Source organism: Mus caroli, unplaced genomic scaffold (genome assembly GCF_978045245.1).
Source record: "Mus caroli unplaced genomic scaffold, Mus_caroli_1 scaffold_3, whole genome shotgun sequence".
Lineage (NCBI taxonomy): Eukaryota > Metazoa > Chordata > Mammalia > Rodentia > Muridae > Mus > Mus caroli.
In genome coordinates, this window is record NW_028227258.1 from 85,236,549 (window position 1) to 86,320,000 (window position 1,083,452).

The following is a 1,083,452-nucleotide window of genomic DNA, read 5'->3' on the forward strand; positions in this document are numbered from 1 at the left end:
TGGATGAAATGGACAAATTTTTAGACAGATACCAGGTACCAAAGTTAAATCAGGATCAAGTTAATGATCTAAACAGTCCCATATCCCCTAAAGAAATAGAAGCAGTCATTAATAGTCTTCCAGCCAAAAAAAGCACAGGACCAGATGGGTTTAGTGCAGAGTTCTACCTGATCTTCCAAGAAGATCTAATTCTAGTTCTGCACAAACTATTCCACAAAATAGAAGTAGAGGGAACTCTACACAACTCATTCTACGAAGCCACAATTACTCTGATACCTAAACCACAGAAAGATCCAACAAAGATAGAGAACTTCAGACCAATTTCCCTTATGAATATAGATGCAAAAATACTCAATAAAATTCTTGCTGACCAAATCCAAGAACACATTAAAGCAATCATCCATTCTGACCAAGTAGGATATTCCAGAGATGCAGCGATGGTTTAATATACGGAAATCCATTAACATAAACCATTACATAAACAAACTCAAAGACAAAAACCACATGATTATCTCATTAGATGCAGAAAACGCATTCGACAAAATCCAACACCCATTCATGATAAAAGTCTTGGAAAGATCAGGAATTCAAGGCCCATACCTAAACATGATAAAAGCTATCTACAGCAAACCAGTAGCCAACATCAAAGTAAATGGTGAGAAGCTTGAAGCAATCCCACTAAAGTCAGGGACTAGACAATGCTGCCCACTTTCTCCCTACCTATTCAAGATAGTACTTGAAGTCCTAGCCAGAGCAATTCAACAACTAAAGGAGATCAAGGGGATACAAATTGGAAAAGATGGAGTCAAAATATCACTTTTTGCAGATGATATGATAGTATATATATGACCCTAAAAATTCCACCAGAGAACTCCCAAACCTGATAAACAGCTTCAATGAAGTAGCTGGATATAAAATTAACTCAAACAATTCAATGGCATTACTCTACATAAAGAATAAACAGGCTGAGAAAGAAATTAGGGAAACAGCACCCTTCTCAATAGTCACAAATAATATAAAATATCTTGGCATGACTCTAACTAATGAAGTGAAATATCTGTATGATAAAAACTTCAAGTCTCTGAAGAAAGAAATTAAAGAAGATCTCAGAAGATGGAAAGATCGCCCATGCTAATGGATTGGCAAGATCAACATTGTAAAAATGGCTATCTTGCCAAAAGCAATCTACAGATTCAATGCAATCCCCATCAAAATTCCAGCTCAATTCTTCAATGAATTAGAAACAGAAATCTGCAAATTCATCTGGAATAACAAAAAACCTAGGATAGCAAAAACTCTTCTCAAGGATAAAAGTAATTCTGGTGTAATCAGCATGCCTGACCTAAAGCTTTACTACAGAGCAATTGTGATAAAAACTGCATGGCACTGGTATAGTGACAGACAACTAGACCAATGGAATAGAATTGAAAACCCAGAAATGAACCCACACACCTCTGGTGACTTGATCTTCGACAAGGGAGCTAAAACCATCCAGTGGAAAAAAGACAGCATTTTCAACAAATGGTGCTGGCAAAACTGGCGGTTATCCTGTAGAAAATTATGAATTGATACATTCCTATCTCCTTGTACTAATGTCAAATGTAAGTGGATCAAAGAACTTCACATAAAACCAGAGACACTGAAACTTATAGAGGAGAAAGTGGGGAAAAGCCTTGAAGATATGGGCACAGGGGAAATTTTCCTGAATAGAACAGCAATGACTTGTGCTGTAAGATCGAGGATTGACAAATGAGACCTCATGAAACTGCAAAGCTTCTGCAAGGCAAAAGACACCGTCAATAAGACAAAAAGGCCACCAACAGATTGGGAAAGTATCTTTACCTATCCTAAATCAGATAGAGGACTAATATCCAATATATATAAAGAACTCAAGAAGGTGGACTCCAGAAAATCAAATAACCTCATTAAAATTGGGGCTTAGAGCTAAACAAAGAATTCTGACCTGAGGAATACCGAATGGCTGAGAAGCACCTGAAAAAATGTTCAACATCCTTAATCATCACAGAAATGCAAATCAAAACAACCCTGAGATTCCATCTCACACCAGTCACAATGGCTAAGATCAAATATTCAGATGACAGCAGATGCTGGTGAGGATGTGGAGAAAGAGGAACACTCCTCCATTGTTGGTGGGATTGCCAGCTTGTACAACCACTCTGGAAATCAGTCTGGCGGTTCCTTACAAAATTGGGCATAGTACTACAGGAGGATCCTGCAATTCCTCTCCTGGGCATATACCTAGAAGATATCCCAACTGGTAAGAAGGACACATGCTCCACTATGTTCATAGCAGCCTTATTTATAATAGCCAGAAGCTGGAAAGTACCCAGATGCCCCTCAACAGAAGAAAGAATAAAAAAACTGTGGTACATTTACACAATGGATTACTACTCTCCTATTAAAAAGAATGAATTTATGAAATTCCTAGGCAAATGGTTGGACCTGGAGGACATCATCCTGAGTGAGGTAACACAATCACAAATGAACTCAAATGTTATGTACTCACTGATAAGTGGATATTAGCCCAGAAACTTAGTATAGCGTTATATAAGATACAATTTGCAAAACACATGAAACTCAAGAAGAATGAAGACCAAAGTGTGGACACTTTGCCCCTTCTTAGAATCGGAAACAATCACCCATGGAAGGAGTTACAGAGACAAAGTTTGGAGCTGAGACAAAAGGATGGACCATCTATAGACAGCCATATCCAGGGATCCATCCCATAATTAGCCTCCAAAAGATGACACCATTGCATACACTAGCAAGCATTTGCTGAAAGGACCCTGATATAGCTAACTCTTGTGAGACTAGGCCGGGTCCTAGCAAACACATAAGTGGATGCTCATAGTCAGCTATTGGATGGATCACAGGGCCCCCAATGGAGGAACTAGAGAAAGTATCCAAGGAGCTAAAGAGATCTGCAACCCTGTAGGTGCAACATTATGAACTAACCAGTACCCCGGAGCTCTTGACTCTAGCTGCATATGTATCAAAAGATGGCCTAGTCGGCCATCACTGGAAAGAGTGGCCCATTGGACATGCAAACTTTATATGCCCCAGTACAGGGGAACGCCAGGGCCAAAAAATGGGAATGGGTGGGTATGGAAGTGGTGGGGAGGGTGTGGGGGACTTTTGGGATAGCATTGGAAATGTAATTGAGGAAAATACATAATAAAAAAAATATTATAAAAAAACAACACTACCATCCCAGTCATGGCACCATCAACAATGGACTACGTTATGTTCCCCTAATTATTAATCAATCAGTAATTAAGAAAATGCCCTATAGACATGGCTGCACCCCAGTCTTATGGGGACATCTTCTTAATTGAAGTTCTTTCCTCTCACATGACTTTACCTTGGGTCCAAGTTGATATAAAACTATCCATCGTAATTTAAAATCATCATATAAGAGAAGACAAATAATTATCAAGAAGTTTTGATACATAAATATAACTGTAGAAATAAAATGAATTATTTTTCATAGAACCAGTGTGGAAAATAATTTTAGGAAGAATACACAATAAAAGAGTAAATTTTAAATTTAAAAATATTTTAATTATGATTCTCATAACAGTGTCTTTCTTGCTCTACATTTTTGCTTCTCATTTTATACAAATATTTAGGAACAAAACTACTTCTAAACTTACACTAAGACTTTCACAAGTGGATACAGCACAATGCTCTACATTGTGTGATTCACAGATTATCAATTTCCTGCTGTCAAAGTCCTCACACACACACAAATTAGAGAAAAACTTCCTTCTTTACTTGAACAACAAATTGCTATACAACAAAAAGTAATTATTATAGAGATTTATTTATATCACATCACAAAAGAAACAGTGTCTTAATTTATCAGTGGCTGAGTTCTTACATAATTAAAGTAGAATTAGATAATATATCAATTGCTTGAACAAATAAAATCATAAGTATTTCAACATGTGGAGAATGATATTTAATAAGCAAATAATAAGTAACATAATCTGACAAGACTTAGTATGCCAAATAGTCTACAAGAAATACTCTTGTATTTTTTTCCTTTGCAATTGGGATTAGTACTTTTGATTAGAAACAGGAGCTTATGTCTGCTTCTTCATTTTATTGCCAGAATCACATCTGTCCTGAACCTGTACAGACAAAATACATACTGCCATAGTCTGTGTCTCTCTTCAATACCCTTCCTTAGTCTGTAAATTTACAGTGTTTGACATGTCCATTCAATAGACAATAGCTTTGCTTCCTTTTTACTCTGTCATTACTTTGTTTAAATTTAGAGAATGAAGGTACAGTGGTCTGGGTGGTTAGTACACAGTATTAATATGCATTCAAAATGTTTAATTTTAATTTTAATTTAAAACAGACATTGTTCTTAGAATGATTCCCTATCTAGGTATTCACAAATAGCATTATTTAAAGCCATAAATTCTGACTTATATAATAAATTACTAATTCATTTTCAGTTTTATTTAAAGGTGTTATTTAAACACTAGTGAGTCAACCATGTTTCATTGAAAGTGACTTTATGGGTAGCACAATTTATACCATATGGTTGAAAAGAGAGAGAGGACACAAATTTGAATGGGGAAGGAAGGAGAGAGTGGTTATTAGAAGAGTCAAGAGAACAAGTAAACATGATTCAAAATTCATTGTTGAAAATCTCAATAAACTAGTTAAAACATGCTTACATATTAAATAAAAATAAAAATTTAAACTAAACTAAATAACTTACCCTGATTTTCTATCTTTATAATTTAGAGATTTGTTTTTTAGTTTGAAATTATGGAATAAGTCCTGTCTTATGTCTGTTCTTCCCTCTTTGTAAATTACAGTAAAAATTATTATGTTTGTTAATTATTATCATGCCACATCCTTCCTTTAAGTGGTAATAGTAAGAACATACTGAGGAGACACAAACACTCCAGGTAGTAAAGATAAATGTCATTATACTTTAAACCCATCATATACCTGTTAATACAGTTGTCATTATATCAATTGCGTAACATATCAAGATTATAATCAAATAAGCTTTCTTTAAAGTGCTGCTTAAATATTGACACAGATGTGCAGTGGTAGATGGACAGGACCTTAATCAGTAAGTTTTATATTGCTTTACATCATGATAACAAATTTTGCAGATACTTCTGACTAGTCATCAAGTTGGCATTAAGGCCAAATATTGGTGGAACACTTTGAGCTGTAGTACTGAAGTATTGTAAGGCATGTAATAGCATGACTCATTGTTAGCTTATGTAGAATCAAGATACTCATGGATTGTGCACAGGACATTGTGCAAAGGAATCATGTGCTAAACTGCTGAGCTACATCCCAGCCTCATGCATCTCTGCTTTTGAATAAATATACATATGAAGCAAAGTACCTAATCCCACCTCATTCACCTCATTCATAAAATTAAAACGAATAAAGTATTTTTACCTGACTTCCATAATTATTAGACAAAATAATATGAAAATGTGAGTTCTGCAAGATGAAGGATGATGGGTGTTCCAGACAGGGTACTGAAAATAAGAGAGTGAAAATGAGGCTTTTGCATATTTAGGTACATGCATGTTTTGATTCCTGTTCATTATCATAAACTAAGCTTAAAGTAGTCAGACATGTAGAGCAGAGATTTGCTCATTCAGTTCACATTGTCAAGGATTGTTATTTGATTTGTGTGACAAAAATGCATACTGTCAGTAATTTCACTTCATCTTCAGAATAACTTGATCATGCTGTCTCATTTAGCCAGTAGTAGGCCAAACTGCTTGCTGTTTCCAGAATGCACTGCTAATCTTCTCTCTGTCATGCTCCAAGTTTGCCCTTTCTTTGTGTCTCAAGATGCCTTCAAGTATGTTCACACATGTACACAAAATTAGTTTCCTAATGTGATTCAGAAAGTTTGCTCATACAGCAACAGTTTTCCTATTATTAACATTATTTGCTCTCTATATTTCTACCACTTTGTGAATTCTCTCTCCTCTCAGGCAAAGGGGCCATGGATAAACATCTCTGAATTCTAGTATCTTCATTAGTACTCTAAATTAATTTATTCTTCCTAATTATGGTTATTTTCAAGTAATATTTTAATCAATATGATTATACATGAGTTTCCCCATATTCACTATGAAAAATTTTGTATGTATGGACATATAAATAAATGTATTTATGTCTTTCTACTTATCAAATATCTGCCTACCTATTGTCTGTCAAACATCTTCCAGGAACCTTTAGGGATTATTTCCATGTTTCTACATATCCAAAACTCTAAAACTGTTCAAATACCTTAGAAAAATGAATAAAATTTGCATATAATCTGCACATATTATTCCATAGTTATTTTGTTTTCAAATTCAATATGGAGCTTCAAACTGTAGCCCAATCTGGCCTTGAACTACTCCCAATTCTTCTCTCCAAGGTTCCTGTACATTTTCATCCTGTATTTCTGCAATCTTCATATGACTCATAATACCAAGTACAATAAAAACTAAAGTGGTTTTAAACAGTGTTGTCTTGAAAAATTTAGAATAGTCTGTATGTTCACTACAGTTTTAATTTTTTTAAGGATGGATAAGGAACCTCAGGTGCAGTATCAATAGTAACTATGGATTTGCTATAATGTAGGTATAGACAAACACAGAGGGCTCTATGATAGATCTGTCATCTATCTATTTATTTATTGTATTGCATCTATACATCATCTATTTTTATAGCATTTCTCTTAACACTCTAAGTTAGTTAGATTAGATTTAATGTAGTAAAGATCGGAAGCCAAAATTCTTTCAGTCCACCCAACCTCCTACCTCCCGAGGTTGCTTATTTCCATGTTTCTGCTAGCCCTCAGGGCTTCAGTCCTTTTCCCTCACCCACTTTCCTTTCTATTGGATTCAATGTATCTGGTTTTAAGCTGAGGTCTTTGATCCACTTGGACTTGAGCTTTGTGCAAGGTGACAAATATGGTGTATTTGTATTTTTCTACATACATATAGACAGTACAGTTTTTATCACTATTGCTCTGTAGTAGCGTTGGAGAGACCCTATAGATTGTATCAGAGACCTGGGATGTGAGAGAAACTCAGGACTTAGATAAAATGGCCTACAGTGGACAGTGGAGAGAGGGAACTTGTAGATCCCACCTCCAACAAAGACACAGCATCAAGTGAGGAATGGGTTGCCATGCCACAGTCAAAACTCTGACCCATAATTGTTCCTGTCTGAAAGGATTGTGGAGATGAAAATGGATAGGAGTCTGAGGAAAAGAATGCCCAGTGACAAGCCCAAAGTAGGATCCAGCTCAAGGGGAGGCCTCAAGACCTGACACTATTACTGAGGAAGCTATGGAGTGCTCACAAAAAGGGACATATCATGACTGCCCTCTGAAAGATCCAACAAGCAGTTGAAAGTTTCAGATGCAGATATTTGCACTCAACCAATGGACAGAAGCTGCAGACCCTTGTGGTTGAATTAGGGAAAAGCTGGAAGAAGCTGAGGAGGAGGGTGACCCTGATAAGAGGACCAGCAGTCTCAATTAACCTGGGCCCCTGAGATCTCTCAGACACAGGGCCATCAACAAGGCAGTATACACCAGCTGATATGAGGCCCCTAACACATATACTGAGTCCCAGAGGACTGCTGGGTTTAGGTTCAGTCAGAGAAAATTCACCTAACATTCAAGAGAATGGAGGCTCCAGGTAATTTAGAGGTCTGGAGGGTTGCGGGGGGTTGCGGTTGGGGACATCTTCATGGAGATAGGGGGTGGGGAGGAGGTATAGGATGTGAAACAGTCAGACGGTAGACAAGGAGGGGAATAAAATTTGGAGTATAAAAAATAAATAAATAAAAAGAAAAGGATCACAGTCTGTGAATTAATCAACATATATATTCTTACATTAGATTTTCAGGAGTATGTAGTCATTGAATTCTTTCTTTGTGTTGAAATCATAATTAGGCAAGTTTCTATTCTAGAAATGTGAATGGTACCACATACAATTGAATACTCTGTCCTCAAAATACCACTCATGATTCATTCCACAGAGTTCATTCAGGAACTCCGGGAATACAGGGATACAAATGCCTGAAGAATGACCCTGGTTCCTATGATGACTCAGAGTTTTCACTTACTTGGGAAATACAATGTGAGTACTTTGCTCCCCAAAGAAACAAACAGATTTTCAACCTACCAACATAACCATGTCATTATATTTAATATTTAGGAGTTCTGGTATTGTGTTTGGTTCCTGGAAACTTGACTATGATTTTAAGGGAATCAAGAAAGGACAGACACAGGCAAGTACACAATAAAGATGAGATCAGGTAGGTCTCACATTCCAACAGAATACCTACTACAGCCATGAACCTTGACCCTTAGCTTCTTTATTAGGTACTACACAGAGGGAGGTGTGAGCTAGCTTCAATATTTCTTATCTACAGGCAAGAAGTTGCAGGCTATAAACATTGTAGGGGAGTAAGAATCTACCACTGATATTTTTTACTCATACTTGGACCTGAAGAAGTTTCAGACAATACCTGATCCATATAGAAAAACATCCTTACCAGTTTCCCATGAGTACAAATTCATCATTTTTGTCATGGCTATGTCCATGTCAATAATATAAATCCATTCAAGACTTCACTCACTCAGGTATTTATCTAATTTCTACATTCTAGCCTCCCTGAAATTTAGTCTGAACCAGGCCCAGTGTGATATTTTCTTGATCTAGATATGTATGGAGTACAAAGAAAACTGTGTTTTCTCTTTGTATACTCAGCATCTAGTCAATTGTTTTTGATGGAAAAATAACATAATTCCAATAAACTCATTTATTTGAATAATCAAAACAAATAGGACAACCCTCCTTTGCACTCTGGAATGGTGAAATGCCTCTGGTCAAAGAGCTAAAGGAGGAAGCCAACAATTTCCTTCATATCTCTCCAGGGAAAAGCTCTGCCAGGAGCTTACTTCTTTTATCTGAGATGAGACATTACATAGGGCCTATCATGTGAGTTTTGAACAATATTCTTTAGCCCATATAATAGATATAGTCATATTGAGTCATGTTTTATGGTAGGTCATGAATCGTTATATTTTCTTTCAGCTATCTTAGTAAATGTGGTTTTCTCAAAAATATAATAAAGTTTTTGTCCATTAAATATGTCAATTCCCAGAGCAAGTGAACACATGTACCAGGAATTTGAATGCTTGCCTAGCATATATAAGTCCCTGGATTCTTCCATTCATATCACTCAAAATTTAACAGGAATGAGCATAGTTACAGGTTCCCACTTTTAACATAATTTGAGAGGACACTTGGTTCAAACAATGTGTCACAAGATCTGTGATACAAACAGCCACACTACAAAAAACATTGACCCTCTAAAAACACTTGCAAATCCTAAAGCATGTATAAGTTACATATAACATTACTTTTATGTCAAAATATACAATTTTGTTTTATAAAATATATTCAATGACATTTTGGACCTATGCAACACTCTAAGCTCATTTTTCATTTTCTCACTAAGAAATAGCTGACAAGTCATACATTTCTTACAAGTGCTACTAGTTCCTTTAATTATGTGAACTCCTTTGAGGTAGTATCCAGCCTGTGATGTTGATTTGGCTCAATGATTTGGCTCATAATGTATCAAAAAATCAAGACATAGTTAATAGGCAGGATCTGCTTATTGTTCAATTATATTCTTATCTTTCTCTACTGTGTTCTCATTTCTAAACTTTATGCTTATCATTGCATATAAGCATTATAATATTGATTTAATTACTCTGTACAATTCATCATGAGGCTTCTACTTTAGAAGTCCAATGTACCTTGGTACTATCCGAGTATTCCTGAAGGAAGAGATGTGTGGATTTTACAAGCATTTGCCCTGTCCTCAGCTACAATAGCTGAAAATATTAAATTAGGGAGAAAATACATTACAGCATAAAGATTCTCAAAACAAAGGCTTTTCTACTTCTGACCACTGGTTATTCATGAAACAACAAATTCACTACAAAACCCAGTGAACATCCAATGGAAAACTTATCTCCAAATACTCTAATCATGGACATACATACTATGAGGTAAAGAGCACAGAAAAAGATCATTGACAAAGACCACAAAACCTAAAACCTTCCTTCACTTTTGAATATGGTATATTTGTTAAATTTATACAGTTAGATTCCACATGTGTTATAGGCTTATAAATTTTTGTTGTTTATACTTTAAATAAATATGGAAATATATCATTTTCCAGTTAGATCCTCTTCTGGCAATTGTCACCATAGCAATGTCAGCTCCATAGAAAGGGCTTATCTACTGCTTTCTAAGTAATTGAAGACATTCTGTTTTATTTGACTTTCCAATAAGCCAAAAGAGTAGAAGCTAAAGATGTATTTCCTCTGTACTAAAAGAAATGAGAGGATTCACAATTTTTAAATAAAAATTTGAAGTACACACAATTGTTCCTACTATTCAGTTTTAAAATTATATTTGATTAGAAATGTCCTATTCTTTAAAAGTAGCATGCTTCTGAACACCATTAAATAATACAATTGCAACTTGACACTAATTTTATTAAAATGTCTTTTCTTTTCATTTTTAAGTATAATATTACATTAAACTATGTTCATCAATTTGAACAACTAACTTGAATGAAAGCTCTCTGGGAAATTAAAACTACATTAATAAAATGAAAGTTCTGAAAATTTTTATAAAGAAGCATTAGAATGATTTTCAGTACTGCAGTAGCAGCATAATGCGAAATTGCTAAATATTCAATGTGTTTAATGAACTAGTAATAATATAACTAAAAACATCTGTTAAATATAGAAAAAATATCTGCCTCACCAACACAGTCAAATAATAGAGATTTAATTATATAAACAGAGATATTTTAAATATAGAGTATGCTAACTTTCACATCAGACTTCAGATAAAATTTTAATCAATTCAGCCTTCATAATTTATAAATATATGGTATAGATGTATCTTTTTATACACATGAAATTTAAGCATCCATGGGTTTTATCATACTACTACAAAATGCAAAAATATCTCACATGTTAGAATGTACAGAAGTGTCCAACATGAATACTTAAATGTTTTAATGTCAATTGAAGTCAGAATGTAAATATTGTATAATCTATATATAGTGATGCATTTTCATAATTTAATTACTTATTGAAATTGTAATTATTATTGTAATATATTGTTAAGTAACTTGTTTAAGTAGGGACAAAGGAATTTATTTTCTTTACAAGTTACAGTTCATCACCAGGGACACCAAGACAGAACATAGAGGCAGGAACTAAAGTAGACACCATGGAAGAATGTTGCTTGCTAGGTTGCTCCCCATGGCTTCCTGATCTTGCTCTTTTACCACCCTGGAACAACTGCTAAGAGATTACACCTTCCTCAGTGCTAAGCCCCCACCACCAGTTATTGATCCAGAAACTGGACAAAGGTACTTGCCTACAGGCAATCTACTGGAGGCATTTTCTTAAATAATGTCTCTCTTCTCAGAGACTAGGTGCATTTTATATACTCACTGATAAGTATATATTAGCCAAAAAGTACAGAATTCCTAGGATACATCCCAGGAATGTTTATACATGATAAACAGATCATTAGTATACCAAGCAGAAAGGCCCAAGTGAGGATGTTTCAATCACAACTAGAAGAGAAAAGAAAATAATCATTGAAGGCAAAGGATGGGAGGAAACTGGGTAAGAGAGGGGAGGGGGAGGAGAAAAGAGGAACAGGATCAGGAAGGAATGAGAAAGGAGAAAAGCCCACAAGGATAGGTGAATGAATGGAGATAAATAGCCTGGAGGTGGGGGGATGCTCTAGAAAGTACCAGAGACCAGGGAGTTGAGAGATTCTCAAGGACTCAATGGGATTGACCTTAGCTAAAATGCCCAACATTGGAGAAAGGGAACTAGAAGAGTCTTCTTCCAGTAGATAGACAGGGCCTCAAGTGGGGGAAAAGGATTATGAACCCACAGTCAAAATTTCTGACCCAGAATTGTTCCTGTTTAAATGAACTACAGAGACAAAAATGGAGAAGAGACTGAAGGGAAGGCAGTACAATGACTGACCCTACTTGGGATCCATCTCATGGTGGGTCACCAAGGCCTGACACTATTACTGATACTATAATGTATTGACAGACAGAAGCCTATTATGGCTGTCCTCTGAGAAGCCCTGACAGCAGCTAAATGAGATAGGTGTAGATACTGATACCCAACCATTGGACTGAAGTTGGGGATCCCTATGATTGAATTAGGGGAATAATTGAAGAAGCTGAAGGGGAAGGCAATCCCATAGGAAGACCAGCAGTCTCAACTATCATGGAACCCAGAGATTAAACCACCAACCTTTGACATACACTGGCTAGTCCGAAGCTCCTGGCATATATATATTTGCAAAGGTCTGCCTGGTATGGCTTCAGTGGGAGAATATCTGTGTGTGAGATACTTGAGAAATACTTTCTCCATCTATTTTTATTGAAAATCTTGCTTGTTATAAGAGTCTGAAATGGCATATGTGATCTCATAGTTTGTTAAATATCTATCCACGCTCTTTTGGTTTTTAGAGTCTCCTTGAGAAGTTGAGTGTTTCTCTAACAAATATATTTTTTCTTTAAAGGTTATTTGGACTTTTTTCCTTGCAGATTTTGTTCTGTAAATTGAGTGGAAAACATCACGTGATCATCTCATTAGATGCTGAAAATTTTTGACAAAATATAACACCCCTTCATGTTAAAAGTCTTGGAGAACCCACAAATTCAAGGCATATACTAAAACACAATAAAAACAATATATAACAAACCGACAGCAAATATCAAATTAATTGAAAAGAAACTAGAAGCAATCCCACTAAAATCAGGGACAAGACAAGGCTGCCCACTCTTTCCATACCTATTCAATATAGGACTTGAAGTTCTATCTAGAGAAATTAGACAACAAAAAGAAAAAGATCAAGGGATACAAATTGGAAGGAAGAAGTCAGTGTTACTATTTGTGGATGATTTGATAATATCTACAAGAGACACCCCAAAATTCTACCACAGAACTCCTGCTGCTGATTGACAACTTCAGCAAAGTGACTGGATATAAAATTAACTCAAACAAATCAGTAACCTTCCTTTATACAAATGATGAGCAGGCTGAGAAAGAAATTAGAGAAACAACATCCTTCACAATAGTAGCAAATATAAAATATATTGGTGTAACTCTTACCAAACAAGTGAAATATCTGTACGAAAAGAACTTCAAATCCCGGAAGAATGATAATAAAGAACTCAGAAGTTGGAAAGATCTCCAATGCTCATGAACTGGTAGGACTAAGATAATGAAAAGGTCCATATTACCAAAAGCAATCTTCATATTCAAGGCAATACAGATAAAAATTCCAACACATTTTTTCACAAACATGGAAAGAACAATTCTCAACTTAATATGGTAAAGCAAAAACCCAGGAGAGCTAAAACAATTCTCAGTAATAAAAGATCTCCCGGAGGAATCAACATACATGACCTCAAGGTGTACTACAAAGCAAAGGTAAAGACTGAATGGTATTAGTGCAGAGAAGAGAGGTTGACCAATGGAGTCCCAGAAATAAACCCACATACCTATGGACACTTGATCTTTGACAAAGCCAAAACCATATAGTGGAAACAAGGAAGCATCTTTAATAAATGGTTCTGGTCTAATTGGTGTTCTGTATGTAGAAGAATGAAAATAGACCTTATTTATTACCTTGCACAAAGCTCAAGTCCTTATGAATCAAGAAACCCAACATAAAACCAAATACAGTGAATCTAATTGAATACAAAGTAGGTTAGAGCCTAGAACTCATTGGCACAGGGGAAAATTTCCTGAACAGAACATCATGTCTCAGGCTCTATGATCACAAGTGATAAAAGGCACCTCTTGAAATTAAATCGTCTGTAACACAAAAGACAGCATTTATAGGACAAAGCAGCAACTTACCTTTTGGAAAAAAACTCTTTACAAATCCTAAATACTATAGAGGGCTAATTTCCAATATATATAGTAAACTCAAGAAGATAGACTCCAGAAAACCACGTAACCCAATTAAGAAGTTGGCTACCCCAGAGCTCCCTGGGACTAAACCACCAACCAAAGAAAATACATGGTGGGACTCATAGCTCTAGCTACATATGTAGCAGAGGATAGCCTAGTCGGTCATCAATGGGAGGAGAGGCCCTTGGTTCTGTGAAGTTTCTATGCCCCAGTATAGTGGAATATCAGGACCAGGAAGCAGGAGTGGGTGGGTTGGTAAGCCAGGGGAGGAGGGATGGAATAGGGATTTCAGAGGGGAATCCAGGAAAGGGGATAACATTTGAAATGCAAATAAAGAAAATATCTAGTTAAAAAAGAAAAGAAAAGAAAAGAAGAGGAGAGGAGAGGAGAGGAGAGGAGAGGAGAGGAGAGGAGAGGAGAGGAGAGGAGAGGAGAGGAGAGGAGAGGAGAGGAGAGGAGAGGAGAGGAGAGGAGAGGAGAGGAGAGGAGAGGAGAGGAGAGGAGAGGAGAGGAGAGGAGAGGAGAGGAGAGGAGAGGAGAGGAGAGGAAAGGAAAGGAAAGGAAAGGAAAGGAAAGGAAAGGAAAGGAAAGGAAAGGAAAGGAAAGGAAAGGAAAGGAAAGGAAAGGAAAGGAAAGGAAAGGAGAGAATAATTCTACCCTGAAGACCCAGTTATACAACTCCTATGAATATACCCAAAGATACTTGACCATACCACAAGGACATGTGCTTTGCTATATTGATATATTTATTTGTAATAGCTAGAAGCTGGAAACAACCCAGATGTCCCTCAACAGAAAAATGGGTAGAGAATAACTGATTCATTTATACAATGGTATGGTATTCAGCTATTAAAAACAAGGACATCCAGAGTTTTTCAGGCAATGGATATCACTAGAAAATATCATCTTGAATGATGTAATCCAGACCCAAAAGGACATACACGGTATGTACTTACTCATAAGTGGATATTAGTCAATGTTCAGAATACCCATGATATAACTCACAGGTAATAGTAACAAGAAGGAAGGCCTAAATGTGGATACCTCAAACCCACCAAAAAGGGACAACAAAATAATCACAGGAGACAGAGGCATGGCAGAACCTGGATGGGTAAGGAGAAAGGGAGGGAAACATGATGGGGCAAGATCTGGTATGGGGGAAACTCGTGAGAAGCCCAGAGGGCCAGGAAAATGGATCAAAATATACTGCAGTGTGGGATGGGGGCAGAGAAACCTCTAGAAAGTTCCAGAGTCCTGGTATGTGAGAGGCTCCCAGGACTCAATGGGGGATGACATAAGCAAAAATGCCCAACAGTAGGGATATGGAACTTGAAGAGACCACCTTCAGTAGATAGGAATGGGGTCTAGTTTAGGCATGGGGCTACCTTCCCATCTTCAAATTTTTGGATCCAGAATTGTGCCTGTGTAAAGGAAATACAGGGACAAAATCGGATCATAGTCTGAACAAAAGGCCACCCAGTGACTTGTCTAACATGGGCTCCATCTCATGGGCTCACACCAAACCCTGACACCAGTCCCACTGGCAGCCCAGACACAATGATGTATGAATTTAAGGCAGTTCCTGCCTGCTTACTTCATTCCTGAGTAAGTGCACTTTCTGCCTCTGTTGCCATCCTCCACTGACTGTCAACCCAATGTCTCTGACATGACAATACAGATTCAGGATCAGAGACTGATCAGGGAATTTCCAGGTTCTCAGACATAGATTGTAAATGTTGAGATATCTACTTTAAGTAGACTGAGTAGCTACCATTGTGTGTCCTCAGCATCATTTTGGAACCTAACTGCTAGTAAGAATCTCAATGTTTGAAATCTTGCCCTCCAGGTATACTTCTTAACAGTATGATGTTTCTGTTTAATAAGTCCCATTCTAGCATATGGATAGTACCATTCTGTGGACTGCTGTGGTATTAAAACTCATGAAAAGGGGGTGAGTGAGAGGAATTTGTCACTGTTTCTTGACTGCAAATGCAATATGACAAGTGTCCTTGTGATCCTGAGGTCATGACTTTCTCACTCTGATGGGCTGTGATCCAAATAAATGCTTTCCTCTCTAAATTTATTTTTGTGAAACCTTCTGTTATAACAAAACAAGTAATTAATTCAGTGGTGAATAAAATAACAAGCATTAATCTACTCTGAAACAGTATTATACCACATGCAGTATGGGCTGTTTTTACCAGAATATTATAATTTGTTACTCCAATACTTGTAATCCTGTTGCTTCTGCTTCTCCTGCATATATTCTATAATCACTCAATATGCTGGAACCTCTGTTACTTTAAATAATGTGGTTTCATTTCCATATTGTAAGAAAAAAAGTAAATTATTTTACTTTACGCTCTAGTGTGAATTCTCTGATGTACTTTTTAATTACAGTTTCTAAGCTACATCACTTTATATCTGCTTGAATAATTTCTATTAACATTTTTTGTGTGGAACAGATTTGCTCAACAATAATTTTGCTTTTGTTTCTGAAAGATAATTCCTTCCCAAATCTGTAGGATAATTTTGCTCGGTTAAAAAGTTATTGAATGATTTTTTAAATACTTTAAATATTTGTGCTTATTTTCCTTTTTATTAGATGGCTTTAGAGGAGGATATGTAATGTTGATATTCTCTGCTATATGTTTAAAGTGTGTTATAATCATCATTTAGCTTTGTTCCACCTTTGGTTTTCCTGTATCTAGAAGATATGCCATGTACTTTTTCATAGTTGTGGCATATCAGTCCATCATGGTGGTAGTCAAGCACCTCACATCCCAAGTACAGCAGGATGCAAAGTGCTAGAGTCTTCATGGTCTGGCCCTAGGGGCCTATAGCTTCAAGGTAGAACTTATACCTTAAAGATCCACAACATTTCAAAGCAGCAACATCAAGCTGGAACCATGTGTTCAAACTTGTGGTAGGGACAAGAAAATCAGAATTTTTAACTATTTATATTTATATCAAAGTAGTTACTATGCCTGGTCTTCTTCTTCTTCTTCTTCTTCTTCTTCTTCTTCTTCTTCTTCTTCTTCTTCTTCTTCTTCTTCTTCTTCTTCTTCTTCTTCTTCTTCTTCTTCTTCTTCTTCTTCTTCCTCTTCTTCTAATCTTTTTCCCCTTTTATTAGATATTTTCTTTATTTACATTTCAAATATTTTCCCCTTTCCAGGTCTCCCCTCCGGAAACTCCCTATCTCATTCCTCCTATCCCTGCCTCTATGAGGGTGCTCCCCCAACCCACCCACCCACTCATGCCTTCCAGCCTTAGCATTCCTCTACACTGGGGCATAGAACACCCTGAGGCCCAAGCGCTGCTCCTCCCACTGATGTTCAACATGGCCACTTTCTGCCACATATGCAGCCAGCACCATGGGTCCCTCCATGTGTACTATGAGGTTGGTGGTCCAGTCCCTGGGATCTCCAGAAGGTCCAGCCAGTTGACACTGTTGCTTCCCAAAAGGGGCTGCAAACTCCTTCAGCTTCTTCAGTCCCTTCTTCAATTCCACCATCAGGGACCCTGTGGTCAGTCCAATGGTTGGCTGTGAGCATCCACCTCTGTATTTGTCAGGCTCTGGCAGAGACTTTCAGGAGACAGCCATAGCAGGCTCCTGTCAGCAAGCACTTCCCTGAATCCACAATAGCATCTGGGCTTGGTGACTGCATATGGGATCGATCCCCATGAGGGGCAGTCTCTGGTTTGCCTTTCATTCAGTCTCTGCTCCACACTGTCTCCATGTTTCCTCCCGTGAGTACTTTGTTCCCTCTTCTAAGAAGCACTGAAGAATCCGAACGTTGATTTTCCTTCTTCTTCAGCTACATATGGTCTATGACTTGTATCTTGGGTATTCCGAGATTTGGGGCTAATATCCACTTATCAGTGAGTACATACTGTGTGTGTTCTTTTGTGACTGGGTTACCTCACTCAGAATGATATTTTCAAGTTCCATCCATTTGCCTAAGAATTTCATGAAGTCATTGTTTTTAATAGCTGAATAGTACTCCATTGTATAAATACACCACATTTTCTGTAGCCATTCCTCTGTTGAGGGACATCTGGGTTCTTTCCAGCTTCTGGCTATTATAAATAAGCCATGATGCTATGAGCATAGTGGAGCATTGTAACCTCCCATAAGCCTGAAGCAGGCTAAGCCAGAACTTGACCTTACTGCCACTAAGGAGATTATCTAGGGTAGAGACTTCCTCCTTAGATCACTCTATTGTTCTGCCACTGCCACTGTTCCTCTTCAAGATACTTCTACCTGCTGAGAGGCCCAGGAGCTATTCTGGAGATTATGCCCTATCCTTCACATCATCACCTGCAACCAGTTCCAGGCTCCGAGGATGAATAGGCGGAATGGACTTCCCCCCCCCTCTTTTATAAAGCATGTCCGCCATTAAAAATTTGATCCTTGATCAGACTAGTTGTCTTGGATCCATCTTTCTCTCGTCGCCTAGTCTCCCTCTCTTCCAGATTCCAAGATGCTTTCCAGGCTCGAACCCAGACATGTGAGCCGCAGGCTGACCCCAACAGAGCATGTGTCCTTATTACATGTTGGAGCATCTAATGGGTGTATGCCCAGGAGTGGTATAGCTGGATCCTGAGGTAGTACTATGTCTAATTTTCTGAGAAACCACCAGACTGATTTCCAGAGTGGTTGTACCAGCTTGCAATCCCATCAGCAATGGAGGAGTGTCCCTCTTTCTCTGATCTTAGCTATTCTTAAAATTCAGTATTTATTCTGCTTTGTATTCTCAGAGCTTCCTGAGCCTATTCTTTGATTTGTGCATTTCAAGTATTTCTCTTTTCTCCTGTATTTCTGACATTTCAATTGTACCTATATCATAAAAAATAGGTGCACTGCCTCACAGTCTTGGATGAAAAATTCCCAAGAAACCTCAACTCTCTAAGAAGATTCAGTTTATCTCATGATGTTGTAAGAATTCAAATCATGACCTATGAAATCATTATACCACAGAGCATATTTTCATCTCTTGCCACAAGTTACCACCTGCTGTGTCCAGTTCTTCTCAAGCACCCTAGCTGTCAATTTACTTTGATCATATTAATTATTCCATATTTTAAATGAAAATTTAAAATAATCTTACGATTCTATACATTTTCTAAATATCTAGTTGAAGAGTCCCAAATTAATATTCATAAAACCGTAAAATCATGTGCTCATTCAGAATTATGAACTTGTAATTAATTATGAGTTGTAATTAATATAACTTCTGATGTTTGTATTCCAGTTGAGAGTCATACAGATCATATAAGTAAAGTAAATCCTAATCTAGATGAGAAAATTTTACTAGCCTCTGGGAAGCAATTTTATTCCAAAATATCTTTTCTAAAACCGATATTTTAAATCACTTTTACTAGAGATCAATCTCTAAACCCAATGAGAAATAAAGCTTTAAATATCTCCTTGGAGATGTAATATTCTGGGTTCAGTTCTTCTAGGGCAAAATTAAATAACCAGTCCTTTGAAGGCAATAAGGCAATAAGAACCTGTAAGGGAAATGTAATAGAACAGTTAAACTATATATATATATATATATATATATATATATATATATATATATATATATATGCACATATATATCCAAATGAGTCCCAGCTCTCATTTAAAACAACAGCTATATATCCTTACAAAAGAGAGCATCTCACAGGTAAAACAAAAATGTCCAGATATATTTCATAAACAAAATGATAGCTAGCCACTGCCTACAGGACAACCACTGACTTCATCCTGAAAAACTCTAAAAATTATTTCATTATCACACCAGAGAGAGAAATAGATTGTGATCCATTTGATATTACAGAGATACAGAAGCACGCATGTAACTAAATTAAAACTATGTGAGGAACCAAAACTCTGAATCTTCAAAATTTATTTTTGCTGAGCTTTTGTTTTAACTAAAAATTGGTTTGTAACCTACAAAAATAGAGTAAAGTTACGTTGGCTTTTCCTTATTTAAACACTGAAATTATGAATCCAGATCTGAATTCAGAACTTGAATTATACAATCCTTATCACAAAGTCTTATTTAGAGATGACAAACTGTGGACATAACAAGAAAGAAGATAATTCTTTCTTGTTCAAGAATGTGTAACTAACATTAAATATTTTAAATTTAAATATTTTAAACTCCTGTAGATTTTGGAATGCAAGAAATTTATTGATTTGTAGATTAAAAACATTGAAACTCAGATATGTTAAAATTCAATAACGTTCATGAGCAACATTTTTTCATTGTCAAATATTTTAGTGGTGTTTATATGAATCAATTTTATTACAGACTATATCTTTCAACCTAATAAAACAGGTACAAAATAGACAAAATACATAAAACAATGTTGTTGAGACAATGGACATTGCCAAAATAAGAAATATCTTCACTGAGAAGAAAAGTCTCAAATGCATGTAGCAATTTTTCTTTTTCTTTTTTTTTTTTTGGGGGGGGGGATGTTGTTTGTTTGTTTTTTGGTTTTGTTTTTGTTTTTTGTTTGTTTTTTTTGTTTTTGTTTTTTTTTATTTTTTGTTTTTTGTTTTGTTTTTTGAAGACAGAGTTTCTCTGTGTAGCCTTGGCTGTCCTGGAACTCACTCTGTAGACCAGGCTGGCCTTGAACTCAAAAATCCTCCTGCCTCTGCCTCCCAAGTGCTGGGATTAAAGGCATGTGCCACCATGCCCAGCTTGAAATTTTTCAATCCATATTTAACAAGAACCAATTTAATCTCCTTTACAATGGTGACATGGAAACCAGATATACAATTATGCTAAAGCAACAAGAATTTTCATACAGAGTCATGTGTGTGAGGTGTTGTTGCTTTTTATTCAATTTGTTTTCATTTATTTGTATGTTTTAAATAAACTAATTCTGAAAATAAAGCATTACTAACATATTTTCAGAATTGCAGAGAAAGCTCAGCCCATAAGTGCCTGGCCCTCAAGCCTTCAGTTCTATAGTGCCCAAGTAAAAGTCTGGTGTGATGTGACCATGCATGTCTACAACCCTAGTGCTGATGCTATGAAACTGAGATGGACAGATGCCTAAAGCTCATTAGCTTGTCTGTATAGTCTTATAAATAATATCTTACTCATATAGAGATTCATCTAAAATATATAATGATTGAGAGCTTGCAAGGAAGATACCCAGCATAGGGTTCTTAACCTCATATGCAAATAACCAATATAGCAAATACATGCACCACACAGACATACCACATCACATATGATATACTTCACATAATACAAACTCACAAATTTAAAACTTAAAGCAGTAATAACAGCAGTTAAAGATTCAACTATTGCAAGTTAAAATCTTTGCAGGTCAACTAAAGAAAAATATATAAAGCACAGCATAAAATTAACATATGGAGGAAGGGAATTTTTACAATGAACTAAGACAAACTCATTAATGCCTCAGAGTAAATATGATTTGATCATATGTTACATGAAGTTTAACCCAACTTAATGGCACATAAAAACTAAACCTGAAATGAATTCCAAAGTAAGGAAATGAAAAACTTAGAATAGTTCTACAAGTCAACATGTGAAGCTACTATCTCTGACCACACTTTTATATGAGTAATAAAAGAAAAAAATGATAACTTGGACAATAAAATTTAAAAATTAGATTTTTCAAAATTCAAAGTTAATAGAAGAAATACAAAGTAGATACAAAGTAGAAAAATAATTTCAAAGTCCATATCTAACAAGGGGATTTTAGTTAAAATATGTGTAAAAGTAACTTTTTTTCATATGTAATTGTCATCTCAGACGCTTACTGCTCAATATGCTCGCCTTTCTAGCTCTTTCCAAACTCTGGCTGTTTGGTTCAACTCAGCTCTTCTAGATTAAACTTCTATTTAAGCTAACTAATTCAATCTGGCTTCTCTCGGCTGCTCACTGAAGGCCAAGCAGAGTAATTTTGCAAACTAATTTTACCTATATTTTTTGGAATGAAATGTGTGTACTTAGGGCATGTCTGTATTCCAGCCAGATCTTACTGTAGCCCAGAGCACATCAGCCAGATCATATAGAACTAAAAAGCCTTTCTGTGTGTGATCCCTTGTTGGAGGAGCCTTGTTGGATTAAAATTCCTGTACAATATGGAACAAACTTTCAGAATTTCAGATAAAATAGCAAATAAGCTAACTGAAAAACAGGATGAGCAAGTTGTTTCTCTTGACATTTCCACAAAAGTAAGGGAAGGTGGTAGATGAGACAGTACTCAAATATCATTTAACTTCATTCACAGTGACCTGCCAATGCATTCCAATTAGGATATAGTGAAACAGGGAATATTTACGCACCTAGATACTGGATAGACTTGGTGATAAGAACAACTGTTGTATGTGTTCCCTAGCATGTAAAGCTTGCAACCAGTTTTATTTTTCCATTTTTTAATTAGGTATTTAGCTCATTTACATTTCCAATGCTATACCAAAAGTCCCCCATACCCACCCCCCCACTCCACTACCCACCCACTCCCCCTTTTTGGCCCTGACGTTTCCCACCAGTTTTTAAAGTATCTTCATAAAAAATTCTACATGCAGTAAATGACACTCAAAGCTTATAATCCTCTTCAACTGACGATCAACGAAGAGGTAGGCAAACATGAAAATTCTTTGAGGAGTAATGAACATGTTTATGACATTTCCATTTGAGCGTCAGTGTACAGGCAACTAGTGCCAAGGTATACAATGCTCTACATGCACTTTAAGTTATTCAAACTTTGATAAAGCCCTATAATCCAATGATAGGGGAGCTCTCCTAGCTTCTTTCACTCAGGAAGGAGCATCATAACTTTGAGTACTTTGAGGGTAATGAAAAGACTCCTCACAACATTTACAAATAGGAAACATGCTGAGTATCAGGAAGTAGACTGCTGTCTAGTTATGGCTCTTTAAAATCATGAACTAATAATTGTGGAAACACATGATTGTTTCAGTTTTGGGAGCATAAGGTGATATAATAGCCCCAGATTCCAAGAGTTCATCACAGTAGGGAACTTCTTCATTGTTTAGTCATTGATATTAAGTCTTTGTTTCTTGGACTCTAGATATCATTCCACATTCAGGAACTAGGGATGTTTTCTTATAAGCAGTTAAAAAGTAAAATTGGAGCTAGAAAGGGAAAAATAAACTTCTGGCTAACCTATTTAAATTGTTTTCCATTTTAATATATCATTTTGGTCAAAGTTTTGTTTGCTTTCAATATTTTTATAAAGAAAATCTTGAAGTAGTTTTCTCATTTTTTGTTTAATCTTATACATTGTCTCTCTTAGGTAAATTAATGTTTTTTATGGTTTCTGCTAACTAATGGAAATAGTTAAAATAGATATTGAGTTGATAACTAGGAATAATGCCAGAGGTGTCAATAAATAATTGTCCATGTAGGTATATGTGGACACAAAAAAATGGAAAAGTATCAAAGGATGTAGTGTTCAAAATTAGGTAAAGTTTTCCAAGAGCAGTTCATGTAATGTCCTTACAGCAGTGAAATGATTGCGTATTTTGGAATCAGTAGTTTGCTGATCTGGCCTGCAAATTAAGACCTGATGAAGCTTCACCAAACAGTATCTGGATAGCTAACTTCTTCATAGCACTGAGATGCCACTATCTTATTTCTTTTAAATAAAAATGGAAATGACAACTTATATACCTAAATGGGAAATGTAACATGACTCAGAACATTAGAGAGCCATAATGATTTGAAGAAAAAGTAATACTATATAACCACATGTTAAATTTGTTAAATATTGATCCAAAGTATTAATGAACATGACAGAATATACCAGATACCTTTTATATCTGAAGGCTCCACACTTTGGTTAATGGCCGCTGAAATAGAAACAAGTAGTCTGTCTCTGGATGATACTCTCAAACAGTTGTCTAATAACAAGTGATATTCGCCTTAAACATATATAAACACTTAAACATAAAATGTTTTTAAAATTCATTTATCTATTTGCATATCATCTGTCATCTAGCATTTATCAATCTTCTGTGTATGTATCTTTCTACATATCATCTATCATATGTCCATCACATCAATGTGTGTATGATCTGACAACAATATTTGCAGAAATAATAATTAAAGAAAAAAGCTATATATTGGGGAGGGAAGGGAGTGGTGACACAGAAGAACTTGGAGGAAGATAAGGGTATCCAGGAGAATATCAACTTTTACCTTTTAATAATGAGCAAAAAAATTAATGACAGAAAAACAAATAAAAATTTTAAAGATTGATAGTGAATTAGGTAGGAAAGCAGAAATCACTTGTTCTTTTTTTTTTAAATTAGGTATTTATTTCATTTATATTTCCAATGCTAACCCAAAAGTCCCCCACATGCTCCCACACCCACCCACTCCCACTTCCTGGCTCTGGTGTTCCCCTGTACTGAGGCATATAAAGTCTGCACGACCAATGGGCCTCTCTTTCCACTAATGGCCAACTAGGTCATCTTCTGATTCATATGCAGCTAGAGACACGAGCTCAGGGCAGGGGGCTGCGGGGGGGGGGTACTGGTTAGTTTATATTGTTGTTCCACCTATAGGGTTACAGACCCCTTTAGCTCCTTGGGTACTTTCTCTAGCTCCTCCACTGGGGGCCCTGTGATCCATCCACTAGCTGACTGTCAGCATCCACTTATGTGTTTGCTAGGCCCCTGCATAGTCTCTCAAGAGACAGCTATATCAGTGTCTTTTCAGCAAAATCTTGCTAGTGTATGCAATGGTGTCAGCGTTTGGAGGCTGATTATGGGATGGATCCCTGGATATGGCAGTCTTTAGATGGTCCATCTTTTCGTCTCAGCTCCAAACTGTGTCTCTGTAACTCCTTCCATGGGTGTTTTGTTCCAAATTCTAAGAAGGGGCAAAGTATCCACACTTTGGTCTTCGTTCTTCTTGAGTTTCATGTGTTTAGCAAATTGTATCTTATATCTTCTTATATCTTGGGTATTTTAAGTTTCTGGGCTAATATCCACTTATCAGTGAGTACATATCATATAAGTTCTATTGTGATTGTGTTACCTCACTCAGGATGATGCCCTCCAGGTCCATTCATTTGCTTAGGAGTTTCATAAATTCATTCTTTTTAATAGCTGAGTAGTACTTCATTGTATAAATGTACCACATTTTCTGTATTCTTTCTGGTTCTTTCCAGCTTCTGCCTATTATAAATAAGGCTGCTATGAACATAGTGGAGCATGTGTCCTTCTTACCGGTTGGATTGTGGGATCCTCCTGTAGTACTATGTCCAATTTTCTGAGGAACTGCCAGACTGATTTCCAGAGGGGTTGTACAAGCTTTCAATCCCACCAACAATGGAGGAGTGTTCCTCTTTCCCCACATCCTTGCCTGCATCTGCTGTCACCTGAATTTTTGATCTTAGCCATTCTGATTGGTGTGAGTTGGAATCTCAGGGTTGTTTTGATTTGCATTTCCCTGATGATTAAGGATGTTGAACATTTTTTCAGGTGCTTCTCAGCCATTCAGTATTCCTCAGGTGAGAATTCTTTGTTTAGCTCTGAGGCCCATTTTTTAATAGGGTTATTTGATTTTCTGGAGTCCACCTTCTTGAGTTCTTTTTATATATTGGATATTAGTCACCTATCTGATTTAGGATAGGTAAAGATCCTTTCCCAATCTGTTGGTGGCCTTTTTGTCTTATTGATGGTGTCTTTTGCCTTGCAGAAGCTTTGCAATTTTATGAGGTCCCTTTTATCGATTCTCAGTCTTACAAAACAAGCCATTGTTGTTCTATTCAGGAATTTTTGCCCTGTGCCCATATCTTCGAGGCTTTTCCCCATTTTCTCCTCTATAAGTTTCACTGTCTCTGGTTTTATGTGGAGTTCCTTGATCCACTAAGATTCGACCTTAGTACAAGAGATAGGAATGGATCAAGTCGCATTCTTCTACATGATAACCGCCAGTTGTGCCAGCACCATTTGTTGAAAATGCTGTCTTATTTTCAACTGAATTGTTTTTGATCCCCTGTCAAAGATCAAGTGACCATAGGTGTGTGGGTTGTTCTTTCATTTTTCAGTTTTTAAAGGTGGAGCACTCTCTAACTGGAGTCACTTTGCTGGGATAATAACTGTAGTGTACTATTCTTATCTGTAAAACCAGAGCTGTGCCAGCCATAGCAGTTAGTGTAAGGCTGACAAAATGTGCAGGTTTGCTTACTGAAACTGTTGCATTCTATGATATCTCTTTGCTTATATCTTTGGAAACTCATGAGGAGAAATACTCAGTATGGTCAATGATTATAATTAGAGATCAAATGCAATACTGTGCCAAAATTGAATTAGTAGTGTGCAGCTTGCTTTGCGTTTTATAACACCTAACATATTTTAAGTGCAATATATTATCTAACATAAATGTTATTAAAGTTAATATTGTGTTTCACAATAAAATATTATATTACAGTTTTGTCAACAGTGATGTATTGATTGGGAAATGAAATGTTAACCACTTGTGGTTCTGTAACACAAAAGATCATTTGGGGAAACAGATCAGCTGGCCATATCAACAGAAAACATGTTTATCTCAATCAAGTTACACAAGCCAAATTAATACTTAGAATATGACACATGGAACACCTGGATGTCTATCTTACAGTTAAATTCATGGTATAAATGTACTTTGTCTCTCATAAGAATATAAACTTATTGCTGTTAAAAATGTTCTATTATGAATTTCATAAACATTTGAAATATTTTCAAAATAGCTTTTATTAGAGTATCCTTATGTCTCTCCTTGACTGTTCTTTCTTCATACTCAGAACAATGTTCACTACTTGGCTAGGGTTGCTATTCATGTGATGAAATATTTTGACCACAAGCATCTGGAAAAAAAAAGATCTAATTTTACTTCTAGTTTCCATATAACTGCTTACCATCAAAAGCATTAAGGACAAAAAGTCAAGCAGAGCAGGAACCTGAAGGCAGGAGCTGATGCAGAGGTCATGGAGGAGTGCTGCTTATGAGCTTATGCATCAAAGTTTGTTCAGCCTGGTTTGTTATAGAACTCAAGATCACCAGTCTACAAATGGCACCACCCGTGATGGACTGAGCCCTTCTGCAAACCTTACTAATTAAGAAAATGCACTACAGCCTGATCTTATAGAGTCATTTTCTCAACTGAAACTCCCTCTGTTCCTAATAACTCTAGCTTGTTTCAAGTTAATGTAAAACTATCCAGCACAACTGACCCCTTCTCAACTTGACACATAAAACTTTTTATGTAGAAGAACCTTTCCTTTTTCATTTAATTCAAAGATGGCACTTTGATGTTAACATCATGATATAAATCATAAATAACTCTAAATGTCCCCATTCTTTACAAATTCCAGCACATTAACAGGTCATTCTCTTTCTTAAAAAAAATCCCAAATCTCTAACTGTGGGCTTCTATACAGTAAAAAATAAAGTAAAATACTTTATTAAAAGGAAAGAACCAGGGCACTGTCACCATCTGAACAGGTAAACCAAGTCTTCTGAGCTGTTCCAAGACTTGGATCACTCTTCTGGCATTTCCTTCTGCAAGACACACACACACACACACACACACACACACACACACACACACACACACAGCTTGTCTGTTAGGCTATGACTGATTCCATTGCTGCTGCTAGTGCTAGCCACCCCACAGTAATGGCATGGCATCTCTAAAACATTCTGGAGACCTTTGCTTTAACTGGGTTTCAATTCCATCAATAGCCTCCTGGTGTCTCTTCAGGGACTCTAGGCCTACTACACAGTGCCAAACCACAGCTGTTCTCTATGAGCCCTTTATTTCTTCAAATCAGTAAAACGTAGGTGATTCCTTTACTACCACATTTGGCAGGTAGCATGAGGTACACCCTTGGTCATGCCTTGTGTAGAGTTTATGCTGGCCATGAGAAAACACTTTCCAGTTGGTAACTACCCTGCAGAAATTGAGGCTCAAAACAGAACATTATCATGAGTGAGAGAGGAAATTATCAAGAGTTTCTTTTATCTTTAATGTAGTTTTTAATTCTTATATCTTCAACATGATGGGCACATTATGAATTTCCAGTTTACATTTATACAGAACTTTCTGCTTCTAAGGTCATAGTGAAATTTGTTTCTGAGCCCTCTGTTGTTTCTGTCTCCCACTTCACTCATTTTCTGAGTTTTTGCAGTGCCTTATGCATTGATGATCCACTGAGTTGGTGGTTCCCATGAGACAGGATTGAGGGGTTTTCATTTCATGGATATTGGGTTTTTCCTCTGTTTGAGGCCCAAATAGCTCCCACTAGAACTGTTTAGAATTAATGTTCCTGTTTGGATTTTCATGGGTTTCAGCATGAAATAGTCTCAAGGCCCATGCCACTGTGGGCACAGGCCTGTGTTTACAAATGCTTTTTGAAAAATAATTTTCTTTCAGTTATCTCTGTTGATAAATGCTACTCTCTGTGTTGTATGGGAAGGTTGGTTCCCTACCTTCCTCTCATACAGACCATTTCTTCAGAAGTCTTTGACCTGATTGGGTGTCTAGAGAGCACTGTCCAAGTACAAAACCTTTCTTTCTGTCCTCAACTCTTAGATAGCAAACTCTTGTATGTTTTCACCCATGTGATTCTTGAATGCCAAGATTCAACACAGGTAGACACTTAAGGTTAAATGTGCCTTCATCACTTGATATATTCCTCTGGTCAGGGCTTCACTTGCATGGCCAGAAACTTTTCTCAGGAAAGCAGTCAGTTCAATGGTATTCTCATTCTCTCTCTCTCTCTCTCTCTCTCTCTCTCTCTCTCTCTCTCTCTCTCTCTCTCTCTCTCTCTCTCTCTAGTAGGTAATTCCTCCTCCATTCAGATCTGTTTGGGGAAATGGCCTTATTGTGTGATTTTCTGAGACCTGCTTATGGTTTAATAATAAAGATCTTGAGACTGGGTTGATAACACCATCCCTCCTCTTGAGACCCTGTCTATCTACTGGAGGTAGATTCTTTAATATCCCTCTTCCAACTGTTGGACATTTTATCTAAGGTCACTTCCATGAGAGTCATTCACCTCCAATGTCTCTGATACTTTCTAGCAGGTCTCCCTACCTCCTGTCTATTTCCATTCATTCTGCTGGTCTTCTAGGTTTCTTTCCTACCCCCCTAACCCCTTATATACCTGATCCTATTTCTCTTTTCCCTACTAACTCCTGTCTCCAACCCAAGTCACTCCCTCCCTCTGGCTCCCATAATTATTTTCTTCCCCCTTCTAAGTGGGATTGAAACATTCTTAGTTTGTTTTCTGCTTGATAAGCTTCTTAAATTCTTTTGACTAGTATCTACTGAGTACATATGTGTGTCCTTTTGAGTTTGGGTTGAATGATATTTTCAAGTTCCATCTGTTTGCCCACAAAAAATCATGATATCTTCGTTATTAATAACTGAACAGTATTCCATTGTGTAAATGAAGCACACTTTCTATATCCATTGTTCATTTGAGGGACATCTGGGCTGTTTCCAGCTTTTGGCTAGTACAAATAAGAACATTGTGGAACATGCATCTCTGTGGTATTGTGGGGTGTCTTTTGTATATTTGCCCAAAAGTTGTATAGCTGGGTCTTCAGATAGGAAGATTTCCAATTTTCTGAGGTACTGGCAGATTGATTTCCAAAGTGGTTGTTCCAGTTTGCAATCCCATCAGCTATGGAGGGATGTTCCTCTTTCTCCACATCCTCACCAGCATATGCTGTCACCTGTTTTTGATCTTAGCCATTCTGATTGGTGTAAGGTGGAATCTCAGGGTCATTTTTGTTTGCATTTCCATGATGACTAAGGACTTTGAACACTTCTTTAAGTGCTTCTCAGCCATGCGAGATTCCTCAGTTGAGAATTCTCTGTTTATCTCTGTACTTCATTTTTAATTGGGTTATTTGGTTTTTTGGAGGTTAGCTTCTTGAGTTCTTTATATATTTTGGATAATTTCCCTCTATCAAATGCGGGGTTTGATAAAGTTTTCCCCCAATCTGTAAGTTGCTGATTTGTCCTATTGACTGTGAATTTTGCCTTGCAGAATCTTTTCTGTTTCTTCAGGTCCTATTTATCACTTGTTGATCTTAGACCCTGAACCATTGGAGTTCAGTTTGGAAATTTACCCCTGTGCCATTGAGCTCCAAGATCTTTCCTACTTTGTCTTATTTTTAATTCAGTGTTTTAATAGAGAGGTACTTGATCCTCTTGGACTTGAGCTTTGCATAAGGTGATAAATATGGGTCTAATTTCATTTATCTACATACAGACCACCAGTTAAGGGTAGGGATGCTGTTACCTACAGCAAAAATTTCTGTCCCAGAAGTGTTCCTGTCTAAAAGAACTGCATGGACAAAAATGAAGAAGAGACTGAGGGAAAGGTGATCCAGTGACCAGCCCAAATGTGGATTCATCTCATCAGGGGATACCAAGGTCTGACACTATTCTATGGTGACTACTGATTCTATGGTGTGCTTACAGACAGGAGCTGATAGAACCTAGTGGAGAAACCCCCACTGAACTCCCGATTCGGCATACACCCAAGAATCATGAACAGACTACCATCTTGATGTAAATACACGAGGACGTTTAATTATGGAGCTGGAGCTCCAGACCGACATGCATCCCACACAGGAGATAATGGATGTTGGCCATGAGGCTCAAAAGCTCGGGGTTTTTATGGGGTAAGGGGCTTAGGGGTGTGGAATTCAGCATAGTGACACACTATTGGCTTATTCAAACATTAACAGAAAGATTATAGGGCATCAGGACTTTGTTCCTGTGGGCTGGGGGCTTATCTTTGTTCACATAGCAACCAGTTGATGTATGACTTTATCCAGCATCAAGGGGCAGTAGATAGAGGGGAGGTTCCGGCCAGGTGGTGTTGACCCAGACAAGAGAGCCCTGCTTGTACAAGCAAGCTGTTCTTAGGAATGTCTTAACAACAGCCCTGTCTGTTCTGCTTTGTTCTCAGCCCCAGGCCGGGGGCTCATAGACAACTCTTTTACATGAATCACAAGATACAAAATCTCATTTTCTTTCAGAGCGTAGCCTAGTTGTCCTCTGAGAGGCTCAACCACCAACTGAGACAGACACAGATACTTATATCCAACTAATTCCACTGGTTTACGCCCCCCTACGGTTGAATTAGGGGAGTTGAAAAAGTGGGTGACCCCATCATAGATAGACCAGCAGTCTCAACTAACCAGAAACCCTGGAAACAGCCAGATACTGAGCCACCAGGCAGGCAGCATACATGAACTAGTTCTAGGTCTGGAACACATGTAGAAGAGGGCTACCTGGTATGGCTTCAGTGGAAGAAGATTCACCAAATCCTCAAGACAGTTGAGGTCCCAGGAAAGTGGGGGAGGCCTGGGAGTGCAGAAGCTTCCTCTCAGAGACAGGAATGAGGAGGAATGGGATGAGGAACTCTGGGAGAGGCTACCTGGAGGGGGTAACAGCTGAAGTATAAATACATAAATAAATAAATAAATAAATAAATAAATAAATAAATAAATAACAACAACAACCAAAACGTCCAATTGTCTGCATACTCTAAGACTTTTGGGCTTTATGTTGAGGCAGTCTCTCAAAGAGCATCGAGCTTAATTGGACTTCTCAGCCCTAGATCTTTGCCATTGTGTCTCGCCATGAGGCTTTCTCTGCTCTACCTCCTTGCTCCATACCTTCCTCTCCCAGCTTTAGCATTTGGTTCCAGCAGCCAACTCTTTCTAATGTAAAAAGCCACACTCCTTAATCTCCAGGTTGATGTTGATCTCCTTCCCCCAGCACAGTTTGACTTACAGTTTCCTTACAGATAAGGAAGTGATAAACATATATCCTGATAGCCTGTTAAATATATATCCTGATTGCCTGGCTCAGCTGTGCAGCCATTAACCATTGAGAACATAGGGACACACTTCTTTATAGTAAGTAAATACAATACTTGTCAGTCTTCCCAATATTACTTTGAGTTCAATGCATTATTTTTCATACAAATATAAGAATTTATAGTGGCATTGCAATGTATTTTTTTTTCAAAATACTTTTACTAATTTTGCTATCATTTGTCTCTAGTAAAAAAATTATTTATGCTACCTGAGAGAAGAATCTTTTATTTTTTTCATGTAGTAGGTGACATATTAGCTTCAGTGAATCTTATGTTTATTTTAATTTTGTGGATTAAAGAACTGTCCAGTTAGTTGACAGCCTACCTATTACATAAGTAAAGAAGGTGTGCATTTATCCATACAGGATTTTTTTTTTTTTTGGAATTTCAAAGATATTTTCACACACACACACACCACATACACACACACGCTCGTGTGTGTGTGTGTATATATATATATTATATATATATATATAATATATATATATATTGGAATAGCTCTATTTAATGTGCATTTAATATGCTTTTATTTTTATGTTAAGAATGCTTAAATGTACTTCTATATCACATTCAACCATTTGTCACTCTTACCTATAAAAATCATGAAATGCATGAGATTTCCATAACTAATTCATCATTTAGCTACATATATATCTTGTTTGGCTAAGATTGCTGTTCTTCAAAATGTTCACTTCGAGAGTCCTATTGGAAGACCATACAGTATTGTAACTGTTGTCAGCTTCTGAAAAAAACTGACAGCCATTTGTGGGGTTATTTGAGACGCTCTTTTTTTTTCATTTCCTTTCATATTAATCTTGGAATTCTTTCTGTCTAATTCTGTAAAAATATAATTAGAACTTTGTTAATAATCCCATTTGATTGTTAGATCATTTTCAGAAATAAGGTGTTTCAAAAATCTTTATTTTGACATTTTAAGATTGTAGAAAATCTGTACTTGTTCTGAAATCTTTTTTATTAGATATTTTCTTTATTTATATTTCAAATGCTATCCCCTTTCCTAGATTCCTCTCAAAAAGTCTCCTATACCCTCCCCCTGCCCTGCTCCCCAACCCACCCACTTCTATTTCTTGGCCCTGGCATTCCCCTGTTCTGGGGCATATGATCTTCACAAGACCAAGGGCCTCTCCTCCCAATGATGGCTGACTAGGCCATCCTCTGCTACATATGCAGCTAGAGGCATGATCTCTTGGGGGAGGGGGGAAGGGGAGGGGTCTGGAGGGGTCTTGTTAGTTCATATTGTTGTTCTTCCTATAGGGTTGCAGACCTCTTTAGCTCCGTGGGTACTTTCTCTGAAATTTTGTGTGCTTATTTTCCTCAGTGTTTTAAAGCAATCATTATAGACCTCTTTCAGTGTTGGTTAGTTTTACTAATAGTCCTATCGCTTATTATTTTTTTAAGAGATTATAAGTGGAATTTTTTCATGACTTTTTGTAGCTATATAGAAAATCTAAAAAGTTTCAACACATTTAAATTGTACCCTTCCAATTTTCTGTAACACATTTTTAGATTTCAGAATTTACTGACTTAATTTTTTTTATTTCTTCCTTTTTTTTTCATTTCTTTTTTTTTTATTACATATTTTCCTCAATTACATTTCCAATGCTATCCCAAAAGTCCCCCATACCACTCCCCACTTCCCTACCCTCCCATTCCCATTCTTTTGGCCCTGGCATTCCCCTATATTGGGGCATATAAAGTTTGCAAGTTCAATGGGCCTCTCTTTCCAGTGATGGCCGACTAGGCCATCTTTCGATACATATGCAGCTAGAGACAAGAGCTCCTGGGTACTGGTTAGTTCATCATGTTGTTCCAACTATAGGGTTGCAGATCCCTTTAGCTCCTTGGGTACTTTCTCTAGCTTCTCCATTGGGAGCCCTGTGATACATCCAATAGCTGACTGTGAGCATCCACTCCTGATTTTATGTGAAGTTCCTTGATCCACTTAGACTTGATCTTAGTACAAGGAGATAGGAATGGATCGATTTGCATTCTTCTACATGATAACAACCAGTTGTGCCAGCACCATTTGTTGAAAATGCTGTCTTTCTTCCACTGGATGTTTTTAGCTCCCTTGTCGAAGATCAAGTGACCAGAGGTGTGTGGGTTCATTTCTGGGTCTTCAATTCTATTCCATTGGTCTATTTGTCTGTCACTATACCAGTACCACGCAGTTTTTATCACAATCGCTCTGTAGTAAAGCTTTAGGTCTGGCATGGTGATTCCACCAGAGGTTCTTTTATCCTTGAGAAGAGTTTTTGCTATCCTAGGTTTTTTGTTATTCCAGATGAATTTGCAGATTGCACTTTCTAATTCGTTGAAGAATTGAGTTGGAATTTTGATGGGGATTGCATTGAATCTGTAGATTGCTTTTGGCAAGATAGCCATTTTTAAAATGTTGATCCTGCCAATCCATGAGCATGGAAGATCTTTCCATCTTCTGAGATCTTCTAGAATTTCTTTCTTCAGAGACTTGAAGTTCTTATTATACAGATCTTTCACTTCCTTAGTTAGAGTCACGCCAAGATATTTTATATTATTTGTGACTATTGAGAAGTGTGCTGTTTCCCTAATTTCTTTCTCAGCCTGTTTATTCTTTGTGTAGAGAAAGGCCATTGATTTGTTTGAGTTAATTTTATATCCAGCTACTTCACCGAAGCTGTTTATCAGGTTTAGGAGTTCTCTGGTGGAATTTTTAGGGTCACTTATATATACTATCATATCATCTGCAAAAGTGATATTTTGACTTCATCCTTTCCAATTTGTATCCCTTTGATCTCCTTTTGTTGTCGAATTGCTCTGGCTAGGACTTCAAGTACTATGTTGAATAGGTATGGAGAAAGTGGACAGCCTTGTCTAGTCCCTGATTTTAGAGGGATTGCTTCAAGCTTCTCACCATTTACTTTGATGTTGGCTACTGGTTTGCTGTAGATTGCTTTTATCATGTTTAGGTATGGGCCTTGAATTCCTGATCTTTCCAAGACTTTTATCATGAATGGGTGTTGGATTTTGTCAAATGCTTTTTCTGCATCTAACGAGATGACCATGTGGTTTTTGTCTTTGAGTTTGTTTATATACTGGATTATGTTGATGGATTTCCGTATATTGAACCAGTCTGTACAGGTGAGAGTGAGGACCACAGAGGCTGACTTAATTTTTAAGTATTGAATGCTACAGATAACAAGTAGAAGTAACTTTTATTTGGTTTTCTTATTTGTCCTTCTTTTTTAGTTTAAGAACTTGAGCAGTATGATTCATAAAATATAAAATAGTAGATAGCTTTGATTTACCCAATTTTAGAATAAATGCTTTCATTATTTCAGCCTTTAGTGTTACCCTGTCTATAGGTTTAGCCCCTGTAGCTTTTACTATCTTTTGGGGGGGGGGTTTGAGACAGGGTTTCTCTGTCCTGGAGCTCACTTTGTAGACCAGGCTGGCCTCGAACTCAGAAATCCGCCTGCCTCTGCCTCCTGAGTGCTGGGACTAAAGGCATGCGCCACCACGCCCGGCTAGCTTTTACTATCTTAAAGTACTGTCTTTCTATTCCTATGTTCCTACATTTCTCAGGAAAGGAAAGCTTGTCAGAGTATAGTTCTGTGTCTGCTTAAGTGACTTACTCTGTTTATCTTTAAAACTATTTATGTGTTGTGTTTCATTAATATGTGTATGTTGAAGCAACCTTGGATTACTGGAATGAAATCAAGCAGGTCATAGATATGGTATCATAATTGTGTTCTTAGGGTTGTAGCACCTTATTTCTACTTTAATAAGTAAATAATTCTATAGATTTCTTCTTTGTATTGTGTCTTTATATAATTTTGGTAACAAGATAACATTAACATCATAAAGGTTACTTTACTAATGTGTTTCTTCCTATTTCATGCAACAGTTTGATAAATCTTACTATCATTAGTTTCTTTTTAAAATTTTTTATTATGTATTTTCTTCATTTACATTTCCAGTGCTATCCGAAAAGTCCCCCATACCCTCAACCCCCACTCCCCTACCCACCCACTTCCACTTTTTGGCCCTGGCGTTGCCCTGTACTGAGGCATATAAAGTTTGCACGACCAAGGGGCCTCTCTTTCCACTGATGGACAACTAGGCCATCTTCTGATACATATGGAGCTAGAGACACGAGCTCCGGGAGGTTCTGGTTAGTTCATATTGTTGTATCTCTGGTCTTAGTAATTAAGTTATTGGAAGAATATTTATTATTGCTTCAGTTTCATTTCCTGTTATATATTTCTTCCTATTTTATACAAATTTGATTTAATTGTAGTTTTATTACATGTCTACTTGAGCAACCATATTTTCTAGATTTTCTGTATTAGGAAGTATACCTTTTCAGTATAATTTTTTCTGATTCTCTGATTTTTCTTGCTGTCTGGTATAATTATATATTTTAAATATTCAACTTAATGAATTTATATTTTTCTTTTTCATTTAGCTAGTTTGGCTAGTCATTTGTCAAACTTCAGCTCATTTGATGACAACTGGTAATGTATTGCGAAGTTATTTCTTTGATAGTTCTGACATTGTTTCAATGTTATCAGTAAATGGTACATACTTTTTAAATCAGAGGGTTTTATATATATATATATCAAAGTTTGTGTAAAGCTATACTTAATCCAAGAAAACATTTAAACTTCTCCTAGGACTTGTTTGAAAATCAACCACTACCTCCTGCATACATCATTTAGATTCTACAAATTTGGATGAATTTTGTTTTTTATCTTCTCTTGATTTCCAGTTTTATTCAGTCATGATCTACCAAAATTTCAAAAGAAGATGTTTATATTCTTTTGAGTGGGCACAAAGTTGTTTGATAGCATTAAATATTATATACTCTAAAATAATCCATAGAGTACTGAGAAGAATATATATTTGATAGATATTAGATAGAATATCTATAAATATATGTAGATGTATATATATATGCATATATGTTAACTCTATTAAATATATGTAATCCTTCATTTTGAGATCAATGCATTACATTTTTGTCTAAATAGTCTCTATGAGAGGTGCTTATACAAATCACCAAGTGTTACTGTATTAAGACCTATATATTCTTAGACTTTTTAGATGTTGTTAGAATTTGTTTTGTTTATTTATTTATTTATTTATTTATTTATTGTATAGCACACCTTATTGGTTTTATTCACAAGAGTTGGACTCCCTAGGACCCCGTGTTTATTGTGAGGATCTGGAATGGAAACTTTGAAGGAGATGTTCAATGTTGGGGGTCAAGTTGTTACAGTGACTTGCTTTCACATGCTTACTGGGATGGGTGGTCCAGAGCTTCTTACTCCTTGGAGGCCATGTAGATCATGAGGTCTACCACCCTCTTGCTGTAGTCATATTCATTGCCATATCAAGAGATAAGCTTTAAAAAGTTGTCATTGAGAGCAATACCAGCCCCAGCACCAAAGGTGGAGTAGTGGAAGATATTATTCAAGTTGCAGGTGACAACCAAGCCTTCAGTGTAGCCCATGATCCCTTTTAGTGGTCCTTTTAATATCTGCTTCACTACCTTCTTGATATTCTCATACTTGGCAGGTTTCTCCAGGAGACCTGTCATATACATGACAGATACATTGGATGTAGTAACACAGAAAGCCATGCCAGTGAGCTTTCCATTCAGCTCTAGGATGACCTTACCCATAACCTTGACAGCACCAATGGATGCAAGGATGTTGTTCTGGCCAGCCCCATGACCACCATGGCATGATTTTCCAGAGGGGACATCCACAGTGTTCTGTGTGGCAGTGATGTCATGAACTGTGTTCATGCATCATTCTAAGATGCCAAAGTTTTCATGGATGAATTTTGCTAGGGGGCTAAGCACTTGGTGCTGCAGGGTGCATTGATGGCAATATTTTCATTTACCTTTAGCAAAGTAGAAAATTTTGGCATCAATGTTCCCTTCATTGACCTCAACTACATGATTTACATGTTTCAGTTGACTTTACCCATAGCAAGTTCAGTGGGATAGTCAAGAATGAGAATGGAAAATTGTCATTAACATGAATTCCATCACCATCCTCTAGGAGTGAGATTCTGCTAATGTCAAATGAGGTGATGATGGTCCTGAGATTTTCCTGGAATCTACTAGAATCTTCAGAGAATGCAGGGGCCCACTTGAAGGGTGTAGCCCACTCTTCCAGTATAGCCAAAGTCATTCACTCCAACCTTCACAACTATGTTTAGGAGATGGAAGAGTCTGGCACTGAATGAAAAGTTTTAGTGGTCTCTGGAACTGGGAGAAGCAGAGATCCTTTTTAAATTATTTTTTAATTGTTATTTTTTATCTTTTCTTATAGTTCAGTCATTATCCCCCTCCTTGTCTGCCCTCTGACAGTTTCTAATGCCATACCTATTCCCCAGTGTCTAAGAGGATGTCCCAATGCCCCCATCCCTACCCCATCCAGAATTCCCTACTCCCTGGGTATTCAAGTCTATTGAGGGTTAGGTGTATCTTCTCTCACTAAGGCCAGACCAGGCAGTCCTCTGCTTTGTATGTGTCAGGTCCCTCATATCAGCTGGTGTATACTTCCTAGTTGGTGGCTCAGTGTCTGAGAGATCTTGGGAGTCCAGGTTAGTTGAGACAACTGGCCTTTCTTTGGCGTTTCCCTTTTTAGTTATTTTTAATGAAATATATAACATTGATGTTTGACACATATATTTTTATAATTGTTATTATATTTGACCGATTTTTTCCTTTTATCAGTACACACTGGACTTCTTTATCTCTTCAGATGAATTTTAAGAGGAATTTTGATTTATTAGAGGTAAAATTATAATCTTAGTTCCTGTATGCCTTTCATTTACTTCATAGATATGTCTTCATCCTCTCACTTGGAGTCTTTATAACTTTTGCTAATGGCATGGTTTTATCTGTTTGTTTTAACAGACTGTAGAACATTTACTTTCTTTATTTAAATAAGTTGAACGATTGGTGTCCTTTTGTTAGTTAGAGAATATAGAGCATTTTCACTAAGGATTAACACTGAGAGAAGTTTGTGAACCCCTATGGGGTTATTCCTCATTTTTCTGGTTTGATAGATTATCTTCTTCCCTGTTACTGTTAAGCCTTCAATCATGTGGTGGATATATTGGATACTGTCCTACCTCTCTTGTAGGAATCCATTCACATGAATATATTCTTTCCTGCATCTTGTGGTTATGGTTTTCTTTGTTCTTTAAGGTTCTTCAAGTATCATTAGATTCTGCTGGGGTATGAGGAGGTTGTGTCAAATATCTTCACTGTGTGCCTGCTATAAAATGCCCTTATTTCCCTCTTATTTTAAGTTGCTGGATTTAGTAATCTTAGTTTACAGTTATGTACTTTAGCCATTTTAACAACAGTTGTTGTTTTCTCTTATACCTTTTAATATTATTTCTTTATCTGTACTTTGGATATCTTAACTGGAACATGTGCAGAGTTTCTTTGGCCATTTCTATTAAGGATTCCTATGCCTCTGTACCTGGATCTTCATTTATTTCTCTTTATTTGAGAAACTTTATGCAATAATTTCACTGATATATTTTATGTGTCTAGTTTTAATCTCAAGTCTTTCTTCTATCCCTGTCTTAGATTATTGATCATACCCTAGAATTATTAGATATTTTGGATTCTTTTGGTTTTTTTAATGGGTTTTAAATGCATCATTTCCTTAAATTTACACTCCATCTCTGATACTATTGCTGATGCCAAGAAGAACTTGCCAACAGGAGCCTCGTATCTCTGTCCCTTAAGAGGCTCTGCCAAAGCCTGATCAATACATACCCGAAAGCTCAAAACCAACCATTAGACTTAGCATGGGGATCCCAATGGAGGAGTTAGGGAAGGACTGAAGGAGCTGAAGGGGTTTACAAACCCATAGGAAGACCAACAATATCAACTAGCCAGATCCCCAGAGCTTCCAGGGACTAAACCACCAACCAAAGAATACACATGGAGGAATCCATGACTCCAGCTGCTTATGTAGCAGAGGATTGCCTTATCAGACATCAATGGGAAGGAAGGCCCTTGGCCCTGGGAAGGCTTGATTCTCCAGCATAGGGAAATTCTAAGGCAGTGAGGGAGGGAGGGATGGGTGGCTGGGCCAGGGAGCACTTCATTAAAGTGGCAGTGAGAAGGGAGTATGGGGTATGTGGTTTGCAGAGGAGAAACCAGGAAGAGAGATAACATTTGAAATGTAAATGAATAAAATAACCAATGAAAAAAGACAAAATCCAAAAGAAAAATAGGGAAAATATAAGAAGAGTCAATTTGTAAGAAACAAGAACCAGAAATGGTATCAGAGGGTCTTTTTAGCCAGGATTGGTAAAATAAACCATAATTAAACTTAAAAACAAAAGAATTCCCACATTCCTCTGTGGATTTTTTTTCCTATACCTATATTTCAACCATTATGCTGAGTTTATCTCATATGTTGGTGCACTTCATGTCATTACCCTGTATTTATCTCTTTACATCATTCATTTGGCTTTTTGGAATTCAGTCTACTAGTTTTAAAAGAATACTTTTAAATTTTTAGACTGATATTTCTACTGCCAGTACCTTTGGTGTCAATAATTAAGGAGTTATCTCATTGTGGAATTATGCTGTATTTACACATTTAGACATGCAAATTTCTTTATTTGGGAATATCATCCATATTTAATTGTGGAGTTTTAGTGAGTAGGCTAATCTGATCAGCTTGATAACCAATAGCACATAATAAGGAAAGAAAAAACTACTTCATGAAACTTAATAAGATATAGAAATACACTGACATTTGACTAACAGTCAATATCATATGACCAATGGTCATAAATAAAAATACTGAAAAATATGTAGTAAGAATTATAATAAATGAATAGTAATTGAATGGCTTAATGGGAAAAGAAAAAAAAGAAAATGGAAAACACAGGTTAGACAAAATTAAATAATAAAGAAATGAAAAGACCCACTGGAAAATAATTGTGGGAAAGAGACAGAAATATATATGTATATTGTTTTTTCATGCCAAGAACTATACTGAGTTCTATCAGACTTCAAAGTTAATGAGAGGTGATAAGGTCTGCATTAGAACACGTAGGAACGGACTTTGTCCTCTTTCATACTTCACTGTTTGAGCAAATATTATGCATGTTAACCTTGTAACTTTTCATTACTCCTCCCTTCTGTTCTTCACTGTTACATCTGGAACTTCTATTTGGATCTATATTAGAATCTCTGACATGTGAATTTCCTTGGCCTTTAATTCCTCTGTTTAACTCAACTTTAAAGAGTGTGTTTTGATTCAAAATGTCAACTTGCCACAACATTCTGAGATATTGGTTGAGACAAACAGGGTTTATGACTTATCTGTTCATATTCGAGATCTCTGTCTCTCCAAATTTCCAACTAAATTTGAGGCTTGTGGAACAAGGGTGTTTATTATTTGGGTAAGCAAACCAGTGTGTCCTCACTAAGGCCATCTGATTTATATTTCTAGAAGAGGATTCTGCCTGCTGTTCATCCGTGGAGCTCTTAGCTGAACCCTGTACTGCTTACATCTTTATGTCCAGTTGTCCTTTTGTTTCTTAGAAATTTTACCATTGTCTTCTATTTTCCTTTGTAATTTCTACTGTGTTTCTTTTCTCTGTTTGAACTGTCTTTCTTCTGGGGTTCTGACAATTCTCATTCCTTCCATCACAAGACAGAACTTCCATTCTACCACTGTACCTAAAAGCTTTTCAAAAGTTTATAATCTTTTGGTGGATGATTTGGGCCAGTTATGGTACCATACTATCTTTATTTTAGGACATCTTTATAGATACTGTTTTAAATTTTAAATTTATGTCTTTTCTATTTCTCTATTTTCAAGTCCATATGTCAAATTTCCTCCTGCAGCTCAAACATGCCCATTTTATACTAATTTGGTGACTACATTAAATCTGAGATCTATTTTTATTATTTTTCCTTATGTTGATTTATGAACCTTACAAAAATATATTTTCAAAGAAAAGAGATTTAACATAGTTCTATCTTTCAACACTATATTGGTATTTTCTATACCTGAGGTCTTGCTCATAAGATTTTTTATGTAAGTCTTTAATTCCCCTGTCTTGTGTGGCATAATCTGTCATACAATATTTTGTATAGGCCGGGCATGGTGGCGCATGCCTTTAATCCCAGCACTCGGGAGGCAGAGGCAGGCGGATTTCTGAGTTCAAGGCCAGCCTGGTCTACAAAGTGAGTTCCAGGACAGCCAGGGCTATACAGAGAAACCCTGTCTCAAAAAACCAAAAAAAACAAACAAACAAACAAACAAACAAAAAAAAAAAAACCCAAAAAACCAACAACAAAAAAAACCAATATTTTGTATAACCTACCCCTGCATTCATTTTCAACTAAGAGTTTGATTAAAGAGTAAGAATTTAAGAAAAATAACATCAGTGTGCCTATCAGTAAATGAAAGTATAAATTAAAGACTTCTTATGTTTCAAATTTGGTATTCTTTACAATAATTGGTCTATCTTCCTCTGAGTTGTACGTCTCTTGTTCATATGAAGAAAATTACTGAACTAAACAGTCTCATTGTATGTGATACCATTGAGGAATACAAAAAGAAAGAAAATAATGTAGTATGAATAGAGTTTCTACTGTCATAAAAGCATATTTGGCTACCAATGTAGATTATTGCTGATATTTAACCATGTATTAACCCCTTCGCAGCATGCCCATCAAAATAAAATATGCCCCCCCAAAGAAGCATCAGGACATTAGACTTACACATACATCACCATTTATTTATGCGATAAACACCATTTCTGAATTTACTTGATTTTCATAGAAAATTTATAAAATAAATATTTTTTCATTATTCTAATTGGCAGAGATGATAAAATTTCTTCATAGTTGTTGTTGTTAATTAACTCTCTGTTCTTGTCATCTAGGTCAACACATCAGAGGAGAAATAAGAAGAAAGAAACAAGGAACAAAAAAAATATAAACTGGTGTTATAAAGACCAGTTAATAATAAAATAATTTGTTTAATATAAAATGGATTTTCAAAAATAGACTTTATGTTTTATATATTTTCTTCTGAGTCTTAATATTCCAGTAATGAAGAACTTACATGACTGCTTTATAAATCAATATAAAAGTTAATAATTCTTATTTATATGAATAGAGTGGGAAAACAAATAGTTCTGGTACTCACTTCCTTTTTCTAAACATTCTGTATGACAGGAGCATCAGTCAAGCCTCGTATGAAATTTGTACACTTCTGGATATGTATATTAGTGAGGGGATTCAATTTTATAGAATTAAACAACTTTGTATAGAAAATAGGGAACAATGAGAAAATTTCTATAATAAAAATTAACTACTGATATAATCAATCAAGAAAATGTTAAGATACCATTATATCCAAAGAACTATAGTATTCATATAGTATTCATGTTGTCGTATTGAATTCTCAAAGGTATGTTGATCGATGCTCATGAGAACAGTGCTTGAAATGAACTGCTATAACATCTGTTTTTGAAAACCACGAAGACCATAAAATTTTATAGTTCAACAAAAGTTTTAGATTATGATGTTATATAAAATGTCAAATTATACCCTCCATCACACTTATAAAACTTAACCATGGCTGGAATACTTTCTATAATTAAGGGTCTTACGTAACTATAGTAGATTTGTGTTACTACAATAATATTCTGAATAACCAGCTTACACAGGAGGAAGATTATTTTCATTCAGCGTTTTGTAGTTTAGAGACGATGATTTGTCACTGAATTTGGGCTTCCCATCCAAGGTTGTACTGTGTGATGTGGTATATTATTGAATGTACAAATGGTGTAGACAAGCACTCTCTTCTTCAGAAAAAAAAATGCAGGTGATGGTGAGCTCAGGAATTTAGCATCACAATCACTATGGTCTTCCTACAGATGTTACACTGCCTGTGCATAGTGGTGCCAAATGAGTTACTTTCCTATGCTTTCATGAAATGCAATGGGCAAGATATCTTAGAAAAGACTGGTTTTCTTTGGACTTACAGTTCTATAGGTTTAGAGTTTATTATAGCAGAACAAAGGCATGGCAGGGAAAGCAAGAAGCATGGATACATGTAATCAGCACCAAGCATGAAGCAGAGAGTGAAGTGGAAATGGCATGAGTCATTGGTCCTCAAAACCCAACCTAAGTGGCATATGTCCTTTAGAAAGGCCACATCTCAAAAATCTATCAAAACAGTGCCACCAGCTAAGAACAAAGTACTCAAATTCCTGAGCATCATTTCATTTAAACCTCCATAATCCCCCTGGGTGCAGAGGGTTGACAGGTGGAATTTTGTGAGCCACCATGCCATATCAATGAGACCAAAACTGTTAATTTTGAATTACCATCATTTTTCTCCTATTATTAAATCAATGGATTTAATAATACATTTTAAACCAGCTCATCATGTCTGCTCAAACTTGGCTGCATTTCAGGGTTTTTAGATTAGTGACAATTGGTGAATAGAAACTGAAAAGGATTATTTTACTTTGTATGCATGTATGCATGTATACCACATACATGTCTGATGCCTGTGAAGACTTTAGATCACTAAGGTGGAAAGTAGTGATCTTCCGTATGGGTGCTGGAAAAGGAACCTTATTCTTCTGCAAAAGCAACAAGTGCTATTAACCACTTAGTCAATTCTCCAGAGAAGGCCAAGTATATATGGGCTCCTGATTAAAACACACACTGCAGGACAGCCTCCATATCTGCCTCATGAGAACATCATAGGTGTTTTGGTGAAGAAAATATAGTTTAGTGTTTGAGTGTTTACTGCTCCTAGTTGTAAAGGACCTCTTCTATATCAGATATTCTTAGTGAGATTTAAAATGGATAAATGTACATCCAGTATTTCAGAGTAAGTCTTCGTTCCTTGCTGTAAGTTAGCAGATGTATGCTCACCTAGTTACTTGCCCCTTTAGGCATAACACAAAGATAATGTGATTGTGGTAGTGCCACCTGCTGTTAAATGACTCTTCTCTACTGTCCTCAACGACCACATTAATCTAGAATCTAGATTGTAGTTCATATGATCTGTTCCATGGTTTTTTATATGACTATGATTATAAAATGCCACACATGGATTCAAAATAGGAAGTTAAAGCAGATTCTGCAAATTGACAGGATGGGAGAGATGTGTTTAGAGGTATGAAAAATATTCTTGAAATTAAATTGAACTTGTTAAGTTCATTTAGGCCTTTTGTATAAATGCTGCTTGATAATAGAATTCAGTTAGTCACATGTGATTTGCATGGGCAGGCATATCAGACAATGTTAAACTTTTTATAGAGTGGCAAGTTCTCCTAATTTCCTTGGAAAAGAAACCAATTTTTCAGTCTTCCCCAGGAAGTATCAGCAAGAACTTTGCTTTAAAAGTTGTCATCCTTTTACTTTTCTTCATAATTTTATCTTTTTGTGAATTATGCATAATATATTCTGATTATAACTCTTTATCTCTCTCAAATCCACAGAAATTCATAGGCATTCTTGCTCACCCAATCTTATTACTTATCTCTCTTTTTTAACCTACTGAAGTACAACTTAAATGTGTCCATATATTTTTGGATGTGTGACCATTCACTGAAGCATGGTTTCTCTATCAAAGTATATATCCTTCAATTAAGGAAAACAAATTAGCCTAGTTTTGATAGTGTGATACCATTGTGATTTGCTGATATCTACTAAGAATTCTACAGGTAGTTTAAGGTTCTGGCTGTCTCTCAAGGAAAACAATTGTCTCTGTTCCACATGGGTCATGCATTCTTATGTTCTACATCCTTTGCAAAAGGAACAGGTTTGAAAATAAATGATAAAATATGTACCTTCCAAATACAAAGAGGTTTATTAAGTTGTTCCTTAGTATTAGACAGTATAATGTTCAGCAACATGTCCATTACTTTAACGACTAAAACCAAAATATGTAATTGGCAAACAAGCTTAAATTTTACAATTTATCATATACAATGTATTCAATGCAGCAAAATTGTGCTTATGGCAAAAATCTGCTTATGTCTGTCAAACTTACATATAATGAAGTCACACCACATATTTTCATTTTTTACTTTTAGTAATACTATTTACTACTATATTACTAATGATATATTAATAATATTAATGCATTAATAAAATACTTGTGTTGTTGAAACTGATCAAGTGCCCACATTAAGTTAAACTGCGTGAACGGTTCCCCAAACTGAGTAACAAGTTCATTTCGTAATTTTCCTTGGCAAATGGAGAGCATAGGTCATACTCAAAAAGTGTTCTAAAAAATACTACAGAAAGTATGCAAAAGAAATAAAGTAGTGACAGAGAAGCAGAATACACACTTCAAAAATGTGTGCCTTCCTGTTGCCTCATTTCCATAGCTAAACCCCAGTGATGTTTGAATAACATTTGATTACTTGATTATAAGTCAATGTCTGATGTAACTTGGATCATTGAATGCATTCCTTTATTCACTCAGGTTACTTTTGATTTGTTAAAAAAGAATTTTTTTATCTATTTACTTGGTAAGCATCATAAGATTCTTCATAAAAAGTTACTAAAGAGATAATAGATACTACCCATGAGGTAACATAAACTCATAGTTTTATTTAAGAAGTAAACCACAGTTTGCTTTTTAGGTCACCTTACCATATGAATAAGGGTAATGGGTAATGGAGGTAAACCCAGATAAAAATATAACATAATGTAATCTATAACCAATTATATACAGAGAAATATAAGATATTTAAAACTATTTTATGATGTTTTCAAGGATTCAGGGAATCCCTATTAATGATAAACTTGAGAAACCTGGAATAATCATATATTAATATAAAACTTGTGATTGATTTTAAAGTATATTTTCTATGCAACACTATTAGTAGAAACTATGAGATGGGCACTATTCAACATTTGTTTTCCATGTAAAGGGGTCTTTCATAATAGATGTTACCAGTACTGAGGGATCATGAGACATTATTGACTGTACTGGAAGAAACACTGTAAAGATAAATGACAAAGGAGTGACTTACAATCATGAAAAATAGAAAGCAGGTTTCAGACAAAATGAAAATTTCTGCTTCGCTGAGTTAGAAAGCTTGGATGAATTTCTTCAGTGGTATTCATTTTGAAGATTGTCCCTAGCCTGTAAAGCCTCTTCGCCCAACATGCTGACAAGAGTCTTACTTTTCCACGTTTAATTCTCTACATTTTACATTAAAGCACTGGAAACATATGAATTTTGGTGAAATATACATGAGCCAATGGCAAATTTATGTAATTTTGCCTAACATGGGCTTATAATAAAAGAAATAAGAGATGCTTTTAGATTCTTAGAGACCGCAGCATAACCCTGCTTTCAGATAATTACTTGAAGAATTGAAATACTGAAACTTATTACTCTTCTGCCTTATATGTGGTTAAAAAGAAAGACCCTGAGGAAATACTTCTCTCAAAAATTGCTTTTGAGAACAGATAACCGCCTCAGTGGTATTTCTTGTTTAGGCTCTCTCTTTCCAAAGAAATTTGAATCTTCAGAAGGAGGAGTCATTTGTGGGCACACAGCCTTCAGGGTAACTTTTCTAGTGTCCCCATTTAGAACAATAGTTTTGTGTTTGTCTTTGCTTCTTTAGAGTAACTCTAAGATTTACTTTAAATTTTACTCAAGCTCCTTTCCTTAACAAACCATATTCTAAAATTACTTTGCCCCTGTGTGACTTTTCTCTCTATAGATGTGGATAATAATAGTTCTTAGCAATAACCAGCCATAGGCTGAAATTTACTGTTTCAAAACATTCTGTGCCAAACACATTAATTTATTATGTTAAAATTCATTTACTTTGAAATTCAGTCTCATTCATATTCTTAGTACAGTGATGATTTTCTATCTGGGGTCTCTATGAGGCTGGTCTGCACAGGAGATCACACAGTTTGCAGAAGCAACAGAACTTCTTGGACAGGGTCCCTTTGGGACTTCATGCTCAGCCAGGAAGCAGAGCTGATCTTCAGTCCTCTGTGCACCTTCCCTGTCAGAGGAGTGCTTGCCCACAAAGAGTGATCTGACCCTGGGAATCAGGTGAGATCACCATTTTCTACCAAAGGTCTCTCTGGGGCAGGTCCAAACAGGAGAGCTTTTGGGCTTCAGAAGCAATAGAGCTTTTTGGACAGGGTCCCTTGGGGCCTTCAGCTTCAGAGATTACCAGATGGCGGAAAGGTAAATGTAAGAATCTTATCAAAAGAAACCAATACCAGTCTGCATTATCAGAACACAGTACTCCCACCAAAGCAAGTCCTGGATACCACAACACATGGGAAAAGCAAGATTTGTGTTTAAAATCATGTCTCATGATGCTAGTAGAAAATTTTAAGGACATTAATAATTCCCTTAAAGAAAAACAGGAGAACATAGCTAAACAGGTAAAGGAATTAAACAAAATCATCCAAGATCTAAAATGTAAGTAGAAATAATTTTTAAAAAAGCTAAGGGGAGACAACTCTTGAGCTAGAAATCCTAGGAAAAAAATCAGGAGTCATAGATGGGAGTATCACCAACAAAATATGAGATGAAAGAGAGAATCTAGGGTACAGAAGATTCCATAGAAAATATGGACACAACAATCAAAGAAAATGCAAAATGCAAAAAGATCCTAACTCAAAACATCCAAGAAATCTAGCACACAATGTGAAGAACAAACCTACAGATAATAGGTATAGATGAGAATGAAGATTTTCAACTTGAAAGGGCTAGCAAATATCTTCAACAAAATTATAGAAGAAAACTTCCCTAACCTAATGAAAGAGATACCCATGAACATACAAGAAGACTACAGAACACCAAATAGATTGTATCAGAAAAGAAATTCTTCCTGACACATAATAATCAGAACAATAAATGCACTAAATAAATATAGAATATAAAAAGCAGTAAGGGAAAAAGGTCAAGTAACATATAAAGGCAGACCTATTACAATTACACCAGACTTCTCATCAGAGACTATGAAAGCCAGAAGATCCTGGACAGATATCATACAGACCCCAAGAGAATACAAATGCCAGCCCAGGCTACTATACCCAGCAAGACTATCAATTACCATAGATGGAGAAACCAAAGTATTCCATGGCAAAACTAAAGTCACACAATATCTTTCAATGAATCCAGTCCTTCAAAGGATAATAAAGGGAAAACTCCAACACAAGGACAGAAATTACACCCTAGAAAAAGCAAGAAAAGTAATCCTCTAACAAACCTAAAAGAAGAAAAAGCAAGAAAAGTAATCCTCCAACAAACCTAAAAGAAGACAGCCACAAGAACAGAATCCCAACTATAACAACAAAAATTACAGGAAGAAACAATTACTGTTCCTTAATATCTCTTAATATCAATGGACTCAATTCCCCAATGAAAGGACATAGACTAACAGCCTGGCTACATAAATAGTACACAACATTTTGCTGCATAACATTCACTTTGGAAATCAAGCACGAAGCCTGTCCCCACCTCAGGGACAAAGAGAAACTACCTCAGAGTAAAAGGCTGGAAAACAATTTTCCAAGCAAATGGTCCCAATAAACAAGCCAGAGTAGCCATGCTAATATGAAATAAAATTGACTTTCAACCCACAGTTATCAAAAAAGAAAAGAAGGGGCACTTCATACTTATCAAAGGTAAAATCTTTCAAGATGAACTCTCAATTCTGACCATCTATGCTCCAAATGCATGGGCACCCACATTCATAAAAGAAACTTTGCTAAAGCTCAAGACACATGTTGTATCACACTCAATAATATTGGGAGACTTCAACACCCTAATCTCATCAATGGACAGATCAGGAAACAGAAACTAAACAGAAACCCATTGAAACTAACAGAAGTTATGAAACAAATGGATTTAACAGATATCTACAGAAAATTTTATCCTAAAATAAAAGGATATACCTTCTTCTCAGCACCTCATGGTAGCATACAAAACACAAGATATTCCCTCTACAGAAAACACCCAGAAAATATGAGATACTTTGAAAAGACCAAACTTAAGTATAAAAGGAATAGTAGGAGAAGAATCCCCACTCAAACGCCTCCAATTTATTTTCATCACATTCATAGAAGAAATTTTTCCTAAACTAAAGAAAGAGATGTTAATGAACTTGCAATAATATGACAGAAGACAAAATACATTTGACATGGAAAAAAATCCTGTCATATGATAATCAAAACACTAAATGTGCAGAACAAAGAAAGCATATGAAAAGATTCAAGGGAAAAGGATAAATTACATATAAAGACAGATCTATTAAATTTAGACCTAAGAGAATGACAGCAGAATTCCCAACAAAGACTTTAAAAGCCAGAAGGGTCTGGGGAGATGTTTTCAGTCTCTAATAGCCAGCCCAGGCTACTGTATCCAGCAAAACTTTCAATATCTGGTGGGGGGGGGGAGAAAGATAATCCATAGTAAAACTAAATTTTAAAAAGTCTATCAAAATATCCAGCTCCAGAAAAGATAATAAAAGGAAAAGTCCAATTCAAGAAGATAAAATTACACTCAAGAAAATGCAAATAAATTAATATTCTCACACCAGCAATTCCAAAAGAAGGGAAGTGCACACTCACATAAACACACAGAGCATGCATGCGTGTGTGTGTGTGTATACAAACAAATAGACACATCACTCAGTATTGCCAACATCTTCAAATTTACAAGAATTAACAAGATTAAAAACACAGCCCATCAGAATGGATAGGGAAATATGATTCATCATTCTGCTGTATTGCTGAAACACACCTCAACATCAATGATTGACATTACTTCAGAGTAAAGATACTGAAAAAGATTTTCAGAGCAAATGGATCAAAGATAAGTAAGCTTGTGTAGACATTCTAATATCTAACAAAATAGGCTTCCAAGAAAATTAACCAAAGAGATGGGAAGAACACTTCATAGTCATCAAAGGAGAAATCTAACAAAATGACTTCTCAATTCTGAATGTCTATTCCTGACTCTCACCAGTGGACTGACTGTCCAGACAGAAACTAAAGAGAGATAAAAAGAACTAACAGACAATATGAACCAAAGGGACCTAAAAAGACATCTACAGAACATTTTAACCAAACACAAAATGTCATACTTTCTTCTCAGCATCTCATAGCACTGTTCCCAAAATTGACCATATACTTGGTTGCTAAGTGGATTCCAACAGCAACAGAAAAAACAGAAAGCCTACAATCTAATGGAAATTGAATAAGTCTCTATTTAATGACCAAGAAATAAATAAGAAAAGTTAATAACTTCTTAGAATTTAATTAAATGGATGCACAACAAATCCAAATTTATGGGACACAACGAAAGAAGTGATAAGAGGAAAGTTCATGGTACTAAGTGCCTTTGTCAAGATATTAATCATATTTCATACAAGTGACTTAAGAGTATGATCAATAGTTCTAGAATAAACAGAAGCAAACATGAAAGAGAGAAGGAAAACAATCAAACTCAGGTCTGAAATTAATAACATAGAAACAAGGAGGATAATTCAAACAATTAACAAGATAAACAGTTGTTTCCTGAAATAGACAAAGTCTTAGACTCTCCTTCTTGTCTCTTCTCCTGAGATTTCAGCCTATATTTTCTCCGACTCAGTTTTTGAAATCTTTTTTTTTTTTTTTTCTGAGTCATCACTTCCTCTGTTTCTCAATTAGAGGTCATTTTCAAACATGGTTATTTCCTTCTACAAACTACTTTTAGGGAATAAATGTGTGATTAAGGCAGTATCTGTATTTCTGAAAGATCCCATCAGATCTTTGAATGTGATCCCTTGCCAGAGAAGCTGTATTAGCATATTAAAATTGCCCTATAAAAACCTTACCACTCTTCATGATAGAAGTCTTATTGAGATCAGGGATATGAGGTACAAACTTGTATGTATATAATATACAATATAAAATATGAGCAAGTGGATAGCCTACATCAAATTAAATGGAGACAGTCTTAAAGCAATTCCACTAAACCCAGGGACAAGAAAAGGAAAGCTGCCCACTCTCTCTATTTCTCTTCAGTATAGTACTTGAAAGTCTAGCTAGTACAATAATAAGAAGAGATCAAAGGATAAATAAAAGAATATTCTTGGAAAGGAAGTAGGCAAAGTATCTCTATAAGCAGATGATGTGACCCCAAGCATTCTACCAGGGATCTCTTACAGCAGAGAACACCTTAAACAATATGGCTGGATAAAAAAAAATGAACTCAAAATACATAAGTAGAAAGAAATTGGGGAAGCAACAACTTCACAATAGCCACAAACAATATGAAATATGTTGGGGAAATGCGAACAAATCAAGTGAAAGATCTGCATCACAAGAATTTCAAGCCTTTGAAGAAATAATTTGAGAAGATATCATACAGGGAAGATCTCCCATGGTCATGAATCAGTAAAATTTCCATAGTAAACATGGCCATCTTACCAAAAACTATCTACAGATTCAATGTTATTCCCATCAAAATTCTAACATAACTTATAGACCTTGAAAGAACAATACTCAACTTCATATGGAAAAATAAACAACGCAGGATATCTAAACATTCCTGTGAAGTAACAGAAAGTGTGGAGGTATCACCATTCCTGATTTCATGGTGTATTGTGCAAGGTGGTGGACTGTGAAAGAAAGCCTGGTAAGGTCAAGCTAAAGGCTAGAAGCCAGGGAGAACTTGAAAAGACAGGAGGAGCTTTGCCTGCTTCTGGCACTGGCCCCTGCCACATAGTTGCAGTCCCCCATAGAGGGATCTGTGGGCATCAATTATGTAATACCCCAAGTCCTTCCACAAGTGGATAAGGCATCCCTAACAGACCAAGAGAAAGGAAAAGAGAACTGACCACATTCACATAGGCCCAAAACAGAATTCTCCATGCTATTGAGGCACCTAGAGGCCTGGAGAGCTTATTAGCCAATAAGCTTTCTTTCCTAGACATTCGTCCCTTAAACAGATATTTAATCTCAAGCCCACCCTGAGAAGTGGGTTATGGTTTTACGAATTCACTTTCCACCATGACAATAAACTGTTTAGAATCATGGACTGTCTCTTTTCACCAAGATCTACCATAGGGAACCAGGAAGAAGTCCTTTGTCTGCAGTCTAATCTCCCATAGAAGGCTTCTCTGCACTCCTAGTCAAAACAAGCACGAAGCCTGCCACAACCAAGCTAAGGACAAGAATCTCTGCTGAGACAAGCCAGGGCTCCACCTGGGCCTTGGTGTCAGAGAAGACACTGTCCCCAGTTTGAGGGCCCCATGACTCAGTTCTCTGCTCTTCTGCAACTCCCAGAGGTGTGTGTATGTCTAAAAGTCTGAGAACTCCATGGCCCTGCAGGCCAGCTCTGGGATTCCCACCCCTGCTGTAGTGTTTTAGTGCTTCCCTACAGCCTGGCACGGTGGGGATAAGTGCCTGACTTCAGGGCAGGATACCTCCCCAAGTGGCCTTGCCCAGTGACAGAACAGATGCAGGCCTAAATCCTACAGTATCACATAGCAATAATATTAAAAACTGCTTGGCAATGACATAAAAACAGACAGGTTGACAAATAGAATCAAGTAGAAGACCTACAAGTAAATCCATATACCTATAGATGCTGATTTTTGACAAAGAAGCAGAAATCTTACAATGAAAGAAAGAAGAAAGCATCCTCAAAAAAAAAAAAAAAAAGATTCTGGTCTAACTGGTTGTTTGCATTTAGAAGAGTGTATATCCATTAGAATATCTATTACCCTGCACAAAACTCAAGTACAATGGGATCAAATGCTTCTACATTTCTACATAAAACTAAAACTAAAACTCATATAAGAGAAAACAGAGAATGGTTTTGAACACATTGGAACATTAGACAGCATCCTGAACAGACACCGATTCCTCATGGATTTATATCAACAATTAATAAATGGGACCTCATGAAACTGAAAAGCTTCAGTAAGGTTAAGGACACCATCAAAAGGAAAAAACAGTAGGATGCAGAATAGAAAAATATCTTCAACAACCTCACATCTGACAGAGGGCTGACATTCAAAATACATAAAGAACTCAAGAAACTAGACATCATTAAACAAATATCTCAATTAAAACTGGGATAAAGATCTACCAAGAGAGCTCCTGACAGCAGAATTTCTAATGTCAAAGAAGCATTAAAAAATATTCAGCATTGTGTGCCATCAAGAAAAAGCAAATCAGAATAACTCTGAGATTCCATCTTACACCTGTCAAAATAGCTAAGATCAAAATCTCAAGTGACACCTCATGCTGGTGAGTGAGTATGTGAAACAAGGGAAACACTTCCCAATTTCTGATGGTAGTACAAACTTGAACAGTCACTTTGGAAATCAATTTTTCAGTTTCTCAGAACATTTGGAATAGAGCTACCTCAAGACCCAGCTATAACACTCCTGGCCATGTACCAAAAAGATACCCTACCATGCTGCAAGAATACTTGTTTAGCTGTGTTCAAACAGCTTTTTGTAATAACCATAAACTGGAAAACCTAGATATACCTCATCTGAAGAATGAATAATGAAATGTGGTACATTTACCAATGGAATATTAATTCAGTTATTAAATCTGGTGATACCATGAAATTTGTAGGCTAATTGATAGGATGAGTAAAGATCATCCTGAGTGGAGTATTCCATATCGAGAAAGACATTCATGATATGTACTCACTTGTAAATGGTTATTTCGCTGTAAAGAGAAAAATAACCATGCTGCAATCCACAGACTCAAAGAAGCTAAGTAACAAGGAATGTGCAAGGGCATGTGTGTAAATCTCACTGAGAAAGGGCAAGAAAATAGACATCTTTTAAGGGGGAACTGGGTGAGAGGGTAAGGGAATACAGAGGAAGAATAAACTGTTTTAGAAAAATGATTGGGACAGAAGTATCTCTGGGATGACCTATAAACCTAGGGTAATGGAAACTCACTGGAACCTATGAGGTTGACCATAGCAAAGACTCCTTGCAATGGGGAAAACAGAGCATTAACTGTGTATCTATAATACCCTGGCAAGATTTCAAATGGGTTTCAGCAACAACCATGCTACAGTCTTTAAACTACAATTTGTTCTGCCTACAAATGTGCAGGGGTAAAGATCAAAAAAAAAAAATCAAGAGAATGGCTAACAAATGATTGGTACAATTTGACCTACTTTTTCATTAGTAGGAGACTACCCTTGACACTCTATGATATTTTGTTCTACTTGCAGACAAAAACCTAGCATAGCTGTCATCAGAGAGGCTTCACCCAGCCATCTACAAATAGATGCAGAGCTTCTCAGCCAATCATTAGATGGAGCGTGGGAATCCTGTTGAAGAGAGGAAAGAAGGATTATAGCAGCCAGAGGAACCAAGGTAACCAGAAAAATCCCTACAGAATCAACTAACCTGGGCCCATAGCAGCTCAAAGATTCTGAACCACCAAACAGAGCCCATGCATGGGTCTAACCTAGGCCTTATGCACATATGTAGCAGTTGTGCAGCTTGATCTTCCCATGGGACTCCTAATAGTAGAGACAGGGGCTATCTCTGACCCTGTTGCCTGACTTTGGGATACATTTTCCCTACTGGGATGTCTCTTCTAACCTCAATAGGATTTTTGCACATCCTCCTTTGAAGTCTCTTTTTGTTACTTACTGTAACTTGATGTACAAAGTCTGGTTGATATCCATGGGAGTCCTCCCCTTTTCTAAAGAGAAAGGGAGGAGTAGTACATGGGAGCAAGATGGGAAGAAAGGACTAGGAAGAGAAGACTCAAGGAAAACTGTGGAAGGGGTATAGGGCAAATAAATTCACTTATTTATTAAATAAAATCATATATATATATAATTAAAAATTAAAATATTTCTCTACAGATATTCCCTGAGAAATCTCTCTTCAGTGAGTGTAGATCCATATTATGAAGCAATACAAGTCATTACTTGCTCTAAATAATTTTATTTTATTTCTGATCATTTAATTATATATATATATATAATTATGTAAATTTTTAGGTATATCTTGGTGTTATTTGGACTTCATATTTCAAGGAATTTTTATGTAAGGTTACATGAGACATAAAGAAATTTCTATTTATTCCAGTTAATGATAACGCCACAGACCAGAATAAAGATTTTGTCCTAATTTATATTAGGAAGATAATAAGATAATTATAGTTATTTAAAGGGCCTTTGGTAAAACACATGCAGTTAAAAAGTGACAAGATGCTCCAAGTAAATTGTTTACCTTTTATATAATGGCGCCTTCTGTAGTTGAACTGTTTAATAGTGCTTATTTACTAGTCATCCAGATGTTTTGCTAAATCTGTAAGACATTCATAGTTTAACATTACATCTTCTATGCAATTACCTTTTATTTTCTATCATTATGAAGCAAAAACCTGGGCCATCACCCTATGATAAATAGAGGGACAGTAAAATTAACTTTTGTGCACTGTCATACATTAGAATTACATGACAATAGACATAGGAATCAGTGGCTAAGTTGTTTTACACACACACACACACTCACACACACACACACACACACACACACACACACACACACCAAAACCAAGAGCAAACACAGAACCAAAAACAATCAATGTTCAAAATAGCATGCAAAGTTACCCTTGCTTATTGGACAATTATTTTATTCATCATAATGTAAATGATAGTCATTCTCTATTAGTCCATCTAAATTGTAACCACCCATATCTGCCTGCTGAAATGACTTATGGTAATGTAATATAAATAATCTTTAACTTTGTAAGTTCCCTAGTCATATACTATTACCTTTCTTTGTGTCATCAAATGAAACTTTCCAACAATAATATGCTTGCTGCACCCTAGCCAGGTATAAAATCTCAATATTCATATATCTAGAAAAGAAATGTACACAGAAAACTCTAGGGAAGAATAAATGCCCACATGTATGACAGGCTTAATTTAGTTCATTTTAACATATCATATATACATCTGTTAATTTTTCTCTATGCTCATATTATTTGGAAGGTTATCCTTAATTAAGAAATATATAGCTTCAACATCTACTAGGGCCCAAAGATATTTTGAATAATAAGAGGAAACTAAAAACTTGACATTTTAAAATGGAGGTCTATAGTAACAATGTATTACCCTCACATAAAATCAGTCTTATCCACCATGTCAGATTATTTGGGTGTTCCCACACCATGGAATATTCTCAGTTTACACTTATTGATACAGTGATGATCAATTTTATCTTCCTGTTCTGTGATCTCTCATGTAGACTTTAAAAATATCTTGAGGTTCTGAAACACAACATCTGTATCCAAGAAATACAAGTCGGGCTGGTGAGATGGTTCAGTGGGTAAGAGCACCCGACTGTTCTTCCAAAGGTCCAGAGTTCAAATCCCAGCAACCACATGGTGGCTCACAACCATCTGTAACGAGATCTGGCACCCTCTTCTGGAGTGTCTGAAGACAGCTATAGTGTACTTACATATAATAAATAAATCTTAAAAAAAAAAAGAAATACAAGTCATTATCAAGAATAGATATTACTTCAGAGTAAAGGGTTGACAAGAGATATTCTAAGCAAAGAGACCTAAGAAGTTAGGTGATAAAGGCATTTATTATAAAATCAAATACAGTTCAAAAAAAAAAAAACTAAAACAAAGAGATGTGATGGACACTTCATATACATCAAGGAAAAATCCATAATGATGGCATTTCAATTCTTAACAGGTGTGCCTCAGACAAGGCAGCCCAAACTATTGTAAAGTTTATTTACTTGCTAAAAGTTTATTTATTGCTAAAAACACACACTGACCTTGTCATACTGATAGTGGAAGACTTCATTCTCAGCAAAGGACAGATCTCTAGACAAAATCTAAACAGAAAAAAAAATTAGGTTAACAGACAGATATAAACCAAATGGTCCTTACAGATAGTCACAGAACATTTCTCAAATAAAAAAAAAATATGCTTTTTTCTCAATATCAATAAACCTTCTCCAAAATTGACCACATAATCAGACACAAAGCAGTTCTCAATAAATATAAGAAAAGTTAAATAACTCATTGTATCCTATCTGACCACCATGGATAAAACTGTATATCAACAACTGAAACAACAGAAAGCTTACCAATTAATTGAAACTCTCTATTGAATTAAAAAAAAAATGAGTGTAGATAGGAATAAACAAAGACTATAGAATACTCTATAGAGTATTTTCTATAAGACTCTATAATTCAAGAACCTTCTAGAATTCAGTGAATTTGAATAAACTGCACAACAAAACTGGTGTATGCTGTGTATGCTGGTGTATTCTGTCTGTTTGGTGGTCTAGTGTTTGAGAGATCTCAAGGGTCCAGACTGAGACTGCTAGTCTTCCTACAGAATTGCCTTTCTCCTCAACTTCTAACAGCGTTCACTAATTCAACAACAGGGGTCAGCTAACTCTGTCGATTGGTTGGGTGCAAATATCTGCATCTGACTCTTTCAGCTGCTTGTTGGGTCTTTCAGGGTGGGGCAGTCCTGATAGGTCCCTTTTTGTGAGGGCTCTATAACCTCTGTGTCAGGTCTTGAGATGTTTCCTTGAGCTGGATTCCACTTTGAGTCTGTCTCTGGAACTTCTTTTCCTCAGGCTCCTCTCTATTTCCATCCCTATAATTTGTTTCAGAGAGGAACAATTAAGGGTCAGAGATGTGACTGTGGGATGGCAACCCCATTCCTCACTTGATGTACTGTCTTCCTGCTGGAGGTGGGTTACCTAAGTTTTCCCTCCTTACTGTCTGGCATTTCATCTAAGGTTCCTCCCTTTGAGTCCTGGAAGTCTTTCACCTCCCAGGTCTCTGGTGCATTCTCAAGGGGTGGGAATGTGGGTACAACCTACTAGTTCCTGAGGTTGCCTGTTTCCATTCTTTCTGGTGGCCCTCAGCTTCTGCTCTTTCCCCACTCCCTCTTTCCTCTCCACTTTCCCTCCCTGGTACCTTCTTCCATCCCCACTTGTGATTGCTTTCTTCTCTCTCCCAGGTGGGACAGGGGCTTCTTCTCTTGGGCACTTCAGCTTGTTGAGCTTTTTGAGTTCTGTGGACTGTATATTGGGTATTCTGTACATTTTTGGGTTTTAGGGATTTATTTTTGTTTTATTTTTTATTTTTTTTTCTTTTGGCTAATATCCACTTATTAGTGGGTACATAACATGCATGTCCTTTTGGTCTGATTTACCTCATTCAGGATCATATTTTCTAGTTGCATCCATTTGCCTGCCATATATTTGGTCAAAAATTAACCCTAAACAGATACAAGAAGATGGAAATAATACCAGGCATCCTATTGGGTACCATGGCCTAAGACTGGTCTTCAATAATAGCAAAAACTACAGAAAGCCCACATATACGTGGAAATTGAACAACTCTTTACTCAATGATAACTTGGTCAGGGAAAAAATAAAGAAAGAAATTAAAGACTTCCTGGAATTTAATGAAAATATTGACATAGCATACCTAAACTTATGAGACACAATAAAAGCAGTACTAAGAGGAAAGTTCAAAGCACTAAGTGCCCTGGTAATGAAACTGGAGAGAATTTACACTAACAACTTAACAGCACACCTTAGAGTCTAGAATAAAAAGAAGCAAACTCACCCAAGAGGAATAGAATGCAGGAAATAGTCAAACTCAGGGCTGAAATCAACCAAATAGAAACAAAGAAAACAATACAAAAAATCAGCAAAACCAAAAGCAGGTTCTTTGAAAGAATCAATAAGATATATTATCCCTACCCAGTCTAACTAAAGGGCCAAGAGGCTGTATCCAAATTAATAAAATCAGAAATGAAAAGGGAGACATAACAACAGAATTGGAGGAAATGTAAAAAAAACATCATCAGATCTTACTATAAAAGCCTATACTCAACAAAACTAGAAAATCTAGATGAAATGGATGGTTTTCTAGACAGATGCCACATACCAAAGTTAAATCAAGAGCAGTTAAACTATCTAAATAGGCCCATATCACAGAAGGAAATAGAGGAAGTCGTTAAAAACCTCCCTACCAAAAAAAAAAAAAAGCCCAGGGCCAGATGTATTTAGTGCAGAATTCTACCAGACCTTCAAAGAAGACCTGATACCAACTTTCCTATATCAATTTTTTCTCAAGTTATTCCATAAAATACAAACAAAAGGAACACAACCTAACTTGTTCTATGAAGCCACAATTACTCTGATACCTAAACCACACAAGGACCTAACCATAAAAGAGAACTTCAGAACAATCTCTCTTATGAATATCGATGCAAAAATACTCAATAAAATTCTTGCAAACCGAATCCAAGAAAACATCAAAACCTTCAAGAAGATCAAGAATTTTTGTTTAGCTATGTATCACATTTTTAAATGTGCGGGTTTTTTTTTTTTCAGTTTAACTACTTGACTTCTTCATAGATATCAGGTATTAACCCTCTATCAGATATAAGATTAGTGATGATCTTTTCCCAATCTTAGACTGCATTGCAGTTTGGTCCTATTGATAGTGTCCTTTGCCTGACAAGACCTTTTCAGTTTGAAAAGATCTCATTTATATGTTGATTTTTAGAGCCTGAGCAATTGATGTTCTGTTCAGGAAATTTTTTTCTTTGCCAACACAAAGGTGATTTTACCACTTTCTCTTCTATTAGATTCAATGTAACTGGTTTCATAGTGGACTTGAGCTTTGTGCAGGGTGATAGATATAGATGAATTTGCCTTCTTCTACATGCATACCAGGATCATTTGTTGAAGATGCTTTATTTTTTTCCTCTGTATGGTTTTTGGCTGCCTTGTCAAAAATCAAATGCCTGTAGATGTGTGAGTTTATTTCTTGGTATTTGACTCTATTCCACTAATCAAAAGTTTGTTTTTGTAGCAACATTATGCAGTTTTTATCACTATTGCTCTATAGTACAGCTTCAGGTCAGGGATAGGGATTCTTCCAGAAGTTCTTTTATTGCTCAGTATTGTTTTGGCTATCCCGGGTTTTATGTTTTTGCATATAAAATTGAGAATTTCTCTTTCAATATCTCCAAAAAAATTGTGTTGGAATTTTGATGGGATATGCATTGAATCTGTAGATTGTTTTTCATAAGATGGCCATTTTCACCATGTTAATCCTACTGATCTATGGATGAGCACGAGAGAACTTTTGATCTTCTCATACTTAGTCATCAGGAAACCACAAATCAAAATTACCCTTAAATTCCACCTTATGCCAATCAGAATGGCTATGATCAAGAACTCAAGATATAACACATGCTGATGAGGATGTGGAGAACACTCCTCCAATGCTGGTGAGATTGCAAACTTGAAAAACCACTCTGGAAATCGATGTAGTTCCTCAGAAAATTAGACATATTTCTACCTAGAGAAACAGTGGTAACTCTTGGGCATATAGCCAAAAGATGTTCTACCTCATAAGCAGAACATGGGGTCCACTATGTTCATAGAAGCCTTATTAGTAATAGTGAGAAACTGGAAGCTACCCAGATGTCTCTCAAATAAAGAATAGGTACAGAAAATTTTGTTAATTTACACAATATAATACTATTCAGCTATTGAAAACAGAGGCATCATGAATTTTGCAGCAAATGGATGGAACTAGAAAACATCTTCCTGAGTGATGTAACTCAAACCCAAAAGGTCATGCATGGTATGTAAACACTGATAAATGGATATTAGCCAAAAAGTAGAGAATATCTATGATATATCCCACAGCACCTAAGAAGTTAAACAAGAAAGAATCCTCAAGTGAGGATGTTTCAATCCCTCTTAGAAGTGCTATTAAAAAGAATGAATTTATGAAATTCCTAGGCAAATGGTTGGACCTGGAGGGCATTATCTTGAGTGAGGTAACTCAATCACAAAAGAACTCAAATGATATGTACTCACTGATAAGTGGATATTAGCCCAGAAACTTAGAATACCCAAGATATAAGTTACAATTTGCAAAATCCATGAAACTCAAGAAGAATGAAGACCAAAGTGTGGACACTTTGCCTCTTCTTAGAATTGGGAACAAAACACCCATGGAAGGAGTTACAGAGACAAAATTTGGAGATGAGACAAAAGGATGGACCATCTAGATACCTCCATATCCATGGATCCATCTCATAATCAGCCTCCAAACGCTGACACCATTGCATACACTAGCAAGGTTTTGTTGAAAGGACTCTGATATAGCTGTCTCTTGTGAGACTATGTCGGGGCCTAGCAAACACAGAAGTGGATGCTCACAGTCAGCTATTGGATGGATCACAGGGCCCCCAATGGAGGAGCTAGAGAAAGTACCCAAGGAGCTAAATGGATCTGCAACACTATAGGTGCAACAACATTATGAACTAACCAGTACCCCGGAGCTCTTGACTCTAGCTGCATATGTATCAAAAGATGGCCTAGTCGGCCATCACTGGAAAGAGAGGCCCATTGGACTTGCAAACTTTATATGCCCCAGTACAGGGGAACGCCAGGGCCAAAAAGTGGGAGTGGGTGGGTAGGGGAGTGGGGGGGAGGGTATGGGGGACTTTTGGGATAGCATTGGAAATGTAAATGAGGAAAATACCTAATTAAAAAAAAGAAGTGCCAACAAAATAATCATGGGAGGCAGAGGGAGGGAAAAGGAACAGGAGCAGGTATGGGGCTGAAGGGGGTGGTGGGAGACAGATGGTCAAGAGATAAATAGAGAAAATATTCAGCTGCTGGGATGGCATGTTAGAGGAACTTCCAGAAAGTCCCAGTGACCTCGGATGAGGGAGGCTTCCAGGACTCAACCTTAGCTGAAATGTCCAATAGTGAAAATATGGAACCTGAGGAGACCATGTCCACTAGTCAGACTGGCTCCCCATTGGAGGGATGGGGACACCAACCCACCTATGAAACTTGATCCAAAATTGCTCCTGTCTAAAAGAAATGCAGTGACAAAAATGGTGGAGGAAATGAAGGAATGGCTGATAAGTGGCCTGGGCAACTTGGAATCCATCCCCTGTTTGGGAACCAAACACTGACCCTATTACTGATATTATGTTGTGCTTGCAGATAGGAGCATAGCATGTCTATTCTCTGAGAGGTTTTACCATCATCTGATGGAAACAGATACAGATACTCACAGACAAGCATTAGGTGAAGGTAAATTACCTATGGAAGTGTTAGGAAGGGAGTAAAGAAACTAAAAGAGATGGCAACCCCATAGAATACCAACAGCATCAACTAACCTGAACCCCTTGCAGCTTGAAGAGACTGAGTCGCCATCCAAAGAGCATACACAGGCTAATATGAGGCCCTAGGCACAATTGTAGCAGAAGGCTGCTTTGTCTGGCCTCAGTGGGAATGGATGTGCCTAATCCTAGTAGGGATTCGAAGCCCAAGGATGCAGGCACCCTCTTCGAAGCAAAGGGGAGGGTGGTGTGAAGAAGAACTCTGCAAGGGAGACTGGGAGGGATCAAACTATTTGGGATGTAAATATAAAATAATTAATTAAAAATAAATAATCAAACTGAGGTATGAAATCAATAAAAGAGAACTAATTCAAACAGCAGAATGAAAGACATTGAAGGCTTCTCTGATAAAGGAAAGCTTATTGCATTGTGCCTACATTACAAAAAGAGAAAGAAACAAAAAGAAAGAGAGGAGGAGGGAGGGAGCAAGGGAGGGAGAGAGAGAGAGAGAGAGAGAGAGAGAGAGAGAGAGAGAGAGAGAGAGAGAGAGAGAGAGAGAGAGAGAGAGAGAGAGAATTTCCAGACAGGAAGTTATTGAAGAGAGTTCTTAAAAACTGAGAGAAAAATTCTAAAATGTAGTTCTTTACAATTGATGGCTTCTGGTGGGAGAATAACAAAGGACTCATTTTCTTTAAAAGGCTAGCCACTGGGAGTTTGACCATGGTCCAAATAATATATTGGCAATAGAATTTGGACTTGGGTTTTGGACCTTCTTATGGGGCAGGGGGCACAAGAGTGGAAAGATAGACCTCGAAGGAATGGGAAACATGCATGACCAGGGGCCATTGTACAAAATTCCCCCAAAATTCACAAAATACGTTGTGAAAAAGAAAAAAGAATCAATGAAACAATGATTTGTTCTTTGAGAAAAATCAACAAAATAGACAAAACGTTATGCAAGCTAACTAAAAGACTTGTTTTGAGGCCTGCTTTTGTGAAGGCAGAAGTAAGGGGAGTGGATCCAAGATAGATGGGAGGTAACATGAGCTTGGAGGAATGGAGGGAGAGGTAACTATGGTTGGGATTTATTGTATGAAAGAAGAATTTATTTTCAAGAAGAAAAAAAAAAGCATAAGTGAGGATGCCTCAGTACCACTTGGGAGGGAAAAGAAAGCACCAAGCAGGGACGGAGGGATCTGGGAAGGAAACGGAATGGGGTTGGGGGAAGAGGGGAATATGATTGGGTCCTGGGTGGGAGAAAAGGACTGAAATCCCTGAGGGCCATGAGAAATGGAAACATGCAACCTCAGGAGGTAGGAGGTTGGGGGAACCTCCAGAATGAACCAGAAACCTGGGAGGTGAGAGACTTTTGGGACTCAAAGAGAGGAAGCTTAGATGAAATGTGTGGAGAGGGGACTGGTAGAGCTTACCTCCAAAAGAAAGACAGGGCATCAAATCAGAATGGGGTTGCCATCTCACAGTCAAAACTCTGACCTAGAATTGTTCCTGTATGAAAGAACTGCAGGGACTGAAATGTAGAAGAGCCTAAGAAAAGAGGGCCCAGCAATTGGCCCAAAGTAGGATTCAGCTCAAGGCGAGTCTCCCCAAGGTCTGACACTATCACTGAGGCTATGAAGCACTCACAAAAGGGAACCTAGCATGACTGTCCTCTCAAATACCCAACAAGTTGCTGAAAGAGTCAGATGCAAATATTTGTAGCCTATCAGTGGATAGAAGTTGCTGACCCCTGTGGTTGAATTGAGGGAAAGCTGGAAGAAGCTGAGGAGAAGGGTGACCCTGTTGGAGGATGATTTTTCTCAATTAACCACAACCCCTGAGATCTCTTTGATACTGGAACAACAACCAGGCAGCATACACCAGCTTATATGAGGCCCCCAACACATATAGAGCAGAAGACTGCGGAGTCTAGGTTTAGTCAGAGAAGATGCACTTAATCCCAAAGAGACTGGTGGTCACAGGGAGTTTATAATTCTGGTAGAGTGGGTGTTGTGGGGCATCTTTATGGAGAGGGGGAGGCAGGGAGGAGGTATGGGATGTGGTATGGGTGTGAACTGAGAGGGGAATAAAATCTGGAATTTAAAATAAATCAATAAAAATTATATATATATATATATATATATATATATATATATATATATGCGTGTGTGTGTGTAAAATAACTTTAAAAATATAACTTTAAAGATTTATGAATTTGATATGGAGGAGTCAAAGTAATTAGAGGACGTAAAGATATAGTTGATAATAATATACTTTTCTTATATATAAAATTCTCGAAAATATAAGTAAAAGTATGTGGGTATATTTAACTATCTTCATTGTCAACATAAGACTTATCCAGAACTTTGAATTAAATGAGTTAAATGTTTTTGAATTTAAATAAAGAAGCCATTTTAGAGCTGGGCGTGGTGGCAAATGCCTTAAATCCCAGCACTTGGGAGGCAGAGGCAGGTGGATTTCTGAGTTCGAGGCCAGCTTGGTCTACAAAGTAGTTCCAGAACAGCCAGGAATACACAGAGAAACCCTGTCTCCAAAAACAACAACAAAAAAACAAACAAACAAACAAAAAAAGAAGCCATTTTATTCCCTAACTTCTTAAGCTATGTTTTTAGTGCTAATAAAACACACTAACAATAAACAAAATATTTTTATTTTGGTTCATATTTCTGGTCAAAACACAACATCTAATATTATCCCAGTTTGGGGAAATTTTGTATGACTAAAGGACTAGATACTGAAAGAACAGAGACACATGCCCTCAAGTTTCAGATTTTCTCATGAAACCAACACTATGTAAGGACAGAACAAGACTGTGAAATTTGTCTAATCTTAGCCAACTCTATAAGGCCTCACCTCTCAGTTTCTCCCATTTCAGCACCTCACACAGGAAGTTACAGTCCCATGTGAGCACTGACGTAAGGAAGCAAGAACAATAATGCCACAGGAATTTCCTGTGTTAAATGCATAATTGTTTCTCTTATGAAGTATATTCTTTCTTTCTATAAAGTCCATGTGCAAATTGAAAGAAATGTGTTATAAAGAGAAAATCATTAAGCAGGTATTCATCTTTAAGCAAGTATGCTTAACAAATGTTTTTATAAAAGAGAAAAAGTGTATAAAGCTAAAAGGTGTGAGGGAGAAAATCTGACGGTGTTTTTTAAAAATGAGGAAAGAAAGCACTTCAATAAGGGAGCTTTCTGAATAGTGCTCAAACTGGTTAATACTCCCCAGCCACTGTAAAAAAGAACACAAAATTGAGAAAATTCTTGAAAAGTAATTAGCAATTATACTGGGGAAAATGTTGGCATAAAAGGAGCCAAATGTGTTCCAGATGACTGTACTTGAATTCTGAATTCTCTGTGGTTTCAAAATCAATACCAATTGATGATCCCAGTTTTACTTTGATCTGCTGCCCTCAGGTATTAAAAAAAATCCCCATATTTAAAATTCTGGTAGGTGCAGAAACACAGGAAAATCTATTTTTTAAAATTTGAGAAGATTCAAACATATTAGACAAATCCTTATTTTGAATATTATAGGAATTATCTCAAGCATTGTAAAAAATATAAATTATTACTAGTATGGAGAAAAGGATCAATGCTTTCTAAATAGACAGTTGTCTTTTAAGAAATACTTTAAAATGTAGATGGAGAGAATTAACAGTTTAAACAAATTTATACAGATGGAAAATTGTAAGGCAGGGAAATTGAAAAAGGTTATCTGAAAACAAAGAGCATTCATTATGTCCCTAGATAATATAGAACCAATTTAATACATTTGAAGCATTTTTGTAATTTCTTTTTTATTTTCATTTGCTGTTATTTTCACAATATACTGCATTTGCATGATTCATAATAAAACAATAGAACATGTAAATCAAGAAAAATAACTTTCACACATTTCTATATCTAATATTTCTGCCACAGATAATTTTTTCTCCTCTTCAATAAAATCTTGTCTGGTTCCTTCTAACAAATGTATTTGTACTCTGTCAAATGGTTTAAAATCCATTCCTTTTTAGCTGATTATGAAAAGCAGTTGAAATGCTGATATAGTATTTGTTCGTACATTTCTTTCCTGCTGTACCCTAATTTTGCTCCTGTCTGGAATGATTTTCTTTCACACAGCTCCTGTAGCTTTTTGTTAGACTGTGCAATAACTTCGATGGGTTTCTTTTTCACCTTAGTGGTTGTGCATTGTCCCATTTTAGAGCAAGAGTTCTAGATTCTGCTGGGTTTCTAAAACAAAGATAGTCATTACTCTTGGATAAAAATCACAACTTCATTCATTATTGATAGAAATAAACTGATTATAATCTCATAGGCAGCATCATATTATTGCCAACTACATAGAGACAGAAGGTCCAGGTTCCCAGGACTCATTTCTATTGGCCTAACCTATGAAGAAAGGTACCTGCCCTCAAGCTGGGAAAGCTAGAGAACATCTCATTAAGGGATGTTTGTATGGATGACTATTGCCTTGTGCCTTCTCCTATTGAATATTATTCTGGACAGAGACATACAGGCCAGCTATTATGGCTTGGAGCAAGCACAGTTTTCAAAAAAATCATGTTCATGTTTTGAAACAGGACCGCTTCTATGCTGAGAAGAATGTATGCAGACAGAAATAAATATAAGTAGTGGCTGGTTTATAAATAAGAACATGAATTGGTTTAACTTACATGACATGACACTTAAAACTGCTTGTGTTATAACTTCTAATGTGTTGTTCTTCTTGCATTATATACATATCTCTGCTTGCAATCTTTTTTATTTATTATATGTTCTTTACCAAATAGCGAAATCTTACAGACCAGGACAATGAGAGGAGACAATGGGCTTACTTCTGTCTACATTTCTTCCATATAACATTTTGGAGAAACTTTGATTCAGAATGCAAATATGTCCAGAAGCCTTATCTGGTGACCACACAAATCCATACAAGAAACAGGCTAAAAATAAAGGAGGAAATCGTATTTTAGAAGAGAACAACTATGTTAAAGAACAACTGTGTTAAAGGTAAATTTAATTTCGGGAAATTATTTTATGTGTATTCTTTAGTCAAAAGTAAAAGAGTAAATTTAATTTTGGAAATTATTTTTTGTAAGTTTGTTAGCCTAAAGGAAAGATGAAAAAATTAAATTACAGCTAATCTGATATTTTACTTTTTATAGGTTTGAATTTATCTATATGATTAGTATGCATTTATTTCAACTCCAGTGCTTAATTATTACCCTGTTCAGAACAATTCAGGGAAACTGAATTTTTATTTTCTCTTGCTTTGCATGAACATTATTGCATGTGGAAATGACTGGCTTCTATATACTGAGTAATTCAACTAGATTAGCCACATTGGACATTCCTATATCCCTCAAAAGTACTTCAAGGAATCTGGTGCTTCTGCAGTACTGAGTCATCAAATTACTGATGACACACCTCATAATTCAGTAGACTAGACATAAACCATCATTCGTGTGATTTGGGCAACATTGTAAGAGAATTTTATGAAAACAAATAGTTCTAAGTATATCACAAACTTTATTTAACTCATAGAATGAAGTTAATTGCACAAATTCAAACTGATGGTTAGATTTTTCCATGGTTAATTTTGGAGCTATGTGCACAGATTTACTGTTATTGATTACTTTGGCACTGATAATTCTAGACTTTCTAATTAGTAGAAAAGCTCACTATGATTCAACTTAATTTTTACCAGGTTAACAGGAAGTAAAACTCACAATTGTCATCTTTAATTAACTAACCTATCACAAAACTTAAAAAGGAATATAAACACATTTTCATTCTAAAAATACTGAAGTGTAATTTTCATTTATCATTTTTAAAATTTATTTATTTTATATATATATGAGTTCACTTTTGCTGTCTTCATACACACCAAACATCTTTGTATCAGATAATATTCATAGTATATAGTTCTAGATTTCCAGTCTTGATAATGGAACATTGAAACTTATATTCTAAAGTACTAAAATCAATATGAATGTTAACATTTTTACTCAGAGACAACACATATGAATCACAATAATGTCCAGCATGACAAAAATTGTACACAAAGGTACAATAAATGGAAATCACGAATTGGTGATAAACAAGACCTATCTAATTGGACTTATGGTATACTCAACTAGAGGGAAACCATGCCTTGGACTATAAATCCATCCAAATTCTTGGGGTTAATGACATCATGGACATAAAGAAAATGATCTACTACCATCAGTTTCCTAGACCAGCATAATTCCCTACAACATTTTATTGTTTAACATGAGAGAATAAAATATAATAAGATAAAGCAAAACTGCCATGTGGAAGTAGTACACTGCAACCCAACAGTAGAAAATAATTCCCAACACAAGAGTCTGAAACCCACTGTTTCTCACAGTCAGGAGACCCATGGAAATACTAAGTATATACAGATGTGTGTGTGTGTGTGTGTGTGTGTGTGTGTGCATGCGCGCATGTGTGTATCTGTATCGATCTGTCCCGAGCTATCATTCTCACCAGCAAGAACACACTCAGACCACCGGAATCTTCTGCAGCAAGCTTTATTGCTTCTTAAGGAGGGAAGACCCAGACTCCGGAAAATGGCGTTGCTTATATAGCCCTCAGCCATGGCGTTTCAGCACCTGATGTGGCGTGTCAGCTCCTGATTCGTTGCTCGTCCATCACCCCATTACTATGTCCCGAGATGGGCAGTGACTAGGCGTGAGTTCACTCTCGCACCTGCGTACAAGGCTTGTTTACTAGTTAGGCACAGGGAAGGCCAGCACCATCTTATAATGGCAATTGCTCGCAGCACGGCTCTCCACATCTATCTATCTATGTGTCTGTCTATCTATCTATCTATCTATCTATCTATCTATCTATCTATCTATCTATCTATCTATCTATCGAAAGCGATTTGCTATATATAAAACTATATAAAGACCTGTGTAGGTCCCTTGCTTGCTCCTTCAGTCTTGGTGACCACATACCAACCTAACTTAGTTGACTCAGGGGACCTTGCTCTCCTGGTATTTTCCATCCCCTGACTTTTACAATCTTCTACCGATTCTTCTGTGGGATTCCCTTTGCTATGAGAAGAGAGAATAAATGAAGACCTTCAATGTAGAGTCTCTATTCACATAATGTCTTATTGTGGGTCTGTGCATCTGTTCCTGTCTACAGTTGGAAGAAGCATCTTTGATAATAACTGGATAAGGCAACAAGCTTTAAGTATAGCAGAATATTATTAAAACCCCTTTTACTGACAGCTTTCTTCCTGTAGTTTCTGGGGTATCTAGTCTCTGTTGTTTTGTTGTTGTTGCTGCTGCTGTTCTGTTGTTTGGTTGGTTTTGTTCTTCTTTTTCAGTTATATATCCAGTGTCAAGGGTGGGTTTCTTGTCACAGAATAGGCCTTAGATCAAATCAGACATTGTTTGCCTATTCCCACATATTCTGTGCCTCTATTACCCTTGCATATTTTGCATGCAGCATAGATTATATAGGTCAAGGTTTTTGCAGTTGTGTTGTTCATCATTTTCTTTCTTCTTTTATTTTGGTATAATGTTAATTTTATATATGTTTTTGGTGTTGGCCATTTGCTATTGGTTAATCAATAGATAATCAATTGGTATGCTTCCCTGAGAAAAACTACTTCTCTCAGTGTCATATTTTCTTCTTTTCCCTTTTTTTTCCTTTTTTATTAGATATTTTCTTTATTTACATTTCAAATGTTATCCCCTTTCCTAGTTTCCCCTCTGAAAATCCCCTATCCCTTCTCCCCTTCCCCTGCTCACCAACCCACCCACTCCTGCTTCCTGGCCCTGGCATTCCCCTATACTGGGGCATAGAGCCTTTACAGGACCAAGGGCCTCTCCTCCCACTGATAACCAACTAGGCCACCCTCTGCTACATATGTTTCTAGAGTCATGAGTCCCACTGTGTTTTTTTTTAATTTTTTATTATTATTTATTCATTTATTTATTTATTCATTTATTGATTGATTGGTGGTTTACTTTTTAGAACACTGCAGAATACCTTTCTGTACCACATAGAGAGTAGAATGTAAGGGTAAAGATTCCACGCAGGCATGAGCTCAACTTCTTGTTCTCACCTATGATCCCTGCTGTTAGTTTGTGCAGGACATTTTTTTTTTCTTAGCAACAGCCTAGATTTCAGGCAAATTCCATGGGATCCACTTGGACAGCTATTTGACTGAATACTGTCTAGTCCCAGTACTTGAAGCCTTACATGGCTACAAGACCAATTAAAATTCTGTATCACATATTACTAAAAGTCATCATTAGAATCACCTTCAGAGATTCAAGGACATTTCCAATACACTTGGTTTACATACACACACACACACACACACACACACACACACACACACCATATTCTGACCAATTTCAGTAATTTCTTTCTAAGCTCTCCCTACCCTGTGACCTCTCTGCCCTGATATCCTTTCCTTGTTCTCATCTACACCCACACCCAGTCTGCACATAATTTTTTCTATTGCCCCCTTCAAATAAAATCAATGCACTTTACCACTCAAACAATGATCTAGACTTAAATTCTCTGTGTGTATGGATTATAGCTTAGCTATCATTTATTTAATGGCTAATAACAAAAATAAATACCATATTTATCTTTCTGGGTCTGGATTACCTCACTCAAGATGAGTATTCTAGTCCAAGCATGTTCCTACAAATTTCATGATGTGACAATTTCGTTGTTGTTATGTTTTGTTTTGTTTTTTTTTTTTTTTTGGTTGGTTTGATTTTTTTAAGAGCTAAGTAATGCTCCCTTGTGTGAATATAGCACATTTATTTATATTGTTCATTGTATTATATTCTTATGTTGAGGAATTTCTAGGTTGTTTCCAGTTTCTGGTTATTATAAATGAAGCTACAATGAACATGGTTGAGCAAATATCTTCTGGTAGAATGGAGGGTCCTTTGGACATATACTTAAGGGTGGTATAGTTGGGTCTTGAGGTAGATCATTTCCCTAATTTCTGAGGAACTTCCATATAGAATTTCATAGTTGCTATACAAATTTGACTCCCACCAGCAATGAAAGAGTGTTCATTTTGGTTCACATCCTCTCCAGCATGAGCTGGTACTTCTGGTATTGATCTTAACCACACAAGGTGAACTCTCAAAGTAGTTTTAATCTGCTTTTCCCTGATGGCTAAGGATGTTGAACATTTCTTGATGTATTTCTCAGTCACTTGAGATTCTTCTCTTGAGAATATTTTATTTAGCTGTGGTCCAGATTTTGTTATTGGACTATTTTACATATAGATGTTTGAAATATGTTTGAAATAATTTGAAATCTAGTCTTCTCTCAGATGTTGAGTTGGTAAACTCATTTTCCCTTCTGTATGCTGCCACTTTGTCAGATTTAGCATTTCCATTAAGTTACAAAAGCTTTTTTGATGCAGGAAGTTCCACTAATTAATTGCAGTTCTTAGTGCCTGCACTATCAGTGTTCTGTTCATCAAGTTGTCTCCTGTGTCAATGTGTTTAATGCTATTCCAAAAATTTCTCTTTTATCAGGCACATTGTATCTGGTTTTATGTTGAAATATGTTATCCAGTTGGTCTTCATTTTGTGTAGGTTTATAATGGATGAATATGGATCCATTTACATTTTTCTATCCAGTTGGATCATGACTGTTTGCTGAAGATAGTGTCTATTTTTCAGGATGTCTTTCTTGTTTCTTTATCACAAATCAAATAGTCATATGTGTGTATGAAGTTATATCTGGGTCTTAAGATTGATTCCATTGATCTACATATCTTATTTTTTGCCATCAACTTATAAATTTTTATTACTATACCTTTGAAGTATAACTTGAAATAGTGAATTCTGGGACATCCAGGAGTTCTGTTTTTATTCAATACTGTTTTGACTAGTATAAGCTTCTTGTTGTTGTTGTTGTTTTCCATATTAGGTTAAGAATTGTCTTTTCAGTGACTGTAAAGAATTTTGCTCAAATTTGGTTGGAAACTGCTTTGCATATGTATTAGGTTGCTTTTATTAGGATGGCAATTTTTTACTATGTTAATCCTACATATATCCATGGCTGTCTTTCCATTTTTTTAACAAAACACACACACACACAACACATTCCCTCTTCTGATATTGTCCTCAATTTCTTTCTTCAAAAACTTAGATTTTGTGATTCCTATCTTTCTTTTGCTTGGTTAGAGCTACGCCAAGATATTTATATTATTGGAGGTATTTGTTATAAGGTTGTTGTTTCCTTTATTCCTTTATCAGTCCATTTGTCATTTGTATACAGTAGGACTATTAATTTTTTAGTTAACCTGCATTCATCCACTTTGGTTAAAGGGTTTATCAGCTGCAGAAGTTCCCTGGTAGAATTTTTTAGGATTAATTATGTATACTATCTTAACATTGTAGTGTGAATAAAAATCAGCCCATAGGCTCATAGGAACTGGCACTATGGTGAGGAATGTCTTTGTTGGAGTAGATGCATTATTGTCGAAAGAAATGTTTCTGCTGGAAGGCTTTAAGAATTCAGATGCTCAATCCATGCCTCTATCTCACTGTCTCTTCATGCTATCTGTTGATCTGAATGCAGAACTCTCAGCTCCTTCTTTAGCATCATGTCTGTCTACAGCCCTCCATGCTCCCTGTCATGATGATAATAGAATAAATCTCTGAAAGTATAAGTCAGCCCTATTTAAAGATTTTCTTTATAAGAGTTGCCCTGATCATGGTGTCTCTTTACAGCAATAGAACCCAAACTGAGAGAAAAGATTGTGTCACGGATTACAGTATTGCTGTGACAGACATGACCATAATTTTGTTCAAAAGAATTTGAACTTTAGGACTTTGGGTTAGGAAAATTGTGGAATGTTTTAAGCACTGCATATTGGGGTATAATAGTAAGAATATAAAAGACAGTAGTACTGAGGGTGATTTGATTCTTGGGGACCTTGATCCAGATATTTCACAGGAGAATAATATTAATATGTGAGCTAAGAACTATTTTGTAATATTTTGTGAAGAACATGGCTTATTTCTTCCCTCATTTGAAAAGTCTTCCTGATGCAAAATTGAAGAATTTTTAATTAATAGGATTGGCAGAGGAAATTTCAAAACTGGTCAGGTTCAGGCATGATACTAAGAAGAATAGAGACTCCCTGGTGGATCAAAGACTAATCAGAAGTTCAGCCCCAACTTTGACTGAAACTCCCCGCTGAACTAAAGGTCATGCAGGCCACCAGAAATACAGAGCACAAAGACTATAACCAAAGATGAAACAGAAAAAAAAAACCCACCCATCCAACAAAGTAAAGCTCAGAGAGAGGTCATTAAAGAGGAAAGAATAAATCTCTTAAAGATATAGAAGAAAACACAGACAAACAATTGGAGGTAATGAATAAATCCCTTTTTAAAGAGCCACAAAACAAGCAAAATAACAGGTAAAAGAAATGAATAAAAACATTCAAGACCTGGAAATGGAAATAGAAGCAATAAAGAAAAGAAAAACTAAAAGAATACTGGATATTGAAAATCTAGGTAAGCAAAAAGAAATTGCAGATAAAAACATTATCAACAGAATACAAGGGATGGGAGAGAAAATCTTAGGCATAGAAGATATAATAGATCAAATTCATGGTCAAAGAAAATGTTAAATCTAAAGAAAATGCCTGATATAAAAACATCCACAAATTCTTGGACCTATGAAAAGATCAAAGCTAAGAAAAATAGGATTAAAAGAAGAAGAATCCTAGTGCACAGGCCCAGAAAATGTGTTTTAACAAAATTGTAGAAGAAATCATTTCTAATCTTAAGAAGGATGTGCTTAAAAGGGAACAAGAAAATTACAGAACACTAAATGTATAGGAGAAGAAAAAAACATACTCCATCTACATAAGAATGAAAACACTAAATACAGAGAAAAGAAAGAATATGAAAAGGCATAAGGAAAAAGGCCAAATAACATAAAAAGGCATAACTATTATAATTACACCTGATTTCTCAAGGGAGGCACTAACAACCAGAAAGGCCTGGAGAGGTATCTCACAGACTTTATGATACAAAATAAGCTACTCTACACTACTATGCACAGCAGAACTTTCAAACAACATACACAGAGACAGCAAGATACTTCACGAAGAAGCCAAATTTAAATATTATTTATCTACAAAGCCAGCCCGACAGAAGGTAATAATAGAAAGAAAACTCAAACCTAAGGAGGTTAACACACAGGCATACACATACACACACAGACACACACAGACACACACACACACACACACACACACAAAATACTGCTACTAGTACCACTATCACCATTAACCACAAAATAACAGAATTCAACAGCAATCTGTACTTAATACCTCAATATCAATGGCCTCAATTTCTCAATAAGTAAAACATGTTAACAGAATGGATGGAAACACAATATTCATCTTGTTGCAAACAAGAAACATACCTCACCACAAAACAAAACCAAACGAAACAAAACAAAACCAAAACAACAACAAAAATTACTTTACCTCAAAGTAATAGTGAAGGACATTTCATATTCATTAAAGGAAATATCCATTAAGATGGTCTCAATTCTGAACATCTACAACTAATGCCAGAGCAGAAAAGTTTATAAAAGAAACTTTACTAAAGCTTAAATTACACATCACACCACATATATTAATTGTGAGATACTTCAATACCTCATTTTCACCAGAGCATAAGTCATCCAAACAAAAACTAAACAGGAAATTAATGGAGATAGCAGATATTATGAACCAAATAGAACTAAAAATCATCTACAGTACATTTAACTAATCATACACACACAAAAAAATACCTTTATCTCAGAATGTCACAATACTTTCATAAATATTGACCACATACATGGTCACAATGTATGTCTTAAGAGATACAAGAAAGTTGAAATAACACCTCATATTACTGTGAGACTACCACAGATTAAAGATGGATTTCAAAAACAACAGAAACAACAGAAAACCTGCAAACTCATTTTATTTTAATTGCAATTAAGTAAAAATTAGCAATGATATCATAGATTTGATATGTCTCTAGAAAAGTAGAATATATTGAATATCTTTATTCTTTGGCATATGTCTCATAATCATCATTTCCTCTTCTCTTCTTATTTGAGTAGTTTGCTTATGTTTCATTTTGTTCAAATTAACATCTTGATTTGGATGTCAAATAATGCTCAAAAGCCTGTATTTGGGGTTTGATTTTTCTGAGTTCAGAGTATAAATATGTGCTTATGAATGACATTAAGTAAAGGTTTACAAAATTAGAAATGTGTTATTTAGAGATTTGCTAGTGATTTTTAAAAAAAAAATAAGGATTGAAGTATTTTGAGTGGCAAATCTTTCTCTTTTTCTTTTTCTTTTCTTTTTTTTTTCCCAGAACTGAGGACCGAACCCAGCCTTGTGCTTGCTAGGCAAGTGCTCTACCACTGAGCTAAATACCAAACCCCAGCAAATCTTTTTCTATCATTCAATTTAATTAAATGAAAATGAGCATAAAATAAAAATATATTTTTATAAATTAATATTGATCATAAATCAAATACTTGAATTTTTCTTTGCTTTGAAAATGTTTATATTACTGCCAAATAGATTTGATTTAGAGACAAGGTTTCATGTTTTCCAAGCTAACCTGAATCTCACTATGTAGCTAACAAGTCCTTTAGGACTTTGCTGAGTTTCTGACAATTCTGACTCCTGAGAGCTGGCATCACAGTGTTTGATTATATAGTGCTGGAATTGAGCCCAGGGCTCTCATATGGATGGCAATGACTCTATTACTTGAGTTATTTCCTTAGTCCTAGGAAGATGGATAATTTGAACTATATATTTAAATTACCTTTCTTATGGAAATAATTTGAACTATATATTTAAATTACCTTTCATATGGAAATAATTTTATAAGCACATTGGACAATGACTGCTTTGATATAAGGCAAGGTTTGCTTACTCTGTCTCTTTCTTACTTTGTCTGTCTGTCTGTCTGTCTGTCTCCCTTCCTCTCTCGCTCTCTCTCTCTCTCTCTCTCTCTCTAACTCTTTCTCTCACTCTCTGTTGCTCTCTCTCTCTCTTTCTTCTTCTTCTTCTTCTTCTTCTTCTTCTTCTTCTTCTTCTTCTTCTTCTTCTTCTTCTTCTTCTTCTTCCTGTCTGCTTCTCACTCATGGAATTCATCGATTTATGTTTATTTCCCTCTTTGAAAACTTCCTCTATCTTGTTTTCTCCTGCACATTTTATATTTCATACTTTTTTCATTTCCTCTTCATTAATATCTCCTCCCCATTTTGCATCCATTCCCTTTCCTACATTATTTTATTGGGATCTTAGAACATGAATTTATCACAGCTTTTCAGCAAAATTCCCAAAGTGATTTAATGAATAGCTTCAATTCTGAACTTTCATTTCATCACCTGTTGACAAAGGAAGGAATAAATTATTTCCCAACACTACACTGAGTATGAGAAATATACAAACACAGCTAGAATTGATATCCTGGGTTTCCCTATTTGTCTCATAATTAGCAATTCAATTTAACTCTTATGCCTTGTAAAATTAAATTTACTTACCCATAGGAAACAAAATAATGAAATATTTTGCATTATCAAAATTAACATAAATTCTTTTGACAAAAATAAAAAATGTCTGACAGCAAGGTTACACAGCTGGTCACCACTTGAACTCCATTTTGGCAGGTTCACAGCACTGAACCAAAACCCACCAGTGGCTGTCAAGCAACATTCATCACTGGGATTTTGTCCTACTAATTAACAAAAATAACCTATTTTTCTATTTCATTAGTTGGCTCCTGCACACTGATTATTTTTGCATTTAATTTTTTGCACTGTTGTTAATCCATGATTTTTTATTTAAAATTTTCAATGACAAAAATATTTGCAGTGTACCAAAATATTTTATGATTTACTAAGAACATGTTTCCAAACTCATGTGACAATAATTGATACTATTATTGATAACTGTGATTTCCCCAAAACATATTAGTATCCATGTTTTTCAAATATGTTAAGGACTTTTTACAAAGATCTCTTCTAATAATATTAATATAATTTGTACAACTAGTTAATATGTTGCTGTTAAAATAATTGCTAAGAAGAATACACATGATTGCACTCATATAAAAAAGATCATAGTACTGAAACAGTCAAATACAAATAAATACAAGATATACACCCATAAAAATAGACAGTAAAGATATAATGTTATCATTTGCAGTTCACAACTGCCTGTTGCATATTAAAGCCAGGCATTCTTGGAGAAGAAACAACTCCCAAAAATTAACAACCTAAAACAACAATGTCTTCTTTTCTTCACTTAGAAACTTTCATTCTCAGGACCAGGAAGGCAGCTCTGTAGTAGATTTCTTGCCAAGAATTCATAAAGGTTGAGACTTGTCCTTACCAGAGACAACTAAAGCAGAAAGAAAAAGGGAAAGGAATGAGAAAATTCTGTCAGTGTTTGAAAGTAAACATGACCATTTAAAAATATCCCCATTGCTACAATCACTCCTAAATTTCTATGTTCGTAATATGTTTGAATCTGTTCTAATTCATGTATTTCTAGATCTCTGATGTGCCTACTACTCTAATAACTGTAAGTAAGGAAATGAAAACTGAAGTAATTAACTATTATCAGAGAAGTGTTATATTTGTCATAAGCAATGTGATACTAAACATGGCAACAAGACCTATGGAAAAAGTCTCAGTTTAATCAAAGGTGCCTTGTTATGTGCAGTGCCAGAAATCATAAGAGGTGTTAGGTAAACAAGCAGATTAGTAGCTAAGTTGAAGTAAGGGATGGCAAGCCACAGACAGACCAGACAAAATGTGAAAATATCAGTGATAATTGATTATTGATAATTGATAATTGGTGAACTCCATGTGCCTAAAGATAAAATGTCAAGTATTGTGTTTCCTTTTCTTTCACCTTAAAATAGCTTTAACCAATAATATCACAGGCACTGAGAACAAAAATTAATAAATGGGACCTTATAGAACAGAAAATCTTCTGTAAGGCAAAGGGCACCATCAATAAGACAAAACAACATTGTAGAGAATGGAAATTCTTTTTCCAACTCCACATTTTTTCCAACTCCACATTTAATAGAGATCTAATAACCAAAATATAATTCCATCTCAAGAAACTAGACATCAAAGAAACAAACAACCCAATTTAAAAATGAGGAAGAGATCTAAACAGAGAATTCTCAATATAGGAATCTCAAATATTGAAAAACACTTAAAGAAATGTTCAACATTCTTAGTCATCATGGAAATTCAAATCAAAACAACATTGAGATCCCTTCTTACCCTTGTAACAATATACTGGCATGGCTGTGGACAAAAGGGAACAAGCCTCCATTACTGGTAGGAATGCAGATTTGCATAGTCACTATGGAAATCAATATGGCAGTTCCTTAGAAAATTGGGAGTCAACCTATTTCAAGAACCATGTACACTACTCCTGCAAATATACCCAATGAATTCTCTATTCTACTATAGAGATACCTTCTAAAATATGTTCATAGCAGCTTTATTCATAATAGCCAGAAACTGGAAACAACCTAGATGTCGCTCAACTAAAAAATGGATACAGAAAATATGTATGTTACAATGAATTATTACTCAGCTATTAAAATAATAACATCACAAAATATGCAGGCAAGCAGATGGGACTAAAAAAAAAAACATCATATTGAGCAAGATAACCAAGGTAACCAAGAGAAATAAATATTGTATGTATGCACTTGTAAGTGGCTATTAGCTATAAAGCGAATGATAACCATGTTACAATCCACAGGCTCAGAAGTGCTAGGTAACAAGAAAGGCTCAACGCAGGGATGCATAGCTCTACCTCGGAAGGGGAAATAGAGTAGATTTTGCAAGTGGACTGGGGACAGATAGGTATGGGAATAGGACAGATCAATTGAGGAAGATGAAAAAGGAAGAGAACATGGTGAGAGGAACGTTTGCATCGTAGACATTATGTTAAAACCTAGTGCATAGAAAAATACTTGGGACATGAATCTAAGCACAAGACCTTCAACTTGCAGTCTCTCCTACCTGCAAAATGTGCTGCAGCAATGGAAGGACAAAACTTGTGGCACTGGCCAACAATAATTGTTCTAATTGGTGGCACATGCCTTGAGATATAGCCCAGGCCCCATGTTGCCTGGATGATTAGGAATTGAATGCTGTGTATTTCAGAAACCTAGGGTAGAATCAAATAACTCTGGTAAAAAAAAAAAAAAAAAAAAAAAAAAAAAAAAAAAAAAAAAAAAAAAAAAAACAGCAACAACAACAATGAAATGAAATGATTCCTAATGATGTTCTGCTGTATTCAGCTGATGGGAGAAAATGCAGAGACTTACAGCCAAACATTAGGTGGAGAGAGAGTTCAGGTTGGAAGTCAGTTCCCTCCTTTTAGAGTTCTGAAAAGATCATAGAAGAGGGGAGAAGAATATTTGGCAGCCATAGTAGTCAGAGACACAGGGAGAGCAAGGTTCAGTAGTCAACTAAGCAGGAGTCAAGGGGGCTCACAGAGACGGAAACTGCAATAGTGAACCCAGCATGAGAAAAAAGAAAAGGAAGTAACATGACTGTCCAAGTTTTGGGCAAAAATGACCCCATAGAATCTCCTTTGCAAAGGCATATGTATCTTTTTCAAACACAGTGCTAAAACTATTTCAGGATTTTGTACTAAAAATTACACTTCTACTAAATAATGTCTAAAAGAGTAAAATAGTGTATTTCAAATACATTTTAATGTCATCCTACACAAATATGTCAATGTGGAGGAAAATTAATATAGTCCTAATAAAATGCTGTACATAATTTTGTTAACTTGAAAAATGAATGACAATAGAAGGAGTATGTTGTAAGGGGTCCCATTGATGGTTCAGAGTGTAAGAACACTGGCTTCTTTTGCAGCATACCCAAGGTTAGTTCCTCCTGCTATAAATGGGTATCGTAGGGTTTTACTTGTGTGAACAGACACCATGACCAAGACAACTCTTATAAGGGCAACATTTAATTGGGGCTGCCTTACAGGTTCTGGGCTTCATTCAATTATCATCAAAGTGTATGGCAACACCTAGACAAGCATGGTGCAAGAGGATATGAGAGGTCAACATCTTCATCTGAAGGCTGCTAGCAGAATATGGGCTTCTAAGTAGCTAGGATGAGAGTCTTAAAGGCCATGCCAACAATGACACACCTACTTCAACAAGGCCACACTTTCTAGTAGTGCCACGTCTTGGTCGAAGAATATACAAATGATGATAGTGGGAATAATACAAAGACTAACAAATGGAAAAATTTTTGAGAATGGGAACCTTGGAACATTCAACCAAAATGAGAAGTTGTCCCAGCAGTAAGAGTTGAAGTACATACAAGCCCCTTTTCCAAAATCAGAAGCTGTCTCCAGAGTTCTAGGACAGCCAGGGCTATACAGAGAAACCCTGTCTCAAAAAACAACAACAACAAAAAAGCTGTCTCCAATTGATAACCAATCACCAAGGAAATTAAATTTTCTCCTATATATAGTCTCTGGGTATACAAACAACAATGGAGGACAGGCTGCATGCCCAGAAGTAGATGGTCAACCAAACAAAGCTTGGTATTCTGGGGTGGTGGTGGGAGTATTGTTTTTATTTCTTAATTCTTTAATAAGTCATCTATCTTTCTTCTTTCTTTCTTTCTTTCTTTCTTTCTTTCTTTCTTTCTCTCTCTCTTTCTTTCTTTCTTTCTCTCTTTCTCTCTCTTTCTTTCTTCCTTCCTTCCTTCCTTCGTTCTTTTGTTCTTTCTTTCTATCCCCACCCCCTTCTCTTTTACTTTACAAGTCTTTTGTATGTTTTTTGTTTTATGTTTTTAAGGAATCTCTCTCTCTCTCTCTCTCTCTCTCTCTCTCTCTCTCTCTCTCTCTCTCTCTCTCTCTCTCTCTCCCTCTCTCTTCCTCTCTCTCTCCCTCTCTCTCCCTGTGTTTATTTTGTTTTTTTTCTTCTTTTATTTTCTATTTCTTTGTTTTGTACTATTTACAGTTTGTTTTACTTTATTTTATTATTTTTTTTCTTTTAAACAAGATTTCTGATTCTTTTCTAAGAACAGAGACTGAGGAGGCATGTGGTTGTGGGTATGTTGAGAGGTGGAGAGGATCTGTGGTAAGTGAAGAGGGGAAACTAACCAGAATATAGTGTGCGTGTAAAAATCTATTTTTAATAAAACAATAAAAGTCAAGTAAAATATTTATTTTCAATATGTTTTGAAAGCTGGACATGAACTATGTCATTTAATATTACTGAAATCAGTTCATTTTGTTTTCACATAATTTAAGTCTCCAGATATAATTTTCAATGCTTCAAATGGGTATGTTTATGCAGATGTTAGGAGATATCATTAAATAAGAATTTTATCAAAACAAATATAGTGGAATGACTAGTAAAGTAAATGGATAAATAAATGTAAAATGAGTATACTCTGATGCTCGTGTGTGATAAGCATGCACACAGACATTTGCAGCACTGAAGCCTCTACTATTCAGTTATGTGACTAACCTAATACAGACCTGTCATTTTCTTCTTTTGAGCTAATATGAATGACTTTTTGGTTCTTAATATCTGGAAATGCCAAAAGAGGAATGTGCCATGCTAATAATTGTGATGCAAGTGTTAGCAGGATAAAGGATCACTAAGAACACTCCCATGGGTCTTCAGTAGTGTGAGTATGAGTCAGTATGTATGAATGTCACATTGCCTGAGAATTTGCTGGTTCCAATATCCCTGTCCAATATATCTAAATGAACAACAAATCTCCCAATTGTTCATTCTGGGATCACCAGTTTTGTTTTGTTTGTTTGTTTGTTTGTTTGAAAGATTTACTTTTTTATTTTTAATTTTTTATTATTTTTTTAAATTTACATTTCAAATGCTATCCCGAAAGTTCCCTATACCCTCCCCCCCCCCAGTCCTGCTCCCCTACCCACCCACTCCTACTTCCTGGCCCTGACGTTCTGTACTGGGGCATATAAAGTTTGCAATACCAAGGGGCCTCTCTTCCCAATTATGGCTGACTAGGCCATCTTCTGCTACATATGCAGCTAGAGACACGAGCTCTGGGGGTACTGGTTAGTTCATATTGTTGTTCTACCTATAGGGTTGCAGACCCCTTCAGCTCCTTGGGTGCTTTCTCTAGTTTTCCATTGGGGGCCCCGTGTTCCATCCTATAGATGACTGTGTGCATCCACTTCTGTATTTGCTAGGCACTCGCATAGCCTCATACGAGACAGTTTTTTCAGGGTCCCTTCAGCAAAATCTTGCTGGCAAACGCAATAGTGTCTGGGTTTGGTGGCTTATTATGGGATGGATCCCCGGGTGGAGTAGTCTCTTGTTTTTGATTTATTGATTTAGTCATTTCTCCTTTGCTTTAAGCTAAGTTTTTCTTTGGTATTCCTTTCTGCTTATAGAATCAGCTTTCATCTCCTCCATGTTTGTTTGATTTCATTGTCATTGATCACCTTACACCTATCCTCTTTCTAGATCCCAGAAGCTGCTCCAGGACACTGTGATCAAGTGTCTAAGCACAGTGTGCTGGAATTTTTTTCCATGGTTCTAGTACTTAACATTTCTTTAACATCCTTGATAATATTAACATATTTCTCTTGTATTCATAGAGTTAAATCCATTCTTATCTATTTGAATCATCTTTTTTAGATTTGACATTTGTAAAGCCATTTTAATGTAATGTATTGCTCAAACTTGTTGTACCTATTTATATTGTTTTGTTTTCCAAATAACTCTTTCCCCTGTTCCTTTAACCTTATTTTCCTTTAGAGTAATTAAACATTATTGTATTTAATGTAAAAGGAGCTAAAACTAATACTTTTTCTTTTCATTGCTTGCTCTAATAAAACATACAATTTTATCAAAGCTTCCCAAATAAAGTACTGTTTCATATAATATGTAAGAAGTTTACAAACTATAGGTCTTGTTTTCTTCACTTTCATTATTGCAATTTTGAAAATGACTTTTAGCTATGTGTAAGATATATATGAGAAGAAAAGGCATTCTTAGCAACCTCAAGGTCCTGGGTTCTTCTCTGAAAGAAAAATTAGCAAGAAAGACAAAACAACAGCAGAACTCCAAGGCTTTTACGTTTAGTAACTGGTAATTCTGACAGCTTTTACTTTCAGTAAAACGCTAACAGTTAAAATACTAGCAATGAACTAAAGGATTAGCTTTCCTGATATACTTTAATCCTCTGGGTTCATGCAGATTCTCACCAGAGCAATGGTTTCTTTTATCTCCAAAATCTAAGGCAATGTTGGAAAATACAGCTCATGTGAGACACTTTATTTCGTTTTATTTTTTAAATGTTTAATTTATGTACAAAACTGAATTTTTTGTTGTTATTTTAGAACTTTAGAGGGATTTTTTTTCCTTAGCTGTTTTGTTCAATCTTTTAAATCCAATGTTATGCTTTGAATCAGTTATATAACTATGTCTAAAGTTCAATGGTATTGTCTTTTGGGGCATTTGGGTTTTGTTAAGATCCTGTAATGCAAGATTTTTTTTTAATAATATTACACTATTATTTTAAAATTTTCTCTGGTCTATCTAAAGTGCCTTCTACATCTTTTCTTATATCATGACTCATTTAAATTATATGCATATTTATACCTCAGTTAACATCATTGTATTATTTATATTTTATCCTGCTCACATTCATCTTTTCTCTTCAAGTAATAAGTCATAATCTTCTGATTCATAGTATGACTAACACGTTGCATTAGGTATTAGGATAAATGAAAATTACTAATTTCTTAGGCTTACAATTTGTAGTTATTTTTTAAATGTATTAATTTCATACACAAAGAAGTTTGAACATAATATTTCAATACATACAGACAGAACAAATTCATCCTCCTTTTATCTACCCATCTATTTTCTCTATTTCTAGCAATTAGTATGCTATACTTGTCAACATTTTAAAAACATAAACATATGGGCAAGAGCATACTTGTACAGATTTAAAGACTATAGTGTATATTTAACTGTCCTTTAAATCCAGATTTGTTTGCCATTCTAGTCTGTATGTATGTGTAGATTTAACTTATACTCTATTCTACTGAGAATATAATCTATGTACCTAGAATGCCTATGCATCTAAGATATCATTGTGGATATCTTAAATGATCTGGTAACAATGTCTACCCACTTTTGTGAAAGACATTTTCATGTCTTCCTAAACTAGGTTGTAATCTTTGAATTATTAGCTATAATGTAGCTTCCTGCCTGTTTTTTTTTTCCCTAGCATCTTGGAATGTTGCATGTTCTTAGGTAAGACAATATATCAAAACAGGAAGGCAGAAATAGCACATATTTCCTACTTTCCTTTCCAACTGCCTTCCCTTGGAAACAAAATCATGTTCATTCTGTTCTTCAATAGTGTAATGTAACTATTTCTTATATATTTTTCTAGATTATCCTAGAAAACCCCATGTTTCTCATGGAAATGTGATTATCTTACTGTTTGCTACTTTGTTAAAATATGTCCCCCTCTTCAGAGTTGTATACATTATGTCATTGTGTGACTCTATTGTAAAATGTATTCATCTGATATGCAACAATTAATTACCTTGTGAGTTACTGAGCAGTATTGCTTTCCATTTTTATTTTCAGTGATGAATATTAGAACCTAATACTAAAGAAATATCTGAAATAATCTAAATTTAAATTTCTCTAATTTTTATTTTTTTATTTTTTTCTGGTCTCCAAAATGACATTTTATTCATCTATATTAGCTATTAAGAACACATTCATCCACCATACCACCTTATGTTTCCTTCCTCTCTTCCATTCCTCTTCATTTTCTTTTATTTATTAGGTATTTATTTAATTTACATTTCCAATGCTATCCCAAAAGTTCCCCACACGCTCCCCCATCCACTCCCCCACCCACCCACTCCCACTTCCTGGCCCTGGCATTCCCCTGTACTGAGGCATATAAAGTTTTAGAACCTAATACTAAAGAAATATCTGAAATAATCTAAATAATAAAATTTCTCTAATTTTTATAAAGATCTAAAAATATACAGTTGAACCTAAAACCTTCTAATTTAGAATAAGGACCAATAGGCATGTGTGAGTGTGTTTGATACATAATAATGTTTTCAAAAAAATAGAGTACATTAATGCTAATGATTAACAAAATGAAATAATGGATAATGATAACACCAGCATCACTAAAGTATATAATTTTGTGCATAAAATAAAGCATAGCCATACTGTTTTATAGTTATCTATTTAGTATTGTACAAATACTGACAACTTATTTAATGCAAATTTAAGTCATTTTTTTACTTTTTTCTTTCTCTGTATCTTTTCTTTGATTTCATTTTTCTATTTGTGCCTTCTACTACAGGTAGCTAGATCACACTGAAATAAATGTCGGCATATCTATTAGACAGCATGGTTCGCTGGACCTAAATTGCTTGTCTGGGCTGTAGTCAGATATGCAGATTTCATTGGATCTTGAAATAATAATAAGGACCTTTCTTAGTTCCAAAACTAAGCCACGCTTCTGTCTTAAATTTGATGTTAACAAATTGTCAGTCAGCACTATTTATATGAATGTAAAATAATGTTCTGTTACTATGGTGAACCCTGCTTGGGCATTTTTCAGGTTAATGGTGCCCCATAGAAGAGCAAATTGGTGACGAGAGTAGTCAAAACAATAACCTGAATCCATGGGAAGCAATAGAGCATGATAGGACACAGACATGTGGACAGGACGGCAGTCAATAATAAGTTCTATTAGTAAGTACATTATTATTTAAAGATTTTCTCCAGCTTAGTTCCTAATAATACACCTATGGTTATGGAAACTATGTTGTTCTCATAAACAACGGGAACCTATTCCATACCAACAGCCACCGTGTTATTGGAAGCTGTCTACTCTGTAAAGTGAAAAGTTTGAATATTTTACAAAATCTTGAAATTCTGGTTTTGTTTCTGTTTTAATATATCTTTATGCAATGAGATTCTCCATTTTCATTACTATAAGAGGTTAGTAGAAACCGAGGCACTTCTCATTTTTTAATACCTTATACAGATAAATATTCAGTCTGATCATCCCAAGATCTATCTTGCAGAAACACTAGAATAGCCATGATTTTCAAACACATTGTTCTTAGACAATCATCAATTTTGCAGATTTTAATAACTTACCTATTTTTTGTGCAATCTTAACAAATCCACCAAATTTCTAGTAATATGTGTTTGTATGTTTTAATACATTTCCTAAGAAAATGTGGGCTTTTGTACAGAGCCTCTGTGGCTTAAGGAAAGATATCTGTGAAAATGAAAGAGTTAGAACGAAATAAATAAAGGGGGAAAAATGGGAAGATATGGGAGGCAATGAGAGAAAGAGAGAGAGAGAGAAGTAGAGGAGGACCTATATGATCTCTTTCCTATAATAAAACAAGACCAATGTAACTTTAATTATGCCCCACTTCAAATTTGGACAATGTTGAGACCCAAGGTTTTAAGATATGAATTTTGAAAAAACATACATACCATATATGTAGATTTCTTCTTTTTCCTCTCTCTCTCTCTCTCTCTCTCTCTCTCTCTCTCTCTCTCTCTCTCTCTCTCTCTCTCTCTCTCTGCATAATGTTCAGCTTATTTTATATTCCACACGTGAGTGGAGTATCTGTGCTCACTATATCATTCTACATTGACTGTTTTATCCATGAGAAGAAGTGCATAGCAATAAGGGAGAAGAAAACAGAATAATTGACCCAAGTAATTTTTCTCTCAACTCACTGAGTATATTTCACTCAAGGATTCTTATTCCTTATATTCAGTTACAGGTTAATTATTTTTAGGTGGATAAAGGTTTGTTTTCATGCACATCTATGGACTACATGTATACAGAGGACAGAAGAGGATGTCAGATCTCCTGGAATATAAGCTGTTATGTGAGAGCTAAAAAGGAAACTCAGGGTCTCTCTGCAAGAATATCAAGTGCTCCTAACTGCTGAAATACCTTTCATATGCCTAGGTTCACTTTTTTTATGTTAACGAAAAATGCAACTCTGGAAATAATTTTTTAAAACTTCCAGAAATTAAGAAACAAGAAGTTGTTTTCTAAACCTATGTCCAGGAGATACTCTGATGGGTGGGTTATTTTTTTTTTTGTTTTGTTTTGTTTTGTTTTTCCAGTAATGCTGCCATCAATAGTGTGGGTTTGGCTTCCAGTGAAGTGTGAGACAGTCTTAAGCTGTATATTTAGTTATATTTATTTATAGAACCTAAATGTGCAATTAGCATGTCCAGAGGAGGTAAAATAGGTGTCAACTTGAGCCCATTAAGTGTCATCTAATCAAATTCAAGAATTAATGCTCCCAGCAAGGAGAGTCTCCTGGAGATGTATTGGCCTACGTGTGAAATGGAGAGGCAAATAAATTGAAAATCATTTTTGTACCAGATAATAGGCTCCCAGGCTATTTCCCACTGCAGATAAGCTTAAAGGCACTTTGGGTAATAAAGAAGGAAAAAAAAATTAAATGCACAGCCTTCTTGATTTCACTCATTATCTAATAATGTCCAAATCTCACATTCACAAGCAGCCGACAATAGTGTCCCATGTGTGAAAAAATCACAGTTTTTGGAAATTTATTTTTGAAATTATTTATTATTATTATTATTACTATTATGTTTGTGTTATTTATTTTGTAACCTCCCTGATTATTGCTCTTTGCCACTGGTCATTGTAACCCTGTAAATCCAGTTCATCTTTAAGCTTCCGGGAGCAGTATCTTTCAATTAGACGTTTCTAGTGAAGGGATAGTAAAATGAAATATTTCATTTAAAAGGTCATTAGATGACTAAATTCATAGAAAGCCTAACTGCTGCAATAACAGCACATTCATAAGCACTAAAAAAATTCTTAAAGATGCATTACTTCTGGAATAAAATGGAAAATATATAGTTAAAAATAATGATTCCCCCAAGTCAGAATACAGGAACCTTTTGAGATTAAAGGTCACTTAATATCCCCCTGTGACCTGGTGTCATAGTAACTTGGTTGGATCTTCAGCAGAGCCCTTATTCATTGAGACAATCCGAGGAGCAAGAAATCTGTATGAGAAAAGTGAGTACAAAATGCAGAACTTTTCAATCATTCAAACACAGGCATCTCCCTATGTGACAATGTAACAACCATTGCTCAAAAATAGGATTTTCATATGCATAAAAATGATAGCCATAAGTGATAATCAGGGTATCAAAGAGGTTTTTAAGCTATTTGAAAATGTGTCTTGCAGCTAAATTTTAGAGAAAAGGGGAAAGTTAGTACCAATACTTAAATATTGGGAATGGCAGTATTTCAGTTTGTTTTTGGGTTTTTTGTTGTTGTTGTTGTTGTTATTGCTCTGATAAAACTTTACTAAAAGCAACTTGCAGCAGAAAGAAGTTATTTCTTCTTGACTTCCAGGCGAGTCCATGACTGAGGGAAGTCATGGCAGCAATTTAAACAACAGAAACCTGGAGAAATAACTGAACAGAGACCACAGAGTAGCATTGCTTACTTGCTTGTTCTCTGGGATACATCCATTTAGCTTTCTCATACATCTCAGACAACCTAATTAGGTATAGTGAAATCCACAGTGGACTGGCTTATTCTCACCTCAATTATGAATCAGACAGACTTTAATAGATAAGGCACCAAGGCAAAGTCATCAGGCAATTACTCAAAGTTTACTCTTCACAGGTGACTCTACTTGTGTCAAGTTGATGAAACCTCACCAGCTCAAATGGTGTTCTAATATTCTTCCATGTAGTAGGTGCCTCTATGTTATAACTAAACTTAACTTAAACTCAGCACCCTAGCATTTTAGTCATTATTCAAAATGCTAACTATTTCTGAGACTCCTCCAAAAAAAAATCCTATTTTAGGAGCATAGTTCCAGATATCTGCTCTTATTCCTACCATTGTGTAGGCTATTATCATATCTTGTATTCTTGTATCAGGTAGAAATCTTTGATTTTATTTTAATACCTCCACAACTAAATCCTGAAACTATGATTTACAAACAACAACAACAACCCCTTATGCATTCTATTTTGAGTTCACATTTCTTGGCTCCGTTTCCTAAATATACATGCTATATTTGGTCCTATAACCATTCACAATGTAAATATCCGTGAGAATTTCTTGTGGTCTGTATTTTCAAGCCAATATATAATTTTAATGTTTTTAACGATGGTTTTCCAAGAAATTAGAACTTGGGAGTTTGTAGATCATACTTTTGTTTTGCCTGTACTTGTTTCTGCAAGCCCTATAAAATGTCATTTTTGATTCTAGAACCTCTATAATTTTTTGATGAGTAGGTGGAAATTCATAGCACTGTTTCCTAGTATAAAAATTTTTCTTTTCTCAGAATTTTTCCTATTGTTTTTGATTTCCTTTTGAATTTACTTGAATATGTGTTTTGACTCATTCCCCTCATGCTTAGGAAATTGTTCTCAATTTTCTTCTCAGAATGTTCTAAACTGTCCATACGTTTGTATTATGGAACTCTTGTTCTATGTACACTAAACTGGTTTAGTTCCTCAATTTTAAGCTTTGTTGTATATTTTTTCTTCAATCTTATTTTTCTCTCTTATTTAGATAGCATAATTTCTGTGAGGAGAAAAAACACAAAGTTTTATTCCAGTTATATATGTATGTATAACAAGAGTTACACAATAAGAACCTATGGGCAGGATTGAACATTCTGAGAAGTAAATTTCCTAAGCATGAGAGAACTGAGTCAAAACAAATATTCAAGTAAATTGAAATATATATATATAATCATTCCACGTGTCATAAAATTTACTAGTAATTTCCATGTGTTGGAAACTTCCTTTATTGCCAGGAACTGATAAATATGCTAAAACTGGCTGTCTGCTATACCTTAAGGCACCCTATTTCTGGTATGATTTCTGATTGATTATTTTATTAATTAGTAGTCACAGTGTCCAATTTCCTTACATAACTAACTTTTATTTTTTTCATGATAAAAAGTCCTTATGAGACATTATATAGTCTCAAGATTTTACTGAATCTTGAAGCACAAGATTAATTATCGGGTGTTGACTTCATCCTCAGAGACAGACTTAACATACTTTGGAATGGACTATGGAAATCTAAAATGGGCTTTGATTTTTCTCTTTTCAGTGTCTGTCTTCTCGACCTTTCAGGGACTGAATCGATATCTGCCAGGGATATGTGAGGGGAGTAGGGTACTTTGACTTTAATGTGCAACACTTACACCATTTTTTTTCTAGTATTTATGCTGGTTAATAAGTAAGTTGGTGTTGATAACATCAACTCATTATTTGATGGTTTTATATAAACTTAAACAAGTTAAAAGATTACCTCATTTTTATGTTTAAAATGTTAACAAAATCACACTCACATAAAATGGAGCACTTGGCTTGAATTTTTCCATATATTTTCATATTTTATTGGTTATTTCATTTATTGACATTTCAAGTGTTATCTCCCTTCCCAGTTTTGCCTCTGCAACTCCCTATCTCCTCCCCCACCCCTACCACTATGAGAGTACTCCCCCATCTGTGCACACATGCCTGCCTCAACACCCTAGCATTTTTCTAAACTGAACCAAGAAGGGGCTCCTATCCCATTGATGTCAAATAGAGCAATCCTCTGCTACATATCCAGCTGGAGCTATGGGAAGCCCCATGTGTACCCTGGTTGGTGGTTTAGTCCCTGGGAGTTTGGGGGGTCTGGTTGGCTGATATTGTTCTTCTTCCTATAGGCTTGAAAACCCCTTCAACTCCTTCTTCTTGGCCTAACTCCTCCACTGGGGTCCCCATTGAATTTTTATTTAAAGCTTTGTTCATTTGTTTATTTTTTTCTGTAAAGAAATATTTGAAAGGAGTGTACAGTAAGGTTCTGGTTCTCCAAATATATGAACAGTGAACTGAAGATATTTACAAGTCACTGTCCCCAAATTGCAAAAGCAATTCTTCTCCCAGTGCTCTGGACAAAAATTTTCCATCAATGTACTCTGCTTTTCTAAAGAGTTAGTATCGTACCTTAGAATGATCTTCAACATAAATGCAGATCTACCCAATTAATTTGGTCTCATGAATCAGCAGTCATTGTAAAAGTGAGACTACTGGTGAAAGCACACTGCACATAATAAATCAAGAGGTCGATATAATTTTGAACTTCATATGCTCCATCCCCATGAATTGGGTATGATACATGCAGCTCAACCATTTCCTTGAGGTACTTAGGTTGTCAACTGTTGAATGAGATTGCTCTGAAAAACAGAGGATAGCTTAAGATGTCATTTGGAAGATGGCAAGCAGAAACTTGCATCAGAGCAGTATTGAGACACAGTGACCAATAACTCAAGGATACTTATGCTACAATGTGCTATGCTTACCTTAATATAGTATGTCACAGAGATTTGCCATAGATATTTGTGTTGGCCATTTTAAAATGAGCTTTACACAAACTAGAGTAATAGAGCTAGGAGAAGCCTCAATTGGTGGAAATTGCCATCATAAGATCTGGTGTAGGCGCTCTTCCGGTCAGAAAAGCACCAAGGTAGCTAGGGTGCAGGGTCGGCTGACACTTGCCAGCTAACCACAACACCCGCCACAGGATTTTGAGACTGCTGGTAAGTGGAACACAGCTTCTGCTCCAGTCCAATCACTCGGGACCTGAGACTGCTTTGGTTGGGGAGGCAGAAATCCGGCCTGAGTAGGGCCACAAGCCTCTTCCAGTCAGAAAAGCACCGGGGTAGCTAGGGCGCAGGGTCGGCTGACACTCGCCAGCTACCCACAACACCCGCCACAGGATCTTAAGACTTCTGGTGAGTGGAACACAGCTTCTGCTCCAATCCAATTGCACGCGGGACCTGAGACTACATTAGTTAGGGAAACAGAAAACCAGCCTGAGTAGGGCCACAGGCCTCTTCCGGCCTGAACAGCACCTGGGTAGCTAGAGCACAGGGTCGGCTGACACCTGCCAGCTACCCACGACCCCCGCAACAGGATTTTGAGACTTCTGGTGAGGGGAACACAGCTTCTGCTCCAATCTTTAAACAGTGACAAAGACAACAACTAACCCCAGAGATTACCAGATGGTGAAATGTAAACGTAATAATCTTACTAACAGAAACCAAGACCACTCACAATCATCAGAACCCAGCACTCCCACTTCGCCCAGTCCAGGGCACCCCAACACACCAGAAAAGTTAGACACGGATCTAAAAGCATATCTCATGATGATGGTAGAGGACATCAAGAAGGACTTTAATAACACACTTAAAGAAATACAAAGGAACACTGGTAAACAGGTAGAAGACATTAAAGAGGAAGCACAAAAATCCCTTAAAGAATTGCAGGAGAACACTGCTAAAGAGTTACAAATCCTTAAAGAAAAACAGGATAACACAATCAAACAGGTAGAAGTCCTTAAAGAAAAACAGGAAAACACATCCAAACAGATGATGGAAATGAACAAAACCATACTAGACCTAAAAAGGGAAGTAGACACAATAAAGAAAACCCAAAATGAGGCAACACTGGAGATAGAAACCCTAGGAAAGAAATCTGGAAACATAGATATGAGCATCAGCAACAGAATACAAAAGATGGAAGAGAGAATCTCAGGTGCAGAAGATTCCATAGAGAACATCAGCACAACAATCAAGGAAAATGTAAAAAGCAAAAAGATCCTAACTCAAAACATCCAAGAAATACAGGACACAATGAGAAGACCAAACCTACGGATAATAGGAGTGGATGAGAATGAAGATTTTCAACTCAAAGGACCAGCAAACATCTTCAACAAAATTATAGAAGAAAATTTCCCAAATCTAAAGAAGGAGATGCCCATGAACATACAAGAAGCCTACAGAACTCCAAATAGACTGGACCAGAAAAGAAATACCTTCCAACACATAATAATCAGAACAACAAATGCTTTAAATAAAGATAGAATGCTAAAAGCAGTAAGAGAAAAAGGCCAAGTAACATATAAAGGCAAGCCTATCAGAATTACACCAGATTTTTCAAAAGAGACTATGAAAGCCAGAAGATCCTGGACAGATGTTATACAGACACTAAAAGAACACAAACTCCAGCCCAGGCTACTATACCCAGCCAAACTCTCAATTAACATAGATGGAGAAACCAAAGTATTCCACGACAAAACCAAATTCACACATTATCTCTCCACGAATCCAGCCCTTCAAAGGATAATAACAGAAAAAAACCAATACAAGGACAGAAACCATGCCCTAGAAACAACAAGAAGGTAATCCCTCAACAAACCTAAAAGAAGAGGGCCACAAGAACAGAATGCCAACTTTAACAACAGAGATTAACAGGAAACAAAAATTACTTTTCCTTGGTGTCTCTTGATGTCAATGGACTCAACTCCCCGATGGAAGGACATGGACTGGCAAGCTGGCTGCACGGACAGGACCCAACATTTTGCTGCTTGCAGGGAGCTCATCTCAGAGAGGGAGATGGACACTGCCTCAGAATGAAAGGCTGGAAAACAATTTTCCAAGCAAATGGCAGGAAGAAACAAGCTGGAGTAGCCATTCTAATATCTGATAAGATTGACTTCCAACCCAAAGTCACTAAAAAAGACAGGGAGGGACACTTCATACTCATCAAAGGTAAAATCCTCCAAGAGGAACTATATATCCTGAATATCTATGCTCCAAATACAAAGGCAGCCACATTCATTAAAGAAACTTTAGTAAATCTCAAAGTACACATTGCACCTCATACAATATAGTGGGAGACTTCAACACACCACTTTCACCAATGGACAGATCATGGAAACAGAAATTAAACAGGGACAAAGTGAAACTAACAGAAGTTATGAATCAAATGGATCTGGCAGATATCTACAGAACATTCTATCCTAAAACAAAAGGATATACCTTCTTCTCAGCACCTCATGGTACCTTCTCCAAAATTGACCACATAATTGGTCACAAAACAGGCCTCAACAGATACAAAAAAAATTGAAATTGTCCCATGAATCCTATAAGATCACCATGGACTAAAACTGATCTTCAATAACAAAATAAATAATAGAAAGCCAACATTCACGTGGAAACTAAACAACACTCTTCTCAATGATACCTTGGTCAAGGAAGGAATAAAGAAAGAAATTAAGGACTTTTTAGAGTTCAATGAAAATGAAGCCACAACATACCAAAACTTATGGGATGCAATGAAAGCATTTCTAAGAGGAAAACTCATAGCTCTGAGTGCCTCCAAAAGGAAACTAGAGAGAGCACACATTAGCAGCTTGACACAACATCTAAAAGCACTAGAACAAAAGGAAACAAATTAACCCAAGAGGAGTAGACGGCAGGAAATAATCAAACTCAGGGGCGAAATCAACCAAGTGGAAACAAGAAGAACTATTCAAAGAATCAACCAATCAAGGAGCTAGTTCTTTGAGAAAATCAACAAGATAGATAAACCCTTAGCCAGACTCACTAGAGGGCGCAGGGAAAGCATCCTAATTAACAAAATCAGAAATGAAAAAGGAGACATAACAACAGATCCTGAAGACATCCAAAACACCATCAGATCCTTTTATCAAAGGCTATACTCAACAAAACTGGAAAACCTAGATGAAGTGGAGAAGTTCCTAGACAGATACCAGGTACCAAAGGTGAATCAAGATCAGGTTAATGATCTAAACAGCCCTATATCCCCCAAAGAAATAGAAGCAGTCATTAATAGTCTCCCAACTAAAAAAAGCCCAGGACCAGATGGGTTTACTGCAGAGTTCTATCAGACCTTCAAAGAAGATCTAATCCCAGTTCTTCACAAACTATTCCACAAAATAGAAACAGAAGGTACTCTACCCAATTCATTCTATGAAGCCATAATTTCTCTGATACCTAAACCACAAAAAGACCCAACAAAGATAGAAAACTTCAGACCAATATCCCTTATGAATATTGATGCAAAAATCCTCAATAAAGTTCTTGCTAACCGAATCCAAGAACACATCAAAACAATCATCCATACTGACCAAGTAGGTTTCATTCCAGGGATGCAGGGATGGTTCAATATACGGAAATCCATCAATGTAATCCAGTATATAAGCAAACTCAAAGACAAAAACCACATGGTCATCTCGTTAGATGTGGAAAAAGCATTTGACAAGATCCAACACCCATTCATGATAAAAGTCTTGGAAAGATCAGAAATTCAAGGCCCATACCTAAACATGATAAAAGCAATCTACAGCAAACCAGTAGCCAACATCAAAGTAAATGGTGAGAAGCTTGAAGCAATTCCTCTAAAATCAGGGACTAGACAAGGCTGTCCACTTTCTCCATACCTATTCAACATTGTACTTGATGTCCTAGCCAGAGCAATTAGACAACAAAAGGAGATCAAAGGGATACAAATTGGAAAAGATGAAGTCAAAATATCACTTTTTGCAGATGATATAAGTGACCCTAAAAATTCCACCAGAGAACTCCTAAACCTGATAAACAGCTTCGGTGAAGTAGCTGGATATAAAATTAACTCAAACAAATCAATGGCCTTTCTCTACACAAAGAATAAACAGGCAGAGAAAGAAATTAGGGAAACAACACCCTTCTCAATAGTCACAAATAATATAAAATATCTTGGTGTGACTCTAACTAAGGAACTGAAAGATCTGTATAATAAAAACTTCAAGTCTCTGAAGAAAGAAATTATAGAAGATCTCAGAAAATGGAAAGATCTCCCATGCTCATGGATTGGCAGGATCAACATTGTAAAAATGTCTATCTTGCCAAAAGCAATCTACAGATTCAATGCAATCCCCATCAAAATTCCAACTCAATTCTTCAACGAATTAGAAAGTGCAATCTGCAAATTCATCTGGAATAACAAAAAACCTAGGATAGCAAAAACTCTTCTCAAGGATAAAAGAACCTCTGGTGGAATCACCATGCCGGACCTAAAGCTTTACTACAGAGCAATTGTGATAAAAACTGCATGGTACTGGTATAGTGACAGACAAATAGACCAATGGAATAGAATTGAAGACCCAGAAATGAACCCACACACCTATGGTCACTTGATCTTCGACAAGGGAGCTAAAAGCATCCAGTGGAAGAAAGACAGCATTTTCAACAAATGGTGCTGGCACAACTGGTTGTTAACATGTAGAAGAATGCGAATCGATCCATTCCTATCTCCTTGTACTAAGGTCAAGTCTAAGTGGATCAAGGAACTTCACATAAAACAAGAGACACTGAAACTTATAGAGGAGAAAGTGGGGAAAAGCCTTGAAGATATGGGCACAGGGGAAAAATTCTTGAATAGAACAGCAATGGCTTGTGCTGTAAGATCGAGAATTGACAAGTGGGACCTCATGAAACTGCAAAGCTTCTTCAAGGCAAAAGACACCATCAATAAGACAAAAAAAAAACGCCAACAGATTGGGAAAGGATCTTCATCTATCCTAAATCAGATAAGGGACTAATATCCAATATATATAAAGAACTCAAGTAGGTGGACTCCAGAAAGTCAAATAACCCCATTAAAAAATGGGGCTCAGAACTGAACAAAGAATTCTCACCTGAGGAATACTGAATGGCAGAGAAGCACCTGAAAAAATGTTCAACATCCTTAATCATCAGGGAAATGCAAATCAAAACAACCCTGATATTAGACCTCACACCAGTCAGAATGGCTAAGATCAAAAGTTCAGGTGACAGCAGATGCTGGCGAGGATGTGGAGAAAGAGGAACACTCCTCCATTTTTGGTGGGATTGCAAGCTTGTACAACCACTCTGGTAATCAGTCTGGCGGTTCCTCAGAAAATTGCACATAGTACTACCGGAGGATCCAACAATACCTCTCCTGGGCATATATCCAGAAGATATTCCAACTGGTTAAAAGGAAACATGCTCCACTATGTTCATAGCAGCCTTATTTATAATAGCCAGAAGCTGGAAAGAATCCAGATGCCCCTCAACAGAGGAATGGATACAGAAAATGTGCTACATTTACAGAACGGAGTACTACTCAGCTATTAAAAAGAATGAATTTATGAAATTCCTAGCCAAATGGATGGACCTGGAGGGCATCATCTTGAGTGAGGTAACACAATCACAAAAGAACCTACACAATATGTATTCACTGATAAGTGGATATTAGCCCAAAACTTAGGATACCCAAGATATAACATACAATTTGCTAAACGCATGAAACTCAAGAAGAATGAAGACCAAAGTGTGGACACTGTGCCCCTTCTTAGAATTGGGAACAAAACACCCAGGGAAGGAGTTACAGAGACAAAGTTCGTAGCTGTGATGAAAGGATGTACCATTTAGAGACTGCCGTATCCAGGGATCCATCCCACAATCTGCTTCTAAAGGCTGACACCATTGCATACACTAGCAAGATTTTGCTGAAAGGACCCAAATATAGCTGACTCTTGTGAGATTATGCCGGGGCCTAGCAAACACAGGAGTGGATGCTCACAGTCAGCTATTGGATGTATCACAGGGCTCCCAATGGAGAAGCTAGAGAAAGTACCCAAGGAACTAAAGGGATCTGCAACCCTATAGTTGGAACAACATGATGAACTAACCAGTACCCCGGAGCTCTTGTCTCTAGCTGCATATGTATCGAAAGATGGCCTGGCTAGCCATCACTGGAAAGAGAGGCCCATTGGACTAGCAAACTTTATATGCCCCAATATAGGGGAATGCCAGGGCCAAAAGAATGGGAATGGGTGGGTAATGAAGTGGGGGGCGCTATGGGGGACTTTTGGGATAGCATTGGAAATGTAATTGAGGAAAATATGTAATAAAAATATTAAAAATTAAAAAAAAATCTGGTGTAGGCAAGGAAGCTTGTTGAGCATTATCTTAAATAGTGATTGACATAGTAGGGCACAGACAATTATGGGTGTGGCCACCCCTGGTCTACTAGTCCTAGGATCTATAAGGAAACAGCTGATGAAATCATAAGAAGCAAGCCAATTATCATCTTTCCTTGATGGTCTCTGCATCAGCTCCTGGCACCAGGTTCTTGCACTGCTTGAGCTCAGGATTGATTGGGACCTGTTAGATAGAACTAAGGATGCCAACCCATTCTCCCCAGGTTTTTCTTTTTCTTTTTTTTTTCATCATGGTTTGTTTCTTATCATGGCGTTTCAGAGCACCAATAGTAACTCTAAGTAAGACAATCATAAACACTCTACTATACAAAATGAGCCTGTAAGTTTAACATTCTCCTCTTTGCTATGCATTACGCTTTGTACATTCTTTCTGAAGTTATTCTCTGCAGAGTTGCTGACACTTTACATTATTCATAAAGTTTTAGCATCAAAATTTAAGGAGAAAGGTTCATTTTTCTAAGATGATTCTTGCTTAGTTTTATTTCACACCACTCTACATTTTATGGCACAATATAAAATATCATAGGATGGCAGCATCCATGAATCATTTAGTGTCCTAGAATATATGAGCATAATTGTCATCTAAGACAATAGGAAATGCATAAAAGAAATTTCCTGAACTAAATGAGCATATCTTAAATCCAAAAAATATTTCCTGCTCACAGAAATCTTTATCATTGTGTAATGAGCAAGAGAATGTAGATTTTGTAATTCAATAATCATCTGCAAAAAAAAAAAAAAACCAGAACTCGGAACAAGATGGTTATTTAATAATGGAATAGCTTCTATTCTTAATACTCCGAATACTTTACTTGATACATTACATGAGTTAGTCCAATGTATTCCTCTGTCGTAAGATATATCTGGTTTTAAGATTTCTCTGAGTTCATCTCCAAGAGATCAGTAATTAAAACTGAAGATGCAATGCTCGTTCCCATCACAAATCAGACCTCATTGTAATGCACACTTCAGATACAAATTTAAAGTATATCCATCGTAAATTTTTATTTAATACTTGAAAAAAGAGGCTAGTATCACAAGTAGGTAATAACTTTACAAATTATATGGAAATGAATGGTGCAAATGTGCTGGCAGTCTTTATTTTAGAAGTACATAGCAGTTCAATCCATCAAACAATCATCACTGGGGAAGTCCCCCCACCTCAATTTATCATTGAATTTTTTCAATTAACAAAGAGATGGAAAATAGATCTACAGGTTGCTCTTTTTTTCCTGCATGCTTTTTAAAATCTAGAGGTAATTATATAGCATCTGTTTTTTTGTAACAAACACAATTTCTCTTTCCTTGTTTCTTTTTTATTCTTTGTTCTTTGTGTGTTTATTCGATTTTTTTTCTCTTCTAAAGTTTCAGAACATGAATAGAATTAGTCATATATAAGGTCAGAATTGAGGACTTGGAGAGAATTGGAAGTCTGGAGTACTAAGCAATATTGTAAGGGAAATTCTATGCCACTGATTGTCATGGATGTGCTCATGAACAGATAATCCCTTCTTAAGACACATTTTTACATGGAGCTCAGGATTCATGTCACTAGCTTTGGGTGAAGAGGAATGGTTTCTTTCCTATTCAGATTTCACACGGTTGGGCCTCTGCTTTCTCTGAGTTTCATCTTTACAATACAGGGTCCAATACATGTTTGGAAATTGCTGAATGGAACTTGAAACGGAATTTGATAAAACAGTCTAATAAAATAAATTTTGACCAAAAATTACTGAGGAAAATTATGAGCATTGCTTGATTTACATACCTAATTTTTTTCTATCATTGGTAATAAGAAAACAAAAAGCTATTTCCTACACTTGTAATGATATTTAAATGAGTAATTAATTTTAAATGTCTTTGATTGCCTCTTAAAATTGAAGATAAAAATAAATGTTAGTTCTCTTTCTCTTACATTCACTGACATAATTAATGATTCCTGCTAAGTTCGTGTGGGATTCCAAAGAGACACACACTGGAAATTACACAGAAAGAAAAGAACTCTTTTGTAAGGACAAAAGAGATAAACACTCTATTACCACAATATAGTGGTTTGAATGAGAATATCTTTCTTTCTCAAGCTCATATATTTAAATGTTTAGTCCCCAGTTGGTGGAACCTTTTCAGACAGATTAGGAGGTAGAACATTGTTGGGGAAGATGCATCACTAGAAGCTGAGGTTGGAGGCCTCAGAATGCCACACCATTTGCAATTAGTTCTCTCTTTGACTCTTGCTTATAGATGAGTTACAAATTTTCAGCTACTGCTACAGCACCATGTCTGCCTGCTTGCTGTTGTCCTCTCCAAGGGGATGGTAATAGACTCTAATCCACTGAAAGTATAAGCCCCAAGTAAACTCTTTGTTCTGTGAATTGAGTGAGTCCTGTTTCTTCACATCAATAAAAAAGGAGATAAAACACACACAATTCAAAATAACATTGAACAAAGTTTGTAAATTATCAAGAAAAATATTAGTTGTCTTACAGAGATATACATTACAAATATCAAAGAGGACGAAAAATTGTTCCCAACATATCCATGCTTCTAGTATTTGTATTTCTCAAGAACTGAAATTAACAAAACAAATAAAAACTGAAGCTGTAAAATAAGGTTAAAGACATCGAGATCGTCATCAAGAATAAAAAGAGTCTATCTAAAATTTACCTGAGATATAAAATAATCACTTAATCTGAGAGTTAAATTAGCATATTTATAATGTGTTATAGACACACAGGAGTCCTCTATAAGGAATTATTTTATTTTCTCTTGGCTAGAATTCATTGTTCTCTACAAATTATACTCAAAGGATTTATGCTCCTGTTTTCACTCAATTAATACCAACAAAGATGATCTCTATTGAAGAAAAAACCTAAACTACAAATGCTCATAAATATACCCCCCGAAAAAAAAGCCCCAAATACCACATTGGGAGGATAATAAGAATATACTCAAGACAATTTTTAAGAACACTATATCAGAAATACATGTAATACAATCATAAGTTTTTGTCAATTTCTATTCTGTTACATTTAACCAATCTCTAGTCAAAGCAGCCACCATGTCTGCAAAACCATATACCCATGCAAATAAACCTCTGTCTCTTTGAACTGATTTTTCATTTCATCTGAAAAAGTTCTGGACAATTTTCCTAAATATGTTCACTAAAATTTCTAGTGTGGAAATCTGACTGTGAGTGTTACTTATCTACATTTTCCCTATGCAACATTAATAATAAACACTCAAGAGACTTTCCTGAATATCATAAACTGGGTTAATGGAATGCCTTAGAAAACTTAACGTCTCTGAAACAAGAAAAGAAAAAGGAAAATAGAGATAAATCTAAAATTTTAGAAGCAAAGTATATTTATCATGAAAACATAAAGCAGAGTTTAGAAATAAATTGGGTATTTAAGGGAATTATGGTGATAATGAAAGCAAACAAGACAACATAGTAAAAGATGTAAATGCATGACTCAGCTGTGCCATGAGCCCTGACTACCAGCAACTTTATGTAATAAAGATAGGTTTCCTTTGCTAACAGTTTGAAAAAACTTACACAGTCAGACTCCTGATTATTGATGCCTGATTTCTACTTCTCTAAACAGCACTTACTTTTTAAAGCTTCTTCATAAATTATTTTGTATGCTCTTCGAGGTGTATTTTCTTCAGTTTCTTTCAAATTTGCAGTTTACGCATGTGCTTCTCAAAGAAGTGAAAACCTTATTTTTGTAGAAAACATATTATAAAAAGGACAGGAAGCCTAACGGTTTTTCTAGTTCTATTCCTTTCATGGGTTTTTTGTTTGGGTACTAGATATATACATAAAATCTACTTTCATTTCTATACATGTATTCTAACTTTAATTCCATTGAGTTGTGTAGATCTGGGTCTGGCTACTTTTGAATTATGGTGTTTGATATAATAATTACAACTATAATAATAATAATAATAAATTTGAAAAGGAATAGATGCCAGATTCAAATTCACTGGAATATAATGCTATAACAGCCAGTTTTCTATCAAGTCTTTAATTTGCATTTTTTGTTTGTTTTGTTTTGTTTTCAAGATAGGGTTTCTTGGTGTAGCTCTGGCTGTCTTGGAACTCACTCTGTAGACCAGGCTGGCCAGGAACTCAGAAATTTACCTGACTCTGCCTCCCAATTGCTGGGATTAAAATCATGTGCCACCACTACCCGGCTTGACTTACACTTTTTACTTTGATAATTCATTATATGATATAAGAGTTAAGTAAAAAAAAATTGCTAGGCTAGCCCTACTATATATAAATGATAAACAGACTGAGAAAAAAATCAAGGAATATATATATATATATATATATATATATATATATATATATATATATATGTGTGTGTGTGTGTGTGTGTATACATATAATATTTTATGTATTTTCATATTTAATTTATTGTATTAATATAATACTAAATACATTCTGGCAATTCCAAACTACCGAGTAAAAGGTATGTATGGCAAGAAGGTCAAGTCTTTGAATAAAGATATCAAAAGATCAAAAATCTCTCATGCTTGTGGATCAGTAGGATTAATGAAATAATACTGGCTACCTCACCAAGTCCAATCTTACTTGCCTAATCTTACTGCATGCTGATATGCCATGTTTGTTATATATCTATGTGAGGCCTGCCTTATCTGAAGGGAAATGGAAGCAAAGGAGATATAGAGGCAGAGGGGATGTTGTGCAAGGACTAGGAGGAGTGGAGGGAAGGGAAACTACAGTCAGAGTGTAAATAATAATAATAATAATAATACATTTTAAGATAATTTAGCCAGATTTGGCTTGGTTCTAAGGGCTAGGAAATGGCATTGTTTCAATAATCCTATATTTGGAAAGAAACAGGATGAAAATAATTTGAGAATGAAAATTGTCGAAAGTATAGGAGTGCTTTAAAACATCCTACATGACTGAGATTCCATACTTGCTTTTGATCAAGACAAATGATTCATGATTATACTTCAACAATTATATTTTATGTATATTGGCCAAATACAATGGCAGCTGTGCTTCTAATAATCATGTACACTTTAAAATCATAGTATAGTAATACAAACCACTAAACAAACCTTATATTTTTAGATCACTTGTCACTCTTAACAATACATCTGAAGGCATTGTATGATTTATCTCTAAAAGATATTTCTCTATGGCTGCAACTGTTGAATTTAGCTTTTCTTCCCATCACGGTATAAAACTCACCAAGACAGCATTTTTTTTTCCTCTCAATTTCTTCTGAATCTAGGAGTATATTTTAATACCAAGGATATAGTACACATTTGTTTGTATGCTATCATACCCTAGAGACTATAGGACTTTTTTTCTTTTTATCTAAGACACAATTGTGAAAAACAGACAAATTTCACTCCCTTTGGAGATGATTTCATTCTTTTTGAAGATAGATTTTACATAATCCCTCTGAAGATTAAAGATGGCATAATCTCAATTAAACTGCACTCTGTGACGATATTAAAGTAAAGCACTATGTCTGTCAATTAGCTTATATATGTAATATATAAATCTCATTATTATCTATTCGATTCAAATGCTTTTAGTTTACCAGGATCAATGGGAAAAAAAAGGCCTATAGATGTTGAGGAAGGAGCAGATGCCAATCACAAATGGTTAGAATGCCAACTTGCATGCTTTTGCCTGGAAAACACTATCAAAATGAGTGCATATACATCAAACAATACCCATAATAAAACCAGTTAAGTGACCAGATGTGATTCCAAGAGGAATAATTAATCCCCTGAAGAAGCAGTTTTGTTTTCATTATTGCCTCTACGCACATGTTTTAAGATGTGCAACCACGGCTTTGACATGATGTTAAGAAAACAGAATTTGTTGCTTACTCTGGAGAGTCTCTCAGTTTGTCAATAATTTTCTTCGGAGATCTTAATGAGAGGCTTTAAATTTTAGTAAAGAATGTTTTTCCTTTGGGGAGCTTGTGAAGAGCTTAGAGCAATTCACTCCCAGACAGTATTTCAGACCACCGCTGTGACAGAATTGCCACTAAGTAATTTAACCAAAGAAATCTGTAATGACACATTGCTGTAAAATATTGTACAGATCATAATAGCATGAACTGACTAATATCAATCTTCAGAAATACTAGCACAATGCTACTATGCTGTTGAATCCCAGATGCTAATTTTACTAATTTCCCTTTATCAGTACTTAGGTCAGAATTAATTAAAGTAAAGACCCCACTGATTTTATTGTAAACTATATTGATACATACATTTTTTTTTAATTTTTAATATTTTTATTACATATTTTCCTCAGTTACATTTCCAATGCTATCCCAAAAGTCCCCCATAGCGCCCCCCACTTCATTACCCACCCATTCCCATTCTTTTGGCCCTGGCATTCCCCTATATTGGGGCATATAAAGTTTGCAAGTCCAATGGGCCACTCTTTCCAGTGATGGCCGACTAGGCCATCTTTCGATACATATGCAGCTAGAGACAAGAGCTCCGGGGTTCTGGTTAGTATTTCATGTTGTTCCAACAATAGGGTTGCAGATCCCTTTAGCTCCTTGGGTACTTTCTCTAGCTTCTCCATTGGGAGCCCTGTGATACATCCAATAGCTGACTGTGAGCATCCACTCCTGTGTTTGCTAGGCCCCGGCATCGTCTCACAAGAGACAGCTATATTTGGGTCCTTTCAGCAAAATCTTGCTAGTGTATGCAATGGTGTCAGCGTTTGGAAGCTGATTATGGGATGGATCCATGGATACGGCAGTCTCTAAATGGTCCATCCTTTCATCACAGCTCCGAACTTTGTCTCTGTAACTCCTTCCCTGGGTGTTTTGTTCCCAATTCTAAGAAGGGGCACAGTGTCCACATTTTGGTCTTCATTCTTCTTGAGTTTCATGCGTTTAGCAAATTGTATCTTATATCTTGGGTATCCTAAGTTTTGGGCTAATATCCACTTATCAGTGAATACATATTGTGTAGGTTCTTTTGTGATTGTGTTACCTCACTCAAGATGATGCCCTCAAGGTCCATCCATTTGGCTAGGAATTTCATAAATTCATTCTTTTTAATAGCTGAGTAGTACTCCATTGTGTAAATGTACCATAATTTCTGTATCCATTCCTCTGTTGAGGGACATCTGGGTTCTTTCCAGCTTCTAGCTATTATAAATAGGGCTGCTATGAACATAGTGGAGCATGTGTCCTTTTACCTGTTGGGACATCTTCTGGATATATGCCCAGGAGAGGTATTGCTGGATCCTCCGGTAGTACTATGTCCAATTTTCTGAGGAACCGCCATACTGATTTCCAGAGTGGTTGTACAAGCTTGCAATCCCACCAACAATGGAGGAGTGTTCCTCTTTCTCCACATCCTCGCCAGCATCTGCTGTCACCTGAATTTTTGATCTTAGCCATTCTGACTGGTGTGAGGTGGGATCTCAGGGTTGTTTTGATTTGCATTTCCCTGATGATTAAGGATGTTGAACATTTTTTCAGGTGCTTCTCTGCCATTCGGTATTCCTCAGGTGAGAATTCTTTGTTCAGTTCTGAGCCCCATTTTTAAATGGGGTTATTTGACTTTCTGGAGTCCACCTTCTTGAGTTCTTTATATATATTGGCTATTAGTCCCTTATCTGATTTAGGATAGGTGAAGATCCTTTCCCAATCTGTTGGTGTTTTTTTTTGTCTTATTGATGGTGTCTTTAGCCTTGCAGAAGCTTTGCAGTTTCATGAGGTCCCACTTGTCAATTCTCGATCTTACAGCACAAGCCATTACTGTTCTATTCAAGAATTTTCCCCTGTGCCCATATCTTCAAGGCTTTTCCCCACTTTCTCCTCTATAAGTTTCAGTGTCTCTGATTTTATGTGAAGTTCCTTGATCCACTTAGACTTGATCTTAGTACAAGGAGATAGGAATGGATCGATTCGCATTCTTCTACATGTTAACAACCAATTGTGCCAGCACCATTTGTTGAAAAAGCTGTCTTTCTTCCACTGGATGTTTTTATTTCCTTGTCCAAGATCAAGTGACCTTAGGTGTGTGGGTTCATTTCTGGGTCTTCAATTCTATTCCATTGGTCTATTTGTCTGTCACTATACCAGTACCATGCAGTTTTTATCACAATTGCTCTGTAGTAAAGCTTTAGGTCCGGCATGGTGATTCCACCAGAGGTTCTTTTATCCTTGAGAAGAGTTTTTGCTATTCTAGATTTTTTGTTATTCCAGATGAATTTGCATATTGCACTTCCTAATTCATTGAAGAATTGATTTGGAATTTCGATGGGGATTGCATTGAATCTGTAGATTGCTTTTGGCAAGATAGCCATTTTTACAATGTTGATTCTGCCAATCCATGAGCATGGGAGATCTTTCCATCTTCTGAGATCTTCTATAATTTCTTTCTTCAGAGACTTGAAGTTTTTATTATACAGATCTTTCACTTCCTTAGTTAGAGTCACGCCAAGATATTTTATATTATTTGTGACTATTGAGAAGGGTGTTGTTTCCCTAATTTCTTTCTCAGCCTGTTTATTCTTTGTGTAGAGAAAGGCCATTGATTTGTTTGAGTTAATTTTATATCCAGCTACTTCACCGAAGCTGTTTATCAGGTTTAGGAGTTCTCTGGGGGAATTTTTAGGGTCACTTATATATACTATCATATCATCTGCAAAAAGTGATATTTTGACTTCATATTTTCCAATTTGTATCCTTTTGATCTCCTTTTGTTGTCGAATTGCTCTGGCTAGGACTTCAAGTACAATGTTGAATAGGAATGGAGAAAGTGGACAGCCTTGTCTAGTCCCTGATTTTAGAGGGATTGCTTCAAGCTTCTCACCATTTAATTTGATGTTGGCTACTGGTTTGCTGTAGATTGCTTTTATCATGTTTAGGTATGGGCCTTGAATTCCTGATCTTTCCAAGACTTTTATCATGAATGGGTGTTGGATCTTGTCAAATGCTTTTTCCGCATCTAAAGAGATGACCATGTGGTTTTTGTCTTTGAGTTTGTTTATATACTGGATTACGTTGATGGAGTTCCGTATATTGAACCATCCCTGCATTCCTGGGATGAAACCTACTTGATCAGGATGCATGATTGTTTTGATGTGTTCTTGGATTCGGTTAGCAAGAACTTTATTGAGGATTTTTGCATCAATATTCATAAGGGATATTGGTCTGAAGTTTTCTATCTTTGTTGGGTCTTTTTGTGGTTTAGGTATCAGAGTAATTGTGGCTTCATAGAATGAATTGGGTAGAGTACCTTCTGTTTCTATTTTGTGGAATAGTTTGTGAAGAACTGGGATTAGATCTTCTTTGAAGGTCTGATAGAACTCTGCACTAAACCCATCTGGTCCTGGACTTTTTTAAGTTGGGAGACTATTAATGACTGCTTCTATTTCTTTGGGGGATATAGGGCTGTTTAGATCATTAACCTGATCTTGATTCACCTTTGGTACCTGGTATCTGTCTAGGAACTTCTCCACTTCATCTAGGTTCTCCAGTTTTGTTGAGTATAGCCTTTGGTAGAAGGATCTGATGCCGTTTTGGATGTCTTCAGGATCTGTTGTTATGTCTCCTTTTTCATTTCTGATTTTGTTAATTAGGATGCTTTCCCTTTGCCCTCTAGTGAGTCTGGCTAAGGGTTTATCTATCTTGTTGATTTTCTCAAAGAACCAGCTCCTTGATTGGTTGATTCTGTGAATAGTTCTTCTTGTTTCCACTTGGTTGATTTCGCCCCTGAGTTTGATTATTACCTGCCTCTACTCCTCTTGGGTGAATTTGCTTCCATTTGTTCTAATGCTTTTAGGTATGTTGTCAAGCTGCTAATGTGTGCTCTCTCTAGTTTCCTTTTGGAGGCACTCAGAGCTATGAGTTTTCCTCTTAGAAATGCTTTCATTGTGTCCCATAAGTTTGGGTATGTTGTGGCTTCATTTTCATTGAACTCTAAAAAGTCCTTAATTTCTTTCTTTATTCCTTCCTTGACCAAGGTATCATTGGGAAGAGTGTTGTTCAATTTCCACCTGAATGTTGGCTTTCTATTATTTATTTTGATATTGAACATCAGCCTTAGTCCATGGTGATCTGATAGTATGCATGGGACAATTTCAATATTTTTGTATCTGTTGAGGCCTGTTTTGTGACCAATTATGTGGTCAATTTTGGAGAAGGTACCATGAGGTGCTGAGAAGAAGGTATATCCTTTTGTTTTAGGATAGAATGTTCTGTAGATATCTGCCAGATCCATTTGATTCATAACTTCTGTTAGTTTCACTGTGTCCCTGTTTAGTTTCTGTTTCCATGATCTGTCCATTGGTGAAAGTGGTGTGTTGAAGTCTCCCACTATTATTGTATGAGGTGCAATGTGTGCTTTGAGATTTACTAAAGTTTCTTTAATGAATGTGGCTGCCTTTGTATTTGGAGCATAGATATTCAGGATTGATAGTTCCTCTTGGAGGATTTTACCTTTGATGAGTATGAAGTGTCCCTCCCTGTCTTTTTTAGTGACTTTGGGTTGGAAGTCAATCTTATCAGATATTAGAATGGCTACTCCAGCTTGTTTCTTCCTACCATTTGCTTGGAAAATTGTTTTCCAGCCTTTCATTCTGAGGCAGTGTCCATCCCCCTCTCTGAGATGAGCTCCCTGCAAGCAGCAAAATGTTGGGTCCTGTCCGTGCAGCCAGCTCGCCAGTCCATGTCCTTCCATCGGGGAGTTGAGTCCATTGACATCAAGAGACACCAAGGAAAAGTAATTGTTGTTTCCTGTTATCTCTGTTGTTAAAGTTGGCATTCTGTTCTTATGGCCCTCTTCTTTTAGGTTTGTTGAGGGATTACCTTCTTGTTGTTTCTAGGGCGTGCTTCCTGTCCTTGTATTGTTTTTTTTCTGTTATTATCCTTTGAAGGGCTGGATTCGTGGAGAGATAATGTGTGAATTTGGTTTTGTCGTGGAATACTTTGGTTTCTCCATCTATGTTAATTGAGAGTTTGGCTGGATATAGTAGCCTGGGCTGGAGTTTGTGTTCTTTTAGTGTCTGTATAACATCCGTCCAGGATCTTCTGGCTTTCATAGTCTCTGGTGAGAAATCTGGTGTAATTCTGATAGGCTTGCCTTTATATGTTACTTGGCCTTTTTCTCTTACTGCTTTTAGTATTCTATCTTTATTTAGAGCATTTGTTGTTCTGATTATTATGTGTCGGGAAGTATTTCTTTTCTGGTCCAGTCTATTTGGAGTTCTGTAGGCTTCTTGTATGTTCATGGGCATCTCTTTCTTTAGATTTGGGAAGTTTTCTTCTATAATTTTGTTGAAGATATTTGCTGGTCCTTTGAGTTGAAAATCTTCATTCTCATCCACTCCTATTATCCGTAGGTTTGGTCTTCTCATTGTGTCCTGTATTTCTTGGATGTTTTGAGTTAGGATCTTTTTGCGTTTTACATTTTCCTTGATTGTTGTGCTGATGTTCTCTATGGAATCTTCTGCACCTGAGATTCTCTCTTTCATCTCTTGTATTCTGTTGCTGATGCTCGTATCTATGGTTCCAGATTTCTTTCCTAGGGTTTCTATCTCCAGTGTTGCCTCATTTTCGGTTTTCTTTATTGTATCTACTTCCCTTTTTAGGTCTAGTATGGTTTTGTTCATTTCCATCATCTGTTTGGATGTGTTTTCCTGTTTTTCTGTAAGGACTTCTTCCGGTTTGATTATGTTATCCTGTTTTTCTTTAAGGATTTGTAACTCTTTAGCAGTGTTCTCCTGCAATGCTTTAAGGGATTTTTGTGCTTCCTCTTTATTGTCTTCTACCTGTTTACCAGTGTTCCTTTGTATTTCTTTAAGTGTGTTATTAAAGTCCTTCTTGAAGTCCTCTACCATCATCATGAGATATGCTTTTAGATCCGTGTTTAGCTTTTCCGGTGTGTTGGGGTGCCCTGGACTGGGCGAAGTGGGAGTGCTGGGTTCTGATGATGGTGAGTGGTCTTGGTTTCTGTTAGTATGATTATTACGTTTACATTTCACCATCTGGTAATCTCTGGGGTTAGTTGTTGTCTTTGTCACTGTTTAAAGATTGGAGCAGAAGCTGTGTTCCACTCACCAGAAGTCTCAAAATCCTGTTGCGGGGGTAGTGGGTAGTTGGCGGGTGTCAGCCGACCCTGTGCTCTAGCTACCCAGGTGCTGTTCAGGCCGGAAGAGGCCTGTGGCCCTACTCAGGCAGGTTTTCTGTTTCCCTAACTAATGCAGTCTCAGGTCCTGCGCGCAATTGGATTGGAGCAGAAGCTGTGTTCCACTCACCAGAAGTCTTAAGATCCTGTGGTGGGTGTTGTGGGTAGCTGGCGAGTGTCAGCCAACCCTGCGCCCTAGCTACCCAGGCGCTTTTCTGACCGGAAGAGGCTTGTGGCCCTACTCAGGCCGGATTTCTGCCTCCCCAACCAAAGCAGTCTCAGGTCCCGAGTGATTGGACTGGAGCAGAAGCTGTGTTCCACTCACCAGCAGTCTCAAATTCCTGTGGTTGTGGGTAGCTGGAGGGTGTCAGCCGACCCTGTGCTCTAGCTACCCATGTGCTGTTCAGGCCGAAATAGGCCTGTGGCCCTACTCAGGCAGGTTTTCTGTTTCCCTAACTAATGTAGTCTCAGGTCCCGCGAACAATTGGATTGGAGCAGAAGCTGTGTTCCACTCACCAGCAGTCTCAAAATCCTGTGGTGGGTGTCCTGGGTAGGTGGCGGGTGTCAGCCGACCCTGCGCTCTAGCTACCCTGGTGCTGGTCCAGCCGGAAGAGAGCGGGATATACATTTTTATATTGACAGAAATTCTTTGTTTGTACTATTTTAACTCAGTTGTAGCCAGGTCCACATTGGAGGGATGAAAGGACACAGTAAGGGCCTAATTTTGAGTACTTACATGAAAATAAGTCTCAATACAATAATGAGATCAGACCATTCACTGTTTTCACTCTGAGCATTTGAATAATTGTCTTAGTTCTGTACTTTCTATTTATGCACCAAATACTGCTAAAATGATAGAAGAGGATGATTGACTTGATCTCAAAAACTTCAATAACAACAATAATAATACTTCCTAGGGCAATTAAAACACTAACTCTTGGATGAGGTATTTTGTTATTAAACTTTAGCATATGCAAATGCAAGTAAATGCACATTAAGAACTGCACTCATGAACATGAATTCTGAAACAGGATCACGAACTTCTACTCTGGGATATGATCAATATGGTCTACATGATCTGACTCAACTCTTAACACTTAGTCACTGATCATATATTCTCTTTCTGCCCCTTCCTATTTTGTGAGAAAAATTAATAGTGTTTTAATGGAAAAGAAGCCTCAATTTATATTGTATGATTGTATTTATATAGACATTTATTTTTTTGAGACATGTCCATCTGTAGGACAGGCTGAACCTGGACATACTACGTAAACGGAACTGTTATTGATCTTTCTGTATCTTACTCCCACTGAAAATACATTTGTGCAGTGCTAGTGTTTAACTGAAGGCCCTGGGAATGCTACACAAGCACTCTATTCTGCCTAGTTACATCCCTAGCTACTAGTTACTGTTTATATAAACTTTTTGAGGTAGAAAAAAGAAACCCAAGATAGCCTCAGAATAGGAGGCTCTAATGATAGATGGGTGCTGAGTAAGAATAAAGAGTATGAAGTTTCAATGGTAAGTAAAGTTATATTATATCATGATAGAGTAGTAAGCAATATAGAGGTACTCCTTAGTCAAAAGTCATCACTCATTTGCCATGCTACATCTTGGTTCTTTATATGCTTATTTTCCCTAGATGTTTTTACACATGATGATAAGATATCCATTCATCTTGTTAAGCATAGAGTAAGTCTACCATAAAATTGAAGCAAGGGATGAAAGTCCTTTTTAGTCAGAGTTTGATCTTGACATGCCTTTTCCTGCTACATGTCCAGTGATCAGTGGCTTTTCTCTCTTTTCTTTGTCATAAGAATTTCCCTTTGCCTTAATTTGCACAGAAAAGTGGAAGAGAATATAAGTACTGCCTTAAAAGACCTGAAAATAGAGCTCTCAGCAGCTGGCTTAATTTACCTTTTTATTTATAAATCCTGAGTTAGAGTCTGCTAACACCTCCAGAAAGATTAAGCTACACCAGGATGTACTGTTCCTAACACAGGAACTTGGGGCAGGGTGACTTTAGATATACCTTAATCTGGAGAGTCAAAGAGTGTAGTTTAAACTAATATACTCTCATTTTCAGCTACTGCCTAGGGTTTCTTTGCTTTTAGTCCTTTCTTTTCCTTCATTATGCCAGTGAAGTAGGTGAGAAACTAGTTATTGGCATATTCACATAAGAATTTGAAAAACAAATCTCAAATGAAAAGTGGAATGGTAGAGAGAAGGAAGGAAGAGATGGGACAACAGATAGTAACTTCACTGTCTTCCTGCACAGCAGGGTTACTTTAGTGTCATAGTAAGATATTCATTTTAAAATAGCAAGAGCAGAGCATTTTGAATATTCTTACAAAGAAGCTGCTAAATGATTGTGGTTATAGATGCACTAACAACTTAAATTTGAACTTTTCATTGCCTATACATGTATCAAAACATCAAATTGTATCCCATGTTATCACAATAAAACTTTTACAAAATTGAAAACAAAAGAAGAAGAAGAAGAAGAAGAAGAAGAAGAAGAAGAAGAAGAAGAAGAAGAAGAAGAAGAAGAAGAAGAAGAAGAAGAAGAAGAAGAAGAAAAAGAAGAAGAAGAAGAATAGAAACCTTCATCTTTTCCACATGATGATGATCTGGACCTCTAGTGTGGAAGTTTTCTGTGGTGACTTCATATGTTAATGAGGGATAGTTGCTAGAGAGAGAAATGAACAGGATCCCATTTACAAGGAACACAGGAACACAGAGGTCTGCTGTGGTGCAGAAAAGGGACTGTCAAAGCAGAATGCTGGGTATGAAATATATTTCTTATTCACAGTGTAAAGAAAGTAAAGGTACTTGACCACATAAGTATGTTGAACATGGCTTAAACTTTATAACACACACACACACACACACACACACACACACACAGGCACACGCACTCACACACACAAATCCCACATTTATATTACAACCTGTAAATGCATGTGAACTATATATCCCAATAGACAAAGGTAGACCTGCTTTTTTTGTTGTTGTTTTGTTTATTTATTTGAAAGTTATGCAAACATCATTAACTGGTTTCAAATGCTAAGAAATTTATGCTCTTAGCTGAATTTTCTTGAGTCATCTCCAGTTTCTCTAATTGCCATTTTTGTGACCCAGCTCCTTATTTGATCTCATTTCTTTGCATCATCCTTTTGGAATGCAAAAAGAGATTACTAGTTGTTACCAACCCAAAGCTAAGAAACTGATCAGAAAGATTCTGAGTCATATAATAGATATTTCCCCATGCTGTGCTAATCTGCTTTCCTACCAAAATACTTAGAGGTGCCTTGTTTTAGGATTTCTGTTTTTCAGTTTTGTTGATATAGAAACTTCAGCAAACTGTTACCATGCTGGGAGATGGTATTGAGGATATCCTTCATTTGTGTTCTGCCTATGGTGACTTATGTTTACCACCAAAATGACTCATTCTTTGAAGTATCATACTGACATAAACACACACACACACATCTTATTTCTCTGTGGTTTTATAAATTTACTTAATCTTTTGGTGCTTCAGTTTTATATTTCACTAGGTATAAATATAGGAATATTACACTTAATTAAAACTTGCATTTTTTTCATGTTTGTAATAATAGCTATAAACATTAAGCCTATTTTGAAATCTTTAACTGCATTAGAATTTCATGAGATTAACATGTTTTTCAATGTCTATCCTGATAAATCGACCTTACTTCTTGGGAATTTACCTTTTAATGATATAAAAGTATGACATTATAGTCCTCTCAATATACTGGTTTGATATATGTAATCAAACTAGTCAAAAATCACAGTATACTCTAAAAGCTATGACACTATGGAAACAAAGTAGTTAATTGCTTGCATTGTCCAAAAGAAAGTTGACCAGTTAAAACTGCTTTGACAAAACAGACCATCTTGAAAATGTCAGACATTCTGTTTTAGCTAAAACTTGCCAGATATGAGTAGCTATCAATATCTTAGACTTCTAGGATCTCAATAGAGTCATTTTCATTCCACTGTGGAGCGTGGTTACTTATCCAGAACAATTTAAAAATCTAGAGACATCAGTAAAATCCTTTTTCTTTGGTCTCTTTATAGTTTCATATAAATACAGAGCCACTGTGCTATTTTGTTTTATGTTGTATTAGGTGTGGATCAAACAGGTGCATCCCACTGAGCTCTTCGATTACATCTTGATAAAAACTAAGAGTTCTTCTCCACTACACTTCAGACCACAGGTAATTTCCTTTGAATCCTTACTGAGTCTGGGAATTTTATACTCTTCACTTGAGGGAGCCACTTCTGTTGTTAAAACAAAACAAAAATAAAGTACTTAAAAACGATCCAGTGCCTGCCCTATTTTTTTTCAGTTACTTCCATCTAAAACTGTAGAGTCTAAAGGAAAGGTAACAAGGAAATATATTCATAAGTCTCTTTTTCAAACCCTGTTTATTCACTACAGTTTTCTCTATGTTGTTAAGTATGAAAAAAGTAAACAAACAAAAGAATAAAATTAGATTAGCTACATTACTCTACCCATAAAAATGGCACTTATTGGCGAAGAGCATGGAAACTTGTTTCTTTTTCCCTGTAGAAACATGTCAAAGAAATAAGCATGAAGAGGTGGGTAATGGTGGTAGCAATATACTATTTAAATCCCAGTACTTCTGGGGAAGAAGCAGGCAGATATCTGTAAAGTCCAGTTCAACCATGTCTACAGAACAAGTTTCAGGAGAAACAGTTTCTACAGAACAGTCACACTGAGAAATCCTATGTCAAAAGGACAAGCAAACAAACAAAACACCACAATAGCAAAAAATAAATCTGTGAATGAATGTAAAATACATACCAATATTAATGGTATTCTCAATTGTGTTTTGTTACATTGTGAGGCATGATGGGTATACAAGCTATTGTGAAATATTGCTTGTTATGTATCCCCCCCTTTATTTAACATAGCATTTCTGTCAATTTTCTGAGAATTTCACATCATGCACTCTAATCACAGTGACTTCTCAGTCCTTCCATTTCTGTCCCTACTCTTGTGATGCATCCCCAAAGTAATAATAAGAAGAAAGAAACAATACAATTTATGTTATCTATATAAATAATATAATTTATGTTATTGAAGAATGATCAAATTCTCAGTAGGCTTCCCCTTAAATAAAACTGTCTTTCCCATCTCTCACCCCAACAAAAATCCATCAACTGTGGAGAGTTATACTTAGCATACCTATTATACTCTGTTTTTCTTTTATTGGATATTTTCTTTACTAAAATTTCAAAAATTATCCCCTTTCCAGGTCTCCACTCTGGAAAGTTTTCTTCAGTGGCTTCCTGTCTCAGCTGTTAACTTTTTTGGGATGAATTGAAAGGGAGGAAAAGTGGTTACCACAGAAGTCTTCCATATCCATTCCTCCCAACTGTGCACCTCCAGAAATCTATACTACAGCAAAAACATTATTTATGCTCTCGACCAGTGGGATCACGGATCACAGGCATCAGCATGGTTTCTGAGAACACAACAGATCACAGGCACGGCCCTGCAGTAGGACCCTGGACATAGACAAGGTCCTCAAAGGCAGCAAGGACCACAGAAATCAACATGGCCTCAGGCTGCATCATAGGCAAAGACTAGCTACATGGCCCTGGGTGATAAAATGGTACAAAGATATCAACACGGGTCCCAGTGCAGGCATAAACTACCTATGGGTGATATACCAAGGCTGCCTGCTAGGCTGGGAGTGGCCTGTGTGTTTTGTGGTTTTCTAATGGTAGAGAGATAATACTGGACACATTGTTGAACAATTATACTTTCCTGTCTTCCAGGGAACATAGCATATTTGTCTTGGCTTTTAGGGTAAGGTCCTTTGTCTTCAGAAATTAACTTATGATCAGTTAAGATGCAAAGCAAACCTATGTATTTGTTTTTATATGGAAGAAATAACTGGCATTCAAAGTTTTCTGAAATCACACATTTTTTTCCGTGTTTACATACCAGGGTAGTGATTAAGAGAATGTTTATTCATCAGTCCACATAAGAATGCTCTGTTGTATGCTATTTTAGCTGAATATTGAAAGATTAGTTCATTTGCAATGAAGAAAATTGCTTTCTTTTTTTTTTTGACTGAAACTTAATTAAAAGAAAAGCTAATGAAGACAATTGATGTTTACCAAATGTTTATCAGATATCAAGTATAATGCCATAAATGTCTGTGGAAGGATCACATAGATGTATGATGGAGTCAGACAGAGTTCAGACTGGATCTAATCAGTATGCTGACCTTAGACAAACAACCTCCACTGAGCAATTTATATAGAAACTGCAAATAGCATCACTGACTTTTAGTAATTTCTGTAAGAGTTAATTAAATTAACATGGAAATCTGTAAAATAAAATACCTGCTGTCATTACACTATTACTTTATTTATTCTCAAAAATCTTAAACCAATCAGCCATCGGTGACATACTAGTGTTCTGGTCAGAAAGAAGACAGCATGCTGTAGGTGAACAGGAGAGCAGAAAACTAGAAGCTCTCTCTTGCAGGATATCAGTCTCGCAGATAAAGGAATTTTAAAATATACTCAGAAAGAAACTTGGGTTCATTTTTAAAGTTTGAGAGAGAAATGGAACAAACAAAACCCATAATTTCAATAGCTACCATGAAGAGCTATGTGAACAAGGAGAGAAGGAAAGCCAGGTATTTCAATTTGAGATGATAAAAAAGTGCAAGCTTATCCTTGGAAATCTGTAAGCACCTGCACTAAGGGTGGTAAGAGAAAGAGTGTGAACAGCCAGAAAAGTCAGAATCATCAGGCTTAGGGTATGGGCCATGGCATAAAGAAGGGAGGAAAAGGTTTAATAAGGAAAAGTTATACTGTTTCATGTTACAGCTCAGAAACAATGGACAGGTGTAGCAGCAAGGCTTTGTCAGCAACTACACAGAGGAAGTGCTCCTGGGATATTGTTGATACAAAAATAAAGCTGTTATCTTAATCCATAAGGCACAGTTTATTCTGAAGCCAATTATGCATGGTCATGACATGGGAAAATGTTTAAATTACCTAAATGCCATCTTCCAAGAAGGTATCATTTTCATTAAGGTTTCATAGTGAAAGTACTAAGACAAATCATAAATTGAGACTTTAAAAATAATATATTGGTAGAAATATCAGGTAAGATAATTAGAAAAAAAATTTAAAATATGTCTTTGGTATAGGTCTCTGGTTCTTTTTTTTTTTTTCAAACTATATTCTTAGCATTTGAGTTGATAAGAGCTGGGAGTTTGTTTATACATTCAGAAGATAACTAATAATTATCAAGTACAGGAGTCAAACACAAAGTAGACAATGATTATCAACTAAATGGAATAAGATAGTCTAGAATAACTTGACTTCCAACCTGTAGCCTTGTGTTTCACTAAAATTAGAAAAGTTCTGTTGATTTAATTGGTTACCAAAGATTTGCCCCTTTTCAGATAAACTCAGTTGACACTGAACATGCAAACATCCCAATAAGGGGATTGTTATTCCATTTTTTTCCAGATACTTTTTAGGTAAATCAGATTTCATGAGTGATTTCTTCTTTGAAGGTAATTGAAAGGAATATTTGGACTAAGGTTTTTCTTTATTTTGAGACTGAATTTTACTCTGTAGCCCAGGCCATCCTAAAGCTTACTAGTTTTACCAATAGCCTGTAACTTACAATGAGCAGAATTTCAAGCCTGAGACATTCTTCTCTACTTGCCTTTGCTTGATCTTGGTTAAATCACAGAATGGACAATAATAGGAAATTCTAATTTTAAAACTCTTTGGCAGTTACAATATTATGTTTCCATGAAGAGACTGAGAAATAACACAGGTCTTATTTTTTTTAAACCAAAAATCAAGTAAAAATGAAGACTTGAGAGAATTAAAGAAAAAAAATTCTACTTTCCTAGATTGTAAAGCTTTCCCTTACTAGGTCATAAATGCTCTGATATTTCCATCTTTCTCAGGCTCACATCACTTATCCTTAAAGAGAGATTTCTGTGAGGCCACCTCCATTTCATATCTATATTTCAAATTATTAGGAGAGCTACTTTGACATTTTTAATTTCCTAAAATTATTGAGTTATTTTGGAAACAGAAAGTAGGTTCTACAGCCAATTTTGAGAGCTGGAGGTAAGGGTGTCCATCCTCAATGTTCTTCAGTTTTCTTAACTGCCCAACTAAATACCTGTTTCATAAAATACCACCATTACCTGACACTTCAGTAACCTAAGTCTGTGTATATACAATGATGATCCTATACTGATTTCTGGGATAATAATATATATTCCAAAGAGAGACATTATATGACACTTATATCAAACTATTGTTTTTTCATTTGCAAAATTAATGTTTGTTTTTTCTTTCACTCATGCAGGACTTGATAGTTTGAAGCTGATCTTCAAATAAATGGTGTACTAGGTTTCCATCCTATCTGTGAGGTAGGAAACAAATGGAGAATGGGTAGCAAGCTAGAGGCCCTAATGGAAATCCTGACCATCTGGGAAACAACTATTATCAAATTTTCTAGAACACAGTCCCAAGCATGGTGACCTTTCAATCAGCCATAATTTCATGCATAGTGTTTCAAGAACCTGACATCAGAAGGTGTTAAATCAGTGTGTTTTCTACCTTTCTCTTTAACATCATCTTATAAAACCCTGCACAGTGATTCTTGAGCTTCATTTCCTCTTGGTGTTACTCTTGACCTGAGAGAGTTTCTCTTTAACTATGAAAACTAGCTGATCATGTGTGCCCTCACGAGTTTTCTGACTCTATTGCCATCCATGTTAAAACAATGTAATCTATGACAGTGCACTATCAGCCCTGGATTCTTCCATGATTTGGCAAATTACCTCCAAACATTAGTAACAGTGCCAACCCATCCCCCTAATGTCCTGTTACAGAATGGATGATGTCACCTCTCTCATTTATCTTGGAAACTCAGCTGCCATTAAGAGCACCAAAAGGACGGATCATCTAGAGACTGCCATACCCGGGGATCCATCCCATAATCAGCCTCCAAACACTGACACCATTGCATACACTACCAAGATTTTGCTGAAAGGACCCTGATATAGCTGTTTCTTGTGAGACTATGCCAGGGCCTAGCAAACACAGAAGTAGATGCTCACAATTAGCTATTGGATGGATCACAGGGCCCCTAATGGAGGAGCTAGAGAAAGTACCCAAGGAGCTAAAGGGATATGCAACCCTATAGGTGTAACAACAGTATGAACTAACCAGTACCCCGGAGCTCTTGACTCTAGATGCATATGTATCAGAATATGGCCTGGTTAGCCATCAGTGGAAAGAGAGGCCCATTGGTCATGCAAACTTTATATGCCTCAGTATAGGGGAACTCCACGGCCAAGAAGTGGGAGTGGGTGGGTAGGGGAAGGGGGAGAGGGCATGGGGGACTTTTGGGATAGCACTGGAAATGTAAATGAAGAAAATACCTAATAAAAAAATTTTAAGAAAGAGCATACCTTAAGATACATGCAGTCTGAGGCTTGTCCCTTAATCTCCTCTTTGGTAGTGATCAGGAATATTGGTTATCCACCAACTTGGTTTTCCATCAGAACGATTTCCAGGAAATAGATAACTGAAGTGTACAAAAGTGGGAAGCTCTTTCAGCAGAATAAGACTGCATCCTCATGAATCTGTATCTGGAAGAATGATGCCCATCTCTCTATACTCTGACCACTTTTCTCTGGAACAGAAATGCTCCAAAACTCCCTCAGTAACTATATCTTGTGTGGTATGGCTGTACTATCATTAAACTCCCTTGTGACCTGAACTCCCTCTTCTGATGATCTGAATGCATAGAGTTTTCCCTTTCTACCATAAAGCAGTGGACTCCCTCAGGGGGAACAGATGTCTCCATTCCCTTGTACAATTGATGATAGAAAATTGGAGTGTTGACTTCTTAGGACAAAATTTTAGATCTACAAAATCTAGTAGTTCATGGTGCCCAGATGGTAAACTAAAACTGTTGTAGTTTCTTACTTGTTAAATTTGCTCTGGGTCCCATAATCCCACACCAAAAAAACAAAACAAAACAAAACAAAACAAAACAAAACAAAACCTGCATGAAAAAAGGGAATCAAGAGATTAGTTTTTCTTGGCCTCTTAGTACATTGAGACCAAGGATAAGAATTATTTCAGTGGATCCCTTAACTATACATGACTTAAGTTGGACTGGGTTGGTGAGACCGCTTAACTGTGCCATAAGAAGCTTCTGTTTGTATCTCCTTACTTTCTATAAAATAACGACCTCTATAAAATGTCCTCCTACAAAATATAAGATGCTTCCTTTAAAATCTTTCTCCTGGGTACTAAAAGTTGTCTAACAGTTTACTTACTGGGTCAAATGTATTTCACTCCTGATAGTGACCTAAGAGTTCCCCTGCAGAGTGCCTTTATTCTTGGCTTCAAAAACTCTAAAAGGCAATTTCTCCTGTATGAACTAGAAAGCTTGAGGATAAGGCTCAAGAGTTCTTTCCCTTCATAGCTTTTTTGTACCAGAGTGCAAGTGTGCTGGTATGTCTAGAGCCAATCACCCCTCAAGGACATCACGAGTTAAAGAGTAGATCCACTCATGGCTCACACTTATCAGGAAGACAGAGGATGTCTTGACACCCAACTAATAGAATAGGAATCAAAAGACATCTTTCCCCCTTTGGTGTTTTATAGCCAGGAAACTACATCAAAGTCCAACTCTGTTTTTTCTCTTTTTTTTTCTGCCTTGCTGTATTTACATACATACTAGGACAATTTGGATCCTCTATTCAAAACAAAATGTAAATGGTGGGTTTTTTTTTTCACCAAAAGACGTTCAGAATACAAATTAGGGATGAGGAAAATGACCCATCCAGACAGATAATGTGATGAGTGTACAAAAATAAGACATTTCAAAATGTATTACCTAAACTAAAAGTACCTGGAGCCTGTCTTGTCAGCAAACCATGGATATTGACCTTTCCACTGGGTGAACACCCAGAGTGAGAAGAATGGAGCTCATTTAGGACAAGCAAGAATAGAACTTAAAAGGCACAGACATATCTTTACATAGACCCAGACAATTCTGTCAATGAGAAAATGAGCAGTGACTGTTTTGACACATATAGGAGCCTTCCTAACACTTCTAACTTGAGATCTGTTTTTTCCTCCAATAGTCCAATGCTGGTAATAGTCCCAGTAAACCTAATAACTTCCTACCTCAATGTGGTAGTTTGAATGGAAACTGTTCCCTATAGGCTCGTATATTTGGAAACTTGGTCCCTAGGTAGTGATGCTGTTTGGGATTGTTATGGAACTCTTTGGTGATATAGTCTATGTTACTGGAGGAACTATGTCAATGGAGGCAGGCTATGGGGTTTTATGATCAGGCTCCATTTTCTGTTCTCTCCAGAAGAGAGAACTTCCTGTTTGGGAATGAAATGCCATCAGCCATCTTCTGGCTTCTGATCCCATGTTTTGCTGAATGATAGCATACATAGCTGCTATCATACACTCTATATATTTGGAACTGTAAGACAAAACATAGTTTTGTTTTTTTCTTTTTCAGTCTTTCATCATAGTAACAGGAAGTGAAATAATGCATAAATTTGTAGATAGAATGGAATAATTGCTGCAGAAAAACTTGACTGTCTTGATTCTGAGTCTTTGCTTTCTGAAAAGAATGTGGATGACGTCTGAACTTTAAACTGCAAAACCCATTCATGAGCAATTCTGTTGGCATTATAGAAGACAAAATTGCAGAGAGACATGTAACAGGTAGAGAACTAGGTCATGAGATTTCAGATATGAGTCTAATTTGGGTATCTAGTATTGCTCATGTGATATTATGACTGATAATCTTGTTGTATTCTGTCCATTTCCTCAGAATTTGTCTGAGGTAGAATTAGGAAGTGATAAACTACCTTGCATTAGTAACTCTCAAGGGAGTATAATATTGAGTCCACAGCATGATCATTTTACTTTTTCAGGTCTACAATGAGAAAGAACAACAAATCAAGTAATAACAGATTTAAAAAATTGTGTAGTTTGTACAGGGAGATTGTAGCCAAATCATGTAATGAAACAAGGCTAGCAATGCTAGCAATGAGCTCCAGTTAGCCTCTTCCTCTGCACTGGGTCAAAACAAACCCCAGAAGAAACACAACTTGGCCAAGGCTCTAACTTATAATTCTATAACTTCTTATTCTATAGAAGGGGAAGGATAAGACCTTTTCTACCATTATAGAAATATATCTTTGGGACTTGGGTTTTTGTTTTGTTTAGTTTATTTATGTATTTTTATTGTTTTTCCAGTAATAACATACAGAAGCTGCTGGAACTGTAGTCCAAGGTGGTCAGAATTTTTATGCTAGCGACCTTGCATACCTAGGTATTGTTGTCCAACTGGTAGTGAATTTACAGACAAGAAAGATGTAAGAATACAAGAATTATGAAATCTTGGTTTAAGGTTTCAGAGATGGGCTGGGGCTAGACAACCTATAGCAGTGTCAGAGTCCCTGCAAGGAGACTGAGTAGCCACTGTATGGAGCTCTGAGAAAGTAGTGGAGACTCCAATATTGTGTAGGTGGCAGAGCTGCTGAATTCAAGGTGTAGAACTATGTGAAAGTAAAACTGAAAGGAAACAAAGCAAGCCCCATAAATCAAGGCGTCTTAGTCAGGATTTCTTTTTTTTTTTTTTTTAAGATTTTTTTTATTACGTATTTTCCTCAATTACTTTTCCAATGCTATCCCAAAAGTCCCCCATACCCTCCCGCTCCCACTTCCCTACCGACCCATTCCCACTATTTGGCCCTGGTATTCCCCTGTACTGCAGCATATAAAGTTTGCATGTCCAATGGGCCTCTTCTTCGTGATGGCCCACTAGGCCATCTTTTGATACATATGCAGCTAGAGTCAAGAGCTCCAGGGTACTGGTTACTTCATAATGTTGTTGCACCTACAGGGTTGCAGATCTACATAGCTCTTTGGATACTTTCTCTAGCTCCTCCACTGGGGGCCCTGTGATCCATCCAATAGCTGACTGTGAGCATCCACTTCTTTGTTTGCTAGGTCTCGGCCTAGTCTCACAAGACACAGCTATTTCAGGGTCTTTTCAGAAAATGCTTGCTAGTGTATGCAATGGTGTCATCGTTTGGAGGCTAATTATGGGACGAATCCCTGAATATGGCAGTCTTTAGATGGTCCATCCTTTTGTCTCAGCTCCAAACTTTGTCTCTGTAACTCCTTCCATGGGTGATTGTTTCCAATTCTAAGAAGGGGCAAAGTGTCCACACTTTGGTCTTCGTTCTTCTTCAGTTTCATGTGTTTTACAAATTGTCTCTTATATCTCAGGTATACTAAGTTTCTGGGCTAATATCCACTTATTAGTGAGTACATATCATTTGAGTTCTTTTGTGATTGTATTACCTTACTCAGGATGATGCCCTCCAGGTCCAACTATTTGCCTAGGAATTTCATAAATTCATTTTTTTAATAGCTGAGTAGTACTCCATTGTGTAAATATACCACATTTTCTGTATCCATTCCTTTGTTGCTTTCCTGCTTCTGGTTATTATAAATAAGGCTGCTATGAACATAGTGGATCATGTGTCCTTCTTACCGGTTGGGACATCTTCTGGACATATGCCCAGAAGAGGTACTGCGGGATCCTCCAGTAGTACTATGTCCAATGTTCTGAGGAACTGCCAGACTGATTTCCAGAGTGGTTGAACAAGCTTGCAATCCCACCAAAAATGGAGGAGTGTTCGTCTTTCTCCACATCCTCCCCAGCATCTGCTGTCACCTGAATTTTTGATCTTAGCCATTTTGACTGGTGTGAGATAGAATCACAGGGTTGTTTTGATTTGCATTTCCCTGATGATTAAGGATGCTGAACATTTGTTCATGTGTTTCTCAGCCATTTGGCATTCCTCAGGTGAGAATTCTTTGTGTATCTCTGAGCCCCATTTTTTCATGGGGTTATTTGATTTTCTGGAGTCCACCTTCTTGAGTTCTTTATATATATTGGATATTAGTCCCCTATCTAATTTATGATAGGTAAAGATTCTTTCCCAATCTGTTGGTGGCTGTTTTGTCTTATTGATGGTATCTTTTTCCTTGCAGAAGTTTTGCAGTTTCATGAGGTCCCATTTGTCAATCCTTGATCTTACAGCACAAGCCATTGCTGTTCTATTCAGGAATATTTCCCCTGTGCCCATTTCTTCAAGGCTTTTCCCCACTTTCTCCTCTATAAGTTTCAGTGTCTCTGGTTTTATGTGAAGTTCCTTGATCCACTTAGATTTGACCTTAATACAAGGAGATAGGAATGGATCAATTCGCATTCTTCTACATGATAACAACCTGTTGTGCCAGCACCATTTGTTAAAAATGCTGTCTTTCTTCCACTGGATGTTTTTAGCTCCCTTGTCGAAGATCAAGTGACCATAGGTGTGTGAGTTCATTTCTGAGTCTTCAATTCTATTACATTGGTCTACATGTCTGTCACTATACCAGTACCATGCAGTTTTTATCACAATTGCTCTGTAGCAGAGCTTTAGGTCAGGCGTGGTGATTCCACCAGAGGTTCTTTTATCCTTGAGAAGAGTTTTTGCTATCCTAGGTTTTTTGTTATTCAAGATGAATTTGGAGATTGCTCCTTCTAATTTGTTGAAGAATTGAGTTGGAATTTTGATGGGGATTGCATTGAACCTGTAGATTGCTTTTGACAAGATAGCCATTTTTACAATGTTGATCCTGCCAATCCTTGAGCATGGGAGATCTTTCCATCTTCTGAGATGTTCTTTAATTTCTTTCTTCAGAGACTTGAAGTTCTTATCATAGAGCTCTTTCACTTCCTTAGTTAGAGTCACGCCAATATATTTTATATTATTTGTGACTATTGAGAAGGGTGTTGTTTCACTAATTTCTTTCTCAGTCTGTTTATTCTTTGTGTAGAGAAAGGCCATTGAATTGTTTGAGTTAATTTTATATCCAGCTACTTCACTGAAGCTGTTTATCAGGTTTAGGAGTTCTCTGTCGGAATTCTTAGGGTCACTTATATATACTATCATATCATCTCCAAAAAGTGATATTTTTTTTAATTTTTAATATTTTTATTACATATTTTCCTCAGTTACATTTCCAATGCTATCCCAAAAGTCCCCCATAGCGCCCCCCACTTCCCTACCCACCCATTCCCATTCTTTTGGCCCTGGCATTCCCCTATATTGGGGCATATAAAGTTTGTAAGTCCAAAGGGCCTCTCTTTCCAATGATGGCCAGCTAGGCCATCTTTCGATACATATGCAGGTAGAGACAAGAGCTCCGGGGTTCTGGTTAGTACATCATGTTGTTCCAACAATAAGGTTGCAGATCCCTTTAGCTCCTTGGGTACTTTCTCTAGCTTCTCCATTGGGAGCCCTGTGATACATCCAATAGCTGACTGTGAACATCCACTCCTGTGTTTGCTAGGCCCCGGCATCATCTCACAAGAGACAGCTATATTTGGGTACTTTCAGCAAAATCTTGCTAGTGTATGCAATGGTGTCAGCTTTTAGAAGCTGCTTATGGGAAGGATCCCTGGATAAGGCAGTCTCTAAATGGTCCATCCTTTCATCACAGCTACGAACTTTGTCTCTGTAACTCCTTCCATGGGTGTTTTGTTCCCAATTCTAAGAAGGGGCACAGTGTCCACACTTTGGTCTTCATTCTTCTTGAGTTTCATGCGTTTAGTAAATTGTATCTTATATCTTGAGTATCCTAAGTTTTGGGCTAATATCCACTTATCAGTGAATACATTTGTGTAGATTCTTTTGTGATTGTGTTACCTCACTCAAGATGATGCCCTCCAGGTCCATCCATTTGGCTAGGAATTTCATAAATTCATTCTTTTTAATAGCTGAGTAGTACTCCATTGTGTAAATGTACCATAATTTCTGTATCCATTCCTCTGTTGAGGGACATCTGGGTTCTTTCCAGCTTCTGGCTATTATAAATAGGGCTGCTATGAACATAGTGGAGCATGTGTCCTTTTTACCGGTTGGGACATCTTCTGGATATATGCCCAGGAGAGGTATTGCTGGATCTTCCAGTAGTACTATGTCCAATTTTCTGAGGAACCGCCAGACTGATTTCCAGAGTGGTTGTACAAGCTTGCAATCCCACCAACAATGGAGGAGTGTTCCTCTTTCTCCACATCCTCACCAGCATCTGCTGTCACCTGAATTTTTGAACTTAGCCATTCTGACTGGTGTGAGGTGGAATCTCAGGGTTGTTTTGATTTGCATTTCCCTGATGATTAAGGATGTTGAACATTTTTTCAGGTGCTTCTCTGCCATTGGGTATTCCTCAGGTGAGAATTCTTTGTTCAGTTCTGAGCCCCATTTTTTAATGGGGTTATTTGACTTTCTGGTGTCCACCTTCTTGAGTTCTTTATATACATTGGATATTAGTCCCTTATCTGATTTAAGATAGGTGAAGATCCTTTCCCAGTCTGTTGGTGATTTTTTTGTCTTATTGATGGTGTCTTTAGCCTTGCAGAAACTTTGCAGTTTCATGAGGTCCCACTTGTCAATTCTCAATCTTACAGCACAAGCCATTACTGTTCTATTCAAGAATTTTTCCCCTGTGCCCATATCTTCAAGGCTTTTCCCCACTTTCTCCTCTATAAGTTTCAGTGTCTCTGATTTTATGTGAAGTTCCTTGATCCACTTAGACTTGACCTTAGTACAAGGAGATAGGAATGGATCGATTCGCATTCTTCTACATGTTAACAACCAGTTGTGCCAGCACCATTTGTTGAAAATGCTGTCTTTCTTCCACTGGATGTTTTTAGCTCCCTTGTCGAAGATCAAGTGACCATAGGTGTGTGGGTTCATTTCTGGGTCTTCAATTCTATTCCATTGGTCTATTTTTCTGTCACTATACCAGTACCATGCAGTTTTTATCACAATTGCTCTGTAGTAAAGCTTTAGGTCTGGTATGGTGATTCGACCAGAGGTTCTTTTATCCTTGAGAAGAGTTTTTGCTATCCTAGGTTTTTTGTTATTCCAGATGAATTTGCAGATTGCACTTTCTAATTCGTTGAAGAATTGATTTGGAATTTTGATGGGGATTGCATTGAATCTGTAGATTGCTTTTGGCAAGATAGCCATTTTTACAATGTTGATCCTGCCAATCCATGAGCATGGGAGATCTTTCCATCTTCTGAGATCTTCTATAATTTCTTTCTTCAGAGACTTGAAGTTTTTATTATACAGATCTTTCACTTCCTTAGTTAGAGTCACACCAAGATATTTTATATTATTTGTGACTATTGAGAAGGGTGTTGTTTCCCTAATTTCTTTCTCAGCCTGTTTATTCTTTGTGTAGAGAAAGGCCATTGATTTGTTTGAGTTAATTTTATATCCAGCTACTTCACCGAAGCTGTTTATCAGGCTTAGGAGTTCTCTGGTGGAATTTTTATGGTCACTTAGATATACTATCATATCATCTGCTAAAAGTGATATTTTGATTTCATCTTTTCCAATTTGTATCCCTTAGATCTCCTTTTGTTGTCGAATTGCTCTGGCTAGGACTTCAAATACTATGTTGAATAGGTATGGAGAAAGTGGACAGCCTTGTCTAGTCCCTGATTTTAGAGGGATTGCTTCAAGCTTCTCACCGTTTACTTTGAGGTTGGCTACTGGTTTGCTGTAGATTGCTTTTATCATGTTTAGGTATGGGCCTTTAATTCCTGATCTTTCCAAGACTTTTATCATGAATGGGTGTTGGATCATGTCAAATGCTTTTTCCGCATCTAAAGAGATGACCATGTGGTTTTTGTCTTTGAGTTTGTTTATATACTGGATTAGGTTGATGGATTTCCGTATATTGAACCATCCCTGCATCCCTGGGATGAAACCTACTTGGTCAGGATGGATGATTGTTTTGATGTGTTCTTGGATTCGGTTAGCAAGAACTTTATTGAGGATTTTTGCATCAATATTCATAAGGGATATTGGTCTGAAGTATTCTATCTTTGTTGGGTCTTTTTGTGGTTTAGGTATCAGAGTAATTGTGGCTTCATAGAATGAGTTGGGTAGAGTACCTTCTGTTTCTATTTTGTGGAATACTTTGTGAAGAACTGGGATTAGATCTTCTTTGAAGGTCTGATAGAACTCAGCACTAAACCCATCTGGTCCTGGGCTTTTTTTAGTTGGGAGACTATTAATGACTGCTTCTATTTCTTTGGGGGATATAGGGCTGTTTAGATCATTAACCTGATCTTGATTCAACTTTGGTACCTGGTATCTGTCTAGGAACTTCTCCATTTCATCCAGGTTCTCCAGTTTTGTTGAGTATAGCCTTTGGTAGAAGGATCTGATGGTGTTTTGGATGTCTTCAGGATCAGTTGTTATGTCTCCTTTTTCATTTCTGATTTTGTTAATTAGGATGCTTTCCCTGTGCCCTCTAGTGAGTCTGGCTAAGGCTTTATCTATCTTGTTGATTTTCTCAAAGAACCAGCTCCTTGATTGGTTGATTCTTTGAATAGTTCTTCTTGTTTCCACTTGGTTGATTTTGCCCCTGAGTTTGATTATTTCCTGACATCTACTCCTCTTGGGTGAATTTGCTTCCATTTGTTCTAGTGCTTTTAGGTATGTTGTCAAGCTGCTAATGTGTGCTCTCTCTAGTTTCCTTTTGGAGGCACTCAGAGCTATGAGTTTTCCTCTTAGAAATGCTTTCATTGCGTCCCATAAGTTTGGGTATGTTGTGGCTTCATTTTCATTGAACTCTAAAAAGTCCTTAATTTCTTTCTTTATTCCTTCCTTGACGAAGGTATCATTAAGAAGAGTTTTGTTCAGTTTCCACGTGAAGGTTGACTTCCTATTATTTATTTTGTTATTGAAGATCAGCCTTAGTCCATGGTGATCTGATAGGATGCATGGGACAATTTCAATATTTTTATATTGAAATGAGGCCTGATTTGTGACCAATTATGTGGTCAATTTTGGAGAAGGTACCATGAGGTGCTGAGAAGAAGGTATATCCTTTTGTTTTAGGATAGAATGATCTGTAGATATCTGCCAGATCCATTTGATTCATAATTTCTGTTAGTTTCACTGTGTCCCTGTTTAGTTTCTGTTTCCACGATCTGTCCATTGGTGAAAGTGGTGTGTTGAAGTCTCCCACTATTATTGTAAGAGATGCAATGTATGCTTTGAGATTTACTAAAGTTTCTTTAATGAATGTGGCTGCCTTTGTATTTGGAGCATAGATATTCAGGATTGATAGTTCCTCTTGGAGGATTTTACCTTTGATGAGTATGAAGTGTCCCTCCCTGTCTTTTTTAATGACTTTGGGTTGGAAGTCAATCTTATCAGATATTAGAATGGCTACTCCAGCTTGTTTCTTCATACCATTTGCTTGGAAAATTGTTTTCCAGCCTTTCATTCTGAGGTAGTGTCTATCTTTTTCATTGAAATGAGTTTCCTGTAAGCAGCAAAATGTTGGGTCTTCTTTGTGTAGCCAGTGTGTTAGTCTATGTCTTTTTATCGGGGAGTTGAGTCCGTTGATATTAAGAGATATAAAGGAAAAGTAATTTTTGTTTCCTGTTATTTTTGTTGTTAAAGTTGGCATTCTGTTCTTGTGGCTGTCTTCTTTTAGGTTTGTTGAGGGATTACCTTCTTGTTGTTTCAAGGCGTGGCTCCTGTCCTTGTATTGGTTTTTTTCTGTTATTATCCTTTGAAGGACTGGATTCATGGAGAGATAATGTGTGAATTTGGTTTTGTCGTGGAATACTTTGGTTTCTCCATCTATGTTAATTGAGAGTTTGGCTGGGTATAGTAGCCTGGGCTGGAGTTTGTGTTCTTTTAGTGTCTGTATAACATCCGTCCAGGATCTTCTGGCTTTCATAGTCTCTGGTGAGAAATCTGGTGTAATTCTGATAGGCTTGCCTTTATATGTTACTTGGCCTTTTTCTCTTACTGCTTTTAGTATTCTGTCTTTATTTAGAGCATTTGTTGTTCTGATTATTATGTGTCGGGAGGTATTTCTTTTCTGGTCCAGTCTATTTGGGGTTCTGTAGGCTTCTTGTATGTTCATGGGCATCTCTTTCTTTAGATTTGGGAAGTTTTCTTCTATAATTTTGTTGAAGATGTTTGCTGGTCCTTTGAGTTGAAAATCTTCATTCTCATCCACTCCTATTATCCGTAGGTTTGGTCTTCTCATTGTGTCCTGTATTTCTTGGATGTTTTGAGTTAGGATCTTTTTGCATTTTACATTTTCCTTGATTGTTGTGCTGATGTTCTCTATGGAATCTTCTGCACCTGAGATTCTCTCTTCCATCTCTTGTATTCAGTTGCTGATGCTCGTATCTATGGTTCCAGATTTCTTTCCTAGGGTTTCTATCTCCAGTGTTGCCTCATTTTGGGTTTTCTTTATTGTGTCTACTTCCCTTTTTATGTCTAGTATGGTTTTGTTCATTTCCATCATCTGTTTGGATGTGTTTTCCTGTTTTTCTGTAAGGACTTCTACCTGTTTGATTATGTTATCCTCTTTTTCTTTAAGGATTTGTAACTCTTTAGCAGTGTTCTCCTGCAATTCTTTAAGGGATTTTTGTCCTTCCTCTTTACTGTCTTCTACCTGTTTACCAGTGTTCCTTTGTATTTCTTTAAGTGTGTTATTAAAGTCCTTCTTGAAGTCTTCTACCATCATCATGAGATATGCTTTTAGATCCGTGTCTAGCTTTTCCGGTGTGTTGGGGTGCCCTGGACTGGGCAAAGTGGGAATGCTGGGTTCTGATGATGGTGAGTGGTCTTGGTTTCTGTTAGTAAGATCTTTACGTTTACCTTTCGCCATCTGGTAATCTCTGGGGTTAGTTGTTGTCGTTGTCACTGTTTAAAGATTGGAGCAGAAGCTGTGTTCCACTCACCAGCAGTCTCAAAATCCTGTGGCTGGGGTCCTGGGTAGCTGGCGGGTGTCAGCCGATCCTGCGCTCTAGCTACCCTGGTGCTGTTCAGGCCGGAAGAGGCCTGTGGTCCTACTCAGGCCGGGTTTTCTGCTTCCCTAACTAATGCAGTCTCAGGTCCCGCGTGCAATTGGATTGGAGCAGAAGCTGTGTTCCACTCACCAGAAGTCTTAAGATCCTGTGGAGGGTGTTGTGGGTAGCTGGCAAGTGTCAGTCGACCCTGCGCCCTAGCTACCCTGGCGCTTTTCTGACCAGAGAGGCTTGTGGCCCTACTGAGGGCGGATTTCTGCCTCCCCAACCAAAGCAGTCTCAGGTCCCGTGTGATTGGACTGGAGCAGAAGCTGTGTTCCACTCACCAGCAGTCTCAAAATCCTGTGGCGGGGGTCCTGGGTAGCTGGCGGGTGTCAGCGGTCCCTGTGCTCTAGCTACCCTGGTGCTGGTCCGGCCGGAAGAGAAAAAGTGACATTTTGACAACATCTTTTCCAATTTGTATCCCCTTGATCTCCTTTTGTTGTCAAATTGCCCTGGATAGGACTTCAAGTACTATGTTGAATAGGTATGGAGAGAGTGGGCAGCTTGTCTAGTCCCTGATTTTAGTGTGATTGCTTCAAGCTTCTCTCCATTTACTTTGATGTTGGCTACTGGTTTGCTGTAGATTGCTTTTATCATGTTTAGGTATGGGCCTTGAATTCCTGATCTTTCCAAGACTTTTATCATGAATCGGTTTTGTATCTTTTCAAATGCTTTTTCCACATCTAAGAAGATGATCATGTGGTTTTTGTCTATTTTGTGAAATAGCTTGTGCAGAACTGGAATTAGATCTTCTTTGAAGGTCTGTTAGAACTCTGCACTAAACCCATCAGGTCCTGGGCTTTCTTTTGGCTGGGAGACTATTAATGACTGCTTCTATTTCTTTAGAGGATATGGGACTGTTTAGTTCCTTAACTTGATCCTGATTTAACTTTGATACCTGGTATCTGTCTCGAAATTTGTCCATTTCTTCCACGTTTTCCAGTTTTGTTGAGTAGAGCCTTTTGTAGAAGTATCTGATGGTGTTTTGGATTTCTTCAGGATCTGTTGTTATGTCTCCCTTTTCATTTCTGATTTTGTTAATTAGGATGTTGTCCCTGTGCCTCTAGTGAGTCTGGCTAAGGGTTTATCTATCTTGTTGATTTTCTCTAATAACCAACTCCTCATTTAGTTAATTCTTTGAATAGTTCTTCTTTTTTCCATTTGGTTGATTTCACCCCTTAGTTTGATTATTTCCTGCCATCTACTCCTCTTGGGTGAATTTTCTTCCTTTTTTTCTAGAACTTTTTTTCTAGATCTAGTGTTGTCAAGCTACTAGTGTGTGCTCTCTCCAGTATCTTTTTGGAGGCACTCAGAGCTATGAGTTTCCCTCTTAGAAATGCTTTCATTGTGTCCCATAGGTTTGGGTATGTTGTGGCTTCATTTTCATTAAACTCTACAAAGTCTTTAATTTCTTTCTTTATTCCTTCCTTGACCAAGGTATCATTGAGAAGAGTGTTGCTCAGTTTCCACGTGAATGTTGGCTTTCCATTATTTATGTTACTATTGAAGATCAGCCTTAGGCCATGGTGGTCTTATAGGATGCATAGCACAATTTCAATATTTTTGTATCTGTTGAGGCCTTTTTTTGTGACCAATTATATGGTCAGTTTTGGAGAAGATCCCCTGAGGAGCTGAGAAGAAGGTATATCCTTTTGTTTTAGGATAAAATGTTCTGTAGATATCTGGTAAGTCCATTTGTTTCATAGCTTCTGTTAGTTTCACTGTGTCCTTGTTTAGTTTCTGTTTCCATGATCTGTCCATTGATGAAAGTGGTGTGTTGAAATCTCCCACTATTATTGTGTGAGTTACAATGTGTGCTTTGAACTTTACTAAAGTGTCTTTAATGAATGTGGCTGCCCTTGCATTTGGAGCATAGATATTCAGACTTGAGAACTGCTCTTGGAGGATTTTATCTTTGATGAGTATGGAGTGTCCCTCCTTGTCTTTTTTGATAACTTTGGGTTGGAAGTAGATTTTATTTGATATTAGAATGGCTACTCCAGTTTGTTTCTTCAGACCATTTGCTTGGAAAATTGTTTTCCAGCCTTTCACTCTGAGGTAGTGTCTGTCTTTTTCCCTGAAATGGGTTTCCTGTAAGCAGCAGAATGTTGGGTCATGTTTGTGTAGCCAGTCTGTTAGTCTATATCTTTTTAATGGGGAATTGAGTCCATTGATATTAACAGATATTAAGGAAAAGTAATTGTTACTTCCTTTTATTTTTGTTGTTAGAGTTGGCATTCTGTTCTTGTGGCTGTCTTCTTTTTGGTTTGTTGAGGGATTACTTTCTTGCTTTTTCTAGGGCGTGATTTCATTCCTTGTATTGGTTTTTTTCAGTTATTATCCTTTGAAAAGCTGGATTCGTGGAAAGTAATGTTGAATTTGGTTTTGTCGTGGAATTCTTTGGTTTCTCCATCTATGGTAATTGAGAGTTTGGCCTGGTATAGTAGCCTGGGCTGGCATTTGTGTTCTCTTAGTGTCTGTATAACATCTGTCCAGGCTCTTCTGGCTTTCATAGTCTCTGGTGAAAAGTCCGGTGTAATTCTGATAGGCCTGCCTTTATATGTTACTTGATCTTTCTCCCTTACTGCTTTTAATATTCTATCTTTATTTAGTGCATTTGTTGTTCTGATTATTATGTGTAGGGAGAAACTTCTTTTCTGGTCCAGTCTATTTCGAGTTCTGTAGGCTTTTTGTATGTTCATGGGCATCTCTTTCTTTAGGTTTGGGAAGTTTTCTTCTATAATTTTGTTGAAGATATTAGCTGACCCTTTAAGTTGAAAATCTTCATTCTCATCAACTCCTATTACCCGTAGGTTTGGTCTTCTCATTGTGTCCTGTATTTCCTGGATGTTTTGAGTTAGGATCCATTTGCCTTTTGTATTTTCTTTGATTGTTGTGCCAATGTTCTCTATGGAATCTTCTGCACCTGAAATTCTCTCTTCCATCTCTTGTATTCTGTTGCTGATGCTTGCATCTATGGTTCCAGATTTCTTTCCTAAGTTTTCTATCCCCAGCGTTGCCTCATTTTGGGTTTTCTTTATTGTGTCTACTTCCCTTTTTAGGTCTAGTATGGTTTTGTTCATTTCCATCACCTGTTTCGATGTGTTTTCCTGTTTTTCTTTAAGGACTTCTAACTGTTTGATTGTGTTTTCCTGTTTCTCTTTAAGGACTTGTAACTCTTTAGCAGTGTTCTGTATTTTTTTAAGTGAGTTATTAAAGTCCTTCTTGATGTCCTCTATCATCATCATGAGATATGCTTTTAAATCCGGGTCTAGATTTTCTGTTGTGTTGGGGTGCCCAGGACTAGGTGGGATGGGAGTGCTGCGTCCTGATGATGGTGAGTGGTCTTGATTTCTGTTAGTAGGATTCTTACGTTTGCCTTTCACCATCTGATAATCTCTGGAGCTGGTTGTTATAGTTGTCTCTGGTTAGAGCTTGTTGCTCAGGTGATTATGTTAGCCTCTATCAGCACACCTGGGAGACTAGCTCTCTTCTTAGTTTCAGTGGTCAGAGTTCTCTCTGCAGGCCAGTTCTCCTTTTGCAGGGAAGGTGCCCAGATATCTGGTGTTCGAACCTGCCTCCTGGCAGAAGTTGTGTTCCACTCACCAGAGGTCTTAAGATCCCGTGGAGGGTCCTGTGAGGAACTTGGGGTGTCCAGAAACTCAGCACACAAGGAACCCCAGTGTTTGAGTGGACGGAAAGGGACTTCTGCCCCTAATCAGGCCGGGTTATCTGCTTCTCTAGTTAATGCAGTCTCAGGTCCCGTGCAATTGGATTGGAGCAGACGCTGTGTTCCACTCACCAGAGGTCTTAGGATCCCATGGGGAGTCCTGTGTGGGTCCTTGTGGGTGTGCGGAGACTCCCCAGCCAGGAATCCCGGTGCTGCAGTGGACCAGAAGGTGGTTGGATGTCCGGAGCCTGAAAAGGGCGCTGCCTCATAAGCTCTGTGGCTCCCACCTGTTCCACAAGCTGTCCACTTCTGTGTGTACACTCTCCTCTGTGCAGACTACTTTTCGGCAGAGTCCCGGAACCAAGATGGCTCCTGCAGTTCCTGAAGCAAAAACCTTCCAGGCCGGGTGCACACCTGTCCTCTGGCCAGGGAGGTGGTCGGATGTCTGGAGCCCGAAAAGGGCGCTGCCTCAGAAGCTCTGTGGCTCCTGCCTATCCCAGAAGCTGTCAGCTTCTGTGTGCACCCTCTCACCTGTGCAGACTACTTTTTGGTGGAGTCCCGGGACCAAGATGGCTCCTGCAGTTCCTGAGGCAAAAGCCTTCCAGGCCAGGTGGACACCTGTCCTCTGGCCGGAGAGGTGGTCAGATGTCTGGAGCCCGAAAAGGGTGCTGCCTCAGAAGATCTTAGTCAGGATTTCTATTCCTGGACAAACATCATGACCAAGAAGCAAGTTGGGGAGAAAAGGGTTTATTCAGATTACACTTCCACACTACTGTTCATGACCAAGGAAGTCAGGACTGGAACTCAAGGAGGTCAGGAAATGTGAGCTGATACAGAGGCCATGGAGGGATGTTCCTTGCTGGCTTGCTTCTCCTGGCTTGCTCAGCCTACTCTCATATAGAACCAAGACTACCAGCCTAGAGATGGCACCACCCACAAGGGGACCTCCCCCCTTGATCACTAATTGAGAAAATGCCTTGCAGCTGGATCTCATGGAAGCATTTCCCCAAATGAAGCTCCATTCTCTGTGATAACTCCAGCCTGTGTCAAGTTGACACAAAACTAGCCAATACACAAGCCAAGCCAAACCAAAAAAAAAAAAAAAAGTAAAGAAACAAAACCAAAACAAGAAACATTCCAGGGAACCTGAAATTGATCTGATAAGATTTTGACCTCCCACAAAACTGATGATTGTTTCAACAAATTAGCTGACTTGTTTAGCTTCTAAATTTACAAATTTGTGCCTTTGGCTTTGACATTTGTGAATTGTAAGAAAGTACAATAAGGGAAAACCAGACTTTTAATCCCTACAATTCCCAGTTTGGATAAACAAAAAGAAATTCATTTTCCATGGCTGATTTCTGCTTGTTAATTTCTTTGTATTGAAACAAAATTGAGGCTGTTATTTTATGAAGAGTCTGCAGATGGATCTCTTGGAAAAATGCTTTTACTAAAATTTACTAGCATTTACAATAAAGCAGAGAATGTATTCATATAGTTCTATATTTCCCTATTCTAGAACAGCAATGTAGACTGATTTTTAAGTACCACAGGCCACCTTTGTGGGAAAGAACACATGGCCTGTTACTATTCATATTCTTTATGATTTTCAGACTGTAGTGACTTTCCAAGAATGTACCTAGTTTCAAATAATGTATGATTTTTGCATTGGTATATTCATTCTAGCAAGGAGACGTATAAAATTATGAGAAATAAGTAGTTTGCTTAAAGTAATGCATGCAATTAAAATAACTTGAACCTAGTTTTGTAAAGCAAGTTTGCATTTATTGGGACAATACTCTCACCCATTTCTCATATTCTGATGTCTACTAGATAGCAGTTGTTCTTCCCTGACTATGCATTTCACTTTGTGCATATAGAATGTAGACTTTAAGTCTATATCTTAATAAAATTCTAATTTAATGTTTATTTTTGGGTAAAGAATATACTTGAAAAATCATTCCAATTAATTTTCAGGAAATCTATAAACATAGTTAATAATGCATTTTGTTTTTTAGCAAGAAATTCATGGAGGTTGGAAGCTTTATTATAATCAGGCAACCAATGGAAGAAAGATTTATTATTCAAAACCTATCTATCACATAGTAAAGCTTTTGATATAAAAATCAAGCAATACTGCCTTCCAACTGGGCTAAAACAGTTAATTTTCTGTCTTTAATAATTTCTTCTACAAGCATGAACTCTAACTTACCCCTACTCACAATTTAGTTATACAACATACAACTATGACTTCTAGTTGTTATGGCTCCATTAGAAACATTAAAGCATTAAAGATTTGAGAAGTTAAAAAGGCAAGCTTCTCCCTGCATTCTTGTTTCTTCAGTATAATTTAGGCTGCTACAGTCTCATTTTTTTCTAACTTTCAAGTAAACTATTCTGGAGATGTTTTGAAACAGGAAACATGGATTTCTGGGCCTTTTACTCTTTGATTAATACAAAAACAAAAAACAAAAACAAAAAAAAAAACACACACAAAAAAAACAGTCTCACATATGAGCATACTATCAGTTACAAAGAATGGAACAGGGATTTCTGACCATAAAGACTACCTCTAAGAATTATAGATACGGTTAGTCTTGTTTCACAATTTATACATCATAATGATTTGCAATAAATAAAAATAAGTTTGGATACTTCAGCTATAAATATTCTATACATTTGGGTGTATAGAGCTAGAAGGTGATCTGTTGTCAACACAATAGGAATGTTTACTCAACAGGGAATTCCTGGATAGGGTAAACACCAAGAAAGTCAGTACCTGTAGAGTGTGAAATGTTTCATGGGGCAAGGGATGGTGCTACTGATCATAGGCTACAACCACTCAAGAGAGTGCATTGTATCTTTTTAGGTCATCAGTTCTTCCATTTAATAATAATAATATAAATCTAATATTTTATGCTAAATAGCTGTGGAAATCATGTGTGTGTGCATGTGTATGTATGTCTGTGTGTGTGTGTGTGTTTATTTAGAGATACGATCATGTAACAAAGGCTGTCCTTGGACATGCAATACAGACAAAGATAAAGATGATGTTGACCCAATTCTCTTGCCTCCATCACTCAAGTAGTAGGATTAGAATTAGTTTTTATTATCTCTTTACCAAATAAAATGAATGCTCATCTTAGAAAGAAAGAAAAATTGACACTCCCTCAAATAAATATTTTTTTTCAAAAAAAGAAAAGTATATTGGAGCCGGGCATGGTGGCACATGCCTTTAACCCCAGTACTGGGAAGGCAGAGGCAGGATGATTTCTGAGTTCGAGGCCAGCCTGGTCTACAAAGTGAGTTCCAGGACAGCCAGGGCTATACAGAGGAACCCTGTCTCGAAAAAAAAAAAGAAAGAAGAAAGAAAGAAAGAAAGAAAGAAAGAAAGAAAGAAAGAAAGAAAGAAAGAAAGAAAGAAAAAGAAAAAGAAAGAAAGAAAAGTATATTGGAGCACTCAGGGTGATAGACTCTCAGGACTCAAAGGGAGGATCTTAGATAAAATGTCCTACAGGGGGAGAGGAAACTTGTAGAGCTTACCTCCAGCAGAAAGAGCACATCAAGTGAGGAATAGGTTGCTATCCCACAGTCAAAACCCTGACCCATAATTTTTCCTGTCTGAAAGAAGTGCAGGGAGGGATAGTAAGAGGAGCCTGAGAAAAAGCAGGTCTAGCGACAGGCTCAAAGTGAGATTCAGCTCAAGGGAAGGTCCCAAGGCCAGACACTATTACTGAGGCACAAAAAGGGACTTATCATGCCTGCCCTCTGGAAGACCCAACAAGCAGCTAAAAGAGTCAGATGCAGATATCTATTCCCAACCAATGGAGAGAAGCTGCTGACCCCTGAGATTGAATTAGGGAAAATCTGGAAGACGCTGAGGAGGAGGGCAACCCTGTAGGAGGACCAGCAGTCTCAATTAATCTGGACCCTGAGACCTCTCAAACACTGCACCACCAAACAGGCAGCATGAACCAGTTGATATGAGGTTCCCAACGCATATAGAGCTGAGGACTGCTGCATCTAGATTTAGTCAGAGAAGATGCACCTAACCCTCAAGAGACTGTAAGCCCCATGGAGTGGGACATCATCATAGAGACAGGGCGGTGGGGAGGAGGTATGGAATGGAAACAGTGAGTGGGTGGACTAGGAGGGGGATAAAATCTGGAGTGTAAAAAAGAAAGGTAAATAAAATATTTTTTTTAAAAAAGGTAAAATCTTTACTTTACTTATCCATTGGGGGCTTCAATTTCTTTTATGTCCATTATAAAATATGGCATTGTAAACAAAACATGTTAACAGAAAATTAAAGTTAAATGAAGTATGTAGGAAAAGATTTAGTCTGATTTAATATTCTAAAACTTGACTAAGTAATATAGTTAAAAATGTATATATGTATGTACACACACAGAGACACACATTCTTGCACCCAAGTTTCACCTTAATTAACCAACCATAAACAAAGATAGTAAACATGTGTCCACTAAGTCATGATGAGGAAACAATTCACGTTGTTATTGTTACCTTTAAGAGTGATCCTTTAGATGCTTCCATTATATAAAGGAGGTACCAGCTGTTTCAATTAACCTGAACCTCTGAGAACTCTCAGACACTGGAATGCCAAATAGACAGCATACACCAGCTAACGTGAGGTCCCTAACACACATACAGCAAAGGACTGCCAGGTCTGGGCTCAGTCAGACAAGATGTACCAAACCCTCAAAATACTAGAGGCCCCAGGGAGTGGGGAGGTCTGCTGGGGTGGGTGGTGTTGAAGGACATCCTCATGGAGATGGGGAGAGGTATGGGATGTGGAACAGAGGGTGGACCGGGATGGGGATAAAATTCTAGAGTGTAAATAATAAATAAATAAATAAATAAATAAATAAATAAATAAATAAATAAATAGAAGGGAGAGGTAGAGGGAGAGCGAAAGGGAAAGGGGAGAGGGAGAGGGAGATGGAGAGGGAGGGGGATGAGAACTGGAGGGAAAGGGAGGGGGAGGAGAGGGAAAGGGAAGGAGGGGAGGGGAAATGGAGGGGGAGGGGGAGAGGGAGAGGAGGAAATAACCACAGAAAACCCAGTCACTGACATCATGCCTGTGGCACTACTTTTACCTTGTTACTAAAGGTTTTAGGGTCCAGCGAGTCCAGCTTAGCCTGTGAACTAGACATATTATTCAGTGTCCCAATTAGCAAAGTAATAGTAGAGAAAAGCAGAGGAAGTTTCAGTGTGACCCCTCTGGAGAAACACAGACATATGCAGTCATACCATTTCTTAGAGTCTGACTTTTGGGTTCTAATTTGAGATTTGGGTTTAGATACAGGACAGGAATATGTATCACTAAGTAGACCTGACAAAACTGTCATCCCTTGCATTATTGACACCTCATTTTATCACTCCAATTTTCTCCAAGTAGCCTGACAGTTTTAAAATTTCCTGGGATATATACTTATACTCTGACTCCTACCAGTTTTCAGCATTTTCTTTCCTAGAATGAGATAGCCTGGGGAATTGGAAACACTATCTCTCAAACACCCAGTAACCAGGAGGAAGAGCAAAGTTCTTCCTTTAGACTCACTTTACTCCTGCCAGCTTGGCCACAGTTTTAAAATATGATTGTCAGATTCTTGCAGTATCTCCATCCTATTAATTTCCAGAATCCTATAGGATACATGACTATCTCATGTTGTATTGCTTAAAGTCACTGAAAGATGACATTCATGTCCTGATTTCATTTATTAGGAAATCATATTCAATATTAATTATGGGTATTATGTAAGGAAAACTTGTTGATTTTTATTTTCATTATTTTAGCACATGACAGAAAAAGTTCCTGGAACTTAAAGAACGATGATTTTATATGAGGAGTCTGAAACAATTAATATTTTAACAAGCTAACAGATAGCACATAAAAAAGCTTCTGGAGTCAACTAAATACTGTGATGTCCAAACTTTAACAGTTGTTAAATATTTGAATATTTATTTATTTTTGAAGGAGTGAACTTCACCATCATCCTGCCTGAAAATAGAGATATTCCATTTTTAAATGCATTATCCAGTGTTCTATTTATATATTATCTCTTCCATTTTGCCTCTCTCTACTGTGGTTTTGTTAGATTGCTCTGGAATAATTTTATCAGCAATTCAGGAGGAAGGATACTGGTTATAAGAATCACTTAGATAAAATTTAAAGTCAAGTGACTATGGAAAACTTCAGATAACCAACATATTTACTTTGCCCCATTAATTTCTTGTTTTGACAAAGCTATTGCAATATACATAATAATGGTACACATAATTCACACAATCAATGACAATAGTTTCTGAATATGTTGTGTGGCAATCTAAAATTACATCAACATACCAATCTGCATGAATTTATACCATTTGGTGTTAAATTTATTTATTTTAACTAGCTCAAGTTATCAATGCTATGGAAGCCTAGTTCTACAAAATAGATGGCACTGAACATTTGGATGTTGGTGCCCTACTCCAGGTGTGTGCCTCTTTCATATTTGCAATTTCAGTGATCTCCCTGTGGCTAGCATTATAGTGGAAAGAAATGGGCCAAGAAAATTATAATTGGAAAGACAATGCTAATGTAAATTTCTAATATGATCTTTCCATTAGGAAGATCCACTTAGAAGATTAGCAGTAGCTAGAGATATGTGATACTCAAGAAGCAAGAGAATTATATAAAAACTTAAAATAGAGGTAGCTGTTTTGTAAGGACACCACACATTACTATATTAGTTATCTTTATGATAATCTAGGCAAGCATAATATAGTCCTCTGCCTAGGAATGCCACCTGAGGTCAAAACTGTTAGCTCTTATTGCTATAGTAAAATCAACCACATAGATATGCACAGGTGGATCGTGACTGCTTAATTGTCTAGGGAGGAAAATTTCAAGATATCACTGAGAATATATCTCCTATGTTTTTCCCTGTTCACTTCTAAGGAGTATCTATTTTACACTCTAATTATAAAAAATGTCCACCAAGGAAAGACAGAATAAAAAAACCTATAAGTTCTTGGAAGAAACCTGAACAAGACACCCACATGTGAATCACTGCAGATGATTACAGGGCACTTTGTTTTATTCTAATTGACTCCTGGTCTGTGGGCTATAGATGCTGCACCCAAAGATCCACTGCACTTTAGCTACTGATTTCTGCTCATTCTCAAATCACTGCAATTATATAAGTTGTCTTGTATTTCGTGGAAAAGCAACACCTTTTCTCATACTCACATGGCTAAAAGAAGATATGAATCTCTTGTAAAATTAGCACAAAATTAACTTATCTCCACTTATACACTCTTATAGATGGAACACTTTAATTCTATGAATAAGTAGTTGATTTTTAACACACTCAAATTAAGGTGAGTCTTCCTTTAGTGTGTATTAAAATAGGCTCACATTGCTTGTATCTAATTAATTAATTAATTTATTATTATTTATAAAATATATACTTAAAAGAGCTTGATGTGGTTTGTTAGTCTTCAGTCCAAACCCCATGAGTTATGTTCTTACTCCTGCAAGTACGTATCTCCTTTTCAATAGTTTTCTCCTTATGCTTTACCCATTCACACCCTGCCAAAAAAATAAGAAATTAAACAAAATACACTCATTCACCTGTTTCTTCTGGATCCTTCTGAAGCATTTGGAAGTAATTCTAGTAAATATTTATTTGTTCATATTCTGTGTTACTAAATCCTTCTGGGAATCAATGTTGTCTTTAAGTTCCTTCTGTATTATTGCTCCTGTTTTCCTACTGTGTAGGTATTAGCACCAGTAAGTTTTGGTTTATTTGCATTTAAAATACGTTTTAAAACTTCAGTTAATCCTCTATTTGTCATTTTCAAAAGAATTTAACTAAATCATTTATTTTAATTGACAACTAATTATGTCTACTTACAAAGTTAAACAGAAAGATGTTTTCTTGATACAGGTGCACATTGCACAATGGATGAATCTTGTAATTATCTTCACCTGTCACTTTATATCCTATTTGCTTCATGATGAAAGCATTTCAAATCTATTCTCTCAGCTATTCTTAAATACATCGAAATATCCACAGTCACTATGCCACACACAAAATGTTCAGGCCTTGCTCCTCTGTACACTTAGTGCCATTCCCCACCACTTCAATGTAGTCCAGCCTTCCTTGAGGTACACCAACAAAACCCCTGCTATCAACTTCAGAAAGTTCTACTTCTTTAACTTCAATTATTAAATGTGATGTGGATATATTCTTTTCTTGGGCATATCACCTTGGACTAATACTTTCCTGGTCCCCTCACGCCTTTGCAAATGGAATTTCACCATTTTTTATGATCTATTTGTTGTCACTGCTCCAGATGTGGTGGGACCTAGGAGAAATGAACCAAAAATGTAGTATACTAAAGTCCCAAGCAATATAAAACTTTATTTAGAACCTTAGAGACAATTTGTAATGTGGGAATTTAGAGAAGCCAGACAAGGTTAGAGATGGGTAGTGTGCAGTTCTCTGATCTCCACTGTCTAGCTCTGGGCCCACTCTTAGGTACAAAGGAGCCTTGCAGGACTACAAGAGCATCCTGCTTTCCTGTGTGCGACCGCAGGGCCCAAGAATAACAAGTTTAGAATACTGTTATACCAATTCCTTTCCAGTTTTCTTTGCTTGGAGAACAGCTTTGTAGAGGTGATTTTTCTGAGGTCCCTTGAGCTCCATAGTCTAGCTCTTGGTTTGCCCTTTAGTACCTAGAAGAACATTTTCCTCCGGTGTGAAGTCCTGAGGCAAGCCCAAAAACTTACCAGCTCGGAACATTATCCTTCGAACCCTTGCCAGTGGGGTCCACAGCCAGTAGAGGGGAGTCAGGTTCCCTGGCCTTCATTGTTGAGCACATGGTTCCCTCTTCCTTTCTGAGAAGTCATTCAATCATCAGGATCGTCCAGGTAACACCAGGGAAAACCATAAATAAAGGATAGCATTAGAACACAATCAACAAGAACCAGGGCAATATGATACCCTCAGAGCCCAGTTATCCTGATATAGCAAGCCCTGGATATCCTTATGAAACTGAAGCACAAGAAGATGATCTCAAATCCAATCTTATAAAGATGATGGAGGCCTTTAAAGAGGAAATAAATAATCCCTTACGAAGTGCAAGAAAATAATTCAAACAGGTAGAAACATTCAAAGGGGAAGCAAATAAATATAACAAAATACAGAAAAATACAATCAAATAGGCTAAGAATATGACTAAGACTGACCAAGAAATGAAAACAGAAATAGAAAAAAATAAAAAAAAATAAAGAAAAAAGAAAACACAAACTGAGACAATTCTGTAGATGGAGAACCTAGTAAAGTGAAATGGAACTACAGAAATAAGCATCACAAATAGAATACAGATATGGAAAACAGGATCTCAGGCATAGAAGACATTATAGAAAAAATAGATTAATCATGTTGGGAACAAAAAGGGGGACACAGGGGAAGTGGGGGAGGGGAATGACAGCCCATGTCCGGCCAGATTTCCTCCTATGCTCTGGGCAGGCAGACGCATGAGGGCTGCCTGACACATGAGGGCTGGCTGCCAGATGCTTTCCACTCAGCCCTGGGTGAGCATCAAAGCCTCTGACCCACTGGATGGGGGGTGGACAAGGTGAAGCCCCTGACCTGGGGACCCCAGGGTCACACCCTGTAGCCCCGGAGATATGGGAGAGAGGAATAACCGAAGAGGTTCCCAACACTGACCAGAGTGTGCAGCCAATCTTGATAGAGCAGAGACTCTCTATGGTTAAAGAGCTTTATTACAGAAATGTAGGGAGAAAGAAGAGAGAGAGAGAGAAGGCTAGAGAGAAAGAGTAAGATGGAGAGAGGAGAGAAGAGGACATAGAGAAAAGAGAGAGGAGAGAAGACAAAGAGAAGGGAGAGAGAGGTAAGAGGGAGACAAGAAAGTAAGCAGTAAGAGAGTAAGAATGTAAGAGAGAGTGAGGTGGGGCTGAACATCCCTTTTTATGGTCTTTACTATTGCTAGGTAACTGGGGAGGAGTTTAGGCTGAAGGTCAGAAGCTTGGGCCATTGTCTATGTGACTACTGACCATGCTTCTATTGTGGGGGCTGTGGGGGGGCGCTAACGTAGGCAGGGGCCAGAGTTCCAGGAACATGAGGAAATGCCTACTGTGTCATGAAGATGAATTATGATCATTGGGGTTCAGACCTCAGCTCAACTTGAGACCAACCTGCAATTCCCCACAATATTGGTCAAAGAAAATACAAAATTTAAAAAGTTCATGACACAAACATCCAGAAAATTTGGGACACTGTGAAATGACCAAATCTAAGAATAATTGAAATAGAAGGAAGCAAAGATTCCCATCTCAAAGGCCCAGGAAACATCTTAAACAAAGTTATAGAAGAAGATATCAATAGCCCAAAGAAATAGATGCCTATAAATACACAAGAAGCTTTCAGAACATCAAAATTATTGGGCCAGAAAAGAATATCCTCATGCCACATAATAACAAATACACTAAATATATAGAAAAATGAAACAATATTAAAAGCTGCAAAGGAAAATGGCTATGTAACATAAAAAGACAGACCTATGAGAATTACACCTGACTTCTCAACAGAGACTCAGAAAACTAGAAGGTCCTCAGTAGATGTCTTGCAGACCCTAAGAGATCACAGATATTAACCCAGCTTACTATATCCAGCAGCAAAACTCACCATCAACGAAGAAACCAAGATATTTTGTGACAAAACCAAATTTAAACACTATCATTCCATTAACCTAGCCCAGATGGCACAAGAAGAACAACTCCAACCCAGTGAAGCTAACTAAACTCATGAAAACACAAGAAAAAATAATTTCACACCATTGAAACAAAAGAAGAAAAAACACACACACTACCACCAGCAACATCAAAATGGCAGGAATTAACAGTCATTTCTCATTAATATCTCTCAATGGACTCAACTTCCCAATAAAAAGACACAGACTAACAGAACAGTTGTTTAAATGGAATCCATCATTGTGCTGCATATAAAAAACATACCCCAAAACAAAGTAGATATTATCAAAGAATAAAAAGCTGGAAAAAAGTTTTCTGAGCAATGGACCTAAGAAACTACCTGGTGTAGCCATTCTAATATCAATAAAATAGACTTTCAAACAAAAGTAACCAAAAGAGACAGTGTACACTTCATAGTCATTAAAGAAAAAGACCACTAAGAGGGTGCCTCGATTCTGAACATCTATACCTGAAATCAAGGAAACACACTTTCAAAATTGAAACATTTCTAAAGCATAAATCACACATAAAGCTCTATACATTGATAGTGGGAATATTCAACACCTCATATCACAAAATGACAGGTATCTAGACAGAAAATAAAAAAAGTATAAAATTAACAGAGCTTGTGGGTCTAACAAATATCTATAGAACTTTTCACCCAAAACCAAAAGAATATAACTCCATAACTCACAGAACCTCTCCAAAATTGATGATATAACCGGTCACAAAGCAAGCCTTGACATATAAGAAAATTGAAACAACCCCATGCATATTACAGATCACCATAGATTAAGCTGGACTTCAACAACAGAAACAACAGAAAACCTACATACTCAGAGAAACTCAGCAGCTCTCTGGTCAATGATTTCTGGTCAGGGAAGAAAAAAAGAAATTAAAGACTTTCTTGAATTTCATGTAAATGAAGGCACAATATAGCCAAACTCATGGGACACAATGAAATCAGTGCTTAGAGGATAATTCATATGACTAAGTGCCTTCATAAGGAAATTGGAGAGTGCTCATAGTAAGAATTTAAAAGTAATCTCAAAAGCTCTAGAAAAAGAAGAAAGAAGAAGGAGCTGGGAACGGGAAGGGGGAAGAAGAAGGGGAAGGAGGAGGACAAGGAGGAGGAGAAGAAGAGGAAGAAGAAGAAGAAAAAGAAGAAGAAGAAGAAGAAGAAGAAGAAGAAGAAGAAGAAGAAGAAGAAGAAGAAGAAGAAGAAGAAGAAGAAGAAGAAGAAGAAGAGGAGGAGGAGGAGGAGGAGGAGGAGGAGGAGGAGGAGGAGAAGGGGAAGGGGAAAGGGAAGGGGAAGGGAAGGGGAACGGGAAGGGGAAGAAGAAGAAGAAGAAGAAGAAGAAGAAGAAGAAGAAGAAGAAGAAGAAGAAGAAGAAGAAGAAGAAGAAGAAGAAGAAGAAGAAGAAGAAGAAGAAGAAGAAGAAGAAAAGAGGAGTAGGAGAAGTAAAAGAAGAGGAAAATAGAAGAAGCAAACACACCCAAGAGTAGTAGAGAGCAGGAAATAAACTCACAGCTGAAATCAACCAATTAGAAACAAAAAGAACAATATAAAGAATTAACAAAACCAAAAGCTAGTACTTTGAGAAAATCAACAACTTAGGCAAACACTTAGCCAAACTAAAATGTAGAGACAGTACGCAAATTCACAATATCAGAAATGAAGTCATACCCAGCCTGGATAGAGGTCTCCGTGGAAAACTCCTGGTACCTAGGCCCACGGAGTTCCTTGATCCACATAGACTTGAGCTTTGTACAAGGAGATTAAAATGGATCAATTCACATTCTTAGACATGATAACCACCAATTGAGCCAGCTCCATTTGTAGAAGATGCTGTCTTCATTCCACTGGGTGGTTTTAGCTCCTTTGTCAAATATCAAGTGACCATAGGTGTGTGGGTTCATTTCTGGGTCTTCAATTCAGTTTCATTGATCTATCTGTCTGTCATTGTACCAGTACCATGCAGTTATTATGTCAGGCATGGTGATTCCACTAGAGGTTCTTTTATTGTTGAGAATAGTTTTTGTTATCCTAGGTTTTTTGCTATTCCAGATGAATTTGCAAATGGCCCTTTCTCACTCTGTGAAAAATTGAGTTGGAATTTTGATGGGGAATGCATTGAATCTGTAGATTGCTTTTGGCAAGATAGCCATTTTGACTATGCTAATCCTGCTAGCCCATGAACATGGGAGATATTTCCATCTTCTGAGATCCTCTTCGATTTCTTTCTCCAGAGACTTGAAGTTCTTATCATACAGAGCTTTTACTTCCTTAGTTAGGTTCATACCAAAGTATTTTATATTATTTGTGACTATTTTGAAGGTTTCTCAGCCTGTTTCCTTTGTGTAGAGAAAGGCTACTGATTTCTTTAAGTTAATTTTATATCCAGCTACTTCACTGAAGCTGTTTATCAGGTTTAAGAGTTCTCTGGTGGAATTTTTAGGATCACTTAAGTATACTATCATATCATGTGCAAATAGTGATATTTTGACTTTCCTTTCCAATTTGTATCCCTTTGATCTCCTTTTGTTGTCTAATTACTCTGGTTAGGACTTCAAGTACTGTATTGAATAGATAAGGAAGTGGGAGGGAGGGTAAGGGGGACTTTTGGGATAGCATTGGATATGTAATTGAGGAAAATACGTAATAAAAAAAATTTTAAAAAAAAGGCCATAGGAGTAAAGTTCTCATGATTCCAAGCTTTATACAATCAAAATGAAAGCTGCATATAGCAAAAATATTTTCCATGGAGGCATATAAAAATAGTTTAAACATTAAATTGAATGACCACAGCAAGCAATGATGAGTTATCACCAGTTAACTTACTCCTATCTGCTATACATGGGAGGCACATAAAAACACATTCCAATAAACAATTTTGTTTTGAAGAAGCTGATGTCTCAAGATGCTTGTCTTGTTTTCTTGGAGTGTTCTCAAAAGCACTTAGATTTCTGATCACATAACTCCATTGCTAGACCATGTTCTGGCAGCATAATTTCAGTTGATCTTGTATCTTGGTTGCCACTTCTAACTCTACAAGAAATCCCAATGTACAGCTAGTTCCTTGAGATAGTATAAGAGCTTTCTTTGGAAACATACGTAAGCATGGGATTCTAAACAGCGAATCTGTCTTAGGGCAGTCACACAGGACATTTTCTGAGTAATTGTTTATAATCTATTACCTGAAATAGTGCTTTTCTTCTTTTGGAGAATAGGTCATAAATTATTACATTCAGAGACATGGTCATGTTTGTTCAAATTAGTGAGTTGAAATTAAACAAAAACACTTGACAATGCTGTGATGAAAATCTTTTTTATGAGAATCTGTCAGCTTTTAGAGTCATGGGAGTTAGAATTTTGCTCTCTACAGGTGGGTAGCATTTTACAATGAGGATTGGTGGTGAGGGTATTATTTGATTCAGTTTTTGTTTTATTTGTCATTTTCTCTACTTTCTGGTGCTGGAACTATATGCATGCAGACCTCTTTCCTGTTTATATTGGCTTCATACATGCTAGGCAAAAACTCTAATACCTGAGATCTCGTCAGTACAGAATATGTGTTTTGAGGAATTATTAGATTCATACAACCTTATGTGGAAATTTACACACATACCTGCTACTTATAACCACATTGACAAGTAATACATTCCATACATTCAATTCCTGGGAATAGCCACAATTCAAATAAAATTTGAAAGAGAAGAAAAATATCACAAAATTAATATAAATTTATATTCATATATTGATAAATTTATATAAGTTTTCATTATTGAAAATAACAACAAAAGCTATGTTGTAAATAACAATAAAGAGGTAAGTTCTACAATAATTATTAATAGAAACTAATTTAGTTGTTTTTTTTTTCTTTTCTGTGTGTTTTAATGTGTCTTGTTTATAATTTGTTGTGAAAATTTGTTAGGAATTCTTAATATTGGCCTGCATATTATGGAATCAAAATATATCTTGAAATCTAATAAATATAATAGTAATGACCAGAGTGTTTGCTTTCAATATCAAGTTAATGTGAAGAAGCAAATGCTAGCAATTTTTATCTAGTTCAAACATAATGTTTTTACTTTCAGTTTAAGTATGTTGTATTTCATTGGGTTTACTTATAATATGAAAATTCCAAGTGACTACTAATCAAATATTCACCATGAGAGATGAGATGTTTGTATTTTATCAAAATATATTTACTTTGGAGCTGTTGGGAGGTAAAAGTGTATATACACATTTTTCAATGAATTATTTTTTTGTTACAGATGTACTTTAAAACATATAATGTAAAAAAGGGAAAGAACCATTAAAAAGGGTGGCAAGCATATTTTAGTGATATTTATAGATTATTATTTAATATATTTTGAAAATCAAGTGTAACATTTTTCATAATGAAAGAAGTTTAGGTAAATAGTAACTTTAATGCTCAATGCCTTGAGACAGATGAATGTCATGTTTATTGTTGGAAATCATCAGAAGAAACATGATGTATGCTGACTTCAAATAAATAAAAAAGAACTAAATGAAAGAAAAACGAGTGCTTGTTTATGTCTTAGTTAGCGTTTCCATTCTATGAATAGACACCATGAGAAAGCAATACCTATAAAGGTAAACATGTACAGTTTCAGGGATTCAGTCCATTGCCATGATGATTGACAGCTTCCACAATCAAGCACTGTAGATGAATATGAGGATATTTCCAGAGGACCAGTATCTAATTTATCTTTTTGTTTACAATGATGACATACCATAAGGCAATTATTGGTTTAGATTTAGGTGGCCTGAATTCTCTTATAAATGCTCCCCAAATAGCAGAAGACGGCCTAGTTGGCCATCATTGGAAAGAGAGGCCCCTTGGTCTTGCAAACTTTATATGCCCCAATACAGGGGAACGCCAGGGCCAAGAAGTAGGAGTGGGTAGGTAGGGGAGCAGGGCGAGGAGATTGTATAGGGAACTTTCGGGATAGCATTTGAAATGTAAAAAAAGAAAATATCAAAATATATAATAAAATAAAATTTAAAAAACTCAAAAAAAAAGAAGTAAATTGGAAAAACAATGAATGGAAATGAAATCATTCAAATACCTTCAGAGAGCAGGTTTGAATCCAAATTGGTTCTCACTCTGTTTAACAGCAAACAGAAAAAGGCAGGAGCAAGTGAGAAGATTCCTGATGTCTGGAAGTACAGACTGCTGCTTAGGGACTCTAGCCTTTCTCTTTCAGTTAGTATAATCTAATAACATCTAGAAATGTACAAAGCTAATCTTCACTTTTCCATAATTTACATATGGTACTCATGTAGATGTGACTTATATTCTCACACTAATGGTATTTAGACTAAATATACAAGGTGATTTTCTGTTTGTTTTCAAACCGTTTCCCTTCCCCCTGATCTTCATGTCTAAAAGGATGCTCCTCTGCCCACCCACCTACTTCCACCTCACTGCTCTAACATCCCCCTACAATGGGGAATCAAGCCTCCTCAAGATCAAAGGCCTCCATTCTCATTGATGCCAGATAAGGCCAACCTCTGCTACATATGTAGCTGGAGCCATGGACCCACCCAAATATACTCTTTGGTTGGTGGTTTAATCCCTGGAAGCTCTGGGTTGTCAAGTTAGTTGAAATTTTTGTTCTACCTATGGAGTTGCTATTCCCTTCAGTTTCTTCAGTCCTTCCACTAAATCTTCCATTGGTGTCCCCAGCTCAGTCCAATTGCTGGCTGTGAGTATCTGCATTTGTATTAGTGCTGGCAGACTCTCTCAGAGGAGATCTATAACAGACTTCTGTCAGCAAGCATTTCTTGGCATCAGAAATCATGGCTGGGTTTGGAGTCTGCAAATGGGATGGATCCCTCGGTGGGGCAGTTTCTGGATGGTCTTTCCTTTAGTCTCTGTTCCACTCTTTGTTCCTGCATTTTCTTTAGATAGGAACAATTCTGGGTTAAAATTTTTGAGATGGGTGTGTAGCCCAATCCCTCAACTTGGGATCATGCCTATCCACTGGATATGACCACTACAGGTTCTATCTCCTCTTGGTTGGGTATTTCAGCTAATACCATCCACATTGGGTCCTGGGAACCTCTTGTTTCCCTGGAATTTGGGATTTTAGTGGCTACACCAAATTCCCCATCCTCCACTGCTACATATTTCTATTCATTTTCCAGACCCTCGGGACTACTCTCCTATTTCTTCCCCCACTGACCCTGCCCTCCCCCACTTCTTTGCCCCTCCATGTCCTCTGTCCCTCCCAGATCTCTTCCTTGCTCTACCTGATGTGATTGATTTATTCCCCCTTTTAAATTGGATTGATGTCCAATAATTTGGTCTTCCTTATTGTTCAGCTTCAAATGGTTTTATCAGTTTTATCCTGGGTACTTTGGGGCTAATATCCACTTATCAGTGAATACATACCATGTGTATACTTTGGGGTCTGGGTTACCTAACTCAGCATGATATTTTCTAGTTCCATCCATTTGCCTGCAAATTTCATGATGTCATTGTTTTTAATAGCCGAGTAGTACTCCATTGTGTAAATGCACCACATTATCTGTATCCATTCCTCTGTTGAGGGACCTGTTGTTTCTTTCCAGCTTCTGGCTATTATTAAAATTACTACTATGAACATAGGGTAGCATGTTTTATTATTATGAGTTGCAACATCTTTTGGGATTAAACCCAGAAGTGGTATAGCTGGGTCTTCAGGTAGAATTATTTTCAATTTTCTGAGGAAGCACCAGACTGATTCCCAGATTGCAATCCCACAAGCAATGGAGGAATGTTCCTCTTTCTCCGTATCCTTGAAAGCATCTTCTATACCTTGATTTTTTTTTTTTTTTTTTTTTTACCTTATCCATTCTGATTGGTGTGAGGTGGAATCTCAGGGTCATTTCGTATCCTTGAAAGCATCTTCTATACCTTGATTTTTTTTTTTTTTACCTTATCCATTCTGATTGGTGTGAGGTGGAATCTCAGGGTCATTTTGATGTGCATTTCCCTGATGAGTAAGAATATTGAACATTTCTTTAGGTGCTTCTTGTCCATTTAGTATTCCTCAGTTGAGAATTTTTGTCTAGCTCTATATATCAAATTTAATAGTGTTATTTGTTTCTCCAGAGAATATCTTCTTGAGTTCTTTGCATATTTTGGGCATTAGACCTTTATTGGAAAAAAGGTGATAAAGATCTTTTCCCAATCTGTGGGTTGACATTTTGTCCTCTTGACAGTGTCCTTTACCTTACAGAAACTTTTCAATTTTATGAGGTCCCATTTGCCAGTTGTTTATCCTAGTCTGAGCACTGGTGTTTGCTTCAGGAAGATTTCCCCTGTGCTGATGTGTTCCAGGCTATTTCTCACTATCTCTTCTATTAAATTTGGCTAATCTGCTTTTATGTGGAGGTCCACTTGGACTTGAGCTTTGTACAAGGAGAAAAAAAATGTATTAATTTGCATTTTTCTACATGCTAACTACCTGCTGAACCAGGACCATTTGTTGAAAATGATCTTTTCCATCCCACAGTCACACCTCTGACCCATAATTGTTTCTGTCTAAAAGAACTACATGGATGTAAATGGAGAGGAGCCTGAGGAAAAGAAGGTCCAGCAACAGGCCCAAAGTGGAATCCAGCTCAAGGGGAGGCCCCAAGGCCTAACACTATTACTGAGGCTATGGAGCATTCACAAAAAGGGATCTAGCATTTCTGCCATCCGAAAGACCCAAGGACAGCTGAAAGAGTCAGATGCAGTTATTTGCAACCAGCCAATGAACAGAAGCAGCTGACCCCTGTTGTTGAATTAGGGAAAGCTGAAAGAAGCTGAGGAGAAGGACGATTCTGTAGGAGGACCAGCAGTCTTAATTATTCTGGACCCCTGAGATTTCTCAAACACTGTACCACCAAACAGACAGCATACACCAGCTGATATGAAGCCCCCAACACACATACAGTAGAGGACTTCCAGGTCTGTGTTCATTCAGAGATGAAGCACCTAACCCTCAAGAGACTGGAGGCCCCAGGGAGTTTAGAGGTCATGTGGGGTTGGGGGTGGTTAGGAGCATCCACTTGGAATTGGAGATGGGGTGGGGAGAGAAGGAGGTGTGGGATGTAGAGCAGTCAGAGGGCGGATGGGGAGGGGAATGGAATGGAATATGTAATGTAAAAAATGAATTACAAATAAAATTAAATTAAAGTAAAGAAAATCCTATTTGTTTTTTTGTTTTTGTTTTTGTTTTTGTTTTTGTTTCTTTTTTTTTTTCTTCCACTGGATAGTTTTGGCTTCTTTGTCAAAGATCAGGTGACCATAGGTACATGGGTGTATTTCTGGGTCTTCAATTCTAGTCCATTGATCTACCTGTCTGTCTCTGTACCAATTCTATGCTGTTTTTAGCACTACTACTCTGTTGTATAGCTTTAGTTCAAGGATGGTGATCGCCCTACAAGCTCTTTTATTGTTGAGAATAGTTTTCACTATTCTGAGTTTTTGTTATTACAGATGGATTTGAGAATGGTTCTTTTTATCTCTGTGGGGAATTGAGTTGGAAATTTCATGTGGATTGCATTAAGTCTATACATTGCTTTTAGTACAATGGCAGTTTTTACTGTGTCAATCTTGCTAATCCATGAGCATGGAAGATTGTTCCATCTTCTGGGTTTTTCCTTTGATTTCTTTATTCAGAGACTTGAAGTTCTTGTCATACAGATCCTTCACTTGGTTGGTTAGAGCTTACACCAAGATATTCTCTTACTAGTGACCATTGTGAAAGATGTTTTGCTAATTGTTTTCTTAGCCTGTTTATCCTTGTATAGACTAAGGCTACTAATTTGTTTAATTTTATTTCTAGTCACTTTGCTCAAGATGGTTATCAACTGTAGGAGTTCTCTGGTAGAATTTTTGGTATTCCTTTTGTATACTATCTTATCATCCACAATAGTGATATATTGACTTCTTCCTTTCCAATTTATATATGTTTGAACTCTCTTAGTTTTCTAGTTGCTTTGGCTAGAACATTGAGTACTATTTTAAGTAAATGGAAAGTGGACAACCTTGTCTTAGCTCTGATTTCAGTGAGATTACTTCAAGTTTCTCTCCATTTAATTTGATGTTGTTTTGCTGTATATTGCTTTTATTATGTTTAGGTAAGTTACACAAATTCCTAATATTTCCAAGTCTTTTAACATGAAGGAGAGTTGTATTTTATCAAAGGCTTTTTCAGCATCTAATGAGATGATCAGGAGTTTGTTCATATAATAGATTATATTGATGGATTTCTGTATATTGAACCATCCCTGCATCCCTGAGATGAAGCCTACTTGACCCTGGTGAGTGATCATTTTGATATGTTATTGGATTCAGTTTGCTAGAATTTTATTGAGTATTTTTGCACAGATACTGTAAACAAAATTGGTCTGAAGTTCTCTCTCTTTGTTGGGTCTTTGTGTCGTTGAGGTTTCAGCATAACTGTGGGTTCACAGAATGAATTAGGTAGTTGTTCCTTCTACTTTTATATTGTGGAATAGTTTGGGAAGTATTGGTTTTAGGTTTTGTTTGAAAGTCTTATAGAATTCTGCATTGAAAGCATCTGGCCCTGGAATTATTTTGGTTAGGAGACTTTTAGTGACATCTTCTGATTGTGGGACTGTTTAGATGGTTTATCTGATCTGGATTTATCTTTGGTACATCGTATCTGTCTAGAAAATCATCCATTTATCCAGGTTTTCCAGTTTTGTTTAGTATAAGCTTTTGTAGTAAAATTTGATTTTTTTTATTTCCTTGGTTTCTGTTGTTTTATCTCCATTTTCATTTCTGATTTTTATTAATTTGCATATTGTCTCTGGGCCCTAAAGTTAGTTTGCCTAAGGGTTTATAAATCTTGTTGATTTTCTTAAAGAACCAGTTCCTAGTTTTGTTGATTCTTTGTATAGTTTTCTTTGTTTATACTTGGTTGCTTTCAGCCCTGAGTTTGATTATTTCCTGTAGTCTACTCTTCTTGTGAACATTTGCTTCTTTGTGTTATAGGGCTTTTTGATGCCCTGCTAAACTACTAGTGTAGGATCTCTCCATTTTTTATGAAGGCATTCAGAGCTATGAGTTTTCTTCTTATTAATGCTTTCATTGTGTCAAATAAGTTTGGTAATGAGGTGCCTTCATTTCCGTTAAATTCTAAAAAGTCTTTAATTTCTTTTTTATTTCTTCCATGGCCAAGTTATTATTGAGTAGAGAGTTGTTCCACTCCCATGAGAATGTGGCTTTGTGTTGGTTTTGTTGTTATGGAGGACCAGCCTTAGTCTGCGGTGGTCTAATAGAATGCATGGGATTATTTCAATCTTCTTATATTGGTTGAGACTTGCTTTGTGTCTGATTATATGATCAGTTTTGGAGAAGTTACCATGAAGTGCTAGAAGAAAGTATACACTTTTTATAGGGTGATATTTTCTGTAGGTATTTTTTAAGTCCATTCATTCATAACTTCTGTTAGTTTCAGTATGTCTTTGTTTAGCTTCTGTTTACATGATCTGCCCATTGATGAAAGTGGAGTGTTGAAGTCTCCCACTATTATTGTGTGAGGTTCAGTGTGCACTTTGAGCTTTAGTAATGTTTCTTTTACAAATATGGGTGCTCTGACATTTGGAGCATAGATGTTCAAGACTGAGAGTTCATCTCAGTGGATTTTTCCTTTAAGGAATATGAAGTGTCCTTCCCCATGTTTTTTTTTTTATAACTTTTGGTTAAAAATCTATTTTATTGGATATTAGAATAGCTACTCCAGTTTGTTGGGGTCATTTGCTTGGAAAATAATTTTCTAGCATTTTACACTGACTCTCTTTGTAACTGAGGTATCTTTCTTGTATGTAGCAAAATGTTGGGTTCTGTTTACTTATTCAATTTGTAAGCCTATGGCTTTTTATTGGGGAATTGAGTCCATTGATTTTGAGAGATATTAAGGACCAATGTTCCTGTTATTTTTGTTATTAAAGATGGAAATGTTTGTATGCTCTACTTTCACCTTCAGAACACATAACATTTTAAGGCTCTTGTTAAAAGAGTCTATGCTTTCCAGGAATTTCCTCTTCTTTTCCTGGTATTGTCCCTCTATCTGAAGAAGATTGGCTTCTAGTTTTGACTGACTTAACCATTAAAGACTAGACCTGTTGCTTGTGGACTTGCATTCTAGCTGTTGTGACAACCAACTCCACATGAGGTACCACACTCTCACTGAGGATCTCACTGTTGAGGGAGGCGGTGGTCTCTCTGGAAATGGACAGTGGCTGTGTGCTTCATTGAAAAGCCATCATTGTAGTTATCCTTATCCTCGGCAGGTTGAATGCTCATATGAGGTTCTCCTTTCTCCATTCTAGACTTTCTTTGTAGACTTTCTTCCTGTAATGCATCCTTCGCATGCTTTTTGTATTAAAATATGCAAAGTACTCAGGGGAATTTTGATAGACCTTCAGAGAGTCATTGTACCATATCATTTTTGCTTTATGTTCACTTAACTATTCTTGCTTCTCTTCATCAGTAAGATCTCATCATATGCTACCAATAATCTTGTTAATGTTCCACAATTTTAGGTCAGGATTATAAGCCTTTACTTGGTCCCAGACCTTTATGCTGTACCTCATGTAGGGTGTTAGTGGCTTATCTGGTGGCTTTGGAGGCTTTGGAATTACAATGACAGAGGATGCTGAGTCCCAGCTGTTGGTGCTGGTTTCCCTCCCAGCCTGCAGTTGTTGTAGGCAAGATGACTATGTGAATTGTATCCCACAATGCTGGGCATTTGTTTTGTAGGAACTAGGGTGGAAGGTTGGGCATAAGATGGTCTTTCTGACATTTTGGAAGATTAAGTTCTCAAATCTTATGAATGCCCCACTGGAGGGGTGGAGGCAGGCAAGAAGGCTTCCCTTCATCCTGTGCTCAGTGTGTATTATCTTCTTACTGTATTTTTAAATTCTGTTTACAGTACTTTATGAAGAATTATATATATATATATGTATATATATATATATATATATATATTTGGTCTATATTTTTTATTTTATTATGTGATTATGAAATTAAGATATTGGGGTAATATTAGACATATGCCATCATTTTGGTAGTACTCCTTTCTTTTCTATTGTGTAGAATAGTTTGAGAAATGTTGAAATTGTATCTTCTTTAAATATCTGTATCTATATCTATAAATATATATATATATACATATACAGACACACACAGACACACATATATGGGTATATATATATTCAGATAATCCATGAAGACCTTGACTTTTCTCTGTCTGATGCCATGATTACTGCTTCAATATACTTGCAAATTGTCTGCTTACATTTTCAGACCTCCTACATGTAATTTTTGTAAGATATTAGGTGCACAAATTTATTCATCCCTTGTGAATTTTCCAGATTCTTGGAATGCTTTCAATGTAGTTCCTGGTAATTTGGATTTCAGCCGAGTCTTTTTACAACATCTCCATTTTCATCTCTGTTTTTCTTGAGTGAAAAAGCAAAGTTGCTCATATTATTATCATGACTAAGTAGCATGTGCACAAGCATGCGCCCGTGAAAGAGAGAGAGCAGGTGAGCAAGAGAGCAAGTGAGAGAGAGAGGAACAGATACAGAGACAGAGACAAGTGAGAGAGACAGAGACAAACAGAGTGAGACAGAGAGAGACAGAGAGAGGGAAAGAATGGGATATTTTCTCCAAATTATTTATGGATTTATGATTAATGACTCATTTTAAGCATTTTAGACCGAAATAAATGTAGAATTATTCTACATTTTCTGTTGTAATATACTGTAATATTCAAGTAATATTCAAGACTATACATATTACTTTTTCTGTTATCAATTTATAACTCAGGGACAGATTTTAAAGTCCAAGAAAATACTTGATACTTGGCTTTCATATTCATCAAGTATAGCAATAATAATTAAAGGCACATTTTGTTTGTTTGATTGTTTGTTTGGATTTTTGTTATATTTTTGTTTGCTTAGTTGGTTGGTTTGGTTTGGTTTTGAGACTTGGTTTCCATTTTTAGCCTTGCCTATCTTGCAACTAACTCTGTAGAACAGACTGGCCTAGAACTTGGAGTTCTGCCTGCCTTTGCCTCCCATGTTTTAGAATTAAAAACATGAGCCACCACTGCCTGGTTGTTTGTTTGTTTGTTTGTTTGTTTGTTTATGTGTTGTTTAGAATAATTGCTTTATTTGTTTGATTCTTATTTTTTTTCTAGACAGCGTTTCTCTGTGTAACAGTCCTAGCTTTTCTGTAACTTACTCTGCATATATGGATGGCCTTGAACTCACAGAGATATGCCTGCCTCTGTTTCACAAGTGCTGGGATTAAATCATGGGCAACCAACTGCCTGACATATTATATATCTTACCCCAGGACACTGGATAATGAACTTTTTGAAGCACAGAAAGGAAGTGGGAGTTTCCTCTCTTAACAACAAAATTGTTCTATTTGCAGAAAAGAAGATCATGAAGTAATACTTGGTAATCTGGTACCTGATTTCTATCTATATTCTCTGCTCTTTTTATTTTCTTTCCATTCATAAATCCTCAGGTTTATTAGCATGAGCACTAAAAATGAAAGAATGTGTTTCCTGCTATCGTGAATGCCATTGTATGTAGCTTGAGGACAGTGACATTCAAGGTTGGAAACTCTTTGGAATTTCGAAGCTGCTCTTACACCTCCTTAATCCCATTTCTTCTTTCCAAGAACAAAAGAAGAACCTATACTGTTACCTTAAGAGAGGTAAGTCACCAATATGGAAATCAAGAGCAAAGACATCTCATACCTAATACTTCTCCTTGATGTTTAGAAAATTAGGATTGCCTGTAGGATTCTGCCTTATTGAATTGTATGGGAAGCACACTGACAAATCTTCTGAATTTAAATGCAGGAAATTAATTAGCATAGCCATATCTAACTGAACCAACCAACCAAACAAACAAACAATGTACCCTGGGAAGCAGTGCCCAGAATATGCATGCTCATATTTATTGGGTTGTTTTCCTCCCAACACCCTCTAAATCCACACTCTAAATTTAGAGATCCCTCACCATTTTAAATATGTTTGTCTTGTTCTACAAAGATGCAATCTCTCTGTTAAGCTTGCATCCCATGCTCACAGAGGATTAATGTTTTGATCAATCAATGGTGTTAGAGGAAATTGCTTTTTAGCATATATTTTCTTAAATGTGTTTGAATAGATTCAAACTTAGATTTGATTTACTTGGCTTATGTATATACTTTGCTATGTTCCTTTAAAGTATATTTTATAGTTACAATCTCATACATTAATAATATTTTGTATAAAATTACATTCTACTTATAAAATATATCTACTGATAAAAATATCTATTATATTCCATAAAATCTAGTGCAAAGTATCCCAGAAAATGATTAATACCATTTCATGTGTTAACACAAACAATGATTATGGTATATTTTAAAAATTAATGAAATTAAAGAATATTAACTACTGATACATAACCATCCTAAATCTGTACTGAGAGAAAAATTGTACCTAAATGAATATATTTAAGCCTCTACCACCACATAATACATCAGCCAGATTGTGGTTTTAGAACATTTCTAAATGAGTAAAAATGCATTATTCATACATATGACAATGAATACGAATAGAATATGAAATATAACCAGCACAGCCTCACATTGTTTTTATAAAAACATAGAAAGTCAGGCCACTTCTTTAACTAAGAAGAACCCTAAAATCTTAAATGACAAAGAATTTACTTTATAGCTGTTAGATATAGAAATTAAAGAATGAAAAATGAAAACCTTCTTATCTATCAAAATAATTATGCTCATAATGAAGACAGAGTATGAAATCAAAGATGTTTATAGCATCACCCTTGATACAATGAGTGCACAAGCGCTTTAAATAAACATTATCGTCATGCTTTACACAAATACTGATTTATCCTAACATCATAACTCTAGGGAAGCAGCATACACCTGAACACCAATCTCAATTACAACACCGTGCATTTGAAAAATGTGCATAGAACAATCTGTCCCATTTTTATTATAACATTAAATCCAAAAGGGAAAACAAATTAGCAATAAGATGATTTAAAAGATGTGAGGATTTTATAGTTTTGTAGTAAATGTTTACAGTGATAAAAAAAATTTTTAAAATCACAAGACATATAAATGTAGAATATCTTAATACAGAAGAACAAGCTAAAATAACATGTTTTCTTTGAAGAGTCAAAGCTCTAAGTACTTAGATGTGTCAGTTTTAATTGGTCTATGGTTGTGAGTTTTAGTTATTATTTTTTTTCTGGGAAGTTCTGTAACTTTATTGGATAGTCAGCAGTTAGTTCTCATCCATGTCAACTGCCTATAGATATTTGAATGTGGTAACAGGGACACAAGTCACCAAAACATTGATCTTATTTGATGAATTCACATCCTCATTACATATTTGGATAAATATTCATGGTTGTGATATAGAATATACTCTTTTCACTTGACCAAGAATGCTACATTAATGCACACATCTGGATTTCTTTTCTCCTTTATTGCTTTGTTTTGAATTTCCATGAATTGTCTGAAGGGCACACTTCTCCTTCTCATAGATTCCCAAAGAGAACTCTAGGATGTACTTGTGTGTGCTTATTCTAGCCATTGTTCTTTGTGCAAACAATTCTGCTTGGCCCAACTTGGGAAAACTAGTCATATCGTTTTGATGCTTCATTTACAAATGTAAAAAATAATTTTAAAGAATTATCCCATAGAAAAATTAATTTGTTAAATTATCTAATTATTTGCAAAGTGACTTTGAACGCATTGTTGGCTTCCCATGACACGTTCTGTTCTTTTACACTCTAACATATAAGACAATTTAGGTATAATACCTAGCATAGGATTTGTTTTAAGATACTTATTTTCTATCATACCCTATGCTATTTTAGAGCTACACAAAGTTAAAGACAGATTTGTCTGTAAGGAGATAGACAAATGTATTAATGTTTACAAAATAGTGTAATGTCTGCAGGTTCCTGTGATTTCACACTCTTCTGTGTGGTCAGGAAAGGAGCTAGGATAAGGTGTGTCAGCTTTTGCCAGTGTAAGGCATTGTTGATGGGATGCTTACACTCCACACTGGGAAAGAAATTCAAAGTTTAAGTAATGAAGGAAAAGAACATGCACCCAGCAGAGAAGAGGTTTGTGAAGCCAGAGGGCATGGGATGGAAAGGTGCATTTTCAGTGCAAAAGATAAAGGAGAATTAAGAAATGAGGCATGCCAGAAATTCCACAGGCCTGCATTCCAACTCTAGAGGGTTTGAGCCAGGGGGGGCTCACGTGTTCAATGATAGCTTGTACTTCAGAAGTAAAGAGAAAAGAGGGAAATAATAGGTATATGTCAAATAGAATTGCCCTAGTATTCTCTAAGGTAAGCATTTTAAGGCTATGCCTAGACAGTGCTCTTGGGATATTTAACACATATTTGCATTTCAAAGAGTGTTTTGTTTATGTTATGTTTGGTAAAATGGATAAGCATGCAAAAAGTATGCAATAGGAATAAAATCTCCATTTTTCAGAAAAATAGTAATGGGGGGGGGGGGCATAAAAACAAATGAGCCAGCCGAGGATATAGGGAGTACAGAGTCAAACAATGACTATAGTGAGAAATAAGAAGGCAGTTAAACAGGAGAAATAAAAGAAGGAAACGATGTTCCTATGTGTGCAGAATGGGCTTCAGTGGGCAGAAACAGGACACATGTGAACTGAACAAATACAGGGACAGTGTATATATGAGAGACAGATCATTTTGAATGTGATTTTTTTTTTCTATTTTAGCTGTCAAAGTGACATTTCAGTGGAAATAGTGGGTGGATTTTGCCTCTACTGGATGATAGAGAACGAATTAGGTTTAGGTTTATCACTACTGGTCCTACATCTTTGTTAGTTTGCTCTCTATGACTAAAACAAGAAAAATCTGAGATGCATGATAATGTAGGAAAATGTGTTTTAATATACCATCTTAGAAAGTCTGATTTACAACTGGCTAATAGGTTTTGTTTCCTTGGACTGTGGTAGAAGAAAACTGCTCACTTTCTCACAAGAAAACAAAAGAGAAGAAAAGAAAAAAGAATGGGAGTGTCCCATGATCGTGTGGATGGTACATGCACTTTTCTAATGACCTCCGGCCTGGACCTACCTTTTGAGTCTCTAAAACTTATTGGAAATAATAATAATAATAATAATAATAATAATAATAATAATTGGAAATCATAAATAATAAATAATAGCATAAATAATAGCATAAATAATAGCATCAGAGGCTAAGATATAACGTTTTCTTCCTGGATATCAAAGGTCTAAAATATAGCAATATATTAATCAATTATATATAGCTTGGTAATTGTTTCCCTCTGTACTTCATCCCAGACCCTGTGTATTTGGGACAATGCTACCCTGGTAGAAAAAAAAAGCCATGGGAGCAATGGTAGAGAGGAAACAGATAAAAATAACTACATATGTTTTTGTGATAGTTATTAAAAAGTAGTTTATATGGTTCCAAATGCTACAAATGTCCATTATTGGTCAAAGTAAACATAAGATACACATATGCATAAAGTAATCATTAGGCCTTAACTACATTGCTGCAAGACATGAATAATAAGGGAAGACACATGCAGAATATTCATGAACTTATTCATGCATACATTTTTATCTACAAAATTATATTATAAATGCTTAAAATGTACCTTTCATGAATGATAGAAAATAACTTTGAAACAACCTGAAAACATACTTGAGTAAATGTGACGGGATTTTTATGTCTTCAACTCACTTTAAATATTGCTCTATCCTCTTGCTCTAACCTACAGACTAAATTGGCACATTGGTCTTCTAGTGGAAAACTTGTTTTTCCTGTCTACTTCACCTAAACTAAACAACTTTGAAATATACACTGGCATAAAATTTCAATCAACTGTCACAAATTTCATGCCTGTTGTGAGTTCGTTTTATAGAAAATAAAGATGTCTCTTGCATATAGAGAAGTTAATGCATTCTTAGTTTGCATTTGACTTACTTTGGAAAAAAGAAATTGTGCTTCATAGGTATTATACAATGGTTTTTCATAATGTATGCAGAATGAATAGAATAAGAACAATCTATAGCTCTGCATAAGAGCCTTTTATATATGCTGAATGAAGATTTGCTCTCTTATAAACAACGGATGATTATTTTATGATCTAATAGCTGTAGCAATCTGAACACACAGCTTCAATAGCTGATGAAATCAGACTGCTTGAAGTCTTCAATCAAGAAAAAAACACAGAGTCCTCAGGTCATAAAAAGTGCACTGCAATTAGAGTTTCCACTGGGGAAAATAGCTTAATCTAATTCCATTTTATAAATAACAAAGGGAACAGTGATAGTGAGTTATCATCACTCAGTGCCAATGGAATGCTTAGAAGGGGGTGAACAGAAATACTAATGTCTGATGGCTGTGTGCTAGGCTACTTACACCAGCTCTCAATCTTGGTTTAGATATTCAAATCTGCTTGCACTTAGTTAATTATTGAAAAAGTTATCCTAGTTTTATCTGGGCATTGATGACAAAACTATGCACGTTCAAGTTATAGAGTTTTAGACATTTTTGTACATTGAAGTGATTATCAATATTAATCAGGCTATTATATGCACTTCTTCGCCCACAGTGTGCATACGATGCTGCTATGAGTCCTAATAAAAAGTGTCTAGATTAGCAGCTCAATGGTAACCTCACCTGGGACTTCCTGTTTCCTTGCTTTTAAACTCTAGTCTACGGGACACGTAATAAAATCCTCTCTAAACCTCACCCTGCAGGTTCCCCGAAGTTTCATTCTTGGAATTTGCAGGATCAATCAAGAAGACACTGCCCCAGAATGACTTTGATGGCATTTGTTCCCCAGAGACCCTACTCCCCAAAAGTATGGCTTATGAGAGGCACCAAAATTCTGTCACTATTAAACACTCCTCTTTTCCTCTTTAATGGAAGACAACTTAGACAACTTCAAAGGATGTGTTTTCCAAACTCTGAATTACAAGCTGCCTTGAAAGCCACTTTGTAGACCAATCTAGAACTGCACAGGTATTACTGTCTTAGTGACCTACCTTGGGGTTATTTTTACTATAGACATGAGACATCACTTAAGGCAGTACCTTCTTATTTTTAACAATTTTGACATCAACTGGAAATTTTTTATGATTACATTCTAATATTTGTACCTTTCATAACTGTAAAAGATACTTAGTATTATTTAAGCAAGGTATATGTAGGGGTACTTCGAAATTATTTTACAGGTTTCTGATACATTTTAAGCTAGAAAAGCACATTTATTTATTTATTTATCTATCTATCTATCTATTTATTTATTTATATTTATACTTGGAGGGGGGGTTCAAGACAGGGTTTCTATGTATAGCCCTGGCTGTCCTGGAACTCACTTTGTAGACCAGGCTGGCCTCGAACTCAGAAAACTGCCTGCCTCTGCCTCTGCCTCTGCCTCTGCCTCTGCCTCCCAAGTGCTGGGATTAAAGGTGTGTGCCATCATGTCTGGCTATGAAAGTGCATTTAAATTACTGAAATGCTAACTATTTTTTTAATTTACATATGTGGGAATTTTGATTTTTATATTATTTTCTTTTTAAGCCACTTTGTGTTCCTCAGGCAATTTTGCATGCCATTTCTTTTGGGGACTGTCAATGTTTGTCAGAAAAACACTTAAAGTACACACATAATTCCAGTACTTTGAAATGCTTATAACATGCATCTTTGCACAGATATATCAAATATCCGCAGCACTTCAACCACCTCATGTTACATAAACCGGAGAATGCTAGTATTTATTCTGAAGAATTCCTATACAGACCCTCAAATTATGCATCAAGGGAACTGCAACCCTATAGGTGGAACAACAATATGAACTAACCAGTACCCCGGAGCTCTTGTCTCTAGCTGCATATGTATCAAAAGATGGTCTAATCAGCCATCACTGGAAAGAGAGGCCCATTGGACATGCAAACTTTATATGCCCCAGTACAGGGGAACGCCAGGGCCAAATAGTGGGAATGGGTGTGTAGGGGAGGGGGAATATGGGGGACTTTTGGGATAGCATTGGAAATGTAATTGAGGAAAATATGTAATAAAAAATATTTAAAAAAAAAGAATTTCCATAGTCATTCTACTGTGGTTGGTAGCAATTTACAGATGACCATACTTTTGCACTGGTCCATCACACAGCAAATAATCCTCCTATATGTATATCAGTACTGGAATTTTTACCCTGTCAATAAAACTGCTCTTAAGGTGTTTTCTTATCTGTTTTGTTTAGAATGCTCTAAAAAAGATCCCAGAAGCTATGGAAACAAAATATTTCAATTAAAAGACTCTTTGAAATACACCAAATCAAAAGCCATTATATTTCATATCATTTCTTTACCTACTCCTCAAAAGGCATAAAATTACTTTGCCTGTAAGTTAGGAGTGCTATACGAATATTGAAAATTCTATCCAGGGTTGGGAAATAGCACAGTTGTAGAGTAGTTGTTTAATTTCCTAACAATGACACCTACCACTTTCTATATCCCAGGAAAGGAGCAAGAAATAATCAATACTAGGCCAATAAGATAGTTTGGCAGGTAAGACTCAGTGATAGTTTTCACTGAGTCTTAGAACCCAAGCAGTGGAACAGTGAAGCAACTCCCATATGTTTTTTTTTTTTTTTTTTTTGTCTCCTTCTACCTACACATGGTTAATTGTGCCATGCCCCACACCCATGATGAATAGGTAAGTAGGTAAGTAAGATAAATAAATATGTTTTAAAGTTAAAAGTATTATCCAGGTAAAAACATTACATTTTTTATGTCTTCTACATTTTTTCACTTTCTTACTTAATTTTCCCATCATCCAGGCCTTTATTCTGCAATGTTCTACTTTTTGTTTCATAGTAATTCTTACTTTCATTACCTCGTCTGTTTAGCAGCACATTACTTGTATTTGCACGGTTTCCATTTCTCCTTTTACTGGCAAGAAATTTATGCCCTAAAAATTAGCTAACTATACTACCACTGAAAACTCATAAAGATAAAGGTCTGTGTGTTTACTTTTATACACATATTCTATCTTCAAAGTGGCATTAAAATGTCTATACTATGATTATTTATTCAACAAACTAGAATTATATGCATTAATAAAGACAGCATAGTTGATTATAACTTTTACCCTCTGTGAATCATTTCTTGGCTATCTCTGTGCTACACAACAGTTTCTTTTCTTTCCCTTCTTATGGTTTAGTTAGCCTAGTTTATATGCCTGAAAATTATTTTTCTGTAGTAAAAACAATGTAAATTGACTAGTAAGAAATTCAGTGTTTATACACATTTGTTTTACCTTTGTTTTCTGTTTTAATCCCAATATACCAGGTTATTTTGACTCAGTGCTAAATAACCTTAAAAACACACCTCATTTGTTGTAGGGACATTATAGAGCATGGATAGGAAAGCCTGTCTCTCTCAGAAATTGTCAAAAACCATCAATAATAACATGTTTAATAAAACAATATGACAGAGGCTGCAAGGAGGCTAAATGAGGTCCTGGAAGCCTCAGACATCAGTGACAGGTGGCAGAAAACTGGATTTGAAGATGAGGACAGAACTCCTTGCTTAGGAAAAACAAAACAAAACAAATCAAATCAAATCAAATCAAATCAAAACAAAACAAAACAAAACAAAACAAAACAAAACAAAACAAAACAAAACAAAACAAAACAAAACAAAAGACAAAAAAAACCAAAGCTTGTCTTTTATTTAACGAACTGGTAGCTTAGTCTCTAGTTTGACATCATCTTTCTAGAAGAAATGCACCATGAGGAAGTAACTGATAAAACCAGAGTGACTGAAAAGTCATTAAATCTGCTCCTTTTCTAGCAAGCTGTGTGTTGGTAAGCATGGTCACAGTCGTGATGAGGGCGTCCCTGTATCTGCAGATATCTAACAACAGTGAATAAGAACTGACACCTGAGTCTACAATGTCAGTGTCTCTGGATCAGCTTTTGTGTTTTTCTCTAGCAGTTTCTAAGTTACAGGTCCTACATTAGGGTTTCAGATTTCTTTGGAGTTGACATTTGTACAGACATAAGAATTGAATTCATTCTTTGACCTATAGGTAGCCTGGGTTTCCTGGATACCATTTGTTGAAAAACCTTGTTATATCCAATGTCTGTCTGCTTTTGACACTTTGGTCAAAACACTGGTTGTAGCAGTGTAGGTATTGTTGGCAGGAGAGGTCTCTGTTTTATTCCATTTGTCTCTATGTCTATTATTTTGGTTTTTGCCAGCTCTATCAGTGCTATGAAATACATATTAAATACCATGGCTTTATAACATAATTTGAGATTAGACATTGTGGTATTTCCAATGTTTCTCTTTCACTTAGAATTGTTTTGACAGTTTGAGGCCTTTTGTTTTCAGTCGTGAAGTTTAGAACATATTTTAGCAGTTCTTGACATAATATAGTGAAATTTTGATGCATCTAATTTTTACATCATTTCAGTACTATAATAAATTTTATAATAGCAACGCATCTGATCAACACAGAATGTTTCTCCCACTGCTAGGATCACCTTCAGTTTCTTTGTTGCTATGTTTTATTTTGAAAGAAGTCTTTCATCTATTCTCTAGATACATTTCTAGACAGCTTTTGCTTCAAAATTAATCTTAATGAAATTTTTCTTGTTTACTTGTTAGCAGTTGGTTATTGGTGTATATATAGGAAAAGTACTGTTTTCATGTCGATTTTATAACCTTCTCAGTTACTGGTACACTGGTTATATCAGCTAGGATGTGGAACCTAGGTTTCTGTCAACAGATGGATGAGTAGACAAATGTGGTACACATACATAATGGAATTTAATTCATCAATAGGGGAAAATTATCATGAAATTTTTAGAAAAATGGATGGAACTAGAAATTATTGTGTTCAACACAATAACCCAAATTTGGAGAGAAAAACACTTTAGGCTTCTCCTTTGAATTAACGTTCGCAGAAAGAAACTGGAGCTTCAGCCAGACCTTCTGCAAGGCTAATAACAGATTGGAACTTCAGTGGCTATTGAGAGATTTGAAAGTGGGAGATCCATATCCTAATTACAATTTATCTTAGATATCTTTAGCCTCCTAAGTGGTCATTCCTTGCTTACCTCTCTGTGGGACCTAATAGTCTTTGGCACACACATAAAAGACTATTTAGAACGTATTAAAAAGACCACAGTTTCTAATAACCTAAACTCAAAGATGGCATTAGGTAGCATCTGACAGCTCTGGTGGACATTTTCTAACCTTTCTGCAACCTACATATTCAATGTTACCACAGTCTTGTTTTAAAAGTGCTTGATTTATAGTTACTCCAAAAACATCAAACAATTACCACACTGTAGCATGAAATATGAGGTAACATGAGCATGAAAGCTGTGTTGCCAGGCAATTTGCACACAAGATTGCTTTGTGATAATTCATATAAAATTTTAACCCCTTTGAGGTGCAAGTTGTGGTTTTGGTGAGGAGAATCTCTCATGTTGCCTGTAGATAAAATATTCCTATTTGTTTTAGTGAGTGTTGTGTAAGAGTGTGATTTCCTGTGTGAGTTTGTGTGTGTAAAACTACAAAGGAGACCATTAGCAAATAAGAAATCTTTAAAGAGGGAAATCAGTGGGAGGTTAATAAAACATATAAAATTTACACCCACATTGTGTGTTTTTGAGCATACAAAGGGTACTGAAAGACCCCCAACTTGAGGACTCCCCCACGTTCTGACTCAGGAGAGGCGACACTGCAAATCACTCAGGAGAAACGGTCTTGCTGCAAACTGCAAGAGGACTTTTAATTTAAGAGCACTCTTGGGCCCAAGGTCATACACCACACAGGGGTAGAGGACCATGGTGCCCCAAGTAGCTGGGTAAGGAGGTATTTAAAGGAAGAAACCACAACTCAAGGAAGTGGGGAGGGCATTGTTAGAAAATACCAAAGATACCAGTTAAGAGTCACAAGGAAGTTCAAAGTCTCAAGAGTTACAAGGAATACCTGATAATTGTTCAGGTTATCTCTCAAGACAGTTTCTAAGAGCCCCTAACAGTAGCACATTCTTTGAATGAACAGTCTTTGAACCCAGGAAGAAGGTGGGTGGAGGAATGTTGCTATCTATCTGTTTTATGATTAGCATTGAGTCACAGAGGTCACATTCTCAAGCCTGGGCCTAAAGGCCTAGAAGTTTTTTTTTACGTTATACTTTTTCCGTACCTTATAAAGAGGATTTGAATATCATAGAGGTGATTGGCAGAGGGGTATGTATGTGTATGTGTGTGTATGTATGTTTGTGTGTGTGTAAGTGTGCCTGCATATATGAGATGAATATATCATATATATGATGAAGACATCAAAATTAAACACATTGTTTTTACGTTAGCTTAAATATATACTTAAGGAAGAAAAAGCTGGTTGCTATATGGAGCAGTTGAAGTGAAAGCATTAATGGTCCTTCACAGTAAGTCATTTTTGTCTTGAGAAGTAGTCCAGTCATGGAATCAGTTGGAAAAGTTATTTGGAAAAGTTATCATTTAGACAGGGTATAGAGAGCCATGCTGTAGAGTGCACCAAATATTAACATATGTAAGGTTGCAGTTGTGGAAAGACTGACAGTCCTTAATTTATCTGGATTTCATTCATTCACCGAAATATGATCTAAAAAAAAATGGTGTGCATTATGAGAAATTGAGAAGTAATGTTGATGACCATAAAATGTCACTAAAGACCTAAGCACAAAACTTTTTCTCCTTGTTTCTTTCTTGGAGGCTGGCCAAAAGCAAGCTGTGGCACAATTACAGGCTCCATCTTTTGTCACAAGAACAAAGTACCTGTTTTCCTGTAACTATCCATGCCTCTAAACCATTCCTTGTAAAGGGACAGGAGTACATAGGAACTTCAGTTTCTGCCTTCCAGGCTCAGGCCTGTTATACTGTGAAAGGCAACATTCCACCAGTTCTGAAATATTGAAAATGCAGTCGTTGAAATGAGAGCCTCTGTCAACGGGTTGGCACTTGATGACTGAAAGATTGAATCTACGGATTCTTAACAAAATCTAAAGGAAACCAAATCACAGTGAGAAAACATTTATCCAGTGCAAACACTAGGATTGTTTGCTGACTCCAGGTTGTTGACTTCAGCTTTGTGTACTGTGTGTGCAGATGTCTCTGTTTCCATTTGCTTGCCTCTGTACATGTTTTCATGCTTTCAAATTCAAGAGCTCTTGGGAATTTAGTGGGAAAATAAAAAGATGTGTGGAACTCTTTAAATTGGGATAAAAAATTGCCATTTAAAAATAGCCATTCTATTTAGACAATCTGATCACAAATGTGAGCACCCCTCTAACGCAGTTAAGCTGGAATCTATACCTAAAATGGATTTTGAATAGTCTGGTTTTCACAAAAGTGAGTATGAGATATTTCTTTTTCTTCTTCTTTTTTTAATTAGATATTTTCTTTATTTACATTTCAAATGTTTTCCTCTTTCCTGGTTTCCCCTCGGGAAACCCCCTATTGCCTCCCCAAACCCATGCTCACCAACCCACCCACTCCCCTTTCCTGGTCATGGCATTCCCCTGCACTAGGGCATAGAGCCTTCACAGGACTAAGGGCCTCTCCTCCATTGATGACCAACAAGGACATCCTCTGATACATATGCAGCTGGAGCCATAAGTCCCTCCATGTGTACTCTTTGGCCAGTGGTTTAGTCCTGGAAGCTTTCGGGATATTAGTTGGTTCATATTGTTGCTCTTCCTATGAGGCTGCAAACCTCTTCAAGTCCAAGGGTACTTTCTCTAGCTCATCCATTGGGAACCCTATGCTCAGTACAATGGTTGACTACAAGCATCTGTCTCTTTATTTGTCAGGCACTGGCGGAGCCTCTCCGAAGACAGCAATATCAGGCTCCTGTCAGCAAGCACTTGTTGGCATCCACAATAGTGGATAGTGACTGAATAGTGGTTTGATGACTGTATATAAGATGGATCCCAAGGTGTGGCAGTCTCTGGATTGCCTTTCCTTCAGTCTCTGCACTGACATTTCAGTTTGTAAAACTTGTTCAAATAAATTATAAACATAATTCTATTGATTTGCTTCCATGGCCTATTTGGGAGGGCTTGGCTTTTGCGATATAGCAAAAGAAATCCTAGTTCTTTGCATTTTATTAAAATAATAAGAATTTCTATGCTTGCTTTGAACTAACTGCCTCAGAGTCACCAGTGATAGCTGCATTAACAACAGTGGCAACTATTTTATGAAGCTACTGGTGACTTCTGCCAAAACGGGTTTAACTTCTTTATTCCTCCTGTAACAGGAAATTATTAAGAGCTCCTCAGACTTCAAGGCCAACCTCACCATTGCTGTCACTTACAAATGTCACTTAAAAATTTGCTTCTGTCTGTTCTCATCAGGTTTATCACATGAATTATGAATTTTAATGTTAGTGTTTTCTAACTGGAAGATAATTTGCCTGGCAGTAACATTTTCAGATTCCCTTTTTTTATGGTGTGCCCTTTTTACTTTATGTTTCTCTTTTATAAAAATAGATTCTTTCTCATACAATACATCCTGATTACAATGTGGTCTCCCTCTACTCCTCCAAGTTCATCCCACCTCCTCTTTTATCCGAATCTACTTTCCCTGTCTCTCCTTAGAAAATAAGAGGCTTCCATGTCCCCTACAACATTCTAGTGACAGAAGCTTGTATGTTTTGTACATGTCCAAGTGAAGAGCCTCTGTCACTGCTTTCTCTGTACCATCTTAAAACATCATTCCAGGAACAGTTAAACTGCCAAACTCCAGAATTATCAACTTTTTGAACATTTTATTGCATTCATGTTCTTTACATTTCTCTGTTGAGTTATATTTTATCACTACTTTTTTTTTCTTTTTTTTTTTTCTTTTTTTTTTTTTTTTGGCAGCGGTGTTTGGATTTACCCTAGATCTCTGGTTCCTAATTACCCAGTGTTTGGTGTAGTTTTCATGTCATGGAGTAGGCCTTAATTTCTAATCAGCTATTGGTTGATTACTCAGGCAGGCTTTGTGACACCATTGCACTGGCCTATATTTCAGGATGAACAGCATTGTAGATTAAAGGTTTTCTAAATCCAGGCTTGGTGGCACGTGCCTTTAATCCCAGCACTCAGGAGGCAGAGGCAGGCAGATTTCTGAGTTTGAAGCCAGCCTGGTCTACAAAGTGAGTCCCAGGACAGCCAGGGCTACACAGAGAAACCCTGTCTCAAAAAACAAACAAACAAAAACAAACCAAAAACAAACAAACAAAAAAGGTTTTCTGGATAGGTTGATAGAGTTTCTCAATTGGTAGACTGCAGAGTACTTTTATCGTATCTTATCAAAGATATTAGAACACAGGGAGGAAGATTCTTAGTAGGCACCAGCTCAGTCTCCCCATGTTCAATGAACTTTTGAAAATGTAGTCCATGTATTATTTGCCAAGTTCTTGCTTAGAATGCCTTCCTGCTACTTTCATTAGATAGAAGGAGTTTTCAATCTTGAAAAGTTAGCCATCACATCTTCAAATTACCTCAAATAAGCTATGCCAGTATAAAAATTCCAAAAAGAACAAAAAACTAAATATTAAAAAAAAAAACACCAAAATATTAAATTTTCTTGGTACCATTGAACTTTAATCTTCTGAACATAATCTCTCTTAAAACATGTTTTGACATATGATAATTTTAATTTTTTCATTAAGGTTTACAATCTGTTTATTAGTAGATATGATGTGTGGAAGTGAGTCAGCTCTTTTATTTTTAATCTAAAGTATATACATTGCTAACAGTGTTCAGTTTTTATCATAAATATGAATTTGTGGTAATTCTTCATTGACCATTAATACAAAGACTAGTCATGCCCCAATTCATGCTTGTAATTCTTTCTTTAAATATCAACAAAGCAGAGTTTATGAAGATTGACAGGTTGATTAGCCTTGACCTAAGAGCATCTCCACAGATTTTCAATTTAATGTAATGCAAATTCTCTTTCATAAAAGGGAATGTAATTGGCATTTCAAACGGCATTGTGGAAATAAATGTCCATATCTCCTGGAACTTCTATTCCATAGGCATAAAGATTTTGTGTAGATCATTATTCCTTTAATTATTTAAAGTTACTAAATCCTCATACACACGCAGGAGGTGCTAAATTCATGACAAACATTGGAGGACAGGTGGGAGTTGACACAAAGTAGTTTGAGAAAGATCATGACAGAGGAACAGAAGGATGAATAGAGAACAAATATGTAGAGATGGGGTTAAGGGTGAAGAGCCTGACATCAAATACAGTGTGCAGCATCAAGAGAAGTGAAGTGTCTGTTTCTAAGAAGTCTGCAATTCTATTAAGAGTTTAACATAATGACTTCAGACAATAAACCTTTTACTAGCAAAACTATTCCAAATTTCTTTTAGAATTTTCTCTTTTTGCAACTCTAAAGCATTTACTGAGATATAAGATTTAGTACATGTCCATTATCCTCACGGAACCATGGCTTCTCCAAAATATATCTATCAATTGTTATAGTAATAGAGGGGAAAAAAAAAAGCCAAGATTGAATATTTTTTCTGTACTTTAAAACTTGCCTCTTCCAGGACAGCCAGGACTACACAGAGAAACCCTGTCTTGAAAAACCAAAAAAAAAAAAAAAAAAAAAAAAAACTTGCCTCTTACTTATCAGTTTATTTGCAAATGAATCCTTTATAATGGTCTCTAAGTAACTTCAAATACTTGTGCTCTTTGTCTTTCACAGGTGAGAAGCCTCAAGTGCCTCCTACCATAGTAATTTCACTGGAGCCTTTGTTAGCCTTTCAAGCAAGAAAAAAGGATTTGAAGTGCTGTGATATTCATCACTTAGCATGAGTTTCATGTTTATAACACTGAAAGAAACATGCACAATTAACTTGAGGTTGTCTGAAAAAAATAAAGAAAGAAGAAAATTAAGAGGCCTTTGTTATAGCTCAGCAATTTGCCTAGCATGGGCTATTTTATTGATACTTTAAGCATTTAGTATGCATTCATTGAGTTCAAGGAATTTTACTTAAACTCATACACTCATATTTCTGTTCATTTGGAAATATTTCCCTACTTTTCTAAGTTAACAAGGAAATTGAGGCTTAAAGTGAAACATTACTTTCAAATAATGAGGAATCGGCTGTCAGTGGTACAGCACAATTTACAAACTGTGTGACTTGTAAACAACAGAAATTCAACTCCACATTGGGCAGCTGAAGAGTCAGGAAAAGTTCACTGAACTGTTAATGTCCCCTCAGGTTTACCTACATCGTGCATAAATGGCTGTCATCTAGCTGAGTGTTCAAATGAAAAAATAAATGACCTTTATGAAAGAATTCTAGTTCCATTCAGAATATCAAGCATCATATGTTGACCTATCTCTCCAAGCCTCATCTTTTACTCTGGTTAACTTGAGGGTTAAGATTCCAACATGTATTAGACACATTCAGGATCCACATAGCAAGACAGTGGTGTACATATGACTCAAATATCATTGCTTTGGTTAGTTATTATCAGAAATGTATAAGAATTTGTGTCACAAAATGACAACACTTAAGCATCACCCTTGTATTTGTGTCTTGGTGCAATCACTATAAAATATGAGAAATTATATTAAGTACACAATTATACTTGTCAGGAAAATTTGAAAGTTAGTTGAGATTTGAATTGTCTCACTAAATAACTCTGTGCATTTACTGAGCAGTTAGTTTATAGGTAGGTTTTGTTGGTAGCTTAAAATAAATATGATTTGAATAGTCCACTGGATTTATGTATCAGTCAAATCACAGACACACTCGAAGTTATTGCTCATCAATAATTAACATTTGCCAAATTCATATGCAATGCAATCTATATGCAAGGACTAATTTGGAAAACTATGTATATAGAGAAAATTCAATTTTTTATTGACATAACAATATCCTTGAAATTTTTTTATAAATTTTGAACAAAATTTAATTTTTCCTGTTTAATTACCAAGGCTTCTTTCCTATATTTGCATTTAGGAAATATATTTAGTTAATCAGATTGTTAGGTGATAACTTTCAGTGATCATTTTGTCTTTTTATGTGCTCCAAAATTTTGATTAAATAACATCAGCCAAGAGTTTGGAGGCTGATTAAATAGGACATAAGATCCTGTAGAATCCAAAGACAGTACTTTGCTTTATAAACATGTTTACTCCTCTACATCCCATTTGTTTATAATCAAATCTAGAGAAGCTATTTAGGCTTCTTACCATTACACACACACACACACACACACACACACACACACACATAAACATATATCGCAGGGTTTCTATTTCTGGAAGTCAAGATGCAGCAATGTATCATCCACACTATCGAAACCCAGGTGTTAGAATATCCAAACCCCGCGCTGTGGCCAAGATCCAGTACCTATATTATGTAACACTTGTTGGTGCTTAACTGCCCTTTGGAGATAGAGGCCAACAGTGCCAGTGTTAAAACGTTCTGTAACTCATTTCTAATCCAGAGATTACACATTTAATTTTGGAATTTACATCTTAACCCTCACTTGAAAGGAAAAGATTCAAAGACAATAGAGTTAGGAAATGTTTCCTTGCCAAAGGTTTATGTTCCAAGGAAGTCATTTACAGCGAAGAGGGACATTGGTAAGCTGTGTATATTGAGAAAATCAATCATTTATTGAACAAATGATATCCTTCTTTTTTTTTCTGAATTTCAAACAAAAACTTAATACTTCTTTCAGTCCAGTTACCAAGGCTGTTAACCTGTAACACACTGCATTTATACTGCAAACTCGTCAGGATTATCAATATTTCAGTATTTAAAAAAGAAGACTACCATTAGTCAGAAAACCTCTTGAAACTGAGCTTCTACATATAAAACTATATTTAATTTAGCATGTAATCAAACTAAATCCTAAGATAATTGCATAAAAATACATACTTTTTAGAAAATTTAAAGCATGCAGGTTTTAGCTACTACCTCATCAGTCAAATTTCACTCCATGGCTGGAGTCACAGTACTCCTCCACTCTTCTATGCTCTTCTACTATTCTGTGATTCTCCATTCTCACTTTCTGCTCATTTTTAAGCCATGTAAACCTGTGTACCCAATGTTGCGCACCCTCTCCAGTACATATGAATTGCCTCTATTCCAATATCACTATTGCAAAGCCCTGGGATAGGTATTTTTGTTTCCTCTTTTGTCAGAAGGAGTTAAGCAACATAAAAGAAATAAGTATATGTTCCTTTATTTAAAAATATTCACAGAAGATGTAATTGTTAAAGAGAGTGTTGGGAATCCCTGAATCACCCCCCCACCCCCTGTTGAAAAGAATTCAGGAAGACACAAAGACAGAAAATAAAATTAAATCAAAAGATACATGCAGGTAGAAGCAACGCTTCTAGATAAGATCCTGATGTTCATGGGACTTGGAGCTCCATTTCTCTTCTACCCTGCTTACTCTGGCCTAGATCACCCTTTCTCTATTCTTATTCCCACATTTAAAATTGGCTTCCCCTGTGTTTGCTTGGATACATTTTAAAATGCTTTGCTATTTTAAATTTGAGGTTTCATATTTCTTTTAGAGATCACTGAATGTCTTGTGTTTGACCTAATGATTCCATGTGGGTTAGGAAATTTTATCATTCCAAAGTTTACAAATTCTATTATTTTTAAAGTGAAGATTCAGTAGAGCTGAGGGTTACTACAAAAACAATGTCATTTAAGTATAAAATCCAAAAACATTGTGATTTGGATTTGTGGTTTTCAGTGAGGCAATTCATTTGAGATGTTAATATAATGTAAAATTAAATGATTTCTCCCCCTCTCCCTCTCCCCCTCTCCCCCACCCATTCCCCCCCTCCTTTCCCCCACCCCCTCCCACACCCCTCCCTCTCCCCCTCCCCCCCCCCCTCTCACAGGCAACTGACTGGACAGAAGGGTGACTTTGCTTAATTATAGCAGGTCCTGGTACTTAAAAGAAGATAATTATTCTCATAAAGGCAAGACCCTCAAAAATCAGACCTAGCATCATCCCTTTGATTTAGAAGCCCTGAATCATTTGTTTGGAACCCATATCCTTCTGCTAGCTCATGAAACAAAATCTAATTAAGATAGGGGTTTTTAATTTTTTTAATGATTTATTAATTTACTTTACAATCTGATGACAGCTTTACCCTTCTCTGCTTTTCCCAGTCCTCCTATTTCCTCTCCCCTCCATCTTTCTCTGCTTTCTGGAGGGAAAGCATTCCATGGGTATTAACCCACCTTGGCATATCAAGTTAGCATAACACTAGACACATCTTCTCCTAGCAAAAGGACCCAAGGGCAGGCAGGCAACAGAGTCAGACAGGCCATACTCTAGTTGTCAGGGTAACACATGAAGACCATACTGCATATATGTTATGAATGTGTAAGGGGACCTAGATCCATCCCATGCACATTATCTGGTGAGTGGTTCAGTATGTGTGGGCCCCTATATGTCCAGGTTAGTTAATTCTGTATGTTCTCTTGTGGTGTCCTTCAATCCTCCAATCCTACTTCCCCTCTGGCTCCTTCAATCCTTCTTCTCTCCCTTATACTAGATTCCCTGAGTTCCACCTAATATTGGCTGTGGGGCTCTGCATGTGAGTCTGTAGGTCGTTCCATCAGCTGCTGAATGATACCTCTCAGAGAATAGTTATGCTAGATCCCTATCTGCAAGTATAAGAGACTGTCATTATCAGGGTCAGGTTGGCTCCCTTTCATGGGTGTCAATTTGGGACAGTCATTGGTTGGCCATTCTATCAATTTCTGCCCCATCTTTCCCCATAAACATCCATGATAACTTGTGGGTTGAAGGTTTTGTGAGTGGATTGCTCTCCTTATCCCTCCATTGGAAGTCTTGCCTCATTACGGGGGAGTGAGGGCATTTCAAGTTCCATATCTTCCATTGCTAGGAGTTTTAGTTTGGTTCACACTCATATGTTCCCAGGAGATTCCCTTGTATTAGGTTTCCTTGTTACCCAACCAGTACCCTTCTTCCATCCACCCTTATCTCCTTGTTACTTAGTTTTTTGGGTCTGTGGATTGTACAAGTTTATCTTGTACTTTATGCCTAATATCCACTTATACATAAGTACATACCATTTGTGTCTTTCTGAAACTGGGTTACCTCACTCAGGATTATATTTTCTATTTCCATTCACTTGCCTGAAAATTTCATGATGTCCATACTTTTAATAGCTGAATACTAATAAATTGTGTAAATGTATCAAATTTTACTCATCTGTTCTTCATTTGAGGACTATCTAGGTTGTTTCCAAATTCTGGCCATTACCAACAAAGCTGCTATGAACATAGTTGATCAACTGTCCTCGTGGTACGGTGGAGCATCTTCTTGGTATATGCCCAAAATATTGAGGTAGAACTATTCCAACTTTTCTGAGGAACTGCCAAAATGATTTCCAAAGTGGTTATATAAGGTTACACTCCCACCCACAATGGAGAAATATCTCTCTTGCTCCACATCCTCATCAGCATGAGCTGTCACTTGAGTTTTTTCTCTTAGTTATTTTCCTGGGTGTAAGATGGGATATCATTTTCATTTGCATTTTCCTGATTACTAAGGATATTGAACATGTCATTATGTGCTTCTCTACCATTAGAGATTCCTTTGACAATAATTTTTTTATTAAGCTTTGTATACTATGTTTAATTGGGTTATTTAGTTTGTTAGTGTCTAGTTTCTTTGTTCATTTATATATTTTGTATATCAGTTCTCTGTCTGATGGAGGGGTGATGGACTGTTCCCATTCTGTAGGCTGACATTTTGTCCTATTGATGTCCTATCCTTTGCCTTACAGATATTTTTCAGTTACATGCAGCCCTATTTAGTAATTGTTGAATTTAGTGCCTGAGGTATTGGTGTTCTGTTCCAGATATTGTCTTTTGTGCCTGTATTAAAGGGTAGTCCCCACTTTCTCTTCCATAAAATATAGTGTATAAATTTTACATTGATGTCTTTGGTACTCTTGGACTTGACTTTTGTGCAGGGTGAGAAATATGGTTCTGATTATAAAAGTAGGTAGACCAGTACCATTGGTTGAAGATGCTTTTGTTTCCATTGTATGGTTTTGGCTTCTTTGTCAAAAATCAAGTGTCCATAGATGTGTGGGTTTATTTCTGGGTTGTAAATTCTATTCTACTGACCAATTGTTATTATGCCAATGCCATGTTTTTATTACCATTGCTCTATAGTACAGCTTGAAATCAGGAATGGTGTTATTTCCAGAAGATCTTTTATTGCAAAAAATTTTAAAGATATCCTCTTGTGTTGTTTGTTTTTCCATACGAAGTTGAATACTATTCTTTCAAGCTATGTAAAGCATTGTATTGAAACTTTGAGAGAGACTTTGTTGAATCTATGTATTTCTTCTTAAGATGGTCATTTTTAATGTTATTCCTACTGATCCATGAGCATAGGAGATTTTTTCATTTTCTGAAATTTTCTGAAATTTCATTCTTCAAAGACTTGAAGTTTGTTTGTTTGTTTGTTTCATGCAGGTCATGTATTAAGTTGTTCCAAGTTGTTTTGTATTTTTTGTAGCTACTATGAAGGGATTGTTCCCAATATTCTTTAACAGACAGTTTATCCTTTATATAAAGGTGGGTTACTCATTTTTTGAGTTAATTTCATATCTAGTAATTTTTCTGAAGGTGTTTACAACCACTAGGAGTATTCAAAAATTTAGTCACTTTTGTATATTAACATATAATTTGAAAATGGCAATATTTTAACTTATTCTTGTCCAATTTGTCTAATTTTCACTTGCCTTTAGTGGACTTATTGCTCTAGCTAAAACTTCAAGTACTATATTGAGTAGATACAGAGCAAGAGGGCTACCTTCTCTTTTTTGATTAATAACAAATAAATACGTTGTCACCTTTTCTATTGGATATTTTCTTTATTTACATTTCAAATGCTATCCAGAAAGTTCCCTATAGCCTCCCCCCGCCCTGCTCCCTACTCACCCACTCCCACTTCTTGGCCCTGGTGTTCCCATGTACTGGGGCATATAAAGTTTGGAAGACCAAATGACCTCTCTTCCCAATGATGGATGACTAGGCCATCTTCTACTACATATGCAGCTAGAGACATGAGCTCTGGGGATACTGGTTAGTTCATATTGTTGTTCCACCTATCGAGTTGCAGACTCCTTCAGGTCCTTGGGTACTTTCTCTAGCTCCTCCATTGGGGGCCCTGTGTTCCATTCAATAAATGACCATGAGCATCCACTTCTATATTTGCCAGGCACTGGCATAGCCTCACACAAGTCAGCTATATCAGGGTCCTTTCAGCGAAATCTTGCTGGCATATGCAATAGTGTCTGGGTTTGGTGGCTGATTATGAGATGGATCCCCAGGTGGGGTACTCTCTGGATGGTCCATACTTTTGTCTTAGCTCCAAATTTTGTCTCTGTAACTCCGTCCATAAATGAATTTATGAAATTCTTGGACAAATGGATGTATCTGGAGGATATCATCCTGAGTGAGGTAGCCCAATCACAAAAGAAGTCACTTGATATGCTGTCACTGATGAGTGGACATTAGCCCAGAGACTTAGAATACCCAAGATACAATTTGCAAAACACAAGAAAATCAAGAAGATGAAGACCAACGTGTGGATACTTCATTCCTCCTTAGAATAAGGAACAAAATACCTATGGAAGGAGTTATTGTCACCTTTGAAGAACACCGAGGGACCTATGTAATATACAAACTCTCAATGTCATTTCAATACCAGCCCTCCCACACTGGGTGGCTATATGGTTCTTTTTGCTGGTGTTATTTCTTCTATAATGGTAGCAGTTAATTTATGTATTACCTAGTCTATAGCTTATCAACCTTTGTTAGCACTTGCAATGTAGTGCTGACGATGAGTCTTACAAGGTAATTGATAAGACTGAACTCATTCAGTGATTGAGGGTGTCAACCTGAATCTGAACTCCTTGCCTGCCTACACCTTAGTCCTGAAGTTCTGGTTTGTGAGTAATTTGCTACTGTCTGGCTTTTATCATACAGTATTATTAATATTTATGTTGAGGTTCAATTATATATGTAGCTAATTATACCATTTCAGAAATATGAACATACTCTTGAACCTAGAACAATAATTACATGGTTACAAATGAAATATAGTGGGGTACTTAGGGATTATTTAAATACTGTTGACATTTGTTTCAGCTAATTTACAAACAAGGTCAGTGAATATTTATCATTATTTTCTGAAGTGCTAATGTAAGTGTTTTCCTTGAATATGTTTCGTTTATAAGCATCAATAACCATTCTAGTAAGAAAGCTGTATCCAATTATAATAGTTAGTTAGAAAGCAATCTCATGCAAATAATTGTTTTTGTTCTTTGTGTGTCCTTATAATACAATACTTCTGGGTAGAATATGAAATGTAATACACAAAAGGTAATTTATTAATATAAAAATTTACAAGTATCTTTAGCCTTTAATTCCTAGGTGATTAATGCTTGTTTTCTCAGTCTTGAGTTACACAATCTACATTATGATATTTTCTACTATAATAAAGAAATATATGAAAACTCTCAGTAATAGCTGATAGAAGCCAATTTTGAGAAAGTATATAGTTTTAGATAAACTTCATAGCGTCTGTGGATGGAAGATAGTGTAAAAATTATCTTTTAGTTGACAGATGAAATGTGTGCCTTGGAGGCTTACTGCTGAATAAACTCACCATTTCTATCTCTTTCTGAACTCTGGATGGCTGGTTCAAATCAGCTGTTCTGGCCCATATTCCTCCCCACGCTGATTGATTCAAACTGTCTTCCTTCAGCTTCTGACTGAAATTCTCTTTGTGGCCTCAAACTAATCCTGGCCATCTGTTCTATCTTCTGGCTTCTTATTCTCTGGCTCAGTTTGTCTTTACTTGCAACCTGTCTCTGTAAATCTGTATCAGAAAAATAGCCTTCTCTGTCTCTGTCTCTATCTCTGTCTCTGTCTCTCCTATTTTCAAGTAGTCTTTATTTCCTGTCTGTTCTTTTGATAATTGGCCATATTCTATTTCTGACTCTTCTTGTCAAAATTTTCTCTGATTCATCACTTTGTCTGCCCCTCAATTACGCTTCATGTTCAAACCTGGTTGTTTCCTTCTAATATATTAACTTAACTTTCATTGTTTGGTATTAAAAGTGTATACGAAAGACATGGCTGTGGTCCAGCCAAATCATACTGTGATCTAGTACTTTTCTGAGTTCCAGCTAGATCAGCCAATCCTAGAAGAATTTTGGAATTGATCTCTTGCCAGAGCATCCATGTCACTGAATTAAAAATTCTCTACAAAGTAGAGTGAGAAGGAAAATATTTCAATATCATAAGAATTTCATGCAGAGAAACTGTTTAAAAGTAAAGGTGTTTGAATTACTTTTAAACACTAAAGTAATAAAATGTGTATGCTGTATTTATACAATGAAATGAAATTAATCGACTAAAATATGTATTGTTGCTAAATGTTGCATCTCGGTCCATGGAATAATTAATGTTTAGTCTACTGGCTGTGTACCTATTTCTGATTATCTCCATAATAAAACATGAGAAATTTAGGGAAGATTAGCACCATGTTGAATATTGGGTGCCTACTCTTGGTGTAACTTTATGTAATAAGACTTGCCCACAAACCCTCATATCAAGACTTGATGAAACAACCCAGTATGAGGAAAAGGGTCCCATGAATATGCAATAGAGTCAGAGACAACCACTACCCCCATTGTTGAGAATACAACAAGAACAACAAGCTACACAACCATGCTAAAGACCTAGCTATGTCCCATACAGAAACTGTATTGGTTGCTTCAGTTTTTGTATGATCCTTGTTTTGTTTATTCTCTGGGCAATAGTCTCATGGTGTATTCAACCTAAATGCCCTCTACAATCCCCCACCCCACCCCCATCTTCACTGTTGTTTTGGCTTTGCCTACTATGTGACTGTGAATCTCAGTGTCTGCTTCCATCAGTTCCTAGATGACCCCCTTCGAAACTGTATACTTGCCACCATACATAGCATAATACAGAACCATGGATAAAGGGTAATGTAGACAGAGAAACACACAGGACCTTTACATCAACTGAAATGAGGGTAAAGATCAGGATTCAATACAGCACTAGTACCCACTGAGGTTGTCCGATATACAACAAACTCTCTTCTTGCTACAGGATGCCATTTCACAAGGACCCGCACTATAAAGGTAGCAGGCTGCCTCGGTCCTTCTTGAAAATCACTGCTGAGAAATTTAAAACAAATGTCACAGGACTGTTGTGGGACTCAATCTGAAATAAGCACTGCAATACCAATGAAAGTAGAAGAGAGAAGTTTCCAGTAGTCTGAAGGTCGGCTAGCTCCTTGAAGACTTCTGCCCTTAGTCTGGCTTATAGTATCATTTTCTATTCTACATCTGCAAGATGGGGTGGAAAAACAAGCAAGATTGTACAAAAGAGAAGGTAAGAGTCAGTGGGTTATTGAGGGCAATACCCCTTTGCTTGAGCTATTCCTCCCTATCATTGTGTTCCTGGGAATTAGTAAAGTCATGCTTGGCACGTAGGCAGTACAGATATTGTTTAAAGTAAATAGCTAAGAAATCATTATTCAATAATTGGTCTTTTCTACCATATTCTACTACAGGACAATATGCTGAAACTTAGCCAGCAGAATACTGCTAGACTGTGGACAATGGGTAATCACTCCACCAAAGACTAATATGGAATCCTTGTGTGAGGCAGAGAACACATGATAGTTTACATATATGAAAAGTTTTAAAGAGGGACAGAGCCACCGCTGGCAACTGGACCCCTCATGGAATGTCCCTAAATGTAACAGACAGTTGGCATCTTCTTCTCTCAAGGAACAGATTGGTTTGGTTTATACTATCTCTCTGCCTCAGCTTCTTGACACCTGGGAATGTGCTTCTTGTAGGGTTACATTCATTACATTTCTTTTCATCTCTCACTCTTTTGTCCCTATCGCTTTGGCTTTTATATTGTTTCTCTCACCTACATTTTGTCTGTAGTCTAGCATTAATCATAACTATATCCCTCTATTTTATCTTTCCCACTTATGTCTACAATAACAGATGTGCGAGTACATAGAGTAATAGTGCCCCCGTGCTTCCTAAAATGATTGATGCTTAATGGACAATTGCTTCATTTCAAGCTATTTCTGAATCTTAATAGTGTGAATATCCCTAGCAAGTGATTGTTGCTGGAAACAATACTCTGCATTCTAAGAAATACTGGAGATGGTGCCTAGAGCTCTAAACACCAGTTTAACTGAGGTTTAAGTTCATAGTTCTTATGTCATGTGCAGTAAATGCTCAATATATGGTCTCTATTTTTATTGCAATTAGCTATACTTACTGGAGGGTGTAGAGATAAGAGTACAAGTCCAGAAAAATCCAGTGGAAATGTTTTAAATGACTTAATTTTCCGTGTAACCAGAGATTTCCTGCATCTTTTTAAAGCACCCTGTATTAGTAAGTTTAGAAAGCAGCAAACAGTACAAAGAAGTGACTTTGGAGAGGTAAAAGAAGCAAATATAATGAAAATTCCAGGAGAGCATAACTGAACTGATGAAGAATGCTTATAACTCAAGGATGTCTGGGGTCTTCAGCACTTACTATTAGTGTTTTGTCACATTTTAGTTGCTTAGCAAAAAAGGACCTTGTTCTAATCAAAACAAATATTCTAAGGCAAATTAAGATTTAGCAGAATATCTATCTTGACATTTAGGAAAATCACCTTTGATTTCATTGTTTGAGATGGTGGCTTGACATATCTCAAACATAACATATTTGCTATTTCCACTCTAAATCCATATATCTTTGTAATAAAAACATTCTTTGGGTTTTCAATATAGATGATGATATCCAGAAAAAAAAACCTCACATAATGTATAAACAATAGATTCCTCTAGATTCATGCATTGCCAGACATCTCTGAGTCATGGGTTTTTTTGTGTGGAAAGGAAAGGGCACACAGCCTGATCTCACTCTGAGATAACACCACTACAGTTTATACACCCAATTCCTCCTCGTGCTTGCAGAGAAATCTCTGCCAAGGTGAGGTGGAGAGAAAATAGACATAGGAGAAAGGCTAGTAAAGACCCATTTTTCTTAGCATTCCTTTAACAATACACAAGGATTCAGAATCTATACTCAGCAGACAGTAAATCACTCGGGACCCACCTTTATCCTCACAGAGAACTGTGGAAAACTAAAGTTTCAAAATTGCTTTTACTGCACATGTAGAGACTCAAGATAAGCACACAATTTCCTCCAAATTCTCACTGAAAAATTAATGAACAGCCTGATAATGAGTCCATTTCCTCTGGAAGCCAAGACAGGAAGTTATTTCCTTTCACAACCAAAGTGAAAAATGAGCTGAGCAACTAAATACTCAAACTTCACATTGAAGCATTTTTTTCTTTTCCAATTTTGCCATTAACATCTTTTTTTTAATTAGATTTTTTTTATATTTACATTTCAAATGTTATCTCCTTTCCTAGTTTCCTCTTTGAAAATCCCCTATCCCTACCCCCTGCTCTACAACCTATCCATTCCCTCTTCCTAGTCCTGGCATTCCCCTATACTGGGGCATAGAACCTTCACAGGACCAAAGGCCTCTCCTCCCATTGATGACCAACTAGGCCATCCTCTGCTACATATGCAGCTGGAGCCATGAGTCTCACCAGGTGACCCAGGAAGCTCTGGGGGTACTGGTTAGTTCTTATTGTTGTTCCTCCTATGGGGTTGCAAACCCCTTCAGCTCCTTTGGTACTTTAGATACAATTTTCAAAGCACATAAAACTCAAAATGAAGGAAGACCAAAGTGTGGATACTACGATATCTCTTAGAAGGGGGGACAAAATACCCATGGAAGGAGTTACAGAGACCAAGTGTGGAGCAGAGACTAAAGGAAAGACCATCCAGAGACTGCCCCACCTGGGGATCCATACCATAAACAACCACCAAACCTAGACACTATTGTGGATGCCAACAAGAGCTTACTGACAGGAGCCTGATATAGATGTCTCCTGAGAGGCTCTGCCAGCTCCTGACAAATACAGAAGTGGATGCTCACAACCATCTATTGGAAAGAGCACAGGGTCCCCAATGAAGGAGCTAGAGAAAGTACCCACATTGAAGCTTTAAATGTCAATCAATGTTGTCTTTCTTCACTGAAATTTTGTAAGAAACAAAACAACAGAGAATATTTTTTCCTCCTATGATCCTTTGAGAGATATGTGGAATGATACTCTTCCATTTTAACCTGGAGGCTGTCATTTTTTTTTAGATTTTTATGGAAATAAGATCATTATTACCTATACAGAATTCATGCTTACTGATATGAAATAGAAATGTTTACATTTTTTAGGAAACGATATATAAATGAGACTGAGTAACTTTTAGAGTTTGAATGGAATTTGGAAGTCATCCTTAAGTCTAAAAGAAATTGAAATTAGAGACAGTCATTATTTTTGGAAGTGCTTGAGTAATGAGCAATGTAATGTATATTTCATAATATAAACATCTTGGTCTGTATACTTCTCAAAAATCACGGGGTACCTTAGTTCTAAATTACATTGTAATATTAGTATTCGTTCTGTGGTCTCCCTTTCCTCATGGACCGTCTCATTGACAGACACCTTGTTAGGCTGCAATGAACATAGAAATTTTCAGGATTAGTAATACATTTTCACTTGTACTTTCCTAAACCATTTATTTAACAGTTATATTCTGATACTTGCCTTCTTTGTAATAATTGACATGTTGGTTCTCTCTGATTGTCCCACTTGCAACAGTTAAGGACTTGTGCTCCAGGGTAGCCAATTCCCTTGGTGGTTGGTACATCCAGATAAGAAGAAAAACCATATTAATTTTGAAACAATTGTGTGTTCCTTACATAATTTTGAAAATTTTTCTCTCATTTGATATAAACATAATGATAAACCAAAACTTAATTCCCAAATATTGATTACATTTGGTTACACTTTGAGCTATAGAATTAACAGATTTGTTCATATAAGTGAACCAATAGATGAGCTACACATAAGAAACATTTACTCATTGTATTGTCTCTTGATAAACAAAATTTTTAAAAGGTAAAAATAAATATTAAATGTGGAAGTGCTGCACAGCAATTCCAGCTTAGAAGTGAAAAATATAATTATTGTGGTTGAAAATTGATCAGTAGCTGCTATTTCTGCTATCATTCTTAAGTCAGACAAAGATGTTTTTAATCCTTGGCCCTTTATTCTCCCTCCTATTTTGTATCATACACAGTTCCAAATGGAGAATGATGTATTTAATAAAAAACCACCTTAACACTAAGAATGACAAGTACTGGGACCAAAAGATATAGTTCAGTCCTCTGGGCCTTTGTATAATATAAACTATTTAGAGATTGAGATGTGTGTGTGTGTGTGTGTGTGTGTGTTTGTGTGTGTGTGTGTATGTGTGTGTGTGTATGTATGTGTGTGTGTGGTTAACTATAGTTTATATGAAATTATATATCATTAATATTCTTTAAAAACCATATTCATCTAACTTTTGTTTCTGCTAACTTGGAAAATAGATGTCTAGAACAAATGTATCCAGAGGATGTATTCACTGGTAGTTTAGTGTATGTGAACACATAATACATTGATATTGTTGGGACAAAATGATCATAGACATGAAGGTCTTTGTCGTTTGCTCTATCATTAATATACTCTCTTTAGAAAGACTTCAGGCAGTAAGGTTTGAAAGAGCTTTTGTTGACAAAGCACTCTAGGCCAGTAGTGCACAACCATCCTAATTATTTGACCCTTTAATGCAGTTTCCTGTGTTGCAGTGACCCTCAACCATAAAATTACTTTTGTTGCTACTTCATAACTGTAATTTTGCCACTGTTTTGAAACATAATATTAATGTTTATGAAGATATAGATTTCCAAAAGGGGTCATGACCCACAGGTTGAGAACCATGGTTCTAGGCCAAGTAAACAGTAATGGCAGATCAAGTTCCACAGACAAATTAAAAATCCTCCAGTGAGAGTTTAGTGTGTAGCTATTCACTCATATGCCTTTACATATAATTATCTTTTCTTATTCTACAAGTTTTGGAAATGTGTTAGTCAGTGTTCTATTACTGTAAATTGACACTATGGTCAAGGCAACTCATAAAAGTGTATTTCATGGGATCTTGCTTACAGTTTCAGAAACATAAATTATCATTATGTCAGGGAGCATGGTGTCAGGGAGAAGGGGTGATGGAGAATTAGTTAAGATCTACAAGATGATCAGTGAGCAGAAAGTGTGAATCTGGGCCTGGAATGAGCCTTTGACACCTCAAAGCCCACACCCAGAAACACATTTCCTCCAAAAAGAACATGCCTTTTTCAACAAAGCCACACTAATACAAATACGAATATGAATACTAATATTCCTGATCCTTGTGAACAGTCCTATTCTCTGGTGACCAAGCATTTAAATATTGGAGCTTATGGGTGCTGTTCTTATTTAAACCACTGTAGGAAAGGAGGATACATTAAGAAAGAATCGAAGAGAAAGAGGGAAGAAAGTAACGGAAGGAGAGATAATGGTAGAGAGAAAGTCATAATATTCATAATTTGGTGTTGCTGTAGTGACTCTTAACGATTACATATTTCTTTTCCATTTCTAGTCATGGCACCTGGATTGGTTGCTTCCTTAAACACTTTGAGCAGAAAGATAAAGCAGGCCAGTGGCTCAAAGCAATTGATTTATACAAGGTATCTTATGCCACAGTCGGAATTCAGGATCATTAGACTAAAGGTTTAGGCTCAACATAGCACTGATTAGGTTTATGGTTAAGGGAGTTTGTTAAGCCTTTAAAACTTTGGTTTTGCTTTGTTTATTTTTTCAGCCAGAATTCAATCAAAGAAGCAGAGTTATATGGTTTTCTCTTGACAAGAGATTTATAGGGCAAGCTTTTTAAACTTATGGGGCAAGCTGAGACAGCAAAGATTGGAAAGGGAATTAGAGGGACAAAATGATACTGCATTTTCAACTGGAAGAAAAGAAGCATGCCCAGGCCAGTTTTCAGAGAAGGAGGAGAGTACTGTTAGAATGATGCTCAGAAAGTGACTGACTATGATTATTCTCTAGGTCCCTGGTAAACCCTTTGGTAAATAGACCTGCTGTCACTGGGCTCAACAGCTTGAAGAAGAGCTGTGATTGAGGAGAGCTTTGGATATTGCACACCTCAGAAAGTAATCACTGGAACTTCACATCTGTTTTCCAAAAATTACACCCAATCAGCTGAAGCAAGCGTAATCTGCTACTGTACAGAGAAAGTATGAAAAGCGGGGTTCTGGCTAACTCACATCAGCAGAACACAGTATGATCACACTCCTAGACCCTAAAAATTAAGTTACATAAAAATGCCTATAGAGTGGAAGATGATCCGAGAGAATGCACATATTGTAAAAGATATGGAAAAGAAGAATACTGTATGTGCAGTAGCTTAGAAGCATAACATTTGAACTCAACTAAAGAACATAAGGTTTCACAAAACTTACATTTAATATAGGGAAGGCTTCTTATTGTAACTTTGAATGTTTAGAACCTAAAAACTGACTTCTCTAAAACCAAAACCATTGTGAAGGGAAGAGGATCAACATAATAAAAAAACATTTCCTCCACCATACATGGAAAAGACATTGCACTGAGCATTAATAAAACTTAAACAAGAAAATACATGTTAAAACAAAACAAACAACTACAACAAAAATATACCAAGCATTATTAGAAATGCTAATTATATAGTAAAGTAGAAAGCATTATACAGTAAAGCTGAAAGAAAGTAGCATCCAAAGCAGATAAGGGACACAAGTAACCAAGCAGACCTGGGAGTAACACTATTTAAATATTATTGGTAAGCATGGCATACAAGTCAAATTCTAATGGCTGAAGAGCAAAACAACACAGTGGAGAGCAGAGGCCAGTGCCTCAAAAATGCTACTTTTTACAAACAACTTAGATAACTGTTGATGAAGAGGGAGGAGCAAATAAACAATTGATACTTACAAGTAGAATATAATGTGCATATGATTTATGTATGTATATATGTGTGTGTATATATATATATATATATGTATCTGTGTATACATATATATGAATATGTGTATATATTTTTTTTAATTTGTGACTATTTCCGTACTGTATTGTTTTAGACTATTTCAGTATTTTCATGTTTACTAGGTAAAATCTGAAGTACTCTATTTGTTTTTAATATAGAAACCCTGATGATCCTATTAGAAGCAAAAGCAAAATTAATGTACTTACCAACAACTGAGGAGCAGCTGCCACACTGACCATTGACTTAGTCTGGCATGAACTGGTTATAACAGGAATCTGTTCTAAAACCAATACTATGTATAGCACTGACTGACCATTGACTTAGTCTGGCATGAACTGGTTATAACAGGAATCTGTTCTAAAACCAATACTATGTATAGCACTGTACATTGTTGGAAGTCATTCCATGTTCTCAACTGTACTTTCTCAATGGCACTGGGAGGGAGCTTAGCAGATCCAACATCCTCTCTGCAATTCCAATGGTGAAATGCTCCTCCCCCAGCAGTTTAAATTTTCCAGGGCCTGGGGGAGAAGATCCCTCTAGAGTTCTGAAATTGCAACTTTCCAAGACATGAAGTATGCCTATTTCTTGACTCTCCTAAGATTCCTCCTTCCCTCCTACCTGAAGAAAACTTAACACTAAAGTGATTCATAGTAATACATTTAAACTGCACAGTAACTTGAGAAACTAGACATATGGCTTTGCTCTAAACTTGATATGATTTTTGTCCAAGTTTTCCAAATCCTATTTGCCTGAATTTACAATTAGATAAGGCATATGTATAAATTTTGAAACATGCCTAAGCAACATTATTAGTTACATTCGCTAAGTATATTGTAGTTATATAAAGATAATGTCTTGCTGACAAAAATATTTTTGACTTTGCAGTTTTAAGCAAGAAACAAATTGCAAAAATAGAACCCAGTTATCTATATTTCCCAAACATTATAAATCTTTATTTCTATTTGATCCTAATGACATATTGATGACAGAACAATATGATGCTGTTGTAGTTATTCATGCACATGCCTGTGTAGATTATAGTGTTCACATTTTCTTGTCTTCCTCAGCTAAAATTAATAATTTTCATCAACTGAATATCCACCTGTCTTTGTCTTAAACAATGTAGTTAACACATTAAATCATACACACAGCACCTGTTTGGCTATGAGCTAGCCTTGATGAAACCCCAGTATTTAACATAGAGCACAGATTTCACTATAGAAAAACTCACTGTCTTTTGCATCTATTAATTTCTTTTGCCCATTCTGCTACTATATCCATATCTGTGAAATGAGGGTTCAGCAAGCTTTGACTTCCTTCCTAATTTAAAAATTCAACTTCTGGCAAGAGAGAGAGAGAGAGAGAGAGAGAGAGAGAGAGAGAGAGAGAGAGAGAGAGAGAGAGAGAGAGAGAGAGAGATAATAGGAGTCCTGATATTCTCCCTTCCTTTTCAGAGTCCCCCACCACACTGGGGCCCCTAGCAGTGTTATCATACAACCAACTCTCCTATTAATTGTATGTTTCCAAGTGTTGTTGGTCACTGGGCTGTCACTGTCTCACATCTCACTTAACAAGTCTTTGGAGTCAAGCTAGAACTATACATGCCTCTTGCAGAGAACTTTGCCTATGTAACACTTTTCTCCCAAACATGCCTTCCTTAGTCAGGGTACCCCTTCAGTCTCCTCACTGTTCATCCCACATGCCCTAGTGTCTCTTCCCTGGTGTTCTTATCATAGGGCTTTTTTTTTTATAAGGATTCCGTATAGTCATTAAATGAGGTATGATTTACACTACATGATTTCTCTCTCAAATTTCTCCAAACGCTGTGAACTAAAACCCAGGTTAGTTCTGCTGACAAGCGGGAGAAGATTTTAGCTTTCCTATTCTATTAAGTTCCATGAATCATCTACAGGATACACTCTGGAAGCCAGACAAGGAGTATTCTAAAAAATTTAAGACACATTTAAACATGATTTCAGAGGGGTAGACTTTTATTTTAAACATGAGGAAGAAGCTTATAGGAAGGTAAGTAATTATCAGCAGATAGTATCAAATTATTTAAATGTTGAGAAAGAGACATAGATAACAGGTCCATCTAAGCTGCTCTTCATGCCCACACTCTTTGCAAGTGTTAATTTTTCAGCCAATCTTTCTGCCCTGCTGTTTCAACCCACAAGTTTTTCTGGAAGTTTTACATAGATCAAAATGAGATAGATATGCATTAGGTGGTCTTTTGTTTGTAACACCTGCTCATTTCATGTGATATTCTTCTGAAAGCAAAAGTCATTTTCTGAGGTTTAAAGTTTCATCAGTTATCATGGGTGTGATTTCTCCTTACATTTTGCCTTTATTTTGTAATATAGGAATTGCTTTTGTTGGAACATTAATTATTATTGTAGGAAATTAAATCTTTCGTAATAAATATAAACTACCTATCAAATAAAAAAAAGTATCGAATACATTGAAGTACCACAAATGATGTCCTAGACTCCATATATAATTATATGAAGCAAACTAACATAATTTTTCTAAGAATCTGAAAAAGTCAATGTTACGCATATTACATGTAAAGTAGCAATTGACTGTGGTGATTTGCTATAACACCTTACATATAAATGAATAATAAGGATCTTGACATATTAACCATCCTGAAGTAAAGTGAAAGATCACACATTCCTCATTATATGAACAGTGAAAATAAGACTTGATAGTTTAAAAGAAAAGAAAAATACTTGTGTGTGTGTGTGTGTGTGTGTGTGTGTGTGTTCACATGTGCATGAGAGAGAGAGAGACAGAGACAGAGATATTTCACATGCTCATGCACTCCAATGTATTGACTGAGTAGAAAAGGGTGTTGGATCTCTGAGGTGTTGGCAGAAAATGTGAATGTAGGTCAAATCCACAGAACAAAATTCTCAAAAAACTAAATTGAAAAAATCAATATAGTTATATGGCTCTGAACAACACAATTTGAAGAATCTATACTTAAAATTTTGTCAGATTTCTAATGGCTTGACTCCTTATCTGAAATAGAGCAAAAGAGATCAGACCCAATAAAGAAATATTGGACTCCTAGATGGAACTGGCCACTACAAATAGAATTACAGTTGAGAAATATACAAGATATCCTTAAAAATGGTAAATCACTATTTTGCCACTATAAAAATATTGATCTGAAATAAGAGAGAATGATGAGAATTCTTGATTTATATTTAAGTTCTTTTTGTTTATTTCTTTGTTTGTTTGTTTGTTTGTTTTTTTCTAGACAGGGTTTCTCTGTATAGCCCTGGCTGTCCTAGAAATCACTTTGTAGACCAGGCTGGCCTCGAACTCAGAAATCCACCTGCTTATGCCTCCCGAGTGCTGGGATTAAAGGCATGCGCCACCACACCTGGCTTCTGTTTATAGTTCTTAAAACTGAAAATAAGTTTAAAATATCTGTGAGTGTGTGTGTGTATGTTTTACTCAATTACTCAATAATTTTAAAATGACTGAGTGAATAAATTACATTTTTACATTCTATATCCTGTATTTCACCGACAGGAAAGGGCAGCTGAATCAGAGAAGAAATATTTGTCTTGAATTAGAAAATATGAATGGATTCCATCATTTAAATTGATTTGGTTATATGTGTTTGTATATGTGTAAGGTAGGAATTTCAAGGCGATATATAAATAAATAAAATCCAAACAAAGAATTGTAACTAATTAAGAAATTTTATATAATTATGGCCAATTTCCAAAGCCCAGAATACTCTATGTCCAAATGCTCTGTTTCCTACCTCCACTATTCTGAACCATCTCCTACTGGAAAGAGAAAATTCTGGAAGTACAGGAAGTAGCAAAAGTGACACTGTTCACCTGCTTGATACTAATTCTGGCCCAGGAAGTTTTGGATGATATAGTTATCATGAATGTTACTGTAAGGGACAAGGTACAAGTGTTCCTAAGAGTGGTTACTCACATAAACTCCTCTCTTTTTTTTTCATTGTTTAAATTAGGTATTTTCTTATTTTACATTTCAAATGCTATCCATCCCAAAAGTCCCCCAAACCTTCCCTCCCTCCCTTACCCACCCACTCCCACTTCTTGGCCCTGGTGTTCCCCTGTACTGAAGCATATAATGTTTGCAAGACCAAGGGGCCTCTCTTTCCACTGATGGCCAACTAGGCCATCTTCTGCTACATATGCAGCTAGAGACACGAGCTCTGGGGGTACTGGATAGTTCACAGTGTTGCAGACTCCTTTAGCTCCTTGGGTACTTTCTCTAGCTCCTCCATTGGGGGCCCTGTGTTCCATCCAATAGCTGACTGTGAGCATCCACTTCGGTGTTGGTCAGGCACTGGCATAGCCTCACAAGAGGCAGCTATGTCAGGGTCCTTTCAGCAGAATCTTGCTGAAGTATGCAATGGTGTCTGCTTTTGGAGGCTGATTATAGGATGGATCCCTGGGTGCAGCAGTCTCTAGATGGTCCATCCTTTTGTCTCACCTGCAAACTTTGTCTCTGTAACTCCTAACATGGGTGTTTGTTCCCAATTCTAAGAAGGGGCAAAGTGAAAACACTTTGGTCTTCGATCTTCTTGAGTTTCATGTGTTTTGCAACTTGTATCTTGGGTATTCTAAGTTTCTGGGCTAATATCCATGTATCAGTAAGTACATGTATCATGTGAGTTCTTTTGGGATTGGGTTTCCTCACTCAGGATGATGCCCTCCAGGTCCTTCCATTTGCCTAGGAATTTCATAAATTCATTCTTTTTAATAGGTGAGTAGTACTCCATTGTGTAAATGTACCACATTTTCTGTATCCATTCCTCTGTTGAGGGGCATCTGGGTTCTTTCCAGCTTCTGGCTATTATAAATAAGGCTGCTATGAACATAGTGGAGCATGTGTCCTTCTTACCGGTTGGAACATCTTCTGGATCTATGCCCAGGAGAGGTATTGCTGGATCCTCTGGTAGTACAATGTCCAATTTTCTGAGGAACCTCCGGACTGATTTCCAGAGTGTTTGTACCAGCTTTCAATCCCACCAACAATGGAGGAGTGTTCCTCTTTCTCCACATCCTCACCAGCATCTGCTGTCACCTGAATTTTTGATCTTAGCCATTCTGACTGGTGTGAGGTGGAATCTCAGGATTGTTTTGATTTGCATAAATTCCTCTTAAAATGTATGATAAATTTACTATGATGAGGAACTTTATTTCATCAGTGCACTATCTTGGATGAATATATTTTTACTATAATATTTATGAGAAAGACACCATCAAAATAAGCAAGGATATATGCTACATTCTATGTATGTCAATATGTTTTCTTATATTAAATAATCAGATGATGTATTTGAACATAAGCAAAACTCAAAACTCTCACAGATATTTTAATATTCCAAATAAAGTGACAACTTGCTTTTAGAAAAGAAAAATAAACATTCTTAAAATAGTTGGTATATAATAATATTTAATAAACTGTTTAGTTCTATGGGTTATATTTTGAGCTTCTGACATGCTAGACAATCATTCCATCATTTAGATATACTCTTATGCCAAAAATGAATATTCTTGAACAAGAGTCTTTAAACTTAAATTCAATGTAGTTTAAACTTAAATTTGTATATAGGGTACTTTTCTATTTCTTTAAAATGCCACTATGACTATATATATTGTATCCCTTAATCTAGTCAAAGTCAAGTAAAGAAGTGAATGGGGGGGGCAGTTTTCTATAAATTTTATTACAACATAATCCAAATATAAATTTTAATAAAAAAAACATGTCATGTTGGGTGTGTTTCAGCAGATGTGGCATATAGGGAAAGAAGGCAGAACTCTTGCTTGAGTTTCATATCTAGTTATGTAGATGAATCTCTTTACTCTTATGAGACATTTGAGCACATACATTCCATTGAATGTGATGAACGTAACCCTGCATGCCTCTTTTCTGTTTCACAATCCTGTGTTCCTATAACTCTAAGTCCTAAAGTGCATTGGTAATGATTTTGTAGAGAAAATTTCATGGATGTGTGGTCTCATGATGAAATTCTGTATTCTTTGCATTTGTGAGAGGCAATGGAGATGGTGTTGAAATGTGGAAATGATGTATGTGTGTGAAGTGAGAATATAGCCTGCAGCACAGTAAGCCTAGTGTTTTAACTTCTCTTCCCAAGCTGCACACACTGGTTCTGGAGTGATTTCCTGAGGGCATTCTGATGGAGGGGAATTGTCACAGCAATCTACTTAAAAGACACTGTGATAGAAGGCTCAGAGCTTTTCTGTACAATCAGCCTCTAGTACCTAATTTACCTGACATTTTCCTGCATTCCCCTACTGGTTATCTAAATTTGATATTAGTTTTTAAACATCTATATGTATTTACATCTTAAGACAGCCATGTTCCAAGGATGAGAGAATATCTCAATATCTCTTCATTGACAAGACTTAGTAGTACTGAGTGGATTTGGCTGATGATGGAGACTCTCAAAGAATTGAAAACATCTCAGTAAAACAAAAACCCTTTAAATAAAATCTTATAGGCACTTCTTGACTATTATCCAAAACAAATCTTCTTTTCCCTTGCTCATACAAAGCCAGTGCACTGAGAATAAATTGTAGCATAAATGGTTGTAAATGCATCACAAAAATAGACTTTTTCTATTCTCAAAGACCAGTGGCTCTGATGTACTACTTCCTAGTTTTATAGTGAATAGCCTCCCTCCACTAACTTCAAAAGCAGATGCTGTATAATTTGTCACTGTGATTCATTTGAAAATGAGATGTTATGTAAATTAAAATAAGTGACCTAGTTTTTAAGGCCCAGTTGTTGTTTTTTTTTTTTTTTTTTCTTTTTCTTTTTAACTTAGTGAACTTGGAAATGTGGCATTCCAGGTACATGGAAGAAAGCAACAGTTATATGTGTGATGTTAATACCCTTCTCAGAGGCCTTAATAAAAGCAAAGTGTATTATTTATATATTGCATGATAATGGGAGCTCATTCCAAAAGTACAGTGCTCTTGTCATTTTGAATATCACAGTATAAGAGCATATCATTTACATGGGACCACTGTTTGGTATGCAATTTGTTGTTGACTGGGATGTGAAGAGGCAGGGCCTATATACATTTAAACCTATTCAACACATTATCTCTGCTATCTTTCATGGTACCAACATCTTGTAATATGTTTTTGCCTTTTTTTTAATCTCCAATGAGAACATCAGTTACATGATACTTTATAAATTTGAATTCAATTTAAAGAGAATATGTGATGTGACTGATAATTAACATTATTTCATGACTAGGGAATAGAAAGGGGATATTGAGAATAACAGAGAATAGTAGAGAAACAGAGCTGACAGAATTCAACATGAGGAGAAACTTGATTCTAAACCCCAGGGTCACACAGTCATTTAACACTACGAGTTTCATTTGTTGTCAAAATTCACCAAATAATTCATTTCCCCAAAACCATGAATTTTTAACTACTGTATTCCATAAAATGGATTAATATAAACCACATAAAATAAAAATGTTATGATTAATATTTTGAATTCCAAAGCACTTGAACCACAAACATAAGTAATATAAATATGTTAGCAAGACAATATCATTGAAGACAAATTACCCCCAAATTTCTCTGACAGGGAATACACTGGTCATAGCCTGCCCCTGTCATTCAGAATAGATTAGTAATTTAATGACAGGAAAACTATTCTATTTTGTGTCTAGAATCATGAAACTTCTAAGGAGAATTTGTATCTCTTGATTTTATTTTCCTATTGTCTTTTGCTAGGTAATCAGATATCAGAAGTAAGAACTAAAACAATGAGTGCTTTAATGTCTAGTATCCCTAATAACTGCACAAAATTATTTTACTAGCTTAAATAATTTACTAACTTAAGTTATTTTACAAACTTAACTAATTTAATACTAATCAGTCACTGCAATATGAAACAACCCCAAAAATCTATGTAAATTCACGATTGGAGATTTATATCAAATATAAAACTATTATACTTAACTTATTTGATTTGATTGCCATTTCAACTTGGGAAAGCATGAGAAACATGAGCAAGACAGTGTTTTTTTTAATCCCATAGCAAGAACTGTAGATCACATGCCAATGTAATTTGAAACCACAAGCTGCTGCTCAACTGAATGTAAGCAAAAAACCATCCACCCAAATAACACCTGCAATTTTAGATATTAAATTTTAGATATTAAATTTTAGATATTAAACACATTTATTTGATATTTTGAAAATATTACATACTTGAGAATAGCTTTATACTTGTCAAAATACTTAGGTCAACTGCAGTGAGTCAACTGACACTGTAGCTTGCTTCATGAACTCTTAAGATGACAATGGGTAAACCATCATTTTAGCAACATGAAAGCAATATAAGTTTTGTTTACATAGAATTTTATTTCTTTCAAGGCTTTTTTTCTAGTTTTCAATAATGCATTATGCCTATTTGGTTAAAATTTAAGCTTAAATGCTCAATTTTTAAATTATGTTGCAGACTGACTCTTTTTTTTTTCTTGATGATTGCAAATTCCTTTCAAAGTACAAACTAAGTTCCTTTTTGTGTATTGATCTTATATTCCTCAACTTTACAGGAAGTATGATTAGTCAAAATGGTTTTATGGATACTTATGATCCTCTGTACAAAAGATTATGTGATCTGAAAATATTGTTTTGCCTTTCATTCATATGGACAGGTCTTTTATTTATTTTTCTGTCTTAACTTGTCTAGTGAAACACGTTTTATATCAGTCAAGGGTCTCATTTTCTTTTCCCGCAACTCAACTGTTTAGTGGGTTCATTGTGTATAAAATCTTCTTAAGACTTGAGATACAAAGAACCAAGCAGCCTGAAATTAGCAGAGGCCAGCAGAACTTCCTACAATAAAAGTTGACCAGCTGAGCTAAGTAGAAAAGGCTTGGATCCACTGATTCACCCGAGCAGGAGACTCACATGTTGAGCTGCCTGCAGGCTGTACCCTGTGCCCAGGCTTCTTGAATTTTGTCAGCTGCTATCCATGTTGGAATGAGCTTTGCTGATACAACTGTCTTCAAGTCATATCTGCTCAGTAAGTAACCCCTTCCAGTACTCCTATAAGTTACTCATTTTGACCAAATAAAAAATTTGTAGTGTCTGTACTTTCGTTTGTTGTCAGTTCCCCAACTGGTGTTTATGTGTGTGGACCTTAAATCCAATCAGACTCAAGTAGTAACACCTGGCAGGTACTGAGCCTTTTCTCCTGGTCATTTATATTCTCTGCCACCCATGAATGTAGATCAAAGAGGGGGGAGAGAAGAAATAGAAAGTAGGGAGGAAATAGTGTGAGATATAGCTAAAATAAACATATACTCGTGAGATCCCATTGAATATACTACAGTTGCCTCTTAAAAATATATAATATATATTACATATATATATATTATATAATTTTATTTTTTAAAACTAAATGGAATCACCAAATAGCAATGCAGAGAAAGGTGCAGCCAGATCATCTCTCATCACCAAATGAAAACTTTAGTGCCTTGGATGAGTTACACCTTATTGAGTCACTGGCCAAACACATGGAAATCCCCTAACAATTTAGGCTATCTCAAGTAGCCTCCACAAACAGATAATAAAACCCTACTGCTAAAGACAATGCCTGCATAACTCATTGAATGTAGAGAAGTTGACCTGGTACTTACCTAGGGTCCCAGCCCTTACTGGCCAGTGTTTATGGTACTAGAATGTACTCTGTTGGACATCAGGCGAGAAAAGGAAACAGCAAGCCAGTTACAAACCCTTAGATCTACAGTTATGACCTGTCTCTAAGGAACACTGGTAAAATAGTGGTATAAAACTTGTGGGAGTAAGCAATCATTATTGGACTTAAGGTCCACTCCATGATTTAGATACTGCAGCTGTATCAAGAAGTCAGGAATGTGGAGAAAATCAAATGCTACTGACATGCTAAAGGAACATAGCAACAAAACTGCTCAAAAGCACATTCTTCTATACCTGCAGACCTGTACGTTGCTCATGATCATCACAGAAGTTTTCTTAAGCAGGAGATGGGAACTAAAAACCAGATGCTGGCAATGGGATGATATGTAGAGACTGGGAGAGCTTGAACCATTCAGTCCTAAATAGAATGTCTTTATCACACTCTTCTCTGAGATTAGGGAGTACTGTTGAAGAGGCAAAAATACTGTTATTTCCAGAGGTTTGAAATACACTGAGAAAACTGCCATCAATATACAATAGGACAAAACCAAGTATTTATGTATTCACAGAAAATGTGGCAACATGCACAGTGCCTGTACAGTTCCAACATCTATGTGGTCCCAGTGTTGAGAGGGGAAGTGGACATAAGACCATAGCCCTAGCCCCAAAGCTATAAACAACTGGCAACTTCAACAAAAGGAAAAAAATAACTTCCATAAAGGAAGCTGCACTGCATTTACAAACCAGACTTAAGGGAGGCCCCATGCCTAGCCATACGGGGCTATACAATACAAAACCAACCAATCTTATTGTCGGTGATGTTTTTGTCATACAACTTTAAGCATTTTCTAACCTTGCCAGTATTCTATGATGTTTTCCCTGTTTTGTAGGGGGACAATGTGTGTAGTTAGGTGGATTAAGATGATCTGGAAAGGCGGTGAGGCATGAAAAACTGTGATAAGAGTATATTATATAAATAAAAATTATTTTCAAATAAAAATAAGAAAGTAACTGCGGTGGTTTATATAGGAATTCCTGCCATAGACTCATATGTCTAAATGCTTACTTATAAGGGAGTAGCACTCCTTGAGAAAAATTAGTAGTTATAGGCTTCTGGAAAGAGGTTTACAATGAACTGAGTGAGAAGAGGTAATGTTTCCACATCACAGTTCTTTATCAACAGAAGTCAGGACAGGTACAAGTAGGGCAGGAACTTAGAGGCAGGAACTGATACAAAGGCTATAGAGGGGTATTGCTTACTGGCTTGTTCCTTATAGCTTACTCAGCCTGCTTTCTTATAGAACCCTGGAATACCAGCCCAATAATCATTAAGAAAATGCCAGATAGGCTTACCTACAGCCTGATCTTATGAAGGTATTTTCTTAATTGAGGCTCCCTCCTCTCTGCTGACTCCAGCTTGTGTCAAGTTGGTGTAAGAGTAGCCAGGGTACTTTCTAATAGTTACCATACTCCTGGTATCCATTCACATCAGTGTAGCTCTCACCAAGACTGAAACCTATACTTAAAGGCAGTGTCTTAAACAAATATCTCAATCATCTTACTTGGTTACAGAAAACATGTACTGTGGGGCACTGCTCTAGAGGTTTAAATACATGATTAAGTGACCATTGCTTTGAATGAGAAATATCTTGGCTGAGTGGATGGCAGAGCTGTTAACCTTGTGACTGGTAAGAGAAAGAATAGATCAAGCATGTTTTTAATGGCCTATAGTCTACCCACTCCTAAATGTTCCAGCTTGTCTTACAAACACATCTCTAGGAATCAAGCATCAATTCATTGTTCTGCAAAGAACATTTATGGTCCCAGGTGAGCCAAATCAAATAACACCTTTAATAACGCAAAGCTTCCCAGTTTCAAAGATAACCTTGCACTATGCCCTAGAGATGGGAATGCAATTCACAAACTCTTACAAACCACCCTGTAGAGAGCATCAAGCATGTAACCCACCTCAATTTCACAAACCTAGAAATGCATATGATGTTTCTGCGAGAACCACCCTCTATCACCCATGTTTACACTTCTCTGTATGCGTTTGTCTTAATTTCCCTTCATTTACATTCACTGAATTTCTCAATGTCATATTTATCCTAGATGTTCTGGCCTTTTAAGTCACATCTTTTAAGTATGACTTCAGGAATGTATAACTAATTGTGTGCCTTTTGTTTAGTGAAATAAAAATAAAAATATAGCTTTGAACATCTAAACTGTGGTAAAAATAATCAATGCCTGTCTACTCATCAAAAAAAAAAAAAAGAAAGAAATATGTGATATGCTGAGAAAAACTGATTGTGATATTTGCCAGCTAGCTGCACTCACAATTCTTGTTATTCCTCATTTCCAATATTTCTAAGCTAAGAAAACTAGTTGTCAGTATTTCCAGGATTATACAACTCTTCCCTTTTCTCAGGTGCTCCCTCTAGGAAGCTTCTCTGTTCCCATGTAACTTCCTTCCTTTAGAAATTCACAGTGTTATTCCAGTTCATTACAAGGTGACTGAAAGTGATACTCTGTCAAATTCTACTCATTTTAGATAAGCAATCTTTGTCAGAATTATAATTCTTTTTAAATAAACATGGCCATTTTTTGCCTTCCAGTCAGATCATCTCTGATAGTTACTTTCATAGTCAGAGCATGGCCCTGGGTAGCTTTTCTCTTTACTTAGTTTGACTATTTGATTGTGCTCATTTAGATTGAGATTTCAAGAACAACTACAAATATGATTGGATGAAATGTCCAAATGTGTAAATTACATTTTTTTTAATCTTAGGATATTGATAGCTTTAAAATAACACATTAAAATGAAGATAAAGTCAGTAACCGTTAAAAGGACAAATATTAAAGCTTCAATTTGAATTGAATTTTGACTGAATTGAATATTACAGGTACATTATCAAGCCACTTTGAAAGGAAATGAAGTTGAAGATGCTAAACACAGAGGAAGTTTGAAGTAGTAAAGTCTGTGAAATCACATACCAAATTTTCTTAAATGGGTAGAAAATATTTCTCATTTCTCACTTTCCAGGTTACAACTTCATGTTCGTGACTACAAATGACATGGGACCACTCACTGACAACAGTTCCATTAGGTCTAAACTCTAGATTTTTATTAGAGCAAACAGGGTATTTGATTCATGCATTTTTATTACTATGTCATACTAAAGATTTTTAAACAGCAGGATCCTAAGTGAGCTGATACTTTAAAATTTATTCCTGAGCTAAAAGGTTAAAGATAATCTATTCATGCTTACAGAATGCCATTGTTTCATTATTAATCATAAAAAATCTATATTCGGTGCATTTCCTTGACACAGTAGCTCAGTGTAAACATGAAAGCTATAGATAAGTTCATGCATATATATTTATAACATCTCTTATAATTATCTAAATGTTATACTTCACTTATGACTAAAAGTGAACTATAAAGCTCATGTAACCAGTTCTATGTCACTGACAATCAGACAGCTGCATAACATCACCTGTTGATCCACTTCAATTCTGCCTGTTCATCTCAGCACTTGTCTTCTCACAAGTCCTGTTAACACTGCTTACTGATCTATGAAAAAAGAATGCCAGTCTTTGTTCTTTATATTTTGAAATGTCTTCAGATTTTTAAGGACAGTATACACTACCTGCTACAACATTCCTAAAATTATGACCAAATATGCCTTTATTTGATGCAACACTCATGTTCTTTCTCTTGCAGATATCAACTTACAATTATGGGACATTTATATTCTTTATCCTATAAGCTATAGTCAGAGTATTTTTATTCTTTATTTTTCCCCCTAAACAGTAACACAATCAAATTATAATCTATAAATTAGTAAATAATCTTAGGTGTAGTCTTTGTTTATATGTAGAACATCCTCTATATATCTGTGAGATATAGTAAGTACCATAAAATCTCTAGAGAAACAGCATACATTTCAATTTTGTTATGTGAACCCCAGGAAGATCTTTACCTTATCACGTCACTTTATTTGATGTCGCTGTATTTGAGAATTTCTGACTCTGAAATTGTCTTGAAAAAACCCACATAATAAGCCAACAGTTACTTAAAATTTTTATGGAAGTAATGAAAAAATTCTGCTGAGACGCTCCTAGAAAATCACAGCAGTTTCCTAGCCACTCTTTATATATATATATATATATATATATATATATATATATATAATTAGGTATTTTCCTCATTTACATTTCCAATGCTATCCCAAAAGTCCCCCATACAGTCCCACCCACCCACTCCCACTTTTTGGCCCTGGCGTTCCCCTGTACTGGGGCATATAAAGTTTGCAAGTCCAATGGGCCTCTCTTTTCAGTGATGGCCGACGAGGAGATCTTTTGATACATATGCAGCTAGAGACAAGAGCTCCGGGGTACTGGTTAGTTCATAATGTTGTTACACCTATAGGGTTGCAGATCCCTTTAGCTCCTTGGGTACTCTCTAGCTCCTCCATTGGGAGACCTGTGATCCATCCACTAGCTGACTGTGAGCATCCACTTCTGTGTTTGCTAGGCCCTGGCATAGTCTCACAAGAGAAAGCTATATCTGGGTCCTTTCAGCAAAATCTTGCTAGTGTATGCATTGGTGTCAGCGTTTGGAAGCTGACTGTGGGATGGATTCCTGGATATGGCAGTCTCTAGATGGTCCATCCTTTCGTCACAGCTCCAAACTTTGTCTCTGTAACTCCTTCCATGGGTGTTTTGTTCCCAATTCTAAGAAAGGGCACACTGTCCACACTTTCGTCTTTGTTCTTCTTGAGTTTCATGCGTTTAGCAAATTGTATCTTATATCTTGGGTATCCTAATGTTTTGGGCTAATATCCACTTATCAGTGAGTACATATTGTGTGAGTTCCTTTGTGATTGTGTTACGTCATTCAGGATGATGCCCTCCAGGTCCATCCATTTGCCTAGAAAAAACTCTTCTCAAGGATAAAAGAACCTCTGGTGGAATCACCATGCCTGACGTAAAGCAGTACTACAGAGCAATTGTGATAAAAACTGCATGGTACTGGTATAGTGACAGACAAATAGACCAATGGAACAGAATTGAAGACCCTGAGATGAACCCACACACCTATGGTCACTTGATCTTTGACAAGGGAGCTAAAACCATCCAGTGGAAAAAAGACAGCATTTTCAAGAAATGGTGCTGGCACAACTGGTGGTTATCATGTAGAAGAATGCGAATTGATCCATTCCTATCTCCTTGTACTAAGGTCAAATATAAGTGGATTAAGGAACTCCACATAAAACCAGAGACACTGAAACTTATAGAGGAGAAAGTAGGGAAAATCCTCGAAGATATGGGTACAGGGGAAAAATTCCTGTATAGAACAGCAATGGCTTGTGCTGTAAGATCTAGAATCGGTAAATGGGACCTCATAAAGTTGCAAAGCTTCTGCAAGGCAAAAGACACCATCAATAAGACAAAAAGACCACCAACAGATTGGGAAAGGATCTTTACCTATCCTAAATCAGATAGGGGACTAATATCCAATAAATATAAAGAACTTAAGAAGGCAGACTCCAGAATATCAAATAACCCCATTAAAAAATGGGGCTCAGAACTGAACAAAGAATTCTCACCTGAGGAATACCGAATGGCTGAGTAGCACCTGAAAAAATGTTCGGCATCCTTAATCATCAGGGAAATGCAAATCTAAATAACCCTGAGATTCTACCTCACACCAGTCAGAATGGCTAAGATCAAAAATTCAGGTGACAGTAGATGCTGGTGAGGATGTGGAGTAAGAGAAACACTCCTCCATTGTTGGTGGGATTGCAAGCTTGTACAACCACTCTGGAAAACAGTCTGGTGGTTCCTCAGAAAATTGGACATAGTACTACCGGAGGATCCAGCAATACCTCTCCTGGGCATTTATCCAGAATATGTCCCAACCGGTAAGAAGGACACATGTTCCACTATTTTCATAGCAGCCTTATTTATAATAGCCAGAAGCTGGAAAGAACCCAGATGCCCTTCAACAGAGGAATGGATACAGAAAATGTGGTACATTTACACAATGGAGTACTACTCAGCTATTAAAAAGAATGAATTTATGAAATTCCTAGCCACTCTTCTCATTTGAAATGAACTAAAAGTTGGTCAGTTCAGCAAACCTTAAGTAGTACTTTAAGTTAGCCCCACTTCTAGGTACAAACTTATAAGACTAATATCTATCTATTCATCTACATAATTCATTTCTCCTTATCACCAACATATAATAATGCCAATTCTTCCATTTCTCATTTTGTCAAAAATATTCTTTGAGATTTTCAAATATGTATTAAATGCATTTTGATTATATTAACCCCAAACTCGTCACAGTTACTTCTACGAGTTCCATTCATGTCTCTCCAGCTTCTACCAATTTTATGTGTTCTTTATTTTTTAAGGATGAATTTATACCTCCCACACAGTTACTTATGAGTATTGTCTTCCCCAGGTATAACTGCTTTGAGGTTATATGTACAGCAGTTTTTTTCATGTCCAGTCTTTAATGACCTCTGAATCTTACTGTCTTTCTGTTCTTACACCCACAAAGGTGCTTGAGCCCTGAGGGGAAGGGTATCTGTGTTTAGTGGAATATTATTTGCTTGTACAAAAGAGAAGATCTGAATTGAAACTGATGGAGATGGGAAACATCATTGCAATTGAGGTAAAACAGATACAGAAATACAAACACTGCTATTATCAATCATGTGTACATCTTAGCTTTGACTCTATCAATTGATTTGTTTAACTCAGAGTAGTTATAGAATACTGGAAACTAAAAAGGTGTGTGAATGAATGGAGAGAGTATAGAAAACTGTTAAAGAAGGGAGTAGTGAAACATATGTGATATGAAAGGAAATGAGAATAAAGGTGACAGGTCAGTGAGAAGAGAGATGGAAAAGAATTGTGGGAAGGACAACTAATATTAAGCATTTTTTCAAATGGCATGTGGAAACCTGTTGTTTTGTAAGTTTCTTATGGTGCTATTCACTGGGGAATATGCTCATCCAAGAGCCAATATGTTTGACAAGTAAAAGCCTTTCCATGAAACCTTAGTCACAGTCCAAAACCTTATAAAAGATCTGCAAAAATAGCTTCAGATTGCAACCCTCAAATAAATGTTATAAAAAGCCATCCAACAATTCTGGAAAATTCTATCACAAAGCCAAAATAGAACTAGTTCATGCATGCAAGTTTGGTCCAGTGTTTGAAAATCATTTCACTCAGCATCTCAGAAAATTACACAGAAAAAAAAAGCCACATGATTATATCAATAAATGTGGAAAACTCATTTGAAAAAAATATATATGCATAACAATGAAAAGAAAAGAAAACAAGAATGGAGTTCTACAATGCTACAGAGAATAGCTGCAAGCAATCTGGAGCTATCATCACAGTTACTGAGACACATGAATCTTTCTGACCAAAAGAAGGAAAAGACAAAAATGTCCCTCTCCCTGTTTCCAGCTCTACAAGAGTCTTAACTAATGCAATAAAAGAAGTCTGCTGAAATGGGAAGAAGTAAAGTTTTATTTAGAAACTCAAAAAGATTCAAAATAAGGAGCTGAAGGGGTCTGCAACCCTATAGGAAGAACAACAATATGAACTATCCAGTGCCCACAGAGCTCGTGTCTCTAGCTGCATATGTAGCAGAAGATGGCTTAGTCGGCCATCATTGGGAGGAGAGACCCTTGGTCTTGCAAAGATTATATACCCCATTACAGGGGAATGTCAGGGCCAGGAAGCAGGAGCGTTGGGTTGGGGAACAGGGCGGGAGGAGGGTATAGGGGACTTTTGGGATAGCATTTGAAATGTCAATGAAGAAAATATCTAATGTAAATTGTTTAAAATTAAAAAAAAAAAGAAAAAACCCAATTTTGAATCCAATAAATGATTCTAGTAAAGTTTCAGAATATAAGGCTGGTTAATATACAAAAGCTAGTCTTTGAGGCTGTAAAGAGTACTAGTTAAGAAGACTAAAGTCTCTTGCCAAAGACTAGCGTTTATTTCTCAGATAGCACATTAGGAACACAAAAATACTTGTAACTGTATTTTCAAGTGAATCTACCAACCTGTTCTGGGCTCTACACAACTTACACATGTTATTATAGATGTATAAACATGATAAATAACACAACAAAATTAATTTATAAAAGTCAATCACTTTCTAATCAGCAAAAGAAATTTGAGTATAATTTCAATGACATTTAAACTAAGATGTTCCTCAAAAAATTAAACACATGTAGCATATACTCACACAAACATATAAATAAAATGTATTTTTAAGAAATTCTTAGGCATAAATCTTATAAGATGTACACTGCATCTACAAGGGGAAATACATAAACTTCTGATGAATTAACAGATGAACTAACTCTATAAGTGGAAAATCATTCCATGATCAAATGAACACACAAAATATTCAAAATCCCAGTCATTCCCAATTTATTTGTTCCTAATTTATTAATTCCCAATTCATCATTACAATCCCAAACAAACCCCTCATTTCCTTTTTTGTTCATTGATTAACTTAGTTTTAAGTTTCACAGAAAACTTGAGATAAAGGATCTAATAAAATATTAAAACTTAAGAGGTGAGAAAAGGTGGAGAATTAAATTCAGTCCAGTTTTTTTTTTCTTGGATATTTTCTTTATTTACCTTTCAAATATTTTCCCCTTTCCAGGTCTTCCTTTCAGAAACCACTTATCCTGTCTCCCCTCCTCCTGCCTCTATGAGGGTGCTCCCCCACCCATCCACTGTCATCCTCCTGCCCTTGCATTTCCACAGCCCAGTTTTAAACTTTAGCATAAGCCTACAACATTTAACACAGCATGAGCTTTAGGAAAGAATATTCAAGTAGTGAAAAGGAACTGTCGAAGACAGAGAAGTTGATTGACACAAATAAGGCCAATGGCACTAGGGCTGGGAGGTAATATTCAGGCTTTTAAAAAAATATAGTAATCTAGAGTTACTTCAAATCTTTCAAAAATATCTTAAAACACATCATAGATCTCGTTATAAATCTAAATGATAAGTCTAGTATATCACATAGAATATAATATAGCAGTATTATTTGTGTTTGGTGATGGCATTTTTGATACATAGAAGCCTAAAAAGATGATCATGAATGAAAGTGACTATCAACTAGAGTGTCTTTTTCTTTTAATTCTTTAATCCTTTTCTACAGTCCAGTCTTCATCCCCTCCATGTCTGCCCCCAGACTCTTCCTCATCCCATAACCCTTTCTCCTAGTCTTCAAGAGGATTCTCCCAACTCCCACCCCCATCTCACCAGACCACCCAGTTACTTGGGGCCTCAAGTCTCTCAACAGTTAGGTGCAACTTCTCTCATTGAGGACAGAGCATGCAGTCCTCTTCTGTATACTTGTCAGGGGAATCATATCAACCGGTGTATGCTGCCTGGTTGGTGGCTCAGTCTGAGGGATCTTTTGAGTCCAAGTCAATTGAGACTGCTTGTCTTCCCATAGGGCTGCCCTCCTCTTCAGCTTCTTCCAGTTTTTACCAATTCAACTACAGGGTGCCTGGGTTCTGTCCATTGTTTGGATACTATTAACTGCATCCGACCCTTTCAGTTGCTTTTTTGGACCTCTAGGAGGGCAGCAGGTTAGGCTCCTGTCTGTAAGCAAACTACATCATCAGCAATAGTGTCAGGTACCAGGGTCTCCCCTTGAACTGGATCCCACTTTGGGCCTGTCACTGGGCATCCTTTCATGTTTTTCTCCATTTTTGTCTCTGCAGTTCCTTCAGACAGGAACATTTCTGGGTCAGAACTTTTGACTCTGGGATGGCAACTCTGCCCCTCCACTTGATGTCCTGTCCCTCCACTGAAGGTGGACTTTACAAGTTACCCATCACCACAGTAGAGCATTTTATCCAAGGTCCCTTACTTTGAGTCCTGAGAATTTCTTATCTTCCAGGTCTCAGGTACATTCTAGAGCCCGTCCCCCTGCCCTCCCCCCACACTTTCCAAGGTTGTCTATTTCCATTTTTTTCTGTTGCCCTCAGGGCTTTAGTCTTGTCCCCTGACCCCGTAATACCTAATCATGTTCCCCCCTTCCCTTCCTGTCCCCTCTTCCATCCAGGTCCCTCCCTCCCTCTGTCCCCTGTGATTGCTTTCTTCTCCCTCCCAAATGGGATTCAGGCATCCTCACTTGGGCCTTCTGGCTTGTTAACCTTCTTGAGTTCTGTGGAGTGTGTCCTAGGTATTCTGTACTTTTTTTTTTTTGATTAATATCTACTTATTAGTAAGTACATGCCATGAATGTCCTTTTGGGTCTGAGTTATCTCACTCAGGGTGATATTATCTAGTTCCATCTATTTGCCTGCAAAACTCATGATGTCCTCATTTTTAATAACTGAGTAATATTCCATTGTGTAAATTAATCACATTTTCTGTATCCATTCTTCTGTTGTGGGACATCTGAATTGTTTCATGTTCTGCTCATCACAAATAATGTCACTATGAACATAGTGGAATATGTACCCCTGTAGTGTGGTGGGGCATCTTTTGGCTATATGCCCAAGAGTGGTATATAGCTGGGTCTTCATTTCCAATTTTATGAGGAACCTTCAGACTGATTTCCAAAGTGTTTGTACTAGTTTGCAATCCCACCATCAGTGGAGGAGTGTTCTTTCTCTACATCCTCACCAGTATGTGCTGACACCGGAGTTTTCATATTAGCTGTCCTTATTGGTGTAATGTGGACTCTAAGGTGGAATCTTGGAATCAGCCAAAATGTTTTCGGTATATCCTTAATAAATTACTATATCATATAAGTCTACAGTCAATAATTTAGCATTGATACACCCATTTGGATATTTGTTTTTCAAGCAAAAAACAAGTTTCTATCATAGCTTTTTTATTGCTGTGACAAAACACCATAACCAGATGTAACTTGGGGAGGAAAGTATTTATTTGTCTTATAGTTGTAGTCCAGGATGAAGAAAATCCAGGACAGGAACTCAAGGTAGGGCAGAATCTAATTAAACAGAATGCTACATACTGACTTCTTCCTCCTGACTTGTTCAGTTTGCTTTCTTTTTTCTTTTTTCTTTTTTTTTTTAGGTTTAGTTTTTCTTTTTTTTTTTAATATTTTTTATTACATATTTTCCTCAATTTCATTTCCAATGCTATCCCAAAAGTCCCCCATACCCTCCCCCCCACTACTCTACCCACCCATTCCCACTTTTTGGCCCTGGTGTTCCCCTGTACTGGGGCATATAAAGTTCGCATGTCCAATGGGCCTCTCTTTCCAGTGAAGGCCGACTAGGCCATCTTTTGATACATATGCAGCTAGAGTCAAGAGCTCAGGGGTACTGGTTAGTTCATAATGTTGCACCTACAGGGTTGCAGATCTCTTTAGCTCCTTGGATACTTTCTCTAGCTTCTCCATTGGGGGCCCTGTGATCCATCCAATAGCTGACTGTGAGCATCCACTTCTGTGTTTCCTAGGCCCCGGCCTAGTCTCACAAGAGACAGTTATATCAGGGTCCTTTCAGCAAACGCTTGCTAGTGTATGCAATGGTGTCATCGTTTGGAGGCTAATTATGGGATGGATCTCTGGATATGGCAGTCTCTAGATGGTTCATCCTTCAGCTCATGAATGTCATGCTTTCAGAGGGTTGGATTCACACACATCAATTATTAATGAAGAAAATGCCCTATTGCCTTGTTTTTGTGTCAATTATATGGAAGTATTTTCTTAATTAAGATGCCTTCTTCCAAATGACCCTAGCTTTTGTCAGGTTGACTTAAACTAACCATCACTGTTACCATGTGCACAGCCTGAACTTTTATACACTTTAAAAATTTGCCTTACCCACTGTCATGTGGGCTTATGGGGGAAAAAAAAGTAATGCTATAGCTTGATCCTGCTGTGGTGCTATCTGCATAGAGTTAAAAGTCGTCTTTAATGAAGGCACTAGTCTTTGCTTCCTCAATTAAATGATCTTGGGCACACCCAAGAGACATCTGAGGGACAAGAAGGCACTGTAGTAACAGTAGGAATCAGAAGCAGTGGACAGCTTTCCCATGTAACTTACTGTTACTCTACTATAGTACCTGATAGGACTACATGTATACAATTTCCATTTGTAGACTGCTTCTTTTCATATACAATGTTATGGTTCAGTGAATCTGAAAACAGCCAGATCAATCCACATGAAAATTTAGTGGTCCACTGTGGTTACCAATCACAATGCCAGTGAATGTCATATCAATGTCACTATGCACACCCTTCATCTCTCTTGACACACTGTCCATGAAGTGAGCAACACTCAGTGACTCTCATTATGATCTAGGCTGACTCCATAGTCCCATGAAACCAGAATAGAAACTTTAGAAGAAGACATGAGACAAAATAAATAATTTTCACATCTAAGTGGAATTTTCTTAGGCATGTTGCCATAGTAATAGAAAGCTGACTAAAACAAGGTGGTTGTAAATTTTTCCTTTGTTACTTAAAAGTATTGTGAGCAAGTTACTAAAATTATTTCTCTTTACTTGTTTATAGAACAGGTAAGAGAGAAATTTGAATGCATCAGAGACATTATCGTTAGAAATTCATTGTTTGTTTTAGACATATAGTCTCCTTTTAAAATTCATTCATATAGAATTACCTTCACTGAGCTCTTTCCACAGTTTTTTCACACAGAGATTAATTCCAGACATAGGATACCTTCTAAAGGTAGTTCTATATGAGTACCAATTCAAAACAATAGTCCATAGGATGTTTTTATTTTGCCCCGCTAACATTTTTCCACTGAAAATAATGGGCTGTATTATTTACTGCTTCTTCTCCCAATATGGAATTAATGAAATGTTACATGGCAATTCATTCAATCTTGCTCTTCACTGTAGTTCCAATACCATGAATGTGCCTAGTCCAGAGCAGGTGTATAACTGTCAGGTTACTGGACAAAAGGAGCTGATGCACACTAACCTTGACCTTTATATATTGTTAAATATAATAATGGTTATGTTGCAGAAAGTTTCAGTAGACTATATCTAAATAGAAAATATAAAGCATAGAAATATTGTGTTTTAAATGAAATGTGTTGCCATTCTTGTTTAATTTATGAAAGCATTTAATATTTATAAGAATAATTTATTGCAACAAATGCTGTACACTTGCGATCTCAGCACTTGAGAGACAGGCAAAGGATAGTTGCAAGTTTTAGACAACCTTGATTCAATAATAAGACTTTTTCTCAAAAGTTTCTGCATGAAAAGGTGGAAAAATTTGTCATGGAATAACTTGAAAAGACATGGCTTTCCCACCAATCACTTATACAATCATTCATGTTGGGAAATTGTTCGGAAAAATATTTAAATACTAATTTTTTTCTCAAAGGTCATGTCGAAGACATATAGGAGTAATCTTATCTAATGGAAAGTTAATAAATATAAAATTTATATTTCGAAATTACATTTATGTCACAATCAAACCTGAGTGATACTAATGACTGAAGAAGAGGGTAAATGCACTTAAAATGCATTTCAAATCAGTTTCAAAGCTAATAAATGATGCCACATTTGACATATTGATATGGATAAAAGCACACAAAAACTTGCGTAGCATGGGAAGGAGAGGAAACATACTTTACTCCAGATTCTAGTTAAAGATTCCTACCAGCCAAGGATCAGTAATTCTAGGATAACTGGCAACATTTTCTGTTATGCCTAATTACATATAGAAATAATACCCTTTGTAAATTGATATTTTAAACAATAATATTAAAATTACAATAACTCTTGCTTAATGTATTTCCTAGCACTAAAATTCACTTATTTAGGAATATCACCAGAAACCCTAATTGTAGTAAAATGTGTGATTTAATACACTAGTAAAACAGGTTGCTCTTGCTTTCATTTTAGTAGATCTAAGTCCTCTGTAAACTTGTCTAAATCTGTGCCATAATTTTTCTGCCGCAAAAACTTTCTTAGCATTGCTTTCTGTTGCAACTTGAGAGCTGAAAAAAAATGGTTTCTATGAATATTTCTTAGACAGTTTAGTACACCTCATGCTCAGTAACCTTAACCCCATGCTCTTGGGTGTATCTTATCGATTCTCCAAGGTCCTCTGTTTTTCTATTAACTCTGTGATTAAATCTGTGTTAAAATTTCTCTTTTCTAAAGTTTAAATTTTTCTTCAGACCAGCTTGTCCTTAAATTCTTTTCTGTGGTACATCAAAGGTCCTTTTTGGAGTGGAGGTCACTAAAGAATAATAGACCTCTTCTGGCATCTTGCAGCATATCTGGCCTATGTCTTCTAATGAAAAGTCACTAACAAAGTGAGAATTTGCTATAAAAAGTGTTTAGAAGTTGATCCCATGTGCATATTATTCAAAGGTTCACTTTACTGTTTCTGTTTATCTCCATTCTCATGGAAGCCACAGATGCATCCTGCCCCATCAGTGATACTATAAATGGTCAGAGCATCTCAGGCATCAGCAGTTAGTTACAAGTGAAGATCTCAGAAAACCCTAAGCAACTTAATAAAGTAGGTGAATATGGGTGGGTGTGTCACACATAACAGAAACAATAATTATACCAAGTAAAAACAAAGTAAAAAAAGGAACAGCTCAATACAAATTAAGCTACACATAATTTAAGTGTAAGTCTAACTTGTGGCTTTAAAAAACATTTAAGTCAAATTTCATAGATTCTAAATAAATATCTATAGTGAATATTTCAAGAACAAAAGTGACGTTATGCATGAAATTCCTTGAAGGTTCAGCATCAATATAAGAAATCGAGTAAACTGTAACTATCCGGCTGGCTTCACTACTCATCTTCAACATTGTCAGGAATGATTAACAGTAAGCTATTCAGGGGATACCTACAGAAACACTGGAGGATCATCACAGCTCCTAGATTGCCACAGGCTGGTAAATCAACCCTTCCATCTCACACAGTTTAAATATGGTGAAACAAACCTGGAAAACCATACCTTAAGTGGGCTTAAATTTTTCAAAGCCTGTTTTATTTAGAGTTCTTAAACACTTCAACCTCCCTTCTAGCCCAACCACCAAAGGTAGGAAACAAAGATGGTTAATAGGACAAGTAGGACAAGTAGGTTGTGGACCTGTTTAGAAGCAGTTCTTTGAGGCTATTGCAATATTCATTATCAATATATCATCAGTCCAGTCCAATAGCAAACACCAAAGATGAATCAGTAGCAGCAGATCAATCAAGCAAAAGTCACAAGGCTCCACTGAGTTGGCATGAGTCAGCTGAAGTGGCAAGAATCAGCTGGAATACCATGAGAAACTCTGGTCTATTTTTCTGTGTCAAGTGAAGACCAGCAAAGCATTGCACCATTAGAGAAGACAAGCTAAGTAAAAGTGCATCTTTCCACTGTCTGAGGGGTTAGACTTACACTCTTTTCAAGCTTCACTTGCCCTCTCAAGTGTCTGCTTCAGCAAAATATACTTTCACAAGATGGCTTCCAGAAAAATATCCTGGGACACAACTGAGCTTCCAAGGAAAGCAGACATTTTCATTTCACCTTAATCTTTCATATATATATATATATATATATATATATAGGTGTACATTATCTTGAACAAATATAAGTAATCTAAATGAAGTTCCATAGTTTTACCTTATTACATATTATAGGCTTTTATATAAAATAGAGTGATTATCTGTACTGTGGAACTTATGATGTTCTATTAACTTTTTATGTAACATGCTATTTGCTTTTTGTTTAATATTTTTATTTTGTATAAGATAACATATTGATAAAGCTGTATATGCAGTAGAGTCATTCAGTTAATTCATAGGCATCACTTCAAATACTTACATTTCTTTAAAAGCATTTAAAATCTATTCTAACAGGAATTACTGGGCACAAGGTATATTATTTCAGGAGTAATCATCATTTTCCACAAATTTCTGTAATGTGTTCCTCCTGTTTAGACAGAAGCTTACCATTTAACCTATGACATCCACAGCACACTCCAGCTCCTGCTGTAGCAAATGGTTCTGCTCCTGACTACTGTGAGTTTATGTTTTTGATATTCCACATAAGTGGAGTCATGTCATACCCACCTATATATGCCAGGATTATTTGCACTAATATTAATGTTCTCCAGCTTCATCTGTGTTATCACAAAAAGAACAGTTGCTCCATTCTTTAAGCTAAAAATGTTCAACTAGTGGTGGATCATACACATTCCTATTTTTATTTATTTGAGAAGCTTCCATAGTTTATTCAATAGAGGCTGTACTAATTTATATCCCCAATTGCTATGGTGTGTATAGTAAAAATGTGTTCCTGAAGTCCTTGGGATAAAGATTTTACTGGATATGATGATTTAGATCATTATAGGAACTAGCTGAATATCATTAAGGCTTTATAGGATTGTAGGACGTGGCTCTTTTTCTTCCACTCTGCTTGCTCTCTTTTTTATTTCTTTATTTCTTTTCTTTTCTTTTCTTTTCTTTTCTTTTCTTTTCTTTTCTTTTCTTTTCTTTTCTTTTTTCTTTTCTTTTCTCTTTTCTTTTCTTTTCTTTTCTTTTCTTTTCTTTTCTTTTCTTTTCTTTTCCTTTCCTTTCCTTTCCTTTCCTTTCCTTTCCTTTCCTTTCCTTTCCTTTCCTTTCCTTTCCTTTCCTTTCCTTTCCTTTCTTTTCTTTTCTTTTCTTTTCTTTTCTTTTCTTTTCTTTTCTTTTCTTTTCTTATTTTTCGGTGAGCAGGAGAATTTGTTCCAGCCATGGGCTCCTTTAATCATAGTCTCACAATAGGGCTGCTTTATCATAGACTGGAACCTTTGGATCTTGTGATTATTTTGCAAAACTTGGTACTTACAAAAGCATGTGTTCTTTTTCTGTATATCTTTTGCTAATGCTTATTATAACTTGAATTTTGGAAAAAGTCTTCAGATGCTTAATGATTACTGATTCTGTTTTTTTTTAAGTTAGCCACTTGATGTCACTTTTTAAATTTTATTTTGTTTATAGAAAATGTGCTGTTTTATTACAAAGAGTCTCACAAAATGAAAATATCTCAAAAATGAAGCTAAGCTAACAACCTCCACCTACAGATTTGGAGAAGGTCAGGGCAATATTGCCCATAATAGGTGGGAAGATATAAACAGAACCAATCAAAAATGATGGATATTACCCAAGCCTAAAAGGGGGTCCCAGAAAATGCAGTCACCCCTTCTAAAAAGCTTAATAAAGGCATCTGAACAGGGCTGCTAAGCAGGCACTTGGCTTCTTAGGATTTTGTCTTCTGGTTGTTTTCTTTTCATTCAGAACTGATTCAAAACTAAGACCTGGGGCAGGAGGGACAAGGTAGCTCTGGGAAGAAGTCTCCCAGCAATACTGCTCTGTGCTCTGGTTTCTGGTCCCTATATAGTCTCTGAGTATGTTATATTTAATATATTTTATGTAAATACACAGAATAGAAAGTATAACATCTGAAAAAATTGAGGAAAAGTGAGGAACTTAGGGGAAGATGGAGCTGTAGACCTTGCTCAGGCCAACTTGAACTCTTTTTTGAACCCTTTGGCTTCTGGCTTCTCTTCCTTGCTTTTCTCCTCTTCTGTGACTTCTTTTTTTTTCTTCTTCAGTATCTTTCTCTCTCTCATCCTCTGTTTTGACTCTTTTGGCTTTTTTGAAGTTAGAAGAGCTTTTGTGACTACCTTCTCCCTCCTCAACTGAATCTGAGAATTCTTCCTCACAGACAATGTGTTTGTCAGAGGAACAGATGGCAATGTCTTTGTCAGGATCTTCCTCATTCTCATCACCGCTCTCTTCTGGCATCCTCAGGTAGGGCCTGTATTTGGACTCCAGGGACATGAGACAGCATTCTCACATTTCAAATGTTATCACCTTTTCCAGTTTCTCCTCCACAAGCCCCCTATTCCTTCCCCCTCCCCCTGCTTCCAGGAGGGTGCTCCTCCACCCTCCCACCCACTCCTGCCTCACAAGCCTAGCATTCCCCTATCCTGGGTCATCAAGCCTCCACAGGACCAAGGGGCTCCCTTCCCACTGATGTCAGATGGAGCCATAGGTAATACCTGTGTACTCTTTGGTTGGTGATATATGTCCTGGGAGCTTTGGGAGATCTGGTTGGTTGATATTGTTGTTCTTCTTATGAAGTTACAAACCCCTCAGCTCTTACAGTACTTGCCCTAACTTCCCATTGGGGTCCCCACACTCAGTCCAATTTTGACTGTATACATTTGCATTTGTAGTGGTCCAGCTCTGGCAGAGCCTCTCAGGGGACAGCTATACTGGGCTTTCATATCACTTTTGAAATACATATTTTTATGCCCTTTTCATTTTCTTAATCATTTTTCTTGTTTTTTTTGTTATTGTTATTTTGTTCAGTTCCTTAAATATTTTGGATATTAACTCATAATCACATATATGTTTACAAATATGTTCTCCCATTCTTAGATTGACTCTTCACTCATCTTATGTACTTGTGAAGAATCTTTTAATTTTATAGACTTTCATTTGTTTCCTTCTCTTAATATTCTTTATTTTAATTAAAATGTAATTATACCATTTCTACCCTTTATCTTCCTCCCTTCAAGCCCACCTGTGTCCTCTTCCTCTAATAATTGCCACCTCCCCTTACTCTCTCTCAAATTCAGGGTCTCTGGTTGATTATTATTATTATTTAGCATACCAAAATACAGATGCGTGCACACACACACACACACACACACACCACAAATATAGATGCTGAGTTTTTTTCCTATTATTTGTAAGTACATGATTTTATGGCTGACCATTTAGCACTGGCTAATCAATTAGGGACTTAACTGCATATAGCTTTTTGTCTAGGAGTTCTCCCTACCATGAGTTTACTCCTTTTGTGTTCGTATATCTACAAAGATGCTTTACTGCTGATGGGGACCACCACAGAAAAACACAACTTGCTAATGTGATTGTGAGTTGTTCAGTACCAATGAATACATCTATCACTCAACTCATAGACTAAGGATTCAAGTTACACCGAGGATGTAGAGTAGGAAACATTGTAAACAAATGACAGAAGAGAAGGAAGTCTGGTATGAAATTGTGTTTTCTAGAAGAGACAGAAAAACTGAGCTGTACTTATGGTAAGTCAGCCATAGGGCTGCCAAACAGATCCTAAACAAGTTCAATGAAAAGACTCATTCATTCATTTTTTTATGGGAGCAAATCGTTGCCTGTGCTCTTGAGGGTACATCCAAAACCTGTTGACTAATAGCAATCTCAAGAAGCTTATACAGCTAAGTAAATCAAAGCAAAGGGTTTTGGTTTTTGTTGTTGTTGTTGTTGTTGTTGTTTTTATTAGTACCACATTGTTTCTAAGATATAACCCTATTACATTTTATTTTCAATCAAGGAGCTCTTGTGTCCTAACAATAATCTTACTATGAGGCTATATTCTGCTATATACTGAACAAATTACCCATACTAGAACTCATGAAATGGTTCTAAAGGAAAATTACCCTTAAAATCTATGGCAAACTTAAATATACACAGACAGAAGGGCAAAGTGCTTCACTATTTACTGAATGCTACAGTGCATTAAATTAATATGCCTGTTAATATTAGTAAAATCATGTAACACAATATTTTCCTCATTAATTAGGGCTATTTATAAAGCCTGCAACCCTGGCATTAAAACCACTTAAGAGATTTTCTTTCATGAAATTAATACATATTCTAGAGCCAAGAACCTGTTAGATTTTAGTTTGGAAACTTATTGATACTTCACTCACCTGAGACTTGAATTTTGTTTGCATTTTACTTTTGTGAGATAAAATGTGGACAGGTATGTGTATGTGCTCTCTGTGGATATGTGTGGCAAGTGGAAGACAGTACGTGTTCTGCTCTATCAATATAATATTCCCTTGAGAGAATCTCATCTAAATAGGGAGTTAGGTGGAAAGCCTGCAAGCCCAGATAGTGCTCCTGTCTTCAGCCTCCATAGCACCTGGCTTTCAGATCCATGCTTCCATGCCCAAGTGAGCTCTGAGGTCTTGAACTCAGGCTCTTCATTCTTTTTTGTTTTTTTTTTTTTGTTGTTGTTGTTTTTGTTTTTTTAAGATTTATTTATTCATTATATGTAAGTACACTGTAGCTGTCTTCAGACACCCCAGAAGAGGGCATCAGATCTCATTAAGGATGGTTGTGAGCCACCTTGTGGTTGCTGGGATTTGAACTCAGAACCTTTGGAAGAGCAAATGCTCTTAACCACTGAGCCATCTCTCCAGCCCCAGGTTCCTCATTCTTTACAGCAAATGCTCTTAGCTTCTGAACCTCCTTACCAGACTCTAGAATCAGTTTCTTGACAAATTTTAAATCATTTGACAAAGCATTAGGAATAAATGAAGCATACTGGAAGTGCTTCATCGAGAATCTGGAGGATGTTGTCAAGGGAAGCCAACACTACAATTGAGAATATTCAAAAACCTTAGATATCTAGGAGATTTACCATTGATATATTTTAAACTTGGATAACCTTACTTTTCTGTGTTGTCATTTTATCAGATTAAAATAACGAGACTTTATCATGAGATTAATTTTTATTGGGTATTTTATGTATTTACTTTCCCGGTTTCCTCTCTGGAGCCTCAATCTCCCTTACCCCATACCCCTGCTTCTGTGAGGATCCTCCCCCTCCCACCTACCCACTCCCACCTCACCACCCCAGCATTCCCCTACACTGGGGAATGGAGCTTGCACAGGACCAAGGGCTTCTTCTCCTATTGATGCCAGACAAGGCCATCCTCTGCTACATATGTGGTTGGAACCCTGGGTCCTTCCATGTGTACTCTTTGGTTGGTGGTTTAGTCCTTGGCAGCTCTGGAGGATCTGGTTGGTTGAATATTGTTGTTCTTCCGATGGGGTTGCAAACCCATTCAGTTCTTTCTCTAATTCCTCCATGGGGACCCTGTGCTGCTTTAATTGTGTTGTTTATGCAATGCTTTGGACAAAGCTACAATACTTGTATCCAGGAAATTTATTAATATTGATTTCAAATATCAATGAGATGATGGGAAAAGAAATAATACCAAAATCTGTTGAGTGTATATCTTAATAGGTACAGGTCTTTGCATTGTGTGACATACAGTCTTGGGATCAGTCTCATAACTGCAAAAATAGAGAAGGAAATAAATAGCTAAAAGCTAATTTTTTTTTTTTTTTTTTTTTTTTGGTTTTTCGAGACAGGGTTTCTCTGTGAAGCTCTGGCTGTCCTGTAACTCACTTTGTAGACCAGGCTGGCCTCGAACTCAGAAATCCGCCTACCTCTACCCCCCAAGTGCTGGGATTAAAGGCGTGCGCCACCACGCGCAGCCAAAAGCTAATGTTTTAACAACAACAACAACAAAACAATTTGGCTCTGTAGTATTATACAATCATTTCCAAAAGGAAACACATAGGTTTTATATTAATGAGAAACAATTAGTATATAATATTTCTAAGAGATTTTTACAATACAAGGAGTGGTTCTATTAACTCCAGTGCTTGAAAAGTATTCTTGAAACAAAAGAAAGTCAAGTCATACAACCCCTTCCATTGAATACTGAACACTGTCAATCATTGCAACTGATAAGACTTAGGGATGTGCTGGGTAAAAACAAAATCATGTGCAGAGTTTAGAATAAACAACAAGCATTATTTCAAAAAGACATGCTGAGTTCTCCTAATGGGCCTTTGTCTAGCTTACAACCAACAGCCCGGGACAGCATTCCCCTGCTGTATCAGTCAAATTTAATATCCCTCTTTCATAGAAAATATTAAAAGTGAATTCCCTATAGAACAGAAGGAATGAGATTAGTTTATAGTATCAGAACATAGATGTTCTTGGGTCTTCCTAATCTTCCCACTTTCTGGGATGGGAGAAACTGCATGATCAAACACCTGGAGCCGAGCACTAATGAGGAGCAGGTGCAAGACTGATGTCTTGCTCCCTGTCTATCCAGGATAAAACTGTAGGAATAAAGTGCTTATATGTGATGTAGAAAATATCACAGCAATCATCAGGGAAATGTAGGGGAATGTGTTAAAAGTTGTAGTTGAAGTCTCTTCAGAAAGCATATTCTAGAAGATATTTTAATTCAAACTTTTATTCCTCACTGATACTATTTCCCTCTGCTTCTGAGTAGGTTCACTTACAGTTGTTTGGATTGTATCTGGTCACTGAATGACATAATATTCAGTGACATTCAAATAGAGGTAAAATATTTTCTATTGAGATTCATGAATTCAGGAGGAAATAAAAACAAACCTCTAACAACTAAATAAATGTTAAGAAAAGGCAGGACATGCCTATGGATTCTGTGTCAATAATTGGGCTGCATGCATGTCTAGCTTTAGTGGGAGAAGATGTGCCTAGTCCTGCAGTGACTTAATGTACCAGGGTGGCTTGGTAACCAGGAGAGGGCCTCCTTTTTCTCAGAGAAGAGAGGAGGAGGAGGGAGGAGAGGCTGTGTAAGGGGTGGCCTTGGATTAGGGAAGGCTGCAATAGGGATGAAAAGTGAAAAACTAAGTAAATTAATGGAAAAAAGGCTGAACAATTACATAACATTCATATTTTATATTATGCATTTATATATAATATGTATTAGTCACAGATTGTATTTCATTTAAATACAGAAACACTTGAAGAGAAATATTAGATACATAGATTTATGTAAAAATAAGAAATACACAAAATTTTAAAGTAATTACATTGATTAATGTATATTGTACAAATGTCATTAAACTATCCCATGAGTTTATTTTTATTATCTCATTTTTCCATGAAAGAAGATGGTCTAGAGGTGTATAGGTTTTAAATGGTCAGAGTAAACTTTTATATGACTAAAATTCTCTCATACTACAGTTTAGTATGAGCTAAGTGCTTTTCTAAATACCATTTACAGTGGAGGTAAATTATTCAAAAGAAACTAAAAAAATGAAGTATGCATATAAATTTCAGTAAACAACGTTTTAATGTAAATGCATTAAGTGCACTGGGAACACAAAGAGTTACTTCCATTCCTAAGAGCGGCCCAGGAATGGTGGAAAAAATCCTGGTGTGGGCAACTGTGCCGGCTAATTGACAAAGCAAGGTAGCCCCTAAGCTTGTAGCTAATGATTGGGAAAGAGATTTCAATGTGGAGAGCTGAGAAACTTGAATTGTTTTGGCATGAGATGGAAGGGGGAAGCAATCCCACACTGCAGGATATTATAGATATTCTATGACACTGATGAGAGCTTTGATGTACCTGATGAAAAGTCCCCACAGGAAGAACAAGTGTATTGAAGAGCCTGGACCAGCAGAGCAACATCTGGAATCTTTACTCCAAAGTATGTGCTTAACTCTTAAATGCTTCCTGTTATTATTCTTAGAGGGTTTACTGGTTTCTTTTCATAACTCAGCTCTTCTTAAATGTGAACTTTGCTAATTGCCATCTAGTGAAAACAGACACTTCTCAGATAAAGCCTGAAAAAAACATACAACCACAATGCTTAATAGGACAGTTTTACACAAAAAAATTACAGTGGCTGGGACTGAATAAACAAGACCTGCAGATAAAAGGTAATGGTCTAAATAAATCCACAGCATGGGTAGGGGAAGGGTTCAGGAAGTCCCACAGCTGGCTGAGGAATTGTTGGCAATTATTGGTTGTTGAAAGAGGGAGACTATATTTTCTTTAGAGGTGTGGCCTCTGAGAAACCATCCACATCCCAGTAGATAGTCCTGTACCTATCTATTCATAGGCACACAGCACTGAATGAATAGAGAGGATTTAAAGAGAGCAAATGGAATAGAAAGATCACAGTGATATATTCATATCATTTGGTTTACCAGGAGAACAAAGACACTGGCCATAGGATTTTCGTATAGATACTGCTCAAACCGACAGATTGAGATGTTTTCATGGAACACATTTAAGTGGACAAACCAGAGAAATGTAAAGATTATACTGAATGCTAAGCTAATATGAAATCTTGGTGGAGAATATTTGACTAAGTAAATGTCCTAAGGGTATTTGAAAAAATTCTTCCATATTTTAAGCTAAAACATGTAATATGACAGGAACTTTTGTGTCTGAAAAGAAGGCCTTGCCTTAGACCCTTTGGAACCAGTGACAGGTCGTTCCAGGCATTTGAGTCCTCATAAACAAAGTCATCATCCCGGAAAGAAAGTTTAAAAAGTTGCTGTGTAAAGTCATTTGGTGCCAATGTTCAGTTGCATCTATCCTAACAGCAAGTGGCATGCCTACAGAGATGAACAGAGAGTGTGATGCAATTATTAGATATTTAAGATGAAATCTCAATGAGACTTTAGCATTGCTCTCATGATTTTTCTTCCTGAATTATCCCACAAATTCTTACATAGAGTGCATTTTGGAAAATGAGTGCATAGAGGTTTTTTGTAGGTTTTTGTTTGTTTGTTTGCTTGCTTTTTTTTTAAACTATGACAACATTTTGTAGGGCTTTTCCATATCTCTGAGATTTGAAAAGTATATTAAGTCCCATTGTGGTGTCTTTTAAAGTTATACTCCATACATTTCTCTGCTCAGTTCTCTTTAACCTCTAGGATTCTCCTAGCATTTTAAGATTTCTGCTGAGTTATAAGTACAGCATGTAGATGGCCATATATATATATATATATATATATATATATATATTAATATATATATATCTCTGAAAATGATAATCACTTGTGTATTACAAAATGTTCACTTCATTTCTGAAAACACAGTAGTGTTACTAAATTAATCAATACTTAAAATAATTAGTTCTTTAATTCTTCCTCCTTTGCTTTTCATAAACCCTTCTAGATTGGTAGAATTCTGCAAATATGTTACCCACAACTGAGATTGTTCAGCACTTGATGTGTTTATATTGATTTGTTTGTAGGGCTAGCTTATAGTATAATGTGTGTGTAAGTATTTTGTGGCAGATGGTTCTGTAGTGCATATTCTTTGTGGAATTAAAAGAAAACCCCAATGCAGGCATTAAGAACCAAAAGGAAGCAAATTACTAGTCATTGATTATACAAACACACACATTTTAAATTAGACAAGCTGAGAAGAGTAATTATAGCATGCAGTAGTTCACAACAAATGTGCAAAATGATATGAAAAGTGGGATGTGTGAGAAACAACATGCCCATTCTGTAATAACAAACTCAAGAGACCAGTGAAAATGATGCAGTTTTTATTTTATCATCCTTCAGATTAGGAACTATTATAGACAAAGCCAAAATACTAGTAGTTTATCCTTTTTTCCTTTCTTTTCTTTTCTCTTCTTTTCTTTTCTTTTCTCTTATTTTCTCTTATTTTCTTTTTACATTTTTCTCTTTCTTTCTTTCTTTCTTTCTTCCTCTCTCTCTCTCTCTCTCTCTCTCTCTCTCTCTCTCTCTCTTTCTCTTTCTTTCTTTCTTTCTTTTGATTATATTTTCTCTCTTTAGCTCTGGCTGTCCTGTAACTCACCCTGAAGACCATGCTCCCCTTAAACTCAGACCTCTTTCTACCTCTGCCTCCTGAATGCTGTCATTATAGGAGTGTGCCACAACTGCTGGACAAAATATTTTTTGTTTGTCTGTTTGTTTGTTTGCTTGTCTTTAGATTGTGTTTATATGTATGAATGTTTCACCCGCAGATATGTAAGTGTAGCACATGTGTGTCTGTTTATCACAGGTTAAATAAAGGTACTAAATCATGTGGAACTAGAATTAAAGATGGTTGAGAGCACTATATTGGAATTGGGAATTAAGCCCAGGCCCTCTACAAGGGGAACAAGTGCTCTTAACAGCTGAGACATTCTATAAACGTATGTTATATGAAAATCATTATTACTATTATTGTTGTTGTTGTTATATACACTTTTGAACAGTAGTCTTTGTGTCCTTTATCCCAAATATAAGGGATATCTATTTACCATAGGCATGGTTCTTACAGAGACTTACAGAGTAGAATATTTATCCTATTTTCTACTGCTAAATCCTTATCCTCCTGGGGTAGACAGCCCCTCCATTTCCTGGTTATTTAGCTAACTCATGTAGTAGGCTGTTTGTAACTTTTCAACCCTAAGGTAAACCAAGAGACACTAACCATGTAGGTAACAGCTGCTATCAGAGAAGTCAGGAGACTCAATCCTACTACTTAAATTTCATCATTTGATGAGTTCTGAACACATTTCATTGAGAAAGTATTCCATAATGATTCATTTCTTCTCCTTTGTTACTCAGTTATTTTCCAGATTTCTAGCTGCAGATTAAGTTTACCATACACTGTCTTAGAAATCATCGTAAAGTTTGCTAAACACTATTCCACACAAAGAAGCAGCAATATAGTACAGACATAATATTTTCTGAGGTCACACACATCATAGTAGAAGTTAATATATAATATCTCAATCAGATATTTGCTTCTCTGGCTAAAAACATTCAACAGACTCCACTAGCTAAAGGACACAAAAATAAACCTAAAATCTTCCTTGTCATTCAACAGATGCCTGAATGCTTCAACACAACAAACAAGTTGGCTTTTGAATTGGCAAGAACCAACAATGGCTCAGCAAGATTTCAGAAGATGAAATGAGTCACAAAATAACAGTTGTCAATGGTACAGAGATAATCCCAAAATCTCAAGGAGCACTACTCATAACCTACGATGTAAAGGTACTTATAGAGAGAAAAGATAAGACTTTATTGAGAGCCTGGAATAAATGCTAAACCTGATTTCCCCTCGGTAGGTCAAAAAACAGCTGACTCTGGTTGAAGTGGAAAGATTTGAACAAGTCTTTAGAATAAACTGACTGCAGCAGACGCATGATAATTGTGAGTCCTCTACATTGGGGTCACACTGATGCAAGGAGCTGACATCCAAAATGTGTCTTCTGTAGCATGTCTTGAAAAAATCATCACCACATTCTTTCAGCATTAGATTTTAGGGAGACTTTCCAATTTCTTGGGAACCATGGCTTCACTAGCCTGGTATTCACAAAGAATGGTGCAGAGTCTTTCTTTAAAATGATGGTTACCAGATCAAGGAAGTACAGCAGAGATCAAGTAAATTTCAGAATATAAGCCATTAATACTGTTGGATTGCTGCACAATAATATTGTGCTGACCATTGTACTATTAATAAATATCAGGATTCTGTATGGCTATGAGGCCATTTGACTTTATCATTAAATAATGTTGGATATGTTGCTTATATTATTCTGTGAGTTCCCTTATTTTGCAAGGGAGGTGTACAGGAATTTGGGACACTGTTGTGGGGATGACAGGCTTCAGATAAAATATTTATAAAACACTCAAAATATGTGACATTTAATGTAAAATGTAGTATTTTTTTACATTAAGATTCCATATAACCTAACACAGAATGATAATCCTTAAGCAAACAGAAGTTATTTCCTCTCCCTGTCTAAAGCATAAAGAGAATGAGTAACTAACAGTTTATCTAGGAATAAAATCTGTGGAGTTCTGAATCTGATCTCTATCTGATGACTAACTGAAACACTCACAGTAGCTCTCAGAAGTTAATATGCTTTGACACCTTACTAATGCTATAATTTATTATAGAAGAAATTAATTTGAATTACTGCAAAAATTTAGAAGGATAAGAAATTTGAAATCTTTAAACATAAGTTTCCAAATCTGTGTTAATTTCTTATTCTTTCTACACAAAGTACCTGTAAGTTGGGTACCTGTCTTAGTTACTATTTGCTGTGATGAAACAGCAGGACCAAGATGATTTACAAAAGGAAACACTTATTTGGAAGATCATTTAGTGTTTCAGAGAGCTGGATCATGATCACATGGTCAGGAATGTGGCCGCAAGCAGTAAGGTATGGTGCTAGATCAATAGCTGAGAACTTTTGTCCTATAGAGCTAGGTACAAGTTGAAGGCTATAAGAAAGAATTCTAATTTTTATCCAGCTTTCTCAATAAAACAAAAGAAAACAAAACACACATAATAAAAAATCCAGACAGGTTGATCAATAGAATCAAATACAAGAGTCAGAAGTAAATCTATGCACCCATGAACACTTGATTTTTGACAAAGAAATAAAAACTGTACAATGGAGAAAAGATGGAGAAAAGAGAGTATCACCAACAAGTGGAGCTGTTTTAAATGGATGTCCAGCTGTATAATAACACAAACACTTCCTTATCTATCACCTTGCAGAAAAATGTAGTCTAAATGGACCAAAGGTCTCAACATAAAATCAGACACATTAAATCTGGTAGGCAAGAAAGTGGGGAAGAGCCTTGAAGCATTGTCACAGAAGACAACTTCCTGAAGAAAATACAAATAACTCAAGATCTAAGGTCAATAATGGGACCTCATAAAACTGAACAGATTCTATAAGGCAAAGAACACCTTCAAAAGGAAAAAAAAAAAAAACTACAGGCTACAGTATGGGAAAAGATTTTTACCAACTCCAATCTGACCCAAAGTATATAAAGAACTCAAGAAAATAGACATCAATAAACCAAATAACACAATAAAACAATGGGATGTACATCTAAGCAGAGAATGCTCAACTGAAGAACCTCTAATGGTCAAAAAGTAGTTAAAGAAGATCATCAACCTTAATAGTCAGGGAAATGCAAATCAAAACAATTCTAAATTCCATCTTACCAGTCAGAAAGGCTGATTTCAAGAGCTCACATGACAACTTATGCTCGCAAGGATGTGAAATAAGGAGAACATTCATCCATTGCTGGTTGAAGTGCAAATTTGTATAGCCACTTTGGATATCAATTTTGCAGTTTCTCAGAAAATTGGGAATAGTTCTATCCCAAGACTCAGTTAAACCATTCCTGGGAATATACACAAAAGATGCTCCACCATACCATAAGGACACTTGCTTAGCCATGGTCAATTCATAGGAGCTTTATTAGTAATAGATAGAAATTAGAAAATCTAGCTGTTCCTCAACTGAAGACTTCATAAATAAAATATGGTACATTCATTCAATGAAATAAAAAGACATCAAGAAAGTTGCACACAACTAGATGGAACTAGAAAATATCATCCTGATTGATGTAACCTAGACACAAAGGCATGTATGGTATGTGCTCACTTGTAAATAGATGATAGTGATAAAGTATAGGATGACCAGGCTACAGTCCATAGACCCAAAGAAGGTAAGTAACAAGGAGGGATGAAGGTGGGAAGCTTGAATCTTACTGAGGAGGTGAAATAGATTGGACATTGGGGTGGAAGGAAGAAGAGAATTGGGTGGGGGGCACATAGGGAGGGGAGCAGAGGAAAGACAAAGGGAGGCAGTACTTGGAGAGGCAACAGGAATGGAGGGCATCTGGGACAAGAAAGAAACTTAGGATGATAGAAAGTCTCAGGAATCTTTGAGGGTGACCATATCTAAGACTCCTATTCATTTAGGATATAGAATCTGAAACTGCCATCTCCAGTAACCAGAAAAGAACTTCAATGGAGGGACTGGGACACCAAATCAGCCACAAAACTTTCAACACATGATTTGTTCGGTCAAAAACATGTGTAGAGAAAGGTAAGCCAATGACTAGACCCACTTGAGTCCCACTCCATGAGAGAGAGTCCACCCCTGATACTATTAATGATATTCTGCTATACTTTCAGAAAGGAGTCCAGCATAACTGTCATCTGAGAGGTTTTGCCCAGCAATTCATGGATACAGATCTACTGCTAAACATTATGCAGAGCTTATGGAATCATGTGGAAGACGGGGAGTAAAAATTGAAAGAGCCTGGAGGATCAAGGCCACCATGAGAAAGCCCACAGAATCAACTAACTGAACCCATTGGGGCACAAAGAGACTGAGCCAAGCAAAGGGCAGGCTCTCTGCACTTATATAACAATAGTGCATCTTGGTTTACTTGGGGAGCCTCCTAAAAGTAGGAGTATAGGTCATATCTAACTCTGTTACCTGAAGCCCTTTCCACTAACTGAGCTGCCTCATCTAGCCACAATTACCGGTGTGCCTGTTCCTACTGTAACTTGATATGCCAAGAAAGATCAATACCCTTGGGAGGCCTCCACTTTTGTGAGAAGAAAGGGAGAACTGGAGGATGGGGGTGGGAGGAGCTGGAAGGGAGAACTGGGAAGAGAAAAGAAAGGAAAAGTTGCTATCAGAATGCAAAGTAAATAAATTAATTAGTTTTTAAAAATGCAAGCATTGTCTCTTGCAGGGAAAGATGTAGAGCTAGGGTGAATACTCCTCCATTGCTAGTAGCAGTACAATCTTCTACAACCACTTTGGAAAACAATTTGGCAATGTCTTAGAAGCCTGGGAAGAGATCTACCTCAAGACCCAGCTATAACACTCCTGGTCATGTACAAAATAGATTTTCCACTTTATTAGAAGGATACTTGCTCATCCATATTCATAGTTTTATTAGTAATATGTAGAATCTGGAAACAACCTAGATGTTCCTCAGCCAAAGAATGAATTTTTAAAAAGGTATGGTACATTTATGCAATGGGGTAGCCATTAAAAACAATGACAACATGAAATTTGCAGGCAAATGGATGACACTAAAAACGGTCATCCTGAGTAAGGTAACCCAGATCCAGAAAGACAAACTAACTCATAAGAGGATATTAGCCATAAAGATTAACAATAACACAATCCACACACCCAAAGAAGCTAAGTAACACAGAAGGCCCAAGGAGAAAATTTGATTCTCACTGAGAAAGGGAGATAGATTAGACATTGAAGTGGGAAAAGTTAGGGAATTGGGTAGGGGACGGGATGGGAGGGGAACCATAGGTATGACATATGGGAAGGCAGAAGGAAAGAATACTGGGAAAGAGAACTGGAATCAGGAAGGGAGGCATCTCTGAGACAAGTTAGAAACTTAGGACAATGAAAACTCCCAGAAATCTTTGAGAATTATCCTAGCTAGCTAAGATTCCTAGTATTGGGGGTGTACAGCCTCAAAATGTCACCTCTGGTAACTGAGCAAGACTCTCAACTGGGTGATTGAGACACCAACCATCCAAAACAAATAAACAGACAAACAAACACTTTCAGTCCACCATTTGTCCTGCATACATGTTGCTCAGAGATAAAACATGGAGAAGATTTGGGCCACTGACCAACCAATGACTGTCCAAATTTGAAAACCATGCATTGAGAGGGAGCCAATCCTGACACTATTAATGACATTCTGTTACCCTTTCAGACAGGAGCCTAACATAAGAGGGCAGGGGGAAGGTATAGGGGGCTTTGGGGGATAGCATTTGAAATATAAATGAAGAAAAGATCTAATTTAAAAATGCCTTAAAAAAAAAGTGTCAACTGAGAGGCTTCACTCAGCAACTGATGGAAACTGATGCAGAGACCCACAGCTAAACATTCACTGGAGCTTGGAGAATCCTGTGGAAAGAAGGGAGGAAGGATTGATGGAGCCAGAGGGGTCAAAATCACAAGAAGGATACCTACAGAATTGACTAACTTCGGCCCATAGGTGTTTCTAGAGAATGAAATATGAACCAAAGAATATTAATGGGATGAAACAAAGCCATATAATCTGCACACATGTAATCACTGTGCATCTGGGTCATGTTCACTAGTTTGGGAGAAGAAAGCAACCGCAGGAGGGAGGTAGAGGGAGGGAGGGATCTGGGTGGGAAAGGTGACAGGGAGGGGAAGAAGGGGATATGAGCAGTTATGGGGGAGTGAGGAGCAGGACTGAAGCCCTGTGGGCCAGCAGAAAGAATGGAAACAGTCAACCTCGGGAGGCAGGAAGTGGGGGAACCCACTAGAATGTATCAAAGACCTGGAAGGTGAGAGACTCACAGGACTCAAAGGGAGGGACCTTGGATGAAATGCCCTACTGTGAGGTTGGGGAACTTGTAGAGTCCACCTCCAGTAGAAAGACAAAGCATCAAGTGGAGGGATGCAGTTGCCATTTCACAGTCAAAACTTCTGACCCAGAATCGTTACTGTCTGAAAAAAACTGCAGGGACAAAAATGCAAAAGAGCCTGAGGAAAAGGAGGCCTAAATTGGGATCCAGCTCAGGGAGAGGCCCCAAAGCCTGATACTGTTACTGATGATATGGTATGCTTAAAAAGGGGGGCCTATCAAGACTGCCCTCCAAAAAGCCTAACCAACAGCTGATAGATTCAGATGCAAATATTTACATCCAACCAATGGACAGAACCTGCTGACACCTGTGGTTGAATTAGGGAAAAGCTAGAAGAAGCTGTGGAGGAGGGTGACCCTATAGGAAGACCAGCAGTCTCAACTAACTTGGACACCAGGGATCTCTTAGACACTGAGTTACCAACCAGGCAGCACACACCAACTTATATGAGGCCCCGAACACATAAACAACCGAGAATTGCAGGGTATGAACTCAGTCAGAGAAGTTGCACTTAACCCTCAAGAGATGTGGGACCCAAGAGTATTGGAAGGTCTGCTGGGGTGGAGAGGTTTGGGAACATCCTCTTGGACATGGGGGTAGTGGGGAGGAGGTGTGAGATTTGGAACTGTTGGAGGGTGGACCAGAATAGGGCTAAAGTCTGGACTCTAAAAAAAAAAGATTAAAGAATTAGTAAAAGAGAGAAAGTGAGAGAGAGAGAGAGAGAGAGAGAGAGAGAGAGAGAGAGAGAGAGAGAGAGAGAAATCCCAATAGAAAACACTCAGCAAATCTGAGATACAATGAAAAGTTCTAACATAAAAATAACAGAAATAGAAGAAGGTGCAACATCCCACCTCCCAGGACCATTTTTAACAAAATCATTGCAGAAAATTTCCCCAAAGACAAGAAAGAAATGCCTATAAACATACAATTACAATAAGCTTACAGAATGTAAATTAGATTGGACAAGAAAAGAAAACCTTCCTGACACATAATAATCAAAGCACAGAATCTTTTTTTTTCTAACTGCCTCCCACCTTGCTTTTTTTTTTTTTTCAGAGATAGCATGGAATGTGTTTTATTATTTTTTTATTACATCTTTTCCTCAATTACATTTCCAATGCTATCCCAAAAGTCCCCCATACCTTCCCCCCTACTTCCCTACCCACCCATTCCCATTTTTTTGGCCCTGGCTTTCCCCTGTAATGGGGCATATAAAGTTTGCATGTCCAATGGGCCTCTCTTTCCAGTGATGGCCGACTAGGCCATCTTTTGATACATATAGAGTCAAGAGCTCCGGGGTACTGCTTAGTTCATAATGTTCCACCCATAGGATTGCAGATCCCTTCAGCTCCTTCGGTACTTTCTCCAGCTCCTCCATTGGGGGCCCTGTGATCCACTCACTAGCTGACTGTGAGCATCCACTTCTGTGTTTGCCAGGCCCCGGCATAGTCTCACAAGAGACAGCTATATCTGGGTCCTTTCAGCAAAATCTTGCTAGTGAATGCAATGGTGTCAGCATTTGGAGACTAATTATGGGATGGATCTCTGGATATGGCATTCTATAGATGGTCCATCCTTTGTCACAGCTCCAAACTTTGTCTCTGTAACTCCTTCCATGGATGTTCTGTTCCCAATTCTAAGGAGGGGCATAGTGTCCACACTTCAGTCTTCATTCTTCTTGAGTTTCATGTGTTTAGCAAACTGTATCTTATATCTTGGGTAGCCTAAGTTTTGGGCTAATATCCACTTATCAGTGAGTACATATTGTGTGAGTTCCTTTGTGATTGTGTTACCTCACTCAGGATGATGCCCTCCAGGTCCATCCATTTGCCTAAGAATTTCATAAATTCATTCTTTTTAATAGCTGAGTAGTACTCCATTATGTAAATGTATCACATTTTCTGTATCCATTCCTCTGTTGAGGGGCATCTGGGTTTTTTCCAGTTTCTGGCTATTATAAATAAGGCTACTATGAACATAGTGAAGCATGTGTCCTTCTTACTGGTTGGGACATCTTCTGGATATATGCCCAGGAGAGATATTGCTGGATCCTCCGGTAGTACTATGTCCAATTTTCCAAGGAACCGCCAGACTAATTTCCAGAGTGGTTGTACAAGTCTTGCAATCCCACCAACAATGTAGGAGTGTTCCTCTTTCTCCACATCCTCACCAGCATCTGCTGTCACCTGAATTTTTGATCTTAGCCATTCTGACTGGTGTGAGGTGGAATCTCAGGGTTGTTTTGATTTGCATTTCCCTGATGATTAAGGATGTTGAACATTTTTTCAGGTGCTTTCCTGCCATTCGGTATTCCTCAGGTGAGAATTCTTTGTTCAGTTCTGAGCCCCATTTTTTAATGGGGTTATTTGATTTTCTGGAGTCCACCTTCTTGAGTTCTTTACATATATTGGATATTAGTCCCCTATCTGATTTAGGATAGGTAAAGACCCTTTCCCAATCTGTTGGTGTTCTTTTTGTCTTATTGACAGTGTCTTTTGCCTTGCAGAAGCTTTGCAGTTTGATGAGGTCCCATTTGTCAATTCTCGATCTTACAGCACAAACCATTGCTGTTCTGTTCAGGAATCTTTTCCCTGTCCCCATATCTTCAAGGCTTTTCCCCACTTTCTCCTCTATAAGTTTCAGTGTCTCTGGTTTTATGTGAAGTTCCTTGATCCACTTAGATTTGACCTTAGTACAAGGAGATAAATTTTCAACAAATGGTGCTGGCACAACTGGTTGTTATCATGTAGAAGAATGTGAATCGATGCATTCCTATCTCCTTGTACTAAGGTCAAAGCACAGAATCTACAGAACAAAGAAAGAATGTTAAAAGCTGCAATGGAAAAAGCCCAAGTCACATATATATCAGAGTGACACTTGGCATCTCAACAGAGGCTCTGAAAGCTAGAAGGGTCATGACAGACATCTTATAACCTCTTAATAAAACACATATGTCAAGATGGACTACTATACCCAACAAAATTCTCAATAACCATAGATGTGAGAAAACAAGACATTCAATAGAAACATGTAGCAGTGGGGGCTGGGGAACTGGGTTATCCACTAGAAAGTCCCAAACTTCAGGTAATTGAGAAGCTTCCCACAGCAAATGGTTATGACTTTAGTTGAAATATCCAACAAAGGGGAGAGAAAAACTGTAGAAACCACCTCCAGTAGATGGGCAAGGCCCCCAGTTGAGGGGTGGGACCACCCATATATCTCAAGATTTTTATCTCAGAAATGTTTTTGTTCAAAGAAAAAACAGGAATAAAAAATGGAAGAGACTGAAGGAAAGGTCATCACACCTAGGGATCCATCCCATCTGTAGACACTGAACCTCCACACTATTGCTGATGCCAAGAAGTGCTTGCTGATAGGAGCCTGATATGGATGTCCCCTGAGACGTTCTTCCAGCACCTGACCAATAAAAATGCTGTTACAGCCAACCATCAGACTGAGCCTGGGGACTCCAATGGAAGAACTAGGAGAAGGACTGAAGGAGCTGAAAATGATTTCATCCTCATAAGAAGAACAATATCAAGAATGTAGAGCACCCAGAGCTCCCAGGGACTAAATTACCAGCCAAAGAGTATAGATGGAGGGATCTATGGCTCCAGATACATTGAAGCAGAGAATGGCCTTGTTTGACCAAGGGGAGAGGAGAGAGGCTTGATGAATGCCCCAGTGTAGGGGGATGGTAGAGGGGTGAGGCAGAGGTGTATAAATGGATAGAGGACTACCCTCATAGAGGCAAAGGGGAAGGGGGTGATGGAATGGGGGTGTTGTGGAGGAGTAATGGAGAAGAGGGATATCATTTGAAATTGAACAAATAAACTGATTAATAAAAAAGTATACTTGAAAGCTCTACAAAATAACATAAAGAAGCAAACACACTATGAGGCATAAACAACAGTAAATAGTCAAACTCGGTGATGATATCAAGCAATTAGAAATAGAGAGAACAAGACAAAAATCAACAAAACCAATAGATGGTTGTTTGAGAAAATCAACAAAATTGGCAAACCCTTAGCTAAACTAAAGTCATAAAGAGAGGAAACAAATTAACAAAATCAGAAGTGATATGGGAGACATAATGAGGAACACTGATGAAATTCAAGGAATTATTAAATCTTACTTCAAAAGCCTGTACTCCACAAAATTGAAAAATCAAAATGATATAAATGATTTTATATACAGATACTCATTACCAAAGCTAAATCAGGATCAGGCAAACCATCTGAATAATCCTATAACCTCCCTAGAAAAAGAAGTAGTCTGTGAGGAATTACAGGCTGGTCTCCAGTCGAGCTGAGGTCTGAACCCCAATGGTCATAATTCACCTACATGACATGACATGGTAGGCGTTCCCTCATGCTCCTTGAACTCTGGCCACTGCCTAAGGTACTATCTCCCACAGCCCCCACAAGAGAAGCATGGTCAGTAGTCACATAAGCAATGGCCCAAGCTTCTGACCTTCAGGCTAAACTCCTCCCCAGTTACCTAGCAACAATGAAGACCATAAAAAGGGGTGCTCAGCCCCTACCTCACTCTCTCATTCCTTTGTTCTCTCACTTCTCTCAGGTCTCTCTCCTCTTCCTTTACTCTTTGTCTTCTCCTCTCCTCTCCCTCTTTCTTTCTAGCTTTCTCTCTCTCTAGCTTTCTCTCTCTCTAGCTTTCTCTCTCTCTCTCTCTCTCTCTCTCTCTCTCTCTCTCTCTCCCTTCTCTCTTTCCCCTGCATTTCTAATAAAGCTCTTAAACCATAGAGATTCTCTGCTCCTTTAAGTTCTGCTGCTCATTCTGGTCAGTGTTGGGAACTTCTTCCTCTGTTCCCTCTCTCCCACAACTCTGGTGGCTTTAGCAAAGTAGCTGGGGGGTGGGTAGACAGGGCTTCCCCTTGTCTACCCCGTGAAGAGTGGGATAGAGGAATGCCCACCCAGGGATGAGTGGATAGGGGGATAGGGTAGGTAGCAGCCCTCCCATGCCTGACTGACCAGAGAATAGGGAAACTCTGGTGGGTGTGGGCAAAATGGCAGCCTCCAGAATGGGCAAATATTCTTACCAACTTTAAAATCAACAGAGGATTAATATCTATAATATATAAATAACTAAAGAAATTAGATATCAACAAACCAAATAACACAAATAAAAAATGGAATACAGAGTTAAACAGAGAATTCTTAACAGAGGAATCTTGAATGACCAAGAAGCACTTAAAAGACCTTGGATGTGAGAGGTTCTCAGGACTCAATGGGGATGACATTATCCAAAAGCCCCCCTTTTTTTGTTCCCAACAGTAGTCATTAAAAGTCTCCCAACCAAAACAAAGAACAAAACCAGAGGAATTTAGCCCAAAATTCAAACAGATCTTCAAAGAAGAGCTAATATCAATACTACTAAAACTGTTCCATAAAATTGAATCAGAAGAAACATTGCCAAATTTGCTATGAGGCCATAATAACCCTGATACTAGGCTACACAAGAACTCAACAAAGAAACAGAACTTGAGAGCAATTTCTTTTAATTACATTGATGCCAAAAATACTCAATAAAATACTCACAAAATAAACCAAAGAACACATAAAAACATTGTCCAACATGAGTAAGTAGGAGGCTTCATCCCAGGGATGGAGGGATAGTTCAATATATGAAAATTCATCTATATAACCTGCCATATAAATAGAAAGAAAATGGATCACAGGATCATCTTTCTAGATGATGAAAAAGCCTTTGACAAAATCTAAAACCTTATCATTTTAAAAGGCTTAGAGGAATCAGGGTTTTTAGGGGTATAACTAACAAAATTATACAGCATGCCAATAATCAAAATTATGTTATAAATGAAGAGAAATTAAATACCATCTTACTAAAATCATGGACAAAGGCTCCCCACTGTCTCCCTATCTATTGAACATAGGACGTGTAGTTCTATCTGGAGCAATAAGAGAATGAAAGGGGATTAATGAGATACAAATTGAAAAGCAAGAATTTAAAAAAATCCCTATTTACAGATAATAGGATAATATACATGTGGCCCCAAAAACCATACCAGAGAGCTGCTACAGCCAGAAAATACCTTTAACAAAGTGGCTGGATACAAAATTACCCACCCATCCCCAAATTAGTAGCCCTCCTTTATGTAAACAATAAGCAAGCTGAGACAGAAATCAGGGAAACAACCTTCACAATACTCACAAAAGTGACAAAATATCTTTATGTAACTCGATCCAAAAAAGTCAAAGATTTGTATGAAAATAGCTTCAAGTCTTTAAAGAAAGAAATTGAGGAAGGTATCAGAAATGAAAAGATCTCACCAGATCATGAATCTGTAAGATTAACAGTAAAAATGCCCACCTTAACAAAAGTGATCTACAGACTCAATACAATTCCCATCAAAATTTCAACACATTTTTTTACAGACCTTGAAAGACCAGTTCTCAACTTCATAGGCAAAAATGGATAGTTAAAACAATCATGTATAACAAAAGAACTTCTGGAGGTATCTCTAGCCTCAATTTCAAGTTGTACTACAGAGCAATAATAATAAAAACTGCACAGCATTGGGATAGAAACAGACAAGATGATCAATGGAATAGATTCAAAGACCTTAAAGTAAATCCACACCCCTATGGACACTTGAATTTGACAAAGAAGCCAAAATCATACAATGGAAAATAAGAAAACATCTTCAACAAATGATGCTAGTCTAACTGGATGTCTGAAATCCTAAGCCTAAGCCTAAACCTAAGCCTAAGCCTAAACCTAAGCCTAAACCTAAGCCTAACACTAAGCCTAAGCCTAAGCCTAACCCTAACCCTAACACTAACCCTAACCCTAACACTAATCTTAGCACTTAAAAGACCTTGGATATGAGAGACTCTCAGGATTCAGTGGGGATGATATTATCCAAAGTGCCCAACAGTGAGAAGATGGCACCTGAAGAGACTACCTCCAGTCGATAAACAGAGCCCCCAGTGGAGGGATGGGGTCACCAACCTACCTAGATGAATACAAATAGATATGTATCAATCACCATAGACAAAACTCAAGTTCAAGTAAATCAAGGAGATCTACATAAAATCCAAGACACTCAATCTAGTTGAAAAGAAAGTGGGGTACAAGCTTGAACTCACTGGTAAAGAAGATAGATTCTTTAACAGAACTCCAATAAATCAGGCACTAAGATCAACATTTTGTAAATGTAATCTCATGAGACTGAAAAGTTTCTGTAATCAATAGGGCAAAATGGCAGCCTCCAGAATGGGCAAATATTCTTACCAACTTTAAAATCAACAGAGGATTAATATCTATAATATATAAATAACTAAAGAAATTAGATATCAACAAACCAAATAACACAAATAAAAAATGGAATACAGAGTTAAACAGAGAATTCTTAACAGAGGAATCTTGAATGACCAAGAAGCACTTAAAAGACCTTGGATGTGAGAGGTTCTCAGGACTCAATGGGGATGACATTATCCAAAATGCCCAACAGTGAGAATATGGAACCTGAAAAGACCACCTCCAGTAGATATACAAGGCCCCCAGTGGAGGGATGGGGTCACCAACCTACCTTAATTTTTTTGACCCAGAATTGTTCCTGTCTAAAGAAAATGCAGGTGGAAAATGGAGCAGAATTTGAAGGAAAGGCCATCCAGTGACTGGCTCAAGTTGGGATACATCCCACATGCAGGCATCAAATTCTGACACTATTACTGATACCATGCTGTGCTTGCAGACAGGAGCTTAGCATGACTATCTCCTGAGAGACTCTACAAGCAGCTGACTGAGACAGGTGCAGATGCTTATAGGAAATCCTTGTACTGAGGTGGGGATCTCCTATGAAAGAAGGATTGAAGGAGATTAAGGGGATGATAACCCTGAGGAAGACCAACAGTTTCATCTATCCCAGACCCCTAGGATCTCCCAAAGACCAAACAAACAAAGAACATACATAGGAGGGTCTGTGGCTCCCTAGCACATATGTAGCAGAGGACTGCCTTGTCTGGACTTAATGGGTGAAAATGTACTTAATTCTGTAGAGACTTGATGCCCAAGAAAAGGAGGGTTGAGGAAGGGAGTTTGAGTGGGTATGGATGTGTGTTTTGAGGGTGGGAGGTTGGAGCTCAATTTGGCCTTTTCCCAGAAAATTGGGAATAGTTCTAACTCAATACCCAGCTATACCACTCCTATGCATAAACCCAATAGATGCCCCACTATACCACAGAGAAATTTGCTTAACTATGTTCATAGAAACTTTATTCAATCGCCAGAAACTGAAAACAATCTAGTTGTCCCTGAACTGAAGAATGCATAAAAAAAAATTTGGTACACATATACAACAGAATTCACCTATTAAAAACAAAGACATCATAAACTTTGCAGACAACATAATGGAACTTGAGAATATCATCCTGAGTGAGGTAATGCAGACTCAGAAAGACACATGTTGTTTGTATTCATTTATAATTATACATTAGCCAAAAGTAATCATGTTACAATATACTGACCCATAGAAGCTAGGCAATAGGGAAGGCCCAAGGGAAAATTGTGAATATCACTCACAGAAAGAGAAACAAAATTTTCATCAGAGGTGAATGGAAAGGGTAGGAGAGGGGGTGGCAAGGGGTGTGAGGACAGTAATTTGGTGTTGGGGGAGGGGGTTGGGAATGGGCTGGGAGTGAGGGTGGAGGTAGGAGGAGGGCATCTCTTAAGCTGTGTGGAGTCTTGGGATGGGTGAGACTGGTGACCCTATCTGGGATTCCTGATAGCATGTGAAATGGATACTATAGATGCCTCATCCTTTATCCAGGAAGAACTTCAAGTAGAAGGAGGGGAACATCAACCCAACTATAAAACCTTCAACCCAAGGTTTGTCATGTCTTAAAGATATTCACGGATGAAGATAGATCAGAGACTGAGGGAATGGCTAACCAATGACTGGCCCAAGGGACCTAGCATAACTGTCTTTTGGGTGGGTTCATTCTGCAGCAAATGAAAAAGGAAGCATGGATCCATAGCCAGTCAATGGGCAGATCTGTGTGAGGCAGGTGCCTTGGGGGAGAGTAAAGGATAGGATTGAGCAAGCTGAAAGGGTCAAGGACACTACAAGAAGATCTGCACTGTCAGCTAGTCTACGCCCGTGGGGCCTGGCAGAGACATAACCACTAACCTGGAAGTATGCGGGCAGGGGGGAGAGTTAGACCTAGGATGTGTAGCAGATATACAGCTTGGTCTTCATATAGGTTCCCTGGCAATTGAAGCATGGGCTGTCTCTGACTCTGTTGCTTGCTACTGGGTCCCCTTCCCCTGCCTGGACTACTGGGTTGGGCCTCAGTGGAGGAGAAGGTACTTGATCATGCAGGGACTAGATGACTCAAGGTGGGATGGGGGAATGTTGGAGAGGCTTCCCCATCTCTCGGGAGAAGTGGGGTAATGGGGGATTGTTGGAGAGGCGTTGACAGGTGATGGGGGAGGGAGGCTACTATTGGGATGTAGTATGAATAGACAAAAATGCATTATGAAAAAAACAAACATCAAAACTTCATTGAGTTTTATTGATATACTAATAGAGGCAGTTCACACCTGTAATCCCACCATTCCAGAGACTGAACCTTGAAACATATCGTTAGTCCGTATCAGGAAAACAAAAGTGCCCACAAGATATTTTCATTGAGAAATCTTTTATAGCATTGTATGTCATTTATTCTATGCATGTACATGTGGGCATGTCTAAGAATTACAGTGCTTAAGTCTGGATAATTTATTTTCATCAATAAAGTGTGTTTTGTGTGCATAAATATTAAATATAAACACATGCACATCAAAATATTCCCCACAAGTGTAATTTAATTGGCTGACTAAATTAAAAATCTAGACATACCTTTCCCTGATTATGGCTCTACTCTATATAGTTTATTCTTCTATATACAACCAATTATTTTTATCTCCATACTATATTCCCCATGATACTGTAAAATGAAAGAATCATATTTTATTAAGTAGAGGAAAAAAGTCAGAAATGTAGGTTATGTATAACAGCATTTGGAGAAATGCATATGAATTTCAATGTAAATGTGAAGTATGTCAAGAAACTATACTTCCATTCATTCAGGTTTCTTAAAATTAGCTATGTCTAACTAATTCAAACTCTTAAGTTGTAATAGCATCTTGACCTGTGGAATCTTACATTATAGAAGAGGAAATTAAATATAATTTGTTTAAGGGCTAGTTTAGACAAGACATAATTATTTTTATATAGATGTGATATCTAATTTATGCATATAAAAAGAACTAGAGAAAACACAATATTTCAGAACATTTATAAGATGTAAAATATTTTCTTCTTTTTTGGTGTTGGTGTATTATGGGTGAAAGTAGTTACAGAAACTTGAAAGTGTCTGTTGCTGTTACAGTCACTGTTTATGGTTGAATTCTCAGCATTATTTAGTCAAGATAAAGATGTAAGATGTTATAACTTAAATGTAAGATGTTATAAGTTAAATATAATATAAATTAAATATAAATTAAATTTAAACCTTCATTTAGATATATAGCATTGTAACTATTACATTTGATATGGAATCAACAGTGTCATTTAAGTCTTATATATTAAGAGCACAGTTCACTAAATATTATTTATTAGCTTGACCATATGTTTTATCAATCCTAGAATAAATCCTGATAAGAGAAGTTTTCTAAAGAAAGTTAATGGTGCTGGTCTTTCTAATATTTCAATATGATAAGCAAGTATATTGCACTGGATTCTCAGAAATGCAAAAAAACCGCCAACAATAACAATAACAACAACAACAAAAAAAAAGACAGAACAGCAGTTATTACACTCAATGTATAAAAGTCTAAAGGCCTGCAAATAGTAGACACCTTATGATTTAAACTAAGAATAAAATCACTGTGGTAGAGGAATACATTGCAGTTCAGTGTGGTTTTGTGCCTAGGGTGACAAAACTTGTATTGCTATTGCAAATTTCAAAGATTATAGTCACTTTACTTATGGCTCTTTAAAAAGTAGTAAAGGGGTAAGTTTTGGAAAACATGGTTTCTGTACAAAATTCAATTTAAAGTGGTTTGTCTTCAGGTCACAAAGTAGCATGCCCTTTCACAAACCATCATAGCTTTTGAAATGTTGTAGAATTACAACCATTATCTCTAAGGTGACCAGAGTTGCACTTCCCCCATGATAACATATTTGATAGCCTTCAAATGATATTACTATTTTGATTAGAAATTTCTATCCCCTGTTCTCAGACAGCTCTGACCACTCTTGTTCCTTTCACAAGCTCTAGGCTCTCCAGGAACTGCATTTACCTCTTTAATTTTCACTGTCTTTTCTTTTCAAATGGAATAAAAAGTAGCTTCTAAACCACAGAAGGAGGAATTGCTGACTGTTGCTTTAATTGACTCATCCAAAACTGAAATAAACAATGACTACTTATTCTTAACACAATAAGAGAAATCATTATAATTCAGAGGTTTGATTACCATTCTACCTCCTATTAAAATTCAAATCATACTTTAATTTCAAATGCATCTGAAGAATATTTGAACTTTCAAACACTAGCTACATAATAATTATGTTTATTCTATTAAGACGCCCCTAGGTAAAAAAATATAAACTACCCAACTCCATAAAGAAATATTGATAATATATAGGTTATTTCTTTTATTTGAGCAAATTTAAGACTTATTACTGTCAGAATTTCTGTCCTTTATGTGCTATTTTTAAAACTTAAAAACATTATCATTTATATTTGATTTTATATTTTACATTTTAAGTGTGTGTGTGTGTATGTGTGTTTTATGTTATCATGTGTTTCTTGGGGACTGACTGCAAAATCATTTACCCACTGAAACATCTTAGTAATCTTATTGTCTTTTATTTTTTAAAAAATCTATTAAATGATATGATCTGAAAAATAAGTAAAGAGTATATCAACTGGAATACCTCATGGATAAAATTTTACATGGATGCAATCATGACATCACTGTTCTAGATTGTTTTACATTGAAGTAATAAAGCATTCTGAAAAACAGTGAATTGGTAGGGGACAGGTTTATTTCATCTAAAGGTTACAGTCCATCATGGAGAATCTAGGCAGGAGCTTGAAGTAGATACCAAGGAGCCATTTACGATCTGCCCTTATTGACTTAATCAAATATCTTCATATACAACTCAGGACTACCTATACAAGAGTACACCTATCCATCCACTGTAGGCTAGGCCTTCCTCCATCAGTTATCAATAAAGTGCCCCCACAGGTGTGTTTACAGGCCAATTTGATGGAGGCAATTCTTCAACTTGAGTTCACTGCCCCTAATATTTCCTATTGACAACCAAGATTAACTATCACAATTACCTAAGTTTAGAGTGAGAATATTTGATGCCTTTGCTTGGAAAACAATCTTTCAACTCAGTCCTCTCTGAGTATAGTGAGGTAGTCACTGATCTCAGCACTTGGGTTCTGGGAGAAAGTAAGTCAGGAATTTGAAAGCCATTTTGAGCTATATCTTGAGTTTGAAGCAATCAATCCTTATGCTACCTTGAATTCTGGAAATGAGTAAAACTTAAGTACTATGAGTAATGTACTTAAAGCTTGATTTTTATTCAAATAAATTATAAAAGTTTCTTAGAGAAAAATATAGATTCTCTGGAGCACTTTCTTGTTGAAAGTTGTAATTTGTCCAATGAAATATTGCCTCAACTTTCTCCTCAGGCTGAATCTCTATATACAGGAATCAATTTTATACATAAAACATCTTTCTAAATGTAAGCATTTGCCCCCAAAATAACTGGGCTAGAAAAATAGAATTACTTCCCCGAGAAAATAAAAAAAAAATTATCAAGAGTTTGCTTAAAACATAGATACAAGCCTATTTTTCCATGTCCTACATGCACAGAGAGATCACAATGATGCCAGCCTGGTTCAACCATACACTACAACTAAGCCAGAACCACAGTGGGATTTCTTGAATGTCATTGGTTAGCTTAACTCATGAAACCACAGCAGAGATTTATTTATATTTTTATAGTATTTTTGAATGACCCAATTGCATTTATCAGTGTAGATATTAAAAACTCATATTCTCAACATGGAAAAGAAATGAAGATTAAGAGCAAAAAAATTCAGGCACTTAAAATGGGTGCCCTTGATGCAGTGGTCAGATAATACATAATAAGAAAATTTATATTTCTAGGTTTATGTCTGAAGGAAAAAGTTTTTATTTATGAAATGGCAAAATATTCAGCGATGATGTTATCCTAGTAAACCTGCCTTGGAGACAAAGGATAGAACACGATTGTGTATTAACTACCATTAACATCTTTTATTGAGTTACTCAGAGTTTAGATGAGGCATGAAAATGCTTTGTTTTTTATGCAAACTCAAGAATAAAATGAATATGCAAAAAAGAAAGCTAATGAATTAGAAAAGCTACTAAACACTTCTGGGAACCAATGAGATGTTACAGAACTGGAAAAACAAACAAACAAACAAACAAAAACTTGATAATAAACAGCTCAAAGCACTCCCAAGTCAAATGTCTTCAATATGAGATAAACACAACAGTAATGTGTGTTTCTGATGTATAATTCTGATTATATATTCAGCTCGGGTATGTCATAATCAGAAACATCTTTTGCAATAGCTATGGCAACTATGATAAAATATGACTTACACACATAAAATATTTTAAGTAGAAATAGCTTTTGAGCTACAATTCATAGCAAATATTAACTATGCATAAATCTCTAGAAAAATATTTAAGCAAAAGCAATATCTTAGTTCTTTCTGTGATGGTGTAACACGATCTCTGAGACTGGGTCCTTCATGAAATAGAGAGAATGGTCGACTTGTTACTTAGAGATGTAAAGTCTCATATCAAAGACTGGAATCTGAGCTGAACAGCTGTTTACTGCAAAACACAAGACTGGACAGGTATGGGGGGGGGGGCAAGAGATGAAGCAATTGGGTCCGAAGACTTTTCATATTGTGATGCCAGTGTCACAACCATGAAGTTTGTCAATATGTTGTAAAATGAGCTTTTGCAGGACTTCCATGATATCTGGTTACCTTGAACAAAGAATTGGTTAGACTCAGGGAAATGGTAATGACAGTTTGGATTTATTAGAACTGAAAAAGAAAGCATAAGTACATTTGCAAAGGTCAGCTCCAGCAAGCATGGTGCTCAAGAGCTGAGCTTTTCAGCAGGAGAGCTTTTGAATACACAGAATGGGGAATAGTTCTCTGAGGGCTGAACTTTTATTTGGCTCTCATACAGGATTGGATTTTGTTGTTTGTGAGAAGTTTTGCACAATCCGTTGCGCAGTCTGGGATAACCAAGGACTTTTCTTTTAATTTGGTTACTGTGCCCCAGAGTTAACTTTCCAGTGACCCTGTCATATGTGACTGACTCTCCTTTCCTGCCTCATATTGAATCGGCCTTCTTGTATGCTTGCTCATTAAACCTATTACATGTTGGGAATTATGATTCCAGTGCAGGCTTTTTGAGGGACACTTTTAAGACACGGCTGTGATGATTCACTAGGTTTTTATTTGGTTTGCCAGTTCTTCAAATATAGTGTTAAGACCTGGAGGGCAAAGCTTAGAAAGATGTTTGTATTTTTTTTATATGCTTTGTTTGATAAGGCAAAGATAAAGTTTGCAGCTCCATATTGAGATTTAAAAAGCTACACCTGAATGTTCACACATTATCAGGGAATTTTTAACTCAAGAACTTAAAATTAATTTTTGCTAGGATGACAAATTCTCTAATAGAAAGTTGGACTTCTATTTTTTTTATTCTATTATTAAGGAAATCTTTTCTTCAATATCTTTTCTAAGCTCTCATAGATCTTTCTCAGAAACATAACAATGAAATTTTAATCTATTTAATCTTTAAGTACACTTATTGGACAACAGTTTTTTAAAGCTGAGCACAAAATCATGAGCATGCTATTTCTTAAGCTATAGCCAAAAAGGAAATTTCAAACAAGTATTCTTCAATACAGAAAACCTTAGTGAAAACTTCTCATTTTTGTTGATTTGATGTGGGGTGCTTATAAATGACATGGCTTCCTTGGATTTCTCTTCACCTTCTGAATCATTTATATTTGTCCCCAAGGTAAAGATAATACCTGTAAATATTAGAGCATGACAAAATAATGTGAGAGAATACTATTTTATGAGGTGCCTTTTTACTCGAATTTTAAAGATGATGAACACACACCTTGAAGGTCAGTCTTGGCTGAGGGACAACTGTATGACACTGAAGTGTCTATATGATGGACTGCTCATAACTTCAGGTTGCAGAGATGTAGCAGAATAGTGGAACACCAGTAGTTATCATAAGAGTGGCTAATAGCAACATAATTTGGAAAGATCTTGGTTCATAAAACTTCACAGTCTTCATAACTCATTTCTCATAGTGTTTATCATGGTTTTTAAAAATGTTTCTTGCAATGTGTCAAATGTACTTTCTGTGGTTACTGTTTTAGAATAGAGTGTTACCATGTACCTGATTTTACATAGTCTCACACAGGGAACAAAAGATACTGCAGATATCCCCTTGAACAAGTAATAGGCCTCCCTCCTGGTCAAACTCTTTCTTTTTCTGATCAACATAATAATGAAATTGTGCCTCCCAGCTTCCATTTGAAGATGCCCACAGTCCTCTCAGGAATATTTGGTAGTCTTTAAGACTAAAGCTGAAAATTCTCCATTTCATTGGGGGTGGGAAAGTGGGGAGCATTTCCTGCTTTTTTCTTCTGTCTTGTATTTATTATTCTTCCATACTGTATTTCTCTCTCTGTGGCCCATAAACTTAGAACTCAGGAGCCAACACTAGATTTGAATAGCTGATATTTTTTCCATTAATTTTAACTTGCTTTGTTTATGGCCTGGGGTTTTTTGGATTTTTCTTAGCCATTATGTGAAGAATTCTGAGAGTACTTTAATGCAGTTGTTGCTGTAAAAATGGGAAAAATGAAGACTTGAGATGAGGTTATTGAATTGACAGTGTTAGCTTAAGGCTAAAACAAAGAAAATTGTTCCTCATCCTGTCCCTGTATGTGGAAGATTAGACCATTTGCTTGCTGTTTGCAGAAACAACCAATACACTAGAAGCAATAAGTACTTCCTTTGCAGTGGATAGCTACCTAGCGACAGACTTTGCAGTGTGTGTCCTTGGATCCCTCTGATGTACAGCTAGTACATCATGTGTTCCCTGTGAGCTGTTGCCTTCTACTTCCAAGGGAGTCTTCTATTTCTAGATTTTTCAATTTCATAAACACTTTCCACCTGCTATCTCTCCATGATGATTATGGAGTTTGTTTTATGATGAATCTCCTATAAGCTTAAAAATACTTATTTTTAACTATATGCATATAGAACTTTAAATCTCAGACTCTTTATAGTATTTTATGAAACCTTTTTCTTCCAGAAGTTTCCAGAAACTTTTGTTGTGGTCTTAAGCTTTAGATACTCTCCATGTCCTTCTTTTTTTTTTCATTAGCTGTGTATGTTCATTAAATGTCTTTTTATTATTGTTCCTAGAACACTTTCATGGAACCACTTTGATACAGGAAGCTAAATGATATCAAGATTATATTGATGGAAAAATTATAAATACCTCTACCTTCTTAAAATGTATTGCTTTGCTACTAGAATTATATGCTATTATGATTAGCAATAGGTATTTTAAATGTTTCATCACAGATTGGGGTGTTTTTAAATATGCATTACATTTTACTTTTCTTTGAGTTTTGAACATCCCAGTATGTTATTTGGTTCTAGTTAGTATATTCCCTTCATCCATTCAAAACTGTCAAAGAAGCAGAAGTCTGTGTTCAGTAACAATAGTTTCTAAACATAACATTGCTTGTACCTCCTACTAAGTTAGAGTTAATATCTGTCTTCCTAGTCAACACTTCTGATGTAGTTGCAATCTGCAGCTGACTACCAGACTTCCACGTTTTTGTTTATTTTCTGAACAGGTAATATATTTTTCTAATGTTTATGTATTCTGTGCTGCTTCTCCCTGTTTTTAACTTGTGCTGTGAATAAAAATCCTCTTATAAATAAATGTGCTACTGTGAAAGAGGTCGAATGAGGTACCTGGAAGGAATATTGTAATATTTATTGACTTTAAATATTTTCATTGTAAAATGTGACCATTAGCGATTCTGTATCTATCATCAAGCTTGTCATTATTCTGCTGGGTAAAGTACACATTAGGAGTCAACACTTCGGAAGAAATCATTATCTGTCTTTTTATGTTATATAACTCACCTCTCAAAATGCTTTTCCTCTGTTTTATTTTAAAAGGAAGTATTATTTGTATGGTCGGCTTCCTGCTGTTTAGAATAATGTGCATAAATAAAAAATTTAAACTGTTATAAATATACTGGATAAAAAATAAGTCCTGTGAGGATCGCAGAACTTTATTCTCCCAGGTTCCCTAGATAAATGGATATCAATATTCCTGGGTGAGGTCCACCAACTCAGAGGCCTACTTATCAGTGGATCTGCCCACTTAAAATGTTGGTCAGGGATGGGAGGAATTGAGGAGAATTACAGAGGGTCAAGAATTTGAATGGAGGTATGTAGCAGTGGGGGATAGGGAACTGGAGGTAGCCACTAGAAAGTCCCAGATGCCAGGGAATCAAGAAGTTCCCAGGATCCAACAGGGATGACATCAGCAGAAATACCTAACAAATGAGATAGAGAGACTGTAGAGACCATATTCAGTAAATAGGCAAGACCCCAAGTAGAGGAATTGGGCCACCTACCCATAACAAGAACATTAAACCAGAATTGCTCTTGTAAAAAAGAAATGCAGGGACAAAGTGGAGCAGAGACTGAAGGAAAAGTCATCCAGAGACTGCCGGACCTGGGGATCCGTCCCATCTGCAGACAACAAACATAGACACTGTTGCTGATGTCAAGAAGTGCTTATTGACAGGAGCCTGATATGGATTTCTCCTGAGTGGCTCTGAGAGAGCCTTACCAATGGAGATGCAGATGCTTGCAACCAACCACTGGACTGAGCAGGGGGTCCCCAATGAAGAAGTTAAGAGAGGTACTGAAGGAGCTGAAGAGGTTTGCAACCCCATAGGAAGAATAGCAATATCAACCAACCAGATCACCTAAAGCTCCAGGGACTAAACTATCAACCAAAGAGTATAAATGGAAGGGGGTTGGCTCCAGCTTCATATGTAGCAGAGGATTGCTTTATCTGGCATCAATGGGAGGGGAGGCCCTTGGCCTGTGGAGACTCCATAACCCAGAGTAGGGGAATGTTGGAGTGTAGAAACAGGAGTGGGTAGGTGGGTGGAGGAGCACCCTCATAGAAGCAGGGGGAGGGGAAGGAGATGGTTGAGTTGAGGAGAAAGTGGGAAGAGGGATAATGTTTAAAATGTAAATAAACAAAATAACCAATTAAAAATCGGGAAAAAATGTTGGTCATTTTCAAAGGCCCCATTCCACAACATGGATAAATTAGGAAATGCTTGCTTGCAGCAACCTCATTTTCTCTAGAGACAAGGTTAACAAGCTGTGCTGTTCCTTGAAGGTTTCTAATTTATACGTGCCTTGACAGCACCTAGAAATTCCCCAACTTACGGAAAATATTGATTGTCAATTTGAAAAAATGTAGATTCAGAAAACAGATAAGCCTCTAGGAATATCAGTGAGGGATTATCTAGATTAAATTAATTGAAACTTGCCCTATATGTGTGCAAGACTATTTAGTGGATATATTTCCTAGACTATACAAAAAGAAGAAAGCTAGCTCTGTTGCCGAATTAATTTCTGTCTGCTTCTTGACTATTAATTCAATGTGACTAGCTGCCTGAAAATCCTGCCACCATAATTTTCTCCCATGTTGTAGTGCTCCTCTGACTGAGAACTAAATTAGGTCATGCCTCTCTTGATTTGTCTTTGTCCAGCATTTTTGCCTTAACAAGCTAATAACAAATGCATCTGAAGACTATTCATTGATTAGGAATATATAAAATATTTTTACATATAGGCTATGGAATGAAACAAGATGACAAATGAGAAAGAACTGGCTTTTTAAAAAAATAACTGTTTTACTGAAGCATACCATTGGAGCAGGAATGATGGCACACATCTGTAACCCTACAAGTTGAGAAATAGCTCCAATCACCATGAGTTCAAAGCAAGGCAGGGCTATAGTGCAAGACTGAGACCCTATCTTGCAAGACAAACGATAATTATAATTACAACATCTCATATTTTATTCTAATTTTAAAACAATGATTACACTTATTTTATAAGGTTATTATATCAATAAATTGAAATAACTTCTACAAATATAAGACTCATTTGTCTCTTCTCAGTTGTATAGATAATAAATGTTTAAAAGACAATTTGTCTGCTGTGTATAAAGAGTGAATTTGACTAATATGTTGAATATCACTTGTAGTTTATATCTTAATCACAAAAATCTGCTCATCACAGATATTTGTGATAGTTGGTCAGGGATATTCTGCTTTGTTTTAGTTTTCTATGTTCCTAGAGTAGAAAATTACTAAAACATGTCAAAAATACCATTTCCCTAATACTTTTGGTATTGAAATTGTAATTGAAATCTACATGGAGATTAAGCATAATTTTTTTTTACCATATTATACATTTTAAATATGCCAGTTCAAATATTTAAATTTTTAAAAGATTTTTAAATGCTCATATATGAATGTGTGCTTGTGTACAGTTAAGTGCAGGTCAGTACATTTGTCCGTAGATTTCAAATGAAGGTATCTGATCCACGGGAACAGAAGCTGGTGAGCTATTGAACTTTGGTACTGGGACTCAAGTCAAGTCTTCTGTGACCCCAGGCTCTTAGTCTCTGAGCCATATTACAGCTTCTACTGACATTTTAACAGCTAAGGATATGTAAAGGGCTAGGCTGGTGTGTTACCACTTCAGTAGGAAAGTTCTGTACACATTCTTCTCGGATTTAAAAAACAAACAAACAAACAAACAAACAGACAGACAAATCCATAACAAACCAAACAAAACCCAAACCAAAAAAAAAAAAAAAAAACCCAAAACAAAAAACAAAAAAACAAACAAACACCATGAGTAGACTAGAACCATCTATTAAACAGAGTTGACACATGTGGTATATCTCCCAGCTAGATTCACCATCACCATACAGGAAAGATGCTTTCTACCAAACATTGGCATTTCATTCTTTCAGAGTAGCTTTGTGACTTTACTTATATATTCAGTATTGATATTCTTTTCTTCCATAAAGTCAATTAATTAAAAGATTATATGTTTCTTCACTTTCTCCCAGAGAAGGTTTCTCTGTGTTGCTCTTGGTGTCCTGGAACTCACTCTATGAATTAGATTGGGCTCAAACTACCTGTCTCTGCCTACTTAGTTCTGGGATTAAATTACTGGGCCACCTTATATGACTTGATTGTCTTTTATACATATATATTAGAGGATTTGATGACTAGAGTATATTTTAGTAGCTTGCTTTGATTGCCAGCACAGACATAGCATGGGTTAGCATAAGTAAACCATGATATGTTTACTAACCACTACCCAGTTCCCTAGTCACCAATCTACCGGGATAGCTGTTAATTTATGCTCCTCAACCACAATGACTGGCATTGATATTTGTTATTGTATCTGCCTTCTTGCTCTACCTGGACCACAGAGGTAAAGGAGGGAAGAAAGCACAAAGAGAACAGCATGCACAATTGTCTTCAGTGCTTTCATTCTTGCCAAATGTGTATCAGCAGCTTTTCACATAGCAGCTGTGGTTGATTCCAGCTTTTCCATGAATGTTCTCTCCTGGTACCACATCACTGAGACCATCTGGTGCCACCATGCTTGACCCCCATTCCCTGGAGGGTAGTCTTCACCATGGTAATTCCAACAGCACCCCCATTGTGTCCCAGGGCTTAAGGAGTGGGTTCTTCTTAATGTCTTGACCTGCAGCTTACTTTACTGATGTTGCTACTTTATTTGTTTAACTTATTCAGTTCTTACCTAACATATTTTTTGCTCACTTACTTCATTTCAAATGCACAACATGATTCATACTCTTTCTGTCAGCTGTATCATTTACTCATTTTAAGTTATTGAATGACTGTATAAATACCCATGCCTGATGCATCTTTAAATTGGAGACCTTAAATACAATGCATATGAAGATCATTGGGATACCAGATATTAAAATAAAGCAGTTAGCATGGTATTACAATATTAAAATTGCTGCCAGATAACTCTGAAGCTATTATTTCTACTGTCCAGTTGAGTAACTCAAAGACATATTTTCCTAGGCAAAAATGCATTCTACAACATAAATGTAGAAAACTTTTACAAAAGAGAAATAGTTGCCCATAAAACTGAGGTACAGGTGTTCCTGATAACTTCTTTGCTCTAGGCTTGCTAATTGAGTGGGAAGAGCCTATGAATTATCATTCCACACCTCTCTGTGGAATAGAACACAGGGGAAAGAACCATGTGAAAATTGTTCCACTTCATTTTCCCTTTCCCAAATATCATTAAAATTGTGAAGGCGTATCCTAAAGGGATGTAGGATTTTACAATGCTTGTACAAAATAACTGAAGATTAAGTTAAGGTGACCATGCTGCTTGTTTCATATAGAGAATTCACTCAACCCCTTAGGAACAAATTTTTCAACATCTTCAGTGCTGGTCCTGTTTGACTAAGACTCTAAGGAGGATAGAATGATTATCTGGGTGAGAAGTTGGATTATTATTTCAGAATGTGATTGTAAAACATTGTTTAAAAAATTAAGCACTCCAATTTGGTTATCTAAATTTAATTATGAGATACACTTTTAAATAAAGTATATTTTTAATAAAAGCATGTGAATATGCTATGTTTTTGTGGTCTAAATTAATTGCAGGCAAGCAAGACACATATGATGGGGGCAGATCAAGAAGAAGAAAGTTCCACGAATAGAGGTACTTGATTCTTTGTCTATCCTACAGAAATGTAAGAAGATGAAAATGAATGGGATGGATCTACACATGGGTAGTTTGACAATGTGGTGACATTTGAGAGGTATAACTTGGTAGCCCCTTTCTACCTTGTGTGAATTGTAATCCTCATTAGAATTAATAGACCACACCTGTCTCATAATGAAAACCATTTGCTATAACTTAGCATCTCCTTATGTTTTTCCCAGTCTCTACTTCATTTCTTCTCATTTATACAGACCTTCTTCTTCCTTTTCTTTATGTATCACATTATGCTATTTTATTTATCTATCTTTTCTTTTTTTCTTATTTATTTATTTATTTATTTATTTATTTATTTATTTGAGGCAGGGTTTCTCTGTATAGACCTGGCTGTCCTGGCTTTGCAGACGAGGCTGGCCTCGAACTCAGAAATCTGCCTTCCTCTGCCTTCCAAGTGCTGGAATTAAAGGCGTGAGCCACCACCTCCCAGCTTATCTATCTTTTCTTTGACACAGAGTCTCTCTAAATAGTTATTGTTGTTCTGGAACTATGTTGACCAGGCTTGTCTTGAATTTACAAAGGTATAATCACCTCTGCTCCCATAGTCATGATATCAAAGGCTTGTAGCATCATGCCCAGCTATATATATTCTCTATATTTTAAAATTATTTTATTTCATGTTATTTAATAGTATTAAAATTGGAAAAACAGAAGCTATCTCAATATTCAGCTTTTAAATCATTATATATTTACTGAGAACATCGAAACTCACCAAAGGAAAACAAATCAACACAGTGGGAAATAAAATTTTACAGGGAAGTTACACATTGGAAATAATGTTTAAGCTTTTGTTTGTTAGTAGCTCCTAAATTTGCCTGTCCTAGAAGCCCCTTTTCCAGAAACAGTACCATGATATCTGCATTTAAAAGTTTGTGTATGTTAAAACAAAGAAAATTTTCAAGCCGGGCGTGGTGGCACACGCCTTTAATCCCAGCACTCAGGAGGCAGAGGCAGGCGGATTTCTGAGTTCGAGGCCAGCCTGGTCTACAAAGTGAGTGCCAGGACAGCCAGGGCTACACAGAGAAACCCTGTCTCGAAAAACCAAAAAAAAAAAAAAAAAGAAAATTTTCAGACTTGGATTTATAACTTCGGATACATTGTTCTGTTTCATATTCTTATGGGTTTTTTTTTTTGTATTTTTTTAAATGAACTCAATTTGTCAAATTGAGAGAAGGAGAAATATAAAAATAAAATTTGCTCCATAAAAGTAGGAACATGTCCTTGAGAACCACTTCCAGGCAAATGTGCATATCAAGTTCTTGGTTGTTTACTCGACAAGGAAGCTAATAAATCTATTTGTAATAACTCCTAAAAGGAGATCCTTTTCAGGAAGAACAAATTCAGGCAAAGGCCATTGTTTCAGCAAATACAACTGACACATGCTGTAATCTGGTAACATTTGCAGGTTGAGGTATAGAATAAATTTTAAATTCCTAAAGTAGCAATTCTGTGTGGCTGAGCACACTGTCTAAGTCTTGCTGTTGTGCTGTGATGTTCACAGCTATGATCATCATGTTAAGAGAAAAAAAGATAACACATTATACATGTCCATGGATCTAGTCATTCTGCAAGGAAATCTTTCTTATACTTAACTCTTCATGAATGTGTTATGGTTATACCCACTCTCCAGGTTTACTTAATATATTGGCAGATAGTACTCTGTCACTATTTCTTGTTTTGTTTTATGGGATATGTGTCAGGTGTGGTAAGATTTCATTTTAGTTTGTTGGTCATTGCAATAAACTATAATTTTTAAATTAGTGAATTAAACTACATTTTATTTTGCTTTGAGCAAAATAATGCATTGTGCTGCCTTGCAATGTGCAGATTACTGAGTACATTTCTTCAGTTTCTGTTTTGTGTTTGTCACTGAGATAGAGTTTCTACACACTGAACAGTGTAGAAAATGATATGTGATGAACTTTGCACTGTAGCCTAAAATCTGTGCATAAAAATCTAAGACAGATAGAATCAAAATAGCAGAATAGCTGTAGTAGTATAATATGAATATTGTTAAAAAAAATAAGGCAAAGTGAAGGAAAAACAATATATTGTCAAGAGAAGATGAGACTTCAATTTTATCATCTTCAGACTAGACAGCTATATGCTGTTAGACAATCACTAATAATTATGTTTGTCCAGATTCTTTTCCTTGTGTACTTGTAGACACAGACTCTAATATGCCCCAAAATGTCAGTCTCAATCTATACTGTACAGGATCTAGAGATAAAACCAAGCCTTTAAGGAGCATCCCTCTGATGTCTTATCACATTCTTGAACATCCATACTTCTACCCCATCACCAGTCTTTTAAAGGAATTTTGTAGATGAATCTATACAGCTTCTCAATTCTGAGTCCACATTCCCTGTGTGTGTGTGTCTCTCTCTCTTTTTTTTTTTTTTTTTTTTTTTGATTAAGACATTCTCATTCTGTTCCCAACCCTTAAAGCTAAAGGTTAAATGAACACTCACTAACATCCAAATAAACACTCAGGTTAGGAGAAACCACAAGAACATGTCCAACAGAGTTAGCTAAGCAGGGCTCATAGTGGGTCACAGAGACTGAAGCCAAAACTAGGGAGCCTGCATAGGTCTGAGCTAGGTCCACTGAAGATGTCTTATGGATGAGTAACTTGCTGTTCTTGTAGTACTCCTAACAGTTTTGAGTGGGGGTGATTATCTCTGACTCTTTCATCTGTTTGGGGGACACTTTTCTTCCTACTGGTTCACCTTTCCAGCCATGATACAACAGTATATGCCTAGTCTTACTTCAAGTTGTTGTTTCATGTACAGTGGATATCCCTGAGTGGCCTACTATTATCTAAAGCAAAGCAGAGGAAGAGTATGTCCAGTGCAGGGGGAGGTGGGCTCACAAGAGGGAATAAGATTGAAGAGGGGAGAATCTGTGGTCAGGATATAATATGTAAGAGAAGACTAAATTAAAAATAAAAATAAATAAAACCTTGCTGCTCATAATAAAGGGAATAAATATGTTGCTTAGACAAGTTCTCATTTAATGCATATGTTATTAGTATACTTCTTAATTATGTTAGTTACGTATGTTATAAATATTAGCATACTTACTGGTGAGCGGGGTAGTTTATGATTTATATAAGTCTTTTTTTTTTTACTTTTCTAAGTTAAATGCATTAATTATTTGAGAATTTCACACAATTTATTCTATTTGTATTCATTTTCTCAGTCCTCTATGTAAACATATTCAGATGTACCCACATCCCTATGCCCCACCCCTGACTTACACTTTTTTTTTGTATTGCTTTTTATATATTAACAAGCCCAATTTGTACTTTCTATGTACTCTTGAGGTATTCAATGAAGCACAGTTGACATACTAGAGGCCATACCCTTAAAAAAAATTGACTTCTCCTCACTCAGAATCTTTACACTGACTGCAAACCTCAGGTAAAGGGGCTTTGTCTGGTAAGGTGAATGAAGGGGAAGACAGAGGATGAAAGAATGAGTTGGGACCAGGATGGTTTGCATAAGCTGAGGACTTACACCAATTAAGTTTGCAAAGAAGTACTGCATCTTACATATTTACAGTAAAAGAATGGGGGAAAGTTGAGAGAAATCTACTTAAGCAATGATGACTAATAGAACAAAGGGTACTTCTAACACATATGCCTTACAAATGTTAACCATAACACTTGGGGAAGAGTCAGGTTCCCAGAAACTAAAACCTTGATTTCTTTAAAGTTTTGACCCCTGCATCAGAACAGACATTTTCCTGCCTCTGCATAAGGGCAGAATTTGTGGGGGATTTTGTCCTTTCATCAGGGCCTCTGACAAAGATTTGGATCTTTCTGTGTCCCCGTTATCATCTATCAATAGTTCCTCAATCAGAGTTTGGGCTCATGAGCCCCCTACATACATACACACACACACACACACACACACACACACAAGTGTTTGTTCGTGTTTAAATACATATTTAGAGTGGTATGCTACTATGTCCAGTTAGCAGAGTAATAGAAGTAGGTTCACCTCTGATGCCCATTAGCCCCAAACACTAGTTATTAGCCTGATTTACACCAACAGGATTATATTTCTTTCAGAGGGGTTATACTTGAATTCAATCAGAAAGTGAATTTCACCTCCATAACATTTATGCCACTAGTGCACTAGTGCACACATGGGCGTATTTTGCCACATCAGTGATTACTGTCATCCATAGCCTTCATGTTGGTTATGATTGTTGACTGATTATTTCCTATAGAAGTCTGCATAGAATGTTCTACTACCATGAAAGCCAGACAGAATGCTTCTGGTCATTACCAACTAGGTGCTTCCCTGACAGTAATGAAATTATGAAATGAATTCAGCAACAGGGTCATATTAGTTTCTGGTGGGTGACTAAAACCAAGGCTAATGGCAATGTCTCCTATCATTCTGGGGGTCCCTGTTGCATTCCAGACCAACAGCTTCAGAGGATATATACCATGCCTGTCGCTTTGACCCTTATCTCTCACTCTGCACCAAACTATTCTAAATGGATCAAAGAGCTCAGTATTTGTGGTGGTTTGCACATAGATTCATGTGTTCGAATGCTTGGCCATAGAAAGTATGGTCTTATTGGATGAAGTGTAGCCTTATTAGAGGAAGTATTGCACTGTGGAGACATGGGTTTGAGGTCTTAAATGTTCAAGCTATGCGCAGTGGGTAACAAATCCAAACTTCTACTAACTGCTTTCAGAGCAAGTCTCCTTCAGCATCCTGTCTTTGTGCAGGTTTCCATGCTTCCTATAATGATGAAAATGGACCAAATCTCTGAAAGTGTAAGCTAGCCCCAAGTAAATGTCTGCTTTTATAAGAGCTGCCTTGGTTATGGTGTCTCTTTACAGCAATAATAATCTAAGACAGAAGTAGGTACTAGAAGTGAGGTATTGCAACAACCCTGCCCATGTTTGGGGAGGATTGTAAAATGAATCTGGAACTTTGGGCTAGAAGAGAACTTTTGGTGTTAAGATATCTGTGAGATATTCTATTAGAAGCTTAGAAAATAAGAACATTAATAACAGTGAGAAGATAGAGGCCTGGCTTGTCAAAATTCAAAGGGAAATTTAAAGACTGTTTGCAATTTAAAAAATTAAAGGGCTGTTTGCAATTTTAATTTAAGTTTTTCTGGTTCTGTTTATCTAGGTTCAAAGAATCACATGTGACTAACAAGGCTTCATGTTAATGGGACAATGAATGTTTGTTATCAAGAGCTAAGAAATTAGTGTTGATTAAGAAGAGCCCAGTATCACTGAATTACAGCCTTTGGGAACCATTTCCTGAGAGCAGAGTGAAGCTGCTTTTAGAGGAGTCTATTTTATTGAATGTTAGAATGCCTACTCTTCCTTGCTTCCTGGAACAATTTGCTTGGAAAATATTTCTCCAGCCTTTCACTCTGAGGTAGTGTCTGTCTTTGTCACTGAGGTGTGTTTCCTGTATGCTGCAAAATGCTATGTTCAGTTAATGTACCCAGCCTGTCTTTTTATTGAATTGATTCCATTGATGTTGAGACATAGTAAAGACCAATAATTGTTGATTCCTGTTATTTTTGTTGTTAGAGGTGGTTTTATTATGAAATGATTAATTTCTTGGTTTTTCTTGGGTGTAGTTTCTCTCTTTGTGTTGGAGTTTTCCTTATAGTATCCTCTGTAGGGCTGGATTAGTCGAGAGATATTGCTTACATTTGATATTGTCATCAAATATCTTGCTTTATCCATCTTTGGTGACTGAGAGTTTTGCTGGAAATAAGTAATACCTTGGGCTGACATTTGTGTTCTCTTAGAGTCTGCATGACATCTGTTCAAGATCATCTGGCTTTTAAAGTCTCTGTTTAGAAGTGTGATGTAATTATGATAGTTCTGCCTTTATATGTTACTTGGCTTTTTTTTCCTTACCTCTTTTAATATTCTTTCTTTGTTCTGTGTATTTAGTCTTTTGATTATTATGTGATGGAAGGATTTTCTTTTCTAGTTCAATCTATTTGGAGTTCTGTAGGCTTCCTGTACTTTTAAGGCCATCTCTTTCTTTGGGTTAGGGAAATTTTTTTCTATGATTTTGATTTCAACAGAACATGTTTTCTGGCCCTTTGAATGGAGAATCTTCACTTTGTTCTACTCCTGTTATTCTTAAGTTTGGTCTTTTCATTGTGCACTGAACTTCCTCAATGTTTTGGGTTAGGAGCTATTTTTTACTTTGTATTGTTTTTCTTGACTCTTGTGTCAATTTCTTTTATGATATCCTCTACACCTGAGACTCTTCTGTCTCTTTTATTCTGTTGGTGATGCTTGCATCTGGAACTCCTGGTCCCTTTCCTAGGTTTTCCCACTCCAGGGTTACCTCCTTTTGTGATTTCTTTATTGTTTCTAGTTCCATTTTTAGATCCTGGACAGTTTTATTTTTCAATTCCTTCACCTGTTTGGTTGTGTTTTCCTATATTTCTTTAAGAGATTTATATGTTTTCTATAAGGGCTACTATCTGCTTACCTGGGTTCTCTTATATTTCTTTAAGGGAGTTATTTATGCCTTCCTTAATGTTCTCTATAATTTTCATTTTAGGTCAGAATTTTGCTTTTCAGGCATGTTAGGGTATCCAGGACTTGCTGTGGTGGAACAACTGGGTTCTGATCATCCCAAGAAGCATTTATTTCTTTTGCTTATGTTCTTGTGCTTGTCTATTGCCATTTTGTTGTCCCTGTTGTTAATTGCCCTTGCTGTCTCTGACTAGTGCCTGACCCTCCTTGTAAAAAGGTGTATTTCTGTGAGCTGGGTTAGAACAAACTTTCTTCAAGAAAAACAGTACTATCTCTGGTTAGTGGGGCCTCTTTTCCCCCTAGTTAAGGCCAGCCTTCTATTATCATGGCTATGGCAGATCTCCTGTGACCTTAGTTATGACAGACCTTCTGGGAGACTCTGTATAAGGGGATGGGGGCGATAGGGGCAGGACTGGAGCACCCCGATCTGCCCCAGGCTGAGTTATTTCTGGCAGGGTAGATTGTTCCTGTGTCTGCTGGGCCTTGTGGGGATCTCAGTTAAGCTAGGTATTAGGATGGGGGGATGTCATTTGTGAGCCTGGTTATGTGGGACTTTCTGGGATTCAGGCTGTCTCTGGAAGTGCAAGAAAATATTTTACTGGAGTCCACATTTAAGAGACTTTAAATATCAAAAGATACCGGCTATATTTAAGGGACTGGAATTTTAATATGTCAGAATTTGTAAAGGCTGTGGCACATCTAAAGTTATACATCTTGGGGGTGAATAAGAAAGGAAAGGTTGTGGCTTAATTTGTGTGTGAATTTTACAAGGGATCAGTCATATTGGCTGGTTTTGTATGTTAACTTTATACCAGCTAGAGCTATCAGAGAGGAAGGACCTTCAGTGGAGGAAATGCCTTAGTGAAATCCAGCTTTGTCTTTTCTCAATTAGTAATCAATGAGGGAGGTCCCAGACCATGGTGGGTTACTACTCCTGGGTTTTAAAAGAAAGCTGGCTGAGCAAGGTATGGGAAGGCCTTCAGTAGGAAGCACTCTTCCATGGCGTCTGTACCATCTCTTGTCTCCAGGTTCCAGTCTTACATGAGTTTCTATCCTAACTTCCTCCAATATTGGACTATGTTCTACAAGTTTAAGCCAAACAACATCTTTCCTTCCCAACTTGCTCTTTTTTTTTTTTTTTTGTCATAGTGTTTTTGTTGCAGCAATAGTAAACCTGACTAAGATAGTGTTAGACCTGAAGTTATGAACCACTTAGAAGGAAGTGTCTCTATATTGCTAATAGATTCAGATTCAGATATGAACTTTCTGAATAGGTCTCTGGCTCCCATGCAACAAGAAGAACTATCAACAAGTGTAGGCTCATGAAGTGAAAAAGCTTCAAGTTGCAAAGGAAATAAATAATGACTGAAGAAGTGATCTAGAGAAAGGAAAATATTTTTCTTCGTTAAATATATATGTCCAATTTGTTTTCGGAAGGATTTACAGAGAAAAAGTTTGGAGCTGAGATGGAAGGAAGGATCATCCAGAGACTACCCATCCTGGGGATCCATCCCATAAACAGCCACTAAATCCAGACAATATTGCATATGCCAGCAAGATTTTGCTGACAGGACCCTGATATAGCTGTCTCTTGTGAGGTTATGCCAGTGCCTGGCAAATACAGAAGTGGATGCTCCCAGTGGAGGAGCCATCTCTATTGGATGGAACACAGGGCTCCTAATGGAGTAGTTAGAGAAAGTACCCAAGGAGCTGAAAGGGTCTTCAACCCTATAGGAGGAACAACAATATGAAATAACCAGTACTTCCAGAGCTTGTGTCTCTAGCTGCATATGTAGCAGAATATAACCTAGTCGGCTATCATTAGGAGGAGAGGCCCTTGGTCTTGCAAAGATTATATGACCCAGTACAGGGGAATGCCAGAACCAGGAGGCAGGAGTGTGTGAGTTGGGGAGTAGGGAAGTGGGGAGGATATAGAAGACTTTCAGGATAACATTTAAAATGTTAATGGAGAAAATATCTAATAAAAAAGGAAAAAATTATTTCGACTGCACATGGTGACTAATTTCTCTAATTTTAGCATGTGTGTGGCTGAGGCAGCAGTATTGTCATGAGCTCAAGGATTAGCTTGGGATAAAAATTTCCAAAATGTGTTACCCTAATTTTAACAATATAAATAAATAAAACAATAGTTAAATAAATTTGATATTGTAAATTTAACTCTCAGTTGGGTTTTCATTGAAATAATGAGGGGGAAGGCTGCATTTTATTGATTCCATTTAATATTATATACAGTAGACTACAAACCTATCATCTAAGATTATGATTAAGATGTCGACATGCTTGCCCAGCACTCCCCTGAAGAGGAGTGATTCTGATGATTTTATTTAATAGGGAGTCTGTGTTTACTGATGCTAAAGGCCCCTGCTCTCATTTGTTTTTTGATCTACCAATAAGCATACCAGTAGCCAATGGCTGGGCAGAAAGAGGCAAGACTTCCAAGTTCCCATTGGCTAGGAGAGAGGAGAGGGTAGGAAGAGGAGAACTGAGATAACTGGGAGAGAGAGATGGGATGGTCTCAGAGCTGAAGGGGAGGTCTTCCAAAATGCAATTAGAAAGCCACCCAAAGAAGGGCAGTCGAATATTGCCTTGGGTAGCAAGATGGGCTTCATAGAAGGTAACTAGGCCACTAATTTGAGGGAAGATTTAGAGATGTTGACCTAAGAGAAAAGGTAAGGGTATGCTAGCTGTGGATAATAAGGCACTTTAAAATGATCTATTGTATGTGCATCTTTCATCTGCTGCTCTGAGATAGTGCTTGGGGAGGTGATCACCTGCCACTTTCAGGAAGCTCAAAGTGGAGTAGACAAAACTTCTGCAAAATTTCCCCTCTCAAGGATACTGACAGGCAGCCCACTGAGTGCATTGTCTGTAAATCTCCAACTGGCTTCCAGATACCAGGTTTCCCCACCTGGGGAAGTGCTTTTACTTCACCCAGAACTTGCTCTGCACCACATATCCTGCTTTCTGTATGGGACTCAGAGGGCCTGGCTGCAGGATTTTCCCAGGAGAGGATCCCTTACCCTCAGTGAGATATAAGAATAAATCCCCATTCCTTCCTCTTGTGTCCTGATTAGTTTTTTCCAAGCCCAAGCCACCTTGTCCATATCTAGTGTTGGGCTTTGACTCTCCTCACACCCTCTCAGTGTTGTCTGTCTGTCTTTCTCTGGTGTTGATAATTATTGTAACATATGCCTTACCTACAGTGATCTTTCTCACGATCCCTCATCTAAGATCTTTCAGTACCTGCATTACTTGTGAGTTTATACTATTTTTGGAGGTTAATGTTGCCTTTAAGTTATGCTATGTTGCAACAAATGGATTCTTTGTTCATTTGAAAGAATTTAGTCAAGAGACACAGTTTAAGAAGTTTACTTACGAAAGCAAAGCAATTTTTTCTAAGATAGGTTGTACAGGACTTTCCTAAAGGTTGGCAGCGGCCCAATGTAAGGAACATACTAGGAACTTTTAAGAACTTCTTACGTTGACGTACAGGTCCTTGGTCCTTAATGATGCTTTGCTAAAATACTCTGACAAGTCCAAAAGTTTCATGTATTTTTAGGAGAAGGAAGTTTAAACTGTTTCCACCATTTTAAATGTCATTTTTCTATTAGTTACTACTAGTCATCCTGTCCAATGAGCCACACTATAATTATTTAGTATATTATTTATAACAACACAAACAACTTATTTATACTTATGCGATGTGTCATATTCTCAAATTATGGTAGACCAGATCTCCCACTGTGGTATTTGCCCCCTATGTTCCTCTCCCAAAAGACACAAAAGCAGAGGAATTAAAATTCCAATGCAAATAGGATTAGAGCAAAATGAAGAACGTTTGATGATTGAGATGCTTAGTGTACATGTGATGAAAAGCTCTGAACCCCCCTTACCTTTTTGTGCAGTGGGAACAATCTATTTAAAGCTCAAGACTGTTTAGCCTCAGAGGGACACTCTAGCCATAAAGACAAACTCATGCCATGCTAAGTACTTTTGCTTACCTCGTATCTATCTCCTTTTTGAATTTTTTTTTCAGTTCTTATATTTGATTTTAGGACTTAAAAAAAAAACTTCAGGTCATGTGGTTAGGACATTTTGTTGTTCTTAAATTGGGATTTTGCATGGAAAGTTAGTGCTAGGTACATTGCAGGGAGATTTCTGGACTGCACAAATAGGAAATAATACTTAAGATGCTTTTAGGACCTCAATTTCCTAGATGTCCTAATCATGTCCATCTTCATAATACTAGCATGTCTTAGTAAAATACAATCTAAATGATTCACTTAATTCATTATTCCACTTATGTCAGTGGCATTACCAATATCTGTATTATTCTTGCAATGTCAAGGGAAAGAGTCACAGCATTCCTTGAGAAGAAGCTGTGTGAGATACGACTCAAAGCCTGGACTCTGCCTCTCTTGCTCATTTTTCCCACCTTCTCATCTAACCTGATGCCTTCATGGCACAGTATGATAAAGTAAAATAAGAAGTGCCATTGGAATATGTTAGAATTCCCATGAAAAGAAGCATTTGCAGTTCATTTTTCTTTCAAAGAGTGAACTGATCCTAAATACTAGATAATAGTACTCATCTGTGGCCTGACTGTCATGGCATGCTACCTCCCTTTCAGTATCTATCTGCACCTTCTCCAGGCACTTCACAGTTATGAGGAGGATCACCTGAGAGGGATTTTATTGTCTCTGTAAGCTAAGAATCAGGCATAACAACTGAAAGACAAAGGACATTCAGATGAGCACTGCCACTATTGTTGAATGCAAAGCCACTACATGTGCTTTAGGAAAAAAAAAAAATCAAGCTCTTACATTTCAAAAGCTTCAGTATTTAGAAATACAAGCTCGTGGAATGTCCTTTGAAACATTTACAGTGACTCATCCTAAGTTCAGAGAATTTCAGCTTCTCTGGTCTGAATATTGAAATAGGGGCTAAGAGGGAAATCACAGAGCTCAGAGAGCAATGGATCAATGAAGCCTACTTTCCACTATGTTTGTGTCTCAAACCTGTGTCTGTGAGAATTAGAGTTCAAATCTTTTGATGGGATGAATGAACTTGTTAAAAGACAGAGAATTTTTTCTTTGTGTCAAGTGAGAACCCAGACAGGAGGAATAGAGGCCTCACAAGATCCCCATCCGGATGGCTTGGATATCACTGACAGCAGATAAAATATACTTTGGGGATTACCATGCATTCTACCATGAAGCAAAAAGACTGTTATCAGCTTTACTCACACTGACAACACTTTTTACTCCCTATTATGTAAAGCAATCCTTTGTTCTAACATATAGCTGTAAATATTTTTTCTGCCTGGAAGCATCCTTTAGAAGAAATTTGCTTGCAATTCTTTCCCCTAAGGTCATTGTTCACAACCACACTATCTCAGTAAACCTCACCTGCCTGCTTTGTTACCATATCTACAACTCAGGCCTGCCATCTTCTGACTTCTTAATGAACTCTGGATTTGTTTCATATTTTTATAAAATATATCATTTATTAATTATGCTTATTATTATTTGCATCACATGACCACTAATCTATAGGCCTCACAAATCTGTGGTTCCTTGGATTGTTACTTCTTTGTTGGTACATCACAAACATATATAAGAGAATAAATTCTTTTCCGTAGTGACTAAATTAGTTTCTAGGTTATTTCAGGTTAGATTCAGAATCTTTTCTTATAATTAGTATTAATTATTGGAACAATTTGTAATTTTTAATTTATTATCATAAGCATTACATTATAATGTTACTACTAGTTTCATATTTTAAAATCTCCTTTTAACTCATAAAATATAACCTCAATAGATTATTTTATTCAGAGTATTGAAATGTTTTGTCCTAAATGGCTTTGTGTGTGTGTGTGTGTGTGTGTGTGTGTGTGTGTAAAATCTAAAGCTAATATCATAAACCACCTACATTAAAATTCAAGAAATCTATGATATACTGATGATAAAAACAACCTATTCCTTGTTATTATGTTATAGTGTATATATGTTTCCTACTCACTGACTCAGAATCCTCCATAATTTTCAACCCAAATATAAAATTTTCTCTTTTCATTCCTATCCAAATAGTCCACTTTATACTACAAGGCTGTGTTAAAATATCTTCTCAAAAATGTTGTTTAAATTAAGTGCATGATATCAATGTTTGACTCTTAAAAATATAATATATTGACATATATATTATATATTACCCTTTTGTTTCTGTTTTTGTGTCAAGGGATTTTACTAAATTTTCATATTTCTTTGAAAGTTCTATATTTCCTATATAACTTTTGCTTTCTTTTTGTACATTGTAAAATATATTCTGTAAAGTAAATTGGTACATGTAAAATTATTGAAAGTCTATTCAGAAAATGCTTACTCACTAGCATCTAATACCCCTAACACGCTCTACCTTGATTCTGTTTCATGTGCTTTTGAGAATTCTGGCCTAGTACAAAGCTTGTCAACTATTTCTCAGTACATTTCACTCCTTTTAGGGCATTTCTTTTGTGAATGTTCACCTTCTTTTCATTCCATTATGAAAATGGGTTGAAAGGGATTTAGCAGCATGCTTATTCTGTTGTGGCCTCAAGTCCCTGCCTGGGTGTGAATTAGGTACTTAGAGAAGAATGTGAGCACATGAAGCACACAGACTAGAACCTGTATGCCCTGAAGCCCGTCTCTTACAGGGCTTGCCTTACTTAAAGGAGGGGAAGGAAAAGCAGGATAATAAGTAACAGGATCCTGAGAGAGTATCTGCTTTGCTCTTTGCCTTCAAACAGGAGACTATTGATGTTTTGCAGGACAGATATATTCTCATGATCATCAAAAGGTGTAACATTCAAGATTCTTCTCTGCAAACTCACACAGCCTGCTAGGATGCTGCACAGCTGTTGTTCCCTGATGCTTCTGGCTAGGATGTTTCTCTTGGATGGTTTCTGTTACTTGTAAGTGCTCACATGAGAAAATCAAATACTTTTCAATGAGTTCATTATTAAATTCACTGAAAACATTAAGGACAGTCTAACCCTGGCAACATACAGTATAAGCAAACTACATGGCATGAGAAAAGAATCTTTCTGCTTCTGGCACTGAAAACTTCAGGTTTGAAATACATATATAATTTCTCTTTTAAAATGGTAAATTTAGTATATATAAATATGCTAACTACCTCAGTTTTGTATAAAGATTAAATAAATAGATGCAAGTAAAAATACTGAGAGACCTATAGGACTCACTTCAATTGTGAGACCTCTCTTTTCTCCCCTTTCTACAGACACAGAGAGTTTTGTTCATGTAGCTATTATTGCATCTGAAACTTTATGTCTTTGTTTTGCTTTGTCTGTTTTTTTTTTCAATTCTGTATTTCTCCCACAAAAATTTGAACTTAATATTCATGTTTTGGTTCTATTTGAAAAGGATAACTCAGAGCAAAATGTTAAGGTCTAGTTTATCATTTGCAATTATGTCTGCTTCAAATATGAAAGCCCAGTATATTACACTCTAGCCTAGGGAGTAATGAGATGACCTATACTTCAAATGCAGGTCAATCATATCACAAATGCATCAGTTTGTGAAGCAAGAAATATCATGAAGCAAGGACAAGAATGTTTGCTACTCAAATTTAAATATTGAGACACTGACCAGGTTTGTAGACATGTTATCTCATTGTTTTAAAGTCCTAGTCAAGCCTTCTTTAAATATATTTTTTCAAATCAGAACCAAGACTGTTGTCAGTACCTTATTATTTTAATATTTTAGCTTTGAAAGTTTCAGACATTTATTAAATATGCACTGACAATACTCATCCATTACTATCACCCTCCAAGTCCATTAGTACCTGTTCATTTCCTTCCAAATTGAATATTTCCTTTCCATTTTTGTATTATCAACAACCGTGTGAGCCCAATTATTACTGCCCTTATGCTCCCATATACACATACACATTTGTGTGAGTGTGTGATGACCCATTGGTATATGAGCAACCTAGCATTTGTCAACTCTCCCGTCTTCAACATCCATCAGCTACAATCTGAGACAGGAGAAGCTGTCAGGAGCAGACTGGTCTCAACAACAAGTGAATAAATAACATTAAACGTCACATTCTGTTGACTTTTGACATTTTTGAAAACTATCTATGTAAAGTAATCTAGACTGTTCTCTGTTAACTACTCTCAGCCATTTCTAATTAAAATAACTGAGAACACCCAAAAAATAAACCCAGAGCCATGAATTTCCTATTTGGCCCTTAACTCACAGGCTTAAACATCTCAGATCTGTTTATAATAACAGCAATAGAAGGACTGGGTTCAAACTTTGTACTTCAAAATTTTTAGTATCAAAGACAACCTATATAAATCACCCCCAGTCCAAAAACCTAGGGAACTGGGATGATGACTCTTCATAACTTCTTCAAGCTGAATATGGGCATTGAGATATTTTAAAGGGAGGGGGAAGGGTAGGGAAAATGGGGGAGTTGGTTGTCCCCACCAATGATTGAATTAGTCTCTGATGTCTGTGTCTTCACTGGATCCGGATGAAAAACCAAGACATCAGGAGTTAAGGCAGGTCAGTTCAGCATGTCTGATGATGAAATTCACCAAGGCTGTATATTCTGTAATATATAAATCTCAAAACAAAATTTTAGTATCATCAAGATAAGCTTTTTGTTTGATTCTCTGGAATCTAGTTCTCAGGGGGTCTCTCTCTATCAAATCTGATCCATAGAACTCTGGAAGGTGTAAATACTTTAATCACCTTTTCCAAAAACACAAAGACAAAACTTTGTTCCCAAATCAGCATATCCTTCAGTCAGTAACCAGGAAAACCTATAGTTTGTCATCTGTCCCAGAGGAACAATAAAACCACCACAATATTCAAAATCACACACATTTTTAGCCTATTAAGGCCTTTCTAATTTGTCATGTCAGGATTTAACCCCCAAATTCCCCTCAAGCCCATCTTAGACAGAATGAGTATCCCATAAGACTTATTAGGGAGCTCTCTACGTTGAGCCACAGACATTTATTTAACTAATATCCATTATAATATCTATCTGTTATGCTCTCTACCTGGAGCCACAGACTTCTGTCAATTAATACCTGTTCATAGCAGGTGATTATCACTGCTCTCTCTACTTGGAGTCATTGACTAATATTCCCTATATAATTCTGAATGTGAAATTTCTCATAATTAATAAGTTATCTGCCTAGAGCAGCCATCCTGTCTGCTGTGCTCTCGACCAGAGCCACAGACATTTATTTAATTAATACCTATTATAATATCTGTGATTGTTTGTATATCCTTGGACCAGGGAGTGGTACCATCTGAAGGTGTGGCCTTGTTGGAATAGGTGTGACCTGGTTGGAATGGGTGTGTCACTGTGGGTGTGAGTATAAGATCCTCACCCTAGTCACCTGGAAGTCAGTCTTCCACAAGTAGCCTTTGGATGAAGACATAGAACTCTCACTCAGCTCCTCCTATGCCATGCCTGCCTGGATTCTGCCATGCTCCCACCTTGATGATAATGGACTGAACCTCTGAACCTGTAAGCCAGCCCCAATTAAATGTTGTTTTTTATAAGACTTGCCTTGGTCATAGTGTCTGTTCACAGCAGTAAAACTGCTAACTAAGACAGTAGTTGGTACTGGGAGTGGAGTATTGCTGTGATGGGCCTGACCATGCTTTTATTTGAAAGAATGTGGATCTTTGGACTTTGGCCTTGGAACTCAGTGGAATGATTTAAATGGGGATTAATGGGACATCCTAGTGGGAATATGGAAGATTTTGTTGCTGGGAGTAATTTGAACTAGTTAAGTCTCACAAAGAGAAGTTTGAACAAGCATAGCAAGCCTAGAAAGGCCAAATATAAAAAATATGGTTTGAGTATTAAAGACATACCAGGAAGTAAAATGGAGAAAAATCCTGTGTTCTAGGAGATAACAAATTAAGGGAGTGGGAACTTGGGGCAAGATCCTACCCAGCTAAATTAAATCCAGGCATGATGGTACACACCTTTAATTTCAGGAGACAGGCATGCTGATCTCTGCATTCAAGGTCAATCTATAGAGCAAGATCCAGGATAGCCAAGCTTAGGCAGTGAAGGATTTGGAAAACAGAAAGCCAGTGACAATGTAATAGAACAAGCGGGTCATGTTCTAGTTCCTGGAAGCAGCAGAACTCGGCAGCTTCAGCCATGTGGCTCTGGCTCTAGAGTTAAGAATGGAAGGAACTACTGGAACAATTGAAGCTGGTTAGCTGGAGCTAAGAAATTAGCAGTGATTAAGAAGAGACCAGCATCACTGAGGTGAAATCTTATCGGACTTGTTTTCTGGGAGCACAAAGAAGCTGTGTTCCAGAGATAGCCAAGGTTGTACCTCGTGCTGCAGCTGGACTTGGTAATGTGTAAGAATCACCCAGATGGTACTGGTTTTGAAAGCATGAAGGTGTCATGAAGAACAGCTGAGGCTTGGCACTGTGAGAGGTCAATGGAGGCCACTGGAGAAGGTGTAGCCTCAGCTGTAGATGATGGCCCAGGCCTGAAGGGGTCAGGCAAAGGAGGCTATTGGTAAAGCCTAGTTGGAGTGGAACACCCCAGTGTATTGGAGATGTCAATACCATGGAGTGATCACCAAGAACTGCAGCCATAGTGGAGTGGACCAACCTGAGCTTAGAGCACTACAGAGGGCAGAGCTGGAAAAGTGATACCAGCCCTTAGGAGGAGTCCAAAAGATCAAGTGGAATCCCAGATCCCAGTTGTCTGTGTCCCTGTTTGGAGATGGGGGAGGCAGGGTGGGGAGCGAAGGATACAGGGAAGCAAACACAGAAAGGCTCTCTCAGGCATAAATGCCTCTCTGCTGTTCTCTGTAGGCCCCTTAAATCTAGTCAGATTCAAATCCATCCCATAATCAGCTTCTAAACGCTGACACCATTGCATACACTAGCAAGATTTTGCTGAAAGGACCCAAATATAGCTGTCTCTTGTGAGACTATGCCGGGGCCTAGCAAACACAGGAGTGGATGCTCACAGTCAGCTATTGGATGTATCACAGGGCTCCCAATGGAGAAGCTAGAGAAAGTACCCAAGGAGCTAAAGGGATTTGCAACCCTATAGTTGGAACAACATGATGAACTAACCAGTACCCCGGAGCTCTTGTCTCTAGCTGCATATGTATCGAAAGATGGCCTAGTCGGCCATCACTGGAAAGAGAGGCCCAATGGACTTGCAAACTTTATATGCCCCAATATGGGGGAATGCCAGGGCCAAAAGAATGGGAATGGGTGGGTAGGGAAGTGGGGGGCGCTATGGGGGACTTTTGGGATAGCATTGGAAATGTAATTGAGGAAAATATGTAATAAAAATATTAAAAATAAAATAAAATAAACAAACAAACAAACAAACAAACAAACAAAACAAATCCACACTGCTACAGCCTAGGTCACTGCCCAAGCTCCATTCAGGGGTTGGAGGTCAGTGAATTTTTATCTCAGGTTAGTTGAATTCAAATCAATACGTTGGGTGTTATTTTGTTGTCGTAAATCTCTCTAACCGAGATATGCCCCAGCAATGAAAACATGACACAGTTCATATGATTACTTGCTGTGCTACTAGATTGGGCACATCTACCGCTATACTACCATCATTTCCATCTATGAGACCCCTTAGAACTTGCAGTTTCTCTAGGCCATTTGCTTCTGCTCCACTTTTCTTCTTCTTCCTCTTCCTTTGTGTCCTCGGCCTCTTCCATTTTCTCCTTCTTCTCTCCCTCACTTTCTCTTCCACCTTCCCTTTTATCTGCCCAATCATCAGCTCTGGGAAGTACCTTTACAGGAAATCACCTGAGTGCTGACTCATTCCTTTTTTGCCACCCCTCACAGGAGAATGAGAACTGAATAAACAGAATTAACATCAAATATAATTAGCTCCAGTACTATCCACAACATGACCATGGGACAGGACTAGAAATAAAATTTATTTTATAGAGCTAGCCTCATATTCACTTAGAAAGCAGTTGTTTATTTCATAACCAACATGTCACTATAGTATCAGTTAGCACATTTGCCAGTCATTCAATATGGTTTCAAGCAGAATCCAGTGCTAGATAAGACCATCAGTACTGTTGTTCAGCAGCAGCATAATAGAACTGTCCAGTACTAGACACTCTAACCAGTGTGAGTTTAAAATTGGTATTTCATGCAATGCTTCCAATGTAAATAGTCTTTTAAGCAATCGGGTTTTACAACGGGGAACCAAAAGCAGTGGAGTCTCTGAGACCTGACTGAGCAATAACCCCTAGAGACATATTTTACACTGGGCACTAACATGCCTTCTGGAAGTATCATCATGTCATATTCACCTAGGCAAGATGCTTCAGTTCAGTCCCTCTTCTTCTCCCTCTCCCTGTCTCCCTGTCTTTCTCCCTCCTCTACCTCTCTCCCTCTCTCCCTTTCCCCATCTCCCATCACTCCCTCCTCTCTCTCCCTCTCTTCTTCTCCCTCTCCCACTCTCCTTCTTGTCTCCCTGTCTCCCTCTCTCTCTCTCTCTCTGTCCCTCGCCCTCTCCCCACTCCCCCTCACTTCTCTCTCTCTCTCTGTCTCTCTCTGTCTCTCTCTGTCTCTGTCTCTGTCTCTCCCTCTCTCTTGTGTGTGCTTGTGTACATGCATACATATGTGTGTATTTGTGTATGTTTGTGTATGTTTTTAGTTTATAAACTAGTGGGTTTCTATAAGATTTCCCTGTCCATGGTATTTCTGAAGTAACCTCTAAATTTTCCATTTTCAAATCCCAGTCTTCTCACTTAAACCTTCAACTCCCAGTATTCTGCCACGCCTCTATCATTCTAAGTGAACTTTTGTCTTCAGTTGGAAGATTACAGTTAGTTTTTCAGAGAGCTTTTCATGTAACTTTCATACTGATAAATCCTTGAAGTAGCAGCTTATTTTCTATTTTTCATTCATCTCCATGACTGAATCTTCTGCCCCAAATACTCTTCTCTATTTTCATTTTCCCTGCATTTTATTTTCCTTTCACCTTAAACCATCTACCCTAATGATGTTTCTGTCTGGATTCTAAATATCCTCCAGGTTAAGTTTACAGATTAAGTTTGTATATTTAGAATCCTCATATGATATAGAAAAATGAGGCATTTGTTTTCATTTTAGGGATGACTCATATATATATACTATCTATCCTATTTATCAGAAAATTATTGTTTAATATTTCTTTACTGATGAATAATTGTGTATGTATACTACATTTTCCTTATCCATTCATCATTTGATGGCCATTTTGGTTGGTTCCATTTCCAAGTCACAGTGAATTGAGTCACAATAAGCATGTACATCTGTGTGTCTATTTATCAGTATCCATAATCTTTATGAATGATATTGCTGAAGCACTCAGTTTTTATTTATATTTTTTGTAAGCTGCCAGACTGATTTCTAGAGTGGCTGCACTAGATTACAATCTCATCACAGCATATAACAGTTCCCTTATATTCATATACATGACAGCATGTGTTGTAATTTGTATTCTTGATCATATTCATTCAGTAGAAATATCAATAAGCAGTTTTAATCTCAATAGCTCTAGTAGACAGAGATTTTTAATATTTTTAAGTGTGTATGCCCACTTTTATTGCTTGTCTTGAGAAATTTTTGTTCAGTTCTATATCCCATATTTTAGGAAGCCCTATTCAGAACTTCCATACCTGTGCCTATAACTTAAGATATATACCCTGCTCTGTATTCAAGCAGTTTCAGAGTATTAGGTTTTAGGTTGAGTACTTCAAAGCATTTAGAGTTTAATTGTGAGGGGTAAAGATCCACTTCTTTCCCACATGTGGACACCTAGGTTTCCCAACATTATTCATTGAAAATGCTATATTTTTTCCAATAAACATTTTTGGTAACTGGTGTGTGTGTGTGTGTGTGTGTGTGTATTATTATCTAGGTACTCTGTTCTATTTTATCTAAATGTCTTTTTTGTACCATGGATATGATGCTTTAATAATATGGCTAATAAAGTAATAACTCCAGTATCTCTCTTTCTTTCTCTTTCTTTCTCTCTCTCTCTCTCTCTCTCTCTCTCTCTCTCTCTCTCTCTCTCTCTCTCTCTCTCTGTGTGTGTGTGTGTGTGCGTTATTGTTTTCTGTGCTATAAAGAATGACTCTGAAACTATTATTAGAACTTCAGTGAGTATGTAGATGATGGGTTTGGGTATGTTGACCACTTTTACAATATCAGTTCTTCCAATTCACTGACTATGTGTTGTATCACTAGTTATAAAACAGAAAATGTGGTACATTTACACAATGGAATAATACTCAGCTATTAAAAACAATGAATTCATGGAAATCTTGGGCAATGGATGGAACTAGAAAATATCATCCAGAGTTAAGTAAGTGAATCACAAAAGGACACACATGGTATTCACTCATTGAAAAGAGGATATTAGTACAAAAGCTCAGAATACCCAAGATACAATTCACAGAGCACATGAAGCTCAAGAAGAAGGACAACCAAAATGTGGGTGCTTCAGTCCTTCTTAGAATAAGGAATAAAGTACTCAAGGGAGCAAATATGGAGACAAAGTGTGGAGCAGAGACTGAAGAAAGGCCATCCTGAGATTACCCCACCTTGGGATCCATCCTATATACAGTCACCAAAAGAAAACAGTATTTCAGAGGCCAAGAAGTGTTTGCTGACAGGAGCCTGATATAGCTGTCTTCTGAGAGACTTTACCAGAGACTGAGAAATACAGATGCGGATGCTCATAGCCAAACATTGGACTGAGCATGGAGTCCCCAATAGAGAAGATAGAGAAAGAATTAAAGGAGTTAAAGGGGTTTGCAACAACAATATCAACCAACCAGAACCCCAGAGTTTTCAGGGACTAAACCACTAACCAGAGAGTACACGTGGAGGAACCCATGGCTCCAGCTGGATATGAAGTAGAGGATTGCCTTGTCAGACATCAATGGGAAAAGAGTCCCTTGTTCCTGGGAAGGCTTGATTCCCCAGTGTAGGGAAATGCAAGGGCATGGAGGTGGGAATGGATAGGTGGGGAAACACCCCCATAGAATCAGAGGGAGGGTGATGGGATAGGAGGTTTCTGGGGGAGAAACCAGGAAAGAGGATAACATTTGAAATATAAATAAAGAAAATATCCGATAAAATAAATAAAAAAGAAAAGGAGAAAAGTGATAAACACTTCTCTGACATTCTTTTCCTTCCTTCATTATTTTTAAGGTTGATTATGGTAACACTTTTTTTTTAACGTATTTTCCTCAATTACATTTCCAATGCTATCCCAAAAGTCTCCCATACCCTCCCCCCCCCCACTCCCCTACCCACCCATTCCCACTTTTTGGCCCTGGTATTCCCCTGTACTGCAGCATATAAAGTTTGCATGTCCAATGGGCCTCTCTTTCCAGTGATGGCCTACTAGGCCATCTTTTGATACATATGCAGCTAGAGTCAAGAGCTCCAGGGTACTGGTTACTTCATAATGTTGTTGCACCTACAGGGTTGCAGATCTATATAGCTCCTTGGATACTTTCTCTAGCTCCTCCATTGGGGGCCCTGTGATCCATCCAATAGCTGACTGTGAGCATCCACTTCTGTGTTTGCTAGGCCCCAGCCTAGTCTCACAAGAGACAGCTATATCAGGGTCCTTTCAGCAAACGCTTGCTAGTGTATGCAATGGTGTCATCATTTGGAGGCTAATTATGGGATGGATCCCTGGATATGGCAGTCTCTAGATGGTCCATCCTTTCGTCACAGCTCCAAACTTTGTCTCTGTAACTCCTTCCATGGGTGATTGTTTCCAATTCTAAGAAGGGGCAAAGTGTCCACACTTTGATTGTCGTTCTTCTTCAGTTTCATATGTTTTACAAATTGTCTCTTATATCTCGAGTATACTAAGTTTCTGGGCTAATATCCACTTATCAATGAGTACATATCATTTGAGTTCTTTTGTGATTGTGTTATGGTAACACTTTTTTAATGTTATGAGCTCTTCTTGAACTTCATACACAATAGGCTTATTATCTCTCATAACTATTCCCGGATGCAAATCTACTCCATGTCTACCCAACTTTGTGTCTTATATCTTTGCTTTTTTGTTTCTTCCTTCCAACCTTCCTTCCTTTCTTTTCTTTTCCTTTTTTTGGATTTTTTGCTTGCTTGACTTCTTCCTTGCTTTCCTGATTGCTTTCATTAATTCTTTCTTTCTCATCTATTAAGTTAAATTTGAGATATCTATAAGTTATTGGGTGTGTGATCTTCCATTGAACCATGGTCTACACAACAAGGTTAACATTTTTAAGAACCCCTGGGTCTCCAGATCTCAGCAGTTACTAATTTCCAATAGCTGCCTGTCTAGAGGTGTGACTTCATGTTCACCTCCCCTTTATATTCTGATCTTTTGTCTGACTTGAGCTTATACAAGGCTTGTGCATCGTGCCCCTATAGTGGTGAATGCCACTGCCATGTAACATATGGAAGGCACTGTTTTTTCTTATTCACCTACTGCCTTAGCTCCAAAAGTCTTCCTGCCCCTCTTCTGCCATGACACTTGAACCTTGGGAAGAAAAGATATGAAATAACATTCTCATTTAGGGCTCAGCTTTATACAGTATCTTCTTCTCTGCACATCATACAGAGTGGCTCTTGTGGTAATCAGTGTCTATTTCAAATAAAAGATTTTCTGAAATCCCTAGGCAGATGCTCACAGCCAACCACTGGACTGAGCACAGGGTTCCCAATGGGGTTGTCAAGGGTGGAGTTAGAGAAAGGACTGAAGGAGCTGCAGGGGTGTGCAATTCCATAGGAAGAACAATAATGTCAACCAACCAGACCCCCCAGAGCTCCCAGGAACTAAAGCACCAACCAAGGAGCACACATGGAGGAACCTATGGCTCCAGATGTACAGAGGATGACCTTGTTGGGCATCAATGGGAGGAAAGGCCCTTGGCCCTATGAAGGCTCAATGCCCTTGAGGAGAAGAGAGTAGGTGGGTGGGTGCAGGAACACCATCATAGATGCAGGTGAAACAAGGAAGGGATAGGAGGCTTTCTGGGGCTGGGTGGGAAAGAGGATAACATTTGAAATGTAAATAAAGAAAATATCCAATAAAAAAAAAGGATGATTCTGTTAAAGGCGTGGATTTAAACATAGAGACCATTAAAAAAGTTCAAGTAGTTTTGAAACTTTTCAAAATAATGATCAACATTCTTAGTCATCAAGGAAATTCAAATTAAAAAACTATGGAGATTTCATCTTAAGTCAGTCAGAACTGATTAGGTCAAAACCCTAAATGATGAAAACTACTAGAATGGATGTGGAGAAACATATAATATTCTCTCCTGGTGGAAATGCAAATTGATGTGGCCATGGTGTAAATACATATGGAGGTACTTTAAAAAAATAAAAATATATCTGGCACATGATTCTGCTATATTACTCAGGCATATACTCAATGGAATATATATCCTCTATATACAATCATGTTTAATTCTGCTCTCTTCAGAATATACAGAAAATGGGTAGCTTAATGGTTCATCATAATAATTGATAATGCAAATGTGGCAGTTTTACACAGGGAAAATGAAACAAAATTATAAGATTCACTGGTAAATAGGTAAAAGTGAATATGATAATTCTGAGCAAAGTAACTCATAAGCAGAAAAGCAAATATCATGTTTCCTCCCATTTCTGAAGGTTAGTTTTAGATCTTCATATATACATATATATGCATTATCTGAAATACACACAGAGGTCATTAAATTAGTAAAAAGTCTCACTGGGGCAGGGAGATTTCAAGTAAGAAGAGAGAGACAGAGACACGGAGAGAGACAGAGAGAGCAGTGGTTTAAAGACTTAAGGGAATCAAAGAACAGGAGGGATTTAATAGGATTAGGAGATTTATAATCCTAATTTATAATACCCTCACAAGGCCAGGGTAGATTAGCTAATATCTGGAGGATTAATTAACACTAAATATATTTTGTAATAAGTCATATTAAAAACTATCACTATTACTATTACTATTATTGCTATTACTATAGAAGCTCACTAATGTATGTGTGTATTAGCTATTCTATTGCTGTGAAGAGATATGATGACTAAGGGATGAAAGCAATGAATTAGAGGCTTGCCTACAGTTTCAGAGGGTTAGTTATGTAACAGACACACACACACACACACAGACACACACACATGCTTGTACACATACACTAAAGTTGAAATGGTGTTATCCTTTAGATATTTTTAAATTTCCAACACCAGAGCATTTTACATTTGTGTCAGCTTCTTGAAATATTTGCAAATATTTATTAATATATTAATATATTTTAAAATTGGGTTTATATGTAGCGAAGGTTTTGCTATTTAAAATACATTTTGGTACAGGATAAGAAAAGGAAGTATTATTCACTGGAAGTTCCTTGACCTGCCAATATAAACAACAAGATAAATTAATTGAAATTAACATCCAAAATCTGAGGCATATCCAGACTTCAGAAAAGAGCACAATTCTCATTTCAGTTTATATTCAAGAGGAATGTTTGAACAAGATCACTAGCCTGATAGGAAAACCAAACCAGAGTTTTATAATATGCAAGAAAGGATTTGTTGAACCTTTGGTATTTATGTAGCAAAGCAGTACGCATTCTACAGTCTTTGGATAAGGATGTAGGTTGCAGGTCTTGAAAGAACGTTCAGTAGGTAATAGCAGTTTCTATGAAACCATTAAGACCTGAGTTTAAATTTCCAGCATCAGTGTAAAGTGCCTGGCACATTTACCTGTAATACCTGTTATTCCAATACAAGGATTAAACTTGAGATAGGAAGATGGCTGGAGTTTGAAATTGTCCAGCTTAACCAAAACATGGTAAACTCCAAGTTTAGCAAGAGACCTTATATCAAGGAAATGAGGATAGGAGTAAGAGTAAGAGAAAGAGACCTAATATTCTCCTCTGGGATCCATTCAAGCACATAGTGCACATTCATGGATATGTATATATCCTATAAATAAATAAAAAGTATTTTAAATGAATGCAATTTTGAAACACAAACACATGTGTTCAAACAAAACATTGGAAATTTATCAATAACATAAAAATGGAAAATATATCTTCTCTGTCCCTTTGTTTCTTCTTTTTAAAGAGTATCATAACAATAGTGAAACACCTCTTAGCAGTTTCTGAGCATGTACACTCTTTGTATGCAGAAGAACATTTAGCATAAGGAGAATACAGTAAGTGTATAACAAAGATGTATTAGTTTCTTTCTCATGTTATACCTAATAATCTGAAACTCGACAGGTGATGATATAAATGAATTCTGTCACACATGCAGGATAGAGAAATCTAAAATGAAATGAGGCTGCATTCTTTCCAGATGCTCTGGGCAAAAATCTTCGTGTTATTCTCAAACAGTGCTACCCCAATATTCTCAGCTCATAGCCACATCACTTTTTGGGCCTCTTTCTAAAAACCTTTTTCTGCTTCTGAATTTTTAGGTTAAATATCCCAATATTTAGTCCCCCCAAGAATAAACAAGCACAAATGCTCCTCATCGCAAGCTTCATAATTTTTTTGTAAAGCCATATAAATTTTCAAATAGGAAGACATTTATGTTTTTGTTCAAGTGACTAGGACTTGGCATGTTTTGGCAAGTATTGTCATAGTACAAGTACAAAACATTGCATCACTACCCTTTGTTTCTTAAAGCATTTCCTATCCACCAATAGGTGTTCTTTATTCCATTGTTGCTCAGTTATTGCCACAATAATGATGAGTTCTGTAGACCAGAGATGTTTAGGTACATTTTGGTTGCACCCCACACTGCCATAAAATTCTCTTCATACAGACATTTTTTAAGTTTCACCAATCAGGTTAGCCTAAATCAGTGACAAGCAGCAGAGTATTAATTGCACTGTAAAAGGAAGAAAAAAGATCAATTGCATAGAATCTTTGTATCCAAACACTATGGACACCATAGATTAAAGTGGTCCCTATTGCAATCTTGTAGTTGATACTCTAAGACTGGCCATCACTTGCAGCACAAAAGAGGTTAAAGAATAGATGGATTTTAAGTCTAATTGTAGGCTGGGTTACAAATTGAGACCTTGTGTCAAAATTCTTAGAAAGCTGTAAGAACAGGAGTGGAGGAGCCCAGTGACAGACTTCCAGCAGACACAAGGGTCAGGTTTCCAATGAAGCAGAGGAATAAGAGATGAATAAATTCCACAGGGAAAAAATGTGTAAACTACTACATCAGAAATACCCATTTTATTAGTGTGCTGATATTATCTACTCCCAAATTATATACAGTTCACTGATACAATATTATCAAATTCCAAATAGTTTCATTCCTTGCTATTTTACCTCAGAAAAATCTCAGACCAAGCAGTTTCCTATTTTTGTACCTATTATCCTGGGTCATGTGTCTGCCCTAGTCATTCCTATACAGACAAGTACATTAACTCATCGACACAATGTATCAGAGCACAAGACATGACTGTCAAGATTAGCTTACACAGATTACATCTTTCATTTGATATTAATGTCATGAAGGCAGAATCTCCTTACTGTTAAGATAACACATTAAAATATATTGAAATTTTCCCAACTAAGTACAGACTCTTGTAGATTTTCTTTTACTACATATTAACAAAAAAGCCAGGACTGAGATCAATGACAATTTTCTGTAACAGAAATTCTGGAGATAGCCATCCTGGGTTCACACTCCAGTTTTACTTAATAACTATGTCACCAAGGCCAGGAAATATTCTCATGTATTTCAAACAGCTAATATTGTTTCAAACTTCACACTTCTTTCAGCATTAATATAAAAGATCTCAGGTTTCTATTCTGCTGCCCTCTTAAACCAGTGAGAATGGCAATCATCCACACATCAACGAGATTTAACATTAGTCGGAATTTGTGAAGCACTGTATTTGTATTATGGTAATCACCATTCTGTTTTGAACATATTTTATACTTGGGGTTTTCAGTCCTCGTTTTTGGTCTTTCACCAGTTTCCACTCACATCTGTCCCAGTGAATAGCAAACTGTGTCTTAGGAAAGGCATAAGCCCAAAACTGTACCCCAAATCTGCCACAATCATTAACAATGCAGTTAACAGCAACATAGAAAATTGTTTTTTTTTTCTTTCATTTTACTTTATTTTTCTGATATTCGCATTTTTAAAAGATATTTTTTTATTTGCATTTCAAAAGTTATTGCCTTTCCTGGTTTACCCTCCAAAACCGCCCTATCCCCTCCCCCCATCCCCCTGCTCACCAACCAACCCACTCCTGCTTCCTGGCCCTGGCATTCTCCTACTCTGGGACTTAGAGCCTTCACAGGAACAAGGGTCTCTCCTCCCACTGATGACTGACTAGGCCATCCTCTGCTACATATGCAGCTGGAGCCATGAGTCCCCCCATGTGTATTCTTTGGTTGGTAGTTTAGTCCTTGGCAGCTCTGGCCTGACAAATACAGAAGTGGATGCTCACAACCATCCACTGGACTGAGCACATGGTCTCCAATGTGCTCAGAAAGTACCCAAGCTAGAGAAAGGACCCAGGAGCTCAAGGGGCTTACAGCCCCATAGGAGGAACATCAATATGTACTATTTTTCTGATATTCTAATGTTGTCTAATGACTATACCACTAAGAAATGAGAGTGTGTCTTCATGTTTATGTCAGAGGAGATAGTCAATCCAATCAAGTCTTATCTTTCTTTTCTCCATCTCCACTTTTTTTATTAGAATTTTTTCCACTGAGATTTTCCCAAAATTCTTAGTAGTTGTCTTTGAAATTCATTTAAGCTATGTATATGAAGCCAGTTTCGTAAATATATTTGTCTGAAACAGAGGGTGTGGTTTCTGAAACTTACCAACATTGTTCTGAAGAGAGCAGTCATCTGAGGGCTACCTCAATTTTCCAGGATGCTCCCAAATGACCAGCTGGGCTCCATCTTACACAGATGTTGCTGTGAAATGAATCATGAGATATAAATGCTATAAATTAAATGTATATTAATATGATGCTGACAAGTCTCTAGAAGGCAATTTAAGTTATAAAGAGTGCTTCGTTTTTAATAAAATAGTTGGTCAACTTGGAATACCATTGTCAAAAAAAAATCAAAGCTTATTTAGAATAAGAAAATCCAGACCTTAGCTTAAAGACAAGCCTTATCTCCTGGCTACAGTATAGACAGACTACACAAATGAGAACTGAACATATGCTTCTTACGTCATCGTAATATGTTTGCTTATGCAAATGAGAGACTATAACTAAGAACACTCTTAATATGTTGATATTTTAAAACATGAATTGGTTATAGTACATCAGTTATTGAAATGAGGATATGTGGGGTCATGTTTGTTTTGACAATTCTCACAGAAACAGGAAAATGCCACAACATTGAATGGGGTTCCTCCAAAATCATGAAAGGTATTTTTCTCTCTTTAAGGAACAAAAGCTACCAGACTGCGCCATGAATTATACCCAGTAATCACTTAGGGTCCTTCTTGGAGAATAACCTATTATTAAGGAGAGTACCCAAACTTTGAACTTCATAGTTTAACAACATAATGCACTGAGGACCATCTTGTTCTGCCATTCTTCCCAGGATGATGGTAGAGATGCTATGTGCTCCCACTGTTCAACATCATGTGAGGATTATTGCATGTAGCAAACCTTTGAAATTTCATTCACAATTTTTTTTTTTTTTTTTTTTTTTTTGGTTTTTCGAGGCAGGGTTTCTCTGTGTAGCCTTGGCTGTCCTGGAACTCACTTTGTAGACCAGGCTGGCCTCGAACTCAGAAATCCGCTTGCCTCTGCCTCCCGAGTGCTGGGATTAAAGGCGTGCGCCACCACGCCCGGCTTTCACAATTATTTTTATCTCTTTCTCATCATGGTAAAGTCCAAAAGTTTAATTCAAGCCACTATAAATGGAAAAATATCATTATATACAAGACTGGAATCATCAGAACACATAGAAATTTTGCACTTGGTCCCTTTAAAACCAGATATTTTTATATCCCATGCTGCCAAAAATATGCCAATACACTGACCACTGTGCCTTGAACATTTGATACATGTTGTCCTCTCATGCTGAGGGTTTGAGTACACCATGCGTTTTAAACTCAAATCTATAAAAGTATTTAAGTATCTTAGGTACTTCAGTAGCTAAGCATTGGGCTAACTGCTTGTTAGATAAACTACACAGCTTATGTTTAGTACCCAGTGATATTTTTATGTTTTAATATTTGTTTCATATTTTTGTGAAAAATATATTTTTCATACAATATATTCGGATTACAGCTTTTCCTCTTCCTACTTGCTCCAGAACCTCCTCAGCCCTTCTAGTTCTAACTCACTAGAGAACAGAAAGATATTTAACAACAACAGCAGCAACAGCAACAACAACGATAATAATAGTAATAATATTAAATATGAAATAAAAAATAAAAAAACCTTAATAGGACAAAACAAAAAGACAAACTGAATCAAAGGAGGCAAAGGAAAAACACAAGAAACATAGACATAGAGACACATATTTGCCTAAGCCAAAATACCATTAAGACATAAATCGTAATATATAGGCAAAAGACATGTAGGGGTAAAATGCCCACACAAATAATTATGAGAAACAAACAAACAACCAATAAAACAAACAAACAAAAATTTTTCCAAAATACCATCTAGTTTCCTTTGTGTTGACTTTTTACTGCTACCATCCGCATCCCATTAACTGTGGTTATATGCTCAGTGGGATACCATTGTAGCAAACTCCGACTTTTCCTTTTTGAGTGGTTATATTGGAGATAGCTTCAGGGTTAAGAATAGGTAATTATGCCACTTTTCGTCAACTGCTTTAGAACCATGCAGTCCCTATGAATACTGCCATCATCTCTTTGAGTTCACTTGAGCTTCAGCCTTGCTGTGTTCAGAAGACCTTGTTCTGGTGTCTTCCTTACCCTCTGGCTATTATAAACTTTCTGTCTCCTCTTCTCCAGTCTTCTTTGAACCCTGAGAGGTGGGGGTTGATGAAGACACCCCATTTAGGACTGAATATTCTAAGATCTCTCATTCTTTGCATTTTGGCAAGCTGTTGGTCTCTATATTTGGTCCCATCAACTGCAGAAGGATGCTTTTCTGATCATAGCTTAACGAGAATGACAGTGATCACTGAATAGAGTAGAAACTACTTAGGGGTCAATGTATTGATATATAGCATTTTGTTTCTCTACAAGTCCACTACAGATCTAGTCTCAGATTCCTGTTATAGTACATGGACTGCATCTCATTGGGTAGAACTTAAATCTAACCAGATAGTGTATGGTTACTCCCACAGTTTAAAATGAACCTGCTAAACACAATATTCCTTAACATATTCTATGTGATCCAATTATTTGCAGGGGATTTTTATTGGTATTATTTTTTGAAGTTTAACATAAGTAGGATGGCTGTTTAATGATTTTAGTGAAGTAGACAATGAAATTTGCCCTTGGGAAATACTTAGTACTATAAGAATGAACAGAAAGAAGATGGTTTATAAAGAAATCACTAGTAACTGTGGAAAAAATCCATTGTGCCTTTGAGAATGTCAGGCCTTACACCCTTTTCCACATGTTGTCATTGAGAGTGTCAGCAGTTAGAATGGAAGAAGAATAATAGAACTGTGTAGAAGGATATGAATATCATAGCATAGAAAAGAGAGATGGGAGCGAGCAGAATCACAGCCTTTGAAATCAACAAAAATGGTACTAGAGGTGAAGGCAGGGGCTGTCAAAGTGGCCGAGAGAGACAGAAATATCAGAAATAGTTTTCTTCTGACTTCCTTTCCCTTTGTCCTTTCTGGTTTAAAAAAAAAAAAAAAAGTCTCTAAAGCAAAACATTGACTTTTTAAAAAAATGGTTCTTGATGTTATTTTATTTTTTTTGGATTTGTTTTTATTTTTTATTGAAAATAGATTGTTTCTCATATAATATATCCTGGTTACAGTTTCCCCTCCCTCTACTCTGGGGCTACGGAGGCAGACAGACAGAATGGTTCTTGCTTCTGGTAAGCCAGCATAATCTAATCAACCAGCTCCATGTTCCAGTGAGATAGAAGTAAGATGGATGGTTCATGAGTTATAATACTCAAGCTTGTCTTCTGTGCAGATTATGTGCATGTGTGCATGGACACACACACACACACACACACATTTTCCCCCCTTAAATAAATAGGTTCTCTTCTCAAGAGAGGACTGAGTTAATCAGAGCAAGGCTGACTCCATGACAGGTTGGAAACTGGCAGTTTGGGAGATTAGGCCTACATTTCTGCTTTCCAGAGGCTGAAAAGCACAAAACAAGTCATTCCGGGGGGGGGGGGGGAATCTCTCACAGGCAGCCAATCAGGAACTTACCCCACGACCTAACCTTAGCCAACCTCACAGGCAGCCAATTAGGAGTTGTCAAAAGCTGCCTCCCAACCCAGCCTGGGTCAAATATAGCTCATGAGCAGATGTCACCAAAATCTCACAGAGCCTTAACCAATCACAAAGGCATTCATACCTCTGGAGATAGAACCAACCAATTAAGGGAAAGAAGGGAAGTAATAGTCGCCCACTTTGACCCTAACAGGCTTTAAACTGACCCTGCAAAGTACACACCTCTGATTTACATCCCACTGTGTGGTAGACCCCTGCATGCAGCGTCTCTGCAGAATAAATGCTTTTTTCTGTAGCATACTATTTGAGTTTGGGGTATCATTCTTCATGAATCACAGACCCTTACACTCATAGGATATATTCTGATTACAATGTCTTTTTTCTCTACTCCCAGTTCCTCTCCATGTCTCTCTCATGTGGATCCACTCCCTTTCTATCTCCCATCAGGAAACATCTGGCATCTAAGAGATAACAAGAAAAGATAACAAATTAAAGGATAAGGAAATAAAGCAAAAGCCATCACATCAAAATTGGTTAAGGCTAATGAACAGAAAAGATCCCCAAGAGAAGTTACATGAATCAAAACCCACCACTTTCACATACTCAGGAGTCTTATCAAAACACAAAGCTGAAAGCTATAATAGAAATGCAGAAGGCCTGGTGCAGGCCTGTCAAAATTGCTGCTTCAGTTTCTTTGAGTTTATATCAGCCTTAGTTGATTTAGAGCATCTTGTTCTTCTGGTGGCTTCAGGTTTCTATTTGTTCCTATCAACTGCAGGAAGAAGCTTCTCTGACTTCTCCGATAATTACTTGCTGAATAATGCACAAATCTATGGATATAGTAGAGTATCATGAAGAAGTAATTTTGCATTTTGTCACTATTTTTTTTTTTTAATTAACAGTATTTGGTTTTTCCATAGGCTACCTAGTCTCCGATTTTTGGTCACCCAAGTGGTGTCACATATGGGCTCCATTTCATGGAGTAGGCCTTACATCAAATCAGGTCCTCTATTAGAGGAATGTTTCTATTAAGTGCTGACCCCTTTCCTCAACACTATGGCTTTATTTTTGTTACTGTTGTTGCTCATTTTAATTCTTCCATTTACTTTATACCTATGTATGGTCATCCATTTGATCAGAGCATCACATAGTTGTTTTAAAAAAAATCTAATTGAATGAATCAATGAAATGGCAAATAGTATAGAGAAGAAATGTTTGGAAGATGAAGCCAGGAAATGAGCTCTGGAAGTGAACTCCTCTATTGAGTGGTCACCAATAAGTGAACTACAATCCTTCATTTCTAAAACAAAAGCCATGTCCTAACATTACAATTTTATTTTTTGTTTATTGCTCACTAGACTGATAATTTGGGGGCAACAATAGTATTTCAGTTACCTGTGTTCCTGGTAGTAGACAATAATCTGCATTATTAATTGAATTGAATTAAATATCTAGAAACATTCTATCGTGCCATATTGAATAGGGAGCATCCTGGTCTCTGAAACAACAACAAAACTTTGGTCTTCTTACTTTTTTAGTTTTCTGCAAAAGGGTAGCACTAGGAAGATGTGCCTGTGGTTTTAATACCTTGAAAAAGACACAAATTTGATCTCTTAAATGTATTCCTTCATAATCCCACTACTTAAGGCAAGCATCACAGTAGGTCTTGACAAACAACTGTTGCCACCTACTGCTTGGCAGCCTCTCAAGAGGTGGTGGCTGTGCAGAGAAGAAGCCCTGACACTGATAATTCAATCAATTGGTTCTGGAAATTGCTTCTTCTAACATAGAACTGATTTTGTACAATGAGAGTTTTGTGCTTCAGTACATCTAGCTACAATTTGATTTGTGTTGATAAAATATTATCTATATGAACCAACTGAGAAAGTGAGGAAAGTGGTAGGCAACAGAAGCAGACAAATACTTCAACAATAATACCAGGACTGCAGAGGTCACACAACAATGCAGGGTCTTAAAATGTTCTCATTCTAACATTTTCTAGGCAGATTTAGCATTCCAGATACAAGTGCCTAGTCAGAACTCCACATAAGGATAGAACAAGTTATGTGTTAGGTATTATACTTGTTACATGTAAAAGAATGTTTCTGGCTTTCACAAATTTTGGCAACTCTGTGCTGTTAATGCTTAGACATTTTATTAATAAGGTCAATTAGCTTAAAGCTGGAATTCAAATTAATTTTAAAATTTATAGTCTAGACTGGCATGCTGGCATACCTGTCATCCAGAACATGGGAACCTGAGTAAGGCAGATCATAAATTCATGGCTAGTCTTGAATCTGGAGATCCTTGTGTATGTCCACTGTGATGCAGAATTACTAAAATATATTCAACATTACAGAATGATTTCAGATATTTTCTATAATTTTCAATACTTATAAAACATTTTTTGTGTAACATATTAAGTTTATGAATTAGAGAGAGACTTAAACTTGCCTTTTAAGTAAGGTAAAAGGCTGACTATCATTACAAAAAACTTTCATACACATTCCTGTTTCTGAGGTCAAAGAATATTTGATTATATATTTTCATTGAACATTTCTATATTCCTTTTTATTGCAATATTGAAAATAGATTTTCCTCACATATATGTGTAATGATTACAGTTCCCTTTGTCTAAATTCTCCCTGTTCCACACCACTTCCCATCCACTCAGATGCATACTGTCTCTCATTGGAAAGAAACATGGTTCCACCAGACAATAATAAAGTAAAATACACTAAGGAAAAAACAAAGAAATGTGTGTTTCAGGAAGAAAAAGAAACAAGCTCACAAAAAGAGGGAAAGGTGCCTCCCAAGTATGCAAAAGAAACAGAGAGACGCCTCATGACCTCATTAGAATACTTAGGAATACCATAGAAGCAATAAAGTAGAATCCATAATATATACATAGAGCACCTATAGGTTAAACCTGTATGGTGATGTATATATACTACAATAAAAGAAATTTGTAAAAATGGAAAAATTCTGATATGACATTATGAGACACAGAACGCACAAAGATGTTGTACAGTTTGTTTTTCGGTGGTCATCAACTGCTGGGCATACAGCTTATCCTTAAGAGTAATTTGTTTCCTTACTGAGAGTCCCTCAAACAAAACTAAATCTTCATTTGCAAGTGGTTGTCAATGTTAGATAACTTTTGGGTTAGAGATGAGGGGATTGCTCCCTTCTCTTTTTAGCTCTAGGATTATATCTGGTACAGGCCTGTGCAGCCCCTGGACAAGCCCCAGTGTCTGTGAATTCACATGTGCTTGTATCTTGTTAATTTAAAAGGCCTTGTTTCCTTGGTGTCCTCCAAGCCCTCTGGCACTTACTGTCTGTCCACCTCATTTTCTGTGGGATTCCCTAAGCCCTGAGGTGAGGGATTTTTATGGATACATCTCATTCAGGACTGAGTGTTCTACTTGTCTCTTACTCTAGACTACCTATTGTTTGTCCATAGGTCTCTTTGTATCTTCCAATCTGTTAAAGGTGGAATCGTCTTTGAAGATGGTTGAGCAAGGCAATGATCTATAGCAGATTATCATCAGGAATTATTTTCTTTCTAAGATCTTTTAGAATAAGAGTAGTGACAAGCCTCTTCCGGTCAGACCAGCACCAGGGTAGCTAGGGAGCAGGGTCAGCTGACACTCGCCAGCTACCCACAAAACCACTCACAGGATCTTAAGACTTCTGGTGAGTGGAACACAGCTTCTGCCCCAATCCAATTGCGCACAGGACCTGAGACTACATTAGTTAGGGAAGCAGAAAACCGGCCTGAGTAGGGCCACAAGACTCTTCGGGTCTGACCAGCACCTGGGTAGCTAGAGTGCAGGGTCGGCTGACACCCACCAGCTACCCACGACACCCGCCACAGGATTTTGAGACTTCTGGTGAGGGGAACACAGCTTCTGCTCCAGTCCAATCCCGCGGGACCTGAGACTGCTTTGGTTGGGGAGGCAGAAATCCGGCCTGAGTAGGGCCACAAGCCTCTCCCAGTCTGAACAGCACCTGGGTAGCTAGAGCACAGGGTCTGCTGAAACCCGCCAGCTACCCACGACACCCACCACAGGATTTTGAGACTTCTGGTGAGTGGAACACAGAGTCTGCTCCAATCTTTAAACAGTGACAACAATAACAACTAATCCCAGTGATTACCAGATGGCGAAAAGTAAAGGTAAGAATCTTACTAACAGAAACCAAGACCACTCACCATCATCAGAACCCAACACTCCATCTTCGCCCAGTCCAGGGCACCCCAACACATCGGAAAAGCTAGACCCGGTTCTAAAAGCATATCTCAGGATGATGGTAGAGGACATCAAGAAGGACTTTAATAACACACTTAAAGAAATACAAAAGAACACTGGTAAACAGGTAGAAGACATTAAAGAGGAAGCACAAAAATCCCTTAAAGAATTGCAGGAGAACACTGCTAAACAGGTAGAAGACATTAAAGAGGAAGCACAAAAATCCATTAAAGAATTGCAGGAAAACCAGACCAAACAGGTGATGGAATTGAATAAAACCATCCAAGACTTAAAAAGGGACGTAGAAACAATGAAGAAAACCCAAATTGAGGCAACACAGGAGATAGAAACACTACGAAAAAAATCTGGAACCATAGATACGAGCATCAGCAACTGAATACAAGAGATGGAAGAGAGAATCTCAGGTGCAGAAGACTCCATAGAGAACATCTGCACGACAATCAAAGAAAATACAAAATCCAAAAAGATCCTAACTCAAAATATCCAGGAAATCCAGGACAAAATGAGAAGACCAAACCTACGGATAATAGGAGTAGATGAGAATGAAGATTTTCAACTCAAAGGACCAGCAAATATATTCAACAAAATTATAGAAGAAAACTACACAAACCTAAAGAAAGAGATGCCCATGAACATACAAGAAGCTTACAGAACTCCAAATAGACGGGATCAGAAAAGAAATTCCTTCCAACACATAATAATCAGAACAACAAATGCACTAAATAAAGATAGAATACTAAAAGGAGTAAGGGAAAAAGGTCAAGTAACATATAAAGGCAAGCCTATCAGAATTAAACCAGATTTTTCACCAGAGACTATGAAATCCAGAAGGGCCTGGACAGATGTTATACAGAAACTAAGAGAACACAATTTCCAGCCCAGGCTACTATACCCAGCCAAACTCTCAATTACCATAGATGGAGAAACCAAAGTATTCCACGATAAAACCAAATTTACACATTATCTTTCCACGAATCCAGCACTTCAAAGGATAATAACAGAAAAAAACCAATACAAGGACGGAAACCACGTCATAGAAAAAGCAAGAAGGTAATCCCTCAACAAACCTAAAAGAAGACAGCCACAAAAACAGAACACCAACTCTAACAACAAAAATAAAAGGAAGCAACAATTACTTCTCCCTAATATCTCTTAATATCAATGGACTCAACTCCCCAATAAAAAGACATAGACTAACAGGCTGGCTACAGAAACAGGACCCAACATTTTGCGGCTTACAGGAAACTCATCTCAGAGAAAAATATAGACACTACCTCAGAATGAAAGGCTGGAAAACAATTTTCCAAGCAAATGGTAGGAAGAAACAAGCTGGAGTAGCCATTATAATATCTGATAAGATTGACTTCCAACCCAAAGTCATCAAAAAAGACAAGGAAGGGCACTTCATTCTCATCAAAGGTAAAATCCTCCAAGAGGAACTATCAATTCTGAGTATCTATGCGCCAAATACAAGGGCAGCCACATTCATTAAAGATACTTTAGTAAAGCTCAAAGCACACATTGCACCTCACACAATAATAGTGGGAGACTTCAACACAACACTTTCACCAATGGACAGATCATGGAAACAGAAACTAAACAGGGACACAGTGAAACTAACAGAGGTTATGAAACAAATGGATCTGACAGATATCTACAGAACATTTTATCCTAAAACGAAAGGATATACCTTCTTCTCAGCACCTCATGGTACTTTCTCCAAGGTTGACCACATAATTGGTCACAAAACAGGCCTCAACAGATACAAAAATATTGAAATTGCCCCATGCATCCTATCAGATCACCATGGACTAAGGCTGATGTTCAATAACAAAATAAATAATAGAAAGCCAACATTCAGGTGGAAACTGAACAACACTCTTCTCAATGATACCTTGGTCAAGGAAGGAATAAAGAAAGAAATTAAGGACTTTTTAGAGTTCAATGAAAATGAAGCCACAACATACCCAAACTTATGGGACACACTGAAAGCATTTCTAAGAGGAAAACTCATACCTCTGAGTGCCTCCAAAAAGAAACTAGAGAGAGCACACATTAGCAGCTTGACAACACACCTAAAAGCTCTAGAACGAAAGGAAGCAAATTCACCCAAGAGGAGTAGACGGCAAGAAATAATCAAACTCAGGGGTGAAATCAACCAAGTGGAAACAAGAAGAACAATTCAAAGAATCAACCAATCGAGGAGCTGGTTCTTTGAGAAAATCAACAAGATAGACAAACCCTTAGCCAGACTCACTAGAGGGCACAGGGAAAGTACTCTAATTAACAAAATCAGAAATGAAAAGGGAGGCATAACAACAGACCCTGATGAAATCCAAAACACCATCAGATCATTCTACAAAAGGCTATTCTCAACAAAACTGGAGAACCTGGATGAAATGGAGAAGTTTCTAGACAGATACCAGGTGCCAAAGTTAAATCAAGATCAAGTTAATGATCTAAACAGTCCCATATCCCCTAAAAAAATAGAAGCAGTCATTAATAGTCTCCCAACCAAGAAAAGCCCGGGACCAGATGGGTTTAGTGCAGTTCTATCAAACCTTGAAAGAAGAACTAATCCCAGTTCTTCACAAACTATTCCACAAAATAGAATCAGAAGGTACTCTACCCAACTCATTCTATGAAGCCACAGTTACTCTGATACCTAAACCACATAAAGACCCAACAAAAATAGAGAACTTCAGACCAATTTCCCTTATGAATATTGATGCAAAAATCCTCAATAAAGTTCTCGCTAACCGAATTCAAGAACACATCAAAACAATCATTCATCCTGACCAAGTAGGATTCATCCCAGGGATGCAGGGATGGTTCAATATACGAAAATCCATCAATGTAATCCATTATATAAACAAACTCAAAGAGAAAAACCACATGATCATCTCGTTAGATGCTGAAAAAGCATTTGACAAAATCCAACACCCATTCATGATAAAAGTCTTGGAAAGATCAGGAATTCAAGGCCCATACCTAACCATGATAAAAGCAATCTACAGCAAACCAGTAGCCAACATCAAAGTAAATGGTGAGAAGCTGGAAGCAATCCCACTAAAATCAGGGACTAGACAAGGCTGCCCACTCTCTCCCTACCTATTCAACATTGTACTTGAAGTCCTAGCCAGAGCAATTAGACAACAAAAGGAGATCAAGGGGATACAAATCAGAAAAGAAGAAGTCAAAATATCGCTTTTTGCAGATGATATGATAGTATACATAAGTGACCCTAAAAATTCCACCAGAGAACTCCTAAGACTGATAAATAGCTTCGGTGAAGTAGCTGGATATAAAATTAACTCAAGCAAGTCAATGGCCTTTCTGTACACAAAGGATAAACAAGCAGAGAAGGAAATTAGGGAAACAACACCCTTCTCAATAGTTACAAACAATATAAAATACCTTGGCATGACTCTAACTAAGGAAGTGAAAGATCTGTATGACAAGAACTTCAAGTCCCTGAAGAAAGAAATTAAAGAAGATCTCAGAAGATGGAAAAACCTCCCATGCTCATGGATTGGCAGGATCAACATTGTAAAAATGGCTATCTTGTCAAAAGAAATCTACAGATTCAATGCAATCCCCATCAAAATTCCAACTCAATTCTTCAACGAATTGGAAAGGGCAATCTGCAAATTCATCTGGAACAACAAAAAACCTAGGATAGCAAAAACTCTTCTCAAGGATAAAATAACATCTGGAGAAATCACCATGCCTGACCTAAAGCTGTACTACAGAGCAATTGTGATAAAAATTGCATGGTACTGGTATAACGACAGACAAGTAGACCAATGGAACAGGATTGAAGACCCTGAGATCAACCCACATACCTATGGTCACTTGATCTTTGACAAGGGAGCAAAAGCCATCCAGTGGAAAATAGACAGCATTTTCAACAAATGGTGCTGGCACAACTGGCAGTTATCATGTAGAAGAATGCGAATTGATCCATTCCTATCTCCTTGTACCAAGGTTAAATCTAAGTGGATTAAGGAACTCCACATAAAACCAGAGACACTGAAACTTATAGAGGAGAAAGTAGGGAAAAGCCTCGAAGATATGGGTACAGGGGAAAAATTCCTGAATAGAACAGCAAAGGCTTGCGCTGTAAGATCGAGAATCGATAAATGGGACCTCATAAAGTTGCAAAGCTTCTGCAAGGCAAAAGACACCGTCAATAAGACAAAAAGACCACCAACAGATTGGGAAAGGATCTTTACCTATCCTAAATCAGATAGGGGACTAATATCCAATATATATAAAGAACTCAAAAAGGTGGACTCCAGAAAATCAAATAACCCCGTTAAAAAATGGGGCTCAGAACTGAACAAAGAATTCTCACCTGAGGAATACCAAATGGCAGAGAAGCACCTGAAAAAATGTTCAACATCCTTAATCATCAGGGAAATGCAAATCAAAACAACCCTGAGATTCCACCTCACACCAGTCAGAATGGCTAAAATAAAAAATTCAGGTGACAGCAGATGCTGGTGAGGATGTGGAGAAAGAGGAACACTCCTTCATTGTTGGTGGGATTGCAAGCTGGTACAACCACTCTGGAAATCAGTCTGGCGGTTCCTCAGAAAATTGGACATAATACTACCAGAGGATCCAGCAATACCTCTCCTGGGCATATATCCTGAAGATGTTCCAACCGGTAAGAAGGACACATGCTCCACTGTGTTCATAGCAGCCTTATTTATAATAGCCAGAAGCTGGAAAGAACCCAGATGCCCCTCAACAGAGGAATGGCTACAGAAAATGTGGTACATTTACACAATGGAGTACTACTCAGCTATTAAAAGAATGAATTTATGAAATTCCTAGGCAAATGGATGGATCTGGAGGGCATCATTCTGAGTGAGGTAACATATTCACAAAGGAACTCACACAATACGTACTCACTGATAAGTGGATATTAGCCCAAAAACTTAGGATACCCAAGATATAAGATACAATTTGTTAAACGCATGAAACTCAAGAAGAATGAAGACCAAAGTGTGGACACTGTGCCCCTTCTTGGAATTGGGAACAAAACACCCATGGAAAGAGTTACAGAGATAAAGTTTGGAGCTGTGAAGAAAGGATGGACCATCTAAAGACTGCCATATCCAGGGATCCATCCCATAATCAGCTTCCAAACGCTGACACCATTGCATACACTAGCAAGATTTTGCTGAAAGGACCCAGATATAGCTGTCTCTTGTGAGACAATGCCGGGGCCTTGCAAACACAGAAGTGGATACTCACAGTCAGCTCTTGGATGGATCACAGGGCACCCAATGGAGGAGCTAGAGAAAGTACCCAAGGAGCTAAAGGGTACTGCATCCCCATAGGTGGATCATTATTATGAACTAACCAGTACCCCAGAGCTCTTGTCTCTAGCTGCATTTGTATCAAAAGATGGCCTAGTAGGCCATCACTGGAAAGAGAGGCCCATTGGACTTGCCAACTGTATATGCCCCAGTACAGGGGAATGCCAGGGCCAAGGGGTGGGAGTGGGTGGGTGGGGGGCTGGGGGGGAGTGTATTGGGGACTTTTTGGATAGCATTGGAAATGTAATCGAGGAAATTACCTAATTAAAAAAAATAAATAAAAATAAATAAAAAATTCATTGTAAATGGAGTCCTACCTCTCCTACAACTGAAGAATACCATCTGTACTGGCTATTTTTGTGTCAACTTGACACAGCTTGAGTTATCACAGAGAAAGGAGCTTCAGTTGAGGAAATGCCTCCATGAGATCCAACTGTAAGGCATTTTCTCAATTAGTGATCAAGGGGAAAGGCCCCTTGTGGGTGGGACCATCCCTGGGCTGGTAGTCTTGGGTTCTATAAGAGAGTAGGCTGAGCAAGCCAGGGGAGGCAAGCCAGTAAAGAACATCCCTCCATGGCTTCTGTATCAGCTCCTGCTTCCTGACCTGTCTGAGTTCCAGGCCTGACTTCCTTTAGTGATGAACAGCAGCATGGAAGTGTAAGCCGAATAAACCCTTTCCTCCCCAACTTGCTTCTTGGTCATCATGTTTGTGCAGGAATAGAAACCCTGACTAAGACACCATCTTTCAATTAATAAAAACATAATTCAAAAAAAAAAAAAAGATCTTCTCCAACCTCAGATAAAACTACAAACATACTTTGTCCTAAGGGTTTCCAGCCCTTTGATATTGCAACATGATAATGTTGTCTGCACATGTATTGGGCTTCATTCATATGTGTCCAGGGCCACATGAAGACTAATCATAAGTCACAGGTTGAACAAGCCCATATGTCACTTCTGGAATTATGAATGCTCTCTAGGTCAATGTTTCTCCAAATCCGTAGATGAGTACTGTTTATTGCCACATTTATACTTCTCTGAAGAAAACTTAAAGTATAACTTCTGAATGACAACATGCTCATACTGTTGCTGTCCACTGTCCTTCATTGGACAAAAGCCTCCATGAGATTTAAATGTCCTTCTATATCTGAAATCATGGCCATGCTAAAGCATAAAGTGTAGTGATGACCAGCATTTGCTAAACCAAAGAGCCTGTTTGTCTGAGAATTGTGTGTTTAAATTATTTTTATTGCTGTGGGTTCTTGGGCCTTCTGGAGTCAGCAGGAAGTATTCTTGAATTACCACTGTTTGTTCCCTTCAACTACTACCTTCATACAAGAACAGCCATTCTTTTGAGATGACTCCCTTTCCAAAAATCTGTGGATTTAGACTTTGTAATCCACCAATATTAGAAATTCAGGTAGAACATACTTTAGATGTAACTCACTCATAAATTTGATAATATATATATATATGTATATATATATACATTAATAAAGTTGCTTTACTGTTAACTTTAAAAAAAAAAAAGAAGAGTAGTATTTGGCTTTCTCCTAGGTCTCTGGGCTATCTAGTCACAGGTTCTTTGCTTGTGTCTCTATGAATTGTAGTTTGATTATCATTGTCTTCAAAGTTAATAACAACATAAAAGTGAATATGTATCAAATTTATCATTTTTCCTCATTATAGCACTTCTTTGTTTAGTTTTGGGCATTTTATTTTACTAGGACCATAATTATTCATATATATATTAGACTAGCTAATGTAAAATATTCCACATGTCCTATTTAGGTATTTCCTTCACCCTTCTCTTTCTGCTCTCCAGGTGATGCTGCTTTGAGAGTATGTTAGTGTTCTTTTCCTGGTTATTAATTAATTAATTAATTAATTAATTAATTTTACATCCTGACCACAGTTTCTCCTCCCTCCTCTCCTTTAAGTCCTTCTCCCACCACCCTACCATCTACTCCTCCATTTTTCTCCAGCAAAGCAGAGGCTACCCACAATTTTCAACCACCCTTAGTATATCAGGTTGCAGTAAGACTAGGCACATCCTCTCAAATTGAGGCTAGATTAGATGGCCAAGTAGAAGGAAAGCAACTCAAAGGCAGGCAAGAGAGTTAGAAACATCCCCTGATCCCACCATTAGAATTCCCACTTGAAGACCAAGCCACATAACTGTAACGTGTTCAGACTGCCTAGTTCAATCAGATCCAGTCTCCCTGGTTGGCACTTCAGTCTTTGTTTTCAGCCCTATTAACCCAGGTTAGTTGATTCTATAGGTTTTCTTCTCCTTTCTTTTCTTTTCTTTCCTTTTCCTTTTTTGTTTGTTTGTTTGTTTCCTTTTTTATGCTTTCTTTTTTTTAATTAGATATTTTCTTCATTTACATTTCAAATGCTATCCTGAAAGTCAGGGACTTTCGGTATTCTATAGGTTTTCTTGTGGTGTCCTTGACTCTTCTGGCTGCCACAATCATTCTTTCACCTCTTCCTCAAAAATTCCCAAGCTCTGCTTAATATTTGGCTGTGGGTCTCTGTATATGTTTCCATCAGTTCCTGGGTAAACCCTCTCTCATAACAGTTATACTAGGCTCCTGACTGCAAGTATAGCACAATAGCATTAGCAGTGTCAGTGGTGGGCTTCTACTCCGGACCTGAGTCTTGAGACACATGGATCAGTCCTTGATTGGTAGTCCCTCAATTTCTGCTCCCTTTTTACTCAAGTGCATCTTGTACCCAGGATTTCTTGTAGGTTGAAGGTTTTGTAGGTGGGTTGCTCTCCCAATTCCTCCATTGGAAGTCTTATCTGATTACAGGAGATTGTCAGCTTAGGCTTCATGTCTTTCATTGTTAGGAGTCGTAGCTAGAGTTAATGTGATAGATTCCTGATAGCTTCCATTTCCGTAAGTACCTAGCTCATCTCAGAGATGCCCCTCATTCTAGTTGTCTGTCCCAGTACTCTCTCCCTCTTTCCTTCCCTAACCAGATCTCTCCTGTTCCTATTCCCATTCCCAATCCATCCCCATCTCTATCCCCACCTATGCCCAGTTTCTTCCCCATCTAACCATAATGTCTATTCTTCATTCCTTTTCCAGTGAGATTCATATGTCTCCCTTTTGAGCCCTCCTTTTTACATATATCTTTGGATCTGTGGATTTTAGCATGGTTATACTTTAAATTACAGCTAGTAGCCTCTTATGAGTGAGTAAATACTATGTTTTTCTTGGTGGTTCTGGGTTACCTCACAATGGAATAATTTCTACTTTCATCCAATTGTCTGAAAATTTCATGATGCCATTGTTTTTTATAGTTGAGTAATACTCATGGTATAAGTGAACCACATTTTCTTTGTCCATTCTTAATTTGAGGAACAACTGTGATATTTCCACTTTACAACTGCTACAAATTAGCCAAATTTAAATCAAAAGTTTTCTACAATTACAACTAGTACCAGTCAGAATGACTAAGATCAAAAACTCAAAGGACAGTTGATGTTGGCAAGGTTGTTTATGACTGCTACAAATAAAATTGCTAAGAATACAGTTAAGCAAGTGTCCTTGAAGGAAGGTGGAATGGCCTTTGTGGATACACCCAGGAGTGATACACCTGAGTCTTAAAGAAGGTTTTTAAGGTTTCTTATGAACTACAAAATTAATTTCTATAGCTAATATCTACTTATCAGTGAGTACATGTCATCCATGTTCAGTTCGTTATGGGTTACCTAAACCAGGGTGCTATTTTCTAGTCTATCCATTTTTTTCTGCAAAATTCATAATGTTCTAAGTTTTAATAACTACATAATATTCTACTGTGTAAATGAACATTTTCTTTATCCATTCTTCATTTGAGGGACACCTGGATTGTTTCCAGCTTCTGACTGTGTAAAACAATCCTTGCATCTCTGGCAAGAAGCCTAATTGATAATTGTAGTTAATGTTTTTTTTTTTTTAATGTGTTTTTGGATTTATTTTTGAGTATTTTCCTAAGTATATTGGCATCAGTGTTCATGAGAGAAATTGGTCTGAAATTCTCACTCTTTGTAGAGTTTTTGTGTTATTTAGATATCAGGGTGACTGTGGCCTCATAAAGTGAGCTTGGTAATGTTCCCTCTGCTACTATAGGGTAGAATAATTTGAGGAGTATTTGTATTAGTTTTTCTTTGAAAGTCTGGTAGATTTCAACAACAACAACAAACACCATCTAGCCTTGGTATACTTTTGGTTGGGGGATTCTTAATGACTGCTTCTATTTCCTTGGGGATTTTAGGTGTATTTAGGTTGTTTATATAATCTTGATTTAATGCAGGTAAGTGGAATCTATCGATAAAATTGGTCCATTTCTTTTAGAATTTCCAGTTTTATAGAGTACAGGTTTTTGAGGTAAGACCTAATGATTCTGTGGATTTCCTTGGTCTCTTGTTATGGCCCCTTTTAATTTCTGATTTTTTGTTGATTGGGTTATTATAAGGATTTATCCTGTTGATTTTCTCAAAATGCCAACTTTTTATTTCATTGATTCTTTGCATTGTACTTTTTGTTTATATTTTATTAGTTTCTGCCCTGAGTATGATTATTTCCTTCCTGTTCTTGAGTATGTATTCTTCTTTTTTGTTCTAGAGCTTTCATGTCTGATATTAAGTCAATTGTATGTGATCTCATTCATTTCTTTATGAAGGCATTTAGTGCTATGAACTTTCCTCTTAGAACTACTTCCATTGTGTCCCATAAGCTGGGATTGTTGTACATTCATTTTTATTGAATTCTAGGAAGTCTTTCATTTCTTTCTCCATTGCTTTCTTGTCATTCAATGGAGAGTTGTTCAGTTTCAATGTGTTTATTTTGACTTTCTATTTTTTCTTTCCTTGTTGAAGTTCAGTTTTAATAGTGTTCAGATAAGATGTAGGGGCTTACTTCAATTTTCCTGTATCTGTTAAGACTTTGTCACAAAATATATGATCAATTTTGGAGACAGTTCCACAAGATGCTGAGAAGAAGGTATATTCTTTTGTGTTTGAATGAAATGTACTATAGATGTTTGTTAGGTCCATTTATATTGTAATGTCTGTTATTTCCACTGTTCCTCTGTTTAATTTCTGTCTCAATAACCTGTCCTTTGTTGACAATATGGTGTTGTGGTGTCCTGTGATTAATGTGTGGGGATTGATGTATGATTTAATCTTTAGCAGTATCTCCTTAACAAATGTGGATATCTGCCACAGACTCTCTGGGTCCCTTTGTCTGCAGTGGAACGAGTCTCTGGGTGCAGATGGTCAAGGAGTCTGTGGGTGACAGACAGACCAACACGGGAGATTGTGTAGAATCTGAATGTATTTTGTCAGGTCGAGCATCAAACTTTTTATAGCAGAACTTTTCATGAATACTGCAATACCAAAACCCTCCTATTCCTAGGCCTTGCTAAATTCTAATATGAGTGTAACTTTTAAATATCTGGAGAATCTCCATTTGTCAGAAGAATTCACCAACTTGCTTCTAATATGAAGCTTGCTATATACCTCACTGTAGAGAAGATCTCTGTCTCAGTGGGATTCCCTAGCTCTATTATGGTATTCCCTTGTATGGGTGTGATTTGCTACTGTCCTTAGTAAATATTTTGCAGACCAGCTCTGAGCTATTGTCCTTAGTAAATCTCTGCAGACTAGCCCTGAGCTGTTGGCTCCTTCTTTTGTAATGCTTAATTAGTTACTGAATTGGTAACTTCCTTACTGCATTCCTGCCAGATTCCAAGCTTGTAGGCTTCTGGAACCTTGGAACACTGATGGGGGCTTACATATGTCAGAATTCAATCTTAAAAGACACTTACAATAAAATAATACTAAAAGAGAGCACGTGGATCCATACACCAGACTAATGTGGGGATAGGGTGTGAGGATACAGGTTAATGAGAACACCAAAGCTCCAGGAGGTGAGTTTCGGAAAACTCTTAGCCTCGTGAGTGCTTCTAGGCTTCACAGCCTGTCAAGCAGACTTCACTGGAGTGTGTGGCATTTCCCACTATTGGTGGCAGATATCATTACTTTTTGGGCATATAAATTCGATATTGAGATATCTTCTTTGTGGATATCTAATTTGATGAGTATGAAGTGTGCTTCCTCACCTCTTTGATTAATTCTTGTTAAAAGTCTATTTTGTTAGCTATTAAAATGGCTATATCAGCTTGTTTCTTGGATCCATTTCCTTGCAATTTTTTCCCATCCCTTTACTCTGAGGTAATGTCTATATTTAATGTTGATATGTGTTTTTTCTATGGAGCAGGATGATGGATCCTGCTTTTACATTCATTTTCTTAGTCTGAGTCCTTTTACTAGGCAATTGAGTCAAATATAGGGAAATATTAATGATCAAATATTTTTAAATCTTTTTTTTTATTTTTAATATTTTTATTACATATTTTCCTCAATTACATTTCCAATGCTATCCCAAAAGTCCCCCATAGCGCCCCCCACTTCCCTACCCACCCATTCCCATTCTTTTGGCCCTGGCATTCCCCTATATTGGGGCATATAAAGTTTGCAAGTCCAATGGGCCTCTCTTTCCAGTGATGGCCGACTAGGCCATCTTTCAATACATATGCAGCTAGAGACAAGAGCTCCAGGGTACTGGTTAGTTCATCATGCTGTTCCAACTATAGGGTTGCAGATCCCTTTAGCTCCTTGGGTACTTTCTCTAGATTCTCCATTGGGAGCCCTGTGATACATCCAATAGCTGACTGTGAGCATCCACTCCTGTGTTTGCTAGGCCCCCGCATCTTCTCACAAGAGACAGCTATATTTGGGTCCTTTCAGCAAAATCTTGCTAGTGTATGCAATGGTGTCAGCGTTTAGAAGCTGATTATGGGATGGATCCCTGGATACGGCAGTCTCTAAATGGTCCATCCTTTCATCAGAGCTACTAACTTTGTCTCTGTAACTCCTTCCCTGGGTGTTTTGTTCCCAATTCTAAGAAGGGGCACAGTGTCCACACTTTGGTCTTCATTCTTCTTGAGTTTCATGCGTTTAGCAAATTGTATCTTATATCTTGGGTATCCTAAGTTTTGGGTTAATATCCATTTATCAGTGAATACATATTGTGTGAGTTCTTTTGTGATTGTGTTACCTCACTCAAGATGATGCCCTCCAGGTCCATCGATTTGGCTAGGAATTTCATAAATTCATTCTTTTTAATAGCTGAGTAGTACTCCATTGTGTAAATGTACCATAATTTCTGTATCCATTCCTCTGTTGAGGGACATCTGGGTTCTTTCCAGCTTCTGGCTATTATAAATAGGGCTGCTATGAACATAGTGGAGCATGTGTCCTTTTTACCGGTTGGGACATCTTCTGGATATATGCCCAGGAGAGGTATTGCTGGATCCTCTGGTAGTACTATGTCCAATTTTCTGAGGAACCGCCAGACTGATTTCCAGAGTGGTTGTACAAGCTTGCAATCCCACCAACAATGGAGGAGTGTTCCTCTTTCTCCACATCCTCGCCAGCATCTGCTGTCACCTGAATTTTTGATCTTAGCCATTCTGACTGGTGTGAGGTGGAATCTCAGGGTTGTTTTGATTTGCATTTCCCTGATGATTAAGGATGTTGAACATTTTTTCAGGTGCTTCTCTGCCATTCGGTATTCCTCAGGTGTGAATTCTTTGTTCAGTTCTGAGCCCCATTTTTAATGGGGTTATTTGACTTTCTGGAGTCCACCTTCTTGAGTTCTTTATATATATTGGATATTAGTTCCTTATCTGATTTAGGATAGGTGAAGATCCTTTCCCAATCTGTTGGTGTTTTTTTTGTCTTATTGATGGTGTCTTTTGCCTTGCAGAAGCTTTGCAGTTTCATGAGGTCCCACTTGTCAATTCTCGATCTTACAGCACAAGCCATTGCTATTCTATTCAAGAATTTTTCCCCTGTGCCCATATCTTCAAGGCTTTTCCCCACTTTCTCCTCTATAAGTTTCAGTGTCTCTGGTTTTATGTGAAGTTCCTTGATCCACTTAGACTTGACCTTAGTACAAGGAGATAGGAATGGATCGATTCGAATTCTTCTACATGTTAACAACCAGTTGTGCCAGCACCATTTGTTGAAAATGCTGTCTTTCCTCCATTGGATGTTTTTAGCTCCCTTGTCGAAGATCAAGTGACCGTAGGTGTGTGGGTTCATTTCTGGGTCTTCAATTCTATTCCATTGGTGCTTGCCCATAGGATGGGTCTCAATTTGGGATGCTTATTGGTTGGCCATTCACTCAGTCTCTGCTGCATCCCAATCTTTGCGTTTCTTGTAGACAGGATAAATTTTGAGTCCAAAGTTGGGTTGGTGTGCTCATTCCTCTACTGGGGACCCTGTCTAACTACTAGAGAAAGTCTCTTCAGATTACATCTCCCCAAAGTTGTAGATTTCAGATAAAGTCACCAGCATTAAATCCTGGAAGACTCTCACATCCCACATCTCTAGGACATTCAAGAAGTTCCCTCCACTCCTCATGTGCCAACCCCAGCCCCGGCAGCTACATATTTCCATCATTATCCTGTCCCTCTGGGCTTCTTCCCTGTCTACCCCCATACATTTGCCTGATCCTCTTTGCTTCTTCCTGTTTTCTCTCTCATTCAGGTCCTTCCCTTCCTCTGCCTCCTCTGATTATTTTGTTTCCCCTTCTAAGTTGGATTGAAACATCTTTATTTGGGCTTTCTTTCTTGTTAAGCTTCTTAAAGTCTGTGGGTTGTATCTGGTTATTCTGTATGCTTTTGGTTAATATCCACTTATCAGTGAGTACATACCATTTATGTCCTTTTGGATCTTGGTTATCTCAATCAGGATAATACATTCTTGTTCCATCCATTTTCCTGCAAATTTCATGATGTCTTTGCTTTTAATAGCTGAATGGTGTTTTATTTTGTAAATGAAACACATTTTCTGTATACATTCTTCAGTTGAAGAACATTTGGGTTGTTTCCAACTCCTGGTACAAATAAGGCTGCTAATGAACATAGTGGAGCACACATCCTTGTGATATGGTGGAACATCTTTTGTATATATGCCCAGGAGTGGTATGGCTGGGTCTGGTGTTATTTCCAATTTTCAGAGGAATTGCGAGATTATTTTCCAGAGAGTCTGTACCAGTTTGCAATCCCACCAGCAATGAAAAACCGTTCTTTCTCCACATTCTTGCCAGCACGTGTTTTCACCAGAGGTTTTGCTCTTAGCCATTCTGATTGGTGTAAGGTGGAAAATCATGATTGCTTTGGTTTGCATTCCCTGATGACTAAAGATACTGAACACTTCTTTAAGTGCTTCTTAGCCATTCAAGATTCCTCAGTTCGAGAAAAGCACCGGGGCAGCTGGGGCGCAGGGTCGGCTGACACTCGCCAGCTACCCACAACACCCGCCACAGGATCTTAAGACTTCTGGTGAGTGGAGCACAGCTTCTGCTCCAATCCAATTGCGCGGGACCTGAGCTGCATTAGTTAGGGAAGCAGAAACCGGCCTGAGTAGGACCACAGGCCTCATCCGGCCAGATCAGCGCCGGGGTAGCGGGAGCACAGGGTTGCCTGACACCCGCCAGCTACCCACGACCCCCGCCGCAGGATTTTGGGACTGCTGGTGAGTGGAACACAGCTTCTGCTCCAGTCCAATCACGCGGGACCTGAGACTGCTCTGGTTGGGGAGAGAGAAATCCGGCCTACATAGGGCCACAACCCTCTTCCGGTCAGAAAAGCACCGGGGCAGCTGGGGCGCAGGGTCAGCTGACACTCACCAGCTACCCACAACACCCACCAGAGGATCTTAAGACTTCTGGAGAGTGGAACACAGCTTCTGCTCCAATCCAATTGCACGCGGGACCAGAGACTGCATTAGTTAGGGAAGCAGAAAACCGGCCTGAGTAGGACCACAGGCCTCTTCCGGCTGGACCAGCACCGGGGTACTGTCAGCTACCCACGACCCCCGCCACAGGATTTAGAGACTGCTGGTGAGTGGAACACAGCTTCTGCTCCAATCTTTAAACAGTGACAACGATAACAACTAACCCCAGAGATTACCAGATGGCGAAAGGTAAACATAATAATCTTACTAACAGAAACCAAGACCACTCACCATCATCAGAACCCAGCACCCCCACTTCGCCCAGTCCAGGGCACCCCAATACACCGGAAAAGCTAGACACGGATTTAAAAGCATATCTCCTGATGATGATAGAGGACTTCAAGAAGGACTTTAATAACAAACTTAAAGAAATGCAGGAGAACACTGCTAAACAGGCAGAAGACAATAAAGAGGAAGCACAAAAATCCCTTAAAGAATTGCAGGAGAACACTGCTAAAGAGTTACAAATCCTTAAAGAAAAACAGGATAACATAATCAAACAGGTAGAAGTCCTTACAGAAAAACAGGAAAACACATCCAAACAGATGATGGAAATGAACAAAACCATACTAGACATAAAAAGGGAAGTAGACACAATAAAGAAAACCCAAAATGAGGCAACACTGGAGATAGAAACCCTAGGAAAGAAATCTGGAACCATAGATACGAGCATCAGCAACAGAATACAAGAGATGGAAGAGAGAATCTCAGGTGCAGAAGATTCCATAGAGAACATCGGCACAACAATCAAGGAAAATGTAAAATGCAAAAAGATCCTAACTCAAAACATCCAAGAAATACAGGACACAATGAGAAGACCAAACCTACGGATAATAGGAGTGGATGAGAATGAAGATTTTCAACTCAAAGGACCAGCAAACATCTTCAACAAAATTATAGAAGAAAACTTCCCAAATCTAAAGAAAGAGATGCCCATGAACATACAAGAAGCCTACAGAACTCCAAATAGACTGGACCAGAAAAGAAATACCTCCCGACACATTATAATCAGAACAACAAATGCTCTAAATAAAGATAGAATACTAAAAGCAGTAAGAGAAAAAGGCCAAGTAACATATAAAGGCAAGCCTATCAGAATTACACCAGATTTTTCACCAGAGACTATGAAAGCCAGAAGATCCTGGACGGATGTTATACAGACACTAAAAGAACACAAACTCCAGCCCAGGCTACTATACCCAGCCAAACTCTCAATTAACATAGATGGAGAAACCAAAGTATTCCACGACAAAACCAAATTCACACATTATCTCTCCACGAATCCAGCCCTTCAAAGGATAATAACAGAAAAAAACCAATACAAGGACAGGAACCACGCCCTAGAAACAACAAGAAGGTAATCCCTCAACAAACCTAAAAGAAGACAGCCACAAGAACAAAATGCCAACTTTAACAACAAAAATAACAGGAAACAACAATTACTTTTCCTTAATATCTCTTAATATCAATGGACTCAACTCCCCGATAAAAAGACATAGACTAACAAACTGGCTACACAAACAAGACCCAACATTTTGCTGATTACAGGAAACTCATCTCAGAGAAAAGGATAGACACTACCTCAGAATGAAAGGCTGGAAAACAATTTTCCAAGCAAATGGCATGAAGAAACAAGCTGGAGTAGCCATTCTAATATCTGATAAGATTGACTTCCAACCCAAAGTCATTAAAAAAGACAGGGAGGGACACTTCATACTCATCAAAGGTAAAATCCTCCAAGAGGAACTATCAATCCTGAATATCTATGCTGCAAATACAAAGGCAGCCACATTCATTAAAGAAACTTTAGTAAAGCTCAAAGAACACATTGCACCTCATACAATAATAGTGGGAGACTTCAACACACCACTTTCACCAATGGACAGATCATGGAAACAGAAACTAAACAGGGACACAGTGAAACTAAGAGAAATTATGAATCAAATGGATCTGGCAGATATCTACAGAACATTCTATCCTAAAACAAAAGGATATACCTTCTTCTCAGCACCTCATGGTACCTTCTCCAAAATTGACCACATAATTGGTCACAAAGCAGGCCTCAACAGATATAAAAATATTGAAATTGTCCCATGCATCCTATCAGATCACCATGGACTAAGGCTGATCTTCAATAACAAAATAAATAATAGAAAGCCAACCTTCACGTTGAAACTGAACAACACTCTTCTCAATGATACCTTGGTCAAGGAAGGAATAAAGAAAGACATTAAGGACTTTTTAGAGTTCAATGAAAATGAAGCCACAACATACCCAAACTTATGGGACGCAATGAAAGCATTTCTAAGAGGAAAACTCATAGCTCTGAGTGCCTCCAAAAGGAAACTAGAGAGAGCACACATTAGCAGCTTGACAACACACCTAAAAGCACTAGAACAAAAGGAAGCAAATTCACCCAAGAGGAGTAGACAGCAGGAAATAATCAAACTCAGGGGTGAAATCAATCAAGTGGAAACAAGAAAAACTATTCAAAGAATCAACCAATCAAGGAGCTGGTTCTTTGAGAAAATCAACAAGATAGATAAACCCTTAGACAGACTCACTAGAGGGCACAGGGAAAGCATCCTAATTAACAAAATCAGAAATGAAAAAGGAGACATAACAACAGATCCTGAAGACATCCAAAACACCATCAGATCCTTCTACCAAAGGCTATACTCAACAAAACTGGAGAACCTGGATGAAATGGAGAAGTTCCTAGACAGATACCAGGTACCAAAGTTGAATCAAGATCAGGTTAATGATCTAAACAGCCCTATATCCCCCAAAGAAATAGAAGCAGTCATTAATAGTCTCCCAACTAAAAAAAGCCCAGGACCAGATGGGTTTAGTGCAGAGTTCTATCAGACCTTCAAAGAAGATCTAATCCCAGTTCTTCACAAACTATTCCACAAAATAGAAACAGAAGGTACTCTACCCAACTCATTCTATGAAGCCACAATTACTCTGATACCTAAACCACAAAAAGACCCAACAAAGATAGAAAACTTCAGACCAATATCCCTTATGAATATTGATGCAAAAATCCTCAATAAAGTTCTTGCTAACCGAATCCAAGAACACATCAAAACAATCATCCATCCTGACCAAGTAGGTTTCATCCCAGGGATGCAGGGATGGTTCAATATACGGAAATCCATCAACGTAATCCAGTATATAAACAAACTCAAAGACAAAAACCACATGGTCATCTCCTTAGATGCGGAAAAAGCATTTGACAAGATCCAATACCCATTCATGATAAAAGTCTTGGAAAGATCAGGAATTCAAGGCCCATACCTAAACATGATAAAAGCAATCTACAGCAAACCAGTAGCCAACATCAAAGTAAATGGTGAGAAGCTTGAAGCAATCCCTCTAAAATCAGGGACTAGACAAGGCTGTCCACTTTCTCCATACCTATTCAACATTGTACTTGAAGTCCTAGCCAGAGCAATTAGACAACAAAAGGAGATCAAAGGGATACAAATTGGAAAAGATGAAGTCAAAATATCACTTTTTGCAGATGATATGATAGTATATATAAGTGACCCTAAAAATTCCACCAGAGAACTCCTAAGCCTGATAAACAGCTTCAGTGAAGTAGCTGGATATAAAATTAACTCAAACAAATCAATGGACTTTCTCTACACAAAGAATAAACAGGCTGAGAAAGAAATTAGGGAAACAACACCCTTCTCAATAGTCACAAATAATATAAAATATCTTGGCGTGACTCTAACTAAGTAAGTGAAAGATCTGTATAATAAAAACTTCAAGTCTCTGAAGAAAGAAATTATAGAAGATCTCAGAAGATGGAAAGATCTCCCATGCTCATGGATTGGCAGGATCAACATTGTAAAAATGGCTATCTTGCCAAAAGCAATCTACAGATTCAATGCAATCCCCATCAAAATTCCAAATCAATTCTTCAACGAATTAGAAAGTGCAATCTGCAAATTCATCTGGAATAACAAAAAACCTAGGATAGCAAAAACTCTTCTCAAGGATAAAAGAACCTCTGGTGGAATTACCATGCTGGACCTAAAGCTCTACTACAGAGCAATTGTGATAAAAACTGCATGGTACTGGTATAGTGACAGACAAATAGACCAATGGAATAGAATTGAAGACCCAGAAATGAACCCACACACCTATGGTCACTTGATCTTCGACAAGGGAGCTAAAAGCATCCAGTGGAAGAAAGACAGCATTTTCAACAAATGGTGCTGGCACAACTGGTTGTTAACATGTAGAAGAATTGGAATCGATCCATTCCTATCTCCTTGTACTAAGGTGTCTAAGTGGATCAAGGAACTTCACATAAAACCAGAGACACTGAAACTTATAGAGGAGTAAGTGGGGAAAAGCCTTGAAGATATGGGCACAGGGGAAAAATTCCTGAATAGAACAGTAATGGCTTGTGCTGTAAGATCGAGAATTGACAAGTGGGACCTCATGAAACTACAAAGCTTCTGCAAGGCTAAAGACACCATCAATAAGACAAAAAAACCACCAACAGATTGGGAAAGGATCTTCACCTATCCTAAATCAGATAAGGGACTAATATCCAATATATATAAAGAACTCAAGAAGGTGGACTCCAGAAAGTCAAATAACCCCATTAAAAAATGGGGCTCAGAACTGAACAAAGAATTCTCACCTGAGGAATACCGAATGGCAGAGAAACACCTGAAAAAATGTTCAACATCCTTAATCATCAGGGAAATGCAAATCAAAACAACCCTGAGATTCCACCTCACACCAGTCAGAATGGCTAAGATCAAAAATTCAGGTGACAGCAGATGCTGGCGAGGATGTGGAGAAAGAGGAACACTCCTCCATTGTTGGTGGGATTGCAAGCTTGTACAACCACTCTGGAAATCAGTCTGGCGGTTCCTCAGAAAATTGGACATAGTACTACCAGAGGATCCAGCAATACCTCTCCTGGGCATATATCCAGAAGATGTCCCAACCGGTAAAAAGGACACATGCTCCACTATGTTCATAGCAGCCCTATTTATAATAGCCAGAAGCTGGAAAGAACCCAGATGTCCCTCAACAGAGGAATGGATACAGAAATTATGGTACATTTACACAATGGAGTACTACTCAGCTATTAAAAAGAATGAATTTATGAAATTCCTAGCCAAATGGATGGACCTGGAGGGCATCATCTTGAGTGAAGTAACACAATCACAAAAGAACTCACACAATATGTATTCATTGATACGTGGATATTAGCCCAAAACTTAGGATACCCAAGATATAAGATACAATTTGATAAACGCATGAAACTCAAGAAGAATGAAGACCAAAGTGTGGACACTGTGTACCTTCTTAGAATTGGGAACAAAACACCCAGGGAAGGAGTTACAGAGACAAAGTTCGTAGCTGTGATGAAAGGATGGACCATTTAGAGACTGCTGTATCCAGATCCGTCCCATAATCAGCTTCTAAACGCTGACACCATTGCATGCACTAGCAAGATTTTGCTGAAAGGACCCAAATATAGCTGTCTCTTGTGAGACGATGCCGGGGCCTAGCAAACACAGGAGTGGATGTTCACAGTCAGCTATTGGATGTATCACAGGGCTCCCAATGGAGAAGCTAGAGGAACTACCCAAGGAGCTAAAGGGAACTGCAACCCTATTGTTGGAACAACATGATGTACTAACCAGAACCCTGGAGCTCTTGTCTCTAGCTGCATATGTATCGAAAGATGGCCTAGTCGGCCATCAATGGAAAGAGAGGCCCATTGGACTTGCAAACTTTATATGCCCCAATATAGGGGAATGCCAGGGCCAAAAGAATGGGAATGGGTGGGTAGGGAAGTGGGGGGCGCTATGGGGGACTTTTGGGATAGCATTGGAAATGTAATTGAGGAAAATATGTAATAAAAATATTAAAAATAAAAAAAAATTTAAAAAAAAGATTAGTAAAAATAAAAAAATAAAAAAAAAAGATTCCTCAGTTCAAAATTTTGTCTTTATTTGTATGCCCCATTTTTGGTTATTTGGTGTTTTGGAGTCTAACTTCTTAAATAATTCTTCTTCTTCTTCTTCTTCTTCTTCTTCTTCTTCTTCTTCTTCTTCTTCTTCTTCTTCTTCTTCTTCTTCTTCTTCTTTTTTGACAGGGTTTCTCTGTATAGCTCTGGCTGTCCTGGAACTCACTTTGTAGTCCAGGCTGGCCTTGAACTCAGAAATCCACCTGCCTCTGCCTCCTGAGTGCTGGGATTAAAGGTGTGCTCCACCATGCCCGGCCTTGAATTCTTTATAAATTTGGATATTAGCCCTCTCTGGAATGGAGGGGGGTAGTATAGATCTTTTACAGTTATAGGTTGCAATTTTGTCCAATTGACAGCGTCCTTTTCCTTTACAGAAGCTTGTCAGTTTCAAGAGGTCCCATTTATCAATTGTTGATCTTACAGCCTAAGTCATTGGTGTTTTGTTCAGGAAATTTTCCCTTCTGCCAATGAACTTGAAGCTATTTCCCACTTTCTCATCTATGAGATTCAGTGTTTCTTGTTTTATGCTGAGGCCCTTGTTCCACTTGGTCTTGAACTCTGTGCAAGGTGATAAATATTGTTCAATCCACATTCTGCAACATTCAGGTAACCAGTTAGATCAACACCATTTGTTGATAACAAAAAGAGAGAGAATTGCTCTTTCTAAGACTGTAGAAAATTTTAATAGAGGGTGCACTGAATCTGTAGATTGCTTTTATTAGGATGGTCATTTTCATTATGTTAATCCTGCTGTTCATGAATATGGTAGATCTTTCAATACTCTGAGATCTTTGATTTCTTTCTTTAGGGACGTGAAGTTCTTGTCATACAGATTTTTCACTTACATGTTAGAGTTTCACAAAGATATTTTATATTATTTGTGACTATTGTGAAGGATGGTGTTTTCCTAATTGCTTTCTCAGCCGGTTTAGCATTGTGTAAATTTTACTGATTTGTATGAGTTAATTTTATATTTACCCACTTTGCTGAAGCAGTTTATTACCTGTAGAAGTTCTCTGGAAGAATTTTCGGGTTGCTTATATATACTATCATGTCATCCACAAATACTGATACCTTGATTCTTCCTTTCCTACTTGTATCTCTTTTAACTCTTTTGAGGTCTAATTGCTCTGGCTAGAACTACAAGGACTATATTAAATAGATAGCAAGAGAGATGGCAGCCTTGTATTGTCCATAATTTTTGTGTGATTGCTTCCTTCATGTTTTTCTATTTAATTTGATGTTGGCTATTCATTTGCTCTATACTGCTTTTATTATGTTTAGGTATGTTCTGTGCATTCCTTATCTCTCTAAGACTTTTAACATAAAGAGGTGTTGGATTCTGTAAAATGTTTTTAAGCATTTAATGAGATGATTCTGTGATTTTTTTCTTTGAATTTGTTTTATAGTGGATTATGTTGATGGATTTTTATATACTGAACCATCCCTGCATCCCTGGAATGAAGCCTACTTGATCTTAGTAAATAATGCTTTTGATATGTCCTTGAATTTAGTTTGCCTGAATTTTATTGAGGAATTTTTATAGATATTCATAAGAGAAATTGCTTTGACATTCTCTTTCTTTGTTGGGTCTTTGTGTAGTTTCACAATCAGATTAACTGTGGCTTCATAGTATGAATTAGGTATTGTTTCTTCTGTTTCTATTCATGGAATAGTTTGAGGAGTATTGGTATTAGCTATTATTTGAAAGTCACATAGAATTTTGCAATAAAACCATCTGTCCTTGGGCTTTTTAAATTTTGAGGGGGGTGGGGGGAGACTTATAATGACTGAAACTATTTCTTTAGTGGTTCTGTGACTATTCAGATATTTTACCTGATCTTGGTTTAACTTTGGTACATGGTATATGTCCAGAAAATCATCTGTTTCATCTAGTTTTTGTTGTTGTTGTTGTTTTTGTTTTGCAGTTTTATAGACTGTAGCCATTTGTAGTAAGATTGGATGGATTTTTTAATTTCCTCAGTTTCTGTTGTTTTTGTCTACCTTTTCATTTCTGCTTTTGTTTATTTACATATTGTCTTTATGTCTTTTAGTTAATCTGACTCATGGGTTATCTATCTTGTTGATTTTCTCAAAGAACCAGCCCTTGGTTTTGTTGCTTTTGTATTATTGTCTTTGTTTACATTTGGTAGTCCTGAGATGACTTTTTCCTGCCATATACTCCTTTTGGGTAAGTTTGCTTCTTTTGTTCTTTCAGGAGTGCTGTTAAGTTGCTAGTTTCTCCAGAGTCTTTATGTAGCCACTTATTGCTATTAATTTTCCTCCTAACACTGCTTGCATTGAATCCCAGAAATTTGGGTATGTTGTGCTTTCATTTTCATGGACTTCTAAAATGTCTTTAATTTCTTTCTCTTTATTTCTTCCTTAACCAATTTATCATTGAGTAGAGAGTTTATCAGTTTCCATGAGTATGTGGGTTTCCTGATGTTTTGTTGTTATTGAAGTCAGGCCTTAGTCCATGGTGATCTGATAAAGTGCACAGGATTATTTCAAGCTTCTTGTATCTGTTGAGGTTTATTTTGTTTCTGATTATATGGTCAATTTTATAGAAGGATCCATGAGGTGTTTAGAAGAGGACATATTCTTTTCTTTTAGGGTAAATGTTCTATAGATATCTCTTCAGTGCATTTGGTTCATGTCTTCTGTTATATTCACTCTGTCTCTGTTTAGTTTCTGTTTCAATGGCTGTCCATTTGTATGAATGGAATGTTGAAGTCTCCCACTATTATTATGTAAATTTCAATAGTTGTTTTGAGTTTCAGTAAAGTTTCTTTTACAAATGTGTACTCCCTGATGTTTGGAGCATAGATGTTCAGAATTGAGACTTCATCTTGGTAGATTTCTCCTTTGATTAGTATGAAGTATTCTTTTCCATCTATTTTATTGGATGGTGACTCCAGTGGTGACCCCAGTGTGTTTCTTTGACCATTTGATTGGAAACTTTTCTTCACATCTTTATTCTGAGCTATTATCTGTATTTGTTGCTGAGGTGTATTTCTTGTATGCAGGAGAATCATGGGTCATGTTTACATATCCAGTCTGTTAGGCTATGTCCTTTTATAGGTAATTGAGTCCACTGATGTTGAGAAATTGTTTTATAGAAAGATCTGATAATTCTTTGAATTGTTCCTGTTAATTTCTCTGATTTTTTTTTGAGGCAGTAGTGTGTGTGTGTGTGTGTGTGTGTACAAAAGAGAGACAGAGACAGAAAGAGAAAGAGGGAGAAATATTCCCTTCTTTTGAGTTTGTTGTGAGATGATTAATTTCTTTTTTTTTTTTCTTGAATATAAATTACCTTCCTAGTGTTGGAGTTTTCTTTCTAGTGTACTGTGTAGGGCTGAAGGAATCTAAAGATGTTGTTTAAATTTAGTTTTGTCATCAAAGATCTCAGTTTCTCCATGATTAAGAGTTTTACTGGGTATAATAGCCTGGGCTGGCCTCTGTCATCTCTTAGAGGCTGCATGGCATCAGATCTTTTGGCATTTAGTGTCTCTGTTGAGAAGTTTGATGTAATTCTGCCTTTAGATGTTACTTGGCATTTTCCTCCTCACAACTATTTTGTTTTGTTATTGTTGTTGTTGTTCAGTACATTTAGCGTTTTGATTATTATGTGACAGAAATATTTTTCTTTTCTGGTTGAATCTATTTGGTCTTCTGTAGACGTGTTATATGTTTATGGACATCTCTTTCTTCAGGTTAGGGGAGTTTTCTTCTATGACTTTGTTGAAGATATTTTCTGTCCCTTTAAATTGTTACCTTCTTTGTATTAATCTTAGGTTTGATCTTTGCATTGTTTCCTGAATTTCCTGGATATTTTAGGTAATGAGCTTGTTTTTAAATTTAATTTTATTTGTAATTCATTTTTTACACTCCATGTTCCATTCTCCACCCCTCCCCATCCACCTGTTTCACAACACACACCATACCTCCTCCCCACCCCACCCTGTCTCCATGTGGATGCTGTGATCCTCCGCCTCTAAACTCCCTGGGGCCTTCAGTCTCTTGGGGGTTAGGTGCATCATCTCTGATTGAAAATAGACCCAGATGTTCTCTACTGTATGTGTGTTGGGGGCATCCTATCAGCTGGTATGTGCTATATGTTTGGTGGTACAGTGTTTGAGAGATCTCGAGGATCCAGAGTAATTAAGACTGCTGGTCCTTCTACAGAATAGCCCTTCTCCTCTGCTTCTTTCAGCCTTCCCTAATTCAACAACAGGGGTCAGATGCTCCTGTCGATTGATTGGGTGCAAATAACTGCATCTGATTCTTTCAGCTGCCTGTTGGGTCTTTTGAAGGGCAGTCATGATAGATCCCTTTTTGTGAGTGTTCCATAGCTTTGTAATAGTGTCAGTCCTTGGGACCTTCCCTTGAGTTGGATCCTACTTTGGGCCTGTTGCTGGACCTTCTTTTCCTCAGGCTCCTCTCCATTTCCATCCTTGTAATTCTTTCAGACAGAAAAAATTATGGGTCAGAGGTGTGACTCTGCAATGGCAACCCCCACCCCTCACTTGATGTTCTGTCTTCATCCTGGAGGTGGGCTCTGTAAGTTTACTATCCCTACTGTTGGGCATTTCATCAAAGGTCCCTCCCTATGAGTCCTGGGAGTCTCTCACCTTCGAGGTCTCTGGTGCATTCTGGGTGCCCCCTACCTCCTATTTCCTGGGGTTGCCTGTTTGCATTCTTTCTGCTGGCCCTCAGTGCTTCAGTCTTTTCCCCCCACCCAATACCAGATCAGGTTCCCCTCTAACTTTATAATTTCTTTGACTGATGTGACAATATCTTCTATCGAATATTCTATGCCTGAGATTCTCTCTTTTATCTCTTTTATTCTGTTGGTGATGCTTGCATCTCTGACTCGTGATCTTTATCCAGGTTGTTGCCTCCATGAATTTTTTTTTCTCTTTCTATTTTTTAGGTCTTGGACAATTTTGTTCAATTCCTTTACCCGCTTGATTGTATTTTCCTCTATTTCTTTCTAAGGATTTATTTATTTCCTCTTTAAGGGCTTCTACCAGTTAACTGTGTTTTTCTGCATTTCCCTAAGTGAGGTATTTATATTCTCCTTAAAGGCTGTATCATCTTCATGAAATGGGATTTTAGGTAAGAATCTTGCTCTTCAAGTGTGTTAGGGTGTCCAGAACCTACTGTCATAAGAGAACTAGTTTCTGTTATTTGCGATTCCATTGGCTTCTTTGCTTTTTTCTTGTGCTTGCCTTAGCCATCTGATTATCTCTGGTGTTATCTGGATTGGCTGTCTCAGATTGGAACAGGCCTCCTAGGAAGCAGGTAGAGCTGTGTAACTTGGGCTAGAGCAGGCCTGCTGGGAAGCAGGAAGTGCTGTCTCTAGTTATAGCAGGTCTCTCATGTCCCTGATTAGAGCAGTACTCCTTTGACACTGGTTAGGACAGACTTCTTGGGAGACAAGAAGGCTGTGGGTTGGTGGCTGTGGGGTAACCATGGTGATTTGTCAAGTGTGCAGGTGGAGGTGCAGTCAGAAAGGTCAAAGGGGCTCCAGTGGATCAGGGTAGTTCCCACATATGCTAGGCTCTGTGGAGGTCTCATATAGCATGAGTTTTAGGGCAGTGTTCTTCCCTGTGTTAGGGCAGATCTATTGGGTGACTGATAGGCTCTGGGTTCAGGAGCAGACATACATATCTGCCACAGGTGCAGGTGGATGTGCAGACCAGAAGAGGTGATATGGCTCAGGCTTAAACATTTTTTTAAGTGCGTCTTGGTCATTTAAGATTCCTCAGTTGAGAATTCCTTGTTTACCTCTGTACTCTATTTTTTAACTAGATTATTCAGGTTGTTGTTGTCTAACTTCTTAGGCTATTTTGGAAAATTAGTCCTCCCCGTCAGATTCCATAACGAACTAAAATTAAAGTATAGTATTTTTGTTTGGATAACTGTTCTGTAAATATCTGTTAGGTCTATTTGGTTCATGATGTCAGTTACTTCCAGAATTTCTTTGTTTAATTTTTATCTAATGATTTATTTTTTGGTGAGAGTGGGCTGTTCTTGTTCACAGATATTACTTCAGTTTTGGTATTTTAACTGAATATCTGATTATGTATTCCCTTTGTTTTAATGATGTTCTTGTTTTTATTAGATATTTTCTTTATTTACATTTCAAAAATTATCCCCTTTCCTGGTTTCCCCTCGGAAACACCCTCCCCATATTCCCTGCCCCCTCCACCTTCTCACCAACCCACCCACTCCCTCTTTCTGGCCCTGGCATTCCCCTACACTGGGCATACAGCCTTCACAGAAACAAGGGTCTTTCCTCCCTTGATTGATGACTGACTAGACCATCCTCGACTACATAATCAGCTGGAGCCATGGGTCCCATCATGTGTACTCTTTCATTGGTAGTTTAGTCCCAGGGAGCTCTGGGCATACTGCTTGGTTCATATTATTGTTCCTCCTATGGAGCTGCAAACCCCTTCAACTCCTTGGGTCCTTTCTCTAGCTCCCTCATTGGGGACCCTGTGTTCTGTCCAATGGATGTGAGCATCCAATTCAGTATTTGTCAGGAACTGGCAGAGCCTCTTAGGAGACAGCTATATCATGCTCTTGTCAGCAAGCACTTATTGGCATCCACAATAGTGTCTGGGTTTGGTAATTGTATATGGGATAACTCCAGGTGGGAGTGATCATTCTTTCAGTCTCTGCTCCATATTTTGTCTCTGTAACTCCTTCTATGAGTATTTCATTCCCCTTCTAAGAAGTATTGAAGTATCCACACATTGATCTTCCTTCTTGAGTTTCATGTGGTTTATGAATTGTATCTTGGGTATTCCGAATTTCTGGGCTAATATCCACTTATCAGTGAGTGCATGGCATGAGTGTTCTTTTGTAATTGGGGTATCTCACTTAGGAAGATATCCTCCAGACCCATCCATTTGCCTAAAATTTTCATAAATCCATTGTTTTTAATATCTGAGTAGTACCCCATTGTGTAAATGTACCACAATTTCTGTATTCATTCCTCTGTTGAGAGACATCTGGGTTCTTTCCAGCATCTGGCTATTGTAAATAAGGCTCCTATTAACATAGTGGAGCATGTGTCATCATTACATGTTGAAGAATCTTTTGGGTATATGCCCAGGAGAGGTATGGCTGAGTACTCAGGATGTACTATGTCCAATTTTCTGAGGAATCCACAAACTGATTTCCAGAGTGGTTGTACCAGCTTGCACCAGTGGAGGAGTGCTCTTTCTCCACATCCTCACCAGCATCTGCTGTCACCTGATTTTTTAATCTTAGCAATTCTGACTGGTATGAGGTGAAATCTCCCTGATGACTAAGGATGTTGAGCATTTTTTAGGTGCCTCTCAGCCTTTCAATAGTCTTCAGTTGAGAATTCTTTGCTTAGTTCTGTACCCCTTTTTGATAGGGCTTTTGGTTTTCTGGAGTCTAACGTCTTGAGATCTTTGAATATATTGGATACTAGCCCTCTATTAGATGTAGAATTAGTAAAGATCTTTTTCACAATCTGTTCATTGCCATTTTCTTCTATTGACATTATCCTTTGCCTTACTGAAGCTTTGTAATTTTATGAGTTTCCACTTGTAAATTCTTGACTGAGAGCATAAACTATTGATGTTCTGTTCAGGAACATTTCACCTGTGTCTATGTGCTGGAGGCTCTTCCCCACTTTATTCTCTATAAGTTTTACTGTATCTGATTTTATGTGGAGGTCCTTGATCCACTTGGACTTCAGCTTTGTATAAGAAGATGAGAATGGATTGATTTCTGTTATGCATGCTAACCACCAGTTGAATAAGCATCATTTGTTGAAAATGCCATCTTTTTTTCCCCACTGAATGGTTTTAGCTCCTTTGTCAAAGATGAAGTGACTATAGTTATGTGGGTTTATTTCTGAGTCTTCCATCTATTCCACAGATCTACATTCTTGTCATTGTACCAATACTATGCAGTTTTTATCACTATTGCTCTGGAGTACAGCTTGAGTTCCAGGATGCTGATTCCTCCAGAAGTTCTTATATTGTTAAGAATAGTTTTCCATATTATGTTTTTTTTATTATTTCAAATGAATTTGAGAATTTCTCTTTCTAACTCTATGAAGAATTGAGTTGAAATTTTAATAGGCATTGCACTGAATCTGCAGATTGATATAGGCAGGATGGCCCATTTTACTATATTAATCCTGCCAATCCACGAATGTGGGAGGTCTTTCCATCTTTTGAGGTCTTGTATTTCTGTCTTCAGAGACTTGAATATCTTGTGATACAGATCTTTCACTTTTTTGGTTAGAGTCACACCATGATACTTTCCCTAATTTCTTTATCAGCCTGTTTATCCTTTGAATATAGGAAGGCTATTGATTGGTTTGCCTTCATTTTATATCAGGCCTTGTTGCTGAAGTTGTTTATCAGCTGTAGGAGAAGTTCTCTGGTGGAGTTTTTGGTGCCACTTACATATACTATCATATCATCTGCAAATAGTGATATTTTGACTTCTTCCTTTCCAATTTATATCCCTTTGACCTCCTTTTGTTGTCGAATTGCTCTGGCTAGGGCTTCAAGTACTATGTTGAATAGATAGGGAGAGAGTGGGCAGCCATATCTAATCCCGGATTTTAGTGGGATTGCTTAAAGTTTCTCTCCATTTATCTTTATGTTGGCTACTGGTTTGCTGAATATTGCTTTTATCATGTTTAGGTATGGGCCTTGAATTCCTGATCTTTCCAAGACTTTTAACATGAAGGGATGTTGAATTTTGTCGAAGTCTTTTTCAGCATATAATGAAATTTTCATGTGTTTTTTTCTTTGAATTTGTTTATGTAGTGGCTTATATCGATGGATTTCAGTATATTGAACCATTCCTGTAACACCAGGATGAAGCCTACATGATCTTGTTGAATGATTGTTGTGATATGTTCTTCGATTAGGTTGGCAAGAATTTTATTGAGTATTTTTGCATCAATATTCATAAGGGAAATTGGTGTGAAGTTCTCTTTCTTTGTTTTGGACCTTGTGTGGTTTTGGTATCAGTATAATTGTGGCATCATAGAATGAATCAATTAGTGTTCCTTCTGTTTCTATTTTGTGGAATAGTTTGAAGCATATTGTATTAGGTCTTCTTTGAAGGTCTGATAGAATTCTACACTAAAACCATCTGGTCCTGGGCTGGTTTTGGCTGGAAGACTTTTAATGACTGACTGTTCCTATTTCTTTAGGAGTTATGGGACATTTAGGTGGTTTATCTGATCCTGATTTAACTTTGGTATTTGATAACTGTCTATAAAATTGTCCCTGTCATCAGGATTTTCCAGTTTTGTTGAGTATAGGCTTTTGTAGTAGGATCTGATGATTATATTTTTAATTTCCTCCATTTCTGTTGTTATATCTCCCTTTTCATTTCTGATTATGTTTTTTTTTTTTTTTTTTAATTTGGATACTGTCTCTCTGCCCTCTAGTTAATCTGGCTAAGGGTTTATCTATCTTTTTGATTTTTTTCAAAGAATTAACTCCTGGTTTGGTTGATTCTTTGTATTGTTCTTTTTGTTTCCACTTGGTTGATTTCAGCCCTGAGTTTCATTATTTACTGCTGTCTACTCCTCTTTGGTGATTTGCTTTTTTGTTCTAGAGCTTTCAGGTTTGCTGTTAAACTACTAGTGTATGCTCTCTCCAGTTTCTGTTTGGACGCACTAAGAGCTATGAGTTTACCTATTAGCGCTATTTTCATTGTGTCCCATGAGTTTGGGTGTGTTGTGGCTTCATTTTCATAAAATTATAAAAAGTATTTAATTTCTTTCTGTATTTCTTCCTCGACGAAGTTTTTATTGAGTAGAGCATTATTCAGCTTCCATATATATGTGGGCTTTCTGTTGTTTCTGTTGTTATTGAAGACCAGCCTTAATCCATAATGAACTAATAGGATGCATGGGGTTATTTCGATCTTCTTGTTTTGTGATTGATTATATGGTCAATTTTAGAGAAGGTGCCATGAGATGCTGAGAAGAAGGTATATCCTTTTGTTTTAGGATAAAATGTTCTATAGATATCTGTTAAATCCATTTGATTCATAACTTCTGTTAGTTTCACTGTGTCTCTGTTTTGTTTCTGTTTCCATGATTTGTCCATTGATGAGAGTGGAGTGTTAAACTCTCCCACTATTATTGTGGGAGGTGCAATGTGTGCTTTTAGCTTTAGTAAAATTTCTTTTACAAATGTGGCTACCCTTGAATTTGCAGCATAGATGTTCACAATTGAGAGTTCTTCTTGGTAGTTTTTTTTCTTTTTTTTTCTTTTTTTAACCTTTGATAAGTATGAAGTATCTTTCCTTATCTTTTTGATGACTTTTGGTTGAATGTCTATTTTATCCAATATTAGAATTGCTACGATAGCTAGTTTCTTGTGACCATTTGCTTGGAAAATCATTTTCTAGCCCTTTACTGTGATGTAGTGTTTGTCTTTGACACTGAGGAGAGTTTCCTGTACTCAGAAAATGATCAGTCTTGTTTATGTATCCAGTCTGTTAGTCTTTGTCTTTTTATTGGGGAATTGAGTGCATTGATATTAAGAGATATTTAAAAAATAGTTATTTATACTTCCTGTTATTTATGATGTTATTTTTATGTTTGTATCATTATCTTATTTTGTGTTTGTTGAAAAAAGATTACTTTCTTGCTTTTTCTATGGTGTAGTTTCCCTTCTTTGGTTGGCATTTTCCATCTATTATCCTTTACAGGGCTGGATTTGTGGAAAAGATATTGTGAATTTTGTTTTTGTCATGCATTATTTTGGTTTCTCCATCTATGGTAATTGAGAAATTTGCTGGGTATAGTAGCCTGGGTTGACATTTGTGTTCTCTTGTATGACATCTGCCCAGGATCTTCTAGCTTTCAAAGTCTCTGCTGAGAAGTCTGCTGTAATTCTGATAGGTTTACCTTTATATGTTACTTGATCTCTCTCCTTTACTGTTTTTTAATATTCTTTCTTTATTTACTGCATTTGGTGTGTTGATTATTATTTAACAGGAAGAATTTCTTTTCGAGTCCAATATATTTGGAGTTCTGTAGGTGTCTTGTATGTTCATGGGCATTTCTTTCTTTAGGTTAGGGAAGTTTTCTTCTATAATTTTGTTGAAGATATTTGCTGGCCCTTTAAGTTGGGAATCTTCACTCTCTTCAATACCTCTTATCCTTAGGTTTGCTCTTCTCATTGTGTCCTGCATCTCCTTGATGTTTTGGGTTAGGATCTTTTTGAATTATGCATTTTCTTTCTATTTGTATCAGTTTATTTTATGGTATCTTCTGCACCTGAGATTCTCTCTTCTGTCCCTTGTATTTTGTTGGTGTTGCTTGCATCTATGACTCCTGATCTCATTCCTAGATCTCCTATCTCCAGTGTTGCCTCACTTTGTGATTTTTTTATTGTTTCTTTTTTTTTTGATTTTTAATATTTTTATTACATATTTTCCTCAATTACATATCCAATGCTATCCCAAAAGTCCCCCATAGTGCCCCCCACTTCCCTACCCACCCATTCCCATTCTTTTGGCCCTGGCATTCCCCTATATTGGGGCATATAAAGTTTGCAAGTCCAATGGGCCTCTCTTTCCATTGATGGCCGACTAGGCCATCTTTCGATACATATGCAGCTAGAGACAAGAGCTCCGGGGTTCTGGTTAGTACATCATGTTGTTCCAACAATAGGGTTGCAGATCCCTTTAGCTCCTTGGGTACTTTCTCTAGCTTCTCCATTGGGAGCCCTGTGATACATCCAATAGCTGACTGTGAACATCCACTCCTGTGTTTGCTAGGCCCCGGCATCGTCTCACAAGAGACAGCTATATTTGGGTCCTTTCAGCAAAATCTTGCTAGTGTATGCAATGGTGTCAGCGTCTAGAAGCTGATTATGGGATGGATCCCTGGATACGGCAGTCTCTAAATGGTCCATCCTTTCATCACAGCTATGAACTTTGTCTCTGTAACTCCTTCCCTGGGTGTTTTGTTCCCAATTCTAAGAAGGTGCACAGTGTCCACACTTTGGTCTTCATTCTTCTTGAGTTTCATGCGTTTATCAAATTGTATCTTATATCTTGGGTATCCTAAGTTTTGGGCTAATATCCACTTATCAGTGAATACATATTGTGTGAGTTCTTTTGTGATTGTGTTACTTCACTCAAGATGATGCCCTCAAGGCCCATCCATTTGGCTAGGAATTTCATAAATTCATTCTTTTTAATAGCTGAGTAGTACTCCATTGTGTAAATGTACCATAATTTCTGTATCCATTCCTCTGTTGAGGGACATCTGGGTTCTTTCCAGCTTCTGGCTATTATAAATAGGGCTGCTATGAACATAGTGGAGCATGTGTCCTTTTTACCGGTTGGGACATCTTCTGGATATATGCCCAGGAGAGGTATTGCTGGATCCTCCGGTAGTACTATGTCCAATTTTCTGAGGAACCGCCAGACTGATTTCCAGAGTGGTTGTACAAGCTTGCAATCCCACCAACAATGAAGGAGTGTTCCTCTTTCTCCACATCCTCGCCAGCATCTGCTGTCACCTGAATTTTTGATCTTAGCCATTCTGACTGGTGTGAGGTGGAATCTCAGGGTTGTTTTGATTTGCATTTCCCTGATGATTAAGGATGTTGAACATTTTTTCAGGTGTTTCTCTGCCATTCGGTATTCCTCAGGTGAGAATTCTTTGTTCAGTTCTGAGCCCCATTTTTTAATGGGGTTATTTGACTTTCTGGAGTCCACCTTCTTGAGTTCTTTATATATATTAGATATGAGTCCCTTATCTGATTTAGGATAGGTGAAGATCCTTTCCCAATCTGTTGGTGGTTTTTTTGTCTTATTGATGGTGTCTTTAGCCTTGCAGAAGCTTTGTAGTTTCATGAGGTCCCACTTGTCAATTCTCATTACAGCACAAGCCATTACTGTTCTATTCAGGAATTTTTCCCCTGTGCCCATTTCTTCAAGGCTTTTCCCCACTTTCTCCTCTATAAGTTTCAGTGTCTCTTGTTTTATGTGAAGTTCCTTGATCCACTTAGACTTGACCTTAGTACAAGGAGATAGGAATGGATCGATTCGAATTCTTCTACATGTTAACAACCAGTTGTGCCAGCACCATTTGTTGAAAATGCTGTCTTTCTTCCACTGGATGTTTTTAGCTCCCTTGTCGAAGATCAAGTGACCGTAGGTGTGTGGGTTCATTTCTGGGTCTTCAATTCTATTCCATTGGTCTATTTGTCTGTCACTATACCAGTACCATGCAGTTTTTATCACAATTGCTCTGTAGTAGAGCTTTAGGTCCGGCATGGTGATTCCACCAGAGGTTCTTTTATCCTTGAGAAGAGTTTTTGCTATCCTAGGTTTTTTGTTATTCCAGATGAATTTGCAGATTGCACTTTCTAATTCGTTGAAGAATTGATTTGGAATTTTGATGGGGATTGCATTGAATCTGTAGATTGCTTTTGGCAAGATAGCCATTTTTACAATGTTGATCCTGCCAATCCATGAGCATGGGAGATCTTTCCATCTTCTGAGATCTTCTAGAATTTCTTTCTTCAGAGACTTGAAGTTCTTATTATACAGATCTTTCACTTCCTTAGTTAGAGTCACGCCAAGATATTTTATATTATTTGTGACTATTGAGAAGGGTGTTGTTTCCCTAATTTCTTTCTCAGCCTGTTTATTCTTTGTGTAGAGAAAGGCCATTGATTTGTTTGAGTTAATTTTATATCCAGCTACTTCACCGAAGCTGTTTATCAGGCTTAGGAGTTCTCTGGTGGAATTTTTAGGGTCACTTATATATACTATCATATCATCTGCAAAGAGTCCTTTGATCTCCTTTTGTTGTTGAATTGCTCTGGCTAGGACTTCAAGTACAATGTTGAATAGGTATGGAGAAAGTGGACAGCCTTGTCTAGTCCCTGATTTTAGAGGGATTGCTTCAAGCTTCTCACCATTTACTTTGATGTTGGCTACTGGTTTGCTGTAGATTGCTTTTATCATGTTTAGGTATGGGCCTTGAATTCCTGATCTTTCCAAGACTTTTATCATGAATAGGTGTTGGATCTTGTCAAATGCTTTTTCCGCATCTAAGGAGATGACCATGTGGTTTTTGTCTTTGAGTTTGTTTATATACTGGATTACGTTGATGGATTTCCGTATATTGAACCATCCCTGCATCCCTGGGATGAAACCTACTTGGTCAGGATGGATGATTGTTTTGATGTGTTCTTGGATTCGGTTAGCAAGAACTTTATTGAGGATTTTTGCATCAATATTCATAAGGGATATTGGTCTGAAGTTTTCTATCTTTGTTGGGTCTTTTTGTGGTTTAGGTATCAGAGTAATTGTGGCTTCATAGAATGAGTTGGGTAGAGTACCTTCTGTTTCTATTTTGTGGAATAGTTTGTGAAGAACTGGGATTAGATCTTCTTTGAAGGTCTGATAGAACTCTGCACTAAACCCATCTGGTCCTGGGCTTTTTTTAGTTGGGAGACTATTAATGACTGCTTCTATTTCTTTGGGGGATATAGGGCTGTTTAGATCATTAACCTGATCTTGATTCAACTTTGGTACCTGGTATCTGTCTAGGAACTTCTCCATTTCATCCAGGTTCTCCAGTTTTGTTGAGTATAGCCTTTGGTAGAAGGATCTGATGGTGTTTTGGATGTCTTCAGGATCTGTTGTTATGTCTCCTTTTTCATTTCTGATTTTGTTAATTAGGATGCTTTCCCTGTGCCCTCTAGTGAGTCTGGCTAAGGGTTTATCTATCTTGTTGATTTTCTCAAAGAACCAGCTCCTTGATTGGTTGATACTTTGAATAGTTTTTCTTGTTTCCACTTGATTGATTTCACCCCTGAGTTTGATTATTTCCTGCCGTCTACTCCTCTTGGGTGAATTTGCTTCCTTTTGTTCTAGTGCTTTTAGGTGTGTTGTCAAGCTGCTAATGTGTGCTCTCTCTAGTTTCCTTTTGGAGGCACTCAGAGCTATGAGTTTTCCTCTTAGAAATGCTTTCATTGCGTCCCATAAGTTTGGGTATGTTGTGGCTTCATTTTCATTGAACTCTAAAAAGTCCTTAATTTCTTTCTTTATTCCTTCCTTGACCAAGGTATCATTGAGAAGAGTGTTGTTCAGTTTCCACGTGAAGGTTGGCTTTCTATTATTTATTTTGTTATTGAAGATCAGCCTTAGTCCATGGTGATCTGATAGGATGCATGGGACAATTTCAATATTTTTGTATCTGTTGAGGCCTGCTTTGTGACCAATTATGTGGTCAATTTTGGAGAAGGTACCATGAGGTGCTGAGAAGAAGGTATATCCTTTTGTTTTAGGATAGAATGTTCTGTAGATATCTGCCAGATCCATTTGATTCATAATTTCTCTTAGTTTCACTGTGTCCCTGTTTAGTTTCTGTTTCCATGATCTGTCCATTGGTGAAAGTGGTGTGTTGAAGTCTCCCACTATTATTGTATGAGGTGCAATGTGTGCTTTGAGATTTACTAAAGTTTCTTTAATGTATGTGGCTGCCTTTGTATTTGGAGCATAGATATTCAGGATTGATAGTTCCTCTTGGAGGATTTTACCTTTGATGAGTATGAAGTGTCCCTCCCTGTCTTTTTTAATGACTTTGGGTTGGAAGTCAATCTTATCAGATATTAGAATGGCTACTCCAGCTTGTTTCTTCATGCCATTTGCTTGGAAAATTGTTTTCCAGCCTTTCATTCTGAGGTAGTGTCTATCCTTTTCTCTGAGATGAGTTTCTTGTAAGCAGCAGAATGTTGGGTCTTGTTTGTGTAGCCAGTTTGTTAGTCTATGTCTTTTTATCGGGGAGTTGAGTCCATTGATATTAAGAGATATTAAGGAAAAGTAATTGTTGTTTCCTGTTATTATTGTTGTTAAAGTTGGCATTTTGTTCTTGTGGCTGTCTTCTTTTAGGTTTGTTGAGGGATTACCTTCTTGTTGTTTCTAGGGCGTGGTTCCTGTCCTTGTATTGGTTTTTTTCTGTTATTATCCTTTGAAGGACTGGATTCGTGGAGAGATAATGTGTGAATTTGGTTTTCTCGTGGAATACTTTGGTTTCTCCATCTATGTTAATTGAGAGTTTGGCTGGGTATAGTAGGCTGGGCTTGAATTTGTGTTCTTTTAGTGTCTGTATAACATTCGTCCAGGATCTTCTGGCTTTCATAGTCTCTGGTGAAAAATCTGGTGTAATTCTGATAGGCTTGCCTTTATATGTTACTTGGCCTTTTTCTCTTACTGCTTTTAGTATTCTATCTTTATTTAGAGCATTTGTTGTTCTGATTATAATGTGTCGGGAGGTATTTCTTTTCTGGTCCAGTCTATTTGGAGTTCTGTAGGCTTCTTGTATGTTCATGGGCATCTCTTTCTTTAGATTTGGGAAGTTTTCTTCTATAATTTTGTTGAAGATGTTTGCTGGTCCTTTGAGTTGAAAATCTTCATTCTCATCCACTCCTATTATCCGTAGGTTTGGTCTTCTCATTGCGTCCTGTATTTCTTGGATGTTTTGAGTTAGGATCTTTTTGCATTTTACATTTTCCTTGATTGTTGTGCCGATGTTCTCTATGGAATCTTCTGCACCTGAGATTCTCTCTTCCATCTCTTGTATTCTGTTGCTGATGCTCGTATCTATGGTTCCAGATTTCTTTCCTAGGGTTTCTATCTCCAGCGTTGCCTCATTTTGGGTTTTCTTTATTGTGTCTACTTCCCTTTTTAGGTCTAGTATGGTTTTGTTCATTTCCATCATCTGTTTGGATGTGTTTTCCTGTTTTTCTGTAAGGACTTCTACCTGTTTGATTATGTTATCCTGTTTTTCTTTAAGGATTTGTGACTCTTTAGCAGTGTTCTCCTGCAATTCTTTAAGGGATTTTTGTGCTTCCTCTTTATTGTCTTCTGCCTGTTTAGCAGTGTTCTCCTGCATTTCTTTAAGTGTGTTATTAAAGTCCTTCTTGAAGTCCTCTATCATCATCAGGAGATATGCTTTTAAATCCGTGTCTAGCTTTTCCGGTGTGTTGGGGTGCCCTGGACTGGGCGAAGTGGGGGTGCTGGGTTCTGATGATGGTGAGTACTCTTGGTTTCTGTTAGTAAGATTATTACGTTTACCTTTCGCCATCTGGTAATCTCTGGGGTTAGTTGTTATTGTTGTCACTGTTTAAAGATTGGAGCAGAAGCTGTGTTCCACTCACCAGCAGTCCCAAAATCCTGCGGCGGGGGTCGTGGGTAGCTGGCGGGTGTCGGGCAACCCTGCTCTCCCGCTACCACGGTGCTGATCTGGCCGGATGAGGCCTGTGGCCCTACTCAGGCGGGTTTCTGCTTCCCTAACTAATGCAGTCTCAGGTCCCGCGCATTTGGATTGGAGCAGAAGCTGTGCTCCACTCACCAGAAGTCTTAAGATCCTGTGGCGGGTGTTGTGGGTAGCTGGCGAGTGTCAGTCGAACCTGCGCCCCAGCTGCCCTGGTGCTTTTCTGACCGGAAGAGGGTTGTGGCCCTATGTAGGCCGGATTTCCCTCTCCCCAACCAGAGCAGTCTCAGGTCCCACGTGATTGGACTGGAGCAGAAGCTGTGTTCCACTCACCAGCAGTCCCAAAATCCTGCAGCGGGGGTCGTGGGTAGCTGGTGGGTGTCAGGCAACCCTGTGCTCCCGCTACCCCGGCGCTGATCTGGCCGGATGAGGCCTGTGGCCCTACTCAGGCCGGTTTTTGCTTCCCTAACTAATGCACTCTCAGGTCCCGTGCCTTTTTTATTGTTTCTAACTCCACTTTTAGATTCTGTATGGATTTATTCAGTTCCTTCACCTGTTTGGTTGTGTTTTTCTGTAATTCTTTAAGGGATTTTTGTGTTTCCTCTTTAAGGTCTTCTACCTATTTACCGCTGTTCTCTTGTATTTCTTTAAGGGATTTATTTATGACCTCCTTAAAGTCCTCTGTCATCATCATGAGATGTGATTTTAATCAGAGTCTTGCTTTTCTGGTGTTTTGGGGTAACAAGGGCTCATTGTGGTGGGAGAACTGTGTTCTAATGATGCCAAGTAGTCTTGGTTTATATTGCTTATGTTCCTGTGCTTACCTTTTGCCATTTGGTTATCCACTGTTAGCTGCTCTTGTTGTTGCTGACTGTGTCTTCTCCATCCTGCAAGCCGCTGTGTCAGTACTTCTGTAAGATTAGTTCTCTCCAAGAGGAATTTAGGTATGGTGAGCTCTGTACAGGGTCTGTGGTATAGACAGAAACCAGAAAAATCCTGTCCCCAGCTGATTCTTTTTTCCTGTGTCCTGATGGCTCTGGGAGGGTCCCTCTGGGGCCAGGAATTTGAAAAGAAGTGGTGGTCTTACCTGTGCTTGCAGGTGTGTAGGCACCCCTGGGCTACCAGCTCTCTCCTGCCAGTATTTGTTTATGCAGCTCTGTGGCACAGAATCAGCTCTGGGCACAGATGGAAACAGGAAAACTTCTTTTCCAGGCCTCTCAGAGGTTGCTGTGTCCTGAGGGCTCAGGGCAGGTCCCTCTGAGCAGCATTGGTGGTCCTACCTATGCTCATGGGCCTCTCTGCACTCCTGGGAGGCTAGTTCTTACCTGTCTTGACCTGGGTATGGAGCCCTGTTGTAGAGGAATGGAGCCAGATACTTTCATGATGTTGTTAACTGACCCCTTTGAAAAGTCATTCAACCACCAAAGAGGTCACACCCCACAGACTGGAGTTTTCCTTCTAGTGCCTTCTGTAGGTCCAGCTATTGTGTTGAAATATTTTTGGGTATTATATTCTGGGATGTAACTTGTCCCCTTCTTTAGGTTGGGGATATGTTCTATAATTTTATTGAATTTTTTTTCTGTTCTTTTGACCTAATTTTCTCTCCTTCCTCTATTCCTAGTATTCATAGATTTAATCTTTTCTTAGTGTCCTAGATATCCTATATATTTTCTGAAAAAAAAATTATCATGTTCCCAGCAAATGCCAACTGGTTTGGGGGCTGGGATAATGTGTTGTATTGTGGGGAAAAATATTGAAGGCTACGATCTCTGTGATACAGTGGATGTGGGAGGAAAGAGAAAGGGGAACCCCCAAAAGTGTTCTGCTACAGAGTTTGGGATCAAATAGTAAATTCAGCCTTTCTCCATATCATTTCTACAAGCAATGCATTCATTGTTGCTCTGGGTCCTCTCTATATTCATTTTCTTCAGGTTTGAAGCTTTTATTCTCTCTTGAATAAAATTGTTCTCAATGACTTTTCTCAGAGGTTTAAATTATCCCTTACCTTTGCTCTGAGCCTTCACTCTTTGCAATGATATATTTAGTATTTGCCTGTTTGGCTGTCCTATTTATAACTGAAACCTCGTGTTTCTTCTGTGGCTGATTTTTCTGTCATTGTTTTTTGGGGTATAAGTATGCATGTTCTATGCATGTATAAATATGAACATTTGTGTGTGGATCATCATTCTTGCAAATATGTGGAGGCCAGAGCTTTATATCATACACCTCCTTATTTACTCTTAATTTTTATTGAGGCAGAGACTCTGGTTAAACTGGCTAGGTTTGTTCATTAAGCAAATCTAGCTAATGAACATGATCTAAGGATCATTGGTTTCTGCTTGCCAAGGACAGTATTACAAGAGAGGTGCCATATCTGTCCACTATTTATGTGGGTGCTAGGGATCCAAACACTGGCCATTTCCTTTGTATGAACATACTTTATCCAATAAGCCATCTTTCCAGTTCTGTTCTTCATGTACAAACATGCATCTTAGTGTTTATATAGATTGAAGTCATCAAACCTTTGCTGACATACCTTCTTCCTAGGAATCCCACCCACTGAATACTCACTCTGTTTCATAAGCATGTTATCTCTCCTTAAGGGTCTAGTGTTGTCTTTTGCCAATTTGAATATCTTCTAATCAATTATTTTTCCCCAGTTGTTCAACCTTTCATTTCAAGTTTCAATTCATTTTCCTTTTTATATCCATCTCTTGTTAATGATGTCTCCTTTTGGAAAGATATTGCTATATTGTTGACTTATTCAACTTGCTTGCTTCAGTTTCAGAGACATATGTGCAGTGCCACCTCTGAGAGCTTCCTGTCTCTTTCCTAGTCCTTGATGTAGTACTTTGACTGCTTATTCTAACCTGTTACAATTTCTATTCTTATTTCCCTTTGCATTTTCATTATTTTTCTCTGTTTTAAAATAAAGCATATTATATTACAATGTGGCAAATCTCAAATCCAACAGAGCATACTAATGGTTGTTTATTTGTGTATAAAGATTTAGCAGGACTTTTGTGGTGAGATATAGCCCCTGCAAACCATAAAGCCTCTAACATCAGGACTCAGTGGGAGCAGCCTTGACATTTTCGTAGTTACTATAGAATGAGATTAGCTAGCAGGGGTCTTTTTGGTTATCCCTTTACAAAAATGCTCTGTTTAGCTATCTTTGCCTGTAGGTATGATGTCCAGCTGTTAAGCTACACTGATTGCTGGCTCCTTTTGGCATTGTAACAGTACCCTGGGGGGTAAATTGTTCTATAGTCAGTCCAAATTGAATCCTAGCCCCTCTGCAAGGGCAGCTTTTGAGCCTTATCTTTGTACTCCATTCTGGTACTAGGAGTGGTCTTTTCAGCTGCCTCTTTACCTGATTCTCCATGGTAACAGTTGTTGGTTTGGAATTTACTTTGTTGTGTGTGCATGAATCTATCAGCCTTTGCTTCACTGTGCAAAATAAACCCTTCAATAGTGATGATGTGATTTTTACCACACTAACTTTCCAGGTGTCTGATATTCAGCTAATGGCAGGGATCTTTTATATATGACCTGCTTCTCTTAGACTAAGTATCTGTTCACTGCTCTGAGAGCATGGGTAAGAAAGCTTACTCACTTTTTTGAGAGATCCTCTCTCTAGAAGAGAACATCAGCCAACTTGAGTTGTCATAAAACTAGTATTGTGAAGTTACCCTTTCTTCCATGAAACTCCACCTTTTAAATAAGCTGATGTTGTTCATTTAGACCCCAGGCTTTTTTGTTGCTGTTTTATTTTCTCAGCTGACTTGAGTATTTTCTCCTGATCTATTAGTCTACTGCCCAATGTCAGGTTTTATTGATATATCTGTGTACAACTTAAATCAAGTAGTAACTTTGTCCAACATGTCAATAATCTGTCCTCTACGAGAAAATAATAAACAAGAAATTACTTTTCATCTAATAAGTTCCAGAATTACATCTGTCTCTGTAAGGTGGCATTCAGGAAGCATAGGCAAGAAGATTAGAGCCAGTATGGGCTATAGAGTGAGACTTCCTTTGACAAAGAAAGGGGAAATTTGAATTCCTTCTGGCAGAAGATGATAAGGCTATATAGTTCAAGATAAGGAAAAATCCTAGAGAAGATATTCCCATGTTACTACGGCATCAGAGGTGGTCAAAATCAAATAAGAGAACATGACATATTATTATTATTAGTTAATTATTGCTTCAGGCAATTATCAACAAGGCTTATTTCAATTATTTTCAGTATTATTGAAAACTAATAAGAAATTGTCTGTCTTATAGTCTCCACTAACCTCCTCTACATTTGCCTGAAGACTGTCAACCTCCCAAGCTCCTTTGTTCCCACCTCCTTCTTCACTGTCTATTTTTCTTTTACACTTTGCATAATAAGTATATTACAATTTAGTTTTTATAATTTAATAGGACATTTGAAAATAATACTGAATGAACAAATGAAATAAAATGAGGAGGAAATAACTAATCCTAAACTATGGAGAAGATTTTTGTGTAGCTATATGTATTGAAAGAAATTATTGTGTGGGGGGCAGGCTTTGTTATACTCCTTTTACTCCTAAATACTTATTGTGGGATTCCTTCCCATTATTGACCATATAGTTCTTAAGTAAACAACACAGAGACACTGCAGTTTATTTTGTAGGCACTATGCTGAACAGGTTCTGAGCTATGCTAATCCTTCAATCTGTTAAGCCCTGTACAAGTGTCTGTCACTTGCCAAGCGGATGTCTCCTAGCTCCCCTGTTCTACCAGTCTGTCACTGTCTTAATATTATGAAAGTCTAAGATGAGCCCAAGATCTTTCCTGTCTTCAGGGTGAACTTCTTCCCTTGGCCACATGCACCTGGTCCATACAATCTGATAGCGACCTGCCCCTCTCTCTCCCCTCTCTTTTCTCTCTCCTATCTCTGCTCTCTCTCTCCTCACTCATGGTCTCTCTCAAGACTTCTCATTTAACTGTAAGTTCTATATTCCTCTCATCTCTGCCAGTCACAAGCTCCAGCCAGTTATTGCTATTTATATTTTTATATACATCATAGTTAAGAATCAAGGTTTATGTTTCATCATAATGACTTGAAATATTGATTTATTTTTATTTATTTTATTTTTTCTTTAAGTAATTATTGTCTTTATTAGGAAGCTTGAAACTATACAGGGTACTCAGGGATACAGCTCCAAGCCTTTCTCATGATGGGCTTTTAAGCACAAACACAAACAAACAAACATCAACAAAATGCTCTGGGTTTCTGGATTGACATACTTCAGTTAACAAGAATAATTACCCAGAAGCAGGACTACAGAAGCTACAAAGAAAGCTTAGGACATTTAGAGACTTTCCAGGAGCTATATAGACTTCAGTGCATTTAACTTTATTACTTAGCAGTTAAAATCACTGACATCATGAAATTCCCAGCAAATAGATAGAACTAGAAAAAAATCATCCAGAGCAAGGTAACCCAAACCCAGACAAATAAACAGAACATGTACTCACTTAGAAGTGGATATTAGCTGTAAAGTAAAAAAACAATCACACTATGTTCCCAGAGCAAGAAATCTCTTTAATTAATTATATTTTAACTTTTTTCTAGTATTTGTTTCATATATTACTATATTATTGTTTCTCCTCCTCTAAATCCTTTTAGATTCTCCCCACCTCTTAACCTACCCAACTTAATTTTTATTTTGTTCTATTGCTCTCTCAGGAGACACACACATACACACACACACACACACACACACACACACACACACACACACACAGAGAGAGAGAGAGACAGGATGCTAGTGATCAGCCCAAAATGAAAATTCTTTTAAAGACAGAAAACCAAAACCAAAACTAAACAAACAAAAAACAGAACATTTCAGTAAGACAGAAAATATCCAAATAAAATAAATCGAAATGTACAACAAAAATAACCAAAAGTAGCCTATAGAGTCTATTTTGGGTTGCCCAATGGAAACTGGCCATGGATGACCCCTGGACTGTGTTTGATATACCCAGTGGTGCTCCATTGTAGATAACTGGTATTTCCTTTCCTTAGTAGTATTCATATTATAGAGCTTCTCATTTAGGAGTAAGATTTTTCTCTCCAATTCCCCTTCTCTGTGCTCTTAACTGATGAAACCACCCTTACTGTTAGTTTCTTGATTTGTCTTGGTTTGGTTTTAAAGGTTTTGTAATATTGTCTTTGGACTTCAACACTTCCTGTTTCTTCTGTCTGGGATATATATGCCTTAGCTATCTTTGTGATTCTTTTTCATCTTTTAAAAATTCACTTGCCAGTAAGAATTCATTTCTGCTCCATGAAAGACTAGCATTTTCTTTTGGGATTGCCAAAATACAACTATCCACATTTAAGTCATTTAAGCCAGACAAAATTCTGGTATTATAATCTATGGGGAATGTGTCTGCTTTAAATATGTGTGGGTCTTGTGCTTGCTTTCATAGACTTTGTGATTTTGTATGTGCAACAGCCCTATTTTGTCTAGAAAATACTATTTCATTGGAGTCATACACCAATTTTGGCTCTTGCAATCTTTCTCCCATCTATTCAATATAAATACCTGAGTCTTGAGGGGGCAGGTTTGATAAAGACATATCACTTATGGCTGAGTGCTCCAAAAATCTCTTATCCTCTGTACATTGTTCAGTTGTAGGTCTCTGTGTTGATTTCCATCTACTGCAAGAAAAACTCTGATAAGGGGTAAGCGATTTTCAGTTAATATTATTGCTATGTTTCTTTAGTAGGATAAAAATAGTAGGCTTTTACCTAGTTCTTTGATCACTCTAGACTCAGGTTCTTGACTACAAATGTTAAACATATAGAATAATAAACAAAATAAATCCAAGCATTCAGTCATTTCATGTATGTTTATTGACTGTCTGATGTGTGACTGCTATGCTGTGGTCTGAGTGCAGCAGAGCAAATAGACTACACATCACTTAGCATTAAGTTAGATTATGTGTAAAAGAAATGCTTTAATGTGGTAGTAAGCCACATTTTCAATTATGTAGACATTAAATGCCTCTAAAACTATGAAAGTACATTCACAGCAAATTAGATAGTGATGTTTTTGGAATTTCAAAATACTGCTAATTTTACATGGGGCAGAAAATAATTCTTGTTAGCAAGTTAGTATTTAAAGAGGGTTAAGAAAAATTATAATGGTAGCTCACGCATGTATAATTAAGTTAAAAGAAACAGAAAGACTTAAAGCCCAGAGCTGGCATGACAGAACCAAAGGAAAAGAGAGAGAGAGAGAGAGAGAGAGAGAGAGAGAGAGAGAGAGAGAGAGAGAGAGAGAGAGAGAGAGAAAGTATAAGAAAATGTGCTCAGAAACAAAATGTGCTCAAAGATGGTTCAGCAGTTAAGAGTTAAGGGTACTAACTGTACCGACAGAAAAGTGGGGTTGCTTTCCTAGGACCCATCTATAACTTCAATTGAAAGATCTATAACTTCAATTGAAAGAGATCCAACACTCTTCTCCCACTTTAGCTGCTATTGTGAATATATGTGTTGTACATACACAAAAATTCACACATATATGCACAAAAATTAAATTTCCAAAAAGAAAAGGAAAGTTGCTCCAGGAAAGAGGTTGTGATTGAGGAACTTGTAAGACACTGTATAATTTAATCCCAATTTTAAGGTTTCAGCTTCAGAGATGGAAGCCCTGAAGGACAACAGACAATTATTTATCATCCAATGTCCTTGTCAACAAAAGGGACTTTCGCTTTCAGAGTAGACCTCATAGCTACCAGCTCTAAATAGGTGTCTATTATTTGGCAGCATGGTGAGAGGAACCACATGAAGCAAAGAGCAGATAAAGCCTGTTTGCCTCAAAAGAAATTGAAATTGTGGTGGCAATCAGTTAAGAGGAAGATGGTAGGTGACCATAGGGACACCATAAACCAGAGGTCAAGTCAGGGTCCAGACAGCCATGGAAAACAGCAATAGAAGTACTTCAAGAAAAGTCCTAAGACTCCCAAATTACCCTAGCAGAGCAGGTTGATGATATTGAAGAAACCCATTCGTTTCCCAAGTTATTTGGAAAAGGCAGAAATATTGTAAAAGCCAAAGGTGATAGAAACATCAAGAGTCCACTGTTCTTCAGACACAACAGGGCACTGCACATATGAATTCCCAGAGATTTTAATAGCCCACTGTTGTTCCCTTGGACAGAGGAACTGGTTCAGGGTGTTAAGCCTATTTTCTGAAATACATTTTGATAAAAGGGAGATAGTTCCTTTTGTCTCAGCATGCCTCTCATCTTCCAGTGTGTATTTAGTGCGAACAAATTCCAAAAGTCCAAGGCATGGACCAGTCCAACCATGATCTTCTGAAACTTGCAAAATTCCTACAAGCATTTCCTTTTCTTCCTTTTGGCTCAAGTCTTGAATACTTCCTTATCCTCATTGGATATTACTTTTCTAGAAATCCTTCAAGTCAAACCTCTCCTTCTAGTTTTGTGGAATCAGTTTTATTTTGTATGGAGGAGGAGACACAGTCTTTGCAATCAAGAAGAAACAGCTCCATTCTGCATTCTGAACAATGTGAGACACTTGGTTATCTTCAGCTTATTGTTTCCATTCCTATAGCTCAGGACAAGCTCAGGACATTCTACATGTCTCAAAGTGATTACTCTAAGATGCCATTTGTTAATATTTGTTTTAAAATATGTGCTTATTTGTTTCTGTGTGTATATTACTTACTTAAGTAATTAGAATTGTAATATTTTAGTCTACTGATATGTCTATTTTCTGTATTGTTCCTCCAAAGTGAATTTGTTTATTATCAATATATAATATGCATTAGCATTTTGAAAAATGGCAGGGAAGTAACTATAGATGAATACCTTTATAAGAATATATGTATGTATTTATTTGCTATATTTTGTTATTACATTTCTCTCCTTACATTTATGGAGAGAGAGAGAGACTTTATGTTTTTGTTAGTTTATAATTTTAGTTACTTTTATAGGAAGTAGGGGTGATATTCTGAGATCTGAAGTTATGGCTCTTGAAATAACAGTTATCCCAAATCACCAATGATGTACTTATAAATATTAAAATTAAATCCTCTGATTTAACAGCTATGCTCTCCTTTCTGGATTTGTATGAATTAAAATTCAGTTAAGTTGATGTAATATGTATACCTCCATAGAATATGGTGGGTCTTCATACAATGAACCAAAATAATATATCTTTTTCATCCAAAACAAAATCCGATAAACAATATAAAGTTAACATTACACTGAATAGCTGAAGAGATGTTATATTCCCTTGTTAATTGGCTTATTAGAAGACTCAATAGAAATAGAATGTGATCAGTGACTCCCTCGTATGGATTAATTCATTGGTGCCTCTATCAGGATTGCTCCTGCTGCTTTGGCCTCTGCCTAGCTCTGGGCCATTCAGGACATGGAGAAATTGCAGAGGGGGCAACCCTTGGTGGAAATTTCAGAGCCCTGCTTGCCTCCAAGTCTTGAAAATTCCAGAATAAATGTTGTGTTTCCAGACACCAAAATGGATAAGTTCTTCTGACACTCTTAAGAGGGAAATCATAGGCCAGGCAGTGGTGGCATATGCCTGCAATCCCAGCACTTTGGAGGCAGAGGCAGGCAGATTTCTGAGTTCAAGGCCAGCCTAGTCTACAGAGTGAGTTCCAGGACAGCCAGGACTGCACATAGAAACACCGGCTAAAAAAAAAAAAAAACAAAACACAAAAAACAAAACAAAAACAAACAAACAAAAAAGAGGGAAATCATTACACTGAATTCATTTCTGGCTAAAAAGGCTGATCAGAGTGGTTGAGGCATCTTGTAGGCACTAAGAAAGACAGGTCTCTGAGAGAAGCTTTTTCTTGGAGGGAAATCCTTGTGGATTCCCCTAAGGAGGAGGAGGAGGAAGAGGAGGAGGAGGAAGAGGAGGAGGACAACGAGGAGGAGGAGGACGAGGAGTAGGAGGAGGACACGAGGAGGAGGAGAAGGAGATGCCTCTGAGCATCCTTCTTTGGGGAGGAAGGCCAGACTTCTTGTGTAACCTCCTTAGAGTTGAATAGGAGAAACCTTTAAGAGCCTTGTTAAGGTTTAGTTGAAAGGTCATGACCAGGAGCCCTCCCTCATCTTTTACACTAAGTTGGGATGGCAAATGCAGAGACCCTGTTTTCCCAATTCTGATCTGGTTTTGCCTTTAGCCTGGATGAATGGTCTGCCAACTGTGTGATTGACTGAGTGCACACTTTGCAAGCTCTGCCCAGAGAGTTACATTGTTAGTTTGTTACTGTGTTTCTGTCTTGCTATGTGCTTTCCCTGTGGACCGTTCTTAGAGAAGCAAATTTGGACTGCTTCCCTGTTCTTGCTTCTCTAGGTCTTTCTCAGTACCATGATTTTACTACTATTCTGTTTAGTGACAGGGCAGGTCAAGCAGATTAAGGACCCCAGCAATTCTCATAATTGAGAACAAAAGGCCTTTAAATCACCTCCAGACCGGATTCCTCTCCTGGAGCCCGTGACAATGACACTCAATTAGGAGAACAGGGCAACAGGTCAGGTAACATAATGCCCAGAATTTTCCATGCTAATGATGTATCTTGATGAGGAGGGTTTAGCCAATAAGCTTCCCTTCCTGTAAAAGGTATTTAATCTCTGGTCCACCCTGATTAACTTATGCATCTTTTCCACCATGAATAAATAGTTTGGAAAAGCAAGGATGATCTCTTTCCCCAAGAACTGCCATGGGCAGTACTCACCAAAGGCCCCTCCATTCTCCTGATGCTTTTCCTGAGCTAAGCCTGATTTCTCTCTTCCCTGCCCCTGGCTCATCTCAGGCCCTCAGCCCCTGATTCTCAACTCTTGCAGTTCCATGCAGCATCTAGATGTCCTGGAGTTAGGACACACCCTAGGTCCGGGCTGTTTCTCACCCAGAGAAACATTTGCTGGAAGCCGTATCTTAGGCTAGGTTTCTTCTATCATGAAGAGTGTATGTGCCATAAGCCAGCACCCCAGTGGCAGCTGGGAAGGAATGTAGTCAAGTGCCCCTGTGTTTAGTCTTTCCTGTGGTGTCCCTGTAGCCCAGTGGAAGACGAACCCACATTGTTCTAAGTGCTCCGCACTCTTGCTCTCTGAACCACAGTCTCACAGCCCCTCTGCTGCCCGAACACTCGTTACCCTCTCTGCTCCCATTGTTGCTGTTATGTGTTATTTATTCTGTGAATTTTTTATGTTATTTGTCTTTTTTCCAGTTTTACCCTCTCCTTTGGGAAGCAAAATTTCCAGTTATACCAATCTATGTAACATCTGATTCCAAACCCTGCCCACTATCTAAAAATGAGATTTGTGACAGGTTTTATGTGGTTCATCTTCTATTCATTTCTATTTCTTTATTGGCTGGTCCTATAAATCCCCTATTTTCTGAACCACTTACACATTCTTCCTACACTATAATCTCTCTGATGTGTGCTGAATAACTTTTCCTAAGCTTTGGATAGCACTGTTGTGTTTCACTGGCTGCACTTTCTGTAAAGTTGGTTGGCCATTCTGTGAAGTGGAATGATGGTCTGCTAGTTCCCTAGAGTTAGCTATTGAATGAGCCATGTGACTTAAGATATAGTGAATCCCAGGGCAAGGTGATCAGATCCTTTGTATTGAACAATGGTTAACATTAGTTCAAAAATGCCCCCTATCTAGCTCAGGCTGTGTGCTCAGAAAACTGATCCCATTGTTCTGGTTTTCAACAAACTAGTTTCTAGTTTCCTCTGTTAACTCACCCATTGCCCTATCACTTTGGATCCTAGCCTCTGGTTTCTTTCCCCACTCCCTAAAATCAAGGCTCAACTCTCATTCTCATCTTCCTTGTCTTCTCCAGACTCATCCAGCCCTGCTGGGGTTTTTATGGCCTTGACCATTGATACAGATGATGGTTGAACGTGAGTACAAAGTGTTAAGAAAGCATTCTTGTTCAAGTGTTCTGATTGGGACCCTAGTACTTGCACTGGTTCTTGTGCCTTGTACCCAGTGACTGATGACTGGGATTCTTGTGCCAGCAGAAAGTCCACTCACTTGTCATTGATTTTTTTTTTTTTTTTTAAAGAGAAACCTCTGTCCTAGAGGATAGAGTTCTATTTTGAAAATTAGGTAGCACCATCCCCTTTATTCCCTGGGAGACTAAAATCTCCTTTGTTCCTGCCCACCAGCCTAACTTAACTACTCCCTCCACCTAAAGAATATCCCCCCATGTTTTTTCCTTCCCAATCATTTCTTTGGTTTCTCTCCAGCTTTTCACCTCTCATAGTTCCATTTCAACCATTCTTACCCCTCTAGCTCAGCTCTCATTTAGACCCTCATCCAGAATACAAACTTAGTCAATATGCACCTCACCTTATCTCTCAGGGCTCCTTATGCATACAAGAAGGGAAGTATAAAAGATTGCCACCTGAAACTTACAAGGTTGGGCCTCAGTAGGGGCAGGGTGGCTCATGGCACAGATTGACTGACTGATGCTACAGGAGTCACAGAGCAGGGATGTCAGCATGAGTGCAGGGGCTACCGAGTGGACATGAACCAAGCACCCCCTCCTAACTCTTTCTTGTTGTTGTTTGGTTTTGTTTTTTCCAGTGTCTGTGTTTGGGATTTTGTAGAAACCGTGTGTTCTGCTTGATAAACCCAATATCTCATTCTCTTGCTTTTCCCTGGTCTCCCAATAGATAGGGGCATCGGAAGGGTTGGGAAGGGAAAGGCCAGGGGTAATGTAGGCTGGCAAGTCTGCAGGGTTGGGTGGAGTACTCCATCTCTTTCCTCCCTCCCCATCTTCCCCACTCCCAGCCTTCTCACATTCCAACCTCCATTTTCTCATCCTCTACCCCATTATTTTTCTAAATCCTTCCCCCATCTTCCTGCAAATTCCTTATTCACACTAAGCCTCCAGGCCTATCTGCAGCCTTGACAATCCTATGAATCCAGGGCCCCACCTCAAGATGGCCACCAGTATAAGGCAAGTGTTTCTATGTGGCAGCATTCCTTAGTTGTGTTGCTTAGTTGTTAAAGCCAATATTGAATACAGAAAAAAAATGTTTTTGGAAGACATCTCAAATAAGAACACTAAAATACATTCCCTGTGCTTATGTAGGGGCAAAAAGTTTGTAACCTTTAATTTTATCATATTAGCACTCAATGCTCATCCCTAATTCTAAATAATATACTCTCATCAAAAGTACCTTACAATTTCATTTACAAAAGAAAATTCTGTAAGCCATCTCATGTATTTTTAACTTTTAATTTTCTTAAATTTTCCACTCTGCTTGCTCTTTCAGCCTTGTTTGCAAATTTCTTCCCTTGAGGAAGGTAACCTTGAAAGTGTAATATCATTCACAGAGCCATTGTAGGTTTGGTTGTGAGTTTAGGCTTTACTAGCTGATCCATCTCTCCAGCCCATAGAGCCATTGTAAAGACACTAAGTGCCACTCTGGAAAGGCCCAGACTCATCATGCCTTAGGGGTTTACCCTACTCTTTTCTTAGATGTGTCTGTGTAAATATAAACTCACTAACTTTTCTTTACTCTGGCTCATCCACAAATCTTTTTCCACATTCTAGTCAAGGATCCAAGTTTACTTGGTTGGTGATGGCTAAAGCTAGAAGCTCCTAAGAATACAGCCTGGCAGTGATGCTAGGACTCCAACCCTTGCTACCTCTGACTCTTGTGCTTAGTATTTAGTCTCCCAAAAAGAGCAGAACATTCACTATGACTTCACATATAGCTGAGAATTCCTGCAATATCACTTTCAGACTATATCTCTCCATTGAACTTGGCAGATGATATTGTGGTTGGAAGAAACATGAAGACAGCCTTTGGGGAAGTATGTCTTTCCTCTTACTCTTCCTGTATTAATGTTTTATAGGAAAAATAACATGGATATGTGACATCAGACCTGTGTGAGCTCTTATAACTGTGACTTTAGGTTTCATCTCATTCTCTAATATATTAGTATTTATGAACTTGAACATTATTCTATTTTAAAAACTTATGTAATATTACAACTTTTCAGATATAATTAAACACATTGTTCACCCTGTAAGGATGTAGTGAATATAAAATTCAATTGAATTAACTATTTCATAGAAAAAAATCTCTCCAAAAAATTTCTGAAGGTGTATCTGCCAGGGGTGAAGTTCTGAACTGAATTTTGTGTTTTTACAGTTATCCAGACAGGTAAGAGTCTTAGAAATAGCAGAGATTTGGTGTGCATGCTGACACATCTCTGGTTACTGCACTTTCATCAGTTTCTCTTTCACCTGAGTCATTCTTCTCCCTTACTCTGCTTTTCCCTTACACCTTTCTATGTTCTCTTGATGATTTCTCATGCAAAGCCTATTGCTGCTCTTTTTAAATAACCCATGTTTATTAAGCTGCTGTCAGATATGACTCCTTAACAAGGCTTACATTAGTGCATATCTCAACTTCACTGTCATTTTCTAAAGACTGCAAACTGGCAATCTTGAAATATCTAAGATACCTAATTGATATCTTTTATTTAATTTCTTTTTTTCAATTATATTTTTATCCTGTTAAAATATAAAGTTTTCTAGATGGTCCATCCTTTCATGTCAGCTCCAAACTTTGTCTCTGTAACTCCTTCCATGGGTGGTATGCTCCCAATTCTAAGAAGGGGCAAAGTATCCACACTTTGGTCTTCGTTCTTCTTGAGTTTCATGTGTTTCGCAAATTGTATCTTATATCTTGGGTATTGTAAGTTTCTGGGCTAATATCCACTTATCAGTGAGTACATATCATGTGAATTCTTTTGTGATTGGCTTACCTTACTCAGGATGATGCCCTCCTCATAATCAACCTCGAAACGCTGACTCCATTGCATACAACTAGTAAGATTTTGCTGAAAGGACCCTGATATAGCTGTCTCTTGTGAGACTCTGCCGGGCCTGGCAAACACAGAAGTGGATGCTCACAGTCAGCTATTGATTGGATCACATGGCCCCCAATGGAGGAGCTAGAGAAAGTACCCAAGGAGCTAAAGGGTTCTGCAACCCTATAGGTGGAACAACAATATGAACTAACCAGTACCCACCCAGAGCTCGTGTCTCTAGCTGCATATGAATCAGTAGATGGCCTAGTCGGCCATCAGTGGAAAGAGAGGCCCATTACCTCAGTACAGGGAATGCCAGGGCCAAGAAGTGGGAGTGGGTGGGTGGGGGAGTGGATTGGGGAGGGTGTGGGGGACTTTTGGGATAGCATTGGAAATGTAAATGAAATAAATACCTAATTAAAAAAAAACTTAAAATAAAAAAAAATATTAAGTTTTCTCTTTCTTTGGTTTTCTTTTCCTTTTTAATTAATCACTTTATTCATTTACATTTCAAATGATATCCCCCTTCTCAGTTAACCCTCCATAAACCCCCATACCACCCCCTCTTTTCCCTCCCCTTTGCCTCTATGAGGCTGCTCCTCCACCAGCTCACCCATTCCCACTGCTCTAGCATCCCTGTACACAGGTGCTTCAAGCCTCCACAGGACCAAGGGCTAATAAGAGATAAGGCTAATCTCTGCTACATATATATCTAAAGCCATGGATACCTCCATGTATATTCTTTGATTGGTGGTTTAGTCTCTAGGAGCTCTGGGTGGTCTAGTTAGTTGGCATTGTTCTTCCTTTGGGGTTGTAGATTCCTTCAGCTCCTTTAGTCTTTCCCCTAGCTCTTATGGTTGGATGTGAGTATTTGCATCTGTATTAGTCAGGTGATGGTAGGATCTCTCAGGAAACAGCCATACCAAGCTCCTGTTAGCAAACATTTCTTGGCATTAGCAATATTGTTGGGGATTAGTGTCTGCAGATGGGATGGATCCCTAGGTGGGGCAGTCTCTGGATGGCCTTTCCTTTAGTCTCTATCAAGTGCTGTTTTCATTAGGATTTCTTTCTGTTTATATAATATTTTTGTGTAGTGTGTGTGTGTGTGTGTACATGTGTGTGGAAGCCACTAGACATAGAGGCCAGGGGTCAAGCCAAACTCTCCGTCCCCAGGAACCATCCAGCCACACACATTTGAGAAAGAACTGCCTGGGAGAGCAATAATTAGGATACCTGGAGAGTCTGTGTGGCAAGTCCTTTTCAAAGATAACCATAATCCAGCCCTGAAATTATTGCTGAGCCTCTGCTGTAGTCCAGTCATTATATGGCTTTCATTCTGTGTCTCTGTCTCAGAAGCTGACCATAAGCCACCACCCTCTTTTAATATAACTGTACTGGCTATTTTTGTGTCAACTTGACACAGCTGGAGTTATCACAGAGAAAGGAGCTTCAGTTGAGGAAATGCCTCCATGAGATCCAGCTGTAAGGCATTTTCTCAATTAGTGATCAAGGGGGAAAGGCCCCTTGTGGGTGGGACCATCCCTGGGCTGGTAGTCTTGGGTTCTATAAGAGAGCAGGCTGAGCAAGCCAGTAAAGAACGTCCCTCCATGGCCTCTGCATCAGCTCCTGCTCCCTGACCTGCTTGAGTTCCAGTCCTGACTTCCTTTGGTGATGAACAGCAGCATGGAAGTGTAAGCTGAATAAACCCTTTCCTCCCCAACTTGCTTCTTGGTCATGATGTTTGTGCAGGAATAGAAACCCTGACTAAGACAAATTGGTACCAGCAGAGTGGGGTATTCCTGTGACAACCTGACCATGTTTTGGGGAGGACTGTGGAAGGACTTTGGAACTTTGGGCTTGAAGATCCATTCGTTGTTAAGAGCTCTGTCAGATGTTGTGTAGGAGCTTGGAAGATAATGCTGAGAACAGTGCAGAAGATGGAGGCCTGGTTTGTGAAATTTCAGGGGGAAAATTAAAGACTCTCTTCAGGGCCATTGCTGTTTTTATTGTGAAGATTTTGTAGTTCTGGTTAGCTGGGGCTGAAGAATCAGCTGTGATTAACAAGATACCAGAACTACTAAAGCAAAAACTTTGCATTACTGGGACTATTGATGCTGGTTAGCTGGAGCTAAGCAATTAGCGGTGATTAAGAAGAGACCAGCATCGTTGAGGTGACATCTTCTGGGAAGTGTTTTCTGAAAGCACAAAGAGGCTGTGTTTCAGAGATAGGCAAGGCTGTACTCCTTCTGCAGTGGAACTTGGTAATGTGTAAGGGTCACCCAGGTGGTACTGGTTTTGAAGGCATGAAGGGGTCACACAGCAGCTCAGGCTCGGCACTGTGAGAGGCCATGGAAGGCCATTGGTGAAGGTGCAGCCCCAGTTGCAATTGAAGGCCCAGGACTGAAGGGGTCATGCAGTGTTTTGGAGATGCCAGTACCATGAGATGACCACCAAGAGCAGCAGCAGCAGTGGAGTACAGGCATCTGGAGCCCAGAGGACGACGTGTGTGCTACAAAGGGCATGGCTGGAGAGTGACCCAAGCCCTTGGAGGAGCCCAGAAGACGTTGGACGGTTGGAGATTGATTTTTGCTTTGATTGTGACTGTGCCCTGATATTTTCCCTCTTGAAGGAAGAAACTGTTTTAGTGGAACCCACAGTTAAGAGACTTTTAATTGTAAAAAGACTTTGGATTTTTAAAAGAGATGGATATTTTAAAGAGATTGAAATTTTAAGAATATGTAAAGACTGTGGGACTTTTAAAGTTATTTAGATCTTGGGGATGAATAAGAATGTAAGGGTTGAGGCTTACTAGTGATGTGTTTGTGTGTCAAGTTGACAAGGGGTCAATTGTACTGGCTATTTTTGTGTCAACTTGACACAGCTGGAGTTATCACAGAGAAAGGAGCTTCAGTTGAGGAAATGCCTCCATGAGATCCAGCTGTAAGGCATTTTCTCAATTAGTGATCAAGGGGGAAAGGCCCCTTGTGGGTGGGACCATCCCTGGGCTGGTAGTCTTGGGTTCTATAAGAGAGCAGGCTGAGCAAGCCAGGGGAGGCAAGCCAGTAAAGAACGTCCCTCCATGGCCTCTGCATCAGCTCCTGCTCCCTGACCTGCTTGAGTTCCAGTCCTGACTTCCTTTGGTGATGAACAGCAGCATGGAAGTGTAAGCTGAATAAACCCTTTCCTCCCCAACTTGCTTCTTGGTCATGATGTTTGTGCAGGAATAGAAACCCTGACTAAGAAAATAACTAAGTTGCCTTCCCAATATCTGTCAACCTCCTGCATCTGGCTTTGGTAGGGGCCTTCATGTGTTAATTGCCCCCTTCCCTCTGTTGGTCATGTCCCTCTCTTCACAGCTCTCACTCTGTTGCTTTTTTCTCCTGACCTCCACTCTCTGATGCTGCAGCTTCTTTGTAAGGCAAGTTTCTAGTGATTATCCTGCTTTTCCTCCCCCTTCAGTTTTTGCGAAGAACTGTTGAGATGGCTACTTGAAATACAGCTTTAGTCGCTACCTGCAGAGTGATGAGCATGTCTTGTCAGATCTCTCTGCTCTGTCTTTGAAGAAAGAAATGTCTACATCTGTAACAACATAAATATAATGTAAGCTAAGTCCAAATTTGAACTATTCCACTTCTTTTTTTCCCTAAGTGGTTCAGTCATGGCTCAGTTACCAAACATTTGCCTAAAAAAGCTAAGGCTCTGGTTTCCCCAACAATGAAAAAAAAGGCAAATTTGTGTATCATTTATAGATATGGGGCCAAAAGTATTGCTTTTGACTTGACTTTTGAGGAGCTGTTGTGACATAATTCCTTTAATGTATGAGATATTATGAAGAAACAAACATCACAGGAGAGAGGCTTTGGAACAAACACTGAATATTGAAGGTGTACAGGGCAAGACAATGCAGAGGTTTCTATATCTGCTACTTGTTGAGGCCATTTTAGGTTTGACTAGCATTTGACTTCCCCAACTTTATTCAAGGAGTCTAAAACACACCAGGCAATTTATCTCGACCACTGTTTAGTTCCTGCCTTGTGCAAACCTCCCACTCAATCTAACTGCTTATCTTGTGATCTCGTAAACTGTTTGTTGTAGAAAACCTCCCTCTAGAGCAAGATAAGGGAATGTGCTATTATCATGACAAGCCCCTTCCTCTAAACACTCAAGCCTACATATACTTGCTTCCCCAACACCTGAGTGTAGTCCCAGCCAGTTGAAATAAAGACTTTTAATTGACTATAACTGTGTCTGAGTAGGCTCCTCAAATGGGCTTCCTATAAGACAGAGATGTAAGAAGATTGATATTTTATTAAAAGAAGAGTTGAAACTTTCTTTGATTGCCCTCCCTTCACTTCTATGCCCTGCCTCACCATCAGTTTTACAATTACATGGGGGCACCAGATTATTTCTGAAGCCTATGGAGGCATAAATTGTCATGAACATTAAACCATTTCTGAGCACACAAGCAATAAAACATAAGAGGTTTATTCTTTTATCAAGCAATGATAACAGACAGCATCCACATAGTAAAAGCTTCTAAAAGAAGATGTACGTGTACAGGATAGACTTACACGAAATCATTAACACAAAGACACTGCATGATTCATCTTCCCAGGGGACGAAGTTACTAAAGAGTAAAACAGACTCAATCAGTAAAAATGTAGGCTGATTTCTGTTGTTTATTAAATCTATTTCCCTTAATGTATCCTTAATCTAAGAAGAAATCTATTATCACACAGCCCATGGTGCTATATACACAAAAGAGAGTGCACACTATAAAATCCCAAGTTTCTATGCAGTTTTACACAATTTAAACTTGAATAAAATTTGTATTTAAAAAAAGATCTTATTGGATTACCTTCAGCAAATGGGCATTAGTTCAATAGCTTATCACGAGTTTTAGCAACAATAAGAAGAAAAATAAGTAGAAAAGATTCTCAAACCATGTATGCTATTCCCTCACACCTGGATTGTTTTCTTTTATCCCAATAACCAAACTATTGGTATTAATCTATTTCTACTGTTTTTCTATTTTCTCCTGTAGGAAAAAGGATAAAGGCAGTCACTTTTACTTCTCTACTATATCTCAAGAGACTCTGTTGGGTCACAGCTAGAGCACACAGTTAAAGAGAGGGTAGTTTAGAATATGCAGGAGTAGAAGTCATCTTGGCCATTAATAAAGGATGGATTTATTTAATAGATACATCTAAATCGCAAAAGCAGTGGAGTTCACTTCCCACTCTCCACTGTGGGCTCATGTTACTGTTTTCTGCTAAAACCCATTCACCTTCTTTGGATCAACCAAGTGAATGTTGTCTGAAGAGGATATAGGCCACCGCACTACAGAGAGTGGTTCCAGCTTTGTCTCACTGTCAATTTCCCTACAAGTGGTTCTTTCTGTGCAGACACAGTCATGCTCCTTTTTCAGAACTGAGAAAGTTCCTGACTTATGTAACATTAGGCTACATGAAAGAATCAATCTTGATACTAAAGAAGGAAACCTTCTTTAAGCAGTTGAATTCCCAGATAATCATACACCAATAATATAATGCACTCTAGTGAATGAAAGCAAAATGTGTACACAATACATTGCAAACATTTTTACCATACAAATTTTTCCCCCTTCCTGTCCATTTTCTATAGCACAATAGACATAGTACAGTGAATGTTGGATAGCTTCTCATCTGTATACAGCTCAAGGCCAAATTATGCCTTCACATGACATTTCATTGAAGGTCAAACAAATGCCTGAAGGCAGGATTTGGCGCAAGATATAAACATTTCTTAATGACAGTAGATTCATTGCTTATGAGGTTGTCCAATATGCAGAGCTTAGCTTTCCTTTATTTTTTTTTCTCCCATGACATTTCCTTCAAGGCACAAAAGATTTTAAACAGTGGACTGGACAGAGTATTTTGAATTAAGAATTTTAAGGTTTAACACGACCTTTTATTTCTGATTTAAGCATAGCAAAATAACAGAGGAAAAAAAAATACCGTAAAGAATGACATGATGCTTAGGTCATCTGAAATTCCCTGCAGTGTATTTTTTTTAAAGAATTTTAAATCTCATTTCATTGGTTTAAAATATAGCTACATGTTTGATTCTTGCGAGTGCTGTAATTTCTAATTAAATATTGTATGAAATGTTTCTAACTAGCCAATTCTCATTGTAAAAAAAAAAATCTATCTTATTTGAACAAACAGAGGGGATTTGACTAGAATATAAATTTGGAAAAGTTAAGTTGTAATTTAAATATGGATGAAGTGCAATGTACTGTAAAACTCTTCTTTCATAATTAGGTAAGAGGGCTCCTTAGGCATCGCCAACCCAAACAACTGTATTTCCTTTCTGAACCTCGGTGATCTCACAGTTTAATTTATTAAGGCGACCATCCAGGATGAAGAGAGAATCTTTGGAAGGTGTCATCAGGTACTGTCCAAACAGGCCACTGCCTTGGATGTGCCTGTTTTTCTGGCTCCAGGGCCAGTCTTCTGTCTTGAGAGGTTCTTTGAGGCTTTTGATCATCTTGACCTTCCCAGAGGAAAGCTCCACAAAGAGTACATCTGTTTGTTGGCTTGAGCTGCCATAGATGTTGTACTGGTGGGCTTCTGTGAAGGATGGCTGGAAGGCCAGGTCAGATATATGTAGGTTGGTGTGGATGTCAAAAGCATCCAGAATCTCTCCTCTGATGGTGATATATTGGACTCTGACAAGACCTTTCACGTCATTAACACTGACAAGATAGTGTCCGTCTGGAGAGACATAAGGAGTGCCCGTCACATCGCTATTGAAGCCAATAATAGAGTCAGTCACACTGTCTACGACAAGCTGTGGTGGAGTGGCCCCGGTGATGTCAGCCTTGCAGCTAATGAAGTAGTATCCTCCCAGATGGGTGTATGCCAAGGATAGAGGAATGCACCTTGAGTCCTTCAGGTTAATTGTTTTGATGTAGGACATGGTTTCAAGATCAATTTTGTGTAGTGCAGATTCATCTTTATGAAGAATAAATCCAAATCTGAAAAGATAAAACCAAGGTTAGGAAGGAAACTACAGAGTTATTCCACAAAGTTGTGTGTTATTTCATCACAGACAGAAACAAGGTCTGCCCCAAGCCAGGGCCTTGAGTGTTGTGATAAAAATTTTCTAGGTAACATTAATGTTGAATTAATCTTTCTGGTGTCCTATTTCGATGCTTTCTCAAGGTTATTTAATCACTCTTTACATCCAAATAATTATAAATCCTAATGAAGAAAGGAAAATAATAATAAAAGAAAAAGAAAAAATGATATTGGATCCAAGACAAATAATCAAAGTGAGTCTCCCACAGGATTTCCTGAATCAGACTTACTATCTAATGTTACATGCATGTACATATGTGTGCATATATATATGTATATATATATGTATATATATATATATATATATATATATTAATCGCTATAGTGATAATTGAATACATGTATCTGGACCTTGTACTCTTTTTTGATATTAAGTATAAGATAAAAAAAATAATTTAAAGCAATGGCCCTAGTTAGTATAAACAACCAATTTGCTTTTAACATGAAATTTTTCTTTTATATATCTAAAGATGATACTGGTAAAGTAGTTAATGGAACTAAGCCTAGCAAGAATAACAGATTTGAAAAATTATAATTTGTGCATTTACTTATGTCATTTGCATTCTTTGTGTGATAAACGTTAGTTCAATGACTCAAAGATGCCAGGGAGCACTAAGATTCATTCCTAGATTCCTTTGACCATGAACTCAATAACCAGCATTACTATTTAGATAATTAACTAGATCAGTTTTATTATTATATTTTGAGGGATTATTTTATATATGCATATTTTTACTGTTGGCATACTATCTTATACTTATATTTACTATATCTTATGATCACCTTCTTCAACTGCACTTTTGATTTTTATATTATTTATACATTTTATGTTTAAAGTTTTCTATGTTTGATGATGCTTCAATTCCATTTAGAAGGAGGAAGGAAATAATCACTCAGGAGAGGCAGAGGGTGGGAGGGATTTGGGTGGGAAAGGGAAAAGGGAGGAAAATGAGGGAACAGGAACTGGAAAATGATGTGCAAGCTAATTATGAAGGAATACAATCAACAATCCAACTCAGTTATGGTATTTATGAAACACAATAACCATCATAGCAAGATATCCCCAGAAATGTATTTCCTCCCCTGGGAAAAGCATACTGGCTGATTATTCAATACCAAGCTATCAGCCATAGAAATGTATGCACATAGGCAAGAATGAATGAACCCTGGGGGTTGTTTTTATGTTTGTTATATGTATATGTAACAAGAACGGTTAAAGAATAGGCTGTGGATTTGTTAGCAGTCGTTGAGGTGGGAAACAAATATTGAATGGATAGGAGAAAGAAGAAAGGAAATGAAGTAATTATATTTCATGTAAATAAAATAATAAAATAATTATAAGCAGTTATATTACAGTGTACTTTATCTTCTGTATATTGATAGTCACAGGAATTTTATTTACATGAATAGACATTATTTCCACATATGATACAAAAATAATACCAGAAATATCTTATTATAATCTCAAATATACATTAAACCAGGATATTAATATTAATAAATATATAGGTTTACTATAGTAAAGGTATTTCAGAAATCAGTAGTATATATGCATATGGATGGGATAAAATAATTTAGTGGAGAAGTTTCATTGAGATGCATAAAATTATGACTGTTTCTACTTTTCTTATATTGCATATAATTTTAAGTTTTTTAATGAAAACTTAAATACACAGAAACTCCTTCCAACAGCTTTGTAAATATGTATTTGAGAAGACATTGAAGCTATATTGAAGATCAAGTCTGATTTTAATGACTAGAAATTTTAAGATAATAAAATAGAGATTTACTAGAGATTAATGCTTATTTATTCTGTTTACTGCTTCTAAAATAGCAACTATTACTATCCTTGAGGTGATATAATTAAAAATAATATTTCTAATGTATTTCTGAATTATAGCCACCATTTCTGATTTCTTTCTGGTTTCATTACTCTCCATGTACCTTAAAACCCTTATTTGTGGTCTTTGAATCAATAGCTCATTCTATATCCATTCTAGATAAAATGTGAGAGCTGAAGAAATGAAAGAATATTCATGTGTTAACCAGACTGTTCAATGTTCTTAATAATATATAATGCAAAAGTACATTGCTCTCTTTAATTCGTTTCTAACTAATATAAAATAAAAATTCTTCAAAAGCTAAGTGAGTCACAGATTTTCATAATTCAGAATAGAAAATATAGAATCTTAGGTTTTGCTATCCATGTATAATTTTGTCTTAATAAACAACTCTATTCACTGTCAAATAATTACTGTTGTCTTTCTATTAATGAATAATCATTATTAATCTGTTGGAATAGAAGTAGACCATTAATGAAATTATGAATTAGGGTGACAGATTTTTTTCTGATATAAATTGTACATGAGCTCAGAGGAAAAGCAATATCACACTCATTTAATGAAAGCAATAATCCAACTAAGTCTTGGCATTTAGGCCCTCCTGTAATGTCGAGTCCTCCAGGCCCTTTGGGCAGTGGCTTGCCCTTGATAATGACAAGGAATGAGCTAAACTCACCATTCACCTGAACTATTTCAGCTGTGGAAATACCCACATTTTCTGAGATCTCCCTTGGCTTCTTTTCCATAACTTAAAAAAAAATGTTCTGGTTGAAAATACAGGAACCCCACAATGATGTTCAAATGGTAATCATCTTAAACTCACACTGTGCTTTAGGGCTGAGCAACAGAGCCAATAAAGCAGATGTTGGAGAGCACCTTCAGTTCATCCCACTGCTTTATTGGTGAGGAAGTGAAGTTTCTAAATAAAATTTCATTTTAGAACAGCTTGGTATTCACAAGGCTCTGACTGTTCATTAGGCTGTGATTAACGCTTAGGAGACTAAAATTTCATGCATGCTTATCTTCATAAAATCTTGCAGGGTGCTGGTTTGTCTAATATTTTTTAAAATATTAGGATAGAAAGCTGAAGCAAAGAACCTTAAAATATATTCTCAATATCAAATTTTGATTGGAAATTATTATCTGGTCCATATAGCCCCATATGGGTTAGTCAGATTTACTATATTGTATTTTGTTTTTCTTTTCTCTTATTTTCTTCTTTTTTTTCCTTCCAGAGTGTCTATTCAATAGTTTATTTGGAAGTGGAAAGAAAGAGAGAAAGAAAGAAAGAAAGAAAGAAAGAAAGAAAGAAAGAAAGAAAGAAAGAAAGAAAGAGAAGAAAGAAAAAAGAAAGGAGGAAGGAAGGAAGGAGAGAAAGAAGGAAGGAAGAAAAAGAAAGAAAAGAAAGAAAGAAAGAAAGAAAGAAAGAAAGAAAGAAAGAAAGAAAGAAAGAAAGAAAAAGAAAGAAAGAAAGAGACTTCCCCACTATTTTGTGAGTCTCTGTGCTTGAGCTAATTCCTGGAATGATGTTGACTGCAGTGAAGCAGGACCTTAGTTTCCTGAAACAATTTTGACTGTAATAGACCCTACGGAAATATGCTCTTCCACAGAGTCCTCTCTTCCATAAGTTTCAGTTTCTACATTGGCAAGAAGAGGACAGTCTTCCTTTGGTTGCTTTGAAGAAGGAAGTAATGTTTCTATTACCAAACATAAAAGCAGCAGCATTGCAAGCTTAAGAAGAGTGTTTTCCTGAAGGAGCTGAGCACACTGCATTTGCTTTGTAACTTTATGCTCTTTGTATCTATTTCCTATTCTCCAAGTAGGTAAAGGGCTCTTTTTCCCATTGTTTTGTTGTTGTTGTTGTTATTTTTATTTTTATTTTAATTTTCACCATATCTGCTTATTATGCATGACACTGTTATGCATAACGATCCTTAGATCCAAGTACACAATTGTGCCTGACATATTTCCACCATACTGATACTCTCAAATCACTCACTCTCCACTCCTCACCCAGTCGTACCTGTCTTATGCTATATGATTTCACTTCAGTTCTAGTGTCTTATGTATATATGTGATTTTATTTGTGTGAAAGTACAACATTAAGTCATGATATTAAACAAAAGACAAACTTGAGCTCCACTCTTCTCTGTCACCCAATGCTCTGGCTATTCAGGTGACAGTGATTCCTTAAGTGTTCATGATGGAAAGTTTGGTCCTCAGTTTGCAATGTATATGGGGTTCAAGACTTAAAGACTGGCAACTGTGTTCTCAAATGGAATTGTGGAATTGCTAGGCTCTTGGCTTCCTGTTCTGAAGCCTTGAACTCTTCTCCCTACTTGGATTGCATTGAAATTAATTGGCACCCCAAAGCAAACGACTGGGATAGTTTGGTGTTGAGCTTTCAGCTTCCAAAAAACCTGCATTATATAAACTTACTTTATGTATAAATTGGATTGCCTTGGTTGTTTTGTTATAACAATAAAAAATGGACTACCATGTGCAGCCATATTGTTCCATACTTAAGAAATCAAAATAAAAATCAGAATCATATCTGCGTTTTTGCTCTCATTTATACCTATAGGAGGAATGTTCAGTTTATACCTTACCTGGGCTCTAAATTTCTCACAAAACAAAGGAGTCAATGATTCATTCCACTTTTGTTTATATTCAGGATAGTGTCTCATCAAATTGTTCAGGATGGTATCTGACTTCTGTACTCTAATAATCATTTTGCCTCCACCTCTGAAGTACCCATGCCTCTTCTTTGCCAGGCTATTCCTGAACTATATCCTAAAGGACTTACTGAGGAGATGTCTTACTGGCCATGGTGAACTGAGTTTTGTACAAATATTGGCATCAAAAATAGATACTGGTGATATTTGAGATATTTTTCTAATAACAGAGAATGTCGTGAATAATATTAAGATCTAGGTATCTAAGGATATCAACAAAGACAGTGTTATAAATTGCCACTGCAAAGACATCTTCTAGTCTTCACCACTAACATTCTCCCTAGACACAAGTCATGGAAGTGAAATGAGCCACCATTCACTCTTTGAAAATTCCTTTCTTTTAATGCTCTCCATTATCTTAGACTTGCCCATGTAAGAAGAAAAAAAATTATGTTCCTGCCTAAGCACCAGATATAGATTGTTATCAGAATTTTACATAAATGAATAAGAATCCTATTGTATCACATGTTCATGGTTTTGGGAAATAGATACCAAGAACTAGAGTTGTCACATTAACTAATATTTTCTAACTAACATGAAGACTGATACAGAGCAACATGTTGCTTTGACATATGATAGCATTTGAAAGTTTTCTGGTTTCAAAACATAGTCTAGAAAATTCTGAAAATAAGCAATGTCCTCCTATGCTGTCTCACTTGAGTTAGGATGTTACTAAAATTTCATAGGATAGATCACATGTCTGTTATTTCCTCTTTAACATTGGTTTTCATATTTATATTCCTTTGCTTAAAAAGAAATGGAATAGGTTTTTGATACTGTTATTCTGATATGTTGGCAATCTAGTTCATCCAAGGGACATAAAAAGATAAATGTATAATTTAACTCTACTACATTTAAAGTCTATGGTTTTGAATTTTAGTAAGTGAAAAATCAGCATTATAAATTCTGTGCATGTCATGTATACTATAGACTATCTCTCAAATGTTAAAAAAATTCACTTCACCTCTTTCCAATTTGTTAAGAGCTTGGAACTCACTGCCTATACTGGCCTGTGACTTCTATAGAGGGTCCTCAAACACCTTCCTGAACTCTATTTCCAACCCCCATTATTCATCCTCAGCTTTGTAGCAGACAACTTGCAGGGGTCTATCCTTTTTCTCTGACTCCACTGCCCAGGGATTCCACCAAACCTGGCAGACTGAGCTTTCCTCCTTCCTGTGGATCCTTTCAGAAACTGCCCTCTTGTAGCTCATACCTACATAATTGTGATATCACCTTGTGGCAACAATAGATAGGAATTCAGAAGCGCTCCCTATCAAGCAATCCACAGCCACTACATATTCGTAAGATGCAGAGACAGCAAAAGAGATGAAGAAATGGAACAACCAACAAACAAATATACAACCACATAGTAATAAATATTAAGTCAAAAGAAGAGTATATGCCATGAGCAACTAGAATCACTGTAAGAATGAAAAAAAAAAAGTATGTTTTCCAAAACATATTTAAATGCTGTTTTCTTAACCATGTGGACTTTTTATCCATGTGGCAAATTTATTCTAGGAAAAAAAAAAAGAATTGAAAAAAATGTTTTTAGAATATCATCCCAAGCCTAGATACCTAGAGGTCAGCACAACCCAATTATTAACATCCAAACTTATATACCTTCACTAGACCACAGAAAAGAGACCTTAGGAAATGCATAATAGCTGTAGCCAAGGACAAGGATTTCAAATTAGAAAAAATGGTCAAAATGTGCCATAAGAAACCTGGTTTGACTGGAATTGGCATTTAGGTACAATGAACTAGTCCAGTGGTTAAAATATGCCATGTGAAATACCCTATGTTGGCATGGGGAAAGAAGTAAATGACCTGTATCCTCAAGGAAAATTGCTGTCAAACAGTGGATGCTTACAATGTAATCTAATTGTTACTTTCTATGAGGGTTTGGGAGAAGGGACAAATGTAGATATATTCTTGTTTTGACTACTAAATCACATTTCTATTGTGCCAGGATTCTTCTAAAGACTCTATATTAGTCTGCATCCCAGAAGTAAAAGGACAATTTGCAATTAGAATAAAAAAGAGAGAGAAAGATAAAGCAATTCGTTGGAGGAAATCCAAATCTGGCCACAGGGATGGGATAGTGAAGGAACCTGGGGACTACATTAATAAAGCTGTTGCATGCCAGTTCCTGGAAAGACAGTTGCATGCAGATTTGTGTTTTATGCAGAGCTTTGAACTTTGATCCGAAGAATCAGCTGCTTATATACAAATCCACAGATAATGAACTGAGAGTTGAGGCAATGTACTGTGGTCTCATTATTTACTATACATTTTTCTCAGGCTGCTCATTGATCAAACCAACAAGAAGTTATCTTTCATGGACTTGGGAAAAAGACACATAAAGAGTGATGCTCACTCACCCCTAGATCCTCTTTGAACTCAACCAGAAATGAGTCCTTCATATGAACAAAGCCACACAAATACCAAGTTGTTAAGTGATTAATTAATACATGGCAGGGCAACCTATACAGTCGTGTGTAAAGTTATAAAACTGAAATAAGTTTATGTAGAATATCACTTGAATGTGCTTAACTTAAATGAAAAAATATAAGGCACAATATGAGAAGTGTATTTTCATTTATATATATAAAAATGTAACATCACGACAATATCAACTTTATAATAACAATGTAAAACCAAATGGAAAAGCCATACTAAATTCTAACTTAGAGACTAGAGTAAAGAATTCAAATAAGCAGGTAACTATTAAAGTGAAGACACATTTTATGCCATAAAACATGTATAATTAAATATAGAATCAAAAGAAGAGTCATTTTAAGACATATTTTCTTCTGAAGGTTTGTAATCTTGTGAATATTATTTAACCATTTGGCAAATTTTATTCTAGGACATAAAGAATAGAAAAAAATCACTTTCATGTCGTTTTCTCTTATAACATGTCAATTCATTCATTTTAGAAAATTTATTAATTGCTATAAGTATGCAAAATGCATGTACTTAGTTATATAATATAGTATACTTTACTGATAAAATATAAACCATATCAAGATATTTCTTCTAAATGTAAAATATTGCTAGATTAAGTCATTCAGAAGTAGATCAATGTCATGTGCTTTAAATTAAATTAAATTAAATATTATATATGTATTTAATGTTATAGACAAGACATAGACTACATGTATACTATGTTAGGTAATCAGCTACATGATAAAAAAATCAAACACTGACCAAGATGTCCTTAAACAAATAGCAATATTATGTAGATTTAATTGATAAGTCTTAAGAGTATGGTTAATATTAATGAATCATATTCAGAGCACATAAAAGATTGAGAGAAACTTTGACAGGAAAATATCAATCCTCACCTATATTACTAACTAGGGAGAACTGAAAAGTAAAGTGATTCCATCTACAAGTAGGTACTCCCTTCCATGGAAAGACGTTAACTGCCTGTAATATTAAGATTCAAATTCAATACCTAGTGAGGTGAGTGTAAGTCAATGATGAAAGATCAATGATGTGTAAGAAGAATAGAAGATGCTAACATTGAAACCCTGTGTTGATATGCATGCTATCAGATAATTATGATAATTGTAGGCTTTCTGGAAAATAATTCTGCATATTGTTGTAAAGGTAAAATGGGCATCTGTCTTAAAAAACAATAATCACTCTTACTTCATTTCTTTAATAAATGCTCAAATGCAAAGGATAGTGTCTGCTACAATGGATTCAGTAAAGAGTCATTCGTTTTTAACTAAAGGTTAAATAATAGAGGAATGCATGACCACATGCCAGTAGAACTTTATACTGAAGCTCTAAAAATGATAATATGTAGTACTGAAACAAGTATTTATATGTTATTTTAATATTTATTATTTATGTAGTATATGTGTGCACATGCATGAGCATATACTTGCACACCTGTCATATATGTATACTATATTTGTGCAGAGGCCTGTGGAGATCAGAAGAAGGCATTGGATCCCCTTGAATTGGAGCTACAGGTAATTGTGTGGTGCTATGTAGGTGCCATGTGGGTGCACTCCAGTAAACTTGTACCCTTCTGCCAAGGAGTAAGTGCTCTTAAATACAGAGCTCATCTCTCCAGTACCAGCTGTTGGATTTTAAATGACTACTTCCTATACTGAAAGGAATATTTTATAATTTAAAGTACTCAGGCAATATATCTTCAATATTGATCTCAAATATCAATCAATAATTACTATTGATGATCTTTGCTGTGTAGGTAAAAGTTCTTTATGTACTTCAAAGACATAAGAGGATATTTATTGTTATTAGTATATACAATTCTGAATGATTTATTTACTGCATATAAATATTTAAATGTTGTTGATCAATGTTGTTGATGTAGCCCAGTGTTAAAGTTTCTACCTATTACTAATGAGGCCTAGAATACATATATCCACATGACAAGTTTGAATAGGATTCATTCTCTCTCTCTCTCTCTCTCTCTCTCTCTCTCTCTCTCTCTCTCTCTCTCTCTCTCTCTCTCTCTCTCCCTCCCTCTCTCTCTCTCCCTCCCTCCCTCCTTCCCTCCCTCCTCCCCCTCCCTCTCTATCTCTCTGTCTCTCTTTCTCTCTGTGTTCATATCCTATCTTATGATTTGTCAGCTGAAGAAAGTTTAATAAATGAGAAACTAATTTCATTTACAAATTTTGTAATATGTGTTAAAGATTCTACAAAGTGGAATTTTCTCTCACTGCTACTGACACATTTAATGTGTGTAGACAATAAGTAGTAATTACCATGAAGATTCTTTGTCATGTTTATATGCCTTGTGATAATAACTCATTTCTCTGTTAACTATCCTGAAGAATTAATGATAAATGTGTATAAATATTTCCATGGAAAAAACATTCATAAAACTATTATGTACAATTGAGAAAATTTTGAAAGTAATTTTAAAGCACCAAAGTACATAAATATTTACAAAATGTTGATATAGCCATGTGATATACTATACTATAACTGTTCAAGAAGAAGGTAGACCAAAGTGTGGATAGTTTGATCCTTCTCAAAAGGGGGAACAAACACCCATGTAAGGAGTTACAGAGACAAAGTTTGGAGCTGAGATGGAAGGATGAACCATCCAGAGACTGCCCCTACCCCGGGATCCATCCCATAATAAGCCACCAAACGCAGACACTATTGCATATGCCAGCAAGATTTTGCTGACAGAACCCTGATACAGTTGTGTCTTGTGAGGCTATGCCAGTGCCTGGCAAATATAGAAGTGGATGCTCACAATCATCTATTGGATGGAACACAGGTCCCCCAATGGAGGAGCTAGAGAAAGTACCCAAGTTGCTAAAGGAATCTGCAACCCTATAGGTGGAACAACAATATGAACTAACCAGTATCCCCAGAGCTCATGTCTTTAGCTGCATATGTAGTTGAAGATGGCCTAGTCAGCCATCATTAGGAAGAGAGGCCCCTCGGTCTTGCAAACTTTATACGCCTCAGTACAGGAGAACACCAGGGCCAAGAAGTGGGAGTGGGTGGGTTGGGGAGCAGGATAGCATTTGAAATGTAAATGAAGAAAATATCTAATAAAAATTGTTAAAAAAATAAATAAAAATTTACTTTTACATTAAATTTTGAAATTGTATATGAATAGAGAATATTATTGTGTGAACTGTATACTTAAACTTTTATAAATAAAATAAGCAAATACATGCATGAGGTGAAAAGACAACTTAGTTTAACTATGTGCAGAGACTGGATCAAGTTTACTTTGTATTTTGTTTGGTTGTGTGTTTGTTGTTTCACTTTTATATGCTTTGTTCATGAGTACAGTCTATGTCTTTGATGAGAACTCTATGAAGAAAGTTACAGGTAGATGATACATATATAGAGAAATAAATGTTCTCTTAGTCTTAAAACTTAAGTAGCTCTTATAGTTGGTCAAAATCACTTTCTACTTTGAGTCCATTAAATGTCAAATAGATATATTTAGGGACTATTCAGGATGCTTTTTATTAGCATTTTTAATTGGATTTTTATTTATTTACATTTCAACTGTTACCCCTTTCCTGTATTCCCCTCTGAAACCCCCTATTCCCTCCTCCTTCCCCTGCTTCTATGAGGGTATGCCCCCACCCACCCACTCATTCCTACCTTTCCACCCGGTCATTCCCCTACATTGGGGCATCGAGCCTTCACAAGACCAAGGGCCTCTCCTCCCACTGGTTCCTTACAAAGCTGTCCTCTGCTACATATGTGGCTGGGCCATGGGTTGATCCATGTGTACTCTTTGGTTGGTGGTTTAATCCCTGGGAGATCTGGGGGGTCTTGTTGGTTGAGATTGCTGTTCTGTGGGGAATTGGGCTATGTACAGACAGGCTGGTCTCCAGTTGAACTGAGGTCTGAACCCCGAAGGGTGATAATTCAACTTCATGACATGGTAGGCATTCCCTTATACTCCTGGAACTCTGGTCCCTACCTAAGTTACCGCCCCCCACAGCCCCCACAAGAGAAGTGTGGCTAGAAGTCACATAGGCAATGGCACAAGCTTCTGACTTTCAGGTTAAACTCCTCCCCAGTTACCTAGCAACAGTAAAGACCATAAAAAGGGCTGTTCAGCCCCTGCTTGCTCTCTTACTTGTCTCTCTTCTCACTCTTACATCTTACCCCTCACTATCACCCCCCTCTTCTCTTTCTTTGTCTTCTTTCTTCTCTCACTCCTCTCTCCTCTCTCTTTGTCTTCTTCCCTCTCCTCTCCCCTCCTCTCCTCTCCTCTCCTCTCCTCTCCTCTCCTCTCCTCTCCTCTCCTCTCCTCTCCTCTCCTCTCCTCTCCTCTCCTCTCCTCTCCTCTCCTCTCCTCTCCTCTCCTCTCTTCCTCTTCCTCTCTTTCTCAATATCCTCCCCCCTCTCTCCTTTTATCTTCTTTTTTTCTCCCTGCCTTTCTACAATAAAGCTCTAAAACCATAGACAGTCTCTGCTCATCAAGGCTGTGCTTACTCTCGCTGGTGTTGGGAACCTCTTCCCTCATCCCTCTCTCCCATAACACAGGTGGCTTTAGGAAAGTACTCTGGGGCTCCCAGGTAGTACTGCCCCTTGCCACCCCCAGAGAGTGTGTCAGAGGCATAGATGCCCACTCCCACCCGGGGATGAGTGGAAGGTAGATAGCAGCCCTCCCAGGCCTGACTGACCAGAGAATAGGTGGAACTCTGGCAGGGCGTGGGTCTTTTCCTCCCTTTCTTCTCCTGAGCCCCCCTTTTTAGTTCCCAACATTGTTATTTCTTTGGGGTTGCAAAACCCTTCAGCTCCTTTTATTCTTTTTCTAATTCCTACATTGGGGACCTCATGCTCAGTCCAAAGGTTGGAAACAATTTCAGCAAAGTGGCTGGATATAAAATTAACTCAAACAATTCAGTAGCCTTTCTCTACCCAAACAATAAACAGGCTGAGAAAGTAATTAGGAAAATTTCATCCTTCTACAGTAGTCACAAATGATATAAAATAAGCTGGTATGACTGTATCCAAGCAAGTGAAAGAAGTGTATGACAAGAACTTCAACTCTTTGAAGAAAGGAATCAAAGAAGAAACCCAGGATAGTGAAAAATATTCTCAACAATAAAAGTACTTCTGGGAGAATCAACATCCTTGACCTCAAGCTGTACTACAGAGAAATTGTGAGAAAACAAACAAACAAACAAACAAACAAACAAAAACAAAAAAAACTGTATGGTATTAGTACATTGACAGGAAGGTAGATCAATAAAAAAGAATTGAAGACCCAGAAATGAACCCACATACCTATGTTCACTTGATCTTTGACAAAGGAGCTAAAACCATCCAATGGGATTAAAACAAACAAACAAACAAAAAGCAACAGCAAAAAAAAAAAAAAAAAAAAAAAAAAAACAACCCAGCATTACAAATGGTGCTGTTTCAACTGGCAGTCAGCATGTAGAAGAATGCAAATAGATCCATTCTTATTTCCTTGTACAAAGCTCAAGTCCCAGTGTATCAAGAACCTTCCCATAAAACCAGATATGATGAATCTAATAGAAGAGAAAGTAGGGAAGAGCCTCAAACACTTAGGCTCAGGGGAAATTTTTCCGAACAGAACACCAATGTCTTATGCTCTAAGATCATGATACTTTAATAAGATGGTTCATTTATACAAAGCCTTACATTTAGATATAAACATATTGAGTTAATTTTAAGTATCATGGTGTGTTTACTTATTAAACTAAATTATTTGTAAATACAAAGATTACTTGTACAATCAATGAGCAGTGAAATGATGAGAATGATGAGGTAATAGTGTAGCTAAAAAAAGAACAGCTATTACTAAACTGATGATTGGTACAAAGTGTGCCCATCTGTAATAGCATGAAACAATTGCCATAGAAAAATTAAACAAAAGTATCATGAGTAGAAAGTGTTTGTACTTTTGGTTCTCCTGTGTTGGGACACAGTAAAAAAGTACTCTGGTGAAATAAAAATAAACACTTTTCTTCTAATGATATATTCCTGCAATATAAGCCAGGGAGGCAGTTTATAGCTGACTAGTATTCATTTCACTAAATTGCATTTATGTGAAAAACTTTAAAATTAATATGAAATTGCATCATTTCTCCTCTTCAGCTTCCTTATTCCTATCCCCATCTATGTTTCTCAAGTTTGTGGCTTCCTTTTTTTGTTATCTTTATATCTAAATTATATGTCTAGATGAAGAAGTGCATAAACACCATCAGCTGAATCTACTTAGTGTTGTTTGTATATACATGATTTCAGGCATGATTACTTGGAATTAAAAATATGTTAAAAGCACCTCATTCTCCTGAAAGTTTAATTTTCCCTCTCTGTGTAGTCCCTAGTTGCCTGAGGTGTATGTTTAGAGGTGGGGCCATACATTTTTTTTGTATTGGTGTTGTCATTACTTGGTTCCTGCTTGGGTAACTGTCTTGTTGTGGTGTTGTGGATATACTTTCCCTGTCAATCCCAGGACAATTCATTTTTAAATATTTGCCTTGAAACCCATCCACTCATTAACTCAAATTCAGTACTCAAAATTGTACCTGTGCTAATTCTAATTTTTGAATACCTTTGAAAACATTCATTTTTAAACTTACTACACCCAATCTGATGACTAAATTGCATTTAAAAGTCAGTGCGCTGTTACTGTAATATCGGGAAAGATGGACTTTGCCAAGACTGAACTGAAAAGACAAACTGAAGAAGAAAAAAGCAACAAAGAGTGAAGAGTTGAACTTTTAACTGTGCTTGGAAATGGCTCTTTCTGAATTCAGTAGCCTTTCCCCAGTGACTCCTTTTAATTTCCCCAATGATACAATAGAGAAATTTATGACATATTATCAGGATGATTGTAGAATAGAAATCCCAAAGTTTTCCTGATATTAATGCTGTAAGTCTTCCCAAAGACTATAATCTCATGGATTTAATTTCTATTTGTATAATGGTAATTGTGCTAGCTAAATCCCAGAATAATCTGAGAATAAATTAATTTTAGGAACCTTCATGCTTAAATAATGACACCAATATGAAGGGTGAAGAATGCATAGTATTCACAACAATGAGCTGAAATTGTACTTACATAGAAGGAGATTTTTCTCTGCTCTTCAAAAGTATATAATTCATGTTTCAAAGTTTAGAATTTAATTGCATGCTTCTTTTCTTAGTATCTTAAATTTATTTATATTCCTATACTATTACTTGATTTTCTCTTAAAATAATTTGAAGTATGAAACACACACATGGTCATGCATAGATAGACACACACACATACATACATACACACACACACACACAAACTGCATTAATAAAAAGCTAACAGAAAGCATAGTGTGCTCCTGGAGAAGCCTATAGATGGAACTCACATTTCTGACCAGGAAAATATATGGAGAACAAGGTACATTCAAATGTAGTGTTCAGAAAACATGATTTTCAAAACAAAATAAATGTGCTAACAAACCATAGAAAAAATTTGCACAAAATATATTTTTAAATACTTTCAAATAAAAATAATTTAAACAGAAAATGAAGATATACATAATAGCCTGATTTGTCTCTTCTTCTTCTTCTTCTTCTTCTTCTTCTTCTTCTTCTTCTTCTTCTTCTTCTTCTTCTTCTTCTTCTTCTTCTTCTTTTAAATTACTTTTTAACTCCTTTTCAAGATATCCTAAAGAGTGGAATCTCATACTTGTTCATTAAGAGATGATAACTGAGCTAAGAAGTGCATCTTTAAAGCAGCAATGTTGTGTATTTCCTTTGTTTTTTGGTGTTTTGTCTCGTTTTGTTTTAGCTGAATGAATTACAGCATCTACAGTTTGTATAGCATCTTTTGTTTTGACTTTTAGTGGAAATGGTAAGCTTCAATTACATGAGAAAAGACTTGTACCCTGACCTTTCTCAGCCTATGATGCTTCCTTTGGTTATCTTTCTATATAGTACTGATACCTGAGGATGTGGCCTTGGAACCGGGCAAATCAAGACCAAATTCATGGCTGTACCTAGCATCTTTCAAAGGACTTTAAAATAATAGACTCAAAATCTATTTGTACAATCTTGTCTGTATATTTTTCTGAAACATCGACATTTTATTTGTAACTTGTGGGAACTATTAGTAATCATTTAGGATAAGTGGAAATCAATCCATGTATTCACAAAAACAAGAGCTTTGAACTCTTTACCACCTGGCATAAGCATTGCCACCTACTGCTCTCTAGTTGACTGGTCTCTAAGCATTCCTTCCCCAGATTCTCATACTACCTTTATAAAATTAACACAGCTTCTTTTTATTTGAAAGCAAAGAGGGCTTACTTTAAAGTAATGAACTTCATAAAAGCCTCCAAATTTTAGAAGTTCCACTAATTGTTTCAGCAAGCTTATTCTAATTTACCGATATTGAAATGATTCATCAGCATTACACATGTTTCCTTTGCTCATTTCCCAGGAGAGTCTCCAGAACTGCTTATGCTTTTACTCTGTTGCTGATCGTTTTCAATATTCATCTTATGCTTAAGCAAAACTAGTAAGGCAAAACTAGTAATAAATACTTGGATATTGAGCACATATTGGCCCATCATTATATTTATTATACAGAATTTTAAAGAGAAGGTAAATATCCTTTAGAAGACTGTTAAAGTCAATAAGCATAGAAACAAGATAAAGGTTGCCAATTCAAGTAAACATATATTTGTTTGGAAAATGTGAAAAATAACCACGGTTTAATTCATGTATAGAAATTCCCTATATGTAACTGTCTTTGTACTGTGTATTCTTCTAGAAACTTTTTTGTGAATTAATTATCATTTCAGAGGTCATTTATAAATTCTAGGAATGCCCCATAGATGTCCTGACTCATGTTATATGTCATAATTTATAATAAAACAGAGGTATACACAAAATTCAAATGACTGTCTAATATTTACTAGTTAAATTTAACATAAAATTTTGACAAATATGGTATTAAGAAAAATTAGGATAGGAAATACTTAAGAATAACATATAGGGCTGAAGAGATAGCTCAGTCATTAAAGGCTAGGCTCATAAACCCAAATATAAGAATAAAATATAAATGAAAATAAAAACATATGTTACAAGTTCAAGTACTTTCAATTGGCATCTCATTTTGACCACCATCTGGATTTATCAGTGACTTGGTACTTCTGTCCATTAAGAGAAATGGATTTCAAAGTTCAAAGAGAATATATTGACCTGGGTTATTGATGTGTGGGTAGTTAGACACTGGAAAATTGTGCTGTACAATCAGATTGGTTTTGAGTTCTTATATCATATGTTGAAAGGGCTATTGGAGCTTTATCTTTTTTTTTTTTTCTGTGTCTTTCCAAATACTGGTATTTGTTTTATTTTTAGGTATTTTCTTCATTTACATTTCAAATGCTATCCCAAAAGTCTCCTATACCCTCCCACCCCGCCCTGCTCCCATATCCATCCACTCCCACTTCTTGGCCCTGGTGTTCCCTTGTACTGGGGCATATAAAGTTTGCAAGATCAAGGGGCCTCTCTCCCCAATGATGGCTGACTAGGCCATTTTCTGCTACATATGCAGCTAGAGACACGAGCTCTGGGGATACTGATTAGTTCATATTGTTGTTCCACCTATAGGGTTGCAGACCCCTTCAGCTCCTTGGGTACTTTCTCTAGCTCCTCCATTGGGGGCCCTGTGTTCCATCCAATAGATGACTGTGAGCATCAACTTCTGTATTTGCCAGGCACTGGCATAGCCTCACCGGAGACAGCTATATCAGGCTCCTTTCAGTAAAATGTTTCTGGCATATGCAATAGTGTCTGCATTTGGTGACTGATTATTTTGTTTTATTTTTAATTATTTATAATCAATAAGAATTTGGAATTATGTGCATAGTGCATGATATAGTATAGTTACTTAGTGAATTACAGCTATTATCATTAGGAAAAATAATAAAAACATCAAGAAAATATATGTAAGTTTAAAAAACTGAAAATATCAGTTAGTAGCTTATTCTTCTAGAATTTAGACCATTTTCCGAGGAAACACGGATGCACAAAAAGATGTAGGAGCACAACATCCTCCTTTGGCTGTTTTCTCACATGTATACTTTCATGGCTCTTCTACTGTTTTAAAAATAATGTTCTAACTTTGACTACACAAAGGACATATGTAGCAAAATAATACAACAAACACAGTACTTCAGAGCACTATCTGCTAATTACTTTAGTCTTTATTTTTCATTTATGTCTATAATGGGCAGGACACAATGTATGGCCAGTTTGTGTAATTTATTAATTTATATCCATAAGGAAATATTCCTACATTACATATTTAAATATTTGATTTAAAGCAATGTTTACATTACTTCTGTGCATGCCCTCATTCAAACTTTTATGGGGTTTTCCATATCAGCCCATTAATATCCATATATAGAGGGTAAATTGTTTTCTTGGGGTATCAAGACCTAGTGCAATGATTCTCATCCTGTGTCTTGCGGCTCCTTTACATGGATCATGTCTCAGATATCCTGCAAACCATGCTTACATTATGATTCATAACTGTAGCAAAATTACAGTTATTAAGTAGCAATGAAGATAACTTTATGATTGGGTGTCACTACAATTTGAGAAACTGTATTAAAGGGTAGCAGCATTAGGATGGTTGAGAACCACTCAGTATATTGCAATAAATAGCCTCATGATTAGTGTTCTAAGAAAAAAATTAAAGCCTCATGTGACTGTGGGTCACCACACACTGTTCTGATAAGTAGGAAAGGCTTAGTGTATTATTCAATTGATGTATCCCAATATATCAAACACTTCAGAGAACTGAGGAGGCCACTGACCCTTCATCCAGTCCCTTTAATGTCTCCATGTTGTTATCATTGAAAGAGTATGCTTCCTTAAAAGCATTGCCTATTACTGTTTTGTTTCTTCTTAAGATTTTTGTCCTTGCCTTCATCTCTGTTGCCATGACAGTACACTAGTGACTGGGTAGTTTATGAAGGACAGCACTCTGGAGGCTGTGAAAACAGGCAGGGGGGGGCGGGAGTAGAAGTACGTGTTGTTTGTGACAGCTTCTTTGTGAGTCTTCACATGGTGGGAGGTTAGAAGTACAAAGAGGGGTTCACTCCCCTTTTAATTTTATTCACAAGGCAGAGGTTCATTGTCTAATTCTGAACCTCCCAAAGTGTTGCATTATAGTTTTGCAGGGAAATTTTTAGCAGTTACAAAAGAAAAATTCTCTCAAGCCATGGCAATGACCCAGTTTTTGTCTGCTTCATCTCAAATATTATTGAGATTCTTATCACTTTTCTCAACATGTGAGAGCTTTAGTTATATAGAGGTGCTATTTATGTCTCATTTAATAACTTACATTCTTCCTGACCTTTAATTTTCTTTTCATTGAAATTGGTTCCAAAACTGAACTGGAGGCTAGAAATCTATCAATGACTACTGAGGAATTTGCAGATAAAGACTAAAAATAGGGGCCCAGGGTTGGGATGTCTGCTTTCAGATCTCACCACATGCTAAATTTGAAATTTGCAGGATCTGTATTTCTCATCTTTAAAATTATATCACCTGCTGGGTGGTGGTGACACATGCCTTTAATCCCAATACTTGGGAGGCAGAGGCAAGTGGATTTCTGAGTTCGAGGCCAGCCTGGTCTACAGTGTGAGTTCCAGGACAGCCAGAGCTACACAGAAAAACCCTGTCTCGAAAAAAAAAACCAAAAAACCAACCAACCAACCAAACAAACAAACAAAAACAATTATATCACCTGAGTGATCTCTCATAGAGGGTTTTTGAAGACCACATTAAATCATTCAAGTTACAAATAAAGGTGTCTTGCATGTACTAACTTATACAAATTAATTGCATATAATATGTTAAAATCTCCATGAATTCATGCCTTCCTTTAATGTGTGTACACAATATTTTATTAGGTACAAACTACCATGGGGAATGGATAATGTTTACTCTTTGTCTTAATTTGAGTTAATACTGCTGTGGTGAAACACTATGATCAAAGCAACTTAGTGGAGAAAGGGTTTACTTCAGCCTCCATTTCTGCATCATTGTTCATCTTCAAAGGAAGCAAGGACAAGAACTAAAACAGGGCAGGAGCTGATACAAGAGCCACGGAGGAAGGATATTCACTGGTGTGTTCATAAAGGCAGGGCAGTTATCATTTTCTAGATTCCAGGACTATCAGCCTACTGATAGCACCACCCACAATGAGCCTACCAATGTACTCTAGCCTATCAATCATCAATATAAAAATGTCCTACAGACTGGCCAACAGCCAAATCTCATGGAGCCATTTTTCCCAACTGAGGTCTCCTCCTCTGAAATGACTTTCGTTTTGGTCAAGTTGACATAAAACTACCAGATAATATTGGAGAATATGAAAGTCTTTCTCAGGAAATAAAACCACATCTTACAAAGTGTGGGTCAAAAACAAGACAAGCAAGATGTTCTAAAAGCAAAGAGAATTCCTGAATTGCACAAGTGAAGTGTGTAGTATACAGCTGTTTACTTAAGTACTTTTCTAAGGCCCTGAGAGCTGAGCCTTGGGTAGGCTTATTTGTAGAACAGGTTCTTTCCAACACAGAGCTCCAACAGAGAGCAACTCATCAGCCTGCATTATTTCTTTAACAGCTTTCAAAAAACCTGAGACACTCTGCTCCATTACTTTGCAGGGCTTATGCAGGAGTTCTAGAATAACTTATGGTTCACGCATAATCTTTCATAAGAGTGAACAACAGAGCTTCAATTGCTGTGGATTACCAGCTGCCTTGGAGACACATCACTCTATAATCACTCTGCATGTGTTTTTCTTGCCTTATGGCCTCTGTATACTTTGTTCAAAATTAGCTTTTCTCTCTCTCTCTCTCTCTCTCTCTCTCTATATATATATATATATATATATATATATATATATATATATTCCTGTACATAGACTACACATAGGTTTTCTGACAAAGAACATACTTTTGGATCATCATTCTTTTGAGTATAGAGGTTTTTGAAATACAGGGGGAAAAAGGAAGGGAATACCAGAATACAAACCAACAAAATACTTCTGAAGCCAGTAGGTGAGTAGGTGAAGGTCTAGTATCCTAAGCAGCCTCTTGAAATTGAAGCACTACCTCCAATAAAGACTCTCTGGCAATAAATGTCAGATTCATTCACAATTCTGATCCACACCTAACCCTGCACTGAGAAGGATGCACTCCCAGTCCCACCTCTTCACACTTGCAGTCTATGTATAAAGCCACAATGCACACTTTGAATGAGGGTGCCAATGAGGTGGGCCTGCACAGTGGCACAGTGGCAGAAGATCATTTCCTTTTCTGGGAAGTTCTGTTACGCTTGCCTAGCACAACAAAACAATGAGGAGACACAGCAATGATTCCACTGAACTAAGGGTGACTTAAGACTACCAAGGAACTAGTTTTGGGAACTTATAGTAGTTAGCTATAATTATCAACTTAACACCAGCTAAAATCAGATGGTAAGAGAGTTTTAGTATAGCAATGTCAACATTGAGTTGGACTCTAGAAATGTCTTAAGTTAACTGCTGTGGGAAAGCCCATCCCATTGTGGATTGCCCCATTCCCTAGTCATTGGGTCCTGAGTTGTGAGACATTGAGCTGAGCACAATGAAGTAAAGAGGGCCATGTACACATTTACTTCTCTCAGTTCTTGACTGCGGATGGGAAATGAGTTCCTGTTTACAGCTCTTACCCAGGTTTCCTTGCAGGAGACTGTAACATGGAATTTTGAGTAATCGCTCCTAAATTTCTTTTTGTCAGAGTCTTTTTACTGCAACAGAAATGAAACTAAAATTTACCTCATTTCTCAGCATCAACAGGAAAAGAAAGGGTTCAAAGCTCTGGCTCTTCCTAAATGCATTAAGAAACTGATCAAGATTTACCCAATGGAGAAATGAAGACGACATCTAGAATATGAGAGACAGCTTCTATGCATATCCAGTGATTTTACAATACACCATGATTTTGCCATATGCAAAATTCATATTTTGGATACCTTAATTACAAAAAAGCAATCACAAAAACAGTCTCATAGTTTTATAGTTTAAATACATACATACATACATACATATGTATACATGCACATATATACACATATCATATATATGTATATGCCTATATTTGTATATGTTTATATGCATACATGTGTGTGCACATTCACATACACACATATATTAAAATATACATAGGTTTTGACACATGATCACTATTCATGTATATATTGGCCTACTTATGACCTACAGACCATGACATGCACATCTCTGGTAGTACACCTCACTGGCTCACATTGTGAATAAGGTCAAAGAAAAACTACACCATTCAATTATCATATGACTATAATTATATGTCAAATGACATATAATCCAGACAATTCAAAGCTGCTATTTTGAGTCATCCCACCAGGGTTAAATCACAGCTCATTAAAGTGTATGCTAAAAGCAAACAAAATATGTACTAGACTGTGGAGGAAGAAAAGAATATCAGTGGTGGCCACATGGCCCTGTAGATATCTAGAAATACTAGCAGTGTCCATGTGGGCACATAGACATGAAAACTGTAATCTTAAAGTACTCTCTTTGTTTTGAATCCTTGTAAACAAGTTACTTTAAATACGTTTTCTTTATTTCTTACTTTCTTATCATGTAACATCAGCATGTTGCCCTAATTATAGTGTCTGCTGCCCCAAGCCGTGTTTCTAACTCTTCAGCCTTCAGAGCTGGATCAGAACTACAACACTAGCTTTCTCACTCTCAGGCCTCCTAACAAGTTTTCCTGCATCTATACTTTGCAGATGACTTACTTGGATTGCCTAGCTTGTACAGTCACATGAGGAAGGACCTTATAATAAATCCTATCCTGTAGTTTTATCTACTGCTGGTGTATTCTTTGGAGGGCTTACAACGCCTGCTTTCATAATGTATAATTTAGATATTTAATTCTTGATTAATGTTTATAAATTCTTCTTGTGTTGAGTTATTTAGAGCAGATCAAATGTTATACATAAAATACTCAGTAAGCTGTATCCAAGCAGCTGATGAAAGGCGCTGGCAAGAAGTCTCAGAGAGTAAAGGCACTGACTGCCGACTCAGATGATTCAATTCCTTTAACGTACATGGGAAAAGGAGACAACTCCGACAAGCTAAACACACACATACGCACACACACACACACACACACACATATACACACACACATACACACACACCTTGGCACATGTGCATGCACACCAAATAACAACAGAATACATACACATATATAAACATAAGTGAATGAAGGTAAATCAAAAAGCAGAAAAGAAAACCCTCTTTTTAAAAGAAAAGCTTTTTTGTGCAATACAGAATATTGAACTTAGACATTGTACATACATAATGAATGATCATCACTGAGATACAAATATTTTCCTCGTCTCTATTAGACAAAACTTCAGAGCTCCAGAACTGTCACTGAAGCACAAACTGGCTCAGAACTCAGAATCTTACAGCCATTTGCAAAGTGACTTTTACAGGTGGTTGCCAACTTTTAAGAGCACTTAGATGCTGGGCAGTGGTGGCGCACGCCTTTAATCCCAGCACTTGGGAGGCAGAGGCAGGTGGATTTCTGAGTTCGAGGCCAGCCTGGTCTATAAAGTGAGTTCCAGGACAGCCAGGGCTACACAGAGAAACCTTGTCTCAAAAAACAAAAACAAAAACAAAAATAAATAAATAAATAGATAGATAGATAGATAGATAGATAGATAGATAGATAGATAAATAGATAGATAAAAATTAAAAAAAAAAGAGCACTTAGTATCAGTATCACTGCTACAGATAGTTTATAGAAGTTCTTGAGATGTCTGACCATCTTAGCTTTTCCTCTTCGGGTAATAACATTCATAGATCTAGAGCTCTTGATATTGCCTGAGAATGTTGTAAAATGTAAATAACTTAGGAACAATAAAGGAGGAGAGTATATTATTTCTGGGGTCTAACGTAAACACTGAAAATACCAACACATATCTGAGTAGCCATGTATCCACAGTGGGACTTAGAGCTACCTGTCTAACTTGGCCTTGGCTTCTTCAAATGGACTGTGTAATAATAGTAACAACAACAGGCATGATTTGAGCATCCCTACAGGAGTCATATATGCAACTCTTTAAAGTTCCTTGGAGATTTTGTTTTATTTTTCAGAAATAGGTAATAATATAAGGCACCACATTTCTTGCTTAATGGGGGAAAGAGTGTGGGAGAAACCAGAGTGCTGCCTTGGAACAGACTGGTGGTCTGCTAACATTACATGCATTCCTGCCTGATCACAGCTCCACTTATCTATTTGGAGAGGCATTTATACTGCTCCTATTACCTAGTACCTGCTAAAGCTGTTTATGGAAACCACAAGGAAGAAATAACTTTTATGCTCCTTTTAGTTTGCTATAAATTCAGAAACAATTTTGCTTGAACAGCTGATCTGTGAATTAATAATGAGCGACTATAACTTTTTTTCACTACAGTATGTCAAGTACTTCCTTTGTGTTTAAAAATTGATGAGGCTCAAAATTCTATTTCTTTACATGAAACAGATTTCAAAAGCATATTGGGTAATCACCACCTCTCTCGTATGGCAAGTTGTTTTCCAAGCTCATGTCTTGGCTAGTAAAAATGAAATAAAAAACAGCATTCAGCTCAGTATAAAATGTGATAAGCCTCCTTTAAATCGTCCAGAAAATGCTGTCTTGAAAAATCATGCCAAGAATTATTTCTAGTAAAATGCCTCATGTTCTGTCTCAGAAACATTGTCTATCTAAACCAACAGATTTGCATCTTTTCTCTTTTCTTTTTAACTAAAAAATAGATTTTTCTCTTATACAATACCTCCCAACCACAGGTTTTCCTCCCGCCACTGCTCCTGCTCCACCCCGCACTGTCACCTCTCCTCTCCCTGATATGAACACCCTCCTCTGTTTTCACATTTTAAAAAGACCATGTTTCCAAGAGATGACAGCCAGCAGGACAAAACAAAATACAGTAATACAAGGCAAAATAATGTGTATAACCTTCCCACTGAATCTATGCAGTTTCTTTTGTGTCTGTCTTGTTTGTTTGTTTGTTTGTTTCCTGCACAGTACTCTATTTACATTTACTTCTCTCAAATAGGAAGAGTTCTCTTTTAGGCCTACAGTAGGTCCCATTCACTCTGGAACTGGCAGAGAGCCTTCCATCACAGGATAACAGGACAGATTCAGGGCAGAATTAAAGTCTTGTTCTCCTGGGAAGCTGATGTCAGCTGTGCGTAGTCACAACAGCATCTGAACCAAGTCAATTTGAAGGATGCCCAAGGCAGTAGACAGGGCTTGGCTCATTCTATTATTTTATACTGTGCCTCAGCAGATTGAGGCTGAGTAGAAACAAGGATTAAATAAACCTGAAAACCCAACCAGATCACCCATAATGGGAAAAAATTTCTTTATTTTATAAAGAAGCCATTTACAAATTAGTGTACAGAGTAAAGGTCTCCCAGGGTACTTTCAGGCATGCTTTGTTCTGCTCATCTTTTCTCCCTTTTTTTTTTTTTTTTTTTTTTGGCCCCTAGTCCTCCTGTTGTTTTCTCATGCTTTGTCCTGCACTAGGATCCCCCTGTCTGCATTTTATTTTTTAATCACACATACTCTATTACCCTCTACTTATTTTTTCCTCCCTCTTTCCTGAAACAACTCTCAGTTTTTCCTCATGGTCCTCTTTATAGTTTCAGCACCTATACCTCCCACATGTAAAATACACATATGCCCAGAAATTACATATAGGATCTGTGTATGAAAAAAAAATTATACAATATTTATCTTTCAGTGTCTGGGTAATTGTACTTAATATAATACGGCATTCATCTCTCAGAAAATGTCACAGAACTCTAGCTTGAATGTGTAGCGCATTTTAGCAAGAACAATTCTTAAAGTGGTGTTTACATATTTACTTTATCTCATCAAGGAAAGGTTAATATTTTTCAGAATACTACCTAAGTGTCTTCTGAGGTCACTGGGCTAAATAGCATATTATGTTGAAATGGCTACTCTATGCAGCTTGAAGTTTTATGTCTGGAATGGAGAAAAGTTTCCAAAGCAGCTTGAGTGAAGTAACTGAGTATAACTGTCTTTAAAGACAAAGCTGATACCTCCTCTTTTAAGACTTCTTAATGACTGATTTTTCAGATGACATTATCACTTCCTTAGCTCTCTTCATAAGTTTTCTTCTTTTTATACTTTCTATTTTCTATTGCCCTTTCTACTTTCCTCGAGGAACCCATTTGAATGTTTTGCGCCTAAACACTAATTTGAGTCTTTGCAGAAAGATAGTCTGCAAACGAGACTCAATTTTAGGAAGTTAAAAATAATAAGAAATTTATGTGAGGCTGAAAGTTCTAGCGGCAAGCATTAAGGTTAGAGAGAAACTAGATATAGGCTTTAAAAAAATACCACCCCCAAGCCGGGCAGTGGTGGCGCACGCCTTTAATCCCAGCACTTGGGAGGCAGAGGCAGGTGAATTTCTAAGTTCGAGGCCAACCTGGTCTACAGAGTGAGTTCCAGGACAGCCAGGGCTATACAGAGAAACCCTGTCTCGAAAAATCAAAAAAAAAAAAAAAATACCACCCCCAAATACATGTCCATTCCAAGTGTATGAATAATCCTGGCAGTTGTGTGCTACCAAACCGTATCCTGAGGAGGAGAAAACTGTGTATATTCCTGGCAGAGACAATAGTAAGACCTCAGAGTTTGCTCTGCAGCAAGAGGACTTTGGAGATGATCTGTTCCAATCCTTTCATTTTACACTGGAATTTCTTGAGAGCCAGTGAGATTAAAGGATGGACCTGAAGTCACACAGCCTGGTTATTGAAGGGCTTGGATTAGATCCTACCACTCTAAGGTCTATTCACTCAAGAGTGAGGCTGTCAAGGTGAAAATTTTAAATCATACTGTGGGGACTTCTTTTTTTTTTTTCAATGTATCATTTGCTGCCCAGGGGAAAATTGAAATGTTTAGGATTATTGAAGTTTCTATACTGAGAAGAGGTTTGTACATATAATTGAACTCATATCGTATATATGAACTTTCAATTATATTGTATGACTTAGAAATAGTTTGAATCTACATAGTTCTTACTGTACACAAGGATTAAGTATTAAAATAATAATGCATATAGCATAGCGATTTTAGCTAATAAAGATTGCTAGCTGTGCATGGTGAGCAAGTTCACTTTAATATTGCACCTGTAGAACCCTAGTATCTGAAAAATCAAAAGAAAAGCTTGTGATAGAAAGTACAATATAGTAAATTTTGCAACAGCATTAGCATAATCTTTGAGTGAGCACTTAGAATAAGCATTTCGCTGCCAAAATTGTTCCAATTTTTCTATGTGCTGAAAATAGTTGGAAGGTACTTGAAAATGCCAGATACAAATTTATAAGTTTTCAACAAAGTTAACTCTGGTTTACAGAAGTGACTGGTGGTCATTCAGTGCCAAGAGTAATCTGAGTCAACTTCTGTCACATATTGCCCACCATTGTCCAGGCTGAAGTTATGACTCAAATAACAGCATGGATTTAATCAGATATAAATAAAGTACTCTTTTGTGGTTAATTAAAAATGGAGAGCGGGTATTTAAGTTTCCCGACCTGTAGTCCCTAATACCTTCACATGGTCACATGACATTCTGTCATTCCCCAGAATCCATTATAGGCACAATTGCTTTCGCCACATCTCTGAGTTGCCCAGGATGCATGCGTCATCATCTCGATGACAGCTGCTACACTTATGTGATAAATCAGCATGTGGGTTTAACGTAAGCTTTTTACTAGGTCATGGGAAAATGAGAGAAAATCCGCATTAAAATATGTGTGTAAATATGTTCTATATCAAAACATGTCACTTATGAGGATAATTCTTTACAGATCTTTTCTGCATGTGAAAACTGAATCATTTAAAGATGTAGAGATGACTTTTGTTAAAAGCACATGCTGCTTTTCCAGAAGACATGGTTCAGTTTCTAGAATTTACATAGGGGCTCACAGTGTCTGTGGCTCCAGTTCCAGGGGATCTGATGAGCTATTGCACACATCATGTGGTATACAGACACATAGGTAAAATACTTCCTCCCCAATAATACAATAAAAACTTTTAATTGAAATATTTGCGTTTCCATCTGTGCCTGGGAGCTGACTCTCTGTCATAGACATCTGCACCTCAATTCCACCCAGACAAAGCTTTTCCCCTAGGAGTGTTAACAAACTCAAGCTCACAGGAAATGCAGGGACAAAGAGTGGAGTATAGACTGAAGGTAAGGGCATCCAGAGACTGCCCCATCTAGGAATCCATCCCATCTGCAAACACCAAACCTAGACACTATTGCTGATGCCAAGAAGCACCTGCTGACAGGAGCCTAGTATAGCTGTCCCCTTAGAGGCTCTGCCAGAGCCTAACCAATACAGATGTGGATAGTTGCAGTCAGCCACTGGAGTGAGCATGGGGACCACAATGGAGGAGTTAGGGGAAAGATTGAAGGAACTGAAGCAACCCCATAGGAAGAACAACAAAATCAACCAACAAGACCCTCCCTCCCCCAGAGCTCCTAGGGATTAAACCACCAACCAAACAGTACACATGGAGGGACCTATGACTCCAGCTGCAAATGTAGCAGAGTATTGCCATATCTGGCACCAACAGTAGGGGAGGCCCTTGTTCCTGCGAAGGCTCCATGCCACAGCATGGGGGGATGCTAGAGAGGTGAGGAGGGAGCGGGTAAGTAGGTAGGTAGATGGGGTAGCACCTTCATAGAAGCAGGGGGTGGGAAAGGGATGGAATAGGGAGTTTTCGGAGGGGAAACTGGGAGGGGGATAACATTTGAAATGTAAATAAATAATATAACCAATTTTAAAAAAATGGCAAAATAAATATACTTGGACCAGTCTGAATATTCTCTTTCATATTTACTTCTCATCTTCTGTTTTTAAAAAGTTGTTATTTCCTAGTTTAGATGTGAGATTCAAATGTATTGTTATGTGCATGTTAAGCAAGCATTCTACTCTTCATATTTACCCAGTCTCAAAACTGATTGTTTTTCTCTATATTATACTTTCTGTTTGTTCCTTTTCCTCTTTCTCCTTCATGTCTCACTCTTCATCCTTCTCTCTGTTCTCCCCCTCCCTTTCTTCCACCTTTTTTTGTCCACTTCTTCTGTTCTCTCATGCTTCCTTCTGTGTAGGCATATGGGCTCAAAAGCTGTATGTCTTTCCAAGCCTTTCTGAAACTCATAAATCACCAGTTCTAGCTTCCCACTAGACATGATCTGCCTCACTGAGTTACCAGGGTATTAATAAAAATGGGGACAAACAAATAAAAATGGTTTCATGTCTGAAGAAGAAAAAATATAATTATTTGCAAATAGCTCTTTATTTATTCATTCATTTACATTCTGTTCAGTCTGTCAGGCCATGAGTTATGTTCACTGGACAATAGTACAGTGATTATGATCCTATTGTTAGGATTTAGAATCATAGTTTAATTATTGTTATGAATTAATATATATTTAATTCAACTGAGGTTTGAAATACATGTAATAGATTAAGCTATCCAATAAGCATAAGAGACTGACATCAGAGAGTGACAATAAAATTTATGGAAGGATATAAACAGAAAGAAGTAGCATATAAAAGATAAAATAATAAATATTACTCAGTCACAAATGGTCTTAATGTCATGGAAAAGATTTTTTTCCACACTGTCCCTGTATGTCCCCCAATTTTAGTTGTCTTTCCGTGTACTCTCTCCCTCCATCTACCCCAACATGAACCCTCCTACTCCCATCCCTACCAGCCGCAAGTCCACCTTAAAAATCTATCTCCCCCTTTTAAAGAATATCCTTCTATCCCTCCAGAGACCTCCTCTTTACCTAACCTTTCTGAGTGTGTGGATTGTAGCTTGATTATCATTTATTTAATAGCTAATTTTGACCTGTACTTGACAGACATGAATACAATTATAAAATCTGAGTTAATAACTGAGTTGTAAATGCAATAGCGAGTAATAAAGAAAAACATTTATGGCCACATAGGTTGGAGAGATGATGTACTGACATTTGCAGGTCTTTTGAAAGTGATAAATGAGTTGGCATGTGGATTGTTCATAGGGAAGCAGAGATCACTACAAAGACCTGACAGGGGAAGAAGAGTGTCATAGGAGGTTGCCAATAAGTGTACGGAGGAAGAGAGTGGCTGAGATACCACGTAAAAGGCATGGAGAGTGAAAAAATTGGTGTGAAGAATTGAGAGAGTCTAAGAGTATTCTTTCAATCTTCTAAAGAGGTTGGTGAAGGACTAGTAACTTAAATGACTGTACGCAACCCTGTGAAAGGCAAACAATTTCACTGTCTAGAGATAGCTGAGGACTTCTAAAGGCAAGCATGAATAAAAATGCTCCTGAGTGCCTAAGTGTGGAAGGAAATTTAATTCAAATTGCTGTCCATAAAATGCATAATTTTGGGCATTTGAAGTGATTCTCTGCCTTTTAGCTGATCTGACCGTTTGAGGTTATCTCCATTTATCTATAAGTGGGCCAAAGCATAGCAGTACTGTTTTCTGTCTTATGTACACAATGTCCTGGAGACATAATGATAACTGCCACTCAGGAGCAGGTGAGCAGCTCATTATGCAAAAATCACGATGGTTAAAAAAATGAAAATACCACATTTTCCAAACTGCTTTGTGCGTTCCCTTTTAATTTACACCCTTATCTCATCCTACTGCTGATTCTTTTAGAAGACAATCTAATTAGCTTCCTTTAAGCTACAGAATAGAAGGTTTACAATGCCTCATAATGAGAGCATTTACGAAAGTTTAAGAATAAACACGTGTTTCAGTAATAGAATTCCTAAGTATACATGACCAGGGTACACTTGGTTTGGATGAGAGTATATTATTACTGTGTAAAATGGAATTAATAAAGTTAAGCTATATTTAAGGATTAAACTTTAAATGTTTGATTCTTAGACTAATTATTTTATATGAAGTCACATTTTGAAACAGACTATGTACTCTGATATAATAGATTACAAATAAAAATCTATGATTTCCTGTTTTTCCTAATTCTTTTATTCTCTCATCTATTATACCCCAACTTCAGTTTCACCTCCATCCTCTCTTCCTAGCCCCCCCTTCTGTCTCTCCTCTCCTCCAATCTACTCCTCCTCCATTTTCCTTCAAAAAGAAGCAAGCTTCCTATAAATATCAACCAAATTCATCATACCAAGTTTCAATAAGTCGAGGCACTTTTCCTGATTCTTGAAGTTAATTTGTGTTCTCTTTGAAACTTAAGTCTATGTAAGTACAAATATGGATGTATGCATATGCTTTAGAAAAAAAAAACATTAGTAACTATAAAAACTGGTCTTGATAAAGTTGAAGTAATAAATATTCATTTTTCTTGTCTGTGGAGTAAGAAAAACCAGAAACACCATATTATAGTCACTACGTAGTAACACATAAAGTATACTATGATCTATATAGCCTAATTGGGCCAATGCCATCTAATATGAAATAGTAGATGCTATACTTTAATAATAGGTATATATCAAAATAAGCAAGTTTCAGAAATGTGTCTGATCACATAATAGTTTCAATATGCCTTCATAAAATGAAAATACATACAAATGAGAGTTACCTTGAAACACAGGAAGAGAGAAGGAATGGATATGTGCTAGGTTGCATTTATGTTTGTATGTGTGTGTGTTTGAGAGAGAGAGGGGGGGGGAGGAGTAGGTGGGGGAGGGGGAATGGAGGGAGGGAGGGAGGGAGGGAGGGAGGGAGGGAGGCAGAGAGAAATAATTGGAACGATTGGATTCATGAGTATAGCAGAACACTTGGAAGACATTCTGAGCTCCTGGGCATAGACTTTTGTGTTACAGGTCTGTTATCCGGTCATCATTTGATAGAGGGTAAAAGTACTTTGACAAATAATTTCTTACTTTTCAAAATGAGAAGTTTGGAAGTGCTGATGAAGGAAGAGTGAATGCACATAGGGTAAAGCTTTTCATGCATATTAGCTAGGAACACCCAATAATTAGGATACGAAAAGCCCTGAAGTTTTTTCTATGTGTATACATGTGAGCACAGACAAACATCATATATATAATGACTTAAACCAAACTGATAATTGAAGAGATTATTTCTCAAATCTCAAGTCATTTGTGCACCAGTTAATGGCCAAAGGCAGCTATCTTTGAGTTCCTAGCTGTGAATATGTTTCTGGAAATGCAGCCTGAAGATGAGGTGTTTCTGTCCTCAGAAATGCCAGGCCTTTGCAGAAGCAGGTAGTGCCAACCCCAGCACCACAGTCATTAAAAAAAAATAAAAAAGAAAGAAAGAAAAGCAAGTAAGCAAACAGACAAACAAACAAACAAACAAAAAGTGTAGGATTTGCAGGTGATGTAGGAATCCATGCCCCCTTTCTATTGCTTCTTTATGGTAAAGAGGGTGCTCATAACATTCCATACCAGCAGCGACAATAAATGTATTGTGTTAGGCATAGAAGGAGCTTCTAATATATATACCTTATTGCTGAGATGGTTATTCTCCTAAAATTATGAACATGCCTTGCGACTTTTTAAATATCACAGGCTCTGTTACATTCATTATCTTTTGAGTGCCAAATGAGAGTAATATTACATATCTGTAATTTTAATGAGTTATTTTCCCCTCACAAAGAGGGTATCACCAACAACTTTATTCTCTAGCTAAAGGAGGTTTCACCTAATTCCTTCATGGCATTCTGAGCTTCTGACGATCATTTACCACCCTGCTCAGGTAATTTCTCTCATAAAAAACACCAATATGCCTCTGGACCTTCAGATATCACATTTCCGTGATTATTTTAGAGGTTTGTGTTGTTGACACAATTTCCGTTTCAGCCTCAAGGAAACAAAGGTCTCCATAAAATCTATATTTCAACTCACTAATGGCTTTTTACCTCAAAGTCTCTGAGGTGAATTACTGTACAATTGGTGTACAGTTCTAGACCAGTGGCTATATCATGCAGTGCAGAATTTCCTGTAAGTGATGACTTATGCCTTTCTCATGCTTATTGACACTCTTGAGTAATCTCAGTAGTATGTTTTGAGAGTGTTTGTTTAAACATTTACGTTCCTAAGTCTTATTAGTTATTAAGTACACATTTGTTATTTGTTAACCTCAATATTGATAAGTTCAGTATTAAAAACAAAATTTAATACATCGGAATTCTTCCATGTCATTATTGTTACACATAGTTCCATTTATAAGACATGGGGAATTTGTTGCATGCTTACTCTATATATCAACATTAAGGTACTATTTAAAATTTACCAATAAACAAGGTTCCTCAAGCTGTAGAGATCTGTTCCTTGTGCAGTTTTTGCTGCTGCTGCTGCTGAGAGAATTCAGGGCCTTCTGCTTGCAAGGGAGCAGCTTACTTCCTAGCTAGAGCCCCAACCACTTTATACAGATTATTTGATAAATGGTTCTAACAGCAACAATAGAAGGCAATCCCTCGTCTTACAATTTGATATATTTCATTTTATGAAAATGAATTGCCCACTTTACAAAAAATATTAGCCATGGGCTTGTGGATTTATTGACTTACTTATAGATCTGATCTATCATTCCTTATTTTTATCAACTGGGTTAATTTAAAATAAAAACATAAGAACCAATGAAAATTCACTCCTGGATATATTGCTTTGAATAAGAAAAAAAATCACTGAGTAAATATTACTTAGGGAATTTTTAGACTTGCATGAAAGATATAAATCTCAAACAAAAGCAATCTCAAATATTTGTAATGAAATCAACTTTAATTTTAAAATATAAAGATTCTCCTAGGATTAGAGGAACTCTATAATATTCCCAGTGTTCAAGGTTTAGTTCACTTCCAAGTTTTAGTCAAACCATAAATGAGATAAGAATATGCCTCAGAGGGTAGTTTATGTAGGTCCCTTCGTAGCCTTGTTAAATAAACTGAAAGTGACATTTGAGAAAACCCTGTAAACAAAACCAGGTCAGTTCTGCAATCTGGGAAACGCTAACCTTGCTTAGTTTCCAAATATGATGGGAATATATTAAGGCTATTGGATAGCATAAGTGAGAGTTGGTATTTTAGGGGAAATTCCATACGAAAATGAAACAAGTCAAAAGTTCACCAAAAAGAAACTATCTTTGCCAAAGGATAGACCGAATACAGTATTCGACATGTATGCCACCATGTGTTTGCACCTGCTCCTCCTCTCTTAGCCTACTCCTTGTCCTCTTTCAGCAAGATAGGAATCACCTTCAGTCAGAGCTTCCTGGTTCATGATCCATTTTTGCCCAAATAAGCACTTCATATTTCGTATTTTTACTTCATTGCCCTGTGAAAATGTACATCCAAATTTCCTAGCAGAAATTGGTAAAACAGTTATGGATTTTTACAAGCCTCACAGAGTAGGAACCCAGACAGAGAGAACCAGCAGCTTCATGGACATTGGTTATAATTTAAAAGACACTAAAAATTGTTGCAGATATACCAAGTCTATATGTAGGATTTTACTTTTGAGTTAACTCCAGTGACCCAAATATGCTCAGCACTGGTTGCCACCTAGCAGGGTTACACATATAATTCCCAGTGGCAATTTCCTTTCCTTTTATTGCACTTAAAGCTACAGATAAATATAAAGAATATTAATACTGTAGCTTAGACACCATACTTTCTCCTTTCCTGAATATTGCTGTGCTAGTCACATATTCAGAAAATATGTTTTTAGTAACAATATAAGGAGTGTTAACTACCATAATCACAGTGGGAGATTCTCTAATGAACAATGCATTGCCCTATTTGTTAGTGAGATATTGTTTGCCAAGAACTCTGCAAAACTCTGCAAATGACAATGTAAAGTGTATGTATTAAACAAAAAACACATTTTACTGCATGCTTTAGGCTTCACTTTCAAAATAATTAAAAAAAACCCAAATGTTTTACATTAAAGAATATCTGGAGATTCACAGGGAAGAAACTGAATGTAGAGTTAAGTCAATGATACCTGAATTTTGCTCTGGGAGAATATAAGTATAGCACATTCTCTTATCAACTTAGAAGGTTGTGTCTGCTCTGACTATGGCATCAGATGCAAACTTTGTCTTGGACAACCAGTTATACATCTCAGATGGCCACCTACTGCTGGGCTGGACCACCATCCCACCGACAAAGGAGCAGCTGCAAAAGTAGTATTGCAACATAACACTCTTTGGATCACGTGCTTAACATAACAAGTAAATATTAGGAAGTTTTATTAATAATTCAATAAAATTTATAGGAAAAGGCACATATTTGTGTTAATGATCTTTAAAAAACATACTTTTGTATTTAAGTTTTTTTCCCTTCATGAATGTCTGAGAAACATCTGCACAGTGCCAATAGAGATGAGAAGAGGGCATCAGAACCCCTGGATTTGGCATTGCTGATGGTTTTGAGTGTGTGGTGTTGTGAAGGTGGTCTGGGCCCCTTGGGAAAAGCAGATAGCAGTACTAAACACTGAGCCATCCTCTCAAGACTGGTCTAAATGTTCTTGATAGACTACTTTATCTTAAGTTTTGTAAGAATTACTTTTAAAGGCTTTTACCTACAGGCTTACAGCTAAATGAACTTAAAGTATTATCTCAGTTGGACACTCAATGTATCACTTTCACAGTTTCAAGTTGTAAAAATGACTGCGTAACCATCACCTTTCCTCCAATGACCCTCTCTGACTTTGGATTATTCTGATTTTAAATATATAGACAAAAGTTACAAATGACATATATAAAACTAACACTTAGTCGCATTAAGAGAAAATTTTAATATTGTTTGTTTTCATTAACATATACATAAGTTCTAAATGAGAAAGTTATTTACTTAATATTATTGCTCATCTGGCCTAACATAACGGCATGATTTGATAAAGGTCTTCTTATGATATCTAACTTGGGAAACTGTATTATGACAAGTTCCGTATACCAATATACTGTGTGCTATATTTCCTCCAAAAGGAAAAACTCTTCTAAGCTAACGTTAGGAAATATAAGATGATTTCTCTCTCTCTCTCTCTCTCTCTCTCTCTCTCTCTCTCTCTCTCTCTCTCACACACACACACACACACACACACACACACACACACTTCTTTTTGCTTTATTTCTTTTTTAGTTTTTGTTTTCTTTGGTTTATTGTGTTTGGAAATTCCTACTGTTGAGTTCACAGATTTCAACTTTATGATGTTAAGAAAAGAAAATGTATTAAGTAGAATCCACCCTTCCAGTTTTGATTTTGAGCTTTCCTCAGACTGGGGATAGGCACGATGAATGTTATCTTGGCATGTTGGGTAACAACAGCAAACCACAATTCCTACTTGGACAAGTAAGCTTGTGGGTAAAGCAGCTGGTGTTGTGTCACATATGTTTTACCTGAATGCATGCTCTTTAACTGAGGCCTGATATATTTTCACATGTTCACCTTATGACAGGTTTAGCTTAGCTTGGGTCTATCAGGACACAAGTCCATCATAAGCTGAGAAACACCTGCTTTTCTTTAATGTAATCATTACTGTTTGAATGTGTTTTTACTATACAGTAAACTGAGCCAAGTTGTCCCCAAAATACATAATGTATGTGTTTGTAATAAAATTGAATTATGATTTCAAGAGTCCCCCAAAATTATACGTGAAAGGAAGAAAGGACAGAAGTTATATTATACATGCACAGCACAGCCATCTCTCGAGGAGAATATCTGGAAACTCCTTCAAAGACACTCATGTGTTTCCTAAGTTATTCAATGTGGTTGACAAAAAAGATTAACCAACATAACTGTGTTAGCAAAAGGATCTTCCAGAGAAGAAAGAGGCATTTCACATTTTATAATAAAAGTGAAGTATAAGATCGACAATGTGTAGTACTTCTAAGCTTAATATTAGTACTCTGATCTAATCAATAAAAACCTACAGAAGTAGCCTATTTAGAGTTACATCTTCACACTTAGAATCCACTGGAGTAAATAATTTCTGGATACTGGAGTAAAATAATTTCTTTCAAAATATCTTATTTACCTCTTCATATTTGAAAACAACTGTGCTTTTACATTTTTCCTATTTTTCTTCTATTGAAAATAGAATTATTTTATACAACATATTCAGATTACTGTTTCCTCTCCTCATGCCCCCATTCAGATTCATACTTTTCTATCTCTCATTATAAAAGAACAAGCCTCTTAATAATGAAAATTGTGATGAAAATAATAATAATATTAAAAACACTAATTATAGAAGACAGATCCTTTATGTCTCTCATTAGTAATAAGCATGACAATGATAAAAATAAAACCAATAGTAATAAAATAAGATAAAACTGACATATGTCAGAATAGGAAAAAAAAACAAAACAGAAGAAAAAGGGTCAAAGAATAAGCACAAAAAAACCCACATGTATGCTCAGAGATGCACAGGCTAGCACACACAGGAATCCCATAAAAACACAAAACAGCAAGCCACTATCTATACACAAAGGACCTATTAGATTAAAAAAATAAGTTCTGACAAAACATGCAAACAAGCATATGCAAATGTACAGACACACAGTTTGTCTTAAGTGTTCAGCTACAATTGCAAACTAAAGAGGGTTGAAAGCAGCATTAAAAATAAAAGTAGACTCAGTTATTACTAAAATAGGCCAATTGAAACCATATGTACATTATGTTTATTGCTATACTAATCACAGTAAGCAGAAAGTTTAAATAACCTGAGTTCAAAAATGTTTTTGTTTATTTCTTTGTTTTATCTTCATTAGTTGATTAGCATATAAGAATGAATGAAAAAAATTCTTGCACTGAATTGAGGTTTCCTTATAAAATTTGCATTAAAATTAATTTTATAATCCTTTTTGCTTTTCTGTTTGTTTATGTTTTTGTTTGTTGTTGTAGTTTGTGTTTGGTTTTGTTTGTTTTTTGTTTGTTTGTTTGTTTGTTTTATGGCTTTGGCTGACCTGGAACTCTTGAATACCAGGCTGACCTAAAACTAACACACATCTACTCTCATCTGCCTTCCAAATGCTGGGATTAAAGGCTATATATACTACCACCCCTTCAATTGTTGTCTTTCATCAGGAATTTGTACTTTGAGTAAGTGCTCTTGTACAACATACCTACTCCATTTTAGTGTTACCTCTTTACCTCCACACACCTGTACTGTCTCTGACAAGAATAGATCCTACTGATGTATGTCTCAGCATACACAAATACACATACACATATATCTATATATATAATTTTGCTTCAACATATTTCTTAAAATATGAAGGGGAATGATGTACTTTAACTTTCAGAGAATGTTTATTTTCCCTGCAGGGGAAATATTTCCTCCTTGGAGAAGCTTTAAGGAAACATATATCAAACCCAATGTTTTCTTAATCATTTCTTCGCTATAATTTATAACAGGAAAAGTGCATTGTAGACACTCTCTGACTGCAGGGCAACGTCTCCTGCTTCTGACTTTAGGTCACTGTGATGTGAGCTGCTATGAAGTCCTGGCAATGAGCTGGGCTAGGGCTATGATCCATCTGAGACTTCATAGCTCTTTAATGATTTACTGTCTGATAGTGCCTCAATCACTCCGATGTTTGTCTTAGCACACAAATGACTTTAAGGATCAAATTGTAAAGGAGTGCCTACCAACTAGCATTGTTCTTTCAAAATTGAAGAACCGTCCAGTATAAAAGTTCAGTCCAGCACAGCATCATACTGGGAGAGAGAGTGGGAAAAAGAGAAAATGGAGGGGAAAAAAAGAGAGAAAATGGAGGAAAAAAATCTTTCTACATGAGCTACAGTAGAAAGTAAATTTAAAGGGCATGAACATCACAGAGATGTACCTCAGGTGTGCAATGAAAATATATTTAGGGGATAGTAAGATCATTCAGCTATCAAGAGTTTAAGCGATGCTTTCAGTATTGCAATTTAATAAGAATTCTAATTCTAATATAAGGTAACTGTTAATATTAAACATTAAATAATCAATAGACTGGTTTTATGTAAATGTCTCATTCATATTTAAAATGTAAAGCAAAGAAGCAATGCAATCGTATACTATTTCATATAATGTATTGTATTTTGTTAAGTTCTTTTAGATTTGTTTAATGTATGTACACAGCATGCATGGCTAGTGTCCCCATTGGTCAGGAGTGAGCATCAGATTCCCTGTAACTGGAGATATGAGTGGTTAATGACCTACCACTTGAATGCTGGAATTGACCCTAGGTACTCTCCAAGAGTTCTTAACCCATGAATGTCCTCCCTAGCCTCTGAGAATGTTTTCAGTGAACACTTGAAGGTCATCTCTGTGATATTCATGCCCTTTAAATGTATTTTCAATTTTCCTTTGGAGCCAGAGACTAAACAAATCAACTCAAATTTTGAGTTATTGAAATTTAAAGGTTATCAGGAAGTGTTTATGCACTTGCATCAGCACATTGGGTTGTAGGAGGACATCAGAAGTAGAAGCATCCTACATGCTTTTCTATGTGCCAGAAAACTGAATCAAGCGCAACTTCTTCATGAAGGAAAAGTGGAGACACAAGCTTGGTCCTCACACCAGAGCTCAAGAATTTAAGAAAACTGAGATGAGAATCAAATGTTGTAGGACATGGTTAATAGCCACAGGCCCAGGGTGACAGATCACATAGTCCCTGGATTTCTTTAAAAAAAGAATGAGTAGTTCATTAAGACAAAGGAGGAGCATATTCTCCAGGAATTACTTATTTTGTTGGCTAAAAATGAGAGTATCGGGCACAGGCTGTAATATCCTTGGGAAGAGATGGAATTCTCTGAGGAGCTGGGGAAAAATAGGGGACCTAGCCCTCATTTTCACATGAACAATCCTCTTTTGAAAGCCAAATTTCTAAAGCATGTCAGAAACAGTCTGATAGGATTACAAGAATTTTTGAAATGTTGAGAATTTCAAATAAACTCTCCAAATATTTTGAATGTAAATCACCCTTTTAAATGATGTGCATAAAAATTTAGTACAATATATGACCATATTTTGGTACTTAATTAGTATATTTAAAATTTATAACCAGATAGTTTGTATGTATACATTGTATATTTTTATGGATTTCAAGGTAACTATTCAAGCATATAAATGTACATATATATATATATATATATATATATATATATATATATATATTATATATCAAAAAGGAAATTTGGTGATCAATACTGTTCATTAAAATTTAAACATACCTGTATGTATTTCATTAGGTACCTCCAAAAGTAATAAAGATACAAAGACCCGTAGATACTGAAGTTACTTTGAAGGGAAACAATCATATACACGTTCAATTTTTAAATTCTTCATTCTTAACCTATCTTAGAGACCAGAATAAGGAAGCCTTAAGGTTACAGGAGCCGAAACAAAATAAGACATGGAGAAATGTGGGTGGCTTAAATACATAAATAACCCATAGTAAAAGCATTCACACTTTTATCATAACTGTAACTAATCCCAAAATAATATAATGTACCTGAGTTTATTTCGAATAGTCCAGACAGCTATCACTGGAAAAAGGATTACTTAGCAACATATCATGTCAGTCTTTAGAAGGAAATGAAGTGGGTGCTGCTATCGGTGAAAACAGTGTAGATCGTGAGTTAGCCCACCATATGTAGTAAAGCAAAATGTCATGACATACGTATAAGCTGGTAACATGAACTTGACAAGAAAGAAAACAGAAGCCAATGTTGGAGACCATGAAACTATGCAAGGATGATACCTGTCAAGGACAGCCAGTGTTGTTTGGCCCGAGGCAGAGCCAAGGCTAGCCACTAACAAAGCAAGTGATTTGTTAGCAGAGATAGACTTCAACCTCCATAAATAGGCTGAACAGTACATTATGAATATCCCTTGATTATGTTTGGAGCCAGAATGGTATTCATACAAAGTGGTATCCCTGATATATCTGTCTCTTGTAAGGCTATGCCAGCACCTGGCAAATACAGAAGTGGATACTCACAGTCATCTAGTGGATGGAACACAGGGCCCCCAATGGAGGAGCTAGAGAAAGTACCCAAGGAGCTAAAGGGAACTGCAACCCTATAGGTGGAACAACAATATGAACTAACCAGAATCCCTGAGGCTCATGTCTCTAACTGCATATGTAGCAGAAGATGGCCTAGTCAGCCATCATTGGGAAGAGAGGCCCCTTGGTCTTGCAAACTTTATATGCCCCAGTACAGGGGAATACCAGGGCCAAGTAGGATTGGGTGGGTAGGGAAGCAGGGCAGGGGGTGGGGTGGGAGGGTATAGGGGACTTTCGGGATAGCATTTGAAATGTAAATGAAGAAAATACCTAATAAAAACAGAAAAAAAGGAAAAAAAGTGGTACCTCACACTGACTGGGCCTGAGGTATGCACTGAAAATGAAAAACCACAGTGCAAATTTCCTTAGTCTTTATCCACCTTCTGCATAAATACTCTAGGAAGTCACCAGACAAGAAACTCAGCATTGCACTTCTTCTATTGGGGACACTTTCCACTCTTAGGTGGTTCTGTCATTGTTCACCATTTCCACACAATCCATGTGTCCTGAACGTTATGTGGCCAGCCATGTATTAGACAAGAGGAAACTCAGTATGTCTAAAAGGCACCTCTTCCCCAAGCCAAATCATAGGAAATATGACACTTCCCTCCTTCTTATGAGAAAAGTAAATTAAGTATTCATCATTTTAGGCACTGAGAATATTAAATCCTGACTCTGGTCCAGGTGTATATCAGACATTAAGATATTAGTTACATGAAATGAGGATGATGCCTTCCGGGAATAAGGCATATTAATGGGATGCCAGGTCAGAAGAAAAAAGCCAATATTCATCAAACACATATTACATGTCAGGATCTCTGCCTGAGGATATGGAAGTTTGTTTGAAATACAAAAGTGAGCAAGTACTGTCAGAGTATGAAGATACAGTTGACTAAATTTCAGTCCCATCAAATTTACACACGTGTGAAATTAAGTATTAATCTATTTCACAAATCCCGGGGAACAACATTTATTTCTCAGGTGTTTCAAGTGAATAATAAATTCTTGTTTAAAAATTACATAAGAAACAACTTAATGTGGAAAAAAAGTAACCGTATTAAAATATTGTGGTTCGTGATCATCATTCTGTGCAGTAGTTCGAACAATTGCTTTGAGCTGAAATATCGGAAATTTGATTATCAACCCTGTTCATTAAAATTAGATTCTATGTGCAGATAGGACTGTTGTTGCTAATGTTCAATAGGTATTATTGAATTACTTATAGGGTACAGTTTAAACAGCCAAGTATGTCAATGTAGAATCCTAAAGGAATACACATGCTAAAAAGGTCAAGGATCACCATCCACAACTTTAATGCATTTTAATAATATAGAGCATAAAAAATTTTCTTTGTTTATAGACACCATTTGGTTAGTTTTTCAATTATTATTAGTTCTAATAACCAACTATATAGAAATCACCCAGAGCTTAAAACCAGCAAAATTTCTACTAATATGTTAACTGCATTCAATAATCCAGAAAGGTACATAACACTGGTATGTAAGCTCTGTGCACATATACACATTTAGACCCGTGCTGTGATGCCTTGTACAGATACCACTCTGAGATAATGTTACCTTCACACCTGGGAATTAATTGGGGAGACAGAAAAATGGATTCCTTCCAAAGCTCAGAATTCAAATATTCCACATGAAATTATTATATTTTTAATGGAGTATTATATTAATCCTACATGATCCAGACTGACATATGCATAATAAAACACTGGACAGATAACCGAACCTCTGGCTCTTTCTCATGACACATTGAAAAGCACATTCTCTCTATCTGAGAAGTAATTCATTTGTCAAAATCATTTGATTATCTTTTTGAAAAATACAAATATTTTATAAGATTCCCGTGGGAAATCCCTCAACAGCTATTTAGAAAAGTGTGTTAAAGTAATATAAATAACAAAATACAGTTCATTTTTTTGAGTCCAAATTTTGTTCATTAGACATGAAAAGAAGGTTATGGTGGTCAATTCATGACCAATACTGATAAATGATGTAAAGCAGAGAAGCTAAAAATCATGTTAGTATTCCTTGCATTTGTTTTTATAAAACTGTTTTTTTTAATATTATGTGTCTGGCTCTTTTACTAAAATTAAATAGAAAACTTTAAAAACTAGCCCTTCATTTTAGCACTTACCTCATGTGAGTAATAATAAGTGTTGGAGTTGGAATAAAAAAATCGTCCACTCTGTCAAACTGTTTTCCAACTGGCTGAGTGTGGATGGTGTGGTGTGGCACATTCCCGCTGGCCAGAGTGATCACCTAAACAGAATACATGGGCTTAGTCCAACACTGTAGAGTATGAAGATTCATTTTCTTCATGTTAAAATACATTTTATAAATAAACTCTATTTTCCTTCTCAGAGTTGATATTTAGTAACAAATTGGGATGTGTAATGTGAAATTAGTGAGGACTAATAAAAGAACTCTATAAAGAACTCTTTTGCACAGGATTGTCTCAGGAGGTAGACAGAGGACACCTTAGAAGGTAACAACCCCACAACACATCTAATTTTAAGAGACACAAGATTGTAGATACAAATAGGCATCCTGTACATTGTGGAGTCTATTAAAATAGTAAAATAAAGAAACATGAAGTAATATAAAACAAGTACTAGATTCAATTTCATCTATCAAGCAAAGGTAGATATGTAGTTGTGAAAGTAAAAATGAAACATGTACATCAAGTTAAGTTTTCAAACTCTTGGAATAAATAAAAACATATTTTAAAAACTTGTATTCATTTTAAAATTTTATTTACTCATGTGGGGTGTGTGTGTGTAGTTTAAATGTTCATAATCATATGTATGTACAATGCCAGAAATATGGAAATCAGGAGACAACTTCCAGGAACTGGTTCTATATAAAATATCATTATGTTTTAAATGCTTTACTTCTCATATTCTTCTATGTATCAAGTTCTGGATATCATCTTTATAATTTTTGCACTTTGTCCATGTTTAAAGAAACAATTATTTGGTTACAACTTTGTTTTCAAGTGATGAGCATGCAGGGGCACAGTAGGTAGCTGAGCAAGTAACATGATGGCTTCCAAGGCTGATGACCTGTGATATATTTGAAAACATATTTCTTACTAACATGAAACTACAGAATACACTCTCATCATGACTTTTAGAAGAGCATATTTTATATTTTATAAGACATCAATGCCATTTTAAAAATAAAATAAAACTATGGTATAAGGCAGAGGCAGGCAGATTTCTGAGTTCGAGGCCAGCCTGGTCTACAAAGTGAGTGCCAGGACAGCCAGGGCTACACAGAGAAACCCTGTCTCGAAAACCAAAAAAAAAAAAAAACCAAAAAAAAAAAAAAACCAAAAAAAAAAAAACCCAAAACTATGGTATAACTGAACTCTGTCAAAAATCACTAATTAGTATGATAATAGCTCTTGGGCATTTTAATAGTAAAAATTACAGAAAAAATAATAATTTTCCAGCAAATTTCTCAAAAGTATGCACCTTGAAATCTAGCTTAAAAATGTAAAATTAAAATGTTCTAGCATTTGAGTGAAATACTACAATAATGGAAAGCTCTCAGAATCATTAAGAACACTGTTAATGACAACTAATTGCGATCCAAGATAATCACATTTAACCTAATTTATTAAAATAATTAAAATTTTTGATGATTTAGGGCTCTACATTAATGGCACACTCCAGGTAATACTGTGCCGTAGGCAGTTTGAAGAAGTGATTCACAATGAATCTTGAGGGCTATGACACGGGGTTGCAGCCAAAATTATTACTTTCTTTCCTTGTTTCTGTGAAGTCATCATCTAAATAACATAAAATAGAGACAATTGTCCCAAGAGTAACACAGAATCTTCCGTAGTTAAACAGGGGCCTGTCCTCTAGATGGTAGAAGACTATAGGATGGTAGTCAGGTTCCATAGTCTCTACCTCATGGCTTCACTGTGAATACCCAGGCAGAGCCTAAGTTCAAATCTGTCCTTACCTATTTATTAATGGATGGATGTTTACTTAGGATATGGCTCAGTTATTTCACTAAACTTTCTCTGCTCTTAGTAGTTCTGAGGTTCATTCTACAACTGTCAGTCAAAATAATACTTTGTGCTCTATAAATCACCCAGTGTCAGGAATTCTGTTTCAGTAATAGCATAAGAAATTAGGCAAACTATAATGTTTTTTTTTCCTAATGGCATTAACTTATGGTCACTTAATATTTTATCATATAATTAGAACCTTTAATAAGTATTATCTGTGACGATCCTAGTCTGACATAACAACCTGGATTTTACAGGTTTCCTTCTCTATGCACAGATGATGACTGAAACCACAGTTCCCAACAGGAAGAAAGTGAAATGCTCATAATCATCCGTGAGACACCTAAGTCGTCACTTCTTCAGCTACCATGACATGTTCTACCTGTAGAGTCGGTGATGTCTTCTCCATGCTGCCCCAGCTCAGCACCCACACTTGGTCATGTGACTTGTCGTAGTGTAATTTAACTGGTACAGGATCTGTACTCACTGCCTGCAATCAAGAAAAATTTAAAAAAATATTGTTTTAAAATATTGGCATTATTAGAAATCTGGACAAGAAATGAAGAAAGAATCCAGGAACTCAGGAATAAGATTACAGTTGTATTTGGCCAGATATCTGATTTTCTAAACCCTATTAGATTAACCTGAAAATATCATATTCAACCTCATTTTCCTTCAACATTTACACAATGTTATATAATACTGTTCTTCTAATGTATAAAGTAAATTTAGAGTCAAGAAGAGCTGTTTCTAAAATCAAGGTTTATAAAATATGGTATGTCTGCTCATTGCAGTTCAGTGATGACACTGTTTGGCTGTGTTTCTCTTCTCTGTTTTCACCATCTCCATAGAGAACATGACTAATCTGAAGTCACCAGAGTCCAAAGGCCATGTCTGCACTAAAGGTCTTATGGGCCTTCAGGAGAGATTTGAATTCCATGATCATGATGCTCTACCTCCAAAGCTGAAGTGGCCTGGGTCATCTTAGCAACCTTTGTAACCATTCATTGCTTACCTGTGTCTAAACTAATAGCTATGCAACCATCAGATAAAACCATGGCACCAGATTTCTCTAGTCCCCCATGTCATCAAATAGCAGCAAAAGCCTACAGCAATAGTTTTCTGGCTTCAGTGAGACCAACCCAAGTACTAGAAAATGTTTTGGTTTTTGACTTTCTATTGTTTTGTGACTGTCACCATTCACACAATCATTTTCACATCGGAACTTGTTATTCAGGATAACATGACTCTATATTCCTAGGCATCACCACTCTTTATTTCTTTTGATCTGAGAACTGTATTGCATCACATGAACATTCATGGACCCAAATGGCAACAGTTTGACCAATGAACTTAAATCTACTACTGATTGCATGACTTAATTTCTATAATGAGAGGTAGAATGTTACCAAACAAAAGTAAGTAATGTTTAAAATTGTTTGTAACATACTTGGTGTCTTAAATTTATTTCTGTTAACAATATTTATCATAGTAAGCATCTATTTTATTTTAAATGCAATTATGAGAAAACAAATTGTAGCTAGTAAGGTTTTTGCTCTCCTTAATTTCTTACTGTTAATATTATAACACTAATGGCTATAAGGCAATTTACTATAGTTGCTAGTTTTTTGTGCTTTCTAACTTTATAATATAAAATAAATAATATTCAGTTAAACTTTAATCCAAAAATGATACTTTCCCCCCCAAGATTTTGAATATTAGCAATATTCCCAAAATGTAACTCACAGGAATATGCAACTCTTGGTGGGTTAGTAAAAGTTTAATTGCATTTGTGGCTGGACATATGGAAATTGATATTTTAATTCATATTAAAATTAAGGTTTACACATACACTTCTAAAACTTTATAATACATTTTATATATCCAACTTCATAGTAGTCAGAGCTTACTAAAATTATGTGTGTGCTCAGGTTTCAAAGGCAATATTGAGTTTGCAAAGTAGTAAGTTCAAGTAGGAAAGCAATCATTTGCAGTGGTAGCAGAAAAAAAAAAAGAACCCTGAAATTTTATTAAAGAATATCAGCTTTTGCACAAACCCATAGAAACTACTGGGCTTGGCATTATTAAAGTAATTAACTGGTTGTATTACTCATGGAATGACTACAATTGTATTTACATAACTGTGTTTGAATCAACATTGTATTTAAATTTCTGAATGTACTGGCCTATAACTTCTCTTCATGCGCAGCAAACAAAAAAGCTGCCTTCTATCACAGATGTAGTGACAAAGCACCAAAATTTCCATGGCATTTTATAGTTTAAATATGTAGTATAAATTGTACTACATAGTATAAATATGGTTATAACAGCCTAGTTTGTATGCAGTCTAAAACAGAGTGATTCTTATGTCACTATAATGTTTAAAAACTGTTTACTTAAAGCAGAAGCAACAAACAAGAAAGAATTTCATGATATATAGTTTTAAGAATACAGTAACCCCAAAAGATGAAAGTTTGTAAATGACATTAAGATCAAGAAGGGATTCTAATGGGATGGTCCAGTCTGATGGAGCTTAGTCAGTAATATTGCTTTTCTGAGGCATTTCCTAAGTAGTATCCATCTAGCACATGATCACTGAAAGGAGTAAGAAAACCATAGTTGGTCCATTAGAGGTCAACTATCCCACAGCCTATACTGCACTTCCTTCCCAGTAAGAGAATGCACACAGAAGATGCTCAGCCTAAGAGAACTCCAGCTTTTTCTTCACATATCTGAACATTTGGGAGACAATGTTCCCATTGGAAGATGGGCAGAAATTCAAACAATATCCAATATCTGTAAATGTGTTGGAAGCTACAACCCACAGTGCAGTGCCAGGGAGATACAGGATGCATAATGCTCATGAGGTAGCATTCTAATCTCTTTATTTAAAATAAGAAGAAAACCATTGTAAGTTACTATCCTTCCTTTTTCTTATGAAATAGAACTAACTAACAAAACCTTCTTTCAAGAATTCTTGTGACTATTAGGATAGATAATGGATATCTAAATCTGGTGAATATTAAGCAATACTGAAATACTATTACTGTCACTGCTGTAAGTATTGGGCTGCAGTGGAGCTCACTGCTAGCCTGCTTACTTAGCATGATTTTCAGTGAGCCTCTGGTTCTACACAGTCGTATATATACAGGTATATATTAGTAAAACTTGAATTGCTTTCATGATTATTCTACCAACAAAACAGTATTTAAATCATGAAACATTGATATTGGAGAAAATAAAGGAATAACATCTCCGTCTTTAAAGAATTTACAGAATAGAAGTATTCACATGGATTTAGAAAATCTTGATTTGATAAATGACAGCTCTGTGGAAGAAGTGCAAAACAGGATGAGAGGCTAAAGAGAAATATGATACATTCATTGAGCCTTAAAATGTGAACTTTTTATATTCAGGAGGACCAGAACGTTTAAAAAGATGACTTATAGAGCAGGTAACATGTCTCAATGGATATAAACTTGACCTAAATTGGATCAACAGAATTTTTCTAATAGAAAATAAATTTTTTTTTATTTATTTATTTTTTTAATATTTTTATTACATATTTTCCTCAATTACGTTTCCAATGCTATCCCAAAAGTCCCCCATAGCGCCCCCCACTTCCCTACCCACCCATTCCCATTCTTTTGGCCCTGGCATTCCCCTATATTGGGGCATATAAAGTTTGCGAGTCCAATGGGCCTCTCTTTCCATTGATGGCTGACTAGGCCATCTTTCGATACATATGCAGCTAGAGACAAGAGCTCCGGGGTTCTGGTTAGTACATCATGTTGTTCCAACAATAGGGTTGCAGATCCCTTTAGCTCCTTGGGTACTTTCTCTAGCTTCTCCATTGGGAGCCCTGTGATACATCCAATAGCTGACTGTGAACATCCACTCCTGTGTTTGCTAGGCCCCAGCATCGTCTCACAAGAGACAGTTATATTTGGGTCCTTTCAGCAAAATCTTGCTAGTGTATGCAATGGTGTCAGCATTTAGAAGTTGATTATGGGATGGATCCCTGGATACGGCAGTCTCTAAATGGTCCATCCTTTCATCACAGCTACGAACTTTGTCTCTGTAACTCCTTCCCTGGGTGTTTTGTTCCCAATTCTAAGAAGGTGCACAGTGTCCACACTTTGGTCTTCATTCTTCTTGAGTTTCATGCGTTTAGCAAATTGTATCTTAAATCTTGGGTATCCTAAGTTTTGGGCTAATATCCACTTATCAGTGAATACATATTGTGTGAGTTCTTTTGTGATTGTGTTACTTCACTCAAGATGATGCCCTCCAGGTCCATCCATTTGGCTAGGAATTTCATAAATTCATTCTTTTTAATAGCTGAGTAGTACTCCATTGTGTAAATGTACCATAATTTCTGTATCCATTCCTCTGTTGAGGGACATCTGGGTTCTTTCCAGCTTCTGGCTATTATAAATAGGGCTGCTATGAACATAGTGGAACATGTGTCCTTTTTACCGGTTGGGACATCTTCTGGATATATGCCCAGGAGAGGTATTGCTGGATCCTCCGGTAGTACTATGTCCAATTTTCTGAGGAACCGCCAGACTGATTTCCAGAGTGGTTGTACAAGCTTGCAATCCCACCAACAATGGAGGAGTGTTCCTCTTTCTCCACATCCTCGCCAGCAACTGCTGTCACCTGAATTTTTGATCTTAGCCATTTTGACTGGTGTGAGGTGGAATCTCAGGGTTGTTTTGATTTGAATTTCCCTGATGATTAAGGATGTTGAACATTTTTTCAGGTGTTTCTCTGCCATTCGGTATTCCTCAGGTGAGAATTCTTTGTTCAGTTCTGAGCCCCATTTTTTAATGGGGTTATTTGACTTTCTGGAGTCCACCTTCTTGAGTTCTTTATATATATTGGATATTAGTCCCTTATCTGATTTAGGATAGGTGAAGATCCTTTCCCAATCTGTTGGTGGTTTTTTTGTCTTATTGATGGTGTCTTTAGCCTTGCAGAAGCTTTGTAGTTTCATGAGGTCCCACTTGTCAATTCTCGATCTTACAGCACAAGCCATTACTGTTCTATTCAGGAATTTTTCCCCTGTGCCCATATCTTCAAGGCTTTTCCCCACTTTCTCCTCTATAAGTTTCAGTGTCTCTGGTTTTATGTGAAGTTCCTTGATCCACTTAGACTTGACCTTAGTACAAGGAGATAGGAATGGATCTATTCGCATTCTTCTACATGTTAACAACCAGTTGTGCCAGCACCATTTGTTGAAAATGCTGTCTTTCTTCCACTGGATGTTTTTAGCTCCCTTGTCGAAGATCAAGTGACCATAGGTGTGTGGGTTCATTTCTGGGTCTTCAATTCTATTCCATTGGTCTATTTGTCTGTCACTATACCAGTACCATGCAGTTTTTATCACAATTGCTCTGTAGTAGAGCTTTAGGTCCGGCATGGTGATTCCACCAGAGGTTCTTTTATCCTTGAGAAGAGTTTTTGCTATCCTAGGTTTTTTGTTATTCCAGATGAATTTGCAGATTGCACTTTCTAATTCGTTGAAGAATTGATTTGGAATTTTGATGGGGATTGCATTGAATCTGTAGATTGCTTTTGGCAAGATAGCCATTTTTACAATGTTGATCCTGCCAATCCATGAGCATGGGAGATCTTTCCATCTTCTGAGATCTTCTATAATTTCTTTCTTCAGAGACTTGAAGTTTTTATCATACAGATCTTTCACTTCCTTAGTTAGAGTCACGCCAAGATATTTTATATTATTTGTGACTATTGAGAAGGGTGTTGTTTCCCTAATTTCTTTCTCAGCCTGTTTATTCTTTGTGTAGAGAAAGGCCATTGATTTGTTTGAGTTAATTTTATATCCAGCTACTTCACAGAAGCTGTTTATCAGGCTTAGGAGTTCTCTGGTGGAATTTTTAGGGTCACTTATATATACTATCATATCATCTGCAAAGAGTGATATTTTGACTTCATCTTTTCCAATTTGTATCCCTTTGATCTCCTTTTGTTGTCGAATTGCTCTGGCTAGGACTTCAAGTACAATGTTGAATAGGTATGGAGAAAGTGGACAGCCTTGTCTAGTCCCTGATTTTAGAGGGATTGCTTCAAGCTTCTCACCATTTACTTTGATGTTGGCTACTGGTTTGCTGTAGATTGCTTTTATCATGTTTAGGTATGGGCCTTGAATTCCTGATCTTTCCAAGACTTTTATCATGAATGGGTGTTGGATCTTGTCAAATGCTTTTTCCGCATCTAACGAGATGACCATGTGGTTTTTGTCTTTGAGTTTGTTTATATACTGGATTACGTTGATGGATTTCCGTATATTGAACCATCCCTGCATCCCTGGGATGAAACCTACTTGGTCAGGATGGATGATTGTTTTGATGTGTTCTTGGATTCGGTTAGCAAGAATTTTATTGAGGATTTTTGCATCAATATTCTTAAGGGATATTGGTCTGAAGTTTTCTATCTTTGTTGGGTCTTTTTGTGGTTTAGGTATCAGAGTAATTGTGGCTTCATAGAATGAGTTGGGTAGAGTACCTTCTGTTTCTATTTTGTGGAATAGTTTGTGAAGAACTGGGATTAGATCTTCTTTGAAGGTCTGATAGAACTCTGCACTAAACCTATCTGGTCCTGGGCTTTTTTTGGTTGGGAGACTATTAATGACTGCTTCTATTTCTTTGGGGGATATAGGGCTGTTTAGATCATTAACCTGATCTTGATTCAACTTTGGTACCTGGTATCGGTCTAGGAACTTCTCCATTTCATCCAGGTTCTCCAGTTTTGTTGAGTATAGCCTTTGGTAGAAGGATCTGATGGTGTTTTGGATGTCTTCAGGATCTGTTGTTATGTCTCCTTTTTCATTTCTGATTTTGTTAATTAGGATGCTTTCCCTGTGCCCTCTAGTGAGTCTGGCTAAGGGTTTATCTATCTTGTTGATTTTCTCAAAGAACCAGCTCCTTGATTGGTTGATTCTTTGAATAGTTTTTCTTGTTTCCACTTGGTTGATTTCACCCCTGAGTTTGATTATTTCCTGCCGTCTACTCCTCTTGGGTGAATTTGCTTCCTTTTGTTCTAGTGCTTTTAGGTGTGTTGTCAAGCTGCTAATGTGTGCTCTCTCTAGTTTCCTTTTGGAGGCACTCAGAGCTATGAGTTTTCCTCTTAGAAATGCTTTCATTGCGTCCCATAAGTTTGGGTATGTTGTGGCTTCATTTTCATTGAACTCTAAAAAGTCCTTAATTTCTTTCTTTATTCCTTCCTTGACCAAGGTATCATTGAGAAGAGTGTTGTTCAGTTTCCACGTGAAGGTTGGCTTTCTATTATTTATTTTGTTATTGAAGATCAGCTTTAGTCCATGGTGATCTGATAGGATGCATGGGACAATTTCAATGTTTTTGTATCTGTTGAGTCCTGTTTTGTGCCCAATTACGTGGTCAATTTTGGAGAAGGTACCATGAGGTGCTGAGAAGAAGGTGTATCCTTTTGTTTTAGGGTAAAATGTTCTGTAGATATCTGCCAGATCCATTTGATCCATAACTTCTGTTAGTTTCACTGTGTCCCTGTTTAGTTTCTGTTTCCATGATCTGTCCATTGGTGAAAGTGGTGTGTTGAAGTCTCCCACTATTATTGTATGAGGTGCAATGTGTGCTTTGAGATTTACTAAAGTTTCTTTAATGAATGAGGCTGCCTTTGTATTTGGAGCATAGATATTCAGGATTGATAGTTCCTCTTGGAGGATTTTACCTTTGATGAGTATGAAGTGCCCCTCCCTGTCTTTTTTGATGACTTTGGGTTGGAAGTCAATCTTATCTGATATTAGAATGGCTACTCCAGCTTGTTTCTTCAGACCATTTGCTTGGAAAATTGTTTTCCAGCCTTTCATTCTGAGGTAGTGTCTATCTTTTTCTCTGAGATGAGTTTCTTGTAAGCAGCAAAATGTTGGGTCTTGTTTGTGTAGCCAGTTTGTTAGTCTATGTCTTTTTATCGGGGAGTTGAGTCTATTGATATTAAGAGATATTAAGGAAAAGTATTTGTTGTTTCCTGTTATTTTTGTTGTTAAAGTTGGCATTCTGTTCTTGTGGCTGTCTTCTTTTAGGTTTGTTGAGGGATTACCTTCTTGTTGTTTCTAGGGCGTGGTTCCTGTCCTTGTATTGGTTTTTTTCTGTTATTATCCTTTTAAGGGCTGGATTCGTGGAGAGATAATGTGTGAATTTGGTTTTGTCGTGGAATACTTTGGTTTCTCCATCTATGTTAATTGAGAGTTTGGCTGGGTATAGTAGCCTGGGCTGGAATTTGTGTTCTTTTAGTGTCTGTATAACATCTGTCCAGGATCTTCTGGCTTTCATAGTCTCTGGTGAAAAATCTGGTGTAATTCTGATAGGCTTGTCTTTATATGTTACTTGGCCTTTTTCTCTTACTGCTTTTAGTATTCTATCTTTATTTAGTGCATTTGTTGTTCTGATTATTATGTGTCGGGAGGTATTTCTTTTCTGGTCCAGCCTATTTGGAGTTCTGTAGGCTTCTTGTATGTTCATGGGCATCTCTTTCTTTAGATTTGGGAAGTTTTCTTCTATAATTTTGTTGAAGATGTTTGCTGGTCCTTTGAGTTGAAAATCTTCATTCTCATCCACTCCTATTATCCGTAGGTTTGGTCTTCTCATTGTGTCCTGTATTTCCTGGATGTTTTGAGTTAGGATCTTTTTGCATTTTCCATTTTTAATAGACAATGGTATCCTCCATACTGTCTTATGTCATTTGCATATGCATGTGTCAAGTGCACACATACTCAAACAAGCACACATAATAAAGTAAGCATATATAAAAATTAAACTAAATTTAACTCAGGAGACATATGAGAAGTTGGTTTATGATGAATTTCCTTCAAATAAACTCAAATACATCAGAGAGAGAAATTGTTGTTAATCTAATTTCAAAAGATCAAAAGAATTTTAAAATACCTTCTCAAGTATCAACAACAGTTTAATTGTGCTACATTTTAGCATTTCAAAAGTTTACTACTAAGTTTAACCGTTTTTGCAATTTCATTTTAAAAATTTACCAAAGACAAGCAAACAATAATAAAATAAAAGAGGTATGGGTAACAGTGAACCAAATGTGATCTGCTTCATTGAAGAGAAATTGATTATTTGGACAAGTCTGCTTCTAGGATTTTAACTGAAAACTGACACATTTAATATATTTCAAGTGACTTAAGTCACAAAATGTAGGGCCTGGATGCACATGTTTGTATATGATCACTTTGTTGGGAGGCTCCAATATGTAGCCTAACTGTCAGTTGGGCTGTGAAAATTACTCTCTGGCTCTCATCACCCCCTTCCGGAAGAAATAAATATCATGAGTTGAACTTTAACAAGACATCTGTAAATATGATTCTAAAATTTAAATGATCTGAAACCTGGACAATCTGCTCATGAAAGGCAGAGAAATAGTACTTGGTAAATGTATTTATTTATTTTCCAAGGATAAATCTGTGAGCCTCTGATGTGTAACATAATTTATGGGTGACCGAACGTTTTGCAGGCATGACTCCAGCATTCATGAGAGAATAAGCAAGCTTCAAAGCTGTATAACATGCTGAAATTAGCTTATACTATTAAGAAAAAATCATACTGTTCTATTTACCAAAGCTATTATACTATTCACATGATTCTTTACAAGTACTAGTAAGTATGGGCCTTTAAAATATAACTCTCCGTAGGTGGAGGTGGGTTCCATTCTTAGCTTCCAGTATTTGTCGTTTTAGGTGATGGTTTTAAAGTGTAATGGGAATCTTCCATCATAAGATATACACAAATACAAACAAATGTGTTTGGGTCACGTCCCTATGGCAGCTCATTTGCTATGCCAAACAGGAGGTCATACAGTGGATACCACCCACGGTGTTTAAATATTTGACATTGCGACATGACTGCAAAAAGCATAACTGTTTTAAACAATTCTACTGCGGTGCATGGTCTAACATTCTGTTGGATTTTTAACCTTTTCTGAAATATTTTTCAAGTAACAAGCATGTTATTGTCTTAACAGTTTCAAGCCCTAGAAAGATTATTTCCAGTAAATACTATGTTCAGTGCTATATTTTTTCTGGTGAGTTAAATTAACCTCCTATTTGTTTTGTAAACATTACTGAAAATAAACTATGTAATAGTAATACAAAGATTTTGTTTGATGCATCATAGCTTTATAGAGGTATTGATAGAGGCTTTCTCTGCGTGGTATTGTAAAAGCAGTGTTCACAGTCTAATTGCAGATAAACTTTCAGAGTAAATTTACATTTTTATATGTGTTTATATCTTTGTTGGCCTATAGACACTAATGTTCATGTACATAGGTGATGTAATAAGTCACCAGTATTTCTGGAGCAACTACAAGAAATAAAAAAAAAAAAAAAAAAAAAAAAAAAACAAAACCTAAGTGCTTATGGACAAGGTGCATTCTATTCTGTGGAGATGGCTCACTTTGTCATGGAGAAACACTGACAATAGCTTCGAGACCCAGAAGAGGGCCTGAGACTTGACATGAGGGAACAGTACAGCACAGCTTGTTTACCAGTCTGACAAGGAGAGTACCAGCTGGCTAATTAAGTGAACCTAATTTAAACTAATGATGTAAATTCTCAAGATAATGTGATAATGGCTGGAGGAGACTGCTGATGATCTCAATAATACTCCTGAGGTGTTACACTAAGCCACTACTGCACCCAGGCAGAACAGAATCTTGTTCCATAGAAAAGAAAATGAGGTCAGCTGTTTACTAGTTAATCATCTATACAGCCAAACATCATCTGTGTGTAGCTCTAGAAAATAATTGAAACTGTCTGACATTTAAAACAATATCAAGCTTAGATACACGATTAAATCATTGTGAGTTTTACTTTTTGCTACAAATGAAAATGATGGATTTACTGAAAACAAGTTTACAAATGTTTTCTGACCTTCTATCAACTTTCCACCAATGCTGGGAATTTTTATATAAGAAACTAGTCCCTTTTCTAAAAGTAATATGTAGCAATGCAGCTTAAAGTTGAATAGTCTGTAGTGCTCAAATAGCCATATAACATGGCATAATAAAGTCAACTAACACAAAGGAAAATGCATAAATATGGTGTCATAGATTAGTATATAATTCTGGGAATTGTGGTAATGATTATACACATCTATAGTCCCAGCATTCCTGAGAAGTCACAAGAGGTCACAGTTTCTGCATAGCTTGAACCACATGTGTAAATCTTGTCCCAAGAAAAGCAAGGGCTGGAGATTAATCTCTGGAGCAGAGACACTTAGCTTGGCCAAGGCCTTTGTTTCAGCTGTAGCTTTATGTTTCAGCTGTGGACTTACTTGAATCAAAGAAGAAACCTTAAAGGGCATATTTAATTAAGTGTAGTGGTTTTAGCCTCACGCTAATATGTATATATTAGTATATGAAGATAGTATGTATTTGACTAGGAGCAATGAATTTCCTTCTGGTCAGCATCTTACCTTTTACAAACAAGAAAATGAATTCTATAGCACTTTTTCTAGTATTTAGGAGACAACTCTTTTTTATTATGTTTACTATTTTTGTCGTAGTATTCTCGACAAGAGATAGAAGACATGGATATAGGCAGGAAAGATAAAACATCTGAATATGAGAAAAAGCTAGTTTCAATTTAGAGCTCACAGTGGACAAACCCAGAAAAGATATATTTTGTAACATTTTCTTTATTCTTTATTTTTCTTTTTTTTTCTTTCTTTCTTTCTTTTTTTTTTTTTTTTTTTTTTTGAGACAGGGTTTCTCTGTGTAGCCCTTGCTGTCCTGGAACTCACTTTGTAGACCAGGCTGGCCTCGAACTCAGAAATCCACCTGCCTCTGCCTCCCAAGTGCTGGGATTAAAGGCGTGTGCCACCACTCCCGGCTCTTTATTCTTTACAATTCACAATAAACTTTCCATATTCTGTCTTTGGATTAAGTTTAAAGTAGAAATAATATATATTTTATTTAGATTTTAATGGATAGACATATTTTCTTAAAATTTGACTTACAAGGATTACCCCATCATCTGCAGAGTTCTAGATTTAAATCTATAGAAAAATCACGAGAGTATTTAATATGATAAAAGTTACTCTGGGTACAGTAATGAAGTCACCAGGATATGCACAGTTTGCTTTTAAGCATGCATGTTCTAACACTGAAGTTCATACACAGATAATTGTGGGCAAATATAAGGATATATTATTTCACGCAGTTGATAATCGAGTTAGAAAACTCATTATCTGAAGATATGACTGAGTTAAAATTATATGTAGAGGGAAAATAGAGCACTTAAATAACTTGAAAATTACCTAACTTTATTATTTTTTTAAAATAAAGAGATAAAAGCACTTTAGTAGCATCTCTCTAAAGTGGGAGGGTTAGGCTTTAGCTTAATGGGATATTGGAGGACTTGCTTAACAAACTGAAGGCCCAGAGTTCCATCTCTAGAACTAAAGAACAAGACGGGGTCAGGAGAGGCAGATAAACTTAATGTTATTTGGAGACAATAGGCCTTCATATATATCAGAAAGAGTGTAATAAACATAGTAAAAATGGTCAAGGCAGGCAGTGGCTTAGTGGTTAACTGTTAACTCTGTTACACAAACAAGGAGATTGGAGTCAGGATTCCACAAATCTATATAGACGTTGGGTGAGTGTCAAGTTCTTATACTTCTAGACTTGCTAGGCAGAGAGAGAATATTACTTTTTAATGAGCGACTAAAACTCCATTATACAATATTCCACATTCATCCACTGAAGGGCATCAGTGTCAAGTCCTCATCTCACTTTTGGCACTAGGTGGGTTTGTACAGTCAGCAGTCATGGCAATGCTGGTTTACAGCATTGTGTGATTTAAATTGTGATAAGCCATGGCACTTCATTCCCTGGTAGCTCTGCTGTCTTCATCCCCATTTAGGTGGTACAAAAATACAAGTTTCAATACATTCTTGTCAACATACTTTGTTTGATTTAATGATAAGTGTAAATTAAATCTCATTGTCGATTTCATTTTTATTTTCTTAATGCTTCATATGACAAAGCAGTGCTTTCTGTGCTGAATGGCTGCTTATATATATTCTGTAAGAAAGTATATGTTCAATTCAAATTTTACTCTATTTCATGCTAAGTTTTCAAATTTTCTACATAAAGACAGTCAGCTTTATTATTATCATTCCTCCTGGCACAGTGATTCCAATAGTTCTTCTTTCTTCCTAAATTGTTATATGCTTTGTTTTAGTACCATCTATGTTTAGCTTTCAATAGTATGTTTAAAGGGATCGTTTTGTGTTTACTGATCCTTCTTGGTTTTTTTTAGTCTATTTACTCTCACTTCTTTTCAAGTTACTTTGTTTTTTCTTTCTAAGAAAGATTGGTTAATTAAACCTCAAGCATTTTTTTTTCAGGTACTTCTGAAGCATTTAAGATTATATGTTCCCTTGTGTAAGTGTACCAGATTTTCTTTATCTGTTCTTCAGTTGAAGGACCTCTAGGTTGTTTCCAGTTTCTGGTTATTATGAATAAAGCTGCTATGACCATAAAAAAAAGTATATGTTCAAGTTCTTGCACTTGTTAAATCCTAGTTGACAATTTTTCTGTTTAGAAATTTTCTGTATGTTCAAGACACTAATTCCTAATTGAAATTATATGTTTACTTTCTATGATTTGCTGTAAAAAATTTAAATAAGCTTATGCTGTCCAATTTCTCTATTATCTTTTGATTACCCACAGTTTTAGAGTCATATCCAAGATGGCATGAGCAAATCTAGTATCTTATAATTTGATGCTTGATTTCCTCTAGTATATATTTTACACGTATATTTATCTATCATTTTGAGATACTTGTTGCCTGTAAACTGCCTTACAACTTTATTCTTTCAAGTATGCATATCTACTTTTAGTAAAAGCTTAAAGTATTTTCATTTAAAAGTGCTTATATAAATTCTCAAAAATAATTTGAGAGTATATATATATATGGACAGTTGAATTTTTATTCTAATTTGTTAATCTATATGTGTCTTTCTGAGTATTATTTTAGTAATTGTTACTTTGTATAAAGTTTATAAAAAATAAAATAGTGGTACATATTAGAGAGAAGATGAATAAAACTATATAATATGTATTCTGGTTTCATTTATCTTTATCAATACTGATTTGGCTCTGTGGAGTGCCATACAATGGTAGGATGGGATTTTTCATTTCTCTTACCTATTTCCATTTAGATTTTGCTTTGAGTCCATAGATCATTTTGGTTGGGACTGACATCTAAACAATATGAGATCTTCTAAATCATGGTCATTAACTATGTCTTCATTCGTTTCTTTAATTGCTTCTAGTAATATGTTATAATTTTGCTTGTACGGATCTTTTAATCCCTTATTTTAGTGTTCTATCAATTAGTTCTAAGACAGTCAAACTGTTTTAAATCTTTAAATGATTCAGTATTGGATAATCTTAGTAAGTTGAGATTTCCTCACTCTCCTTTGTCCATCTATGTAAAAATGTTTGAATGCTGCAAATCTTTAAAAGGCTGAATTTTAGTTTCAATTTTTTGACATTTCTTGGTATACATTATTCGTTTGTTTCTCTTTTGTTCTTTACAACTTTTTGTGTTCAATTTCTTTATGGTTGTGAGTCATTAATTAAGTATTTTAATCCCTCTTATTCTCTCAAATGAAATAAAAGCATTGAGTACATTTAGAAAGAGATGCTGAACTACAAGCTTTAAAGTAGTTGGCTTTTATATTCATAGCCCTTTCATTTATATTACTTTCAAATCACATAGAAAACTAAACTTTGAAAGGATATAATCACTAGCTCTTCTTAATGCCCATGAATTTACCTATATTGAAAAATTTCTTTATTCATTTTGTCAAGTGACTGTGTCTTCATTTCACCAGGATTCTCAGTGGAGTTTCTGAAAGTTAACACCAGGATTAATGTCTATTATGGACTTTTGCTTATCTAAGAAGGCCTTACATTTTTCTCTTGCATGTAGAAGACAATTTTATTTTGTTTTCTTTTGTTTTGTGGATTTCATGGTGGATTGATTCTTTCTTCTTCCATTATTCCTTCCCTCATTTATCCTCTTTTATATAATTTTACAGATTACTTAAGTTTTTAGTGTGGGTATGTATATTTGTATATGTGAGATCACACACATTTGTGGAAGTGCCTATGTGCGTGAATGCAATTGCCAAAGGAAAACATTGAGCAGTTTTCTCTACCACTCCTAGTCTTATTCTCTCAGAGAAGTGCTGTTACTAAACTTAAAGGTTGCCATTTAGTGACCTGTCAGGGTAAGGAGCTTCTGGAGTGTACCTCTCTCCACACCTCATCTCTCAACACTGGCCATGTGCAACTTATTTATGTGGATGCTGGATATTCAAATTCAGTTCCTGTCCTCATGCTTGTCCAGCAGGGGTCTGAGCTCTGCTTTCTTTTAATAGGTTTCTTACATTCATCTTAGTTTGATTCATTCTTGTTATCTAACTAGTTGAAAAGCCTTTGTTATTTTTATTACTACTTCTAACAACTATACAGAATTGCAAGTGTATAAGACATCATGTTGTTAGCCACTTTGAATTTTTTCTACGAGACTAATGAACCCCTGGGAATTTGTATGGGTGGTATTCATTGACTATAAAAATGTTGACCCATTAGCCAGGAGTGGTGGTGCATGCCTTTAATCCCAACACTCTGGAGGCAGAGGCATGCAGATCTTTGAGTTTGAGGCCAGCCTGGTCTACAGAGTGAGTTCCAGGACAGCCAGGGCTACACAGAGAAACCCTGTCTCGTAAAACAACAACAACAACAACAACAACAACAACAACAACAACAATAATAATAATAATAATAAAATATATAAAATAAAAAATTAAAAAATGTTGACCCATTTATTATTTCTCTACATATCCTAACATTTCATTCCTACTGCTTTTGATTTTGAAATTTTCAGTCACTGTATCTGTCAGAAGTGTGATGCCTCTCAGGAATCTTGGGTTATATTTATATATCATTTTTTGTTTTGATTTCGTTTTTCATGTGTTTTGTTTTTTGGTAATTTTTTTTTCACTTCAGTGCCGTCATCCATTTTGATTGTCTTAAGCTCAGTGTTTCTAAAAGTGTTATACTTTCCAATGCCTGACAATAGCATTTATTTAATACTTCTTTTATTTAATGTGTGTGTTGTGTTGTGTGTATGGATACATACGTGATGTGGCTCATATGCGGATATCAGAGCACACTCTGTCATCCTTCCACCATGTATGTTCTGGTGACTAGACTTAGGGTTGTCAGCAACCTTAACCCAGTAAACCTACCTACCAGCATTCCGAGCCTACCAGCATATCTGAGCCTTTTTTGCTACTTTCTATCCATCATTAAATGCCAATATAACTCAAACGGAAAGAATATTCTCTTGAGAGTTCAATTTTAATATATTACATGTGTACTCTTTACTTTGCTCCTATGTGTGTGAAATTTAATGCTTAATTAATTTTTCTCACTCCAAATATAAACAATTAGAGTTTCAATTTCAATTACAGTTTATTTTGTGGGAAAATATATGTTTCTGCAAAACAAAAACAGATAAAGAAACCAAACTAGGCTGCATTATTAGTTTTTCCTATAGATCCAAATACTACCTAAAAGATTAATTTTCTCCTACTCAATCTTTCAGACATACAGCTTCCTGTGCCTCTTGTGTGTATCTCTGCAGAAGGCTGTAACTCGCCTCCTCTTACTTCCTCTATGCAATGATTCACCTGCCTCTCCAAGCTGGCTTTGCCTTGATATTGAATATTGTACTGAACTATTATTAAGTCAGAACTGCTTTTTCAAAAAATGTGGTTAAAATGTGGTTGCCTTTATATAAAATATTATTTAGCATTCCTTAAGCATTTACTCTAATCTGATTAAATTTTAAGTTATACATTACGGTTTTCAATTTCAAAGGTGATTGCTATACAAACATTGTTGTGACATTCAAAAATATTTATCCTCAATTTTTTAAAAATGTAAATTAATGTAGAATTGTGAGAAAGAACAACACTAAGGAATTATCTTTCTAATTTCACCAACAGTGCTATTACTACTGCTCGTTAAAATATTTAAAATATGTTTTCATAGAAATAAATCACTAATCCTATCACATGCTATTTTAAAATGGTTAAACAATATGATGTTTCAAAATTTAACTATTAAAATTAAATACATATACCAAAAACTAAAACAATGTTGCTTTTTATATATATAAAACCTTATATATTGCATCCATCTTTGTATAGGTATAACTGGATATATATATACTGGATTATATGTATGATCATGTATATACAATTTTATACATATCTATGTAATTCAATATGTCCATGTACACTAAAAAAGAACACAAATATATAGCTAGTGGCAATATTTATAGTAATATAATTTGAATGTGTTTTAATTGTCCATTTATTTTTTACAAAGTTAAAGCAATTGTGTGTGTGTGTACGTGTGTATGTGTGTATTTGAAAATAAGTTACTTAACATATATCATTTATTACCCCTGAGCACATGCACTACTATACTACTGTATTCATGCCTAGAAATTGTTTACCACTAGGCACATCATGGCCTTTTACTTAAGTCCTATCATCATTCTAGACAATTTCATTATGTGAAAAAAAAAATCAAAATTGTGATCAGGAACACCCACGTTCACTGGCAATGTCCCTGCAAATTTGTGCTTACAAAAGACTACAGAATGCCTTAATTGAAGGTTTTGACATGATGCTTGATTTTGCATGGATGGCATGGATGGATATACAAATATAGACTCCAGAACTATGAATCATTAACTCCAGTAAATTTCTTTCAGCAAAATACTAATGCAAACATAGTCTACATGAAAATAAAACTCTGCTGCCATAAAAACTAGCAGACCCAGGAGCCAAAATCAAATAATCCATATTATACATTTCTATGCATATAATATCCACAATCGGGCAATAGTTATGGTGACAAAAATATATACAATTATCTATTTAGGTGAAATGTATTCTGATTGAGTAATGAAGATATAATTACTTCAATATCATAAAGAGATTTCCACTGGAGTCACATAATATTCTTTATCCTAAGTGTCAAACTTGAGGCTAAAACCCACTAGAGTCGTAGTTGTATCAGAGTGTACCTTTCTCTGATTTCAAATTGCATAAGATCTTATAATTTCCAAGTATTTCATAGCTATAACACAGACTTAAAAATAATATGATTTATGTAGTAATTACATAGCATTTGGCCATTTTATTATCCATTACTTCTATTAATTTTTAATTTGACATCATTGTCTGAAGGCAAAACTCTATGAATAATAAGTAATACTAGCTTTCCCCACTTTTGAATATCTAGTAGGAAATATATATTCAGTAAGGGTCGGTCTCTATTTAAAATTGAATTTAAAGACCAACTTGATTAGTCTCACATTATACATCTAATTTTAAAATTCTGGCCAGGAGACCTGATCATTTTAGAGCAAATGCCTCTGATTTACACTGACCTACCTCAGAGTAAATCAAAATAAAACTACTCTTGTCAAAATTCAACAGCCTTCAAATCATATGCAAATGAACTGTAACATTCAGGCTATTTGTTCTCACAGTATATAAGGGAGAATTAAATTGGATCACCATGATAAATGTGTAATCCTGGAAACCTTAGAATTTTCTAGCTGAATAGCTGTTCATAATTTTATTCAAAATTTTATTATTCATTTTCACATCAGAAACTGAACCATTAGACTCAGTGTCAGCTCACCACTTAAGACTCTGACAGGCACCAAAACTTTGTATTAGATTCAATGCCATTCATTTTTTTATAGCTAACATATTTTACAGTAGCAATTAATCCATGATAATAAATGAGTGGATGGATGGATGGTTGGATGGACGGATGAATTCATGTGAAGTTGTTAATAGCAGAATTATTTATTTATCTTAGTGCTTCTAAGCTTTGTTGTTCTTTTAGATAAGAAACAAGGTGTGTGTGTGTGTGAATTTCATAAAAATATTGGCTTTAAAGTTTATCTATACACAGAAGATATAAGGGGCAGTTGGGCATTACTGTCTCTAAGGCACTTTGAGAGTAAATAGGTTATAGATAATGTGTCTCTTCCTATATTATGATGTGCTCTGAATGTCATACATTCATGAACTTATTTTAGTTTTAATGTAACTCTAAAGAGGATATAGTTATTATTCCCTTTTAAGAGTACTATGTATCTTAAAATGCTAGACTAAGCTTTCTTTCTTTCTTTCTTTCTTTCTTTCTTTCTTTCTTTCTTTCTTTCTTTCTTTCTTTCTTTCCTTCTTTCTTTCTTCTCTACTAAGGTCAATGATCTTAACTGTCCAGGTCCAAATTCTGGATACAGATACCAAAGATACAATACCTTCTGTATGCTATTTTATGTTTGAATTTTGGCAAATTGGCTCTCAGCATAGTTTTGGAGGTAGTATTGGAAATAAGAGGTAAAATATGATGGTTCATACTGGAGACATAAAGTAAAAATGTTGTGAAATGTGAATCCATCATCATGGTAGGGTCTAGTAAAGGGTATCTTCTATATCATTGACCTACAGACTTATTTTATTATTAACGGTCACATAATAATATTTTATAACTGAATTTTTCTGGTGAAAATTACTCTTGTAATGAATCATGTTTGTAATGAGAATTAAATGTCATAAATATGTTAGGCGCTAGATACTCTAAGATGAGTAAATATGTATTTTTAAGGTTTATTTTCATAAATACCCATCATCATACCTGAACAACTTTTTGGGATTGCACATCAACAATCAAGATTCTGTCCAAAGTTGGCTGAGCGACATAAATGAACTTGTCTTTGACATTAACAGCAGATGCCCACACACATCTCTGCACTTCATCTTCTTCTGCTTTGGGACAGACTTCATCCTGCATTTTACGAAGCAGAAAAACAAATTTATATCGTAAATCATGACACAGTGAAGGCAGCATCCTGAGTAGAATTAATGTTTGGTTATTGAGGACACTAAACATCAATTATTAAATGTGCAAATAAAAAGGGCTAGTCAATGGAATTCAGAGCAAATTAAGTTCATTACATAAAAATAACAAATGAGACTCCTATAATGTGATTCCAGGTCCCTAGACTATGTGAGGGAGCAGGAAAAACAAACAAGAAATCAAACAAACACCCTGAGATGATATCCCATGTTTAGGGAAAATGTTTTTCTTGTAGAGAAAAGTGGGAAAATACCCAGATGCATGTAGAAGAGTCCAGAGCAGAGAGAAAAGCAGACTGGACATGGCTATCCTAGCGAACAAGAATTATAGAGAATAGCGAGAAAGAAAATAGTGAGAACAGCTAAGGCAGGGGGAAAATTCTTTCTATTATATAGTGAATGATTAAGGGGTATTTGGGATGTGGGAAGCCTGTGAAATACAATGATCAGTCTGCGTAATTAGGGGATGAGGGAGCCTGATGACTAGCATGGATTTTGATAAGCTGAAAAGCACCACAGGTATATGCCAATAGAGTAATGAGTCACTTCTGCCAAAGACAAGGGAAATGACTTACTTCTTTTGGCAGGCTGGAATCTGTTTTACAATTTCTGAGGAATACTGGCTTTTATCTAACTGCCAGAAATCCAACTTCAGCTGAGCCTTTACTCAATTTTGGACCAATTCAAGTGGGCTTGAACTTTGTGGGGGTAATGGGGAAGGAATACTTGGATACTCAGTTACTGATTTTCCTGGTAAAATCCAATGCCTTTTCATTTTTACCTCTTGTTTATTAACTCAACAGTTTAAGAAAAACATAATAAATCTAATTTTCTCCCAAGACCTCCTACTGTCAAGAGTTTTCAATTGAAAAAAAAATCCTGCAAAAATGTACTGTTTCTGCCTATCTTCTTCTTTCCTTTATAATAATTGAAAATATATCCTTCTTTCATACAATACATACCAGCCACAGTTTTGTCCCTATCCTAGCATCACCTCCTCTTTTCTCTAGATCCACTCCTACTCTATTTTTACTTCAGAAAAGAGCAGGTCTCCAAGAGATGGCAGCAAAACAGGAAGAATCAAGATATGACAAGGCAGAAGACCTCATATCAAGACCAGACAAGGCACATATATGGGACCATAAGGGAATCAAAGAAAGGCAAGAGTCAGAGATGAACCCGGTCTCTCTGTTAAGATACACCCTTCCACCCACTACCCCCCCACACACACACAAAATACACCAAGTATACACCAAGCTAACATAAAACAATTCCAGAAACTGCCTCATCACACTACAGTTCTGAATGTCCGTACCCACATGAACAACAAGCTATTGAATAACCACTGGAGATATTTACATTTGCTAACTAATGTCTACTTTCTTTCACTGTATCTTCTTGCACACTATCAGGTTTAAAACTGTTTTAACACACTTGCTTTCTTCTCTAATTCACATGAAATGTTCTGTGGATACTACATTTAATGTCCACATTTAAAAGATTTAGCAAAACCAATGATATATATATATGTGTGTGTGTGTGTGTGTGTGTGTGTGTATGTGTGTGTGTGTATGTGTGTGTGTATAATAGTGGCAGTAGACACACATGATGATATCTAATATCTAATAATATAACATAGCTTGGATAGCCTAGCGAGTACAGGTAGTTTTCATGTTTGTCTTACAATTTGGAATATAGTGGACATATGTAAGCTCTTTGTAATAAGGCTGTTTTGGTCTACTCTTTTCATTTTGTAACATCAGTAACTCCTAGGAGGACATAGGGAATCCATCAGTTCAAATTAGCTCATCTTGTAACATGGGGAAACATTTACTTTCCTGTTGTTTTAAACATACCATTGTTCAGAGTAAATCCTGCAAATAACCTGAAATTCAAGTAATCACTGTTGAATGATATGCACACCTCTGGGTTAGGACATGAACTTTGCTCAGTAACTTGCAGCACAATGGTTCTTTAGCAGTGGGACTATAGAGAGTATTGTGGCAGTTCAAGAAAGTCATGCAAACCTGGAAGCAGAACCTCTTTAGAACAGAGTGTAATTTTGAAATTTCACTCATCAGTTCCCATGAGACACCTGAGTAACTTTTCTTTAGAAATATACTGAATGTCATTGACAAGACCCTGTTTTTTTTTTTTTTCTTTTGTTTTGTTTTGCTTTGGTTTGGTTTTTGTTTTTAAGAAATAAACACCAGATAAAATATTTATGGAGGTACAATGGGCTGGGAGGGATGTTGGACCTGAGGTGATGTCTGATGAAAGGCCCTGGATATAGGGAAATTGTTTACAAATGCGTTGCTCTTGTGTAAAATCGCCCCACTAAATCTGAAAGAAGTAATGCAAGTGTGAATAACCTGACACGTAGCTGTCAGCCAAACAACTGCAAGACCAGAAGCAATTTCCACAGTTTTTGTCTGCTTCAGAAAGATTCAACAGTAAAATAAACTGCTCAGCTGGGAATGATTTTCTATTTGTATGCCATTCCCAAAAGACACCCCTAGCCACACTTGCAATCATTTTTACAAAACCATTAGGAGCTTCCACACAGACACCTTGGATTTAATTTATTTGCTTTATGTCATTATTTCTGATTAAAGGCTGTTAGATCCCATTTAATAAAAACACAACTCTTTTTCAGATTATATGTATTAATACTTGTATTTGTGGATAGCAATTATAGAGAAATGTTATTCACATGTATTAAATATTTAATGGGAAAAGACAAAAATGCCAACTTATTCAGGTTGAGTACATTTCAAATTAAATTATTCTATACTTCATGTACCTCTATTATGTTACTCCAAAACATTAAAGATCTGCAAGAATGATGTAGGCTATGGTAGAAGTTTAATTTTGAGGTTTAATGCTGTTATTGGTGCCTCCTTTTCTGGACCTTAATAACTCAAAGAGGAAATTACAGCCACTTATCTTGGGAACTTATCATTTTATTTTTATACTAATTACTCATGCAATGATTTGGTCTCAAATGCCTAATGTACCATCTTCGCTCCTATCTTCATATCCCTACCTTCAGCAAATGTTGCATCATTACCCTTGGAAAAGGCATTATATTTGCATTAAATACTTTCATGTTTTCATCACTCAACAGGTTCCTGTCTAGGTCTGTTGGCCTTCCCATACACTCCTTTCCTTTCCTTTCCTTTCCTTTCCTTTCCTTTCCTTTCCTTTCCTTTCCTTTCCTTTCCTTTCCTTTCCTTTCCTTTCCTTTCCTTTCCTTTCCTTCCCTTTCCTTTTCTTTCCTTTCCTTTCCCCTTCCTTCCTTCCTTCCTTCCTTCCTTCCTTCCTTCCTTCCTTCCTTCCTTCCTTCCTTTCTTCCATCCTTCCTTCCCTTCTTCCATCCTTCCTCCTGTCTTCCCTTCCTGTCTTTCTTCCCTTCTTCCTTCTTTCCTATATTCCCTCCTTCCTTTATTCTCTTTTTTATTACTTTCATTTATTTTTAGATAAGATCTCAAATAACCCAAGTTAACCTTGAACTCTCTATGTAGCCAAAATGGCTTTGTACTTCTATTCTTCCTACCTCTACCTTCTGTCAGTATAAGCATGACCCATGTGCCTGCATCTGTTGTTGAAGATTGCATCTAGGGCATCACATTAACAAGCCAAGGTCTTTACCAACTGAAGTACATGCCCTTGCCTCCAGAGTCCTTCTTGCTTCTCTCTCTTATCCTAGGATACTTGCCCACAGTTTCGTGCTTTCAGCAAGGTTTATAATACATTTCCTCCTCAAACTTAAATACCAAACTATGAACAACCTAACTGAATCTATCTGCTTCTTTATTCCAAATAGTCATCATATTTTACTCAAACCATATAGAACTTTCCAGAATGCTACTTTCTTTTCCTAACTACATTGGTCGCTGCAGCGACCAAGGCCAACAGAATAATGATTCACAGGAGATAAGAAGGTAGCTCAGTTCAACACAACTCTGACATTGGTTCAGATTTCTAGAGTCTGACCAAAGTTTTTTACTTTTCACATATTTACACACAGCATAATTTGGGGAAAAGTTTCCTGGTTATAATAAACTCAATTCCAAGTGCACAACAAAACTTAAGATATGATTACATCAAAACTCTTCATAAAGTAGGAAATCCATGTTCCATAAAGATTGGTTTTATAGATTAACTTTAAAAAGGCTCAAAAGAAAAGGATTAATGATAAGGGTCTGGGGGAGAATAGAAATATAAATTGCTTAATACAAACATGCAGAGAGTCAGTGTAATCTGGCCGCAGTGACAGCACAAAAGCCTCAGTGCTATTATCCACAACTGTTCCAGGCCTTCAAGGTGGAAAGGAGATTATATATTTCTTGCTTTGAATAGACGACCCTCTGTGTTTAATATTATTGTCTTCTCTAGTGCTTATCTGTAAGTGCAAGGATGCACATGCCTTCTACACTTAACTTTTTCCTCTATATTTACGATATTCAAAACTACTCTTGCTGTTTTACCTTCTCTAAAGGACAATTTTTCAAAGTCAACAGAAAACTTACACGTTATGATCTGAGGCTGGGGAGATGGCAGACATATCTCAAATGTCTGAGAAACACTTAAAGAAATGTTCAGCATCTTCAATCATCAGGGAAATGCAAATGAAAACAACCATGAGATACTATCTTACTTCCATCAGAAGGTCTAAGATAAAACCTTAAATTGATAGCACATGGTTTTGAAAATGTGCAGCAAGGTGAACATTCTTCCATTGCTTCAAGGAGAGTAAACTTATACAACCACTTTGGAATTGAACTTGGTGGTTTCTCAGCAAATGGGGCATAGTTCTACCTCAAGGGCCAGCGATGTTACTCCTAGGCATATAGCCAAAAGATGCCCCTCTATACCACAAGGACACTGGCTCAACTATGTCCATAGCAGCTTTATTTGTAATAGCCAGAAACACTAGGAACAATCTCGATGTCCCTCCACTAAAGATTTGATAAAGAAAATATGGTACATCTACACAATGGAATACAATTGAATTATTAAAAACAAAGACATAATGAACTTTCGCAGGCAAATGGATGGAACTTGAGAATGGCATCCTGAGTGAGGTAATCCAGAGCCAGAAAGATATGAATGGTATGTACTCATTCATAAATGTATATTAGCCACACAGTGCAAGACTACCAAGCTACAATCAAAAGACAAATAGATACTGGGTAATAAGGAGGTCCCAATGGGAATGCACGAGTCTGACTCAGTCATCAGAGGCAGATGGAGAGATCTGGGTACTAGAGAAGGTGAGGAGGGGAACAAAGAATCAATTGGAGAGTGGGAAGGAGAGGACTAGGAGAGAGAATGGAAATCAGCTGGGAGTGGCCACTCTAGGAAGCAGCTGGAGGTCTGGGACAGGAGTGGATAGGGGTATACAGGGGTGATCCTAGCTGAGATTCCTTCTAGGGAGGGATAGAGAGATCGAACTGGTCATATCTCATAACCAGAAAGGACTTCTAGAGGAGGGTGGGGGACATCAATCCACCACAAAACTATCAACTCAAAATTTGTCTTGTCTACAGGATATGTAGCACGGAACAGAGACTGAAGGAACAGCCATCCAATGACTGCCCCAACTCGCGACCCCATGTGAGAGAACCAACCCCTGACACTATTAATGATATTAAGCTATGCTTGCAGACAAGAATCTAGCATAACTGTCTTCTGAGAGACTTCATCTTGTAGCATATGGAGACAGATGAAGAGACTCATAGCCAAACATCAGGCAGAGTATAAGGAGTCTTGTGGAAGACTGGAGGATAGAAGTGAGCAAGTCTGCATGGTTAATGACTCCACAAGAAGACCCACAGAGTCAACTAACTTGGGACTATAGGGGCACGCAGAACCTGGGCCACCAACCAGGTAGCATGCAGCAGCTGGAACTAGATCTCCTACACATTTGTAGCAATGTGTGCAAATTAGTTTTTATTTGGGTCCCCTAAGAAGTAGACCAGGGGCTGTCTTAGTCTGCTTTCCCTCCCATTGGATCACCTACCCTAACATGGACAGCCTGTTTGGGCCTCAGTATAAGAGGATGTGCCTAGTTCTCTTGGGACTAGATGTCCAACCCCAAGGGGTTTGGGGAGGCATTCCTCTTCTCTGAGGCAAAGAGGAGGATACAGTGCAGGGAGAGATTTGTACGGGTCTGACTGGGAAGAGAGGAGGGAGAGGTGCTATGACTGAAATGTAAAGTGAATTTTAAAACAATAAAATAAAATTAACCTTTAAGAATGAAAGTAAAAAGAATTTTAATTATTTAGTGAGAGAGTTGTTGAATTTTCAATCTTTATGCCTCGGGCTCCTCAGTAGCTTGGATTATAAATCTTCACATTAGATTTACACCAACCACTATTATTGAACTTTTGGACATCATTAATTGAGTCGCTGCTGTGTGCTTGATGTAGTACAAAGCAGTGCTTCCAAATAAAGCGGGTTTGATTGCAATATTGTGTTTTCAGGTTGCTTAGTGAAATTTTAAACACAGTTTCCTTGTGCAGTGTTCTTCCATTACTCTGAGAAAAGCTTCAGAAGGTGAGAGGCACAGCACTCTATTCAGTTTAGCATCCATTTTCCTTTTGTTCATGAGTTAAAACTGTGCTTGAGAAACAGTTGCCTTTTATTTAATAAACAGTTGTGTTTGAAATAGCGTTAACAATTAGAACCGAAAAAGAGAGTGTAAGCTGTAATATGTGAAGACCACCTGGGCCTGGCAACCCAATGGAAGAGCTAGGGGAGGGACTGAAGGAGCTGAAGGGGAATGCAACCCCATAGAAAGAACAGTATCAACTAACTGGACCACCTAGAGCTCCCGGGGAATAAACCACCAACCAAAGAGTATACATGGAGGGAGCCAGGACGCCAGATACATATGTTGCAGAGGATGGCCTTATCTGACATCAATGGAAGGGGAGGAAGGCTTGATGGCCCAGCATAGGGGGATGCTAGAGGGGTGAGGCTGGAGTGGGTGAGTTGGTGGAGGAGCACCTTCATAGAGGCAAAGGGGAGGATGTGAGCGGGGAAGGGATGGGGATGTTTGTGGAGGGGTAACCAGGAATGGGGATATCACTTAAAATGTAAACAAATAAAATGATTAATAAAAATAAAATAAAAAAGACTACCATATGCAGCAGAAGAAGCAAGTTCACTGATACTAATTAAAACCCAGGCAAGGTTCTCTCAGTGTAAGAAGGTATCTAACTACCTACATGGACTTGGTAATCACTGTTTTATGAAGTTTACATAACTGTGAATGAAAAATATATCCGTATTATGGCCTATAGCAGCACGTATGTGGCATGTGAGATCTCCTGTAATGTAGACACTAATTTTGTACAATTAATTAAGTAGTAGTATGGTTTACTCCAGAGTGTAGTGGACAGGGAATAAATGTCAAGATGTTGGAACAAAGGGGTCAGGGTCTGAGATCGTAATTAGATTTGAGTGTAAAGCTTTCAAGTTGTTGCAGGAGAGTTCTTGTTGCTTGTCAGTTGTCGGGGACATAACACTGGTTTGAGCATTAGTGCCTTGTCTTACTTATGTGCTCTGACACCAAGAAGATTCCCTGGCCTGCAGGATTTTCTTTACTGGCAAAAATTAAAAAAATAGAGTTGGGAGAATTGTACTCACTGCTGACAATTATGAGTCACTGTCTGCCCTGCTTGTTTATGTCACAAACTATGCACATCCTTTCAGAGAAAAAAGACAAGGGGCATCTATGCTTCATTATGCCTCTTTAAGAGTTGTCACTAACGAAGGATTTCAGACTTATACACACACTTTGTAAACCAATAGAAACAATTGAGCTAACTAATTTTTATCAAATACTTTTCCTGTAAAGAACTTTCAAGTAAAAACTATTAGGCTGCTGGACAGATGTAGCTACTCATGCAAGCAATTGGCCAATCACATACCATATCTCTGGATGAAACTCTATACAGACATTAATTGTGCAGACATACGCAAAACACATATTTTTGAGGATTTTATTTATATTATTTTATTATGTATTATTTTATTATATGTTATATTACTTTTATTTATATTAAAATATATATTTACATTTGTATTTACTTATATTAAATTCATATGGATCAACTTATAATAATGTCTTTTTAAATTTTGCTTTATACAATAAGTGAAAATTATATTCAATGTAGGGCATTAAACAATTAAAACCAAAGGACATTTTATTTTTCTTCTTTCTTTGCTGTGAATTAAAACTCAATGATTTGCTTGCATTAGGTAAGGGCTCTACCACTGAGCTGTAACAAAGCCTGCAAGGATAACACACTTGTTTTTCCTAAAATACAAAGAGAAGCTGAAAAAAAAAGTTTTTGTCTGTCTTCTGAGTAGAATCATTGCTCATAACCTAGGCAATATTGCATTCCACCCATACCAGAAATGGAATCAAATAAATTTTTCACATTCTATGAGAGGTTTAATTTATGTCAATGTCAGCCAGAAAATTTGCACTTACAACTTACAAGCTGTTTTTACTTGAATTGAGGCTACAACAGAATGTTGTCTTAGAGTAGGATTTTGATTTTCAAATAGCAAAAGCACACAAACTACAGGGCAGAAATCCTTACTTTTAACCTAATAAAAATCCTGAGGGCATTGTGCAGTCAGAAGCCAGGGCTGTAAAGGGGAGGAGCACAGTCAGCCCTGAGTCTAGTGATTCCCAGGTGTAACACTCCGCAGTGCCCTTAGAGTAGTTTTGGAACACTTTTCCTAAGCCCTGATTACCTCTTTAGTCAAATGCATATAATAATGTTTTCCATCAAAAAGAGTCATTGTGAGGATTAAAGAAAATCATGTGTGCACTGTTCACGTAATCAGTGCAACTCACCTATTATTTTCAGATGGGATTTTCTCTGGGAACTGTACTTCATGAAATTACGCTAGTCTACACATTTCACATAAACTTTGTTTTCACTTCCCAGAATTGTTTGGAGCGATTTGGTTGCATGGAATAGTTTCTGCTGCATCATAAGCATGGCACATTCAGAACCCAATGGCACACGCTTCTGAAACTCTGTCATTGGCTATTTTTACCGAACAAATTAGAATATTACTCATTTACTCATCTGGATTTTTATAAGACTGAATTAAAATTCTAGCAACTTCTTTTAGTGCATGGGTGAAAATCAAAGGTGTTTAATGACTTCAACTGTATCAAAATGAAAATCTTATAAAATGTAAATTAGATATGATATAGTTGATTTGATAAATAATAGAGCATTAAATATTAAAGTACCTATAAAATATGGGAAAATTGTAGACATTATAAATAATTCCGCAAATGAGACAGCATTCTGGTCCTCCTAACTTTTGGTGGAGATCAAAATTGTGAGTTCAGCAATGGCTTTTAGGACTGAGAATCCTAGCGTCAGAAATATCATGTGTAGTACAGGCTTGTGTTTGATGCAGTGACAGAGACTAACTCTCCAGGCCAAACGTCTCCACTTATATCATATAACCAGAAGAAAGTAGTTAGTAACATGTGTCAGGCTGAAAACTAATACCAAAACCTAGTGAGATGCAGCAATTATATTGGTTGTCAATAAAAGTGACTTAGGTGGATGCTGGAGCTTCACATCCAATCAACTTGATTAAGAACTAGCATGAGCATTTGGAATTAAATGGCTCAGTTTAATTTTGCTTCTCAACATAATGAAGTTTTTATCATAACAGAGCAATGAACTTGTTTTACAAAGTGAACCTAGCAAGATCACTAGTTTAAAAAAAAAAAAAGAGTAAGAGTGAAAAAACTGTTAGTACATAATGTACATACCTCCTACTGCCATATTTTAAAAATAATAGAAAGTTGATTATAGTCAAACTGCCCAAGAGAAATAGTCAGTCAACCTAGAAATACAGACATTCCCTTCAAATGTCTTCTGTACCCTTGCCATCTGACAAAGAGAGCCTACTAATTTCAAACACATTGTGTAACCTAATTTTATTTGTTTTACTCCCAATTTCCAACTAACTGTCACCACATTCTTAGAAATAAAGAGATCAGTAAAACAATGATCCTTAATTATGTGCCATGATTTTCTGTCTTGAAAGGCAGACTCTTGGCTATTTATCAGAGTAGTTTTTAAATATAGCCTAGATTTGAACTTCCGTGTTTCTTCAGCTCGTATCTTGGGCTATTCACTTACCTGATAAATTAGCACTGTAATACTATTTTAAAAGTCTACAGTGGTTTTACCATTATGATCTGAGATCTTAGATATGAAATAGATTAGTGACAAAATTCTAGTCATTTACAACATTTTAATGACTTCTAGTTAGGCTTAATTTACCTTGATGGATACATTTTATTTGAGGTAAGTTATAGCTCATCTTTATAAATCCATAAAACAAAAGAGATCCAAACTTTTAAGAAAAATAGTTAAATAATTTGAATTACATAGAGTGAGAGCCACTGTCCTCCTTTCCCTCTAGCTTCTTCTTTCTTAGTATGGCATTGAGTAGTGTGGTTTTACAGGTTTCTCCTTTTGGTGAGTTTAGACGTGGAATAATATTTCCCTTCTACAGACACAGAATATCTCTATATCACTCTTCTTATATATTGTGGGTGAATTGGAAGTATGGGTTGAGTTCTGTGTTGGTCTATTGACTCATCTGCATGTTTTTAGCCCATGTAATATCATTTAGCTACTATTATAGTAATTATAGTAATTACCTCCTGTGGCATGCAGTGCTAGAGGAAGATGGGGGCCCTCATTAAGATGGGATTCTTCCATCCTCACATATTGTACAGCTAAGTGGCTGGTGTGGAAGGCAAACTGAGTAATTTGTGAGCCTTCCACTGACTGAAACAAATATTCTGATGCAACAGATTCATTTCCCCCAGATTATAAATCTATTTGTAGACATAATTACATGTATTCCTATTTTTAAACCTGACTGTAGTTCACAGAGAAATTTGTTCTGCATAAAAATGCTAATAAGGAGCAAAACTGCATATGATTAACCTTCTCTTTTCCCTAGCATCAGTGATGGCACCCAGGAGTTGACACATGTCACACAAGTTCCTTACCAAGCAATCACACTCTCAGATGTAGGACGAAAATTAAAATAATTTTAAATATTTCATAATACTTATTTCTTGATTATATTTTTAGGAATCTTAAAGTTTATGTAATTTTTAACATATAGGCTTACTATATAGCATTGACTAGCCTGGACTCATAACGTAGACCAGACTTGCCTTCAAATTGCAACAGTCATCCTACATGTGCATCCCAAATGCTGGGATTAATTTTATTGTGTATGGGTTTATTGTGAAAAGATTAAAATACATGCAAGAATATTTATTTTATCAGTTAGAGAAAATATATAAAATATCTGTTCTATATATTCACATTTTAAATTATTTTAAAATGTTACATTTAGTAAAATTATATCACTTAATAAGTGCATCCAATGTTACAGATTAACGAATTAACTATAATGAAAACTACACTGTAGATATAAGGATTTTTGAACATGGTCTTATAATTTCCCTGTGTTTCTAGCATAAAGATCATGTTTTTCATCCTATAAAACTTGTTTTACATTGAAATCCTCAAGGTTTTAAGCCTAACATTTAAAGATGGTCAGGGGCAGGCACACTTCCTGTGGAAACCTAGCCTGTTTCCAGCCACTGACTTGTGTTGCCCATAATGCCTGAATCCCATTTGCTGTGCGCAGAGACTTAAGTAGAATACTGTTTGTATGGCCTGTTGCCAATTGTTCCTGCCTCTTACTCATGCATATCTTCAGGTTGGCATATTTTCCTGTTTTGGGAAAGATATTCACTCAGGGGAAATTCATCAGGGTTATATTATTCAGCATACCTCATTATACACATATCTATAAGAGCAACTGCCACACTTACACACAGGCATGTGATTTGTAGCTTATATATTGCCCCCCCCCTTTTTTTTTAATTCAAGGCATAATTACCACAAAACCTGATACAACAGGAGTTCTCAGTAAAGATCTACAGATTGACAACTAAACTAAGTTCACTTAAGATGTGCATTAATGATAACATAGAGTTCAATATTCAAGAAGTGAGAAGCTTATTTTAGATCACAATGAATAAATAAGGAAATGAGGTATAGCATATAATAGATTGTTATTAAGCCCTAAAAATCCTTTGTTTGAAAATAGATGACATTTAATGTTATGTTTAATAAAATAGTCCAAAATCAGGCAGAAAGATAAATGACTACAAATGTATCTGATGTAGGAATAAACAAACAAAGACACAAAACTAATGTTACAATCCTGAAGATAAACTGAAGGATACTAGTGGATAGGGGACTTTAGTACCTAGAAGAGAAAATGGCTGATCAGTAGGTAAATAGTTAAAATTTAAAAGTAACAAGACATTCTGGGGTTCTGTTGAGAACATAGGAATTATATATTTCAAAATGCTAAAAGAATTTACACTGTTTTAACTAAACAGGAAAATATTTCCTAGAGCATGTATGTCTAATCTAATTTAAACATAATATGATGAACTCCATGTATTGAGATGGCATATTGTGCTGAAAGATGCATACAATTATATGTTTTATGCACATTTTGAAAATAAATATATATAAAAATCAAGTGTTGGTTTCATCTGAAAACTTCCTGATGTTTCGTCTGGAAACATCAAGTGTCACCATTTTGCGTAATTGATTAGGAAATAATTTTTGACAAATGTGTAAGAAACAGAAGTTTATATGTCTATAATTGCTATATAACACACTGTTTTATACATATGATACCATTATCTATGGTCATTATTTTGTTTTCTAAATGTTATAAATAAATAAATGGCGCAGCTACACTATGGCCTAGCAAGCTCTGGGAAATATTGACTGCATCATTAACAGGCTGAAAAATCTATGATGACTGCTTTAAAATGTGGCAATAAAGTTTTAAAAATAAATGAATCAAACAAAAACTGAATTCCTCTGGGCACTGCGTTAACAGCTTCTTTAGGTAGAATTAGTGATTTTTAGATTTAGCTCATCGTCATTTGAATTTTTATTAAGTGATTGTATCATGTAGAAATTACATTGTGTTCCCTTTGGTCCACATCCTTGCCACAACATGCTATCAGTTGAGATTTTTTTTTTATCTTAACCATTGTAAAGGAAGGAAGATGAAATCTTGGGGTCATTGTGAATAGCATTTCCCTTATGACTAAAGCTGTTGAACATTTATTTTCCTTCCTTCCTTCCTTCCTTCCTTCCTTCCTTCCTTCCTTCCTTCCTTCCTTCCTTCCTTCCTCCCTCCCTCCCTCTCTCTCTCTCTCTCTCTCTCTCTCTCTCTCTCCCTTCCTTCCTTCCTTCCTTTCTTTCTTTCTTTCTTTCTTTCTTTCTTTCTTTCTTTCTTTCTTTCTTTCTTTCTTTCTTTTTTATTTTTTTTACTGGATATTCTTTAAATTCTTCTTGGCCTCTCAAGATTCCTCTGTTGAAAATTATCTATTTAGCCTGAACCCCTTTCTTACTTGGGTTATTTGGTTTGTTATTGTCTAACTTCTTGAGTTCTTTATATATTTTGGATATTAATTATCTGTTAGATGTAGGGTTGGTGAAGTTCTTTTGACCATATCCTTTGCCTTACAGAATTTTTTCAGTTTCATGAGGTCCCTTTTATCAATTGTTGATATTAGAACCTGAGTGCTTGGTGTTCTGTTCAGGAAATTGTCTCCTGTATCTATGTGTTCAAAGTTTTTCTCAGGCTTGACCTATGCCCCCTACACATTTGTACCAAATGTGCAGCTTGGTCTTCATGTAGGTCCCCTAATAAGTTTTGCCATTGGATCCCCTTTCCCAACCTGAGTTGCCTGGTTGGACTCAGTGTGAAAGAGGATGTATCTAGTCTCCTTGGACTAGATGTCAAACCAAGAGGTGATCCCCTTTCTCTGAAGACCTTGAGAGTGGGAAATTGGAGGGGGTAATTAGATGGGACAATTGGTGAGGGCAATTGGAATGGCAATTGGCTGGAAAGAAAGAAAAGAGTGGGGCATGTGTTTAGGATGTAAAGAGAATAAAAAAGAAATTATTGGAAAAAAAGGTATAATGTCTGGAGTATTAAGAATAACATCTTTGGGCTGGTGAGATGGCTCAGCAGGTAAGAGCACCCGACTGCTCTTCCAAAGGTCCTTAGTTCAAATCCCAGCAACCACATGGTGGCTCACAACCATCTGTAACAAGATCTGACTCCCTCTTCTGGTGTGTCTGAAGACAGCTACAGTGTACTTATATGTAATAAATAAATAAATCTTTAAAAAAAAACCTATAAAAAAAGAATAATATCTTTTAAGAAATAATATGATATAAAATAAAATAGGTATCCCAAAGAAAAGAATACATTGTGAAAAAAATTACAAAGCATATAAAGAACTTTGATTTTCATCACTGAACAGTTTTTGTAATATCTATTAATTCAAACATTAATAAAATAAAATTTAAAATGTTAGTTTGCTGAATTGTGCTTCCCTTTCATACAGAATAATTCAAATGGTTTGATAATCTGATCTAGTTTTCAGTACATTTAAAAAACAATAACAGGTATTGTTAAACTAAAATGATTAGCTGTTAAAACATGTAAACAGCAACTATTTATTAGTGATATTTCAAAATATGTTATATTCTTAGGCTAAAGAATTGTGTTTAATGTGCAATGTGGACTGCACGTTAGGAGAAACAGAATATCTGTATCAAGACTGTTTCAATCATATAACATTTTTAAACTTAAGGGTCACCTAGTGAAAAAATTAAACTAACTTTGGACACACTAATTATTCTGCTCTCAATCATTAAAATAACTTGGCTGGTGTTTTGGATGGCTCTTTGGAGGGTCCTTAATTTACTCTCCTCTAGAACCTTGAGGGACCCAAATCACAAAAGCACTGCACAGTTACATCAAGACACTGCTACATGCTATAGAGCCCCGTCCTCCAAATTTGACCATACTTTGAGCTTTTTTCAACTGAAACACAGAGCAAAATTGTCTAAGAGCTTGAATGGTAAGAAACATCACAAGATCTTACATCTAGCTCTTTAAACAACAAATTCATACATATATTTATTTTGAAATCTAGATACTAATTTCTGGAGGACTATTTAGAAGGTGTTTATATTCTCCATAGGAAGTTCTTTGCATGATGTCACAGAATAGGTAAAGTGACAAAAGCTTAAACTCTTACCACTCCATAGTTCTGCAAATGATGTCCCTTTGAACAGTACCCTACAGAGACAGCAACATGCAAGGGGAATATTCTGACCATGCTTTCAGAATGCACAGCAGTGTGGAATTCAATGGGCTGGTCACTGTATATGCCTGGAAGTACATTGTCTACTCCATATGAGAGATTATATTTAAACAAGTGTTTGGAATTTCATATATTGCAAAGCAGTAGTTGGATTAGAAGCAGAACAAAAAGTAAAGGAAAATTGGAATTGTCTCCAGGAGAGTAAGTAAAAGCACTATGGAGAAACCTGCTGTGCTCCTATGCTAACATGCATCAATCTTACACCCAGGCATCTTGCTCTCTAAAGATCTTTGATTCCTATGCTAATAGAGTACCAATGTTGATTTCTCGAGGGATAACGATTTTTAAATGAAGAAGCTCAGAAGCTAAATTAGGAATCTTAGAGATTCATGCGCCGTGTTGCTGTAGAAGGCACTGAGTTCAGTTTTGCCTCTCAGAAGGCTTTAAGTAGGGATTAAATGCAGAAATAGAACTTCCAGCCATGTTCTACAACAGTGAAGCATAGCAAGACATGTGTCATTGTTGTCAAAGGTGGAAGAGTAGCCAGTCAAATGAATACCCTGGTTCTTGTTAAGATAGGCAGCTGGATACAAAGAAAGCTACATCTGTAAGCATTAGCATTAACTTCATATGGAGGTAGGTGAGACTGAAAGTCCTTGAAATCCAAAAGTGTGAAAAGTTAGAAGTCTGAAAAGAGTTTAAACATTTCCCAAAGTTATTTCATTTGAATCTGAATCCCTTATCCTGGAAGAGAAATATATTTACTTGAAAATCATACCCTCCCTGACAAGATGAAATTGTGTATACAGCTAGTATAAATATAGCAAGAGACCTGCCTATCAGAGATACAAAACAAAGGGCAAAAATCAAACGAGTAGATGAAAGAATAGCACAGCTCACTGAACGAATCCTTGCCAACAACTCTCCCAAAGTCAGAAACCTAATGTAAGCTGACATTGCACCAAAATTGAATTTTTATTTAGAACAAGCAAACAGCACCTTTTGAAGAATTTGATGGAAGATTCGAAGTGTATCATTTCTTATCTACACTCCAGTGATCCACACTCTGTGTTGGGAACTGAACTGTTACTATCTTAATGTTAAAAATGACTTTGAAAAATATCATATCGATGTTTATTCTTTATTCATGAGGAAAAGTGATTCCAAAAGATTTCTCCCCCACAGCCCATATCCAAGAGTTATCCTCTAAGATCAAATAAGATAGGTTTAATTTATCTACTCAAAAGAAATGTTTTCAAATATCCAAAGAGTACCTCAGACCTTATCATTAAATTAATAGGTACTTGAGGTTATATCTATCTCCTATAACCTTATGATAAATTATTCTTTGAAAAGTTATTTTGGACAAACAACAAAAGAAAAACACTGTTTTGGTGAAATTGAAAAATAGGGATTAATGTTAAAGTAGGAAAGAAATAAGATGTATCCTTCTTTAAATGTACACAAAAGAGAATGACTGGCCAAGGTTTAGGTAAGGACCATTTTATTAAATTGATTTACTAGCACTGCTTGCCCAAGTTGTTGCATAACAGCTCATCATGAATATGCGCCGTGTCAGGCACTAAAGGAAACAGAGGTGAAACCAGCCACCTATAGACACATGTCTAAGCCATGATATCCAAATCCTTAAGTAAATTCTAATATAGATGTAGTGAAGGTGTTTATGGAGGCAGCATCTTCAGTCTGGTGAATATGTGCCAAAACTCATGTGTCTCAAGAAAAATAAAATTCTATCTCAAGATTGTAACATTGAAATCTAGAGGGAGTTTTCTGTCTGCACTAATATCCATACTCAAGACGCCACATTCACATCGATTTCAGGTTCTAAATTGACCCACAGAAGTGTTAAACTGACACATCACTGTCACCAGCATGGTCTAGTGTAGGCCAGTTCTACTCATATCGGACTTAATACACCAGCCCTTAGCTTTCAATTCTCAGAATCAATATTTTAACAAAAATTTATGTTCAGAAAGACAAAGAGAAGATATATGGAAGCAGAGAGTTTGAGGAATGAAGGAAGGGAGAAAAGGAGGTGGAAGGAGACAGAGAGGGTCAGAGGGAAAGAGAAACAGAAGGAGACAGAGAAAGCGAGAGAGGTAGAAGACAGAAAGACAAATGTCCATAAAGAAACATTGTCATCGTGTACTATATTCTACCATCTGCACATAAATTTACTTAATAATTAGAACCTGAAGTTGTGTAGGACTGTATCAGAACATGCATATACCTGCTGGAATAACCAGATTTTCTATTTCTAGGCAAAGATAAAATTACTTCATGTAATAATTATATAATTCATTATTTTCTGTCCCCATTATGATTGCTTCTCATTCTAAGGAATTGCTTTCAACTGTGAATTGCATTCTTTATACATCAATAACCAGCAGCACAACTGGCCTCTGATGGGCTGGATGAAGACGTAATAAAAAGTTCTAAAGCATGATATTAGATATCTTCTTTAGTAACATGCCATGACCTTATCAGCTTTAAATAAGGCTTTCAGGAAAATATGTTCATTATATTTAAAATAAGTTCATTTTGAATGTATAGTATGTGAATAAATTTGTGTGGATAAGATAGATAAAATGAACTAAGGCTATATATTCTAAAGTATATATACTGTAAAACTTATTTATGCTCAGTTTTCTTTTACTGTTAAAGAAATGCTGTCCTCATAACCTAGAGATGTTTTAAATTAAAAAACCCAACAAAGTTATCAAATGGTGTGTTTATTGTTGAACCTTCATGTTATCAAATTCATTTTAAAACAAGAAGTATTAAAATTGAAAGATGTGTTCTTATTTCTGTTTTCATATATAAAAGCTTCATGAACTCACAGACAGCATTATGAACTTTGAATTTTCTTCCATCACAAGTTATACACAGTAATAGGTCTCATTGACTTTCCAAGATATAATTTTACTTTACTTTCATTAAACTGCAAAGCAACTTTTCAGATACTTGCCTGAAATCCAAGGAGCTTTTCACTGGGCTTAATGTGCCTCTGAAATTCACATTCCGTGGGTTGTATCACTTTGATTCCATCTTCATAAAAAACGTAGAACATGTTCCCAATTCCCAGACCTTAAGAGTAAAACACATTTCAAAACTTCAAAACAGAATTATCAGAAACATTTACAACAAAAGCACAGAGCCCATCATCTCCCTGGCAGGCATACATTTAAGATGTTGTATAATGCTAATAAAACAAATGACAGGCACCTCCCTTGCATGAGACACACAGAGACATTTTCTGAGTCTTCCTGATCTGTAGTGAAGTGAATCCCTTTGTATAAAACAGTACATGTTTCATTTGTCTTCAAATAGGTACTAATAGAGCTATGAAACTTTTGATATAGAGACTATGAAAATCACCCTTATCTAATTAATGTGGGTATTAGTTAAGGGGTAAAAGTTATTAATGAAGAATAAAATCTACTGTACGTTTTATCATACTTCCTTATAAGAAAGAAATTTCACTTATTTAGGCGGTTATTCTATATAAAGACTTTTATATGCAAAAAAAGACTAAATGTACTAGATATTGAAGAATACATACTATTAAACATCCTATACTAAGATTTTAAACATCCATTTTAATTTGACAGCTTTGGAAGTCTATTTCTTCAATCTAAAATGAATTTATCAAATTTTTTGTACAAGAATCTGTTAATTTTTAAAAAAAAACATTTTAGGTTCTGCCCACCTAAGATCTGAGTGCATTGCTATAAAATATCCTTCTTGTTTTGTGAATCCACAAGAGGTTCAGGAAACTGAAAGGATGTCACTTAATACATGGGTGAAGTTGGAAGTAGTCTAAATTCTGATGCTTTCACCACATCCTAAATAAAATTGCCAGTAGAGAGTATACATTTGCCTGAGTCTTCCATATCCTTATGCATACTAGTTTGAAAGAATACAAACCTGTACAGGTCTCCCAAGTACAGAAAAATTGTGATTTGTCCCAAGTAAGCATATGTATATTATAGGCTACACATATTAATGAACACTTATCTGTCTTGGAAGTATAGACATCTGCCCTAGAGCACCCAGATTCTCATATACACCTGTCCATGGGGACTTTATATCTGTCTAAGGATGTTATATACTCATGCATACCTATCCTGTAAACAAACACACCTGACCATTAGCTTACATATCTTCACATACATCTGTCTGGGAGTGTACAAACCTGTCTAGGCACCCATGTGCATAGGCTTATCTGTTCTGAGAGAGTACACACCAGTTCTGGATTCTAACATATTTATTTACATCTGTCCTGGAATCATACACACCAGTTCTGGGAGCCCATATTCATGAAATTTTTATCTTTCTAGATTCAGTCTCAGCTTATAGTCAACATACTCAGCTCTAAACCCATGGATCTTCCTTTTCTAACACAGGGCAGCCAGACTCTTTTTTCAATTATATTGTTGCTTTTAGAGACTGTGGCCCCTAGGGATCCATCCCATCTGCAGATACCAAACCCAGACACTAATGCTGATGTGAAGAAGTACTTGCTGACTGGAGCCTGGTATAACTGTCCCCTGAGAGGCTCTCCCAGAACCTGATAAATACAGATGCAATGCTGGGGACTCCAAAAGAAGAGTCAGGGGAAGAACTGAAGGAGCAGAAGGGCTTTGCAACCCCATAGGAAGAACAACAATATCAACTTACCAGACACATACCCTGCCAAGAGTTCCCAGGCACTAAACCACCAACCAAAGAGAACACATGGAAGGGCCTATGACTCCAGCTTACTTATGTAGCAAAGGATGACCTTATCTGTCATCAATGTGGAGGGTACAAGCCCCAGCATAGGGGAATGCTATGGCACTGGGTGGGTTGGGGGAGTGGGTGGGGGAGCACCCTCATTGGAGCTGGGGAGATGGAGGATGGGATAGGAGGATTGTAAAGGGGAAACCGGGAGGGGGATAATATAAACAAATAAAATAATCAATTTAAAAACCTAATTTATTCAATCAATGTATTAAATTATATTTCACATGTTCTTTGAAAGATGAGGGCTGATACTGAATTCTTGATAAATTGAAAGGCAAAATATTGTTTGTTTGTTTGTTTGTTTTAAGTTCTCAATTCATCTATAAAGTCTAGAGTAATTCATCTAACTTTTAACAAGAAATATTGACTCTGAGTCAATTTGGTTAATTATCAGTCCAGTGTCTGGTTTTGCATCCATGGAGGGACAAAATAATTTCCTAATTAATACAAGAATTTATCTATGGAACATAAGTCATATTTTATGTTGTAAATCAGCCATTACTAAATAGAAAAGACATAAGTTGTAGACATGTAGAATTTTATTTCTCTATTTTCATTAGCAGGAGGGACATATAATTCAAAGATTAATTCTGACTTTTTTGGTTTTCATACATAGGCATAGGATGTTTATACATGAACTTCATGTAATGGCTCATTTGGATAAAATGATTCTAGATTATTTCAACAATGATCTGTTAGTTATAGTTCCCCAGAATGTGACATTTGAGAAGATATTACTAAACATTAAAGGAATGACAAGACTTTTGTAGCAGTCACATTTGTCACAAAAAAATCATAAGAAATAATGCACTACTTGTCAGCTTTTTGATATATGTATAGCTGTGCATAGCAGAATATAAATTCCATATACATATAATAAGGCTTGAAAAGTAGATTGCTATTTATACCAAAAATTTATTTGTATCAGTAAAACCTACATGTAAATATTATCTAGATTGATACATGCTATACTTTAATAAGTATCAATTTATTACTGTCGGATCCTGCATATTGCTATTGAGGTTTATAATCAAGCATAACTGAATCACGCTGTGGTGCCTATTTGAGCGGAGCAGGCACCTCTGCACGTAGTATTTTTTTAAAATGCTTCTCTCAGTTGTGAATGAGTAACTATGTCCTTTGAGTTTCTCCTGACGACTCTCATCGGTAATTGAAATTCATTTGGAGCTGACAACGAGTTACCATCCAGATCTCCTAATTTTCTTGAACTATTTCCATCCCTTGACTCTCGATTCTCTCATTATCGTTTTTTAAACTCTGATTTTTGCACAGCATACTCAGTGGAATCCCACCCTGAGTTACTGGACCATTCAATTGCTGATGTGAACTGTCCTTTAAAACACCAATTTACCCAAATCGCACACATAAGCCCGCAAGTCTGCCTTTTACCTTTAAATATGAATTCACACCAGTAATTTTATAAATCATAAATATACCCCAGGATGCCAGTCACCGATGAAAAATAAATATTATCAACAGTGGTTTGCTTTGTTTTGCTCATTTCTAATTTTCCAGTAGAAAAATAATCCTTTTGGATATATGCAACCATTATGAAATTTTGGCAAAGAATGATAATTGTATGACAATTGCCCATATTGAATTTAAAGGTCATAACTGTATCACACAGCTATTAGTATCAAATGAGATATAGGAGCACAGATTTAGCAGAATGATTGGCACCCAGTAATATTTAAAGAACAGTTGAGAATTTCATGATGCTATCTCTCCAGGACATGATGGGCAATGTGGGTGAGAAGTCAACTCATCATTATATTCATTTTTTTCTTGATCCTAATTTGGTCCCTCATTCTGTGCTAAACTTCTCACTTCCCTATTATATCCAGTTTTATATCATTTCCCCAAGAATTCATGGTCCCACTTAAATTTAAGTTTTTATTTTTTTGAAGAATTTTTTTTTTATAGTCTGTTACTTGAGAGTACACCAAGAGATTTCTGTCTGTGTTCATAGTGGAATGAAATGCCATTCTCATTATCCTACCCAAGCAGTGTACTGCTCTTGAATACTGTAGCACATGATATCATCTGAATTATACCAACTCGATTCATAAATATTTAAGTTAACTGATACCTACTATTAAACCCATCATAAAAATATTTGAAAATTTAATATAGTTTAAGTCTGCTAATTAATTTTGAAAACATTTTAAAATACTGATTACTTTGATACCTAAACCATACAAGGACCCAAACAAAAAAGAGAACTTCATCCAATCTTGCTTATGAATATTGATGCAAAAATACTCAATAAAATTTTTGCAAACCAAATCCAAGAACACATCAAAAGCATCAATGACCACGATCAAGTAGACCTCATCCTAGGAATGCAAGGTTGGTTCAATATACAAAAATCCACTAATGTAATCCACTATATAAACAATCTCAAAGAAAAAAAATCACATGATCATCTCCTGAGAAGCAGAAAAAGCATTTGACAAAATACAACATCCCTTCATGTTAAAAGTATTAGAGATATCAGGAATCTAAGGCTATACCTAAACATAATAAAAGCAATTTACAACAAACCAACAGCCAATGTCAAATTAAATGGAGACATGCTTGAAGCAACCCCACTAAAATCTGGGACAAGACAAGGATGCCCTCTCTCCCCTTATCTATTCAATATAGTACATGAAGTGCTAGCAAGGACAATAAGACAACAAAAAGAGATCAAGGGATACAAATTGGCAAAGAAGAAATAAAAGTACCACTATTTGCAGATGATATGATGATACTATACATAAGAGACCTCAAAAATTCTACCAGAGAACCTCTCCAGCTGATAAACAACTGCAGCAAAGTGGCCAGATATAAAATTAACTCAAATAAATCAGTAGCCTTCCTTTATACAAATGATAAACAGGATGAGAAATAAATTATTCCTTCACAATAGCTACAAATAATATAATATATCTTGGGGTAACTCTAATCAAACAAGTGAAAGACCTGTGTGACAATAACTTCAAGTCTCTCAAGAAAGAAATCAAAGATCTCAGAAACTGGAGAGATATCCCATTCTCATAGATTGGCAGAATTAACGTAGTAAAAATGGCTATCCTACCAAAGGCTATCTACAGATGCGATGCAATCTCCATCAAAATTCTAACATGATTCTTCAAAGACATGGAAAGAGCAATTCTCAAATTCGTTTGAAAAGGCAAAAAAACCAGAATAGTGAAAACAATTCTCACCAATAAAAGAATGACTAGGGGAATCACCATCCCTGACCACAGGATTTACTACAGAGTAAAAGTGATAAAAACTGCATGGTATTTGTACAGAGACAGACATGTTGATCGATGGAATAGAACTGAAGACCCAGAAATAAAGCCACACTTATGGACATTTGATCTTTGACAAAGAAGCCAAAAATATACAATGGAAAAAAAAAAGCATCTTCTGGTGCTGGTCTTACTGGCTGTCTGTATATAGAAAAATGAAAATAGACCTATATTTTTCACCTTGCACAAAACTCTAGTCCAAGTGGATCAAGGACCTCAGCATAAAACAAGATATATTGAATCTAATAGAAGAGAAAGTGGGAAAGAGCCTTGAACTCATTGGCACAGGCAGAATTTTCCTAAATAGAACTCCAATGGCCCATGCTCTAGGGTCAGGAACTGATATATGGGACCTTGTGAAACTGGAAAGCTTCTGTAAGGCAATGATATGTTCTTTAGATAATATTTGTCTTCCTTTCTCTTTTGAATTGTAGAACTCAAAACAGTCTTTGTGCATACCAAGTAACTGCTCAAATGTAACGATGTCCTGTGCCTCATCTGTAACTCAAACAAGTTAATTTATACATACTCAGCATTTATTCAAGTACTAATGTGTAAATGCATATTAGATACAGTATATCTAAATGATACATACTGCTATAAAGGTGAAGTAGTCTTGATTCTCGGGTTAAAGGTTAATTAATCATATAGTTTTTTAATTGCACTGTACTTTAATGTGTGTCCAGTGCTGCAGCACATTACAAACCCATTAGAATTTCATGAAAGCTTCTGCCATGCTAGCTAGTTCTAATAGCCTTTGTGTTTCAATTCCATTTCTCTGTGTTGATGGAGACAAGCACGTGTGTTATGTCTTTTCTAAATCAAACAGGACTCTAGAAAGTAGTTTGTGATGTCCTAGTTACTCTGTACTCTCTTTTCCTTCTCTACGGAAGTTATAAAAGACATAGGAAGAATTACATGCACTCTTATAAGCAGAAAGTATTTCTAATCTATTCTGAACATTTAATACAATATTCATGCATTCAAGGACATGTGGCTGCAGTGTATTTGTGTCTAGCATCTGGAGATAGAACACTGACAGAATGAATTTGTACTCTGTTAACTCTGCTATTAATTATAAACAACATATATGTAATGAATTTTCTTTCTATATGACTTAAGTCATTTCTGGATGTTGGATGCATATTGAAGTTAATAGAATCAGGGATCTTGTAGGGATAATTTTTTTAGCTTAAACTGTCAAATGACCTTATATTTCATAAAAAACAGTTCATAACAACTTAAAATTATATGATGATTTAGTAATCTAAGGTGTCTTACTGCATTTAAATATTTATGAAATATTTTATTACTTAATACTATCTATATTCAATAGCTATAAATATATATTTTCATATACATAGAGATAATATATCCAAAACTCTCAATATTGACTAGAATATTTGTTTGTATATTTTTGTCATATTAAGTTACTCTTGTTTGTGTCATGATTTTGTAGCTAAAACTGAAAACAGTCATAATAGTATATGAAAATAATGCTTTTATATTATGCTTACCTAAAGTAAGACATTCTTACATATAAGGCCCTGGGGTTCAGTCCCAAGAATAACAGAAAAAGATGACATGCTTATTCTTTCATTTTTAATGTAAACATTTCTATAAGTGATGTTGTCAAGACTTTTCCAGGCAGTAGTAGCATACAAGAGTAGATTACCTCACTAGTAGTGCTTTTCCTAGAATGATTTATATTAGAGTTGCCTTTTATTGGCTCAAATAATCCACTAGGTGAATAATTCTGATATTAATATTACATTATAATTATGCATTGATTATTAAAAATTAATAATGGTGACACTTACAATAGCTAAAACCTGGATTTCTTTCATGGACTATAGCTTGATTTGCATATCAGATTTGAAGAGGGAGAGCCCAGCGTGTGTGAAGTGCCATGAGCAGTGGCTGGCTCAGTAGAGAGAGCACAGTTCATTTAATTTCCCCTATAGTCAACTACTAGACCCAGATCTGTGGTTGATGATCAGGAGTTCTGCAGATGTGGTGCTCTCCATCACAGTGATGAGTTGAAATAAAATTTTTAATGTCCAGATCAATGTTTATTTGCTTTGTAGAAGAAATATGGTATAAATAAACATTAAAAACATGTCAGTGCTGATTTCAGCATAATTGAGCTATGCGCACTCAAAGGTGAAATATACAAGCTGAATAAAAGGGGTACACTGTCACGGAAGTGCTTCAAAAAATCCATTAATGAAGATCATAAAGAAGTGCTCAAGAGACTAAGGGAAAAGTCAGAATGCTTTCTCATTCTTTTCTTTTACTGTTTTTCTTTTAAGATTATTATTTATAGACACTGTAGCTGTCTTCAGACACCCCAGATGAGGGAGTCAGATCTCATTACGGATGGTTATGAGCCACCATGTGGTTGCTGGGATTTGAACTCAGGACCTTCGGAAGAGCAGTCAGTGCTTTAAACTACTGAGCCCTTTCCATTGGCAACAGAAGTGAGAAAGCCACCATCCACAATTTTTATGACTAAATGAAGAGGACAGTAAAAATTGTGGTCCTAAGTTTTATTGTATACCATTTATTCAGTTCAGACTACTGTTAAAAAGCAAAAAGCAGCCCTATGAATATTAGTAAAAGTCATACTTATCTCAGAAATAAATATGAAGAGTTATACCAAGTGGTAGACCTGTGCTCTGGAATGAAACTGTATTTAAATTATCCTTCAACTTTGTAACTCATTCTATATAAGATTATAATATTGTAATTTCATGAGACAATTGGGTAATTGTTCTTATTTAGACTAACCCAAGTTTTTCTATGGAAAGTATGGTCATTGTGATTGATTTCATGGTCTTGACCTACTTATAGTATTTTAAAACTTCTATAATGGAAGAGTCTGACTATTATTAATGAATTCACGTGACATGAAACAATAAGTACTATGTTTTACATTTAATTTAGGTGTGTTTATTGGGGGGTGGATAGGTATCACAGCATACTGAAGGAGACCAAAAGGACTCTCTACAGAAGTTCCTGCTTTCCTTCAACTACATGGGCCCCAGGGAACAAATTCAGGTCATTGAGTTTCCCATGTAATTAATACATTGTTTAATAGTACTAGGCTTATATAAAAACAACCTGCAGGACCATCAAATAAAATTTTGAATCAAAGTGAAAATAATCCCAATATTGAAATTAATTATCATCTGCAAATATAATAAAAGTCAAGGAAAAAAGCCACAACAATATAAAATAAATTGAATTTAGTACCTTCTTCTCTCCATAATATGTTAGCTACTGCAGCATGTCAAAAAAAGAAAGAGAAAAGAAAAGCAAGTCAGTTAAAATTAGTTTATATGTGATGTGGATAACTATTAACAAGGTTAAAATTCTAGCGGGTAAAAGAGAAAAACATGTGTAAGTGATGCTGGGTGCCTACAGGGCTTCCATAGCACAGCAGGAGATGAGGTTTGAAACAGTCTACTTGTTGAAACAAAGACTTTGGAATGACCTAAGGACACATTTATTTCACTTAAAACTAGAACACTTAAGTTAGTTTTTTAGGATCACATTTAGAGGAATCATTGATGGTTAAAACCATTGAATTGGTTAACAGTTTAAAGTAAACAAAAAAGTATTTCCCAAGGTCTGATAATCAGTAACATACATCCAATACATGAATGGAAAATAGTGGATTCTCAACACAGTTTGTAGTTATTTTTAATTAACACATGCATTCATTATTTTAAACCAGGCAAAATGACACTATATGTGAAAATATTTTGTTATCTTCTGGTCACACTGAATATTTATGAATAATAGGGTTACTAAATACTAAATAGAGACTAAAGTAATAAATATTTAAAATATTAGTAGAGAAATAATGGAAAATGCTGTTCACTTCTATTATTACAAATTCAGTCTTTATAACTTTTGTGACTAAACAATATAAATTAAACAAAGGGTTAAATAACAGAAATTGCTGCCACATATAATTATTATCTGAGTGCTTTTACAGTTTCATTTTTCTTTAATCAAAGTAGCACATTTTAAAAGCCAAAATTATACAATTTTTCAGTATTTGTTTGTTTGATTGATTGAATCAGGGTCTCACACTGTAGCCCTGGCTGACCTGAAACTAATCAGGTAGACCAGGTTGGCCTCAAATCCTCAGTAGTCTTCCTGCCTTGTATACTTATATGCTGTTATTACAAGTACGAGCTAGCTTGTTTGACCAAAAAATACATTCTGTGAGAAATGGGAGTTATGTTATCATAAGCATTCAATAAAAGTACACATAAAGTTTGTCACACAGGGAAGTAATATAGGAAGATAGAAAGCAAATGATGAAAAATTCATATTTTTCTTCTGTAAGAACTAGAATACACTAAAAAATTTTGTTCCCCCATGAACACTAGAGTATATTGATGATTTCCTGTTATACAAAATGTGGAATACTACACTTATTCAATATATGCTTGCTTTCAAGACTTGGACTCTGAATATTTTATATATTTAATATAATGTTCAGATGTAACATAATTTAAAAGTGCACATAGCAGCGAAGTGCAGAGCACTGTCGCCACTTAGTACCCACACCTTATGATTGGTTACCACAATGTGTATAAAAGATCACTTTCACTCTAATTATTCTCATCAAATAACCAAGATACATCCCTTTCACATATTGCCATAGGTTTTTTCAATGTTTGTATGAAATATGCATAAGTAGAAAAGTATTTTTGATCCATTCATAAGTATATAATATGGAAATAAAAATTTACACCATACTTCTTCCTTTGCATTGGCATATTTAGCTAGCCTTCAAATATCCCATTTTGCAAAATTTCAGAATATACATTTTTCTACCAATTAAAAGGTATTTAATTTTTCATCAGTTATAAAACTAAATATATTTTTGGAATAAGAGGATAGCACAATATGATAGGACTTCACAAACGTCTGTCAGTCATAAAGATATGTGCATTGCATAGGTAAGGTGATTGTATGATTGCTATGACGTTTGCCCTTTTAATTAGCTAATTCCATTAATACCTATTCTTCCATGTGTTGTGTGTATTTTTACACTTTTTGAAATTTTTATTTTTAGGTTATAATTACACTACTTTCCTATTTCCTTTTCTCACTTTAAACACTTTTATAATCATGTTCTTGCTCATTTTCAAACTTGTGGCCTCCCTGGTCCTATGAAGTCTTAATTCCACAGGGTAGAGGAAGGCCAGGGCAGTGAGGTTGGAGGGGGTGAGTGAGAGGGGGAGCACCCTCATAGAAGCAGGGGAGAAGGGATTAGATACAGGGTTTCCAGAGGAGCACCCAAGAAAAGGGATAAATTTTGAAATGTAAATACATAAAACATTCAATAAAAAAGGGAAAAATCATGGCCTCTTTTTCATTCATTATTGTTACTTGTATACAGACTTATATGCATATACAATTAAGTATAACCTGGTCAATCTATATAAATACAATATATAATATGTATAATAATTAATACAATATATGATCAGTCTATGTAATGTTACTTGTATGACAGACAATTCAGGGATGACCATTCATTATTGGATAACTCGTAGGTATGCTGTTCTCTTAGGAACTGTTTCTGCCAAGAGATTTCCTGCATGTTCTCAGCAGCACCGTAACTGTATGTACAATTCCTCATAGACCTGGTTCAGGTAGATGATTACTGATATGCTTCTTTGTGCGATCAAGTGTGAACAAACCTTACTAAATTAAAATACTTAAGTATAAATTATAGTACATTAATAAGTTGTAAAATGAGACTTCTGAAAATATCTTTGCACATATCATGAGAAAATGTCACCCAAAGTTATGTCTTCCTGAATCTTCCACCAGAGTTCTTCAACTAGCAGATTTTTTAAATGAATAATTGTATTTATTTCCTTATAAAGTAGTTCTTGTATGTTACCTAAAGCTGCCCTGTATAGAAATATTTTATACTAAGTAACTTGTATTCACATAATCTTATTAAAGACTTAACTTACTCCATAATATGATATAAAAGTTAATAGTTTTATTGCCTTGGAAATAATTTTTAAAAATATATAAGCATCACAGTTCAATACTTGGTTACTAAACAACTTGAATACAAGATTACATCCAAAGATAATAAATGAGTTCTATTGAAAATGCAGATCAATAGGACAGATGCCAGGCTTTGGCATTTTAAATTTTTTTTTTTTTTTACTGATTTCCTTCACTTTGTATATTAAGAAATTGAGATTCTCTTTAAAGTGATGGCTCTCATATTTCTATGCTCTATAAGGAAGTACATTTGCAGAGTAAGAATATTCTAAAAGCAACAATAGCAAGAAAGTTAATTGACATAATGCTGCATCTGAGTACACAGCAGCTGTTTGCTTTGTCTCTGCCGATTTAAACTGTCTGGGTCTCATCTAAGGACTTCTGTTCCTTGCCTTTCTCCTTCTCTGAAAGCTTACAGCTTTTTATGGCTAAAAGAATTTTTTTTGATGAAGTACATTTTTGTGAGCATAACATTTAAGCTAAATGTCTTATTGTCTGCTTTTCTTTTAGATTTAAGAAAATGACTTTAACGTTTACATTACCAAGCAAATTTAAAGAGACAAGCTTAAGATAAAACTTTAATGTATCTAAAAATATATATGGTTAGCATTATAGGGCATGAAACTTCTTTGAATGTACATATGGGAGATGAAATGAGATATTTTTAAAACCTATTTTTAGGCTAGAAATTATATTAGCTATGTCAAGTTCATTGCCTTCCACACTAATTACCTGATTAAAAGATACATTTAAAGGAAACTAATTGTCTTTTTATTCTGAATGAAAGAAATTCCCAGTTGTTAGAGTCCAAACCTGTGTCTTATAACTGACTAAGCTGCAGTGGCTGGTATGTGTTCTGGAGGATAATCATAATCCAGCCAGGAAAAGGGAGACACGGGTTGAAAGTGATGAGGTGGGATAATCCAATTACTGTGTTGTGGACTGGTTGTAATGGCAACAAGGAACTCTCAGTAAATGGAGAGTAGAGGACAGACACCTTAAGATTGCACAGCAGATGGTAGGGTGGGTAGAACTTGTATCCTGGAGTTTATGCAATCTAAGAAAGGTACACATGAGAGGGTGTGAGTCACTGATTGTCGTTCTTAAATAATGTAGGTTCTCAAAATACTAAATAAGAATCAAGGCTCTCAAGATACTGGGGAAGAATCCATCCTGACCACTACAAAATGTAAGTATAGACTTCCCAGAAGTTTTAAAGTAAGAAAAAGTTTATTCAGACACAGCAAGACTACTGCTGGCAATTAATTCCATGCAAATAAATCCCAGATGAAGTGAAATCTGTGGCTATATAGGTACAAGGATTGAAAACAAAACAAAAACAAATAAATAGCACTACCTCCAAGTAAACATATAAAATACAGAGGCTATATCATGGTATTTCAAAAAATGTCTAATTGGTTTGAAAAAAAATGTAGTGTGGCATCAATATGGATTGACAGAACCTTACCAAAAGCATCTCAATGAATTATTTGACATCACTGTGAATGAGTAGGTCCAAGCCAGCATTTAAAGCATTAAATGGCATCAGCAGGAGTGGGTGTGTCCTAGATAACATCCTTCCATAAGCAACTATCACCTAGAGAACTGAAATGAGCTGGGAAGTCAACTTCTAAACTGGCTCACATCTATGGTTGACGCCTTGATGCTGGATGATGTTAAGTAGTAATAATTTCTCACTGTCCCTCACCTCAGGGCCACTCAAGTATTCTCCTACTCTGGCAGAAATCTTCCTCTGGAAAGAATTGTCTAAAGCTATCAGGAAAAAGCCATAATGCCCTGATAGATGGGCACTAAAATCATTCTTCTATGCCAGACCTACAAAACCTAGACTTTCCCTACTTCTGTGGCACAAGTGACTTTAAGCTTGGGCATAGCAAGATAGAATAGTTGGTGATCCAGTGGTCAGCAAGTCATCTTGGACCTCACATATATTAACTATAAAGAAAACAAACTTTATGAATACCTTTTTAACTAACACCCACAAATCCAGAATGCTAGCACCCAACCTTTTCCTAGACACAGACATTCTGATTTCATCACTGTCAGGAACTCTGGATGAGCTTTCACAGTTCATCCTCAACTTATTGCTTAATGGTGCTAAGTAAATGGTAACATTAATAAATATGTATTTGTGAATGACTGTAGGTAAATAGGGAGAAATGGCTTGTAACTTGACTATGTACCCTGCCATCATGTGCCAGGAGCCAAGATTACATCTTTTGTTTTTACATACCTTAGAACAGAGGAATGGAAACAGAAAATGTGGTACATTTACACAACTGAGTATTACTCAGCTATTAAAAACAATGACTTCATGAATATTTTCGGTAAATGGATGGAACTAGAAAATATCATCCTGAGGGAGGTAACCCAATCAGAAAAGAACACATATGGTATGCACTCATTGATAAGTGGATATTAGCCCCAAAGCTCAGAATACCCAAGATACATTTCACAGACCACATGAAGCTCTAAAAGAAGGAAGAACAAAATGTGGATGCTTCAGTCCTTCTTAGAAGGGGGAACAAAATACTCACAGGAGGGAATACAAAGCAAAGTGTGGAGCAGAGATTGAAAGAAAGGCCATCCAGAGATTGCATCCTATATACAGTCACCAAACCTGGATACAATTGCAAATACCAAGATGTGCTTGCTGACGTGAGCCTGATATAGCGTAACTGTCTCCTGAGAAGCTCTGCCAGAATCTGACAAATACAGAGGCAGATGCTCACAGCCAACCATTTGACTGAGCACTGGATCCCAATGAGGAGTTAAAGAAAGGACTGAAAGAGCTGAAGGGGTTTGCAACCCCATAGGAAGAACAACTATCTCAACCAACCAGACCTCCCAGAGTTCCCAGGAACTAAACCACCAACATGGAGTGATCTATGGCTCCAGCTCAATATGTAGCAGAGGATGGCCTTGACAGGCATCAATGGCAGGAGAGGATCTTGGTCCTGTGAAGGCTCAATGTCCCAGTGTAGGCAAATGCCATGGCAGTGAGGTAGCAGTGGGTAGGTAGGTGGAATAGCACCCTCATAGATGCAGGAGGAGGAGGGATGGGATAGGGTATTTGTGGAGGCAAAAATGGGGAAGGGTATAACTTTTGAAATGTAAATAAAGAAAATATCCAATAAAAAAAAAAAGAAAAAATATACCATGGTGATAATGTAATCAGAAAAGTAATAGAAGATGCTTAGAAAACATATTCAGCACATGCATAATAACAGATGTTTTAGAAGATAATGACTATAAAGACATATAAAGACATATCATGGAAAAACTCAAGATGATCAAACTGTTAAAAATATATCAAAACTGGCGCATTAGAGAAGAGTGTATTGTAATCTAACATTATGGCCATATCTGCTTCTTATAAACAAAGAGATAAAGATATTAGAGAAGCAGAAGAAGAGTTAAATATTAATTAGTACATATGCTAATGCGGACATTATATGTTTCTTTAAAACTGTTGCATATACTATACAATTTTGTAAGAGAGCATTATTATTTATAACACTTCTTATTAGTGAACATGTATTTTAAGCTCTATACTACTTATGTGAACATCAACATATGTTTAATACAGTTACATAATAATATAACTTTACATACAAATATAGTTATACAAAAACATAGAGTCAAAATAATATACATTATTTAAGGAAATGGACATCTTTAAAATGATTTTTTAAGATAAAAAGAGCTCATTAGATATATTGTACACAAAGGAACAAATTGTAATTTCAAAACCCATGAATTAAATAGACTGATGTTTCACCATTTTGGGAAACACAATTTAGAGTTGAATAAAACTGGCCTAACATTACAGTTATACAACAGGAAATAGTAAAGGGATATAAGGTCAACAGAAAATGAGCAGGACAATCTCTGAAGTAGGTTATACATGTGGCTCCTGGACTCATTAAGAGATACAAGAAATTAACTAAAGTGCATTTGGTATCACATTTTGTGAGCCATGCTTCTATGAAAAAAAAAATAAGGTTGTCCTATAAAACAAAAAGCTGATTTCAAAGTAAACTTGAAGAACTTCCTCCTCCCATATTTTTGAAGAAAATGTACTGTGTGCACTGTGAGAGATACAAATGAGCTAGCATTGGCTTTGTGAGCATCAAATGAGACAAAATTTTAAAGTGCTTAAAACAGTGTTTGGCATACACCCAATATATGTGTGTCTATGAACACCTAAACACAAAACACATTTGCATCTATATAGATGTATACATGTTTTTAAGCAAAACCATGTACACAGAAACATCTTTCAAGACAAAGATGCTTTGCTTGTGACTGAAATATCAAGGAACTTGAGGATTTTTGCAATAAAGGATAAGCGCCTGAGCAAGGGACTTACAGAAATCGTGCAAAACCTTGGGCTTCATTTATAAAACAATAAATACGTGGATGTTCTAAACAGGGCACACCTGCATTCTGAGCACTCAAAAGACAGAGGTAAGGGTTTTCTCTTTGGACGATGAATATACAGAATATCAGAGAAACATGAACTTCAGCAGAGCCAAAATATACTTGGTCATTTTCAAGTTAATATTAGAAAAAACAACATCTGCTGTAGAACTCCATAAACTATTATTGAGTTTGCCTAGATAAAACCTCCTTGAAAAACTGCAGGGAAAACTAGCCCAAGTCAAGGTCAGTCATGGAAATTTTAACACAAAATGTTCAAGGCCAGGTCTTGATTAATGTGCATACATTAATAATCAAATTGCACATGGATTTTAGAGGTGACTTTCTAAGCATAGTAAATATTGGTATCTAAGACTGAGTAAAAAGAAGACAGTGCTGCCCCAGAAATTTAAACAACTTAGAGGCTTATAGTATATCTCTATTGTGCCCCTTGAAATATTAATGCTTCTATTCTTGGATGACTACTTCAAAATGTTGCCCTAGAGATCGAATATTGAAAAAGAATCAAAGGAATACCCTGCCTGGTTCTTCTGTAGTCCTCCCTGCATCTCTCTACTTTGCCATCCATGCTTCCATAACTGCAGCATCTAAACTTAAAAGAGACTAAAGCCAGCTGCTTTATCTATTCTCGACATTAGAAGGGGATAAAAATGAGCAACATTGGCTGCTCAGACCACCCAGTGCTCCCAGTGACTAGACTACCAACCAAGGAGTGTACAGGGAGGGATCCATGGCTTCAGGTACATATGTAGCCCAGGATGGCCTTTTCTGACATCAGTGGGTGGGGAGGCCCCTGGTCCTGTGGAGGTTTGATGCCTCAGTGTAGGAGGATGCTGGAGCAGTTGGGTGGAAGAGTGTGGGTGGGTTCGGGAGCACCCTTATAGAGGCAAAGGGGAAAGGGAGGATGTGGGATGGGGGGTGTGGTTGTGGAGGGATAACTGGGAAGTGGGATATCATTTGAGATGTAAACGAATGGAATGATTAAACAATAGTAATAATAATGAGCAACAGCAGCAGAGACACATTGGGTAGTGAAGTTATTTAGACAGGCCACAAGGGAAGGAGGTCAAAGATGTTTACAGAGAGGATCCACCAAAAGCAACTAAGCTCAGACTGCTAGCTGAGTGAGGAGATGCTTCTGGAAAAAGAATGTTGGTGTCTACTATGAGGGTTTTCTGTGCAACATCCCACGAGCACACAGACTCTAGAAATAAAGCATTATCATGCATGATGTATTAGATGAAGCAAGCACTTTCCCTTATTTCTGTGTCCATGCTTTCCTCAAATCTTATATTCCTCACACTCATACTATTGGACAGAAAAATGACAGCATTTTAATAAAACTATAAACTTAGTAAGAACTTAGTAAATTTGACCAGTAATAAAATGTCTAAAATGCAAAGTAGCATATTAAATAGTTGTAATATGTAAAATTGATCAAGTAATTTACAAAGATGCTTTGCTTTAAACTATTTTGATAATAATAATAAAATACTTTCACACTTTTGCAGAAATGTGTATATTTAATGCTGTGAGACTGATAAACTGCAGTTTTTTTGTTGAAGGAACTAAAAACAACTAGTTCACTCATAGGCTACAGTTCTATGTTCTTTTGGCTTAAAGTTAAAAGAAAATACAGAATACCAGCAGAACTTGATTATTGTTTTCTGTCCAAACTTCTTATGACTTTAGTTTTCATCAGTCAATAAAATTAATTTACTCTTCAAAAAAAAAATAAAATAACTAAATTTTTTTCTTTAAGAATATATTTTTACAGTTTTATTCAAATGGTGATTTTTATCTATTGTTTAATGCAGGGCAATAATGATAAGAGCAAGTATGTGAAACATCTGAGATGTCTGCATGTGCTGGACCGTGTCAAGCATTTCAGATCACCAGATCCACTAGATATTTATTTATACCAATATCTTCAATGACATTAATTGTGTCACAATTAAATCTAAAAGTGTAAACTAGCATATGCATTTCTTAAAATCCAATAGAGGAGTAAATAACTGGAATTAAGGCAATGTTTTGAAAGTCAATGGATGCATTGGCCCAGAAATTTTCTTGAACATTACACAAAATGTATTTAAGTGAAGCTCTCCTGCCAAAAGTATCCCCTCACAAGGTTTGTCCTAGTCACATAAGCACATGGAAAGTTACAGGTAGATGATCTCCTAGGCTTTGTCACAGCAAGCTCTTTATGGTGTGGGAATAGCTTTATGTTCACAGTGAACTAAACAAACAGGAGAAGCCTGAAGACAAATATATAGTCCCTGATTATTTTAATATGCTTATGCATTATGAAGTACTCTTTTTAGAAATATTGATTTTTGTCTTAGAAGTCTGAATAAGCTAATAAAGAAAATTGTAGTAGCTTTTTAAATTCTGCATTATGCCTAGCAATGGTTAGAAGATGAACAGAAGATAATCCACCTCTATACCATGAGGCCACGTTATTGTATATCAGCAGAGAAGTTTCTAATTCAGATATTCCTCTGAGATTAAACAGAGGATACACAAGAAAACCCTATTTTACTATCATGGAGATTGAAATTAGGCAAACTCCTACTCAGATGATTAAAAAGAAACACACAAGATGTTGTTATATTAAAAGTAAAATCCAGCAAACAAAGAAATGAAATCTTGCATATTTTGATAAAACCTACAAAAAGTCTCAATAATAAATGAGCAAGAAGCTGGTTCACATTTTCAGAATATAACTATGTCTTTCTTAAAGTGAACCACTCCAGTCCTGCTCTATTAGTCTGTATTAACCTAGTCTTGCAAATTACAGGTGATTATGTTGCAACAATATGACAGGGTAATCCCAAAGGTAACCTAATGCGGTACGAGCTTCATGATTCTTCCCCAGCTTGAATATTCTCTTAGGTCTCTAACCCACATGGAAGAATTATCAACTTACTTCAACTGGTTTCTTTTTCTGTGACTTCTCACCCTGGCCTTAGTGGTTATAATGCTATCATTTTATACGATGCTTTATTATAAATGCATCCTGGACTAAATTTGAGGCTTTTGAATATGGAGAAGTGATTTATTCACTGTTCAATACATCAGCAACATGTTTGTTCCAAATGGGTAAAACCATGAATAAACCAAAGTATTGTATTCTGTAGATATTTTATTCTCTGTAAAATAAAAGTTCTTACTGAGAATCTAAATTTTCTGAGTGTTCATTTTCAGCTGCCAATTAATAAATAAATGGTAAAGTCTAAGGTTTAATAATTCCGACAATTTTCAAGGTAACTAGGTTCACAGACATTTATATGACATAAATTAGCCAGGCATTTTGTAGGCAGTAGCAGAAGGATCATGAGTTGAGATTGGATTATACTACATAATAAGAGTCTTCTCTCATAAATATATTACTCAAATTATAGATATTGTAAAGAGTTTATGTAAATAAAATCAATTTGTAATGGAAATCGGAAAAGGAAATGTAAAGGGAGCTTACTGTAAAAACAATAAAAATCAAAACATATTATTTTTTTCCTAAATATTACCAAACTGCAAAGTAATCTCATGACTCTAATGTGTATGACTTCTGTCTGTGAGGTGTATGAAAATTAAGTCGAGAAGTTTATGCCAATGCTATTTGCAAAGGATGCAAACACGAGAGTGGTGGCAGCAGTCTGTACCTAGTCTTGTTCTGTCGTGTAAATATCTCTTCTGTAAATGTAAATATCAATTTAATTTCCTCAGATGAAGTGATAAAAGGAGACCTTTACAAATACATGGTTTGAGGCAAGCTAAGAATTGTTCTACCTATCTTTAAGACTGGGCCTATAAGCTTCTAACCTCTGTTCAATCTAATCTTCTACAAGCCTGGGCACTGAAAATTTCAGCATCCAGCCTCCACTTGCTAACCTAGGCCTAGAATATTTCAGCCTCCAAGACTTACTGATGCATAAACTCATGCTTTCTAGTTCATGCTGAACTTTGGTTGGCCAGGTCAACTCAGTTGTTCTGGCTCTAGGCCGACTGATTCAAATTGTTTTCTTTCCACTTCTGATGGATTTGGATTCCTTGGAAAGATTGCTTCAAACTCTTGTTCTTTACTAACCTGAACTGATCTACTTGAATCCCCACACTCACCAGACAATTTGAAGTAAGTCAACTTTCCCTCACTGTTATTTAAGTAGCCCCTCTTTCCTGTCTATTCTTATGAGAGTTGTGCTTATACTATTTCTGACTCGTTCTGTTAAATCTTTCTCTGATCCATCGTTTTGTCTGCATCTAATTAGACATCTTTGTTTAGGAATAAATGTATGCATTAAAGGCTTGTTTGTATTCTTGCCACAGGGACTAAAGGTATGTTTAAGGGCTGTCTGTATTCTAGCCAGAGGGATTAAAGGCTTGCATTCCAGCCAGGGTGATTAAGGTATGTGACATGTCTACATTCCTATTGGATCATATTTTTGGATGCAATCACTTGCAGAAGCAGCGATGCTGCTGGACTAACATTCCACCACAGCTCTCCATGCTCCCTGCAATTTTGTTCTGCATTTCTTATTATTGTAAAGTTGAAGAGCTATTACCCTTTGGTTTTAGTAGATGTTTCCTTTAAAAGTAAGGGGTACTTCAATGTGAATCAGGGCATTGGAGATTCAAACTTCATTGTCTCTGAAATGTCTTCTTAAAACTAGGTGGAAGTTTGTATTTTGGTTGTGGATTCATCTATATTATGTATTTATTTAGCACAATACTTACCCATGTATTACTTGTATTGCTGTGTCCCTAGTAAATCTTTAGAGATTAGGAATTTTTTCAGACACATAGCACACACAGATAGTCTCTGCACTACACAGCCTAAGGGAAGAAGATCACATCAATATAGGAAGTGGAGGCTAGACAAGACATCACGTCTATCTCTATAATAAATAAACAAATAATAAAAAGATAACATATTGTCAATATATCCACATTGTTTCCTCTGACATTTCATTCAATACTATGGAAGATAACCCAGAAATTCTATTCTAACCTTAAAAATAATATAATTAAAATTAGTAAATAAATTGTACTATGTACCTAAGCATATACACATTCTATCCTTTACTGGACAATAATATATCATGAAAACTACAATATACAGTTTTTCTCTAGAGAATAATTTCAGTGTTATGAGTCAAAATATATTTAGAAAAATATTGGTTTACCAGTGTAACATGTTAAAGATGGGAACCTAAATATCTCATCTACTCTTTGCACAGATTCACTGTTCAAAATGGTAGGGATGAGAATAAATACACTCAAAGAGAGACAGTGATAAAAGTAGAGGAGGGCCATCCCACTGGGGATATAATTTCATGAAAGATTCTCTTAGAAAATTATTAATCAATTGTGATTGTACTTTTTAAAATAAAAAAAGGAGCAGAGAATGAAGGAAAGTCCATCCAGAGGCCACCCCACCTAGGGATCCATCCCATCTGCAGACACCAAACCCCCATACTGTTACTAGTAACAAGAATCACTTGCTGACAGGAGCCTGGTATGGCTGTTCCCTGAGAAGTTCTAACAGCACCTGATTAATACTCAGATACTCACAGGCAACCATTGAACTCAGCCCAGAGGCCCCATCAGGAGACATAGAGGAAGGATTGAAGGGGTTGAAGGGGATTGCAACCCCATAAGAAGAACAGTATCATCTAACCAGACTACCTAGAGCTACCAGGGACTAAACTACCAACCAAAGCATGTACCAAGAAGTATCCATGACTCCAGATACTTATGTATCAGAAGACTGCCTTATCTGGCATCAATGTGAGGAAAGGCCCTTGGTCCTGTGGAGGCTTGATGCTCCAGTGTAGGGGAGATGCTAGAGCAGTGAGGCAGGAGTGGGTGAGTGGAGCACCCTCATAGAGGCAACAGAGGGAGGAGAGAGCAGATGGGATGGGGATATGTGTGGAGAAGAAACTGTGAAAGGGAATATCACTTGAAATATAAACAAATAAAATGATTAATCAAAAGAAAATTAAGCACAGAGTTATATGTCAAGAGTTCACTAAGCTTAATGCATGTTTTAGAAATAGAGACACTCAAAAAGAATACAATTATCTCAACATCATCAAAAAAAATCTCACGGATTTAAAAAATATGTAACTGAGGAAAGTAAATTGTTTTCTATGGTTATCACTGGAAATATTTCATAATTCTAAAATACAAATAAATAATCATTAATTTTATTTGTGATATCTTCAAGGCATTAGTTTTGGATATTTTTTCTATAATATATTTTGAAAGTTTTAAATGTAATTTTAGAGAACCAGTACATATACACTTTTGTTTTCATAACACTGTGTACATCTTTAAATATAAATATCCACAGACACACATCATTAATTTTAATAATAACCGAGCATTCCATTGCAAAGCTCTACACATTTATTTAACTAATTTCTTTCTGATAGATGTTCAGATTCACTAAAATACACAAACCGTAGCTTCTTCTTATTGCTCTTATTTTTTTGCTTTTACTTCAAAGTTTATAGAGATTTTTATATTGAACAATGCCATTGCATAAAAATTAGTTATCATGCATAAAATTATATAAATAAAATGTCATTAAATAATAAATGTGCTTTTTGTAATATGTTTTTAGGCTAGCAAATTTCAAATGTACAATATGTGCCTATAAACTCAAGGAAATAAAGTAAAATAAGATGGATTTCATCTTTATTTGTCATGGGGAATAGTGATTTGTAACTGTTCACAACTGCTATAAACTTGACAATCTAGTAACATTCAGATCATATGCTTCCATTTTACATGATTCAGTGCTGTTATAAAAAATGATCACATATTAGAAATGGTTTAAGTCAATATCATTGGAAACAATATTATTTTTAAAGTATAGGCTTCAGATACTGAATGATAAGGCAGATCATTTGAACATGTGCTGGCAACAATTGAATAGATTTATTATACAATTTATTTCATGGATATGGTAGTTTTGGCCAAATTAAATATCATAAATATTTTAACTGGTGATAAAAATAAATCCTATTGAATAATAAAAAATTATCAGATATTTATTTCATAATGAGCTTACTACTCACTTGATTATAATATTTTCATGCAGACATGTACGATATTTCCTTCAATCCATACAACCTTCCATTTATGCATTTCCCTTTTCACATAAATGGGTCTATGTGCTTGAAATACCACAACCAGCTCTGCCTCCAGGTTTGAATCACCATACTCAAATAATTGCATGCTTTAAGCCACTTTAAAACTTTCTTCTTCTTTTAAAATAGAAAAACATACCATAGATGTTCTATATCTTTAAAAGGTTTTGCAGAGTTGGAGAAAGGGTTCAGGGATTTGAGAGCTTGCTGTTCTTCTGAAGAACTAGATTTCAGATCCCAGCATCCATCTGGGACAGCCGATAACCAGCTTTGTATCTCTACCTTCAGAGGATCCAGAACAGTCTTCTGACTACTATGGTCACCTGCATGCATGTGGACACACACACACACAAACACATACATACACACACACACACACACAAACACATACATACACACACACACATACACACAAACACACACACAAACACATACATACACACAAACACATACACACACACAAACACACACACACAAACACATACACACATACACACACACAAACACACACACACAAACACATACACACAAACACATACACACATTTTAAAGAAGCTATAATCTTAAAAATATGTTTTAAGATTTTTTGTACAAATAACTGCATTTTATCATATATTTAAGTCTTTATAGTTAAATTACAGCTACTGCAATTTTACATATTGAATATCAAGTCTAAATGGTTTATTCATGTAAGTAACGATGCAGAATTTAACCCATTTAGATCATTCTTATAAAGTGACAGAAAGGTAAACTTTCTATTGGAATCCCCAAGTTAAGGCTTGTAAACCTTTCTATGGGCTGTAGTGCAGGCAACAGAGTGGTAGAGACAGTCTATACTATACCGATGGATGTGGAGATCATGGATGACAGACTGATGACAGATGAGAAAATACATTCTGAAGTGGTCTTTAAGAGCTTTGGCAATACTAGGCTACAGTGTTACAAATGAATTCAGAAGAGGAAGCCATTTGGTAAATGGCACTAACATGAGTAGACATCCAATGTTAGAACTAATTTACTTCTAAAAACAAACACTCTCTTCAAGACTCTTAATTTTTGTTTCACAATTAAAAACTTATACAAATATATTAATTCTTATTAACATAAATGGCCTCTTTTATGCCAGCTAGTGGTGGCACATACGTTTAGTCCCAGCACTTAGGAGGCAGAAGCAAATCGCTATTAGTTTGAGGCTAGCTTGGTCTACATAGTGAGTTTCAAGACAGCCAAAGGTATGCACAGCAACTCTGTCTCAGAAAACCATTTACAAAACAAGCTTTTAATGTATGAAATTTGTAAAAGGATTATTGTAATAAGCTACCATTGTCAACTTTAACAATCTGACATTGAAAAAGAAACATATACAGAATAAATATATCATCACAGTATGTTTAATATTTTTAGACTACAATATACAATATACAAAATAACTACAATATAGTACACTTATAAATCATGTTTTACCATGGTCAATTAGCTATATTAACCCCATTTCTTTCTAAAATCTTGGCCAGATGTGATTCAATTTTTGCTTGGGTTTATGTAGCCAGTAGCTTCAACATTCCCTATGGCCAACAGATTGTTGTTCATGTACTTTAACCCTAAAGGTGAATCTTTGCCAGCTGAGCACTGCTGAGAGTGGATATGTATAAAGCGTTTGCCAAATGCAAGATGTTTCCTTATAAATAGCATATGTCCTTTGTCTAAATTCACACATGCACTTCACATTATCCTCTCCAAAGCTTGTTATAAGCATCACACGTTTACCTATGACTCACCCATTGAATCTTACTACCCTGTAAGCTTAAAATAAAAAAGTCAGGGTGTCAGTTAGGAGTCCTTTTTTCCAATTCAGCTACTCACTGAAAAAACTTACAGTGGAAAAAACTTACAAAAATCAAGCTCTATGGCCCAAAAGATTAAAGTTGAAAGTCGTTTCTGAGTTGCTGCCCATCTAATGCTTTTCTCGAGTATTCTCTCCACAGTGTCATGATGCGAGAAAACGAACTATGGGAAACTGTAATTGATAGTACTGTGACTGTCCTATCATGTAGGAAATAACTGGGTTATAGCTGCAAGGCCGTCACTAAACAAAGTATGTATTTTGCGATTTATTGAGCACCTAAATCTTCCTTCAGTGTTATACTGTAAATCGAAGCTCCATACTTCACCACAACTTTCAGAAAGGAAACTGAAGATGAACACTCTGCCATCTTCACTGACACTTCTTAAATGTGAAGTGGTTGGACTTGCAGCTTTGATTTGACTCTTTCTCTAACACAAGGGATTTTGTGGAGTGGAGAGAATCTGAACTTTACTTAAAATATTTCAATATCCATACTAAAGAAAAATATCTTTGTTTTCAGAGAGCAGAGTTTATTTTTCTTAGATGTGAAAAGAAATATTTCTTGTGTTTTTGGTCAATAAACATTCTTATGTACTCAAATCCGTCTATCACTACATGTATTTTATATTTATATGCATTCATTCAGTGTAAAAACTCTGATTTACACCAGTCACTGGATTTTCCAGGTTTTTTTTTTATTTAAAATAAAAACTTGTGAACAAGAATCCAGAAACTATTTTGAGAAAGTTAGCATGAGTCAGATGAATGTTACTGTGTGCTAACCAGTCTGAAAAGAACATCATTATTTACGTATATGCATATATATTCCAACAAAAATTTCTTAGTTTGCTCATTTTTATTTTCTACTATAGTAGAAGGAAATGAAGCTCTAAGTGGGCAAGTGACAAGTTCAAATCACAGAACTGACAGGTGACCCAACCCTGTCCGATTACAAAAAGAATTCTTTTCCGTTATACCAGATGTGTGTGTGTGTGTGTGTGTTGTAACATCTAAAACGGAATATTCCTTTTGGAAAAGTTAAAAAAAAAAGTACATAATACCCAAGATACAGTCCACAGAACTCAAAAGGTCAATAAACTGAAGAGCCCAAGTGAGGGTCCCACAGTCCCACTTGGGAGAGAGAAGAAAGCAACTAGAAGTGTGGAGGGAGGAAGGGAACTGTGAGGGAAAGTGGATGGGGCCTGGGAGGAAGAAAGGAAACTGATCTGGTATTGGGTGAGGGAAAAGGACTGAGGTCCAGCAGAAAGAATGGAAACAGGCAACCTCAGGAGGTAGGAGGTTGAGGGGATGCTTCAGAATTCACCAGACCTAGGAGGTGAGAGACTCTCAGTACTCAAAGGGACATAACTTAGATGAAATGCTCAACAGTAGGGTGTGGGAACTTATAGTGTCCACCTCCAGCAAGAAGACAGGGTATCAAGTGAGGGAGGGGGTTCTCATCCCACAGCCAAAACTCTGACCCATAATTGTTTCTATCTGAAAGAACTGCACAGATGGAAATAGAGGGGAGCGTGAGGAAAAGAAGGCCCAGTGACAGACCCAAACTGAGATTCAGCTCAAGGGGAGACCCCCAAGACCTGACACTTACTGAGGCTATGGAGCACTCACTAAAAGGGACTTATTATGACCGCACTCACGAAGACCCAACAAGCAGCTGAAAGAGTCAAATGCAGGTATTTGTATCCAACCAATGGTCAGAAGCTGCTGACGCCTGTGATTGAATTAAGGAAAGGATGTAAGAAGCTGAAAAGGAGGCCGACCCTGTAGGGTGAGCAGCAGTCTCAATTAACCTGCACCCTTGAAATCTCTCAAACACTGGGCCCAGCTGATATGAGGCCCCCAACACATAATACAGCACAGGACTGCTGAGTCTGTGTTCAGTCAGATCTGATGCACCTAACCCTCAAGAGACTGGAGGACTCAGGGAGTTTGTAGACCGGGATGGGTAGGGGGTGGGGGATGGGACATCCTCTTGGAGACAGGGGTCTGGGGAGGAGGTATGGCATGTGGAACAGTCGAAGGGTGGATGGAGATGGGTTTAGGATAAAAATATGGAGTGTAATAAATAAATAAATAAATAAATAAATAAATAACAGACAAAAGGTTCTTAATTTTCTTGTAAATGGATGAAATAAGAAGAAAAAAAACTGCAGTGACTGTCAGGTTCTTTGGCTTTCTAAAAGACAGATGTCCAAATGGAAATGGCTGTGTCTAAGTTCCTAAATTGAACAAGAAGTAAGCCTTAACAGGGACAACCAAAAGACCCCCATTTCCATAGCATAGCTTCTACTTAATTTCAGCTCTACCTTGCTGTTCAGAGTTTCAAAAGGGTACACTGTACCTGAAACACCACTAGGACCAGAGAAACCTAACACATTAAGATGAATAAAATTCTAGTTTAGGCACACTCAAGTTCAGTTCACATTCTTCTATAACTGTAATAGCAAATATAACGTTTAAGTACTTCCTAAAATCAATATTTTTACATCAGCATAATATGCATGGCATTAAAAAGAAAATTGGAATAATGAAGTAAAATGTCTCATGAATACAATCATGAATAACAAATAAAAGGCCAGAATTTAATTCCTTATAATTAAGTTTAAGAAAAAACAAGTTAAAAAATGTAGTTAGTAGAGAAAATAAAAGGAATAAAGAAATTATAGCCTTTGTTTCTATTAGCAAGTTGGCTTTCATTTTTACTTTTCTGCCTTAAAACATTTCTACTTAAATATTACTTTATAATGATGATTGTTATTCCCAGAAACAATCTATAGAAAATGTTGTACTCCTTCCCAGGTCTCAGTAGCCTCCTCTTGCTCTCTCATACTCACCTGAGTTCATTGATGTCACAGTGGATGTTTCTACCTTCATCAAATTAGGCTCAGAGAAATACACCCCAAACAAGAGGTACAAAACATCCGAACCTTGCAAAACTTACAACTGTCAAAGACTGATCTGTGAGCAGAGGTGACAACCTGCTCAAGTGCATCCAGACCAAGTCATGAAACTGCCACCCTAGGGTCAATGTGAGCTTAAATACCTGAGCCTTGCCCAGAGTTCACTTAATAAAAAACCTTCATCTGTAACAAACACATAATGTGCTACTTTAATTATTCCCTTTCTGTAGCACTGCCATAACACAACTGGATGAATAAAATTAACAACACTGTATCCCGTATCACAGAATAGAGACACATTTAAGTGTAATCAGGAGAAATTATGAACTGTTTAATTTGAAGGATACTCTAATTAGCCTGAGCTCATCACAACTCCAGAATCCATTGTGTCAATTGAACTATAAATATGTACAAGTATATAGGTGAAATAGCTTTGAATGCTTGTGTATAGTACACTTTTACCCAATCCCAAGAGATAATCATATGGCCCATGCCATGAGGACAAAGAATTTTTACTATACTGGACAGGGTGGATCTGCTGCAGAGGTCACAACATAGCTGCTGCTTCAAAGGCTGCTATGTCACTGGCAGATCCAGAAAGAGGCAAAGTTAAAACCACATATAAACACAGTGATGATTGTTTCAGGGCTTTAAATTTCACAAACTGTTTGGAAAAGGGATTTTTTAAGGATTTAAATTCTTGCATGAGCACACAGGAACTCGGGGTCTGGAACATCTTATGTATACTGCTGTACTGCTGCTGATGCTGCAGGGGAAACTGCACCTGCTCTCAAACATCATCCAAACTATTTTAAGTGTTTTAAGATTTCCAATGTTCCTGAAAACAGAAATTGTTTGTTTTTATGTTCTGTGCATGTTGCAAATGGCAAAGCCCAAGTCTATAAAATATGATGTGTGGTGTGTGTGTGTGTGTGTGTGTGTGTGCTAGGGTGGGACTCAATACATACGTGTTTTCCTAGCAGAATCTTCCACAAAAAGAGAAGAGATGTCTTCATCCACACCGGCTTCATTCCTAGCAATGCACGTGTATGCTCCTGTATCTTCATAACGGACATTGCTTATGTGGACCTCACTGCCATTTGCTGTGAACAGAAAGCAAATGCAACTTGTGAACTACAGTCTCAGCTTTGGTACAGTGCATTCCGATTTCACAGCCACACAGCTCACTAAGCTTGTCCTAATTAAACTGTTTTCCTTCCTGCTTCCATACTTTGGAGATATTCCAAATAGCTCCAGAGGCTTTCAAGTGTTTGTACATGGTTACATCACTCCATGGACGAGAGCCCTGCACTAACAAGTGCAAACATTTTACATTTTATACCATTACCTTTTCCTATATTACATATGAAATATTTCATATAAATAGCTATCATCCTATATGTGTTTACAGCTAAAACCCAATGTTTAAACACAGGTTTCCTAGGACAAACAACAGCAATCCTGTTCACTTAAAGGAACACATGTGAAAATCTGTCATGAATTCAGTGAATTCTATCTTCAAGTCAAGTTTCATTAAGGAAGTTTACACTGTACTAGTGCCATTAAGAGACTTTATTACATATTTGGAAATATTAAAGAGGGCAGTGAGATGATGTCACAATTGTCTGAAATTTCACCAAAAAACTTACCAAAAATAAAATATGATACAGAAATATAATCATCTTAAATATGAATAAAATTTCAAATCTTTTATATTTGCTCCTTGTTTCCCAGCCGCAAGAATAATGAATTACGGACTAGAACACTACTTTACATGTCAACTGAATAACAGTTAAATTGGTGTGGTTGAGTTGGAGAAGAGGGGTTATTTGAGATAGAAGGTGTGATGAGAAAAGGTAAGGGTGTCTTCCCCCACAAAAACTATCAGAAACTGTAGCTTGAATGTAAAATGCCTCCATAGATACATATCTTTGAGCATTTGCTTCCCAGAAAGTAGCACCGATTTGGAAGTTTGTGGAATCTTTAGGAGGAATAGTCTCTCTAAGGGAAATATAGTGGGAAGAATCCATGATGCTTAAAGAACAGACTCATTTCCTTCTCTCTGTTAAGTTCCTTACTGCCAAAGCAATGTGATCAGCCAGTCTCCTTCCATCTTGTCTTTGCTGCCATAGTGAAATGTATGCCTCCAAGTTGAGAACAGAATAAGTCCTTTCTCCTTAAGATGCTTTTGTCAGCTATTCAGTCCCAACATCAACAAGTAACTAACACAGAAGAAAATGTCTGGCTCAACTTGTCTGTCCCAGCGATTGAGATTAATAGCTCTTCCACTTGCCTGTAGATATACTGCCAAAAACCTATCAGTGGGGAGCGAGTCCCCAAGGAAGAACTGATGCTGAAGCTCATTTCTCTTTCACATCACTTGCTAATTTTAATTTTTTCTTTTATTTTTTTAGCTTTGAGTTTTTACTGTTCAGTTGTAGTTTAGCTGATCACTCCTCTGAATAGGCTTCCTTTCCCCACCAATACTCTACATCATTTTCACGCATGTTTGTCATACTTGTGTCCCATATGTTTTCTTGTTCATTTACCATTATCCACTTACCTCTAATTTTCCATCTCCTCTTCATTGTCTCTTAATTAGAAACAGCCTATAAATCTATTCACTGCTCAGAAAATCTGTAGGATATATTTACTAGCTTTTAAATTTTACTGAATATTATTTGACTTTGCTTATTTTTCTAGATTTTTTGCTTTATTGTATTTGTTTTTGTTTTTGTGGTTAATCATTAGTTTATTTATTTGGGATCTCTCAAACTTTTTTATTTTCTTTATCTTTTGGGTATAGTGTGTGTGTGTGTGTAGGGGGTGTAATCACTTAGAACTTTAAATTGTCCTCTCAAAACTGACTGGATCTTATCCTACTATTTTAATTTAATTACAAGAATTTTCAGTTTGCCCTCCAATTTACTTCGTAACCCAGGGATCTTCCAAAGAATATTATTTAGTATGCAAGTATATGGCTAGTTCCTGTAGTTTCTCCTGTTGATTTCCAGTTATACCTTAATCTGATAAGAGACAAGGAATTATTACAATTTTAATAGGGCTTGCCTTATGACCTAGAATGTGATAAATCTTCCACAGAGAAGCTTCCATGGATCACTGAGTATATATACATACATATATATATATATATATATATATATAACATTTGGTAGGATACTATGAAGAGAGCTATGAATTCAGTTGACCTATGGTATAATTAAACTCTCATGTTCCTTTGTAGATTTCTATTTTTTGAGGAAATAACCAAATATTCAAGTAGTATATTTAAGGCTTTAACTTATATCTATCATTAAAAGTAAATGTCCTTGTTTTCTAAGTTACAAAGTAAATAGAAATGATCAGGAAGCTATGTCTTGTTCTTAATAAATCAGTAAGTAAGAAGGACACTCAGAGCCCATCAAAGAGGATTGGCTCTCATGTCCTTCTAGAAGAAAATTTTGCCTCTTTCAACATAAAATCCCCTGCTTCCCTCCTGATGTTTATGGTTCTTTCTGTGCTGTCCCCTCTCTCCTGTCCTGCATCTCTAGAATATGTCCCTCAAATCATTGACTTTCCACCAAGAGATTCAACTTTTTCTTAGTCCCTTTTATTTTGTGCCAGAGCCTGGAATGGAATATATGTATTTCTACATTCTCATTTCTAATCTCACCAAAGAGAATGCTATTGATGATTCTTTTCAAAACACTGTCACCACAAGCTGAAGACCCAGCACTGGGGTGGACTTCAGGTTTCTCCTCTGAACTTTCTATGCATCTAGCAGTGCTAAGTATGTCCTTCATATTAACATTTTATTTTTTTCTGTGGTATTCTTGGGGGTTGACTCCTTAATGAATTTTCCTCTTTTTTACTATATATCTTAAAGTTGTATGCTGATAAAATGTTTGTGCTATCATAAGATTTTATTTCCCTTCATTCATGTATTATCATAAAGCACATAATTACTCAGTCCACGCAGACTTTGATTTAAAACACTAACGCTAAAGAACATAAATAAATAAATAACCATAGTATTGAACTAATCTCATAAACTACATTATCTATAGCATTCTAACAGTTTTTCTCTTAAATTGTTCTTCCTCCTCTTATCTAACATTTTTATTTATTCTCTAAAACTATTTATTTATGCTTATGTTGATCACTGAAAATAACTTTTTTGTCTGAGACTCTACTTTTATGTTTCAGTCTAGAATGAAGAACTTGTAACATTTATCTCCCTGATTTTCATGGAAGACAACAGATACAAGTATGTATAAAATAGGTTACTGTGACAAATGGGCAAAATAGTGCAGGAGTGAAGGATACTTGGACTTCTCTTTATTCTATTTCTATTATTTTGGTTAGCCTTTGTGGCTAGGCTACAGACACAGATATATAAACATTATAAATACATAAATTTTATGCTCTAGTTCTTGATGTATGCAGGTAGAGTCCCCAGACACTGACCATTCAGGGCAAATTTCTGATGATGAGTGTCACTGGATCATGAAGACCTGGCCCACATGTCCAGTTTTCCCAATATCTTTATACCTGGTGTGGACAACTGTAGATCCCCAGTGAGAACTAGCTGGAAGAACTTGCAAACAAGAATTCCAAACAATGATAAAGTAATTAATAAATTAAAAAAAAAAAGAATTCCAGAAAATGATTATAACTAGGTTCAGAGAACATCAACATGACATGGCTGTGCTTCACAAAAACAAAAACAAAAAATAAATTAATGAATGATAACTAAATTAACAATGAATTCATAGCAACTTATGAAAATATAATTCAATAAAAAGAGATGGCATCATTAAAAAAGCTTAACTAATACTGAAAATGAATATCTCAATATCATCATAGCAAACTTCTATCACATATCATGGTTGTAGTATTAAAGGCACAGATATATAAAAGAATATTGAAAACTGCAAGAGAGAGATGTCAATTACAAACGTGGTCCCATCAGAATAAAATCTGATTATTTGACAGAAACTTTTAAAGCCAGAAGGTGACTAGAAAGATGCATTTTAAGTGTTGAAAGGCCACAACTGGCAACCCACACTACTCAGAACAGTATGCAATAAATTAATGGAGAAATAAAACAAAAACAAAAAGCAGCAATAACAAAAACCTTCCACGTTAAAAAAAAAAAAAAAGGCAGATTAAAGGAATGTTTAACCACTACATCCACCCTAGTTCTTCAGAGAACTCTAGAAGTGATACTTCAATCTGAAGAGGTTGATAAACACACTCAAGATGTCACCAGGAAGCAAAGAAACAATTGAAGACCAATTAATCAAAAGACATATAAATTAGGCAGCTCACTTAGTGGCACCCTATATTAATCTCAATGACAAGACTATTATTTACAACAATAAACATATTAGAAAATTCTATCAGTTTTATCTTAGCTGCAGCCATGTTATACTACTGCCAAGAGTTGCTGCAATAGCTCATTGTCTCACATTTGTTCTGTCTTGAATTTTGTCTAAATTTTATTCAAATAGATGTGCACACTTATTTAATGACAGGAATACAAGAAACAGGCACCTTGAAGTGTGAGCTGTTTGGAGAGCTTCGGTGTAATGTCAATCCCATTCTTCAGCCAGCCAAGCTGAGGGTCTGGTATGCCCTCTGCATGGCACCTCAGGCTTGCAGTTACACCAGGTTCTCTGGCCTGACTCTCTGGATACACTCGGATAACTGGAGGAACTAAAGGGGAGAAAAAACATGGGTAAATAATCAGAATTTACCATTTGATTATGAAAATAAAGACAAAATGTAAGATGATCACTTATGAATTAAATATCTTTATTAGGTTCTATAATTAGTTTCCTGGCATATCATATGTATCTACTAAAATGTCCTGGGGATTTTTGGATGACAGGTAATTCTGAGTATATATATATATATATATATATATATATATATATATATATACCACAATTCAAACATGATATATAATGTTTCAAAAACTATAAAATCTTGAAAATATAATATTGAAATAGGCCAACTAAAGGATGACTTAGTCATTAAATTGACACTTAAAATGCATTATAATGAACTAAAACCGAATGGACTGAGTTATTTGAATAAGTAAGTACGTAGCTAGAAAGGAATACATTCCTTTGCAACAGTACATTTAGAAATTAATAAAATCTTATACATAATAGTATACTAAACCCAAATTATTACCAATAAATTTTGTTTAAAGCACCTAATACATTACACTAAGCACAAGAAAACATTATAACAAAGATTTAAAGTAAATAAAATGAATAAAGACAATTAGTTGGTAAAATGAAAACATTATTGATGAATTTACTATTCCCAAATTTATCTGAATATGTAAGTTCACCCCCAATAAACCTTTAAATTCAGTTTTGTATAGAAGTGTAATAGATAATGCTCAAATCCACGATGAGTTAAAAGAAGCTCCAAGTGGTCAAAATAATCTCAAAAAGTAGAATGAAAGCTAAAGGGACCCCATGTTGGTTGTTAGAGCTGTGAGATACTGACATGAGGATAATCACAGAGAACTGTGGAGTATAGTTGAAAGCCCACAAATAACCAGGCACTACTATGGTCAACTGTTATTTCACGTAGTGCCAAGATAATGTCCAGTAGAACAGTTAATCCATCCAGGTATATGAACTTGACTCCATCATAATATATTTAGATGTATATATACATAATATATGTTATATGTGTATATAATTTGATTCAAGTTAAATCATAGCTCTAAATGTACATGTCAAACATTATAAGTCCTACTTCATAAAATATTTAAATTATATATATTGTATGTATATAATATTTAAATCAAGCTGAATCATAGTTCTAAATATAAAAATCAAATATTATAAATCCTATGAAATAGGTCTTCAAAAGAAGTATAAAAAGTAGCGTTATATGAACTGAACAGGTTATAATTTTGAATACGTATATGCACACACATACATACATGCATTCAATAACCATCAGAGAAAAAGCAGACTATTAATTTGAAGGAAAATGGGAAAGGGCATATGGGAGGGTTTGAAGGGTATAGCCTGAAGGGAGATATATGATTAAATTATAATCACAAAAATAAAACTAATAAAATGATAAAAGTATCAAGTTGTTATCATGATATATCATCATCTTTTACTAAGCTATTCATACATAACTTATCCCTATTTATGGAATAAACAGTGTGTTTCACAAAAAAATGGAAAAGAAAGAAAGCATAGTCACTCATTCTATCATTGAATTTGATGAAAATGCCAAAGCTATGACCCACATAATCACAAGCATCAACACAAAAGCAAATGACTTAAATCTCAATTGAATTACAATTTTTTTTGGATCATCACAGGAAATTATCAATGAAGATGAAGAGGGTACTGGAAAATGTGGCTCAGTGGCTAAAAGCAATGGTGCCAAATGCTGAAGATGGGTTTAATTGACAGCACTGACATGGTAGTTCACAATCATGCAATTCGTTTTAGAGAATCTGACACTCTTATCTAACCTTAGTGTGAATTAAAAATACACATGATATGCATGCATACATAGAGGGGAAAACTCATGTATATAAAATAAGTATAAATCTATAGCAATAAGAATGGTAGGAAAGGAGGACAGCCAGGAGACAGTTTTAGTCTTTAATATGCTGGACACACAAACGTGGGCCTTGAGTGAAGTAGCCCAGAATGTACATTAATAAAAAGCCAGGTATAGAGGGGCAAGTATCTGAGTAATTGAGAATAAATGAATGATCCTTGCACTCAGTGGACAGCCAGACTAGCTTGTGAGCTACTGCCAGTGAAAGGGACTATGCCTAGAGGAGATAGGAACTCCACGGTAAAACCAACAAAGTCAACAAACCTGGATCCTTGGGTCTCTCAGACACACTGAACCACCAACCAAAGAAGATACAGGGTTGCATCAACACTCCGCCCTTGCATGTGCACACATAGGTAGCATATGAGAAGCTTAGTTTTAATGTGCGTCCAAACAACTGGAGCCGGGGCTATTCCAAAGCTGTTGCCTGTCCCTGGAATATGTTTTCCTAGCTGGGCTGTCTTGTCTGGCCTCAGTGGAAGAAGATGTGTCTAATCACACAGAGTGCCATGATGGGAGAGGATACCCAAGCTCCAGGGTGGGGGCATACACAGGGGCCATCACCCTTTCAGAGGAGAAGGCAAGGGGGTATAGGGGAAGGATTGTGAGAGGGGCTGACCAGGAGGAGGGACAGTGAGTGGGATGTAAAGTGAATAAATAAAAAATAAGTAAGTAAGAAGGTAAGTAAATAAAGTAAATTACAAGAAAAGAAAGGAAAGGAAAGGAAAGGAAAGGAAAGGAAAGGAAAGGAAAGGAAAGGAAAGGAAAGGAAAGGAAAGGAAAGGAAAGGAAAGGAAAGGGAAGAAAAGTTGTAGCCTTGATGGATGAAGAATGTCACTGAGGGTGGACATAGGGTTTGTAAACTTGTTCCACTACCACTTACTTACTCTCTTTGATTCCTGTATGTGATTGAAGTATGATTAATCTTCTTGTTCCTGCCACATGCTGCCATGGCTTTCTTATCATTATGGACTCTTAGTCTAGAACCATGAGCAAAATTAAATCTTTCTTCCTCAAGTTGGTTTTGTCAGTGTATTTTATCATAACATCACTAAGAAACCAATAAAATGTTTTAAAGCTGAAGGGGCATAAACTGTCTACCCAGAACCTGCAATCTAAACTCTTGCAGGATTAGCTTCCTGTAGATACTAACCTGTTTGTAATTGTACTTGCAAAATCATTTGTTAGGAGCTTCAATTGGGATCACAAAAGTAAAATCCAAGACAAGTTAAAAACATTTAAAACTACAAATCAGTACTGGCTAGTGAATGAAAACGTGTGAATTTATTACATTATACAATAATTTCAGCAGGGTAAAGTTTTTAAAATTGATATAACACAAATATTGAAGACCTAATGCTAAAAGAAATTAGTCTGAGAGAAAAGATCATATACAAAAACAGTCCAGCAGTTTGAAAAAGCAGCAAAATGGATAAATGTGTCAAAACAAATTTGCAGAAGCTAGGAGGAAAAAATAGAAAATCTACTAATTGGATGAACATAAGACTTATTTGGGAAGTGGTGCTGTAGGATTATATAATAATTATGATCTTGCAATATTGTGCCAAATACATATCATATCAGGCTTTCTATCAAAATCTACACACATAATTCAACATCAAAAAGTTATAACATTTACCAAAATTAAACCTACTAGTCAAAGCTATTACATTAAAGATGATTGTATTGTTTCACTAAAATAGAGAAGTAATGACCTTTTATAAAAAGTATTCCAGCTAATAGGAAAAAAAATGATGTGTCAGGTATAGGTCACTAATAGGAACAACATCTTTCTCCACATTCTTTGTCACAGTTGTCTTTAAAACGTGAAGACTCATTCTCTTCACCTTTCAGGGTAGGCTGCACTTAATGCTTCACAGTTACATGGCAACAGTGCAAAGTATGGAACATTCAGACATAAACATATAGAGAAGATTTGATTTACGCCAGGTTCTATGTGCTATGGTTTCAGTTAATCATACCCATCTGTTCTCTGAAAACATGAAAAGAAAAAAATGACTCACATAAAAATTCACGAACTCTGAATGCCATGCTGTTTGTAAGTACATGGTGAAATTTCACACTATCTCTTTTTGTCCTATAAATGACATGAGTCTTGTCTCAATCACACATTCTACTCTACACCTTATCCTCCTATTAGTCATTGATCAGCTGTCCTGACTATCAGATCAGCCATGATAATACATTGGTGCTTATATAAACTTTACTTTTATTCACAGCATGTTTCAAGGTCTCAAACCTTATAATCTATAGATAAGGGGCTATTCTACTAAGTTATTACTTGGTAACTTGCTTTTGAGTAAGTTCACTACTATGTTACAAAATTACTCAATAGACCTCATAAAGATGCTCATATATAAAAGGAAACAGAAAAAGGTCTAATGGCATCAGCTGTCATACCATGATTCCCCCTGGGAAGAGATATGTGTGAGCCTCTTGGAAACAGATCCAACACTCATCCCAAGTTTTCAGAAGACTATAGATTTGGTCAATATATGAAAAAAAATGCACCAAGCTAAGCTATTCTCAACTTATTATCTCTCCTCCACTTGTTACAGTATGTTTCTACTTTCTTTTAGCTATAACATCAAATAACAGATGAATATTATTTTAAACCAATATTTAGGTAACTTGTGATACACCTTATAATATGCTTAAATAAAATTTCCATCCCATACAGGTATTATAAGAGAAAATAATTATTGTTCAATATTAATAAAAAATAAACTAAAATACCACATGAAATATTTCCAAAGAAAAACAACTGAAATATTAAAGTGATAGTGAAGAGTGGAAAAATACTAACTGCCCTGAGAATATGAACTTACCACCCTGGGCCTCTGCCCCCTGCCAGATGGCCTAATCACCCGGAACTTTTGAGAAAAACAATTCTCAGAATAACTGCAGAATGTTTCAATGTCCCAGGTGCCTTGAAGCAAATATCCGCCCCTAGTCTGCCCCTATTTCCTCTCAGATCCTCCCCCTAGTTTGTGGTTTTTGCCTTTATAAGCCTGCTGAAAAATAGGGTATGGGTCGAACTCCTCTACCCCTGCATGGTGTATGAGTCTCGGCCCCAGAATGCTGGTTTGAGCTCTTGTCCCATCTTCTCACTGTTAATAAACTACCTTATGTGATTACAGCAAATTCGGTCTCAGTGTCTCACTGGGTGTGCACTATTCTCGAGACTTGAGTGAGGGTCTCCCTTCGGGGGTCTTTCAATAGCACATCTTAAATTATTAGATTTATTAAACATATTTTTAAAAATCTCTCAAAATCTTTCTATTACACAATGAGCAAATGCAGAGACCTATTAACAAACTCTGGTCAGGGCTATGATAATCCCACTGAAGAGGAGGAGGAAGGATTGTAGGAGCCAGAAGAAAACGGCCCACAGAATCAGCTAAGAAGGGCTCACTAGAGGCTTGTAGAGACTGAATGGACAAACACAAACTTTCTGTGTTTGAGCTAGGTCTTCTGCATATTGCTTATGGTTATGTAGCTTGGTGTTTTTGTGGGGTTCCCAGAAATGGGAATGAGTAGGGCTTGTTTGTTTGTTTGTTTGTTTGTTTGTTTTTCCTTGCTTGGGGCCATTTTTGGCCTACTGAGCTGTCATGACCAGAATATAAGGGTTTGTGTCTAGTCTTATTGTACCTTGTAAGCCATGTTCAATATCCAATAGATACCCTGGGAGGAGGTCTTTCTCTCCTCTCTCTCTCTCTCTCTCTCTCTCTCTCTCTCTCTCTCCCCCTCTCTCCAAAACAGAGGAGTTGGAGAGGGGAGTTGTTGGTAATGACAAAGAGGAATGAAGGGACTTAAGAGAAACTGTAGTTGGGATGTAATATATGAGAGATGAATAAAAAAAATCACCCAGTATAGTCACCACATACACATTTTAAGGAAGACTGAAATGAATTTGATTTCTTCATTAGTTCCAGAAAAGTCTTCTAATTTTTAGAACACAAAGAGAGAACATGGTCTCCTATCATAATCAAGTATATCACAATAATTTACAAGGGCATGTTTGAGTAATTTACAATAAAAGAAATTCTTTGGGTGGGTTTGAAAAATAAAGAAATTAAGAAAGTTTGACAAATACGTATTATATACTTGAATACATCAGTAACATCAGTACTGATGCTTCCTTGGAGGCCAAGCTTCAGAGCATCAGAGAGAAGCAAGGACACTAACAACTGGGTAAGAGGTGGGTTTTGTAATATTTTTACAGATATATGGCTGCCAGGTGCTTGTTCCATACGAATTAGCTTGAATAATGAAAAATATATTTTTAATTTGTAGTTTGTAGAATGGCTATTACTGGTAACCTTTCTGAATATCTACAATTAGAAGGAATAAGTGGGGCAGAAAATCAAAATTTACAGTCTGCAGAGAAAACAATAAAGAGCCATAGAAACCTTCAAGTTACAGCCAAGGGAAATAGTGAAAATGTGACTTTATTTGTTAAGATTAGCACTATGAGGGAGAGGCCTCCTGCTTAGTACTAGAACAATGGAAAGGCTGTTAGTATTCCTTCTAGGCTCCACCCCACAGTGACCTGGCAACAGTCAGGTAGGTTTTATTCAGTATACAAGGGGCTGTTCACCCTCTGCTCAGCCTCTTACTCTCTTTCTTACTCTTTCTGTCTCATCTCTCCCCATTCCCTTCACCTTCTCTCTTCAAGTGTTCCTGCCTATCCTCTCTTCTCTCTGTCTTCTCTCTATCTCTGTGTCCTCTCTTTCTCTCTCTCTTTCTCTCTCTCTGCCTTTCTGTCTCTACTCCCTCACTTCCATTCCCCATGCCTTAAATAAATTCTGTTGCATACTATATCTATTGTATGACTGGTACCCAAGAGGGACCCACTTCCATCTTACCATAACTCAGATCTCACTCTATCAAATATATCCCTGGCTTCATTTTCTTTTTATTAAAACACAATGGTGACCCTGTGTCAAAATGCCCATAGTCAAAATTCAAACTCATGAAAGTAGAAAGACTAAAAGCTTGCTTGATCCTAAGAAGTCATTAATTAAACATTCAAAAGTTGCTGCTACATTCTCCCTCTGTCCTTCCCTGATTCCAATCCTTTTTGCTCCCATACCCACTCTTACCTAGTCCAGTCCTGCTCCACATTTGTCCATTCTATTATTCTCAGTGAGATTCAACTGGTTCCTTTTGTTCCCTCCTAATTAATTAAGATCTTTATGTCAGTAGATTATTGCATTTTTTCCTTTACTTTATGGCTAATAACCACCTGTGAGTACATACCATGTTTGTCTTTCTGTGTATGGTACAACTCACTCAGAATGATCTCTCCTTTTCTTCTCCTTCTTTCTCCTTCCCCTTCCCCTTCCCCTTCCCCTTCCCCTTCCCCTTCCCCTTCCCCTTCCCCTTCCCCTTCCCCTTCCACTTCCCCTCTCCCTCTCCCTCTCTCCCTCTCCCTCTCCCTCTCCCTCTCCCTCTCCCTCTCCCTCTCCCTCTCCCTCTCCCTCTCCCTCTCCCTCTCCCTCTCCCTCTCCCTCTCCCTCTCCCTCTCCCTCTCCCTCTCCCTCTCCCTCTCCCTCTCCTCCTCTTCCTCCTCTTTCTCCTCCTCCTCCTTCTTCTTTCTTCTTCTTTCCCCCGAGATAGGGTTTCTCTGTATATCCCACCCTGGCTGTCCTGGAACTTACTCTGTAGACCAACAGGCTGATCTCAAACTCAGAAATCCACCTGCCTCTGCCTCCCAAGTGCTGTGATTAAAGGCATATGCCACCATTGCCCAGCCAGAATGATCTTTTCTAGTTCTATACCTTTTCCTGCAAATTTCAGGAGGTCATGGATTTTACAAGCTGAGTAATACTCCATTATGTAAATGTACATCTTCTTTATTCATTCTCTGGTTCAGGGACATCCTGGTTGATTTCAGCTTCATGCAATTACAAATACAGCTGCCCAAACGCATCTCTGGGATGAGCTAGAAATCAAGCTAAATGGAAACCTCCAGGAGTCTATGAAGGTGACCCTAGCTAAGACTCCTAGCAATGGAGAATATGGACCCCGAGCCAGTCATCTCCTATAACCAAGCCAGGCTTCCAATGGAGGGATTGGAACAACAACCCAGTCCCAGAACCTTCTACCTACAATCTGTCCTGCATACCAGATATAGAATGGTAAAGAAAAGATTGAGCAGGAACTGAAGGAGAGGTCAACCTACAACTGAAGCCTAGCATATTTGTCATCAGAGAAGCCTCAACCAGAAACTGATGGAAAAAGATACATAGAGCCACAGACAAGCATTAGGTGGAGCTTGAGGAATTCTGAGTAAGAACAGGAAGGATTGCTACAGCTTGTAGTGTCCTATCAAGGACACTACAAGAAAACCTAGAGTAAACTTACTTGGTACCATAGGGGCTCACTGAGCCTGAAATTTCAGCCAAAGATCATGCATAGAACTCTCCCAGGTCCAATGCACTTATATTACAGTTGTGTTCCTTCATCTTCATGTGAGACCCCTAAGAGTGAAAACCAGAGCTGTCTTTGACTCTGTTGTCTGCTTTCAAGACTGTTTCTTCCTGCTAGGATGCCTTGTCTAACCTCAATAGGAGTAGAGGTGCCTTGTCTTATGACAACTTCCTATGTCTGGGCAGGTTGCTATCCATGAGAAGCCTCCTCTTTCCTGAAGAGAAATGCAGGGTGAGTGGATGTCCATATCAGGGAGAATGGGGCAGGAAGGAATGGGAGAAGAGGAAGGAGAAACAATTGTGGTCAGGATACAAAGTAAATTAATTACTTAATTAAAATTAGATTTCTGATTATTTGTGTTTAAATGTTGCTGCTTATGTGGACAAAGAGGAAAAAGCTCTACGTGAATCTGGGAGCTGAATGTGGTAATGTCTGTCATATGGTATGGCCTTTGGGCCATGAGAGTTGCAATAATGAGACTGTCATTGACACTTCCTTCAAGGTTTCGGGGTATTTCTGAGCCAGAACTATCTGTGTATCATGCGGTAGCAGTGTTGCTAGAACAGGGCTCTGGGAACCTACTGTATGAAGGTGTGGATATGATTCCTGAATTACAATAGAGACCTAAAGATGTAGGAGATATCAGAACAGTGAGAAGTCTGCCAGGGAGAACTGCATAAAAGGAATGGAACCAGACAGTAGAAAGATACGTGCTGCTGACAGCAAATTTAGAGAAGTAGGAGTGGTTAAAATCCTAGATACTAGTCATGAGGTTTCTTGAGATTTGGACTTGCTTTGTCCCATCCAGTATTTCATCATAATTTTCCCATGCCAGGCTATTGGAATAGGGAGGTATATTCTGTTTCATTGTGAATTTGTTTGTCTGTTTGCTTGTTTGTAATTTGCTGTATGATTTTATAGGTACCCATAATAGCTTTGATTCTGAAAAGAGTATTTGGATTTTGGATGTTGAGAAATATTGAGACTGTTAAAGACCAAGGGAACTTTTGGAATAAACACATTCTCATTATGAGCATGATGAGGTTTTGGACATTTACATTTATAGAATCTGATTGTTTATTTAAGAAATTTCATAGTGTCAGATAAGTAACATTATATGGTAACATAATATATAACTAACAATACGTGGATTAGACAGGCTATACTAAGGAATATATGCACATGCATACAATAACAATTACTGTAAAAATAATGTTCTCTTTTTAATTTTTGTCCCTATTGTTTATTCTTTATTATTATTATTGTTTTATTTATTAACATTGTCCCCTCCAGTCTCTCCTCTCACAGTTCCTCATTTCACTCTTCCTCCCCCTTGCCTCTAAGAGGGTATCTTAGTCAAGGTTTCTATACCTGGACAAAACATCATGACCAGGAAGCAAGTTGGGGAGGAAGGATTCATTTGGCTTACACTTACATACTGCTGTTCATCACCAAGGAAGTCAGGACTGGAACTCAAGCAGGTCAAGAAGCAGGAGCTGATGCAGAGGACATGAAGGGATGTTCTTTACTGGCTTGCTTCCCCTGGCTTGCTCAGCCTGCTCTCTTATAGAACCAAGACTATCAGCCCAGAGATGGCACCACCTACAAGGGGACCTCCCCGCTTGATCACTAATTGAGAAAATGCCTTACAGCTGGATCTCGTGGAGGCATTTCCCCAACTGAAGCTCCTTTCTCTGTGAAAACTCCAGCCTGTGTCAAGTTGACACAAAACTAGCCAGTACAGAGGGTATTCCCCACCACTACCAGGAATACATGAAACCTTAAAGAGAGCAGTGAGAGTTATATCAGAGGGGCTGGATGGAGGAAATGGAAGTGAGAACTATCCTAATTAAATTATGTTCCCTAAAATAAAAACAAAGCAAAATTAGTGAAATGCCCCAGAGAGGCTCATGTATTTTGGCACTTAGTCCCACTTGCTGGTATTGCTTGGGATATTATGGGACCTATTCCACCTGTAGCTTTGCTGGTGGAACTATGTTATCAGGGTCATGATTTGAGTGTTTTTCCTCACACCTATTGCAGGTCACTTTCCCTGCTTTGTGCTTGAGGATAAGGATAGGAAATTTAAGTTTCCTTCTTCTGTCATTTATTCTTGTACCTTCTGTGACACTGAAGGCTCTCCCTCTTGTGTAAGTCAAAAAACAAAACCAAAATAAACAAAAAAAAACCAAACAAACAAAAAAAAATAAAACTGTTTTATAAGTCTTTTGGTAATAATATGTTATCACACACACACACAACAAAACAAATAAACAAACAAACAAAAACAGGACACCTTCTACCCTTTGTCCTTAATACGTTGTATATGTCTAAATTGTCAGAATCCTATGTAACAATAAATTTAAGAATCACCTTAGTATTTAAATCTGGGCAAAATTTAATTTCATGGCACCTGCTTGTAGTGCTCTGCTGCTAATAAAAATCTGATGGCACAAGGAAAGTATCATCTGTCAAGATCTACTGACACTAGAAACCCCATGTAAATCAGATGGCAATCTCTGTAACAGGGTCCAGACTGCAGGTACACCAATAATTCCAGAATCCTTAGTTCTCTTTCAGTGATGCTGTAACAATGCAAAAGTAGGCTGTCATCAGCTGTAATGAAAATAAAACAGGATTGAAAGATCTTAGAAAGTTCTGCAGGCTGGAATATCTTGGTACAGTCTTTAGCATTCATAAAAATGGGAATTTCATAGAAATCCAAATCCATAACTGCAGCAAGTTTACTCTATCTCATCTCCTGCAATATAATTCAAAACAAAAAACAACAAAAACAACAAAAAGTCCATAACCTAGTCATAATGGGGAGGTAGTACCTAGTTGTTTTTCCAAATCTAGTACAACTTAAATAATTTGTTTTGATATATCAGTTACATTTTTCAAGGGGTTCATGATACTTTTTGCCTTGGTCTCATTTGCATATCTGCCACCGAGTAGCTTTTTTAGAATTTTATTTTGTTTACATTTAAAACAAACAGCTTTTTAAAATTATAGGCAAGCCCACACAAACATGGACAAAATATCTTTAAAGCACACCCCATCTCTCACATCCTAATCACCAGGGAGTCTGAAAATGAGCTTTTAATAAAGACTTATATAAAGATCCATAAGGGAAAACAACTCTTAGTAAATATTTAACAAATAAAAGTGTAACTTGCCACAGAATTTATGACCAAAATGAGAATCAATACAATCTGTGGCCTTTTTGTTTCAGGACAGAAAATAAGAGACAGCATAAATATATTAGATAGTTTTAAAAAGTAAATATCAATCAACTGAAAGAGAAAGATGGATTCTACATTATCCATGTAAAATGTATAAATTTTATGAAGACTGCCTCCAGTTACACTAATCCTCACCACCAAAGAAAAGGTTTTCAAGAAGATCAATCTCTTGCTGAATTATTACCTGCACTGATTGACCAAGTATTCTGACTTCAGAGAAACAAAACTATTGAATACTAAACTTGCATTATTGAATTTTTAGTCCTCAGATGAACTATGTTTGGAGAAAACACAAGATTCTTGTTCTGATATACATCTCAGACATTCTACTGTCATTAAATGATGGTCAACAACAGAGTTAGAGGGTAATCAGAGATTAGTATAGCAAAAACTGAACCTCAGTCACAACAAGCAACAACTTTAAAAACGGATTCATTCCTGATAAACATGTTATATAGTATATTAGGATTGGTAGCAGCTTACATTCAAAAGTTAATAATCCTACAAAGAATATTTCAAGTTCTTCCAAGATAGACATTTTTAGTAGGAAGTCACTATGAACTAGTCATTTTGTTTAACTTTTAGTGCATAGGGAAGAGATCTTACCTATGTTAAAGGGTGGCCCTGGCTAGTTTCACATCAACTTGACACAAGCTAGTGACGTATGAAAAAAGAATATCAATTGAGAAAATGCCTCCTTATAATCCAGCTGCAGGCCATTTTCTTAATTAACAATTAAATGGGAGAAGGTACAGCCCATTGTGAGTGCTGCAATCTCTGGGCTATAGTTCCATAAGAAATTAAACTGAGTAGGCCAGGACAAGAAAGCCAGTAGGCAGCACCACTCCATGGCCTCTGCATAAGCTCCTCCCTCCAAGTTCCTGCCCTGTTTGAATTCCTGTCCTGACTTCCTTCAGTGATGGATTTCAGTGTAGAAATGTAAGCCAAATACTTCCCCTCCCAACTTGCTTTTGCCGCTGGTGTTTCATAATAGTTTAGAAACCCTAACAAAGGCAAGTCTCTTCAAATTATACTTTAGCCCAAAGATATAGTACATTTCTGATTTTTCTCTTTGTTGTTCTTTTTTTGCTTCTCCTTTTTAGTTTGTTTCTTTTCCCCACATCCCCAGCAGTCAGGAGCTAAGGCTGTATCCTCCTTTCTCCATTTGGATGAACTTAATGCTTATAATCCTTCCTCAGCCTCCTGCACACAGAGATGTTAGCTGTGTGATGGTACCATGTGTAAATTCAATGTTTCTTCATATTTGATATCTCTTAAAGACTAAAAACCACAAGTCAACTTATGGATTATTTTCAACCATACTAGTTTGAAATGCTTGACTTATCCCATACAATATTGCCAAATTGTGAGCTGACAAATTGCACAATGGATAAATTGATGGGATTGCCCAAGATAAGCTGCCAAGTTATACTGCCAGAACTGGAGAGTTCAAGGTAAACAAGAGAACCTGATTCAGTAAATTGAAGAATTCTTGATGAAGATTCCTGCTATCAGCTTAAAGCTACACACTAATGTACAAAAATTTCATGAACACTGAGAACTACCTATACACATGTGAATACACATATGTGTAATACATATACACACATACATAGAAAAGTACTGAAAATATTAGAGAATGATATAAAGTTGTGTACATATGCAAAATTATTTACTAGAGTACATGTTGTTAAAGTTGTTCACAAAACATAACTGAATTTTTATAAAATGTAAGAGCCCGCAAATGATTTGAATGCATGAATTTTAGTCGTGCAAATTTTTTAAGCAAATATAGGATTTTCACCTTTTTAAAAGATTTTTCAAAGAAAAAAATTAAATTGAGCAAACTTACATTACTATCCATCTTCCATTTCTCTCTTTTCTATATTAACATGTGGTCATAGTTAGAGTTTTACTGCTATAAACAGACACCATGACCACTCTTATAAAGACAACATATAATTGGGGCTGGCTTACAGGTTAAGATGTTCAACCTATTTCATTACAGTAGAAGCATGGCAGCACCAGGGTCGGCATGATGCAGGAAGAGTTGAGAGTTCTACATTTTCATCTGAAGACTACTAGAAGACTGGCTTCCAAGCAGCTATGATGAGGGTCTTAAAGCCCCCACACACAATGACACACTTCCTCTAAAAAGGCCACACTTCCTAATAGTGCCACTACCTAAGACAAGCAAGATCAAACCACTATACACATTGAAGTATTCTGAGTTTGCAATGGCCAAACACAACAACAAAAATATAGTGTTTCTAAATGAAATGTTTATCACCTAGTACTGATTATAAAATATGGCTCTTTCTATGGTTCTACTGAGCCTCAATTAGTCTATATTAAAACTCTAAGATAAACTTTTAGTTGTATTACATTTGGCAGACTAACAATATTAAAAACATATTAAAATTTTTCTTTTAAAGTATGATTGTCTGGTAATTGAATACACCTATAGAATTTCACAATGAACTGCAGTAGAAATTATCAAGGAAATTGAATATTATTCCACTATTTAGTTAAAATAAATATTAATTATAAATAAATTGGAGAAAGGTAATCAAAAATTGAGTAACAGTTCACATATACAAAATGTAAATGAAAAAATACTGCATAGGGAGTCCAGGAGTAAAGGGTGAGACATTTTAATGAATCTTTACATAAACTTTAATGTATAAATAAGACTCTGATACTCAAAATGGAGAACTCACAATACAGATAAAATAAAGTATAATATTTATAACTATATTTACTTAGGTCTTTCTGGAAATTTTGGTATTAATATGAAAGTATACTTACCATGGTCAACAGAAAATGATACTGTATTTAATGAAGATACACATAAAGTTGTCAAGTATGTGGAAATATTCTCAAAGGCTCACAATACTCATTGTATTTGAGTGACAGGGAAGGAAAAGTCTAACAGAACAATTTTATCCTAAAATAATTTTCTAACTTAACATTATAAAACATCTAAAGAGAATATATTTTCTTCATAGCCTTAGAAAATTGGACATAGTACTACCAGAGGATTCCACAATACCTCTCCTGGGCATATGTCCAGAAGATGTCCCAACCGGTAAGAAGGACACATGCTCCACTATGTTCATAGTAGTCTTATTTATAATAGCCAGAAGCTGGAAAGAACCCAGATGTCCCTCAATGGATTGAGGAATGGATACAGAAAATGTGGCACATTTACACAATGGAGTACTATTCAGCTATTAAAAAGAATGAATTTATGAAATTCCTAGGCAAATGGATGGACCTGGAGGGCATCATCCTGAGTGAGGTAACCCAATCACAACAGAACTCACATGATATGTACTCACTGATAAGTGGATATTAGCCCAGAAACTTAGAATACCCTTTGTATTTTTTAAATGTATAAGTAGAAATAATGTTTTTAAACATAAAAAAGATGCTTCTGCCTCAATCTCTATATATTCAGGTTATAATTTTTCTTAGAAGTTGCTGCATTTGTCAAGTCAGTATGGAAACAGCAGAGCCTGACTGTCATGGGAGCCAGATTTTAACTAGGGTCAAAGATGTAGACCAAAGTCATGACTTCATTCCAACTGAAGGTCCACAGTCAGGTCACTGATTGCTTTTCATTTGTTTTATGCCATTATCTTCAACTCTTTTGAAGAATTCTTTCACAGCTCTCCCACAAATTATTCAAACAGCTGCAACTGTTAGGAAGGATTCTGAGAAAGCTTGAGGGTAGGAATATAAATGTGTCTGAACGAGTGCTGATTCACAGCGGCATCTGGATTGTTCTGTTTGTATTATGACTTTCTTTGTCATTAAAGCAACTTTCCTATGAAAAATTACAGACTGGGTTTAATAAATATTTTAAATGCTACTGAGCCTGTCCAATGCCTTTTGTCTCTGACATTATTAAAGCCATCAATTTCTCTTTAACACTGTCCCAAAGCAGTCTTTTTATATTCATGAGATTCACACTGCCTCTTGTCAATATTACAGAGCTCTCTGATCACATTATTGCAGTCTCCATGAAAGGATAGTCTGTAACAAATGTGGTAGGTAAAGTATAAAATTGAGATCAGTATACATACAGCTATAATCTTTTGTGAGGTCTGTTTATTAGGTCTTCCTATTCCATGATATGTTGAGAAATCACTCAATTTTTTAAGCTGCCTGGGTGGCAATAGTTTATCTTAGCTTAATTAAGTTAGATCTGCTCTACTCTTGCTTAATGTTGTGAAAGCTCATGCTTTTACACTCCAGTTTCAAAGTTTCAAAAGTTCTTACGTTTAGAAATGAGAGAGAGGAGAGAGGAGAGAGATAGACAGAGACAGAGACAGAGACAGAGAGACAGAGAGAGAGAGAGAGACAGAGAGAGAGAGAGAGAGAGAGAGAGAGAGAGAGAGAGAGAGGACAGATGTGTCTTTCACTAAAGAGAGGCTCTAGCTCTATGCTGGTTAGATTTTTGTCAATTTTTCTCATTAAATTGGGGTCATTTGCATAAAGAAAACCTCGATTGAGAAACCACCTCTTTAATGCTGGCCTGTGAGCACAGCACGTTTGTAGGGATTTTCTTGACTGCTTGTTGTGGCTGGGACCACTGTCTGTGTGCCAACCATTGGCAGTTGGTCCTGAGTTATATAAAATGCAAGGTGAGAAAACTAGAAGGAACAGGTCAGTAAGTAGCATTGTTCTGTGTCCTCTATTCCAGTCCCCAAGTCTACATTACTGCATTCAGCTCTTACGTTAGCTTCCCTCCGTGAGTGATTATTACCTGGAAGTATAAAATGAAATAAATCATTTCTTCCCTGGACTGCTTTGGGTCAATGAATATCACATCAGTAGAAACTAAAATAAGGGAGTTGTAAAAAATTAATTAATTACTAATATGCTAAAACTTAAACAAATAAGTCTATCTTTCAACATTATATTAAAAAGCAGGTTAAGAAAGTTTTACTCATCCTTTTCTACAGTGTGTGGCCTTACTAAGTGTATAAGTTACTTTCCTTGGGTCTGTAGCATACACCTGACTGAAAGCATCTTAGTGGGCAAAAGCTTATTTGTATTCATGTAACAGCATTGCAATCTGCTGTTGAGGGGAAGGCATGTGCTCACTTTTATCAGTACTGGGATCCTCCATGGCTGGGAAACAATGGTGATGAAAGCAAGCAGTGGCAGTTATTCATGTTAGCACCTGGCTACCTTTCTCTTTCTTCATTTCTTTCTCAGTCTGGGATTGAGTATGGATAGTACAATTCACATTTAGAGTGTGTCTTCCCCCAAAGAATTATACATAGAATGTCCTCACTGAGACATGCAAAGGTATGGAGCATGAATGACGAGCACATGTCTTAATGCAAAGAGGTTGAAAATGTCACTGGTCTACTAACCTTGTTCCACAATTTGTACAGAAGGAAAAAACTGTAGCATACATGATGACACAAGCCCACACGCCCAAATGTATTACAGAAAATTTCGTAGGTTGCAGATTTTCAACAAGATTTTTTCCTACCTAGATAGGTGACAGGGAAGACTCATTTCTGCTACTTCAATGACTTTTTTCCTCACTTGAAATATGAAGCATTTTAATGTAATAATCTGTAATAGATATGTAAGATACCAAATCCTATACAATAGGTAGCAATTAAACCGTGATACCATTGCTGTTTACAGTATTATTAGGAACTTTTTCAATAGAGAAAATATAGAAATATTAATATTAAAAAATTTACTTTGGAATTTTTAAAGGAAACATATAATAAACCAACCATTGAAAACTTCTCCTAGCTTAGGTTAAATTCATCTATAAATGCACTCTAATTTACCTACCCTATCACTCCAAGGAAATGTGTATAGTGTTGTGGCAATGTTGTAATTGTCAGGAGAAAGAATTTTTTTTTTTTTTGGAAACTACCTACCTATGAACACTTTAAAATAGAATAGTGTTTTAAGATTTATAAATATATTTGCCTCATTTCAGAATAAATCTTTAATAAGAATTATAAATACTATTTGAACTGAGGAATAGCTACGATATTAATTTAGTTAAAAGACCCTCTTAAACAAGCTCTCAAAATAATTGTTGAAACTAATATTTAACAGATTAACAAACTATTTACTTTCAAAAGCAATCTTAGCATTACAAAGATAAGGTAATAAAAAGGAGTCTTAAAATAATATATGGGTGTACTATTATAAAATCTGTGGGAGAAAAGAAGAAATTTTATTTTATGGCTTTTAAATATAGCAATGTATATTTTTCTCACTTTTTACTACTACGTAGAATGGTATTTTTAATTTTTTTATGTACTACAAAACTCAGCAAGCACTGGAGATGTTGCTCAGACTTAGAACACTGGACTAGAAACACATGCACCCAGGACTTATCTTTCACACCAGAAAACACCATTAATTAAATGCAGAATATGATATTACTAAGAGATTGCTACAATGTATTAGAATGTTTAAAATGAAAATGGTGACAATGTCAAATGTTGTCAAAATTAAACCAACCTAATAATTCACACATTGCTAGTGAGAATACAAAATGTTAATGATATTTATGTTTCTCATGAAAATACAGTAGAGAGTAAATGAAAGCCTACCATGTTATTAATTAGTCAAATGTAAGCATTTATCTCAGAAAATATAACTTCTGTTAACATAAAAACTGAACATTAATATGCTGACTTTTATCTGTAATAAAATGCAACTTGAGCCAAGGTAGTTGTCTTTTAATGAGTGATATCTAGACAATGTTATCCATACACACTTGGAAACTACAGTAAAGGTCTGTGGTACAATACTACCATGAAACTTAAGTGGGTAACTACCTGCTTTCTGATTAGATTTCAGGCCTGCTCTACAAATCGAAACCAATGCTTCATACTGAAGTTGAAATTCTTGAAGACTCAGTTGTGTCATGTGATGTTTCTCTGGAAGCTCTCTTAATGAGAGGATGTTTTGCTGAAGCAGACATGTGAGAGGATGTTTTGCTGCGGTAGTCACTTGAGAGGATACATGATGGTTTGGAAAGAGTATAAGTATAACCCAACAGGCAGTGAATGAAGCTCCTGAATTGGTACACCTTGCAACACTTTGTTGGTCTTCACTAATCATTACTTGTTATGACTTTGTAGAAAGAAAGCACCTCATGGTATTCTGTCTGCTTCTGTAGACTCATAACAATTTTTCTGAGCCTATAGATTAGATATAGATATAGATATAGATATAGATATAGATATAGATATAGATATAGATATAGATATAGATATAGATATAGATATAGATATAGATATAGATATAGATATAGATATAGACAGAGATAGAGACAGAGAGAGAGAGGGAGGGAGAGAGAGAGAGAGAGAGAGAGAGAGAGAGAGAGAGAGAGAGAGAGAGAGAGAGAGAGCCGACTGCTGCACCTGATTCATGTTTAATTTTCTGGACTGGACTGCTGATATCCTGATAATGAAGATTGGAATCAACCCCAAAGAACTACTTCTTAACAGGTCTACATTCCCCTTGCCCTATTAACCATCATCTTCCACTATCTTTGATCACTGCGCTAGAAAGGAGGTTGAAGTGTTTGAAAACCCTAATTAAAGTGTATTTTGAAAAAAAATCTAAGCTAATATCCTACTGTAAATATGGCTCAGAGATCATAGTTGGAAAGACCACAGGCTTCAGCCTGACTTACTACTAAATGGACGTTTTAACATCATTAATCTTCTTTCTAGATTCTTATTTCTGTATACATACAACCTTCTACATTTCAGATCTTATCAGAGAAATTTCTTAGTGCAGTGGAATTCTGCTAGTGCAAAAACTTACAACAACTGTTCAATGTGCTTATTTAAAAGGTATCAAGAATTTGTTCAGACATAAATTGAATATCTATCTCATACCACCCCTCTAAACCTTAGGAACCACCACCATAGAATAGTCAAAGAAAGATTGTAAGAGCCAGGGGTCTTACGAGACCAGAGAAAAACAGTGTTCTTGATATGATCAAACCTCAACACTCATGGACTCAGAGTAACTCCTGCACCAGACTTGCAAAGATTAAAACAAACAGCATTTTAGCATGGGGATGGAAGGGGTTCATGATCATAGTCACTAACTGAGACCATATTAACAGCTGATAGCTTCTGAGAGAGGTAAAGTCAGTGCTCTTTACAGATGTGGCCCCTGGTAGGTCAACCATACACAATGAATGGCCCCATATCCTTAATTATAGGGACAACACAAACTGGGATCAGTGAGCTATTGAATAATAAAGGAATGAAGTTAAAGGAGTAGAGAATTTGAGTGTGGATCTTAAAGGACTTAGTGGAAACAGTGAGAGATATACATGATCAAAATATATGCAATTCACATGTAGTTAATAAAATATTATATTTAATAACCCTTTATTCTCCTAAAATATTTGATATCTCTCTAACAATTTGACCAAGAAGCATAGATATTATTCTTGCCTAATATTACACAGCAAATTTAAAATGTTAAGTTCATAACTCATAGGTTTAAAAATTAAATCTTGCAGATTTTCTTGTCAAATACAAATTATTAAGATAAAATTTTAAAAAATTAATATGGAAGAAAACCATAATAGTGTGTTTAAAGGTAAATACATTACTATATTCAAAATTATCACATATATATTCAAATAAAATGGATAAAAATGAAACCATGATTCATCCCTCATTATATTTTAAAAGAAAATAAGTATTAAATTAATTTATCTAAAGAATGATTACATGTATTATTCAAAATATTATTAAAATTAATCATATCTTAATTAACATAAATACAAACTAATGTGTATTATCAGAAGTATCAGCCTTCTCAGGAATTCATACACAGGATTCATTATTAAATCATCATTATTATTACATATAGGACTTCATACAATTATTTTTAACACATTTTTCATTTTTGGCCTGATCTAATGATAATTTAGAATGATAATCACAACAGCCAAGAATGCTTAGCTTTAGAGCCTAGTCCTATCAACATCAAAGTATAAGTTATCCTTATTTAAAGCAAAACTGCAGTTTTCAGCTTTATCAATAGATGGCAGACCATTTACAATATGTTTTACTAAAAGTAATGATATTTACTCAAACTCAAACTGATAAAAAATATAACCCTGATATAATAAGCTTGATGTATGTAATTTGTTTTCCTAAAATTTACCGTCAGTAATGAGTTTATTCTTTCTTTCCTTTACCTATGCCTTTCTTTGTTCTATATATTATATTCATTTTCAAAATCATCTCCTAATATTTACAGCAATACATAGTACCTTATTAATCACTTTCATTGTTCTGACAAGCCCACTGCTTTGAAGCTTTTGTTTCTATGTTCAAGCGACTGATTGAGGATTTCTTATAGAATAGGTAACCATAGTGCATTGCAGTAGTAATGCTGTCATAGAACCTTGCATATTTATTAATATTTTATTTTGTTGCATCTTAATTTATTTTATTTGATGACAATCTTGATATGTCCCAGAATGTCCTATACTCTTTTTTTAGAACTGCAAGCTTTTAAACTCCTGAGTTTTATTTAGCCTAATCCTCCTAAGATTAAGGCTAATGGCTGTTTTATTTTTAAAAACCTAGTGACCTTCAACCAAAAAGTGAACTGCTTACCAGTACTATAATAGTAATCTATTCAGAGTTGTGGAATTATATTGACAGCCACAAATGCCACTTGTGGTAAGCACCATTTATTCAAAAACTTAAGAGAAAATATCTTTAGATTGTTTTAGTAGAATTTAGATAATTTGTTTATATGTAATGAGATAGCTTGGGGAATCTTACCCAACTATAAATATAAAACTCAGCTATGTTTACCATAACTTTTCATAATGTCAGAAAGTAACTTCATGCAGTATTTTGGTGTGTCTCACATTCATTGATAACTCATAACACGAGGTTTAGTGTGAAGTGCTACATGTGGGTAGTGTATCAGAACCAAAAACTTTGCAGAGCTGGGGCATTTGGGATTTCAGGGCTGTGCCTTTGAGATGCTCAGCATCTACTCTAGAATGTTAATCACACAGTGAATAAGAGACTGAATTTCATTTCGAAGCATACCCTCATATAATTAGTGGAGATCTATTGGAGGTGCTCAGAAAAAGAATCCCATATTTCCCTCTGGAAAACAATCTTAAACTGCTGTGTATTAGCTGGTCACAGAAGCAGGGGTGGGAGGGGATGGTAATCAGGAATGGCAAGCTTGATATATCCTTAATAACAGTAAAGCTATTGAAGATTCATATCCATTCTGACTTTCCCTGTTATTTTGGATTTTCTTGCTTGTAAGCACCATCACATTCATGATATTAACCAGAAAAGCAGTACCTTTTTCACTGGATCAGTATAAAGTCTCTGATTGGCACTAAATTGTTTAAGGTTAATTTGTTTAAATATCTCAATTAGCATGAAGCCTCTTTGTACTTGATGTAATCTTAAAAAACACTTAAATCAATTCACATACAGTTTTCAATGCAAATCAAAATTCTGCAAGTCTGAAACTTTACCCAGATATCTATAATTATTTAGCTTTCTGTGTTGCAATCTTGTTTATTAAGAGACAATTTAAAGAAGCCATGGATATATTCTTGGCACATTTTGAGACAGCATTCTTTTTCAAACTGCATACCTCTTTATGAAATTGTCATGTCAAGCTTCAAAAGACCTCTTAAATAGTACATCTTTTGCCAACAGAACAAATATCAATGTTCCATGGAGTAGATAATTTATATTTTGTCAAAAACAATTTTTCTGCTTATTTGATATGTTAAAAATAGTTAATAATATGAAGTTTTCTGGTCAACTTAAATATACAAGGGAAACAAAGAATTTATGGTCCAAGGCGATACTTAAATCTAATATACATCTGCATATATATATTAAAATCTAAGATGACGGTAGTAAATATTTCAAATTAAATATTGACTGAAGAAAAACTGCAAAAGCAATTATCTAAAGTGAAAAAGATTACTTTGAATTGCACTGTTTATTAAGATATTCGAGGAGAGAAATGAAATCTCAGACAGATCTCAGGAAATTGTGACATCAGCCAGAGAAAGTGAGACATTTAAGCCAGTCACCATGCAGTGATTACTTTGGAAATTGTGACATCAGCCAGAGAAAGTGAGACATTTAAGCCAGTCACCATGCAGTGATTACTTTACACATTCATAGACTTTAGGAGCACAAATTCATACACAAGTTCCTGCATCTTATGAGAAATCTCCAGAAAAAGTTATAAAAGACCATGCAAGTCTTTTTGTACTTTTAGTAAAATGTGTTAAAGGAGGACAAAATGTATCAATCTGACAAAATCATAAAGGCCTATATGTATATTGTAAAATGTGATCCATTAACCATAGTGCCAGAAAACAGTATAATATTGACTGAATAACATCTGTAGAACTGATGTTGGTCTATTTCTCTATATGATTAATTTCTGTAGCCATCTATTTGACCACAATTAATAATATCTGAGAAAAACAATAAAGAAGTTTGCTGATACATAGTTCAATAAAGTATTCTAATCACACGAGAATTAATTACATGAGTATAACTATAGATTCTCATAATTCTATCAGTTATACAAAGCTATTGTTTGAAATTAAAAGGTGTCATTGTAACTATTTTGGCTTGAGCTGAAATTCAAATAAAATACAGAAGAAATAATCATGAACTTCAGTTTTAGTGATGAAAAACCTGAGATGTCTCCACCAATAACAGCAAAGCAAACCCAGGAAACAAGGTAGATACATCATTAGTTTAAATGAAGTGAAATTTATTTTTAGATCACAGGTATTAACAAGTGCACATGCAAATTGCAGAGGGTGCTTAAATTCTAATTAAGCTATCTTGAGAATGTCCTCATGTTAAATCTTTAAGCTCAAATCAGCATCATTACAACATTAACCTCCTTTTGACTCTCTTGTTACACAAGTATCATTACATTAATTAGTCTTTATGCTGCTCTTAAAGTGTTGGCCACCTCGTGGTTATTTTGGAGCTTTCTCATTACTTCTAAACACAGCAGTAATATATACATGAAATATTCCTGTAGATTGCTACATACCAGCATAGTGAATTATATCATACCAATTTAAATATAAATCTCTAATTATAATCAGATTATAGTTTTATGAACAAATGTGATAATAAAATATCTAATCAAAACTTAGTATCACTGCTTGCCCCCATTAAAAATAATTCTGGCAATAAAAAAAACAACAATAACAAAAAAACTCTACAAGTATAAGTTAATCAAAGTGAGAATAAGGTAATAATATATATGAGTGAATTGCCTGCCAGAGGAGATCTGCTTTTAGTAAGAAGACTATGCATATTTCTCTGACATATTTGGAGTACAGTACTTATCTTTTCTAAAGTACTCAAAAAAGAAGAAGGAATCACATTAGTCTTCTATAGGAAGAGAGGATACAATCAGCTCATGGGTTTTTGATCTGCTTTGCTTTCCTGAGAAATGATATTGGTGCAGCTGGAATAGGCACTGTGTGATGAGGTCTGTGAGCAGAGATGCCTATGAGTCTCAGAGCAGCACCATCCATAATCCAGATAACATTTGTCATTGTTATGACTGTATTACTTGTATTTTGCCCTCTGTTAGTCATTAAATTAAAAACAGGGAGAAAAGAAAATTGTGCTATCTTGTGTTCTTCACAGACAATATACAAAACTTTGATAAACTGGTTAGTACTTTCTTATTAACTTACAAAGCCACATTGGTTTTTGGTTAGAAATAATATAGACTTGGTACAACAAACACAAACATCATAATTAAAGCTGGGTTGCCACATAGTAATGGGATGCTGCTTAAGAGGCATGGCACATGCCACTAGACAGTAAGTAGCCTGAAAGATCCACCAATATAATAAAGCACCGGAAGTCTCTTCACTACTACCTACCTTAAAACTGTCCTCTGATTTCCCTATATGGATAGTAGCATGCACATACTAAATAAATAAGCATAATCAATATGTTATTTTCATAGTTGTGCTATCTCAAAGATTCATACCAAGCATTTACATAAGTTGTAGATAAAATTGTACAAAAAAATTATAAAAAGAACAGTCTAAAATTCTCTCAAAATTTCTGAAGTTATTTCAAAGTGACATTGAAGGCTGGGATTGTATTAAGTTCTCCTCCATACATAAGGGCACAAGGCTAGGGAATCTGTGCAGTTGAGACTCTGAGGTTAGGAACAGCCAAAATAAAATACACAAAAAATAATCTGGGGAACAAAATAACAGATTCTGTTTGGGAGTAGGTTACAAAGTGGTTTACAGAAGAAAAGCTTCTGGGTGGGAACAGTCAACTCACCAAGGAGCAGGTGAAATATTTACTTGAACTGTGAGTGCTTTTGGCAGGAAGATGTAATATTTTCCTGTCTCTTACTGTGACAGATCCCATAGGACAATAGAAAGAGACACAAGTCTAATGCTGTCTGAGACAAGAAGAAAAGCATCAATAATAGAGAAGAATACCAATTTTTATGAACTTCCTTACAAAGAAAGATTTAAAAGGTGGCTAACCTGCCTTAAAAAGAGGGATCTCCCCTAAGAGGAAAAAAAAAGGGGAAGAACAAATGGAAAATGAGCAGTATAAGCAGAAGAAAGACCTAACAGAATATGCAACACAATAAATAAAACCCCAAACCTGGAACATTTGTAACTCAAGACAAGACTACATCAAGAGCTGTTGGTGGGGAGCAAGATTGCAATAATCCCAGGAGAAATGGTCTTCTAAAGCATTAATCACAGTTTTGGATTCAAAATCATCCAGAGTATGTGTGCCAGATGAGTTTCTACAGAGATTACTGGGATTGCTGTGCACCCAACTTGACAAGCATATGGAATTCTATTGTAGCATTAGATCCCAAACTGCCTGCTCTTGGGTGACAATATGAGACTATTAAATGTCACTTTAGAAGTAGTCTTTGTCATTCCTCCCTCAAGAAAGCTGGTGAATATAATGTTCTTAAGGAAACATCAGACCACATGTACATTGCACATATTCCCTTTTCTACTCTAAACTCAGCCTGCTAACCTTCTCAAAGACCACATGGTAGAACATGGTGATTGGTACTCCTGACAAGAAGGCAGCAATGATCCTGATCATCCTAAGGCTTCACTATAAAATCTCCCCAGCTTCCTTTCCCCTGGCTCTTTTATTGTGTTATGAGTAGAAGTCTCCAAAGCCTTCCTTGGGAAACTCATTTGGAAACTGTTGCAAAAATATGCTTGCCCCCACCGCGGATCCCCTGGACTAGACCACTAACCAAAGAGCACACATGGAGTTACCTGTGGCTTTAGCTGCATATGTGGCAGAGGATGGCCTTGTTGGACATCAGTAGGAAGAGTGATTCTTGGGCCTGATGGGGTTCAATGCCCCAGTAAAGGGGGATGCCAGGGCTGGAGGGTAGGAGTGGGTGATGGGGGAACAGCCTCATAGAGGCAGGGGGAGGGAGAATGGGATAGGGGATTTCTGAAGGGGAGACCTGGAAAGGCGATAACAATTGAAATGTAAATAAAGAAAATATCCAATAAAAGAAAACAAATAAAAGTAAAATGCTTCCCCCACATCACACACATTTTCTATAATTAGGGGAAAAAATACAAGGTGAGACATTCAAAGCTTGCTTTTATTTCTACACTTTACCTGATAGAAAGGTGACAAGTAGTTCACCATATCTGGAATTTCAACGAGTACTATTATTGTGCTGTGTGGTGCTGTCATGTCTGGTAGATGCTTAAACTAGAAATCCTCTACCAACCCGGGAGTCAACTGCTGTACAAATAAAAAACAAAGCTAAAAAAGGCAGTGAATCATTAGGCAAACAAAACAAAACAAAACAAAACAAAACAAAACAAAAAGAGCAAAATGCATCATGTAACTCCAAATGCTGAGGAATAAGATGGAATAGTAGTGTATTAACTTGAATGCCAGGTAACTGGTTTAGCTAAAGAAATCCCATAAGGCAGTGTCTAAATGAAACCTAAGGCCCTGTGCCACTAAAATCAGAAAGAAGACAATGTTGTATACTTTCTCCATAACTATTCAATATAATTATTGAATATAATTATAATTATTGAAACCTCTGATAGAGCAATAAGACAACTAGAGGAGATGAACAGAGCACAAACATCAAAAGAGGATGTCAAAATACCTTTGTTTGCTAATAAAATGAGAGTATATATGTGACCTTAAAAATTCCACCAGTAATCTCTTAAAGCTGATAAACACTTCAACAAAGCAATTAGATATAAAATAAACCTGCAAAATCACTAGGTTTGCCTACATACAAATGAGAAAAAGGGTGATAAAGAATCAGAAATATAACACCTTCCAAATAGCGCCAAATAATATAAAATATCTTGGTGTAACCTTAACAAAGGAAGTTAAAGTAAAGACTTATATGATAAAAACTTTCAGACAATGAAGAAAGAAAAGAACAGAATGTCAGAAAATGGTAAGATTTTCCATGTTCAGTTACTGGTAGGATTAATGTAGTAAAAATGACCATCCTACAAAAAGCAATCTACAGATTCAATGCAGTCCTCATCAAAATTCTAACACAATTCTTCACAGAACTTGAAAGGACAATTTTCAGCTTCATATGGAAACATGAAAAATAAAACAAAACAAAACAAACCTAAACTAAACTAATAAAAAAACAGGATAGCTAAAACAATCCCAAATAACAAAATCACTTCCAGAGGTAATATCATCCTCAAATTCAGGATGTACTACAGAGATAAGGTAATAAAAATTGCAAAGTATTTCTACAAAGACACATACTTTAATAAAATTGAATTGAAGAAGTGGATAAAAACTCATATCCTATGGGCACCTAAATTTTGATAAAGAGACTGGAAATACACACTGGATAAAAGAAAGCATCTTTAACATGAGTACTGGTTAATCTGGATTGATGCATATAAAAGAATCCAAATAGATTCCTATTTATCACCTAGCACAAAAATGATGGATCAAAGATCTCTACATCAAACAGGATATACATAATCTGTTAGAGGAGAATGTGTAGAATAATCTTGAACTAACTTACACAGGAATAGCCATTAGCAAAAGCACTGTGATCAACAATTAATAAATGAAACCTCCTAAAACTTAGAAGGAAAGGATCCTGTTAGTCACACAAAATGTAAGGCTACAAAATGGATAAGGTGTTTGTTTGTTCGTTTGTTTACTATTTATATATCCTATAGAAGACTAATATGCAAAATATATAGACAACTCAATAAACTAAATATCAAGACAAAAAAATAAACCAATTTTTAAAGATGGGTACAGATCTACATTAGTAGTTTTCAAACAGAAAACCTGAATGGCTGAAAATCCTTAAAGAAATGGTCAAGATTCTTAGCAATTAAGGAAATGCTAATCATAACTACTTTGAGATCCTTATCTCACACTCATCAGAATGGACAAATCAGTAAAACAAGTTATAGTTCATGTTGAGAATAATATAGAGTAAAGGAAACAATCATACATTGCTTGTAAGACCGCAAAATAATACAGCTACTGTGGAAATCAGCATGGCAGTCTCCCAACAAGATGGTATTTGATTTACCGCAAGATCAAGCTCTTGACCTTATACCTAAATGATATGAAATCCTACCACAGAGATACATATCAACTATGTTCCTTGCTGCTTTATTTAAAGATCAGAAATGGTTTTCCATGTAGATATCCTACAACAGATGAATGAACAAAGAAAGTGTGGTCCATTTACACAGTAGAATATTACTATGCTATTCAAAAGAATGAAATAATGAAATTTGCTGGTAAATTGATGGAATTAGAAAAAAATCATCCTTATATGAGTCTTCTCAAAAAAATGAATATAGTATGTGTTTACTTGTATGTAGATATAATCTCTTAAGTCAATGATATTCATCTATAATCTCTACAACCACAGAAGTTAGCTATAGATGGGGGAAACTAGGGGTGGGAGGGATCAAGTATATCTCTGTAGGTAAGGGAAATAGAAGGGATGAGTAGAAGATGGATGGAATAGTATGATCAAATGAGAAGGGAAGTAATGAATGAGGGATTAATTTGGCAATAGACAGCTAAAATTGAGGTCTATTTGAGGGGTAATATGGAAATCTCATACTGTAGAAGTATATATGAATGTGATATAAATGAAATTAGCAAATACTAGGGGAAATTGAGGACCTAACTGAAATCTCTTGTCATCAAATGAGGCTTTCGATACCAGAAAGGGGTTGTATTTATTTGAGTTGTTGGTCCTATGAAAATTCCCCAAGAATGCAGGCTGTAACTCAGAAGAAGAATACAGCATGCTTTCTATAAACTGTTGACAAGGCCCCATTGCTGAAGACAACACTTACATAAATCATTAAACTTCAAGAAGTGGAGTTGTGACTACATAGACTCTTCAGCCCTCCTGAGTAGTGTTCATGGTACTGGAATTTCTCTTCATGAAACAGAGGAGAAGAGGAAATACCAACTTAGCCTCACACCTTTTCATCTACAATAATGTCCTGACTACAAGACATACTAGTGCAATGGTGGCAGCAAGGTTTTTGGAGTAACCAAATCAAAATCAGGTTATGACTGAAAGCCTACTCCATGAGATCAAACTGTTCCTGAATCTGGGGGACCAAGAACCTGAAACTAGACATCCCAGAGACCTAAGGGAACACCAAATACTACTGTTATACTAAAAGAACATAGCAGCAAAATGACTTCAAATGACATTCTGGTTTACTCATAAATAAAGGCCTTACTCAGCTATCATAGGAGAAGCTTTCTCCTGCATCAAATGGGAACAAATACAGAGACTCACATCCAGAAAATATAGTTTAAGAGACATTGCAACACTTATCCCATAATGAGCTATCTCCATCACATCCCTCCCATCAGAGCTCAGAGAACCCTGACATAGTCCATTCTTCAATGCTTGCTGACAGGAAGTTATTAACTATAACAACATTTAAAGATGTTTAATAGATATAGAAATTTCCATATTTTGTCATAGGCAAAAACAACTATCATGGTCATGTGTATACATTTCTGTGTGTGCTTGTGTGTGTGTGTGTGTGTGTGTGTGTGTGTGTGTGTGTATGTGTGTGTGTGTGTGTGTGTGAAAGAGAGAGAAACAGTGAGAGAGAGAGAGATTAGCATGCATAAAAATACATTCCTGAACTTAAATATAGCTAACATTATCAATAAAAGTCATTTCTATAAACTTTCTTTATATTTTTAAATTTTTAATTTGTATTTTTTAGAATTTGCCATAGTTTTTTTTTGATTTTTAATATTTTTATTACATATTTTCCTCAATTACATTTCCAATGCTATCCCAAAAGTCCCCCATAGCGCCCCCCACTTCCCTACCCACCCATTCCCATTCTTTTGGCCCGGGCATTCCCCTATATTGGGGCATATAAAGTTTGCAAGTCCAATGGGCCTCTCTTTCCATTGATGGCCGACTAGGCCATCTTTCGATACATATGCAGCTAGAGACAAGAGCTCCGGGGTTCTGGTTAGTACATCATGTTATTCCAACAATAGGGTTGCAGATCCCTTTAGCTCCTTGGGTACTTTCTCTAGCTTCTCCATTGGGAGCCCTGTGATACATCCAATAGCTGACTGTGAACATCCACTCCTGTGTTTGCTAGGCCCCAGCATCATCTCACAAGAGACAGCTATATTTGGGTCCTTTCAGCAAAATCTTGCTAGTGTATGCAATGGTGTCAGCGTTTAGAAGCTGATTATGGGATGGATCCCTGGATAAGGCAGTCTCTAAATGGTCCATCCTTTCATCACAGCTACGAACTTTGTCTCTGTAACTCCTTCCCTGGGTGTTTTGTTCCCAATTCTAAGAAGGTGCACAGTGTCCACACTTTGGTCTTCATTCTTCTTGAGTTTCATGCGTTTAGCAAATTGTATCTCATATCTTGGGTATCCTAAGTTTTGGGCTAATATCCACTTATCAGTGAATACATATTGTGTGAGTTCTTTTGTGATTGTGTTACTTCACTCAAGATGATGCCCTCCAGGTCCATCCATTTGGCTAGGAATTTCATAAATTCATTCTTTTTAATAGCTGAGTAGTACTCCATTGTGTAAATGTACCATAATTTCTGTATCCATTCCTCTGTTGAGGGACATCTGGGTTCTTTCCAGCTTCTGGCTATTATAAATAGGGCTGCTATGAACATAGTGGAGCATGTGTCCTTTTTACCGGTTGGGACATCTTCTGGATATATGCCCAGGAGAGGTATTGCTGGATCCTCCGGTAGTACTATGTCCAATTTTCTGAGGAACCTCCAGACTGATTTCCAGAGTGGTTGTACAAGCTTGCAATCCCACCAACAATGGAGGAGTGTTCCTCTTTCTCCACATCCTCGCCAGCATCTGCTGTCACCTGAATTTTTGATCTTAGCCATTCTGACTGGTGTGAGGTGGAATCTCAGGGTTGTTTTGATTTGCATTTCCCTGATGATTAAGGATGTTGAACATTTTTTCAGGTGCTTCTCTGCCATTCGGTATTCCTCAGGTGAGAATTCTTTGTTCAGTTCTGAGCCCCATTTTTTAATGGGGTTATTTGACTTTCTGGAGTCCACCTTCTTGAGTTCTTTATATATATTGGATATTAGTCCCTTATCTGATTTAGGATAGGTGAAGATCCTTTCCCAATCTGTTGGTGGTTTTTTTGTCTTATTGATGGTGTCTTTAGCCTTGCAGAAGCTTTGTAGTTTCATGAGGTCCCACTTGTCAATTCTCGATCTTACAGCACAAGCCATTACTGTTCTATTCAGGAATATTTCCCCTGTGCCCATATCTTCAAGGCTTTTCCCCACTTTCTCCTCTATAAGTTTCAGTGTCTCTGGTTTTATGTGAAGTTCCTTGATCCACTTAGACTTGACCTTAGTACAAAAAGATAGGAATGGATCGATTCACATTCTTCTACATGTTAAAAACCAGTTGTGCCAGCACCATTTGTTGAAAATGCTGTCTTTCTTCCACTGGATGTTTTTAGCTCCCTTGTCGAAGATCAAGTGACCATAGGTGGGTGGGTTCATTTCTGGGTCTTCAATTCTATTCCATTGGTCTATTTGTCTGTCACTATACCAGTACCATGCAGTTTTTATCATAATTGCTCTGTAGTAGAGATTTAGGTGATTCCACCAGAGGTTCTTTTATCCTTGAGAGGAGTTTTTGCTATCCTAGGTTTTTTGTTATTCCAGATGAATTTGCAGATTGCACTTTCTAATTCGTTGAAGAATTGATTTGGAATTTTGATGGGGATTGCATTGAATCTGTAGATTGCTTTTGGCAAGATAGCCATTTTTACAATGTTGATCCTGCCAATCCATGAGCATGGGAGATCTTTCCATCTTCTGAGATCTTCTATAATTTCTTTCTTCAGAGACTTGAAGTTTTTATCATACAGATCTTTCACTTCCTTAGTTAGAGTCACGCCAAGATATTTTATATTATTTGTGACTATTGAGAAGGGTGTTGTTTCCCTAATTTCTTTCTCAGCTGTTTATTCTTTGTGTAGAGAAAGGCCATTGATTTGTTTGAGTTAATTTTATATCCAGCTACTTCACCGAAGCTGTTTATCAGGCTTAGGAGTTCTCTGGTGGAATTTTTAGGGTCACTTATATATACTATCATATCATCTGCAAAAAGTGATATTTTGACTTCATCTTTTCCAATTTGTATCCCTTTGATCTCCTTTTGTTGTCGAATTGCTCTGGCTAGGACTTCAAGTACAATGTTGAATAGGTATGGAGAAAGTGGACAGCCTTGTCTAGTCCCTGATTTTAGAGGGATTGCTTCAAGCTTCTCACCATTTACTTTGATGTTGGCTACTGGTTTGCTGTAGATTGCTTTTATCATGTTTAGGTATGGGCCTTGAATTCCTGATCTTTCCAAGACTTTTATCATGAATGGGTGTTGGATCTTGTCAAATGCTTTTTCCGCATCTAACAAGATGACCATGTGGTTTTTGTCTTTGAGTTTGTTTATATACTGGATTACGTTGGTGGATTTCCATATATTGAACCATCTCTGCATCCCTGGGATGAAACCTACTTGGTCAGGATGGATGATTGTTTTGATGTGTTCTTGGATTCGGTTAGCAAGAACTTTATTGAGGATTTTTGCATCAATATTCATAAGGGATATTGGTCTGAAGTTTTCTATCTTTGTTGGGTCTTCTTGTGGTTTAGGTATCAGAGTAATTGTGGCTTCATAGAATGAGTTGGGTAGAGTACCTTCTGTTTCTATTTTGTGGAATATTTTGTGAATAACTGGGATTAGATCTTCTTTGAAGGTCTGATAGAACTCTGCACTAAACCCATCTGGTCCTGGGCTTTTTTTAGTTGGGAGACTATTAATGACTGCTTCTATTTCTTTGGGGGATATAGGGCTGTTTAGATCATTAACCTGATCTTGATTCAACTTTGGTACCTGGTATCTGTCTAGGAACTTCTCCATTTCATCCAGGTTCTCCAGTTTTGTTGAGTATAGCCTTTGGTAGAAGGATCTGATGGTGTTTTGGATGTCTTCAGGATCTGTTGTTATGTCTCCTTTTTCATTTCTGATTTTGTTAATTAGGATGCTTTCCCTGTGCCCTCTAGTGAGTCTGGCTAAGGGTTTATCTATCTTGTTGATTTTCTCAAAGAACCAGCTCCTTGATTGGTTGAATCTTTGAATAGTTTTTCTTGTTTCCACTTGGTTGATTTCACCCCTGAGTTTGATTATTTCCTGCCGTCTACTCCTCTTGGGTGAATTTGCTTCCTTTTGTTCTAGTGCTTTTAGGTGTGTTGTCAAGCTGCTAATGTGTGCTCTCTCTAGTTTCCTTTTGGAGGCACTCAGAGCTCTGAGTTTTCCTCTTAGAAATGCTTTCATTGCGTCCCATAAGTTTGGGTATGTTGTGGCACATTTTCATTGAACTCTAAAAAGTCCTTAATTTCTTTCTTTAATCCTTCCTTGACCAAGGTATCATTGAGAAGAGTGTTGTTCAGTTTCCACGTGAAGGTTGGCTTTCTATTATTTATTTTGTTATTGAAGATCAGCTTTAGTCCATGGTGATCTGATAGGATGCATGGGACAATTTCAATATTTTTGTATCTGTTGAGGCCTGTTTTGTGACCAATAATGTGGTCAATTTTGGAGAAGGTACCATGAGGTGCTGAAAAGAAGGTATATCCTTTTGTTTTAGGGTAGAATGTTCTGTAGATATCTGCCAGATCCATTTGATTCATAATTTCTGTTAGTTTCACTGTGTCCCTGTTTAGTTTCTGTTTCCACGATCTGTCCATTGGTGAAAGTGGTGTGTTGAAGTCTCCCACTATTATTGTATGAGGTGCAATGTGTGCTTTGAGATTTACTAAAGTTTCTTTAATGAATGTGGCTGCCTTTGTATTTGGAGCATAGATATTCAGGATTGATAGTTCCTCTTGGAGGATTTTACCTTTGATGAGTATGAAGTGTCCCTCCCTGTCTTTTTTAATGACTTTGGGTTGGAAGTCAATCTTATCAGATATTAGAATGGCTACTCCAGCTTGTTTCTTCATACCATTTGCTTGGAAAATTGTTTTCCAGCCTTTCATTCTGAGGTAGTGTCTATCTTTTTCTCTGAGATGAGTTTCCTGTAAGCAGCAAAATGTTGGGTCTTCTTTGTGTAGCCAGTTTGTTAGTCTATGTCTTTTTATCAGGGAGTTGAGTCCATTGATATTAAGAGATATTAAAGAAAAGTAATTGTTGTTTCCTTTTATTTTTGTTGTTAAAGTTGGCATTCTGTTCTTGTGGCTGTCTTCTTTTAGGTTTGTTGAGGGATTACCTTCTTGTTGTTTCTAGGGCGTGGTTCCTGTCCTTGTATTGGTTTTTTTCTGTTATTATCCTTTGAAGGGCTGGATTCGTGGAGAGATAATATGTGAATTTGGTTTTGTCGTGGAATACTTTGGTTTCTCCATCTATGTTAATTGAGAGTTTGGCTGGGTATAGTAGCCTGGGCTGGAATTTGTGTTCTTTTAGTGTCTGTATAACATCCGTCCAGGATCTTCTGGCTTTCATAGTCTCTGGTGAAAAATCTGGTGTAATTCTGATCGGCTTGCCTTTATATGTTACTTGGCCTTTTTCTCTTACTGCTTTTAGTATTCTATCTTTATTTAGAGCATTTGTTGTTCTGATTATTATGTGTCGGGAGGTATTTCTTTTCTGGTCCAGTCTATTTGGAGTTCTGTAGGCTTCTTGTATGTTCATGGGCATCTCTTTCTTTAGATTTGGGAAGTTTTCTTCTATAATTTTGTTGAAGATGTTTGCTGGTCCTTTGAGTTGGAAATCTTCATTCTCATCCACTCCTATTATCCGTAGGTTTGGTCTTCTCATTGTGTCCTGTATTTCTTGGATGTTTTGAGTTAGGATCTTTTTGCATTTTACATTTTCCTTGATTGTTGTGCCGATGTTCTCTATGGAATCTTCTGCACCTGAGATTCTCTCTTCCATCTCTTGTATTCTGTTGCTGATGCTCGTATCTATGGTTCCAGATTTCTTTCCTAGGGTTTCTATCTCCAGTGTTGCCTCATTTTGGGTTTTCTTTATTGTGTCTACTTCCCTTTTTAGGTCTAGTATGGTTTTGTTCATTTCCATCATCTGTTTGGATGTGTTTTCCTGTTTTTCTTTAAGGACTTCTACCTGTTTGATTGTGTTATCCTGTTTTTCTTTAAGGACTTCTACCTGTTTGATTGTGTTATCCTGTTTTTCTTTAAGGACTTGTAACTTTTTAGCCATGTTCTCCTGTAATTCTTTAAGTGACTTATTAAAGTCCTTCTTGATGTCCTCTACCATCGTCATGAGATATGCTTTTAGATCCGTGTCTAGCTTTTCCGGTGTGTTGGGGTGCCCTGGACTGGGCGAAGTGGGGGTGCTGGGTTCTGATGATGGTGAGTGGTCTTGGTTTCTGTTAGTAAGATTATTACGTTTACCTTTCGCCATCTGGTAATCTCTGGGGTTAGTTGTTATCGTTGTCACTGTTTAAAGATTGGAGCAGAAGCTGTGTTCCACTCACCAGCAGTCTCAAAATCCTGTGGCGGGGGTCGTGGGTAGCTGGCGGTACTCCGGTGCTGGTCAAGCTGGAAGAGGCCTGTGGTCCTACTCAGGCCGGTTTTCTGCTTCCCTAACTAATGCAGTCTCTGGTCCTGCGTGCAATTGGATTGGAGCAGAAGCTGTGTTCCACTCACCAGAAGTCTTAAGATCCTGTGGCGGGTGTTGTGGGTAGCTGGCGAGTGTCAGCCGACCCTGAGCCCTAGCTGCCCCGGTGCTTTTCTGACCGGAAGAGGCTTGTTTGCCATAGTTTTTACATCTGTCATTCTCTCCATAAGCTTCTCAAGTTCTTATGTTCTCTTTTTTAATTGAAAATAGATTCCTTTTTGAGTTCTGTGAACTGTATCTTGGGTATTCTGTACTTTCTTTCCTTTAGTTAATATCTACTTATTAGTGAGTACATACCATGCATATCTCTTTTATGTCTGAGTTACCTCACTCAGGATATTTTCTACTTCCATCTATTTGCCTGCAAAACTCAGGATGTCCTTGTTCTTAATAGCTGAGTAGTATTCCATTGTGTAAAGGAACTACATTTTCTGTATCCATTCTTCAGTCATGGGACACTTAGGTGGTTTCCAGCTTCTGTCACAAATAAGGCTGCTATGAACATATTGGAACATGTGCCCCTGAGGCATGGTGGGGCATCTTTTGGGTATATTCCCAAGAGTGGTATAGCTGAGTCTTTAGGAGGATCTATTTCCAATTTTCTGAGGTACCTTCAGATTTATTTCCAGAGTGGTTGTACCAGTTTGCAATCCCACCAGCGATGGAGGAGTGTTCCTCTTTCTCTACATCCTGGGCAACATGTGTTGTCACCTGAAGTTTTGATCTTAGCCATTCTAATTGGCTTAAGGTAGAATATCAGGGTTGTTTTTATTTGCATTTCTCTGATCACTAAAGACTGAACATTTCTTTAGGTACTTCTCAGTCATTCCAGATTCTTTGGTTGTGAATTTTTGGTTTAGTTCTATAACCCATTTTTTTGATTGGGTTGTTTGGTTTTTTGGTGATTAACTTCTTGAGTTCTCTATATATTTTGAATGTTAGCCCTCTATTGAATGTGGGGTTAGTGAAGTTTTTTGTTTTTGTTTTGTTTTGTTTTGTTTTTTGCCAATCTGTAGGTTACAGATTTGTCTTATTGATCATGTCACAGAAGCTTCCGAGTTTCATGAGGTCCCATTTATCAATTCTTGATCTCAGAGCATGAACTATTCAAGTTCTGTTTAGAAAATTTCCCCCTCTGCCAGTGAGTTCAAGGCTATTTCCCACTTTCTCTTCTGTTAGTTCAGTTTACAGTTAGTTCAGTTAGTTAGTTCAGTTCTGGTTTTATGTTGAGGTCCTTGATCCACTTGGACTTGAGTTTTGTACAAAGTGTCCAAGTGAGGATGCCTCAGTCCCACTTGGGAGAGAGAAGATAGCAATCATAAGTGGGGAGTGAGGAAGGGAGGGACTTGGGAGGGAATGAGGATGGGCAGGGGAAGTGAGGGAGTAGAGGGGAACCTGATCTGGTATTGGGTTAAGGAAAAGGACTGAAGACCTGAGGGCCAGCAGAAAGAATGTAAACAGGGAACCTCAGGAAATATGAGGTTAGGAGACCCCCCAGAATGCACCAGAGACCTGGGATGTGAGAGAATGCCAGGACACACAGGGAGGAATCTTTGATGAAATTCCTGACAGTAGGGAGAGGTAACTTATAGAGCCCACCTCCAGCAGGAAGACATGACATCAAGTGAGGGAAGGAGTTGCCATCCCACTGTCACATCTCTGACCCCAAATTGTTTCTATCTGAAAGAATTACAGGCTGGAAATAGAGACCAACCTGAGAAAAAGAAGGTCCAGTGACAGGCACAAAGTCGGATCCAGCTCAAAGGGAGGTCCCAAGGCCTGACACTCTTACTGAAGCTATGGAATGCTCATAAAAAGAGATCTATCATGACTGACCTCTGAAAGACCCAACAGAGAGTCAGATGCAGTTATTTGCATCTAACCAATGGAAAGAAGCAGCTGACCCCTGTTGAGTTTGGGGAAGGCTGAAAAAAGCTGAAGAGAAGGTTGATCCTATAGGAGGACTAGCAGTCTCGATTAATCTGGACCCCCGTGAACTCTCAAACACTGGACCACCAAACAGACAGCATGCAGCAGCTGATATTAGGTCCCAACGCACATATAGTGCAGGACTTCCAGGTTTGTGTTCATTCAGAGATGATGTACCTAACCCTCAAGATACTGGAGGCCCTAGGGAGTTTAGAGATCAGGTGGAGTGGCGGTTAGGAGCATCCATGTAGAGACAGGGCAGGTGGGGAGGGGGTATGGGATGTGGAGTAGTCGGAGGGTGGATTGGGGGGGATGGAATATGGAGTGTAAAAAATAAATTAATTAACAAAAAAAGAGAAAAAAAAAAGAAAATAGCTACCTCTCTCATATAATACATCCTAATCAGTTACCCTTCTCTCCACTTTTCCTAGCTTTCCTCCACCTCTCCTAGCCCACAGATCCACTCCCCTTCCAGTTCGTGTCATAATAAAGTAGGCTTCCAAGAGACTACAACCAAACACAGCATAACAGAATATAATAAGACAAGACACATGCCCTACTAATGTAGGCCATGAAAACAATGACTTTAATAAAACTTCCAAAGTTTTGTTTTGTTTATGTTTAATTGTTTTATGATTCCAAATGACAGAAGATGGTTTTGTGGGAACTATAATAAATTTGAAATGACTGTTATTAGTTAAAATTAAGGCAGGAGCCATGAAATAAGAAGATAAAAACTGAATAGTCAGTTTCCTGCAAGAAGGGTTTCAATGGATAATAATACTGAGGGGAAATTGTAGGTTTCTTGCTAAAGATAATATTTCCAAATTAAAGAAGAATAATAGTTGTAATTTGCAAGGAAATGATATAAAGGAATTTATGCATTCTCTCCCCCTTGTGCGCGTGCACACACACACACACACACACACATACACACAAAGAGAGAGAGAGAGAGAGAGAGAGAGAGAGAGTGCTATGGTACTATGTACAGGAACGATTAAAGCCTTGGCAGAATCCATAGGATAAAATTCATAAAACAAGGTCAAACTAAATCTATAGACTTATGAAAGTACTAACAACTATGTAACTACAAGATTAAAGTCTATAACAAACCTTGTTGAGATATGTATCACAAGAGTAACACAAAATAGAACAAAGAGACATAATGGAAAAAAAATGAAAAAAGAAAGAAGAAGAAAGAGCTGCATACTTCCTAGAGAACTGAGAAGTAATACATCTCAAAAGTAGGACAAATGGAAGAGTCCTCTAGACTACCAAGCTGAACTTCAATTCTCAAGAAGCAAACAGATATGCATGTAAGTTCATGCGAAAACAGAACTCAACACTTCTCAAAGGAATACAGCAGATCTCTGCTCTCAATAAATTTCAGATTTTGATAAAAATTTATGTGAGAGATCAAGTAAATATGCATCATATGAAAGAAAAATAAGTGTAACAGAGAAATACATAAAACATTTTTGTGTCAATGGAATTAGCAAATAAGAACTGTTCAGTATAAATAAAGCATAAGTATATTTAACTTAAAGCAAATATAGTAGTATTTATAAAACTAAATTTATATTTGAAAATTTAATATATAAACATTAACTGTAACTAGCTCCAAAGATTTAGTAAGATAAACAAAAGTAAATACCAGGAATAAATGCCAGAAGCCTATTGGTAAAGATTAAATCTTAAAAGTAATAAACATGGTAAAAGAAAGATGAAAAAGTCGTGACTGAGAAGGGCTACTGTTTAGGGAAGATAGGGTGTGTGTGATGTGCTGGACCAGGAGAGGAAGGGAGAGAAGAAAGTGGGGTGAACACAAATGAAGAGAGAGAGGACAAGAAAAAGAGGAGGGAGGGGATGAGGAAGCCTGAGGAAGAAGGAGAATGGCAAAGAAAGAGTGGGTAGATAAAAGAAGAAGGGGGGATAGGGACAGGAGGAAGAGGATGAAGATACCAGAGCAATAGAAATTCTATTAGAAGACAGGCAGCCAGAAGATAATAGAATACCAATAAACAACAATAAAATCCCAAACTGACTATCTAAACTTTAACATCCAATAGAAATATTATTCAAAAAATTTATTTAGAAGTTTTATTTTTATGGAATTTCCTTCTTAATTATGACAAAGTTAAGGTGATTTCAGTCACACCCACACCCACTTTTTTAAAAAGTGTTTTATTGAAGAAAAGTTTAAACACATTTGAAGATAATAGAGAGAATTTTATACAAATAATTATATTCTAAAATTAGCATTATATATATGCTATATTGTCATCTTACCTATTGTTCTATTTTTGATGTTATATGCTTTATATGTTTTATTATTATTGTTCTTTGAGATCAGTTCATGGATTTAACTACTTCTGGTTACTATTTATTAACTGGGCTAGGATAAAACATTTATAATACTGTATAAAACTGATATAGTGTGAAAAGACCTATTTGATAAATATGAAGAAATAGATATAACTAATTAGTATTTAAATTTGTTTAAAATACAACAAATTATTAACATCCTCCAAAATTTCTCCAGGGTCTTTCTTATGTAATCCTTACCTCTACCCACTTCCAAAATATATAACTCCCTTTTAAAAGCCCCTACTATCAGCCAGGTATGTAACCTAACACCATCAGTACTATTAGGTAAAACTCTTTGATTTATCCAGACACCTATGTAACCCCTGTTCTCCACCTAACACAAAGCTAAAATTGCCATAACTTCTACATCCCACATACTGTCTATTTACCAAATATCCTCATCAACTGAGTAAGTGTATTGGTTTGCCTACTTCCTTTTTTTTTTTTTTTTTTTTTATGACTATAGAAGCTCTGTGAAAACTAACACAAAGTAGCTTCCTACTTAGGTCAACCACAATCCATGGTTTTGGCCGAGGCCTTTCCTTGGTTGTGAATGAGCGTTAATTGATTTCATTTGGATGAAGATACCTGTTTTGCTTCCATATACTGCTTATTAGATAATTAGAGTATGTGGGTAATATGATGTAGAATCTAATAACAGAACATTTAAATACTTTCAAGTACTATTATGAACTATACCTGCATGCATTATATCACAGGAAATAAAATTCAACAGATAATCCTAGGTTTCTTACAAATACACCGTTCTATCATGTATTGAAGCCTTCAAGGAATGTGCAATGCAACCACTAGAACTGTCCAGGTGGAGTAATCAAATGGATAAAATAAGTATCAAAAAAAGGACTTCCATGAGTCTCAGTATATTGCAAAACAGAAATAAGGAAATTACTTAGTCTCTAGTTGTTTACTTGGGAGGAAACAAGGCAGCAACAATTAAATAATCTATTAATAATAAATACCAAAAACCAGATTAGATTCACAAGCATCAGAACTTGATTCTAGTGTTCCTTTTCAGAAAGGCTATGCAGTGGTGTCAGCGTTTGGAAGCTGATTATGGGATGGATCCCTGGATATGGCAATCACTAGATGGTCCATCCTTTAGTCACAGCTCCAAATTTTGTCTCTGTAACTCCTTCCATACATACGCTAGCAAGATTTTGCTGAAAGGACCCAGATATAGCTGTCTCTTGTGAGGCTATGCTGGGGCCTAGCAAACACAGAAGTGGATGCTCACAGTGAGCTATTGGATGGATCACAGGGCCCCCAATGGAGGAGCTAGAGAAAGTACCCAAGGAGCTAAAGGGAACTGCAACCCTATAGGTGGAACAACATTATGAACTAACTAGTACCCCGGAGTTCTTGACTCTAGCTGCATATGTATCAAAAGATTGCCTAGTCGGCCATCACTGGAAAGAGAGGCCCATTGGTCATGCAAACTTTTTATGCCCCAGTACAGGGGAACGCCAGGGCCAAAAAGGGGGAGTGGGTGGATAGGGGAGTGGGTGTGTGTGTATGGGGGACTTTTGGTATAGCATTGGAAATGTAAATGAGGAAAATACCTAATAAAAAATATTAAAAAAAAAAGAAAGGTCATGCAGAATACAAACATTTCTTCTTCACGAGATGAGAGTTGTGCTTTCTCCGCAATGACCAGTCTACCCCTGGGGAAAGACTGTCTGATTACAAGTGTGTTGCCTCTGCTTAAGAACAGCTGATAGACACACAGATTCTCACAGCAAGTGGCTTCAAGTGGTAGTTATCCCCCTTCACTGTACAGCCTCGGTTGAACAAGGAGGCAGCCATGTATAATGTCCTTCTCAGAGCCCTTGCAGGGAAATGAATGAGAACTGATTGGCTGATAGCATCCAATGTGGGATAGCCATTCTCCCATTTCACCATAAATGTAAACATTCAAGTCAGTTCCATTTTCCTAGGAATGAAATATTCTCAAACATAAAAGGAATATTTGTTAAGACAAGTGGATCTTTACTGAACATGGAATTGTTGCTCTACTAAGAGGAGCCCTGAAAATTTTCAAGTTTTTTATGTTTTGTACTTTTCTTTCTTCAAACTGACCAACAAATATCCAAGCAAGGGGAGCCTCTCTTGAGTAACATTTATAAACTAACTATGTGGTACAGACAATAAAGAAGCAGGTAGATTCTTTCTTCCAACTTTCTGAATCTCACAGCTTTCAGGAATATTTTACTCTTCTCTGAACTTTGGCAATATTGACCAAGATTTACACTTAAACAGAGGTCTCTATACTGCTAATAGAACAGCAGGAAGTTTAGCTCCACAGTGCACAGAGCAAACACATCTTGGCTCTTTTTGTTGTTTGTTTGTTTGTTGCTTTATAATTTTTATTTTTGTTTTATGTTTTTAAGTGGAAGAGCATTTCATCACTTTCTTCCCTCCACCTCCCTGGTTGTCTCCTTCCAACAGCTCCTGTGCTCATTCCCCTTCCCATTCTCTAGTCAATAACTCTTTTTTAAAAGTATCATTTTATTCATTTACATTTTAAATGATATCCCCTTCCTGGTTTCCCCTCCATAATCCTCCTCCCCCCATTCTCATCTCCTCTCCTGCCTCTCATTTGCCTCTATGAGGGTGCTTCTCCACCCATTCACCCACTCTTGCCTCACTGTTCTAGCATTCCCCTATTCTGGGCCATCAAGCCCCCTAGGACCAAGGGCCTCCCCTCTCAGTGATGCTATTTAAGGCCATCGTCTACTACATATGTAGCTGGAACCATGGATCCCTCCATGTATATTCTTTTGTTGGTGGTGTAGTCCCTGGAAGAGAACCTGTAGAGACCACCTCCAGTAAATAGATAGGCAAGTTGAGGGATGGGGCCACCCACACATCTCACAATTTTTAACCCAGAATTGATCCTGTCTAATGGAAAAGCATTGACAAAAATGGAGGGGCTGAACGAAAGGTCATCCAGATACCCCCCATCTAGGAATCCATCCTATCTGCAGACACTAAACCCAGATACTATTGCTGATGCCAAGAAGAGCATGCTGGCAGGAGCCTTATATGCCTGTCCCTGAGAGGCTCTGCCAGCACTTGACTAATGCAGAAGCAGATACTCACATCCAACCTTCGGACTGAGACCAGTTAGCACAATGGAAAAGATAAGGGAAGGACTGAAGGAGTTGAAGGGGATTGCAATCCCACAGGAAGAACAATATCAACTAACCAACCCATCTTGGCTCTTCCTTCAGCCATTTCCTCAAAATTCCTTTAGTCAGTAGAGAAGATTAAATTTTTAGGCCCTTGTGATTGGATTTTCTTTCTGATATTTTCTGGTTTTGATGGAGAAAAAATATGATTTTCAAATATAAACAAGAGGTTTTGACATGAATAGGAAAATTATTCTGTTCAATATTATGTGTAAGTCTTAAATTTGAATGTCAGAGCAGCAGCAACATACACATGAGTCAGTTGGGATTGTAGACAAGCATTTTGCCCAGGGGGTAGAATAAACACTGATGACTTTTACAATTTTCAAACATTCTCTATTGTAACCTTAAGATCTAAATACAGGTTGCTTTATGTAAAGGGGAAAAGAAAAGCCTGAAATGAATTCCACTGTAGAGTCAAAATCCTTTGGTAGAGGCATAACACTTTTTCAAACAAGGACACAGAAGCAGGCTTATATTTTAACAATCTAATTGTACATTGTCAGAAAAGAGACATAGCTATTGGTAGACTTATTTTGTCAGAATGCTGAGATATTTAATTTAATTTTGCATTTTGAAGCCCTCACATAGTTCATTATCTGTGGTAGTGTTTATGGACTGCCATAATAACAGGTGATGCATTTGTTTACTATCATTAGATAGATTCCTGGCTGTAGAATTTCAAGTTACATATGATAATTTCATTTCTTCAAGGTTTTTTTTTTTTGGTTTTGCTTTTTGAAAAACATGATAGAAAATATAAAGATATTTATAGGAATTTATTAGACCCATAAGTATACTAGCTGCTTTGCACTCCACTAAATATTCTTGGTGCTTTGCCAAAGTATCTCTCTGTGCCCAACTATTCTTTTGTTATATTTGATATTGTAACAAATGCAAACACCACAAAAAAAAAAAACAACCAAAGAAAGTAAAATGTTTAAAAATGCTTATACATACTATAGTAAATCAATTTAGGGCTACTTTATATTTTTAATGAATACTACAATATTCTATATTTTATTTTAAGTAGACATTACTTAATTACTGCTATATAAAGTACTCTGGCATACCAGAAAGTTTTAGAATATCAAGGGCTTGCTATTTAACCAGCATGGTTTTCTTTTTTTGTTTTTTGTTTTTTTCATTTCTTCTCAGTCATTAAAAATTAAGATCTTTTCAATTTAAAGTTAGTTGATGAGATGTATTTTCGGTGCTTTCATTAAAGCTCTTTTAAGCACCATTTCCCCTTTTTTTGGTATTTATTTGTTTGTTTGTATGTTTATTTATTTACTTTTACACTCCAGATTCCCACTCTACCTCCCGCCAGGTCCACCTGACTGTTCTACATCCCATACCAGCTCCCTACCAGCTGTCTTTACAAGGATGTCCCCCCACCCAACCAGACCTCTAACTTAACTGTCAAGAGACTGGAGACCCCAGGGAGTTTAGAGGTGCCATTTTCTTCTCTTCCACCTTTATTTTTTTCTTTTCTATTCAAACGTAAAAATAATTTCCATGGCCATTTTCAAAAATATGGGCTGATAGTGGGCACAGACATCCTGGAACTGCCCCTAGAGAATATCCTGTCTCAGGCACCGAGATGCCCCTCATTTCACAGCTGAGTAAAGTACATCTCTATGTGCTACAAACCTCCTCATTTTTGAGCTTGGGAAGGGAGTTAAAATCCCTACTTCTATACTTACATTTCATTTTCTACTCTGGCTTCTTCAAATGGGATTAAATATTATAATCCTTAAAATGTGTTTTTTTTGTAGAAGTGTGTGGACCCTGATGGCTGAATTCAGTATTCCTTTACACTATGATTCTTTTTCCCCCAAAGGCTAGAAGCAGGAAACTAATTTAAAATACTTGAGCTACTGAATTTCTTAGGAACCCTGTGCTAGCTTGTGTTTTGTCAATCTGACATAAGCTAGAGTCAATTAGAGAAAGGGAACTTCAGAAAATTGGAAAATGCCATTGGATTTGCAGAGAGGCCTATGGAACAATTTTTGATTAATGTTTGATATTGAAAAGCCCTGCTTTCTGTGAGTGAAACCAACCCTGGGCAGGGCAGCCCTGATTATTAAACAATAACACAACAACTAAACAATAACAACCAACCAAACCAAACCAAACCTAACAAACACCAACCACAACAGGCTACAAAAGCCATACAGAGCATCTAGTAAGCAACACTTCTCCGTGGTCTCTGTTTCAGTTCCTGCCTTCTGGTGCCAGCTTGAGTTCTTATATTGGCATCCATGAGTGGCTATTTATTATGTTGAAGTGTAAAATGAAATAAATTCTTTCCTCCTCGAGTTGACTTGGCTCCTGGTAGTTTATCATCACAGTAATTGAATCCCTAAATAGGACAAAAGTTTAGTGGACCATATGCTATCTATTTCATACTTTTTTCATACTCTGTTTAATATTAGCAGAATTTCCAAGATACTTGGAGAAATCTTTTGCAGCCCAAATGGCATATCTTTTTCCTTAGTACCTTATTCTATTAACATATGCCCATGGTAGTGGGTGACTTCAATACTCTACTCTTAACAAGGACAGCTCATCTAGGCAAAGCCTAAATAGAGAAATTATGGATTTAATTTCTATTAAGTCCTATAACAAATGGACCTAGCAAATGTTTATAGAACATTTCATCCAAACATCAAAGAATATAGCTTCTACTCAAGAGCTCATGAAACATTCTGTAAAACTGCCCACATACGTGGACACAGTTTATAATTTGAAGGATACAATACTATTGAAAAACTACTGGATTCTATCTGACCACAATGTATTAAAACTAGATATCAAAAAAAAAAGAAACAACAAAAGTAAAAAATCATGAAAAGTAAACAACTCATTTGTGAATAAAAACTAGGGCAAGATACACGATGTAATACTACTCAGCTATTAAGAACGAAAACATCATGAGTTCTGCAGGCAAATGGGTGGGACTAGAAAATATCATCCTGAGTGAGGTAACTCAGATCTAAAAGGATATGCATGGTACATACTCACTAATAAATGTAAAATAGCCATAAAAGTACAGAAATCCCAGGATACAATCCACAGAACTCAAGAAGGCTATCAAGCCAAGGGACCCAAGTAAGGATGCCTCAATCCCACTTGGGAGGGAGAATAAAGCCACAGCAGGAGAGGAGAGAGGAAGGGAGTGACCTGGGTGGAAAAGGCAACAGGGAGGGGAAGAGGGGAACATGATCAGGTATGGCAGCAAGGGGAACAGGACTGAAGCCTCGAGGGCCTGCAGAAAGAACTGAAACAGGCAACCTTAGGAGGTAAGAGGTGTGGGAACTCTCTAGAATGTACCAGAGACCTGAGAGGTGAGAGACTCTTAGGACTCAAAGGACCTTAGATGAAATGCCCTACATGGAGAGAGAGAACTTGTAGAGTCTATCTCCAGTAAAAAGATAGGGTTTCAAGTGAGGGATGGGTTTGCCATTCCACAGTCAAAAACTCTGACCCAGTATTACTCCTGTCTGAAAGAATTGCAGAAACAAAATGGAGACAAGCCTGAGTAAAAGGAGGTACAGTAACAAGCCCAAAATGAGATCCAGCTCAGAAGAAGGTTCCAAGGCCTGACACTATTACTGATGCTAAGGTGTGCCTACAAAGAGGGGCCTGTCATGGCTGCCTTCTGAAAGGCTCAATAAGCAGCTGAAAGAGTCAAATGCAGATATTTGTACCCAACCAATGGACAGAAGCTGGTGAGCCCTGTGATTGAATTAGGGAAAAGCTGGAAGAAGCCAAGGAGGAGTGTGACTCTAGGAAGACCAGCAATTTCAACTAACCTGGACCCCCTGGGATCTTTTAGACACTCAACCACTAACCAGGCAGCATATAACAGTTTATATGAGACTCCCAAAACATATATAGCAGAGGATTGCCAGGTCTAGACTCAGTCAGAGAAGATGCAACTAACCCTCAAGATACCTGGGGCCCCAGGGAGTGCCAGGAGGGGGATAAAGTATGAACTCTAAAAAAGGATTAAAGAATAAAAATCAAAATCAAAATCAAATAAAATTAAATACCACACAAACTCAAGAGAAAACTTCTACAGATGATAAATATAATGGAAAATGACTTTCACAATAACTTTAAAATTACACTCACATTGTATTATGTAATATATAACATATCATCAATATTGTATATTAATATAATATAAATATTACATATGTTTTATACATATATTATATATGTGTGTGGTGTGTGTGAGTGTATGTAAGCTAACCAAGTAAGCAACAGACTTGTATTTAAAGAACTTTTAAATATTTAAGAAAGAAATTGAAAGAGAGAGATGTCAGTAAAAGAAAAGATTTCTCATACTAATGAATTTGTATAATATTGTGAAATGGCCATTCTACCAAAATCCTTCAACAGATTCTGCACAATTGCTATCAAAAGTCCACCTAAGTTATTCACATAAATTGAAAGGAACATTTTCAGCATTATATGAAATCACAAAATACTTAGGATAGTTAAAATTTTCTAAATAATAAAACTTCAGAAAGTATCATTGCTCTCAATTTGAAGATGTACTATCAAATTATATTAGTAAAAACAGGATTGTATGTCATAAAAACAGATATGTTGACCAATGGAATCAGATGTGAGTCCAGACGCAAATCCCCACACCATCTGACACCTGATTTTTGACAAAGAATTTGCAAATACACACTGGAGAAAAGAGAGCATGTTCAACAAATGGTGCTGGTTTAACATGTTGGCTATATTTAGAAAATGCAAAAAAAAATCCATATTTACAAAGTATAGAGGCACTGTGGAAACAAATGAGATACTTCCTCAGACTGTTGCAAACAGATCTACCTCAAGGTCTAGTTAAGCTCTTCTTAGGCATAAGGGCTCCGCTTGCTGCTACATAGATACATGCTCATTCATGCTCATTGTTTGTCAATCAATCCTTAATAGCAAGCCAAAAATTAAAATAGGCTAGATGTTCATCAACAAATGAATGCATAAAGAAAATATGGTACACTTACACAATGAAATATTTCTCAAGAGAAAGTTGTGAGTTTAGGGAGTGTATGAACTTAGCAAAAGAATGGATGGAGCTGAGGAAAGCAAAGAAAGAAAAGCAGAAAAGAAAACTATTGTGAGTAATGTAACTCATCCAAAAGACAAAGATAGACTATATTTGCTTAGCTGTGAATTTTTGCCTTTGATAAACAGGCTGCAATCCATATGGTCAGATGTTTGCTGTATAGTAAGGGACTAGTATGTAGGAGAGAATCTTTCCAGGCAGGAAAAATAAAATATAATGTTATGGAGAAATGGGAAGACTGGAACATGAGTATTAAACAGGGGCAGGGAGAGAAGAGGGTATAAGAGAGGCAATACTGGAAAGACAACTAACAAGAATGGTCATTTGATAGATTAAGTGGAAACCTCAGACTGAAGAAACTTCATAAAAACATACACAATTAGGAAAGAAAACTAAATGCATTCACCAAATAGTGGGGAAGATAATGTCCTAAATAGACTTCTTTTGCCACCAGGTGAAATTTCTAGTACCAGGAGGGGATTACTTCTATTTTAGGTGCTGGCCAATTGGTGACATGGAAAGTACCAAGGTATTTCCAATGATACTGATTGCTTTCCACAATGGTGATACCATATTGCTGAAGACAACACTTACACACTTTATTTAACATGGAGAAGTTGATCTGGCACCTAAATAGAACCTTAACCCCTTCTTAATAGTGTTAATATAACTGGAAGTTATTCTTCACTCTACTAGAGGAGACCAGTAACCACCAACCCAGTTATGAAAGCTCACATCACCAAAGATGACTTGTCTGCATCGTAAGCTGGTTGATACATGAACACAAACAATGTGGGAGCCACCAACCATTATCTGATCGGATTTCACACCTACTCCATGAGATGAAATACCAGTGGCTAAAAACTTGACACTACATATGCCTAGGGGAAAAGCAATATTATAAATACTATGGTTCTGCTAAAGGACTGTAGCAATAAACAACTCCTTTTATTTTGTCGGTTACTTATTTTATTTTTTATTAGATATTTTCTTCATTTCTTATTTCTTACATTTCAAATGCTATCCCTTTTCCTAGTTTCCTCTCTGAAAATCTCCCATACCTTCACACTCACCCAGCTCCCCAACCCACCTACTTCTGCTTCCTGGCCCTGGAATTCCCCTATACTGGGGCATATAATCTTTGCAAGACCAAGGCCTCTCCTCCCATTGCTGGCCAACTAGGCCGTCCTCTGCTACATATCCAGCTAGAGACATGAGCTCTGGGGGTACTGGTTAGTTCATATTGTTGTTCCTCCTGTGGATGCTCACAGTCATCTATTTGATGGAACATAGGGTTGCCAATGAAGGAGCTAGAGGAAATACCCAAGGAGCTGAAGGGGTCTACAACCCTATAGGAGGAATAAACAACTCCTAATGACATTGTGTTCATAGATCAATATCTTGCTCAGCCATCATCAGAAGCTTTCCTGATGACAACAAACACAGAGACCAAAAAGTGCTGCACCATGCCAGAAAGTAAGAAACGTCGGAACACTCAGCCCTAAGGGTGATATCAAAGCCTGGCCTTCAGCTCTCAGTGGACAATGTGAAAGAAAAGTCAGAAATACTGTAAGAGCTAGAGTTGATGGATGACACCAGAAAAATTGGCTTTTAAAGATACTGTACAAGTGATATAGAAATGAACTCCTAGAGATGGTAGCAGCATGCCCTGGACCTGCACAGGTTCAAGCCAGAAGAGGTCTCTGCACTAAGCAGAAGAATTAGAAACATTCTTCCATATCTAACCAAAAGACTATCACTAATTGACAACTACTTGCAAAGGAAAAAAATAATACCTGTTCTCTAGTGGAATTTCACAGGGTATATAAAACACACTAAAAGGTAGGCACGATGTTGACCAGTAGATGGCCATTAGGAAACAATTCAGTGGTGCTCTTGTAGATTATTTTTTGTCTCATATTGCTTTATTTTATCATCTTTTATCTTACTACAATTTTGATTTTGTATTATGGTTTCTGATTCTGCATTTCTATATAATTTGTTTTGGTTGTGCCTCTGTATGCCTATGTATGTACAGAAACATATGTGTACATGTGTGCTGTGTGCTTGGTTGTCTCTGTGTGCCCATTGTTGGTATGTTTGGAGATGTGCATGTGTGTGTTCCTGTGTATGTGTGTTTCTTGTCATGCTTAATGTTGCTTTTTAAGTCCTGGGTTTGTTTATTTTCCTGTTTGTTTTCTAAACATACAGAGAGAAATAACATTCAGATTGAATGAATGGAGATCTCAAGAATCTGATGACACTAAGCCATAGCCAGAATATATTTTATGAATTTTATGTACAAATGTTTTTTACAATAAATGCTTTTGCAATAAATATTTTAAAGCCCAAAATAAGTAAATAATTGGCCTCCTGGATAAGTTAAAATGCAATACCTAGTAAAATAAATAAACATATACATACACATAACATACATACATACATACATACATACATACATACATATGTAGGAGTACTAGAGAAATAGTTCACTTAACTAAGCAATATTTTAAAATTGTGATAAAATACTATGGACAGAATGAACTTATGGAAGAAAGAGTCTATTTTTTTCTGTGTTTGTATGAGTTTGTGGGTGTGCATGCCTGAGGCAAGGTTCTAAAATCCCTAAGTCTTTCCCTACTTCATATATCAATTACCAACACACACATACATATACTATACAAACATACACAAAGTACACTGGTGGTTTAACACACATACACATACAAAAACTTGTTTTAAAATGGTTCAAACTGATGCTTAAGTACTCAGATCTAGAACTTAAGTTGTACTTTGCCTTCCTGTTTTATGTTTCAGCATACAGTTTTGGTAACATCGACCACAATCTACTCAGGAAAGCAGGTATCAGGAACTCAAAGTGGTTGAAATATAGTCACATAAATAGAAGGCTGGTATTGCATCTAGTTTGATACTGACTTGAGATTCTATATACTTAGGAATGGGGAAGCAGAACGCCACAGAGATGATTCAAAGCTGTTTGTTTTTAATTTCTTATAATTTGAATTTCTTATAATAAGGTTATCATTGATGGTGGATGGGGCTTCATGTCAGAGGTCTCTATTTTTTTTTTCTCTTTCAACCCTATTCTACTTTCAGAAAAAAAAAAAAAAAAACTTACATCAAAGAACAAACTCTTCATTCACAAGAGAGGATAAAGCAGGGAACAAGCACGGTACCTGGCTTTGAGTCCTACAACATAGAAACCCAAATTTTGGCTCAGGTCCTTGAATTTTTCACCTGGTGCTCAATGACTTTCTGAAAGTAGATGACATTCTGAATAAACCTGTGTTTATTCAGAAAGGAGGAAGGAGGAGGAACCCCTGAAGGGCAGCCATGCACCGTGGTTCTCATGACCTGAACTCCCATGTGTTACAAGCTCCCTGCAGCACAGTCTCCAGCTTGTCTGGGAAAACCATGCTTTCCAAATAGCTGATGAAGACTGGGGATTTGTAGTTTTCATATTTTAAAATAAAGTTCTGATGAAGATAGAATATGAACTAAGCTTGTTAAGGAAGGAGCAAGTGACTAGAGTGAAAGAAGGAGGGCTGAGATTGACAGGAAGTGGTATTAGGAGACAAAAATTAACTGCTTCCAATAGAGTGAGTAGAACATTTATGTTTTCATTCCACAAACAGTAAGAAATTTCCAAGAGCTAGACTGGTTGAAGTCAATTACTGGTAAAAGGGAAATATGAACAGGCCTTGCTATGTCAGTTACACTAGGCCTAATGTATTTAGACTGTAAGCACCCACAGAATGGAGTCAACCGGAAAAATGGCTCAGGGGGTCGGTCAGTCCTGTTCAAATCATGTGAAACGCAGAGTATGTCATCGCTTTGTGCTCTTCACAGATTTCCTTGAAAACTGACTTCAAACTAGAGCCAGTGCAAGTTTCCTGCTGAGTTTTCCCCAGAAGCCACAGGCTGTACCTAATACCATTGAGTGTCCCAGACCATCAGACTACCCATGTTTTCCAGCACTGTTGTTATTAATGTCTTTTTATAAGTGAATCCTATGCTAGCTTCAAATTCCCGTATAGCTGCAGAAGAGCTGAATTTCTGCCTTCATCTGTGGAGTGCTGGTACTGTGCACTGGGACTGAGCACCTGGCTTCAAGCTTGCTACATAAGCACTTTAGCAACAGCGCTAACCACCTAGCCCCACTTTCCAGCATTTTATAGCATTTTCTTGAATACATTCCTGGACATGGGTTTCCTTACACTCATTGTTTCTACGGTTTCTTTCTCTTCCTTGAAATTTCAGATCCAAGGCTCAAGTCTCTGACTATCTATCTATACCCATTCTTAAGTAATTTAATGAAGCTTGTGCTTGATTTGATTCAAATGTTAAATTAAGTATCGAATACACAGCGAGCCTGACATCACACTTGACTTTTGCATTAGTGATTATGCAGTCTCTTTGTTTGCTCTTTTTTTCCATAGCACTATTTACCTACCCTTCCCCTCATTCATAAGACTTGTGTTTTCAGTCACTCTTGTACTTAGATGTGATCTGTCAGTGATAGTAAGAAGTTAAGCACGTTTCAAATATGACTCCTATTGTATGACACTGAGCAGCTGACACTACACGTTAGGGTGCAATTACTTATTTAAACAAGTGACTACAATGGCTTTGTTGGACATCAGTGGGAGGAGTGGCCCTTGGTCCTGTGGGGATTCCATGCCCCAGTGTAGGGAAATGCCAAGGTGGGAAGGCCTGAGAGAGTGGGTGAGTGGTGGAGCACCCTCATAGAGGCAGGGAGAGCAGGGATGGGATAGGGAGGGTTCAGAGGGGAGACCTGGAAAGGAGATGGCATTTGAAATGTAAATAAAGAAAATATCCAATAAAAATTACAATATGCTATTCTCTACAACAAACACTTTTATAGCTTTCCAGGTCACATGGATAGGGAACCCCAGTGTGGATGTATATCCACAAGGCCCTAGGGCACCTTCCCATACTCATAGCCTCATATTTCTTTTATAAATGCAGGCTTGCATGTCAGTCACACTGTCTACCCCCTCAAAGCAGCTGCTGCTTGATCACAGAGTAGATAAATACTACATATGATAAAGTATGAAAATTAGTACTAATAACACAAGATACATAGCATCTTATGTCAACTCAAGATAAATCTGTGCTAAATAAAAATTTTATACGTGTATTTTGATTAACATTCCAAACCACTAAAATGTGTCTCACATAAATAATACTGTGGTAAAAAACAAAACAAAACAAAACAACAACAACAAAATTTAAGACAATGCTCCATGTTTCCCAGGCTAGACTCATTTTATAGTTAAAGATGGCCATCAACTCTCAATCTTTTTTCCTCTACAACATAGATATTGGAGTTACAACAGATATCAGGACTCAAAAATAAGTAGGGGATTTCTATAATGATAGTAATAGTGATTAAACAGCTGTTATGATTAAAATTCTAAATTGTTAATCTTATGGGTTTCTAAAACTCATGTTTGCCTGACGATGGATATTTTCAAATAAAACTGATAATTTCCCTCCCATGCTTTAAGACGTTACTTTGCAATAGTTTACGATGACTAAATTGTTAATTTATAGTGTTAATCAGGTGGGGTCTTAAAAGTAAATCATAGTATACTAACAGTAAGTACAAAAACAAAAATTTTTACTTTGCTAAAATTAAGGTAATGTCCATTCCACTGTGATATCATTAGCTTAGCAAAACTGGTGACAGTAAAACCATGCGTCTTACCATTCACTTGGAAGATGTGTGTCTGATGGACATTTTCATAGCCATCGGCATAGCATGTATAGTTTCCCATGTGAACTGTGGTAACCTTGGTGATATACAGGGACCCATCATCACCAAAGTCCTACAAAAACAAAATAAATCACAGAGTTGGTTACTTGAGAAGTCACTTATGTTCAGGAACAAAATAAATATATTAAAGATTTTTAAAGAATCTAAACTGTTAATGTAAACTCAACAGTTGCTGACCTATCTTACTATTTACTTACTGTATATTTCCTTTAAAAGTGAGCTTTCACTGATAAATATAAGCATTCCATGTTATTTTTGAAATATATAAATTAATAGTTTGCTAGTATCATTTTCTTTGATTTTAGATGAATATATCTCTACTAAGAATTTATCTTATAATTAAAAATGAATAGCTAATTATTTCTTTAGACTTATAATTATCCACTATTTTTACATTATCATTTAGAAATATAATAAAGCTATTAAATCAGTATGTTCTCAATGAAAGTGGTTATAGCCACATCCTGCAATACGATATTTTGTTTTATTTCAGTTTGTATGAGGGACAATAGAGATTAAATCATGACCTTGCTTATGGTAACCATGAACTCTACCACAATCTTAAACACTGAGCCAGAATTAACTTTAAAGGTCATACTATAATGGCCATTTGAATAAATATCCATGCTACTTAATTTTGGGAGCATTTTTTGGGAGAACAAATGCATAGCCATTTCTGGAGAAACATTAAAAATTCACCTCTGTTTATCACAACTTAATCCTTAACCTTAGAAATGCAATGTACAAACCATAAAATCTCCTCTCAATAAATCAATGTATGTGACAGAAAAAACATTGTTAAATCTAATTTTCATTTCTTTGGAAAACCTGCTCTTATAATCTGCAGACTCTTTACTAAAACATAACTGCTGATCTTGGGGAAAATGCCTGTTTGTTGGCATATTTGACTTCACTTACTTCTCTCACCTTCACATTTCAATGAAAACCTTTGAATCAACAACCTGCACTGTGCTCCTTGTTAACCTCACCATCTTCACAGATTGGAAGATCCCTCTACAGTCATGACAATAATATGTTTTCATGACTGTGCTTCAATGAAACAGATCATAGGAGTCACTCTGTATATCAGTTCTAGCCCATAGTTCTTTTGAAAAAACAAATGAAAAGATCTTTTTACCATTGAATTTTCTTGAACACAGATACTAGTCTGAGATATCAATAGGCTGAAAAACTAATTTAAAAGCTATACTGAAGAATGGTTCAGCCCCATATCAATTGACACTTGAGTTTTGACAAAATAGTCAGAATTATGCACTGGATAAAAAAAGGCATCTTCAATGAATGGAGCATGTCAAAGTTGATGGATATGTGTTAAAGAGTGCAAATAGATCCATATCTTGGAGTTGCACAAAACACAACTCCAAATGGATCAATGGCATCAATACAGAATCTAATAAAAGAGAAACTATATGATTAGCCTTGACACCATTGCAAGAGGCTTTCTGAATAGAACATTGGTAGACTCTAAGGACAAAAATTAACAAATTGGACCCCATTTGAGCTTTTTAGAGCTCTCTTTACTCCTCCTTGAACTGCGAGAACAGACTCCTCTCTGAGTCTCTGGGACCCTCTACATTCTATCTGTGTTGATCCCTTTAAAGTTAAAGAATGGCATCTATAGCAATGAGCCTGGAGCAGTGAGCACAATATTTCCTACTTTCATTGACTCAAAGTCTTCTCTCTAGTAGTTTTCTTGTATACAAGTTTGCAAGAACACTTAATGGTTTCAGCAACTGTTTAATAAGGCAATTTTCATAGGGAGATAAAACCTATATATGCATGTACTCTTAACAAGTGGAAATCCATGCTCAGACCCCATAATTCAGCCAAAGTTCAGTGATTTTCAGTACACTGCTACCTATGGCCAATAATGAACAGCATTGGACTATTTTTGTGTCTTGCTGTACCTTAAAATTCCAACCTATAAGGCTCTAGAAATGAGTTGAATTTCAATTTGCTTTGTTAAATCCTTTACACATTGCTAATATTGTAGATAGCCCAGAAACTTTATCATAAAATAAAACTCAATTAAATGTTTTATTAAAGACTTAAAAATAAATCAATAAAAAATAAATTAGACCTCACAAAAATGAAAATCTTCTGCATGGCAAAGGACACCATTATTAGTATAAAGTGGTATGATACACAAAAACTATCTACCAATTACACATCTGAGGGTGAATATCTAAAATATAAATAACTAAAAACATGGACATTGAAGAAATCAAATAACCTCAGAAAAGTTGGTTATAGAACTAAGCATAAAGTTCATAAAAAATAAACATACATGTCTGGGAAACATTCAAAAAATATACATCTTAATAATCACCAAGATGCAAACAAAACTACTTTGATACTTCATCTTACACCAGTCAGAATGCTAAGATTCATTGTTTTTTGTTTTTGTTTTTGTTTTTTAAATCTGACAGCTCATAAATTGGATAAGTTACTGGTGGGACTGAAAACTTCTGCACTCCTCTTTCTTCAGGAAGCTGTCAATAACGCTACCTCAAGGTCTAGCTATATCACTCTCTGGCATATACCTTCAAAGGACTCTACATACATCTAAAGAGACATTCTTTCATCCATGATCCTTGATACTCTACTCATGACAGCTAAAAATTGAAAACAACCTCTATGTCTATAAAAAAGTGAATGAATACAGAAAAACAAATCATTCTAAATGTATGTGGCCACTGACCAGTCTTAAATATATAATATTACTATGTGTTTTCCACTTTGGTTATAAAATATTAATTTATAATTTATGATCTGTGGTTAACAATGTATAATATCAGTAACAAAAATAATGTATAATATCAGTAGTAAATTGGGATAATATTTTCATGTAATTTTTTTCTAGAAATCAGAAGTATAAAAGATAAAAATTAAAAATATTTCTTTGTTGATGTCTTGAAGCTGCATCTCCATGTTTTCAAGTGTGGGAGCTCTTGCTGGCAGCCAAACTTTATGGTAATGCACTTGGTATTGATTTTATAGATACTGAATTGTTTAAACTATTAAAATTGTCTTAGTCTTCTAAAAATGTGATTAAATATATATAAAACTATGGTACATTTTAATCTGTATTAAATGATTAAAATGCCTTTGTTAGTTTATGATGGTTACAATGAAGTTTTATTGAACAACAGCAATTAGGTTATAAACTAATGGGGGGAGACAATTATGATAAGAAGGCCTGAGGCAATCCCTATTGTGATGGTTATAGATCTGATGATAGGAATAATAAATATAACAGAAGGTTTTTGTTTAATAAATACAGCTATTAATTAATGCAATATAATGTCATTAGATATACATTCTTGATGTTTTCTATCAATCGTAGATTGAAGGGGTAAAACACTAGACAGATTAAGAATCACTGCCTCTTGAAATCCACCTCTCCCTTTCAGTTTCCCTGAGCTCTGGCCAGGCTGCAGAAGCACCCTCTTCTCCCTTCCAGCCCAAGGTACAGATCACATCTAAGGACCTTGACTTTTTTTCTCCAATTTGTTAATCTTTTTTGTCCTGATAAAAAAAGATTACTGGCTTACAGCTTAAACTTAATCAAATAAGAAACAGTTATGTTCTATGATGATATACCATAAAAAGGTTTAAAAAAAAAGTTCCTGGACGGTGGTCTGCCTGCAGGGAGCGCCATCTTGGCTCCAGGACTCCGCCGAACTTAGTCTGTACAGGTGAGAGTGAGGACCACAGAGGCAGACAGCTTCTGGGAAAGGTGGGAGCCACAGAGCCACTGAGGCAGTACCCTTTTGGGGCCTCAGACATCCGGCACCATCCCAGCCGGAAGACAGTGGTCTGCCCTGCACAGGAGCCCTCTGCCTCAGGAGCAGGGAGCACATCTTGGATCCAGGACTCCACCGAACTTAGGAACTTTGTCTGCACAGGTGAGAGTGTGCACCACAGAAGCTGACAGCTTCTGTGACCTGCCAAAGCAACACAGCATCTGGGAAAGGTCCTGTTTTCGGCCTTCTTCTTCGGCCAGGAGGAGGTCCAAACACCAGATATCTGTACACCTTCCCTTTAAGAGGAAAGATTGTCAGCAGAGAGTGCTCTAACCACTGAAACTCAGAGGAGAGAGCCTGTCTCCCAGGTCTGCTGACAGACAGTACTCAGAATCACCAGAAGAACAACCTCTGAACAGAGACAACTATAACAAATCCAGAGATTACCAGATGCCGAGAGGTAAATGTAAAAATCTTACTAACAGAAACCAAGACCACTCAGCATCATCAGGACCCAGCACTCCCACTTCGCCCAGTCCAGGGCACCCCAACACACCTGAAAAGCTAGACCTGGATTTAAAAGCATATCTCATGATGATGGTAGAGGACATCAAGAAGGACTTTAATAACTCACTTAAAGAACTACAGAAGAACATGGCTAAAGAGTTACAAGTCCTTAAAGAAAAACAGGATAACACAATCAAACAGGTAGAAGTCCTTAAAGAAAAACAGGAAAACACATCCAATGAGATGATGGAAATGAACAAAACCATACTAGACCTAAAAAGGGAAGTAGACACAATAAAGAAAACACAAAATGAGGCAACACTGGAGATAGAAACCCTAGGAAAGAAATCTGGAACCATAGATGCGAGCATCAGCAACAGAATACAAGAGATGGAAGAGAGAATCTCAGGTGCAGAAGATTCCATAGAGAACATCGGCACAACAATCAAGGAAAATGGAAAATGCAAAAAGATCCTAACTCAAAACATCCAGGAAATACAGGACACAATGAGAAGACCAAAACTACGGATAATAGGAGTGGATGAGAATGAGATTTTTCAACTCAAAGGACCAGCAAACATCTTCAACAAAATTATAGAAGAAAACTTCCCAAATCTAAAGAAAGAGATGCCCATGAACATACAAGAAGCCTACAGAACTCCAAATAGGCTGGACCAGAAAAGAAATACCTCCCGACACATAATAATCAGAACAACAAATGCACTAAATAAAGATAGAATACTAAAAGCAGTAAGAGAAAAAGGCCAAGTAACATATAAAGGCAAGCCGATCAGAATTATACCAGATTTTTCACCAGAGACTATGAAAGCCAGAAGATGCAGGACAGATGTTATACAGACACTCAAAGAACACAAATTGCAGCCCAGGCTACTATACCCAGCCAAACTCTCAATTAACATAGATGGAGAAACCAAAGTATTCCACGACAAAACCAAGTTCACACATTATCTCTCCAGGAATACAGCCCTTCAAAGGATAATAACAGAAAAAAACCAATACAAGGACGGGAACCAAGCTTTAGAAACAACAAGAAGATAATCCCTCAACAAACCTAAAAGAAGACAGCCACAAGAACAGAATGCCAACTTTAACAACAAAAATAACAGGAAACAACAATTACTTTTCCTTAATATCTCTTAATATCAATGGACTCAACTCCTCGATAAAAAGACATAGACTAACAAACTGGCTACACAAACAAGACCCAACATTTTGCTGCTTACAGGAAACTCATCTCAGAGAAAAAGATAGACACTACCTCAGAATGAAAGGCTGGAAAACAATTTTCCAAGCAAATGGTATGAAGAAACAAGCTGGAGTAGCCATCCTAATTTTTGATAAGATTGACTTCCAACCCAAAGTCATCAAAAAAAAAAAAAAAAAAAAACCAGGGAGGGGCACTTCATACTCATCAAAGGTAAAATCCTCCAAGAGGAACTATCAATCCTGAATATCTATGCTCCAAATACAAAGGCAGCCTCATTCATTAAAGAAACTTTAGTAAATCTCAAAGCACACATTGCACCTCATACAATAATAGTGGGAGACTTCAACACACCACTTTCACCAATGGACACATCATGGAAACAGAAACTAAACAGGGACACAGTGAAACTAACAGAAGTTATGAATCAAATGGATCTGGCAGATATCTACAGAACATTTTACTCTAAAACAAAAGGATATACCTTCTTCTCAGCACCTCATGGTACCTTCTCCAAAATTGACCACGTAATTGGTCACAAAACAGGCCTCAACACATACAAAAATATTGAAATTGTCCCATGCATCCTATCAGATCACCATGGACTAAGGCTGATCTTCCATAAAAATTAAATAATAGAATGCCAACATTCACGTGGAAACTGAACAACACTCTTCTCAATGATACCTTGGTAAGGAAGGAATAAAGAAAGAAATTAAGGACTTTTTAGAGTTCAATGAAAATGAAGCCACAACATACCCAAACTTAATGGACGCAATGAAAGCATTTCTAAGAGGAAAACTCATAGCTCTGAGTGCCTTCAAAAAGAAACTAGAGAGAGCACACATTAGCAGCTTGACTACACATCTAAAAGCACTAGAACAAAAGGAAGCAAATTCACCCAAGAGGAGTACAGGGCAGGAAATAATCAAACTCAGGGGCGAAATCAATCAAGTGGAAACAAGAAGAACTATTCAAAGAATCAACCAATCAAGGAATTGGTTCTTTGAGAAATCAACAAGATAGATAAACCCTTAGCCAAACTCACTAGAGGGCACAGGGAAAGCATCCTAATTAACAAAATCAGAAATGAAAAAGGAGACATAACAACAGATCCTGAAGACATCCAAAACACCATCAGATCCTTCTACCAAAGGCTATACTCAACAAAACTGGAGAACCTGGATGAAATGGAGAAGTTCCTAGACATATACCAGGTACCAAAGTTGAATCAAGATCAGGTTAATGATATAAACAGCCCTATACCCCCAAAGAAAGAGAATCAGTCATTAATAGTCTCCCAACCAAAAAAAGCCCAGGACCAGATGGGTTTAGTGCAGAGTTCTATCAGACCTTCAAAGAAGATCTAATCCCAGTTCTTCACAAACTATTCCACAAAATAGAAACAGAAGGTACTCTACCCAACTCATTCTATGGAGCCACAATTACTCTGATAACTAAACCACAAAAAGACCCAACAAAGATAGAAAATTTCAGACCAATATCCCTTATGAATATCGATGAAAAATCCTCAATAAAGTTCTTGCTAACCGATTCCAGGAACACATCAAAACAATCATCCATCCTGACCAAGTAGGTTTCATCCCAGGGATACAGGGTTGGTTCAATATACGGAAATCCATCAACGTAATCCAGTATATAAACAAACTCAAAGACAAAAACCACATGGTCATCTCGTTAGATGTGGAAAAAGCATTTGACAGGATCCAACACCCATTCATGATAAAAGTCTTGGAAAGATCAGGAATTCAAGGACCACACCTAAACATAATAAAAGCAATCTACAGCAAACCAGTAGCCAACATCAAAGTAAATGGTGAGAAGCTTGAAGCAATCCCTCTAAAATCAGGGACTAGACAAGGCTGTCCACTTTCTCCATACCTATTCAACATTGTACTTGAAGTCCTAGCCAGAGCAATTCGACAACAAAAGGAGATCAAAGGGATACAAATTGGAAAAGATGAAGTCAAAATATCACTTTTTGCAGATGATATCATAGTATATATAAGTGACTCTAAAAATTCCACAAGAGAACTCCTAAACCTGATAAACAGCATCAGTGAAGTAGCTGGATATAAAATTAACTCAAACAAATCAATGGCCTTTCTCTACACAAAGAATAAACAGGCTGAGAAAGAAATTAGGGAAACAACACCATTCTCAATAGTCACAAATAATATAAAATATCTTGGCGTAACTCTAACTAAGGAAGTGAAATATCTGTATAATAAAAACTTCAAGTCTCTGAAGAAAGAAATTCTAGAAGATCTCAGAAGATGGAAAGATCTCCCATGCTCATGGATTGGCAGGATCAACATTGTAAAAATGGCTATCTTGCCAAAAGCAATCTACAGATTCAATGCAATCCCCATCAAAATTCCAACTCAATTCTTCAACGAATTAGAAAGTGCAATCTGCAATTCATCTGGAATAACAAAAAACCTAGGATAGCAAAAACTCTTCTCAAGGATAAAAGAACCTCTGGTGGAATCACCATGTCGGACCTAAAGCTTTACTACAGAGCAATTGTGATAAAAACGGCGTGTTACTGGTATAGTGACAGACAAATAGACCAATGGAATAGAATTGAAGACCCAGATATGAATGCACACACCTACAGTCACTTGATCTTCGACAAGGGAGATAAAACCATCCAGTGGAAGAAAGACAGCATTTTCAACAAATGGTGCTGGCACAACTGGTTGTTATCATGTAGAAGAATGCAAATCGATCCATTCCTATCTCCTTGTACTAAGGTCAAGTGTAAGTGGATCAAGGAACTTCACATAAAACCAGAGACACTGAAACTTATAGAGTAGACAGTGGGGAAGAGCCTTGAAGATATGGGCACAGGAGAAAAATTCTTGAATAGAACAGCAATGGCTTGTGCTGTAAGATTGAGAATTGACAAGTGGGACCTCATGAAACTGCAATGCTTCTGCAAGGCAAAAGACACCATCAATAAGACAAAAAAAAACCACCAACAGATTGGGAAAGGATCTTTACCTATCCTAAATCAGATAAGGGACTAATATCCAATATATATAAAGAACTCAAGAAGGTGGACTCCAGAAAGTCAAATAACCCCATTAAAAAATGGGGCTCAGAACTGAACAAAGTATTCTCACCTGAGGAATACCGAATGGCAGAGAAGCACCTAAAAAAATGTTCAACATCCTTAATCATCAGGGAAATCAACTCGAAACAACCCTGAGATTCCACCTCACACCAGTCAGAATGGCTAATATCAAAAATTCAGATGACAGCAGATGCTGGCGAGGATGTGGAGAAAGAGGAACACTCCTCCATTGTTGGTGGGATTGCAAGCTTGTACAACCACTCTAGAAATCAGTCTGGCGGTTCCTCAGAAAATTGGACATAGTACTACTGGAGGATCCAGCAATTACTCTCCTGGGCATATATCCAGAAGATGTCCCAACCGGTAAGAAGGACACATGCTCCACTATGTTCATAGCAGCCCTATTTACAATAGCCAGAAACTGGAAAGAACCCAGATGTCCCTCAACAGAGGAATGGATACAGAAATTATGGTACATTTACACAATGGAGTACTACTCAGCTATTAAATAGAATGAGTTTATGAAATTCCTAGCCAAATGGATGGACCTGGAGGGCATCATCTTGAGTGAAGTAACACAATCACAAAAGAACTCACACAATATGTATTCACTGATAAGTGGATATTAGCCCAAAACTTAGGATACCCAAGATATAAGATACAATTTGCTAAATGCATGAAACTCAAGAAGAATGAAGACCAAAATGTGGACAATATGCCCCTTCTTAGAATTGGGAACAAAACACCCATGGAAGGAGTTACAGAGACAAAGTTTTGAGCTGTGATGAAAGGATGGACCATCTAGAGACTGCCGTATCCAGGGATCCATCCCATAATCAGCTTCCAAATGCTGACACCATTGCATACACTAGCAAGATTTTGCTGAAAGGACCCAAATATAGCTGTCTCTTGTGAGTCTATGCCGGGGCCTAGCAAACACAGGAGTGGATGCTCACAGTCAGCTATTGGATGTATCACAGGGCTCCCAATGGAGAAGCTAGAGAAAGTACCCAAGGAGCTAAAGGGATCTGCAACCCTATAGTTGGAACAACATGATGAACTAATCAGTACCCCGGAGCTCTTGTCTCTAGCTGCATATGTATCGAAAGATGGCCTAGTCGGCCATCACTGGAAAGAGAGGCCCATTGGACTTGCAAACTTTATATGCCCCAATATAGGGGAATGCCAGGGCCAAAAGAATGGGAATGGGTGGGTAGGGAAGTGGGGGTGGTATGGGGGACTTTTGGGATAGCATTGGAAATGTAATTGAGGAAAATATGTAATAAAAAATATTAAAAATTAAAAAAAAGTTCCTGGTCTCTTTATGGGCTATGCCCATGGTTTAAAAAGCTTTATTTTAATATTCAAAGACTCATTTCAGAATTATTATTTGTAAGGTTCAAACAAAATAGGCTCATAAAATTACTATAATGAAGAAATACATGTTATTAGTTAATAACCCTATGAATAAGTATATCCTTCAATATATTCAGAATTATACTAAAGTCATGCTAAGTACTGATGTAGTTAATTACAAGGCTAAAGATTTATTTCGCCTCTTGTTTTATGTGTGCAAGGTATAATTTGAAACAGATAACTAAGAAAAGGCAAACTTGTTTAACTCAGATATAGTAGGTAGATACTAGCCCTCAAAGCAATCAGAGAACTGTGGAATATGGTATTTAATATATTTAAACTAACTATGACAGACAGAGACTCCCAAATCCTAACTATGCCTCCCATGGTCTCTAAGAAGAGAAGAGAACAACGATGAAAAACACTAGTAGGATTGCAGTACACTAGCCACTGGGTCTAACTGCCTCAATGCCTCACCCTCTGCCACCACCTCGTCTAGACTGTGAACAAATAGAGGACACTAGGATTTCAATGTAATGGTAAATACCAATGTACATCCTTTTGTTAACTAATGTTCACATAAGCCTCAGGAGATTATAAAGTCATATGATTTAGCTCGACCTGCCACGGATCAAATGGACTCCACATAAGTAAACCTGCCTGTTCTTGAAAGTGGGATTTTCCCCTTATTTGTGGGATTTCTTACTTTCCCCAATTACCTAGAAGAGAAATTTGTCTCAGCAGATTTTCCCCCTGCCTGCCTGACTCCATCCAGGGAACACCTGAGGACTGCAAGCTGCTGCGTTCTCAACTTGCTAAAAGCCGATATTGACTAGTATGCTTCCCTGACCTTTGGCTGCATCATCCAACCAGATGCTTCTCAGAAGTGCCCCAATTAACAAGCCTTTGAATAGCATTTTAGTCTTCCTTGGTCTCCAAAAGACAATGTCCTGTTTTTATTTCATATTGATTTGTTTGGGCCTTTTTTATATTTTCCTTTGCATGTATATATGGTTTTATTACTTTCTTTTTTTTAATGTTTTGTGTGCATGTGTGTGTGTTTCTTGTTGTTTTGTTTTTCTCAATTTGTATGTTTCTTTCTTGTTTGTTTGTTTTATCATTTTATTATTCCTTTTCTAATGAGAAAGAGTGAAGGCATGGAGTTGGATGTGGTAGGAGGTAGGTATTTCATTCGAAGTGAGAAACAAAAATGATGATCAGAATATATTTATGAAAAATATTTTTTCAATAAAAACTTGTAAAAGTTATCAATGAACAGTATAAAAATAAAAACTTCCTACATTGGTCCTTAATTCTTTGGTTTTTATGTGCTAGACAATGTTGTCAGCATTTTCCAAATATACATTTCAAATTTAGAGAACATAGTTTATTAAAATCCACCCACTCTATAGGAAGTGACTGATATTAAGACGACAATATGTTCCCTAGTTATGCTTGGCTCCTAATTGGCACTTTAAAACTGGAAATGGATTGGATAGAATCCAAAGTTTGATCTCTATGTTCCCCACCACACTGTCTTCCTTCTAAAGTATTAACTAAAGAAAGAACATAAAAGGTAGTTGAGATACAGATAATGAAGTTTTGCCCACAGCTGTGTTATTCCCAAAAGGCTCATGTGTTCCAAGTCTGGTGCACCATGAGAGTTGGGAATGTCATATAGACTCAGTGAGGTGGGTGGGACTTATGGATGATGTTAATGTCATGGGAGGTGTTGCCCTTGGGTGTGGTGAGATACCTCTGAGGACTCCTGAGTTTTCTGAAAACTAAGTTGCTGATAGAAGTAGAAACTTGAGAGGAGGGATGGATATGGAGCTTCCAGGGCAAAACAAAAACAACAACAACAAAAAAGTTCAAACCTGACTGATAGCTTTATCTTCTAGATAGGCTAAGTGGTTGTTGTCCCTCACATAGACTTTCACCATTGTAATCCTACAAAGAGGTTCTCAACAGAGTGAAGTTGAAGTCACTGTCACATGCTTGAATTCTCAGAACTCTGAGAAGGGTTAATAGTAATCCCTGTCTCTACAACAAGTCTCAATAGCTAATTTTTTTTTAAGAGGCAAAAATTAACTAAAGGCTTTCTAAGAATGGTTTCTTATTCATTCTTTCTTTTAATTTTACCTGTGATAACCTCATGTTCATCTTCAATTTTCAAGTATGTAATCAAGTTTTAATTTGTATACAGTATCTATGAATCTAGCCTGAGTATGCCTTTACACATTTTTGTAAATGTGTCACCATGTATGTTCAAAGGATTCTTTTCCTTCAAATTGTGATTTTTTTTCAAAAAAAATCATTATGTCTTCAAAATGTTATAGATCCCAGTGACATACCAAAATCATTATAGCATTGTCCAAAAGTACGGGTGGTATATTGACACTTTTATCTCTATTTGTTGTATATGCATTTTTACTAAAAACAGCTTCACTCAATTACAGATTGATTGAAATTTAAAAAAAAAATCACTATGGAAGTACTGAATCTGGGACTGATGGTGACAAACAATATTTTAAACAGATATAGTTGGTGTGGGCAAGCTAGCTCAGCTTGTAAAGAAAATTGCCTGCTGGTCTAGTAATGTAAATTCCATCCCCAAATCTGAATATAAGTAAGGAGAGCCCTGAGTTCCCCAAATTGCCTTACAGTCTTCATATGTGCCTTCTCACAATGAATTATAAAACAACAATATCAAATAATACTAACTAACAATAAAACAGTAATAGTTAACAATAATATAGGGAAAATAAGAAATAGGGAGTAAAATTGGAGGGAGGAGCAAATTGAAGGAGGAAAGAGGGAAGAACATGAGTCAGAAGAAAAAAAAAACATAGAAAGAATTGTTAAGACCAGGATTAACACATTACACTAGCAATCAAACTGAATATTTCCAAAAGTACAAGATGAAGTACAATTATCTCACTATCATATAATATTGTTCATACATTATTTCTGCAGCTTCCTGAAGTAATTAAATGCACAGAAATCCATGGGAGAACAATTAAAAAAGATAAAGGCTGTCTTAAGGGAATAGTGCTAAGTTAGTTGATTTTACAAATTATAATAGGAAAGTTTTTTTTAAATATATAATGTGTATAAATTATATATATATATATATATTATATAAATATATAATATTTTTTAAATATATAATGTGTGAGAAACATTAAAGCTAAACCATTTTCAGAGTAAAGGCAGAAAACAATTACTGTTCAAAAATATGTTACATCTGGTGTGAACAAAGTAGGCATGTATACTGGCTGATTTTGTGTGTCAACTTGACACAAGCTGAAGTTATCACAAAGATAGGAGTCTCCCTTGCGGAAATTCCTCCATGAGACCCAGCTGTAAGGCATTTCCTCAATTACTGATCAAGGGTGGTGGGTCCCACTGTGGGTGGTGCCATCCCTGGGCTAGTCTTGGGTCCTATAAGAAAGCAAGATGAACAAACCAGGGAAGCAAGCTAATGACCTTGTTCCACAGCCTCAGCATCAGCTCCTGCATCCTGACCTGCTTGAGTTCCAGTCCTGACTTCCTTTGGTGATGAAAAGCAATGTGGAAGTGTAAGCTGAATAATGCCTTTCCTCCCCAATTTGCTTCTTGGTCATGATGTTTTGTGCAGAAATAGAAACCCTGACTAAGACAACTTTTATATGGAATACACATGTAAATATATCTCATTACAAAGAAGGCAAGTCACAGAGATCAGATCATAACAAACTTGTTCTTCTATTGGTAAGATTTATTTAAAATGATAAAGAGAAGATATATCTGGTTTTTATGGTCATGCTATATACATACATATTAAGCTCTACATAAATTTTGAAAGTGATTTCTAAAATACTTTTCTGGAATTATGCTTCCAAGTATTTATATAAACATACATTGCTCATGTATGTATCTACCTGTATATCATGAGCTCTCCAACCCCTGCTCTCGGTTCCTGAATATCTTTCCAGACTTTTGAGGCTTTAGAAGTGTGGTCTTCGAATCATTAAATTTTTGACCCCTTATCAATTATTATGTAGTTATCCGAGTCAATCTATAACATGAAATTTCATTTAGGTAAAGACAATCTTCATTCTAAATTAGAATATACATGACCCCTGATAACAGTCTGTCCATCTTTTCTTTCTTTCTTTTCCCAAATGCAAACAGCCTTATATCTATAGACTCTTTGAATACATAACTATACAAAACATTTATTACAGAATAGATTTTTTCCTAGCAATTCAAATTCTTTTTTATTTTAATTAGATATTTTCTTCATTTACATTTCCAATGCTATACCAAAAGTCCCCCATACCCTCCCCCCTGCCACTCCCCTACCCACCTACTCCCACTTCTTGACCCTGGAATTCCCCTGTACTGAGGCAAATAAAGTTTGCAAGACCAATAATATTCCATTTCTACTTTGAATATAATAAGCATCCTCTAAATTGGTATTTCAAGTGATATGATGTATTTTATTTAAAAATATAAAAATTCATCCTTGAAATAACACATTTAAGAGGCCTCCTTGTACAAGTAAAAATGTTGAAATATGATGCTGTGTAACTTGATGTAAGTACCTAAACTTGGTCCCAGATGAGCCAATTTGGTCTACATTCCTTAATGTACTTTCTCCTCCACAGATTCTCAATAAATTTTAGCCTAACTTAAGTTTGCCTATTACTATTTTACATTGACATCTTTATCTTCTTTCTAGTATCACATCACTAATCTTTCAAACTATAATATTCTTGGGACTTTTCTAATTTAAGTAGTTCCCCTAAACTGTGGTTTTGTTGCTCAGCCTTTCTTGACAGCTATGTTCTGAGAACAGACACTCTGATTTCAGGAACCAATTCATGTCCTCATTCTGAATTCCATTACGTTGCCACAGTCTACCAGCCAATAGACATTCTGTAACTACTTTTCTAGATATTAAATCTTTATGCCCCCCTTCACAATTCCAAAGTAGCTCCAAGCACTAATATTCAGGAAGAATTTATGGGAAAAAAACAAATAATATATTCTGTTGGATTGTGGCTAATATTCTGTTCAAAGCAATGCAAGCAGAGAAGAACATATGTAATTCATTTCCAAACTTCTGAGAATTTTTAGGGCAACTCCACACTGACTACAGTTAATCAAGTAAGAGTAATATCAAAACATTGCACAACCAAAGGATGATCAGCATAGCACTTATCAGAGCCTATAAGGAAACAATGTTCCAATGAAGTTATTCTGAGCATAACTATATATATAACTATATATATAGTTATGCTCAGAATATATTTATATATATGAATGTATATATAAATATTTGACCAGTATTTCTTTACAAACATTGTTTAGCTAGTTCTAATAAAAGAAATAAGCCAAATCTATTCAAAAATAATTTCTAAATTTAATATTAGATTTCTTTTTATATTATGATTCTACATGAATTTCTAAATTAGCACCAAACATTATGATACTTCAAATGTTGTTTTCTATGCCAAAAACCTCACTTCAATTATTCCAATATTAAAGTAATTCTCTTTTTAATTCTGATTATTATATTAGGGTTTTACAATGCCTTATAATGAAAACTATATTCTTAAGATTTTTTTATATAAATGTGATTTTCATAAAATGGCAATACAATTAATTCAAGCAAACATACTAAGTTGACTGAATACTGCTATTGGCAAAATACTTGGGTTAAAAAAAAAACAGTTCTTTCATGAATCTTTCTTACATTTATGCAAAATAAAAGCGCTGAGTGCTAGATAGATGAGACCGAAGTTAAGAAGAGTTCTGTGTTTGCTTTTGTGGAGGAGCCAGGTCAGGCTCCCAGCCACATGGTGTTTCAGAACCATCAGTCACTCTACTTCCAGGGACAGGACAAAAATGTCAAGAAAGTTCCACTTAGAAGTTTCATATACCCATGAATACAGAGCTGATGTTGAGTGTAGAAGTGGTATGCCGTACCTCTTAACAACTCATCCTAAAAACCAAAGGAACTAGCAACATCTAACAAATGTGTTGGTGGAAGAATAAATAATAAATAAGATCAATGAGGTTCAGGCACACAAGCAAAATATAAATTGAACATAGTAACTTCATAATCGGGCATTTACTTGGCAACTACTTACACCAGAAGTACAAGGTAACATTAGAGAATACAAAATGGTGTGACAATTATAGAAATCAATGAAATGAAAAGCTCAGTGTGCTAATAGGGATTTATCAGAAAAAAAAAGATACATGTAATACTAGCAAGTAATATCTTTACCCAGGTATCTGTAATACTTCAAATAATTTGCTGATTACAAAGAAAATACTGAAACGGAAAACAAAACAAAACAACAACAACAACAAAAAAAACACATTATCAGAATGAATCCGTGAATCCATTAATGATTTCACTGGAGGACAACCATGCTTCAGTCCACAGACCCAAACAAGATATGTAAGAAGGAAGATTCAAAGGAGTATGTTTGAATCTCACTCAGAAGGGTAAACAAGAGATCTGAGGTTTATGGAGAGAGGGAACTGGGTAGGAGAGAAATGAGAAGGAGAATGGAGATGGTGATAAGGTGTGGGGACAGAGGGGCAAGAGAGGGCTGGGAGTGAGAATGGAAATTGGCAGGGGTAAGAAATGGTGAGCATCTCTACTGACTAGCTGTGAGCCTGCCTGAGACTAGACAGGATATGAGAAGCCTATGGGTGTGACCCTAGCTTATATTCCCATTAGATCGGGGTATAGAGACTGAAGTAGCTAGCTCTTATATCCAGACATGACTTTCAGAGGAGGAAAGGGGACATCAATTCACCCACAAAACCTTCAACCCCCAAATTTTCTTGCCTTCTAGATGTTCAGAGATGAAGATAGAGCATCTATCTGAGGGAACAGCCATCTAATGATTGTCCCAATTTGAGACCTATCCCATGTGAGAGAGAAACCCCTGACACTATGAATGATACTCTGTTATGCTTGCAGACAGGAAACTAGAATAACTGTCTCCTGAGAGAGTTCATCCTGGGGCAGATGGAGGCAGATGAAGAGACCCACAGCCAAACATCAGGTAGAGCTTGGAGAGTCTTGTGGAAGAATGGAAGATAGAGTCAAGCAAGTTGGGTGGGTGCATCAAGGATACCACAAAAAGACCCATAAAGGCAACTAATTTGGGACTATAGGGGCTCACAGAGCCTGGGATACCAGGCAGGGAGCATGCAGGAGCTGGAACTAGATCTTTACATATTTATAGCAAATGTGCAGCTTGATCTTCATATGTGTCCCCTAACAAGTGGAGTATGGGCTATTTTGGTCTCTTACCCTGCCATTGGGTCACATTCCCTCCTATTTGGACTGCTTGAGTAGGGCTCAGTGGGAGAGGCTATGCCTACACTTGCTAGAATTATATGCCCCAGGATGGGGTGGTATGCAAGGAGAAGCTCTTCTTCTCTGAGAGGAATGGGAGGGGACAATTGGGAACTGATTTGTAAGGCTAGAACTGGTAAGCAATGATGGAGGGAGGGGTGCTGTGGTCAGGATGTAAAGTTAATACAAAAATAGATATTAAAAATATTGATAAAACTACACAAACAGGACCCAACATTTTGCTGCTTACAGGAAACCCATCATAGGGAAAAAGACAGACACTACCTCAGAATGAAAGGCTGGAAAACAATTTTCCAAGCAAATGGTCTGAAGAAACAAGCTGGAGTAGCCATTCTAATATCTAATATAATCGACTTCCAACCCAAAGTCATCAAAAAAGACAAGGAGGGGCACTTCATACTCATCAAAGTTAAAATCTTCCAAGAGGAACTCTCAATTCTGAATATCTATGCTCCAAATACAAGGGCAGCCACATTCATAAAAGAAACTTTAGTAAAGCTCAAGCACACATCGCAACTCACTCAATAATAGTGGGAGACTTCAACACACCACTTACACCAAGCAGAATATGGAAACAGAAACTAAGCAGGGACACAGTGAAACTAACAGAAGTTATGAAACAAATGGATCTAACAGATGTCTACAGAACATTTTATCCTAAAACAAAGGGATATACATTCTTCTCAGCACCTCATGGTACCTTCTCCAAAATTGACCATATAATTGCTCATAAAACAGGCCTCAACAGATACAAAATTATTGAAATTGTCCTATGCATCCTATCAGATCACCATGGACTAAGGCTGATCTTCAATAACAACATAAATAATAGAAAGCCAACAATCACATGGAAACTGAACAACACTCTTCTCAATGATACCTTGGTCAAGGAAGGAATAAAGAAAGAAATTAAGGACATTTTAGAGTTTAATGAAAATGAAGCCACAACATACCCAAACTTATGGGACGCAATGAAAGCATTTCTAAGAGGAAAACTCATAGCTCTGAGTGCCTCCAAAAAGAAACTAGAGAGAGCACACACTAGCTGCTTGACAACACACCTAAAAGCTCTGAACAGAAGGAAGAAAATTCACCCAGAGGAGTAGAGGGCAGGAAATAATCAAACTCAGGGGCAAAATCAACCAAGTGGAAAAAAGAAGAACTATTCAAAGAATCAACCAAAGGAGGAGCTAGTTCTTTGAGAAAATCAACACGATAGATAAACCCTTAGCCAGACTCACTAGAGGGCACAGGGAAAGCATCCTAATTAACAAAATCAGAAATGAAAAGGGAGACATAACAACAGATACTAAAGAAATCCAAAACACCATCAGATCCTTCTACAAAAGGCTATACTCAACAAAACTGGAGAACCTGGATGAAATGGAAAAATTTCTAGACAGATACCAGGTACCAAAGTTAAATCAGGATCAGGTTAATGATCTAAACAGTCCTATATACCCTATACAAATAGAAGCAGTCATTAATAGTCTCCCAACCAAAAAAAGCCCAGGACCAGATGGGTTTAGGACAGAGTTCTATTAGACCTTCAAAGAAGATCTAATCCCAGTTCTTCACAAACTATTCCACAAAATAGAAGCAGAAGGTACTCTACCCAACTCATTCTATGAAGCCACAATTATTCTGATACCTAAACCACAGAAAGACCCAACAAAGATAGAGAAGACCAATTTCCCTTATGAATATCGATGCAAAAATCCTCAATAAAATTCTTGCTAACTGAATCCAAGAACACATCAAAATAATCATCCATCCTGACCAAGTAGGTTTCATTCCAGGGATGCAGGGATGGTCTAATATACAGAAATTCATCAACATAATCCACTATATAAACAAACTCAGAGACAAAAACCACATGATCATCTCCTTAGATGCAGAGAAAGCATTTTACGAAATCCAACACCCATTCATGATAAAAGTCTTGGAAAGATCAGTAATTCAAGGCCCATACCTAAACATGATAAAAGCAATCTACAGCAAACCAGTGTCAACATCAAAGTAAATGGTGAGAAGCTGGAAGCAATACCACAAAATCAGGGACTAGACAAGGCTGCCCACTTTCTACCTACCTATTCAACATTGTACTTGAAGTCCTAGCCAGACCAATTCAACAATAAAAGGAGATCAAGGGGTTACAAATTGGAAAGGAAGAAGTCAAGATATCACTTTTGCAGATGATAGTATATATAAGTGACCCTAAAAATTCCACCAGAGAACTCCTAAACATGATAAACAGCTTCAATGAAGTAGCTGGATATAAAATTAACTCAAACAAATCAATGGCCTTTCTGTACACAAAGGATAAACAGGCTGAGAAAGAAATTAGGGAAACAAGACCCTTCTCAATAGTTACAAATAATATAAAATACCTCTAACTAAGGAAGTAAAGTATCTGTATGATTAGAACTTCAAGTCTCTAAAGAAAGAAATTAAAGAAGATCTCAGAAGATGGAAAGATCTCCCATGCTCATGGATTGGCAGGATCAACATTGTAAAAATGGCTATCTTGCCAAAAGCAATCTGCAGATTCAATGCAATCCCCATCAAAATTCCAACTCAATTCTTCAACGAATTAGAAAGGGCAATCTGCAAATTCATCTGGAACAACAAAAAACCTAGGATAGCAAAAAACCTTCTCAAGGATAAAAAAACCTCTGGTGAAATCACCATGCCTGGCCTAAAGCTGTACTACAAAGCAATTGTGATTAAAAACTGCATGGTACTCATATAGCAACAGACAAGCAGACCAATGGAATAGAATTGAAGACCCAGAAATGAACCTACAAACCTATGGTCATTTGTTCTTTGACAAGGGAGCTATAACCATCCAGTGGAAAAAAGACAGCATTTTCAATGAATGGTGCTGGCACAACTGGTGGTTATCATGTAGAAGAATTTGAATTGATCCATTCCTATCTCCTTCTACTAAGGTCAAATCTAAGTGGATCACGGAACTCCACATAAAACCAGAGACACTGAAACTCATAGAGGAGAAAGTAGGGAAAAGCCTCCAAGATATGGGCACAGGGGAAAAACTCCTGAATAGAACAGCAATGGCTTGTGCTGTAACATCAAGAATGGACAAATGTGACCTCATAAAATCCAAAGCTTCTGCAAGGCAAAAGATACCATCAATAGGACAAAAAGGCCACCAACAGATTGCGAAAGGATCTTTACCTATCCTAAATCACATAGAGGACTAATATCCAATATATATAAAGAACTCAAGAAGGTAGACTCCAGAAAATCAAATAACCCCATTAAAATATGGGCCTCAGAGCTAAACAAAGAATTCTCACCAGAAAAATACCGAATGGCTGAGAAGCACCTGAAAAAATGTTCAACATCCTTAATCATCAGGAAAATATAAATCAAAACAACCCTGAGATCCCACCTCACACCAGTCAGAATGGGTAAGATCAAAAATTCAGGTAACAGCAGATGCTGGCGAGGATGTGGAGAAAGAGGCACACTCCTCCATTGTTGCAAGCTTGTACAACCACTCTAGAAATCAGTCTGATGGTTCCTCAGAAAATTGGACATAGTACTATGGAGTATCCTGCAATACCCCTCCTGGGCATATATTCAGAAGATGTTCCAACCAGTAAGAAGGACACATGCTCCACTATGTTCATAGCAGTCTTATTTATAATAGCCAGAAGTTGCAAAGAACCCAGATGCCCCTCAACAGAGGAATTGACAAAGAAAATGTGGTACATTTACGCAATGGAGTACTACTCAGCTATTAAAAAGAATGAATTTATGAAATTCCTAGGCAAATGGATGGACCTGGAGGGCATCATCCTGAGTGAGGTAACCCAATCACAAAAGAACTCACACAGTATGTACTTACTGATAAGTGGATTTTAGCTCAGAAACTTAGAATACCCAAGATATAAGATACAATTTACGAAACACATGAAACTCAAGAAGAAAGAAGACCAAAGTGTGAACACTTTGCCCCTTCTTAGAATTGGGAACAAAACACCCATGGAAGGAGTTACAGAGACAAAGGGTGGAGCTGAAACAAAAGGATTAACCATCTAGAGACTGCCATATTCGGGGATCCATCCCATAATCACCTTCCAAACGCTGACACCATTGCATACACTAGCAAGATTTTGCTGAAAGGACCCAGATATAGCTGTCTCTTATGAGGCTATTCTTGGGCCTAGCAAACAGAGAAGTGAATGCTATTGGATGGATCACAGGGCCTCCGATGGAGGAGCAAGAGAAAGTATCCAAGGAGCTAAAGGGCTCTGCAACCCTATAGGTGGAACAAAAATATGAACTAACCAGTACCTCCTGGAGCTCGTGTCTCTAGCTGCATATGTATCAGAAGATGGCCTAGTTGGCCATCAGTGGAAAGAGAGGCCCATTGGTCGTGCAAACTTTATATGCCTCAGTACAGTGCAATGTCAGGGCCAAGAATTGGGAGTGGTTGGGTGGGGGAGTGTGTGTGGGACTTTTGGTGTAGTATTGGAAATGTAAATGAAATAAATACCTAATAAAAAATACTGATAAAATATATGATAATGAATAATCAATAACTATTTTCAATATTTGTTCCTGTATAATTTAATCATCTCCAGTTCTTTAATGACTCTTCTCACTTCAAAATCAGCATGCCATTCATTGATTCAAATCAAGGCAGAGTTCTGTAAGCATTCAAATGCCTTAATCAATACAGTCATTAAAATTATTGTATTTTAACTCCAGCTCAATTACTTGGAAAGAATTAATAACAATAATGTTTTAGAAATATGTAGTTAGTGAGTTAATTTTATTTTAATTTTTGAAGAAGTATGTCACTAAATGGCATACCATAATGTATTTTATTTAGATTTTCCAGAAGTCTTATACAACAGTTTTGAAGATATTATGTCATTGAATGTATTAGAACATAAACTATACTATTATGTACCATTTTTAAACCCAGATTTTTTTATAAATGCATAGTATTTCATTGTATTGTGTATCAATCTTTTTATTTAGAGATTATAAAAATTAAACTGAAATCATGGCTTATATATTTACTTTGGTAGATTAAATAAATTGAAGTAGTCATGTACAGTCTGTACAGTTTTCAGACTCCTAAGCTAGTAAAGAATTATGACAGAAAGCAAGAGATTGAAATATCATAGATAAAAGATCTTGCTTTCTCATTGCACAGAAAAGCACATAAACTTCATGCTGATATCTTTACCACTCTCTCCTAGGCCAATGCCAAGAGGCTTAGCTGAATAAATAGGAAGACATTTTTTTTGATGTTTTACTGTGTACACAGCTTCAAAACTGGAGTCCAGAATGAAAACTCCAAGTGTCTTTGATTAGGAGTTATGGACAAACAGCAGAGATCAAAACAGAATGTTTGTCTAAAGTATTTTTTCATATTAGTTGCTGTGAAGCATTTTCCCCTGAGATTGAAATATAACATTCTGTAAGGAATCTTCTTAAACCAGAAGATAAACAACTCAAAATAGTCAGAAGTCCCTGAAACTGACCAGATTCATTATGTCATGGTCATAACCCCACCCCCACACCCCCAATCTCCCAAGCCAAGAGTAAGTAGTAAAATTGCTGAGAGTTGCTCTCAGACAAAACAAGCTGCAGAGAAGACTCAGACAAGAGCAGTTGCCTGGATGAAGCAGAAATCAGCCAAGCTGCCTGGCAGAGGCACGTATGGAATTTCAGTCTTAAAATTAAGAAATAGAAGCAAGCAGTCTGGTGATAATAGCTGTATTATACAGAGTAGTTTAAGAGAACTTGACTCAATTAATAGGTTGGAAGATGAATATGGTATGATTTGTTAGAACAACTCCAGGTTTCTACACTCATGTACACTTTGTGTTTCTGTGTAATCTGTGCATCTGCAAACATAAGAATGAGGCACACGTGAACATATCTGTGCTTCAAGCACAAATACATGAAAAGATGAAAAAAAGTAATGAATCTTGTCCTACTGTCTTTCAGACTGTATTTATAATATTAAAATTACAGAACTATAGAAACATACTTCTATATAAGCTAAAGTAAAATATTCTGTCACAAAAAACTATATGGAGTTTGTTACAGAAATTTATGCTGGAAGCATAAATAAAGATGTCCTAGTGATAGTGTCTGATATCAAAAATTTATATGTTATATAAATTTTAGTTCAACCTCTGGTGAATCTCTTAAAACCTATTTACCCACTAACTTAGTTAGGCTTTTATTGCTATGAGGAGACTTTTATAAAAGACAACATTTAATAGGAGCTAGCTTGCAGTTTCAGAAGTTCAGACCATTACCATCATGGAGGAAAACATGTTAGTGTCCAAGCAGACATCTTGTTCTAGGAGGAGCTGAGTGAGTGTTCTACCTCTTGGTCTAAAGACAGCCAGAAGATGAGATTCAGCTAGCAGCTAGGAGGGGACTCTTCCTGCCTGGGAAGACCTGAGCATAGGACCTCAAAGCCCACCCCCACAGTGAAACACTTCCTCCAACAGAACCACACCTCCTAGGAATACAAGGTCCCAGGATATTCAAACCACCACACCCATTTATAGCCCAGTGTCATTTAAATCTGTGCATTTAAATATAGTAGTCTAAATGATGTAAACAAGCACAACCCAGATTTCAGGGGAAAAAAATGATAGCCAAGGTCATTCCCAAGCAGGACATGGGGAGCCCTTAAATCAGAAATAGTTTCTTCCACTCAAAGTAAGGGCAAGACCTCAAATAAAGACAAACACAAATCGAAACATAAGTCTTGCTGGGAATTTCTTTCAGTAGTAATAAGGCAGACTGCTTGCACACTGACAAGATAGTTTTACACATGTATATCCATTTCCTCTAAAATGTGTTTCTTTTATACTCTAGTAGTGCAAGGGCTATTTCTGTATCATGATTTATCAGTGGTAAAAATGAGTAGTTCACTTGCACTTAAATTAGTATGACCATAAAACTTGTACAAAACACTAATTCAAAGGACACATATAAAATTATGAATTTCAGTCTTGGCAGCTTAAAAAATGATTAAGTTGCAGAAAAATGATACTGTATAAAAGAATGAAATAAAAACAAGGAATATGGATATATGCAAGTGATGTCACTAATTTTATCTGAACTATCATCTTAAAACAGGTGTATTAGTGTAATATTTCATAATACCAAATGATTTAAAGATATGAACTTCCTACAAATGTGTCTCTATCACCATCAGTGTAGTATAAGTGCATTACTGTTGTTACAAATTATTTTGATATTATACTTTAAAATGGATAAGTAAGGGCATTCTAAGACCTTAAGAAGGGATGAAGGACTAAGTGATTGCTTCTTTCTGATTTGTTCTCTCTACATAATTCCCATGTCCTATATTTGTATTTTTCTCTGCCTCAGTTGTATAAATGCTGAGATTGCTGGAATTCATACATAGGACTAGCTAGTAATAACTCTGTAGCCAAGCCTCAGTACTATTTTTTTTTCTTTTTTAGGTTTTTTTTTTCGAGACAGCATTTCTCTGTGTAGCCCTGGCTGTCCTGGAACTCACTCTGTATACCAGGCTGGCCTCAAACTCAGAAATCTACCTGCCTCTGCCTCCCAAGTGCTGAGATTAAAGGCATGCACGGCCACTGCCCAGCTCAGTATTTCTGATAATGGAAATTAAACCACAAGATTTCTTGGCTATTAGAGCTAACATATTAAAACTGACTAAAGTGGTGCTGAGTGAACTTCCTATAACACCATGACCATCTAATCTTAGTATAAATATTCAGGAAATCTTGACACTGATATTAGTAGGGCCTGTATATAGGTTAAAATGAGGGAATAGAGGCAGTATTATAATATTTTAAAAATATATTTCAGCCGGGTGGTGGTGGCACATGTCTTTAATCCCAGCACTTGGGAGACAGAGGCAGGCAGATTTCTGAGTTTGAGGCCAGCCTGGTCTAAAAAGTGAGTTCCAGGACAGCCAAGGCTATACAGAGAAACACTGTCTCAAAAAACAAAAACAAAAACAAAAACAAAAACAAAAACCAATATATGTATATATATATATGTATATATACATATACATATATATATACATATATATATATGTATATATATTAAATTCTATACTTCTATTAAATATTCTTCTTTATTTCTCACTTTCTATTGAAAAATAAAAATTAATGTTAAAATTGACAGTGGGATTAAATTACCTTATTATAACAACTTTTAAAAATATATGGTACAGATGTACTTAACTCTCACATTCCTTGTGTGCCCACTATTATTCTCCTCCTGACAACACATGCACACACACACACACACACACACACACACACACACAAACATGCAAAGAAAAAACAAAATAAAAACAGCATCTTGAATTCAGCATGTGTGCAAAGCCTTGTTCATGAAACCATTGTGATATAGACAAATTCTTTGCAGGTAGGTAAAATATATATGATTTTATAAAAATTCTTTCTCTTTAATCTTTTCTTTACTCTGATTTAAATAAAATTCACTCCTGCTATTGTTTTGTTGATTTTAGTATAATCTGTATAATGCTTGTAAGAAATGCTAATAAGTACTTTTATTAACATGTAGATTAATTCATTTAGCTGGGTGACTTGTGATGTCTGGAAAGGGAACAAAGCTGTGAACTATCAAAAACTCTTTAAGGTTATTTGAATATATATTAATATTTGAGAGCCATTCCAAAAACCTTTCATCTTTGTCAAACAGAATATGTCAAAGCTCTCTCAATTCCAAAAATAAATTACTCAATTTTTTTCACCATAATACCTTACATTTTATTTTTTTTAATTTGTTCAAAATATTCTGTTTATCTTCTCTATGTACTCACTGAGATTTCTCATACTGAAAAAACTAAACTGTACATAGGCCTCCACATCTGACTATATTGCCCTGCATCTCAGTGCTAACATTTCTCATATATGTTGCAAATATCTTCTGTAATTGTGTGTGTGTATGTGTGTGTGATCTAAGGTTGTACTTAAGTTAACTATCAAGCCTACACCCATGTGCAGTCTCTGGGTCACTCCCTAACAACTACCAATCAGGAGGAAGCAGATGGTAGAGTTGTACCTAAAGATATTTATTTATGAAAGGTTATGGTTTGTTTCCCAGGACTAGACAATTATTTTCAAGGGCCGCAAATTCCATAATAGCCCCCACTCCCCAATCAAATGTGTGTCAAGCTGGATACCCCCTTCCTTGTTTGCTTGCCTCTAAAAATGCTTCCTTTAGACTGGGCTTTGGGCTTCACCCTCCTGTCCTGCTACATCATTGATGATGGCCCAAGTTTGAACTTGAATAAAGACTCAAGTGCAATTGCATCAAATAGGCTCCATGGGGATATTTTGGGGTTTACAAACACTTCCTGAATGGGCAAAACAAATGTGTGTGTGTGTGTGTGTGTGTGTGTGTGTGTGTATTCAGGCACATTTATTAATTTAATTCCTCATTTACAAATTTCATTCACACTGAAGAAGACGTAAGAATCAATCAGAAAATTCTAAATTATGTAAGTCATCTGCACATTGTTGTAATAATCATTCAAAAACTTGTTCTATGTCTCTACTTTGGCCAAATAATGATCACTTCTTTGTCATAGCAATCAACTTGATATGGAGACTGCAAGATTCTGAGGAGTTTTAGCTACTGGGGGCCCTCTGAGTGAACCACTCAAGTTGGGGATTGATGCAAAAGCAAGTGTAATTTATTGTTCTAGCACCGCTCGGGTTGTCCTGCTTCTGAACAAGAGGTGGCAACCCTGGCAGCTTGTTTAGTGAGATCTTATACAGTTTCCAGGGCCAGAATAGAGCAACAGCCACTAGGCACAATGTGATTGGCAGAACAGTGGAACTTTTAAACAGGTTGGTCCTTAGTGAATAAGGTAGCAAGGGCTTCCCTTATCTGCAGGAGGCCAATGGTCCATCCCTACTGTGGTCTTTCTGAGGAGTGTAATCAGCCTCTCCGTTCCAGTGGAGAGGAGTACCTAGGCTATTTTTAGGCACTGACACAACATTTTTCTCTTTTAATTTTGTATTAATCATTTTATTTATTTATATTCCAAATATGTTCCCCTCCTGCCCCCCTCTGAGAGTTCTTTACCCCATCAAACACCAATTTTTAAATCTTATTTCTAAGACGTTTTAAAGTATGTTTTCATCACATTCCATCCAAGTGTCATTCTCTAACTGCGATATGATCTTGTCTGACATTTATGTCTTCCATTGTGGTCTCATTGTATAAAGGACACAACATAGCTTTCTACATCTGTAATGAATGCCACAGCAGGAGGATCTGGATATTGAGATTAATTTGAGTTAATCATATTATCTTCCTTTGTTCACTTCTCTGTTCTGAAAAGTGAAACCCTGTTCACTTCTCAAAGAAAGCTCATAAATAGTGTCTTAACACTATTATTCTTATTATCTAGAGTTTAGGTTGAAAAGAGAACACATTTCTCAGAAAGAACATAAATATATAGTATTTTAAAACTATTAGTGTTATTACCTAATGTCCAACTAAAAATCAATTAGATACACAAAGAAGAGAATGTGACCAAACTCAGGTAAAAGACCAGAATCAAAATCAATATCAGTAAAAACAGCGCGTGTTAGCTGGTGTACTTATTTTATAAGTAAAGTTGGATATTAAGAAAAATATGGGCATAAAGAGATATATAATTCAAATGGAAAAATACATGTAGAAATTATAAGGTTGAAAACTCATTATATTAAAATCTCTAAGATACTTAGAATAATGTTTCTCACAACTTAAGGGAATATTTACTTAGAGAAAAATAGAAATCATACCTTAAATAAATTATTTTCACAAAGATTATAGAAGAATTTTAGTTCAGCAACATTGTTACTCTTGCTGCAATATTGACACATGTTTAGTAAACACCTTTAATACCAAAAATAATGTAGGTAAGGTTTGTGTGTGGATAAAAACAGCCATATTTGACAGATAAATCTAATCGAGAGGCACACAAAGTAATGAATCAGAGAAAGATTTTGACAAAATGAATCAGAGATAGGATATGCCCACCGCTCACAAGAAGAGAAAGGAAAGGGGGACTATTTAAGAGCAGTGCAGGGGAAGAGAGGGTCAGGCACTTCTGTGCAGTGAGTGATCACAGGGGGCAATGCAGTGGAGTTGAGTTCATTTCCATTCATTTCATGCAGCAGTGGTAGTTGAAGCCAGAGAAGAAGGACCCAGAGGATTAGAAGAAGTTGCATGAGGTAATTTGAGGCCAAGCAGTGTCATTCGGTCAGAAGGTCAGAGGAGCCCTTTAAATCACAGAGATTGAAGAAGAGTTTGGGCTCAAACAACTGAGTTGAACTATTAGTCAGAATTCAGAAAAAGGTAAAAAGAGTGAGCTATTCAAAAGCAAGTCTAAGAGGCTGAAAATATTCTAGGTTTAAATTAGATTATGTGGAGGCTAAAAGCATCCAGGACTAGGCCTAGATTAGCAGACAGTGGCATTTAAACCTCTGAGATGGCAAAGATACTTTAACACAGGTTAAAATTGAAAAATGAAAATTTAAGAGACTGCTCTCCTTGATCAGAGGAAAAGATATCAGTAGCAAAAGAAAATGGTGAAAGAGTAACAGAGGAAATATAGATAGAAAAACAACTACTAGTTTCAAGTTTGAGTGGCTAATTCAGATTATGACTCAAGAAGCTTACTAAAACAAACTTAGCCAACATATGTATGAGGTAATGACAGAAATGTTTAATAATCTATGGATCATCATCCCCAGGGGGTGTCTCGAGACTTGCACTAAGGTTTTCGAGTTTGGCAGAAGGTCACTGACCTGACCTGAAACACATTATCCACCCTATACCTCCCAAATACTGGGTTTACAGGTGTATGAGACCATTCAGTCTTATGATTAGGGAGATGATAATAGCTTTCTTAATATAAATTCTTAACCATGACTTCTTCAATAAATTGTATTTGTAATTAAACTGTTGTCCCATAAAATATTCAGACTGAGAAGGATCCAAAGTAAATACCCATAATGAGTAAATTTCAATCTTGGACTGTTATTAAAATGAGGAAGAGGGGTCATCTTTTCAAGTATGCATGAGACTAAGAGAGAACTGATATCAAAACATGAGTAACGGCTGGAATGACTGCAATTGGAAATACAGGAGGCCTTAAGTCTGAGTCCCAGGAACTGGAAAACACTGGGCATGGTAACCCCTAGGTGGCAGGAATCCTAGTGCTCCTTAAATGAGATGGGAAGCAGGAAAATCTCCAGGTTCCTGCCAGCCTGGTATATGCAGCAAGGAACAAATGACAACTGTTTCAAGGTAGAAGGCAAGGCCTGATGACTGAGATTTTTCTCTGACCTTCACATGTATGTCATGGTAAGTGTGAACTTGCACTTACATACATGATCACTTTCATATATTCAGACACGTAAATATCAAACACATAAAAAATGAGTGAACTTTCACTAGAATACAAAAAATAATAATTATTACTCATGAATATAGGCAACAAATACAAACTCCATATTAGCAATTTATTAATAAATGATGTCAAGATGACTTGATTACTTAAAAACTGAGCAATTTAATTTCCTATACTACCATAATAATGTGGTCACCTTAATTGATGGTATGGGTAATTTTTAATTCTTGTTAATGGAACCATTTTCTAAACTCAAGGGATAGAAAATAATTATCTCATTGTGACAAGGATCATTTTGGGCATGACAGTACACTGTAGAACCTTTGTTTAATCCTGAAACAAAGGGTAGTTTATGAAATACACAGCTAAAAATAAATTAAAAATCTGCAAAACTTTGTGTAAAATTGCTAAGAAACCAAGAGTTTTGATAGTAAGAAATAATTGATGATCATTTTTACATTCTCAAATTCAACTTCACAAGCCCAGGTTCATGCATAACTAACACAGAGATTTATACTTTTTAAGGTTCTAGCCCTATCAGTTTCCTTTTAAGATTTGTTAAAATGGAAAGAAAACCATTAGCATCACTCCATCAACACTTCTGTGATTTCTTGGAGGTGTAATAAGTAAAGTGAAGAAAGTATGGGATAAAGGAAAAGAAAGAAGGACATAAGAAGAAAGGCAGAGGGGATAAGGGAAGGGAGAAGGGAGGGAGAGAAGGAAGGAAGGAAGGAAGGAAGGAAGGAAGGAAGGAAGGAAGGAAGGAAGGAAGGAAGGAAGGAAGGGGCTCTCATGTCTGTATTTACAGATAGGAATTTAAACTAAGGCAGTTTCAATACTATCAAATAAGAATAAATACACTTTGCCAGCACAAACATACTCTCAGAAGGAAAATATTATTAAGATCAATTTCATATGGGTATAAATTTGCAAAAGTTTGAAACAAAAAGTCTGCTTTCTATCTTTTTGTACTTGCTAGTAGTTTCCAGATAAACCACACACAATGACAAGGACCAAAAGGCAGAATGGATACTAAAAGTATGTTTAAATATATAGACAAATGTAAAAAAAACACACTTGAAGTTGTATTCTGTGTTAGTGTGATACCCAATAATTTTGAGGCTCTAATTCAACATACTGGCCACTTGATTATTTTCAAAATACAGTACATATACACAAAATTGTATATAAATGAATTCTACTGCCATCACAATCATCAAGTATACTATCAAAAACACCAAAATATTACCAAAAGAAAAATTGGTTTTAATAAATTTAAATTATAATTATTGATATAAGTTCATTTACATTTTGATTTTAGCACTTGTGTGGTATCATACTGAAATTTTTGATGTACTTAAATAAATTAATATGAAATATTCTTGTACTTCACAGAGGCCATGGTATGGTGATTGTTGTTTGTTGATATTCCTTATACTTTCCTTCCTAGATGATGGGAAACTAGTCGTCAGAAGTTTATAGTAAACGCTGTGTAACAGGGAATCTGTTTGTTATGTTCTTGTAATAAACAAGTGCTCTAAATGAATTTCATGTTTAGGTGCATTTCATCTTCACCAAGTCATTTTTGATAATGAAGGAGTAAACAAAAGTTCACTTAATTGCATTGACAAAAGTCCTGCTTGTAACATCAAGAAAACTCTTGTTACATAAATAGCTAATAACCAGAATAAACTCCAAGTAATCCATGGACAGTTCCAGAAATTCTAGGCCCCATAAGGCAATCACTTCATTTTCCTTTTCTTTAGTTTCATTGTCCTCAGGAGGAAGAAAGTCTCATTGTAGCTGGTCTGCTACTGATTGAGGGTTCTTAGGACCATACTAACATTTGGTATTAGTCCTGTGTTACCATCTCCAGCAGCATCCATTAACATTCTTCCAACATGCTTTTCATGGTAACAGGTGATTTTGTAGTTTCTAAATTAACCCCAAATATAACTCTGCAACTTAATTGAAATGTTTTGTTTATACATAAGCCCCTAGGTCAGAGATGAAGGGCCTAGAATGGAATCCACACAAGGAAAAAAGGACAGAGGACAAGGTCTCTCAAGATGGGCTGAAGATAGAAATCAGTAGCAGAATGTTTACCTAACATTAGTGGGACCCTATGTTTAATCGCCAGACTATAAAATAAGCTGAATTATATAGTAACAGAACTGTAGATTTAAAGCAATATGTGTGTTATTTCTCAGAACACATTAAGATATGTAAATATTCAGTATAAATGTTTAGTGCAGATTAAGCTAATTTGTATAGTGCTCCACTTCGAACTAAAAGATTATGTAGTAATGAAGAAGACAGGTAAACATGTACTTATTTGCATTAAAGTAAACATTAGACAAAAACTGGATCCATTGCAAGATTCCAATATGAATTATGACATTTAATCGGTATTTGTGCCTTAGAACATAATTTTATTTTATTCATTGATTTTTATCCTTTTATCATTTTGAGACCAGCTCTCATTTTGTATCTAAGGCTAGCCTCAAACTGGAAGTCCTACTGCTTGTTCTTCAAGAGAGATGGGATTGTTGACATAAATCACAGCACAGACATATGGTAAATATAATTCTTAACCTTCATAGATCAGTTTCTGAGCAGTTCAAACCTTCTGTGGACCAATTTGCATTAACAAATCTTTGTTTGAAAATGTTATGAATCAGTTAAGCAGGTGTTACAGTAAACACTACAAACTGTGACACAGGGACCCCTTAGCCATCATTATCAGCAGCTGTAGTTGCCTTAGGAAAAACTGGACCATATTCTAACTCTGCTCTGATGGCCAGCAGCATACAATATTCTCTACTAATGAAATATGACAAAAATATACCCATCACATAGAAACAATAGCCTTCAAAAGTTCCCTGCGGTAATCCTACGACTATTGATTTCTAAATAGACATGGAAGCAAATTGACTTATAAGTATTACGCATAATCTGCAGATTACTGCAGCTCTCAGCCTTCATCAGAAAACACTTTTGTTGCAGTGAATAATGGTAAATGGAAAGACTCACAAGTCATCAAAGTATAAAGAATACGCGACTGCAGAGGATACATCCCTAAACTGAACACCTATAACAGTGTCACCTCTATCAAACTTGGAGTCCATCAAGAGGCATCAGAATGAATGTAAGAGCCAGTGTTTGGGGAGAAGAACAAGACAGTGCTTCCTGGACAAGACACACCAATTACATCCATGAAGTCACTTTTCCTGTGGTTATCTGTGGGGAATGGAGGGCTGATCTCTAGTCGAGCTGAGGTCTGAACCCCGATGGTCATAATTCACCTACATGACACAGTAGGTGAATTGTTGTCTCTCCCACAACCCAGGTGGCTTTAGCATGTTCCCTCATGCTCCTGGAACTCCAGTCTCTGCCTAAGGTACCACCTCCCACAGCCCCCACAAGAGATTCATGGTCAGTAGTCAAGTAAGCAATGGCCCAAGCTTCTGACCTCACTCTCTTACTCTTACTCCTTTGTCCCTTTAAGTCTCACTCCTCTTCCCTTTTTCTTTGTCCTCTCCTCTCCCCTCCTCTCCCCTCCTCTCCCCTCCCCTCCCTTTCCCCCACCTCTCTCCCCTCTACCCCCGCCCTTCTCTCTTTTTTCTGCATTTCTATAATAAAACTCTTAAACCATAGAGAGTCTCTGCCCTTCAAGTTCTGCTGAGCACTCTGGTCAGTGTTGGGAACTTCTTCCCCTATTCCCTCTCTCCCACAACCCAGGTGGCTTTAGCAAAGTAGCATCGGGTCGGGCTGGGGCGGGGGTGTCTCCAGGCAGGGCTGCCCCTTGGCCACCCCCTGAAGAGTAGGATAGAGGAATTCCCACCCAGGGATGAGTGGATAGGGTGGGTAGCAGCCCTCCCACGCCTGACTGACCAGAGAATAGGAAAACACTGGTGGGGCGTGGGCATCTTCTTCCTATCCCACTTCTCCACGGGGCCCGGACCCCCCAGACTCCTCCTCCCTTTTATTTTGTTCCCAACAGTTATCTACATGACACCAGCATATCATTATGCCTATCAATATTTTGTCCTGTAAGGAAGGGCCAAAGGCTTGTCAGGCCCCACCTCTTTAGGAAGTAGGGATAGTTAAAGGTAGGAAGGGATGCCTCTTCGTTTAATGGTGTAACCATTGATATCTTGCCAATATTCAAGTTGCCATTTATGTTTGTTTAGGGCATTTTATTTAAATGTGATTGGTCACACACATAAAAGACATGAAACTAGAAGGGTTAAAAGTAGTACCTTACAGTACAAGGATGGGGAATGAGGCAGAAAAATAAGGGAATCTAAATAAGAGAATCTAAAATTCATTAGGTACAATCATAACAGTTAATGAAAAAGCTAATAAAAAGATTAAAATAAAAATTTTAAATGAAAAGTTATGTGCTTTTAAAATCATGTCATGCTTATGGTTTGTCAGTTCCAAATACAATTTTCTCATTTAAGAAATTCTCTTTAAGTTTCTCTCCATTTAGCTTGATGTTAGCTATGAGCTTGCTGTATATTGTTTTGATTATGTTTAGATATGTGCCTTATATTCCTGATCACTCTAATACATTTTTCCATGAAAAGCCTACAATTTTTTCAAAAGTTTTAACAACTAATGAGATTATGTGATTTTTTTTTCTTTCAGGTTGTTTATATGGTAGATTACTGTACTGGCTGGTTTTGTGTGTCAACTTGACACAGGCTGGAATTATCACAAAGAAAGGAGCTTCAGTTGGGGAAGTGCCTCCATGAGATCCAGCTGTGGGGTTTAGTTATGATGGTAACTGTGTGATCATAGAAAGAATTAGGCAGTGTTCTTGCTGTTTCTATGTTGTGGAATAATTTGAGGAGTATTGGTATTTCCTCATGCCAAAAGTTTGGCAGAATTCTGCACTAAAACCATTATAGTGCAGTTTAAATAGTTTACCTGATTTTGATTTAACTTTGGTAAGTGGTATCTGTCTAGAAAATCCTCCATTTCTTTATTTTCGAATTTTGTAGAATACAGGCTTTTGGAGTAAGACCTAATGATTCTTTGAATTTCCTCCGTGTCTGTTATTATGTTTCCCTTTTCATTTCTGATTTTGTTTATTCAGGTATTGTCTCTCTATCTTTTGGACTGTTTGGCTAAGGGTTTATCTTTTTAATTTTCTCAAAAACAAACAAACAAAAATAACAAACACCTCTTGGTTTTCTTGATTCTTTGTATTGTCTTTGTTTCTAACTGATTGATTTCAGCCCTGATGTTGATTGTTTCCTGCCTTCTACTTGTTTTGGTGTACTCTTCTTCTTCTTCTTCTTCTTCTTCTTCTTCTTCTTCTTCTTCTTCTTCTTCTTCTTCTTCTTCTTCTTCTTCTTCTTCTTTTTCTTTCCTCCTCCTCCTCCTTCTTCTTTGCTTCTTCTTCTTCTTCTTCTTCTTCTTCTTCTTCTTCTTCTTCTTCTTCTTCTTCTTCTTCTTCTTCTTCTTCTTCTTCTTCTTCTTCTTTTTCTTTCCTCCTCCTCCTCCTTCTTCTTTGCTTCTTCTTCTTCTTCTTCTTCTTCTTCTTCTTCTTCTTCTTCTTCTTCTTCTTCTTCTTCTTCTGCTTCTGCTTCTGCTTCTGCTTCTGCTTCTGCTTCTGCTTCTGCTTCTGCTTCTGCTTCTGCTTCTGCTTCTGCTTCTGCTTCTTCTTTACTCCTCCTCATCCTCCTCTTCCTCCTCCTCCTCTTTCTCTTCCTTCTCCTCCTCCCTCTCCTTCTTCTTCTTTTTCTCCTTCTTTTCTTGAGCTTTCAAGTGTACTTTTAAATTGCTGGTATGAGAATTTTCTATTTTTTTGGAGGTACTTAGTGCTATGAAAGTTCCTTTTAGCAGTGTTTTCATTGTGTTCCATAAATATGGGTATGTGTGTCTTCATTTTCATTGTATTCTATAAAGTCCTTATTTTTCTCTTTTTGTTTCTTCTCTGACCCAAAGATCATTAAATAGAGAGCTGTTCAATTTCGATGAGTGTGTAGGCTTTCTAGTATTTCTCTTATTACTGAAGTCCAGCTTTAATCCATGATGTTTTGATAAGATACAAGGTGACATTTCAATTTTCTTGTATCAATTAAGGCTTGTTTTATGACCATGTGGTCAATTTTGGAGAAGTGTCCATGAGATGCTAAGAAGAAGGTATATTCTTTTGAGTTTAGGTAAAATATTCTATAGATATCTGTTAGGGTAGTTTGCTTTGTAATGTCTGTTAGTTTCACTATTTCTCTGTATAGTTTTTGTTTGGATGACTTTCTATTGGTGATTGTTGGGTGATGAAGCCTCCCACTATTAATGTGTGGGGTTTAATGTCCAATGTCAGCTTTAGCAATGTTTCTTTTACAAATGTGGGTATTGCATTTGAGGACTGGATATTCAGAATTGGGATATCATTTCGGTGGATTTTTCCTTTGATGTGTACAAAGTGTCCTTCCCAGTCTCTTTTGGTTAATTTTTGTAGAAAGTCTATTTAATTCGATATTAGAATGGCTACTCCAGCCTGCTTATTGGGTCCATTTGCTTGAAAACTTTTTTCCAGCCTTTTACTTTGAGGTGATGTAATGTCTATCTTTATTTCTGAAGTGTATATCTTGTATGCAACAGAATGATGGATCCTGTTTTTGCATCCATTCTGTTAGACTATGTATTTTTATTGGGAAATTGAGTTCACTGCTATTGAGAGACATTAATGACCAGTGATAGTTATTTCCTGTTACTTTGATGTTAGTGGTGTGTGTGTGTGTGTGTGTGTGTGTGCGTGTGCCTGCACTTTCCTTATTTTTTGCTGGTATGGAACTACTTATTTTCTGTGGGTTTTTTTTTTTTTTTTTTTTTTTGGATGTAGTAAACATCCTTGCAATGGAATTCTCATAGTTGGATTTTTTCACCTGGGATGGATTTATGGATAAATATTATTTGAATTTGGATTTGCCTTGAAATATTTTATTTTGTCAGTCTATGGTGATTGATAGCTTTGTTGTGTATAGTAGTCTAGGTTGGCATCTGTGGTCTTTTAGAGGTTGTCCAGGACCTTCTTGCTTTTAGATCTCCGTTAAGAAGCTTGGTGAAATTCTGAAAGGTTTGCCTTTTATGTTACCTAGTGCCTTTACTCTTTGCTCTTTTAATATTATTTATTTGTTCTGTAAAAAAAAAATGTAGTTTACTTATTATGAGACAGGAGAATTTTATTTTCTGTTCCAATCTAATTGATGTTCTTTAAGCTTCTTATATGTTTATGGACACCTTTTGTTTTATGTTAGAAAAGTTTTTTTTTTCTACAATTTTGTGGACAATATTTTCTAAGCCTTGGAGGTGGGAATCCAAGGATAATATGAGACAGAAAGATCTCCCATGCTCATGGATAGATATTTAACAAAGAGAAAATGGCCATCTTACCAAAAGCAGTTTACAGATTCAAAGTAATCCCAATCAAATTTCCAAAGAACAATTTTTATATATAGCAAGCAATCCTCAACTTCATATAGAAAAACAAAAACAAAACAAAGAAAAACAAGGACAGTCAGGACAATAATGAACGAAAAAGAACTTAGGAAGGAATCCCATCCCTGACCTCAAGCTCAGAGGATAGTGATAAAAAGTGCAAGGTGTTAGTAGAGAAATAGATACATTGATCAATTGAATTGGAGACCCAAAAATAAAACAATACTCCTATGAAAAATTGATTTTTTTGTAAGGAAAGCAAAATCGAACATTGGGGAAAAAAGAAGGCATATTAAACAAATGGTGCTGGTCTAACTGACTGTCTACATGTAGAAGAGTGCAAAAAAATTAAGGAATGTGTTTTTTTATAGGAAACATTTTAAGCTCATCTATTTTAATTCTGTTTTTGTTATGCTCAGAATATACCCGGGAGTCTTGGGATTGTAAGCAACTGCAGTATAAAAATGTACTTTGTTTCTTTATTTTTGTTGTTGCTGTTGTAGTTATTTTGAATTTATGATGTGTCTGAGACTAAATTATAATTCCAATACTTCTGTTGCCATCTCTTGAGTAATGGAATAAAAACCTGGTCCACCAGCCTACCACAAATTAATTTCATTTTTTGATGAATTTTTTTTCTGCAGTGTTTACAAGAAAAGCTTTTATATGCTCTGTCATTAATAAAACCTAGAGGTGCATCTCTACACTAAACCTACCATTCTCGTAGGTAGTTAATTGCAAGTAATTTTTATAAACTACTATATTTTATATTGATCACTGTTAAAGCTTAACAATGTATATAATTAAATTATTTCCCCTATGACACTTAGGGCATTATGCAATAATACACTTGAACACTAAAGTAGAAATCAACCAAATAAAATATTCTAATTTCTGTATATAAATCATACAATTTCATGTCTGGTATACAAAATATTAAGAACAATTTTGGTATTATCATCAAGATTTAGACATTGAAATAGGTTTATGATACCATATGAAAAAAATGATTGCAATTTACTATAAAGAGAAGGAATAGGCAAGAATGGGAAAATACCCACACAGACAACAAGAAGTAGAGTATGGAACCAACCATTCCAACAGACAAAAGAAGCAGAGCATAGAATCAACCAATCAGCTTTTAAATCTGGATGTCTCTCCTGCTCCTCATTTCTTGATTTTGGTGTAATATATCATTTCAACTTTATTTCCTTATTCCTCATGAGAAAAGAAAACCTGAGCACTGCATGCCGAATCTCACTCTTGTACAGTTCCATTCTACAGTTTTCTCTATACATTCAATATGTAAATGGATCAGACCACAAGTTGAATGGATTAAAATATTTGTTTTGATAACTAATAACAAAGTAACAAAATAAAAGTGGAATTCTAACAAACTTATTTTTTATGTGAAAATATTATACATGATACAGAAACATGAAAATGATAAAAGTCATTCATAAAAATACACAAATACAAGATTGATTTTAAAAATTAAGTCTAATGACAAACTAATATGTAATATAATATCACAGTTAGCTATTTCACATTTTTAGATTAACCAAAGATAAATGGCAGCCATAATCTATTTTATGTGCAAAGAGATGCCAAAAGGACACTGAAATCACTTTAGATCATGAAATGTAACATTAAACTCCAACAAAATTTATCTTTAATTTAATAATGCACATCAATTTGAAATTTCCATTAATAGTTAGAAATTCTCTCCTTTTAATTTCCTATCAGATTGACCATGCCAACCTTATTCCCTTGTTTACACTTTTCATTCACTCATTTCTAGTGTCAGGGTTCAGACTTATTGATCAGCCGGAAAAAGAAGTCTCTCTTCTCCAGAAACAGTAAACCACTATACTCTGAGTAAATATCATATTCAGCTCACTAATATTTCACTAATGTTCTATATGGAAATAATTTTCATAATTAATAAGATAACAAGCTAGTAAAAACCTATGTATTTATAAGAAGAGTTTATATAAGTAAAGATGTTTATAGACCCATTTAAGAGGAAACAGAAATTCTTCTCAAGTCTTGCCCATGAAATCTGAGTTACCTTAGCTCTCTAGAATGGCAATGATGTTTAAATTCTATCTGGACCACAGAATCCTATAGCTAGCAGCCAAAGTCTCAGTGCAAGAATCTTCAGTTTCATTATTTTACTTTCTTTTTTTTTTTGGTTTAATTTCTTTTATAATTTCCTATGAAATTTCAACATTGAATTGAAACAGTAACATTCAATCTCATTGTGTTTTGGAAACAGTGTGGTTCTAGTTTCTCCTGCCCTTATACTCTTGGGGATGTGGCTATCCACTAGAATGTAAAGAACCAAGCAGGGGTTATATCACTGAAGAAACCTAACTTTATCTATCCCAGCAGTTATTAACTGCCAATAGTTCTTCAACTAGAAGTGGGAATTTTTGATCAGCTACCCTTACATGCTGTGATTTGGTGTAACTTCACTATGGGTAGGTCTTGTGTAGCTTGTTAAAACTGAGTTCATATAAGCAACTACCCTGTTGTGTTTGTTAGACAGTGTTTTCTTGTGCTTCACTACCTCTGGCTTTTATAATCGCCCAATCCTGTTTTCTTGATCCTTGCACCTTAGAAGGAAAGGGTATGACATAAATATTCCCTTCAGGACTGGGTAGTCAACTGTCTCTGTATTAAACATGATCTATAATTAATAGGATCTCTTAAAAAGAGTGTTGAAAGCTGTATTAAGTTGTAGGTATAGCAAGACATCATTAGACATTGGTTTTAGACTGTGTCCATTTAGCAGAAAAATAGTTTTCTTTTAAGGTCTATGAGAAAAATGTCTTCTATGAAAGAAATATTATTTTCCCACATTTTATACCAGGATACCTCTTGGTAGTTTGTAGTAAAACTCTTGAGGAGTCTAACTCATTGACAAAAACCTATGAGCAAGGGTTTAGAACTGCCCATAAACAAGTATAAAACTTTGACCTGAAGCCTCTTATGAAGGGTTACAAAATCGTAAAGCACTGACCATTTATTATTGTCCATTGAATGTGTGGTCCAGAGGTCAGGATCCCTTCTTCTTGCTTTCCTAATGAAAACCTTTTGGGGAGTCTTTCTCAGATACATTTGCTGAGACCTCACAGTAAGGAAAAGGAGGGCCTTGGGAACACATTTCCAACTATCTCTTAGTACTTCTCTGCTCCTAGCTCTTGGTTCCCATCCTCATGTTTGTTTGGAGCTGAGACAAAAGAATGGGCCATCTAGAGACTGCCATATCCAGGGATCCATCCCATAATCAGCCTCCAAACGCTGATACCATTGCATATACTAGCAAGATTGTGCTGAAAAGACCCTGATATAGCTGGCTCTTGTTAGACTACGCCGGGGCCTAGAAAAGACATAAGTGGATGCTCACAGTCAGCTATTGGATGGATCACAGGGCCCCCAATGGAGGAGCTAGAGAAAATACCCAAGGAGCTAAAGGGATCTGCAACCCTATAGGTGGAACAACATTATGAACTAACCAGTACCCTGGAGCTCTTCACTCTAGCTGCATATGTATCAAAAGATGGCCTAGTCGGCTATCACTGGAAAAGAGGCCCATTGGACTTGCAAACTTCATATGCCCCAGTACAGGGGAATGCCAGGGCCAAAAAGTGGGAGTGGGTGGGTAAGGGAGTGGGGGGAAGGGTATGCGGGACTTTTGGGATAGCACTGGAAATGTAAATGAGGAAAATACGTAATTAAAAAAAAGGAAAAAAAAAAGATGAGTCTCTCCAATAAATAAATAAATAAATAAATAAATAAATAAATAAATAAATAAATAAAGTGGCATGGTTCCTTAGTGTGGTATTTCAAGGCAGTGATCTGGTTTACTGTCTACATGTCAGTTAATCTGACTCCTAGCAATCACAGATTTTTGTTAGAAATGTACAATGGAGACATTAAAACATTCTATAATCTAGCCTCTTAATTATCTTTCAAATCAAGCTTTTGGTCTTGTAGTCATATCAGCTTGATTCTAGCAAACAGCCACTATTGTACCTGGCAGTATAATTTTCTTCATTTCAAATGAGCCAATAAAATATTAGCTTTTGAGAAAGTCTTGCCTAGAAAACAAGGATGAATCAGAAGAAAGGTCTTTACTCATGAGACAGAACAATAGAATGGATCCCAACAGATTTCCATAGAAGATTCATTCAGAAATCTCAAACACATAAATCTTGTGTCTTGCCCAGCTGTTAGCTGGGAAATGCTGTAACTGGGAACCATGAAGTTGTAAGCATGTGCATATGACTGAACACTGATCAACCACGACTGCTTTTATTTGCATACTAGAGATTGCATAATTGAAAATTAAGTACATAATGACTCCTAGACTGAAGATTGGCCCATCTGGAAAAATCTAAGAAATTGCACAAAGTAACTCATCCCTAGCAATGAAAGTATTTCTTTAAAATGGAGGCCTCTGTATTGGCTTATGATGTAGTCATTATTCTTATTGCTATCATAACTACCAATCATTGTCATCAGTAAAATTTTTTGCATTCTATGTTTTTCAAAAGTGTGATTTCATTCCGCACCTTCCAGTTTCTTCCTCCAAACCATGTAGCCAGTGTAGCACAGACAGCAGCATTTTTCTTATCACATGCAAAATAGCTATTATATGATTGTTTCCTATTATATAATGAGAAATAAATAATGCTCATCTTGGTTATCTTAAAGCTTAATTATAGCTTTCAACCTGATGAGATGGTCAAATATTTAATAATCACAGCATTGGATAGATGAAGAACATTGATAATCAGTTAGATATAAACTATATAGGTATGATAAATACATCTTATAATATAAATCATTTTGTAGGAAATGACTTACCTCAAGATAAGCACTTTGTAGAATTTTATAGTAATACTAACAAGAAAATAACTTACAAGCTATTTGTTTTTACCAAATGGCACTGACCTACTTTGAGTCATTTGAAAGAAACTTTCCACACCTATTTTTTAAATCAACATTTAAAATGAATTTTATGTTTACAGCAGCCATATCACATACTAGCATATGACACACTAGTATACTTTATTTATGATTATTCCATCACACTAACACGGGAAAGAAATATACCTCATTGATTACCACTAATTTTTTAGCAGTTATCTGACACAAACACACACACACACACACAAACACAAATTCTTCTCTTTCTCCAGCATTCCCATAACATATTTTCAGAACTTAAGCAACTTGTGAGATTCAGTTGTCTCTTTCTACCATGCAGGGTCTCATTCACATCATCAGGCTTAGTAGTATGATTCACTGGGTCATCTCAACAGCAAGTAGTATTTTTAAGTCCTGGTTCAAAAGTATTGATTTCTTATGGAAACTTAAAGCAAGACCTGCTGTAGCAGGTGATTTTATTCTGTATGAGTCTCCTGAGTAAGAGTCTCCCATTTCTGCCTTCACAATAACGCCTGCAGAAAGAACTGCCTATTATACTCTTTCCGAAGAATTTTACTTCGTATGTACAAGACCAAAGTTTCAATTTCCTCTTTTTCTTTCAGTTTGCAGGTTCATCTTTCATTCTTCTCATACATTCAAAATATATATTACACTACCCTGGTGTTTGACACTGTTTTGTTTCATTCACTTGGCAACTTAACTCATATTCAACATGTCATATATCCTCCTTTGCCAAACAATCCTGTAACATTTTGAATACCCATTACTAATAGCAAATTCTACAGTTTATGTGCATATTTATTATAAGTTTCAGAGAAAAATTTCAAATTCTCTCTTGTATTTGAATAAATATACTGACAGAAGAACATTCTAGAATAAATTTCTAGGTCTTTTTGTTGGGAAATGATAAAAGGCATCTGCACTACATTTCATTGAATGATTTCTTTTGTTTGACTAGTGAAACTGTGGTTTGCTCATCCAGGATTCATTCTTGGGTGCAGCAATATCTGCTCCAATTTTAACAATCACAACAATTCTTATGTCGCATTTCCCACACAAATTGTGGTATTTTATACATGGAAATTGACCAAAGTGGATATTGTTATGAGAGTATAGGCATTGGGGTGGACATTTTCAAAGTCTTAAACATTTATGTAATCTAAAGGCTAAGAACACTTTTGTTCATAAAACTGGCCTCGTACACTTTTTTATTTGCCTAATTGTGGAGTTTTAACTAATAGTCTACAGTTACAACTCATAAATTCTAACCTTTGAATATATATGTAACAAAAATATATTTCTAAATTATTAAATCTGAGATATATGGACTATTTTCTTACCAATTATATTCCATTTTGAATGTGAATGAAATCTGAAATATTCCTGTAAAATAGTCAATTGGGTTTCTATAAAATTTTTTTATTGGATATTTTTTATTTACATTTCAAATGTTCTCCCCCTTTCCAGTTTCCAGCCTCCTAGAAATGTCCTAAACTAACCCCCTCCCCCTGCTCTATGAGGGTGATTTTTTTTGTTTTTTAACCCATTCTGGCCTGTATAGCTCCTAAATAAATGAGACAAAGACGGCAAGATTTATTTAATCAGCAATTAAGGAGTAATAACCGAGCAGTTATTAGTCGACTGTATGTATCCAAACTAACCTGACTACTTCGCAGCCAAGATTGATCTGATTCTCCCTGCTCCAGATGTGTTGCATGGCATCTTCTAGCCCCTCTCCACATGGAAAATTCTGCTTTCCTTTCTCTTCTGCCCAGTCACAAGTTCTAGCCTTTTGTTATCCAGAGATCATTGGGGAATATTCTTTATAGCACATTGGTCAATACTATACTAATGTATAGGGGACACAGAACTTATTGTCTGAATATTCAAGAGCACAAGACAAACCACAAACTCACCCCCTTTTAATCCAGTAAAAGGCTCTTTCTCTTGCAATAATAAGCCATATACAACAAGAGCAATAATTAAAGAATTTTGAGAACTATCATGTACGAGTTACATTCGCAATGTCCAGTCCATTTGTATTTGACAGCATATGAGAAAGTATATTGCTATCTATTTTATCTTGGTGAGTTTAGAGTTCTGTACATAAATAATTTTTTATTCTAACTTGCATTACCAACCTAAAACTATCTTCTTAGACCTAAAAACATTTTCTTAAATTTTAAACAACTTAAACTTAATATGAGACTGAGGGTAAAATTTAGAAAATATTTTTCCCAATTCTAAGAAGTGGAAAAGTGTTTAAACTTTGGTTTTCATTCTTCTTGAATTTCATGTGTTTCACAAATTGTATCTTATATCTTGGATATTCTAAGTTTCTAAGCTAATATCCACTTACCAGTGATTACATATTGTGTGAGTTCTTTTGTGAATGGGTTACCTCACTCAGGATGATGCCCTCCAGGTCCATCCATTTGCCTAGGAATTTCATAAATTCATTTTTTAATAGCTGAGTAGTACTCCATTGTGTAAATGTACCACATTTTCTGCATCCATTCCTCTGTTGAGGGGCATCTGGGTTCTTTACAGCTTCTGGCTATTATAAATAAGGCTGCTATGAACATAGTGGCACATGTGTCCTTCTTACCGGTTGGAACATCTTCTGGATATATGCTCAAGAGAGGTATTGTGGGATCCTCCAGTAGAACTATGTCCAATTTTCTGAGGAACTGCCAGACTGCTTTCCAGAGTGGTTGTACAAGCTTGCAATCCCACGAACAATGGAAGAGTGTTCCTCTAACACCCATAGAAGGAGTTACAGAGACAAAGTTTGGAGCTGAGACTAAAGGATGGACCATCTAGAGACTGCCATATCCAGGGATCCATCACTTTTCAGCCTCCAAACGCTGACACCATTGCATACATAGCAAGATTGTGCTGATAGGACCCTGTTATAGCTGTCTCTTGTGAGACTATGCCAGGGCCTAGCAAACACAGAAGTGGATGCTCACAGTCAGCTATTGGATGGATCACAGGGCCCCCAATGGAGGAGCTAGAGAAAGTACCCAAGGAGCTAAAGGGATCTGCAACCCTATAGGTGGAACAACAATATGAACTAACCAATACCCCCCAGAGCTCGTGTCTCTAGCTGCATATGTATCAGAAGATGGCCTAGTCGGCCATCAGTGGAAAGAGAGGCCTATTGTCGTGCAAACTTTATATGCCCCAGTACAGGGGAATGCCAGGGCCAAGAAGTGGGAGTGGGTGGGTGGGGGAGTGGGTGGGGGAGCGTGTGGGGGACTTTTGGGATAGCCTTGGAAATGTAAATGAAATAAATACCTAATTAAAAAAAAAAGAAGTGATTCAAAAAAAAAAAAAAGAAAAGAAAATCTTTTTACCATTTCTCTAAGCATTAAAATTAGATGGCATAGTTAGCATATTCTACTAGTAGAATCCCTCCCAACAAATTGCAGGAACTTGATATTACTGGCTAATTCTACTCATAAACTACAGTACACATTTTTGAAATACTTTTAAATAGATTTAATAGTCTATGCTATGTATGTAATGACTTAAAATTTTTCCACACAATGCCAATTTTATTATTACTATATATAGCCTGCCTAGACTGCTCTCACTAACTTAGTTGCTTGCCTCAGAACTCTGTTTCTCTCTTTACTATGTAAGAATCTGGTAAGTTGCCACACTAGGGACAGAATCTGCTTTGCTTTCAGATGTGCGCTTCAGTTGCTTGTAACCCACCTGTGATAGGTTTTGACAGAACACTTCCTTACATGGGGAGCAACTCTACGACAAGCACTGAAAAACTCATTTCAGAAATGGGTCTCACATGAGAGTCGTCATGGCTAATACTCTTACATAATATTTTCATCTAAATCTGGCAGGAGGCACCCATGCAGGACATTTCTCTAATTGACTTCCCTCCCTGGCTTAGGCCTCTGATATGATGTAAACAATTATGAAACTGGGCATTCTGTCTATCCTGATCTCACAGGAAGAATTACTCATTTTTGCCAATGAGGTGTTGCCACCTGTCATATTCTCATGTGTCATGCTTACTATCTAGTTTCATTCTGTGTCTAGTTCATTAAATGTGTCTGCTATGAAATCACGTTGATTTGATGGATTCCAACTCATTAGCATAATGATTAATAATAATAATCTTTAACACATGTAAATATGAGAGAGAAACTAACTAGAAATTTCCATAAAGAAAATATACAAAAGGCATAACAGATGACTTGAGGCTCAATAACATTAATAGAAAGTGCAAATTGGAACCATAAAACAAGACCAGAGAAATGGCTCTTGAATATAGAGACAAACCAGGAAAAGTGAGTTCAGTCCCTGCTATCCATGCAAAGAGGGAAGGGGATAATTGACTCCACACTGATGTCTTCTGCCTTCCACAAAAGCTCCATGGTGCAAGCAGTGCACCATGTACACACAGTGATAACAAGGATAGACACAATACTAAAAGTGCAAGTATTATTTCCTGCATTAGGATGACTATAAAAAGCTAAATAAAAATAAAATAAAAGATAAAATGATAAATAAAAATAGAATGATTAGTCAAAGATGTAGATCAACTGGAACCTATAGACACTTGCTTGCAATGTTGAGCACAGTATCTAGCATGAATGGCTGCATACAAGTTTTTCGAAAATTATAAAATACATTATTATATCAATAACCAATCACATTTTGGGTACATACAATATTAATTGTAATCACTAACTCAAAATATATTTATATGTTCATGCACATTTCAATGTAGCCAAGTCTACTGGCTAGTTTAATGTAGCAACTTGACACAGCTAGAGTAATCAGAAAAGAAGGAGCCTCAGTTTCCACGAGACCCAACTATAAGGCATTTTCTCAATTAGCCATCCATGCAGGATGGCCCCTGGGCTCATAGTCCTACCTTCTATAAGAAAGCAAGCTTATCAAGCCATGGGTTGCAAGCCAGTAAGCAGCATCCCTCCCTGGCCTCTGCATCAACCCCTGTCCTGCCCTGTTGGAGTCCCTATCCTGACTTCCTTTGGTGATGAACAGCGATGTGGAAGTATAAGCCCAATAAACCCTCTCTGTCCCTATTTGCTTTTTGGTTGTTGGGTTTTTGTCCCAGCAATAGGAAACCTTTAACTAAGACACCAAGGTAAAGAAATTATTAAGTAGATGAAAGCGAGAAGACATACCATTATTCATCCTTCTAATAAGCAACATTGATAAACCTGAAGGTCAATCCGCTTAGGGAAATAAAGCAGTCACAACGAGAACTCTCTACATGATCCCACTTTATGAGGAAGCTACAAAAGTCAAGAGAAATATAGTGTGGAATAATGTTCTCTGTGGACTATGGGAAGAAAATGAGTTATTACCAGAGGTCTGTTATGGAAGATAAATAAGTTCTAGGAATGTGCTGTAAAATAGTGTGCCTATTGTTAACAAGACTTTGTTGTGCACTTAAAAATTTAGGAAGATTGATCTCGTATTACAATTTTTTTCTACCACAATGAAAAGGATAAAAAAGAAAGCACAATAGAAGCTTCGGCCTTCAGCCTTCTTTCTCCACTAATCCACGTGACTTTAAGAAAGGCATCCAAAATTGATAAAGTAGGACAGGGAGACGTCGTGGATGTGCTGGAACTGAAGTTTATACAATTTCAGTTGGTGTCTCCTTAAGTAAGGATGATTTAAAAAAAAAATCTGTAATGATCTCTCTGGAAGTGTGTAATGGCCATTCAATTGAGATAACTGTTACAACACACCTCAGTATTCTCATTATCAGGCCCCTCTTCTAGGGCAATCTCTGTGTGTATATGTATATATATACACAGAGAGAGAGAGACTAATTGGCTCCTGAATGTAAACATGACAGAATGCTTTATGCCTACAGGAGTTAGAAAACAATGTTTCAGGCCTTGAGCATTCTGCCACAACTTATGAAGCATCTCAAAGGAATCAGAGAAACCAATAATTCAGGCCAACGGTAGTCAATCAAATATTACTGACTAAAGTCAGGAAAGAGAATAACTGAATCCCAGTTCAGCCTATGCTGACAGGTGACAATCAGCAGAGATGATCACAAAACATATATTCAGTTGCTCAGAGGCATATATTTGACCTGATTTAAATTTTGAAAAACTATCCAGGGAATGATAGATCATGAAATCTGCATGTGAGTCCAGGATTCCAGTGTAAATTAGTATATTTGCATATTTCTTTTCCTGTACAAAGTCCAAAATGATTTTATATTTCCTTTTGAAATAGTATACATTCTAGTTAAGCTAGTTTATTTGATGGGTGGATTAAATTCCGAGCCCATAGGGTGAAAAAGTAATATTCCAAGGGAAAAAATGTCCTCACAGGCAACTGGAAAGGGTGCATAAGGGGAAAGTCCTGTTAAACAAACCAAACACATCCACAAATGAGTTCTTGTTCAATTTAACACAGGAAATAAATTGTGTTTAGTGTTGCAAAAGTTTAAGCCAGATGGATAATCATATTTAACCAGTGCACAAAACAGAAAGGATAGTATAAATTAGAATATTATAGGTCCTCTTAAATGGCCTTGTCTAGAATGATAAAGGTTCCTTGTTGGCAACAATATCTATTTTCCTCTTTCATCTCGGTTAACAGAATGCTGGGAAATGGCATGTGCCTAGCTAAATAATCACTTCCATACACCTCCATGCAATGCTTACTGGAGTTATTGTAACATATTGTCTATCTATAAAGATGTGATATTGCCAGAATGACTCTTCTAAAGCAGAGATAACCTTACACCTCTTTTGTGATGTTCAATGCAGAATCTAGACTGTTAAAGTACATTTTGGTAGTTACAGCCATTACAGTATTCACAAACCCTGATATGTCCTTAAAGATAAAAGCCAGGATCCTGGGTGCGATATAAGATTTAGCTTCAGGGCAAACATTCCAGCAGTATCTTCTTAGCACTCTCTCATGCTCAGATATCTATAACCCTTGACATAATTTAGATTGATATACAGAGCAAGATATTCAGTGAAAAAAAATGTTCAAGGAAGAGATATACACAAAATTTATGGATATAATTTGCATGTAATTTTGTCAGTTCCAGCATTTAATACCACTGAAACAATCCAGAGCATCCTTTGAAGCAAAATGACTTAATACAGTATTCAAAATAATTTGAATGTCATACCAGTAAAAAGCCACATCATGAATGCAATGCATAAGTTAAACAGCTTCAGATAAACATGAAGGCCTTTATATAAGTATTTCATACTTAAATAAAAATACATATTTATAACATATAAGTGTAAGTTTATCTGAAATTCTTTGTTTATCTAGTAACTCTTTCTATAAAGTGAAGATCATATTAATATAAATTATATCATCTTTTACTCTACATTTTATGAAAACATTTTGTTACTATATTTGATCAGCACTGTTATGCTGCATTTGGCTTCTTGTAAAGGTAGAAAATAATGGCAAATGAATTTTAATGTGAGGAAAACAATATAACTTCACTTCAATATTTAGTTTATATGAGAATAAAATATATATTAATAAATAGCAAAATAGCCATTGATAGTATATAAAAAAGATACAGACAAGACTGTGTAGGGCTGATTGTTTCTAAACTAAAATGAAAGTAAGAATTGTGGTCTCTGAGAGATTGCTGATAGTGATTTTTTTAGTTTTAGCCCCTACAGTGTCCACGTAGTGAATGTTCAGTCCTTAATTATGCCATGTCTGTCTTCCAATTCATCATCTGCCCATGTATTTCCTGAAGATGTACCTGTTTCTATGTCAGCCTCCTTCTATTTACTCAATTTACCAGGCCTAGATAACTTGAAAACCAAACAAACTGAGTAGCTTTTTCAGAAGTTTGGTCAGAAATTGGAATAAGGATGCAGACAGATCTATTTAGCTCAATGAAAGCAATGACATCCTTTTCCATGCAATAAGATGTTGGTAAGCAAATATGACAGCAAGCTTCCTAAGGAACAGTAACTTTTCTGTGTGTATTGCTGCTGCTAAATAGTTGAACATAGTGTTTCCTGAGAAATCTCAAACTTCCTTAGTACTATATGTAACTTAACAGCAAATGCCTATTGTCTTAGGCAAAGTTGAGGACATCTACATTCTTTGAAATATGTATAAAAGGAAGAAAAGAAAGATGAACAAGAAAATTAAGAGGGAAATAGGATATAAGACACAGCAACAAATCACCCATAGTTTATTCTAAATACAACATTTAAAGTGTTTTTTAACTAAGTATTTGTGAAATAGTATCTAACTTTATAGTTCTGGATGTCTTAAAGCTTAGCAGTAAACCAGGTTGACCTTGAACTGCTAAGAAGGAGCCTGGGTTCCTTCTGGGAGAAGAGGTGTTTGGGATAGGTGAAAACAAACAATTTGAAAGTCAAATCAAGGGTGTAAACTGGTGGCCTGTGTTTTGCTGATATTGCTTTACAGACTATGCTTCTCTCTCTCTCTCTCTCTCTCTCTCTCTCTCTCTCTCTCTCTCTCTCTCTCTCTCTCTCTCTCTCTCTCTTTGCCTCTCTATGTGTGTCTGTCTCTGTCTCTCTCTTTGTCTCTGTGTGTGTGTGTTCTGCTCTGCTCTAGACAGCATTTTCTTGCTATTCTAAAAACTCTTATGGTTGAAAGAGCTGACTTTCTGCTACAGACAGATTCTGAAAGATCTCTGGATAGCTCATGGGTGTTCTGAAAACAGTCAGAAAACCTGCAATAAAAAATTCTTGGATTTTCTGATCAGCTCAGAATGCCTGTTAGAAAAATTCTCAAAGAGCTGTTTTCGATTTCCAGAGGTCTTCAGGCAGCTCTGCTCCTGCTACTGAAAATTCTAAAGAATTCTTTTGCATCCTTCTAGCTCATCTGCAGAACTAAAGCACAGTTTTTATCTATGTATCAATTCAGTTATTTATTACAGGTTCTCTTTTGAGTATCATATAAATTTGTGTGTGCTTGCACACACACACACACACACACACACACACACACACACACACACACCAAAAAACAAAACAAAAGAACCCAAAACCCAAAACTCTGATTCTTGATTCTTGGAGACAAAAAGCACCCATTTTCTTTTAACATTGCAAAAGAATTGAGAGATCTGCCTGGCTCTGTTTACCACATAGCATAAGGTAGTATGTGGGACCACTTCCTGAAATTGCCATTTCTATCATAACCGGGCCTAACCTTGCTCTGGCTCACGCCAACCCTGAATTCTGGACTCTGTCTGCCTTTGTAATCCACAACCATTAAAAACCAAACCAAACCAAACTAAACCAACTACAACTAAAACAACTTAGATTTAGCTGAGTGGACTCTCTCTGCTGAGATCACTTCTCCCTCCCTAGTAATGTTCTGACAAGTTGGCTCACATCACAGCTGCTTTTGTTCCTTTAGATTCTTGAAATCTCTTATACAATTCAGGTTGCATCCTTATATTTTTGCATAGTTGAGAAATTATATATTTTCAAGCTCATGTTTTTAGAGTTCTTTCCCACAGCCTTAGGGGCTGTCCTGAAGGTCTTGGCATTTACCATTTGCTGAGGCATTAGTCACACCTTCACCTCCTGAGCTCATGCTGTCTGTAATTATCATGGAGTTATTAACATTAACAGGGAGGACATTCTTCAGCACAATGTGAAAATATGTAAGCTCTTATACAAACAGGCTTTACACCAGAGCAGCCACTGACACTTGTGAAGGCCCATACCTGCTGGTCATAAATCAAAGGTAGGAACCATGTCCTTCCTGTCCTTCTGTCCCCAACAAGGCCATGCCAGACTTGGCTTTGAACACATCAAATCTACCTACTTCTATCTTCCAAAGTTCTGGGATTAAAACATGTAATAATACACACATCTCCATAGCCCACCTTTATAATGAGTCCTGTAGTTCTGTGCTGTGCTTTTAGTCACATGGTGAAAAAGGAGAGTTAAGTTCAAGAGGTCACAGAACCTAGGAAGAATCTCCTACTCTATTGATAAATAAACATAATATCCAGCTACCTTCTAATTACATATCCTCATACCCATTGCAGAGTGCTCCTCTCAATTTTGGTTATCAAAACTTCTTTTTTGGCAACACTGGTTTAAAAAATGTAGACCAATGACAGGTCAAACTGCAGAGAATAAGCTGACTATAGAGTTGGGAATATATATTGCACTCATTCACCCTAAGGTTCAGGTAATAATTTTAGAAGTGGATGTCCACAAAAGCCAGGGACATGGAAAACTGCTTGGAAATAATCACATCTACATATGACAAAATGGTATACCCATGGACTCTCAATGGCTGTGGCTGCCTGAACAAGACCTGAAAATAACCCAAACATATGGATAGGGCAAGGACTCAGAATAATCCAGCCATCATTGAGAAGCTACAGGCTTTCAAGGATTGCTGAAAGGAAAAAGAGTCTGTGGGATTTTAGGGATATAGCACCTCATAGACTGCTGTTTTCTGATGATCAGCTGAAGACTCATGTGCCTGTAGGCAGCACTAAGTCCTTCAGGATAAGTGTGTGTGTGTGTGTGTGTGTGTGTGTGTGTAGAACAATAAACAAGGACATGAAACTGGATAGCAGATGTCGGGGTCGCTAGTGTTTGTAGAGAAGAATTGAGGGGTACATAAGATTAAGATGCCTTAATATATATGAAATTATCAAAAGCAAAAATAAATAAAATAAAATAAACATTCTAAAATGAAAAAAGGATAAAGATCAACAATTTGAAATAAGGTTGCATCTCAGTTCCATACAATCCCCTATTGCAAATTCATTTCATCAGAAACATGCAAACACAATTTCTTTGTAGAATGTATACCCTAAGTATCAACACACTATCATTAAAGCCTTTCTCTCTTAAGAATTAATATATTGGGGGAGGGAAAAAAGAATTAATATATTATGTTAGAAATACCAAAGGTTCCAGGACCCAGCCGAGAGTATTCTGCACAGGCTCCAGACATCCAGCCACTTTCCCAGTCAGAGGAAAGGAGTCTGCTCCGCACTGGAGTGCTTTGCCTGAGCATCTGCAGCAGACATCTTGGTTCCGGGACCTTGCCAAGTGGATTCTGCACAGGTGAGAGTGTAGAATACAGGAGCTAACAGCTTCTGGGAGAGGCCAAAGCAACTCAGCTTCGGGACAGGTCCGTTTTTGGGCCTTTGTCTTTGGACAGGAGGGAGGTCCTAAGGCCAGATATCTGTGCACCTTTCCTGTAAGAGGAGAGCTTGCCTGCAGAGAGTGCTCTGACCACTGAAACTCAGAGGAGAGAGCTAGTCTCCCAACTCTACTGATAGAGGCTAACAAAATCACCTGAGGAACAAGCTCTAACCAGAGACAACTATAACAACTAGCTCCAGAGATTACCAGATCGTGAAAGGCAAATGTAAGAATCCTACTAACAGAAATCAAGACCACTCACCATCATCAGAATGCAGCACTCCCACCCCACCTAGTCCTGGGCACCCCAACACAACTAAAAAGCAAGGCCCTGATTTAAAAGCATATCTCATGATGATGGTAGAGGACATCAAGAAGGATTTTAATAACTCAAGTCCTTAAAGAAAAACAGGAAAACACAACCAAACAGGTAGAAGTCCTTAAAGAAAAACAGGAAAACATATCTAAACAGGTGATGGAAATGAACAAAACCATACTAAAACTAAAAAGGGAAGTAGACACAATAAAGAAAACCCAAAGTTAGGCAACGCTGGAGATAGAAACCCTAGGAAAGAAATCTGGAACCATAGATGTGAGTATCAGCTACAGAATACAAGAGATGGAAGAGAAAATCTCAGGTGCAGAAGATTCCATAGAGAACATCGGCACAACAATCAAAGAAAATACAAAAAACAAAAGGACCCTAAATCAAAACATCCAGGAAGTACAGGACACAATGAGAAGACCAAACCTACTGATAATAGGAGTTGATGAGAATGAAGATTTTCAACTTAAAGGGCCAGCAAATATCTTCAACAAAATTATAGAAGAAAACTTCCCAAACCTAAAGAAAGAGATGCCCATGAACATACAAGAAGCCTACAAAACTCCAAATAGACTGGACCAGAAAAGAAATTCCTCCCGACACATAATAATCAGAACAACAAATGCACTAAATAAAGACAGAATATTAAAAGCAGTAAGGGAGAAAGGTCAAGTAACATATAAAGGCAGCCTATCAGAATTACACCAGACTATTCACCAGAGACTATGAAAGCCAAAAGAGCCTGGACAGATATTATAGAGACACGAAGAGAACACAAATGCCAGCCCAGGCTACTATACCCAGCCAAACTCTCAATTACCATAGATGGAGAAACCAAAATATTCCAAGAAAAAACCAAATTCACACAATATCTTTCCACGAATCCAGCCCTTCAAAGGATAATAACAGAAAAAAACCAATACAAGGACGGAAATTATGCCCTAGAAAAAGCAAGAAAGTAATCCCGCAACAAACCAAAAAGAAGACAGCCACAAGAACAGAATGCCAACTCTAACAACAAAAATAAAAGGAAGCAACAATTACTTTTCCTTAATATCTCTTAATATCAATAGACTCAATTCCCCAATAAAAAGACATAGACTAACAAACTGGCTACACAAACAGGACCCAACATTCTGCTGCTTACAGGAAACCCATCTCAGGGAAAAAGACAGACACTACCTCAGAGTGAAAGGCTGGAAAACAATTTTCCAAGCAAATGGTCTGAAGAAACAAGCTGGAGTAGCCATTCTGATATCGAATAAAATCGACTTCCAACCCAAAGTTATCAAAAAAGACAAGGAGGGACACTTCATACTCATCAAAGGTAAAATCCTCCAAGAGGAACTCTCAATTCTGAATATCTATGCTAGAAATGCAAGGACAGCCACATTCGTTAAAGACACTTTAGTAAAGCTCAAAGCACACATTGCACCTCACACAATAATAGTGGGAGACTTCAACATACCACTGTCATTAATGGACATATTGTGGAAACAGAAACTAAACAGGGACACAGTGAAACTAACAGAAGTGATGAAACAAATGGACTTAACAGATATCTACAGAATATTTTATCCTAAAACAAAAGCATATACCTTCTTCTCAATACCTCATGGAACTTTCTCCAAAATTGACCATATAATTGGTCACAAAATAGGCCTCAACAGATACAAAAATATTGAAATTGTCCCATGCATCCTATCAGACCACCATGGACTAAGGCTGACCTTCAATAGCAACATAAATAATGGAAAGCCAACATTCACGTGGAAACTGAACAACACTCTTCTCAATGATACCTTGGTCAAGGAAGGAATAAAGAAAGAAATTAAAGACTTTTTAGAGTTTAATGAAAATGTAGCCACAACCTACCCAAACCTATGGGACACAATGAAAGTATTTCTAAGAGGGAAACTCATAGCTCTGAGTGCCTCAAAAAAGAAACTGGAGAGAGCACACACTAGAAGTTTGACAACACATCTAAAAGCTCTAGAAACAAAGGAAGAAAATTCAGCCAAGAGGAGTAGATGGCAGGAAATAATCAAACTCAGGGGTGAAATCAACCAAGTAGAAACAAGAAGAACTATTCAAAAAATTAACCAAATGAGGAGTTGGTTCTTTGAGAAAATCAACAAGATAGATAAACCCTTAGCTAGACTCACTAGAGGGCACAGGGACAACATCCTAATAAACAAAATCAGAAATTAAAAGGGAGACATAACAACAGATCCTGAAGAAATCCAAAACACCATCAGATCCTTCTACAAAAGGCTATACTAAACAAAACTGGAAAAACCTGGAAAAAATGGACAAATTTCTAGACACATACCAGGTACCAAAGTTAAATCAGGATCAAGTTAACGATCTAAACAGTCCCATATCTCCTAAAGAAATAGAAGCAGTCATTAATAGTCTCCCAGCCAAAAAAAGCCCAGGACCAGATGGGTTTAGTGCAGAGTTCTGCCAGACCTTCAAAGAAGATCTAATTCAAGTTCTGCACAAACTATTCCACAATATAGAAGTAGAAGGAACTCTACCCAACTCATTCTATGAAGCCACAATTACTCTGATACCTAAACCACAGAAAGATCCAACAAAGATAGAGAACTTCAAACCAGTTTCCCTTATGAATATAGATGCAAAAATCCTCAATAAAATTATTGCTAACAGAATCCAAGAACACATTAAAGCAATCATTCATCCTGACCAAGTAGGTTTTATTCCAGTGATGCAGGGATGGTTTAATGTATGGAAATCCATCAACATAATCCATTATATAAACAAATTCAAAGACAAAAACCACATCATCATCTCGATAGATGCAGAAAAAGCATTAGACAAGATCCAACACCCATTCATGATAAAAGTCTTGGAAAGATCAGGAATTCAAGGCCCATCTCTAACCATGATAAAAGCAATCTACAGCAAACCAGTGGCCAACATCAAAGTAAATGGTGAGAAGCTTGAAGCAATCCCACTACAATCAGGGACTAGATACTAGTCCACTAGTCCACTCTCCTCATACCTATTCAACATTGTACTTGAAGTCCTAGCCAGGGCAATTAGACAACAAGGAGATCAAGGGGATACAAATTGGAAAAGATGAAGTCAAAATATCACTTTTTGCAGATGATATGATAGTATATATAAGTGACCCTAAACATTGCACCAGAGAACTCCTAAACCTGATAAACAGCGTCAGTGAAGTAGCTGGATATAAAATTAACTCAAACAAGACAATGGCCTTTCTCTACACAAAGAATAAACAGGCTGAGAAAGAAATTAGGGAAACAACACCCTTCTCAATAGTCACAAATAATATAAAATATCTTGGCATGACTCTAACCAAGGAAGTGAAAGATCTGTATAATAAAAACTTCAAGTCTCTGAAGAAAGAAATTAAAAAAGATCTCAGAAGATGGAAAGATCTCCCATGCTCATGGATTGGCAGAATCATCATGGTAAAAATGGCGATCTTGCCAAAAGCAATCTACAGATTCAATGCAATCCCCATCAAAATTCCAACTCAATTCTTCAACGAATTAGAGAGAGCATTCTGCAAATTCATCTGGAATATCAGAAAACCTAGGATAGCAAAAACTCTTCTCAAGGATAAAAGAACCGCTGGTGGAATCACCTTGCCTGACCTAAAGCTTTACTACAGAGCAATTGTGATAAAAACTGCATGGTACTGATATAGTGACAGACAAGTAGATCAATGGAATAGAATTGAAGACCCAGAAATGAACCCACACACCTATGGTCACTTAATCTTCAACAAGGGAGCTAAAACCATCCAATGGAAGAAAGACAGCATTTTCAACAAATGGTGCTGGCACAACTGGTTGTTAGGATGTAGAAGAATACGAATCAATCCATTCCTATTTTCTTGTACTAAGGTCAAATCTAAGTGGATCAAGGAACTTCACATAAAACAGAGACACTGAAACTTATAGAGGAGAAAGTTGGGAAAAGCCTTGAAGATATGGGCACAGGGGAAAAAATCCTGAATAGAACAGCAATGGCTTACGCTGCAAGATCGAGAATTGACAAATGGGACCTCATGAATCTGCAAAGATTCTGCAAGGCAAAAGACACCGTCAATAAAACAAAAAGACCACCAACAGATTGGGAAAGGATCTTTACCTATCCTAAATCAGATAGGGGACTAATATCCAATATATACAAAGAACTCAAGAAGGTGGACTCCAGAAAATCAAATAACCCCATTAAAAAATGGGGCTCAGAACTGAACAAATAATTCTCACCTGAGGAATACGGAATGGCAGAGAAGCACCTGAAAAAATGTTCAACATCCTTATTCATCAGGGAAATGCAAATCAAAACAACCCTGAGATTCCACCTCACACCAGTCAGAATGGCTAATATCAAAAATTCAGGTGACAACAGATGCTGGCAAGAATGTGGAGATAGAGGAACACTCCTCCATTGTTGCTGGGATTGCAAGCTTGTACACCACTCTGGAAATCAGTCTGGTGGTTCCTTAGAAAATTGGTCATAGTACTACCGGAGGATCCTGCAATACCTCTCCTGGGCATATATCCAGAAGATGTCCCAACCGGTAAGACAGACACATGCTCCACTATGTTCATAGCAGCCTTATTTATAATAGCCAGAACCTGGAAAGAACCCAGATGCCCCTCAACAGAGGAATGGATACAGAAATTATGGTACATTTACACAATGGAGTACTACTCAGCTATTAAAAGGAATGAATTTATGACATTCCTAGGCAAATGGATGGACCTGGAGGGCATCATCTTGAGTGAGGTTACACAATCACAAAGGAACTCACACAATATGTACTCACTGATAAGTGGATATTAGCCCAGAAACTTAGGATACCCAAGATATAAGATACAATTTGCTAAACGCATGAAACTCAAGAAGAATGAAGACCAAAGTGTGGACACTGTGCACCTTCTTACAATTGGGAACAAAACACCTATGGAAGGAGTTACAGAGACAAATTTGGAGCTGTGACGAAAGGATGGACCATCTAGAGACTGCCATATCCAGGGATCCACCCTATAATCAGCTTCCAAACCCTGACACCATTGCATACACTAGCAAGATTTTGCTGAAAGGACCCAGATATAGCTGTCTCTTGTGAGACTATGCTGGGGCCTAGCAAACACAGAAGTGGATGCTCATAGTCAGCTATTGGATGGATCACAGGGTTCCCAATGTAGGAGTTAGAGAATGTACCCAAGGAGCTAAAGGGATCTGCAACCCTATAGGTGGCACAACATTATGAGTTAACCAGTACCCCGGAGCTCTTGACTCTAGCTGCATATGTATCAAAAGATGGCCTAGTCGGCCATCACTGGAAAGAGAGGCCCATTGGACACACAAACTTTATATGCCCCAGTACAGGGGAACGCCAGGGCCAACAAAAGGGGAATGGTGGGTAGGGAAGTGGGGAGGAGTGAATGGGGGACTTTTTGGATAGCATTGGAAATGTAATTGAGGAAAATACTTTAAAAAATAAAATAAAATATCTAATCTTCCAAAAAAAAAAGAAATACCAAAGGTATATATATATATATATATATATATATATATATATATATATATATATACCTTCCATCACACTGGTCCTTATTGTCATACAGCCTGGGAATGAATTCAGAGAGTAATCCTCAGAGAGTAATCCCTAGGTATGTTCTATAAATTAGCAAAATATATTACTAAGTTTATACACACATTAAATACTCAAGGAATATGTATTTTATAAAACATAATTCATATTTTAGGTAACTAAATTTACATACACACAGGCATGGATATACACACACACACACACACACATCATATACTCATGTACATTATCACACTTCTTATGTGTGGGAATCTTAAATTATTATTCTTGAACTCTGAACATGCACAATTTCAACTATGCAAATTGGAGCTTAAATGACTGTGTTTGCTGAAATAATTATTAACTTTGAATTTACTAGGGAGACAATTTATATTTTAAAACTAAAGATATATTTATAAAATGCTGTGTGATCTATTCTCTCACTAATTCACTACTACATAATCTTACTTCATCAATATAAGTGATTTGCATAATTATAGCTGCTTTGTTGGGCACCTATCCACTAGTAGAATAAATATACTGTCATTTAAGAACTCTCTTCTACTTTGTATCTAGTATTTATAAAGTTCCCCAAATACCACAAAGCCTGAAGTAAACCATGTAAGATGCATACACTGGGCAGCATCTTAGTTTCACGTACTCACATTGATGTCTTCCAAATCTAAATTATTTAGAACAATGTTGTTCCTCTTCCATATGATAGGGGGTCTCAGCGTTCCCACAATGGCACAGCTCAGAACAGCACTCTGTCCCACAGTGGCTGCAGTAATGCTTACTCTCTGATCTTCAGGCAGACTCAACTGGATCACCTCTGCAATGATAAAGTATCAGTCTATTATTAGTGAGTAGGTAATTTTCCAGCATTAATTAGGATGAAGGTTTTGAATAGCAGTGATTTTGGCTTTTAATTTGACTAACAGAGAAAAAAATGAAATGAAGAAAAGAGAAAATTGTTTCAAATTAAAGGTCAAAATGACATTTCAATTTAGTTGATTGACAAGTATCCGTATGAGGAAATGAGCTACTGAACATGAAATGAGTATCAGAAGGAGAGTTAAAATTAAGCCTGGCAGATTGCACCTGAAAAAGAGATGAATTATTTAACTACCAATTCGACACATACTGTGTCATCAGCACTGAAATAAAAATGATGCTGTTTATTGTTTATTGTCTGATGGATTTACACTATACAAGAGGTGAGACCATTGTTGGACAGCTTCAGAGGACAGTTGCAGAACTGAATGGGTAAGCTGCATCACTAAGCCGGAACATATAAATTGATTCTAAAAGTAGATTTATTTGGGGGAGAGTTTGTAAGAGTAGAAAAAAAAGAAAACACCCCAAATTTCACCAACCACATTCCAATGAAGTGGCATTGTATCTCTTGCCTGAGTGCTGATACAATACAGTCATTTTCTGGTCTTTGAATTTTATATGTGAACATTTATCTAATATTTACATTTCTGTCAATGATTATACAACGCCATGAGCACATTTTTGGAAATCTGACTGTGGTTTTTCTCTTTTCTGTCAATCCCCACCAGATGAGAATTAACAGCTGACAGTGTCTCCCATTTCTAAACCCATGTGGATCTGCCCTGTCATTCCTGCCTAGTGTTCAGACTTTTATTCTGACTCATTGCTGTTTTAATTTGACAACAGTTCAACTTACTTAGCCTGAGCCAGGTTAAAAATATCAATTGTCAACTTGGGTTTAGATACTTCTTATGGAAACTGAACGACTCCCAATATGTCTTCTAATTTGAACCTGGGTAGAAACTGTAATTTCTCCCCAGATACCTCTTATCTGTTCTCACCAGTCAAGGTTCACTTTATTTTTCTTATTTCTGTTCTTGTAACTTTATCTGTCTTGAAGAGAAATACAAGTGACTTTTATATCATTTAACCATTCAAGAAAAGGATGTTTGGAGTTTGGTACCATCATCAGTTTCAATACTGTTAATGGCATGATTTCACATTGGAAGAATAGGGTAGACATGACATCTACATCGTCCTTATGCCCATGGGAAGTGCTTATGTTAAATGATTTGTGTGACATTTAGCACAGACCCACTCATGAATAACTTGGGAAGTCAGAAATAGACAAACTCCTATTTTATTGTACACTATCTTGTCTCCAAGGCAAGTAGAATTGTTATTTAGGTTCTACTATTTTCTATTATTCAAGAAGTGGGCTGAATAGTCTTTAAATTGAAAGCATTTATTACAGAGATTCAATCCAATATATTCTTTAAAATTATATCAGAAACCCTGAAAAATAGATAACAATTACCTTGCTGAGTCATTTTTATAGTAACTTTATTTTTTCTCAATAAGATTTACTGATATTTGCACTTTTCTGATGCTTCTTGAATAATAGGAGCATGAGAATACTTTCCATAACTTTTCTTTAATATAAGTCCTGCCAAATGTGTACATATGGATATTTATTATTTATGTACACACACACATATATATATACATTTGCATATGTATATATGCAAACACACTGATATGCATATAGACAAATGGTGAAATTTACACATATATGTAAATAGGCACAACTAATGGTTATTATACTGATGATGAATATAAATAGTTTGAAAATTTTAGATAATTGTGTTCATAGTTAAAAATAAAAGCAGAATATTATAAACATAAAACATAGATATTATAATAACTACTACTAATTATGTCTATATTTCTGAATTACAGCATCTACGCTCTTTTAATAACTTAAGAGATAATAGAAACTCCAATCTTAATAGCAGAATATTAATGTTAGCTATGTTGATCCTTAAGTATAATTGTTACTAGCTTATAATGTAGACATCTTCAAAAACTTTCTCCTAAATTTGGTATGTCATTTGAAGTAGTTGTGTTTTTTATAGTGATGTATTACATTGTTAATTACCTAACATAATCATCTACATAAATATTGACAATGGGTTGGCCTTCTAAATTGTTTTTTTAAAGTGAACACATAATTAGAATAAAGAATTACTACTCAGGCAATATTTATATGTACAGAAAACATTTTCTCTAAACAATATTTTAATTTATTTTAAAAATATGTGATATAATTATTAACTATTAAAATTTTGGAAAAGAATTTAGAATTGTGATTATTCTTATGTATATTACAGAGAATTTTATCCACAAAATGTATAATTTTTCTTGAAACTAAAGAAATTCAGATCAGCAGAGTCTTTCCTTAAATAAACTGAGCAGAAAGCCTTTCATGTATATGGCCATCATGTCTATCTTTAGTCTTAATATAATTTATCTTCCAATATTAAAAGTTAAATAACTTTATTCTTAACTTGCAGTAAGAATATTTTAGTGGTGAAGTATTTATGCAAATATACACATTGTATAAATTAGCAAATGCTATTATAGTATGTATGTATGCAGCTACGATTTAATTTAAAATTTAGCAGGATAAGGGGTGAGTTTCCATTTGTGTGTGTGTGTGTGTGTGTGTGTGTGCTTGTAATTGTAAGTTTATGAACAAAGATTAATAGGGAAACATTTAAAACAATATTTTATGGTTTTTTTCCTTGAATATATACAATAGCGTTTTTAAAATAGCATTCTATACAATCAGCTACTTGTGTTCAGCCCACAGCATGTAGTAATAACAGCAATCATTTTAGTTCTCTTCACTACAACTGTACTCTAGTGATAAATATCTTAATAAAATGAGATTTAAGAAAAGTCATATGTAACATGATGCCAAGTGTTCTCTTGTGTGTTATAGCTCTATGAATGCCATGCTTGGAGAACTGTGGTAGGAGAATCAGAAGTTGAATTCCTACTTGAGCTATACAATGAGTGTCTGGTATAAACAACAACAAACCTACATAATATTCTGCCAAAGAAACCTGTGGGGAGTATACATAAAATGTTTTGAAAAAGTTCTGCATTTATCTGTTTCTTGATTGTCAAATATTCCTGGATGCTTTCTCTAACATCCAAGGGAAGAAGTCAAGTTCTAATGATTCTATCTCTGGCCTCATGATTTTAAGATTTTGAAGATATGCCATTTCCACTGTAGCTCTTTTTTTTTTAAACCCCTGTCTGATAATTTAGCAAAACAAAATCATGTCAATTACTACCTTATTGTGGGTTACTATCTATTTTTTTCCTTTATCTTTGGGGTTAAGGAAGATACTTGCTTGGTGTACAATCAAGAACTTGTGTTGTAACTTCAACACCCAGTGAAAAGCTGGGTATGGGTGACATGTGCTTGTAACTCCAGAACTAATAGGCATAATATTATTGTGCACTGTGTACAGGTTATCCTTGAATTATTCAAATACTGACTTTTATGTCCCCATATCTGTTTGCAATATGGACATGGTTTTTTAATGCTTATTCTAAATCTTTCCTACCTGAATGTTGTGTAAACATTGCTCTCCATTTATTCTCTGATTTGTCAGAAAAGATAATCTGACAATTACTGAGCAGTGGAGAGAACAGGGCTGGACTTCTGATCCCAGCCAGGGGAGGTAGGCAGGAAAAAAGAAAGGATTCACCTGGAGGAAGTGGTTCAGAAGCCACCACAGAAACACACCTAGTGCAGAGAGAACCAAGTTAATACTAAAATGCAAGTATCCTGGGGAGTTGGTCTGGGAGGTAGCCAGACGAGTTTAGAGGAATAAAATAGATTAATAATTGTTCAACTATAGTGCTGTGAAGCTCAAGTAAATAATTCTTATAGGCTCTGTCTCGTTTATTTGGGAGTTAGATGGAATAGAAAAAAGTTGTCACTTTTAAAATTACAATAACACTAGTTAGACAGCTTAAACTAATCAACAGTCTCCAGATTCCAGAGACAAAAATTATAAGAATGTTTCATGAGGTATAACACTTGAGATTTGAGATTGTCCTCTGTGCATACAATGTGTGTGTAACACACACACACACACACACACACACACACACACACACACATACATTTTCTTTGATTTTTACCTCATTTTATTAAAAATAGGTTCGTATCTCATACAGTATGTCCTGTATGACAGTCTCCCCTCCCTCTACTCCTTCCAATAACTACAAACCTGCCATCCCATCTGGATTCACTCCTTCTCTGTCTCTCATTAGAAAAGAACAGGCCTCTAAATGATAAGAACAAAATATGATGAAGTAACATATAATATGATAAGACAAAAGTCAACAAAATGAAGTTGGACGAGAAAAGCTTCCAGAAAGAAAACTCTGAAGCAAAGGCACAGAAATCAGAGATCTGCTCACTCTCACACTCAGGAGTACAATAGAAGCACAAAACTGAAAGCTATAATATATATATATATATATATATATATATATATATATATATATATATGCAGATGACCTAGTGCAGACCCATGTTGGCCCTTTGGCTGCTTCAGTATCTGACAAACATGTTTTAAAAATAAATAAATGGAAAAGTAAACAGCAGGAATCTAACTCCAGAAGTAAAATTCCAAATGATAACTCCACTGATATCTGCAATATTTGTGACATATTCATTCTAATAGACTAAGTAGACATTTGTGTAAAAATGTAAGAATAGAAAGAGAATAAGATAAGAACTTGTGAATTGGGGTGTAGCTAAAATGAGAATGATATTAGTTTGACTTAATTATATTTAATAAATAAGAACTGGAGACTAAGACTATCTTAAATTAACTATGTATCTACTATGCAGAAGCTAAATATAGATTCTGCTACATACCTAACAAATGTATGAAGTGTTTTCAGCGTGTTAATAATCTGGATGAACATATAACACATATTATTACAACAAAGTATAAAAGAAATTGAATCAATGGTATATCTAATAACATGTACTTCTCCCTCCTTTATTTAAGCAAGATACCACTTAATTAGAGACAAATTCTAATAACATACTAAGAAACAAATAAAAATATAATTAAATATCCTAGGTATAATCAGATGATAATTCTCATAATGAGAAAGCAATGATGACTCAATGTCCTAGTTTTAAATAACTGCACAATTTAAATGATATTTTCATGAAGGAATGAAGTGGTAATAAAGTAAATGCCAGTCTGGCTTAGTTAGGTCAAGATATACACTAATTTATTAAGTAAAGTGTATAAAATTATACACTGAATGTATATAAAAATAATATATTTTTATTATAGGTTGCGTTATAAAACAAAAATTAAAGCAAAAGACTAAGCCTAAGCTAATTTTCCTTTGGCTAAAAGAGCCTATATCATGTGGCTTTCTGCAACTGCATAGATGTAATGATTCAGCCATAGTAAACAAGAAAGTGTATGCATACCTGAATGGTTTTGTGCCTACATAGGCTCGAGTCTGTATGTGATTTCCCCCCTGAGGCTGAAGTTATAGGCCATTATCATCTACCTGATGCTCATAACCAAACTTCAGTCATCTACAAGAGCAGAACATTCTTTTCTTTTTTCTTTTCTTTTCTTTTCTTTTCTTTTCTTTTCTTTTCTTTTCTTTTCTTTTCTTTTCTTTTCTTTTCTTTTCTTTTCTTTTCTTTTCTTTTCTTTTCCTCTTTCTTTCTTTTCTTTCTCTTTCTTTCTTTCTTTCTTTCTTTCTTTCTTTCTTTCTTTCTTTCTTTCTTTCTTTCTTTCTTTCTTTCTTTCTTTCTTTTTTCAAAACAGGGTTTCTCTGTGTAGCCCTGGCTGATCTGAACTCACGATGTAGACCAGGGTGGCCTCAAACTCATCAATCATCCTGTCTCTGCCTCCCATTGTGCTGAGATTAGAGGCTTGTAATACCCCTGCCAGGCCAGAACATACTCTTAACTTCCCAGCCACTGTTCCAGCACAATTTAGCTTAAAGACACGCTTATCCTGTCTGTATTCTACCAGAGGAGGGTTGTTTCTCACAGAAGGGACTGTACCTGGGGCCAATTTTTTTAAATTGACATCTATGTAGCAAAATGCAAAATTCGTAAATAGGAAATGTGATAATAAAATATTTCATAACATTAAATTTATAAAGATACACATTGAGTATAGATGAGGCTAATGAAAATGAGCTTATGCCAAACTGTGAAAATAAAACAACAAAACTAATACAGTAAATGATACAAAGACAATATTTGAAATTGAGTTTCTTGTAAATGTTGAAAATAACAATAAGTAGATTGAAGATGCTGCATAGATCTCAAGCAAAGATAATAGAAACTAAATGAAATCATGTACATAAAGGTAACAATGAAATTAAAGAAAATAAAATAAAAATTTTAAAATTCTACAAAGGTATAAATTGCCTACTTAGTAGTAAGACGAACTTGGCAACATCTCATCTGCAACAGTTAAAACAAGACAAAGGCATAATTCCTGTACAGTTGTGATACAAAATAAATGTTAGCTCAGAATGTTTATATACAACTAAACTAAGAACAAAATGAGTACTATCTCTAGAAGAAGAAAGTGGGAATGAAGGTAAGATTGAAGGAAGGGAGGAAAGAAGGAAGGAAGGAAGGAAGGAAGGAAGGAAGGAAGGAAGGAAGGAAGGAAGGAAGGAAGGAAGGAAGGAAGAGAGGGAGGGAGGGAGGGAAGAAGGAAAGAAAGAAGGAAGGAAGCTTTGTGATTCTTTGAGAATGGTGCTTAACTGATATAGGAGGTCACTGGGTACAGATCTTCAAAAGCTATATTTGTCAATCATTTCTTTCTCTAGTTCAGTCTATAGGACATGATAATTTACCTAAAAGTTGCATAGACACAGACCCTTTTGCTCCTATTGTTATTTTTCCATACAATGAGAGACTGATTTGAAATGTTGAGCCAAAATAGATCCTTAAGGACAATTCCTTCCTTAAGTTGCTTCTGTCAGGCATTTTGTCAGACAAGGAGAATAGTTACAAAGGATGCTTTACAATTTTTATTATTATCTAGAGGGAATTTATTCTTATTCTAGAATTCTATGCACCCAGCACTATAATGACATTCAGTTTAGCAGATCATAAATAGTTACACAGATTGACAATGGTTTTGAACAATCTAGCATCCACTTGATAAAGCTTTTCTGTCAGGAGAAAGCATGAAGTTTAAGAGTGTGATCCTGTGTTTCTTCATTCCTAAAACTTGTCTAAGGGAATCCCAAATTCCTGTGTTGAAGACAATCAATTGATGCATTGTGTTTAAATCATTCCTTTTTAAAATTATGTACAGGCAGAGGTGTAAATTACACTCTTTTTCTTTTATGTGGGAAGATAGAATTTTGCCATATTATGTTATACAAAACATTTTATATTAATTAAAGGAATTCTGCTAAGAGGTTGCCATTTACCAAGTGGATCCCTTTACTACTAACCAGCCGGAGGTGAGATCCAAGCATTGGCTGTCATAGGAAGCCTTCCAGAGTATGTCATTTTAAAAGTTTACAGCAAATAGATGTGAAGGTCCTGGGAACAGAGAGCAGTCTACTCATTTTTGGCCACTCTTTACAGCATCCAAAGATGGGCCTCAGCTATGCAAATGCAGAAATAAATTTAACACTTCATCCAGAATTAATTAGGTTATTGTGGGTTGACTGAACTAATTAAAATGCCAAGTTTATGCTGGAACATCACATCCTTTATTGACTGTGGGAAAGTATCAGGATTAGTCACAAGCATCAGAGGTGAGTCTAGGAATCTTCCTTGCAGTGCATGGGTCAAGAGCTTCTGAGGATTGATAAAGGGAATGGACTGATACCCAGCAGAGAGTCAATCCACTAATGATCTGTTCTTTCAACTCTAGGTCTTGGCTGACTCAGATCTTGCTTTATCACTTTCAAGGGTAGCTGTAAAGGGTGTATATGTTACAATGTCTTGGTTTTCCCCAGCTTTATTTTCTATGCACATCACTGTATGTGTACTGCTATAGCATTAACTCAGGTATACTGCAGAAGAATTAGGGTTTTAATATTAATTTATCAGAGGCTCTTACATTTCAGCAAGTATTTCTCCTACAATTGGCAAACCAGACTAAAGAACTAAAGATCAAATCCAGCCTACCAGGCCTCTTTGTAATAGAAGAAAACAAAACAAACAAACAAAAATAACCTTGATTTTCCTTATTATCTCTTGCCCTTCTTTATGACTGAACCAATAAATTTATGTATTCACTACCTAGAGAATTCATGAGAGATTATTGATATGTATGTGTGGGTGAGTATTCCAGTCACCAGGCAGCAGCAGCTCATGGTAGGTAGCTGTATCTCACACCACCCAGCAGACATGGAGAAAGGAGTGTTTGTCTCCTAGCAGTTCTTGCCTAGCATTCAGTCTTCATCTTTTCTCTGTCTGATGTATTGTACAATGATTCTTTCTTCTCTCTTCTTAAAACCCAGTCAAAATACTATTTGTCAGGGAATATTCTCAGCTCAATGGGAAAAAAAGTTAATTATTCTTTGCAAATCATTCATAGTAGTAATCTAAGGATGGGAACATGGGAATGTGGTTGGTTATGCTTAAGAGTATTCACATGTTAATAGAACTCATTTTAATTTAAATGCTTCCTTAACCTCCAAAGTGTTAAAAGAATGCCTCTAAAAACAAAAAACAAAAAACTAAAAAACAAAAAACCCTCACCCCTTTCAGTGGCCTTTTGCTAGAACCCAGAGGGACCAAGGTCTGACTGAGATATCCTCAATGAACTTGAGGTTTGTAGACAGAGTTATTTCTAGTTATAAGACTCTGACCACATGGGACATTTTTACTTTAGAAAAAAAATGCAATTGTAGACCCTTGTGAAAGATATATCCATTTTATTCCTTGATAGTTTTTATTATTGTTATTTGGTACTAATTAAACAATTTGAAGCTGTGTCAATTCATTGCAGGGTTTCATATATGCCAAACAAGAACTGTGCAACAGAGCAGCATACCAACTTTGGGCAGTTTCATAATCCTTGAGACAGGCTGACTTCATGACAGGCTTCAAATTGGCAGTCCAGGAGACAAGGCCTAAGAACTGGGCAAGGTCAGCCAAGCCCAGGCAAGTCAGTTACTAGAAAACAAAAACAAAAACAAACAAAACAGGCCTCATACAGTGGGTCAGAAATTACCCTGCCATCAGTAGCTACCCAGCAGCCACCTGGCCTGAAGCAAAGACAAGGATCAGCAATAGTTTCCACCGGCCACCACCACCCTGCCTGTCCCAGTAGAATGTTACTAGAGTTGGTGCAAGATAAAGGTCACCTACCCTTGAATTCCCTAATGTGCTTTAAACCCTAAGGTACTTTAAACTCACTTAGAGTCTTTCTGTTTTGGTAATGGGAGATCCCAGCTTGGTGGACTTCTGCAGACTAAAACACTCTTTGAGTTTTAATACTATTTGACTCTGAGGTATCATTCTTCAGCGAATAACTGACCATTGCATTCTGGGACATCTTTCTCCAAAGGTCCTGTGCCATTCTGTAAAATTTAATCACTAGGGAAATTGGTGCCTGTCATTTCAGTCTCTATTAGAGGGCAAGAGTCTCTCTTTAATGACCATCCTACTTTAATGATTAGCAATCACAAGTGACCCAGACCCATCATGCTAACTGATCTCTCTCACCTCATCCACAGTGCCTGCCAGGACTTGCACACTTTCCAACCAAAACAGTAAGTATCCTTAAGTCTTATAATGCAGGGCAGTCTGCATCCTTGATGTGGTTATCTCACCAAAGAATCCTGAGCTTCTTTACTTTGTCTGCTGTGGGACACTTCTTTGACAGTAATTAGGTTCTACTTCTGAAAACTCACCCTTCCCCACCCCCTCAATGTCTTCACTTCACTCATACTTCAGTGGGAGTTTAAAAACAATTAATGAGAAATTGGGAACATTCATCTAAGCCCTGTTACTCTAGAAAGACCCAGGACACTGAGAATTACAAATGTGTACTGCTAGTTTTATATTATACACTGCAAATAATTGCTACACAACAATGAGTAACTGTGCAATTGGTTTATGTACATTTCTGGCTATATACATTTTTTAATCACTGCATAGCCTTCTATTTGCATCTGCAAGACATAATTTTAAGCAATATTACTACTTTGAGACTATGGATCTTTAAAATCTTATGTCAATACAGAATCATTATACACACTCCAGAAAATTAAATGTTATCTAAATGTCAAATAAATTACACTCATTTTCATCTATCTCCATCACCCAGAGAAGGTCTGTGAACCACTGTGACATCAAGAATGTGAACGGATTATCTGAATTGCCTAAAATAAAATACTGGAGTTAAACTATGAGAAATTAAGTTGCATTAGTATAAATTACACATGTGTGATTCTGTCAGTATAGACAAGGTATTTGCAAGTGATGGCCATTCACCTGAAAGTAGGGTCCAGTAAAATAAATCTAAAACTTTCTTGGTCCAAATTTTTATGTGAAAATTTGTTTTACAACAATTAATTATTTGCCATAAGCTTTCCAACTTTGTGGAGATTTTTCTGAGACACTAAGTCTTACACAGTGGAATAAAATTTGTAGACATTATTCTATAGAAAAAATGATTTTAAAAATGTAACAGAAGCCGTTATGTAAAAAAATCCATAATTATCATTAGAGTCTGAATAATTTGTAGAGTTCTATAAGACAACAAATGAAATCTATATTTTTATATGGATAAAAATACATCAAATTCACATTCAAATAAATACTAATCTCTAATTTATATTGAAATCATCCTGGAACAAAAATAGGTTAATGTGGTAGTTTATGTAAAATTTCAATATGCAACATGTAACCCCGAGTGATATAAATTATATAGTTGATTTTACTATAGCATATTAACTTACATTTCTGTCATTTAAATAGAATTTTATTTTTAAATTCATGCACAAATTTACAAAATGTCTTTAAGTTATTTATAAGCAGCAAGTTACTTTGATGTTTATTAATAATCTGTGAAGGAGAAAACGAAGTATTTTAACATTTTTAATCTTTTTCTCTTCAGGTCATTTTAAGATCTGACTGAGCATTGTTTTATGCATACAATTGTCAAAGAAATTAAAGCCATATGGGGGCTAGTATAGCCATGCATTTATGGAAATGTGATTGTTGCAGCAATGAAAAACACAGACTAACAAGCCTCTAATGTCAAAAAACAAATCATAAAATAAAGAATGCAATGAGAAAAATATTAAAAGGCATTATCAAGAACAACAATCACAGATTTTTCAGTTTGTATATAAGCAAGACACAACAACTTTTCCTCTTTCAAAGGCACCAATTGCCTTACCTTTAAAATGGTTAACTGAAAAATCTGTGTGGGTAGAACAATGACCTTTAACATCAGAAAAATTATAGGCATTAGGACAGGTGGTACAGGAGTAGTTAAATGCTCAACATATTGACAAATCAACTATCCCTTGAAAAAAAATTTTCATTTGCCATTAAAAGGAAATCTAGAGAATGTTAAAAGATTGAACAGCTACAAATGAGGTGATTCAACCAATAAGCTCTTTACAACCTGGATTCTCTTGCTTTCTAAGAGAGGGTCTATTATACTGTTTGGTTTAAAAAACTGCTTTTTTTTTTCTTTTTAAACTATACCTTTACAATAACAGGATAAAGAAAATTTGCCTTTGTAGTATTTAATTATAAAAATGTTTAACCTATTAAAATGTATCACAGGAAAGTTCTTCCACAAAGAAAGCTGAACTCTTCTAAAATAAGCCAATATTTTGTACAACAGCCATTAGAAATAATGTATAATCAGTTTCTTCAATCGAAAATGTATCATTATATAGTTGACATCTTACTAAGATGCCAACACCCTTGTTTAAAAAAAAAAAAAAAAGGTAGACAGAGAGAAACAAAGAAACACATAGAAAAAGAGAAAAAGGAAGAAAAACCTAATAAAGGTGTTAAATTATTGCATCTCAGAATAATATATAGGATATAGTCAAATACAAACATAGAATATGTTACTTTATTTTTTAAAAAAAACGGTCTCACTGACATACTGGCTATGTGTTTTCAATTTTGTAGTGGAATTTTCTTTCATCAACATGGTTACTCTGGTAACAGATAGATTCAAAGACCTTCTAGATCTGTAAAATTCAGCTGGATAGACACACCTATAATTACTCTGCCTCAAAAATAGACACAACCTTAGTACACACCTTTCTTTAATCCCAAACAATGCAGGTAAGGTTAGGTGGTAGAGAGATGCACCCGTGTTTGAAAGTGAAGTCTAATTGAGGGGCAAAGTGACAAATCTGAGGAAGACTGGACAGAATTAGTCAGCAATAGAATATGGCCAACTCTCATGAGAATATAGAGGAAAGAATGGCCTTAGAGAGCAGTGCTGGCGGAGTAGGAACAGAGGTTGCATCAGGTCAGTTGGTGTAGTTTGTGCAGTGGAGTTGAGTTCAGGTCTATTCAGTTCATAGAGCAGAGGCAATGGAAGCCATAGTATAAGAAGGAGCCAGAAGATTAGAACAATTTGCCAGAGTTAGTTTGAGACCAAGTAGTGGAAATCAGTGAGAAGCTGAGAGAAGCCAATTTGAATCAGTGAGCTGGGAGAAGAGTTTGAGCCAGAAAAGCTGAGTAGAATCAGCCAGCAGTAGTTCAGAATAAACTAGAAAGAATGAGCTTATTCAACAGTAAGCTTCTGAGATAACAATTTCATATGGCTAATAAAAATGATGTTTAGATTCTCTGTCATACATTAACATAACAATTATATTTCTTCTACTGATGAACTTACTAGTGATATGGGAGAATCATAGAGAGTAAACAGAGGTTTAAGATTTTGACCAAGTGTAATACTGAACGCTAAGTCCTGTTGACTCATGGTAAATTTATGTGTTCAGGTTACATAAGAAATAATAGCTTTTGGGGGACTTTTGGTATAGCATTGGAAATGTAAATGAGCTAAATACCTAATTAAAAAATGGGAAAAAAGAAATAATAGCATTTAATTAAGTGATATCTATTAAGTGATTTTGAAGGTTTACTGATATTTTTCAATGAACTTTTTTACTTTACAGGATTTAGCTGAGATGTTGTATTCTCTCATGAACATTTCTCCAATGTCATCATAAAGATAAATATGTTAATTAATTTATGATCCTAGGTTTATTTTCTTGCTGTGATGGAACAGGCTGACCAAAAGCAATTCAAGTAGGAAACATTTTCATTTCATCTTTGAGGTTAGAGTCTGTCATGGCAGAAAGTCAAAGCATGAACTCAAGCAAGAACATTAAGTAGAAATTATGGAAGTACACTGCTTTCTAATTTTCTCAGGCTCATACTTAGCTTGCTTTCTTATGTAGCCTATTTCACCTGCCCAAGGAATGATGACTTCACAGAAGGCTAGACTCTCTTGTGTCAATTATGAATCATATAGATCACTCAAAACATATGCACAGCTCACGGTGACCTTGGCAATCCCTCAGTTGAGTCTCCTTTCTCAGGTACACTTAAGCTGTGCCTAGTTGGTAGCCAAAATAAGCAGTGGTGATTTAAATATGTTTGACCCATGGGGAGTGGTACTATTAGGAGGTGTGGCCTTGTTGGAATAGATGTGGCCTTGTTGGAGGAAATGTGTCACTGTGTAGGTAGGCTTTGAGGGCTCCTAGTGCTCAGGCTAAATGCAGTGTGGAAGAAACCCTCCTACTGGAATCCTGCAGAAGAGAGTTTTCTTCTGGCTCCATTTGGAACACTATATAATTCTCAGATCCTTCTCCAGCACCATGTCTGTTTGTGTGCTGCCATGCTTCCCACCATGATGTAATGGACTGAGCTGTGAAACTGTAAGCCAGCCCCAATTAGATGTTGCCATTTATGAAAGTTGCCTTGGTCATAGTGAAACATCAACTAAAACATTAGCTGGGATACATAGCAATCTTTGTGAATAGAAATTTCCAAATACCAGGCTGCCTGCCATTAACTTGCTTTTGTCAATAAAAACTGATGAGCACCAAATTGTTAACATTAAAGCAAACAAGATATTAATTAAGATCATAAAATTTGACTCAATACATAGACTGATGCTAGAGTATACTATAATATATGGTATTTTTAATTTATTCATTATAAACAAGCAAATACATGGTAGAGTTATATACATTTGAAAGTACCAGTGACGAAACATACATAACCCACATAAAGAGGAAATAATTTAATTAGGGGCTTGAATATAGGTGTGAGTGCAGAGTGAAGGGCATAATTATAAATCTACTCTTTTGCTTTTCTCTCATCAAAAGCATAAAACAATAATATTATGAGCAGTCTTTGTCCTCATTTCTGAGTCACTAGTTATCAGATAAAAGGAAAAAAAGGAAAAATAAAACAAAACAAAACATAATACAAACATGAAGACAACATTATGGTAAACTGTGTTTGAATGTGGATAATGCTTGTACACATTCAAGTTTTGTTTCTATCACTGAAATACAAACACTTACAATTAAAAGCATTGATTTGGATTTATGAGAGTGTTCAAATTTTAAGTTTCATCAAGAGAGAGAAGAGTTGGATTTATCAGAATGCAGATCTCATTCCAAAAGTAAAGAAAAATTCAGAAGGTAAAAGCTTCACAATGATGAAATGTGATTCACAGGATAAGATGAAATTTAGATAAATAAAAGAGAAAAACAAGAAACAACAAGCACAAGGAACCAGTTGAAAAGCAGTGACTAGAGACCACCACTCAAAGATTCCTTATGCTTTTAATTATTGGAAATTTACTGAAGTAAAAAAGGAATCAGAAGGAGTTGAGGGGAGAATGGAAACACTACATTTTAAATTTTAACTGTTCATTTTTATAGAAAAGCAACTTTTTTGAACAAATATTATAATAGTTAAAGTGTATTAAACACTACCTGTGTGTTAGAGTTTCAATTCTAAGTTAGTACTGAACCCTTTAGAAATGACTCAATTTAGTACTGCTATGTCCATTTTATAGATGATGATCAGCTTTTATGGTTTGAGTGAATGGTCATCCATGGCTGGACCATTTTAAGTAGCAATTCTAGGTAAATAAGGTTTAAAAATTCACAGCCGAAGAATTTTTAAAAATGGGGAAAACAGCAATAGTATGTTAAGGGCTTGATTAATTCAGAGGAATGAATTATCAGAGGAGTATGATTCTGAAAAGTAACAATGGTAGCTAACATAAAGGATTCTTATTCCACATTTCTTTTATGCTGTGCTCTTTGGGATTTATTTAATTTTTTAACACATGCAATAAAATCAGTGTCTCACTTTTACTGTAGGAAAAATGAAAAATAAAGTAACTATGTGCCTTGATTAATGTCATACAGCTATTATTTTATGGCAGAGATAGGGTTTGAGTTCAGCTCACACTGTGCCAGAGGACAGAAGACAAGCTGCTTGTTATGCTGGCCTGGGAGCAAGGGTGAGAAGAGAGCAGAACACAAACATTAAAACCCTGAAAGGCAAGAGGGGAAAAGAAAAGAGTTGCTGGAAAAGGTACTTAGCAAACTCTTAATGAATACTTAATAAGTGGACTTAAAAAATCTAAATCAGCTAACAAAAGATCTAGGTAAACTTTACCTCATTGGGGAAGTAAAAATAATAAATCAGTATGTTCTCATTGCTCTGGTTTTTGTTGCCATGATTTGTCCTGTCTTTTTTGATAAAATCCCACTCTGTAGCCCTAGCTCTACTGGAACCCACTATATTAAACTAGACTAGATCCAAACTCACAGAGATCCACCTGTTTCTAACTCCTGGGTGTTGCAGTTAAAAGAATGCACCACCATTCCTGGATATGTCTACTTTTACAGAGCATCCCCTGTGATGCATACTCTATTGGACAGAGGAGGTGTTTTTGAACTTGAAGAGGTATTGCTATCACTTAGTCAGGAAACATAGAAATAACAATATAGCATGTGCAAAATATACTTTAATTCCAAATTCCATCATATTATTATTGTCCTTGAATAAAAAATAATTCCAAGACATAAAATTTAACATCTTCATGATGATACAAAAGATATTTAGATATAATATCAGTTAATATTTAAAAACTGTCTTTACATATGTATGATTTTTGAAAACAATAAGTTAAAGAATGCAGCTCTGATTTCAGAATAGTCACATAGTGATTTTAATTTTCAAACACTACTCTCAAGTATGCTGCTTGTTGCCAAGGGTATTTTACTTCTCACATCCCATTCTGAACTCTGAGTCTACTCAGTGAGTTCATGAGGGTAATATGTACCTACCATGTGGGCACACTATCTCAATATAAGCTATTCTTTATTCTTTCAAAAGCACATCTGCTTACTCCTTCAACATCTGTGTTTCTCTGCTCTTTATATAGCCTATAAAAGTTAAGGTTGATACTAAAAATGTCTTGAGGCTCAGTGATTAATAATACTTGGTCTTGCAGAAGACTTAAAGTTGGTTCTTCACCCACATTGTGGCTTAGACTCATATGGAATTCCATTTTTAGCAGTACTGTAGTCTTTTGATATCTGTGGACACTAGGCATGCCTGCCATACATATAAATTCATGTAGACCAAGTTCTTATAGATATAGGGTAAATATATCTAACTTTTTGAACATTAAGACTAGATATTGCCTAACAGTGGTGGCACATGCCTTTAATCCTAGCACTTGGGAGGCAGAGGCAGGGAGATTTCTGGATTTCTGAATTTGAGGCCAGTCTGGTCTACAGAGTGAGTTCCAGGACAGCCAGGGCTATACAGAGAAACCCTGTTTTGAATAATAATAATAATAATAATAATAATAATAATAATAATAATAATATCCCTAGATATTTAACATGCTTAATAGAAGGGCAATTACAAACAAGCTAAATTGAAGAGCAGAGGGTTTAACATTTCTCCTTTATTTTATTCTTATATTTATTAATTTATTAGTCTTGTTGGAGGAGGGACTTACGCTCTGTGTCTTCAGATGCTGATTTCTATGCCCTGAGATCTATTTACTTCTGGACACAGACAGCATTATCATAAACATTGAAGAACCTTCTATAATGAGAAACTATGAGAGGGCTTTTAGTTGGTTATATAATTTTCAAACATATTTCTAAATTTTTCATGACAGAAAATATCTGAAAGGGTATTTGGCCAAATAAGACATTTGCAAAGATTGAACTAAAAATGTTGAGAAAACACTAACAATGACATGACAAAGAACTGAACATGTAAAACAGTAAAAGGCCAGAAACAGAATGACAAAAGCAGCATTTCTGGGCTCTCTTGACCACCTGTAGTCTCTTTCTGGTATTAACAAACAGGAAAACAAGGGACACTAAATGAGTAGTTATGTGTCAGCACAGATGACAACCATGTGAAGTAGGAAGGTGAACTGGATTACAACCTCTGTCAAACCTACACTCTGGGAACAGAACTATGGAAGTCACTAACAGAGTAGCTAAATCACAGCCTAAATTCATGAACAAAAATAAAATCTGGCATCTTTTGTGTGTGCTGACATATGAAAACATGAGTGCTTAAATAGGAATTATCTTTATATAATAGAAATTACTCTACTCAAAATTCTGTAATTCTGGAGTTTAAAATAAACAAGTAAAAGAATCATTTCTCTGTTGTGTGTGTTTTTCCTCTCAACCCAAGCTCCCAGAATAATGACTCAGACTGAAAATATATTTACAAATACCTGGGCCATAAATCTTCCCTGACTAGGTAATAATTTTAAATAATCCATTTATGAGTCTGTCTCTTCTTACATCTTCCTTAGCCACGCCTCTTGCACCTGATTCTATCCCAGAATACTTTCAGGCTCTTGGATGTCCCACCTTCTATTCTATCCTTTCCTATAGGCTATAGATTTTCTTAATTGACAGGTGATGCATCCATACAATACATAAGATATTCTCTCTTCATTTCTCTTTTTGATTTATTTCATTGTTGCTGTAACAAAAGGAAAATCAGCAACCATAGAACAACAGCACTGAAGTGTTAGAAACATGAAATTGACTAAGAGACAATGTGGTGAACTTCACAACCCACTGCTGATTTCTTTCTAGCTTATTACTAGACTTGGATGGACAGTTATTAATGCATTCTAAACTAGGGAAGCTCCATTAAAAGGGGTATACTGAACAAATTTCCCAAGAACTGTGACACTAACCCTCACCAAGGAGGACAGCATACACTGGCAGCAGAGCTGGGCAGTCCAGATTCTTGCAAAAACTAGAATTTCCTCAGCTGTGGAATCTTTTTTCTCATCTTGACTTAAACATGACTACCATGATGTAAGGACTACATATGATTTATTATTTTTTCCAGGTATAGTAAATAAAGCACAATAATTTACATGCTTATATTCTTATGTTTGCCTTTTATTATTTCCTCCAAGCCAAAAGGTCAAAGTTAATAATATTTTAAGATGCATAGATGTGTTGAAAAATTGGTTCACTGAGTAACAATAATCTTATTTTAAAGCATTCTAATATGATTGTGTCTACATTAATTTTTGTCTTGAGATTACCTGATTTTCTTCAAGATGAGAAGTAGTATCATAAAATGTTTCCCCTTCCACACATTTGCTTTATGATAAACTATCATACTCTGGATAAAATTACTACAATATTTGGAATAAAATAGAAGATGTAGAAGAATGCTCAGACAATAGAGCTGTTTGACACATGAACTCACAGTACTATTAATGAAGGCACAGGAACAGTACTAAACCTGACAAAAGGATTCCATCCCTATCTGAGAAGCCACTGGCACTTGCTGACTTCTGGGGAGGGACAGAAAGTTTTCTTCAGGGATGCAGAGCATCTTGAGAGCTAGGATGCTTCTATAGATAATCCCATGCACATATAGACAGTATTAAATGCATTTAAAACAAATAGCTTCTAGAATAGAGAGGGAAATATGGTAGAGGAAACAGGAAGAAGTTGAAGGCTCTAAAATGGAGAGCATGTGGTCAAAATGTATTATGTGCATGTATGGAATTTTCATAAAATCAAAAGGATAATCTAATTACAGCTTGTAATAATTGATATATATATAGACAGAGTATAATTTCATGAGAGGTTTAAAGTTTTGCTAAATATATGTCCATGCATATGGGTGTGCTTAAATGTATATACATATGTGTCCTGTATATGCATATATATTCATTAAGTATATTCATGCATATAGTAAAATAAAACATATGTAATACTAAATGATATGTATTTATACAGACAATGATCCTTGTTCTATTGAGTGTCTTACAGCATTTACTGTACTTCACAAACTTTTTTCATTGTTAGCTGCATTGTTGCATTTTATTCTCTTCTATCTCCTCTCCCTCTCCTTTGTCTCTTTCTCTCTGTCTCTCTGTCTCTCTGTCTCTGTCTATCTCTGTCTCACATACATATATGCAGTGGAATTGATTTATAATAATAAAAATAACTATTTTGATTGATAAAATAAACTAAATAAACTTAGCTCTTAATTCCATGTGTTTTAATTAACTTTATTGCTTTAGGCACTTTGGTGATCTCCATGAATAAAGTTTGAATTGACAAAATTAATATATAATATATATATATATATATATATAATAGCCCAGTGTGAGGGTAGAGATATGATGTTCCTCTACCTCAGATTTTAGAGAAGCACAACATGCCTAGGCAACTCAGCTTCTCACATATGATGTAACCTTGTGGAAATATTATTCCTCATATTTAGAAATATGCTCCCATAATTGCCATTACACACAACTTTTACATAAAATTTAATGAAAAATAATTGAAGATAATTAATTGTCATTTCAGTACAGACATTTCTATCTTTTACACTGTTTTCTAATGTTTACACTGGAAATAGAAATATTTCTTTTCTTCCCTCCTTGAAAACAACAGTTTTGGTATCATAATCATTTTACACTAATACATTTTGGCTGTGCATATTAGCAGCTACATCATTTACAAATAACAATTGACTGTTTAAGCCTTCTATCACCCTTACATTATTGACCCTATCATTGGCAGTATCATGATCTGTTTCATTCCAACAAGCACTTGGTTTTGTAGGGAAGTGTTTACGCCACTACAAAGAGCAATGGAAACTCTGTTTACACCATAGGGTATATTACTATTTTATAAGTCAATATAGTAGATAAAAACTGGAACTACTTTTAGGAGAAATAAAATTGTTTGCCTGAAAAGACTCCTTGTTATTTTTCAGCAATAAAAATACTGACTTCCCCTTACCGTGTGTAAAAGTTTCCTCACCAAAAAATGTCTGTAAAGAAAATAGTTACTCATAACAAGATGACCATAGATAGTGCTCTGTGTTTCTAACATACACGTAAGAACAGGCAAAAGCCACACATAAAAATGAAATATTTGAAGCATAGCTATTTGAGTTATGATATTTTGTGATTTAAAGTATGCATTTGATTCCATCACAAACTAAACAAATGCATCATTATCACACCAATCATATATTAAAGTCATGTTTTATATTTACTTATGTGAAACATATTTAAATTAATTTTCATATGCTCTCTTTTGCAGTTTTATAACGAAAGGGAAGCTGAAATAAACTACAGAAACCCTGAAAGTTCTATATGAAAGCATTATTTTATGGAACCTTTTAAATAACATAATCATAATTCACAAAACATAAAGTTTACTATGTTAAAGTGCACACTTCATTGCACTCTGTGCATTCACAAATTGTACAAACCCATCTGCCTGTAGTTTCAAACCCTATTATGACTTAGTAGAAGACTGTATAATAAGCACTCCGATCTGATCCAACCTCTCAACCACCTGGGAGGCACTCATCAGCTCTCTCAGTCTGTAAAGGAGCCTTATCAAAATAATTCACACTTTGTAAAAGGCCTTTTTGTCATTACATTTCTCAACACAATGCTTTGCAAGATTAAGTTGTAGCATATATTGTTAGTTTATTCATCAATCACTGGATTCACGTCATTACATTTACTTCCTGAAGTTGCATTGTATACTCAATTGTAGGTGAAGATTTGGAATATTTCCATATTTTCAAATGAGCCTGCTATGACCTTTAATAAAAGTATTGTTTGAGTCCTCAGTTCCTGAGGAGTATAAAAAGAGTAGAATATCTTGCCATATGGCAATGGCTGAAGGACTTGAGGAGCCACCAAACATTTTTTCCACTGAACGCTCTATTTCATTTTACCACCAGCAAAGTACTTGAGCCTCTGTGTCACTGCAGACTTGCCAAATTATTTTCTGTGGTTTGATTACAGCAATCATAGCAGGTGCAAATGGTATAGAATTTAGATTTTTGAATTAGATTTCCTTTAAAAGAAAAGATGATACTTAATTAGTTTTCATGTGCTCACTGTACTTGCATATCTTTTAGGTTGTCTGTATAAGATATTTGGCTTCTTTCCTTTGGGTTGTTTGGCATATATATATATATATATATATATATATATATATATATATATATATATATCATGCAGTTATTATGACGGTTCTTAGGAATATAGTTCATAAATTTTAGAAAGTATGTTTTTTCATAATAAAGATATAAGATACAATTTGTAAAACACATGAAACTCAAGAAGAATGAAGACCAAAGTGTGGATACTTTGCCCCTTCTTAGAATTGGGAACAAAACACCCATGGAAGGAGTTACAGAGACAAAGTTTGGAGCTAAGACGAAAGGATGGACCATCTAGAGACTGCCATACCCGGGGATCCATCCCATAATCACCCTCCAAATGTTGACACCATTGCATACACTAGCAAGATTTTACTGAAAGGACCCTGATATAGCTGTCTCTTGTGAGGCTATCCTTGGGCCTATCAAACACAGAAGTGGATGCTCACAGTCAGCTCTTGGATGGATCACAGGGCCCCCAATAGAGGAGCTAGAGAAAGTACCCAAGGAGCTAAAGGGATCTGCAATCCTATAGGTGGAACAACAATATGAACTAACCAGTGTCCCCCGGACCTCATGTCTCTAGCTGCATATGTATCAGAAGATGGGCTAGTAGGCCATCAGTGAAAGAGAGGCCCATTGGACTTGCAAACTTTATATACCTAAGTACAGGGGAATGCCAGGGCCAAGAAGTGGGAGTGTGTGTGGGGGGGGGGGGGGGGCAGAGTGGGGGGAGGGCATGGGGGACTTTTGGGATATCATTCGAAATGTAAATGAAGAAAATACCTAATTTTAAAAAAAGGAAAAAATAGAGTATATTCTGAAGATGAAGGCTATAAACATTATCATTATACATGTTTTCATTAATGTCTTCACAATTGCAGCTCACTGTTCATAATGAATTACTTTGTGACTTGGACTGAAGAAAGGGATCCAACTCATTGTCCCACAGTGGAACACCCAGCTGTCTAAAAGGCATTGGTCAGCACAATTCCTCCTCGCCATGCCATATGTACTCGTAGCATAAGTACCAGAGTCACTTGCACAAAGATATTAGGTCCACTTCTTCCTTTCTCTCTTTCTTTCTTTCTTTCTTTCTTTCTTTCTTTCTTTCTTTCTTTCTTTCTTTCTTTCTTTCTTTCTTTCTTTCTTTCTTTCATTCGTTTGTTCTTTCTTTGTTTCTTTGTTTCTTTCTTTCTTTTGACTTGGACTTTTTTAAAAATTGGATATTTTCTTTATTTACATTTCAAATCCCCTTTCCCAGTTTCACCGCCCCCAGGAACCCCCATCCAATCTCCCTCCTCTGCTTCTGTTCCCCAACCAACTCACTCCAGCCTTCCCACCCTGGCATTCCCCTACAGAGGAGCATTAAGCCTTCACAGGAACAAGGACCTCTCCTCCCATAGAAGCCCAACAAGGCCATCCTCTACTAACATATGCAGCTAGACTCCACGTGTACTCTTTGGTTGGTGGTTTATTCCCTGGAATCTCTGAAGGTTCTGTATGGTTGATATTGTTGTTCTTCCTATGGTATTGCAAACCCCTTCAGCTACTTCAGGCCTTTCTCTAACCCCTCCATTGGGGACCCTATGCTCCACCCAATGGGTGGCTGTGAGCATCTGCTTCTGTATTTGTCAGGTTCTGGCAGAGCCTCTCAGGAGACAACTATGTAAGACTCCTGTCATCGTGCACTTCTTGGCATCCACAATAGTTTCTGGGTTAGATGACTGTATATGGGATGGATCCCCAGGTGGGGCAGTCTTTGGATGGCCTTTCCTTCAGTCTCTACTTCACACTTTTTCTCTATATTTTCGCTCATGAATATTTTGTTTCCCCTTCTGAGGACTGAAGCATCCTCACTTTGGTCTTCCTTCTTCTGAAGCTTCATATAGTCTGTGAATTATATCTTGGATATTCTGAGCTTTTGGGCTAATAGCCACTCACTTATCAGTGAATGCATATCATGTCTGTTCTTTTCTGATTGGGTTACCTCACTCAGGATGATATTTCCTAATTTCATCCATTTGCCTAATAATTTCATGAAGTCCTTGTTTTCAATAGCTCAGTAGTAATCCATCGTATAAATGTACCACATTTTCTGTATCCATTCCTCTGTTGAGGTACATCTGGGTTCTTTCCAGCTTCTTGTTATTATAAATAAGGCTGCTATGAACATAGTGGAGCATGTGTCCTTGTTATATGTTGAAGGATCTTTTGGGTATATGCCCAGGAGTGGTATAGTTAGGTCCTCAGTTAAAACTATGTCCAATTTTCTGAGGAATTGCCAGACAGATATCCAGAGTGGTTGTACCAGCTTGCAATCCCACCAACAATAGAAGAGTGTTCCTTTTTCTTCACATCCTTGCCAGCATCTGCTGTTTCCTGAGTTTTTGATCTTAGCCATTCTGTTCTGACTGGTGTGAGTTGGAATCTCAGGGTTGTTTTGATTTGCATTTCCCTGATGACTAAGGATGTTGAACATTTCTTTAGGTGTTTCTCAGCCATTTGATATTCCTCATTGAGAATTTTTTTTTTATTTAGCTGTGGAACCCATTTTTTAAAATAGGGTTATTTGTTTCTCTGGAGTTTAACTTCTTGAGTTCTTTGTATATATTGGATAGTAACCCTCTTTTGAATGTAGAATTGGTAAAGATATTTTCCCAATCTCTTGGTTTCTGTTTTGTCTTATTGACAGTGTTTTTTGCCTTGTAGAAGCTTTTCAGTTTTATGAGGTCTCATTTGTCCACTGTGTTCATTCTACTATTGAGAGTGTAGATGCTGATCTTTGTGCAATACCACAATTTTTCTGTTTTTCTTTTTTGTTTTTTTTTGGTTGTTTTTTTTTTGGTTTTTTTTTTTGTTTGTTTGTTTGTTTGTTTTTGAGACAGGGTTTCTCTGCTTAGTCCTGGCTGTCTTGGAGCTCACTCTCTAGACCAGGCTGGCCTCGAACTCAGAAATCTGCCTACCTCTGCCTCCCAAGTGCTGGGATTAAATGTGTGTGCCACCACTGCCCAGAGACAATACTTTAAAATATTATAATTTTATAGTTATGAAATGGAAATGTGGGTTATTAAATTTTTTCACTTTTGTTCTTTCTGTTAATAAATATTGATAATGCATATAATCATAGAATATTCAAATTTTGATATTGTACCCAGTTTGCCTTTTAGGTATGGGATTCTAATCAATTTCTGCCTAAATAGAAAAAAACAAAAAAATCCACAATTCTCCCCATTCTGTTTCATTGTCTATTTGTTTGTAACTGTGCTGCATTTGTTAATCAATAACATACCTGTTTCTGCTTATTATTCACAATTTCTTTAATAGGCAATCAACATGTTAGCTCTTTCTCCATCACCTTCAGGTATGCCTTCCTTGCAGAGTGACTTCCCTTCTAGTGTTTAAAAGTGTCAGATGGCTCCCTCCACCCTTGTTTCTATTATGAGAATAAAAATCTACAATCTTTAATCACTAAATGGAATATTTACTAAGCTATTTCAAAGAATATTGTTTGTTGAGAAAACTTCATCTTTTCCTAGATTGCTAAATATTTTTAAACATGAAACTGGCTATTGTCAAATACTTTCTTGATACTGATTCCAGTAACATGATGATATGTATAGTCATCACCATACCACCACCAAGAGAGAAAAGCCAAAGTGGTTGCTCTCAGAGGAATGAGAACGTGAAACAGCCCTAAGTGTGCAGCTGCATACCCCTGTGAAGTGCTGAAGAAGAGTCTCTGAGGAATCACTCAGCCTGCTCATAATCCCTGATAGCAAGCCTTCAGAAAGGATGAAAGATAGAAGATAGATAGATGATAGATAGAATCTAATGTAATGAAATTGAACCTTCAATACTGTATCATATATTTTTATTAGTTATTTTAAAACATCAGAGGCAAATGTGGAAGGATTGAGTGTGGAGTGGGGGAAATCCTGACTGAATGTGCAAATTGCAGATTGAAGTCCGGAGTGAATTGTGTTCTTAACACAGGGACCTCCTTATTCATCTGGATGCAATTAAGCAGCCTCCTCAATTCAGGTGTATAAAATAAATACTGTTAGGTTAAGAGTTTTAAACAAAGAATTGCAAAGGCATATATCTATAACTTTGTTAATTGCTTACAATATATTCTTTCAATATTGGGATTCAGTGCATGGCCTTCTGTATCTTGGAAACTAGCTTAGCCACTAATTCATATCAGTCATTTAATAATTACATTTTGAGGGGGGAGCATCTGACTGAATTACATAAGCAGTACTTGAATTCATTAAGAAGCTGAGAAGGCGGGAGACCCTGTAGGAGGGCCAGCAGTTTCAACTAATCTGGAGCCCTAAGATCTCTCAAACACTGGACCACCAGCCAGGCAGCATACATCAGCTAATATGAGGCCCCCAACACATAGACAGGAGCGGACTGCTGGGTCTGTGTTCAATCAGAGATGATGGATCTAACCATCAAAAGACTGGAGGCCACATTGAGTTTAGAGGTCAGGTGGGGTAGAATGGGGTGTGTGCGGAGGATGTCCTCATGGAGAGACTGAAGTGGGGAAATAAAATCTGGAGTGTATAAAATAAAATAAATAAATAAATAACAAAAAGGAAAATAAAAAATATTTAACAAAGGTGTAAAAAAAAAGGAGGAAAGAAAAAAAAAAAAGAAGCTCATAGTGTTTGTGTTTCCCCTACCTTATTCTATCTATTGGGTGGGATTCTACAAAAGGGCCACATTTTTGATGGTTGTTCATTAGTAAGCTGATAGAAATTAATAATAAAGAGTACAGGAGAAAACATTCTCATGACATTCATCATGTTATTAATTCAGCATGTGTGCTCATCTCCATACTTCCTAAGTTGTACATATTAAACATTGTAGTGTATTATATGTCAATCTATAAAGACATTTATTTTTTAAGTTAAACTGTTTATACTGAAGCAGGAAATGATGGTTTCATATTCCACAACCAGGTTTCCTCTAGTTTCCAAAATACACTGTGAGTTTCTTTAGTAAGACTGTGGTTCATATTTTGAGAAATTTGACCTCATAAGTCAGAAAAAAGTTCTATTATGTTAGAAAGAATGAACTGACAAATAACAAATGAGAAATCTTCACATGGTGGCATGCTTTTTTTTTTTTTTTTGTAATAAGGGCATTGAATAGAAAGACTTCATTATCTCTGTGTTTGTAAAGAATCTAGAAGAAAGAGTGATGTTACAGTATGTTTCAAGCTTATTTGGAAAGATCATAGCCAGGTATCAGTGTAAAAATGAACCAGGGGTCAAAGTAATTCTGTTCTTTTAAAAGACACAAAGGATATCTAGAAAGTTGCATTATAATTAAGGAGAGATGGTGTCTTTATTTTATGTATAATATAGATGCAAATATAGATGAAAAGACTTTTAAAATGTATTTCTTTTTCATTTCATGTCTCCTAATGACATGACTAGCTTCTATTTCCTTGCCTTAAGGAATAAGTGGATGTCTGGGATTAGTTCCCAGAAATGTTAATATTACTTTATTTTCATTCTTTCAAAGCTACTAAAACACAGCTGGGAAATTAAATGCAAATGCAAACATTTTCCTTCACAAAATTCTTTCTTCTTTAGCAAAAAGCTCTTACATCTATTTGTTTTAATGATGAATCCTATTCAACATTTGTCATTAACTTTAATGAATTCGCAACATGGATTTGATTCAAAGTGAATAGATGGGTCGTGTAAATCTTTTCAGACTGCTGATTCAAAGGCTGTTTTAGATATAGAAATTTCAGTTACAAATAACTCCTACTCTGCAAATGAATTGCCTTTGATGTTCAACTCACGTTTACTTTATCTCCTTTTTTATATGTGAAGGGATCTTCCCTGACTGTATGTCTCCAGCACCTTAAATATTCTGATATATGTAAATTGCAATGATCTATATCCTTATAATGACACTGCTGAGCCATCTATATGCAGAATTAACCCTGTGGCACTTAAAGAGCTATTTTCTCCATCTAGAGTTCTAGACAATTTCCATTTTAATCCTTCTCATGGCTTTTATTCCCTTAAATAGATTGAATGACACCCTTAGCCAAACTATTTTTGCAATGGCATTTCTCATAATGCATGATTGATTACTTATTAAAACAAGATATGCAAAATGTCACTGGATAGATGTCGTGGAGGTTTGTTAACCCTTCTGGGTCACTACTCTACCATGGAAGTTTTTGGACCTTTACTAACTACTTTTAAAAGATGTCTGTATTAAATATAGTAAGAATTTCTATTAGCTTTTTAAAATGTTATCCATACATTTGCAGGAACAAACATCATTTGTTCTTAGAAAGAGTATAATTTGTAAGAACAGAAATCAGCAATTCCCTGTTATCCAATGGCCAAGCCAGAAAACATATTTCTTAAATGAGAATCTATGTATTTAGTGTGTATATCTTAATGTATTTTTGCTGCTTAATTTGCAAAGAAATGGAAAAATACATCTGTATATGAACCTACTCAACAAAATATCAGTTATATGCATATATCTAATTAGACAATTTCTCTTAGTACTAAACTATAAAATAGCTAAACCAAAGTCTAGAATAATAAGCAATGGATTTGGAAAGTTCACACATTTTCCACCAATAATGCTGCTTACTGAGTTTAACTAAAATACCAACAGTGTATGATATAGGCTAGAAAAATAAGCAATCAGTTATTCTCTCAGGAATCTCCTCTAAGATATTAAGGCTCAATATCAAGTACTTTGAGATTGTGTAATGTCCATAGGATGGTATAGATAATAGATATTGTGATTTCATTTGCTACCTTTTATTTTTAAATATTGTTCCATAAAATGCCTTAAGGAGGCTAGTTGGCAAAGAACTCAACTGGGAAGTTGAACCCAGTATTCACATCTCCAGCCTTCACATAAATAATGGGTGAGTAGCTTATCTGTAATTGCAGCATGTGGAAAGCTGAGAGAAAGGTCCAGCAAACATGCTGCCTTAACGTATATAGACTTTGGGACTCCATGTTAAAGCAAATACTTACAAATGCACACATGTGTGTGCCATAAAACTAAGAACACACACACAGACTCACTCTGTCTCTGTCTCTCTGTCTCTCTGTCTCTCTCTGTCTCTCTTTCTAAATATATGTGAGATATATTTTACAGTAAAAAGCAAATTCTTGAACTGGGAGCATAGTTCAAAGGGAGAGCACAGCTCTAGTGTCCAATGGGCACTGATTGCACTCTCTCTAGTTCTACACTTTAAAAAAAAATAGGGGCTGGTGAGATGGCTCAGTGGGTAAGAGCACCCGACTGCTCTTCCAAAGGTCCAGAGTTCAAATCCCAGCAACCACATGGTGGCTCACAACCATCCATGATGAGATCTGACTCCCTCTTCTGGAGTGTCTGAAGACAACTACAGTGTACTTACATGTAATAAATAAATAAATAAATCTTAAAAAAAAAATAGAAGGCTGATTAAATAACTCAGTACTAGAGTGTTCACCTGTCATACTCTGCAATTCAATAATCCATAGTACTAATAAATATTTCTAGTGATATGTCATATACACAGCTGTAATCCCAATACTTAGTTGACTGAAGTAGGAGAATCAGGAATTCAAAGATGTTATATATTATACATCATATAGAGAGTTGTAATCCAGTCTCATCCAGTTGTGATCTTGCTTCAATAAATAAAATATATTTTAAAGAAAATTAATACGTAGGAATGTAATGAAATGATTATTGAATTTGTACTACATTTTATCTCAATAAAATAAGAAATGATTTTAAGAAAACTAGATTAGGCACACAAACTAAGTGGTGGGCATCAAGGTATTAACAATATTGAAATATTGTATACATCTATGAAAATTAAAATTCATACTAGCTATTAGTCCAATATCTAGAGAAACATCTCTTAAAAGGAGAGGTAATCAAAATATAAACAATAAAAAAATTAAATTAACACCAGATATAGTTAGAACCTTATAATTACAAATGATGCCCAGGAAAAGCAAGGATAAATTTGGAAGTAAATTCACAAAAAGGAGCTTATGAATTCTCAGTAAACTTTAAGTTGCTATGAAACATAAAAAGAATAAAGTACTATTGAAAGGTTAAGAAGTTGAAATGTGAGTAAAATTATATAAGTTTTCTATGAATAGCTTAACGCATAAGTGGATGCTCAGTCAGCTATTGGATGGATCACAGGGCCCCCAATGGAGGAGCTAGAGAAAGTATCCAAGGAGCTAAAGAGATCTGCAACCCTGTAGGTGCAACAACATTATGAACTAACCAGTACCCCGGAGCTCTTGACTCTAGCTGCATATGTATCAAAAGATGGCCTAGTCAGCCATCACTGGAAAGAGAGGCCCATTGGACAAGCAAACTTTATATGCCCCAGTACAGGGGAACGCCAGGGCCAAAAAATGGGAATGGGTGGGTAGGGAAGTGGGGTGGGGGGAGGGTATGGGGGACTTTTGGGATAGTATTGGAAATGTAATTGAGGAAAATACGTAATAAAAAAAGAAAAAAAGAAAGAAAAAATCAGAGAGAAGTATTACCCTAATTAATAACCATATCAACCATAGTAAGAACACCTGGTGACACAGTCATGAGTCCTGTCTGTGCCCTCCCCCAGCCTTGAGCCTGCTGAATCAGACCTTGTTTTCACCACAGCTGGCTAGCCCACCTAGGGTGAAGTCTTCCAACCTAGGTAAATTTTATTGTCTGCCACATCTACAGTTCCACCAAGATGCTACTACCTGCTGAGCAGCCTGAGCTTGTTCTGATGAGATCCTGACAAGCCACAAGATCCTGGAATAGTGGGGTATGGGTTTTCCCCCTTTTTAAGTTCAGATGAAAAAGTAAAGATTGGGACTTGATCAGAAACTTTGTCTTGGACTCATTCTTCTCTCGCCTTCCATCCCTGTACAGCCCCAGCTTTCCTTTCAGGACCTCAGCTCATGTAGGTTCTTGTAGCCGCTGGCAGCTACACCTATCCACAGATTAGACACATTCTAAAAGAATGATATAAATGCAACTTTAATTTCCAGTGATTTGTGTAAATTTATATTTCTTTAAATATACAGTAGAGGTCTTAGATTTGAAGTTTAATTTGAAACATCTTGATTTTACTGTTGATAGACAAAGGTGATGGAAATTTACAGGTGGTCAGTTCATATTACCTCATTCAATTCTAGGATAGCTCTTTAAATCTACACAGGTAGCCTTCGAATGGGTGTCTCCAAAAGGTAGATTGTGATTTTGCAAACTTTCATTCTAGTATTTTTCATTTTCAATTATGATTATTGACTATTGCTTATATGGCTCCTGGTTTCATAAATAAGTATAATGAGGCAATTCTAGTTTGAAATTTTTATTATAATATGACAAATGAGTACTAGAAAAAGTTCAAATATTTAGTCCAAATATATAGACAAAAATAGTTAAGATACAATGTTACTTAAATGAGAGAACAGAGCATTTAAAGAATAGATTATGTCAATTAATTTGTAAATGTTGTACTGAAAAAATCATTTTGTTGATAAAATTCAGTGCATTAATGCATTAATATGAACTGTTAATATGCATAAGAAAACTAATTTAAAGATCCATTAACTCAAATATTTCAGAATTGTTCTTTGGTGAAATTGTAAAAGAAAAACTTCATCATTTGAACAAAATACTGAATGAATACTAGTATCATTTATTGATTTGATGATAATTAAAAAAATAAAACAAATGTTGTACTCAATAAATTACTTGAAATCTACCTACTTTATAAAATAATTACATTAACACTGCATTAAAAATGGAAGAGATTTTTAACTCTGCCAATATCAGAGTGTGATTACTTAAAATCACTAATAAAAATTTAAATGTACAATATATTCCTTATCAGAAAAAATATTGTTTGATCATAAATATCTAGTCAAATTGATATTACATTACAAATTATCTGCAGTCCTCACACTTTCACAATGTAAGATATTAGTTACCAGCAACACATTGATTCTAATCTAACCAGTGCTCTCTAAACACAAACACACACACACACATAATGGGGAAGGGAAGAAAGAAAAAGATAGAGGGAGGGATATAGGAGGAAGGGAGAAATTAAGAATTACAGGTTAGTGTGTCTATTTTAGTTTAGATTACGTGCAAATTATCTGTGTTTCTGCATGCATAAGCAGACAAAGGCTGTGCCTTTCAGGAAAAAAAAAAAAGGAAAGGAAAGGAAATGACTTCTGTAAATAAATGAAGGAAGCCAACTTTTCTAGTTCTTTCTATTCACCTCACTCATTTTTCTGATCCAAGAACCTGATGAATATTTTTCGGACTTGCTTAACGTTTATGAAAATATGGTCAATTTCAATCTTTGCTCTGGATCCCGTAGTCTCACAGAAAATCCTCTGTAATGTTTCCTGTAATGGAAAATTAACTATTTTTATGGTGTTAAAATGTGATTTTGGTGGTTTATATCCCTCTTGTTTCCTACTAGGCTCTTAATCTTTTAGTCACAACAAAGATCATAGTAAAGAATGGCTATGAATAAAAACAAAGTAAAAGGTTTCTTTTTGTAAAGTGACTTGTTTTTGCAAACTTGAACAAGAAAGGAGAGAAATATGTGTTCATAGAATGGAACCTGAGCCTTTTAAGACTGCGTACTAAAAGGAACAAGAACATGTTTAATTTCACATGTCTTGAGCAAAAGGCTATGAGGATGTGAAATGCTAAATGTAGAAAAGAGGAAAGAGTGATCCTCACAGGGTTCGCTGAAGTCAAGTGCAGGAAGTCAGTTTGATGCCCAAAATATTAGAAATTCATTGAGAAACTCTAGCTGCATATGTATCAAAAGATGGCCTAGTCGGCCATCACTGGAAAGATTGGACTTGCAAACTTTATATGCCCCAGTACAGGGGAATGCAAGGGCCAAAAAGTGGGAGTGGGTGGGTAGGGGAGTGGGGGGTAGGGTATGGGGGACTTTTGGGATAGCATTGGAAATGTAAATGAGGAAAATACCTAATAAAAATATTAAAATAAAAGAGAAATTCTCATCAAGAGAAAAGAACATTGCTGAAGTTTAGACATCACTGCATCTACAGCTTAGAGAACAGAACGTAAGCTGGGACTTTTTTAAATAAGGCCATGAGTTATGAGACTTTTTCCCTCTATCAAGTACACTGTAGGAAAATATACAAATCTCAATCAGGTAGTAAAGATGTGAATAAAAGACCAGTTCTTAAGAAGGACGTTCAATTAACTAGATCCTTTTTTGAATCTCACCTGTAAAAATTATCTGTTGAAGGCAAAGACAATGAGAACCATATCAAAGGATAATAATAATGTTGATTATCTGAATTATTTTTGTTAAAAGAGCTTGTAGAACCTCTCAAAGGAATATATATTATATAATCATAACATTTATTTGCACATGTGTTTGAGCTCAGTTGCAGATAGCAAAGGAAACAATTTGCAACATCTTATATATAAGGTTCAGTAATGTTATACTTTCTGAATGCTTTCCTACACAACTACATAATGAAGTTAATTTTAGGCTCTGTAACATTTTAAAACAAGAAATATTTTATAAGTGGAATGATGCTGGTGTGCAGTGGTCTGTGATGTCCTTTCAAATATCATATGTGCATTAAATCAGGTTTTAGAACTCTAACAATGGGAACTTGTTATGATGCTACCTTCAGTTAACATTGCTATACTGTAGATCATGTATAAGTCACTCTTTTTTTTTGCAGATTTTTAGTAGGTCATCTGATAATGTATTAAAAAATCTCAGAAGTCAGTCACAAAAATATCATGAAGCATACATGACATTCAGAAGCTTCTCTTCAAGAGCAATCACTGGGAACACACACACATATATGGACACACTTGCCTCTCCACCTAGTAGCACAGCAGCAGTGTTCCCCCTTAGCTTTGTCACATTTAAATAAGCCTGAGCCATGCCTCTTCTCTCTATGTCCGCTCAACAAGGATACAAAACAATACCTACTTTAGTCTATCATCTCTACTTTCATTCCCCATCCTCCAACAGTGCTGATAAGACAAACATTTTATTGTCCTCTCCCCATCAGTGGGTCTGTAATAGGGTGAAAGGCAGGAACAGAAATAGAGGAATTATTTTTGCCATGCTGAGCATGTGAGGATTGAAGCTTCCCAAGTTTTAAGCTCATGGTTGTGAATAACTCTGCCCTTATATCTGATCTTTCCAGCCGAACAATCATATAAAACGAAGCAATTACTATTTCATCATGTCCAGTGATAAATGATTTCTACCTTTAAAAAATACTATTTCCAGTGATCTAAAACTTGTAAGAGAGAACAAGTAGGTATTTTTGGCAAAGTAAAGCCTGAAATATGAAAATCTATTAAAAGACATCACTTACAGATTTGGGAAAATGCCAATAAATTTTGTCTCTATATAAATATTCCTTTATGCCCACAAGCATTTGTGATGAGTGATGAAGAGGGCAGTTACAGCAGATTGAAAGTGAATCCCAAGGAATTTCAGGAACAAACAGATGGTGAGGATGTGCACGGGAGCATCCTAGGTTCTCCTGTACCACACACATGACCAAGGGAGCAAATGAGCCTCCGGTAGCATTTAAACCAGCATGAACCATTAATTCCCTACGGTAGTTATGAAGCTGCAGCCATGATTTTCCTGTGTGTGTTTGCAAGACCCTACACATGATTTCAGTCTACAAGATCAGATTAGCTTTTAGTAAAATATGTGGATGTATTTTATTGCATTTTTAAAATAAATAACACAGTCATTACGCCAACCCCAAGGCTTCAGTATTGGCGAATGTAAAATTGTGTTTCATAATCAGAATAATTCATAGGAAGCTTTCCTGTCATAGGAAAGTGATGTTCTCTTTAGAATCAGGAAGGGCCCATTACTGTGTTGAAAAGTTTGGCTCTAGAATATGATAGCAAAGGAATTATAAATGTGAACACTATTTTTAGAACTTCAAGATAAATAGGAGTCTTTTTAACTCACAAAAATGTGAAATGGAGAATAGTATTAATTACCTGGATCACAGAAAGGCATATTTTGACTTTTTTGCTTCTCATAAAACACAGCTGCTATTGATATTGATAGAGATTGTATCCAAAGTGGTTGAAAACACAGACTAAGGAGACCACCTGATCTTACATTAAAATCTTTCACTGGTGCTGCTTTCTAAAACTGCAATTTATAAATTTTCAAGCACAGAAAACAGAAATGCTATGCCAACTTTAAGGGTTTTTTTCCAGATATGATATTAAGTTAATGCTCTTCAATTTCAGTGTAGTATAACAATGAATATTTATAAGCAATGGTTCTTATAACACTTCTGCCTGTTGCTTAAACATGCACAACAAGTGTAAGAATATGTAATTTTACTTTTCAGTACCATGACAAATATCTAAAGGGTTAGAAGGAAGACTAGAACGTTTAATAAGATTTAATAAAAATGTTATATACACAGAAAGTATGTCCATAATCATATTGAATACAGCCATAAAATAAACTTAATTTGCAGATAAAATGTTAATATATTTTAGTATTGATGGTATTATGAGAAAAATAACTAGCTAGTACCCCCAGAGCTCCCAGGGACTAAACCACCAACCAAAGAGTACAGATGGTGCGACTCATGGTTCCAGTTGCATATGCAGCAGAGAATGTCCTAGTTGGTCATCAATGGGAGGAGAGACCCTTGGTCCTGTGAAGGTTTTATGCCCCAGTGTTGGCAAATGCCAAGACCAGGCAGCAGTAGTTGGTAGGTTGGTGAACAGTGGGAAGGAGGAGAGAATAACGGTAGGGGGCTTTTCTACAACCCTATAGGTGGAACAACAATATAAACTAACCAGTGCCCCCATAGCTCCTGTCTCTAGCTGCATATGTAGTAGAAGATGGCCTAGTCGGCTGTCATTGAGAAGAGGCGCCCCTTGGTCTTGCAAACTTTATATGCTCCAGTACAGGGGAATAGCAGGGCCAAGAAGTGGGAGTGCGTGGGTAGGGGAACAGGGTGGGGGGAGGTTATAGGGGACTTTTGGGATAGCATTTAAAATGTAAATGAAGAAAATATCTAATAAAAATTAGAAAAGAAAAGAAAAGAAAAGAAAAGAAAAGAAAAGAAAAGAAAAGAAAAGAAAAGTCTGAGTGGTGGTGGCGCATGCCTTTAATCCCAGCACTCAGGAGGCAGAGGCAGAGGCAGGCAGATTTCTGAGTTTGAGGCCAGCCTGGTCTACAAAGTGAGTTCCAGGACAGCCAGGGCTATAGAGAGAAACCCTGTCTCAAAAAAAAAAAAAAAAAAAAAAAGCAAAACAAAAACAAAAATATAAAAAAAAAATTAAAAAGTAAATAAAGATATCTGATAAAATTAAAAAATAATTCTAGTAAAGCTAATTTCATCAAACAATATTTTATACCTATAGCATGCACTACTATTACTAGTCTATATCTTCAGTCTTCTCAGCCTAATTTGATATTATTTCAAGCTACATTTTTCATCAGTAAGAGAAAATTTAAAGTTTAAAACCTTAAGTAGTTAATTTATGTTTGCCTCAGCATTGTAAGTACCTCATAAAGGACTGGTAAGAACTCATTTTCTCATGGCACATTTACAAATTATTTCTACTCTAATAGTCATAAAGTGTTTGGTTGTAATATGAATTGTTCTATAACATGTTTTATAAAGCAAAACTTATGACTGGCTTATTTAAATGTCTCTATAAGTTAGAGAAAAACTCATTGAAAGGATGAAATTACATGTGTATTTGGCATAATTTTCTGATTTCTGAAAATATTCGTATCAATACAAAGCTTACATTGTTATATACAACCAAATTATGTGCTGAACTCCATATTCAGATAACTAGAATTTACCTAGTGTGCTACAGTACAAGATATATTTCAAAACTGCCCATTGCTTGCTGTTTATTTTACAAATAACTAAAAGAGAAGATCAAAGGCTCTGAACACAAATGGATGATACACAGAAACACTAGCCACTCTGATGTGATCAGAGAATATTACCGCATATATCAACTGAAATATTGTTTTCTCTTTATGAACAAATAATCATTATACCCCTCTATTTTTTTACATATTCAAGGTGAGTAAAAAGTCAATGACTAGTATTTGATGATTACATACTGCATAAATGTATTAACTTATTATACCCTACATGATGCCATTAAAATAATTTTTTAAATGCTGAGGTCTTGGTGCCAAGCTGCAGCATCTGTTAATGCCCACAGAAGTACCACTTCAGGAAAAAGCCCAGCTGTTACACCGTAATGCAAAAAGAAAAAAAAAATCTGCAGCATAGTTTTAAGTGACTTACAAACCCCTTGCCTTTGTGAAGGAAGCTCTAACCACACAAGGTTTTTGAACATACAAAAGGCAAACAGAGACCTCAGTCCAGGATTTTGGAGAAACTGCTATCAAGAGCATGGGTCTACAAAAATGAAAATAACAATGACTTTTTTCAGATAAAAAATATAAAAAAATATAAAAACAGACCATATAGTTTAGGGATGCACAGCCCAAAAGATTACACTGCAATTGGTAAGAAGTAATTTTAGTTCAATGTTTTTTGTTTTTTTGTTTTTATTTATGACTGACAGGATACATAACAGTGTATAAATTAGGAATGATTGATCAATTCACACATCATTTTTTAGTTCAATTTTAATTCAAGTCAGACAGTGCCTTCTTTGTCAATATTTGTACAACATGAGGATCCAAATTGGTAAGAATTAAATATGAATACTCGCTTTAAATAAAAGAGCAAGTGATGGGTCTGATTGTATCTGCTTTTAATGCTTAATGGAATTTGCACTAATTGATAAATCTTATTAATGAGAGACTAGCAAGTGGAAGGTGTCAAGCATTAGAGAATAGACAAATCTGCAAAGGCAGAACATCTAAAACAGATTTTATAAATCATTTTAAAGTGCAAAACTATAGGGCAAGCTGCAGGATGGGACCGTTTTAAAACAGAGAGAGCCCAACATGCCTATTCACTTTAAAATCATACTTTAGATCAAAATTGCCTCTCTTATGGACTTTATGATAATAATTTCATATATATATATATATATATATATATATATATATATATATATATATAATATCAGCTGTTTATATTTTTCCTGAAAAATCATTGGTTTCTTTTGCCTTTTGTATACCCATGCTCTTTACACCAATGTATAAAGAATACATTTTCTGAGAAAATCTTTTACATGTGTGGACAATTCATGTGTGGACAATTCTGTTCATCCAGGTTCTAAAGAATTCAGAGAGATTCAGAGAGAGAGAGAGAGAGAGACAGACAGACAGACAGAGACAGACAGAGAGACAGAGATATATGAAGAGACAGACAGATAGGCAGGCAGAGAGAGACAGAAGATACCATAAACTGTAAATTAGTGTGAAAATAAAATTTTATATAGTTTTGTTAGCCCATATATAAATCTTTTATCCATGATTCATAAAATCCTTCACCAGATAATAATTGGTAACCTTAATACACAGTTTATTTGTTTGTTTGTTTTTTAATATACCAACAATTTAAAGCAGTGACAATATTTACACACTAAACCTCATAAATCAGAAAATCAACACAAAGTAAAGACATAGTAGAATCATTTAGTACTTCAAAGAAGAAGGGGAAGCAGGAGAAGGAGAAGAATGAGAAGAAGGAGAAGGAGAAGGAGAAACAGAAATACAAAAAAAAAAAAAAAAAAAACATTCCCAGAAGCATCCAGCTCTAGAGTCCTATAAAGTTGGGCTAATAGGAAACTGGAGAGTAAGATGGCAGACTAGTACCTCCTAAGGTGAAACCTAAGACTCACCTTCCCCTTTCTCTCCTTCAGGGGCTATAATTATAATGACTCTAAAGCTATACATAAGGTTTAGCTGTGCAGAAGTAGTCTAAATCTATCCATTTCTGGTACACTCTTATACAAGCAGCTTCTCTGGTGAACTTTACTATTTCTCATGTTACTTTAGTCAATCTGGCAATCACTAGTACTTTTGCTTCTACCACCAAATTTGTGCTGAAAATTTTAGGGCCAGTGTTATAAATGACTTCTTGGTTGGCAAATGCAGTGGCTGACAAAAGCAGACATTCTTTCCTTGGGCTTATCCTTAGATAATGTTGGTCAATTTCTTACTAAATTTTAATATTCTGTTTCTTTTCTTTCTACCTATCTATGTGCTTTTTCATTTTTAATTCCTGCTGAGAATCTATTGTGGCCTCTCTTCCATGTGCTAAAGCTTGTATTTATTAGTTTTACCTTTAGCTTGACATAATATACAATAATTATATAAAAGCTTTAATCAGGAATTGTCAAGATCAGGTGGAATTTCAAGAATGTCTTTGGGGATTATCTTGATTATTAATTAATGTTGGAAGACTCATCTCACTGCTGGTAGCATGATTCCCTAGTCAGAGGGTCCTGAACTGTACATGCATAGAGAAAATAAGCAAGCATTACTGAATTTACTCTGTACTCATTCTGTCTCTACCTTGGCTGTGGATGTGTTCTTTTAAGTTCCTATCTTGACTTGCTACAGTAATGGATTATGACCTTGACTTTTAAGGGAAATAAACCTCTTCACCCTAAATATTACTTTAATACAATGTATAAGTCACAAGGTTTGCTAACTGTAGCTATCTCTGTCCATAAGGAATTCAATAAGATTTAAGCAACCATAAATGAAGAATTCATTCCAGCAAAAGTGTCTTTATGAAAAAGGACACTATATCCATTTTCCATCTGTGTAGACATAACTGCAATAACTATAAGTAATTGTTCAAATTATTTATATTAGTTTTTAAATCTGAAACATTGTTGGAAAGGCACTCAGTCAATTCAGTGTTTCTCACTGGCTGTATTCCTGTCATGCCCATGAATGGTTGTAGTTTCAGAAGACTCCAGCTCTGTTGTACTGGCTTGGGTTCCTCATAGGAATACAGTATTCTTAAGTTAGATGTTTCTCTTTGAATATGCCATATATTTAAATTTAATTTTATTCTGTTCCTAAGCACGCTTTTCATTCTATGTTCCCTACTTCAATGAGCAACATCACTATTTCCAGTCTAGAAATCTGACATTACTCTTCAATCTCACATTCCCGGAGTGTATATTCAACTACCCACTGAGTCAAGCTGGTTATATGTGTAGTTATTTTCCAGACAAGGCCTTTTCTGGCACATCTCAATAGCTACTTGAACCTGGCCTCAACACATTTACAATGAGGTCGCCTTATTTCTGTTTTATTTGCTGCTATACTTTTTTTTTTTTAATAAAGGTCTTCATAAATTAATGCTTCAGCATACAAAAGGTATTAAATAGTCCCATTAAGTCATATTTTAACATAGTGATTGTGATTTCTTAGGAAGAGAATTCTTCTTATATTATCATTATGAAATCTACATTCCATTGAAAGTATTTACTATAAAGAGCAACAACATTTTGCATATAATCATGCATATTTTATACATTTAAGTAGCTATTTTATCATTTTAAATTTCTAAGAATATTTATCTAACATTTTTAAGAAGAAGAAACAAAAAACCTATTAAACAATCATTTTAAATATGTTTGTAGTTGGTATGTGATCTATTAAAATACTTATTTTTGCCACTAGGGGAACCATGGATTTCTTTGAATTGTTTTTTTTTTTTTTTCTTTTTTTCTTTACAAATTTTATTGTATTAAATTTTTGGTAAAAAGACTCTATATTAATTTTCAGCAGGTGAGTTTATAAGATCATCTTACATACGTATGTGTGTGGGGGGGGGGGCTGGGAAGAGAGAGAGGGAGAGGGGAGAGGGAGAGGAATAGGGAAAAAGAAAGAAAGAAAAAGAAAGAAAGAAAGAAAGAAAGAAAGAAAGAAAGAAAGAAAGAAAGAAAGAAAGAAAGAAAGAAGAGAAACAGACAGACAGACACACATACACACACACATACACACACACAGAGAGAGAGAGAGAGAGAGAGAGAGAGCAAGCACCAGGAATATGAGGATGTCCAAAGCTATATTATTTGTCAAATCCAATGTTGTAAAATTCTGCAAGAAGCCTTTCAGTGCTTAGATTCTCATTCTCTCAAAAATAAAAAACGTACAAACAGCATAAATGAAAGTTGTTTCTCCTCTCTTGTTTATTTTAAACTAATAAATACTAGTTAATTGTGACTTTCCAGGTTGAATTGTCTAAAATACTAACAAATTTAAAATGTTTACATCGATCTGATGAAGGCTAACATTAAATTGGACTACAAAAGTCTCTCAGAATTACTCAGGTCATTGAGATGTTTTAGCCAGCATAGACATTTGTCATTTGAAGATGCCAGGTGGACAACCTGAGTTGTACCATGGAAAGCATATAAGTTGAAGCTGTGAATCAGCAACACAAAGATGACCTTAGACATTCTACATGGATATATCCCTGAGCACACTCCCTCCAACATATACACACCATATACACAACATACTCACATATGTGAAAAAAAAAAAAGAAAAAAACCAAATCAAAGCAATTCTCAAAGAGACATTGGCTTGAACACTTTCCTAAAATTAAATGTCTGAAGTTTTTTAGTCATTACTTGGATTGTTCAAATTTACTTTTTGCTAAAGATTAAAATCATAGATGTAGAATTTTATGCAATTCACATTTAACCTTATAAATCATATTATTTTATCTGGAATACATATCACTAGTTTACCTGAATATAGTTCATTTCTCATTCTCAAAGAAACCTTCATCCATAAGATGTACACTTTGGCTGGAAGTATTCAAAAAAACAGGATGCCAATTGTATCTCGGATATTCTTAGTTTCTGGGCTAATATCCACTTATCAATGAGTACATATCAATTGCGTTCTTTTGTGATTGGGTTACCTCACCCAGGATGATATCCTCCAGATACATCCATTTGCCTAAGAATTTCATAAATTCAGTGTTTTTAATAGCTGAGTAGTACTCCATAGTGTAAATGTACCACATTTTATGTATGCATTTGCAAAACACAAGAAAATCAAGAAGAAGGAAGACCAATGCGTGGATACTTTATTCCTTCTTAGAATAGGGAACAAAATACCCATGGAAGGAGTTACAGAGAAAAAGTTTGGAGCTGATACAAAAGGATGGACCATCCAGAGACTGCCCCACTCAGGGATCTATCCCATAATCAGCCACCAAACACAGACACTATTGCATCTGCCAGCAAGATTTTGCTGAAAGGACCATGATATAACTGTCTCTTATAAGGCTATGCCAGTGCCTGGCAAATACAGAAGTGGATGCTCACAGTCATATAGTGGCTGGAACACAAGGCCCCCAATGGAGGAGCTAGAGAAAGTACTCAAGGAGCTAAAGGGATCTGCAAACCTATAGGTGGAACAACAATATGAACTAACCAGTAACCCCAGAGCTTGTGTCTCTATTTGCATATGTAGGAGAAGATGGCCCAGTTGGCCAGCATTGGGAAGAGAGGCCCCTTGGTCTTGCAAACTTTTTATGCCTCAGTACAGGGGAATGCTAGGGCCAAGAAGTGGGAGTGGCTGGGTAGGGGAGCAGGGTGGGGGGAGGGTATAGGGGACTATTAGGATAGCATTGGAAATGTAAATGAAGAAAATATCTAATAAAAAATTGAAAAAAAAAGAACCAGAAAAAAAAAAAGCAAACAGGATGCCACTTTAAGGGTACACATCAAGACAAGACACTTAATGATAAGAGACTTAATGTTTCTTTCAGACATGAAGGTAACAGGATTTTGCTGTCATTATGTTTCAAATATTGAATATGTAGACACTTATGTTATGCTTAACTCTGACCTAAGTGTAGAAATAATACAATAATCATTAAGCTAATTGCATATACGGTAAATGATTTTTATTAAATTATGTTTGTGTTACAGTCTAGGAGTAAATAAAACCACATAGCTTTTCTTCTGAACATTAGGTAGCTCCTTGTGGCCAGACAAGGATGTTTTACTGTATGTTAAGTTTCAATGGCTATTGATTTTTAATTTTTAAAATAATTTATCAGAACAATGTATTTACACATCAGTAAATCATGTTTGAAAACATGGTATAATTCCCCTATGAGACAGGCAAACTGCAATATTGTAGGCAAGATTCTTATGTGCTGACAGAGATAATAGCAAAGACACCTTATGAGCTAGCATGAAATTACATACCCTTCACACTTACCTTTGATTTTTCCCACTATTTCACCACTAACAAAACACAAATATTTTAACACTCTTCCAAATGCTTTGAAAACTGTATATTACTCAGTTATTTACAGCTAATGCTACAGATTACTTTACCCACCTTTATTTACTCCATGCTTTCTCTTAGTATAAACTGGGGGGTAAAAGTTGGGACATTAGCATATAATTTGTAAAATTAGTTACTAACAAACACACACACACACACACACACACACACCAACAACAGAAACCTCACCTGTTTTAAAAGATCTTCAAATAGAACATACTGATGTTGGACTAGTTTTTTAAAATACTGTCAAATCTCAGGCACCTGGCTTGATTAAGTCATTCTATTCTCTGGTCTTTGATCTCGCCAAGTTTAAAGTCACTTAAGCCAACTAGTTCTATTGCTATAATCTTTGTAAAGATGCTCTCCACCAAAGCACAGATGACAATCCCCCTCATTGTTTTAACTTAATTTTTATAACCTTCTGCCTTGTGTGGTATTGTGATTTAATAGATGGTTTTATATAAAATTTTATGTATATATTTTTCCTAATGAGCCATCTTTTTTTTTTTTTTCTCTCTTCTGATTCCTTGAGATCCCTAAAGAGTGTCTGGTGTATAAGGTAAGGATTTGTTTAAAATGCAGTTAGAAATAACAAATTTGACATAGGCTTGATAACCAGCAGTTTTCCTTAAACTCTGTGTGATTCATCTTATTCATAGCAGCTTCTGTCATTTCCTTATTTTTGCAAGGAATAATAGCTTTGTAAAACCCTTTTAAGGGACCAGCAACTTACTGAGCCATCTTGTTGGTAAATATTCACTTACTCATATAAGAGACCATGTGACATGATTAAAACTTAAGACCATTTTTATGACTTATCTTAAAATGTATAGTCTCCAGCAATATTTTTATTATTTGTGAATATGTGTGAGTATTCCATGTATGCGGCTGTTGATGAAAAGGCCAGAAGACACCAATGGATTCCATGGTGCCATCTAACACAGGTGCTGTGAACCGTACCAAGTTCTCTGTAAATGCATCAGGTTGTCTTAAATACAGAGTCATCTCTCTGACCTAAAGAAATATTCTTTTTTAAGTAACTTTGCAGTCAGTCATCTGTTAGATTAGAACATCCAGACCATGTCTTTTACATTAAAAACCATTTACACACACACACACACACACACACACACACACACACACACATGCAAAGGCTATCTGTCTATCTGTAATCAAGCTGTCTTAAGCTTTGTTTTCATGTGACCAGCTGAGGACATAATGTAGTTTGTTACTGCTTTGTAAGTAGCCACATTTGTTTCTTTGTTTCTTTTGTTTTTCTCTTGAGCACAGATCTTGATTATTTCATTGTTTTAGCTGTGGTTTTGTAGTCTGTTCTTTTTAAGTATTATATTGACTAAATCTTCATATTTTGTTTTATAAGGAAAGCAGAGTTTGTTATTCTAAGGTACTTTTAAATGGTACTTTTAAACAAAAATAAATTGTTCTAGAACTCCTTAGCATGAATATAATGTTTTATTCCAATGGAAGAAAAAGTCTTAACGTGTCATAGTTCCTGGAATGTACAGTAACCTCATCTGTTAATTCATTTTTGCTTTTGTAATAAAGTTGTAAATGTCACTGCATAAGTAATTAAATTGTTTCTGAGGCGCGATGACAGCAGGTCAGTGTTTTCCCTCTAGAGGAGTCTCTAAGGCAACATTGTAAACTGACTCTCACACCAAAGTCAACAAAACATGGGATACCCTACAGAAGAGAGCATGTCTACAGAGATTTTTTCTCAAATGCACAATTGCCTGGCTTCGTCTATATACTGGAGGAGCCAAAACCTTAAATTCTCTCTGTTATAACACTTTTTTAAAAACATGGGATACCCTACAGAATAGAGCATGTCTACAGAGTTTTTTCTCAAATGCACAATTGCCTGGCTTCGTCTATATACTGGAGGAGCCAAAACCTTAAATTCTCTCTGTTATAACACTTTTTTAAAGAAACAGCTTGTACTTAGAATAAAGCCTGCAAGCCATATTGTATAAAGCATCAGGAAAAGAAAAGAGCAAAATGAGATAAAGATTGAGTCTGCACTCACGAAATGCTCTGTAGAATTCTTCAAGAGCCAGGTGCTTGTCAGCATTGAAGTCATCATACTTGAGCAGATCATACAAAGTACAGTCAGAAAGGTCCTTGTTCAATTCCTCTTGTTTAATCACCTGACAATCAAAACAAATGCAATGTTTATATCTTTGTCTTGATGTTTCTACATAATTAATTATAGCTAACAGTCACAGAATAGATTACTTTAAATCTGAAGAACAGCAAAGAGATAAATCAATATTAAACACTATTTTAAACATTTATTTTTATTATTCATCAAATTATTTTTAACCACTATAATGACATTAAGATACATTCTTAGAACGTTTCTAAATTTTCTAATGAAAAGCATCACAATATAACCTAACAAATGTGCATGTTTTCTCTTGAATTGTTTTCTTTATTTACACCAACTCGGGGAGACACCTGCACAGGAAAACCAGGTTCTGTGCCTCATTGACCTGTGCAAGCAGAAAACACTGCTCCATCCTGTCAGGAAAAGGGCAGTGTGCTGTGACTACTTCCTTCCTCATATTATTTGTGAAAAATGAAGTTAGATTTTTCTCCCTCATGCCTAAACTCCTCCAGAGCTGGGGGATGAGTCATCTGAGATTGGGCCAGACTCCCTGCTCACAAAAGAACTATTAAGCAAATGACTGTTTCCAGGAGCCAGACAGAATTAATGCACCGATTGATAGCAAGTCTATTCAAGCATGGGGAGGCAAACCATCATCGTCATTCCTACTCTGTCTGCTCCCATAGACCGAGCTTCAACATTTTTATACTCTGCTGATTTTGACTATTGCTTGTCAGAAAGCAGAGCTCACACAATTTAGCAGGCACTCCTATCCATGGTGTGCAGTTACATTGCTGGGCCCACAGTTCCCCAGTCTTTTAATATTCTACCATATATAGAGGCAGCCATTCCTACCGCTTGTACCTCATCTTCTGAATGGATTGTTGTTGTTGCTTTAAAGTGTAGTCAGAATACATAATATCTGTAGTCACCAGCTGTGTATTTGGGTCCTACCAATGTCACTTAATAGCTCTCTAATTTATTATAAGTAAATTCACATTACTCAATTAGAAAATAGATACAAATATTTTACCTCCATTCATATAGTAGTCAAGTGCAATCAAGCCATGTAGTATGTACTCAAAAAATGATCATTTAACATTAAAAAGTAATTGATCTTTATCTAATGTTTATCATTAAATAACTACCTGCTGGGTTTCAAGTACCAACTTGGGTGTGTTGTGAATTCACAAGTGTTTGTCTTTCTTTTTGTGAAAGACATTTCATATATGTGTTGCTAAATACAGGTAATTGATGATACCATTCTGAGGGTCTTCTGATGTTTTCAATCTATATTTTAATCCTTTATGAGATACCCATATATTGAAGGTTTGGTGGCCAAAATTAAATGTAATATGAATGACTTATGGGCTTTTTCTGAAGACGGAATCAACATATACTAAGAACCTGAGCAGTGACATCAAATGACAGCATACTAGCTGCCAAATAGTTCCTCCCTAATATATCCATTTATTTTATTAAAATTACATTATAAATAACTAGAAAAAATTAAAAAAAACATGATATAGAAATAAAACAGACCCTCAGTCTGCATTTAAGAGGACTTTTATAATGTTAGAATAGCGATTCTTAAGCTGCAGACCTTCACCTGAATTTTACATTTTATCCAATATGTTCTTATAGATAGCATTAAGTTTTTGTTGGTTAGGCTGGTATTTCCAAAATAGAGGTGTGGAAAACATAGGCTTATAATGCTTAACGTCCTTAGAAATGGATGCTGTTGATGCTGAGTATTCCACCATATGCTATGCACATTCTAGCTGCAGGGATTAACAATCATACCTAATGGCTGAAGCCATCAGTGCTATAAGCCTCTTGGGGAAATCAAGTCTTTCTTTTCCATTTAAAAGCAAAGATCCCTCAGCCATTATCCATCTGTTATTGATTATACTGCACATGAATATTTTGCTTGGGGCTGGGAGTTAGTAGTGCCTCTAATTGTGCCTCACTGTAATTTTTCCTGAACATTCCAATTGTTGGAATTAGGACAACATGTAGGACATGGAAACACCAGACTTCATCAGACATTTCAATATTAGTAACTTGTATGTCACACATAAATATGGAAATGGATAAATCAAGCAAAGACATGATTTTGATTTTTTGATTTTATGCCTTTTACTTTTTTCTAATCTGCTGCTAACATTAAATTCATTTTTAGGCATAGAAAATGAGTTTCCAGCATTTTTGGTACTTGCTTGTCTGGTGTGTTTTTGTTTTATATCAATTGGATTATGATTGTATAACGCATGCTGCTATTATGATGGGCTATAACAGTGTGAATGTGGAATCTACATGAAAAGCCCACAGAATTTTATAAGCAGTGCCATCACTCAGAGATAATTTAATGTTTTGATATTGTATTATATCTGGTTCAGATTCTTTTTCCTCTCCTCTAAATAAGCCACCCTTCTTCCTCCTCTTCTCTAGTCACTTCCTCAAGGGTTAACTTCTAACTGCCTCATCCTTCCAGCCACTGCTTCAGAGTCTGAAATACAGCATATGATAAGATAGATTTTAAAAAGTCTGTAGCTGAGAGCAGAGCAAGAGAGGGGTATATTTGAAAAAACATTCGTTGGAAAAAAATCATTTTGCAATAAAATATATTCACACGAACGGTGGAAGTCAGTCACATATTAATGGAACTTTGGAAACACCGCAACACTTTAGCACAATCATAAAGCAAGACCCCATTCTAGTCAAGATAAAAGACTTGCTCACTTTAATCATCTCCAAGTTGCAAGCAGTGAATCATGGGAAACGGTGCTCCTTTGTTCGAAAGACTACAAAGTACTTAACACAGAATTCAGTGTCAGGCCCAGCAGAGAAGACCTAACTATACCACTCTTGGGCATATACTCAAAATATGCCTACCATGCCACAGTGGCACATATTCCACTATGTTCATAGTGGCCTTGTTTGTAATAGCCAGAAGATAGAAACAACCCAGATATCTCACAACAGAAGAACTGAAATGAGAACAGAGGACATCCTGAGTTTTGTGGCAAATGGATGGAACAAGAAAATAAATATCATCCTGAGTGAGTTAACTGAGACTCAAAAAGACATGCATGGTATGTTCTCACAAATAAGTGGATGTTAGCAAAAAAACAAAACAAAACAAAATACAAAACAAAAACAAAAACAAAACAAAACAAAATAAAAAACCAGATACAGTCCACAGAACTCAAAAAGGTCAACAAACTGAAGGGCCCAAGTGAGGATGCCTCAGTGCCACTTGGGGAGGAAAAAGAAAGCAACCATAAGGGGAGAGGAATGGAGGCACCTGGAAGGGAAAAGGGATGGGGGTCTGTGTGAAGGGAACATGATCTGGTATTGGGTGGGGGAACAGGACTGAAGTCCTGAGGGGCAGAAAGAATAGAAATAGGCAACCTCAGGAGGTGAGAGGTTGGGGGACCCTCTAGAATTAACCAGAGACCTGGGAGGGGAGAGACTCTCAGGACTCAAAGGGAGGGACCTTAGATGAAATGCTCTACCCTAGGGAGAAGGAATTTGCATAGTTCACCTCCAGTAGAAAAACAGAGCATCAAATGGAAGGAAGGGGTTGCCATTCCACAGTCAAAAACTCTGACCCTGAATTGTTCCTGTCTGAAAGAAATGGAGGGACAAAAATGGAGAAGAGCCTGAGGAAAAGGACGTCAAGGGTCAGACCCAAATTGAGATCCAGCTCAGGGGGAGACTCCAAGGCCTGACACTATTACTGATGCTATGGTGTGCTTACAAACAGGGGCCTCCCATGACTGCCCTCCAAAGGCCCAACAAGCAGCTGAAAGAGTCAGGTGCAGATATTTATACTCAACGAATGGACAGAAGCTGGTGACCCCAGTGGTTGACCTAGGGTGTAGGACCATGGGCATCCTGGTTCCTGGTTGAGCTAAGGCTAGAAATTCCTGAAGCAATAGTATGCACTTCACCTTATTCTTGGGCATCAGGCCCCTATCACTAGTGTAAGACACCCATAGATTTGTGACCATGAGTCATGTAAGGGCAATGTCCCAATCTCCACCACAGGTAGAGGATGTGACCTATGGTCACATAGGCTCAAGACAGATCTCTATTTCAATGAGGTACCTAAAGGAGTAGAGGACTTAGCCTATAAGCTTTCCTTCCCAGATATTCCTCCCTCAAAATGTATCTCAGGCCAACCCTGAGAAGTGGGGTATGTTTTTACTCATCTACTTTCTACCATGACAATAAATGCCTTAAAACCATGGACTGCCTCTTTTCATCAGGATCCACGTTGGGGAGCCATGCAGAAGATCTTCACCTATAGAGCTGCTGTCTAATCTGCCATATAAGGCCTCTCTGTGCTCCCAGCCAAGGCAGCCACAAAAACTAAGCCAAGTCCAAGCCCCCCTCCAACACAGATGCAGATGCTCACAGTCAACCATTGGACTGAGCACAGTGACCGACTGAAATGTAGGAGTTAGGGGAAGGATTGAAGGAGTTGAAGGGGTACACATGGAGGAACCCATGGCTCCAGCCGAATATGTAGAAGAGGATGATGGCCTTGTCAGGCATCAATGGGTTGAGAGGCTCTTGGTCCTGAAAAGGCTTGATGACTCAATGTAGCAGAATGCCAGAACAGGGTGGTGGGATGATTGGTTGGTTGGAAAAAGTTCATAGAAGCAGGAAGATGGAGAGATAGAACAGGGGGTTTGCAGAGATGAATCAGGGAAATGTCAATAAGTAAAATATCCAATAAAAAACAACAGTACTGATAATAGTTTTAAACACTGAAATTATGAGGAAGTTTTGAGAGTCTACAATACTACAAAGAGATAAATCAATTACAAAAGCATTCTTAGAAACTTTGCAGATATATTTAAATTAGAATTACTGAAAACACAAATAATTAAAGCAAAAAATAAGAAATAAATTTGAAATACTCTTGAGACAAGTAATGGAAAACAACATATGTAAACTTCAAGGATGCAGCAAAATGAGTAGGAAAAGAGGAATTTATAGCTATCATTTCCATCAAGAATAGAAGTATGTTAAGTAATTAGCCTATTGTTGTGCTTCAAAGAGCTAGAGAAACAAAAATAGAACGGGAAACAAGTAGTGAAAAAGTTACTCAGACTATCAGAAGTGAAATAAATAAAAGTACAGAGAATAAATCATACAAAGATCAACAGAATGAGTTGATTTGCATATATTTCTTAAAAGAAAAGAAAATATACAAATGCTTTGTTTAACTAATAAGAACAAAAGAAGGAAGACAATAATAAACAAAATGCATATGAAAAGGGAGCCATTTTTTTTTTCACAAAGTAAACTCATTGGATACTTAGTCTGTTAAGAACAAGAAGGCCTGCCCGGGCAGTGGTGGGGCACACCTTTAATCCCAGCACTCTGGAGGCAGAGGCAGATGGATTTCTGAGTTCCAGGACTGTTTGGTCTACAGAGTGAGTTCCAGGACAATCAGGGATACACAGAGAAACCCTGTCTCAAAAAAAAAAAAAGGGGGGGGGGAAAAGATCTAGAAGGCCCCAAATTTGATAATGAAGAAAAAAGGGAGCCAATTCAAGGATGTACACACTGCATACAATTTATCTGATTGAATCATATGACACATGAAGAAATAAAAAATCTGGACATTCCATTAAGAAGAACATAGTAGTGTATAATGTATTTTGTCACAGGAAAAAAAAAAAAAAAAAAAACATGATTCGATGGTACCACTGCTGAATTTGGCCAGATATTTCAGAATAATAGAAATGATTTCAGACACGTCAGAAAACCTTGAGGAGGATCTAAGTCTTCTGGAGTGCATCCGAATAGGCCTGAGCTATGCTGATATCAGACACCAGACATTAGATGGTAAAGAGGCAAAAGACACAGGAGACAGAGGAGAAGAGGAATGGAAACAGAGTACACGTGGGAGAGAAAAAAGTAAGTATGGAAGGCAGGATGCCAGGGGTCAGTGTCTCCGCTGAATAGATGCAATAACTTCTACAACTATAAAGATAATCACTCACATTATACATAAGACTATGCTTTAAGTTGATCCCAGGATCCACTGAACAACATGTGAAAAAATTAAAGGAGAATTCATATACATGAATTCACAAATACATTATGCACCATATGAACAAAAAAAGAACAGATGCTATAGGATCATCTCAATAGGCAGAGACACCTTAAAATTCAGAACCCTTTCATGGTAAAAACTCAGAACAAATTTCATGCATCAGTAACATAAACAATGTATGCAGCACACCCACGGTGCCTATAACGTTCAATAAGGGAAACAGTAAGTTTTGTCTGGAAGAACTGGAACGGAGCAAAAGTGCCACTTTAATTACTAAAATAAGACTGGAAATTCCACATGAAACAATCAGGAGGTGCAAAAAGTCCAGGGCAACCAAGTTAGAACTGAAGGAGTAAAATCTTCACTACTTGATGAAATGTCTTATATAAAAACAATGCCAAATGTAAAGACAAAGGCTTCTTTGGAAAAATAAGTTCATCACCATGACAAGAAACAAAATCAACTGCAAAAAGCAACAGCAAATACTGTTCCTGACTTTAGAATTTTACTATAGCAATGTGTGTGTACAATTACTAATGCTCCAATAACTTGGGTTCTCCTCCTCCCTCCAACATTAATTCTCCTGAACAAATCATGATGAAACCAAGGGCACAGTGCTCTTGGTAGAGTCCAAGCTCAATGCTATTCTACATTTAAGAATTACCAAAGTCATCGATGAAGTCAAGAAGATTAATTCTGTACCCAGTAGATCACATCAATGTCTATAACTCAGAAAATGCAGATATATCTGTCACGAGAACGTACATCACTAGGTGTTAGATTCAAACCCCTCCAAACAACTTGAACTTCGTCCAATAATAAAGTGTCTGGGCACTTTTTTATTTCTTACATTTCTTCCTCTCTTCATATCATTTTTGCTGTCTTAAAACCTTTTCTTTCTTTTTTTTTTTTTCTTCAGAAACTATGAATGGAGGAGCATGGAGAAGCATGTCATATACAGAAGTAAATTAGCACACCAGGATTCACAGGCCCAGTTTTGATGAAGTTTCTATTGTAAAGAAGTTGAGTATAAATAAGAGATGGTATAATTAAAGAAGACAACTATAGCTTATCTTCAGGGATCTACACAAAGGCAACTTGAAAAGAGAATAAATGATCAAAAGAGCAAATTTTATTTTTTAAACATATGAAATACAACTATCCTCTAGAAATAATAATAATAAGGAAATTGTTAAATATTGAGTTATCTTTTATTTTTTCTACAGTGCTTAATATTACATTTAAAAATCAAGATGTTGTGGATAGCTCTGGGGCTAATTATATTTGTTGTTAATTCCGTTCTGCTGTGAATAGATGCGAATGAGGAATGAGTCAACACTCAGGTGATTTCCTGTAACCTGCTTCCCACCTTAATTTGTAAAATAAAGGAGAGCTGACAATTGGGCAGATAAGGGGAAGGTGGAGCAGAAGGTGGAGAGAGCGAGAAGAAGGAGAAAATGGAAGAGGGAGAAGACTCAGAGGAAGAGGAAGAAGAAGAAATGCTGAGCAGAAGCACATGGCCTGGAGAAACCACAAGTTCTAAGGGGTCTCATAGATGTGGAAGATGGTAGTTTAGTGGTAGATCTGCCCAATCTAGGCACACAGCATCTATTCATATTAATTGAGTTGTGATTTCATTGCAGGGGCATATCTGGGTTGGAGATTTACCACAACACATGGCTTTGCAAGATGGCCTAGCAGGTAAAGGCACTCGATGCCAAGTCTGACTACCTTATTTCACACTCTTCTACTAGAAGGAGAGACCCTACTCCTCTTATGTATTCCCTGACCATGCACATCAAATGAATAAAATGTAATTCAAAATAATCAATATGGCAATTAAAACATTTGAAAATTAATATGAAAATACATTGATTATAGTAGTATTAGAAACATAAATATTTTATGTGTATGACATACTATTTCTCCTGTGAGAGTTTTCAGAACATAGATATAAAACTTTTAAATGTTTTTTATTGCATTCTAAAGTAAAATTCCTAATAATGCTTAAAATAACATTTCTAAATTAAAACAATCCAGTTTTCTTGGTATGGAATAGATATAGCACTTTATACACACACACACACACACACACACACACACACACACACACACACATACATACATACACACACACATTCACACATTACACATTAGTTGAGGGCTTTATCTTTCTCTGTTATGTGACAACAGTTGTTATTATAATCTGAAATCCTTAGCACTAAAAGAATTTCCATGACTTTTAAGACATAGCTGCTGAAATTGCCAATGGTAGTATAAAGCAAACACATGCTTTTCTATAAACTGTTTTGTGTAAATGATAGGATTGTATGTTTTTGATATGAAAATATTTACCAATTCTCCTGTAAGAGGCAATTTGACCAAATTCCTTTGTACTTTTTACCTTCTGTATTAAATGAGATTAATCCCTATAAAATACCCAAGGGAAGCTAAGTCTTACCTCTCTGTATTCACAGAAGTACTTGTGTGTTTGCATCTACTTAGCTCTAACTAAAATAGCTTTTGTCCTTAAGACAAAACAATGCTTACTAATCTCACAGTAAATAAGTATGCTGAGTGGCTACGATTTGAAGCAAAAAGAGAAAAATATAATAGCTTTCACTGATTCAAAATAAGCGTTAATGGTCCCTTTGTAACTATTTTAATTATTTTAAGATAAACACATATTATATGCAAATATTGCAAAAATCATCATTATCATGACTAACTTGTTTGCTGGAAAACCAACTCCTTTTACTTATTTTTACTTAATATTTAATTTTGTAAATGTATTTACATGTGGTTTTCATTGAGCAAATGGCATTGTAAATCAAATTTATATAACAGAATAATCTAAGTCATGTAAAAAGCATTTCTTTCTATAATTTTAATAAAGATTTGGCATATGTGCCCATTAGGACAATATTTTATGTTAATATGCATTTATAATGTGAATAGGCTTGTTAAGATGACAGAGTCTAAATGGAGAAAAACTGAAACCAAAATACTTTCTACTGTTACTTATTTAAATTCAGCATTAGGGAAATTGTATGAGCAAATCTATTCCCTCTTTTTTCTGTTTGTAAAGAGATACTTTGTTTATTTTGTTGGTTTTATTTAGCATATATATATGTATATTTATATATAATATATATTTATAGTTCATGTGCCTGCATGAATGCATGTGTACCGCAGGCATCCAGGAGCCTAAAGTGACTAAGGAACCCTGAGACTCTTTGGAATGGAAATTAATAGGTAGTGGTGAGCCACCAAATGTAAGTACTGGAGGTCTACCCTGGGTCCTCTGCAGAAGTAGTAAGAACTCTTGTCATTTGAGCCATCTCTTTGTCCTACCATCTCACATTCCATAAGAAAGTAGGAGAAGGGTACATGTTTCCAAATAATAATAACCATTTTACTCCAAATGTCATGGCATAACTGATAGTACACAATCTACCATACTGGAGAAAACAAAACAAAACAAAACAAAACAAAACAAAACAAAACAAAACAAAACAATAACCCCGAAGGAAAGGGCTCATTTTGGAATTCAAGGTAGCAGAAGTTTGAAGCAACTTATTACATGATGCTGTGGGTATGGCCTAGAGGATAAAAGACTTGCTGAGCAAGTGTGTGGACTAGAATTTGGGTGCTGGTACACTGTCACCCACATAAATGCTGAGCTGGCATAGACTACCTCTAATCCCAGCATGTGGTAGCAGAGATAGGAGCCACATACATTTTCATTTACACACATGTAAACACGACTGCACATAGCACATACACACAAGGTGGCGCAGGACGGACAGACACACAAACACACATACACAGAGAAAGAGAAATGAGAGAGGAGAGAAGGAGATGGAGAAAGAATGGAGGGAGGGGAAAAGGAGGGAAAGAGAGAGATAGAGAGAGACAGAGAGAGACAGAGAGAGAGAGAGACAGAGAGAGAGACAGACAGAGACAGGTTCTTGCTCAGCTATCTTGTTTTTATGTAGTTCATGACTGAACACCAGGGAACACTGCATCCTCCTTCACACTGGGTCTTTTAATATCAATTATCCTAAGAAGATGATTTCTGACAAATTTAGAGAAAACAACCCACTTTAAATAGTCTGTCACAACTCTGCTTTGAGTCTTATCTCCTAAGTGTTTTCAGATCCTGTCTAATTGATAATCAATATAATCATTGTTAGCTCTCTACCAAACTGGCTCTCTCTCCCGTCATTTGACCAAAAGAGTTATATCCACAGCACTTAGTAATTTAACTTTAACTTTCCATGATTTTAGTTATCCATGGTCAATGTTATGTGGGCCCAAGTGTGTGTGTGTATGTGTGTGTGTGTGTGTGTTTGTGTGTGTGTGTGTGTGTTTAATGGAAAATTTCCAAATGCTATCCATTTTGTTACTGTATATTTTAGTAATTATTCCACTTTACTATTTGCTTTACTCTTTTTGACTGAGTATCTGATAAACTACATCAATATGTACACATATATATGAAATCTGTGCATAAAATGTTTAGAATTTATTTGTTGTTTTATTCTTTCAGTTGGGAGTCTTAGAATGTTTTCCCACAGACAAAGAAGTACTACTTTACAAGTCAGAATGTAGAATTGATTATTCTTCTTTGAAGGACAATTTGGATACTCTCTGGTTACCTATTGGGTCCTGCTGTGGCAAATTAGAAAGACAAGAAATATTTTGGGGAATCAGTAAAGAACAGAGCCCCCATATCTCTTGTGTCAAGTTAAAGCCTCTTCCAAGCTGAGAGGAAAATATTCCAGGAAAATTAGCAAGATCTCTGTAAAGGCTGTTAATATAGCATTAATATTCCTTTTACATACGATTATTATGCTAAAATAGCAATGAACTATGCTTAAGTCCTAAGCCTATTATGATGTTTAAGTAAGGTCTCACTTTTCTCCTAGGAATCTCACAAACAAAATCATTAACTTTGATTGTAATGAAGATAACCTCATTTCCTCGTTCTCCATCATTTATGTTCTTTAGTAATCCCTGGCACATATTAACTTCAAGACAAATAGAATTAGTCTGTGGCTATTGTAAAGGCAGTGAAATAGGACTCTCCTCTGAGAAGCCCATAATTCAACAAGTACATCATACTGTTTCTGAGTGCTTTTATTCATTCTGTGTCAACTCTATGTTGTAATCTCTTTAAATATACTCCAACTCTGTTTATACTGCCTTGTACTGAAATTAATTTTGTAAATCAAAACTTCTGGGTTTGGCTAAGAAGAGGTCCCTTCATGAGAATTTGAAAACTTCAGTAATTGGAACCATGCTCCATCCTTGCATGTTACACTCTGAAGTCCCCTACTTTGATTCAATGCCTGGTCATCCCCTTCCATGGTTAACTAACATTTTACTCAGAGGAACTCCAGTTCTGTGAGCAAAGAATTGCTTTCCTCTAAATTCTTGAAAACGCATTGTATCTTTTCAGTCAGTCATACAAATTAATACTATAAGACAGGAAAATAAATGATAAGAAAAGAATGAGAATGAATGAGGGAGTAGGGGAATGTGGATATCCCCTCAAATTTCACTTGGAAGCTACTTTTTATCCTACATCCATTCTAACATAGTGGAAAGAGAGTAAAGGATAACTTAGCGTTTTAGGTTATTTCTTCTTCTCAAACTAACTTTTACCATACAGATAACTAGAAAGATAAATATAAAGTAATATTCTTCAAATTGGCTTAACAGCCTGATGTGTGAGCGTGTCTCATTGCTCACTGCAAAATCTTTACACATATACATTTTTTTTAAATGGGGTTATGAGCTTCAACAAATAGGTAGCTAATTGGTTGTATAATAATAAATGAATTCAGTCCTTTGAGTCAGGAAATTCAGTTACACAGTTACTAGCTCATAATTCCCAGGTTTCTCAGATTCTGAGTCCTTGTTTATTTCTACTCCTATTCCTTCAATACTCCTACTGACTTCAATATCATGTGCAATGTTCCATTTCACTGGAAGTGCTCATTTTTTGTCCTTTGTCCAATGACTAGTCTTTTACATTAAGGAGAAGTCTGACATATATATTCAGTTATTTCATTATGAAATGTTGATCTCAAGCATTACATATTCATGTCCCTTTTAAGAATTGTGTGCATTTTGAAAGCCACAAATGCAATTCTCTATGACTGAGTGTCAGGCTGCAGATGGAGGTACAAACATTTAAGAGAAATAACAGTTTACTTGTTGAAGCTTATAAACCATATTTAAAAAATTGTATATTTGTTAAGATTTTGTGGTAAGAAATGAGACACATTCACACACTGGGCTGTTAATCCAATTTGAAGAATATTACTTCAAAGACAATATTCTTAGAAACAAGTGTTATTGAAGTCATATTTTATGAAAAATTCAATGTGAGTGTTGAAAGTTTAGTGTTAAAGAAGCAAATTTAAAGGAAAAGAGAAGTGCAGTGACAGATACCTTTTTAGATTATGTGGACAGAAAAGAAGCTGGTGACCTCTCAACTCCGCAGAAATAGATCTGAGACAAAAGTGCACACAATTGTTTCCAGGTAAAGAAAGAGCAATAGCTGGGAATGAGATTCCGACAATAGGGTGCTAATTTGAGAAAGGTGTGAACATAACCAGAGCAAATAATGCATCAGTCTACCCATCTCTAATCAAGGATGAGCTTTCAAACATGAGAAAGAAAAATAATTTAACTACAAATCTGACCTCCAACACACAGTTCTTGATAGTTATCTGTGAAAGGAGTTCTATTCTGGTCCTGTTGACATTAATTTCACTACCTTATCATCCTTCTGTGTATCACCTGGTTTAGGGAAACCTTTCAGGAAAAGGTATGGCAGGACTGATACTTACTCAAGAAAAAAATGATATGAAGAAGTCACCCCATTTCAAATACCTACAATCATGGCAGAATACATAGGCCAGAGATCCTACTAGGTTCTGTCAATTGATGGGTGAGCCAATTCATGGAAGATTATGGCAAGCATTGTCTTTAGATGCCATTGTTTTTAGACTTTTTAACTTAGTGTGCAAGGAACTTAGATGTTAGAAGTTATGAAATGTGATATATTTAGCTATTTAAATTTATAAGGAGATAATAAGGCAGAACTATATTATTTTGAATGATATTAAAATTGTAATCACCCCCAAATGAATATAGATTTAGATCTAACAATTGTGTAAACTGTATCTTGGGTGTTTAAGCTATAAGAGGCTTCATGATCACCATGTACCAACATCCAAATAGTAAGGCACTTATCAATGACAACATAATTTAGACTATCTGTAGTCAAAAAGACTTTGCTCCTGAGGTTATAGTTTATACATCTGGAAACCTGGAATCACATGAACTGACCCTATCACAAATCAGTCTATCTCAATATCATCACAACTGAACTTCAAGAACCAACTCTCCAAGTCAATACCAGCTAAGACAAGAAATTACTTATCCTTGTCCTTAGCAATTTCTTCTTTTATGAGCAGTATATCCCTTCTTTATAATAGAATATTACTCCTTACATGATAACTTCTTTAGTGTTCTTGAAATGAATATGGACTAGACTGCCCAGTTCCACATTTAATATCATGGTGATCTATATCATACTGAAGAAGCTTGTCTACTGAGAGCTCACAGCTCATTGTCTTTCAGAATTGCATCACTCCACATTCCGTGAGTGTCAATATCCAAAAACTCATCCATGACAAGAGAGCAACTGCCTTCAATCTCAACTATAGATGCTTTGAAAAAATATCTTGGGTCTGAAGATGCATCTGACTTAGCAGTGCCAGTTCCTGTCACTGAATCACAGCTCACCTTCATTCTTCCTCTTCCCCAAGTGTTGATCCCTAAGGGACTTCCCCACTAGGTTTTCACATGCTAATCTTTATTGTAGAACCTACTTAGTGGGACAAGTTTTATTGGTGAAAAAAATCATCTAGTTAGAATCTTATCTGAAAAGTTTTAAATTTTAACTGTTATATGTGTTAGTCATGGTACACCCAGTACAATTTTGTTGCATATTCAGTCCCACAGTACACTGCAAAGAGTTAGGTATGTGAGCAATGTCTGCTGGCCCTATCCAAACACTCATGAATCTATGGTGCACTTCACAACTCAATAGGTATTTTTGTAGGAATGAAAAAGAAGTATAAGGTGGAAATAGAATCTGGATTTCTATAATGATAACTCAATATATACACATATGTAATATTTAAACTATGCATATAATTAAGTAAAATGCAGTTTCATAAGTGTCAATTTTTTAAACAGTAATTTAATTCTATTTAATATACTTATTTAAGTAACTCTGTAATCAAAGTTCTTGATTGCCGAATTGTGATCATAAAAATGATAACTCAAATATATTGTATATATTTTTTTTACATTAGGCTTCAATTCCTTTGCCAACAAAATATTCTTTTTGATCTTCTATCCTGTCTTGATATTTATTGACACATACTATTTAACCACATACTGTTTGACATTACATTTTAAGCTCTTTTAGGTTTACAAAGTCAATGAAAAATCTCTCAATGGCCTAATACCAATTTTTGTCAGTTTCATGCAATATTATTTTATTAAATGTTTAAGATTTTTCAATAAATTTACTTTTTTTTTAACATATTCTATATACCAAAATAACATGTGTTTTAATTATCTTTTGTGTTAACCTATGATAAAGAAGGGGTATTTGAATATTAATTCCTATAACCAGTCAGTTCAATTTAGGCAATAACTTTCTTCCTAATAACAAGTTCTTAACTATCATGGCTTCAAGTTGTTAGCTTTAATATTGTCATCTTTAATTACTTCTTTTTATTATGAATTTTCTATCAACAAGAGAAGGCTGTATCAGCTGATTGACTTTAAAATATGCAAGAGAAACTTTAGAATATATCTTCACTACGGGCATTAAAAAAAATACATGCAGATCGCTCCCAGACTGTAAACTTCAAATCTCAGAGATACATTATAGTCTTTAATTATCACTTGTAGTTCAGAAAATCTTAAATTAATATGTTGTATGATATTTGCCAAAAATGGCTTACAAATTATTAACAGATATCATTAAATCCTTTCTATTTTATTTATTTCTAATTAATTTATCTTTACATTATTATAGCATATCTGTCTATAAACTTTTACGAATATATTATGCTTATTATATATTCCCACATTTGACTAGAAGATTGCTTAAAAAAGAGCTAAACCGACAAATAATAAGTAAACACTTATAAAATATATTTATCACATATTTCTCAAGGAAACTAAACTACTAATGATAGATTAGATATTAACAATTTAACTAAATGCTAACAAAAGTAAAAGATAAGAATGAGTTATTGGAGGATACAAAGGAACATCATTAAAGGTCCTATGAATACTTATAAGTGTATACTAGCTGTTAAGTAAATGATGATCAAGCTACAACCACAGACTCAGAGAGGATCAATAAACTGGAAGGTTCTGGAAGGGAAGGGGTGGCCATTACTACAACAGGAAGGAAAAACAGAAGATATTTTGCATGTAGACTGCTGGTAGGTGGGGAGTGGAGCAGGAAGTTTAGAAGGGAAGATGGAAGAAGAAATATAGAGAGAGACAATTGGAATTGGGGAACAGTGGGGAGATGATGTGGAAACATGATACAGGGGAGACTTCCCGGTATCTATGTAAGTGAACCTCATGAGAATTCCTTGGCAAGAGAAGATACAGAATCTGAGCTGGCCATCTTTTGTAGCCAGGCAAGGCAGTCAGTGGTAGGATTGGGTTATAGTCAGTTGAGTTGTTGGCTGAGGGGACCCTGCGAAGATCCCTAAACAATCCAGGATAATGCTAGTACAGAAGGACACTGTCTGAAAAATGACAGTGGTGGCTCTCTGTAGGGTAAATATCCATCCAACTCATTGACTGTAGAGAGGTTGAGCTGGTGCCTTCATGGAGCCTCCATTCGTCCATTTGAGTCTCTTTGTTATAATAGGTTTTGGAAAGAAAAACCTGTCCACCAACCCAACCACAAAACACTCCACAACAGTAAGGTCTGCCTGAAAGACAGAATTGGGCAGTGGTCACACAGAATTTGTGCTTGGGCAATAGTGGCACTGAATTTGTGGGAATGACTTAAGCAACGTGTGATTTGACTTGAGGACCATGCTTTCAGAGGGAATCCACGCTGTACACCGCCTGGATGGCCAGGAACTAGAGATTGGATAGCCCAGAGACCTAGGGTACAAGCAAACCCAACTAGCGAAAGAATCAATGAAATAGGAAATGATTAATGAGCTATAATGATATTCTGCTATACTCATAAACTGGAGCTTTATCCCGTTATAATCAGAGGAGCTTCTTCCAGCAGGAGATGCGAACGAGTGCAGAGAATCACATTAGGCAGAGAGAGTTGAAATTGGAGGTCCCTCTTGGATCTTGAGGAACCAATTGGAAGAGCTAGAGGAAAGATCTTAGGAGTCAGAGGGTTTGGGGAACAGGAAAACATGTTCCACTAAATGAACTGAACAAGACTCATGTGGACTCACAGAGTCTAAAATGGCAAGCACAGGGGCCTGCGTGAGCTGTCACCAGGTCCTCTGCACATATGTTAAAGCTGTTAACTAGGTGGTTTTGTAGGATTCCTAACAATGGGAACTGCTGTTTCAATGACTCTTTTCTTCCTGTTGGGTTGCCTTGGTTTTGGGCTCTCTAAATGAGGGCTTTGCCTTGTCTTATTGTCTTGTTTTTTCCTTGTTTGGCTTTAGTCTGTTGAAGGCCTGCTCTTTTCTGAAGAGAAACTGGAGGGGGAGTGATTCTAAGGAAGAAGCAAGAAGGGGAACTTAGCTGTTAGGAATAGAGTGAAGAAAACTGTAGCTGGGATATATTGTATGAAAAAAAATTCAATAAAAATAAAAAAGAAGCCTTTGCATATTACAAAGAAAAATAAATATAAGGGGCAAATTTTGATTCTAAAATTGAAAGCTTCAAAAACTGGGTAAATTCACAAAGAATATTATTTTCTAAAACAAGCATGTTGAAATCTACTTATCATCAATTGCTGAGATTCCAACCTTCAGCCCAGCAAACACACACTGAGTGATATTTCAAGCTCTTGGCCTTCTGGGTCAGGACCAAATTACATATGCCAGGTCTGTTTCAACCCCATCATTCCACTGCATATATCTCCATAACCAGTTATGTGGTCAAATTTCACTTAACATTTTATTTCTACTCTTTTAATTATATGATTTAAATATATTACTAAATTCAGTAATTTTAACAAACATAAAACTATCTTCTATATTTAAGCAAGACATTTTATTTTATCATTGATCATACCTGAGTTAGTTCATTAATATCTACAAGTCCATTACTGTCTGCATCAAAATACTTGAACATTTGATCCACCAACGGCTTCTTCCTAGATATGTCATCACTGTTCGGATTCTCATTTTCTTGTGTAATGTACTTTTGATTTTGTAAGTCTAAAAGCATACTTTTCATCTTGCTGTATTCAGTGGCCATGCAGTTGTCTCCTGTAACAAAAAAGGTTGAGTTATTTTTGAAGTAGTCTCATTGAGAAAAGAATATTTTAATTGATGCTATAGGGGCAATGTTTGAAATGAAATCAAATTTAAATTCCAATTTTGTAGACTTAAAACTTGGAAAAGTAAAGGAACTAGCCCCATGGTGCTGGAAAACATCTTTCTGCCAAGGTGGCAAAATATTTACTGTTTTTTTTTTTCTATAAGAAAGACATTACTATTTGAGAAATGACAACAAAACATGTGACCAACTGGCTAGAGAGTATAAATTAATTGTCTCAGATTTTATGCTAACAGTGCTACATTGATAAACTCAGATATGTATAAAGTAATGTGTAGGGGATGAAGAAATAACCTTGCAAATAAGAGCCCTTGCCTATCTTATAAACAACCATAAATTACTTACTGCCTCCCCAAATCAATGGGTTCACAACAACCAGTTACTCCAGTTCCAATACCTTGTCCTGACCTCCACATATATCAACACTCAGGAGCACATAAGCACACACACGCATACATATACATAGGGAAAAATAAACAGGTTTATTTTATTTTTATAAAATAAACCTGCTTATTTTTTGCTTCATATAAGTAGGCAAAGGGTTACAGTCTACCTGATTTTCAAGTAAAACTTACTTATATCTGGCTCTACAATAATTATACCACATTACATAAGATTAACTTAAATATGCATATAAAACAGTTGACTTGTTTTAAAGAAACACTACTATGTTTCAATCTATCCGTGTATATTTAACATTTTCCCTCTCCATGTGAAAATATCCTTAAAACCATTAAGCTCATACTAGGATTTGCCCATGTGCCTTTCCTTGCTGCAGAGATATTCACTTATATCCATTAAAGTACAAGATTATAATATAATAATCTGTTTTCTTTTTTAACTTAATGTTTTAACTTGGAAAATCTCTTCTTCCAGCTAAAATTAATTGTAGTAAACATTATTAACACACTTCATTATCTCTTATGTATAAATATTAGTAATGAAGGCATTAAAACTAACTAAAATAATTCCATATCTGATGTTTCTCTCAAAACCAGAACAAAAATTAAAAATAATACAACTGCTCTAGTATTTTCACTTAATTATTTCACAAAGGACTTAACTTCATACATTTCTACAATGAGGTCTATCTATTGAAGTAGAATATTGAAAAGATAATACATCCTGCTGACAGGAAATATGACATAAAACATGACAGTGAGCAGTGTGATTATGAAAGAAACAGTAGCTATTTTATTCTATGGGAATTTTTATGGCATATTTTTAGTTTAAAAAAAAAACTAGCTCTATAATTGAGTTGCTTTTAACAATTAGTCTTGACATCATTGATAATTTTCAAAGAAGATTCCTAATGATTTGTAAACATAAGTCTGGGAAGCCTGAGATTGAAAAACAACATTTGAAGTTCCATTCTTTTTCAAGACAAGATGTAAAACATTCTATTCTAAAGAGAAATGAAATTATCTTTTTTTAAGTGCAATGAAATTACTACTGTGCAATGATATTAGTATATACCCTATTAAAAAGTCATTTTTTAACAACAAAATGTAAATATGGTGCTACAGAATAAGTTAATTTTACATTATTCTCTTCTCACTTAAGAATATAATAAAAATATTTTCATAGTAGCGAAGAACTCACGTTTAGAGGACAAAGTGATTAAATCTAGAGTCATAACGAGCAATTTTTTTTCTGTCTGGAAGAACAGTACAAAAACAAAGCTTTAGGCATGTGTATGGTTATACACATATGTGCATCATGAAGAAGATATTTTTGTGAGAATAGGGAAAAGCTGGAAGAAGCTGAGGAGGAAGGTGACCCCATAGGAAGACCAGCAATCTCAAGTAAGCTGGACCCCTGAGATTTCTCAAACACTGAACTATCAACTGGGCAGCACACACCAGTTGATATGAGGTCCCTGACACATATACAGCAAAAGACTGACTGGTCTGTCCTCACTGTGAGAAGAAGCACCTAACCCTCAAGAGACTTGAGGCTCCAGGGAGTATGGAGAACTGGTGGGGTGGGTGTGATGGTGGGGTTATCCTCTTGGAGACAGGGGAGGAGGTATGGGATGAGAAATGGTTAGAGGACAGACAGGGAGGGGGATAAATCTGAATTGTAAAAATAGATTAAAGAATAGAGGAGGAGGAGGAGGAAGAAGAAGAAGAAGAAGAAGAAGAAGAAGAAGAAGAAGAAGAAGAAGAAGAAGAAGAAGAAGAAGAAGAAGAAGAAGAAGAAGGGGAAGGGGAAGGGGAGGGGGAAGGGGAGGAGGAGGAGGAGAAGGAGAAAAGAAGAAGAAGAAGAAGAAGAAGAAGAAGAAGAAGAAGAAGAAGAAGAAGAAGAAGAAGAAGGAAGAAGAAGAAGAAGAAGGATGAAGAAGAAGAAGAAGAAGAAGAAGAAGAAGAAGAAGAAGAAGAAGAAGAAGAAGAAGAAGAAGAAGAAGAAAGAAGAAGAAGAAGAAGAAGAAGAAGAAGAAGAAGAAGAAGAAGAAGAAGAAGAAGAAAGAAGAAGAAGAAGAAGAAGAAGAAGAAGAAGAAGAAGAAGAAGAAGAAGAAGAAGAAGAAGAAGAAGAAGAAGAAAGAAGAAGAAGAAGAAGAAGAAGAAGAAGAAGAAGAAGAAGAAGAAGAAGAAGAAGAAGAAGAAGAAGAAGAAGAAGAAGAAGAAGAAGAAGAAGAAGAAGAAGAAGAAGAAGAAGAAGAAGAAGAAGAAGAAGAAGAAGAAGAAAGAAGAGCAAACCATTCTAAAAATTCTGGTCTGGTCAGACATCAATGGGAGGAAATGCTCTTGGTCCTGTGAAGGCTCTATGCCCCAGTATAGGGGAATGTCAGCAACAGGAATGGGAGTGGGTGGGTTGGGAAGCATAGGGATTTTCAGAAACTAGGAAAGAGGATAACATTTGAAATGTAAATAAAGAAAAGAAAATATAATAATAATAATAATAATAATAATAATAATTCTCGTTTGGATTTCAATATAGAATGAAAGACAGGATAAGTTCTTCAAAACAAGCCAAATTGCTTAAATGGTATTTCAGTAAGTCTAGATTACTGAGGATTGATCTTTTGTAACATGATATAAATGAGTTTATATAGGAAATCTATGAATGCTAACCCTTCACCTCTTTCAGTAATACCTTGAATTCTTCTGTATCTCAGATGGTGGAAAGTGTATTCAGAGGTTGAGACTATAAACAACAGGGAAATCAGAGTGCCAATAAGAAGTGGACTGGAAGGAAGAGTTAAGCACATCATATATTTTAATGAATATTTGAATTTGGAGTAGATATATTTGAAAATTTGATACCCTACTTTTTATCTAGTTAAAATAATGTGGGGACTAGAGAATTGCTGCAAACACTAAGAGTATTTGTATTTACTGTCCTCACCCATCCCCAGGCCCCAGTGCCCAACAGGAGATGGCCACTGAAAATGAACTCAATGTCTTTGCTCAAAGATCTTTGCCTCATAATATTTTGTCAAGGTTTCCCCCCCTCAGGCTCACATATAGGTTCTTTGGGTATATATGGCTTCTGGGATTCATTTGTGTAGGAATATGTATGTTTCTGCATCTATATTTCTTTCTAGGGCTTTCCTTTAGCTCCTTTATATTCCCTGTTGGGTTGGTTTGTCCTATTTGGTTAGTTTAATTTTCTATGATCATATTTTATTTTTATTATTATTTAGATAACAACTTGTTTTCTAAGAAGAGACAGAAATGGTGTAGATTCAGATGAGAAGGAAATAGGGATTATCTGGGAGGAATTGCCAGAGAGGAACTGTGCTGTATGAAAGCAATCTATTTTGAAATTTGAAGGAGGAGGAGGGGAACAAGACAGAGAAGAAGAAGAAAACACAACAAGTAAACCAGAACCAATGCTACACCAAACATAGTGTGCCCTCTGCTTAACACCACAATTACTGGTGAAGATACACTTTTGACATTCTAGCTTGCTCATTTGGAGCATGCATTTTGTATTAACACTGGAAATAGGAACCCTTGATTCCATGGATTGCTTCCTGTTTTTATCTGATCAGAGTTTCCCAGAGAACAATAAAGATTTTGGCTGATAGTCAGTACTTGATTTTGAACCAGACCCCAGAAAAAGCCCATGTCTTTGGAATCTTGCCAGAATAGAAACTGGGGAGCTATATAAGGCATGGTCTTCATTTCTATTTCATTAAATGACTTTTTAAGAAATTTAAACAGCCTGCCCCCAAGAATTGAACCCATGAAGCAAGAAAGCCCTTGTGGAAAGTTTCAAACCATTTGAAAAGTCAAAGGAAATAAAAATAACAACAAAGTAAAGGATGACAACAGTCTTCAGACTGTTCATATGGAGGACCAGACTCGTTGCATCAAGATCATATTTCCTTCCACCTACTTATTAAATCATTAGAATCTTTTTAAAAAATAATAATTACAAATTACCTGGAATTATTAATTTAAAAAATACAGCATGTTTTGCAAACTTTTTAAAAAATAAGTGCCAAGGGGATCAATATTTTAGTCTTACTGATATAACCTGTCATCAGTGAAGCAGAATACAAAGATGGGATAAATTGTGGGAATGGAGAAAGCAAAGGTTCCCCCATCTATCTATATACATATAGAAGTTTCTCCCCAGTGTCACATTTTCAGCACAGTTAAAATTTTCAATGAAGTCACCTGCAGATAGACAGCATTCCTTTTAGAATGAGATTCAAAATATATTAAAGTAGCCATAAATCTTGCATAATGCTTATGTGTATATTCTTATTTCTTTCTAAAATATTCTCTGGATATTTCATAAACAGGAATATAAACATTTATTTATAGCTAAAAATTAATTCCTGCAACACAAGAGAACAACATTTTTACTTTACCAGGAATAATTATGTCACTTCAGCTTTTTGGAAGACCAAGTTAGAGTTGCTTTGTAATGGCCATCAGTTGTTTGATGTCCGATTCTATGGTTAGGCTTAGGAATTGCCAGACCCATGTTGTACTTGAGTCTGTCCCCTGAAGAAAAATCATGATTGTCCTAGTGAGTGTATGCTTTTGAATTTGGAGAGGAAATAGTAAACCTTTTTTATATTAGATATGTATAATTATCTCTCTATTTCTTTTTTTTTTTATTACATATTTTCCTCAATTACATTTCCAATGCTATCCCAAAAGTCCCCCATACCGCCCCCCACTTCCCTACCCTCCCATTCCCATTCTTTTGGCCCTGGCATTCCCCTATATTGGGGCATTTAAAGTTTGCAAGTCCAATGGGCTTCTCTTTCCAGTGATGGCCGACTAGGCCATCTTTTGATACATATGCAGCTAGAGACAAGAGCTCCGGAGTACTGGTTAGTTCATCATGTTGTTCCAACTATAGGGTTGCAGATCCCTTTAGCTCCTTGGGTACTTTCTCTAGCTTCTCCATTGGGAGCCCTGTGATACATCCAATAGCTGACTGTGAGCATCCACTCCTGTGTTTGCTAGGCCCCTGCATAGTCTCACAAGAGACAGCTATCTTTGGGTCCTTTCAGCAAAATCTTGCTAGTGTATGCAATGGTGTCCTCGTTGAGAAGCTGATTATGGGATGGATCCCTGGATACGGCAGTCTCTAGATGGTCCATCCTTTCATCACAGCTCCAAACTTTGTCTCTGTAACTCCTTCCATGGGTGTTTTCTTCCCAATTCTAAGAAGGGGCACAGTGTCCACATTTTGGTCTTCATTCTTCTTGAGTTTCATGCATTTAACAAATTGTATCTTATATCTTGGGTATCCTAAGTTTTGGGCTAATATCCACTTATCAGTGAATACATATTGTGTGAGTTCCTTTGTGATTGTGTAAACTCACTCAAGATGATGCCCTCCAGGTCCATCCATTTGGCTAGGAATTTCATAAATTCATTCTTTTTAATAGCTGAGTAGTACTCCATTGTGTAAATGTACCATAATTTCTGTATCCATTCCTCTGTTGAGGGACATCTGGGTTCTTTCCAGCTTCTGGCTATTATAAATAGGGCTGCTATGAACATAGTGGAGCATGTGTCCTTCTTACCGGTTGGGACATCTTCTGGATATATGCCCAGAAGAGGTATTGCTGGATCCTCCTGTAGTACTATGTCCAATTTTCTGAGGAACCGCCAGACTGATTTCCAGAGTGGTTGTACAAGCTTGCAATCCCACCAACAATGGAGGAGTGTTCCTCTTTCTCCACATCCCCGCCAGCATCTGCTGTCACCTGAATTTTTGATCTTAGCCATTCTGACTGGTGTGAGGTGGAATCTCAGGGTTGTTTTGATTTGCATTTCCCTGATGATTAAGGATGTTGAACATTTTTTCAGGTGCTTCTCTGCCATTTGGTATTCTTCAGGTGAGAATTCTTTGTTCAATTCTGAGCCCCATTTTTTAATGGGGTTATTTGACTTTCTGGAGTCCACCTACTTGTGTTCCTTATATATATTGGATATTAGACCCTTATCTGATTTAGGATAGGTAAAGATCCTTTCCCAATCTGTTGGTGGTTTTTTTGTCTTATTGATGGTGTCTTTTGCCTTGCAGAAGCTTTGCAGTTTCATGAGGTCCCACTTGTCAATTCTCGATCTTACAGCACAAGCCATTGCTGTTCTATTCAATAATTTTTCCCCTGTGCCCATATCTTCAAGGCTTTTCCCCACTTTCTCCTCTATAAGTTTCAGTGTCTCTGGTTTTATGTGAAGTTCCTTGATCCACTTAGACTTGACCTTAGTACAAGGAGAGAGGAATGGATCGATTCGCATTCTTCTTCATGATAACAACCAGTTGTGCCAGCACCATTTGTTGAAAATGCTGTCTTTCTTCCACTGGATGGTTTTAGCTCCCTTGTTGAAGATCAAGTGACCGTAGGTGTGTGGGGTCATTTCTGGGTCTTCAATTCTATTCCATTGGTCTATTTGTCTGTTACTATACCAGTACCACGCAGTTTTTATCACAATTGCTCTGTAGTAAAGCTTTAGGTCTGGCATGGTGATTCCACCAGAGGTTCTTTTATCCTTGAGAAGAGTTTTTGCTATCCTAGGTTTTTTGTTATTCCAGATGAATTTGCAGATTGCACTTTCTAATTCGTTGAAGAATTGAGTTGGAATTTTGATGGGGATTGCATTGAATCTGTAGATTGCTTTTGGCAAGATAGCCATTTTTAAAATGTTGATCCTGCCAATCCATGAGCATGGAAGATCTTTCCATCTTCTGAGATCTTCTAGAATTTCTTTCTTCAGAGACTTGAAGTTTTTATTATACAGATCTTTCACTTCCTTAGTTAGAGTCACGCCAAGATATTTTATATTATTTGTGACTATTGAGAAGGGTGTTGTTTCCCTAATTTCTTTCTCAGCCTGTTTATTCTTTGTGTAGAGAAAGGCCATTGATTTGTTTGAGTTAATTTTATATCCAGCTACTTCACCGAAGCTGTTTATCAGGTTTAGGAGTTCTCTGGTAGAATTTTTAGGGTCACTTATATATACTATCATATCATCTGCAAAAAGTGATATTTTGACTTCATCTTTTCCAATTTGTATCCCTTTGATCTCCTTTTGTTGTCGAATTGCTCTGGCTAGGACTTCAAGTACTATGTTGAATAGGTATGGAGAAAGTGGACAGCCTTGTCTAGTCCCTGATTTTAGAGGGATTGCTTCAAGCTTCTCACCATTTACTTTGATGTTGGCTACTGGTTTGCTGTAGATTGCTTTTATCATGTTTAGGTATGGGCCTTAAATTCCTGATCTTTCCAAGACTTTTATCATGAATGGGTGTTGGATTTTGTCAAATGCTTTTTCTGCATCTAACGAGATGTCCATGTGGTTTTTGTCTTTGAGTTTGTTTATATACTGGATTACGTTGATGGATTTCCGTATATTGAACCATCCCTGCATCCCTGGGATGAAACCTACTTGGTCAGGATGGATGATTGTTATGGCTCAGTGGGTAAGAGCACCGGACTGCTCTTCCGAAGCCCCGAAGTTCAAATCCCAGCAACCACATGGTGGCTCACAACCACCCGTAATGAGATCTGATGCCCTCTTCTGGTGCATCTGAAGACAGCTACAGTGTACTTACATATAATAAATATCTCTCTATTTCTATGAAGATGATAAAGGATATTTTTTCTTGCCTTGTAACTTAGTTTAAACCTTCTCCCACCTGCATATCTTACAAAAATGCAAATTGTGTCTGTTCAAATTAAATAAGAAATTATTGAAGAATAAAGATAAACTGAAGATTCTCTATATGAAGCACATTCAAAACTAGACTATAGCTGGACTCTTAGATCTAAACTGACCATGTGTAATTAATAAAATATTGAGTGTGGGAAAGACACAGTGAAGTTGCAACTTATAAATTATGTTATCTGAGATAAAAGGGAAATCAGCAGGGATCTTATTGAATATGATCAAAACACATATGATTTATCCAAGGATTAGTTAAAATAGTTGACCTCAGCTTTTCAATTGCTAAGATTTGCCCACTTGTAATCATTATGAGATTTAATATCCTTGGCATAGTTTTTATTTTGTGCTAGCTATTGACTTTGTTTTGTATGTTATCTTGCTGGATTGTTTGATTTTTATCTTCTCTGCTTCTGAGACAGCATCTCATCATTTGTCTCTTAACTATTTTAAAATTTATGACTTCATTTTTTTTTTCTGAAAGTGCTTGTCCTGAGTATTGCATTACATTGCCTATTTCAGAGTTTCTTTTTATAGTCTTCTTTATCTCATTAGAACACTTATTTTTGAGTTCTATCTATTAATGGCTGATATGCTTTATAAGATTTCTACTTTACTTTAATTTTGTCTCCACATTAAGAAGGGAGAAAGTCAGTCCTCAACCTCAATTGACTCTCTCATATTATGCCATCTTAATTTTTACTGTAATTGTTTGTCTGCCAATATTGAGCTTAGATAAGTTAACTGTAGGACACTTTTATTATTGACTTATTTTACTTTATTCTACCATTGCTTCCTAAATATTGAAGCTTCTGTTTGTGTTTAGTCTTCCCAAATTTTAATCCAGTTTTTCCACATTATCACTAAGTTAGGATTTCGAGTGTTGGACTATGTTAAATGATTAAAAGTTTCCATTCTTTGCATATATAAATTGCACTGTGTATTTTATTGCATGATGGATTATTCACTTATATTGTAGTTGCTTCAGAGGCTTTGAAATTCCTGGAACTTGACTTTACTTATTGGCTGATTAATTATTTTAGGAAAGATTTCATACTGTCTATTCAGCATGATCATAGTACAAAATCACCAAGAGAATGTATAGTAAGCATTATATTTTACATAGTTTGGTTAAATATGCACAAACATCTAAAGTTATTATAAATCAGATACTTTAGTTGGAAAATAATCAACTATATTCAGTCTGGTACTTAATTTCACTACAATAATTTGTTTTGCTATTTTCATTTTGCTCATTTAAATAATTTTCTTCACATGAACTATTAGCTATTCTTTCAAAAATGACAACTTTTTTCAAAAAATTCAAGAATGGACTGCATAATAGAGTCAAGTAATTGAGGCATTCTAACAATAATCTTCAATTATAAGACCCACAGAACACCAACAAAATGCATTTTTTTTAACAAAAAGTAGGATTTTAATAGTGAGTCAGAAGGCCTTTGTCTACTGAAGGATTCAAAATAGAACTTTGGTGATTGCAGTGTACTGGAAAAGAACATCTTCCTTGGTAATTCATTGATTTAGTTGTTCCCATTATACATAGTTTAAGTTATCAAGAGCATTATAATGAATTATTCAAATAAAGTGTCTTTATATTGAATAAGTAATTTCACTTTCATAATTTGAGAATGCGGTTTATATATTTTTTTGGTAGAATTCATCAAACGTTCCTTCCCATTCCAATCCTCTCACATTGCTACCACTGCTATTCTCTCCCAATTTTGTAGAAGTCGTATTTATTTATTTATTTATTTATAAATTCACCAAAACAACTTAGTGTACCCAGTCAGTGTTTTGTTGTAGATCTATATGCCAGAGTGTGGAGAGCCTCTCAGGAGGCAAATCACTGAAGCAAAGTGACTTCATTTTCCTCAGTAGTGATCATCTGCCAATAGCTTTTTTAGCTAAAAGTAGTACTCCATTAACCACTGTCTTGTCCATGACACTTGGCTGGCTTGATATTCCACCCCAACACCTGAAGGACAAGATAATGATACCTCACTTTCACCCAAGTATGAAATATATATGTATTCATATATATATATATATATATATATATATATATGTATATATACATACATACATACACACACACACACACACACACACATATATATATATATATATATATATATATATATATATATATATGGAAAGAGAGATGAAAAGATAAATAGTAGAGCTAAATGACATCATTCATTTAACAGACTTAAGGAATATGTAAAGAACAACCCATACCAACACTAGGTGGGACTTTTTTTTCTCAGTAGCTCTATGGGAAGATTACAAAAATAGATGACATTTTTGGACATTTCTCAACAATTAGAGAAAAAATGTAAAATTTCTTATAACTTATTCAATTCTACTAGGACAAAGCTAAACAATCACAGCAGTAGGAAAATGACAAAAACACATAGTTAAAGAGAGTGAACAAAACATTATTGAATTATGAATGGATCACTGAATAAATAGAGAAGAAAAGTATACATTTCCTAGAAGTGATTAAAAATGGCTGGGCGTGGTGGTGCAAGCCTTTAATCCCAGCATAGGCAGGCAGATTTCTGAGTTCAAGGCCAGCCTTGAAGGTCTACAGAGTGAGTTCCAGGACAGCCAGGGCTTTACAGAGAAACCCTGTCTCAAAAAACCAAAACCAAACCAAACCAAAACAAAACAAAAAACCATGGAGATCCCAGTTAGTCTGTCTGGGACAGCATGTAGAGCTTCCCCCACCTTCCTGAGCAGTTCTGCTGCCATCAGGATCATTCAGCCAACACCAGAGAAAACATGACAAAAACAAATTTAACCACTTTTCCCCTCACCCAGACCTACAGAGCACAGAAGAAAGAAAACTCCAACCTAGTAAGGCTAACTCCATGTTAAAGAAAATAAAAGAGAAGGAAACACACACACACACACAAACACACACACACACACAAACACACAAACATACCACAAACATCAAAATGACAGTAACTGACAATCATTGGTCATTAAAACCTGTCAACATTAATGAACACAGGTCACCAACAAAAAGACCAGGCCAACAGAATGGATGTGCAAAAGGAATCTGTGATTTTTCTATATACAAGAAACACATTTCAGAAAAAGGTAGTCAGTAAAGAAGGCCTGGAAAAAGGTTTTGGAAGCAAACAAACAAAAGAACCACTCTGGAGTAGCCATTTTTTTAAATGGATATTTTCTTAATTTACATTTCAAATGTTATCCCCTTTCACAGTGCCCCACCACCACCTCCCCCTATCCCATCCCCATTCCCCTGCTTCTGTTAGGGTGTTTTTCCATCCACCACCCACTTCCTCCCTGCCTCACATTCCCCTATACTGGGGCATCAAGCCTTCAAAGGACCAAGGACCTGGAGTTCTAATATCAAATAAAATAGGCTTTTATTCAAAAGTAATCAAAAGAGACAGAGAAGGTCATTTCCTACCCATCAAAGGAAAAATCAACTGAGAGTACATATTAATTCTGAGTATCTATGCCCCAAATGCAAGGGTAACCATATTAATAAAAAATTAATGTCTTAAATCATACAATGAACCCTACACATTAATAGTGAAAAACCTCAACACTATACTTTCACCAATGGACACATCATTGAAAAAGAAACTATACAGAAAAATAATGACAGTAACAGTGATTAAGATTCAAATGGACCTAAGAGATATCTAGAGAATATTTCACCCAACAGATATAAGAAGATTGAAATAACCCGTGTATCTTATCAGATGGACTGCCACAAAAACAGAAACAACAGAAAGCCAATATACTCATGGAAAATTAACAACTCTTTACTCAAAGATCACTGGGTCAGGGAAGAAATTTAAAAAATGAAGACTTTCTAGAATTCAATGAAAATTATGGCACAACATACCCAGACTTGTGGGACACTGAGAACAGTGCTACAAGGAAAGTTCATAGAACTAAGTGCCCTCATAAAGAAATTCGAGAGCTCTCATACTAACAATTAAAACCACATGTGAAGGCTCTAAGAACTAAAAAAGGCAAACACACCCAAAAGGAATAGACAGCAGGAAGTAATCAAACTGAAGGCTGAAATCAATCAATTAGAAAGAAAGAGAATACCTCAAAGAATCAAAGAAACCAAGAGCTGGTTTAAGAAAATCAACAAGATAGACAAACCCTTAGCCAAACTAACTAATAGACAGAGGAACAGTATCCAAATTAACAAAATCAGAAAAGAAAGGGGGTATATAACAACAGACACTGAGGAAATTAAAAAAAAAATCATTACACCTTACTGCATAATAATGCACTACACTCAATTTGAATATACAAATTAAATGGACCATTTTCTAGACAGATACCAATTATGAAATATAAATCAAGATCAGGTAAACTATGTGAGTAGTCCTATAAACCCTAAGGAAATTGAAGCAGTCACTCTGAAAGAAAAAACAAAACAGACAAACAAAAAAGAAACACTGAGCCAGATGGTTTTATAGTGGAATTTTACCAGACTTTCAAAGACAAGCAAATACCAATCTCCTCAAACTAGTCCATAAAATAGAAAGAGAAGGAACATTGCCAAACTCATTCTATGAAGCCATAGTCACCATGATATGTAAACCACACAAAGAATCAACAAAGGAAGAGAATTTTTACCAATTTCCCTTATGAATATTGATGCAAAAATACTCAATAAAGGCACCAAGACTTGACACTAATACTGATGCTATGGTGTCCTTACAAAAAGGGGCCTGTCATGACTGCCCTCTAAAAGGCCCGTCAAAGAGTTGAAAGGGTCAAATGCAGATATTTATAACCAACCAATGAACAGATGCTAGTGACCTTTGTGGTTGAATTAGGGGAAATCTGGAAGAAGCTGAGGAGGAGGGTGACCCTGTAGGATGACCAGCAGTCTCAACTAACCTAGATCCCTGGAATCTCTTAGACACTGAGCCACCAACCAGACAGCATATACCAGCTGATAGGAGGCCTCCATCACATATACAGCAGAGGACTGTGTGGTCTGAACTCAGTAGGAGAAGATACAGCTAACCCTCAAGAGACGTGGGGCCCCAGGGATTGGGGAGGTCTGGTAGGGTGGGAGAGTGGGGATATCCTCTTGGAGATGGGGGAGGGGAAGGAGTTATGGAATGTGGACAGTCAGAGGGTAGACTGGGAGTGGGATAATATCTGGACTGTAAAAAAAGATTAAAGAGTAAAATTTTAAAAATTCAATAAAATATTTGCAAACTGAATCCAAAAACACATCAAGGACATCATCCACCATGATCAAGTAGGTTTCAGCCCAGGAATACTGGGGTGCTTCAGTATATGAATACCCATCAACATAATACACCATATAAATAAACTACATCACTAGATGCTAAAAATCACTTGATAAAATCCAATTGCCCCTTTATTTTAAGTCTCCGAGAGAGCAGGGATATAAATGGTGCTGGTCTACCTGGATATCTGCATGTGGTACAATGCAAATATATTTGTACCTATCACTCTGCACAAAACTCAACCCCAAATATACAAAGACCTCAAAGTAAAACCTGATACACTAAATCTAATAGAAATGAAAGTGGGAAATAGCTTTGAACTTGTAAGTACAGGAGTCAACTTCCTGAACAGAACACCAATAGCTACCTCACTAAGGTCAAGAATTAATAAATGGTATCTCATGAAACTGAAAAGCTTTTGTAAATCAAACGACAATGTCATTAGTGAAGAAGTATTAAAAAAGTAGGCTTTTGGGCCCAGGCTTGGGAGTGTAGCCTTTGTGGCTTAGTGCTCCAGGTACTGGTCATAAAACAGATAGCGACATTCCTCCACCTACCCGCTTCCTGGGTTCAATTCAAAGAATGGCACCCTGACCATTACTGGAACCTGCAATGCAAATGTGCTATCTTTAGGGGCTCTTAGATTGTTAGGGGCTCTTAGAAACTGTCTTGAGAGATAACCTGACACTTGTGACTTTATACTTCCTTGTGACTCTTAACTGGTATTTTTGGTATTTTCCAACAACGCCCTCCCCACCTCCATGAATTGTGGTTTCTTCCTTTAAATACCCCCTTACTCAGCTACTCAGGGCGCCATGGTCCTCTACCCCTGCGTGGTGTATGACCATGGGCCCGAGAACGCTCTCCAATAAAAATCCTCTTGCAGTTGCAGCAAGACCGTTTCTTGTGGGTGATTTTGGGGTGTCACCTCTCCTGAGTCAGAACGTGAGGGAGTCCTCACGTTGTGGGTCTTTCAATTAGGACTAAAATATTGTCTACAGATTAGGAAACAATATTCACTAATCCTACATCTGACAGAGGGATAATATCTAAAATATATGAAGAACTCAAAAAGTTAGACACCAACAATCCAAATAATCCAATTAAAATATGGGATGCATAGCTAAACAGAGAATTCTCTACAGAGGAATCTTGAATGGCACAGAAGAACCTAAAGAAAGGGTCTTGTACTTAGTTCTCAGAGAAATAGAAAATCAAATAGACTCTGAGATTTCACCTTATACCCATAGGAAAGGCTAACATACAATCCTCAAAAGACAGCATGTGCTAGAAAGGTTGTGGAGTGAAGGGAACACTTCATTGCTGGTTGGAGTGCCAACTTGTATACAACTACTCTGAAAACCAATTAGTTGGTTTCTCTGAAGACTGACAATAGTTCTACTTCAAGACCCAGCTGTACCTCTCATGAGCATACCCAAATGATACTCCACATCCCACAAAGACACTTGCTCAACTACATTCATAGCAGCTATTACATTTGTAATAGGCAGAAATTGCCAACAACCTAGATATATGTCAACTGAAGAATGGGTGTACAGAATGGAATACTACTCAGCCATTCAAAACAAGAACATCCTGAGTTTTTGCAGGCAAATGGATGGAGCTAGAAAATAACATCCCGAGTGAGGTAAGCCAGATCCAAAGAACATGCATAGTAAAACATGCACTTATAATTGGATACTAGTCATAAAATGAGGATAATCATGGTATAATCAAGAGACCCAAAGAAGCAAATTAATGAGAAGGATCCAAAGGGATGATGTTTGAATGTTTTTCAGAAGGGGAAACAAAATAGATATTATAGGTCAATTTAAGGAGGGAACTGGGTGGAAGAGAGGATGGGGAGGGGCACAGGGTGGTGGAGGAGGAGATCATATGTAGGGAGAGCAAAATAGGCAGCGGAGGTGGTGGGAAATCACTAGAATTTGCTAGAGACCTGGAATGCGGGGAGGCCCCAAGTGTCTACAGTAGTAACTCTAGCTAAGACTCCTAGTGGTAAGGGATTCAGAAGTGCTAGTTTCTCTAGCCAGGTAGGCCTCCCGTTGGAGGGACAAGGACAGCAATCCCTGCACAAATATTCGTCCCATAATGTGTCCTGCCTATGTCCTGCCTACAAGATGTGCATGTATCACGATGGAACAGAGGCTGAGGGAAAGGCCAATTAAACACTGCCCTAAATTGAGACCCATCCCACAGGCAAGAATCAATCCCTGACTCTTAATGAAATTCTGTTATGCTTACAGAAAGGAGCCTAGCATGACTGCCTTCTGAGAAACTGATGGAAACAGATCAGCAGCTGATGGAAACAGATCAGCAGCTGAGGGAAACAGATGCAGAGACCCACATGCAAACAGGAGATGTAGCTTGGGGATTCTTATGGAGGAGATGGGAGAAATATTGAGGGACCCAAAAAGGACAGGGACTCCATAGAATCACTAACAGAGTCAACTAATTTAGACTCTTGGGGGCTCCCAGAGACTGAATCACCAACCACGAGTGAACATGTGCTGGTCCTAGGCTCTCTGAACATATGTAGTAGACAAGCAGCTTGGTCTTCACGCAAGTCCCCCAACAACTGGAGTAGGGGCAGTCCCTGAGCCTGTTGCTTACCTGCCTGGCTGTGGATCCCGTGCTCCTCCTCTGGTTTCAGTGAGAGAGGATGAGTTTAGTCCCACAGCGACTTAATCTGTGTGGCTGGGGGTTTTAGAGGTGGTGGTTGGTGTTGGGGCGGGGGTTGATACGCAGAGGGAGACTTCTCTCAAAACATAAGGGGAAGGTGGAATGGGTAGAGGACTTTGGTGAAGGGGTACTGAGAGCTGATATTGTATTGTAAAGTGAGTAAATAAATTGATTAAAGGAAAAGTATGAAAACATAAGATAGTGAAATCTATGAAACACAGTAGAATCAGAGTCCTATGTAAACATTTATGGATCTAAGTATAGAATAAATGTTAGAGGAACACTACTGGAATAGGAATAAGAAAAATAATACAAATTCTCAATGAAACAAAGAGTTGCTTATTAAAAAAAAAAAGATCTGTAAACCTTTGATAAAAATAAAAGAATCACAAAAAGAGAGAGGGAGGGAAAAAATCACCATTTATCAATTGGAGAGAAAACTAGTAGTAATTACAAAAGACAGCAATGGAACCCACAAGACTAAAGGCATACTTCAGAAAACTTTCTTCGGTTGAATTGGAGAACTTAAAGAACAGAAAAGAAAGATTATGCAGGTACTTCACAAAAGACAAAGTTGAAACAATTAAAGTTCCCCTATTCAACCAAACCTAAGCAGCAACAGGAGCAGATTAATTTACCAGAATTTTACTAGAACTCTAAAGAACAACGAAAACCAACCCCTCTCAAACTATTTCTAAAACATAAAGAATGGATGCTTTGAAATCCTTTGGGAACATTGTTTCCATCCTAGATTCCTAAGATGGAATTGTCATAGTTTATTTGTTATAAAATATCTTCAAGGAAAATATTTTATGTCAGACAAGGCATAATGTTTACCATTAAAGAAAAGGCTAAACTGGTAGACCATTCATTGTGTACTTTATTTCTTAAAATACATATTACATATTTTTTCATATGTATCAATAGTGAACTATTAAATTTAAATCAAATAATATATAAACAAACTAGGCATACTCACTTATATTTTCAGTTGAGACAGAACTAACACACCATGCACATATTATTTACTGATGACTTACAGTTGAAAGTTTACTGGGATACAGTTTTTTTTTTTTTAATTAACCCTTCTTAGATACAGAGGTAGCAGCTGGGTATTTTGGAAGGTCACTTCTCTTATACATTTGGTTGTGAGCCTGGCCTTTAACAGATGAGCCATATCTCCGTCCCTGGAAGATCATTTCTCATAAGGTAAAACGATGCATTAATTTGAAAATAGCATGGACAATTTTCCACAACTACTTGATGAAATAGGTATTTATCAGGTGATTAAATACCATAAACTATCAAACTTGCTGAATATTTCCATATTTCAAAAGAATAAATATAACATAGAGTGTGATGACTAATGCAGATTATCAGTTTGGTAGGATTTGAAATCATCGACAAGACCAACTTCTGCACACATGCATGAGAAATTTCTATATGTCAATTGAGATGGTACATCTTATGCACTTATGTTTGGGTCCTAGACTGAATGAGAAGGATGATAACTGAGAAGCCACATTTACTTCTTTCTGTTCCTGACTGACGGCAATGTGACTGGCTACCTCAAATTCCTGCTGTCATTCCTTTCTCAGCATTATAGATTATAATTTTAAGTTGTGAGCCAAAATAAACCCCTCTTTGCTTAAGTTTTGGCTTGGGTATTTTGTCATAGAAAAGAGAAAAGGAGCTAACACACAGAGGTTTAGTAACTTAAAAAATTTAAAACTGATATAGCTAGAGTCTGAGTTAAAGTGCTAATGGCTCAGAGACTACTGTTATTGTAAGCATCTCTCAGAGTGTGCTTCAAACAACTTGAAATAATGCTATTTACAGAGTCATACTGGCTTAGAGCCACAATAGCAATTCAAACATTGATTTATCAGGAAGACATCTGTGAAATTTCAGAATACTGCAATCAAATAGAATGGCATAGATGGTTACCTTTAAACTTGACTGGTTCTTCAGAGAGTGATGTACTTAAAGCATCAATTATACATTTTAGTTTTCATCACAGAGATAATATTATCAACTGTATTTTGTCATATCTGAATTTTGAGATGTTCTCTCTAAATATCTAAAATACTTCTTTTTAAGTAAACGGCTATAAAATAAAATAGGAAGCTATAATTTTTCCTCCATATGATTAATTACTTGTAGCAAGTAAGTACAATATTAATGCTCAAAATCTTTCTAGAAGAGTGAGGTCCATCTAAATGGCAAGTCCAAGAAGAAGATTTTGAGAGAGTTTCGTTATCCTTCAGAGTATCAGACCTAGCTTAAATGTAGCCCTTCTAAGATACTGAGACAAAATTAGAAATTTAGGAAGTATATTTACCTTAAGAAAAAGTGATGCATCGATTCAGAAAGTGCCATGAAAATTGGTAGATTAAAAATATGGAAAATTACAAAACACACTTGCAGAACTAGATTATATTTCAGGTGAAAAAGTAATATAGTGTTAAGACTATTCAATTTCATAAGAGCATGCATAGTCTTTGATAATAAAAAATAAATAATTACTGTGCTTCATGTTTTGTGACAAATTGAGGTAACTATCAAGGTTATTAGAATCTATATGATTACTATCAATTGATAGGCTCTGGGAAATTTCCAACCCCCTTGTAAAATCATGATAGATGGTTAAATGTTTCACTAACTGGCTATGGAATTGTACCAGCCAATTAAACATGCTATATCTTTGAGTCATGAGACCAACAATATATAAGTTTCTAGTTCCTAGTCCCAATTAAAGATAAAATATATTATAAATACATAAATGATTATAAGATATTTTGTTTTATTAATTTTGCTTGCTATTGTTGAAGGAGAGGGGTTTCCAAGAAGATTAGAATGTTCCTAGCTATGGCTCTTCAGGGGAAGTGCTTGCCTCCCAAGCATGAGGATTAGAGTGTATTGCCTCAGGCCCCATGGAAAACCAGATGGGACAACAAGGTAGAAGGCAAAAACTAGAGAATGCTGGGAAATGCAAAGGCCAGACATCCTGGCACATACAGCAGTGACATACAGAGAGACCCTTTATTAACAAGGCAGAAGGAAAGGGAAGGCCTTGAGGCAGTGCTTGGACCTTCATATTCATCATATGAAGGAAGAATATAAGTGATCACAACAGGAAGTGTGTGTTCTCCACACACAATGAACAAACACACATACACACATGCAGACACACACATGCACATGAACCCACACAATTTTAATACAAAGTCACATTTTATGTATTAACTACATTATTATTCTATGGCTAACCAATGGAGAAAAGTATGGGTTCCATTTATTTATTTATTCATTCATTCATTCATTCAATGGATATATATTTTATGAAGACACAATGGATATATATTTTATGAAGACACAATGTCCTCAGCCCTGTGGTTTTCTGGAATCTGGTATTGTCTGTATAAGAATATGTCCCAATGTCCCCAGAGTAATAGGGCAAATTGCTGTCTGTGATATGTAAAGAGGTCATTGTGGTTTATCACTCTAGGTTCTCAATGAGAAAACAAAGTCCTGTATTCCTTGCAGACAGTGTAGGTCCTAGATTGAAAATCCCTTATTCAGCAGAGTTCAGCTTTAAAGATCCTACAATCAGAGTATTCAGAGGGGCTGATATATGTTTGTGAGATTGTGTTGAAAAATATCAATTTTTACTTTGCTGCATATAAATATTTATCACTATGCTCCTAGCCAATATGACAATTTTTAAAATAGGGGTTTTTTTTGAGAAAAATGTCTCTACCTAGCAGGCATTCCATCAATTTTCCTGAACACCTGATGAGCTGTGATTGAAATGTGTGGAGAGATTAAAAAGAACGTCTCGTTGGGATTCTCATACTAATATGTTTGCTTCCCTTTTCCAGGCATGTAATTTCAGATTCCGGTATTCTTAGAAGACATCTTTCTCTCAGTTTGTACAATACTCAGCTATTTTATTTTTATTGTTATTATTATATTATTAATTGCTGTTATTATTATTTTACTTTATGATATTTTTAGTATTACAGTGAGTAAAATTGTGAGGGATGTATTAATACATGTAGTTTAAAAATGTTTTGATAATGTACTACTCTTCTTTTTAAATTAACATTTATTTATTTTCACTTCCTATGTATGTTTGATTGGTATGTATCTATACCACCCGAGTCCCTAGTACCCATTTAGCAGAGAAGAACTCTAGTTTTCTCTGAAACTAGAGTTACAGATGATTGTGAGAGATCCTGTGGGCAACTAATAAATGAACCCAGGTCCTAATCTAGGGGCAGGGACTGATCTTAACTGGTGAAATAGTGCTCTAGTCGAAGCTATTCCCTAACTAGTTAACATGTAGGTACTATGTATATGTGTCTTGAGTTGGGAGGGAGTATCTGCCAGACTCTAGTTTCAACTTTTTGAGCATATTTACAATTACACAATCTAAAATGATCACGGCCAAGAAGGTCTGCACATCTCTCTGATATACTTCTGAGTCAGTGCATCTGGTCAAGCAGAAGAAAATAAGCTTAATACTACCCAGCCTGCCTGGTCCACATATCACTCTTGGGTGATTCTGAGCAAGTGTTCTTCCACTTTCAGTAAACACAGCAGGTTATTAGATACTGTGGCTCAAAGATGATCTTTAGTTCAGGGAGAGCTTCTGTCATCAGATGGGATAAAAAGAAAATAAACATTTTAAATGTGTAGACGCCCTCGACAAGCATGGGGCAAGAAGATAAAATATGATTACTCTGTTGGATCATTATCAAATTTTATTATATAATCAACTAAAAGATGGTGCCTAGAATTTTTAACTTGAAGACAAGCAGAGTAGAATATGTTTTGTGGCAGTAGGTTTGGAAATACATTTTGAAACTTTGTAATTCACAACCTTTATAAGTGTTCTCACATATTTTTTAGTATTGTTCTATAAATAGGTATACAATATAAAATAAATAAACTGATTTATGAACATTCTTGATGGCCTACCACATAATATAGGTCTTCTCTTTCTTTGTTTTTAAACTTGGAGATGAATGCATTTGGTGCTGTATTCAAAAGAATATTGCATGGCTTCTGTTTTAGGTCAAAAAATTATTTACACATTCTTACTATTCTACCATGTACAGCAGTATAGAGTATCTACCTCTGGTTTGTGATTTATTAATGAGTAAAATTAATCTTCCAGTATAGGAAGTTTTACACGAAGGCTAAAAATTTATATAAACTATTTAATATAAACAAAAATTGGCATTGATTAAGCATGTTAGCATGTATTGAATTTAAAACCCAAGTTTGCAAGATATTGATGACAAAATATTTTTATCACGGACTTAACACAATAGTGAAAATTTAATTTAAAATTTGAAATATTAAAAGTTACATGTAGCAACCAAACTTATAACAATTATGTTGCATGAGCAGATGTTTTTTTTTCTATTTGGAAAGATGTCAATAAAATATAAGTAAAATTGTACTGAAAAAAAAAAGTGTCTGTTGCATTCTACTCGAGGATCTAACAAGTTATCATCAATGTTCCCTTCTCTGCCGAGGAAAACCTCTAATTTGTGAGCTTCTATGTTTAGATGATTCCCACCCAGATAACACAGTACAATATCTATATTAAGAACACAAGTAGAGTGTTCAGCCAGGTAACTTAGAACAATAATAAAATTTAAAAGTTCAGCTGTAGGTGAATTGACCGCAAATATTTTCCATGCTATTTTATATTTTTAGCATTGTATTATCTCAATCCTCAACCAAGAGATTCATCCCATCTGCAGACACAAAACCCAGACACTGTTGCTGATGCCAAGAAGCACTTGCTGACAGGAGCCTGGTATGGCTGTCCCCTGAGAGGCTCTGCCAGAACCTGACAAATACAGAGGCAGAAGCTCTCAGCCAACCATTGGACTGAGCACAAGGACCTCAATGAAGGAGTTAGAGAAAGGACTGAAGGAGCTGAAGGGGTTTGCAATCCCATAGGAAGAACAACAATATTAACCAACCAGACCGAGGGACTAAACCACCAACCAAAGAGCACACATGGAGGAACCCATGGATCCAGCTGTATATGTAACAGAGGAATGCCTTATCTGACATCAATGGAGGGGAGCCTCTTAGTCCTGGAGGCTTGATGCCACAGCATAGGGGAATGATAGGGCACTGAGGCAGGAGTGTGTGGGTGAGTAGGGAAGTACTGTCACAGAAGCAGAGGGGAGGTGGGAGACGATAAGGAGTTTGTGAAGGGGAAACTGGGAAGGAGGATAAAATTCAAAATATAAATAAAATAAAAATTTTCATTTAATAAAAAATGAAAAATAAAAGAAAATATGAATTTTAAAGTCTGTAGTTTCTTTTAAAAACAGATATAATCTAAACACAAGTTATTTTCTTGCAATATCAAGAATGTGACACGTTTCTTATTTGGAAAATATATCTAAAATTATGAATATAGGTTTTCATGGTTTAAATGAAATTAGATGTTAAATATAAAATTATTCAAGCCAATGTCTACAGTGTTCTGAAGAGCTGTACCTAAAATACACAATTAAATTCATTTCCTTAAAAAAAAATTAAATTATGTTTTTACTTCTTCTCTGCTGTCAAGAACAAGGGTGGATGGGGGCTGGTGAGATGGCTCAGTGGGTAAGAGCACCCGACTGCTCTTCCGAAGGTCAGGAGTTCAAATCCCAGCAACCACATGGTGGCTCACAACCATCTGTAACGAGATCTGGCGCCCTCTTCTGGAGTGTCTGAAGACAGCTACAGTGTACTTACATATAATAAATAAATAAATCTTTAAAAAAAAAAAGAACAAGGGTGGAATCCTGCATGACCCTAGCACATCTGGTTCAATTGAAAATAAAACTTGAAAGAGTTAGTTATTTCTTTCCATCCTGAAGGTCTCATGTATTGAGAGCAGGCCACAGAGTTGGTAGCCTGATCTCCTCTGAGTCACTTTGCCTTGCCAGACACCCAGTTTCTTAAAGTGTGACACAGATATCCTTCTTAACCACACAACTAATGGGAAGGTTAAGAGCAGAAATAAAAGATAAAACACCATTAACAACTACCATACTGAAGAAATGATGCACTCATTACACAAGTAAGCTTTTGAGACCTCTCAATTCCAGACTATTAAAGTCTCCCTTCACTGTTCTAGACTATCTTTATTCCACAAGTAGAAGCTTGAAGAAGTCATTCCATGATGATATCCCTCTAATGTCCCTCCCTTCAAACAAAAGGGACTTTCCTAACATCTTACAGTACAGAGCTAAGATACTGATTAGCAGAGCCCCCCTGACCCTAGCTTCAAATTCTCCCTCTCTACTCTCACGTTCATCCTCAGTTTGATAATACCCTGGAGATGCTTCATATGTACCTTTCCCCAGTTGGCCTCTATGATTAGACTCTTTCCGCCCTTTCCTATGACTCTTGTTTGCTCTCTTTAAGGAAAGCTTGACAGTGAAGAGTCTTCAGGGTTGTGAAGGCATCAGAACTGGGACTCCAGTTACAGTATCAAATATTAATCTGAGCAAATATAAATGTACTTTATTTAGAACTCATCTCCATTTTCAATCATCTCTAGGTCCTGCATCAGTGAACCCTTGCTGACTACTGTAGAGAATCAATGTTGCCAAACTAATTTGACTTGACTTCATTAAAAATAATATTTTTGGATTTGGTTTCTGGTTTGATGACAGAGTGGCTAACATGCCAGATCTTATCTCAAATACTGTATAACTCAGGCATAATGACATACCAGGAACACCATCAACCAACGTGTTAGGCAAGAATCCACTAGAAATGTAAGATTATTAGCCTGAGAGTTAGATTTTTATTTTCTAAGTGGAAGAAAGGTGGAACTTGGACTAGTCAGGTGGACTCAAGTATAGGAACCTTGAAACAAAGAAACCACTCATAGACATCTGAGGTCCACTGCTGTGGGGAGTGCAGGCTGCTCTGAGTCAGAGAGCTAAAGAATTGAAGCTGCTTACTTCTTGGGGTAGAAATTGATTGAATTGTGAATTTATAAAATTTGAATCATTTACTTTTAGGATAGATTTATATACAGATTTTGTCCAAATCACGTGAGGAATTTCACCTGCAGTTTGGAACTAAAAAATGGAAAATTAGTCACTGATTCCAAGTAGAGAGAGCAGTGATAATTCTCAGCTATGAACAGGTATTAATTAATAGAAGTCTGTGGCTCCAGGAACAGAGCATAACAGATAGATATTATACCAGGTATTAATAAAAATAAATGTCTGTTGCTTCAGGTAGAGAACACAATAGATAGATGGCATAACAGGACGGCTGCTCTAGGCAGAGAGTTTAACAACTAAAAACTACCTGCTTCCTATAGGCAGATAATAGTAAAAGTTTGAATTAATTGCTCTAATGATGGTATAAAGATATATTGTTCTAATATGTTTTACAGGATACTTATATTCTGTCTGATGTGGGCTCCACGGGAATTTTGGATTTAAATTATGACTTGAAAAGCTGCATGCTTATAAGGAGGTATAGAAAGAAGTGTGAATCAATTGTTTTAAAGATGGTATAATAAAGTCTGCAGGAGACTAATATTCTCTATCCTGTGCTCCACAGAAATTTTGGGTTAATATCCTGACATGAAAAATTAGAAAGGCCTAAATAGGCTCAGAGTTTACTTCATTTGCTTTAAATTGTTTTTATTATCAAAATGGGTATGATTTTGAGTATTGTGTTTGTTTTATTGTTCCTCTGGGACAGAGGGCAAGCAAAAAAGTTTTCCTGATTGCTGGCTGAAAGATATATAGATTTGCTAGAAAGGTTTTGTGTTTGTGTTTTTAGAAAAGGTAATTAGGCTCTGGACATCTTCCAGAGCTATTTAGATCAGATTTGATAGAGAGAGAGACCCCCTGGAAGAACCAGATTCAAGAGAATAAAACAGAAAAAGGAGCAGAATTTCATCTTAACCAGTCTGTACGCCCTACACAGACTAATACAATCCATACAGATATCTTGATGTTACTAATATTTTGTTTTGAGATTTATATATTGCAGAATGTATAGCTTTGGTGAGATCCATCACCAGACATGCAAAAGTGACCTGCTTGAACTCCTGATCTCATGGATTTTCAGCTGGATCCAGTCAGGACACAGACATCAGAGACTTAATTAATCGTTGGTGTGGCCGAAGAAGGGCAACAAGCTCCCTCATATTTCCCTACACCCTCCCCCTTCAACACATCTCAATGCCCATATTCAGCTTGAAAAAGTTATGAAGAGTCGTCGTCCAAGTTCCTTGGACTTGGGGGGCTGGAGGTGGTTATCCTTTTCTTTTTCTTTTTTTATTAGATATTTTCTTTATTTACATTTCAAGTGTTATCCCCCTTTCCTAGTTTCCCCTCTGAAAATCCCCTAGCCCCTACCCCCTTCTCTTGCTCCCCAACCCACCCATTCCCATTGCTGGTGCTGGTATTATATACTGGGGCATAGAGCCTTCACAGGACCAAGGGCCTCTCCTCCCATTGATGAGTGACTAGGCCATCCTTTGCAAAACACATAGCTAGAGCCACAAGTTCCACCATGTGTTTTCTTTGATTGGTTGTATAGTTCAAAGGAGCTCTGGGGGTACTGGTTAGTTCATATTGATGTTTCTCCTATGGGGCTTCAGATCCCTTCATCTCCCTGGGTACTTTCTCTGGCTCCTTCATTAGGGACCTTGTGCTCCATCCAATGGATGACTGTCAGCATCCACTTCGGTATCGGCCAGGCACTGGTAGAGCCTCACAGGAAACAGCTATATCAGGCTCCTGTTAGTAGGCTCTTGTTGGCATCTGCTTAGTGTCTGCATTCGGTGGTTGTTTATGGGATGGATCCCCAAGTGGGGCAGTCTCTGGATGGTCATTCTTTCAGGCTTTGCTCTGATCCTTGATCTTTGTCTCCTTAACTTCAAATGCAAATCAAAACAACCCTGATATTCCACCTCACACCAGTCAGAATGGCTAACATCAAAAACTCAGGTGATACTGGCAAGGATGTGGAAAAAGAGAAACACTCCTCCATTGCTGATGGGATTGCGAGCTGGTACAACCATTCGGGAAATCAGTTTGGCAATTCCTCAGAAAATTGAACATAGTACTACCAGAAGATACAGCAATACCCTGGGCATATACCCACAAGATGTCCCAACTTGTAATAAGGACACATGCTCCACTATGTTCATAGAAGCCTTATTTATAATAGCCAGAAGTTGCAAAGAACCCAGTTGTCCCTAAACAGAAGAATGGATACAGAAAATGTGGTACATTTACACCATGGAGTACTACTCAGCTATTATAAACAATGAATTTATGAAATTCCTAGGCAAATGGATGTATCATCCTGAGTCTGATAACCCAATCACAAAAGAACACACATGATATGCACTCACTGATAAGTGGATATTAGCCCAGAAACATGGAATACCCAAGATACAATTTGCAAAACACATGAAATTGAAGAAGAAGGAAGACCAAAGTATGGAAGTGGTTATTCTAAGTTGTCTTTCTGGGGAAATTTCAAAATTGTCATAATTTGAACAGGGATTAACAGCTAGAATCGATTGTGTAGCCATAATCTCATTTGGTAGAAATCTTTACAGTTAATAGGTTGAAGTCATAATTTCTTATTTTGGTATAGAATTTATTTTGATACAGAATCAAGGGTCTCATTGGTATAAATTTCTTCTATTGATAAAAAGAATTTAAGAAGTACAAGGCTTGGACCCAGTTCTTCTATAAATGCCTTACAAACTGATCTGAGATTTTTAAGCCTGTGAGTTAGAGCCAGAGAGCAAACTCATGGCTCTGAGATTATAGTTAGGGTGTTTTCAGATATTTTTATTATAAATAGCTGAGGGTAGTTAACAGACAGCACTCCAGATTACTTACATAAATAATTGGTTTTCTCCTACAGACCTGTACTATTTTTGAGAGGAAACAAGTTACAGGCTAGAACTGCTTAGTTCTGCTAATACAGAATAAGGGAATCCTTAATAATTCCTGTTTTCAAGGTCTGTCAGAATATCCTGGGCCAGAAGACTGAAGACTGATGCTTCAACTTCCTGACATACAGGTTTATATACTTATACAGGTTTATAGGTAGGCAGCTTTCACTACAACTTGTCTCAGTTCTGGATGCAGTGTTAGGCTTCCTATATTTTCAGATAATATTGGACACTCTCAGATTTCTGACTGGATTGAAGACAAATTATTGTCTCATAGCCAACCCAGGCTATTTAGCGTCAAGAAAACATTTTTGAAAAGATAGTTTTCAGATAGCATACAAGCTAAATCAGAGCATAATAAATATGGAATTATATCCCTTTTTCAATTTAGGAAAGATAACAGTGTTCTAGATAATTGACAAAAGTAATGGACTGGGTGTTAAGTGTGTCTTATAACTTATAACTAGAAAATGGTAATAGTTGTGCTCAATTTATATTTGACAGAAAAGTTTTTTATTTGGACAGAAAGGGTGAAATATAGCAGAATTTTCCCCTAATTAATTTAAATATTCATATAATAAGACTGTGATTAGACAGGGAAAAGAAAGGCAGAACTAAGGCTTTCAGAGAAAGAGGGGACAAGACAGAGAAGAGGGGAAGAAGAATAAGAGATAAGATAAAAAATATTAGACAGGAAGAGGAGCCATAACCACACAGTCCTGGGAGCCATAAGTATTGGGGAAATTCTTAGATTAAATAATAACCAGAGTACATCTGTGTAGCTTGTGTTTATATCAATTAAGTTTTGAGTTCATTGTGCAGGCGTTTTATGGGTTGAGAATTTACTAATATAAATCTGAATGAAAAATTACAAGCCTCTAGAGTTTTGATTTTACCAGGGCTTCCCAGCAGAAACCACAGCAAGAGAGACAGAGATGGGTAATCACTGCATGGAGTTAGCAATGGAGGCAGCAAGGTTGCCAGGGTCAGAGAGTAGCCGGAGATAGCATGGGATGGTACAGCCACTTTTTAAAATATTTCCCACAACAAAGACAGGAAGACTAGAGGGCAATATTATCTTCTGATACACAGAGAACCCAGATAACCTCAGAATATAAGCCTTTGTCTCAAAAAATGTGAAAGTATATTTCACATCAATGTTGTATGGGCTGAAGTAAAAAATGGCAATGCCAAGAAATATTGAAGATAATATAACTAATTACTGATAGAAATATTTCATCTAAAAGTTAAAGAAAAACAATCTCTATTTATGTCGAAGTTCACAACATGACATTGTAAATGAAAATGCCATACATCATTGTTATAATTATTAATCAAAACTGCTCATTGTGTCTTCTTCATGCTGACCATTCTCACCATTTGTCAGTTGCTTTATTGATGCATAGGGATCTAAATGGTTTAATACATGGCAGTGTTTTATATAAACAAAAATCTAAATCTCGCCCAAGTACATTCTGATTTCAAAATTATATGTTGGGAATACCCAAGATACAATTCACAGACCACATAAAGCTCAAGAAGAAGGAAGACCAAAATGTGGGTGGTTCGGTCCTTCTTAAATGGGGGATCAATATACCCATAGAAAGAGATACAGAGACAAAATGTCAAGCAGAGACTGAAGGAAAGGCCATTTGGAGACTGCCCCACCTGAGGATCCATCCTATATACAGTTACCAAACCCAGACACTATTGTGGATGCCAACAAGTGCTTGCTGACAGGAGGCTGATATAGCTGTCTCCTGAGAGGCTCTGCTAGTGTCTGACAAATTCAGGAGTGGATGTTCACAGCCAATCAATGGACTGAGCACAGGGTGCCTGCCCAGTGGAGGAGCTAGAGAAAGGACCCAAGGAACTGAAGAAGTTTGCAGCCCCACAGGATGAAAAACAATATGAACCAATCAGTACCCCCAGAGCTCCCAGGCACCAAAACACCAAACAAAGAGTACACATGGAGGGACCCATGGCTTCAGCTACATGTTTAGTAGCCTTGTCAGTCATCAATGGGAGGAGAGCCCCTTGGTTCTGTGAAGGCTAGATGCCCCATTGTAGGGAAATGCTAGGAACAGGAAGCAGGAGTAGGTGGGTTGGTGAGCAGGGGAAAGGGAGAAAAGATAGGGAGTTTTCAGAGTGTTAATGGAGAAAGGGGATAACATTTGAAATGTAAATAAAAAAAATCTAAAAAAAAGATCATTAAATTTACTTGAATTTTAATTTGTCTTTTATTGTGATGAGATGAGGTGTCATTACTCAACACAATCCTTTGTGTGTGGTGTATATTTGTATGTGTGTGTGTTCTTTACTGGTACTTTGCACAGCTCAGGCTTACCTTTACTTAAGATATTTTATCTAAATGACAACCTCAATAATCACTCCTCCAAGAGTGAATATAACCAAGTATATTCGTTATTATATTTATTTTCTTACTTTACATGAAGTGTTAGAAATTAAAAAAAGTTTGTTTGCTTGTTTATCTGTTTCTGAGGCAAAGTCTCATGATTTCACACTTGATGGCTTGAAACTCTTTATAAATAGATCAGGATGAACTTGAAATCACTGAGATCTCCATGCCTTTGTCTCCTGAAAACAAAATGTAGTGTAATTCAACATGCCTCAAAAGACTGAGTTTTTGGTAAAGCTCTCTGCCCTTGATAATCCTGAAGAGAATATAAAGGATCAATTTAAAAGAATATCCCATAGATCTGTTTCCCTTTTAAATTTTTAAATAAGGCATGTTTTATCTAAAATACCAAACAATGAAAAGAATTTATAATTAAACAAATTTTAATAAAAAATATAATGTTTGAGTACACAACCATTGTGACTACAGGTAATGGTAATATGACATAATATATTTTAAATGCCCAAAGAGGTTGCTAAGATTTTCATCTTAAAAAAATATAAACCTCCTGGAGAGATATAAATATATTTTCCAGGGTTATAGAAGGTACACATGAGTTGATATACTAAATGGGTTTTCTTTGATATATAACATTTTGTTCCTTTAAATATCAACACAAACTAAATTTAAAGAGACCAAAAAAATCCACAGAAGCTAGAAACTGAAGACTGAGAGAAATGGACAAATTAAAACTTAAGCACAAAATATGTGTACAAGACATCTGGTGCTAGGGGTGGCCTGATTTAACAGCCACAGCTTTGTTATTTCAATTGTGAACGTGCACGTGCACAGTGAGAGCTGAGCAGAGTTTCACCTGATTTCATTCAAGTATTATTGCATAGTAACTATTATCGAGTAGTTACTATTGCATGGATCAACCATAAGACAATAACAGTTGGTGACATCAAGTCCCTATTTTCATCAATACAGATGTAATCCCAAAGAAGGAGAAAAATCTAAGGTTAAAGTAAGTCATAGATACAATGGATCTAATAAATGTATAGAGAATAATCAACCCAAAGAATGTAGAATATATATTCTTTTCAACAGCCAATCAAACATCTCTAAAATAGATCACATAGTATGACACAAATTAATCTCAAGAATCATAGAAAATTTTGATATCTTCTATTGTTTTATTACAGTAAGAAAAAATTACAAATTTTCAGCAAGAAATAATGTAGAATATACAGGAGTGTATAGATATTAGACAGCACACTACTGAATGATGAATGATCAAGCAAATACTTATAATCAAATGAAAATTAAAACCTAACCTAACCTATGGTATTGGCCTTATCAAACATTGAGTACATAAAGAAAAGATGGTTGAGAGACAGATATAGTTCAACATATGCACAGTAATATAACACACCACATAAGTGAAATCCATGTCAGAAATAATAGTGAATACAAAAAAGGCCATGAGCAATATCCAGCTAACATTCCATCATGTATGATGGTCTGAAGGACTAAGAATAAAGGACATAGATCTATAGCCACCACTTTGGTAAGTGGAGCAAAATTCAAAGCATTTCTACAAAGTTTTCAAACAAAACTAAATTGTTTACTCTCTTCAGTCCTATTCAAATTGTTCATAAAGCTTTAGCAGGGGTGATAATAATAAATAAATATGTAAACAAACAAGCAAACGAACAAACAGTGCAAGGAACCAAGAGTAGTGGCAACATCTATCTTGTTTGGGAGCCTCTGGGGATTCTCAGACCAGTAACTGAAATAGTAGCTTTCCGTAAGGTATTTTTATAACTCCTATGTTTGGTTAGCCAATTTTATCCACTTCTCTTTTGTCTTATTTTGCCCCAATCATCACTTAAAATTTTAAACTATCACACTTCTACTATCATGTCAAATGTGTTCCCTTATCCCTTCACCCCATGGTCTTTTCCTTTGTGCTTACCATGGTTCCTTTCTAATTTCCTAGCCTCTACAGACACTCAAATTAAACACAGAAACCTAGTATGTTAGATGCCATATATGAGATACAATATTTAGTAACTGTCTGTCTGATGAACTGTCTTCACTTGAAATAATATTTTTACGATTTAAACATTTTCCTAAAAAATTAATAATTCTATTTTCCCTTGTAGGTAAATAATATTTCTATATATTCACCATTTTTTCTTATTCATTCATCAGATTATAGACATATAGGCTGACTACATTTTATAGCTATCATGAATTAAGAATCAATGATCACAATGGCAAGTATCTATCATCTAATTATTATCTATGTCTTTCTATCATCTATCTATTCTATATTTTGCTTAGCTAAATCATACATAGTTATAGATTTAGGGCTTGGTGAGACACATTCACCCTGATTTCCATAGTGCTTATACTAACTTACACTAGCACTAAGTATAAATATTCTCCTTTCAACATCTATTCAACAGCATTCATTGTTATTTGTTTTCTTGGTAACTGCCATTCTGACTAGAGTAAGTTACTTCATATAAATTTTGATTTATATTTATATTTTCTATTAAATAGTGATGTTGAATACTTTAAATATAATAATAATTTTTTCTTACTTTTTTCTTTCTTTCTCTCTTTCTTTCTTTCTCTCTCTCTTTCTTTCTTTCTTTCTTTCTTTCTTTCTTTCTTTCTTTCTTTCTTTCTTTCTTTCTTTCTTTTTGATATATTTCTAACATTCCTGTCATAATGTGAACACTGATACACTAGTGTCACTTCTGCGATTGAACTACAAACTACTTTCTGATTGTATCTGATACCTACTCCACAGGAAGCAATTTATGTCTGATGAGATAAACCTAGCCAAAAGTCATTGGCTAGATGGTCCATGGTCCCTAGGGAGTTACTTTCTACTGTTATTGTGCTAAGTAACAATATTGTTAAACTGCCTCTTAAATATCACTGTTTTAACATTAGGCTAGTGACATTTTCAACTTTGCTGCCCCCCCCCCAATATCTCTATAAAACTGGCAGTCATTAGTTAATGCAAAGACTCAACTGGTAAAAATATAGTGACTCCAGAAACTCAAATAATCCCATTAAAAATGGGGTACAGAGCTAAAAAAAGAATTCTCAACTGAAGAATACCAAAGGGCTGAGAAGCACTAAAAAAAAAATGTTCAATATCCTTAATCATCAGGGAAATGCAAATCAAAACAACCCTGAGATTCCACCTCACACCAGTCAGAATGGCTAGGATCAAAAATTCATGTGACAGCAGATGCTGGCGAGGATGTGGAGAAAGAGGAACACTCCTGCATTGTTGGTGGGACTGCAAGCTTGTACAGCCACTCTGGAAATCAGTCTGGCGGTTCCTCAGAAAACTGGACATAGTACTACCGGAGGATCCAGCAATACCTCTCCTGGGCATATACCCAGAATATGTTCCAACCGGTAAGAAGGACACATGCTCCACTATGTTCATAGCAGCACTGCAAAGAACCCAGATATCCCTCAACAGAGGAATGGATACAGAAAACGTGGTACATTTACACAATAGAGTACTACTCAGCTATTAAAAACTATGAATTTATGAAATTCTTAGGCAAATGTATGTATCTGGAGGATATCCTCCTGAGTGAGGTAACCCCATCACAAAAGAAGTCACTTGATATGCACTCACTGATAAGTGGATATTAGCCCAGAAAAATAATTCTTTAAAAAAATCAATAAAAATAAATATTGGAATAAGCCTAAAAAAGAGATGACAACACACTGAGACTGAAACCACTGAGTAAAGACTGTGTTTAAGATTCTAGAAGGCAGAGCGACTTTAGAATTAACACTGTGAAAATAGGTTTTGGCAGAAGCGATCTGCACTATTTCATTAAATCCCATGAAAATCACAACAGAAATCTGTACAGAATCAGAACACCGAAGCCACAGAATCACTGTTAGAATTCATATTGAAACACAACACAAAACTTAGCAAAAATTACACTGTTCTTGTGGTCTCACCCTACATAACTTCAGTTCTAATCTAAACCACTATACAACATCTGCATGGTTTTGGCTCAAATTGAAAAAGGAAAAAAGGCTCCGGGGCTCCACCAAACTTAGTCTGCACAGGTGAGAGTGAGGACCACAGAGGCAGACAGCTTCTGGGACAGGCGGGAGCCACAGAGCCACTGAGGCAGCACCTTTTTGGGGCCACAGTCATCCAGCACCCTCCCAGCCTGAGGACAGAGGTCCACCCTGCAGGGAGCGCCATCTTGGCTCCGGGACTCCACCGAACTTAGTCTGCACAGGTGAGAGTGAGGACCACAGAGGCAGACAGCTTCTGGGACAGGCGGGAGCCACAGAGCCGCTGAGGCAGCACCCTTTTGGGGCCGCAGACATCTGGCACCCTCCCAGCTGGAAGACAGTGGTCTGCCCTGCACAGGAGCCCTCTGCCTCAGGAGCAGGGAGCACATCTTGGATCCAGGACTCCAGTGAACTTAGGAACTTAGTCTGCACAGCTGAGAGTGTGCACCACAGAAGCTGACAGCTTCTGTGACCTGCCAAAGCAACACAGCATCTGGGAAAGGTCCTGTTTTCGGCCTTCTTCTTCGGCCAGGAGGAGGTCCAAACGCCAGATATCTGTACACCTTCCCTTTAAGAGAAAAGCTTGTCAGCAGGGAGTGCTCTAACCACTGAAACTCAGAGGAGAGAGCCTGTCTCCCAGGTCTGCTTACAGACTATACTCAGAATCACCAGAAGAACAACCTCTGAACAGAGACAACTATAACAACTCCAAAGATTACCAGATGGTGAGAGGTAAACGTAAGAATCTTACTAACAGAAACCAAGACCACTCACCATCATCAGGACCCAGCACTCCCACTTCGCCCAGTCCAGGGCACCCCAACACACCTGAAAAGCTAGACCTGGATTTAAAAGCATATCTCATGATGATGGTAGAGGACATCAAGAAGGACTTTAATAACTCACTTAAAGAACTACAGGAGAACATGGATAAAGAGTTACAAGTCCTTAAAGAAAAACAGGAAAACACAACCAAACTGGTAGAAGTCCTTAAAGAGAAACAGGAAAACACATCCAATCAGATGATGGAAATGAACAAAACCATACTAGACCTAAAAAGGGAAGTAGACACAATAAAGAAAACCCAAAATGAGGCAACACTGGAGATAGAAACCCTAGGAAAGAAATCTGGAACCATAGATGCGAGCATCAGCAACAGAATACAAGAGATGGAAGAGAGAATCTCAGGTGCAGAAGATTCCATAGAGAACATCGGCACAACAATCAAGGAAAATGGAAAATGCAAAAAGATCCTAAATCAAAACATCAAGGAAATACAGGACACAATGAGAAGACCAAATCTACGGATAATAGGAGTGGATGAGAATGAAGATTTTCAAGGACCAGCAAACATCTTCAACAAAATTATAGAAGAAAACTTCCCAAATCTAAAGAAAGAGATGCCCATGAACATACAAGAAGCCTACAGAACTCCAAATAGGCTGGACCAGAAAAGAAATACCTCCCGACACATAATAATCAGAACAACAAATGCACTAAATAAAGATAGAATACTAAAAGCAGTAAGAGAAAAAGGCCAAGTAACATATAAAGGCAAGCCTATCAGAATTACACCAGATTTCTCACCAGAGACTATGAAAGCCAGAAGATCCTGGACAGATGTTATACAGACACTAAAAGAACACAAATTCCAGCCAAGGCTACTATACCCAGCCAAACTCTCAATTAACATAGATGGAGAAACCAAAGTATTCCACGACAAAACCAAATTCACACATTATCTCTCCAGGAATCCAGCCCTTCAAAGGATAATAACAGAAAAAAACCAATACAAGGACGGGAACCACACCCTAGAAACAACAAGAAGGTAATCCCTCAACAAACCTAAAAGAAGACAGCCACAAGAACAGAATGCCAACTTTAACAACAAAAATAACAGGAAACAACAATTACTTTACCTTAATATCTCTTAATATAAATGGACTCAACTCCCTGATAAAAAGACATAGACTAACAAACTGGCTACACAAACAAGACCCAACACTTTGCTGCTTACAGGAAACTCATCTCAGAGAAAAAGATAGACACTACCTCAGAATGAAAGGCTGGAAAACAATTTTCCAAGCAAATGGTATGAAGAAACAAGCTGGAGTAGCCATTCTAATATCTGATAAGATTGACTTCCAACCCAAAGTCATCAAAAAAGACAGGGAGGGGCACTTCATACTCATCAAAGGTAAAATCCTCCAAGAGGAACTATCAATCCTGAATATCTATGCTCCAAATACAAAGGCAGCCTCATTCATTAAAGAAACTTTAGTAAATCTCAAAGCACACATTACACCTCATACAATAATAGTGGGAGACTTTAACACACCACTTTCACCAATGGACAGATCATGGAAACAGAAACTAAACAGGGACACAGTGAAACTAACAGAAGTTATGGATCAAATGGATCTGGCAGATATCTACAGAACATTTTACCCTAAAACAAAAGGATATACCTTCTTCTCAGCACCTCATGGAACCTTCTCCAAAATTGACCACGTAATTGGGCACAAAACAGGACTCAACAGATACAAAAATATTGAAATTGTCCCATTCATCCTATCAGATCACCACGGACTAAGGTTGATCTTCAATAACAAAACAAATAATAGAAAGCCAACATTCACGTGGAAACTGAACAACACTCTTCTCAATGATACCTTGGTCAAGGAAGGAATAAAGAAAGAAATTAAGGACTTTTTAGAGTTCAATGAAAATGAAGCCACAACATACCCAAACTTATGGGACGCAATGAAAGCATTTCTAAGAGGAAAACTCATAGCTCTGAGTGCCTCCAAAAAGAAACTAGAAAGAGCACACATTAGCAGCTTGACAACACACCTAAAAGCACTAGAACAAAAGGAAGCAAATTCACCCAAGAGGAGTAGACGGCAGGAAATAATCAAACTCAGGGGCGAAATCAACCAAGTGGAAACAAGAAGAACTATTCAAAGAATCAACCAATCAAGGAGCTGGTTCTTTGAGAAAATCAACAAGATAGATAAACCCTTAGCCAGACTCTCTAGAGGGCACAGGGAAAGCATCCTAATTAACAAAATCAGAAATGAAAAAGGAGACATAACAACAGATCCTGAAGACATCCAAAACACCATCAGATCCTTCTACCAAAGGCTATACTCAACAAAACTGGAGAACCTGGATGAAATGGAGAAGTTCCTAGACAGATACCAGGTACCAAAGTTGAACCGAGATCAGGTTAATGATCTAAACAGCCCTATATCCCCCAAAGAAATAGAAGCAGTCATTAATAGTCTCCCAACCAAAAAAAGCCCAGGACCAGATGGGTTTAGTGCAGAGTTCTATCAGACCTTCAAAGAAGATCTAATCCCAGTTCTTCACAAACTATTCCACAAAATAGAAACAGAAGGTACTCTACCCAACTCATTCTATGAAGCCACAGTTACTCTGATACCTAAACAACAAAAAGACCCAACAAAGATAGAAAACTTCAGACCAATATCCCTTATGAATATTGATGCAAAAATACTCAATAAAGTTCTTGCTAACCGAATCCAAGAACATATCAAAACAATCATCCATCCTGACCAAGTAGGTTTCATCCCAGGGATGCAGGGATGATTCAATATACGGAAATCCATCAATGTAATCCAGTATATAAACAAACTCAAAGACAAAAACTACATGGTCATCTCCTTAGATGCGGAAAAAGCATTTGACAAGATCCAACACCCATTCATGATAAAAGTCTTGGAAAGATCAGGAATTCAAGGCCCATACCTAAACATGATAAAAGCAATCTACAGCAAACCAGTAGCCAACATCAAAGTAAATGGTGAGAAGCTTAAAGCAATCCCTCTAAAATCAGGGACTAGACAAGGCTGTCCACTTTCTCCATACCTATTCAACATAGTACTTGAAGTCCTAGTCAGAGCAATTCGACAACAAAAGGAGATCAAAGGGATACAAATTGGAAAAGATGAAGTCAAAATATCACTTTTTGCAGATGATATGATAGTATATATAAGTGACCCTAAAAATTCCACCAGAGAACTCCTAAACCTGATAAACAGCTTCGGTGAAGTAGCTGGATATAAAATTAACTCAAACAAATCAATGGCCTTTCTCTACACAAAGAATAAACAGGCTGAGAATGAAATTAGAGAAACAACACCCTTCTCAATAGTCACAAATAATATAAAATATCTTGGCATGACTCTAACTAAGTAAGTGAAAGATCTGTATAATAAAAACTTCAAGTCTCTGAAGAAAGAAATTCTAGATCTCAGAAGATGGAAAGATCTCCCATGCTCATGGATTGGCAGGATCAACATTTTAAAAATGGCTATCTTGCCAAAAGCAATCTACAGATTCAATGCAATCCCCATCAAAATTCCAACTCAATTCTTCAACGAATTAGAAAGTGCAATCTGCAAATTCATCTGGAATAACAAAAAACCTAGGATAGCAAAAACTCTTCTCAATGATAAAAGAACTTCTGGTGGAATCACCATGCCAGACCTAAAGCTTTACTACAGAGCAATTGTGATAAAAACTGCGTGGTACTGGTATAGTGACAGACAAATAGACCAATGGAATAGAATTGAAGACCCAGAAATGAACCCACACACCTATGGTCACTTGATCTTCGACAAGGGAGCTAAAACCATCCAGTGGAAGAAAGACAGCATTTTCAACAAATGGTGCTGGCACAACTGGTTGTTATCATGTAGAAGAATGCGAATCAATCCATTCCTATCTCCTTGTACTAAGGTCAAGTCTAAGTGGATCAAGGAACTTCACATAAAACCAGAGACACTGAAACTTATAGAGGAGAAAGTGGGGAAAAGCCTTGAAGATATGGGCACAGGGGAAAAATTCTTGAATAGAACAGCAATGGTTTGTGCTGTAAGATCGAGAATTGACAAGTGGGACCTCATGAAACTGCAAAGCTTCTGCAAAGCAAAAGACACCATCAATAAGACAAAAAAACCACCAACAGATTGGGAAAGGATCTTTACCTATCCTAAATCAGATAAGGGTCTAATATCCAATATATATAAGGAACTCAAGAAGGTGGACTCCAGAAAGTCAAATAACCCCATTAAAAATGGGGCTCAGAACTGAACAAAGAATTCTCAACTGAAGAATACCAAATGGCAGAGAAGCACCTGAAAAAATGTTCAACATCCTTAATCATCAGGGAAATGCAAATCAAAACAACCCTGAGATTCCACCTCACACCAGTCAGAATGGCTAAGATCAAAAATTCAGGTGACAGCAGATGCTGGCGAGGATGTGGAGAAAGAGGAACACTCCTCCATTGTTGGTGGGATTGCAAGCTTGTACAACCACTCTGGAAATCAGTCTGGCGGTTCCTCAGAAAATTGGACATAGTACTACCGGAGGATCCAGCAATACCTTTCCTGGGCATATATCCAGAAGATGTTCCAACCGGTAAGAAGGACACATGCTCCACTATGTTCATATAGCAGCCCTATTTATAATAGACAGAAGCTGGAAAGAACCCAGATGTCCCTCAACAGAGGAATGGATACAGAAATTATGGTACATTTACACAATGGAATACTACTCAGCTATTAAAAAGAATGAATTTATGAAATTCCTAGCCAAATGGATGGACCTGGAGGGCATCATCTTGAGTGAGGTAACACAATCACAAAGGAACTCACACAATATGTATTCACTGATAAGTGGATATTAGCCCAAAACTTAGGATACCCAAGATATAAGATACAATTTGCTAAAAGCATGAAACTCAAGAAGAATGAAGACCAAAATGTGGACACTGTGCCCCTTCTTAGAATTGGGAACAAAACACCCATGGAAGGAGTTACAGAGACAAAGTTTGGAGCTGTGATGAAAGGATGGACCATCTAGAGACTGCCGTATCCAGGGATCCATCCCATAATCAGCTTCTAAACGCAGACACCATTGCATACACTAGCAAGATTTTGCTGAAAGGACCCAAATATAGCTGTCTCTTGTGAGACTATGCAGGGGCCTAGCAAACACAGGAGTGGATGCTCACAGTCAGCTATTGGATGTATCACATGGCTCCCAATGGAGAAGCTAGAGAAAGTACCCAAGGAGCTAAAGGGTTCTGCAACCCTATAGTTGGAACAACATGATGAACTAACCAGTACCCCGGAGCTCTTGTCTCTAGCTGCATATGTATCGAAAGATGGCCTAGTCGGCCATCACTGGAAAGAGAGGCCCATTGGACTTGCAAACTTTATATGCCCCAATATAGGGGAATGCCAGGGCCAAAAGAAGGGGAATGGGTGGGTAGGGAAGTGGGGGGCGCTATGGGGGACTTTTGGGATAGCATTGGAAATGTAATTGAGGAAAATATGTAATAAAAAATATTTTAAAAAGTAAAATGACAAAGAAAGTAAAAACAAAAAAAAAACAAAAAAAAAAAAAGAAAAAGGAAAAAAGGCAGTGTTTCAATAAATGGTGCTATGAATACTGAATGCTTACATGAAGAGGAATATTCTATTCCCATCCTCCAGCACAAAAATTGTAAATGCATCAATGATCTAAATGCATGACCTGAAACTCTAAAACTGTTAGAGAATAAAGTAGGAAAAACACTTGATATAGGCAACATAGATAATATTATTACTACAGGATTCTCTGAATATGATGCCTATTTACAAATTTAAAGTTTTACACAGCAAATGAAAGCAGAAATTTAAAGAAAGCCCAGATGACTGAATAATAGAAGAATTTTGCTAAGAATGTCTCTGACAGAGGAAACTATCTAGTGTATACAAAGAAATAATAAAAGTCTAAGTAACTAGAAATCCGATGTGTAGTCAATAAAAGGGCTACTGAAGTACATAATATTCTCACTGTGAGTAAATAGATTCAATCTCACAAGCCACCAGAGAAATGACAATCAAAATTACATTCACATCCAGTTAGAGTGACAATCAATATATGACTGACTGTTGAAGGAATATGCAATGTCAAACACTTATCCAATGTTAGTAGGTATATAAACTAGTCCAAGAACTATATAAGGGTTACTCAATAAAAACTGAAAATCTATCTTCCATATTATCCAGATATGCTATACTTGTGTTCATCTAAAGGACTCTAAGGCAACATATCAATTTTTGCACTTCAATATTTATTGCTGTAGTAATTCTATGGAATCAACATAGATATTAAGTATTAGTGAAGTCAATAATGAAAATGTGGTTTGGATATATAATGAAGTATTAGCTGGAACTAAAGAAGATAAATTCATTTTATTTGCATTAAACATGAGGCAATTAGAACTAATAGTATTTAACAAATTAAGCCAACCTCATACATATATCACTTTTTCTTGAATGATCCAGGAAATGCCAGACCGCACTGAACTGGGAATTTGGTAGGCAATTTCAGTTCTTCTTCTGATCCTGCATTGCAAACTCTCAGTCTTGAGCCCTGAAGCAGACTACTTGCAAGGTTCTGTCCTTCCTCCTGACTCTACTCCATGGGAAGTTTTCTGAACTTGAGGCACACTCAACTTTCTTTCTGTGTAATCTCTCACCCAACCCTGTAATAGTCCATACTCCCATTTCTTTGTGCAAGGTTTTTATAGCTAGAAATACTTCCTATCCAGGACTCCAGTGTCGACGCTTGGTAGGAACTCAGAAGCACTCCCTACTAGATAATTCACACATACCACTATGTACTAAGATTCACATAGAACAACAGACACCTAGGAATGTAATTTGTGAATATACAACAAAGTCAAGACTATGTATCATAACTTATAATTAGAATAACCAAAGCCCAGATGCCTAGACACTAGTGTAAAGACACAACCAATTACAGCCAGAGAAATGTCTATCCAAAACACAGCAAGCTTACCCACAATAGGCTGTGTGAAAAACAGCATGTCTGAAGCACATGACACGGATTTAAAATCACTTTTAAGAATATCTTCGGCAAATGGATGGGCCTGGAGGGCATCATCCTGAGTGAGGTAACCCAATCACAAAGGAACTCGCACAATATGTACTCACTGATAAGTGGATATTAGCCCAGAAACTTAGGATACCCAAGATATAAGATACAATTTGCTAAACGCATGAAATTCAAGAAGAACAAAGACCAAAGTGTGGACACTTTGCCCCTTCTTAGAAATGGGAACAAAACACCCATGGAAGGAGTTACAGAGACAAAATTTGGAGCTGTGACGAAATGATGGACCATCTAGTGATTGCCATATGCAGGGATCCATCCCATAATCAGCTTCCAAACGCTGACACCATTGCATACACTAGCAAGATTTTGCTGAAAGGACCCAGATATAGCTGTCTCTTGTGAGACTATGCCGGGGCCTAGCAAACACAGAAGTGGATGATCACAGTCAGCTATTGGATGGATCACACGGCCCCCAATGGAGGAGCTAGAGAAATTACCCAAGGAGCTAAAGGGAACTGCAACCCTATAGGTGGAACAGCAATATGAACTAACCAGTACCCCGGAGCTCTTGTCTCTAGCTGCATATGTATCAAAAGATGGCCTAGTTGGCCATCACTGCAAAGAGAGGACCATTGGACTTGCAAACTTTATATGCCCCAGTACAGGGGAACCCCAGGGCCAAAAAGGGGGAGTGGGTGGGTAGGGGATTGGGGGGTGGGTATGGGGGACTTTTGGGATAGCATTGAAAATGTAAACGAGGAAAATACCTAATAAAAAATAAATTAAAAAAAAAGAATATCTTTAAAGAGGATATGAGCAAGCCCATTAATGAAATCAGAGGAAGCCATTTTCTTCAATTTATTGTTTGTTTAAGAAGTGAAAGTAAAACTGGATCACTAAAGAAAACTCAAATTGTAGTAAACTTTAAATGAAATATCTAGGAAGTCAAATAAAAATCTCAGAGGTATCCCAACCAACAGAATGAAAGTGAATGCAGAGATTCTCAGGCGTTGAAGACACGATAGGAGAAAAGAATAGTAGCCTCAAAGAAAATGTTAAACCTAAAATAGCCCAGGTGCAAAATACTAGAAAATCTGGGATATTATGAAAAGACCACATCTATGAATAACAGAAATAGAAGGAAAAGAAGTCTAAATCAATGACATGGAAATTTTTTCCAGCAAAATTATAGAACATAGTATTTCATACCCTAAAGAAGGAGATTCCTATGAAGGCACACAAAATATGCACAACAACAAATTGACTGGACCAGCAAAGAAATTCTTCACATCACAAATAATCAAAAGGTTAAAGAACAGAACAAAGAAAAATATTAAATTCAGCAAAGGAAAGTAACCAAGTTCCATAGAAAAGCAGACAGATACATTAGAATAGCACTTTAATTCTCATTGGATATTCTAAATGTTAGAAGAACATGGACTCATAGTCTACATATTCTAAGAGAGTAAAGATGCCAGCCCCTATTTGAACCAATAACATTTTTAGTTACAATAGGTGTAGAGAGAAAAAAAATGCTACCACAAAATACAATTTGGTTACTATCTATCTACAAATTGAGCTCTATAGAACTCTGTAGAAGCAAATTTTAACTAAAAGAGAAGGCTAACCACATCTAAGGGAAAAAAACACAAACAAATAATCCCAGATCAAGAAATCAAAAGACTGGGGATAAACCTCACACATTTACAAGAAAATTACAGAAATCAATAAACACTGCTCATCGATAACACTCAACATCAATGGCCTCACTTCCCTAATAGAAACAAAAATACTAAGTCCCAAATAGTATCCACATTGCTGATTTGTTTAAGGAAAACACTTTACAATCTAAGATAGACTTCACCTCAGAGTATAAAGACGAAAAAAGTTATCCCCAAAATAGACCCAAGAAGCAAGTAAGTATAGCCATTTAAATATCTCACATATTAGAATTCAAACTGAAACTAATCGGAAGGGTTAAGAAAAGTCATTTAATACTCATCAAAAGAAAGTAAAATCAACTAAGAGGATATTGAATTCTAAATATTTATTCTCCAAACCCAAGAGCATGCAAGTAGCATGACTACAACTAAAATCAGCTTTTACACACTGAGAGTAAATGACTTGATTTCCTCACTCTCAACAACAGGCAGCTCATTTAAGCAGAAATTTCTCAAGTTAGTGACATTATAACGCAAATGCCCCTAACAGATATTACAGAATATTGCGCCCAAACACAAAAGAATATACCATCTTCTCAAGAGCTCATGGCACTTTCTCAAAAGTAAACCACAAACCTGGACACAAAGCAAGATTTAAGACTTAATTTAATTAATTTCCTGCAGTTTATATGCCACCACAGGTTAAAGCTGGATATAAACAATAACAGAAATAACAACAAGAGCAAGGTAACTCTAAACAGGAGAGTGAATGGAGAGAAATGTAGCATTTCCAATAAAACCAAGACTAAGTACAGGATGTGCACACTCTCCGCCCCTATTCCATAGAGTATGTGAAGAATTAGGTAAAGCAATAAGAAAATTGAAGGAGTTCAAAGTTCCAGAGGATATAAATTGGAAAAGATCATGTCAACGTATCTTTATTTGCAAATGATATGATTTTAACATATAAGATCCTAAAAATCAGGTATGTTCTACTATTGATAAGGACTTTTGACAGACTAGCAGGATATAAAATTAAAACACACACACACACACACACACACACGTTTCCTATATGATAATTACAAATGTACTGAGAAAAAATTCAAGTAAACAATGCCTTTTAAATAACTACAATAAAGTATTGTTGGACAACTTTGAGAAAGCAAGAAAAAGACTTGTAAAATATTAACTTTAAACACTAAAGAAGGAATGACACAAAAAAACAAGAAGAGCTCCAGAGTTCACCAGTCAGAAGGATTATTATAGGGAAAGTTGCCATCCTACCAAAACCAAACTACAATTTGAGATAATAACCTTTAAATTATGATAGAATTCTTCACTGAAATTTTTAAAAATAGGATTATATATGCATACAGACACACACACACACACACATACATATATATATATATGTGTGTGTGTGTGTGTGTGTGTGTGTATGTATATACACACTAATGACAATCTGGCTGAGAAAAAATCAAGTAAACAATGCCTTTTAAATAACCTCAAAATATACAATACATATATTATATATGAATATATCAACATTCAGGATATCTAAAGCAATCTTGAATAATGAAAACACTGCTGGACATTTTTACTGTCCCAGATTTTAAGTTGTTCTACAGATCTACAGTAATAAATATAGCATGATGTTGAAAAAAAAACAGACATGTTAAACAATGCAATAAAATCTAAAAACTGTATATAAGTTCCTACCCAAATGGAAACATGATTTTGACAAAGAAATCAGAAATGCACAATAGAATCTTCAACCATTTGTGCTGGTCAAATTGCATGTCTTCATTTAGAAGACTGGGAATACATCCACAATTACCACCATGCGCAAAACTCAAATCCAAATGGATCAAAGACTTCAACATAAAACTCAATACTCTGAAATTGATAGAAGAAAATGAAGAAAATAGTCTTAAATTCATTACCACAGGAAGAATTTCAGACTAGAACACCCGTGATTGCAAAGGCACTAAGAGCAATTATTAAAAGAGACCTCCTGGAAAAAAATCTAACTATGCTAAAGCATATCTTCATTTGGTCAAAGCAGCAAATTGTAGAATGAGAAAGGATTTTCACCCAGCCCAAATCCTATACCTGGCTAATATCTGAAATACATAAGGAACTCAGAACACCCAACATCAAGATAACAGATCTTAAAAGACAGTTTTCAAGATAGGAAATACAGGTGTCTGGAAAATCTCTTAAAGAAAAGTTTGATAACATTAATAACAAGGTAAGTACAAATTAAACATGTTTTGAGATTTCATATTGTATCTGTCAGAATGACCAGTTTAGGCAGGCCAAGATCAATAAACTAAATGACAGCCCCTGTTGATAAAGATGTCAGGTAAGGGGACCACACTTCCATGAGTGGTGGGACTGCAAACACATAGAGCCACCATGGAATGACTGTGGCACTTCATTAGCAAGCTGGCAGTATATCTAAATCAATACACACACACACACACACACACACACACAGACACACACACACATATATATACATATATATATATATATATATATATATATATATATATATATATATATATATATATATATATATGAAATCTTGAGCACTTACTCAAAGGAGTCTACATCCTACTATAGATATAGTTGCTCAACTATGTGCATTACTGCTCTATTCATAAGATCCAGAAGTTAGAAATAGACTAGATGTCCATTACAGTATGAATTGATAAAGAAAATGTTATACATGTACACAATCCAATGTTAATCAGCTGTTAAAAAAATAAACTATGAAATTGACAGTTAAATTGAAGGTAGAAAAAAATATCCAGAATAAGGTAACCCAGATCTCAAATGACAAATATGGCAGGATTTTCATTGTATGTAGATGCTAGCTGTTATAGATGTCAATACACACTCTTATCTATGTAATACTAGAGGTTCGGTGTAGATTAAGGTCTATGGTAGAAGGAAGCATCTCCCTAAGAAAGCAAAATAGATGAGATATTTACAGATAGGTAGTGGGAGGTCACTGGACAGGGGAAAGGATCAAATTGGTAGCTAGAGGGAAGAAGTGAGGTAATATGGGAATGGACAACTAAAACAAAAGGTCATTTGTGGGGAAACTTACTATAGTAGTATGGAAACTTAGCACAGTATTAGAAGCCTCACCAAATAATACATATATGATAGAAATATCAATTGATATAACCAAACGAGAGACAAGACCTGAACAAGATATAGACAGGGATGAGTTACATCAAATTATGTTGTTGGTCAAAGGGGCCCCATGAAAATTCCAGTCAACCCCAGGCTGTTGGCGAGGGTATTGGTTGCTCTCCACAAATAGATGATAAGTCCTCACTGCTGACAAAACACACACACACACACACACACACACACACACACGCACACACACAAAACCAAAACCAACAGAAACAAACCCCACATAACTCAGTAAACATGCAGAGGTAGAGAAGGTGTTTATCAGTGATGACTTCATCAGTAATGACACTTGTTCATCAGTAATGATACTTGCTCATGGCCCTAGAAGGTGTGTACACCACCAGAGGAGAAAAGTAAATCATGGGACTTGCAATTAGTTTGTGTTTAATATTTTTCCTCTTGGGCATGTTTCTTTATTGATAATTTATGCAGGAGGTCCTAGCCTACTATGAGTAGTACCATCTCTGGGCAGTTAGGTATTGGCTGCATAAGGAATCTAGCCAAATATGAGATAGACATTGAGCAAATCGCCATGCCTCACAGAGCATGGACATTTCCCTTCCATACCATGGTATATGGGTGCGTGGCAAACACGAGCTGCTTATAAAGAAGCAGAATGGAATCATGCCATTTTCAATCCTGGACCAAGGGTAGCTTTTCCTAGTAAGTTAGCTTGTTTCACATCTATTGCAGTTCAGCAAGAATACTAAATTCAGCCGGGCGTGGTGGCATTTTTAATTTAGAGCAAGAGTATTTTAAATTATAAATAATAGCTGACTTTCAGGGTGTTTTCTAGAATGATTTGAATCAAGCATTTCTCTAAACTCTGTTTCCCTGGAGTTACTCACATGCCACTGCCCTCCTTAGGCTAAGACTTAGTTAACTTTAACAAATAAAATTCTTTAGTATATTTCAATAGACTCTTTGAATGAATTTTGTATTTTACATTCAATTTTACTACGATGTTATACGTTTTAAAAGAGAGCAAGGGAGAGATGAATTCGCCGAGTTAGTCTAGTCAAGCAGAGGCACCAATTTCTGCAAAGATGCATCTTAATCAAATGTTACATACCAAAATAAGCATCATGTCATTGGCCAAATACAGTCTAAAAGGAGGACAAGGAGAAATCAGCACTTAGTAGCTGTCAATCATAACCACTTAAAGGTAGTTGGCAATACATATTCTCTAAGGAAACAAATCATACAAATAGGCAACAGAGTTTCAGTGATGTATGATAAGTGGCAGATGGAAAGTGGGACCTCTATCCGTGAAGAGATTCCTTGTGGATTTAGGTTATTTCCAGATGATAATTATTTAGTTAGGACATTAATGAAACATCTATGGTACATCTACATGTTTCATACTTGGCTATATAGATGCTATGGGTATGTATTCATCTGCATATCTTTATTTTTAAAACTCTAAATACAAAATATTCATTCTTATGAGAAAATCTGCAGAAATATTATAACTTTTTATTTAATGAATAGAAAATACAAGGACAAAATTCAGGAAATTTATTTTAAGGATTTTCAGGATAATCACAAAGGAGGAATTATGCCATAATAATGACAAATCAAAAACAAACAATGGAAAAATTATATTTTAAGCACAAAATCAACACAAATCACATGATGAATTTTTAACAATTGACTATGAGAGTACATAATTTACCATCATTCTAATTTTTCTTCAAAAATTTTATGTAAGAGTTACTTATGAATGAAAACAATTCCCAGTTTGTTTTATACCATCAAATAACAAAGACCTTGTAAATGAGGATAAAACAAGAATCCATTTGGCCACTGTACAAAGAAGGACTTTAACAGCAGGTGATGACAATAAAGCTACCTTGTTGTTATATGGTTAACATCTGTGCTTTCTAAGCCATAAAGTAAATGAACATAATGCATACAGTTTGGGACTCACAATTTGCCACCTGCCTTTGCATAAGCAGATACAGTGTGTGTTCAAATCACACCGTCCAAATCCCAAAAGTGTCTTGACACTTCCTTGTGAATATGCACCAGTGACTGGGAATATACACACGTGTGCGATTTTAGCCTCAAAAAAAGAACAATACTTAGGTTTATTATAATAAAAGGCTAAATTCATCCATCTTGAAACATCTATACAAAGACCACTATCATCCATGGCATTATCAACCTATTGAATATAAGGAACAATATTCTGAAAAAGTTTATGAAAAACATAATATATGAGAAACTTATTTAAGAAAGGACAAGTATCTTTAGAAATTGTTTTTTATATAATATCATTAATAAAACTTACATTTAAATAAAATATGTGATTTTGTGCAAAAGAAATATCATTAGTTTGCCTATGGTTTTTGGTTATACAGAATAGAAAATCTTTCTCATCCACTGAGAAATGCTGTTTTCTATTTTTAATATAGTAGGAAGAATTTTAAAGTGGTTCAATCTACTGCATAGAAACTGTATTCCAGGGATTCGGGTACTACTCATGCTGAAATTTCTAAGTTCATAGAGGATGAACACCGGGTAACAGTGCTTTAACAGTACACTTAAAGACATAGAAACAGTGATGTCTATTGTTCTTTAATATTGCATATAATCAAACTTACATTTGTCTACTTAAAGATTTGATAAATCATAGAATTGTATTTTTAGTAGATACTTTTATTCATTTCTGAGTAAAGATCTAGAATGTCTATTTGATGCAGAACTGAAAAATCCACTTCAACTTACTTTCCTTAAGATTCTCTTAGCTATAAAAAGAAGGCTCTAATTTCACTGGATTATAAACACTGTACGTAGAGGTAGTTTTGTTTCAAAATAATATCATGAAATGCAGTATTACTTCATGAGATTTTAGGATAGTAATCATGCCAAAAACTTCATAACAAATCCATGAAAGTAGATAACACAGTAGATATAAATAATAAAATAAATTAAAACATTCACTCAATTTATTTGAAAATAGTGATAGATTAAGAATGAATTGACACCTCTGACCCTGAGGATTCTGTCTTTTTATTTTAATGGAAATGTCGCATAAACTAACAATAGGTTCTTAACACCAACAGAGTCTAAGAGCATTTGGAAACCTCACAGAAAATGAAATGAGGTCATTAGCTCTTGTCCCAGACAGAAATATTTTCAGCTTTTTATTTATTCTAAAATCCAATCATTATTAATATTCAGCTATTTCTTTGTATCATCAGGAATGGACTACAGAAGCTAAGGATTTGTGGAAAAAATTATAAAATCAGTTATAAAATTACTTCTAAAACACAATGTTACTATCTTCCTAAATGAACATAGTATTCAACTACCTTATAATCTCTCTCTCTCTCTCACTCACACACTCACACACACACACACACACACACACACACACATGCACACATACATTTACTTTTCCATCCTCATTGAGATCCTTCTATTCTCAACAAATGACACAATACAGACCCAAAACTTACCAAGATATTAGTGATAAGATACTGAAGGAAGTCCATTTCTAAGTGGAACCTATATTTTTACACCCTTCTTCCCAAAGCTCTAGATCATTGTAGAAGAAAAGGCAGAAGAATTATAAGAGCTGGAAGTACAAATGACCATATGGAAACAGTTTCTTCTAGACACAATAGACACAACAAACAACACCTTAGTGGAAGTATATTTAGCCAAGTATGTATGTACAACCTAAGTAGGATCTTACATGTATAAAACAATACAAAACAAAACAAAATGAAAAAAAAAGACTCAGAGTTGGGTGGGAAGGGAAGTGACATGGATCTAGGAAGAGTCTGTGGAAAGGGTGAACATTGTTTGAAATTCTCAAGAACTAACAGAAAATTTAAAATTAGAATGGCTAGCTGCCAACTTATAAATGCAAATGTGAAGTGGCAAGTGTAGAATATAATCTAAAATATATTGCAAACAGAGACAATTTTTTTTGCCAATATCAAAAATTCCTATATTTGAAAAGTGGAATTTATATTGAGTCTGTTAAGGGAATTTTAGTGTGACCTGTTTATAAAATGGTGGCATTTCCAGTTACAAAACATTCTATAACCTAAATGTTTTGATAATGTTACTAATTTGGATTGGTCAACATTGCTTTCCAAAGAATCCTGGTAAGTGAATGAGTGAAGTGTTCTCGTTCTCTTCCTTTCTTTCCATTGTGTGTGAAGGTAAATAGGGAAAGTGATGTTTATTTCATCTTTGAAGGCAATGGCAAAGGAAAGACCACGAACTGTGACTAGTGAAGACAAGTGGAAATTTGTGGTATCAAGATGCCTGATGGAAATGGAAATATGGCAAGGTAAAACAGAAAGTATTCGGTCTGCAGCCATACCACACTAAATGAACCTGATCTCAGGTTCAAATCTGGTTAGTTCCAGGAATAAAGAAGTCACACTTTCTGAAAATTGGATCCTATGTTATATATCTACATACTTTTACATACACATACACAAACACAAACATAGATAGACACATATACAAACCACAAGTGTTTGTGTGCTACACATGTATGCTTGTCTGTAAGCATGTGCCTCTCTAACTCTATATAGAGGTATAATTACAGATTTGTTCCTCAAGAAATCAATATTACTCATTCTAATCTAGTCTTACAGTAATTTTGGAGTACGGTAAATGCCTAGTAGATAAAGCATATTTAGTGCTTTATTCCATGGGCATTTGGATCTGCTCCCATCTGCACATCTGTTCAGATGTAAGCATGAATAGGAACTGAGTGTATCATCTTTTCAATTATCTCCTTTAAAAACACTCATGGATCTTCACTATGTCAGCTGAAGGAATCCTCTAGTAAAGCAAGGATACCTTGTTACATAAATATAGTTACAAATTGGCAGCTGTTACCAAGTATTCAAAAACAAGCCTCCCGATTACAGTTGAAAGTGAAATGATGTTTGCAGTTTTGAAGGTTCAGTCTCCCAGATTTCTTGTGTGTGATGAAAAATAATTGACTTTGTACCTTCAATTATCTTTGGTATACAGTTTATTAAAATATTTACAAAGAACCAGTTATGAACTTAAAATAGTCTGTTAAATTGATAGCAGCTGATAATTTAAAGTTTTGAGTTCCCTTTGGTTACAAATAATCCAAAATGAAACAGAAATGGCTTACATAATAGTACATAATGACATTTGCATATCTTTTTACTTGATAATTATGAATTAACACATAACAATAATCAACATCTATTTTTGTTCATGTTTATCATCTAATCCTAACTTCAAGTTTAGTTCTATGTGTCAATAAATTAAATGGTTGGTATTTCTTTAATACACTCATGTCTCCTCCAATATTGATAATTAATTTGTTTTATAAATTAAATGCTTTCTATTAAGAAAATTATCTGTTGATGATTTTTTAAAAAAATAGCAAGGGAAATTCATCTTAATGTTTTTTCCTCCAAATAATTTATAAAGAACACTCTTCAGTACATCTAATAACGTAGTATATACTCAAGTCCTGATATCATTATACGATATAAAGTATATCTTAAAGCATGAAAATCCTTTGTGGCCTCTGCCTTCTATGACACATTGAGGTAAAATCCCCATCTGAATCACATGTGCAGGGAATGAGTTAGTAATGTGGCCAAAGTTATTTTTCCAGCCTACAGTTAACTAATCCATTTACATTGGCATCACTGTGTTTTTAGACAATGTTTAATTAGTTCATGAGAACTAATGTTTTGTTCTTACTAAGATATTATAAAGATAGCTCTAATTTTTGTGTTACACTTTTCTTTTTATCTTATTATTGACTGTTCTCTAAGCAGTCTCATTTTTGTGCAAAGTTCCCTTCTACATTTTATAAATAATCAATTGTTTTTTGTTCTGCTCTTTGCCACAGGGTCTTGAAATATTTTTGTGATAATGGGAAATCTCATTTCAATCTTTAAATTAATAAAATCTAAAAGAAAAGAAAACAAAATATAACAACAAAACAAACAGAAAAACCCACTGCTTTATGAATTCAACCATGGTTCATCATTTCTGTAATGATTTTAAATAGCGAGTATCCAATCTTCAAATTTTATGCTTCTTGCTACAATTTAATGGTACTAATAATGATATTTATATAGCACTCACAATTTCAGTTATAATTGATTGCCAAGTTACAGATTCAAAAAAGTGTTATATTTCTTCCAGGCTTTTTTTTTTTTTCATAGCTGTTGTATTTCTTTTTGTGCTGGGACACAGCCATATGAGGGTTTAAATACTTTAGAAAGCCACCTTCGTCTGCATTCTGACCAGACAGGCTTGAGAAGCTGCCCTTATATTAGGGCATCTCACTACTAAGTGGAGGACTGGAAATGTGGCTATGAGTGATGCAGCCAAGGTTATTTTTTTGTCTATTTCACCGGGTCTGAGAAGGTCTTCTCTTAACATAGAGCATCACCTGGACTGGCAAGAAGAGAAGGCCCAATAATTACCAGCACTTGTTACTCTTGTGAAGGATCTAGGTTTGACTCCCAGCACAGACACAGAACTTTACAAACATGTAACACCAGTTCCAAAAGACTTATTGCTCTTGTCTGATCTCCATGGTTACATACGGTATGTACATGTTAAACATGTGGTGCACATAAATACATACAGGCAACATATTTATACATATGAAATAAAATAAATAAATCTTTAAAAAGATAAGACAGCTTCATTGCTATCTGAAGATTCCAGGAGTTTTGGTCTTAGGACCCAAAGGAGAAAGACCAGGTGACACTCAGAAATTACAACCTATACAGGTTTTCAGTTTATGTTCATGTCTACTGAGCTATGCTTAATTATTATACTGGTTTCTTATTACATTATATTTTTAGGTATATGGAAATGTTTTATTTAATTTCAAGAACAGTGTGTTTGCGTGTGCGTGTGTGTGTATGTGTGTGTGTGTTCATATTTGTTTTGGTTCACAAGGTTATTCTTAGAGGCCTAATATTTAAATTACTTTCTGTAATCAAGTAAAATGTGAACACATTTGTTTTAGATGTATGATTTCATATTGTCTTATATGTTCAAAGTTTTGAAACTTTACCACATATTTTAGCATTTATTAAAGTATTAGGACACAATAACAGTAATTTAAAATGGATTTTTGAAACAAGTATTTGTAACAGATTACATCATAGATAGCATATGTAATGAACATAGTTACATGACTAAATAACTAAATGTATATTATTTAATTGTACTAATATGTATGAAAATGTTTAGGTATTTGTGTATTTCCTCATAATGAGTATGTCAGTAATGATTATTTAAAATGCTAATTTTATTTTTCAAACATTGTGTAGACAGTTCATTCCATAGATTTCTATGAAGGATAAGTATACTACATCTAATTTCAAAAAAATACCTGACTATTCAATTGGTACATTGTACTTTGATGTTACTTCAAATACCTCTTAAGAAATATTTGCCAGTATTATGAAATTTTATCACTGAAATAATATATGTTAAATGTGGTAAGTAAAAATTAATGTCTAACTAGTCATACTACTGTTAGGATATTCAAATCTCATATTTTGTATATGGGATTAAAATGTTGGGAATTATCAAAACTAGATTAATGCCAAATTTACCTCTTCATATAAAAATATCACCAAAAGTTTTATTAAAAATTAATAGAGAGAATTGTGTATTAGCCATACTCAGAATTATGGTTTGATTGGTAAAATAATCTAATATCAAATTTTCAGGAGAAAGTATTGCCAAGACCATTTCACAGGTTAAGAGATAAGGCAGGGCAATTAAGTTACTAAAATCCACACAGAAACAAAAACATCAAGCTGAGAGTTAGGACCAATCGCCTTCTGTTCAGGAAATTTTTCTCTGTGCCCATGTGTTTGATGTTCTTCCCCACTTTCTCTTCTATTAGTCTCAGTGTATCTGGTTTTATGTGGGGGTCCTTGATCCACTTGGACTTGAGCTTTGTATAAGAACATAAGAATGGATTAATGTACAGTCTTCTACATGTGACCTGCCAGTTGAACCAGCACCATTTGTTGAAAATGCTTCCTCCTGCCCCACACTGGATGGTTTTAGCTACTTTGTCAAAAATCAAGTGACCATATTTGTGTGGGTTCATTTCTGGGCCTTTAATTCTGTTCCATTGATCTACCTGCCTCTCTGTACCAATACCACACAGATTTTATCACTATTGCTCTGCAATACAGCTTGAGGTCAGGTATAGTGATTCCCCCAGAAGTTCTTTTGTTATTGGGAATAGTTTCAATATCATGGGGTTTTTGTTATTCCAAATGAATTTGCAAATTGCTCTTTCTAAGTCTATGAAGAATTGAATGGAAATTTTGATGGGGATTACATTGACTCTGTAGATTGCTTCCAGCAAAAGGGCCATTTTTACTATATCAATCCTGCTAATCCATGAGCATGGGAGATCTTCCATCTTCTGAGATCTGCTTCAATTTCTTTATTCAGAGACTTGTAGTTCTTGTCATACAGATCTTTCACTTGCTTGGTTAGATACACACCAAGATATTTTGTATTACTTTTCACTATTATGAAGGCTGTAATTTCCCTAATTTCATTCTCAGCCTGTTTATCCTTTGATTAGAAGAAGTCAACTGATATGTTTCAGTTAATTTTATACCCAGCCAGTTTGCTGAAGATGTTTATGAGGTTTAGGAGTTCTCTGGTAGAATATTTGGGGTCATTTAAGTATGCAATGATATCTTCTTCAAATAGTGATAATTTGACTTCTTCCTTTCCAATTTTTATCCCGTTGACCTCCTTTTATTGTCTAATTGCTCTGGCTAGGATTTCAAATACTAAATGTCTTATCAACAATAAACAAATGGGACCTCATAAATTGCAAAGATTTTGGAAGGCAAAGGGCACTGCCAATAGGGCAAAATGGCAAACAATAGGTTGGAAAAAGATCTTTATCAATCCTACATTCAAAAAAGGGCTAATATCTAATATATACATGAAACTCAAGAAGTTAGACTCCAGAGAATCAAATAACCCTATTAAAATTGGGGTACAGAGCTAAAAAAAGAATTCTCAACTGAGGAATGTCAAAGTGCCAAGAAGCACCTAAAGAAATGTTCAACATCCTTAGTCATCAGAGAAATGCAAATCAAAACAACTTTGTGATGCCACCTCACACCCTGTCAGAATGGCTAAGAACAAACTCAGGTGACAAGAGATGCTGGCGAAGATGTGGAGGAAAAGGAACACTCCTCAAATTGTTGGTGGGATTGCAAGCTGGTACAACCTCTCTAGAAACCATTTTGGTGGTTCTTCAAATTGGACATAGTATTCCATGAGGAACCAGCTATACCATTCCTGGGCATATACCCAAATGATGCTCCAACACATAGCAAGGACACATGTTTCACTGCTGTTCATAGCAGCCTTATTTATAATAGCCAGAAGCTGGAAAGAACCCAGATGTCCCTCAAAAGAAGAATGGATACAGAAAATATGTTACATTTACACAATGGAGTACTACTTAGCTATTAAAAACAATGACTTCATGAAATTCTCAGGCAAATTGATGGAACTAGAAAATATCATCCTGAGTGAGGTAACCCAATTACAAAAGTACACATATGGTATGCACTCACTGATAAATGGATATTAACCCCAAAACTCAGAATACTCTATCTAATTCACAGACCATATAAAGCTCAAGAAGAATGAAGACCAAAGTGTGGATGCTTTGCTCCTTCTTAGAAGGTGGAACAAAATACACACGGGAGGAAATAAGGAGACAAACTGTGGAGTAGAGACTGAAGGAAAGGCCATCCAGATATTGCCCCACCTGCAACCATCCCATATACAGTCACCAAATCCAGATACTATTGAGGTTGAAAATAAGTGCTTGTGGACAAGAGCCTGATACAGCTGCTGTCTCCTGAGAGACTCTGCCAGAGCATGACAAGTACAGAGGTGGATGCTTGCAGCTAACCATTGGACTGAGCATGGGGTCACCAATGGAGGAGTTAGAGAAAGGCTTGAAAAAGATGAAGGGGTTTTCAACCTCATAGGAAGAACAATATCAACCAACCAGACCCTCCAGAGCTTCCGGGGACTAGACCATTCATCAAGGAGTACACAAGGAGGGACCCATGGCTCCAGCCATATAATTTAGCAAAGCATGGCCTTGTTGGGCATCAATGAGAGGAGAGGCCCTTGGTTCTGTGAAGGCTGGATACTCCAGTATTCAGGGAATGCCAGGTCGGGGAGGCAAGTATGGGTGGATGCATGTGTGGGTACACATTCATAGAAGCTGTGAGAGGGGTGATGGGATTCAGGGAGTTTGGGAGGCAGAAGGAACTGGGAAAAACATAACATTCGAAAAGTAAATAAAGGCATGGTGGGCATCTTATGTCTATATTCCCAAGAGTGGTATAGCTGGGTCTTCGGGTATATCTTTTTCCTATTTTCTGAGGAACCTCCAAATTGATTTCCAGAGTGGTTTTACCAGTGTGCAATCCCATCAGCAATAAAGAAATGTTCCTCTTTCTCCACATCTTCACCCACATGTGTTGTCAGCTTAGGTTTTGATCTTAACCATTCTGATTGGTGTAAGGTGGAACCTTTGGGTTATTTTGATCTGCATTTCTCTGATCACTAAAGACTTTGGACATTTCTTTTGGTGATTTTCAGCCATTAAATATTCCTCTGTTGTAAATTATTGGCTTAGTTCTCTATTCAATTTTTGATTGGCTTGTTTGGGGCTTTTGGTGGTTAGCTTCTTGAGTTTGTTATATATTTTCGATATTCACCGTTTATTGTATGAAGGGTCAGCAAAGATTTTTTTTCCTAATCTGTAGGTTGCTGATTATGGACTATATCCTTTGCCTTACTGAAGCTTTTCAGTTTCATGAGATCCCATTCATCAATTCTTAATCTTAGAGCCTAGGCCATTGGAGTGCTGTTTAGGAAATTTTCCCCTGTCCCAATGAGTTCAGACTCTTTTCCACTTTCTCTTCTCTTAGATTCAGTGTATCTTTTTTTTTGTTGTTGTTGTTGGTGGTGTTTTTTTTTGTTTTGTTTGGTTTTGCTTTTTGTTTTTGAGGCCCTTAAACCACTTGGACTTGAGCTTTGTACAAAGTGACAAATATGGTTCTACTTTCATTTCTCTACATACAGACAGCAAGTGAGACCAGCACCATTTATTGAAGATACTTTCAGTTTTCCATTGTATATTTTTGGCTTCTTTGTCAAAGATCAAGTGTGCATAAGTGTATGATTTTATTTCTGGGTCTTCAATTCTATTGAATTAATCAACCTGTCTGTCTCTGTAAAAATACCATGCAGTTTTTATCACTATTGCTCTGTAGTGCAGCTTGAGGTCAGGAATGGTAAGTCCCCCCAGTCGTTCTTTTATTGTGAACACTATTGTGGATGCCAACAAGGACTTGCTGACTGGAGCCTGATATAGCTATCTTCTGAGAGGCTTTGCCAGTGCCTGACAAATACAGAGGTGAATGCTCTCAGTGAAACACTGGACTGAGCACAAGGTCGGTAATGGAGACACAGGAGAAATGACTGAAAGAGCTTGCAGACCCATAGGAGGAACAACAATATGAACCAACCAGTATGCCCCAGAGCTCCCAGGGACTAAACTATCAACCAAAGTATACATGTAGAAGGACCCATGGCTCCAGCTGCATATGTAGCAGAGGATGGCCTTGTCAGTCATCAATGTGAAGAGAGGCCCTTGGCCCTGTGAAGGCTAGAAACCCCAGTATAGGTGAATGCTCTTCTGGATTTTTGCCATTCCAGATGAATTTGAGAATTGCTATGTCCATGCTATGTCCATGCCTTTGATAAATTGTGTGGAATTTTGATGGTGATTGCACTGTATCTATAGATTGCCTTTGGTAGGCTGGTCATTTTACTATGTTAATTATGCCAATCCAGGATAATGGCAGATCTCTCCATTTTCTGATATCTTCTCTGATTTTTTTCTTGTGAGACGTGAAGTTGTTGTCCTAGAGAACTTTCACTTGTTTGGTTAGAGCTACCCCATGATATTTTATATTATTTGTGGCTATTGTGGAGGGAGTTGGTTCCCTAATTTCTTTCTCACCTGTTTTATCATTTGTACATAGGAAGGCTTCTGATTTACTTGAGTTTTATTAAGTTAATATTATATCTATCCACTTTGCTGAAATTGTTTTTCAGCTAGAGAAGTTCTCTGGTAAAGATTTTGGAGTTGCTTAGGTATACTATCATATCATCTGCAAATAAAGATACCTTTTTTCTTCTTTGCAAATTTGTATCCCCTTGATCTCTCTGTTGTCTTATTATTTTAGTTAGCAATTCGAGTACTATATTGAATAGATATGGGGAGAGTGGGCATCCTTGTCTTATGCCTAATTTTGGTGGGATTGCTTCAAGTATGTGTTCATTTAATTTCATATTGGCTGTTAGTTCGCAGTAAATTGCTTTTATTATGTTTAGGTATGGGCCTTGAAATCCTAATAATCTCCAATACGTTTAACATGAAGGGGTATTGTATTTTGTCAAATCCTTTTTCTGCATATAAGGAGATGATCATGTGATTTTCTTTGAGTTCATTTATATAGTAGATTATGTTAATGAATTTTCATATATTGAACCAACCTTGCATCTCTGGATGAAGCCTACTTGATCATGATGAATGATGTTTTTGATGTGTTCTTGCATTCAGTTTGCAAGAATTTTTATTTTTGCATCGATACTCATAAGGGAAATTGGTCTGAAGTTCCCATTTTTGTTTGGGCTCTTTAACTTTTAGTGTTCAAAACATTGTGAGACTTGAACATCTAATAATTCCAAAGTATTATCTCTGCTTTCTGTGACGCTACCACAGTTTTAATCAATATACTTGTCAAAGGGAGTTCTTTGATGCCCTGCTATGACAAAAATCACGGAAATAAATGCCTGTCTTCAAATACGTATATTTTGTCTCATAAAATTGAATTGATTGTAATCACAGAGATCAGAAAGGAACAGTTAATTGTACATTTACATAGTCAATGTAATAAGCTTACCCTACTATGTCTAGTGAAAATATATATTGGAAATTATCAGTGTCTTTCATCATAAACAGCCTTCGTTTCAGAAGATTTTCATTAGTCCACCACTATTCTTATGCTCTCAGGTGCTTTTAGCTAAAACTATTTGAGATTAATACTGAAGTAGATAGCTAATAATTGTTGTTATTTATATCTCTTTGTGTATAGATTATGGGTGTATAATCCATGCCACAAGGTACACATATGAAAACTACAGAACAGTTTTGGGAAATCACTTCTATAATCCACCTTTTAATTTGGTTCTGCAGGTTAAATTCAGGTTCCAGGCCTGCCTTTACCCATCGAGCCAGCTCACTGGCCATGCACTGCATGTCTTTAAAGTTACCATTGTTGAGTAAAAGTTGCAGTTCATGAAGGGAAACAAAACTAAAATATGATTGTGCCACTTGTCACTGTAGATCTGTTAATTATCACTTCAATTTTTGTTTTGTTTCATAGAGAGAAACTATGTTTGTGTGTGTGTGTATGTGTGTGTGTGCATAAGAAACAAAGATGAAGAGAAAAAGGGGCCGAGACAGAGACAGAGTGTGTGTCTTTCTGTACATGTACATGTCATGGTCACACTAGTACAGAGGGAACTTGCTGCACATTTTATTAAGAAACATTTCGCTACTTTCTCACGCTCCTCTTCCAGGCTAATCTGACAATAAGGAATACACACCCTTCTCCATCAATGGAATTCAAACTTATTGTTGGGTAAATTCAGATATATGTGTATTTCATGAGTAGTGTGGATTTAAATTTGAAAATTTTAAATAAAAAATTTACATAGATAATAGGACAAGCTTATTTAAGTAAAATCTAATGTAGTATGGACATGATGGTTCCTGTGACCTTCAGATGACAAAGCTGAAGCCTAAGCTGAATCATTGCTCATCTATTGAAATGATACCGTAGAAGGACAGGATATGGGAGATCACTAGCTAGTCAAACGAGGTTTCATAATTTTCTGCAATCAAATATATTAAAATTAAGAAATCATTACTTTATACAACAGTTAAGCAATATAAACGTAGAGGAAGTCTCTCACAGTGTGTTGCTCATTTCAGTCTTGGGAATTCCAGCTGAGATCAGGTAGCCTCCTGGGGAACTGTTGTAATACATTGCTGCTAAGGAAGACAGTCACAATGTGATATATATATATATATATATATATATATATATATATGTGTGTGTGTGTGTGTGTGTGTGTGTGTGTGTGTGTGTGTGTGTGTATATATGATATTTCCAACATGTTAAGTGATTTATTTCTTTCATTTCTTAATTGAGAAATATAATTAGATTTCTATTTATTTCTACCACAACTTTTATGCCAAATGTTTACATTCTACAGCTAAATGATATAAAGGGTGTAGCCTACCCCAGCCTGAAGTGGGCTTGTGCAGACCTTGTTGCTACTGAGGTGGGGCCACCTGAGGTGCAGCTTTCCAACTTGGCTGGTTTCTTTTTTTGTGTCAACTGCCACTGCTCTTCTCCGAGATCCTGCTGCCTGCTGAGACACCTTTGAGACAATCCATGTTGCTCTGTGTCTTCGGGCTGGGTCCAGGCATCTGGATGGACTGGCAGGGGGATGGGCCTACGCCCTATATAAACTTAGACTCTAAGTAAACTTTGAGGTGCCTTGAACAGAGTACTTTTGTCTTGGCGTCTTTATTTCTCTCCCCATCTAGTCTCTTCCAGCCCCAGCCTGCCTTTCAGGAGTAACCGGTTCATGTAGGCCACAGGTGGCTTACAACTACAAAGGGAATTCTAACTTCTCTTATACCTAATTTTACTGTACTTAATTTCCATTTTAATTTACTAGTAGGAATTTTTCATGAAACTTCTGTCATCTTAGTAATTCATAGAAATTGTTCTGGCAATTGATTAAGCTAACCTCCAAATATAGTCAGGCAGGATTTGTATGTAAGTATCATTACTAATTATTGTGCTGTATCTAAGATTAGAAACACTTACCCTAGACCTTTCAAAGTACTCATTAATATGTGAATTTTCATGGGAAAATCTAACACATAATGTATGTGTAAAAATAGAAATAAAAGCTCTGAAGTATTATAATACCTAAAATAATTCATTAGAAGAAAATGGAACTTAAAAATCAATAAATTGTATTAAATATATTTTATTTATGATTGCTATTTTTTTTCTTCTTAAAAATTTGTTATTTTATTTATTTACATTTCAAGTGTTATCCCCCTTCCCAGTTTCCCTTCTGAGAATCCCCTGCACTAAGACCCCAGTGGAGAAATTTGGGGTAGGATTGAAAGAGCTGAAGGGGTTTGCAACTCCATAGGAAGTTAACTCCATAGGAAGAAAAACATTATCAACTACCCAGACCCTACAAAATTCCCAGGGACTAAACCACCAACCAAAGAGTACACATGGAGGAACCCATGGCTCCACCTGCATATGTAAGAGAGGAAGGCCTTGTCATGCATTAATGGAGGGGAGGCCCTTGGTCCTGTGAAGGCTTGATACTCCAGGGGAGTGAAGGAATGCTAGTGGATGTGTGGGCAGGGGGAGCACCGTCATAGAAGAAGGGGAAGGGAGACAGTATAGGAGGTTTACAGATTGCAACCTGGGAAGGGGGATAACATTTGAAATGTAAATAAATAAAATAACCAATAAAAATAAAAAATAAAAAAGGAGGAGGCAATAGAAAAGAAAATTTTGCTAACAAAAGAGAAAGTGGGAAAGTAATAGAAGAGAAAGTGGGAAACAGCCTAGAACATGTCATCACAGGGAAAAACTTACTAAGCAGAGCACCAATGGCTCAGGATCTAAAATCAACAATTGACACATGGGACTTGCTGAAACTGAAAAGCTTTTGTAAGGCAAAGGACAGTGGCAATAGGATAAAATAGGAACCTAGAGATTGCAAAAAGTTATTTATCAATCCTTCATCCAATAAAGGGCTACTATCTGAAATATACAAATATCACAATAAGTTAAACTCCAGAAAACTAAGTAGCCCAATTAAAAATGGTATACAGAGCTAAATATGTAATTCTCAACAGAAGAATCTCTAGTGGCAGAGAAGCACCTAAAGAAAGGTTCAACATCCGTAGTCATCAGGGAAGTGCAAGCTCATCTTACTTAGTGATCTTGGCCCTCTCACAAAAACCTCAAGTGTCAGCACATACTGGCAAGGATGTGGAGAAAGAGGAACACTCCTCCACTACTGATGGAATTGCAAACTGGTACAACCACTCTGGAAATCAATCTGGCATTTCCTCAGAAAACTGAAAATAATTATAACTGAAGACCCAGCTATATCAGTCCTGAGCATACACCCAAAAGATGTTCCACCATATCACAAGGACATGTGCTCCACTATGTTCATAGCACCCTTATTTATAATATCCAGAAGGTGGAAACAACCCAGATGTCTCTCAAAAGAAGAATGTATACAGAAAGCATGGTACATTTACACAAAGGAATACTACTCAGCTATTAAAAATTATGACTTCACAAATTTTCCAAGCAAATAGGTGGAACTAGAAAAAATCAACCTGAGTGAGGTAACCCAGACACAAAAGGAAACATATGGTATGTACTTGCTGATAAGTCGATATTAGCTCAAAAGCTCAGAATACCCATGATACAATTCACAGACCACAAAAAGTTTAACAAGAAGGAAGAACCAAGTGTGGACACTTCAATCCCAGTAAGAAGAGGGAACAAAATAATCACAGGAGTCAGAAGAGACCTGGCTTGCAGAAGGGATGGAGAAGGAAAGAGAGGGGTAATATCAGGTCTGAGAAGAGATAGGTGAGAGGACCAGATGGCTGACAGCATGAATCGAAATATGTAGCATTGAAGGATGGTGAACAGGGGAAACCAATAAAAAGTCCCAGATGCCAGTGATGAGAGGACCCAATGGGAATGATATTACCTGAAATGCCCAACATGGGGGAGATAGAACCTGAAGAGACCGCCTACAGTAGATAAACATGGCCTCCAGTTGAGGTATGGTCCACACACCCATCTCAAAAATTTTAACCCAAAATTATTACTGTCTAAAAATGGAGCAGAGACTGAAGGAAAGGCCATCCAGAGACTGCCCCACCTTGGGAATCATCTATTCACAGACATGGAGCCCAGACACTATTGCTGATGCCAAGACGTGCTTGCAAACAAGCTGTCCTCTGAGAGGCTCTGCCAGCACCCAACTGAAACAGATACAGATATGCACAGACAACCATGGGACTGAGCCTGGGGACCTCAAATGGAAGAGTTAGGGGAAGGACTGAAGGAGCTCAGGGGCATTGTAACCCCATTGGAAGAAAAACATTGTCAAATAACCTGGACCCCCTCAGAGTTCCCAGGGACAACACCACAAACCAAAGAGTATGCATGAGTAGATCCATGGTTCCAGCAGCATATGTAGCAGAGGATGGCCTTATCTGGCATCAGTGGGAGGAGAGGCACTTGGTCCTGTGCAGGTTTGATGCCCCATTTGAAGAGAGATGCTAGAGGGATGAGGCAGGAGTAGGTGGGCAGGGGAGCATCCTCTTAGAGGCAAAGAGGAAGGGAATGGAGTAGTCAGTTCATAGAGGGGAGACCGAAAAGAGGGACAACACTTGAAATGTAAAGAAATAAAATAATTATAAAAAAATAAAAATCGTGCATTTTTCCATTTCAATAATTAGCTTAGGGGTGTGTGTGTGTGTGTGTGTGTGTGTGTGTGTGTGTGTGTGTGTACATGCGTGCGCATTGCATGCATGTTTACATTTTTTTTTTTTTGGTAATGGTTTGCTGTATATAAGTCAATGAGACAAGACTGGAGGACATTTTTAATTTTAGTGGCAATAATGTAAAACACCGAAGTTTATTTTCAAACTGAATAGGTTGACACCTGAGCTTAATCTAGCTCAGTAGCGTGCCATGACTCTGAGTATGCCTGCAAGAGTGTTTCCAGAGACAAGGAGAAGGTGAAAGTTATGTTTTGACAGGAAATGAATCCTAGAGAGCACTATGAAGAGAGACTAAAAATTGAGAGGGGAGGTCCTAGATTGAGTACAGAGACAATCCCTGAAAGGATTTGTTATGAGGAGGATGGAGACAATACATTTTAGTCTGTATCAATTTCAAGCCATTTAACCTTTAAGCCTGTGCAACAGTACTTTGGGGCTGGAAAAATGGCTCAGCCGTTAACAGTCCTGGCTGCTCTTGCAGAGTACTGGGATTTTAAGCTCAGCACCCAGATAATGGGGAGAATTATCAACTCCTCTTATTCCAGAGGATCTGATGTTTTCCTTGGGTTTGGGTATGTCATGAATACTGTACATTCACGAGTGCAGACAAAGCACTCACATGTAAAACAAAAATATATTAACCTTTTAAAATACCAACGTATTAAAACTAACTTGTTAAAACAAAAGATGTAGCCCCTATATTTTGGATGTACAACCATCTTCATAACTAATTTGATATTAATAAAGTGGCAGAGAGGTTGTTAATTGTATTTTAATTTAATGTGTTATCCTTTATTCAATACATATGGATATTTAACTTTTTTCTTCTCTTTTGGAGAGGAATAATATTAGATGTAATTATTGTTACCAATGAACTTTTGATTATAGTATTCAAGAGTGTTTGGGAAACAGCCTGCAACAGCATGCTGTATATTTTAATAACATGCTACAGTAATTACCTGTGTTACTATATAGCACACTAAATAATAAGTGAGCATCAATTATGAATATTAATACTCTTCTCATGTTTATTTTAGTTTTAGGAATCAGTTTAAGTTGATGTTGAATTTTTATGTTTCAGTATTTGCAACAGTTTTATTTCCTGTTTGTTGCTTTATTTCTTCTTGTAGTCAGCATGGCAACACCATTCTAAATACCCCAGTAACAAGGAATATTGGCTGTTACTGTCTACTCAAAGGAGGTAACACACTACTGTGTTTTACGTTTGCTTTTATGAGGGAGAATAGTTTTCCCTTTCATGTCTTGTTGGTAGTCTAGTTACATTGCAGGTCCATGAGAAATAGTCTTATTTCCCATGGACATCTAAAAATATGGTCATAAAAGCCTTTCACTCTATTCAATTTGTTTGTCCTAACTGATACCCTGATTCTAAACATAGCAACATCTTAACTGGTAGATTCCATTAGCCCTAAAAGACTGGAAACCATGCTAGCAAATAATCATGTTTTACAAATGGCCCGCAAGTGAGTGATTTTACTTCCTGGCCTGGTCACATCCTTTACCTTATCATTTGAAACTTCCCTCTGATCAGGCTGAATTAAACAAAAATATATGCTGACCTTGTAATGTTCAAAATATAATTCTGATATTCGACGTGTTTTATGGAATCATTTCTGCTTGTGTTCAGCTCTGTGTTCTTTCAACTGCTGGCTGAACATTTTCAGACTGTGGATCATCTGTAATATTTTCTCCCTCTTATAAAACCTAAGCCAGTGGTAATGGGCTTTAAGCTGATCACTGTCTTATCTGAAATTGTTTCTCTTTAATTCAGGATTTGCTCAAATCACTGCTGACCCTCTGCTTGGAACTCACAAATCTCCTATTAATACCGACATGGAGGACTGCTCAGCAGCGTCACACACTTGCATAGCTTTGCAGACCCATTTTAATAATGCTTCCCTTTTCCTTGTCTATTTTTATGTGCTATATGCATGATTTCCTAAGAATATTGTTTTTAAAATACAAAAACATTAAGCCACAAACATATTATTTATAAATCTAAAATAACTTCCATATTCATAAAAATGATAATGATAAATGGTGTATAAGAATATTACATCTATGACATTTCCCACTTCAATGCACAAAGAATTAATTTAAGTCTTCTTAAATGCATTTGTCTCATCCACATTTTCTGCATACTGTATCTTTATTTTTCATAACAACTGTTATACTACAAAATAGTTACTCTTGTAGGAGACTGAATGGCTACAGTAATTAGCCACTAGCATTTTGTTTTCTGTTTTCCGGTTATATATTGAGAAGATTGTTTTAAGACAAAAGTTCATTTAAATGCATTATTTTTTATTTTATTTATTTATTTATTTTTTACATCTAAAAGATAGCCCAATATGACCGTAAGCAATTTGGCTTGAAATAAATTGGGAGTTTGGTTCCAGTAGGGAATTAGTGATCTGGGTAAAATCATTACCAAATCATACATATCTCTCCTAATTCTGTGTAATGTCAACAGAAGCTCATTTTCTATGTTTCGGGAATGTAGTACACAGGAAAGTATTATTTCTCTTGCTAGATCATTAGACTTCTGCTTGAAAAGGCTCAGAAACGTGAAAGTTGAGAAGATTGTAATAGTGCATACGCATAAGACTTTCATCTCTGTCCATAAACTTTAGCTCTATGGAGAGTGCCATTAAGGGTTTGATTTAAATAGATTTGAGAACACTTATTTGAAAACCCTCATTCATTTAACATTCAGTAATAAAAAACTGTCCCTTAAGTGACTGACATCAATAATTCATTTTCAGGTTGTATGAAATCATGTCTCTTTTCTATCATGTGTCTTAATGGGATACTAACTCCCTTACTGCCACTAGCCCTACCTAGTAGACATGTAGCTTCTCCTAAGTAACTTAAGATCCAAATAGAGTTCCCTCTTGGTACTTACCTTAATGAATAGAGAAAATGAAATCAACCATTTGGGATGGTGAGAGTGCTTGCATGTAAGGACTCTCAAAGTCAGCAACCACAGGCTACTTTATCGTTCATAATTTTAATTTAAATGTATTTTAGCTTATACATCTAAATATAAAGTTGTACACATTGGGGAGGTACTATGTGATGTTTTGATACATATATATGCTGTGCAATATTTGAGCCAGTTAACCAAGAACCTTTAATAGAAACAGAACATAAAAGCCATTATGGTTTATGAGTTGAAAGCAGGTACTAGGAAGTAATGGTGTGAAGCTCTTATCGGTCAGTAACATGAGATTCATATGTCTGCACATCTACTCAACTTTCTGCATTTAGGACATGACTATAGCAGGTGACTTCCTGAAGCTTAAAAAAAAATCTTTGCTCCCAATCGAGGATGCATTATTGTATATTCTGTGTAAAAATGCCTTTCTTTCTTCTTTGAATATTTTCTGTGAAATCTGTCCAACATTTTAATAAGGATATTTGCATATGCTCAAATTCAAGTGTAGTATTTTTACTCAGAAATTATGCTTACAGAGTATTCTACATTTCTGATTATTAACCTATTTTCATCACTGTAGTTGAGCTATGTAATGGAAACAGAAAGAAACATAGGGTGGAATTGTTGTTGGACAGGAATGTACTTATCTAGCACAAATAATACCCAGAGTTCAACAACTAATAATGAACAAGTGAGGCAAAGAATAAATACAAAAGAAAAATCTAGCAGATTAGCCTGGGAGTGAAGAAAGAGAAAAATATTTTAACATAAATATGTGAAAAAAGGAAGAAAAAGTCAAATGTTGAACTCTCAGTTATCAGTTCTACATGCACCAGTAAAAATGTTTGCAGGATTTGATGTGTGCATAAGTCATAGTCATGTTACTATAATGACATTCCAGAAGCTAGTAACATATATATATGTAATTGTCTCATGGTTCTAGAGATTTCTTTCAGAACTGAGCTGCCCCCTTTTATTTAGCAAATAATAGTAAAAGCAGGCAGTGTGACAAACTAATTACATATTGAAGTGAGGGAGACATAGTTTTAAGGGGAGTTTCTTTAATCATTCTCCAAAATTAGAGCTTACTGGTCCATAGCCTTGAGCTAGAGCTCATCTCCTGCCGGATAATTCAGTACTATCCTGGAGACCAAGTTTTCAGCATGTGAACTGCTGGACTAAGGACTTCCAATCATAGCTTATGAGGTGACTGATGGACTGACATGCAACTGACTTGCAGTGCATCACTGCTGCCCATTTTTTTCCCCTCTACCATTTCCTGATTGTCCAATGGAATATAGTGGATAATACCATGCAAATTACACTGCGTTGAGAATCAAAGAGCACAGATAGAGCTTCAAGAAAATAATCTGAAATTTGCTCTGCAAAAAAATATACAAAAAATAAAATTCACTCTGCTTGAAATTAGAAAACATGCAATTAAGCAAGTTTTCATTTGGTTAGGTGTTCCTTATATAACATTTAGTTTTTAGAAAATTTAAAAAATTGAAAGCAAAAGGTACTTTCTATTAAAAATTTAATTTAAAAGTATTTTAATAATATTGCATTTTCCAAATCTATTTATTCTTCTCAATTATAAACTAGAATGCTCATTACCACACAGCCCAGGGGCCATACCACCATCCTATCCATCTCTATGCAAATAAGAGCAATTGGTAATGCTATGACAAGAGAATTCTGGAAGTGTTAGAAAGCTAGAAAAGCTTTGTCATTATGTCCCTTCAGGTTACTCTGCACTGTTCTGGAAGGAAAACTGCTTAAAATATATGCTAAGTAATAATTATATATTCAACAACTATTAAAAGATATATTTTCCTATACTGTTACTTTTTTCCACATTCTTACAGAGTTTGAAATGACATTTGGCTTACATTTGCTTCTTTATATTTAAGTAATCTTTATGCATGAATAATATTGTATAAACATAGCCAAACGAGGAATGAGAAACTTCCCATTTGAATTTATAACTAATAGGTACATTTATGATTACATCTACTGAAGTATAAGAAAGAAAACAAGAAACTATCTCATATAAATGAGGAGATTGCCAAATACATATAACAGGTTTAAAATTATATAATACAATAATTTGAAATGCATAAAATAGGTTGAAGATATATATGCAGATGGATAACTATGATAAACAACTACCCATAGTCACTACACATTTCTTGATTGTCCAATGGAATATAGTGGATAATACCATGCAAATCACACTGCATTGAGAATCAAAGAGCATATTATATACATATATAATATGTGTGTGTGTATCATAAATACAAGATTTTCTTTCTTTCTTCTTCCTTTTTTTAATAACAGCATCTCACTGTGTAGCCCTGGCTGTCCTGGAACTCACTATATAGAGGAAGTCAGCCTCAAACTCACAGAGATCAACTTGTCTCTGCCTCCCAGCTCCTAGAAGAATTCTTGCATCTTACTGCTTCTTAGATGTTGGATTGTGTTTCATAGATGCAGTCCTGGGAAGGCTAGAAGTTATTACTACATGAATGGAATCTGTGATCACTGTAAAATTGATATTAGTGTATTCTAGCATTACAAGCATATTGTGGTACACATGAGACCCCCTTCTAGGCACAAAGACACAGACACATACTCATATAGACAGGGACACACATACATATGCACATACACATATAGACACAGTCATATACATATTTAGACAAGACACATAGAGACATACATAGAGACACATACACACATGAATCCATGTGCAAACACATATACACAGACACACAGACATACTCACAGGCACATAGACACAGACACCAACTCACACACGAGAAAGAAGTATTACAAAATAATTTTAAATAAAAGTATTTTTTTCCAGAGCCAGCAGTGCAGCTCTGTTGGTAGAGTGTGTGTCTCCCATACATAAAACCTTGAGTGTGGTTCCCACAACAGAAAATCATTGCAATGATCTGAGAATAGCTGCTTCATAATTTAGTATGTTAAATTAAAAGTGAATCTACTTCAGAACTAATTTGCAATTGAACTTTCTTTTGTTTTAATAAAATAAAAATGTTTTCAATGTCAAAAAGGAAAAAAAAAAGAAATTAAGAGATTCCCAGTATTTTAAATTAGGAAGCTGATATATATCTGGGTTTGATATCTCAAACATTCCCAAAACCTAATTTCTGTAACTGACTAGAAAAATTTGGATCCAACAATAGATGAATTGTTCTGGTGAAAGTCTTTGCTGTTTATTACAAGTTTGAATGACTTAATAGATCATGCAACTGGAAGACAGCCATCAAAGTTAAAGGTTTAAATGACCACAAGGTTTTGACAAAAAGCAAATCTTCAAATTTTTCAAAGTACTTTGTGGTATTACAAATGAACTTTAAAAAATATTAAATAATATAATAATAATAATAATAGTAATAATAATAATGAATGGTTTAGGGAAATTGAACTTAAAAACTTTATAGTAGTCTAAAAATAATAAGTTTAAGTGTGTAAAACAATTTCTATATAATTTTTATTTGTTTTCCTAAACAACTGAGCCATAAAGAAAAATAAATAGGCAAGTGATCATATTTATTCATATACATATATATATATATTAGACACTTAATTAGTTAAAAATAACATAGATACATGAGTTATTTTTATCTCACTATTAGCTGAGAATATCATTGTGTTTTGAAAAACCAACACTGCACTTTTACGTCTGCACAATCGATCCTGCAAAGAGTTATTGCTATAGTGACTCTGAAAAAGTACAAAAGTGACTTTATTGATTTTACTTGTGTGTTTGTGTCTATGTGTCAGCAGGTGGTGGTGCATATTTATCTCTCTTACTGGCTTTTTAAATTTTGAATAGTCAGATATCCTCAAAGTATGAAGGTTATTGAAGCAATAAAACAGTTGTTACAGTATTTAAGGATAATATCACTTCGTTAGCCATTGGTCTTTATTATTCCTCTCTTTTCCTCACCTAAAGCAACTACTTCTTTAAAAATATGTGCACACTAACTATAGAGCATAACATGGTTGACATAAATAGAACACAACTAATTTATTACAGGAAACAAATGAATGGATACGTCTATGTTTTGAAAATGTTCTAGAGAGAAGTCTCCTATGGCATGCTTGCTATTGCTGTCGCAGATTAACTGCAATTTGTAAGAACAGTAAAACAATCCTAGGAAAACAGATATGTCAAATTAAGATGCAAAAGAGTTGCATGGGAAATAACTAGCAGAAAAGGCTATCAGATCAACCTGCTGTGTGAGTGGAAATTAGAATCAATCGTTATTTGTTCTAGTTACCTTTCTAACTATGTAACAACAACAACCAATACACCCTGATGTACTTTACATATAAAATAAAACTCACTGTGAGTGAAGTTTCTTGGGAGAACTTGTGTCTAAAAGTGTTTATGACTGATTAGAACTTCAATGAGGTTGAGAGGTTAGAATAATGTGAGTACAGATCCACATTATCTTGAGGCATCTTCAGCCCCGTAATAATCATTCATTGTTATCCTTTGTATTTTATTTAAGATATATTGGGAGCATTACAAAAAATTATTGTACTTATAAAGAAACACTTAGTTCTCAAATCAGAGATGAAGCATTCTGTCTGATAGCAACACAGGATTGTAATAGAATGATCACTAGTTTGCTGTAATCTGCTAACCTCCTACACCCACCAATGCACTGGAAAAGTGTGTTTGATGTGTATCTTCTATTACTATAAATATTTGTGAAACTGCTACCTCATTGGAACTTGAATTTGAGGTGATGTAAATCAAGCACCACACTACATCATTGGCCACTCATATTTAGCCTCAGAATAAATGATCTTTGTTTCCTTTAAGATAAAGATTGTAATTTTACATTGACAGATTTATTTGGCTCATGATTTAAGAAATCTATCTCTAATTCTATCTCTAATTCTAGACATTTCTTTTACTCCATGTTCTGTGACAGTAGTAAAGAAGATGTGGTGCAGCAAAAACACCATTATAAGAGAATGAAAGAAAAAAGTTAAAGGCATCTTCAAGGTAATAAAGTGATTGCCTAAAAAAAAATTGATGCAAAAATAATCAATAAAATTCTCACAAACTTAATCTCAGAACACATCAAAAACGTCATTCACCACAACCAAGTAGGCTTCATCCCAGGGATGGAGGAATAGCTCGATATAAGAAAATGTGTCACTGTAATCTATCATATAAACAAACTCAAAAAAAATCATAAGATCACCTCATTAGATGGTGAAAACGCCTTTGACAAAATACAATAACCTTTCATGCTAAATGTCTTGGGGAGATGAGAAATTCAAGGTACATACCTAAACATAAAAAAAGAAATATAAAGTAAACCAACAGACAACATCAAATTAAATGGAGAGAATTGTGAAGCAATACCACTAAAATCAGGACAAGACAATGCTCCAATTCTCTCTCTATCAATGCAATATTGTTTTTGAAATTCTATGTAGAACAATTAGACAACATACAGGATGAATGGGATAGAAATAGCAAAGAAATAAATCAAGGTATCACTACTTGTGGATGATATGATAGTGCACATAAGTGACCCCAAAATTCTACAGGAGAACTTCTACTGCTGATAAACTAGTTCAGCAAAGTGGCTGGATAAATAATTATCAAACACATCAATTGCCTTCCTTTATAAAAAGGATAAATGGTCTGAGAAACAAAACAGGGAAGCAATAGCCTTTGCAATAGTCACAAATAATATAAAATATATTGGGGTAATGCTAACCAAGCTAGAGAAGATCTTGAATTGAAGATCTTGGTCCTTGAAGACAAGGACTTCAAGTCTCTGAAGAAAAAAATCAAAGGCTTTAGAAGATGTAAAGATCTCCCATGCTCATGGATTGGTAGGATTAACATAGTAAAAATGGCCATCATACCAAAAGCAATATACAGGTTCAATGCAATCCCAATCCCAACACTATTTATTCTTCACAGACATGGAAAGAGTAATTCTTAATTTTATATGGGGAAAAAAAAATCCAAAAAAAAACAAAAACCACAAAAAAAGAAAAAAAAAAAAACAAAGAAACAAAAATCCCAGGATAGTGAAAACAATTCTCAACAATAAGAGACAGACAGGTCTATCAATGAAATAGAATTGAAGATGCAGAAATAAACCCACATACCTATGGAGACTTGATTTTCGATAAAGAAGCCAAAACCATCCAGTGAGAAAAAATACCTTCAAAAATGGTCTAATTGGCAATCTGCATGTTGAAGAATGCAAATTGATCCATATCTATCCCTGTACAAAGCTCAAGTACAAGTGGATCCAGTACTTCTACATAAAAACAGATACAGTGAATCTAATAGAAGAGAAAGTGGGAAGTACCCTCAAATGCATTGTTCCTTAACAGAACACCAATGCTTCAGGCTTTGAAAAGAACAGCTGATAAATGGGACTTTATGAAACTGAAAAGCTTCTGTAGACAAAGGATACTGCAATAGGAAAAAAAAAAAAACAGCAACCTACAGATTTGGAAAAGATACTCACTAACCCTCTATCTGACAGAGGGCTAATATCCAAAATATACAAAGATCTCAAGTAGTTAGACTCCAAAAAACAGAAATAACTCGATTAAAAAATTGGGTGCAGAGCTAAACAGAGAATTCTCAACAGAGGAATCTTAAATGGCAGAGTAGCACCTAAAGAAATGTTCAAATAAATATGTTTATTTTTTTCTTTTCTTTTTCTTTTTTTTTTGTTAGATATTTTCTTTATTCACATTTCAAATGCTTTCCTGAAAGTCCCCTATATCCTCCCTCTGCCCTGCTCCCCAACCCACCACTCCCACTTCTTGGCCCTGGCATTCCTCTGTACTGGTGCATATAATCTTCTCAAGACCAAAGGCCTCTCCTCCCAATGATGGCTGACTAGGCCATCTTCTGCTACATATGAAGCTATGATCCAGGCCATAAAAAAAAAATCACCCATTATTTTGCATTAGGGCTTGTCAGATATTTCCAATTATTGTGCCTGTTAGTCTTTGTTTTATAGAATTGAAAGCATCAACATTCAGTGCACTTACATTTATATTTTTCATATCATTTTACTGTTATCAAGAAATGTTCATTAAATCCTATCATTGCAAGAGAGTGACACACACACACAGAGAGAGAGAGAGAGAGAGAGAGAGAGAGAGAGAGAAACACAAACACAAACACAAACACAAACAAACAGAAAGAGAGAGAAAGATATGTTTAACATCATTGGTCTCAGGGAAATCCAAACCAAAACAACATTGAGATTCCACCTTACACCAATCAGAATGGCTAAGATCAAATACTCAGGCAATAGCAGATGCTGGTCAGGATATGGAGAAAGAGGAGCACTCCTACATTGCTGGTGGGATTACAAGCTGGTATAACCACTTTGAAAAACAATCTAGTGGTTCTTCAGAAAATTGAAAATAGTTTCACCTGGAGACCCAGCTATACAGAATATACCCTGGGAATACACCAAAAGATGCTCCACCATACCACAAGGACATGTGTATGTTTATTTCAGTCTTATTTGTAATAGCCAGAAGCAGGAAACAGCCTAGATATTACTCAACAGAAGAATGGACACATAAAATGTGGTTCATTAACATAATGTAATATTATTCAGCAATTAAAAAGGAGGTCATTACAAATTTTTCAGGGAAATGGATAGAACTGAAAATGATCATCCTGTGTGAGGTAACACAGATCCAAAAGGACATGCATAGCTAGCATTTATTCACTGATAAGTGAATATTAGCCAAAAGGTTCAGAATATCCATGAAACAACTCATAGACCATAGGAAGCTTAACGATAAGGCAGATCCAAATGTGGATAACTCAAACCACATAAAAGGGGAACAAAATAATCATAGGAGTCAGAGGGAGAGAGAAATCTGGGTGAGAGGGGAGTGAGGAAGGGGAAAGGGTGAGCAGGATCAGGAATGTGGGGAGACAAAAGAGAAGCCCAGAGGGCCATGAGAATGAATGGAAATATGTTGGCAGTGTGGGTGGGGAGCAGGATGAAACTCCAGAATGTTGCAGAGACCTAGGTTATGAGAAGCTACCAGTTTTCAATGGGGATGACATTAGCAGAACTGCCCAATAATGGGGAGATGGAACCTAAGGAGACCACCTCTAGTAGACAGACATGGCCCCCAGTTGAGTTCGGGAGATAACTACCCATCTTCAAAATTTTTAACCCAGAATTGTTTCTATGTAAATGAAGTACAGGGACAAAAATGAAGCAGAGAATGATAGAAAGATCACCCTTGGCCAGCCCAACTGGGATCCATCCCATGCACAGGGAGCAAATCCTGACACTATTACTAAGGCCATACTGTGCTTGCAGATAGGAGCCTGGCATGGCTGTCCACTGAGAGGCTTTACCAGAAACTTACCGAAACAAATGCAGATACTTACAGCCAATTTATAGGATTGAGGTTGGGGACCCATACAGAACAGACAGGGGAAGGACTGAAGGAGCTCAGGGGGATTGCAACCCCATAAAAAGAATAACATTGTCCTTATTTTTTGTTTGTTTGTTTGTTTGTTATCTTGGGTTTTTTGTTTGTTTTGTTTTGTTTTGAGACAGGGTTTCTCTGTGTAGCCCTGGCTGTTCTGGAACTCACTCTGTAAAATCAGGATAGCCTTGAGCTCAGAAATCCGCCTACCTCTGCCTCCTGAGTGCTGGGATTAAAGGCGTGCTCCACCACTGCTCGGCAAGAATAGCATTGTCAATATTGCCCCTCCGAGCTCTCAGAAACCAAAGCCAAAAACCAAGGTGAACACATGGGCTGAGTATGTATAGCAGAAGACTGCCATGTTTGTCCCCATTTGGAGAGGTTGTGCTTAATCCTGTGGAAACTTGATGCCCCAGGGAAGAGGGATGCTGGTAGGGGTAAAGTGGGGGTGGGTGGGCAGGTCGGGGTACAACCTCTCAGAGATGGGTGGAAAGGATGAAGAACTCGGGGAGGGGGTACCAGGAAGGGAGCCAACTTTGGGAATGTGAATAAATAAAATATTTAAAACAACAGGAAGTCCCACCAGGTTTCATATCTCAAAACACGCACCCCTCCCCTTCATAACATGACTCTGGATTTCTTGTGGACATTAAAAATCAAACTATTGCAGTATACTTAACATCAGTCTGTAAATATTGATATAAACTCAATTATATCTCAGGAAGCTAATGAAAATTTTAGACCTCAAAAGTCTAGAACTCCTATATTCATTCATACTTATTACCAGTAAGAAATATCAAGATTAATTTATTCTATGTACTTCAGTCATAGTTGTGCCTATTAGGAAACAGTATATTTTATGCTACAAGTAGACTTCTCAATAGACTACAACAAAAGCCTGCACTTTCATAAAATTACACTTGACAATCTGAGAAAGCAAACATTAGTTACTCATTCATCAGAAAGCTCAATCTATTTGAAAGATCTGTCACCACCCAAAAGTGTTATATTCATTTATCAAAAGATCAAGGCATGGACTCTGTGTTTTAAGTACAAACATGCTCTCTAAGTTTAGTAATAAAACAAGTGACATATATTTCTATCAAGAGTTCCTAGGCTAGCAACACAAGGATCCTGATACAAGAGCCCCTCAAAATTCGATATTGCAAAACATGATTCAACACTGAATTCCTTTAACATATTTTCTTGATCAACCTAAATTTTAGTAAAACTAAAATTACAACTGTTAACATTTTGTTGATTTGGCACTTGACAGATGGTAAATTGTATGATGTTTCTGAAGAAAGTCTGTCACTAGATGGGATTTATAGAAAAAGAAAATAGGGGAATGGTATGAATTATAGTGAGTACTGTATGTTTTAAAACTATCACAAGTATTTAGGCAGAAATAAACATGGAAACTTTTTGGCCAAGAAAGAAAAGTAAATATTCTACAACAAAAATTGCTGCCTTATTAAGCACTATCAGGCTCGGCTCATCAATATAAAAGCAGGTCTTCTGAGAGACTTATGGCTTATCCCACTAGTTAGCATTTTTTTCTATATTGTATCTACCCATCTTCATCATTACTTGACTTTACTTGTACGACTGAGCCCACTTGTTCTGATAATTGTAAAGACTGCTCAGCCTTTTCATCTTTTCTTGCAATATATCTAACATTAAATTAATGATTTTAATTTTCTAGAACTCTGAACTTTAACACTGTTTGGAATTTATGATATAATTCTACTGTAGTTATATGTGTGTCAGAGGAAAACCAAAGATAATTGATACTATTCATTATTAAATATTAGTCATAATTGTAGGTATATAAAGAGATCTAGATATGTGCATATATCAATACTCTAATTTGATTTACTTTTCTTTTACACTTGTTATTATAAAACTGTATACTATGAGAATGTTAATGGAGAAAGGTGTTCAGTCCATAGTATAATCAATACATTTTACATTTTATCTTTTTGATTGTAATAAAATTATGTCACTTCCCCCTTTATTTTTCCTCCTTAAAACATCCTATATATCTCTTTGTTTTGTTTCAAGATATGGTATCATTACAATAATAATTTTTACAATATATTCCATACATTTTTACAAAGAAGACAGTGAAGTCTAGAAAAGATGGTGCATTGTTTTAAAATCCAGTATTCAGGACAGCAAGATGATTCAGTGAGTTAAAAACTCTTGTTTGAGTAATCTATATGCTATAAGTTTAATCTTGAATTTGTCATGTGATATGGACATGCACATATCCCTATGCATTTATAACACATATATACATGTAAAAATGTAAATGAATAACATTAGAGTAAAAAACAACTCTCTTCGATTTTCTATATACTTATTTCCCTACAAAGTCTCTTTTTCCCTTTTCCTTCACTCATTAACCAATATCAGTGAAATATAACTAAAAGCTATCGAAGTTCTTTGTCAAGAAATAACCAAAGGTATATGGTGACTTTAAGAGAGACAGACATTCATGATAGAATTTTTTTCCTTTGCACAGAATGAGACTAAAGCCTCCAGCCACACCTGCAGATGTGGCACAACAATGTGATGGAATGGTATAGTAATATGTGACATTTTCTATTTGGCCTCTTAAGACCTATTTGGATTTTTCTCATTATCCTTTTACTACTGAATGAATAAAATCTATGTTACAAAACATGAAGCAGAAAACCAAGGTGGAAGAATTGATTGTCTCTGAATTCAAAGGTGGATGGTATAAAGCTAAAAAACAGAGGCTAGAATCATGCAGAGGAACCAATGCAAATTTTTCTGTACTACAGTGTAACTTAAAATTCTGCATTATATCAAATAAGCATCAGCTCATATTATAAATAAATTACTAAGGAATTATACTCATGGTGGCTTTATATTAGCACTTAATTATAAATTTCATTGGCTCTTTTATTGATGCATACAGTGTCTTTAGTCAAACTTAAGGAATATTCAAATGAACAATAGATGATAATGTTTGCTTAAATTTTATTATCACATATATATTATATATATATATATAATAACCCCTCATAATTTCATTCATGGTGCATGAACATGACTCTTTACTGAACATGAGTTTTGATTTTTGTCTTCTTGATTGTGTGTCTGTTTGGTTGGTTGGTTGGTTTGTTGGTTTTTTTTTTAACCTACTCCCTAAACCCAATGCTAGATAGCTGCTTGCTCAACAGATTGTGTTAAGTATTATAAGTAATCTCAACTGAAATTGAATTTAATTTAAAGTGTAGATTTTAAATTGAAACATTTTTCTACACACTGCCTTATACTTAGTAAATATTTTCATATTTTACAATATTGCCAACAATCATTTTCTTATTTTTTAACAACTTTAAAACTCCAGTGAATTTCCACTTCATACCTGATTTACCTTGCCATTGTTATTTAACAAAAAACTATTTTGTTATTTGGGGTTTTTTAAGATAATTTTATTCATTTACATTTGAAATGCTATCCCCAAAACCCCCTATAACCCCCTCCTGCCCTGCTCCCAAACCCACCCACTCCTGTTTCCTGACCCTAACATTCCCCTGTACTGAAGCATATAATCTTTGCAATACCAAGGGTCTCTGCTCCCATTGATGGCCGACTAGGCCATTCACTGCTACATATGCAACTAGAGACACAGCTCTGGGGGTTACTGGTTAGTTCATATCGTTGTTCCTCCTATAGCGTTGCAGACCCCTTTTGATCCTTGGGTACTTTCTCTAGCTCCTTCTAGGGGCCCTGTGTTCTAGCTAATAGATGACTATGAGCATCCACTTCTGTATTTGCTAGGCATTAGCGTGAACTCACAAGAGAAAGCTATGTCAGGGTCCTTTTTAAGATGACTATTAACATAATTTTAATCAGCAAATAAACAGGAAGCTGTAAAAGTTGAAGTAGCCTTGGATACCCCAAGATTTGAGAGATGTCAGAGCCATGATGCTGAGGAAAGGTGCTAAAAGTGGAACCAGCCCAAAAGAAAGAAGGATGTTGCAGTAATTGATGCAGAAAGAAGCTGGAGATCTGATGAGTGCTTTGACATCACACATGAAAATGCAGTTTGGAGTTTGTCCAGATGGTTTTTGGTCTTGCTTTTGTCCAGGATTTCCTCACTATGTTGTTTTGTATTGTCTGTGATGAGGAGGTATGTGATATGTTTTTTTATCTTGATTTTATAAGGAATTACAGAGATTGCATGAACGTCAGAAGAGACCTTGAACTTCAGACTTTTAAAGTTGGCTAAGTATGTTTTGTATAATGCTATGCCTGCTCATCACAGACCTATGATGGCCAGGGAGGGTAACATGGTGGTTAGAATAGGCTTGGCTCTGGGAGTGCCACTTTTAGGAGCTGTTGCCTTGTTGGAGAAAGTGTGTCACTGTGGGGGTGGGCTTTGATATTCTCCTTCTACCTGCCTGAGGACAGTCTTCTCCAGACTTCCTTTGCAAAGATGTAGAACTTTTGGCTTCTCCAGTGCCATGTCTACTTGGATGCTAGCATGCTTCCTGCCTGGGTGATAATGGACTGAACCTTGAACCTGTAAGCCAGCCCAAACTAAATGTTGTTCTTTATTAAAAAACAAAAAAAGATTAATTCTCATTTGGTTTATTTTTATGATTTTTATTAGATATATTCTTTATTTACATTTCAAATGGTATCCCCCTTTCCTTGCTTCTCCTCTGAAAACCCTCTATCCCATCCCCCTCTGCCTGCTCACTAGCCTACTTACTCCAGTTTCTCTGTCCTGGCATTCCTTTACACTGGGGATTCAAGCCTTCATAGGGCCAAGGACCTCTCCTATCATTTATATCCAACAAGGCCATCCTCTGCTAAATATTCAGATGCAGCCATGGGTCTTTCCATGTGTACTCTGGTTAGTGATTTAGTCCCTGGGAGCTCTGGCAATACTGATTGGTTCATATTGTTGTTCCTCCTGTGGGGCTGCAAATCCCTTCAGCTTCTTGGGTCCTTTCTCTAGCTCCTCCATTGGGGACCCTGTGCTCAGTCCATTGGGTGGGCTGTGAGCATCTACTTCTGAATTTGTCAGGCTCTGGCAGAGTCTCTCAGGAGACAGCTATATCAGGCTCCTGTCAACAAGCACTCATTGGCATCTGCAATAGTGTCTGAGTTTGGTAGCTGTATATGGTATGGATCACTAGGTGGGACAGTCTCTAAATGGCCTTTCCTTCAGTCTCTGCTTCAGATTTTGTCTCTGTATCTCTTCCCATGGGTATTTGGTTCCCCCTTTTAAGAAGGACCGAAGTATCCACACTTTGGTATTTCTTCCTTTTGAGCTTCATGTGGTCTGTGAATTGTATCTTGAGTATTCTACTTGTCTAATATCCACTTATCAATGAGTGTATACCATGTGTGTTCTTTTGGGTTTGGGTTACCTCACTCTAGGTGATATTTTTTAGTTCCATCCATTTGCCTAAGATTTTAATGAATTCATTGTTTTTAATACCTGAGTAGTATTCTATTGTGTAAATGTACCACATTTTCTGGATCCATTACTCTGTTGAGGGACATCTGGGGTCTTTCCAGCTTCTGGCTATTATAAATAAGGCTGCTATGAACATAGTGGAGCATGTGTCCTTATTACATGTTGGAGCAACGTCTGGGTATACGACCAGGAGTGATCTAGCTGGGTCCTCAGGTAGTACTGTGTCCAATTTTCTGAGGAACCGAACATTTTCTGAACAGAACACCAATAACTTATGCTCTTAAGATCAAGAATTAACAAATAGAACCTCATAAAACTGCAAACCTTCTGTAAGGCAAAGGACCTATCAATAGGACAAAATGACAACCAGCAGATTGAGAAAAGATTTTTACCAATCCTACACCTGATAGAGGGTTAATATCCAATATACACAAAGAACTCAAGAAGTTAGACTCCAGAGAAACAAATAAACCTATCAAAAATGGGATACAGAGCTAAACAAAGAATTCTCAGCTGAGGAATACTGAATGGCTGAGAAGCACCCAAAGAAATGTTCAATATCCTTATTCATCAGGGAAATGCAAATCAAAACAACCCTGATCAGAATGGCTAAGATCAAAATCTCAAGTGACAGCAGATGCTGGTGAGCACGTGGAGAAAGGAACACTCCTCCATTGCTGGTGGGATTGCAAGTTGGTAATGCTCATTTATATACTTTGCTATACTTCTATTTCATTCAACTTCAGAAAACAAAGAAACAAATTAACAAACGTAAGTGGCCTTACATTTTGTAATTCTTCTAACTTCATGTAACCACTACATTAAAACCACCAAAGTACTTCTTTGCCAAAAACCCTACATAATAATAAGACCAGTTATGTCTTCCAATGCAAATGATTGTATTTTTGGGTTCAAATTCACACTAAATACATCCACCAAAATAGTTGCAACAGCTTCTTGAAATTGAATAATTAAAAATGAAATCAGCTTCTGGTGTTGGAAATGATCGAGTAAGATTATATTTCTTAGTTAATGCCATTTGACATGTGAAACGTTGCTAATTATATTATATATATTAAATGAAAATTATTATGAAGGTCACAATGTCTAAACTTGTTAGCCTAAAGCTTAGCAGCTGAAAATCTACCAATTACAAATTACAAAGAATTTTATTTAAAAAATAATTATGAAGTTCAAACAATATAATATATAATATTACTTTATATCTTACTTGCCTTTTAATTAAAAGCATTTAATAATGAAAGTGCATTCTTCTTAAAGTTTTTCCCTAATGCTTTTTCTTTTCTTTTTTTTTTATCATTGCATACATCCATTTCTGTACCTTACAATAAGTGAATAAATTCTGGGTTTTGGATGATACAATCTGTGTTTTCTCATGATAGGTAAATTTCTACTCAGTTGTATAAAAATAATGGCTATATTCTCTGCATATCCATTTGGCTAAGCACACACATGTAATAATACTTCTACATATGTGATCATTGACAACCCACACAAGAAAAGACAGAGGCAGGACTCTACAATTCTGAGTGCACAGCTGAAATTGGCACTCTTAAGAATGAATAAAACATTTATGTACCATTTGCATAGCAAAAACTCTAATTAAAGAGAAGCTCAAATGACCAAATAAAAAGGAAATGATTCATTTAGCAATTGTTTTAAATTGAAGATAGATGACAGAACAACTAAGTCATCACTAGCTTTTAACGTAGTAAGATTAATTTTAAGTTCTGTATTTCCATACTAATATTAACCCTAAGCTTAATATTTTGGTATTGTTCTTGTATAGTTTTTGGCTTGTGGTCATAATGGTGTCATCAACCCACACTAAAATTAATCCCAATTATGATCAATACAACAATAGAAAGATAATGACTAAAGTATTTCAACATGAAAAAGTGAGCAGTTTCTCTTATCTGGTAACTTAAAATCTGTCTCTGAACACTCTATAGTTACTGTGGTCCCTGTTAAAAGAGTAATTCCTAATGACCTGACAAGACCTATTAAAGTGAGCAAACTTAGATGCAGACACCCAGAGCCAAATAGCAGATGGAGCTTGGGGACTTTTATGGAAGTATTGGAGGAAGGATTCCGGTCCCAAAGGGGATAGGAACTCCACAAGAAGAACAACAGAGTCAACTAACCTGGGCCTTTCAGACTCTCTGAGTCTGAACCACCAATCAAATAGCATAAACTAATTGAAGCTAGGCCTCCCCATATGTAGAAGACATGCAGCTTGGCCTTCATGTGGGTCACGAAGAACTGGAAAGGGGGCTATCCCAATACTTGTTGCCTGTACATAGGATATGTTCTAGCTGGGTTGCCTTGTCTAGTCTCAGTGGGAGAGGATGTATCTAGCTCTTTAGAGCCTTGATGTGCCAGAGAGGGGGGATACATAGACGGCCCCCATCCATTTAGAGGAGAAGAGGGGAAGGGACAAGGAGCTAAGGATTGTGAAAGGGGTTGGCCAGGAGATAGCAAGTTAGCAAGATGTAAAGTAAATAAGTAACAAAAATAAAATAAAATAAAATAAATTTTAAAAAAAGGAAGAGCAAATGAAAAGGGCAGTGTGATCCTTGTGCCATCAACAGTTACTCCTTAAAATTATTCTATCTTTGAAATCATCAACAGATTTATTTTTATGCATTTCCTCTATTTATAAAATTCAGTTATTCTAGTTAGTAAAGGTTTTTATTTTGTCCCAGAATAGTTGGTAAAGTCACATCTTTATTTCTGAAAAGCCAATATTAAAATAATTTTCCAAGAGAATTCCTAAAGAGATGGAAATATAACAAGACCAGCAATAGGTAAGCTTTCTACCAGTACCTATGAGGTGTTTTATAAAGTAACTGGGCATGGAGGCTACTCCATAGTCTGATATTTAGAGTTTCAAGAGTAGTACAAAGAACCAGCAAATTAGCTCAGTGCGATTCTCATCAATCAGAAAATGTAAATCTAGGATGAATGCTTGGATAGACTTACACCAAGCCACCAAATGTGCTTTACTCTCAGGCCTCAACTAGAAGTAAATTTCTTCTCTATACAATATACAATGACTATATTAATAGCTTATACTTGCCTGGTACTCAGTATACTACAGGGGTGTGCTTTATGATATGTTATTTAAATATCCAATATATTCAACTATTAGGTTAAGTCAGTATAACTATTATCTCTATTTATTAGAGAGAAGCATCTAGAATTGAACTGATAACTTGTTCAAGGTAAAGCTAATATAATCAGGGGAGTGAGAACTGAGCATCTCCCATTGCGAATTCCAATGTGTTATTCCCTTGCCATCCTGCTTTTCATTGTTTAAAGTCACAGAATTATCTATCCTTCCCATTGTTAGTGGCATGACCTTTTACTGAGAATGTATTTAGTTGCACGGTTCTTTATCTGCTTACAAGAAGTAGGAACAGAAACTGAATGCCATATTTTATGTCCAGAACTACACCAATATAATAAACAAAGAAGAATTTATATTCTGTGTTGTTGAGTCGACTCTGCAGGCTTTTGAGTTAATTGCTTAAGTTCTGTTTTCAGTGGTTTAATTGACAAGATCTACATTATATTTAATTTCAATGTAGAATACTACTCATCTACTTGTGTATATACATACACAAAATATCCGTGTATGTATGTAGAAAGGATGATTTTACAGATGTATGAATATATATGGAAAAAAAGAGAAGGAGAAAAGGGAAAATGAAGAAGAGAATGTGTTTCAGTATTCTGTTACAGCAATACCTAAGAAAATCAACTTAAAAAGAAGAAAGTTTTATTTTGGCTCACAGTTTTGTAGCTTTCTGTCCATGGTCAGTTGACTTGTTGCTTTTGAACCAGCAGCAAGGCAGTAGTACATCATGGTGGGAGCGCATGGCACACCAAATGTCTCATCTCATTACAGCTGAGAAGTAAAGAGAGAGGAAGAGGAGGGACTGGGCTCCCATTATCAAGGACATGCCTCCCAGTAACTAACTTCCTCCCGCTGGGTTCCATCTTTTAAAGCTGCCATATCCCAACATGAGCAACACATAATCCTCAGGATAAATTTCACATCAAAACATCTCAGTTCTTAATTTTTACAAATGACTATATGAATGTACTTCACACATCACATTCTTTTTTTGTATACTAGTCACTTACCAGAGGTCCAATACCTTCAAAGTGTGGAAAAATCATACCACCCGTGTCAATATGAGGGACCATTACTACTACCTTCCTTTATATCTTTTATATTCTTAAACGTACAAAACTGTCAGTGGTAAAGACAAGGGAGGAAAACTTCCTTCCACAATCCAATTAATTATTCAATTCTTAATTAAATTAAAATTATTGATTACATGAAATAGTGAAAATTAAAAACATAGTTTTGCAGGATAAACCAGAAAGGTGATATATGGGCTACACAGGAGAGGAGGTATGATTATTAACACGAAAATAGGTTTAATGAAGTAAAGTGAGTTTCTGTTTCAATAATTTCAGAATCCAATGTTTGTGGAATGTTAATCCCTGTTGACTTTCATAGCATCCCTCTGTCATGTGATAATTTCTCACTTTAATGGTTACAATTGTTATCATCTAGTTGAAGAGAGATATTTAACTAACCCAAATAATTAGTGACTAATTCTAGTGAGATAGTTGAAGCTATACTTTGTCAAACACTTCACAGTCTTTTGTAATATAGCTTTACTTGATCTTTTCCTAACTGATGTCAAACACTAAAATCTATCTTTTCTTTATTAAGCCCTCCAGGAATTACTTTCTTCATTCTAAGTGCCATCATTTTAAAGAAGTTTAAAGATTCTATTGAAGAGACTGGCCTTAAGGCCTCAAGTGGTCTTCCTAAATATAATTTCAATTTTCTTCTGGAATAAAAGATAATTTATTTTTTAAAGAAAAAGATTTTTATCAAAGTCATTACATCTTTCATTTGTAAATGTTAGTAAAATGATAAATGCTTTATTAGCCCTTTCTTCATCTTTTTATATGAATCTACGCGTTCAAAGTTTTCTACTATCATTATATAAGATAAAATTTATTAGTATGTGCTTATTTTAAGTATATTAAAATTAAATAAAATGCATACTATAAAAATAACAAACTTACAATTATGTTATTGAAAGCATGTTATGTCAATTTTGGACTTATCATTGGATTTTCAAAATAAAAATATTCCCGTCAAATTTTACTGAGAGATTGGAGCATTTTTTTTTTTTTTTGAGTTTCTATTTCTATTCAGTAATCTTTCTTCATGGAATATCATGGATTTTCCCAAGAGTTTTGTAGTATACATTTCTATAGATATGTAGCAACACAAACTAAACATTAACTGAAAATCAACCTCACAGCCTATAAAATATCACTCTTTATTCCCACAAATCTTGTAGGTCAATGGCTTTGTATCAACAATACTGGTAATCAAAACAAAATAGTTAGAGAAAAATATAAAGATAGCCCTATATGGGGAAATCTGGGTTTGTTTACAGATATAGTGTATAAATGTCGAAATTTAAATTTTCTCTGTTTTTATTAAGAGTTTTGAGTGTGATAGCGAGAGTTGAGCAAGCACAGAAGACCTACTGAATCCTGTTTCTTTACTCACGCCAGGCCTCAGCTCTTAGTTGCTAATAGGAACAACTCTGGGATTGTGGGTGCGGTAATGGATATGATGATTCTATCTGACCATAGCTCAGAGTCACAATTTCTTTTCCTAAAATTGTATACAAGCTCATATACTCAAATGCTGCAGGACTTGATAATTTGAAATGATATCGACTATATTTTGAAAATCAAACCATTATTATTTTATGTCAAGAACTAATAGGTGAAATATCCCATTATTTTTTACTCAGGACATAAAATTTTATCATGAAAGCTAAATTTCCTCCAAAATTTAAACAAACCCCTAGTGTTGTTCAGTTTACAAGAGACATAAAATCATTTTATTTGCTTATATAAATACAATGTCAGATTTAGTAGTAGCTAAAATAAAAAATACTTCCTTATAATAAGAACAACAAAACCCCTGATCATAACACGCACATATATATTTACTCAACAGAAAATAGTAAAAGTAATTAAGGTTCACAAAATCAAATTAAATAAATGCACATGTTCATTGAGGTTGAAAAATGTCAATGTTAATAAGGGTACATTATCCCTATTCTAACAAAGCAGATATTTTGGTTTCAAAATAAAAGATCCCTGAATAGTTTCTTTTGATTGTATGGATTGATATAAATGGAAGACTTTATTAAGGAAGATTATAACCAAAATTAATCAATAAATGTTTTGTTCAAAAAGAAATAAAGCATCAAAATAGAGCTCCCCATCTTGATTGAAGTGAAGTCTGGGGATGGGGCTCTAAGGGGCCATAAGCCTGTGGAATACAGTGGTTAAATAGGGAATCCAAACTGATATTAGAAGACTGAAAATACAGCTCAACATGAGGGATAGAGCAAAGGACATGCTTTTTTTTTTTTTTTTTTTTTTTTTTTTTTTTTTTTTTTTTTTTTTTTTTTAACTGTGACCCTATCAACCACACTTCAACAAAAATGTTTCAGATGTGTGTCCAGGTTATGTAGTTACAACCCAATATATTCAATATTCCAGTGCCCAAGTCAGTACAGATGTTGTTTTTGCACAGGATAGTAAAAAGAAAAACAAAACAAAACATTATTTTCAAACCTCTAAGATCTTCATCTTTCATGAAGTAAAGGGTCTCTTTTATTAGGTTCTGAGCATAATGCATGACACCACCATAGATCCAGATTTATAGAGCCAAATATAGATTGGGACTTCTATACATTTAGCTAAATTGTGTTAATATGGACTTAATAGTATGGTGTAGAAATAGCATAATCTCCCAGAGGATTTGTTTGTTGAATCCAGTCATTGAAAGATGATTATATCACGAAGGGTTTATATAATCAATAGCTTAATCCATTGATTGATTTATAGTTTCATGACATTAATAGACATGGAGGGAACTAGAATGTGGGGCTTACAGGATAGCAGTTGCTGGATAGCCTTACTTTTAGAGAAAGGACTGCAGGTGCTAAAGGGGTTTGCAACCATAGGAAGAACAACAATATCAACCAAATGGACCCCCCAGAGCTCCCAGGGACTAAACCACCAACCAAGGAGTTCACATGGAGGGACCCATGGCTCCAGCCACATATGTAGCAGAGGATGGCCTTGTTGGGCATCAATAGGAGAAGAGGCACTTGGCCCTGTGAAGGCTTGATGCCCCAGTGTAGGGGAATGCAAAGGTGGAGAGGCAGGAATGGGTGGATGGTTGGGGGAACACCCTCACGTAGAAGTGGGGCTGGGGGGGGGGAAGTATAGGATCGGGGATTTCCAGGGGGAACCAGAGAAAGAGAATAACATTTGAAATGTAATAAAGAAAATATGCAATAAAAAAGAAAGAAAGCTGATAATTTATTCCTACTGGCTATATTCATAGTTCTGGAGTATTATTGCATACTATTGTTCTGCTAAAAGGAAATAGCATTAAACTGACTTCTAATGACTTTTTCTTTAATGATGCAAACCTCTATGTATAGAGAAATGAGGATGATTCTAAAAAGAGTTGGATCTTCTCAACTATTATGTGAATATAATCAAAATATATTACATGAAACTAATAAATAACTAATAAAATGAATCTGATACAAAAGAGAGAAAAGTGTATAACCTTGATTTGAAAAGTATCCTGGACCCATTTAGAAATTCAACTTACTTTCTGAACATTGTGTGTAGGTTAAAAAACAAATGTTTCTTCCAATGTGGTATTCTGCCTTACTTCAGTCCCAATGCAATGGGAGCCATATAAGAGTGGAACCTCTAACCAGTGCCAAAATATATAATTCTTTTAAAACGATGTCAAGTATTTTGGCTTATATTTGAAATACCAGGTATCATTGTCAATTTTCTGTTACTGCTATCAAACCTCAGAAAACAATACTCCCTGCCTGGGAAGATGTAAACGTCTACAGGGGAGAAGTTGGGGGCAAATAGAGGCCTTGACTCTGAGCAACAAAAGCAAGTATGTGGAAGTTAATTTTATACTTAATATGACCTGGGGTCATATATAGCACCTATAATTTCTAAGATAATGCCTAGATATATGGCTGATGGTTATATTTATTATTTGTATTAACCAGAATTTTGTATAACTAGAATTGCATTTAAGGGAAGTGGCATAATCTTTTTCTATACGTATGCATGTTCTTTAATTACATTGAGTTTCATGCTTGTTGTTGCCAGTAGATGTAGACTCAGCAGTCAAACATTTACAGAAGAGCTGGTTTGCATGTTTACTGTGGAATAAATGAACAAAGCTGCTGCTGTGTTGTAAAGCAGCTCCTTTTAAATTGTGGAGACTGTGCTAATGTGTCATGTAAATGTTTCCACTTGTCAAAATCTCTAAAGGGCAAAACATGTGTTATATTACCCAGGAATATTTTTCTCCAGGATTTGAAATAAATTTTGACATAAATTTAATTAAATCCCCAAATGCTACTGTTTTGCTTTGTAGACTGTCATCACAACTAAATACCATACTTATTATTCTGATCTTAAAAACACACAGCATCCAGGTTTACACATTCCTTAATATTTCACACAAAGTGCTGTTTAAAAAAAGCCTAGGAATATTTGTCCAAGAGAAATAAATCTATAATACTTGTTTGGGTGCCTTATACACTTAGTTTGCTTTATATACATGGTACGCTTTAAAAGATATTTATATATAGGGATATAGAAATGAAATACTGGTTTCTGATAAGTCATAAACTAATTCAAACTTGAGCTCTGTGGATGTTACTATGTTTGAGTGGAAATTCAGGGTACAAGGGTACAAGATGAATGATCAAGTACCTTGAATATGACTACACTAAATTCTCTCTACCTCATAATATTAATATCAGCTAAAACTATGATTTGCTACTCTAGATTCTCTTGAATTTTACAAACATATATATATGCACATGTATGCCTATATGCCTATAATATAAATATATACAAAATGTATATTTAATATTAGTATATATACACATTTGCATATATTTATGCATATATATATATTACATACATATTTACACACATATATAACCTTGAGTCTACTCCATTACTGATGTTACTCATGGCCTAAATGTGTAAGATTTAGTAGTCAACATCCTTCTAGGTGTCTACAGTTATCTTAGAAAGTTGGAGATATTTATCACTTTTTAAGGTTTTATGTTTATTTTATGTGTATGGTGATTTGTATGTATATATGTGCATGCACCACATGAAAGCAGTGCCTGCTGAGGCCAGAAGTTTGCATAGAATTCCCTGGAAATGGAGTTATAAATGCTTGCAAGCCACCATGTCGATTATGAAATCCAAACCTCCATCCTCTAGAAGAGCACCTGAATTGTTAAGTCATCTCTCCAGCCCCTAAGACATGCATTCTTATTAAAGAACACTATTTATTAAAGCAATACTTCATAAGTCAAAGCTATAGATAATTTACATACATGGTGAAAGGCACAATTAATTGTTAATATGATCTATACTATTTCAATATTTTAATTATTGCAATATATTCCCTCTTTAATTTGAAACATAATCAATAATTGTTAATTTCTAATAAAAGGAATGTATATGAATGATGATTAATTCCAATATAGAAATAAATTCTACATAAAAAAATTTTGGCCGGGCGTGGTGGCGCACGCCTTTAATCCCAGCACTCGGGAGGCAGAGGCAGGCAGATTTCTGAGTTCGAGGCCAGCCTGGTCTACAAAGTTAGTTCCAGGACAGCCAGGGCTACACAGAGAAACCCTGTCTTGAAAAACCAAAAAAAAAAAAAAAAATTTTTGGCTAGCAAAATTAGGTGTACTTTACCATCAAGTAATTTCAATGTTCACAGTAGGTCATCAGCTAAACAGATTTTCCTATATTGCGAAATATAATAGGCAATACTTTTATTCATCAAACAACTCAACCCCACCCAGTGGGTTAAAGTAAGGACTGGATCATATCTCCATGTTCAAATAAAACCCTAAGTATTAGTAAATGACCACCAGTGAACGGTTAGAAATCATATAGTCTCAAACATACAAATCTATCACAGACATACATTCTTATTTAGCATCTGTAAGTGTACTAAATGAATTTAGAGGATTTTTTGTTACAAATGCAAATGATAATAAGACTTTGATGCTGAAAATGATTTTGATAAAATAGTTTAGGTAAGTATTGGTGTGTAGCGACTTCCTCCAGGTTGAAACATTCTAACTTGGAGGGAGGCTCTTAGGATCCAAATAAACTCACAAACCTCAGCAAGACCCTGTACGTTCCACATTTACAGTGTCCTTTTCTCCCCGAGAACATACACATAACAAAGCTTGGTAAGGAAAAGTAAGGAGAAGAGGTCCTCATCTCCTTCATCTTCCAAGCTGCCTGAAAGTAATGCTAACAGTTGTCACTCATGCTGGAGTTAGCTTTCATTGATGCAGCTGTCTTTAAGTATCACAAGCTCCTTTAAGTATCCCTTCATCCATTCTCATATGAGATTGATAAACTCTTCACTTATGGCATTTTACTTTAGTAGAACTATGTAGTTTGCCTTTCATTGATACTCTATCTGGAATTGGCAAACTTTTGTTTTCATTTTTTCCCCTATACTGGTAATGCTAGTATCAATGGCTTGGGAGCAGTTCTAAATGAAGTAAGAGGTATATGGAAACAGAACCTGCAATATCTCTACAGTCAGTATGATCACCCAGTTGGTTGCTAAGTGATTAGTAGGTGCATATCACTTTCTTATTAAATGCATGAAACAAAAGGTGACTCATTTCCTGGCTAAGGGAGGTGAGGGTAATCCAGGATTCAAAAGTAACTCATCTTCCCCAAGTAAATAAACAATTTAAGCTCATTTAGTAGTTTTTTCTAGAATTTTCTGCTTACTACTTTCAGCCTGTGGTGGATTATGCATACACAAAACTGTTAAAAGTAAAAGAGAAAGAACAGATGACTATATGTCCTGAGGGCATCTGATCCCCTTCTTAGGTAGAGTGGGGGTAGTTAATAATCTTTGCCTTTGTGCCTTGAGTCTCCATGTCATAGGTCAGCAGAGACCACCTCCCCCTCCCCACTTCTTGAATTATCTCTAGGTCCTTTGTCCCATCCTCTTTCCCTTGAGTACTTTCTTGTTCCAATCATGTACCTGTCTTGGTAATACATTTTGACACATTTTTGGTTCTTATTCAAGGAACTCATTCTAACACACTTGAAACCTCATTTCTTGAGGACTAATTTTCTATCTCTTCACTCTTTCCAAAGTCATATATGACCTTAAGCTTTCCAAATCGGTGCTTATTTCCCAATCTGTAGCCTCGAAAACTTCAGAAACATTTAATACGATTTACAAATTTCTGGTTATGTGTCTTATCACTCTCTTGATGGGTGTCACATGACACCAGTTATGTCTTCTGCTGGCTCCTCCCATCCTCTGAAGTATACAGTGCATCATATTTTTGTCCTGAGCTCCATGATCTTTGTGATTTGTTCTCATTTCCAACCACATTTCAGGGACAGAAACTCTTAGTTTTGTATTTCTCCATGTATAACTCCCAATTGTATGTGTCCCACATCAAGCTCACCACTCATGGCCTAACTCACATCCAATGAGAACATAGCAATTCTGTTTGCTTGTCCATAATCTAATGTTAGCCATACTTTCATAATACATATTTAAAATATATGAGCATCCTATTATCTCACATATATCTATTCATGGTTAACACATAGTGTACAAAAAGGAAGTAATTTATGGCTATTTATAAGTGGGTAAGGGTTAGGCATAGAGCAAAGCATGCCAAGAAAAGGTATTTGCAGCAAATACTCTGACTTCATTTGGTGCCTATAGAAAACAATTATTCAAAATACTAGATATGCCTACTTTGATTAGAAACGGTTTATAGGTTTATTATCATATAAAGAATAAATTAGATATGAATGATCTACTTAAATATATGCCACACAAGGTATTGAAGCTCTGCTGCAACTATGTGACCTGTAAATCACTACACATAACACTTTGTTACATGTTCTAAAACTTACTATATATTATTAAATTTATTTACATTGACATTAATTAACCTGAAGACATTATTCATTTATATCTTACATTTTTGTTTGTTTGCTTGCTTTGTTGGTTATGGACATGCTTTCATTTAAAAATGAATATTCTTAGAGTGGCTTATGACAGCCTTCAACTCCTGATTCTACAACATCTAATTCTTGAATGTTGGGATAGCAGATATTTTGCTATGAAAAACAACCTAAGCACATTCTTTATATTTTTCTTAATGAGAGTCAAACAGTAGCATTGCTAATTAATCATAATACATTCGCATTGTGCTATAAAGTATGCAATTTTGTCTAAAAGTTTTTATTACCTATAGTTATATAGTGGAAACATGCAAAGCTATCTTCCTTTACATTTGGCTTTAATTTATTATTTTTTATTGGATTTTTTTTAAATTACATTTCCAATGTTATCCCCTTTCCCAGTTCCCACCCTCCAGAAACCAACCCCCTATGTCATTCTCCCTCCCCCTGCTTCTAAGAGAGTATTCCTCTACTCACATACTCATTCCTATCTCAACCGACTTAAATTCCTCTACACTGGGGCATCTATCGATCATTCAAAGGACCAAGGACCTCTTCTCTCATTGATGCCTGACAAGGCCATCATCTGCTGCATATGCAACTGGAGCCCTGTGTACTCCTTGGGTGATGACTTATTCCTTGGGAGGTCAAGGGGGAGTGGGAGGGTCTAGTTGGTTGATATTGTTGTTCTTCCTATAGGGTTGTAAACCCCTTCAACTCCTTCAGTCCTTTCTCTAACTCCTCTACTGGGGACCCTGCGCTCAGTGCAATAGTTGGCTGTGAGCATCTGCCACTGTATTTGTAAGGTTCTAGCAGGGTCTCTCAGGAGACAGCTTTATCAGGCTCCTGTGAGCATGCAATTCTTCACATCCACAATTTTCTGGGCTTGGTAACTGTATATGGGATGAATCTCCAGGTGGGACACTCTCTGGATGGCCTTTTCTTCAGTCTCTGCTCTATACTTATCTCCATATTTGCTCCTTTGAGTATTTTGTTTTCCTTCTAAGAAGTACTGAAGAACCCACACTTTGGTCTTCCTTCTTCTTGAGCTTCATGTGGTCTGGGAATTGTATCTTGAGTATTTGGAGCTTTTGGGCTAATATCCACTTATCAGTGAGTGCATACCATGTATGTTCTTTTATGATTTGGTTACCTCACTCAGGATGATATTTTCTAGTTCCATCCATTTGCCTAAGAATTTCATGAAGTCAATGTTGTTAATAGCTGGGTAGTAGTCCATTGTGTAAATGTACCACATTTTCTGTATCCATTCCTCTGTTAAAAGACACCTGGGTTCTTTCCATCTTCTGGCTATTATAAATATGGCTGCTAAGAACATAGTGAAGCATGTGCCCTTATTACATGTTGGAGGATCTAATGGATATATGGCAAGGAGTGGTACAGTTGGGTCCTCAGGTAGTACTATGTCCAATTTTCTGAGGAGTTACCCAACTGATTTCCAGAGTGGTGTACCAACTTGCAATCCCACCAGCTCTCCCATGCTCATGGATTGGCAGGATTAATATAGTAAAATTGGATATCTTGCCAAAATCAATCTATAGATTCAATGCAATCCCATCAAAATTCCAAATCAATTCTTCATAGAGTTATAAAAATCAATTTGCAAATTCATTTGGAACAACAAAAAAATCCTAAGATAGCGAAAACTATTCTCAACATAAAAAACTTCTGGGGGTATCACCATCCTTGACCTCAAGTTGTCTTACAGAACAATAGTGATAAAAACTGCATGATATTGGTACAGAGACAGGCAGGAAGATCAATGGAATAGAACTGAAGACCCAGAAATGAACCCACACACATATGGTCACGTGATCTTTGACAAAGGAGCTAAAACCATCCAGTGGAAAAAAGATAGCATTTTTAACAAATGGTGCTGATTCAATTGACGGTCAGCATGTAGAAAAATGCAAATTGCTGGTGGGATTGCAAGCTTGTACAGAAGTTACTCTGGTTTTAATTTGTTGTAATTAATATTTTTTCAACTGTTCTCTGAAATAGCTGTGGGCACTTTAAAAAGATAATTTAAAAGTAATATAACTCATAGTGATAGTGAAATTTTTCCAAATTTTGTACAGAATATTTTATTTCAGTGTTATATAGAATGTGATCAAATATTATTTTCATTATCCTGAGTTCCAAAGACACAGAAAAATAAATATTAACTAAATTGAAAGCAATGCTTTTTAAGAAAACTTTTACTTTTTAATAGTTTGAAGATTATATTAATATTGCATTTGAGAATTGGAAACAAGATTGTGAGAACATGAAGATAATAATCATACTGTTAGTCAATGATAACAAAAATTGCACCTAAAAGCAAAGCATAAAAATGATATTTGAACTACTAAAATGGCTTTAAGTTGCCTTCTTTATGGTAGGGAGGTGAGATGGGAGTGGGTGTGTAGGTGAGCACCATCACAGAGGTAGGGGGAGGGTAATGAGATAGGAGGTTTGCAGAGGGGAAACCAAGAAGGGAAACAATGTTTGAAGTGAAAATAAATAAAATAACCAATTAAAAATTATGAAAATCTAAAAAAAAAAAGAAAAAAAGAAAAACTCATACAGGCATAGATAAGAAAACATGAAATAGTAAGACACAGTACATAAAAACTGGAAACTGGGAAGCAGTTATAGTTTAAAAATATAGCATAACAAATTAAGATTATCTAAATCTTTGAAAGTTAAACTTAACTACTATATATCACAAATAGGGGAAATTAAAAAGAAGCAGGCCCCCTTTAATATTGGCTAGAAAATTAAGAAGAAAAATGAGATTGTAAAATTACATTTTGCATATTCAATAAATATTCTAGGTATGATATAATTTAAACATGAGATGGTTGTTTTTGAATGCCAATAAATAAGAAGCATATTTCCATACTCATTTTTTCTCTTAACATTCTTATAAAAATCAGAATTTTGCTATAATTAATTAGTTTATTTTATCATGGGAAATTTGTTTTCTTTTATAGTGTTACCATACACAAGGCTAGACTTTATATGAACCTAAAATACATGTGTAACTTCATACTCAACTCTGAATTGTATTCAAATCAAATGTGCACAGGTGTTGAAGCCCCAAATAATTTCAATAATTTTCTGCCACAGTGTTTCCATTAGTCAAGAACTGCTAAATGCCTGATATATTCTTCACATATACCACTAAATTCAGAGTGCTTAAAATTGATTGTAAGTGTTCACTTCTAAGTCAATGATGGAGGGGAAATGTGAAGTGTAAGATAAGTCCATTGAAACACAAAAGGTAAATACACACAAGACCTAATTCCCAACTAAGTTCAGCATTGGCTTGCAGTGTGAGTGCTGTCAAGTCATTCATACATCCCTGCATGTGTGGGTGTCCTTTTGGTTCATTGGTTTACTATAATGAACTAGTCACATGATGCTGCTACAATTTTCTGCAAATGATTGACTATTGTTGCGCTGAATTTTCCCTTTTCATCTACTGTCCTCTCTATGTCTCACTGATTGGAAGCTTGCTTGCTTCTTTTTTCTTTTCTTTTCTTTTCTTTTCTTTTCTTTTCTTTTCTTTTCTTTTCTTTTCTTTTCTTTTCTTTTCTTTTCTTTTCTTTTCTTTTCCTTCTTTTCTTTCTTTCTTTCTTTCTTTCTTTCTTTCTCTCTCTCTCTCTCTTTCTTTCTCTTCTCCTTTTCTTTCTTTTTTGTTCCCTTTCTTTTTACTTTTCTCTTCTTTCTTTCACACACACATGTTCATAAACACATACACAACCCAACCACATTTGCTTTTCTTTTATTAGATATTTTCTTTATTTACGTTTCAAATTTTATCCCTTTTCCTCATTTCCCCTCTGAAAAACCCCTATCCCATCCCCCCTCACCCCCCTTCTCACTAACCCACCCCTCCCCATTTCCCTGTCCTGGCATTCTCCTACACTGGGGCATCGAGCCCACAAACACATTTTTATATTATTCTCTCTTTCTGTCTCTGTCTCTGTCTCTGTCTGTCTGTCTCTCTCTCTCTCTCTCTTTCTCTTGCTCGCTCGCTCACTTGCTTGCTCAATCTCTCACTCTCTTGCGCTCTAGCTCTCACTTTCTGCCTGATATGGGTGATGAACCGTGCACCTCATGTGTGCCAAATAAATATTCTCCCAATGATTTATTCATCTGGGCTTTGTATTGTATATAATACATTTGTTGATTACCACTAATTACACTCTCCCATTAAGTGATTATTTAGCCTAAATACTATTTGAATCTTTAGCTCATTTATATATTCTACAAAACATCTATGTATCATGAAACTAATATCCATTCGTAAATGGCAGGTAAATATATAAAAATTTATACTCTAGCAAGTACATTGCTTGGGGTCTTTAAAATCAGTAGGGAAACATTGTATTAGGTTAATTTAAAAATAAAGTGATGTGACTGTTTTCTAACAGTAAATTTAAGAAATTTTAAGATAAATTCACCAAAAATTAGGAAATTAATCAAATTATTTTGTATGAGTGCTGAATGAACTCATAAAAACAGCCACTTAGTCTGAGATTTCATTCAAATAGTACACAGGTAATTGTAACAACTGGATCTCCAACTTCTTACTGTTTGTGCTGCACGTTTAAGCGCACAGAACAGTTCCTTTATGGCAGTTTTATTCCCAGCACAGTAAATGACAAAATGGTTTCTGTTTAATTGACTTTCTCTTAAAGAGATTTAATTTCCTCTTCCTGTTGGCATAGTTTGTATCTGAGATTTTGTGTTCCAGTTAACCTCTGCATTGTGAGTAAGTAAATTTCACTTTGTGTGACAGACTGACCTAGTGTCAAGAAATGGTAATTGTGGTTCTGGTGTGAACAACTGCAGTTTTAGAAGGCCCTCACAGGAGAAATGACTTTCAGACAAGAGACTCTCAGCACAAAAATAAATAGCTACACATCAGTAGAAACATAACATTAAATAATGCTGAACACTACTACAAAGTAGTCGATGGTAAACTCACTTACACAATTCATGTTTAGGAAATACTATGATTGTTACAGAGACACTTCAATATTTCATAATAGATATTAAATGGGAAGCAAAAAGTACATGAAATATCAGGTAAGATACATATTTTTTAAATCTACATTGCAAACACAAACTTAAAGCATACAATCAATATACATGGCTATATAAATTAGATCTACCTTCTTTAATGTTGACTATTTTCTAGGTTTTTTTTTGATACTTTATAATTTTCTATTTTGGATAATGATTGATTGATAACCATTTGCAGAAATTAGTATGTAGATTCCATGTGCCATTTACTAAGTTCCTTTCAAGAGCAGTGTAGTGTCAATGATGGTTCTACACTATCATTGTAGTGATATGCAATGCTCTACATTGCATGCTTGCTCTCATCCCATTTTCATCCATGACTAAGATTTACTAGTTTTTCACACTTGTGTTTATGTGTTTTGCTCTATTAGGATACATGGCAGTACACGTGCTAGCTTTAACAGTCAAAATGATAAAAATAGTAAGCATCTAACAAAATTTTAAATGTGAAATTCTAAAGTAATAATATTTTAAAGCAATCATCAAAAAATCTTTTAGTCTGTGTGACATAAGATCCATTGTATGTATAGCATCCAAGATTCTACTTGTACACAGCTACTGAAAATCGAGCGTGTCTCTGTCCTGTTAAATTTTGAGACAGAAAAAGTCATCTGAAAGGAAGGAATGGGATTTGGATTTCATCATAACACATTATGTCATATATGTAATTATCAAATAATAAACATATTTACTTTAAACATAGCATAGAGTGGCCAATAGATCTTTAATTTCTCATTTAAAGTTTTCCTAGTAATAATTCATCTTAAATAAAAGATATGTTGGACATATGGTTAATATGGCTTGAGTTTGCATTTGAAGCATCTAATTAATTAAAAGATGTTTTAGTTTGTGAACTTAATATTTTTAAATTTTCTTCTAATGTGACACTGTAAGAAGCAAGGTATCTGGCTGAAATTCTAGAAAAAAAATTCATAATCACAGCAACTATCACAAAACCTCTCAAAGAGGTTTCGGTTCATGACAGTGGAATTGTTATTTCCCAGCCTAAACTGACCACACATGCACTGCTAACAGGACAAGTAGGGTTTTCTTCTTTATTTATTTACACTTCATCTGCTCAAATACAAGCATTTTAGGAACTAACAGTTCCTTAGTCAAGATACTAAATCAAACAGAAGTCCTCAAATCCTGGGAGTTGAAAATATGTTAACTCATAGTCACTAATCTAAATAAGATAAATGGAAATTCAGTACTCTGTGATGAGAATGTATTTTGAAGCACACATAGATCTAATTAATACTCATAATGAATCTAAAAGAACAAAGTTTTCATGCAATCATCTTATGATAAATTATGAAAAGATTCTGGCTATTGTTCACACATCTTATGTTATTTTAAGTATTTAGTGGCATTATTAATAAGTGCTCAGTTATCAAGCAGAACACTAAATACACTGCTTTATCTTCTATCATAATATTGAATACTGAATGTTTCCGTGTGTTTAATTGCACATGTCACATTGCCAGAGTCTCAGTTTGAAGTAGGATTGTGTAGTTAAAATTGTACTCTACTCTTCCAGGGGTTGTGGGTCTGGTTCCAGAACTGCATAACTCAATATCATCCCATTTCCAGTGGATTTGAAAGCCCTGTCCTTCTTGAGCACTTTAGCCATGTGTACATATGCATATGTCAACACACACACACACACACTTACCCCTACACATATATAAGATTACAACAATATGCTTATTCAGTTATATATTATAGATAACTTACTTAATTTTATGATATCAGTGTGGTAATATATTTTTTATCGTACCATCTTAGGCTAAATGACAGAAAAAGTTTTCCCTTTCAAAGTCTAACATAAACAACTATGTTCTGAGAGCATTGGTTAAATTGAAAACTGAAAGAGATTAATTTGAATCCAAAACATCTACAATTTGGTAAATGAAGAGAATCTACTGTGATAAAACTCTGAAAAATATACTCAGGTTGCAGTGAATAAACATATTATTCTTACTCTTTCACAAAAATAGCATGTTGCTTCTAGAAGCCACAATGTTCCACGGCATACCACATCTTACTTTGTCTTAAATTTTCTTTTATTTTATCATAATATTGAATACTGAATGTTTCCGTGTGTTTAATTGCACATGTCACATTGCCAGAGTCTCAGTTTGAAGTAGGATTGTGTAGTTAAAATTGTACTCTACTCTTCCAGGGGTTGTGGGTCTGGTTCCAGAACTGCATAACTCAATATCATCCCATTTCCAGTGGATTTGAAAGCCCTGTCCTTCTTGAGCACTTTAGCCATGTGTACATATGCATATGTCAACACACACACACACACACACACTTACCCCTACACATATATAAGATTACAACAATATGTTGTAATAACATATTACAAGTTTAAAAGTCTTAAAAGTTTCCTGTTATCATTTTTATCTCCTTGAAATACATTTTATTGAAAAACGATATTGAAAAGGAATAATTTTAAATCTTTAATTTTATTTAATAAATAGGGAAATAAAGGGTTACAATATATTTTATCTCAAATTCAAAAGTGAAATAACCTGTAATTTCTATATTGTGAATACAGTTAAGTATTTTGATTAACTGAGATGCAGGAATTCACAACTTCAAGAATACACTTGATCATTGACCTATTAGAACTGTGGATGACTTTATATTTGACCCTAGAATTTAAGTAAGTCATGACACTAGAAAGGAAATATTCCCTCCAACTTAAATAACAAAGTAACAAATCAAGGTATAAATAAGTAAGAGATAATAATCATCCATTTGATGATACATTTATAGAACACACTAAAATACCATCTCTAATTACTAATTCAGAAGTACTATTCATTAAACCATCATTTCAATTGTATGAGTGTAAATAATACTTTAAAATATTAAACTATCATTGCCTCAGATTTGCTAAATGAGTTTCTTATGACTTTATTGTTACTGAAGTGGGCAATTAGAAGTTGCATTTAACTTGAGTTGCGTGCTGCAAACTGAAATTACTCTGTACATCAGAAAGCAATGACAAGCCACCACAGCCCAGCTTGGCATTCCCTGGCTCCTCACCAGGATTCTAGGTGCTTTATACTGGTGATATTTGGCCTACAGACTAAACTGGCTACCCTCTCTCCCTATAATAACTCTGTGATTGGGAAACCATATGGCCTGATACTGATTTCTATATTAAATTATGAGTCAGAATTTGGCCAGCTTTAGTTTCATAAATGAATTTCAGAATTCTATTCATGCAAATTTCCATACACTACTGAATTTTGGGTTTGTTAAAGTTATTTTTTTCTTCTGCTTTTTTCAGATGATTACAGAGATAAAATGATACTATGTTCAAATTTTAATGGCAGTAGTAGAGAATAGGACAGGTAGAGGACTATGACACTGTAGGCCTCACCCTGCTCTTACCTTCAAAGAAGCAGTCTTCATTGTGAACGATGGTGATCTTTTGCTTTTTAAGGCAGGCAGCTCTGTGCACTTCACAGTGGTTTTCATAGAATTCCCCATCAGATCCACACACAGGTTTGTAGTGCTGTTTACAAAGGTCCATGCAGGCACACTCCGCATGCCTTGTCTCTCTGTTGATAACACAGTGCCTCCCCAAGCCACAGTACTTATTTTCACAAGATCCAAAAGGTCCATCATGAATTAGAAATTCTGGAGATAAAAGAAAAAAAAATAAATTCTTGGTTCTGTCACTGAAATTACCAGTACATTTCATATTACCAAATGAAAAATATGTTCAAGTACTATCATGGAAATTCAGAGCACTACGACACAATTAAGGAACTGGGAACAAAACCCTCAGAGGAAGCATACCAAGGAAGCACTCCATCTCCCATGCTCACGGATTGGCAGGATCAATATAGTAAAAATGGCTAATTTGCCAAAAGCAATCTACAGATTCAATGCAATCCCCATCAAAATTCCAACTCAATTCTTCAATGAATTAGAAAGGGCAATCTGCAGATTCATCTGAAATAACAAAAAACCTAGGATAGCAAAAACTCTTCTCAACAATAAAAGAACCTCTGGGGAATCACCATGTCTGACCTCAAGCTCTACTACAGAGCAATTGTGATAAAAACTGCATGGTACTGGTACAATGACAGACCGGTAGATCAATGGAATAGAAGTGAAGACCCAGAAAGTATCCCAAACACCTATGGTCACTTGTTCTTTGACAAGGGAGCTAAAACCATCCAGTAGAAAAAGACAACATTTTCAAAAAATGGTGTTGGCTCAACTGGCAGTTTGCATGTAGAAGAATGCAAATTGATCCATTCTTATCCCCTTGTACAAAGCTCAACTCTAAGTGGATCAAGGAACTCCACATAAAAACAGAGACACTGAAACTTATAGAGGAGAAAGTGGGAAGAGCCTCGAAGATATGGGCACAGCAGAAAAATTCCTGAACAAATGGGGACTCAGAAAATTGTAAACCTTCTGTAAGACAAAAAGCCAACCAACAGATTGGAAAAAGATCTTCACATATCCTAAATCAGATAAGGGGCTAATATCCAAAAATATAAAGAACTCAAGAAGTTGGACTCCAGAGAACTAAATAACCCTATTAAAAATGGGGTACATGAGGAGCTGAAGGGGTCTGCAACCCTATAGGAGGAACAACAATATGAACTAACCAATACCCCGAGAGCTCATGTCTTTAGCTGCATATGTAGCAGAAGATGGCTTAGTCAGCCATCACTGGGAGGAGAGGCCCTTGGTCTTGCAAAAATTATATGCCCCAGTACAGGGGAATGCCAAGACCAGGAAGCAGAAGTAAGTGGGTTGGGGAGCAGGGCAGGGGGAGGGTATAGGGGACTTTCAGGAAAGCATTTGAAATGTAAATGAAGAAAATATCTAGTAAAAATGTTTAAAAGAAATAAATGGGGTACAGAGCTAAACAAAGAATTCTTCTCTGAGGAATAAAGAATGGCTGAGATGAACCTGGAAAAAAAAGATGCTCAACATACTTAATCATCAGGGAAATGTAAATCAAAACAACCCTGAGATTCTACCTCACACCAGTCAGTATGGCTAAGATCAAAACTCAAGTGACAGCAGATGCTGGCAAGGATGTGGAGAAAGAACACTCCTCCATTGCTGGTGAAATTTCAAGCTGTTACAACCACTCTGGAAATCAGTTTGGCCATTCCTCAGAAAATTGGACATATTATTACCGGATGATCCAGCAATACCTCTCCTGGGCATATACCCAGAGGATGCTTCAACATGTAATAAGGACACATGCTCCACTATGTTCATAGCAGCCTTATTTATAAAAGCCCATATTTGGAAAGAACCCAGATGTCCTCAACAGAGGAATGGATACAGAAAACGTGGTACATTTACACAATGGAGTACTACTCAGCTATTAAAAACAATGAATTTATGAAATTCTTAGGCAAATGGATGGCTCTGGAGGATATAATTTTGAGTGAGGTAACTCAATCACAAAAGAACACCCATGATATGTACTCACTGATAAGTGGATATTAGCCCAGAAACTCAGAATACCCAAGGTACAATTTGAAAAACACAGGAAACTCAAGAAGAAGAAAAACCAAAGTGTGGATACTTTGATTCTTCTTATAAGGGGAAACAAAATACCCACAGAAGGAGTTACAGAGAGAAATTTCAGAGCAGAGACTAAAGGAATGGCCATCAAAGACTACCGTACCTGGGGATCCATCCCATTAAAAAAACAAAACAAAACAAAACAAAAAAAAAACAAAAAACACCAAACCCAGACACTATTTCAGATGCCAACAAAATTTTGCTGACAGGAACCTGATACAGTGCTCTCCAGAGAGGCTCTGCCAGTGCCTGGCAAATACAGAAATAGATGCACAGAGTCATCCACTGAACGGAGTACAGGTTTCCCACTTCAAATGCTATATGGGTTTTCTCTGCATCTTCTCCTCCAGTTCTGTTCTCACTTCTGAGTCCAGTAATATTTGACATGTTATGCAATACATATTCACCAAATTTACCATTCCCTTCCTATCTCCTTGTATCACTCTACCCCCTCACAAATCTCTTTCTTGTATTTTTGTCTGTAAATTTTTGGTTCTGTGAGTCAATGAAGTTATCCCAGTCTGTCTGTGACTATGGGTTTAGAGTTTTTTCTGAAGAATCTGCATGAATCTACCTGATGCCATCATTATGATTACATGAAAATTTTGTAAGTAGAGTTCAAAGTGTACCTAGATTAACATTAACAAATTTTACATGCATAAAGTTCTATTTGCTAGTTATTATTGTTCATCCTTCAAAAAGAATACTCATGAGACATACAGACAGATAAGAAAAATTTAAATGTCAGCTTGTTTTATAAGTTACACTTATATATTGCTTTAATAGTAACTTTATTCTCAATTTTTTAAATTAGCTAAATTAAAATTATGCAAAGCATCCCCATATCAATGGCATAATAAAACAACAGCACCTAACCTGATATATATATATATATATATATATATATATATATATATATATATATATACAAAACAACCTACTACTAATACAACAACAAAAACATTGAAGTACACACTTCTAACAAGAAGCTGAGTTCATGGTTGCAGACAAGTACAAACATCAAGAATTTAGTCAATCACAGGATACCAACTGATCACACCATGCCTGAACTGAATAACGGTTCATTATTCCATGCCCAAATTCTATGTTCTTATTGGTTGCCAATAAGACCCACTGCTGGGCCTATACCCCAAAGATGCTTCAACCTATAATAAGCACACATGCTCCACTCTGTTTATAGCAGCCTTATTTATAATAGCCAGAAGCTGGAAACAATTCATCTATCCCTCAACAGAAGAATGGGTACAGAAAATGTGTTATATTTACACAATGGAGTACTACTCAACTATTAAAATCGATGACATCATGGAATTCTCAGACAAATGGATAGAACTAGAAAACATCATGCTAAGTGAAGTAACCCAGACCCAAAAGAACACAGATGGATGGAATGTACTCACCCATAAGTGGATATTATCCCCAAAACTCAGCATATCCATGATACAATGTTGGAGACCATACTGTGAGAACGTAAGCCTTTCACAGCTTCCCACCCTAATAAGCCAAATGGCCTTGTGTTAAGGAGCAGGTCGCCTCCTCCTCCCTATCTCTTTCTGGCACCAAAGACCTTAAAAGATTGAATTATAGTCCCCTCTTCCTTATCTCTTCCTTACTACCAAGACATCTAAGGACATGAGTTATGTGCTGAGCCCAGCTTGACACCCTGGACTGTTAAGGAGGAATCTACATTCCAGAGATAAGACTCAGAGTGCCTCCCTCCTGCAGTCTGAATTCAGCCTTCACGTCCCCAGATGCCCACTTCTTTGTTCCTTATTAATTCCCCCTCAGCCCCTCCCTATTTCCCTTCGCTGTGTGCTTATAACCTGGCGTTTCAGCCTAATAAACTGAGACCTTGACAACTCTTTGCTTGGTTTTGCTTCTCTTTCTCGCTCATTTCTCTTCCAGGTTTGTGGCCCCCCTCGCACCCACGAATAACTAGATCCTGTTGGACGGGACAATACAAATCACAAATCATACGGAGCTTAAGAAGAATAAAGACCAAATTGTCAATGTGTGGATGAAACAAAACAAACAAGATATTTCTTCTGGTTTGCTACCATTTGGTCTTTAAAACCTTCCTGATGACATTGCAACAGATACTCAGTGTTTGTTATGAGGACTGCACTGCTCTCGAGTCATTTCACAGTAGTATGGCATTGTAGTATTCAGTAGTAGTCTTCCTCTAGGAATAACATGATCTTCTCAGTACTACCTTGGACTAGCAACTACCTTGGCTTAGTAGATATGGTTACTAATTGAGCAGAATAGAGTAGGATTTCAGCCACCACTTCACTTTCTTCATTCTGCAAGTGATTTGTTGGGATAAAAGATTATATGGTATATCAAAAAGTACTGATCAGAGTGTCTAGGCCAGGAAATGGAGCTGACACAAAATCATTCTGCAAATGATTATTATTAAGGTAGAGAGCTTCATGCTGACGTGAGAAAGGCTCTCAGGTTTGAGCCTTGAATTGAGAGGCCATGAGGAGCATGTCAGAGTGATATAACAGCATGCAAGAGTCATGGAGAGAGAGAGAGAGGAGAGAGAGAGAGAGAGAGAGAGAGAGAGAGAGAGAGAGAGAGAGAGAGAGAGAGAGAGAGAGAAGGAGGGAGGGAGGGAGGGAGAGAGAGAGAGAGAGAGAGAGAGAGAGAGAGAGAGAGAGAGAGAGAGATCCTACTCAAACCTGCAGTAGAGTGGTTGCATGACAAATGTCTAGAAATAAATAAGCTTCTTCAATTCCCAGAAACTAAGAAGAAGGCTTCATGGAGTTTCAGAAAGTCCATGCCAGACGAGTAATCTGACCTAGTCTACATGCCAAGAAACATGAGTTACAAACTATTATTGTGAGCAGTGTAGAGCTGGGCTTACTTTTCCCAACATGCCCTAACTTTCAGAGCAGAAGTCTGTGGGGTGGGCTGTATGGAAGACTACAGAGTGTGTCAGGATTGGGGCCAATTACAGAGAGAGAAAGAAGGTAGCTGGAGGATCTGCAATCTTACGAGAGTGGAAGTAGAAATGAAACTGAGGCTGGACAAAATAGCTTTAGTGAGTCATCACGAATGACTGAATGGGGTGACACAGTGAAGCTACTGTAGAACACTCATATTACAAGTAAATCCTCACCAATTCTAACAAAATCATTGAGTCGCCAAATTGTACTTTGTCTAGTAGGACTTCAATAGTTCAATTTTTTCATTTTATAATTTTTATATTAATTATTTCACTTATTTACAATTCAAATGTTGTTCCTATTACCAGTCTCTCCCCTACTAGTCCCCCACCTCATCCCCCTTCTATTTGCCTCTAAGAGAGTACTCCTCCATGCACCCAACCACTCCTGCCTCACTGTTCTAAAATTACCCTACCTGGGGCATCAAGCTTTCACAAGACTAAGTATGTCTCTTCCCACTGAAGGCAGATAATGTAGTTATCTGCTACATATGTATCTAAAACCATGGACTGGCCCATGTATGCTCTCTGATTGGTGGCTCAGTTTCTGGGAGCTCAGAGGTATCTAGGTTAGTTGATACTGTTGTTTATCCTATGAGGTTGCAATCCCCTTTAGCTCCTTGAGTCCTTCCCTTAACTCTTCCATAGGGGGCCCCAGACTTAGACCAATGGTTGTCTGTAAGTATCTGTATCTAGTAGAACCTCTCAGAGGACAGCACAGTCAGGCTCCTATCTACAAGCACATCTTGGTATCAGCAATAGTGCCATGTTGTTGTTGTTGTTGTTGCTGTTGTTGTTGTTGTTTGTTTGTTTCTTTGGTTGGTCGGGTTTTTTTGCCTGTCTATAGGATAGATACCAAGTTTTGGAAGGTCTTTCATTCAGATGCTGCTCCATCTTTTGCCCCTTCATATTCTTTAGACAGGAGCAATTCTGTGGTCTATGCCTATCTACTGGAGGTAGCCTCTTCAGGTTCTATCTCCCCATTGTTGGACTTTTCAGCTAATGTCATCCTCACTGGGTCCTGGGTGTTTCTCACATCTCTGGTATCTGGGGCTATCTAGTAGTTCCCTGCATCCCCCATTCCACACTGCTGAATATTTCTATTCATTCTGCTCCTCTGGGCTTCTCTCCTGTCTCCCCCCAATACCTGATCCTGCCCCCCATTTTACCTTCCCTCCCCTCTGCCACCAGGTCATTTTCTCCCTCTGCTTCCCATGTTTAATTTGCACCCCTCCCTGCTAAATGGGACCAAAGTATCCATATTTCAGACTCCCTTCTTATTAATCTTCATATGGTCTGTGAGTTGTACCGTTAGTATTCTGAAATTTTTAGCTGATATCCACTTATCAATGAGTACATACCATTTATGTCCTTTTAGTGCCTAATCTTGAGTACACAGGCTCTTGTCTGCATCTACCTAAAAAAAGATAACTAAATAGGGCCTACAGCTCAGACAAATATAGTTGCTTTCTTTTGCATAAAATTTTATCTTAACAAATGTAATACATTGAAGTAGAAAATCTAAATTTATGTCATATATGTCTATAAAATAATGAATGATTTGTAATTAGAAATAATTACAGTAATATTCATATTCTTATATTCTTATATTCATACTTATGCAAATTATCAATGTAATGTTAGGTCCTAGATGGGTACAATTACAACACAGGGATTTGACTATTAATGGTATATTTTAAATAATTGTATCTTTACTTTCATTATTAAATAATAAAATTTATCAAGAAAGTGCCTATATATTAAGTGATGGTTTATTCAAAGGTGATCATTTCACTCTTTATTCAAACATTTAGGAAAATCTTTGAAGATTTGTAGTTTCTCTTGGCTGACTTGTGATAACAGGTGGTGGCCCTATTAGGTATACTCATTTTGGTGTGCTATCAGGGGGCTATCTGACACACTGATGTTAATGTACCAAGAAAACTATCTGGTACATGAAGTTGCTGTGTTAAAAGATAGTACTATCTGAGGTTGGTACAATATGATGTTGGTGTGAAAACAGGTAGCAGTTTTCTCATCCATGATCTTGGTATGATAACAGGGGGTTATACTTACAATGATGGTAACAGATGGCTCTTTCTGATACACTGACATTAATGTGTGTCTCTAAGAGTCTCTATTCTTAAACTCTTGCTCTTATATCCTGTTCTGATTCAGATAATTCAATTAAAACACTGGCCAGTTTGTGAACATCAATAAAGTATCTCAGAAGTATAGTTAAATACAGTTTGTTGTATTTTTGCTGCTATGTTTAAGGGAAATGAAATTAATTTATATGAAATCCATAAGAAAGTTTATTTATATAAATGAAAGGCAAGAGCATATATTTTTAGAAGGTAATTATCCATAACTAATATAAAATGTAAGTATAAGCTGACATTAAATCAATTAAATATGATCAGCATGTCAAAGATTTTTTGAAGTACAGTCAGATAACACATTTAATTAATTTTAATTAGGGATTTATAGCATGTTAGCTTGTAGCTTAATAAAGTAGCAGTTATTTCTCCATAAATGGACTATATATTTGATAACTGATAACTTCTGTGTGCCTTCCTAGCATTACTAAATATTAAAATTTTAAACATTGAAACATTAAAAGCTTAATGTATGAGTCTTCAGGTAGAGTTATTTTCAATTTTCTAAGCAATGGCCAAATTGATTTCCAAAGTGGTTTTATCAGCATGCAGTTCCATTAGCAATGGAGGAGTATTCCTCTTTCTCCACATCCTCTCCAGCTGTTGTCACCTGAGTTTTTGATCTTAGCCATTTTGATTCATGTGAGAATGAATCTAAGGGTCATTTTGATTTGTATTTCCCTGATGACTAAGAATGTTGAACATTTCTTTAGGTGCTTCTCAGCCATTTGGTATACCTCAGTTGAGAATTCTCCGTTTAGCTCTGGACCCCATTTTTTAATAGGATTATTTGGTTCTCTGGTGTCTTAACTTCTTGAGTTCTTTGTATATATTGGGTATTAGCCCTCTATCAAATGTAGGGTTGGTAAAGATCTTTTCTGAATCTGAGGGTTGCTGTTTTGTCTTCTTGACAGTGACCTTTGCCTTACAGAAGCTTTTTAATTTCATATGGTCTCACTTGTTAATTGTTGATCTTATGAGCCATTGTTATTCTGTTCAGGAAATTTTCTCCTATGACAATGTGCTCAAGGTTCTTTCCTCATTTCTCTTCTATTAGATTCAGCTAAACTGGTTTTGTATGGAAGACCTTGATCCAAATGGACTTGAGCTTTGTAAAAGGAGATAAAAATGGATCCATTTGCATCCTTCTACATGCTGACCACCAGTTGAACAAGCCCCATTTGTTGAAAATGCTGGGTTTTTTTCCCCCACTGGATGATATTGGCTTATTTGTCAAAGATGAAGTGACCATAGGTGTGTGGATTTATTTCTGGGTCTTTAATTCTATTCCACTGATCTACCTGCTTGTCTTTGTACCAATACCATGCCTTTTTTTAACACTATTGTTCCGTAATATAGCTTGAGGTCAGGGATAGTTATTCCCTTAGAGTTTCTTTTATTGTTCAGAATGATTTTTGCTATCCTGAGTTTTTTGTTATTCCAGATGAATGTGACAATTGCTTTTTCTATCTCTGTGAAGAATTGAGTTGGAATATTGATGGGGATTGCATTGAATCTGTAGGTTACTTTTGGTAAGATGGCCATTACCTGCACACCCAGCTATAATCACTACTATTATATACCCCAAAAATGGTTCAACATATAACAAGGACAAATGCTCTATTATATTCAGAGCACACTTATTTATATTAGTCAGAAGCGGGAAACAACCCAGATGTCCCTCAACAGAAAATGGATACAGAGAATATGGTACATTTACACAATGGAGTACTACTAAGCTATTAAAAACAGTGGCATCATGTAATTTTCAGGCAAATAGATGGAACTTGAAAATAACATCCTTAGTCAGGAAACCTAGACCCAGAAGAACACACATGGTATGTACTCACTGATAAGTGGATATTAGCCCCAAAGCTCAGAATACCCATAATACAATTCACAAAGGATGTGGATTTTAAGAAGAAGGATAAACAAAATGTGCATGGATCAATCATACATAGAACAATCACAGGTGGTAGAGGGAAGGGGGTACCTGGAAAGGAGAGAAGGAGAAGAAGGAAAAGAGGTGGCCAGGATCAAGTATTGGAAGACACAGGAGAGAAATACAGAGGGTCAAGAAATTAAATAGAAACACGTAACATTGGAGTATGGGGAACTGGGGATACCCACTAGAAAATCCCAGACTCCAGGGAAGAAATAGTCTCCCAGGAGCCAATGGCGAGGACTTTAGCCAAAAAAAATCAACAAAGGGGAGATAAAACCTGTATAGACCACCTCCAGTAGATAGGCACAGCCCCCATTTAATCCAGAAATGTTCCTGTCCAAAGGAAAGACAGGGACAAAAAATGGAAATGAAACTGATGAAAAGGCCAACCATAGACCACACCAAAAAGGGAATCCATTCCTTCTGCAGACACCAAACATCCACACTATTACTGATGCCAGAAAGCACTTGCTGACAGGATCCTGGTGTGGCTGTTCCCTGAGAGGTTCTACCAGCACCTGACCAATACAGATGCAAATACTCACTGATAACCATCTGAATGTGCCCAGGGACCCCAATAGAAGAGCTAGAGGAAGTACTGAAGAACTGAAGGGTGTTGCATCCCCATTGGATGAACAATATCAGCTAACTGGGACACCCAGAGGTCCCAGGGACTAAACCATAATTTATAGCACATACATGCAGGGAGACATGGCTTCAGATACATATGTAGCAGAAGATGAACTTATCTGACATTAATGGGAGGGGAGGTCCTTGGTCCTGTGAAGGTTTGATATACCAGCAATTTGGGATTCTAGAGCAGTGGGGCAGGAGTGGGTGAGTGGTTCATGGAGCAAACTTATAGAGGCAAAACTGAGGGGGGATAGGGGATGGGATGAGGTGCTCGTCAAGGGGTTACTGGGAAGGAGGATATCATTTGAAATGTAAATGAATAAAATGATTAATAAAAAGCTTAATGTCACACAAAACAGATTTACTCAATATTATTTTAAAGATCTTTGTCTTAGATATTCAATTATAATCTACTTCTCTTTAATAGATAATATAAATGTATATGTACACACACACACACACACACACACACATATATATATATATATATATATATATATATATATATATATATATATATATATATAAAGGTACACACTATAACAGGGCCCCAGATCTTACTAGGCCCCCAGACCTTAGCACAACTGAATGTAAGTACCATTCAGGCTGTAAACCTCAGATCTTACACAGTACCATTTGCCACAACTAAAACAAAGACCTGATCCATTAAAGTCCATATAGTTCTAGGAATGTCTCAAAATGTATTAACCTTGATTTTCACCTTCTATAGCTCCACTTCTAGCTAATTATTCTTGTTAACTGAAGTATGTCAACCCAGAAAACCTTTCTTATTTTTAATTTAATTTATTTTAATTAATTAATTTATTCTTTTAACTTAAAATTCTCACCCAGAGAAAGGCTTGGTGCCATGATAGGATCCAAAGCACCCAGTATAGTTGCTGACCAGCTAATAAGACTTTATATTGGCCATGTCCAAGTAGTCCTTTCTTTTGAATATCTCATAAAACATACTTAATATTGACTGAACCATTTAAAAATAAATGTATTGTTATGTGTAATTTGTAATACTATTTGTGCTAGGATACAAAAAAAAAAAAAAGTAATTGCCAGTAATTTCAAATGGCTTACAAAGGAAATAAGATAGTTTTACAGGAAAAGATTTAGAAGAGTGGTGAAGGGAACACAAAGAGATTAAGAGACACTACATTTATGATGCCACCACTGGATGTTATGACCTCGACCATAACAGAGACAATTAAAGAATAAGCATTCAGAAGGCTGACAAGGATCTGATGTGGAGAAGAGACTGAATCAAGATATAAAGTGTTAATAGCAGGAGGGGAACAGCAGACTATGATGAACTGTGTTAAGTATTACATGGAATACAAACACATCATTTAATTAGTGTCCTTATTTCATGTGTTGTCTCCTATCATGTGTTATGTCAACGTGTAAGATGTATTTAGCACCATCTCTTATCTTGTTTACATTTCATCACTGAAGAGGGCTCAAATCTTTGCTAATACTGGTTTTTTTTTCCTTTGCTAATACCTTATATTTTTGCCTCACCTGATAGCCCAGTAGTAAATCAAGAGGCAACAAATTGCTTTTAGTCTCTCAATAACAGAATCTCGTAGTTTAAATTTGTCTACTAAAGCCCAAGTCACACTTAAATTAATGTCTGAAAAACAAAAACAAACAAACAAAAAATGTAGTTGTCTCTAGGATAACTAAGACATGTTCACGTATAATCACTAATTATCACACAATAACAATGCTCAAATTAAAAACATTTACATAATATAAGATATCAACTATACCAAATACAAATTAAATTCATCTTACACTTTTTAAATTGGTCTTTTAATCCAAGGCTTTGGTACTTGTTTTTGTTGCATATGGGTAAATGGAGCTTAGGCCTTAAAGTCTAAAATTTTATTACCAATCCACCCTCTGAGTGGTGTTAGCAAACTAATTAAATGCTTAAGTCTCATTTTATTCATCAAATAACACAGAGAATTCTGTTTGTATTACTTAAATAAATACATCAATAAATAAGAGAAATAGCAACAAAGTTAATAGTGTTACCGCACAGTTGCTAAGAAGATTCAGTACACATGGCACTAAAATTTCCTGACATTGAATATTTACTTAAGAAATGTAGTTATTATGATTACAAATGATAATTTACTGTGGATTTAACACACAGGATGTATGAATAACTATGTTATAATAAAGAACTGTCTTTTCCAACAAGCTATTTTTAAAAATCCTGTTGAAGCTGTGCAGGTGGTACATGCCTGTATTCCCGGAACTGTGGAAATGTAAATTGATGGACATTAAGTTATAGGCCAACATGGTCTACATGTAAGATCCTATTAAAAAATAAAGACGCAAGCAAAATATCTCAGGGGACTGTTAGGATGAATATGCTTCAAAATAACACTCTTAAAATTGCCAAGAATATCTATCACGATTTTTTTTTTGCTGCCAAAACTTAAAAATAATTAAGAAATTTTTAAAATTGAAAGGAAGAAAAAGAGAAACAAGAAAGACACAAAGCAGAGGGGGGATATTCAAAATTCCATCTGCATAATTTTATATTTTTATTTAGCATCTATTTTTGTGATAATTTTCACCTACATATAGACAATTTTAAAACAAAAATGAAGGTCATTTCTCATAGATTTCCTAACTAGTGGTAAGTGATGCAAACAACTGCAAGACATGCAGAAGGCATCCAAGTGGGACCATTCTGTGACCTCTGTCATTGGCCTGTCTCCTAATGTTGCTCTCCTAGGTGGGCTCCCTCATCACTACTGCAGAGAAGCCATGTGTAAAGAGCATCATCTTTACCTTGGATTTCGAACTGCCTTTCTATCTTATTTTAAATGTCATGTTAGATTTTCAGCTAATCTGCAAAATTCCGTTTTTAAAGAGAAAATAAGCTGGAAAGCAGAGGATTTTTTTTTCAAATTTTTTATTACGTATTTTCCTCAATTACATTTACAATGGTATCCCAAAAGTCCCCCATACAACCCCCCCCACACACTTCCCTACCCACCCATTCCCATTTTTTTGGCCCTGGTGTTCCCCTGTACTGGGGCATATAAAGTTTGTGTGTCCATTGGGCCTCTCTTTCCAGTGATGGCCGACTAGGCAATCTGTTGATACATATGCAACTAGAGTCAAGAGCTCCGGGGTACTGGTTAGTTCATAATGTTGTTCCACCTATAGGGTTGCAGATCCCTTTAGCTCCTTGGGTACTTTTTCTAGCTCCTCCATTGGGAGCCCTATGATCCATCCACTAGCTGACTGTGAGCATCCACTTCTGTGTTTGCTAGGCCCCAGCATAGTCTCACAAGAGACAGCTATATCTGGGTCCTTTCAGCAAAATCTTGCTAGTGTATGCAATGGTGTCAGCGTTTGGAAGCTGATTATGGGATGGATCCCTGGATATGGCAGGTTCTAGATAGTCCATCCTTTCATCACTGCTCCAAACTTTGTCTCTGTAACTCCTTCCATGGGTGTTTTGTTCCCAATTCTAAGAAGGGGCACAGTGTCCACACTTTGGTCTTCATTCTTCTTGAGTTTCATGAGTTTAGCAAATTGTATCTTATATCTTGGGTATCCTAAGTTTCTGGGCTAATATCCACTCATCAGTGAGTACATATTACATGAGTTCCTTTGTGATTGTGTTACCTCACTCAGGATGATGCCCTCCAGGTCCATCCATTTGGCTAGGTATTTCATAAATTCATTCTTTTTAATAGCTGAGTAGTATTACATTGTGTAAATGTACCACATTTTCTGTATCCATTCCTCTGTTGAGGGACATCTGGGTTCTTTCCAGCTTCTGTTTATTATAAATAAGGCTGCTATGAACATAGTGGAGCATGTGTCCTTCTTACCAGTTGGGACATCTTCTGGATATATGCCCAGGAGAGGTATTGCTGGATCCTCTGGTAGTACTATGTCCAATTTTCTGAGGAACCATCAAACTGATTTCCAGAGTGGTTGTACAAGCTTGCAATCCAACCAACAATGGAGGAGTGTTCCTCTTTCTCCACATCCTCGCCAGCATTTGCTGTCACCTGAATTTTTGATCTTAGCCATTCTGACTGGTGTGAGGTGGAATCTCAGGGTTGTTTTGATTTGCATTTTCCTGATGATTAAGGATGTTGAACATTTTTTCAGGTGCTTCTCTGCCATTCGGTATTCCTTGGGTGAGAATTATTTGTTCAGTTCTGAGCCCCATTTTTAAATGGGGTTATTTGATTTTATGGAGTCCACCTTCTTGAGTTCTTTATATATATTGGATATTAGTCCCCTATCTGATTTAGGATATGTAAAGATCCTTTCCCAATCTGTTGGTGGTCTTTTTTTCTTATTGATGGTGTCTTTTGCCTTGCAGAAGGAAAGCAGAGGATTTGCACACAACTTGCTACCACCCTCCAATACACAGGCTCTCAGCCTCAGCATATTGCACCAATAGTGTAGCAAGTGCTACAACATGAATTTGCACAGTGAAGTGCTTTCATTAAGAGTGATTTCTTATATTCATCGTTTTTAATGGCTGAGTAGTACTCCATTGTGTAAATGTATCACATTGTCTGTATCCATTCCTCTGTTGAGGGACATCTGGGTTCTTTCCAGCTTCTGGCATTATAAATAGGGCTGCTATGAACATAGTGGAACATGTGTTCTTATTACCATTAGAACATATTCTGGGTATATGCCCAGGAGAGGAATTGCTGGATCTTCCGGTAGTACTATGTCCAATTTTCTGAGGAACTGACAGACTGATTTCCAGAGTGGTTGTACAAGCTTGCAATCCCACCAACAATGGAGGAGTGTTCCTCTTTCTCCACATCCTTGCCAGCATCTGTTGTCACCTGAATTTTTGATCTTAGCCATTCTTACTGGTCTGAGGTGGGATCTCAGGGTTGTTTTGATATGCATTTCCCTGATGATTAAGGATGTTGAACATTTTTTTGGTGTTGCTCAGCCATTCGGTATTCCTCAGGTGAGAATTCTTTGTTTATCTCTGAGCCCATCTTTTAATGGGGTTATTTGATTTTCTGGAGTCCACCTTCTTGAGTTCTTTATATATATTGGATATTAGTCCCCTATCTGATTTAGGATTGGTAAAACTCCATTCCCAATCTGTTGGTCGCCTTTTTGTCTTATTGACAGTGTTTTTTGCATTACAGAAACTTTGCAATTTTATGAGGTCCCATTTGCCGATTCTCAGTCTTACAGTACAAGTCATTGGTGTTCTTTTCAGGAAATTATCCCTTGTGCCCATATCTTCGAGGCTTTTCCCCACTTTCTCCCCTAAAAGTTTCAGAGGCATATGGATGGATCTGGAGGGCATCATCCTGAGTGAGTTAACCCAGTCACAAAAGAACTCACATGATATGCACTCACTGATAAGTGGATAATAGCCCAGAAACTTATAATTCCCAAGATACTATTTGCCAAACACATGAAACTCAAGAAGAAGGATGACCAAAGTGTGGATACTTTGTCCCTCCTTAGAATGGGGGACAAAATACCCATGGAAGGAGCTACAGAGACAAAGTTTGGAACTGAGAAGAAAGGATTGACCATCCACAGACTGCCCCACCTGGGGATCCAACCCATAATCAGCCACCAGATGCAGACACTATTGCATATGCCAGCAAGATTTTGGTGAAAGGACCCTGATATAGCTGTCTCTTGTGAGGCTCTGTCAGTGCCTAGCAAATACAGAAGTGGACACTCACAGTCATCTATTGGATGAAACACATAGCCCCCAAAGGGGGAATACCCAAGGAGCTGAAGGGGTCTGCAACCCTATAGGTGGAACAACAGTATAAACTAACCAGTATCCCCAGAGCTCATGTCTCTAGCTGCATATGTAGCAGAAGATGGCCTATCCAGCCATCATTGAGAAGAGAGGCTTCTTGGTCTTGCACGCTTTATATACCCAGTACAGGACAACATGAGGGCCAAGAAGTAGGAGTGGGTGGGTAGGGGAGCAGGGGGGGTTGTATAGGGACTTTCAGAATAGCATTTGAAATGTAAATGAAGAAAATATCTAATAAAAAATTGGAAAAAAAAGAAGTATAAAGCCTAGTCATGAGGTCACTGAGAACCAAGGTTGGATTAAAAGTAGAACATGTGCAGAGAAAAAAAAAAGTTATTTCTTTCACCCATTTCTCTGTGTCCACAGTCTCCTGAGGCCCTGACAACCATTATCTTATGAACACATCTCAATGATAAAGACATTCTAGAATGCTTTATTGATGAAATTAAACACTATGCAGTCAATTTTTAACAGCTTTAAAAATAAAAAGTAAAAGCTTACAACATAATTACAGTGATCCTTTCTTCTTCTTACTTCCTAGGCCTTTTGTTAACCCTCTTCCAAATCTCTGTCAAATTCATTGTATCTCCATTAATAGTTCCATGTATATATGTACAAATATATGCATATATGTATTCCTAAATATAACCAACTCCGTCCATATACTATTTTATTGTTGGTATTTTACTGGAAAATATGCCTTAAAAATCGACCTGTATCTATTCACAGGTCTTTAGGTAATTTTATTTGCATTGTTGAATAGTATCCTACTGTGTATATTATAAGTTTGTTTACTTTTCCACATATTTTAGGATGTCTGAGTTATTTCTGATATTTTTTAGTTTTATAAAGTTCATATAAACTAATACTCACATATGCACTATGTTATATGTTTTCAGATTATTTTAGAACAGTGTTTCTCAACCTGTGAGTTGTTAGCTCCTTTGGGGGTATCGAATGACCCTCTAGAGGGGTCAACTAAGACTTTCTGAAACTACAGATAGATATTTATATTATAATTCACCACAGTAATAAAATTTTAGTTATGAAGAAGAAACATAATAAGGTCATGGGCAGAGGTCACTATAGCACGAGGAACTGTGATAATGGGCTACAGCATTAGAAAGGCTGAGAAGCACTGACTTAGAAAAATATAGCAGTGCACATGCTTTGTCAAATGGTCAGTGCATAGGTAATTTGCAAGTAGCTACTCTACTTTGTATTTCTACAAGCAATCAAATAGCCTATGGTATATCTAAGAGTTTGTACTTTTTCACTTAAGATGATATACAAACATATTTCTTTATTACTTTGCTTGAGAATGAACAACAGCTTATTATACTCCTCATGTGATAGAGAATGTGTTTAAACTATGCTGCTAGATCAAAGTGGTAAGGTCACCTACATTGAGAATCAAACAATTCCACAAGAAATCCCTGTTTAGCAAGGAGAGAATTTGCCCTGATTAGCAATGTCTCTACTGTACATTCCAACCAAATAGTCATGATTTTCCCAGAATTCTGTATCCTAGCACAAATATACTAACTGTTGTTCTTGATGCTCTTCAGTATCCAGTCAGTGAAACCCACCCAGGCTGCCTCTGGAGACTGCAGAATGTCTGTTTGCACTGGTACCCTCAGTACCACAGCTGTGTGTGTGTGTGGAGGGGGGTAAGACTAAAAGACTACATCAATAATACAGGAGAATATTAATGAATGACACTTGGACATAAGCATAATGTCAAATTTCCTCTTCAAATGATAACAGTGTGTGCAACTACTAGCCAAAAACCCTTCTCAGTTATGGTAACATTTATAGAGACCACATATGGAAATGCATGAGTTACTGTCATCCTTTGTAGGCCCAAGTCTGCTTCACCACTGGGCATAGGTTTCACTGTGATTCAAGACCAATCCACCTGAGACAGTTGTGTTTTTCCTATTCTATTTACCTGGGACTGTGTAGGATCTGTATTTGTGAATATGATCTTAAATCCCCTGATCACAGAAGATGCCAAATATAATTGCATTTGCTTATTTGCCTTTCTAACATCATCTTTGATAAGTTCTCTACTCATAACTTTTTTAAGTCCCTTGAAATTAAGTGATTTTGTTTTGTTGATACACAGAAAAACAAGCATTTTATGAAATGCAATGTAATGTTCCTCAAGGCTTAAAAAAAAGTGCAAGCAAAATGCTAAAGCAGCATACAGCAGGAAATGATGAAGATCAGGGCATAAGTGAAATGAAAACAAAAGGAAATTGCAAACAATGAAGGAAATAAATGACTGTTTGTTTTATTGCTAGGGGGTCCATTTTAGGCACCAGCACTCACTTGCACATACCTGCACCCAGATAAGAACTAAGGAAAGAGCATTATAAAAAAATATATATAACTGGCAATCCCTTAGCCAAACTAACCAAAAGAAAGAGAGGACTGAAGTAACAAAGTTAAAGATGAAAGAAGGGGAGCTACTTTACTGATTGATGAGAGTCAAATGATCATTATTCCTTGCTTTGAAAACTTACATTGTAACAAATTTGAAAATCTTAAAGATAAAAGTAGTTGAATATTTAGACACATGTGATCTACCAAAGTTAAATAAGAAGTCATAAACAAAATAAAACACAAAAATGTAACAAACAATGGTATAGTAGCAGCTATTTAAAGGAAAAACTATACTATAACAATCACAAATTCCAGGCCCAGATGAACTTACTATTAAATTCCTACTGATTTATAAAGAATAATTAAAACAAATGGTCCTCAGAATATTCCATAAAATATAGAGAAGAACACTGCTAAACTCTTTTTTTTTTTTTTTTTTTTTAACAAAGCCCAGGCCCAGTAATACCTTGATATCAACACCAGAAAGCAGATGGGAGATAAAGGGAAAATGTAAATGAATGTTCTGGAGGAAACTTTAGGCAAATAACTTCAATCGAAATATCCAGAACTACTATGAACATAGTGGAGCATGTGTCCTTATTATAAGTTGGACTATATTCTAGGTATATGCCCAGGAGAGGAATTGCTGGATCTTCCGGTAGTACTATGTCCTATTTTCAAAGAATCTATCACTGGCCTGTACGTCCAGAAGCTGGAAAGAACCCAGATGTTCCTCAACAGAGGAATGGATACAGAAAATGTGGTACATTTACACGATGGAGTAGTACTCAGCAATTAACAGCAATGAATTCATGAAATTCTTAGGCAAATGGATGCATCTGGTGGATATCATCTTGAGTGAGGTAACCCAATCACAAAAGAACACACAGGGTATGCTCTCACTGATAAGCATATATTAGCCCAGAAACTTAGAATATCCAAGATACAATTTGCAAAACACATGAAACTCAAGAAGTAAGACTGCAGTGTGGATACTTCATTCTTTCTTAGAATGGGGAACAAAATACTTATCGAAGGAGTTACAGAGTTAAAGTTCAGAGCTAAGATAGAAGAAAAGACCATCCAAAGACTGCCCCACCTGGGGATCCATCCCATATACAACCAGCAAACCCAGACACTATTGCATATGCCAGAAAGATTTTTCTGACAGGACCCTGATATAGCTCTCTCGTGTGAGTCTATGCCAAATGTCTGGCAAATACAGAAGTGGATGCCCACAATCATCTATTGCATGGATCACAGGGCCCCTAATGAAGGAGCTAGAGAAAGTACCCAAGGAGCTAAAGGGGTTTCTCCTATAGGAGGAACAACGTTATGAACTAACCAGTACCCCCCCCCCCCCAGAACTGTGTCTCTAGTTGCATATGTAGCAGAGGATGGCCTAGTTGACCATTAATGAGAGGAGAGGCCCTTGGTCATGTGAAAATCATATGCCCCAGTACAGGGGAATGCCAGGGCCAGGAAGCAGGAGTGAGTGGGTGGGGAGCAGGGCGAGGGGAGAGTATAGGGGCCTTTGGGGATAGCATTTGAAATGTAAATGAAGAAAATATCTAATAAAAATGTAATATGAAAAATATCCACAACTATATACAATTCTTTAGTGATGAGTATCCACAAAGGTAGGCCACTCATGGTGTCTGTGTGAATGTGACACACTCTATCATGTTGAGCTCCTACTAATGACTCTCAACCCACATGTGAGAAAGTTGGTGAATTTTATCCACATCTACCACAAAAATTGTACTGCTGAAACTAAGATACCAAGCCAGAGAAATGAGCTGATTGCTGTGGGCATTTGGATAAGAATGTTCTCAAGGATGCTTTGCAGAAGTTTAGGACTTTTTAAAAACTCTGTATCAAATATGACCTCATTCTCAGTGTATCTATCACATGTCATTCCTTTTCCCCCTAGCTAGATCTTCAATGATCTTTAGTATTTCATAAGATGATTCTACCTTTTTTATGCAGTTCTACAAAGTTTAAAATGTAAGTATTCCCATGTTTTATTAAAAATGTAAATGAACTACCTTTACCCAATATTTAATTTCTTTAAATAAAATGTGAATTCATTCTGAAATTTTTGACTTTGGTGAATTATAAAAATTAAAGAATGCAGATGTTATAAATCCCTATTTTCTCTAAATATGCAAATACTACCATAGATATATTTTTATGCTGAGCTAACTTCTCTTTAGTAAGGAGTATTGAATACATAAACATAATTATTCTCTTTTTTAAACATTTGAACCCACAATAAGGTAGTTATTTTTAATATATATGTTATATATACATATATATATATATATTTGTGTGTATGTATGTGGGAATATTTATATATATATATATATATATATATATCTACATATATATATATGCATTTATATACATGGTAGTGTTCTAGCGAATATATACAAAATAAAGGCATCCCATTACAGAGATGATGAGAATCTGTTTGCTGGGTCTGTGAAAGTTGACCCTAAGTTTTTAGGTGAGTAGGCTGGAAATATTATTTACTGAGCAGACTCCCTTTGTACCTAAATTGCAAGTACCTTGAAATGTAAGATTTACAGTCATTACTACAGTACAGAGACCATATTTAATCAGTCATTAGATTTACTAGTTACCCATGAATATACAATCTTTTCATGAGTCCAGGAGATATATGCATTCTGAACAGAGATGTAAAATGTTGAATTTAAAAGCAAAAGCATCCCTGTCTCAGAAGCTTGTCCTGTAGAACAAAACAAAAATCTTCACTGCCATGTCAATAGCCTTTGTGTTAAGGATCCTAGAGCTAATCTGAGCAAGCTCTTGGACATGATATTGGGTATTTATAAAAAAGTTTTTACTCATCTCATCCACAGTGAAGCTTACAGTTGAGGATATTTATCCATGCTCTGAAATAACAAACCATAATCTTTATCGTTCCATTTTTCCTCATCCTCCTCTTTATCATCTTTTTTAAAATAAGTTTTTCCTACATAGCCTATGACAGTTTTGAACTTGTTGTCATCTAATGGTTCTGTCCCTAACATGTCCTCCTGAGCATTTTCTTAAAGATGTGAATGATCAGCATGAAGAGTGTCCCTTTCTGAATCCAGAGTGGAAGGACTAAATGAACTGTACAACTGAGAAAGCCGTCACATAGACCATCAGGTCAGAAATAAACATATAAACAATGTAAAATGAGAATAAATAGTGAGAACAAGTTCTGCCGAAACAAAACAAACAGCCCTATAACTTACTGAATTACACTCACAGAAATGAGATCACTGTTATTCCCTGAAATAAACAGCAAAAGTCTTTATAAAAAGGAGAATAAGCTGCACAAATTGATTTTAAAAGATATGATACTTAAATAAAATGTCCAATAGAAATATAGAATACAAGATTAAGAAAATAATATAGAAAAATAAGTGACTATAGAAGATAATATAGGAAAGAGAAAATGTCAAATCCAACAGTCATCAGTTCCTGAATTTCTACAGCCAAATAATAAAAGCCAGATGGACAAGATGAAAAACAGATGGTAGGAAATAATTAATAAATTATTAAAGTATTTCCCAGAACTGAAAAAAATGGGGTTGTCAAATTTAGAGACATCACTCAGCATACAGTATGAATGAATTATAGTTTAAACTTTTCATGAAATACTTTGAAATTTAGAAATAATGAAGTTATAGAGAATTTTCAACAAGTTTCTGAATAAGAGTAAAATGTTAAGTCACATAAAATTGAGTAGGAACACAACTGCATTTGATTTTGAAGCAGCAACAAAAAACCAGAAAGGCAACCACACACAATTCTGAAAGGACCTAGCTAAGATATCACTGCTCTGGTGTCCTCAGAAGCTCTTCCTGATACAGCAGGCAGGTCATTTTTTTTCTTTTACACAGGAACTTCAGCTTTGACTTTCCCCTGACATTTGGAGGAAGCAAATGATAAATATGGAAACAAAGCTCACAACCCTCTCCTTTCCCATACGAGTTTGATGATCTTAGTGTAAGACCTACACCGGCAACCTTCACTAGCCCCATACTACAAAAACCCTTGACTTTAAGATGTAGGTATCAATCAACAGATGAATGAGTAAATTAAACGCTTGTGTAATAAAGTCAACCAAATGTCCAAAAGATCATTCACTTCCAATGAAGAAGGAATCCTTCAATGTTGCGAAGTTCACTCAATATATCAATATAAAAATATCAGGTAATTATACTAAGTATAGAAATTGCATGATAAACATAATAGATGCAGAAAAAAATACCCGGTACCACCCCTTCATTATCCAAAAGTAATTAATGTTAAAAGAAGCATACGTTAGAAAATGTTCCTACTTTGGGCAGGAATGTGGATTCAGGAACTGAATCAGAATGCAGCAAACAAAATTTCTTACTGGCACACCAAACTTAGCTACTTTTCAACAGAATCCAGGCCCACCCAGCCACGAATGGCACTGCCCATAATGGATAGTCGCTATTATATCAATTAGCAATCAAGAAAATGACCCCACAGGCATGCACACACACTAATCTCATCTCAAATTTCCTGTTCGTATTGGTCAAGGTTTGTGTCAAGTTGACAAAAATTAACCAGCAACAACAGGGACAAGGATTAAAAATCTATATATGGAAAAGAAAGTGTTATTTGTTTTAGACATAGTACACACGGAATTGTGCTTCACCCCAAAATAACTCAATCCATCATGAAATCAGATGCAAAGAACAATACTGGTTATCTTTACCTAGGACTGATAAATATGTCTGATACATATAGCTTGCCCTGATTTAGGTATCTGTTTACTGATTAAAAGGATAGAAATTAATTTCTGTGTTTAAAACATTTTGCAGTGCATGAACACCACTCAGCTTTAAGTATAACTTTAAAAAAATGCCCCCCTTAGAAATGTTAAAATTAATACATTAAGTTCGTTAATGTATTTAAGATCTCTCTCTCTCTCTCTCTCTCTCTCTCTCTCTCTGTGTGTGTGTGTGTGTGTGTGTGTGTGTGTGTGTGTGTGTGTGTGTGTGTGTGAAAATTAGTAATAAAATGGTAGTCAAGATAGTTTAGTTTCTCTTGGGCTTGAAAATAGAATCTTCTGCTAATCCTGCGATGAAATGAAATTACAATACATAATTTAGCCACCACAGCAGAAAAAAAAAAAAAGAGCTATGACATTAGTGACTTTAGAGTTAATTCAGTAGATACTGGCACATTTCTCAAAGGCTGAGGACCTGAATTTAATTTCTGAAATCTACATAGTGGACAGAGAAAACCAACTCCTGATTGCTGTACAGTGATATACAGGTAAGCATGTGCTGACTATCACACACACACACACACACACACACACACGCACACACATACTAGATAAATAAATATTTGAGTAGATACAAAATTAAAAGATACATTATTTAGTTCTTACAAAGCAGGAACTTAGTAAAATCAAACTTTAAAAAATTTATCGAAAATAATTTTTCTCTAATGCAATGGCATCCTGACTAGTTTCCCCTCCTTCCACACCTCTCAGCCCATAGTTCTCATCCAGACCCACTCTCCCTCTATTTCCTCTTCAGAAAAGAGCAGACCTTAAACAGAGGACAGCCAAACAGGACAAGACAAGACCAAATACAGGGGAAAAGCCCTTATATTAAGTCTAGGCAAGGCAAACCAATAAGAGGAAAACAATCTCAAGAACAGAGAAAAGGTGAAAGAACCACCTGCTTCCATTTTTAGGAGCCCTACAAAAACATCAAACTAATAACAGTAACGTATTTACAGAAGACTGAGTACAGACCCATGTCTATCCCGTGATTCAGTCTCTGTCTGTGAGCCCACATGAGCCTTGCTATGTTGACTAGGTGCTCCAGTTTCTCATGCTGTCCTCCTTCCACTTTGGCCCCTATAATATTCCTTTCTTAAGGTGAAAAGAAGATGAGTTTGTAATAAACTAAATATATATTAAATTGTATAACTACTTACTATTGGCCAAGGACAAGGTTCTTTTTCTCCACCTATATTAGACATAATTCCTTTAAATATTTCTTGTACATATGGTCCTTGAATTCCTCAAAATTATTGAATCGAAGGATTGTTTAATCTGCCTTTCTGCACTAACAGTATATTATATCATGGAAAATCAAAATACACCCTTATAAAGGCTACTTTTAAAATATGGCAGCTCATTTTCAGTATTAAAGAATTGTATGTTAACATTAAATGTAAGAACCGGGGCTTGAAAATGGGTCAGTAGTTAAGAATGTGCTCTTCATGCAAAGAACCTAGTTCCATTTCAAAGAACCATATTGAGAAGTTCATCTGGATCTCAACTCTAACTCCAGGTCATCTGATACCTCTGGCCTCATGAAACACCATATGCTGACCCATGCCTACACATAATTAAAAACATAAAAATAAAGTTCAAAGATAAATCTAAATTATGAGTCATCAAAAGGGGGGACATATATTTTCCCTTTCTCTATGACCAAGCTCACAACATTTTCCTTCTTTCAGCATGAGATTCCTGAGTAAAGTCTCATATCTTGAAGACATTGCTTCTATAGTCTGATAGATTGAAGACCATGGTGTCTATTTAGAATATTTTCATTTTGGCCAGGCCATTTATATAAGTGGGTTTTGTTTTGTTTTCATGTTAATGTCTGTCTTCTTTACTGTGACTCAGACGCTTCTGTTCATTCTGTTTTTCTCTCTCACTTTCCTCCACCTCATGAAAATTAAAAACACAGAAACAGAATTATCCATTATTGTCCATTCCCCTTCAGTCACCTTGAAATATAGAACAGAAAAAAGATTAAAAGTATTTGCAGACAGAGGGGAGCCTTCAGGGTAACACTACCCTCATGAGAACAATTACTTGTGACAACTAAGTCACAGACTAAAGCAGATATGATAGGAGCTTCTCTCTGGATACAACAATAATTAACAGATTAACAGTCCGTTAGATGCTACAAAGTGCATAAGCTTTTCATCAGTTTTAACCTATAGCTCAAAACAGTAATTAAATGACCTTAAGGTATGAATGCTCTTTACTGCCCCCCTCCCACACACACACACACAAAATGTGACCACACTGAACTGTCTCTTGTTGCTTTTTTTCAGCACTCATCTTTGTGAATGGTGAATTGGTAGGCATGGCCCAGCCTAGTGTTTCGCAATGCCTACGGAGGCAGACTTGAAATTGGATTTGCACTTAGAAGCTGCAATGGGGGAGTCGGGATCAAACTGGATCTTTTACAAGTTATTTCAATTATTTAAATTTAAAATTTAAAATATTTCAAAACATAGTCTTAGAAATATCACAGAAGAGGAGGCAGGAAATCTGCTGTCAGATTAATTGTGTCTTTTAGAAATCACTTACAATGAAGGCACACTCATGACACCTCAAAAATATGGCTGCCTAAATAAGACCTGAACAATGTCTACAACAATAGATGTGCTAGCTTGAAATAGAAGGATTTTACCAGGCCTCACCCATAGGTGAAGAGCTTCAGGCAAATAGTGATTGCTGAAATAGGGAGAATTAATGATTCCAACGGATGAACCCCCTAATTGGTTAGCCTATATCAAGAGGTCTGCCCAGGTATGGTATACACACAAATAACAAAAATGGACTCAGTAGATTATATTTATATATTGATGTGTTTACACAGACAAATATATAACTATAATAATCAAATAAGGTAATTATATTTTGTTTTATATCATAATTCAATTTTAATTTTTATGTAAATTAGAAAATATTTTAGTGTATTAATTAGTTAATTATCCATTGTAAAGTTAACATTCAAAGTTTAATCAATCATTGACTTTGTATCCACCTATTGTTTTGCTTTAAGTAACAGTTAAGTTTCATGGGTTCTCTGACGGATTTATAGTTTTTTTAACAAAATGGAAATTTAGATATTTCTGTAGCACTTCCCCCTATTTCTAGGAGCTTGGTTACAATTATATTTAATGCCCGTAGTTTCCCTAAAGGACTAAAACTTTGTTTTCTGATTTATCAATAACATATATATGTATATATATGTACACACACACACACACACACACACACACACATATATATATATGTATATACATATATATACATATATATACATGTTCTGCAATTGAGTATTCGATGTCTGAAACTTTGCTTTCTGGTATATTTCCTTCCATTTTGTATTTTTGATTCTATGTGATGTGGTTTTCAATTTAGAGGTACAAGTCACATTTTACTTTCCTGTTCTATATCTTTTATTTATTTATTTGTTTGTTTGTTTGTTTAAAACTCCAGATTTTATTTCCTTTCCAGTCCACCATCTGACTGTTCCACATCCCATATCTACTCCCTGCCCCCTCCCCCCCCCCCCGTCTCCACAAGGATGTCCCCATCCCCAAGCCCTACCTACCAGACCTCTTAACTCCCTGGGGCCTCCAGTCTCATGATGGTTAGGTGCATCTGCTCTGACTCAACCCAGACCCACCAGTCCTCTGCTAAATATGTGTTGGCAGCCTCATATCAGCTGTTTTATGCTGCCTGGTTGGTGGTCCAGTGTCTGAGAGATCTCTGGGGTCCAGATTAATTGAGACTGCTGGTCCTCCTACAGGGTTGCCCTCCTCCTCAGCTTCTTCCAGCTTTTCCTTAACTCAACCACAGGGGTCACTGTTCTATATTTCTAATTAACACACTAAATCGTTCATCAAGTGGTTAGAATATATAAAATGAGTTATGATAACTTTATAACAGAAAAATTCGTTCTTCCCTTTCTTCTTTCAGTTTTTGTTGTTTATTTTAGTTGTTTGTTTTCTTAGGCACAACATAGCACATGTCTGCTGAATATCAACTGAACAGAAGTTACTGTAAAATTAAACTCATGTACTTTATACTTTTATTTAACTATTTCTACATATCTTTCTAGCAGGAAACTGAGTTCCTTAGAAACAATTTGGTCTAGTTTGTATTTTTACTCTTAAGCTTTGTCTGTGTGGTCTAGAACTCTCAGTAATTTGATGCTATATTTGACCTAAGGCACAATGCAAGAATTCTTTAAGTGCTTGCTTCCTGTCTTGTGAACTGTTTGCTCTGAATGGCAGGGAAAGTATTATTCCGAGTGCTCTGTGGTATCCAGGGACTGTGCCAGGCAAACTTTCCCTTGATTTTTCTACCACCACAGTGAATTTCCCTGAGAAAATCTGCTGTGGAATACCATAGAATAGGAATTAATGGTAGACAGATACCGGAAAGAAAACATTGCAAACCCTGAGGGCTCAGATGAGGACAGGAGTAAGAGGTTCTGCTGCTGCCCTCTTTTCCCCTCTGTAGCTCTTTCCAAGTAATGTGTGCTTTCATCTCTCACTGCCTGAGCCTCCACAGGCTCTCTGTTCAATTTCAATTCAGAAAACTGCTTTCTTATCCCTTTGTGATGGTCTACAAACTGTCTAAGCCATTCCCTGCAGAGCCATAGATCTCACATGGGTGACTGCCTTTTCTGAGGGTCACTGCCCTTTCTTCCCTGATGTCTACATCTTGTAAGAGCTTTCATATATTTGGTCTCCATTTTTTAGCTGCTTCCTTACAAGCAGAAATTCTTCATCTAAACTAGACACTTGAGTATTGTAAGAAATTGAAGTTCTATTATCATAAACCAACCATATTATAAACAGTGACAAAACATGTTATCACCATTAAAACATAGCTAATAAAATATATGCAATTCACTGATTATAAGACATATTTTTAATTTCAAGATTTTAATGTATGGATGATATACAAATAATATCTGATAATAATTAAAATCATGCTAGAGTTAAACCAAACAAAAAATTAAATTTAATTTTCAAATTAAATTTAAACCAAGCTCCTTCTGATAATTACCCTTTAAGTAAATAATTTCAAAATACAATGTATATAGTTATATTTTATGTTAAAAATTAGAACTCTTACATAATAGATGTTATAAAAATAATAATAATAGAGAACAAGAATTATGTTTTTATTAATTAACATTTTAGAAAATCAGCAGTTCCTAAATTTTTAACACAAAATACATTTGTATGAGAATTTCACGTGTTTATATTAAAAATGGTTCTTTCTATATAGTTGGTCTGGGGGATTTGTTCCCAAAATTGTTTAGTACTTTTATAACTTGCAATATATTTATCTGGGTATTGGCTACCTTCAAACATTAGTTCATCCATGTGATGTTGAATCTTCCTTTATTTAAAACAGTGATACCATAACCAGTGTCTTGAGTTGTCTGGATGGAAGAATTCTTCTATAAATTTTTGGTGATGAGAGTTAGAGAAAGATCAGCTCTTGTTTCTCGTTTCTTTATAATAGCAATGTTGGCATTTTAATATAGTATTGGTTCCAACATAAAGCCAGGTTGAAATGTTACTTACAAATTTATGTTTCACATGAATGAGTATGCATAATCTACTGATGGTCGGAGAACTGAAAGTATCACATAGCTGGTTAATAATTTATAGTTTATTGTAAAATAGTTACATTAAAAATATACCATTTGAGAGAGCAAAAATATCATAATTTTATACCATAAAAATCTAAGTACCTCTTCAAATATCTTCAATAAATATGTATGGTTAGTTCTGATATAGGAACATTTCATTGTGTAGTTGATTTAAAATAATGACTTATGGCATATATTATTGAATCTTAAATAATCACTCAGATTACTTAGTGTACTGTTGTTCCTATCTATGTTGATTCTGGTTGGTTTTTTTTTCAACAAGATAAAGAATTGACAGTTAAAGTATATGCTTTTCATCAACCTCAAACATGAATTCATTAAAATAATGAGGACCAGAAAAAAAAAAAAACAGGAAGAACAACAACTTCAAAGTATTACATGGAAAAGGGAAAACCACCTAACAGCTTAAGATAAAGAAGAGCCAAGAGCATCTCTGAAAACAAGCTAGGGAGAGAAGGAAATATAGAGATAATCAGTATGAAACCCTCTGACTTTAATATTGCTTTATTAATATTTTTATTTTTTGTGTTTATTCTGAAAAGTAATGGGCTTCATTAAGACATTTCCAGCAATGCATACTTTGTTTTATCAACTCTCCTACTGCATTCATCTCCCCTTGTCTCTGTGCCTTACTGTAACTCTCTTACATAACTATTCACCTTTTAATTTTAATGTGCATTCCAATAAAAGCACTCATTTTTAGGGATCTAACTTCCCTAAAACCTTTTTATTCATATTACATCCTATATAAACACACACTCACACACACACATGTTTTCATTTATTATGGATGAATAAATCTTCATTTTGCTTTATATAATGTATTCTTTGTCTATCTATTGATAAATATATGCGATATAAATCCGTTCAACATTTTAGAACTTTTAATAATGTAGCAATAAAGAAGAGTATTTAAGAATCTCTCTGGTACACCAAAGTATTACTCTGGTACAACTTGGACTTCTCTGGCATAATCTGAGAAGTAGACTTACATGGTCATGCAATGATTTCACTTTTTGGTTTGCATACTTCAGTATTGATTTCCATAGTATCTCAAATATTTATATCCCCCAGCAGCATGGTACAGTTCTCTTTGTCCAAACTATCACCAGCATCTGGCATTTTTTTCTTAATCATTAGCATTCTGACATTAAGATTAGTATTAAGTGGAATGAATCTCTTTATGTTTTCAGTTTTCATTCTTTTTTTTTTTTTAAGATTTATTTATTTATTATATGTAAGTACACTGTAGCTGTCTTCAGACACTCCAGAAGAGGGCGCCAGATCTCGTTACGGATGGTTGTGAGCCACCATGTGGTTGCTGGGATTAGAACTCTGGACCTTCAGAAGAGCAGTCGGGTGCTCTTACCCACTGAGCCATCTCACCAGCCCCCAGTTTTCATTCTTAGTGGCTAACAATATAGAACATTTCTAAAAGTTCATTTGACATTTGTTTGCTTTTTAGGAGCTTTATATTAAGTTTATTAGTTCATTTTTTTTTATTAGAAGACTTCTTTTCAGTTTAAGTTCTTGGGGAAGTATTTCTTTGGTGTAAATTTCACAACTAGTTATAATTCTGTATGCCATCCCCTGTCTAACATATCATCACATTTGCCTTTTTTCTTTCTATCCATTCATTTTGTTGATAGTAGTTTTACTATACAGAAGATATTTAAATTCCACAAAGCTTAATGTGTTAACTCTTCTGATTGTGTTATATCTCACATATCTGTCAGAGATTGTGTTATATCTAGCATATCTGTTTAGGAATGATTTGGCAATTGAGGGATTTTGGTGTTTTATATGAATTTTAACGTTTTTGCTAGTTTTGAGACTGTCAAAATCTTAGTGAAATTGCATTGACTCTCACATACTCATGATTGTTTGGTAATATAGTTGTAAGGTTCCCAAAATTAGTTCACTCAAGAGTTAAACAGAAGGACTTCATATTATCTAGTATAGCTTTGAAGTTCTTTCTTCATTTTCTTAACAGTTTCCCTGTACAGCTTTCATCACGTTGTTTAGATTCAAAATTAAATGCTTTATTTCTTTCTAAGCAACTTAGAACGAGTTAGTTTCCTAATTTCTCATGTCTCTTTATTGGTATATAGTTAAGTTACTAGGGTGTGGGATGATTTGGCATACTGAAATTTGTTTAAAGTGTTTATAATATCTAAGAAATTTTCTGATAGGTTTTTAGGTATGAAAGTATGGAATCAGCAAACAATGCTAGCTTACATTCTTCCTTTCCTTTATCCATCCATTTGATTTCTATCTCTGATATCTGTAGCAAAATCTTCAGCTACATATTGATTTGTGAATATATTATATTTTATTAAAATATTAACAAATATAAAAATTATGATAACTCTATCTAGACTGTCTAATCAAAATGCCATGAAATAAGACATCCATAGAAACAGATAAGCTGGAACATTACCAAAATATATTCTATAAAATTTTTAAATAGTAAATATTAAAAAAGAGGTAAACTTCAAAAATATGCAAGCTCATACATACTGTTTAAAAAGATCAAAAGGAAAAATCAAATTTCTAGGATAAAAATAATATGAAAAAACAATATATCAAAACATGAGACATTCAATGTAAATGGGCCTCAGTCAAAAATTTATAATTATAGGTTTTTTCCTGCATTTTTTCTTTTATTGGAAATTTTATTTATTTACATTTCAAATGTTATCCCCTTTCCCGATCTCCCCTCCAGAAACCACCTCTCCCATCCCCCTTCTATGAGGGTGCTCCTCCATCCATCATCCCACTCCCATCCAGCCCTGGCATTCTGCTATACTGGGCACTGAACCAACTCAGGCGCAAAGACCGTTCTTCCCACTGATGTCCGACAAGTCCATCCTCTGCCACATATGTGCCCAGAGCCATGGGTTCCTCCATGTGTAATATTTGGTTGGTGGTTAAGTCCCCAGGAGCTCCAAGGAATCTGGCTGGTTGACACTTTTGCTCCCATCCACCCACTGGGGCTGAAAACCTCCTCAGTTCATTCAGTCCCTTTTCCAACTACTCCATCTGGGACCCCACGGCCAGTCCAATGGTTGGCTGCAAGCATCCTTCTCTGTATTTGTTAGACTCTGGCAGTCTTTCAGGAGACAGTCATATCAGGCTCTTGTCATTTCTTAATAATAATTTGAAAAACCAACTCAGGGTCAGTGAACTGGCTCAACAGAAATAATTCCTTCTTAATGACTTGGATGGCAAGAATTTGAATTCCCAGAAAAAAATAGAGTAAAGGGCAACACAACTCCAGCAACATGTTCTCAGACTTTGATCTGCTGTGACACAGACACACACACTCACACACACATACACAAACACATACAAAAAGTATAATTAATATTTATTTTAAAAATTACTGAACTCAAATAACAACCAAGTGATGCATATAAAAATCTTAGAAAAACAATGGGAAGCCAAACAGAACCAGTAGATGGAAATCAGTGATGAAAACATTGGAGAAATTAATCGCACTGAATGGTTTTGCACGTGAACTTGACACAACATTGAGTATTGGAGAAAAAGGAACCTCAGTTGAGGAAATGCCTTAATGAGACTCATCTTTAAGTTAATTTCTCAATTAATGATAAATGGGAATGATCCAGCTCATGGTACATGGTACTGTTACTGGGATGGTAGTCCTGGGTTCTACAAGAAGCAGGCAGTGCAAGTTGTGGGTAGCACACCAGCAAACACCATGTACTGGCCTGCTTCCCCTCCTATCCTCCCCACCCTCCATGCTCTTTGCTTTACCTTCTGCCTTCAAACTCTAGCTCTGTTTGAGGTCCTGTCCTGTCTTCTTCCAATGATGCGCTATGACCTGGAAGTGCAAGCCAAATAAATCCTCTTCTCCCCAATTTTCTTTGTGGTCATGGTGTTTTGTCATGGCAATAAAAATGCAAACTAAGACATTAATGAAATGGAAACAAAATGAAAAGCCCAATGAATCAACAAAAGGAGAATACCAGGTTGGCTGTTTGCCCATGGACTACCTCCACTCCCTTGGTGAACCCCATCTGATACTATTGTTTCCCAATTCATCTCCCCTCCTCATCACTATATCCAATAGCACAACTCTTGTGGAGGTTCCCTGATCTACAAGAGGCCACACCAGCCAACAAACTCTAGGCAGGCCACCTGCCTGCAGACCTCCTTCACTTTCTTGGTTCCCTCTAACAATATCCCCAACTGTCCCTGCCTTGCTCATCACCATGTGCCAGCTTCCAACATCAAATAAAATAGAAGGAAACTCAAGGCAATTCTGCTAAAATCAGAAACAAGGAAAGCTGTCTACTCTCTTTATAGAACTTGAGCTGCTAGCTAGAGCAAAAGGACAATGGAAGGAGATCTAGGAGATTTAATTTGGAATAAAAGAAGTCAGAGTATAGTTTACAGATCATATAATAATGTACATATGTAACCCCAAAACTTCTACAAGACAACATCTACAGCTGATAAACATTTCCAGTGAAGTGGATAGATTGATTAAAACTTAAGTAGCCTTCCTATATATAAAGGGCAAATGTGATAAAAATGAATCGGAAATAATAGCCACAAGTTATATGAAATAAGTTAGGGAAACTCTAACTAAACAAGTAAAACTTGTATGACAAAATAATCAGCTCTAAGAAGAAAAAATGAGGAAGATATCAGAGAATGTCAAGAACCTCCAAGCTCATGATTTGACAGAATAACAGAGTACAAATAAACATGTTTTCAAGAGGAATCTATCAAGGCAATCCCCATCAAGGTCTCAAAGCAATTATTTACAGGACATAATAGGACTATATTCAACTTCATATGAAAAAAGCAAAAAAAAAAAACAAGGATTAAAAACAATCTTTTACAATGAAATAGCACCCAGAGGTAACACAATCCCTGATTACAAGCTCTACTGCAAAGGTATAGAGACTGAAGTGGCAATTACAGAGCCTGCATGGGTCTACACTAGGTCCTCTGCATATTTGTTATGGTTGTTTAGCTTGGTGCTCTTATGGGATTTTTCTAAAAGTGGAAATGGGATGGTTTCTGACTCTTTTACCTCCCCCTGGGACATTTTTCCTACTATTGGGTTGTCTCATTCAGCCTTCATATGAGGGTTGGGTCTAGTCTTATTTCGCTTTGCTTTGCTGTGTTTGGTTGATAAACCTGAGAGGCCTGTTTTTTTCCAGAAGAAAAAGAGAAGAGGGTGAATCTCAGGGAGAGAGAAGGTGGAGGGAGAGAATTGGAGGAAAGGTTGGAAATGAAACTGTAGTCTGCATACATTGCATGAGAGAATAACAAAAATATTACTTAAAAAATTCAAAGTATAATGGTGTTCTCTTCTTTCTTCCAATTAGATCCCATACTGTTCTAAGATGTTTCATTTTTACCAGAATTCTTATGTAAGCTCAGTCTCAAGACAAAAATGTTAAGTAATAAAATGTTTTGAATGTGTTCTATAGTGTATATACTTGCTAGAAAAATGCATTAAATTGATTTCAAAGTTATAAAATTATAAATTAAGTCATTAAAAAACATTCTCAGCTACGTTGTTCATCCTAAAGCTTATTAATCATGCAAATGAAATGCAACAGTAACCTAGTCTACTCTGCAGATTCGGTTAATCCTTCGAAAATATTTCCAGTTTGAAGTGCTTTGGGCACTATATGAAATATAACTGAATCAGCATTTGTATGTGAACACCCTTAAAAGTGAAGAAAATCACTATTCCTACTGTTGGTGTCAACTTCTAGTTAACCTGACCTCTTGTGAGAAAATGAGTGTTCAAAAGAAATAGTTTCTAACTATGTTTTCACAAACGAGTGCTTTTAAGTAATTAATGCCAATCAATAGCCTCAACTATGCATGAATACAGTAAAAGTAAACATGCTATATGGAACAAAAGCAAAGAAATATTTCTTTTCTTCTTGATATATGTATAAAATACACAGAGAAATGATTTAATTTGATTCTTGATCTAGCAAAATGCTTGGTATTGCTTTTAAATGATCTTGTGAGAAGGTTTGCATTTTGTTCCCATGAATCAATTATATTTGTGAACTCTGAATTATGAATGGATATCAGTTACTAGGGAAAAGGATTTCAGAAAAGTAAATGGAGAATTCTATTCATCACTGGCACATTCCTCTAGTTTTCTATAAACTCTATGAGTACTAATTGCTAATTATTCATGTAATTGCTGTGGCTGCACTGAATTCTAATGTAACCCTCATAGGTAGTGACTATTAATTAAAATAAAATAAAGGTGCTTTCAGCACACAATGAAGACTATTTATAGAAAATGTTCTGAATTGGCAGTTCTTTAATAAAAATGAAAATTTCATTTCCCCATATCAAGTCAGATTTTATTCTAACAGAAAAATGGCATTTGCACATGTCAACTCACTGATATATTATTAAATTTTATTAAATGATCAATCAATTTCGCACATTCTCCGCTGCATTCCACTGAGTGTTTCAGTAACTCCTTTACCAGGGTTTACATTACCATGTGGGTAGCATCTCATGGGGCTTTCCTTTTAAATCGCAGCACTGTACAAAGTTTTTCACAAAACTTCAAAGAGTAATTCTATGCTATTTACCTCAGAAAAGTCTCTTGATCTATGGAGAGTAAAATGAGAGACTTAATAGAATCGAGAGAAACTATTTTAATTGAGTCCTTTTTGCTATTACTTTTCTATTATTGAAGAAAGTCATGTGATAATATGGGTCAATTTCTTGTTTCTCCTGAAAGGAAGATGCATATAATTTGTAATGCCAACTTCATTTTTACTTTGTAAATATTAACAATGTTTCATGTCTCACACAACACAGTATTATAGTTATGATAGTGATGGAAATTTGTGGAACAGAGGTTTTTCTGTTTCTATTTATAACAGCTATATTTTGAATTAATTATCTTCTAATCTTACAACGCATGCAGTCACAACTTCATATAATTACTTCCCTTGGCTTTTACACAATATAATAAAGTTTTTTGTTAATGAATAAGAACCACTTTAATTGTTTCTTTATACCACTGCTTTGTTGGATTCTAGAGCAAGATAATGCTTCCTTAATTAAAAGACAAGCATTTTCAGTTGTTACAAAAAAGCACAACAAACTCATATTATTTGGATACTTGTTTCTAAAACACAAGCTTCATTGGAATAGGAACAGATACTATGTTTCCTCCAGACATGCTCTCTATCTTTGGTGGGCCTACTTCCCTTGGTCTGTGAATCTAATTTCCATGCAACAATTCTGATTCCTGCAAGATTTAGTTTCAGAGTCATTTTTACATGCATCCTGCTACACACACTTCAATGAGTTTCAAATAGATAGAACTAGAGAAAGCATATCCTCTTATATGATTATGGAGTAGCATTCTCTCAAATCCCACTTGCTGGTAAGCTCAAGAGATTTCCCGTTTCCAGTTTTTCTGAATTTGATAGTATGGAGAATGTGTTTTTCCTAAAATACAGAAAGAACTGTTAATTTGTGTTCCTTGTTTTACCTTTTATGTAACTCTTTATTTCTATTAAGTATTCATTTATAGCAAACCACTTAGTGGTATGGGTTTCCCAGAAAGACAGGATGAGATTTTTGTTACCACAAGATGTGATGTTTAGATTGAGGACCAAAGATGCAAGGTACAGTTCTAATTATCTTGCTACTGTTTTTAAAAAGAATATTATTTTAAACTATTATTCCTGAAATTTCTTTCAATAAATACATGGATACATGCATTTTACATATAAATGAGAGGACCATGTGATATTCCAACTCATATATGCATTGTAAAAGCTTAAGAAAATTATACTTCAAAACAGTATAATTTCTTCCTGGTGAATATTCACCTGTGTCATCTCATGACAAAAACCAAGTGGTTGTACACAGTCCTTGAATGGTGAACACACTAAGCCTTTCTTTGTGCTGTTGGATTAAGGCATTTAATGGGAGGGAATGGGTAATTCAGAAATTCATGTTAATGCCTAATAAATACTATTTTCTTTTCATCACTTACTAATGTTTTATGGATTATCTATTATCATTCATAAAGTACCCATATCCTAAGTTTTTTGCTTTAGTTTAGAGACATTCAATAGCCAGATGAAAAAGAATGAAATGCAAAGCTGAAACCTAATATATCAAAGTACAGTGCACATATGTTGAAATGCGTAAGTTTATATGAACTCGTGTGTGTGTGTGTGTGTGTGTGTGTGTGTGTGTCTGTGTGTGTGTGTGTAGCTCATTCCATGAAGATAATCAAGCTCTAATATGCTCTTAAGGATTAAAACATAACACTATAATAAGAAAATGCTATGGTTGTTCTGATTCATGTTGAAGTTTCTGTTACAGTGTAATAAGAAGGTTTGGAAACCTAAACTTTCTATCACTCTGACATTCATCTTACAGCTCTACAGTTCAGTCTGTCCATCATGATTTTGCTGAGTACAAGTTGTTCATTTTATCCTTTATTAATGTAACTATCAGAAATATTTAACAAATTATTCTGGATAGTACATAGTACTAGTACATAGTACATTTTGATACGATATTCACTCTTTTATCATCTTAGTAACAAGCCTTATATGTAGTGGTTGACTATAGAAGAACAAACTGGGCACTGGCCACAGGTCACTGATTCTCTATGTTTAGGTAAGTTATGAGCACTTTAAAACCTTAGTCTGCTGCCAGAAAAATGTTTTTGCAATGAAGAGTGAGAGAAAAACTTATCTATGTGCATAAGGATATTATTTAAATTATAGTTAGATATATTATTGGTTTAGGAAGATGTAACCAGTTAGTTCTCTATAGTCTGTGACCTCTCTAGACATAGGTATTTTTAACCTTAACAGTATTAATTAGTATTAATTTCTTCCTATTGAGTAGTCCTTAAATACAATTAGATAGCTGCTTGTTACTATATTAATCATTACCCTAATCATTCTATAAATTGTGCCACATTAATAGTCCATTATGTTACACATTGCTTTTCTCAGTGTAAAATGCATTTTTCTGTTAGATAAGTGACATACAAGCCTCCATGCTTTCTGTCTCTGGTATTCATTAACTTACATAATTCTTACCTCAGGCCTTCCAGCTGTCTACATAATTATGGGGAAAATTATAACCTTATACTTAGTAAATTAACCTGGCTAGTGTAAAATGAATTCATAATATTCAACATCTTTCCTCCCTAAAGAATCTTTCTTTTAGTTATCTTTTTTCATCTTCCCCATGCAGAGCAATAAATCCCATGTCAAAAGTACCTGAGGAAGACTTCTAGTTAAAAGAAAGGTAGAAACTATGATTTTTAGTGAAAAAGAACCTATTTACTTCAGATCTTCCCATTTCCTATCAAATCAAAAAAGTTCATGATGAGTCTTCTCCAAGAATATGATATTTATACAATATACATTTCTCTCTCTCTCTTCTTTCTCTGGAAAGAAAGGAGAGAGAGAAAAGAGAGAAAGAGAGAGAGAGAGAGAGAGAGAGAGAGAGAGAGAGAGAGAGAGAGAGAGAGAGAGAGACCCCCTACTTTTGGTCTTCTATCATCTGCCTCGCAAAACTGAGGTTACAAGCATGCACCAGGATAGCTGGCCTGACTCTTTACCCTCATAAAATGCAATGGGGTTAGTAGTAGCTCATTACTAGGAATACAGAATCTAGTCACATCAGTCTCCAGTGAAGTGTTATTTTTGAGAGCACCTCCTCTGGATCCTTCTAACATCTTTTCCATCTCAGAATCCAAACTTGCTACTAACACATTCTTCTTTCAACCACACATGATGTTAAAAACTTTTCCCAGATAGCTTTTCATTGACTCTCTAAGATGACTTTAAAATATTACCATATTCTCTATTCCCCATCTCTGATACCTCTCATCATTGTGCCTTAGTCATGTGCTGTCTTTAGACTACTTTCTCAGTGACAATGGAGTCATTGGCCACAGTGATCATTTCTTTTGTATTATTTATGTCTTAAAAGAGCAATAATTGCCAAGGATTAAGTGTGACAAAATCATGATCTGAAGGCAGAGAGATGGGCTCATCAGCTAGATAGCTTTGTTTGCTATAGTAGAGACCCAAGTTGGGATCCTAGAGCACAAAAAATATTGAAAGACAAAGGTAAACATACACATTAAATAAATAATACACAAGTAAATTCTTAGGTATGATTTTCATCAAGATTTAACAATGTCAAGGGTTTTTTCTCTCAATTTCTCTTTATTCACGGTAATTCTCTCCTCTATGTCTCATATTCTCTCTTCACCACTTTTATTTTCTTTCTTATTGTTTTACATTTAGTGTTGGTGCTTCAATTGTCATCATTACCAATAATCACACAGAAATTATGAGACATTAATGTATTTTTTATGTTTAAATGACACATAAATCAATGTGCTAAAGACACATGTCTCTAGTCTTTGACTCTGGTTCAAGATTCAAAGCACTTTCCTAACATGAAAGAGGCTCTGAAATCATCTTTCACACTGAGAAAAATAAAAGCAAAGCAAAACAAAACAAAGCAACAAAAAAATGTAACTATTTGCTATAAAAAATAAAAGCATAGAGTGACCTGCTCAGTTCTTTCCCTGTGGCAGACAAAATGAGTTTGCTCTCCCCTAGTGAAGAAACGTATGCCCTGCTCTCCATTTTCTGGCCCACAGCACTATCTGCTTTCCTGGAGAACACCCAGTCATCAGGAACACTGGGTAGAACTCTGCCCCAAGCTCTTGCTTACCACATTCTCTTAAAGCACACCCAACAGCCTTAAACTGCACCACACCCTGCACTCCATTTTCCAGCCTAAAACTCCTGCTTTCCTGGAAGCCAGGAAACTCTATTACCAGGAACATAGGCCATGTTGGTAGTAGAGACCTCAGAGGCAAGATTAGCACCCAAAACCACAGGAGCTAGATAGGCCACAAAAAAAATGCAAGCTATAACAGACCACTAGACCTGAAGACTCCACACTTGTCACCAGAACCCCAGGCCACCCAGGACAGAAATAGAGGAAAGAGAAACAAGGGAAAAAATCAAGAAAATACCCACCCAACAAACAAACTCAGAAACCATTATTTAAATGAATAATAACCATAAAACCCATATGGTTAAAGGCCTGTATAAAAACACAATCAACAATAGCCAGAGCAAAATGTACCACCAGATCCCAGCTATTGACCTATAGCAATGTCTGGATATTTCAACACAGATGAAGCACAAGAAATGGCTTAGTCTCCAGTCTTAGGAAGATGATAGTGACCTTTAGAGAGGAAATTAATAAATCCCTTGATGAAACATAGGAAATGTCATCAAACAGGTCACAGAAATGAATAAAAAATTTAAAAACCTCAAAATCCTCTCGTCACATAATTATCAAACCACTAAATGCACAGAACAAAGAGAGAATATTAAAAGCAGCAAGGTAAAAGGGCCAAGTAACAAAAAAAGGTAGGCCTATCAGAATTACACCAGACTTCTCAACAAAGACTGTGAAAGCCAGAAGAGCCTGGTCAGAGGTCATGCAGACTCTAAGAGAACACAAATGCTAGCCCAGGCTACTATACCCAGCAAAACACTCAATCAATATAGATGGAGAAACCAACATATTCCAGGACAAAACCAAATTCAGGAAGTATCTATCTACCAACACAGCCCTACAGAGGATCCTGGAAGGCTTAATTTAGACTTTGAACCATACACATTCATAGTGGAAGATGGCCTTTCCTTCAGGGGGTGAGGGAGGAGGGGATAAGGGGGCTTGTGGAAGGGAAACTGGGATGGGAGATAACATTTGAAATATAAATAAATAAAATGACCAATAAATGAACAAAATAGTGGAAGAAGATATTCTAATCAATATACAGGTCATTAAGAGAAAACTAAACAGAAAAACAGTGGAACTAAATGGCTTTATGATTGAAATGAACCTAACAGATATCTACAGAACCTTTAACTCAAATACAAAAGAAATGCATTCCTCTTAGCACCTCATGGAAGTTCTACTGTGCAAGAAATATACAACATCCTTAGTCATTAGCAAATGCAAATTACAATGATTCAAAGAGTCCATCATACATACATACACCAGAATGACTAAGTCAAAAACTCAAGTGACAGCACAAGTTGGTAAAGATGTGGAACAATAGGAACACTCCTCCATTGCCGGTGGGAGTTCAAACTTGTTCAACCACTTTGAAATCAGTTTAAAGTTTTCTCTGAAATTTGAGAATTAATGTACCTCAATACCCATCTATACCACTTCTTGTCATACACCCAAAAGATACTCTACTATACAAAGATACTTACTCGAATTTGTTCATAGCATCTTTATTCATAATAGTCAGAAACTGGAAACAACCTATATGTCCCTCAACCAAACAATGGATAAAGAAAATGTGGTACATTTACACTATAAAATTTCAGTCAGCTACTAAAAAAAAAACATGACATCATGAAATTTGCAGGCAAATAGATGTAACTAGAAAAGTACATCCGAGTGACGTAACCCAGACCAAGAATATCAAACATGGCATGTACTCCTTTATTAGTAGGTATTAGTCATAAAGTACAGGACAATGCTGCAACTATCCACAGACCCAAAGATGCTAAATTTGAGGAGGGGTTCAATTTCTGTGAAAAGGGAAAATAGAGTATACAGTGGAGGTGGAGATAGGAATAGGAGGCATCAGATGGGGGGGAGAAATGATGCAGAAATTCCTGGGAGGGACAACTGAAATAGGGCAGGGGTCATCTTTAGGAAGAATTAGAAACCTAGCACAACAGAAACTCCCAGAAACTTATAAGGGTGATTTTGGCTGACTCCTAACAATGGGGGATATGGAGTCTGTACTGTCCTTTTCCTGTAACCAGGAAAAATTACAATGTATGGATTCAGACACTAACCAACCCACAAAATTTTTGTCCAACGTTTTGTCCTGTGTACGAGATGTACATGGTTAAAGATTGAACAGAATTTGAGGTAAGGGGCAACCAATGGTTGTACCATCTTGAGACTGATGCCATGGAAGGAAAGACGCACCTGACACCTTTAATGAAATGTTGCTGTACTTGCAGACAGGAGCCTTGTTTAAGTGTCATGAGAGAAGATTCCCCAACAATCAATTTCAAACAGATCTACAGACAGACCCACAGCCAAACATGAAGAGGAGCTTGATGAATCCTGTGGAAGGCATAGGGAGTGGGTAAGGAGCCAGAGGGGTTGAGGATATGCCAAGAAAAACTGTATAATATACTACTGTGAGCACATATGTGCTCATAGAGATTGAGCTTCCAACCAGGGAGCATGCATAGAATGGACTTAGGCCCACTGCACATATGTAACTGTTGTGCAGCTTGGTCTTCATGTGGGATGCCAAATGTGAGAGCAAGGGATGCCTCTCTTTGGATCCCTTTCTCCTAACTGAAGTGCCTTGTCTAGACTTAATTTGAGAAGATTCCCATAGTCTTAACTGCAACTTTATATGCCAAGGCCGATTGATCTCCATGGGAGGAAAATGGATGGAGAGGTGAATGGGGAGAAGAGGGCGTGAAAGGGAGGAACTGGAAGTATAGGAAGGAAGGTACCATGTGACCAAGATGTAAAGTAAATAAATAATTAATTTTTAAAAATCAAAATCATAAAATTAGTTGGCAAGTTGTTTGAAGATAACCTTGTAAAATGTAACAATGAGAACTTTCCCTTTTCTAAAAGATGCAGAAGTTAATTTACAGTTCTAAGATGTACATTTACTGAAAATCTAATAGGAAAAGTTTTAATGAGAAAGCTTAGTAGATCCCAAATGCTCCTCCATAGTGAGATGCAGATATGATATCAGAGCTTCCTCAGCATAGGGTCACTGCCATGCACGGCATATACTTCATAATGCAATGTAGATTCATTAAAAGATAATGAAAATGCTTTGCTAGTATAATGACGATCATCATTTCACAATAAAATTATGTTAAGAAAGCAGAGTAAAGGCTCTCAGGGTTTATCTTGAAAAGCACGTTGCCTTTTGATAATTTGCTATGAGATGTTTAAGATTGTTACAGTATGATTCCACTTCTCAGTTCAGGGTTACCTCTGCAACTCTGAAGGTGTGGTGCAGTGCTATAAAATCTACATGCACCTGCAGATTTTACATACATATTCAGCACATTTCTCCTGTGTTTTCTTATACTCCTGTGTTTTCCATAATGACACATGCATTCTCCACACAAGCACATGAGCAGCTGGCCTTAAAAACACTGAGTATTAAAGGCAGGTTTGAATCTTCTCTGATTCTTGATCCTAGTCTTATTCTAGTGAGTAAGGCAGTATTTTTTCTCACCAATCCTTATTCTAAGTTTTATTCTAAGTATTAACATTGAATGGATTCTTAAAATGAATATACTTTGTATATTGTTACACTCCACATTTATATACTAATCTTGGATATATCTGATGCATGTAAAATAGATGACAATTAGGTGTGTGTGTGTGAGAGAGAGAGAGAGAGAGAGAGAGAGAATGTATTCATACTTATGTCAATATATGAGTGCAATGAAAATTAGTGAATAAAGAGGGCATCGATTTGAAGGATAGTGGGTATAAGAGAAGATTTGAAGAGAGTAAAGGGAAAGTAGAGGCATTGTAAATAATTTAAAATCCCAGTTTTTTTTAAATAAAAAGTATAGATACATTTTTATCTAGTTTTTACCCCAGAAAGTTAACCACATGATAATTCATCACACAGCACAGAGCGTTAAGAATGATTGCTTATTTGATATTTAATTGATTTCTGAGGTCTTCAGTGGGTCTGGCTGCTGAAGCTACCAATGTTGATCGATAGGTGAAGGCACAACCATAAGCTGTCTATTTTGAGAGTGAAGATACCATTCATATTTTCAAAGTGTCTGGGTTCTCCAAGAACTTAATGCTTCCATTAAATATTTTTACAGCACATACTGACAAAAGAAGTTGTGTTGGGATTTGAGAAATTGCTATTTTCCCATATGTTTGCTTGATCTGCCAATACCTACATATTCCTAGGGAATATGATGATCATGCCCTGGTTAGGAAAAGTCATTCATATCTCTAAAGAAAACAAACTCCCTCATGCAGCTTTTGAATACAAGAATAACACTTTAACAATATTTGACTTTCCTAGAGATATTCAGGCAAAGTCATTTACATTGCAGCATATGTGCTCCTATGTCTTACTATGGTCCTTTTAATAATAATTAAGAAAATTATGAAAAGACTTAAGATATAACTAAAAACTAATTGCTTAACATGTTCAAGTCCCAGGGTCATTCCCCAGAAGTAATCTCTCAAAAAGAAATAAAAGTTTGTACCTGTTTCTTTATTCATGAATTAAAATTATTCATTCACTACTTGTTAGGATTATAAGACAATCCTCTGAATTTAAGATACTTAGTGGTGTATGCGTACTCTAATTGCATTTTAACTAGATAAAATGAGCTTATTACTATTAAAAATATAACATTCTCTTGTAGTTTTGGAAGCTTTTATGGTATTATCTTATTGACATTCAGTTAAATAAGTTGTTTTAACTAAAAAACATGAAAGACAAAAGAGAATATTATACCAAGTGATAAATTAATCTGGTGAAAGGAAACCCATTCTACTTCCCATGTAGGTTGTATTGACAAACCAGGACAGAACAGATGAAAAAGCATCTCAGAGATTATAAATCATAGGAACTGTTAGAAAAGGTGTGATTGTTTCTGCTACTGTGAAATGCTACTTTGGAAGTGACTGTTTTTCTGCCTCATCATCTACGAAGCCTGGCCCTTCCTTCTTCATGATTGTATGAGTCCTGAAATTTCCATCTTTATGACCATTGTTCAACTGATAGCAAGAAGCCTTGTTTGTCCCAGTAGATTTCTAAGGTAAAAAAATGCACACTATTTCCTGTGAAAGTCTTTCCTGGCTTTCTATTCTAGTTATGGGAACACGTTTTATGAAAATGCCCCTTGTCTTCACACAGTGAACTTTTGCCACCTCTTGCTTGATTAAGTCAATAAGATGCCTGGAACTCGATCATACCAACTGATTGTCTAGCTGTGAGATATATATGGGAGATTTGTAGGGAGAAAATGGAAGCATAAAATTTTGTAATTGAGATAAAGTTGCAGAGTACATTTTCTATAATTTTCAATTAATATAGACCAAACATTTCACTAATGACATAGAGATCTCAGATATATACAACAGATTGATAACACTGAGGCCTGAACCCACAGACTGTGGGCAGACAAAAGACACAAGAAGAGAAGTAAAGAATATGAATTTAGGCTTATCTTTGTTTAAATTACTTCAAGAAAAATACTTTTACCCCCTTAATGTAGTACCAACACATAGCATATAAAATGCTGAATATTCCTAGGTTATCCACCTCTCATGGTAGAAATGGAGCAAGGACTCTTAAAATACATGCCATGCTAACTCCATTTACCCAATATAACTGTGATTCTGAACTACAAAGTATCAGAATAATTATTTAAATCATGTCCATGCCTTGTGAATAATATTTATCATTTTAGGAAAAACGTGAAATCTATCTTTGCTTAGACATGTAAAGATTTGTGTACATCTTGAACATGACTAAGGTTGATTGAGATATAATACATTGAGTCAAACATCCACAAAATGACCCTTTTTTTGTTATGTATTACTGTATCATGCTTTTCAACAAGATAACATGATAACATGGAAATCAAACTTCCTAAAATGACATAAGACAGAATCATATTATTATACGTTGTTTTGGTTACTGACAACTGTCTGCAAGCCCAGCTCCATGGGATTTTATGTCCATTTTCATATTAAGTGGGCCACTGCACGTATCAGATACACGCATACACACATACACATATACACACTTCTAAAATTATTCAAAATAGTATGGTCAAAACTGACATCTTTTTCAAATCTAGGAACATATTTGATTAAAATAATTAGTAATTATTTAGGATTACATTATATCAGTTTTTTTATACTATAGATAGTAATTTTTTTCTGTGCCGAATTCAAATTAGTTCAATATGGTTATTTTGACCCTTGAATCATAAGTACTTTTCTATATTACAAAAATGTTACCGGTGTCTACAGAATTAACATTTATAACATTAATTTAGTTTCAAATATTATAAAGGCATTTCATATAATGAAATAAAAGCAAACCGAAACAAGGAGTTTTAAAAAGCTGAGCATGAGTGTGTGTGTATGTTTGTGTGTTTGTATGTGTGTATGTGTGTATGTGTGTATGTATGTATGTATGTATGTATGTATGTATGTATATATGTATGTATGTATGTATGTACAAATGCACATACCCACAGGCATACTCCCATGATTCTGCATATATAGGTCAGAAGACAATTTTTCTCAGAATTATTACTCTTCCACAATGTGGTTTGCAAAGACTGACCTCAAATCACCAGGCTTGATGACATGTGTTGTTATCTGCTTAGCCATATTGCTGGCTTTCTAGAAACCAATTTCAATGATGATTTTGCTACTAATCTTCACCAACCCCAGTTCCTCAATCTTTAGTAATTCAAAAAGGATTATAGTAAGACAAAAATTAACCATTGAGTACATTCACAGATCTAGTCATAGAAACATATCATAGTGGTATGTTTATTATGCTAGCTGTGGTTGTGCATATCTGCATGAAAACTCCAGAAAAGTAATCTGTGCTCAGTTATTTTTTAAAGTAGGATATGATCCTATAAAATAAATGAATGCAAAAGGCAAATATATTTCTTTTAAAAAGTATATGTCTATTATAACATGAGTGATTTACTACTCTATTATTTATTACTATTATTTATTTATTTATTATATATTGCATATATTCATCACAATTTTTAGATTTTGAAATAAATATATTTTCAAATGAAATATTTTAAATATACAAATAAAAATTTGCCTAAATAAATAAAAGCTTATAGGTGAATATAATTTTGAATACGCCTGTTCTTTTGTATCTAAAAAGTACAGTATTTGATCTGCCTAGCACACTGTGCATTCTCCTTGTGTAAACTGCAAAAATCTATCTTCAGGAATTATAATTTATAAGCATATAGACATTTATTATTAAAACTTATCAATGTTTCACACACATAATATTTTAATTAATATGCATGTATTCATTATAATATGCATGTATTCAGTATAATATGCATGTATTCAGTATTGTTGCACTACTCATTCCCTTAACTGTGATATTATCTGTGGAATGACTTTTTCTGGTAAACTCATATCGTCAGTTCTTTTTATTGTTATTATTTATATTATACCCTGTATGGCTCTCTATCTATGGCTATGCTGATGTTCTGATTTTGTCTTTTTGTTTTGTTTTTGTTTTTATTTTGTCAAAAACACTACACTAACCCTAACCAAAGCATCATCTTCAGGAAATTTGGTAAAACAGTTAAATAGGCATAGAGGATATGAAATATTTCAAGCATAAGGAAGCTTTGTATTTCTAAAGCAATAGTTTGATATCTAAAAAGAAAAGTGACTGAGCTTACATAGGATACAAGAACTTATACTCAGTGAAATATAAATGTCAATGTCTCAGACTAACACTGACCTGTAGGCTACATATTCTCAATGTAGGGCATGACCCACACCTCAGTCAAAATCAATTAAAGCAAATACTGAGCTAGAGAGCTTCTACCTTTTTCAGAGAGCTTATAAAGATGTGAACTGCCATAACCAAATAAAGTGTGTTTTGTACCAACACTAGCTTATGTTTTTCAGATTTGGCAAATTAAACTCAGCAGAGTGAAGGATCATATTTCTAAGTTTTACAGTGATAATAATAAATAATTTCATCATAAAGTAATGGTGGAACTTTAGAGATATTTTAAATGCAAACGAATAAAAGCAAATGCAGAATGGTTTGCACATTGTATTTCAAACATAATGACCTGAGTAAGATCACCATCACTCATGTAAAAGCAAAAGGATTCCAACTCAATAAATTCTTCCTCTAACTTCCACAAAGGTGTCATGGCAAACACATCTGTCCACTCTCACCACCTAAGAAAATTAAAGTAATAAGAGATAAAAATGTATAATTTGTATAATATCATATAACCCATAGATTTTTTGTTTGTTTCTCAAAAATTATGAAATATTATGGGACTAGAATTAAGTAGATAAATTTTTTCTAATATAATTATTAAAAAGATTTATCAATTTTCATAATCTGTTGACCACAATGAAAGATCAAACAGAAAAGTCATATATATCTCAACAGCTAAAGGATTTTCTGTTTTCAGCTAATAGAAACATTGCAGAGGAAAAATTTAAAATCATAGGTTGATATAAGATGAATCAGTAACAATGGTAGAATGGAATGTCTTAGAATAATAGTGAAGAGCATTCCGTTATTCTCAGAGCTGCACTACAATTTTAAAGATAAGACTATTGCATACAGAGTAGAGCTTAAAAATTGATTATCATTTATAAAATGTGACAGTATTATTCTCATTTGAAGCCATTGAGTTCTATTAAAATATCAGAAACTTCCAGTAAAGATGAGCTCCTTCAATGCATACATTCTAAAGATTAAATGAACCAAGAATAGGTTGAAATTTTTTGAAAATGTATTTACATGCATAATCTACCATTTAGGAGCAAAGAAGCTATTTCTTAAATATTTAAATTTTTCCTACTTCTAGTGATATTTTTAATTAAGAAATCTAAAATGCTAAGTCGGCAGTTGCAGCAAAACTGATTCTAATAAGGAAACATTTTACAGCAAGTCTTTCTATTATTAGAGGATTTTCAGATAATTTCTCGTGAATGCAAACAAGATAATCATAGAGGTGCATATATCAAGGAGCCCTTTGTACAAACACTAGTGGTCATGCATATTCAACAGAATGCAAATATTGACTTTTCTGATAGCCATAGGAGCAGATTGAAAAGGTGTCTGATGGGAAATTATAATCATTTAGTATAATATGGCAATGACCTTCATACCCCCAAAGCCAAGTAAGTGTATTGTACTTGAACAATTTCTGCAGATTCGAAAATAAAATAAAATCTATAAAATGGTAGCCTGTGCTAGCACAATAAAGGCAGCCAAGTAATAAGCAATCCCTATGCCTGGAAATGTCACTCAGGAGATTTCTGCAACAGAGAGCCTTAAGTTGCAAGTAACTTCTCAAAATAACAAAGCAATACAATAAATGCTCCCTCCTTTACTTATCAAGTGAAGATAGTAAAAAAAGGTCAGGAAATATTACACTCAACTTATACTTAACTATATACTAGATGTTTTAAGGGACAAAACAAAACTTTCAATGATGTGTACAGTAGATAGGAACTAGTCAGGACAGACAACCCAAAGCAGCACCTCTGAGAATGTAAAGAGCTCTGACTCTGGGTACCTTACTGTCTGATATAGACGTCTGGGGCTGTGCTTGATGATGCGACTGATTCTAACAGAGGTTCTTGGACATTTTGGGGTTGAATCAACTACGCTGATGACTCGTTATCCTTTTCTTAGTCATGCATGTTTATGCTTTAAGCTGTGATGTTGAAAGAGCTCCAGTGTTCCTATCAAAACCCTACCTTTGAATCCACACTGAAGACCATGCAGATGCTCTAACCCCTCTCAAGCCCCACCTTGAATCAATACTGAAGACATGCAGAGCACTAACCCACATTGACCCCTCACCTTTGAATCAATACTAACCATCTCTCTGACTTCATTACATGATTTTGGGGCGGGGGTGGGGGAAGAGGAGATAGGGAGCTTGTGGAGAAGAAAATCAGAAGGGGGTAACATTTGAAATGTAAATAAATAAAATAACAAATAAAACTGGAGAGAAAAAAAAGAGGCTTGGCTAGCTGAAGAACAAACTTTTCATTTGGATGGAACTAACTTTTGACATACTAGTGCACCTTACAGAAGGTACAGTGGTTGGACTATCATTGGTGGAGAGATGACAGGTTGGCCAGTATAACTTAAATATGTCCCAAAGATGAATTTGGTGGGTCCTTTGGATCCCTTTTTTGTTTCTCTTCGCATGTATCCACATTCAGTAAGTCTCCATTTCCTGCTTCTCAGTTTTACCTCAGCTGATTTTGTTAGCTTATGAAGGATGCCTAGTTGAACCTAGCTTGTAGGGACACAGAGTGTAAGCATAAACCCAGTAACACTACTCCTAAAGATAATGTATATTATTCAATTTATGATCATGCCAAAGATGAACATACAATAAAATGTAGTGGGTATTCTTATTCTACTATTAACATTTAGGCACATAAATAACATTATTTTTTCAGTGTAAGCTATTAAAAAAGTATAGTGTCACATACAACTCAAGGTTATCTGGAAGCTGACAGAAATTCCACTGTAAAAGTATTTTACTAAAAGTTTGGTTTTTGCTCTTTTTGAGTAATATTTTTAATCTTACATTCCTATGAAGGATCATTATCTTATTTTAAAATGATCCAAATGAGCACCTATATTCTGTCCTATTTCTTATGAAAGAAATATGTGAGGAGGACCAGTGTATATACTTGAAAATTTTTTCACCAGATGTAGGCCAATTCTAGCTTTAATTTCTCAACAAATTATCATATAATGTTACTCTGTTAAATATTCTTTAGATACAAAATCGAAAGTGTTATTATGAGTTTCATGCTAGAAATGCAATATTGTCACAGCTTCTAACTTTGCCTCTGTAACATGGACCATCTAAAGACTGCCATATCCAGAGATCCATCCCATGATCAGCATCCAAACGCTGACACCATTGCATTCACTAGCAAGATTTTGCTGAAAGGACCGAGATATAGCTGTCCCTTGTGAGACTATGCCGGGGCCTGGCAAACACAGAAGTGGATGCTCACAGTCAGCTAGTGAATGGAGGAGCTGGAGAAAGTACCCAAGGAGCTGAAGGGATCCACAACCCTATGGGTGGAACAACATTATGAACTAACCAGTACCCTGGAGCTCTTGACTCTAGCTGCATATGTGTCAAAAGATGGCCTAGTCGGCCATCACTGGAAAGAGAGGCCCATTTGACATGCAAACTTTATATGCCCCAGTACAGGGGAACGCCAGGGCCAAAAAAATGGGAATGGTGGGTAGGGAAGTAGGGGGGAGTGTATGGGAAACGTTTGGGATAGCATTGGAAATGTAATTGAGGAAAAGATGTAATAATATATATATATATATAAAAGAAATGCAATATTGTAACTTTAAATGATTTTGAATTTCTTTTTTATGTATATGACTTCACATAACTCTCTGGTTTTCCTATCATTTTTATAATGGTTGTCATTTTATAATTTACATCTATTTTTTTAGGGCTGGAATATTCACACTTTGGAAAATCAAAGCAAAACTTAGATATTGAAGAAGTAAGAAATAAAGAGATTCCAGTTTAAGGAAATTCCCTGTCTCTTTTCTCTTCTGATCCCTTTAGTATTCATGATGGGGAAATGTGATGTGGACATCATAACTTTTTAAGACACAAGTATAATGCAGAGATCCACAATATTAATTAATTTAAAAAATTCAACCATGATACATTAGTTGCCAAGAGAGACAAGATGCCTGAGACAGCTAGTGCAGCAGTGAATGAACCAGATATATCTCTGTCTTCAAAAGACAGAAAACAGGATAACTTAGCAGATTTTTGTTGTAAACTAAAAAAGGCTATGGTGAAATAAAAAGTCAATGCAGTGGATAGGAAGACCTTAGGAAATGGAGGATTTTTGTTATAAATAAGAGAGTTAGAATAGATCTCTCAAAGAAGCTGGCTTTGAGCTCTGAATCTGTAGAATGAATGAGAGAAACAAGTATTTCACTGTGAGAACATGTCAAATGCATAAATCACAGGAAGTGAACTCAGCACACAAAATACGATATTTGTGGTTTGTGTTTAAAACAGCAGGTTTGGCAATATCTGGGTTATATAATTATCCTAGTTGTACATCAACAGATGAGTGTGTTTGTGTGTGTGTGTGTGTGTGTGTGTGTGTGTGTGTGAGACAGAGAGACAGAGAGACAGAGAGACAGAGACAGAGAGACAGAGAGAGACAGAGAGACAGAAAGAGAAAGAGAGACAGAGATAGAAACTACACATTAGAATTAAAATCTGTCATTTGCAGCAGAATGCATGGAATGAAAGGAAATTGTACTGTGAAATACATGAGACACAGAAATACAAGTACTTCATAGATGTTCACAATATGAAGCCTTAAAAATGACTTGAAAATTTACTGTCTAGAATATTTACTGTCTAGAAATTGGAGATATTATTAGGGGAGAGAGAAAATTTTTTAGATTTGATCCATGCACATCACACGCATTCATGGATACATCACTGAGTCCCACTAATATGCACAATTAATGCATGTTAATGAAAAATCTCAAATACATAATTAACTTTATATTTCTTTTATTGTTAGAGTAGAAATAAAAATGCCTTTAGGGAAAGCTCCTTCTCCCTGTTGAGAGACTAGAATCTCTGACCAGGGTAGAGACATAACATTACAGTTTAGTAATCTGCAATGTTTTGACCAGGGTAGAGACATACATTACGGTTTAGTAGTCTGCTCTAGTGACCACCCCAATACACAGGCTCATCTTCAGCCTTTTTAAAGGTATTGGCAGAATGATTATTCCTCTACTTATTCCTTTCCACACTCCTGCCTGTTCATAAATTCCTTTAAAATCTCAATAGACTAAGTATCCCCGAAAGTGGAACCCATTTGCCTGATAGCATCTAGTGACTCTGAAAGGACTCCCTTAAATTTTGGTAGCAATATTATAGATTTCAACATGCTTCTTGTGTCAGGAGCACAGATGACAACACTTCAAAAACTTTCCAAATCTTAGCTAGAAAAATCAAAGCTTAGTAAAAGCTGGTTGGCCATTAGATTAATTATATATATATTCCATTAACAAATTAAAAAGAAGTTCTAAGAGTTAACTGTTAAATATGCTAGAAAGAATATAATTTTATTTCCAGTGGTATTCAAAATGGCTCTTAGTCATTGGACCTGGAAAGTTCATGGGAAGAAATTATACAGATGCTTGACAAATAAACTATCCAGAACAAGAAAGTACTGTGCAGTACAAAACATCCAGGAAATAAACTCAGCGTTCTAGGGAGAAATCTGTAGGCCTCCATTATTCTCAATAGTTGAAATATGGTGTCCATATCTTTGAAAAGTTAGAATACAATGATTAACTATTAATACATATCCTTTTCCTAAGAATAAATTGCACTTTACATTTGCTCAAAATTTAGTTGTAATATAAATTATTTAAATATAAGTGGGAAAACAATATTGTTATGCTTTGGGTATATATTGATAATAAAGATTTTTTTAATCATAATAAAGGACTTAGGCTCAGAAAAAGAAATGTTTTGTTTTGTTTTGTTTTGTTTTGTTTTGAGGCAAGTCTTACTATGTAGTCCTGGCTGGAACTCATTTTGTACATAGACCAAACACCATTTGAAGTCATCAAGGTCTATCTTTCTATCTTTAGAGTTCTAGAATTAAGGTATATACCTCCATGTCTGCTCAAATATGGTTTTTGTATTAGAAATGGTGACACATCTGTACACTCTGCAAGAAGGAGGAGCTGAGACAAGTGAAGCCATGCAATATTATATTTGCCTAGTTTCCAGCTTTTGTCATGAGTCTTTCCCTCAATGTATTTGTCTAATTAGGAATATAAAAATTGATGCACAATATCTACAATTTCTACAGCAACAAACAACTATTTAAAGAAGTACACTATTATAAAAAAGAAGAGTTCTGGCAAAATAAATTCTAGATAAGCAGTGATGTTCAAATAGTAGTGGTTTTTATGTACAGAGCAGCAAGTTAGATAAGGAGACATGTTTATACCTATAATATTTACTATATCTACTTTATCAGTCAATCTGAAATTACTTCATGCAGAGAAGAAAAGTACCTTGTGCAGTAATTTTCTCAATTTCACAAAAAGGTGAAGCAACTGGAACAGATCCCACACCAATGCTAGCCTGGTACCTCCTTTTGGATTGCTGAATTGGAGTCATCTCTGTGTTCACATGGTCTTTTGAGGGGCTATTTCTAAACAAATGACCTCTGAGTACAGAAAGTGAAGATTATTCTTGGGAAATTTAAGCAGTGGACCAGAGCACTCATCTGTCAGGTCAAAGAAGGTAATAATTAGCAATCAGCAGTGCTTACTTCTGAAAACACATCTTTCCACTGATGCAGGGTCACTTAAGAACTTAAGCGGTTAAGTTAATAAATAATTTTTTTTTTTTTTTTTTTTTTTTTTTTTTTTTTTTTTTTGCCGAGACAGTGTTTCTCTGTATAACCCTGGCTGTCCTAGAACTCAATCTGTAGACCAGGCTGACCTCGAACTCAGAAATCCGCCTGTCTCTGCTTCCCAAGTGCTGGGATTAAAGGTGTGAGTCACCACTGCTTGGCTGTAAATTTTGATTTTTGTAAATGCTTCTCAAATTGACAGATTCTCAACATTTGTATTAACATTTAATAATTGTTTTAGTAATGCTTTGATTTTACATTCATCCTAAATATCTGAAGAAAGCATAAAAGCACAGCTTGACTGATTCTGTCCAAATTGCTCTCTTTAACCCACCTTTTTTTTTTTTTTTTTTTGTAACTGAGTATATTCTATTACTTTCTTTTATATTTATATGCAAAAATGTATAAAGTCAACCTTATCAGTTCTTAAAATTTAATCACTAAAGATTTAACTAATTCTCTGTAATTGATTGACTTTTTCTGGTATTAAAAACGTATACTTGTACAAATAAACTTGTATTTGAGGGAAAAAAAGAATACTCCTCAGAATGTGGTTGCCTGCCATTTTTCTGGAAGGACTCCATGTTGATGAATGTTTGCCTTGTATGAAGACATATTACTTTATTAGCAAGAAGCAGGTATTATGGGATCAATGTCGTGATAGCCTTTCAACTGAGGCCAAGAAGAACCACTAGGGAATCTTGGTATGTAAATAGGGAAGGAAAACTATGAAATAACTGTTGCAGCCTTCCTTCTGCATCATTAAAGTCAGCACACAGACAAGTACATTATCAAGGAAATATGCCTTGTACATACAAAGCCAGGGCTGACTTGCAAGAACTTTAAAGAAAGGCTGTTTCATTGTCAAATACTAAAACTGACTTTGTGAAACCAAAGTGTAGCTCAGCGGTAGAAAACGTGCCTAGCGTACATCAGCTAGCATGTATAAAATCCTTGATTTGAATAAAAAGTAATCCCCTAAAGGATTTGCTTTCACAAAAATCAGAAATTCCCAGGTGCCTTAAAATCATTTACAACATTCTGTCTTACCTTGCATTCACCATAAATTCATACTCCAAGAACTTCAAAACCTCTGCAGTTCAAATTTATTTCTATCTTAGAATTTGTAATTTATAGTTTTCATGAATTTATAGATTTCATGGAATTTATAGTTTTCTGCTTTCCTGCATTATCTCCTTTGTTTCATCCACCTTTTGCTGCCAGCACAATCTTTCTGTGGTGACCTGATCAAAGCCAATCAGTTGCCTTTGCCTATAGCATTGAGCATTTTGCTTCCTGGAAGCATGTCTCATTTCACACAATCTGGTGTGCAATTTTTCTACTTCAGAAATACTGGTCTAGTAATTGTTTTATAAAACTGTCAACTTTCTTTGTTTTCTAAAGTTATCTCACCTTGTGTCTATATTTTTCACATTGAATCTTCAAGATTCAATCATAAATAGGTAATTCATATTTTAAGTACCCTAAAAATACTGTTAACTAGAAAACCTGCCTTAATTCACATGGAACCACAAAATTTTAAGGATAGATAATAGAGGACTGTTATAGTTATTCACAATGTGAAATCATCCCTTTCATTTTGTATATATACAAAGAGAGTATATGTAAATAATACATTTTTAAATAAGTCAGATATCATGTTTGCTCAATACCTTATGATAGTATATGTGAATATATTAACTGTAAGAATTATTTCCTAGAGATGACAAGAAATGTGTAAGAAAAAGACATACGCAGCATCAACTTCTAAAGAACCTAGGCATCCCATCTAGTTTTCCTAAGTATCTTCCATACAAATAGTGGATGGTAGACCTAACATGAACCTACTCCTTCTAATGGCTATATTGTCCATACACCATGGATTCCCAATTAAAAACTAAAAATAAAGAAAATGTGTTCTGTCCATCACATTTGTGATGATTGTGAACTGTGAAGATTTATGTGTATAGTATATGTACATGGGTTTTATGAATGTAGATATGATTATAGCTTAGTATTTGTAGCACTCTTCAACAGTCAAGACTGTAAGAAGAAAGAGTTACTGAGTCTCCAGAGAGTAGCCAGTAACAGTGGCCCATCTAAAGCATTCAAGTAGAAAACTGTGCAGTCTGTACTTACCAAGAAAAGTGGAAGGTGTGCTCTAACTTGAAATAATTTAAGGCAGACACATAGAATAAAGGCTCCTAATTTGCCCCTACGGATAATTATTTTAGAAATCTCTGTAGCTCAGAAATACTCTTCTTGAGAGGTGAACCCTGCCCTTTGGCATGTGATCATCCACAGGAATAGGTTGCCTGCCTTTTTACTTTTTTTAAAATTCCTTCTTCATAAAATTCTAAACAAAGAGCCATGAACAATAATATTTTATTGCTTCAATTTCAATATTTTCTTTCTTAAAATTAGCAAATTATACTTTAAAAAGCAGCAACATGCTGGGGAATAGCTTTGTGAATTCAAATTCATGACTCAACTTAAATAAGATCTTTTTTAAATGTAAATTTAAATAAATGATTGTGAACAAGCTAGTTCTTTAAGAGAAAAAAAATAGTAAAAAATGTACTCTTTAATCCGAAATTTTATGTGGTTACTGCAGTGTAAATATGCTTAAAAATAAATGTAGTTTGTTTTGTAGAAAATATAAATTTCATGCTATATATTTAAAGATATCCCCAATCCCTGGTGTCAATTGAATCTTCTGAAAGGATTATCTCACTGTGGTAATGCATAACTTGAGTGGTTTACTACTAATCCTGGGTCTACTTACAATGTCTATTTTGTCTGGAGTAAAGTATTTCTAATTATGATTTTTGGGAAAATGATTTTTTAAAGACTTTGCAGAAATAACTTTTAATGATTCTGCATAAGAAAGGAGCATTTTACAAACAGTATCCTAGCATGTAAACATATTATCACTATATCAAATAAATAGACAAAACTTAACAAAATGCCTGATACACATTTAACAAATTCACATACAGAGGCACTATTATTGGAAAACTAAAATTAGTGATTATTGTTTTTAACTATTGTACATTATATCCACTAATCAAATTATTGTATTCTTTAATAGACCTAAGCATTGTCAAATTTATAAATTTAATTAGATTAAATGAATTTTTAAGTAATTAAAAAGTATTTAAAGATATTTCACTTTTAATCAGGATCATTTTTAGAAAAAGACTCAAAAACTTTCATTTATTTTAAAATATTATGAGCAGAAATAAGAATAATTTTTCCCAAAGATTGAGTGCCAATCAAATGGATTACACTACAGAAAAAAAATTAGGATTTATCATGAGTTATAAAAGAAAGTTTCATTTAGAATACAAGCATTGGTATCCACTCAAAATCAGTCACTGTATCTATAGTCTGCGAAATAAGCTGATCAGTGGTGGCATGGATTTTAATTCTAGCAATAGGAGGTAGAAGCAGGTAACTATGTCAGTATGAGCCCAGACTGGTCTACAGAGAGAGTTCTAGGACAGCCAAGTCTACACAAAGGTATTTTATCTCAAAAACAAACAAAAGCCAAAACAAACTAAAAGGACAATATGACAACATAAAGATTGCTGACCCCAATGAGATGTCAATAATAAGTAACAATTGGAACAATGCAACCTACAAAGATGCATAATCACATAGTGTCTTTCCTAGAGGGGTCAGCCTCATACTCAGCAAAGTACAGTGACTCAGAAGGATATGAACAAATGAACACTATCTGAAACATTGTATATATGAAACCAAAATTCTTTTATATATATAGGAAGTAATATAAATGATACCAAAGACCCAAACCTGATATTGCTGCAGTATTAAAATAAGAAAAGCATATTAGGATGGGCTATTCTGTTAAGTGACAGTGTGTTTGCAGATGTGGTGTTTGATCTTCATGTGGGTCCTCTAACAATTGGAGTAGGAGATATTTCTGACCATTGCCTGCCATTGCCTGCCTCAGTGGGAGAGGATGTGCTTAGTTCTGTTGTGGCTTGATGTTGGAGGATGTACCCAATGGGGGCTTGAACATTTTGAGGACAAAGGGAGAAGATAATGGGGAAAGGGATTTGTGGTGGTTGGAATGGGGGGAGGTATGCTACTACCACAATATAAAATAAATAAATAAGTTAACAACAACAAAAAGGAAAACCTGAAAAAAAAGGAAGATAGTGAGCTCCTCTGAATAACTACCAGTAGAAATAAAACTATTATGTGCAGATTAAAGCTCCATCTATGCTTAAAATACTGACAGAAAATTAACATTAAATAATTCCTAAAAGGTGAAGTTAAACTTTAATACCAACATTACCTTTGTACTATTAATTGGAATAATGAAAAAGAAATTTATTCTGAATTGTCCCCTTTAGTATCTAGTCAATCTCTTTCTAATTATCTCCATATAGTAAATACTTCAGGGTGCCATTAACACATCTGCATTCACCAATACATAGATTGGATAAGAAGGTCTCATGGAAAAAAATATACTCGATTGCATATTCACAAGTGATCTTATGAGGAAAACACTTCAATACAGATGAATTACTTTTGTGAGGATCTGTAAATTCTATTCATGCCTTAATCACAACATAAATTTAAAAATAGAATCTTCAATAGTATCCATGTTCATAAAGATAACAGCATACACCTGAAAAAATGTTCAGCATCCTTAATCATCAGGGAAATGCAAATCAAAACAACCCTGAGATTCCACCTCACACCAGTCAGAATGGCTAAGATCAAAAATTCAGGAGACAGCAGATGCTGGCGAGGATGTGAAGAAAGAGGAACACTCCTCCATTGCTGGTCAGATTGCAAGCTTATATAACCACTCTGGAAATCAGTCTGGCGGTTCCTTAGAAAAGTGGACATAGTACTACTGGAGGATCCTGCAGTACCTCTCCTGGGCATATATCCAAAAGATGGTCCAAATGGTAAGAAGGACATATGCTCCACTATGTTCATAGCAGCCTTATTTATAATAGCCAGATGCTGGAAAGAACCCAGATGCTCCTCAATAGAGGAATGGATACAGAAAATATGGTATATTTACACAATGCAGTACTACTCAGCTATTAAAAAGAATGAATTTATGAAATTCCTAGGCAAATGGATGGACCTGGAGGGCATCATCCTGAGTGAGGTAACCCAATCACAAAAGAACTCACATGTTATGTACTCACTGATAAGTGGATATTAGCCCAGAAATATAGAATACCCAAGATACAACATACAATTTGTAGAACACATGAAACTCAAGAAGAAAGAAGACCAAAGGGTGGGCCCTTTGCCCCTTCGTAAGACTTGGGAACAAAACACCCATGGAAGGAGTTACAGAGACAAAGTTTGGAGCTGAGATGAAAGGATGGACAATCTATAGACTGCCACACCCAGGGATCCATCCCATAATCAGCCTCCAAAGATTGACACCATTGCATATACCAGCAAGATTTTGCTGAAAGGACCCTGATATAGCTGTCTCTTGTGAGGCTATGCCAGTGCCTGGCAAACACAGAAGTAGATGCTCACAGTCAGCTATTGGATGGAACACAGGGCCCCCAATGGAGGAGCTAGAGAAAATACCCAAGGAGCTAAAGGGGTCAGCAACCCTATAGGTGTAACAACAATATGAACTAACCAGTACCCCGGAGCTCGTGTCTCTAGTTGCATATGTAGCAGAAGATGGTGTAGTTGGCCATGATTGGGTAGAGAGGCCCTTTGGTCTTGCAAACTTTATATACCTCAGTACAGGGGAATGCCAGGGCCAAGAAATGGAAGTGGGTGTGTAGGGGAGTGGGGGGGGGTATGGGGGACTTTTGTGATAGCATTTGAAATTTAAATGAAGAAAATATCTAATTAAAAAATATAATAGCATACTGAAAATATGTTGTTAAATAGCCTCCTGGGCAGCCTTCCTTCAACAATTCACACAGAGACAATCAAAGAATATTCTACTAATGCTTAACATTAGAAAATATTTTAGGAGCAAACTTTTCTTCTTTTTTTCCCAAGAGTGTGTGTCAACACAAGCACATTTTAAAATGGAAGTAAGTATTTGCTGATTCAACAAATATTGTAAACTGAGCCTGCCCTGCATAACTCAAGTTTGAGATTTTCCTTCAGGAGGTGAACTGATCTACTGGATTTGACGATCTTTTTCTTTCTTTCTTTCTTTCTTTCTTTCTTTCTTTCTTTCTTTCTTTCTTTCTTTCTTTCTCCCTTTCTTTCTTTCTTTCTTTCTTTCTTTCTTTCTTTCTTTCTTTCTTTCTTCCTTCCTTCCTTCCTTCCTTCCTTCCTTCCTTCCTTTCTTTCTTTCTTTCTTTCTTTCTTTCTTTCTTTCTTTCTTTCTTTTTTTAAGGGTTATCAGGAGAACATGTTTTAAGAGGTTTGATATGGGAACATGATCCAGTCTCTCTGCTTCTTATTCTTGCCAGATAAAAAAAACACAGATAAAAATTATAAGGCTGGGTATCCCAACCTTTAAAATAATGATTAAAAATGAAGCATCTAAAGTTCCCCCAAACCTTTTAAAGGTCTGCTTTATACATGAATGACATTTCTTTAACTTTATGTTAAATGAAATAACAGAGTTAAGGTCATATATTGGGTAATTGTGCAAAATATTCATGCTGGCCTCTGATATTAAGGAGTACTGTGAAGCTGTCTTTCCAGAAGAAATGTCATTACCTTAGATAGAAAGGCTGTGGCTACCAAAACCATTACAGGTGATTGGGAAGTGGGCTTAAAATGGGTCACAGCTCCTAAGACAAAGCACAACCCTTAGGCATAATTGAAACTATAAAAAAAAAATAAAAAAGCAATGATATTCAATATATACAAGAACTCAAAAAGTTAGATGCCAGAGAATCAAATAACCCTATTAAATACCTGGGGTCCAGAGCAAAACAAAGAATTTTCAACTGAGGAACACTGAATGGCTAAGAAGCACCTAAAAAAATGATCAACATCCTTAGTCTTCAGAAAAATGCAAATCAAAATAACCCTGAGATTCCAACTCACACCAGTCAGAATAGCTAAGATTAAAAAAAAAAAAAATCAGGTGAATGCAGATGCTGGTGAGGATGTAGAGAAAGAGGGAAAGAGGGACACTCCTCCATTGTTGGTGGGATTGCAAGCTGGTATAAGCTCTCTGGAAATCATTCTGGAGGTTCCTCAGAAAATTGGACATAGTATTACCTGAGGACCCAGCTATACCACTCGTGGACATATTCCCCAACGTATAACAAGGACACATACTCCACTATGTTCATAGCAGTCTTATTTAGAAGTTGGAAGCTGGAAAGAACCAAGATGTCCCTGAACAGAAGAATGGATACAGAAATTGTGGTACATTTACACAATGGAGTACTACTCAGATATTAAAAGTGATGAATTCATGAAATTATTAGGCAAATGGATGGGACTAGAAAATATCATCCTGAGTGAGGTAACCCAATCATAAAAGAACACACATGGAACTCACTGATAAGTGGATATTAGCCCAAAAGCTCTAAATAACCAAGATATAATTCACAGACCACATGAAGCTCAAGGAAAGGGAAGACCAAAGTGTGGGTGCTTCAGTTGTTCTTAGAAAGGGGAACAAAATATTCACGGGAGAAAATATGGAGACAAAGTATAGAATAGAGACTGAAGGAAAGGCCATCCAGAGACTGTCCTACCTGCGGATTTATCCCATATACAGTCACCAAGCCCCTACACTATTGTGGATACCAAAAAAGTGCTTGCTTGAAAGGAGCCTGATATAGCTGTCTCCTGAGAACCCCTGCCAGAGCCTTACAAATACAGATGGTAGATGCTAGCAGCCAATCATTGGACTGAGCACAGGGTCCCCAAAGAGAAGTTAGAAAAAGGACTGACAGAGCTAAAGGGGTTTGCAACCCCATAGGAAGTACAACAATGTTAATCAACCAGACCCCTGCCCCGCGAGCTCCTAGGGACTAACCCACCAACCAAGGAGTGTAAGTAGCTCCAGCTGCATATGTAGCAGAGGATAGCCTTGTCAGGCATCAATGGGAGAACAGATCCCTGCTCCTACAAAGCTTGACAGATGACCAAGTGTTGGGTAATCAAGGGCTGGGAGACAAGAGTGAGAGGGTGGGTGGGTGGAGGAACACCCTCATAGAGGCACGAGGAAGGGGAATGGGGTAGGGTGTTTCTGGGAGGAAGGGAAACAGGGAAAGGAGATTACATTTGAAATGTAAATGAAATCTAAATAAAGAAATTATCTAATAAAAAAGGAAAATAAATAAAAAATAAAAACCAACATGGGCACTACTCCTAAAGATGATCGGACAAGACATAGTATAACTTCAATGAAAATTGTTCCATTCATTACTGGATACTTGTCCATACCTCCCTCCCTTATTTGTGAATCTTAAATTCCCAGCAGAATAATAGATGGTTGATAGATAAAGCCATGTTGTTGAATGAAAACGCTAACTCTTCACAAGGAGACCATGAGGTCAGGAAAAAAATACTACAAAACTTCAGAAGCCTAAGACTCTACTGGAGGAAGGAAAAAGCTATTAGAAGTTTCCGCTCTTTCCTCTTCTGTTAGGCAAAGATACAGAGAAACTAGCTGCAAATGCCAAGCTCAATTCAATCCCCTTCCATAAACTGTCACTTGTGGGTTAAAAACAGAAAGTGGCTAAAATGGGTTTTATACTGATAAGCTTACTCATTCAGTGCGCATGGTTTGTTCTGTACCTATTTACAGATCCTGATTGAATGTGGAAGTTATTTTCACATGTTTATTGCAAATAACGTGTATTCACATATATTTCCACCACCTCTGACATGCATGATTAAATCCTGGAAGCTCCACATGAATCTGAAGTGTTAGCCACTATTACTGCATAAGTAAAGATAATATAAAATTTAATGTTAAATGTTGTAAGTCATAAATATTAAGAATGGTTAGGTGCCTAAGTATGGCTTTTTGTGGACTAAAATTATCTTTGCATATTTTGTATATTATGGTGGGTAGATTCCTAAAATTTTAGGACATTTATTTTTATTGTTCACAATATTAATCACATTAAAAAGAACTGAAATAATTTACTTCTAACATAGGTATCCTTGATAATTTAGGTTCCTCATAAATTTGGGAGAAAATGAAAGAAAAATGTGTAATAAAATTCTTTTAAAATATTTTTGTTTTTCATATGTAAAATTAAACTAATATAAATGTAAGTATTATAGAAATGAAAATAACATGAATTTTATTGAAAATATCATTTTTGTGAGGAAAGTTTGTGTACTTTTTATACCAGTAATATAAATTTCTGGTTACTGATAAACTTTCTATACTAAAATGTATATTCCCAATTTAGAAATATCATATTTAAACATTTATTTTCATACATGTATCTGTGTGTGTGTGTGTGTGTGTGTGTGTGTGTGTGCATGCGCACATGTATGTGTGTATGCCATATGTATGAAGCTGGCTGCAAAGGCCAGAAAAATATATCTGAGCCCTTGGACCTAGAATGACAGATACTTAAAAGCTTTCTTTTGTAGGTGCTAGGATTGGAATTTGGGTCCCCTGGAAGAAAAGCTGGCAGTTTTATTTGCTGAGGCACCTCTCCAACCTCAAATATTCCTGTAGTAACAAGGAAGATTGTATACCATCTAAATCCAATCATTACCTATTGTTCTAAGTAGCTTAAGAAAAAGACAAAAAATGAAATAGTGTATGTGTGTCTGTGAGTATACCTGTATCTGTGTGTGTGCATCAACATGTCTCTATATCTGTGTCTGTGTCAGTATATGAGTCTTTCCCCTCTCTCTCTCTCTCTCTCTCTCTCTCTCTCTCTCTCTCTCTCTCTCTCTCTCTCTCTCTCTCTCTGTGTGTGTGTGTGTGTGTGTGTCTGTGTGTGTCTCTGTCTGTGTGTGTCTGTGTCTGTGTGTGTCTGTGTCTGTGTAGGTGAGTGTTGTGCCTAACTATGGTTGACAACCAATACATTTCTCAGTATTGAGCCTGTTCCCTATCACAGAGACCATAGAAATTTTGAATTTATTAAATATGTAAGACTATTTTCAGATAATTTCTAAATGATATATTCAATAAAATAATCTCTGTGTTCTGAGCCAGAATTGCTCAGTATTTAAATTATCTCAAGTGAAAGTCCTGTATGACAAGAAATTCAGGTATGTGAAGAAAGAAATGAAGAAGATGGAGCCGGGCATGGTTGCTCATGCTTTAATCCCAGTACTTGGGAGGCAGAGGCAGGCAGGTTTCTGAGTTCCAGGGCAGCCTGGTCTACAAAGTGAGTTCCAGGACAGCCAGAGATACACAGAGAATCCTTGTCTCAAAAAACAAACAAACAAACAAACAAACAAACCCAAAAAACAAAAAACAAAAAAAAAAAAGAAAAAAGAAAAGAAAAGAAATGAAATGAAATGAAATGAAAAAGATATCAGAAGATGGAAAGATATTCCATGCTCTTGGATCAGTAAGATTAACATAACAAAATGACCATTTTACCAAAACCAATCAACAGATTCAAGGCAATTCTCATCAAAATTCCAATGAAATTCTTTACAGACCTATAAAGAACAATTCTCAACTTCATATGGAAAAGCATAAACTCAAGCTAGCTGAAATAACTGGTACATAAAAGAACTTCTAGAGGTATCACTTTCCTTGACTTCAAGCTGTACTGCAGAGTAATAATAATTTTAAACTGTATGGCATTGGCACAAAAACAGACAGGTCAGTGAGTGAAATAGAATCAAAAATCCAAAACTAAATCCATCTACCTATGGACACTTGACTTTTGACAAAAAAGTAAAAACTATACAATGGAACAAAGAAAGCATCATCAATAAATGGCGGTGGTCTAACTGGATGTCTGCAAGTAGAAGAATACAAATAGATCCGTATCTATTATCGTGCACAAATTTCAAGTCCAGTTGCATCAAAGACCTCAACAAAAAATATATATACACTAAATCTGATAAAAGAAAAAGTGGATAATAGCTTTGAACTCATTGGCACAGGAGACAACTTCCTCAACAGAACACAACCAGCTCAGGCACGAAGATCAATATTCAATCAATGTGACCTCATAAAAATGAAATCAACTGAAAAGGAAGGCAAAGGACACCATCAAAAGGACAAAATGACAGCCTAGAGAATGAGACAAAATCTTCACAAACTCTAACTTCAAGAAAGGGCTGATATACAAAATATAGAAAGAACTCAAGAAATTAGATAGCAACAAATCAAAACAACACAATTTAAAAATGAGTACAGAGATAAACAGAATTTTTGAGAGAGGAATCTGTAAAGGCTAAAAGGGACTTAAAATAATCTTCAACATCCTTAACATTAGGAAAATACAAATCAAAACACCCTAATTTGATCTTACACCTGTCAGAATGGCTGAGAACAAACTCAAGTGACATTACATTGTGGAGAGGATGTGGTCCACAGAGAACATTCATCCATTGCTGAGGGAGTGTAAATGTATACAACCACTTGAGAAATGAATTTGATGGTTTCTTGGAAAAATGATTATAAAGCTATCTCAAGACCCAGCTATACCACTAATGGCCCTATACTCAAAAATGTCTTTTGAGCATATGTTCATGCCACAAGGCCACTGTTGATCTATGTACATAGCACCTTTATTTGTAACAGCCCAAAGCTAGAAACAACGTAGATGTTCCTCAACTGAAGAATGGTTAAAAAATATGATATATTTACACAATGGAATCCTACTCAGCTACTAAAAACATTGACATCAAGAAATTTGCTGGCGAGCTGGGCATGGTGGCACATGCCTTTAATCGAAGCACTTGGGAGGCAGAGGCAGGCAGATTTCTGAGTTCGAGGCCAGCCTGGTCTACAAAGTGAGTTCCAGGACAGCCAGGGGTACACAGAGAAACCCTGTCTTGAAAAACCAAAAAGAAAGAAAGAAAGAAAGAAAGAAAGAAAGAAAGAAAGAAAGAAAGAAAGAAAGAAAGAAAAAAGAAAATTTCAGGCAAATGGATGGAACTAGAAAAGATCATCCAAGATCATCCTGAGTAAGGAATTCAGACCCAGAAGACAAACATGATATGTACTCATTTCTATGTGGATATTAGCCATGGAGTACAAGATGGCCATGCTACAATCCAGAGACCCAAAGAATCTAAGTAGTATGTAGAGCCCAAGAGAGGATGCTTTAATCTCATTAAGAGAAGGAAAATGAAATAGATTTGATATACCTTTGTCAGTTGATATCCATGGGAGGTCTCCTCTCCTCTGTGGAGAAATGGAGTGTGGTATAGAAGGATAGGGATGAAGGGTAGGAACTGGGAGAAAAAGAGTGAACTGAGCTCTGATCAGAATATAAAGTTAATTAATTAATTGTAAAATAAAATAGAGAAAAATATACATCCATTCAATGAATAAGCAAGGCATTGATTGAAAAAATAAGTCTCATCAGTAGCTAGACTTTTTAGTTGAATGCTAAGTCATAAGTTTGCTACTTATAGCTCATGTTTTTTCTTCCTTGAGTAGTTCTGACTTCTGGGCATATTAGCTAAGCTATATCACATAGTTAAGTACTAATTCATTCAAATAGGTGGTTCCATTATTATGAAAATTTACAGTACTTGATAAAATGTTTTTATTCAAAAATATACTGAGGTTACTAATTGAACAGGACTACAAAAAACTATTGTTTTTTAAATTGTTATGTATACTAATATATTTTACAAAAATCAGTACTTTAAAAGAGGTAGATAAAATAAACATGTGTAATCTTCCTGAGATTTTTGTTGATTTGTGGTTGTTTGTTACAGATTCAGATCTCTTTCTGAGTCTGGTTAAATTTATCTTGTGGCTACATGTACTGATTCCCATGATAACTTAGCAATGCCTGGAACATAAGACATTACATCCCTCAATCTTCTCAAAAAGCAAATGAAGAGAGTTTATTAAAAGGTGTTTGACAAAAAGCTAAAAATACCTTTAAACTCTTCAGATTTCAACAATCAATTCATAGCCAACATGTCTACACAAATACAAAAATCTAATTTTTACTGACCAATGGCTACTTACACAGTCAGTATCAAGAAAAACAACTTGCACTGTAAATTTTACTACTGAACAAAGCAATGAAGGTTCCTACTTTCTACTCAAGTACAGAGCTCTCCAAAACAGCCTACAAGGAAAATGTCAAGGGTTTGGAATTCCATGGGACAAAAAACAATATCAACCAACTAGATACCACAGAGCTCCCAGGGACTAAACCACCAATCAAAGAGTACACATGGAGGGACCCATGGCATATGTGGCAGAGGATGGCCTTGTTGGACAACTGTGGAAGGAGAGGCCATTGTTCTTGTGAAGGCTTGATGCCACAGTGTAGGAGAATGCTAGGAAAGGGAAGTTGAAGTGGGTGGGTGACATAGAAGCAGAGGGAGGGGATGATATAGGAGGTTTCTGGAGGGGAAACCAGGAAAGGGAATAGCATTTGAAATGTAAATAAAGAAAATATCTAATAAAAAAAGGAATAAAAAAGAAAATATTAAGAAAGTTTCAAGCTGCTAAAAAGGTTTTTCCTCTCTCTTAGTCAGTCTCCTCTCTCTCTGGGAGCTCCCACCCTGCCTTTCTGAAGTGTATTTTAATAAATTATCATTTTGTGCCTTTGGTAAATTTTTACTGTCCATATGGCAAAAGCAGTATAGACACAGAGATAAATTTCTACTGGCAAACACTTCTTAGCAGTTGAGTGAGCAAATGTATTTTGGTTTACTTATAAAATGGAATGCTACAGAATAATGAAAATAAAGGAAACACAGCTTTTATAAACATTTACGAAAATCACAAAATGAAGAGCACAGTATTATCACAGTAAATGATTTCATTTATCCTTATTACAACTAAACCTGGAAATCAAACTAGAATCATAATCCATGAAAGTGGTAAATCTTTGATGTTTGTAATAACCAGACTATGAGTGATAGTTATGTTTATAAAGGAATTTCATAAGCTCATTAGTAACATGTGAATTGGCTACACATAAAATTATAACAAGTTGTTTATGATATGTTATTGAACACTGTTATTCCAAGTTATATATTTCTAATAGGTTTTTAATAGGAAGTATGAAAAAGCTGTCCTGGTTAAAAGTTTGACAACTTAACAGAAGACAAGGTCGTCTAGGAAGAGGGAACTTCCATTGAGAAAATGCCACCAACTAGATCACTACATAGGAAATTTAGTGAAGAAATTTAGTGAAGAATTTCCTTGGTTAATGAGTGATGTAAGAGGACTTAACCCACTGTTGATGGTGCCACTCGTAGACAAATGGTCTTAAGTTGTATAAGGAAGTCTGACCAAGCTATGTATAGCAAACCAGTGAAGAACATTCCTCTATGGTCTCTGCATCAGTTCCTACCTCAAGTGTCTGCCCTAACCTCTTTTCATGATGGACTGTTACCAGTAAAATTAAACAAAACTTTTCCTTTGTAAATTGCTTTTGGTCGAGATCTTTATCATGGACATAGAAAATAAATTTGTACATAAGCATTTATTTAAAACGTGTTATCAAAACTAAGTAAATATTTATTGAACATTATTTCAAAAGGCATAAACGAAACAGTTTGCCTACATTAATTCAATGTCCATAAGAGCAACATTTTTTGTTTGTTTGTTTTTGTTGTTGTTGTTGTTGTTGTTTGTTTGTTTTTTGAGACAGGGTTTCTCTGTATAGCCCTGGCTGTCCTTGAACTCACTCTGTAGACCAGGCTGGCCTCAAACTCAGAAATCCATCTGCCTAACCAAAACAATTTATTAAATGACACTTATTCAATCTAAATATGGAAGTTCTAAAAATCATAAGATAAATCAACAGTAATTAAAATAAAAATTTTATTTTTATTTTATATTTTATTTAATCCCAAGCGCTAGGATTAAAGGCATATGCCACCACTGCCAGACTAAGAGCAACATTTCTTAACTATTGCTTATTTTGATGCCTATAACCATATAGTAAAAATAATATAATATTAACATTTTATCATCACAGGTACAATCTATTCTAAAAATAAGTGATGACATGATAAGAGTTAGGCACTTTGAAGTTAGGAGCCAATGATTAAATTCGTTTTTCTAAAATTTTTATTTTAATTACTGTTGATTTATCTTATGATTTTTAGAACTTCCATATTTAGATTGAATAAGTGTCATTTAATAAATTGTTTTGGTTAGGCAAGTTTTGATATAAAAATCTATTTTGTAAGGCTTCCAGACTGGAGACTATAAGTTATTCATGCATCTTCTTTGAATGCTGGGACAGTGTGACTAGGAGTTTTGCTTCTGCAGATACAATAGTATGATTGCAGTGAAGTTTGCTCAGAAAAATGAGTAAAATGAAAGGAGTTATTAAATATAATTTCATCTCTGTCAAGTAAGTTGGTATTGAACTATGTAGAAAATTGGGGAGCTTTGGCGTCCTGAACACAAATTTCTCCAGACCATTCCTTTTCCTATCAAAGATGAGTTGACAATCATTAGCTCATATTACATAGTTTATTAAAACAGTATCATCTCCCAAAAGGTGCATTTCTCTATTTAACTTGCATAAGTATGTTTGATTTGAGATGTGAGATGGCTCAATGGGTATATGAAAATGCTTCCATGTCTGAAGACCTCAGTTTGGTCCTTGGAAACCGCATAGTGAAAGGACAAACTTCTGCATATGAGCAGGGACATGCTAAACACACACACACACACACACACACACACACAGTGAGAGAAAGAGAAAGAGATGCAATCAATAAAAGAAAATAGTTTATTTTGTTGACAAAGTTGTAGAAAACTGTTATCTTGTTTATTGTCATGGAGCAAAAAAAAAAAAAAAAAAAAGGAAAATTTTAGGTTTCTTTGAAAGAAATATCTAATTTTCAACAAAATATAGCCATAATTACAAATGATTCATCTACTAGTAAATCATAGATCAGTTTTAAGTCCCCTTAGAAATTTTGCTTCCTTCACAATAATCAGAACTGACACTCTCATACACCTTTGACACTAATGCCACACACAGCCTTGTTAATCTGACCCATTGAAATTAATGAAATATGTATAAGTGTCCAGTGTAATTTTTAGCAGTAGACTTTTAATAAGGCTTAATTTAGAATTGTCTGTAATATCTCATCACAAGTCTGATATAAAAGTCCACCGGAGCTGGCACTTTTAATTATATTCTCAGACCAAGGAGCAAGAAAAATAGTACACTAAGTACCAGGGTACGACCTTACTAGTTGATGAAATGGAATAGTTCTCTGAGAAGGCAAAGCACAACATGAATATGATAATCGTTGGGACAGAAACATGCTCACAATGCAAGAGGCTGTACTCACAAAGTATGACACATGAGAAGCACACTTGGATTCATGTTTCTATGCTATATAAGTATTGTACTTTATGTTGCCAGTAGACTGTATTTAATAGGAAGTTATATATCTTGATATGATTAATAAAAACTAGATATTTTCAATTAATAGGTGACATAAGAAAAACTAATATACAATGCCCAAGGAAATAGATTATTTTATTCCTATAATATTTTATCAATATAAAATTGTTTCATCACAATTTCATATTTTGAGTTTCTTTGTACAATATAACATAGTCCATCAACTCAATAACCATCCAAAACCAAGGGAAAATAAAAGAAGATAAGTTGCAAAGAATCTAATAACCAATGAGGATAGTCTAAATTATTCACCTTTCATTGTTTACTTTTTTATTACAAAATAACGCATTATTTCATTCAAGACCAAAATTATTCATTGACTTAATAAAAGTTTTACAACTTTCCATTTTCTTTTATGATAATGATCCTATGAAAATTTGCATAAGTATTTTTCTTTTCATTCTTTTCTTACTGTATCCAGTAGGTAAATGGTAATATCACATAAGAAGTCTGGCTTTAAGATAACTAGATTTTGATATAAATATTATAACATAAAAATAAAGCTATAAGCCACATGAAGATTTGACAGACACAGAAAAGTTATCTAATACAATTCAGCATGGCTCAAGTTGCTGAGAATCTGAGACTAGAGAGGTTCTGTTCCTAGGGAAAATCCAAACACTACTGTTGTGCTATGAAAATGTAGTGATAAAAACTACTCTTAAAAACTTTCTGCTCAATACAGATAATTGAAAAACCAGTCTGGAATTCAATCTGGCAGTTTCTCAGAAAATTAGAAATAGCTCCACTGGAAGACTGAGCTATACCTTTACTGGGCATATACCCAAAAAATGTTCCAACATATAACAAGGATACATGCTCCACTATGTTTATAGCAGCCTTGTTTACAATAGCCAGCAGCTGGAAACAACCCAGATGTCCCTTACCAGTGAAATGGATACAGAAAATGTGGTACATCTACACAATGAAGTAGTAATCGGCTACTAAAAACAATTACTTCATGAAATTCACAGGCAAATGTATGGAACTAGAAATTACCATTCCGAGTAAGGTAACCCAATCACAAAAGAACACACATGGTATGCATTCACTGAAAAGTGAATATTAGCACCAAAACTCAGAATACCCACAATACAACCCACAAACCATAATGAGTTCAAAAGGAATGAAGATCAAAGTGTGGATGCTTCAATATACTACAGAGTGTATATAGAGTGTATATAGAACATGTAGAGAACACATTCAGTACATAAGCATAACCACCATTTGAGGGATGGGTTCAGCAACCCATCTCAAAATTTTTAACCCAGAATTATTCCTGTCCAAAGGAAAGACAGGAGAAAAAATGGAACAGAGACTAAAGGAAAGACTATCCAGAGACTATGCCACCTAGGGCTCCATCCCATCTACAGTCACCAATCCTCAACAATATTGCTGATGACAAGAAGCACTTGCTAAAAGAAGCCAGATATGGCTGTCCCAAGAGATTCTACCAGCAACTGACCAATATAGATGCAGATACAGCCAACCTTCAAACTAAACCCAGGGTCCCCCGTGGAAGAGCTAGAGGAAGGACTGAAGATGCTGATGTGGATTACAACTCCATAGGAGGAACAGTATCAACTGGACTACCCAGAATTCCCAGGGACTAAACTACCAACCAAAGAGTATACATAGAGGGATCCATAGCTCCAGATACATATTTAGCAGAGGATGGCCTTATCTGGCATCAATGGGAGGGGAGGCACTTGGTCTTGCAGAGGCTTGATGCCCCAGCCTAAGGGGCTGGTAGAGAAGTGAGGAGGGTTGGGTGGAGGAACAACCTCATAGATGCAAAGGGGAGAGCAGATGGAATGGTGGTTTGTGGAAGGCAGGCTGGAAAAAGGACATTTCAAAATGTAAATGAATAATATGATTTTAAAAAGGAAAGAAAACAAATGGATTTTAATTTTAGTATAGTGCAAGAAAAATGATCCAACTTCACATGGATCCACTCCTAAATTCTAGTTGGCTTACAATGTAAACAAACACCAAATATCTACAATATGCAGTTGCATAGCTGAAATGGGCCACTGTAAACATTTAATGATTGTAAATGGAGAAAAATAAGACCAGCACCAAATACAGAATGAAAAAGATACATTTCCAGCACTGCTTTCTTCACTGTAGTTCTAGTTCTGAAAACATAATGTGTATGCTTTGTATTGCACAGGCTATTACACTATGTAACATTAGCTAAGTTTTCCTGAAACACCTCTGCTCAGATTCAAGACTATGGGACATTATGGCCTACAATGATTTTACAGTACATTCTCAGAAAAATAATGCTTTAATTTTGTAAAACAACTGTTTTTAATACTTTACTATTGTCACTACACAGCACATAAGCATCAAATTAGCATATCTTTGTGTTGTATTGCATTAGAATGTTTGATTATAAAAATTCCTACATGAGATACTAAATGGAGATTTAAAAAAAATACTGTTAAGTGAATTTTAGAGTAGGACAGAATTTCCAACAATTTTAAAATTGGCTTTGTTATGATGAAGAGACTGAATGGTGGGTTTCAGAAAGAGCATGGCACATCAATAGCCTTCAAAATGAGCCTTCCTAGGAGAGAGACCTTCTTGACTGGGGGAGGGGGTCAGGAGTACCTCTTGAGGTTTGAGATGCAAATTCATATCAGAGATAGCAAGTCTTAGGGGGCCTTCATAAGAGTGTGGCCTTAACACACAAACCATGAAGCAGAGCTTCAATGTGGGAAACAGCTTAAAATAAGAAAAGCAAGGCAGGTACCATGATTGACCTGATGTAAGGTCTGGATAAGAAAGTGTTCAGAAAAATCCCAGAACAATGGAAATCTCTGATTATCTAGCTTTGAGAAATATATGGAAAGTTGAATACCATGTGAGGTATATGCCAAGAAGATAAGTAATTGATGGAACTATAAATAAATTTATCTTACAAGTACAAGACAGAGGGAATAGGATTGATACGCCCAACTTCCCACTGAGAACTGTGTGTTCTGACTTTTCCAACTGGGACTTAACGACCACAAAGAGTCATGGCCTGATTTCTGAGATTACAGAGAGCTGCAGGGTCTGTGATATAACAGACATTAAATACACTTCTGCTATTCTCTATGATATATTGATTCAATGTGACATTAGCAATTATAAAGTCAGGAATCAGTAAATTCTGGAAAACACTGTAGAAGCTATATTGTAGTATCAATATTCAGCTAAAAATAACTCCTTATATAAAATAAGTACATCTCATTAGTATAAATTTTGCCTGTACCTTTAATGAGTTTGTACTTATACTAAAACGTTTTAAAATACATCTCACTATTAATAGTAAATGAAGGCTTTATTTCCAGATTTTTAAACTTATATAGGCAGGATCAATTTCTTTCATGTTTTAAATTCCATTTATCTACTTATCTATTCATTCATGCATTCATTTGTTCATTCATTTATTTTTTAGCAAAAAGAATTACTCCTGGATGAGAAAAGTTAAAAAAAAAACCCTGACCATAATTATCCAGAATTATTCCAATCTGCCATATTTTCTTCATTTACTTGATACTTAATTATTTCCAGCAGTTTTCAGATGAAATTGATCATGCTCACAAATGTGAAAGGCTCCTAAGAGCATATTCTTATAAATATGTATAGACTTCCCAACTAAAAGTCTTCATATCTGCTAGCTCATGGAGAGCCTTGCTTTGGGGCTGATTCCCTGAGCTTATGTAGCTGCAGGTAAGTGATGAAACCTGTTATCTATCACCATGGTAGTTTAGACTTTGAACTCACCAAAATGCAAAGCAGTGAGCTATGTTTTAGACTGACTCCAAAACAGACAACTGCTACAACTTTACCTGATAACTGAGACACAAAATAATATAGAAACTTTTCTATGATAAACTTAAAGAAGACAGCAGAATTAAAAAAAAAAAAAGGTTTTCTGAGCTTTTTTTTAACATGTGCTCTTTCTCACTTCTGGCATACCTTTTATTTAATCTGCATAATACAAGTATTGGAGAAAAGTACCAAAAAGAGCTACAAATTGATAAAGACTGAAACAGCAAAGTGAATACATGCCACATGTTCATAGAAAGTTATAGACCCCAACTTTCCCAAAATGTGATGATTTAATCCCAAGTAAGTCATTATTTTTCCGAGTATATCCTTCCTTGTAAGCTCCTATTAATACTAAGCTGCCTACTTGCTGCAGTGTCCTTCATCTATCCTCCCTACACTCATAATAGTCCCAGCTCATAATAGTCATATATGTCCCAGGCTTCAGGGACTCTGACAGAGATCTATGCTTCAGTAGATCTTGCATGTAACTCTGTTGGCTGCCTTGTCCTCACAAGGATGCAGTCCCTAGTGATACTGAGGCCTGTATGTTGTTCTTTGCTTAGACTTTCCCTGGGAATTTAGACTACAATATTTTTAATAATGACCTTGAACCTGCACCAGGTTCTATTCCATGACTAATACTCTTGGCTTTTTCTCGTTTTCTAGTTGTTTAAGTGTATAAACTCCACAGCATTATGTGTGTCACATCTTTGCTGTTTTCAGCCTTGGAGAAGCTTACTCAATGAAACTCCAGCCAGCATCTTTCTCCTGTTTGGTCTTGCAGGACATAGAGTTGGGGACCTCGATGTCAGAGTCAATGAAGCACTGGGGTATGTAACAGGATTAGAAACCATCTTAAGGATGGCATGGAGTATCTGCATATTTGTCACACAAGGTCCTTGGGGAAGAACTACTATACCTATGCCATGTGTAAGCTACATTAGCCCCACCAAGTCTTGCATTTCTCCTCATAGTCATATTCATGGTTTTTCTCATGTGCAGTGTTGTTCAGTTAAACACACTCTCTTTGATGAGCTCCAGCTGGTACTTGATGCCTTCCATATACTGGCAGCTGGTCATCTCAGTCTTACTGAGGAATTTTCATTTATGCTTCATACATATTCACAAATATTTTCTATATAACTTTTATGAAAATGCACTTGCTGGGTATTTAAGGATATAGAGATGTATTTCTTGAATTTAACCACTTCTAAATGAAGTTTTTCTTTGACTATGAGAATATATATATATATGTATATAAGTAATATAAATATATATATAATAAAACATAATAACTTTCAAACATCTAATAGTCAATTTTATAATATTATTTATATAAATATTTAATTAGAATTATCTTATTTTTAACATATTTTGTTTCTGTATAACTTTATAGAAATATTTAAATTATACATATGTCACACATTCTATAAATATGCATATAGATATATAGAACATAGTTATAAACTGAAATTTGATTCAGATCATATTGGCAACTATTACATTCCAGCTAATGTCATACATAGTCATATACATTATTCTTTTTTTGAAATTCACAAGAAAAACTTATTGTATATAAGAGATGAATACTTGCATAACTTATCCAAAATTTCCATGTAAATTAATATCCTGGCAAGTTCTCCCCATAATTAACTAGGATAACAGAAAGAAGATCTTATAAATAAACTCACATGGTAGATAAAACTAAATAGTGGGTGGTAAAAGTTAGCAGAGTTGGGACAGACAACACTGCACTGTTACTGTGAACTTTAATGGAAACACTTGATTGTGGCTGCCAAAGGCATGAAGATGCACTGAAAGGCAAGAAGAAGATGCATTCATGTTAAACAACATATTGTAAAAGATGAATCACTTTCGTAAATACTGAAGGTTATCTTTAAAAAGTGAACAGCGCTCTTCCGGTCAGAAAAGCACCTGGGCAGCTGGGGCGCAGGGTCTGCTGACACTCGCCAGCTACCCACAACACCCGCCACAGGATCTTAAGACTTCTGGTGAGTGGAGCACAGCTTCTGCTCCAATCCAATTGCGCGGGACCTGAGACTGCATTAGTTAGGGAAGCAGAAACCGGCCTGAGTAGGACCACAGGCCTCATCCGGCCGGATCAGCGCCTGGGTAGCGGGAGCGCAGGGTTGCCTGACACCCGCCAGCTACCCACGACCCCCGCCGCAGGATTTTGGGACTGCTGGTGAGTGGAACACAGCTTCTGCTCCAATCCAATTGCGCGGGACCTGAGACTGCATTAGTTAGGGAAGCAGAAACCGGCCTGAGTAGGGCCACAGGCCTCACCCGGCCGGATCAGCACCTGGGTAGCGGGAGCGCAGGGTTGCCTGACACCCGCCAGCTACCCAAGACCCCCGCCACAGGATTTTGGGACTGCTGGTGAGTGGAACACAGCTTCTGCTCCAGTCCAATCACGCGGGACCTGAGACTGCTCTGGTTGGGGAGAGAGAAATCCGCCCTACATAGGGCCACAACCCTCTTCCGGTCAGAAAAGCACCTGGGCAGCTGGGGCGCAGGGTCAGCTGACACTCACCAGCTACCCACAACACCCACCACAGGATCTTAAGACTTCTGGAGAGTGGAACACAGCTTCTGCTCCAATCCAATTGCACGCAGGACCAGAGACTACATTAGTTAGGGAAGCAGAAAAACGGCCTGAGTAGGACCACAGGCCTCTCCCGGCTGGACCAGCACCGGGGTACCATCAGCTACCCACGACCCCCGCCGCAGGATTTAGAGACTGCTGGTGAGTGGAACACAGCTTCTGCTCCAATCTTTAAATAGTGACAACGATAACAACTAACCCCAGAGATTACCAGATGGCGAAAGGTAAACGTAATAATCTTACTAACAGGAACCAAGACCACTCACCATCATCAGAACCCAGCACCCCCACTTCGCCCAGTCCAGGGCACCCCAACACACCGGAAAAGCTAGACACGGATTTAAAAGCATATCTCCTGATGATGATAGAGGACTTCAAGAAGGACTTTAATAACACACTTAAAGAAATGCAGGAGAACACTGATAAAAAGGCAGAAGACAATAAAGAGGAAGCACAAAAATCCCTTAAAGAATTGCAGGAGAACACTGCTAAAGAGTTACAAATCCTTAAAGAAAAACATGATAACATAATCAAACAGGTAGAAGTCCTTACAGAAAAACAGGAAAACACATCCAAACAGATGATGGAAATGAACAAAACCATACTAGACCTAAAAAGGGAAGTAGACACAATAAAGAAAACCCCAAATGAGGCAACACTGGAGATAGAAACCCTAGGAAAGAAATCTGGAACCATAGATGTGAGCATCAGCAACAGAATACAAGAGATGGAAGAGAGAATCTCAGGTGCAGAAGATTCCATAGAGAACATCGGCACAACAATCAAGGAAAATGTAAAATGCAAAAAGATCCTAACTCAAAACATCCAAGAAATACAGGACATAATGAGAAGACCAAACCTACGGATAATAGGAGTGGATGAGAATGAAGATTTTCAACTCAAAGGACCAGCAAACATCTTCAACAAAATTATAGAAGAAAACTTCCCAAATCTAAAGAAAGAGATGCCCATGAACATACAAGAAGCCTACAGAACTCCAAATAGACTGGACCAGAAAAGAAATACCTCCCGACACATAATAATCAGAGCAACAAATGCTCTAAATAAAGATAGAATACTAAAAGCAGGAAGAGAAAAAGGCCAAGTAACATATAAAGGCAAGCCTATCAGAATTACACCAGACTTTTCACCAGAGACTATGAAAGCCAGAAGATCCTGGACGGATGTTATACAGACACTAAAAGAACACAAATTCCAGCCCAGGCTACTATACCCAGCCAAACTCTCAATTAACATAGATGGAGAAACCAAAGTATTCCACGACAAAACCAAATTCACACATTATCTCTCCACGAATCCAGCCCTTCAAAGGATAATAACAGAAAAAAACCAATACAAGGACAGGAACCACACCCTAGAAACAACAAGAAGGTAATCCCTCAACAAACCTAAAAGAAGACAGCCACAAGAACAAAATGCCAACTTTAACATCAAAAATAACAGGAAACAACAATTACTTTTCCTTAATATCTCTCAATATCAATGGACTCAACTCCCCGATAAAAAGACATAGACTAACAAACTGGCTACACAAACAAGACCCAACATTTTGCTGCTTACAGGAAACTCATCTCAGAGAAAAGGATAGACACTACCTCAGAATGAAAGGCTGGAAAACAATTTTCCAAGCAAATGGCATGAAGAAACAAGCTGGAGTAGCCATTCTAATATCTGATAAGATTGACTTCCAACCCAAAGTCATTAAAAAAGACAGGGAGGGACACTTCATACTCATCAAAGGTAAAATCCTCCAAGAGGAACTATCAATCCTGAATATCTATGCTCCAAATACAAAGGCAGCCACATTCATTAAAGAAACTTTAGTAAAGCTCAAAGCACACATTGCACCTCATACAATAATAGTGGGAGACTTCAACACACCACTTTCACCAATGGACAGATCATGGAAACAGAAACTAAACAGGGACACAGTGAAACTAACAGAAATTATGAATCAAATGGATCTGGCAGATATCTACAGAACATTCTATCCTAAAACAAAAGGATATACCTTCTTCTCAGCACCTCATGGTACCTTCTCCAAAATTGACCACATAATTGGTCACAAAACAGGCCTCAACAGATATAAAAATATTGAAATTGTCCCATGCATCCTATCAGATCACCATGGACTAAGGCTGATCTTCAATAACAAAATAAATAATAGAAAGCCAACCTTCACGTGGAAACTGAACAACACTCTTCTCAATGATACCTTGGTCAAGGAAGGAATAAAGAAAGAAATTAAGGACTTTTTAGAGTTCAATGAAAATGAAGCCACAACATACCCAAACTTATGGGACGCAATGAAAGCATTTTTAAGAGGAAAACTCATAGCTCTGAGTGCCTCCAAAAGGAAACTAGAGAGAGCACACATTAGCAGCTTGACAACACACCTAAAAGCACTAGAACAAAAGGAAGCAAATTCACCCAAGAGGAGTAGACGGCAGGAAATAATCAAACTCAGGGGTGAAATCAACCAAGTGGAAACAAGAAAAACTATTCAAAGAATCAACCAATCAAGGAGCTGGTTCTTTGAGAAAATCAACAAGATAGATAAACCCTTAGCCAGACTCACTAGAGGGCACAGGGAAAGCATCCTAATTAACAAAATCAGAAATGAAAAAGGAGACATAACAACAGATCCTGAAGACATCCAAAACACCATCAGATCCTTCTACCAAAGGCTATACTCAACAAAACTGGAGAACCTGGATGAAATGGACAAGTTCCTAGACAGATACCAGGTACCAAAGCTGAATCAAGATCAGGTTAATGATCTAAACAGCCCTATATCCCCCAAAGAAATAGAAGCAGTCATTAATAGTCTCCCAACTAAAAAAAGCCCAGGACCAGATGGGTTTAGTGCAGAGTTCTATCAGACCTTCAAAGAAGATCTAATCCCAGTTCTTCACAAACTATTCCACAAAATAGAAACAGAAGGTACTCTACCCAACTCATTCTATGAAGCCACAATTACTCTGATACCTAAACCACAAAAAGACCCAACAAAGATAGAAAACTTCAGACCAATATCCCTTATGAATATTGATGCAAAAATCCTCAATAAAGTTCTTGCTAACCGAATCCAAGAACACATCAAAACAATCATCCATCCTGACCAAGTAGGTTTCATCCCAGGGATGCAGGGATGGTTCAATATACGGAAATCCATCAACGTAATCCAGTATATAAACAAACTCAAAGACAAAAACCACATGGTCATCTCCTTAGATGCGGAAAAAGCATTTGACAAGATCCAACACCCATTCATGATAAAAGTCTTGGAAAGATCAGGAATTCAAGGCCCATACCTAAACATGATAAAAGCAATCTACAGCAAACCAGTAGCCAACATCAAAGTAAATGGTGAGAAGCTTGAAGCAATCCCTCTAAAATCAGGGACTAGACAAGGCTGTCCACTTTCTCCATACCTATTCAACATTGTACTTGAAGTCCTAGCCAGAGCAATTCGACAACAAAAGGAGATCAAAGGGATACAAATTGGAAAAGATGAAGTCAAAATATCACTTTTTGCAGATGATATGATAGTATATATAAGTGACCCTAAAAATTCCACCAGAGAACTCCTAAGCCTGATAAACAGCTTCGGTGAAGTAGCTGGATATAAAATTAACTCAAACAAATCAATGGCCTTTCTCTACACAAAGAATAAACAGGCTGAGAAAGAAATTAGGGAAACAACACCCTTCTCAATAGTCACAAATAATATAAAATATCTTGGCGTGACTCTAACTAAGGAAGTGAAAGATCTGTATAATAAAAACTTCAAGTCTCTGAAGAAAGAAATTATAGAAGATCTCAGAAGATGGAAAGATCTCCCATGCTCATGGATTGGCAGGATCAACATTGTAAAAATGGCTATCTTGCCAAAAGCAATCCACAGATTCAATGCAATCCCCATCAAAATTCCAAATCAATTCTTCAACGAATTAGAAAGTGCAATCTGCAAATTCATCTGGAATAACAAAAAACCTAGGATAGCAAAAACTCTCCTCAAGGATAAAAGAACCTCTGGTGGAATCACCATGCCGGACCTAAAGCTCTACTACAGAGCAATTGTGATAAAAACTGCATGGTACTGGTATAGTGACAGACAAATAGACCAATGGAATAGAATTGAAGACCCAGAAATGAATCCACACACCTATGGTCACTTGATCTTCGACAAGGGAGCTAAAAACATCCAGTGGAAGAAAGACAGCATTTTCAACAAATGGTGCTGGCACAACTGGTTGTTAACATGTAGAAGAATGCGAATTGATCCATTCCTATCTCCTTGTACTAAGGTCAAGTCTAAGTGGATCAAGGAACTTCACATAAAACCAGAGACACTGAAACTTATAGAGGAGAAAGTGGGGAAAAGCCTTGAAGATATGGGCACAGGGGAAAAATTCCTGAATAGAACAGTGATGGCTTGTGCTGTAAGATCGAGAATTGACAAGTGGGACCTCATGAAACTACAAAGCTTCTGCAAGGCTAAAGACACCATCAATAAGACAAAAAAACCACCAACAGATTGGGAAAGGATCTTCACCTATCCTAAATCAGATAAGGGACTAATATCCAATATATATAAAGAACTCAAGAAGGTGGACTCCAGAAAGTCAAATAACCCCATTAAAAAATGGGGCTCAGAACTGAACAAAGAATTCTCACCTGAGGAATACCGAATGGCAGAGAAGCACCTGAAAAAATGTTCAACATCCTTAATCATCAGGGAAATGCAAATCAAAACAACCCTGAGATTCCACCTCACACCAGTCAGAATGGCTAAGATCAAAAATTCAGGTGACAGCAGATGCTGGCGAGGATGTGGAGAAAGTGGAACACTCCTCCATTGTTGGTGGGATTGCAAGCTTGTACAACCACTCTGGAAATCAGTCTGGCGGTTCCTCAGAAAATTGGACATAGTACTACCGGAGGATCCAGCAATACCTCTCCTGGGCATATATCCAGAAGATGTCCCAACCGGTAAAAAGGACACATGCTCCACTATGTTCATAGCAGCCCTATTTATAATAGCCAGAAGCTGGAAAGAACCCAGATGTCCCTCAACAGAGGAATGGATACAGAAATTATGGTACATTTACACAATGGAGTACTACTCAGCTATTAAAAAGAATGAATTTATGAAATTCCTAGCCAAATGGATGGACCTGGAGGGCATCATCTTGAGTGAAGTAACACAATCACAAAAGATCTCACACAATATGTATTCATTGATAAGTGGATATTAGCCCAAAACTTAGGATACCCAAGATATAAGATACAATTTGATAAACGCATGAAACTCAAGAAGAATGAAGACCAAAGTGTGGACATTGTGCACCTTCTTAGAATTGGGAACAAAACACCCAGGGAAGGAGTTACAGAGACAAAGTTCGTAGCTGTGATGAAAGGATGGACCATTTAGAGACTGCTGTATCCAGGGATCCGTCCCATAATCAGCTTCTAAACGCTGGCACCATTGCATACACTAGTAAGATCTTGCTGAAAGGACCCAAATATAGCTGTCTCTTGTGAGACGATGCCGGGGCCTAGCAAACACAGGAGTGGATGTTCACAGTCAGCTATTGGATGTATCACAGGGCTCCCAATGGAGAAGCTAGAGAAAGTACCCAAGGAGCTAAAGGGATCTGCAACCCTATTGTTGGAACAACATGATGTACTAACCAGAACCCTGGAGCTCTTGTCTCTAGCTGCATATGTATCGAAAGATGGCCTAGTCGGCCATCACTGGAAAGAGAGGCCCATTGGACTTGCAAACTTTATATGCCCCAATATAGGGGAATGCCAGGGCCAAAAGAATGGGAATGGGTGGGTAGGGAAGTGGGGGGCGCTATGGGGGACTTTTGGGATAGTATTGGAAATGTAATTGAGGAAAATATGTAATAAAAATATTTAAAAAAAAAATAAAAAAAAATAAAAAAAAAATAAAATGCTACATTTATTTGTAAAAAAAAAAAAAAAAATCTCAGAATAAAGTTTGGGGACAGAGACTTTGGAGACCAAAAAAAAAAAAAAAAAAAGTGAACAGCACAGCAGATCCAACTTAAAATAATGAAGAAAGTGAAAGAGAAGTGACAAAATTCCTCTTGTCCCTCCCTGCTGGCACACAAGCAAATTAATAAAGAAAATATCTCTAGAAAAAAAATCACAACATAATGAAAATTTCATGTTGCAATTCAGGAAGCTGAATGAAGCAGAAAGTGTGACATAGAGCAGGTTATGCCCAACCTCCTATCATACTGAATGGATGAGGATGCAGACTTTGATGGAAATTCCACAATACGTTCAGGCTGCTTAGGAGACTAGAAAGCTTATCATGCCTCCAAAACTTATTAACCATCCACCCAAGGCCAAAGATACCAATAACTCTTAACACTGTATAAAAGTCCAGCAAAAGTACACTGGTACACAAATTTAGCACACATAGATGCCTTCAGGCAAAAAATGTGAAAAGACACCTTGTACCAGTAAAATAAGAATATTCGTCTCCAAAAGTACATATACGTGCTGGCTCTAAAACTGAAGCTCATACATGGAAAGGTTTACCACACATGGAAGGTGGGTAATCAAAAGCAATGCATTGTCTCAAGGGGTTGCCACAGCCTGAACATTGGGAACATCTAAAAGGTGAGAGGATCTTGCACAGGAATTCAATCAAATAGTGACGTGAGACAATGTGCAGCTTACATCTAGAAAGCCATGGGCTAACATATTTGAACTCTAGAGAGTTAAGTAGCCAGAAATTTTACCTTTTTAAAGCAGAATGAGAGAACTTATACCTTCTTGACGTGAAGAAGTATTTCCTACGCAAATGTGTCAGAATCTCTTCAAAACACGTTTTCAGAAACACTAAAAACCAGGAAATCATAGATTTTTTATAGATCAAGCCCACAAAATAAATAACTAGCAACCAAGACTGTTATATGCAGCTGTGGTATCTTTAAAAGTCAGTCAGAAAATAAAAGTTACAAATCGAATGAATGGCCACTACCGAAGCATTATACAAGATACATTAAGGCGTTCTTCAAAGAAAGGAAGAAAGACAATCATGACTTCTTAGAAAAAAATAAAGATCATGAGAAATAGATAAAAAATTGAAACTAGGAAAAATTTAATATGTCCAAAATTACCTATATCCAAAGATAAATTAGGAGAAACGGAAATACAAGAGACTATCAAGATCAAGAATGGGTTACCACCTTTAGAACTTTTGGGCAGTAAAATCCAGTAGACACATGAATATTACAGGTTCTAACAACTTCTCTTGGGTACTCTGCAGGATTAGATAGTAAGACCTTATGGAACGTAAGACCCTGACAAACAATCCATATACTTGAATCAGAGAAGAGGATTTTCAGCACTTACGGTCAAATAAAAGTGATGATGATTTTATCTTTGGTAGTACACATAGAACCTCCTAGCACTCCAATTATCCAGTAGTGACAAAGCTTCCAGGTCAGTCTTAGTTTGCCACTGGTGTTACAAGCATTATGCTAGTCAAGAACTACTTTCTGCTAAATCTGAGGTCAGCTACCCAAGACAGCAACTGCATATGGAACCATTATCAGGGCAAGAAAATGGTGTTAGGTAGGTCAAAGACCTTGGTGGGGTAGAGTGGAGTAGGATTGGGGGCAAAATAAAATTACTATACATCCTAATGATTTCTTTCTATGCTGACAGATTAATGTATCTCTTAGCCTACCACAGGGAAACTTCTTGTTACAGTCAATGGTGCCTAAAACAAAGACCCACAACTGGCCTGTGTGCAGAAAATATAAAACTATGGAGAACTCATCCCTAAATGAGATTTCTCTGTCATATCCCGTTCTCCCAAGGCTCAGGGACAATTGCAGAAAAAAAGTGAGAGTTAGATGTGGTAGAGAATTACAAATAGTGTTTTATCATTTTAGATACAAAGGGGAATTTGGACATGTGAACTCACAGTGTTTATGACAGAATGCAGAAGACCTTCCCCCCAGACAAATTCTAGCAAGAAAGAAGAGGTGATCATGAAGTCATACCACTAGTAGAGGAACAACTGTCAATTAATAGCTTCTGGTAGGCACATATCAGGTCTGATTATGTCCTCACTTCTTAAAGCAATATTAGTCTTAATGTGCTGCCTACCAACAATTCAGAATACTCTAGAAAGGACTAAGAAGAATAACCTAAAATTTGAGTTTATCTTAATACTATAACAATACAAATTTAAGGCTGTAAAGCTGTCTGGGAAAAATTGGAGACATTGTACTACCTGAGTTCAAAATAAACTACATTAACTAAAAAAAATCAAAAACAGCACTGTTCTTTCCTAAACTACAGTGATAAAAAAGAACAAGATTAGCAGTAGCCCTACAAGCTATCACCAACTGATGTTTCAGAAATGTGACACAACACAGAGAGCAGAACACATTCTGTTCAATGAATGATGCTGAGAAAATTGGACATCATCAGGAGAAGAATAAAAATAGACACCCGTGAATTGTCACTTAAAATAAGTCACTTAAAAGGGATTAAGTACTTAAGCATTAGAATGAAACTCAGAAAATAACCACAGGAAACGTTAGGTGATGTCCTTTGTATAAGGGATTAGAAAGGTCATGTAAAATTTCCTCAGTTCAGGCAAACTTCTGAAAAGAGTTAATAAGTTAGGAAGGAAAGTTTATGATATGTGATAAGGTATTGATTAATAGTCTTTACAACATGTTTTGGAGAAAAAAGGCAAAGTAAGCAAACCACAGACCATCACACAATTTTGTACCTATATTGGTCAAAGACTCTAACTGAACATTAGAAGACCAAAGTGTGGACACTGTGCACCTTCTTAGAATTGGGAACAAAACACCCAGGGAAGGAGTTACAGAGACAAAGTTCATAGCTGTGATGAAAGGATGGACCATTTAGAGACTGCCGTATCCAGGGATCCATCCCATAATCAGCTTCTAAACTCTGACACCGTTGCATACACTAGCAAGATTTTGCTGAAAGGACCCAAATATAGCTGTCTCTTGTGAGACGATGCCCGGGCCTAGCAAACACAGGAGTGGATGCTCACAGTCAGCTATTGGATGTATCACAGGGCTCCCAATGGAGGAGCTAGAGAAAGTACCCAAGGAGCTAAAGGGAACTGCAACCCTATTGTTGGAACAACATGATGTACTAACCAGAACCCCGGAGCTCTTGTCTCTAGCTGCATATGTATCGAAAGATGGCCTAGTCGGCCATCAATGGAAAGAGAGGCCCATTGGACTTGCAAACTTTATATACCCCAATATAGGGGAATGCCAGGGCCAAAAGAATGGGAATGGGTGGGTAGGGAAGTGGGGGGCGCTATGGGGGACTTTTGGGATAGCATTGGAAATGTAATTGAGGAAAATATGTAATAAAAATATTAAAAATTAAAAAAAAAGAAAATTTAAGATATAGGGGATGGGGGTCTTTTGGGATAGCATTGGAAATGTAAATGAGGAAAATACCTAATAAAAAGAAAAAAAAGAAAAAAAAGAAAAAAAAAAGAATTCTTGGTTAAATACGAAAGGCTCTGACTTTCAATTTCAGCACCATAAATAAAAACACCATGACTACACTAGTAGATCTTATTTACAGAATACATTATAACATATGTACTATCAAACTGCATTTTATATTATATACTAGCATTTTAAGTGGAACGGGAATCTGGTCTGTTATTGGGTGAAGGAAAAAGACTGAAGCCCTGAGGGCTAGCAGAAAGAATGGAAACAGGCAACTTGGGAAGGTCAAAGGTTGGGGGCCCCTCAAGAATACATCAGAGAACTGGGAGGTGAGAGACTCTCAGGACTCAAAGGGAAGGAGGGACCTTAGATGAAATGCCCAACAGTAGGGAGAGGGAATTTACAGAGACCACCTCCATCAGCAAGGCAGGGCATCAAGGGAGGGAAGGGGATGCCATCCCACAATCAAAACTCTGACCCATAATTGTTCCTGTCTGAAAGAACTGCATAGATGTAAATGGAGAGGAGCTTAGGGGAAAATAAGGTCCAGCGACAGGCTGAAAGTGGGATCCAGTTCAAGGGGAGGTCCCAAGGCCTGATACTATTACTGAGGCTATGGAGCGCACATAAAAAGGAACCTACCATGACTGCCCTCCAAAAAACCCAACAAGCAGCTGAAAGGGTCAGATGCAAATATTTGCATCCAACCAAAGGACAGAAGCTGCTAACCCCTGTGGTTGAATTAGGGAAAGGCTAGAAGAAGCTGAGAAGGAGGGCATCCCTGTAGGAGGACCAGCAGTCTCAATTAACATGGACCCCCGAGTTTTCTCACTGTACCAGCAACAAGGCAGCATACACCAACTGATATGAAACCCCCAACACATATACAGCAGAGAACTGCTGGGTTTCTCGGTTCAGTCAGAGAAGATGTACTTAACCCTCAAAGACTAGAAGCCCCAGGGTGTTTAGAGGTCTCCTTAGTGGGTGGTGGGGAATGGAAGTGGGATATCCTTGTGGAGACAGGGGGTTAGGGAGGAGTTATGGGATGTGGAACAGCTGGAGGGTGGATGGTGGGGGTTAATAAAATCTGGAGTGTAAAATAAATAAATAAATAAAAGATTTTAAAAATTGTATATTACAAAAATTTTCTGTGCCCAAATCTCTTAAAGAAAAAAGTTTAAGAAGTGGCTACTAAAAATTAAAAGATAATATCCTGCATTACTTTTGGGAAAGTTGTAACTTGTATAGTAGTTATAAAATATTTAATCTGCTGAAAAGTCCAAGTCATAAAATCTTCAGGAGGGACACTAAGGCAGATATCTCTTTGTGCTCTTGGTCTTTACTGACTGTTTAGGACCTTGCTGCTAATTCTTCTGAGATAATAAAATGAATAATAAAAATGGTCTTCAGCTTCAAATGATTCCTTTGTAGACTTATGAGAATCATTAAAATTGATGTATTTGTCATGATCATGAGCCACTGGAATGACTGGAAGGACAAATAAAGAAATTACTCATGGTTATCAAGGTTTGTAAGAAACCCTGCCTGATCTGTTGGGTGCAGTTTTGTTGCTTAATAGAAATGCTAGCTCTAGCCAGGCATGGTGGTGCACACCTTTAATCCCAGGAGGCAGAGGCAGGCAGATTTCTGAGTTGTTCAAGGTCAGCTTGGTCTACAAAGTGAGTTCCAGGACAGCCAGGGCTATACAGAGAAACAGAGAAACCCTGTCTCAAAAAACCAAAAATAAATAAATAAAGAAGAAGAAGAAGAAGAAGAAGAAGAAGAAGAAGAAGAAGAAGAAGAAGAAGAGAAGAGAAGAGAAGAGAAGAGAAGAGAAGAGAAGAGAAGAGAAGAGAAGAAGAGAAAAAAGAAAAGAAAAGAAAAGAAAAGAAAAGAAAAGAAAAGAAAAGAAAAGAAAAGAAAAGAAAAGAAAAGAAAAGAAAAGAAAAGAAATGCTAGCCCTTCTGTGTTGTGGGTACATTTTTTTTGTTGTTTTGTTTTGTTCTTTGTGGGGTTTTTTTGGTAGATCTTTTTTGTTTATTTCTTTTTTTAACTAGGTATTTGTTCATTTACATTTCCAATGCTATCCCAAAAGTCCCCCATACCCTCCCCCCCAACTCCCCTACTCACCCACTCCCAATTCTTGGCCCTGGTGGTCCCCTGTACTGATGCATATAAAGTTTGCAAGACCAAGGGGCCTCTCTTTCCAATGATGGCCAATTAGGCCATCTTCTGCTACATATGTAGCTAGAAACAAGAGCTCCAGGGGTACTGGTTAATTCATATTGTTGTTCCACCTGTAGGGTTGCAGATCCCTTGGGTAATTTCTCTAGCTCTTCCATTGGGGGCCCTGTGTTCCATCCAATAGCTGACTTTAAGCATACACTTCTGTGTTTGTCAGGCACTGGCATAGCCTCACAAGACAGCAATATCAGGTTCCTTTCAGCAAAATATTGCTGGTGTATGCAATGGTGTCACTCTTTGGAGGCTGATTATGGGATGGATCCCCAATATGTACTCACTGATAAGTGGATATTAGCCCAGAAACTTAGAATACCCAAGATACAAGATACAATTTGCAAAAAACAAGAAACTCAAGAAGAACAAAGACCAAACTGTGGGCACTTTGCCCCTTCTTAGAATTGGGAACAAAACACCCATGGAAGGAGTTACAGAGACAAAGTTTGGAGCTGAGACGAAGGATGGACCATATAGAGACTGCCACACCTGGGGATCCATCCCATAATCAGCCTCCAAACATGGGTACATTTTTAAGGATCACTAGTTCTGAGATCCATCAAAGCAAAAATTTTCATCTTTGGATAACTGCTATATTCTAGTAATCTTCACAATATTAAAACATAGCTGATATTCAGCACTTAAGTTAGGAGAGGTGATATGAGAACCACCATTAAAGTTGTCTTAATTTTTACATTATATCCCTATACTGAATTGGCTAAACATATTTTTACCATGTATCTAAAAATGTATATGCTCCTCGTTGTCTGCATGAGTACTGTACATGAACTTGCTTCTTGGAGTCTTTCCCAATGAGCAAGGAAGTCCAATTTATTTTTTTTTATTTTAATACAGTTTAATGAAAAGATAATCGTATCACATTAATCTTTGTCTTTCCTTGCTACACTCAGTCCAAGGTAATCTGCCTTCAATCCCTTTCATTTTAAAAGTATGTTAACTTCCTTAACAGAGTGTGACAGAGTGGGGGAGGACATTGCTTGTCACTTAGTTTGGCCACAACTACTGTAATTGTTCTTTGCTTTGAAAATTGAGCCTCATCTCTCCTGCCAAGGTGATAGTTTTGCTCTCTGTTGTTGTGATAAAATTCCCTGGTAAAAGAAAATATACAAAAAAAAAAAAAAATTAGTCATTTGGCTCACAGTTCCAGATTATATTCCATCATTTGGTGGTGTGGTAAACTGAAGCAGCAATTCCATTACATTAATAGTGAAAAACTGAAGAGTTCTGAATACATGCCATTGCTCAAAGTCGTTGTCCAAGAATGGTTCCACTCACAATGGGCAGGTCTTTACATCTCAGTTAACATATTTAACATAATGCCTCCATGAAATAACAGACCTGTTTAATCTACATAGCTCCTCCTTGAGACTCTTAAACTAGGTGACACCAGATTTTGTTGAGTTGTGAGGGAATGCTAACCACCAAAGTCAGCATGCATAAAATTATCAGGTTAACTTTAAACTAGCCAAGCATATATGTGACAGTCTTTACAGTTATTGGTAAGTTCATGACTAGACTTCAAGATTATAAAATACAGTGTTAAAATTCTGCAGACCAGAGACAGCTTAGTTTAGGTTCTTTTTATTTCCCTTTGAAAGTACCTATTATCCATGCCTGTATATGGCCTAACATCACTGTGACTATCAAAACTGCATAATGTATTCTTAGCACACCATTAGCTGTTTCCTGTCCAAAACTAACAATGTCATCAGTTAGTATCTCTGACATAAGGCAGAGTTTCCTTGATTTTCTGTACCCCTATTTGACAAACACCTTGATTTATGTCCCCTTTTTATTTTCTAACTTATAAAATCCTATGTAGTCATTTCCATTGTGAAATATGCTATTTGAATAAATGTAAATCTGTATTCCTGAGCTCATATGTAGCTCCTGAACAAAATATCTCTTATTCCCTTTACTGTGATAACCATGCTATTGTGTTGACATAGAATTAAAGGTAGTCTAAAACAGTCGTGATGGGAAAACTCATTCCTACTTATCATTACATCATTAGTACACTAGATCTCAAGAACTCTTTAAATTTCAATAGAATAATTAAAATAATTAAATAGCATAAACATGAATATAATCGATTCTTTCATGTTGTATATTTATATATTTTAAATTTTTGTAATATGTGTTTTTCTACCATTTTATGTTACATAGCATTCTCTTTTTTTCATTTTTTTTTTTTTTTGGTTTTTCGAGACAGGGTTTCTCTGTATAGCCCTGGCTGTCCTGGAACTCACTTTGTAGACCAGGCTGGCCTCGAACTCAGAAATCTGCCTGCCTCTGCCTCCCAAGTGCTGGGATTAAAGGCCACCGCCCGGCTTTTTTCATTTTTTTTAATTAGGTATTTTCCTTATTTACATTTCCAATGCTATCCCAAAAGTCCCCCATACCCACCCACTCCCCCTTTTTGGTCCTGGCATTACCCTGTACTGGGGCATATAAAGTTTGCAAGTCCAATGGGCCTCTCTTTCCAGTGATGGCCTACTAGGCAGAAACAAGGTGCACAAAAATATATGGTTAAAGGGGCATTATTGAGTTAGTTTACATATAGAACTGGTAGGTTCCAAGTACTCATCTATGTATCAAAGACGTTGAAAATCCAGTAACTCCTCATCCCAAGTGTCTGAAACATCATTAGTCCAAGTTCAGTGCTAAAAGCATCACAGATGCACTGACATGGATTCCATACAATGAGGGTGAAGAACCTCGAGTCTTCTGCTAGTAGACTACAGAGATATGTGCACACTTTCTGAGAAAGATGAGGCAAAGGGAGACCTGTTCACACACCATTTCCCTTGAACCCTGTTCTATCTATTCTGCCAGGTGGAACATACTACCCCTAGTCAGGGTCAGCTTTTCTAAGTTACCTCTCCCTGCATTCCTGCAGAGGCCCCCATAGTTGTGTTTCCTAGATTACTACATCCACTCAAATTGGCAATCAATACCACTCATCAAACATAGATATATTAAAAATGAGTACAAGGTATACATTTAATAATGATGTGAACAATAACTCGGATAATCTAAGATCGTTCATTTTACACAAATGAGTCAAAAGAAAGTAAATGCTTTACCTAATTCAATTCTTAGAGTATATTTACATTAGCAATGAGAAGAAAAAATACAGAGAGCATCATGAAAGGATGAATAATTGAAGATTGTAGCAAGACTCAGCCTTTCACAGAATGTGAGCTCAATTACTCTAATGTCATGAATCATGATCGCTATTAGCAGGAAGGTGGGTGATAGGGTAGGAACCCTTGATCAAATTAAAGACTTGAAATATATAATTAAACAAAGGCAAACAACACTTTGATCGTGGAAAAATATTGCATTGGCATGATGCATTTGAAAGACACATGCATTATTATTCTCATGCATTAGGGTAATTCTACCAATAATTTTGAAAGTTATAATTTTAGTATAAAGTTATAAACTTGGTCACTAATCATAGTATGTAGGACTTTATATATTCACAGGATATATAGAAATATAAATGTATCATAATTTTAAAGGGAAATTTTTATATTTTTCACAAACATTACCAGAGCTGCCAAAGCTGGGTAAAGCATATTTAATTAACAGCACACGAAAAAAACTAAATATAACATCACATTTTTGGTATAACATCTAATTTGCTTTATTTCAAAGAAGCTCAGATACCTCACCAAACATTTAAAATTTATAATACTAAATTTTTGTTGGAGAACAAAACATAGCTAGATATTAAAAAACATTTGATAATATACTCCTTTTAATTAAGTAAATGTCATATTTAATGCACCCAAGTGTCAAAACAAAACAAGAAAGAAAAACAGATAATGAACCATAGAGTTTTTTCTTTGACATATAAAACAGGGACTCCAGTACAACATAAAATTGAAGCATTCAGCCACAAGACCATTTCAGGAAGTAATCATTCAAGAAATTGTTTGTTCTAGCAGAACTATTTCCTTACACTAAATATATAAAACATCAAGTATAAGTTAGGTTTCTTATTGAAATATCAGTTATGTGACTGTATCAAAAGAAAATATACAATTTTTAAAATAAAATCTCTGCTGGAGTCACTTAGCTTTTTTAAAGTTCATAATAAAAGAAGCTTTACATTAGAAATTAAAGGAAAGGTCAATGTTGATAAGGGAGTGTGTGGTTTAAAATGAATCATAAAACCACTGACTTAAAATATAAAAAAACTTAATTATATTTTATTTGAACCATTAAATTATTAAGAAGACAGTCATTTGGAGTCTTTTTTCTCAACATTTCCAACCATGTTATGTTCTTTCTTCTATTACCTTGCACTCACTGGCTGTTAGTGGTTAAGAATTTGCAGCACAAATTATTTTGAACTAAAATAAATGATATGTTGGATAACATGATTTATTGAATGCCTTTGGAAATATAAATAATATAAGAAATTGCTCAAAAGAGACAATATGTTTTGATAAAATAAAATGAACTCTTCTCAGCATAAATAATAAACTTGAACAGTTGCTTTTGGACTCTATTCTACTTGCCTTAATAGAGTCATTCTATAGAAAATGATGTTTGTCTTCCAGGTTGATGTTGCAGGATAACATTAATCAGGATCCTTTAAAATTGTTACAATTTATTTTGATGAATATATTATCTAAAAACTTTCATCCAATATATATGTTTGCCTCTCTTTAAATTTCTCATGTTCTCTTGAATTCCCTACAAATACAATATAGTGTTATTTTGAGAGAGAGACAGAGGCAGAGAGACAGAAAGAGAAAGGGAGAGAGAGAGAACTTACTGTGATGTATTTATGTGTTCAAGAATACTTGCAAGTGTTTCCACCAGTGTGGGTATATGTACAGACTGGATGTTATATTCAGATGTCTTCCTTAGTAATATTTCATATATATGTGTGTGTGTGTGTGTGTGTGTGTGTGTTTGTGTGTGTGGGTGGGTGTGTGTGTATGAAATTGTATTTGACCTGGAGGTAGTCAACTAGACTGGTAGACTGGCCATCTGGATAGTTTTGGAATTCTGTTGTATCTCCCATTACCCCAATGCTGAGGTTTTAGACCCAGACTTCTGCACCCAGTGTGTATTAATAAATGAGTGTTAAGTATGGTCCTTAGATAATCATACTTCTGCAGCAAACATTTTCGCCCAGATGTCTCTTGATGAATTCTTAAAAGATGGAAAGCATATTACTTTAAATCCTAGATAAAGTGACCAAATATATCCCATTGACAGCAAACTTGAAAAAATCTGATGGAATGTGTGTTGGCATCATTCAGATTGTTCACAGTTAATGTGTTAACACATCTCTTCATATATGCAGTAGCAGAAGGGTGAAACTCCAGAAAGCCTGAATCTCTAAGAAATGTCCAAACTGAATTCTTATATCTGTAATAAAATGCACCACTCATCTTTTTTCTCCAAGTATCAATATTACTCATCCTGCAGGACCTAGAATCCCATAGGATGGAAGCTGATGGATGTATTTGTGAAGCATTATTCCACAAAATGAAACAGAAAGATACATCATAATTGTTGATATCACTATCCCACAGAGTTAGGTCCTGGACTACATAAAGGGAAGAAGCAAGCCAAGTAGCATTCATCTCTCTCTGATTCTTGCCTGGGAATAAAAGTGACCTATGGCTTCACACTTCGATACCTGTGCCTTTCTTACCGTGGTGGATTTATCATCCGACTGCAACCCAAAACAAATCCATCCTTCCTTCAGCTGTTTTAGTGAGACATGTAGCAAAAAGAAAATACCTAGTAGAGAGCCTTTTAAGGATTACAATGTTGGGCTGGGAAGATGGCTCACAGGTTAAGAGAACTGGCTGCCCTTCATGAATTCAAATCCCAGCAACCACATGGTGGCTTACAACCATCCTCAATGTGATCTGATACCCTCTTCTGGTGTGTCTGAAGACAGCAACAGAGTATTATATATAATAAATAAATATCTTTTTAAAAAGAGAATTACAGTGTTTTACAATGTGGATTTTTATCATAAAGTTATCCAGAGCACTTATTAAATTATATCTAAAATTCAGATGTGTAAAGAATTTTATTACCATTCAATAAATTGTACTAATATTTACCATACAAATTTGTACGTAGACTAGCTAAATTACTTGTTGAAGCCCACAAAATATAGTTTGTCAGCATAAGACTTAAACAAGATCTATATAAAAGAGTTTTAATGCATTTAATTAATGTCATTCTAAAATAGTTTATTATTATTTTTATTGTTTTGGTTTTTTGAGACAGGGTTTTTCTGTAAAGTCCTGGCTGTCCTGGAACTCACTCTGTAGACCAGGCTGGCCTCGTGAGAAATCCACCTGCCTCTGCCTCCCAAGTGCTGGGATTAAAGGTGTGTGCCACCATGCCCGGCTAAAATAGTATTACTTTAATATTAGAATATAAATGCATCACCTCTCCCTTCCTTGTCCTCCCTTCAAACAATTCCACATATCCCAACTTGTTCTATTTCCAAATTTTTGCCTTCTTTTTATTATTTTTCTTACATACATACATGTATACACATATATGTTCCTAAATGTATAATACAAGCTATTTAGTCTAATGTAACTTTCCATTCACTAACTTTTCAAGTACTTGAAAGAATTGAATTGCATGTTAGACAGTATTTGTACTGTGGCATAAAAGAAAACAACACAAAATAGTAAAGCTTTTATCTTTAAAATCTGAATATAGAAAAAAACATTTCTAATTAAAAATGGCAAATTTCCCAATGTACAACTAATAACTGATTAAATAAAGTGTTATTTATTTAAAATACAACATGCGGCATTTATATATATTATTTCTTTTGATATGATTTACCATTTTTATCATTTTAAACACTAAACCATATTTAACAATATTTGGTGGAGTATTAAAATAATGCCATATGGGTAAATAGTCCTACATAGAGCCTGACATTTATTAGTTATTTAACAAAAAGTTACACCCATGAAGAATGTAACTTAGGTCTCAGAGACTCTTCACTGTAAAATATTAGATTACTCAAACTATAGCTAACTGTAGATGGGATACATATTTTATTTCTATAGTTTCTGAATGAGAAGAACACAGAGTGTTCAGTAAAAAGATGAGAAAGAGAGAGTGTGCTAGATGCATGGGTTTGCTCCTGAGGACGGGTACTAAGCTTTTTATTTATAAAGCAAACGAAAAGATCATTCACATAATTTCACCAAGAGATTATCATAGGCAAACTGTAAATATTTCAATGCTTTAAATTATTTGAGCAACTTTAAGGATTGTCAAGTTGATAGAAACGTAAAGCTATTTGGAAGTCACATATTTTTTCAATCGTATTCAAAATATTGTTTCACCACTGGGTCCAAGGAAACTTAATTTTAATTTGAAGTGTGTAGATGACCAAATAACACACTTCTTTGTGAAATACTGGCAAGTCTTAATGAATTTATTGTGTTACACATTTTAAAATCATCTTCAAATTGAATTATTTGCTAACAGTATTTTTATAAAACTTAATGGACTTCAATGCAATATATGATATACTAATATTATATACACATAATGTCATTGTGAAAGTGTGTTAGAGATAGTCTGACTACAACATCAAACCTTTCAGATATACAACACTGTCTTGATTTCTGTACTGTTATCATTAGCATGAATTGTTGGAAAGACTATGTTAAACAATTGTAAACCTCTCAAATTAGAAATTATATAAATATTCATACCTAACTTATTAAGTATAGAAAATATATACACTAAAACTATTTAGAATTCAAATAAATGCTTTTTCTTGGTTAAATCATATGAACACATAATTTTTAAAATATGAAAATATTATTTTCCAGGACATTTCAAAGAAAGATCACATTCTACAAAAATGGGACCTGTTACACAATTTAAAGTTTATAGGTATTTAAAAATTTGTTTCTACATACATGAAAGAGTACAAATTAAGTTTCATTTGACTGCTTTATAATTTGTTTAGTGGAGAGCACTGGAAACATTAAGTTAGAGTCATTAAGTTGTGGTTCTTGTTATGAGGAAAACCAGGCACAAATGCAGGACATTAGATTTAAGTCTGGACTTAATTCCATGTAATAAAATTGTTTAAATAAATGTGATTAGCTGTTACACAGGAAGTTCACAGAATTACTAGATGAAAATAAGTTATAAAATATTAGTATATATTACAATGATTATTTTCTAAGAAACATACAATTTTCCAAATTGTTTAACAGTTCTTAATAAACTATAGCTTCATGCTGTGGTATTTGTTTTTGTTTTATAAAACACTGACACTAATAAGAGCTATTCTTTAGAAGATAACATTGTTCCCATACCCAACAAAACAATAGTCCTTCTAAGTGAAATAAGCAAGTTCTCGTGTCAGAATTCTTCTCTCATTTACATACAAGTCAGTAATTTTTAAAAAACATCCTGTGTCTGTGAGTTTTGAATCATATGTCAGCTAAGGACAGAGGAAGGTCTAGCAAATATCATCTCAAAAATTTTATTACACTGATAAAACATATTCCCAGACAATACTTGCAAAACATAATTTCTCCTTGATATGGTGTGATTTGTATGTCCAAGGTAATAAAACATCAAGAAGAATGTTTCACTAAACTTATTTATGCTTCAACAACAGAGTTACAAATATGATTTAATGTTAATCTGATACACTGGAGCCCTTCATGGGTAGGAAGATGTGCAATCAGGACATCAGAAATTCAGGTTATTTGAATGTATATCATACAGCACACCTTACAACAGAAATTCTCATTTGCAACCCAAAAGTGTGCACCTCAAATCTAACATTAGTTTGTTGAAGATAAATGTGAATAATAATTTCAGAAACAAAATATGCCATGCTTCCTATTGTGCAAACATAATTTACTTAATTTAATTGCCAACCCAGATTTTCCCATTTCTTATTAGAGACATTTCATGCTATGCTATTATCAATTTAAAAACATTAACAAATATCTTCAGTATTTTACATATAAATAAAGTAAGAAAACAATGGCCCAATAGTGAGTTCATTATATAATGTATTTTGAAAAATATCATTTCTCTATTTATAGATGTGACAAAACACTAAATCTTAGCAACAATAGTTGGGGTGGTAATCTTACCTGGATCATTCTGTGAAGAAAGATTTTTCTCAACAAAGAAGTGTGCTGGACACACAGAATACTCAGAGGTTCAAATCATTTTAGAATTACACATCAGATTTGAATTATAGTATTATAATTGTATCTTAAAGATGCTATTACATAATATTCTATTTAACCTTTCTATTTAATATTTTAAAATATTCATTTCTTACCTTTGATTCTTGAACTTTCTTGACTTTTTTCCTGCTGAAATGGAAACAGAAATAGGTCAAAAATCTTAAAGTGTGTTACTGATAAGCTCGTACAAAGTTTTATCGTTAACATGAGTCAAATGCTGTCTATACATATACCTCAAAAGTTAATTTTGGAAATTATTTATCCAATTAATAATAACTCTTGGTGCACATATATCTGTAAGAAACACATATGTATACATTCCTGATAAATAAAAGGCTAATGAGTAATAGTTATTCATGCCTCTTCAATGCTCATTTCATTTAATCTTAATAGACAGTAATATTTTCTAAATTTGTACTCAAATCAATATTAATTATAAAAATATTGGCAATAGAAAATATTTAAAAATAAAGTTAAAACTCTCATTAAAGTTGAATAAAAACTGCTTTTACTTCAATCTAAATTAGAATTGTTCTTATTTTAAGGCTAATGTTGATAATATATTTTTTAATTAAAATGTTGCTACAGTCAAACTTCTGCATCAAATTGGCATCCTCTTAACTAGCTTTAAATTAAATATTGTGTAATCTGCAACTTCTCAGTTGATTCAAACACAGTTTAGTCTCCTTAAAATTTCAATATCTCATTTAAAATAATTTAAAAACATATCCCAAATAGAATAAGAAATATTAAATATACATATAATCTAGGATTAAATTAATACCAATCAAATGTTTAATAAAAATCTTATGTTGTTACAACCATTCTTTTAAAATTTCAGAAATGAACCCACACATCTATGGTCACTTGATCTTTGACAAGGGAGCTAAAACTAGCCAGTGGAAAAAAGACAGCATTTTCAACAAATGGTGCTGGCACAACTGCGGTTATCATGTAGAAGAATGTGAATTGATCCATTCCTATCTCCTTGCATTAAGGTCAAATCTAAGTGGATCAAGGAACTCCACATAAAACCAGAGACACTAAAACTTATAGAGGAGAAAGTGGGGAAAAGCCTTGAAGATATGGGTACAGGGGGAAAATTCCTGAATAGAACAGCAATGGCTTGTGCTGTAAGATCGAGAATCGACAAATGGGACCTCATAAAATTGCAAAGCTTCTGTAAGGCAAAAGACATTGTCAATAAGACAAAAAGGCCACCAGCAGATTGGGAAAGGATCTTTACCTATCCTAAATCAGATAGGGGACTAATATCCAATATATATAAAATTTCAAACTCAATAAAAACTCAGTTAATTTATACATATATTACATATTATGCATATATATTTAGTTAATCTACTGAAATTTGTCAATTTGAAAGACAATTATATGTGAAATTTCATATCGATATTGATACACATGTAGCTTTTATCACCATATACTCATTTCATATGTGGATTATTTCATATACATAAATTTATACACAATGTTATGCCCTTTGTACATATTCACCCAGATTTCTTCTCTTCACTCTTGTTATTCCTATTGTTTCTCTAGTACAGTTTTACTTCTAGATTTTTTTGCATACACAAATGATTTCTTGTATATATAAAATATTGAACCCCAAACTGAAAGAAAACTAGCAGCATTTGGATTTCTGTGTCTGTCTCATTACCCTCAGTATTACACTAATAAATGGTATCCATGGTCCTGCAAACAACATAATTGTATTCCTCCTTGTGGCTCTAGACATCTCTACTGTAAATGGTGTAGTGTACTACACCATGTTATGAATACTTTTTTAGCCATAATACATTTATGCAATTTTCATGTTTAGTATTTAAAATGTTTTAATGAACATAGATGTAAAATTATCTCAGTGGTGTGATGAGTTCATTTCTTTGTGCACCTCATACTATGTGTTTAGTATTTATTTTCTTCAATTTTGTGCTATCTTTATACACATATCTATTATATCTAAACTAATTTTCATTCTACAGACTCCATATACTGTGTCTTTGCCTATAAGGTGTTCATGCCACTTATTCAGATATCAACATCCCACAAAATTTCGTGAATGTACCAGATACTCTGACTTTGAGAGCCATCACCATTCTTTTTGTAAAGAATCACAGACTTATATTCTCTGGAAAACTGTGACACCAATCTTCTACTTATAATTTCTACTTACAAATATTCTTCCACTGCTGATGGGAGTGCAATCTTTTACAACCACTATGAAAGTCTGTCAGCTTCTCAGAAGATTGGGAATATTTCTACCTCAAAACCCAGCTATACCACTCATGTGCATATACTCAAAAGATGCTCCACTATCCCACAAAGACATTTGCTCAACAATGTTCATAGCAGCTTTATTTGTAATAGCTAGAACTGGAAACAACCTAGATATCTCTCAAGTGGAGAATGGAAACAGAAAATGTGGTTCATTTATATAATGGAATATTATTCAGCTACTACAAATAAGAACATCATGATTTCACATAGATGGAACTAAAAAAATAGTATGATGAGTGAGGTAACCCAGACTAAAACAACACATATGGTCTGTACTCATTTATGAGTGGGCATTAGCCAAAAAGTACAGGATAAACATGCTATAATCAACAGACCCAAAGAAGCAAAATAGCAAGGATGGAACAAGGGAAGATGTCTGAATCTTTCTCAGAAAGGGAAACAAAATAAATATCTGAGTTTGATGGAAGGAGGAAGCTGGGTAGAAGAGGGGATGGGAAGAGTAGGATGGGGAAATCATATGTAGGGAGAGCAGGATGAGATTGGCCTGAGTCTGGGAGGCAATCTCTAGGATGTGCCAGAGTCCTAGATTCAGGAAATGCCCCAGAAGGTCTAAGGGACAACTGTGGCTGAGATTCCTAGCAGTTTATGATAGGAATCCTGAAGTGGCCACTTCCTGCAGCCAGTCAGGACTATCAGCAGAAGAATAAGGACTTCAACCCATTCACAAAGTCAATGACCCAAAATATTTCCTGCCTACAAGAAGTGCAGGGGCAAAAATAGAGAAGACACTGAGTGAATGGCCAGCCAATGACGGCCCCAAATTGAGACCCATCTCATAGGCAAGAACCAATCCCCGACACTCTCAATAATACTCTACTCTGCTTGCAGAAAGGATTCTAGCATGACTCTTCTCTGAGAATCTCCACCCAACAGCCAATGGAAAAATATAAAGAGACCCACCCAAAACATTAAATGGGGCTCAGGGAGTCTTAATGAAAAATTGGGAGAAAGATTGAGGGACCCAGAAAGGACAAGGACTCCACAGGAGGACCAACAGAGTCAACTAACCTACACCCTGCGGGCCTCCCAGAGACTAAATCACCAACCAAAAAGCAAGCATGGGTTGCACCTAGGTCTCCTGCTTATATGTAGCAGACGAGCAGCTTGTTCTTCATGAGGATCCCCCAAACAACTGGAATAGGGTATGTCTTTGACTCTGCTTGCCTTCCTGCCTGCTTGGCTGCTTGGGTGCTTGGCTGCATGTGAAACCTGCACCCCTAAACAGACAGTCTTGTATGGCTTTGGTGGGAGAGGATCTGCTTAGTCCTGACTTGATGTCTGTTGGGGGGAGGGCAGGGATTGACACCTAGAGGATGGCTTCTATATTCTGTATACTCAGATTATAAGAGTCACCTTTATCACCCTTTCTTTTAAAACATATTATTCAGCAATATTTTCTTGTGTATATGTGTGTGTGTATCATACACACATATATAATGCATATGCATATGTATATTTGTATATGTATGTGTGTGTCTGTACTTGTGTAATGTGGGTTAATTAATCTTGAATATTCTCGTATTTTCTATAAAATGGTGGTAACATTGCTGTAGAAATAGTAGAAAGTAAACGTCTTTCTCTGACTTAGCCAATTTGCAACTAAATCCATTTTCTCCCTAACTTCTCCCTTATATTTTAAAAATACAATGAAACAAGATAAATACAGTGAAACACTGGTTCCAAGAAAGAAGGATTCTTAAAGTCTAGAATCCATGGGGGACTATTTCAAGAAAACACATACTTTTTGAAACCTTTAGCTTCTATATAAATAACTGCAGTTTTTATCCAGAGAAGAAAAATAGATCAAATGTTCTAGAATTAAGTATTCAAAAATAGGACAAATATAAAGTTTAATTATCCAGTGAAAGAAAATGGAAAGATAGGAAATTTTAGGATTAAAAACCATGAGAACAAGGAATCATAGACTTTCAGCTAATGCATTATTTATGAAGTAAGTTTTCAATTGCATAGATTCTTCTCAGAGGTCAAGTACAATTATTTCTTAAAAATACCCATTAGAGTTATTGAGCTAGGTAGAATCATTGCCTTCAGATAAAATACTAGTTTGTCTCTCTTGTGGGTTTAGATGTAATATTGGAATTATTCAAATAAGGAAAATGATTCTATAAAATGTACATGCTGATAAAAATTTTATCAAAAAGCTAACTAGTAAGAATGACTTCAGTTATATGTTTTTGTTCACAAGGCTTGTTTCATTTTATCTAGTTGTCATTTATTTTTATGTTGTTATTTTTTTTTTAACCTATGGCAGTAGAGTTTGACAACATCTACATAATGGAAGTAAAGTAAGGTAAAGAAAATCGTAACATTACTGATTTTATATTATTATTAATACAGAGCATGGATAGAAAAAATGTGATAGAAGGAAGATCAGTTTTTGTAATCAATATGTGCGAAAAAAAAAAGCTGAGGTATCCAGGGCTTATCAATTAATTGACTTAGTTCAATATAATAATTTTATTTATATAATGAGAGAAATGGTTAGCTCAATATTGAAGGTTTAGTGGTTTTCCAAATTTCAAGAACCTGACAGTGACTTAAATATATTATTTCAAGAAAAGCAGAATCACATAGGTCAAGACTTGGTCTTCTTGAGCCAATCCTACCTGGTTTCATTCAGCATGATTTTATGATATGTAACTATTGTTTATATTATATGAGGTCAAATAAGCTAAACAGACACTGACACTGTATTTTGCTGTACAGCAATATATTAATACATATTTATATAAATCAGGTTTAATATTGCTTCAAAATATTTTCCGATATGGCAGTCAATTTTTAAAATGAGTATATTTTCCCACCTATAAAATGCATTAAGAGGAACACAACACATTTTTCACTTTGACTTACAGTATATCTTAGAAAAATTTTAAAGCATTGTAATTTTATAATGTAAACAGACACAATAAAAATATAAATCAAAGGGTAAAGTAGCCAACAATCCTTGTGTCATGAATTGTTTAATAATTATTTATTGATTCTACTTTCCTGGGGAATTTAGCTATTATCTTTTCAATCCCAAGCCTTTGATAATGTTATCTTATATCTTTGAAAGCACTTTTGTGACAAGAAAACATTGGAAAGTAAATTGGATGGAAGGATAAATTCAGAAGAATCACTTGGATATAAATAAGTATCTCTTAAAATTTTTAAAGCAATTAAATTAACGTAAAATAGCTAATATAAAATGATTGGTGATTGGTTCTCATGCTTTGATTCAATCAGGAATCTGCATGCCCAAATGTTAAAGGTCCTTGTCCCCAATTGGTTTTTAATCAATCACTAAAGACGCCAAAGGTCAATGGCTGAGCATAGGGCAGGCCATAGAGAGTTGTGCGAGCGAGGACTCAGAGAAGAATGGCAGAGAATCTCCATGACTAGGGCTAGAAGAATGGAACACAGGAGCAGCAGGAGATAAAACCCGCCAACCATGTAAGATTCCATGGAAGTAGCCACTGGCCACTTCCCAGATTGGGCCTGGAATAGCAGAATGTTTTCAAGTGCCAAGCCTTTGGGGTAGCAAGGGCATTTTAAAAAATAAGCTGTTCTATTCAGGAATTTTCCCCCAGTTCCCATATCTTTGAGGCTTTAGTCTTGCAAACTTTATATGCCTCAGTACAGGGGAACGCCAGGGCCAAGAAGTGGGAATGGGTGGGTAGGGGAGTGGCGGGGGGGAGGGTATAGGGGACTTTTGGGATAGCATTTGAAATGTAAGTGAAGAAAATACCTAATAAATTAAAAAAATAAGCTAATGTGTCTTTGCCTTTCATCTGAGGATCTAAAGATAGCTCCTGGGCAGGTGCTTGCATGCCACCCACTGGGAGCCAAAGGGGTATAGCCAAAACTCATCACTACATAGAATTGTATGTTGGTATATACAATTGTTTTATAAGGAAGTAAAGTGGTCCCAAAAGATCTATGGAAATGGTGTATAACCACATATTCCAAGCCACACTGGCAATTTTTAACTTAGCTTACTGTTATCAAAATAGAAAATATAATTAACACTAATAATTATCATGGTTTAAATTTATACCACAAGAATTATTATCATAGTAGGCTAATTAGTTTAAATTCCTTTTCAAAACTTTTATGTCTTTTATTTACTTCCCAAACTAATGCCACCAAAAATAGTCAAGTATGAATTTGAAGAATATGTATATATCATGCTTTATTTCCATATATTGTATAGCATAAACAAAATATTAATCATTGTTAAAACTATTAATGTTACAATGCTTTGAAGTTTATAAATTCATGGAAATGTTCAATAGGAGACTTCTTTAGTATAATTAAGTTATTACAATTTGATAATACATTTATTTTTTAACTTTCTAACATATAAATATGCCAAAATAAACAAGTTTTTTTTCACCTGCTCTCCCATCCAACCTCAGTAACATTTATGTTGCTACAGTTAATTTAATCATAAAAATTCCTGTCAAATAAAATACATGGTAAGTATGAAATAATGCCTATGAGTTATTTTAATCTTGCTGTTATAAAAATACAGCCAGTAAAATATAATGATAAAATTTTTTTGTTTAATTTAAACATAATTTTATTATTTTTTATTTCAAATACATTTTTCTTGGCATTTCAATAGTGTACCTGTTCTTCTATCCCATAAAAAAGACTTTCCTTAGCTCTTGAGTTTCAAACAGCATCTCTATCATTTGGTTATCTTTATAGATGGTATTGCTACCATTAAGGTCACATTTGTGATCATGCCTGTTCCCTTTAGTTTAATGTTGCTTTCCTGGACTATTAGTTTAATGTTGCTTTCCTGGACTAGAGAACTTTGAAATCTCCACTTATCAACCCTCAGACTTTGGTTCTACAATTCAATAGTTGAGTGGCAAGAAAAGGTATGACCTCGTTTACATTAAAAAAAAAAAGAAAAGAAAAAAAGAAAAGGTATGACCACACACACACACACACACAGCATAATAACATATACCAATGAGTGGTGAAATTATACACTGTTTGGAGTAAATTCAGGGTTAATTGAGGTCTTCTTATGATTTTGCATGTGTGAAGGTAAAAAATAAGTAGTGAGAAACTGAAAATCCTTAAAGAGTTGAAGAGATGGTAGGGGAAAGTAGGTTCTTTGCACAGCTAAAAGAAAGAGCAGAGGACATAGCATTGTATTATTGGTTCAGTGTTTCCTTTCATAGGTGGATCCTAACTTGATATATTCAAATTTGTGTACTCAATATGAGAAAACTTATAGAAGAAAAAATTAGACACTAGAAATGGTTCCTTTGGATGGGGGTTATCCTAAGAGAAGGGGATAATACAACATTGATGATGTAAAACAGAATGTTCACATTTGATTGGTGGAAATTTTAAATAGGTATATTGGTATGGTTATATACCAGGTAACAGAGGACAGAGGGCTCACTAGCTCACTAAAACTAATTATGTGTAAAAGCTACTTGGGAATTTAATACTTTGTAATTTAAAACTGTAAGTGTGTATGTGTGAGAGGGGGGGCTAGAGAGGGAGGGAGAGAGAGAGAGAGAGAGAGAGAGAGAGAGAGAGAGAGGATTGTGTAACAATGGGAAGTATTTTGCCTATCTGGTTAACACTTCTCAGCTATCCTAGTATAAGCTGCCTTATAACTGTCTATGTTTATACACATAGACAAATGCAAATTCACACTAGACTCTAATCATAGAAGACATCTTTGCAGATAATGGTGGTGGGTGTACATATACACGGCTTTCAAGGTGCTGAAGTAAATGAAGGTTAGGACTAGTCCTAGGCAAAACTTTCATCCTGAACATCTAAGTTCAGGGAGTACTGCAGAGGAGGAAGTGGAAAAAGTAAGAACTTGGATTTGGACTGAAAGGTTGTTAAATTCCGATTTCTGGGTACAAAAGCTCTGGTAACCTGAACTGTACCTATAAAGAACTGGGTCTCTGAGCAGTTAATGATGGATTGGGAGATACTTAAAGGACTCTGCGCCTTTCTGATGAGCTGTTGTCTCCTGATGTCTTCTGGGGAAGATGTCATCTTGTCTTCAGTCATGTAATAACAAAGAAGGCCATCAGGTGCTGGGACATAATTCCAAAGCTATAGTGACATTGATCCTGATTGCATTCACTATCTTCAAACAAAAATAAAAAATAGTCATGTGTATAGGAAGGACATTTTGGGGGAAGATGGGCTGCGTAATGGAGATAGGAAGGAGATTAGAGATAGGATATTATAATAAGTATTCATGTTATATGAAGTTGTCTGAGAATAAACAATAAAATCTAAAAACTATTATGAGTCAGAAGTTTTACAGCAAAATGAGAAATAAATAAGGTATTGAATAGTACTGCATAAAAATAAATTTTAATAGATCATAGTGTATGAAATAATTTCTTCTTTTTATAATACATATAATAGCATTAATAATCTAATATATAACGTATAAAAACTCTTAATATCTCATATTTTAATATAAGTATTTTGTAGAAAATACAATCAGAATATTCCAGATATTATTTTGCATAATCACTTCTTTAGCTGAATACATATTGATGAGAAAATATTAGTCCTCTGACAATAGTACTCTTATCATAAATGCATGCTAGGTCCCTCATGTACAAGCAAGAAAGGGAGAAAGAATTTGCTACTGAATTGATGAATGTCTTCAAAATCCAGTTATTAAAAAGATCATAATTAAAATCCTGATAAGCTTAAATTTGCAGACTAGAGATGAATTCATCTAGTTAATCTCTTCTATGTCCAATAATACACAAATTATTATTTTATTACATATGGCCCAATTTCAAATACTTACCTAATAAAGTGTCTAATGGTTAACACTTAGGATGAGAGGATCCAGTGCCAATCATGGAAATACTTATGATTTACATTTACTTGCAAACACCAGAAGTTTTGGTCGTTTTTAATAAGTTCATTTGCATTAAAATTATGTCCATAACTCATACCTGGAAACATTCAGTATGTACTAAGTCAAATATAATAAAATATACTTTTATAAATGTGTGACAGAGAAGATCTTTATTTTATGGACTCTGAAATACATGTATGTTTTTGTCTTTAAATGTGCTATCACTGTTTAACAGCATAAAAAAAATATTGAAGTCCAGAGTGGAAAATTTACCATTTGAAGGGAAGAAATTAAGTGTGTGTATATATATATATATATATATATATATATATATATATATATATATATATATATGAGGCTATGCCAGTGCCTGGCATATACAGAAGTGGATACTCACAGTCATCTATTGGATGGAACAAAAGGACCCTAAAGAAGGAGCTAGAGAAAGTACCCAATGAACTAAAGGGGTCTGCAACCCTATAAGAGGAACAACAATATGAAATAACCAGTACCCCCCCCCAGAACTGTTTCTCTAGTTGCATATGTAGCAGAGGATGGCCTAGTTGACCATCAATGGGAGGAGAGGCCCTTGGTCTTGTGAAAATCATATGCCCCAGTATACGGGTATGCCAGGGCCAGGAAGCTGGAGTGGGTGGGTTGGGGAGCAGGGCAGGAGGAGGGAATAGGGGACTTTCAGGATAGCATTTGAAATGTAAATGAAGAAAATATCTAATAAAAATGAAATGAAAAAAAAGAAAGGCACACAGACATGCATAGTAGATGAACAAAAGAGTCAAAATGATAATCATTCACTAAAATGTATACATGTTAGTTATATATGCAAATACTCTTTATTATAATAATTTTATTGTTTTAAATTTAAGAATTAAAGGTATAATTAAAGAATGATATTTGACCTCAGAACAAAATTTGAGATAATGATAATTTTGTATTCTAATAGTAACATTATTATCTACTATTATATTTTGGTTTAAAATATAACAGTGTAAAAATAAATTCATCTGATGAGAAAATTATATTTTTATTCTTCTGAAAATTCACATTCAGTTAATTATTAGAGCTGAGTCTATTTGCTAAAGATGCTCAAATTAAATAAGCATAAAAATTATTATAACAGCTTTGCTGTATACTTTAGTAATGAGAAACACAGTGTTGATTTTCTAGCACAAATAACTAAAGAATTTATAATCAGTGATAATATAATCACTAATTAATGTATTTGTCATGGAAATTGGTGATATTACATGATCTTAAACTCAGCCATTCACATTATAATTTCTTCTACATTTTGTCTCTGTAAGAATTTGAGTTTGCAATTTACTAAGTTTACAGACAGTTGTTAAGTAGTCACTGTTATAATAATACAACCATTAGATTTTCTAAAAGTCCATAATTAGGGGTATAACATAGTTTATATACTAATGTGTTTCTTCATAGCATTCTCATACAGGCAAAAGGGAAGTGGGAGGGCAGACATATGGGATGGGGGCTTGGTGGAGGATTAACTGTGAGGTAGAATATAATTAGAGATGTAAATGAATGGAATGATTAATAATAATAAAAGAAAAAAGAAATACAGTAAAGTATATGTACCTTAAAAAATAAAATTTATTACTGAGACTATGTCTTGTGAGAGAAAAACTTTGCCCCTTCTTAGAATTGGGAACAAAACACCCATGGAAAGAGTTACAGAGACAAAGTTTGGAGCTGTGTCAAAAGGATGGACCATCTAGAGCCTGCCATATCCAGGGTTCCATTCCATAATCAGCTTCCAAACGCTGACACCATTGCATATACTAGCAAGATTTTGCTTAAAGGACCCAGATATAGCTGTCTCTTGTGAGACTATGCTGGGGCCTAGCAAACACAGAAGTGGATGCTCACAATCAGCAATTGGATGGATCACAGGGCCCCCAATGGAGGAGCTGGAGAAAGTATCCAAGGAGCCAAAGGGATCTGCAACCCTATAGGTAGAACAACATTATGAACTAACCAGTACCCCGGAGCTCTTGACTCTAGCTGCATATGTATCGAAAGATGGCCTAGTCGGCCATCAATGGAAAGAGAGGCCCATTGGACTTGCAAACTTTATATGCCCCAGTACAGAGGAACACCAGGGCCAAAAAGTGGGAATGGGTGGGTAGGGGAGTGAGTGGGAGGGTATGGTGGACTTTTGGGATAGCATTTGAAATGTAAATGAGGAAAGTACCTAATAAAAATTTTTAAAAAAAGAAAGAAAAGAAAAGAAAAAGAAAAACTGTAGTGTATAAAATATAATGCTACTTTCTAGATATCTACGGCCAGACCACAATACTACAAAATGATCTATGCACTGCAAGTCCAGAGGCTTTCTGGAAGAGTGCAATGAGAAAATCTAGGAGCATGTAGTGTGAGCACAAACACAAAATGTCAATCTGCCTACACGGAAAGAGGACTTAAGGTCTCTAAACAAAGAAAATTGAAACTCAGTGACAGTTAAAGTGACAGCGGGGGGGGGGGGGTGCTGCTACTTTCCCACATCAGGACAATTAGAGATTGTCCTCTAGCTGGTTCTTAATACTTTTCCTTATGTGAACAGAAAGATACAGAGCTCACCCTTATCCAAGAAGCTTATTTTTGAAATGGACGACTACCATTACAAAAAGGCACAATTCGTGATGTTGCAGAGAATCATAACATGGTACTGCAGTTGATACAAAGTACCTAAAAACTTACATCTAAGGTTCAAACAACACAATAGAAGGGTCAGAAAGATTGAAAGCATCAGAAAACAGGATGTGTGTCAAAAAATGTCTATATCTAACAGAGAAGCTCTACTCATAAACTAGTAACAATATGGTTGCCCAAACAAAGCTTGAATAATGACAGTATCTATTACAAACCCAATCTGGGTGGGGAACTCCCACAAGACCTCACTCCTGTAGGAAAAGTCACAGGCATATAATGACTTATAAGAAAGAAAATCAGCTGTAGCCTGGGAGGAGTTCCCTAATTGGTTATCTAAGACCATTTTAAACACACAAACTACAAGACTACAAATACACACATATGAGCAACAGCATATGAAATCAGCAAGTTTCATTTCTTTATTAACGTGTGAATGTTTACACGTGTGTATGTGTGTGTATAAAATAATATTTTTTAAATAGGACATAAGTTTGAGAAGATCATCGTTGGAAGATATGAAAAAGACTTGAGGAATAAAGGAAAATGATACAAAGAATATACATAGGTGAATATTATTTTAAAAGACGAAAAATAATGAAGATAGTAAGATACCTTAGTCTTACAACATAGTAATTGATTTTAACACATTATTATTATAACCTAGTAGGTTATTTTAAGTTTATTTTCATTTATATCTTCATTTCAAGTACACAAAAATCTAGACTAGTTTTTCCTACCTAATCCTCACAGCCCAAGAACCGAGAGGAGTCATCAAACGAAGAAGCTTTCATGAAGTTAGAGTAAAAAAAAGTATTTGTCAAATTGCCAGAAAGAAAGATGATGTATTTGAACATTTTGGACCTTCATAAAATAAACAAGAAAATTTAACTTGGCAGGTGGGTAGAAATAGCTCCATTAAAGTAATCTAAACTTTATACTAAGGTGAGCATCTTTACAGCTAGCTATGATAAAGCTTCTGCTCTCAAAAATTTTACCATCTGCATGAAATGTTTAAAGAAAACTCAAATTACATGGGTAGACCTCAGTAATATTAAAGAATATATACAATTTTGCTTACCAATAATTCAACTGATGTCAGTACTATTTGTTTGCTCTTTCAGAAAAGGTGAATTAGACAAGTTTATTTACTACTGGAAAACTTCATGCATAGTTTCACAAACTTTTGGGGGGTTTTCAAGAAAAAGTTTCTGAGAAAATGAGTATACATAAAAAATTAAAAATGTTGAAAAAGCACTTGTTATATTGATTTGTGATAATTGTATAATTTAAGTATATCTATATAAAAAGACATCACTGAAAATTAAAATATAGAACAAAACAATAAACAAAAACCTGCTGTTCATAAAACCATAGGCACCTCTTATTATACACAACTTGGTGTAAGGACAAAATGCTTTGGAATGATGAAAATTAAACTTTTCAGAAAGATGACATAGGACCAAGCCACTGAAACAGTTTCAGGCAAAAAAGGAGACTCTAGTTGAATCGTTTAGAAGTGTGAGGTTTTTCTTTGTGGTTTTTGCTTCTTTGTTTAATCTACGAGAGTAGAGTTGTAATATGCTAGAGAAGTTCTTATAGAAACTGTGATGAAATCCATAGGGAAATAAAATATTTCATTATTTATGTGGGTAATCAATGGGAAGGGTACAGGAAAAAGAAGAAAGCTTAAGGGGAAGAGATCTGTACTATGGCTAGGGAAAGAAGAGGAATGGAGAGCAAATGTGAGGGAGGGAGGGTCATGAGATAGTGAGCGGGCGGATAAGAAGAAGGAAAGGAACACTAAGGATATTTGACAATACCATATGGGAAACTTCTATTTTATAACCTTCCTAAAAGCACAGATATTTTTAAAAATGTAATAGAGTGACCCTATTCAGAGGAATAGATAATGCTCTGATCCCAAACGATAGGTTTTCAAAAAAATTAAAGCCTAGTGACAGATTGGAATACCTCTCAGAGAAAATAAAAAAATACAAAGAAAGTAGGATATATACATTATTTCTCAAGCCCCTCCTTCACTCCTTCTCAGATCTGCTTTTCAAAACCATCCCAGCTTTTTGTGCCTTTTTCCCCCTTCTTTACAACTCACTGAGTCCAATCAGCACTGCCCAAACAAATTCTCCTCCCAGAGACCAGCAAAAGCTATTGTCATTGCTCTTGGTTACCCACCAATAGTTGATGATATAATATGATTGCTGGAAACACCACCACTCTCTTTGATCATAGGACATTAAGAAATCAAATTGGGACTGAATTGGAAGCATTTACCCCGCTGGCTGGCTAGTTTGCATAATGCTAGATGATTATATGGGATGAGCAAAGACATCAGCAGTATTACACAGCTGTGACCATTGAGAAATACAGTAATGATCAGCTAGGCGAGACATGCTCCATTAGTGGGAGTAATGTCATAGAGCTAACCAACAACATTTTCACTGAACTCAAGGTCTGGTCTATAGGAAGAAGGTCATGTTATAATAAATCTAGAACTTGTGACTTAGAGGCCATAGGCCCTATGAAAATTAACTTTATAAAAGAACATATCAAACATATCAAAATGTTTTCTAAATACTTATCTTTAAAACCATAGACTACTGTAAACTCTCATCCCTTATCAGAAAACCTTCATTATATAGCAAATAACAGTTAATTCATAATTGATCAAAGTGTGGAAAATAAGTGACTTGAAACTCTTTAGGTATTAATGAAACTTCTATACCACACCCTCTCTTCATAAGGTTCAGGAAACTCAAAGAAGATGGGTAAGAAAGATAGTAAGAAACCATGTCAGGGAAGATGTCTGTGAACATATGCTTTCTAGATGTGACAGAGTCACAGCAATCATTAAACCAGGTCAGCATTAGTTAACTATAAGACAGTTGTTCAATATTGGGCCAATCAACATTGCAGCATAGATCACAAGGCCCCACAGCATGCTCAGGAGGTAGGCACTGGAAGGTATAGAGTGGAAGGAGGAGAATCAGGTTTTCCTGTGTTGTTAGTCATAAAGTATTGACCATGGTACCGTGGATGATGCCCTGAATATATGTGTAAATGGGCAATGTTATTTATACATGATTAGAAAGTAAAAAAAAAAAAAAAAGGAAATAGAAAGCTGGGATTGGGATGAAGTGAGAGACTAGGAGAAACTGAAGGTAGGAAGCCAGAGGTAGATGGGATCTAAATACTTTATATATGAAATTTCCACACTATGTTTGCAATTCTGACACTATCAATAAAAATTCAATACATTATTTTTTCTGCCCTGCATGTATACCTGTGGTGGTTTGCATAGGTTTGGCCCCATAGACTCGTGTATTTGAATGTTTTGTTCACAGGGAGTGGCACTATTAGGAGGGGTGGCCTTAATGGAGTATATGTGGCTTTGCTGAAGGAGCTGTGTCACTATGGGGGTTGGCTTTGAAGTATCAGACACTCATGTCAGTTCTCTCCCTGCTGTGTGAATCAAGATGTAGGAGTCTCAGCTCTTTCTCCATGCCTGCCTAAATGCTGCTGTGTTTCCCACCATGATAATAATGAACTAAATCTCTGAACTATAAGCCAGAATCCATTAAATATTTTTGTTTATAAGAGTTGACATAATCATCCAGTATATCTCTTCCCAGCAATAGAAACCCTAACTAAAAAAGTGCCCAAATCATATAAGAGCCCCCACATTAGCAAGTAACCAGGAATACTTGTTACTGTAGTCCTCAAATCAATTGTAGTGTGTAAAGTACTAATAATTCTAAAATCAGTATGATGAGCATAACCAAAATATTTAAATTACAAAAGAACAGAGAGATAAATAAAGAAGTAAAAAAGAAAAATCAGAGAAGAGTTCAAGCCAAATGTTCCTAAGCTGTCATTAGAATTCTGTATTAAACATAGAACATTTGAAAAGATGTTAGAAAATATGCCCTGAAAAGTTAAGGGATATGGCTTTTGAAGTCAGTACCAACTATTTAAAAAATCCAGATATAGAGAAACATAAGTTGAGAAGAAAGAAAACAATCAATTCACAAGTAAATACAAAACCTGTAATTCTCTCTCTCTCTCTCTCTCTCTCTCTCTCTCTCTCTCTCTCTCTCTCTCTCTCTCTCTCTCTCTCTCTCTCTCTCTCACACACACACACACACACACACACACACACACACAGGCACACAGATCCCACTCTCTTGTCTGTGTGTTTGTCGGTGTGTCTATGAATGAGCTCCATGCAATTGTTTGACTTTGGAAGTCAAAGGATCATCTTGAGTACATTTCTTTTTCTTTTTTTTTTCTTTTCTTTTCTTTTTTATTTTTTTCACACAGGGTCTCTCTGTATAGCCCTGGCTGTCCTGAAACTCACTTTATAGACCAGGCTGGACTCAAACTCAGAAATGTGCCTGCCTCTGCCTCCCGAGTGCTGGGATTAAAGTTATGCGCCATATGTATTCAAGGGTGTCATGTTTGCTACTTCATGCAACACGCTTCCAGTCCTAATCTTGTCTCTGGTCTCTGCTTCCCACTTTTCTGTATGAGAGAGTGATAGCATCAAGTGTCACTTTACATGGGTCATGAGGATCTGACCTCAACATAAAGCACCTAATCACCTGAAGAAGCTCTGTAGCCCTGGAAGTATTTCTTTTATGGATTAGTTTGAGTAAATTTACATAAATTAGTTTTTATGATATTTTTATAATGTTACCACTAAGCTTTGATCATATTTTCTTCCTCACAACTCTTGTTTCTCTCTACTGCTCCCTCATACCAGTTAATTTGTCTTCCTCCCTCATGTATTTCCACTTTCTATGCTATACACATTGTGTGCGTGTGCACACATGTGTGTATGTGTCTATGGATTGCATATGTATGCATATATTTTTCATAGATAGATAGATAGATAGATCTTTTTCATAAAGATTAGGTCCATTTATTTCATTTCTTCTATTATTTAACCATTCCTTACAAAAGATTTTAAGATCAATTTTGACATAAGAATAAAATCACAACTGTAAATAAAAGATTTAAAGAACTTTATTATAAAGATATACATTTATTCATTTCCAGCAGATAGAAAATGTTCATAGAGAGAGAAATTCTCTATTATCTGCCCTTCCATAACAAACATTCTTATAAAAAGATGGTTGGATATTACTTTCTAAATGAGAAATAAATAAAATGATTCTGACTTTTTTATTGGCCTTTATGACACATATATCTATAAGTATAGAAGCAACTCAACTACTTGCAATATTTTCAGTTGTCTGAATTGGAGCATAAGTAAGTTAAAAAGATGAGCATAAGTGAGCTAAAGTGATAAGAGCAGCTGCTCTTCTTACTGAGAACCCTGATTCAATTCCCAACATCCACAGGGCAATTCACAACTGTCTGTACCTCCTGCTCCAAGGGCTCTGACACTGTCTGCTCTTCCCCTAGGAAGAAGCTTTCCTGTGGGACACAGAGATAAAACAGGCAAATATGCATGTATATGTATTAAAATCACATATACATATATGTATATTGTACTATAGATGTAACTGTTCATGTGCCTGTTGGTGAGCATGTACATGTGCATATTCATATATAAATACATTATATGCATTCTTATACAAGATATATATTTTTAAAAATATATTTAATTCAGCATAATTTTTCTCTATTGGTATAGGACCTATTCTCTCTTGAAATGTTAAAACTCATTCTTTAAATGCTTTAAGTATTCCTTTAAGTACTAAAGAAGAACTGAGAAAGAAAATAACTTCATAACTTCAAGTGCATTGTTTTCCAAATAAATGCAAAAATAGGAATAAATAGCTCTAAAATAAGTTGAAATAATATTCAGACCAACAGTGCAGCATGTTATGAATAGAGGGAAGCAGAAGGAAATTTTCAGTTCTAAAATATTGCCCTTTCATAGAAAGAAATAATTATTAGTAATATTCATAAACCACTAAAGAATAAATATCTTTAAGTTAAAATGTTTGCTGAGGATTTCATTATCATAAACAAAACATGTTGATAAATATAAGATATTTGATTTTATGAATCTTCACAGGACTATGATTAAAACTATGGTTTCATATTAAAAGTCCTATGTTCAGCAGGTGTCAAATAGGTCATGAGGGACTGGAGCATCCAGCTGGAGTGTGTGACCCATCTGTGCTAAGCACTGTGGCTGAAGGAAGCTGACAGGAGCATTATTTTTATCTAGCTTTTAAATTTTGTAAAACATCACCTTACTAAGTCATAGCTTTCTGTCCTGACTAGAAATCTTTTGTGGACTTCCCTTTTAATCTAGTTTTTTTCAAGTGCTCTATCCTTGGAAGGCTGCTATTCTGATAAACTCTCCCATATCCATGTAACATTTTTGAAAAAGTAAATCCGTTGAAATAAAAATTTTTAAAAACGTCTCTAATAGTTCTAATAGTTAGTCTACCCAGCATTTACTCTGGTATAATCTTATTTTAATAAATTCATAGATTAATATTTCATTTGATCTATAATTAGTGAATTATGCAAAGTATAGAGTGGTATGCAAAAATAATATAGTTACATTATGTTATTTTGCTTAAAGGCAATAAAAATGTAACCATGGATGTATTAAATATTCTAATCATTCTTTTAAAATATCTTGGGGTGTAACTCTCTCCAAGAAAGTAAAAGACTTGTATCTTTTGAAAAATTTTGAATCTTTGAAAAAAGATATTGTAGAGGTTTTCAAAAAAGGAATAATCTCCCATGCTCATGGATCAGTAGGATTAACATAGTAAAAATGGCCATCCTACCAAAAGCAAAGCTACAGATTCAACACAGCCCCCCCCAAAAAAATTCCAATAGACTTCTTTACAAATGTTCAAAAGATAATTCTCAACTTCATATGGAAAAAATAAAAAAGCCCTCAGGATAGATAAAATAATCCTATAGACGAAAAGAATGCCCTAAGGTATCACCATCCCTGATTTAAAGTTGTACTTCAGAACTATAGTAAAAAAAAAAAAAATCGATATGGTATTGGCTTGAATGAAGTATGTTTATCAAATGAATTAAATTGAACATCCAGACATAAACTGATCCACACATATACACTTGATTTTTTTTTATAGAGAAGCCAGAAAAACATTCTGGAAAAAAGAAAGCCTCTTCAACAAATGATGATCGTCTATTTGGATGTCTGGATGCAGAAGTTTGCGAGTAGATCTGCATTTATCTTCTACATAAAACTCAATTCCAGCCAAACACTGGACTGAGCGTGGTGGTCCCTGATGGAGGAGTTGGATAAGGGACTGAATGAGCTGTGAGGGTTTGCAGCTCCATGGAGGAAGCAACAGTGTGCCCCTGGGGACTGTACCACCAACCAAAGAATACACATGGAGTGACCCATGGCATTGGCCATATATATGGCAAAGGATGGCCTTGTTGGTCATCAGTGGGAGGAGAGGCCCTTGGGCCTGAGGGTGTCTGATGATTCCATGTAAGGGAATGCCAGGGTAGGAAGATGGAAGTGGGTGGGTGGAGCACCCTCATAGAGGCAGAGGAGGGGGGATGGGATAGGGGATTTCTGAAGGGAAGACCTGGAAAAGGGAAAACAATTGAAATTTTTTAAAAAAGGAAAAAATTAAAAAAAATAAATTATACAAAACTTAAAAAAATATATATCTCAATGCCACGTGTATCAAAGATCTTCAAATAAAACCAGACACACTGAACTTGATAGATGAGAAAGTGGGGAACAACCTTGAACATATTAGGACAAGAACCAACTTCCTGAACAGAACACCCAAGGTATAGGCATTAAAATTAGCAATTGATAAATGGAACCTCATGAGCCTGAGAAATTTCTGTGATCAAAGGAAACTGTCAATAAGACAAAGAAGCACCCTAGAGAATGGAAAAATATTTTTAGTAACTCTACATCTAACAGTCATCTATTATCTAAAACATATAAAGAACTCTAGAAACTATATATTAAAAAGCCAAATACTCCAATTTTTAAATGGGGCTACAGATCTAATGAGAATCCTCAACAAAGGAATCTCAAATGGTTGAAAAACAAAGAAATGTTTAATATCCCTAGCCATTGAGGAAATATAAATCAAATCTCCTTTGAGATTTCATCTTGTACCTGTCAGAATGGCTAAGATCAGTAACAAAAGAGGCACTCAGGCTGCTAAGAATATGGAGCAAGGAGAACACTGTATGGACATTGCTCAGAAAACTGGGAATCCATCTTCCTCAAGACCCAGCTATACAACTCTTGAATGTATATCCAAACGATGTATTATTCAGTCACAAGGACATTTGCTTAACTATGTTATTTGCAGTTTTATTCATAATACTCAGAAACTGGAAACAGCCTACATGTCAACTGAAAAATAGATAAAGAAATTGTGGTACATTTAAACAATGAAGTATTAACTCAGCAATTAAAGAAATGGCATTATGAAATTTGCAGGAAATTAATGCAACTAGATAAAAGTCACCCTGAGTGAAGTAAGCAAGACTCAAAAGATAAATACACACAATATTGTATGTATTTATTTACAAATGAATATTAACTGTTAAGTAAATGACAATCAAACTACAATCCACAAACCCAGAGAGGTTAGGCAAAGAGGGACACTATAAGTGGAAATCAAAGTTCTCCCTTGAAAGGGCAACAGAATAGATTCTGAGGGTGGATTGGGAAGCATGGGGACAGGAGCAGGGTGGATCAGTTTGGAGATAATGGGGAGAGAGTGTATGGACAACAACAGGTGAACCTGGATGGCATTCTAGAAGGGGGGGGGTGGATCTGTGGAAACCTAGTGCAGTAGAGATTTCCTAGGTACTATGAGGGTAATAGTTACACTTAGAATTGTAGAATGTAGCCTTTTATAGTCATGAAAGGCTTCCAGTGGTGGAACTAGAGAACTTTCCTTTGAGTTGTTGGGTGAAGAGGGTTCATGGAAATCTTGAAATATGCCAAACTGATGCTAAGACAGAAGTCACCCTCTAAAAACTGAAAGTGGGCCCCATTATCAATGTTACCTTCCACTCACCTCAAAAAATATAGAAATGTTGGGCTGGTGCAGAGTTAGAGCTTTCATTCCTATATTCTAACATCTTTGGTGATCTCCAGACTCTGGAAAAAGATACCCAGACACCACCCCAGCTACAATACCATCCACCTATAATCTGTCCTGCATACAAGATGCACTAGGACAATGGTAGCTCAGAACTTGTTGGGGTGGCCAAACAAAGACTGACCCAGTTTGAGATCCCTGACACTGACTGATGGCCAGAAACTGGAAACTGGATAGCCTAGAGACCTAGGTAGAAACAAACATAATTGGCAAAAACTAAATTCAATGAAATTATTACTAATCATATTTTTCATATTCATATATCAGTGCAATGTCTAGTCATGATCAGAGAAGTTTTTTTTTATTTCATTTTTATTAGATATTTTCTTCATTTACATTTCAAATGCTATCCCGAAAGTCCCCTACACCCTTCCCCCGCCCTGCTCCCCAACCCATCCACTCCTGCTTTCTATCCCTGCCATTCTCCTGTACTGGGGCATATGATCTTCGCAAGACCAAGGGCCTCTCCTCCCATTGATGACCAACTAGGCCATCCTCTGCTACATATGCAACTAGAGCCACAGTTCTGGGAGGTACTAGTGTCTGGATTTGGGTGGATTCCCCAAGTGGGGCAGTCTTTGGATGGCCTTTTTTAAAAGTCTCTTGCTTCTCACCAAGCCATTCTTGGTTAAAAATTTGGAGATGGGTGGGTGGCACCCTCCCCCAACCAAGGGCCTTGCTTAACCTCTGGATATAGTTTCTACAGGTTCTCCCTCCCCTTTTTTTGGGGGGGGGCATTTTAGCTAATCTCATCCTTGTTGGGTCCTGGGAGACTTTTTTCCCTAGCATCTGGAACTTTCTAGTGGCTACCCTCAGTTCCCCAATGCTATACACATCTGTTCAAATTCCTGACCCTCTGTATATCATCGGAGTCTCTTCTCATATCTGATCTTGCCTCTCCTTCCCCCCCCCCTTCCCCCAAAGCCCCTCCCACCCTCTGCCTTCCCTTTTCTAAGGACTGAAGCATCAACATTTTGGTCTTTCTTCTCAAGCTTCATATGGTCTGTGAATTGTATCTTGAGTATTCTGAGCTTTTGGGCTAATCCACTTATCAGTGAGTGCATACCATGTGTGTTATTTTATGACTAGGTTACCTCATTCAGGATGATATTTTCTAGTTCTATCCATTTGCCTAAGAATTTCATGAAGTCATTGTTTTTAATAACTGAGTAGTACTCCATTTTATAAATGTAACATATTTTCTGTATCCATTCCTCTGTGGAAAGACTAAAGGTTTCATTGGGCCCATCCCCACTGAGATCTGGTAACCCAGTGGAAGGTGGAGAGGAAAGGCTGTAGATGTCAGAGGAGATAGAGAACACCAGGAGACCATGAACCAACAAATCAACTAAGCAGAGCTCACATGGGCTCACAGAGACTGAAATTGCAACATCATCTGCGCAGACCTGCACCAGGTCCTATGTATATTTGTTATGACTGCTAACAAAAATGAAAAAGTTCATGCTCTAAATAAAAGAATAGAGACAGAATTCACCATATTGGCATTGTTCAAATAATGAGGCATAAAAGTGAGTCTAAAAGAATTAATGATAAAATTCTTCATCTTGTGAGACTCCAAACAGTGGGTACAGGTGGATTTCGGACTCTTTTTCCTGATCTTGAGACCCTCTTCCTCTTATTGGGTTATCTTATAAAGCCTTAATGTGAGGAATTTTGCTTTGTCCTGTTCCTTATTGTATCTGATTTAGTCCTAGTGGAAAACTGCTCTTTTCTGAATAGAAATTGAAGGAGGAGTATGTCTGGGGAGGAGGGAGACATGAAGAAAGGAAAGAATAGTGGAAAGAGAGGAAACTGGTTGGGAGAAGATTCTACTTTCCAAAAATAAGTTCACAAAAGTTGTCTTTAATTTCATTCTATATTCATTCTATATTAATTTAAGTTTATAATTAAGATACAAGGCTAAAAGTTATAAGCAGTGTTTGCAAATTCTGAAAAATATGATGATATAATGTAATATTTTAGAATTTAGCCATCTGTATATGTTGGGGTAATTAATTCCGTTTGTACAAGAAATGTGTAACTGAGTGTAGTTAATAAAATACACGAAGATGAAAATGATAGAGAACAAACCATATACATTTATGTGCTATGTGATGAAACAAGTTCATTTTTCTAAACAGAGCTATAAACCAGACTGAGAATATGGAGATTTACCTAATCATTGATTCTTTTTTTTAAAGTGTAATTTTTTTATTAAAATACTCAATAGTTGTTTGAATCAAGGAAGCTGTGATTCTTAAGGAAACAAAAATGTCAGAGGGCAGGGAAATGAGCTCAGACTGAGATGTCAAGTTTTTGAAAACGAAGCTGAATATAATCCACTTAAACATTGTAAGCTTCTGATGATTCAATCAAAATACTTATTTTGGTATATAATGAAGTGTGTCAGATTTCTGAACAAAGAGGACAAAGTTCTTATTCTGAGTAAAACAACTGAGACCAAAATTCACCATATTGACATTGTTCTAATGACAGGACAGAAAAGTGAATCTAAAAGTAATTAATGAAAAAATTCTTCATTGTGGCCAGAATGTTGTGATCATTGCATAAGAAGGAAATATATCTTCAATATTTGATCAATCTTTTAGGTATCCAATATTTTCTTTTTTCTTTTTTATTAGATATTTTCTTTATCTACATTTCAAATGTTATCACCTTTCTTGGTTTCCCCTTTGAAAATCTCCTATCACCTCCCCCTTACCCCTGCTCACCAATCCACCCACTTCCTGGCCCAGGCATTCCCCTACACAGGGGCCTAGAGTTTTAAAAATTTTAAAAATCGTATTATAAAAATGATTAAAAAGTACCAAATGAGTAAAAAAAATTTTGAAATAATATCCCAAATACCTAACCTACTGCAAAGAGGGAAAAAAAACTCAAGTTTTGACACAATCTAATATTTTTTGGAATTATATACCAGCAAGTGAAAAGTGACATATTTTTAATTAAAAAAAAAAAAGGCACAATTCTGGTTCCTAATGCTCAGGGAAAGAAGAGGGGACAGGAAGTCAAAGGACAATGTCCTGTGCTGTAAGATGTGTCTCCTAGAAATGAAAAGTTATCTCCACTGCTCATTCCACAACACTATGATTGTCTAAACAAGCCCTGCTCAGGAAAACCATAGAAAGACATGACAACCAAACGGAGGCACTCTCACAGGCTCCCAAAACTAGACAAAGAACTATAGGAAACTAATCACTGCTGAGCTAGAGAAAGTTAGTTCTCCCTAGGGGTGAGCCCATTCATTAGTAATACAATAATAAGTGGACTACACTTAAATAATGTAAACATAAGCAGCACTAAAATAGGCAGCATGATATGCATGTGTGTATAACAATAATCAAGAAAAGATACCCCCTAAGTAGATTTAGCAGATTGTATTTATGTATTTGTTAGTATGTGACATGTGTATATTTTTGGGTCTATGCATAAAAACAGAAATACATTGCATATATATATATATATATATATATATATATATATATATAATCAAAGAAAACATCAAAAATCTAAAGGTAACGGAGGGGAAATCAGGGGAGGAGATGGGATGAAATTAAAAGGGGAAATGACGAAATTACATTATAATTAAAATTTTTAAATTATCTTTAGAAAGAGAAGAAAAAGACTGAGGAAGCATGTACTATTTTTATACTACCTACTAAATAGTTCTCAGAACTGACTACTAGATAGTGCATCATAAATGAGTGTATTTTGATTATTACCTAGAAGTAAAATAATTATATTAAAGCATTTTAGATGCTTAAATTCATTCACATCAAAATCAACCTCTTTGTTAACAAATATAGTTATATTTTGAGCTCCCAGGTTTACCACCATATTGATAATTAAGTAAAAATATTGCAATGTGTCATGGTGCAGGAATGTCACTGTGTGGGTAGGCACAAGAACACTTTTCACAGTGACAGCCTGTGAAACAAAGGTGAGGCCAGCTGGAATCAGGGGAAAGTATAAACCTTGAAGTCCTGAATGCAATGAGCTGCTTCCACAAGCAAAGTCACACTATGGAAGGTCACCAAGACTCTCAAAACAGCGCCTCCATCCAGGGAACAGGCATTTAAGGCAGACCTACACATTGCCATCAGTGTTTTGAAGTACTGAAAATTTTTTCATTTTATAATGAGGCATTATCATATTGCCTACAAGTGTACAATAACAAAGGTCATGAAAAATCAAGAGTCACGGTGGAATAAAAATGTTAATAATAGTCCTGAGTAGCATCATTTATAACAGTGACAAATGAGAACTTTTTAAGTCTGTAAACAAGAGGAAAAGGAAAAGAGAAAGCTGAAAACTTAAATTGACACAGAAGGAGGCTGTTTTACAAAGATTAAGGGCAAAACACTGGAAAATTATTCAAAGAAATCTGAGTCTGAGAATAAAAAGGTCATATCTAGAAATAAACCCAATATTGCTTAAGTTTTTATGAATTTTACAATTCATTAGAGAACTGATAAAACAGAAGAATTGGTTGAAATCCAAAGATGAAAACTGAACTGATTTAATATGTTTCATCTACAATAATCTTAAATTCTTCTGGGTTGAAATTTGTCATCATTTCTTTTAAAAGCTTATTAAAAAGTAACTAAAGTAATGGACATCACAGTTAAAGGTCCAATTGGAAATGATTTTGTATTTTCAATTCTGACTTTTTTTTACATTCTTAAACTTGTTCCTTCCAGTATTTGGTAAAACCACTTTCTTTAAAATTGAATGTGAATCATGAGTCATCAGAAGAATGCAGAATTAAACCTCTTTGAAATTCCATCATATTTCAGCCAGAATGACCATCATCAAGAACACAAATGTCCAAAAATGATGGAGTGTGTTTGATGAAAAGGAAAATCATAAAACGGATGGTAGAAATATAATCAGTTTGGGAGTTTCTCAAAAAAAAAATAAGAAAGGAAGAAAGGAAGGAAGGAAGGAAGGAAGGAAGGAAGGAAGGAAGGAAGGAAGGAAGGAAGGAAGGAAGGAAGGAAGGAAGGAAGACAGACAGAAAGAAAGAAAAGGAGGAGGAGGAGGGGGAGGGAGGGAGGGAGGGAGGGAGGAAAGGGAGGGAGGGAGGAAAAGAAAGAAGAAAGCAAGTTAAAAATAGAACTATCTTATAACCCAGCTTCTAGTATTACAGACAACGATTTTTACAACCTACTCCACAAATACTTCCTCATCCACACTCATTGCTGATTGAGTACAAGAGGTAATAAATAGAGGATGTCTATCTACTAATAAATGTATAATAACATTGTGAGTTTACATACAGAACTCAATTTTACTCAGCTGTTAAAAATGAAAGTATGAAACTTGAAGAGAATGGACGTGTTGGAAAATTCTGTACTGAGTGAGGAAAGCCAGGTCCATAATGTATGCCTTTTATGTTTTCTCCCTTATGTGGATCACACCTTTCAAGTTTTAGCTTTGTTTCGTTATATTGGACCATTTGTAGAGGACTAGAAAGCTAGAAAAGGCCATACTGTGGGAAAAAGGAGGCATTAAGGAGGGGTGGTAGCATTAATGTGGTATGAAAACGGCAGAGGAGAGACTATGGTGACAGTATTAGCAGTAGGAGAGGGGAGGGAATAAAGGGAGGGTGTTTTTCACAGGGGAAACCAGGAAAGGGGATTATTTGAAATGTAAATATAGAAAATATCCAAGAAAAAAGAAAAAAAGACAGGTTATGAGATAAGAGACGAAAATGGAGTGGAGGATGGGATGACCTACACTAAGTACGCATGATGAAGCCACAGTGAAACCTGCTAGGTCATAAGCAAACTGATTATGTACATAGGAACAGATATGCATATACATATACAAGCATATTTGTAACAACAATTAATGATAAATGAGTATATGACTTTGAACCCGAACAAGGATTATTGTATCAAGCATTTGAGGGAGAAAGAAAAGGGAAAATGAAGTAATAATACTATGATCTCAAAATTAAAGGAAGTCATATTTAAAGTCACTACATAAATGATAGGCAAATGAATGGAAAACAGATAGCAAGTAGTGACAGACTGATGATAGTCCTGAAAAAGATAGATAAAAAAAAATTTGAATGAATGCATTATATTGATGGATAATGACGATCCCAGAAGCCATGGGTTATAAAAAAACAATTCCAGTTATAGGATACCTTCCCAAGAATTTCTGATCAAAGAATTTTCCAAGACAGTATAGACTATTGATAATTCTCTCAGTTTCTCACCAAAAATGGAAGGTAACACTTTATTGAATAATACACCACATGCGTTGGTTGCAAAATATAAAGAAAGTTCTGGAACTGAGCTGAAAGCTTCCTCTTTAGTAGCTGAAAGTTTCTATGCCAGCAACAGAGAAAAAATTATTTGGATCTAGCGTGATACAGTAATAACCTGCCTCAAGAATGGCACTGTTGTTATGGAAGTAGCTAATTGATTTCTGCTTGAGTGAGAGGCCTGTTATGCATAAAGAAATTAATGCCTGGTACTGTGGACTTAGTAAAAGGGTTCAGAGGTCATAGATGCTGAGGGTGAACCCACTATGTTGTTTTGCTAAATGGGTATGTTTCAAACTGCCTCCTAAACATGTATGCTTATATCAGAGGCAAATACTATCTTCAGCCTTCATCAAAAATGCTACTATATGTAAAGAACAGCAGACAATTCAGAATAAAGACTGCTTTTAGTGCTGAGAATAGCGACTGCAAAATTTTATGCCTTAAGTAAGAAACTCTTTTGCCCTCATCAAGGCTCAGAGACACTCAAGAAGAAACAATGTAAGAGCCAGACAATAGGGATAGGAGTGTGATGTGTTGTTTTATGCTCATGGCATGGCCATGGCACTCACGAAGTCTCAGAAACTACAGTTGTGTAAACAAGCTTAATCCAGCAAAATTTGGAAGGTCATGGATCATGGGACCCCACCCTGCCTAGGGAAGCTAATGACAATTAAGACAGCTTGAGAAGGAAAATTCTCTGTCTTCAAGGATATATCAAATGATGTATTTTTCCCCCTCTGATGGATAGCCTAGTGAGATGCAACAGAAGGAAATGCAGAACATAATGATATGAAAATAAGAAGAAGATTCCTGCAGGTGTAGAACAGCTTGGTAGCAGAATGTAAGAGATAAGAAAGAGCAAAGGGATAGTAAGGACAAGAATGTATTACACACATAAGGAACTGTCATATAAAAAAGTAACATTTATTAAGTAGGTAAGATGACAGTTGTGATGACTGATCTTGATTGTCAACTTGAATGTCTGTCAATTGCATTTGGAGTTTGTCACTTCAAAAAGAGTGAACTTTTATCAAAGATAATATAGTTGCTGAGTCTTTTGACTGGACTTTGGTCTATCTATGTAGGCAAACATTCTTTGTGTCTTTGACGGTGTTTCTGCCTTTTTTGTCTAAGAACCTTTGAATAGATAGACTGAGTAAAGCAAGTGATTCTTTCTGACATTGTTTTGATATAACCCAGTTGACAGAAGTAGAGTGAAAATTTGCCTCTCATTGTTTAAAGCTCTGGGAACTTCATGTAAAAAGGGAATGGAAGCAACCTAACACCCAGTGTTCAAGAGAAGTCCAATGATATGCTGACCTCTGAGCATGAACAAACTTGTTCACATTAAATAACAGCAGCTGTGGTTGCCTGCACAAGATGAGCAAAACACCAAACTTATGCAGGATGAGGAAGGAATCCTCCAGCTAATGGCTATTGAAGGCTTTGAGGATTTGTGCTCTTGTAGGATGCTCATGTGCATACTGGCAATTCTAACTGGACTCAGGGGCTTATTAGCAAAAACAGATGAGGAAAAAGCTCAGAGGTTGATGTGATGGGACACTTGGGGAAATTGCAGGGAAGTAATAGTCGATGTAAATGATTAATATGCATAGTATAAATATGAGGAATTTTTAGGGAATAAAATAATATTTTAATAAAGGAAAGATGTAATAAGAAGTGTGTCTCTTAGACTACTGTATGTTATCTACTGTATATATCTTCCTGTTGCTGTAAGTCTTAGAAGGAGACATTATCTAATCCTGAGCCTCAAACCTGCCAATTTCTGATGAGACCTCTACCTCACTGCTGTCACGCCTCTAGCTTGTCACCCATAAATCTTTATACTTCTAAGAATCCATAAGAGAATGAACAAGTTCTATAAATTACATGATTTATATGATATTTTCTGAAGAACCTTGTCTGATAATATTTGTAAGAAATGTCATAATCTTGGCAAAGGTTACAAAAAACTTAGAAAAATATAATAAAATGACCACTAGATCCTAAGAATATTGAAAAGACTATTGTTTCTCCACTCTGACTTCTTTATGTATTTATAAAATACATTAATAGTGTATTCATTATTTAAGATAGTTATAGCAACACATTTTGTGTGATTTTAAAGATGTATATTTGTTATAGCATGGCTATATATTCTCTGTAAGACTTGACGGGTTTTCTTCTATCTTATATTTTGTATTTGTTTTTATGGAGCAATGGACTTGTGTTCTTGAACAATTTTAAGGACAAAAGTGCTGATTTTGTCCTACTCATCTAAGATCTATAAACATCTAATCTAACTGTGAGCTAATCCTCATCTATGCTTCTTTAAGTTCATAATTTTATATATCACTTACTTAGAAGCTCCCTTAGTTACTGACTTAAATTTATAAATATTTAAGTGCTTCATAAATTTGATTCTTAATATTTTACAAGTAGTTTTTAAAGTTTTTAATTATCAAAATAGGTTGAATGTATTCATGATATATATAGTGATGATTTATATATAAATAATTACTAAAATTATATTAATTGTTACACTTATATAAGATTTATAGAACTGATATTGCTTATGCCTCATAGTCTTAAACCTTGTTACAATATTCTAATATATGGACATGAAAGGGTGGAGTCATAATCAAATAGCAATTGATTTTTTTCAGTGCTGAGTGTCCCTTTAATTGACAAAAGTTCAATGAACAAACCCATACATCATTAATAATGAAACATATCTTATTGGAATAAATAGTCCTTCATATCTGAAAGTCCAAAGTGCTTATTAAAGCATATCTATCCTTTGATTCTACCAAGCATGCAACAAGGATAAAACACTATGTGCAATAATCCAACTATGAATAATCTTCAAATATATGGAGTTCATCTAAAACATAATAAATGAATGAACATTATGGAAAATAATGTTGTAAAATCTGCTATAAATATATCAGGTAAATCTCTCCTGTTAACAAATGCTTTTAAGAGTAATCATTTATCAAATACTGCTTTAAGAATACACACACACACACATTTCAATATTTGAAAATAGTTCTTAGAAGAGACCCAAGTTTTATATTTATCTGACAAACATTGAAATCTTTGTACGTCAGAGCTAAGATAGACAGCCTGTCTCTGCCTCCCAAGTGCTGGGATTAAAGGTGTGTGCCATCACCGCCCGGCTACATGGAATCTTTAACTCACTACAACTATAATTACTTGGACCAGGCTCTAAAAAGACGGGAACTATCAGTCAAGGAAAAGAGAGGATCTCATTGGGCCCTATGCTTTTTCTCTGCTCTATTGGCTTTTGACAGACAGATCTGGATGAGGAAGAACCATGGTCTTCATTTGTGTATTCACGGACCCCAGCAGGTTTGAGTGGATAACTCCAGGCTCACAGTCACATACATAGCCCTGCTTAATCTCAGCAGATTACAAAACAAAATGAATAGACATGAACATGAGAAATATATGTATGGAAAGAGAAGAGGATGGCAGGAGCTGAAAACCATCCTTGAACATTGTGTATATGTAAGAAATTTTCTGAGACAAATTTAATTTTAAAATAAAACTGCTCAGAATAATTTTAAACAGATTGTTTGTACTTGGATATGATAGCCAATAGTTTAGTTTAAGATATATTCAATTATGGAATGCTTAGCTTTATATACTTAGCTTGCATGGAGGTACTTGTATGTGTCCACTTGACTGAATCACAATATACATGTTCACTCAATGTTTTTATAAACATTTTATGGGGTTGTTTGTAGGTGTTATTGGGAATCTTATGATGTGATTTTAAGTTGGTAAAATAAATGTCACAAATTTTTCTTAGGTTTGTGGACAGTGTCTAAGTTTGCAAGTGTGACTATAGAAAACATGGTGGTATTCCCAATTCCTGTATACATTACAAATAGGACAGAAGTTGTCTTTTACTCTGGATTTAGTTCTTCCTAGGTTTACAACCCTCACAATCCAGGCTTCTAATTTGATGATATAGTGTACTGTTGCTAGAAAAAGACATTCTATTTCAAGTTAACTAGTTAAGGAAATACTTGAGTCTTAGTGTTCTGTAGATAAGAAGAGATACCATGACCAGTACAACTTATTAAACAGAGCATTTAACTGTGGCTAATTTATAACTTTAGAGTGTTAGTCCATGACCAAAGTAACAAGGAGCATTGTGTCAGGCAGGCATAGTGAAGCAGTAGATGAAAAAAAAAAATGAAACCCAATAGATAGAGAGCAGAGAAAAAAAGGGAGAGAGAGACAGGGAAAGAGATGAAGAGAGAGGAGAGGAAGAAAGAGAGAGCTGGCCCTGAAATGGACTTATAAAACCTCAAAGCCAAACAGAAGTGGTAAACTTCCTCTAGCAAGGCAGCTTCTACTCCAACATGGCCTTATACCCTAATTCTGACTAAACATTGTGACTTGCAGATCAAACATGTAAGCATGTGGGGGCCATTCACAGCCAAACCACCACCTGATACCATAAATGTCTATCGAAAGTAAAATCTGACACATTCTGTGCTCTGTTTCTAATAATTGCAAAGAGAAACTGAAATCAAAGTTCACTTTACAAGTCAGGAAACTCTAGTAATTGAGCAGCTTCTTGTATGTACATACGTATGTATATATGTATGCATGTATGCATGTATGTATGCATGTATGCATGTATGTATGTATGCATGCATGCATGAATATATGTATGTATGTATGCATGCATGAATATATGTATGTATGCATGCATGAATATATGTATGTATGTATGTGTGTATTTAGAAAAAGTACATTGCTGACATTTAATTACAATAGAAGAATTTTTAAAATGAGCCTTCTGAAATGGTCAATCCATAACTGACCCAAATTAAGACCCATACCATTAGCAAGCACTAATTCCTGGCACAACTAATGTATTCTGTTGTGCTTACAGACAAAAGCCTAGCACGACTGTCCTCTAAGAGGTTCTACCCACCAACTGACTGAAACTGATGCAGAGACCTACTCTAATACATTGGATTTTGCTCAGAACTTTTATGGAAGTTGGGGGAAGGATTGAGGGTCTGGAAGGTGGAAGGAACTTCACAGGAAGACCAACAGAGTGAACTAACCTGGACACTGGGGGGTTCTCATAGACTGAACGAGTAACCAAAGAGCATACAAAGGCTGGACCTAGGATCTTCACACATACGTAGCAGATGTGTAGCTCAGTCTTCATAGGGATCCCCCAACAACAGGAGTGGCACTATCACTAAAGCTGTTGCCTGTCTGTGTGAAAGGGAGCTGGGTGGGGGGCAGTTATAAGAATGTAAAGTGAATAATGGAAAAAATTGCTCACTCTAACACATTTTAATCAACATACATATAATGAGAACTCTTGTAGGGTAATCAATAGTTCTTTTAGTATTTTTTTAAATAATTTAATCTTGTTTTACAGTCCAGACTTTATTCCCCTACCCATCAGACCTCAGACTGTTTCCCATCCCACACCTCCTCCCCTCTCTGCCTCCCCCCAATCTCCAAGAGGATGTCCACACCACCACCTCACCAGACCTCCCCAGTCCCTGCGGCCACAAGTCTCTCAAGGGTTAGGTGCAGTTTCTATGACTGAGTCCAGACCTGGAAGTCCTCTGCTTTATATGTATTTGTGGTCCCATATCAGCTAGTATATGCTGCCTGGTTGGTGGGTCAGTGTCTGAGAGATCCCAGGGGTCCAGGTTAGTTGAGACTGCTAGCTTACTATATAGTCAGCTTCCTTCTCAGCTTCTTTAGATTTTCCCTAATTCAAACAGAGGGGTCACCAGCTTCTGTCCATTGGTTGAGTTTAAATATCTGAATCTGCCTTTCAGATGTTTGTTAGGCCTTTGAGAGGGCTGTCATTATAGGCCCCTGTTTTTAAATATAGGCCCCTGTTTTTAAACACACCAGAGCATCAGTAATAGTGTCAGGCCTTGGGGCCTCCCCTGAGCTGGATCTCAATTTGAGTATGTTACTGGACCTCTTTTCTCTCAGACTCTTCTCCATTTTTGACCCTGCAGTTCTTCCTGACAGGAACAATTCTGGGTCAGAGATTTTGACTGTGGGATGGCAACCTCATCCCTCCACTTGATGCCCAGTCTTTTTACTGGAGGTGGACTCTACAAGTCCCCTCTCTCTACAATAGGGAATTTCATCTAAGGTACCTCCCTTTGAGTCCTGAGAGTCTTTCACCTCTGAGGTCTTTAAAAAGCTCTCCTCTTTCTATAAGCAGACATAACATTGCCTTTCAAATATATTCCACCTTTCTTCCAACTATAGTGGTGAGCCATGGCTCTAAAAATGGAATAACCTTGGCTTCCAGGAATACCAGGAACTTTTTAAAAGAGTTCAACCCCCAGGAAAGGTCAATTATTTATGAAAGTGAGCCTGCCCCATAAATCTTGAGTAAAGATCATCCAAGAGCCACCTTGATCCCCTCAAACAGTGTTAATAATCATCAAACCACTGTCAAATAATTATCAAAAATATCAAACAATAATAAACAAATATCAAACAATGATAATAATAAAGACTTTAAAAAAGAAAGGCACTTTTCAAAGGGATGAGCGATGTAGCAAACAACTCCTTGACCAAGGCTTCTCAATTATGTGTGTGCTATCCCTGCCAAAGCTTAGGTCATCACCTCAGAGATGGACTTGGGATAACTGGACACTTTGTTCTTCTTCCTAGTGTAGAACACACTGGGAAATGTGTTCTCTGTATTTCATTATCACTTGTCTATTTAACTGTCATTTTGGTGATGGGTGACTGATGCTAGCTATCTAGAATCTAGACTTTTTCCCTAGAAACTCTACTAAGAGATAAAATTAAGCCTAATGAGCTATAGTATGACAGTGGTATGTTAGAAACAAAGGAAAGACATTTATAACTCTCCAGAATGTCAAAATTAATTGAATATAAGTATACTAACAAGGTAGGGTGATTTAATTATTATCAATCTGACAGCTATCGCTCTTCTTGGTATTCCTGGCAAGGTACACACAGATTCTTTTATACAAGTCTTAATAACTAACAAATCACACATTATGCAATAAATTGCTATACACACACACACACACACACACACACACACACATATATATATATATATATAATAGAATGTGTATATATGGTTAAGGAGCCAGTAACAGTTCAAAAGGTTACAAAGGTCTGAAAAGCAGAAAACTGATAAAATCTTAAGGAAAGTCACAAAATAGGATAAGTCCTTTTATTTATTTATTTATTTTTAAACATTTTTTATTACGTATTTTCCTTAATTACATTTCCAATGCTATCCCAAAAGTCCCCTATACCCTCCCCACTACTTCCCTATCCACCCATTCCGATTTTTTGGCCCTGGCGTTCCCCTGTACTGGGGTATATAAAGTTTGTATGTCCAATGGACCTCTCTTTCCAGTGATGGCCGACTAGGCCATCTTTTGATACATATGCAGCTAGAGACAAGAGCTCCGGGGTACTGGTTAGTTCATATTGTTGTTCCACCTATAGGGTTTGTACTGGCTATTTTTGTGTCAACTTGACACAGCTGGAGTTATCACAGAGAAAGGAGCTTCAGTTGAGGAAATGCCTCCATGAGATCCAACTGTAAGGCATTTTCTCAATTAGTGATCAAGGGGGAAAGGCCCCTCTTGTGGGTGGGACCATCCCTGGGCTGGTAGTCTTGGTTCTATAAGAGAGTAGGCTGAGTAAGCCAGGGGAGGCAAGCCAGTAAAGAACATCCCTCCGTGGCCTCTGCATCAGCTCCTGCTTTCTGACCTGCTTGAGTTCCAGTCCTGACTTCCTTTGGTGATGAACAGCAATATGGAAGTGTAAGCCGAATAAACCCTTTCCTCCCCAACTTGCTTCTTGGTCATGATGTTTGTGCAGGAATAGAAACCCTGACTAAAACAGGGTTGCAGTTCCCTTTAGCTCCTTGGGTAATTTCTCTAGCCCCCTCATAGCAGCCTTATTTATAATAGCCAGAAGCTGGAAAGAACCCAGATGCTCCTCAACAGAGGAATGGATACAGAAAATGTGGTACATTTACACAATGGAGTACTACTCAGCTATTAAAAAAAAATAAATTTAGGATAAGTTCTTAAGAACTTGCTGGGTATTGGCTAGACATGGAGATGTTGTTGATATTGCAGTGTCAGCATTGAGCCATAGAAGAGAAGTACCATGTATGTTAGAGGCTTCAGAGTCTGGATATTCATCATTTTGACAAAAAAGTCTGCTGTGTATCAGTTTTAATAATTTCAATATTAAGAACTGGAGAAGCTGTAGGAATTATTTTCCTTACATAATAATGAGAGTCTTCTAATTTTGCTGGTGGCTGGCAATACCAGTCTACTATATTATAGGAAAATGACTAAACTGTTAATGACAAAACAGAAAGTTTAAGATTCAAGAATTTTGCCATTTGTCCTTATATCCAGCTCACCCCATGCAGTGAAGAAATAGCCAAAGAGCTGCTTTATTTGTTTCTAAGGGTGAGCCACCATGGTAACTGGCTAATATCAGGTTACAAAATCTGTGATCCTTGTGCAAAACTAGACTATCCTTGTACTCCCTTTGGGGATAATCAGGACCTATATTACAAGCTCACTGTAAATTAACTCCTTTTCTGCCCAGTCCTCTCAGCATTATTACTTAAAGATGGTTTTCTCAGGACATCTACAACAGAGAACTTCAAATAACTATCTTAGTGTAAACATCTGACTGGAGACATATCACATAGCAGACAAAAATAAGGCATGATTGTACTATAAGTACTGTGAACAAATTTACCAAAAAGTTGCATCTTTCAATAAGTACTCTGCAGGGCTGATTAATGCACTAGAATTCTTGTGGCAATAGACTCAAATATTGCAGTTCCATGGTTTCCTTATCTTAGGGCACCTTTATCCCCCCCTTGTCATCCTCTATAACTTAGTTAACATCTTTGTGACCATTAGATACATAGTTTGTAATTTACAAACAGAACACTAGTTTCCAGACAAGGAAGAGCTAAAAATGCCATCAGATATTTTCTGGAACCTATAACAGGGCCTCAAATTTGCTTCAACCTACCTATTGGATGTTTCCTCCATTATATTTGGAAAGTCATTCATTTATGATATTCTTATTTGTTATTATTGAACTTAATGAAACTGTTTCTACATTGAAACATGGTATTTGAAGTAACCAAAACCTCTGATTCTGGACTACATTCACTCAAAATGGGTACCAGAACATACTACCTCTTATCCCCTTTGAGAGGATAATTGCTTTTTTTTATCATTATTATTGATAGCACAAACAAAAGTGCTCTTCAATACAGGTGGAATTCCATCCCAATAGAATACATAATAACTTGAAATTTCATTTTAAAGACCAAAAATACCACTTTCAGAGTTTGAGCACACATTATACTATGGAGAATTCATTGTTTCGTTTGTGACAGCATAGCCCATAAAGAAGCAAGTCCCGGCAACTACATGTCAAAGAGGGCATTGTGTCATATGTCAGCAAAAGGGGAAATATCAAATACCTCAATCTTAACAATGAGTTCTCCTGGTTCCATCTCACTATTGTTCCATTGCCAGATGTTGCCTGTACTAGAATCTGGGTTTGGGACATCTACAAAAATCACTTGGGGTGGGGCATAAACAGGTGCAACTCTGGTGTTGGATGTGGAATGCAAAGTGCATAAGCAATCGTGCTAAAATATCAAAACCTGTCATTCAGCAAAGTTCTTCATAGATCTGTGAAATTTATGCATGCATAGTTCTTTTTTGTTTATTTGGGGTTTGGGGGTTTTGGTTTTTTGTTTTTTTTTTTTTTTTTTTTTGGTTTTTTTCAAGGCAGGGTTTCTCTGTATAGCCCTGGCTGTCCTGGAACTCACTTGTAGATCAGGCTGGCCTCAAAATCAGAAATCTGCGTGCCTCTGCCTCCCGAATGCTGGGATTAAAGGCATGTGCCACCATGCCCGGCTTATGCATAGTTCTTAAGAAACTAAATGCTTTCTTTTTCCATACTATCTTATTAAAGATATATATAGAAACACGAGTTTCTAAACAATAATGGTTTACATTTGTAGTAAAGAAACATTTTTCCCCTTTTGCTGATTGCTTTTAAGTAAAGTTTTACCTAGTCTATTTTCAGTTTTGAGTGTTTGAGTAGAAATGCTTTCTTTATGTCTATATGTTCAGTTACTCGGTTCCCAGAAGGTAGAAATGTTTGGAAAGGATTGGGAGTTGTGGCCTTATTGGAGCAAATGCATCACAGGGAATAGGTTTTAAGGTTTCAAAAACCCATGCCATTCTCAGGTATCTCTCCAGCTTCACAGTTGTGGATCAGAGGTAAGCACTCCTGTCCTGCTCTAGCACCGTGCCTGCTTTCCTGGTACCATGCTCCCTGTGATATCATCTACGTTATCCCTCTGCATGCTAGCCATGAGTCCTTTTAAAATATTTCCTTTTATAAGCTACTTTAGTCATGGTGGTTTCTTACAGCAGTAAAAAGGGAACTATGACAAGCCGATTACAAAAGACCTGAGGTTGTAACTGATGTGGGTCTTTTAGCTATGAGGTCCTAAATGCTTCAGTCGAAAATGTTGACATAAATTAGTTCTTTACATCACATCAATTTACATCCAAAGTGAAATCAGCATTTCAGTTTGTGAAATGGCTGCTGTGGTATGAGATCAAAATGGGGAGTAAAAATATGGGAGTGAAGCATGACTGTTTTTGTTGCCTAGTATAGAAAATATTCTAAAATAAGGACTATTATACTCCAATGAAAGTATAAAACCACCCTAGTTAATACATAATCTTGCCCTAAAATGATTTCTCTTCCATGGGCAGAGTTGCTATTGTAAAACAATCAGTGTTAGGACCAAATTTTGTGGCAATTCATACATACAAATTTTATTTGTAGTTTCTCCATAGCACTTAAATGAGTTGTGTACCAATAAGTGGCAGTGGGTCTTTGTAAACTAAAATTGACCCAACTAGATATCCTGAGATGCAGTCCCAGGTTCTTTAACAAATCAGGCTATCAATTTTGTCTGCTACAACTGAAAATCAGAAATAGTGTTTTGTAATGAAGAGTTATATTAGTTTCTGTATTCAGGAGCTAAGGGAAAAACAATGTCTGGCAAAGCTCTTCTAGCTTCATTCTGTACCAAAAAAGAAAAAGAAAGAAAGAAAAAGAAAGGATGAGGGAGATCAAGAGGTAATGTCTTACTTCTTGTTTCTATTGCTGTAAAGAAACACCATTATCAAGGCAACTATTACAAAAGAAGACCTTTAATTAGGCCTAGCTTAGTTTCAGTGATTCACAGTATTATCAGTCACAGTAGGAAGCATGGCAGCCTTCAGCACAACATGTTGCTTGAGGAACCAAGAGGTCTACATCTTGATCCAAAGGCAACCAAGAGGAGACTTGAATTCCACACCAGAAAGGGAAGAATTTACGCATGGAAAACCTCAAAACCTGATACAACAGTTACATGCTTCCTCCAACAAGGACAATCTCCTAACAGTGCTACTCCACATGGTCCAAGCATTCAAACACATGAGTGTAAGGGGGCCATACCTCTTCAAACTGCCACAGGTACTCAGTCCTTTTTTTTGTTGTTGTTGTTTTATAACATAGTCACTAAATCAACAGCACTAGCTATTTAAGAGGCCAGCACCATCATAAATCAACAATTACACTTATTGTACAACTACTACATTGGATATATAACGCAAAAACTTTGGGGTATACTGTTGGGAGTTGGTCTTGTGCACGGTGTATTCAGATGCTGATCTCTGTGACCTGAGATCCCAGACACAGGCTTTGCCATGAATATCAAGGAATCTTCTGTATCAATGTGATGTGAAGAACACTCCCCAATTATCTCTGATTGGTTCATAAAAGGCTTACCAGCCAATGACTGGGCAGAGGATATAGAAGGACTGAACTTCTGATCCCAGTCAGGAGTCCCATGGAGTTTTGGAGAGGAGAACGAGTTTGCCACAAGGCAGGTGAGAGTCCACTTGAATAAATGACCAAAAGGTGGAGAAAGAAGAAGATAGTTGTCATGAGATTGGGTATGAGGAGAAGACACCAAGAAAATTCTTCAGGAGAACTGACATCTATAGCAGAGTTGCTGAGGAGAGAATACATGCATGGAACCAGGGTTGTGTGGTTGGGAAATAGCTAAGATAGCATAGAGGGTTAGGAATATCTTCTTAATTAATGCACTTAAAGCTTGTTGAATCAATCAATAGATTTCTGTTTCAGTTTAAGGATGGTATATGAATCCCACTAGACATTGCAAACATACAATATCATACAAATGTATATTTGTTTTATATTGGTTTTCTCAGGGACATTATGGAATAGTAGGGAAAATAAAGTACTTGTAAAGTAATTTATATCAACAAAATTCTGATTATTTGTGTGTGGATGAAATTTAAGAAAAATAGAAAAGAAAGTTAGAAAAATAACATTATTGTGTGTTCATCAATGCAGTTGTCACTATGAGTATTCTTTATTGGTTGGATTAGATTTAAAATATGACTAATATATTTTTCTTGATTTATTGACCAAAACAAGAATGTGCAACAGGGCTTTAAATTGAATAATGGTGAATGTCCTAAATGTCCTTGCTTAGTATGAAAAGTTACAGAAAAAAAAATTCCATAATGTAGTAACATTAGAATAGGCTTCCTTTTAGCTACATACTCAAAATGTATAATACTCCCCGATAGATAAGACCATAAAAGCATTATGAAATGGCTGATGAGTGTTCACAAAATCTTAAAGTTTCTTAATTATGCCAAAAGGAGGACATGCCACTAAATTCTAAATACAAAACCTATGTGCACAACAACTAATTGACTTCTTAATGGTGGGATGATTATACTGAGCATATTTTAACATGGAGTAAGTAGAATTTTCCATTATAGAAGAAACAATCATCTGAATATAGGTGTATTTTGTTCATGCTGTTGCTGCTGTTGCTGTTGGTGGTGGTGTTACTACTAGTTTTGAAGTTTCTCTTATAACATACTCACCAAATGCCTCATTAACTACTATAGATAGTAAACAATACAACTAATGAACCAAGTAATTCATTTTCCAATAGGAGAGGTTTTCAATGTGGCAATGGAATAAACTTGTTTTACAAGGAATTCAAACTATAAAAAGAAGCTAGGTCTAAAAATAGGAATAACCACTTTTTGAACAGTTAGTAACTGTCCTATCTAAGAGAAGCAACCCTAGTGAATTTGTTCTACAAATTGATAGATGCTATAAATTCATAACATACATACACTATTGTTACATATTCTATAAAATAGGAGTAAAAAAGAGAAGATGTGGAAAAATATTTCTTGCAATTCTACTTAATCATCTATTTTCAGGTTTGATTCACATTTTTTCTTTTTTATTGGTTAATTTATTTACATTTTAGAATGTTATCCCCCTTTCCAGCTAAGCCTCCTAGACACTCCTCCATCCCCAGGCTTCTATGAGGGTGCTCCCCCACCCACCCAACTCCGCCTTAGTGCCCTACCATTCCTCCATGCTGAGTCATCCAGCCTCCACAGAACCAAGGGACTCCCCTCCCATTAATGCCACATAAGGTAATTTTCTTCTATATATGCATCTGGAGCCATAGGTCCCTCCATGTGTACTTTTTGGTTGGTGGTTTATGCTCTGGGAGCTTTGGGGAGTCTGGTTGGTTGATATTGTTGTTCTTTCTATGGGTTGTTAACCCCTTCAGCTCCTTCAATCTTCCCCCTAACTCCTCCATTGGGGTCACTGTGCTTAGTATGATGGTTGCCTGCATCCACATCTGTATTTGTCAGGCTCTGGCACAGCTTCTAAGGAAACAGCTATACCAGGCTCCTGTCAATAAGCACATTTTAGCATCAGCAGTAACATCTGGGTTTGATGTCTGCAGATAGGATGGCTTCACATTTTTTTCTGACACTGCATATTTTGTGCACAAGAGGAAACACAAATATTCCCAAGAACTGGATATTTAACTCACAACTAGAAAATGTTATGCCTTTTTGCAATACAAGGAACCTGACTAGAACCCAAGAAATTTTCTACACTGACTTACATTATTAAATACTGATAGACAGTGAGGGAATTCTAATGAAAGCAAAATCATTTAGCATTCACTAGTTTCAGAAAAGAAATTGGGTGGAGAATTAATACAGGAAATAACAATAGAATTCTACTGGGTACTGTATTATCTAAAAATAATCAATAGAGGATTTTTATAAGGATTTACTGTGCCATTGTGATCATTTACAATGCTTTGCCTATAGGTGCCACCATCATTTCCTGGTCTATAATTGCTGAAAATATCAGCCAGTATTCTTTCAGAGTCATTTTCCAATTTATAACTTCTTTCACTCTAAGATTTTCCTAAGGCACACATGTAACCTAAGATTCAGGCTAGAATATATATAATTTAGCTTCCATGACTATGTTAGTTCAATGAATATTATTCAGAGATGCAGCACATTACTACTTCAGTACATTTCCTGTGCATGTAAGTAGGGATATATGCTTGTGGACATGAAAGAGAGAAGCAGAAAGATGATAAAGTCCTATTCCTGTGCATATTAAATGCCTTTTTAAAGAAAAAGAAAGAAATGACAATGAAAGTAATTTTCAAATGTTTGGGAACACAGATTTTTATTATTATATTTTTCTCTGCATATATATACATATACGTATATATGGCATTAAAGCCCATACATAAAATATAAACATCAAGAATAGATTTGTATTTAGTTGATTTTATATTTCTATACATACATATACTGATATGCTAAGAACTGTCTTTCATTTGTAGAAATATTACATCTTCAAAGCAGAACAAGGCAACACCAAAACATTTTCGTTTCCCAAGAGGAAAATATTCAAACTGAAGAAAGGCAGCAGAACTTGAAAAGAAAGGCATAATTAGGTTACAATAGAAACATCTAAGATATTTCTTTATAAAATTTTATTAATAGAATTTAGAATGATCTAAGTAAATTCGGTTTGGCCATAATGCTAGACTACACAATGGAGAGCAGGAAATCACCACTGCTCTTCGGAATATATCACAAAGATTGCATAGAGAAAGTGTGTAATTATACTTTAGGAAAGTAGCAAGGGATTTGACATAGTCAAACTTGATAGTAGATAATAGAAAAGGCAATGTATTCATGCGTTGTGGAGCAATGCATGCTTGAAATTATTACAATATTCTAACAAAAAATGAAACAGAGCACACTAGGAAAACCACAGTTGCCTCCCTAGAATTATTTTGTTTTTAATGTTGTTCCCTGTGAACACTGAAACACCCTATCTAGATTAAAAGCCTTGAGCAAAATTGCTTGAACCAACATGGTGTTGTTACTGTTTTATGTTTGATGGGTTCTTTGTGCTACTTTAGAATCATCTAAAACCTCTTTAATGATACTTGTATTTAGATCTTGTGAGTATTTATTTTTCTATAGAAAACTATGTACACATTTACTCTGATTAGTATATTTAGTGGGTGTTCCAACACTGACAGGAGTAATTAAAATCTCCTGCTGCAGGGCATAAGCTTATTGCTAGAGGGTCTCAATGGGGGATGAGATGACAACACTCAAACTCTGTAATTATAGGAAGCAGAAGCTCCATAAAATACATGTATGAGGCTAATTCTTCATATTTATGGAAAGGCTTATGGTGTATACCATGTAATTTTGTCCCTATGTGTAATTCAGCCATTTACATTTCAGTGTTCCACCAATCTCTCATATGTTATAGTTTTTCATTTCATTGCCTTATCTATAAAATGTCACATTTATTTTATTTATCAGTAACTTGAATTTGATCTGGCCAAATTCTCTAGACTATTAAATATGCTCATGTGCTCTGTTTCTTCTTAAAGTTTTTAATGTGAAATTGACCAATTTTGCATAGTAGATTGAATATTGGTTACTTAAATACAATTTCGTTAGCAATAAAGTCCTAAATACTTTGACTAAAAAGTCCCTAGTGTATTTAAGTTGCTAAAATTTAGAAATATGTTACACAATAACATTATTAAGCAATGTTGCTTTACACAAAATTATTTTGGGCAAATTATGCCCAAGGGATGCCTCTTTTACCAAGCTGCAAGATGAAATTTCTGAGATGATAATACACAATTTGTTTGAATAAGCTGCAAAGTTCTACTTATTACCAGTGTTTACTTGACCTCTGAATAAACTTTATTTTAGGAAGCATCCCAATTATTTAATAATAAATGTGTAATCACTCCCTATCTATTGTCAGAGCTCATGAACCTGCACAATTGAGGCTTATCCAGAGTTCTCCTGGGTCAGAGAGACCAAAATCTCTTAAGCAGACACAACTCCAAAAGAGAAAATCAAAACAGACACAATATAATGGATCACAGTGGAACTCCAAGTTCAAGAGGCCATGAGACTCTTTGCTAATGAAGTGAATCAGAGCAAGAATCAGAAGGATTTAATTCTCTTTTATCTCTGGCCTTGCCTTCGGCTAGCCAAAGGCCAATTTGCAAAGTGATTATCTTTGTCTATAAACAGAAGTAAGATAAACAATGTGCAGAGAAAACAAATCAAGGTCAATATTTCATCTTTGCCCTTCCAGAAGCAAAATACACATAAATAACAAACAAATCTGATACATTACTTTCAGTGGAATCAGGCAGTACTACTGAAAAAGTGGTTAAAATATTCTTGTTTGAATATTCCTTTGTTCCTAAGGAGAGTTTTCTAAGAGAAATCTGTTTAACATCAAAATGGAATTCATGGAAGAAAGAAGACCTCATATATAATATGCCATCAGGTTCACAGATATACTAAGAAATATTAATACATAAATATATCCAAGAAGAAAATTATTTTTCTCTCACCTTCCTCATGACAAAACATACTACACATGTATGAGTGCACACATGTACACACACACACACACACAAACACACACCTTCTTAGCTAAATTTACAAAGGTGTAAATCTCATAGTTCTATAGAATTCAGAAAAAAGTACCCTAATCAAATATCAAAGATTCTTCAAAATTATTTTGACTTAACATTCTTCAGTCCTGCAGTGAATTAATGTGCTGGAGGGGGTTCATACCAGGGGGCTCACATTCCTCAGAGAAGGCCAGAGAGGATAATTGGGGAAAAATGTGTAAGAGGAGGTAGTGGGAGGATTGAGGGGGGCTTATATTTGGGTACAAGAAGCATAAATAAATTTTGAAAAAAAATTAAAAATAATGCCTTAATATCACTAGCATTATAATGCTTTTGAAAGTTAGATTCTTCTCTCAGAAATTCTCTGTTTAGTTCTATACTGCACTTTTAAATTTGTTTGATTTGTTATTGTTGAATTTTTTAGGTTCTTTAAAAGTTTTGGAAATCAGCCCTCTGACAGATGAAGGATTGGTTAATGTCTTTTCCCATTAGGTAGGTTACTGTTTGGTCCTTCTGACTGTCATTTGCCTTACAGAAGCTTTTCAGTTTCATGAGTTCCTATTTATTCATTGCTGATCTTAGTGTCTGAGCTATTGTTGTTCAGCAAGGTTTTCCCTGTGCCAATGTGTTCAAGGCTATTGCCCACTTTTTCTTTTATCACATTTACTGTATTATATTTTATGGTGAGGTATTTGATCTACTTGGACTTGAGTTTTATACAGGGTTGTAGTTTTGGATCTATTTCCATTCTTCTACTTGAAAACATTCAGTTAGATCTGCACAATTTGTTGAAAATTCTTTTGTTATTCTAGTTTATAGTTTTGCCTTCTTTGTCAAAAATCATGGGTGCATAGATGTATAAGCATTTACTTTTGGGTATTTGATTCATTTCCATTAATCAGCCTTTCTGTTTTTATGCCAGTATCATTTACTTTTTACTACTGTTGCTCTGTAGTCCAGATGGAGATCAGAGATGGGGACATCCTCAGAAGTTCTTTAATAGCTGAGAAGCACTTAAAGAATTCTTCAACATCCTTAGTCATCAGGAAAATGCAAACCAAAACAACTCTGAGATTCCAATGTATTCCCATCAAAATGGCTGAGACAAAAACTCAAGTAACTGTACATGTTGTCAAGGATGTGGAACAAGGGGAACACACACATTGTGTGGTGTGAATGCAAACTTGTATAACTACTTTGGAAATTAATTTGGTAGTTTTTCGGGAGAATTGTGAATACTTGTGCCTCAAGACACAGCTATGGGATATATATCAAAAAGATGTTCAACTATACTACCAGAGCACTTGAACCATGTTCATAGCAGATTTACTTGTAATACCCTCAAACTAGAATTAACCTAGATGCCCGTCAATTTGAGTGGATAAAGAAAATATGGTATATTTACACAATAGATTTTTACTTAGCTACTAAAAACAGAGATACCATGAAGTTTGCAGGGAAGTGGATAGAACTAGAAAAGATCATCCTGAGTGAGGTAACCCAGACCCAGAAATACAACCAGGGCAATTATTCACTTATAAGTGGAGGTTAGCCATAAAATACAGGATAATCATGCTACAAACAACAGACCCAAAGAAGTTAAGTAACAAGTAGGCTCCAAGGTATTATACATGATTCTCACTTAGACGTAGAAATAACATAGACATCTGAGAAGGTGGAAGAGAGGGAGAGAGAAAAGGAGAGAGGGAGGGAGGGAGGAAAAGAGGGAGAGAAAGATGGAGGGAACTGGTTGAGAGAGGAAGTGGGGAATTGAACAGAACTCATCAAGTGTGGGGAGGATTGGGGGAAAGAGATTTGGGAGAGAGAATTGGAATCTGTGATTGGAAGGGACATCTCTGGAACAAGATAGAAATCTTGGACAATGTTCCCACCTGGAAACCTATAAGGGTACCCCTAGCTAAGGCTCTTAGCAATAGGGGATATGGAAAATGAAAAAGTCAGCTCTATAATCAGGTACAACATGCAGTGGGGGGATAGGGATACCAACCCAACCAAAAAACCTTCAACCCACAATATTTTCTGCCCGTAAGAAATGCAAGGATAAAGAGGGAGCAGATAGGGAGGAAAGGGCTAACCAATGGCTAGCCCAACTTAATTCCCATGACATGAGAGAGAGCCCACCCCTTGAAACTACTAATAATATTCTGCTATACTTGAAGACAGGATACTAGCATAACAGTCATCTGAGTAGGTTCACCCAGAAAGTGATAAAAATAAATGCTAGGCAGAACTCAAAGAATCTGGTAGAAGATGGAAAAGAATTAAAATAGCCAGAGAGGTTAAAACACACAAAGGAAAACATACAGAATCAACTAACCTAAGTACATAGAGACTTACAGAGACTGAAGCGCCAACAAGAGAGCATGCATGGAATGGACCCAGTTCCTCTACACATATGTAACATGTATACAGCTTTGTCCTCATTTGGGACCTCAAACAGCAGGAACAGAGACTGTCTCTGACTCTGTTACCTGTCTTTGGATTCCTTTCCTCTAACTGGACAGTCTTGTTTAGTCCTAATAGAAGAAGATGCAACTAGACTTACTACAGCTTGATATGCAAAGGAGGGATGATATGCATGGGAGGTCTCCCCTACTCTAAGGAGTAAGGGAAGTGATCCTATGACAGGGAGGAAGAGGGAGGAGCTGGAAAGAGAGGGGGAAGAAAGCTTGGATTGGGATGTAAGTCGAACAAATAAAATAATTAATGAAAAAATATCTGCACACACAAAACTCTGACACTATTACTGATACCAAGATATACTTGCTGACCGGAGCAGGAGCCTGGTATAGATGTTCACTGAGAGACTCTTCCAGCACCTGACTAATACAGATGCCAATGCTCATAGCCAACCATCGGACTGAGTCAGAGGACCCCAATGGAAGAGTTAAAGGAAGGAATGAAGGAGCTGAAGGGGATTGGAACTCCATAGGAAGAACAACAATAATAACTAAGTGGACTCCCACCCCACTGAGTCTGTGGCCTTCATATGTAGCAGAGGATTGCCTTATCTCACATCAATCAGAGGGAGGTCCTTTGTCCTGTGGAAGCTTAATGTCCCAGAATAAGGAGATGCTAGAGGGGTGAGGCATGAGTTCATCCTCTTAGAGACAAAGGGGAAGGGGGATGGCATGGAGAATTTGTGGAGGGGAGAACGGGAAGGGGGCAACATTTGAGATTTAAATAAATAAAATAACCAATAAAAATATAAAACATTTCTGACACATTAAAATAGAAAAGTTAGATATAAAAATTCAAGAAGAAAGTTAGATTCTGTTAAATGAAGATGGTCAGTTAATGGTATACTAACTTAAGTACTTTTCTCTAAATATTACAATTAGTATTTTATCTACCACTCACAATTAATTTATGGGGTGTTTGGGATGTCAGATTCACATGAATTTGCATATCAATTTTTTTGGCCTTATGATTAACAGCTAATCAAGTATAAATATATATCTTCTAATATTAGAATTATATCACATGTAAACAATATATATGCAATGGCATGAAGTATTTTAAATGTTAATTGTCTTCAACTATGTAACTTATCTGAGGTTCCAAAATCACAATTAGAAACTACCAACAAAAAAACTGCTCTTGTATTTACTGTGAAGCAAATCAATACAGAGTAGATAAATGTTAATTTTGAGGCTACCTTATTGTTAAATTTTATAATCTTGCTAAACAATCTGTAACCAGTTAGAAACAGCTGCAAAATTTAATGCTTTCCTTTTTTCTTTGTTTTTTTTTTACTTTGCCTTCTTTTTATTATTTTTATTAGATATTTTCTTCATTTACATTTCAAATGATATCCCTAAAGCCCCTATACCCTCCCCCCACCCTGCTCCCCAACCCACCCACTCCCACTTCCTGACCCTGGCATTCCCCTGTACTGGGGGACCTTTTGTGACTGGGTTACCTCACTCAGCATAACATTTTCTAGTTCTACCCATTTGCCTGTGAATTTCATGACATCATTCATTTTAATAGCTGAGTAGTACTCCTTTGTGTAAATGTACCATATTTTCCGTATCCATTCCTCTGTTGAGGGACATCTGGGTTGTTTCCAGCCTCTGGCTATTTTAAATATGCAGGGAAAAAAGGGCCTCTCCTCCCATTGATGTCTGATAAGGTCATCCTCTGCTATTTATGTGACTGGAGCCATGGGTCCCTCCATGTGTACTCTTTGGTTGGTGGTTTAGTTCCTGGGAGCTCTGGGGGTGTCTGGTTAGCTGATATTGTTGCTCTTCCTATGGGGTGGCAAACCCCTTCAGCTCTTTCAGTTCTTTCTCTAACTCCTCCATTGGAGACCCATGCTTATTCAATGGTTGGCTGCGAGCATCCACCTCTGTATTTGTCAGGCTCTGGCAGAGCCTCTCGGGAGATAGCAGCTATATCAGGCTACTGTCAGCAAGCACTTCTTGGCATCCACAATAATGTCTTGATTTTGTGTCTGTCTATGGGGTGAATACCCAAGTGAGTCAGACTCTGGATGGCCTTTCCTTCATCTCTGCCCCACACTTTGTCTCTACAATTCTAAGACCAACATGATTACAAATCCTCTATTCTACTTCAACCTATTCTGTCTATATCACCCAGAGCACTATCCACAGTCCGAAATCTCATTGCAAAATACAAACATATTAAAGATCAAGGAAATATTACCTGTGGAAAAAAAGAAGAATTCCTCCATTCCAGTAGAAATATTCACTAAAAAGAACTATATAACTGAGCATAGGACACAGAATCTAAAAGAAGATTCATGAATTTCATGAATTTATGGAGTTTTAAAAAATCACTCTTCCTTTGCCCGCTCTTGGGAGTCTTTTCCTTATATTGGATTCCTTTGTTCAGCCTCAATATGAGTGCTTTTGCCTTGTCTTATTATACCTTCTTCTATCTTGTGTGACTGGTATCTCTTAGAGAACTACTCTTCTCTGAAGAGTAAATGGAGGGGAAATGTCTGAGGGAGAGAAGAGTTAGTTGGGGAGCTAGAAGAAGCAGTGGGTAGAGAAACTATGGTTTAGATGTATTGTTACAGATGAATTTATTTCCAATCACAAAAAGAAGTCTTAAAGAAAAAAGTTGATTAATTTAAAGAAAATGAAAATGAACTGCCTAAATGATATTCAAAAATCCCTAATATCAGGCCTTTGGATGTGATGAAGGCATTCTAGAATGAGAAAATCAAATTCAATAAAGAGATGGAAACAATGAAGAGAGCTAAAGCTGAGGTTAGAACTAAAAATACTAATAAATCAACTAGAAACAGCAAGGGAAAGACTTACAAGTATAATGAAGTGAGAAGAAGGTAGAATTTCAGGACTAGAAGATAAAGTAGAGGGTCTAGACAAAATAGTCAAATACTATGAAAGGAAAAGAGGGAGGATAAGTTGTGGTTAGGATCTATTTCATGAGAATACTCTATTTTCAATAAAAATTTTAAAAAAGAACAAAATTTATAACACAGTAAAAGAACATGCAAGAAATTCCAGGCAAAATCTTCCAATTATAGGCATGAATGAAAGAGAAGAATCTCAAATTAAGGGCAAAGATAAGATCATCAACAAGACAGAATAAAGCTTTCACAAAACAATGCAAACCTACACAAATAAAAGAATCACACAGAACACCAAATAGACAAGACCAAGTAAGAAACTCACCATGGCATACCATAGTTAAAATAGAAGAGAGAATAAAGAAGTAATATTGAAGCTACGAGTTGTAGAAAAAGAAAACACACATAAAAATAACTTATGACAATAGCTGGTTTGTCAAGGAAAACTTTCAAATCCACATGAGAATGGGGTCAGACATTCCAAGCCCTAACATACTAAGAGATCAATGGGCACAGAAAAACTATCTGCCATAGTTGAAGGACAAAGAAAAACTTCCCATAAGATAAACAGCTCTAAAAGATTATATATCCAACAAAAGATACAGTATTGAACATAGGCAAAAGCAATATTTCTTGATAAGGAGAGAGGCGGCCAGAGCCAAGAAATTGCACTGTCCCTAGCAATCAGGGAAAGCAAATCAAAAGGAAATTTGAGATTTCATCTTGCCCCAAACAAAATGGAAAGAACATCAATTCAACCAAAAACAAATGCTAGCGATAACCTTTGGGAGAAAGGGAACACACACTCATTGTTGATGGTATTATAAAGTAGTTTGGATTCTCTGAAAATAAAAGTGTAGAATGTTTAAAAGATAAATAAAACCAACACCTTACCAAGGTATAGCATCCTCAGCATTTACCCTAAGAACTCCACATGCTACTGTGCAGAAACTCTCAGCCGCATATATAGTTGCTCATTCACAATGACTAGGGATGGAACCAATCTCAGTGTCCTTTAACTGATTAGCTGATTATGAAAATGTGATACATACCTACTATGAAATACTGCTCATCAGTACAAAAAAATGAATCTTAGGTAAATGAAAGGAAATAGAAAAAATCATATTGAATAATGTAACTCATAGGCAGAACGACAAATATGTTGCTTCTCCTATCCCCAAAATCTTTATATGTGGGTATTTAAACCTGAAGTAAGTTCAGAAATCAGAAAAGTGAAATGGAACAATAGAGTATGGGGGATTGATAGAGAAATAGCTTGATACAAGTCTCTTAAAGGGAAAACTGGAAAAAAAAAAAGACTGGAGAGAAGGTTACATAGGGAGGTATTAGGAAATTAATAAAGAAGAAGAAGGTTAAATACCACCTAGGATATCTGAAAAAACTCAGATATTAATATCTATGTAACCCAAATTCCATACAGTACCTATAGGTTTGTGCATACACACATACACACTTTAAATTATATTTTTCCATCTAAGCTCTTCGCTGAGGACAACCATCTCTCTGGCTCCCAGCTTCACCCAGTTGCTTGTAGATTTTAGACTGCACAGTGCATCATTAAGGGAAATTGGGACAGAAACCTGGAGCCAGGGAGTTCCTCCCTGCAGCAGAGGCTGCAGAATAATGCCTTTCTATGACTTTCTCATTTTGTTCTCTTATTTAATCCATGACCATCCACCTGCCCAAAGGTGCCTCAGCCCACCATGAGATAAGTCTTCCAACATCAATCATTAATTAGTAAATCATCCCACGAGTATGTTCACATGTCAACCTGATGAAAGCAGGTCTTCCTTGGGGTTTCCTATTCTCAAGTGACTCCAGTTTGTGTTAAGTTGACAAAAGGTAGTTTTTCCTAAATGAGTGCTACAAATATTCAGTAACCTAAAGATTCAAACAACAAATAAACAAACAAAATGCTGAAACATGTTACATAAAGTATATGTACTGGCATTTTTATGTTTAGTTCACATCTCCATATTAATATCACTTCTCACTCTGCCTCTGTCTCCCTCTCCCTCTATTTTTCTCTTTGTGTCTGTTTCTCTCTCTTTCTCTCTCTCTCTCTCTCTCTCTCTCTCTCTCTCTCTCTCTCTCTCTCTCTCTCTCTCTCTCTCTCTCTCTCTCTCTCTCTCTCTCTCTCTCTCTCTCTCTCTCTCTCTCTCTCTCTCTCTCTCTCTCTCTCTCTCTCTCTCTCTCTCTCTCCCTCGCCCTCTCTCTCTCTTTCCCTCTCTCCTACCTTCTATGTTTACTGTTCTTTTTTATATAGTGGAAATTATTTAATCCATTGTGTCTAATCAAACAGCAACCCAGGTGGCGTCCAAAGCTTTCATCCCCCTGGCAGGAGAAAAGACATTCTAAAGATTTGTGCTTCTGCTTTGGACTATCAAATTGACTGAAACAGTAGATTCCAAGGGGTTTAACTTTTCTCAAAGAACAGTTGAAGGAATGGAAAGACTGAAGATTGAAGATCTGGTATCAAGGGGAGACAGAACTTGCCTCCCATTATGACAGTGTAAACAGGCAAATCATGGTAGATGAGAGAGGAAACTGATGGTTGGCAGTGGTAAAGAATCCACCTTGCCAAGGGCTTGACGGTTGTTTGCATCTCTTATTAAAGATGTGTTTTTACTATTTCTAATTATAGGTGATTTGTGTGTGAAGTATATGTGTAGGTGACCTTGGAAATCAAAGTTGTCAAATTTTCTGCTTCTGGAGGTACAGTTATGAGCTGCCATGTGGGTGGTGAGAATTAAACCCAGATTGTCTAGAAGAAGGCTGAGTGTTTGAAACTCTGATCCAGCTCTCCAGGCTCCTCTTGTGTACTCTCCATATCTATTTAAATCTACACCTTACTTCCATGCTCAAAGATGAATTTGTACCTAGTTAGATATTTTTCCTTTCAAATAACAATGACAATATGAACAGTATGTGGTTATTTCTAAAGCACTCAGTTATAGTATAGTAGACGTGTAGTGTGTGGTATTATTATTTTAAGCATTAAAGCACATGTCTCCATGGGAACATTTCAAAAATTGATAAGTGTCTAAGGCAATAATATTTATTTTTACATGTTTTTATTATTACACATTTAATGCCAAATTCTGGGCAGGTTTTATGCTTTACTATAAATGTTCTTTGCCTGGGGAACTTCTTTTTAGTTTCCCACTGTTTTGTCAACCTGAGAGCTATGTATATATTTTATTCTTTCAAAGTGCAAAATGTTTCATTCCTGCATATTCAACAAAAATATTCTATTGAAGAAAACTATAACACTATCATATATTTTGTAAATGAAAATATTTTTGTAATGCTCAGTAGTTTAAAAAATTGAGTCAAATATATTTGGCAACCAGTTTAAACTTCTGTGGGCAAGTACCATTACAATATTGAGATGAACCTTGTCAATGTGATGATGACTGTTTTAATATTTGACAGTAATACATTGTTAATCATGGATAGTGAATTTTCATATCCATAAAATCTTAATTCCCCACTGTACACAATAGGAGTGCATCTGCAATTAAACACACATTGTACTCATGTTGAAAATATTCTGATTTTGCAGAACTCTGGTGTTTACATTCATTTCAGTCAACATTGTTATACTTCAACATGAAGGAAGCTAGCCAAACCAAAGTTTGAATAAGAGAATCTTAAGAATGGAAATACACTAAAATTTAAAGTCTGTCTAAATGTAATATGGTAATGGTAGCTTCCTTAATTGAGGATATAAAAATCTACCTCAATTAATGAAATTAAGCTCTGCAAAAGTGCATTTAGTGATTAATTGGATTATAATATTCTGAAACTGTCTATAGGCAAGGGAAACTGAATTATAGTCAATAAGAGTGATAAAAAAAAATTGCAATTAGGTGTAATGATGCAGATACTTTCCAAATGAGGATTAAGATAAAACCTCAGTTATATGTAATGGACAAAGAAGTACAAACAGAGGATCTCTACCACCAATTAAAGCTAAATAATTCTCCAACATTGTATACCTAAGCATCTGTAGAAAACAAGAGAGGCACTGATATTTGGGGAAATTTGTATAGGCATATATTAAATATGCCATCAATATTCTATTTTGTAGATCATTGTTAACATATCTTAAGCAAACTTCTCAGAGAGTTTTGATTGTTATTTTCTTTAGTGTAAAGCATGACACACAAAGTAGTGGTGGATAACTCAGAATCACAGTATTGTCATCCATACATTGAAGTACACATACAAAAATGCACGCACGCACACACACACACACTTAAAAGAACAAGAGACAAGCCCCTGGACATACCTCTGAGCCAATATTAAAATTGGGTTAAATGAAGTGGGAAGAAATCAGTAGCCCTCCTTTAGACGAATGATAAATGGACCAAGAAAGAAATTAGGGAAACAACATCCTTTACAATACCCACAAATCATATTAAGTTTCTTAGTGTAACTCTAACCTAAATGTAACCAAACAAGTGAACTATCTGATGGTAAGAACTTCAAGTCCCTGAAGAAAGAAGTTGAAGATATCAGCATATAAAAAGATCTCCTATGCTCATGCTTATGGATAGGTAGGATTAATATAGTGAAAATGGCCATCTGATTCAATGCAATCGCCATCAAAATTCCAACTCAATTCTTCACAGAGATAGAAAGAGCAGTCTCCACTTCATATGGAAAAAAAGGATAGCAGAAACAATCTTGAACAATAAAAGAACCTTGGAAAGAAACACCATTGTTGACCTTAAGCTGTACTACAGAACAATAGTGATAAAACTGCATGTTCTAGAAATAAACACATTGATCAAAGGAATTGAATCCAAGACCCAGAAATAAACCCATATACCAATGGACACTTGATTTTGATAAAGAAGCCAAAATCATACAATGGAAAAATGAAGACATCTTCAACAAATGTTGCTAGTCTAACTGGTTTTATACATGTAAAAGAATATAAATAGATCCATATTTATCACCCTGCATAAAACTCAAGTCCAAATAGACCAAGGACCTCAACATAAAACTGATACACTAAATCTCAGAGAAGAAAAAGGGGAAACACCTTTGACTGCATTGGTACAGTAGACAATTTCCTGAACAGAACTCCAATGGCTCAGGCACCAATATCAACGATTGATATATGGGACCTCATAAAACTGTCAAGCTTCCATATAGCAAAGAACACTGTCAATAGGACATTATCCAGTTTGCAATTTGCAGCCTATAAATTGTAAAATGATTTTCACCATCCCTACATCTGAGAGAGCTAACATCCAAAAGTTACAAAGAACACAAGAAATTAGACAGCAACAATCCAAATGAACCAATTAAAAATGGGGTACAGAACTAAACAGAGAATTCTCAAGAGAGGACTCTCAAATGGACAAGAAGTCCTTAAGAAAATGTTGAAAGTCCTTGGTCATCTGGGAAATGCAAATCAAAACAAATTTAAGGTTCAGTCTCACACCCAGAATGGCTAAGGAAAAAACTCAAGAAATAACACATGCTGACAAAAATGTGGAGCAAGAGGAACCTTTCTTCATTGGTAGTGGGAGTACAAAGTTGTACAACCACACTGGAAATCAATTTGGCAGTTTCTCAGAAAATTGGGAAGAGTTCTACCTCAACACTGAACTATAATCTGCTAGGCTTATACCCACAAGATGCTCCAACATACAATAAAGACACTTGCTCAATAGTGTTCACAACAGCTTTATTTGTAATAAGCAGAAAATGGAAATAACCTAGATATCACTAAACTGAAGAATATGGAGCACCCTCTTAGAAACAAGAGGGATGGGGGTGAGATAGGGGGGTTGCAGAAGGGAGACAGGGTAGGGGGGCAACATTTAAAATATAAGTAAATAAAATAACAGAAAGAAAAGAGAGAGAGACAGACAGACAGAGAGAGAAAGACAGACAGACAGACAGACAGACAGACAGAAAGAAAGAAAGAAAGAAAGAAAGAAAGAAAGAAAGAAAGAAAGAAAGAAAGAAAGAAAGAAAGAACATCTATACAACAGAATACTGTTCAGCTATTTAAAAAAAAGACATGAATTTTGTAGGCAAATGGATGTAACTTAAAAATATCCTGAGTGAGGTAACCTACTCCCAAAAGAACATTGATGGAATATACTCATGTATATGTGGATATTAGCTATAAAATACAGGTACCATGCTACACTCCAAAGACTCCAAGAAGCTAAACAAGAAGGAAGGAAAAAGAAAGGTAGCTTGAATCTCACTGACAAAGGGGAATATAGTAGTCCTAAGAGGCAGATAGAGAGAGGGAATTAGTGGGAGAAGGGATGGGGAAGGGAATTGGGGTTCAGGATCAGATGTTGGGAAGGACAGGAAAGATGGTTAGATGACCATGAAAATAAATCGAAATCTGCAACAGACAGGGGTAAGGAGATGGGTGCATCTCAGGGAAAAGACAGAGACCTGGGATAAGGGAGATAACCAAGATTCAATGGGGTGACCTTAGCTGTAACTCACTACATTGAATTATGGAGCCTGAAGAGCTCATTTCCTGTAGCCAGCCAGGAACCCCAGTGGAGTGATAGAGATACAAAGTCACCCAAAAAACTCTGAATCCCAAATTATCCTGTCTACGAAAATACGCAGGTATGGGGGATGGAGCAAAATCTGAGGGAATGGCCAACTAATATTGGTCCAACTTGAGACACATCCCATGGGCAAGCACCAATCCCTAACACTATTGATACTCTGTTATGCTTTCAGACAGAAACAAGGTATCTTCTGTCACCCAACAGCTGACTCAGACAGATAAGAACATCCACAGCCAAACAGTAGATCGAACTTGGTTATCTTGTGGAAGAATAGGAAGAAAGATTGTAGTGCAATAGGGGATTCCACAGGAATATCAACAGAATCAACAAACCTGGACCCTTGGGGCTCTCAGAACATACCACTAACCAAAGAATATACACAGGCTTGACCTAGGCCTCCCAACCCATATGTATCAGATATGAAACTTTCTCTTCATGTGGTTCCCCAAGTGACTAGAATGTGGGATGTTCTCCTAGCTGGACTGCCTTGTCTGTCCTCAAAAGGAGATGAGGCATCTAGCCTCAGAGAGAAAAGTGTCAGGGTGGGGGGATACCCAGGTGGGACCTCACCTGCTCAGAGCAGAAGGGGTGGGCAATGGGAGAAGAATTGTGGGGGTGGGGGAGTGGTTGGGAGGATGGCTGTGAACAAGATGTAAAGTAGGGGCTGGTGAGATGGCTCAACGGGTAAAAGCACCGACTGCTCTTCTGAAGGTCATGAGTTCAAATCCCACCAACCATATGGTGACTCACAACCACATGTAACAAGATCTGACGCCCTCTTCTGGTGTGTCTGAAGACAGCCACAGTGTATTTACATATAATAAATAAATAAACCTTTTAAAAAAACTATTTAAAAAAAGATGTAAAGTAAATAAAAAAAATTAAATTAAAAATCAAAAGATAGGAAGAAAGCACTGAACACCAGAATTCACACCTCCCTACTTCCTGATTGCAGGTGAGCTGCTACACTCTCTAGGCTTTATGCCTGGACACAAATGTAAATGTTTCATGATCTAAATAGCTTTTATCTGGTTGTTTTATTTCAGGAACAAGACAACATAGCTGATAAGTTTAGACCTTACTGTAGAAAGCTAGTCTCTCTAATAGACTGAGTGCCTTGGTAACACTATTTTAGACAAGTGTCAGCATTTCTTGGAAGATATTTAACCTCATAATTTTTTTCTAATCAGATTTCCCTGAATTGAAAAATATGCTAAGAATGTCAGAAAATTAAAGTGATTACAAACCAAATAATACCAAATAAACATAAAAAATTAACTTAAGCACTGTCATACTGGGTAGCTTTCACTTGTATTGATTGGTACATTAAATTCTTAATCCATTGTTGATATCTCTGACCCATGCTTCTAATTTATTCTTCTGTTGAGTGACACTTGATATTTACTTACATTGTCAGTTGTCTTTATCATAGCCTTATTTCCACTGTTAGTGGGGATGTATTGAACATAGCAGGACATTGTCACCAGTCTAGCTCTTCAGGTCTGACACCACACCATTAAAATACGTGACAGCTGTCAAACTAAGACAAGATCTTGAATAAAGAACTAAAAGCAGTGCACAGAGATCATACATTAAATCATTCCCAAACAACTTGACATCTGCATACATGAAGGCAAAAGAATCTAGGCAAAGACACTAAATTCTCTCTCTCTCTCTCTCTCTCTCTCTCTCTCTCTCTCTCTCTCTCTCTCTCTCTTTCACTCTCTCTCTCTCTCTCTATCACACACACACACACACACACACACACACACACACACACACACACACTACATGAGCTGAACCAAAAAAGTTCCCCTCAGAGTTTTCCTCAGCAGGTGAATACATACGCAAATTTTACATGCAGCCCATGGAATATTATTTAAGCCTGGGATGCACATCACTGTGTGAAAGAAGCCAATACTTTTAGCCTAATTACTGTGCGATTCCGTTTATATAGAAGGAAAATTATGACAGCACGAGTTTTTGAGAAAGGGAGAATGAACACAGTGCAGAGGTTTGAGTTATTGAAATATGCTATTTATGTTACCTCACATTTATCAAACCCTCACTTAGTTTCAAGCCATAGCCGCAAGTGAATTGTTTTGCAAACTGTGGGCTTTGGACAATAATCAAGCATCACTAGATGACTGTAACAAATCTGCCACTCTGCTCCACAGCCCAAATAAGAGAGAAAGGCCATCTATGCAGAAGTGAGAACACATGGGAATCTATGTACTGTCACATTATTATTGTTGTTAAGCCTACAATACCCCTTATAATTAAAATCTATTACTAAAAACTGATTTAAAAAATAAAAAAAGAAACAAATAATGCTTCTAAGATTTTTGAGCAAACTTTAGACTGACTGCCTATTAAAATAGACATTTGTTATTGGACATCTTTATCATAATGGCTGACAGTGCCTTAGGTGAAGAGGGCCTAGTGTTTAATCCACACAGCTGATAAATACATCTTCAGTCAGAATCCTTAAGCTCAACACCTTTAATCTAAGCTTGTTTGCACAGCTAATTGCCTCATTAATTTCCTGTAGACAGCTTACTATAAAATAAACTTTGTGCTGGCTCCCCTAAGAGACACTTTCCTTATTACACATTTCAATATATATTGAATCATACTTTCATTCAATCATGTTTTCAGTCATTTGAGATGTTCACTTCAATCATATGATGAATTAGGGTATTTTCTGGAGAATTCAATATGGAATCTTTTGTTCAATGCTATATATTTATTAGGTTCTTAATAAATACGTGTTGCAATAATAAGTAAATGTGCTTTTAATTGGTAAAAGAATACATGCCAGAAAAATGTTTGCTAGAGGCTAGAATCTTGAACACAAGAGACAGTTGAGAAATATGCATTCTTTTTTCATGTGTACAGCACCTCCTTATGTTACATTCAACATAGCATGTGAGTTTGCAGCCCTTTATTGTCCTAACTGCATTGTGGGCACATATGTGTGTGTGAAAGAGAAACAATGTATATATTTTATATATGTATACAAAATCCTTTCTTTTTTAATTTATGTATTTACATTTCAAATGTTGACTACCTTCCCAGTCCCCTTCCATGAACCCTTTCCTTCATTCTTCCTTTCTTTCACCTCTAAGAGCATGCTCCCCCACCCACTCACCCACTCCCATCTCACCCTTCCATCATCCCCCTTCTCTGGGGTACAAAGCCTACACAGGACCAAGTACATTCCCTCCTACTGAGGCCAGTCAAGACAGTCCTCTGCTACAAATGTAGTGGGGGCCACAGACCAAACACATGTATGCTCTTTGGTTAGTGGCTTAGTCACTGAGAGCTTTGAGGGGTCCAGTTTGTTGATACTATTTTTCTTCCTATGGATTTGGAAACCCCTTCAACTCCTTCAATCATTCCACTAACTCTACAGTGGGTATCTGGGGCTCAGTTCAGTGGTTGACTATAAGTATCTGCATCTGTCTCAGTCAGGTACTGGTAGGCTCCTGTCTGGAAGCACAACATGGCATCAGTAATGGTATCTGGTTTTGGTGCCTGGGAATGGGATGAATCCCAAGTTGGGTTGGTATCTGGATGGCCTTTCCTTCAGTCTCTGTTCCACTATTTGTCCCTGCACTTCCTTTAGACGAACAATTCTGGGACAAAAGTTTTGAGATGGGTGGGCAGCCCTGTCCCACAAATGGGGGCCATGTCTATATACTGGAGGTGGTCTCTTCAGGTTCCACCTCCCCACTGTTGGGCATTTCAGGTAATGGCTTTCCCATTGAGTCCTGGGAGCCTCTCACATCGCTGGTGTCTGAGACTTTCTAATAGCTAATAGCCCCACCCCACACACACCCTTTGTCAGCCACTCCACATTGGTGCATAATTCTCTTCATTCTCCTCTGAGCCTCTCTTGTGTTTCCTGAAATATCTGGTCTTATCCCCTATTTTCCCTCCCCCTTCCCTCTCCCTCCAAGGTTCCTCCCTCCCTCTGCCTTCCATTACTATTTTGTTTTCCATACTAAGTAGGATGGAAGCATCAATACTTGAGTATTCTTTCATGTTAAGCTTAATATAGTCTGCGAGTTGTATCTTAAGTATTTAGAACTTTTTGGCTAATATCCAGTTATCAGTGAGAACATACTATGTACTGTTAGAGACACCTCACATTAAGGTCAAGATGCCTGGGACCCCAATGACAAGAAAGAAAAGCCTGATGGAGCGCAAGGCAATGTCCTCTTGTGGGCCCCAGTATGAGTACTAAAAGGCCCCAAGGCCTGCTTCTTTGGCACAAGCACCTTGTGATATCATTTCTACAGTTATTCTTAGTATTTACTATTTTCTTTATTTACTATTCCTTTTCTTTCTTCCTCCCTTGATTAAACCTGTATTTAGTGACCTGGCAAGATCTAGTAGGATCCCACTTGATATCCAGAAATTGTATGATACCAATGATATTCAAGTGAAGGCCGTTAATGAATTCAAGAGAAATGTGTGTTACAGTCACTCGCTCTAGGTGGAAATGAAAGTAACCTAGTGCCACAGGCAGAGATGAGTAATTCAGCAGCTCTTCCCCCAGTCTTAGTCTCAATTCTGTATAGTAAAAATAGGATTTTTATTATAAAATTGAGGATGGAATAATATATAAATATTTCCCAGAAAGATAGCAATGAGTTCCTTGAGTTTAGGGATGATGGTGGCATCCATGTTAGAATTCTCTATACAGGTTAGGTGAGGATGTTTTTGTAGACAGGCAGATGGGTTTCAAATATTATAAAGCCTTCAGGGTCAGCATTATGACCTCATGTTTGCCCTTTTATGAAATCGTATTGTCTTGCATTCATCTGAAAGATACTGTCTTTGTAACTGCAATACTGCTACCCACAACCTTACCGGAGACTGGTGGTCAGAGATACAGAAAAATTATGCTTTCTATAAAATTTTTGCGTCTGAGATTGTATACTTTCCTTTTTTTCTGTTCTAAATCTGTATTCCTCTGTGTCACAAGAAAACGTTGGCATAGGAAAATAGAGAAGCATTTACCCACACCCCTATGAATTTTGTACCCAATTTGCTCCTTTGTCAAAGATCAAGTGACCATAGGTGTGTGGTTTCATTTCTGGGTCTTTAATTCTATTCCATTGATCTATCTGTCTCACACTGTACCAGTACCATACAGATTTTATCATAATTGCTCTGTAGTACAGCTTGAGGTCAGGGATGGTGATTCCACCAGAGGTTATTTTATTGTTGAGAATAGTTTTGTTATACTAGGTTTTTTGTTATTCCAGATGGATTTGGAAGCTGCCCTTTCTAATTCTGTGAAGAATGGAGTTAGAATTTTGATGGGGATTGCATTGAATCCGTAGATTGTTTTTGGTAAGATAGCCATTTTAACTGTATTAATCCTGCCAATCCATGAGCATAGGAGCTCAGAATACTCAAAATAAAATTCACAAAACACATGGAACTCAAGAAGGAAGACCAAAGCATGGATACATCGATCTTTCTTAGAAGGGGGAACAAAATATCCATGGATGGAGTTACAGAGACAAATTGTGAAGCAGAGACTGAAGGAATGGCCATCTAGAGCCTGCCCCACCTTTAGATCCATTCCATAAATAACCACAAAAAAACAGACACTATTGTGGATGCTAACAAGAGCTTGGTGACAGAAGCCTAATATAGCTGTCTCCTGAGAGTCTCTGCCAGTGCCTGACAAATATAGAAGTGGATGCTCACAGCCATCCATTGGACGAAGCACAGGGTCCCCAATGAAGGAGCTAGAGAAAGTATTCAAGGAGCTGAAAGGGGTTGCAGCACCATAAGGGGAACAAAAATATGAACTAACTAGTACCTCAGAGCTCCCTAGGACTAAACCATCAACCAAAGAAAACTCATGGTGGGACTCATGGCTCTAGCTGCATATGTAGCAAAGGATGGCCTAGTCAGTCATCAATGGGAGGAGAGGTTTTTGGTCCTGTGAAGGTTATATGCCTCAGTATAGAGGAATGCCAGGGCCAGGAAGCAGGAATGGGTGGGTTGGTGAGCAGGGGGAGGGGGGAGGGGAGAGGGGATTTTTGGTTGGGAAACAAGCAAAGGGGATAACATTTGAAATCTAAATAAAGAAAATACCTAACCAAAATAATAAATAAATAAATAAATAAATAAATAAATAAGACTGGGCCTGAGACAAGTCTAGGTGAGCGCCCATCTCCCCAGTTCAACGGCTCACATGCCAATACAGTTAACCTGTCAGCATTGTATCTTAAATGTGTTTTCTTATTTGCCTACCAGTTATCCCTAGTCTTTGATGACCCCCAACTCTTGTCGAGGCTGAACCCCAGCAATGTACATTCTTTTGGGTCTGGGTTACCTCACCTAGGATGATATTTTCTAGTTCTGTCCATTTTTCTGTAAAATTTTTAATGTTCTCATTTTTAATAGCTGAATAAGATTCAATATTATACATGGACCACATTTTCTTTATCCATTTTTGCTTAAGGGAAATTGGGATTATTTCCAGCTACTGGCTACTATAAACAAGTCTGGTATAAATATCATGGAACATGTGATACGATAGGGCATCTTTTGAGTATATATCCAGGTGTTGTATAGGTGGGTCTTCAGGAAATAATAACATGTCCAATTTTCTGAGGAACCGCCAGACTGATTTCCAGAGTAGTTGTACCAGCTTTCACTCCCACCAACAATGGAGGAGTTCTCAACTTGATATGGAATTAAAAAAAAAAAAACAGATTTACAAAAACAATTCTCATCAATGGCTCAGGCTTTAGGATCAACAATTGACAAATGAGACCTCATGAAAATGGAAAACTTCTGTAAGGCAAAGGATGCTGTCAGTAAGACAAAACAACAAGCAGATTTGGAAAAGGTCTTCACTATCCCTACATCTGATAGAGGACTAATATTCATAATATACAAAGAACTCAAGAAGTTAGACTCTAGAAAACAGCATGCTTTCTGTCTAGCATTATAACTGTAAATACAACCTCAATTTTGTTGTAAGTAAAAATATCACCCTTTCAATAGTTTATAGTCTACAAGGTTTTTAATGCTTTAAACATGCTGAATTTAAAAAGCTCATACATTAAAAGATTTATTCCCATGTTTAATGCAGAAGGTTTCCTAATTAAATTCACAATGTATTTTTTAATAATTAAAGATGCAGTGAATAATATATAATTTATTTAAACATTGAAATAACAACTGCAAATGCCAACTTGAAATTATATTAATTTTAAAGATCAGATAAATGTATATTTATTTACTCTACACCAGTTCTTCTTTCTTATATTTTGTATATACACCCCACCCACACACACACATACACATACCACTTAAAGTATTTGTTTTCTAAATATGTGGTAGTTATGTCTGATCATTTTCCCACAGAAAAATGTGAATGAGCTCTGATAGTAAAGAAAGAAACTGTCATACACTATACATGAACATACATATAAATAGGCATAGAGAGAATTGTACCTTGGATGTTTAGAAAAATACATATTCATGTAAAATATAAGTCTTATATGTGCCCAAACTTACACATAATAGAATATACTAGAATCTTAACAAGCAAGTTTAATTGTAATTGCTATATAATTTATTTCATTTGACTACAATTTTAGTTTCATACTAACTTGAAATAAATAGAATGATAATTTGTCACACTTCTTTCATTTCCATAGTTGAATCATTAAAAGGAAAGCACTATTTTTCATGTCACATATTCTTAAAACTTTAAGTAACACCTCCTAATGTGAGATCAGAGGCAAGAGAAGCCCATTCTGCAAAACACCTACTACTTTAAGAATTATTTCCTAAGGGAAAAAAGGTGGTTTTCTGTCAAAGAGCCTTATCATGAGAATTTGATATTCCACATATATCTCTGTGCTTGTTTGGGTTAAGTAAAGTGATTTTAATCAGAGGAACAACTAAACATTGGTTAGAAGTCATAAACAACACTTCCAAACATTAACACAACGTCAGTTTCTTAAGATTTTAAAAGGATTTTTTTACTGGGAAGGAGGAGAAATGGAGCTAGAGCCATACCCTTGGCTTTTACATCCACTTTACTTAAACAGATGTACTAAGTGTTACTTTTGACTTGCTTTATGTTCCAGGTTGTATTCTCAATATATGTATAGGAAGACAATCTAAACATGGCTTTTTGTGCTCCTACAAATCTTATGAGCTGAGCCATACACTGATCACAATTTACTCTAAATTACACTTTAAGCCTGTCCAGAACGAAATGAGATTTCCAGAAAAGAAGCTATAGATCTATTGAAGATACTGCAATGCAGACTGATTAGAACTTCATGACTGTGTTGAAGAACACAATAAATGTTGTGGGTTCCTTTAGTATTCTCTTTAATTAATCACTCATTTCCTACCTCACAATCTGACCTAACCACACTGTGGATCATCATATAGTGTGGAATAATAATATAGTCCAAATGTTGATACTATGTCTACTATTATTGCTATGATAATTGGATTGTGCTTTGTTTCTAAGCCTGAAGATTCTGATTTTTATTACTACTTGTGAAATGATGTATCTTAAATAGTACCTTTAGGTATAAAGATGATTAATTATAACCTCGGACCTTTCTTGATTATTAATAGTATTCAGATTTACTCACTGAACAAACCCTAGTACATCTTTCTCTTGTCTCCTAGTGTTTAGAAGACAAAAAGAACCAAGGACCTCAGAAGAATTCAGCAATCATATCTCTACTCATCTTTTTTTCATGAGATTAATAAGACTCAAAATTATCCAAATCTATCAATAATCCAAGCAGAACACATCTCATAAGAGATTTCTATTTTATATGTTCTTTTTATTCATTTTTACTGATAGGTTTGACAAAAATTTTGTGCACCTAAGGACCATGATTAGGTATTGTATATACACATATATAGTGAAACAATCATAGCCACTGAGTTAGTAAAGATAGCATTACTCAGATTTTCATCATTTTTATATATGTTTGAGGTATACATTTTCTGCTTACATGTTTCTGTGGTGGGAATTCTTTTGATCTACCCCTCAAAAATGAATAGAAATATATTTATACTGTTGGTGTGGCCAAGTGTCATATATCAGGTCTTCAAGTTGCTCATCATGTCTGGCCGAAATTTTGCAGAACACTTAGCTGAACCAGTGTTGACATGATCTTTTAAATAATGAAGAAAACTTTCTGACTTATGAGCTTGACAAAGGTTTCATGCTGTAGCTTAACATAGCCTGAAAGTCATTTTGTAACCCAGGATGGCCTAGAACCCATGTCAATCTGCTGGTTCTTGTGACAACTCATGGCATTTCTAAGGTTCGTTTTCAATAAAGACCATGAATTTATTATTGTACTTTAGTTGTAATAACCCAAGACTCAGTTTTGGCACAGTGAGAAGATTGGGGGTGGGGGAGGCAGCATTAGTTAATACAGGGGTTAATTTCCTTGGGGGAGTTGTTTTCAAAAGATCCTAATACAAGGTATTTATTTGAAACAAATCTAAAATTTAGCCATATTCAATCTTCTTAATATGCATGTAATAAGTGTGTCCATACATTTTAACTAGAATAACGTTTAACTTTTAGTTAAGTAAGTCTTCACAGTAACTTTTTAACCCCTCTTGACCGTCCCTAAAGATTTCTTTCAAGGGATAGTCCAAATTGTTTATTGACCTCAGAAAAATCACTTAACATTTTAATGATCTCCCTGAAACTTCCTGATAGCAGCATGGTAATTTCTAGGACTTGCCACCAGTCTTCCTGTTAGAAAATAAGGGTCTTGGGTTGTATAAAAGTCCCCGCTTCTGAGCACTGGGAGTTTAAGGTTCTTTTAGTGTTTATCTCTTTCCCTGTATTTCTTTCCTGCTGCTTTCCATTAGGCTGCATCTATCAGTTTTAATACAAAAGGAACAGAAAGGAAAAGAGAGTCATATCTCACAAATCAGTTCTTTGAATTATATTGTGTCATTGTGAACAGTTACACTCTCGTGAATGATTACATTTCTCACACTCTGCTTCATTCACACAATGATCCTCACAGACAAGTACTTCGATTTCAGAAAGAAAAAATCATATATCAACTTCAATTTGCTAGGTTAGCTGGACTTGACACTCTACTCAAAGGGAGATACAAACACTTCACGGGCTTTAAGTGGTCGTGGTCCCATTAGAAACACTCGAAGAACTCTACTGTCCTCATATAGTCTTCTCTAAGCCAGTACAGTATAGAAGTGTGATCAGCACTGTAGGGGAAAAGAGGCAAAGACAGGTGCTAAAGCCAGGAAGATTAACAAGCAGACAAGTGAAGAGGTAAAGTGCTTTTTAATATTTGGAAATGCCAGTGCATGAATACAACAGATTATCCAGATACAGGGGGGTAACGTGAGAGATTATAGCTGGGTGATTAGTAGGAGGAAAACAGAAATAAGGGAGAAATGAATATCAGAAACAGCCAAAAATGAAAATGAAACAAGGAACTTCATCCCCCCCCCCCCCAGCCAAGAGAGAAACAGACAGACAGAGGGGGGAGAAGGAGGGGGAAAGGGAGGGGGAGGAAGAAGAGAGGAGTTCTAGTTTTGTCTTTATCTGTGAGGAGCAGCTGCGAGCACATGGAGATAACAAGGAACCCCAAATTCAATGATTTAACATAAAAAGAACTTCTCTCCATTCCTTGTTCCATGACACCCTAATTAACAGGATATATCATTCACTATGGTTTTGGAGACAGGCTGGATTATTAAATGGGTCCCATTTGCTATTCTATGGGACAAAAGAGAGTTCTGGGAGATTTTTCAGTTATTGTAAAATATTCATTCAAATATAATTCATGCTCTTCTGTTTCTAACTCATAGGTCATAATATTACCAAATTTGTTTTCCACAAGTTTTTTGTTTGTTTGTTTGTTTTAACTTCAGCCTGCTGGGAGAGGGCAAGTGACTACAGAGAGGCTATTAAGCAAGGAGATAAGACTTTAGTCAGTGGTCAATAAAGATCATTGCTACTCACCACACCATTAGGTTAAAAGGTCACACACTTTCATAGGATGGAAAGATCAAAGGATTGATAGGTACAAAATACTTGTAACTTGTCTAAGAAAGTGCCATGTCTCCAGTGTTTCTGTTCTCCTCTTTGTGTTTGATTGTTTCATCTGTTTCAGGGTTGTCATGGGAATTTTAAAACAACCCCAGCACTGGAAATGAGAAATTTATAGTTTAGAGAACTACTAATGAAACTGGAGGACAACCAGAGGTAAGGATGGCAGGAAAGCATATTCGAACTGGCATAACTCCTGCCGCTTTTTACAGAAACCCGCCATTATAATACAACCAAGCATTGTAGTGCACATGTTGACCATGCAAGGGCACTTGAGGAGGATGAAGAAAGGAAAGCAAGGAGAGAAAATGAAGAAGTAGAGGAGAGAGGTATCTGGAAAGGAAAGATAACAGAGTTAAATGCCTAACAGGCAGAAAGGAAGGCTCAGCAGTTAACAGGACTTGTTGCTTTTGTGAACAACTCACAACAAGTGCCCATATGGTGGTTTATAACCATCTGTGACTCCAGGTCTGGAGGTTCCAACACCCCCTTGTGAACCCCATGGCAAATAAACTGCAAGTGATGAGCATAAATACATGCAGCCAAAATACTCACACATTAAAAATAAAATGAATCAATACAATAAAACATATAAGCCCATATTTGAAAATTTCACAAATATGAAAATGATGACAAAGTTGTAAATGCATGTCACAGAGTTCAAACACCTATAAAAACACATTTTATTTTAAATTTGTATTATATTTTCTTAATTAGGTATTTTCTTCATTTGCATTTCCAATTCTATCCCAAAAGTCCCCCCATACACTCCCAGCACTCCCCTCCCCCCCACCCCAGCTCCCACTTCTTGACCCTGGCATTCCCCTGTACTGAGGCATAAAAAGTTTGCAAGACCTATGGGACTCTCTTTCCAATGTTGGCCGACTAGGCCATCTTCTGATACATATGCAGCTAAAGACATGAGCTCTGGGGGTACTGGTTAGTTTATATTGCAGAACCCTCTAGCTCTTTGGATACTTTCTCTAGCTCCTCCATTGGGGGCCCTGTGATCCATCCAATAGCAGACTGTGAGCATCCACTTCTATGTTGCTAGGCCTCGGCATAGCCACACAAGAGACAGCTATATCTGGGTCCTTTCAGCAAAATCTTGCTAGTGTATGCATTGGTGTCAGCATTTGGAGACTCATTTGAATGTTGGCTTTCTATATATTATGTTGTTATTGAAGATCAGCCTTAGTCCATGGTGATATGAGAGGATGCATGGGACAATTTCAATATTTTTGTGTCTGTTGAGGCCTGTTTTGTGACCAATTATATGGTCAATTATGGAGAAGGTGCTATGAGGTGCTGATAAGAAGGTATATCCTTTTGTTTTAGGATAAAATGTTCTGTAGATATCTGTTAGATCCATTTGTTTCATAACTTCTGTTAGTTTCACTGTGTCCCTGTTTAGTTTCTCTTTCCATGATCCACACCATTGATGAAAGTGGTGTGTTGAAGTTTCCCACTATTATTGTGTGAGGTGCAATGTGTCCATTGATCTAAACTAAAGTTTCTTTAATGAATGTAGCTGACCTTGCATTTGGAGCATAGATATTCAGAATTGAGAGTTCCTCTTGGAAGGTTATACCTTGATGAGTATGAAGTGTCCCTCCTTGCCTTTTTGATAACTTTGGGTTGGAAGTCGATTTTATTAGATATTAGAATGGCTACTCCAGCTTCTTTCTTCAGACTATTTTCTTGGAAAATTGTTTTCCAGCATTTCATTCTGAGGTAGTGTCTGTCTTTTTCCCTGAGATGTGTTTCCCGTAAGCAGCAAAATGTTGGGTCCTGTTTGTGTAGCTAGTCTGTTAGTCTATGTCTTTTTATTGGGGAATTGAGTCCATGGATATTAAGAGATATTAAGGAAAAGTAATTGTTGTTTCCTATTATTTTTGTTGTTAGAGTTGTCATTCTGTTCTTGTGGCTGCTTTCTTTTAGGTTTGTTGAAGGATTACTTTCTTGCTTTTTCAAGGGCATGGTTTCAGTCCTTGTATTGGTTTTTTCTGTTATTATCCTTTGAATGGCTGGATTCGTGGAAAGATAATGTGTGAATTTGGTTTTGTCGTGGAATACTTTGGTTTCTCTATCTATGGTAATTGAAAGTTTGGCTAGGTATAGTATCCTGGGCTGGCATTTGTGTTCTCTTAGTGTCTGTATAACATCTGTCCAGGATCTTCTGGCTTTCATAGTCTCAGGTGAAAATTCTGGCGTAATTCTGATAGGCCTGCCTTTATATGTTACTTGACCCTTTTCCCTTACTACTTTTAATATTCTATCTTTATTTAGTGCATTTGTTGTTTGGATTATTATGTGTCAGTAGGAATTTCTTTTCTGGTCCAGTCTATTTGGAGTTCTGTAGGCTTCTTGTATGTGCATGGGCATCTCTTTCTTTAGGTTTGGGAAGTTTTCTTCTATAATTTTGTTGAAGATAATTGCTGGCCATTTAAGTTGAAAATTTTCATTCTCATCTACTCCTATTATCCGTATGTTTGGTCTTCTCATTGTGTCCTGGATTTCCTGGATGTTTTGAGTTAGGATTTTTTGCATTTTGTATTTTCTTTGATTGTTGTGCCTATGTTCTCTATGGAATCTTCTGCACCTGAAATTCTCTCTTCCATCTCTGTTGCTCATGCTCGCATCTATGCTTCAAGATTTCTTTCCTAGGGTTTCTATCTCCACTGTGGCCTCACTTTGGGTTTTCTTTATTGTGTCTACTTCCATTTTTAGGTCTAGTATTGTTTTGTTCATTTCCATCATCTGTTTGGATGTGTTTTCCTGTTTTTCTTTAAGAATTTCTACCTGTTTTGCTGTGTTTTCCTGTTTTTCTTTAAGGACTTGTAACTCTTTAGCAGTGTTCTCCTGTATCTCTTTAAGTGAGTTATTAAAGTCCTTCTTGATGTCCTCTACCATCATCATGAGATATGCTTTTAAATCCGGTCTAACTATTCGGGTGTGTTTGGGGTGCCCAGGAGTGGGGGAGGTGGGAGTGCTGCATTCTGATGATGATGAGTGGTCTTGGTTTCTGTTAGTAAGATTCTTATATTTGCCTTTCGCCATCTAGTGATCTCTGGAGTTAGTTGTTATAGTTGTCTCTGGTTAGAGATTGTTCCTTTCATGTTTCTGTTAGTCTCTATCAGCAGACATGGGAGACTAGCTCTCTCCTCTGTGTTTCAGTGGTCAGAGCACTCTCTGCAGGCAAGCTCTCCTCTTATAGGGAAGGTGCACAGATATCTGTCTTTGGACCTGCCTCCGGTCAGAAGATGAAGGCCAGAAACAGGAACTCTCCCAGAAGCTGTGTTGCTTCGGCCTGTCACAGAAGCTGTTACCTTCTGTAGTCCACACTCTCACCTGAACATACTAGTCTTGAAGGGATCCGGGAACCAAGATGAGTCCCCCAGGTGTTCCAGCAAAGCCCTCCAGGGCAGGGAGGACACCTCTCCTCTGGCAGGGAAGGTGCCTGGATGTCTGGAGCCTGAAATGGGGTCTTTCTCAGAAGCTGTCTTCTAGGGACCTGGGGGGTGTTCGCAGACTCTGCGCCCAGGTGACCCAGTGCTGAGGCTGACCAGAAGGGACTTGTGACCCCAGTCAGGCCGGTTTCCGGCTTTCCTAATGCTGTCTCAGGTCTGTGGGATTGGATTGGAACAAAAGTTGTGTTCCACTCACTGGTGGTCCTAAGATCACGTGGAGAGTCTTCTAGGGGACCTTGTGGGTATCCACCGACTCCGTGCCCAAGGTGAAATGGTGCTGGTGCCGACCGGAAGGGCTGTATTATATTTTTAGGCTATATTTTAAAATCCTACTCCATTATTTTGGATGACATTACAATAAAAAAAATTCTAAATGTTCATGAAATCATATTTCATTATCTATAAATTATAATAAGGTCATGTCATCCATGAAAATGCCCATAAAATTAAAGGACCTAAGGTAAGGAATTAAGCAGAGTGACAGCATCCCAATAATAAATATCTAGTGACAAAGTTAGATCTGGTGACATGTATTACTCAAGTTGCATTAATTCACCAGTGTTACCAATGTTTCAAAATTTAGAAATCCTTCACAATGCACATGATAGTCGATAATTATTGTACTGTGACTAAAATTCAGATTTCTGATAACAAGATCATTTATATTCCAGATGATTTCTATCTTTCCTAGCGAGCCTTTGCTAAAAGGTTATCCTAAACCACGCAAAGTCACTGTCAGTAGATACTCAATTCAGAAAACAATATGAAAATACAGTTAATTTGCTTTATTGGCAGCAGAGGGAACAATCTAAAAAGCAGACATCTCTCAGGTCAGAATCATGTTGCTTTATGATCATTAGCTTTAAATTTAGTGTGAAGTTTCTCTTTTTCCTGTTCTATTGATAATGTCTGTTGCAGCCTCTTGCTCGCATGAGAGCTACTTTACTTCTCTGAATTAGAATAATATCATCCAAATAAGCAGGAAGAGCGGTCTTGTATCCCAGGCTACACCACCATCCAATGACAATTTGTAGGAAAGCAGCTTGTGCAATTGCACACCATGTGTACATTTTAAACCCCAATAAATAAGAGCAGAACTTTGTGGGGTTCAGATTTAGTGGTTACATTTTACAGTTCCTGCGTGTGAATAAATTGCCTCAGATGAAGTTGCATAAATGTAGTGGGATAAACACATCAGTAAAACACACAATCAGCTCTTCCTCAGACATGTATTTGTAGAGTATAATTAAGATTTCTATAATTAGCATGGCAAGTTTATTGTTACTCGTTTTTACTGCAAGACACAGACAAATGAATTTTAATGACATCTTTGGATACATACAGCTGGAGATGATGAAATATGTATGCATTTCTTCATATCTGTATCATTTCAACATGTACTGACAACTTAGTCCTATTTTTTGTCTTAAAATGAACATTGTCTTTCTTTGCTTTCTTTGCTCTGATAAACAGCATGATCAAAAGTAACTTGTGTTTTATTTGGCTTGCTTGTCCCAATTGCAGTTTCTCCTTGAGGAAACTCAGGGCAGGAACTAAGGACTGGACACTGGAAGCAGGCACTGAAGCAAAGACTATGAAAAGATGATTTTTACAGTCTTGCTTCCAATTTCTTACTCAGTTTACCTTTTTCATGCTCCTTTTTATCCCCTTACACACACACACACACACACACACACACACATGTACATGCACATACTGGCTTATATACACACAAATTCTCACTAGGTGCCTTTGTTAGCTTAATTGTAGAGCCACAGAGAGTTATTTAAAAGTGATGTATTTTCATAACAATTTCTGCCATGTGTTTTATATATCAACAATCATGTATTATTTCTCATGATATAGAAATAGGTATGCAATGATGGAAATATTAAGATATAGCAATTCTTGAGAGTTGATATTCTTCTTAAGATCATTTTACTTCATTATACCTTTTCTTTCAAGGTCTATTAAATTACCTAGATAAGTATAGCGATAATTTATCATGTAAATTTAACTGAAAAAATTTCTCAGAAATATTCATAGTGATGTGCAAACCTGTCATCATGTATTTTGTAGAAAACCAGTGGCTTATAATTAAGTATTTACCCACCAATTCTCTACCAGAGATCTAGTCCATCAGTGTCTCATATGTACACAGTACCAGAAAATGCAAAATTTATTTTTCTGACCTTGGGATATAATATTAAGGTAGTGAAATAGCCCACAGTTAATATTTACTAGATATGTGTTGTTATAAAAAAAATTGCTGCTCGATTTAAGGTTGAAAAAGTTAAAAGTGTAAAAGTATTTACTCCAAAACACTTCTCATTTATATGTTCAGGAACCTAAAATTTAATGGTTTTTTTGAATAAATGAAAATATTCAATAACTTCTATATGACTGGATTTCTCTGTTGCCAACACATATATTTGTGTGTGTGTGTGTGTGTGTGTGTGTGTCCCTATCTTTGTAGGGATTTGTAGAAACTAACACTTTGCAGTTTAGAATATCCTATGATGTGTATGAAAGTAACAAAAATTAACTGGCTAACTGAGCTTTAACTTTTGGTATATAAATCAGTACTTTAATAGCAACAGTTTTAATGAATAATTTTATTTTTAAGTTATGTGCATATAATTGTGTGAGCCTGTAGGTTTATGGACATGTGTGTGCAAGTGCATGAAATCCAGAATAGGATATTAGGTCCCCTGGAGCTCACCAGTGGTTGTGAGCTGCCCAGTTAACTAAAAAACAAACTCAGGTCCTATGTAACAACAAGATGCACTCTTAACCACTAATCCATCTCTCCAGTTCCAACCTTGTGCACTATGTTTTATATCCAGAATACATCTTTTCCTCATAAATATAGTATTTTATTCACCAAACAGTAATCATTCAGTTGCTGTAATTTTCCAATTTTAAAGCTTTATGATTTATAAGATGAAAATTGTTGGAAACATGTTCAGAAGTTAGTGTTCCTAGTGAATAGCACGCTCACATCTAATCTCTTATTTCTCAAATACAAGCAACGTCAAGCAGACAGATGACTTGGTCCTACCTTATGTCGCAATCTTGTAAGAGGTTGATATGATTTAAGGCCATATCCTGATTCTTTTGTTGGCCTCCCTTCAGACGCCAGAAAGATGAATCCAAGAATCAAAATGGCAGACCAGCACCTAAACATCTTTATTGATTTTCACCTGCCAAAATTATAATTTTGAAAATCAGAGAAAATACACTATATGATAAAAGAAATATATTGAAAATTTCATTATCATTGAGAAATCCTCATCATTGAATCAGAGCTGACTAGCTTATAGCCATGGCTACTACCCTAAATATTTGTGCATAACACAATTGCAAATATACTTATATGCTTGAACACCTCATTAAATATATTAGATGAATAAATCTTTAAAACCCTACACAATTTCAGTTTTTTGTTAAGAACTTGTTAAAATTTCATGATACTTTTCTATGGTACAAATGATATACTTCAGCATAACTTACATAGATCAGGCTTAATAAGTTACTAATAATTTTTCCAATATTATTTTAAAATACATGTTAGGCAGTTGATGGCAGACAATCTTACACTAAAGTCCTTTGATATTTATAGTATTCTATATTCCAGATGAAGCCAAGAAGATACAAGATGGCATAAAGTACTCAGGTAAACATTGACCATCTTTCATACATACAGTAAGCTCACATTTTGAGTAAAACTGCACTTCATTTTGCCTCTTTTACCAGGATACTTTTTTGCTAATTAACAGAAAAGAGTTTTTTGTCCCTATATTTAAACCAGAGGAATGAATAACTTTATGGGAACTTAAACCAGCTAAGCTGTAGAGTACTTTAAACTCTTCTCAACTATTTTTCCATCTGTAAACATTGAAATAACTCAGCTTAAGAAATAGTTACTTCCCAACTGCCTGAATTTTCTGAAAGCATTAGAAAGATAAGCATAATTTTATCTATTTTCTTCTCCTGCCAGTTTACCATGGTTCCCCCTCACCTCTCCATAAAACAATTATTTTACTTCCTCATGCATAACCAGTACCATCCATGTTACAAAAGAATAACAAATATGCATAGCACCTGTTTTATAAGGCATCTGTACCCATGTTTCTGTAAGGGAGTTCTCAACTATGCTCCCTCCCCCATACAAAAAAAAAAAATCCAATACACTCATTGGTTCCCGAAGCTAGGCTTGAGTGGAATTTTAACTGTGTGTCATTAGTATACTGTTTTTGTATGCATAGGTATTTGTTCATGTCTCTAAAGAAGAAGAGACCAAACAACCCTTAATACCACTCCCAAGTAATTCCTCACTCTTATTTTTCTTAATTTTATTTAATCTTTTGTTCACACTCCAGATTTTATCCCCCTACCAGTCCACCCTCTGACTGTTCCCCATACCATACCTCCTCCGTACCCCCTGTCTCCATGAGGATGCCCCTCTACACTCCCTCCCCCACCAGATCTTTAAACTCCCTGGGGCCTCAAGTCTCTTAAGGGTTATATGTCAATTTCCCTTTATTTGATAGCATTTACAGGTAATTATATATCACTGTTATAATCCTTGAAAAACAATAATCATTTCTAGTAGATCATGTGTCTGCCTTCTCCAACCTTCACACAGACAGAAAAAAGAAATCAGTTAATTTTGTTTTACATTTTATAATTTTAGGATTATACTACCTGACACCTAGTACGTATTCAACAAATTAAATTTGTAAAAGACTCTCTTCTTGCATTCCAAAAATAAGGAAAATTGGAGTATCTTTTCTGTCTGACAAGGTGAAATCCACCTACTATTTGTACTGCTGCTACAAGTTACAGAATAGCAGGGGGAAACTATATATTTTCTTTTCCATTAATCTCTTTGCTCTCATTTCAATGAATTCTATAATGAATAATTGAAGTGTCCACACAAAATGTATTTGTAAATACAATTTTTGTAAACTATTTATAAACACTTCATTCTTTTAGATACACAGTTTAATCATTCTTTCAGGAGTAAATATTTGTTTATGAGACACTGAATAGAATTTTCTGAATATAAGAGAAAAGAGATGATTGAGAAGAGATCAACTGTGGTAGAGAAATAGTTACCACAATACTTATGCTGTACTTAACCAAGTGGGTGATGGAGAAGAATGCAAAAGCTGTGTCCCAAGGGACTAATCTAGGTGAAGGTAGATGTTGGCTAAAGGATCCCATTAACATTACCCTCCTCTATCCTCTCCCAGTCTTTCCAATGGCATTCCTTCACTCTGTTCTTTGTATGTATTTCTACACATGTACACACACAAACACATACACAATGGATTAAATTAAATTCATTGTGTATAGTGTACCAAACACCATTTACATTTAGTATGTAAAATTCTCCACACTTAGGGTTAAAGTAGCATTCTCCTATAATGATGATCTGTGTCAAAGGACAAGAAATAAAAAATGCTTCTTTACATTTCACCGGAAGCCCATTATCAGTAAGTCAGCATGTACATTTCCAGTCAAGCACAGTCCTGTGTTAAAACAGCCCAGTCCATCACAGACAACATTCATGATAGCTGCCCCACAAGGTAATAATAAAACTGGAAAACCACTATGTCCAGCTCTGCTACAGAAGTCTTGCTATACTACACAACATTGGTCTGTTCTTGTGGCAATAATATATAATGCTATATAAACAGCTACTGTGTTGCCAATCATAATAAGATTGGGAAAGTTGATCTGAGCATCCTAATTGATAATGCCTATAAATGACAGTATTACTGGCATATACTTAATATACATACATTTACCATTACTTTAGAAAATATATTGTACAGCGGCACAGTGTACTTGTATTTTAAACATACTACTTTTAATCTAAACATTTCCATATAGAAGTATATTTTGATCATATTATTTTCTCTCACCTAACTCTTATTTCTAGATCTTTCTTTCTCACCCCATTTCATGTTCCTTATTTCTCTTAAAAAAATAAAATCAAAACAACAGAAACTTAAAGATGCCATCCATTTTGTGATTGCCAACCTCTGCAAAGCATGAGACTTAAAAGGTTCTTAATGTTTGTTTATCACCCACTCACTGACTCACCCAAATAGCTTCTAGTTTTCCAGTATCAATTCGTGTTGAGTGTCTCATAAAACTGGGCTGCTTTTTCAATATTTTGTGTATCTTTTAGTTATACTTTTCCATATTCAGATACTTTTAAATATACAAATATTTACCCTTGTGTTATAATTGTCTACCATGTTCAGTACTGTAACCTACTATATAAGCTTGCAGCTCATGAAAAAGAGGCAACAACCTATAACAGCTGTGTATACCTCCTTACTATAGAATCTAGGTTTTTAAGGAACTGATCTAAAAGACATTATCCCAAGTAAAACATGATTCAATTATATATAAACTTCATCAGTAATTGGTATATGACTGTACAATCTATTTTTCATATTCCATCTATAGCTTTCATAAAACTTATTATGATTATTTGTATTGATGAAAACATGATTATCAATCTAAATTTTGGTGAAGTGTTATGATTCACTTGATCAAAAGTTAGATAGCTTGAGTTCTTTAACTCAACACCATAGACAGGGATACACAGACTTACTATTAAAAGTCAAATTGCTTCTTTCTTGGGAGAACTACAGTATTGACTAACAGATAAATTTTGATCATATCACTGTAGACTGAACCATGAGAAGACAAAGGAAAGCTTGTTTACTTGCTTGTTTACTTGTTTGTTTGTGTAGAGTTATTTTGTGTACAATGAATATTTCCCATAAGATATGAATGCATATTATCAGGTACTTCATGCTTCTGCCAACATAGTAAGTGCTGTTCCAGCAAGGGTTTTCCAGTATGATGAATTGTACCACTGCTATATAAGCTAAAATAAACCTTTCTTGTTAAGTTGCATTGGTGAGACATTTTGTGACACCAATGAGGAAAGTTAACTAGTACAAAAGAAGGAGGGGAAGAAAGAGGAATATGAAAAGAAACTAGAAGATGGAGGAGGAGGGAGGGCAAGAAGAGGAGAGAAAAGGAGAGAAGAGGAGAGGGGATGGAAGGAGAGGGGAAAGGAGGAGAGGGGAAGGGAGGAGAGGGGAAGGAAGAAGACTGGAAGGGAGGAGAAGAGAAAACCATGAATTGGAGTCATTTCTGTGATAGGCCTGACCCTAGTCCATGGGTTCTAGTTTGCAGAAGTAATGTAGAAAAGTTTAGAGCCATAGGTTGGAATGCTTCTAGGCAGCTGTAAACAGAGCTTAACAGGATTGGGTACAGTAAAATTTCCTCACAATATTTTAGAAAGAACAAGTACATGGATGAGAACATGGATTCAGGCCATCTGTGTTTTGTTTTGGCAAAGAATCTGGGTGCAGACTGCTTGTACCTTGAAATTCTCAGTGATTTTTGGACACAGTGTGAGCAGATGCCTCCTGTTCCTTATGCTATATAATAGCTGTGGCTATTGCCATGCCTCCCGCCAAGATAGGCTATATACTCTCAAACCATGAGTCACAATAAACTCTTTCCTTAAGGTTTCTTTTTTCCTTTTTTGAGCTGTTTTGTCACAGCAACCAAAAGAATAATTAGTACATCATCTTAATGGGAACTCAGAAAGTAATTAGGATCATTTCATTGCACTTTAGGATAAAATTACATCCTCCAAACTTAATTCATCCCCACAGAGAGCATTAGAAATTGTAAATCGGCAGAAATCAATTCTACAATTGAATGCTTTCCTGTAGTAACTTCAGACAACCTGTTAAACTTATCATTTAATTGGCAATTGTTTGCCTGCACATTGGGAACATTGAAAAGCATGTTAAAAACATACCAGTCAAGATCATATGATACCATGATAGCCCTGTGGCATTCTGTAACTTCTTCACTTATGCAGAAGCGTAAAATATCATTCTTAACTGATAGAAAATGCATAAATTTCTAAAACCTTCAGCCTCTATAGATTTAATAAAATTATATTTTTCAGTATTGAGGAACCTGATATTCCAAATACTCAGAAGGTAGAGGCTGGAAGATTGCCCCAATAAGACTAGGTCAGTATAGTCAACATAGGTAGTCCTAGGCCAGCCAGAGTTACACAGGAAGCATTTATATGTGTCTCTAGTGGAAATGCTTGAGTCCACTGCCTCAATTCCACTGCTTCAATTTGAGGACCTAGCCCAAGAGTAGTACACAAGTGTCAGCTGGTAGCAGACAACTGAACACTACTCAGCCTCCCACTGTACAGTGTTACTAAAGAAGCTTTTAATGTTCTCAGTGCCTGGTAAGATCCCTCATCCCCAGTCTTTGAACTGACCCAGAAGCTTGACCAACCAGACACATGCATCCTATAGGACCACACTGACACCTCCCTCCTTAAGAAGTCACTGAACTTTGAAATCACCTCAGCCTACACACCAACCCACAGACAGTTATCAAAATCAGTTTTAAACACATTTTCCTCAATAGAAAACTAGTCAAGTTTGGGTAACACCAAAATAAGAACAACAACAAAAAAAATCCCACATGAAAAATATAGCTTATAAATTCATGTCAGAAACACAACCAACAAGCAAACTCAAAGTTGTTCAGGTTCCATCACAAAAATTTAAGTAATATGAGACATAAAGACAAGGAGTCATCCTCATTATCATGGGTTTTAAAGAAATGTTCTGAAAGGAATAAGAACCTAGAGGAATCTCAAAACACAATTTGAAAGAGCAATCCTAAAGAAATTCAAGGAGTTCAAGGAGTTCAAAGAAGGTATCAATTAACACCCAAATAAACTCAGAATAAGCTTCTTATTGAAGCCCAGACATACAAATAGAAGGCTACTTGAAATAATGAAGACAATTTAGGACATGAAAATTCAATAAAGAGAAACACTGAAAGATTCAGAAAAAAAATTATGTCAAAATGGGTTAGAAAGCCTTATGAACAGAATAGACCAATATGAATATAAATGACAAAATATCAAGACTGGAAAACAGGGTAGAAGATTCACTTCAGTAATAAAAATGGATATTTTTTCAAAATATAGCTTATAAATATAATATTCAGGAACCTGAAAAAAATATCAGACATACAAATAGATGGCATAGAAAGAAAATAATTCTAGGACAAAGACTTACAATATTTCTTAGGATAAAAGTGTTGCCTTTATCAGAGGAGTTTCTGATAACAGCAGGTAGTGGTTAATTCAAAAACCCATAATTTGACAACTTTCTCAGAATAAGCAATGGTGGCATGCTGTCCCAAATGGGAAACTATAATTTCCCTGAGCTAAGTCTTAGAGAACATTATGGAAGAGGGGGCAGAAAGAATGAAAGATCCAGAAGCTAGGAAGCAGGGTTATGAAACGTCATATTCTGGAAATGATACAGGCATTACTAAAGTGAACTCAATACAACTGTGCTCAGGGAATACAGCAAAAGACTAGGAGAAAGGACTATAGTGCTAGTGATGGGAAGACATACAACACAAAGTTGTGTTTGAGAAATGGCATGGCCAACTTCTCATGAACTTTATGCAGCCATCCTTATCTGCACAAAACTTGCACAAGATTTGCCCCATTGATGCTTCACCACGGAAAAGCAAAGAGTCTATTATAAATGTCATTTACTTCAGCGCTATAGCCACAGATACACTGCCCTTCTTCCACTGAATAACTCTTCACAGAAGCTCAGGGAAGCAACTCTAGTTAAACTCAGTGGGTTAAACACAAAAAGATGACATGAAAGTAAGAGATGGACTTGTTGAGAGAAATGTTGTCAGAGGGAAGGGGGTAGAATGAAGAGGCCATATACAGGGCTCCTATTGCCACCATGATGAACCATTATTCATGCATATTCACTTGTGTGAAAGTTTTTCCTTCTGCAAATGTGACTCTCTTCTCCTAATTCAATAAAAATTTGTTGTTCCAAACCTCTCTCCTGCCTGAGAAAAGACAAGTCTTCTAGGCAAGAGAGTAAAAGCCAAGGGGAAATGAGGAAAGGGGCTAATATTTAAAATGTAAATAAATGAAATATCTAATAAAAAAAGAGAGAGAAAAGAAAAACCCTAGCAATTAATCGTTTACTTAATACCCCACTGTTTTATAATAAGGTGCTAAATGCCAGAGACTGGAGTTTCTGGGCCCAGAGGAACTCAGACAGCCAGGCCAGCAAGGACTGCAAAGTAACTTGAACTTAAGACAGAAAAACTTTTTAATATTTAAAGGCAACACTAAATATCTCACAAGACCAAGTCTTGTCCCCACCAACACTCTTACCACCCAACTACCTTCAAGAGAGAACCAGAATGAAAAGCTGCCTGTGCAGGCCTTTGGCATCTGAAGGAGAGCGAAAACAAAAAAATGAATTTTCAGGTAGGTTTAATTCAAATACAAGATTAAATGGTTCTAGAAGTTAAAGAAATTTAAGATAGCAAAATTGATATTTTTGGAAAAATGATAAATGAAAATTTATTACAATAAAATTATTAGGAACCAAAACCCATGTCAATAGTTGCTGTGCTGTGTACTAATTGGTTTGCTTTTCTTTTGTAGTTAAATGAAAAATTAACTCTAAGTCAGAATTTTTTTATTTCTTTGAACTAGAGCATGGAGTATATGTCCATGAAATATATTGGTATAAATAAATGAGCGGTGACTAGTCATGAATTTCAGGTCCATTAAAAGGCTTATTCTAGGAATTTCATAAATTCATTCTTTTTAATAGCTGAGTAATGCTCCATTGTGTAAATGTACCACATTTTCTGTATCCATTCCTCTATTGAGGGGCATCTGGGTTCTTTCCACCTTCTGGATATTATAAATAAGGCTGCTATGAACATAGTGGAGCATATTTCTTTCTTACTAGTTGGAACATCTTCTGGATATATGCCCAGGAGAGGTATTGCGGGATCCTCCGGAAGTACCATGTCCAATTTTCTGAGAAACCACCAGACTGATTTCCAGAGTGGTTGTACAAGCTTGCAATCCCACCAACAATGGAGGAGTGTTCCTCTTTCTCCACATCCTCACCAGTATCTGCTGTCACCTGAATTTTTGATCTTAGCCATTCTGACTGGTGTGAGATGGAATCTGGACCTGGAGGGCATTATCCTGAGTGAGGTAACCCAATCACAAAAGAACTCAAATGATATATACTCACTGATAAGTGGATATTAGCCCAGAAACTTAGAATACCCAAGATATAAGTTACAATTTGCAAAACACATGAAACTCAAGAAGAACGAAGACCAAAGTGTGGACACTTTGCCCCTTCTTAGAATTGGGAACAAAACACCAATGGAAGGAGTTACAGAGACAAAGTTTGGAGCTGAGACAAAAGGATGGACCATCTAGAGACTGCCATATCCAGGGATCCATCCCATAATCAGCCTCCAAATGCTGACATCATTGCATACATTAGCAAGATTGTGCTGATAGGACCCTGATATAGCAGTCTCTAGTGAGACTACGCTGGGGCCTAGCAAACACATAAGTGGATGCTCACAGTCAGCTATTGGATGGATCACAGAGCCCGCAATGGAGGAGAAAATACCCAAGGAACTAAAGGAATCTGCAACCCTATAGGTGGAACAACATTATGAACTAACCAGTACCCCGGAGCTCTTGACTCTAGCTGCATATGTATCAAAAGATGGCCTAGTTGGCCATCACTGGAAAGAGAGGCCCATTGGACTTGCAAACTTTATATGTCCCAGTACAGGGGAACGCCAGGGCCAAAAAGTGGGAGTGGATGAGTAGGGGCTGGGGGGTGGGGAGGTTATGGGGGACTTTTGGGATAGCATTGGAAATGTAAATGAGGAAAATACCCAATAAAAAAAAAAGAAAAAAAAAGAGACAGAGGAATATAACCCAAATACAGCACAAAGCAAGGATTTGGTGGATCCCAGTTGTGAGTACAGGGATGTCCATTATCTACAGATTACAGGTCTGAAATCTGTTATAGTTAAGAGAAAGCATTTTAAATGAAAGCAAAAGTAGGAGAACCCATTACAATGGTGAATGTATGCAAAGGACACAAAACATAGCTGAGTCACTTAGCCTCACTTGCAACCGAAACGGGCCAAAAATTATTCTTAAATACTGATGCCCCTGTTTGGTTTTGTCCTTCCAACTTTCTAAACTTACATCAGATGCATTCCTTCAATTTCAAAACCCATATCATAAATAATAATTTTTAATAAACAAATCCTGTGTGGCCATCATAAAAAAAAAGGGGGGCTTATTCTACCTCATTTCATTGAAACACTACATTGAGTTGACCACAAAACCAGCCTAGAGATGAGCAGCCACTCTCATATGTCTCTTTCTTTTATGTCTTGCAAGCTGGGCTTCTGTGGAAGTTTCCTATAAAGGCCTTCCTACCCAGGGCAAACACATTTTCTTCTTTGGTGCACTTAAAACTAGAAAGAACCAGAAAAGCACTCCTTGTACTTATTAGGCAAGTTATTATAAACTTCCCATATTTTTACCCACTTTAATTTTGTACTGATATGCTGAACTATATGTGGAACTGCAATTTAGTACTTATCTAAAAAAATGCTTGATCATACTTTAAAGAATCCAGTTTATAAAAAGAAATGGATTCACCCATTAGGCAGTGGAGTCCCGTCAAATGGATATGAGATTCTCTACAATCTTACCTGCTTCGCACATTCAGATTAACAAATATTATTGAAAGCAGAAGTGACTTAGAAAACTAAAAATCTCTGTTCCTGTGACAAACAAGAAGAAGCAAATAGGGGGAATAGACCATATATATCCTACTAGATATGTCAATGATACTGCACAGTATTTAAATTTTTAAAAAATTGTGGATATTTTGATATTATTTTAAGTATATAAGTAGCATACAGACAAGAAGTTTAAAAGAGATCATATGCCCAAGTTCTACAAGGTATTTATTCTTCAAGGGGGTATGACCCAAGTTAAATCCAATCAAGTTTCGTTTAGACTTCTATCATTGTATTTTTTATACATACGTAATGCTTCATAAAAGATCCTATGCAAAAGGGAAATGCAATTCTTATTAAAGGATACCTCAGAAGGGAGGTTTTCTTTTATACTAGGTGTAGAACTATGTAAATACAACACAGGACATGCAATGCTGATATCAGAATGGCAGCATCTTTGGGACAGTGTCCAAAAGGGTGGGAATTGGCGTTTGAGATGACAAATCATTTCTTAGTTCTTAATTCCATCTTATTACTCATGGTATAACTGTACAGATATTTTTTGTAGTTTGCTGAGCTGAAAAAATTATCAAGTATTCAGTATACATTTTACTCAGTAGGTGAAAGTGAGAGTGGGAAAACATAAGTATTGAGTAAACAATCAATAATGGCCATTATTTTAATTCTACTTTTTGAAACAGGACTTTTTATTTCAGTGACTCCTTCATCATTAAGTTGAGCCAACTTGTCCAAATTCTAATTGATTATACCTTTCAATAGACAGCTTTGTAAGAATCTAAAGGAGATGCTACATCTTGTTTAAAATACACATTGCTATTTCAGAGACAGATCGCATGCATAGTGAGTGCATAGTTATTTCAGTTTTCACTAAGCAAAAAAAAAAAAACAAAACAAAACAAAAACAAAAACAAAACATTTTTGCTGAACTCTGGTAATACTTTTCTTCAAAGGTATGTGCACAAATACAATTTATGAAAATGTCACTTTATTAAGAGCATGGGATGTGGTGAATGTTTGTTTCTCAAAACAATCTTCAACAAATTTTTTTCAGGGCCAGAGAAATGTTACAGCAGGAACTAACGTTGACAACCTAATTTTGGTTCCTAGGACACAGAAGGACAAAGAAGAGAATTGACTGTACTGTGTTGTCCTCTGACCTCCACATGTGCTTCATCGCACATGCACCATAAATACACCATTAACACACATAAATGAGAATAGATAGATAGATAGATAGATAGATAGATAGATAGATAATAGATATAGGGATATGTTGATACAGAGAGAGATACATAGATAAAAAATAGATACAAAGATAAATACATAGATAAATGATAGATGCATAGATAGATGATAGATATGTAGCTAAAGTACTTCATATCATTAAAATAAAATGAAATAATGAATTAAAAAAAGATCAAAATTTGAACACAATGCCAGATGGCAAGTAACACGAAACCTCACTTCCACATAGGAGTGAAGGAACAATTGATAAAGCAAAAGAATCATCGTGTGAGTCAGGTGTTTCTATTGGGTCCAGCTGTTCTAATCTTGTGCACTGTTAAAAATGCACCAATGTTATTAACTTGAACACACACAGTAAAAGAAACAAACCAAATCTCAAAATGACTACTGTGGGCATTGCTTAAAAGCTGTACAATTCATATATATATATATATACAAACCATGCAAACCCCAAAGCTTCGATCAGGCTTATTTTATAACCCAAATCCCTTATATAACTGTGTGTCTTCTCCACTGTAGCTTTTAACAAATTGAAAGAACAAAGCACTAACTTCACAGAATCAGACAGAACAAATTTAAATTTTGTCATTGTTTTTGCTATACTGAAAGCTAGACATAGATGATTAATAGATAATGATAATAGAAAGATAATAGATAGATAGATGATAGATAGATGAACAGATTAGATTACTTAATAGACTATAAACAGATGAGTGAGTGCACTTATGGTTACTTTATGTAAATATTCACATATGTAAATATCTGTTGATACACAACAATACATATTTTTGCTGTCATGTAAAATTGACTAAGTTTCGCGTATAGCTATATGTGGTTCAAAGTATAGTTTAAATTTTGAACTTAACTAAATTAACAAAAAACTTTTAAGTATATATAAGCTTGCTATATATTCAAATGTCATATTATATATAGTAATGCCTTAATTTTAAGTAGTTTTATACAAAACAACAGACAATGGCTCATTAATTCCTTCTCAAAAGAGGTCCCCAGGCTTTGCTTCGCTTTCTACCATAAGTGGATCATTAAAATATAGTATATTTAGCATCAAATGAAATGAATTCTACTGACAGAGCATTAAATTTCTTGCTTTGTACACTCAAGGAATGGATCTGTTCTCCAGAAATGAAATTAACTCTATGTTTACTTGTAAAATGATTTTTCAGTGCACAACCTTCAAAATAAGCTTTATTGAACTTGCTATATACCTTATTAAATCAACTGTTACTTGTTTCATCTACACAATAAACAAACTTGGTTATTTAAAAATTGACTAAATTTTAAATAAGTGTTTTACATTCAGTTATATGATTTAAAATGACTGTGTAAAGCACATGTCGAAACATGTTCAAGACAAAGAGGTACATCCAATAGAACTTGGCCTTGGACATCACGTGACTTACATGTGATGATATAAAGCAGAAACTTTTCTGATTATGTAAGAAATTTATTGTATTCTATTATACTTTCACAAAAGTTTGACATTAAACCATTTCTTTCTACTGTAGATAACCTGAAGATATTTCTTTTAATATATGTTCCAATTCAGGACAAATGTTCACAATAATCAGGAGCAAACTGTTGAGTGCAGAAAGAACAGAAGGGCAAAATTCAAGAGATCAGACCCTAAGCAGCTTGTGTAGAACTCACCTTACTGGCCTCACCTCACTGATTTAGCACCAGCCTATACATGCTTTGAGATCTCACTTCATTTGACCTATCCTCCTGTTAGCTTTAATCATGTTCTATACTCGTGGTTCGCATGTGCATATCATGCCTCCTCTAGTAGCCCTCTTTGGCATATTCCTCTATTCATCTCTGATTTTTAAAATGAAGAGTAGAATCTCATGTAAAACTGTTAAGTGCACCGTGTAGTCAGAGCATTTTCCAATATTTTCCCTCGCGTTTTATTATTAAGAGAAAAATTAAGAGAAATGAGGGAGAAGCAGTGAGAAAGTCCTTGTTTCCTTGCAGAATACATCCAAAGCAGATTATCATCATCAAAATTAGAACTACTCAGTCACACAGTCTCTGCTACATATTTTTTTCCGCTACACCGTGGTTATACCTCATTGAACATCTCACACGTACTCTGGCTAAAAGAGTTATTACCCTACCTTAATGTATCTTAGCTGCATGCAGATGTACTTGATACAGTATGAAAAATGATGTTTTAAGAGTTTTAAAATAATATATTATATGACCTTGAAAAATCTTGCCCTGATTAAAGAAATGAACGAAACTATTACAGCCTTTCTCTTCTGGATCCACTGTTCTCAAGCATGATGAACACTTCAGATGTAAATTAAGAAGGGATACAGCTCTTAGAACTGACTTTGGTTGAAATCCCAAGGGCACTATGTTACATATTTGATTTGCTATTAAGGAATAGGTGCAGTTTTGTCAATGTCAGATTTCAAATTCAGTCTGTATAACAGCAAGGCCTCTTATAACGTGTGTTCCTTAAGTCTAGGACAGTGTTTATTACCAAAGAGAAAAAATTGTCAAGAGTTTTACAGTGAAGCACCGCACAGGGAACCACTTAATTTTCTCTCTACTTAAAGCTAAATGTCATGGGGGAAATGGCCTAATCATGGGCTTTAGATGACGTTCAGGGGCATTTTGGTTTATTCTCTTGAAACTAGAGATTATCAGAAGGGAGTTGACAGTTAGTGGAGGTCATTACCATCCACTGTTCTGCCCAGAAGATTGCTAACATATAAGTCTTTAATATATATAAGAGGCAAAGTGAAAATATAATTATGAATCTCCACAGTGAGATGCCCTACCTCCTTTGTGACTTAAAAGAGACAGGAAAGAGGAGAAGAAATAATCCCTGAGATAAACCAGGGTAGTCATCAGATACTCTGAGTACATTCGTACCCTGAACAAAGCAGGCAAGAGTAGCTGAAATTTTCAAAAATAAAACCCAAAACATCACCACCAACCTCTAGAGCTGTTGTCCTCATGCCATGTGTGTGTGTCCTGAACACCAGCCAATGGTAAAGAACAAATTACAACCACTACCACAGCAAAAAGTGAATTGGTCTTCAACAAATCTCCATCTATATTTCATACTACTTTCTCAATTTGATATTAAATCACATAGAAAATTATGTCAATTTTTGAAAAAATAAAGAAACAGGATAAAGAGACAAGTCAGCCACTAGGGGTGCCTGTGGCTCTCAGTTTGGTTTCTTGTACCCACATTGTACCTGTACCATGTTGGGTTACTCAGTAGTGCCTGTAACTGCAACAACAGATAATTTGACTACCTTCTTTCCTCCATGGGTATCCACATGGGATATACATGCTAGCACACATACATACAAAGATAATCCATGTATAATAAATCATTATCCAACAACTAATTAATAAGTGACATTGATATGGCTTGAACACATGTTCCCCATACAAGAGTGTATATTATAGGTATAAAGAAAAGTTCCTGGCCAAGTTACACCTTCCACCAAAACTCTTATAAGGATGAATTTCAATAACTGTGAAGTCATTGAATGCTATAGATACAAAGCCTAATTACAACTTATTTTGGGCTGGCTTAAGTCCCACAAATAACCATCTGCTGCCCACCTCTGCATTTGACCTAACATCATGTGACTAACAAATAAAAACTTTTTGGAATTCATTTACTTAACAAAGCCCTAGTTTCAACCAACCAAAAAGGCTAAAAATACCATCAGACAGCACTTGATGCCTATAACTGAGATTTTCAGTAACCTATCTAATGTTTCCTCCAATATTTTTGAAACATGTCTTGATTTATGACTTTCTTTGTTTCTAAAAAATATGGGGAGGGGATAGGGTGCTTTTGGAGGGGAAACCAGGAAAAGGGATAAGATTTGAAATGTAAATATAGAAAATATCTAATAAAAAAAATTCTTTACCAAACTGTTATCACATGAAATTTGAAATAATCTAAACTTGTGTTCATAGACCTTGGCTGTGTTTGCCTTCAGAATAAACTAATCTCTTATCATCTTTAAGGTCTGAGTTGTGATTCCTGGAAACACAGGGTTGTCTCTATAGGCATAGCATCAGAATATGTTCTGTACCTTTAACATGTGAGACCCATTGAAAGCCCACGGAGGGTACCCTCAAAAGGAATTGGGGAGCCAAGGCTCTTTCACTGTCTCTCCCTGTGTTGACATGTGATGTCAACTTACACACCATCACTATTGTGCTGCTCCATCAACAAACAACTGAGAGGAAAACAAGCTTTCGTTTCTATTAAGTCATCTGCAACAGGTATACTTTAGTCAGCAAAGCAGACTAATAATATTTCCAGCAATGTATTTACACAGTTATTTGATTTATGACTTTCTTTGTCTGTTGCTAGAAAATTTATCAAATTATTACCATTTAAGAATGCAGAATTTGGAGTACCTTAAATCTGTGTTCTCAGGCAGTGGACATTCATAATTGGCTTCAAAATAAACTGTTATCCCCTGTTAGAAAAGAGTTATGAACCCACTACATAATAGAGGCTAGCCCTGAACTTCTGATGCTCCTCCCTATATGCAGGGTTGTAAGTTCCTGCACCACCCTTGGCTTCAAGAACTTAACTTTTTTTTTAAAGATACTTTCTTTATTTACATTTCAAATGTTGTCCCCTTTCCTGGTTTCCCCTCAGAAAACCCTCTATCCCTTCCCACCTCCCCCTGCTCACCAACCTACCCACACCCACTTCTAGGCCCTGGCATTCCCCTACACTGGGGCATAGAGCCTTCACAGGACCAAGGGCCTCTCCTTCCATTGATGACCAACTAGGCCATCCTCTCCTACAGATGCAGCTGGAGCTATGAGTCCCACCATGTGTACTCTTTGGTTGGTGTTTTAGTCGCTGGGAACTCTGGGGGTACTGGTTAGTTCATTTACTGTTAATGAGTTTCTCGAGCAGATATTTTTCTTACTTTATTCCTTTTTGTATATAATCTATCTATTTGTCTTTCTATTTGTTTATTCATTGTGACAACCATTTAGTAAACTTTTATTATTTTATACCTTATGCTGTCTTTCAAAATAATTTGGATATATCTACTTTTCATTTCCTACATTTTTAATTCTATTTCTATGATATATATATATTTTTTTACTTATTCCTTTATTTGTCTGGAAACTTACAGAATGTACATATACAGGGATAGCTGACAGGCAGGTGCATTTTCTGTGGTTGCCCTCCCTCACCAGCTGGGGTTCTCTGAGTGTGCCCAACCTAAATAGTTCAGCTGCAGGTGCTATGTGCCTGTGCTCTCTCTGCCTATTAAAAGCACCTTTTGTTTTCTGTATCTATCTCACTCAACACAAATGACATCTAAGTGGGTATATACCTTTCACCATAGCAAAAATGAACAGAATCTCGGAGACTTGGATTTAAACAGTTTCACTCTAGCATCTTCCAAGAATTGGCAAAAGTTTTCATTCTCATTATCACAGATGTCTTTGTCCATGCATGCCACTGCAGAGGAGTTGCTCTAAACCCTCAGCTTTTCTTAGATGCTCTGACTTTTCTGCACCCATCCTTTTTTATGATGTATCTAGTATTACTGGATCTTTTATATTTTACAATAGCCTCAAAGGATAAATAAAATTATTACAGTATTTTCTATAAATGTATATCTTGATTCTACCAGATATGTGAACATAGTATAATTTAATTAACAAAATATAAAACCTTTCAGGTAAATGAAGAAGCTAATTAAACAGCCATGAAATTTTTAAAGAAATTTAGTGTCACAGACACACTGTTACAGAAATAGATGTGTACTTATATCTCAGAATAATTTGATTCTTTCAATGTATTTAGATAAATCAATCAATGGAATTTTTGTTAACTTTTCCACAGTGAAAGTTAACTGTACAACTTTATTTAAGCATTTATGAACATGAAGACTAATTTAAATAAAATGCACCAATGCATATGTTTATATATAGACATACTATATGCATGTCTGTTTATCTACAAAATGAGTATTTAGTTCTATATGCCAACTTAAATCCTGACATGTTATTGTTCTAACTCTGTTGAACAAACATGCTTGGGAAAATAAAATTGATGACATTTGCACATCAATTCATTGCATCTACAGCCCTGTAAATAAATCCAATCATGGACTAAAAAGCTGGAATTGTATGGCAGTTCAGCAGAAAGGTAGAAAACTATTGCAATGGAAACTCCCAGCAATCTATGAGGGTCACTCTACCTAAGACACCTAATAATCTGGATCCTGAACCAGCCATCTTCTGCAACTTGATATGTTGTGTTTGGTTGATACCTTTGGGAGTCCTAATGTTTTCTGAAGGGAAACAAAGCAGTGGATGAGAAGGTGGTAGGCAAAGGAGGACTTGGACGGCAAAGGAAAGGAGGGAAAACTGTGGTTGGGATGTAATATATGATAAAATACATTAATAATGATAATAATAATTAAAATGCTTATGTGTAACCATAAACCATGAAAAATCCAGAGAGTAAGTATTACAGAATCAAACCTATTCAACATAGATACCTTAAAGTTTGCAATAAGGATACAAGTACTTATCACTACACCTGCCATCCGGAAGTCAATACCCAGAACCCATGTGAAAGAAGAAAAGAACAGAGGCCTGCAAGTTCTCTGATCTTATACAGTTCCCCACAACACAGATGCATACACAACATACATACACTATACCACCATCATCAAAATAAAAGAAATTAACAATCATTGATAATTAATGTCTCTCAACATAAATGGTCTTAATTCCCTAATAAAATATGCAGGTTAACATAATGGATGCAAAGGCAGGACTCATCATTCTGCTGCATACAAGATACATACCGCAGAAATAAAGACAGATACTACCTCTGAGTAAAGGGCTGCAAAAATATTTTCCAAGCAAAAAGATCCTGAGAGCAAGCTGGATTATCCACTCTAATATCTAATAAAAATAAAAAAAAAAAAAACTTTCAACCAAAATTAAAGAGAAGGAGAGGATACTTCATACTCATTGTTTTAGTCAGGGTTTCTATTCCTGCACAAACATCATGAACAAGAAGAAAGTTGGGGAGGAAAGGAATTATTCAGCTTACACTTTCTTCCTCATTGGAAGTCAGGACTCGAACTCAAGCAAATCAGGAAACAGGAGCTGATGCAGAGGCCATGGAGGGATGTTCCCTGGCTTGCTCAGCTTGCTTTTTTTTTTGGTTTTTTGAGACAGGGTTTCTCTGTATAGCCCTGGGTGTCCTGGAACTCACTTTATAGACCAGGCTGGCCTCGAACTCAGAAATCTGCCTGCCTCTGCCTCCCAAGTGCTGGGATTAAAGGTATGGCTTCAGCTTACTTTCTTATAGAACCCAAGACTACCAGCCCAGAGATGGTATCACCCACAAGGGCCCTCTATCCTTGATCACTAATTGAGAAAACACCTTACAGGTGGATCTCATGGAGGTATTTTCTCATATGAAGCTCCTTTCTCTGTGTTAACTCCATCTTGTGTCAAATTGACACAAAACCAGTCAGTACACTCATCAAAGAAAAAATTCATCAGATGATCTCTCAATTCTGAACTTCTATGCACCAAATGCAAGGGAATCTATATTCTTAAGAGAAACATTACTAAAGCTTAAACCATACATTGAACTCCACACAATAGTGGTGGGAGACTACAACACCATACTCTCACCAATGGATAGGCCAACAAGACAGGTACTAAACTGAGAAATAATGAAACTAACAGATGTTATGAATCAAATGGACATAACAGATATCTACTGAAGATTTTACCTAAACACAAAAGAATATAACTTCTTCTTAAGATATCAAGAAACTTTCTCCAAAATTGACCATATACTCAGTCACAAAGCAAGCCTCAACAGATACAAGAAGATTGACAAAAACCCTTACATCTTATCAGATCATAATGGATTAAAACTGGATTTCAATATCAACAGAAGACCTACAAACTCAGGTGAACTGACCACCTCTCTACTGAATGACCCAGTGGGTCAAGGAAGACATCAAGAAAAAAATTAAAGACTTTATAGAATTTAATAAAAATGAAGGTACAACCTACCCAATATTATGGGACATAGTGACTGCAGACCTAAGATGAAAGTTCATAGCATTAAGTGCCTTCATAAAGAAATTGGAGAGGCCTCAAACTAGCAATTTAAAAGCCCACCTAAAAGCTCCAGAACAAAAAGAAGCAAAGCAAACACACCCAAGGATAGACAGCAGGAAACATAACTCAAGCCTGAAATCAATAAATTAGAAAAAGAAGAGAACAATACAAAGAATCAACAATACCAAGGTATAGTCCTTTGAGAAAATCAAAAATACAGGCAAACAGCCAAAGTAAGTAAATGTCAACATCCAAATCACCAAAACCAGAAATGAAGAGGGGGGCATAAGAACACACAGAGGGGGCTGGAGAATGGCTCAGGGGTTAAGAGCACTGACTAAACTTCCAGAGGTCCTGAGTTCAATTCCCAGTAAACACATTGTGGCTCACAACCATCTGTAATAGGATCAGATGCACTCTTCTGGTGTTTGTCTAAAGACAGGTGCAGTGTACTCATATAAATAAAAATAAACAGATCTTTTAAAAAGAAAAAAAAAAAAAAGAACACACAGTGAGTGTATCCAAAGAATAAAAGAGTTAATAGGAGTGTAAAAAAAATATGGCATTGTTCACACACAAGTAAATAAATGGATAGATACATAGATATTTTTACAAGATAGAAAACATGTCCTATAAACTGTTCTCAAGGCAATAGGGTAGTTTTGCTAAAAGTAAGATTGGATGTCAGGAAAATTATACTGGAATGGAATATCTGCTCTTCAGCATACAGTTGAATAAGGGTAGCTGAAAGGGCCAGATCGTCTCAAAGTCATACAGTCCATTCAAAGTTCACCTTACAAACTAAGCCATTAAAGTCCCCTTGGTGGTGTTCTGCCAGCATATCTCTCAGAGGAGGTAAAGCAGAGCACATGCCCTTGCTCACTGGGGCTTCTCTCAGTCTGCTCTGCTTTCTCACTTACCCTCTCACTCCAATATTTCTCTTATTATTTAGAAGTGGTAGACATTATATGGATCATTTAAAATATGAAATAAAATAGATTTATAAATAGTGCTAACTCTATATGCTTTAAAATACCACCTCTCAGACCAGTTCAATGTCAATAGTCACATGGAAAAATAGTGATAAGTGAATTATGCTTAGCCTTGTTAGGTTTCCTTCAAATAGTAAAACTTCCTCTATTTGACACTTGGTGCTATAAAATCATGCTTCATCGCTCCTGCTTCTAAGTAAGATGCTTTAAAATGATAAAGGACAGAAGTAATGCCTTGTACAGATTGAAAACCTCACCCTTTCACTCTTCCAAGGAAAGTAGGTCCAGCCTGATACTCCTGCTAAAAATCCCATGACCAACACTTCTCTAATTCTCTCTTCTACTTATCTATTTGGGGTTGAGGGTAGCTTGCTTGTTTGTTTGAATAAGTTTTGAGTGGTGTTCTCTGACTTTCTTTGCTTTCCTCCCACCTTCAGTAAATAGTAGATTTGGTGTTTGCACTGGAAAAAAAATGACTAATCCTGAAAAACAGTGACCTGTCATGTTCTTTAATATTTAGCCACATTAGGTAGGTTAGTAAAATGGTTTTAATTAATTAATTCAATTTAATTTAATTAATGTTTAAAAATGCCCAGAACAAAAGGTTGTCAAGTATATTTTTTATTAAATATTTTCGTTATTTACATTTCAAATGTTACCCCCTTTCCTGTTTTCCCCTCTGAAAACTCCCTATCCCATCTCCCCTCCTCTTAAGGCCTAGAATTCTTCTCTACTATATACTTCCCTCTCTCCTTTGTTACAGAGTTTTTCTCCAGATGGTTGCATTTAAACTGTTGAAAATGAGAATAATCCTGTAAACTATAAATGCTGTGTCTTCTTAGAAGATAGAGTTTTGAAAGCATATACTTTTAGACAGTAGGACCTAGACAGAGACCTACTCAGTACCACAACGTAATCCATTTTTACACCATGTGAGTTTACTGCTTCCAGAGTTGCACATCTAAGAGAGTGTTTACCAAGCTGAAATTGGTTGATGGTTAGCAATTACGCACTATTTTCTATTAAAAGACATGAGATATGTTTCAAAGTATGAATGTATTTACGAAAGACACCTTGGAAAGGACCTTAACAGCTTAGGGTATTCTGGAGTGCTTTTAATAACATGAGGACATTGGAAGAAATGAATGTAACCTTCTCTCATTTAGTTCTTGCAGATTGGAATACCGTGGTCCCACTCACAAGCTCTAGAAATAAAGGTATTATCTTATGTTGTTCCCTGTGGAGTTGTTTTAATGGAACAGAATCAAGGCTGATGAAATCATTTTCCCATAAATGCTCACAGCTCATTCATGGAATGGCCATGTTTGCCATCACTCTTGCCTCTAATGTTTATAATCAGTGTTAACACAGGAAACTTGTACAGTGAGCTAGGCAGTGTTTTTCTTCCTTTGTTAACTAGGCTTGTTATTACTGTTTCCTCAATTTCCTAGAGGATTCATGTACATAATCATGTAGCTGCTAAACTGCTGGGAATTGAAGCTATTCTACATTTGAAAGCATTAGCATCTGCCAATGAAGGAGCTTCACAAATTACTGCCTGGCTTCGCACTCTTTGAAAACTTCTATGAGCTCTTAGCTTCGTGTATGTGTATTGTCAGCTAGAACTAGAGGATTTGGGCAATTACCTTCTTAACTAGAACATTATGGCAACAATCACAGCAATGAAGGCCTCAAAGGGGGTTTGCTCAGGTTTCATTAGTTGTAGTTATTTGAATAATTTTGTTCAACTCTTTATATTATCATACTAATAACCTATTAGCAATATCCCTCCATCTCATATAATAAAACTCATTTAAACAAGATATTTTAAACTTAGTTTATTTTTATTTTTTATAAGGAGACTATGCTATCAAGGTAGACACTTAGTCAAATACATATGAGTAAAATGCATAGATGAGAAAAGGTATAATTAGAGGTAAGTTGTAGTCCCATAGCCTGGAGTTAATGATATTGATATTTTAGCTAATCCTTTCACCTATTCTACAGAATCTTATGTCTATGTGTGCCTTACGTATTTATTGTTGTCTAATTTAGTAAATACCTCTAAATATATTAAAATACATCTTGACTTTTAAGTATATAGCTACTATTGAGCATTCTACCTAAAACAAGTAGGGGTTCAAGAGCCCCAGCCCAACTGAAAGGGTGTGGAGAGTTTGTGCCTTCTGGGAGGAAAGAGAATCAGTTTTCATTAGGAATTGTTCCAAACATGCTATAGTGCCTGTTCGCATACCCAGAAGTATATGAGCAGCATTGGAGGGGATTGGTTATCATAACAAAATAATAAGAACAAAATGTTGGTGGCTAGAGAGATGGGAGTGGACTGGGAGATGTTGGGAAAGAAGCTGGGAATAAATATGATAAAAATTATTGCATAAAATTCTAGAAAAATTAACAAAAATATAAATAAATCATACATACATGCATACATGCATACATATTCAATCTAATGCTGAAATATAAATGGATGCATAGACATATAAAGTAAGTACTAATTAAAGCTAAGAAATATACTGTTCTAAACAAGAAAGGGGGCCTGCTGAAAATACACATTAACATTTTCAGATAAATTATCACAAAAATTACTTGTTTTATATTCCAAGCATTTTTACATTTACATTTACTCTTTCCTGAATGCCAAACGTATCAGAAGTTATTTAGATCTGAGCAAAGCAAATTCAAATATTCAAAACCATAGTGCACAATAACTTACATTTGTTAGAGTTTTATTTAAAAAGTTACCTAAATGTATCTAGGGATGACATTTAAAATATCCTGTAAGCCTAGGTCATTATGTAAATGCAATAGCATACACAAAAGTATGTACTATATGATCAAACTCATTCATAATCTAAAATTACTGATCTCATAAATTTTGGAATAGATGGTAGACAGCACAGGCTATCAGAGAAGAGGAAATATTGATCAGTGGACACAAAGTCACAGAAAGATTTTAGAATGAAATTCTAGTATACTGTTGTGTAATAGGGTTATTTGAAAATATCCAGTACTGTGTTTTTCCAAAACTAAAAAATTCCAAATGATATTGTTTTAATGAATACATAAATATTTGGTTTGGTGGATATGATACAAATATTTTGCTTGGCATAAGTATAAGGGGGCATCCCATGTTGTCAATATGTACAAGTATCGTGTGTTAATGTAGACAGTAATTTTTTTAAATTTTGAGAGCCAGGAAGCAACACTGTGAAAGTAAAATGTAAAGAGAGTTGAATAGATCACACATACACCTACTTTGACAATACACATAAACATAAATATGTCTTCCATTTTCCAATGTATGAAATAACAGATGAAGTAAAAAAAAAAACACACCATTTCAAATCAAAATAGAAAGCAGTTTTTTGAGAAAGGTTGCTATTATAAAAGAAGTCTTCACCATCATATAATTTAGCTGGGTTCGTTACTTTGATAAGCATTTATTGTAATATACGTTATTGACAATGAAAGAAGAATGACTCTGATACTGGAGGTCATGCAGATACAGTTAGCAAAGTAGTAATAGTAAATGCAAAGAGATATCTAATTTTTAAAAATCACGAGACAAGTATCAAGAATATTCATTCTTATTGAATTTTTTCATAAGTATTTTAAAAACATTTGCTATTCTCCCTTACATTACAATGATTTGTAGTTCTAGTCAGTGTCATGAACTAAGGATTTCAAAACTCAGGTGAAATTCCTTGTTTTGTTTTGTTTTTTTAATGAAGTGATAGTTTTTATATAGGAAATTCCAAAATCATTTCTGCCTTCCAAGAGGCCCAACAAGAAGCTGAAAGAGTCAGATGCAGATATTTACATCCAACAAGTGGACAGAAGCCAGGATCCCCGGGCTTTAACTAGGGAAAAGCTGGAAGAAACTGAGGAAGAGGGTGACCCCATAGGAAGATCAGCAGTCTCAATTAACCTGGATCCCTGAGATCCCTCAGAAACTAAGCAACCAACCAGGCAGCATACACTAGCTGGTCTGAGACCCCTGACACATATACAGCAGAGGACTGCCTGATCTAGCCTCAGTGTAAGAAGAGTTACCTAACCCTCAAGAGACTTGAGGACCCAGGGAGTGGGGAGCTCTAGTCGGTGGGATGGGGGAATAGGGACATCCTCTTGGAGAAGATGATGAAGTAATGGGATGAAGATCAGTCAGTGAGAGGACAGAAAGGGAGATAATGACTGGACTTTACTCAACAACTGGAAAATCCAGATGAAATGAATAATATTCTAGACAGATACCAGGAACCAAAGTTAAATTATAATCAGATAAATCTTCTAAACAATCCTATAAACCCTAAAGAAATAGCAACAGTCATTAAAAGTCTCCCAACAACAACAACAAAAAAAAAAAGCCAAGGACCAGATGAGTTTAGAGCAGAATTTTATCAGACCTTCAAAAAAGAACTAATATCAGTACTCTTCAAAATATTCCACAAAATAGAAATGGAAGGAACACTACACAATTAGTTCCATGAAGCCACAATTACACTTTTACCTAAACCACACACAGACCCAACAAAGAAAACTTCAGCCCGATTTCCCTTATGAATATCGATGCAAAAATACTCAATAAAATTCTTGCAAATGAAATCCAAGAAACACATCAAAATGATCATCCATCATGATAAAGTAGGCTTCATTCCAGGGATGCAGGGATGGTTTAATATACGGAAATATATCAATACAAACCACTATATAAACAAACTCAAAGGGGGAAAAAAAAACACATGATCATCTCATTACATGCTAAAACAACATTTAACAAAATTCAACACTCCTTCATGTTAAAAGTCTTTGAAAGATCAGAAATTCAAGGCCCATACTTAAACATAGTAAAATAAATATGTAGCAAACCAGTATCCAACATCAAACTAAATGGAGAGAAACTTGAACCAACCCCATTAAAATCAGGGACTAGACAAGGCTTCCCACTATTTCCCTGCCTATTCAATATAGTACTTGAAGTCCTAGCCAGAGAAATTAGACAACAAAAGGAGATCAAAGGGATACAATTTGCAAAGGAAGAAATCAAAATATCACTATTTGCAGGTGATATGGTACTATATTTAATTGATGCCAAACATTCCACCTGAGACCTCCTAAACCTGGTAAACAGCTTCAGCAAAGTGGCTGGATATAAAATTAAACAAATGAGTAGCCTTCCTCTACTCAAAGGATTAAACAGGCTAACAAAGAAATTCAGAAAAGGAATAATTTGTGTGATTATATTATGTTAATTATATTTATATTATATAATTATTAATTATATTATTTGTGACTTCACAATAGTCACAAATAATATAAAATTCTTTGGTGTGACTCTAACTAAGGAAGTGAAAGATCTGTATGACAAGAACTTCAAGTCTCTGAAGAAAGAAATCAAATAAGAATATCTCAGAAGATGGAAAGATCTCCCATACTCTTGGATTGGCAGGATTAATATTGTAAAAGTGGCTATCTTGCCTAAAGCAATCAGATTTATGCAATCCCCATCAAAATTCCAAATCAATTCTTCATAGAGTTAGAAAGAGCAATTTGCAAATTCATTTGGAATAACAAAAAACCTAGGATAGCAAAAACTATTCTCAAAAATAAAAGAACTTCTAGGGGAATCATCATCCCAGAACTCAAGCTATATTACAGAGAAATAGTGATAAAAAACTATACAATATTGGTACCGTGACAGGCAGGAAAATCAATGGAATAGAATTAAAGACCCAGAAATGAACCGAAACACCTGTGGTCACTTGATCTTTCACAAAGGAGCTAAAACCATCCAGTGGGGAAAAAAAAAAGAGCATTTTCAACAAATGGTGCTGGTTCAATTGGCATTCAGCATGTAGAAGAATGCACAATGACCCATTCTTCTCTCCTTGTACTAAGCTCAAGTCCAAGTAGATCAAGGACCTCCAAATAAATCCAGATACACTGAAACTAATAGAAGAGAAACTGGGGAAGAGCCTCAAACACATGGGCACAAGGGATAATTTCCTGAACAGAATACCAGTGGCTTATGCTCTAAGATCAAGACTTGACAAATGGGTCCTCATAAAATTGCAAGGCTTTTGTAAGACAAAGGACACTGTCAATAGGACAAAAGGACAACCAAGAGATTGGGAAAAGATCTTGACCAAGATAGAGTGCTGATATCCAATATATACAGAGAGCTCAAAAAGTTAGAATGCAGAAAAACAAATAACTCTATTAAAAAATGGGGGACAGAGCTAAATAAAAATTTTTCAACTGAGGAATACCAAATGGCTGAGAAGTACCTAATGAAATGTTCAACATCCTTAATTATCAGGGAAATACAAATCAAAACAACCCTGAGATTCCAACTCACACCAGTCAGAATGGCTAAGATCAGAAACTCACATGACAGCAGATACTGGTAAGGGTATAGAAAAAAAGAAGAACACTCCTCCATTGTTGGTGGGTTTGCAAGCTGGTACAACCACTCTGGAAATCAGTCTGGTGGTTCCTCAGAAAATTGGACATAGTATTACCTGAGGACCCAGCTATACCACTCCTGGGCATATATCTAAAAGATGTTCCAATATATAACAAGGACACGTGCCCCAATATGGTCACAGCAGCCTTATTTAGAATAGCCAGAAACTGGAAAGAATCCAGAATGTCCCTCAACAGAGGAATGGATGCAGAAAACGTGGTACATTTACACAATGGGGTACTACTCAGCTATTTAAAACAATGGCTTCATGAAATTCTTCGGCAAATGGATGGAACTAGAAAATATCATCCAGAGTGTGGTAACCCAATCACAAAAGAACACACATGGTATGCACTCACTGATAAGTGGAGATTAGCCCAAAGGCTCAGAATACCCAAAATACAATTCACATACCACAGTAACCTCAAGAAGAAGGAAGATCAAAGTGTGCATGCTTCTGTCCTTAGAAGGGGGCACAAAATACTCATGGGAGGAAATACAGAGGCAGTGTGTAAAGCAGATACTGCCCTACCTGGAGATCCATCCCATATTTAGTCACCAAACCCATATACTATTATGGATGCCAAGAAGAAGCCTTATATAACTGACTCATGAGAGGTTTTGCCAGAGCCTGACAAATACAGAGGCAGATGCTAACAGCCAACCATTGGACTGAGCATGGGGTCCCCAGTGGAAGAATTAGAGAAAGGACTGAAGGAACTGAATGCATTTGCAACCTTATAGGAAGAACAACAATATTTACCAACCAGACCCCAGAAAGCTCCCAGGAACTAAACCACCAAATAAAGAGTACACATGGAGGAACCCATAGCTTCGGCTGCATTATGTAGCAAAGGGTGGCCTTGTCGGGCATCAGTGGGAGGAGAAGCCCTTGGTCCTGTAAAGGCTGGATGCCCATTGTAGGTGAATGCCAGGGCAGAGAAGAGAGAGTTGGTGTGTGGGTGGAGGAGCACTCTCATAGAAGCAGCGGGAGAGGGGTAGGATATGGGGTTTTCGGGGGAAACCAGGGAAGGGGATAACATTTGAAATGTAAATAAAGAAAATATCCAATAAAAAAAGAATAATAGAAAAAGGAAAAGAAAAAGAAATATTAGTCTCAAAAAAAAAAACAGTGTTCTAAGAAATATGCCAAGTCATGATGTTAATAACTATTCACCTATATAATTTGTGGTGAAACTGACTCTGATTTACAGAGATGAATGACAAAGGTACAGTACACTGAGAGTGTACACTCCCTGCAATAGCATCTTTGTAAGAAAAAAGAGGGACACTACTAAAGCTCTTCCTCAGAAGATAATGAGAAACCTTAGGGTAAATATTTTGCCCATGGGGCTAAGGGGCAGCTTTTAAATTCAAGTATAGTGCCCAACTGAAGCACAAAATATTTTCAATTTCTGCCTTCACTCTGAAGGTTCATAACATTGATTTAAAAGAACTCAAGAAGGTGGACTCCAGAAAATCAAATAACCCCATTAAAAAATGGGGCTCAGAACTGAACAAAGAATTCTCACCTGAGGAATACCGAATGGCAGAGAAGCACCTGAAAAAATGTTCAACATCCTTAATCATTAGGGAAATGCAAATCAAAACAACCCTGAGATTCCTCCTCACACCAGTCAGAATGACTAAGATGAAAAATTCAGGTGACAGCAGATGCTGGCAAGGATGTGGAGAAAGAGGAACACTCCTCCATTGTTGGTGGGATTGCAAGCTTGTACAACCACTCTGGAAATCAGTCTGGCGGTTCCTTAGAAAATTGGACATAGAACTACCAGAGGATCCAGCAATACCACCCTGGGCATATATCCAGAAGATGTTCCAACCGGTAAGAAGGACACATGCTCTACTATGTTCATAACAGCCTTATTTATAATAGCCAGAAGCTGGAAAGAACCCAGATGCCCCTCAACAGAGGAATGGATACAGAAATTATGGTACATTTACACAATGGAGTACTACTCAGCTATTAAAAAGAATGAATTTATGAAATTCCTAGCCAAATGGATGGACCTGGAGGGCATCATCCTGAGTGAGGTAACACAATCACAAAGGAACTCACACAATATGTACTCACTGATAAGTGGATATTAGCCCAAAACTTAGGATACCCAAGATATATAATACAATCTGCTAAGCACATGAAACTCAAGAAGAATGAAGACCAAAGTGGGGTCACTGTACCCCTTCTTAGAATTGGGAACAAAACATCCATGGAAGGAGTTACAGAAACAAAGATTGGAGCTGTGACGAAAGGATGGACCATCTAGAGACTGCCATACCCAGGGATCCATCCCATAATCAGCTTCTAAACGCTGACACCATTGCATACACTAGCAAGATTTTGCTGAAAGGACTCTGATATAGCTGTCTCTTGTGAGACTATGCCGGGGCCTAGCAAACACAGAAGTGGATGCTCACAGTCAGCTAGTGGATGGATCACAGGGCTCCCAATGGAGGAGCTGGAGAAAGTACCCAAGGAGCTAAAGGGACCTGCAATCCTATAGGTGGTACAACATTATGAACTAACCAGTATCCCGGAGCTCTTAACTCTAGCTGCATATGTATCAAAAGATGGCCTAGTCGGCCATCACTGGAAAGAGAGGCCCGGGGGCTGGTGAGATGGCTCAGTGGGTAAGAGCACCCGACTGCTCTTCCGAAGGTCCAGAGTTCAAATCCCAGCAACCACATGGTGGCTCACAACCATCCGCAACGAGATCTGGTGCCCTCTTCTGGAGTGTCTGAAGACAGCTACAGTGTACTTACATATAATAAATAAAATCTTTAAAATAATAAAAAAAATAAAAATTAAAAATAAAAAAAAAAGAAAGAGAGGCCCATTGGACACACAAACTTTATATGCCCCAGTACAGGGGAACGCCAGGGCCAAAAAAAAAAAAAAAAAAATGGGAATGGGTGGGTAGGGAAATGGGGGAGAGGGGGGATTGTATGGGGGACTTTTGGGATAGCATTGGAAATGTAACTGAGGAAAATACGTAATAAAATATATTAAAAAAAAGAAAATGAAGACACATGATTTCTTGTTCATTCTTTTTACATTTAGTTTCCTTCTTTTCAATATCTCTCACAGTCACTGTCTCTGTCTCTTCATGTTTCTGTGCGGCTCTCTTTTTCTCTCTCTTGCCTGTGCTCATGTGTGAGTGGGTGCGAACATAACTGTGGTCAGAGGTCAAATCCACATGTTGTTTCTCAGGAGCCATTTACCTTGGTTTATGAGACTGAAACTTTCACTAGAATTATCACTTCATCCAGTAAGCTATACTTGTTGGCCACTGAGGTACAGGGATTCAATTCAACTCTGTCCACAATCACAGTTTAACTGTCCTGACAGAATTAAGATTTTCTAAAGAAATAAGATACAATTTGTTAAACGTATGAAACTCAAGAAGAAGGAAGACCAAAGTGTGGACACTGTGCCCCTTCTTAGAATTGGGAACAAAACACCCATGGAAAGAGTTACAGAGATAAAGTTTGGAGCTGTGACGAAAGGATGGACCATCTAAAGACTGCCATATCCAGGGATCCATCCCATAATCAGCTTCCAAATGCTGACACCATTGCTTACACTAGCAAGATTTTGCTGAAAGGACCCAGATATAGCTGTCTCTTGTGAGACAATGCTGGGGCCTAGCAAACACAGAAGTGGATGCTCACAGTCAGCTATTGGATGGATCACAGTGCCCCCAATGGAGGAGCTAGAGAAAGTACCCAAGGAGCTAAAGGGAACTGCAACCCTATAGGTAGAACATTATGAACTAACCAGTACCCCAGAGCACTTGACTCTAGCTGCATATGTATCAAAAGATGGCCTAGTCGGCCATCACTGGAAAGAGAGGCCCATTGGACTTGCAAACTTTATATGCCCCAGTACAGGGGAACGCCAGGGCCAAAAAGTGCAAGTGGGTGGGTAGGGGAGTGGGGGGGAGAGTATTGGGGACTTTTTGGATAGCATTGGAAATGTAAATGAGGAAAATACCTAATAAAATTAATTCAAAAAAAATTATATCTGATTTCCAGGCAATGAAAGAATGGACTGTAAAGAAATCGGAATTTCGATCAAACTCTCATGTAGGGAGAAAGAAGAGGTAGGGGAGCCAGAAGGGGAGCTTGTCTCCTAAAAATGAAGAGAATTCAGTTCACAATTCACATTATGAAACTCTGTACAGAGTCTTCTCAAAAAGGTAAAATAGAACTACAATAAACCCAGCTATAAGTATTCTGGGCATATCCCCAGAAGACTTTATATAGTATCCCCTACTTTCTGTTCACATTTATCATGGCTCTACATTAACAAGCATATAGAATCGCTCTAGATGCTCTCCAAATGATGAATGGATGAATATGTATCACATGGATACAATGAAATATCACCCAGCCATAAAGAAAAATGCAACTTTGAAATTTGCAGAAAAAAAGAACTGGAAAATATATTAAGTGAAGTGATAAAAAATCTCAAAGAGACTTTCTTACATTTAGCTCCTAGATTCTAATTTGTGTGTGTGTGTTTTGTTTGTTTTATTTACAATCCAGCTGTTGCCCCTCCATCCTGCCTTCCCTCCCACAGTTCCACATCCAATTCCTCCCCCCCCCTTAAGATTCTAATTTTTATGTTGTTTATCTGGAAGTCAGTTGGTATAGGGACCAAAGAAAGGAGAGCAGCCTAAAAGAGAAAAAAAAGGGAAGATACTATAATACACATTATATGAAGACTGAGGAGTGAATGCTGAGTATAAAAACACTCAAGAAGGATAAGAGGTTATGAAACATAGAAGTTGAGAAAGCTGGGGATTCATTAAAAAAAAGCCATAACCCTAACTTTAACCCTTGTAAAGTTAACTTAAAACTAAAACTGGTTCCAGAAGCCACAGTTTTCTGGTGTTAGTGTTTGATATTTTTTCAGAATTATAAAGTGAAGCTAAGTCTGTTTCATCATCCATCATGCTCTGTTATCATTCCTATCTCCCTAAAATTCTATTCCTAACCAGTCTCTTCCTATAGCCACATCTTCTCTTTTTGTGTGACTCACCGAGTTTAGAGTTTGACAGAGCAGGAATGGGACATCATTTACTGGAGCAAGGACAACTTATTAGTGGCTACACCAATGAATATAAAAACATTGGGAGTGCATCATTATAAAATAAGCAGCTGACTTTTTGTAGGACCAATAATTACATATAAAATCTATCCAGAATTTAAAATACCATGAAGCTGAGGTTTAATGTAATCTCTTTATAAAGCTACTGTGTCTAGCAGGGCTGAACATTTATATTCGTAACAATTCTAAGACATTTTCACCCATGTGTGGATATTTATAGCAGCCCTAACCTTTAAAAAAAAAAAAAGTAGGATGTCACAGGAGAAGTTGTCAAAGGAGTATCTGACCCAAGAGGATTTTATAACACCTCCTAGAGTGTCATGTCAATACCTAAAGAATGATCTCGAAGTAAAGAGACACAAAAATTTCAAAGAAAAATAAGGGAAGCTTCTCAAAGGAAAAGAACATGGAGGGTGATAGGGCAATGTTTGGGTCATACGTATATGGTGAGATTAACTAAATATGATTACTGAGTAGGCATTATGAGAAGTACAGTAGAAAATTAGGAGAGTAGAATGGCCACAAAACATCAAAATATTTTTAAAAGGAAGGTATCTGGAGCGAAACTAGAATGTTGATGGGTATCATGGAAAGATGAAACATCTCCATCTATGTCACAGTAAGTTCAGGATCCTTGATATATGTAGACTTCAGACTGTGACACAATCACACTGAGCCATAATAAATGGTATGGTGTTCTCCTAAGAGTTGAGATCTTCCAAAACTTGTAAAAAAGACTAAACACAAAATGATAAGCACTGCCTCTATAATATGTAAGCATACTTGGGTTGAATGGTATTTTGATTTTTCCAGTTGCTACCTATTAGACTTTGGTCATGTTATTTATGCTTTTCTACTTCAGCTTTTATCAATTATGATCAGTAATTCACATCATATTCCTCCAGAACTAAGTACATTTTTAAACAGATAACAGATAACAAGTGGCCTTGACACACATTGGGCTATCAAATAATGAAAAAATAGTATTACTGGAACTTTAATAAGAAAACTGTGCCAATAATCTTTTTATTTCAGGCCTCGTTTCCAGGAAGCATTCCCTAGGAACATCTCTCTGCACTCTGGCCAGGGAAGCAGGCAGATTAACTGCAGCTGCTTACCTCTTTCTCTTTTTTTCTCTAAATCCAGTCTCACTACCAGCTGCATAGAAAACCATCTGCTGCCTCTTCTTCTCTACCTCCATCTCTGGGATATCACACAAATCTCCTCCTCCAACTATATTTCCCAGCTCATATATATATATGCCAGTATATTCAACAGGCATTCTCTGGAAACAGACCAAAAAATCAGATGGGCTTCTCTTCACCCCTCCCTCCCTTCCTCCCAATCCAATCTTCCGATCTCACTATCCCACATTTTTCTAACATACCACTTCCTGCAGCCTCCCCTCCTTGCTGCCACATCCTTCAATGAATAGCACAGATCTTCTCCAACTTTTCTGCCTACCCATAACTTTGTCTCAGCCTACAATTCTACAGAGGAATCCCTGGTAACACCCCCCAGCAGATTCTACCAAAGCAAAAAGCAGGCAGGTGAAGATAGTAGGCTACCTACAGATAGGGCTTCACTCTCCTTTCTGTCCTTCCAATTCAATCTGTCATTCTCAACCCCTGCCCTGTAACAGACTACTTACTCTGGCTCTTCTCTCTCCTCCTCCTCCTCCTCCTCCTCCTCCTCCTCCTCCTCTTGCTGGGGGTCAGCAGAACACACTGCCATCTTCTCTTCTGTGAACCATTTCAAATACCACCACACCTTCCAGTCCATACCCATTCCTAAATACTGCCTACCAATACCTAGAAGCACATTGTGCCTAGAAGACACAATGTGACAACTATCACTATCCCATAATAATACCATACGAGGAACCACACTATCATGAAATAGAGAGATCAACAGAAGCCGAGGAACAAAGCAGCCACCCAGAGAAGACAATGCTCAGAATCCCAAATGTCAACAGATCAAATGATATTTTATGTCATATTAAATCCACACAACCACATAAGCACATAAACCTCTGTCTCACTCTCTGTCTCTCTCTCACATACATACATACATACACACACATACACATATTGGTAGACATACACACAGAGACAGAAAGACAGACAGACAGACACACACACACACACACACACACACTATACAATATAACCTTTTGAATCTATAGTATTTATAAACTGAAGAATTTTGTCTAAAGCTTGTTGTGTTTTATCAAGATTTCAAAACTGAATCATAATACTACTTTTCTCGTGGCACTTTACCTTTAATCTTCAAAATTACTTCCTAAGAAAATTCAAAATAATTATCTTCCTATGGTAATGTTACAATATGAAAATTTCCACAATTATATCTAAAACAAATGCAACCAATTTTAAAACTTGGGTTATAGTTAGGTAATTGCAAGCAAAGCCTCTTTGGGGTCAGGAAGAAGGATTTGCCCAGCCACACTTGCTTAGTCTGAGAGAGATCAACACAGTGTATTCTTATGTGGCTCAAAGTTAATGAACTTTAAGGCATGCAGGGAAGGATCAAAACCCAAATGCTCACCTCAGTGAATTATAGAGCTATAACTTAATTATTTGGAAAGAATTTCCATTTGTGTTATATGTTCTATTATTGATGTAACTCAATTGGATTGCCTTTTATATTTGCATTTTAATGCAATAAGAGGATTTAATTTGAACTTTCCTCCTACAAAGCTATTCCAAGTGGAAATTTATTTCTGTTACTAGTTGAGCTATATTATATTCATCGCAGTTAAACATGTCAGAGTACATACAATCCCGTGAGTTCAGAGCACATGATTGGGATGAATCAAATTCAATTAGAATTTTGAATATCCTTGTTGGCTCTGGAAGAGGTACATTCTCCATGATGAGATGTTAAGAACATTCTTCTTTTGAAAGAAAAAAAGATGACTAATACAAAGCTTTGGTTAACTGAGATAAATTTGATGTTTTTAGATAAGTTGTATAGGATGCTGAATATCACCAATAATATATTTTAATATCTCCAAAGCAATACATTTCTAGAGTTCTCACAGAAAAATGAGCAAACTTTGGAGGGAATAAATATGTTAGTTTAGTTTAATCTTTACAGAGTATGTTCAAAATCACATCACTTTTTAACCCATAAATATATACAGTTAATTTGAGAAGATATAATAAAAATTAAAATTCAAAAAACAAATGATCATAATCCACAAGAAGAATATGTAATGACTTGCTCACTTCACCTGTTTGTCTCATTCACTAACACCCAGGGTAGGTAACACCTGGAAGCTCACTGACTGCCTGAGATGGAAAATCTGTTAGGAAATCTGCTTTGCCCTTCCTGTCCTCCAATTCTAATTCCACATTCTCACTACCAGACCTACAGAAGATCACCTACAAGGGACTATCTCACTCTCTTTTTCCTTTGCTTGGGGACTGGAAAAGTATCAGGGTAGATTTAGCTTTCCTTCTTCGTCTTTATTATCTCAGTCCCCCTCATTATCTGCAATCCCTACTCCTGCTTTTAGCTCTTAGTACCTAGAAACAAGTTCTGCATTGCATGGTTCATACCTGGCAGGAATCCAGAAGTACTTTCTAGAAAGAAACCTATGAAACATTGTGTTCCAAAGATCCAGTGAAGTCAACAGAAACAAAGGAACAAAACATCTACTAAACCAAGACCAGATATTAAAACATAGAATTACAATCATTCCAAACTCAGAAGTCTAGAGACTACCATAAAAACACAATCAGCTGAACAATGTGCGTTCCTTAGAACCTAGCAAACCACAAGAGTATATCCTAAGAAGTGTTATGTATCTGAAGCACAAGAAAGGGAATTTAAAATAGATAATATGAGTATGATCAAGGTCATTAAAGAGGATATAAATGAATCCAGTAATGATATCTACAAAGACAAAAAGTGAAATGAAATTAGGAAAACTGCTTAAGACATGAAAGTGGAAATAGAATTAATAAAGAAAACCCATCTACAATTCATCCCTATCAGCATGCACAAAAATCAACTCCAAACAGATCGAAGACCTCAACAAAAAATACCAAATTCACCTAGTCTGATAAACAAAAAGAAAGTGACTACTCACTGGCACAGGATAAGAATTTCAGAGCAGAAGAGTGATAGTGCATGCACTAAGAACAATTAGCAAATGGTTCCTTGGTAAATAGAAGTGCTTCTTTATGGAAAAAAAAAAAAAAAAAAAAAACAAGATAGTTTAGGCAATGTGGTAAGCCACATAATAAAAAAGAATTTTAGCTTTGAAAAATATATACATATATGAAGGTAATCAAAATAGAACTGCTAAATAATAGGGGAGATGGGGCATCAACAGAATATCTTTCACTACTAAATGAAGCCTCAAGTTCCAAGAATGAGTTACATCTAACTGAGTTATTGGACAGAAGGCTATTTATGCTTGACCAAATAACCCAGATCATTACCTGGAGGCTATTGGTTGCTCTCTGAAAAATAATGGTGACATCCTTTCATTGGAAAAGTCACCCAATGACCCACTGAACATGGCAAAGTAAAACTGGTGCCTTGCTAGAGCTTTCAGCCCTATTACCTAGTGTTCATGGTATTGGAAGGTACTCTACATGGTACCAAAGGAGAAAGGAAAACATCAACACAGCTGCTAATCCTTCTATATACAATAGTGACTTGACTTCTGCAAGTGCAATGGTAGTACACATCCTGTAGGACTAATCAACAAATATCTGGCAAAATTTAAGACATATTCCAAGGGGTTGAATATATTCCTCACATTGCTTAGGAGGCCAAGAACCTGAGATTAGATAGCTCAGGGACTGTCTTAGGGTTTCTATTACTGCACAGAACATCATGACCAAATAACAAGTCGGAGAGGAAAGGATTTGTTCAGCTTTACTTCCACCTTGCTGTTGATCACCAAAGGAAGTTAGGACTGGAACTCAAGCAGGTCAGGAAGTAGGAGCTGATACAGAGGCCATGGAGTGATGTTACTTAATGGCTTGCTTCCCCTGGCTTGCTCAGCTTGCTTTCTTATAGACCCAAGTCTAACAGCCCAGAGATGGCACCACCCACAATGGGCCCTCCCGCCTTGATCACTAATTGAGAAAATGCCTTACAGCTAGATCTCATGGAGGCGTTTCCTCACCTGAAACTCCTTTCTCTGTGATAACATCAGCTTGTGTCAAGTTGACACATAAAACCAGCCAGTACAGGGACCTAGGGAAAAATCTAATGTTCTGCTAAAGAAATTTCATAATATAATGACTTCTATACATATTTTTCTATATGCATAGATCAGCAAGTTCCTCACCAATCATCAAAGGTGCTTCTTCTTGCATCTCATAGAAAGCGATCACAAGTTGGGAGGGAGGGAGGGAATGTGGACAGAGTAGGGGGGCAGTGGGGGATAGAGGGGAACCTGATCTGATATTGGGTGAGGGATGGCCAGCAGAAAGAATGTAAAAAGGCAACCTCAGAAAATAAGAGGTTGGAGAGACCCCCAGAATGCACCAGAGACCTAGGAAGTGAGAGACTCCGAAGGACTCATAGGGAGGGACTTTAATGAGGTGCCCAACAGTGGAAAGAGGGAACTCGTGGAGCTCACCTCCAGCAGGAAGGCAGGACATTAGTGGGGTTGGCATCCCACAGTCACAACTCTGACCCATAATGGTTTCTGTCTGAAAGAATTACAGGAATGGAATTGGAGAGGAGCCTGGGGAGAAGGTCCAGGGACAGTCCCAAAGTAGGATCCAGGTCAAGGGGAGGTCCCAGGGCCTGACACTATTACTGAGACTATGGAGTGCTCACAAAAAGGGACCTAGCATGTCTGCCCTCCAAGGGGCCCAACAAACAACTGAAAGTATCCCATACAGTTATTTGCACCCAACCAATGGACAGAGCAGCTGATCCATGTTGTTGAGTTGGGAAAGGCTGAAAGAAGCTGAATAAGTCGATTCTGTAGGAAGACCAGCGATTTTGGTTAATCTAAACCCCCAAGAGTTTTCAAACATTGGGCCACCAAACAGACAGCATAAACCAGCTGATATAAGGCCCCAACACACATAGAATAGAGGACATCCAGGTCTGTGTTCATTCAGAGATGAAGCACGTAACCCTCAAGAGACTGGAGGCCCCAGAGAGTTTAGAGGTCAGGTGAGGTTGGGGGGTAGGGGCATCCACGTGGAGATGGGGTGTGGTGAGGAGGAGATGTGGGATGTGGAGCAGTTCGAGGGTAGATGGGGAGGGCAGAGAATGGAATATGGAACTTAAAAAAATTACAAATAAAATTAAATTTTAAAAAATAAGAAAGAAATTCAGAAAACTACAGCTGGACAATATATAGAGAGACAAAGACTTTGAACTACTTATTTGTCAATAGTATGTTTCCATCGATTTCCTCACCTCAGGGCTTAGAGAATATTGCAGAATCTGGGGAAGAAATATGTAAGAGCCAAAAGTGATGGAGGCCACGAAGGACAGTAGACTTGCTAAGAACATCAGGATCAACTCACATATGAACTGAGAGAGACTTTAACCGCACACACAGGGCCTGCACATGTCTTGGATTGATGGGGCCCACACTGAGATCAGAGTGGAAGAGGACACAGGCTAAAATCCCTAAACCAGAAGCTGCCTCCATTTAAAAACCACCCAAATGAAAAAAAAAATGATTTTGTTCCCAAGAGAATCTCACTGAGTATACAAACCACTTTTTAAGGCCAGATCCCATGCCCAACAATAAATGGATAACACACACACACACACAAAAAAAAACCTCTGAAATTATTTTTGAATCTTATAATATTCTGTCTGGCATTTTTATCTTTTGTCTCCTTTTATCCTACAATTATTTTGTTCGTATATTATGGTTTGCGATTATGTGCCTCTGGGGGATTTCTTTTCATGTTAATGTGTGTCTCTATGTCTATACATATTTCTGGTGCTTTCTCTTTGCTTCAGTATGCTTATATTCATTTGCTAGTTTTATTTTATTTTATTTATGTTCAATTGTTTGTTTTTAATCTTTACTATTTTTTAGGTGCCAGCTTGTTTTCTAATGTAAGAGGGCAAGGATGAGTCTTGATTTTGGTTGCTGGAAAGGCAGGTAGGATCTCGGTTTAAGAAACTATTCATATTAAACAGATTATATGAAAACTCTATTTTCATTGATTCCCAACACAATATTTTTCTTAATTACTTGAGTATTTTGCACAATGCACTGCAATCAAACTTGCTTTCCACTCATAAAGAAGACAGCTTGAAGTCTATGACAATGAGGAATCAACACTGAGAGGAGAGACAAGAAGTGTTGAGACAGTAGGTAGGTGCTATTAGTATCTATTTCATTGAATAATGTTTTAATTCACTTTTATTTTTCAGATTTTTTTCAGCTAATGATTGATTTTTCTTAGCATGTCTACTAATAAAGACTGTACAATTTCTTAGTAGGGAAGAATTGTACATTTGTATCAATGCATAAGAAAATAAAAAAGTCAGTGATAAATCTAACCTGGATTTGTATTTTTTATTACCATCTAAGTTAAAGTTATCTCTTTATCATGCCTTCTGTATAATTTAATAAAATATTTCAACTGTATGGCTATCTTCTTCCAACTATGTCTCATTGACCTATACATAGAAAATTAATGTTCGAAGTATATGTACTACTTAGGATAATGAAAAGCTTGCTTCTAGATGGTATACCTGATCAATTAGCATAATTTTTTAGCTGAGATGAAGTCTGTTGAGTAACTTTGAATCGAGCAAATTTCCAGGCCATTTTCCAAGAAACTTGATAACTGAAATTGATAAATACATACATAGTATTTCACTAAATTTCACAAAACATTTAAAAATAAACAGATAAGATTCACATTTTACATTTTATATTTTGCATGATAAATACTGTTTCACTAAAGTTATTCTATGTCCTGCTATGAAGTTCAGCAATTATGCCTAAAGATACACAATTCCAGAATTTCCATGTATTCTCAAGTCTTCATATAGCAATACACAACTCTATTAAACAAACAAATCATTACAGCAAGTATGCAAATTCCAACTAACTTGATGATTTTACAGGCTATGTGTACATTATAGCACGTTATAAAAATAGAATATTCTACATTTCAGGCTAAGCATAGTTAAGTTAGTGCCTGTTGACAAAAAATGAATGATCATTTATGGGGTCCACAATCTCACAAACTATTTTTGTGCTCATTTCAACATGTAAAAGTGTTTTATGGTCCCACTCACAACAACAACACCTGAAACTTCTCTAGGGCTAAGTGATTTATGACTCTACCTAAGTCAGGCATTATTAACTTGCATTTCACAAAGAAATGATCTGTCAAACTATTTTATAAAGGAATGCAGCATATTTTATCTGAAATGAGTTTAAAGTGCTGTAATGATTGCATAGTATAAACTGGGGAAAAATACCATACTTAGTAGGGCAATGTGTGTGTGTGTGTGTGTGTGTGTGTATCAAGGCAGTAAATGAACAAAACAACATTAAAGGTTACGTTCACTGAGCTTGTTTGAGGAATAATTATGTGACCTCAGAAGCAGAACATCTCATTTGTGTCATGCACCATTCATCCATTCATTACCCATCCTTGTATAAAACTACAGTAATAAAGTAATTATGAAAACATTCCCAAGAATGAAGTGGTTAAACTTATCTGTCTAGAATTTCCCATAAATCTGAAAGTATGTAGAAATTAAGGTGAGATCCATATATTGTTAACTCTGATGCCATGTAAATTGAAATGGATACTTATCTCATTAATGAGTTATATGATAGCAAGGAATTGTGAACGTTTAATTCTATGTAGATTCAATTTTCCTCCACATTTCTTTCATTTATAATGTAAACTAAGTCAATCTGCATAAATACACATACATGTCTATATAAATAAGATATATATAGATCTGTAGAAAATCATTCCTTTTGGGATAAATGTTTGAGACAAAATAAGATCATTTCATCTGTCAATAAAATAAAATATTTGCAATAGGCCAAAGACAAAATTCTGATATTTGATTCATTTAGTAATAAGACTTATAAAATGCAATTCCATAGAGTGAGTAAGGTTTACAATAATTTAACATATTTCATTGAAATAAAAAGCTCAAGGCTTCCCAATACAAAAAATAAATAAATAAAATAGTGTTTAAGAAATGAAAATGTGCCTAACCCCTGCTCCTTGTCTTCAAGGATCCTTAAGCCTTAGATGCCATGGTTGTATTATAAATGTATGAGCTGTGAATGGGTTCCATAACTCTCCATTTGTGGTTTTCTTTAATGCTAACTATCTATTACAAAGAGAGGTATCCTTGATGAGGAATGAGCATATGGTTGCCTAAATATGAACAAAATGAGGATGATCCCAGCAGACATGCTAATGTGGACAGGAAAAAGCCCAGAAACCTCAACATTAAACACTTGCAGGCAAATCCAGAATTTTGAGATCTGAAGAAATAGTTCTTGTCTGTGAAGAGCACCAATGGTTAGCCAATACTGAATGATCAAAGAAGAAAATCCAACTTACATGTGAAACTTAAGAGTTCTAAGTATAAAAACACAAAAAAGTACTGGTTCCCTTAAAGCCCTCAGTATCCATGTATGCTTCTTTCTGCAGCAGTTATGACCCCTTGGTGAAGTAGCCTATGTCTCTCATAGAGTGATTAGCTTGCACAAGCAGAGTGATTAGCTGCTAAATCCTCTAATGATTTCATAGTTCACATTCATAGATTTTACACAATCTGGCTGTTTCTCCTCAACTAACTGAGAAACATACAAAGTGTTTCATCTTCTAAGAAAAATACCATAAGATCATATTCACCAATAAGTAGATATCAGGGAAAATCCAGAAATCCATTTTCTGTATCAATAAAATTACAGCAAGAAATTGTGGTCAAGCCTGCTGGTATGAATTTGTCACAGGAATAGTACAACACTTAACTTGTCTCAGCCATGTGATATTTACCCAGTAACTCAGAAAAACGCATGTTGATGTTATATAAAAAAGTATCCATTGGTTTAAAAAATAACATACTTAAATAATATCTAAAAAAATGCCATATAGGGAGTTAATAATACTTTCACAATAAAATTATGTGAATTAATTATTTGAAATGAGAGGAGATAGCATCAAACACTCTCTTGTAACCTCAATAATGAGGGGGCTGAGGAAGAAGGAGTATGAGACACAGGAAACTAACCTCACTGAGATTGAGGCCAGCCTGAGGCAGATACTTAAATGCTTCCTCTAACAAACAAAAAGAGAAGTTTTTACACATGTATATGATCCATTTCTTTCTCAGAAATCATGCTATATAGTAGCTAACTTTGTATCATACGTATTCATCTGAACTCTGAGAATATAATTAACAGTTTCCAGTAGAAATAAATTTTAAATTGAAAATGTTTTGTATTTTGAGAGAGACTTTTGAAAAATATGAAGCAAAGCCTCAATAAAGCATAACCTGAGATATTTGCTACCTTTGAATTTGATGGGCATTGAATCCATCAGACAAATTTAACAATTTCAGAGGATTTATAGGGTTAGCATTATGTCATTTCTTGTTACAAAAGTAGTGTGGCAAAACAGTAATTAATATTTATCTCCAAACTATTTGAGCTAAGCAACAAATTTTGAGAACCAAGCCTGTAATATTCTTCTGGCCATCACAGAATTTAATTTCATGTGTTGATGTTTTTTTTTCAATTTATCTTGTTTATTATTGGTTATTTTATTTATTTACGATTTAAATGTTATATCCCTTCCCAGTTTCCCCTCGGAAAATCCCCGATCCCACCCCCACCCCACCCCCACTTCTATGAGAGTGCTCTTACTCCTGCCTCATTCCCCTAAATTTAGACATTTTTAAGACAACCATAGGTGGTCTCCCATAGTGAGTTTGTCATACTTTGCATATGTGAAGCCCTTGCACAGGTGATATCAAACAGGACATAACTATTAAAAAAAAAAAATGCTAAAGCACCAGAAGTTGCTTAAGTGGTGGTGGTTTTCCTAAACTTATCAGGGTTATTTTGCACTTGAAAGCATCTTTTTGCCTATACCTGAAAGTATTTTTGAAGAAGAACACAGTGGTACCATAAAGCTCCCAACAAAATATCCTTAATATCCTTCTCAGCTCTCCTTCTGATTTATAGGCATTCAGCAAAACATATATAATTAGCAAGATGGCCAGGAGAGTGCTAGCCCTGAGAGTAGTTCTCACAGCTGGCACTCAGTTGTCTCCAGATTTCATCAGCTAGGTTGTGCTATTCATGTGCAGACAATGAGCCTTTCACCTTCTTCCAGCCTCAGGAAACAAAGAAACAGGGCACTTGTCAAAAGAAAATTAATGGTTTCAGAAAGTGTTTATTTCCAACCGTTTTCCTGTGAAATCTAAAGGCATACATATACTTAAAAGGAAAAAAAAAGTTTCTGGAATTTTGTTTTCTTGTTTTTTTTCATTAAAGGTTTTAAGCTCAAGGAATTATAGCATTGAGAACTCTCACGAAAAAAAATAATAATCCAGGTGAAACTTTGACACAATTTGTGGCAGCTCTTTCAAGCCTTACCTTTTTCAAAGGCACTAACTTTTGGTATCTTGCCAAGAAACAGGAAAAAAAATGTGCATTTAATTTTGACATTTGTTTTGTAAAGTTATAGACTTTTAAAATAATTAAATATTAATCCCTTTGTGCTTTACATGGTTTCCTGCTATGCTACTCTCTAGGAACAGAACTGCATAGTAATTCTTTGACTTTAACATAAACCCTCTTTCTCAAGTATGTGCACAAACCTTTTGCATTCTAGGCATCTCTGTCTCCCTCATAATGCCATACTGTCTGGAATAGTAGATCATTTGAAATAACACTGAAATTGAAGGAGCACAGGTTTTAGCATATGTAGCTTTTCTATTAAAATGTAAAATTCTGAATAAGTCACCATGTCGTTCAGGAAGAAGACAAATTTATTTTCATATGTTCACTTAAAAGCCACAAAATTTCACTGTGACGATGGCAACAGAGCATCTGAGGAAAGCCAGGCATGAAAAAAGTACTTATTTGGCCTCAGTGTCTCAGATACAGTCCACAGGAGTTTGCTCCGTGTCTGGTTCTCACTGAGTCAGAACATTATGGCTATGCGGCACTGACAGTTGAGACTTTTATCTTCCTTGGACCAGAGAGAAGGTCTAAGAATACATACAACTGAGTAAGGAAAACATACTACTCCACGGATAGCTCCAGTAACCTACATGCTCTAGGTAAGGTCCATGTTAGAACATTTCCAACCCCTTCAAATCAACACCATCAAAGAAAAGACAAGCCTATGGGTAGCATTTCATTTAAGTTTTAATAAAATTTAAATTCTAGATATTGGTTTTTGCCCCCTACCACTCCCAACAAAGAATAATAATAGTCTTTTTGTATTGTAAATTGAAAGCAGCAATCTCCATAGATCCCCAGAATTTCAATATTGTTCCAAAATAAAAATCCAAAACTACATGGTATTGGTACAGAGACAGACATGGTGATCAATAGAATAGAGTTAAAGAACTCAAGAAGTTAATCACCAAAAAAACCAAACAACCCAGTCAAAAAATGAGTATTGAACTAAATCTAGAATTGACAACTGAGGAATCTCAAATGGCTGAGAAGCACCTAAATAAATGTTCAAAGTCCTTAGTGATCAGAGAAATGCAAAGCAAAATGCCCCTGAGATTCCACCTTACACCAATCAGAGTGACTATGATGAAAACCTCAGGTGACAGCACATGTTGAAGAGGGTGTGGAAAATCCCCCATACTGGTGGTTTTGCAAACTGGTACAACCACCCTGGAAATCAATCTGGAGGTTCCTCAGAAAATTGGAAATAGATTAACCTGAAGACCCACCTATACCACTCTTAGGAATATAGACAAAAGATGCCCCACCATGCTACAGAGGCAAGTGCTCCACTATGTACATAGCAGCCTTATTTGTGATAGTCAGAAGTTAGAAACCACCTAGATGCCCCATGACTGAAGAATGGATTCAGAAAATGTGATTCATTTACACAATAGAATACACTACTCAGCTATTAAGAATGAGGATATCCTGAGTTTTGCAGGCAAATGGATAGAACTGGAAAATATCACCCTGAGTGAGGTAACTCAGACTCAAAAGAGCATGCATGGTATGTACTCACTAATAAGTGGATATTTGTCAAAAAAAAAAAAAAAGATACAGAATACCCAAGATAAAATCTACAGAACTCAAAAAGCTCAACAAGCTGAAGTGCCCAAGAGAGGATGCTTCAGTCCCACTTGGGAGAGAAAAGAAAGCTATCACAAGTGGGAAGGGAGGGAGGGACCTGGGAGAGAAAGTGGATGGGATTGGGCGGGGGGGGGGGGGGAACACCTGATCTGATATTGGGTGAGGGAAAAGGAATGAAGGCCAGAGGGCCAGCAGAAAGAATAGAAACAGGAAATCTCAGGAAATAGGAGGTTTGGAGGATCCCCCCAAATGTACCAGAGACCTGGGAGGTGAGAGACTCCCAGGACTCAAAGGGAGGGACCTTAGGTGAAATGCCTGACAGTGGGGAGAGGGAACTTGAAGAGCCCACTTCCAACAGAAAGACAGGGCATCAAGAGAGGGATGGGATTGCAATCCCATAGTCACAACTCTGACCCATAATTATTCCTGTCTGAAAGAACTGCACAGATGGAAGTGGAGAGGAGCCTGAGGAAAAGAAAGTCCAGGGACATGCCCAAAGAGGGATCTAGCTTAAGGGGAGGTCACAAGACCTGACACAGAGGCTGTGGAACACACACAAAAAGGGACCTATCATGACTGCCTTCTGAGGGACCCAACAAACAACTGAAAGAGTCCCATACAGTTATTTGCACCCAACCAATGGACAGAAGCAGCTGACCCCTGTTGTTGAATTAGGGAAGGCTGAAAAAAGCTGAGGAGGAGGGTGACCCTGTAGGAGGATCAGCAGTCTCAATTAATCTGGATTCCCAATATCTCTCAAACACTGGACCACCAAGCAGACAGCGTACACCAGCTGATATGAGGCCCCCAACACACATTCAGTATAGGACTTCCAGGTCTGTGTTCAATCAGAGGTGATGCACCTAACCCTCAAGAGACTGGAGGCCCCAAGGAGTTTAGTGGTCAGGTGGGTTGGGGGTTGGGGACATCCATGTGGAGATGGGGTGGGGTTGGGAGGAGGTGTGGGATGTGGAACAGTTGGAGGGTGGATGGAGGGCGACAGGGAATGAAATATGGAGTGTAAAAAATAAATTAAAAATAAAATTAAATTTAAAAAATCCCAAACTACATATTTATGTTATAGTAGTACAGAGTGAGCAACCCTTGTACTAAAGAAAACTTAAAAGGATGACCAAGAATAACCAGACCAAACCAAGACTTACAACCAGAATGGAAAAATAAATTTTTTATCTCTGTGTCCAACATGAGGGACAGATGTATCATGATATAAGTTCTGAAACATCTGGGCAGTTGTGCCCCTGTGGCTTTGCTATTTGAAGCTTACCTGCTCTGTTTCCTTGCTGGCTCTACCTCCAGACTGTGGCTCTCCTCTCTGAGTACCTGGGAGCTTGAGAACTGCTTGTGAATCCTGGGGAAATTATCTCTCAGGCAGGTTCATGTGCAGGGAACCCAGGAAACACCCTAAAGTAGGTTCCAGAGGACTTACTCTTCCACATCCTTGATCATGCAAAGGATGATGTCTAGCCAATTTCTGAGATATGCTCAAGGTTTCTTGCATATTGTTCTAGTGCAAAGCACTTGGTTTCTTATATTTTCTTTAGAAACAGTGCCTTTCTGTGCCCTACCTTTACACAGGCTTTTCCAATCAAACTACGAGTGCATCAAGTCTTTCTTCTTTGGCTTTTGATCCTGATGCCCACCACAGGGCTATCTAAAAGTAGCCATAAAACCTAAGCCAAAGCCTGAATATCATGACACTTTCTCTGCTATATTAACTAGTCTTTTAACTTGAATTCAGCCTGACACAAGTCTATGGACATGAATAAAATGCAGACAAATTATTCTTCAGAATATATTGTCTCTACTCCACTCTCAATAAGTTCTTCCCACCAAAAGCCCCATGATCACAGCTTTACTGTATTTATTTCTTTTGGAGTTTTAGTCTGCTGAGCTCCCCACTCAGATTCCCCACTAAGCACAGGTGCTTAATTAACACTCTGTGGTTTCTCTACCCTGCACCTTCAAACTCTTGTAAATTTCTCCCACATATAAACCCCAAAGCTTAAGACCCACTGGGTCAGATTTAGTCAGGGTTTATGCAGGGTTTCTGCATACAGAAATTTTCAGCCACTATGATAAATATATGACACACAGAAGGAAATTGTAACTTAGGCTACCAGTTTCTGAGGATTCAGTCCAGAGTGAAGAAAATGGGTGCATAGTCACCATAAGATGAGAAAAACAGGGCCCACACAGGGCCAGCATGCTTCTTTTCCTTCTAACTTCATTTGACCCCCTACCAGATGGGACACTATCACTACCACATTAGTTAACACTCTATATCAATGGACTCTTTGACACAACTAGAGGTGTGATTTACTATGTCTGTATATGTATGTGTCTTTGTGTATATATGTATATGTACCCAAGTGACAGATAATATTTTCCATCTCCAACACTGGCCATTTTTTATTCCACTACAATATATATAATCTGCTGTGCTTTTAGTAAACTTCTCTAGGACAAGAAAGGTAGTATCTAACACCTCCTGACCTGAGCTTATATATCTTCTTCATCCCCTGGCACTTCCCGTCAGGACCCTGTCATTGGAGAACAGATAGTTCAGGTCATACAATGAAAAGAATAATTTGCCATAAGCCTTGAATTTGGGGAATATCCTAATTCTTAACAGTGCATACTATTTTACAAAATGATGTTCATTTTAAAAGAGTTTATGGTACCACATCAATTAAGATTTGTAATTATAATGTCCTTTTTTATAAGGACATACCCAGTATTCAACATCCTTCCATCTTAAATTTAAATTACTATTAACTTAAAAAGTAAGTTTTATTTTCCTGATAATTAAAACCTCAAGTCCCTGACATGTATTAATTCATTTCCTTCAGTGGCAAATTAGTTAAAAGAATTAACATCTTTAGAAAAATATATTTTAAAGAATATAAATGCTAAAGTTGTAAATCAGTAAATGTAATTATTACATATGGGACCTGGGTTTCACCTCCAATCAATCAATCAATAAAAGTATTGTCAACTTTGGACATGAGTTACTTAATGGATATCTGGAAATGATACTAAGTTGTACTTGAGATGATCCCTCCCTTGGGCTTCACCCACTTCCTTGAGCAATCCTTTCCCTGTTTAAGCTTTATCATAGCAATTATATTCATGGAGGAATTATACTTTGCATTTATTGATTTGCATATAGCCTGTCTTTCAAAAGAAACCAGACCAAGTGCTCTCTCTGTCATTCATGATCAATCCAAGTACCTAAGAGATTGCCTGCCAAGTAATTGGTGTATGTTTGTTGAATTTAGTTATAATAAAATTCAGATGATATGAAATGTCTTTAGAAAATTGCCATTTACTTAAAAATTTAAAATTGAATTATGTACTAACTAATCTCTGTTAGCTTGCATCAAGTGCATATTTCTTGCATGGTAAGTAAATTACAAAATATATAAGTGCAATGTCATTTTGACATAACCCTTTGTAAAATCAAATTATTTACCCACCTATAACTTAATAATAAAGAAAACATCACCATACATCTGATATATTTTTAAAATACCATCTCTTGAAATGTGAAGTTTTTCAGAGTAAATATAAAATACATTTATTCTACTTTTCCAAACTAACAAACATAAGGTGTCATTTTGCCTCCTGCTTCATGCTTATATTATCTGTTAATTTAATATGTATCCCTGATTTACATGGCCAAGAATAAATGAAACAGGATTTGTGTTATTTTTTGTTAGCAACTGAAAAAAAAGAATAAGAAAATTATAGATTATAAAATCTTTAAAAAATCCACAATCTAAATTCATCAACACAATTTTTATAGTCTTCCAAATACAAAACACTGAACAAATTTGTGAATAAAATGTAGCAAATATAAATAGTATAAACTCAACCAAGCATCAAGTGATATAAACATGTAAAAACTTTGTGTGCTTGATGTATGTGTGTATTTATTGATCTGTGTATGTGTCTATGTAAGTATATGTGTGTGCATGCATATGCATGTGTGTGAAAGCCACAGGCTAATATATGTCATCTTCCTAAATTTCTCTCCACATTATTTTTTGATCCCAGGTTTTTCAATGAGCCTGAGCTCATTGATTTAGGTAGAGTGGCTAACCAACAAGTCCCCATGGCTATATCTCCTCACTGTTGGTGTTGTAGGTATGCACTGCCACACTCAACTTGGTTCTGGGGATATGAACTCAGATCTTTAAATTTCATGGAAAATAATTTAGTGACATCTTGGTAAGAGCTATAGATTTTCAGAGTATCTATGAAAGAACAATAGTTTTACTCCAGATTGAAAGGGCTTTTTGATATGACTACACAGATGAGGTTGAAGAAATGACTGGTAAATGCAACGGGACAAAACTCCCAAAATTATTGCTATTTTGTAGCAGGTTCAATTTCAAGAGAGAAACACCATGAATTAAACAAACAAACAAACACATAAGTCTCACATTTCTACTTTGAACTTTCTCTGCATTCAATAAAAACAACCTTACAAAGTTTCCTTTAAAAATCTGCTTTGGGATCCATTTGTTAAGACAAGCATAAACTTGCATAATGAGGATGCTCTTGGGATGTGATGCAAGTCTGTGGCTCACCTGGAAGATGAGCTATGGAAACATCACCAGGGTTGTCTTCTTCACCTGAGCCTCTGACCCTCTGAAAATGAAGAGCTCCAGCTAGTGGGCAGTGTGCTCCTTTCCCTCACTCAGAACTGCAGACAACAGAGCGTGATCCTGAGCAGTGTGGCACCTACCTAAGACCTCCCTTTCTGCAACTCTGCTTCAAGACTGGGGAGTTTATTCTGATTATTTTCTTCAACCTTGCAAACTATTAAAAATTTTGGCAACTTTCTGACCTGAAGGTTTGAAAATGAGTAATAACCTTCAAAACACAGATGGCTTAAGTGAGCTGAACTTCCTGTTGCTTTTGTGCTTGAATTTTGTTACCTAGCTAGGAAAAACAATAATGGATTCTTAAAAAACTAATTGTCCTATTCTGCAATTTCTTCTTCCATTAGAGACAAAAAGGAAAACATTTGCCATTGATAATACTTTAAAGCCATTTAAAGTATGAGAAAAAACAATGCATCACACTTAATAACATTATATGGAGAGGAACAGTTATGCTAGAACTCTGCAACCATGTACTCAAAAGAGTGCCTGCTCAACAGCAATTTCAATGTAATTTAACGTTTAAAGATATATTTCAGTAAAATAATGAGGGGCATTCACTGTAGCAAGGGGTATAAAACAGGAATGTTTGTGCTAGCTGAACAAGTGACCAGAGCAGACAGCTAAACATTCATAGTGGTCTGAGGAGCTTGGTTTGTTGGGCAGGTTCTAGCTCAGGGTAAACCTACTCATGTTTCCAAAATTTACCATATCAGTGCATGCAAGCAATCATACACGAGGTGTAAACATATTTCATGATGTAAATAGTCATATGTAAGAAGTGTATGACTCACTATCAGGTGATATGGAGGAAAGAAATCTCTCTCTCTCATAAATAGGTATTTTAATAGGTAATTTTCTGACTTTTTAAATTTTCTTTAACACTTTATCAGAAAAAATAATGGAAATGTTTGATTTGAATTCCTTGGTTTTATATGTAAAATGATAATCATACCAAACATTACAAGATTACAGAAATGTTAAATGAAAAATGGGTTACAAGTGACCTAAGATAAATAACAAGTATATATCTATTAAAAATTTGAAGGGTTTCTATTTTGAGTGAGTGAGTGTGTGTGTGTGTATATGTGTGTGTGTGTGTGTGTGTGTGTGTGTGTGTGTGTGTGTGTGTGTACTTCTTTTCAGAAACGAATAAGTGAATCCTGCCTTCAAAAACACATTTTCAAATACCAATAGGTCATTGATGGTGGAGCAGCTAATGAAACTACCATCAGCATCTCTGAGGCTTTGCCTTAGAAACATGGAGAGTTGACCTCCTCATTCCTCAGTGAGACAACTCAGACCCTATCTGATCCTGGCTTGTGGCATAAGAATACAGATTTCAGAAAATTAGTGCACATGACCACAGAACACAGGCATGTTTTTTTTTCATGTGTATAAGGAAATAGTAGGGTTTTACAGAATAAAAAAGGCCTTTGTGGTTTTAAAAACTATAGTTAATATGTTGGAAATGATCTATGTCTGAAAGGAAAAATAAAATAATTTTATTTTATCACATATAAGGAATGTGGTTTGTGGGTATTTTAAAATATCATCTACATGTATAACTTAATTGCTACCGGGTACTACATAGCAAGGAAGAGATATCTGTTTAGAATGTTTCCTGTAACTGTCAATTATAATGAGTACATAAAAACAAAACTCAGTGACAAAGTGTTTCTAACTCTTTGCATTATGTTTTAGAATTGTTGGCAATGCTATGAGCCAATTATAAGGTAGAATAATATTCTCTGTATTAACATGAAAATGAACTCATTAAGCAAGCACTTCACTTATAGATTTACATAGTTTAAAACCAAAAGCTACTTTAAAGTAATATTATTTACTTGGTTTAAGAGAAAGTTCAGATATAACTAGGATTTTTTCCAAATAATATATAAGAGACAATCATACACAAGAATTAAAAATGTTTCATATTTGTAATAGCCAGGACATTTCCCTTTAGAAGTATATGACTTATTATCAGAAGCTATAAAGAAATACATTTATTTTCATAGCCATTTTTACATACAATAAGCTTCAAGTTATTTCCTAGAAGTGTATATTATTGGACTTTCTGTATAACTTCTTTATGCCTACCTCCATTCTCTTTACATATTTCTACAGTAATTAATTTTCTATTGCCATTTATTCTAACAGCTTCTGAAAAACATTTTCATCTCCCCCCCAAAAAAGTGAAAAGAAAAAACCCTAAAAGCAATGTGTCCTCAAGTAAACCAGTCTAAACAAAAAGTGACAGAAATTAAGAGACACATTTACCACCAAAAGTATACATTTTATTGAGGCCTATTGTATTAATTACTTCTGTATTAAGCAGAATGTCTTGAACTCACATCTTTCAGATTATCTTCTTTGCATGTTTATAGTAGTCCAGAAGAGATGCAAACAAACACACAAACAAGCACACACACACACACATACACACAGTGTCTCTCATAAAACTAACCCTCAATGACATTTGCTTAATTCTTTCTCTTTCAAAGCACTTATGTTCAAACTCACAGGAACCCTGGATTTATCAAAACAGTATTCTAACCCTTATAACATCATCAATTACTAAACACTAAGATGATTTAAAGCACAAAGGGATCAATTACTAGGTTATGTATACTGGTTAAATTGGAAAACTGGCATTTTCCCACAAGGGCCTTCTATGTCACCTTATACCCAAAGGACATTGGTGGCCCTGAGTCAGAGGGTGATTAAGATTGTTTGGAAGGAATAATTGGCCACCTGGCTGGCAAAATGATGGTAACTATGGAGTGTTTTTCCTAGCCTATTAGTTCACAACAGAATTATGAGCAATATATTATCATATGTGCTAGTATTAATATAGAGATTTGGCCAAATAAGAAAGACTAATGGTAAATATATAATGTAATATATAAATATATAATGTAATATATATATAATATTATATTATATATAAAATGTAATATATATAATATGTATAAGTAATTATATATATGCATATATATCCCACATATATATATATACCCCTTGAAATCATAATCCTCGTGTTAAATCTCAAAATATATAAAGAGAAGTTTATCATATATTTATAAAACTAAATTAAATTCATCTAGCAAGTTTCTTGTATTTTATTTTTACCTCAATGTGTTTTAGAATATTGAAGACAATAATTATATACCTGTCAAAGGTCATCATTTTTAAGTGATCTGTGTTTCACTTTTATAGTTTCTGTAATGACATAAATTATTATTTTAATAATATATCTACTGTTTGATTTTAAATATAGCTTTTGTATTGTCCTGAATGAATTAATGTTCACTGTATGATTTTTTCTGAAAGAGCAATTACTGAATTACCATATTTACCTGTTTTCTCACTGTCTGTAAAACTAGAAATTCTATTGCTTTATAGTGTGTATTTTATTCTCCATTGAAATAAGATCTTCTAAATGCAAACTTTTGTCTCACTAAATTAACTTATTACTGGTTTAGGATACTAAAATTGCCAATAATATTTTAACTTGTATTTAAATATCACATTTTGATAACAAATTCCATCTATAAGAACACTGCATATTTGTGTCTTTACATTTGGACTAGTACAGAAGACTTCCTGCAGACAAAAACCATTGGTATCCCAAAAATATTGAAAGAAATGTAAAGTTCATATGTGGCTGCTTTTCAAGCCACTTGTAGGATTAAGGTATGCACGAATGAGTCACGATTAATAAATAGGAAGCAACCATTATTTCACTTGAAATTCCAAAGTGAAAAACTTATTTCACTATCGTTAGTTTTTTAAAAAAAATTTATGATGAATAGTGATGAAAAACAATTTCATAAAACAAAGTCATGTTTATCAAAACTTCCAGGCATGTCTTACTTCATGTGTCTTATTTATTGTGTGATACATGATGTTGCTTTATGAGTCTACTTGTTCAAATTTTTAATTATGTATGAATATTTAAGCACATGGACTAATGACTAGCATGAATCCTACAAAGAATATGTGTTGAGTGAGAAACAGGTAACAATGTAAGAGGATGTACTTTAGCTCAGGATAATCTGCAGCAATATGCATTTCTTGTAGCAATCCCTCCCCTAGAAGCTGTGATATAAACAAAATGAAAAAACCTCTACTCAGATGAATGACTTAAAACCATATGCACCAAAACTTCATCCCAGTAACTCTAATGTAACTATCGTGCAAATGCCTAAGATATTTTAGCATCCAACACACATGAACTTAACTTACTACACCTTGGTGATGTGCACAGCATACACTTAGTGAGTTCAGACAGTCAAGTAGGAAGCAGCACCACAGCTCACCTATTCCGATTAACACAAGAATTGTAACGAAACAAGCTATGACTTTTTCTAGGCACTCTTTCTCCTCCATCTAATGTCACTGAATGCCATGAATGGAGACTCACACCATTTCCCAGACATATCTCATCTGTTTAATACATGCGTGAACAATAGCACTATCTATGGGAACACCAAGTAACTTCCACCATTTAGTGTTTGCTCACTATGAGCAGTCTTGTATGGTGTTTATCCATACCGAGTTCTCCTTTGAAAACACACTCAGATCACACTGCCAAATGACAAAAGGAACATAGCTTCATATGAAACCTCTTAAGTCAGAAATGTTCTCTGTTAAGCATGCAAGAGGTTAAAGATTGATGAAATAGCAAGACATCTTCTCAACCCAAGCTTACCTGCTCCACTCAATCACCAAAGCAGTCAACACTATAATGTAAGCTGATACTATATTATTAAATCAGAGTGTCTCATTTGCATTCACCTCTGACCTGAGGGGCTGGGGAGAGATGACATCTACTAGGCAACAGCAGAACAAGCAGTCCCCAACTTGGAAATTCACAGGACCTTGGGTGTGAAATCCTCACAGACTGAGTTTCACTAGTTTTATTTGCACCCACTGCACAACAACATATGTAAATGAAGCCAGCCTGGCAGAAATAGCCCTATCCCTTCCGTCTCCCCTCCAAACCATGTTAACAAGCTCAGCACTTTGCAATCCATGTTTCAGACACACAAAATATTATTTATTAAGCAAACAGTAGGTCATTCAAATATGTTTTTAAATTAAATGCATTTTAAAGAACTTGGAAAATTTTATCACATCCATACACATATTTGTGGGCTTGATATTGAACAGTTACAAACCCAAGCCACACTAGAAGTATTCATCTAAAATATTTACACTGATAAAGCAAGATGTATCATGACATTAAGTTCACAAAAACAGACAGCTCTCAACTTCCTTAACACTTTAATAATCGTGGTCTTCAGTATTATTAGAAGAGCATCTCTATTGTATCAAATTATTAATTTTTATAATTATTTCCAAAGTCCTGTCTCAAATTATAGAAATAAAAATAACTTATTTTTAAATTTTTTCACGGCTGCTTGCATTTCTCACCCACTTGCAATCATTTATAACAATATTCTATTCTTACCTTATTTGAAGTAAAAAACAAAAAAGTCCTCCAAAAAGATTTCTAAATGATGTGAAAATATGAGTCACAGTGTAAAAAAGAAAAAAGAAAAATAATAACGATGAAAAGATCCTCTTAGGTTGGAAAAAAATCCAAATACTTTGAGTTAAAACTACAGAATCTCCAAAGTCACGCCTGAGTGGGCGCCCAGATTGCAAACATAGGAGTCTCTCCCACGTCCGAGTCGCACTCCTTTGTCAAGTTAAATTGGGTCCTGTGGTGAAGCGGGTCCCACTGGGCACAGAGGGTTCCAGTGGGCGTTGCCTCCAGGTGCCCAAGCAGGCGATCCCTCACACCCGGGGTTCAGCACCGATACACTGTGGACAGCACCAGCTCCGCTCACGTCCAGTTTGTCTCAGTCACTGAACCAGGATGATTCTCGCGCCTCCTCCCTCCGCAAAAGCCAGGCTGCCCGTCAACCCCGGTGTGCCCCGCCCCCACATCTGACGTAACTATTTTGCATATTAACTCTCCAGGAGGTGAGGGGCGGCCCCTTGACTGGGCTTCTGATGGGTTCAGCTACCACAACCCAGAGGACCAGACTCAAGATTAAAATCAGCATGGGCATTGGTCGGACTTTACACTCCATTCGCGGAGCCCAGCAGAAACTATAAAGGCTGCGGCGGTGTCTGCGCCTCCTCCTTCGCTGGGACCGCGGATCCCGGGACTCTGCGACCTCACAGCCCGCTAGGGAGACCAGGCCTCCTAGTATGGGGACTGTGAGGTAAAGAACTGCGCACCAAGAAGTCATCCAGCCCTGTCTCATGCATCAGATCCCTTTAATCTTCCAGACCAAACTTTCTCTCTCTCTCATTTGGTTGTGGGTAGGCACCTGATTCAGACTTCTGCTCCTATATGGGGCTCTTGGAGCGAGGCCCTGCTGCAGAAACTTGACTGGAAAAGAATTAAAAATATCTGAGCGCAGGAAAGGTATTTGAAAGCGTGTAATGCTTGTCATCTCTCCGAAACAGGATTTTTTTTTTTTGCCATGTGACTGTTTAGTTTATGATAAGCTTCATAGAATTGGAGATGCCAGGATTTTAGAAGCTCATATTAATAATGCTTTGTTTGAAAGTTCTCAGCCTCAACTCTCATTGCCAAACCAAGAAGCTTGTACAGTTTTTATTATGTCCGATACATCACTTGTTCTATGAAAGATGGAACAGGCTGGAAGCAGTGTCATAGCTTTTAGCAGTTCTTTCAGTGTGTATGATCTTCCTTGTCCCAGGATGCTACAAAAAGGACTTTGACAAAGGAAGAGGCCCAGACAGGTCAAATCCACAGTGATCTCCGACTTGTGAAGAAAACAAAAACCAAAAAAAAAAAAAAAAAAAAAAAAAAAAAAAAACCACCAAAAACAAAAAGAAAACCACTTCAGGATCAGCCCCATACCTTCCACACAAACTTCCTACACCTAGTGTTAATTGAACAGAAAGTAGTATATAAAACTAAGCCCACGATTTTTAATTACATAAAGCTTTTTCATAAAATGTGTATCATTTTTTTAAAAAACACCTACTATTAAATGTGCTATTTTCCACAGGATTGCACGAGTTCTTCATCGTTTTCCAGGAATCTAAGCTAACTTCTCACTGGGCCCACTCCTGTGTTCCCAGCAACGTTAATTAGATGATCAACTTGGGTTTCCTGGGAAAGCATCTTTAACAAACAAAGACAATAATACTCACATGCAGAGCAATCTGCCATGCTTTGGTCTCCTCTGGCGACTACCAACTTTATGTTAATATATAAATGGCAAATGTTATTTTGAGCTGCTCATTATGTGGACATACATGCGCGTGTGCGCAGATTTATTGTTTCTGTTCCTGGTGCACTTTTAATGACAGTTTCAGACACCATGGCAGGAAATGAAAGGTAATTCATGGGAGCAGGTGGGTATTGTCAATTACAATTACAACAAACCCAGTTGAATAGCCTGCCCTTAGGCTGGCGGTGGAAAGAGAAATAACCCAGACATTGCTTTGATGTCCTCATGCTATGCCGTCAGAGAAGATTTGATAGTTTACTGCAGAAATACATAAGACATTTTTATATAGTCTTGTAGGAGTGCAAGAAAACCTATGGCAATTATTTAATCAGCATTAATTTTCAGTTCACTCCAGTAATAAGACATTAAGGGTAGGAATCCAAATGAGGCAATCATAAAATTATTCAAAGTCTAAAAAGGGTGGACTGGGAAAATTCCAAATACAAAGGTGGGATGCTAATTGTTTTCTCATCATCTCTAAAAAGAACAGAAGAGAGCAAAGGAGAGAGAAATGAGAGAAAGAGCAATAGGAAGTAGAGCAATTCTGACAGAAATGCCCAGAGACACATACACCAAACAGGCATCATGGGCTCTAATGCATCCTCCACTGGAGTAGCCAGGGTTGGGGGGCAGGGGGATGTTTGCTTACATTCTTTAATGTCCTAATTAAATGTGGTGACTTTCAAATTATTCTGACCCCTTTGTGACTTCCTGTATTTGTATGATTTGAATTTTGTGACATATCTGGGGTTTTGTTGTTGTTGTTGTTAACATAGAATATAAATAAAAACATCTGAAATTTCTCTTTTAACGTCTACAATTCTTTAAAGTACAAAACTTCATGAAGTTTCCTCTGAGTAGGATGATTTTGCATCTGTCTACTACGCTTGTGAAAAGAAATCTCAGCACAAACAGGCTGGGAGATGAGGCGAGGGCAAGAGGAAATTGAAAGAAGTACCCTATGAGAAGGGAGGGATGGTTCATCTACCCAGGGAAAACGAAGAAAATATAGACCGGAGGCCTCCTGTCTAGTCATTGTTTATGCAAGCATATTAATAGTATGTATGGGCACACGTGGTCATGATGAAGCTCAATGTGAGTTCAGATAACTTTTGACTCCCGAGTGTCATATTATTTCATTTTCAAATTATAATTCTTTTATTGTATATAATATCCCAAAATTCTAATGATTTTTGCATATATAATATGCCAAAGTTGTAAATGCTTTAAGGAAAGCAGTGATATATGGTTTGTTTATGTTTTATTTCTGAGTCTTGTACTGGCTAGATTTTAGTTAATTAGTTAGTTATTTAGTTAATTAGATAGTTAGTTTGCTTGTTTGACATGAGCTAGGGTTATCTGGCACTAGGAAATTGCAAGGCTGTGATTCATTTTCTTTTTGAATGATGTTGTGATGTGAAAGAGCCCCAGCCCACCAAGGGAAATCACTTCTGGACTGGTAGCCATGGGGAGCAAAAGAAAGTATGCCAACTAAGCCAAGGGGAGCAAGCCAGGTCCCTGTAAAGCCTCTCTGTTTTGGCTCAGCCTCCAGGTTCCTGGCCTGTGGTTTTACCCTGACCTCCCTCCATGATGGACTACAACTATGAGCTGAAATAAAACCTACCCTCTGCACATTGTGTTTGGTCATGGTGTTTGTCACAGCAAGAGAAGGTAAAACCAAGACAAGTCTTTTACAACATTTGTTGCAAATGAAGCGTGTGTTTGCTGTGACAAGCAGAGGTCTAGCACTTCTTACTCTGTGACCTCTTAGTCCCAGGAATGAAAAGAGAACAAAGCAAACAGAAAGCTCATAGTCATAAATACCCTAAGCAGTGATTCTGCTTAATTAAGAGAATCAGAAGGCTATGGCATAGCATGAATGTTCCACTGTCCCCACATGCCCTCAATGTGGCATCGACATCATGGCACTATCTTCTAATATCAGAAGAGTGCATACTTTCAAATATGTTAAGTATACCAGGTAATTTCATTAAGAAAGAGTTTTAAATTATGCCTTTGTGTTGTGGCCAGTTTATAACAATCCCATCCTTAATTACAACACACAAAAGATTTTATGTTTGGCATTTGAAATTTTCATCTTTCTTCTTTTTTGTACTAACAACTTCCTCTTCTCCTTTCTTCTTATCCATTCTCTCTAGTCAATTTATGTGCTTTATTGAAGTGCTATTAAATTCTAATGCGCCAGTCAAGTAGTTTGCTAGTTATAGATGTGTTGTGCCAATAAGATTCTCAAACTTACAACCATGTTGCTGAAGAAAATACAGATTTAGGTTTTTGGTTTTTTGTTTGTTTGGTTTTTTTTTGTAAACATTTTTACCTAACATAAAATTTAAAACAATAAGTTGAATAGATTTAATTTTAGGTCCAGTCAAATGTGTAGTTGTCAAGCATTTAAAGCTGAAATATATTGCCTTAAGAAATATTATTTTAGAGCTGTTTGCCTTTTAAATTCTAACAGTCTGTATATCTATTTGTCTAGCGTCATCAAGGTGACTACTGTAGCTGGAGGCTTTGGCATGAAGATGACTAAAGGGCTACATCATGTCAAACCCTCGAGCAGGAATTACTGCCTGCCTTGCCTCACTCCCAGCTGTATTATGTCACCAAATCACATCACAGTGTAATCAACGATGAATAAAATATTTTTTTCTTTCCCTTAAAAAAAATTTAAAACAAAACTCTCTTACATAGATATGTGTATATTGGGTTGTTCTAAACAGATTTTCAAGTTTGTTTTCTTTAAAATTGTGACATACAATTTTAGATATAAGAAGAGAAATTCCAGGGCTGAGGAACTGGCAAAGCAGCTGAAGAAATTTGTTGCCAAGCCTCAAGACCTGAGTTCAATCCCTGGTACCTACACAAGGGACAGAGAGAACTAGTTCTCATAGTGTTTCTTCTCCTATCCACCAATGCCATGGATTGTAACTCCAAGTAAAGAAATAGATAAATATAATAAATATAAGTTTCAAAGGTAACTAGACTTCAGTACTGAAATATAAACTCATTGGTTACTATTAGTTTTAAACATAGTTTGTAACTACTACATTTTTTTCCATGAATCACGGTATTTAATTTTAAAACTTCCAATATATGTTACAAATGGAAATAACATTCTGTGCTATCATCCACAGTATAGGAATTCTCATTGGTTTTAGGCAATAAATTTTAAATTAAATTTATAGTATTAAACATCTTTTACTTTTAAATATTTACTTATTAATTTTTATTCTTTGAATGCTGTGCCTTCGGCTGTGTCATGTTTGTCCTATGTGTCCCTGGTCCCTGTGAAGGTCAGAAGAAGGCATCAGATTCTGGACATCAAACCCGGGTACTCTGGAAGAGCAGTCAGTGCTCTTCTACAGTGAGCCATCTCTCCAGAACACAAAATGTTTACTTATTTGTATGAGAGAGGAAAAATGGATGGGGGAAGAAAGAGACAGGGAGGCAGAAAGGACGAGAAAAAGAGACACGGAGAGACAATAAGAGAGAAAATTGTGGGCACTCACAGTTCACTTGGGAAAGCCAGAGATTACCTTACTCAAGTTGACTTTGTGTCTACCATGTAGTGTCTGGACATCTAACACAGGTGTTTGGTCATCTCTATTCACTGACCTATATTATTGACCTATATTTTCACTAATACATGGAATCTTACATTAAGATCTTTTGTGTATAATCATGAATTTATCATCATAATATTTCCATTCACCAAGGATTAAAGGCCATTCTCAGAAATACTGTGTTAAAGGTTACATAAATCATATAATATCACTTTAATTTCTAATGTGTAGAGAGGCCTTTTTAAATTTTAAAACAGCAAGAGCAAATGTATAGTATAAATGAATAGAATATAGAATATGAATAGAGTATAAATGTAGTATAAATGAAATTATGCATGAAAAAAACAACGGACATCAACCTGTACTTAAGTACTATTAAACAGAAAAAGAATAGAACATATTATACTGAGTGCTGCCCAACTTGCATGCTAAAAGCTATCACATTTAATGAGATATCAAGACTGAGCTTCAACTAATAAATTTATTCATGCTCGTCAACATTTGGGGTGAAAGCAAACTCAGAATTAAACCCTATGGTGAGCCATTCAAAAGACCACAAAAGATTGCACGCTTTGGCTTGTACAGGCAAGCAACAAGAGAAATATACATACACATACTGTCCTCAAGAAAAGCAGATAATTAATTGCATGCGTTGATCTTCTTGCTCTACCTAGCTTCCAGCAGGAGCGATTCTGAGCTTCTGCAGGGCTTCACTGATTGTGTTTGAGCAAGGTAAACAATACTTGCTTTTGCCAAACCAGACAGCAGCAATGGAAACAAGCACCTCATGGTAGTTGGTATATGTCCATATGTCATAGAGGACTCTCAAGCACATACAGATAGATTTATAATTCATTTCTCTGTTAAATGGAATATGTAGATTGGCCCAATTAATTAAGGAAATGTCTTCATACCATGTATAATAACAATAGCAATTTAAATTATTTTTATGTCTGTATATTTTTGAATTTTGAGATTGATTTATTAACAAGACACTAAATATGTACAAAAGCACAGACACACATCATTTAGCCATTTTCTTAGTATAAAAAACCTTCTGAGGTTAAATTTAAAATAAATTAAATGTGGAGAAAAGAAAATGCAGTTCTATTTTGCTAGATGTATATGTATGCAAATATACATGAATAATGTTTATGTAAAATGCTAGTTGTTATCCATAAATCAAGATCTGCAATTAAGATCTCATATCTTATCATGTTTTTGTGTAAACTCTAGTAGTTGCATTTATAAAACAATGAGATAATATTACTACTGAGAAACACAAAAACAAAGCAACTAATTCAATAAATATTGTGCGATTCAGCCTCATCTGCACTCATGAAAATTACTTCTACAATTATGTTTGTGCAGCATAATAGCAACACTGTTGGTCTCATTTATGAAATTGGAAATAATCAGATAGATTGCTGCCTTTATTGCCTTTTTAAAAATCAATTTTGCAATATTTCCCTTTTCTTTCTTCTTTGACTTTAATAAGCAGAATTTCAGGAAAGAATTCGGAATTTTAAAATCCTAAGAGTCTTTAGAATGTAAAAATATGGCGCGAAATTACCATTTCACAAGTGTAACTGAAACTATGAAAACAGCAAATAAGAACTTGATGTTCAGACACAAGTTCCTGCTGTAGACTCCCATGTTTGGAGCTCTTCCCCCATCTAGTGGCTAAATTTAGTATTACATAAGTGGATTTATGTTCACACAGCTCCATTCATTATTTCTAGGCAATTGTTAAAACAGGTTGAAGTCAGAAGGTGTCTCAGTACTGTGAAGGAGAAGGCATATATTGCAGAATTCTACTTACAATATAAACCTGCTGGCAAAATAAAAATCAGTTTTCTCAAATAGACACTTACTGATTATATTAACCACACTTTGGTATTTTTGTAGATTTTTGCTTTGGGGGGAAATTTTTTCTTATCAGTCTTTTGCTTTGTTATTTTGATTTCTTTGTTTGTGTTTATGTGGGGCTTGGGGGCTTGGGTGTGTTTGTTGTTTTATGTTGTGGTGGTGATTTGGTTTGGTCTGGTTTTTGTCTGTTGGTCAGTTTCTTTGAAAGAGTTAGAGATAAAAAGAGCATAACAATGAGTGAGTAGGGAAGTGGCTGAGATCTGGGAGGAACTAGGAAAGGGAAAATATGGTCAAAATATATGATATGAAAATTTTTTCAATAAAAATGTTTTTAAATCATATGCTGATGAAGAAATTTAAAGTGAAAACCTCTATTATTATTATTTGACTTACAGTAGTAAGAGAACATACAAAACAAGAATGATATGGGGATCAGTCTGAGAAAACACTGGCAATGTATTCACCATTTTAACTCTTTCAAAATGTATACTAAATATCATTTTGAAATCCTTTAGACTAAAATACAAATCATAAACTAGTATGTCAATATTCAAATTAGTTGCCACAAAGATATTATTTAAACTTTTGTATTTTATTGGAAGATCGAAATAACTTTTCTCTCAAATTTGAAGTTAGTATTTGACATTACAGCCTATGAGAGTAAAATGCATAAAGACATTGACATAGTTGTGTATCTTGCACTCATGTAGGTTATAGCTGTGAATAAATATAATGCTAGGAGGGAAATAGTATAAATGTTTGAGCTCATCAGTTGGTTTTTGGCTATCACAATGACTACTGCTTACAGTGAGAGGAGGCAAATGTCACAGGATAGGAAAGGACCCAGAGCCTACCTTGCATATTTTATTATGCTGTACAGAATGCTATGTATTAAGTACTGAGTATTAATAAATTTATAAATGAACTTCCAATGTAAAATATTTTAACACAAATGGTATTATAAGTTGGGGGAAGGATTGAGGGACCTGAAATGGAACGGGATGCCACAGGAAAACCAGCAGAGTCAACTAGTCTGGAACCTTGGGGGTTCTCAGAGACTGAGCCATGAACCAAAGAGCAAGCAGTGATTTGATGTGTCAGTATGGGGTGATACCTAAATCTGCTTTTATCATTTGCTAACATTGATTTGAACAAAAAGTAGCATATGGTGCCACCACAAGCCTTCAAACTATGAAGCAATAGACGGGGCTTTCATGCAAAGTGTGCCTCTTTGGAATCTGCTATCTAACTCACTTTGTAAGTCTAGTTTCCATCCTGTGAGCAAATGGGGACTCACTGTGGGCTCTAGGGGCTAAGTGTCATCTGTACCAACACTTGGAAAGATAATTAGCCTAGACAGAGAACTATGTGGTTGCTTCTACTGGCGACTAGAATTCTATTATAAAACTTACCCTAAGGCAATGACTGCTACTTTCTATGGACCTGGCTCCCACATATCAAACACTTGATCTCTAGACTTGAAAGCAAAGTGGCATGTCCCCTACTTCAGTACTGCCCACATGGTTCACAGAAACCAGTTGGATGCTTTATTTTCTACTACGCATCTAAGGGTGACCATAGAATATCTCTTCCTCTGAATAATGTCATTTGTTGAGTTGCATAACTTTCAAAACTTAGCCTCTATTACTCTTGTATGTGTGCATGTAGCTACACATATGTCCATACATACATATATGTGCATGCTGGTAGGTTCTGAGTTGGACATTGTGTCTTAGCCTCATTTTCTACCTTAATTTTTGAGTAAGGGTCTCTCACTGAAGCTGGAGCTCTCTGGCTCCACTATACTGTTCTCTATGGATTTGACAGCTGAGTACCAATTTGCAAGAGTTTACACACGTGCACTGTGGAGCTAGTATATGCTTATGTTTCCATGAGAAACTCTCTCAAAGAACAGTCTCCCCAGTGTTCTGTACTACTTCTTTAGAGCACTGAGTTGGTCTGTTTCACATTCTTCTACTCTATTCCCAAACACATTCAAGCACACATTGTTCTTAAGAGTTAATTATTGACTAAATATTTGTACCAGTGAACTTTCTCATTTCCGTGACAAAATATATGAAAAATGCATCTTATAGCAAGAGATTTATTTTGACCCCAAATTCTGGGCAATAGAGACCATCGTGATGGAGAAGTCACAGATAAACAGTGTGAGGCAACTGCTCACATTTTATCCTTAGCCAGCAGGCAAAAGGACACAGCAGGCAAAAGAATTGCTGGACAAAGCCCGATTTCATGCCTTGGAACTCATGTTGGAAAAAAGTACTGACTCCACGATGTCCTCTGGTCTTCACACATATGCTGTGGTATGCATGTCCCCGCAATTGTTCATACAAAATAAGTGTTTTTTAATGGAAAATGAAATATAAACTGAATACTGGTACTTGCTCAGTACAACAACCACCCCCTTTTATTCAGTCCTGGATTCTAGCCTATGGAGTGGTGCCACCAAAATTCAGGATAGGTCCTCTTTTCATCTGAAGTATTATCACTCCCTCTTCTACTTCCCTCTCCCTCTCCTTCACCCCGCCCCACCTCTCTCTCACAGTCCAGTAGTTATTCCCATCCAGGTCCACCCTCCAACAGTTCTTCATCCCATTGACCCTCCCTTCTGTCTCCCACAGGATGCCCCCATTGGTTGTGTGTACATATATGCATCTATCTTTGTCAGATGCTTGCTGAGCCTCTCATGGGGCAGCCATGCTAGGCTCCTGTCTGTAAGCACACCATATCATCAGAAATAGTGTCAGACAGACCTTGGAGCCTCCCCTTGAGCTGAATCCCAATTTGGGCCTGTCGCTAGACCTCCTTTTCCTCAGGCTCTTCTCCAATTTTGTTCCTGCAGTTCTTTTAAACAGGAACAACTATGGGTCAGAGTTTTTAACTATGGGATGGCAACCTGATCCCTGACATGATGCTGTGTCTTTCTGCTGGAAGTGGGCTCTACCAGTTCTTAGATGAAGTTCCTTAGAAATTCATCTAATATCCCTCCCTTTGAGTCCTGAGAGACTTTCACCTCCCAGGTCTCTGGCATATTCTGGAGTCCCCCCACCTCCTAACTTCTGAGGTTGCCTGTTTTCATTCTTTCTGTTGGCCCTCAGAATTTCAGTCACTTTCCCTGACCCAATACCTGGTCAACTTCCCCTCTTTCCCTCTCTGTCCCATTTCCCACCCAGGTCTGTCCCTCCATACCTCCTGTGATTGCTTTCTTCTCCCTCCCAAGTGGGACTGAGGCATCCTCACTTGGGCCCTTTGGCTTGTTAACCTTTTTGAGTTCTGTGGACTGTATATCGAGTATTCTGTACATATATTGGCTAATACCCACTTATTAGTGAGTACATTCCATGCTTACAATGAGTCTGAGCTACCTCACTCAGGATGGTATTTTCTAGTTCCATCCATTTGCCTGCAAAACACATGATGTCCTCATTCTTAACAACTAAGTGGTATTCCATTGTGTAAATGGCCTACATTTTCTGTATCCATTCTCCCGTTGTGGGGTATCTGGGTTATTTCCAGCTCCTGGCTATTAAAAATAAGTCCATTATGAACATAGTGGAACAAGTGACCTTGTGACATGGTGGGGCAACTTTTGTGTATATGCCCAAGAGTAGTATAGCTGGGTCTTCAGGTAGATCTATTTCCAACTTTCTGATGAACCACCAGACTGATTTCCTGAGTCATTGTACTAGTTTGCAATCCCACCAGCAATGGAGAAGTGTTCCTCTTTTTCCACATCCTCACCAACATGTGCTGTCACCTAATATTTTGATCTTAGCCATTTTGATTGGTGTAAGGTAGAATCTCAGGGTCATTTTGATTTCCATTTCCCTGATGACAAAAGACTCTGAACATTTCTTAAGTGCTTCTCAGTCATCTGAGATTCCTCTGTTGTGAATTCTCTGTTTAGTTCTACACCCCATTTTAAAAACTCCCTCATAATGGATACAGAAAATGTGGTACATTTATTTACACAATGGAGTACTACTCAGCAATTAAAAACAATGGATTTATGAAATTCTTAGGCAAATGGATGGATCTAGAGGATATCATCCTGAGTGAGGTAACTCAATCACAAAAGAACACACATGATATGCACTGACTGATAGTGGCTATTAGCCCAGAAACTTACAATATCCAAGATACAATTTACAAAACACATGAAACTCAAGAAGAAGGAAGACCAAAGTTTGGATACTTCGCTCCTTCTTAGAATAGGGAACAAAATACCCATGGAAGGAGTTACAGAGACAAAGTTTGGAGCTGAGACAGAAAGAAAGGCCATTAAGGGACTGCCTCACCTGGGAATCCATCCCATATACAACCACCAAACCCAGACACTATTGCATATGCCAGAAAGATTTTGCTGACAGGACCCTGACATAGCTCTCTCTTGTGAGACTATGCCAATGCCTGGCAAATACAGAAACGGATGCTCACAGTCATCTATTGGATGGAACACTGGGCCCCTAATGAAGGAGCTAGAAAAAGTACCCAAGGAGCTAAAGGGGTCTGCAATCCTATAGGAGGAACAACACTATGAACTCACCAGTACCCCCCCCCCCCCCGCTGTGTCTCTAGTTGCATATGTAGCAGAGGATGGCCTAGTTGGCTATCAATGGGAGGAGAGGCCCTTGGTAATGTGAAGATCATGTGCCCCAATATAGGGGAATGCCAGGGCCAAGAAGCGGGAGTGGGTAGGTTGGGGAGCAGGGCAGGGAAGGGAGGATATGGGGGGCTTTGGGATAGCATCTGAAATGCAAATGAAGAAAATATCTAATAAAAAAATAAAATTCCCCCATAGACACACCCAGAGATATATTCACATAATGATCCTAAATCTAGGGAAGTTGATAAAGGCTCTCCATAACAATATCTAAGAAATTTAATTCTGAATCCTATGACAAAGTATAGAGTAAGAAAATAGCTATAAATGAGACAATGTTTCATGATAAGCATAGCTAAGTCATATAGAACTATTTTTTTTTATAGCCACTGTTACTATGGCCACTGATCTACAGTGGAAGAAATATATTAAACTTTTCAATATGAAAGTCAAACAGTTCCAATATACCAGAATTAACACAAAACTATATAACTAAAACATGCCATTTGTCTTAATATTGAATCTCCACACTCCTTCAAATTTCAAAATGTTACTGTTCAAGCAGACAAAAGGTGCATGTTATTCAAGAAACTCTTGAGACAATAAACTTAAAAGAAGAAATATTTGGGGGGTTCAGTCCACGGTCCATTGTTTTCACTGCTTTGGCCTTTGGCAAGGTAACACATCATGGTAGAAGCCTATGGATTTAAAATCTGAGAATGAAGGTGGAGGGGAAAGACTTTGGAGCTCAAATATCCTTGTAAAAGACATTTCTTCAGTGTCCTAAAGACTTACTACTAGGCCTAACCTCTTATAGGTTCCAATATTTCTCAAGAATATTATAAACAGAGCTTAATGTGTCAACATCCAGGCCTGCAGGGACACTTACATAAACCATAGTAAGGAGTACAAAAATGACCAGTTTTCTTCAAAGGAACTAGCAAATATTTCACAGAAAAGCAAAAGATATTTTGTAAGGAAGGAAACAATTAAGAAATTTGAAGTTAAAAATACTATTGTTTTTGATTTGTGATTTATGAATCAATCCAGTCTAGAAAAATAATTTGATCATTAGACTAATGGAACATAGTGAACTGAGACAGGAAGAGGTTCACCTTTTAAAACAAGCATCTGGCCTTCTGGTCTGCCATTTGCACCCATGAGCTGAGGCTGTTTCACAGCTCTGTGTGCCTGGTCCTGCCGGGATAGCCCTGTTCTCCCAGGAGTGCTTTTACTCCCAGGCTCTGAGGTGATATAGCCACTTTCTCTCCGATACCTGTCTGGAGTTGGGCAGCAAGGAGCACATGGGACTCAAGAACAGTGAAGCAGCTAGGATTCCAGTCACCATCTGCACCTAGAATTTGGGCTGTTCCAGAGCCCTCTGTACACAAGTTCTGCCAGGAGAGAGCTGGTCTCCAAGAAGTGCTGACACAGACTTATAGACCCACAAGAAGAACAAGTTCCAGCCAGAAACAGCAATAACATCTAACACCAGAGATAACCAGATGTCAAAACGCAAATGAAAGAATCTTACCAACAGAAACCAAGACTACTTGGACCATCAGTTTTCCCACCATAGCAAATCCTGGAATCACCAACACACTGGAAAAGCAAGATGTGGATTTAAAATGTTATCTCATAATGCTGATAGAGGATTTTAAGAAATACAGGAGAACACAGGTAAACAGGTAGAAACCCTTAAAAAGGAAACACAAAAAAATCCTTAAAGAATTATAGAGAAAACAAAGTAAACAGGTGAAGGAATTGAACAAAACTATCCAGGATCTAGAAAAATAGAAGTAGAAATAATAAAGAAATCACAAAGGCAGACCACTCTGGAGATAGAAAACCTTAGAAAGAAATCAGGAGACATAAATGCAAGCATCACCAACAGCATACAAAAATAGAAGAATCTCAGGAACAGAAGATACTACGGAAAACATTGAAACAGCAATCAAGAAAATGCAAAATGCAAAAAGATCTAACTCAAATCATTCAGGAAATTCAAGACACAATGGGAGGATCAACCCTAAGGATAATAGATATAGAAAAGAGCAAACATTCCCAACATAAAGGGCTGGTAAAAATCTTCAACAAAATTATAAGAGAAAACATCTCTAACCTAAAGAAAGGGATGCCCATGAACATACAAGAAGCCTACAGAACACCAAATAGACTGGCTCAGAAAAGAAATTCCTCCTGTCACATAATAATATATTCCCAGGTGTGGTATTAGTGGGTCCTCAGGTAGTACCATGCCCAATTTTCTGAGAAACCGCCAAACTGATTTCCAGAGTGGTTGGACCAGCTTTCAATCCCACCAGCAGTGGAGGAGTGTTCCTCTTTCTCTACAACCTTGCCAGCATCAGCTGTCAACTGAGTTTTTTATCTTAGCCATTCTGAGTGGTATGAGGTAGAATATACCCAGAAGATATATGTAATAAGGACACATGTTCTATTGTGTTTATCTCATCCTTATTTATAATAGCTAGGAGCTGGAAGAAATCCAGATGTCCCTCAACAGGGAAATGGATACAGAAAATGTGATCCATTTACACAATGGAGTACTACTCAGCAATGAAAAACAATGAATTTATGAAATTCTTAGGCAAATGGATGGAACTAGGAAATATCATCCTGAGTGAGGTAACCCAATCACAAAAGAACACATATGATATGCACCCACTGATAAATGGATATTAGCCTAGAAACTCGAAAATACCAAAAATACAATTCACAAACCACATGAAACTCAAAAAGAAGGAAGACCAAAGTGTGGATACTTCCATCCTTCTTATAAGGGGGAACAAAATACACATGGATGAAGTTACAAAGAGAAAATGTAGAGCAAAGACTGAAGGAATGACCATCCAGAGACTGCCCCACCTGGGGATCCATCACATTTACAATCACCAAACCCAGACACTTTTGTGGATGCTAACAAGTGCTTGCTGACAGAGCCTGATATAGTTGTCTCCTGAGAGGCTCCACCAGTGCCTGACAAATATAGAGGTTGATGCTCACAGCCTACCATTAGACTAAGCATAGGGTTCCCAATGTAGGAGCTAGAGAAAGGACCCAAGGAGCTGAAGGGGTTTACAGTCCCATAGTAGGAACAACAATATGAACTAACCAGTACTTCCAGAGCTTCTAAGAACTAAACCACCAATCAAAGAGTACACATGGTAGGACTCAACGACTCCAGCTGCATATGTAGCAGAGGATGGCCTAGTCATTCATCAATGGGAGGAGATGCCCTTGGTCCTGTGAAGGCTCTATGCCTCAGTGTAGGAGAATGCCAGGGCCAGGAAGCAGCAGTGGTTGCATTGGTGAGCAGGCAGTGGGAGTATTGGAGAGGGAGTTTTTGGGAGGAGAAACTAGTAAAAGGGATAAAATATGAAATGTAAATAAAGAAAATATCTAATAAAAAAACAAGCCATCTGTAATGATAATCTGTACTTTCATCTCTTCCATCCATTTCTCCATATACTCTTGCTGTATCTGCTCCAATTACTCTTCAGGAACTGTTGTAGTCAGGACAAAAATGGTTTCTCAAAGGTGTCTTTATGTCTCATAATCTCTAATCCTGCTCCACTTTTCACGTTCCTTTGGCTTCTTTGTTGTTCCTTATTTCTCTCTTTCTCCTTGATTTCTCTCACTTCCTTTCTCCACCGTTCTTTCCCTGGGTCATTCTTTCTCATTTTCTATCCTATGCATCTGCAATGATATTACATTACATTTTCTGTTACTACATATGTAAGCATGTTTTCTGTTTCCTACAAAATCATAATAAATGCAGTTATCATGAGAAATTGCATTACTGGGTCTTCAGTCTTAGCTAATATCAAGCCTCTACTGCAGAGTGAATAGAAAAGCATTGTATTGTATACATCAGATTACACAAGTCCAGGAATTTGAGAGTTTCCAAATGGTACTTTGTAGAGGAATGAATGTATGTTCCTGGTAGGTATGCTACATGAAGACAGGCTGAAATAAGAAGCATGGATCTCATGTTTAAGTAACTAGTCAACATAGAGATAAAAAGGAATATGGCAAACAATGTGGCTCCCATAGGTATATGTAAATCATAGGTAGCTCAGAAAATATCAACATCTTTCCAGAAGAAATGAACAAATAATTTAGACCAAATTTCAATAAACTATCAATTAGATTTCTCAGGAAAAAACTTTTTGAAAGGTTAAGTTAGTGCGATCACTAACTACTACTTATGGCAGTTCCTTCTTTTTTTATATTTTGATAATTTAATACATGAGTACGTATTTTCATAATTTCCACTCCCCCTTCCATATCTTCCCATGTCCTCCTCTATTTCCCCCTCAATCTATAAATTCTCTTTCTTTGACTACTGTTTACACACACAATTACACACACACACACACACACACACACACACACAAACCTGTTGAGTCCACTTACTCTTGCTCTCCTGAACATGTGTTTTGGAAAGTGACGTCTCAGGGTTCTCATCACTGATGAAAACTAATTCTCCCTCTCTCAAAGCCATTGCCTGGCTGCAGCTCTTCATCTAGGGGTGACACTTTGTGAAATGTTCACATCCCTGTTGGCACATTGACTGGTGTTCTCATTTTTCATCTACACACCTCATGTACTTCACAGAAATAAAACAGGACTCATCAGTGTATTGTAGAGTGTCATGTATTTGTTGTTGTTACTGTTGTAAAATTTGATGTTATTGCATTAAGTAAAAACACCTGTGCAAACAGACATAGTTAGGGAGTTAAACCATTGGCACCTTCTACTCTTTGATCTACCTCTCTCTATCTCTCTTTGTGACCCAAAAAGATTGTACATTCAGGATTAATAGAACCAGAAGGGAAATGGGAGGATTCAATGGAAAATTGGTAGGGAGATGAAAGAACTAAGAGAAGGGTAACATAGACAAGCTGATGATGAGATGAAGAACAAGGAGCAAAAAGAACAGATGGAGAAAAGAAAAAAGAGGAAGGAAGAGAAATAAAAAATAAGAATGGAGAAGCTTCAAAAGGAAGAAAAGGGAATTGAAGAACAAAATTTAAAGATTAAAGATTTTCTATTTAAGAAAGCCTATATCACAGGCGATGACAGGTTTGAGAAATGTATAAGCTGTTTATAGAGAACACGTTGAATAAGAATAAATATTTCAGCACTATGAGAATTTAAATATTATGCACATTCTAGCTATTACACATAAAACAAAAAATTAAAGTAATGCAACCATTTTCAGGCAGAAAAATGTAGAACAAATGCAGTATAGGTGTCATGCATAAACATAATCATATTTAAATTATCCTCAATGGTGCATAGCAATTATGAATAAAAACACAGTATTATGAAATAATTTCATAGAATGTTAGCCCCAATAATTTTATAGCATCACAGATTTTATAGAGTGCTGCTTAAATTATTGAAAATTGTTCTGTGAGGACATTTTACACTAAATAAATAAGAGCATTACTTTAGCCAGCAAAATATAAGAAATTAAAACTTATAAACAAAAAGAAATATATATTTTAAATTGAGTCCTGAAGATAAATATGTCATACTTGCTATATCTCTTACTTGAGAATAAAATATTCCAACAAAGTGTAGAGAATGTTCGTGAAGAAATGTTAACCAGATGCTACAGAGTCTAGTAGCTATTCAACACACTACAGCACTATGTTTTGTTTGGTTATTCCCATACATTTCATTTCAAATAAGGTCCTATTATTGGAGCAATATTTTTTAACTCATGGTTCTGAGCAAGTGATGTGTCTCTGAGAATTACAGGATACATACTTGTCTTAGTCAGGGTTTCTATTCCTGCACAAACATCATGACCAAGAAGCAAGTTGGGGAAGAAAGGGTTTATTCAGCTTATACTTCCGTACTGCTGTTTATCACCAAAGGAAGTCAGGACTGGAAATCAAGCAGGTCAGAAAGCAGGTGCTGATGCAGAGCTGATGGAGGTATGTTCATTACTGGCTTGCTTTCCCCGGCTTGCTCAGCTTGCTCTCTTAAAGAACCAAGACTACCAGCCCAGAGAGGGCACCACCCAAAAGGGGACCACCCCCCTTGATCAATAATTGAGAAAATGCCTTACAGCTGGATCTCCTGGAGGCATTTCCTCAACTGAAGCTCCTTTCTCTGTGATAACTCCAACCTGTGTTATGTTGACATAAAACTAGCCAGTACACATACCAACATAATTGTAGATGATGTAACAAAATTAATTCTCAGCTTTAGTTCACAGACTCCTTGATATTTTAACCAATCCTAGTGTCAGCCAGTGGTTCCAGATCCCTTATTTTATTTGCACAATTCTAAGTAAACTTAAAATCACGTTTCTTTGAGTTTTCTAGTTTATCTATTACAGAAGTATGTAGTATCTTTTCCTACAAATACCCCTAACACTTGCTCAACTTCTCATTGTCATACTTGAAAATTTGGTAAGTCAATTTTAACTAGTTTTTCAAGTCACTTTTCTAAATTTGAGAAAGAATAGCTTATATGCAAGTAGAATTTGATTCCAAATTGATTTACACATCAGCTCTCTTACATATGAGCCCATTTAATTAATATCAACATTTACTTAAAATCAAATGAGCAGTAATAAATTTCTGATGTAGATCCTGACATAAATTATAAGAAAGAAATTTTGTTATGCAATTTGTTTATTACAGAGACGCTGAATGCCATTTTTGGCCAGGTACTATAATAGACATTAGGAAAAGAGTAAATCAATTATCTAAGTGAAAGTATTGACTGGTATTTATTTCTGGAAATACAAAGTATTACAATAGTTATAATAAATACTATAAGGATTCCTAAAAAATAAAAACAGGATTGTTATATATCCTAATAATTTTATACCTGACTATATTCTCAAAAGTATTGGTGAATTTTTAATTAATTAATTAATATTTTTCTTATTCATTTCACATTTCACCCATTATCCCCTCCCAGTTTCCCCTTCCTACAACCTTCCTCCCACTCCACCCTCTTCTCCTCTGAATGGGTGGGGGCTCCCTGGTTATCCTCTACCCTGGCACATCAAGTCTGTCTGGCTAAGCGAATCTTCTCCCAGTGAGGCCAGACAAGGTAGACCAGCTAGAAGAACATATCCCATGTACAGGCAACAGCTTTTGCGATAGCCCTGGCTCCAGTTGTTTAGAACCCACATGAAGACCAAGGTGTGTCTGCTAGATATTTGCAGAGAGATCTAAATACAGTCCATGTATGTTCTTTAGTTGGTGGTTCAGTTTCTGAGAATCCCAAGGGTCCAAGTTCATTGACTCTGTTGTTCTTCCTATGGAATTCCTATCCCCATTGGGGCCCACAATCCTTTTTTTCCTGTTCTTCCATAAGATTCCACAAGTTCCATCCACTGTTTGGTTGTAGGTGTCTGCATCTGTCATAGTCAGCTTCTTGGTAAAGCCCCTCAGAGGACAACCATCCTAGGCTCCTGTCTGCAAGCATGCAATGGGTCTCAATTTGGGCTGGTTATTGGGTGGCCATTCTCTGAATCTCTGCTCCATCTGCTGTCCCTGTATTTCTTGTAGACAGGATACATTTTGAGTAAAAAGTTTTGTGGGTTGGGTTGGTGTCCCTATCATTCCACTGAGATTCCTCACTGGCTACAGGAAATGATCTCTTCAGGTTCCTATCCCCAATGCTGTGTGTTACAGTTAAGGTCACCCACATTGATTCTTGGGCACTTTCATTATCCCAGGTCTCTGTTTCATCCTGGAGATGTCCCCACTTCTCCACTGCTGCCACTTGCAGATTTCCATTCATTCTCAGGACCATCTGGCCATCTCTCCTGTCCCTCCCCACACATGATCCTGAATCACCCCATTCCCTTCCATATCTTCTCTCTTGAGCAATTCCCTTCCTCCATTTGCCTCTTGTGACTATTATATTCCCCCTTCTAAGTGGGATTCAAGCATCCTCAATTGTGCCTTCTTGTTTAGCTTCTTTTTGTCTGTGGAATGTTGCATGAGTATCCTGTATTTTATGGCTAATCTCCACTTATATGTGATTACATATCACTTTTGGGACTGGGTTAACTCGATCAGGATGATCTTCTTAATATCCACCAATTTGCCCGCAAAATTCATGATGTCTTTGTTTTTAATAGCTAAATAATATTTCATTGTGTAATTATACCATAATTTCTTTATACATTCTTGAGTTCAGAAACATCTAGGGTGTTTCTAGCTCCTAGCTATTATGAATAAGGCTATGAACACAGTGGAGCACATGTCCTTGGTGGAGCATCTTTTGGATATATGCCCAGGAGTGATATAGCTGGGTCTTCAGGTAGAACTATTTCCAATTTTCTGTGAAACTGACAAATTGGTTTCCAACATGGTTATACAAGTTTGTACTCCCATCAGCAATGGAGGATTGTTTCCATTGCTCAATATCCTCGAAGCATGTTCTATCTCTTGAGCCATTTACTAATTATTGATCTTAGTGCCCGAGCTGTTGGTGTTCTCCCCAGGAAGTTGTCTCCTGTCAATGTGCTGAAGGTTATTCCACATTCTCTTCTATTTGATTTAGTGTGTCCAGTTTTATGTTGTGTTCCTTGATCCACCTAGACTTGAGTTCTTTGTTCTTAGCTATTATAATGGGTATAAGATGGAACTTCAAAGTTGTTTTGATTTGCATTTCCCTGATAGTCTCAAATTTCTATGTTCTCTTTCTTTATCTATATAGTTTTAAAGTTATGCTTGTCAAAAGCCCAGGATACTGAAGACAATCCTATAAAATAAAAGAATTTCTGGAGATATCATCATCCCTGATAGCAAGCTGTACTACAGAGCAATACTAATAAAAGCTAGACAGTACTGGCATAAAAACAAGTTGATCACTGGGATAGGATCAATGACCCAGAAATTAAACCACATACTCACAGACACTAAATTTTTGACAAAGAAGTCAAAACCATATGGTGGAAAAAGGAAATCTTCTTCAACAAATGGTGCTCATCTAACTCGATGTCTACATGTAAAGGAATGCAAGCAGATCCATATTTATCACCCTGCACAAAACTTGAGTCCAGGTGGATCAAAGAACTCAACATAAAACTGGACACACTAAATCTAATAGAAGAGAAAGTGGAGAATAACCTTGAACACATTGACACAGGAGACAACTTCCTAAAGAGAACACCAACAGCTCAGGCACTGCTGCTGACTAGCCTCAGTTGGCCTCCCTCAATCCTCGGAAGAAATTAGGGTTCTGTACCGGTGGGCAAGGAGTTGGCGTAGAGGGGGTGACAAACAGACACAGACACAGACACAAACACAGAGAAAGTGTGTATCTGAATGTAATGTGTCTCAAAGCAAGCACCAGTCTTATAAGTGACTTTTACACAAAACAGAGGAATGCATACAAAAAGCTAACAGGAAACAACTGGGATAAAAATCAATGTTAATAACTGGGATCAAAAGCAGCCCCACCTAAGGTCAGCTTAATTTTAGAAGCCAGGGGCAAGGGCTTCATGCCCTTGCCATAGTTCCAATTCTAGTCTATTGTATAGCCCACCTTCCCCCTAGGCCATTGTAAATTCCTGTGTATGGTAGTGGCTCAGCTATCTATAGTTCTAAGTATTTACTCTAGTTTCTTCTTAGACCACAACCTTCCTAGGTCATTGTAAATTCCTGCATATGGGAGTAACTTGGCTTCTCTTTTAAGTATCTGTAAGGAATCTCCATTTGTCAGAAGAACCCACCAACTTTCTTCTAATATGCAATGTAGTCTGTCATACCTGACTGTAATGAAGATTCTAAGTATACTTTGCTAAGCTTGCCCTAAGATTTCTACCTCTATGTAGTAGATAGTAATGCCTGATTTCTTTCAATATCTCTCTTACAATACTAGAGGCAGTTCTGAATGTCACTGAATAGGCACATTCTTACTGAATTCCAAGCCCAGGGTTGGCTCAAGGACTACCTAGGGCATTGGTGAAGGCCAGGAAGCAAAGTTCAATTTTGCTTAGGTATTTGGCAAGCCATTGCTTGGAGGCACCTATAATAATACTGAGGGAAAGCACATAGATCCGTTCACCGACTAAAGCAAGGACATTTTTGGAGCATTCGTTTTACAGGATGCCACGGTTTCAGAGGACTAGGTTTGATGACCTTTTCACCTCAGGACTGCGTCCCGGTTTCTGGGCCTGCCATGTGAGTCACTCCTGGAGTAGATATAGCAGGCACTAAGGTTAAGTATTAGTAAAGGAGACCTCATGAGACTGAAAAGCTTCTGTAAGACAAAGGGCACCATCAATGGGACAAAACAGCAACATACTGAATGGGCATAGATCTTCAACAATGCTACATCCTACAGAGGACTAATACCCAATATATACAGGGAACTCAAGAAATTAGACACCAGTAAACCAAATAACCCATTTCAAAAATGGAATACAGAGTTAAACAGATTTTTTTTTCACTTCTTATTGGTTACTTTATTTATTTACATTTCAAATGTTATTCCCTTTCACAGTTCCCCTCCACAAGCAACCTATCTCCTCCTCCCTCCTCCTTGCCTTTATAAGGGTGCTCCCCCACCCACCCACTCACTCCTACCTCAGCAGCCTAATGTTCGTTCCTCTATCCTGGGTCATTAACCCTCCACAGGATCAAGAAACTCCCCTTCCAGTGATGGGGATAAAGATAAGACAATCCTCTGCTGTATATCTAGCTGGAGCCATGGGTACCCCTGTGCACTCTTTGGTTGTCCCTGAAAAGTTCTGTCGTAGTCAGACCAATACACAGCCAAACATTGGACTGAGCACAGGGTCCCCAGTAGGGAATTTAAGGAATGGACGGTAGGAGCTAAAGGGTTTTGTAAACAGAAACATTTTAACAGAGTAGTCTCAAATGGCAGAGAAACATTTACAGAAATGTTCGACATCCTTAGTCATTGAGGAAATGAAAATCAATACACCTCTAAGATTCCATTTTACACCAGTCAGAATGGCTATAATCAAAAACTCAAGTGACAGCACATGCTGGTGAGGATGTGAGGCAAATGGAACATTCCCCCATGGTTGGTGAGAGTGCATACTTGTACAACCACTTTGGGAATCAGTCTGGTGGATCCTTAGAAATTTAGAAATAGTTCTACCTCAATAGCCAACTATACCATTCGTGGGCACATACCCAAAAGATGTGGGCATGATACCACTAGGACACTTGCTCGGCTATGTTTGTAGCAGCTTTATTCATAATAGCCAGGAACTAGAACCAGCCCAGATGTTCCTCAACTGAAGAATGAATAAAGAAAATATGGTATGTTTACACATGGAATACTACTCGGTTATTTAAAAAAAAAAGGATATTATGAAATTTTGCAGGCAAATGGATGGAACCAGAAAATATCATCCTGAGTGAGTTACCCCAGACCCAGAAAGTAATGCATGGTATCCTCACTTATAAGTAGATATTAACCATAAAATACAAGGTAAACATGCTACAATCCACAGACCCAAAGAAGCTAAGCAACAAGAAGGGCCCAAATGAGATGCTTGAATCTCATTCAGAAAGGAGAATAAAAGAGACATCAGAAGTGGATGGACAGAGGGAACTGTATAGGAGATAGGATGGGGAGCGGAACAGAAGTTGGAATCAGGTGTGGGGAGAACCAGGGTTTGGTGCTAAGAGGTCTGAGAGAGAGGGGGAAAATTGATGGGGAAATTGAGACCTGGGAAGTTGTGGGGATGACTATATCTGAGATTCCTAGCAGCAGCAGATATGGAGAAGTAGCCACCTTCTGAAACCAGGCAGAAATTCCAGTGGAGGGAGGGGTACATAAACCCTACTTCCCAAACTTTGCCCTACCTACAATATGTACAGGGATAAATATGTGACAGTGATTAAGGGAATGACCTACCAATGACAGTCCAAAACTGAGACCTACCACATGGAAGAGAGCCAACCCCTGACAGTTAATGATAGTCTGCTATGTCTGTCGACTGGAGCGAGCCTCGCATAACTGTCATCTGAGAGGTTTCTTCCAGCATCAGATGAAAACATATGCAGAGACTCAGAGCCAAATATTAACAGAGTTCAGGGAGTCTTGTGAAGGAGTAGGGGAAAGAATTGAGCAAGCCAGAGGGGTCAAGGACACCACACAAAAACCTACAGAGCCTACTGACCTGGGCCTATGTAACAGACTGAACCACCAACCAAAGAACATGCATGGTCTAGACCTAGGTGCCCTACTTATGTGTAGCAGGTATGTAACTTGGTCTTCATATGGGTCCCCTAACAATTAGAGCAGGGCTGTCTCTAACTTACCAGCCATTAAACCCCCTTCCCCTAACTGGACTGTGATCAGGACTAAGTTGGAGAAGGTATGCTTAGCATGCTGCGATTGGATATCCCAGGGCAGGTTGGTACCTTCCTGGGGGGCAGGGTGGGAGTGGAAGGGCGTTTCTCACTCTCTCTGAAGAGAAGAGGAACGGGAGGAAAGAGTAGGAAGTTGGGATTGGGAGGAAAGGAGGAAGGTGGACTAAGATTGGAATGAAAACTGAATAAATTAATTAGTGAAAAGAAAATGGAAAGTTGTTTTTAAAATGATGTTTCTTTTTACTGTAAGACTTAAAGTTGCCTTTTTTCCCATTCACACATAACTTCCTGAAAAACCTGACTATCATCCCATCATCTTCACTGGCAAATGCTACCTGGTCATCTGAAGCATTCCGCTCAGAATAAATATGTTCTTTCTATGTAGTCCTGCGTGTTGTGTAATTTACTGTGTAAATAAGTCCAGTCTCAAGCTGAGGAAGATCAAGAACTTCTGCATCATGAGTTTGATCTGATGACATGAGTCATCATATTACCACCCCAGCTCATAAAATAAGCTTGTTAGATCTTTCATGTCTAAAATGATGTGACTTTCTCCATCATTCAAAATAAAATAAAACTAAAAAGAAACATTACCTGAACTTTGCAATGGGCATATGCTATCAGTGACCCAATTAAGGCACTAATTATATCAACTTCAGTCAATTATGCATCTTTGTATTAATCACTGTTATAAGGGATTTTTAATACCATGTTCACCTAGGAAAATAATCATATGTTTACCTCTAGAGTCTATGAGCTCCTAGTATGGGTTATTGCCCATATTAATAACCAGAAATGAATTCCTTCCACAGGTCAGGCGTTAAACCCAATCCCAAAACATTGAGTTACCTCTGAAATATTTGTGTCGTAATTATGTCCATGGGTAATAAGTGTGGAAACCAAGAAAATTCTAAGTAACCCAGTAAAGAGTAGATGAATTTCCTAATGATTGTGTATTATTTGACATAGGAATGGACATGACAAGGAAGAATGCCTCAGAGCCCTGGGAAATTGACAATACATTACTCTTGGGTCAGGATTAGAGGAATTGCAATGCTTTCCTCTGGTCCAAGTGTGAATGTTGATAGTGTGTGCAGATATGAGTGTTTATGAGCAATGGGTAGATAAATATATCCAAAAACTAGGAACTGCACGTTCTTCCTCTTTCATGTTTACAGTCTGAGACTTGTTCCTTTAAGAGATGACCAGTGGAGTCAGGTTCCTCCCCATTTAGTTGCACACAATTAACAAATTGGAGTTCTGAGTCTTTGGCAGTTGCTATAGTTCCATTGGAGCACACAAAACCCACCTGACTCCAGTCTACCTGTACTTGAATGTTTGTTATTTCTTCTGTGTCAACCTTGTTTTCACTCTCTCACTGTCTGAGTCAGGTCATATTCCCTGACGTAGGGAATATGTGAAGATCTTACGATTTGTAAGTCAGGGTGGACTACTGTCTAGCTGTATCTTCTGGACAGGACAGGACTATTGCACTTTTAAACTCATAGCATCTTGGTTACTGGTACAAGGCCTGCAGAAGATAGTACCAATGAATATATAACCTTAAATTGGTAAAGGAACTTAGGCCCTCATACATAGCTGAGGAATTGATAACTTCCAGTAATAGAAGAATCCATTTTATAGGGATGTAGTCCCTGATGGGTTGGCCATGTGCTATTGAATGGTTCTATATCCAGGGGTATGGCGAGCTCAATAATTGGATTCAGTGGGTTCTATGTAAAGTTGGTAGAAGGGAGACATGAGTGGGAGAATTCTTAAAGGATTTGGACCAGTCGGAGGACAGTGACCTGCCCTGCAGGGAGCGCCATCTTGGCTCCGGGACTCCGCCGAACTTAGTCTGTACAGGTCAGAGTGGGGACCACGGGGGCAGACGGCTTCTGGGACAGGCGGGAGCCACAGAGCTGCTGAGGCAGCACCCTTTTGGGGCCGCAGACATCCGGCACCCTTCCAGCCGGAGGACAGTGACCTGCCCTGCAGGGAGCGCCATCTTGGCTCCAGGACTCCGCCGAACTTAGTCTGTACAGGTTAGACTGAGGACCACAGAGGCAGACAGCTTCTGGGACAGGCGGGAGCCACAGAGCCGCTGAGGCAGCACCCTTTTGGGGCCACAGACTTCCGGCACCCTCCCAGTCGGAGGACAGTGACCTGCCCTGCAGGGAGCGCCATCTTGGCTCCGGGACTCCGCCGAACTTAGTCTGTACAGGTTAGACTGAGGACCACAGAGGCAGACAGCTTCTGGGACAGGCGGGAGCCACAGAGCCGCTGAGGCAGCACCCTTTTGGGGCCGCAGACATCCGGCACCCTCCCAGCTGGAGGACAGTGACCTGCCCTGCAGGGAGCGCCATCCGCCGAACTTAGTCTGTACAGGTCAGAGTGAGGACCACAGAGGCAGACAGCTTCTGGGACAGGCGGGAGCCACAGAGCCGCTGAGGCAGCACCCTTTTGGGGCCACAGACATCCGGCACCCTCCTAGCTGGAAGACAGTGGTCTGCCCTGCACAGGAGCCCTCTGCCTCAGGAGCAGGGAGCACATCTTGGATCCAGGACTCCACTGAACTTAGGAACTTAGTCTGCACAGCTGAGAGTGTGCACCACAGAAGCCTACAGCTTCTGTGACCTGCCAAAGCAATACAGCATCTGGGAAAGGTCCTGTTTTCCGCCTTCTTCTTCGGCCAGGAGGAGGTCCAAACGCCAGATATCTGTACACCTTCCCTTTAAGAGGAAAGCTTGTCAGAAGGGAGTGCTCTAACCACTGAAACTCAGAGGAGAGAGCCTGTCTCCCAGGTCTGCTGACAGAGGATACTCAGAATCACCAGAAGAACAACCTCTGAACAGACACAACTATAACAACTCCAGAGATTACCAGATGGCGAGAGGTAAAGGTAAGAATCTTACTAACAGAAACCAAGACCACTCACCATCATCAGGACCCAGCACTCCCACTTCGCCCAGTCCAGGGCACCACAACACACCTGAAAAACTAGACCTGGATTTAAAAGCATATCTCATGATGATGGTAGAGGACATCAAGAAGGACTTTAAAGAACTACAGGAGAACATGGCTAAAGAGTTACAAGTCCTTAAAGAAAAACAGGAAAACACAACCAAACTGGTAGAAGTCCTTAAAGAGAAACAGGAAAACACATCCAATCAGATGATGGAAATGAACAAAACCTTACTAGACCTAAAAAGGGAAGTAGACACAATAAAGAAAACCCAAAATGAGGCAACACTGGAGATAGAAACCCTAGGAAAGAAATCTGGAACCATAGATGCAAGCATCAGCAACAGAATACAAGAGATGGAAGAGAGAATCTCAGGTGCAGAAGATTCCATAGAGAACATCGGCACAACAATCAAGGAAAATGGAAAATGCAAAAAGATCCTAACTCAAAACATCCAAGAAATACAGGACACAATGAGAAGACCAAACCTACGGATAATAGGAGTGGATGAAAATGAAGATTTTCAACTCAAAGGACCAGCAAACATCTTCAACAAAATTATAGAAGAAAACTTCCCAAATCTAAAGAAAGAGATGCCCATGAACATACAAGAAGCCTACAGAACTCCAAATAGGCTGGACCAGAAAAGAAATACCTCCCGACACATAATAATCAGAACAACAAATGCACTAAATAAAGATAGAATACTAAAAGCAGTAAGAGAAAAAGGCCAAGTAACATATAAAGGCAAGCCTATCAGAATTACACCAGATTTTTCACCAGAGACTATGAAAGCCAGAAGATCCTGGACGGATGTTATACAGACATTAAAAGAACACAAATTCCAGCCCAGGCTACTATACCCAGCCAAACTCTCAATTAACATAGATGGAGAAACCAAAGTATTCCACGACAAAACCAAATTCGCACATTATCTCTCCACGAATCCAGCCCTTCAAAGGATAATAACAGAAAAAAACCAATACAAGGACAGGAACCACGCCCTAGAAACAACAAGAAGGTAATCCCTCAACAAACCAAAAAGAAGACAGCCACAAGAACAGAATGCCAACTTTAACAAAAAAATAACAGGAAACAACAATTACTTTTCCTTAATATCTCTTAATATCAATGGACTCAACTCCCCGATAAAAAGACATAGACTAACAAACTGGCTACACAATCAAGACCCAACATTTTGCTGCTTACAAGAAACTCATCTCAGAGAAAAAGATAGACACTACCTCAGAATGAAAGGCTGGAAAACAATTTTCCAAGCAAATGGTCTGAAGAAACAAGCTGGAGTAGCCATTCTAATATCAGATAAGATTGACTTCCAACCCAAAGTCATCAAAAAAGACAGGGAGGGGCACTTCATACTCATCAAAGGTAAAATCCTCCAAGAGGAACTATCAATCCTGAATATCTATGCTCCAAATACAAAGGCAGCCTCATTCATTAAAGAAACTTTAGTAAATCTCAAAGCACACATTGCACCTCATACAATAATAGTGGGAGACTTCAACACACCACTTTCACCAATGGACAGATCATGGAAACAGAAACTAAACAGGGACACAGTGAAACTAACAGAAGTTATGGATCAAATGGATCTGGCAGATATCTACAGAACATTTTACCCTAAAACAAAAGGATACACCTTCTTCTCAGCACCTCATGGTACCTTCTCCAAAATTGACCACGTAATTGGGCACAAAACAGGACTCAACAGATACAAAAACATTGAAATTGTCCCATGCATCCTATCAGATCACCATGGACTAAGGCTGATCATCAATAACAAAATAAATAATAGAAAGCCAACATTCACGTGGAAACTGAACAACACTCTTCTCAATGATACCTTGGTCAAGGAAGGAATAAAGAAAGAAATCAAGGACTTTTTAGAGTTCAATGAAAATGAAGCCACAACATACCCAAACTTATGGGAAGCAATGAAAGCATTTCTAAGAGGAAAACTCATAGCTCTGAGTGCCTCCAAAAAGAAACTAGAAAGAGCACACATTAGCAGCTTGACAACACACCTAAAAGCACTAGAACAAAAGGAAGCAAATTCACCCAAGAGGAGTAGACAGCAGGAAATAATCAAACTCAGGGGCGAAATCAATCAAGTGGAAACAAGAAGAACTATTCAAAGAATCAACCAATCAAGGAGCTGGTTCTTTGAGAAAATCAACAAGATAGATAAACCCTTAGCCAGACTAACTAGAGGGCACAGGGTAAGTATTCTAATTAACAAAATCAGAAATGAAAAAGGAGACATAACAACAGATCCTGAAGACTTCCAAAACACCATCAGATCCTTCTACCAAAGGCTATACTCAACAAAACTGGAGAACCTGGATGAAATGGAGAAGTTCCTAGACAGATACCAGGTACCAAAGTTGAACCAAGATCAGGTTAATGATCTAAACAACCCTATATCCCCCAAAGAAATAGAAGCAGTCATTAATAGTCTCCCAACCAAAAAAAGCCCAGGACCAGATGGGTTTAGTGCAGAGTTCTATCAGACCTTCAAAGAAGATCTAATCCCAATTCTTCACAAACTATTCCACAAAATAGAAACAGAAGGTACTCTACCCAACTCATTCTATGAAGCCACAATTACTCTGATACCTAAACCACAAAAAGACCCAACAAAGATAGAAAACTTCAGACCAATATCCCTTATGAATATTGATGCAAAAATCCTCAATAAAGTTCTTGCTAACCGAATCCAAGAACACATCAAAACAATCATCCATCCTGACCAAGTAGGTTTCATCCCAGGGATGCAGGGATGGTTCAATATACGGAAATCCATCAACGTAATCCAGTATATAAACAAACTCAAAGACAAAAACCACATGGTCATCTCGTTAGATGCAGAAAAAGCATTTGACAAGATCCAACACCCATTCATGATAAAAGTCTTGGAAAGATCAGGAATTCAAGGCCCATACCTAAACATGATAAAAGCAATCTACAGCAAACCAGTAGCCAACATCAAAGTAAATGGTGAGAAGCTTGAAGCAATCCCTCTAAAATCAGGGACTAGACAAGGCTGTCCACTTTCTCCATACCTATTCAACATTGTACTTGAAGTCCTAGCCAGAGCAATTCGGCAACAAAAGGAGATCAAAGGGATACAAATTGGAAAAGATGAAGTCAAAATATCACTTTTTGCAGATGATATGATAGTATATATAAGTGACCCTCAAAATTCCACCAGAGAACTCCTAAGCCTGATAAACAGCTTCGGTGAAGTAGCTGGATATAAAATTAACTCAAACAAATCAATGGCCTTTCTCTACACAAAGAATAAACAGGCTGAGAAAGAAATTAGGGAAACAACACCCTTCTCAATAGTCACAAATAATATAAAATATCTTGGTGTGACTCTAACTAAGGAAGTGAAAGATCTGTATAATAAAAACTTCAAGTCTCTGAAGAAAGAAATTATAGAAGATCTCAGAAGATGGAAAGATCTCCCATGCTCATGGATTGGCAGGATCAACATTGTAAAAATGGCTATCTTGCCAAAAGCAATCGACAGATTCAATGCAATCCCCATCAAAATTCCAAATCAATTCTTCAACGAATTAGAAAGTGCAATCTGCAAATTCATCTGGAATAACAAAAAACCTAGGATAGCAAAAACTCTTCTCAAGGATAAAAGAACCTCTGGTGGAATCACCATGCTGGACCTAAAGCTCTACTACAGAGCAATTGTGATAAAAACTGCATGGTACTGGTATAGTGACAGACAAATAGACCAATGGAATAGAATTGAAGACCCAGAAATGAACCCACACACCTACGGTCACTTGATCTTCGACAAGGGAGCTAAAAACATCCAGTGGAAGAAAGACAGCATTTTCAACAAATGGTGCTGGCACAACTGGTTGTTGACATGTAGAAGAATGCGAATCGATCCATTCCTATCGCCTTGTACTAAGGTCAAGTCTAAGTGGATCAAGGAACTTCACATAAAACCAGAGACACTGAAACTTATAGAGGAGAAAGTGGGGAAAAGCCTTGAAGATATGGGCACAGGGGAAAAATTCCTGAATAGAACAGTAATGGCTTGTGCTGTAAGATCGAGAATTGACAAATGGGACCTCATGAAACTACAAAGCTTCTGCAAGGCTAAAGACACCATCAATAAGACAAAAAAACCACCAACAGATTGGGAAAGGATCTTCACCTATCCTAAATCAGACAAGGGACTAATATCCAATATATATAAAGAACTCAAGAAGGTGGACTCCAGAAAGTCAAATAACCCCATTAAAAAATGGGGCTCAGAACTGAACAAAGAATTCTCACCTGAGGAATACCGAATGGCAGAGAAGCACCTGAAAAAATGTTCAACATCCTTAATCATCAGGGAAATGCAAATCAAAACAACCCTGAGATTCCACCTCACACCAGCCAGAATGGCTAAGATCAAAAATTCAGGTGACAGCAGATGCTGGCGAGGATGTGGAGAAAGAGGAACACTTCTCCGTTGTTGGTGGGATTGCAAGCTTGTACAACCACTCTGGAAATCAGTCTGGCGGTTCCTCAGAAAATTGGACATAGTACTACCGGAGGATCCAGCAATACCTCTTCTGGGCATATATCCAGAAGATGTCCCAACCGGTAAGAAGGACACATGCTCCACTATGTTCATAGCAGCCCTATTTATAATAGCCAGAAGCTGGAAAGAACCCAGATGTCCCTCAACAGAGGAATGGATACAGAAATTACGGTACATTTACACAATGGAGTACTACTCAGCTATTAAAAAGAATGAATTTATGAAATTCCTAGCCAAATGGATGGACCTGGAGGGCATCATCTTGAGTGAGGTAACACAATCACAAAGGAACTCACACAATATGTATTCACTGATAAGTGGATATTAGCCCAAAACTTAGGATACCCAAGATATAAGATACAATTTGCTAAACACATGAAACTCAAGAAGAATGAAGACCAAAATGTGGACACTGTGCCCCTTCTTAGAATTGGGAACAAAACACCCAGGGAAGGAGTTACAGAGACAATGTTCGGAGCTGTGATGAAAGGATGGACCATCTAGAGACTGCCGTATCCAGGGATCCATCCCATAATCAGCTTCTAAACGCTGACACCATTGCATACACTAGCAAGATTTTGCTGAAAGGACCCAAAGATAGCTGTCTCTTGTGAGACTATGCAGGGGCCTAGCAAACACAGGAGTGGATGCTCACAGTCAGCTATTGGATGGATCACAGGGCTCCCAATGAAGAAGCTAGAGAAAGTACCCAAGGAGCTAAAGGGATCTGCAACCCTATAGTTGGAACAACATGATGAACTAACCAGTACCCCGGAGCTCTTGTCTCTAGCTGCATAAGTATTGAAAGATGGCCTAGTCGGCCATCACTGGAAAGAGAGGCCCATTGGACTTGCAAACTTTATATGCCCCAATATAGGGGAATGCCAGGGCCAAAAGAATGGGAATGGGAGGGTAGGGAAGGGGGGGGCGGTATGGGGGACTTTTGGGATAGCATTGGAAATGTAATTGAGGAAAATATGTAATAAAAAAAAACAGTGGAAAAAAAAAAAAGCCCAATAGATGTGATAAAAAATGAACCAGGCATCAGCAAAACAATATTTTATAATAAATGCAAAGGATCCAAAAAAAAAAAAAAAAAAAAAAGAAGAACTTTTCTCATAAGCAAGCGCTAATGAGTTAAAAAAAAAAAAAAAGAGCTCCTTTACTTTGGAGTTCTCTTCATTAATGACTCGTGCATGCAAATTAACATGTGATGACCCAATATTTGTGCTATTTCTCACTACATTTGTCCCAATCCAAGATAAACATGCATCTCAATTTTTTTTTTAGTATATATGAAAGCCTTTACAATAAACATATTTAAATCAAAAAAAAAAAAAAAGGATTTGGAGAGAGTGATTGGGAGAGTAAATATGATGGAGATACATTGGGTCAATGTATAAAATTTCTAAGGAATTAAGTGTAAATAGTATTTTTAAAATAATATTGACAAGAAAATACTTTATAAAACAAGGTAATTTAACATATAAATGATTTATGTTTATTTAAGGCTTCTCTGTAAGCACAAAAGACAGATGCACCCCATTTACACAGGTAAGAAGGTAAGATCAAGGAATTCAATTCATCTAAAGTCACACATGTTGAATTTGAAGTGAGCATAGTTTCCCATCCTTGTTATTTATAGTTTATGAAATGGAAATGAGAACCCTGAGAGTATAGGCATAAAAATTCATGGATTAAAAAAAAAATGGTGTCATTAAAGTAGAAGGGCTTGTAGTTAAAGGGGGATGGGAGTGGAAGAGGCGTTGACAAGTGAATGTGACTGAAAAACAGGATGCATGCTATGGTGCTATGCAAAGGTTGTAAAGAGACAAGTATTTTGCATAAACAGTGAAACCTAATAAAACATTTTTAAAAGAAAGGGAACATTCATATGATAATAATTTAAACTAGATGTGTTAATGCACAAAGGCAAATTAAAAATATTTTGAGTTCCAAAGATAATGGAGAAATGCAATATGAGACACACAGCTTGAGACACACACATACAACTTCAGAAAATTTAAATGTATAGTTTTTGTTTGCTATGCATGTGTGTGTCTGTATGTGTTTCAGTAAAGAACATGTCATGAATTGGACACTTGTAAGAATTAGAATTTGAAGGAACTCCACCAAGATATAGGACTAGTCAGAATATTTTCTTGGAGAAAATTCATAAAAATTACATAATATACAAGTTCAACACAGTGAAATATGAACTTATTTATGAAGCTATATGTATATGCATTATTTTACAGTTTCAAAAGCCATGAATATTATTCTTTATAAAGTTACCAGTGGATGTTTTAAGTTAATGGAAACTGGCAAATGAATTTATCATAGTTTGGTCTTGTTTGTTCATGTCCGTAATTGGAAAGAAATAGTTTTTCATTTTTTGTTTTGTTTGAAACCTGAAAAAAATTAATTCAGGGTCACATTAATAAATGTCTACTCTATCAGATTTGACTTAGTGCTCTAGGTTTAATTATGTCCTTTGCTTGCTTGGTTTTTAATGAACTAAGTTGTACACCTTCTTTGAAGGTGTTAGTTTTAGTTCAAAACAAACATAGCATGAGACAATACTTCTTGTTTTAATTTGCTTTCTCCCTGGTATCTAAATAAAACTTATCACTTACCAACTTGCAAATGCTGACCTCGAAAGGATGAATGAACGTGTACACCCCATGTACACAGATACAAATTATAAGTGCTGTTAAATTATCTGGCTAAATACAGTAGTGGAGGGAGTTATCATTTTTTCTGAATTACAAAGCATTTCAGTGAAGACACAAGTTGTGAGAAAACTGTAACTTGTATAGTTGAGGATTCTAGGCTGAGGAAGAGTAGCAAGTTATGAGGTCTTAAACAAATCTGCACAGTTCTAGAGTAAAAGAGGTCTGAGTTGTAAGCATGTAGAGAAGACATTGGAATGTAAAGCTGGAGTCTTGCGGGGCTGAGAAGGACTCACAGGTTCAGCTGAGCTGCTACTGGTGCTCATACCATTAGGCTCAGAACAAGTTAGTGGGTTGCTGTTGCTGCTGCCCTTGTTTTGGCATCACTCCCTCTGTCTACTGTGATGCTGAGAACACACCATGACTACAAGTCTATCATTGATTATTCTTCATAAGTTGCACTCTGTTGTGTCTTTCATGGAAGTTTGTTTTCCACCTATGCGGCCACCACTGCTCTTTACTTCTCTCTTTCTGTGCACCATCATGAAGAGAATGGAATGACAGTCATCCCGACTGGCTGATGTTCATACATATTGGTTGTTTGGTTTTGTTTCTTTTAATTTGATTGAGTAGAGCACTGGTTTCCTAGAGCAGTGAGCCAAGGACAAGGTAGCTGGCATAAGAGTGTAGGGTTTTTATCACCTCACAGTTCTATCTGGAAAAGCCTGGAACCAGAGTTCTGTCAGCATGGCCCTACTCTCTAGGATGTCCTTCTCCTACTGTGGATAGGCCAGTTTCAGGAATTTCTTGATTTGCAACAACATGGCTCTTAAGGCATTCCTTCTGTGTCTTTATCTTTCCATTGTTCAGCATCAACAGCTGTAATGCCACCAGCCCATTCTCCTCCAATATAACACTTCTTGAGTTTACTAAATAGCTGCATAACAGCAACAAGGTGAAACACTGAGGCCCTGCGGCTTAGGATCTACTAGAAAATGGAATTACTGGTTCATACTGAGGGTATTTATGGGTACCATTTCACATGACCAGCCAAACTGACTTCACACTCACTCTCATGAAATCAGGTGAGAGGTCTAGTTTCACAAAGTTGTTTTCGCAACTAATAATGTTGGTTATTTATCACTTACTGGTGAGTTGTTCTTTTTAATTTTCTTACTTCCTTTCCAATTTTAAATGTAAAACTATATGTGAATTAAAATAAATTTTTGCTAAGTAGAGATGTCTCTCCATGATTTATAAATGGACCTTTTATTAACTTTCTTTTTCCTAATACTTATTTAAAATTTATAGAGTTACAAATGACTTTTCTTACTAACTTTGTATAGTAACTTGACAAATAACCATATAAATGCTGTGGATGTAACACAGTTGTGATTGCCTAAAATATACACAATCTTGGCTTTCAACCTCAGCACCTCATAAGTCAGAGATGATACTGCACAGCTGTCACCTGGAATCTTGAGAAATGGAGGCAGAATGACCAGAAAATTAGGTTAATACTCAGCTATATAATGAAGCTCAAGGCCCGACTAGGGTACATGAGGGTATATGTCAACAAAATAAATTAAACTTACCTTTTAAGTTGTAAGTTGTAACAAATTGGTGCCCAGAATTAGAATTTTCCACATCATCCCAGTCTCCTTATACTCTCTGGGTTTTCTGATTAATTTTCTTCTTTATGTTAGTTACTACTGATAAACCATTAACTAAAACACAGGAGGCCCAGCACGCGCACCCAGGGAGAAAGCACTCTATATTGCTCCATTAACTACTTTTAGCTGTAGAGCTTTTGTAATGTCATCTGAAAAGTTATGTAGTTATCATCTATTCCTGCTTTGCTTAAAACTTTTATCTACAAGTAGACTGATATGGAATTCTTTACAAGATTTTTGTGCACCGATTAAGTGGATTGTATAATGTGATTCTTACTCTGTTACTGTAGGGAAACATTTTAGTTGATCATGTAATGCTGCTATGCCAAACAAATGGTTAAACCCCATTTTACTCCATTGGTTCACAGCTTTGTGCATTGGTAAGTTTGATTTCTTACTATTTGGTAAAAGAAAATTGTATTTGTATTCATGAAAGATATCTTCCCCTGTCATCTTTGAAAGAGGAGGGACTGATTTCATAATGAACTGCATAATGTGCTAGTTAGGTTTGTCCATAAACACTTTTTGTCATCTTAACAATTATGCAAAAGTCAATGGTGCAACCTTCTTAGTCTCAAGTCTGCATTGTGAGGATATTTTGAGTTCAAATCCAACTATCAATATAATTCTAGAAATATTATCTGTGCTTAGTCATCATTATATTTCTCAGCCAAATTTCTCCTTCACTTTCAACCCTTTTATTTCCCCATTATCATAAAATATTTTCATTTTCCCTTCTTCGTCTGACAATTTAAAGCTAAGCATCTTGAGAGATCAGAATAAGCTCAAGCTGATGCATTTGGCTTATTGGATACCTCGAGTTTCCAATACATGATTTCCAGTACATGATTTATTAATGGAGAAGTATGATAGGGGTTTTTCATTAATTTATTTATTTACTCACTTTATATCCCAATTGCAGCTCCCTCACCTCCAAGTTCCCCTCACATAGCCCTTCTCCCATTTCCCTTCCCTTTCTCCTCTTAGAGGGTGGAGCCCCCCTCCCCCTGGGAACCAACCCACTCTGGCACATCAAGGCACAGCAAGACTATGCACATCCTCTCCCACTGAGGCCAGACAAGGCAGCTGAGTTAGTGGAACAGGATCACAGGCAGGCAACAAAGTCAGGGACAGTACCCACTCCAGTTGTTGAGGGACCCACATGAAGACCAACCTGCACATCTGCTACACATGTGCAGGTATGCTTGGGTTGTATCAGTGTGTTCTTCCCAAGTAAATTCCTCATGGCTGAAAATTCTTGTCTTTCTCTTGGATAATGAATTCCTATCATGCCTCACTGGGTACCCAAACCACATTTTACATACCTTAATAAATAATTGATAATTAATCATAAGTTGGTCATATCAGATAATCATTTCATTTGAATTTGGGTTCATTTTATACCAAGGAATATATAATTTCTCCTATTTCATTTGCACCACACAACATAGAACAAGTGTCTTTATTCATTTGGTCATGAGATACCAAATAGAGCACAGATCTGATGAGTTCCATGTTGCTCTTTTCTTGAGTCTTGTAGACTATTGTGGCTTCCCCCCCCTTTGGAATAACGAATGGAATTACAGATTTTGCTTAAGAAGCAAACTCTTGTTTAAGTGTGTCAAGTGCATACCCTCATGAGTATTTCCAAACCTTTTTGCGCAGAAAATCAGTCTCAATGTCAATATAAATAATCATCTATACCTTTTGAAGGATATTATGTTATAACGGTAACATAGTATATGTAATCACAAAAAATATATGTCACTTGTTATATCAAAAATAATTCTTCTTAAGTTCATTGCACTGGCAATGTTGCTTCACGCATACTAATACATGCAGTAGAATTCTTAGTGCTGTTTGATCAGCCATGGTTCATGTTTTGTAGTCTGGCACTTTATTTTTATCTTATATTTGGCATTCTACCCATTTAATTTTTAACATCTTAAGTACTTCTCAAAAATTAAGGAGACAAAGTAGGGGTGGCCCTGATTTTTACTTAAATGTGAGAGAAATACTAGCTATAAACTTAGCATTATGTTCCCTATTTCAAGTGACTGGAGTTTCCTGGGAACTGATTTTCCAAATTAGTATTTAATTTTCTTTTTTCTTTTTTATTAAATACAGCGGTAGTGTTCATTTGCTTTACTCTTAAGAATTTAATTAATAATTTAAGAATTGTTTTTGAAAATATAGATCTATTTTTCCCTTAAAAACAAAAATTCCCAGCAGTATTTGCTCCTGTGTTTGCATCTGGCACCATGGTAACAGCATCAGTGTTTCCAAAGATACTTATGCTTCTGTGTGTTGAATTTCTCTCCATCTTTGATTTTATTTTTTTATTTTGAAAGATGAATACTGAGCTAACCATTTCAACCCTCAAGTTTCATATCCACATACACCGAACTCCCACTTTCTCAATATATTTTGAGTACATATTTGATTAGATTGACAGGCGGTGACCAAATTATCTCCCAGTAAATACAGCTTAGAGAAAGAAACTTTTTATTGAAAATATATTTTTTTGGCAGTCAGCCAGCTCCAGGGAAGCTGGTTGGGCCAGTGGAAGAGAAACACCCTCATCAGCCCAGCAGATGACACTGCCAGGGGAGAACAGGTGGCAAAGAGATGGGAGTAAATGAACAGAGCAGTACATGAATTGTGGAGAGAAGCAGAACTGGAGCTGTGACAGTGGTGATGCACACGGGAGAGGCCTGAGGTGCAGGATGGGTCATGTCATTGAGGAATGCGTGCTTGTGTGTGTGTGTGTGTGTGTGTGTGTGTGTGTGTGTGTGTGTGTGTGTGTCTGTGTGCTGATAAACTGCTCAAGTGAGTCAGGATGCTTTGTAGTAGCCTAGTGTTTAAGCAGATGTAGACTCAGCCCTGAAACAAGCTGCCAACTACAGTATCACCCTAGATCTGAGCAATGATGGAGGGCCAAGATGGAGGCCCGAGATGAGGAATCGTCCACTATCTCCATGATATCCTCTATGGACCACTGTATTATGTAATGCGGCTAAGGTCCATGTGTGGGTCAGTGGGCCTGACTTCGCCAGGGTCTGGCTTGATTTCTTAGGGCCATGTTGTCACCTGATGACATTCATGGCCTGTGCTGTGACCTGAATCCGTGTTAATGTCCGAGGGACATGCTGCACCACGGACCTTACCTACCTACGTGAGTGTCCTAGACTGCCATCTGATACTGTTGTGGTAACCAGGTATGGGCTGCTGTCGAGGGCCAGTGTCTGGGACCAAGGTCCTGTTGCAGTCAGCATCTGAGTTGGTGTCCATAGCCCATGTTACCCACAAAGGACAAGTGGAGGTCTGTGGCCTGTGCTGCTGGCTGAAGCTGTGTTGATTCATGTGGACTCAACTGCGATAGGGGAGGTCACACTGATCTGAGTTGCTGAGTTGCCACCTAAGGCCATGGTGATATCCAGATTAGGGTTGCTGCGCAACACCAGTTCTGTTCTGTGTCTGTGGTCCTAGTACCAATGGGTCTGTGTTGATGTCCATGGTCCATGTTGTCATCAAATGCTAAGAGGATGTCCATAGACTGTGCTATGGTTGGAAGCCATGTTCATGTGGTTCGAGTTACATCGCTGGGTTATATCTGGGTCCTTGACCCTCCTGCAAAGAGGAGCTCCTTTTATGGTCTGTGCTGATGCCAGAGAACATGTGGAAACCCCTGATCCATGCTCCTTAGAAGCCTTAAAGAACAAATAAGCTACTTTCCTACTCTCTAAGTGAAAGACACACAGTTGAGAAAGAACATGGAAGACTGCTGTGCCCACTCCAACCCCTAGCCATCACCACATCCCCACACAAAACAGTAATAGACCAGACAAGAAGCCTTTAAAGAGAACTCTTGAAAGTTACAATAGAAGGCTGGGGTGTCACCCTCCATAATAAGTGATTCCAGCAGGAATGCAAAGAGGAGCACTCAGCTCTACTTAGGGGGAAGGCCACTGAGAGTTTGACCACACCCCAGTGAGTATGTATATAACACAAATTTAACCCCCCTCTTTTTTTACTAGGTAGAGAGGTCACAAGAGAAGGAGAGTAGAAGGATAGACTAGGAAGCAAATGTGATAGAGGTGTATGGTGTGAAATTCCCCAAAGAATCAATAAAATCATTTTATTGGAAGAAAAGAAAGACTGTTTTCATACAATATATTCTTATCATATGAATATATTCCCCTACCCCAACAACTCACAGATCCTCCTCACTTTCTTACATATCCAACATTGTTCCTTCTTTCTCTCGTTTTCAGGAAACAGGCAAATTTAAAAAGAAAAAAACTGAACTTTTTAAAAGAAGAAAAAAAGAAACACAGATACACACAAACAAAACCCATAAAAACACAAAATGAGAAACTGTAATATACAAGCAAAAGACTAGTAAGGTAAGTAAATAAATATGGCACCTGCCCTAAAGGCCTTGAGCACCAAGTCTGTATCTGCCCTGCTGGATATGCTAGAAGATTCTGTGAGACAGATCACAATAACTATTCTTCCAGATCTTGCCTCAATGGCACTGTGTGTCAGGGTGGAATTAATGTCTACTCCTGCCTCTGTGTGTCTGGATACCAAGGCATGAGTTGTGACTTGGAAGTGGATGAATGTGTTTCTGATTCCTGCATGAATGAGTTGATATGCTTCAATGAGATAGGAAGACTTGCATGTGTCTGCTCTCAAGAGTATTCGGCTGTCAACTGTGAGCTGGAAATTGATGATGTGGATCCCAGCAATGTCTACATGGGGCCAGAATGCTCTTGAGGCTTACTTCTGGGAGTGTGCACCTGGATTCCTCAGAGACCACTGTGAACTCTACTTTGAGGAATGTGCCAGTCAGCCATATCTCTATGGAGGTCGGTCTGTGGATGAAGGAAACAACCACCACTGTGTCTGCATGGGTAGTGGATTCATAGGGATTCACTGTGAGATGCTGATGCCTCTTCATTGGTCAAAGCCTTAATGCAACATGAGAAGACACTGTTGAGAGCTATTGTGTGTCACTGTTGGCCTGTATACACAGGTACTCTATGTGAGGCAGACATAAATGAATGGAGTAGCAAGCCCTGCAAATTTGCAGGGGAGAATGTGCTGAGCTGCCTTCAGAAGATTTATATGGACACATTGCAGGCCTGCCTTCCTCCTTCAACTGCTTAATGCCTCAAGCTACGATTATATTTGTAGACCTGGATTCACAGATGGGAGGCTACCATAGCTGATCTCTGAGAGGCTCCACCCAGCAGCTGACAGAAACAGATGCAGTGACACAGAACCAAACATTAGACAGAGCTCAGGATGTCTTGTGGAAGAGTTGGCGAAATGACTGAGGAATCCAGAGGGAATAGGGATTCTATAAGGAGATCAACAGAGTCAACTCACCTGGACTCTTGGGAACTCCACTGCTTCTTAGATGTTTGAGGGAGTCTAACCCCTTCACTGGAAGTGAGACTGGGCACTGGGGTAGAGGAGAAGCGTTATGGCGCTAGTGAGAATAAGAAAAGATCAATTTAGCTATTTCTTTTCCTTACCTTCTAGTTGTCTTGGTATATAACCTACTAAAACAGCCTCATAACTAAAATTCAGTATGAAAGGATTAAACTTTTACAAATACAGAGTGTCAAGTGGGAATTGCTGACTGTGGCTGAGCTTCTGTGGTATTGTATGGGATATGTATTCACTAATTGACCTGTCTTATGTTTTCAAAAAATATCAGTGATGATTGCAAACCTTGTTGCTCAATCCAAAGCCCGATCCACCATTTTATATGCATGATTATAATATATATAAACAAAACTTTGTATATTTAATATTTATGTGTATTGTTTTACAACAGACAGATAAAAAGATTTCTTAGCACTAAAGATAAATATTCTATAAGGTGTTATCAATTAGTATGCCAGCTTTAATTGTGGGTAAGTAGGTTATTGAGTAGAATACTTAAGACAAATAAATAAATAAAAACTTATATAGCCAAAGTGTTTAATTGAAATGTTTTAGTATGAATAGTGTAATTACTGTTCATATATAAATATATATGTAAAGTTAATATATATTTTTAAGTTAAATGATTCTCCTACCTATGTTGCTAGTTAAAAGACGTGTAGCTGTTAAAAAATTAATCATAACTTAATCTGTACATTATCATTAATCAGTCAATGACAGGTAATTATAGCCTTCAATCATATGTCATCATTTGATTTTGATCAAGAAGCAATGATTTTACATGTTTTGAGGTGCAATGTGTTACTTTAATACATGCATATATTTGAAACAGGCTAAGTGATTTTTCTGACATGGTTAAAAAAACTCATGTGCCACCTAGCTTGATTCCTACAGTTTTATGCATATAAGATCATGTCCTCAGTACACTGACAACTTTGCTTCCTTCTTTTCTACTTGTATTATGGTTGCTTCTTTATTTATTATCCTTGCCTAACTGCTTTGATTAGAGCATGTAGAAACACAGTGAAGAGGGAAGGAGGTAACATTTACTTACCCACGTGTCTTGGGTTACTAATTTGTGTTTTGTTTGTTTTATGGAGAAGGTTACTCACACTCTCACACTTCTATTTTTTTAATCTATCATACAAAGCATTATTATTATTATTATTATTATTATTATTATTATTATTGGTTTTTCGAGACAGGGTTTCTCTGTGTAGCCCTGCCTGTCCTGGAACTCACTTTGTAGACCAGGCTGGCCTCAAACTCGGAAATCTGCCTGCCTCTTCCTCCCGAGTGCTGGGATTAAAGGCATGAACCACTATGCCCAGCCATTACTTTTCTTAAAGAATACTTTGTTCTAGTATGTCTCTCTATTTTAATCTCCATTCTCTACCTTTATTTCCTTTGCAATATTTTTATGTCACGATTTCTATTGTTTTCTCTTTTTCTTTTTCAATTTATTTATTCACTTTACATCTACATTTCTGACCCCCCTCGAGCCCCCTCTCATAATCGTTCCCCATCCCCTCTGAGAGGGTGGAGGCCCATGCTGACTATCCCCTCCACCCTGGCACATCAAATCTCTTCTGGGATAGGTACATCCTCTCTCACTGAAGCCAGACAAGGCAGCCCAGATCAAAGAATATATTCCACACTTCCATGATAATGTACTACCACACTAATTAAATATTTCCTTCTATAAGTTGTTTTGCTTACATTTTCTCTTCACAGAAATAGAACACTAAATAATCCAACAGAGTATAATGCATGAATTCATTTAGGCAAAGAAGCAGTCTATGAGAAGGAATATATTGTATAAAATTCTATGTGGTTAGCCTGTTGTGAACATGTTTTACCCTATACTGAGTGAATGCATGATGTTAATAAAAGATATAATAATTCTTAGTGCACAATTAAAATATAGATAACCAAAGCAAAATGTGAATATCCAATACTAAATATATTCTTTCTTCATGTGATATATTGAAAATAATTTGACATATTAATGTCTTAAAGGAATTATAATAAAAATTAATTTTTGTTTATTGTCTTGCATCTGGCTCAAGAAAAACCATGGTATATAGATTCATTTGGTTTAACAAACCTTGATAAATCAAAACAAAAAGAGCATCTTACTAGTAAAATTCCTATATTTACTAAATTCAAGTACAGGTCCATCACAGACATCTGCTGTAAAACAAAACAACAGAATCTCAAAATACACATGAAAATTCAGGAGTTCTAGAAGGCCAAATCATGTTCAAAATGTACAAAATGACTGAATTCTGGTATGCAGATATTGAAAGTTACTATAAAGCTAAAAATCAGATAGTTGGGTTCTGAACAGAAATTAGAATACAGATCAATAGAACAGGACTAAGAGTCAAGGACTAAATTCTTAGAATGAATGTCAATTGATTTTTCAACTAGGTAACAGGATAGTTCAGTGTGGAAAGACTACTTAATAAATAGCGCTGGACAACTATAGATCCATCAGTAAACAAATAAAACTGGATTTTTCTACTATATGAATAAATGAATGCAAAACACATAATTTACCTAGATGTAGAAATTAAAATTATCATATGTTAGAATAAAGTAAAAGTAATTTTTCATGACAATGGCTGAAACTGACTTGTCCTGAGTATCTTGGACATATTACAGAAACTGCAAATGACAAACATGTAAGTCATTCATATTCCATCATATTGAGCAACAAAACAATTTATCTTCAAATGACAGAGAATTTATAATTATAATGAACAAAACTGGAAAAAATCAAGAAACATATGAAATTTTCTTACCAGCTATAAATGATCAATCAGTAGATAATAATACACACACGCACACACACACACACACACACACACACACACAATCATTCTATATAGTCATTGGGAAGATGACCATGATAATCTTAGAAATAAAAATTCACACCCACACAAATCAGTAGCCTGTTACTCAAAGGAGAAACAGGCTGAGAAAGAAATTAGGGAAACAACACCTTTCATAGTAGTCACAAATAATGTAAAATACCTTGGTGTGACTCTAACCAAGCAAGTGAAATATCTGTATGACAAGAACTTCAAGTCTCTGAAGAAAGAAATCAGAGATCTCAGAACATGGGAAGATCTCCCAAGCTCATGGATATAGTAAAAATGGTCATCTTGCTGAAAGCAATCTACAGAATCAATGCAATCCCCATCAAAATTCCAAATCAATTCTTCACAGAGGTAGAAAGAGCAATTTGCAAATTCATTTGGGAAAAAAAAAGAGTGAAATAGTGAAAACTATTGTCAAAAATAAAAGAAATTCTGGGGAAAATCACCATCCCTGATCTCAAGCAATACAGAGAAATAGTGATAAAAACTGCACGGTATTGGTACAGAGACAGGCAGGAAATCAATGGAATAGAATTAAAAACTCAGAAATGAACCCATACACATATGTTCACTTGATATTTGACAAAGGAGCTAAAATTATCCAGTGGAAAAAAGACAGCATTTTTTATGTTGCTGGTTCAACTGTTTGTCTGCATGTAGAAAAATGCAAATCAACTGATTCTTATCTCCTTGTGCAAAGCTCAAATACAAGTGGATCAAAGACCTCCACATAACACCAGATACATTGAAACTTATAGAAGAGAAAGTGGGGAAGAACCTTAAACCCATGGGCACAGGGGAAAATTTCCCGAACAGAATACCAATGGCTTATTCTCTAAGATCAAGATTTGACAAATTTGACCTCATAAAATTGCAAAGCTTCTGTAAGACAAAGGACATTGTCAATGGGACAAAACAGCAAGCAACAGATTAGGAAAGATAGCTACCAATCCTATATCTTATAGAGGACTAATATTCAACATATACAAAGAACTCAAGTAGTTAGACTTCAGAGAATCAAGTTACCCTATTAAAAACTGGGGTAAAGAACTAATCCAAGACTTTTCAACTGAGGAATATCAAATAGTCAAGAAGCACCTAAAGAAACATTCAACATCCTTACTCATCAGGGAAATGCAAATCAAAGCAACCCTGAGATTCCACCTCACAGCAGTCAGAATGGCTAAAATCGAAAACTCAGGTGACAGCAAATGCTGGCAAGGATGTGGATTGCCAGCCAGTACAACCACTCAGGAAATCAGTTTGGCGGTTCCTCAGAAAATTGGACATAGTACTACTGGAGGATCCAGCTATACCACTCCTGGGTATATACCTAGAAGATGCTCTAACATATATTTAGGACACATACTCCTCTATATTCATAGTAGCCTTATTTGTAATAGCCAGAAGATGGAAAAAACTCAGATGTCCTTCAACAGAGAAATGGATACAGAAAACATGGTGCATTTACACAATGGAGTACTACTCAGATATTAAAAACAATGACTTCATGAAATTCTTAGGCAAATGGATGGAACTAGAAAATATCATCCTGAATGAAGTAACCCAGTCACAAAAGAACACACATGGTATGCACTCACTGATAAGTAGATATTAGCCCAAGAGCTCCAGATACTGAAGGTACAATTCACAGACCACTTGAAGCTCAAGAAGGAAATGGGTGCTTTTTTCCTTCTTAGAAAGGGGAACACACTACTCACAGGAGAAAATACATAGATAAACTGTAGAGAAGAGACTGAAGGAAAGGCCATCCAGAGACTGTCCCACCTAGGAATCCATCCCATATACAGTTACCAAATCCAGACACTATTGTGGATGCCAAGCAGTGCATGCTGAAAAGAGCCTGATATGGCTGCCTCCTGAGAGGCCTTGCAAGTGCCTTACAAATACAGAGTTGGATGCTCCCAGCCAACCTTTGGACTGAGTGCAGTGTCCCCAATAGAGGGGTTAGAGAAAGAACTGAAGGAGCTAAAGGGGTTTGCAACCCTATAGGAAGAACGACAATATCAACCAACCAGAACCCCCAGAGCTCCCAGAGGCTGAGCAACCAACCAAGGAGTACACATGGCTCCAGATGCATATATAGCAGATGATGGCCTTGTTGGGCATCAATAGGAGGAGAGGTCCTTGCCTCAGTGTAGAGAAATCGAGGCAGAGAGATGGGAGTGGCTGGGTGAGTGGAGAAACACACTCATAGAAGCAGGGGGAGGAAGGATATGATAGGGCAGTTTTCCACAGTGGGGAAAACCAGGAAAGGGGATAACATTTTAAATGTAAATAAAGAAAATATCCAATAAAAAATTCATACCCACTAAAATGAATCAAATTTAGAAGTTAGTCAGATACTATGTTGATGGGGAGAAGTCAGAACCTTCATATATTTCCAGTGGGAAATCAAAATCCTCAGTTCCTTTTGAAACTGTACACACAGTACTGTTCCACTCCTACTCCCTATGTATAGAACCAAATTAAGAGCATGTTCTCAGGATGAAATGCATATACAAATGTTTAAATGGATAGTTTATAGAATGGCATAAAAGTAGTACCAAATAGCTGATGAATCGACAAAACATGCATAAATATGAAAGAATATCACTTAGCAATAAAAGGTATCAAAATTTTATATCAAGTTACAAGAATAAACATTGAAAATGTTAAGCTAAATGGAGGAAAATAATAGCAAAATTTCATAAGTTATGCAATTCCATGAGTTCTAGATTATGCAAATCTCTGCAGTGACAAAATACATTAATAGTTGTTAAGGACTAAGAGAAGGAAGTGGTGAAGACAGATTTTTTTAATTAGCACTTTGACAATTTCTTACAATGTATTTTGATCCCAAAACCCCTGAGATCCCCCCTTTTTCTGTTCCATCCAAATCAGTGCACTTCTTTTTGATTCACCATTCAAGTCTAATTTGAGCTACCAAAATATTCTTGCATATGTGGTCTTCCACAGGAGTGTGGTCAACTGGCCCACATCAACAATCTAAAATAAAATGTCTTCTCCTTTGTCAGCAGCTCTCAATGTTAATCATTCCTTGCGTGAAATTTTATGTTTTTATGCTGACATTGGTCTGGTTTGAGCTTGAATGGAAATCATGCATACTGTCCCAATTTCTGAGTTTGTGTGTTGAGTTGTCCTTTTTGTCTGGCAGTCACTGTTTCCTTGTAGCCATCCTTGTAGACCTTTGGCTTTTAACAGTTTTTCTTCCCTCTTTTAAGCAGAGATGCCTTAGCCATGGGAGAAAAGAATGTGATAAAGATCCCATTTAGAACATAGTATTCTCCAGTAGGTCTCCATGCTAATTATCATCTACTGTTACTTCTTGGATGAGAGCTGAGAGATGAACTAATCCATGGGTATAAAGATATGTTATAAGGAGTCATCTTAATGCTCATTGGTCAGGATAGTAATAAGATCTTTCATAAGGTCTATGACTGGTCTAGCTGCAGGTTCCTGGGCTTACAATGTTGCTCTGTATAAATTTCATCTAGTAGAGCAGGCTTACATATAATCAGAAAGTATTTGGTTATTCCCATGATATCCATGCTACAATTCCTTAAGTGGGCATGTCTTTCTAGTTCACTTCATAGCTAGGAAGAGTGATGGTTCTTTTTTCGTTCAGGTAGCAAGCACAGCACCTTCCAAAATTAGGGAATCTTGTCAGTAGGGATACAGCTTCCAGGTCAGTACCAGGTTGAGAAAGCCCCATGTTCCAATAAAGTGCTATACATACAGAATTTAATTCTTGGAGTGGACAATATCCCACAGTTCTGGATACACATTCAGATCCACTTAATTGTAAAATTAGAATGGGTGAGTTATATCTTGTGCAAACTGTATGTTAAGAAAATGCTTAAGAAAAAGATGAAACTATTACCAAATATCTATTAACTCTCTGAAATGAGAATTTGGAAAATGGAGGATGTTTTAACTGTTAATAAAGTTTTCAGATACAAGCAAAGGACACTTTAGACTCATGCACCCCTTTTGACCAGTGGAAAGTTTGTATTGTAGCGATCTATTCAGGAAGAGGCTGAGCTTTCCTTGCTTTGCTTTTTGAGGCCCTTCATAGTTTTATTTAAAGCTGTTTACCCAAGGACATTGCTGCTACTAATGAGTGGTTTGCTCATATTGATCTCTCTGAGATGGTGTTTCATCTGATGTGTTAAAGACTTTATTTCAGCTCCTTTTGTTTCCCGGGGTTATTGTAATGCAAATTTGAAGCTAAGACATTTTTATGAATCTATTACTTTCTCTTATTCTCTGGTTTATACAACATTAATTATGCTTTTTAGTGAATTCTGTGTATATGTCATCATTCAACAAACTTTAGCATTAAAACTTAAGGATTAAAATGATGTCATTCTGTTATAAAAGCACTAACAGTTGTACAGTAATTATGAAGGAATGAAATCAATAGCAGAAATATGAGTATATATCACTTTACTTTATAACTACTAATGGTTTTAGATATTTAAGCTTGTAATATATTTCAATGTGTTATTCAATACTTGGATAGAGATATTCTTCAATGCAAAGCAGAAAACAATGCAATGTACTCTATTATTAACATATGCAATAGAATACTCATGGAAAGAAATATCTTAAGAAGCAATTTCAATTTTCTTTATCCATTTCATGTAATCAGTAGGAACATTTACCTTTAAAGAATACATCCCTACAAAACACACATACATGTCCACACACAAATGCAACATTTTTAAAACTTAAAATTTTTAAATGTACTCTTAAAGTTAGAGTGCAAGCTATTTTTTGTTTGTTTTGTTTTGCTATGCTTTGCTTTGCTTTTTAAATACACATAAGCTAGGGTCATCTGAGGAAAGGGAACTTCAACCGAGAAAATGACCTGTAGGCAGATCTGTGGCTCATTTTTCGGATAATATTTGATGTGGGAAGGTCTATTCCACTGTAGTTGGTGTCACCCCTGGGTAGCTGGTCATGAATCGTATAAGAAAACAAGGTGAGCAAGTCATTTGGAGAAAGCCAATAAGAAGTGTTTCACTACAGTCCTTCTTTCAATTCTTGCCTGAAGCTTTCTGGCCTGCTTGAATTTATACCTTTCCATTCCTTAATGATGGATTGTGATCTGTGGCCTGGATGTATAATCCAAATAAATACTTTCCTTCTAAGTTGTTTTGGTTATGGTCTTTGTCACAACAATAGAAATAAAAATAGGACAGAAATAGGTACCAGGAGCATAGGGCATTGTTATGATGAACTTTTATACCTTGAGACTTTTATACCTTGGAACATTTTGAAAGAGAAAGGTGAAGGGTTTTTGAAGATATGTGACTAGACAACTCACCGAGTGCTCAGAGCTTTAATGAGCTATTGTGGGAACTTAAAGATAATGCTGAGAGCAATGTGACAATGAAGCCCTGGGTTGCAGCATTTCAAAGGAAATCTTGAGAGCCTCTCAGAAGCTGTTTATATGATATATTTGAATTAAAAATCTGATGTTCTAACCATCATGATCTAAAGAGTCAGCCATTATCATCAAGAGACCAAAATCTTTTCTTTACTGGGACAATTGATGCTGGCTAGGCTAGAGTGAAAATGTAGCCATGATTACCAGGAGACCAGCATCACTGAGGTGAAATCTTATGGGAAGTATTTCCGTCCAGTCTATGGGGAGCCAAGACTGAATCTCAAGTTGATAGATAAACTTCACGATGTATGAAAGATTCATATATGTTAATAATTTTAAAGGCATGAATAGGACATGGAGAACAGAACTATATTCAGCAAGAATGTGGAGAGTAGTTAGCTCTCAAATAAGAAATGCTTACCAAATATTCTCTTTCTGTGTCCAAGAACATCAGAAACAAGAAACAAAGAGCCATTGTTGATCAGAACCCCAGGAAACAGAATTTGAGGTCCTAAAAGGCATTTTCATACAGGAAAATAGGTTATCATTGAAAAACAAGGAAATGCCAAAATGGTATGAATTTACTCAGTAGCATTGGTTAGGAAGTTGTAGCATAAAACTCATTAATATAAGATTTTATCAAGTGAACAGAAAAACAAAATAGGATAGGAACTGTACTGTCTCCTCCCCCTTCCTCTGTATATCAAAGCCAATTAAAACCAAAACAACCGCAAAAGGCAAAAACAAGCCTTAGGTAATGCTTATCAGTAACAGAACACTTGCCTGGCATGCATGAGACTCTGGATTCGGTTCTCAAGCACATTTTTAAAAAGTAGACAATATTCCTGTGAAAGCTGAATGGCCCAGAGACCTAGGCTAGAACTAAACACAACTGGTTAAAAGGAAAATAAAACCAATAACATGATTTCTTATGATATTCTGCTATACTCACGGATCGCTGTCTAGACTAATAGTCATAGGAGAGGCTTCCTCCAGCAATTGGTGGGAAGAGATGCAAAGACCCACAGCCAAACATTATGTGGAGCTTGGGGACCACTGCAAAAGAGGGAGAGAAAGGATTATGGAAGGTAGATGTATCAAGGACACAAGGAGAGCAAAGCCTACAGAATTAACTAAGCAGGCTTATAGAGGCTCACAGAGTCTGAAGTGCCAGTCATGGAGCCTGAATGGTTCTGTGCTAGGCCCTCTGTATGTATGCCATGTTTATTGGCTGGATGTTTGGGGGAAACTCCTGGTAGTGGGTGTTTCTGACTCTTTTGACTGCCTTTGGGACCCTTGTCCTCCTGTTGGGTGTCTCCTCCAGCCTTGATATGAGTGTTTGTGCCTAGGTGGATTGAATCTTGATATGTAATGCTCTGGTTGATGTGGAGTGGGATTGGAAGGAGTGGAGAGAGGGGAGGCTATGGTCAGGATATAATGGAGGAAAGAAGAATAAAAAAATACACTATTCATTAAAAGCAATTCTCTCACTTACTTATGAAAGGTAAGTACTTTTCATCTGAGCAAAAATAATACTGACGATAAGGCTGAGAGCAAACATTTATGGAGACTTTTTTTTTCTAGTTGGGCTTTAAGTGATTTAAATGCTTGCATACAATTTAAATAGGATAAGCTATAAAGCAATGTCCTTGTTTATGCATTACAATTACAGTCAGCACTGACTTCTTAATTTTTCCCCACTGCTTTTACAAAGTACCATGACAGAAACAAACCCAGGAAGGAAGGGTTTGCTTTGGCTCATAGGTAATGACCCATCGGAACTGGAAAAGCATGGGGGCAGTGGTGTGAGGTCACACTGCATTCACAGTGAGAGGCAGCAGAAAGCACTGAGTGCTGAAGCTCAGATAACTTCCTCTTGATGCAGTCCTGGACCTCAGCCCATGAGATTCAAGGGAGCTCCCACACAAAGGGGAGCCTTCCCATCTCAAGCCATGTAATCTAAAATCTCCCTCACGGATGTACCCAGAATGAGTATTAAGATATTCCACAACCTCAGAATTTATTTGTGGAAAATTAAAATCTCTCTCTCCTCTCTCTCTCTCTCTCTCTCTCTCTCTCTCTCTCTCTCTCTCTCTCTCTCTCTCTCTCTCTCTCTCTCCCTCCCTTCCTCCCTCCCTCCTTCCCTCCCTCTCCCTCTGTCCATTCCTCCCTCCCTCTTTCACTCCCCCCTCCTTCTGTCTGTCTGTCTGTCTGTCTGTCTTACTCTTATGTTCTGCCACCTAACATTCAATGTATAGACTTTTACTCTGTGTTTCTTTCTTCCCTCTTTCTAGGTAAGCTGCATCATCACATATCACCTCACTCTTTTATGTCACTATTTAGCATTTAGTTCTTAGCCGAAATATGTGCATTACTATCATACAATTTATTATGCACAAGGACTAGCATTTGGTTTCTGAAATTAAACAACTTTTTTCAGTTTCCCTTTATTTTATAAAATGCTGAATTACAAGGGGTTTGGCGAAGTACAGAAAAGGAAGATGCAGGGAGGGTTAATCAGTAGGCAAAATAGGGCCTGAAGAGACAGGCCAGTGGGTAAAGAAACTTCAGCGTAAGAATGATGAATTGTGCTGAGCAGTGGTGGTGCATACCTTTAATCCCAGCACATGGGAGGCAAAAGCAGGCAGATCTTTGAATTCTAGGCCAGCCTGGTCTACAGAATGATTTCCAGGACAATGAGAGATAGAGAGAGAAACCCTGTCTTGAAAACCTAAAAATTAAAAAGTAAAATTAAAGAAGCAAAAGTGAAGAATTGAGACTCACCCCCAGCTCTAACATAAATGTCAAATAGATGTGTGCCTGTATTTATTTCCAAAACAAAAGACAGGTTCAGCAGAGCAAGCTAGCTCAGGAGACCAGCCTGATCTGTGAGCATGGCTTCTACTTAAGAAATTTTGCCTCAAGGAATAAGGTGAAGAGGGGTGGACGAAGACTCTTGAAGTTGGCCTCAGGTGTTTATGTGCACCTGACAACCAACCCTGTGCTCCCATAGTGCAACCTTGCACACACATGTATACCATACTACATACAGAAACACATTAAAAATAGGTAATAAACTTCAGTTAAGTAGAACCATTCTAGGGTGTGATTGCTGATGTTTTAAGCCACCAGTCTCTTCTATTTTGTTACAGAGGCTTTGAGAAACTGATTCAGGTGTCTTTTGCAGATAGGCCATGTGTTGGCAGTTTGTTGGTTTGGCTCTCTCTCTCTCTCTCTCTCTCTCTCTCTCTCTCTCTCTCTCTCTCTCTCTCTCTCTCTTTAATTAGGTTTTAAAGTTAGCATACAAAGTAAAGGGTTTAATTGTGGCATAGCTGTGCTTAATTATGCATTTCCTCACTACCATTTCCTGACATCTGTCTTGTTTCTCACTGGTCTTCTGCTTCCTTCCACAACCCCTTCCTCTTTTATATCACAAGTATTTATTACCCATTCCTTTCCTGTTGAGGGAAAAAAAGCCTTTTTAATCTAATATCCACATTAACACATCACTGTAAACAGATGATACAAATAGGCACGAAATTTAATTATAGTTCATAACCAACTTAACTAACTTTGGTTCTCTAATTAAAAGAGGAAGTAAATGACTCCCCAAGGACCATAACAAAATGTTAACAGTAAACTGATGAAATAGCCTTATTTGCACACATGCACAAAGTGCACATGTCCAAGCACACAATGGTTATTTGGTCATTACAGTGATTAGACTGGACCATATTTAGGAAAGTAGCAAATGGAGGGAAAGGTATTGCTCACTATAGATATCAAGAAGGAGAGATCAAGAGAAGAATAAGTAAAATGTAAATGTTAACTCACATCTCTCTTGTAATCTAAATATAAAATGAGAAGAGAATGTAACAAAGAAAGAAGGGACGCAACTTCTACTAGCTTGTGTCCTATAGAGACAAATTGTGTTCATATGTGTCGAAATGACTTTCGGGTTTGGTAAAAGGGACTTTGGTCCAGTTTGCTATATTAACATTGAGAGAAATAAAGCTTTGTTAAAGGTAATTAGCTGCTAGCATGAGGTATCCAAGGCAGGCAGACTCCTGTGTAAGACCACAGGAGCCCAATCATCCAGATCACTTTCTGTTCTAAGTTTTGTAAGTGAATTGTAATGTATGTAAAATAACTAGCAGATATTTTATGAACAAGAATAGAAAAGGATGCAAGGACACTCTTAAGATAATCAGTCAGATGTCAGAGATGGGAAGAGTGTTACAAGTCTCATTGCTGTCGTGCACACTTGATTGGTCAGAACTCTGAAGGAGGGACACAAATAGAGTTCACCGTAGTTCAGACACGGACGAGTCCTTCTCTCACAGGAAGAAACAATGTGATTTTGAAAATATCATTAAGTTGGACGTTTTATTCTGCTGTGCCGAGTAAAAGGATCCTTAGCAGGCAGAGAAAGTAAATAACATGAAAGCAGCGGAGATGAGTGAGAAAACAGCGTGAATAGCCAAAGAGCCTCATGATAACTGCTCGGTATGGATAGGAATTAGCCAAATTTTAAGAAAATAAACAATAATTGAAAGAAAAGGAGGAATTGTAATGTGAGTTTGATGTTTACAACTCCTGTTGTTTTGTGTCTCAGCTAAAAGTGGGATGCATGTGGAACAGACCCATAAAAAATAATTGGCACTTTGGTGTGGGGTTGTTCTTTTCAATTGAGGAAATTATAGGAAAAAATATTAGGGAGCATGTTTCATGCAATGATTGTGTTGGTTCATTAAACACAATGCAGAGCCAAAACGTACAACTTCTGTGATCTCACATAGGAGTCTGCCTGCCTTGGATACCTCATGCTAGCAGCTACTTATCTTTAACAAAGCTTTATTTCTCTCAATGTTAATATTAGCACACTGGACCAAAGTCCTTTTACCAAACCTGAAAGTCAGTTTGACCAATATGAACACAATCCGTCTCTATAGGACATAGGCTAGCAGAAGAAAAATTATTTTGATTAGACTAATATTTGAACACCAACCCTTTTATTAGGTGATTGTGGGTTTCATCAATCCTCCTTATATTGTGAAAGTCAGTGTCTTCACTTATGAAACAAAGCTGATAAAATCCTGCTGTGCACCGCACCTGCCTTAACTCAAGGGAAACAGCAATTTAAAGGACAGCGTCACACCTTGCTTATTACTATTCCTGAATGCTTGGCCATCTATCGATCATCTGTCTGGCTTTCATCAGTCTCTCCATCAATCACCTGTCATTTCAAGATTATAAGATATGCCCATCCTAATAATGAATAGTTGATCTTTCTAGTGTTCAGAAATTGTTTAAAGTTTACACTTATTCACTACATTTTGTTCATTGATCATCAGACAATCTAACATATACATATTTGTGATATTATATAATACATATGTCATCTAAATATGTTATATATGTAGTATAATGTCACACATAAATTGTATAACTTAAACTCCATAACTATATCTATCTGGTAGGATAATGAATCTACACAAAACCAATAAGAGTAGTTTTAAGGTCATGAAGTCAAGCAGAAGAAAGTTTCACTAAGTGTGGCGTAGCTTGAACACTATAAACAGAGGTATTTTAACTCTCATAAAAAAGCAATTCATGTTATGAACTTATCACTTTCCTTCAAATTTTTATAGTTACTCAGATTAAGACTGTGCTTCAATATGTACCAATTATAAGAAGTTGTCATTTAAGAGAGTTCATTTAAGGATCAAAGAATTACATGCGTAAATACTTCAATTAAATGCAAATAATGCTAAAAATGTCAAGCCCACTGTTGCAGTGTTTGTCATTCATATGTTTATAATGTCATTTACAGTGAGCACTATCTACCCAGTCTTGAGCATTGCATTATCCAAGACTCTATTTTGTTAAATATTTTTGGTGCTACATATGCCCATTGCTAGAGCAAGCTTAGATAACCTTTATTTTGGTGCACAAGAATTTTTTAAAATGTGAATAAGAATTTTAAAAATTATTAACTATAATTATCCTTACTTTAAATGCTCTTATTAGTGGCTTTATTTTTATCACAATAGTCATCTACTGTTAGAACATTTCTATTCTATTGTCAGTATAATCATTTTTCACTGTGATTAGTTAATGAATTTTAAGAATCATTTATAATAGAAATTAGTTACAAATTTCCCTGAGTAGATCCCACATATCGCTGTATCATGGATTGATTACCGTATTTCATAAATTTTATACCTTTCATTTTAATGCCTTTTTTATCTAGATATTATATAAAACCTTACTTTATATGTTTTCATTGATATCTACTTAATTAATAATTAAGGGATGCTTAGAGAAAATAAGGGATGCTTACAGAAAATATGAAAATACTACATAACAGCATACTAAGTTATATAAATATATTTGATGTTTGTAACAATGTTCTAGATATAGTTAATGTTACTTTTTTTTAAAAGTTAAGAAGCAGGACATAAACAATCCTCAAACTATCACAGAAACTAAATAAAATTAGAGTGCTTTTTATCTCATTTTATATAGCTTTAATTTAAAAGAAAAACACTACTTGTAAGATTTCTCTATTTCACCCTAGGTAGCTCACTTTGATATTAAAATGATTCTTTGTTTTGTTTCTTAATCCAGTCTGAAGTTTTGGGTAGTCTAATTTTCATCATTATTCAACAACTACATTCTGAATTTTCATTAACAGAAAATATTTGTTGAAAGTTTTGTGTGAGCCACTGTCACATGATCTCTGTAATGTCAATATTTGTATCTCCCAAGAAGATGCAAATATAATGAATAGAGGTCACAGAGACTTAGCACTTCTGGGTGTGTTTCATCTCTGTAAGCTTAGGTGGACACTGCATTTGCCATAATCATTTGGCAGTAGCCAGCCAGTATATGGTATACCCAAACAGACTGGTGTAATTACTGGATTCTGGCTAACTGGATTCTCTCAGTTGATTCTCTCAGTTGCTTCTGGAGCCCTGCCTCACCTCTGAGAGTTCTGTTTCAAGGACCAATCTCTTCTCCCTATAGACTTTCATTAGATTGGTTTATTGGTGTAACTGCCCACATGGCATTGTTACCACACTCACTGTCAACAGCTGCCAAATGATCAAGAAGCTGCTAGAGTCAACACTTGAAGACCTGGTTCTGGTTCAGCCCCAGTTCCCATCTGTGTAGGACAAAAAGACATATCAAGGAACTATGCTTGCTAAAACTTATCTCAAAATGTGCTTTGGTTAATAGCATATTACACAATACATACACTTCCTGTTTTTCTTACACATGACATTTGTTCATAGAAGCTCTTCCTTTCAATCAGAACACGTACTTCTTTCCTTCTGTTATACTGTTTTCTGTTACTGTAACAAATGCCAAAGATAATTTATTTGTAGATTTTAAAATAAAAAGACTTATTTTGGATTTGTCGTGAAGATTACAACTCATGGTCAATTTACCCCATTGTTTGAGGTCCCAAAGTCAGATAATGCATCTAACCAGAAAGTGTGTGGTGAAGCAAAATGATTCATTGCATGGCTCAGAAGCAAAGGATAGGACAGAAGAGTGACTAGAGTCCCAAAATACCCATCATGATCACACTTCCAATGATCTAAAAATGTCTCACTAGATTTCAACTGTTAAAGTCTCCATTGATTCACAGGTAACACCATCCAGGGCAACAATTGTTCAATACCTGAGTTCTTGGGTAACGTTTAAGGTCCAACTTAGAGAATGCATATTCCTGTACCTCCTGTCTTCCTGGATTGGCTGGATCTCCATGTCATGACCAACTTTTCACAGTGTTGCTTTCTATAAGAAGGGCTACTTATGATTGGCTTTCTTCATTTGGGGTCACATAGCTTCTTCTCTGGCTCTTAATAGATATCTTATTATAAAGAAATGATTTTTAAAAGTCTCTAATTTGCTTACAGCACAGAGGATTATGGTTTATTCATCTCACTCTTGTACAATTGAGTTCAGTAAAAGAGTACATATGCATGGTATTATTGTAGGTTATAAAGAGTTGGCACAGACCAATAATGATTTAAGTAGCAATAAGCTACCATGGACTAGATTAAAAACTATCCTGTGATCATAGTTTCATAATTACTTTGCTGGGTTGTGAAATATGTTTTTTATTCATTGAGGATAATTTTATTACCAGAGAAACCCATTCAAAGATATTTGCATGCTTCTTAAGAATCTTTGAACATTTTTCATTTTTCCCTTGGTGTTAAAAAGATCTGTGCAAAAATTACATATGTATTGATTTCGGATACTTGACATTATGTCTTACTATATAACCCTAGCTGCTATGCACATTGCAATGTCAATGCAAACCAGTATAGCAAGATTGTGCTTATTTGAGGGAGTCTTGGCAATCATTAGTTTCAAATGGCTTTTCAGTTGATAGTGCTCTTTCAGCAATTTGCCATCTTGAGAATTTTATTTGGACTGTGACCACTTGTCAAAAGCCAGAAGTACTTCATTTATCTGCTAGAAAAAAATAGATTGTCTATCCATATACTCATCTCTAAACCTCATTTATTTGGTGACCTTGTCCAATGTGAAACTCGTTGAGTACACCACAAATTAGTATTAGATTCTGAAACCAAAAAGATGAATTGTAGAGAGCAGGTCATTGAAACTGATAGGAATAATTTATCTTAACAGCAAAATAAAATGATCACATCCAGATAGAGTACATGAAATGCTCACAGATGAATTTGAAGACAAAGTCCAGGAAAATTAACAATTTCCAACCCCAGAGATGCTTCTATATTTGTATATAGTTTCTCTAATCACCCAATACTGTTCTTTGGAAAAATATAAGCATATCTTTGTGTAAAAAAATTGGAAAATAACAAATAACTGGCTACAAATAGAAACCGTTAGAACCAGATTCTTCTGAGTTAAGTAATGTGGAATAAGTGATCTCTCAGAATTTAAGTTTTCTATTTTGTAATTTAAATATATATATATAATGGCATTATGCCTTTTCTTCCTGTTGTTTCTTTTTACCCCTTTCCTTTGTGCTATCTGTTTATAAAACATTATAATTAACATTGCAACAAGAACACTGAAGAAAGGGGAAACACGTGAGTAAAGTTTTGGGTAACATAACTTACCATGTAATTTTAATACAGATTTATTTTGTTATGTTCTCAAGTGGTATTTTTACCTGTTCATAAAAAAATGTCAGGGAAATAGCAGTCTGGTTGAGGAGTCTCCATTTTTCTTTAGAAACTGAAAGGCACAAGGAAGGACATGATTGTGCATGCCTGTAATCTAGGAGCAGAGATAGGGGTTCACCATGGGTTTGAAATTGACATGGTCTTCCAAGTAAGTGCTAGACCAGCAGGGAAGTATAGCAAACCTGTTTCAAAATCAGCAAACAAAAGGACAAAAGCAAGCAAAGTAAAAATTCCACATTGAAAGACAGAAAAGATCATACATATTCATTTTATATTTGTATGTATTCATTGTTCATAGCGATGGGCTTTATAAAGACGTTTCACTGAAGAATATTATGTACTGTAACCATTTTCAGCCATCTGTGCTCTTTTTCCCCTACATGCTGAGAATCTCCTTCCTTCCTTATATCTCACTTTTGCTTTGAAGTATGTGTGAGTGTGTGTGTGTGTGTGTGTGTGTGTGTGTGTGTGTGTGTGTGTAAATTTTTGAATTTATAACATCTGGGATCCATAAATAAGAAAACGTATGCTATTTGTCTCTCTGTTATCTGTTTTATTTTTCTTAACCTGATCATCTTCAGTTGCATCTGTTTTGTTGAAAATAACATAATTTCATTCTTCTTTTGGGCTAAATGAAATATTCTACTTTTGTATTGATTCATCCATTGAAGGACACATGGGGCTGATTCCATAGACTACTAAACTGCATGTGTGAGGAGCTTGATGTCAATGCTCATTTACAGTCCTTGGGGTGTATAAACAGGAGTAATATACCTGGGTCACAGAATTTTGAGAATCACTTGGTCATAGAGTAGAGCTATTTATATCCAACTTTATGAGGAATTTCCACCATGATTCTGATAATGCAGTAATTTATATGTCCCCTAACACAGATTAATGTTTCCATTTTGTCCATTAATCAACCCATCCTCTAAACGCTAACCTCACAAGGATTTGTTATCAGTTTATTTAGTGATAGCAGTGATGGCTGACCTGAGATTCTAAGACAGGTTTAATTTGCATTTCCCTGATGACTAGTGACACCAAACAAGTTTTTTGTTAGATCATGAGTCTATCTCTTTAAAGTGCTGGTCACTTGGAGCTTGCCAGCTCTCTCATTGCCTAAATAAATCAGGCCATAAAATAACCCCTATAACACACACACACACACACATACACACAAACACACACACACACAATCTCTCTCTCTCTGTCTCTCTCTGTCTCTCTCTCTGTCTCTCTCTGTCTCTCTCTCTGTCTCTCTCTCTCTGTCTCTCTCTCTCTGTCTCTCTCTCTCTGTCTCTCTCTCTGTCTCTCTCTCTGTCTCTCTCTCTGTCTCTCTCTCTGTCTCTCTCTCTCTGTGTGTGTGTCTCTGTCTCTCTCTCTGTCTCTCTCTCTCTCTCTCTCTCTCTCTCTCTCTCTCTCTCTCTCTCTCGTATATGTGTGTGTGTATGACAGTTCAGAAGTCCTACTATACTGAGCTGTAGCCTAACAGTCCCTAAGTTCTGATACTCCACCATGCCCTTTGTCATGTAGGCTATAATGAACTAGATTCCATGGTATACATCCTGCAAAAGATAAGATGTCATATATTTTAAGGGTTCAACATTCTTGATCATCAAGGAAATGCACATTAAAGCTAATTTGATGATTCATCCTACCTAAGTCAGGCTGCTAAGATCAAGTAAATAATTCACTACAAGTACTGGAAAAATATGAGGAAAAAGTAACCAGTATTTTCAATGAATTCATACACAATGAAATGGGATAAAAAAATAAAATCATAGGGTTTTCAGATAAATTAATAGAACTGAAAAATATGACAGTGAGGTAACCCATTATACAAAAGTAAATGTAGCCTGCTCTCTTTAATTTAGAACCTAGCCACCAAACTCCTAAATCTGATCACATAGCCAGTAATAACCTTAGAAGCTAAGACAGTCCAAGGGACAACAGAAATACATGGAAAGGAGGAAAATAATCTAGAGACAGGAGTAAGGATAATTGAGAAGTGTAGAAAGAAAGGTGAGATAGACAATACTAATGACTAAACCACCAACCAGAGAGTATAGTTGGAGGGAACCATGGCTCCATCTACATATGTAGCAGAGAATGGCCTTATCTGGCATTGGTGGGAGGAGAGGCACTTGCCCCAACATAGGTGAATGATACAGCGGTGGGAGAGGGTGAGTGGATAGAGGAGCACCCTCATTAAGGCATAGAGGAAGGGGATAGGATGGGGGCTTGTGAAAAGGAAAATGGGAAGGGGGATGTCATTTGGAATGTACATGAATAAAATGATTAATGAAAATAAAAATAAAACACATACCAAAACATCATTGTCCATGCTTATTAAAAGTTTATATTTAATTATATCTGATCCTAGAGAGACAGCTCAGTGCTGGTCTTGAAGCAGATCAGAGTTCAGTTAACAGCACTCCCTGATGAGGAATAAAAGTGATCGATATTTATTTTCAGCTGTTAAGCCTGGGAACCGAAATGACCTGCTCCCTAGATCCTGTAGAATTCTTGATTCTCAGTTCTTGAGACATTTCAACGAGATCCCTTTCTCTTCATGAACCCTTATTTTCTCTGCCTTTTCTTTCTTTTGCACTGACCACGTTGAATCTATAAGCCAAGATTTATCTAAAAATTGAAAACTATAATAATTACTCCTACAATTATTTTATTTTCTCAGTTCTTTTACATTTTTTTGCTACTTGATTTACCTAGATAAATGAATTAATAAAATTATCTAAAACTTAAGGAAGAATTTAGAGGGCATGAGACCATTTTACTCATATTTCAAAATTGGTGAAACCAGGAATGTTAAATGCATGGGAGTTTCTTCTCAATGGAGGAACTAAAATACCAGCATTTCGCCCAGAAATATTACTAATGACCTGGTGACTTTCACTATCTGTAGAATCAGACTTCATCAAAATCACCCAGAATGATTATCCCAGACTCTCCCTAAAGTCTAGAGAGACTTTCCCAGTTTATGGAACCCTTCCGTAGGGAGGATATAGCCTGTACTTCCTAGCCTTCTGACATCTATGCCACACCAGATCCTACACCTCTAAGCTATAGGACACATCTTCATGGTCACATATACTTTGCAAAGGAAATTCTATGTAGTCATGGTATAATCTCTATTGTGCACTTGGAATTGTAAGGATTGTTGACTAGAAACTACTTTCGAAATTGAACTGTTTAAATATGTTTGCAATAAATCACCTAGCATCAGAATCTCTAGAATTCTGATCCAGCCTAAGTCAAGCTGAACGATGTTTTCATTCCCAGTTCTTCACAAATCATTTCAGCACCAACTATGACACATGCAGGGATTAACACAGAAGAGCATTTGAAATTTGACAGGTCTCAGATCATCTAACCATCCTATTTATAATGCATTCCTTCTTTTTTAGATCAGATGATTCCATGACAATCATCAAGTCTGGAGAAAATGTACTGTCTTCTTTTATACTACTTTTATACTACTGTTCAGCCTTATGTATCCTAGCAGGTACGAGAGTTTCCCATTTTCTCATTTGTGCTGCTTTCATTTCTTTGGTGGATTATTATTTTATAATTTCATTTTTTATTAGGTATTTTCTTCATTTATATTTCCAATGCTATCCCAAAAGTCCCACATACCCTTCCCCCCAGTCCCCTACCCACCCACTCCCACTTCTTGGCCCTGGCTTTCCCCTGTACTGAGGCATAGAAAGTTTGCAAGACCAATGGGCCTCTCTTTCCACTGATGGCCGACTAGGCCATCTTCTGATTCATATGAAGCTAGAGTCACCAGCTCCAGGAGGTTAGTTCATATTGTTGTTCCACCTATAGGATTGCAGATTCCTTTAGCTCCTTGGGTGCTTTCTCTAGCTCCTCCATTGGGGGCACTGTGATCCATCAAATAGCTAACTGTGAGCATCCACTTCTGTGTTTGGTAGACCCCAGCATAGCCTCACAAGAGACAGCTATATCTGGGTCCTTTCAGCAAAATCTTGCTAGTGTATGCAATTGTGTCAGCATTTGGAGGCTGCTTATGGGATGGATCCACGGGTATGGCAGTCTCTAGATGGTCCATCCTTTTGTCTCAGCTCCAAACTTTGTCTCTGTAACTCCTTCCACGGGTGTTTTGTTCCCAATTCTAAGAAGGGGCAAAGTGTCCACACTTTGGTCTTCATTCTTCTTGAGTTTCATGTGTTTAGCAAATTGTTTCTTATATTTTGGGTATTCTAAGTTTCTGGGCTAATATCCACTTACCATTGAGTACATATCATGTGAGTTATTTTGTGATTGGGTTACCTCACCCAGGATAATGCCCTCTAGGTCCATCCATAGAAAATTGGATATAGTACTACCAGAGGATCCTGCAATACCTCTCCTGGGCATATATCCAGATTTTCCAACTGGTAAGAAGGACACATGCTCCACTATATTCATAGCAGCCTTATTTATGATAGCCAGAAGCTGGAAAGAACCCAGATGCCCCTCAACAGAGGAATGGATACAGAAAATGTGGTACATTTACACAGTGGAGTACTACTCAGCTATTAAAAAGAATGAATTTATGAAATTCCTAAGCAAATGGATGGACCTGGAGGGCATCATCCTGAGTGGGGTAACCCAATCACAAAAGAACTCACATGATATGTACTCAATGATAAGTGGATATCAGCCCAGATACTTAGAATACCCAAGATATAAGATACAATTTCTGAAACTCATGAAACTCAAGAAGAATGAAGACCAAAGTGTGGACGCTTTGCCCCTTTTTAGAATTGGGAACAAAACACCCATGGAAGGAGTTACAGAGACAAAGTTTGGAGCTGAGATGAAAGGAAAGACCATCTAGAGACTGCCATATCTGAGGATCCATCCAATAATCAGTCTCCAAATGCTGACACCATTGCATACACTAGCAAGATTTTGCTGAAAGGACCCAGATATAGCTGTCTCTTGTGAGGCTATGCTGGGGCCTACCAAACACAGAAGTGGATGCTTACAGTTAGCTATTGAATGGATCACAGGGCCCCCAATGGAGGAGCTAGAGAAAGTACCCAAGGAGCTAAAGGGATCTGCAACCCTATAGGGGGAACAACAATATGAACCAACCAGTACCCCCTGGAGCTTGTGTCTCTAGCTGCATATGTATCAGATGATGGCCTAGTAGGAAAGAGAGGCCCATTGGTTGTGCAAACTTTCTATGCCTCAGTACAGGGGAACGGGAACGCCAGGGCCAAGAAGTGGGAGTGGGTGGGTTTGGGGGGGGGGGGTAGGGAGGGTATGGGGGACTTTTGGGATAGCACTGAAAATGTAAATGAAGAAAATACCTAATTAAAAAAAATTTTAAGTACTCAATTGTATAAACCAAAATAATTTTTAATGAGAAGTGGTTACACCCAACATACGTTGGTTCCTATGTTCAGAGTTTGTTTTTTTTTTTTTTCCTGGATCTCTCCTTTTCAAGAACTTCTGGGCATTCACAGCTGATACAGACTGCCAAGGCGGGTCTCTTAAGTCTTGCAACCTGAAACTCAGCTGGGATTTTGACTGTGTTATTACTGCCGAAACTACAAATCATCCAAGAGATCTACTTTCTATAATGTTCAACTCTCAAAATTTGCCTATGTGTTCACTCTTGATAGCCAGTTATCTCAAGCCAGTGTATTAGAATAATTCATGTTCATTTTAAACAGTTGTATGTTTGCCTGTGAACAAGAGTAATAAATGACTTCTAGTTTCATAAAAACTAATAAAACCTATCTACTTAAAATATTCTTTTTTAATACCATTAGTGTCCTAAGGAATATTAACAATGGACATAATACTACTGGAAGATCCAACAATACCTCTCCTAGGCATATACCCAGAAGAAGTTCCAACTGGTAATAAGAACACATGCTCCACTATGTTCATAGCAGCCTTATTTATAATAGCCAGAAGCTGGAAACAACCCAGATGTCCCTCAACAGAAGAATGGATACAGAAAATGTGGCACATTTACACAATGGAGTACTACTCAGCAATTAAAATCAATGGATTTATAAAATTCTTGGACAAATGGATGCATCTGGAGGATATCATCCTTAGTGAGGTAACCCAATCACAAAAGAAGTCATTAGATATGCACTCATTGACAAGTGGTTATTAGCCCAGAAACATAGAACACCCAAGATACAATTTGCAAAACACAACAAAATCAAGAAGAGGGAAGACCAATGGGTGGACACTTCATTCCTCCTTAGTTTGGGAACAAAACACATTTGAAAGGAGTTACAGAGACAAAGTTTGGAGCTAAGATGAAAGGATGGACTATCCAGAGACAACCCCACCAGGGGATCCATCCCATAATCAGCCACCAAACCCAGAGACTATTGCATAATGCCAGAAAGATTTTGCTGAAGGGACCCTGTTATAGCTGTCTCATATGAGGCTATGCCAGTGCCTGTCAAATACAGAAGTGGATGCTCACAGTCATCTATAAGATGGAACACAGGGCCTCCAATGGAGGAGCTAGAGAAAGTACCCAAGGAGCTGAAGGGGTCTGCAACCCTATAGGTGGAACAATAATATGAACTAGTCAGTACCCCCCGGAGCTCGTGTCTCTAGCTTCATATGTATCAGACGATGGCCTAGTTGGCCATCACTGGGGCGAGAGGCCCCTTAGTATTGCAAACTTTATATGCCCCAATACCGGGGAATGCCAGGGCCAAGAAGTGGGAGTGGGCAGGTAGGGGAGCAGGGCAGAGGGAGGGTATAGGGAACTTTCAGGATAGCATTTGAAATGTATATAAATAAATATCTAATAAAACAAACAAACAAACAAATAAGCAAAACAAAGCCCGAAAGCAAAACCCAAGCAAAACAAAAAATAGGGTCTTTCTTTCTTTCTTTCTTTCTTTCTTTCTTTCTTTCTTTCTTTCTTTCTTTCTTTCTTTCTCCCTTTCTTTCTTTCTTTCTCCCTTTCTTTCTTTCTTTCTTTCTTTCTTTCTTTCTTTCTTTCTTTCTTTCTTTCTTCCTTTCTTCCTTCCTTCCTTTCTTTCTTTCTTTCTTTCTTTCTTTCTTTCTTTCTTTCTTTCTTTCTTTCTTTCTTTCTCCCTTTCTTTCTTTCTTTCTTTCTTTCTCCCTTTCTTTCTTTCTTTCTTTCTTTCTTTCTTCCTTTCTTCCTTTCTTTCTTTCTTTCTTTCTCTCTCTCTCTCTCTTTCTCTCTCTCTCTCTTTCTTTCTTTCAAAAGAATTGTGAATTTAATTAACTATAGTAAAATTGTTGTACAATAACATATGTAAATTAATGCTTAGTGGTTATTTTATAAAATATTAGCATTTGTGCTTTTTACAATTATTTTAAAAAATAAATAAAACCTCGGGTGTGAATTGCTTCATTGATATGTCTCTATTTAATAATATTCATTCTGTCATAGTTATGGTTGCTATTGCTGTGAAGAGACACCATGACCACAGCAAGAATTATAAAGGAAAATGACCAAGCCAGCTCAGCCAGTCAACAGGGTCTCAAAGGAGGGAGTGAGGATTGAAAAAGAAAAATAATTAGACAAAATTATTACATGACTCCAGCCAGTAGTGAGGCTGGAGCAGCTTTATTCTATGCCAGTCTGCTTTTATATCATTCTAGGTACAATTAAAGAACATGGCCAGTTCTTAGACAAAGTAATCAAGCAAAGTAGTAAACAAGGAGATCACACAATATAGTAATGAAACAAAGTAGAAGCAAAAGGATCACACAAGGTAATAATTCAGCAGAGTAATAAAGAAAGCCTGTGGTCACCGTTTCTAATATTCTTATCTGAGCCTACTTCCTTGTCTGAGCCCAGTGATGAATGTCAAAATCCTAGAACAGCACCAAGAGCACTCGACAGGAAAATCTTTAATTAGGGCTGCCTTACAGTTCAGAGGTTTAGTCCATTGTCATGATGGTGGCAAGCAGGTTGACCTGGAGCTTGAGGGGTTGTTGAGAGTTCTACATCTGATGAGCAGACAGAAAGAGTGACACTGGGCCTGGCTTGAACTTCAGAAACCTCAAAGCTCACCCCCAGACACATTTCTTCCCTAAGGCCTCACTTCTGAACACTGTCACTCTCTATGAGCCTGTGGGGGACATTTTCATTCAAACCATCACATACACTTAATGTCTGACACAGGTATATTTATTTTGCACTCAGACACAATGTGTTCAATAAGTACATGTTGCCTCATTAGTATGTATCTTTGTGATCAAAATTTTACTTTTTGAGAATATTATATATTAAAGCAATTTGTTATATTGTTCTTATTTGGTTTTGTAAATATTATTGAAAGAAGTTCACATGTAAATTAAATATGTGTATACTGTTCATATCTCTAACTTCATATGACTCTAATGGTTTAGTAAAATGCATAACATATACCAAATAGTAGCCTATACATACTTTTATTTTAAATCTCAGACTTCATTCTGAAAGCACATAATGGGAAACTGTCTCATTTAGTACTTTTTGTAGATTAAAACAGCCTTTAATACACTACTAAATAGTTCAGTGACTCTCATAATTTTGTCTTTTTATTGAAACTCTGAAAGATATAATCTTTCTCAAATACCAAATTCAATTAAATGTCTTTCAGCAATGGTACCAAGTGATGTTAATTTTTCTTATCAATACTAATATCTATAGCATCTTGCTTCTTGCACCTGTTGGTACTTTGAAACATTCTGGCTTCAGGTGATTGAACTAGTAGCTCAAAGAGCTTTTCATCTTGTTGTGTATAGTGTTTGGCCATTATAAGGCACAGCAGTTTTGTTGTTTTGTGGGCAACATAATGATATTCATTAGAATATTTTTGAGATATTCTACTCTTTGATGCTGGGTTGAATACTGTAGAAAATCTGCAACACAATATTCTACCCTTCTTTCAGTGTGTAAGGTAGGACAGAGCTTTAATGACATTATGACTTTGGCAGTGCATTCTGTGTAAGATAGTAGGTTGGTGCTGGTTCATTTATGATATGATTTTTTACAAGAATATTAATCAAATAATGTACAAGAAAATGTGATCTGATATATATATAGATATATATATTCATGTTTTTCAATAATTTCTGTTTTCTATGGGTCTGGAGAGAAGGCTCAACACTAAGAACAATACTGCTTTATAGAGGACTTTCCTGGAACTGTAATATGATAGGATCCAGAGCCTCTGACATCCAAGAGCATCCATACTCCCATGAACGCACCCTCACACAGGGCACCCATACTCTGATGCACACACCCTCACACAGGGCACCCATATTCCCATGCACACAGTCTCACAGGGACACATACACAGAATTTAAAATAAACCAAAGCTTAAATCCATTTTGAAAGCTAAGTACATGAAATGGTTCAGTTGTAGAAAGTCAGCTTGTACAAGGACACATGCCAGCACTTTGTTGACATTACCACTGATAAAGTGGGTGTTTTAGGAAAAGGGAATATAAGATAATATCATTTGATTATGTGCAAGCATGGGATAACTGTCAGTGAATCAATAGGTGATATTTTTTTGGGTTTCACACATTGAGTTTGAGGACAAAGTCATTAATTTTGTGCATATTATGATATAGAGGAAGCTGTGAATGGTGCTAAACTAGGAGAGTTTCTTTTTTTTTTTTCCTTTTTTATTCTTTTTCTTTTATTTCTTTCTTTCTGTTTTTTTTTTTCAGTCTTGCAAGATGCTTATTAATTAACATGTGTCTTAGTTGGGGTTTCTATACCTGCAGAAAACATCATGACCAGGAAGCAAGTTGGGGAAGAGAGGGTTTATTCTGCTTACACTTCCACATTGCTGTTCATCACCAAAGAAAGTCAGGACTGGAACTCACACAAGGCAGGAACTTGGAGGCAGGAGCTGATGCAGAGGCCATGGAGGAGTGCTGCTTACTGAATTGATTCCCCTCGCTTGCTCGGCTTGCTTTCTTATAAAACCCAGGACTGGGATAGCAGCACCCACAATGGTCCCTCCCACCCTTGATTACTATTTGAAAAAATGCCTTATAGATGGATCTCATATAGGCATTTCCTCAAGAGTGGCAAGCTCCCTGGGATAGATAGCGTTCTCATGGTTTATTTTCCTGTCCTATCAATGATTGACAGGCCTATTCCATTTTTTTTAAACCAGGAAAAAGGCAACAACAGAGCAGTTTCTAAAGAATTAAGCAAGGAAGGAATAAAAGTGAATTTGTAAAGGTAAATATCCTTTGATAGAACTCAAAGAAGCACTAAGGGTTAACTATTATCTCATTGTCCTTCTTTTCCTCTAGACTTTTCCTGTAGACATACATACAAATGCATACACACAATAGAAAATGTTAAGAAATAACCACAATTTCACCTTCTTAATGTTTGAAGCACTACATTAAGGGTGAACGTGTGTTGTTTTCATGTGTGTGTATAGACATAGTTATATATGCAAGTATGTGTGAGTCTCAGAGGCTGAGGTCAGGATGTCTTCCTCAATCACATTTCCAACTTATTTTTATGAAACTGACTCTGTCACCAAGCTGGCATTATCCATTCAGCAAGACTGCATGGCAAGCAACACGAGGGGTCTGCCTGTCTCTCCTGCAGTAGTGAAATTTCATATGTTCACTGCTATGTCAAGTTTATATAAGTGTGCGGGATCCAAAGTCAGTTTTGGATACTTGTGTGGCTATCAATTTACCCACTGAGCTATCTCCCCATTCCCAAATACATTAATTCCTTTCCTTTACCTATCACTGTAATAGTTTTTTTAAAAAAAAAAAAAACCAAAATTAGTGTCTAAATAGGACGCAGGAGTGGTCCAAAGCTTGTTTTCAGTGGAAAGATAAAGAATGTCTCTCCCCTATAAAATATTCAAGTCAAAAAGTACAAAAACCACTAGTGTCTACAGACAAATATCTGCCAAGCTCAGAAATCTTACATGCACAGTGCATAAAACCCCAAGATTGTTCCTTTTTGGAAAATGAGGAGCACTGTATTTTTGAGAATGACAGCATTTACCCCATTTTCCCTCGTTCAGGCTGAACACATCTCTTTGCTACAATCCATTTGCTGCTTTCTTTCAGTTATGGAGATTATTAGGCTCTCCAGGAGCCAACAACAATTAGAGCCTCAAAGTTTCTGCTCTTTATCAGTTGATGGTAAAAAGAAGGCATACATCCTTAATGAGTGTTGAGTCTGTTGCTAGTTATATGCCCTCTTACTAATGCTACCTAATTTGATGCATGTAGTGACCACAGTAAATAAAACAGATGTAGATATGGAAGAAGCTCATTAGGAGGTTGCTTTTCCCATCATAATTCTGTTAAAGAAACAAGGCGATAGGAAAAGATACTCCAGATAGAGAGAAGTTGATTTATCTATAGATATTCAGCAAATATGGTTGAGTAGGAAGTACATGCTTGGCTCAGGGTGTGGCACTATTAGAAGGTGTGACCGACCGTGTTGTAGTAGCTGTGGCCTTGTTAGAGGAATGGTGTCCCTGTGAAGGTGGGCTTTGAGACTATCCTCCTAGCTTCCAGGAAGACAGTAGTCTTTTCATGGAGGCCCTCCAGTCAAGATGTAGAAATCCCAGCTCCTCCCTTTCCATGCCTGCCTGGATAAGGCCATGTTTCTCACTTTGGTGATAATGGGCTGAACCTCTGAATCTGTAAGCCAGCTTCAATTACATGTGTTTTATAAGAGTTGACTTAATTATGGGGTCTCTTCCCAGCACTGGAACCCCAACCTAAGATAGAAGTTGGTACCAGCGGGTAGGGTATTGCTGTGATAGGCCTGACCAAGTTTTTGTTTGGAGGGATGTGAGTTTTGAGACTTTGGAAAGCAGTGGAATGCTTTAAGTGGGGCTTAATGGGCCCTGCTAGAAGAAATGTGGAAGGCAGTGGTGCTGACGGTCATTTGAACTCTGGAAGCCTAGATTTAAGAGAAGAATAATTTTAGTATGTGGCTGTCTTAATTAGAGTTTTATTACTATGAAGAGACATCATGACCAAAGAAACTTTTAAAAAAAATGACATTTAATTGTGACTGGCTTACTGGTTCTGAGGTTCAGTCTGTTATCATGGCAGGAAGCATGGCAGCATCCAGGCAGGCACATTGAGAGAGGAGCTGAGAATTTCACCTATATCTCTTTCCAAAGGCAAACAGGAAAAGACTGTCTTTCAGGCAGCTAGGAGAAGGGTCTCAAAGTCAACCCCCAAAGTGATATACTTCTTCCAACAAGGCCACAACTCCTAGTAGTGCCACACCCTCGGCCGGCCAAGCATCTTCAAAGCACCACAGTGGCCTAGAGATCATTCTTGTGATCTTTATTCAAGAATGTGGCTACATTTTACCTTATCTGAAGAGTCTCTTTATCTGGGGCTAAGGTAAAGAGATTTCAATTAATTGCATTGACAAAGGAAGTCTCAAAAAAGCCCAGCATAGACTTTGTCCTCGGGTTTACTCTCATGAAGAAGGTTCTGATTAAGCATAACAAGCTTAAAAAGAAAAAAAAATACAAAATTTATGACTCAAGTAATAAAGGAGCCCCAGGATATAAAATGGAGCCCGTATTCAAAGAGATAAACAGATTAGTGGAATGGTGATCTCAGGGAAAGATCCCACCCACCAGCTTCTTGTTTGTGTTTCCAGTTGAACAAGGAATAGTTTAGACTTTTAATCTGGAATGAATTACAATCCAAACATGGAGGGCACACTTATGGTCCAAGTTTTGAGGCTGAAAGACACCAGCTGTAAATCTGGATCTTGAGAAATAGGGGCCATGAAAAGCTTTAGTGCAAGATGGAACACACCTTTAATCCCAGGAGACAAAGGCCAGGAAATCTTTGAAGGCCAGCCAGGAACAGAGCAAGTTCCAGGTGAAGATAAGCTTAAATCCAGGTGTGGTGATACACACCTTTAATTCTAGCATTCAGGAACCAGAGCCATGCACATTTCTGAGTTCAAGGTCAATCTACAGAGCAAGTTTCAGAACAGCCACTTTTAGGCATTGAAGGACATAGAAAGTTGATGATAATGTAATAGAACAAAGGGGCCATGTTCCAGCCCAGGCAAGCAGCACAATTTGGCAGCTTCAGCCATGTGGCTCTGGCCTTAGAGTCAAGAATAGAAGGTAATACTATAACACTTGATACTAGTTATCTGTAGCAGTGATTAAAAGAGACCAGCATCACTGAAATGAAATCTTCTGGCAAGTGTTTTCTGAGAGCACAAAGAAGCTGTGTTTCAGTGATACCCAAAGTTGTACCTTGTGCTGCACCTGGACTTGGTAATGTGTAAGAATCACCCAGGTGGTACTGGGTTTGAAGGCATGAAGGGGTCATGGAGACCAGCTGAGACTTGGCACTGTGAGAGACCAGAGAAGCCCACAGACGAATGTGTAGCCTCAGTTTTAGTTGACAGCCCATATTTTAAAAAACCTCATATTTGCTTATTTATTTTATTAAACAGAACTTTCAAGGCCTTTAATAATCTGGAGAAGACCTCATGAGCCAGAAGGGCATACTGGAGAAAGAAACAGGTTATAAAAAGGGCACATGCAATTAAAAGCAGTGGTGCTTAACAGCGCCTTGCCAGTCTCAGGAAATCCTAGAGCTCCATCTTCTGGCCACATGGTACAATGTCAGGGATTTAACCAAGCCTTATACAAAAGGACTATTTATTATTTTGGTGGCTAACCAAGGAGTGTCCAAGATCACACGACTACAGGCATCATTAGGGTCATGTCTAATTTGCAAAGCAGAGGCACAATAAATCAGGGATGTTCTCCTTCTTTGTTACAGGCAGTCACCCTTATTCAAAGAAGTCTTTCCACTCATCATGGGGATCTCTCTCTCTCTCTCTCTCTCTCTCTCTCTCTCTCTCTCTCTCTCTCTCTCTCTCTCTCTCTCTCTCTCTCTTCTCCCCCTATGGGCAATGCCCTACAAAACAGCTGGGACTGACTTCATAGAAAGGCTTTTGCAGAATTCAGATGCTGAAGCTAATTTTTTGGCTAACTTTCATTGTGAGGCCTAAAAGTACAGAGGAAAAAAATGTTCTGTTGGGCTCTTGTAATTACGGGACTCAGACCTCTTAAACTTCTGTCCCAGAGTTAGCTCTCCCTGATCTTACTAAATCCTTTCCTCTGTATGGATCTGAGCAAGAATGAATAGCTCTGTTGAGTTTTGACCTGAGCTTTGGGACCTCTCCAATGGCAAGTGAGGTATCTCTACAAATTATTACAGCTTGTAGCACAAAATGGCCTCCTTGCCTTAGGGAACAAGCAGGTGTATTATTGTGATTGGTGAAGTATCCAAGGGAATGTTGTTAATCTTTGGGCAGAGTAGGATGGATTATATGATTTACTAGTTCCTTGAAAGTTAATTACTTGTCTTTCCATTCGATCTTAGATAGTAGAACCAACATGTACCAGATTTCTCTTTTGAACTTCAGATCTGACAATAAAACCTCACCAAGGTAAAAACAGCCAGATGGGCTCTCTACAGCACTCCTATGATGATATAATCAGTGTCACCTGTAGTCCTGCGCCAACTTTAGAGAACTGCTCATCTTTCCTTATGGGAACCCTGGTTCAGAGGTGGATGTGATTTAATGGTGACAGAACAAAGGTTTTCAGAGAATATAAGTGAGCATAATGGAGGTCCCTGAATATGATGCTCTTCCAAGTAATTCCATGCCAGTCCCAAAGTAGAACTGGCCCTCCCCCCTTGGCATATCCAGATGGAGGCAGGAATAAGTCTCAATGTAGTTTTACAAAGATTCTAAATGTGCTTTCCATGGGATCCATATATATGCAGCCATCTAGAGAGAAAGAGGTCTTCTCTTCGTTAACCATAATACTCCAAATAAACATGTCCTTGAGATTGTGCCCTACTAGAAGCCATTCAGATTCCAAATTTTGTCCCCATTATACATTGCAAGGCCACCCAAAGGACAATTCTGATATTTCTCTGGGAACAAAAAAAGAAACTGATCAATAGGTCAAATAGGCAGTTCATTTATTTGGTTTCAACTCTAGGCTGCCTTAGTTCTCAGCTCCAGTCTGTCTTATTCACAATATACTTCCCAGGAAACCAGCAACTTTTAGAACTTGTACTGACTCCTTAGAAGGTTGGCTATGAAACCTAGAGAAAAAAAATAGTTACTCCTTGGATCCACAGCTATGAAAAATATCAGGTAAGGTAATATATTTAACAACCAGAAGGGTTTATTTGGGCTTACACTTTTGGTCCCATTGCTTTAGTATCATGCTTTACCATTGTTGGAGTGCATGATAGAGAAGTTCTTTAATCTCATACATGGGAAAAAATAGAAGAAAAGATTACTGTCCCACAATCTATTCAAGGTCGAATATTCTCAAAGATCAAAGCCCCCACTAGGGTCCACTTAACAAAGTTTCTCCTACCTTCCAATAGCATCATAAATGTGAGATGAAGTCTGTAATACATAGACTTTTCAGGAGCATTCCACATCAAAAATATAGCATTTCATTTCTTACTCTGAGAATTTAGCTGTTATTCCATAAGGCTAACCAAATAAGCAGACATGTGGAAAGACTTACATATATCTCCTACTAATTTCAACATGAGTAAGCTGGAAAGAGGCCCTCCATTCCCAGCAATATTTCAGATGACCACACCATTGGTCAAAAGCTCAGTTGAGACTGAATATCAACACTGAGTCAAAATTAATCATCTAAGCTTCCTCTGAGATGTACTCTTCAGAAACTCCAGATAACAAATATGTTGCATTCATAGTCACTGTTTTTATGATGATTGCTTACACAGCTATAGATTACTGTTATTCATTAAATATGGAGTGTCCCAAACCTTGGGGAGGGATAGAGATTTTAAGGACAAGAACTCTGGGAGGCTCTTAGGTCACTGGAGGTAAAACTTCAAAGGGATTTGTGAGAGTCTGGGCCCTTTCTTTTTCTCTTTTGTGTTTCTTCACTCTGAGGAGAATTGTTATTCTATCTATCTATCTATCTATCTATCTATCTATCTATCTATCTATCTACCTAATGTTTATAGGTACACAATTACTCAAAAACCCTAACATTGTGAGCAAAATTAAGCATTCAGTTGTATAAGCTGATTATCTCAGAACTTTGTCATATCCTTGTGGAAATATAATGAACAAAGTTAACTAATACCTAGCCTGGTTCTTGAAGGATGAAGTACAACTTAAAAGAACAAACAAAACACTTTAGAAGTGGATCATGATGTTTGGCTTAGCCAATTGTTAAAGGTATTACAAGGCTTCAGATCAAGAATTAAAGGAAGTGACTTAAAATATCATTAGAAACTAGAAGCTGGAGTGCCTTTACTAGGACATAGAAAAACTCTTGTAAACAATGTTATTAGTGATCATTGAGATCACACCTTGAACACCTCCTCAAATGAGTGATCTAGCCACAGAGATTGTTGAGTTGAATGAGAGATGTCCCTGTAAACACTTGGTCACCAGATGATAGCACTGTTTGAAGAAGTTTGGGTAATGATGCCTTGCTGGCAGAAGTGTGTCACTGGAGGGGAGGGTTTTAAATGCTTACAGTCTTACCCAGTCTGTAGGTTGCTTTCTCTGCTTTGTGACAACTGTTCAAGATGTGAGCTCTTAGCTTCCTGCTTGTCACTTGCTGGCATACTTCCTGGTCAGGATGGGCTCAACTCCTTCTGGAATGGTAAGCTCAAATAAACCATTTGCTCTAGCAGTTGCTTTTGGTCACAGTGCTTTATTATGGCAATAGGAAAGTAGCTGGGAGATGGGCTTCAGGACAAAGCATTAAAATGACACCTATTGGTCTTGATGCTTATGATAACGTATGATAAAAGAGAGAGCAAAAAGGACAGAATGGCAGCTGTACACTTCAGGTGCTGACATGGTTCACTTAGTTTTGGCAAGTACCCTAAAAATAATCCTGTAACACGCAAATATTCACATGAAAATAATAGTAAATTGCACACCTATTTGAAAAGAAAAACTAAATATCTTTGTAAGTTTTGATTAGGCAAATAGTCTTTGAATGGAAAACATATGAACTGCAAAATGAAAATTGGTAAGTTGGACTTTAGAGAGTTTAAATTTTATCAAAAATAAATATATAGCTAAAACACATTAAGTTGGGCTAGTAGAAATATTTAAATTTCATATTAAAAGCTATTAAAATGTTGCTTATTTCTAGCTTATTTGAATCCTGTGGAATGTCCTGATTGTAAGAATTAGTAAGTATTCTTCATCTATGTTTCAACATATTTAATGCATACTTCCTTTGTTTAGGTGAAGAAAAAATTATCTATTTAAAAATATTTTATTAGTTCTTTGATAACTTCATACAAGGTATTTTGATCATATTTTTTTAATTTGGAAGTGAAATATTTGAGATGTCTCACTACCCTCTCTACCTTTAGAATGTTCAGTAAGTCTATTTGCTGATTAATTTTTACTGTGGTAAATTTAACACAGTCTTGATGGAAGTATAGATATACTTAATGTATAACTCTTAGATTTTAAAAGTAAAATACTACTATATTGCATTTTTCTAGCTTACCTGATAAATGGCTATTTATACCTGCCAGATTGTGATTGTTGATGACATCATTTTGCATCATAAAAATACAGTCATTTCTTTTTTTAATTACTATTGTTAGTCTACAACTTGATACATATATTTAGTAAATTTTTACCTTCTGTTTCCCTTTCTCCTTCCTTTCTGTTTCCCACTGTTTTCCCTTTCCATACGTTCCTCTCAGGTTTGATGTCTTATTTGTAACCCACTGAATTTAAGTATGGCTGCTTGCATGAGCATGAGTGTGTGTGTCTTGGGGAGTTATTTACTAGAGCACTTGTTACTTCTCAGTAGCTGCCCCAGTGAAGAAAATGATACTCTTTGCCTTAGCAATGATTTCTGAAGGTCTGCAACAACTCATGGAGCCTCATGAACTCCCAGGCATCATGGGATACTGATAACCTCAGTCATAGCTGGGGTGAGATGGTGAGTACAACAGTAGGGCTATTACAGAAGATCCTCATTGCTAACATTGGTTCCCATTGGTTCTGTTTTAATTTTCCTCCACCACTATCTGCCGGGATGTTTCCTAAGCTTTGGGTGGTGATAGGATCTTGATAGAAATTTAAGGTTGTTTAGTTTCATTATTGTGTATTTATAGAAATTTGTTTCCTTTGTTAGTATCGTTTGACTGGGTAAGCCGCTTATTTAAAATGTGGTGTAGATTTCTAGTTTTCTGGCTCTTATGATTGTTTCTATTGTATGTAGATTGTTAATGTTGGAGAATAAGACAATTTTTTAAAGAGAAAGGGGAATATGAAGTAGAAATGTCTGGTCTCTTTGGAGGCTCATTTGTGTCATGTGATGATTTTTCTGGAAGCTGTCTTATGGGAGGATGTTTGGCTGAGAACAGACGTGGTGTTTTTCTGGAAGCTGTCTTGGGAATGGCCATGTGCTGTTTTGCTGGAGCAGACTCTTGAGAGGCCACATGATGTTTAGAGAGTATGTAATATTTCCCCACAGAGAATGAAGGAACCCTGTGGCATTGGTTCGCCTTGCAATGCTTCACTGGCATTCGCTGACAATGCTCTTGTGTCAGTTTGCCTTGCAAGGTTTTGCTGGTCTTCACTGGTCTTCACTTGTGACTTACAGAGGGAAATGTGTCAGAGAACTTCTTGTAGTTCCAGCTGCTTCTTGCCTCTTCCTCCTGGTTTCTTCTGGATCAAGCTGCTGCTACAGATGCGTGTTTGGTGTTTTGGAATGCACTGCTGATATACTGACAGCAAATATTTGAATCACCACCAAAAATCTTCTTCTAAACAGGCCCACATCCTCCATTTCCTTTTAACCTTTCTTTTCCCCTACCTCTGGTAGGTGGGCTAGAAGAGAGGTTGAAGCGTTTATGAACCCTTATTAAAGTATGTTTTGAAAAATCTAAGTCTATAATGTGGTATAAATGTCTCCCTTAGGACCATGGCATTTCTCTTCTTGGTGTAATAAGCCCTCAGTCATTCCTTAAACACTCTATCAGTAAATTAGACTAGTCTTATTTCCATCTTTTCTCTTAGATCTTAATCACTGAGTCACCTATGTAACACCCTGGGTCATGTTTAGTAATATTCTTGGGTACATTTGAAAGGGGACCATTTTTTATGTATTTAAAATATAATTACATCATAACCCACTCACTCATTTCCCTTTAACATCTTTCTTAGTCCACCTACTTCTGTCCCTTTCAAATTCATATCCTCTTATTTTTAATTTTTGCATGAGCAAATATATAAATGCACCTGCTGCGTCTGTTTAGTGGTTTTCATATGTATATATTTAGGACTCACCATTTAGTGTTGGCTAGCCATTGGGGGTTCATTTTTGAGGATAGCTAAGTTTCTGTCACTAAGCAGTCTTAAACTGCCTGTAGCCTTTTATTGAAGCCTGGGGCTCCATGATGGATGCCGGCTTGTCAACTGGTGTTTTCATTGTTTATGTCTTAAGTTTACGAAGCCATATGTGGAGATGTTGTGGATTTCACTTCCCTGTCAGGTTCCAAAAGACACAATCTCAGGACAGGTTTTGTGGCCCTCTGTCTCTCACCATCCTTGTGCCCTCACTTCCATAATATTCCTTGAACCATGGGAATAAAGGTTTTTGTGGATGTAGCAAATGTGGACAAGCAGCACAGTCAGTTGTTCCCTGAATTTTGACTAATTGTGCTTTTCTCTCTTTTCTGTGGACAGAATCTTCTATGATGAGGACACAGAACTAAAACTGTCTGTGAGTATAAAAATAAGTACTTACAATGCACTTGTACAACAGTTTATGAAACTATTAGCATTAGTGGCATTAGTAGGTTATTCTCTGAGATTTGTGACCTTATAGCACAGATGATTGACTAGGTTTACAGTATCAGGCACGATATCCCTCATGGTAAGGAGGCCTTAAGTCCAATTAGACAGCAGTTGGTTCCTGCCAAGATGAGTGTCACTATTCACAGTTAAGGACATCCTGCCATGCTGGTGATTGTTGTTACCCATAAGCATCACAGCTGGTTAGACCTATCCAGTGCATTCCTTCATGGCAGTTTGGGCGACATTTTCCAGTATTATAAAAGATAGTCCTCAAGAAGGAAGTTTTAGGGTCACATTCAGCTAATTTCTCTTCTCTTATCACAGCATTGTCTTCTACAATAGAGACTTACCTTCCACCTCTGGGAGGCAACCAGGGGTAATAGCAGTAGACTAAATTATCTTTTAGTAAAGAGCCTTAATTTCTTGTTACACATGAACACATTACCATCAAAGTGAAAGTAGTCCTATTATAATCTTTGAAATGCTATCAGGAAGAAAGTGAAACACATTTCCTTCTATACCTTGAGAAAAGTAATATTTTAAAATATTTTTAAGTTCATGCGTATGAATTTTTCCATTCTTTTTAAACACCTATTTAAATTTATGAGGTTAAAATATAGTAACATTCCTCCCTTTCCTTTTCTCCTTCTGAAACTTTTTTTAAAAAAAATAAAACATTTTACTTTTATTTTATTTTTATTTTACACTCCAGATTTTATTGTCATCCTGATCCACCCTCTGACGGTCTTATAGATATATTTAGTATTTTGTGTTCAATCAGTGTTGCCTATATGCTCATGGTATTTCCATATCTAATAATATGACATATAGAGTTTAAAACTTTTTATCTATGTGTCTTCTGATACATAAAAACAATTCAGACTCAGATAAATATGCAGTTAGAAGAGGTAAGAGTAACTTGCATGGTGTAAAATAGAATGATGTCTATTCTACTATGAAACTTCTAATATATCCCTACCTACTCTCCTTCAAATTCATTATCATCTTTTTTACACTAAGTGTTATTCCACACATATTTGCTAGCAGGTATGTATGTGTAACTTCTACATTTATAGCCTGCAGAGGGCAGAAGAGGGCAACAGATAATGAGGAGATGTAAGTACAGAAGGGATTGAGCATCCTGGAAACAAACTCTTATCCTAAGTAACCTCAGCAAGTGCTAACTTCAGAGACCTCTTTCCAGCCCCACTAAAGTATGGTTAGTACATTTCTGGGATGTGTGTGTTATATTGTGTCTTTGTTAGAGTCCCTCCTGCGTTGTTCACTATGCTGTAACTTCGAAGAAGGAAAATATCAGGAACCTGAGACTGATTTTGTTACTTACAATGCAAAAGAGAACTCTTAATGCCAGCAGAGATGTTTTCTGAAGAACAAGCCTTCATCTCTTTCATGTAAAAAGGATGTTGTCGACAGCAAACTAAACCCTTCTAGTCTATGAAGGAAAAAAAAAACTATTTAGCAAAGCAAGTGAATGTGTTTCCTCCTTTGATTTCCTGAGATAAGCAAGTTTGCTTAACCAGGGACTTGAACACACTTTACAGGATGAGTTTCTATAAACCATGTCACCCTGGACTGGTAACTGTTGGTAGAGGTCTATACTACCAATTCCCACTCCCAGAAATGTGAGACTAAGTTTGTTAGTTTTACACCAAAAGAGAAGAGAAGTCTCTGAGTTGAAGTTTTTATTGCTGGGATTCCACACCACTGCCAAAAGCAACTCAGGGACTGGGGAAACGTTTATTTCATCTTGCAGCTTATTTTCCAGTATCTGGGGAAGTCATGGGAGGAGCTCAAGCCTGGAACCCAGAGGCAGGAAGTGATACAGAGGGCATGAAGTAATACCACTTACTGCTTTGCTCAACCTACTTTCTAATAGCTACCAGTACCATCAAACCAAAATGGCATCTCCCAAAATGGGCTGGGTCCTTCCACATCAATCACTGATTTTAAAAATGCACCACAGACTCGGCTGCGGGCTAATCTTATGAAAGGTATTTACTCGACTGAGAATCCCTCTCTCCAAATGATTCGAGCTTGTGTTAAGTTGACATAAATCTAGCCAGCACAGTAAACAATAAAAACTTGAAAACTTAGCACAAATATATTCAGAATAATAAGCCACAATTTCTTGTAGCATGTGTGTCAAAGGGAAAGAAGTCTATTTGCAGACTTTGAAAAACCAATGAGTTAAGAATCAATGAACAAGACTTCTACAGTGTCACTTTGACATAATAAGCTCTGGTATGTATCTCAGTGGGTGGCTGCCTTATATAAGCATTCTTCCCTTCCAGTTCACCACACAATGTTCACTGCAGTAAAGAGGCCTGGATTGCTACGTTAAAAAGCAATATGCCCAGAGCATAAGACTGAATTCATCTCTATAGTATACAAAACAGAAGATAAATGGACAAAGCTCTAAAAGCTAGCACAAACACTCCATAAGGAACAACCCATGACTTCTTCTTCTTCTTCTTTTTTTCCAGAGCTGAGGACGGAACCCAGGGCCTTTCACTTGCTAGGCAAGCTCTACCTCTGAGCTAAACCCCCAGTCCCAACCCATGACTTCTTGCTGTATGGGAACATGTTACTGTGAAACAGTAAATGACCCATGGAACTGGAGTTACAGGCCATTGTGAGCCATCATGTGTGTACTGAGAACTGGAAATTTGGCCAAAGCAGCATGTTTTCTTGGCCATTTCTATAGTCCCAAGAGAAATAACTTTAATAAGTTTTTAAAATATGTATCAAAGTTTGATTGTTTTATAGACTTTCCTTCGTGATAGATTCCTTACTATGTCTTTAAAAGGAAAGTCTCAGTATCCCAACATTGAGTTTGTTACTTGAAATCTCAAAAAGAAGGTAGACAAATAAATATGTATCAGCCAGTACAAACATTTTCTGAGCAGTAATCCTCCACTTACTTATCATTGTATCTGAACATTCTATAATCAATGACAACAGAAGCTTTCTGTGGCCTTTATAGGAAGAGAGGAACAAGTGAATGTGTGTCCTTCCTTGACCCCATGAGATAAGTCATGTGATAAGACATGTGAGTGTCACTTATTGCTCAGTTGTGCATACATTGCCATGCTTGTCATTGCCATCTATGGTCCATAAGTGTTTCAGGTATGTAGGATTATTCATTGCTTCCCACTCTTGGAAGCTTGCATAGTGTTTTCTAGAACCGTGGAAGCTAGACCATAAGAAAGAGACTTACAGATCAGATTTTAAAAGATGTATTTTTTATTCATCTTTTAAATTTTTGTATGTTGTGCCTACACACACACACACACACACACATGCACATACATACACACACAATATGCTCACACATGGCCTGCAGAGGACAGAAAAGGGGATCCAACTGATTCTGTGGAACTAGTTACAGTTGTGAGCCACCATGTGAATACTTGGAAACAAAAGATTGCTTGGCAAATACAACTCAGATTTTAAGAATAAAATTTATATTATAATGAGGAACTAATGCTCATCTAGCATTACATAGATGGTAGTAATTGATTTTTCTAAGGTCCATAGCATTACAACGCCCAAGAAGCAAGTTAGGTTTCCAGTATCAGGTCTGATTTTCCTCCTTTTTAGTGAGCCTTGAGTCTTCTAAGATATCCAATGGTTATTGTCAACATGTGAGTTTCACTTATTGCTCCTTTGTGAATACATTGCCTTGCTTGTCATTTCCACCTATGGTCCATAAGTGTTTCAGGTAGGTAGGACAATTCATTGCTTCCCACTCTTGGAATCTTGCATAGTGTTTTCTAGAACTGTAGAAGCTAGACCATAAGAAAGAGACTTACAGATCAGATAGAGCTGCAATAATCTGAACTGTGTATCCATAATTAAATGGATGACAACCAGCAATAGGGGCCCACTTTCAACCCCTGAGAGGCAACTGGTACACAGCAATCTGTATGTACTGTTCCAGTCTAGAAAAGAGAGATAGGCACAGAAAATCACTACTGAACACAAAGAAGAGATCAACAGATCTTGGGGTCCTATCCCCAAGGGATACATCACACCTCCTGCATCTAGTTCTCTGAAAACATTTTGAAAGATAGAGTAGAAAAAACTATAAGAGACAGAATACCAGGAAGTTTCCTGTGAAACAGACCCTCTTCGAAATGGCTATATAAACAGTATCTCTAAATCTGGCTACATAAACCAGACCAGAACAGTAGCAGTATCAATGACAATGTTAATGTAGAAGCAGGAAAATTTCTTTTCATGGTTTGCACCTCTAGACAAAGAACTACAGGTAACTATTGACTGCTGGTAGGATAATTAGTCTCTCCTATGAATGAGTCCCATTATTGGTTGTCCAAAGTAGAGTAGTCAGACTTCAAACTATATACACACAAGCAAGAAAAAATGGACAGAGCAGGTTTTATATAGATATATAGATGTGTGTGAGTAACACATATACATACATATATATGTATCAAATATAATTTTCAAACAGGCTATGAACTTTAGAATGTGGGAAGCATGGGAAGGATTTGAGGGAGACAGCAGGAAAGGACTGGAGGGAAGAAAGGGGGAAAAGAAGAGATAAAATTAATTCCAATTAAAAACCTTTTGAAAACAGACTCCTAGGCAAGAGTAACAGTCTTAGTTGCTGAGCCATTTTCCCAGCCCCTAACAAAAATCATTTTAATACCTACTTTAGGTATACTTTTCTTTCATTAATTAATTTATTTATTCACTTTACATTCCAATCACAGCTTCCTCTCCCAGTACCAATACACACAACCTCTCCCCTCAACCCTCCTCCCATCTCCTTTGAAAAGGGGGAGCCCCCACCTTGGGTATCAGTCCACCCTGGCACATCAAGTCACTGCAGGACTACGCACATCCTCTTCCATGAAGGGCAGACAAGGCAACCCAGTTAGGAGAACTGGATCCACAGGCAGGCAACAGAGTCAGGGACAGCCCACTCTCCATTTGTTGGAGGACAGGCATGAAAACAAAGCTGCACAGCTGCTACATATATACAGGGTGGTCATGGGGGGGTGTGTAGGTCCAGTCCATGCTCACTCTTTGGTTGGAGCCCCCAAAAGCTCAGGTTAGTTGACTTTGATAGTCTTCTTGTGGAGTCCCTATCCCCTTTAGGCCCCTCAATACTTCCCCAACTCTTCAACAAGATTTGCCGAACTCTGTCTAATGTATCTGCATCTGTTTCTATGGGCTTCTGGGTAGATGCACATTTTATTTTTATTTGTTTATTTATTTATATACTTACTTACTTACTTACTTACTTACTTACTTATTTTTGCTTTGTTAGATGGCCATGTTGCCAACGTACTTCCTTTTATAAATTTAATTTTATTTTTAATTTATTTTTTATACTCCATATTCCATTCCCCACCCCTCTCCCACCCTCCAACTGCTCCACATCCCATACATCCTCCCCTCCCCACCCCACCCTGTCACCATGTGGATGCCCCTATCTTCCAACCCACCTGACCTCCAAACTCCCTGGGCCTGCAGTCTCTTGAGTGTTAGGTGCATCGTCTCTGAATGAACACAGACCCAAAAGTCCTCTACTCTATGTGTGTTGGGGCCTCATATCAGCTGATGTATGCTGTCTGTTTGGAGATTCAGGTTTGAGAGATCTCGGGGGTCCAAATTAATTGAGACTGCTGGTCCTCCTACAGGATCACCCATCTCCTCAGGTTCTTTCAGCCTTCCCTAATTCAACAACAGGAGTCAGCTGCTTTTGTCCATTGGTTGGGTGCAAGTATTTGCATCTGATTCTTTCAGCTTCTTGGTGGGTCTTTTGAAGGGCAGTCATGATAGATCCCTTTTTGTGAGCGCTCCATAGCCTCAGTAGTAGTGTCAGGCCTTGGGACCTCCCTTTGAGCTGGATACTACTTTAGGTCTATCACTGGACCTTCTTTTCCTTGGGCTCCTCTCCATTTCCATCTCTGTAATTCTTTCAGACAGGAATAATTATGGGTCAGAGATGTGACTGTAGGATGGCAACCTCATCCCTCACTTGACATGTCTTCCTGCTGGAGGTGGGCTCTATAAATTCCCTCTCCCTACTGTTGGGAATTTTATCTAAGGTATCTCTCTTTGAGTCCATAAAACCAGATACACTGAATCTAATAGAAGAGAAAGTGGAAAAGAGACTTGAACTCATTGGCACAGGGGAAAATTTCCTAAACAGAACTCCAATGGCTCATGCTCTAAGAAGAACAGTTTATAAATGGGACCTCATGAAACTAGATGCACATTTTTAAGCAGTTTTTCTTCTCATTCATCAGTTTGCTGGTTCCTCCCCAAAAGAGAAATGGACATATCTCTTACAGATAGCAAAAATACTTTTCAAATAATAAGCCTTCATTTCTTTTTTTTTCAATTTTTTATTAGGTAATTTCTTCATTTACATTTCAAATGCTATCCCCATACCCCGCCGCCCCCCCACCCCCCCGCTCTCCTACCTACCCACTCACACTTCTTGGCCCTGGTGTTCCCTGTACTGGGGCATATAAAGTTTGCAATACCAAGGAGCCTCTCTTCCCAATGATGGCCAACTAGGCCATCTTCTGCTACATATGCAGCTAGAGACACGAGCTCTGGGGATACTGGTTAGTTCATATTGTTGTTCCACCTATAGGGTTGCAGACACCTTTAGCTCCTTGGGTACTTTGCCTAGCTCCTCCATTGGGGGCCCTGTGTTCCATCCAATAGCTGACTGTGAGCATCCCCTTCTGTGTTTGCCAGACACAGGCATAGCCTCACAAGAGACAGCTATATCAGGGTCCTTTCAGCAAAATCTTGCTGGCATATGCAATGGTGTCTGCATTTGGAGGCTGATTATGTGATGGATCCTTGGGTGCAGCAGTCTCTAGATGGTCCACCCTTTTGTCTCAGCTCCAAATTTGAAGGTGGAGTCCAGAAAATCAAATAACCCCATTAAAAATGGGGCTCAGAGCTAAACAAAGAATTCTTACATGAGGAATACCGAATGGCTGAGAAGCACCTGAAAAAATGTTCAGCATCCTTAATCATCAGGGAAATGCAAATCAAAACAACCCCGAGATTCCACCTCACACTAGTCAGAATGGCTAAGATCAAAATTTCAGGTGACAGCAGATGCTGGCGAGGATGTGGAGAAAGAGAAACACTCCTCCATTGTTGGTGGGATTGCAAGCTTGTGCAACCACTCTGGAAATCAGTCTGGTGGTTCCTCAGAAAATTGGACATAGTACTACCGGAGGATTCAGAAATACCTCTCCTGGGCATATATCCAGAAGATGTTCCAACTGGTAATAAAGACACATGTTCCACTCTGTTCATAGCAGCCTTATTTATAATAGCCAGAAGCTGGAAAGAACCCAGATGTCCCTCAACAGAGGAATGGATACAGAAAATGTGGTACATTTACACAATGGAGTACCACTCAGCTATTGAAAACAATGAATTTATAAAATTCCTAGACAAATGGATGGACCTGAAGGGCATCATCCTGAGTGAGGTAACCCAATCACAAAAGAACTCACATGATATGTACTCACTGATAAGTGGATATTAGCCCAGAAACTTATAATACCCAAGATACAATTTGCAAAACACATGAAACTCCAGAAGAACGAAGACCAAAGTTTGGACACTTCACCACTTCTTAGAATTCAGAACAAAACCCCCATGGAAGGAGTTACAGAAGCCTTCATTTCTTGTTTCATATGAATACATTACACGAAGGGAAAAGAAGCCTAACTGTCATTAGGACGTAATAAACCACATTTTCTTCCTTCACTCATTGAGGGGAGTAAGTTTAAGACTGATGGATGTACCACAAAGGTTGACTGTGTTATATAAGTCGTCTCTACTTTCAACTTTCCATGCATCTGGTAAAGATGATGATGCCCCCACTTCTAAAGACAAGTTCCTGAAACCCGAGACTGATTTTGTTAGATGTGCTTAGAAGAGAATTTAAGTATAGATAGTTGTAACAGTCCACACAAATAATTTCTGAGTAAGAAACATTCATTTTGTTAGATATGAACACATCACTGTAATGAGAAAACTGCCTATTAGTGTCACCTTTCCAAAAGCAAATAGATAGGAAGCAAGTTGTCATGTTCTCTTCCTTGACTCCTTGAGTTTAATGGACTTCTTGAATGTACATCAAAGAGTGGCTGTGTTATCAGCAGTCTGACTTCCCAATGCACCACACATTTTGACGGTAAGTAGTGAAGTCTATATTCATAATTCAAGAGCAACACCTGTGTAAGCTTAAGGATGATATTTTTAGTTGCACTACAAAAGAGAGTTAAGTGGACAAAGCTCTAACACTTAGCACAAGCATTGAGTATTGAGGCCTTAATTCTTGATACATTGTGAATACTTTATTGACAAAGGTAAAAGAAGCCTATTGTAGTTTGTGTAAATGTAAACTGGAACTAAGTGAGCTGTCTTGTTTTACTCCTTGTGAAAGAGAGAGTTAATAACCTTCCAGGAAGACTTTAAAAGGTATTTGTTACTTCATGTTCACCTCAGTCCCTGAGGTTGTGTAGATCTAGCTGTTAGATATACATGGTTGGATACTCTCTAGGATATGCTCACATCACATGTCCATTCTATGTAATGGTGGTGTTCTCAGTTTCCAAGTCTGCATTCAGTGCTATTAGATTGGTAATTTGAAGTTGGCCATTGAGAGTGTATTTATATTGCCAGCTAAAATTTTTCTATAGAGTACATATAAGGTTGTTGTCAAATCATAATCATTTCATTAGTTTGTCTTTTGCCTAACTCTTGTCTCTGCATGTGTCTGTAGTATCACTTGAACTTGATATAAAGTTTCGTCTATTTGGCACTGAAAATATAGCCTTAAAGAATATTGACAGCCTGTGCACACTTGAAACTGGAGGAACCCAGAAAACAAAGCCCTCACTCATACAATGGGCACGATCAAGCAAGCTTCCAATGTTTTTTGCCCACTTTGTAGGATTTGAAACTGAAACAGGCAATTAAATAGCATACCAACCAAAACAACAACAACAACAACCAAAGCCCTCTAAATCAACATGACCAGAAATTATATGAATTGACAGAAACAGAATCAGCATGCATAGGACCTGCACAGGTCCACACCAGAGCCTCTGTGTATGAAGTATGGATTCCAGCTTAGTGTTTTTATGGTACTCCTGGGTGTGCAAATGAGTGAGACTCTTATGCCTTCTCTTGGGCTCTTTGCCTTCTGTTAGTTTGTTCTTCCCTACTTCAGTGTGATAGCATTTATTTTTATCTTATTATAGTTAATATTATTATTTAGAAGCATGTTCTTTTCCAATGTGAAGCAGGAAGGGAGTGCAACTGGGTGGGGAGAAAATGGGTGAGAAACTGGGAGCAGAGGAAGGGGAAACTATAATCAGGATATATTTTCTGAGAAAAGAATTTATTTTCAATAAAAGGGATATTAAAATTTTTAAATTATAATACAGAGATTTTGGAACATGAAAGCAAAGGAATACCTGGTATATCTTGAACATTAGTTATTATTTTTATATTTATTACAAATATGTATTAATTTATATTAGTTATTGCTTCAAACATTAATTTTTTCCAATGGAGGAGTTAGAGAAAGGACTGAAGGAGCTGAAGGGGTTTGCAACTCCATAGGAAGAACAACAATATCAACCAACCAGACCCCACAATAGCTTCCAGGGACTAAACCACCCACCAACCAACGAGCACACATGGAGGGACCCATGGCTCCAGCTGCATATGTAGCAGAGGATGGCATTGTCTGGCATCAATAGAAGGAGAGGCTCTTGGTTCTGTGAAAGCTCAATTCCCCAGTATAGGGGAATGCCAGGGTAGTGAGGTGGGAGTGGATGTGTGGGAAGGGGAACATCCTCATAGAAGAAGGGGGAGGGAGATGGGATAAGGGGTCCTGGAGGGGAAACTGGGAATGGGAATAGCATTTGAAATTTAAATACATAAAATACCTAATAAAATATTTTAATAAAAAAAGGTATTTGTGTTATAATTAGTGTTTCATTCTGGTTCACTATGGATTATTTACAGTAGATAAATAATCACACACCCAAACACCCATAGATGCACAAGAAGACTGATGTTGTCAGTTGCACCCATCATTGATGTCTCTTCTTTGACTCTAAGAGGTAAAGTCATAAATAGTTTTTGAGAAGTAACCATTCATCCCTCATTGCATATGAACAGATTACTGTCAAAGGGAAAGTTAACTTCAAGTAGCCTTTGAAAAAACAAACAGGAAGCAATCAAATGTGCTTATTTCTCTGTCTCCTTGATGATAGCAATTTTAATATACAACTAGGATGCATTTTATGGGTGAGTATATTACAAGTGATCTTTCCATCAAATTCACCACCCAGAACAGACTACAGGAAAGTAGTCCTATATTTTCACTTCAAAAAGTAACACTCCCAGAAAATTCAGACTGATATTAATTGTTTCACTCCAAAAAAAAATATTAAGTACTCAAAGGGGCCATCAGAAATACTTTCTGAGTAATTAGCCTTAATTTCTTACTTTAAAGGAACATATTATTGTACAAGATAAAAGATGCCTATTATAGATGTTGAAAAGAAAAACTGTTGTAATGTCAAGGAAAAGACTTCCTTCTTGGAGTGTTTGACAGATGTAAGTTTTGTAAAAGTTTTCAGTGCATCTTGATGGCTGGCTGTGTTAAACATCAGTCTTCCTTCTGGTACACTATGCATTGTTCACTACTAGGAAAAGTAAAAGTACCCAAAGCCTAAGATTGGTTATTAATGGTTACACTCTAAAAAGAAATTACATAAACAGGACAAATAACCCAAATAGCCTTCCAAGTAATAAGCCTACCCTCTTCTTGCATACTAATATATATATATATATATATATATATATATATATATATATACACACACACACACACACACACACACATACATACATATTTAAAGGGACCTTTCCTACTGTGCCACTCTTGAATTACTGGGAATACCAATTGGGAATCTCCAGAGCCAATCTGCCTTCCTACCTATCAGTGACCTTATACACCATGCCCTTCCAGTTCCACATGGTTTCCTATGACCCAGACTTCACATAGTAACCCCAGACTTTATCTACCACATAGCATCCACCGAATCTCATAGATCAGCCTAGGAAACTACATGAAATCCTTCATCCCCTTACCATACAGAAAAGGCCCCTCAGAAAGGCTTTCATTCTACCTACTTCCACCTGAAGACAGTGTGTCATCCTATGCTCCAGACTCACAGAACACAAACCACAATCCAAAGGAAGACCATGCATCCAAAAATATTTGGGCAGAATAAATTGATCTTGAAGATTTTTTTTAGGTATTTTCTTTATTTACATTTCAAATGCTATCTATCCCCTTTCCAGGTTTCCCCCCTGATCCCCCCATCCCATCTTCCCTCCCCCTATTTCCATAAGGTTGTTCCCCTACCCACCCACTCCCACCTCCCTGCCCTCACATTCCTCTACATTGGGGCACTGAGCCTTCACAGGACCAAGGGCCTCTCCTCCCATTGATGCCCATCAAGGCCATTCTCTACTACATAAACAGCTGGAGCCATGAGTTCCTCCATATGTACTCTTTGGTTGGTGGTTTAGTCTCTGAGAGCTCTGGGGGCAGGGGTGGCGGGGGCGGGTCTGGTTGGTTGATATGTTGTTCTTCCTATGGGATTGTAAATGCCTAAGGCTCCTTCAGTCCTTTTGCTAACTCCTCCATTGGAGACCCTGTGCTCAGTTCAATGGTTGGCTGCATGCATCTGCCACTGAATTTGTTAGGCTCTGACAGAGCCTCTCAGATTTTATAAACAGCCCAAAATCGAGTGGATAGAGGCTATAGAGTTGGAAAATCTGGGAGAGTATAGGTGAATGTAACCAAAACTCAAAAAATAAATAAATATAAAATGGATAAATAAATAAAATATCTTGGAATAAGTCTAACAATGGTAATGAAAGATTTATATATTAAAAACTTTCAAACACTGACAAAAACATTGAAGAAGGACCAGGAGATGGAAGTACTTCTCATGCTCAAGGATTGATAGGATTAATATTCTGAAAACAGCCATTCAATGCAATCTCCATCAAAATTCTAATGCCCTTCTTCACAGAAATTGAAAAAAATCTTAAATTTCAGATTGAAACACAAAAACACCAGGGCAGCCCAAACAATACTGCACAACAGAACAGCTAGAGGTATCATTGTTAATGATTTTAAGTCAAACTACACATCTATATTAGAAATACAAACATCAAGTTGCTGGTATTGTTAATCGATGAAATATAATTGAAGACCAACATATAAGTTTGCACATCTGTGGTCACCTCAAAGCTTTACAGTCTATTGTCATCCTGGTTTACCCTCACGAACTTGACTGCAAGATTCTTTTTGCTGAAGCCATAAAATGTAGAAAGGGCAAATAGATACTAAACAGGAAGTTTAGTCACTACTGGATAACCTTCATAGTGATGAATAGTATTGTGTATGCTCCTGCAGGCGAAAAGTAGTCCCCAGTCTCACCCATTTTTGAATACTGGGAGCTACAATATTAACTGGCCTGACAAGATATTCCATGGTGAAATAATGGCACAAATATTGTGAGAGAAATTAAAGCCCACTCCAGAAGATAGTACCCATAAATGGAAGTTACCAGTCCCATTCATGAAACTACAGATAGATAGTTCATAGGATCTAAGAAAGAATCTAATACTATTGTTTTGTGAAATGGATGTAGTATCAAAATGACTCCTAGTGACTTCTTATTATGCCCACTGATCAATGTATCCTTCAACCCATATCACAAAAGCTTCTTTCTGCAGAAGGTGGCAACACAGAGATCTACAACTGGTCAGTGTGCAGAGAATAAGCATCTTGAAGTTCTCAGCACTAAGTGGGATGTCTGGATTACAAGTATGCTGCTCAGTTTTATCTCAACTTGATATAAGCTATCATAACTTAGAAAAAGGGAAACTCATTTGAATAAAATGCCTCCATAAGACAAATGTAGATCATTTTCTTCATTGATGATTGATGTGGGAAGGACTAGATCATTGTGGGCAAGGTTACTCTTGGGCTGGTGGTCATGGATGCAATAAGAAAGCATACTGAGAAAGCCATCAGAAGCAAGCAGTAGGCAGCATTCTTCCATGTCATCTGCATTAGTTCCTACCACCAGGCTCCTGACTTGAGTTCCTATCCTGATTTCCTTGGATGGTGAAATTTAAGCTGTAAGCTAAAATAAATGCTTTGCTTTTGGAGTTGGTGTTTTATAACCAGAATAAAAACTCTAATCCCATGCCAAATCCTAAGAGATATTGACATTTGATAACTTCTTGTAGAAGAACAGCTAGTTTTGTTTAATAGTGTAAGCCCTATTAGGTCAAACACACTATAACACATGCCCACACCAATTGAACAATTCAAACTGGACTTGATGGGTTCAAACAAATAATACAAATAAACAAAAAGAGAACATGAAATTCGGTGGATAGGTGGGTGCAGATGGATCTCGGAGGAGTTGAGGGAGGTGTGTATATAACCAAAATATGTTGTATTAAATTATCAAAGAATTCATAAAAATGCCACTTTATAAAAAAAACAAACTGGAAGCAAGTGGATATATTCCCTCCCTGTACAGAAGTTCAGTATAAATCTTGGACACATGTCAAAGGTGAGCTGTATTATCGTCTTTCCTTGCAACTAACCATCACATACCACTTCAAAATTAACTGTCTCAGAAGCCCAAGACTAATTTTACCACTTGCACTACAAGATAGAGGTTAAGTGTACAAAGATGTAGACTCGCAAATAGATTCTGCATTACAATTCTTTGTTCTTACTGCATATGAAAAACAGCCTGTTGTAGACATTGAAAAAAGAAACAGATAGCAAAGGAAGTGAATATTTTCCCTTCCTTGAATCTGTGGGAGAAGTAAGCTAAATATGTTTCTGGGATGTATCTCAGAGGGTGGCTGTGGTATTTGCAGTCTTTTCTTCCAACTCACCTTGCATTTGGATGCTATAAGAAAGCATACTGAGAAAGCCATCAGAAGCAAGCAGTAGGCAGCTTGCTAAAGAGCATTAATATTACAAATGCACAGACAGCACTTTAAGAACCCTGAGACTAGTTATGCTGGTTACATTCAGAAGTAGGCAAAGCTCTAACAGCTACCAAAAGTCATTTGTGAATAATATATCTTTACTTCTTATTGCATGTAACTCCATTATTCTTAAAGAGAAGAGAAACTACAGTTGATAAATCAGAATTCGATTACATATGTTCTGTTCTTCGACTCATTGAAAGAAGTAAATTTAGTGAGTATCTTGGGCGTATATCAAACAGTGGCTGTGCTATAAGTGGCCTAGATTTCCAGTCCACCATGCATCTCCAGAAAGGGTACAGAGGCATCTGCAAGTGTTTCAGAACTCTCTCTGAAGCATAAGAAGTGTTTCGCTGCACTCCAAAGGATAAATTAAATGGACAAAACTTTCAACAGCTAGTAGTAATTCTTTTTGAGTAGTAGTCTTCATTTCATATTACTGTTAACGTTTAAAGAAGTTTACTAACCTTTGGAAATGTAACAGGAGACAGTGCCTATTTTGACTCCAGGAAAATAGTAAGTTTAAACACTTTTTGATACATCTCAAAGGGTATTATACATCTCAATGGGTTGTATTACAATCTGTCTTTATTTCCAATTATCCATCCATTATTCACTATAGGTAAAGAGCCAATATTACTCCTTCATACATCAAAATGGCCAATAACCTTAGACAGGTTGTTTTGTTTTGTTTTGTTTTGTTTTGTTTTGTTTTGTTTTTTGTTTTTGTTTTTGTTGTTTTGTTTTGTTTTACATGCAGTCCAAAAGAGAATGAGGTGGTATCTTATTACTGTTCTATTGCTGTGAAGAATCACTGTGAACAAAGAAACTCTTACGAAAGCATTTAATTGTGGACTAGCTTACAATGTCAGGAAGTTAGTCTATTATCATCATGATGGGAAGTGTAGTGTCACTCAGGCAGGCCTGATGCTTAAAAAGTAACTGAGAACTTGCTACATTCTGATATATGGACAGCAGGCATGAGAGAGAGTGGAAGGGCCTTTTGAAACCTCAAAGCACACTCCATGTGACATACTTCCTCCAACAAGGCCACACCCTCTAATCCTCACAGTTTCACTCCTTAGTCACTAATCATTCAAATATATGAGTTTTATGGGATGATTCTCATTCAAACTACCATAGGTGGACAAAATTCTAACAACTAGCACAGACACTTGCTCTGTAAGAAGCCTTCATCTCCTTCTGCATAGGGACACCTTAGGGCCAAAGAGGAAAGAAGCTTACTGTAGCCTTTGAACAGCAAAAGTTAGTAACTGGACATGCTTCCCTGTTTGACCCCTTGAGAGAATTAAGTTTTACAAGCTTCTTGGCTGCATTGCCTTGTTTGGCTGTGTGTGTTATAAGCAGTCTTTCTTTCTACTCCATCATACATGGTTCATTACAGGTAAATAGGCCTCCATTTTCACTTCAAAAAGCAATACCCACATCTAAGACCGGTTTTGTTAGTTGCTCAACAACAAAACTCAAACATCCAATACAAATACCCCTGAGTAATAATCCTTTGTTCCTTGTTGCATATGAGCATGCCATTCATTATCCAGCAGAGAAGAGAGACCAACTTAGGTTTCTCCTGCTCTTTCATATTAAGGATTCTCCAAGGCTTTACCTTTTACTGCCCACTCTTCTCATTGTGCATCCTTAATCTGTGCAATGTCAACTATTTCTTTTCATGTTTATATACTTGGAACTCTCCACTCTCTGCTTCTACCCCAGAGGCAATAGAATGACTCACACATACATCACAGCACTCATCTTGACTGTGCATCCAATTTATCCTTCTTTGGTCTGCATCTTCAGAATATGTCAAACCACAGTTCAGTTCATCCAGTAACCTAATGTAGAAAAAAGTTATCCTTCATTCCTTTCTTTTATTCTTATTGTGGCCAAACCACCCCCGAACATGCCCGCTCTTGTTATTTATTTTATCTGTCATGTGATCATTGATTTTATGTGCCAACTTGACTCTATTCTTCTGGGTGTGCCAAAGAGGCACAGCCCATCTTGGAATGAGATGAACATTTGAATTGGTCAGCTGAATGGGTTCATCTACTGCAGGAGAGATCTGAATCGAATAAAAGGCTGAATAAGAAACATTTTCTTCTGTGTCTGTTGCCTTCAAAGACCTCTACCTTCTTTCTTGGATTTGGATTTAGTTGGGAATGTTCCCTTTTGGTTCTGCTGATCCTCAAACCTTTGGACTTAGACTGTGTAAAATTGTTTTTAATAAACTCTATAATTATTATTATGACAGCCACCACCACCCCCAATAACTGAGTCAGACTCCTATGGACTTATTTGATCAGCTTTTGCATAATTACTGGAGGAATTATCCATAACATATATTTCTATGCTAGACTGTCTACTTTCCCAGCTGTGCCCCCCAAATACTTGCTGTTTGGATCTTCCCAGATTATTTCTGCTCCATCAGGCTGTCCTCAGGGTCCCTTGCATTCTGGCTGGTCCATTACATCTAATGGAGATCTCCTATTCTGTCAGTCTTCTTACTTCTTTGTTCTCCTTCACTCTCCTTCCTCTTCTTGGTCCTATGTGTGAACCCACGCCCAGTAACTGAGACTCTGCCTACTCTATTCTCCCCAGTAATTGGCTGTAGCCACATTTATTTAACCAACAGTTTTAAACTGAAGTTTGCATAGCATCACTTGGTCTATATGGGAATTTGCTAGTCAGGGCCAACCAGATCTTGGGGTCCAGTATTCCGCATTTGAATACACAGCAGGACCACACAAATCCCCAACATTTCCTCATTTTGTCTGAACAAAAGTCTCCTTCTCTTACAATAATAAATAACATGCAGTAAGACAAATTACTGGCCAGGTCATATTAGTAATTAATAGAGTTTATTAAAAAATTCACTTTTGGTGACCTAAGTTGCATGCCAATTATAAATGTTAATTTTAATCTAAATGTATGTAGTAAATTACAGCAGCTGGGGATTTTGTTTTTGTTTTTGTTTTTTTTGTGTGTGGTGTTTTGTTTGTTTCTTTGGTTTTTATTGTTTTTGTTTGTTTTGTTTATTTTGTTCTGTTTTATTCTAGCTAGTTCCCAAATAATGACACAGAGAGACCAAATTTTATTTTAAAACTTTATAGAAATTTCTGGACAGTCATTTGATCTATTTTAATTCCCTAAATGAATATGGCTCCCAGCCAAAAATCCCTAAAATACTCATCTTTTTGTCCTTCCATGCTCCTGTTGAACTTTATTGAACAGTTAAACTCTATTGAACTTCTTCATTCCTTCTAATGGCTCTCTCCTCTCTCTCTCTCTCTCTCTCTCTCTCTCTCTCTCTCTCTCTCTCTCTCTCTCTCTCTCTCTCTCTCTCTCTCTCTCTCTCTCTCTCCTTCTCTTTCTTCTTCCCCTGGCTGGCAGAAGTCCCATCCTATTCTCTCTTCTGCACCACCATTGAATGATCAGCTATTATTGAGAAGGCAGAGAACAAATGGTAAGAATTCTTTATACAAGCTTGAGACAAAAGATGCTTTATATAAGCATTACTATTCTATATTTGGGCTGAGGCAAGATATGAGGGCAGAAAAATAAGCATTTCATAACCTTTACATGATTTTACACAAAAACGTTTTGCCTACAGGACTTGAACTAGATCATTAGTGCTTTTAGTTGTCCCTCTTTGAGACTTGAAGCCTTGGATCCTTCAGCCACCATAACCATGCAGATAATCTCTTATATTAAATTTATTTCTGTGAAAAAGTTATTTGCATACCCTCTTAGTTCTTTTCTCTGGAGAAATGTGTTGGCTCTGAGGATTTAGGCAATAGTTCTCTCTTTGTTCTAAATATGTTTATCCAAAATTGTCTTGTTGAAAGTTAATTGTTAATGTGACCATTTTAAGAGTTGAGGCCCTTTGGTGGATGATTAAGTCACGGTGATTCTCATGGTGAATGAATATTACTGGCATTATTATATAAAAAAAAGAAAACTTAAGAGAGCACATTTGTCTTTCCAACCACATAAGGATGTAGCAGAAAAAAAATATGCCTCCTTTGAAGCAGAGAACAAGGCCATGACAGAATGGAATTTCTTGGTGCCTTGATTTTGTATTTTTTAGGCTCCAAAGATGTATGAAATGTTCCTAGTCTTTATAAATTTCCCACTAATGGCCTAGTTGGCCATCAGTGGAAAAAGAGGCCCATTGGTCATGCAAACTTTATATGCCTCAGTACAGGGGAAAGCCAGGGCCAAGAAGTGGGAGTGGGTGGGTAGGAGAGTGTGGGGGGGGAGGATATCGGGGACTTTTGGGATAGCACTGGAAATGTAAATGAAGAAAATACCTAATTAAAAGAATCTAAATAAAAAATAAAAAAAGAAATTTCCCACTAGGAAATATTTTCATTACGATGTCCTGAATGGACTAAGACAATACTGGATCCCTGTTAAACTTAAAAGTACTAATCACTCCAATTCTATTGGTAAAGAAGTAATGACAATCTATCAAATGATTAGAAAACAGAAGTATGCAAAATGTAACAAATAAATATCTCCAATTGTCAGGCTCACAGAAGTATGCAAAATGTATACTTCTGTATGTATGTATCTATCATCTATCTATAGCTATCTATCTATATTGATTTATCATCTCTTATATATTTATCATTTATCTATATATCATCTATAAATCATCTGTATATATCATCTATCTAATCTGCCATTTGTCTGTATATATATTTCTATGTTTACATATCATTGGTGTATAATCAAGCTATCATATCTACCTGTCTATTTATTATCTGTCCCCTTATAATCATCCATTTATGATCTTTCTATCAACTAACTATATCTACCTATCATCTATCTTCTTTCTACCCCTATTTACCTATCTGTCTATCTAAACTGTTTATTCAATACACTGTTAAACTATTCTCTAAGAGTTAGCCTCTTGGTGTTAATAGTCTACAGAAATTAACTGTATTGGTTTGCCTTAATTTGTTAGTATCATAAAATACTTGAGACTTGAAAACTTGCAAAGAAGAAATGATTATTGAGCTTATAGTTCTTGTAGCTGAAAGTCCAAATATCATTATGCCAGAACTTGTAAAGACCTTGCATCACACCATGATAAATGGCAGTTGGGGCAGAAACATGTCTGAGAGGAAGAAAGCATATCATGAGGATCAAATCATACCCAAAGAAGAACACTCACTTGGCAATGATAATCTCTTCATGAAAACTGCTTTTCTCAGATTGCATTTGTGAGCAAATTGCTTTTCCATGGATCCATTTCTAGAAGAGAAATTCATAAATCAAATGAGATGAATATTTTATGGCTCTTGAGGTATACTGCCAACTTGCTCTCCAGCAGTTGTGTCCTTATTTAGAATTACTTTGGAATTATTGTCCTTTTCAAATATTTTACAACATGAGCCATATTTGGTATAAACTTCAAAATAGGATTATCTAGAATTACTACTAACAAAAGGATTAATATTATTAATTTCCTTTCTTTGATTATTAAAGGGATTGAGAAAATGAGTATTTTCCTGTTGTTTCTCTTTTATCAATTATAAATTTCTGAAATGTATAACTTTAATCAATTGTTAGTGTTTTCCCAACATATGTAACATTACATATATATTAAACCAGTGTGTATTTTATCTATACAAATGTTTTCTTTTTAAAAGATTTATTTTATGTACATGGTTGTTTTATCTGCATGCATGTATGTATCCCTTGTATGTCTGGTGCCACAGAGAACAGAGGAGGAGCACTGGATCCCCTGAAACTATTATAAAGACAGGTGTAAGCTTCTATGTGGCCTGAAAATGTTCCTTAATGTTTTACTTACATTTCAACTTCATCAGCAAGGTTTGAGCTGCAATAGGTTAGCTGTAGAGATGGTATGGTGCTTTCGAACTCCTGATGCTCTTTCAGTTTTCTGCATCTAAGTTGTGGGGCTCACAAATACCTATAACTCCAGCTCAGGAATGCGGACCACCTTCCTCTAGTTTCTGAAGGCATCTGTACACACATGTACATATATTCAGGGACACAATTCTATGTACACATAAAAAAATAGTAAAATTTAAAAATTTTTAAAGTAATTCAAAGTGCAATAATTTAATGATCAAACATACTAACCCATTAATTCACCTCCTATGTCATTCCTTCAAACTTGTCTACACTTACAAAGCTGCACTAAATTTAAAAATAATACTTTAATCCTCTTTTCTCTTCAGTACTTTAAATTTTAACTGTTTTCTTCTCATTTTAAAATTTATTTTTAATGGTTTTGTTTAGGTGTCTGTTAAGGTTTTGATGTTCAGTGTGAGTAAAAAACAGAGTTCACTTCATTTGTAAAGTCTAGTCACTGAGCAGAAATTTATTGTCTGTTACATAGTAGGTGCAAGGCTAGATATGACCACTAGAGGCAGATGTGGGAATAAGTATTTAAACTGTAGTTCAAATCAACTGGAAAGTGCACTTGACTGAATATTAGAGTGGATACTATGGCTAGAATTTTGAATGCCCTCCTCAGGCTATATGCTCATCACCTGGCTCCCTATTTATATTTAGGAAGGCTATGTAATTTGCAGACTTGACCCTGGATAATAAATGCAGGCCACTAGGGGATGCAGGCAAGCAAGCCGCTACTTCCAGTAACATTTTGCTTCCTGATCTACTTCCATGTGATCTCATGATGCCACTGTGTACTGAGACACTCTGTTAAACCCTCCACACTCCGAAGTACTGGTACCCTCTAAAACTGTACACTAAAAAAAATCTCTTCCCTCTTACTTGGATTCTGTCAGCCACTTTTTCATAGTAATGAGAAAATAAATAATACACTAAGAGAGGAAGGGGGTGAGAATTGTAGAGTAGTAGCCCAAGTGCTAGAAACCTAGCCTGCTTTTTAATATGCTGTGATGTCAACTCATTCCTTATAGAAAACAGGCATTACAAGAAAGGGTATGCTCAGTAATGCTAGAGCTGAGAACTATAAAAAAATTATTATTGTTTTGGACAGAGTGGATTTGCATAGGTTACTGATAATATTGAAAACTTTTATTTCTCCATACAGTTACCTAAATGTTCTAATATTTAAAGAGATGTTTCTACATTATTGATCATATTGTTCCTCTAAGTTTACATTATAGGTTTTCCCTTTAACATGGTGAAACATTTGCATATATGGTTCAAATAGATAAAGAAGTCAGACATGAGTATTTTAAGAGCTTAGTCACTGTTTCAAAGCAGACTTTGTTTCTCTTCTTAAATGGGAATGCTGGGCAGATTTGTGATACTATCACTCCCAGATGTCCAAATTTGGTTACACATATTTAGTGAAACTGAATGAAAGCAAGCATACCAGACTTTAAGTTATCAAACAAACTTTTTGTTCAACTTCTTCAGGCTATATCTTCAATTTCTTCATAGTTTTTAATATCTTTTTGTAGAATTTCTAACATAAAACAAAAAATTCAAGCCATGTATCTATATGTGTATCTATATTAGTATATATCTATAAGTAATAACATAGTTTTCATTTCTTAAAATATCTATTGTTTCTTAATGTTTCTTTTTTCCTCTTTGTTTTTTAATGGAAAATAACTTTTATTCAATATATTCTGTTCACAGTTTCCCCTTCTTCCTCTCCTCCCAATGCTTCTTACCTCCTTACCCTTCAAACTCCATTCCTTCTCTCCCACTCCCTTAAGAGGACAAAGAGGGAAATCTTTAAAAAGAGAATAAAACAAAATGGACAAAGTTACAAAAAATGTAGAACACATGAATTGAACGCATACACACAAATGCACAAGACACACACACACACACACACACACACACCATAAAAACACGAAATCTGAAACCATAAAACACAAACAAAACCCAGTAAGTTTAAAATATGCCTAAGCAAAGCCACATGAGACAAACTTTCCAAAATACCATTGCGTTTGCTCTGTGCTGGCCATCCATTGTTGGGCATGGGGTTTACAGTTAGGTTTGGTTTTTGTGTTATAATGTGACTCCTTTAGAAAAACTAATTTTTCTATTGCAAGAAGTTGTCCGTTGACAATAGCTTTTTGGTTAGTCTGGGAACTTGTGTTCATTTCCCCATTTCAGCATAGGACACACATCTTGTTCAAGCTGTGTAGGGCTGTGCATATTGTCACAGTTTCTGTTCATATGCCTGTCAGTCCTGTTGCATCTAGAAGACACTATTTCCTTGATATTGTTCATGCCTTCTGGCTCTTACATTTCTGCCTCCTCTAATTCCAAGTTCCTGAGACCTGGAGGCAGGGTTTGATTATGACATCTCATTTAGCACTATGTGACCCAAAGTCTCTCACTTACTGGCAGTTAACAAAGCACCATTAGGAGTAATTTTATTGCTACACTCCAGTAGCAGAAAAAGTGTGTCTGGTCTTACCCTATGTCAATTGGACATATCTAGTCTCAGGTTCTTGGCCACCCAAGCAGTGTCAGGTATTGTTTCTGTGACATGGAGTGGGCTTTAAATCCAATCAGAAACTGGCTGGTACGCACACAACATATGTGCCATTATTGCACCAGCATATCATGCAGGTATGTTACCCTTGCAGATGCAAGGGTTTGTAACTGGGTTGGTGTTTACCTTTCTACTCTAGTAAGTAGGATGCAGTACCTTCTGATACAGTAAATACTAGTCAGTAGGGATGATGGCTTAGATAGGCACCAGCTTGATGGCTTACATGTTCAATTAGATATATTAAGTATTGTCAGCAGCTATAGGGCCCTATCATCAGTATATAGAGACCAAACGTTGGCATTAGCATGGGTTGTTTGGGAGTTTTCATGGGGCCCCTTTGGTCAACAACCTAATTAGATATAACATACTACTCCCACCAGAGGTTTCACATGCATATAGAGATGTCTGGTTGGCCCTTGGTCTCCCCTATATTTGATGACTTTATTTAGATTTATTTCATATATGTATATATTTTGAGAGGCTTCTATATAGTAGGTTTCCATATGGTCTTTCTAATGGCCTTGCATGATAGCTGTTCCTCCTCAGATTGTCTCCCCTATCTCTCTCTTTCCTCTTCCTCCCCACTTAATACTCCTATACCAGTCTCTATTTATTCAATTGTCATCCTCTCTGAGATTGTCCCCTCCCTCATAGATCCTTACTCTATATCTACCCATTGTGCTTTTCTTGATAGTAGCAGGATTAGTGAAGACTTAAAAACTAACATCCGGTCTGCTGACACTCGCCAGCTACCCACAACACCCGCCACAGGATCTTAAGACTTCTGGTGAGTGGAGCACAGCTTCTGCTCCAATCCAATTGCGCGGAACCTGAGACTGCATTAGTTAGAGAAGCAGAAACCGGCCTGAGTAGGGCCACAGGCCTCACCCGGCCGGATCAGCGCCAGGGTAGCGGGAGCGCAGGGTTGCCTGACACCCGCCAGCTACCCAAGACCCCCGCCGCAGGATTTTGGGACTGCTGGTGAGTGGAACACAGCTTCTGCTCCAGTCCAATCACGCGGGACCTGAGACTGCTCTGGTTGGGGAGAGAGAAATCCGGCCTACATAGGGCCACAACCCTCTTCCGGTCAGAAAAGCACCTGGGCAGCTGGGGCGCAGGGTCAGCTGACACTCACCAGCTACCCACAACACCCACCACAGGATCTTAAGACTTCTGGAGAGTGGAACACAGCTTCTGCTCCAATCCAATTGCACGCGGGACCAGAGACTGCATTAGTTAGGAAAGCAGAAAAACGGCCTGAGTAGGACCACAGGCCTCTTCCGGCTGGACCAGCACCGGGGTACCATCAGCTACCCACGACCCCCGCCGCAGGATTTAGAGACTGCTGGTGAGTGGAACACAGCTTCTGCTCCAATCTTTAAATAGTGACAACGATAACAACTAACCCCAGAGATTACCAGATGGCGAAAGGTAAACGTAATAATCTTACTAACAGGAACCAAGACCACTCACCATCATCAGAACCCAGCACCCCCACTTCGCCCAGTCCAGGGCACCCCAACACACCGGAAAAGCTAGACACGGATTTAAAAGCATATCTCCTGATGATGATAGAGGACTTCAAGAAGGACTTTAATAACACACTTAAAGAAATGCAGGAGAACACTGATAAAAAGGCAGAAGACAATAAAGAGGAAGCACAAAAATCCCTTAAAGAATTGCAGGAGAACACTGCTAAAGAGTTACAAATCCTTAAAGAAAAACATGATAACATAATCAAACAGGTGAAGTCCTTACAGAAAAACAGGAAAACACATCCAAACAGATGATGGAAATGAACAAAACCATACTAGACCTAAAAAGGGAAGTAGACACAATAAAGAAAACCCAAAATGAGGCAACACTGGAGATAGAAACCCTAGGAAAGAAATCTGGAACCATAGATACGAGCATCAGCAACAGAATACAAGAGATGGAAGAGAGAATCTCAGGTGCAGAAGACTCCATAGAGAACATTGGCACAACAATCAAGGAAAATGTAAAATGCAAAAAGATCCTAACTCAAAACATCCAAGAAATACAGGACATAATGAGAAGACCAAACCTACGGATAATAGGAGTGGATGAGAATGAAGATTTTCAACTCAAAGGACCAGCAAACATCTTCAACAAAATTATAGAAGAAAACTTCCCAAATCTAAAGAAAGAGATGCCCATGAACATACAAGAAGCCTACAGAACTCCAAATAGACTGGACCAGAAAAGAAATACCTCCTGACACATAATAATCAGAGCAACAAATGCTCTAAATAAAGATAGAATACTAAAAGCAGTAAGAGAAAAAGGCCAAGTAACATATAAAGGCAAGCCTATCAGAATTACACCAGACTTTTCACCAGAGACTATGAAAGCCAGAAGATCCTGGACGGATGTTATACAGACACTAAAAGAACACAAATTCCAGCCCAGGCTACTATACCCAGCCAAACTCTCAATTAACATAGATGGAGAAACCAAAGTATTCCACGACAAAACCAAATTCACACATTATCTCTCCACGAATCCAGCCCTTCAAAGGATAATAACAGAAAAAAACCAATACAAGGACAGGAACCACGCCCTAGAAACAACAAGAAGGTAATCCCTCAACAAACCTAAAAGAAGACAGCCACAAGAACAAAATGCCAACTTTAACATCAAAAATAACAGGAAACAACAATTACTTTTCCTTAATATCTCTTAATATCAATGGACTCAACTCCCCGATAAAAAGACATAGACTAACAAACTGGCTACACAAACAAGACCCAACATTTTGCTGCTTACAGGAAACTCATCTCAGAGAAAAGGATAGACACTACCTCAGAATGAAAGGCTGGAAAACAATTTTCCAAGCAAATGGCATGAAGAAACAAGCTGGAGTAGCCATTCTAATATCTGATAAGATTGACTTCCAACCCAAAGTCATTAAAAAAGACAGGGAGGGACACTTCATACTCATCAAAGGTAAAATCCTCCAAGAGGAACTATCAATCCTGAATATCTATGCTCCAAATACAAAGGCAGCCACATTCATTAAAGAAACTTTAGTAAAGCTCAAAGCACACATTGCACCTCATACAATAATAGTGGGAGACTTCAACACACCACTTTCACCAATGGACAGATCATGGAAACAGAAACTAAACAGGGACACAGTGAAACTAACAGAAATTATGAATCAAATGGATCTGGCAGATATCTACAGAACATTCTATCCTAAAACAAAAGGATATACCTTCTTCTCAGCACCTCATGGTACCTTCTCCAAAATTGACCACATAATTGGTCACAAAACAGGCCTCAACAGATATAAAAATATTGAAATTGTCCCATGCATCCTATCAGATCACCATGGACTAAGGCTGATCTTCAATAACAAAATAAATAATAGAAAGCCAACCTTCACGTGGAAACTGAACAACACTCTTCTCAATGATACCTTGGTCAAGGAAGGAATAAAGAATGAAATTAAGGACTTTTTAGAGTTCAATGAAAATGAAGCCACAACATACCCAAACTTATGGGACGCAATGAAAGCATTTTTAAGAGGAAAACTCATAGCTCTGAGTGCCTCCAAAAGGAAACTAGAGAGAGCACACATTAGCAGCTTGACAACACACCTAAAAGCACTAGAACAAAAGGAAGCAAATTCACCCAAGAGGAGTAGACGGCAGGAAATAATCAAACTCAGGGGTGAAATCAACCAAGTGGAAACAAGAAAAACTATTCAAAGAATCAACCAATCAAGGAGCTGGTTCTTTGAGAAAATCAACAAGATAGATAAACCCTTAGCCAGACTCACTAGAGGGCACAGGGAAAGCATCCTAATTAACAAAATCAGAAATGAAAAAGGAGACATAACAACAGATCCTGAAGACATCCAAAACACCATCAGATCCTTCTACCAAAGGCTATACTCAACAAAACTGGAGAACCTGGATGAAATGGACAAGTTCCTAGACAGATACCAGGTACCAAAGCTGAATCAAGATCAGGTTAATGATCTAAACAGCCCTATATCCCCCAAAGAAATAGAAGCAGTCATTAATAGTCTCCCAACTAAAAAAAGCCCAGGACCAGATGGGTTTAGTGCAGAGTTCTATCAGACCTTCAAAGAAGATCTAATCCCAGTTCTTCACAAACTATTCCACAAAATAGAAACAGAAGGTACTCTACCCAACTCATTCTATGAAGCCACAATTACTCTGATACCTAAACCACAAAAAGACCCAACAAAGATAGAAAACTTCAGACCAATATCCCTTATGAATATTGATGCAAAAATCCTCAATAAAGTTCTTGCTAACCGAATCCAAGAACACATCAAAACAATCATCCATCCTGACCAAGTAGGTTTCATCCCAGGGATGCAGGGATGGTTCAATATACGGAAATCCATCAACGTAATCCAGTATATAAACAAACTCAAAGACAAAAACCACATGGTCATCTCCTTAGATGCGGAAAAAGCATTTGACAAGATCCAACACCCATTCATGATAAAAGTCTTGGAAAGATCAGGAATTCAAGGCCCATACCTAAACATGATAAAAGCAATCTACAGCAAACCAGTAGCCAACATCAAAGTAAATGGTCAGAAGCTTGAAGCAATCCCTCTAAAATCAGGGACTAGACAAGGCTGTCCACTTTCTCCATACCTATTCAACATTGTACTTGAAGTCCTAGCCAGAGCAATTCGACAACAAAAGGAGATCAAAGGGATACAAATTGGAAAAGATGAAGTCAAAATATCACTTTTTGCAGATGATATGATAGTATATATAAGTGACCCTAAAAATTCCACCAGAGAACTCCTAAGCCTGATAAACAGCTTCGGTGAAGTAGCTGGATATAAAATTAACTCAAACAAATCAATGGCCTTTCTCTACACAAAGAATAAACAGGCTGAGAAAGAAATTAGGGAAACAACACCCTTTTCAATAGTCACAAATAATATAAAATATCTTGGCGTGACTCTAACTAAGGAAGTGAAAGATCTGTATAATAAAAACTTCAAGTCTCTGAAGAAAGAAATTATAGAAGATCTCAGAAGATGGAAAGATCTCCCATGCTCATGGATTGGCAGGATCAACATTGTAAAAATGGCTATCTTGCCAAAAGCAATCTACAGATTCAATGCAATCCCCATCAAAATTCCAAATCAATTCTTCAACGAATTAGAAAGTGCAATCTGCAAATTCATCTGGAATAACAAAAAACCTAGGATAGCAAAAACTCTCCTCAAGGATAAAAGAACCTCTGGTGGAATCACCATGCCGGACCTAAAGCTCTACTACAGAGCAATTGTGATAAAAACTGCATGGTACTGGTATAGTGACAGACAAATAGACCAATGGAATAGAATTGAAGACCCAGAAATGAATCCACACACCTATGGTCACTTGATCTTCGACAAGGGAGCTAAAAACATCCAGTGGAAGAAAGACAGCATTTTCAACAAATGGTGCTGGCATAACTGGTTGTTAACATGTAGAAGAATGCGAATCGATCCATTCCTATCTCCTTGTACTAAGGTCAAGTCTAAGTGGATCAAGGAACTTCACATAAAACCAGAGACACTGAAACTTATAGAGGAGAAAGTGGGGAAAAGCCTTGAAGATATGGGCACAGGGGAAAAATTCCTGAATAGACCAGTAATGGCTTGTGCTGTAAGATCGAGAATTGACAAGTGGGACCTCATGAAACTACAAAGCTTCTGCAAGGCTAAAGACACCATCAATAAGACAAAAAAACCACCAACAGATTGGGAAAGGATCTTCACCTATCCTAAATCAGATAAGGGACTAATATCCAATATATATAAAGAACTCAAGAAGGTGGACTCCAGAAAGTCAAATAACCCCATTAAAAAATGGGGCTCAGAACTGAACAAAGAATTCTCACCTGAGGAATACCGAATGGCAGAGAAGCACCTGAAAAAATGTTCACCATCCTTAATCATCAGGGAAATGCAAATCAAAACAACCCTGAGATTCCACCTCACACCAGTCAGAATGGCTAAGATCAAAAATTCAGGTGACAGCAGATGCTGGCGAGGATGTGGAGAAAGTGGAACACTCCTCCATTGTTGGTGGGATTGCAAGCTTGTACAACCACTCTGGAAATCAGTCTGGCGGTTCCTCAGAAAACTGGACATAGTACTACCGGAGGATCCAGCAATAACTCTCCTGGGCATATATCCAGAAGATGTCCCAACCGGTAAAAAGGACACATGCTCCACTATGTTCATAGCAGCCCTATTTATAATAGCCAGAAGCTGGAAAGAACCCAGATGTCCCTCAACAGAGGAATGGATACAGAAATTATGGTACATTTACACAATGGAGTACTACTCAGCTATTAAAAAGAATGAATTTATGAAATTCCTAGCCAAATGGATGGACCTGGAGGGCATCATCTTGAGTGAAGTAACACAATCACAAAAGATCTCACACAATATGTATTCATTGATAAGTGGATATTAGCCCAAAACTTAGGATACCCAAGATATAAGATTCAATTTGATAAACGCATGAAACTCAAGAAGAATGAAGACCAAAGTGTGGACATTGTGCACCTTCTTAGAATTGGGAACAAAACACCCAGGGAAGGAGTTACAGAGACAAAGTTCGTAGCTGTGATGAAAGGATGGACCATTTAGAGACTGCTGTATCCAGGGATCCGTCCCATAATCAGCTTCTAAACGCTGGCACCATTGCATACACTAGTAAGATCTTGCTGAAAGGACCCAAATATAGCTGTCTCTTGTGAGACGATGCCGGGGCCTAGCAAACACAGGAGTGGATGTTCACAGTCAGCTATTGGATGTATCACAGGGCTCCCAATGGAGAAGCTAGAGAAAGTACCCAAGGAGCTAAAGGGATCTGCAACCCTATTGTTGGAACAACATGATGTACTGACCAGAATCCAGGAGCTCTTGTCTCTAGCTGCATATGTATCGAAAGATGGCCTAGTCGGCCATCAATGGAAAGAGAGGCCCATTGGACTTGCAAACTTTATATGCCCCAATATAGGGGAATGCCAGGGCCAAAAGAATGGGAATGGGTGGGTAGGGAAGTGGGGGGCGCTATGGGGGACTTTTGGGATAGTATTGGAAATGTAATTGAGGAAAATATGTAATAAAAATATTAAAAAAAAAAAACTAACATCCATATATAAGTGAATGCAGATAGTATTTGTTTTTAAGGTCTGGGTTCACTTATTTTTTTTCTAGCTCCATGCATTTATCTGTAAATGCTATAATTTTATCTATTTTAACAGCTTGATAGTATTCAACATTGTACAAATATACCACATTTTTATTTTTCATAAATCTGTTTGTGGACATTTACGTTGTTTCCAATATCTGTGTTTGATGAGTAGAGTAGCAGTGAGCAAGGATAAGCAAGCATCTCCATAGTAACATGTAGAGTCCATTGGGTATATGTCCAAAGTGGTAAAGCTGGACAGTAAGGTAGATTCATTTCCAGCTTCCTGAATAACCACCACACAGCCGCACAGAGGCTTTTCAACTTCACAGGGTCCCATTTACTAACTGCCTTAGTACATGTGTTATCAGTGTCATATTTGGGCAGTCTTTTTCCTGAACCAGTGAGCACAAGATTATTCGCCACTTT

The 1,083,452-nt window shown here is 36.5% G+C and overlaps 1 protein-coding gene and 2 pseudogenes across 5 annotated transcripts; all 3 read right to left on the minus strand.

Moving 5' to 3' along the window:
• Positions 1-37,295: 37,295 nt before the first annotated feature.
• On the minus strand, positions 37,296-37,921 carry LOC110291847 (glyceraldehyde-3-phosphate dehydrogenase pseudogene; annotated as a pseudogene).
• Positions 37,922-157,838: 119,917 nt separating this feature from the next.
• Positions 157,839-158,729, minus strand: LOC110291846 (SWI/SNF-related matrix-associated actin-dependent regulator of chromatin subfamily E member 1-like; annotated as a pseudogene).
• Positions 158,730-349,917: 191,188 nt separating this feature from the next.
• Fstl5 (follistatin like 5) lies at positions 349,918-974,618 on the minus strand. 5 transcript variants are annotated; one of them, XM_029475620.2, is made up of 16 exons: positions 974,196-974,618; positions 919,070-919,211; positions 845,272-845,302; positions 747,255-747,503; positions 645,234-645,430; positions 627,743-627,863; positions 582,709-582,875; positions 522,673-522,793; positions 468,302-468,463; positions 463,714-463,848; positions 443,568-443,594; positions 435,176-435,294; positions 416,665-416,814; positions 397,220-397,327; positions 394,951-395,075; positions 349,918-352,466 (listed from the first exon to the last, which is right to left on the minus strand). In XM_029475620.2, exons 2-16 carry the CDS (start codon positions 919,193-919,195, stop codon positions 351,764-351,766), a joined length of 2,541 nt encoding a protein of 846 aa, XP_029331480.1. In that variant the 5' UTR covers positions 919,196-919,211; positions 974,196-974,618; the 3' UTR covers positions 349,918-351,763. The 5 variants fall into 5 exon arrangements, with proteins under 5 accessions (XP_029331480.1, XP_021013964.1, XP_085691953.1 ...); XM_021158305.2 differs by having other exon boundaries at positions 845,272-845,305; positions 974,196-974,617; XM_085835827.1 differs by lacking the exon at positions 974,196-974,618 and adding an exon at positions 973,527-973,625.
• Positions 974,619-1,083,452: the final 108,834 nt, after the last annotated feature.

Coding starts and splice junctions, on each gene's coding strand:
- Fstl5 (XM_021158305.2), bottom strand. CDS start 919,195: ATGTTTAGGTGCTGGTCTGCCATTTTGATTCTTGGATTCATCTTTCTG. Junction 845,306..919,069: donor TTACAAGATTGCGACATAAG/GTAGGACCAAGT, acceptor TTTCCATTTCAG/CAGGAAAAAAGTCAAGAAAG. Junction 582,876..627,742: donor AGAATTCTACAGAGCATTTC/GTGAGTGCAGAC, acceptor TTATCATTGCAG/AGGTGATCCAGTTGAGTCTG.